Source organism: Lissotriton helveticus, chromosome 2_1 (assembly GCF_964261635.1).
Source record: "Lissotriton helveticus chromosome 2_1, aLisHel1.1, whole genome shotgun sequence".
NCBI lineage: Eukaryota > Metazoa > Chordata > Amphibia > Caudata > Salamandridae > Lissotriton > Lissotriton helveticus.
Window position 1 is genome coordinate 1,415,412,424 of NC_136059.1, and position 1,037,947 is coordinate 1,416,450,370.

The 1,037,947-nt window shown below is 44.6% G+C and overlaps 1 protein-coding gene across 2 annotated transcripts; it reads left to right on the forward strand.

The window, feature by feature from the left end:
• The first annotated feature begins 12,899 nt into the window (after nucleotides 1-12,899).
• LOC144818693 (coiled-coil domain-containing protein 17-like) lies at nucleotides 12,900-887,863 on the forward strand. 2 transcript variants are annotated; one of them, XM_078676346.1, is made up of 13 exons: nucleotides 12,900-13,286; nucleotides 120,612-120,767; nucleotides 356,398-356,527; nucleotides 442,032-442,185; nucleotides 471,400-471,531; nucleotides 520,802-520,938; nucleotides 546,093-546,233; nucleotides 693,757-693,944; nucleotides 839,978-840,063; nucleotides 840,658-840,870; nucleotides 842,566-842,788; nucleotides 855,296-855,406; nucleotides 887,234-887,863. In XM_078676346.1, exons 1-13 carry the CDS (start codon nucleotides 13,155-13,157, stop codon nucleotides 887,381-887,383), a joined length of 1,953 nt encoding a protein of 650 aa, XP_078532472.1. In that variant the 5' UTR covers nucleotides 12,900-13,154; the 3' UTR covers nucleotides 887,384-887,863. The 2 variants fall into 2 exon arrangements, with proteins under 2 accessions (XP_078532472.1, XP_078532473.1); XM_078676347.1 differs by lacking the exons at nucleotides 12,900-13,286; nucleotides 120,612-120,767; nucleotides 356,398-356,527 and adding an exon at nucleotides 402,865-403,651.
• Nucleotides 887,864-1,037,947: the final 150,084 nt, after the last annotated feature.

Here is a 1,037,947-nt window from a genome sequence, read left to right on the forward strand (position 1 = left end):
AGATGTATGCATATTTTCCCCTATAGATTGGTCATAATTCAGTCAATCATTGTAATCCAGCCCAGACAATGGACTGAATCTATTATGTATGGGAATACTATAAGAAATACCTGAAGCCGCGGCGACTTGGCGCCATTGGACATCTCTGTGCTCATAGTGAGGCGTTGTGGACAGGTAGGGGTGAGTTATCAGGTGCGGATGGATCTGTCCGTGATGCGGATGGATCTGTCCTTGATGCCACTGAGCAGGACCGTTCAAAAAAGTAAATTGTTGATTCTGGTGAAGAAAAGGCGAGTTTTTTTTTCATTGACAGGTTTTGGTCATGGGAGGAAGTGAATGGGTTACTTGCCATGGTGGGATCTGTACTGATCAAGTGTCTGTAAAAGTAACCTAGAGGGAGAAGGGTGGTATTAAATTCCCAAGTAGAGGGGGGGTGCCCTGGCCAGAGTTTTTTCAGCCCATTGGGAATTTTTAAAGTTAACAGTTATACAATCCCCCTCAAATGTTTTCTTCAGAGGGCCTATCCATCCTACTCTCTCGGTGTGAATAATCTCACCGGAGCTTTCCATTGGAAAATTGCAGTTAGCTGAATGAATACTCATTGCATATGCTAGTTGTGGACTTTCTGCAGTAGAGACAAGATACGCCCAAATTGAGAGGGAGGCCCTCGCCATCAGTCAGGCCTGCAGCATTTTCACATTTACATGTGTGGCCAAAAGTTTCAAGTCATCACCGACCACCAGTCTCTAGTTCCACTGTTCAGAGGAACGGTGCAAAATGGATCACCTCAAATAGAGAGATGGGTGGTGCAGATACAACAGTGCAACTTTGAGGTGGCATACCGTCATGGGATTAATAATCCTGTGAATTATCTGTTGCGCCACCCACTGGCACCTATTCCAAGAAGGCAGAGAGAGACTGAAAATTTTGCTGAGGGTTTTGTAAGACTGTTCACTAAACTGGTGTGTCCCCAGGCACTATCTCCAGAGAAGGTTGTGGAAGCCACCAAGGAAGATAGCTGCATCAGAAAAGTGAGAGAGGTGCTGAAAGAGCATCAGTGGAAGGATGTTCTGGCTGGTATTGGTAGTCTTACTGATGAGGAGCGAGAAGCTAGGCGTGCACGTGGTGAAGTGATGATGAACTAAGTGAAAGTACTGAAGGGCTCTTACTGAGAAGCCAGCAAATTGTAATACCTCAGAGTCTCTGAAGGCATGCCGTTGAGCTAGCTCATCAAGGGCACCAAGGGCTGGTGAAGACGAAGGCACTTCTGAAGACTAAGGTGGGGTTTCCCGGAATGTGTGGGCTGGTGGAAGAGGTCAATGCGTGGCTGCCACTCATGTCTGATTACTGGTTGTGAACCCTCAACAACGCTGGTAATCACTGAACGTCCCTGTACCAAAATATGATCATCAGTGAGCTTGGATTTCAGGAGCTTCCCGGACAGTCGCATCACTCTGGTGGTAGTAGACAGCAACACCAAGTTTCCGGCCATGGAGCTTGTCCGTTCCAGTGCGCTTGAGTGCATCAAACCGCTCTGGAAAAGATCTTCACAATGATGGGACTACCTGATGAAATTAAGGTGGACAACGGTCCTCCTTTTCAAGGCCAGGAGTTCAGAGACTACCTCCACCACCTTAACATTAAACACCAGAGGATAGCTCCCCAATGGCCTCAGGCCTACAGGGAGGTAGAAACATCATGAGGAAACACAAAAAGGCACTCTGGATAGGAGTAGACCAAGGAGTAGAACTGGAAGGATGTTTACATCAATATCTGAGAGCATACCGACAAACGCCTCATAGCACTACTGGGTGTGCACCAAGTGAGCTCATCATTAAAAGGCCGGTAAGGGACCTGGTTTCGGCGAGTTACAAGTAGGAACCAAGAATGTTGGAGGTGGCCACTGCCCCAGCCAAGAGGCGGGTGAACAATGACATGGCCAGTCGAAAGAGGAAAGCATGAGAGTTGGTGATCAGACAAGGAGTGGACACCAAGTTGTAATCAAAGACTGACACCCGTAGTGGAAATTTCGTATTCCATTTGAAAAGGAAGATTGGGAGGTTGTAAAAGTGTGAGAAGCAATGGTCACCGCAAAGAGAAGAGACATGGTCGTCTCAAGAAATATCTCATGGTTCAAGAAAGCGGTGGGAGACCGAAGTCAAGATGATGGGGAGGGAAATGGGTGTCCCTAACAGATCCGAGTGCCATGGCAGGGGAACCATTGAGGTCTAGTATGGGAATGCACAGTGAGGACAGATGTCCCCAAAGTGTGTATGAAGAGATGACACTAACTCCTCCAGCCAGCATGCAGGCAAGAGGTGATGTACCCGTAACACAATGAGGGCATCCTTATCAGCTGAGAGCAAATGCAAGATCGACATAGCCAAAGACTGAGTGACTTTGCTTGTTGAAAGTCTGACAATGTGGAATCTGTATTCCCTGAGCGTGGCGTACTGTGGCAGCTGCGCACGTATTTCAATGTGCGCAGTGTTTGTGCTACAACACTGCCACGCTTCTGAATCACCCAAGAGTAAACGAATGCCACGGGTGGCAGGATAATCGCAAATGGCGAGAAGGAGCTGCGTGCATAGCCACCAGGTCCACATGGTCGTGCCTCCATGTGTGGCAGAGCGGTGCAGTGCGGCGCGCAATGTACTCGCCCTGCAAAGGGTGACATCATCCACGGAGCGCACTCAACCGTAAGTGGCACAAGCCTATGACATCCATGGCAAGACAATCTTTCAAGTAGCTAGTTCCACACGCCTGTACCATTACTACACCGCTTCATTACCTACTCCAGGGTTAGGATGAAGGCGGTGTTGGCACACATACCATGGCACACATTCCAGGGATAGAGCCATTCATCGTGGATGGGGCCTCGTCCGCTCAAGCCCAGAGGTGGAAAGTGTGGGTAGAGCGAGTGCTCCTCTTCTTTGAGGCCACAAAGGTGGACAATGAGCAAAAGCGTACAATGATACTGCATATAGGAGGGATAGACGTCTCCAAGATAGCCAAGACGGTGATGGACGGAGCACCAAAATCTCACCTCACACTCATTGCGGCTCTAAACCCTCACTTCGAGACTATGGCAAATCAAGATTATGAACGGTTTTGGTTCAGGTAAGAGAGACAGCATCCTGAAGAGTCCCCCAATGTGTTCCATGCACGCATGAAAGAGTTAGCAGGCCCCTGTGGTTTCCAAGATGAGACGAGGAGATCAAGGGCCAGATTATCCGAGGATGTGCCTCAGCAAAGGTAAGAGAGCGGATTCTAGAGGAGTCGGGGAAGTCATTGGCAGATATACTTACCCTGGGGAAGACAAAATAACTCTCAAAAGCAAGAGCGGCACATATGGAGGCCGCTCTTCAGAACCCCATCAAGACCGAGCCTGCAGATTAGGGCACCATCAAGTCGAGCCAGAGGCCCAAGGACACGTACGTATGGCTACTGTGAGGGACCCTCCCTTAGACCATCGGAGTACCCAGCAAGGGGGAAAAATGTACTGCAATGCGGAAAAATGAACCACTCCATGAAAGTGTGCAGATCCAGCAGAGGACGGACCATGAGGTCCAATGTCAATGTGATCCCAGAGGCTCAAGAACGAGGTAGCGATATGGATGATGACGACCGGGAAGAATACACCGTCCACTCAGTGTTCCCAATAGGGTCCGTGTCCCAAATGCAGAGTCGACTACCACAGTGTCAAGTGGTAGTGGGAGGACACTCCTTAACGGCAATAATAGACACAGGAGCATTCATAAACATCATGTCCCACAACACCTACCAGAAAATGACATCTCCTCCGCCACTGGTCCCAGCAAAGATAAAGGTTTTTGCATATGGTCAGGCCAAGCCACTTGCCATCCGAGGCAAGTTCAAGACCACCATTGTTTATGACCAGCAGAAGGTGGAAGCCATGGTGTATGTGATGGAGGAAGGACATGGGATGTTGCTTGGGTGTAAGTCAGCAGAAGCCCTGGGCATAGTTACCTTCGCTTTTGGGATTCATTGAGAAGATAATAAGCCGAATACTGGAGGAGTTCCTGAAGGTGTTCAGTGGCATTGGATGCCTGCGAGAGAACCGAATTCACCTACATATAGAGCCCTCTATACAGCCAGTTGCTCTTTGACACAGGCGAGTCCCCTTTCATCTCAGGCCACTAGTTGAAAAAGAACTGAACAAGTTAGAAGAGGCCGGAATCATCGAGAAAGTGAAAAGTCCGACCCCGTGGGTATCACCCATAGTAGTTGCGAGAAAGCCTAAGCAGCCGGGGTAAGTATGAATTTGTGGATATGCGGATCCCCACTGCAGCGATAAAAAGGTAATGACATTTGACTCTGACCATTGATGACCTAATAGGGGTGTTAAGGGGAGCCAGCTGGTTCTCAAAACATGACCTTCGGGCTGGATACCATCAGCTAGTCCTAGACGAACAGTCAAGATGCATCACAACATTTTCTACCCATGTCATACTAAGACAATATCGGAGGCTGAGTTGTGAAATATCCAGCACAGCCGAGGTGTTCCAGAACATCATCAAGGAACTTTTCACTGACCTCCCTGGTGTAATGAATGTAAGTGACGACATTCCAGTCCACGCGAAGTCGATACCAGAGCACAATACACGGCTAAGACAAGTCCTCCACAGGATACAAGACTCTGGGCTCATGTTACATAGAGACAAATGTGAATTTCTGCAGCAGAAATTAGAGGTTCTTTGGGTGTATCTTTTTGTCGAATGGAGTAGCTCCGGACCCTGAAAAAGTGAGAGACATTAAAGAAGCCCAGGCTCCCACCAATGTGACAGAAATGCGCAGTTTCTTGGGGATGGTAAACTACTGCGGCAGATTTATCAAAGACCTCTCCTCACTTACAGCACCTTTAAGAGAACTTACCAAAGCTGCAAATCCCTGGTCATGGGGCCCGGAACAGGACACGGCGTTCCACGATACTAAGGACGCACTCTAGAGCTCCATCATGCTGTGATATTTTGGTCCGCAACAACAGACCCAAGTTACTGTGGATCCTGGTCCAAAGGGACTAGGAGCCGTTCTGCTACAAAGACCCTGCGACGGGGACGAGTGGGCTCCGGTGGCATTCGCAAGTAGATTTCTGACTGCCACTGAACAAAGGCATTCCCAAATAGAAAAATAAGCAATTGCAGTGCACTGGAGGTGCCGCCACTTCCATTTGTATGTCTACGGGAAACCCTTCCTTGTTACCATGGACTACAAGCCACTAATTCCTCTGTTTACTGTAACGGCCTCTAAGCCTCCGGCTCGCATCAAAAAATGGATGCTTCAGTTGCAGGAGTACAACTGCAGAATTGAGTACCACCCAGGAACAAGTAATCCGGCAGACTATCTCTCCCATCATTCCCGAGCTGTGACCTTCACTGAAATGGAGGAGGCGTACGAGATGGAGGAATATGCCAGGTACGTGGTGAACAGATGTCGCCCGCTACGCATATTTCTGGGAGAATTGTGTCAACCAACCAGCCAAGATGGATGCTTACAGAAAATACTTGAGGCAGTCAAGACTAAACAGTGGCACCTCCTCAAAAGTCAAGGGGCAATTCTCACTCCTGAAGCCAGGCGGGCGATGGAGAGCTTATACCAAGTGAGACAAGAAATGAGTGCTGGCCCAAATGGATGCCTACTCAGAGGTCATCGTTTAGTCATTCCGACGTCGTTTGTGGACCGAGCGGTCAGGTTGGCCCATGCCGGGCATCAAGGAATGGAAAAAACCAAGAGTCATCTTAGAACCAAAGTCTGGTTTCTCCTCATGGACGAGAAGGTAGAGGAACCAGTAAGATCATGTCCATGATGTCTAGCAACAGGGGAACCAAATCATCCTGCACCGATTTTGACAGAAAAACAGCCTGAAGGTCCATGGATAAGTTCCAGTGTGGATTTTGAGAGTCTCTCGGATGGGAGACACTCTTTGGTGGTAATAGATGACTATTCCAAATACCCGGAGGTAGAAGTGCTGTCTTCCTTAAGTGCTGGGGATGTAATACTAAAACTGGAAAAAGTGATGGCTACCCATAGACTCATCAAGGAGCTAAGAACGGATAATGGCCCTCCCTTCCAGGGGCAAGAGTTTGCATCCTATCTAGGGTCCCTAGGAATTGTTCACAAAAAGATTACGCCAAAATGGCCACAAGCGAATGGAGAAGCTGAACGCTTTGTGCGAATCCTCAACAAAGTCCTAAGAATAGCTATAGCAAATGGTGACTCTCTGGAACGGGCCATCTACTCTTTCAGGACTTCAGACAAGCTCCTCATGCCACCACTAGCTGTGCCCCTGGACATCTGACCATGGGAAGAGTAGTAAGAGATTCCATTGCACATCACCCACAATGGGCCCCTGAGCATGCCAACGAACAGGCTGTGTGTGGACAGCAGGAGGAAGCGATCAAATGATCAAGCCAGTCAGCGGCGTTGAGCGTTTAGTGTCCTGCGAGACACGTTCTAGTGTCTCGACAGGCATTGGTCTAGTAGCCACTCCCCCTATGGGAGTGGACACACTGCACCCCACACCCATCCACCACCGGCGTCACGAGTGACGTGAGCAGGCTAATAAAGAGGCCCGGGTGCACGTGCTCGAGGCCAGTTACTACCATGCCTCTCTTAGTGGTTGTGTCAATCATTCGCGTGATGTGGGCCTGAGGCCAACACGACATTGGCGACGCGCCGGAGCCGGTGCCCATGCGTGCACCAGCCTGATCGTTTTGGGGGGAAAAGGAGGAGAGAGTGCTGCCCGTGTCATGAGCACCCCCCTGCCCCTGCTGCAAGCAACGGTAAGCGTAGGCCTGCGGGGCGTATGCTAAGACCCTGGCCGATAAGACAAAAAAGGAGGTGACCGGGAGCCTACCCCGCACCTCCGTGCCCAGCGTGAGCCCCCTGCGTGGGGTGAAGAGAGAGCCATGTGGAACCCACCCGCACTGACCGAGAAAATGGCGAGATAACGCCCGCAGCAGCAAGGAAAGAATACGCGGGGCCGGACTGCAGATCTGCCGGCCAGGCCACGGTCTGCAGAGTAGTGGCATGACGGTGTGACACAGCGGAGCCCATCCGCGACAGCCACGACGCCAGCCTGACCTGAGGTGAGTCGAGGCGAGAGCAGCGGCCCCAAGTGATCAGGCCAGCAGGAGTCCACCCCGCTTATATGGCCGACACTCAACACTGCCCGGACAAAAGACAGTAAAGCGGAGCCCACCCGCAGCAACACAAGCCCGCCACACAGCCCCAAAAGCGCGAAAAGGACTGCTGCCAAGGAGCGCTGAAGTGTGAGTGCCCCGGCGGTAGCTTCGCCCCACCGCACAGCCTGTGGGCGGGGAGGCCGTCGCAAGCGGTGGAACACGAAGTAGATGCACGAGGGGTAATAGAGCTTGCCCCGAGGCCCCAGCAGCAGCGCCGACCCTCCCCCGCCCCGCGCAGCGTGTGAGTCTGAAAGGCCGCTGCGGGCGGGGAGAGCAACAAGAGGCAGGAGTGAGCAAGGGGCAGTGAGGCCTGCAGCAGTGAAGAGGAGTGCGGGGGCGCGAGAGGTGAAGAGCGGACTCAGGTGTCTGTGCACCCCCGCAGGAAGCAAGCGCGAGCAGTCTGCCGGGAAAACACGAAGCCTGCAGCATGAAGGAAGCTACCGGGTTCTTCACGTGTGACTGTGTCCAAATACGGTACAAAAGGGGGTGGTGATGGACGGAGCATCTGCACCAATCAAACACTCACACCCAGTCAAAAGATCTGGGTTTGATCCATCACCGTTCTTTAGCCCACTCTGCCACCCCAGTTCAGACATGGCTATATGCAAATCAGTCTGACCCTGTGCCTCATGGGAACAGTCCAGCCCGAACAGCCAAGCCATGCCTTCCCTGGACCGGAAACAAGCTTCCGAGGACCGGTTTCTGGCATTCCAGCCGTCTTCAGCCCGGCTTGCTTGAATCCAGTGGCAAAGTGAGCAAGGGACTCACGTCTGAGCATACCCTGCCACACTTATGGCGGCCAAAGCGGTACAAAAGGGGGTGGTGATGGACCGAACATCTGAACCAATCAAACACTCACACCCAGTCAACATATCTGATTTGCATATGGCCATGTCTGAGCTGGGGTGGCAGAGTGGGCTAAAGAACGGTGATGGATTAAACCCAGATCTTTTGACTGGGTGTGAGTGTTTGATTGATTCAGATGCTCCGTCCATCACCACCCCCTTTTGCACCCCCTTTTGTACCGCTTGTGTCCAAATACGGCAGGCAGCGCAGTGAACTACACTGTGAAGCCCCCCCCCCAACCACACTTATTGTGGTATCACTGTGACTGTGTGACCCCCAGAAATTAAAAGGCACCGAGAAAACTTACCGGAGCATTCAGAGTAGGCAGGGAGCACCGAGGACAGCCAATACACAGAACCGAGTCAGGTTCAGGCAAGAAGGTTTCCTAGTTTGCCCTGCTCGGCACTGCCATCTAGTGGCCACTCAGCAGCACTGCGCCATCACAGGAAAAGTGATAGGGGAAAGGTGCATTTCCACATGTTTGAACACCCCTCAGCCAGAAGACAGTAGGACTGTAAAAGCGACTTCAAGCAGTGATATAAGAGACTGCGAGACAGGCAGACAGAGCTGGCACAGAGTGTACCACACGCTCCAAGTGACTGGAGGCCAATGCGGTAGACCAGAAGGAGGTTAGCAGGAGCACCAGAGGTGGTATCAGGCCATCCCTGAATGACTAAAAGGGAATGGGGAGAAACTGCTGAAAAGGCGCCAAGTAATCCTGTGAAGCACTAGCCCTGAGATACCCACAGACCGCCCAGATAACGTGGTGCGCACCCATGCGCAAGGCCAGCACAAAGGGTCAACAATCAACACAGTCAAGATCGACAGTGATCCCTGGTAGAGAGAAGAAGAGGCCTAGAGCCATGAAACCATGAGAGAGCGTACTACAAGATGTATTTCGCCCACACGCGCCCACCTGACGTAAAATTGTAGCAACTACGGCTGGCAAAGAGCACGGACTGCGATACCCAGTGGCCTGTGCAAACACATTCACCAAGGAATAGCATGCAGTGCCATCTACAAGCCACGGAGAGCAGTGTACCAGCTAATGGGGGCAATCAGCAGTCAAAAAAAAGCGCCAGCAAGACAGAGACTCATGCCAGGCAAGGCATGCCATGGCCTATGAAACCGCGAGCTGCCGACCCTGCAGGACACCCAGAGTCCAGCTGCACCTAAGGTAGTAGAATCACAAGCCGGCAAACTTCCCAAAAGCATACAAAGTGTCAGTGAGCGGTATCAGCCGACCAAGGGCTCACCCACACCCGAAAAAGCAGCAGAGGGATTGCAGGAACGTCCCCATAGCTTGAAGCGATATCTGCCAAGACATTGCAAAGAAAAGACTGTGATACATCAGCAGTGGCTCCCAGGCAGCCCAAAGCCTCGTCAGCCCAGGCCTGCGCTGACCAAATTTAAACAATAGCCACACAGACGCTGAGTCAACCCCACTAGCAAGAGTGGACGACCAGTCGCCCAGCAATGGTTTGAGGGAACCATCCCCACTGACAGCGCACAGAAAGACTGGAACAGAGAGCGCACCTCTAGTGGCTGCCCCATGCCACAGCATTCAGGAGAAGTATGCCACATGCACCAAGAAGCGTGCCAGCACAGGAGCATGCCCAGGAGGAACAGAAATCTCTCCAGAAGGAAGAATCACTGCTAGAATCAGCAGGGAGATATCATACATCTCCACAGCAGCAACAGAGCCCGGAAGGAGCACAACGCAGCACAGTGTCCTCCCTCCCACCGCCTCACGCAGAAGTCGTCCGTGATCTAAGGCTGACAAGAGGAGAGTTGTACACCACAAGTGGCCATCCGCCACCACAGCTCACCACTGCCCATGGGAGCTACTCCCTGAAGAAGGAGCACCCTAGACGAGTGGCTGCCTGCCATGCAGCCGCGAAGAGCGACTGTAGGTTCGCCTGAATGGTCTCGAGACCACTGAAGTTAATAGGCCTGTTGGCCTTGTTGGAACATGTGGCATGTCACTGCCCCAGAAGAAGAAGAAAAGCGGAAATGGTGTTACCCAGAACAGCTGAACACCCACAGGTGCATCAAAGACAACTAGAGGAATAGCCCAAGGACTCGTAGCAACACAACCCAAGAACACCTCCAAACACACCAGACAGACACCAAGGTGGACCGACAGCCCTGGCGACAGCACTAAGGATAACCACACGAAAGCGGCAGCAAGTGAGAACCGAGTCTCATCCCACCACTTCCCCAGGTGAGCGTCAATCGGCGTCCCTGGACACAGGCTCAAGGGAGAACTAAGAGTAAGCCGCAGCAAGCGCAAACTGAATCTCATCCCAATGCGTCTCCAGGTGAGCGTCAATCGGCGTCCCCGGATACAGCCTCAAGGGAGAACCAAGAGTAAGCCGCAGCGAGCGCAGACCGAGTATCATCCCAAAGTTCCCCCAGGTGAGCATCAACCGGCGTCCCTGCATACAGCCTCACGGGAGAGCCGAACACAAGCCTCAGCAAACACAAACCGTGTATCATCCCAACGCGTCCCCAGACGATCGTCCACCCCAGAGTGTCAGCAGTCGAAGTCAAACGGCATCCCTGCTCCTGACTGCAAATGCCATGGGTGAAGATCGGTATCAAGTGTCTTTCCTCACACTGCCTCAAGACGGAGTTGGCAAGAGCCCCAAGCCAGGCAAGAGAGGATCCACACACTACGTGTCACGCCGGCACTGAAACTCAACCTCAGCAAGACGGAGGCACAGGGCTACCAAGTCCCTCCTGACATCCAGCTCTCCCAGCACGTCACCACCACCTGTCATCCTGAATCACCACATGGCTGGCAACCGCCATCATGCCATCCATTACCACATGGGTCAAACACCACTCCCAGAGTATCGAGTGACCGGAGTCACACGCTGCTGCCACACCAGACGAGAGCAGAGACCAGAGGCTACTTGTGAACCTGGCACACCCCTGAACCACGGTAGTGAGAGCAAGCATCGGCCAAGACACCTCCACCCTAGAGGGTTATGCGTGCGACCAAGTAACGGCTCCTAGGTGGTCCTGCAGCCGCCCCCAGTTGGCACACAAGTGACCCCAGCGTAGCCTTCATGCAGTCCCGCAGCAACCCCGGCAATGGGCCTCTCCATTCGGGAGAGTGAAAAGAGACTTTGCCCCACCGACGGCTCAGTGGTTACAGCCAAAAGAGTCCACAGAGTCACGTGATCAGGCAACACCTCAACGAACCGTCACCATGAACTCCTTCCATGCTCATGACGCATCCCATTGAAAGAAGTGTTTGAATTCACCAAGACCATCACCGACGTCAACAAAAGGGAAGTTATGCAAGACATGCCATCCCAAGTGAACTGTCACCATGCAGTGGACGCCTCCTAACCAGCGGTCGTGTCCTGAACTGTTCAGGTTAAACTACGAGTGCCAACCGGGAAGGTCCTGCTGCAGGTAGGGTCATCAGCCCACGTCTGGCGTCTTCCTGCCACCTGTCTCAGAAGACTGATGGACTCTGTGGTGTTTTAGTTAATTGTTTGGTCCCCACAGGGTGGACCAACATTTTGTTTGTTCTTTAATAAAGTTGGAAAGGAATGTAGTGTCCTGCGAGACACGTTCTAGTGTCTCGACAGGCATTGGTCTAGTAGCCACTCCCCCTATGGGAGTGGACACACTGCACCCCACACCCATCCACCACCGGCGTCACGAGTGACGTGAGCCGGCTAATAAAGAGGCCCGGGTGCACATGCTCGAGGCCGGTTACTACCATGCCTCTCTTAGTGGTTGTGTCAATCATTTGCGTGATGTGGGCCTGAGGCCCAACACGACAGAGCGCAATGGTCATTTCTCAAAGTAGGAGTTCTGGTTTTAATCCAAGACAGACATCCAGGCAGTAAATTCAGATTGCCTTTTGAAAAGGAGAGCTGGTGCATCACCGACATTCGAGGCACCCAAGTGACTGCACGAAAAGGCCTAGAACTTGTCACGAGGAATGTGTCAGCCTTCAAAAAATTCCATCTCGGTCCTTGCTCCACCCTGACCAGCCCCGACGGAGGCAGCCCTGGGCGTGATCGGGAGGAAGGGTCGGAAGGAGAATTTGAAGCAGAGGGAGTTGAACAAGTGGACATCTCTCTACAAAACCAGGTGTTGAACTAACGCCGGGAGCGAGTATAGACTGAGAAGAAATCCGGAGTCGTCCTGCCGACTGCCAGATTTTACCGTTGCGCCCACATGGGCGCATTGTTCTGTAATTGTTGGGGGTGTGCATTAGGCTCACCCCGGTGGCGTAGCGAGTTAATGTTTTAGCCTACGCGTTGTGGGCGGAGCCGAATACTTGGCCTTACCCGAAGTGTGCGTATTTATTCACAGCAGCGGCCTCGGGGCCTCATAATTAAGTATGCGCCTTGACCCAGAAATGAGCTAAACAGCCGGGACAAGCAGATTGACAAGTCCCGACACAACAGTACCAAGCAAACTACATAACACATGCCTTACACACTAAAGCTATGGTATACCTCAAAATGTAAAGACTGTGAAGAGGAGGTAATGATGAGGATTTGAAGTCTTGCCTTTCGTGTCTATAATATGGGTCAGAGTTGGACTACTTGTGTTATAATGGAAAATACGAAAGTAATTTCGCTTTCCACAAACGGCAGTTTACAAAAATTACACTAGAGGGCACCAATACAACGTGACTTGCTAAATACTTTTACAGATAGCTGTTTCTCCAACAAGTTGCACCGTCCGCACTTGTCAGTTAATTAAAGCGCCGCAGGCCTGCTCGGACGGGCCTCACTTGCCTGTGAGCTATTTGCAAACAAACACTGGTTGCCACAGCTAAGGCTACCGACTACCGAGACAAGCGCCGAGGTAGCGAATGGGCCTGTAGAACATGGATCCCGACTTCATGCTTGATTAAATCCGTCCCTATTCTTTTGTTTGCGTACCTGCTTCTTTTATTTTCTTCTCTTCTCGGACACTTGGTGGGCCTCACTTCTGGAAGCCACACTGCCTTATCATCAGCAACATAAAAGGAAGGCAGATGGCACGCCAAAGCCCTTTGCTGTGACATCCACTTGCGGTGAGGACTTGTGCTTTATGTAAGCTGTTTGGTGCAAGCCCCGAAAAAAGATGGATCTACTGAGCTGCCCGAGCTGCAACATGACTTTTAAATCGTCGCTACTTCTCGAAAAACACCAGGCGAGATTCTGCATCGGAGGTGACATCGGGCGAGTGAGAGAGACGCGCACCCCGCACGAAATGGTAAATGTTCTCTCTCTGACGCTGCTCCCCTAGGGTCTATGCTGTTGCGTGTTTGACTGTACATTGCTCACGTCTCAAAATACTTAGGTCTAGGTTCTGAAAGCTGGCAGGCAACGCATGCTGAGTACTGGTCGAAGTGGGCGGGATCGGTAGGGCACGGCGTGCCCCTACTTCGTTAATTTCATGCAACTTTTCTGTTTTTAGTAATGCGTCCCAGGACGGCAGAAATAGCGAAAGCCTTTAGATGAGGTTCGGAGTGTGGCAGAGAAGGAAAAGGGCTCTGTCTCTTCCTTCTAGTCCAGGAAAGACAAGGACCATATCCGCTTCCGCTCTGCCGAGAAGAAATACTGACATAGCATGCCACAATGTATTTTTCTGACATTCGTAAGGTGAGAGGAGGCGCTCCTCTCGTAGATCGGGGAGGGCTGCTTCCATGTTCCATGAGGATACACATTTTGATCGTTGGTGAGCTAGTTTAGTTCCACATACTGTCCGAGCTGCATCATCCTCCTCCTTTCCAGGACCTTAGTGAGAAAAAGAAGCTTGAACCTGTACCTGTAATTTCAAAGGTCCCTTTTCTGTAGAAGAGGGGTATGATAGCATGCTTTGGAAGGAGGGGGCACAGCTGATGTGTTGAATAAAGCATTTGAAATGTTTGTTGTATCAAAGTAAATGAAAGGGAGGAGGCGCTCGGTTGACCATAGCTCCATAGGTAAATTAGATGCTTTTATTTTGACAGACAGGCTTAGCATCTCATAGGTCTCTGGTGGTTCAAAGGGGGTGGATGTGAATAGTAGTAGGCACGGTTTGTAGTTTCTGGTGGGCCGGATAGCATGTATTGATCTTATTTTGAAAATGGATTGCCACGCCCAGGAGTTCCTACAGGAATTTGGGATTGTGGCTGTGTGAGGTAGACCACTGAGACCATGGGAGACAACATGGGGTTGATGAAGACACAAAATGCTATGTATTCAAACAGCGAATAGGGTGTTTCGGCAATGATAGTGCAGTTCAGGTTAGCGGCATTGGTTAGGGCAATCTTTCTTCTTCTCTTACCCTATCAGATCTATTAAATGGCTTTGTAGTCTGGGAAGAGGAGATCATCAAGGTAAGTAGAGAAGCTGTCACTAAAAGATGTCTCTGTGAGTCAAACGTGAGGCAGTAGGAAGAACATATGATGTCTTCATCAAGGGAGTGGGAGTGTTAATGAGGTGCATTTTTAGAAAAGGGCTGGGATCATCAGTTGCATTATGGTCAGCTGCACTGCTAGGAGGTGGCAGGCTTTTTTCCTGAGTTTAGGTGGTATGGGGGCTAGTGGATTGATGGGAAGCAATAGTACAGGGTGGGCGTCACCTGGGAGTGGCAGCTGTATATGGGCTGAGGGAATTTTCACTGTGGTTAGTATTCACTTTTTAAGGTTCTGAAAAATGTCATTGAAGGCCAGCAGAAAGATAGTGATTATTTCCCTGAATCATCATGATTGTGGAAGTAGATAGAAACATTTCTGAGTTTAATGACGAGATCGAGTCTGCAGCCCCCTTGGATATTTAAAGTCTATCTCATGGTGAGATCTAATTGAAATGCATTATTCCTTGCCTAAAGGTTATCTTTGACGATTTCATTCTTTCATGTTCAGGCTTGTAAAGAAGGACTTTATCAGCATTCCAGGGTTTCCTTGCAAGAGGACATATTTAGTGTTCTAGTGCTTTTAGAAACAGAAGTTGATGGGTATTTAATAGCCGTCTGGACTATTGCATATATGCTATGGTTGACACCTTTCGTGTTGGTGTATGGGACTATCATGATTGCTGGGTGGATTTGAGCCAGATGTGAGTGTCTGCACTAACCTGGGCTAATAATGTAGAGCTTTTGAACAAAGTTAGGGGCATATTACCAAGCAATAGCGATAATTATCGCTATTGCTTGGTTAGCAGGAAAAAAATATCGCCGAGCACCGAGGATTTTTACTGCTGAGATACCTTGATATTATCAAGGTTTATCTCAAAAGCGGTAAAAATCCTGCGAAATGCATGAATGTCGCTGAAAAATCAGCGATATTCATGCATTATCGTGACAATGCTCTTAGCCATGTTATCCACCTTCCATTGGATAACATGGCTAAGAACTGCTCAGGGCAGGTGTTAGCTTTTGGAGATATTCGCGCTTAGCGCGAATATTTCCAAAAGTTGTTAATAGGAGTTAGAGATGTTAGCGACTGTTTTCAGTCGCTAACATCTTGGCACGCCCACTTTGCATGTCATTAGCGATAATTATCGCTGACATGCAAAGTGGGCCCCTAAATGCCCGCTATCGCCTACAAGCTGTCGCTAACTGGTGTTGGCGACAGCTTGGTAATAGGGCGATAAAATTATCGCTGCATTAGCGGGAAAAAGTCCCGCTAATGCGGCGATAATGCCCTTGGTAATATGCCCCTTAGTTTGCTTGTGCACTAGTGTTTCTTTATGGGGTAGTCATGGTGGCCTGGATGACTTGCACTGTTGTGTGTCACAAGCGAGAGTTGGCACTAATCTTCTTTAATAGTGCAATGTTTCTTAGCAGAGTTGGTCTTTTTGTGCATGTTGGAAGAGATTTTGTAATCTTTGTTTTGATTTTTCACCTCTATGGCACCATAGGGCATCAAATATTTAGGAAAGAATCAAGAATTTCTCCTCGTTGCGCCCTGTTAAGACCACATTGTTCCTGCTTACATTTCACATGCATTACTTAATCTTGCATTACCAATGAGTAATTGCTTTTTCCAAGACGTTAGTACTTTTTTCCAGGCAGCATATTACTCATCTAGTGCATCAATTAATCAATCAATCAATCAGGGGTTTGTAGAGCACTCTACTCATCTTTGAGGGTCTCAAGGCACTGGGGGGGGGGGGTTTGGGGGAGCGGCTCCGATCAGTCGAAGAGCCCGGTCTGTAGGTCCTTCATGAACGTGTGCAGGTTTGGGGAATGTCTGATGTTCACAGGGAGCTCATTCCAGATCTTGGCTGCGATATGGGAGAAGGCTCTCCCGCCTGCTCTGTTTCTGCCGATGCGGGGGACTTCTGCCAGGGCGAGGTCGGCGGAGTGGAGGTTTCTCTTGGGTACGTGGAAGGATAATCTATTGTTGAGGTATTTGGGTCCAATATTGTTAAGGGATTTGTAGGCGTGGGTGAGGAGTTTGAAGGTGATCCTCTTCTCGACGGGGAGCCAGTGGAGGTCTCGTAGGTGTTGGAGGAGATGGCTTGGTGCGCAGCGAACTCGGCGATGGTAGTTGTGGACTGGGTGCGAGGACCCGGTGGTCTGTAGATTAGGTTGCCATGTAGCATGGTCCTGGGGCTGGTCTGGATCTGAAAGTGGAGGTGTTCTGTTTTGGACTTGGGGTCACTCGTGCTGGAGGTGGAAAGTCAGAGTAAGGTCCTGTGTGCAATGGCGAGTCCTCCTCCTGGGCGGTCCTTCCTCTGAATCTTGTAGCCATCAGGGATGACGATGATGATGTCGGGGCCGAGGTGGCATTGGTCCAGGTTTCCGTGAAGAAGGTGACATCAGGCGAGAGGGTGTCGATCAGGTCCCAGATCTCTACGGCGTGTCAGTGCATAATTTGAATTGAGCCGCAACCAGGTGTTGATAGTGCAGCACAATTGGGTTATAGTTTAAGGCAGTGTGATTTTCTGTCAGTGGGGTGGCCTGGTGTTTAGTGGGGGAGAGGATGTGGCACTATGGTTAGAGCAGCAGAATTTGCAACTGGGGAACCAAGTTCAGCCTTCATGACCACTCCATCAAACCACTCTCCTGAGGGAGCACATTCCCTTGCTTGACCTTAGAAGGCCCAGCTAGACTGTAGGAGCCATGGTGTCCTAGCACCAGCAGGTGTACCCTACTAGTGGCAAGTGTGGGTTAACCTTGAAAGCGTGACCATCACAATTTATGCTTAAAATCACCCCAAGTCTTGCAGGCAGGCTTACGAAGCAACACACCCCAGAGTGACAGTGACTCTTTCACTGAGGTCACAGGACCCTTGAGGCCAATCCGCCCCCCATTGATATTTCAATTGGCCTTATTTCAGCAGTACTAGTGCAACTCACCATGGATTGGCAATGCAGGATTTGAACGCACACTAAACTAAGTTCGCAAACTTCACAGCCTCTCTGCTCCATGCACAAGCACTTTTAACATGTGCTGCCTGCTCTGGTGCCAGTAGTAACATGCAGCAAGAGATAACAAAATTATGCCTACAGTGTTGACTAAATTATGCAGCACACCAAAAGGTTGCAGCGTAATGCGGTATATTTTCTGATACTTTATTATTTTGACATTTTTATACATACTGACAGTCTCTGCAAATATTTTGCCTCATTAGTACCAGTGTAACAGTCAAATGCAGCAATGAGAAAAGTTACCAGTCCACCTTCACAAAGGGCCCTCCACTTCGTTACACCAGTCACATTTTTAGTATCTTTTGATCCATATGCGCTACTAACAATCAATTAGTTAAAATCATCAGATTATGCATTAGATGATGTATTATGTGGCAAATATGGCAGAGCCATAATTAGGTGGAAAACATTTGCAAACTGGGATATTTTGTCATTCATGTTTGAACTGCTCATGTGGAAAAAGGGAGGAGAAGTGCTGAAGACAGAAACTGCATGGCTCGGAGACAAATGGCTTGTACTTCCACTTTTAATTGTATTTTGGACATTCTGTGATTGGAAACGTATCCCACTTTGTGAATACATTTTAATGTGAATAACTCATATTCATCCTTTAACCCCTCCCACGCTTGTGACGGAACCGTTCCGTCACGCCCCTCGGGTGGGCTGTGCTGGTGACAGAACGGTTCCGTCACGGCCCGCTCCCGCGCCTGCGCGGCGCGAATTCCGCTCCTGCGCTGAGCATTCTATTGAGCAGGCGGGGCCGTGACGGAACCGTTCCATCACAAGCACAGCTCACCCAAGGGCCGCAACGGAGCGGTTCCGTCACAAGCGCGGGAGCGCCGCGCGGCCCCCCCGCCCCTTAGAATTGCGGCGGAATAGCCGCCGCAGTGAAAGGGTTAATAAACATGTATATCCATTGGTTGAATTAAATAATGTAATACGTTGTAACTGGTCAGTGAAATACCAAGCAAATACTTAAAAACTGGGATGTTTTTCTTTCTCTCGCCACACCTCTGACTCCGCCCACTGACCCAGTCCACGGGTTATTTCCGCCCTCTGATTCTCCAACCACAGTTCCCCTACTTTTTTTCCCCACTTCGACCACTGATGCTGAGCAGCATTGTGTGACCGGGAGAGAGCAGGAAAGGGCCACATTCACATAGAAATGGCTCTCTTCTTCCCTCTCCCCTAGCGCTGGAGCTGATTTCAGCTGCCGAGCGCCACACACACACCTTAGCGCCATATTGTTATGGTGAGTGAGTGAGTCTAGCATAGGTAGGTTTTGTACAGGAAGGTATCCTTCCCTTCCAGTACAAAATACTATGCTTAGACACAAGACCGTTCCTAGAACTTCTGGGGCCCCGGGCTAAAGGGAAAATGTGAGGCCCCTCTAATTTTCATGTTACATCCAGTCGCGGCCGCCATGACTCGTGGGTGGGGGGGTCTCGCGGGGTTCTTGCAGGAGGGCACGTGGGGGGTTATTATAAAACTAAACTTCCCTTCCCGGGTCTGGCGTCGTCTCTGCGCCTGATCTGCTCTCCTGCAGCCTCCCTCCCCTTCCCTAAGCCAATCACAAAGCTGAAAAGACAGCGTTGTGATTGGTCGGGACGGTGACCAGCCAGACGAGAAAGTCGAGAGTGCGCATGACTGGTTTGGTCGGCCACAGAGGGCCGACCAAACAGTCAGAGCTCTTAGCAGTGTGCAAGCCACTCCTCCCTTGCCCTAGAGCAGAAACCCCCCCCACCAAACACTTCTGCTTTCTCGTAGTGCGAGATGCAGAAACATTCAATTTGATTTACAGCACCACTGACATCAGTGTAGGGTGTCAGAGAACTTTATATCACACACATTACACAGAGACAATCAATCATACATGTGTAAATCAAAAAAGTTAATGTTACATAAGACAAAGGACTACAAGGTGTAGGAGTCGCATGACAATCCTACTAGTAGGCAGTATAGTTTAATAGTGATTTATCTGGAGAAACACAAACTCTGAATTTAGAACGTAATACCATGGTTGAGGTATCTCTTTAATAACCAGAATTGATTTCTGTCCAAATTAACCCTTTTTGCATCATTAGGATAATCGAAGACTTTGGAAAAAACATAACGCTCTAATTTATACCTTGCGTGTTTGCATGCAGCTCTTAGATGACAGTTAATAGCTCATTGTTCTGTGTTAGGATTTTTACTTATTAACTGCAAGTAACAAAAGGATCTCTGACAAAAGCAGTAATCCACTGGCCTATTTAAATCATGTTGATTTAGTGATCTGCATGGTACATGTTCTTTGCAGCAGGCACATTAACCCTCTGCTCTACCGTTTCACAAGTCAAAACTTCCACCTGACGAAACTCTATCTCTCTCTAGGAAGAAGCATTCATCACCGGAGATATCATGACATTTTTATTGTTTTCAAAAATTGCTGGAGGCAAGGAAGGAGGCAGCAAGTGCTTTTAAAAACAAAATATACTCAAAAACATGACGTCCCCACCCGCAGTCAGCTCTCAGTGCAATCTCACCAGTTTCATTGCCCTAGAGCCTCCCTTCTCAAGGGTCCTGTGACCTCAGTAACAGAGTCACTGTTGCTCTAGGGTGTGCTGCTTTGTAGGCCTGCCCGCAAGACTGGAGATGAGCTTCAATAGGGGTTGTAGTGGACAGGCCTTCAAGGTTAACCCACACTTGCCACCGCTATGGTCCAACTGCTGGTGCTCAGACACCATTCTTCTAAGTTCTTTCGGGGCCTTCAAAGGTCAATCATGGAAATGTGCTCTCTCAGGAGAGTGGTCTGGTGAACTGGTCATGAAGGCTGAACCTGGTTCCAAAGTTCCAAATTTGGCAGCTCTGACCATAGTGCCACATCCTCTACCCGACTGACCACCATACTGCCCCACTGAGAGAAACTCGCACTGCCTTCACGTACAACCCAATTGCGCCCGCTATAAACACCTCGATGCGACACAATTCAAACTACGCACTAGACAAGAGCAATATGCTGCCTAAAAAAAAAGTAACATACTGGAAAAAGCAAACACACATAGGGAATGCAAGATTAAGTAAAGCATGTGAAATGTAAGCATGAACAACATGCTAACCTCAATGCTTTTACACTCACTGTTCAGAATCAGTGAGTGCTCATGCAGGAAGGATGGCGACACTTCCGAAGAAGGCCCTAAGGAGACTCTACCCACTAGCACTGGTGTAACTAAAGGCATAATCTCTAGCGACCTCCTAGCTAGTTTGCTCGAGCCTGCTCCCGCCCTACACACTTCCTCCGGGGGATCTGACCACGAGCATGATCAGACTGGTGAGAACCCCGGTAATTTTGCCCCACTAGACACTTCATCGCTAGCTCTGTCCGCCACTCGAGGACAGCTGGAGCCAAACAAGGGAGCAAGCAATGATGGTGTTGGCACAACCCTTGCTATCACTGATGCAGGAGCACACTCAGCGGGGACCGAACTCGTTATTTAAAGCCTGGAGGTTCCTCTCGGAACGCAGAACCCCTGGACCCCAGAAGCTGGCCCTGAGGACTTTTACTCGGTCTCAGATAGTACCAGCTCCTCTGGTGGAGGGGGGACCGAGAATGATGATGACGATGTTGCTAGTGAAGGCGATAGCGAAGTCTCACGTGACAATATTGATACAGTTGTGCGCCCCAAAAATCCAAGAAGTAAGAGCAAGCAGCGTAGCCAACTCAAGTGGGACTACTCCGATTCTCATATGTCCTACCCTTTGGAGGAAGACGGCTCGAGCCAACCGCAGTGGCATAGCCTGAGAAGCCTACAAACTGAAACGTCCGTGACAGCGAAGCCCTCACTTGCAGCTATACTAGCCTCGATCAAGGAATTCCAGGAGGAGGTGAGGGCTGACAATCGGACAGCTAAGAATGCCGCTAAAAAGACGCAGGGGGTCTGAGAAGACTGAATAAGACCTGCACGGATATCATCGACGGGGTGGGCATGGTGGAAGCCAGAACAGAGCATCTAGAAACCGAAGCAGGGGCCTCTAAACAACTGATTGAGTCCAATACCGCATGCCTTACAGACCTGATGGTTAAGATGGAAGAACAAGAAAATCGCCAACGCAGGAATAACCTCCGCCTGCTTGGTATTCAGGAGGGGAAGGAGGGGAAAGATCCTAGACGATTTATTGTCAAGCTGTTACAAGATTCCTTTCTGGAACATCCAGGCTGGGACTGGGACCGAGAGGTACAGCGAGCACACCGCTTCCCATTCTTCCTGAAACATCAGTATAACAGCAGCAACTCAACTGGAAGCCAGCCTAGGGTGTTTCTTGTGTACTTTGGTAATTTCCCCCTAAGACAAATGGTATACGACCAGGCCCGTCCCAACTCCAAGAAAGGGGCCAACGGGATTACATTTTTCGCCATGCCAGACTTTTACCATCAGGCCGTGGAACGAAGATGGCATTTAAGGCAATGGATCTCTCCCTTCCAGCAACAAGGGGCAGAGGTATGCCTTATGAACCCGGCCAGGTTGAAGGTCATCCTCAATGGCACTACAAAGGTCTTCTTGTCTGAAATTAAAGCCAGAGAGTACCTGGAGGAAGTCAAAAACCAAGAAGGGCAATAAATGACCAAGCTATCTTACCCTTCTTTTCTGCTAAAGGTCTGCACACACACTGGCTGGGCCACCTGAAATAGACATCATAAACTCACCAAAAAAAGAAAAACCAACAACAAAAAAAATACTTTTTCCTATACAGCAAAAATGTATCTTAATTAAGGGGACGCTGTTTTCTGTTTTCTTTTGCTTTCTCTATTCTATGTTGACAATCTTGATCCTTAACTCTCTTTTTTTCTCTTGGGGAAAAAAAAAACATCTTAGCACTTATTCCACGCAGCGTCTTCTGTGGTAGGGCCAATGGCCGATGCCAGATTTATTTGTTTTTCTTTCTAACTGGCGTGATCAGCAGCCGAGGCTCATGACTGACCACCATCATTCAGGCTTTTCCTGATTTCTCATGTAAGGGGTGGGTGGGGAGGGTGGGGGGGCTGGGGGGGAGGGGACACAGAAAAAATAACGCAAAACCTATCCACAACACCTACACACACACATAATTACACTTTTAAGCACGCTTATAAACTTCAAATAGCTCAAAGAAACAGCAAAAAAGATGCACCGCTGTAGGAGAGTAGGGTCTGCTATCCTATGGTCACCCCAATTTTTGCTTTTTGCTTCACTGGTTTTCGACTTAATGTGGCTGTGGGCCTGCTAATCAGACCCACAGCCTGCTGTTCTCTCTCTAAATTCACAGACATGTACTATAGGTACATAACCACATTGGTACTGGACACCTTGTCAGCCCCTATACAGTGCACTATAGGTGCCAAGGGCATAGGTGCATCCAAGGCCTACCAGGGGCTGCAGCATATCTTTTGCCACCCCTGGCTGGTACTTAAATCGACACAACTGGCTGTTCACACAGCTGGGGCAAGGTGGTGTAATCTCCCCTTGCTTAGATATAGTATACCTATGTCTAAACCTATATCTGGACACATATATACCTATCAGCCACTCCTATAGCAGGCCTTAACAATCCTGTAGGCAGAGTGCTTGGTTTTATGTGAGATAGTGCTCTGGCATGGGCTGAGCCTGTCTGCAGCTTGCGGGACCATTTCCCTATAGCTGTTCCAGTGATACTTCCATACCATATACTCTTAAGTGCATTATAATCCTTACGGTTATTGCAACTCCGGTTTGGCTTTATCAAAACATGTCGTGTTTGGTGTCATACAACGTGGAATGCTACCCCCTCGACGATTCTGATGATAGGGGCAGCGTCCCACCCCTCCAGGAGGGGAAGACATGTTACTTACTGCAAACGCGGTTAATCCTAACCAGAGCCCCAGCATCACAAAATGGATGCTGCTGCCACAGACTCTAGTCTGGCCTCCTGCTGCTGACCGATACTCGACAGAGGAGGCTGTCGAGGATCTCCTGTCACAGGGAGGTGTCACACGACCCCAGACAGGAGATAGTGGATTGTAGCAGGGAGGGTTGAAAGAAACTAGACACTGCCTGGGGCACACCAGGTGTCACTGGGCAGATTCCAGTCAAACCGGTTCTGGGGCACTCCAGCCCCAGTCTTGGCGGCAAACTGGACAAAGGAAAGGGGTGTAACCGCCCCCTTCCTGGGTCCCACCCATAGGAGGGACCTAGCAGGTAATCCAGCCCCCAGATTTGGAATATAGGTGGGAGCAGTGCCAATGCACATCAGATTATCCTGACTGAAACTTATGAAACGAAACTCTGGACCCTTCGACATCCTACTCGACGTAGAAGACTGAAGAATCTCCCTTGTGGTCAAGGAGTGACCACCCTGTGCAAACAGGCACCATCCAGCACCTCAACGTTTGCTTTGTTGCAGTTCCCGCCGGAACTCGAGCGACAGAGATCAACAAGACCCAGCGAGCCTGCCTTCTAACAGCCCGATCCACAGTCCCTGCAAAGCTGAGACCCGTGGAGGCGACCGGAAGCGTGGGAGCGGCCATATTGGAGGAACAACAAAGTGCTGACCGTGCAGCACCCGAGGCTCCCTCGAAGCTGTGCATTGGAGTTTGAGAAGCTCCAGCCCCGAGCAGCTCGTGCACCGAAGCTCACCCCTCCACACTCGACGAGTGCTGCGTGGGGCCCTTTTGCCTCTTTCTGCTCGACGCGTTGGTCCGGTCACTTGCCCGTTGGCTTGTGGCCTCAGAACCGATGAACCTAAGAATTTACACCGCTGGTCTGGGAGGGGAGGAAACATGGCGGCCGTAGGCTAACGCGGCTTGCACGTCGGAAGGCAGTCTCCTGAGACCTTCATCGTTACCCTGGCGGACGGCTGTAACTGAGCGTGGTTTTCTTTTTTCTTTACTGGCTGTCGCTTGGATGTCGCTTTCTCCGCGGTAATTTACCGAGAAACGCTGAAGAACGGTGTACTCTCCGTTAATGTGCCCGCCATACACGCTATCGCTCTCCGCCTCTCTCCCACCTTGGGGGCGGGCAGCCGTGGAGATCAGGCGCGGCCGAGCGGCCGCTGCCCGGAACATGCATACAGCAGCAGCAGTACTTGTTGGGTGGAAAGGAGAAGAATCTTCGATAGCAGTGCCATTGACCAGCATCATCATCGAGGAAAAGAGTGATACAACAATAGCTGCAACAGAGAGAGGGAGTGACGAGCTGAGTGAACAGAACTTGGTATCTCATGATTCAAGTAAGGTCTTTAACTATTCTAAGGGAGTAGAGGCAGAGGTGGACAATGAGTTGTGTAAAACCCCACCATACCCACAAACAAGAGTAACCAGCAGTAAAACTAAAAACAAGGGGAAAGTGTTAGGCTTGGAGGGGGATAAACTACCGATCCCAGAAGGCACTTGGGGAGAGTTCCAAAAGAAGGCACGGGCAAAAAAGAAACTAGATATAACAAAAGAAAAATACACCACCCAAAAGCAACCCCAAAGTAAAAATAAGAATAAAAAAGTAAAGGCCCCTGGGGATATAACTCCGTCCTTGCAAACATATTTTAACCACTTGGATGCTAAGGCCCTGGAAAGATTTATTAACAATTTCCATTGAAATCAATGGAAACTCCATGACGAGCTGAGCTCGTCATGAGCGTCGAAGGGGTTAAGGCTTTACCACAAGTATTACGGATTACTCAGGATATGGCTGCTGCTCTAGAAAACACAAAATCAATGCAGAGCGAGCATGAACAGTCGGAAAACCAACCAGCTGTATTGGTCCCAGGCTCAAGCTCACCTTTAGTTACCTCATTAGAAGAGGCGGCACTGGAAGTGGCAGAAACATCTACTATGCCCGACTTGCCTCTAATAGGAATACACACAGCGAGTCCTAGCAATAATCCTGTCCCTGTTCAACTAAAGGAAACCTCAGAAAATGAGGTTTTGAGAGCTGAAGCGGGGAAGGAGAAAATAGTAATTGCTCAAAACTCAGACTTGGCTTTTGGCAACGCACTTGAGGCAATAGTATCCTCTATTGCAGCAATGAGGGAAGAGATAAGGCAAGATTTTGTGGTCTCCAAAACTAATCAAGCTGAGATAAGGGTAACCTGTGAGGAGTTGAGTCAAAAAGTTGATAGCCTTGGTGGAAGAACGGAAATACTGGAAAGCTCGGTAAGCGTCTTGACCGCAAACCTGGAGTCAGTAAGCTCTAAAGTACGCACTCTCCAAGGTGAGGGTGAAAAAATGAGAGAAAGGATTGAAGTCTTGGAAAATTATTCTAGACGAAACAACATCCGACTCCTAAAAATTCCAAAGGGGAAAGATGGAAGTGACCTCAAATGTTTTATAGTACAATTACTGAAAAGTTCTCTTACATTGGAAGAATCTGCTGAAGAGCTTGATAGAGATATCCAGCGAATTCACAGAGATCCGTTCCGTCTGAACCCAGCAAGGACCAAACCAAGGAAAGTCTTAGTTAATTTTTTGACCTACACTCTCAAAGAAAATTTTTTAAACCTTGCTTTGAAAGCAGGCACAATGAAGAGTCCTGATTTCTCTTTTGAAATACGATGCGATTTATCAAAAAACACGCTGGATAGGCAGTGGGAGCTTGGGAGGCGCATGGACTCTTTTAGATCATTCGGAGCAACAGTACAGATGAGATTCCCTGCGTTTCTCAGAGTCATGTATAATAATAAGATGCACAATGTTAGGTCTATACATGACGCTGATGATCTATTAAGCTCCATTAAAGATCACGCTCAAGCTCAGGCTCAGGCTGAGGCTCATAAATAAATAAGCTAATACAGCCAATCTCAGAACGAATAGACATTATTAAAACAGGGAAGGAGGAAAAGGAAGGCTAAAAAAAAAAAAAAAGATAAAGAAAGCTAAGAATTTTTTTTTTTTTTTAAAAGAACTCAAGTAAAATAAACCAAAACAAACAAATCACTAAATAAACCCAAAAAATGGATGTACTTCATCCAATTGCACAACAGGGGTATTAAAGGGGTATTAAAGGGTGAAATGCAAAGAAAAAAATATATATATATATATAATCTTTTTTTAGAAGGTAATATTGAAGTAACTTACAGACCAAATTTTGGTCCAAACCTTACCTTACCTTATCTTTACTGCTAGAATTACAGCCTTTCATCTTTCTCATCTCTTCTGTTTACTTAAGGGAAGGTAGCGTTGGAGGGTTAAAGGAGGCTGCGGAGCGGCGTACATCTGGCTTAACACCAAGCCAGAATAAATAAGGGAGGGTTTCCAAGGGGGTGGGTGGGGGGGTCGGGCGGTAAAAAAATGAAAAATCCTCATTTGAAAATTCACTTTGGTGTTCCAACCTTCATTTATACTCACAATCAAATATTTGATAGGTTAAAAACAAAAAATAATAAAAACAATAAAGTTAAAGAAATTAACGGAAGAATGATGTCACAAGGGAACAAAATAAAACATGACAACAGTTAATTATATGTCCTGGAATGTAAATGGCCTGCGCGTGAGAGGGAGAAGAGAGCGTATTTTACAATATCTGAGAGACTCACAGGCGCAGATCATTGCATTGCAGGAAACACACCTTCCTAAATCAGAGGCGGTCAATATATTGAAAAAACAAAGGTGGATAGACAAATTCTGTTCCACAGACCACAATGCAAATATAAGAGGGGTAATATTTATATTTAAAAAATCAGCAAAAGCGCAAATACAGGAATATAAAGAAGACAACACAGGGAGGTGGTTAATAGTTAGAGTCTCTCTTGATGGTCAAATGAGGACACTGATAGGATACTATGGCCCTAACTCAGATGATCCATCACACCTGGACGCTGTAAGAGATCAACTAATATCAGTCCAGGAACCAATAATTTGGATGGGAGATTTCAATATTGTTTTGGATCCTAAATTAGACAAATCAACCAAATCTAGAATTTGCAGTTCTGTCAAATCCAGAGATACCCTCAAAAACATCATGACACATTTGGGCCTGGCAGACTTATGGAGAGAACGAGTCGGCAATAAACCAGGCGTTTCTTTGAGGAACAGTCGATTCAAACATAAATCTAGAATTGACTATGTCTTCTTTAGTTATTGTCTAAAAGACGCACTGGAGTCGATCGATTATATACCATCACATCTCTCAGATCACTCTGCAATAAAATTCACTTTAAAACTCAATAATTTGGTTAACCACCCGTCCTGGTCTTTTGACCGGACATTGCTGCTTGAGGAGGAAGAGGTCAATTTTTTGTCAACTGAATCTCTAGCCTTCTTAGACATAAATAGAGCCTCCGCAGGTCTAACAGCCGTCTGGGAAGCCTTTAAAGCCTTTCTAAGGGGGCAGATTACTAGTAGAGCCTCTTATAGGTGGAAACTATATACTCAAAAAATAAAAAACCTAGAACAAGAAATGAAACTTTTGGAATCTAAGATCGATCCGTCTTTAGTTACATCTAGCGATCATGAGAAACTGGCTGAATTAAAATCCCAATTGGAAAACACCTTACAGGAGAGAATAAACAAAAGATGGGAAGTGAGTAAATCCTACCAATTTGAATTTGGAGAAGCTGCAGGGAAGGTACTTGCGTGGAAAATAAGAGCAGAAAAAACCCTCAACTATATCAGAGAAATCAAGATATCAGGAGAGTTAGAAACAAGATCCACTAACTCAGAGATAGGGAGAGCTTTCTTTGATTTCTTTGAGGAGATTTATAAAGAGAACCTCCCCAACAATGAGCAAGCAAGGGACAGTTGGCTAGAGGCCATAACCCTCCCAACTTTATCAACAAGTCAGAGCAATCTCTTGGAGGCCGAGATCACTGAAGATGAGGTCAAGAAAGCAATCCGCCACTCCAAAAAAGAAAAGGCGGCTGGTCCGGACGGTTTGCCTGGAGAAATCTATAGATCTCTTGAGGATATTGTTGCCCCCGTGCTTACGATACTCTTTAACGGCATTCTAATACACGGGAACCAGCCCCCAAAAACTTGGGGAGAAGCTACAATCGCGCCTATCCCGAAACCGGAGAAATCACCATTGGACTGTGGGTCATACAGACCAATATCACTACTCAACAATGACTATAAACTTTTTACAACAATTATCTCTAAAAGACTGGCTAGTGTCATTGGAAAAATCGTTCACCCCGACCAAAAAGGTTTCATCAAGGGCAGACAACTAGCGGAGGTAACATATGAAGCTGTGGGGGCTATAGACATCGCCACGGCCTTTTCTCTACCTCTGGCCACATTGACTCTGGACGCAACTAAAGCGTTTGACAGAGTCAATTGGTTATACCTTAACGATGTTCTGAAAAAATTCAACTGTGGGGAGAACTTCTGTAGGATCATCAAACAGCCATACAGTGCCCCTTCTGCCAGGTTATTGGTTAATGGATCTCTAACCAAAGCGTTTAATATAACTAGAGGCACAAGACAGGGCTGCCCGCTTTCCCCTCTCCTATTTAATCTATACATCGAACCGTTCGCTCAGCTTTTAAAGGACTAGGCGAATATTCCATCTTTTAGCTTTGGAGAGTGGGAAAGGCGGGTAGCAATGTATGCAGATGACATTCTGATTTTCACATCTGACCCAGTAAGAGCATACCCAGTAATCATCCAACGGGCGGAGGAATTTGGCCGTATATCGGGGTATGACATTAACTCCAGTAAAAGTGAGATAAGTGGATTGGAATTTACCTAACATTCAGCTGGGGGTAAAAATATCCTCATCGATGCGCTACTTAGGAATTAGAATAACCCAAGAAGTGGCCAGCATTGGGCAAACTAATTTGGAAAGGGTACACACTGAGAGTAAAAAGCTTTTAAAATCTTGGTCACATCTACCACTTTCAACTATAGGTAGGGTGAATTTAGTTAAAATGTGTATCCTTCCAAAATTCACCTTTGTTTTCAATACTATTCCTATTGCCTTTGATCCAAAAATGATCGAAAAATCTCAAAGAGAAATCAACTCTTTCATATGGACCTACAAAACCACAAGAATTGCGTGGAAAAAGTTAAGAAGAAGAAGAGAGAAAGTTGGCCTTGCACGGCCAGATCTATTGTATTACTCATGGGCCTTCCAGTTGTCACATTCAATAATGCTTCTTAAGATGCCATCTAATCTTGCAACTGACTCTATGTATAAGGCTATGTTAATGGGGGCTAATCTAACATCGAATAGCTTTATGTTTAAATTTGGATGTCAGAAATTCTTTAAAAACATTAAACTAAAAATCGCACAATCATGGGCTAAAAACTGGTATAACATCAGAAAGAAACTGGGTCTGTCATACTATTCTAACTACTCTCCAATCTGGGATTCACCAGGGCTACCACTATGTCTGCGGGACAGTCTTTCCACTATAATAGAACAAGCGGGCATTATAAGATGGGGTCAACTACCTAAAGATGGTAACCTTATAGCATGGGATGAGTTACAGGAATTGGTTGGCGCAGGGCTGTCAAGATTTAAATATATTCAACTAAACAGCTGGGTGAGATCTCAGATTCGTACTGACGTCAACTTAGGGAAAATAAGCATAATAGAACAAAAATTGGTGGAAAGAGCTATGGGGGAAAGAAGGCAACTACCTGGTATTGGCAGCTCTTGGAGGAAATTGATGGGGAATTCCAACTCCCAGATGAATTATGGGGAACGGCAATTGGCACCTCATGTGAGGAGATATGGCAAAACTCTTTCAATCTATTATACAAAACCGTAAAGCCTTCATGGCTAAGACGAAACCACCTATTCTCCGCACATCGTGCATACATAACCCCGTTGAAATTATCTAAATTTCTACCAAATAAAAAATGCAATAAATGTAATTTGGCAGGTGCCTGTGACATACATATGTTTTTTGAATCTCCTGACATCCAAAAATTCTGGATAGATGTGAAGGAAACGTTAAACTCTATCCTAAACACATCTCTAGAAATAACCCTTTCTCTTGTCATCTTTGGGTTGGAAGATAACATCAAAGGCAAGGCGAAATCCCTTCTCTTCTACGCAATTTTACTGGCGAGAAGACAAATTTGCATAAATTGGGTAGAGAAAACACCCCCATTACACTCTCGGTGGCTCTCCTCATTATATGAAATATCTAAAATGGACCTTAAAAGAACAGCTAGTAAGAGGAACTTGGCTTTTTGGGACCTCCTAATTAACTGGAGATGAACCCGGGTTTTTTTTTTTTGTTTTTGTTTTTTTTTCCCTGGGTCCAATGATTATGCCTTATTTACTCCTGGACCAGGGTTAGTCAAGCTTCGATAAAGGTCCTACAGGTTGAAATATACCTTGATGGAGCAAAAAGCAACTGTATTTCTTCTTATGGGACATCTCTACTACCAATATATCAAATCACGTTTAAAAGTCGTGCCAGGTGGTTGGTATGGTCCTTATTGAAGAAAAGGCAAATGAGGACAAAAAAAGAAAAAAAGAAGGGAAAAAAAAAAAAAGAATTTACACCGCTGGTCTGGTTGCTCCAGACTGGCCCTCGCTCCCCTGAAAAGGAGCACCCGCTCTGACCTTGCTTGTCCTGAGTGCAACGCCTTCTTTGAATCCTGCGTGGGTTGCCCTTGCCAAGGCTTGTTGACTCCGATCCGGAAGCCGACACCGCCGACAGCGAGAGCCTTCGAGGGAAAGCTCGTGATCCACTCCAGGACATCCTCGGTGCCCCAGAGTCCACGTGGCAGCGGAGACAAGGCACCCGTCATCAACCTGATTGCGCCCGACATCGCCTGGTTCCTTCCTGGTTCCTTCCTGGTCACTGGCTAGTGACCCAGACTCTGTCCCCTCTGTTTTCAGGTACCCTTCAACTACGATCCACCCTTGGATCGCACCGGACACTTCTCTTCTGGACGCCTGCAGCATCTTCATCCTCAGGCACCATCGAACTGCGTGATGAAACCCGACACAGATTGGCACCTGTGCACCCGCTTCCTGTGGGTGAGGTAACTTACTAGCGCCAGTGTTCCCACACTGGTACACACCTCTAGTGCCTAAGTCTAAAGTTTGGTAGTCCTAGTCCAGTCGGAAGACTCCTTTTGCAATAACATTGTAACTTTTACGCACCATTGACTTTACATTGGTGCAAGCCGTGCTTCCCGCACTGCACCCGAATCCCGCGGGCTACTCCCGTCCTAACTGCTGTTAGTCCAGTGTAGTCCCAGCGATTCACAAGGCCCTAGGCCTTATCTCCGATCGATTAGTGATTGTTATACCACTTTATTGATATATGGTTTGAGTGACCACCGGCCTCATCCAAAACGTGCAACTTGTCTATGTTATACTGTGCTTTTATTTAAACGCTTGTGCTTCATTGCTCATAAAGAGTAGTGGGGATTATTCTGAGAATAAATACATATATTTTTAATAATATATAACTTGTGTGGTGTCCTTTCATTTGGTATTACAGGATTGCATATGGTAAAACAGCTGGCTTCACATGTCCTCTTGAGTTTAGCCTTTAAGGCTGCTTAGTCCATGCTACCCCTAGGATAGCTTGTCTATAAGGTTGACTTACAACCACCACCATAAGGGATTGTTTGGACTGATACAGGGTGCCCACAGAAATGTGGACATCATACATCAGGCCAACTTCTCACATTGGTGAGCAGCGGTACGAATTTGAGCTTGCTGTTGTTTTACCTTTGCAATCTTTTTTATCAAATTGAAAGATCACATTAAGTACCATAGGTACATATAAATAAAAGCTTAGCATATTTTAGTTCTACTGAACTTAGTGGTTGTAGGTAGAAGGGCTTAGCACACCCTGACTACAACTCACTAGTAAGGGACAGTAGGAAAACACTTAGTGTAGGTAGGTGCATCACTTACACCACACTAGAGTCATGTCTGGCACTGGTGAACCTACAGGGTCTCTACCTGTGAGGGTTGACCCTCCACAGGCAACCTCCAGCTATGACAAATTCCGCTACAAAGACTTGAGTGCCTTGTGCACTGCAAGGAAGCTGAGAAAGGGTCACAACCCTACCATTCCTATCATGATAGCCATCCTAGAAAAGGATGACATTGAGAAAGCTATAGTTGCTCCCTCAGGATCAGGAACAGGAGTGAATCCCCCAGACACTGAGAACACCACCCCGGAAGAGGAGGAGGAGGACCCAGAGTCGAATGATGAGGCAGACAATCATCAAGGGGATAACCAGGTCCCAGTGGCAAGTGGATCTACATGGAAATGGAGAGGGCCAGCACCCCCCAGAGTACATAACAGGATTCTCCCAGGCAATCGGAGAGAGAGAAGCCCTTCCAGGGATTCTCACATTTCTAGTGCCTCAAGAGAAACACAGAGAGGAATGACTTCCCCTCAAAGAAAAGAGCATAGGGCCAGGATGAGAGCAGTTAATCTCCAAATAGAGAGAGAGGAATTGGCCCTGGCCAAAGCTAGACTAGCTCTTGCAAGAGAGCAAAAGTTAAGTGGGGAGACTCCCACTGGTGGCAGCATTATCCCAAGAGATAAGGACAGGGCCTATGACAATAGAAACCTGAGTAAGATTGTGCCCCCCTACAAAGATGGGGATGATATCCACAAATAGATAACTGCTCTTGAGAGAGCCTGCATGGTACAGCAGGTCCCTGAGGATCAGTGGGCAGCAATCTTGTGGCTCTCCTTTTCTGAGAAAGGGAGAGATAAGCTCCTCACAGTTAGACCTGAGGATGCTAAAAACTACTCTGTCTTGAAGAGTGCTCTTATTGATGGGTTTGGCCTAACCACTGAGCAATACAGGTTGTTGTTCAGAGACACCCAAAAAGCACAGACTCAAGACTGGACTGATTTTGTTGATTGTGCCACTAAGGCTCTGGAGGGTTGGTTGCAGGGAAGTACATTCTCAGACTATACAGGATTGTACAATCTTATAATGAGAGAGCAGATCCTTAATAACTGTCAAAACCAGCTATTGCATCAACCCCTTGTAGACTCTGACCTGACCTCTCCCCAAGAATTGGGAAAGAAGGCAGACAAATGGGTCAGAACAAGGGTTAAGTAGAAACCCCAGAACCAAGGAGGTGATCAGAAGAAAGCAGATCAAAAGGGTGGTAATCAGAAAGATAAAGACCAGAAGTCTTCTACAGGCCCCCAAACTAATAGTAAGGAGGGTGGTTCCCAAAATGGAAACAAGAAAAAGAAGAATGATGGCCCAAAGAAACCTTGGTGCAACTTTTGCAAGTCCACTTTTCATTGGGGAAGTGAATGCACTAAGAGAAATCCAGTTGCTACTACTGCAGTCCCTAAGACACCTGCACCCCCTAGTACAGTTAGCAGTGGTAGTACACAACCCAAGGGGATAGTAGGGTTAACCCTGGGATCTGAGGGGGAGACTGGCTTAGTCAGGATCCCTACTCAGGCAGTTCTGATCTATGAGGGGGACATAGCTATGTCCTCTACTGTGAGTCCTAGTAACCTGGGCAAGTACAGGCAGACGCCTTTAATCAATGACAAAATGGCTCAGGCCTACAGGGACACTTGTGCCAGTGTCACTATGGTGACACCTAACTTTGTGGACCCTGAACAGATGATACTAGGTGAGAATTACCTAGTGACCAATGCTAGCAACACCACTACTGCACACAGTGTGGCTGTTGTTAATTTCTCCTGGGGAGGGGTAACTGGCCTCAAAAGGGTTGTTGTTAGTGCAGACCTCCTAGTTGACTGTTTGTTGGGCAATGATCTGGAGGAATCATTATGGTCAGAAGTGGAGTACAGGACTCATGCAGAAATGCTAGGGATTTCAGCACATGTGCTGGCTGTAACCAGGTCCCAGGCCAAGAAGTGCCTACCTGAACCTGTGGTGGATCTTGAAACTATAGACCAACCACAACCCAAGAGAAGGAGCAAGAGGGTCAAGGCAGAGCCTTCCCACTTGCCCCAGGTTGAGGATCAGACCTCACAGGAGGGTGATTCTGTGATCCAAGAGGAGACTGTCTCTGAAGAGCTTGAACCTGATCAGGTTGAGTTTCTGGGGACAGGGGGACCCTCAAGGGCAGACCTGGGGCAGGCTTAATTGACTTGCCCTTCACTTGAACCCCTCAGACAGCAAGCTGCTGCTGAGGCTGCAGGGAATGCTCAAGGTACCCATTCAGTGTATTGGGATGATGGGCTCCTTTATTCAGAGGCTAGAGACCCCAAGCCTGGTGCAACCAGGAGGTTGGTCATACCTTTGCAATTTAGGGGCTTCCTTCTAACCTTGGCCCATGATATTCCCCTTGCAGGACACTTAGGCCAGAACAAGACTTGGGACAGGCTTGTCCCTCACTTTCACTGGCCTCATATGTCAGAGGATACCAAGGAATTTTGTCGCTCCTGTGTCACCTGCCAAGCCAGTGGCAAATCAGGTGGCACCACAAAGGCCCCCCTTATACCACTACCTGTGGTAGGGGTGCCCTTTGAGAGAGTAGGGATTGACATTGTTGGACCAATGGATCCCCAAACAGCATCTGGGCACAGATTTATCCTGGTAGTAGTGGATCATGCCACCAGGTACCCAGAGGCAATTCCCCTGAGGACCACAACAGTTCCTGTTGTGGCAAGGGCCCTACTTGGAGTTTTCTCCAGAGTGGGCTTTCCAAAGGAGGTACTTTCAGACAGAGGTACTAACTTCATGTCTGGATACTTAAAGGCAATGTGGAAGGAGTGTGGAGTGAACTACAAGTTCACCATACCCTATCACTCACAGTGCAATGGGCTTGTTGAGAGATTCAACAAGACCCTAAAGGGAATGATAAAAGGATTACCTGAAAAGCTCAGGCGTAGATGGGATATCCTTTTACCCTGCTTACTATTTGCTTACAGAGAGGTCCCACAGAAGGGGGTTGGCTACAGCCCTTTTGAACTTTTGTTTGGCCACCCTGTGAGGGGTCCATTGTGTCTTGTGAGGGAAGGATTGGAGTTACCTCTCAAAAAGTCCAAACTTGATATTGTGGACTATGTACTTGGTCTCCGCTCCAGGATGGCTGAATACATGGAGAAAGCATTCAAAAACCTGGAGGCCAGCCAAGAATTACAGAAAGCTTGGCATGATCAAAAGGCTGTTCTGAGTGAGTACCAGCCAGGACAGAAGGTGTGGGTGTTGGAGCCAGTGGCCCCAGCAGCACTCCAAGACAAATGGTCTGGACCCTACACCATAATGGAAAAGAAGGGGGAAGTCACCTACATGGTGGACTTTGAAACCCCTAGGAACCCCCACAGGGTGATCCACGTGAACAGACTGAAAGCATTTGTTGACAGGGAAAGCATGGGCTTGCTCATGGCTACAGATGGGGATCAGGAGGAAGAGAGTGACCCTCTCCCAGACCTGCTTTCCCAAAACCCTGACGATGGCTCAAATGATGGAGTAGCCTTGGCAGGCAGCCTCACTGACCAGCAACAGATGGACTGCAGACAAGTTTTGCAAGCCCATAGACACATGTTTTTGACTCACACCCAGTCAGACTACCTGGTGCACCCATGTGGTGGACACTGGTGATAGTCTACCTGTGAAGAATTACATTTACAGGCAACCTGACCATGTCAGAGATTGTATCAAGGCTGAGGTGCAGAAAATGTTAGAACTTGGAATGATTGAGCCATCATAGAGCCCCTGTGCCAGCCCAGTAGTCCTTGTGCCAAAACCTCATACCCAAGATGGAAAGAGAGAAATGAGATTTTGTGTGGACTATAGAGGTCTCAATGCTGTCACTAGGACAGATGCTCATCCCATTCCAAGGGCAGATGAGTTCATTGACAAATTGGCTTCTGCCAAGTTTCTGAGCACATTTGATCTGGCAGCTGGCTATTGGCAAATCAGGTTAGCTGAGGAGTCAAAGGCCAAGACAGCATTCTCTACCCCCAATGGGCATTATCAGTTTGTGGTGATGCCCTTTGGTTTGAAGAATGCACCTGCCACCTTCCAAAGGTTGGTGAATCAAGTCCTTTCTGGGTTGGATGACTTTTGTGCAGCATATCTAGACGATATTGCTGTCTTTAGCTCTACCTGGGAGGATCACCTGATCCACCTGAAGAAGGTTCTGGAGGCCCTGCAAAAGGCAGGCCTGACTATCAAGGCTACTAAGTGCCAGATAGGGCAGAGCAAGGTTGTGTACTTGGGCCACCTAGTAGGTGGGGGTCAAGTTCAACCATTGGAGAGCAAGATCCAGGCCATACAGGACTGGGCTCCTCCAACTACCCAGACACAAGTCAGAGCCTTCTTGGGCCAGACTGGGTATTACAGAAAATGTGTAAAGAATTATGGGTCCATTGTGACACCATTAAATGACTTGACATCCAAGAAGATGCCCAAAAAGGTTCAGTGGACAGTTAGCTGTCAAAGGGCATTTGATGACCTGAAGAAGGCCATGTGCTCTGCACCAATCCTTAAGAGTCCTGACTACTCCAAACAGTTCATTGTTCAAACAGATGCTTCTGAGTTGGGGGTGGGAGCTGTGCTTTCACAACTCAATGTAGATGGTCAAGACCAGCCCATTGCTTTCATTAGCAGAAGGCTGACCCCCAGAGAGAAACGTTGGTCAGCCATTGAGAGGGAGGCCTTTGCTGTGGTTTGGGCCCTGAAGAAGCTGAGGCCATACTTGTTTGGTACTCACTTCCTAATTCAGACAGACCATAAGCCCCTCTTGTGGCTTAATCAGATGAAGGGTGAAAACCCCAAACTACTCAGGTGGTCCATTTCCCTACAGGGGATGGACTTTACAGTGGAGCACCGCCCAGGGACTGACCATGGTAATGCAGATGGTCTCTCCGGGTACTTCCACTTAGAACATGAAGACTTATCTGGTCAAGGTTAAGTTTAATGTCCCTGCGTTTGGGGGAGGGTTGTGTAGGAGAGTCGAGTCTGCTATCCTATGGTCACCCCAATTTTTGCTTTTTGCTTCACTGGTTTTCGACTTAATGTGGCTGTGGGCCTGCTAATCAGACCCACAGCCTGCTGTTCTCTCTCTAAATTCACAGACATGTACTATAGGTACATAACCACATTGGTACTGGACACCTTGTCAGCCCCTATACAATGCACTATAGGTGCCAAGGGCATAGGTGCATCCAAGGCCTACCAGGGGCTGCAGCATATCTTTTGCCACCCCTGGCTGGTACTTAAATTGACACAACTGGCTGTTCACACAGCTTGGGCAAGGTGGTGTAATCACCCCTTGCTTAGATATAGTATACCTATGTCTAAACCTATATCTGGACACATATATACCTATCAGCCACTCCTATAGCAGGCCTTAACAATCCTGGAGGCAGAGTGCTTGGTTTTATGTGAGATAGTGCTCTGGCATGAGCTGAGCCTGTCTGCAGCTTGCGGGACCATTTCCCTATAGCTGTTCCAGTGATACTGCCATACCATATACTCTTAAGTGCATTATAATCCTTACGGTTATTGCAACTCCGGTTTGGCTTTATCAAAACATGTCGTGTTTGGTGTCATACAACGTGGAATGCTACCCCCTCGACGATTCTGATGATGGGGGCAGCGTCTCACCCCTCCAGGAGGGGAAGACATGTTACTTACTGCAAATGCGGTTAATCCTAACCAGAGCCCCAGCATCCCAAAATGGATGCTGCTGCCACAGACACTAGTCTGGCCTCCTGCTGCTGACCGATACTCGACAGAGGAGGCTTGATCAAAGGATCTCCTGTCACAGGGAGGAGTCACACCACCCCAGACAGGAGATAGTGGATTATAGCAGGGAGGGTTGAATGAAACTAGACACTGCCTGGGGCACACCAGGTGTCACTGGGCAGAATCCAGTCAAATCGGTTCTGGGGCACTCCAGCCCCAGTCTTGGCGGCAAACTGGACAAAGGAAAGGGGTGTAACTGCCCCCTTCCTGGGTCCCACCCATAGGAGGGACCTAGCAGGTAATCCAGCCCCCAGATTTGGAATATAGGTGGGAGCAGTGCCAATGCACATCAGATTATCCTGACTGAAACTTATGAAAAGAACCTCTAGACCCTTCGACATCCTACTCAACATAGAAGACTGAAGAATCTCCCTTGTGGTCAAGGAGTGACCACCCTGTGCAAACAGGCACCATCCAGCACCTCGACCTTTGCTTTGTTGCAGTTCCCGCCAGAACTCAAGCAACAGAGATCAACAAGACCCAGCGAGCCTGCCTTCTAACAGCCCGATCCACAGTCCCTGCAAAGCTGAGACCTGTGGAGGCGACTGGAAGCGTGAGAGCGGCCATCTTGGAGGAACAACAAAGCGCTGACCGTGCAGCACCCGAGGCTTCCTCAAAGCTGTGCATTGGAGTTTGAGAAGCTCCAGCCCCGAGCAGCTCGTGCACTGAAGCTCACCCCTCCACACTCGACGAGTGCTGTGTGGGGCCCTTTTGCATCTTTCTGCTCGAGGCGTTGGTCTGTTCACTTGCCCGTTGGCTTGTGGCCTCAGAACCGACGAACCTAAGAATTTACACTGCTTGTCTAGTTGCTCCAGACTGGCCCTCGCTCCCCTGAAAAGGAGCACCCGCTCTGACCTTGCTGGTCCGAGTGCAACGCCTTCTTCGAATCCTGCGTGGGTTGCCCTTGCCAAGGCTTGTTGACTCCGATCCGGAAGCCGACACCGCCGACAGCGAGAACCTTCGTGGGACAGCTTGTGATCCACTCCAGAACATCCTCGGTGCCCCAGAGTCCACGTGGCAGCGGAGACAAGGCACCCGTCATCAACCCGATTGCGCCCAACATCGCCTGGTTCCTTCCTGGTTCCTTCCTGGTCACTGTCTAGTGACCCAGACTCTGTCCCCTCTGCTTTCAGGTACCTTTCAACTTCGATCCACCCTTGGATCGCACCGGACACTTCTCTTCTGGACGCCTACAGCATCTTCATCCTCAGGCAACATCGAACTGCGTGACGAAACCCGACACAGATTGGCACCTGTGCACCCGCTTCCTGTGGGTGAGGTAACTTACTAGCGCCGGTGTTCCCACACTGGTACACACCTCTAGTGCCTAAGTCTAAAGTTTGGTAGTCCTAGTCCAGTCGGAAGACTCCTTTTGCAATAACATTGTAACTTTTACGCACCATTGACTTTACATTGGTGCAAGCCGTGCTTCCCGCACTGCACCCGAATCCCGCGGGCTACTCCCGTCCTAACTGCTGTTAGTCCAGTGTAGTCCCAGCGATTTACAAGGCCCTAGGCCTTATCCCCGATCGATTAGTGATTGTTATACCACTTTATTGATATATGGTTTGAGTGGCCACCGGCCTCATGCAAAACGTGCAACTTGTCTATGTTATACTGTGCTTTTATTTAAACGCTTGTGCTTCATTGCTCATAAAGAGTAGTGGGGATTATTCTGAGAATAAATACATATATTTTTAATAATATATAACTTGTGTGGTGTCCTTTCATTTGGTATTACAGGATTGCATATGGTAAAACAGCTGGCTTCACATGTCCTCTTGAGTTAAGCCTTTAAGGCTGCTTAGTCCATGCTACCCCTAGGATAGCTTGTCTATAAGGTTGACTTACAACCACCACCATAAGGGATTGTTTGGACTGATACAGGGTGCCCACAGAACTTTGGACATCATACATCAGGCCAACTTCTCACAATCGCTTTTTACAATTGCCACATATATCCTCAGATGGCTAGTGTAGACTCACTACGTATTGTCTCAATCAACATCTCTGGACTGAACGACTCTTCTAAAAGACAGAAGGTGGCTCAAGGATTGCGGTCCCTTGGGGGGAACATCGGATGCTTGCAAGAAACTCACGTAGAAAACTCACAAAAACACCTATTAGACACCCTAGGGTTCAAGGTAGTGGGTGCCACGACACAGGGGGCCAAAACAAAGGGAGTTTGAATGATGGCAGAAAGAAGACTTTCTACTAGCAACCCCGGAACCAAAGCTGATCCATTAGGGAGATGGGTTATCACTGAGTTTCTACTCCCCAACAACTCATCTGTTACCCTCTATTTACGGGAGCAATGCCGATGACCCCGGTGCTCTCAACCAGGTTTCTGGGGAATTAGCACACTGGCCTACTCCCATTGTACTATGCGGTGACCTTAATAAACACCTACCCTGTAATTGGGAGACTGATAAAAAATGGAAATACAAAGGTAGGAAACCCCTAGTCTTCGAAGCCCTAGTCAATCTCGCGCAGGCCCACGGCTTAATAGATGGTTGGGCTAGCAAAAACCCCACACAATCCGGATATACCTTTTTTCTGCCCCACACCAACTACTAGTCAGATTAGATTACTTTTTTATTTCAGCTTCACTTGCCAATAGCTATACTATTGATATCGCACCCTGTTTTTTATCTGACCACAACCCTCTCATTATCAACATTAAGGGGCTTGGGCAACTGAAGGAGACTACTAAATGGAGTTTCGAGAAAGCGCTACTAAACGATACCAGATATCTAGCTCACATGCAGGGATGGATCCAGGAGTTCCTGGAAATAAACACTGGCTCTGCCTCCCACATGATTGTGTGGGACACTTTAAAGGCAGGGATCAGAGGTGAGACCTTAAGGTTCTCAATTCAGAAAAACAAAAAAGAAAAAACTCTAATTAGCGACTTACAAGATAAATTAAGAAGAGTTGAAACTAAACTAACTCAAATGATTCACGCAGGACAAGACAGCCATGCTGTTCAAAAAGAGGTACTCCTGGCCAAAGCCGAGATAGGAGCTGTCTTTATGGAAAAAATCACAACAAAGTGGGCAGCCACAAGGGAAAAAAACTACGAATGTAGCGACAGTATTGGGCACCACCTTGCCATCAGGACTAGACAACAGGTAACTAGCAGTGAAATACATGCAATCAGACTCCCTTCCGGCACAGAGACCACAGACCCCAGTTTCATACGGAGGGGATTCCAGGACTATTATGCCAAGCTGTACACTAAGGAAAACTGCCCTGTTGGTGACATTTTGGAAAGTGAGATCTCTAACTACCTCAGTGAGATCGAATTAAAGCAGCTTAGCCCAGAGGACATTGAGCTATTAGATATTACCCCAACCTGGGAGGAAATTCTGGAAGCCCTCACTAGTCTCCCGGATGGGAAAGCCTCTGGCCTTGACGTATCCCCGTAGAATTCTATAAAATGTTTGCCCCACAAATTAAAGTCATCTTCACTGAGGTAGTTACATCCATCTTTGGCGGGGCTTCCCCCCGGTGTCTTGGGCAAGCGCCAGAATTTCTATCTTCACAAAAAAAGACAAATCCCCTCTGGACATGAGCCCCTACAGGCCCATCACCCTCATCAACTGTGACTCCAAAATCTTTTCCAAAGTACTTGCCTCTAGAATCTCTCTAGAGAGTTGAGTCTCTTGTCTCAGAGTGGCAACATGGCTTCATTCCCAAGAAAGGGACTACTGAACACATCAGGAGGGTGATCACCCTGTTTGACGCTGCACAGGCTGCAGGAGACCCGATGTCACTTACTTTACTCGACGCCGAAAAGGCCTTTGACCGAGTCTCCTGGCGATTCCTGTGGAGTGTTATGAGCAGGATGGGATTCAGTGGTAAGCTTCTCCAGACAGTGCAGGCACTTTATTCTAAACCAACGGCTTCTGTTACTATAAACGGACACGTGACCAACCCCTTTAACATCTCTCGGGGCACCAGGCTGGGCTGCCCCTGCTCGCCTTTGCTGTTCGCTCTTTATCTGGATCCATTCATCAAACAGATAGAGAAAAATGACAACATGTCCCCAGCCAGCTACCAGCATAATAACTGTAAAATTCTGGCTTATGCTAACGATCTCGCCATCACTTCCCCTGATCCTGCTGACACCATACTAGCACTAGAATGGGAGGCCCAGAAATTCGGGAGACTATCCGGATACGCCCTGAATAAAAATAAAACACAAATCTTAATAAATTGCAAAATTACTTGGACTGACGACAGGGTGGTGCCCAAAGCTAAATACTTGGGGGTGCTTGTCTCACCCAAGCTAGAAGAAATAGTAACAGACAACCTGGTACTTCTTGCTGCCCAGACTAAGAAGGCGCTAAAACAGTTAGACAACTTGCATCTAACGCTAGTCGGCAGATGCAATGTTATAAAAATGACGTACTTCCCGAAATTGCTCTATTTTGTCCGTAGTATACCCCTGGAATTTAGCTAAGCCAACCTTCTTAAATTCCAGCAAATCTTCACCCAGTTTATCTGGGCTTACTCCCAACCCAGGCGAGCCTTAAAACAACTATCACTCCCAAAAGAAAGAGGAGGCTGGTCCTTTCCCAACATTGTTTTATACTACTGGGCCTCAGTGCTACAGTATAGTTCAGAATTAATAAGAGAACCTATTATCTCCACAACACCTGGGATACCTTCACCCTTTCAACTTTTGCTGGGTGAACAACATTGGGGATATCTGCTCCGTGAAACATCATATGGATACTACAAGCGCTTAAGGTTCAAGACTCTAATGAATTCTTATAGTTTTTCGCAACATTCGGAGAATTTTTGGACTTGGCAGATTTAATTATTACTCTCCCACTTTTAACAACAATAATTTACCAGCTATCTTTGTAACTTCCTACTTCTCCGACTGGCATAGGGCTGGAGTAGTGAAACTCGGGGACTTGATTACCAGTGAGGGAATCAAATCTTTTGCAAGTTAACAGTCCAAATTTAACTTGAAAAATCAAGATACTTTTAAATATCTATCCATTCATGACTATCTTTCTAGGAAGATTGGGGGCACTGCTGGGTTTTCAGAGGTTGAACTTATACACACATTGCGCAACACCACAACCCCTCGTATTGGAAGCATATACAATATGCTTTACAGGCAAACCCCAGATGACCTAGAATCCATTTCTAATAAATGACATACCAAACTTAACTCCTCCCAAAGTATCTTCTATAATTCCTTAGCCTTATCACAACACATTTCAATTTCCGCTAAACTACAAGCACAACATTTTAAAACTATTTTTTTCTGTGTGTGACACCTAGCAAAATCATCAAATGGGGAGTGGGTAAAGGGACGCTATGTCCACGATGCTCTGAAGTGGGGGCTGATTCAATACACATTTTTGCAACTTGCCCAAAACGTGCCCCTATATTACCCAGAGTACAGGATTTTCTTAGCGAAATTGTTAACCAACCAATCTCTTTAAACCCTACAACCATTCTTTTGGGGACCCAATCCGACTCACATAGGATCAAACAAGAAGGACTGGTTTTTATTGCAATGGCTGTATGGAGGATTTGTGTTTCATCTTGTTGGCTAGATACTGATCCCCCCTCTTTCTCTCACTTGCTGGCTAGCCTAGCAGCCACCTTCCACTTAGAAAAAGCGGTGTATGCTAAAAAAGGGCGTAGAAGTCGGAAGAAAGGATTGGAGGTCTGGGAAAAATTCTCTTTTTGGATTGAACAACATGGGCAACCTGGTTAGAAATGCGCCATAAGGGACCCTCTGCTGCATGTTGGACCTCTCACTGAGCCATGCTTTCTCTTCTTCTCCTTACTGTTTGTCCGTGCTGTTGCCGAATGTGATAATTCTTCAGCGTGTTTTTGTCTTCCTCTCTCTTTTTCAAACTTTTGCGTCTGTTCCGTCAAAAAAAAAAAGGAAACTCCCAGCAAAGGGCTCTATTAGCTCTGCAGAATGGCTACTAGATTACAATGCTTGGTTTTTCCATTTCCTATAACAAAAGAACGTGCCTGAACTGATATCCTAGTTTAGAAAACAATTGATTTAACAAAGAAGAAAATTCATTTCAACTTATACTGTTGCCAATTAATAGCAATTTTATTTATTCAATTTAACATTTTTATTTTTGAAAGATATTTTCACATTTTTTATACAAATACTACACCAAATAACCTATGTAACAAAGATCATTCAGACTCATCAATCATTTCACAGTCATTCAACAGCAAACATCCATATATACACAACTCTGGCAAATTAAGCTTTTGTGAAAATACCAGAACGAAGGGTGAAAGTGAAGGAAAAAAAATTAAAAGAGAATTAAAGAAGAATAAAGAAGGAGACAAAGGTTGCTCGAAAAAATCAATACGTGAGGTACAATGTATTATACATATATACACGTGGAGATAATCACAATCAACTTAATCGGTAAAGCATAATATGTATAAATCAATTAGAACACGAATTTTCTCGATTTTTGGGTTTAGTGGGAGCAACACACTGTCTAAGGGCCAACGCGTTTCGAGTCCCAATCAGAAATTGGAAGGGGGACTCTCATCAGGACCAATAAAGTATCCTACTGGTCTACAAGGCCACTTGAAGGGTGTAGAGTTGTATACAATCTATAACAACGTTGCGGCGGGAGGCGATTTATAATGGAAGAGGTATCTTTCTGGTGGTGGAGACACTAGCTTGCTGGATCAAATTGGGCCGCGCTGCGGAGACGCCGAGACGGGTGACCGGAGAATTAAGCAACACCAGGAGCATTCCAATGGATGAAGCGCCCCCTACTAAGTACACGAGCTGCCACAGCAGGCGACAAGCCGTGCCACACTAGTCCAGCCACCAGTGGGCCGCTTAGAATATTGACCTGCACTCGGTCATCGACCAAGCACATGCGCTGAGTTTGCAGGTGGATACCCTACAATATTTTGGCAAACTAAAAAGTTATTCACCAACCACCAGTGGGCCCAATTTGATCCAGCAAGCTAGTGTCTCCACCACCAGAAAGATACCTCTTCCATTATAAATCGCCTCCCGCCGCAGCGTTGTTATAGATTGTATACAACTCTACACCCTTCAAGTGGCCTTGTAGACCAGTAGGATACTTTATTGGTCCTGATGAGAGTCCCCCTTCCAATTTCTGATTGGGACTCGAAACGCGTTGGCCCTTAGACAGTGTGTTGCTCCCACTAAACCCAAAAATCGAGAAAATTCGTGTTCTAATTGATTTATACATATTATGCTTTACCGATTAAGTTGATTGTGATTATCTCCACGTGTATATATGTATAATACATTGTACCTCACGTATTGATTTTTTCGAGCAACCTTTGTCTCCTTCTTTATTCTTCTTTAATTCTCTTTTAATTTTTTTCCCTTCACTTTCACCCTTCGTTCTGGTATTTTCACAAAAGCTTAATTTGCCAGAGTTGTGTATATATGGATGTTTGCTGTTGAATGACTGTGAAATGATTGATGAGTCTGAATGATCTTTGTTACATAGGTTATTTGGTGTTGTATTTGTATAAAAAATGTGAAAATATCTTTCAAAAATAAAAATGTTAAATTGAATAAATAAAATTGCTATTAATTGGCAACAGTATAAGTTGAAATGAATTTTCTTCTTTGTTAAATCAATTGTTTTCTAAACTAGGATATCAGTTCAGGCACGTTCTTTTGTTATAGGTTATAGGTGCTCAGCCTAACTGATTAGAGCCGACTCTTTATTGTTTACATACATGGTTTTTCCATTTCAGCAAGGTTTGTGTAGATGGTTACTGTGTTGATATGTTAAGTAAAACACACAGAGGCTGTAGGTCTAAGCATGATCCTTTTAGCTACAAGGACATCCAGTAGCAACTTACTGGTCATATAGGATTATAAGGGGGGCAGTTCCTTTTCCAAACAGGATCCTATGCTACATCTTTTACTTGAAACTGGTTTTTGAATTCAGTGTCTGACTCATCTGTCTGATTCATAATGCAAAAGCATGAACATTGAACAGTTTTCCTTCTTCGAATGCTGTTTAAGTTAATACTTCTGATGGAAGCCTGCATCAAAGTCCACAATATTTTGCACCAGATACCATCTACCTAGCAAGAATCAGCTTTTGAAACAGCCTTTGGAACTCATAGCAGATGCTCCAGTCCAAATTCTAATAACGTTTTCCTGGAAGACTTCAGCCAACACTAAGGTGGCTCCATGGACACAGCTGTATTGTAGTTGACCCTTTTATTATTTGATAATGGTCTCACCCATTTCTGAGGTACATCCTCATATGAGAGAGCTCTGTCCTTGACTGTCTAATTGTCAAAAAAGGCCTCATCCAAGGCCGATCCCCTGCATCGGTGGATTTGTCTGACCACTTTGTTGTATTTTTTTCACTGTTGTGCAGGAAAAACATTCACCTGGGAGCAAAGAAAAAAATGTAGATTTGGGTCAGGAATTTCAAAAGCATTAACCATTTTCTTTTAGGAACCAAGATAACCTAAAAACTAATAAACTTCCCAGGTGAATCTGAAACAAACTTGAAAGTGTAAAAAACACAAGTCATGACTGATTATGCAAATTACCTTGCCCTGTTAAAGCTAAAAATGCATAACAACAATAAATCCTCACAATGGTCTTCAAAACAGTTTGGCTTTTTTTTTTTGTCCTTATTTCACATTGAATAAACAAGCGACCTCCTAATCTTGCTTGCCACTCATGCTTTTTTCAGGGTCTCTTTTCAGTCAATATCTGCTCCTAGGTACCGCCCGACACAACACCAAAAGCTGACCAAGAGGTATAACAATCGAATATCATGGTCTTCTGTCAGATTAAAAAATGACCCACACTCTACCTTCCTCTTATTCCAATTAATCTTATTCTCCAGTTCCTTGATATATCTCACGGAGTTCCACCACTCCATCCAAGTAGGGGATAGTAGTTGGCACCACACTTTACATATCCCCCTCCAAACCAAGAGAATCAAATAAAAAATCTGCTTACTGAAGCTTTGAAAGGCCCCCAAATCCAAATCCTTGCTGTACCGTACCAAACATTGTTAAAGTGAGTCTTACCTCCACTTCCAATCCCAGGGTGTCAGAGATTAGCTTACCCACATTCCTCAAGAAGCTATCCGGGGAAGGACAGCTGACAAACATTAATATCGTCTGCCTCTCGAGTTCCACACCGCTTATATTTGGAATCGCCATCTCTTATCTTAGCCAGCTTTGCCTGGGGTCCAATAAACTCTGTGTAAAATGAAGACGTTGTTTCTCCTAATGCAGCAGATTTAATTACAGTGCAAAGCATGCTTATAGATACATGCTATGACTCTTCCAACTGCGCACTTGACAAGCCTCCTTCCCAGACCAGATGAGGGGGTCTCATGCTTTCTCCTGCGGCTGCCACCAGATATCCATACCAGCATGATATCACCTTCTTTCTTTGCTTCGGATCCGGAAGATCCTTCTCAATAGAATTTAACCCAGCATCCAACAATCCCTGATTTCTGAGCCAAGCAGATAACTGATAGAATTTATACCTGAAGAGCGTTCCATCTGTCAATTCCCTTCGAGTATCCCAAGAGAGGCCCTTACCCTCTTCCACCTTCTGCTACCAGTACATTATTCCAGAGTCTCTCATGGGTTTTGCCAAGCTGCCCAGTAAGCATTCCGGTGTTCCAGGTGAATCCCACACTGGTGACAAATTACTATAATACGATATCACCAAAAAGGACCAGCCTCCATATCACAATTTTGTTGCGCCTTTCAAACACTTCAACTACTTTCTTGAAAGATTTGGGCACCCCAAACCTATACATAATGCCACACTCTGAAAAATGATTCAGTATAGCATGATACAAAAGACCCACCAATGAACTATCAGAGCTGAACATAATCATTCTACTATTCTTCAGATGATATGCCCAACAATGCATTTGAAAATCCAGGGGCCCCAGCCCTCGACTCCCTATCCTCCTTCTCAGCTTCTTCCAAGAGAGTCATACCCCCTTATTGATCCAAATATGAAAACTTTGGGAGAATGGACATCTTTACCAGATTTACTCAGCCATACAAAGTGAGGGGAAGATTCTGCAATTTCTTGACAATCATATCTAACTCTTTAGAAACCGCTCCAAATTCACAGTGGAGACCTTTTCTAGATCCTGTAGTAGTACTATCCCCGAATACCTCAGTTCTTTTGATATCCTACTATCCTAATGGTCCTAATTCCATTCCATTATCTCGGTTTTACCATAATTTATTTCATAGCCAGACAGCTTCTCAAAAGATTTCACCTCTGCTATCAGACGTGGTATAGCATGATCTATGTTTGAAGTATGCAACATTGGATCATAAACATATAAGGCTATCTTTTAAGGCTATCTTTCTAGAAAATGTTCCCACAATGAATGGCATTATTTAGCTGTTCCACCTTAGACTTTGTGCCAGGGGTTCGATATATAAATCAAAGAGGATAGGGGAACAACCCGGTCTTGTCCCCCTACCTATCTTCACTGAGGAGGTAAGACTACCATTAACAAATACCTGGGCACATGGCACCCTATAAATCTTGTTCAACAAATGTCGAAACTCATGCCTGATTCCAAACCCCTTTATTGTGCCTGACCGATATTTCCAGTTAACACGATCAAAGACTTTGGCCTAATCAAGAGTTACAATTGTCAGGGGAACTCCCTGGGTTAAAGCAAGAGCTATTGAATTTGTTAAAGTGTATGTAAGGTCTCCCATCTGCCTCCCTGGTAGGAGGCCTGCTGGTCTTCATTATTTATACTCCCTACTACCTTGCACAAACGGGATGCCTGAATGCTATTGAAGATTTTGTAATCACAATTTAGCAGTGATATTGGCCGATATGACTGACACTGCAGGGGATTCTTGCCTGGTTTTAAAATAAGTGTGATGACTGCCTCATTCCAAGATTATGATACAGGGGAACCCCTAAATAGCACAGCATTAAATAAATCAAGCAGATCGGGATCACTACCTCTGGCAACAGAATGTATAATTAGTTTGGAATCCCATCCGGGTCCTCCACCACCCTATCCTCCTCTTTATCCTTAACCCTTTGGCTGCGGCGGTAAATCCTCCGCAGCGCTAGGGGGGCCCGCCGGGCGCCGCCTTGCTCATGACGGAACCACTCCATCACAAGCCTCGGGCGCGCTGTGCTTGTGACGGAGTGGTTCCGTCACGGCCCCGCCCGCTCAATAGAACGCACCGCGCAGGCGCGAAATCAGCGCCGCGCAGGTGCGGCAGCTGGGCCGTGACGGAACCACTCCGTCACCAGCACACCGCGTCCGTGGCTGGTGACGGAGTGGTTCCGTCACCAGCATCGATGAGGTTAATTTTCCTTGTATGGTTGTGTGTTCTATCCATCCTACCCTTCCATGCCAGCAACTTGCCACATCTCTCTCCCTGCTTATATTCCCTCAGGCTACTCACCTACCACTGGTGTTGTAATTCTTCCCCCCAATTTCAACTTAAACTTTAGTTACATATCCTCTACCTTTTCTTCAAGGCTCTTTCTAAACTCCCCAGGACATGATATGACTTCAGTTCAGTTTCTACTGTAGCTATCTCTTCTTCCATTAACGATACCTGCATCCTTTCCTCCCTAATCCAGGCCACTGAGGAGCTCCTAAGGGCCCCCCTTAACCGGACCTTAAACACATCGCACACCATGTGGATGGGATGGAAGCAATATTCCAGCTGAAGAAATCTCTGAAGCCTTCCCCTATCCTTTGCATACTTCCTGGCTGTAGGAATAATCTTCGACTTATTGTCCATCTTCTAAACATTGGTCTTACTGACAATCTTAGCCTTAATAATAAAGCCACATGGTCAGATATATGAATAGAGAGATACTCCATGTCCATGTCCATGACTCTTTCTAACTCCCCTGCATCTAAGAAGAAATAATACATTCTTGAGTTATGGCCATTCTTCTTGCTATAGAAGGAGTAATTCTTACATTTCCCCATTACTCTACCCCACACGTCACAAAGGTTTATATTTTCTTACATCAGTAAAAGATAAGCCCTCATTCTAGGCGAGCTGATTTACGTGTGAGCCAGGGACCTATTTAGGTTGTTATCCAGTAAATTATTAAAATCCCCTCCTAGAATAACAGGGGCTTCAAATTCTAACAAAATGTAAAAAAGAGTTGTTATTGATGAAACATCATTTACATATGGACTGTAATAGCTAACTAGGGTATACGAAATTTGCTGAACTTCAATCTCTGCAACTATCCATCTCCCCCTCCTCATTGGCCTTATATCCTACCACTTTCAACCTAGAGTTTACCTAACTAAAATATCTCTCCCCTTCGTGTAAAGCTGCTGATCTGTAGCTACTAAGTTTTCTACCCATCTTTGCTTTGTGAACAGAATCATGCTCTCCGACTATAATAGATGAGTCTCCTGTAACAAGATAACTTGAGATAAACGATCAGATATTGGAGAACCAAACTGTGCCTTCTTCTAATCCACAACCCATTCACATTCCAACTCAAAATAGAAAGTGGTTCTCCCTCAGGCAAGTTATCTCTTCCCCCCATGACCCTTTACCAAGTTCACACTGATGCGTGTGATCCTATCTAATGTATATGGGACCTTTTTTTTAATGTGCTTTCTATGCTCCCCACATTGTGTGCACTCCCCCCCACCCCTTCCCAGGAACTCTCCCTCTCCTACCTCTTGGCACAATATGTCAATTCGAGCTTACACCCATAGGAACTAATTTGAAAGTTCCCTGTTTCTCCCCAAGATAGCACTGATATATATATACCTCACTTATTTGTCCCCTGTTGTGTTCTGGGTAATTAAGTTTTCCACTTCTTCCGGGACCAGAAAACTGTGCATTTTATTAGCCCACATAACTTTTAAGATAGCTGGGAACCTTAGCGGCACCCCCTCACGATTTTGCTAAGGACCTCCATACGCCTACACAGCTCCCCCAACCTATCTTCAGTGTTGCGAGAAATTTCAGAACTGATTCTTAACATCATCAATGCTACAGGGATTAATCCTCCATGCTGATGATCGATGTATCCCATTGTTCATGACGAGCTCAGCTCGTCATGAGCACACAAGCAGTGTACTGCATGGAAGGGGTTAATATGAGATCTTGAACCTGAAGGGACGTTTCCTTCAAGGCTGCACCCAGGATTTTCTCTTTAGCTACGTATGACTACAAATGAATTAGAATCTTCCTATGCCCTGGATCAAACTTAAAAGGGTCACAATGTGCTCTTTGAATTTCTGCTTCTAGGTATACAGCGGAGGTAACCTGAGGAAAGGCCTTATTCAAAAGATCCACCATAAATGACTTAACCCCAGCTCCCACCACTTCTTCCTTAACATCTAGAATTCTTTTTTTTGTTTATTCTTTTTATTGAAATCAGACTTATTACAACAACAAAAAAACATCATCAGCCATAACAGAGAAATAAAGATAAACACAAATATTCAAAGAATACGGAAGCAAAAAATAAAAGGCATATCCCACCTATGGTGCATTTTTTAATTGCTCACATAGGTAGTATTAAATCTACAATTGGATTATCTTTCCCTTTCTTTCTTTTTTTCCCCCCTTTTCCTTCCCTTCCCCGCTTCTTCTTCTTGTTCTCTTCCTCTTCTCCCTCTTTTTTTTTCATTTTTTTTACAGGACTCTCATCAAGTTTCCACAGTTTATTTCATTGTCATTAATCAGATGCACCTCATCAGCTCTTCCCTTTACCCGACACCTTGCCTATTCTGTTCCTCCATCCAAACAGTAAGCGGTTTCCACACCTTGATACCCTTTTTCATGGTTTTTAACCCTTTACACTTATATAGGGTAATTTCTTGCCACCCTATGAATATAAGTCTATGCAACCATTGATGATATGTAGCGGTTCCTTATCCTTCCACACTGTGGAAATCAAAAGCTGCGCTATTGATATCATTAATAACACAAAATCATTCTGTTTCCCATCAAGCCGGAGCCTAGCATCATAGCCCAGCAGCATCAATGTGGAGGAGTTCTTAATAGTTTGCCCCAATGTCTTTTGCTAAAGGATTCAATCCCTTCTTTTAAACTATCTAGCTTTACACATGAATAAAACATATGTGTCATATCCGCTGGTCCTGTTTTACATCTAGGGCAATCATCGGTTTCCCTTTTCCCCCATTTAAACAATTTCGATGGTGTATAGTAAAGGCTGTACATTGTTTTATATTGTTGTGCTTTTAGATTTGCTGACATAAAAACATTTTTTCCCACCTCCAGCACTTTATCTATATCAACCTCCCCATCACTTAATTTACTCGCCCAGTTTAGTTCTACCTTTTCAACATCATCGGGTATGGATTTTGATAGCTCTTGATAGAAATCTTTAATCCTATTCCTCGGATTGCCCATAAACTGCAAGACTAATATTGGGCCCGTATTCATACTTTCTTTAGAGATTCCTTTTATACAGTTACGAATTTGAAGATATTTAAAACACGAGTCCTGCTGTAGGCCGAATTTTTGTGCTAATTCAATAAATCACACTAGTTCCTGATTCAGGTAGACATCTGCCAGAGTAGTAATCCCCATTTATTCCCATTTTCTAGCCATGTCTTCATACATAATTAGGAGAAGAAGACCGGAGTGCCAAAGTGACGAGTGTTTGGTAAACCTGTTTATTTTACAAATGTTCTCTATCCTTTTCTAAATTTTCATAGCACATTCTAGACATTTGTAGCCTTCCCTTTGGTACCTTTTCAGATAATTTTGTCGCTGAAATATTCCTCCTGCGGCTTCCCCTATTGCCAAATGATAAATACTTGGTATTTTGAGCATATCGTTTTGCATTTCCTCATAGTAATTAAGAGTACCTAGTTGTTGCAGGGCCGTAGCCCAGTAATACCGCTGAATACTAGGAGCATTCCAGCCACCCCAATTGACTGGGATGGTCAAATACTTATAGGCACGGCAAATTTTATGGTAGCTCCAAATAAAGTTATAAAACATCCCCTCCATTTTCCAAATTTTATTTGCCGCTATCTCTAATGGGATGGCCCGGATTAAATATAGGATCTTAGCAAAAATGTTCATTTTGATTACATTAATTCTTCCAATTATTGTAAGATGTAAGTGATCTAACCGCTTCAACTCCCTATTAATTGAACCCATCACTGGGTCTATGTTTCCTGCCCATAAATTGGCTATTTTAGCTGTTAAAATGACCCCTAAATATGTAGCTGACTCCATCACTCGAAAATCTTGTAATTGAAAATGTGAAGAGCAGATAATTTGTGTCTTTGATCTGTTTAAAAGATATCCCGACCTTCTCCCAAACTTCTCTGCCAATTTTTCTACTTCCGCAATTGCCTCTTGCGGAGCTGGTATTAGTAAGGCAATGTCATCAGCATACGCCAACATTTTCGTCTCATATCCATGAGAAATTAGCGGTTTAATTGAGGAATTATTTAAAATTAGGGATATGAATGGGTCTAAATAAAATGCAGTAAGAAGAAGAGAGTCCCTGTTAGGGTGTGGCAGACAAGGATTGCTGGAGAAAAGACTGAGGGGGGGTTTAAAGAGTGTAATTTCTGTAAGCTATATCACAAAAAACCCATATCTGGCTCTATCAGGTATGCAGTACACTACGACTCAAACAATAACTAACAATGATACAAGGAATTTATAAAAATACGAAAGTTTTAATATAGGCCTCCCAATTGGGTTACATTCTAAAACATAATTCAGACATTTATTAAAAATAATATTCAGGATAGCAGCAAATGTAAAAAATATACAGTCAAAAAACTTTAAAAAGGTCGACGCGGCGTTTCGGTGACACTTTATCTTGGCACCTTCATCAGGACATTAAGTCATTTGACTTTGTATCTGTATTTTGGGTTAAGGAAGCTTTTCAATTGCTATCCACTTTGCATCGAGATTAATCAAGGATTGTGCCCGGTTCTTTATTGGTCCGGTTTTCTGATACGCACAAATCAACTCTTAGTGACGGAGTTTGTTTTTTGTAAATATGCACGGAGAAACCACCGTTGGGGATCGATGTAGATTATTCAAAGGCTGTAGTAATCAGCTCACTTATGAATCTCCTTTCTATATTTATTATTAAGTGCAGATAGGACAGAATTCTCCTGTTGGTCAGGATTGGGATCAACCGTTAATTAGTTGATGGCTTAGCCCATCTGGTCGGCCTCCCTGTTTCTCCGTGCTTCCTCCTTCATTTCATTTCGAAGTCTTTTCTCCAGCAATCCTTGTCTGCCACACCCTAACAGGGACTCTCTTCTTCTTACTGAATTTCCCCCTCCCTGTAATATATTTCTAGGGGAACCTCCATTTACTTTGATGGTCTAAATAAAATGCAAACAGGATTGGGGAACACGGGCAGCTTTGACAGGTACCTCTTTCTATCTTCAGCCTCCTAGATGTATGCCCCATTATTTGAATCTTTGCGTGGAGTTTATAATACATAGCTTGTATCGCCCAAATAAATCCTAGGCCGAATCCTCTCTCAGTCAATTTATCCCACAAAAAGCCCCAGGCCATCCGATCAAAGGCTTTCTCTGCATCCAGGAGGACCACAGCCACCGCTCTGTTCTCTACCTTTGCAATGTCCAATATTGATATTACTCGTCGAGTGTGGTCTGTGCAACTAAGTTCTTTTATAGTCGGGTGGCCATGATTTTAGAGTATATTTTTGCGTCCGAGTTCATCAGAGAAATCCGACGATATGACGAAGGAGATTCTGGTGGTTTACCTTTTTTCAGGAAGACTATAACATCTGTAGCCTGCCATGACTGGGGGTATTCCCCGGTATTGAATGTCCAAGAATAAGTCTCGTATAAGGGGTACTATTTGTGCTGCAAGCATTTTATACACCTCAATGAGGATTTTTTCTGGCCCGGCCGCCTTGCCTGGTGAGAGAGACGCCAGTGCAGCCTGTACCTCTTCTATCGTGATTTCCTACCCTAATTCTTGAGAGGCTTCATCGTTTATCCTAGGAAGTGGTATAATGCTGTTCTCAAAGTCTGCTGGATCGGCTGGATCCTCTTGATCCCCAGTCCAGATATCTGCCTGATATAGTGTATTAAAGTAATCCTCAAAGATTCCAATAATCTTATTTGGATCTGATACCAATGTACCATTATCATCTTGCATTTTTTATATATTATTTATAAACATTTTCTGCCTAATTCTTAGAGCCAGTAACCTCCCAGTTGTCTCTCCATATTCATACAGTTCTTTACGATATGTTTGAAATTGCTGGGCCACCTTCTCTTGAAAGTGCTGATTGATTTCTGCTTTGGCCAGTGCTATTTTACATATGTGTTGTGCCAGTACATCTTCCCCAGCTCCATTATTGATTATTTGTACCTGTTCTGTTTCCAGTTGACCAAGTTTATTAATCAATTGGTCCATCTGTATTTTACATTTCTTCCGTTTATAATTTGTGAACCCCATCACTTCCGCTCTCAGGGCTGCTTTATATGTATCCCACACCATTGCTCGGGATGCGCTATATCTATTGCAATCAAAAAAAATTTGTGTCCAGCATTTGATATGGGTACAAAACTCTTAGTCAATTTACAATTTTGTATCGAAGGTCCAAGTAGTGTGTCTATTTAGGCCCTGACCCTCCTTAATTTCTAAGATTAACAGATTGTGATCCGAATATAGTTGTGGGAGCTTTATTATACCCAAATTATCCAACTGCTGCTCAGAAGCCAAAAAGTAGTCTTGGCGAACAAATTTTTTATGAGGATGGAAGTAATATGTGAAACCGGGTTCATTTTGTTGTTTCGCTAACCAGACGTCAACTAGCCCATGACTATTTTTAAGTGAAGAGAGTGCTTTAAATACTTTAGGTTTCCTCCCAGCATAAAAACTAATAACTCTATCTCCATCCAAGTGTAGATTAAAATCGCCACAAATAATCAGGGGGCATGACCAGTCTGCTAATTCAACCTCTAGTTCTTCCCAAATATATGGATCGTCCACATTTAAACCATATATATTTGCCACAGTAAAACCCAGAGATAACTCCATTATGGCCCACCGGCCCCATCTATCTGCTTTTGTTCGTAGGGCCTTACCCTTATGATGCTTGACATATATAGCCACGCCCCTCGTATTTGTTGTTTGGGAGGAAAACACAGCTAGATTATACCCTCTGATCTCAAGAAGCGATTTATTCCCCCAGGCAATGTGTGTCTCCTGTAGACATAGGACATCCGGATTCAGTACAGCAATTATCTCAAACACCTTGACACATTTTATCTTATCATTCAGGCCTCCAACATTTGATGAACAGATTATATATTTACCCATATTCTCCTAGTAGAAATACATTAGATAGCCATTGCCCATACCCTTGAGGTCTCTTCATAGTACAATATACTCCGGTGCGGATCCCACCGCATGTGTCTGATTTCTGTTTTTTGTTATTTGTTTTTGCTGCCCACCCTCCCCATACCCCCTACTCCGGACCCTACCCCAATACCCCCTATTACCCTATTTCTCTCCCTCACTTCCCACCTCTCCACGACCCCACCTCTTTCCACCCCCTCCACCTCCTGTGACTTCCCCTCCCTACTCCCACCCCCCTCCAACCCACATCTAAGGAAAAAGGGCTTATGGCCCTAGCTATGGGGAGAGACTTCACTCCCGTCTCCACTCTGCAGGCTCATCAACCTTTAAGTCTTTATCTGCCGCTACTAATTAGCGCCTATTTAAAGTTCTAACATCTGCATATTTCATATAGCCAGCCCAACCCTGCTTTGCTTTAAACTCTTATTTTCAACATTATCCCAACCTTGCCATTTACTTAAATTCGATTTCAAGGTTTTAAAGAGTTTCCGTAATGTTCTCCAGCATTTTCAAAGAGTATTTAAGTACTCCTCTCTACTGTGTGGTGGCAATAGTCTGGTCTTACAAAAAATTGAAATCCTTTGCTCTGCCGTTTCCTATCCGATCTTGCCGGATTGTATAGCGCCTCCCAGGCCAAAAAGTTGTTCATATGAATCAAAATCGCTCTAGGCCGATCTGCTGGTTGCCCCTTTTTCCCCTCGGGCAGCTTAAATTGAAATCTATGGGCTCTTTGTATCTCGTTAGTCAAGTCAAGTCAAGTCAAAACCACTTTATTCGATTTTGTTAAAAATCATAAAAGCATACTACAGACAGTTAAAAACCATTCCAAAATTCATATAAAAATATTCATACAATACATTTTCAGTAAAAAATTATTAAAAATTACAAGATTAAAAATCATCATGTACAAATAGGTAAGGCAAAACAACAATCATCACAAACCCCAATATTACACTTGTAAATTCCTCTTCCTAATTCTAACAGCAGCGACAAGATAATTTGCTACGCTGAACATCACCAAGGGGGATTCAAGCATTTGTAAATACAGGAGTGCTGGTTTTGCCTGTAAAAAAGCTTTCTCTTTCAGTAAGGGTACCAAATACTTCTGTCTTGGAACATTATAAAAAGGACAGAATCCTGTATCTCGTTAGCCCAATTCCACATTGTTAACTCAGGAAAAGCTTTGAGGAAGAGCTCCTGTACAAACTGACGAACATCCGCCCCTTCCACTCCCTCTGGTATTCCTAATATCCTTAGATTGTTTAGCCGTAGCCGATTTTCTAAGTCAACTATCTTTAGTTGCATATCCTCCCGATGGGATGTGATCATATCCATATCGGCTCCTTGCGTCACCATTTCGTTACTATGGCCGATATCCTCCCTTCCGCTGCATTTAATCTTTCGGAGAATTCACTGCATGTTTTTGCTATTCTCCTAACTGAATTTTGGAGTTTCCGTCAGGCAGCATGTGTTTTCTGACTTTCAGAGCGCGTTTCCGCTCTGTGCTCCACCATTAGCTGATATATTGTGGTCAATGATATCCCATCCATATTATCGGGTGCTGCAGTTGCTCCTGCAGTTACTCCTACTGTTGCTGTTGCTCCCGTAGGAAGCTCCTCATCAGTCTTTTCTCCAGGTGAAGGTTACGGGGAAAGAGAAATTTCCCACATTAAGTTCTTGCCTGTCACAGTTTGTGGTATATCCATCATTTGACCCCTTTGAGCCGTAGATTTATTGAAAACCATAGTAGCATTGGGAGTTCTCTCCTCTGATGTGGAGTCCATTATTTAATTATTATGTTCACTTCCCAGGCTAGTTATAGATCCATCTAAGGACTCCTCATTTAACGCTTCATCCTGCTCCTCTTCCGATACGTCCGATGGATCCGAAAGCGAAAAAAAGGGTTCACTTATATCTCTCTCTCACCACTAGGTGTTGTCCCCTTTGCTAAATCCAGTTTTGGGCCCTGTAATCTCGTTATTCCGGGGATCCAAGATTTGAGCTTCATTATTTTTTTATTGTTGCCTGACCCCCAGTTTCTTCTTGGTTTTCATATTGACTCCTCTCCCTCGAGCCTGATGCGCTGATTTGGTTTACTAGTTCCAGCGTAGGTTTTTGCTGACTCTCCATATTTTGTGCCGCTTTCGTTTTATCTTGGGTAAAAAAGATGGTGTCCGTGATGGACATATGAGAGGTTATCTCTGTGGTGACTCCGCACTGCTCGTAAAGAAAATCCAAATTCAACGAATGGAGAAACAATCGTAGAAAGGAAGGTGAATTCTTACCTCTTTCTTGAACACTGTGACGGCAGCTGAAAAACGCCAGAGTGCAGGCTGACGAGGGCGGGCTGACGGGGCAGACGGAGTACTGCTGTAGGTCCTATCTGATGCATTGTGGTCCCGGAGCGTATCAGGTTTGCTTGCGTGGTACCTGGCAAGGAACTGTCGGAACAACGGAGTTCGCTGTTGCTCTGATTTCTCCCTCTTCACAGTCCGGCAAGGTATTATATCGGGAACCGGGTTAAGCTGCATTATGAAATTAGGCGAAACTGGCAGAGACTGATGGAGGATGTAGTGAGATACAGCAGGCGATGTGAGGTACGGGAGGTGCAAGCGCGACGTGCTGGGTAACCGGGTATCCTTGTCTCCTTGTCTCCTTCACCTTTACTTCATGTTACATTGACACATCGCTGACGCCAAGATACATAAGAGGGGCATGCCGGGACTGAGCAGGGTATCTCCGCGGCATCTGAAGCCGAATTGGTGTCTGTGGTTCCCTCACTGCTGGGGGCTGAAAGTGTAGGAAGAAAGTGCGGAAGGACAAACTCTGAGGCTGGAGGCTGTAGGCAATACATTTTAGTGGATCTTAAGGGATTCTTGTGGATTGAGATCGACAAACAGAACGTAAAATCAGATGCTGTGGTCCCCACTCTGAACTGGTTTGCACTATTAAGACTCTGGCCTAAAAAAAATAATTTTAAAAAACATAATAAAAACTGCGCTGCTGCCTTTTTCTGTTTTTTTTTTTTTGCAAAATGCCTCCAAAACAGCCCGAGGGGGGGGATTAAAAGTAGAGGAATGTCTGATACACCGCTGGGGGGTCGACTTCATGACGCCCAGATTGGAGGCAGTTTAAAAAAAAAAGCTTTGGAAGGAGCATTTGAAGAGATGAACTGCCTAAACAGCAAAAATGATGTGAATGAATGAAGAAGTAAGAAAGTCCCACAAATGTTTTCATCCAAAAAACATCTAGAATTCTAATATTGTTCCTCCTAGAATTATTCTCCATTCTGTCCATGTGCCTTCACAAAGCAACCTCTCGGATGTTCTCACTCACAGTTAGACTTAACTCCTGAACCCTATTCTCTAGTGCGTCTGTACGCTTGGCCAGACCCAACATTTTCTCCTCCAAACTCAGGCATGTAGCCTGTATCTCTTTTTGATTCACTTTGGAGTTTGAGAAGCGTTCCTTGATCTCTAGTGACAGCTGCCTGAACATCTCCTATACTGCTCCCCAGCCTTCCTGATCCAAAGGAGAAGTCTGGGGTAATTCTCTAGCCTTTTCCCCCTTCCTGCTGCTCTTCCACTTCCATCCTCATTACTACATAGTAAGCTTGTTCTCTCCAGTGGTGTAAATCTATTTGCAGTGGGCAGATCTGAGTGTATTGTGGGGTAACCTACATCCACTTCATCTTTATCTTTATCCTCATCCTTATTTACCAATTTCCCACAACCGAAGTTAAGTCAAGTCAAGTCATAAATTTGTATAGCGCGCTATTCACCCGGAGGGTCTCAAGGCGCTTAAGGGAAGAGGGGTTCGCTACTGATCGAACAGCCAGGTCTTGAGTTGTTTTCTGAAGGAGAGGTGGTTCTGTGTAAGACGTAGGTGGGTGGGGAGGGAGTTCCAGGTTTGGCCGCCAAGTAGGAGAAGGATCTTCCTCCCATGGTGGCTCTTTGGATGCGTGGAATCGTGGCGAGGGCTTGGTTGGACGATCGTAGTTGGTGGGTGGGGGTGTAAAAGGTCAGGCGAGTGTTGAGGTATCTGGGTCCTAGGTCGTGAAGGGCCTTGTGTGCGTGGGTGAGGAGTCGGAATGTGATTCTCTTGTTGACGGGGAGCCAGTGCAGGTCTCTCAGGTGACCAGATATGTGGTTGTGGCGAGGTATGTCTAGGAGGAGTCTGGCGGAAGCATTCTGAATGCGTTGAAGTCTATTCTGTAATTTGGCTGTGGTTCCGGCGTAGAGGGTGTTTCCGTAGTCCAGACGGCTTGTGACAAGTGCTTGGGTGACCGTCTTCCTTGTTTCGGTGGGGATCCAGCGGAAGATCTTTCGGAGCATGCGTAGGATGTTGAAACATGATGATGAGACGGCGTTGACTTGTCTGGTCATCGAGAGGGAGGAGTCTAGGATGAATCCCAAGTTGCGAGCATGGTCCGTTGGTTTGGGTGCGCTGCCTAGGGCCGAGGGCCATCAAGAGTCGTCCCAGGCAGAGGGGGATGATCCTAGGATAAGCACTTCCGTCTTGTCTGAGTTCAGTTTTAGGCGGCTGTTCTTCATCCACTTGGCTACGTCTTTCATCCCTTCGTGTAGGTTGGTTTTGGCGGTGGTTGGGTCGTTGGTGAGGGAGAGGATCAGCTGAGTGTCGTCTGCATAGGAGATGATGTTGAGATTGTGTTGGCGTGCGATGGATGCGAGGGGACTCATGTAGACGTTGAAGAGGGTGGGGCTGAGTGAAGATCTTTGTGGTACACCGCATATGACTTCGGTGGCGTCGGATCTGAAAGGGGGGAGGCGGACTCTCTGGGTTCTTCCGGCTAGGAATGAGATGATCCAGTCCAAGGCCTTATCTTGTATTCCGACGTTCCTGAGGCGTTGTACAAGGGTGCGGTGGCAGACTGTGTAGAACACTGCGGAGAGGTTCAGGAGGATGAGGGCCACTGTTTCCCCGTTGTCGAGCAGTGTCCGAATGTCATCTGTGGCTGCAATGAGAGCGGTCTCGGTACTGTGGTTGGCTCGGAAACCGGATTGTGAGGGGTCTAGGGCATTGTTAGATTCAAGGAAGGCGGCGAGCTGACTGTTGACGGTCTTCTCTATGACTTTGGGGGGGAATGGGAGGAGCGAGATGGAACGTAGTTCTTAAGCTCGGTGGGGTCCGCTGTAGGTTTCTTCAGGAGGGCACTAAGTTCGGCATGTTTCCAGCTTTCCGGGAAGGTGGCGGTGTTGAAGGAGCAGTTGATGATGTCCCGGAGTTGGGGGGCGATGATGGAGTCGGCCTTGTTGAAGATGTGATGGGGGCATGGGTCGGTTGGCTATCCGGAGTGGATGGAGTTCATCATGCGGATGCTGTCTTCGGTGCTGATCGTGGTCCAGGCGCGGAGGGTTGTGGTGGGGGGCTTCTGTTCTGTGGTTGGGGGAGTGGTCAGGTCGCCGAAGCTGTTATGTATGTCAGCGATCTTGCTGTGGAAGAATGAGGCAAGAGAATCACAGAGGTCTTGAGAGGGAGTGATGTCGTTGTTGCCGGCGTTGGGGTTGATGAGCTCTTTGACAATGCTGAAGAGTTCTTTGCTGTTGTGGGCGTTGTTGTCTAGTCGCACCTTGAATGCTGATTTTTTGGTGGTGCGGATCAGCTGGTGGTGTTTGCGGATGGCGTTCTTGAGGGCGGTCATGTTGTTTGTGGTTGGGTTTCTTCGCCATGCTTTCTTGAGGGTGCGGCAGTTCTTTTTGGAGTTCTTGAGGTCGTCATTGAACCAAGGGGCTTTTTTACTTCCTGGCTTGTTGGGAGGGTTTTTCAAGGGTGCTAGTTCGTCAGCGCAGTGGGTGATCCATTGTGTGAGATTGATGGCTGCTTGGTTTGGGTCTGTTGATTTGGCGGGAGGGTTTTGGTATAGAGATGTGGTGAGCTGGTCGGTGGTAATTTTGTTCCAGTATCTTCGGGGAACTTGTTGCGGGTGGTGGTGGGTCGTGGTCTTTCTGAAGCTGAAGTGGACGCAGCTGTGGTCAGTGCAGTGGAGTCCCGTGGCGTGATTGAAGGAGATGTGCTTGCTGGAGGTGAAGATTGGGTCGAGTGTGTGTCCGGCGTAGTGGGTCGGTGTGTTCACCAATTGTTTGAGTCCGAGATTGGTGAGGTTGTCCAGCAGGGTGGTGGTGTTGCTGTCGTTGTTATTCTCCAGATGGAAGTTGAGGTCTCCTAGGAGAATATAGTCCTCGGAGGGGAGGGTAAGCGGGCTGACGAAGTCAGCGATGTCTTTGCTGAATTGTGTGCGGGGTCCTGGGGGTCTGTAGATGAGGGTGCCTCTGAGTGTGGTCTTGGGGTTGGTTTGTATTTGGAAGGGGAGGTGTTCAGTGGCTAAGAAGGTGTCGTCAGTGCTGGTCGTGATGCGGATGGTGTTTTTGTGAACGATGGCGATACCTCCTCCAGTTTTGTTGATGCGGTCTTTTCAGATGATCTTGTATCCGTCCGGGATGGCTATGGCGATGTCGGGCGCTGATGAGGCGTTCATCCATGTTTCCGTGAGAAAGGCGACGTCCGGAGTTGTGGTATCGAGTAGGTTCCATAGTCCAATGGTGTGTCTGTGGACCGAGCGGGTGTTGAGCAGGATGCACTTCAGGTGGTTGTTGTTGGAGCTCTGCTTGGCGTTTGTGGATGCAGTGTGGGTACTGAAGCAGCAGAACTTGCAGGTTAGGCAGGTGAAGGCTCCGTGGGTGCGTCCTGGGGCGCTTGGTGGCAGTCGGGGAGTCGGCCGGTGTTGAGTGCAGTGAGGGATGCGGCGTCGTACGTAAGGGGGGTGGAGTGGTTTTTGCGGGGGCCAGGGGGTATGACTCTGGGTGCGGTCCAGGCGTCTACGGGCGTAGACGGGCTTACCTGGGGCTCGTCCGCTGCGCGGAAGTGCAGCTGTCATAAGTGGTGAGTGGAGGGGGCGGAGCGAGGGAGGAGCAGCTGGGAGGCGGGAGCGGGGTGGCGATGTCCAGGGAAGCTCGAGGGAACGGGGGTGGGGCGCGGGGGAGCAGCGGCAGGGAGCTAGGACCAAATGGTACAGTACAAAATGCAGTGGGGGGGATCGGGGGCACAACCAGGCGCAAGCAAGGCACAACAGTTGAAAAGCAACAATAATACGATACCAGATACAGCAATACGATTACAGGCGAGATCGGGGGCACAATCAGAGATCAAGCAGCAGAGCTGAGGGCAATATCAGTCTCCAGATGATACCAGGCGAGATCGGAGGCACAATCAGGCGCAAGTAGGTCCAGGGAGCGAGTGGAGCGACCGTAGCTGACTGGGTCAGGGCGGTCACAGCGCTTCCGCTCACGGGACTACCTATTTGTTTGCTAGTGGGAGGGAGGAGCAGCTGGGAGGCGGGAGCGGGGTGGCGATGTCCAGGGAAGCTCGAGGGAACGGGGGTGGGGCCGCGGGGGAGCAGCGGCAGGGAGCTAGGACCAAATGGTACAGTACAAAATGCAGTGGGGGGGATCGGGGGCACAACCAGGCGCAAGCTAGGCACAACAGTTGAAAAGCAACAATAATACGATACCAGATACAGCAATACGATCACAGGCGAGATCGGGGGCACAATCAGAGATCAAGCAGCAGAGCTGAGGGCAATATCAGTCTCCAGATGATACCAGGCGAGATCGGGGGCACAATCAGGTGCAAGTAGGTCCAGGGAGCGAGTGGAGCGACCGTAGCTGACTGGGTCAGGACGGTCACCGTTCATACACTGCTCATAACATTTACTTTGAAGAATGTCCTCAGTGAGGATGGGGCATCTAGCAGCAATATCACTACTTCTGTCCTTTGACACAAGGCCCCTTTTTAATGGTGCTTTATTGGAGGACTTCTTAGCACATCATGGGCTGAACCCTGCTGGCTGTTTGACCTCAGAACCACTCTTCCCTCTGCTGGTCCCAATTCGGGAGCCAGATTTGCTATGCAGTAATGTCTTCCACCATAGTTTATATCTTTTGCGAACGATTCCTTCCCTAGAGCCTTCTTAACAGTATCCAGGTCTTTATATTCGCCTGGTGCAACCCCTGGACCCCCAAATGTAGCATTAACCTCAACCCGCTGTCTTCCAGTTTCCATAGGCTTCTGCCTGCTAAACTGTTTCCTTCCCACTGCCGCCTGTTCACCAAAGCTTGTGCTAACTCTCCAGGTGCTGCTCATGCCGAAATTGCGTCAGCGTCTAGGAATGAAATGCTGAACTGCTCTGATACTGGCGAGCGCACTCACTGCCACGAACCACTGAAGCCTTAATTGTCAGCACATTGGCGCCACAAAGGGCCGAGCAGACACTGCTTCGACCCCCGACCAGCATACACTTAAGGGGCCCCTTGTTCAACGAAAAGAAAACAGGTAACCACACATTTCTGCAGCTCTCTCAGATTCCCGTGGGTGGAGCTCCTGAACCACATTGCTCGCTCGCCGCCATGTTCCTGCCTTCAAAACAGTTTGTGAAATAATGGAAAACCTTCAGAGTAATGTATTTTTGAGTTTTACATGTCCTGGTAGTGAAAAACAGTTACATTCATTTTTGACTACTACAAGGCCTATCTCTCCCACACATTAACATTGGGATTGCCTTAAAATATCTTTTAAGTGTAATTTCCAAATGGGAAAAGATCGAGATTTGAAGTTTGGTGTCTCTGGGCTCACAATTTAAAATCACAACTTATGGTGAATTCAGATTTCAAATTTTATAAAGTTGACATTTTCTGACTTTAGCCATTCTGTGCCTCTGTCTGTCTCTGAATACATGTCTTGGTTGGGCTTTGTGCAGTCCCTCTAGACAGTCGCACATAAAAGGAGCTGGGGTGTGACATTTGCATCCTGATGGCTCATCACCAGGCTTATGGGCCATCCTGATGTAGATTGGACGGTAGAACCTGACACTTTCACCTGAATAGGGCTGTGCCTGTCCCGACACAAAGAGCTGCTTACCCCTCTGTAGTAAGTCTGGAGCCAGGGCAGGAAAGGCAGGGACCTTGTGAACTTAAAAGGCCTCTTTGAAGTCTCCCCCACTTCAAAGGCACAACTGGGTATAAGTACTAGACCCCTGACACCACCAAATCAGAACTTTGCTGGAGCCAACAACATTCTGTCAGGAAGAGCTGCTGTGGGCCTGCCACTCTACTAACTGCTTGCTCTGTTGACATGCTGCCTGCTTGTGGCTGTGCTGTAGGAGGGACTGCCACTTTTCTACTTGCTTTGTTGTGCTGTCCTGCTGCCTCTTGCCTAAGATTGAGTAGGACTGAACCCACTCTACATCCTTGAACCCAAGTTTCTCCAAGGGCTTCCTGGCGTGCCCCTGTTCTTGAAGTCTCAGGGCCATCAAAGACTTCCTTCAACTCTGAATCAGCTGCTGGGCTCTGCCAACTGTGAGTCCTACCCTGCCAAGAAGTGCCAATCTAGTCCTGGGCCTTAAAAGCGGGTTCTGCAGCTGTTTTCCTGCATAAAATGACTCAGGGATGACTTTGCGCTGATCAGAACCGACGCAGCACCCTCTGACACTGTTGCGGTGCCAATCCGAGGACATTCCTGTGAGGTTTGACGCTGATGCAGCATCGATCTGAAGACATCCCTGCAAGGCTCAACAACGAAGCAGACCTGCATCTTAAGGGGTTAGATGACAATGCAATACCTAACTTGTGGCCCATTGATGACTACTGAGACACCTATTGTGTCTTAGGATTTCCTCACGACCACTATAATTGGAATTGTGAGATCATTCATCCACTAGACAAAACGAGGGAGTTTTATTGCAGTACGTCATATGCTTTATCTAGCACTGCAGTGAAACTAGATTCCTTCATACGAAATGCAGTAGCAAATAGTTGTCAGAGCTCGAAGGAGGGAGGAAGCAGCGCAAATGGCATGATGCGGGTTATCATGCCATTTGCGCTGCTTCCTGTGAGATCATTCATCCACTAGACAAAACGAGGGAGTTTTACTGCAGTGCTAGATAAAGCATATGACGAATGAAAGTGCTTTTGAGAAAGTTTACTGTACATACCAATCCTTGAGGTCTAATAATTGCCATTTGTGGTTGGACACTTGCTATATAGGAGCCCTGACGAAGTTCCCACTGGCAAAGTTTCAGGAACGAAACGCGTTGGCTGTGTGCCAGTTTTAAGAAAATTACTGAATAAAAGGACTAAATTATGGAATATTTCTTTACACTGCTTCATTAACTCCAAGAAAGAGTGCACCTTCCAATTTCTAATTCTAAGATATGTCATATCTTCTAAATGACTCACAAATTAAGTCCATCAGAAGCCACAAGGGTTCCGTCATTACAAACTCACACAACACTACATTTCCCCATTTAAATTTTAAAAATGAGTTACTTACAGATATATACAATTAGAGATCCTCAATAAGTCGTTGTGGTGCCTGGATCAACTGTGTCTTTGGAAACTGGGGACAGGCAGTAGAAATGTCCATGACTGGTGTTGGTGATGGAGAAACAGTAGCAGTCAGGCGTTCTTTACTTGTCCTTTGAGAACCAGTCTCAACAAAGACATCAGTGCCTGTAGAGCAATGAGCCACATGTCGGAAATGCGAAGAGTCGTTCGTAATGGACTTCCCAGGATGTTGGGCAGTCACCATGTGTCCTTTGCTGGTCACAACATGGAATGATTCAGCATTCGAAGGAGCATTACACTTTCATTTTCTATGTTGACGAACAAGCACTCGATCTCCTATAGTGAATGTGATATCATTTGCATATCAACGCTTGTCTGCATAGGCCTTCATTTTCCTTTTACAATCCAAATCTTTCATGCTAATTTTTTCCTCGGTATCTGCTCCTCTGTTGTTTCATTTAGGTAATCTGGTCCTCATGGCTGTCCCAAACATCAAGGTAACTCTTTTACCTGTGGTCGAGTGAGGGGTCGAGCAGGAAGCTCGAAGAGTGGAATTTTAGACAGCTGTAAGCCATGTCTTCCCTGGACCGGAAACAAGCTTCCGAGGACGGGTTTCTGGCATTCCAGCCTTCTTCAGCCCGGCTTGCTTGAATCCAGTGGCAAAGAGAGCAAGGGACTCACGTCTGAGAATACCCTGCCACACTTATGGCGGCCAAAAGCGGTACAAAAGGGGGTGGTGATGGACGGAGCATCTGAATCAATCAAACACTCACACCCAGTCAAAAGATCTGGGTTGAATCCATCACCGTTCTTTAGCCCACTCAGCCACCCCAGTTCCGACATGGCTATATGCAAATCAGTCTGACCCTGTGCCTCATGGGAACAGTCCAGCCCGAACTGCCAAGCCATGTCTTCCCTGGACCGGAAACAAGCTTCCGAGGACCGGTTTCTGGCATTCCAGCCGTCTTCAGCCCGGCTTGCTTGAATCCAGTGGCAAAGTGAGCAAGGGACTCACGTCTGAGCATACCCTGCCACACTTATGGCGGCCAAAAGCGGTACAAAAGGGGGTGGTGATGGACGGACATCTGAATCAATCAAACACTCACACCCAGTCAAAAGATCTGGGTTGAATCCATCACCGTTCTTTAGCCCACTCTGCCACCCCAGTTCAGACATGGCTATATGCAAATCAGTCTGACCCTGTGCCTCATGGGAACAGTCCAGCCTGAACTGCCAAGCCATGTCTTCCTGTAGTGTAGTTCCTATCTTCCCAATAGGCTCTGCGCATTGGAATAATACCTACAGCAGTAAAGGCCTAGGCCAGACGTTAACTAGGTCTACTACTGTCGATACTAGACTTAAGTTTTGGGTTTGCCAGCGTAGCTCAGAGTTCGCTAGAAACTTTCTCGAATGTTCAGGAAAGAATTAACTCCCCTGATTAGACAAGAAGGGATTTAGTTTCTGACAACCATAGAACATGACAACTTTGCTCTCCCCTAATCAAGAGTGTATCTCCAGAGTCGTGTGAGCACAAGGCAATTATTTTACTCAGTCAGTACGTGCATTCTTAGTCTCATCAGATTGTAGAGAAAAGGAAGAGACGGGCGTGTTCAATAAAAAGGTGTTATTTATTGATCAGTCTCTTTTCTCATACAAGAGAAATGGATCGATATTATTGCAATACTTATAGTTAAGTAAAGTGCATACATTAAAAGCAATAGTATAAAATAATACTGTAAAAACATTGATATGGTTTCTGAGCCATATGATGTTTAAAATGATTAAAATATATTTACATACACATATACATTTGACTAAACGTACTCAACTGGTGTTTCTAAATACGCCTACCCCGTGTACCTGACCTAAGTCTAATGCGTGGGCGGGAATAGAAAGTTACAGTTTAAGTTAAGTTTGTTTTTGCCAAGTGAATAACTAAAGAATTCTCTGTGAGGGGTTATTCAGTCCTGTACCTGGAAGTTAGGATGAATGAGGAATGGTATCTCTTTCTCTGGTCTCGATATTCCAGGCTGCCTGCGAGGGCTGCCCGAAAGCGCCGGTGCTGGGTCTCTCGGTAGGAGATAGCAGCGCGTCTCTCAGCGCGTCAGGAAGGCGGGGCTGCTGCCAGCGGGGTCTGCTCTGCTTCTGGGCTTCGGCAAGTATGGCTGCTCCGTCTTGTCACCACGCGTGTGTTTGCATAGGGCAAGATCGGCAATATTTATACCTTAAAGGTGCCGAGATTGACGTAAGGATGGACTTAGATACGTCAATAAAGATGTCATACGACTTGCTCGTTAGCACATTCTTTTACTGAAGTTCTCTGTGAAATCAAAACAATGGCCGCTCGGATTTTCCAGGTTGTCATAAGTTTGATTTGTTATGAGAACGTCGTATGCCTTATCAGGGGCTGGAGGAATGTCGCTTGTCTAATTAGATCTCAAGCGTTATGACCTAATCAGATAACACGTTCCTGTGCCGTAGTGTGACTGCGTCAGATAACGGTATCTGCATCATGGGGGCTTTTCTTGCCTCATGGGCTGACTGTTAGTTAACTTGATAGTTAGTTTAACCAGAATAGGGTCAGGAATAGGGGGATTGATTCAGAACCTATAGGAATACATGACACCCACTCCACGCTAACTATGGTCATATTTACTAATCTATGCATAGTATAACATAGTACAACATACTATAGAGTATAGTGTATACCTCACCACCCCAAAATACATAAATGCATTTTGAAATTTTCAAATATACTGAAAAATTGCAGTCATATATATTGTATGCACTTAAGCTATGAATTAAACGCTAAAGTAAACACGCATTTGTAGACATTATTGCTTATTTGGTATATGAGAAATACACATGAAATGGCTCTTAATATGGCTATACAGAAAGAAAGCTCGAGACCATTTCATCACATAATAAAATATTTGTGAACATACCAGCGGGCAACTAAAGTTTATAAAGTATCTAAAAATAGAAATCTTAGTTCTCTAGGAATAGTTTCTTACTTTAAGCAGAAGATAAGTGTCCCGAAAATTTTGTAAAAAATAAATTGGGGCTGCTAAATAATTGCTGTCCGTGAACTGGTGGGAAAAATTGTTCATGTGACTTTATTTTTAAAGTTGAAGGCCGAATTCAGGGAACGCCGTGTGTGATCTTGCTCAAAAGTCTCTATTTCTGTTCCGGAGAGAACATCATATCATTAAGGCTTTCGAAAAAACTGTCAACAGCTTCATGGGAAAGTTCCACTAAGTCGGAAATAGGTGTAACCATGCATTCGTGCGCATGATTGTCTCCATTGACATTCTGATTCGCATTGCTGACAGAAGGTCGTACCTGATTAATGCTGCTTTCATCATGAACTTCACTACTCTTCAATCGTAGTGGTGAAGACTCCATGAATGCCGTCATCAGGATTGGCAGCCTTTGAGGGCAGCACAAAGCGTGAACCTTGGTAGGAACCAACAATGTATCTGCATCCACTGGCGCATCCGATTGTAGCGTCAGACAGGTGTCTAACACGCATTCTTCTCCGCATAGCAGACATCTCAATACAGGTAAAACACATCTTTGCCACATTGGTCGAAATGATAGAAACCAAGTCATGTTCAGGTCTCTAAGCCGGGAGAGTCCCAGGATTTTTGATATCCGGTTCCGGTATCCAATGGCTAGGATTGTATCTTCCATTGTCGCGAGAGTTTGATCTGTGACATGGGTTGCCATAACGAAAAATAAGGACTAAGAATAGGATTCCTGCAATTAGTCCCAGGATCAGGGGAAGTCCGCCAAAAATCGAATGGACGAAATCTGGAAAAATACCCAGTATGGCTTTGAATGGTGTTAATGCCATCGAAAATACTGTCTTAAATACCTTTGAGACCCCAGTGGTATCAGAAATATTTAAGATTTCGCTCAGGATTTCCGCGAAATGTACGGGGGAATTAGTCGATAATAATGTATGTATCTCTGCAGTCGTCCTTGCGACTTGTAGATCATACGTTTCTTTTGATGACGTGAGCCTTGTAGGCGTCTGAAGAAGCACTGTTTTCATTCTGCTTAAAGTATCTATTCGAATAGAAGTAATTTTCAAACTGGGCCATGCCCTTGCCTCCCTGTCTGGAAAGGAGCTGGGGAACAAAGAACGTCCACAGCACTTGACCTTCGCAGTCGTAGTGACTAGATAAGGAGTCCCGGGCATAAGACTACAACATTTGCGGTCTACAATAAGAATGTAACTCCCATTATAGAGTCTTTGAAAGAATGGTTCTATTTCAGTTGCAGGTGCGCCTTGCTGGTGACATGAAAGGTTGTATGAATTCCCTTCACAGGCTCCATGCAAACTAATTCCGTTACACAGAAGCGTGCCGCTTAGTGACATAGCACAATTGTTGCCACTAAGAAACACTTTCTGTCCTTTATTACTGACACATGCATGTGAATAGGGCAGGTTCCAAGTTGTTTTAAGGTACCCCTTCCCCAATTTCTCGTACATGCCAGCCTGTATATATTTTTGGCAGTATTGAAACCTGAAGGTTGAGATTGGAATATTTATGATTCCGTGGATTATCCATTCACTGACAGGTCGTTCTGACATTGTCATTGGTAATCTTTCTAGTTTTTCAATGCTCAAGATTGTATAATCAGCACCCTTTTGCACCATACCGATTTGTCTATCAGTAAGGTTAAAGATTTGGAATAGTGACGTTGTGTTGATTAAACGCCAAGGCACATAGCCTGAACGCAGATTTTGTAACGTCCAGCCAAGCTGTACAATAGAACGCAATTGTGACTGACCATGTTGTAATAACAGTAAGTCTTGCGATAATATATCGATTGCTGAAGACACAATGCTGTCCAATGAAAAAATTCTGGAGGACAGAGTCATTAACCCATTGTCTACTACAGAAAGTGATTTTTCCAAATTAATACGGTCAATTTCCCGTATTCTCTCTGCTGTTTCAATTTGATTAACCTTCCAGGCCTCATTGTATGCTGCATATACAGAGGCTGCTATGAAACGCTTTTGACGCTGTTTGCGTGGTCCCATTATGAAATCACGCAAGTCAGCACCATCAGTAAGTAAAGTTAGGTGTTGCTTAATTTCAGGCAGTGTGGAAGTTTGTAGCCATTGAAGGCATAATTTGCCCACAGGTTGTAGGTTGTTATTATCCCTGGGTGATGTCTTTGGGGATATCTAGGGTCTGGCCTGGTCATTTTGAACCCCTGTGTTTTATTCAGGAATCTGTCTTGACAGTTATTTGTATCTGTGGGCCAGATCAACCATTGTTTCCAATCAGGATGTGTTCTGTTTTGGTTTAATATATGGTTTACGTCTATCTCTTCATCCGTATCAGAGCTATTGCTAAACATTGTTGGCTTTGGAATAGACGGTTTATTTAAATCTTTGATTTTGGCTAGGCCAAGACAGGTGGTTTGTTGAACAGTGTCATTTAAAAATATCATTTGTTCTGGGATCATGCAAGCTCTAAACAAAGCTTCTAAACCCTGTACTTGCCATTCTTTTGTACCCCAAACACTTTTCAAATCAACATTTTTGTCCCAATAATTAAATCCTAAAGTATTCATTTCTTCGAAGAATGAATCTGAATATATCAACTTTGTGTTGGTTATCATGGTTTTCATCCCTGTCTTGTTTGACAATTTATAATAAAATGTTTCAGCATTACTTGTGTTAAAACCTGAAAAATATGAATATTTGTCGTAAACGGTTCTTGAGCTCCCTTTTGGAGGTGTTGCACAATGTTCCCATTGATTATAATTTAAAACATTTCTAGGTTGTGCAGATTTATGTAAAAAATGGTTACCATAGTGGTTATAGCAATACATACTATCATAATTTGTAGAACCTTGCAAATAATCATGTTTTGTAAATTTAGCAGACATTACTAAATCAGACATCATGTTATTAATGCTTTCGAAGTCCCAATCATCAGCAAATGAGTTTGGTTTTGCAAAGTCACTCAAGGAGATCTTGATTTGGTGTGGGTATTTCAGGATCTCGACCGGACCATAAATTTCATAGTCAGTGTTGTCCCAGGCTACCCCACCAGGTATAGGATTGGCTGTGAAGTTGGCTGAAGAAAGTTCTCTTTTCTCGACGTGTGAAGATGTGTGTGGTTTGAGGACCAAGTTGATGTTCTGACTTGCTGTGTCCATTTTAGCATTTTTCCCTCAATGAAGCGTCCCAAAGTTAATACCATGATGAGCCAAAGTATGAGGATAAATGCACCAAAACCCACCCAAAATTCAATCCATGGAGAAATCAGATATGTTTCTTTCAGTTTGTTCAAAAGTTCCTTAGCTTTGTCTTTAAAGGATTTTGATGATGGCTGTGTCTTTGATTCATTGAGGCTTTCAGAGGAATCATCGAAGTTGATGAAGTAGCCGGATGCAGTTCTGTCAATTGTTCCAATTGCTTCAGGATTTTTTTTTCTTGCATTTTCACTTGGTACTTCATTATAGATTGGTGTGTCCCTGCTAAATGTTTTTATTTGGGTTTTCAGAGGTCTGAGTTCTATTGCATCGTTGCATAGTCCTTGTTGTTCTTCTGTAGGCGTTTCGAATGTGATGAGCCTCTTCGTTAGGACCTCTGTACTGGTAGCAAACCTTGGTGTTCTGGGGGGCGCTAGAGGGCGCACTGCGGGATGGCTGGCTGAAGTGTCGGCTCCGCCGGACAGACGCGATCGCGGGCCTCCTTTCGCCTCTCAAACCCGCTGCTGCGGTGAACAAAAGACAGTTTAAGTCGTCGGAACATGAGGCCGACGCACCTGTGGCTTTGATGTAGATAACAGCGGGTCGGTCATCAAGAAAACAGCGAACAACCGGGAAGCTGCCGGTGCAGCACAAAATGGCCGCTCACTGCACTGACTGACGTCGGCGCTTCATGAAGCCTAGCGACTGCTGTGAGTGTCCTGTTATCGGTAAATGTGCAGATTGAGGGTGCCTGGCGGAATGTGAGGCAGCGACTTCAAGGTGATCGACCTAACTGGCAGATAACGGTAACCTCCGATGTGCGTTCCAGAGGGGACAAGATGGCGGAGGCGCTGGAACGCAAATGACCAGCAGCGTCGGCCGCCCACGGAGCAAGCAGTACGGTGTCTCTGATCACAACAGGCTACACTGGCGGTAAGCGTGTGATGAATGAGCCTTCCTGAATGCACCACAGAAGCGGCTGCTGTCCCGCTGGTCCACGCATTGTGAAACTGACGCTTTGAATGCCTGGGGAGGGTGGAGGTTGGAGCCCAGGACGCGGAAGCACACAGTATCTATAGAAGCGCTGCAGGATTCAGAAGTGCAGTCCGGTGCAGACTCACGCTACATGTCATTGCCCAGTGAAGCCGGGCGCTGAGGACGCACTTTGCCACTGATACCGCACATGTATGGATCCTGGTAACCGACGGCGACGTATATACCTGCACCATTGACGACGCTCCTTGCGGCCACTGGGGCAAATGAATAGACGCACCCCGAGGTGGGGCATCAAGAAGCCGACACTCCACGACACCCCTACATCTAACAGAGAACTGACAGGCAGCCCGAAGGCGACCACGTCTACCACGCCTCCATCGCAGTGGAACATGGGGAAGCCAGAGAAACAACAAACCAAGCTCCCATTTGAAACAAAAAAGCAGCAGAAAACTACGGGGTCCCCCCCGGACCTGGAGGGCGAGGTAACAATGGCAGAGGGGTCAGGCATGGAGACGGTGCTGCGAGCGATCCAGCTGAGCCTACAGGAGATGAATGGCAAACTGGACAGCGTGGTGCAAAGAGTTGACAACATGGCAGCCAAAATAGAGAAGCACGACGAGCGGATTGTTGAAGCGGAGCAGAGGATTTCCAGAGTGGAAGACGAGCACAACAACACCTCGAAGATCTGCGGGGGCTTGGAGAAGACGGTGGAGACCCTGCGCGCTAAGGTGGAGGACCAGGAAGCCAGGTCCAGGCGGAACAACCTCCGCATATCAGGCCTACCGGAATCCACCAACACGGGGAGAATGGAGACCTATATCGAACGGCTCCTGACAGACATATTCGGCGCCGACAAACTCTCCCCGATGTTTCTGATCGAACGCGCTCACCGCTCACTGGCACCTGTACCAAAGTCAGGGGCTGCACCACGAATGATAATTGCCAGAGTGCTCAATTACAGAGACAGAGACATTGTGCTGAGGCTCGCCAGAGACATGGGTAAAGTCACACATCAGGGGAATACTCTGGAATTTTATCCTGATCACACCATGGCGGTACAACTGTCGCGAAGAGAATTTGCTCCAGTGAAGAAAAAATTAAGGGATCTGGGTCTTGAGTACGCAATGCTATACCCCGCGAAACTCAAAATCACGAACGTGGGTAAGCCTATCATTCTGCAGACGGTGCAGGCTGCGCATGATTTCATCAAGCAACATGTGAAACGTCGAAAAGCACAGGAAAGAGCGGAACCGACGAGTGATGTGGACTGACGAGCTGTACCGCGATATCTGCGAGCTGTCCCTGAAAAGACTACGTGGCCGAGAAGATCATTCACCTATGGCGACGTGAGGGGCGGCTGTGCCAGGTTAATCTAAGTAGGCACCAGACTCACTTTAGACAATGTAGGTGCCTGAAGCAACAAGCCAATCGAACTGTTGATTACAGCGACTAATCCTGAGATGAACAACCGCGCAGTGAGTACTCAGAGGACCGGAAGTGTCCGGTGGGTGCATGGCAAGCCACTGGGATCGGAGGTACGAAATGCACCGCTAACTGATGCACAGGTTTCAGGAAGACATGAAGTGGCAGGTCCTCGGGTAGATCCCCCTAGTGAGCGCAGACTTGGACTGCTGCCGCACTGCGGGCCTGGGTATGATAGAGTTTGCTGCTCTGATATCGACTTTACACTATTAATGTTCATAGATGGCGGGAGGAGAGGGAGAGGAGAATTGCAATGCGAATTAAGTTAAAGACGTCATAAGCGTCTGTCCACGTCCACCTTGTGGATGGAGTTGTGTGACCCTGGTGACACCCCCAGGCGGGTGCGCCCCAAACTGAGTTCTCGACTGATGTTACTGTTTATTAGGGGATGGCTTTGGCAAAGTTTGGGTGCTAAAGTGGGTGGAGGGAGGGGGGGGGAGTTAGAATCTACCGAGCTACAGAATCTGTATCTGAGAAGCATGGCGATCTCCTTGACCATACATAGCCACGCAGGTTTTAGATACCGTCGCTCTGCACTGTTATTGACTTGGCATAGTACACTTACTTGCACAGTGGCTGTGATGATCGTGGTAATGTTACTCATCCTCTTGCATAAACTGTTTCTGAAAGCCAGTTTCAATATCGTGAGTGATGGCGCAACTTAGTACGCTGAAATTCCTCACTTGGAATGTGCGAGGTCTGGGCAACCCAAAAAAGATTAGGAGATTGTTTGCATATTTTGATCGGTTGAATGTTAACATTGTTTTCTTACAGGAAACACACTTGGCCCGTGATGGCACCTCCACATTGGGCACTAAATGGGCAGAATCCATCACAAATTCGAGCTACTCGTCTTACTCTAGGGGGGTGAGCATATTAATAAAGAAAGGGACAAATTTTGAGATCACTGACATACACAGGGACACTGATGGGAGAAGCGTTGTTGTGGCGGGCACGATTAGACGGCAGAAGATGCTCTTAGCCAATATATATGGACCTAATGTAGACGACCCGGGATTCTTCAGTAATGTATGGCACACCATAGCTGACTTCCAGGTGGCTCACATGATATGGGGGGGTGATTTCAATGTCACGCTTCAGGACACAATAGACAGGGCAGCACATACAGTGGAACAACATGGGAGGGCCAGGATGATGCTATTGGACGTCATGGAAGACCTTCATATGATGGATATGTGGAGGGTACGTAACCAAGGGGTGACAATGGCGACACACGTTAACGCGGCGAAAAACAGCTGGTCCAGGCTGGACTACTGGCTAGGCACAAGTGAAGTATTTTCGTGGGTTACAGATATCAAACATTTACCACGCACGCTGTCCGACCACAACCCTGTAATGCTAGAGGTAGCCATCCCGCATTATGACCCACCACCCTTTACATGGCGCTTCAATGCCACTGCGCTGCGAGATCCGATATATAGTGACACCATACACAAGGCGATAGTGGAATACTTTGACATAAATGGCCCATCGACTGAGGACCCGGGTTTACTATGGGAGGCCTTTAAGGCTACGATAAGGGGAGTCTGTATTAGTACGTCCTCAGGTATCCTCAAAGATATACGACAACAATTGCGCACACGAGAACGTACCATTCAAGACCTGGAACAAGCATACACCCAGACAGGTGACACGAAGGTGCTGGGGGACATTCAAGCACTGCTAACAGAACATAACAAATACGCAACGGACGAGCTTCAATATGTGTCTAAACGGGCGACTGCTAGAAGATATGGTGAGGGGGGCAGGCCGGGCAGGGAACTGGCTGCTAAAATATGCTCAGGTAAACCTCAACAAAATATTAAGTCCATCTGTACTGACTCGGGGGAGGTGATCACTGATGTTAAGGGGATACTGACAGAGTTCATGCACACATACGGCACCCTATATGAAGCGCGCCCGTCACCCTCTCAGGCTGAATTACTAGCATACATGGAAGATATTGAACTGGCATGGCTAGCAGATGGGCATAGGCAATACTTAGAGCGCCCAATAACGGTAGAGGACGTCACAGACACCATCCAGCGCTTACCGAATAACAAGGCGCCCGGGCCAGATGGCTTCGTAACGGAATTCTATAAAAAGTATGCTGACTTACTTGCCCCGCACTTAGTGCGTCTATACGGGGCAGCACATGAAGCCCAGACGCTGCCAGCGTCATTGAGGGAAGCCTTGCTCGTCACGCTGCTGAAACCGGGCAAAGACGAAGACAAATGTGACTCATACCGCCCTCTTTCGTTGTTAAACGTAGACACGAAAATAATAGCTAGTCTGCTGGCTGATAGGTTAAAACCTCTTATGCCCCTGTTAATAAGGCCTGACCAGTCCGGATTCATCCCAGATAGAGCCACCACACATAACACACGCACATTGTTTGCACTGGCACACTATCTGGCTCCTGAAACGAAGGCTGTGGCAGTCTTGCTTGACGCCGCAAAGGCATTTGACACTATCGGCTGGCCCTTTATTCAGGCAGTGCTGGTGCGTATGGGATTCCCGATGATTTTTCTGGGATGGATATCAATGTTATACACTGATTTGACTGCACGCATTAGAGTGAACAAGTACATTTCGGACCCGATCCCCATAGGCCGAGGCACTCGGCAAGGTTGCCCACTCTCACCAATGTTATTCGCATTAATTTTAGAACCGCTAGCTTGTAAAATCCGACAACATCATCACTACTCTGCACTTCAAATGCCCTCCCGTCCCATACACATCTCGCTTTATGCGGACGACATGGTGTTATATGTAAAAAACCCCGAACAGCATTTAAATCCGCTTTTACGGGAATACATAAAATTTGGTCAAAAGTCCGGACTGCAGATAAATTGGGATAAATCCCTTATCTTATCACTGACGGACAGCACACGCCCAACACAATTAGACTACCCACTGGAATGGCAGGAGGAACCGACGAAATATTTGGGTGTGTGGTTCCACAGAGACCCGGAATTGGTCATACGGACGAATTACGGGCGTACCATAGCGACCCTTGAAGACAAAATTAAAAGGTGGAATAGACTTCCCTTGTCCTTGGCAGATAGAGCCGCGATCGTAAAAATGGTACTTCTGCCAAAGTTCCTGTACTTATTCAATAATATTCCAATCAAACCTCCAGCAGCAGTATTCCGTAGCATCAATACGTTGGTACTTAACTTGCTTTGGGCAGGCAAACAGGCGAGGATGGAGCTGCGCACCATGACACTGCCATATGCTAGGGGGGGATTTAAGGTCCCAGACTTCTACCTGTACTACTTATGCGCTCAAGCGCAATTCGCGCATTTCTGGTATCACAGTATACCCTTTTTGACACATGTGGCTGTGGAAGCGGGAGATGCAGATCCGATTCCTCTATCTAACATACTGACACATAAACGCCCTAGGCTACATGATCACGATATCAATCCGGTTAATACGACCACGGAGGCATGGAGATTGATGGGAAAGGCAGCGCACAGCTTACCACTATATGCACCAGGGCTTCCACTAGCGCACCACCCGGCCCTTTCGGTCACACAGGAACAGATTGGTATGGATCTGCTTAAGCGGGCTGGCTTAGACACGCTGGGGGATCTGTATATGAATGGTGCATTCCAGACCCTGGACAAAATGCAATACATCTGCAACCCATCCCTGCTCTTCAGCTTTAATTACTATCGGCTACAGAGAGCACTTCGGGAACACTACCCCACGCATCCAGAAGAACCAAAGACACTGGAACCCCTGCAACTGCTCCTCACCACTCCCACAGCGTCACACCTAGTATCTAAGCTATACACGAGCATACAGGGAGCTGTAGGGGGGAACACAGACAAAGCTAAGGACAAATGGAACTCTGGGCTGGGGGAACCTCTGGCGGATAATGAATGGGAAGCCGCATGTATGCTTACTGGCATGTTGACATCAAATGGTAACCTGAAAATCATTCATTACAAATATCTGCATCAAGTGTATCATACGCCTCAACGACTATATAAATATGGTTTGAGAGACGACTCGAAATGCTGCAGATGTAACCAAGATGATGCAGACTTCATGCATCTAGCTTGGCACTGTCGCAAGGTAGCCGGATACTGGGAGCAGGTCATGCAGGTTTTGGGTGAAATGCTCGGAGTGTCTGTGCTGTGTGACGTTAAAATCTGTCTGTTGGGTATTGTTCCACAGCTTAGAGCTTTGAAACGCAAATTCTGTGTAGTTGCACTACTGTTAGCTAAAAGAAGAGTGTCCCTCCATTGGAACAGCAGGAGAGTCCCGGAGGTAAAACACTGGATTGAAGATATGGTGTATTGTCGTGACACACTCAATACATACGAAGAGGAGTTGCCGATCGGATCTAGACCTAGAGACTATTGGGGATTCCTACGCACATATTTATTAACGCATGGCGCGTCGGACTCGGACGCGGACACTGAGTGACATATTCATCTGAAGGTGCGAATAGAGCGTATTAATGTATAGTATTGGCACTGAGGAGGACGGATGCTGTGGTGCAGATTATTAGTAGCGAGAAGGGGATCACTTGTTGGGTAATATGTTGTTACTTTAAGTTCTGTTAAGTTAAATGAAAAAAAAAAAGGGTAAAAAATGTAAGAATACTAACGAACACATAGGCGAGTATGGCACTGTGACCAGCGTCTGGATTGTATGATACTACGCCGCCGGTCCATTGGATGTCGGCTGATGGGCTGTGTTCAACTAACACCAGCTGTATCTGCTGTGAGAACTTGTAGCCGGCCCGTTGGGGTTGTAGGCGATTCCTATGTATTTCTTTATATGCGATGAACAGTGCAATCAACTTTCTTGCATCAATAGAAAAAAATAAAAAAAAATAAACCTTGGTGTTCTGCTACTAATTGGGAGTCCACTTGGCCTACTGTTTGTTATCGGCCACATGTTGTGGTTTTACCAGGTCGATGGATACAACTCGGTTCTCCTTTTTACCAGCAAGTGGCGGTAGTACAACTGATCTTGTCCCGTTGACAGACAAGACAGGAACTGCTTTTCTGTAAGAAGGCCCAAATTCCTTCTTTACCGCGATCTTCTCCCTGACTAGATCCCCGACTTTTGGAATCCAGACAGGTCTTGCTGGGACAGGTGGTGATTCTTCAGTGGTTGTTGGCTGTTGTTTCAACTGTATGTTGCTCAGGTCTTTTCTTGTTTTGTTTAAGTCCTGCAAAATAGCCAAACGGTCTTTGACATCAAAGCTTTTTTCTTTAACCACTGAAGTCTGACTGTCGAGGTCAGAGATAATCATTCTAGTTCCAAATAATAATTCGTACGGACTGAATCCCTTCAGAGAATTTCTTGGCAAGTTATTTAGACTACGTTGGACACTTATTAGATGTTTGACCCACCCAGCTCCCGAACCTAATATCCTTTCCATTATAGATTGCTTTCTGCCTTGGTTTTTTCTTTACACCATCCCGTACCCTCAGGAAGGAAGTGAGAAGATTCCCGCTGGGCTGTGCTCATTTGGCCATGTTTCCCCCCCGGCCGGAGGGCTAGAGTGAAGACAATGGTCAAACGTAACATGCTCTTAGCGTATATGCCATTTAGACTCGCAAATCTTTGTATAACAGTCCGGACGTCAGCCGAGTGCTGGTGATCTACATTATAAGTGGAAACTAGCCTGTATATGTTAATCGCAAGCCCTGCTTTTTATTGGTCATATTATCTGCCTTGATACGACGAGGTATTAAACTGTTTCTCTCCCCACTGCGATCTCTGTTGCAGTTTGGGCAGTTTTTTACAAACATGGTGTGATGCAGGCTCATGCCTGGCCACCAGTACCGTGATTGTAATTCTTCCAGAGAATCTTTCAGTTTGAGGTGTCTGAGACCCTCGCCCATGTGTGCGTCTGCGATTAACAAGTTTCTCCTGTCCATGTTTGGAATCACTCTATCCCCCACTCCAGGGATTCGAGCAAAAGGGACGGAGTTTGCATCGATTATGTATGTATAATTGAGTGGATAGTTGATCGGTAACTCTGAGCAGTCGCCTTTTGATGACGTTTTCACCGGCAGCATTGTTTCATCGTCAATGTATTTTAATGTACGCTTTTTTCGATCTACGGGAGCCGGTTTAGTGGCTGCCGCTGCGGCTGTTTCAGCCAATGAATTCCCTACAACGTGAACGCCATCACGCTGATGACTCAGTGAGTGTGTCACGTGAGTCTTTGGTAGTTCTTTTTGTAAAAGAGCTATTTGTTCCCAGAGCAATTTCTGCTTTATTGGTGCATCTGTGTCATCTTTGTAACCGTTCTGAATCCATGTCTGCAAATCCTTGTTATATGCTTTGACGCAGTAATATGAATCTGACACTATAAGTGTCGGGAATTCGCGATCCGCATTATCTAGCGCCATTTTCAATGCTATTATTTCAGTTTGTAGTTCTGAATTAGTTTCAACTGAGTGTGTTTTTGTTAATAGAGGTTTTAATTTTCCTCCGCGCCACACTTCTTTTGTAATCTCACATGTGGGGTTGTATGCTTGTTCTCCCCAAACGGAGGGTTGAGCATGTCCGTCTGTATAGATTACACAGGCGTAATGTCGTAGAGGCAGAATGTCGATTGGCAGAGGATACGTCTTTTCATATTTTAGATTTTTTAATTCTTCTAGTTCTGGATCAAAGTAGTAGTATACTTTGTCCGTTGTGATTGAATTCACCCATTGTATCCATTCCGGATTCAATGTTGTTGTTGGTAAATTACACGGTGTTGTTAGTGCCTCAAAGACTGATTCTGCTGTTCTGACTGTGATATGTCTACCGTCAGCTATGTCTTTTTCTCTAGCTATTGCGGTTTGAACTGCACGAATTATTTTTTCTGTATTACTGAATTTCTGTTCAGCTTCAGTATACAAGTGTGATTTGAATGCCATTGGTACCTTTTCTCCCTCATTAGAGGTCAGGTATGTGAATCCGCATCTCCCTGGGATGACTCGAATCACAAGATTGCGTGTGTTATCACGTGTTTCTAATTTTGTTTTAATTAGCATGTCTGTTTGTAAGGATCTCAAAATTTCTGTGTGTGTTTGAGTCCAATTGGATCTTTTAAAGTCTGGTTTAATTAGATCATAAAGGGGTTTGACCCTTTCTGCGTAAATTGCAATGTATGTTCTTCCGAAATTTAGGAAGCCTAGAATTGACTGTAGGTTTTTTAGTGTTTTAGGAGCTTGGATTACGGCACATTTCTCTATGAAATTGTCTGCCAGGCTTTTACCTTCACTTGATAACTCATATCCTAAGAACAGGACTGTCAGATGGGCAATTCTGGACTTTTTAAAGTTGAATTTGTAACCCTCTGCTGCGAACCCAAGTATTATGGTGTTCACTCTTTTCAAGTGAGTATCCAAGTCATCATCTGTTAAGTAAATGTCATCGACATAAGATAATGCTTCATTATCATATAGTTGTAGTAATTCTGTTACTCTCGCTGAGAATACCCCCGGGCTGTTCTTGTACCCCTGGGCTAACCGACAGAATTGTTTTTGAGTGCCATTCACTGAGAATGCAGTTAAATATCTGCTCTCTAGTGCTATGTTTTGACAAAAGAATCCATTGGAGATGTCCAAGGTTGTTTTGTATTTTTTGCGCACTATGTTATTCATTAGTGCAGCACTGTGTGAGTTTTGCACTGCAAAGGTTTTGCAACATGTGTTAAGGTGTCGGTAATCAAAAACTAGACGATATGAATTGTCTGGTTTGGAGACCAGAAACAAAGGATTGTTCATTTGTGAGGTGCAAGTTTCAATCACCCCCTGGTATTCTAGCTGATCTAGTATTTCATTTACCTGTTTTTTAGCTTCTTGCTTAATTGGGTACTGCCTTTGTGCAGTAGGTTGTGATTTTAACTGGATTTTGTGAGGAGGAGAGTCCTCATCCCATCCTACATGATTTTTATATAAAGCAGGTGCTAAGGCCACTGCCCACTTTCTAGCAAGTGTGTATTTTTTATGAATCGGGATTTGATTCGAGAAGGCAGGCATAATTACTTCTTCGCCATGAGGGCACTCCCTGACAAACTCTGGTGGCCAGTCTTTTTCAGCTAGAAGGATGTCATAGCCCTTGGAGAGGTTATCCCAAAATAGTCCCCTTATTTTCCTAGTCTTATCTCCCTCTATACGTAATGTTATCTCGTATATCTTGTGGGGTTTGCTAACTCTGGTGTCTGCAGTTTCCACTTGAAGATATTCATTCGTGTCCACTGTCTCCAGATGATTCATAAGGACTTTGCGAGCTATGCTCACTTCTGCTGCGCTGTCTAGCATTGTCTGAGCCCACTCTCCGTTTTTCAGTTGTGTCCTCGGGATTCTCGGCATTGTTAACTACCTTGATACTGGCTACCTTCTTTTTTGGAAATTGTAATTTCTTTTTTTGTTGAGCAGGTTCCTTGTCTTTGGACTTGGCGTGCTCTTCTCTTTGTTCTGATCGTCCTCTTCTTTCCGATTTCTGCGAGGAAGTCTGAAAAGATTGAGAGGGACGTGTATCAATGTCTTGATATCTATCAGGTTTTTTAATATTATCCCTATTTCTAAGGTTATATCTTTTCCCAGAGGGGTCACTCTGGGGTGACCTGTGTCTCTGGTTCGGAGATTTCTCCCTTCGCCTAGGAGACCTTCCTCGGGACTGGAATTTCTTTTCTTTTGGATTGGATTGTTTGTTTCCATCCCAGTTCTTTTTTGGTGAATTATTATTAAAAAATGTTTTTTCTGGACTTTCAGTCAGTTGCGGTTTTACTGGTATTCCACCTAAACTATCTCTACCTAGTTCTTCATAAGATTTTTCTATGATTCTGGCAATTTCAGCTGGTTGGTCTGCTATATCTGTCTCTTTTAACCTCTGGCGGATCGCCACGTTTGCTGCTTCACCTTTTATGTTGGCTAATAATATAGCCGAGACCTGCTTGAAGTCTTTCAGTAATTTCATACCAAGAGTTAAAGCTGGTTCTGGACCGTATTCATCTTGAATTTGTTTTAGCACATCTGGTATTACCGAAATGGATGGAACACCGTGCGTTTTTGTGTAGATTGAAGCAAAGACTGTACCCCAAGTGTCACAGCCCTCTATGTGTGGTGCGATTCCCATTGGGAGACATATAGTCAGAATCCTGTGTTTTTCTAGCGGGGTGGTGTCAGGAAACACCGCCTCTATTTGGGTGATTTTCTGTGCCAACCAGAATGGTATCTGTTCCCGTTTAGCCGGAACTTTACCTAGGCAGGATTGGATGTTCTGTGGTGTAATTTTATTTGTGTTCCCCTGGTGAGGGGTCAGCTGTGGAAGTTTAATCGCTGGCTGAATTGTTGAAGTCCGCATTACATACTGAACTAATTGTCTGTGAATTTTTAGTAATTGTTTTAGCTGTATTAACAGCTCTCCTGTAGACATCCCTTCGATGTCTGGGTGTGGTGTGTATCCGGCTAAGACCGGCCACGTTGCTCCTGGTCTACCTAAAGGACCGAGCCTGGTGATGTGATTATTATGTATTAGGGCGCCATCAAATAAGAGCAAATGCTCTTGGAATTTGAGTGGTACTTCCACCTCCTCGAAAGGAGTGTAAATGTCAGGTGGAACCTCTATTTTGTAATAGTGGAAGTACTTTGTTACAGCATTTGCTGCTGGAAAATGTATCCATGTATAGTATACCTCTGTCTGCCGATATTCGTGTGCCTCAATTACGAATATGACTGTGCCACCTCTAGGTGTCAGTCCATTTTCTATAAGTTTTAAGGTTATAGATTTCCTTTTGGCGACCGGGATGAGTATTATATCCCCGTCCGCATCTAGTGCTGCAGTATCAGCTGCTACTATTTCAGCTGCTAATCTAACTGCCTCTCTTTCTTCATCACTGTCTCCCATTTTACCGACAGGATGGTATTATGATTGTTTGCAGATCAGGTTTCTTAATGGAACAAAGATTAGATGCACAATATTTTGGAACAGTGTATCCTTCAACGTTGATTATACCAAGAACCTTACATAGGAGTTCCCTCCTGCGAGGTTTTGGAGGATATTACCTTTCACCCACTCCAGACGTCTTTGGAGTATTTGGGAAAAAGGGTCTGAGTGAGAAAGCACGACTGAGTTACTCTAAATGTCTTACGTTAGTTTTATCGCCCTTTCCAAACGCGTTGGGCACCATGTAGTGTAGTTCCTATCTTCCCAATAGGCTCTGCGCATTGGAATAATACCTACAGCAGAAAAAGGCCTAGGCCAGACGTTAACTAGGTCTACTACTGTCGATACTAGACTTAAGTTTTGGGTTTGCCAGCGTAGCTCAGAGTTCGCTAGAAACTTTCTCGAATGTTCAGGAAAGAATTAACTCCCCTGATTAGACAAGAAGGGATTTAGTTTCTGACAACCATAGAACATGACAACTTTGCTCTCCCCTAATCAAGAGTGTATCTCCAGAGTCGTGTGAGCACAAGGCAATTATTTTACTCAGTCAGTACGTGCATTCTTAGTCTCATCAGATTGTAGAGAAAAGGAAGAGACGGGCGTGTTCAATAAAAAGGTGTTATTTATTGATCAGTCTCTTTTCTCATACAAGAGAAATGGATCGATATTATTGCAATATTTATAGTTAAGTAAAGTGCATACATTAAAAGCAATAGTATAAAATAATACTGTAAAAACATTGATATGGTTTCTGAGCCATATGATGTTTAAAATGATTAAAATATATTTACATACACATATACATTTGACTAAACGTACTCAACTGGTGTTTCTAAATACGCCTACCCCGTGTACCTGACCTAAGTCTAATGCGTGGGCGGGAATAGAAAGTTACAGTTTAAGTTAAGTTTGTTTTTGCCAAGTGAATAACTAAAGAATTCTCTGTGAGGGGTTATTCAGTCCTGTACCTGGAAGTTAGGATGAATGAGGAATGGTATCTCTTTCTCTGGTCTCGATATTCCAGGCTGCCTGCGAGGGCTGCCCGAAAGCGCCGGTGCTGGGTCTCTCGGTAGGAGATAGCAGCGCGTCTCTCAGCACGTCAGGAAGGCGGGGCTGCTGCCAGCGGGGTCTGCTCTGCTTCTGGGCTTCGGCAAGTATGGCTGCTCCGTCTTGTCACCACGCGTGTGTTTGCATAGGGCAAGATCGGCAATATTTATACCTTAAAGGTGCCGAGATTGACGTAAGGATGGACATAGATACGTCAATAAAGATGTCATACGACTTGCTCGTTAGCACATTCTTTTACTGAAGTTCTCTGTGAAATCAAAACAATGGCCGCACGGATTTTCCAGGTTGTCATAAGTTTGATTTGTTATGAGAACGTCGTATGCCTTATCAGGGGCTGGAGGAATGTTGCTTGTCTAATTAGATCTCAAGCGTTATGACCTAATCAGATAACACGTTCCTGTGCCGTAGTGTGACTGCGTCAGATAACGGTATCTGCATCATGGGGGCTTTTCTTGCCTCATGGGCTAACTGTTAGTTAACTTGATAGTTAGTTTAACCAGAATAGGGTCAGGAATAGGGGGATTGATTCAGAACCTATAGGAATACATGACATTCCCTGGACCGGAAACAAGCTTCCGAGAACCGGTTTCTGGCATTCCAGCCGTCTTCAGCCCGGCTTGCTTGAATCCAGTGGCAAAGTGAGCAAGGGACTCGCGTCTGAGCATACCCTGCCACACTTATGACGGCCAAAAGCGGTACAAAAGGGGGTGGTGATGGACAGAGCATCTGAATCAATCAAACACTCACACCCAGTCAAAAGATCTGGGTTGAATCCATCACCGTTCTTTAGCCCACTCTGCCACCCCAGTTCAGACATGGCTATATGCAAATCAGTCTGACCCTGTGCCTCATGGGAACAGTCCAGCCCGAACTGCCAAGCCATGTCTTCCCTGGACTGGAAACAAGCTTCCGAGGACCGGTTTCTGGCATTCCAGCCGTCTTCAGCCCGGCTTGCTTGAATCCAGTGGCAAAGTGAGCAAGGGACTCACGTCTGAGCATACCCTGCGACACTTATGGCGGCCAAAAGCGGTACACAAGGGGGTGGTGATGGACGGACATCTGAATCAATCAAACACTCACACCCAGTCAAAAGATCTGGGTTGAATCCATCACCGTTCTTTAGCCCACTCTGCCACCCCAGTTCAGACATGGCTATATGCAAATCAGTCTGACCCTGTGCCTCATGGGAACAGTCCAGCCCGAACTGCCAAGCCATGTCTTCCCTGGACCGGAAACAAGCTTCCGAGGACCGGTTTCTGGCATTCCAGCCGTCTTCAGCCCGGCTTGCTTGAATCCAGTGGCAAAGTGAGCAAGGGACTCGCGTCTGAGCATACCCTGCCACACTTATGACGGCCAAAAGCGGTACAAAAGGGGGTGGTGATGGACGGAGCATCTGAATCAATCAAACACTCACACCCAGTCAAAAGATCTGGGTTGAATCCATCACCGTTCTTTAGCCCACTCTGCCACCCCAGTTCAGACATGGCTATATGCAAATCAGTCTGACCCTGTGCTTCATGGGAACAGTCCAGCCCGAACTGCCAAGCCATGTCTTCCCTGGACTGGAAACAAGCTTCCGAGGACCGGTTTCTGGCATTCCAGCCGTCTTCAGCCTGGCTTGCTTGAATCCAGTGGCAACCGGTCCTCGGAAGCTTGTTTCCAGTCCAGGAAAGACATGGCTTGGCAGTTCGGGCTGGACTGTTCCCATGAGGCACAGGGTCAGACTGATTTGCATATAGCCATGTCTGAACTGGGGTGGCAGAGTGGGCTAAAGAACGGTGATGGATTCAACCCAGATCTTTTGACTGGGTGTGAGTGTTTGATTGATTCAGATGCTCCGTCCATCACCACCCCCTTTTGTACCACTTTTGGCCGCCATAAGTGTGGCAGGGTATGCTCAGACGTGAGTCCCTTGCTCACTTTGCCACTGGATTCAAGCAAGCCGGGCTGAAGACGGCTGGAATGCCAGAAACCGGTCCTCGGAAGCTTGTTTCCGTTCCAGGGAAGACATGGCTTGGCAGTTCGGGCTGGACTATTCCCATGAGGCACAGGGTCAGACTGATTTGCATATAGCCATGTCTGAACTGGGGTGGTAGAGTGGGCTAAAGAACGGTGATGGATTCAACCCAGATCTTTTGACTGGGTATGAGTGTTTGATTGATTCAGATGCTCCGTCCATCACCACCCCCTTTTGTACCATTATAATTAAACAGCACACAACTCTTGTATAGGTAATAAACGAGCACGGAGTTAATGTATGTGTGCTACCCATGGCTGATGCTCTATCAATGGTCTCTATCAATGGTTCCCAAACTGTGGCCAGGGACCTCTGGGGTGACTACTTAGAACATTAAACAATATTAACAAATTAATAAAGTGTGTATAAATATAGAAGCTAAATATACATTTGAAAATTTAAAAAAGTTATGTAAATCTTAAGGAATTTGAAACTGGAAGCTAAAAAATAAAGAAGTATCCTCAGATTGATTTGTGGGAGCAGTGCAGGCGCATCAAACAGAATATAGTATGAACGATGAGTTGCTTCAGTTGAATTTACAAAAGCTCCAACCCTTCTATTAAAATTGCATTTAGATTTTTGTATTAATGTGTGTGTGAATCAAATAAAATGTGTCATCATTTGTGTATTAGTTTAATGACAACTTTTTTCTGTATTTTTTGTGAATTGTTTTGCTGTTCAAATCATCAACAATGCTCATGCCAGGAGCCCCAGCTTCCGGTAATGACTTGGGGGTTTCCACATTCCAATTATGATTCCGTGGGGGGTCCCGGGTTCCATTAATGATTCAGTGAGGGCCACCAGAAGTCAAAACCACTGCTCAAGATTATATGTTACAGCTAGATCTGCTACTCCTATACTTGATGACATAATGGAGAAATCGCAAAAGTGAACATGTGTAATCTATTCCATTTCAGGTAATTTGCTTTTTCTTTAGCGATTTTATTAAAATAAAGTAATATTTTACATAATGTGTTTTGTAGATATTGTCAAGGCGAATAAGCAAAATAATTCAGGCAATATAGATAGTTGAATTGAACAACATCTGAACTACAGCAGGCAAAAGCATACAGATTGTATAATTTTAACATTTCATTACATGCATTGATGTGAGCGAATTAAGGAAGATAGAAGTATTTGGTATTTTAGTATTTTCCTTACTCAGTTTGCCCTCTGGGTTTCATTAATCAAAAGTAATTATTTCAACTTTAGCAAGACAGACAAATATGCCACAGAACACCTTCTTAAGGTTTTGGCTAGAGAGACATTTAGCTGTTTGTCGGCTGATCTATTGTTTCAAAAAAATATCATATAGTTAAAGTGGGTTGTAGGTTAGTCCTTTGCTTATGATTAGATGGTGTTGTTGTCTAGCTCAAGTGTCTACTCTCTCAATCAACTACTTTCTTACCTTTTCTTGTCTGGTGCCCCACCCAGGATCATTCCGCTCTAAAGCTTTCTGTCTGGATGAGTTGCATCTTTCTTGTTGATTTCAGGGGACTGCTTTCAGGTCTCACCTAGAGACAGCCCTAGCTGTCTCACCAGCCGTGTATTTTTATTTTTAAAATATAACAATAAAAATGCATACATATATACATACATACAGTGGCTATCAGCCTGAACTTTTTATCCACTGGTCTGTTCACCGTCTCATTCACATTTTGCTTCCATCCACTACTGCATACAACATGAGACAATGGGTCAGCCCACTACATCCATTGGCTGTCTTTCACTGTGGGTAGTTTGCCTCATCATATGTGCATAGCCACCTGAAAAGGAGTTGCTATTACTTATTTTCTAAAAAACATATGGCTGCTGCAACATATTTACTTTCAAACATTTACTTTCTATTGCATACGCTATCAAGTAACTACATATATAACTGAATAAAAAGCATAGTAGGGTTCCTGAAGCTAGAGCTGTTGGTTTTGCCTAAGGTTCTTTATTCAGCTACATTAGAATGCATGTTTCTCCTTGCTATGTTCTTCGCTAATTACTTTACTTAATTCTGTGTGCTTTCTTTTCACTCTCCTTCTCCACTCCCAGTCCAGTTCCTCATGCCTTTTTCTGCTCCATTTCCCATTTTTTTTTTAAAACAATCTTTATTGGCATTTTAGATATTGCTCCTCGTAATATTCACACAGTACATGTATTGATAATCGCATTCCATTCTATTTTTTATCCAGTTCACATTTTGGCACATTTATAATATCTGTTATGCCTCCTCAAGTTAAATACAACTTAATTCCCCCCCCCCCAACCTGTGATTTCCGGAGTCTATTTTTGTCCTTCTTCCGAGGTTGACGCTCTTGGCGGAATACACTACTTTGTTAATAATTTCTGCAAATTTGTCAGATAAGTTACAGGTTTGCATCAAGTCTACCGAGGCCGAGTATACAACCTGTAACCAGTAAGCTTCAATCTCGGCTGCAACCGTACACACAACATAAGCAGCTTTTAGATTTCACTCTGCATCTTGCAATAAGGTCCGCCCACAGACAACACATGTTCAGATTTAGGCAATGGGGTATTTAAAATATCCGGCCTTGGCTTGGTACACAATTCAGTTACATCCAAGCAATCATGATCTGCTTCATCAACCATAATCCCATTTCTAGGCAAGGGCATCAAAGTTGCAGGATTCAAGTGTGTACATATCACTAGAGGTACATTTCCCATTCCAAAAATATCCAGCTCATATTTTGTGAGACGGCTGCTAGTGCGATGTTGCATTCGAGTACGTACGAGTAAGCAATATCTCAACGGAATGTGGTACATGCACTCCCAATTGATGTTCCTTCACAATGCTCTCACTCTGTTCCAAGCTCACACATGTTGCAGAAACAGCTTTAAGGCATCTAGGCAAGGCAGTAGCTATAAGATCAAGATTAGCCAAAAAATATGCCACAGGTCTAAGCACAGTACCATGCATTATAGCTAGCACTGACAATGTGCAACCTTCATGCTCACTGCAAAACAGAGTAAAACTTGTGTTGTAGTCAGGCATTCCCAAAGTAGGAGCTTGACAAAGACCCTCTAGCAGTTCAGTAAAAGAGCACATGCATTTATCATCCCAAGGCACTGGGCCAGACACATGTGAGTAAGCCTTTGTAGAAGCATCGCTGTCAAAGAGAAATTGGGAATCCATTGCCGACAATAACCAACCAGTCCCAAAAACATGCAGACTTCCTTTTGTGTACTAGGCAGTTCATCTTTAGAATTGCAGTATATCTGTCTTGTGACACCTTTCTGCCTCCTTTCTCAATATGATGTCCTAGATATAGATCATCTCTATTGCAGACCTGCAAATTGTATGGTGACACTTTATGTCCATTCTCTGCCAAATGATTCAACAATGTGATGGTGTCGCATATGCAAGCCTCCTGAGTACTTGACGCTACCAGCAGGTTGTCAATATACTGGACAAGAACAGAGTGATTTGGTATCACTAATGATTCCAGATTCTTGGTCAAGATCTGGTGAAAAATTGAGGGGTTTTCTGTGTACCCCTGAGGGACTCAGCACCATACCAAGACACAATTTCTTACCCGGAAAGTAAATAAAAATTGACTGTCCTCATGCAATGGAATAGAAAAGAAGGCTTGACACAAATCATTGACAGAAAACCATTCATCTTCACAATGAATTTGAAAAAGGATCACAGCTGGATTTGGCACAACAGGGCAGCATGGAGCCACAATCTGGTTGACTCACCTCAAGTCCTGTACTATCCGATACTTCCCATTGGGCTTCTTCAAACCCATAATAGGAGACTTACATGGACTTCCCATGATTTCCTTTAGGATTCCCAGCTCGATCATTGATTCAATCAATGGAGTGATTCCTGCAATTGTTTCTGGACTCAAACTGTGCTGAGGAATCCACGGAAATTCAGCATTGGGCTTCACAGTAATTTGTACTGGAGCCACACCTCTGATTAGACCACAATGTCTTTTACTGAAAAATCCCAAACTTCAGGAGACACAGTATCGCTCGATTCTAAGGGTAAATCATCACTAGTCTGCATGGGAAATAATGCTTCAACTTCAGAAATTTGTTCAGCCAATTTAAAAACAGTGTCTTCATCATTAGTATGGATTTTGATTCCTTTTGATGTACAGTAAATGGAACAGTTGAGCTTGCCAGCAAGTCCTGTCCTAACAAATTTACCGGGCTTAAATAACACACCAAAAATGTATGTAAGTCCTCAAAGGACCTAATTTGAACTGGTATAGGTTCTGTTACTGGATTGGACATTAATCGATTCGAAACTCCCACAACTTGGATTCTTTCTTCCGAGAGGCGTAGGTTTGGAACTTCCGCGGTTGTTACAGTGGAACAGGTAACACCTGTGTCAACAAGGAATGAGATAGGAGCCCCATTAACCTTGCTATCCACATGGGGACCACTCTGATCTACCTCTAAGGATGCCCCAGCACGCATTTCTCCTACCTCCTCAGGCACCAACATTGGGACATGTGTGAGTCTGTGTCATCATTCTGATTTAAATATTGTTGGGCTACATTCTGATTTAAATCAGCTTGGGCATTTGTGTGAAATCCTTTGCTTGAATTCTATTTCTGAACCTGACCATTCACTGAGGCATCAGGGCTTGGGACATATTTTGATGTTGCTGCCTATGAGTTTCCTGACTCAGTACCTTGTTACCTCTTTGTGACTGTGCATTCCCAACCTGTTGAACCTGCCAATTTAACTTAATTAAGACGATTAAATCGACTCTCGTGTTTCCAATGCCCAAATTTGCCACAAATATGACACAGATTAGTCATTTTCATTAGCTCGATTGAAACACCTCTACCTCTATCTTGTGATGGCATACCCTGTTATTACCCTCCACCTCCACCTCGCACCCCAGAATATGATTGAAAATCTCCCTGTTATATTTCCTATATTTGTGAAATCACCACCAGCACCACAGTAACCTTTCTTAGCAGCTTTCATTTGAGCTATAATCAGCTTCTCCTTCAGCTTCTTATGCTTGGTCTCAAGTTTGTCTCCACAGTTTTTAGCATATCGGATAATTTCGTCTATGGGCTTGCTTTGCACAAATCAAATGCTGCTGGATCATGCTGTTGATTCCTTCAAGACTAAGCCGGAAGGCTGCTATTCACAGCTACCACTTAGGCTATCTTTGACCTCTTAAATCACCATAAGCATTGTTTGGACTGGTGCAAGGTGCCCACTTTAATTAGTGGACAGCATATACCAAGCCGACTTCTCACACTTGTTAATGGAATATAATACCTTGTCAATTAGTAAATCACAGTCTATATTATCTAAATGAAACATTTCACCTAGACTACATCTTTTTCTTCAGGCTTTTATGATGCAGTAACTAAAATTCTCTGGTCTTGTTTACTTGAACGTGTTGTTGGTACATGTTTATTATTTTTCTCTCAGAAATGTCGTAATTCTGTTTCTTTTGTCGTTAAAAGTTTAAATGTGATTCTCTCTCCAATAACACACATGCACGTATGTGTGATGGCGCACACATGCATTGCAACATTTAAATGCACTTTCATTGTGATGCACAAGCATGCATACATCGTGACAAATGTGTATGCATCAGTGGCCATCTCGGAATAGCTTTCCTTTCATAGAAAATCCATTCCAACATGGCTGACCATGCACCTGCATGTGTTTGCATGTCATGTGAAGCACTGGCGACCATTTAGGCATGTCAGTGCCACTAAAACAAGAGTTTCTCGATCTCTTAAACCTCTTAGAGTTGGGACCCTTGACTATGCTAATACTTGTTAAAACAGTCACCTCAAAACGAGGCAAGTAAATAAAAAAATATCAGGGACGAGACTCATATATATATATGTCCCCAAAATACACAAAATTCCTCTGGGAAGACCCATCATTGCAGCCATAGTGGGACTCTTTGAGAATACGTCTAGATTCATAGACTATTTTTTACAACCGGCTGTATGTGAACTACCTGCATACATAAGAGACAATGGGGATTTTTTTAACTAAGATCTATTGATGTAGCTTGGAAAACTAACTATATACTGATGACACTGGATGCTAACAAGCTATACACCAGTATAAGACACAGAGACAGACTCAATGCCCTTGGCTATTACCTTGGCAAGAGACCTATTAATTTGCATCAACACACTATGATGCTATTACAAATGGCAGAAATGTGTTTGGACAATAATATTTTAATCTTTGACAAACTCTCATACAAACAGCTACAGGGCACAGCCATGTGTACTTGCTTCGCCCCCAGCCATGCTAATTTGCATATGGGCTGGTGGGAGAATCAAGTACTTATGAAAACACAGGAAGAAAAAATGGCTGAGAATGTCATCCTATATGTGAGATATATAGACGACATATTCATCCTGTGGCTAGGGACTTTAAAAAGTGCCAATACCTTCTCAGAAGGAATAAACAACAATTCCCTTAAGCTCAACTTTCCGTGCAGAACTAGTACGGAGTGCATACAATTCTTAGACCTAGAAATATTTGTGGAGAATAAAAAATTACAGTCCAGACTTACAGAAAACCCACCGCAGGTAATGCTGTACTCCATGCAAAGAGCTTCCACCCCACCTCTCTGAAAGAGAGTATACCCTTTGCAGAATGTATGCACATTAAACGGAACTGTAGTACAAGAGAGGGATTTAAACAGTCTACTAACGATCTGTGCAATAGGTTAGAACTAGCCAAAGCTAAAAGAAAAAGTACAATCATAACGAGGGAAGATCTGCTCTTCAAAAGGGAAGAGAAGACAGAGGCTAAGCTAAACCCCAACAAAATAGACACCGCTAGACTAATCACAGGGTTCAATGCCTACCTTGCGAATGTCCGCAGAATACTACATGGACATTGGAACACAGTGCAAAATGATCCAGTCATAGGCCGTGTTTGCACTAGAACGCCACGGATTACAGAGAGCCAAATCCATGCGCCAGGAGCTAGTCAGCAACACCCCTACTATAACAAAAGGTTGTACGTGGTTAAAAGCTCAAAGAGGCTTTCATAAATGCACGAAGTGTAAGGCGTGCAAACAGGGGGTCAATACAAAAATGGTTCAATCAGTCAACACATTTGTAAAGTGCGCTACTTACTCGTGAGGGTCTCAAGGCGCTCGGGGGGAATGCTGCTACTGCTTGAATAGCCAGGACTTGAGGAGTCTTTTGAAGGTCAGGAGGTCCTGGGTTTAGCGTGGGGGAAAGGGAGGGTGTTCCAGGTTTTGGCAGCAAGGTGGGAAAATGACCTGCCGCCGTAGGTCGCTCTTTGTATGCGGGGGACTACGGTGAGTGCGAGGTCGGCGGAACGGAGCTGGCGGTTAGGGGTGTAGAAACTGAGTCGTCTGTTGAGGTACGCTGGTCCGGTGTTGTGGAGTGCCTTTTGTGCGTGGGTGAGGAGCTTAAATGTGATCCTTTTGTTGATGGGGAGCCAGTGCAGGTCTCTTAGGTGGGGTGTGGTGTGGCTGCAGCGAGGGATGGCGAGGATCAGTCGTGTAGTGGCATTCTGTATGCGTTGAAGTCGTTTCAGGAGTTTGGCCGAAGCTCCGGCGTAGAGGGCGGTTCCGTAGTCCAGCCTGCTGCTGACGAGGGCCTGGGTGACCGTTCTTCTGGTTTCGGTGGTCATCCACCTGTAGATCTTGCGGAGTATGCGGAGGGTGTTGAAGCAGGAGGATGAGACGGCGTTGACCTGCTTAGTCATGGAGAGGGTGGAGTGGAGGATGAACCCTAGGTTGTGCGCGTGGTCAGTGGGTGTTGGAGCTGTGCCCAGTGCAGTTTGCCACCAGGAGTTGTCCCAGGTAGAGGAGGTGGATCCGAGGATGAGGACTTCCGTCTTGTCCGAGTTTAGCTTCAGTTGGCAGTTCTTCATCCTCTCGGTGACGGCTTTCATTCCTTCGTGGAGGTTGGTTTTGGCGATGTGGAGGTCCTTGGTGAGGGAGAGAATCAGCTGTGTGTCGTCGTCGTAGGAGATGATACTGAGGTCATGCAGTCGGGCGACGTGGGCGAGCGGTTCCATGTAGATGTTGAACAGTGCCTTTCAGACAGTCACCCTATGAAATCAGAGGCAGCTTTACCTGCAAATCAGATTTCGCAGTCTACGTCCTGTATTGCACATGCGGCAAAAAATACGTGGGTAGTACCATCCACCCCATACATGTCTGCATATTGCAACACCTCAGGGCCAATTCTAATAATGACCGAAACCCAACCTGTTGCCAGACACATAAATGCATAAATGCATCACACGGAGGCAAGGCCCAAGATCTTTTCTTCTATGTGATCAACACAGTTCCCAAAAACCCTAGAGGAGGGAACAGACAGTTGACCCTTGGAAGATTAGAATCAAGATACATCATCCTCCTCAATTCAAAAATCCCCAACCGGATGAATGCGGAAGAGGCACGTAATGTGCATCTGTTACTGTCTTAGCCGTTTGTCCCGCCCCTGCCCAGTCTCTGTAACGTTAGGTCACATTCACATTCACTTTCATTTTATTTTGCTTTAATTAACCGGTTTTCACTCACGATAGGGCTTTCCACACTGCTCATGTTTTTACATAGAGATAGCCTGCGGCGCTTAATTTAGCTTATGGTATAGTGACTTTGCATTCGAGTCCGGAATACTCTCCCCACCGGGGCTTGACCCTTGTTGTTTCTAGGCTTCTCACCCCAACGAGTCCTACATACACAATATTATGCGAACGTCAGAATAGATGACTTTTGACTGACATGCGATTTTTGCCAGAGGACTTCCCTTAGTTCATACATACATGCGCTGCGCCACAGAACCGTGTGACTCCAACACCCAGCCTAGGAGTACAGACTCTAACAAGAGAGTTAAGAGACACATATTAACCGGATCGTGCATTTGGACTTTAATTCGCTCAAATCTCACAACACTATTTCTTCCATGTCTATGGGCCCGATGTAGGTAAATCTTTTTTACCACTTCTTAAATACCGATTCATACCGAATCGGTATTTAAGAAGTGGTAAAAAAGAGGAGGGCAGATGTAGGTAATTAATTACCGAATCGGAAGGAATCGGTAGTTACCGATTTGGAAAATACCGAATCGGTAATGCCCATTGATTCCTATGGTTCAGAAAAGGGGGTGGTGATGAACAGAGTGTCTGAATTAAGCAGACCACTCTTACCCAGTCCAAAGATCAGGGCTTGATCCATCACCGTTATTTAGCTCACTGCCCCATCCCAGCTCAGAACCTGGCTATATGCAAATTAGTCTGTCCCTGGCCCAGTGCATCATGGGAACAGGGCAGACCAAACTACCAAGCCAATTCTTCACCAGAAAGGAGACAAGCTACCGGGGACCGGTTTCTGGCATTTCAGCCTCGTCGGCCTGGCTTGCTTGAATCCTGATGGAGCAGTGAGCAAGGGACTCATGTCTGAGTATACCCTGCCACACCTATAGTGGCCAAAAACGATTCAGAAAAGGGGGTGGTGATGAACAGAGTGTCTGAATTAAGCAGACCACTCTTACCCAGTCCAAAGATCAGGGCTTGATCCATCACCGTTATTTAGCTCACTGCCCCATCCCAGCTCAGAACCTGGCTATATGCAAATTAGTCTGTCCCTGGCCCAGTGCATCATGGGAACAGGGCAGACCAAACTACCAAGCCAATTCTTCACCAGAAAGGAGACAAGCTACCGGGGACCGGTTTCTGGCATTTCAGCCTCGTCGGCCCGGCTTGCTTGAATCCTGATGGAGCAGTGAGCAAGGGACTCATGTCTGAGTATACCCTGCCACACCTATAGTGGCCAAAAACGATTCAGAAAAGGGGGTGGTGATGAACAGAGTGTCTGAATTAAGCAGACCACTCTTACCCAGTCCAAAGATCAGGGCTTGATCCATCACCGTTATTTAGCTCACTGCCCCATCCCTGCTCAGAACCTGGCTATATGCAAATTAGTCTGTCCCTGGCCCAGTGCATCATGGGAACAGGGCAGACCAAACTACCAAGGCAATTCTTCACCAGAAAGGAGACAAGCTACCGGGGACCGGTTTCTGGCATTTCAGCCTCGTCGGCCCGGCTTGCTTGAATCCTGATGGAGCAGTGAGCAAGGGACTCATGTCTGAGTATACCCTGCCACACCTATGGTGGCCAAAAACGATTCAGAAAAGGGGGTGGTGATGAACAGAGTGTCTGAATTAAGCAGACCACTCTTACCCAGTCCAAAGATCAGGGCTTGATCCATCACCGTTATTTAGCTCACTGCCCCATCCCAGCTCAGAACCTGGCTATATGCAAATTAGTCTGTCCCTGGCCCAGTGCATCATGGGAACAGGGCAGACCAAACTACCAAGCCAATTCTTCACCAGAAAGGAGACAAGCTACCGGGGACCGGTTTCTGGCATTTCAGCCTCGTCGCCCCGGCTTGCTTGAATCCTGATGGAGCAGTGAGCAAGGGACTCATGTCTGAGTATACCCTGCCACACCTATAGTGGCCAAAAACGATTCAGAAAAGGGGGTGGTGATGAACAGAGTGTCTGAATTAAGCAGACCACTCTTACCCAGTCCAAAGATCAGGGCTTGATCCATCACCGTTATTTAGCTCACTGCCCCATCCCAGCTCAGAACCTGGCTATATGCAAATTAGTCTGTCCCTGGCCCAGTGCATCATGGGAACAGGGCAGACCAAACTACCAAGCCAATTCTTCACCAGAAAGGAGACAAGCTACCGGGGACCGGTTTCTGGCATTTCAGCCTCGTCGGCCCGGCTTGCTTGAATCCTGATGGAGCAGTGAGCAAGGGACTCATGTCTGAGTATACCCTGCCACACCTATAGTGGCCAAAAACGATTCAGAAAAGGGGGTGGTGATGAACAGAGTGTCTGAATTAAGCAGACCACTCTTACCCAGTCCAAAGATCAGGGCTTGATCCATCACCGTTATTTAGCTCACTGCCCCATCCCTGCTCAGAACCTGGCTATATGCAAATTAGTCTGTCCCTGGCCCAGTGCATCATGGGAACAGGGCACACCAAACTACCAAGGCAATTCTTCACCAGAAAGGAGACAAGCTACCGGGGACCGGTTTCTGGCATTTCAGCCTCGTCGGCCCGGCTTGCTTGAATCCTGATGGAGCAGTGAGCAAGGGACTCATGTCTGAGTATACCCTGCCACACCTATGGTGGCCAAAAACGATTCAGAAAAGGGGGTGGTGATGAACAGAGTGTCTGAATTAAGCAGACCACTCTTACCAAGTCCAAAGATCAGGGCTTGATCCATCACCGTTATTTAGCTCACTGCCCCATCCCAGCTCAGAACCTGGCTATATGCAAATTAGTCTGTCCCTGGCCCAGTGCATCATGGGAACAGGGCAGACCAAACTACCAAGCCAATTCTTCACCAGAAAGGAGACAAGCTACCGGGGACCGGTTTCTGGCATTTCAGCCTCGTCGCCCCGGCTTGCTTGAATCCTGATGGAGCAGTGAGCAAGGGACTCATGTCTGAGTATACCCTGCCACACCTATAGTGGCCAAAAACGATTCAGAAAAGGGGGTGGTGATGAACAGAGTGTCTGAATTAAGCAGACCACTCTTACCCAGTCCAAAGATCAGGGCTTGATCCATCACCGTTATTTAGCTCACTGCCCCATCCCAGCTCAGAACCTGGCTATATGCAAATTAGTCTGTCCCTGGCCCAGTGCATCATGGGAACAGGGCAGACCAAACTACCAAGCCAATTCTTCACCAGAAAGGAGACAAGCTACCGGGGACCGGTTTCTGGCATTTCAGCCTCGTCGGCCCGGCTTGCTTGAATCCTGATGGAGCAGTGAGCAAGGGACTCATGTCTGAGTATACCCTGCCACACCTATAGTGGCCAAAAACGATTCAGAAAAGGGGGTGGTGATGAACAGAGTGTCTGAATTAAGCAGACCACTCTTACCCAGTCCAAAGATCAGGGCTTGATCCATCACCGTTATTTAGGTCCCCGGAAGCTTGTTTCCTTCCTGTTGGATCTAGCCCTGATCTCTTGACTGGGTGAGAGTACTCTGCTTAATTCAGAGACTCTGTCCATCACCACCCCTTGTTGTAAATAATTTTGTCCACCCTAAGCGTGGAAGGGTATACTCAGATGTGAGTCCCTTGCTCATTGCACCATCAGGATTCAAGCAAGCCGGGCCGAAGACGGCTGAAATGCCAGAAACCGGTCCCCGGAAGCTTGTTTCCTTCCCAGTGTAAGAATTGGCTTTTGTAGTCTGGTCTGCCCTGTTCCCATGATGCACTGGGCCAGGGACAGACTAATTTGCATACAGCCAGGTTCTGAAACTGGGATGGTGCAATGAGCTAAAAAACGGTGTTGGATCTAGCCCTGATCTCTTGATTGGGTGAGAGTACTCTGCTTAATTCAGAGACTCTGTCCATCACCACCCCTTGTTGTAAATAATTTTGTCCACCCTAAGCGTGGAAGGGTATACTCAGATGTGAGTCCCTTGCTCATTGCACCATCAGGATTCAAGCAAGCCGGGCCGAAGACGGCTGAAATGCCAGAAACCGGTGCCCGGAAGCTTGTTTCCTTCCCAGTGTAAGAATTGGCTTTTGTAGTCTGGTCTGCCCTGTTCCCATGATGCACTGGGCCAGGGACAGACTAATTTGCATACAGCCAGGTTCTGAAACTGGGATGGTGCAATGAGCTAAAAAACGGTGTTGGATCTAGCACTGATATCTTGACTGGGTGAGAGTACTCTGCTTAATTCAGAGACTCTGTCCATCACCACCCCTTGTTGTAAATAATTTTGTCCACCCTAAGCGTGGAAGGGTATACTCAGATGTGAGTCCCTTGCTCATTGCACCATCAGGATTCAAGCAAGCCGGGCCGAAGACGGCTGAAATGCCAGAAACCGGTCCCCGGAAGCTTGTTTCCTTCCCAGTGTAAGAATTGGCTTTTGTAGTCTGGTCTGCCCTGTTCCCATGATGCACTGGGCCAGGGACAGACTAATTTGCATACAGCCAGGTTCTGAAACTGGGATGGTGCAATGAGCTAAAAAACGGTGTTGGATCTAGCCCTGATCCCTTGACTGGGTGAGAGTACTCTGCTTAATTCAGAGACTCTGTCCATCACCACCCCTTGTTGTAAATAATTTTGTCCACCCTAAGCGTGGAAGGGTATACTCAGATGTGAGTCCCTTGCTCATTGCACCATCAGGATTCAAGCAAGCCGGGCCGAAGACGGCTGAAATGCCAGAAACCGGTCCCCGGAAGCTTGTTTCCTTCCCAGTGTAAGAATTGGCTTTTGTAGTCTGGTCTGCCCTGTTCCCATGATGCACTGGGCCAGGGACAGACTAATTTGCATACAGCCAGGTTCTGAAACTGGGATGGTGCAATGAGCTAAAAAACGGTGTTGGATCTAGCCCTGATCTCTTGATTGGGTGAGAGTACTCTGCTTAATTCAGAGACTCTGTCCATCACCACCCCTTGTTGTAAATAATTTTGTCCACCCTAAGCGTGGAAGGGTATACTCAGATGTGAGTCCCTTGCTCATTGCACCATCAGGATTCAAGCAAGCCGGGCCGAAGACGGCTGAAATGCCAGAAACCGGTCCCCGGAAGCTTGTTTCCTTCCCAGTGTAAGAATTGGCTTTTGTAGTCTGGTCTGCCCTGTTCCCATGATGCACTGGGCCAGGGACAGACTAATTTGCATACAGCCAGGTTCTGAAACTGGGATGGTGCAATGAGCTAAAAAACGGTGTTGGATCTAGCCCTGATCTCTTGACTGGGTGAGAGTACTCTGCTTAATTCAGAGACTCTGTCCATCACCACCCCTTGTTGTAAATAATTTTGTCCACCCTAAGCGTGGAAGGGTATACTCAGATGTGAGTCCCTTGCTCATTGCACCATCAGGATTCAAGCAAGCCGGGCCGAAGACGGCTGAAATGCCAGAAACCGGTCCCCGGAAGCTTGTTTCCTTCCCAGTGTAAGAATTGGCTTTTGTAGTCTGGTCTGCCCTGTTCCCATGATGCACTGGGCCAGGGACAGACTAATTTGCATACAGCCAGGTTCTGAAACTGGGATGGTGCAATGAGCTAAAAAACGGTGTTGGATCTAGCCCTGATCTCTTGACTGGGTGAGAGTACTCTGCTTATTTCAGAGACTCTGTCCATCACCACCCCTTGTTGTAAATAATTTTGTCCACCCTAAGCGTGGAAGGGTATACTCAGATGTGAGTCCCTTGCTCATTGCACCATCAGGATTCAAGCAAGCCGGGCCGAAGACGGCTGAAATGCCAGAAACCGGTCCCCGGAAGCTTGTTTCCTTCCCAGTGTAAGAATTGGCTTTTGTAGTCTGGTCTGCCCTGTTCCCATGATGCACTGGGCCAGGGACAGACTAATTTGCATACAGCCAGGTTCTGAAACTGGGATGGTGCAATGAGCTAAAAAACGGTGTTGGATCTAGCCCTGATCTCTTGACTGGGTGAGAGTACTCTGCTTAATTCAGAGACTCTGTCCATCACCACCCCTTGTTGTAAATAACATTGATTCCTATGGGCATTGAAGCCCATAGGAATCAATGGGCATTACCGATTCGGTATTTACCGCATCGGTAAATACCGAATTTTGCAAGGGTGCAGGGGGTGTCACTTTGACACCCTCTGGCACCCCAATTACAGGCATGTGTGCCATGTGGCACACATACATGCCCTAAGTAAGCATGGGCGTAAAATCCGCTCCGCTCGCGGATTTTTCGGATTTTCGGCAAATCCGCAATCCGCGAACGCTCGCGAATTTGTCGAAAATCCGTGAATCCGCTCGCGGCGGATTTTTTGCTTGGTTGCGGCGCGCGGCGTGGTGCACGGCGTTCACTTTCCGTCATTTTAGCGTTTGCCGAGTTGTTTTTCTTTGCGAGTGACGCGCCATTTTAGATCTTGCTGCGTGTTCCCGCGGGAGTTTGTCGCCCGCGAATACGTACTCGCGGCTTGCCACCTTGCACAGCACACCTCGCGAGAGTTCGCAATTGCGAACATGTAGTTGCGGCGGAAAGGAACAATCTCGCACTTGCGAAATAGAGATTTTGCAATTTCGCACAAGAAAATCACCAGCAAACAGGATAAACCTTCAGAAAATTATGATTTTTATCAGAATCACTCCTCAGGTTGACATTTGCATGGCCTTTTTTTTTGCAAGGAGTCCATTTTGGGGGGGGGGGGAGGAAGGAAGTGCCCCACAGTCTCCAACTTCCTGTTCCTGTCCAGCAGGCTCCTCCCAGTGCTTTGTCCATCTCCTGGTCACTTTCATTTGGATCTGGAGCTGGAAGGATTACTTTTTGTGGGTGCTGCTGGATATTTGGATTTGAGGCCTTTTTGACTGTCTTTGGATCACTTTTGGATTAGAAATCAACTTTCACAAGTAAGTTTGTTTGGGGCATTACAGTTGCTGCAAGTACAATTTTGGAACTTTTTCAGAAAATTAAATAAATTATATTGTGGGTAGCCACAGTATCCAGTAGGACCAGGGTTGGTTATGGGTGCATGATACAACTGTTTTGTTGAATTTAAACACCATTGAGGCCATGGATGGGCTGGGATTGTGCAGATTTTATTGTTTTTTGTCGTTTTTTTGGGCCTGCTGGTGTGGCCCTTTGCCCAGGGGTGGTGAGTGTTGCATGGGCCTAGTCTTTCTGTGGGGTGTCTTCTTGAATTTAAACATAATTGAGGCCATGGATGGGCTGGGATTGTGCTTATTTTATTGTTTTTTGTCGTTTTTGGGGGGCTGCTGGTGTGGCCTTTTGCTTGCCCAGGGGTGGTGGTGGTGCATGGACTGAGTGTGCCTGTGGTGTTGTCTCACTCTCTTTGATGTAAACATCATGGATGGCATTGGATTGTGGTGATTTCTGGCTGTTTTTCTGTTTTTTGGGGGTGTACTGTTGATGTGGTCTGGCCATGTGGGTGGTGGTGGTGGCCATCTTGAGTGCTGGCTGGTACAGGCAACATGTGCTTGGGGTGTAAGGGGGCCATTTTGAGGAGAGACAGTGTCTGAGGCCTGCACTTATTTTGCCTACTTTTCATCCCTTATGCCCAGGGGTAGTGAGTGTTGCATGGGCCTAGTGTTTCTGAGGGGTGTCTTCTTGAATTTAAACACCATTGAGGCCATGGATGGGCTGGGATTGTGCAGATTTTATTGTTTTTTGTCGTTTTTTTGGGCCTGCTGGTGTGGCCCTTTGCCCAGGGGTGGTGAGTGTTGCATGGGCCTAGTCTTTCTGTGGGGTGTCTTCTTGAATTTAAACACCATTGAGGCCATGGATGGGCTGGGATTGTGCAGATTTTATTGTTTTTTGTCGTTTTTTTGGGCCTGCTGGTGTGGCCCTTTGCCCAGGGGTGGTGAGTGTTGCATGGGCCTAGTCTTTCTGTGGGGTGTCTTCTTGAATTTAAACATAATTGAGGCCATGGATGGGCTGGGATTGTGCTTATTTTATTGTTTTTTGTCGTTTTTGGGGGGCTGCTGGTGTGGCCTTTTGCTTGCCCAGGGGTGGTGGTGGTGCATGGACTGAGTGTGCCTGTGGTGTTGTCTCACTCTCTTTGATGTAAACATCATGGATGGCATTGGATTGTGGTGATTTCTGGCTGTTTTTCTGTTTTTTGGGGGTGTACTGTTGATGTGGACTGGCCATGTGGGTGGTGGTGGTGGCCATCTTGAGTGCTGGCTGGTACAGGCAACATGTGCTTGGGGTGTAAGGGGGCCATTTTGAGGAGAGGCAGTGTCTGAGGCCTGCACTTATTTTGCCTACTTTTCATCCCTTATGCCCAGGGGTAGTGAGTGTTGCATACTTGCATGTCCCTAGTCTTTCTGTGGGGTGTCTTCAATGTAAACATCATGGATGGCATGGGATTGTGCTCATTTTTCTGTGTTTTGTCGATTTTTTGGGGTGTATAACTGAACTGATGTTCCTCTGTCTTCCATTGCTTTTAGGTGCACAAGAAGACTCAATAGAACCACCAGTGCCAGGAAGAAGTCCTGCAGCGGTGTGTGCAGCATAACGTCACGCGACGTCACGTCTGGACACAGAACCCTCTGCAACTCGTGCAACTGCTGCCTGCTGACCTGCTCTGAAGAAGATGGCCCCCAAAAAAGTAACCCGTAGCTCCTCTAGCAAGAAAGGTGCCAGTAAGGAGCAGAAGAAGCAAGTTACCAAGGACACTGGTGTGCCGCCCGCCCCTTTTTTTGTGAGTAAAAAAAAAAGTATGCCTGCAGCAGCTGCAGCGGGATCTGCTGGGGACCAAGCTGGCAGCAGCACCCCCGCTCCATTGGGCTCAGTGCCACCACCACCACCACGCCAACTTAAGTCCAAGCCCTTGAGTGCTGCAGAGGCAGCCAGTATACTTCTTCAATCACCATCGACCAGTGATGTTGGCTCATCGCAAGAAAGCAGCAGCAATGTCCCTCAATCAACACAGGTTGTTGTAGCTCATCTGACGAGTGTTGAACAACCACAGCGGCAACAACAATCACATGTGCAAGTACAAGCCCAAGTACATGTGGAAGGAGAGGCAGCGCAAGGAGATGCGCATGCAGAGGTGCATGGAGGGTCACAACAAGTGCCCACAATAGTTGTTCCTCCCGAAGTAGGGGCACATCAGGAAATCGACAATCAAGGCGAGGTATCATTTGAGGAAGCCACTCCTCCTGATGATCCTTCATTGTCTTCCACAACCCTAGCAAGGAAGAGATCAAGGGTGGTGTCTACATCCTCTTCAAGCACACCTCCTTCTGATGATACGGATCAAACTTGGGAACCAGCACCACAGCCGTCTGAGAGTGAGGCACACCATGATCCAACAAAGGTACTTAAGCGTAAAAGGAAGCTCGTCCAAAGTCTCAGACTTATGGAGTGTGATGAGGCTCAACAAGAAGTGGCGGATACTGCTGCTGATGAAGACTCTGCCAACGACGACCCAGTCATCATAAAGGTCACTGCAGCCCCAGCGGGCATGCAGCAAACAGACATTTTGACCCTAGCCCGAAGAGCTGCTGCGCGTGATGATGATGATGATGATGTTGTCGATGAGGAGGCAGTGGAAACACCACAATCATTGGAGTTAAGTAGTACACCAACTCGTCCCGCTTCCATATTTCTTTCTGGCAAGAAGAGACCTGCGTCAACCTCGACCTTAATTAGTGGCGGTGAAAGTGGAAAACGTACAAAAGTTGGCCAATCCAGATCCTCCACTTCATCTGGCATTAGCTTCATGACCACCACCACCACCAGTATCGCCGCCTCCTCCAGGTCCCACAGACACTTCAAGTCCCCAGTTTGGGACTTCTTTACTGTTTGTCCCAAAAATCCAAGGTTTGCCATTTGTACCCTTTGTAAGCTTGCAGTTAGTCGTGGTAAGCCAGGTAGCAACTATGGTACCGGCGGCCAGAGTGGTCATCTTGACAGAAAGCACGGTGTCCAATGGTTTGCGCACCTAGCTGCGATCAAGAAAGGCCAAAATCAAGGAAACGTTGATGTTTCATCTGATGTTGACGAGCAGGAAGAAGACGTGTCAAACACTTCCCTTACACCCAGTACCCCTCTCAGCAGCACACCCAATGTGAGGCACACTAAGAGTGTTGGAGCGAGTGAGACACCAACGCACAAAAGTTCACCAGCGAGCAAAATTGGGTCAACGAAGTCATTATCAGCCCGTAAATGCTTGGTCCAGGCCAACATTAGAACAATGCTTACTTCAGACGTGCCATATGAACGCAACCACCCACTGACGCGTCTGTATAACACTAAGCTGGCTAAAATGCTAGCTGTGGACCTTCTACCTTTTTCTTTTGTAGAAGCGGTAGGTTTTCTTGAATTAGTTGCAACGCTCTGCCCTAAATGGAAGGTTCCGAGCCGGTTCTATTTTGCCAGAGTTGCGGTTCCAGCACTACATGAAGATGTGCTGCAGGCGATTGGGGCAGCTTTGCAGAAGAGTGCTGTTCACACAATACATCTGACAACAGACATGTGGACCAGTGGCCCAGGCGATGATTACATGTGCATCACTGCACACTGGGTCTCTTTTTCAGGTGTTATAGCAAAGCTAAACGCAGGTGTTGACCCGGACCAAGTTTTCAAAGCTGCTCGGAAACATGCAACACTAGCCATGTTTGCCTTGGAGAAAAGTCACACAGCAGAAAACCTTTTGGAAGAGTTTGACAAAAAGGTGTTGTCAATGCTATCCCCCCTAAAACGCAAGATTGGTTATGTTTCCACGGATAATGGCGCCAATGTAGTTAAGGCCATGTCACAGGGTCACCATGTTAGAGTGCCGTGTTTGGCGCACTGTATCAACCTGGTAGTTCAATAATTCTTGAGTGATAAAGAGAGTCCAGCGTTCGAGGTAATGGCCACCTGCCGCAAAATGTGCAACCATTTCAGCCATTCTTTTAAGGCCCGGAAGCATCTGCGGAGACTGCTACTTCAACGTGGAATGCCAGTGAAAGCACTCATCCAGGAGGTGGCAACACGTTGGAACTCAACCTTCTACATGCTTGAGCGTCTGCATGAGCAGTATACGGTACTCGATCACTATTTCTTGACAGAGGCTACATCTCAGAAGGAGGACCTGCGGATGAGTAAGGCGCAATGGGCCATAGTTAAAAGCCTGACAGACATGCTTCGTCCTTTTGAGTTCTTCACGCGTGCAGTCAGCCAGGAGGACTGTAATTTGGGAAAAGCTATCCCATTGTTGTGCATACTGGAGCACCAACTGATGGCGGTTTCTTCTGAGTTTGAAAAAGATGAAAAAAAAAAAAACCATTTCATTTTGTCTGAGAAATTATTACATCGCCTACGTGGTGATGAACGTCTTAAAAACATCAACTCAGATCAGCATTACATTTGTGCTACTATTCTGGATCCACGCTACAAAAAGGCGCTGGCAGACAACGCATTCTTTCCTTTCGCTGATGCAGATGTTCAAAAGTACAAACATTGGTTAGCCTGGTCAGCCAAGAGGTTTGAAAAAGAACGGCAGGTTATTGAAGGAGAAGCCAGTACATCAGCATCAGCATCAGCAGGCCATCCGCAGTCACAAGAATCCACTTCTGCACCTGTGGCTGGGGCACAAGTGACCTCTCAGCCGTTAAAGACACCGGCAACTGGATCATCTGCACCACACACAATGACAACACTAACAGTGGCTGGGGAGGAGGATTGGCTAAGTTTGATGGGGTATGGTTCTCTAAAAAATGTCACAGGCACAGCAAAAAGTAAGCAAAGTGGAGGAACAGTTGATGACCTTGAGTCGATGGTGCAGGACTATCTGAATGACTCAACAGTGGTCTTTCTTAATGAGGAGCCATTGCAGTATTGGCATGGCAAAAAACAATTGTGGCCACAGCTCTACAACCTGGCTATAAACTATTTGTCTTGCCCACTCGCAAGTGTGTCTTCTGAACGTGTTTTCAGTGCTGCTGGTGGCATTGTAACTGCCAAACGGAGCCGCCTATCGCCCAAAAATGTGGAGCGGCTGACAATGATCAAGATGAATCAGCACCTCATACCACCAGATTACAAAGTGCGAGAAAGCACGCCACATGAAGACGATGAGGACAGCAACGTAGATGAGGGGATTTTTTCTCTGTTCGGTGCCACTGACCTCATCCAGCCTGAATTCGCAGAGTATGATGACGAAATCTTGTTCTTATTCCCTGACACCGAGCCCTGAAAATGAGACAATCAATCAAGAACTTTCTTTTTCGTCCTTATTCACTTTTATTCCTGTGTGCTTTGTGTCTCTCTTTCTTTGTTTTGCACAGTTAATTTAATTCAAACTTTAATCACCTAATCCCAAAAACAAGACCATCATCAGAACTGTCTTCACTTGTTTGCTTATTGATTTGAAGGTGCCGCAGTCTACATTCCTCAGGTTCACAAGTTCTGAAGAACATGCTCCTCTATCCTCCTCCTCCAGACTGCGATTTCCCTCCAAGCAGAGTGCTGGATTACGCACAATGAAGAAAGACTCAGCACTTGTGGGGGTGTTGTACTTCTTTGCGGGTGAGTTGACGGTTTTGGGCCCATTGCTGTGAAGCTCTAATAATGGACAAAAGTGTTTTGGACCAAATATGAGGTGGAAATTTCTTGCCGTTTTTGCTGACTTGCTTGCCTTTGAGGTGCTCTTTGGCGGGGTTCCGGGGGTTTGTGTGTAATTTTTGGTGTCTGTCGAAGCACTGCTGCGACAGTCTAATCTTGATTGCATTTGCTTTTCAGGAAATCCGTGGTGGAAAACAGGAGTTATGATGATTGATGATGACCTAGCTGCACAGCGCGTTACTTTGGACCGAAGGCCGAGAGATATTGTAAGTATGAGATTTAGCTTTTTCGCTGTTTGGGGGTGTTGTCGGGTGTTTTTTTGCGGGTGGGTTGGCGCCGGCGGGTCTTGCCTGGGGCATTCCTGGGAAGGTCTAATACCGGATACAAGTGTTTTGGACAAAATCCATAAGGAACAGCCTTTTTTTTGCCATTTCTTCAGACATCTTGCTCAATGTAGCCTTTTGGGGGGCTTCCTGCTGTTCGTGGGTGGGTTGCGGCCGGGGTCTCTGTCGAAGCACTGCTGCGACAGTCTAATCTTGATTGCATTTGCTTTTCAGGAAATCCGTGGTGGAAAACAGGAGTTATGATGATTGATGATGATGACGACCTAGCTGCACAGCGCCGCGTTTGGACCGAAGGCCGAGAGACATTGTAAGTATGAGATTTAGCTTTTTCGCTGTTTGGTGGTGTTGTGTCGCGTGTTTTTTTGCGGGTGGGTTGGCGCCGGCGGGTCTTGCCTGGGGCATTCCTGGGAAGGTCTAATACCGGATACAAGTGTTTTGGACAAAATCCATAAGGAACAGCCTTTTTTTTGCCATTTCTTCAGACATCTTGCTCAATGTAGCGTTTTGGGGGGCTTCCTGCTGTTCGTGGGTGGGTTGCGGCCGGGGTCTCTGTCGAAGCACTGCTGCGACAGTCTAATCTTGATTGCATTTGCTTTTCAGGAAATCCGTGGTGGAAAACAGGAGTTATGATGATTGATGATGATGATGACGACCTAGCTGCACAGCGCCGCGTTTGGACCGAAGGCCGAGAGACATTGTAAGTATGAGATTTAGCTTTTTCGCTGTTTGGTGGTGTTGTGTCGGGTGTTTTTTTGCGGGTGGGTTGGCGGGTCTTGCCTGGGGCATTCCTGGGAAGGTCTAATACCGGCTAGAAGTTAGTTGGACAAAATCCATAAGGAAACACCAGTTTTGGCACTTTGTAAGTTAGGGTTCGTTAGGGTTAGCCCTAGCAGCAGGATTGCATGTGTTTAGGGGGGTTCTATTGCAACGCGGTTCTGTTGTTGTAGAGCACTGTTGGAGCGATGCTGGCTATGGATACTTTTGCTTGCAGGCAAGTGGTTTGAATACAATCCACGGTCTGTATTTGGGTCTACTGTTACTTTCAAAGTACGTTTTGTAACCATTTTTCTGCTAGGCATCATCAAAGTGTGACTTTTTGAACCACACAGCGTACATACCTTTTATTTATTTATCAGTGGTATTGTAATAGCACTTCCTGTTTTCCGTTCAATAATTACAGGCCGGGTTTCAGTCAACATCCGCCAGGCAGGCAGTGGACAGGGTGTCTCTTCTGTCAGTGGTCACCACCACATTGATGGACGAAGCGTCAGCTGGAATGGAGGAGTGCCGCCAATAAGAGGAATTGTTTGCTGCATGCAACTTACTTACCAATTTCAACAGGACAACTCCAACAACATACGCAATACAGATACAGTATCCATTGTTGTCTTTTATTCTATGAGTGGGACTGCATGTGCTTACCTTTACTTTGTAACCAAAGATTGTCTGTAAACTCTGTATCTTCAATTATTGTTTGTCCATGCTCTGCTTTTTTTTTTCTTCTCTCAACAAAACCTACCCAAAAAGAAACCCCCATTCCCATCCATTTTACAAACCCTAACCCTCTTCCCCCGGGCTGTGTTGTTTTGCTTGATGTCTGACTAAAATGACATCAATAATTCCACACACTTGCTGGGGAGGATAAGGTGATAGCAGCAACAGGCTGGTGAAGGAATACGAGGATATCTTCTAGACTTACTCAGCTTCAGTACTATATCTTCTAGTAGTAGTAGCCAATGTCAAATAAATTCAACGCAAGTACTAGTTATACTTGCAATACTTTACCATTTGTTAGGCTACATTATGGCACTGTTCTAGTGTACTGTCACCTGCTATTTTCTCGATCGTACCGTAACCGTTGTAATGCTACAGTAAGGAGTACAAACAAGGTTTCGTTTTCTTTTTTTCCATAGGCATGCAACTGCCACTGTGTCACACCACTAGTAACACCGCAATGAGGAAATGTCACCCGCCCAGGAATGACAACGTTAATCCCCATTTCACCTGGAGCCAGCCCTGGGCCTAGCCCTAATTTCTAACACAAATTACAGGTAAGATAAGCGTTTGGTGGGAGGTAGTATAATGGAGTATTATTTCGGAGTAGACAAGAGTTTGACGGTTGTACTACTAAAGTCCTACGACTGTTCAGGAAAACAAAGTTACTGTTACACCCCCGCCCCCCACCCACCAGACTGAAAAGCAGTAAAAAACAGGTATGGTCAGATAAAGTAGTTGAAAAATATATTTATTTATCCCTAACAAAATAATCTCCCTCACCCACCCTAACCCCAACGATTGTCTCTGAAACGTCCCAAAACGATCCCAACTCCCAAATCCCACCCCCCAAAAGTCTATAAAAAAAGGGCAAGGGACACTCCACTACTGGAGGGTGCTGGTGCTTGTGCATGATGCGGCATGGGCATCATACTCCTTGCGGAGGGTGGCAAGCTCGGAGCGGAGGCCCTTAACCAAGGTCTTATACCTCAGGACCTCCTGCTCCAGGTTGGACATGCGGACTCGTAGGCGGTGTTGGCGTTCCTTGCAGCTCCTGTGGGGGGCAGCTGGTGTTTCGGGTGCTTGGCGGTGGCGGTCGGCTTTCTTAGCCCGGCTCGGTCCCGCTGGTTTAGTCACGGAGGAGGATGCAGTCGAAGATGTTGCCCCGCTCGACTGCGTGTCCTCCTCCTCCTCCAGGGCCACCAGCCGCCGATACTCGGCGACTGTGGCCTCCAGCCTCCGTTGCCGGGCCAATCTAGCCTGCTCCCTCCTTGTTGTTGATTTGGAAGAAGGAGCAACTATATGAAGAAAGAAAGACATAGTCTGTAACCAATGCTCCTTATTAATAACACAAAGTGATTGAGCCGAAAGTTGGGTCACAGAGTACAAGTAGCAAATTGAAAGCACAGTACATAACTATTGAGGACAGTATCTATGTAACCCTCCCACTTCTGCATCCTTGCTCTAACAGTAGTGGTAGTTTAATGAACTAATTCTACGACCACTATGGACTTCCATTACAGTCGACTATGACAGTACACCAGTCTTATTCTTCTTCTTCTCTCTTGTTTAGGGAAATGGGTACGTTATCTTATGCAAGCCGGCAGAATGACATGGACACAGCACAGTGAAGTTGCACCCGAGAAAAAAAGTTGCACACCATGATGATGGAGACAGACTTGCGTTACTGTACCGGTCCAGTACATGCAGGTGGTGAAGCTATTACTTTTCTATTACGGGTGGCACTGAGAATACTCTGTTACAAGGGCTACTGCTTAATTAATTTACCTTTCACCCTACAGTGCAAATGAGTACTAGAAAAGGAAACTGAAGAAGCTAACTAATTTGATTATCTATCACTTCACATGGGACGTATTTAATGACAGATGAGATGACTTTAGGTGCTTTGCTTAATATTGAGTGAACACAGTGATACACCCACACATGAATGACGTACTACAAGTAAACTAAAGTTATTAAGAGAGGTACGGAGTGTCCACCGTAATAACCAGATATATGCTGTGAATGCAAACGCAATACAAAGTACTGCTACTATTCATGGTAGTATTGGACACATTTACAATTTCTTTTCCTTGCCTTCCCTGCACTGGGAAGGACGTGCGGGTGCGGTGGTACATGCTCTTCAAGGTAACACTTACTTCACCTGGCGACCATCTACTCTCTCTAGATACACATTTGCTATGTAAGAGTCAGAGAATACCATGCTCCAGGCATCCATTCATTCAAAGTATACGCACACATACAGTTTCTGTTTCACCCACCCAGGCTGCTGTCCTTCCACCCATCCTTGCTTCATCATTGACCCAGCCATGCACCATACCATATTCTTTCCTTCCCAGCCACCTCTGGGTCCAAGCAAACACATATCGTTCTTCTTTGCCAGCCATCATACAAGTTCGCGTCCCACTTACTTACACCCTTCTTTCGCTTTTCGTTCATCCCATCCATCACGTTCGTCTAAGAACTTATTGGGATTCTTCTCACCAAAAACTTCACAGCTAAGTCGAAGTACATTTCGAGGAGGCTACTACCTGGTTGATTTGTAATTGTAATACACCCGTGCAGAAAGCACACTATGCAGTCTTCAATCTCAATAAGTAAGGAATATATAGCTTACCTGTTTCCGCCACCACCGTTTGATCCCCCACAGGAACGGCCACCAGCTCTTCTACCGCCGCATCCTCCCCAGAGGCCTCCGAGTCCAAGTCCAACACATCAGCCACCTCCGCGCTGGCCCCGTCACCAGATGTTACACCTACAAAGTACATTTAAGAAAGTTAGAATACACCACTCACTACTATATAATATTTGGTCTAGGAGAAATGTTAAAAAAACAGAATACAATGTAATAATTTGTGACTGTCTACTCCATAGTAAAAATGTCCCATTTTCCAGGGAAGGCTGTTGTCTTGCTGCACTTTTATGCACAACTGATGAATGCTTGCTTTTGATTTTTAACACGCACCACTTTTTCTCCTAACAGACAGAAGCTTGACTCCTGAGTCCTAAGAACACGACCAGGATCAAGTTCAAAGTAGGTGAGAGTTCGGCTCGACCACAAGAAATGTGTCCAATTAATCGTCAGCACTAACCACTTTTCCGTTTACAGTTAAATAGTTTTATGACAAAGTAGATTTCAATAAATGTGTTTACTTTTAATAAAGCTTTTACACTTAAATAGACTCTGTGGTTTTTGTTCCTCTAGACTAGAGTGGATGAGCTAAAGGTTTTGGAATTTTTGCAAGCATGAGTGCCTCTGACACTTCTTGACTGTGCTGTGACTCCGTACTACTCTCTTGTCCTGCGTACGATAATCTAGAGATCATTGGGGATCTATAATCGGTGACTTCGGGAGCTGAATGACTCTGCCACACTATCTAGTCAGTAAGGAGACAGTGCATAGAGGTATTGCTGAATATAATGGGAGTCCAATGGAATTGCCAAATGTCCAATCTTAGTTAGCTACACAGACAGACTAATAAGAATAGTCTAGTAATACCACAGGGAGTCATCATATTCGAGGCAGGATAAGAATTTATATCCAGTCTACAAGAAGATCAAAGACGATTTAGAAAAAATCGAATGAGGAACGCTAGGAAAAAATAGGTACTGTTTAGTAAAATGTAAACTTACTGGGGCCAGCAAAGGAGCCCTCGCCTGCCCGATCCTGGCCTGCATCCTCAGCACCCTCCTCCTGTGTCCTCTTGCCCTTGGGGGGAGCTGATGTACAACATGAAAGAAAGAAAAACCATAAAACATGGATGAGATTTTTCAACCAAATCAAACATTTCAAAAGAACAATAACAACATATTTTGGAAAAATAGCAAATAGATAGACAACTATTCCACGGGATCTATCTCATGTGGTATACTACGTTATTCGTATTGCCTGATTTGCGGAACGTTGACTTAGAAAGTTCCTATGTAACTCAATAAACAGACTACTAAAGAGGTTTGCCTAGGCCTGGCACTGCAGGCAGTAGTGCACAACACGTGACAGACAAAGTCCATCCTGCTTGCAGATCAGTGAATACTCAAACTATCAATCCACCCGCCACCACCGCCACTATTTCTTCTGATAGCCATGTGACTGTCTAAAGGAAGGACACTGGACTTCAGTCTGTTGGGGCTGATTTATAAGTCCCTTGCGGAAGTTGCGGCTGATTTTCCTCCATTGTTGCGTGCCTTTTCTGACGCAGCGGCAGAACAAAAGACTCGCCATGGTGTTGGTGCGGCGTATATATTAAAAAAAAAAACACATATGGGCATATGGGCGATGCATCACGTTGTAAAGCCCTGCGCCATCAGGGGGCGTTCCGGCGCAAGGGAGGGCGTACCTGCGCAGGAACGAATCCTAAAAGTGGCTGAGGGAAATCTACAAGATGTCAATCAGTCATTTTTATGACAATGATGCATGACTCAAACCCTGCGCGCTTGAAGCCGACGTACGGCTTGATGCAGCATTGGGGAGATAGGGTACCCCAGAGCATTGCTGGAGCTGCGCCATCGTTGGCACGCAACTCCAGCAATGCGCTGCCTTTACGGCACAGATGCGTAAGGCTTCTGTGACGTTTTGGGCCAATGGGTGGTGGTGGCATGGCACACAATTACTGCCGCATCCCTGCTACTTTGCAGGGATGCGCCGGTAATTGAAAATATGACCCTTACTGTCTAGCATTACGCATTTCTTTTCTTTACAGTACACTGATACATAATTTCTCAGGCCAATGAAATGCTTCTGAACACAACATACAAAACAAAGAAGCATAGTAGCAAGCAAGGCTACTGAGAAGGAGAGCAGTGCACCTGAAAATGAAATGCATAGAAGATTTTGAAATATAATTTACCTCAATGTAATCGGCAGCATTATTGCTCTTGGTAAAGAACAAAGATTTGCAAATAACAGAGCAGGATAAAACAGAGTAGTAAATGTACTACTACTACTACTCACCAAGCCCGGGGACCTCTACGCCGAGCGCGTCCAGCAAGTCCCGCTCCCGGTCCATGACATCGGTCCAGCGGTGGGTGGCCTGGTTATATGTGCGCCGGACCCCAGAGATCTTGTACATGGCCCGGCACACCTTCTCCCACCGCTGGCGGCGCTCCCGGATGCCATAGCCGGTCGCGATCTTGCCGCCTCCCAGGATCGTCTTGGGGAGGCGGCGCTGGACATGGAAGATCAGTGCCGCCACTTCCTCCGCGCTAAAGATCTCCCTCGGGACCACTTGCTCCCCCCTTAAACGCCCGCACGGGAGCCGGGCACGGGGTGCGGGACCCTTCCCCTTCTCAGGGTGCTTCCCGGCTCCCTTTACCATGGTCTGGGCAGAAATAAACTTAAATGATAAAGAAGAAATAGAATAGTGAAGAAGAAAATAAAAGAGTTTAAAAAAGTAGTTTAAAAGTAACTAAAAGCTGCAGAAAACACAAAAATATAGAGCTAGAAAAATAGAGGGTTAGATAATAAGTAAAATTAGATCAAAAAAACTTCAAACAAGCAAAGGATGGCAGAGATTGAGAGAGGATAGAGAAAGCATGCCCAGAACCATAGCAATGAATGAGAAACAAGATGGCCGCGCCCGTTCACGACCGCGTGGGTAAGTTCGCGCGAGATTTTCCTTGCGAGTACGCGCGAACTTGTACTCGCGAGCAGCACACTTTGCGAGATTACACATAGCGGGCGGAAACGGAATTACGTCACGCCAACAAGATGGCCGCGCCCGTGTACGACCGATAGGGTAACTTGGCAAACGAATAGCTAGAAGCGCCTCGCGAACACGCGCAAGATCACGCGAACATACACGTCGCAACAAAAACAATTTTGTATTCGCACGTATTCGCGGCTTCCGAAATCGATCTCGCACGGATTCGCGCCCCAAATAACGCGCGAAATTGCAAAAAAAACGATTTTAGCTAAAATGAAAGCAATGAGCAGGTGCAAAAGTTCAAACTTAACATTAGTAACATTCAAGGTAGTGCTTCCTGATGGGCCCCTCCAGAGTTTGCAACAATTCTATGACCCTGCTATGACCCAAACAGCAGGCTCATAGAATAGCACCATAAAGGTCCTGTAAAAAAAAAATTTCACTGCAACAAAAAGCAAATTACAGATAAGGAAGGAAGCAGGTGCCAGCCAGACTGGAACTTTCAAAATTACTGACACATTAATGAAACACAAATTAATTGATGGCAGTTGAAGAAGGGCAGGTGTGCTAGCTTTTTTCAACCACCATAATCTACAGTAATAAATAAACCTAATAGGTGCCTGTGAGGATGTACTAGAGGGTGGCATGGGTGTCCCAGAGGGTGGCAGTGGTGAAACAGAGGGTGCTGTGAACCTGTGATGATAAACCAGACGTAGAAACAACATAGTCGCGGCCGTTGCAAGCCGAAAAGTAAGTTCGCAATTGCGAACTTGTCCCAAAATCGGCGCGAACACGCGCCAACACAAAAAACGGAAAAATCCGCAAGTCCGCTAGAGTTCGCGGATCTTCGCGGATTGCGAATCCGTAAATACGCAAGTTCGCGGATTGTCAATCCGCAAAATCCGCCCATGCTTAGCCCTAAGGGCATGTCTGTGTGTCACATGGCACAGGTGTGCATGCACAGATGAGCATGCACACCTGGATTCGGTATCTCACCACCCAATTGGATTGGGTGGTAAAATACCGACTCCTAAAGGCCTGTGGCACTGTTTGCAGTGCCACCTACATGTGAGATTTACCGAATCTGTAAAATTACCGATTCGGTATTTTACAGAATCGGTAAATTTACCGATTCTGTAAATTTACCGATTTTGTAACAAAGGTCACCTACATCTCAATGACCCATTTACCAGTCGGTAACGGCCGAATTCGGCCGTTACCGACCAGTAATGGCCACCTACATTGGGCCCTATACGTGTTACAGGAACAATTTTCACATTTTTTTTCACGATGTGCTTTTTGCCATTTATATTGTTTGACGTATTGTTGTGCAATTGTAGAAATGATCTATGAACAATGATATGGTGTTTTCCTTTCATTATCCATTTTTGCTAAGAATGTGATTTAAATTGCACTGTCATGCAAGTACAGATATTAGAGACTTCTATGTCTATTGCCCAGCCATAGGTTACTGTGAAAACCAACAGTGAGTGGTTAGCATAAATACAGAATATACAAATGTACGTGATGTAGTGATCAAGGCGGTTCACCATTGAAACACGTCTAGGTCATTGATGGATTTAACTTTTCTTTGTCATCCTCTCATGGAGTCGGTGCCTGTCTTTTGCCGTTGCCAGGATTGGTTAAAAAAAAAAAATATATATATATATCAGCAATCATGTTTCAGCAATAACACAAGACGGTCAGGGCTCAATTGAATATTTTAATTCAAGGCAACACCAAGAAAATGTCCCAACGCGTTTCGAAGCAAAGGCTTCTTGCTCATGGGTCAGTTTATGTCTACCATTACAAAACATAAATACATGTGATCAACCATCACCATAGAGGTAGGACTTCACCGGGCATTCTGTAAGTTTACTTTGGTGGCCATCAAGGGAAGATTGCTTACATTTACCCATTTCTATTATAACACTGGTATTAAACCAATAAACAATCATATACATTGTGATGGGGTTATAATGTATTTTTGCGACATTTGCATTTCCACCCCTGTGGGTACTCTACAGACTAGCCCGTCTTGTTCTGGTATCCAAAATTATACAAACAGAAATAATTTTCTTCACTAGGAAAAACCAACAATTCTTCCCAAGTGGGCAAATATAAATTCTCATAAGTGTCCAAATGTGCCCTAGTGGGCTACACAACAGTACTGACAGTGTGCCGAACCATCACCTTCTTAAAGTGGGCATTACACAGCTCAGCTGTTGGGCAGCTTCCCCAAGATATAAACTCTTTTACATTCTTCATGCCCTGTATAACCTACATAATCATAAAAACAATATTAGATCAGCTAGCATATTTATCTTCAAAAACCTGTAAACTTATTTTCAATAATACTCATGTCGAAATTCTTATCCAATTTCTGAGATCAAACACAATCCTAAAACAGTGGTTTAACCCAAATGTACAGATAATTCTTCATCTGTATTAAGACCATTTGGATAAGTAGTTTCATATTTGATGATTATCTTAGACTCTAGTCTACGCAGCATTTGAACCCTGTTGCCCCCTCTCTCAAGTACTGGGATTCTATCCAGTACGCAAAAATTGAACAAACTTGTGTCTTTGTTGTGTCTCTCTTTGAAATGTCTTGCCACTGGATATTGTTTATCCTCATTGGTAATAGCCCGTAAATGCTTGAGAATTCTTTATTTGGGTTTATGGGTAGTACTGCCAATATAGTGCAATGAGCATGGGCATTCTAAACAATATACACAATAATCAGAACTTCATGATAGATGCTTCCTAATCATGTATGCTGGTCTTCTCTGGGAAAGTTTTACCTCCTTTCGGTTGGTGCTATTCCTACAGGCTTTACACACACTGCAAGTAAAGAACCCCTTTATGTTACTTTTGTTGTGATATATATTACCTACTGACGGTCGCCAGTAGGTAGTTATAGTTAGGACCTGGTTTCCATAGGAAAAGCATTTTTTGATTTTCCAATATCTTTGGCGCTGTTTGACAGAAGGTGAAAAACACATAAAGGGGACAGGGTAGAAACACACTGACCCCCTAGGCCTGCTCAGGGGGTCCTACAAGGCCAAACAAAAGCATTTTGTTTTAAAATGGCCGATGTCGCGCTGGGTGGCAAATCCCAACCGCGCTTAGTTTTCTATAAGCCCCTGGTGGACCAGGTCCCGGGGACAATCTCAAAAATTAAACAGCGAGGGGCCCCCTCAGCCCCAGGGATCGCCACCTCCCCAGGGCTTGATTGATGACTTGGGGGGGCATGTCATCAGTGATGTCATTTGAGATGTCATCAGTGATGTCACTGACCATGTCATGAATTATGTAATATGTGACGTCATCAGCAGTGTATTGCGGGCGCTCGAGTTATAGGTAGTCAACTAACTATAACGGTCTAATTTCTCTGGTTTTGTACAAGTGAAATGTCCAACTAACTATAACGTCTCTGAAATATATATATATATATATATATATATATATATATATATATATATATATATATATATGAAAATCCAATTAATATTAGCAAAGATATTATGTTGTCAGCTTCTGTGTGCCCTACACTGTTTTATTCACTGTTCTTTGTCTTATTTTCTTATTTTTTAGATTGAGAAGCTTAGGGATTACAAACATAAAAGAAAAGAGGAGAAGAAGCGCGCTGGCCAAGAACGTAAGCTTCTGGAAGAAAAGGATAAGAAGGAAAGGGATGCTCTCACTCCTGCAGAAGATTCAAGTCAGGAACAGCATGTGCAGATTAGAAAGGTGAGCGAAGCAGCACCTGATTGTAGATAGATATGTGTTTTATTGCCTCTTGAAAATAAAGATTCAAAGAAGAACTCCAACATCTCTGAGGAATATCTCCTTATTTTGCTTAAACATCGTTTGCACTTACTGTTTTATGTTTTGTGGTGCACCTTTGCTGCTGTTTGTTCTGAATCAAAATTCCCTAGGGAATAGGCACGGTGATGATGGGTGCCATTCAGTGTGCCCACAACCCCCTTGATTAAACTTAAGGGTTAAGATACCTCACGGGGGAAAGTTAGTCAGGTGCTTACTCTAGGCAGGGTCCATCATTTATTCAGTTTTGTCCTGTAGATAGATACATACTTTACAATTTAGTGATGTGTCAATATAGTGGATGCAAAATGTTTGGCTTATGAAATATCACATACATGAATCCCTACCACCCAACATCAGATTAGACTCAGTGATGAGCGAGTTACCTTGATTTAACATAACGCATGTTGATCATTCATTTGTTCCCCTTGCACATGACTTAAAAATCACAGACTGATCCTTTAATGACTTACACCACAGCTGGTATATTTTTTTAATGCAAAATATATTTATTGCCGAGCACAGAAATCAGATTTCAGTTTGTGGTTATTGGATTACATATATAGGTGATGTATCGAAAGCTGAGACATGGAGAGCTATTGCAACTGAGCCGGATAGTTTTCATTTGTTTTTTTACTCGAGAAGACATATGTATCCCTGAACGTGGGCAACATTTGTACTCAACATTTGGTAAAGAGTTTTCTTGTGGAGCTAAAATTGGATACTTACTTTCTGCAGGTCTGGTCACATCAAAGCATTTGGAATGATTAAACTGAAAAGCATGATGGCCTTACTAAAGTTGGGTTATACAAGTACAATTTAAAACTAGTTTGGGTGCTATCTTCCTTCAAATGTACTTGTTGAACCTGGCTATATCTGCAAGGTCAACCCCGAACCATTTGCCATTTACCTTTCACCCTTTTGCAGAATTCATTTTTGTTGGCATTAGGACTCTGAGCACTTTACTACTGCTAACCAGTAATAAACTGCTTGTGCTTTCTCCCCTAAATATGGGTAAATTGGCTTATACCCAATTGGCATATTAAATTAACTTTTAAGTTCCTTGTAGAATGGTATACCATATACCCAGGGACTGTAAATTAAATGCTACCAGTGGGCCTGCAAAAAACACAGTTGATGGACAGAATGTAGAACAATGTCATACATTCACCCCAGTACAATGATCTGGGCCTAAATCCATCGTTTTTTTGCACTCCACACCACCCTGGGTTAGACACTGGCTATATGCAAATCAGCTCTGACCCTGTGCCTCATGGGAACAGTCCAGTCCGAACTACCAAGCCATGTCTTTCCCAGACCGGAATCAAGCATCCAAGGACCGGTTTCTGGCTATCAGCCTTCATCAGCCTGGATAGCTTGACTCCAGTGGTTTGGAGAGCCTGGGACTCACGTCTGAGCATACCCAGCCCACTCGGTGTGAAAATTGCAAAAAACACAGTTGATGGACAGAATGTAGAACAATGTCATACATTCACCCCAGTACAATGATCTGGGCCTAAATCCATCGTTTTTTGCACTCCACACCACCCTGGGTTAGACACTGGCTATATGCAAATCAGCTCTGACCCTGTGCCTCATGGGAACAGTCCAGTCCGAACTACCAAGCCATGTCTTTCCCAGACCGGAATCAAGCATCCAAGGACCGGTTTCTGGCTATCAGCCTTCATCAGCCTGGATAGCTTGACTCCAGTGGTGTGGAGAGCCTGGGACTCACGTCTGAGCATACCCAGCCCACTCGGGGTGAAAATTGCAAAAAACACAGTTGATGGACAGAATGTAGAACAATGTCATACATTCACCCCAGTACAATGATCTGGGCCTAAATCCATCGTTTTTTTGCACTCCACACCACCCTGGGTTAGACACTGGCTATATGCAAATCAGCTCTGACCCTCTGTCTCATGGGAACAGTCCAGTCCGAACTACCAAGCCATGTCTTTCCCAGACCGGAATCAAGCATCCAAGGACCGGTTTCTGGCTATCAGCCTTCATCAGCCTGGATAGCTTGACTCCAGTGGTGTGGAGAGCCTGGGACTCACGTCTGAGCATACCCAGCCCACTCGGGGTGAAGATTGCAAAAAACACAGTTGATGGACAGAATGTAGAACAATGTCATACATTCACCCCAGTACAATGATCTGGGCCTAAATCCATCGTTTTTTTGCACTCCACACCACCCTGGGTTAGACACTGGCTATATGCAAATCAGCTCTGACCCTGTGCCTCATGGGAACAGTCCAGTCCGAACTACCAAGCCATGTCTTTCCCAGACCGGAATCAAGCATCCAAGGACCGGTTTCTGGCTATCAGCCTTCATCAGCCTGGATAGCTTGACTCCAGTGGTGTGGATAGCCTGGGACTCACGTCTGAGCATACCCAGCCCACTCGGGGTGAAAATTGCAAAAAACACAGTTGATGGACAGAATGTAGAACAATGTCATACATTCACCCCAGTACAATGATCTGGGCCTAAATCCATCGTTTTTTTGCACTCCACACCACCCTGGGTTAGACACTGGCTATATGCAAATCAGCTCTGACCCTGTGCCTCATGGGAACAGTCCAGTCCGAACTACCAAGCCATGTCTTTCCCAGACCGGAATCAAGCATCCAAGGACCGGTTTCTGGCTATCAGCCTTCATCAGCCTGGATAGCTTGACTCCAGTGGTGTGGAGAGCCTGGGACTCACGTCTGAGCATACCCAGCCCACTCGGGGTGAAAATTGCAAAAAACACAGTTGATGGACAGAATGTAGAACAATGTCATACATTCACCCCAGTACAATGATCTGGGCCTAAATCCATCGTTTTTTTGCACTCCACACCACCCTGGGTTAGACACTGGCTATATGCAAATCAGCTCTGACCCTGTGCCTCATGGGAACAGTCCAGTCCGAACTACCAAGCCATGTCTTTCCCAGACCGGAATCAAGCATCCAAGGACCGGTTTCTGGCTATCAGCCTTCATCAGCCTGGATAGCTTGACTCCAGTGGTGTGGAGAGCCTGGGACTCACGTCTGAGCATACCCAGCCCACTCGGGGTGAAAATTGCAAACAACACAGTTGATGGACAGAATGTAGAACATTGTGCCAACCACTTAAGTATCACTTTAAAACAAGTCCCAGGCCTGCCATTGCAGCCTGAATGCAGTTTTAAACTGCCAGGTCGATTTGGCATTAGAACTCCCTTGCCAAGCCTTAAACTTGCCTTTTATTACATATTAGTCTCTCCTAAGGTAGGCCCTGGGTAGCCCATAGGGCAGACTGATGTGTAATTAAAAGGTTGGACTTGTACATTTAAGTACTTTTTTCGTGTCCTGGTAGAGAAGACCCCCTAAATTTGTTTTTCACTACTGTGAGGCCTACTCCTCCAATAGGATAGCATTTGGATTTTCCTATTACATTTATTATACTTTAATTCCTAATTGGGAGCAGGTAGATATATTTGGTTGGTGGCTTTTAATGTTTTTAAATAATTAATACTTAAATAAAAGTTGTAGTAATTTATAATGGCAATAGCTTAAACTTTTGTAAATAACTTTTGTGAAGATTATGTTCAGTGTATTTTATTGTGACGAAAATCCAAGAACAGAAGTGAAATATTAACATCTTTTAGTGACATTTGTAATAAAGTTTGAAACATTGTGAGAATATGTTTTAACCAGTAGTTGTTGAATTGTTGCACAGAGTGATGCTGTGGCGTTCAGTGGTGCTGAGTGATGCTATGGTGTTCAGTGGTGCTGAGTGATGCTGTGGCGTTCAGTGGTGCTGAGTGATGCTGTGGTGTCCAGTGGTGCTGAGTGATGCTGTGGCGTTCAGTGGTGCTGTGGCATTCAGTGGTGCTGAGTGATGCTGTGTCGTTGAGTGATGCTGTGTCGTTGAGTGATGCTGTGGCGTTCAGTGGTGCTGTGGCATTCAGTGGTGCTGTTGTGTTCAGTGGTACTGTGGCATTCAGTGGTGCTGTGTAATGCTGTGGCGTTGAGTGATGCTGTTGCGTTGAGTGATGCTGAGTGATGCTGTGGCGTTCAGTGGTGCTGTGGCGTTCAGTGGTGCTGAGTGGTGCTGTGGCGTTCAGTGGTGCTGAGTGATGCTGTGGCGTTGAGTGATGCTGTGGCGTTGAGTGATGCTGAGTGATGCTGTGGCGTTGAGTGATGCTGAGTGATGCTGTGGCATTGAGTGATGCTGTGGCGTTGAGTGATGCTGAGTGATGCTGTGGCATTCAGTGGTGCTGAGTGGTGCTGTGGCACTCAGTGGTGCTGTGTAATACTGTGGCGTTGAGTGATGCTGTGATGTTGAGTGAGGTTGAGTGATGCTGTGGCGTTCAGTGATGCTGTGGCATTGAGTGATGCTGTGGCATTGAGTGATGCTGAGTGATGCTGTGGCGTTCAGTGGTGCTGAGGTGCTCAGTGGTGCTGTGGCGTTCAGTGGTGCTGTGTAATGCTGTGGCGTTGAGTGATGCTGTGGCGTTGAGTGATGCTGAGTGATGCTGTGGCGTTGAGTAATGCTGAGTGATGCTGTGGCATTGAGTGATGCTGTGGTGTTGAGTGATGCTGAGTGATGCTGTGGTGTTCAGTGGTGCCGTGGCATTCAGTGGTGCTGAGTGGTGCTGTGGCATTCAGTGGTGCTGAGTGATGCTATGGTGTTCAGTGGTGCTGTGGTGTTGAGTGGTGCTGAGTGATGCTGTGGCGTTGAGTGGTGCTGTGGCGTTGAGTGGTGCTGAGTGGTGCTGTGGCATTGAGTGGTGCTGTGGCATTGAGTGGTGCTGTGGTGTTGAGTGGTGCTGAGTGATGCTGTGGCGTTCAGTGGTGCTGAGGTGTTCAGTGGTGCTGTGGCGTTCAGTGGTGCTGTGTAATGCTGTGGCGTTGAGTGATGCTGTGGCGTTGAGTGATGCTGAGTGATGCTGTGGCGTTGAGTAATGCTGAGCGATGCTGTGGCATTGAGTGATGCTGTGGCGTTGAGTGATGCTGAGTGATGCTGTGGTGTTCAGTGGTGCTGAGTGGTGCTGTGGCATTCAGTGGTGCTGAGTGATGCTATGGTGTTCAGTGGTGTTGTGGCGTTGAGTGGTGCTGAGTGATGCTGTGGCATTGAGTGGTGCTGTGGCGTTGAGTGGTGCTGAGTGGTGCTGTGGCGTTGAGTGGTGCGGTGGCTTTGAGTGGTGCTGTGGTGTTGAGTGGTGCTGAGTGATGCTGTGGTGTTCAGTGGTGCTCTGGCGTTCAGTGGTTCTGAGTGATGCTGTGGCGTTCAGTGGTGCTGTGACATTCAGTGGTGCTGAGTGATGCTGTTGCGTTCAGTGGTGCTGTGGCATTCAGTGGTGCTGAGTGATGCTGTGGCGTTCAGTGGTGCTGTGGTGTTCAGTGGTGGTTTGGCGTTCAGTGGTGCTGTGGTGTTCAGTGGTGCTGTGGCATTCAGTGGTGCTGAGCGATGCTGTTGCGTTGAGTGATGCTGTGGCGTTGAGTGATGCTGTGACTTTCAGTGGTGCTGAGTGATGCTGTGGTGCTGAGTGATGCTGTGGCACTGTGTGATGCTGTTGCGTTCAGTGGTGCTGAATGATGCTGTGGTGTTGAGTGATGCTGTGGTGTTGAGTGATGCTGTGGCATTCAGTGGTGCTGAGTGATGCTGTGGCATTGAGTGATGCTGTGGCATTCAGTGGTGCTGAGTGATGCTGTGGCGTTGAATGATGCTGTGGTGTTGAGTGGTGCTGTGGCATGGAGTGGTGCTGAGTGGTGCTGTGGCCTTGAGCGATGCTGGCTTCTGACAGTGCAGGGCGTTTTTATGAGATCGCTTTAAACGTGCTTTGAGATGACGTGCCTTAAGTAGTAATCTGTGCCTGTCCCCTTCGTTGTATAGCCCAAAATTGTTTGGGGGGAGTCTGTAAGGTGTGCACGAAATGTGGTTGACAAGAGAAAGAAGTACCCGCTATTAATGCCCCCGCACCGTGTTTATTAGCTAGAGAACCATGTGCTAAATCTGATTATAAACAATATCACCTGTGCCTAGTAGAAATTCAAATAAACTTTTATGAATATTTGGACAGAAGGAATTGCTGTATACGTGTTTTCTCCGCAGGATAATTGACTTGATAATGCTAGAAAATAAGCACCAGATGCACATCCTGTTTGATTAAGTTCCAGATGTGCCAGAAATGTATTTTAAATACTTACCTGCTGGTGACACCATCGGTGACCCGGAAACTCTTATGTCATGCCGGTAAGTAGTTTATTTAGCTGAACTGAACTGAAATGAATTGAATCGCAATTGCACAAAAAAACCACCTCTACAGACCTTTTGATCGGAGAAACAGTACATTAGCGAAGTAGGAGGAGATGGTACAATCCGTTGTAAATCTGCCACACAGTAAAGATCTTTGTTGAAAGAAGCATCTGTGTTTTGTATGGCACCCGGGGCATATGTTAGTAAAGGTTCCCATTAGAAAGTGCTCGCATACGGGTGGGGTAGGAGGCGTGGGGGTTGGAGGTTAGAGAAGGGCTATTTAACCATGTTCAGGGACTGCAAATTGACTCTCGTAGCATTTTTTGTTTGTAAAAAATTAAGGTGTAAGCAAGGTAGAAGGTCCTTTAGTGCTTTTGCTTAAAAGCGTTTGATTACCAAATTAACTTTGCAACGAAACTTAGGAAAATTTGGTTGCAAAGATAGTAAATTAGCAAAACAAAAAGGTAGGAGCAGCGGGAAACGGTAGAATGCTTTGTAGATGTGCGAAGCTATAAAGACTGCTATCGTCCTACTAAGAAGCAAGTCTGTGTTTCGTGGAACCGAAAACAGTTGTCTCTGAAAGGAATCAACAGGAAAACACATGATAGGGGCGGAGGGCAGGAGGAAACGCAGGGGATTGAAGTTAGGGGACTTTCTGTATTAACTATGTTGGGGTAATTGAGCACGGTGGGCTGAATACGGTGCGTGCACTGCATTTTTTTAGGGGGATTTAAAACTTGCTGGTAGGCGTTGTGCCAACTAGGCTAAGTTGCTTGCAAATGAGTCTTTTTTTGGATGGGGAATAAGGAATCGCTAAGTGTGCATATGTACCTACTGGTAAACGTTGTAAATAATATTAAACATATTGGCCCTAGATCCCCAAGTATTTTTTGCAGGTTCGTTCACAGATACACGCAGGTAACGTAACATGGTTGAGGCCCAGAGTGCACCAAACGCTACATGTCTTTCACAAACTGTGCTGTAGGACCAATGTGTTTAACATTACTTGCAACAGTAGCCAGTAGGTAAATATATAAACTTACAAATATCTCCCAAACTAAAAAAGTGTGGAAATTACTTTTTGCCAAAATATAGCTAAAGTATGTCCCTATTTTACATAACACAAAGCAACGGTCCGTTTTCAGCAAAACAACAGAATGGATTCCAGAAAAACACAGCCAAGCACTTTCAACGGGAGAGCTGCGTAAAAAGTACACCGTTTTTTACTGCCAACTTCTCTATTTCAATCTGTTTAAGACTTTAAAAGAATTGTCTACAATGAAACACAAAATAAAAGCAGTTTTAGCCAAGAAACGGAAAACAATTCGAAAAACACAGCACAATTCCTTCTCGAGAGAAAAACGCGGTCCGTACCAAGCAGGAAAACAAAAGCCCTTCCATCAGGAATAAAAGCAATTTAATCCACAGAACACAAAACAAATTGTAAAATAAAGCAAAATCCTTAAGAAGAAAAAAACACGGTCCGTTCCAAACAGGGAAAAAAGCCCTTCCATCAAAATTAAAAGCAGATTTCGCCAGGGAACAGAAAACAATAAAATAAAGCACAATTCCTTCACCACAGAAAAATATGGTCCATTCCTAACAGTGAAAAAGCAACCGCTAATGAAGCACAAATCAGCCTTCTATTGAAGATTGTTGTATTTAAATTTACAGCATCGGTGAAATACACATTACCTAAATTAAGAGAAGCAGCAAAATGTTAAAGTTAAAGAAAAAAATGCAAATCTGTGCTAAAGCCCTTAGCAAGCTGCATGCACTTTTAAATTAAGCAATCCAAAACCTCTAAATAAACACGTTCCTTACAACAAATAAATAGTGTGAACGCCTCGTGGCCGTGAAAGTGAAAGCACGGCCGTGAATATTGTGAACGCCTCGCGGCTGTGAAAGTGAAAGCACGGCCGTGAGACGCGATCTGTAGAGGGGGAGGGGCAGGGGTAGATGGTGTTGAGGCAGATGGTGTTTAATGTGCACGGCGTCTCGCACGACTAGCATTACTTTGAAGGCTGATGATGGGGGGCGGAGGAGCAGCTTGGGAGGCATTCCATTGAAGTGTGGTGCGAGGCTGTGCACGCGCATCACATGAACTGCATATAATCCGCGTTTGGTCAAGAGTTTGTTTCGCCTCCTATACACTCGCCTATTAATCCCTTCGGGATATAATAGTCGAAACCTAAAAACTGTGTTGATACTCCTTGCAAGCTGATTGTTTAATTCATCTATCTGCTGGGACGAGGACCACTTGCAGTTGAAGGTTACCCCCAGATAGTTAAAGTTAGTAACCTGTTTAACAAGGATTGCCTGAAGTTTGGGAACGGACCTCGGGACCGACCTAGAACCGCAGGACATTACAACATATTTGGCAGTTTAAATCTTTGTCTCTAGCCCTTTCATAAAGGAGTTAAAAGCATTCAGAAGATGCTGCAGAGCTACCAGTGTATGGCCCAGGATAACAGCACCGCCTGCATACAATAGGGTTGGTATTGAGCGGTTTTCAATCTGGGATACCTTAGAACTAAAACCCTCTCTAGCTGGTTTATATAGTGGAAGAATAAAAACGATTCAAGGACACATCCTTGTCTAACGCCTCTGTGCACCCTATTTAATTTGGTGCACTCCCCACCCAGCCCAAACATAACAACTGCGCTGGAGGCACAATACATTTTCGTAATGGTGTTAATGACAGCTCTGTCTATGCCTAGCCCTTCCATAATACCACACAGTTTCAAGTGGGCTACTCGATCAGCGATGCTGAAACTGTGTCTAGGTTGTTGAGCAAGGCATTCCAGAGGTTGGTGCAGGGATTATTCTGGTATGTACCGTCATTCTGCCTGCATGTTGATTTGTGCTGTAAACTACAATCTTCCCAAAGCGACAGCACGTCAGACTGACCCGGTGAAGCAGAGTCATGAGATGCAAGCTCCTTTTATTTAAAGGTGTAGCTAGGTCCCCCCATGATTGAGCTGGAGGGTGAGCCTTGAAGAGTAGCGAATGCAACTTAATAGGACTCAGTTTAATGGGACTAGTGAGATGGCAGGAATCATATAGCACGCAAAATTACTAGTTGTATTGTTCCTGTCGGTTAGTTGGGCGCATGGGCTGAGTAATACTAGACTGGCCATCTGGCATGCCATGCTGGTCACATCAGCCAGGCTATTTATCTTATTAACCTCTCCACTATTTGAGTTATTGGGAATGTTAGTTTCTGGTCAGGAAGAAATGGAGTGATAAGCTGTCCTTCGGCAGTTCTGAAGTGTGGACTTGGGCTGAAGTAATCAGTGTTGTGCAACACATGTCCAGGGGGCTATGGCTGCTGTGGAAACTTCTTAGTGTTGCACTGGGGGGCACCTGGAGTCACCTACTAAGAGGCAGACGGGGTGTGGAATTCCTATAGCCCAATGCCCAGAACATATTGTTTGGGGTCAAGGGCAACACGTTGTCAAGTGCATTTTGCCCCTGGAGCAAGTAGGCCCAATCCCGTAGAGCACAAACCCTTTGGCTGCCAGTTTACAGTACCACAGTATGGATCCGGGAAAGGCATTGTCTACAGTGAAGGTAATATTTTTGTCCATGTGTTAATGCTGTTCAAACTTGAATTTATGGTTCATGAATGCAAAGCCTTTAATATTTAGGTGAGGACTCAAAATTCATGTAAGCTCGCCCTGCACTACTGACAACGGTTCCAGTATACAAATGTGCACACACGTTTTTAAAGTTTAGCTACATGAGGCTATGTATAATGCTCACAGAATGCTCTCTGATCAGATGCAAATATTTGCAGAAGCTTGAAAGCAAGAGTGATGATTCTTTGCTTTCAAAATAAAATGTTCACAAAAAAAATGCAAGTAGGAAAAAAACATTTTGCCAAACTACTGTAAACCTTTAGGTACCATATCTTTGCAGCTTCATTTAGTTACATGTTGATGGATGCTAGTATTTCCCAAAAATACTCATAATGGAAAAATCAGTGTAACCATTTTAAATACGATTATGGTAAACAAAAATAAACAAGCTTTGGAAGAGCCAGTAGGTCTGAAATTGGTAGTCACGCTTTTGGTTTTGTCAATGCGTGACTAGTTTAGGCATGGTTATTGTAAAACCTTATTGGCATGGGAGCTGTTGGGCCTTCAACTGTCTAAAAAACATTGGTGAAAGCAAAAATTGGTTATGGTCTTAAAAAGCACATATTGCCACAGTAGTTCCTGGCACTGAACAAAACTACTTTGTGTGCCAATATGCTCCTTGTGAAAGAGCAGAATACTGTTACTCACGGTGAAGCCAGCTGATAGACAGAGAGAGAGAGAGAGAGAGAGAGAACGAGAGAGAGAGAGAGAGAGAGAGAGAGAGAGAGAGAGAGAGAGAGAGAGAATTGTAAGGAACACAAAAGGTCATGGTTAACGCCAGGTCTAATTGGAGGCCCAATTATTAAAGCAAGTCTCAAAAGTGCACCCATGGTATATATCCTTGCATTAAGTGCAGATATACGTTTTCTGTGAACTCACAAGAATTTACAGAAAGAGGCCAAGAAATAGTACTCCTAGAAAGCATTTGTGAACTTCCTTTTACCAAGAGCACATATGGCTGTGTAGATTTGCTCATGTGAAAATCTGAGTGTTTCCAAGTTCAGTTTTCCTTCAACCACTTTTTTCCCAACCCTGGAAGAAGTTTTACGTCTGCCATTGCCAGGAGTAAATTTCCAACCTTTCTCAGTATAGGAAAATATTAGAGAAGAGCTGGTGAAAACCCTTAAAACATGCAAGTTAGTAGGTTTGCACAGACTCAAAATGGGATTTCAACCCTGTGACTATTGCTTACCACTACCTTCAGCCCCAGTATGTAGATCTGCAGGAACGTGGCAACATAAGGGAATTGCTAGCATTCAAACTCTACTACGGTACGAGTCCTAGCATAATCAGAGAGGCTGTATCAGAATTCCTATATAATGAGATGGCTGCCGTAATTTGTTGCCCCATTACATGGCACAAAAGGGGAAATTGGATTTTGTTACAGGACAAGTAGATTTATGACGCAACCTGCCCCATGGTCAAGTAGATATTTTATTAAATTTCACAGCCCCGGGCAGGGTACAGAGTTCTCCAATGTCCAGGCCCTACTAACAGAGAAGGAGTTATTGGAAATTAAGTATTAGTCTGTGATCCTAGGGCACTTAGGCATTGGTGAGTTTGCCAGTGATATTGAGGTGTGCGTGTAATATGGTGGGGATGACGTTTGCAAAATCATGATTTCAACACCCTCAGCCTCAGTGATGGTAGACACATCTCTCCTGGCGGGCTGCTTGGAGGCATTATTCGCACCCCCCTTCTTGTTGATTGTCTGCTGGCCTTCCCCCATGTTCTCCTTGAACACATGATGATATGGGCTGATGTAGACTGATTGGAATATGTCAGTGCCAGAGACAGGATTGAGGGCAGGATTGAGGAATTAATTACAGTATGTAATGAAAATTCAGTGTATCATCAGAGGCCAGAACCCTGGGTCTTGCTATAGTGCTGCCTCACCTACCGTGGTAAGGGGCACTGTTATGAGCCCCGATGTACCCCAATATAAGCTTAGGTAGCTACATGACCTTTTACCTATATTTTTTCTACCTTGCTCTACATAACGGTTCTGGCACTGACCTTTTACCTAGTTATGTGCTGAATAAATGGTAATCCAAAACTGTGCTCATTTATTATGCATGAGGATTCCTAGTATCATATCTTAATCCCCGCCCAGGATGTACACAGCAGGATTACCATCTTCTGTATAATAACTCTGTTCAAAAGTCACCGCTATCGTCATCCTTGGACAACAGGTCCACCATACAAAATGGCAAACCATTACATATCTAGGTAGAATCCCTGAGGATACATTTGGGTATAAAAGAACCACATTTTCACTGGGCAACCAGAGAAGAAGCTTCCACGCTGACACTAGATGCTGAGGGCAGGCCAGCAGAAAGCTACAACACGCAGTGGTCTGACATCCCTAGAGGGGTGTCCAACTCAAACCAAGAAGGGGTCCTTCATTCTCTCCTGTCAGGTAATGGGGTTAGCTCTTTCCTAGGAGATTCTTGGCTTTACACCCACATACATGCTATGTGTACCTAGGTACACTTAGATAGGGGTTGCATCATAGGAGTACCCTCGATTACTGCCATGTATTGATATGCCTGCATATAGTTACTATTTTAGCACCATGGTAGAATTCTACCTTTTATTCACTCTGTTGGTGCTTGTAATTTTTTTTATCTGTTTCTGTCTAATGATTGTCGCAGAAAACATGTTTTATACTAGAATGACGCTGGTTCAATAAATGCTTATTGAAAACGTCTCCATTGTTTATTCCTTGTCTCTCTCTCTGAGATCAAGTGAGCACGAGTGACTGAGCGAAACGTAGTGCTGTTCCATGATCACTGAAGGATCAAGGGTTGGTTGTTTGATAGTTGCCAGAAACTATTTGCGCCTTGGTAAGGTTAGGGGGCTTATGATGGCACTGTGAGCTAGTTGGTTGAAAGGCTAACATATCTTTTGGAGGGTGTCTGGACACCAATCCCTTAGTTTATGTTTTCTAAAAGTGCACATCCTATGCATTATTAGGAAAAACACTACAGCACATAATAAATAATAGGGGGGCATGAGCACGATACACAAAGGTTCCTTGGGTGGGTTATGAAATAATTCAACAGTTCCTAGACCCCTATTCCTTGCAGTGAGTAAACACTCCTTCTGAGGTACTCTTTCCAAGGCGTGCTGAATCCCAGTAAGCAGCGCCGGGCAAAAGCCTTGTCCAAGATTGTCCTCCTGTCTGCGGGGTGAGCCAGGGGATAGATGGACCGCACACTGTGTTTATTTGAAATTAGGACTGAAGTTAAAGCAGGATTATGATGGATACAGTGGGTAGAGAGGTGGGAGGTCACACACAGAGCGACAGACCGCATCAGGACCTAGTACGACTGTCTTAGTCCCATACTGGCTCTACCCTCAGGCCACAATGATAACCCTGCTGTTACACTTCACCTTGCTGTTCTCTCTGCAGGTGTGTCGGCTGCCAGTTCCCAAGACTGCTACTAACAGTAACTGATACTAGCCCTATCCCCCACTGCCAGCCCAAGGTTTTTTTGGCTGGTTGTGGGGGCTAGCAGTTGGCTTTAAAGGTTTGAAGAATATCCAGGGCAGGAGTAGGCAGCAGCAGCAGTAGGGTAAAAAATAGATTCTGGTATGGAATAGGGAGATGTAGAAGAAAGCGTAGAAGAGCAGCAGGTTTATGAGCGGCCTTAAAGATTGGCCGGCTAGTGACTAGTCCTGCCCTGAAGATGCAGTAGTTCCACTATGATGCCTCAAGACATGTCTCCAGAGCCCCTGGGCCATGTCTCCAACACCACATTCCATCTTGGTCCTTGATCTTGGCTCTGCACACGCCTGTTCCCTGCAAGGCATGGGAGCATGTAAGTTAGCATGACTCCCATACAACTCTTGCAGCTAGCTGAGGAAGAAAGTCCTGTAAAACCCCTGAAACTGCAGGGGACACTAGAGAGAGGGGAAGGAGCAGTAACCACCCTCCAGGGTGGTATAGGTGGGCTGGGCCAGGGCGAGCGATGGGATGGCCCATAATAGGGTGACCAGTAGTAGCGGTGTCGGTGGCACAGGCATGGGCCAGAGACACCAAAACGGCGAGACGCTGCGTGCAACTCACTGACCTGGAAAGCTCCTCCTGCTTCTCCATACAGGTGTGCGGGTGTGTATGCAACAAAAACAAGTTAATGCCAAAACCAAATTTTTCCCGGCAATTTTAAAAATGCCACTTTTGGAAAGTTGGCATTTTTCTGCTCTTATCTCTTTTGTTCCTGTAACCTGACCTGGGTCAATGACTGGGTGTAACTGACAGTTAGACTATGAATTTCTCCCAGACAGTTACAAAATGGAGATATTAGGTTTGCTTGAAGGGGCCATTTATTGGCAGGATGAGGGGCGGAGTTGAGCACAGCCCCACTTACAACTGACTAGCCTGTGCTCTGCCTTCATACAAAGGACCTAACGCCCCTACATTGTCACTTCATCCAACTTGGAGCCATGCAGGGTAGTCAGGAAATTCCATGCACTACAAAGCTGCTATCTTGAAGATTTTTCCACCTTCCAGAACCAAAGCACCAGAGTATTAACCCTTTCCATGCGTCAGATGACCCCCGGCCGTCCGAGGTCACGGTGGGCGTGTGCGTTGGACGGCCGGGGGCCGTCCCAATCGCGCACGTGTGGAATTCGCCCGCACTGCGGGGGAAATCCACGCGCGTCCCATGGGGTTAAAGAAGGACCTCAGAAGGACTGCCAATCTGATAGACTGCCTCTCTACAAGACTGCTGACCAGCCTGGATTGCTGCCCTACTTGTCCTGCTGCTCTGCTGCCTTCTGCCTGGGGACAAGGACTAGATCTTCAACTGTCCCAGGCCCTCCAGAATGAGGTACAGTGGCTTGTTTTCTGGCCTCCTGTTCAGAGCCCCAGGGACACAAAAGGCTTCCCTCATCTTGAGCCTGCATCTGGACCCAGTCTGAGTGAGTCCTGTCTCTCCAAGTGGTGCCCCCCCCCAGTCCTGGTCACTTGGAATTGATGCTAAAAGTGCCCAGATAGGCAATACCCAAAAATGGGGACTTAAATCATTTTTGGCTTAAAACTGCTCTGAGATCCAGGAGGAGGCAGGGACCAACGTGCTCGCCTATCCACCCAAGGTGCCTCCCCAGTTGGATTGACTTTGCAGCTTTTCCTGCTACTTTCTTCTCCGTAGCAGTAAATCTATTTCAGTGGTTCTTCGCCAAAGAGGTATCTGACATCATGGAACTGTTTTTGACTACAGCCCTCTACCTCATCCTTCTGGAGATTTTCAATTTCCATTTCAGAGACTCCGTCACAATGGTGCTTCCTCATTGGACAACTCCTGCAGCCTTGCCCCACTGAACTTTTCCTTCTCAGAACATTTTTCTCAATACATTTTCTAAATCTGAAAGGCAAACCCTGACCTGGTCTAACTCGTCTTATTTTTCGATTTTGACTCAGCCTCATGTGATTAAGTGCCCATGGTTAACTCTTTGATCTTTTAGGCGCTAGTTTTCACTAAAAAATGTAAAAGTTTATAACTCTGGCTCTACTAATTGCATTTTTGTTGTTTTCGTGTCAAATAATTCAAATTGACTCTATTTTTCTAGATTGGTTTGAGATTTTTCTTGTGTTGTGTTTTCACAGTTTTATTGTTTGTTTGCTGCATAGATACTTTACACATTGCCTCTAAGTTAAGGCTTTTTGTGCCAAGCTACCCAGGGTTAAGCACAGGTTAATTTAGTGACTTTTTGTGGTTCACCCTGCAAGAGATTGTGGCTGTTACTTGACCAGGGCACACACCCCACTCACAAACAACCCAATTTCTAACACTACCTGTTTGACACTTTATCATATAGCTAAAGTAAGGAGTGTTTGGAGAGTGTTTGTCTTTCTGTTAGATGCGGGATAGCATGGTGCGGAGTGGGTAGGCCAAACTCGGAGGCATTGTGTAAAGCATCTGCGCAGCACATTCACCGACAACACACTGGGCACACTACAAAAAGAGTTCACACAAGGTTAGGTGAAAAAACAGCATATGTATTATGCAGAACACGTCACAAGGCAATCACAGTTGTAACACTGTGCCAACTGGCACCGGGTAGCCGTATACAGGGGGACTACATACACGGCAGGGCCAATCGGGCCGCTGCCAGAACCATCACGAGTGCAAAGAAAGAATAAATGTACCCATCAGTCATGACTGTAGAGCAGCCAGTACCTCCCGGCAAGATAATGAGCTTAGCATCATGGCAATAATCATTAGGCATAAACATAAAGCGTCACATGAGGCATAATCTTGAGCATACATGCATGATACATGAATCCTAGGCCCAGTATGCATAAAAACCAGCAGTTATGTTATGTTATGTTACTTTATTTCTTTTATAGCGCACGGCAACTCCAGAGGAGCATCCCGGCGCTTTGGCAAAGAAAGGAACAGCATAGAAAGCAACCACACAACAGAAAAAAGAAGTAAAAGACTATTTCCTAAAGAGCCATGTCTTCAAGTCCTTTCTAAAGGCAAGAAGACAGGGGGCCGATCTCAAGGACATTGGTAGTTCGTTCCATGCCTTAGATGTCAAATAGCGGAAAGATCGACCTCCCAAACGTGCACGACGAATTGCAGGGACGGTCAGCAAAGACAGACCCGATGATCTAAGAGTCCTGCTTGGCACATACCGGGAAAATCGTTTCCCAAGATATTTGGGGCCAATACCATGTAGGGCCTTAAAGGCCACAGTCAGGCATTTAAAAAGGACTCGCTTGGAGATGGGTAGCCAATGAAGGGTGTTCAATAAGGCAGTGGCGCCAGCTCTCCTCGGGAGTCCAAAGATGGCACGGGCTGCCGAATTTTGGACCACTTGCAAACGGGTCATGAGATATTTCGGTAGACCCAAAAAAAGAGCGTTTGCGTAGTCCAGTCGTGACCCGATTAGTGCCTGAACAACTGTCTTCCTGTGGTTGAGTGATAGTAGAGGAAGAAATTTCCTCAGCATCCGTAAGATGCCGAAACATTTCCCAACAATGGACGAGATGTGAGGTCCAAAGGATAAGTCACAATCTACTATCACTCCCAAATTCTTGGCCTTGACAGCAACCTTATCAGGAGGAAACATATCCTGTGGCCACCAGGATTTCCAGTCTTGTTCCGGTGCGCAACCAAAAAAAAGCAACTCTGACTTATCAGAGTTGCATTTTAAGCCATGATCTCTAAACCACCCAAACACCGCACCTAGGCAATCCCTGATCTTTGTGCCATCAAACGACCCACCCCTGTCACATGTGAACAGGAGTTGGGTGTCATCGGCATAAGACACGATCTGGGCGCCAAAGGATTCCGCAACTTCCGCCAGAGGGGCCATAAAGATGTTAAATAGCATAGGGCTAAGAATGGAGCCCTGCGGGACTCCCACCTCTAGCGGAGCCATATCAGCGGAAAAAGGAGGCGCCCAGATCGTTTGTCGGCGGTCGGCCAGAAATGATTTTAGCCATTTCCACACCGTTCCACGAAGGCCACACTCCCAGAGTCTTACAAGGAGGGCATCATGAGGAACGGTGTCGAAAGCCGCCGACAGGTCAAGCATGACTAACACGGCCTTTCCCCCCAGATCGAGTACTTCCCTGATGGCGTCAGTAACCTCTAACAGAGCCGACTCCGTGCTAAAATTAGCACGGAAGCCGGACTGCGAAGTGTGCAACAGGTCGTTTCCTTCGATGAAACAGGAAATTATCCTGTGCACATAACGCTCGGCCACTTTAGCCAGAGCAGGGAGAAGGGAGATTGGCCTGTAGTTAGCATGTATCAGGGGGTCCAAGGTGGGTTTTTTGAGCAGCGGTAGAATCATGGCCCGCTTCCAGGCCTGAGGTACCTCCCCTGTCGACAAGGATGTATTCAGCAGGGGGTTCACCAAGATGTTAATGGCGGAAGCCACTTTCCCCAAGCATTTAGCCGGGCATGGATCTAATGGAGAGCCAGATTTCAGGCTGGACAAGAGCTCCAGAGATGAACTAAGATCCATAGAAGGGAATACAGTGAGGAAAGGGCCATGATCTTCCACAGAACATGGTAGCGTTAGCTGACTCAGATCAGATCGCGCACTAGAGAGAGAGGCCTGGATGGCTGTAATCTTACTGACAAAAAAGGTGGCAAGTTGTTGTATCCACGCGTCAGTATGAGTGTGTTTGGGGGTACAGACCGCAGGAGAAATAAAATCCTGGACCACTTTGAAAATTTCTTTGCAGACATTGTCAGCCTCATCAATACGATGTTCAAAATAGGCCTTTTTTTCGTCCCAGATAGAATGATGATAGGCTTTAATGGCTGCCCGAAATTTCAGTTTCTCAATTGGGTCATAAGCCCGTCTCCAAGCCCTCTCAGCCCTTTTACACTCCTGACGTTGTATCCTCAACCGAGGGGAGAACCAAGGAGCAGACGCCCAACGCTCTCCCGATTTAGCTCTTTTCTTGGGGTGCAGTGCAGTGCAGTGCAGGCCTTCAGGGAAGAAAAGCATTAACAGCATAGCCATAACACCTGTGGAATTTCAATAAGTACATGGGGATGAAGTGTAAGAAATAAATGTAAAGTCCATCAGCATTAGATGAGTAACAGCCAGTAGCTTCTGTAAAGTCCATGCACGTAGTTTAAACACATTAACATAAAAGCACTAGGCATAACATGTGAGTATAAACATGAAACCTCATAACATGGCATGAAAGCATTAAACATGCACAGTAGTTATCCTTGTGAGCATAAACATTAGGCAGAACACCAACAGCATTGGGCATACACATGAAGCCTAGAATGAGAACATCCGGTCAGGCATATAAACACACTACGCGCGAAACCCTATTAAAGTGGGGCCTCTCAATAGCAAGAACACCTAGACAGGAAAACACCATGGCCTGACATTTGTATTAATAATTGTTCCAAACAATAGTTCAGGAGAAAGAATACATAATTCAACACATTTACAGAAAGAACTCAATTCCGACCGAAATTGTGTTGTTTTTAAAAACAGAAGATAAAAAGAAAGGGAAAGAAAAAAAGAGTAAAAAAAGGGATAAAAGAACAAGGGACTAAATAATATTTTTTTTAAAATAGCACAACAGGAAAAAATCAACAGGTAATTTAGAAAGATATCAAAAAACTTTTTTATTATTTGGTATTAATCAGAATAATACGCTCATGAGTGAATTGTTGGTTGCTAAAAATACAGTACATCAATAAAAACCAAACAAGTGGCGAACACAACTTCTGTTCAAAATAGAAGGGTTTCAATATACACATCAAATTATGAGCCCTCTATAATTTTGGTGCCACCAATATGTCGACGGCGTTTCAACCGCAGTGAAAACTTGCGGTCATCATCAGGACAAGAAGAACGTAGGAGCGTGAGTAGTTCTGTAAGCATAAATACATAGTGTTACTTATTTTGGACATTTGTATTAGGCATAGAAACCTGTGGGCATAATCTCATCTGCATAAATCAGAATGGATCAGACATAGGCCTAGATCACCATAGCCTGATATCGGCATGCACATTAACATTGGGCATGATCACATGACATTAGGCAGGCTTTCATGAAGACACGTTATGCAGAACAGAAATACTATGAGCGTTAGGAGAAACATTTGGCACCAACCTGAGTATAAGTGCCTCCTACATAAAACATAGGCCACCATGCATGAAAATATTAGCACCTTAGGGGAGGTAACACCACCTCAGGCCCCACATTAGGGCGTAAATAACACATCCTACATTAGGCAACCTCAGTGGGGGAGCTGCATTAGGCATAGACATAGAGCATCCCCATGGGCATAACAGCAGTAGTTGTGGCCCAACCTAGCATTAGAAAATAACCCTGGCCAACGTCGCCGGTAAGCTTTTGGTGCTACTGCGCCGGTGGAGCCCCTCTTCCGTAGGACATCAAGTTAACAATGCCCAACGTTGCAGCTGCCCGCTTCCGCAGTGCAGCTGTGAGGACGGGGCCACCAAGTCACTGTTCACATAGGCGTCCCTCCCGGATTCCACAGCCAAGGCGGCCGCCCATTGGAGCTGCCCGCTGTCAAGTGGGGCAGCTGAGGAACAACATGAGCCTCAATACCGGGGCAGGCACTGGCAATGTGCCCCGACACCCCCCCCCAACCACGGGATGACTGAGCCCCACTCACCGTTCTCCTCTTGGGGAATCAGCACTTTTGGTGACCTCCGCACCGGTCCCAGGCAGCAACGCCACTCTTCACCCGGGTCCCTCGCCGGGGGCCAGGGACTTTGTTATGGAGCCGGCGGGCTCCGGACTCTTCTCTGCACCACTGCGGGGCTCTGACTGCACTTGGGGCTCTCCTCAGTTCACGAAGAGCCCCCCTTTATGGATTTAAGTATCTGTTGATGTGGGGACATTGGCCAGCGCGGGGTAGGCTCCCGCCTGGCTCCTCAGCAGATATGGGGCTCCCTTGTTACTCCGGGAGCCCCCTCCTCCTCACTTCTGGCCCCTCCGGCGAGGTCCCGTCCCCTTCCGGGTCGCCGCAGGCAGCGCTGCGGTCCTCTTCTCCTGCGCAACCCTGGTTGCGGCGGTGATTTGCGCCAAGATTAAAGTGTGGGGTGGGCTCCTGCTGATGTGGCAATAAACCCGCAGGGTGGGCCCCCTCTTGGTTTTTAAATATACAGCATGCGGAGTGGGCACCCGCTGTTGGTTCAAGTGTAGATGCGGGGCCGGCACCTGCGAACAGTAGCAAACAATGGGGTGGGCTCCCGCTCATCTCAAAGGAACATCAAGGCGGCAATAACGTGGGCTGGGCACCCGCGAGGGAGGCAAAATGCAGGGTAGGCTCTCGCTGTGCTTTTAACACCACCAGCTCTCCTTGGCAGCACGCGCTGCAGGACCCACACACCTTCTTCTCCTGGGCAGGTGCTGGGGGCAGCGCTCTCGAGGCGCTAGGTCAGGAGGGCAGGCCGGCAACGCTTGGTCAGATCAGCAGACAATGGGCACTCATTAATACAGGACAGCAGTTCCTAGGAATGGTCATCTCCCATAAAGTGGCACTCCTCCTGGCATAGCATTCTATACTCCAGCGAAGGGCTCTCACTGGCCCTGTGAACACGGAGGGGAACAGATGGGCCCAGGGGCCGGCACACAGGCCCTTGCAGTGGTACCTGCTGGCAGAGTGCCCCCTCTCAAGAAAAGTCTGCGCACCGTCTACCACATGGAGGCACAGCCCCCCCTATACATACCTCCCTCACCCAACCTCCAGAAAGGGCTAGAACGTTCTAGAAGGCTCCTGGCAGTTCCAGTCCCAACTGTCACTGTGGGGGAGGTGTAGAGGACCCTGCCTGCCAGACTTCCCGCCAAGGGCTGGGGGCTGGGCGACAGACAGCTAGACTGGCATCCCATCTCAGGCAGTCGGCACAACCTACGGAGCTCCTGCCCGGACAACAGGTTAATCGAGGGCCCAGCAACATCGCGCAAGTGCACATGGTCCTGGCCCCCGGCTGAGCTCCATAATTAGTTGTTTGCTATAATTTGGCGTACAATCTGAGAGGAAACACCTCTTACATATATAAGCACCTTAGCGTGTGCTTCACACACAGGGTACTGACAAACGGTAACCACTGTAACACCCCACACGTAAAAGGTCCTGAAGAAAGCTAGTAGAAGAAAAGGCCTGGATGAAACTAGTCGACCGCACAGGACGTCGGTGGCCATAAGCCTACCGTGCACGTCCGAAAGCCTTCGTTTTTATTAAACTGCCTGGAGCCCACCTATTAAAAAACCTTTGGGACCCCAAAGACAGTGTTTTAAACCTCACTCAGAGCACAGCCACAGCACACTCATGTACCAAAAATCCTGCTCCGCAGTAATCTGGCGTTGAAGCACACCTGAGGTACACTCGGTACCTTGGGTGGGGCCCGATGATGAAGCATGCCACCAACCAGGTTGGTGGGTGAGGGCCTTCCTAAAAAACCTAAAGGGTTTCTTTCCACACGCCCACAGACATACAAACACTTCAGAGCTAGTTCTCATTGATAGATAACAGGCGGCACAACCACACAGTAATGGCGTACATTTTAGAAGTGCAGTTTCTGCAATGGTGAAAATAAAGGTGCATACACCACTGCACCGCATTTATTATTTTCCTCTCACACCACACATGGCATATACATTTCCTACCATGGGGCAGATGTCCCTTAAAGGGGGGGTTCCTAATATAAGCCTGTGTAAGGCAGACATCACACACACTTGGCACTGCTAACCAGCGCTATAGTGTCCAACGTCCTACAACCACTCATTCCACAACAGCAAAAAGGCTAGGGGGAAGGTGAAAAAGTTTGGGATGACCCTGCAGGCAGGGCCAAGTCCAACACTTTCTAATTCTTGCTGATTCCTGCTGAAATTGTGGAGCAAGCTCGATTAAAGCCACTGTTGGACTCTGCCCTTTCTGCAGGACTATCCCCATACATTTTGCTTTCTCTCCTCCTGTTTTGCTGAATTTGTTTTTGTTGGCCTTAAGACTGCACACTTTACCACTGCTAACCAGGGCTCTCTCCCCTAAACACAGTAACATTGATTTACACCCAATTGGCACATTTAGCTCACTTGGAAATCCCTTGTAAATTGGTATTACGTGTACCCAGGGTTTGTAAATTAAATACTACTAGTGGGCCTGCAGCACTTATAGTGCCACCCATTTAAAAGTAGCCTGGCCAAACATGTTTCAGGCTTCTCATTGCAGCCTCTGTGTGCAGTTAGTTTAAACTTTGCATTTCAACCTGACAAAATAAACCAGGCCTAAACCTTCCCTTTTCATGCATATAAGTCAACCCTAGGGTAGGCCCTAAACAGTTCACAGGGAAAGGTGCAGTGTGTTAAAAAAATTAGACATGTACTTTTAACTTTTTCTTGTCCTGGTAGTGAAAAACTCTAAAATAACTATTGTAAGGACTGCCTCTCCTATAGGATAATATTGGGTTACCTTATTATATTTATATATTTAAAAAGTGATATAGTTCAATGAAAGCAGGTTGGACTGTCAAGTGTGTACTTTGAAATATAATTTAAAACCCTCTTTAATGGTAAAGTTGGATTTTAAGTCACAATTCAGAAAATGTCACTTTTTAAAAAGTGGCGTTTTCTTGTCACAACCGTTTGGTGCTTGCAGCCTGCATCCTGGGTCACATGACTAGGAATAACTGGCAGCTGGTCTTTGTGTATTGCTCCCAGACAGTGAGACAAACAGGGAACAGGTGTTGGCCATCCACAAATTGATTAGGGAGCGGAGCTGTCACCTACAGTACTTGCACATCATAAATACACTGTCTCAGCACACTCACAGAGAGTTTCTCCCTAGTCTTTTGTGCCCCCATACTAGCTGGGGTGAGGGCAGGGAGGCCTCGCAATTCCAGACACCCGTGTGAGGGACAGACTATAGAAGCTTCTCACACTTCAGAGTGGGCCCCAGGTATAAGTAGTGGACCCTCAGATCCAACTCTTCAGATTCTGGACCTGTGGACTTTGGCAGAAAGAAAGACTGCCCAGCTGTGAAGTCTGCCCTCTGACCTGATTGCTGACCAAGAAATACTTTGCTGCTTAAGGCCTGTTGTTGCGGCACCAAGACTCTTCTGCGGCTGTGAGATGCCCTGCTGAATCCAGCCTGCCTGTATGGCCCAGAACTCCAGGAACTTGCCAAGGGGCAGCTGGCTGGCCTCCTGTTCAAGCCACAGGAACATAGCAGGCTTCTTCTATGTTGATGCATCTCCACGCAACACACTGCAGCCCTCCTGTGGCATCCTGTTAATGCAGCTTGTTGCCAGGTTGTCACATGCATTGGAATGCTCTGTACAGGTTCTGACATTGTTTAGTTTAGAGTATGTAGGCAGTTAAGCCTGGACCTTTCTACTGATGACAGCTATCCTGTGGATGGGATCCTATTCTACAATAAATACTTATTTTACCTTCAACTTACTATTGAACTTCTTTACATTGGCGACAGGACGGGATTTATGAAGAAAAGAAGAAAGGATCTCAACAAGGATATCTTTTACCTTATTTTGAAAATTCACAAAAGGTACTGTCAATTCCTTTTTTTTAGTTTTCTTCAAACTTTTAAACTAATATCTTCAAGCTCTTGAATCAGCCTTTCCTGAATTAAGGAACTACTTTCATGACAGCTCCTATTTTTTTTTTACTTATATCCTTTAAACCACTTTTTATTGAGCGAGTTTAATGCTCTTTGTGGTATGCTGGGATATTGTGTCTGACTTCTGATGACAGCGCTGATTTCAAGCACAGGCATTTTTGAGCGTGTTGTTACTCTGTGAAGCTCAAAACGCTGTATTTTGCTATTTCGTGACAATTTGTTTTGGCTCACTTGCAGAGACTAGCAGTCTCTGTACGTAGCACTCACTTGCCCATATTTGTGGTTTTGAGCACTTTTGAACTGGCAGTGCATAGCGGGAGGTAAACATCACAGCCTTGGTATCGGCATTTTTTGAAACCTCGCCGTCTCTTTCGCTCGAGCCATACAACGTTCTTCTTCACAGGAGCGTCACAACGTTCTTCCTCACGGACGGAGAAACTCCAGCGCAGCGCCACAGCGTTTTTCATCACAGACGGTGAATGACCAGCCTGCGAGTGGATTCTAGGTAATTGTCATCACGCAGGAGCGTCATGACATATTCACGATGACGTGGCAGCCATTTTGTTTTCACAGGAGCACATTCGTAACAATTTTCATCTTCGTTTTGCCAGATTCTTTTTTTTTTAAAGTTCAACAGAAGACTTTATTTTCATACACATGTGAAACAGTAACACAGCCGGTTGCCTACAACCCTGGGGCCAGCAGCAGTCGTCAAGTTCTTACGTGGTAATTTAACACAGCCGTAATGCCGGTAACCCGGGGGTCCGGCGGCGTTTTGTAGCATTAAACGTGATTTTGTATTACCATTTTCCATCTCATTTTCACATGTAGTTATAGAGAACTGTAGTTTTCATATTTTAATTAGAACAGTAAGAACAGTTTAAAACTAAACTGAAACCTAGGACCGCCAGGACAATTCTGCATTCCGTCACCACAAATGCGCCTCGTGAGGGCCATGCGTTTAGAGCAGGGTTGTTGTACCACGTGTAACTAGTTTTGTACTTGCTTTGCAGGGTCACCTGTGGTTATATTAGACAGTAACTAACACTCAGTGTACTTCATCTTCTTCTATGCTCTGTAAGTATACAGTCAAATAGCACCAGTAGTCCTTCGGGCGTGACCTGTTTGGCAGTTCCTCTTCATAAGTGATCAGCTTATCCCTCAATATGCCATATCCTTCAGCCATGCTTTGGTGGTGGGCACCAGTTTGCCCTCCCAGCATTTAGATATTTGCCTCTTAGCGCTTAGTAGGGCCACCGCACAAAACTTCTTTTTACCTGCCTTTACATTCGATACAAGCCCCAGTAGACATACTTTCATTGAGCAATCTATTTCAACACCTACCATCTTACCCAGCAAAGTGGTTATTTCCACCCAGTAGTCATGTATCTTGGAACAGTGCCAGGCCAAGTGGGCAAAATCCGCCTCCTGGTACCCGCATCTTTTACAACTAGCTTCCTCTCGCAGTCCATACTTATGTAGCCTTTGCGGTGTATAATATGTGTGGTGTAAGTATTTGAGATGCGTGATTCGTAAATTTCCATTCGGAGTGAGCAGTTTAATAAGTGAGCAAGTAGCTGACCACTCTTTTTCTGTGAGTGCCTCTGGCAATGCTTCGTTCCACCGTTGTAGTGCCTTGTCTGAACTATATGGGAGTTCACTCTGAGCCACAGTGTAGAGTCTGGACACTAGATGGGAAGTGTTTGGAAGATGTGATAATTAGTTGTAGCGTTTGTAGACTTGTTGGCTCTGTCGGGTAATCCGGATACAGCTCACGTATTGCCCTCTGTAGTCTATAATAAGTGAAACGAAAGAGCAATGTGGGGTTGCTAATATAAGATAGGTCTTCCGCCTTACGAAAGGACCCTTCATGGTATAGGTCGCCAAATGTACTTTTTCCTACGCTCTTTAGAAGGTCCATTCCGACTTGTTCGGCCATCACCGATATGTCAGGGTGGTAGTGCAGTGGGAGCGCTGGCGCGTATAATGGCAGTTTGTGGGTCAGTCGCCCTAGTGTTCGCCAAGCACGCGCCGTGGTGTCGACAGTGTTTATATCCGCTGCATGCAGAGGAGGTCGTTTGTGCATGACTATCACTGTTAAGGGTACCGGTAGTGCATCTCCCTCTTCTACTGCAGTGTGTGTCAGGTACAGTGAGGGGTGATACCAATATGCAGCATATTGGGCTTGTGCGCACAGGTAGTATAGAAAAAAATCAGGGACACAAAACCCTCCTTTCTCGTATGGTAATATCAAAGTGTGAGTAACTCCATGCGCGCCTGCTTGCCCGCCCAAATAAGCTTCAGCACAAGGGATGTTATGTTTCGGAATACCGCCTTAGGTGGCGTGATTGGGATGTTATTGAATAAATACAGGAATTTGGGCAGGACGTTCATCTTGACTATCGCAATTCGGTCCGCCAATGACAATGGTAATTGAATCCATCTGGCCACCCTCCCCTCCAGATCAGAGACCACCCTACCATAGTTAGTCCGTAACACCTCTTCAGGGTCTCTGCTGAACCATATTCCCAGATATTTAGTTGGGCCAGTTTGCCAATCCAGTGGAAAATCTGGTACATGCGATGTGGTGGAGTCAGTTAGCGGGATAATTAATGATTTGTCCCAGTTGATTTGTAGGCCAGAATGTCGGCCAAACCGTACATATTCCCTCAGTAGTGGGCTTAGGTTCTGCTCCGGATCTCGGCACATATAGAAGCATATAGTCAACATATAACGATATATGTAAAGGCCTCCCAGGGAGGTGCAGCGCCGAGTGGTTATGTTTCTGTCTAATAATACACGCCAATGGTTCCAGTGCAAGTGCAAATATCAAAGGCGATAGTGGGCACCCTTGTCTGGTGCCCCTCGCTATGGGGAAGGGTTCCGAGATATACCCATTTACTCTAACCCTCGCTGTCGGATTAGTGTACAGCAGTGTCACCCAGGCAATGAACCTCACCGGAAACCCCATGCGCTGCAGTATCGTACGTATGTAAGACCATTCGATGGAGTCGAATGCTTTAGCAGCGTCAAGCATCACTGCCGCTGCTTTAGTCTGTGGGTTTAAATAGTGAGATAGTGCAAAAAGAGTTCTGGTGTTGTGGGATGTGGCCCTTGTGGGTATAAACCCAGCCTGATCTGGTAAAATCAGGTTTGTCAGTAGGGGCTGCAGTCGAACCGCCAATAGCTTTGCTAGTATTTTAGAATCTACATTTAGTAGGGATAGTGGCCGGTACGATTCGCATAGTTCTGGATCTTTACCCGGTTTCAGGAGGGTGATTATCACTGCTTCCCGCAGTGACGGAGGTAGAGTCGCTTGATCGAATGCAGCGCCATACATTTCCACTAATTGCGGGGCCAGCAGATCCACAAATTTTTTATAGAATTCACCAGTGTAGCCGTCGTGGCCCGGCGCTTTCCCGTTTGGCAGTGCCTGAATTATCTCAGTGACCTCTTCTACTGTAATGGGTTGCGCTAAATATTCCCGCTGGTGATCTGATAGCCAAGCTATGGCTACGTCATGTAGGTATGTGACAGTGTCTTGTGGTGGAGCCGGTTGCTGAGATGTGTACAGCGCTGTATAATTGTGGACAAAACTGTTTAGTATATCTTCAGGTTGTGAGTGTAGGATACTGTCTTTGTCCCGTACTTGTGTGAGTATCTAAGAGAACCGTCCCTCACATATTTTCCTCGCCAGCACTCTACCAGGTCTCCCCCCTTCTCCGAACCGTCTTGCTAGTGGTCTCTTGGTGACGTATTTTAGCTCCTCCTCAGCATATGTCTGATGTTCCGTCAGTATCTGCCTTATCTCACCCAACAATTCAACGTTACATGTATTCTCATATTCCAGTCTAGTGCCGTCATACGTTGTTCAAGCCTTCTGAGCTGTGCCCTAATATCCCTCAGAATCCCTATCGAAGTACTGATGCACACCCCTCTTAGTGTCACCTTAAACGCCTCCCACAGTGTGCAGGGATCTTCCACAGTGCCAGTGTTAATCCGAAAGTATTCTTTGATGGCCTTGGTTATGTTGTCAACATATAGGGGATCTAACAGTGCTTGTGCGTTAAACCTCCAGCTAAAGGGAGGGGGTGTGTAGTGCGGTACTTGCAGTGTCAATAATACTGGATTGTGGTCGGATAGGGTTCTCGGGAGCGTTTTCAGCGTTGTAGCCCATAGAACTGCGTTATCTGGTCCCAGCCAATAATCTATCCTTGACCAGCTTCCATGTGCCATGTTGACGTGTGTTGCACCAGGTGTTGAAGGATATTTCGCCCTCCAGATGTCCCTAAGGGACAGTTCTTCCATAATGTCCCTCAGCTTTGCCCTAGCCTGTCTGTGAGGTTCTGTGGATGCTGGGGAACGATCTAGGGTGTTGCTTAGTGCGACATTAAAATCCCCCCCCCATATTATAGTCGTGTCTGTGAATTCCAGTAGGTGATTCCATAGTTCCTGAAAAAATTCCGGGGAGTCAATATTTGGCCCATAAGTATTCACTAGCGTTAAACCCTGCCCTCTAAGTACTCCTGAGCTATCAACATACCTACCATTTTTGTCAGTAATCGTGCGTGTAATTCTGTAGTTAGTCCCTTTTTTAACCAGTATTAGAACTCCTCTAGAGTAGGAGGAGTAGACAGCAGAGTAACTAGATTCTGCCCATCTCGCCCCAATACTCCTGCGTGTCGTGGGATCCAGATGAGTTTCCTGCAATAACGCTATATCAATATTGTTCCTGTCTAGGCAAGCAAATATCTGTCTAATTTTCTTGGGGTTGGTGAATCCCCGCACATTCCACGTTAATAAATTCAAACTATCTCTGCGCGCAGTACCTGATTCCTGTCTCTATATACCATGTGGTACTTTGCATCTTAGCTATCTTTATCACATTACAATACAACATTTTGACATTTGTCACTTCCCATTGATTGTCCCGCACAATATGGAGACTAGCAATGCATCTCGATCGCTCCGCAGGTCCCAAAATAACAAACCCTAACTAGCCCTCTTCCCACCCACTCCAGCATCTCAATTCTGCCGAAGCCATTTTACCCTTACATCAACATTAACCATCATAACTGGTCGGGGAACACCCTTGTGGAGGTTCGCCGAGGACACACTACACCATCCTGCTGAGAGGATGGGGGCGGATCTGCAATTTATGTACAGATCACTATAGGGAACCGCGAGGTGTTGTTAGAAGATATAGCTTCCACACCATCCATTACACACAACAATTATGGGAAACTGCTCCTGAAACACGGTGCTCTCCCCGCCCACAGCAATAATCATTATTGTAAGTCATGCATGGTGTCATTACAGTTATTCTCTTTTCCACCCTCCGTTAAACGTGACCCTCCGGCCTAGTAACAGAGCGTAGACAATATCCCATGGCTCTAGTTCATTTGTCCAGCCGTGTCCTAAATCTTGCACTTCCTAAGCTCATATGTCGAGTTCCAGGTTGGACGTGCCAGGTCTAGCGCCCCAAATTAGGCTGTCCATGCCATTGTCTTTCCAGGGTAGAGTGTGCGATCTAGTTCAGTGCATAAATTGCCATAATGTCTTACCTTTAGTCAGAGTCTAGCTGCCTGTCTCTTCGGTTTGATCTCTTACCCTTGGTCACCGTCTTCTTGATAAACTCCATCGCCGCCTTGGGCGTTGTCAGAAACACCGGCTTGTCCTCCCACGTGATTTTCAGTCGAGCAGGGTACAACATGGCGTATGGTATCTGTAGGTCTCGAAGTTTGGCTTTGACGTCATTAAACTCCTTGCGCGCCTGCTGCACCGCAACCGTGAAGTCTGGGTAGAAATCCAATTTGTTACCCTGATGAAGGATCTCTCCCTTGTCACGTGCCAGTCTCAGAACCGTGTCTCTGTCCCGGTAGTTGAGGACTCGGGCCACTATCGGTCGGGGCGGAGCTCCCGGTTTCGGTCGGGGTGCCAGTGATCGATGCGCCCTTTCAATAATGAAGATGGGGGACATATTGTCAGCACCGAAGATATCTTTGCATAGTTGCTCCACATAAGGCTCCATGCGGCCCGTGTTGGTGGATTCCGGCAGTCCCGCTATTCGTATGTTGTTGCGTCTCGATCTTGCTTCCAATTCCTCCGACTTGGCTTTGATAAATTCTAGCACCTTCTCCATACTCGAACATTTGGCCGTTGTGGAACGCGATTCATCTTCAGCAGTGGAGATCCTGTTTTCTGCCGTGTCTAGCCTCTCGCCTTGCTTGTCAAATTTGGCCGCCATGCTGTCTACTCGCCCAGTCGGGTGGTCCAACTTGCCATTAATGTCCTGTAGATTTGTATGTATGGCCTTGAGGATAGTCTCTATCGCGCCACCCTCCGGGGTTTCTGATGCTAGTTCCTCCTCCGTTTGATCCGTTTGACCTTTAGGTGTTTTCCGCAGCTCAAAAGTTACTTTTGATTGTTGCTTATCTGGCTTCCCCATGGTATTTGGTGAAGAGTTTTGGGAGCGTTCTCAGGTGGCTTTAGCGGCACAGGGGCGATCCTCCCACAGATCCTCACTGTGTGATCCCAAGAGTAGATTGCAGCGGGACCACCACCTCAGGCAGATACAGTCTATTTGTCAGCGATACTCAGTAGCATAGGACGTACTCACAGGATCAGTGCCCGGCGATCAGTGGCGGCAATGCTATCTCGTGCCAGCAGTAGTTGTAGTTGTAGGTCTAGCGTGTGGCCGTTGTGAGAGATCACGTTATGTCTGGAGGCGACGGTAGACAGAAGGTGGAGTGCCTGGTGGGGTCCCATCTTCTTACCCTGCGCTATATTGTTGCTAATGCGCCAGGGTGGATCGCAAGTGGAGTTTCCCCCAGCCGTTGGGTAGCCCTGCAGGTCCGCATACGATCCGGTGGCCCGACCTGAAAGCACGGGTTCCAGCTTTGTAAGTTGAGGCAGCGGTGTTGGCATTTGCCCGATTCCTCCACCGCCTTCCTGGTAGTCAGACACCCCGCATCGAAATGTCCACATTGTGTGCCACTGCGGATATATGCCGTCTCTCCACAATGCAGCTTAGCCCCCCCGCCTCTAGTGAGGGCCGTAGGGCACCGCCTCTATGTCCGGCTCCTGAACTCGGTCCACGCTGCTGCCGTTGTTAATCACCGTTAGAGAGAGCCATGGGGCCCCGATAAACGGCTCTTAGTATACGTCTCTCTGCCGACACTATGCGGGATGCCAGGCTTGCAGTTTTACGCGCTGCTCTCGCCCCCGGCCATGGGCGCCGCCATTTTGTCCCCCTCGCCTTAGTATGGGCTGTGACACAATCTAAATTACTACAGGGGAACGTTTAGAGTCCAGGTCGCTGATATCCTCTGCGTTCCCCTGTGCTTGCTGTGGCGGATCGGAACTCTGGCCATTGGTGCTTGCAAACGCGGCTATGCCCCGGTGAGTGTGAAGGCAGTTAGCTATTCCCCTACCTCAAACGCTGCCATTTTGCCCACAGAGGTCAGCGATATTCCCGCCTGTAAAATTGCTCCGCTGCCGGGCTTGCCCCTGTGAATGCCGGCTTTTCCACCACTGTTCCTCCATGTCTCGCTGGACATACCGCGGGTGTAGCTCTCCATCTCCGTAGTCAGCGCCGACACTACTCTTCACCTCCAGCTTATACAGAGCGTGCGCCGGCTACCACGTTGGGCCGCCCGGTCAAGATAATTCTGCGGGCCGTTTGAGGGATACGGGTGATCGCTGCCTCCGTGTTCTTCTCTCATTACATGCCGGACTCTTTCCCATCCATGGAGATGTGATCATCACCCCGCTGCGATCTGTTTTTACGCATGTTTTAGGCTATATTTTGATCCGCCCGGTGGAGCTGCACGTCTATGCAACCATTCCGCTGTGCGCCCCCTAGCGCCTCCCCCGTTTTGCCAGATTCTTTTTATTTCTTCTTTCTTGTTGTCAATTTCACTCTGGAGTAGTTCTCTATTTCTGCAAAATATCGGCTGGATGAACTGAGTGTGGCAGAGCAACAGGTATCAAACTGTGTAATTTATTTTGAGTTTTAAAAAAAAAGGAAAAGACACTGAGACTATTCTTCTTTTGATTGAAAGATTATTACTTTGTGTGACATAACTTTTCCTTACATTTTTTTTTACTGCATTTATTGTCATTGATACATTTTATGTGAAGTTGATATAGTTTATATAATGCAGAACATAACAGCGCCTCCCTTCTTCTTACAATCTCCTGGGGACCCTCCCATTAGATGGAAAAAATGACGTACGGTCTTTGAAAGGTATGCAAACGTTTGTGGAGCCAACTTAAGTGCAGAAAGGAAAACAGCTTTGTTGCTGCACTGTTTGGGATCAGAGGGTCAGGAGGTGTTTGATCACCTTCCTGAGCAACAGGATCGGAATTTAAATGAGTATGAAATTTGCATAGCTATGCTTGATAAGCATTACCTCCCAAAGGTATCTACTATTTTAGAGAGACATCATTTTGGTCGCAGAGTACAACTTGAAGAGGAAAGTATAGAGAACTATATAACTGCGCTGAGAAAGTTGGCATCATCTTGCAAATTTGCAGCCTCTATTGACGAAAGAATAAGGGACCAGTTCATGCTGGGATGCAGCATTGAACGTGTTAGGGAAGAGTTATGGCAGAAGGATGAGCCTGACTTAGATGATGTAATTACCATAGCACAGAGGATTGCGCATTCTATTAAGTGTGTGGAGGTTATAAAAAAGAATGGTGAGAGCAAAGACAAGAGTACTGTTAATCTTGTTAAAACTTCGAATGTAGTAAAAGAGAATACGAGCCAGAGAAGTGGTATGAGAAATGTAACCAGTAACAAACTTCTCAATGATAAACCTGATAAAAAATTTGATTTTGCACAAGTGAAATGCTTTAGATGTGGCAAAATGAGACATTTTGCGAACGACAGGCAATGTCCTGGGTGGAAAGCCACTTGTAGCAAGTGCAAGAGGAAGGGACATTTCTCTGTCTCTTGCAAGGGGAGGGAGTACAAAGGCAAGGTTAGTGAAATTTATTATGATTTTGATGAGACAGGTGAATGTGATGAGAAATTTTGATTGTGGTCGAATTTTAGTTCAAGTGATTTTTGGTCCTCAAACAAAGAACTGTCCTACTGATGAAATTTTGGTTAATGGTCATTCCATTAGGGTATTATTTGATTCAGGTGCCAAAATCACCATTGTGGCGAACAAATTTTATCTCAAGAATCTACGAGGAAAAATTAAAATGTTTCATCCTGATATAAGACCATTTGCATACGGCAGGAAACCGATAGAGCTTTTAGGGTACTTTCTAGGAAACACTGATTACAAGGGAAGACTTACCAGCTCGAAAGTCTATATTTCACAGAAAGGAGATAACATTTTGAGTTGGTTTGATCAAAAAGCTTTGGAGGTAATGCTAGATCCCAATTCCTCTCCTCCCATCATTTTGAAGGATCTTCCCATTGTTGATGCCAATGCCGTCAATGTAAATCAAAACTGTGATGAGTCTTTTTCTGATAAATTGAAAAAGGATTTTCCTGATGTTTTTAATGAACTGTTGGGTTGTTTAAAGAACTATAATCACCACATTAAGTTGAAGGAGAATGCCGTACCTATTTGTTGTAAGGTACATAGAGTTCCCATTGCTGTTAGAGATCAAGTTAAAGCAGAGTTAGAAAAATTGGTCAAGGAGGGCATTATAGAGGAGGTTGAAGCAACTCAATGGGTTGCTCCGATTGTAGCCACCAAGAAATCGGACGGCTGTCTTCGTTTGTGCATAGACCTTAGGGAGTTGAATAAGAGCGTGGTGGTAGATCACTACCCATTACCTAAAATTGCGGACATGTTAATGTTATTAAAAGGGGCAAAGGTCTTTAGCACGGTGGATTTGAGATCCGCTTATCACCAGATAAGACTTGATGAGGACTCTAAGGATCTAACCGCGTTTGTAACGCCATTTGGTACGTTTCGCTTTGTGAGACTTCCGTTTGGGCTGGTGTCAGCTGCTTCAGTTTTTCAAAGAGCTCTGGAAGGTGTCTTAAAAGGTTTAAAAGGTGTGAGGGTATATCAGGGTGATATTCTTATTTTTGGAAGTTGTGATGAGGAACATGATCATAGACTTACTGATGTTTTGAAACGTTTGAGTGTATCTGGTCTGACAGTAAAGATGGAAAAATTTAAGTTTAAAAAGAACTCTATAGATTACCTTGGTCATACGATCTCGAAAGGTGGTATTTCACCGAAGGCTAGTTTAATCAGTACCATGATGAAGATGTCTTCTCCAAAGAACAAGGAAGAATTGGTTAGCTTTCTAGGTATGGCGGAGTACTATAGTAAGTTTATAAATGGTTTTGCTTCTTGGTGCGTTAAAATGAGATCATTGTTGAAGAAAGGATGTGAGTTTGTGTGGAGTAATGAGTGTGAAAAGGAGTTAATCTTTCTAAAAGAAAAATTGAACAATGCCCCTAAATTGAACAGTTTTGATCCTGAGAGAAGATCTATTTTGATAACAGATGCAAGCTTAAAAGGTTTAGGGGCAGTTTTAACACAGGTAATTGAAGGACAGGAGGTGGTCATCTTATTTTTATCAAGAAGTTTAAGGGGACCAGAGTTGAGGTATTCCGTAGTGGAACGTGAAGCGTTAGCAGTGTACTGGGCCGTAAGGAAATTAAAAAACCTCCTATGGGGAAGTACTTTTGAAGTGAGAACTGATCCCAAACCGTTATGTGAGATTTTGAAAACCAAAGGGATTGATGCTGTATCTAGTAGAATCACAAGATGGGTTGTAGGACTACAAGATTATAATTTTGAGGTCAAGTACCTACCAGGTGTTGAGAATAAAGTAGCAGATGCTTTATCTCGCCTTGTTTCTGAAGAAGTGTTAGATCTGGAGGATGATTGGGAAGGTGAAGATGAGATGGTATGTGCAGTAGGTGAGTGTGTCATTGATAAGTGTAAGTGGTTAGAAGCTTTACAGGAAGATTTGAGTCTTATGGAAATTTTGAGGTATGATCAAGGTTGGCTGGAAGGTCAAGCCGAAAAATGATGACATGTTAGAGAAGTTTTGGCATGTTAAAGACCAACTGTCTGAACATGAGGGCTTACTTGTCAGAGGTACTAGGTTAGTTCCTCCAATGTCTATTAGGAATGAGCTTATTTTACTGGCTCATAGTGGACATATGGGCATTTCAAAGACAAAGGAGAATTTGAGGATGTCGTACTGGTGGCCTAGCATGGATTTGGAGGTGGAGAGGAAAATTAGAGATTGCATGGAGTGTGCGTTGAGTGAGAAGGTAGCGAACGCCAAAATCCAGCCCATGGTTATCAGAACACTTCCAGACAAACCATAGGAAGCGGTTGGCTTGGACATTCTAGGGCCTATATACTCAGCAGGGTCCGAATTGTATGTTCTAGTTTTAATAGATTTCTTTTCTAGATGGCCAGAGATTACCATCACTCGTGGAATAGAGTCTAAGCATGTGATAGTTTTTTTAGACAAACTTTTTGCTAGGGAGGGTATTCCTAACATCATTTTAATGGACAATGGGAGCTAACTTGTCTCTAGGGAGATGGAGTTATTTTTGTCTAAGCATGGTATAAAGCATAAAAAATCTTCTTTGTACCACCCAGAGACGAATGGCACTGTGGAGAGGTTTAACCGTGTGCTCAAAGAGACAATTAGATTGTCTAAATCTGCAGGTTCAGATTGGAGATCTGATGTTTTTAAAAAGGTTAAGCTTTACAGGTTATCACCACATGCCACAACAGGTAAAACACTGTTTGAGCTCTTCAGATGTAGGCGTGCCAACACTATGGTTACTCCGCCTTGGGTAAATGATTTACATCTGAAAGAATTGACTGGAGATGATGAGTGGAAGGTAGGTCAGGAAAGAAAACTTCAAGCTAGGAAGAGAATTCATGATTTGAGAAATTCTGTTAAAAAAACGGTGGTGCATGTCGGTGATTGGGTTCTCATAAAAAATCCTTGTAAGAAGAACAAGATGGTATCTGCTTCATTCTTGAAACCTATACAAGTTATCAAAGTTTTAGGTAATGCGATTAAAACAGCTGATCATCGCATTTGGAACTTGAACAGGGTTGTGGTGATCAAAAAGGACTTTGTTGACAACTCTAAGTCTTCTGTGTCAAGTTCTTCATCTGCAGGTACTTCGTCACATCGGGCCGTGATTGGTCCTACCATCGCGAGGAGATCTTCAAGGATTACACATGTACCTACTCATTTAAATGATTTTGTAAAATAATGTTTTTCTGTATATTGCTATTTGTTCTGTATTATTGTATATGTAGGCAGTTAAGCCTGGGCCTTTCTACTGATGACAGCTATCCTGTGGATGGGATCCTATTCTACAATAAATACTTATTTTGCCTTCAACTTACTATTGAACTTCTTTATACCTCCATCAACTCAAGCCAGCCTGATGCAGCTTGTCCTCAGTGCCAATGCATCTCAGCACATGTCTGGGCTTCTTCAATGGTGCGCAGCCCAACGCTGAGGCCAACCCAGTCTGACACAATCTAGTCCCCTGGGCCAACACATCGCAGCGCAAGTGTTCGCTACCCCACCAGTATCCTCGATGAATACGCAGGTCCCTGCATCGCAGCTCTTCATCAATGATCCTCAACACCTCCATTGCGTGACGCATCTCGAACCTGGACCTCGCATCTCAGCTCTTCGTCGACGGCTCCTTTATGCAGGCCCATGCATCTTGACACAAAGAATACGCATCTCAACAACCAGACCACAAGGTAGTTTTGTAAGTGGACTGAAGTCAGTCTTGTTTACAGTCCGCCCTCCATCGCGGTCGGCCTGGACCTATGTCTTGGGCTGCGTCTACCGTGACCAGATATCTGTGGTTTGCGCCTTTTGCTTCTTAGCACTTGATTTCCCTCAAACCTTGAAACCTTGCATATCTCCGGCTCTTTTAATTGGATTTTTGTTGTTTTGTTATCAAATAACTTTTTATGTTACTCTAAGTTTCTAAATTGTTGTGGAGTTTTTCTTGTGTTGTGTTTTCATTTTCTTGCTGTTTGAAGTGCTGCATAAATACTTTACACACTGCCTCTAAGTTGCGCTTGACTGTTTTTGTTCCAAGCTACCAGATTGTTGAGCACAGGTTAATTTGGGGTTTGTTTGTGTTCCCACTGAGAAGAATTGTGGTTGCTGCTTGAGTTGTATTTCACCCCCCTCAACCAGTAACTTAATTTCCTACAATTACCCTGAGAGCAAAGGGTTTGTAGGATCTGCATCTCTAATTTACTCCTGTGCTAAGATTATAATTTAAAGACACGTTTCACCCCATCTCTGTGGTTAGAGAATAATCTTGTAACTTATTGCGGCTGTTCGACCCGGCATGCTTGGCTTGATTTTCCCTTAACTTTTTGCCTTCAGACCTCCTGTTTTCTGACTTGGTTTTTGCTGGCTTTAAAATTCTGCACACTTTACTACTGCTAACCAGTGATGAAGTGCTTGTGCTCTCTGCTTAAAACATGTACGATTGGCTCACACTCATTGGTACATTTACATTACCTGTAAGTCCCTCTTAAAGTGGCACTACCTGTGCCTAGGGCATGTTAATTTAAGACTAGTAGTGGGCTTGCAGCACTGATTGTGCCACCCACTAAAGTAGTACTTTAAACATGTCTCAGGCCATTCATCGCAGCCTGCATGCGCAGTTTTAAACTGCAATATTGACATGGCAAAATTTTTCTAGTCCCAAACTTTCCTTTTTAATACATATACCCCTCAGTTAGGACATGGATAGCCCTGAGGGCATGTTGCAGTGTATTTAAGAAGTTTGTCATGTACTTTTAAGTTGTATGTGTCCTAGTAGTGAAATACTCCTGCTGTCATTTTTTACTACTGCAAGATCTACCTTTTCCATAGGATAACATTGCAGTTACCTGATTCAATTGTATAAGGGTAATTTCCAAATGGGAACAGATGAGCAGTTCATGTTTGGTGTCTTTGGAACTGTAATGAAAAACCCTAACTTTTTAAAATTTCACTTTTAGAAAGTTGGCATTTTCCTGCCTTAGTCATTTGGTGCCTGCAGTCTGTCTCCGGGTCACATGACTGGGTATGGGCTGTGTGTATTCCTCCTAGACAGCCACATGCAATGGTGAGGTCAGGTGTGCCTGGATGTGCCATCACTGGCAGGATGGGAGGGAGGAGCTGGACCCAGCCCTATTATACATGAATATAGTATTCTTAATATATTGTAAATATATATTTGGAGCCCATCTGTGCACTTCAAAGTCCTGCATCTAGAAGCTTCTCACCACTCCAAAGGCACAACTTGGTATATATAATGGATCTCAATCCAATCCAATTCGATTTGTATAGCATGCTAATCACCCGTGAGGGTATCCAGGTGCAGAGATTGTTGCAGCTGAGGCCATTTGAATAACCAGGTATTGAGTCCTTTTCTAAATTCCAGCAGGGAAGATTAGGTACATAGGTGATGTGGGGGGGAGAATGATGTGTGGGTGGGGAAAGGAAGAGAGAGGTGGAGCGCAGATGTCTGGATGGGAGGTGGAAATTCCGTCAATGGTTGATGTACGCTGGTCCTAGTTTGTGGAGGGCTTTGAAGTGGTGGATCTCATTTTGAACTGGCATCTCTTCTGGATCGGAAGCCAGTGGAACTTCTTGAGGTGCTGGGTAAGGTGGGTCTGCTTGGGGGGGGGGGGCAATGATGAGTCTGGCTGCTGAGTTTTGTATCATATGCAGTCTCTTGTGGAGTTGCATGGCGATTCCTGCATAGAGTGCACTGCTGTAGTCCTGTCGGCTGGTGACCAAGGCTTGGGTGACTGTGCTTCTAGTGTCGATGGGGAGCCACTTGAAAATCTTGTGGAGCATGAGGAGGGTGAGGAAGCAGGTGGATGAGACTGCATTGGACTGTTTTTTCATAATCAGCTTACTGTCCAGGAAAATGCCGAGGTTACAGGCATGGCTGGTCAGAGTAGGTGAGGGTCCTAGTTTCGCGTGCCACCATGTGACGTTCCATGCGAGGATTTTCCAAAGATCAGCACTTCTGTCTTGTCTGTGTTGGGTTGTAGACAGTTGGTTCTCATCCAGTCGGCGATGTTCTTCATGCACTTGTGGTAGTTTGTCAGTGTGATGGTGGGGTCTTCTGATAGTGAGATGATGAGCTGGGTATCATCGGCGTAGGATATTATGTTTAGTCCATGTGATCTTACAACGTTGACCTAAAGAGTCATGTAGCTGTTGAATGGGGTGCAGCTGAGGGACAAACCTTGAGGGACGCCGCAGATGTTTTTCTTGGGTTCTGATGTGAAGGGCGGGAGGCAGATTTTCTGGGTTCTATCTGTGAGGAAGGAGGAAATCCATGTGAGGGCATTTCCCCTGATTCGAAAGTTATGCAGCCTTTTGATCATAGTGTGGTGTGATACTGTGTCGAATTCTGCTGAGAGGTCAAGGAGGATCGGGCAGCTGTTTTTTCTTGGACGAGGAGGGATCTGATGTTGTTCGTGGCTGCCAACAAGGCGGTTTCAGTGCTATGATTGGTGTGTAATCTAGATTGGGAAGTGTCTAGAAGATCATGGCTCTCCAGGTGTTCCATGAGTTGGCAGTTGATGGCCTTTTGGTGGGGAAGGGGAGCAGAGAGATGGTGTGGTAGTTCTTAAGTTTAGTGGGATCGGCAAATGGTTTCTTGAGTAGGGGCTTGACTTCTGCATGCTTCCATTCTTTGGTGGATGTGACCGTGGTATTCAATGCATTGAGGATGGCGGTAAGCTTGCTTCTGATTGTCTTTGTCCCAAGGTTAAAGATGTGATGAGGGCATGGGTATGTGGGTGCCCCTGAGTGGACAGAGGTCATGATGGCAGTGATGTCTTGCATGGCGAGCTGGTCCCAGGTAGTGAGGAGGTAGTTGTGTTCTGTATTCGTTGGGCCAAGATGGCTGGGGAAGTCGATGGGTTGGGGTTCGAAGTTTCTGCAGATGGTGGAGATCTTGTTGTGGAAAAAGTCTGCCAGAGAGTTGCAGAGTTCTTGTGAAGGGGTGATGACATTTTCGGTGGCTTAGGGGTAGGACAACTCTCTGACAATGTTGAAGATTACCTTGCTGTGACTGGAGCTTGGTTCGATGCAGTCGGCCAGAGCGCTTCTTTTTGTCTTTTTCAGGATTCGGTCAGACTGGTTGAGGGCGATTTTGAAGGAGTGGCGGTCTGCGGGCTCCATGCTGATGCGCCATTTATTTTTGAGTTATTTACAGGTACACTTTGGGGTTATTCAATTTGTGGTGTACCAGATGGCTTGCTTGGAGTATCTTTTGGACTTAGTGGGTTTGTAGAGGGCAACTATGTTGGCACAGTCTGTGATCAAGGCGAAGAAGTTCTTGACTGCCTGATTAGGGTTGGCTGTGGTGTGAGGGTGGTAGGTGTTGGGGGCGTCAGTCCATTGGCTCTCTGAGATTTGGTTTCAGCTGCAGTGTGACGTCCTGCGTGGTTTGGGGGCAGTGCCAGGGAATCCCGAGATGATGAAGTGGACAATGGCGTTATCCATCCAGGTGAGATTGTGATGTGGCTGGATTTGAATCTGATGTTTGCCCTGAGATCGGGTCAAGTGGGTATCCTGCGATGTGGGTGGGTTGGTGAGCAGTTGGGTGAGGTAGATGTTTCTCATGCTTTCAAGGAGGCTTAGCTGTGTTGGGATTGTTGGGATTGTCAAGGTGAAAGTTGAGATCGCCATGGAAAATGTAGTTTTCGGACTCTAAGCCGAGCGAAGCGATGAAGTTGGCGACAGTGTTGCACACACTGAGGCAAGCTCCTGGTGTCCTGTAGGGGAGGGTGCTTTTGAAGTGGTTTGGTTGTTGGTTCTGAGTTGGAAGTTGAGGTGTTCCATGATCAGCGTGACGTCATCTGCAGTGGTGGTGCAGTGGATATTCTTCTTGTGACTTATGGCGATTCCACCTCGGTGTTTGTTGATGCGGTCTCGGTGAGTGATCTTGTAGCCATCCGGCATGGCTGAGGCTAAGTCGTGTGCGGATGCGGGTTGAGCCAGGTCTCGGTGAGGAAAATGATATCAGGGATGAGGGAGGTGATGGTATCCCAAAATTCGGTGGCTTGCTTGCAGAGAGATCGCAAGTTGGGCAGAAGCAGTGGAGATGGTCTGGGGTGGTTGAGGTTGTGTTGGTGGTGGTCTCCTGCGTGTTGAAGCTTTGGTGCTGCAGGAGCAGAAGCAGTGCCGGCAGGTGAAAGATCCAGCTGTGGAGCAGGAGGAGGTGCAGCAGTTGTTGTTGTAGAGTAATCGTGGGTAGAGGGCTTTGAGCTCGGTGGCAGTGTATAGTCCGGTGGTGGTTGAGCCAGAGGTCCAGGCGCAGGACGCAGTTCTGGCACAGATGGGTGCAGGCTTCCTTGCTTTTGGCACGCCTGTGTTATGCAGGCAGCGCCTCTGTGCTGCTACCTCCATAAGTAGTCCTGAGAGGGGCTAGCAGTACGCAAAGGGCAGGAATGAAAACATCGGGAGCGTGAAAACAGCAAAAGCAGTGAACAGAGGGCAAACAGAACTGAAAAAAAAAATTCATGCAAAGAAAACCCACACTCAATAACAGCAGAACAGTGCAGCTGAGGTGGTTATAAGGCACTAGAGGATATACAGTCCAAGTGTAAACAGAGAGCGAATGGCGGCAGTGGGGAGCGGCGCATTGACCAGAGGTCGAGGGCTGCTCCCATCTCAGACCCCAGTACTTCAGTACACTTTGGGACCTGTAGATACTCTGCCAGGAAGAAGTACTACTGTGCTGCTAAAAGGATTGCCAATCTGATTCACTTCTGATCTGAAGGACTGCTGCCTTGCATCATGATCTGCTGCCCTTTCCCCTGGGGTTAAGGCCTGGACCTGCATCTCTTGAACACAGAACCCTGACTCCAAGGCTTAGTAGGCTATCCTCTTGATCTGAAGCATCAGGGGCAAAACAGGCTTCCAACTACTGGCACCTGGAGTCTGCCATCTGTGAGTCTAACCTGCCAGTGGTGCCACCACAGTCTTGGACACTTGGAAGGGGTTCTTCCAGCCTATGTGGTTCCAGCGGAACCAACGCATCTAATCTGCTGCACAGCGCAAACCAAACCAAAACCCATGCATTGTCACTGATGCTTAAAAGAACCAGCTGCAAAGATTCAAATCGCCACCGCAGCCCTATCTGAATTGCCACTGTGCAACTCATCCTTGGCACAGGCCCTGGCACCCCTCGCTGATGGCAGCCTCTACAACATAACTGCTCTCTTTGTCTCACCCTTGCAGCTCTTCGGAATGGACAGATCACCCCGACTTCATGACGCATCCTCGACATCACACTGTGCATCAAATGCCCGTCGTTAGGATCCTCAAATACAATGCAGGCCCTTGCATCACAGCATCACCGCATCCCGGAAGTGATGCATCTCTTCAACTGTGCAAAGCATCTCCACAACATAATGCATTCCAAGATTTCAAGTACTCTGTTCAGTGGGCCTAACTTTGTCTCTGTAGGCAGCCTGCGCTCCGCCGCAGTCGGTTTAAACTTGTGACTTAGTCCCAGTCCGGTGCAACCAGATACCTACAATTGGCGCTGTGTGTTTTTCGGCACTATTTTCACTAAAATCTTTTAAATTGCATACTTCCGGTTCTACTAATTGAATGTTTGTCGTTTTGGTCTTGTTTTATTTATTTTTAGAAAGTTCTACTTTTCTAACTTGGTGTGGTATCCTTTATAGGTCGAGCGTGAGCCTGTACGTGGTAGTTCAGCACGGAGAGAAGCTCCCCCCACTCACCCGCCCTTATTTCTCATTGGCTTGTGTGTTTGTCCTTGGTAAATGCGGTCTGCTGATTCATTGGATACCCGTGCTCGACCAGGCCGCCGGCCAACTGAATGCGTTGCTCTTTGTTCCCTCTGGGCTCTGTTCCTGGACCGGTCTCTGGGTGACTCATTTAGTGAGAACCCTGACCTTCTGCACTTCAAGGCTCTGGGTGCAGGGCTGGGCATGTGGCTCCTGATGCAGCCTACTGCTCCCAATCCTCCTCTGGAGCCCTCGGACTGATGACTCCCACTCACCAAAGCTAGCTCTCATGGGCAGCCGTGGGTGCCTCGAGGCTTGTGGCATGCACAGTAAGCCCTAGTGCCATGTGTGTCAGTCTCGAGGCAGGATGGCCCTGTGTCGTACCAGTCCTGCCCCTCTGAAGTAAATTTGTTCCTTAACATGCACAGAGGGGTTGTCGCCTGTTATCACGTCGAATACTCAAAGTGTTTGTAGAGTTTACTGGGTGACTGAAAATAACTGTTCGAGGCATATGAGCTGCAGATTGCACACTGTGCATAGATCGCCACCTAGTGTTGGGCCCGGATGTTTGCAATTTGTTGTTGTCCTGAAAAGTTCTTTGGAAGTCACGAGATAGGTGACTCCTCCTTAGGACCACATTGCGCATGGGCATCTGCTCCATCTCCAGATTGTTTTTTTCCGCCATTGGGCTCGGATGTGTTTCCTGCGCTCCAGTTTGGAACCGATTTTCCTTCAGCGCACAATCCTCACCCAGTTCGACGGTATTGTTTCGATCGCGCTACATCAAGGTGATTTTCTACCACTTCGAAGTCTTTGATTCTGGTCATCGACGAAGGCCTGCGGGCGTACCTAGGCCTTGCTTTCTGGCTCATGGAAAGAACGCCATTCAAGAAGTGTCCTCAATGTGGGTCGAAGTTTTCCCACAACGACCTACATGAGGTGTGCAACCTTTGCCTCTCACCGGAGCACGAGGCCAAAGACTGTTCGGCGTGTGCCTCAGTCCGCTCCAAGAAAACTATTCGGGACCGACGAGCTCGGAGAACTATGGCTCACTCGTCAGCTTCGATCCCCGGCGACATCTTCAAAGAGGGCGTTGGCGTGCCAGAACACCAGCACGCCGAAGAGAGTATCGGATCCTCAGATGCCGAAGACTCCGACGTCGAGGACATCACTCCAGCTCAACGGGTCGTAAGTAATACCGTCGACACACTCAAAAAAGGCTTCGGTCACACCCTCACCTTCGGGCCCGGGTGCACACTGAGGCACTGCTTCCCACGCCCCGCCTTCGGGCCCAGCAAAGAAGCCCACTAAGGCTTCAGGCGGCTCAGGCTCGAGCAAGCCTATTCCCGGTGCCAATCCTATACCGACACCGAAAAAGAAGCCATCTTCCTCTACTACGCCGACTGTTGCTCCGACACCTAAGCACACTGCGCCGAAGACTGGCAGCGGCTCATCGATGCCGAAACCACACTCGGAGCCGAGTAAAAAACCACCCAAAGCGCCAGATTCACACACGTCGGAGCCGAAAAAACACCCGGGACCGAAAAAACAGGTTCTGGTAAAAGACATTGCAAAAGGGCACACTCCTAAGCCAAAAGACTCGACACCAGCTACCAACTCAATGCCGAAAAAACCTACGGAGCCGAAAACCTCGACGGCAAAGGATTTGCCGCACTCAGAAGAACTTTTTACACCGGATCCCAATCAGAAAACTCTTGTAAAGGTTCCTAAAACCGGACAATTGACTCTCAGCTCCAAGAAGAGACCACTTGAGGCGCCAGCACCTCCTCCCCCTCCAAAGAAGGACATTGCAACCTCTCCATTAAGAGTCCCTTCTCCACCACCTCCCCATATTGTTCCTCCTCCTCCACCTCCTCCACCACATCATTCACCTACACCATCTACTAATCCAGATAATGATGCAGACACAGATTCTGACGATATAGGTGGGGGGTGCACACTACCCAGCAGGCACCAATAGTCCCCTCAGTCACCTAATCCATGGGATGATTACAACACCCCTGATGTGCCTTACGCCCCACAAGATGATGTATACCCTTCCAGACCTTCCCCACCCGAGGACACTATAGGGTTTAACCTACTAGTCCAAAGACCTGCACAATATCATGGGGTGGACTTACACACCGATGCAGTGGAGGAAGATTTCCTATTAGACACTTTTGATAACACACAAAGGTCTACTGCCATTTTACCAATGCTTAAGGGTGTCATCAAGCACTCAGCAGAGGTTTTTAAGGATCCTGTCAGGGCTAGGGTCCTCAATCTTCGCATTGAGAAAAAATATAAAGCTGCCCCTACAGATCCAGTTTATATTAAATGTCCATCACAATTAGATTCTCTAGTAGTGTCTAATGCACGTAAACGTGCTAATTCCCAGACATCAGGTGATGCCTCACCACCAGACAAAGAATCTAAGCTATTTGACGCCTCCGGCAAGCAAACAGCGGCACAAGCAGCTAACATCTGGCACATTGGCACACCCAAGCGTTGCTGGCAAGATACGACAAGGCACATTACGACGAACTAGAGTCCATAATGCAGCACCTACCAGACAAATACAAAAACAGGCCTAATGAACGTATACAGGAAGGTAAAAATATCACTAATACTTCCATCCGTTGTGCCCTAGACGCTGCAGATACCGCCTCAAGGGCAATCAATACCAGCACCCTACTACGTAGACATGCCTGGCTACGTATTTCAGGTTTTACACCTTAGTTACAAAACTACATCCTTAATCAGCCATTTGATGAGACACATTTATTTGACCCAAATGTTGACGTGTCTTTAGAGAAAATGAAAAATTACACCGATACAGCAAAATCTATGGGAGCCTTGCAGCAGCAAGCTCCCAGACGTTCCTTTCGTCGCTCATCATACAGAGGCAACACAAGAGGCTACTCCTCAGAAAGTCCCTCCACTTCCTACAAAGCCCCTGGTCAATCCACATTCACTAAGGGCTACCAGAGAGGGGGTTACAGGAGTAACAACAACAAAGGCAGAGGCAAAAACAACAACTCACGCTCTGCCTCTACCCCTCCCCTTCCCCCCAACATTCCACTCCTGTGGGGGGAAGACTTCAACAATTCCTGCCTGCCTGGATCAACATTACATCAGACAGGTGGGTGCGACAAATTATTCAGTCAGGTTACTGTCTAGAACTAACATCTACCCCCCAAACATACCACCCAATGTCACAAGAACATCTATCACTGTTAAAGCAAGAAGTAGTATCACTGCTAGAAAAAAGTGCAATAGAACCAGTTCCTCTGCACTAACAAAACAAGAGGGTTTACTCTCTATATTTTCTGATTCCAAAAAAGGACGGCTCTCTAAGGCCTATTTTAGACCTCAGACCGCTAAACATATACATACGGATGTATGACGGTACAACGCGTACCGTTACAACGCGTCCCTTTACGACGCAGTTTTAACAACGCAAGTCGTTACAACGACTTGCGTTGGGGGGCGCTGATAGTGAATATTTTAATTTCCTATTCCAACACCAGTCCCCGTGGATAGTAGGGAAGTTGTTGGATAGTAAATTAAACTATCCCCTATCCTAGAGCGCCCTCCAGCGAAAGTCGTTGTAACGACTTTCGTTGTTAAAGCTGCGTCGTAACGGTACCGCGTTGTACCAGTTACGTTGTAAAGGATGTTTCCCATACATACAGTCAGACCATTTTCAAATGGTCACACTCCAACAAGTCCTTCCGCTCCTGCTGCAAAACGACTTCCTGGCTACTTTAGATCTCAAGGATGCATACTTCCACATTCCCATTCACAAGGCTCACAGGAAGTATCTCAGATTTGTAATAGACGGGCAGCACTATCAATTCAAAGTACTCCCATTCGGAGTTACAACAGCACCAAGAGTATTCACCAAGGGCTTAGCAGTAGTGGCAGCGCATTCTACGAAGACAACACATTCATGTCTTCCCGTACCTCGATGACTGGCTCATAAAAGCCAGCTCATACAATCAATGCGTGGAACACACTCAAACCACCATCCAACTGCTCCACAACTTGGGGTTCACAATAAACCACACCAAGTCTCATCTACAGCCATCCAAAGTACAACAGTACCTCAGTGCCACAACAAACACCTCAACAGCGCTAGCTTATCCCACTCCAGCAAGGATAGCCAGCATGCAAACTATTCTAACAAAGTTTCAGCTACAACACTCCCTCCCAGCACGAGGGTTCATGCAACTCATAGGGATGATGGCCTCTTGCATCATCATAGTACCCCATGCAAGTCTTCAGATGCGTCCTCTCCAAGAGTGCTTATCACGTCAATGGAACCAGGCTCAAGGTCACTTAACAGACCTAGTGTTGGTAGACGGTCTGACTCATCGCTATCTTCAATGGTGGAACACCAAAAACCTTTCCAAGGGACGACTGTTCCTAGAGCCAGTTCCTCAGATAATCTTGACTGCGGACGCATCGCTCTACGGCTGACGAGCCCACCTACTGCAACACACCATGCAAGGCAGGTGGACACCACAACAAAAATGTCTCCACATCAATTATCTTGAGTTACTAGCAATATTCCTAGCACTAAAACCTTTCCAGAAGCAAGTAGCAAACAAAGCTGTGTTAGTCTGCACAGACAACATGACAGCAATGTACTACATACAGAAGCAGGGAGGCACACACTCCCTGCAACTCTCTCAACTAGCACAGGACATATGGAGGTGGGCTATACCTCAAAACATATTCCTCCTAGCCCAGCATGTTCCGGGAGTACAAAATACTATAGCGAATCTGTTAAGTCGTCAAACGCAACAGACCCACGAGTGGGAACTTCATATGCAAGTTCTTAAACCATTCTTTCAGATGTGGGGACAACCTCAAATAGACTTATTTGCCACCCACGAAAACGCAAAATGCCCAAGCTTCGCCGCCAGATATCCACGCCCACTGTCAAAAGGCAATGCGGTATGGATGAATTGGTCAAACAGATTTGCGTACGCTTTTCCACCTCTACCACTCATGCCACTAGTAGTACACAAACTACAGCAGCATTCTCTGACTCTCCAAAGATGTAACTTAGCCTATATGTCTATTAGACTACATCTTGCTGCAATAGCAGCATATCTGCAAAACAGACATCTATCTCTTTTCAGAGTGCCTGCCATTAAAGCTTTTATGGAAGGCCTTAAAAGAATAATCCCTCCCAGAGTACCACCTTCGCCTGTGTGGAACTTAAACGTTGCTCTCATACGGTTAATGGGACCTCCCTTTGAACCTTTACACAGATGTGAATTGCAATTTTTAACATGGAAAGTTGCTTTCCTAGTAGCTATTACTTCTCTGCGGAGAGTTAGTGAACTACAAGCACTAACCATCCAAGAACCCTTCTTGCAAATGCATCAAAATAAGGTAGTTCTACGTACTAATCCAAAATTCCTGCCCAAAGTAATTTCTCCATTCCATCTCAATCAATCTGTGGAACTGCCCGTTTTCTTCTCGCAACCACAGTCAGTAGCAGAAAGAGCTCTTCACACATTAGATGTCAAAAGAGCATTGCTATACTACATAGAAAGAACTCAACCTTTTCGTAAGACAAAACAACTTTTTGTGTCTTTCTCATCACCACACAAAGGTAATCCCATTTCAAAATCTGGGATAGCTAGATGGATTGTCAAATGCATACAGATTTGTTACCACAAAGCTAAACGTATGTTATCTGTTCCTCCTATAGCCCACCCTACAATAAAAATAGGGGCTTCAATGACTTTTTTAGGAAACCTTCCCCTAGATGACATCTGCAGAGCAGCTACATGGGCTACACCGCACACATTCACAAAACACTATTGTGTAGATGTGCAAACAAAACAACAAGCTAATGTGGACAAGGCTGTTCTCAAAACATTATTCCAAACTACTGCAACAGATAGGGGTTGGTCGCCGCTAAGAGTGGGTACTGCTATACAATCTATGGACAGTGTGCAATCTGCAGCTCATATGCCTCGAACGGAAAATGCTACTTACCAGTATGCATCTGTTCTTGGCATTTAGAGCTGCAGAGTTGCACACGCCCACCCGCCTCCCCGGCTACCCTTGTCTGTTCCAGTATTATCTTAATTAGATACAAATTACATGGGCATCCTTCCTTTTCTTGCAAAGCTCCATCATTTCCCTAATGGCAAAAAACAATCTGGGGATGGAGCCGATGCCCATGCGCAATGTGGTCCTAAGGAGGAGTCAACTATCTTGTGAATTCCAAAGAACTTTTCAGGACAACAAAAAACTGCAAACATCCGGGCCCAACACTAGATGGCGATCTATGCACAGTGTGCAACTCTGCAGCTCTACATGCCAAGAACAGATGCATACTGGTAAGTAGCATTTTCCTTACAAGGCGGCACTAGGCCTGGTGCGGCCCCACAAGATAGCTCAGAGGACTAATGTCCTCACTGCAGAAAAGTATCCGTTCAATCTTGTAGCCTCCCAAGAACGATAAAGGAGCGATGTTGGATTGTTACTGCACCTTGAGCCTTCGCTAATAACCGCACACTGTTGCGATTCCAAAGAGACATCACAGCGACCTATGATGATGAACACGTCTCCTATCTATCTAACCCCTCAGTCGTGTTCTTGGCTCCTCGCAAGGCTGTCTCGTGCCCTTTAGCCTTCTAAGGTTGTTCAAATAAACATGCAAAATTCTGATACCACGCAACACTGAACATTATTATTATTTTTATTGTAAGCTAGAAATGTTATACAGACTCTTAGAGAACCCCTTTACCAATGGAGGGGGGAAGTCCAGGACTGATGCATTCACCATCATAGTAACATATGCAAGTGTGTATCACCCTTTACGACTTCCTGCAGGCTAAACTGCAACCCACACCTTTGTAGCTATACAAGCATTCCCTTGGTTTTACAACCACAAGCTCCAAAAAGGGCGGGAGTAACTGATGTAAATTAGAGCGCTTCGTGTCTCCTAAGGCGATATGAAGCACTGTGTAAATTGCTCAGCAGAAAACCTGTTTGGCTAATTCAAGAGTTAATAACAGGTGCTTGGTTCTTCGAAGTTCTAAAGAATGAAAGAGGGGTTTCTCTGCATGTTTTGGGAATGGGGAAGAACCTGAGGACCTGTGCTTTGTAGGGTGGGTTGAGTGCCACGTGCGCCTGAGGTCTCACGACAGACAATCTAATGTAGGAGGCGGGTCTAATGGGCGTGTGGCTGACTTTACAATTAGACGCGTAATCAAGATTATGTGGTCTGGGTTATTCACTGAGTATTACTTCCTGAATCTTAAAATCGGGAGTGCCTCAAAGCAAGCAGGCTCCTGCAAGTGAGTCAGCAGAGAGGCTGAGTGATAAGGATAATTAAAACTCCTTATCTTATTACTGTTCTTTGCCATCTGACAGGCCCTGTTTTTAGGTCGAGTGTAAGCCAGCATGCAAGCATTGCTCTGCAAAGATCTGTGGTAGTTCAGTACGGAGAGAAGCTTTGCCTACCCCCGCCCCTATTTGTCATTGGATTATATGTTTGTCCTTTATACATGCTGTCTTCTGATTCATTATGAGGTTTATTAGTCACTCATTAGTAGTGCCATTTCGTCATTTGTATCCTCCCATGGCTACTATCCCGTTTACTTGGATGTTACACGTTTCGTGTACTTTTTGTCTATTGAGCCGGTACAATGGTGTAGGTCTCGCAGAGTGAGGTATTCCGACTCTGCGCTCTCTTTCTCGCCTGTGACACCAACCGTTGGACGCCCGTGCTCAACCAGGCCGCGGGCCAACCGAATGCGTCGCTCCTTATTTTCTCTAGCTTAATCCTAAACTGCATGCAGGATATAACAAACATTTGTAATGCACTAGGTTTCGCATTACTGAAAATTTGAGCTATTGGCGCTGCAAATAATAATGAAACAACAATAGGTCAAACCTTCAGTAATGCGAGACCTATTGCATTGCCAATGCTTGTTTTGTGGTTTTTTCACTTTATTTCTTGTTTGAAGTGTTGCACAAATACTTTACACATTGCCTCTAAGTTAAGCCTGACTACTCTGTGCCAAGCTACCAGAGGATTGAGCACAGGTTAATTTGGGGCCAGCTTGTCCCTTACCCGTACAAGGATTGTGGTTTCTGCTTGACCAGGGCTCACATTCCACTCACCTAGCAACCTAATTTCTTACAGGGGCCATGAATTGAATATTTCTGAAGACCACTTACCGCAGTATTGTTCATCGTTACAAGACAGTGCAACCTATGGTTTTTACTGAAAGAAACCTACCACAAAGTCCAATCTGCCAGTGGCAGCTGATGCTTGCTAGTCAAGGGCATTGTTTCACAAATTGTCCTGTTGGGTGGACTGTGCATATCAGCAACAGTTACAAACAGAAATTTTTATGGAAGATTCTAGAAAATCTGAAGGTGCCAATATGTTCTGGACATGAATCCCTATCAGGGCAAACATTTTTGGAGGTGTAGATTTCAGAAGAAACCAGTACCGATATGACAGTCCCCTGAAGGCCAGTCTGCAAATGCCTGCAATTCAGGCTTAATGCAAAAGCCACATAATAGAGATCTCCCCTGCACAAGGTAAGATGCAGAGCTCTCTGACCCTTTTTTCCACAGCCCAGTCCCTACAGGTTGAAACAGATCGATGTCTAAGCTGAAGGTCGTCACAAGTTGGTACCTCTGAGTTTAATGCGGGTCAATGATTCTACTGCACACGTCTCTGTATATTTTACAGATGAGAAATGCTCAGAGGCTTAATCCCAGTATGTCACGTTAGTTTCTCATTTTCCTGTGATGATGGTTTCTCTCTCCTTTGAAGCCTGCGGATGCACACCTCCCTTTGCTTCTAATCCTGCATCTTTTGCTACTCTACCAAGCCTGCAAAGTTGACTTTTGTTGGTGCCCAGTCGGTAGTTACTGCCTTCCCTTTGTCAACAGCCAAATGTAAATTGTGTGTTACCTACTCTGCACTACCAACAACTCTATTTGCTGGCACAAATCAATTTTGGGAGCGTTGTATATGAGCATCTTCTAGGACAAAGGACATTTTGTTTAATTGATGTGAAAGGTACTTTGATTGTCCTGGAACTTCACAAACATTGTTTGCCTCCTCCTAAGTTATTTTATGATCCCAGCCACCAACCCGCCCTTAGGAGATCTGCAACACACACTAACGTAGGTCCCCGATGCTTTTTGTATTTTGATCAGTTGCAAAAAATGTGCAGCAAAAGTCACCCATTTACTCTTTAATCAGAGTTCCAGATTCTATCGGTGCTCAATACAAAATGTAATTGAGGACGAAGAGTGCCACACAGAACATCTTCAGTGACCTGACCACTCTGATTCTACCAAAGCTCACCTGTAAGATGTCACCCTAGCTAAAATAATTGACTCGAGTGTTTATCAGACAATGAACTGTACAAACGTAAGTAACAGATCTGAAATGGGCAAGGAGGGGGCACAAAGGTCAGCACAAGATGAGGGAGGATAGAGAAGTGAAATCACAAATTATGTAAGCATGGCTGCAGAGACGGACAGTGACCTGAAGCGGGTTTCTCCTTCAGGTTGGCTCCTCAGGCTAGTCAGATATGCTTACCTACCACTCTGTGTTTTGATTCTGCAGCAGGATACGAACTCCAGCCCTTTGTTTGTCTCATTCCCTTTCCCTGTTTCCCCCCAAATTTCTGTACTCTGCAGCAAGTCTACATTTGCCTGCTGGTGTGTTTGTTTGGGGATGGTAATTTCTATCAGAAAGTCTGCAACTTCAAAACCTGACAGTGTTGAGTAAAGGAGGCTGAACACAAATAGGACAAGCATTTGCAACGCAATAGGTCTCACGTTTTTTTTAGTTAGAGCTATTGGCGATGTAAATGTTTGTTAGTTATAAAGATTGTTTTTAACACGCTTCAAGTAATGTCTCACAGCTGTATTTATTTTCTAGGGTGTTTGCATCATTTAATATGCAGTAACCTGGAGTTGAAAAAGCAACTAATTAATTGCAGCCCCCCCCATCAACCTCTCGCAATAGGGATCAGTTCACACACTGGCTTCATTTACTCCATCTTCTAGAAAACAAATTGTGCTAAATGTACTTTTCAGTGTCACTCACTAGGTTCAAAACCCATTAACACATGCAACCTGTTTTGAATCCAAATATAGCAATAAGCAACAGAAATGTGGTACGTCAAGCTTTGCAAAGGGCCTTCCAGTGCACTGCAACACTTTTTTGTGCTTTTAGTATCTTTTGATCTGTATAAGCTAGAAACAAACGTTTTTGCTGTAAAATCTACAGAGTATGCAGTGTATAATGGATTATGTGACAAATGCAAAAAATCTATAACAATTCAAAAATCGTTGTGGCCGCACCATCACATAATTCTAGTGGCCTTGATATTATCCTACCACTGGAATTATGCAGAACAAATTAATGAAAATAAGTCTTGTAAAGCGCAAACTATGCCCGGAGGCGTCAGGGCGCTACAGATAGGTCCAGGGTGTAGAGTAGGAATATCGACGGAGAAATATCGTCTGACATAAATATCTCCGCAGAAATATCGAGTGGAAGAAATATCGACAACAAAAATATAGTTTGAGCAGAATATCGACTGATAGGTAAGTAATATCGATAGCAATAATATAGTTGTAATAAATATCGTTTACAAAAATATAGTTTAAGAAAATATCGATTTATTAATAATGTTATGTATTTTAGTGTTTTTGAAGAGAATTGTTTGTCATTTTATTATATGTTTTGGAATTGTATTAGTTATTAATGTATTTTATGTTGAATTTTGTGTTATTAGTTCCGTAGCGGGTTGTGGGTTTATAGGGGAATAGGGTGGGAAGTAATTTAATTATATAAGATTAATTGATTAATTAATGTGTTAATTTATTAATAATTGTTTCATAATTAGTTGTTAATTAATTTCAATTAGTCAATTAATAATTAATTATGTTAATTGTTTAATTAATTTTAGGTGTGTGTTGTGGAGTTTATATATATATATATTTTTTTTTTTTAAATCTTTATTCGATTGTAGATTTTACAATCATAAAAGTACAATTTATAAACACACAATAAAAATAACATTAAAAACAATTCACTTCAAATGGCAAATAAAGACACAGTATACAGTACAATATTTTAGGCAGTACGAGCATGGGCAACATGTGATTAAAAATATAAATAACTATAATATTAAAATCACCTAAAAAGAAATTGCAGTGTAATTAGCCATTCATGCTTTTCCTAAAGCTGATGGCTTTTTTAAGAAAATTACATACAAATAAAGTGCAATCGCTATTCAGTAGTTGTAAATAATAAAGTGCAGGTTTAATTTGTGAAAAACTCAGCTTTTTGAGGCACGGTTTGAGGTATAATTTCCGTGGGATCGAGTAATAGGGGCAAATGAAAAGGAAGTGTGCCAGGTCTTGTGGAGACTTTCCGTCGCAGCCACAAGCTGGCAACACTTCTCCCCGTTGAACCCCACTGGGGACTGCCAGTAAAAGATGGAAGAGGTCAAAGCGGAACCTTGTTAACAAAAATCTTTCATAACTAGACATAGGCCATGTTAGGTAAGGTTCCATTTGCAAGCAGGTTTTTAATAGAAAATGTTTCCTAACACTGGCCTTCTGCATCTCAACCTCTTCTCTGTCGATACCTCTTAACAGTAGTATAGCATTCTTAACCAAGCTAACATCTGATTTTGTAATTAAATTTGGGGCATAAAACAGATCCTGTCGGTCAATTGCCGTTAGGCTGTCCTTTATGTACTTCACCCACGGTATTTTAAACCTCCCATCTAGCTGTAAGGCTTCTTTCATTATAGCATGTGTTAATGGGATGTCATTGTTCAGCCAGCAATTCAGCCAGCATATAACAGGGCTTACTGCTATTCTATCACCTAAGTAGGGGATCCCCAGCTCCTCGTGAACCGAGTAGTTCCCAGTACCCCTGGGGAGTCTCAGAATCTTTTTTAGAAAGTTATTTTCTGTGACCTCTAGGTCTTTACTCTTACGATAACCCCAGAGCTCACTCCCATAGCAGGCACCAGCCACGCTTTTTGCTTGGTACAGTTTGAGCAATGCGGCCATCGGGCAGTTGCCGATTTTTTTTGCAAAGCCAAGGATGGCCGCATTGGCCCTTACTGTTGCTCCCTTCTTATTGGAGACTGCAGGGCCCCAGGACAATTTATTGTCAAGCAGAACCCCGAGATAAGAGAAGGAATTGGTTGATGGTATTTTCTCGCCATTTATACTAAAATGGTCGATTTTCAAACCACCCTTGCCTACTTTCATGACAAAGGACTTGGCATTATTTATGCTTAGACCACGTGACTCCATGAATTTGTGGAAGGAGTTTAAAAGTTTCTGGAGACCGATTGCTGTTCTTGAAATAAGAACAGCATCGTCTGCGTAGAGTAGTACAGGTACCCCTCTACGTTCAACTAAGGGATAATCTGCTTCTACGTTAAGGAGATAATCCTCCAATTCGTTAATGTACAGGTTAAATAAAAATGGGGCCAAGATGCAGTCCTGTCGGACACCTCGATTTATTTTAAATTCGTCCGTTACATTAAGGTCTTGGGAGTAACGGACGTTCGCTCTAGTATCTGTATGCAGATCAGCGAGGAAGTAGACAAGGTTACTCTCTACGCCCATTCTCAGCAGAGCAGCCCAGAGTAGGCTTCTGTCTACACAGTCAAATGCGGACGACAAGTCCATAAATGCCATGTAGACAGTGCCTTGTCTCGCCAGTGTATACTTGCTAAGAATAAGATATAGGTTCAGGCACTGCGTAATGGTCGAATGACCTGATCTGAACCCATATTGTATGGGTGAAAGGATGTTATTATCTTTAGCCCAAGTGGATAACCTGTTGAGAATTACGCCCCCCACCACTTTAACTACTGAATTTAATAAAGAAATAGGCCTGTAACATAACGGGCTACTGCGATCGCCCTTCTTAAAAATGGGGACTATAGTAGAAAGACCCCAGGTTCTAGGGCACCCAGTTGTCGCCGCTGCATTGATTACTGCGGTAAGAACCGGAGCCCAGAAAGGGGTACTGGACTTAAACAGATCCGGTGGCAATCCATCCGGACCTGGGGCCTTGTTGGTGGTTAGACCCTGTATTCCCCTAACAGTCTCTTGTACTGTGAAGCACAATGGAGTCACAGTTGAAGATAAAACATCAAAGTCTACCCGGTGCTCGTTACTCTTAAAAATTGCACTGAAGTGGGACACCCACTCCCCCTCTGAGATGTTTGTTCCAAGGGCTGTGTCATTTGGGTTGTCAAACAAGGGTTTGTTAATTATTTGCCAGAACTTGCTGCTGTTCCCCAACACTGAGGGGTCTAAAAGGGATTCAATAACATTGGCCTTGATTTCCTTTTTTCTGGTAGCTGTGGCTTTCCTATAGGCCATGCGGAGATTTCTTATCAGATCACAGTCTCTGGGTTTGGATTTTAATGCCTGTTTCAGATCCCTACTTGCCTTTGAGCAGTTATGATCGAACCATTTGGAATTATTCTCACTATCTCCCTTGGTAGGCACTGTGAGCATGGAGCCAATTTTAGTGACCAGCCCCTCGAACCTGGACAGAATGTTCACAGGGCTTGATTCAGGCAATAAACAAACAGATAGCTCCTCTTCACATGCACTGGTTATTTTCGTGTACAGGGTATCTTGGTTGATCATTGACCATCTGATGCGACGTCTACCATTTACACACCTTAGCGTGCCATGGTCAGTGCGTGACTGTCGTTTTACTAAAAGTGGTCCACCCAACTTTAAGAGAAGGGGGTTATGATCACTGTAAACACTAGTGAGAATAGTGAAATGCGAGACCCAGTGAACAACGTCCGAAGACATTAGTATATGGTCAATAAAGGTTCCCTGCCCATGTCCTTTAAAGGTTGGAGTCTCGAAATTTTTTATATCGGGGACCAACGACATGGCTGCAGTCAGATTGTATTCGTTCACCAAGTCGTTTAAGTTCTTACCGCCCCTACTATGGGAAAAGTGAAAGCCATCCTCGATATTACACCCTAAAGACCCCATTGGCGTCTTCGCTGGGTTTCCACATGGTTGGACGTTAAAATCACCTGCTAACAACAGATATCGTGATACAGTATAGACATTTTTGCTCAATATATCAAGTAGGGAGGCAATGTTACAAGCTTCGTTACTGCTAATTGCATTATAAAAGTTGACCAATGTAAGCACATTCTTACCATTTTTTATATCAATCATCTGTGTATTCAAGTTAACATTGTGACAGTTGCTTATATTGCAGCACAGACCTAGGTTAATAAAAATGGCCAAGCCGCCCTTAGCTCTGCCCCTGGTCGAAGCAACCGCTGGGTTAATAAAACTTAGAAAACCCTCAATGTGGACATTTTTGTTCTCCATCCAAGTTTCTTGAAGACACACAATGCTAAATTTGCTAATGAATGTAAGCCATACTGGGTCTCGTAGCTTGTTTGCCAAACCTGCGATATTCCATGAAATTAGATTGACACATTCCTCAGATGCAGGGCAAATAACCGGCTCTCTAGTAAGTGGAGTAGATATTAAGGTAGGCAACACTTCGCCAGTTACCGCCAGATCCATAATACTCGTTGCAGTTATTTCCCTATGCTCAAGTATAGGGACAAATGCCCCATACTGGGTGTGAGGGTTCACGGTTTTAAATGAAGGATCCGTTGTTAACAATGGTGTATTGGGATGGTTTTCATGGTTACCTACTGAGCATTCTGTCTTATTTGTGCCACATTCAGAGACACCATTTACTGTCCTTACATCATCCACAGATATTAAAGGCACCTCAATCTCCCCAGAGAACACTAAAGGGGACACTTTAGGCGAACTACTAATTATGTCACCGATTATAGGAGCAAAATACATGTCTTTTCCGCTGCAACAACGCCCCAGCTTCACAAATGACCTTATGGGACTTAAAGCTCTATACCCACCCCCCGTGACTTCAGTACTCCTTAAGCATCAGTCGCAATCTTCCAGGCCACTAAACGCCTCGAACCTGTTAAAGAGCTCCAGGGGCGTAAATGGTAACAAACTTGACATATTCCCAAATGAGCCTGTTTTGTGGTGAAAAGGTATAGTATTCCACCCATGTGTAACTGGAAAAGAGGCCGGTTGATACATGTATGCGGGATTTAAAGCAGACTCAACATTATGGAATTGGGAAGAGGTGAAAGGGTTGTTATTGAGATGCTGATGAGGGAGGACCGTAGATCTGGGGTAGAAGTACGTCAGGGGGCGTGGTACTACACAGTTCTTTTCATTACCATATGGCCAGTTCAAGATGTGATGTACAGCTTTTCTGTCTCTAAAATTTATAACTACGACATCACCGCCAATGTCCTTCGCTCTACCCCCCAACCAAGGCAGGCGCCGGACATGGACTATCTCTCCATTTATTGCAGTGGGTTTAGGTCTATAGAGGGAGAGCCAATGCGTTATTTTGTTTTTTAATTGTGAATAACCCTCTCGTTTGCCATTAGGCAATTCCGGAACCCCAGTAAGTATAACCACATACGGTAATGCTTCTGGGGGGAGTTCTGTAGGAGGTATTCTAGAGTGGCCCCCACTGCCCTGATTATTCTCCTTCCCTTCAGGTCTGTAGAGTCCGTCCGGGAAAGTACTAGATTCCCTAGATGGAATGATGATTGTGTTGCTAGGTGGTATTAAAGTAGTAAGTCTACCCTGGCCAATAGAAGGGGCTGTTGGTAAAGGTTTATTGCTGGTATTGCCAGCATGAACTTTCGGGGCCACATTTGGGGGGTTAGGGGCAGCTGGGGTTACAACAGCTGCCTGGCTGTTGCTTGTACTAGGTTTCGATAATATAAGACCCACAGTATTTTTTAGGAGGGGTTGGGTAGTTGTATTGACTTGTTGGTGTTGTGCTTTAGGTTGACCCTGTAAACGTACAAAATTCCCTAGCGCAATCAAATCCCCCTCAATTTTACCTAGTCTTAGCTCCATCCCCTTAAATCTTTCTGCCAATGCAAGCATATAGCTGCGTATAATCAGTTCAATATTGTCCAGAAGTGACTTAGGAGTGGTGGATTGCGAGTCCACCTCCGTCTGGATATGGGAAATGTCTGAATCTAGGATTACTTGAACTGGAGATGTCAGAGGAATAGAACTAGCAGTTATAGCTTGATTGGTGTCTAAGGCTCCCGTTGAAGTTGTAGTAACAGTGTTCGTCTTTTTACCAAACTCGGAGTGACTTATCTTGGGCTTATTCACAGTTGTTGTTTTCCTTCTTCTTTTAGGTGGAGGGGGCCCAAGCGTTTTTTGTGTCACTAACGTCGAGTTTTTGCTTCTTACAACTTTACCCGGCCTTATAGTAGGAGATATCAGGGACTTTGGAGTGTTGTTGGCAACAATAGTCACTAGTGAGGTGGCTAATTGGGTTTGGGAGGGTGACACTGCCGGGGCTAGACATTCTTGAAGAAGCAAAGGTACACTGGGGGTCGGTGAGGTATTGACTACTGAAGGACTGATCACATCGTCGATCAAAGAAACCGTCATTATAGGTTCAGAGAGGGTTCTGTTTTTTATACGTTCAATGGACCGGCGGTGATCGGCCCTCCTCTCAGCTAATGTGAGCTCCTTATTGCCTTCTATGGCTGGTTTAAAGAAATAGTCATCCAGTGTTCGGTTAGTAATGCTTTTGTCCAGCCCCGCTGGAGCAGGGCTTATAGCTGCAGTAGCCATACAGCAAAGGGAAGTGGCAGGGTAAATACAAAACAAAACAGGGACTTACGATGACCTTGTGCCAGGACCTCTGGCCCAGCCCAGCCTCTTCCGGCCGATGAGGGCCGTAGAGGGCCCGCCCTTTGCCCGGGCTTCGTCCGGGCGTCCCGCTCGCGTCCCGCGTTGCGGGCGAGCCCCTCCTTTGTAGCGCCTCCAGGCGCTAGATTGTGACGCCTTCCTGGTGCGCCAGTGCAGAGGCCCTTGGGAATGCGAGTTTCTCCCCGCAGCGCCCGCAGATGGTGTCAGTGCGGCGGCGGGAGAACTCGTCAGGCCGGAAAATGGCAAACAGCTGGTCTCCTTTACAAACGGTAATTCCCTCTCCCAACGTGCAGTCTCTCTGAATGCCCCTCGGTCAGGTTGTAGCAGAGTTTATATGTGTAAATGGTGTGAAGGGTGGTAATTAATTTTTTATTGATTAATTATTAAATACTTTTTAAATTAATTACCATTAATTAATTAGTAATAATTAATTGTAAATGTGTAATTAATTATAGGTTTGTGTTGTGGTGTTTATAAGTGTATATGGTGATTAATTAATTAATTAATTAATTAATTAATTAATTAATTAATAAAAAAATTAAAAAATCCTTAATTAATTAGTAAATATTAAATGTAATTGTGTAATTAATTTTAGGTGAGTGTGGTGGATATTATAGTGTTAAATATTGTGTAATTTATTATTTTTTATTATCTTTGTTAATAATAATATAATTAAATGTATAGATTAATTATGTTTCTATTAGAAATTAAATGTGATAAAAATTTTGATAGTTTTTTTTATTGTTTTGGGTTCCAGCGCTTTCCCTACTATTGCACTCAGTGGAGTGGGAATAGTAATTTTTACCCCTACGCTATCCAGCGCTTTCCCTACTGTAGCACCCTCTGGAGTGGGAATAGTAATTTGTACCCCTATGCTATCCAGCACTGTCCCTACTGTTGCACTCACTGGAGTGGGAATAGTAATTTTTACCCCTACGCTATCCAACGATTTCCCTACTGTTGCACCCTCTGGAGTGGGAATAGTAATTTTTACCCCTTCGCTATCAAATGTTTTAACTACTAATGTTTTTATTTTGTTATTAAATGTATTTATTATTATTTTTTAATACTTTAATGTGTTAATTAAATATAGAATATTTTATTTTATTCAAAATGTTTCATATATGTGTTTATTTTATTTTTATATAATTATTAAAGTTTATATATTAAATAAAGATAATAATAAAATGTATTTAAGAAAATATATGTATATGTACACATTTATTGTGTTTATATTAATTAAATTAAGTTTATGTATTCTAAATAGTTGAAATATAAATGTAATTTAATTTATTTGGTTAATAATATTAATATTATTTAATTATTTAATTTAAGTTATATTATTTTTTTAAGTAGATATATTTTACATCTATATTTTTTACATCTATATTTTTGAGTGGATATTATTGTACTTACCTGTTTAAGTATAGGGAGTCGATATTTTTGTAATCTATATTTTTACATCTATATTTTTGTAAACTATATTTTTGTTGTCGATATTTAAACATGGGACCAGGTCCAGAGGTGAAAGGAGCGCGAGGGAGGCCCAGTAATTAGAGGGTGAAAAGCCATGTTTTTAATGCCTTGCAAAAGAGAAGGTAATAGTCTTGCATGGTGATCGATAACGGGAGGGAGTTCCAGAGCTTAGACGAAGCAACAGAAAAGGCTCTCCCCTTCCCCCCTCCCCATCTAGCTCCCCTGAACCTGGTAACTACCAGCCAGTTTTGGCTGGCTGACCGCAGATGTTTAGTAGGTACATATTGTAGGAAGAGCCGCTTAATGCCTCAGGGCCCAAGTTGTGAAGAGTCTTATGAACAAAGCAGAGGGCCTTAAACAGAATTCTCTTTCCCAAAGGGAGCCAGTGCAGCTTACAAATGAATGCCGCAGCATACTGGAACTTGGGAAGGCCCAATACAAGTCTGGCCGCAGCATTATGTACCAGCTGCAGCTTGTGGATGGGACCCTTGTTGATGTCCAGATAAAGCGCATTACAATAGTCCATTCTGGACAGGACCAAGGCCACCGCTGCCTGCTTCCTGTAAGAAAGAGAAAGACAAGGAAAAATCTTCCTGAGAATCCTGATGATGCAAAAGCAAGTGGAGACCGTTCTGTTCATCTGGGGATCAAAAGAAAGAGAGCTGTCAACTGTGACGCCAAGCTTCTTTGCTGTTGAGGCTGGGCTAGGACAGGAGCCAAGAATTTCAGGCCCCCAGGAGTGGGACCAGATGGAATGTTGGCCACCAAATATCAAGACTTCTGTCTTGTCCCCATTGAGTCGCAGATAGTTGTCTACCATCCCGGAGGCCACGACCTGCATGCAGCTCTTGAAGTTTGCAGCAGATGACTCGATGTTAATGGTGATTGACGCAATAATCTGTTTGTCATCTGCATAGGACAGTGCTCTAGCCCAAAGGTTCTAATAACCTTGGCCAACGGAGCAACATATATGTTAAATAGGGTTGGACTCAGTGCTGAGCCCTGTGGGACTCCGCAAAAGGAATGAGTGGCAGGAGAAAAACAAATGATATGACTGGTTTGACTAAATCTTGCAGAAAGAAAAGGAAAATTATGCGGCACACTTAGGGGGTCATTAGGATGGCGGATTTCCCGCATCCTCTGGGCCGGCGGAAGCCACCGCTGGCCCGGAGGATGAGGAAAAACTGCAGCGGATGCTGGCAAGACCCACCGCCAAATTAGGATGGCTGGTGGGTCTTTGAATCTGTCTGCCGCTTTTCCGACGCGGTCGCCTTCCGACCGCGGCGGAAAAGCATTAACATGGCTGGCGGTGTCTATCAGACACCGCCAGCCATATTAGGATGGCGGAATTCATATGCTTTTCCACGGCGGCTTTTCCGCCGTGGAAAAGCATACGGACATTGACTTTGGGGGCCCGTTGCGGGCCCCCTTGGTGAAGGGGGGGGTGGGGGGTGCACATGGGGGGTACCTATGGTACCCCCCTGCATTTGCGTGGACAAAGCTGCAGGCACCGCGCGGTGCCTGCTGCTTTGTGCACGCAAATGCCGTGCCTGCATTTTTAACATTGCGGCAGGTGCAGCTTGAAGCTGCACCCGCCGCAATGTTAAAGATTGAGGATGTGACCGCCACCCTGGCGGTCACATCCTAATCTGCACGGAGGGACCGCCGCAGCCCCTGCGGACGGTCCCTCCTACTCTATGGTGGCGGACGGACTCAGGTCCGTCCGCCATCATAATCGGCCCCTTAGTGTTGGTATTACCTCACTATTTTGGCATTTTTACACATAATACTTTGTGAGCAAAGCTTTTGTCTCAATAGTACCAATTAGACATCCAATTATAGAAATACGCAACAGAAACGTGACCATTCAACCTATGCAAAGGACCTTCCACTACCCTGGAGCATGTGCTGCAACGTTTCATTTGTAACTTTTGATTTACAAACAAATTTTTTATGAAATCTGCAGATTAGGTAGCAGATGATTGATTATGTAGTAAGTACGGCAAATCCATATTATGCGTAAACTGCCACAGCCGTAAAATCGCGTAATTCCAGTTGTCTTGAGCATAGATGGAACACGGTGATGGATTATTAATGCTTAGACAGGCATTAAACGCACATGTTCAAATAAAGTGAAAGCACGCCTTCTTTCCATCTGAACAATCCATCTGTATTATCAGTGCTAAGTTATGTTGTCCTTTACAGGGAGTGAGGTTTATTCTCAGATGGTCCTCAGAACGTGTACTAAGCGCATGAACGTCTGTGCTGAAGACGGACGCTGCTGTGGACATGATAATGTTTTCAAGTATATATTTGTTTCAAAAAGCTTGCGCTGATGTATATTTATTTACAAGTCGTTTTAGTGTTTTTATGAAGAAATTGCTGAAGCGAAAATGAGCAAGTTCACGTAGACATTGCAAAGAGTGATGGAAAATATCAAATGGACTTATTAAATAATGGGCAACAGCCTCTAGCAAAGGAATTATGGTAGAAATTTGCTCTGTACATTGAAAATAGTCGGGTCCGGGATTCTCCACCCTCTTACCGATTATTTGGTCTGACCCGGCTGTAGACTGTAAATGCTTGAGAGGGCAGAGTGGGTGTGGGAGGGGAGGGCTCAGGTTGCCACATATATGCAGGAACAAGGGAGGAATCTAGCATTTACTAGTGCAAAAAAAATGAGTCTGTCAATTGCTCGTCTTCACAGCCAAAACGAGAAAACCTAATGCGTGGGACCAGCGGGCAATTACTGGGCCCTTTTTCACAGCTCCAAGGGTGTGGCCTGTGAATCGAGGCACTTAAAACTGCCGTAGTCTTCCTCTTCCAGGCACTTACCACAGCCAGGCTCACGTCCCAACCTTCCTTATATCTGCCGGAAACGTCACTCAGAACAACAGCCCTCCCCAGCAACGGGTTACGAACGATGAGTACGGTATATAGCTGCCAACTCGCTCCAAATCACAAGACTGACATTCAGCCATTGGCGGGCTTTCACCTGTTAGCTCGGAGCACACTGGGACTTGTAGTATTTTCACTTGCACCATGTAATTTGTGGACCTACACATTTCAGAACACTTAGAGCTGCTGAGCGCGCCTCTGAAAGCAAAAAATATAATGAGAAAAAACTGGATGACACCCCCAACGTGCTTAGCGCTAGTGGCTGAAAAACAGGACTTGCTGACAGACTCCCTCATGTTTATGTAACCCAGGTTACAAACTAAAGAGTCGGAGGAGCTTGGATAATATGTTCTTTTTTTTAGTTCAATAAGTTTATTAAAGTTTTAAAAGGGTAAAAATAATTAAAATACAATACATAATAATACATTTGATGGAGGGAAAGAAAAGAAATACAGAAGTTCATTATAGCAATCGCTCAAATAATAAATAGAACATCTCAATTAATATTCAGATCAAATACGGAAGAAAAATAACAGAGTCACAGTAATGAACCGTACAGACCTTCAAAAGTATCATTATCATAAAGGCAAGAAATATAGAGAGCAGAGAATGAAACAAGAACTAGAAAGAAAGAGAAAGAGATGAACAAGAAGAAGAAGAAAGAGAGGAAAGGAAAGGATCTATTGTGGCGGTACATGTACACAACAAGGACAAACAACAATCAGGTAGACAACATAAAGGGATACTGGTCAACCAAACCCTTTGAGGCCAAATCCATATAGATGTCTAAAGCTCTCCATACATTACTAGAAATAGCGGGGGAGAGATGAGCCACATCAACAGAAGTGTGTGCACTTCCTAAGAAAGAGACCCATGCCCACCATGTATGATATGATACCGAAGAGAAAGACTTCCACTCCATAAGAATCACCTTAACAGCAACCATCAACAACAGATCCAATAACTGCATATCTACAGCATCCAACGGTAAAGGATCACGGGAAGCCAATGGCCCCAACAAAATCATGGGCAAGGAAAGCTGGAAATTGATTTGAAAGATTAACATAAGGTGTTTATGTATAAGATCCCAAAAGAGTTGCAAAAGCGAGCAGTGGAAAAACATATGCGGAAAATCCCCAGCAGCCAAGCCACAACTCAAACAAAGATCATCATCTTTTAAGTGTAGAATATGCATACGCACAGGAGTCCAATGAAGAAGATTAACAGAAAAGAATTTAGATTGAAACAAAGAAGGAGCAATTTTATCACGAAGAGAGAGCTTACCAATCAACTGCCATATTTCCGGCGAGATATGATCAATAATTTCCTTATCAAAGTGATGTATCCACTTCTGCTGTGCAACAGTACCTGAGCTAGAGGAAGTTGATAGCAAAAATTTATACATTCATGAAGCAGTATGACCAGCCTTGAGCCACAAAGAAAATAATGCAATAGTGGGAGAGGTGGGCACCAAATGAACCTTGGCGAGAGCTATTTTAATTTTTAGGAAGGTGTAAAAATCTAAGTTTGAGAGCGAGAACTGGTGAGCTAAGGAGGAGAAGGGTAGCGGATCATTATTGACGTTGTATAAATGACGAACCAATGTAACCCCCTTGGAAGCCCAGTATTGTATTAGCGGAGGATCAATAATAAACTTTATTCTAGGGTTATGCCACAAGGAAGACCATCTTGATTTGTGAATTGGGGTAACCACTTTCTTGTCAACAGCTCTGACAGCAGCAATAGTATCTAATATGATAGTACGAGAAACGGAATAGCTAGTGTAGACGTGGTTAAAAAGGAAGAGACTGGTAGAGGAAAAGAAAGATGTTGTTCAATGAACATCCAAGAAGGAGTGTGACCAGGGAGTGAAGAAAACCACAGTGCTCCCTGAGAGGCTAAAAAAGCCACTTGGTATTTCTCCCAGACTGGGAAATTATATCCACCCATATCGTAAGGCTTCTGCAAAGACTTATATGCGATTCTGGCCCTTTTATCACTCCAGAGAAATTTAGGAGTAATAGAATCAATCTCCCGAAAAAAGGAGGAAGACAACTTCACCGGGAGCATTGAAGAAACAAAGTTGATGACAGGGGTGATCATCATTTTTAAAGTTTGTATCTGACCCCACAAAGAAATATGTTTAGGGGACCAAGTATCTAAAATACGTCGTACTTTAATTAGAGTCTGAGCCTCATTATAAGCCTCCGTATCATAAAGAGTACCGCAAAACCAGGCCCCCAAATATTTGAGGTGTTTTGATTGCCATTTAAAACCCGCTGCTCCCATATGTGATGGGAAGCAATGCGCGTTGAGAGGAAACATCTCTGTCTTATCTCTGTTAAGAGTATACCCAGAGACCTTAGAAAAAAGAGCAATAGTATCCGTAATCGCTGGGATAGCCGAAACAATATCATCAGAAAAAATAAGGACATCATCCGCATATGCCGCTGTTTCAGGCAATGCGAACCAAAAGTAAAACCTTTAATGGCCGGGTGGAGATCAATTAATCTTAGGAGCGGATCAATAGCTAATAGAAACAAGAGCGGGGATAGCGGACACCCCTGACGAGTACCCTGACGAAGACTAAAAAAGTCCGAAGTATCACCATTAGCTCTAATATTCGCCCTAGGGTGGGCATAAAGGGACATAACCATGTTAACAAAAGAATCCCCAAGATTATGTGCACGAAGAACAGCATGAAGAAAAGGCCAAGAGACCTTATCAAAAGCCTTTTCGGCGTCTAAGGCTAAGGCTGCAGCCGGAAGTGTGGAACGTTTGGCGGTACCTAAAATATGGGAAAAGGTATGGATATTATCTCTAGCAAGCCGACCCTTGACAAAACCTGTCTGAGATGGATGAACCAGCAAGGGAATATAAGATTCCAACCTTTTAGCAAGAATCTTAGTAAAGATTTTAGCTTCCATATTGAGGAGGGATATAGGACAAAAAAATTTAGGATCAGAAGGATCCTTCCCGTCCTGTGGGATTACTACAATAGTGGCGTCCGCCACCGTTCCCAAGACCGCACTCTGTTGAATAAATGAATCAAAAACATCCTTAAGGCGAGGAACCATAGAAAGGAGAAAAGTTTTATAGAACAAAATGGGAAAACCATCCGGACCAGGGGCCTTGCCAGATCGAGTGGATTTAATAGCCTGGATAATCTCATCATGTGTAATCGGGGTACCCAATTTCTCCCCATCTTCCATTGATACAGATTTAAGAGGAATAGATTTTAAGAACTCCTGAAAATCTTCAAAAGACGACTGATTAGTGGGGTTATATAAGGTATTATAAAAATCATGAAAGACCTCAAGAATCTCTTTAGATTTAAATGTCTTACTACCAGAACCATCAGTGATATAAGAAATTTGAAAAGACCTAGAACTAGGCTCTTGAAACTTTAATTTGGTCGCTAGAATCCTACCAGCCCGATTTTTCAAAAGAAGCCGTTTCGATTTCTGGGCCTGAACTCCAATATGTGCCCTCTTAGTAACTATAGAATTATATGAATATTTCAAATTTTTAATGGCTTGCAACAGTTGTTTATCTCTAGATCGTCTAAAAAGAAGTTCATGTTGTCTAATACTATCTGATAAAACAGCAAGTTCCTTTTTAATATCAGAATTTCTCTTCACCATAATTTTAATGATTTGGCCCCGAAGTGTACATTTAAATGGATCCCATAAGACCACTGGGGAGCTAATGGAGCCTTCATTCTCTGAAAAGAAATGCTCAATTTCAGATTGTATGACCAGAACTTGAGAAGCATCATGCAAAATTTCCGTATTCAATTTCCAAGAAGAATGCTTTTTCTTAGGAGCAAAACTTGACTAAGAAAAAGAAACCGCCGCATGATCCGAGACAAGAATAGGATGAATGTACGGTGAAGACGAGGATTGCACTAAAGACGAATGCACTAAGAGATAATCAATACGAGAAAAGCTAGAATGAGGAGAGGAGAAGAAGGAAAATTCACTACCCGTAGGATTATGAAGACGCCAAATATATTTTGAAGATTAGCAGAAGAGCACATATTCAACAATTGCTTATGGGATCTAGAGGGACGGAAGGTAAAAGCCGAGTTTCTATCTAAGAGAGGGTCGAAAGGCAAATTAAAATCACCACCAACTATTAGATTGCCATTATGTTGTGTGTGGGCAAGTACTTTAATAATCTTTTGCCAAAAAACAGGGTCATCAATGTTTGGCGCATAAATATTCATAACATAAAGATCCGAAACACCATCAGATAACTTAAATAGAAGCCAACGGCCCTCAGAATCCTGTTCAGTAGAAAGAATCGATAACCCGGAATTCCTAGATATAAGTGTTATCACGTCATTCTTTTTGCCAAGGGCATCCGAACAAGCCACACCCATAACCCAGTCCTTCTTCAACCACAGAGCCTCCGTACAGGAGATTTTCGTCTCTTGCAACAGAACCAAGTCCGCAGATAAAGATTTACAATAATCTAGAATTTTAGCCCTCTTGACCGGATTATTCAATCCCTTAACATTAAGGGATACCACATTCAAACCAGGCATCGTTCAACCACAAAAGTAATTAAAATGAAACAATCACAATGGCAACTAAAAGAATACATCAACGACCAATAACAAAACAGTAGATCCAAGAGGCACACAATAGCAAGAGAAAAGAAAAGAAACGGGAAGAAAAAGAAAGAGAAAAAGAAGAAAAAGGAGAAAAAAGAGAAAGAGAGTAAGATCCACAAGGGGAGGTCTAGAAAGGACCACTATTATGCTAGGGGGGAAATGGAGGAGGCAAACAGTGGGGCTGCCTGGGAACTAACAATGGTAAGAGTAAAACCACCCAACCCATAATAGCCAGGGGAACATACAAAAAGGTACAGAAGCAGGGACAATATGCACAATGATATCAAATACCTCGTAAAATGGAGGACAAAAGCTAACGTGACATCACTAGGTTAGGTAAACAAAGGCATAAAAGGAACATTACATAATGAGATAAAAAAACCAAAAAAAAATATTATGAAGAAATGCGAGCAAGGAATATTAAGAAGTGAAGAACTATCTACTGAGAAAAATAGACAACTATTTGTGACAAGCATAGACATATCGTATAAATTTAATATGCATAATGAGTTTGGCAAAATAGAGTTATGGTAAATACTGTAATAAGAACATCATAAATACCTATGAAGTAAGAATAGCAATGAATAGATAAAGGCATAAGAAGCACATTACATAATGAAATAAAAAACATTATGAAGAAATGCGAGCAAGGAATATTAAGGAATTAAGAACTATCTACTGAGAAAAACAGTCTACTATTTGTGAAAAGCATAGACATATCGTATACACTAAATATTCATAATGAATAAGGCAAAATAGAGTCATGCTAAATACTGTAATAAGAACATCATAAATAACTATGAAGTAAAGAAAGCAATGAATAAAACATTATCCAAACAGAAAAAAGGTATATAACTATTCGTATAAGAAAAAAAAGAATACTCATTAACACTCCCACTTAATAAGTAAGGAAGCAAAACACACTATACAATAGAGCTTATATAGAAAGAAAAACTATAAGTAAATACAAGAAATAAATAACAAAAAAGAGACTCCCAACAGCGGAGAACAAAACATACAATTAGGCGTAGAGACCATACTCGAAATCTACATGAAAGTCACATAAAAGAGGAGACAAAGCTAAATATACAACCAGGAAAAATATAATCAACAAGAAACATAATATCCATGGTCTAAAAAAAGACGGAAGAAACAACAAGCACCTAAAATATTCCAAAGAGAGAAAACATCAAGTCAACAACAACAACAACAACAACATTAAACTAGCAAAAATGCATGAAGGAATATAAACAATATAATAGATGAGAGAAAAAGAACTGACCAGACAAAAGCCAAGCCACGTATTTACCAATAAAAGAGTAGATATACGCAACAAACAATGAAAGAAGAAGGAGCACAAAGAAGAATCACCTGCACAAACGGATCACTGAAAAATGGAAATATATAGAGCACGGAAGAACACAAAATGAGACAAACCAACAAACAGCAAGTAGCATATGTCCAGAAAAACTGGAAACAACGCCATATAAGAATTAAGAGTAACAAAACAATCCAGAAGCATTAGAATCAAGTGCCTGAGGAACCAGGAGAAGAAGAGGAATTCATCTGAGTTTCAGACTGATTGTCTAGAAAGGTAGAGAGCTCAGTAGGTTCATCAAAAATTCTTGACCGATCCTTGAAGGTAATACGAAACCTGGAGGGACCAGCAAATGAAAACAGGATATTCATTTCTGACAGGCGCTTCCGCAAATTGAGAAAACCTTTTCGACGAATCACTGTACTCTAGCAATATCCCTCCCAAGACACCATCTTAATCTTCCTCATGTGTGCCAGAATTTGTTCCGAGTGTTGGTGACGCAACGGCTTAAAAATTACCGCCCTCGGCTGCATGGAAGACGTGGGCCTAAACGTTGGCACTCATGGGCCCGTTCAATTTCAAAGTCTCTCTGAAAGGAAATTTGTAGCGTAGAAGGAAGCCACTGGTGTAAAAAGTCAACCATTGAAGGAGCCGACTTCTCCGCCTCCTGAGGCAGACCAAAGATACGCAGGTTACTTCTACGGTTGCGATATTCCTGCTCCGTGAGATCTCTTCTCAACGCCACCATTGAGCGTTCCATTTGCTGAAAATGTTTGGAATGCTGTCGTGCAGAATGCTCTACATCACTATTCCGTGTCTCTGCAGTCGAAACACGCACAGACAGTGCCTTAAAATCATTCCTAATAGCCGCTACCTCCACCTGCAGCAAGTCAGTGTTAGTTTTAGTGGATTGCGCAATATCATGGACAGCATTAAAACGTGACAAAATGGTGTCTAAAGTAGTGCTCAGCTCCTTCTGAGAAGACTCTGGGGTAGGAGAAGTTTGCTTCAACCTCTTAAGTGCACCTTTAGAGTCCTTATTAGTAGAGGGGGGACCCATGATATCAGCCATAAGAGATACCCGCCACCGCAATAAGCTAGCAGAGAAAAAACAAAAGAGAATGGGTATCCCAATATCAAAAGAGCACCAAATCACAGTAAGGACTTCAAAAAAATAAGAAAAAACACAGCCAATATAGTAGGCGCAGAACACAAGTGGAAAGAAAAATAATTATTGAGGGAAGTAGCACTGAGGCAGTTGAGATACGCAGGTCAAAAGCGTAACTTAAAAAAAAACCAATGAGGAGCAGCTTATAATCCCAGAGACGTCAAAAACATTCAAGAGCACTCTGCAGTGATTATACCGCAAACTGAAGTGGTTTGGGTCAGAGGCAGCGATAAATATCTTTGAAAAGTCACCTTAATCCACTCGTGCCTGTGTAGATAAAGAGTCGTCACTGACCCATGAGGGAAAGAAATCAAGCTTCATCACATCACAAAGTGGCGGCCGCTCCCAGCCTCCGAGACTCAGAACTCCTCACGAAGCCAAAAACAGCTCTCCTAACGCACCGTATGTCTGACTGCGGCGTATTTCATTCCCGGCAGTTTCCGACCTCCGAAAATCCACTTTTGAATGGGTAGGCAGCACTGGAAGGGGATCTAAATCATCCCGACAGCCACCGAAGCCCCGGAGCTAATCACGGACCGCCATCGCGTAGCGGCATGCAAGCCACGCCCCCTTGGATAATATGTTCTATTATCATCAACTCAATGTCCTTCGTTTTACCGACATTGGAAAGATGAAACGGTGGGCCAGCCCCATTCTGATGCAAAGTTGTCGCCTAATGCAGACGCTTAGCCCATTGAGGTGGGAATCAGGCACGTGCAAGTGCAGCAACTGCTAGATAGATGGAAAGACAGCATGGTGAGCTTACTGCACCTGATATAATGGTATGAGGGTACCAGCTGCAGAAGCACATTTCCCAACACACCTTTCCTTATTCCATGTTCATCCTTCCCAGGTTGACAACATGAGCATCACTAAAATTGGTTAAAATGATGCGACTGCGTTCCTAGGCGCGGTTTAAGCGCTACAAATATCACGCGCTATTATCTTTATGAAAGGAAATGATGCAGCTCAAGTCAGTATTTTAGGAAACAGACGGAACTCCAAGGAGGCAAGGAGAGAGACGGGTAGGGTGACCAACTGGCATGGGTGCAACTTCAGGACAGTGAGTCTAAAAATTCAGGATAAAGGGTCAACCTTCAGGACAAAAATTCAGGACAGAAGGTCAGAATTCAGGACAAAAAATTGGGACAAAAGGTACATTTTACAGACACATCAGAGGATGTTGCGCAATATTACATTAGTAAACAGACAACCAACACAAGTGCAAGTCAAAATAAGTTTATATTGGGTTGAGAGAACATTGCACTGCATCTGTTGTGTGCTGGAGTGAAACTTAAATACCTGCGTTTGCATATTGGATGCACCTGGGTAACATTAGCCAAAATGAAACCTTCACCCCCAGAGCTTGGCCCCTGGTGAGGTGACAGGAGCCCATAAACCAAAACAGTTTGTCATGCCCTGGGCTCTGCAAGAGCAGTTGCCACTGGTTACATTTGAAAGTGGTGGGCGTAAAAGTTTGTGATGAGTGCCCAGTGGCAAGCCCATTAGGAGAGGTGGTGGGGGGGAGGGGGTTGTGGAGGGGAGGAGTTCTTCCCTGAGAAAAATTTGAAAAAGAATGGGAAAATGGTGCCTTTCCAAGAATATTTGAGAAAGCAATAAGGTTAATAAAGCAATTGTGAAGGTGTAGGTATTAGATCAATAAGGAGATCTGACGTAGGAAACTGCTTAGTCAGTATAACCACATAGATGTTAGTTTGTCTGACATGGTAGCCAATCTCTCTCTGCCCTGGCACCTCTTGAGCCCCAGCCCTACTGTTTTTGTGCTCTCCCTTATCTCCACCTAGTTCCTAGACAGTCAACCCCTTGTGCTGCCTGTGTTCCCTCGGTTCCAGCACATTGCTTGTGTGCTAGAAGTCTCCTGTGCTATCGTTTGAACACCTATACATTGCTCATATGCTCCCTTTCCTCCTGATGCTCTTTCTGGGCCATCAGCCTCCTGTGATTTCCTTTGACTCCAGTGCTTTAGTCCGGTAATTCTTCCTCCCTGTGCTCTCTCCTTCAATGCACCCCCAGCCTCCTGCAGTCTCAAATCACAGATCCACAACATTACGGTAAGTGAATTCGCCAGATCATTCTAAGATACTCTGTTCACAACAAACGCACACTAAATGTTGTACATGCAAAGAACTATCCAGAGAAATGTCAATCCAACAAACCTACAGAACCATTCATACAGTGACATAATTGATCCACATTATCCTTAAAATTCTCTGTTCACAACTCTCCTACTCTGCTCTAGCGCTTCTGGCCCCTTGCCCCGCTGTTCCACCCCGCTTCCTGCCGCTGCTCCCCCGCGGCCCGCCCCCTCTCCTTCTGTTTCCCTCTACCCTCTCCCATTCGCCACCCCGCTCCCACCTCCCAGCTGCTCCTCCCTCCCACTGGACACTTAAGGCAGGGGCCGTGCGACGGGGAGCTGTGACCTAGCCTGACCTCGTCAGTGCCGGTCACTCAAACCCGCCACGTGGCTCCTCCTGAAAGTCACCCGGTCCCCCTGCTGCCGCCGCCTGCTCGCATTTGCCGCCTTTTCCCGCTGTGTGGTTTGTACTGCTGCCCTGATTGTGTCTTCTGTTTAGCCCCCTGACTATTTGTCTATTTGACTATTTGTTTTTGTAGTTTCATAGATGCCTTTTTCCCCGCTGTGTTTTGCCCTGTTACTGTGCCCCTGATTGTGATCTTCGTATTTTTGCTCTGCCCCTGATTCTGTCCTCTGCTCTAGCGCTTCTGGCCCCTTGCCCCGCTGTTCCACCCCGCTCCCTGCCGCTGCTCCCCCGCGGCCCGCCCCCTCTCCTTCTGTTTCCCTCTACCCTCTCCCATTCGCCACCCCGCTCCCACCTCCCAGCTGCTCCTCCCTTCTCCCGCCCCCCACTCTCCATTTATGGCAGAGTCCGCGCTTACGCGCAGCGTTCACGCGCAGCGTTCACGTGCAGCGTTCACGTGCAGCGGGCGCGCCGATTGTGCGCCGAAGGCCCGCCAAAGGCAAGCCCGTCTGCGCCCGTCCGCGCCTGGACCACGCCCAGCGCCAGAACCCCTGGTCCTCGTCGATACCAGAACACCCGACGAACGTACGATGCCGCAACCCTCCATGCACTCAATTCCGGCCAGAACCCCGCCTGCTGCCGCGCCACCCCGAAACGCACCCATGGACCCTTCACCTGCCAAGCCTGCAAATTCACCTGCCGCTGGACCTTCACCGCACCCGCCAAGCCGAGCACCAGCAGCAACCACCTCAAGTGCATCCTGCTCAACATCCGCTCCGTCCACATCCACGCCGTCGAACTCTGGAACCTGCTCGACACAACATCACCAGACGTCGCCTTCCTCACGGAAACCTGGATGAACGCCGCCTCAGCACCCGACATCGCCATCGTCATCCCGGACGGATACAATATCACCAGAAGGGACCGAGTCAACCAGACGGGAGGAGGCATCGCCATCGTACACAAGAAGACCCTCCGCATCACGACCAGCTCCGACGACACCTTCACCACCGCCAAACACCTCCACTTTCAGATACACACCGACCCCAAGACCACCCTCAGAGGCACCCTCATCTACAGACCCCCGAGACCACGCACACAATTCAGCGATGCCATTGTAGACTTCGTCAGCACGCACGCCCTCCCCTCCGCTGACTACATCCTCCTAGGGGACCTCAACTTTCCATCTGGAGAACAACAAGGACAACAACACCACCACCCTGCTGGACAACCTCGCCAATCTCGGACTCAAGCAACTGGTGAACACCCCCACCCACTACGCCGGCCACACGCTCGACCCAGTCTTCTCCTCCAGTAAGTACATCTCCTTCAGCCATTCCACCGGACTTCATTGGACTGACCACAGCTGCGTCCACTTCAGCGTCAGAAGAACCACGACCCACCACCACCCGCAACAGGTTCCTCACAGGAACTGGAACAAGATCACCGCCGATCAGCTCACCACCTCCCTCAGCCAGAACCCTCCAGCCAGCACAACGGACCCCAACGTAGCAGCCAACAACCTCACACAGTGGATCACCAACTGCGCAGACGACCTCGCACCACTGAAGACCCCTCCCAACGGACACGGCAGCAAGAAAGCCCCTTGGTTCACCGACGAACTTAAGAACTCCAAGAATAACTGCCGCACCCTCAAGAAAGCCTGGCGCAACGAACAGACCACAGACAACATGACTGCCCTGAAGCACGCCACCCGCAAACACCACCAGCTGATCCACACCACCAAGAAGACAGCATTCAAAGAACGACTGGACAACAACTCCCACAACAGCATGAAACTCTTCAGCATCGTCAAAGAGCTCTCCAACCCCAGTGCCGGAAAAAACGACATCACTCCCTCGCAAGACCTCTGCGACTCACTCGCCTCGTTCTTCCTCCGCAAGATCGCCGAAATACACAACAGCTTCGGCGCAACAACCATGCACCCAACCACCGAACCAACGCCCCCCACCACCACCCTCTGCGCCTGGACCCCGGTCAGCACCGAAGACACCACCCGCACGATGAACACCATCCACTCCGGATCCCATACCGATCCCTGCCCCCACCACTTCTTCAACAAGGCCAACTCCATCATCGCACCCCATCTCCGGGACATCATCAACGCCTCCTTCAACACCGCCACCTACCCAGAAAGCTGGAAGCACGCCGAACTCAGCGCTCTCCTGAAGAAACCAACGGCGGACCCCACCGACCTCAAGAACTTCCGCCCCATCTCGCTCCTCCCTTTTCCTGCCAAAGTCATCGAGAAGACCGTCAACAGACAGCTTGCCGCCTTCCTCGAGACAAACAGATCCCTCGACCACTCGCAGTCCGGCTTCCGAGCCAACCACAGCACCGAGACCGCCCTCATCGCAGCCACCGACGACATCAGATCCCTGCTCGACAACGGGGAAACAGCGGCCCTCATCCTCCTGGACCTCTCCGCAGCGTTCGATACTGTCTGCCACCGCACCCTAGTGCAGCGCCTCAGCAAAATCGGAATCCAAGAGAAGGCACTGGAGTGGATCATCTCGTTCCTCGCCGGAAGAACCCAGAGAGTCCGCCTCCCCCCCGTTCAGATCCGAGGCCACAGAAGTCATCTGCGGCGCACCACACGGATCATCACTCAGCCCCACCCTATTCAACGTCTACATGAGCCCCCTTGCAGCCATTGCACGCCAACACAACTTCAACATCATCTCCTACGCTGACGACACCCAGCTGATCCTCTCCCTCACCAACGAACTAGCCTACATGAAGGGATGAAAGAGGTCGCCAAGTGGATGAAGAACAGCCGCCTGAAACTGAACTCAGACAAGACGGAAGTCCTCATCCTGGGGTCATCACCCTCCGCCTGGGACGACTGTTGGTGGCCCCCTGCTCTGGGCACCACTCCCAAGCCAATGGACCACGCACACAACCTGGGCTTCATCCTGGACTCCCCCTCTCGATGACCAGACAAGTCAACGCCGTCTCATCATCGTGCTTCAACACCCTGCGCATGCTCCGAAAGATCTTCCGATGGATCCCCACCGAAACCAGGAAGACGGTCACCCAGGCACTCGTCACCAGCCGACTGGACTACGGAAACACCCTCTATGCCGAAACCACAGCCAAACTTCAGAAAAGACTCCAACGCATCCAGAACGCCTCCGCACGACTCATCCTGGACAATCCCCGTCACAGCCACATCTCCAGCCACCTGAGAGACCTGCACTGGCTCCCCGTCAGCAAGAGGATCACGTTCAGACTCCTCACCCATGCACACAAGGCTCTCCACGACCAAGGCCCCAAGTACCTCAACAACCGCCTGACCTTCTACACGCCCACCCACCAGCTACGGTCGAACAGCCTCGCCCTCGCCGCCGTTCCACGCATCCGCAGAGCCACCGCCGGAGGAAGACCCTTCTCACACCTGGCAGCCAAGACATGGAACTCCCTCTCCATCCACCTTCGGCGAACCCAGGACCACCTAACCTTCAGGAAGCTACTCAAGACCTGGCTTTTCGAGCAGTAGCGGACCCCTCTCCCCCAGCGCCTTGAGACCCTTCCGGGTGAGTAGCGCGCTATACAAATGGCATGATTGATTGACTCCACACACGCATTCAATGCTGTGATTCGCAGGGTTTGCAATCGCAAAAATGCCTCGTACGTGAGGCCTTTTCACACCTTTTGCTAGTGGGATACGCTAGATGCACTGTGGGATAGACAACCTTAAATGATTCCTTATGTTATTCTGTCTTCTTTATGTTGCCACACAAAGGAAGGCAACAGAATGGGAGGCAACAACATCGAAATATAAAGAAGAGTAAAATAAGTAAATGCAGCATAACTAAGGAAACAAGACAGTGAGTACACTAGCTTCCCATTACGCATGCCAGATGACATATTAACCCGCTCTGCTACTTTGATTCAAATCTGGGACTTCACAAAAAGATTTCTCTCCAACAAATGCGTTCACCTCCAGAGTTCTCTTACTGTTCCCTGAGATTTACTGGGCACCTTTACAGCAGATGCCTTAATCCATAAAATATTTCAAAATACAGACTTTGCAACCAATTAAGCAGAACAGATCTACTGTCATGCTTGTCCTTGTTGCCAATTTATTTGAGATAGTGTTTAAAATAATAAATATATTAGTTAAGGCCCAGATTTTCCATTGGGTTGCGCCACTTTTTTGGCACAACCCAACACCAAATCTCATTTGTTAAATCTCATAATGTGCTAAAATGTACTCGTTATATACCTGATAAACATATATGAGGTCTTCTTGGTTTTCAGCACGAGCTTTAAAGATTATTACCCGAGCCAGGAATATTTTTTTAAAACTTTTTTAGAGTTTCTTTTTTCTTTTTCGCAATTAAGCATGTCCGTCCACTCTTAATAGGCAGCAGGAGGGCGTCCATTCCAGGCCACAGAGAATGAAAGTGTCCGTCCACTCTTAATTAGTTTCGAATCTGTGCAAAAGTCAATTGTGTGGCCTCAGGAGAAAACAAAAAAACTCCTTCTCCTGAGTTTGGCAACGGATTTGTAATGCTAAATTCCCATAAGGGGCGTTTACACAAGTGGGAGGGACTCAATCTTTGCGTGGGTTACCAAATTTACACCTTTGTATGTGTCAGATCAATAGTAACATGAAAATATTGCAAACACAAAATTAAAAGTTTTGTTCATTTATTTTAAGATGATTTAAAAACAACAACACATTACTTCATCAAAACAATGTTATGCACATTCGTATTGGCTGTTGACCAGCTATATTTAAAAACTACAATTTCTAAAATATGCTATTAAGCATAGTTACACAACATATTTATTAGACATAAAGAACAAACTGTCGACGCGGTGTTTCGGTGCCTCAAACAATCGTGCACCTTCTTCAGGACTTGTTCATTAAAATGATATCCAGGTTTGTATTTCCTTCCTGGCACTCCCTTAACGGTCTTTGGAGCAGGTTGTCTTCAGCTCTTATGATATCATAGGGAAATTTTGTTTGTTTTCCTCTTGTTTATTCTTAGATGTTAGTTTTGCTGGATGTTCCTTCAGATAGATTAAAAAATGGACCAACTTCAATCCGGTCCTTTTTTCTCGGTATCTTAAAGGGTTAGAAGGACGCCTCTGGGAGCTACCCGTCGCTGTTCTTCTCACCACTTTGTCTTTGATTAGTGAAAAGACCTGCTTTTAACTTGATTTCCTCCTTCTATTTTCTTTCGTGTGAAATCAAGGGCCCCTCTGTTGGAATTTTATAAATTAGCTGCCAATTGTTTAGGGTAGCTGAGCTGCACGGCGTCCTCCTTCTTCCCGTGATGTATGGTAATGAGTCCTGTTTCTGCGGCCCAAAGCTGTTCCCTAAGCAGTAGTGCCCAACAACACAGCGGATATGGACGCAGGACGTTTAATAACAAACAGGAAAGCCCTGCATCAGCCTGAAAGAGTATATGTGCGCTTTTGTGGCAAAATCCATGGCAACACTTTCAGTTTTGATTCACACCTTACCTCTGCTATGCTGGTTGTACACTGAGTAGTAGTTCCACTACACCCTAACAATACCGGGCGAGTAGGAGCCACAGCATAAACACGAGTATGTAAAGCTTCACTGGCCCCTGATTAACTGAAGCCATTAATGGAACCCCTTCACCTTAAAGATGAAAGTGGTATCACAGTGGCAGCTGGTAACACTCACTGAGCAATACTGCTGCACACACAATCGAACCGTGAGAAGAGCAGTGAGTGCAAGAGGAGGCCCAGCAAAGGCTGTCACCGGCCCATTAGCATTCTGCATGTGATAATTAGGCCGACATACTGAATAATAATGGGCCTGATAGCAATCTGTGCCAGGTCGGGGAGGGGCTGCTGCAGGCAACATATCACAGCAGGAGACTTACAGGACTCTCAGACTGCTTGCAGGGGTCAGCTGAAATTACGGACAAAAGGCGTTCATGAAAGAATCCTTAACGGACAAGGGGCCCAAATTACGGGCAGTCCATGAAATTTATGGACGGTTGGTCACCCTAGAGACAGGGGAAGTCAGCTGTGGCCCTGGGAAGGAAGGGAGAGGGGAACGAGAGAGGAGAGAGGCAATACACAGAGGAGGCAGAGCTGCGAGGGCTTATGATTTCTTCTAGAACGCAGAGGGTTGCTCCACCATCCCAAAGACGACCTCACCATCTAGGATCAATTAGCATCAATTGATGACTTCATTTAATTGTCGCAGAAGATGAATTTATCTTTTTTAGTCCTAAAGTAATGGGAGATCTTCAGCTTTTCTTTGGCACCCGTGGCATTTTACTAGGAGGTCGAAGAGGGGAAAGAAAGGACTGGTGGCAGTGAAGAGCTTTCCTGCAGTGGGAGGGGGTTTCTGCCAGGAAAGTGGAGTGCGCGTGGTCGATACCAGAGGAGTGAGGGAAGCAGGATTACGTAGCATTGGGGTGGGTGGGGGGATTGAAATAATGCTGGGCGCCCACGTGAAAGTGAAAGCAGACACCTGTGTTCTTATAGAAAGCGGATGCCCATGTGCTGCCTGCAGTAAGAACAAGCATTTACAATGCTATAGGTGTCGCAATTGTGAGTTTTTAACCTCTGGCATTGTAAACAAGCATTGGCATAGCCAATATGACTCGCCTTTGGGACCAAGAAACAAAGAGACCTGCTCCTAAAAGGGTAAAAGTGCTCTTTCAGCAACACTTACATACCCGAGGGAAGCCAAGCCATATCAGACCGACTTTTATTATAAATATGTTCTTATTGACACCATCGGGTGCCAGGGGATGCGTTTCTGCTCTCCCAACCAGCATAGCTACCACATAGGTAGGGAGGTGTTCTCCGAGCCCAGAAGGGAGAATAGTAATGCCTATGCTGGTGGAAGTCAACTTCAGAATTCCCTGCCTTGCATCTGCAGGACAGGTAACAAAACAGGAAGTGCTGAGGGAATGGTACTTTAATGTAGTCCCTGGCTCCTGGGACTGAATAGCCACCTCATAGGTCAAGGGGTGGGTTGAGGACAAGGGACCTAGAGGTAATGGGGGACCTAGAGGTAATGGGGGAGCCAGCCATAACAGCCTTGATTCCTAGCATCAAATGTTTTAAAAGCTAGCCTCCTGCCATCTACCTCCACCGCCTTCTGTGCGTCTCCTCGCCCTCATGAACCTCTGCTCTCAATCGGAACAGAGATCCAGCACTGCACTGACAGGCTAGTGTAGAGCGCTGATAGAGAAGCCTGGAACGCCTCCCCCTGTTCCTACATTACAGTAGTGAATAACCAGATTTAGACTCTGCTGCTCATGAAGGAGGCTGCCAATGGCAGTCATAGTAACAAAAAGGCTCTACGCCAGGTCAGTGCACTCCGCCAACTCTAAGGACAGTAGTAGGATGTTAGAGGAGTTTACCATATTCATGTTACAAACAACATGTTTACAAAGTATAAAAGAGTGTGCAGTGTAGGTGCAACGGTGCTCAAGGCACAAGCTCTGGGGGTAATTGGGTTAAAAAAGCAGAATCAGTGAATTGTAAGAGGAGTGAGTGCGAAATCTGTTAAAGAATACACCATTTAGGTAAGGATGTGTGTGTTGGGAACACTGGTGTGGACAGTGGAATAACGAAGAGGAGTAGAGGTAAGGGTGTGTGTAGAGCTTCAGGAATAGGAATATATAGAATATGAGCGTTTAAGGGGGAGGTAACCTCACCTGAAGTGACAAAGGAATGGGGGGTTAACTCTACCTGAAGTGACACTGGGGGAGGGGAGGGGGATTTAACTCAACCTGTACTGAGACTGGGGAGGGGGGGTTAACCCTACCTGAAGTGACATTGGAGAGGGGCGATTAACCCTACCTGAAGTGACACTGGAGGGGGCGGGTTAACCAAACCGAAAAGTGACACTGGAGGGGGTGGGTGAACCTACCTGTGGTGATACTGAAGGGGGGTTAACCCTACCTGACGTGACATGGGTGGGGAGATTAACCCGACCTGAAGTGATACAGGGGGTTTAACCCTACCTGAAGTGACACTGAAGGAGGGGTTAACCCTACCTGAAGCGATACTGGAGGGAGGGGGGAATTAACCTTGCATTGACACTAGAAGGTGGGTTAACCCTACCATGAGTATAACATGGAGGAATGAGTTAAACCTACCATAAGTGGCACTGGGGGTGTTAACCCTACATAAAGTGACACTGCGGGGAAGGTTACCCTACATGAAAAAGGGTGGGGGGTGTAACCCTACTTGAAGTAACATCACTGCGGAGGGTTAACCCAACCGGAAGTGACACTGGGGCGACGGGCACAGACAGTGATGAGACCTCAGTAACGACAAATCTTTAGGGCCACCGCACACCGCCCTTTTAACTCCCTATCACAAGTCGATCTCACCTCCATGGGACCTCGGGGCGACTCTTCTATGGGATTTTGCTATTACCAGCTGGAAAAGGCGGGTAGGTGATTAGAGAGAGGAGCCTGGAAGTGCATGAAACCCTCTCCTTGCTGAGCACAGTGGTATCTACTACTACTACTACTACTTCCCGAGAGCTACTTTCTGCGCATGTCCGGGAGAAAAGTGTCATGTATCACTGCGCATGCTCGCAAGAGCTGTGTCTTACTAATGGAAGATCCATAGACCAAGTAGTTTATGACACTAGGCATGCCGAGACAAGAAGTGACATGTTTTACTGCGCATGCCCGGGATATGTCGCGTCTTACTGCGCATGCTCGGAGAGTAAGGTCACTATTTTGGGAAATAGATAAAGTGGCAGAATTGCCTGGGCTGAGAGATGCAAAACGGATTCAGCCATGAGATTTCCCTTTATGCTGAGTGATTACTATGTCACGTGTTTAGCGCCTAGTATCCAGTGTGGTATTAAAACGCCTCCGAAACGAGCCACAGTCCTGCAACAGGTATTTACAGTGCTGCCGCGGGAAGCTCAACAAGCATTGGCCGCGGAGACACAGGTCCCGAGACAAGCTAAAACAAGCGAGGCCCGGCAAGTTAAAGAGACGCGCGCACTAAAGTTAAAGAGATGCATGCACAAAAGTTAAAGAGGCGCGTGCATGTATGGCGTTTACCTTACGGGAGCGAGCATCTGCTCGCTCCCGCAAGGCAAATGCCGCACATGCAAGAGGGCCCATTGGAAACCGTGCAGAACATGAATGAGTTTCCACAAAAGCCCGGAGCGATTGCAAGAGGTCATCTCCTAAAGCAGCGCATGCGCGCTGCATAGGCGAGACCTAAAAAGAAAGAGTGTAGTGTCCCTGAAGCGGGCGCCGCACTCCAAATTTAAGTAAAAATAAATAAATAAATAAACAGAGACCCGTGTCCCTAAAGCAGGAGCGGCGCTCCAAATTAAAGCAAAAATAAATAAATAAACAGAGAGCGGTGTCCCTGAAGCAGATGCAGCGCTCAGCATGAACATACAACTAAAAACAAAAGCAGCCGCCATTGTCAATAAACTAAATAGTGCTCACCCACTAGATAAAGCTAGTTAGGAGCGAAGTAAAAGGGCCAGACCTTATGGGCGGCAACAAATGGAGACAGGGTGGTACCAAGGTGGGACTTAGAATCCTCATAATGGCTCGGAAGCCAGCGTTTACCAAGGACAATGACACCAGCCAATTAAAATATGGGAGGTGTGTAAGCAAGGCTTCCACAAGCATACTCGACTACAGCATGCCTCGCAGAACGGGAAGCGCATGCGCAGCGCCGCTAGGCTCGCCCAAAAAAACTGTGACTTACACAATCAGGACCACTGCATGTATCAGGAAAACAGACTTGGAAAGCACAGACAGTGACCGACTGAAATCAGGAAGATGGTGTTTCAAATGTGCTTCATCTGATCAACATATAGTAGAAGCATGGAGAGACCTGGTTGAGATCCTTCATTTGGGAAGCTGAGCGCCTGTAAATCCTTCAGTGCTTCCCACACCTAGTGGGTGGATTGATCGTGCCCTGAAGAAACATTGCAAGAACTACAGCAAAATGAAAGGACATCACAATGTAGTATATTTGACTGACAGATGCAGCAAGTTAAGAGAAGTGGACGCACATATTAACAGAGAGAGGGTCAGGTTGGAAGTTATAAGGCCACATACTGAAGAAGGAATAGCATAGAGACAAGGAAATAAGCTGAAAATAAGACTGGCTCAGCCTGGAGAAGGACAGAAACAGAGACCATGAACAGTAAAATTGAATGTGCCGTGCCATGTTTCTAAAAGTACAATGTGGTTGTTCCATTATCTGCTTTGAAGGCAAAGGGCAATATATTTTAATGTCTGTGGTTGATATAAGCTGTAGCATGTGGAGGATTATGGGCCATAGCCACCAACACTCACCATGAGTAAGACGGCAAGAAGGACACATACCATGGAGGGAAGTCATATAGACAGGTAAAGAGATCATAATGCTGGTGACATTTGAGGGGTGTTTATGGCAACTGGTAGATACATAAAATTGTGAATTCAGGATTTCTAATAGTGTTGTGGAAAAGTGAAAGTAAAGCTCAAGTTGTCCTTGACACCCAGATACCAAAGCTGAAAAGCACGTTTTTCGCACATTAACCTTGCGGTTCCCTGTCCCTTTGCAGTAAACTTACAATATGCAAACCTGCCAAGAACACATATCATCTATCCCATATACAGGGTTACCGGGATGCATATCTAAGTCAGGTACCTCAGTCCAAGAAAGATACCTCCAATATGTACCTGTTAGACCTGGCATCTTTGGCGTGGTTTCCCCTATCTTTTTGCCTCTACCTCCTGTATGTTTTGATGCTGTGCTGGATTTCGTTTTTGCTGGTTTAGATGCTTTGGGCACTTTGCCACTGCTGTTCAGTGTCAAAGTGCAAGTGCTCCCTGTGTAGATTGATATTGTGATTGGTTATCCATGATTTGCATATTTGTATCACCAAGAAGTCCCTAGTAAAGTGCACTGAGTGTGCCAGGACTGGTGATACAAATGCTACTAGTGGGCCTGCATCACTGATTGTGCCACCCACACGAGTAGCCCTAAAATGGTGTCTCAGGCCTGCCACCGCAGTGCCTGCGTGCAGTCTGTGAACTGCCATGTCAATCTGGCAAGTGTCTCCACTGACCAGGCCTAACCCTTCCCGTTCTGTACACATTGGACCCCCCTATGGAAGGCCCAAGGTACCCCCCTGGGCAGGGTGCAGTGTATGTGAAAGGTAGAGCATGTACCAGTGCAGGTGAAATGCTCTGGTAGTGAATTACAGCCATTTTCGTTTTTCACTATTGTAAGGCTATCTTGCCCATAGGCTATCATGGGAAATGCTGTGTACAAGTGGTTACCTGCATATCTTCCCATAGGGGCAAGATAGGACATAAAAGTCTGGTATCCCTGCACTCAGAATTTAATAACACATCTTTTAAGAAAGGTGGTTTTTAAATCTTGTGTTTGAAAGTGGCACTTTTAGAAAGTGGCTGCTTTCTTGTCTTACCTTTCTGTGTGCCTTTGGCCATTTGTGAATTGACTGTCTGGTTTGTGAATGACAGGGCTGGGGGATATCAGGAGACAGAATGAGCCCGCCCAGTGGTGAATAGAGAGATCTGCATTCAGATGGGAGGGAGGAGTTACACCTGGGACCTGAATAGAACTGTGCCTGCCCCCCACAGTGCTGGCTCCACCCCCTGTGGCACATCTGATGTCTCTGCCCTGCACTGTGAAAGGAGAGAAGGAATCATGTCACCAAAGTGCTCCAGGGCTGTGCTTTCCCTCCACAATGCTGGCTCCACCTCCTGCTGGGCGGCTGACGACCCTGCCCCTCTCCCTGAAAGGAAAGGAGAGGCCAGGAAAACAAAGTGCTCAAGGAACACCCAGAACTGGTTCAGACCGGGCTCAGAGCCCTCCTGCACAAAGGGATCAAAGACTTTTAGGGGTATAAGTACAGGACCCCTGACTACAGAAAATTAGATCATCCTGCAAACACGAAGGAACCTCTACCAAGGAGAAAGCTGGAAGACTGAAGAAGCAGGACTGCCCTGCTGTGTGATGCTGGACTGACCTGCAGTTGCTTTGCTGCCTAGGAGAGGGGAAGGACTTTGTTGTTGCTTTGTCCCCTTACTTGAAGGAATCTCCAAGGGCCTGTTGTGAGCTGGCTCCCTGTTTTGAAGTCCCAAGAACAAAAGGGCTTTACCCCCAGCTTCCCTGAGCTCTGCTGAGAGAGCTCTGTCCTTCCTAGAGTGCATGGGCCAGTTGTGGTGCCTCTGGAAGTTGTACCTGTGCTGGGAAGCTGGAAACCAAGATTTGAGAGACTTTGCTACAGAAAAGTTATCGCATCGCTCGCTTGCGGAGAGCATCCCTGACAGCGCGAGGAAACTCCCGCCGCTACGAAGGCCGAGATCGTCGCAGCGCCTGTTGCCGCTGCCGGAGATGCCACATCCTTTGTTTGTGGGAAGATCACCATCGTCGCAGAGCCTGTCATCGCTGGGTGAGATCGCCGCACTGCCTGCTTGCGGACCACATCACGTCGCTGCGAACATCGTCGCAGAGCCATCGCATCGAGGAGCTGCGAGAGGAAGATCGCCATTGGATCACGCATCGTCGCCCAGGAGATCGTCGCAGCCCCTACAGATCATCACATCGTGCCTTTTCGAGACAAAAACTTCCTACGGAACTTACGCACTGGAATCCATACAAGTCATCGCCTTCCTCCCCATAAAGACCGGATTGATCGCAACACGCCCGCTGCTGCAGCAGGACTGTCGCCAACGCCTCCCCATGGTCTCAGGAGCAATGCATCTCTTGTTTTCCACCGCACCAGCTTCTGCTATAGAACTTTGTCGCACTTAAAGGTACTGTTGGCTAAACGAGACGCAACTGTGAACTTTTCAAGCAACTGTGGATTATTTTGATCGCAACTTTAAGAACTCTTTCGCAACCATATTCTTGAACTGTGTATGTTGGATTTTTGTCGTTTTGGTCTTGTGTAGTTTAGATTAAATACCTTTATTTTTCTAAACTGTTGTGGAGTCAGTTTGTGGTGTTTTCACTGTGTTACTGTGAGTGTTGGTACAAATACTTTACACATTGCCTTTGATAAGCCTGACTGCTTGTGCCAAGCTACCAAGGGGGTGAGCAGAGGTTATCTAAAGAGTGTTTCCTCCTTACCCTGACTAGAAGCAAGGGTCCCTATTTGGACAGTGGTACCTACCTCTGCCAACTAGAGACCCCCAGTTGTACCAGTACCGTCTGGCTTTAATGGAGCTAAGAAGTTGTGTTGCTCTTCTGTTACTGTTCACAACGCAGGGCTGGAAAATGGCAGCAAATGTAATAGAAGAAGTAAAATTGAGTAAAACCTTCAAAATGATTGTGAGAAATAACGGTTACTGATAATGAAGTCTGGAACTTTTGTTATTAAACTGGCAAAACTGTACAAAGTCGGAGTTTAACTGTCAACATTATTTGTATGACAGGGGCACACAAATATGGCAGAACATTAAAAATGCTTTGTTCACAGAGTCCTGGACGGGAGATTCCTCAACTCCGGGTTGAAGAAAACGCATGGGTCACATACTCTCACGGTCACCATTAATGTGCTGACTGCTGGAGCGTCTGGCCTGGGCAATTTTTTTTTACCAGGAGTTAAAGAATGGATGACAAGTCGTATTGTGATCATGCAGAGATCACCGACTCTCTAAACATGAGGTGTTCCTTCTTTTGAAAGCTATAGAAGAATAGCAGTCTCAACATACCTAAAGGACTGCCTAGTGCTGCATCCTGGACCTATTTTTTCCCTTCTCCTAGGATGGTATCGACATTTCTTCAACTTATATAGTTTGGCTAAAATCGTCTGTTCTGCATCCCCATCCTGGCGGGTCTTGGGTAATGCATTGGGGTCTTGATGATGTGGCATTCCTGAAGAAGGTGTTTCACGCCGAAACGCGTGTTGGAGATATCCAGTATAAGCCACATTAGTTTGATAAATTGTACTTCAGTCTGCATAAGTTTGATAAGTTTCGAAAGGAAAATAGATATTATTACAATATTACTAAAGATTGTTTGAATATGAAAAGAAATTATGGAAATATTGATTGATAATTTTTTTTAACTATGTGTACAAATGGGTGTAAGGGTTTGAATGTATGAGGTATGAATTGTTAGAGATGAGAATGGTGTTTTAGATTGAACATGTCATTTTTCTTGGAATACCTGCTTTGTAAATATTCAGAACAGAATGCCTGACTACTTGAAATCGATGTTATTGTTCAGAAAAGTAATTGATTAAATAAGTGTTTCATGCATTTATAATAAAATGATAAATATGAGAAAATTCTAACTCTCTGAGTCGTCCATTGCTGTATATATAGTAGATTTAGGTATTCAAGAACCTACGTGGAAAAAGGTTGCCAGGGGATTTTGTCTCTATCTAGTGAATTTTAGCCAGTCCAGCATGGGGTATTTTTGCTGTAAACCTTGACACCAGCATTGAAAAGCTCTCCCAATGCATCTCTCGGGCTAAGTGCCCAAGAGTCAAGGGTAGACTGTTGATAAGTGGCCAATTCAATTGCATTAGAGGAATTACCTTTATTATTCATGATGCTTTGTTGTTACCAAATGCTGAGTTTCTGTGAGCTGCTTGCAATTTCGAGTGAATTGTTCAGTGCGGTTTTCAGGTCAGTGCCCACATTATTGTCTGTGCTCTGGCTCCACTGCTTCGGATTTAAAAGCTACTCTTGAGGATTGTGACACGGGAGCGGCCATTCAGCAGCAAAACAGGCAGATACAAGTCTGAGCTGTCTGCTCACCTCCGCATCACTCCTTAGCACACAGGGCATGTATTATCCTTCCTGCAATCACCAGCCAGCGAGTTGCAAAATTCATGGGAAATTTGTTGGAATTCTCTATAACACTGTTGGAAATATCCACCTACACTAGTGTAGGTTCTTAGGCATCTAACATACTTTCACTTGCAGGCAAGGCAACCCCAATGTACATCCCATCTTCCTACTAAACCATATGCCAAACAACCTTCTGTAAGCTTTCTGTAGCCCTTAAGCACCTATGTGATTGACCTAACCAGGAACCCTGCTTAGTTCCCCTGTGTCTCCTACCCTTTATGATGATGTCAATCCAAGGTGCCTTCCTTCTGTCTAGGCCAACCTTCCTCTAATGGCCAATGTTTGTTAGAGATTTGTTGCAGAAAAATCCATCTGCCAAGTGTCATTCTTTATACATCTTGATTTGTGCCTGCTGAAGACTAAAGCCTGCTAAACAGGCCTAGCAACATGTGCTCTACTAAATGGGTATATGCCTTTGCTGTCTCAGGGTAGCACCTGGTAAAGTAGGACTGGCCTGACTTGCCTGTCAATGCATTAATCTGACACTGCGGTAGGATGCATTTTAACTACCAGTCCAGTGTATGGCAAAAACTAACTACAGGACATTCAGACGATTTTATCTAGGCTTTAAAATATCTTTGTTGAACTTTGATTAAAGGAAATAACAGTCATAACATTATGTGTTATGTGGCAATGTGGTATAATTCCCATTTATACTAACTCCCTGTTTGTTGGGCTCAATAGCTATAGGCAATTCAAAAGTAATGAATAATTAAAACAATGTTTACAATGTTGGGTAAGTCGGCCCTTACTTCACCCCAGCCCTCTCAACAGTGTCCTAATATTTACACAAGAAAGACATGAGTGAGTTGCACCATTGTTAGGAGCACTATAGAGTTTGTATTATGGACCCACCAGTATTACAAGTAGATGGGCATGTTGAATCCATGCGTCACTCCTAACTTTAACATTTTATGGGAGGTCAATTCTATGTTTATCAAGTAATGCTACTTATTACAGTGTCATAAATGCTAAGACAGGTAGGTTTGCAGGCTTCAGTCCAGTCCTCAGTGGATGATTTTCCATGCCAATAAAGATGGAAGTCTCTACTAGTACTACGAAGGGGTTCCACACTTTCCATTTCTGCTGTTGTCGACTTTGATAAGTCAGATTTACAGATAGACCTCACTGAATACCAATACATCACAATTAGTCTTTTAGCTAGCAGCTGGGGCAGGTCTGTAAGCCTACATATTGGCTTATCAGACTTGAGTCACTTCATTATGGTCTGCAAACACATTTCCAGAGTTTGGCAGCCACACATGCCCTTCTGGGAGGTGAGTCTACCAGATATCTCTATCCATAATGAGTAAAGGGTACGAAAGTCCTACCCCTTATGGAAGAATCCTCGCATCTGCACTCAGAACAAGAATATGAAATACCCAGGTACATCTTGAGAAGACATTGAAATCTGTCGAACACACAGTTATAGGTGTAATATTTTCAACCTTGCATGCTAGAGGTTTTGGTTGTGTATTCCAAAGCGTCTTTCCATTCTCTGTCTGATAGTTCCTTACCAATGTTTGCATCTCATTTAGTTTTCAGTCCCCTCAGAGAAGCTAGGATCTTGCACTTTTCTTTTTGTAAAGCAGAGCTGCTAACTTTGTAGAGCCTCGCAACACCAGTAATGCTTGAAGAACCCGATGGATGGGTGTTTCAGCTGTTTCGCAGCCCCAAGTTAACTGTACTGCATTCTATAATGAAGCTTGAGTTAAGATTTACCTATTGATCCACCACGCTATTTCCTAAGTTCCTTACACTGAAGCAAGCAGTTATTCGCATACTGATCACCCATTCTAGACACACGCATCACCATCCATATTTTTATATTATCTTCTCTGATTCCTTCCTCAACAAAGAGGGGAATACACTTCAATGGTAATTGACATGCATATGGCTCATTTGTATTTGTGCTACTGAGACATCTATTCCAGGAGTATTTAGCTAATCATGACCTCCTATTAAGGCCTTGTGAGTAGATACCAAGCCTTGTGACCCATTTATATGTGTTTAACCTCTACTGACCCTCCCTCCTAGAATCATCCAGTTGCCCACAGTAGTTGAACTGCCAAATTATAAGGACCTAGAGCAAGTATCCCAAGCCTCCTATATGTAGCCCGAAGTTGCAACTTGCTGACGGCGACTGAGCGTCGTCTGTCATTCCAAAACAAATCAACTAGCATTGAATTTAGACCCTGAAAGATAAACGAGGAATAGCGTATGGTGTATTAACAATAAGGTATAACACACTAGGAGGTATTATCTCTGGCAATGGCAGTCACTTTCAAAATGAAATGGAGTCATATATCTCATTGAAAGGTCCGTAGACATTGTCCTAAGTTTCTGTCTCAGAGTGATAAATCCAAAGACTTGGGTATCCGAAAGCACACGCCTCCCATTACAAGGTCAGGCTTTCCTCCTGCACTGGATTTGCAGATGACTTTATGTGCAGAGAGAAAGCACTTCATTTATTCCTGTTGGCCTTTAACCCAGAGGCAAAGAGGTCTAACCTGGACATCATTGGGGTCAATCAAGTTTTGACATTACGCAAGCATAACAATATGTATATACCTAGATAATGTGAATCTCTCCACCAAGTTGTATCCCATATTCTCTGCCTTCACTTGTTCATAGCCCACCAATTTCTTTTTTTATTTTTTTTAATATTTTCATTGCCTCAGATTGGTCACAAGTAACAAAATACATTCTTCACATACAGCAGTTCATTTCAATACATTAAAGAAGAGGAAAAAAAAGCTCAGAAATTATCCCTCTATATGTTCTTTAAGTGCCCCCCATGTCAAAAGGCCAATCTTTTTTTTCTTTACCCCTTTTAACGCATATAAATTCCATTCTATTTCATATATATTAAATAATTTTCTTCTCCAAAACTCAAATGTAGGTGCTTCCGGTTGTAGCCATTCAGTAGCAATACAAAGCCGAGTGATAATCATTAATACAAACAAGAGATTCTTAAATTCACACAAATCCACATTGTCATTAATAGATTGGCTCACGCCAGTTAACATGAGGGCTGGCGAAATTTTTATAGGATGATGAATAACTTCAGTAATAAATCTTTCTATACTAGAAATGAATGCCCGCAATTTAGGACAATTATAGAAAATATGCATAATATCTGCCTCTTCCTCTTTACAGCGAAAGCACTTCCCATCATATTGTGGGCCCCATGTGGCCATTCGTTTGGGGGTATAATATAATCTGAACAGGGTTTTGTATACCTGGGCCTTCATATTAGCTGATAGACATAGCTCTTTGGCCTTCAAAATAGTATCCAAGATGTTCCAACCATTTTCTTCTAACTGAGCCTGCCAAAAGGTGTTCTATTTATCCAAATCATCAGGTTTGTATTCGACTAATAGCCGATATATTAGACCAATCTTTTTCTTCGATTTAATTGCCTCTATTAAGCTAATAGGGGCCGGTTTATTTATTTTCTTGGACCAAAAGTCTCTAAGTTGAAGATATTTAAAGAAGCTGACATGAGGTATCTGATATTTACTATTCAAGTCAGAAAAAGCTCTGAACGTACCATCTATCTCTAGCAGATCTCCAATTCGAACCACTCCTTTCCTGTTCCATTCTTTGGCCACATGATCCCAGAATATAGAGGGAAGTATCCTCTTTGCTGAGAACGGAGTATAATAAGTAATTTTTTCTGTTTTTATTAAGGACCTAATTTTTCTCCAAACTTTATATACTGATTCTATCACCTTGAATCTAGTGTGCTTGTAGTAATTACCTTCCAACTCTTTCAATAAACAGCCCTTTGACTGTTTGCCTTGGAACCTTTGACCGCTTTACATATTGATGCCGGCCGATTTGGTTGTAGGCCTAGAATTGTATATCCTTTTGATGCTAATAAAGGTTTAAAAAAAAAAAAATAAAAAAATAAAAAATAAACAGCCCTTTGAATGTTCTCCCAGTAGTAAGTAAAAGATTGAGGGGGACTCTGCTGGGTCTTCTATTTGTTCTCCAGTCAAGAGAATTCGCATTCTTTGTAAGAAGCACACGTAGTAATAAAATAGAAAATCAGGTATCCCCCGCCCTCCTCTCTCTATCGGGAGTGTAAGCCATTTCATCGCCCGCCTTACTTTCCCGGGTGCCCATAAAAATTTTGTGCATGAGGATTGAAGTTTAGATATATGACTAGTAGGAATTTCTAGGGGAATACTACGAAATACATAGAGTATTTTGGGTAATACATTCATCTTAATGATGTTCCCTCTGCCAATTATGGAAAATTGAAGTCGCCTCCATCTATCTAATGATTGCTGAATTTGATGTGATATATTAGCCCAGTTGGATTCCACAATCTCTTTTGTGTGTGTTTTTAGAGTAATACCTAAAATAAGTCACCTCAGATGTTACCCTGTTGTAATTGAATTGAATGCTGTCTGAGCAGAGTATCTGCGTTTTCGACGCATTCAGTTTATAGCCGGAGCTATTTCCGAACTCAATAGCCAACCGTTCTATCTCTATAATTGCCAAATGGGGATCAGTAGTGACTATAGCTATGTCGTCCGCGTAGGCAAAGATAGAGTGGGGTGTATTGGCAGCGATAAATGGTTTAATAAGTGGTGATTCTAGTAGTTTGTTTAAGAAAGGATTAATAAATAACGCAAAGAGAAGTGGAGAGCAGGGGCACCCCTGTCGGGTACCTCTTGTAATGGTTATTCTTTCTGACTTTTGGCCCATAACAGTAACTCTAGCATTAGGTAAACAATATAGAACCTTAATAGCTCTTGTGAAATTTGTGCCGAATCCCATTCTCTCCATGACTTGCCACATATAGGCCCAATCTACACGATCGAACGCTTTCTCAGCGTCAAGTAATATCAAAGCAAGGTTTCTTTTCTCAGTTTCTGCTATGTCTATTAGAGTAATCACCTTATTAATATGTGCTGTTGTTCCTCTATTAGGAATAAATCCATGTTGGGTGAGTGAAACTAGGGTGAGTGAAACTAGCGGTGTAATTATCCTAGACAAACGATTTGCTAACATCTTTGAGTATATCTTGCTATCGCAGTTCAATAGGGATATAGGTCGATATGATGCCGGTAACTCCGGGGGTTTCCCTTTTTTTGAAAAAAACGCGATTAGGGCATCATCCCATGATTGTGGAGCTTTCCCCAGTTGTGCCCTTCTAAGGGTCTCCAACATAAATATTTTTAAGGGTTCAAAAAAACATTTGTAAACTTCTGCTGGAATAAAGTCAGGGCCAGCTGCCTTACCATTAGAGATACTTTTGACTGCCTTCTCCAGTTCTTCCATTGTGAAGGGTTGCTCTAGATCCATCTTTTCCCCATCCGTTAACTTTCTAAAGGTACCGCCATGCAAAAAAGTGTCAGATACTAGGTTGGGTTGCTTAGTGTACAGATCAGAATAGAATTGATAGAATATTTCTAGTATTTTCTGTGGGTCTTCATATGTTATCCCATTTTCATCTTGTAATCTAACAAGTTTACCATTAGATTCCTTCATTTTTAGTTTTAAAGCTAGAGCCCTACCTACAGCTTCTCCATATTCGTATATGTATCTCCTGTATGTTAAATATTTCCGCGCTATCTCCTCAGACCAAATTCCTGTAATGTGCGCCCGGCATTTAGCAACTAGGCCCTCATGCTCATGAATTTTAGTTAAATTATAGTCCCCCTTCTTAATCTCTAATATTAAATTTTCTTCAGCCTTAGAAAGATGATCGTATAGATCCCACATTTTTCTTCGCTGTAGATTCTGATAGTAGAACCCATAGCTCTTTGTTTCACCTCTAAAACACGCTTTCCATGTATCCCAGATTATTTCAATATTAGCAGAACCTAAATTAATCTGTATAAATTCACTAATCCATTTATTTATGACCTCTCTATATTCTCCATTCAAACATAATTTTCTATCAAATGAGAAATTCTGTTTCTGTTTTGGTTCTCCTATATAAGGTATCTCTATTAGCAGTGGAGAATGGTCCGATGTCACCCTGGGATATAGCTGAATTTTTATTTTAGAATGAATTGCAGTAGAGGTAAAAAAAGTAATCCAAGCGAACGAATTTCTTATAAGGCGAAGAGTAATAGGTGTAACCTGGCAATATGGGGTGGTTTTTAGCCCATATATCAACCAATGCATAGTCCTTCACTAGATCATGTAGAGCTCTAAATACACGAGGTTTTCTACCGTTATAATTCTCTATTCCATTCTCAAGCTCATCTCCCATCAAGTTGATATTTAAATCCCCACATAAAACTAAGGGGGATCCCCAATTAGCAAGTTCCATATTTAAGTATTCGAATATTTCCCCTTCGTCCAGGTTAGATCCATAAATGGAGCAGATCGTAATGAATATACCCCCTATGTTTAATGTGGCAATCACCCACCTGCCCCATTTGTCCGATAAACTTTTTACAAGAATACCTAACCGTGGTTTAATCATAATCATTACCCCTCTGATCATACTTGTTTGTCGAGATGTTGCCAACAATAAATACCCTAATTCAGATGCTAAAGCTCTCTTCTCCCAGGGAAGATGAGTTTCCTGTAGACATAAAATATCCGGGTTCATAAATCGAATTTCAGCTGCGATCCTCTTTCTTTTATTTATGTTATTGAGGCCCGACACATTGAAAGAGCATATTTTAAGATTCTTGGCCATTACAGTAATAAGAGTAACAACAGATCTCCATTAAGTTACCACATTTCATCTTCCTCCTTACAGACCCTTGAATAATGAATCTACTCCTTATTATTCTTGCTGTATGATCATTTGGCCCCCCTGAGGCATTTTCCCCTTTTACCCACCGTGCCACCCTCCACCTACACCCCCCTACCCCACCTGACCCCACCCTGCCCCCCCCCACCTTTACCGAGGCTTTCGGACTCCTGGTCCTGATGATGGTTCTGACCTACATCTCTCCCCTGTTGAACCTCACAGGTCGTCATTTTCGAGATATATAAGTGTACTGTGCAGCCCCAAAAAAAAATTTTCCCCCCTTTTTTCCTTCCCAACTCTCACTAGACAGAGCTCCCCAAGTAATACATAAAGAGATCTTAAAAAAAAAAAAAAATTCAACGTTCAGAGTTTAAGACCCTTTTTGCATCAAACAAGTATGCCTTATCAGCTATCAGCCATATTATTAAACTTATACAGTTGAGACTTATGAAGCTGATAGAGCTGTTAAATCATATTTTACCTTACTTGATAATTATACTGCACAGTTAGAAAAAGAAACGAAAGAAGAACTGCAATCATTCCTATTCTAAACATCTTTTAAATCATACAGATATCCTTTGGCGGCTGCAACATTACTAAAGAAACGAGTACTCTCTTTATAGATAACTTTCAATTTAGCCGGGTTCATGACATATGCTTGTGCACCCTTCCTCTGAAATTGATTCACTAATTGTCTTAGTTGCCAACGCGTATCCATAGTGTATTTACAATAATCCGATGTCGCGAAAAATGTAAATCCTACTCCCATGCCTTTACTGTTCGGTCGTGTATTCAAATAGATGTCCTCTCTAGCACGGAAGCTGTTGAAGGCCACCAGTATTGGTCTAGGTTTATTGGCATTTTCCCCCTGCCTAGATTGAATATTAAATGGGAATCTGTGGGCACGTTCGATCTCTCGCTCCCAGTCCCATCTCTTCATCTCCGGGAATGCCCTTTGAAATAGTTCAATGACAAACTTGCGAGGGTCTTGGCCTTCTTTGCCCTCGGGAATTTGCATTAATCTGAGGTTGTTACGCCGAGAGCGATTTTCAAAGTCGGCCATCTTCCAAAGTATATCCTCTTTGTTAGCACTAAGATTTTCGGTAGCAGCCTTTTGTTTTACCACTTCATCCTCAATATTAGAGACTCTGGTCTCAACTTCATTAAATCTCTCTCCAAAGTCAGACTGAGATTTTGCGAGCCTCCGGATAGAACTTTGCAATTTGCGGCAGGAATTTTGGATTTTTTGACTATCGCGCTCTGTCTTTTCCATATGACTCAGGACAGTCTGGTAAATTGTCGCTAATGTAATGGTTTCATTTAAGTCTGCTTGAGAACCGCCTATAGCCCCCTCGGTTAAAGAAACATCACCCTCACCCCTAACTGTAATAGGACTATCTTCAATATCTTCCTCAGCCTCAGCTTCGTTATCGTCATCTAGCTCACTCTCGCCTTCCTCCAAATGCATTTTTTTAGAATATTGCGCTGCCAGATCTTCACATGAGGAGGCTGAGTTTTCCGAGACTGAGAAAAAGTCCAGTGATTCTGCCTCATTAATAGCGTTTAAACCAAGGCTGTGTTCAGATAGGTTAGGCATTTCCAAAGCTGCCATAGCGTCAATCCCCTGTGTTCCAGAGTTAGAGTCAATTCCTATAGGAATAGGAACAGAGATGGGGGTGAGGGCTAAGTTGCCATTTGGTAATGAGGCGGCTGCAGACAGAGTAACTATTTGAGGTATCAAGTCTAATTCCCCTTGGGGGTTTGATGTTATCATATTCAATACATTAGACTCTCCATTAAGCTCTCCTGAGTTTTCTTGCATACTTTGTGGGCCAGTCTGTGGATTGTATACCAGTTCTTGTCGTTTTTTTGCCTCTACTGCCTTAAAAAGCGTGGAAATGGTCTGCTTATTTGAAGTGGCAGCGGGTGTATTAGGGCTATCACTATTTTCCGCCAAAGTCACTCCCCCCGCTTTTTTTAATGCAGTCCCAGACCCAGTGCCACCTTTCTCGGTGTGCGTACTCACTGTTGAAGCCTCCAAGTCCCGTTTCTTGCGAGTCCCCTTGGGTGCCATATCACTCTGCTTTCGTTGCTTCGCAAAAGTAAACACAGCAGCCTCACAACACTCGCCAGGTATGCTCGGCGGCCAACGCTGCTACAAAGCTCCGAAGCTTTTACGATATTTTTTAGCGTTCAGCTTTTCCAGAGTTTTTCATGTGTTTTCTCCGGGGCATTCACCGTTCACCGAGCATTCACCGAGCTCGGCGTCCTCAGCTGCAACCACTTTCGGCTCAGGCGCTCGGTGCTCAGCACTCAGAGTTCTAAGTTCAGCGTTCAGCAGTCAGATTACCGAAAGGTCAGATTGCCAATTCTCCTTCCATCACATGGGCACTCCGTATTCCTTGAGCCGATTCAGGATATCTGTGCGCATCAGCCTTCTCTCGCAGCGGTCAACAACCTGCGGGTCAGAGGAGAGAGCAGCTCACACGTCCGACGCGTCTCGGCGTTCGGGCGCCATCTTGCCTCGTCACAATCCAGCAAGTCAGAATCAGCCCACCAATTTCTCAATAGCCAGGGCAGACAGTATTGGGGACACTGTCGTACACCACACCTGATGGTCCAAGAATCAGATATGACACCTCTGGTTTTATTGTTGAAGAGGATCATTATACAACAGTTCGATCCAAAGAAATATTTCCTTACCAAATCTCATGCACTTTTGCTATTGAAACAGGTATTTCGATCCCGATGTATCAATGGACCTGTCAATATCAATCAAAACCACAGCAGTGCGTATTACATCTGAGGGAGTTATGAAATTATACATCGAGATATTTATTCCAGTAATTCAAAATAAATACCATGTAGCTTAAAAGTGGCACTACCCTGTTATCATGAAGTGGGGCATATCGCTCACGTGTAAATACAAATAATTCTTTATTTGCATTCCTGCACAGGTGGCTGCCATCATTAATCTCAAACTCGAGTCATGGTTGTAATTTAGCCTGAAAGGGTTAAATCTGCGACCAAACCTGCATTGCCCATTTTGACTTTGTGCTGTTGATACATTGAATATTTTATCTGTGATTCAACCTACGTGGCTTATTTTGATTAACCCTTACAAATGGGAGTCTTCACACATTTTCTTTTTTTTTTTTTTAAAGTCTTTTTTATTGCAGGAAAAAGAAAACAACATCACATTGCATACAAATTTCAGAGGCAGAAAATATCCAGACATAGAATTTAACCGTTAAATAAATTGTTGAATAAATACAGAGGATGACAGTGTACATTCCCAGAAAATAAATCATTTTAGTTGCTGCCGGTGCATATAAATCAAATGAAAGTATCCCAAATTTTTTGCCTCGCTTTCAAATGCCTTAGTACCCCTTAATTTGGCCAACGAAAATTCCATCGGGTGTATTTCATTGATAAGATTCCACCACTCCATAATATTGGGTGGTTCCTTAGAGATCGAAGTCCGTGCAATAACCAACCTAGCACAAGCAATAGCAATAGTAATCAAGTCTTTATGTTTGTGATTAGTATCTTGTATATCTAGCAATACTAAATGTGCCGAAAGTGTTGGAAATACAATTTGTCTACTGTTTAGAGCCGCAGTTAATTCTTTCCAAAATGCTGTAAGTTCCGGGCATTGATAAAGCATGTGTTCTATACCAGCGGCTTCTAGGTTGCATTTGGGACATTTAGTTCGCTCGCTAAAGACCATTTCACGAGGTCCAACTAGCAATTCTTTGTGGTGTATAGTATATTTGAGTCACCGTTCTATATAATTGAAGCTTTAAGCTTGAGGATTGGACCACTAGGTTTATTTGTCTAAGCGAGCCTGCAATCTGGCTAGGGTTGATGTTCACACCTAGTCGGTTAGTCCATTTTTCGGCCAGGTTTTCACAGTCTCCTTGCTTGTGGCTACCTAAGAAGGCATAGCTCTTACTAATAAGTGATTTGGTATGTTTCGAGTAAAGATATTTTAAGGTATCTGAGTTTTCTATTTTCTCAATTTTCATTGTATTAACCAAAAAATCTTTCATCTGAATGTATTTAAAATACATAGTATCTCTAATTTAGTAAATTAATTTTAGTGCATTAAAACTCAAAAAACCATCCGCGCCAAATAAGTCACCTAAAGTACTTATACCATGCTCCAGCCACAAGGTTGCCGCGCCATCGGAAAAGAGACCGGGTAGCCCTGGATTCCCCCAAATCTGCAACTCATTAAAGAAGGGTATCTTGCCAAAAATCGTTATTTGGTCCCAGATTCTTTTGATATGTCTCGCGGTCTTAAACTTGACTCTCTTAAAATAGTTGGGGTCATGCACACGGCACAAAAAACTGATTACTATCTTGTCCCAACATAAATTGATGGAAAAATAAGGGAGCATCATTGGTTATTAAGCTGCGTATGCGTTGGAAAAAAGTTGCAAAAAAATATATTTTAAAATCGGGAAGTTTAAACCCCCTTTTTCAATTGGGAGTTTCAAACAAGCCATTGATCTACGAGCTTTTTTATAACTCCAGATATAACTGATACATATACTCTCTATTTTTTTAATATATATGTTATTGAGTTGTAAAGGGATAGATCTAAATAAGTACAGCAATTTTGGTACAATTTTCATCTTTATTAAATGTATTCGTCCTACCAGGCTCAAAGGTATCTTGTGCCAGTTTTTTAAAGATGTAGTTATTTGCTTAAGTAAGGGGTCATAGTTCAAAGCTACAATTTTTTCTGTTTCTGCTGCAAGCTTAACTCCCAAATAGGTAGCATTAGTACAAAGTCCCGATATCGGTTGAACAGGTTTGTAGTTGGCAATTACTTGGGTTTTATTAACATTGAGTATATACCCTGATATCTCTCCAAATTTACTAGCTTCTTTGATTATCTTAGGGAGTGCCAAAACTAAATCTGTAGTGAATATAGCTATATCATCAGCAAAAGCGGTTATTTTCAAACTCTTGCCCCCATGATGTATTGGTATTATATTATCTTGGACAGACAATGCATTTAAAAATGGCTCCAGTGCTAGAGCGAAAAGTAGGGGTGATAGAGGACACCCTTGCCTTGTCCCCCTTTTGACTGCAAAGTTAGCTGAATTGGCTCCAGCATAACTGACTATTGCCATTGGTAGTTCATACAAAGATCGAACCCATCTGAGATATTGTCCCTGTATGCCGAATGCTCTCAACGCCGCCCATAAATACTCCCACCCCACTCGGTCGAACGCTTTCTCCGCGTCCAGCATGACCATTCCGAGTGGGGTGAGAGTAGTCGAGGCTACATCAAATGCAGTCACAGCAGTATTAATGTGAGTAGTGGTGTCTCTCCCCACCACAAACCCATGCTGTTGGCAATTCACTAAATCGGGCATAATAGGGGCAAGGCGATTAGCTAGAATTGTGGCAAAGACCTTGGCATCGGTATTTATTAATGAGATGGGCCTATATGACCCTCGATCCTCTGGTGGTTTGCCTTTTTTCAGAAATAATATTATTTTTGCAGTTCTCCAAGATATAGGAGCACTTCCTGTTTGACCTACAGAGTCTATCACCAAATGAAAAAGCGGTATAAGTTATTTCTCGCAAATTTTATATAGTTCTATAGGCAAACAGTCTTCTCCCGCGGCCTTGCCTGAAGGTAATGCTTGGATGGCTGTCTCTATTTCAGTTATGGTAATCTTGGCACCAAGTTGCTTAATTGCTTCAGTAGCTAATCGGCTGGGCAAATATTTATCTAAATAGTTAGTAATTTCTTCCTGAGAGGGTGGATTATCTGGGGTATATAAATGGCAATAATATTTAGCAAATTGTTCTAAAATTTGCTCAGATTTTTTATATTCGATTGAGTCTGACCCTTTTATTAATTTTATAGTAGATTTAGCTTTTTTATCAGCTACCTTATAGGCCAAGATCTTGCCGATTCTATCGCCCCCTTCATATTGGGCTAGTTTGTATTTATGTATTTTGGAACTAAATTTCTCTCTGAGAGTCTTTTTTAATGCCGACCTCAATGACACCAATCCTAGTCTCAGTTCTTCAATATTTGTCCTCCCCTGTGTTACAGCATCTATCAATTGTTGTTCGACTAGTAGAATACTAGATAGAGTTGACTTATCTGCCCTCCGTCTTTCAGTATTTTTCCTTAAGATGTATTGTTGCGCATAGCCTCTAATGCTGCATTTACACGCATCCCACACAAAATTAACCGTGGTTGAGTTGATATTAAATGTTATAAATTCATTTATATGCGCTTTGATGCCCAAGACAAATTCAGCATCTGTACATAGATACCTAGGAAATGTAAACTGTCTGGGGGATTGCTCTTTGTTGAGGGTTTTCGAACAATATAGGGTTGTGGTCGGATGTTACTCTCGGGCAGAGTTCTATATTGCAGTTATCCAAAATTCTATCTGTTGCCCATACCATATCAATTCTAGAGCAGACTCTATGGGGGGCCGAATACTATGTATATCCAGCTATAGTAGGGTGCTTAGTACGCCAGAAATCTTTCAAATTGTGAAGCCTACCCAATTCCACTATAGCTGCTCTAACTCTACGCATCCTGATTGTATTGATTTTACTTGTGGAATCCTTCTTATAATTCATAACGCAGTTAAGATCTCCCATTATTAATAACTCACCCTCCCAATCGAGTAATTCGATGTTTAATTGCTCATAAAGTTTGGGTACGTCAGCATTGGGACCATAGACCAAGCAGAATACGTAATATTTTTCAGAAAATTGCACCTGAGCAATTGCCCACCTTCCCTTATCATCAGCTGCAGTTTTAATGATAGCCATTCTACTGTGTTTCTGTTTCAAAATAGCTACCCCCCAGATAGAAGCCCCTAATGTTGAGCAAACAACAAGGTCGTAGCCCATTTGAGATAGAAGTTTACGATCTTGAAACCCAATATGGGTTTCAGAAATAAGTGCTATGTAAGTGACTAGCCTGCACACCTATTTAAAGTTTAGCCTTTCTTATTCAAAATATAAACGAGAGTTCAGTGAGTATGGGAGCATCCCAGTTGCGAATTGTGCCCACAATAACGAGTATAACAGCACTGTAAGGACCTGGTCCAACCCAGGTCGGACTGGGAGCTCAACCTAAGTCCTGTAAGGTTTCACAATAGTGATGCTGGTTTTATCATAACTTGTCCCAATTTAAACACTACATTAACAATGATTCATTTCTGATTGGTAATACTTGTTTTTTACTAATGCAATCAGCAAGATTAATGGATCTTAGACAATTCAAAATTGTACATATGAAATCAAAAGTTTACTCAATACATTGTTATCTTTCACATGTATCAGTAATTACGCTTTACACAAAAATCTCATGTAAAAATTATACATATCAAAACATATCCCAATGCATTTCGGGTCCCTTGTGGACCCTTCTTCAGGGGATGGTAATTTTCATTCAATACTGGTCCTTGACATTCAATAATTGTTCAGTTTCTAAGCACTTCAATCTTGTTTTCAGGCACTGTAAAAACGATAACCATAACGGGGGTATGAGTGTCAACATAAACGATGTGTATGAAAACCAATGTTTAAGTTATTTCCCATCATTAATCCACACTATATTCCATGGTGATATGAAAAGCCTACTGCCACGCGTGAATTCTCTCAACCACGTGAAATTAAACGAGCCTTCACCAGACATTAAGCGATTGCAGTCTCCTTCTAGTAGGTGAATGCCAGTCTCCTAAACAAGTGTAAACCACAAACGCTACCTTTAAACCGAGTGAAACACATGCACAGCTGTGTAAAGAAATTGGGCTTACCCAACGTGCATACACTGCAGTTGGTTATCTCAAGGACTCATTGGAATCATCCGGTTCTAGAAAAATATGCGATAATTATTCGTCAGCAATCGCTATGAGAAACTAAACACTGCTCGTGCGCAGTAAGTATGCAAAAATCTCCTCGCTTACCAAAGACGCGTGTTTCCAAGACTGGTCGTTTCTTCCTACTTGCGACGGTTTTTCAAAGCTTAAACAGCCAATGTCACTGGGAAGTTAAGGTAATGAATATATCAGTAACGAACCCTTGCTTTACCCGTTTCCTAGTTGCTCCGGTAGAACGGAAAACGCTTAACAGACGCCTACCTCAATTGTGGTGGCGTGCTCTGACCCTTGATCTCCAACTTCTTCCGGCATCAACATCCGGTCCGTCCTCTACTCAATTATATAGTCTTACGCGGTAAGCCATGTTGCGTCACACTCCCTGGCATCTCAGTGCTTCTCTCAATTGGGTAGTCCCCACTCCATAAATAAATACCGTGATCCCTAAAGTGCACGTCAAGGCTCGGGCCGTGTGAACTCAATACGGAGATATATGACATATGTCACATGTGTCGGGCAATGCGTCTAATAGTGCAACACTTTTGTACAACGTGTTTTCGTGGTGTGCTATAAAGGAGGCTTTCCTATGGATGTTACATAGTGTGCATGCAAAATAAGTCAGATGATGGATTAAATAATATGAATAAAAGATTCAATAAAATAAACATAATAAGTGAAAAGTAAAAACATACGCAATCCTACAGACGATATTCAGGCAACAGGCATGAGGTCATATCATCTACTATTTGCTGTGAATTCCTACATATACACTTCAGCCTAAGTAGTTTCGAGGTTGACAGGACAATAAAGGACATATTTACAATATAAACGATGCGACAATAGAGGACATATTTACAATGTAACAATGCATACAACATCAAGTCATATTCTTCTGTTCATGGTGATACATTGCATTTATGTTAATACTGGATATATATACATATTGATTCATCAGATCATAAAAAGCATAACATTTCGTATTGGTCATTGAGCCCCCCCGGTGTGAGGGTGCCTAATTTTTTTATCCAAAAGGTTTCTCTGCGGGAAAGTGCCACGTTATGATCTGTGCCTGAGTGTTTTTCTACCACTTCTAATACTGTATATCTCAGTTGTGGTATGGTGTGGGATGTATTGATCCAGTGTGTCGCTAAACTAGAGGTGGTGGATTTGTTGCGAATTGTACTTTTGTGCTCAATAATCCGAGTCTTGATTTTTCTGGATGTGCGCCCCACATATGTGAGTCCACATGGACACTGTATGGCATAAATAACTCCTGTAGTGTTACAGTCAGCATTGAATTTCAGAATGATGTCCTTGCCAGTTTGTGGATGTGAGAAGGTCTTGCTCACTATTGTATTATTGCATTGGCCGCAATTGTAACACTTTCTCATCCCTTTGAAAATGGTCTCGAGATTTCTACGAGGTTTTTTGAGTATCTCCCTTATGTTTTTAGCACGAGTATGTGCTATAATAGGAAAATTTTTGAATACATGGACAAAGTCTGGTTCATTCGCAATCATTTCCCACCGCTTTTTAAGGATTTGTTTGATCCTATGAGATTGAGTGGAATGTTTCATAACAAAGACTATGCGTTCATTAGGTGACTTCTCCGTTTTCTTTAACAGATTCTCACGATCTATTTGTCGTACTCGTTGTTCCGCATCTTCTAGCACCTTTTTGGGGTAGCCTCTTTCAGTATACCTCTCCAATTGCTTTTTGATTGAGGTTTCACATTCCACTGCATCCGATGATATTCTCTTAATGCGCATGAGTTGTGATGTAGGCAAATGATTCTTCAGGTTTCTCGGGTGTGCACTTGTATAGTGCAACGCATTGTTAACATCCGTAGGTTTACGGTAGACAGTAGTTGAAATTCCTTGAGACGTTTTTTGTATTTCTATATCCAAGAAATGTATCTTTTGGTCTTGAATGTCATGAGTGAATTTGATTCTTGGGTTATATTCATTCAGTTCTTGAATTCTTTCAACTAATTCTTGTTTAGTACCGCGCCAGATAACCAAAATGTCGTCGATGTACCTTAGAAATAGTACCAGGTTGTCTGTCCATCTGGTGTTTGTGAGGATATGTTGTTGTTCAAAAAATGCCATAAATGTGTTAGCATAGGCTGGGGCTCCTGAAAAGCCCATTGATGTCCCGGTTTTCTGCAAAAAAAATTGGGATTGCCAGCTGAAATAACTATGGAATAGTGAAAAATGTAACAATTCCAGTAAAAGAACACTCAGTTGTTGGTCTAAATTAGATTGTAGCAATCTCCATTCAATGGCTTCTAGGCCTTCCATATGGGCAATCGACGTGTAAAGTGCCACCACGTCTATGGTGCACAGTATTGTCTTATCGTCAATAAGATCGTTGACTTCTGCTAATTTTATCAAGCAGTCCGTGGTATCTTTCAAATATGTTCCCCACGATTGTACCAGTGGCTGCAAATAATGATCAACAAAACGTCCAACTGGTTCATGTATAGATCCACATCCAGCCACAATGGGTCGGAACGGTGGGTCTGCCAAACTCTTGTGTATTTTTGGCAACATATATATATGTGGCACTTGAGGTGTGGTAGTTTTCAAAAATCTGGCAGTGTTGGTATTGATGGTTCCAGCTTTCTCTGCTTTGTCTATGATTTCATCAAGAAATGCACTGAATTCCTGGGTAGGGTCCTGTTCAAGTTGAATGTATGTGGCTGCATCATGTACATGCTCCTCCACCTTGTGGTCATAAAAGGTAGTGTCCATAATGACGAGTGCTCCTCCCTTATCCGCTGGTTGAAAGGTAATGGACGTATCCTGTCTTAAATTGTTCAAGATGCGATTTTCACGTTTGGAAAGGTTGGAGTTCTTGGGTGTTTCATACTTAATGGATTCTAAGTCCTTTTTCACTAGAATCTCAAAATTATCCAGTATTTTATGCGAAATGGGGGACATAAACTTACTTACACTATGTAACATCCATAGGAAAGCCTCCTTTATAGCACACCACGAAAACACGTTGTACAAAAGTGTTGCACTATTAGACGCATTGCCCGACACATGTGACATATGTCATATATCTCCGTATTGAGTTCACACGGCCCCGAGCCTTGACGTGCACTTTAGGGATCACGGTATTTATTTATGGAGTGGGGACTACCCAATTGAGAGAAGCACTGAGATGCCAGGGAGTGTGACGCAACATGGCTTACCGCGTAAGACTATATAATTGAGTAGAGGACGGACCGGATGTTGATGCCGGAAGAAGTTGGAGATCAAGGGTCAGAGCACGCCACCACAATTGAGGTAGGCGTCTGTTAAGCGTTCTCCGTTCTACCGGAGCAACTAGGAAACGGGTAAAGCAAGGGTTCGTTACTGATATATTCATTACCTTAACTTCCCAGTGACATTGGCTGTTTAAGCTTTGAAAAACCGTCGCAAGTAGGAAGAAACGACTAGTCTTGGAAACACGCGTCTTTGGTAAGCGAGGAGATTTTTGCATACTTACTGCGCACGAGCAGTGTTTAGTTTCTCATAGCGATTGCTGACGAATAATTATCGCATATTTTTCTAGAACCGGATGATTCCAATGAGTCCTTGAGATAACCAACTGCAGTGTATGCACGTTGGGTAAGCCCAATTTCTTTACACAGCTGTGCATGTGTTTCACTCGGTTTAAAGGTAGCGTTTGTGGTTTACACTTGTTTAGGAGACTGGCATTCACCTACTAGAAGGAGACTGCAATCGCTTAATGTCTGGTGAAGGCTCGTTTAATTTCACGTGGTTGAGAGAATTCACGCGTGGCAGTAGGCTTTTCATATCACCATGGAATATAGTGTGGATTAGTGATGGGAAATAACTTAAACATTGGTTTTCATACACATCGTTTATGTTGACACTCATACCCCGTTATGGTTATCGTTTTTACAGTGCCTGAAAACAAGATTGAAGTGCTTAGAAACTGAACAATTATTGAATGTCAAGGACCAGTATTGAATGAAAATTACCATCCCCTGAAGAAGGGTCCACAAGGGACCCGAAATGCATTGGGATATGTTTTGATATGTATAATTTTTACATGAGATTTTTGTGTAAAGCGTAATTACTGATACATGTGAAAGATAACAATGTATTGAGTAAACGTTTGATTTCATATGTACAATTTTGAATTGTCTAAGATCCATTAACCTTGCTGATTGCATTAGTAAAAAACAAGTATTACCAATCAGAAATGAATCATTGTTAATGTAGTGTTTAAATTGGGACAAGTTATGATAAAACCAGCATCACTATTGTGAAACCTTACAGGACTTAGGTTGAGCTCCCAGTCCGACCTGGGTTGGACCAGGTCCTTACAGTGCTTTCAGAAATAAGTGCCATATGGGGTCTGTACATATTCATTTCTTCTTGCACCAATCTCCTTTTGTCCTTACTATTGAGACCAGCAACATTCCACACCAAACAGCTAAAAAAAGACATTATTTGAAACTAAGTTTTTCATGTTCCTCTGTATTATATATCGTTTAATATGTAAAAACACAAAAGCTTTGTCTCTATGACTATCCATCTTTTTTTCCTGCAATACAGTTTTTCCCCTTTTAAGCCCACCCCAGACAGAACCACAGACCCGTCCCACACAACCCACCCCAAAAATCCCCCTCACTGCTCGCCAACCCATAACCCCTCCCCCCAGTATCTACCCAGAGGCCTACCTCTATCTTCTACTGCCGCTCAAGGGGTAGTCTATCAGAGAGGTCTCCCCAGAATCCCCCACACTCCGTATTATTGTCATACGAAAAAATTTCAAAATATATGTCCAAGTGCCCCATTAAGTTACTCTAGGCAGATATGGTTAAGCGTTAATCTTAGTTTCTAGCTCTCTTAACCCCCCCCTCACCCCCCTCTCTCTTTCTTAGTTTTTTTTACTAAGTATTTGAGGTCATTTTTGCAAGGAGTTGCTCAGCCTCCTTTACTTCAGTGAAAAAATAGGTATGGCCAGCTTTCATAACCTTAAGGCGGGCTGGTTCTTGAAGATAAACTATTGCCCCCAGGGACTTGAAAGGATCAATCAATTTGCGTAGTACCCATCTTTTATCCATAGTGGATTTGCTAAGGTCAGATTTAACAAAGAAAGTTATATTGTCAAATGTCACTGGGGTATTCGGTCTAGCTTTGATTGAGACCGCTTGTCTTAGCAAGTAGTTGCCGAAGTAGACCATAATAGGTCGTGGATATTTGCTCTCTTTGTTCTTTAAAGTTATAGGCAGTCTATGTACCCGTTGTAGTTGGGAGTCCCAATCCCAGTCGGAAAGGTCTGGGAATGCTCTTTGGAAAAGATTAACCAAGTAAGCCCTGGCATCCGAGCCCTCTGCCCCTTCGGGTATTCCAAAAAGCCTCAGGTTTTGTCGACGCTGTCTATTTTACAATTCTTCGATTTTACTATGTAGTGACCCTATATCCTCTTTATGTTGCCTAGTTTGAGTTGAAGTGGTAGCCAGCGTCTCCTCAACTTCGACAACCCTTTGTTGTAACCCTTTGATGTCTTTGGTGACCCGATTCAATTTATTAGTTACTTCCTGAAGACAATTATGTACCTTGATATTATCTTCCCTTAGTTGAAGGAAGTTCTGTTGTGTTTCTTGGCGGTGTATCATCAAAGTTTTTAAAATAAGGTCCAAGGAGGAAGCTTCAGAGGGCGTCTTGGATGAATTAGGGGTAAGTGGGAGTGGTATAGCTTGTGATACAGGTAGGGTCTCACTACCTAGACTAATACCAGCGTGGAATGTATCTTTACTTTTACCGTTAGAATTCAATTGTGTTAATCCTATAGGTAGTATATTAGGTGGTACAGTATCAGCAGAGTCAGCAAAAGATGTCCCCAGCAACCCTAAGTCTGCATCTTGGTCTAACAAATCCACATTAACAGTGGAGTGTTGCAAATTTTTAGAGGCATTGAGTTCTGCAAAAGTGGCTGCTGGGCCACACAAAGACATATTCTTAAACCGCCCTACTGGTTGCATCCATTTAAGCAGAGGGGTTTGGTCTCTTGTCAATTTCGCTCCAGCGATTTCTGAAGCTAAAGTGGTAGTTAATACAGCAGGTTTCAATTTTTTCCCACCTTTCTTTGCTTTGACTCTTAACTTTCCCCATTTCTTGAGGCTCGAGGAATTATTAGCTTCTGTTTGTGATTTAGAGTAGTCTTTCTTTTCAAACACTCCCCCTTCCTCAAAAAACTCCTCATATTCATCATTTGAGTCATATTCTTGATTTTGTAAATCCTCTGACAGCTCCGCACCATCACTGTTGATTCTCTGTTCTCCCAGAGTTGAGTCTGGTGCTTGTATTTTTGCTGCAGTTGGTACTTTCGTTGGTATTGGAGAAGTTGATGTTAGGGGAATAGATGTTATTGTAACTCCATTTGTATCCTCTGTATCTGTATCTTTTATTGTATCTTCCATAACTCTATCCGTTGCCACCATGGTTGTTCCTCTAGTAGGACCAGTAAGACCAGTAGTCAAAGTAGTAATATTGCCAGTAGTCTTCACACATGTTCACACCTACTCACGATACTGTATAAGCCATCTGCTACCCCAGCCACAAAGAGGTACCCACAAGATACAGAACAAACATGTAAAGAATTTGATCTGAAGGGGTATCATGAACATTTGGCAATCAAAAACCTTACAATCACCTCATTTCTTTCAGGAGAAGGACCTGGTCTCAGACTCAGCTCTGCAGAACATCCTAGTTAATCACTAAGGGTTGTTCTGTCTAATGAAACAAGTTGCATATAAGTGCAGGTCTGTCCAAATCTGTGTGAGTAGAAGAATTTAACTCTAAAATAGGAATACCTTCAGGGTGTATCTGAATGTATCCGAATTGGATTCCTGCTCTAAAAGAAACTGCAAGAGAATTCCAGAGAATGCATCCAAGAGTAAGGCATCTGCCATTCAAGGTGGATGGTTTAAAGCCTAAGTAGAAAATGTTTCTGTTGAGATAGAGGGAGAGGACACTGAAATTACTTTGATGTAGACTGACGAGATATGATAAGTGGGGAGTAAATTTGGTGTCACATGGGAATCCACTACTCTCACAGCTATCCTCAGCCACATTGGATTTCCCTTTTCAAAGTGTTTCAATAGCCCTTCGGTGCCACTAGACAGACACAGAGAACTGGAATTATATTACTGTTTTATTAAAACAAGGAATGGGGGCTGTGTGAACATTTTTAGGGATTGGATTGGGTCACCAAGCAATGGTATATTAGCTTCCACTTTAGGAAGTATACCCTTAGCCCACTGGACTTCGGAACCTACCTAAGATTAAGCAAAAGCATCAAGACACCGCCACTCCTTTTTTTTGGTAAACAGATTTTATTCATTTACACCAAGTACATTAGGATCAATGCTCAGAGGACACAGTACATATAATATCAAAGTCTTTAACATCTAGTGCAGGTATAATGACACAGTCGGGAAAATTGCTTCCTTGCTGTTGTCCTCGCCAGCTTGTCAAATCCTTACGTCTCCAGGCTGGATCGTAGTCTGATCTATCCCAACAGGCAATGGGTGAACAAGGTAACAAATCCCCCCTACCCTCCTTCCCTCACAAACCCTATCCACCCCCCCCCCCTCCCCGTCAGACATGTCGCTCTACCCCGTATCTCTCTGTGTCGCGCAGCTCTCACTCTTACAGGACATTCAGGACCACCATACCAGGAAGCAGGCATTCACTAAAGGGGAAGCTCTCATACCGTTCTCACTACTCGACATCCAAGCCGCCTGCTCAAGGAAGGCAACGTTCCAGTTCACAAGCACAGGTCTCCCCCCCAGAAGGTCAGTCAGTGTCATCTGTCGGGCCCTCGAGCAAGTCCACCATCGCCACCCATGCCCTAGCCGTGTCCAACAATTTGTCGTTATTGGTTCTCTGGGCCATTTGTAGTCTAAAAATCCCCATGCAGTCAGCCCACTTTATAAATTCTTGCAGCCATCATGAAGCATTATGTGCAGTGACAGCCTTCTAATGGCTGGCAATCTCTCTTTTAGCTAGGACTAACCCTAAATCTATACATTTACTGGTAACTTTATTACGGGCAGTGTGGGGGAACCAGTGTATCAGACAAAATCCTGGGGTCCGCTGAATATCTCTATCTGTTATCTCACTTATTTTGTCTGTGACTTCCCCCCAAAACTCATGTAGTAGTGGGCATTCACAGAAAATGTGTACAAAAGTAGCATTTTCTAGTTTGCCATGTGGGCAGACTGTGTGGGATCCGAAAAATTAGTAAATTTTGTGAGGGGTGAGATACGCTCTATGGAACACATAAAAATGTATTAGTTGGAATCTCACGTTTCTATAACATTTCCACGCCAGTTCCATCAGCGCCTTCCATGGCTTTTCCCTTATAGGGGTCCCCAGGTCCGCTTCCAAAGGAGTTCTGAGCTCCTGCGTAATTCGCCTATACAAACAGGTAACCGCTTTGATCGTCCCCGTTAAGGAGACCACATATTGGCAAGGAAGAGAGGTCGGCGGTTCCGCCATCCCTTTCTTCCAATGCTTACGAATGGCTGCCGTCAATGCCGCATGTAAGAGAAAGTCATGCCTGGGTAGTTCATATCTTTCCAGAAGGTCTTGGAAGGGTATAAGGGTACCATCTTCATAGAGGTCCCCAATAGTGGAGATCCCCATATCTCCCCAGTCCTGTAATCTCTGCCAATCTCCTCCATGCGGCAACGCCTCATAGAGCCGCAATGGGATCTCGGGGGCATAGGGGGGCCCACCTTGGCTCTACTATTGGCACGATTCCAGCATTGTCGCACCACCCACAAATCCCTCGGCACCTCTCTTTCGCGTAAAGGGAGCCAGAGAAGAGTCTGAGAAAGCTGGTGGAGGCCCGGATCCACGCCCCTTTGGTCCTCATCTACACGCAGTCTCCCTGCCATCCACTTAGTGAACCATTGAAATTGGGCTGCTTGGTAATATGCCTCGAAATCAGGGGCTGCCAACCCCCCTCTTGCCTAGGCTGCATCATGGTGGTGAGCGCCACTCTGCGCCTGGCCCATCCCATCCAGCCCCCTGTAATATCGCCCCGATCTTGCAGGAACAGCCAGTGGTTCTATTGCCAGAGCGAACAGGAGGGGAGACAGTGGGCATCCCTGTCTCGTCCCCCTGCCCATGCTGCAGGCTTCTGAAATCACTCCCCCCGTACAAACCCTGGCAGTCGAGAAGTTGTACAGAATTCTCGTCCCAGCCATAAATCCCTCGTCCAGTCCAAATGCCCACAAGACCCTAAACAGATATGGCCACTCAAGACTATCGAACGCCTTTTCAATATCAATCGATAAGATGTACCCCTCCCCCACTGAACCATGCACCAGTTGACACAATCTGCGTATATTCATAGCCGTATTCCGGGACAGGATAAACCCGGCCAGGTGCATATGCACAAGTGTAGTCATATGAGTCATCAAACGGTTGGCTAAAATGCTACTCAATATCTTATAATCTAGGTTAAGCATAGCGAGGGGACGATAGGCGGTGCAATATCACGCCGGCTTATCTCGCTTGAGGAGTGGTATGATTATCGCTTCTCTAGTGGAGCAAGGTAGGCAGCGATCCTGTTTTGATCTGTTGAAAAGGGCTAAGAGGTGGGGAGCCAACAGGTCCACATATGCGGCATAAAACACTATCGTTAGCCCATCTGTGCCAGGGGTTTTGTTCCTGGCCATACATTTTATGGCTCCTCTGATCTCTCCTAGCTCCACTTCCCAGCCTAAGACCTCTGCATCCTCCGCCTCAACCTGCGGGAGTTCTATATCCATTAATCCCTCCTCCTCCAGTACTCTGGGATCTAAACGACTTTGATACAGAGTAGTATAGTATTCCAGAAACTGTGTGTTGATAGCCTGCTGCCCATAGTACGTTGTTCTATCACTGCCCGCAGCTCTAAAATCGGTGTCCCTCTGCGCGCCAGGGTGGGCCTGCAAGCCGACAGTGCCCCAGATTTGTCCCTCTCAACCTGTGCCCGCGCCGTATACGCCCTATAATCGAAACACCTTAATCGCTCCACTTGGGCCGCCAATTCTTCCTTGGCCACCATAAGATCCTCCTGTCTATCCTCCCGTTCGGGCCTATCTCTTTCTACATCCCAGAGCTGTTGTTCTGCCTTCTGTACGTCATTCAGTAAGGTTCTACGAACTCCCATGCTTCCCAAATGCAGCGACCTCTTACCACCAAATAAATGCATCCCACTCATTATGTAAGAAGTGGTCGTGTTAGTGTTGTTCTAAAAGTACTTCTCTATAACAGTACCTATGGTGGTTCGAAAAACCCGGTCTTCCAATGTCTCCGGACGAAGACGCCATCTGGGGATAGTGGACCTAATTCGAACCCAATTCATGGACACCAAGAATTGATTGTGTTCAGATATGGTCCTGAATAAGTACTCACTCAGTGTGACCTCCACATGCACATCTGGGGAACAAAGGATAGAGTCCAGCCGTACATGCAGCTCATGTAGAGCCGAGAAATAAGAGTAGTCCCCTTCCCGCGGGTGATGGGCCTGCCAAGTGTCTGTCAGTCCCCAGTGCCGTTGCCAGTCTCGTCGGACTTCTGCAATTCTATGCTTGGGAGCGTCAGGGAGTGGTGGATGAGAGCAGTCTAGGGCCACCTCAGTAATGAAATTAAAATCTCCCCCAGAAGCACAGGTCCCGTCAGTACCGGTGCCAATTTCTGCGATAACTGTGCAAAGAAAGCAGGTTGGTCGATATTAGGAGCATATATACTTCCTATTGTAACATACCTGGCCATCAAGATGCCCCACCACCACTGTGAATCGGCCCTCGGTATCTATAATCTGCCAGACACATTGAAATGGCACCCCCACTCGTACCCACACTAAGGTCCAAATTGCAAAGGCCGAATATGTAGTATGAAACACCTTCTCCCTCCAACGGCGTTGTAGTGCCGCCCCTTCTGCCTTCCTGTGAGAAGTTGGCCTGGTATATGATGTTCATTATTCTAGTGAGCACCTTGCACCAGTCCAAACACCCCTTTTGGTGATGGTTGTAAAGTCAACCTTATAGACCAGCTATCCTAGTGGTAGCATGGACAAAAGCAGTCTTAGGCTAAACTCAAGAGGGCACATGAAGCCAGCTGTTTTACCATATGCAATCCTGGAATATCAAATGAAAGGACACCACACAGGTTATATATTCAAAATATATATGTATTTATTTCTAAATAAATCCCCTTAACTCTTTATGAGCACAGGAGCACAAGTGTATAACAAATTACTTAATATAACATACAAAAGTTGCACAAATATGGATAGGCCCTGGTGGCCCGTAAAACCATATACTAAAATAGTGGTATAAGAACCACGTCACGAACAATGGTAAGGCCTAGGGCCTTGGAAATCGCTGGGGCTACACTGCACTAACAGCAGTTAGTACGTAGGAGGCCCACAGGATGCGGAGCAGTGTCTAAATGCACACGCGTGCACCAATAGAAGTCAATGGGTGCGTAAAAGTTAGAAAGTTCAAGATTTGAAAGTCTTCCGACTGGACTAGAACTTAACCACTTAAAACTGGGACACTAGGGATGTAAATCTCTACAGGAGCACTGCAGTACTCGCGTTACCTCACCCACAGGAAGCGGGTGCATAGGTGTCAAAGTGTGTCGGGTTTCGTCATGGAGTTCTATGGAGCCTTGGAGAAAAGATGCTGCAGGCGACCAGGAGAGAAGAGTCCGGTTGGATCCAAGGGTGGATCGAAGATGTAGAGTACCTGAAAGCAGAGGGAAGAGTCTGGGTCACTAGCCAGTGACCAGGAAGGAACCAAGAAGGAACCAGGCGATGTCGGGCGCAATCAGGTGGTTGTTGCGAAGCTTGTCTCCGCTGCCACGTGGACCAGGAGGTATCAACGATGACCAGGAGCTTGATACGGGCTGTCCCACAAAGGCTCTCGCTGTGGGCAGTGTTGGTTCTTGAATCGAAGTCAACAGGCCTTGGCAAATGCAACCCACGCAGGAATCAAAGATGGCTTCTTACTCAGACCAGCAAGGTCTGAGGGGCCGCTGCTTTTCAGGGGAGCGAGGGCCAGTCGGAAGCAACCAGAACAGCAGTGTATTTCAAAGGTTTTGTCATCACAGAGGCCACAAGCCAACGGGAAAGTGACTGGACAGACGCGTCGAGCATAAAATGCAAAAGGGCCCCACGCAGCACTCGGTGAGTGTGGAGAGGTGATCTTCAGTGTAAAGGATGCTCGGGGCTTCTCCATCCCTAATGCACAGCTTCGAGGGTGCCTTGGGAGCCACACAGAAAGCACTTCCCTGGCTTTCCAAGATGGCCGATCCCACATCTCACGTCGCCTCCACGGGTCTCAGCTTTGCTATAGCTGTGGATCTGGCTGTTGGATGTCTGGAAATCCGGTTCTTGTCAGGCTCTGTTGTTGGAGCTCCGGCAGGAGCGACAACAAAGCAAACCATTGAGCGCTTGATGGTGCCTGTTTGCACAGGGTGGTCACTCCTTGACCACAAGGGAGATTCTTCAGTCTTCTACGTTGAGTAGGATGTCGAAGGGTCCAGAGTTTCATTTCAAAGTTTCAGTCAGGATGATCTAAAGTCTAAGGGCACAGCTCCTACCTTTATTCCAAATCAAGGGGCTGGATCACCTGCTAGGTCCCTCCTCTGGGTGGGACCAGAGAAGGGGGTAGTTATACCCCTTTCCCTTTGTCCAGTTTCACGCCAGAGCTGGGGCTGGAGTGCCCCAGCACCGGTTTTAACTGGGCTATGCATGGGACACCTTGTGTGCCCCAGGCAGTGTCTAGTTTCATTCAGCCCTCCCTGCCCCAATCCACTATCTCCTTTCTGGGGTGGTGCTAGCACCTCCCTGTGATAGGAAACCTATTGTCCAGGCTTCCCCTGCTGGAGTTTTGTCCACCAGCAGGAGGCCAGACTTGTGTCTGTGGCAGCAGCATCCATTTTGTGATGCTAAGGCGCTGGTTAACTTTAACCGGGATTAAGGACAGTAACATGTCTTCTCCCTCTAGAAGGGTGGAATACTACCCCCGTCGCCAGGACTGGCCAGGGGGTAGTATTCCAAAGCATATGACACCTTGCACGACATGTTTTGATAAAGCCAAACCAGAGATAGCATTTAACCGCGAGGTTCATAACGCACTTAAGAGTATATGGTATGGCAATATCCCAGAACAGCTATAAGGACATGGTTCCAAAAGCTGCAGGTAGGCTTAGCTCATGCTAGAGCACCATCTCACATAAAACCAAGCACTCTGCCTTCAGGATTGTTAAGGCCTGCCTTAGGAGTGACTTATAGGTGCATATGTGTCCAGATTATAAAGTTAGACATAGGTATACTATATCTAAGCAAGGGGTGATTACACGACCTTGCCCCAGCTGAGTGTTCAGCCAGTTGTGTCAGTTTGGATGGCCAGAGAGGGGTGGCAAAAGATATGCTGCAGCCCCTGGTAGGCCTTAGGTGCACCTATGCCCTGGGTACCTATAGTACACTTTACAGGGGCTCATAAGGTGACTCAATATCCAATTAGTTATGTACCTAGGGTACATGGAGTCCATTTTACAGAGAGAGCAGATAGCCTGGGGCCCTGATTGGCAGGATCCCAGCCCAACTAAGTCGAAAACCAGCTAAACACAAGGCAAACAATCTGGGGTAACCATAGTCAGATATCCATCCTCCTACACTTCCTCAAGTGGGTTTCTTGTAGCAATGCAATTTGCACTCCTCTTCTTACTAGGTAGGCATGTATTTTGTGCCGTCGGATCATAGTGTGCATCCCCCTAACATTCCAGGTCATAATTTTGATTCCTATGGAGGTACCCATGATTCCAATTCTAGGCTCTGACCCCAGAGAACCCCGCAGCAACATGTCTGACCCCCACCCACTTGCCCCAAACTATAAACTTTACTCAACTCAGGCACACAAAAACAGGCCCCCATCCAAACGAAGTCAGTCATCCATAGAACCATAAAAAGAAGGTGGTGCGTGGCTCGCATCTGTTGGCCTCAGACCCCCCCCCCCGGCCCTCCCCCCGTTGTAGCTAATTCTCCCATTGGGACCCCAAGACCCATATAAGTTCCCCCGCAGTGTATCAGTTGGGCCTCTAGGCCCAGGAGTAACAGCGGGCATCCTACCATTTTTTCAGCATACCCTCTGCAGTCTGATTATCCAAATATCCCATCCGCTGTCTGCAGAGTAACGTCCGAAAGTTCAGTATCTGAGAGCCCCTGAGCACTGCTTGATCTCGAGCTCTCTGCTCCGGCTCTCTCGTTGTCCGTGTCATTGCTAGTCGGACTGACTTCGCTACGGCTAATGGCCGCCACTGCTAGGACTGCTCTGTCTTGTTCCTGGCGACGATCAGCAGGAGAGATGGGCCTCTGTATCGGCGATGTGGTGGACAGCCGACCTCGGGGAAAGTTCGATTGTGGCGAGCGTTTACCAATGCTGCATCGGGTTTCCAATCAGTCCCAAGCAGCCTGCAGGGTGAGAAAGCAGTGTGTTTCCGTCTTTACAGTTATCCTAAGGCGGGCTGGGAACAACATGGCATAGGGGAGATGGAGAAGGAGGTTCTCTGCTGTTGTACTTCCCGAGTATAGTCTGGGAATATCATCACCTTGCTGTTCCCGATCTGTAGATTCTGTTGTTCCCGGGCTCTCTGCAGTATGAAGTCGCGATCCCAATAATGCAGCAGTCTCACCACCATTGGGCGGGGCGGAGCCCCAGGTTTAGGTGGGCGAGCCGGACCCCTGTGTGCACATTCCAGTGCATAGAAGGGGGATAGACCCTCCGGTGCCACCTCCGTTTTCAGCTTGTGTAGGAGAGTAGGGTCTGCTTCCTATGGTCACCCCCACTTTTTGCTGCGATATTCTCATTTTCCGACTTTAGTGTCGCTGTGGGCCTGCTAATCAGACCCACAGCCCAGCTGTTCTCTCTCTAAATTGATACCATGTACCTTAGGTACATACCTAATTGGGTATTGGGTCACCTCTGTGAGCCCCTGTATAGTGTACTATGGGTACCCAGGGTATAGGTGCATCCAAGGCCTACCAGAGGCTGCAGCATGTATTATGCAACCCCTGGCTGGCCATCCAAACTGACACCACAGGCCGATCACTCAGCTTGGGTAAGGTAGTGTAATCACCACTTACTTAGATATAGTATATCTATATCTACCTTATATATGGGAAACAACCTTTACAACACACCTTTTACAACGAACTACCATTACAATTAAACTTTTACAACGCAACATCCATTACATCGCATGCCATTACAACGCAACCATTACAACGCATGACACTACAACGCATACCACTACAACGCATGTCATTACAACGCAGTCATTACAACGCATACCATTGCAACGCATAACATTACCATCCAACACTTACCCTACTGTTGCACCCCCTGGAGTTAAAATAGTAATTTTTACCCCTACACTATCCAACACTTACCCTACTGTTGCACCCCCTGGAGTTAGAATAGTAATTTTTACCCCTACACTATCCAACACTTACCCTACTGTTGCACCCCCTGGAGTTAGAATAGTAATTTTTACCCCTACACTATCCAATACTTACTATACATGCAATGTAATGTTATGCGTTGTAATGGTACGCGTTGTAAAGGTAGTATGCGTTGTAAGGGAAAGCGTTGTAAAGGTAGTTTTTAAAAATTTGTTGTAATGGCATGCGTTGTAATGGAATGAGTTGTAATGGATGTTGCATTGTAAAAATGCGTTGTAAAGGTATGAGTTGTAAAAGTATGCGTTGTAACGTCATACATCCTTATATATAGACACATAGTAACCTATAAGTCACTCCTATGGCAGGCCTTAACAATCCTGGAGGCAGAGTGCTTGGTTTTATGTGAGAGGGTGCCCTAGCATGAGGTGAGCCCCTCTGCAGCTTTCAGAACCATCTCCTTATAGCTGTTCTATTATATAGCCATACCATATACTCTTAAGTGCATTATAATACTCGCGGTTAATGCTAACTTTGGTTTGGCTTTATGAAAACATGTCATGTAAGGTGTCAAACGCTTTGGAATACTACCCCCTCCGCCAGTTCTGGTGGCGGGGGTAGGATTCCACCCTTCTAGAGGGAAAAGACATGTATGTTCCTCCTTTACCCGGGTAAAGTTAAACAGAGCCTCAGCATCACAAAATGGATGCTGCTGCCACAGAAACGAGTCTGACCTCCTGCTTCTGGACGAAACTCCAGCAAGGGAGGCCTGGACAATAGGTTTCCTGTCGAGGGAGGTGCTAGCACCTCCCCAGACAGCCTGTAGTGTATTGGGGCAGGGTGGGTTGAATGGAAAGATGCTTTTCCAGACACTGCCTGGGGCACACAAGGTGCTCCATGCATAGCCTGGTTCAAACCAGTTGCTGGGGCACACCATCCCGCTCTGGCGCGAAACTGGACAAAGGGAAAGGGGTGTAACCACCCCTTCCCAGGCCCACCCATAGGAGGGTCCTAGTAGGTAAACCAGCCCATTTTCTTAGTATAAAGATAGGTGCTGTGTCCCCAGGACTTTAGATTATCCTGGAACGAAACTCTGATATGAAACTCTTGCACCTTCGACGTTCTATGTCGACTAGAAGACTGAAGACATCTCCCTTGTGGTCAAGGAGTGACCACCCTGTGCAAAAAGGCACCACCAGTAACTTGCCAGTTTGCTTTGTTAATGCTCCTGCTGGAACCCGAAGACTCAGTGACACAGGAACTGGACTTCCAGACTTCTCTGACTCCAATCTACATCCACAGCAAAGCTGAGACACATGGCCTACACGAGAGACATGGGACCGGACACCCTGGACTTCCTGCATTTTGCTAACTGTATCGACTCCTGAAGTAACTCTCAGTTGTGCATTGGGGTACAAGAAGCCCCACACCCAAGCGCCATTTGCACCCAAGCTCAGCCCTCCACACTCCACGAGTGCTACGTGGGGCCTGCTCCTGCATTTCAGCTTGATGCGTCTTCCCGGTTGCTAGCCTGCTGGCTAGTTAGCCCTCATGAAGATTTCCTTTTTTGAATTTACACCACTGGCCTGGTCTCTCCAGGCTTGCTCCAGCTTTCCTGCAACGGAGAAGCTCCCCAGACCTTGCTGGTCTGACTCGAAGCCAATCTTCACTTCCTGGGTGGTTTGCGGTTGCCAAGGCTTGTTGGGTCCAATCCAGATACCGATGCCGCAGTCAACTAGATTCTTTGTGGGACAGCTCGAATACAGCTCCTGGTTGTCGTCAACGCCTCCTAGTCCTTGTGGCTGCAGAGACAAGCTTCACCTCTTCACCTGAAATCCTCTTGACATCGCCTGGTTCCTTCCTGGTTCCTTCCTGGTCACTAGCTAGTGACCCAGACTCTGTCCCCTCTGCTTTCAGGTTCTTCACTTCTTCGATCCACCCTTGGATCTACCCGGACACTTTTCATCTGGCCACCTGCAGCACTTCTTTGCAGAACTCCATGGAAACGATCGACGAAACCCGACATCAAAAGGCACCTATGCACCCGGCTTCCCTGGGTGAGGTAACACGAGTACTACGGTGCACTCGTGGGTCTTGACTCTCGAAGTGTCCTATTCTAAAGTGGTTTTGTTGTAGTCCATCCGGAAGTGCCTGAAATATTTAACTTTGTAACTTTTACGTTCCCATTAGAAGTCAACGGCAACTCCCGACTGTGTTTAGACTCTGCACGCGTCTCCCGTGGGTCTCCTACTTCCTAACCTTTGGTCGTCTAGTGTAGCCCCAGCGATTCTCTAGGCCCATGGCCTACTCACTGTTTCAGAAGTGGTCCTTATATCACTTACTTAGTATATAGTTTGTGAGGCCCCTAGGGCATAACTGTATTTGTGCAACTTATAGTATGCTAATTGAGTAACTTGTGCTGTACTTCGATCTCTGACCTCATAAAGAGTGCAGAGGGGTTATGTTAGAAATAAATGCATATATATTTGATATATACCTTGTGTGGTGTCCTTTCATTTGGTATTCAAGGGATTATAATTGGTAAAACAAACAGCTTCATATGCTCTCTGGGGTTTAGCCTAAGACTGCTGGTCCATGCTACCACTAGGATAGCTTGTCTATAAGGTTGACTTTACAACCACCATCAATAAGGGTCGTTTAGACTGGTGCAAGGTGCCCACTAGAATAGTGGGCATCATATGCCAGGATAACTTCTCACAGCCAGGTTTCTAGGTACTGGACCGCATCAGCTCCCTCCTCTCGCTCTGGAACGCCTAAGATGCGGAGGTTATTTTGCCTTGAGCGCCCTTCGCTGACCTCAGCCCTCATCTCCAGCACCTTAACCCTATTCACCACTTCTTTCAGGGAGTCTCGTAGAGTGGCGACCTTGTCCGGTGTGTCTTTCATGTGAGTTTCATTGGTCGCTACTCTCTCCTTGAGTTTTTGGTGGTCATCTTTCAAGAGGGTGAGATCCGATCCACTGGCGTCCATCCTCGCCTCAAGCGCCTCCCGCAAAGCTATAATGGCTTGCATGATGTCCCCCAAAGAGGGGTCCCCGGGTTGTCCAGGTCCTCGCCCCCCAGGGGTGGTGTCGTCGTCATCAGTGTGGTGTTCCGACTCGTCCATCCGCAAGACCTCAAATCCCTTTTTCCTGGACACTCTTCCCATCTTGCGATCCATTGGCAGTAGCAGTAAGTTGTGTAAAGGAGTTCTGTGAGCCCCACTCTCACCGGTGAAATGGTGTTGCAGCCGCACTCCCGCAGATGCAGTCTCTCCAAATCAATGTCAACAGTCTGCTGGTCAGATGGTCCCAACTCGTAGGTTCCCCAGGGAATTGCCCCATATGCCTCTGGTATACAGGAGGTGGACCAACCAGGAGCAAAGGTCCCCGTCCCTGTGGAGGATCAATAATCAGGTAGGTCTGCTGCGTTCTCCCTGAGGTTCTCTCCTTCAGCCAGTTCAGTAGTCAGTACTCCTTGCCTGCTGCGGTGTTGTGAGCCATGCCCAGCTCCAGCATTAGGGTGTGTATGTGCTTCTAGGGGGGTTGCAGCTCATGTCCCCCTCAGCAGATAATCCCAGCCCTCAATACTCCGAGTGCAGGGCCTCAGTGCTGGCAGCAGCGCTGTCCTCCAAGCGGGTCTCCACAACCAAACACCGCTCCACTCCCTCTCCTATCCCTGTATCTGGGTGCGGGCAATAAAGACCTGCTCAGCGCTGACAAGCACCGACCTGGTGGTGTTCCACACAACACTCAGTGGGCATTTCTGGCCATATGGTGCTCCCGCCTCTGCCTGCCTGATCCTTCACCTGATAGCGCCACACTATCCAGGATCGTCCCGCTGGTCTCCAGTCTTTTCACGCACTTTGCGCTTCTACCACGCCACAGCACCCTCATGTACTCGGCCTTCCACAGTGCTGCCTACTGGGGCCTAACTCCGCACCTCGGTGCCAAAGCAGCAGGGTGCTGTCCGCCTATTACTCTAGCCCAGTCAGCACTCCGATCCACTAGTGGATGTGTTCTGTGGTGAAGGTACGGTCCAAAGCTGAGCGGCCTCACCGCGGTGCAGGCAGAGTCCTGCGCTCCGCCATTTTAGGGTCAGGCAGCTTCAGTTGAATAGCCATGAACACTTGACCGCTCCCGGCGCCTCTTGGTTTCACCGCTCAACGGGTCCTCAGGCAAGTCACGGCCGTCTCCCAATCAGCAATATTTCCACCCGGAGGTGCTCCCGGGACACCCACAGTCCTCATCGGCAGTCATGCCCTTGCGGATATGGATACATAGGTGAGACAATGAGAGAAATACGTGTCCGTCTAAATGAACATAGATCTGCCATTCGCACCAACAAGGGCAATGCCCCCCTTACGGAACATTGGTTGCAACAAAAACATACACTGGAAGACTTACGGTGGTATGTTCTTGAAAAAACTTTAATGTCCAGGAGTGGAGGTAATATTGAACAAAAAAAGAAGACACATGAACAATTCTTCATGTATAAATTCAAAACCCATACGAATGGTTTGAACAACCGTGAGGAATGGGAGAGATTGTACAGATGAAACTCATGAAACTACGCTGATACACTGAATATATAGCGATAGTGATACAATACCAATCCAATCCAATCCAAAAGTTCTTTATTTCAGCCGTCAAGGCCATAAAAGATACAGTGGAAAACATTAAAATCATCCAGACATAAAAATTCAAATTAACAATAAAAACATCTAATCATTACAATGTTGCAAGGAAAACTCATGAAAACAATTAGTTGCATTATATGAATGAGGTAAAATATAGTCGATATACTATGCACTAAGAATTCATCTTTCAGTTAAATATTAACTTTGCAGTAATTTTTTCCTTGTAATCCACATGGGTAGTAGTTACTTGGAAAGTGCAAATACGATGCAGTTTAAAGTGCTCGGTTTTAGGATTCTAAACGAATGTAAACAGTTTCTAAAACCTAGATTCCTACATAGTGGTACCAGCCAGTACTTCCTTGGTCTGCTATAAGCGGGGCAAAAGAAGAGCACGTGAATTTCATCCTCCGCGCTAGCGCTGCATCCTGGGCAAGATTTATCGTCCGTAGCAGACCATTTGCTTGTGAAGACTTTAAGAGGCAAGGTGCCATACCTCCATTGAATAAAAAGTTTCCTTGCAGTAATGGGAAAAACAATATCCATAAATTCTTCGAACTTAAAAGAACTTTTGGAGACCAGGAATTGATCAGTTAGGGTGCCAATTTTTGGGGCACACACATGCGTGCTTAGACTTTTGTCTTTAAAAATCGTGGTCAGGGATTTGCGGGAGACCTCGGAACAACCCCGTTCAGGGTCCTCCCACAAGAGATCCAGACCCAGTCGTGAGAATTCTCGTTTGACGAAGGCCAGCCAAGGTATTCTATCAGAACAGCTAAAGCTCAGAACGTGCTTCAGCTCTTGCCTATAGTGTGAACGTTCTGTGGTAGACCATAACCTATGCCAAAACCTCAAAGGTTTTAGTGCACGCTCATCTCCTATAGAGGGGAGTCCCAGATCTAATCTTAAGGGTAAGAGTGGAGTGCCTTGTGGTAACGACAACAACCGTCTGAGGAAATTTGTCCCTACCTTGGTGAGTTCTATGCTACCGTTGTACCCCCATAATTCTCCGCCATAAAGTGCAGCTGCTCTGGCTTGGGTTTTGTACATCTCCAGTGCTGGGCTTACTGGCTTCAAGGTTGAAAAATTTGAGACCTTCAAAATGCCCCCCCCCCCCAGTAATTGCGATAGCTTTAAACGGGATCTTACTATCTGTGGTCCCCAAGATAAGTTTTCATGCAAAGTTACCCCCAGGTATTGGAACGTCGTGACCCTTTCCAGCCTGTCCTACCCTAGAGTCGGAATAGGTCTGGTGGTTGCTGAGGGATTAAATACCATAAACTTAGTTTTGTCTGCATTTATCTCAAGGCCATGAACTCTACAAAAGTCCCCAAACCCGTCCAATATCCGTTGGATCCCAATTGGGGATCTGGAAAGCAGGAGAGTATCATCGGCAAACATGATTGCCGGGACCCTCCTCCCTGCCAGCCTTGGGGCGTCGTTATTAGGGACCTTGTCAAGGTATGATATTACACCGTTGACGTAGAGTCAAAACAGGGTCAGTGCTAAGACACAACCCTGTCTCACCCCCCTGCCAACTGGAAACCTAGGTGACAATGCCCCATCCCTTCCACATCTGACCTGGGCGAAGTTCCCTTCATGGAGCCTAATCAATACATGCAAGAGCTGGGGTGGGACGCCCAGTTCCCCGAGTACCGCCCATAATTTCTCTCACGGCACCAAGTCAAATGCGGACCTGAGGTGCACAAACACCATGTACAGGCTGCCTCCCTCTATCTTTTCCGTTTTCCAGAAAAGGAGAACAAGGCGAAAGATCTGGTCCATGGTGGATGTGTTCCTCCTGAATCCTGCCTGGAGGGATCTAAGAATCGCGTTGTCCTCCATCCAATCCAAGAGCTGATCCAACAGAAGACGGGCAAAAAGTTTTTGGGGGACATCTATAAGGCTGATCGGCCTGTAGTTGGCTGGGAGCAGAGGAGAGCCCTTTTTAAAAATCGGAACTATCTCTGCACCCAGCCAAGTACAGGGGATCTCCATTCCCCCCAAGATTGAATTAAAAATAGTATGCAAGTAGGGACCCCAAATCTCTGGTTGGTGCCTGAATAAATCTCCAGGAAGTTTATCAAGAACTGGAGCCTTCCCCCTTGCGAGTCTCCCTATTTCATTAAGCACTTCCCCCAGTGTGAACTCCAATGGCTCACACTGTGCGGATGGAGTTAGAGAGGCTGCCTCTTTGGCCACAGTAGGTCCATCAGAATAAAGTGCACTAAAATGGGATTCCCATACTGAGGCAGCAATATTTGGCTCTACAGCCGCTCTCAGTTCCCCTGAACCTGTGTTTACTAACAACCAGAATTTTCGTGAATCCCTAGATTCTAGGGCCATTGTTAGATTATGCCATCTGTCCTAGTCCCATTCACTCTTAGCATGGGCAATGACCTCTTTGTACTGCCGTCTGAGCTCATGCATTTTATGTTTATTAGTGCCAGACTTAACCGCTAGGATCAGCTCAGCGTTGGCTTTTTTGCATGTAGAGTTATACCAGGCTGAGGTTGGTATCCTCTTCTTCCTTCGATTGGACACAGGATAAAAAACTTCTCCCAACCCATCAACTAATTCTGTATGAATATGCCCCAGTTTCTCGTTAAAATCTGCCGTTGTGGGTTGATTGATCAAATTGTCCAACTCGATAAATCGAGAAAGGGCCAGATCATAGATTTTCGCTATATTCTCTGCGGAGTCCACTAGTTTTCCCCATTTAACCCTTCGCCTATTGTTAGATAGTAATAATGCCCCTGTGTCCCGGTCATTTGTTTTAGAGATAGGGCTTTCATTGGGCCCTGGAAAGACCTTTTTTTTTTTTTTCTCTATTTTTTTTTTTTTTTTTTTAATTTTCGCGCCCGTGCAATTGGCCTCAGAAATCAGCCCAGGTCAGCAGGTGAGAGTGATCCAAAGAAAGTCCCATGATAAAGGTAAAATCGTAGATGTCTGCTCCCACAAGAATCACCGGTTTGCGAGTGGCACCCCAATACTGTTACTGGTAATAGGGGGAGCACAATCCAATTAAAACTTATAAATCATTATTGCTACCTAATGCAGAGAATAGTGAAAAAATCTTGCATGACATCATATTACTCTACATGTCTTGTGTGGTAAACATTAAAAAGTTGCGAAACATAGTTCTTGTAATGGCGTGTGTACAATAATGAAACAAAGGAGCTTACACGCTGATGTGGCCACTCTTAGAACATATGGCATAACATTAAAACCCTGCAGGATTGTTTCAACATATATAAAAAAGAGGCAGGAGGAATGACGCGATGTAGCTGACGGAACGAAACCGCACGATAAAATAATAAAAACAAGGTGACGCACACTGCGATGTCGCGAATTATAATCAAAAAAATAAAAAATTAAATAATAAATGGTGAATTACAACAACCGTGTAGGATTGATTATTCTTAGATAACAATGAGTGAGGAGAATGGGCCCCCAGGGGCACTTGGCAAAGCCAATGTCCCCCTGGGGTATTTCGCGCGAGGGACGACCTCATGCGATCTGATTGGGTGGTGGGAGGGACTAGGTCCAAAGGAAGGGAGGGAAGGGAGGGCTGACGTCACTCTGAGCGAGTGTGAGGAACGGTGGTGTCGCTGTTGACCCACCCACCCACCCTGGTTGAAAAATCGAAGGTGAGGTGTTGTTTGTCGATTGTCATGTCGTTATGTTGTCAAAAAAAAAAGACTATGCAAGCATGTATACCTCTTGATACATGTTGAAATGTCAGGATGTCACCTCAGGACTACTCAGGCAGACTTTTTTGTTGTCTTTGTTGGCGTGTGTGATGGGGATTGGATAATCTAGAGCGGATTCATCCTTTCTCTAAGGGGGAGGGCTTGGGAGGGTAGGTGGGGAAGAGATGGAAAGAAGAAGGAAAACACAAGGATGGTATTAAAACAAGTTATGGTTATTGGAAAAAGAAAGAATTGGAAAACGTTATGGTTTATATGAAAAAAGGTTTGGAAAAGAAATAAAGATAAAGTTTGGTTGGAAAAGTTATGTTGCGGGTCTGTCTCTGGCTGTCCTGTAATAAAGGTGACCTTTTATACTATATTCAGAGTTGTGTGAGAGTCCTTATTTGCGCGAATATTGTAATGCAAAAGGCGGAATGACACCATTTAAAGATGGCGCCTATGTGAGACCTAATGAATAAAGTTCCGAGATAAAAGAAAAAACTCGACAGGCTCCTAATTAGGTCACATGACCCGCTGGAAACAGTTTAAAAACATCGTATTTAAACCGGCTCACTCACACAGGATACGAGAGGAAAGACACACGGGTGCGGCGCAACAAGAAAGTACTCGAGGTGAGCAACGGAGGAGAGAGGGTATTAGGAAAGGCCAATGTTTAAGTGTAGCTTTGTTTTTAGTTGATGACTGTGCACTAAATACAACTGTTTGTCAAAATAATTTAAGTTATATAAGCACGGGTGCGCTCTAAGAAGCGAAATAAAGGTACCATGATACTCGACAAGATAGAGCAGATCTATTTAGCTATTTAAGCTCCACGGGCTTTAAGTAGACGGAAAGGGAAAAGAAAATAATGCATTTCCATTTACATGTAAGCGAGACAAGGGAATAGGATATGGAGGATGTTTAATGGCTTATGTAATGATCATATGCGGACTGTTATTACTGTTAATACAAAATAGACCAATATGGTGGTGAGGTGTTTAGATGTTGAGCCGCAAATACTTAGAAAGGAAAACTAACTCCCGAAGCTCTATCCAGTTTGTCCAAATAAGTATGCCGACTTGATAACTATTGTCGTTGGGTAGTTAAAAATATGAAGACTAGTTGTAAACACCTTAAGGGATTGCTAATATGTACATCTCGACTAAATAAATGTATCGAGTCCTCAACGAGGTATGGCCAACTCGGTTTAATTAAAGATAGGGTAATGTATCTAAGTAAGGAACACTTGAACAAAATATTAGTTGTAGAATTATAGAAGAATGTGTGTGCAAACAAGCAAATGTACGGAAAAAAAATTACGCGCACATATATATTGTTTCAGGCCTACTCCAACGATATGAATAATTGATCAAGTCCAATGAGATAAGAAGGAGCACTTAGGAGACGTGACTCTAACTGTATTCCTAAATAGATAAGGTGAGCTAACCCAGCAGGGATAAGATTGCCACGGTGCATAGAAATGATCAAATAAATAACAGCATCATTTTTCTTAAACTGTGATTGATGTAGAAGAAAACGAGTCAGTCTGCACACGATTTAGAACAATACCACATCTAAGAAGGAGGTGCAAGAAAGTGAAGAGGGTGAGTCACATTTCAGAGAGGTAACTTTTAGGTAAATAATTTACATAAACGAGATAGAGGAATAAGAGTTATTTATATTCCCCTACAGCTGCTGATCTTTTAAATGAAAAAACGACCCACAGGAACCGCTCCAATCGCATCATACCGAAAAGTACTCCCATAAAGAATGATAAAGGTGCGAGATGTGGTGTATCTTTATTGAAGTTAAATTTAAACACTATATAAATAGTCGATGTTAGAATGATTCTTGTTATTTACAGACTGGGATTGATCCAAACCAGCCTTGAAAATTACAAAACAGATGTACCTGAATTAACAAAAGGACACTGAATAAACTGTAGAAAGGTATGCAGCTTTCACAAATATAGTGATATAAGGGTCTATGGAATGAATGAGTGGGAGTGCATGTGAACCTTTTTAAGGAACAGGTATGAGAGCAGTATGGGTACAAGAAAACGAGGGGAAACCATGAGTCAATGAGGACATGTGCTTAATAAAAAGAGGGCACAGAAGTGATAGGAGCAAATACTAAGCATCGGTATAGTAGGACCACAAATAGCAAGTGTACAGAGGATAAAAGATGCAAAAAAACAAAAAAAAAGATCACATGTATATGAAAATTGCACTCTTGGATGTATTTTTACTTTGTTTTTTTATGTCCACAGATTATTGTGTTGTATTAATTGTCCTGAAGAAGGTGGGGCTTACCAGCCGAGTCCACCGAAACGCGTCAACAACTTTTTGGGAATAAATATACTTTTTTAAAATAATTGTTTTTAATATAAATGTGTGTATATTGTGATACATTTTTTGTGATATACTGTTGATGAGCATTAGGCATTGTATTAAGAAAAATTCACTTATGCTAATGAATTTAATGTGTTTTTAACTAAAAATGTTCCTTAAAATTTTAATAAATACTGTGGATAATTATTCCTTAACTCAATATTACCTTTGTGGTTCTACTAACGAGGATAAGGGCAGGTACAGGGGTAATAAGACTGATTGTGATATAGACAATAACCTGACTGGAATGATGTGATTGTTTGGTAGAAGTTCGACCTGAATAGACACAACCCAGGGAACATTATCTTTTTTGACTGTATTTCACCCAGTTCCTTTGGGTCCAAAGGGTACTCTCTTTCTTTTTAAAGCTCATCGGCAGTCATCCACTCCTTCGTACGTGGCTGCCATTTTACCTCTTGTTCGGCGGGCTGCAGCGGGAAAGGAAAGCGCGATTTTCTTCGCGTTCTTCCACTCTGAAGCCCTGATATTTCTTCTAAAAAGGCACCGGCTATTCCGCAACAGACTGCGGTGTCAGATCCCCTTACGATGCAGCAGGATCACTTAGAACGAAGGGCGGCCGCGGAGGAGCTCCGAGGTCCCTTCTGATTACATCAGCGCCCAAGCCACGCTCCCCAAGACACAGCCTCTTATTCTACACTCCCACCAGACATCTCTGTTCCTCCCAACTGGCCCTGGCCACCATCCCACGAATCTGCAAGACCACAGCTGGAGGACGATCCTTCTCCAACTTGCTGCAAAGACCAGGAACTCCCTGCCTCTGCACCTCAGGCAATCACCATCGCTGCTGCAATTCAGGAAGGACCTCAAGATGTGGCTCTTTGCCTGAACTGCAGATCCCCCACTCATCGCCTTGAGACCCTCACGGGTGAGTTGTTGTGCTTTCTAAGAAACCTGATTGATTACTTGTAGTATTCCCTACTTTCTTTGCTAAGAAGCATTATTAGTTGCCTGCTAGAGGAATTGAGAGGAGCTGTCCAAACCTCTGCATCATCTCTGCTTTTTAAGGTATGATCCCAAGAACTGAAAGTGAGTTGCGGACATAAGCCACATTGTTTCTTAGACCAACTTTGCAGGAGGCTGCTTCCTACCTACGAGGTGAGTATGCCTCTAAGAGGGCCTAACATTCAGAAGGATGAGGATGATTCTGGATTAGAAGAGGCTGCTGACCACTTCATAGAATCCCAGTTAACTGTGTGCTGCTTAAGAGACTGCGTAAGGTTTTGACCTTTGTGAGGGAGGAGGTTCCTACATCTGATGTCAAGAGGACTGAGTGCATAAGGCCAGTCCAGAAAAGCCAGCTCATAATATCTTCAAGCATTTAATTTTGCTTACTGACATTGTGTATTGTAGGAAATATGCTTGATTTGTGAAACAAAAGCTTGGTATTTGCAGTTTTCAGAACACTGTTATAAAAGAGAAGCTGGAGGCATAATCTCTTTGGATAGCTACACAATGTCATCCTGCATGGATAATTTCTATTCTTTCAAAAGCTGTTTGCCAAGATCACTCAGCAGGCTAAACTAACCATGCGGAGCACTGGTCAGACCCAGCAGTCAAGTTTGTCCTGCTTGAACTCCTTAAGTTTTAAAAAAGTAACTAAGTTTGGAGCAGGAAAACTTACATGGTACCAGACATTACACCAGATGTAAATGTGTGTGCTTGCCTGTTTGCCTTTCCTGCTCCCTTTGCCTTATGTGGATCCTTTTTCATTGACCCACCAGGCTTCAATGGATCCCAAAAGTGTCTGACCTACAGGGAGCCCTTTTCAGATATTGCCACTATGGTACCTCACTGTATTTGTCTTGCACCAGATATTTTGTATTGTGGTGAGGTGGAGGTGCTAGTGTTGATGGTGATTCCCTGCTAAGTGTGTGGTCTGTGACTAATAGCTTTCTGGTAACTTTAGCGAGACTAAGAAAAAGGATGGGATGAGCAAGGAAGACCTATTTTACCTTTACATGATGTTCATCTGAAAATTGTTAAGATGTAACCTATAAACAAAGAAAAGCACATTTTCAAAACATAGTTTTACACTTATGCATTTTATCAGACATCTGTTTCATTTTGCTTATATTCACCCCTGCACCAGTGTAGGAAGGTGGATACCTGACTATGGTTACCCCAGATGTTTTGCCTAGTGTTTAGCTGGTTTTTGACTTAGTTGGCCTGGGATCCTGCTAATCAGGGCCCCAGGCTATCTGCTCTCTCTTAAAATGGACTCCATGCACCCTAGGTGCATAACTAAATTGGTACTGGGCACCTTGTCAGCCCCTGTACAGTGCACTATAGGTGCCCAGGGCATAGGTGCATCCAAGGCCTACCAGGGGCTGCAGCATATTTTTTGCCACCCCTGGCTGGTACTTAAATTGACACAACTGGCTGATCACTCAGCTGGGGCAAGGTGGTGTAATCACCCCTTGCTTAGATATAGTATACCTATATCTAAACCTATATCTGGACACATATATACCTATAAGTCACTCCTGTGGCAGGCCTTAACAATCCTGGAGGCAGAGTTCTTGGTTTTATGTGAGATGGTGCTCTAGCATGAGCTGAGCCTGTCTGCAGCTTTCGGAAACATTTCCTTATAGCTGTTCTAGTGATACTGCCATACCATATACTCTTAAGTGCATTATAATCCTCACGGTTATTGCTAACTTTGGTTTGGCTTTATCAAAACATGTCGTGATTGGTGTCAGACACTTTGGAATACTACCCCCTCAGCAGTTCTGGCGACGGGGGTAGCAGTCCACCCTTCTAGAGGGAGAAGACATGTTACTTTACTGAAAACGCTGTTAATCCTAACCAGAGCCCCAGCATCACAAAATGGACGCTGCTGCCACAGACACATGTCTGGCCTCCTGCTGCTGATCGAAACTTGGCAGGGGAGGCCTGGACAAAGGGTTTCCTGTCACAGGGAGGTGTCACACCACCCCAGACAGGAGATAGTGGATTGTAGCAGGGAGGGTTGAAAGAAACTAGACACTGCCTGGGGCACACAAGGTGTCCCCGGGCAAAATCCAGTCAAACCGGTTCTGGGGCACTCCAGCCCCAGTCCTGGCGCGAAACTGGGCAAAGGGAAAGGGGTGTAACCACCCCCTTCCTGGGTCCCACCCATAGGAGGGACCTAGCAGGTAATCCAGCCCCTTGATTTGGAATAAAGGTAGGAGCTGTGCAAATGCACATCAGATTATCCTGACTGAAACTTATGAAACAAAACTCTGGACCCTTTGACATCCCACTCGACGTGGAAGACTGAAGAATCTCCCTTGTGGTCAAGGAGTGACCACCCTGTGCAAACAGGCACCATCCAGCCCCTCGACGTTTGCTTTGTTGCAGTTCCCGCCGGAACTCGAGCGACAGAGATCAACAAGAGCCAGCGTTCCTGTCTTCCAACAGCCCGATCCACAGTCTATGCAGAGCTGAGACCCGTGGAGGCGACCTGAAGTGTGGGGCCGGCCATCTTGGAAAAACTACGAAGCGCTAACCGTGCAGCATCCGAGGCTCCCTCGAAGCTGTGCATTGGAGTTTGAGAAGCTCCGGCCCAGAGCAGCTTTTGCACTGAAGCTCAGCCCTCAACACTCCTTGAGTGCTACGTGGGGCCCTTTTGCATTTTCCTGCTTGACGCATTGGTCCGGTCGCTTGCCCATTGGCTAGCGGCCCCAGTACCGATGAACCTTTGAATTTGCTCTGCTAGTCTGGTTGCACCAGACTGGCCCTCACTTCCCTGAAAAGGAGCAACCGATTTGACCTTCCTGGTCCGGTCAAGAAGCGATCTTCGAATCCTGCGTGGGTTGCCTTTGCCAAGGCTTGTTGACTCCGATCCGGGACTCGACACCGCCGACAGCAAGAACCTTTGTGGGACAGCTCGTGATCCACTCCTGGACATCCTCGGTGCCCCAGAGTCCACATGGCAGCAGAGACAAGCTTCACGACAACTACCTGATTGTGCCCGACATTGCCTGGTTCCTTCCTGGTTCCATCCTGGTCACTGGCTAGTGACCCAGACTCTGTCCCCTCTGCTTTCAGGTACTCTACAACTTCGATCCACCCTTGGATCGCACCGGACACTTTTCTTCTGGACGCCTGCAGCATCTTCATCTCCAGGCACCATAGAACTGCGTGATGAAACCCGACACATCTTTGCACCTGTGCACCCGCTTCCTTTGGGTGAGGTAACTCTTGAACGCCGGTGCTCCTGTAGTGGTTTACACCTCTAGTGTCTAAGTCTAAAGTTTTGTCCTTCTAGTCCAGTCGGAAGACTCTTAAAACTGTAACTCGATAACTTTTACGCACCTTTGACTTTGCATTGGTGCATGCTTGTGCTTTAGGCACTGCACCCGAATCCCGCGGGCTACTCCCGTCCTAACTATTGTTAGACCCTCGTAGTCCAAGCGATTCCCAAGACCCTAGGCCTTACCACTGATCGAATAGTGATTGTTATACCACTTTTTTGATATATGGTTTGAGTGGCCACCGGCCTCATCCATAATTGTGCAACTTTCATATGTTATATTGTGCTTTTGTTTAAACGCTTGTGCTTCATTGCTCATAAAGAGTAGTGGGGATTATTCTAAAAATAAATACATATATTGTTATAATATATAACTTGTGTGGTGTCCTTTCATTTGATATTACAGGATTGCATTTGGTAAAACCGCTGGCTTCACATGCCCTCTTGAGTTAAGCCTTTAAGGCTGCTTAGTCCATGCTACCCCTAGGATAGCTTGTCTATAAGGTTGACTTACAACCATCACCATAAGGGATTGTTTGGACTGATACAAGGTGCCCACAGAACTGTGGACATCATATACCAGGCCAACTTCTCACAACCAGGACCTCTTTATTATGCTTTTTCTGCTTTCTCCTGGTTGTCCCAAAAAGAGTCGGGATTATGACCGAAGAACTGGGTTGAATAATGGACTATAGGGCATATTTACAAGGGTGTCGCGCCGCCGCAGCATCTTTATGTTTTTTTTTTTAAACAGCTTTGGCGCAGTCAGTGCTCCAAACTGCTCCATATTTACGCATTGGGACCAATGCGTCAGTTTGCAGAGGCCTGCGTCACATTATATCTGCGTCAGGTATAACGTATGCAGGGTAGGCATTCCAACATTGAAAGCCACGTAGAACTGACCCGGTGAAATTCGCAACTTTTCACTGCGTTACTCTGTGACTTGACTGCATCAAAATCCGTACTTCTTCTCAAACCTGGCGTAAGAATTGACTTAGGGCTTTTAACATGAGAATGTTGTCTGTGTTCTGATGCATTGCAGGTGTTGCATTAGTCTTACAACCAACTGCAGCAAAGCTTCACTTTAGCGCTAAAAGATGACAGATCAGTCATGGGGCGTGGCTTGGATGGCAAGGAGGCAGGAGACCTAAGTCCGGAGCTCCCGACCCCCAAGTTGAACGAGCGGCGCGCATCCAAGTCTAACGCGAGAGAAACGGAGCCAAAAGTAACAAGGGTGTGCAGGAACCGAACCGGCACCCCATGAGAAGCTCAACGGCTCAAAAGGGCAAAGAACAAAGTGACGGCGGGGGAGAAGGTGATCGAGCCAGGGGGAGAGAGGAGCGACCCCAAGATGGCGGCGTGACTAAAGAAGAACCCGGGAGGACAGCACGGCCGTGCAAGCGACAGGCAGAGCCAGATCAACCGCAGCATCCGAGCGCCCCGGCCCCCCGTACCAACTGTCTCAGGAAGGAGGAGAGAGAGGCAGTCACCACGAGCGACCGGAGTAATCAGCATAACCGCTGGGAGGCAGCAACCAAGTAAGCGAGCCCCGGCGATAGACAGCTTACCGAACAGCGCAAGCAGAAGCCAGGTCAGCGCGCAGCAAACGAGCTGGCCGTAATTACAAATCGCCATTTCGGTGAAGGCTGAGAACTAAGGGGCAGCCATCGCGGCACAGCACAGGCAGCTGCAGCAAAGAAGCCAGCCAACAACGCAGCAGCCATCTTTGTAGAGGGGGAAGAAGCACGGGGCGGCCATCTTGCTGAAGCACCTCGCCGCTGCGGCAGCGGAACGGCGAAGACACCAGCTTAAGCAATGCAGACGGAGGCGGCAATAAGGAGCAGAGCACAAGCTTTCAAGGCGGCATAGACAAGCCGTGAGCTCAGACAACAACGTCGTGGAGCAGCTGATAATAAGGCGGCCATCCTTGTAAAGAGGTGAGAAGTACGGGGGCCAACAACGCAGCGGCCATCTTTGTAAAGGGGTAAGAAGCACGGGGAGGCCATCTTGCTGCAGCATCTTGTCGCAGCAGTAAGCGGAAGGCGAAGAACCAGCTCAGGCGATAAAGACGAGAGTGGGGAGTCACCTAGATGCTGCAATAAGGCGTGGAGCACGAACCTGGAAGGCGGCATACACAAGCTGTGGGCTCGGTCAACAATGCCGAGGAACAGACGATAATACGGCGGCCATCTTAGGACAGAAGAGAAGCACTAGGCGGCCATCTTGATGATACAGCGAACGGCGAAGTGAGAAACAAACAAGCACACAAGCGACACGCACAAGCGGGGGAGCTCAGGCAGACAACGTCGTGTGGCGGAACGGAAACACATAAAAAAGAGACGCCAGAGACTAGAACGGAACGGAAACAGCAAAGGACGCGAAAGGCCAAGCACAACAAACATCCGACTAAGGAAATAAGAGGCGCAAGTAGCCACCTCGAGGCAGACAGGGCAGCAAGCACACACGAGCGCAAGGGGTGGAAGGGGAAGCCCAGAGAACCGTGGGAGCTGTAAGCCATAGCCAGGCCCTACACCCCCCCCCCAGCGAAACGCGCAACAAACAAAGCGGCAGAAGGGGCAAAGCCACCAGAACAAGGGCAAAAAGACGAGAGATAACACCGCAAGAGGCTGGCGGAGTATAGAACAAAAACCAGAGTGGTCAAGTGGCCACCCAGGTTCAGAGACAACCCCCTAACGGCGATAAACACCCTGAGGAACAAGGAAGGGAAGGGGGAAAACAAAGCCGCAAAAAGACAGCCGTCAACAGAAGGGAAACCCAAGACCAACCAGGGAAAGGGGGAACCGAAGCCATGGCAGGCAGGGACGGGAAACAAGGCACAAACGACTTGAAAAAAAGCAAGAATGAGACTCCACCCTCTCCGAGCAAGGAGCGCAACAGCCATGGGGACGGCACGATCACGCTAGACACGCTCCTGAAGAAAATAACAGAAGGGAACGAGCTGGCAAAAGCCACGAAAAAGACAGTAGACAGCATTCAGATGGAGCTAATAGCAATCAGAGCCGAGCAAAGCAGAGCCAATGGCAGAATAGACGAGGTAGAGAAAAGGATAGGCATGCTGGAAGACAACGCCAACATAACACATAAGGACCTGGGGCTTGTGATAAAGAGAACAACGGCACTACAAAAGGCCATGGCGGAGCAAGAGGACAGGAGCCGCAAGGGGAACATAAGACTCCTGGGAGTTCCAGAAGAGGAAGAAGATACACCGGGGGCATGCGCCCTGATGCTGGAGTCTTTAATACCCAAAATCACCGGACTCAGCTTCGACAAACCGCTTGAAATCACGAAAGCGTATCGCATACCGGCCAGGAAGCAAGTGAACAGCAACGCCCCCAGACCCATAATATGCAAACCTCTAAGAGAAAATCAAACAGATGCGATCTTTGCGGTAGCCAGGAAGGGCCGTCCGATGCTGATAAACGGAAGCAAAGTAACCATCACCCAAGACTTCTCCAAACTAACAGTCGAGGCGAGGAAAGGCTTCCTAGCCCAAAGGGAACATCTGCGGAAAAAGAACATTGCTTTCACATTTGCAGGCCCGTCGAAGTTGAAAGTGACAGATAGACACGGAAGCAGAATCTTCGATGACCCCAACGACCTACACCGATACCTACAAGGCCCAGAACCAGAAGAGATGGAGCTACCAAGCCCGGGGGCAAAGCGAAGGGCATCCTCTGACGAAACACACGAAGGAGGCGAATAAGAAGGAATGCTTGGTGTAACACGCATGCGCAACCAGGCACCGAGACTCTGATCTTAACAACAACAACCTACCTCAGACAACCACACAACAAGAGCAACAGCAGCTACCGAGACTCTGATCACAACGAACAATATACCTCAGACAATCGCACAACAAGAACAACCGTAGCTACCTCAGCAGAGCCACCGCAGCCACGGGAAGAAGGGGCAAGACACCGACTGCCATATCCTTTTTAAGCAACCGCAAGGGCGGGGGGACGGCTAACACCAGAGACTTAGGAAGAACTTGGGGGGGGAGGGAGTGTGAGGACCCTTGCTGTCGCACACCCGGTTTACTACTGACGGGGGGGGAGGGGGGAGGGGGGAAGGTGGTCGGGCGAAGGGGGGGAGTGAAGCTGGCGGATAAGACAGTACATGGTAGAGCCACCATTTGTGTTATGAACAAAAAACCTCGACCCTTTCCTTTCTCCACAGGCACCCTATACTTTTTCTTTCTCTCTATTCCCATCCAACACCCCGGGGGGGGCTGCAGAACGCGAGGCACCAGCGACGCCAACAGACCACCATGATAGACCCAACAAGAGCTGGCCTGTCCACTGACCTGAAGATAGTGTCCATGAACGTTAAAGGACTTAACCACCCGGTCAAACGAAGGAAAATCCTGGAACACCTGGCCAAACTAAAAGGAGATGTATACATGCTCCAAGAGACCAAGCTCTCAAAAGAAGAAGCGAAACAACTCAAAGCTAGATGGATAGGGGAAGTACTCTGCTCGCCGGCAAAAGGGAAGAAAAGAGGAGTTATAACGATCCTGAGCAAGAAGGCCAACCTAACAACACAAGCAGCGGACGCAGACGAAGACGGCCGCATGCTCATAACAAGCGTCCAGAGAGGAAGCGATAGAATCCACATGGTCAATATTTACGGTCCCAACTCGGAAGACAAACAATTCTGGCAGGGAGTGGACAGCAAACTATCCGCCCTCCCCCAAGAGGACCTCCTGATCACAGCTGGGGACATGAACAAGACAATGGACCAGGCAACAGACAGGCACCCAAACAGACCAAGCCACAACTCCAATAACAACAACAACACCCTGAAAGACCTATGCGTTAAACAGCATCTGGCAGACCCATGGAGGCTCCAACACCCGACAGCGCGCGAGTACACATTCTACTCACACCCACACAACTCCTACAGCAGGATTGACTACATACTGATGTCAAACACACACACGCACCTCATAGAAGAAACGGACATAGCTCCAATCACTGTCTCGGACCACGCTCACATAACACTCACTCTAAGTGGGAAGCACAACGAAAACCCAACGAGGAGATGGAGGCTTAACGATGACATCCTCCAGAAAAGAGAGAACGTTAAAGAAATTGAAGCCACAATCAAAGAATACCTCGAACACAACGACAATGGCGAAGTAGGGAAAGACATCGTATGGGACGCCCTCAAAGCGACACTAAGGGGGAAACTGATAAACATCAAAGCCAGGATGAACAGAAGCAGAAACAAGAAAATCCTTGAGCTCGAGGAGGAAATAACAGCACTGGAGAGAGGTCACTGCGCAAACATAACGGACAAGAACACGCTCACCCTGCTCACAAAAAAGAAATACGAACTGAACAAGATCTTAAGCGAGAGGGCGGGATCCTGGCTGACGAAGTTCAAGTCAGTCAACCTATGCGCAGCAAACAAAGCAGGGAAACAGCTGGCGTCCTACTTAAAGGCGAAACAGAGGCAGCACACGATAGCAGCAATAACAGATCGAGCGAACAAATCCCAAACAACTAACAAAGGAATACTAGAGGTCTTCAGACAATTCTACCAAGAGCTATACACTGAGGATGAAACCCTGAGCAAGGATGCAGGACTAGATCTGCTCAGTAACACTAACCTGCCGAAACTCAAGGAGGCGGCGAGGGAGTCGCTCGAAGCCGACATATCGGAAGAAGAGATTGGAACAGCCATATGCCAACTGAAACAGAACAAAGCGCCAGGACCGGACGGCTACTCCGCAGCATTCTACAAAACTTTCAGCGAACACATTAAAACGCTAATGGCACAAACGTACTCCACATGCATCCAGAACGGGAAGATGACGGAGTCCATGTGCGAGGCCAACATCATCATAATTCCCAAGGAGGGGAAAGACCCACAATATCCCCAGAACTACAGACCAATATCGCTAATAAATGTCGACTGCAAAATCTACGCGAAGGTCTTAGCCAATAGATTAAACAGGATTCTGCCAGACATCATCCATACCTCACAAGTGGGATACATTAAAAACAGACTATCGCAGGACAACACAAGGCTACTGTGCCATCTAATCAACCACACAGCAAGTAGCAACGAACAGGCGGTCATGATAGCGCTGGATGCGGAGAAAGCCTTCAACAGAGTTTCGTGGCCCTTCTTGAGGAACTGCATGGGAGCTTTTGGCCTGGGGGGGAAGTACACGGCAATGGTCATGGCCCTCTACAACAAACCGAAAGCAAAAATAGTGGTAAACGGGAGTGCATCCGAAACGCTCACGCTGGGAAGAGGCACCAGACAAGGATGCCCCCTTTCCCCCGGACTCTTCCTGCTCGCTCTAGAACCCCTGCTAGCCAGGATCAGGGACAACACAGATATAACAGGCGTCAAGCTCAAGAAGAAGACCGTCAAACTAGCGGCGTACGCAGACGACATCCTAATCACAACAGCAGACCCCTCCACGTCAATAAAAGCGCTGATGGCCACAATAGGAGAATACGCAGAAGCCTCAGGCTACAAACTCAACAAGGAGAAATCGGAGTGCAAGCCAATGAACGTCCACACCACAAGAGATGTCCTAGGCGAATCCGGCCTGGCATGGCAGACGAAACCACTAAAATATCTAGGTCTCCACTTTGGGAGAGACCTTACATCAACGTTACAACACAACGAAGACCTCACGCTGAAAAAGATAAAAGAGAGGCTGGAGCTATGGTCACCAAAGTACATAAGCTGGTGGGGGCGAATTGAAACCATCAAAATGATGATAACCCCAGCGATAAACTACACGCTAACAATGCTACCACTCCCACTGACAGAGACATTCCACAAGAAACTAGACCAACTCATAAACATCTTTCTATGGAAAAACAAAAAACCAAGGATAAGCCTACAAAAACTAAGATTGTCAAGGGACCTCGGAGGCCTTAACCTGGCGAACTTCAAGACATACCAAACGGCATGTCTGGCGAGACAGGGTATCGCCTGGATAGATGCCACACAAACGTACAAACCAGTATGGCTAGAGGTCGAACAAGACATCCTAGGAGGGCTCAAGCCAATAGCAATCCTAACAGCGAACCGGCACCCACTAAAAGCCAACGCCATACTAAAACACACGAGGGAGGCACTGCTGAAAGTGGACAGGCGCATGGCGCAGAAGCTGAAAAACACAGCATGGGAATCCATCTGGTTCAACACAAAAGTGACCTACCAGGGAGCGACACTGCATAATGACACATGGATCGAAAAAGGCATCAGCATCCCCAGCCAAACAGAAACCAAGCAAGGACCGCTGACGTTTCAGAACCTACAGCAGCTACATGACCTCCCAAACAAAGAGCTCTATAACTTCCTAAAGATCAAGACAGCAATAACAAAAGCCAACTTACGCAGAGGAGAGCCAGGCATCATCAAATACCTGCAGCTCCTCAACTCAGCAGGTCACCAAACTGCAAAGATCTATAAGCTCCTGAGCCCATCCAACCTGGCGCAGAACAAGAAAGCCACTAATACATGGGAGACGCTCCTGGGCAGGCAACTGAATGAAATAGAACGAGCAAAAATGTGGAGCTCAGCGACAACAAACAAAGTCACCCCACAGCTAGCGCAAACAAAATATTGGCTACTCCACAAGGCCTACTGGACGCCATCCAAACTCCACAAGGTCGGCATCGCAGAATCAGACAAATGCTGGAACTGCCAGAAAGAAGAAGGCACCCTCGAACACCTCATCTTCACCTGCGTGAAAGTCAAGAGGTTCTGGACACAAATCAACACCTTCTTGAACGATATGCTCAAAACCGACCTGACAATCAGCTTCGTAAGCCTGGCTACAGAACACCTAACAGCGAACCTAAAAAGTCGAGAAGAGAGAGAACTCCTAGACCTACTCCTCACAGCAGCCCTTAAAATAATCCTAACGAACTGGAAGAACACAGCCAAAGCAAACTTTAAAACATGGATTAATTGGGTCACCTTCCTGAGAGGAGCAGACAACATCACAGGCAACTTCTCGAAAGAACATAAAGCCAAGCTACACATGTGGCGCCCACTCGATGACCACCTGAGGAAACCCCAATAACCCCCCCCCCCCCACCTCTCTCCCCCTCTCTCTCCTTTTTTTTTTCTCGTCCTCTTCCTCCCTTTCTTGTTTTTGAGGGAGAACAAACGGAAAGCGCGCGCATCCACAAATGGACTGTTATAGAAAGGACCGCTATTGTACGCCCACCTGTATATATATATTTTTGTATGGTCTTCTTTTGTACGCCAATAAAGTTTTTAAATAATAAAGATGACAGATCAGTGAATCCTTGCGCCATGGAGCGCTGTACTGTAAATACATTGCATCCATGGCGTCATTAGGGCATTTGCGGCAGGAGCAAGAAAACGGACATATCGATGCCGATGCATCAGTTCTTGTAAATATGCCCCAATCGATGGAAGCCTTCAGCAAATTCAGATTTGCATTTTGCAGACTAGATAAACTTGACTTGAGCTGACAAAGTGGTTCTGTAATCTTCCAGATCCGTTGCTGCATTTCGGGTTTACTGTTTATGTGATGGTATTTTGTTTTTCTGCAGGGTCCTCATTGAAGGTTTGCTAAAAGCTGACAATTAGTTCTTTTGTTGGTGTCTTGGTAACATGTAGTTCTCTCAGGTGTGTTTTGACCTCCCAGGTATCAATGTCAGCTCTCTGAGCTGTGTCGCTTGCAGTTTGTCTGGGATGCATTTGGTATGTTTTAAACTACAAAGAACCTGGAATTTATGTTTGCCTTTATATCAGGCAGTGTGTTGTAAAGTTACTGTACCTTACAAGCAACCATAGTTTACATGTCTACCTTAAATGCAGGAAGTTGATGATCTAGAATATATATTATACCAAAATCCTCCCCTTCTTTCTCTCCCCCCCACCCGCCTCCCCCCCCCCACAACCACGCCCGCCAATCAGGAATGCTTGTACTTATCCAACTTACATTCTACTGAGTGGAGTGTGGGGCAGTGGTAATTATCATCATATTGCGCCTGTGATTTAACTTCCTTGACAATTGTGGATTCTTAGTCTTATGCCTATGCATTGTGGATGCATAAACCTAAGCTTATGCAGTGTTGATTTGTGCAATACTTGTATTTCATTTCTTTCTTTACAAAGAATTCATTATTCTATATGAAAAAAAATCCCTTGCTCTGCATCACCTAAAATGTCATTACTATATCCAGCAGTGCTTAGTGCTGAAAAACCTTTTTTCAGGGTTAAATTAAACTTCTAATGCTGACACTTTATTTTTTCCTCAGGAATCTGAATGTTTTAAGTGGAGTCCAGGTTTTGTCTATCGCTTGTGTCCCCATGTTGTTTATATGTTCTTGGTGTGTGAGATCTGGCCCTTCATTCACACACACAACATCCTCTCTTTGTGCCTGCGGGTTGTCAGTGCCCAACCCCCTGCTTCTGTGTGCAGCCATGGGAGGCAGAAGGGATTGAATAATATTTTCTGATAAGTGAAAAGAAATTGTTGACATTGATTAAGCATCATGGCAACTATTGTGGGTGCTGGAGGCCCTTCCATGAAAGCCGTTGTTTGAAGGACTGAGTCTTGCCTTTAATGAACACGTGTCATACCTGTCTTTTTGTACGTAGGTTTTCCTCTAAGAATATTTTAATCCAACGTTTTTACGAACTCCTATCAGTGTGTAGATGTAACATGCTTTAAAGGTTACCAGATTTTAACCGGTAACATCAATATATTGCACTAAGAAAGCTACAGAACCAAAGCTTGCTGGGTGCGAGACACGGTTTTCTGTGCAGAGAAGTTCCTTTCTGTGTTCACTCCAAGCGATAGTACGGTATGATGGCTGCAGCAGGGGAAGCTGTAACTATGGTTACCATAAGCTTTTGTCTCAGGCTGGATACAGACCGAGGCGGGACGCATTAACCTTTTGATGGGGAAACTCATTTGCGCGCTCTGTAAATATACACCTAGTTGGCTGGCCAACCTTTTGTTTTCTTCAGACGCACGTGTCATCCTTACTGGGTGACACTGTAAACTTTACTAATCACCTCCACAAAACACGAAGTTCTGTTGTTGCCACTTCCCCGGAGACGATACAAACTGCCATTTGTCTCTTCCCGGTTCTGCTTTAGGGTGGCGTGCGCCTAGCATCGCCCTGTGCTTTGCAAGTGTGCTTTTGTGTTCCCAGCTTCATTATTGGGTAGTGGTATTGAATTAAAAAAAAAATTGAATTTAACATTTTTGAAAGTACTTAATAACTTGGATTAATCGCCTCGTATACTACAAATCCTCACTGCTTGCTAGTTAGTAATTAAACAAGCAAAGACAAAAACCGCGGCAGTAATGTTAATACAACTGCGCTGCTGGCAGACTCTGGGAGGCTTGCCTGCCAGCGTACTGCCATTGGAAAAGCTTTCCGTCATTGTGGAGCGTGGGGGTGTGCGGGCCGGAATAACAGGCGTGGAGGCCGGATGTATTGTGCTATGGTTAGCACGAGTTTTATTGTATATAACAAAGGCAAGGTCTTGGGCACGGTGTTTAGGTACAGTCCTTGTGGGTCGGGATGGTTCCTAGTGAGGAGGGTCCGCAGGTGAGTACACAGGCAGGATGTCCACAGCAGGGCTGGTGTGCTTCTTCCGGGTTGCGGGCCTTGGGGCGTCCCTCGGAGATAATGGAAAGAGACACAGGGCAGTTAGTTCCAATAGACACGGAACTCGGTCGACTGACACCGGCACCGGGAGTGTGAGGGCGGAAATAGACCGTGAGGGAGGACGGTAGGGTAGGGGAAGAAGGGAAAGATAAGACAGGATGTAGGGACAGGGTGAAAAAGGGGGTTGTTGGGTGGACGATAATGTACAGTGGAGGGTGTTTATAATATACAGTGGTGTGCGCGTGACTTCTGTGCATGCGGTAAAGATTTACACTATTTACACTATCTACACGGGGAGGGGGAAACACGGAGAATGGTAACAGTTTACTCACGTGCCCCGCCGTAACTCTCATCCGAGTTACGGCCGCTTTCCAGCCACCTCCTGAGGATGCCACCAGTCCTCGCACCAAATGTCTTCCTCTTCCTCCTTCGCTCGCCTCGTCCTCTCTCCTACAGACTCCGCTGTCGGTCCTCCGCGTCTCGCCAACTCCTGCCACGAGTCCACCGCTGGGAACCCTGTCTCCTCGGCGTCGCTGGCTTTTCTATCATCTGACCGGGTTCCTGGGAAACAGCTTCCGGGGTCAGGCGGGGTCACTTCCGGTCCGTCGGTAGCCGGCGCACTTCCGGGGTCAATCCAGGTCGCTTCCGGTCCGCTGTGTTCCGGTGATGCTGTCGGCGCCTGCAGGGAGACAGAGAGAGGTGTAGCCGGTTTTGGCTGCGGGTTAGTGATGCCGCCCGTATGGGCGTTCCTACAGTCGCGCTGAGCCCGGGAGGGAAGGGGCATCCCTTTACATCCCCTTTCCCTGGGATTGTTTCTTGTAGGGGTTGGGGAAGGGGGATACCGGGAGTGTTGAAAGTTGGACTGAGACCGTCAACATTATCGGCACCCTCTTGCTCTCCTTAACCTTTTTGTGCGCGTAAAACAGCCGTCATTTTGAACACCATGGTTTCCCTGCTCTCGCCGAGAGCCAGCGCGCCTCTCTCCCCCTCCTAGCTTCGCCGGCATCCCCCGCATACTGACAACCCCCCTGCCTGCACCTGCCGCGAATCATAAAACCCCTCTTCAGCGCTGCTCTGCCCCGGGCCCTCGTCCTGTTCTCAGCGCTACACCTCCCCTCTTCCCATTTATGATCCCCGGCCCTTTGATGCAAACCCCCTTTTTCCCGTGTGCCCGTTCGTCCTCCTCGTTCCCAGGCCGACACCCAGCTCTGCCGATACTGTCCCTTGCCCCTCCCCGTACAATAGAAAGCTTCCCCCACCAAAGGATCCCCGGGTTGATCAAAGCCCCCACTCCATGAGATCCGATCAAACCCCCCACATTCCGTGAATCGGCGGAATATCCAGCTGCGCGATACTCATCACCTGTTGTGACTAGGGTGGGGACTTCAACTGTAAATGTGTGTGGGAACGGACCCAAAGGGGAGTTCCGGGAATGTCTTTTCCATACATCAAAGCTTTAACATGAATATGTAATCTGCAATAAAGTCATAAAACAGTGTATAAGAGGCCAGGCCTCAGAAATGTAGCTAGAGCACCTCAGAACGATACCTTCTGTCCGTTTCGTTGTGTTCTCCTCCGGAGAGAATAAAAATCTTGTTTCCTGCCTTCCAGTCTCCAGCGCCTGCCTCTTCAATAGTTTAACTTCTTTATGGGTTCAAGAGGCGACACCGCCGGGCAATACTTAAGGATCGTATATTCTGGTTGGTAGTGCCACCCTTTTTTCAACAATTGGCGTCCCAAGCGTGGGGCCCATCAGCGACCCATGGATCCAGTGGGAGAGGTCCTGACGACAAAGTGAACGACTGCAACGATCGGGAACGCGTCTGTCCGATAGACCCTCGTCTGACAGCCGATCATCCGAACTTCACTGGTTCCGAACAGACCTCTCTCGAGTGATCTACGGTCCTGACTGGGAACCATAAGGAGTGCCGCGAGGATAACGGAGAAGAGAGGACGATCGGGCGCTGGATTCGGAAGACAAGAAACTGTCCATGCGGTCCGGGTAAGGTCGTGTAATCACGACAAGTTGCGAAATGATTGCTTGATTGCTTGATTGTTTAAAAATACTAGTATTGCTCCTTTTTATTTATTTGGAGATTCACTGACTGCAAACGGAGAAACAACGGGCTCTCTCTTTGCAAGCAGTGGAGGATAGGTAGGGCAGCAGCCGTGCTTATTTTTTTCTCCCCCACTCAATAATTACTTGAAACTGAACTGTTGTTCGCAAAACTATTGTTTCCTGGAGATTCCCTGTCTGCAAACAGGGAAGAGACCACCCTTTTTGCAGACAGTGAAAAGGGTAGGTAACGCAGATCTTTGCGGACCTACTCATTCTCCCCATTGTTATTTATTGGTCTTTTGTTATTTTGATCCATGAGGTATTCACTGCCTGCAAACAACGTAGAATAGAAATATTCTGTCCAGTCTTTGCACCTAGTGATAAGATAGGCAGTGCTGACTTTTTAGTCCCTCATTACGAGCCGTCATGTCTGTCTTCTCCCCACTGATTAGTAGCCTGTTTAGCCCGGACCGCTTATTAGAGATGGACCATCCAGCCCCACTGGAAGGCACCCCTAATAAGGACATGTTCATGAAGCATGGATTGACCGCTATAGCCTATAGTAAACTATGGCATAAATATACGAAAAAGGGTCAAGAAAGTCAGTGGCCCCTGATAGGATCCTTCGATGATGATAAAATAAAAACGCTAGAAACTGCCCTGGGTAAAAACAAGACAACACCCACTATGCTTGACAGTTTCGGCATGTGGCGAAAAGAAACTGAACAACGTAAAAAGAAAACTGAGAGTAGGCTGGAAAAAGAGCTGCGAAAAGCAGCCCACCTAGCTGCCCAGAACTTAGAAAAAGAGATAAAGGAAAGAGAGAAAGCTAAACAGAAACTAGAAATGGAAACGCCAAGCCAGTGTCCGGTTAGAACTCCCTCCATGCTCTACCCTGATTTACCCTCGAAACAACGAGCCAATGAGGACCTGCTGTTAGGTCCTCTTATCATCTACATGCCCCCTCCATATGCCCCTTCTCAACCCCCAGGTACAAACGAAGGTACCGCCACAGCGTCGGCCCCAATGGCCTCTGTGCCAGCCGAACCCCTTGTATTAAAACCCGCATCAACAACAACGTTAGACGACCATGAGACTCGAGGGGCTGGCCCTGCAAGAACAAACAGACTAGACAAAGATGAGCGAGCGGGGATCGACAAAATAGCAAGGACACTGGTAGAAAGGAAGGATGATGAAGAGTACATCACAGATATGTTCAGCTCGTATACAGGGAGTCACAGACGACATTTTACCGTACGACTGTGTTATCATGTCTTGAATGCATACGAGGACCGATATCGAGACAAAGGTCCCGAGAGCCTAAGGACTCTGTACCGGAAGGTCGATATCGGGGATGAGGGCGAGTGTGATGTGTCGGACCTCCTTACGCGTACGCTTGAGGTTTTCCGCCACCTCACTGAACGAAAGCCGGGAGCTAAATCCGCAACCTCCGTAGTGACCGAACCACCAACCGAGCAATCTAACACCATGATGCCGATACGAGAGGCTGCCCCTTACTGGGTTCCTCCTCGGGGTACAGGGACTCACGATGATGCAAACAACCAAGATGCGAAGGGAAGGGTAGTGTACAACTGGGTCTACCAGCCATGGGACCGGCAAGAGATACTGACATTCCGGAAATCTCTACCCGACCTACGTAAAAACCCCACTGCCTTCTATACTGAATTGGGTACAGCCCTGGGCTCAACGATTATGACCCTGGCTGACATCGACTTGTTCTTCGGGTTATGTCTACCAGCTGATGTGTGGAAGCAAATCCGGAAAGTCGACCACCTTGAGCTGTTTGGACATACCTGGTCACAACTCAATGACCTGGATAAACAACGGGGACCAGGACAAAAGCCTTTGAAATCCATTCTAGACCTCCCAGATAAAATCGTAGAGAAATTAAAAACCCTAATCCCAGAAAAGAAAGTGGACTGGTCGATAGTAACAGCCTGTCGCCAAAAACCCCAGGAGGATGTATCGGAATACTTCTCCCGGTTTGAAACGGTGTTCTCCGATTACAGCGGCCAGGACATGACCACTGCAACCGGACACCATCTGTTTGTCCAGAATTATGTTAAGGGCCTATCATCGGAAATCTCCCAGAAACTACAGGCCAGCGAGAGTAGTTGGGCAGCCTCCAAACCTACAGCGATTCTCCAAATGGCCCAATATTATGAGCATCAGAAAAATGAAAACGATAGGGCGACAGAGAAAAAGAAGAAGGACTTAAAAGAGAGGGTGATGATTGCCAAACTGCAAGGGGTGACTATAGGACGAGACCAATACCGGGGAAACTACCAGACAAACGTCCCTAAGACTACATTTCCCCAGGACCGCACTCTGACTTCCTACAGTGGACGCACAGACCTTAGAGAAAACCAGTGCGCTTTCTGCAAAGGGACTGGCCATTGGAAATCCCAGTGCCCAGTTCTTCTGGAAATGATCAGAAACAAAGACCCCAGGGATGTAGCAAACGGACCGAGACCTAAGGGACAACAACGAGGGCCCCCAAATGACGCGACTAACGACAGATCAAGCAGACCAAATACGTTCGATCGACCCAGGCAGAACCAATATCAACAATCTGACTATGACGACACTCACACCTTCGCATAGGACAGCCAAGGGCGAGGGAGGGATCCAGTCGAGCTCTATGTTGACCAGCAGGGCCCTTATGTCACTGCTAAGGTCCTGGGTACCAAGTCTCCATTTCTGGTAGACACTGGCGCAACACGTAGTGCGTTATCTAAACGACTGATTCCAAGGGCACCCTTGTCTGGCTCACTCATAACATCGACAGGTTTCGATGGAACGCCCTCCACCAACCCTTTGTCTGCCCCGATTCTCTTTGACGTAGAAAACTACACCACCGACACCACGTTCTTGCTTTCCTCCAATAGCCCTGACGCCATTATGGGACTTGACTTACTGAAACACTTCCGAGCGACAATCAGGTGTTCTCAAGATGGAGTTCGAGTGTTTCTTTACGACAACCCCGTTCTGCTTAGACATTGCTCTCCCCGACACATGTCTTCCATCACCGACGTTGACGCGTCCCTGCTTGACACTCTACCTCCGTATCTGTGGGCCAAAGCGGATTCGGACGTAGGGCGTATGTTAATTGACCCAGTGCACATTACTGTCCGACCAGACGCAACACTCCCAAAACTCCCACAATATCGGATATCGCCAGAGGGCGAGAAGGCATTGGTAATGATTATCCAGTCACTGATAGACGCAGGAGTGGTAGAGGAAGTAGTTAGCAACGTTTGCAACAGCCCTATCTTGCCCATTATCAAGAAGCAGGGAGAGGGAGATGAGAAAGCATACCGTTTTATCATCGACCTCCGAGAGATCAACAAAGTGGTGGTACCCCAGTACCCTGTGGTCTCAGACATCACCACCATCCTGACTTTGATTCCATCCACTGCCACCACCTTTTCCGTCATCGACCTCAAGAACGCATTCTTCTCCATCCCCATCCACCCAGACAGCCGATATCTCTTCGGCTTTACCCTAAAAGCCCGCTCATATAGGTTTTGCCGAGCGCCTCAAGGCTACACGGAAAGCCCTAGCATTTACAGCCAGGCCCTCAAAAGACAACTAGACCAAGTCCAGTTACCCGACGGAGTGGTGTTGGTACAATATGTCGATGACATCCTTTTGGCAGCCGACACCACCCCTCTAGCGGTTACCGCCACCATTCAACTCTTGCACTTCCTTGCGGAAAATGGCCACAAGGTCTCCAAGAAGAAGTTGCAATTCTGCCTACCCCAGGTCACTTACCTAGGCCACCTTTTGTCCAAAGATGGAAGAAAACTCACCCCTGATCGAATCCAAACCATTCTAGATACCCCTGTCCCTAAGACCCAGAAGCAGGTTCGCTCCCTATTAGGCCTCACCTCCTTCTGCCGACAATGGTTACCAAACTTCAGCCTCGTTGTAAAACCACTGCTTTCTCTGCTAAACAAAGACGTCCCTTTCCCACTCCCTTGGACCCCTGAGTGTCAAACTTCCTTCACAGAACTGCGAGATGCCCTTTGCTCAGCCCCTGTCCTAGGTACCCCTGATTACAAAAAGCCCTTCTCCCTTTACACTCACGAAAGGGAGGGGTGCGCTTTATCTGTCCTGACCCAGGCCATCGGCCCTAAGCAACGACCGTGCGCTTACTTCTCTGCCACTCTTGACCCTGTCGCCAGAGCCTTGCCTGCCTGCCTTCGAGCTGTAGCTGCTGCTGCAATCTCTATCCGACAGAGTGAGGGGATTGTACTCTCGAATTCCCTCACGGTACTGGTACCCCATGCAGTCGACACCCTCCTGAACCAAACCAAGACGCAACATCTGACGAGTGCACGACTGACTGGATACGAACTGACCTTGCTTGCCCCCCATATCACCCTGAAAAGATGCACCACACTGAACCCAGCAACTCTGTTACCCTTGCCAGAGAACGATCCCAATGTGCACCCCGTACATGACTGCGTGACTCTTACGGACGAACAGACCAGGAGTAGGGTCGATCTCAGAGACACGGCTTTCCCTAACCCCGACGGGGAGCTGTGGGTGGACGGTTCTTGCATCAAACTCTCCGATGGTACCACTTCCGCTGCCTATGCAGTCACCACGGCTCGAACTGTAGTAGAAACAGCCCGCATCACCCAGCGATCTGCCCAGGCAGCGGAACTGATTGCTTTGACGCGAGCCTGCATCCTGGCAACAGGAACCACAGCGAACATTTACACCGACAGCCAGTATGCCTTCGGGGTGGTTCACCATTTTGGGCTCCTCTGGAGGGAGAGAGGATTCTTGACCTCACACGGCACACCCATTTTGCACGGGGATTTAGTCTCCGCCTTAATCGAAGCTGTCCTCCTCCCCAACAAACTTGCCGTTATCAAATGCCAGGCACACAAGAAAGTGACAGACATAATTGGACAGGGAAATGCACTAGCCGACATCACCGCCCGAACGACAGCTGAAAATAGAACGACAACACGTATGTACGTGACCAGGTCACAAGCAGAAAACTGGACTGACGCCAAGGACACAATTAGAGACATACAAACGGCTAGCACACAACACGAATTGACTGAATGGACACGGGTGGGATTGAAAGACGATGAAGGCTGCTGGCGGACAAAAGACACAAACAGATGGTTGCTACCTGATTCATACTTGATTCCCATATTAACCATGGCACACTCCCCTGCCCACATAGGATCAGCCCCCATGATCAAACTTGTCTCCAGGGTTTGGCACAATGACAAGATCCCAGATTCCGCCAAACGCCTGGTCCAACAATGCTTAATATGCCTGCAACACAACCCCGGGAGAGGAACTGTAGTACCCCGGGGGGGATTTGGGGTCCCAAACCACCCATTTGAAGTCCTGCAGATGGACTACATCCAGCTAGACAGATGCCAAGGCTTGAAATATGTGCTCGTCGTGGTGTGCGCATTTAGCAAGTGGGTGGAAGCATATCCAACCCGTGACAACACCGCTATGGCTACTGCAAAGGTTCTGTTAAAGGAGTTTTTCCCCCGTTATGGCCTCTGTCGTGTTTTATGGAGTGATAATGGCCCCCACTTCGTAGCCAAAGTTATCCAGCTCATCCTAAATGGGCTGGGTATTAAACAGAAATTCCACGCAGTCTTCCACCCTCAATCTGCTGGGCTTGTCGAACGACACAATGCCACACTAAAGCTTAAACTGGCCAAAATAGTGGCTACCACGGGCCTGAAATGGCCAGACGCCCTCCCATTGGCATTGCTATCGATGCGCTCTACCCCCACCCGACATCACTTAACCCCTTATGAAGTTGTCTTCGGTCGACCCATGAGCGTCTGGTCTGCCCCGAAACCAACTTCCATTCATGACGTTCCGGACGTCCTAATGTCTGATTATCTGTACAAATTGACTGAAACTTTGTCTGTCCTTCATCAGCAGGTGCAGCAGGCCATCCCCGATGCTTCCAGGGGTCCGGGTCACGCCATCCAGCCGGGGGACTTTGTGCTGATCCGAAATTTTCAGCGATCAAAGAGTTTGGAACCCCGGTGGACGGGCCCCTGGCAAGTGCTGATCACCACTCGGACCGCACTTCGAGTGGAGGGGAAGAAACACTGGCTGCACGCTCATCACTGCAAAAAGGTCTCTCCAGCCCTGGCCACGACAGACACCGTCAACACCCAAGAAGAGCTCCTGAACCAGGACCGACCATCGTTGAACTGCTATCCTGATACTGAGACACTTGAACTTTCAAAACATCCTGACCCCACTGTGCCATCTCGAGAAGGGTATTTCCTGCGTCGAAAGGAGGGAGCTTCGGCTAAGTAGGCCACGGACTAGGTTAAAGGATCTCAGAACGGTGACCCAAACTACCAAGGGTTACCTGGAGAGAAGCTAAAACTAAGTCTGTGGTCCTGCCCACTACCGAGCACCTTGAAAATGAAGATGATGGAAGCGCCAGATAAGAAGATGATGGAAGCGCCAAACAAGAAGCCGACGGGGACAGCAGGAAATACCCACTACAGAAATCCGAGAACAGACAGACTCCATAGCTCAAAGACAATTGCACTCTTCATCACAATCCTCTTCTGTTTTCTCCTCATGACCACGCTCTGGATTTTGGAAGAACATGCACCTGCTCACGAAACATTCCTAACCACTGCTCAGCCTACCACCATGAAGGACCATTATCTAATTTCGCTCTCTCCTCAACTAAGAGAGAGGCGAAAGGAGTTTTGGAACAACTCTTTCGTGCAGCTACTTCACCAGCACAATCTTGCCACCAATACCACCAACTGCTGGATCTGTGGGTTGCTACCCCATGCCACTGGACATTCAATACCATTCATCCCTTCACCCTTCTCTGTCCATGGCTCCTGCCTTGCTTGGCTGATCCTCCTGCAAGAAAGCTATACGGGCAATGCCACCTCCAGCAGAACTGCAGCACATTCTTCTCACGGGGCCGGGCGAAACAAGACAAAGACACACTTCTGCCCGCTGACCCCCAGCGACTCGACCCAAATGGACATCCCGGCTAAAGAACGAATCGAAATGCAGGTGTTCAACAATCCAACCAGACCCACCTTCTCCTATCTGCGGAAACGAACGGCTGCCACTCTGACTGTGGCCCTGTCGGTCATCAACGTCACAGGCCACATGTGTGTAGAAGGACTTGGGACACAGCTGGTGGGTCGCAGCGCTTGCCGCTTTACCAGAACTTTGGATTCCACGGATCCACCTTCCTTTGTGTCATCCCCAAACATGTATTTCATCTGCGGCACGAAGGCCTACACCTGGCTCCCCAAAGGCTGGGGGGGCACTTGCTACATCTCCTTCGTCCTTCCTCCGACTTATGTAGCCCCAGCGAATCACCACAGGCAAAAACGAGCCAAAGACATTGAACAAGCCGACTCAACAGGGGCGCAGTTCCTCGATGCTATGAAAGGACTCGTCCCCCTCTGGGGCCCGATGGCAAACAGCCGTGCCATCCGACATTTGACTCAGGCAGTCGAGACGACCATGAACATCACAGCGGGCATCTTTGCCAACAACACTGCCGAGCTCCAAGCGGTCCGTTTGGTGGCTCTTCAGAACCGCCTCGTTCTAGATGTGGTTCTGGCGGACCGTGGAGGAGCATGCCGCATTATTGGGTCCAGCTGTTGCACATACATACCGGACAACTCACCCTCAGTGTACAAAGCCATCGAACATCTTCACAGACTCTCTTCGGAAGTTCACCAAGAGCAAGAAGAATGGTCGCTTGGTGGTTGGTTCTGGGACACCGTCAAAAGCTGGGGCTGGAGACTGCTCACCATTATCATGATTCCCGTAGTTGTAATATGTGGCCTGTGCTTGGGAATGCAATGTCTGCCACCTATGTGTTCTTTATGTGCGAGTTGTATTTTTCCCAAAACTGTGGACTTTGGAAGCGAACACATGAGAGCATTGTATGATACCGAAGTTAGGAATTTGATGAAAATTGACATTGAGTAAAGCAAGTTGGCTAGATATGTTGAAAAGGGGGGACTGTTGAAAGTTGGACTGAGACCGTCAACATTATCGGCGCCCTCTTGCTCTCCTTAACCTTTTTGTGCGCGTAAAACAGCCGTCATTTTGAACACCATGGTTTCCCTGCTCTCGCCGAGAGCCAGCGCGCCTCTCTCCCCCTCCTAGCTTCGCCGGCATCCCCCGCATACTGACAACCCCCCTGCCTGCACCTGCCGCGAATCATAAAACCCCTCTTCAGCGCTGCTCTGCCCCGGGCCCTCGTCCTGTTCTCAGCGCTACACCTCCCCTCTTCCCATTTATGATCCCCGGCCCTTTGATGCAAACCCCCTTTTTCCCGTGTGCCCGTTCGTCCTCCTCGTTCCCAGGCCGACACCCAGCTCTGCCGATACTGTCCCTTGCCCCTCCCCGTACAATAGAAAGCTTCCCCCACCAAAGGATCCCCGGGTTGATCAAAGCCCCCACTCCATGAGATCCGATCAAACCCCCCACATTCCGTGAATCGGCGGAATATCCAGCTGCGCCATACTCATCACCTGTTGTGACTAGGGTGGGGACTTCAACTGTAAATGTGTGTGGGAACGGACCCAAAGGGGAGTTCCGGGAATGTCTTTTCCATACATCAAAGCTTTAACATGAATATGTAATCTGCAATAAAGTCATAAAACAGTGTATAAGAGGCCAGGCCTCAGAAATGTAGCTAGAGCACCTCAGAACGATACCTTCTGTCCGTTTCGTTGTGTTCTCCTCCGGAGAGAATAAAAATCTTGTTTCCTGCCTTCCAGTCTCCAGCGCCTGCCTCTTCAATAGTTTAACTTCTTTATGGGTTCAAGAGGCGACACCGCCGGGCAATACTTAAGGATCGTATATTCTGGTTGGTAGTGCCACCCTTTTTTCAACAGGAGAGGTAGTCTGCATTGCCCTGCTCTCGCCCTTTTCGGTGCAGTGTTTGAAAGCGATAGGGTTGGAGAGAGAGAAACCACCTGAGTACCCGATCATTATTACCCCGGTTCCGTGCCATCCATTCCAGAGGGGCGTGATCTGTGTACAGTATGAATTCCCGCCCCTCCAGGTAATATCGGAGGCTTTCTACCGCCCATTTAATGGCGAGTGCCTCCTTTTCAATCACTGAATAGTTGATCTCTCGGGGAAACAGTTTCCTACTGAGGTATAGGATGGGCTTTTCAGCACCCTCTGCGTCTTTTTGGGACAGCACCGCCCCCAAACCCTGGTCAGACGCATCGGTTTGCAGTATGAAGGGTTGTGTGTAGTCTGGACTCATCAGTACTGGCTCGGTTATTAGGGAACGTTTGAGGAGGTGAAAGGCATGCAACAACATGGGGGTTGGGTGTTTGAGGATTTCTTCCGTTTTCGTTGTTTTCTTCAGGAGATCCGTCAGGGGGGCTGCTGTATGGGAGAAGTTGGGAATAAACCTCCTGTAGTAACCCAACATCCCCAGGAAGGCACGGAGATCTCTACGGGTTTGGGGAAAAGGTATGGCTTGGATAACCTTGATCTTACTGTCCTGTGGACGGATGTGCCCCTCACCCAGCAGGTACCCTAGATACTTCACACTCTGGGCCGCCAATGTGGTCTTGGCGGGGTTGATGGTGAAGCCGGCGGCCCCTAGGGAGGTGACAATCGACCGCACATGGGACAGGTGTTGTTCCCAGGTATCGCTATAGATGACTATGTCGTCTAGGTAAGCGCCTGAGTAGCGGGAGTGGGGTTGTAGGACCTGATTCATGGCCCTTTGAAATGTCGCTGGGGCACCGTGAAGGCCGAAGGGCATAACTTTAAACTGGAACAAGCCCTCGGGGGTGGAAAAGGCGGTCTTGTGCTTGTCTTCTGCTCTCAAGGGGATCTGCCAGTATCCCTTGCAGAGATCAAGGGTACTTATATATTTGGCCCTGCCGATGCGTTCGACCATCTCGTCGACACGTGGAAGGGGGTATGAGTCGAAGGCTGAGATCTTGTTCACCTCCCTGAAGTCAATACAAAATCTGGTGGAGCCATCGGGTTTTGGGACCAAGACGATGGGCGAGTTCCAGCTGCTGCAGGAGGGCTCTATGATGCCCATTCTCAGCATCTGATTGGTTTCCTCTTTTATGATTGCCCTTCGGGCTTCCGGGACACGGTATGGTCGTTGTCTGACCACTCTCCCGGGTTCCGTATGGATGGCATGCTCCACTACCGTGGTGTGTCCTGGTAAGGTTGAAAGCACTGCTCGTACTGGCGACAAGGACTGGCACAGGTCCTGTTTCATGCACTCCGATAACCCTACGTCAAAGCAGCACTCGAACGGAAGGGGGCTAACACCAGACATAACGGGACGGGGCCCCTCCCATTTCTTTAGGAGGTTGATGTGGTATATTTGGGCGGACCCCCGGTTGACATCTGTTTGGACTTCGTACGTGACCGGAGTCACTTGTCTTGTGACCGTGAACGGACCCTGCCATTTCCCCAGTAACTTATGGTCCGAGGAAGGAAGGAGCAAAAGTACTAGATCCCCGGGAACGAAGGACCGGGGTTTGGTTCCCTTGTCGTATTGTTGTTTTTGTGAAGTCTGGGCGGCCAGCAGGTTCTGTCTTACAATCTCTCTGATTTCACCTAAATGCGTTTTCAGGTTGTTGACATATTCGGGGAGAGGACGGGTCCGGTCTGGCTCGGCTTCCCAGGCCGCACGAGCCATGTCCAAAAGAGTCCGGGGGGCCCGACCATACAGCAGTTCGTAGGGCGGATAACCCGTGCTGCTTTGTGCTTTGCACCGAATGGCAAAGAGGGCCAATGGAAGCATCTCCTCCCACCTTCTGCTTTCGAGGCCCAAAAGTTTTTTCAAGGTGGTCTTTAGCGTGGCGTTATAGCGTTCCACCAAGCCGTCTGTCTGGGGGTGGTAGGCGGAAGTCCTTATTTGTTTAATCCCCAGAGTAGAACAGACTTGGCGCATAAGAGAGGAGACAAAGGGCGTGCCTTGATCGGTCAAGATCTCCCGCGGAAAGCCCACCCTAGAAAAAATGGAAAGGAGAGCCTTAGCAATGTTCTGGGTGGTTGGTTGACGGAGAGGCACCGCTTCCGGGAATCGCGTGGCGTAATCCACTAACACTAAGGCATACCTACAGCCGCTTTTGGAGGGTAACAGGGGGCCTATAATGTCCATACCGACCCTGGTGAAGGGGACATCAATCAGAGGGAGGGGTTGGAGGGGTGCTCGCGGTGGCCGGTACCGGCTGGTCTTTTGGCACACCGGGCATTCCCGACAGTAACGTTTGATCTGGGCATACACGCCTGGCCAGTAAAACTTCTCCAAAATCGCCTCTCCCGTCTTTACGTCACTGAAATGTCCTCCCAGCAGATGGCTGTGTGCCAAAAACAGCACCTTCTCTTGAAACAGCCCCGGGATAACCAATTGAGAGGGAGCCTGGGTTCCCCCCTTCCGATACAAAAGTCCATTCCTTATGAAGAAGTGAGGACCTACTTGTAAGGGATCTTCGTTGGGTAGCGCACGACCCCAGGCATCCTGCAGTACGGGATCCTCTTGCTGTGTTGCACGGAATTCTCGGTCAGTTTCCCACGGATGAGGGTCTACCTGTGTGGGGCAAGCCAGGGCGAATCCCCTCTTCTCTTTTTTCCTTTGGGCTTTGGTCTTTAAGGGTTTGAGGGTCTCCCTTGAAGCAGGGGTGTCATGGGAGAATGGGGCCTCAGCCCACCATTTCTTCAGGGACTCTGTGGTGTCCTGTAGGAGATGGGGTAGACCGCTGTAGTCGCTCCCCAGAATTGATTGTTCGGGTAAGTTGGGTACCAACCCGACTGTCAGCAGGGTTCCTGTGTCGGTTGGATGTTGCACCCGTACTTGTGCCGTTGGATAGCTTTTCGTGTCTCCGTGGACGCACTTGATGGCCACCGATCCTGTCACGGGTCCCACTGCATGAGGTAGTTCTTGTGGACGCAGAACACTATGGCGACACCCTGTGTCTGCGAGCGCCATCATTCTGTGACCTTCGATTTGTACTGGACATCGGAAGGGTGGAGGGGTTGTTTCTGTGGTGAGACACACATAATTCCTGGTCAGTCCTATCTCCATGGGTTCCTCCTTCTGGGGGCATATGCGGGCTATGTGTCCGTATCCACCACAGTGATAACATTGTGGACCCGGATGTGGTGGTCTCGGTACGACAGGGTAGGGCATCAAAGGGGCTGGCTCTGGTTTCCGGACCACCGGAGGGGGTCTTGTTGGTCGGAGATGGTTGCCACGGGGTAGGTGGGTGGGGTGTTCTTCCTTCGCCCGCTGGGATTCCTGGGCTCGATTGTAGGCACTGGCTATTTCGACAGCGCTGTCGAGAGTCAACCGGGCGTGTTGGCGGACCCACTTCTGCGTGGTGGGATGCAGGGAGGCTAGGTATTGTTCGAGGTATATCTTGGTCATTATTTCTGCCTTGCTGGAAGACTCCGGCTTTAGCCATCGGTCGGCCAAGTCTTGTATACGGTATGACAACGCCCTGGGATTTTCTTGCGGTCCCTCCTTGGCCTGACGGAGTCGCACCCGGTATGTTTCATCATCGATCCCCAGACGTTCCAATATGCACTTCTTGATGTCAGCATAAGGGGTTTGTCCCTGTATGTTTGCTTGCTGATATGCTGCTTGCAATTCACCTGTCAGCAGGGGCCCGAGATAATGACCCCAACGATCTGCGGGCCAGGCAGCGGCCTGTGCGAGGCGTTCAAAATTGGTGAAGAAAAAGTCGGGATCCTCGCCAGCCACATATTTTTGTAGGACTACAGAGGGAAGAGAGGCCATGGGTCTTTGCTGTCCCATGACGGTCGTTAGCTTCTCTAGCGCTTGGTCCTGGGCCGTGCCCTGCCCCTTCAGGACGTCGTGCAACTGTCCCCGGTCATCTTCGGCGGTTTTGAGGAACCGCTCCATCAGCTTGCCGAGCAGTTCCTGGCCTTCTGCCAGCTGTTTGACGGCGGCCTCCATACTTCCTGGCGATCCCACTTCTGACACCACTTGTGGAGCGTGGGGGTGTGCGGGCCGGAATAACAGGCGTGGAGGCCGGATGTATTGTGCTATGGTTAGCACGAGTTTTATTGTATATAACAAAGGCAAGGTCTTGGGCACGGTGTTTAGGTACAGTCCTTGTGGGTCGGGATGGTTCCTAGTGAGGAGGGTCCGCAGGTGAGTACACAGGCAGGATGTCCACAGCAGGGCTGGTGTGCTTCTTCCGGGTTGCGGGCCTTGGGGCGTCCCTCGGAGATAATGGAAAGAGACACAGGGCAGTTAGTTCCAATAGACACGGAACTCGGTCGACTGACACCGGCACCGGGAGTGTGAGGGCGGAAATAGACCGTGAGGGAGGACGGTAGGGTAGGGGAAGAAGGGAAAGATAAGACAGGATGTAGGGACAGGGTGAAAAAGGGGGGTGTTGGGTGGACGATAATGTACAGTGGAGGGTGTTTATAATATACAGTGGTGTGCGCGTGACTTCTGTGCATGCGGTAAAGATTTACACTATTTACACTATCTACACGGGGAGGGGGAAACACGGAGAATGGTAACAGTTTACTCACGTGCCCCGCCGTAACTCTCATCCGAGTTACGGCCGCTTTCCAGCCACCTCCTGAGGATGCCACCAGTCCTCGCACCAAATGTCTTCCTCTTCCTCCTTCGCTCGCCTCGTCCTCTCTCCTACAGACTCCGCTGTCGGTCCTCCGCGTCTCGCCAACTCCTGCCACGAGTCCACCGCTGGGAACCCTGTCTCCTCGGCGTCGCTGGCTTTTCTATCATCTGACCGGGTTCCTGGGAAACAGCTTCCGGGGTCAGGCGGGGTCACTTCCGGTCCGTCGGTAGCCGGCGCACTTCCGGGGTCAATCCAGGTCGCTTCCGGTCCGCTGTGTTCCGGTGATGCTGTCGGCGCCTGCAGGGAGACAGAGAGAGGTGTAGCCGGTTTTGGCTGCGGGTTAGTGATGCCGCCCGTATGGGCGTTCCTACAGTCGCGCTGAGCCCGGGAGGGAAGGGGCATCCCTTTACAGTCATATGTTCCTGAATTAAATGAATTTGATCACAGAAGTCCGCTCGAATTTTTAGGTTTCGCCTGCACAGCGTTTGAGCTCTGCTTGAGAAATCTATTTTTGATATGAACTTAAAAGGCGCTTACATCCTGCCTCCTCCTTTCCTGGCTTCTCATTTGTTCCTGTGCGTGCCACTTACCTTTCCTCAATTTCTGTTGGCTGTAGCATATTTTCCTGTATTTACCACTGCTTGTTCCTCGTCTGCTTCTCTTATCAGTTTCCCCCTGCGAAATAACATTTGCTTTGGTGGAACTGTGGACCAGATGTACGACCATTGGCATTAGCGACTCGAAAATTGCGAAAATTTGCGAGTCGCAATTTGCAAATCACTAATGCCAATGTACAACAGTGTCAGAGACACTGTTTGCGATTCCCAATGATGTCGCAAATTGCATGCCTCATCAATATTCATGAGGCACTCGAAATTTGCGACCCCATTGGGGACACACCGATGGTGTAACCAGGCGCTCTACAAATGAATTAAATTAAAATTAAATTGGGAATGGCTGGCCCTCCCAGTTATGGTGGTCTGCTGGGCTCATAATACTTCCATGTCTGGGACTGCTTTTAAATAAAGTAGCTTAGTTTTTTTTAAATGCAGCCCATTTTCCTTAAAGGAAAATGGGATGTATTTTAAAAAAAGAAAAAGAAACGTTTTCGTTTCATTTTTTAAGGGCAGGTAGTGGTCCCTGGGACCACTGCCTGCCCCTAAAAAATATTTTCCCCTGCATTCACAAAGGGGAAGAGGTCCCCTGGGGACCCCTTCCCTTTTGCGAGTGCTTTACACCCCTTCCCTTTTGCGAGTGCTTTACCACCCTCTTGAAGAGGGCGGTAAATTGTGAGTGTTTTGCGACTGCAATAGCGGCTGCAAAACATTCTTACATGGGGTAGCGAGTCGCTATTAGGAAGGTACGCCCTTAGGACGCCCCTTCCTTATAGCGAGTTGCAAATCCTATATAGCGAGTCGCAAATAAATTGCAATTCGCAAAATAGGGTTTGTACATGGCCCATTGGTGTTTTTGTATGCACAAACGGGTCGCAAACCTGTTTGCGCATGCAAAAATTGGTCGTACGTCTGACCCCAAATTTTTATAATGTTTTGCCTTTTAACCTTGCAGCATATTTATATAACAATATATCACCCAGAGAGATTAGGTGCTTTCCATAGAATCACAGAATGCTGCAGGGCGCCCCCCAAGACTCAAACCATGATTTCCAGTTCTTGAGTCATACTGCTGCATCACATCCTCTCCACTCCTGTGTTATTTGTCAGGGAGCTTCTTCCTTCTCCCAGGCGATAATTGATGTAAATAGCTCTTTATTCATTACATAGGCGAATGAGCATTACCAATGCTTGTTTGTTCAGTTTGTGCAGCAGCCCCTCCCTAGCGGCAGTTCTACTACTTACCCATACCAGCGCAGTTTTGGTGTTGGGGCTCTGATGGGCGTGGAGCTTAAATTTGATAGACATGCTGGTGGGTGGCAACAAATGCACGGCATCTAGGCCACAAAGAGCGCATGTCTGGTTGGATGGTTGCCGTTCTCTGGCCAGCTCGACATACACCCAGAGGCTTCTCTCTACTGCACATTAACCTGACCCTGCTTGCAGGCCAGGTCGCCCTCCCCTACTGCCGAGCAGCACCACCTGGGTGTGTTCACTCGCTGCCGACGCCTGCTGCGTGGGTTCGAAGTCCGCTGTTGGACCAGGAAGATTCTGCTGCTCCTGGTTGAGTTTCTGGTCTGTTTTCCATTGTGTATTTACCATTTCTGTCCCCTTAGCTGTTTTTTTCATCCCGCTGTAGCCAGTTGTCCCCCGCCTCCCCACTTTGTTCTGTCCCGCTCTCCCGCCGCAGAAACCGTGGACATGCACCCTCGCCACCCTTACCCCGCCTCCCAGTTGCTCCTCCCTCCCTCCCTGCCTTAAATGGCAGTCGTTGCCAGGACGCGTAGCGGACGCGCGCAGCGGGCGCGCCAAAGGCAAGCCCGTCGGCGCCAGTCCACGCCCGGACCGTGCCCAGCGCAGAACCCTTGGACCCCGCTTACGCCACAACGCCAGAATCCGATACGGCGCCAACACTCTCCACGCTCTCAACACCGACCGAGACCACTGCTGCTTCCAGGCCACCCCGAAACGCACCCACGGACCCTTCTCCTGCCACACCTGCAACTTCACATTCAACAGAACCACCAAAACCCCAAGGAATGGACCCAACCACCTCCGCTGCATACTCCTCAACACCCGCTCTGCATGCAAACACGCCGTCGAGCTCTGGGACCTGCTTGACACCACCTCCCCAAACGTTGGCTTCCTGACCGAGACCTGGTGGAACGACTGCTCGGCACCTGACATCGCCATAGCCATCCTGAACGGTTACAAGATCTCCCGCAGAGACCGCACCAACGGGATGGGAGGAGGAATAGCTATCATTCACAAGTCCACCCTCCAGGTCCACACCCTCGCAGATGGCTCCCTCAACTCCGCCGAACACCTTCACTTCCGGATCCACACCGACCCCAACACCACCCTCAGAGGACCACTCATCTATAGACCTCCTGGACCCCGGTCCCTCTTCAGCGACTCCGTCGCCGACCTCACCAGCACTCACGAACTCGCCTCCACAGACTACATCCTCCTCGGTGACCTGAACTTCCACCTCGAGAACAATGGCGCCGCCAACTCCGCCGCCCTGATCGCCAACCTCGGCCTCCGACAACTCGTCACCAAACCCACCCACGCCGCCGGCCATACGCTCGACCCCGTCTTCTCCACAAGCACCCACATTGCCTTCAACCACACCACCGAACTCCACTGGACTGACCACCGATACATCCACTTCACCTTCAAGAAACCCACCACGCACCACCGCACACAACAACTTCCTCGCCGCTGCTGGAGCAAAGTCACCAAGGACCAACTGACCTCCACCCTTGCCCAGAACCCACCCACCGAAACCACGACACAGACGCCACCACCCGAAATTTCAGACAGTGGATCGACAACTGCGCCAACACCCTCACCCCGATCAAGAAACCCTCCATCAACCACCCCAGCAAGAAAGCCAGTTTGTTTCACCGAAGAACTCCAGTTCTCCAAACGAACATGCCGGAAGCTGGAGAAGAAATGGCTCCACGACCGCATACCAGACAACCACGCAGCACACAAGGACGCCATCCGCCGACATCACCACCTCATCAGAACAGCCAAGAGATCGTCCTTCAAAGCCTGACTGGACAACAATGCACACAACAGCAGAGAACTTTTCAACATAGTAAAGGAACTCTCCAACCCCAGCGCCAACACCAACGGCATCCTGCCCTCGCAAGATCTGTGCGACTCACTGGCCACCTTCTTCCATCGCAAGATCGCCGACATCCACAACAGCTTCGACTCCTCATTGCCCCGACGGCACTAGACCACATCCCGAACACCACCTGCACCAACCACCTGACCTCCTGGTCCCAAGTCAACGATGAAGAGACACGGAAGGTCATGAACTCCATCCACTCAGGTTCTCCGTCAGACCCCTGCCCACACCATGTGTTCAACAAAGCTGACGCTACCATCGCACCCCAACTACGGAAGATTATCAACATCTCCTTCGACACAGCGACATTACCGGAAAACTGGAAGCACGCCGAAATCAACGCCCTCCTTAAGAAGCCCAAGGCGGACCCCAAAGATCTCAAGAACTTCCGGCCCATCTCCCTGCTCCCCTTTCCGGCGAAGGTCATCAAGAAAATCGCCAACATGCAGCTGACCCGCCACCTCGAGGACAACCACATCCTAGACCCATCCCAGTCCGGATACAGACGCAACCACAGAACCGAGACTGCCCTTATCGCCGCCATAGACGACATCAGGCGCCATCTCGACAACGGCGAAACTTCAGCCCTCATCCTCCTGGACCCGTCAGCTGCCTTCGACACGGTCTGCCACCGCACACTAAGTACATGCCTCCAAGAAGCCGGAATCCAGATAAGGCCCTGAACTGGACCACGTCCTTCCTCTCCGGCAGAACCCAGAGAGTCCGCCTCCCACCCTTCCGATCCCAAGTAACCGACATCATCTGCGGCGTACCCCAGGGCTCATCCCTCAGCCTGACCCTGTTCAACATCTACATGGCCCCCATCGCACAATCGGCCCGCCAGCACGACCTGAACATCATCTCCTACGCCGACGACACCCAGCTCATCCTCTCCTTCACCAAGGACCCACACACCGCCAAACCAACCTCCACGAGGGAATGAAGGCCGTCGCCGAGTGGATGAGGAGCAGCCGCCTGAAACTGAACTCGGACAAGACGGAGGTCCTCATCCTAGGCCCCACCCCCTCTGCATGGGATGACTCCTGGTGGCCAACCACACTGGGAGCAGCTCCAACCCCCACGGACCACGCATGCAACCTATGATTCATCCTCGACTCCTCCCTCTCCATGTCGGAGCAGGTCAGCAACATCTCCTCCTCCTGCTACAACACCCTCCGCATGCTTCGCAGGATCTACAAGTGGATCCCAACCAAAACAAGAAGAACAGTTACCCAACCCCTCATCAGCAACAGGCTGGACTACGGCAACACTCTCTACGCAGGAATCCCAGCCAAACACCTGAGACGACTACAACGCATCCAAAACGCCTCAGCCTGACTGATCCTCAACATCCCCCGCCGCAGCCACATCACCCCTCTCCTAAGAGACCTACACTGGCTCCCCGTCAACAAGAGGATCACCTTCAAACTCCTCACCCATGCACACAAATCACTCCACAACACCAGACCAGCCTACTTTAACGACAGACTCAAATTTTACACCCCTGCCCGCCAGCTCCGCTCCGCCAGCCTTGCCCTTGCCGCCGTCCTGCGCATCCAACGAACGACCTCAGGTGGCAGATCCTTCTCCTTCCTCGCCTGCCAAAACCTGGAACACCCTCCCCACCCAGGTACAGCAGACCCAAGACCTGCTCACCTTCAGAAGGCTCCTCAAGACCTGGCTCTTCGAGCAGTAGCAGCACTCCCCCCCGCCTCCTTCCAGCGCCTTGAGACCCTCACGGGTAAGTAGCGCGCTTTACAAGTTCATTGATTGATTGATTGATTAATGAGTGGGGATTGCTCAAAACCGCATACCTCCAGTCACCTAATGAGCGCTGAGATGGCCTGCTCATGCCCCTCCTGGCGCTGCTCTCATACTGTGTAAAAGCAAGAGAGAGGCACCAGGATTGGATGAGGGTTGCAGTTTTTAGGCCTAGTGTAGGCCTCTGGTGCAGAGTTTGTGCACATGGGATGGTAGGAGTGGGAGACTGTGCCCACAGAGCATCACCTATCACTGCATTGACTTATTGTGAAGCCATGCAGCGATTAGCCATTTCTGCCGTTGCTGGGCTGCTCTGATTAGCCTGCCTGTCTGGCTCTCCTCCCTCTTGGTGAGTGAGACAGATTCAGATCACATCTGATCTCACCTCATGCTTCTTTGGCCAGGCCGACTCGAGTCACATAGATCAGAAGTTGACATTGCTTTGGTCATGACTAACAGCCAGCCACTTCTGAGTTATGTTATGTTAAAAGTAGGTGGCAAAATAATGTGTACAGTGAAACTGGATAAAAAAGGGGCAGTTAAAGTGTATTTGGGAGGGAAGAAGCGGGATTCGGCCAGATGAGTAATGACTGAGAAGTTCGGTAAGATTCGATCACACTGATTTCCATTGTTCATTGTTGTTAATATAATGTTGGTTCAATGAGCAAGAAAAAATGGCGGAATCACTGTTAGGCAGGCATGTTTACAACCCTCCCAGCTGTGTGTCTACCGTCATTAAGGTGACCAGCAGCTTGTTGAAAGACAGAGCCATAGGATACTCGAATATTTAGATTATCAAGAGAGACCAATGTGGAACAAAAGGAAATGTTCTGATTTAAGTATACACTTATTGTCATTTATCAATCTATTAAGCAAGAGGTTGTGGCCTAAAGGTTAGGGAGGTCGAGCTCAAATCATGGAAACCGGGTTCGAGTCTCGGCAATAACGCTCAACATCCTGTGATTCTGGGAAAATCACAAAATCTCCTGGTGTCTGATGCAGCAGTAATTTCACGGTAATTTCTCAATGCAAAACCTCATTTACCTCTATCTTACCGCTGAAAAGATGTTGGACCCATGACACTGTGTCAGGAGACCATGTCAGGAGACTTTACATAAACATGAAAATCAAAATACAAATAATATTTAAGCCAATAAAGAAAGTTGGTGAGTATTTTAAGGAGTTTTATTTTCTAGTCAAAAGTTAAGTTTCTCTGACCCTTTATTTATTAGTCAAATATCAATCAGGTTACAGAATTTGGAAAACAGGAAAAATAGAATTAATACAGAACATATTATTGGTTGCATACAAAGCATTCCATAAAGGAAGGGAATGAGGCAGTCAAATGTCAATCAGAATTCTTTCAAAAAAGTTCAGGAAAATATGTTTCAAGAATGAATTTTGCAAGGCTAATCAATAATTAATAATTGGTAAAAATCTCCCATGAAGAGAAATAAATGCATAAAACAAATAAAACGTTTGAAAACTAGTCAATTATTCAAAGCATAAACTTAAAGTTTTAGCATCTAAATCTAAACCTTCTGCCCTGGGCTGTTCCATCTGCCTCTTTAAGCTTCACAAGGAGCGAGACAGCCCGCCCTTCACAAGACCACATAGAATGTGATCCGCCTTGCCAAAAATATGATGTGCAAGGCTAGCCTATGCCCCCCCACCTCTCACTATCTCTCCTCGGATGCAATCTCCTCCCAGACTGCACCCACAACGTTCACATACCTAACCCATATGATGTCTGATCTCATCTGCTTCTTCTCCTCTCCTCCCTCTCAGACAGAGGCCCCCTGAGGCTCAAGACTTAAAAAGCGAGCAAACACACCCCCTATGAGGTCATTATTTATACTCTAATTCTTGGTTGACTATACTAATAATGTTGCAGTTTTCAGTAAAGCTTGCACCGTGATTGGTTAGCATAGATGACATGAGGATCTCCCCATCCTGTTCTCATTGGCAAATCCAACCCATACCAGTTTTAACAAAGGAAGCTTTAATGCTTAATACAGTCTTATTGTTTCACCATCAACAATTATACAAATATGCAACATTAAGGCAGAAAGATGTATCAGTCCATTTCTTCCTTCCTTTCACATCGCACGCAGGAAGGATATTTTCTATAAACTCTGGTACATTGGCACGATAACAAGAATTTACAGTTCACTGTGGCCTTGACCCACTGTGTCTTCACTTGAGGCACTTGGCAGTTCTGTGCATGCGTTTCTCATTTCAGCACAATTCTCAGCCATGCTGGATTAGGCAGCCATTTAATGATGGGCTCATAAACAAAAAAAACACAAAGAGTATACATTTATGAAATTTAACTCATTATGTTTTACCTTCCCCATACTAGTACCCTGTATTAGTTATTACCTAGCCAAAGCTATTAGTTTAAAGCAGCTTTTCTATTATTTGTGCACAACATGCAAAAATGTGCAATGTACAACATAGCATTAAACTTGCACAAGTGCAAAGTTTCAAAGAGCACACAGTTAATACATACTCATAGCAACATGCGCTAATATTTTAGATAGCTTTTCATGCAAAATGCGTTTGCCCCCGTGTAGTGTTGGTGCATGGTTAATTAATACACATTATAAGAAGTCTTATGAACTGAATATGCATTGTCTTAATATGCAACAAAGCCAAAGTCTCTGAACAGGGAGTGTAGATTACAAGGAAAATGAGCTGGGAAGAGAGAAAACATTCCATGATTATCTTCAAAGCTAAAAGGCCACTGTAATCACAAGTTTTCTCTACACTGCAAAAACGCATGTTAATTCAGCACAAGCATTTCAGACTGACTAGGCCTCGTTTCATGTTTCATGTGCCATGTGTTTTTCACTTGCACGAAATCAGCGTCATTTGAAATGCAGTCTGTCTGAAGCACAAACATAAAGCAATGCCTGACTCCAGATGAAATGTGACCTACATCAATTCTCCCTTTTGATGATATCAAATAATGATACTGCAAATGATTTGTGTAAACCATCACACTAATTTCACAGGTGACATTTTTATTGCAAAAGCTGAGCATATAACAATTTTACTTCTATTTCTAATGCAAACACAAGTCTTGTCTGTAATCATATCATATTAGCCAAGCTCAAATAATTAGTGCAGAGTTCTGTAAGTATCTTCTTGGAACTGTTAGTCTTCTCTAAAATAAGTAACTAAAATAATAAATGGAGAATTCAACAAGACACTTTCAGCATTTCTTTGCTCTTTCTCATCAGCTTGCCATCAGTATGGCTCATACAGTGTGGCATTCTGTACTTTTTCTAATCCATACTTTTCATTTTGTTTCTGTGAACCTGTGATCAGAAAGTTACATAAACTTCCAATCAATTCCATCAAAAAATCCTTTTATTGGTAACATTTCTGCAACTGATGGTGCTCTTGAATACATGTCATCTGGTTCTAATTTTAATATGACATGTTCTGCACATGTTATTAATCTGGCATCCTTCTCTGTGAACTCTCTTATTTATGTGTGTATTATTTCTTTCAAATCAGAAGGTAATTCTTCAACTGTCTTTTCTGAAAAGAATGCTACAGCTGTCTCTTGTTGGGCCATTTTGAAATGTACATCCTCATCAGGATTCTGAAAATTAACATTATCTGGTGTACAGTAATTTGTGCTGTTTAATTTGCAAAACAATTGTTTTCCTGCTAGGCCTGTGTCACAAACAACAACTTGGTAATTTCCCTCAATTGGGCCTTTTTTTGTTGCAGATTCTTCTAAAACGAGGGGCATATTATCAAGAAACAGCGTTAACATTATCGCCTCTTTAGTGGCAGAAAAGTGCCGCTAAAGCGGCGATAATGGGCTTGATAATATGCCCTTGTGAATTCCCAGAGAAGCCCATGTTCTGGTGTGTGTGAACATGGGCTTCTATGGGAATTCTCTGCGGCGTATTATCAAGCCCATTATCGCCACTTTAGCTGCAGTTTTCTGCTGCTAAAGCGGTGATAATGTTAATGCTGTGCTTGATAATATGCCCCTGGGTTTGAAATTTCTTTGTTTAAAACTCCTACAACTAAGTCTGGGCCTTCCACTGCTTTCACAATGGACTTGGTACATTCAGAATTGTGAGGGTTAAAACTCTAATTTTCAAACAGAGCATCCTGTTGAACTGGGTTCTGATTTTGTCTCTGGAAATAATTCCCATTTGCTCTGGACAACTTATTTAAATTATTTTTAGCATTTTCCATATTTTGTGGGACCATCTGTGCTTGAAACATTCCTGCCATTGGTACCTGTTTCTGAACTGATATTTGCATTTGCTTAACTGGCATAATTTGCACCTGCATTTCTCTCTGTGTTTGTGCCTCATGTTTAAATTTATATTTCTTCTTCCAATGCTCAAATCTGTTATAAAGATGGCAAAAGAATACTTTTTCCAGCAGTGCAACATCCTTACCTGAATTTTCCCAAACCAAAACACCTTTACTTCTATCCTCTGTTCTTTTAATCTGTACCCAATCAACATCCTTTGCTGGCACTCTGCCCTTCAGGAAATTAATCACTGCTATGTTGTTCTCCATAACAACAGAAAATGATGATGCATTCATGCAAACCCTTTTCATTGTCTCTTCACCTGTTCTTTGCACAACAACTTTAGATTCAAACCACAATTCAGTTTTGCATGGCAATGTAAAAGAACATTCCCAAATTAATGCACAACTCTTGTAAAATGTCAACAAATCCATCAACTTGTGGGTACCACAGCATAAATGTGTTTCTCAATGGTGGGAATGTGTTAAAAAGGCTGCAAGTTCACTTTTATTCCGTGGCATATGAACACTCCCACCTTTTCTCTCAATGAGTAATCTATAGCTTCTCCCTCATCCTGTTTATTATTTTCCCTAACACGGTCTGGTGGTTTCTTTTTCTTCTCATGTTTTCTTGTCCATTTGTCTCCTAATTTCCCGAACCCATTGCATTTGAAAATATATTTTATTATTTCTGCAATGTGCAATTGCATTCCTGAAGAACACATTTTCTCATTTGCTTCATCATCCATATGTTGGTTGGTTGATAGCTTTATTTCGATATGCATATATCATAAAAGCATTATACAAAAATATATAAAAACAGCACATCAGAAAATCGTAGACTGTACATGATAACATCAAATAGTAAAAACAGAATGAATAAGTTATTTATAAAAAGAGCATTAAATCGAAAAAGACAGTCTTTTAAGACGAATCAACCAGGCCCATTTTAAAAATTTGGAAACAGCACAAACAATAGGGGGGGCAGTATTAGTCAGTAAAATACGTAGAGCCGCCGAATGCTGGCGGATACCCATCTCTTTACAAAGCGGTTTAAGCCAAAAAGATCTTGGGCGCGCATAGTCTGGACAGTCGAGGAGAAAATGCGCCACTGTTTCGCAACAGTTAGAACAGAGGGCACAGAAGCATGATACCTGCTTATTCGAATTCCATCTTGAAAGGAGGTCGGCTAGGGGTAAAGTTCCTAGTCTGAACTTGATGTACAAGGCCCGATCCATTGGAATGGTGATAATGTCCAAAAAGGGTTCAAAGGCAGTAACATCCTTAATCCTCAAATATGCTGCGGTGTAATTGCAGTGGTGTTGATTACTCATAAGTTTTGAGGACACCCAGTCCCAGTATATTTTTTTCAGGGCCTCCTTTGGGGGAGCTGAATGAGTGAACCAACAGGAACCCAAACCGAGTTCCCCGAGCAGGTGTTTGATGTCCCTGAGCCACTTAATCTTTTGCCAACCGACCGAATGCATTACCTCTACCAGCCCGTCTGCATAAGATTTTAGTTCCGGGACCCTCCACAGTCGGGCCCACAATAGGAGAGGGCGGAGGCGGGCCAGGTCCTTAATTGGTTTGCAGCCCGCATTCATGAGCATCGGGACAGTCGGGGTGCTCATCGGGACTGCCATTAGATCTTTGACGAATTTGTTCTCCGCTCTAGACAGAGACTCCATGCTGCCCAGACCCCATAACTCTGCTCCGTAGAGCGAAGCCGGTACCGCTCTAGCCTTGTATATATCAATAATTGGTGATACACAATGTTTCGATGATGTGTTGTACTCCTTTAGCAAGGCTCCCCCCACCCTTTTGTGGACCAGTGTCATTTTAGTGGTATGGGGTACCCAGCTCATACTGTCGCTCAGCCGAATTCCCAAATAGTCGAATTCTGCAACTTTTTCAAGGGGGATAGAATTCAGAATGGGAGGACGACCCAGTTTTCTAGGGGGGTGCATGACTAAATATTTGGTTTTTTGTACATTTATAACGAGACCTCTCAATACACAAAAATCCTGAAATCGGTTCAGGAGCATTTGAAGGCCCTGGGGAGTTTTCGAAATGAGAAGGGTGTCGTCAGCAAACAACAAAGTTGGAATCTTGACGTTACAGAGTGTGGGGGCGTCTGCTGGTTCTTCAAGCAAATAGTCTACCACCCCATTCACATATAGCGAGAAGACGGTGGGTGCTAAGACGCAGCCCTGCCGTACACCCCTCTCTACCTGGATCTTGTCAGTCTTCTCCCCATTCAAACCCCATCTGACCTGGGCATAATTAGCTTTGTGCACTTTCACTAGGAGGTCCACAATGTATGGGGGCATCCCAAGGCCGTACAGCACCCTCCAAAGTTCCTCCCTGGGAACAAGGTCAAAGGCAGTCTTCAGGTCTATAAAGGCCAAATAAAGACTGCCCTTGCCCAGTACCACCACCTTCCAGTACAGTAACAGGAGTCTAAAAACTTGTTTGACTGTTCCTGTGCCTGTGTGGAACCCGGCCTGCATCTCGGATAATATATAGTTTTCATCTACCCAAGAAAGGATCCTACCCAAAATTGCTTTTCCCGCCACCTTCTGGGTCGAGTCTATCAGGCTTATAGGCCTATAATTTCCCGGTAGATCACGATTTCCCTTTTTGAATATTGGGACTACCTCGGCCCCTTTCCAGGATTCTGGGACAGACCCTCCCTCCATGATGGCATTTAGGAGAGCAGAGATCAACACCCCCCAGTCACCTGGATATGCACGGAGAAGATCCCCGGGTAACCCATCCGGGCCTGCTGCTTTTAGTGGGGTAAGGGTTTTAATTAAGTTCGTAACTTCTTGAGCGGAGAAAAGAACCATATCTCTGTCCAAAGAATAGGAAGGAAGGATAAATTGGTCGTTAAGTGGGCCTTCAATAGCACAGTAGAGACCCAAAAAGTGATCAAACCATGCCTTGGCAGTGATGGAACAGGTCCTCAAGGTGACATCAGGACGGTTCCTACTGCCCACCAAGTCCCAAAACCTTCTGGCATCTCTCCCTCGACTGGCCCTCAGGAGTTCCTGCCAGAAGTTGTCTTCCCATTCCTCCTTGGCGACTCTTTGGCAGAATGAGTATGACCTTCTGGCCTCCCTAATCCTTATTTGGGATTTAGATTTAACTGCGTCAACTAGCAGAGTCTTCGCCTCTCTGCACGTACGGTTACACCAGCCTTGTCTAGCCCAAGAACCTGGTCTCTCTCCGTTAGTACTACCTGGGACAATAAAAAGGTCACTAAGAGCCAGGGTTAAGTTACAAAATCTTACAGGTACATCCCCCACCTCACCCCCCAAAGGGTCAAGGTTACCTACAGCTACCGCTAGGATCTGCGATATGGAAAATAGTTTCTCTGTTGAGAGCGACAGCTTGGCCCATTTTAGCCGTCGACCGCAATTCGAAACTACTGACATATCCGGGACTGAGGAACACAGATCTCTGGTGCCTGAATCATCTAAACACCCATTGGACATGGTGAGTGAAAGGAGATTGTGGTCACTTTCTACAGTAGGTATAATGACCATATCCTTGACGATACTCCATAAATGGATATCAAGAAGAAGGTAATCTATTCTAGAGGAATGCGCGGGCCTATTGTAGGTATGGGCTCCCTTTTTATCAGAATTAGTCCTGCCATTGAGTGCCCTCAGGTCAAACTGAGATGTTATAGAGTTGACCTGGAGCACCACTTCCGACCATTTCTTGATTGGACTAAGCTCTAGGGCCGGTATATCCCACCTATTGTCAACAACCTCTTGGTCCTCTGAAACTTCTAGTCCAAGGGGCTCAAAAGTGCAATTAAGGTCACCTCCAACCAAGGTGCAGTGCTTATGTGGCGAGGATCGAAGCAAAGCTTCCAAACGTGCTATAACGGGGGATTCTCTGCCTCCCTTTACACCTCGGGCATAAATGTTAAAAATATTTAAGATAACCTGGCCCTTTGAGTTTTTCAGTGTGATGTTAAGAAGGTCAGGACATTGGGTATCATGCTCGTCCACCCTGCAATTGAGTGCGGTAGCTACCCATACAAGGAGACCTCCCGAAGGACGGCCTCGGCCACACTCAATTGGTACTGCTGGTATATGGTGAGACGAATATCCCGCCTTATGAGAAGGCTCCCTGCACCAGGTTTCCTGGAACAGACAAATGGAGTATTCCTCCACCAGGGCGTTCCAATCAGGCAGGGACAATTTCCTATGCAGGCCGGCCACATTCCAATTGAGAACCCTGAAAAGTGGGTCCGTCACAGTCGGGATGCTACCGGCCTCGATGGTATTCACCAGATCTATAACTCCCACCGAGGGACAGGCGTTCGAAGGCTCAGTTGGAATCGGCATTACCCCTGGTTCCCTTGTGCCACCTAAGACCATATGCTCCCTTAAGGCGAGCAGTGGGTTAGGTTCTACAGAAAAATTTAAATTTCCGCAGTTAGGGATACCAGCCACTCTGTTATCAATTGGGCTCCTGTTATTTTCCTGGCAATCAAGGGATTGTCACCATCCCCTCCCTAAATCATTCCACCCGCCCAAAACAGAAGTTAACGGGGTGGTAATATGGGTAAGGTTCTGTGAGGATGGGGCTACTGTCCCTGGCCACGGACAATTTCCGGGGCCGTTGACCTCATTGGTCAAGGAGGTTACAATACTAGAGGGGCGTGGGTAGAAAAATGTAAGGTCGACAGTGCCTATACCTCCCTTGCCCGTGCACCAACCCTGTCTCGTTAGCCATCCCACCACCCTTGGATCTTGAAAATTGACCACAATACAGTCCCCCCCCAGGTTTTTAGTGGTGGAACCTATCCAATCTATTCGCCTCACTCCCAGTATGAGTCCATCAACTTCCCCGGGTAGAGGCCGATTAACCCTTAACCAGTGCATAGATTTGTTTTTAAGCATCTGGAAGGTTTCTCTCTGTCCAGGTGGAAGTGGTGGGACATTAATCAGGACCGCTACATAGGGGAAGGAATCTGGGGTGAGGTTCATGGGGGGTTTCTTGTGGGGTGGCTTTTTCATGGGTGGTAAGGATGGTCTGGGAACAGAAGGGGCAGGGCGGGGTATTAATTTGTTCGTTGATGGCTGATTTCCGATAAGAGGGGCAGATGATATAGCAGTACCCTTTTTGGTGCCCTCCACTCCTCCTCCCACTGCAATAACCGGAGGATTTGTGCTAGGCATCGGCTGTTGCACGACAAACTGGGCAGGTACTACAGTAGTGGGAGCATTTGGAACAATCCCCAGTGGAGCCGAGTTAAGCGACTTCGGAGGTCTCTTTACCACCCCACTGTTGGTTTTTACAGACCGAGGAGAGTTGGGATGTTCCCTTTGTCCCTTAACATGTGATGGAACTTGAGCAGTAATCTGGCAATTGCTGTTGCCATCCTACCTTGACTGAGTTTTTATTAGTGCCTTGGTCGAAAAGAAATTGTCTAGTGTAGCCTGCTCGAAGTGGTCTAGGCGGTCAGTAAGCTTGGTAATGCGTTCCTCTAGTGGAAGCAATAAGGACCGTAACATCCGTTCCACTTCAGGGAGCAGGCTAGTCAGCCATGGCTGTGTGTCTACCGTTACCGTCCCTGTATCTATAGAAGTGGGAAAACTAGGATCTGTACTACCGGAAGGTGTAGTTGCCCCCTCTTGCATAGATTCACCCCCTCGGCTCACTACAGTGGCTGCCTTGCTAGGATACAAGCTTTTATTAACTTTCCTGAGTTTATAAGGTGGTTTAGGTGGAAAGCTTTTCCTATATGTACCGTTGCTTTTCCTTTTAAGACCTGGTTTGGAATTAGTCAGTGGAGCACACACCTTAGTTATGGAGGTTGAAGTTTCTATGGGACTTGCACGGGGAGGGATCAATTCACCCACAGTACCCTGAATGGACCCATTCATAGTTGCATCATGAACCAAATTAGAAAAGTCAGGTAAATGAAGTGAGGACAGTGGTGTTACTATAGCAGGATACATTTGGCCAGAGCGCTTGTCCCCAGAGTTTTTTAAGAGTTCAATTGATAGTCTGCGCTCTGCGCGCCTCTCAGCAAGCGATAGTTCTTTGTCGATTGACTGGACAGGGCGATTGAAGAACTTATCCAAAGGACCTATAACTAATTGGCCGGCATCGGCCGTTGGGGACCTCAGGACAGTATTAGTAGGGTGGTCCGGCATTCTAGGAGATTGGGAACCCACTTAACTGCTAACTGGTAGGTGTATACAAACGTCAGCGGAATGGCCCAGCCCGGCCTCGGACGGCCACAGACGGTCCCGCCCTTGTCTCGGGCTTCTCCCGGCGCGCTCCCGCTCGCTCCCGCTTAGCGGGGATTGTAATCAATTATATACTTGGTGCTCCTAGGCAATTGTTGGGAGGACAGGGGGGCGTGTCCAGCGGGGAGAGCAGCCCAGGTGTGTTCAATGGGCGCGCAGGGGCTCCTGGACACTGGAGTCCCTGCCTGCTCGCAGCCCCGCCGACACTCTGCCCTGCCTGCTCCTCCTCACAGCAACAGCAGACCCACGCTGACAGGCGCCTCCAAGCAAACGGCGCTGCGGGACCCGCGAAGCGGGTCCGGCGAGGTTCAAGACGCTAGCAGCGCTAGCAGCACTTGGAAACAAGGAATCCTCTGGGTTAAAGTCCAAAATCCAATGGGGGTTCGAAATGCGGCAACCAGGGTAAGGAATCCAAAGGTTAAATGAAGTGCCGGCTTTTTCAACAATCAGGCGGGGGCGTGTCCAGCGGGGAGAGCAGCCCAGGTGTGTTCAATGGGCGCGCAGGGGCTCCTGGACACTGGAGTCCCTGCCTGCTCGCAGCCCCGCCGACACTCTGCCCTGCCTGCTCCTCCTCACAGCAACAGCAGACCCACGCTGACAGGCGCCTCCAAGCAAACGGCGCTGCGGGACCCGCGAAGCGGGTCCGGCGAGGTTCAAGATGCTAGCAGCGCTAGCAGCACTTGGAAACAAGGAATCCTCTGGGTTAAAGTCCAAAATCCAATGGGGGTTCGAAATGCGGCAACCAGGGTAAGGAATCCCTATGTACCCTGAAACTTTTCTGCACTGGAAAACTTCCTGAAACACCAATTTCATAATTTTGAGCCAAATCAGTCAGTCCATCATGTGTTTTTAGTGCACATGCAGCTTTTTCCTTACTCAGGGAAATTAATTATTTTTCCTGACACTGGTTCACATTTCATGATTTAAACAGCAGGGACTGTTAATTTCTTCATGTTCAAATGTTGAATTAAAAACACTAAGCTTTCTTTCTTTTTTAGGGTCTGGGTTGATTTGTTCCCCCATGCCCTCAATCTTTTTAATCACTGCTGCTTCCTCAAAGCAGGTTTAATAAATCCCATTTTCAAATATATCCATTTTATACTGGGCTACAGATGTTGTAAAGACCACCCCCACCCATCTTTCAGTGATTGGATTGTCTGGGGTAATTTTTGTTCAATAATCTGTGAATTATGAGTTTCTGAAATAAATCCTGACAAAATCACTCCTTCTGCAGCTCTTTGAACCTTTTGAGTAGGGACGATATTAATTGGGATAGCCACAATTTTTCTAGGCATTGCCTGTGCATCTGCAGGTTGTAATATTTGGACTGAATCTGTCACATTTGAAGCAGTAACACCTGGAGATATCACATTCAGTGCTGAATCAACAAGTAGTGGGTCAATCTAAAATGCCTGCACAGTTCTCTCAATCTGTGTTTCTCTCTGTTCAACAGAAGCATTAGCCACTGTAGTACTTACTGGTACACTATTTTCAGTATTTTTAATGGGAGCCACATAAAGTGGTGGACACTCAGTTAACAATGCATCCATTATTTCGTCCCCTAAATCATTATTTATTTGAAGCTTTTTGTCATCATTAATTCCCTTCTCCTGCATCTGGTGCTTTACCTTTTTATCCTCACTTGCTTTGTCTCTTGCTGTGTTTTCCCACATGCTTAGAGCCTTAAATTGTGCAGCTCTAGATGGTGTCTTTATTTCACATAACACTTCCCTTAATTTGTCAATGATTTGCAATTCAAAAGTACCATATTTTGGAAACCTCAAAGGACCCTCTTTCTCAGTAATCTTGCACCATTGGTGAAACCACATACATGCATTTTTTCCCCAAATTGATAGACATAAAATGCACAGGTGTTCCTACAGGAGCATCATCAATTAAAAACACTTTCCCACTTTACCTCCCAACAGTTTCTTTAAACCTTCAAACATTTTCATTTCTGTATTGGTTCAATGTAATTTCTTTTCTCCAATGCTGTCAGTCTTAATTTCAGTCAGTTTTACTCCTACTACTCACCCTCTCAAATGTAATATTTTCTTAATCAAAATTCTGTTAGTAACTACTCTGTCTGTTCCACTAAACAAAGGATAGCTTTCTTTTCACTGTGAGTAACTCATTCAGCTTACTATTCACAAAGTAAGAACTACTGTTTACTCTTCAAACACTGCAAGTAAATCCCTCTGCTTACCCTTCACTCAAGCTCAGAAGAACCTGCTACTCCTTCAGTGTTACCCTTTCTAGGTGATATAACACCAAAGTTTCACCAGCGAACTCTTTGCTATCAATCACTCTCACTTTTACACGGAACATAGTCCCTAATTTAACACTGCTAACCCTACTTAGCTTCTCAGTGTTATTCCAATAGACGAGTAACCTCACTGCAGTGTGGCTTCCATTTACCACACGCTATTCCTTTCCTGGGATCTCCAGACAACATAAAACAAGACACTAACTTTTCATGTGAAGAACATATAATCAATAATCAAAAATTCAGTCCTATGAAATTACCAAAATAATCAATAACACCATCAATTCGAATGAGCAAAATTTCACCAACAGTCAAAATCCTTCCTAATTTCAACACTTCAAAAATACATCCTAGCACATTACCAACATTTCACAACCCTATTGATATTCACACCACTCCAGCAATCGCTTTCTTGCATCACCTTCCAGTACTGCTTTGCCAGTCTTCAACTTCTGAGCATTTGGAGTCAGGAATCAGGACTTTCTTTTGAGAATCTGGACATGTATCTAATGTGGGCAATTATTTTTCTAGCGCTATTTAGGCTTTTAAACTAAATTATGCTTCTTTTGGTGATGGTGTTAACCTTACATCTGATCCAGTGGGTTGGGGGTTTTCTTAACTTTGATCTGTAATAGTCAATATCTAAACTAATTTTCACAGATCAACTTTCCTCCAAATGTCAATGGACTATTAGTCAAATAGTTGATGGTGATATTATTAATCCCTAATCACCAAACTAATTGGTAATAACCATCATCTTGCTACCAGAAACTGATCCAGCTGTAATTTCACGGTAATTTCTCAATGCAAAACCTAATTTAGCGCTATCTTACCGCTGAAAAGGTGTTGGACCCTTGACGCCGCCTATTACCTTCAGGGGACTTTACATAAACATGAAAAATCAAAATACAAATAATATTTAAGCCAATAAAGAGAGTTGGTGAGTATTTTAAAGGGTTTTATTTTCTAGTCAAAAATTAAGTTTCTCTGACCCTTTATTCGTTAGTCAAATATCAATCAGGTTACAGAATTTGGAAAACAGGAAACATAGAATTAATACAGAACATATTATAGGTTGCATACAAAGTATTCCACGAAGGAAAGGAACGAGGCAGTCAAATGTCAATCAGAATTCTTTCAAAAAAGTTGAGGAAAATATGATTCAAGAGTGAATTACACAAGGCTAATCAATAATTAATATTTGGCAAAAATCTCCCATGAAGAGAAATAAATGCATAAAACAAATAAATCTTTTGAAAACCAATTAATTAGTCAAATCATACATTTAAAATGTTAGCATCTAAATCTAAACCTTCTGCCCTCGTCTGTTCCATCTGCCTCTCTATGCTTCACAAAGAGCGAGACAGCCCGCCCTTCACAAGACCATAGAGGAATGTGATCTGCCTTGCCAAAAATATGACGTGCAAGGCTAGCCTATGCCCCCACCTGCCTATATCTCTCCTCAGACGCAATCTCCTCCCAGACTGCACCCGAGACGTTAGCAGACCTAACCCATATGGTGTCTGATCTCATCTGCTTCTTCTCCTCTCCTCCCTCTCAGACAGAGGCCCCCTGAGGCTCAAGGCTTAAAAAGCGAGCAAACACACCCCCTAAGAGGTCATTATTTATACTACAATTCTTGGCTGACTATACTAATAATGTTTCAGTTTTCAGTAAAGCTTGCAACGTGATTGGTTAGCATAGATGACATGAGGGTCTCACCATCCTGTTCTGATTGGCAAATCCAACCCCTACCAGTTTTTACAAAGGAAGTGTTAATGCTTAATACAGTCTTATTGTTTCACCATCAATATTTATACAAATATGCAACATTAAGGCAGAAAAATGTATCAGTCCATTTCTTCCTTCCTTTTACATCGCACGCAGGAAGGATACTTTCTAACAAACTCTGGTACATTTGCACAATAACAAGAATTTACAGTTCACTGTGTCCTTGACCCACTGTGTCTTAACTTGAGGCACTTGGCAGTTCCGCGTATGCGTCTTTCATTTCAGCACAAATCTCAGTCATGCTGGATTGTTAGGCAGCCATTTAATGGTGGGCACGTAAACAAAAACAAACACAAAGAGTATTCATTTATTAAATTGAACCCATTATGTTTTCCCTCCCCCATACTAGTACCCTGTATTAGTTATTACCTAGCAAAAGCTATTAATTTATAGCAGCTTTTCTATTATTTGTGCACAACATGCAAACAATTGCAATGTGCAACATAGCATTAAACATGCACCAGTGTAAATTTTCAGAGCGCACACAGTTAATACATACTCATAGCAACATGCTCTAATGTTTTAGATACCCGTGTAGTGTTGGTGCATGGTTAATTAATACACATTATAAGAAGATGTGTTATGAACTGAATATGCATTGTCTATATTTGCAACAAAGCCAAAGTCTCTTAAAACAGGAACAGGGAGTGTGGATTACAAGGAAAATTAGCTGGGAAGAGAGAACACATTCCATGATTATCTTCAAAGCTAAAAAGGCCACTGAAATCACAAGTTTTCTCTACAATGCAAAAACACATGTTAATTCAGCACAAGCATTTCAGACTGACTAGCCTCATTTCATGTTTCATGTACCATGTGTATTTCACTTGCACCAAATCTGCATCATTTTAAATGCAGTCTGTCTGAAGCACAAAAATAAAGCAATGCCTGACTCCAGATGAAATCTGAGCTACCTCATGCCTTAACAAAAATTGTAAAAAAAAGAATGCGTCCCTGTGTAACGCTGCTGGTGCTCATGTAAAGCACTCTGATACATGAGACATTTGGCTCAAGTTCGTGCTATCTAAAACTCAGAGAAAAAAAAAGATACATGGTTCTGGCATAGGAGGGTTCCACCTCATCCAAAAATGGTTCAAAGCAGTAGTCAAGTATGAACTCCAAGAAAGAGACAGTGAGGGAGTCCACCCTAGAACAACTCGCAGTGTTTTGGTCCACATATTGCTAATGTGGTTTTTTTAATACCTGTTTGGAGACCATTGCAACATCAGTTAATGTTGCACAGAATTAACCAAAGCCATTCTGCCTCAACCAATCATTGCCCACCTAAGCCAGGAAATCCTACTGGACCCCAACTGCCTCGTTACTCCTTCTAAGGCTCCTCTGAGAAGTATAAGATAATGGGCTGACCAAAGTCTCATCAATACATTAGAGGTTTCTGCCCCACACATCATTAACTCTCTTTAGTCCATAATTTAGTCATAGATGGTGTAGAGGGGTCCATGCTTGAAGTTTGTTCAAGACCCTCAAAAACAATTTTCCGCTATTTCAAGGGGCCTAGTGTCACAAGCACACCATAATTCAGCGCATTACAGTGCAGACCCCAGGGATTGATATCTATCTATCCGTAAGGATTGGGTAATTGGTCAGTATGGGGATATGCACTGGTCCCTCAAAAACCCCCACAGTACTGATCAAGCTTAATTTTGTGCTTCTGAATGTGGAAAGATCAGTCACAGTGATACGATAAGGTCATCCCCAAATAGTAAAACACTTAAAGACGCTCCAAACTTTCTCCGTTGAGAGTGGGATTTAAGCAGGTTGTGGGGCAGTGATAAAAGACCATGTATTTAGTCTTGCTAAGGTTGATCTCCAGGTCTGTAGTTGGCAGAACACCCTGAAGCAATCAAAAAGCTTTTGAATGCCCATAGGAGATTTGGATAGCAAAAGGGTTTCATCAGTAAACAGCAGGGCTGGGACCTTCACTCCGGCAAGAGATTTACCATCACCCACACTTCTCCAGATTTGAGACTAAGCTATTAATGTATAGGAGGAAGAGGGTTGGGGCCAGGATGCAACCCTGCATCAACCCCGATCTACAGGTATAGGATCAGTCAACACACCCTTGGGTCCACATCTGACCTGTGCAAAACTTTTGGTTTGTAGCTTGATGATTACTTTTGAAAGTATCTCCATCATAGCTCTCCATAGTGACTCTCTTGGGACTAGATCAAAGGCAGATCGGAGATCTAAAAAAATGATATACAGTCGACCTCCCCTCAAAGATACGTAATTCCAATTCAATAGCTGTAGTCGACCTGGTCTATAGTACTAATACCTTTTTTGAATCCAGCCTGCAGTGGAGTCAAGACTTGTGTGTCCACCATCCACTAAGTCTATTCAGGATGATACGACAACACAATTTATGGGCACTATCGATAAGGCTTATAGGTCAGTATTTGACAGGGAATTATCTGCAGCCTTTTGTAAAAGTTGGGATAATCTCTGCCCCAGCTCAGCATTAAAAAAAAGAGGACAAAATATGGACACCCCATATCTTTAAACATCTTAAATAGGTCACTATGCACTTTGTCCAAGCCTGGCGCCGTGTTGGGTGCAATCAGGTCCAGGGCATTGGAAACCTCTACCTCTTTAATGTGGAGATATCTAAGTGTGGTTGAACAATAACTAGGTCAGTGGCAACAACACCAACAAGGTTACCAATGTTCCCCTTAACCTTCAGAATGTTAGCTGCAGCCTGAGATTCTACTACTCCTGCAGTCTGGTTCGGGAGGCAACCTGATAAATTCTGAGTGGAGGGTCCCTGAATTTCTACTCAAGCATACAATTGGAAAAATACTCGACACAAGCGCTCGCCACAATATTGTTGTCAAATGGGGCCTGTATGCCTGGGTCAACCACTGCAAGTAAACGCTAAAAGGTACAGAGATCTTTTTTTAATGGAATCTAACATCATAGACCATTTGTCACACTCCCACTCTCCTTTAGATTTTAGTATGGTGGCTCTATAATGTATACTGGCTGCCTGTATGGCATCTCTATACCCTGCTTTTATGGCCCCTGGCAAGGTACACCTGGCTTCCCAGCAAGGTTTATTATATCATGAGGCCTCCTTTGTCCTTTGTAAGTAGTGCCCTGACAGAGGCAAACATAGAATTATTCATTGCATGTTAAATTCTGCAAAGGATCTAGGTTTTTACTGGCTGCAATCATACCTTCTACTGACTCGGATGTATGACGTTACAACGCACACGTTTACAACACATACCTTTACAACACATTTTTTACACCGCAACATCCATTACAACGCACACCATTACAACGCATACCATTACAACGAATTCTTAAAAAATACCTTTACAACGCATTCCACTACAACGCATACTACATTTACAACGCATACCATTACAACGCATTACTTTACATTGCATATAAGGTAAGTGTTGGATAGTGTAGGGGTTAAAATTACTATTCTAACTCCAGGGGGTGCAACAGTAGGGAAAGTTTTGGATAGTGTAGGGGTTAAAATTACTAGTCTAACTCCAGGGGGTGCAACAGTAGGGTAAGTGTTGGATGGTAAGTTTTGCATTGTAATGGTATGCGTTGTAATGACTGCGTTGTAATGGTATGCGTTGTAGTGGTGTGCGTTGTAGTGTCATGCGTTGTAATGACTGCGTTGTAAATGTATGCGTTGTAATGGATGTTGCGTTGTAAAAGTTTTGTTGTAATGGTAGTGCGTTGTAAAAGTTGCATTGTAAACGTTGTATACCACTGACTCCAGTCCTATGGTTACAACCTCTATTACCTTCTTGAGAGTTTCTTCTGACTCAGCCACCACACTCCACTTGAGCTTCCTCTGGTTATTGGTGGGCACTAATCTTCTATCTAGAGCCTTGTTTGGTGCTAAAGGGAAAGAGTCACCCAGGGGGACCAGTGATAGGTTCAGAGCATTATGATCGCTAACCTGCCTTTCAATGACCGCCATATCTGCCAAGGTTAGCCACAGTCTTATATCCAACAGAAGACGATTACACCTAACTCTTCCAACCCTGTCTGATTCGGATCTTCCTTTGCATGCCCGACGGCCGTTTCTGAGGTTAAATGCAGTTAATTGCAATATTACAGGAGACCGCCACTTTACGGGAGGGAGTGTAATTTCGGAAATACCCCAAACTTGGCCTTCTTCGTTACAAATGTCTTTTTGCGAGACTGCCAAAGGTTCATATCTACAATTAAGGTCCCCCACAACTATTTTAATACAATGTGTCTGCAGGTCAGTCATATGGCAAACCAGCCGATCCATTATCTAGGACTCAGCTCCACTACTGCTGGTCCTAAAATACACATTATATAAATAGTACACACCACAGGAGGGGAACGATAAAACAATAAATTCGCCATCAACACTGTTCAAAGGGCCAATTTTAGACTTACAACATAGCGAAGCCCTGACCCATACTGAGAGCCCCCCGATGGGCTAACCTTCCCTGAGGCGCTAGCGGGTACAAAAAATTCACATGCCCTGCACGGTATTTCGCAGCCAGTGGCCATGTTATTTGAAAAGCATAAATATCAAATGTGTCTATAGAAGCACCCCATATCGCACAAGAGAGCTTTGAGAGTAAGCCAGTAACATTCCAGGAGACTAATAGAGTAGTGCTGCAATTTGGGAGAGAAGAAACACGTGGTTCAACATGGTCCAATGCATTAAACTAAGTTATTGGTAAGACCTCATGCCTAGATTTCAATGAACACAAATCAGAATGCGCATGCACAGAGCCGGGAGGAGTTGTCAGTAAAGAATTAACACCTACTGATGGCTAGCAACAATCAACCTCAACCTCCATCTCCCTCTCCATTCTGTCGGGCTCAGTGACTAAAAGAGTGCTGTCACTATTGACTGGGCCTAAGAGTCAATCTTGTCAATCCAAATTGTTGGAAGTAGGGACCATGAGTGTTTTCCCACTGTTGACCCTTAGAGATGGGGCACCTGAATTTCGCCACTGCTCCAACTGGAGAGGCCGCTTAAAAAAACCAAGTTAGACCAATTTAATACAATCTTTCTTCAAGTGGGTCTCCCTTGCACAGGTAATCAGCTGTTGTACCAAACCATGGCTCCCACAGTTAACAATGACACAGTCTCAAAGAATAGTCTTAGCCCTCGGGCTGATCCAACCCACCTTCCTGACTAGCAGCATGTCATAATATCCCAATAGACTAAAGTTAGTGTTACGATTCAGCCAATGACAGATTTTATTTTTAAGGTCTACATACAGTTCTCTGCTAGAGTCCAGGGGCGGGGGGTCTCCAGTAGGGATGGCTATGTATGGACAACATTCAGGGGGAAGGTCTAGCCAGGTTTGGGCCTGTTGGGTGACATTTTTAGGTAAGGAAGTGGCTCCTTATTGAAGATCGCTAGCAGCTCTGATCATAGAACTATTTTTGGAACTAATACTCATAGCCTGTCTCCCTTGCCCACCTACGCCTGCCACATCCATCCGAGGATGAGGAGTGCCATCCAACACATGGAGGGAGCTGCCTAATCCTTCTCCACCAAGGTTGGACAGTGGCTTCTCACAGTTAGAACCAGCATCTAACTCAGGTGGTTGAGCTTGCACAGGCATCTGGTGAACTATGGCATTGCTTTCTCCCAAAGCCCCCTGCCTTTCAGTAAGCACCAGTGCATCTAGCTTTTCTATCAGAGGAGAAACACTTTTTTGAACCAATAGCTTGAATCAAGTTAAAATGACATCCCTCTTTATAAAATGTGAATCATTCGTACCGCCTTGTTTATTCCTAACACGCGAAGGTGCACTACTCCCTTGCTTCATTTCCCACTTACTCTTGGTTCGAGGGCCATTGGCATTATACGTCATGTCATCACAGAGTCCACAAGAAGCTGCTAGTTTGACTAACGCCAAACTGGGCCACTGGTACATCACAGGGTACATCACAAGGTGGTTCACGGAGACTTGTAGGAGGTGCACTATATACATTGGGGAGTGCTCAGGAGTTTAATGGGGAGGAACTAAAGAACTACCTGCGCCAATACCAAAGTTCTGCGATAATCACCTCTCAGGCAGCTCGATCTCCTTTGGGACAACAATTACTGCTTCTGACCAAAAACAAGTCCAAAGTTGTTGATCCTTTGGCATGTGAGGTGGGTGCAGTACCGCTCTCTCCTGCGACTTTCCTTTTACCCATATCTTACCAAAGTCCAGGGGGTAATCTAGAAGACAAAGGCAATGGGAAAACCCAACACAACCTAGATTCAACCTCACTGCCCCTCTGTGCCGTAAAGCCAGTAGTCAATAGTCATTGTCTGAGAGAAAACACCAGCCTTCAGCTTGCTCCTCCCGGGCTCCCTCCTGGCCAGCACTTCCAATCACAGAACAGTACAGGTACAGGAATAAGAAGGAACATTGCTAGAGTTATCCAACACTGTCTGACTCTCAAGTTCAGAATAAAAAAGGACAAGTCCTTTAAGCCCGCAAGCTTTGCAACAAGTCACAACATGCAGCACACAGTATCCAGAAGGAGCGTCCACTTACCTCTCCCTGGTCTTGCAGCCACTGCCTCCACCACACACATCTGGACCTCACTCAAGTTGCAGTAATCAGCCTCTAGTTCCTGGACATCACATAACAGACTGCAGAGAATGGTAAAGGCTGAGGCCAGAAAGAGCTAAGTGCTAAGTGCTAGATGTGGCTGGGAGGGGGTCTCAAACAAGCGTACAAGGGTGGGGGTAGTGGGGGGGTAATGTTCATTCAAACTTGACGCATTGCCCTCAAAACTTAAGGTAGCCCAGGGTATAACCGGGACCAATATCATAGACCGAAGCTAGGAGCCAGAAGAGGGATAAAAGAGGAGGGAGCCCCAAAACCATAGACTGCAATCACTGTTTTCCCAACATTTATTCCAAAGAACAGAATATAAGAACCAGCAAAACAGTAGTCAAAACACTCCGCCCTATCACCCACTCTGCCACACACCAAGACCTCTCACCTCACAAGAGGACCGAGCGCAGTGACGGGGGTGGCAGTAGTGGCAGGTGTAACTAGAGTACTGGCAGTGGCAGGGACGATGGCAGTATCGATGGCAATGTAATATGCAACATGCATTGCCCATAGGGTGACGTACTGGCATGGGTGCAAATTCAGGATGGTAAGTGTAAAAATTCAGGACAAAGGGTCAAAATTCAGGACAAAAATTCAGGACAGGGGAGGAGCCAGGATGGCGACTGGGATGGCAGCGTAGGCCCCCGGCTCCGTGAACCTCCACATCCCGCACGGATATCCTGCATGAGATCCTGAGCCTGCGCTACATGCCCGTGATGGTGGTTGAGAGCGGCACCCGATCGTGTGCTCCTGAAGTTTCTGACGGCTGTACCGCCGGAGAAATGTTCATTTGAAGTTGGCGGCCTGTACAACCCTTACACCGGGACCTCGAGTGGACAACATGGCCGGGTACTAGTTCGATAACAACGGCTATTGATGACTGGGCGGAGTCGGACTACCGGAGTGGCGCGAACATTGGCCTGAATTTCACCGTGGTCACTCCTACCACTGAGCGGAGCGGATCGAGAGCATACCCGAGGTGGCAATTCCAAGATGCTTCTGTAATTGCCTGAGCCCTTGCCGGTGAGCTGCTCGGACGCTGCTCGTAATTCGTCCCGATTTTCGCGGGCCGCTCCCGAATCTTTTCTCGCTAGTATTGCTCCAGGGTGCGGATGGTTTTTACTTGTGGCCACACACTGGGCACATATTTTGCCCACCCTCTGGTATCCTGTTTGCAGTAACATGGCCCTTGATGCGCTTGTGCCTGTGTCCCGGTCACAATCTAAGGGGGGACTGCCCTTCGGCCATCTTGATAGGGTGGAGTCTATCACCCTATATGCTGGGTCCCAGCAAGGTTGGGAGTGCGTGGCTGAGAGGAGCGTAATGGAGCGGGCGCAAGGAGCTATGCTGACGTATGCTGATCTTCTCTCAGCCCTCGGTGCCCTTCATTCCACCCTGGCTCACGACGCCCGAGTGTTGGGGAGGAAGCTGGATGATATTGTGTCAACGTCGGACCAGTGGAGATTGGCCTGTCCCCAGGTACACAGGGATTTGTGTCACTTCCAACAGGTGGAGAGTGTTGTGGCCCCCCCTGTGAATAGGGGAAAGCTGGACATTTTGGACTATGTGGCGACGTGTGGTCAGCTGGCTGTAGGTTTGGACTGCACCGGATGTTTTGGATTTGAGCAGAAGATGGTGACTTTGTCCCACGCACAGCCTCCGGTGACCCGGGCAATCTTCCAGCAACGGTCGGCTGCGCTGGCTGTTTCCTTCTTCTTAGACCCTTAGTGGAGAAGTGTGGCTCACTGTTTAGAGGAGGCAGACCCGGACGCTGAGATCAGACCCGGGACCAGGGTTCAATTCCCGACGAGGCAGGGTCTTGAGCCAAAAATGACCACGGACTTGGTAATTCTCGCTTCAGGGCCTACTCAAATCACAGGTTCACACTCTGCAACTCTGGGCAATAGCTTGCTTAATCTCCACTACGGCCCCCCGCGGCGGGATGCCTGGCTTTCACCTTGGGGATACCCAGTAGGGGCTATCTCACAGGGAAAAACCAGGACGGGTTCCCAATGCAAAGCGCTTTGAGATCTGGCGGTGATATTGCGCTATATAAAAACCTATCCATCCATCCACCCTGTTCGCTTGGTGTGGAACACATGTCCTGGGGCAGTACCGGGAAAGATGATTCTCCATGATGATGACTGTGTTGGTATCCAGCGACGTCCAACTTGCATGTGTGTGTCACTTTTTGGTCTCTTTTGGACGCTCCCCTTCCTCGTAATATCAGACATGGCAATGGGTCGACGGGTATGCATTGGTGGATTCGTAAAGAGAGGCCAAGGATAAGGTTGATCCTTCAGAGGTTGTACTTTAATAGGCGGGCAGACATGGGGGATATGTGCTCTCACGACATAACTGATAGGGTAGTAGGTGAATAATGCTCCCCATTTCTCTCTGACATGCTCGATTTTTGGTTGTCTACTGTTTGCTTTGGGGAGGAATATATTGTGCGGGAGGGAGCAGCCGTGGGCATGTTTGAAGGCCCTCCTCCAGTTTATTAATATTCTTATTCTTTAGTGAATTCTGTGTTTTTCTTTTTCCCTCTCCTTTGGGGCAGTTCCTGGGCGACAGGCACGCTGTTAGTGGGGTAGGCCGTAGCCATTACAGTGGTGTGGGGTGGCGGGTGTGGGGGGGTTTGTTATTTTAGTTTATTATGTTCTATGGTCCCTTTCTTCCTTTTCCGTCTGTCTTTGGGAGGGTTCTTTACCTCTTTAGTAGGGTTGGCTGTCTTTCTTTCCCTTTTTCCTTTTCTTATAAGGCTTCCACACTCGATTATGCCTTTAGGCTCATGGAGGGCGGGTTTTCAGAATGGTGCTCTGCTATATTGCTTGCTGTCGTATTGTTTTTGCTTTAGGTCCGCCTCGGCGACTGTATTGTTTTGACAACTGTATGGTTCATCACCTGATTCTGTTTGCTCTGCGGGATACGTCCCCCCCCTCACCTCTTCTTATTTCTGTGGTGTGACGCCACTGCTCCTGCAGCCGTTCCTACTCTACATAACTTAAAAAAACGAAAACCTCATATATCCTTATGCTTTGCAGTGCGCATTCATAACTGACGTATCTATGATATTGTTTTTTCGGTCATGTTCTTGTTTTTATATCCTGATTCATTTGCTACACTTGCGGCCGGCCCCTGTGGTTGTGGGCCTGCTTATGTAATACTTTGCAAATTTAAATAAAGGTTTTAAAAAAAATAATAATAATAATAATAATTCAGGACAGAAGGTCAAAAATCAGGACAAAACTTCGGGACAAAAGGTCCGTTTTACAGACAAATCAGAGGAAGTTGCACAATAGTATAAAAGTAAGCAAATAGACAACCACTTAAGTACAAGTCAAAATAAGTTTATATTAGGTTGAGACCATCAGGCACTTCATGTTTTTTCAGTATGCGCACAGCTTTGAGCAAGCAGTGCAGGTCTTTTTGAGGCATTTCATATGATAATAATCTATTCATATGGTTACTGCACTGGGTTGTCCAGTCTGATATTTTGTTTGCAACTCATGGTCCTGAGCAGGCAAGTTTGGTGAGAAAAGTGGTCAGGAAGATCTGCTTGGATAGACTTTGTTACTAGCATCTCATATCTGAGTGCCATTGTGAGATGTAAAGCGGCACGCATAGGTGAACTAAAGGGAAGATTGCTGTGATGAAGCCACTATAGGGAACACATTATGGGTGTTTCAGCAAGTGGAACTTAAAATATGGAATCTGACTTTGCTTATGGGGGATTCACAGAGATTTGCACTAGCTGACGGAAGTCACAAAGGTGCTTTTCCCTGCAGCATTATTAAAGAAGGCACTGTCGATACACTATTACATAGTTTATTTTTGATGCCCTGCCTATCGCTACAAACACAATATACATCTCCAGCACAGCTCATGACACTATGAGGCTCTCCCTAAAACCTTACGCCACTAAGAGAATTAAGAATGTGTGCATGTCTTCAGTAAGCTCAGTTTTTAAGTGCCCCATTGAATGATGGTAATTAACATTTTCAGAACTTCCAATGGGCATTGTGGCTACAGCTTAAATACAATTTTTGTAATTACTTAAAAGCTCCGAGGGTTAGTGAAGTTGATACTACCTATTTAAACAAAAATAAGTAAATATATTTCCTGCCCCACGGATTTAGAATACTATCTCTTTGTTAGAATTCAGTATTACTGTAACACGAGCTTAGAGGAGTGACAGTGGAGAAAAGCACAGTCGTAGAACATGTTCTGTGTTCATTCATGGCAGTCTATTAAATCATTGATCATAAAGTCGGATTTGTCAGTGTTCTATTTCTCTGGGCTGTTAACAGATATATCAGTTTTATCCTTGTATTGTATGCAAAGGGAATAATACCATTCTACCCGGATGTGGCTTTATAGACACCCAAATCCTACTAAACTTTATTGATTGTCCAGAGTCTGATTGAAGTATTTCTCTATATCTCTTGTGATGCTCTGGGGAACCAACTGAAAGGAGATGTGCTTAATAGAGGTTCAAGGTGGGAAGTATGTTTTAACAGCCCAAACTGTCCCATTGTCATTCTATATGTGGCAATCAGCCTGCATACAGAATGACAATGGGCAGGTGGAGCTGCTCTTGTGCTCCGAGGATGAGTCTGAGGCAGCCCCATCAGGGAGCAGAGGCCTCTCGCAGGGAACAGCTCCGTTCCCTGCAAGGCACAAATTTACGGACAAAAGGCGTCCATAAAAGGGATCCTCACAGACAACGGATGTGAGGTCCAAATTATTGACGGTCCTTGAAATTTACAGACGGTTGGTCACCCTAATTGCCCAACATGCATTGCACCCCTCCCTTAGACATGAACAGACATGAACAGGAGAGTTTGGTAGCTTAGCTTAGTAGGCAGCCTTGGCGATGAGGTTAGAAAAGTGATGAGGAGCTGAAAAATATGACAAGGAGTGGAAAAAAGTCATGCCTCATCAGCTGTTGGCTGCCCTACCTCCTAGCTTCCAGCTTCCTTGCTATTCCGGCGTATCCTGGCGTATGACGGGCAACGTGTGTGGGCGGGCATGAGCACAGCATCAGGGAGAGGACCTGCTTGCATTAATCAACCATTTATTTAATCTTATTTTGTTAGGAAAGACCCTGGTGCAAATAAATGGCCCTTAAATCATTCTCAATGACGCATGCCCATGATATGTTGAACTTTGTTACAGCCGGGCATGCTCCCCTTGGAATGATGGGATATTCACATGACTGAGCTGGGCCCAAAACGGTATATCTGGTTTATCACATTAGAAGTGCTGCTGCATACAGGGGTGGTGTCTCAGTGCTGTGGGAGATTTGAAAGTGTGTTACTGCACATCACAAGGAAACCCACAAACCATGACATAAGGGAGTGGGGATGACTGTAGTGTTGTGTGACCTGGGCCCACATGCTACCAATAATGGATATGAACACAGTGTGGTAGGATACTGGAACTTGCCATGAGCATGTGTACTTGGGCACTTTTATTAGCAGGGTCACGTCACTCGTGACGCCTGTGATGAATGGGTGTACGGTGCATGTGTGTGCACTCCCACAAGGGAGTGGCTGACCAACTCAGTGTCTGCTGAGACACTAGAACTTCATCAGTATGACACTACATTTCTCCAAAACTTTAATCAAAATAAAACAAAGTCCAACCTCTAGAACCACACTATTAACATAGGACACCACACAGTCTCTTGGTCCAGAGAGGCATTCAGTGGGACAATAGTTGACATGTGCACCTAGAAGGACCCAAGCATCTCTACACACTTCTATAATGTAACCAGAGTCTACTGGGCACAAACAATGCATTGATGGAGGCCGGATTCCTTGGCAGCCTGTCCGTCAGATCAATATCCTCCGAAGGATGGATGCGGAGTTCCACGCCGCATAGTCACAGTTGATTTGAGCCCTGCCCCGCCCCCAGCAATGGCAAAATGTGCCTGGCGTGTGAGAGAGAGGCTGGCGTTCTCGCTCCTCTGACCTCGGACCCTGCTGGAGGTTTTCGCTGCCGAGCCCGGACCGAGCAGCAAGCATAGCAGAGTAAAACGGAGCATTCTTCCATCATCCAGCGGTATTTTGTTTCCCGTCTGAGACCTGCTTGCAACTCAGAGACGTTGGTTAACAGAGTCACGCTTTCTCCGTTTTCCCAGCTCTCCCTGCCAGGTGTGGACGGCGCCTGCTGGAGTTAAGGAGAGGGAGGCAAGAGAGACCATAGCTGCGCTTTGATGTTTTGAGTGCGGCTTTCCTCACAATTGCAGCCGTATTAAGCCGGGGGTCTGGGCACAGGCGGTGAACTGATTTTTATGTCATGTTTGCCCTGCATGCCTTGCCATAAACTGCCATAACTGGGCACAGGACTTTGGATAAACTCTGACCCTTGTCCCTCTGCCTCGTAGGAGCCTCTCCCACCGCATTTTCCCAATCGGCAACACGCTGGCTTCACGTTGTCTGCGGGGGGAAAAAAAAAAGAAAGAAAATGAACCTCTGCTGACTGTTTACAGTAGTAAACACCTCTGTATTTTTCGTATCCTGCAGCCAGTTATAACCTGCAATAGGATCTTCACAGTCTGTTACAGGCTGGATCCATGCTGGATTCAACACCACGCAGTACTCGGGGAGAAGCTGTGGATGGTAGCTGGTTTTCTTAGCTTTATGCCTCATTAGAAAAAACTGTTTAAATAAAAGAGGCGCAGTTATAAGCACTTTTTACTCTATCTCGAGGGGTTGTAAAGGAGCGGCAAGGAGTGGGCAGGAGGCACTCCGGCGGAACTGTGGTCAGAATGGGGAAACTGCTCAACGTCCGCCTCAAGGTTAAAACTCGCCGATCTCAGGCTAAGGAGATGAAAGAGGCAGCTCGGCTAGCCTGTAAAGAAAATTCTCCGAATCTGCTTGACCTTGATTCAACTTTTGAGAGCACAGACCAAGAGGGACCATCCTCGGTTGCATCTTCTGTTCAGGCAGGCTCTGTGAATGTGGTTGATAAGAACATACCTACAGTCATGCCTGGATCACCTGGAATAACTCCACTGGAGGTCTGAGGGTCCGAAGGTCTCAAAAAGGCGAAAGTGACAAAAGAGGCAAAATAATTTGCACTATTCTTGAAAAAAGCAACATTGCATCCCCCCTCTCCTGGTCCTGGCTCTACCCTCAAGCCTTCTAAGGAATCCTCTGGTGTTATATCTCCATCAGCTTTAATTCCATCAGTTTTAATACCGGCAGTAGTTGACTCAACCCCCTCAAGTCTGGTAATCCAGTAAGCAATTCTGAAGTCTGATCTTATTGCGATCACGGGCCAAAAATCCAATCAGGACGTGACAACATCTCTAACATTGCTAACCACTCAGAAAGAGAGACAAGGGGGACATTCAGGAACCTCTGAATCCTCGGAAATTCCGGAGGTTTTGGGACAGGCCGTTATCACCTCCGGTGCCCCCAGCACAACTTCAGTTCCTCAAGATAGGCTAACAACATAGCCTCAGCCTCAAGCTCAGTCTCAGGTCCAGGTGTAAGCCCCCTTACATGTGCTTACTTCTTTAACTGGCTTGATGTCTTCTACGGGGATCTTGGAAGAGAGCTCTACTTCAGCAGTGGACCCTCCCCATGTAATCGCTAGCCCCAATATGGAACTAGCGGGCGAATTTCAGATGAGCGTCAAAGACATGCTAAATTCAATTTTGGACGAAGTCAGTGAGCTGAAAAGAATGCAGAAAGCTGAACTTGCCTCTCTTCACCAATGTTTAGAGAAAATCGAAGGTGCAATGTCAACCCTTCCAGTTAAACTGCAGGAGGCAGAAGCCAGGATCTCAGCTTTAGAGGATCAGATGACCATCGCAATGGGTGAGGTTAAAGCAGCAGTTAAAATCAAGCATGCCCTGGAGAGCAAACTGGAGGAGTTGGAAAATCATTCCCGGAGGGCTAACCTCCGGATAGTGGGAGTTCCGGAAGGAATTGAGGGCTCCCAAACCCTGCAGTGGGTCAACTCATTTATCAAACAAAAGGTCATTCCAGAGTTTGAAGGCGATCTGACCATCACTGGGGCTCATCGTGTTCCTGCCTGCCCATTTCAGAATTCCACCATGCCACGTACAATACTGTTAAACTTTGCCGACTATCGCATAAAAGAGAGGATATTGTCTAAGGCCATCCAGCAGAGACAATTTGCAGTGAATGAGACTGTTAAATGTCGCATTTTTTCCGACATGACAGCCGTGGCGGTGCGCAGGAGGAAAGAATTTGTGAAGATCCTCCATTTATTCAAAGCTAATGTGGCACAAGCTTCTATTGCCCAGCAGTCTAAACTGAGGGTCTTGGTTAAGGGCACATTTTTATGTTTTATGATCTGGATGAAGCCCAGGATTTATTAAAAGAGATCTCGCAGGGGTCTGGGTCTTAGAGGGAGGTGCTGTTTTCTGTTATAACCTCACTGACAGGGAAATTGGGTGGTTAGGTGGAATAAGCCATTCTTACCATTTGCTACTTTCATTGGAAGGCCCAGTTAAGGTCAGGTTGTGTGTTTAGTTGTTTAGCTGCGAATTGATTATAGCAGGGGATGTTTCCTTATTGCGTATGCTCTCTCGCCTTTTGTATTTTTGATAGTAATGTTAGTTTAGCTGGGGGAGGCAGGGGTGAGATCACTCAGGTGTAATTACATGACACCCAGCTTAAAGGGTGGGTGAAATGTGGTTGGCGTCGTTGGGGGGGTTCCACATTTCAGGGGGAGGGGTCACAAGGGGTGGGTTGGGAGCATGAGGGGGAAAAACAAAGTCCGTTTTTTTTCTTTTGAATCCATTCAGGTCTTACACGTCCGTTTACTAGCTTGACTCTGGATAAGACGCTTAAGGGGCCTAGGCCTTGGTTGGGCTTTAACTATGGCTAGTAAAGAACTGCTGAAAGTGGTTTCTTTTAATGTTAACAGTCTCAACAATAAAAAAAAAATGCGGGCAATCGAATCATGGATCAAAACAGAAAACCCGGCAGTGATTTTGCTACAAGAGACCCATCTACCAACTGCAAAGCTGCCCGACTTTTCAATGTTCAGGTCTTGAGCAGCTTATAGGGGATTTTCATCATCTTCCGCTGCCCATAGAGGGACAGCAATATTTGTAAGTAAAAAACTTCAGGTGGAGGTTGAAAATTTTGATAAAGATCTGCATGGTCGTTGGTGTTGGGTTACCTGCTCTCTTAGACAAAGACAGAGACCGATAACCTTTGTAAGTATATATGCCCCGGTTGAGGACAACTTTAAGGTTTATGAGGATCTGTTTCAGTCCCTAATTCAGGTACCTGGGGAGCTGATTTTGGGGGGGGGAGATTTTAATGTCCTAATGAATCCTAAATTAGATTCGTCAGTTCAGGATAAAAAGCTGTTGAAACCTAAATCCTTAAGAACCTTGCTACACTATGGAGTAACGTTGGATCTTCAGGATTTATGGCGTGCTGCCTTCCCAAACAAAATAGCGTATACTTGTTGGTCAGGTAGATTTCGTTCTTCATCACAAATTGATTTCTTTTTGGTTTCACTGAAGTTGAGTTTTAACCAGCAAAGATTTCTATATAACAGATTCTCCGATCATGCCTTGTTGGTGCTTGAGTTACTCTTAGGAAACTATGCTAGGTCCCCTAAACGGTGGTCTTTGAACAGACAATATTTTAATGAAGAGGACTGGGTGGGCTTTATTGGGATAGAGATTAAGGAGTTTTTAGCACTAAATATTGAGTCTGCACCTCTGAGTGTGGTCTGGGACACACTTAAGGCCTTCGTCCGGAGGTTAATTATTGGAAAAGACGCTGAAATTGCTAAAAAAGTGAGGGAAGATAAGAGAATTTCGGAGCAGAAGATCCAAGCGTCTTACTTGGTTTATCTTAGTAACCCCTCGGTGTTTAATCAACGTCAATTGGGGAAGGCTAAGCGTGCACTCAGTTCCAATTATTACACTCAGAGTGAAGCATTCTACCAACAATATCGTAAGAAAAGATGAGGAAAGCAATTTTACGGGCAGGTTTTTAGCTTGGCAAGCCAGGGAGCAATCAGCAGCAAATCAGATGAATGCGAAACATATGAGGAAAGCAATTTTACGGGCAGGTTTTTAGCTTGGCAAGCCAGGGAGCAATCAGCTGCAAATCAGAATAATGAGTTGAAATGTCCTTCAACCACCTCACGTATAGAGGACCCAGTTAAAATTGGGGATATAATGCTACAGCATTATGATTCCATCTATGGCCAACATCAGACTGTGGATATGACTTTGTTAGAAGGATTTGTGCAGAATAATAGCCTGCCGATACTCTCGGATGTAGAGAAACTCTCTATGGCAAGACCCTTCACTATGGAAGAGCTGGAGGGGGTCATAAAGAATCTGCCAAACGGCAAGGCCTGCGGCTCAGATGGGTTTCCCCCTGAATTTTTAAACCTTTTTTTCAGTTCAGTGGCGGACTTTCTCCTTCGTTTGGTACATTCTATGCTCGAGGGCGGGGAAATACCAGAGTCCTTCAGACAAGGTAACATAGTCAGCTTTCTGAAAAAAGGCAAGAACAGCGAGGATCCGAACTCTTATCACCCGATAACGTTGTTAAACTCTGACTATAAAATCGTCACTAAGTTGCTGTCATTTCGGTTTAGCTATCATACTGCGCATTTGATACATTCGGACCAGAATGGTTTTATTGCTGGTATGCAGCTAGCCTCCAACACTCATTATCTATCTGAGGCGCTGGATTATTTCGACACCCAGAGGATACCTGCGTTAGTCCTTTCACTAGACGCCGAGAAGGCTTTTGACCTTGTAGTGTGGGAAACATTGTTTATAATTTTAGATCACTTTGGCATTTCCCCCTACATCACAACCCTCATCATTAATCCTGAGATAGAGGTTCAGGCTAAGGTCTTCCAGGTCTTTGACAACTTTGAGGCCCTAGGTGGGTATCGCATTAATAAAAGGAAAACTGAAATTTTACATTGCGGTGGGACAATCCGGGATCTGCACCCCGATATCCTTGCTTGCGTTAACACCAAACCTAAAAGATATCTTGGGGTATATTTCTCTGAAAAAGTGTTGGATTTATATCATCTGAATTTTGTACCACTCCTTTGAAAAATTCAGGCCTTGTTCTCACGCTGGAACACCCTTCCGTTATCCATTTTGGGCCGGGTTGCACTGATTAAAATGTCTGTTCCTCCTCTGTTTAATTTTTTGTTTTCTACTATCACTTGTATTTTATCAGGTTCCCTTTTCACTCAAGTAGAGTCGATGTTTACAGCTTTTCTTTGGGGAAAAAATCATCACATATTGCACTTAGCAGTTTATATGAAGAACGGGATCAAGGAGGTCTCGTCCTTCCGAACCTCAGGGGTTATTACTATGCCTATATGGCACAGTTTTTGTCTAGATTTAAATCTCAACCTCAGTCAAATTTCTTTATTAATAGTTTCATGGATTTAATGTGTAAGGAAAGTCAAATCCATTCTCCAGTGTCAATTTTCTGATCCCAGGTTCATTATAAGTGTCTTCACTGGTTTTTTAAAAAATGACAGGCGCTTTATAAAAGATACTCCATTCCAGTAATCAATTCAACCACTCCACTAGCTGACATTTTATCACTAGCAGGGATTACACAATCCTCAGAACTCACCTTAAAGTGGGATGCGGTAGGATTTCGTAAGGTCTCAGATTTTCTGAGGAATGGAAGATGGTTGACTGTGACCGTAATGTCGTATTTGATAATGATTTTATTCTTCTGGGGTCATATAACATCTTCCATAAATTCCTGGCTGAGCTAGGTGTTTCTCAAATTAGCGAACAACATCAGCTAGCTAATGACATTTTAGAAGATGCATCTGGCAGGAAACTGGGGGCTTGGAAAAAGCGCTTAGCCTCAGTTAGGGCCCTAGATCTTAGGCAGAAGGCCATCAAAACATGGATGGATTGTGAAGACCTTGAAATTTCTGCCAACTTGTGGTCAACTATTAATAATCTTAATTTTAGCACCCTGAGAAGCGCAAATTGGCGTAGGATGCTTTTTTTAGTAAATGGCAACTTTATTGAACCCCACTCTCTCTTTCAAAAATGTTTGCCAATCACTCACCACAATGATTTTGCTGTATTAATCATCCTACAGCCAACTGGTCGCATATTATGTTGCAATGCCCTATGATTCAGAAGTTTTGGAAGGACATATTTTGCTATTTGTAAATCGAATGTGGTATTCAATTAGTAGTGAGCGATTTGTTAATTGTTATTGGTTTTGATTTTGATCCATATCTTTCCTTTCCTGACTATCTGGTTACATTTGTGTACATTGCCATGGCAGTAGCTAGATCACTTTTATTGCAAAGGTGGCGTACCGATTTGATTCCTTCTGGTATGGACTGGGTCCATAAAATGAAAGCAGTTAGAAGAAGTGAACGCACTTATGCATTACGTGTGGGGGGGTCTTAGGTCTGAGATTATGAGGTGTCATTACCTTATGTTTTTGGTTAAAAATCTACTGTTTGTATGTTTTTTGTGTATTTGTCCCTGAATTCTCAGTGTTTAGTGTAATATATATATATATATATATATATATATATATATATATATTACCTACTGGCGGTCGACAGTAGGTAGTTATAGTTAAAACCTAGTTTCCATAGGAAATACGCAACATTGTATTTGCAATAACTTTGGCGCCTGTCGGTGAATCTTCGGAAAATTCTCCAAGAAGATGGCCCACTCCGCTCCGCTCCTTCCCTGAAAGTTTCGGGGTGCTCGTGAAGCGGGGGCCACGAAAAAAGGGGGGTCCCAAAACGTGTTTTCCCCATGCAATTTTCCATAGGGACCGTTAGACACGTCTATAGCCCGAACTGCTAAACGGAATTACACCAAATTAGGCAAAATGTAGAGTTTGGTCCGTAGATTGTGCTTTTTGTTAAATAGTGTAAATCCATTCAGTAGTTCCTGAGAAAATCAAAAGTAAAATCATAGATATATATGCGAAGTTGTACCGTACGCGTGCTGTCCGAGGCCTTTTCACGTACTATTACGAGCACGAGCTGCATGCTAATTGGTTGTAAACTGTCTGTCAACACTCCAAACCAGGAAGTGTTGGCAGCCATCTTGTGCCTCAGTAGAACCGAGGCACAAGAAAACAGAAAAAGAAACGTGAAAAACACGAAAAGGGGGCTGGGTAGAAACACACTGAACTGGCCTAGGGGGTCCCACAAGGACCCCCAAGGCCAAAATTTCTTTTTTTGTTGTTGAAGAAATCACGGGATACGCTAAGGGTATGCGTACCCCGCCATTAAAAAAATGATGGATCGCACGTTTGCAGAGGAGGAACTAATTCCCCTTGAATACTGGGGGGCCCACCAGGAACCTCCAGTATGTGCCAGGGGGCTGCGTTGCAGAGAGGGGTAATGAGACCACGTCCCTTTTTACACCTCTCTGCAACGCAGCCCCCTGGCGCATACTGGAGGTTCCTGGTGGGCTAGTTGGCCCCCAGGTACCCCCAGTATGCAAGGGGAATTAGTTCCCCCTCTGCAAACGTACCAGGGGGCTGCGTTGCAGAGATGATGTCCCATATTACATTACTCATGACATGGTCCGTAACATCACTCATGACATCACTGATGACATCTCAAAGAACATCACTGATGACATCATCCTTGTGAAAGAGTGGCAGACCTTCTCTCAGCGTAATATAACCTTTGATACACACATTCTTAAAAATAGAAACTAAAATTTTCAAAAAAATGGAGATACCAATACCAGTTACAACAACCTATTCAGTTATTCCACCATCTACATACACATCCACTCATTCACCAACACTTCTATATAGTCACTCATTCATGTACACACTCATCATATCTACTCATACATCCTGTTACACACCGACACTCATCCATAGAGTTACTCACACACATACTCACACATGCAAATAAACTATCAAACATTCATTTATTTGCATATACAGCTATGCACACACCACTGCACTTACTTTTACAGAAACATACACATACTTACTCTCTTAAACAATCACTTATAGAAACACATACTTATTTAAACAGGAACTCTTCCAGTCTCTCACTCTCACATACAATCACTTATATACATCAATACTCACATTTTCTAGATTAAAACATATGTAGTTACTCATAAAGATACTATTGCGATAGTCATTCACTCACTAGCTCACCCTTACACACACTCATCCACTCATGCAGTCCTGCACACATGCTGTCTTCAAAACACATACAAACAGTGAGTCACTCATTCATGCATCTATGCGCTAAGTAATACCCCCACCAAACCATACAGACACTCATATTGATACTCAAAAAACCAATTAATAACCCATATACACACTCATGTAGCTACTCACCAACCCATGCAGCCACTTATACGCAAAGGGAGACACTGATACAGATATTTATATATTTCAGAGAGGTGTTTAGAGTGCTGAAATACGATACTTCTGCTCTCACTGTGTTTGCGACCTCCAGATATTTGTTCTCGATGTGGTGTATTAGAGGAGCTAAAATTAATACTCAGCTCGCCTTAATTGATTTTACTCCTCCATGAATTTATTTGGGAACTGTAACTCAATCCTCATTGGCCTGTTTTATATCCACCCACCAGTTTTGAACCTTTTAATGTTTTTTAAATATTGTTGAGCTATTCTGTTTAATCATGCACCTTTGTATGTAGCCTACTGTTGGTCAAATTGTAATCTGTTTTTTTATGTATTCCCTGCTTTTATGGTTTTTAACCGATAATACAGCCTTTTGACTGATATTTAAACATTACTCACTAATACATGTATTCACTAAGATACACTTAATAAGTCAGTTATACAATCCATTTTACAAAAAAAACCATCCATTTAGACAGTTATTTACCCATTTATTCTTCCATCGACCTTTAGATATACATATAAAAAAAAATTCAGAAAGACACACATTCATTGGATGATGTCATCAGTGATGTCATCAGTGATGTCATATGAGATGTCATCAGTGATGTCATGAGTGATGTCACTGACCATGTCATGAGTAATGTAATATGTGACGTCATCAGCAGTGCATTGCGGGCGCGCGAGTTATAGTTAGCTGAACTAACTATAACGGGGGAATTTCAATGGTTTTGTATGAGTGAAATGTCCAGCTAACTATAACATGTGTAAAACCTATGGTTTTTTAAGTGAAAATATATTCCACCTTCTACTCGCTGCCTGCTTGTCTCCTGAGAGTGCGTTTATTTGCTTGGACTGCTTTTTGGAATTTTGCCGGTGATCTCCGCTGGTGTTCGCGCCACTCTTCATGGGTCCCATGAGGTCCGGAAGGAGCTTTGACAAATTGGGACATATATATATATATATATATATATATATATATATATATATATATATATATATATATATATTTATTTTTTTGTTATTTTTTTTCTCCAAACAACCTGGAATCACGAAGTCCGTGGCCCATTGACAGATGGCGAGTAAGCGCCGGGCAGGTCTCCCGGCAAATTATAATCCCACAGCAACTTTCTTCAATGAAGTACTCGCACTCGGAATATGCCAAACGTTTATTTTACAAAGCCTTTGTAAAATAAACGTTTTGCATATTCCAAGTGCGAGTACTTCTTTGAAGAAAGTTGCTGTGGGATTATATACATATCTATATATATATAAACACGGAACTCAGCTGATCCCAAGCCTCGATGTCGGCGGGCTCACGGCAGGGATAGCCAACCCCTTAACATTAACACGCTGAACCGGCGTATTCTCCCCTTCGTTCTGGTAAAGAATTACAATGGAGCCGTGGCCACTATTCTTAACTGCAGATTTATTGCTGACACAACGTCCTACGCGTTTCGGAGTGATTCTACTCCTTCATCACGGGCAAGGTTTGTGCGTTTCAATGTGAATAATAAAGTGAATACTATGTCACGTGATAAACAACATAACCAAAATACTTCCCCTTTAAACATTTTACAGTTTTAGGTATTTTTAGCATGTATACATATCATATTGTGACTATTTACATCGTGCTTTTCAAGGCTGTGAATTAAATTCATTTGTAAAGACTGCATTGCAAAATCATGGATAATGGCTCAAAATAAACTCGTGCTTACACTCAAAATTATTAGTCAACATTATAGTCATAAACTGTATCACGCCACTCAATTCTAATGAATTCAAAATTATTGCCACAATTTAGTAGGTGTGGGATTCGAACCTCCAGTCTCAAAAGACAAAGTGTCACCAAGAATCATTAATCATGTGAGCTGTGCACGTTAGGCATATTCAGTGCATGAAAGGAAGATCGTAATCCTAGCGCCTGAGTATCGCATAGTATGACGTACTGCCCCAGTGGGCCATGGTAAACTGCAGAAATAGGCCGTGATCACACACAGTTTGTTTTTTCTTCAAAGTATTGCCCAAGTGGGCTTTTACCGTTGCTGGATATTGAATATTGTCCCGATAAGACTGGATTTCATCCCAAACAAAATTTAAATGTCAAATGAGTCAACCAGAATTATGCCCCAGTGGTCTACAGCAGTCTCGGATATCAGCCTTGGTCCATCACCAATTAATTCTTAAGTATACATCTGAAACACCTAGGATGATAACAAAGGTAAAGTCCTATTAAAATCTTCATAACCAAAAAAGCGTATTATGAAGAAAACACACAAAATCTTAAAAACATCAATCAGAAGGTTACTAGCAGCCAAATTATTGCAACAGCTTAATTAGACAATTAATATAAATGCACTGACATCTCCTCGTCCATATTCAACCCAAGGGGCACCATGGTGTTGAACCTGATAATAAATTTGGACTCCAGTTTTCTGAGTTCAAGTAATCTATTACCACCTCTTATATTGGGGGGGGACATAATCTATGACAGCAAACTTGACCAGATTGGCATTGCTTTTGTGGTGCTCATGAAAGTGGCGAGCCACCGGATAGGTCTTATCATTTTTGCCAATTGCTCTCAGGTGTTCTAGCACCCGTTTTTTACCTTTGTGAATGGTGCTCCCAATGTAGTATTTTGAACAAGGGCACTTTAAGGTATAGATGGCATACTCTGTATTACAGTTTAAATGTTTATTTATGACCCATGGAGCTTCAGTGCTGTTGAATTTTTGTGATTTGATGCTGCTGCTAAATTTGCAAGCTTTGCAGTGGTTACATGTAAAGAAGCCTTTAACAGCATTAGCCTTTTCGGGATTAGGGATCATATTACTGCACAATTGGTCCCGTAAGGACCTAGGTTTCCGGAAAGTAAGGGATGGGTGGTCTCCTATACAATCTCTTAAGTCATTATCAGTTTTAAGAACCCCCCAAAATTTGTTCAGACATTTTTTCACTTCCCATGCATGTGTATTGTAGGTAGTGATAAATCTTACTACTTCTTTGGGTTTGGTTTGAGAATCTTCAGTCTTAGGGAATAGAAGGTCTTGACGGTTTAGAGCCTCGACTCTAGTGATGGCCTCATTAACACTCTTAGGGCTATAGCCACGTGTCAGAAATCTATCCCTCATGATTGTTTTCTCCTTTTCAAATGTATCCTCTGTACTACAATTTCTACGTGCTCGTAGTAGTTCCCCAAAAGGTATGCTGTATATTAGATTGCGTGGATGGCAGCTACTTGCATGTAGCAGGCTGTTGCCAGCCGTGGCTTTTCTGAACAACGAACTCACAATACTGTTGTTTTCTGCCTGTAATTTGAGGTCTAGAAACTCTATGGTGTCTCTACTGATCTGGTGTGTGAATTGGAGATTCATTTAATTGTTGTTGAGTTGCTCCACAAATTCGATTGCTTGTGTTTCAGTACCATTCCACACACAGAAGATGTCATCTATATAACGTAACCAGAGGACGGCGTGGTCTTTGAATAGTCCGATCTTATGGACTACCTGCTCCTCCCACCAGCTGAGGTAAATACCTGCGAAGCTGGGGGCGAAGCAGGTCCCCATCGCCGTCCCCTGTATTTGTCTGTAAATGTTATTGTCGAAGAGGAAATATTGTTGCTCAAGCATAGTTCGATCATCTTGAGTAACATCTCTGTGTGTTTGAAAAAACCCAACGGTCTATCTTTGAAAAATTGTTTACACGCTTCCAAACCTAAGTTTTGTGGAATACTAGTGTAAAGACTACACACATCAAGTCCTAGCATGAGATAATCAGAGGACCACTCTACGCCACTGATCTGTCGTAAAAAATCTCTAGTATCTAAGACAAATGATGGGAGAGATTGTACCAATGGCTGCAGGAAAAAAATCTACATACTTAGAAGTGTTTTCTAGAGCACTCCCACAGGAGGAAACGATGGGCCTCCCTGGTGGTCTTTGGGCATTTTTGTGCAACTTGGGAAGCAAATATAAAACAGGCAATTTAGGATACTTGCAAGCCAAATAGGAAAATTCATCATTAGTTAATATGCCATCATCTTTCCATTCAGTAATTTGATTAGCTACTGACAACATTGCTAGATCATACAGTTTTCTCGTAGTTTGGCAGTATCTATTAGTATCTGATAACTGTGATAGCCCTTCTTGTTTGTACATATCCAGTGGCCAGATGACAATATTACCTCCTTTGTCACTCTGTTTTATAACAAATTCACGATTAGTTTCCAAAACATTCAAAGCTTTACGTTGGCTTTTATTCAGATTACTTCTAGTAAACATTTTATGTGATTTAAGTCTTTTTAGTTCATTAATCACCCCCTTCTCAAAACAATTAATCGCTTCACAATTGATTTGGGGGAGGAACACTGATTTAGGTTTGAATGGAGTTTTAGCCATCAAGTCTAGTGTCAAATTACTAATAACTGCATTTAGGATGGGATCTTCCACTGTCCCTTCAACTCCTGCCAATTCGTGTACAACCTGTAAAATCTCAATGTCACCTAATTGTAAATTTACAACATCACTAGCACGTTCACCAGTTTGTTTGCTGGGTTTATTTGTAAACCACTTTCTCAGTTTTAGTTTCCGTATGTAGTGAAACAGGTCAACTCTTGTCTCTGTATAATTAAAATTTAAAGTGGGGCAGAAAGATAAACCTAACATTAAAACCTCCAATTCATCCTTACTTAATTTGTAATTAGAAAGATTTACCACAGTCTTGATCTTCATGTTTTCTTCGCGAATTTGCCCCTCGTTCTTGTTCCCACTGGGCTGTCTGTTGGCATTGAGTAATTTGGCTTTCTGCCTCCTCTTCCTCCTCTTCCACGCCCTCTTGCCGGGCTGTCGTTGCTTGCCATAGTGTTTGATCTCTCTTTTGCCAGCAGCTCGTACTCCCTTAAAAACCGTACTTTAATGCTTCTGCATCATTTCCTTGTGGCTCGCGTAATTCCTCCGAATCACACTGTAGAATTTGTTCAGTCAGTTGGGATACTTTGCTGGTTGAAGCTGCCGGCTCACTTCCATCCTGGACCCCTTGTGTTAATCCCTCATTGGACTTCAATTGAGTAGTCTGTTCCTTTCTCAGTTTATCAAACTTTTTTCCAAAAGTGAGAATTTGGCCATTTTTTAATCGATTTCGTCTCTTTCAAATTTAGACAATTTTTTCATTTTGATTTCCTCTTCTAGTTTTTCTAGCCGCTTATTCGTTTTATCCATTTCGTTATTGAATTCATCATCACCAAGTAATTCTTTTAATTTGACTATTAACTCTTCACTTTCTTGCGTGAGTTTTATGCTTTCTTTTTCAGCAGCCTTGATTAATAGTTTCAGCATGTTTAATGAACAAATATGGTTATTTTCCATCCAGTCTGATATTAATTCTGGATCTGGTTGTTGAAAGGTAGGGGTTATAAAAATACGTAAACCCCGCGGTATTCTGTTGCACTCTACATAATGCTGGAGTGCTGTGGCTTCCCACCACTTAGACTGTTCTTTTTTGAGCACTCTCCATAGGGTGTCCCATAATTTTCTCTTATCTGTTACCTTCTCAGTCGCGGTTGTGATTCTGTCGCCGCCATTGTCAATGCGGGCAGTTTTGTCAAATAGCTTCGTTGCTGCCGCCTTCCGCTTGTTGTTTCTTGTGTCAGTCATATTAGTTTACGATTTAGTCCAAACTCGTAAACCCCGCTGTTATTCGGGCTGCATATGAACTTGGCGTGGTTAGTAGTTGTTCACTACCACGCTAATACGATATCGCTTACCACTTGAAATCAGTTCCCGTAGCCCTTTCAGACGGTTCACCGGCAAGGTCCGAGTTAGGCGAATGCAGCTCCCTGCTTCTCCTGCTCTTAGCTCAACCTGTGTTCCGAATGTGGGCTCATGCAGCTGCTTCAATTCAAGTGGCGTCTTCGTGTGGGCAAGGGTTTTTGAAACACATAAACACGGAACTCAGCTGATCCCAAGCCTCGATGTCGGCGGGCTCACGGCAGGGGTAGCCACCCCCTTAACATTAACACGCTGAACCGGCGTATTCTCCCCTTCGTTCTGGTAAAGAATTACAACGGAGCCGTGGCCACTATTCTTAAGTGCAGATTTATTGCTGACACAACGTCCTACGCGTTTCGGAGTGATTCTACTCCTTCATCACGGGCAAGGTTTGTGCGTTTCAATGTGAATAATAAAGTGAATACTATGTCACGTGATAAACAACATAACCAAAATACTTCACCTCTAAACATTTTACAGTTTTAGGTATTTTTAGCACGATGTAAATAGTCACAATATGATATGTATACATGCTAAAAATACCTAAAACTGTCAAATGTTTAGAGGTGAAGTATTTTGGTTATGTTGTTTATCACGTGACATAGTATTCACTTTATTATTCACATTGAAACGCACAAACCTTGCCCGTGATGAAGGAGTAGAATCACTCCGAAACGCGTAGGATGTTGTGTCAGCAATAAATCTGCACTTAAGAATAGTGGCCACGGCTCCGTTGTAATTCTTTACCAGAACGAAGGGGAGAATATGCCGGTTCAGCGTGTTAATCTATATATATATATATGAATTTTTGATAATTTTTTGTACGCCTAAAGGTAATTCTTTTTATGGATGTATTGATTTTAAAGGATTTAATGTATTGCAATTTTTTGACTTCAATAAAAAAAAAAGATCAATGTCCTCCTACACACTGCTGGATGAACTTGTGTGCTCTAACAGGCATGCTGTTGGTGCCTGTCAACTGAACTATAGTGCATCGGAAGTGGCTGTTGAGTCTTTCAGCAGAGTCTTTGCTTGAATGGCGTCAATGATGTTCAGGACATTATCTTCTGAAGCCACGGTGCCTCCTAGTACCATGTCGGTGGAGCCGCTTCTTGAACATCTCTCATGCGAGGATCCCTGGGTGCATGAATGTCCTTGAGGCTCTTGTGCGGGGCTGCCACAACACTCTGTGGACCAGCCGCGGTCTGTGCCAGTAACAGCAGTGGGGCCGTGTAAGGGGGAATTTCCAGGGATGATGCTGAGAGAAAAATATTTATTTAATTTTCCCTCGGCATCGTCCCTTGAAATCCCCATTACCTGGCCCCACTGCCCCACCGCTGTTACCTGCACGGACCGGTGCCGGTGTGGACTATGCAGGGCTGTTTGTGGGTCGCCTGGGGGCCGCTGCAGGAGCACTGACTGGATCTGACAACATTGTTCAGGCAACTGCCCGGGTGTGTAACTTAATGGTTGGTGGGCTTGCCAACAGGACACTGGGGCACATGGACTATCGGATAGCCCCTGCACACTAGGTCTCTCATTTCGAAGGGGGTGCCTTGGTCTCTTGATTCTTCTGCAGGTGCAAGTCTCCACCCTGGTGAGAATGTCACTCCTTGGTTGGATGGGGGTGATGCACATGGCAGTGATGTTGTGGTTGCCATTGAATATGAATCAAAAAGAGAGGGACTGGGGCTTGATAGGTCCAGCATGCATGCGCCCCTCTTTACGAGTAGCCAAAACAAGGTATGCTGTACCTGGGGAAGATTTTGACTGAGGGAGAGAATGGAGTGGTCTCCCAGTTGCTAAGAGATTGAGATGAAAACAGGGGGGATTGCTCCTCTAAGTAGCAAGGGCCCTCACACACCCCGTAAGGGGTCATGCTTCATCATCGGGCAGCTCCTTGTTGGGCCGGCGCTACAATGCTCAATGGACCCTGCGAGTGGGCTCTTTGCCCGAGGTCTTCTCTTCTTGCAGATGTCTAGTTGGAAGGGTGAGGGGGCAAAATGATAATATGATTAGAGATGGGAAGGTGCAAGTGTGAGCTACAAATGGCTACAAGGAACCCACAAGATATGCTTTATTGACTGGGTTCTTATACTATGATAAAAACAATGACTATGAAGTCAAAGCTGTAGAGTGGGAATTACAACCTCTCAAAGTCAAAAGAGTGTCGACAGGTGGGGATGACTTGCTGGGAGAGAGGATGTCTGGAGGGACTTCTCAGTCACTTATCTTTGTCTTGCTGAGGCTGTTCTTTACCCAGGGCATCTGTGGTCAGGAGCAGGGATGCCGTCAGACTTAGACTGCCAATGCTCGGGAATGGACGGTACACTGGGAAGCGTTGGATAGAGATGCAGCTTACATTTGGTTCTCCCATTGAGCTGCCTCCAGAGATGTCGGTCCGCCTTGGTGGTTGTGTGGTATCTCCGGGTGCACTCTTGTCTTGTGGGGATGCGAGTTCTCATTTTTCTCTCCTCGGTCCCTCCAGCGCACTTGTCGTCATCCGGTTATTCATGGTGATGGGATTGTCACTCTTCTTTGCCCTGACCTCTTGCGGGTCCGATCCCCTCCTGAAGGGTCTTCGCGGTGCTCTTCTATCGGGATGGCGGGCTACCTTCTTCACTTGAGGGTGTCGCTCTTGCGCCTCCAGCCTGCGCCATTGTGGCGCCTGCTCCTGCCTCCGTTCAGGCATTCTTGGCGGAGTCTGTCACTTTGTGTGTGACGTGCTCCTTGCTTGCAGTGCGATGTGGTGTCCAGCCGCGTGCCGCATGTCTTTGAAGCATATGTTGCAGTGGCAGCTTGGCATGTGGAGTGTGCAACTCTCCTCGGTAAACATCCTTTACGACGCAACTTTTACCACGCAGTGCCTTTACAACGCAGGTTTTTCAACGCAAGTCATTACAACGAATTGCGCTGGGGGGCGCTCTAGGATAGGTAATAGTTTAATTTACTATCCAACACCTTCCCTACTATCCACGGGGACTGGAGTTGGAATATTAAATTAAACTATTCACTATCCAGCACCCCCCAACGCAAGTCGTTGTAACGACTTGCGTTGTAAATCCTGCGCTGTAAAGGCATGCGTAGTAGAAGCATGCGTTGTAACAACGTACATCCCTCTCCTCTTGCCTGTCTTAATCCACTGGCAACTCTGTCTTGAGTTTGTGTAAGGGAGGATACTCTGTGCTGTTTTTGACCCACTGTGGGGCTTTGCTGGTGCAGTGGAGATGTAGAGGCTCTCCCTGCTGCCTTCAGCATCGCTTCTTTTCTGTGGAGAGGTCTGTCTCTCCTGGGCACCTGCCTGTGCTCTCACGTTTGCTGGTGCAGCCTTCTGCGCACCTCTACCTTGTGGGCTCCATCCTCTTTGTGGGTGTCATCATCTGATATTTTGCGTGTATGTCTTCTAACTCACGTGGTGTCTATTCACCACGGGGAACATAAAGTGTACTATTCTAGCTTGCCGTGCCATTAGACAGCCAGAGGGGGGTTGCACGCTCTGTGCACGTTCTTCACGTACTTCATGTGGGGCTTCCTGTCTTCCTGGGCATTGCTGCTCTTGTCTATTTGACGTTATTCTGGGCTGGTGTAGCTTTGTTAATCTTGGGGCTCTTGGTGGGGTGTGACACTCTTTCTCCTTTTGAAGGAGTGGCAGCCCATTGGGGGCATGTGGTGCACTCAGCAGAACTGCTGGAGTGATTGTTTAAAATTCTAGGTTGCAGTCTAGCTGGGCTGTGCCTGTCTAGAAGTTCCTGCTTCGAAGTGACTTTCGGCCAGAGTAGATGCCTATTCTGCTGGGCGTGGATGACTCTCAGCATTCCTCACTACAGGCCATGGGCAGGATGAGGGTACATACAGGTGCCTTGCCGTGAACACTGTGCAGCTCAGCAGAAGTCCGGTTGCACCAACTCCTCGTGGTGGCAGCACTGTCAGTGTGACGTCTTCTTCTGGCATGATGATTGGCAAGGGGCCTTCATGTCCCTTCGCTGTGGCACTGACAACTTTCTCACTGTCCCTCATGCCATGCGACTCAGAGGGCATGTGTCTGTGGAATGAGTGATCCCCGCTGGCTGGCACCTTGCAGTGCAGGATGCAGCAGCGTTGCTGAAGCTGGGAGCCACACTGAGGTGGAGATGCAGCTGTGAGGCCGTTTGTGGTGCAAGCACAGCCCTGGTCTTCGCGCGCTGCTATTTTGGGTCATGTTTGCCTCCCATGAGTTTCTCCCGTAAGTGGCACTGTCACAGTAAGTTTAAAAATCGCAGCACTCTGTCTCTAACTGCGGCCCATTCTATGTAGTGTCCTTATTTGGTTTGGGTGCAGTACCACCAGTGGCCACTAGATCACAGTGCATAATTTCTGTGTACAGGCCCCGGCAGTCTTTCCTGGAACTGTGGGCCTCTACTGTCACAGAGATGCAAGTGCTGGGCTGTGTTTTGCTTTGGTGCGGTGCTTGCAATCGGTGCTGGTGCCCGGTTTGGCCATATGCAGGAGCGGCTTTTATTTTTATTTATTTATTTATTTATTTGTGCGATTTTATATAGCGCGAACTTTACCCGAAGGTGTCAGAGCGCTTTACATAGGACCCAGTTTCAACCATAAGAACTGATAGTTACATTCAGAAGAACAGATTTGCATATTTTTGAATTACATAAGAACCAGTTGAAAACATACGGACTTATGATTACATGCGTACACAAGGAAGATACACAAATGGATATATTCTAGGCCTATACTAGTAATATCTCTATCAACATAGGGAGGGGATACACATGGATATACTCTAACAGTCATATAGGGGACTAGTCGTTAGAGTTATCTCTATATACATAGGGAAGGGATATGACTGGATAAACTCTAAGAGTCACATAGGAATGGTGGAGAGCACAACGGTCTACAGCATATACTAGTGATTAGAGCTATCTCTATATACATAGGGAAAGGACTGGAAATACTCTAAGAGAGGGCAGGCACGTGAGATAACAAACTTTACCCGAAGGTGTCAGAGCGCTTTACATAGGATCCAGTGGACAACATAAGGACTGAAGGTTACATGCGTAAAATGATTGCAAAAATTTTGCATTACAAAAGAATCAGTTAAAAGCATACGGACTTAGGATTACAAGCGTTACAAACAGGTATACAAATGGATATACTCTAGGCCTAAACTAGTAATATCTCTATCAACAAAGGGAGGGGATAGACATGGATATACTCTAAACAATCAAATGGGAGACTAGTCGCTAGAGTTATCTCTATATACATAGGGAAGGGATATAACTGGATATACTCTAAGAGTCACATAGGAATGGTGGAGAGCACAACGTTCTACAGCATATACTAGTGATTAGAGCTATCTCTATATACATAGGGAAGGGAAAGGACTGGATATACTCTAAGAGTCACAGAGAAGGCAGGCACGTGAGATAAACGAGAGAGGGAAGCAGAGAGTGATGAAAAAGACAGTGAGGAGTGTGTCAGAGGCAACAGGAGAGACAATAGGAAAGTCAAAAGGTTAGTGGGCGATCACTAAAAAGGCGGAAGAGAAAGTTAGAAGAAGAGGCAAGTCATACAGAGAAAATGGCGGGGAGCATGGAGGTCAATGTCCGAAAGTTCAGGAAGAGGGCTGGCACAGCCAGCAGGTCCAGGGGGAGAAAGGCAGTCCGTAGCAAAGTCGCAGCCTCATTGTTAAAGAGGAGCTGGGGCAGAGGAGATCAATCCGGAGACCAGAGGAGGGTCAGGGGAGAGAGACCACAGGCGCCCAGGCAGAGATGGAGGGCAGCAAAGTTTGAAGCAAAGGGAAGGAGGGGCCTCTCACCAGAGCCCAGTTAAGCACAATGTGGGTGGTGGCGTTGAGCGTGTGGGGGGGGGAGACCGTGTTGGCGCTATGGATGCGGTCGCGCTGGCTCCCGGCGAGTTGCATGTGAGTTCATCCGCCCTGGCATGTGTTCATGTCCCTGGAGCCTGTGTCCGCCGGTCGTAGGAAGTGTGACCCCAAGGGCGCCATCTTGGAGTCAGGCACCGTTGGCGCGAAACAGCGTGGTCAGCAAGGGGGGGGCACATCACTGCCCTCGGGCCCAGGCCCGTCTGTGGCGGAGAAAGGATGTATGGCCCCCGGAGCAGGTAAGTGGGGATGGTCATGAGGCGGCGCCGTCATCAGCAGAGGGCGCCACCGTCAATCACCTGCCCTTTTCTGGAGTGCCCCTGGAATGACCGCAAAGTCTCGGCGGGTGGCGGCGGGTGACAGCGGGGGACGCGGTAGGAGCCCTACATACCGCTCGGGTGATCAGCGCCTGTCAGACTCGCCCCCGGCAGGACGCCACAGGCTCCGCTCCTCGTCCTTGTTGTTTAGCCCGGGCTGGTATCGGGCGGCCGCCATGTTGGGTCCCAGGCAGGGATAGAGAGGAATCAACCAGCGCCGCTCCACAGGCACCAGCAGCGATCGGGGGCAGCCCTGCAGGTGCCCCACACCTTCCGCTTCAGTTAGGAAGCGTGTGCATCGCGGAGGGCTACCTAAGGACGCTGGGCTTCAGGCCGGAGCAACGCGCGGACCGGGAGCCGAGACGGTCCACGTCCGTCCGTCTCGGCTCCTCCTCCTCCTCTTTGCACTGTCTCGGTTGTAGTCTGTGTTTCTTCTTCTTTTTTTTTGTACCCTGTGTTGATGCAGTTGGCTGGTGCGATGCGGCAAATCACCAGCTAGTTGGCGCTGCCGTGGAATTAGGAGGCTGCTGCCGCTTTGCTGATTCTGCAGGCCTCATTTGTGTTCAACATATGCAGGTGCAGGGTTTCTCTTAGTGAAGCAGCAGCCACTCCTGTTTCTGCAGGTGGTTCACTGTGGAAGATCTGCACTTACTGGCTGCAGCCAGGAGGTGGCTGTCCGGGGCGCGTAGTGATCTCAGTGCCCGTCTCTACTTTTGTACCGTCTTTGAGCCTGAGGGAGGCCTGCGGGAGCATTGCTCTCTCTTCTGGTTATAGCTTATCGTGCGCTCTATGGCCCCAGGAAGGAGGCTGCTCTTACTTCTGCAGTCTGCGAGGACACAAATGTAGTGTTCCATACGTCTGGTACATCCAATTACCACCCCTCCTCCAGGTGCCAACGAGACAGCAGGCAGCAACAGACCACCACTCGCACTTCAGCCTGCCCAGTTGCTGAAGCACTGGATGCAGTCCTTCTTGTAGTGACGGAGCCACCCAGCCCGCACTAAACATTGTAACTAAATGCATGCTCCCCGGAGGGCATGCTTAGCCGAAGGGTTAAATAAACAGGTGAATGACCGCTCGTGGTCTTCACCCCCACTGCAACACTGTGTGTGTGTAGTGTGTTATCTCTGCTGCAGCATACAGTTAATATGCAGAGTGCAGAGTGTCCTGGCCCGAACGGACAGATCATACATTGGCGACGAGGCCGGCCCCACCCATACCTCTGACGCACCAGAGGAGCCCTCTTCTCGACTGCACCGTTGAGCCCAGGCCGGATCGCGGCGAAGCACTGTGTGCATCCCCAGCTGCTGTGCAGATCCTGAGTGATGCCCCAGAACAGGCAGATTCTCAGCAACCCCCCCTCCCCCTGTGCGGCCGTGAAGGCAAGCTGTGCAGGGGAAGGCTGGTTGACAAACACCACTGAGCACGATCGCCACGTGGTGCAGGAGTGTCAATAACCCTGAGGTCAGTGAAGCCCTGCGAGCGCAAAAGGCATGAGTCACTGCCGCGTGACTCATCAGCAATTGGCCCTCTCCAACGCGCCTCCGCTCCCTGCTCTGGCCGACACATGCGCAGGGTGAGAGGAAAAAAGAAAGGGCAGTCAGGTAACCTGCCAACGAGGGACAAGTGAAAAAAAAAACGGAATAAAGCATTGGCTAAACCAAATCTGCAGAGCAACTGACATAAAAACAGATAGAAAGAGAGGACGTCGCCATCAAGTGGGCATGTCACCACTTCCATCTATACCTCTTTGGGCATTGATTCCAGGTGGTGACGGACCACAAGCCACTGACCCCTCTTTGCAGGCACAACCCGGCTGGCCCCTTCCAGGATCAAGAGTTGGGCAGTACAACTGCAAGCATATCGCTTCGAAGTAGTGTTTCGCCCAGGAATCCACAAACTTGCTGATTTTCTGTCACGGCATCCAGTCACGACAGAGCGACAGGGCCGTCCATTGAGGAAGAGAACACTGAAGAATTTGTGCGGATGATATCGCAAGAAGCATGCCCCAATGCACTAACACTGGAAGAGGTGCGAGTCGCCACCACCAAAACTGACAAAAGCCTCAGGAAGGTAAAAGAAACACTGGCAGACCGGAGATAGCACAGCTTCTTAGACGTTGCCCGTACGCTGACTGAGGAAGAGCGAATGTCATGCCAACATCTATGGAGGGCTCGCAGCTTGCTGAGTGAAGGACTGCATGGAATAGTGCTACGAGGCACCACCATAGTGATCCCGCAGAGCCTGCAGCAGAGAGTGGTCGACCTGGCACACGTGGGTAACCAAGGGATAGCCAAGACAAAGGCCCACCTCCTGCAACAAAGTATGGTTCCCCGGGATGGACGCCATGGCTAACGACACCATGGCCAACGACGCCATGTCACTCATGTAACATCACCGACAGTGACCCCAGCGCTTCATCCGGTCATCACAGAAGAACCATGCCTCACCCCGTAGTTGCAGGTCAGCATTGACTTTGGATCATTTCCTGATGGCCGTAGTACCCTCATCCTCATAGACTCTCACTAAAAATTTCCCATTGTAGGGATTGTGTTGTCCACCACATTCCCGCAGGTCAAAGCCACCCTGGACAGAGTCTTTGTGATGATGGGACTCCCAGAAGATCGGACAATGGACAACCATTCCAAGGAAGGGATTTTCAAGAGTATCTGACGGCCCACGTCATGTGGCATCGCAAGATCATGCAACAGTGGCCACAAGCCAATGGGGAGGTGGAACGCTTCATGCGGACCCTAAACAGGGTGCTGAGGATCGATGTAGAGATAGGTTAAGAAGCAGAAGAGTGTCTACTGCGGTTCCTAAATGCGTATTGGCAGACACCACACTGTACGAGGCGGTGTGCCCCCTCGCATCTACTGTTCCGATGAGCCCCTTGAGACAGCATACCTGCCGATCCCTTGTGGCATCCAAGAGAGCTGGATCAGGAGGCCACCCAAGCCAGAAGAGCAGCCACAAACTTGAAAGCCAGCTAAGTGTGGAAAGCACAGGTGACCAATATTAGTGTGGGAGATTGCGTGATTGTGAATGATCGACATCCCGGCTGGAAATACCGCACACCTTATGAACCGGATGTGTGGGAAGTCACTGATGTCCAAGGGACTATGGTGTCTGCTCAACAAGGCTACCGCATGATCGCAAGGAAAATCTCGTGGTTCAAGAGGGTCAATGGACCCCTGCAAATGGAAAATGATGGCTACAGCTGAGACATGCTAGATGAAGAAGTCATGTCACTAGCAAATACCCTGAGTGGGAACAATAACCCCCACCAGGCAGAATGGAGCATGAGGCCAGCTGTGCCCGAAGAGCAAGGGGGAATGACCCAGAGACATTTGCCCTCTCTAGATGGCACTGCCGGGGCTGGGACCAATTCCAACTCCTGTAGCCAGAAGTAGGGTCTCCGGCCAAATTCTGCCCCCCGCCAAAGACTCCAAGATTTTGTTTGCTACAGGATGTGAGCTTAATTCCCGAGCACTCCTGATGTTTGTATCTAAAGAAAAGGAGGGATGTAGTGATGGAGCCACCCGGCCCGCACTAAACATTGTAACTAAATGCATGCACCCCGGAGGGTAGGCTCGCCCGGAGTGTTAAATAAATGGGCACATGACCGCTCGTGGTCTTTGCCCACACTGCGACACTGTGTGCTTTTGTAGTGCATTATCACTGCTGCGGCATACCGTTAATCTGCAGAGTGCGGAGTGTCCAGGCCGCACGGCCAGATTCTACACTTCTCATCCGGGGGCGCACTTTGAGCTGGCCTCTTACCGGTGCCTAAGCAGGTGGGTGAAAGCAGAGATGTTGGCATGACAGGGCTTTGTGTTTGCTGGATAGCAGAGCCTTTGTCTCGTTCTCGACGCAGTGTGACAGTTGCAGGGTCCTCAACAAAGGGGGAGCTGTGCCGCTGGCTTATGGGTGCTTTGTTGTTAGGGCTGCAGTACTCTGCTGGTGACCCACTTGCACCGCTGGCTAGGTCTTTCTAAATGGTGGTGAGAGCATGCACTGCAAACGCGGACTGTGCTTTCTTGCCCTGGACTATGAGCTTCATGCAGGGCACTTGCCTGTCCACGGGAGGCTTCAGTCCTGCACCTTGTTGTCGGGGCGATGCTGACAGCACGAGGCATGCAATGCAGGCAGAGTGCAGCCTCAGACCTTGAGCCTCTCACCTGCAGGCAGATACTGTCCAGCCAACCGTGCACAAGCCAGAGCGCTTCTCCTCCAGGTACAGTGGGCGCTGTAGAAACAGCATTTGAGGCTGGTCAGTGTGTGACTTTCCTCCTCATGTGGGCTGACGTATTTCCCTCTACAGCAGTCTGTGTACTAGTGCCTAGTCGGCCACTGCGCTTTGTCTATGCTGCCATTGGTCACCTTCACAGTGCCTCACTTTGGTCAGCACGGCAGGTGGGGTCAAATCGACTCATCGCCATTGTAGTGTTGTGTGCCCACGGACACAGTGGTGTTGTAGGGTACTGGAACTGGCCATGAGCACGTGCACCTGGGCTTTTTTATTAGCAGGGTCACGTTACTCGGGACGCCTGTGATGGATGGGTGTGGGGTGCCTGTGTGTCCACTCCCACAAGTGAGTGTCTGACCAACTCAGTGTCTGTTGAGACACTAGAACTTGTCCAGCACGACACTACAGTGACGTCAGCTGGATTTGGAGTTTGATGTTTCTGGTATTGTTGTATACCTTGTAAAAGTGTGTGGCTTGTGTGCGTGTGCATGCATGTCGGAGTGTGCACATATATGTGCAGCTGTGTGAAGCTCGTGTTGCCTGTAGTTCCCCTTTGCTGTTTGTGGGTCTAGCAGGGAGGATGTCTGGGTGAAATAAAGTTTCTATCTTCACTGAGGGGAAATTAATTGCAGAGGAACAAGTTGCCTTCACTTGATTTTAATGGAGACCTGACTCACTGCCTGTCTAGCAAAGAGCACCTCTCCAGGTACCAGAGGCTCAATAGAAACCCACTGCAGCTAAACATTCAGATTTACATCAAACCCAGACACTTCCCTATGAGCAGCAACTACGAGAAACATAATGAGCGAATTGTCTGTGGTGTGACTAAGAGTCACGGAACTAGTTTTTACGCAGTCTGCTTTAACCCGTCCGGGTCCCCATTTGGACCATCTGGAATGGATGGATCTGATGGCAACAAAAGAAGACTATCCTGTAAGCACTTATGCATTTCTTCCAAATAGTTCAAAATAATTACACAGAGTCTTTGGCTCTAAAGAGATATAAATAAGAAGGGTTGTTGATTTCCTAATCTTTACCAAAAATATCACGTTGACTTGAGCCCATTAATTGGTGGCACGGTTTTCGTACACTTCCTTATGGATCGAGTTCTTCCAACTGCATAGTGTGTTTGTGCAAACTCATTACAATTTTAATTTCATGAAGGCCACCATGATAATAAGAGAAGTCAAAAGGACTTATGTGGCTTTTGCATTCCTAAATGACACAGGCCCATCAGACCATGTCGGACTGATCAACTCCCTTTCTCATTAGCATTACAGTCAGAATTCCCTCATTATATATTGCTGCCACTTTAATTGCAAAATCGCTATATTCCCACGAGGCAGCAGGGTGGACTCGGCGTGTATGTTGTAGCTTTTGTTGCATAGGATTTTTCATACTGCAATACAATAACATATTAATTAGCAGTAGAGCACAGATATATTTCACCCGTTTGTGCCCAAGCGGGATCTCTTTTAACTACAAATTGTATTTATTACATGGCTCATGCATCAAGAAAAATACCGGTCGCAAATGCGTGATTCTCAGACTCGACCCCTTTGCGACTGGTATTTTGTCATTTGGGATGCATCTAGCCCAAATCGAATTGCAAAATAGGTAATCGCAAAATTTGTGATGACCTATTTTGCAAATGCATTTAGGGAATCGCAATTTGCGATTCCTTAAATGCAATGCAGGAAGCTTGGAAAAATTGAGACCCTGCTTTAAGGAATCGAAAATTACCACCAACTTCAAGTTGGTGGTAATGTGCAAATCCTTAGAAAAATGCACTGTTTTGCATTTTTAAAAGTGCCATGTGGTGCACACACATGACCTTAGGGCATGTATGTGCGCCACATGTGAACACTTACCTGTTTTGGGGGTGCATCAGGTAAGGCCTTTTGGCCCCCTATCACCCTTGAAATTGCATTCACAATTTCTGAGTACCTATTTGGTACTTGCAAATTGCTAATGCCTTCCCATTAATTTCTATGGCCCTCTAGGCCCATAGTAATGAATGGGAAGACATTCCTTAATAGCAAATCACAATTTGCAATTCGCTATTAAGAAATATGTAGGAATCAAAAAAAAAAATTGCGAAACCTACATGCATAGGTAATTGCGACTCCTTAATAGCCATTCCTTAATAATCGCTATTAAGGAATCGCAATTCCTACCTTTGGTGCATGTGCCCCTACATCTGTTCCTAAAAAGAGACAATGTATGCACTGTTAATTCCATATTTAATTAGAGCTTTATCAGAAAATCCCGTCTTGACTACGTTCCATGTAGTTGGTGCAAGGGAGAGTGACAAGCAATGTGAGTTTGACAGGAACACCAGTGATGGCTCAGTGGGTTATTGTGCCTGCTGAAGCAATTTGTGTGGAGTAGCCTCAGGTTATCATATGGCAGGAAACTCCTTCCCATTATGCTTTGGACAACTTGGTGTATGACCAAGTCTCATCGTCCCATTTTATTTGCAAATGTTTTATTCGTTTTGCAGTTTATGGTGATAATATTGTATATTTTGACTTAATACCCACCGGAGATAGTCTATAAATCTTAGCTCATTGTCTGTTATGACGTTTTGTGTAATTATACTGAATAAGCACATACCTATGTCATTATCATATGAAATCTCTTTATTGATGTCATAACTACACTTTCATAATTGCTTTATTAACATTCTTGCTTTCTCAAATATGCATGAAAATGCACCATTTGCTCACTCTTTTTCCAAAATGTTGACAGTCGGGCTCGCTCGCTGCACTCGCTCACCATCGGGCTTTCTACCCGAACTTTATGTCTCACCACTTTCAAATGTCACCAGCTGCTACTGCCCCACACCCCACCAACACAGGTGTCACCGGACTGGATACCCTGTTAATAAAAGGGCCAGTTATACCTGCATCCTCTATATATCTGTGTCTGTCATCTCTTTACTATGTGTGTCAAGGACTCATGACCTTACATTGGCAGCGAGGGAGTCTGACCATATCTACTGTGCTGCCCAGGAGATAAGCGCCATTAGTGAAGAGTATGGCAGGTCAGCTCTGCGGCCATAACTCAACCAAGCATTAATCTACATCATGGGAGGAAACAGAAACAGGTGCCATCGGGCCGCACAGCAAGCCCCACACGGCCACCACCACACGAGGAGGAGAGGAGACTGATCTGCCTCCTGCGGCAACCCCTCAGCACTATCTGTGTGCCTTGCCCCAACAATAGACCAGAAGGGAAGTGCCTAGGGCAGTGTAGGGAATAGAAAGACTGCCAGCACAGGTTGGCCTCCTGCACATTGAGGAATGACTCGGGGTCAACCGCACTGTTAAGGAAAGTGATGCGTAGGTGCAGATGCTGCCCGAGGGGGGCGCACATGCCCTAAAAGGAAGTAAAACAAAAGTGAAGGGCCCAAGTAGCACACACTTAGTCTGGCAAGAGGTGAGCCCCACGTGAGGACCACAGGACAGCTGAGACAGGCACGGAGAGTGCTGGGTGCCCCCTGGTGCCTGTCTGCCACCACCGTTGTTGAAAAGAGAGCACTCACCTCCCACAGCAGCCCAGTATGCACCTGCGATCTTATGCCTGCAGAAAAGGGAGACAAAGCCCCTGCAGCCTAGGAGTTCTCAAGGGTGTTCTCCTCCCTAGTTAAGACTGCCTGCCTGAGCAGATACAGTTGACAGACAAAGAAGCCCACCTGTGACATAGGAACCTCACAAGAGAAAGGTGCTCTGTTTTGCCGTGAGACAAAGGGCTCCCAAGCCTACCTTTCTCTTTTTAGGTCTCGCCTAGGCAGCGCTTGCGCTGTCTCTTCGAGACATGCTGTATTCAGGTATGCACTTGAAGCTCCACCCATCTTTTTGATTGGCTACTGTTCCTGTCCATTCTAAATGATTCCTTTTAATTCATGAATAGGCTTAGTAGCCCCTCCCTGGTAGCGTCTTTTCTACTTTTGTAACCTTCCATGAGGAATGGCCCTTTTACTTGTGTTGTTACCCACTATGATTCATTTACAGTCTGTGAGCACTGTTTTCTGAAATCACCGTCCTCCCTCCGGGCGCTATGCTGTAAGTTTCAGCAGTTTATAAAAAATAAATAACCTTGCCACCAATTTCAGAGGTGGCTATTTATTTCAGCAGACTGAGGAGCAGTACATACAGTCACTGCACCCTACTACATTACTTTGTGTTATTCAAAACATTCAAAGCAATCATTTCATTATTCATCTTGGCATTCGGAAAATACAATCTTCATTTGTCTGACAAAATAGAACACATACAAGTGAACAATGATGCGAAAAGTAAACAAAATTGTGAAACATACATTCAAAAATCTTGTGAGAAATTATACTAGTCTATATTGGTTAAACACAAGCTATCTCAAAGGGCTGTGTGCTTGGCTTCTATTGAGAGACAAGCTACCTATGGGAATGCAAGGAACTTAGTGACTCTGGGGGGTATTTTATGGTGCCAACCCTCTCCAGAGTGTTTTTGAATAACTGTCCCTCATAGGAAAAGAAAGGAAGGTGCTGACGCGTTTCCAATCCCAACGTAACTTTAGGGATTTTCGTCAGGGCTTGAACCACGATGTAATCTGTGAAAGTTAAAAAAACAGGAGCAATGTCTTTAGCACTAATTTAGAAATTCTCTTCTCAATATTTTAGGCATCACGAGGGGGTTAATGAATACCTTTTCTTACAGATGAGTGCGAAATATCCGGTTGCAGCAGGGTGCCCACTTTTATATATTTTTATTATTGGTAATGGTGACCGCGTGTGATTGCGACTCATCCAACTTTCACCTTGGCAGTGCAGCACAAGCGGCGCTGCTTCCAAAAGCCTACAATATTGAAAAAATAGACTTTGGCGAGCTGCACCTTGCTTTTCTTCCGCACGGCTCACCAAAGTCTATTTTTTCAATATTGTAAGCTTTTAGTAAGCAGTGCTACACATGGGGTGTGTTAAGCTGCACTGCTCACCAAGAGCTTACAATATTGAAAAACTAGACTTTAGCGAGCTGCGCCTTTGTTTTCTTTGGCGCGGCTCACCAAAGTCTATTTTTTCAAAATGATTTGCTTTTAATAACCAGTCCAAACAAGCAGCGTGCTGCACTGATCACCAAAAGCTTACAATTTATAAAAAATTGACTTTGGCAAGCTGTGCCTTTCTTTTCATTGCGCTGTTTACCAAAGTCTATACAATAGGTCTCACATTTGTTAGAGTTGGAGTGATTGGCACAGGGTCAAGACTGATTTACATATGACTGAGTTCAAACTGGAAAGGCATGGTGAGCAAATAAATGATGGATTTGGGCCCAGATCTATGTACTGAGGTGAATGTATGACATTGTTCTGCATTCTGTCCATCAATTGTTCTTTTTGTATGTTTTTTTTCCGAGCCATGTTGTAGTACCATATGTGGCCAAAAGGGGTCCCATGGGACATCTTTTGGCCACATATGGTACTTCACCCTGCTGCATGGATCAGTAAATAAAATTGGCATTTATAATGCCAATAACTCCAACTCTAACAAATGCGAGCCCCATTGCTTTTCACTGCTTGTTCTTCCCTGCTGCTAGTCCTTTTGTGCCAATCCGCACAGTTGCTCTGGGTCCGGACATTGACACTGTCTCTCCTGGTGAGCAACAGTACTGCATCAGCTGAATACCAGCAGCTGTAGCAAGGACAGCAGGGGTACTGGCAGTACACAAGACTGGTTCCGGCAGTTCCAGCTACATCCCCGGCAATACTGAATGGAACAGCCCACATTGATTATCAAGCTCCACTATGCACAGGCTACTCAAAGATTCATTGCAGTTCCGGGTGCAGAGAGATTTGTTACTGCTGTTAAGGCCCCATCTCCCCGCAGCAAGAAATCAGGCCACCAGGACAGTTGACAGGCACTGTGTTGCAGTCAGGCGGCCCAAAGAGATGCACTAAAAAGATGAAGATGCCAACTGGTGGTCAGCGGAGACCCATAGAGGTACAACCGATGATCTTAAAACAAAGACTCAGGGCCTCTGCACCACTTTTGGTGCAAGAGGGATACTCTTCCCAGCTACACCAAACTACTTTCCCAGCATGCACAGGGGTGGTTCTGCACTGACACAGAAGGGACCCACTCACCACAAGGTTCTCTAGGGTCCACAAACAGGCTGCATTACCCAACAAGTCATGGTCAACAGCTGCAATGTCAAATTCTACCCCTTCTACTGAGCAATTGTACTGCACTAATTCATAACCTGCCCAAAAGTAATAATAAAAGTATGGACACTGCCTAAGAGAGACACTACAAGCAAGTCAGAGAGGCAAAGTCTGAAACACCACCCAGTCAAGACCAGACCACCACCCGGCCACAAAAGCAGCCAGAACCCGGCACACTGTTGAAATCAGAAGAGGACAACAGGCAGCCATGGCCACTGCAGGTAAGAGTGGTAGGGCCGGCTGGGGGGGGGCAGGGGGGGGGGGGGAGTTTCAAGAGACAACCACAAGGGAAAATTAAATAAAGAATTAATTTTCCCTTTTGGTCGTCTCTTGAAATCCCCCCAGCCGGTCCCACTACCCCACCACTCTTACCTGCTGTGGCTGATTACAGTAGCCGAGTGGCAGATGGAAGAAAAGTGCTCAGACTCTACTCCCACAAGACAGAGAAGTGGAAGCATCCTAGGTAAGCATCAGGATCTCAAGGTGCAACCCACCTAATGCCACCCACTAAAGAGTCTGAGAATCCCAGAGACATCATATTGTCTGTCTCAGACTGCCAGAAGGACACAGTCCCAAACAGAAGAAAAGTTCCAAAGAAAGAAAGGCCGGACAAGAAGGTGGACAGAAGCACACAATGCCACAATTGCATATGGTTGGGTCCAAACTGGAATGGCATGGTGAGCAAAAGAACAATGGATTTAGGCCCAGATCTCTGTACTGGGGTGAATGTATGACACTGTTCTCCATACTGTCCATCAATTGTTCTTTTTGCATTTGTCACCCAGACACTAGGGCCACATCATCCCGTACCTTCAAGGCATACCGTGCTATACCCTACTAACCCTGACTGATGGCAGTGAGGCCTCAAGGCACAAGTCCTGCACCACCCAAACTGGGGAAACAGAATCAGAACTCCCTATTACCAAAGGAAGAGGGTCCCAGTAGAGGGAATACCCTTGAGTAGGAGCTCTAAGAAGGTTCCTGAAGAGGGAACACAAGATAAGTGGCCGGACGTCGCACTGCCCTCAAGAAGAAGAGGAGTACCAGATTAGCAACTGACTTGATCATCACCAAGCCAAAGCCCAACATCCGAGGCCCATGGTCGGACTACTGAGACAGTTGACCATTGAGAAGCCCTGTTGGCTGACCCTGAAGAAGGTGCATGTCACTGCACCTAAAAGTAGAAAAAACTCAAGCTATTAGAAGTCTCACCTGCATAGTACTGAAGATGGTGCATGCCACTGCACCCAGATGAAGAGACTTGAGCAATAAGAAATCTCAACAGCATCACTGGAAGGAGGGTGCAGGCTGAAGTACAAAGGAAGTGTGATCAGCCTGTTCACACTGGGAAACCTGATGACCTACCAAGTCCAGGAGGGGAGATCAAGAGAAGCCAGGCCTGAAAGGCATGCTCAAGAAGACTTGAGCGCATCCAGACAGATAAGCAAGCCACAAAGGTGAAATGAGGATAGCCTGGTGACAGCACAGCGGTAGAACCGTGAGTAAGCCACAAGGATGTGCAAACCCAGTCTCTGCCCCATGCTTCACAGTGTAATTGTTCAGACACAGTAACCCGCAGATCTGCTACTCATAGCATCCCGACTGAAGAATGCAGTTGCCTCCACAAAGAAAGAATATAAGCGCCTGGCAACCATCACTCCACGTTGTCAATGACCCAAGAAAGAGCACACTTAGCCATGAAGGTAAGTCATCGTCACCTATCGTACAGGTTCACCACATGACTGACAACACCATCATTCTGGCCCCTGTCTAGTGCATCACCACTACCACCCATGGAGCATCGAACAATCAGAGTGGAGTCTGGCACAGGTGCTATGACAAAAGACAAGAAGCACTGGTTACACTCTGAAGAATCAATCAACTCTGTAGAATCAGTCAATGACTACCTGCTCACCCTACCCACGTCCTGATCCTGGTGGTGAGAGCAAGTCTTAACCAGGTCCATCTACCCCTGTGGTTGCATGAGTGACTAGGCAGGGTCTCCTCGGTGGTCTTGCAGCTGCTCAGATGTGGCACATATGCTGCCCCAGCGCAGCCCACTAGCAGTTCCTTGGCAACCCAACGATGGGACCTCCACAAGCATGAGAGTTAAGCTTGACATTGCCCCACTAGTACTTCTACATTAGGAATAGGCGTTTGATTACTTTATCTCAAGTTCAAATTCTGAAGGGCCCCTTCAGTCATTCATCCTTCTTAGGTAAATGAAATGAATACCATTGAGTAACAAGATACATCTTTTATCCTTAATCACAAATACATGTTGTCTTATTTATCTTTTTCTAATTAAGAGCATTGTATTTTTGATACATCGAAACTCAGGCAGGAGACTCACGTGCTTGCCAAATATATTCATCTGGCTGGTTTTCTCATTGGATTTTGAAAATGTCTTCTGTCGACAAACTTCAAAATGCACCCCGCAGAATGGCATTGGACCTATATTTAATTATGGTTGATTTATGGAAAGACTGGCAGCGGCATGGTCACTGGTGGTCCTCAATTGTCTTGGAACCAACAGCGTGCTTCAAAGATCATCAATTCTAAGCTGAGGTTTAACCAAATGGTTTTGATGCTTCTGCGATGACTTGATTAACTGGGTCTTAATGTGCTATTGCGCCATTATGACTATATCACACCTTCTCTATAACCTGCGGTACAAATAAACCCATCCATGAAGAATCATTTCACAATTATATTTCTCAGAAGCACAAAACACGAGGATTTTCTTCCTAAGAAAGTATTTTTCTGCACCATATGTCTTATGTTCCACAGAATGAACATCTATTTATTTCATATTATTATTCAAAGGAGAGCATTTTTGTAGAAGTATTGCTTCTATGAGTACTTTCATTTAGGCTGGGCATTATTCAAATTATGGTTTCTTTACCCGGCTTACATGGGTAGTACAAAATGTGGCAATGTCTGCGATGATGTTTTGAGCTTATAATAAAAAAACTTCATTTTGTACATGTGACTCAGTGTTCAGATTTCCAAACTGCCTTGCAAGACCGAATGAGGGCTCACTCGAAGCATGAATACTATTCAGGGCTCTAGGAAGCCAGATACATTCTCTCAAATGGTCCCCTCTGTCACCCACTGTGCATGGATTACAAGAATGGGTAGTGCTCAGGCAGGCCCAGGGTGAGGATCACAGGGACCTGGTTTCTATGTGCTGAGTCGCAAAGTGCCTTGCATGAGGACTTGCAGGTCTGAATACACCTCCCCTGCTTGCCAGTGATAGGAAGCTATGACCAACCATTTACCCCCGCCACATTAGGAAAGACCGTCTGCTGCTTTTCGTCACGATTGCCTGCCGAGGAGAAAAGGCCCACAATATGGTGGCGGTGCTTTGCAAGCACCGCCATCCATATTAGGATGGGTGCGTGGGGCATGCCTTTCCATTGCGGGCCCCCGGGAGGGTGGGGGGGTGGATGCCTGCACTTGGGGGTACCCACCTTCATTGACATGCACAGGGTGGCAGGCACAGCACGGTGCCTGTCTCATTGTGCATGCCAATGCACAACATGCATTTTTTGCATTGCGGCCGGTGTTGCTGACAGCGAGGGACTTGGAGACGGTAGATAAAACATTTCTTAGACGTCTCCTCTCTGTCCCACAATCTACTGCATCATTTATTTTTATTTATTTATTTTTTAATTTTTTTTGTCCTCATTAGCCACATATTCGTTCGAAGGGCGCTCCAGCCACGAGACCCAATCTCCTCTGTAACACCGGGGGACCAGTGAATGGTCACCTTGTAAACAAGAGGACAGACAATGTATCTCAGGGAAAAAAGAGCCCTGCACGAGTACTCTCCATTCGAGCCATTTGTAGGCGGATAGTCCGACAACAGTGCGGCATGGGGTGCCTCCCATTGGACAAGGAGATTTTGGCCTAATCATTAGACCCGGGGGAAAAAAAAAACAACCCCGGATTGGCTAACTAGTCCGTCTCCACTCAATCAAGAAGTCCCAGAATCTCACAGAACGGGGGCTGCATAATCTGGCTAGATCTACCTTCGATGTTGCGTACATTGAAAACAGCCATTCTGCATGTTTCGGGGAATTCATACTGACCCAGTTCTTACAAATTTTTCTTCTGGCTAGTAAAATGGCCAAGAATAGAAATTCTCGTTCTAATCCCTTGATGTTCTGGTCTAGGCCAAAGATGATTAAAGACCATGACAGGGGGATAGGAATTTTGAGAATTGATTCGAGTGATGTTTTGATTTCTTGCCAATAGGTAGCAATAATCAGGCACTCCCAAAACATATGTAGGTCTGAGGCTGCTGGAAAAGAGCATTTGCTGCAACATTTCCCGGGTTGGAATTTTGAGAGTTTCTTGGGGGAGTAGTACGCCCGGTGTAGTGTAAAGAATTGGTTTCTCCTCAGCCATGCTGGCTTTATGATTTTGTACAGGAGGGTGAAAGAATCCACCCATGTGTCCTCTACCTGGAGATCTCCCTCACCTCCCCACAGTTTTACCGGAAGGTTGAGCTCGCCCTCTCCATCCTCAATGATGTTCCAATAGTAAAGTGCGACTTCCTTCCTTCCTGCGGGTTTCTCCACTAGGTTATTTTCTAGGGAACTGTGTTGCCCCAGTATCGTTTTTTTTTGTTAGAGATCGGAGCCAGCTGGCCAGTTGTGTGTATACTATCCAGGAAAATGGTGTTGTTACTCTGGCTTTAAGTAATTCCCAATCTATAAGGGCTCTTTCTACCACTAGCTCCCCCCATCGTGTTAGACCAGTATCCAAAAGGACCGTTTTTAGCGTTTTAGAATGTTCTGGTGGGAGCCCGGGTAATTCCCAAATCGGTGCATGGTTGGAGAGATACCCTATCCCAGCTTTAGACATAATTTGAGTCCATTCTTTGGTGGGGCCCAGTAGTGACTTTAGCCTGACTTTTTTAAAGAATTTCTGGTGGCCGAACTTGAATAAGAAGCCATTCAATGGAAGGTCAGAGCCCGATAACATTGCCTTAAACATATTGCCGTTTGCATTGTCCAGAGGGATCTTAAGTATCATCCTGGAGTGAGTCAGATGGAACGCCCAGGCGTAGCATTCCAGATCTGGCAAGGCTAGCCCCCCCTTTTCTCTTCTTCTTCTCAATTTCTTCCACGCCAGTCTGCTTGACTTGTAGCCCCAGATAAATGAATTGATGTTTTGTTGGCATTTTGCAAGTTGTTTAGTTTCGAAAGTTAGTGGGATGGTATTCAGATAAAAGTATACTTTGGGAGAATGCTCATTTTAACCAGACTGGTTCTCCCAAAAATGGTGAGCGGGAGAAAGGACCAGGATTTCATCAAGGTTTTAGCCTCACGGGAAATCCGGTCTAGGTTGTTTTGGGCCAGAAGATTCAAGTCTTTAGTGATTGTTATTCCTAAGTATCTAATTGAGGATTTTACCTGGAGTTGGAGATTTGTGATATTCCAGGACATTATTTCGGTCTTCCCGGCGGTTATTTCATATCCGGAGAATTTCCCAAATTCCTCCGCCTTCTTTATAATCGTTGGAAATGCCAGGGCCGGGTCCGTTGTGTAGATGAGAATGTCATCGGCATATAGCCCGACTTTCTTCTCCCACCCAGAAAAAGAGAAGTGTGGGATGTTAATGTCCTCTCTTACAGATTGAGCAAATGGCTCTACGTATAAATTAAAGAGGAGGGGGGAGAGGGGACACCCCTGCCTTGTCCCTCTACTAATTTTAAAAGTGTTTGTTCGTGAACCATTGACTAACAGACAAGCGCTGGGGTTGTTGTATAGTAGGCCTATCACTCTACAAAATTTAGGACCAAGTTGAAATTTCTCCATTGGTATATTAAGGTATGTCCAGTTGACCCTATCAAAGGCTTTTGTGGCGTCGAGTGTCATGGTTGCAAGGGGCAAAGAGAAAGTTGAGGCGATGTCAGCGGCTCCCACTAAGTCGTATGTTAAATCAGCCAGTTGTCGGCCTCTAATAAACCCCTTTTGATCCTCGTGGATAATTGATCCAATCTCGCTACCCAATTGTGCAGCCAAAACTGACGCAAAGATCTTATAGTCGTTGTTGAGTAGCGAGATTGGACGATACGATCCACACTCGGCTGGATCATTGCCTGCTTTTGGTATTAAAGCTATATTTGCTTCCCCCCAAGAGCTAGGTGGTGTCTCGCCTCTAATTAGTATGTTATTAAATAGGGACGTTAAGACTGGGGTGAGAGTAGAGTTAAGTGCCCGGTATAATTTCCCTGGGAGACCGTCTGGCCCTGCGGCCTTTCCCTGTTTTAGTTGTTTAATGACATTTTCAACTTCTGTTTCTGTTATTTCCGTGTCGAGGTTTTCCCTTTGGGACCTATTTAGCTTTGGAAGTGTTACTTTGTCCAGCCATTCGGAGCTTTCCTCAGAGTTAGCATCAATCACTTCAGTGTAGATGTTTTGAAAAAAATCACTGAAGGCTTCCCCAATGTCGAGGTCAGTTGTCCTATTGGTCGTTTCCCCAGTCACTCTCACTTCTTTAATGTAATTTCTAGTCTGGTCCGTTTTTATTTTCCAGGCTAGGAGTTTCCCAGCAGATTGCCATATTCAAAGTGCGAAAGCTTACTGGCCTGCCATTGTTTATTCAGTCTCTCTTGAAGTAGCTTGTCTAATTTATCTTTTAATTCTTTTTTCTCCTCTTGGTTAGCTAAGGGGGCTTGGTCTGCCGACTCCAATTGAGTCAGTTCTTGCTCTATTTTTAGGATCGCGTTTCTATATTTCTTTTTCCTATAAGAAGCCCTGTTAGTAATGCAGCCCCTTATATAGGCTTTCCAGGCCTCCCATACATTTACCAGAGAGGCAGAGCCAATATTCCACTCCAAGAAAGAGGCAGTTTCCATATGAGATGCTCTCTTTCCTCTTCCTCTAATAGTATAGTTCGATCAAAGGACCATGATGCATGGACAGGTCCCTGCTCTAATTTTAATGTGAAGAGGATGGCTGAGTGATCTGACAGGTGCAGAGGTAAGTATGTCAAGTTTTTAATCTGATCTTTAAGAGAGAGGCTAAACAGGGCATAATCGATTCGCGATTTGTGCTTGTACTTATAATTATGGAAGGAAACTCCCATGGTTTTCCCAGCTCTTTGTCTCCAGAGGTCGTTTAGCCCCAGGTTTGACATGCAGCTCCAGAGCGTATCCCTCATGTTGCTTTGCACTACGGCCCTAGAGCTGGGAGATTTATCCAACTTTGGGTCTAGCACTAGATTGAAATCTCCCATCCATATTATAGGATCTGAACAAGTAATCAGATGGTTCTGTATTGTATTTAAATATGAAGGATCATCCTGATTAGGGCTGTAGTAATTAACAATAGTGAGAGGCCTTGAGTGCAGTTGGACATTGACTATCAGCCATCTGCCACTCGTGTCTGTTTTCCAGTTCGTGATGTGAGCCCTTGCTCCTTTCTTGAAAATGATGGCAGTCCCTCGAATGCTGGCGTTGTGGTCAGTGCTTACGAATTTATCTACCCATTTCAGTTTTTTGAAAATGTCCGTGATCTCATGTTTATTTAGGTGTGTCTCCTGGATCGCCATGATCTGCGCGGGTGAGTCTATAAGGTACTGAAGGATTTTGTGTCTTCTGGCCCTTACTCGCAGACCGTTGACGTTCCAGGATAAAATTCCTATATCCATCATCTAAGTGTATCCCCCCACTGTCCTACTACTTTTTTGCTTGTTTTCCTGCCCACCATTTCCTGTTTTCAGCGAACATTTATTATTTTGCGCCTTCAAGTCCATGTTTTTTAAGATTTTAGCATTTGGCATATGAGAACATTTTGCTTTTTGTGCTTTCCCCCCCCTCCCACCCCTGGAAAACCCCCCCCCCACTTACTCTGACTGGGTGTCTTGCCAGATTGTCGTCCTCCGACGTGCTCCTGTCCGTTGCCCTTTTGTCGCAATTATCGGTCGATAAACTTAATGCTTTATGAGTAGTAAGGCTTTGCTTGCTTTGTATTTGCTATATTGAGTATATTATTTCTATTAGTCTCCATTAGGTTACTAAAGAAGAGTTGATCTTGCATAGGTTTTCTTATCCAAGTTAACTTAACGGAAGAATGGAAGAGGGTAATCCAATTATAAGATTGTCTTTTTTTTTCCTTTCCTCTCCCACCCCACCCCTGTTTCCCCCCCTTTTTTTGGGGCTTCTCTCTCGTTAACAATTCGCTTTCTAAATTCTTTTTTTTTTTTTTTGTAACTACCTTTTTTTTTTTTATATATATATATATCTGTTATTGATTTATTTATTTATTTATTTTCCCCCCCTCTTTTTTTGACTTATTTATTTTATTATATTTTATTTTTCCAGATACTCATTGCTCCCCCTTTTTTTTTTTCCACGGTTCCTGAATACTTTGTCTCCTTGTCTCCTTGACTCTTTAGCTCCTCCGCTAACCCTTCATTATTTAATAGCTGCTGATGGATGTACTGGGGTCTTTGCGGATTGACTAATAGAGGCTATTAGCTCGTCAGCCTCGAAAGGTGTCTTGATATTTTACATCTTATTATTGTACATTATCTTTAAGAAAGCGGGGAAACGCATCTGCGCGGTAGCTCCCAGTTCTCTAAACTTCTCCATTCTCTGACCTAGTTCCCATTGCCTATCCAATGTGGTCTTGGATAGGTCTGATCTAACTTCGAAAGGGAAGTCTGCAGTTCTCAGGGTCTTGTTTTTAAGTGCTATGTTCAAAATCTTTTCTTTCAATGTATACGTTAAGAAGTTTACCAGGATCTTTCTCGGTTTAGTTCTGTTAGGGTTGAGGCGGAAGGGGTCACGGTGTACCCTCTGTATGTCTGATGCCAACTCTAACACAGATTCTTCCAGGTTGAGGGAGTCCTTAAGTATGGTTGCCACAAAGTTCTTAATCTCCCCTCCCTCTTTCCCCTCTGGAATTTTTAGCAGCCTCAGATTGTTCCTTCTTGAGAAATCTTCAAGGGACTCTACCCTCTCTTTAACTGCATCACCCTCTCTTCGTAGAGTCTGGATCTTTGTTTCTGCATGGTCCAGCTTAGCTTCGAGTTCACCAACGGTGTCTTCTAGGCTCCCTGTTCTCAGAAAAAGCCCGTCTACTTTGGTCTCCAGATTCTCACACATCGTGCGGATCTCTGATTGATTTATCCTCGACTCTTCAAAGCATTTTTTCGACTCCTCAAACCCATTTCTGATCTCCTTTCTCATGCTAAGAAGTATGTGTTGGAGGGTGTCACCACCGTCCTTTTCTTCTACACCTCCTGCACATATATCAGGGTCTTCCGCTGTTTTTTCTATCTCGACTGGGATGGCTACTTGGTGGTTGCCAGGAGGCGTCATATTTGTCATATTTGTAACCTGCTTTGCTGTATCACCCATCTTTAAGTTGCCTGCCGGCTCTCCCGTGCTCGTTACCTCGGCTATCACCCCAAGTTTGCTCAATGTAGGTGCAGGTGTCGAGCAGAAAGCGTCAATTGGGGTGAGTGCGTTTTGCGTTTTATTCAGCTCTAGAGGTTCTTGAGATATATTAAGGACCTGAGGCAAGACCTTGAAATAAGACTTAAGTGAGGGTGTAATCCGGGGGGCCTTGATATTTTTGGAGCTACCCTTATTCTGGCTCTCCTTGTGAGGTAGTTCCTTGGGGCTGGTGTACAGCAGCTGGTGTCGCTTGCTCCTTCCTGGTGCTTTTTGGGTCTGGGGTTGTGTTGTTTCTAGCACGACTTTTGTCTCTGACCCTATGGCAGTTTGTTCTTCTGGGCTTCTGGCGGGTGCTAGCAGCTGTTCAACGTCCCTGAGTTCCGTAGGGGCTCCTAAGTCTTTGTTTTTATTACTCCCTTTCCCTTTCCCCTTTGCCTTTCGTTTCCCCAGGGTTCCAGCGGTGACTACCTTCTTCTCTCCCAGGATCTCTTCCTGTGGTAATACCGTACTGTTAATCTGAGCAGGGGTTATGTGGGGGGAAGCTTGCAAGTTGTCTTTAAAGCAAAACAAATTTGGTGAAAGAACTGGATGAAACCCTTTCTCAGATTTAGAGTCCTGATAAACTGGAAGGCAGGTTTTTAAAGTATGTTTTTTTCTCCCCTCGACAAACATCCTCCCTGTTGATCTCCCTTACCGCCCCGTGTTGTCACAGCTGGCGAGGTTGCTCTCCTCGAAAGAACGCTCCGGCTTCTTCGCAGCTCCACGGCTGCGTCTTTCCAGTGGTAGGGCGCAGGGACAAAGTCCCGCCCCAAACACATCGGCTGCCTCGGCTGCGACCGCTCTGACGCTCCGGTGTGTATCTGCGTCGTGCAGCCGCTCACCCCCCGATCCGCTTGCCGCACAGGACCGCTGCTGACACACACAAGCTGCCGGTATCCCCTGAAGGCAAGTACCCTCGACCGATACACTTAGCTAATCATTGAGGCCATCTCGGCTGGAGACTCCGTCTGGGACGAGCGCGCCGCGTTAGCTAGCGGCCGCCATGTTTTCCAGCACAAGACAATCTCATCAGCCTGCCCTACTGCATCATTTATAATCCATGAAGAGCTGGGTGTGGAGTATATCTCGGACCTCTTAGCTCTATGCCCCCAGTTGAGGTGGATAAGAATTTGGAGAAACCCTGAATTAGAAATAATTTGGATAATCTTTAGGGACTGCCTTCCCCGGAAAAGGCTAACTCTATCCTGTGGCGAAATTATATGAAATCCATAGTGGATACGTTGGGAAAGTCAGAGCTATTTGATCACCAAAAGGGATTAGAAAGGAGGATTTTGGTTGGGTCAAAAACACTTCCTCTCTTTGATTAAAGCCGGGAGAGAATTGTGTGAGTTAGCAAACCTTCAGTATCCTGCCATATGTAAGTAAAGACATGCTCCTCAACAGAGCCTTATAGCCCTGGAGCCCTATCATCCCTTTCTTCTAATGAGATTTAGGCTAAACATAGTGCACTGGTAACTGTCAGATACCAAGGGGTGGAATAAAGTTAGTGATATGGGTCCTTGCAGTTGTGACTGCTTTTCAGAGCAAGATACTATGCACTTTATCATATTTTATGACCGCTATAGCGAGTTAAGACAACAATGCATTATACCCTTGCTAACAGGGAAACAATTTGCACAAGTAACACCGGCTTTCTATATATTTGTAGATGTTGCCTTTTATATAGGTTTGTTTTAATGTAGATAGCTTTTTAACGCAAATAGTAAGAAGCAGAAAGAGACAACTTGAATTGTCCTGGGGTTTGGATGGACATTAATACTGATTGTTGTGATTCTAACACATTTTAAAGAGATGATCAGCTTTTATTGTTGTTATGTCTTATTTCTTATGAAACCATGCTTTTTAATGAATGTGTCTGTAACTTTTATGTTTTAAATAACCGAATAAAGTATATTTGACTGACTGACTGAGTAGTCTAAATATTCTAATCCAACATTAGAAAGGTTGTCTTTCTTTATATGCCTGTTAATTTTGGAAAAATTCCACCCTCATAAAAATGCCTCCAAATTGTTAAAAGCCATTTCTTGTGTTCTGGGCCTATAACTCGATAGACGAGGTATAATGACCGTTATACACTTTGAACTCTTTTGTTTTTTTTATCAGAACAGTTTCTCTTTTAAGTAAATGCTGATAGACTGCTTATGAAAACCTTCTCAAAATGCTCCATCTTTATGATGGTTCAATCTCATATTTCATTTCGTAGAGGACTTCAGAGAAATATTGTTAGGGATTCAGGTTTAAAAATACCCCTCGTGCTGCACATTGTTTTCATTGCATTCCTTATAATTTTCATGTATTATTTTGGTTCAACGATCACATTGTTTATAAATATTGACAGTATTTTGTCAGTCATGATTAAATAATTACTGATTTGGTTCATGTGTTTTCTTCCCTTCCTCTCCTACTTGCCCCTTTCTCTTCCCCTCTTTCTCTCCATTTCCTCCCTCTTTCTTTCTTTCTTTCTTTCTTTCTTTCTTTCTTTCTTTCCTTCTTTCTTTCTTCTCCTTTCCCCCCTTACCCTCCTCTACGTATCTTTTGCTAAATCAACTCTTTCCATCACACTCTTATGTATATTTTCTTCTACACATCTCCATTGGTGCATCCTTTTCATAATCATTCCCTGCATCATCCTTTAATTCCTATTTCATGTTTGTTCGTTTGGCGGCCCTCTACTTATCCTTCCGTCTATCTCTTTCCATCAATCTTCATGGCCCTCTGATTCTACTGTCTCGCTGTCTGTGTCCATGTTGCCTTCTTCCTTGATTAGACTAGTAGGAGTGCCAAGGCAGAGTGGGCGCGAGACCACGAAGCACAGCTCCGTTATCTGGCTGAGGCTCACCGGAAGCAGGTCAATGACATTCTAGCTCAGAATAAGCATCTGGAGAAGCAGAGAGATGGTATGGGCTTTTGTTTTGTGTGAATTCATTTGTGATGCAGTGTATTAGTGATTTCGCAACGAGCACGGGCATTACTCGCTGGCTCTTTGGAAACATTCTCATCTGTCTTTGAAAATGTGTGTTCTCTTTTCAGTGAGACAGAGGACTTCATTATATGCTATCTGAGAAGGAGTTGGTGGAGAATTCTTGAAGTGCACTTTGGTACTGTGAGCCTGTAAGGAACTGTCCCGTTGCTTATCCAAATAGGAGCTTCACGCTCCATATATTTATGAATATTGTTGTTGTTATTGGTTGTGTTTTTGTTATTAACATTACTATTATGCACCTTGTTAGAATGATGATATAAGTACTGGTCACCACAAATGACTGCTGGTGGGCCCCACCTGCAAACACTGGCTCAAACTAAGCACTGGAAGGGAGTCAGCCAATGGCCTGGAATTGAGGTGGACCTGCCCTTGCAGCCCAAGTATAAATTGGTTTAACCGGGCAGGGTTCAAGTGAGCAAGAGCGGGTCCATTGTTCCCACACCAACAAAATCCAGGTTTGGGAACACTGGGCCTTTTGTGATCCAGCATGGTGGTATCCCACCCGGAGATACCGCTCATCCTAACTCATAACTGGGGCCTAAGTGCCTCCTTGTGCATAGCCGTTGTTTTCAGACCTTAAGCAGCCTAAATCCAGGCTTATAGCCAGAATTACTGTTGTTTTTGGAGGCTTTTATGAAAGATTTTCAACACATAACCTTCAATGCATCTCCGAAAAGTGACCTGTCTAAATAGTACGCTGAACCTTCATAGAAAGCAGCTGAAATAATTTTACTTTCACGTGCTTTCCTCAGGTAAGCAGCAGATTGACCTGCTGGGTTTCAGCAAACCTTCTCAGTTTATGTTTCTTGTTGACCTATGCATCTTCCAATCCAGCAGGAACGTGAACACAGCTGAGATGTTTATCCTAAGTAGAATACAAACAGTGGTACTCAAATCCTAAATAGTATACTTATCCACCCTAACTTGGGAGTTTATAAACAGCCCTAGAGCCTATCTCACAAATACGGACAACATCCACAAAAAAATTAAGATGAGTCAACTTATGACCCCCTATGAGTATTTATAGATCTAAAAATTCTAGACATTCCCCGCTGTTTATCACATCATGGTCACCAGATCTTAATCGGACCCATCAAATACATCAACAGGCATTAAGCAGCACATATTAACTGCATATTTGGAATTTCTGCATCCACAACCCTTGAAGAGGATGTGGCTCAACGGCCAGAGTGGACAACTTTGAAGCTGGGGAACCAGGTTTGAGTCTGGTGGGAGGCTCAAACATGCTGTGATTCTGGGCAAATGGGCAAATCACTTATTCTCTCTGTGCCTAAAAATTAAATTAATGTGTCTGTCTGTAATGCAACTGGTGGGGATGAAAAGCGCTCGGATACTTTTAGGCCGAGTTCCCGCTATATAAAAGGGGGGGAAAAAAACGTATCCAGGAAAACAATGCTGGCCAATTTTTCGGTGTGTTGCCCAATGCATTTCGGATCGAACGGGCCCTTCTTAGGGGGGCTTGCATATAGGAAATAGTATTCCTTAACTCTGCTTGACTCTTCCCAAAGCTTCTGTTACATATAAAACACTGTGACGAACTCTCAACTTTTGCTAAGATTCTTTCTTTAACGCACTTATACCCGGTCCTCCAAAAATCTTTGCGAACACTACCAAGAGCTTGAAGATCGATGCCACTGCCTATATGTTATCCAAGATGAGGGTGAACCCACTCCCTGCTTAAGAGAGAGAGAAAATGGTGGCCCCAGCACCTCACTGCTCCTGCCACCATTCTCCTGCGGAGAGACTACAAAACGAGGAGCGCAGGGAAGCAGAAATCAGTGCCTCAGTCAAGATACTGATGAAGGTCGTGCACAGCAAGGTATGGAAGGGTCCACGACATTGTTACGCTCCCCACCGTGTGAAGCTCCTACAGCTGCCATAGCTGTACACCGTCCAGCCCGTCACGATGGAGGTGCAGCGCAAGCAAAATTAATGCAAAGTGGGTGAACCCCAGCAAGGCCCATAAATAGGCCTATCACAGAGGGACTATGACGCCAACAGCAAGGGAGATGAGCGCCACCCAACGTGGCGCCAACCCGGAGTAACCTCCCGCAACGATTTCCCCACCACCGCTGTAAAGCCACTCCTTGGTTAGGCTGGAGGTGAGTGATGAAACCGGGAAAGAGCTGTGCACCCTCTTGCCACTCACCTGCCTGCCACCATTGACGGAGAAAAGAGACGGTCTCCCTCAGAATGCCTGTGTCAATCCAGAAGTATGAGCCAGCAAAACGTGGTGCCCCTCCACCCATCTGTAGTGTTTGGGGGGGTAGCGTTCCAGTCTACCCGCAGCCGGAACCTATGCACTGGTGTTGGCGCAATGACGCCAGGCACATAGATAAAATAAAGAGGCGTGGCACCCGAGAGTTAGTCGGGACTGCGCCGTAGAAACGAATACACGTGTGGTGTATTTATTTAGCGGCCGCAGAGCGCCTCGCATATCGTGCGCAGCGACATATTTCACACTGGCGAAGAGGAAGTTACCTGAACTCATGCCAGGGGACTGCTCTGCTCAGCTCCACAGTGCCCTGCACCGAAGTCATGCTTGCTGCCACCAGAGGGAGCCCGGAGTCCCTGGTAAGAGCCTGCCTGCTGCCACATGAGAGGGCCTTGTAGCCCCAGCCAGAACCAGAGCTCACAAGACCAACTAACCCTTGAAACCCTGATCTGGGGACACCTCACAAAGCAGAATTTACAGCGCTCCCTGGAGGGCATTGATAATTTGAGACAGCATGGCACACCACGGTACACAGGACCCGAGCGTTACCTCGGCTAGGTGGCTGCCCTCAGGCCTGTAAAATAAGCAGTGCACGTGCCACGAGGTACGCCCACGACCGCGCCCTAATGGCGGCAATTCCTGCTATTGAGCCATTCATTGTGGACGGCGCCCCCTCCTCCCTCACCCCGAAATGGAGGAACTGGACAGAACGTCTCCAATTCTACTACGAAGGGGCAGGAATATCCAGTGAAAGGTGTAGAGCACTATTCCTCCACCTAGGGAGCAAGGACATACACCGCATTTACAAAACGCTGGTAGAGGCTACCCGCAAAACATATGTGATACTGCTCAACGATCTCAATGCTTACTTTGAGCCGATGGCGAACAGAGACTACAAGAGGTCCATGTTTCGCTAGGCCAAACAGGAAAGAGAATATCCTTTAGACACTTTTCATGGGCTCTTGAAGTACTCGCCAATACGTGTTGCTTCCAGGATGAACAAGAGGAGATCAGGGCCCAGATAATACAGTGCTGCTACTCGTCAAAGCTCAGAGAAAATATTCTTCAGGAATCTGGCAAATTCCTAGTTGATATTCTCAGTTTGGGATGGTCCAAAGAATAATCAAAGGCAAGAGCGTCCCACATGGAGGCTGCCCTCCATCGCCCCATCAAGACGGAGCAGGCAAATGTGGCGGAGCAGGTGAACGTGGTGAGAGCCAAGTCACGCCAAAGCCTGGGAAAGCGTCCACAAGACAGAAAGAAAGAATGTGGCTACTGTCGAGGCACGCCCCACTGCATGCAAGACTGCCCGGCGAAAGGGAAGAGGTGCACAGCCTGCGGGTTTATGAACCACTTTGCGGCGGTATGCAGGTCGTAGAAGCCCCGGAAAGAAACAGCGCGGACAGTAGCTGAAACGCAAGACAGTGACGATATGGACGACGACACAGAAGAGTACCCTGTCCATTATGTATTTGCAGTGGATCAACCACCACAGAAAAGACGGCAGCTTCCAAAGTGCAGACTCAAGATTCACCACCAAGACGTACGGGCCACCATAGACACAGGGACTTCAATTGAACTGATGGCTGCTAACGTCTACAACCAATTGAGTCCACGACCACCCTTGCTCGAAGCAAAGATTTGAATATTTGCCTACAGACAGAAGACACCCATCCCACTTCTCGGATGTTTTAAAACGGACCTTAGACACCAGGACCTCAAGATCCCCACCACAGTATACGTGACCAAAGAAGGAAGCAGAATGCTGGTAAGCGGCCAGACAGCAGAAGAGCTGAAGCTGATCTCGTTTGCCCTCGTGGTCCAAGCAGAGGAACTAGCGACCATCATGGAGGAATTCGATGACATCTTCAAGTAATAGGATGCCCAAAAGGGAAAGAGGTCTCCCTCCACATTGACCCGTCAGTCCATTCGGTAGCGCTGAGACATAGGCGCATTGCATTCCATCTACAAAAAAGGTCGAAGACGACCTGGAAGCACTGGAGAAACAAGGGATAATAGAGAAGGTCAGCGGGCCTTCTCCGTGGGTGTCCCCGATCGTAGTGGCGAGAAAACCAAAACAGCCAGGGCAGGTCCGCATCTGCATTGGCATGCGCCTCCCAAATGTAGCCGTAAAAAGGGAACGCCACTTAACCCCCACCATCGATGATATTCTGGGGGAACTGAACGGTGCAGTGTGGTTCTCGAAGATGGACCTAAGTTCAGGATATCACCAATTGCCCTTAAATCCGGACACTCGATACATCACCACATTCTCTATCCTCGTCGTCCTCAGGCGATACAAGCGTCTCAACTTTGGGATCTCGAGGGCCTCTGAGGTATTTTTAGAACACCATCAGAGAAGTCCTCAGCAGACTCCCAGGATTTTTGAATGTGAGTGACGACCTATTGGTATATGCTTCGTCAGTGGAAGAACACCATAGAAGACTCAAGTGCGGAAAACAATTCCTAGGCAACTCAAACAATTAATCATACAATGATATACGGAGAATGTTGCAGAAATAATGAACTAGATGTTTAAAGAGAAATGGTTACATTTATTGAATACATGTCATATTTTCTATTAAAAAGCTATTGCTCCAACACATTATTTGAATTCATAAAATAGGCAAAACATATAAATCAAACAAAATTATAACTTTATACAGAAATAAAAAAGCGTTACACAGTATTAAAAAATTCCTTTTTGTAGTAATTATTTTGATAATTACTACAAAAAGGATTTTTTTTCCCAGATTGACACTACAAGGGTCCTAGTCAAAAGGACCAGTACCAACGACCAAGCCAGTGTCACCCGAAGAGCGAAGGCGTCGACTATCAGAGAAGGAGACCTGGTCTATGTCAAAGACAGGCACCCAGGGAGCAAGTTCCGTCTCCCGTTCAAACAGTGCCCATGGACAGTGATTCGCCGGACAGGCACAATGATTACAGCTCGGAGGAGAACAGAAGAACTCACATGGAATGTATCCTTCTTCAAAAAAGTAAATGTAGGGACTCCCAACATTCCATCACAGGGTAGTATGGAGGCGGGCCCAAGTCAGCAGACAGCGGATGAGAAAGTAGAAGAGGGCCAAGGATCCATTCCTATAAGTGATCCGGACAGATCTCACCAAGCTGCACCATCACCTCTCAGAAGTCCGGACAGACGATAATCCAGTGCCACAGTGAGAGCTCCGGAGGGCAGTCTCGCAGGAAGTGACTCCATCCCTATCGTCATCACGGGGAGATCATTCCAAATGTATTTTTTATTTTATTTAGGAAGTTTTCTATAGCGCTGTCAAGACCCGGAGGTAGCAGAGCGCTTTACAGTAATAGAATGACAAAAATCTGTATAAACATATATATAACATAAACATGAACATGAACATAACATATGTAAGGTATAGGCATTCAATGAGTGACATTGTAAGCGGAACATGGGTGAGTTGCCTAGCTTCAGAACAATTTGGCTCCCTTCTCCCATCTAGCGGGATTCATGGTGTGACTAACCAAAGACTCACAGCAGGATATGACCTGTGGCTGAGTAGGAGCTGAGAGCAGCCAGCCCAACCGGAACTAGTAACAGATCAACATGTTGATGTTTTGTTCATGCTTTATAAAGGTTGGAAGGAATGTAGTGTTCCGCAGGGTAGCATTCCAGTCTACCCGCAGCCGGAACCTGCTCACTGGTGCTGGCGCATGATGCCAGGCACATAGATAAATGAAAGAAGCGCAGCCCCTGAGAGGTTTTTTGGGGGGGAATTTTAAAGAAGAGCAATACACATAGCATCAGATAAATCTCTTCAAAGGATAATGCAATATCCACATGTCATGGTGCCATGCTACAGATAATACATAAAATAAATCACTGAAATATAACAGAAAAAAATTAAACATGAACTTTAACAAAACAATAAAAGAATATACAGGCAAACAGTTATTGGTCTACTCATTATACCATTGTACAGAACGGAAAAAAGTGAGTCGTTCCCATTCTAGTGTGTCCAAACAGTGGAGGGATCATGGCAAGTGAATCATACGGGTGACATCATGTAGATTGTGATATATATACAGGATTAAGTCATGTGAGGTAGATGGCATGGCGGGGCATTTCGAATAGTCGGTCAACTCGCATTCGTGGGTGATGCATAATATATAACTAAACACAGAACATACATCCCAGATGAATTATGTATACATTCCGGTCTATTGGAATTAATTAGGTGGGTTCCCTTGACCATCAGATTGAGCGTGTGTAGATGTAGGAGAACCCGCTCTTGCCTGCGTCCATTGCATAAATGGTTCCCAAATATCTCGGGGTCTAGATGCAGAGGGCATCAGGTCCCAGTATATGCCGAGTTGTGTGTGGCCATAGGTGACATCAGACAGCCAAGCCGCAAATGCAGGCAATTTTTTCCGACCCCATCTGACTGCAATTTGCCGCCTAGCATATAACAGTAAAAGGGCATGGAGTTTACGCCTTTGAGGCACAGTGTCTTTTACCAGTCCCAAGAGGGCTAAGTGTGGGGACGGGACATCTGATCGCCCAACAATTTGATTAACAGCAGTAAATATTTCTTGCCAGTAATCCGCAAGCTGAGGACAGCCCCAGGCCATATGTAAAAAGGTAGCATTGTCAAAACCACATCTCCAGCATCTAGCATCGTCCCGTAGGTGCATGCGATGAAGGCTAATAGGCGTGCGATAATATCGAAGCAAAAGTTTAAAGTGAATAAGGCGCAATTTATAGTTGGGGGAAAGCTCCAATAGTTGTTTACATCAAAAAGACCATTGCTCCTCGGTCAGTGGCGTATATAATTCTGAGTTCCAAATTTGCATGGAGAGTGGCACTATAATCGGGGCTTGGTCTTGCATAGAAGTATAAAGTCGAGTCACCAATTTCCTTGGGGAGGCTTGTGCTAATATGTTCTGGAGGGCGTGCAGTGTTGGGGGCTCGTCTGGAAAACCCTCCCAAAAAGATCGGTTCGTCGCCTTCAACTTATGATATGCAAACATCTCTTGAAATGGGACCTCCAACTCCTCCATCCCCGCGGGTTGGTCTCTGAACGTCCCTTCAGGATATATATCAGCGAAGGTACGTAAGCGAGTGCCACCCAATGATATTTCACCTCGACTCTCCTCAAGGCAGGGCAGAATCGGGTTGTGTTTTAAAGGAATTACAGGTGCATAGAGTATCGGGAGGTGAGCCCGTCTCTGTAATTCTCGCCACGCCCAGCGCAGGGTGTTAACAGTATCAATATCACCTGAGGGCCGAGGGGCTCTGTGATATAGGGCCACCGCCAAAGGTAGTGGCGCTACCGAATCTAGCTCCACCGCCACAAGTGGCTGGTACGGCGTGGGGTAGGCCCAGAAATGCAAGAACTGGGCCTGTGCACCTAGTGCATATAGGTGCATATCCGGAGCACCCAGACCCCCTGCCTCAATGGTAAAGTCATCAAAGCCCAGGAAATCCTGACTTGACCTCCCGCCCACACCAGGGATAGCAAGTGAGAGCGAAGGCAACTGAAAAAATGTTTCGTGAGCGGGATTGGAATATTGGCAAATAAATAAAGGAATTTAGGCAAGACCACCATTTTGGACAGAGCTACCCTCCCCGCAATCGAAAGGGGCAGTTTCGACCAGATTGCCACTTTACTCTCGAGCCAATTAACGGCTCGCCCAAAATTCAAAGACCAGATATCTTGAAGGTTGCGGCTAAGCCAGATACCTAGATACTTGACTTCGTCTGCTTCCCAGCAAAGTGGGAACTCCGACCGCACCTCGGGTGTGTTGTCTGTTAATGGGAAGACCACCGATTTGGCCCAGGTGATTGACACACCAGACAGTCTGCCAAACCTTACGAACTCTCGCAGCAAAGGGTCCAGATTGTTGGATGGGTCCCGGACATATAGGGTTACGTCATCGGCATAGAGGGAAATTAATAAACTACGTGTGCTGAAACCAATTCCCCGAGCAGTATGATGTTGTCTAATTCTAGCTGCAAGAGGTTCCATAGCAATGGCAAAGAGTAGTGGAGACAGTGGGCAGCCCTGCCTCGTACCTCGGGAGATTTCGAATGGGTCTGAGATCATTCCATTTACTCTAACTCGTGCAGTCGGCTTAGTATACAGCAGAAGTATTTGGTCAATTAACAGCGGGCTGAATCCCATACGCTCCAATATACGGAATAAGTAAGGCCATTCTAGGGACTCAAACGCCTTCGTGGCATCAAGGAAAACGGCCGCAGCGTGCGCTGTAGGGTGGAGATAGTGTAGCACCGAGAAAATGGTTCTGAGATTGTGGGAGGTGGAGCGGCCAGGTATGAACCCAGATTGGTCCTGGAGGGCCATCAACAGAAGAAGTGGTTGGAGGCGGTCTGCTATAAGTTTAGCAAATATTTTTACATCCACATTTATTAAGGAAAGAGGTCTATAGGAGTCCAATGATAGTTCGTCCTTGTCATGATCACCAATGATAGTTTGTCCTTGTCATGATCAACGCCTCCCTCATGGAGGCCGGGAGAATTCCCGATTCCAGCGATTCCGCATATACAGCATGTAATCGTGGTGCCAGTTCTTCCGAATACGCTTTATAAAATGCGGTTGTAAGACCATCTGGGCCAGGCGCCTTGTTCAATGGTAAACCCATGATCACTTACGCAATGTCAGCTATCGTTACTGGGTGATCCATATATTTGCGATGTGTGTCATTAAACCAGACCAACGCAATGGAGTCTATAAAGTCTTGTAAGTGCTCCGTTACAGTGGAGTGTGTGGTAGTATATAAGTTAGAATAGAAGTCATGCAATTCACGCAAAATCTCGGATTGCCCTACGATGGCCTGGCCGTTCAGACCATTTATTGTGTGTATAAATGCATTGCTTTTGGTATTTCTAATTAGATTTGCCAGGGTGCGACCCGGCCTGTCTCCCTCTCCATATCTTCTGGCCTCGGCATGTTTGCCTAGGTATTTAAGTTTATGTTGAGCCTCTTCTGCAAATTCCAGCAATTTCCCTTTCAATTCTGCCGCTGTCTCAGGGTTCGGGTCCACACAAAACATGTTTTCTAGCTCTTTTATCTTCTCTTCTATAGTGTTTATGGTGCCTCTGATGGCCTTCAGGACCCCTGCTTGTCTCGCTTTACACTGTCCTCTAATAACTACTTTGAATGCATCCCATAGTATTGATTTAGTGGACACCGACCCTGAGTTTATAGAGAAATAATCTATGATATCCTTTCTGATTTCCTCCTTGAAAGCCTCGTCTAACAAGGCATGCGGGGGGAGCCGCCAGCTAAAAGCACGTTTGCATGTATCTGGGAGTACCAACTCTAGGAGGCATGGTGCGTGATCAGATAATGAACGAGCTAGGCCACAAACCTCCGTTGTCCAGCTAGCTACGTCGGGGGATACCAGCCAAAAGTCCAACCTGGACCAAGCAGCATGTTGACTGGAAATACATGTCCCCTCGCGAGCATCCGGGTGACGTACCCTCCAAATGTCAAGTAGATTACCCTCAGCCATAATATCATGAAGGGCCTGACACGCATGGGGGTGCAACGGCCTAGATGCACCCCTGCGATCTAGGGTGTCATTCAAAACTACATTAAAATTACCTCCCCAAATGATGGTAGTGCAATCCATCGCAATAATTCTGGCCCAAACCTCCCTGAAAAATTCTGGCGTGTCCGTATTTGGACCATATACTGCTGTCATTACTACTGGCCTACCACACAATATACCATACAGTACAATGAATCTCCCCTATGGGTCAATATATGCTCTGCTCTCCCTCCAGTCCAACCCACGCCGCACAAATAGAGCCACTCCACGGGCATAGTTTGAGTAAATAGCAGAATAGGTATCTCCCCATCTACTATGTCGTAATTTCGCTGAAAGTTGCATGTTGAGATGCGTTTCCTGTAAAAAACGAATGTCTTTTGCATGTCTCTGTATATACGCATGCATAAGCCTTGCTTTTCTGCCATCGTCTAGTCCTCGGATATTCCAAGTTAGCATTTTAAGCGTAATGTTAGTCACTCCCACGGATATCCTGCGACCATCATGTGTCTACCCCCACGGTTACATCCATCAACCACACACTTCAAATCATGAGGGAACTTTTCTGTTAATGACCGATATTCTACCAAACATTCAACTCCCCTCCACCACCCCCCACCCACTCCAACCCCCAATCAGGTTGTGTCAAATCCCCCCCATAATCACGCAAAGCGTGGAAACAAATGGAAGAACAAAACACTGAGAATCACCCCTCGGAGGCGTGGTAGCGCAAGCATACACCCTTGTTCGCACAGGGTGACTGAGGAATTAAGAGAGCGCATCCATAGGGCTACAACCTTTTAAGGTTAACATCAGACCAATGTATATACTAGGAATAGCAAAAAGGAGAACATGTTAATCTAGAAACATAACAAGGAAGCTCCCCTGAGGCATTTCAATGGTGACAGTTAGACATGAAACAATGTCCACCTAAAGAGAGTGCACTGCGACCTGTTAGACAATCTAGGCGACTGCAATGACTATGTGTCAATCATTATCACTCAAGTGTCCCTCGTTGCCGCCTCTTCCACCGCACGCTGCCTTTGCCTTAGGGCCGCAGATGTGTTTGGCAAATGTAAGTGCAGATTTAGCGTCAGTAAAAAATTGGGCAGTCCCATCGTGGGTGACCTTAAGTTTCGCAGGATATAACAGCGAGTATGGAATCTCTGCATGAAGCAATAGGCGCTTTGCTGGGAGGAACTCCCGGCGGGCATCTTGCACCGTCGGGGTAAAGTCAGGGTAAAAGGAGATGGTGTTACCTTTGTGCGTAATTCGCCCTTTCTCTCTCGCCAGCCTCAGTACCAAATCTCTGTCCTGGTAGTTTAGGAGTTTGGCCAATATAGTTCTGGGTGTGCTCCCGACCGGTGGTTTCCGGCCAAGTGCTCTGTGAGCTCGTTCCACCGCAAACACAGGGGAAAGGTGGGGGTTGAAGAGTTCATGTTGAAGGTCCAAAAAATATACCTCCATCTTCGTTATGGCTGTCGTCTCCGGAATCTCTGTAATTCGGACGTTGCTCCTCCTGGAGCATGCCTCCAAATCCTCCGTCTTTGCCCGCAGGGCTGCCAGAAGCTTGTCCATGTGCGAGATTTGCTCCTGTGTTTCCTGTTGGAACTCTCGATCTTCAGTGTGGCGATTTTCTAAGCAGTCCAAACGTGCTTCATGGGTTGAGACCTTGGATTTTACAGATTCAATTTGAGATGTCAGAGCGTCCAATTTGGCGTCAATGTTTCTCAGACTGATACGCACATCCAGCATCAGCGATCTAATGTCCTCCTCTTGTCCAGCACCAAGATTCTTGCCACCTGCAGCCCCTAATGCATCCTGATCTGGGATAACTTGCTTTGTAGGCGTTTTATTGTCAAAGGTTATTTTAGGTTGGCGATTGTCGTTTTTGCCCATATTGACTCCGAGTCAGGCGTTTGCATGCGTGTCACCAGAGAGCGCGCAGGGTCGTCACCGATAACCGGGGCAGGTAGTCACGAGGGAACAGCTATATCGGGCAGCACAGACAGGGCCTCCTATTAAGTCTAGCGAGTTGAGGTGTACTTGTAGGATATATGCCCTCTAGGTCTTCGCCTGCATCCCCAAGTAGGGGCACGTACAGCAAGGGGTCACTCCTTCCGCGGCAATACCTCCATCACTGCTGTTCCCGCATCAACCTCCACAACTCTGGTGCTTAGGGCTTAAATGCTCGGGACATCCAGGTGCAGTTCCCAGTGTAAGCCCCCACTGGCGTGCCGAGGATCTCAGGGTAGCTATGTTCCGTTTGTAGCGACGCACCCACAGGCAGGTATCGGCAGTCGTGGTGGGGTTAGTCTCGGGCGTCTGCCATTATGGACGACTGCATTTCGGCAGTGTAAATGGGGCCCCTCGGCATACCACCTCCTCACCTGATATGGCAGCGTTGTAGTGTGGCTTCGTCTTCGTGGTGTGAGCTAGCCCCCGCCGCAGCAGCAATACCAGCCGGTACTCCGTGCAGGACCAGCTCAGCACCGACACCCATGGCAGGCGTAGACCGGGGGGGGGGCAGGTTTTACGCTCTGAGCGAGGTCGGTGTCTCTCACACTCTGGGGGCTAAGGCAGATAAGGTGGCACCTCAGGCAAGGGTTCCCTAAATAGGGGAACAGAGTTCAGTAGGCTCAGGGTGGGTGTGTGGTGCCCGTCAGTATCAGGAAGGTGAGCCGTGGCAGTATCTCAATCGCGGTCCTGCAGGCATCAAAATGGCGCTGCTCTGAACTTTTGTTGGTGCGCGATATGCCAGATTTAAGGTCACCTCGTTTGCTCAGCTGTAGGTGCTGCGTTGGCATGGGACGGGAGGCAGGATCGCAGTATTAGGCATCCGCCATGCAGCTCATTCCGCACATTCCGCAGGTGTTCTGATCTGGTCCCGTAGGGCCCACACAACACCTGGCTCAGTTGGTAAAAGCATCCGGGGATGTCCGCTCATGGCCTCCGCAGTTGTTTCCCTCGGTTCGCACTGCAGTCGGCCAGAGCTCGCCACTGGCCGCAGTTCAGGCTCCGAATTTCGAGCACCCGGTACCTCAGGGGTTCCTCTTCCCGATGGCTGAGAGTTGAGCCCTCGTATTCTCTCTAAGTACAGGATTATTAAAGGATGATTGCCTCAGTCGGCGGAGCTCGCTCAAGAGGCGGCCATTTCGCTGCTTGGCCAGCCACACCCCTCCAGCCCCTGAGAGTTAGTCAGGACCGTGCCGTAGAAACGATTACACATGTGGTGTATTTATTTAGCACTGCAGCGCGCCTCGCATATCGCATATTGCTTGCAGCTGCATATTTCACACCATCTAGCCTTCCTGCAACTGCCCCACAAGCTGCAAGGGCAGTTGGCATGTAAGAGCCACCCCCCCACCCAAAAAGTGACAGTGCAAGCACACGTTGCCCATCATATGGCATGTTGAAGAAGACGGCAGTGCGAGCCCCTACCTGCTGGTGTGTGAACTTTCTCCCTCTCATGATGCCGGGCTCGCGACCACCAACCCTATTGACAAGGCTGTGTGCCTCCAGGTTGCATCTTACGTTTTGAGTTTGTGTTGCTGAGATTGTTGTTGACCGGGTGTTGTGTGCACCTGTAGTGCCTCCCAGTTGCAGCTGGACACCACTTAGTGAAGGAGAAGAGCGTGGCAGGATGCCACTCCACCAAGGAGGAAAGGAGTGTGGCATAACGCCACAGGGTAAATAACCACGACAGGCACGCAAGATTGAAAAGGAGAAGAGCGACAGGACAGAGGACTCATGCCAGCACTGGAGAAGGTGTTCATCAGCACAATCCAGCCACAGGGGCGCAGAGTCATCACTGGAGACAGCTTTGCATGAGGACCACCCATAAGCCACTAGCAAGCGCAATCTGCGTCCAAGTGCCACAGGCTGCTTTACATCAATGGCATCACGTCTGATAAGTGCACCTGCCAGAAGATAACCGAAAGTGGCCACAAAGTCCCTCCAGTCCACCTCACTCCACAAAGTCACCTACACCACCTGTTTGCCCAAGCGTAGAATAAACAAATATCATCATATTCATCATTCAGGTGCTTCATCACCAAGAACATCAAAGGAGCATCACATCACCAAAGTTGATCCAAACACTCAAGACATCCAGAGGTCAATGAGACACTCCTGGCGCCGTGGGAGGCTAGCCACCAGGAATCTTATGTGTGTCCTCTTCAACCTGCCGAAGATGAGCATACCCGACCATTGGAATATTCACCCTTGGGGTTACACAAGGCTTAGCCATGGCCCTGTTGGGAGTTCTGAAGCGACCCCTCAGTGCAGCCTACGAAAGGCCCGTGCAGCCCACATGGTCACATGGCAAACCAGGGGCAAAGGCCTCAACAGACTTCCTGTGAGAGGGGAATCCATATATGAGAGATGCATCGGCAGCAGCTCCATGACAGGCACCGGGAAGCATGTAGGTCGTAGATGGAGACTGGTCACCCAAAGACCATCAGAGGAAGGCAGAGTACTGGAGTCCTGATGGCGAGAGCACCCAGACTCTGAGACACCACCCTTTGCGGGTGCATGAGCGGCTTGGCTGTGGTCCTGTTGGCAGTTCCTCATCGATGCCTTTGCGCGGCCCACGAGAGGCCCGCACAGTCCACACGGTCCAATGGCAGCCCGGCAGGAAGGCCTCCTGGAGACTCCTGTGAGAGGGGAATCCAGGCTGCAGAGGCAAGTCTGAAGGTGCTCGGCTATCGGGAACTGAAAAGCATCATCGCCTCCAAGGAAAGCTCTCATCCACCATGGTCGTCCTCTGTATTTGCAGGTTGGCTGTCCACCGGAGCTTGAGCGCCTGCAAGATCGCCAGAGTAGACTCCACGCCCGCTCCAGCTGCACCGTCATTGGAACTGTGTAAATAGACTTCAACACCGTGAGATCAGGCTGGTCTGAACTACATTGCAGAGGTGGACTAAAGCATCCTGACCATGAAGGCCAGAGCTCCAGCACTGTCCGGCAGATGGCCTGAAGGGACTCATTGGCGCTGTGTATTGTTATTTGTTTCCCTCATAGGTCGGACTTTTGTTTGTTTCTTTTCATTAAAGTTTGTGAGGGGCGCGTGGCCAAGAGCATCGAGATGGCGGTTGCACTTTAGAAGTGCTCCGGATCGCTCCATCATCCGCTCTGCATCCGCCAGCCATTGAGACCCCAGTGACCGCACGATTTGGTCCAGCTTAACTGGGGGTCTGAAGGTCCCTGCTGTCGTGCTCCCTAGTGATCTGTGGGGTGGCGGGCGCCTCCTGCTTCCTGGACCTCCCTGCGGCCTTCCCAAAATGGCAGCTGCCACCGCGACCATCGGCTCCCGGCCCCGGCTTGTGCTCCTGAAGGTGCTGTGGCAGAGCGCCTGGGCCCCGGTCTCCTGCTACTGCCTGTGGGGTCTGCGGCCTTGGTGGGGGCATCGATGTTGGAGACGGCTCGCTCCCACAAACAAGCTCTCCCCCCTTGTCTCCGGGGAGCCGAGGTCTGCCTTGATCCACCACGGGCGCCGTCTGCCTGGACGGGGCAGAGCTCCGCTGTTCCCGCTGCTCCCGACCACCCTGTGGCTGCTTCCCCGCTGGAGGAGTGAGGTGCGGGGCGCATCGGGGAGCCGCCGCTTTGTCTCTGCAGCTCCTGCAGGCTGCAGGGGATTACTTCAGTGCATCCTTGTGACTGTGGACCAGCCAGGGTGCAGCTGGTGCTGCGGAGGCCTGAATGATGCCTACCTGCTTCCCCGGGCTCCCCCTGCCTTCAGGAGCCCGGGTCTGATTGGAGCCACCTCGGGTGCTGCTGAGGGGCTGCATTGTCCTCGCCCCCCTCACCCCCCCACGAACCGGCAGTCTAGCCTTCCTGCTGTGGGGCCCATCGCCTTGTTTCTGTGGGCTGCACGAGTTTGGGGCAGATCTGGCTGTTGACGGAGGCCTTGCGTGGGAGGCTGCTGATGGCGATCCTGCTGGCAATCTGTGAAGCTGCACTGTGGAGGTAGTGGGGGTGCTGCCTGGAGCTCCTGGAGGACTGTACTGTGCTGGACTGTGCTGCATTTGCGTCTGAGAGGTGAGGAGGTGTGCAGGTGGCCGTGGGGGTGCGGGCCTCTGGGGGAGGTCGTCAATCGGGCTGCAGGAGGGACCGGTGCGTAGAGCCTCTGGCTTGTCCTGGGCCTCTTCCCCTCCCCCTCCTCCCTCCACCCTTGGAGCCTCGGAGGGTTGGTGGTTCCTCGACTGCCTCCTCGGGCAGTGGTTCTTGGGCTACCCAGCGGGGGCTCTGCTCTCTCCTACACTGGGAGAGGGCCAGCGCTTGCCGGGCCTACTCTCCTGGTCCGCTACTCCCGCTCTGGATCGGCCGCACGGCTCGGGCGGTGGGGGAGGTCCTGGTCGTGGGTCCCACCACTGGATCCTGTCGTCTGGAGCCGTGACGCCCTGCTTCTGCCCTTGGGTTTGGCCTTCGCCTCCCGCGCAGCGGGGCCCTGGCCAGTGTGCCCTCCCCCCTAGCCTCCATCCTTGGTGCTCTGACGACCCAGGAGCTGTTCTGAGGCCCGCTGAGGCCCCGCAGAGTGTGTCTGGAATGGTGTGGGTTGGCGCGAGCCGATTGTGCCCCGGGCCCTCCTCTTCCATCCCCTTTCTTTGCCCCTGGCCGGCCAGACTGCTCCCGGGGAACCGTTGCCCCCTTCCCAGACTGCCTAGAAGTCATCATGGTCCGAGACAAAATACCCAAGACCCCGGCTACTCAAACCAGAATGGACCGGTTCACCACCACTGATCCTGGGGCAACCGGTGGTCCTGCTGGCGTGGGTGCCCCTGCTGCGCCTGACCTCTGTAATTCTCCAGGCGATCCAGACGTCGCAGTCCTCGGTCGAGGGCAAGATTGCAGAGGTCCATGTCGACATCACACTGATCAGGCAAGACCTTCGGAACACCAATGCTCGGATTAGGGAGGCGGAGTCCCGAGTATCGGCTATGGAGGATGACGTTCAACAACTCAAGGCCCAGGTGAATCGGCTCCAGTTCTACACGCAGGAACTTCACCGACGAGGTGAGGATGCAGAAAACCGTGCCAACAGCAACAACCTTCGCCTGGTTGGATTTTCGGAGGGAGTGGTACACGGTCGGCAGCGGACTTTGTGGAATGCTGGATACGCTCCTGGATGCCCGAGGGAGCGCTCTCCCCCTGGTTCCCAATCCAGAGGGCGCACAGATCACTTGCCCCCCAGCCGCAGCCGGGTGCCCCGCCGCGATCAATTATCCTGCAGATACTCAACTACCGGGACAGGGATGCTATCCTGGCCGAATCCCGGAAGAAGCAGCTGCTCAGACACTAGAACCTGATGATCATGGTCTTCCCTGATTACATCCGGGAGGTCCAATCTCAGCGTCGCTCCTTTGGGGAGGTCAAGCAGAAGCTGCTCTCGCTTAACATTCAATATAGGTTCCTCTTCCCTGCGTGGCTGCGAGTGCTCTTTCATGACAAATCCATCTTCTTTGAGACTCCAGAGGAGGCATGGGCATGGGCAACAGAGGAGCGCCCGCTACGGATGCCTGCTCAGGATCAAGCTCTGCCCGCTGCCACCGGTGGCGCTCGGCCGGACGCTCTGACTCCTCGCCCGCGCCGCATGCGCTCTGGGAGGCACAGGGGCCAGCGATGTGCGCACTCTGCTTCTCCGATGGTCCCCTCGCAGGGACGCGTGCCTGGGCCCTCCAGGGAGGCCTCTCCGGCCAGGCCGCGCTCTGGCTCTCTGGGCCGCACCGACCTCAGTTTGGCTTCGCCTCGGCCGTCCTTGTTAGATATTCCGGACACTGACCTTTCCCGCAGCCCGACGCTGCTCACCGGGCCGGCCTGATCACAACACAGAGATGTTAGCCTTTCGCATGATGTCTGGGACTCCCAGTGGGGTTGGTTGAGACTAGCGACTGAGACTGAGACCAGTATTCCAATGGGTCACTAACTGTTCACCAATGGTATAAGACATGGACATCCTACTGTGAGAAGGAGTCCTCCACGACTTTCCCAGTATCCAAGCGTTTTTAGCTTGGTGTTTCAGTTCTCTGTTACTGTTTGGCCCACAGATTCTTCCGTTCCTGAAGTGTGGGGTGGGGGGATGGGAGGGGCTGGAGCTCCTGCTCCGGTTTGTTTTGTTTTTTAGAGTTAATGTTGTTCTGCACCACTTTTGCTCCGCTACATTTGGGTGAACACTCTCTGCACACTGCTACACTTCCCTATCCACGGGCCCTGGGCATTATCACACCTCCACTACCCCAGCTGAGCCGCCCTGAGGCTCGACCTCCCCCATGGCCTCCTCCTCCCCGATGACTCTAACGCGCTCTCATCACTTCACTTAATGTCCTGGAATGTTAACGGCCTCCTGGATAAGATCAAGCGTGCAACCGTCCTGAAATACGCCCAGCGTCGGGCGGTGGACATCCTCATGCTTCAGGAAACTCATTTGCTAGGCCAACACTGCCCCTTCCTCACCCGCTATGGTTACGGCGCTGTCTGGCATTCTGGGTTCTGTAGGGTGTCCAGAGAGGTGGCCATTGTGGTGCGTCGTGCTCTTCCCCTAGTGGTGAGTAGGGTGACACACAACACTCAGCGCTGCTTCATTCTTTTGGAGGGAACCCATGGGGATCGCCAACTTAACCTTCTGTCTGTCTACTCCCCTCCTGCTCCGCTGGCTCCGACACTCCGTGGACTTACACCGCTGATCGCTGCTTTACCCCTAGGACTGGCTGTGGTGGGGGGCGACTTTAATGCCATTATCGAACCAGGACTTGACATTGAGTCCTCTCCGTCTACTTCCAAGACTGCTCAATCCAATCTCCTCTCCTCGTGGGCAGCCTGTTTGGGTCTCGGGGACGCCTGGAGATTGTGGCACCCGACTGCTAGGCACTACACCCACACTTCTGCCCCTCAATACACCCATGAACGCCTAGACTATGCTTTTCTGCCGGTTCAGGACTGCCGAGCGCTCCAGGCGATCTCTATCCTCCCGAGGGGCCTGTCAGACCATTCCCCAATGCTACTTCATGTGGGGGCCCTTCCCCCATCCTCCCGGCCGCTCTGGCGACTCAATGCTTGGTTCCTCCAAGACGAGGAGTTCAAGGACAACATTGGAGCTGAACTCGGTGCCTACTTTGCCACTAACCAGGGCTCTGTGTCCTCCTCTCGCACCCTTTGGGAGGCCGGTAAGCCCACTATTAGGGGGTTCGCCAAAGGCCAGCTGAAACTCACCCACGAGGCACGTGACTCCCAGCTAACGCAACTGGAAGCACAAGTCACCCTCATTGAGGCGCTGGACCCCGGGGATAGATCTAAAGTCCAGGAGCGGAGACTGGCGTTTCTGTGAGACGAGATTCGACAGACCTCCCTGGAAGCTGCAAAGCTTCTTTGGCGTTCGTCTGTGGCTTGAGTGAATGGCTGGGGGGTCAAAAATGGGAAGCTGTATCATACCTGAAATGGCGGACATAGACGGAATACTCCATCGTGCGCCGGTGGTAGTGGCCCAATGCTTTGCCTCTTACTACGCTACTCTATACTCCACCGCCACCTGGCCTTTCGCTCTCTGACCTCCTCCAACGGGTGGAGCTCCCTCTTCCGCGCCTTAGCGAATCTGACGCGGCTGAGTTGGATCTCCCGTTCACCCCTGAGGAGGTGTCTGACGCTATGTCGCGCTTGGTGGCGAGTAAGACTCCTGGGCCGGACGGACTCCCGCTGGAATTTTATTCGTCCTATCGCAACACCCTGCTTTCACCTCTAGTAGCCATGAACAAGGGGGCGGCAGAGTGCGGCTCATTTCGTCCGGAGATGGACCTCGTTACCATCATAGTGATCCCCAAGTCCCAGCCCCCCTCGCAGCGCTTCTAGGACTACTGTCCCATTTCACAGATCAATACGGAGCTCAAGATTTTTGCTTCCGTACTGGCCAACCGCATTCGCCCACATTTAGCTCAATTTGTCCACCATGACCAATTCGGCTTTATGCCTCTCCGGGGGACTAAACACTATATCTGACGCCTTCACCTTGCCCTTGCGAATCAACACCTGCTGAACCCCTACTTGTCCCTTCTCCTTATTGACTTTGAGAAGGCTTTCGACTCTGTCGACTGGAGGTACTTAGACGCGGTGTTGGACCAGATGGGCGTTGGCACTCCTTTTTGCAATCTGGTGCAGTTACTATATCTCTGTCCCCGGGCGCAGGTCCTCGTTAATGGCATGCTGTCCCACCCCTTCCCCATTGGTTGGGGTACGCGGCAGGGCTGCTCTCTTTCCCTGATCCTTTTTGCTCTAGTTATGGAGCCGTTCACTTGCCTTGTCCGCAGCAACCACTCCCTGACTGGCTGGAGATGGCCCGGCCTAGCGAAAGAGGATAAGATTGTTTTATACGCGGGCGACATGCTGCTGTTTTTGGCTGACCCTGCTCGATCGGGACCTCGCTGCCTTCGGGCCCTGGCTATTTTTGAACAAGCATCCGGCCTGCGGCTTAACCGGTCCAAGTCGGTCCTTGTCCCTTTACATCTCTCACGTCAGAGCTTTGATTGTCAGTCGTCGATTCCGCTTCGGCGGCTGTCTTTCAAGTACTTGGGGATTTGGATTTCCCTTCTCCCTGTCCTCGCATGGGAGCTCAATGTCACCCCGCTGGTTAAGCTGATCCGCGCCGACCTCCTTAAGTTGCGCACGCTGCCACTGAACCCCTTGGGCAGGATCCCCCTATACAAAATGATGATCCTCCCCCTTTTTTGTATATGCTCCAGAACACACACCTCTCCTTTGCTAGATCTTGGTTCCGGGAGATGGATGGCATGGCCACGAAATTCCTTTAGGGGGGTCAGAGGTCCAGACTGTCTCTGGCCAAATGCCGAATCCCACCTTTTGATGGAGGTCTCAGAACGATGAACCTCTACCTCTACTATTTAGCGACTCGTCTACTCACCATCCACGATTGGTTTAATGGCGTCTGGTCCGACCCGGCGTATTGCTTGGAACTACACATCCTGGGCTTCTCCTCTATCCAGGGGATGCTTTATGGGGCTACGGTTCCTCGTGCTCTTCCTGAGGTCACACGCGGAGCATTCTTGGCTTTACATGCTTCATTACAACATACTCAATGGGTGGGCAGGCTGATTCGCTACACTACCTTGAGGTGTGGCACCAGGCTTTGCGAAGTTGCCTCCCTGTCAGGGTTTCGACAATGGGACCTCATCGGGATATCCTTCTTGGGTGACTTCTGGAGCGGTACCATATCCGATCCTTCCTAGATTTACAGGCTAGGCATTCCCTCCATCCCTCTCAATTCTTTCGCTACTTACAGCTGCGCCACGCCCTCCACTCCCACATTCCAGATTGCACGTCTCTGCCCGAATATAGCCCGCCTGATGCGCAAGTCCTGACCGGGCATCTGGGGAAGGGTGGAGTCTCTCGGATCTACCGCTCACTCGTCAACAATACCCCCAATTCCCTTTCCCTGCTCTGAGAGAAGTGGGAGGGCTGGCTTGGGGTTCTAGAGGATGAGGATTGGAGAGACGCCCTGATGGCCCCTAGGACGATTGTGGTATCAGCAAGACTGCGCCTGGTCCAAGTCTATTTTTTGCACGCCGCCTATCTTACACCCCTGTGTCTCCACCGCGCTGAGCTTCAGCCCGATGCTAACTGCCCCCGCTACTCCCCCCCCGCGCTGACTTTTATCACATGGTGTGGCTCTGCAATGCGATTCAGGGCTATTGGGAACTGTTAACACAAGACCTGACAGGGGTCCTGGGCTGAGAGGTGCCCCTTGATCCCATGCGTGTCCTGCTAGGTGTCACAGTTCCAGGGCTTAGAAGCTCTTCCTCAACACTGCGTTGGTGGTTGCCAAGAGGGACATCGCTGCTCACTGGCTGGACACCGCCCCTCCCACTCTAAGGCGCTGGCGCCGGGGGTGGACTGGTGTGCTGCGCAGGAGCGGCCTCTATATGTAGCCAGGAGGTGCCCCGAGAAATTTCATCGCATGTGGGGTAAATGGATTGGGGTACTCGACAAATGAGAGGATGATGTGGTCCACTCTCCAGGTGCTCATGGTTATGCTATTCTGGATTTCTTTCTGTGATCTTGATGTCATTGTGATGTGTTTTTCCCCTATCCTGCTAATGTACTACGTAGCTCTGAATGGTGCTGTTTGTTGTCAAAGTCAAAACTCAATAAAATTGATTGTCAAAAAAAAAAGTTTGTGAGGGATGTGTTGTCCTGCTGGAAACGTTCTAGTGTTCCACCAACACTGTACACACACCCATCACAGGGGTCACCGGTCAGGTGACCCTGCTAATAAAAGGGGCCAGGCACAGGTGCCCTGGGCCAGTTCTGAGTACTGGACCAAGTGTCCGTGTCATAGTTATTTGCTAAGTATGTGGGCCTAGAGCCCAGGACTTTACAATGAGCTCAATGGCCCCATGGAACATAGGCATGTAATTAGTTCATGTGGAATATGCGTTTCGAGGTTCTCATGAGCAGTGATAACAGTTACGTGGCCACACTAAAACCTGCACTAAAACCTAGATATCTCAAAGGGGTGTTTGTTGGTTGAGCACATTGGTTCCTCCTGATATAGTTGTGAAATAAAGTTTTAATGTTACATTGAGAAGTTCTTTGAGTGGCTTTTTGCAATATAGTCATCTTTTTTAACTAAATCCTTATGACTGCCTGGGTAGTTGGTGACGACATTGGTGAAGAGTCCCCGGTGGTCCACTATTGCCTGCACATTGAAGGAATGCGTGTGGTTTCTGTTGCGGTAGAGGTGGCGGTATCCGCAGGGGGCACAAGTGGGACATGTGTGCAGTCTATTGCCCCCAACACAGCCGGGAATCCGGCTGTGGTGTAGAAGCCTTTCTTTGTCTCCAGCTGTTCATGCTCAGTGTTGGGGAAGTGAAGGTACTGGGGTATGAAGCTGAGGATGGCATCCAGGACAGATGTGATGAACTTTCATAGGGCTGGCTGTGAGAATCCTCCGACTCTTGCAGTTGTTGGTTGGAAAATACCAGGCCAACAGGTGCAGCACAGCCAGTTGCTTTGTCTGTGGAGGAATGTTGGTTCTCCGCTGTGTTGGGACAGTCAGCCTGTGGCCAATGTGGGTCAGGATACGGTGAATGGTTGTCCTTTTGAGCCTGTAGTGGGCAATGACTTCCTCTGGCGTTAGGTCTGTGAGAGTGGTGCGTTTTCAGTATGTCCGCTGTTGTACTCTGCGCTGCCTCTGTGTTGGTCTGGGGGGGGGGGGCGGGTCCGGGTCCAGGGGGTGGTGGCAGTGGGTCTTGTGGCCCTGTTGGGGCTCCAAGCTGCATGATGAGTAGCTCCATGGCGTTGTTCGTTCTTTGGATGTGGCTGTGTTCGGGGCTCCTTTGCCAATGGCAGCTAGTGGTCCATCTTTATACCTGCTTGCGGCAGGTGTTAAATATCTGCGGTTAAAGTGACTTATCACTTGTTTCGCGGCTCTGTCAGTTCGTTGTGAAAGTGGTGTTGCTGTTTTTTCATGTGTTTCTGCATGGAAACGCCTACTCTGCATCTCATTAGCGATAGTTGCGGGGGTCCTCTGTGGTGATGTGTTATGCGGCTGCTATCGCGGGAAAAGTGGGGCTGTGGGCTTTCTAGCACCTGCTTGTGAATGGTAGGGTACATTTATCACAACTTTGGCTGCGATAAAGTGCAGTTAATTCGGTGACAGCTCCTTGTGAATATGCAGCTTTGAATACGTCTTAAGATCTTTACAGTTGCAGAACGGGAAGCCGTTTAAACTATTTACTTTCTGGAATGTCCAGAAGTATGGTGTTATGAGTGTTTTTTTATTTATCTGATTTTTAGTTTGAGTTTTCCCATTATTGATTAATGCTATTGTAGCCAGATGCAGAAAGTTAGATATTGCAAATGGTTTCTGAAACAAAATATATCTGGCACCTCAGGGAGACACTTAAGAAAATAGCCCAATCTCAGCAGTTTTTCATCTGATGAGATGGGGATTGTCACTACAACCATAACTGTGATGAATAGTCTGGACTTGTTACAGTGATGGTTACACAAGCCGTGACAGATTTCTAAATTCGGGCTGAGGTTTACATCCAGAACGTCTTAATATTGGTTAGAAACAGGCGTAGTTCACTTATTTCTGTGATCTGGTTACTGATTCTGTTGCTAAGAAAAAAATTAAAGCCTCGTTTTTGATAAAGAACAAGTGGCCACTGTTTTTGCATCATGTGCAATGTGCAATTACATTTTCTATGTTTCGGAATGTGATAAAATCACTTAATATATCAAATTAAAAAAATATATTTATTCAGATATAAATATTTGCATAACAGCACAAGTCGCATAATAACTGAGGGGAGTACACAAGTTCATTAGTTGTAAAAACAATAAGATAAAATCGTACATAACAAAACATGTTAAGACAAGTAAAAATAGTTAACAATAAAAAACCCTATAAATCATTTGAGGTATTGTGAGCTAATTAAAAACTAATCCAAGACAATATCCATTAAATTCATATGAAACATGAGAACAATATATCAAATTAGTTCAATAAAATGAGCTTCTTAAAGTGCACATTGTGTTTCAGGCGCGTACTGCTATTTTGAGAAAAGTGCCTACACGAACAGTTAATTCATCATCTTACAACTTACGAATTTTCATGTAGGCTGCATCTAAATGAATAGGCTAGATGTTTTTAAAAAATGGGATCAGGAACTTTTTTGTACATTCTTTGTAGAACGTACAAAAAAATAGGAAGTGGGTGTTGTTTGCCCACTCCTATAATCAAATGGGCTTGGTAATTGATCTAAATTAGCAGTGTACCCCAAAGGGAACCACAATAAAAATGTAACTGTGCCAGCCCTTAAACGGAAGAGGAGTCCTCTCTCCCAACGACCTATTAATTTTAAAAAGATAACTAGATGGTATATTTGATACATCCACAATGGACATATACATTGCTACAGACGTTTTCTGGGCCTCCCTTTCGTGTCTTATAGTTCTGTAATGATGATAAAGATCCCCCAGAGGACTTTTTTATTTGTACCATCAACTTTGGTGGGATTTGTATAAACCAATGCATGGTTGATACTACTCAAGCTCTCCCTCACTGCGGCAAGCCATGGTATTTCTTTTCCCTTATCACACTTGAGACAGTCTCTTATTATCTCTCTAGTGAGGGACGCTGCAGGGTTTTTTCCAGATAGCGAGCCAAAAAAGGGCAGGGCGAGCCTTGTGATCTTCAACATAGTGCAGTTTTAATTTGGCATGGCAAATATATTGTGAGGTGGAGATCGGTGCTCCCAAGATTTTATGGCAGAATCTATTTTCTGGGAGCTGGATACTGTTACTCTTTGTGTAGCCCCATACCTCTGCGTCATATGTCGCTGTTGGAATGTACTGTGTTTTATACATTTTCAAGACCGCTTACATTATCCCTGTCCTTTTTGGGTGTGGTAAACCAAGAAATGAACTAATAACTTTGGTAAATTTATTCCTGCTATATGCCACATGTCAACCCAAGAACTGGTGGCAGAAAAAAACTAGCCCCAAGTAGGGAAAAATGCTGGTGCATTGTCATTTTTGATTGTCTACAGCAATAGTGTTTAAAAGATACTTTTTTGGCCCACAAGACATCAAAAAGAATTTTTCAAATTAGAACACAAATCTAAACTATATTTAAGGCATTAGGTGTTCGGCCCATTAGGACCGCATTGTCAGCATACAGTAACATAAAGGAGACCGGTTAAGAAAATCAAAGGCCGAGGTGAGATCCATAAAAGCCAAATATACAGGGGATTGCCGGGCCACAGTACTCTTCACAATAATTAAATTGAGATTCAGGCACTGTTCAGTAGTACCTACTTTACTTCTAAATCCCAATTGGCATGGTTGTAAAATGCAATCCTCCTTGGCCCATGTCTTTATCTTGTTATACAAAATCCTCCCTAAGATTTTCATAGTATTGTCTATCAGGGAGATTGGCCTAAAAGAGTTAGGCTTGGAATGGTCGCCCTTTTTGAACATTGGTACAATAGTACTTGTTGACCAAGTATTTGGAAGTGGAGCATTAGTTAAATTATTAAAAACGTTTAATAAAAGCTGCACCCAGAACTCAGGTTTAAACTTAATCAGATCAATGGGCAACCCATCTAGTCCTGGGGCATTATTTACCATACTTGATTAATAGCATCTTCAACTTCCTGTAAAGATATTGAAATCCCCAAGGAGGCCTGATACTCTATAGACGCCTCATTCTGTGTTGGTACTGAGTAGATCATAGAAGGATGGGCTACCCATTCCTAACTAGTTATGTTGCAGCTTATCGAAGACAATGGTTGGCCAAGGGATCTCATGTCTTTAACTGCAGCCCAGAAAGCATTTCCATTATTTAGTATGGCGGCCTGTGCTAGTGTGTCCAAGCGCTCATTCACAAGTTCTTCTTTCCTTTGTGAAGCGGCTATTTTATATTTTTTCCTTAATGATTAAACAAGGGAGGGATTTCTGGGGATTGTTGAGAGTGCCCTACGAAGCTGTCTATTAATTAGTGAACATTCGCCATTAAACCATCTTCGCCCCTGTGGACTCTCGGGATTGGTTTAGATAGTATAGATTTAATTACCTCGCATAGTTTTGAGAAGGCACCAATTACCTCTGGGTAAAAATCATGTAATGACAAACATGAATCAATAAAACTCTGGTAGTCCCTGACCTTCTTAGAAAAGAGATCTGTGTAGTTGACTCTACGCCAAACCAATCTTAAATTATCTGTAGAGGGTGTCAAGTTCCTGGCACCACACTCATTAGGGTATATCGGCTTTGAAGCAATACTCAGTTCTATTATAATAGGATTGTGGTTGCCATGAGTAGTCGGGACACCCTTGGCTTTCATTAATCAATCGTCATGGATAGGGGAACAATAAACGTAATCTATAGTAACTGCGCTATCCCTTCCTCTAAATGTCGGTTCAGGAAGGTCATTGTTGTTAGTTACCGCAGCAATTTCCATCACATTGATCAGATTATGATTAAACAAATGATCACTTAATTCAATACCCCTATTACATTGATGTATCTTAGTATTAGACCCTTTTAATTGAGGTGATATCCCTAGGAATGTTGCTGTTAAACTCACCCCCCAAACATATACCAACAGTATTACCAAATCTGTTATGGAATTGTAGGGATGAAATAAAGTTGAACAAATTAACAACATTTATGTTAGGTGGAGGATAAAAATCAATATTGTAGAAATGAACTAAACATATATATACAGCCCTTCTATATATTAACGCTTGAAATCATCTTTTTCGTTTTAAACCTTTACACTACCTCCAGCAGCAATATTGACCCAAATTCGAAAGGCCACCACATGGACGACCAAGCTTAGGAATGGGGGCAAGAGTGTTAAAACATTCAACCCCTTCAATATATAAATGTAGCGTAGCCAAGGTCTCCTGAAACATAAGAATGTCCTGCTCTTGTACTATATCTAGCCAATCTGGAAAATATATTTTTGACTCTAAACCAGCGACATTCCAACTTAGTACTTTTAAATTGCAATCATTAGTTACTTTATTTAACATAACATATTCAATTGGCTCTAGGGGATGCACGTCTGTATTAGGTGTGAGAGTGGATTCATTGGTTACCAAAGGTGGCGTTAAGCCATCCTGGTTATCCAGATCAGACCATGGTAGGAACCTGTTGTGCGTTAATGGGTATGGGGCATTGTTTATCAAGGGCTCAGGGACCAGCTTATAAAAATAGCCCAACGGTAATGGGTAGATATGTGTGGAATTGGTAGTAAAGTCTTCCTGTGCCCTCAATAATGATCTAACCATGGACGACATGCGAAAGTTAATCACAATGCAGTCCCCCTCGATGTTCTTCGGTGACACCCCCACCCAACCTACTCTTCTTACCATGATGATGTTATTCATATCTGACACCTTAACCTCCTGTGTTTGGATAGCCAGTCCACACATTTGTTACATAATTGAAGCCAGGTCTCCCCCTGTTCTTTCTTGAGGGTTGGCACCCCTGTCAGCACTAAAACATAGGGGCATGCTTCTGGCAGCAGTTCTAGGACCTCCATATTAGACTCATAGTGTCCCTTTCTCTTGGGGTTAGGTAAGCTACTGCCTGACTTTGAGTTCTCCCTGAATAGACTAATCACTGGATCAGACTGGCTTGTGGAGGGCAGGTTTTGAGCAGTCCTAGATCCTAGTTTTGTGCATTTTTAAAAGAGGTTCGATTTTCCTGCTCATCATTAAGCTTGGGTATAAAGAATTCCTTTACTTTGCTACATTTTACACATGGGATTCCAGGCGAAAGGCATTTGAGAAGCAGTGGGATTGGGATCAATGGATCAGGTCTCGACCCAGCATCAAATAATAAGGGCATATCCTCCCCTGCGGTAGCAACAGTCTGAGTAGACTCTTGTTGTCCACTCATTTTGTTCAGTATGGTATCCAAATGGTCTAAGCGTTCCCAAAGCGAGTTGAAGTTCTTGTCTATCAACTCTTTAATTCGAACAAAAACAGTATCAACAACGGTATCAAAAAGTGCATTCCTGAAGACACTGTGTTGATGTAGAAGATGCAACATCAGTCTGTGTACTAATAAAAGTACTTTGTACCATCTCGAGATTATAGGCAATTGATGGAGGCTGTATACCATAACTTGTGGATTTGTAAAGCGCATGTTCACCCAAGCAACGGGGCATCTTGGTGCTAAAATAACAGATGTATATTGTTACCCAACTCAATGGTACTCATTTTATCGACCTCAAAGTCTAGGGATACAAATTGAAACTAATAATACAGCACTGGCTATGAACACTTTGAATTGAATTGAGCGAGAAATAATGAACTACATGAACCATCATGCAAGAGGTAATTACGTTGGGGCGTGTCTGGTGCGCTCCCACCCCCCTAAAAGTATCAAATTCTTGTGAGCTGACGAGCTCGGGAGCCTGCGCCTTCATGCTGTGAGTGGAACTGGTCCTGAGATATGAGGCAGCATGCCCTGCAACCTATGAACTTTGCTTTTTTTCCCTACTGAAGATTGAGGAATCATGAAACACGTGTCTAGGGATACGAATTGAAACTAATAATACAGCACTGGCTATGAACACTTTGAATTGAATTGAGCGAGAAATAATGAACTACATGAACCATCATGCAAGAGGTAATTACGTTGGGGCGTGTCTGGTGCGCTCCCACCCCCCTAAAAGTATCAAATTCTTGTGAGCTGACGAGCTCGGGAGCCTGTGCCTTCATGCTGTGAGTGGAACTGGTCCTGAGAGATGAGGCAGCATGCCCTGCAACCTATGAACTTTGCTTTTTTTTTCCTACTGACGATTGAGGAATCATGAAACACGTGTCTAGTAATACGAATTAAAACTAATAATACAGCACTGGCTATGAACACTTTGAATTGAATTGAGCGAGAAATAATGAACTACATGAAACATCATACAAGAGGTAATTACGTTGGGGCGTGTCTGGTGCGCTCCCACCCCCCTAAAAGTATCAAATTCTTGTGAGCTGACGAGCTCGGGAGCCTGCGCCTTCATGCTGTGAGTGGAACTGGTCCTGAGAGATGAGGCAGCATGCCCTGCAACCTATGAACTTTGCTTTTTTTCCCTACTGACGATTGAGGAATCATGAAACACGTGTCTAGAGATACGAATTGAAACTAATAATACAGCACTGGCTATGACCACTTTGAATTGAATTGAGCGAGAAATAATGAACTACATGAACCATCATGCAAGAGGTAATTACGTTGGGGCGTGTCTGGTGCGCTCCCACCCCCCTAAAAGTATCAAATTCTTATGAGCTGACGAGCTCAGGAGCCTGCGCCTTCATGCTGTGAGTGGAACTGGTCCTGAGAGATGAAGCAGCATGCCCTGCAACCTATGAACTTTGCTTTTTTTCCCTACTGACGATTGAGGAATCATGAAACACGTGTCTAGGGATACGAATTGAAACTAATAATACAGCACTGGCTATGAACACTTTGAATTGAATTGAGCGAGAAATAATGAACTACATGAACCATCATGCAAGAGGTAATTACGTTGGGGCGTGTCTGGTGCGCTCCCACCCCCCTAAAAGTATCAAATTCTTGTGAGCTGACGAGCTCGGGAGCCTGCGCCTTCATGCTGTGAGTGGAACTGGTCCTGAGAGATGAGGCAGCATGCCCTGCAACCTATGAACTTTGCTTTTTTTCCCTACTGACGATTGAGGAGTCATGAAACACGTGTCTAGGGATACGAATTGAAACTAATAATACAGCACTGGCTATGAACACTTTGAATTGAATTGAGCGAGAAATAATGAACTACATGAACCATCATGCAAGAGGTAATTACGTTGGGGCGCGTCTGGTGTGCTCCCACCCCCCTAAAAGTATCAAATTCTTGTGAGCTGATGAGCTCGGGAGCCTGCGCCTTCATGCTGTGAGTGGAACTGGTCCCGAGAGATGAGGCAGCATGCCCTGCAACCTATGAACTTTGCTTTTTTTTTTTTCTACTGACGATTGAGGAATCATGAAACACGTGTCTAGGGATACGAATTGAAACTAATATTACAGCACTGGCTATGAACACTTTGAATTGAATTGAGCGAGAAATAATTAACTACATGAACCATCATGCAAGAGGTAATTACGTTGGGACGTGTCTGGTGCGCTCCCACCCCCCTAAAAGTATCAAATTCTAGTGAGCTGACGAGCTCGGGAGCCTGCACCTTCATGCTGTGAGTGGAACTGGTCCTGAGAGATGAGGCAGCATGCCCTGCAACCTATGAACTTTGCTTTTTTCCCCTACTGACGATTGAGGAATCATGAAACACGCGTCTAGGGAAACGAATTGAAACTAATAATACAGCACTGGCTATGACCACTTTGAATTGAATTGAGCGAGAAATAATGAACTACATGAACCATCATGCAAGAGGTAATTACGTTGGGGCGTGTCTGGTGCGCTCCCACCCCCCTAAAAGTATCAATTCTTGTGAGCTGACGAGCTCGGGAGCCTGCGCCTTCATGCTGTGAGTGGAACTGGTCCTGAGAGATGAGGCAGCATGCCCTGCATCCTATGAACTTTGCAAGTTTTCAAGTTCATAAGTCTTTATTTCGAATAAAATTCATAAAAGACCACAGAATAAAAACATTTACAAAATATCGACATTTTTACATATTTCAAGGAACCCCAACTATAAAAAGAGAAAATGCCCAAGAGCAGCATACAAAATTTAGAAACAGATTAAAAAACGAGTTAATACAGGATTACACGTTCTTTACACGTATCAGCCACATCCACCCCAGAAATTTAGCAACACAAATCACAGATTTTTCATTGCGCATGTCGCGTAATTTCAACAGGGCAGTGCGATTCTCCACACAATTTAAAGTTTTACAAATTGGTTGCAGCCATTTTAGTCGAGGCAAGCGATATGCTGGGCAAGCAAAAAATATGTGGCCAATACTCTCAACCTGATCAGGGCAAAAGGGACACTTGGAAGTAGAAGACTTTGTCCATTTTGCAGTAAAGGAGTTGATCGGCAACGTTCCCACCCGAAACTGGAAATACAGCTTGCGGTCAAGGGCTTTGCATATCAAATCCCAAAAAGGCTCAAGGGATGGTATAATCTTATGTGTTAAAAACAATCCCGTTAGGCTATTCTCTGATGAGAGCAAAACCAATGCAGATTTCTTTGTAGCCCAAAACAGCTCTTTAAATTCTACTTTGGAGGGGAACCTAGCACATTCAGGATGTAACCATAATTCAGGAAGGCCCATGGAGTACAGAATCTGTTTGACCTCCCGCAACCAAGGGATTTTACTGGCTCCCCACAATGATCTAATTTCGCACAGTTCATGGGCAAAGAGACTAAGCTCTTGAGTCGTCCAGAGTCGTCGCCAAAAAGCGACAAGCCGGTACTGTGCCATCTCATCCAGGGGTCTACAGCCTAAATCCATGAGCAGTGGTTTTATAGGTGTCGATTGCGGAAGCCCAACAAGACTCCGAAGGAACTTATTCTGTGCTATGGTCAATGCTGTCAAGCTTTTGTAGCCCCAAATGTCTGCACCATACAAAGTGGCTGCGTTGACCTTGGCCTCATAGATTTTTAACGCCGGTGTAATGCGTTTTGTCAAGGTTTTTTTTTTTTCCTTTAACAAGCAGCCAGTAAGGCGGACAAATTTTAAAATTAAAACCTCCAGCTGAGGATTCCAATTTAATTGATGGTCAAGAGTCACGCCTAAATAGGACATGACTTTGACCTGTTCAATAGGGACACCTCCTAATAAAAATGAACTTGTGATTTGTTTGTTTTTATTAAAAACCATAAATTTGGTTTTATCAGCGTTAATCTGAAGGTCATTTTCTGTACAAAATTCTGAGAATCTATTTAAGGCTGCCTGGAGGCCACTCCGAGTCCTCGAAAGGAGCAAGGTATCATCGGCAAATATTAACATGGGGTACTTGGCCCCCCCCAGGGTGGGTGCATCAGTTTGTGTTTCATTAAAGAAAGCAACCACCCGATTAATGAACAGGAGGAATAGCGTGGGTGCCAAAACACAACCCTGCCGAACCCCACGTTCGACAGGGAAGTTAGCAGTTACCTGACCCTGTTTCCCCCATCTTACACGGGCAAAATTATCCTCGTGTAGACGCCTAACCAGCTCTAGAAGTTCCAGTGGAAGGCCCATAACTCTAAGGGCATCCCATAGCTTGGCCCTTGGAACCAGGTCGAAAGCCGACCTGAGATCTACAAAGGCAGCGTACATGACACCTCCACCCAGAAGGACCACCTTCCAATATAACATGGTAAGGCGGAACACCTGATCTAGGGTGCTAGTACCTGATCTGAATCCTGCTTGCATGGGGGAGAGTACATTGTTCAGCTCAATCCACCCCTGAATTCTAACTAGGGCCATTCTTGATACCACTTTCTGAATAGTATCAATCAAACTGATGGGGCGATAGTTTTTCGGAGAAGATCGGTCCCCTTTCTTGTGTACCGGAAGTATTTCGGCCCCTTTCCAAGATTGTGGCACCCTTGCTCCCGCTGCAATAGAATTTGCTAAAGCTGTTATATATGGGACCCATAATTCTAGATTTAATTTAAAAAGATCCGCAGGAACAGCATCTATGCCTGGGGCTTTCCCGGACTGGACTGAGCGTAAAGCATGTTCAGTATCAGAGGTACAGAAGTTAAGGATATCCCCATAAACTACTGATGAGATCCCTACTCCAGGCTCAACAACTGAGTGAACAATGTTTGGGTCTTTAAATTGAGAGGAAAAAAATTCCACCCAATCAGCAGAAGAAACATAATTTTCCGGAGTAAGTGAGTCAGATCCCCGACCCCACCTCACCAACTCCTAAAACTTAATCTGGTTAGACGATTCACAGGCTTTGAGGAGTTCCAGCCAATATGAATCGTCCCATTCCCTTTTTGCTTCCCAAATAATATGCTTATAAGCCTGTCGCGCTGTCCTAATTTCTAGGGTGTTTCTTGATTTGACAGCGGCAATTAGGGTGCTGTGGGCCTCTCTACAATTTTTGTTATACCAACCTTTGGGTTGCTTCACTTTCTGTTTTCTATAAGGCCTAGTGAGCAATTCTTTAATGGCCAGAAAACATGCCTCGTGGAGATCAACAATAGTGGGTTTTGCCCTGTCATCAGGTGAAGATGCACACATCTTGTCTCTGGTTTCGAGGACAAGTTTTTCTATTTGACTGATGAGCTCCTGATCGGCTATGACCCTAGGCCATTGAACCCGTCTTCTATTGTCACTCAAAACAAGGTCTGATGTAATGCAAGCTGTTTCTACCTGGAGGGGCCCTAGACCCGGGACCTTAAATACAAGTAAGAGCGGATCATGATCACTCTCTGGCCTTGTTCCGATTGACATGTCCACTACTGTGTCCCAGGAATCAATATTGACCAAAATATAGTCAATACGACTCACACCAATCCCATTATTAAAGGTTGGTTTGCCCGTCTTATCAGATGGGCAACGCCCATTCACCGCCCGGAACCCCCATTCCAGACATAGTCCAAGCCAGTGAAAGGCAGCCTCCGTACTCCTAACACCCTTAGATATAGCCAGTGGGGGAATGTTCCAGACAATATCATCCTCCAGCCCTATATCCTCCACAAGATTCATAATGGGTTCAAATGAGCAGTTCAAGTCGCCAGCCACTAAAACGAGTTGGTCACTTTTCTGCTCATTTAGGAGGGCATCCAGGTCATTAAGGATGGGTTGTTTTTTTCCACCCTGACAGCCCCGGGCATAGATATTAATTAAGAGAATATCCTTGCAATTCTCCTTACTTAATAATAGACAAAGGAGATCGGGGTTCTTCACCTGGATTTCCCTCACACTAAAGCCGAGTGAGCTTTTTATCCATATGGTTAACCCACCTGATGGCCTGCCCCTAAGACCCTGCAAAGCAGGTGTATAAAAGTTTAGAAAGCCCACTCTGAACAGGGGATCAACTGACCAGGTTTCCTGGAAAACGATGATATCTTGAGTAGTGATGAAATCAACCCAATCGTCGTTGTCCAGGCGACCCCTTAAGCCTGCTATGTTCCAGGAGGCCAAGTTAATTACATTAGGTGGATCACTAGAATTAAAGATATCAATATTCCCCGGAACTCCAGACTCAATCAAAATTCCATCACCAGCAGAATCCACTAAAGGTAATATGCCATATGGCAACATGGAACAACCTATTCTAAGTGGTACCCGGGAGGGCGAGGTGAGATCGACTAGATGTTTCAAAGCAACCCTCCCCCCAAGTCAGTCGACCTCATCCAAACAGCCAAACATGTTGAAAGTAGGCACACCTTGCCACCCAGTGCTCTGTGTGGGCCCACCATGTCCAAAACCTTTGTACCTGGGCCTTTGGATTGTCGTCCAAGACCCTCCCATGTCAAATTGCCGTTGTGGGGGATAAAAAAAGGTGAGGGGTCTAGCAATGATTGACTGATCACCTTCACAAGAGGCCCATGAACAAAGGTGCTGTGCTGTGTTGGGATCAGCAAATGACACCACTATACAATCACCGGAAATGTTTTTATTAGTGCGTCCAACCCATGGTACTCTTCGCACCATTAAGACCTGGCTTCTTAGGTGACTAGGTAGCTGTCTATTCTTGTTAAGCCAGTGAATGACCTTATTTTTAAGAGACCAAGGGTCCTCTTTTGTTTGATGGTCAAGAGTGGGTACACCGGTAAGTATGATGACATATGAACTGGCCTCAGGAGGTAGATCAATGTAGCCACCACGAAAATTTGAACGACTGGATTCTAAGGGTGGCCGATACTTGTTAATCAAATGATTAGAACGTTGTACGACAGGTTGAAGCCTGGGTTTAAGACCTGTTGTGTTCTGTTGTGAGCTAATATGAGCCCTCGCCTTTAATGGATTTGTAGGTTTGGCAGGGCAAGCTTGTTGTGTGGGTTTGGGTTGTATTGGGTCCTGGGGCAGGGAGCAGAGGCTAAGATTAGAAGAATTAATGGCACTATCTCCAACTATTGTACGAGGTTTTGGTACAGGTTTGGAGTTTATGATAGGGGGGGCCGGGTGGTCTACCACTAGTGGCTGTAATGTTGAGCACTCATCCTGCGTGACCCTCGCTTCCATTTGCTTGAGACTAAGGCTAGCCAATGTAACTATAGTTTTGTCCATTTCTAACAAATGGTTTTCCATACGGGAAAGTCTCAGTTCAAGGGGATTAAGTAACTTTTTGAGTGTGTCCCATACAATTTTTAAAAATTCCTCGTCACTCCTTCTATCCCCCTCAGCCTCGCTCAATCTACACGTATTTTGTACTGTTTTATGGTTGTCCTGGGAGTTTACCACTAGGGATTTAAACTCAACATCACTTAGGGCAAGACTAATGTCACTACTCGGTGGTGCTGAGTCAACTTTATCTTTAACATTCCCGGTCCCTGGTATACCCAATGGTCGTCGATTATTAAAAAACTGGGAACGGGCAATCCTTGCCTTTTTACGAGCAAAGACAGACCTAGCCAGAATTTTTTTCCGCTGAAGGGCTGCCTTTCTAGAGATAGCAGCGGACTTGGGCATAACAATTGTTCTTGGTGATCTTTTGCCCGCCACAAAGATAGATGGTACAGGCACCTCTATAGCAGTTGGAAAAGAATCCTTAACTTGTTTAAGAGGAGATGTAGGTGGCGGGTGATGCATATCAGCCTTTATAATCAAGGGGCGGGGACCAGATGAGCGCTCAGGAGTTAAGGCTAAAGCCAGCTTTCCTATAGACGATTTTTTAGAGGAAGCAATGTCCATAGAGAGTTTACGCGCAGCGTCTAATTCAAGGGAAACCCTGTGCTGCATTTTATTTATTTCGGCATCAATAGCCAAGTTAGTCTTTGTGAGAAAATCATCCAAAGTCCCACTAGGTTTTTTTAGACCCATGGCAGTTTTGCTCCGACTTCCCCGTGAACACATCGTTGACACAACAGGAAACAGGAGTACGTAATGGGATTAACACAGGTAACAATACAAATGATGAATAAAACCCAAGGGGGGTGGCCCTGCCCTGACCTCCAAGACCTCGAACGGCCTCAAACGGCCCGGTCTTAGCCCGGTCTTCGCCCCGGCGCTGCGTCCCGCGCTGCGGGAGTTTAGTAATGTTATATGGGCGTTGCAAAAGACGGGGGGCGGGCCGGCAGGGAGAGCGGACCGGATGCTCTTCCCCGGTCTCGCAGGGACTCCTGGTAATCCGAGTCCCCGCACGCTCGCAGCCCCGCCGAGCCTCTCACCCTAAGCCGCCTTGAAGCCCTCAGTCAGCAGCTGGCGCTTGGAACAGCGCGATGCGGCACCCGCGGAGCGGGTGAGGCGAGAGGTGGGTGTGAGGGCTGCTGGGTCCGCTGTCCTGACGCCACAGGATGTCAAAGTGCCTTTGTGCCTTGCTTTCAAAAAGGATAGGTGTCCCGATGGAGAAGGGAAAAAGGAGCCTTAAATAGCTGCAAAAGGCGGGGGGCGGGCCGGCAGGGAGAGCGGACCGGATGCTCTTCCCCGGTCTCGCAGGGACTCCTGGTAATCCGAGTCCCCGCACGCTCGCAGCCCCGCCGAGCCTCTCACCCTAAGCCGCCTTGAAGCCCTCAGTCAGCAGCTGGCGCTTGGAACAGCGCGACGCGGCACCCGCGGAGCGGGTGCGGCGAGAGGTGGGTGTGAGGGCTGCTGGGTCCGCTGTCCTGACGCCACAGGATGTCAAAGTGCCTTTGTGCCTTGCTTTCAAAAAGGATAGGTGTCCCGATGGAGAAGGGAAAAAGGAGCCTTAAATAGCTGCAAAAGGCGGGGGGCGGGCCGGCAGGGAGAGCGGACCGGATGCTCTTCCCCGGTCTCGCAGGGACTCCTGGTAATCCGAGTCCCCGCACGCTCGCAGCCCCGCCGAGCCTCTCACACTAAGCCGCCTTGAAGCCCTCAGTCAGCAGCTGGCGCTTGGAACAGCGCGACGCGGCACCCGCGGAGCGGGTGCGGCGAGAGGTGGGTGTGAGGGCTGCTGGGTCCGCTGTCCTGACGCCACAGGATGTCAAAGTGCCTTTGTGCCTTGCTTTCAAAAAGGATAGGTGTCCCGATGGAGAAGGGAAAAAGGAGCCTTAAATAGCTGCAAAAGGCGGGGGGCGGGCCGGCAGGGAGAGCGGACCGGATGCTCTTCCCCGGTCTCGCAGGGACTCCTGGTAATCCGAGTCCCCGCACGCTCGCAGCCCCGCCGAGCCTCTCACCCTAAGCCGCCTTGAAGCCCTCAGTCAGCAGCTGGCGCTTGGAACAGCGCGACGCGGCACCCGCGGAGCGGGTGCGGCGAGAGGTGAGTGTGAGGGCTGCTGGGTCCGCTGTCCTGACGCCACAGGATGTCAAAGTGCCTTTGTGCCTTGCTTGCTTTTTTTCCCTACTGACGATTGAGGAATCATGAAACACGTGTCTAGGGATACGAATTGAAACTAATAATACAGCACTGGCTATGAACACTTTGAATTGAATTCAGCGAGAAATAATGAACTACATGAACCATCATGCAAGAGGTAATTACGTTGGGGCGTGTCTGGTGCGCTCCCACCCCCCTAAAAGTGGCAAGGTGCAGATTGCTAGTTCCCCGGTAAAACAGGCTCCCGCGCCATGGGACCCAGAAACTGCTTTATGTGCCTCCAGCGCAAACAAGGACGCATTGGCGCCACCAGGCGCGATGCAGGGTGGGGGATGTGATGGAGCAAGGTTTCTGCCACAAGATGTGGTCCCCTGAGGCAAGGTGCAGAGTGCTGGTTCCCGGGTAAAATGGACTCCCTGATGGTATACATCCTTAACAACGCACCTTTTACCGCACAGTGCCTTTACGACGCAACTTTTACAACGCAAACCATTACAACGCATTGTGCTGGGGGGCGCTCTAGGATAGGGAATAGGTTTAATGTACTATCCAACACCTTCCCTACTATCCACGGGGACTGGAGTTGGAATAGTAAATTAAACTATTCACTACCCAGCGCCCAAATAGCACTCTGCGTTGTAATGGTATGCGTTGTAAAACTTTCGATGTAAAGGTAGACGTTGTAAAAGTTTGCGTTGTAACGTCATACATCCCTCCCTGATATATATCGCGCCATAACCCGATCAAGTGGTAATGTGCATGCCATGAGCATGCAGTCTTATCCCATAGCCACTTGATTAATTAGTGCATGCTGTTATTACGCGAGAAGAATGCAAAAAGATGCAAACAGAAACGCGAAAGAACAATTGATGGACATTACACAAGAGGCAATAGCACATGCAGCAAATATTGCAACTGCATTCACTGAAAGTGGAAAAGACTGTAAAAACAGCAGATAAACGAAAAATGTGAAATGCCACACCACACACCTTGGTTTAAACCATCAATGTATCAAGTTGTCACAGACTTCACATAATTAACACTACTGGTAGGGTTCTGCAGATGCTGGCTGGCGAGGCTTTAAAACAGAAGGAATACCAGCTTGTTTGACGAGTGTGTGTTTACAGACGTTTTATTAGTGTGGAAAGAACGTACGCAGGAGCACCCCTGATTGCAGAAACTCGACCCTAATTATTAAAGGGACGGTCGGTGAGCAAGACTTCTGCTCTAATAAATAAGCAACTGAAGTGGATTTGTAATCAGAGGGATAACCAGTTTCTCTATTACTATCGTCCTCTGCCAAAGGGGTGATTATATGAAAGATTCTCCGCAATACAAACAACATCGTTTTGAAACCTTGCGTTCATTGTCCTAACCAGGACCCCGGATATATACAGCTCTAAGTTACAATACAGGGATATTCCAATCAATCCTGGGTTATGATCTACATCCCTAATGTACAGATGATTAAGAATACGATAAAGGGAGTGTACCGTATTGAAGCAGGTGACCTCACTAATTTATCTAACAAGCACAGAGAGTCTATATACTGGTCTTGAGAAAGATGGATTTATAAATTGACCCATCGCACACGTCAACACCAAATTCTAGTATACAATCCGCCTATCTGGGATTGGTTAAACAAAGCTAATTATAAATTGTATATTTCCATGCTATTGATATTGTTACATGAAGGATGTGTAAACTGCTAAGACATATTGTATCTGTCTGGCCTTTTTTTACTCTTTACATGTTTTTATGTTATAGTTGATTAATTTTTAATGTGTTGTGTTTCATTAATTTTGAGATATCGAGCATATTGATTGTTGGGTCACTTTTTTAATGAGAATTTTGTTATGTAAACAATAAATGTATGTGAAATTTTAATCTTTGCAGTGGTTTCCCCTGTTATATATGGTCCAATCTTCAGGTGTGGCATAAGAGCAAGTTGAAAGAGTGCAATTTCTGAGTGTGTGACAGTTGACAAGAATGAATAGTCTGTAATGAAATCTACCCAAAGGGATTTTTTCCTTTTCACTGTTTACAGCCAGACCGGGGAAATCCATCACTACTGAGACCACTGCATCTCCATTTACCCACTCAGTTTTAAGATATTCAGAAAATGTGGATGACTTGAGATGCAAGATGGCAGTGCCAAATAACATGTTTACACACTCATCTGAGACTCTGGCCAGAGTAGTTAGTTTACAAACATGACTTACCCTCAGGCCATAGGAGGTGTGTTTAACAATCCTGGAAATAAAGTACGTACCTGACAGGTGGGAGGCTGGTAGGACATTCGAGTAGGTATAGTAGTACATAATACAAACTGTGGATGGCGCAGGTTTGAATTGATGTCCAAATGCACACAACACATACTCATATTATCATTATCAAATATTCTTTATTCGGTTACTTAAAACCATAAAAGATACAAACAATCCAGATTCAAGTCAATAATTCATATAAAATCACACGAATATCAAATCTTGAATAAGAACTATCTCTTAAGCGTGCACATAAAAGGGAAAGTTACGAAAACCCAATTAAAATTGTTTCATTAAATTAATTATAAAAAAAAAACATATGACATAATATCAGTGAGCTTCAGCTTCGGAAGCCTGTAAGTGTTGTCTTTGTCTACATCTCCACTGCCCCTGTTTTAAAACTGGCCACAATAAAACATATACATTTATCATCATCATATCAATCTTTATTTGATCAATCTGGACCATAAAATCACAATAAAAACATGTACAGAGATTTCACACTTCAATAAAATCCTAATAAAAATCACATTTAAACTAAAATATTTTCACTCCTTAAAATGCTAAATAAAATTAATACAAATTGCACTACGGAGTTGATTGTACCCTCATTTCACTTTGCCTATAGGAATACCTTGACGCCAACCAAAACTGTCCTAAGCAATCAAGCGGAACCTGCATCAAAGTCAAAAACAAGGATCACAATGCACATTTCTTCCTTAATCTCAGTGCTTGAGTGGTAAAATTCAGAACTGCAAAACATATCAAAGGAGACTCAAGACACTGTAAATAGTACAAACCCTCACAGTGAGCATTAAAAGATCCTCTGCTGAGTATGGGGCGAAATAACTGTTTTCTGAAAGAGCTATTTTTAATTTATTTTATTTTATTTATTATGATTTGGAACTCCGAAGAGTTCCACATAAAAGAAAAAGATACATCTAAAAATCAACATTACACTCTATAAAGAGAGACAGTGAAGTTATGTATTAGCTTTATTCGATATAAAATATCATGAAAGCATTTACAGGATAAAAACCATACCGATGATAGAAAAGACATACAACATGAATTTACGCACATGTTATAAATAAACGTGTATTAATCATTAAATATACATCAAATCGGATAACTCCATTAAAAACAATGATATAAAAAGGGATAGTTCCCAAACGTCCAAAGCATAAAACATTTCATTCTGGGGGATACTACAAAAAGGATCATAGAAGAGCCAGGCAGGAATGGGACAGTATTTCATGCTGGCAATTCCGCTTCAGAACCAAGAGGCTGGTGCACTTTGAAAATTTACATGGAGGGCCATATGTTTTGATGGGGTCCCAATCAGAAGCCTCTGGGTTGCTTGGACTATCACTTCTTTTCTTCAATCTTTCTCCGTGTTAGCCAGGCTATACCCAGAAACTTGGCCACTCCGCAAATCATTATTGTTGATAAAGTATCAGTTCTTAGAATGCGAAGAGCTGCACAATGATTCATTGGGCCCAACATTATGCACACTGGTTTGAGCCATTTAGCTCTGGCCTTTCTATAGGCCAGACAGGCAAAGATGAGATGAGCAATGGACTCATTGTGATAGCGATTTGGCCCCTTCCAGAGCGCTGTCACACTATTAACGGGGAGAGTCCAGAGTCTCAACTTGATGTACAGAGACCTATCCCTCGGGACCTGGATGAAATCAAGATATGGTTCCAAGACACAAGTCATTTTATGGTCAAAGAACCCCTCAGTCAGTTTTCCCAGCTTGGGGTTCGAGAGCTCTTGTGTCTGCACCCAGTCCCAATAAGCTCTCTTCAGATCTTGCTTTGTGGGTGGGACCTGAGTGGCCCATGCCTCCTTGAACCCCAAAGCAGATAAAAGCTGACAAAGGTCAACTAGCCATTTGATTCGGCTCCCAGAATTGGCAAGTATTAATTGATCAAGGGCGGCCGCATAATTGGAAAGCTCGGGAGTCCTTCTTAGGCGCGCCCAAAATAATAGGGGATGCAAATGGGCGATGTCCTGTATGGAACATTTTCCCAGGTCATAAAATAAGGGTTTCAGCGGGGTGGATGGAGGGAGGGAAATGAGGTCTCTAAGAAACTTGTTTTCGGATTTGGCGAGATCACTCGCCTTCTCAAAGCCCCAAAGTTCGGCCCCATACAGGGCTGAAGGGAGTGCCTTCCCATCGTAGACCACTAGGGCCGGGGCTACTATCCTACTCACAGATTTGCGCTGTTCCCTAGCGGTTGCCCCGGAAACCCGCTTGTGGTTCAGGAGCATTTTGGCTAAATGGGGACCCCACCTCATGTTCTTGGAGACGTGGATTCCCAAGTAGTCAAAAGAGTCAACGCAGTCCAGAGGGGAGTCGTTCAGAGTGATACCATTTCTGAAGCGTTTGGAAGGATTCATTGACATCAATTTAGTTTTATCAGTGTTGATTGTCAACCCACGGGCTTTACAGAAAAGGTCAAACCTGTTCAGAAGCCTCTGGAGGCCACCTAGTGTTTAAGATAACAGAAGAGTGTCGTCGGCGAACAGGAGGGTTGATGTTTTCCCACCCGCCAGGTTTGGGGCATCTGCCAACTCCTGCCCAAAATAATCCACCACCCCGTTGATGAATAACGAGAACAGGGTGGGGGCCAGGACATAACCCTGGTGGACCCCCCTGTCCACCGCGATCCTGTCTGTCATTTGCCCCTATGATCCCCATTTAATTTTAGCATAGTTTCCGTCGTGAAGACGTTTAACCATGTCGAGGATCAGTGGGCAAATGCCCTGATGCTGGAGGGTCTGCCACAATTTTTCCCGGGGTACCAGGTTGAACGCGGTCTTTAAATCTATAATGGCCAGGTACAGACTACCCGTACCTAGAACCACTACTTTCCAGTAAATCATAAAAAATCTGAATACTTGCTCCATAATTCCCACCTTCTGCCTGAACCCCGCTTGATAATGGGACAAGGCATTATCATCCTCCATCCATGCTCCGATTCTGGTGAGAAGGACCCTGCCAACCACCTTCTGGATGACATCGATCAGACTGATCGGTCGGTAGTTGGCAGGGTCCTCTCTATCCCCTTTCTTGAAGATTGGAAAGACCTCGGCTCCTTTCCAGGAGTCTGGGACTGATAATCCGTCTGCTATAAGGTTGATTACCATCAAAATAATGTGAGCCCATGGCTTGGGGTCATGCAACAACAGATCCCCAGGGAGGCCATCAGGCTGAGCAGCCTTCACAGGGGCGATACTATGTATCGCTTCCTCCACCTCATAAAGTTCGAAGGAGCTCGGAGTTAAGAGGTCTCTTGATACATTTAAAGGGGACACATGGGCTAAAGTCATTGGACGTTCATCTCTCGAGTAGAGGGTGGAAAAATGTTTATACCATTGATTGTCTGTTATATTGTTGGGAATTGAAGCTGCCCCTTTCCTACATTCTTTGTTAATTAGGTCCCAGAATAATTTTGGGTCCCTTCGTTTGGAGGCAAGATTGAGTTCTTGCCAGTGTGCCTCATCCCAATTTCGCCTGGCTTCTACCTGTGCCCTGGAGTACTCTTTCCTTGCAGCCCTGACTGATGGGAGGTCTGTTTTCCTCACCGCCAGGGCTAGTGTCGCCCTCTTTTCTTTACAGTCTGCAGAGTACCAAGGGTTGCTAGGCCTTGCTTGGGCATGCCTTGGGCCCACTTCCCTGTAGTGATGAAAAAAGAGCTCAGCTGGTCAATCGAGTCCTGATAGAATCGATGGAAGTCAAATCGGTTCCCTTCACTGGAAAGCCCCATAAGTTCTACGCTCTTCTACTCCAACACATGCTTAGTATGCTGCAGTTTGTCGGCCTGTTGGGAGATTTTCAGCCATTTAAGGCGCCTATTACAATTGGAGGGGCTTACCTCTCTAGTTTTTAATGCGGGAGGGGTATATTCCAGTCTAGCGGCCGTTGACCAAAGATTATTAATAGCTAGGCTGAGGGGGTTATGATCACTATCTATAGAGGGTTTAACCTCCATATCCTGTAGATCTCCCCATAGACTAAGATCAAGAAGGATATAATCTATTATAGATGGTGAGCTAATCCTGTTAAAGGTGTTCGCGCCATTTGGGTCTGATCTTGTCCTCCCATTAGACGCCCTCAAATTAAATTCCAAGGTGAGGGCATTAATTTGGCCCTCCTCTGTGACCACTTTTTAATGGGAGGGAGACTAAGTGACGGAACGGCCCATTAAGCATCTTCTTCAGTGACACTCAACAGATCTTCTGTACTCAGCGGTTCGTACGTACAGTTGAGGTCCCCCGCTACTATAATATTAGAGTGTGGTGAAATGCCGGAAAGTAGAGATTCCAAAGCTACTATGGTCGGGGATATCTGGGCATTTGAAGAGCCTCTAGCATAGACATTAAATATTTCCAGTGCCGCACTATTAGGTGAACCTTTAATTGACAGATGTAAAATGTCATGTGATGAGCTCTCGTGAACTGTGATTACCCAGTCCAGGGAGATACTAACCCAGATCACTAGCCCCCCCAGAGGGGCGTCCCTTGCCTGAGCTAGTTGCCGGGATAGAGTAGGAAGGGAAACCAGATTTGTGGAGAGATGTTAACTCCAAGTCTCTTGAAAGATAGAAATCTCGAATTTCTCCACAAAGTTGTTCTATTCTGGGAGCAAAAGCTTCTTCTCCAGGCCTGCCACATTCCAGGAGAGAAGATTGATAGTTTTTAGGTTAGACCTAGCCTCCCTAGATGGAATGTCCCCAATACTGTGTGGTGGCAGTACTTCTCCGGCCTCGCCACCCTCACCCTGACAAATCCCATTGTGGCTAGGTGTTGTGGCGATGGCAATCTCTGGGTAACTAGCTTCTAGGTTATCTAGGCTCGAATATTCATTTGACCTTGCATCTAGTCAATCCACATTGCTCAAACCCGATCCTCCCCCAGTTCTCCCTGGTGTCTCTAGGGCCTCCTCTCCCATTGAGGCCCATATAGGGAAACGTCTAATTGGAATAGAGGAGTACTCTGGAGAGGACGTGTGAAATTCCAGGGCTAGCAGGTTCTCAGCAAGAACTGCATCGGTTAGCAGTAGCTCGATGCAGTCTAGCTTCGAATTACGTGATGTGACCCTTCTTGCTCTTAGAATGTCCTCGCGGATTATGGATCTACATCCCCTCACATGCCGTAACCAATGGGTGGCCTTATTGCGGAGGGATTCGCCACTTTCGTATTCTTGGTTAACATAAGGTTTGAGGACTTTAGTCATAAAGACTGTAGCCTGGGTGTTTATGATCGAGTTTGTGGCTCCGTACCCCTGTCCCTGGGGGCCCCCGGTTTTGGCAAAGGTGCTTCGGGCCTGAGATGTTTTTACTAACTCGGCATAAGATTTGCTGGGACCAGGGGCTAAGGCCATCAGGGTTGATGGCGTTCCCTGGCCTCGCCCCCCAGGACAAACTCTGCCACTCCCCACAGTGTAGGCGCCGGGTGTTGGCTTGCATGCTTTGAGCGAGGCCCGCGACAGAGAAGGTCGTAGGATCGGCGGAGCACAGGATGGAACAGGGATGTTCTCCCTAAGATGTAACACATCAATCGCTTGCCTTAGGGACACTACTTCTTTTTGCAGAGATTCAACTTTCTCCAGAGATGGGGTTGGTAGGTTGTGCAGACTTTTTTTTAAACATTGAGGGAATTGATCTGTATGAATCACTAGCTGGAGCCTCCTCCTGGCAGTCTAGGCCAATACCAGGTACAGGGTTATTATCTCCCAGAATTGCCTCACATTCGTTGACTATAGTCTCAATTCTATCTAGAACGCAGTTGCTTGCTGCATGGGTTACCTTTTTTACCTTTTTGCCTTTCTTATTCGCAGTCCCCCCCCTCCATTGCCTTCCTTTTACCCATTAGTGATCAGACAGTTGGTAATACTTGTGACGAGGAGCAATGCTAACAATCAGAGACAGTTAACCCCTAATCAATTACATGTATTCTGTAGGGGAGCAGAGAATATCCACTTACACCAGATCCCGGGTGCAAGCCTAGATGAGTCACAGGGCATGGGCAAGGGTCAGCAAAAACAGTACCTTAAGTCCAAGGTCCAGAATAAAAGAGGGGGGCCCGCCCCGCCTCTTCCTGTCGAGGACGGGCCCGCCCTTCGCCCGGGCTTCGCCCGCGCGCGTCCCGCGCTGTGGGAGCCCTGCGGGGGTTTAATAGCGCCTCCTGGCGCAAAGGGATGATGTCATCAGCGTGCGCCCCTGGGGACTCTGGGTGATGTAGTCCCGGTTAGCCCCTTGCGGCGGATTATGGCGGCAGGCAGCAAAGCAGTTCCCGGATGACTGAGGGGAAGAGTAGCAGGCGCTGAAGCAGCTCCTTGTGAGCTGCGAGGGCAAATACTGGCAGCAACGTTGGTAGGGTCTTTTAATGCACTGTAACTGTAACTCCTGTCACCATGGAGACAATTGAGGGCCCTGGGCGCAAAAGGGGGGGGGCCCTCACCTCCTGCTGTTGATGCTATGGGGCAGCCCTCTCTTAACTCCAGCAATCGGAGCGATGCGCCACCCTCCAGCCACATGTGATGCCTAAGTACCGTTTGTTTCGTGGACCCTGACGCTGTATTCCCTCCGAGTGTCTTGAAGGCCTCAGAGCCGGGGCCTCGCCTCGCCCAGCCCCGAAGCGCCGAGTCCTGCAAACCCAGGGCTGACACGCCCCCTCCTCTGTGCAAGCCTGCAGTCCCAGTCAGGGCGTCGCTGTACCGAGCAGCCCAGGCGGCCGGCACTTGCTTTGCCTCAGCTTCACTCCTTCAATCCGCCGAGGCCCCCTGCGCTGCAATCTGCGTTTCCCAGCTAGTATGTGGGAAGGCCGTCAAGCTGGGGACTCAGGCAGACGGCTTACTCTCTGTGTTTTCTCTCCCTGGATCGCGGGGCTTGAACGCCGCCATTCGCATTAGGCACAATACCGGCCCGGGGCACCTCTGGAATCCTCCTCCACAATCCTGCGACCCGGTGTCGCAGCCTCTCCTGGCCGCTGCTACGATGCCGCTCAGCAGGAGTACGCCATCAACACCATTACTACCCCGGCAGGAATTCAAATGGGAAACTACCGGCACTTCTCATAAGGAAACAGGTGGGATAATGTGTGTCAATCTGGACCATAAAATCACAATAAAAACATATACAGAGATTTCACACTTCAATAAAATCCTAATAAAAATCACATTTAAGCTAAAATATTTTCACTCCTTAAAATGCTAAATAAAATTAATACAAATTGCCCTACGGAGTTGATTGTACCCTTATTTCACATTGCCTATAGGAATACCTTGACACCAACCAAAACTGTCCTAAGCAATCAAGCGGAACCTGCATCAAAGTCCAAAACAAGGATCACAATGCACATTTCTTCCTTAATCGCAGTGCTTGAGTGGTAAAATTCAGAACTGCAAAGAATATCAGAGGAGACTCAAGACACTGTAAATAGTACAAACCCTCACAGTGAGCATTAAAAGATCCTCTGCTGAGTATGGGGCGAAATAACTGTTTTCTGAAAGAGGTATTTTTTATTTATTTTATTTTATTTATTATGATTTGGAACTCTGAAGAGTTCCACATAAAAGAAAAAGATACATTTAAAAATCAACATTACACTCTATAAAGAGAGACAGTGAAGTACTAAATTCATCATAGCATTTCATATAAAAACAAAGAAAAGCATATAAATGGGAAACATTCAATAGACTTTCAAGTGCCAAGAGGATTGATCCATAATAAATCCAATTACAATTAATGGGTTCTTAGGGGACTTTTACAAATATTATAATCTAATGCTATCATAAAAAACTTTCAAAATTAAAACCATATAATAAAATACGGGGATTTGTCAATTTGCAATACAGTACTAGATAACCAGCAGGAAAACCATGTAGTGAAAAGCGGGAATTTGTCAATTCACTATACAGTACAAGATAACCGGCAGCGTAATACCAGTGCAAGAATATTTAAAACTTCACAGAACAATTTGCAGCATACAGTACTCGATAGTTAGCAGCAAGGTGTTGGAGAAGTGCAAGAGCACAGATACATACATAGTAAATCAGCATACAGTACTTGTTAGTTAGCAGCAAAAAAAAGTTAGAAAAGTGCAAGTGCTCAGAAACATACATAATAAATCAATAGATACTATTCTAATATATATATAAAAATTGTTTATAAAAGCTAAACATTTTGAAGCAAACAAGTTCAGATGGAGGTGCCAACAGACAGTTGCGGACCTCTTCTGCTGTGGTGATATTGTACTTTAAAGAACATTTCCTTAGGTATTTGTGACGTACTGGTTGTAATCTGGGGCAAACAAATAGGACATGATTTAAGTCTTGTATACAGGAATTACATAGGTGGCAAAATCTTTCCTGTCTAGCAATGCCCTCACAAGCTCCTGTTACGATTCTTAGAGGGAGTAAATTCAGTCTAAGCAACAGAATAACTCTACGTACTTCATGTTTAAGATTCCATAAAACATATGGTGGATGTTTTTTGTAAATACTACTTCTCACAATACAATCATTATTACTATTCTCTGCGCACATTTTATTGTCTCTTTCACAAGAAACCCAATAGATTGTTTTTTTAATTCTAATTTTCAAAGCACGTTTACAGACATCCGCCGCACTATCCATATCTTAGCCGAACATTGTTATGGCTTTTAAATGATTCCTAAAAAGAGAACTCCTTTCTTTCATGCTGACAAAGATTTCCTCACATAGTGCTACCCGTAACAAGTTCTCTGAGCTTTTTATTATTGCATTGCTCCATCTTAGAAAAGGGGGTGGTGATGGACAGAGCATCTGAGTTAAACAGAACACTCATACCCAGTCAAAAGATCAGGGCTTGATCCATCACCGTTTTTTAGCTCACTGCACCATCCCAGTTCAGAACCTGGCTACATGCAAATTAGTCTGTCCCTGGCCCAGTGCATCATGGGAACAGGGCAGACCAAACTACCAAGCCAATTCTTTACTGGAAAGGAAACAAGCTTCCGGGGACCGGTTTCTGGCATTGCAGCCGTCTTCGGCCACCCCCTTTCTGAATCGAGCTAAAAAACGGTGATGGATCAAGCCCTGATCTTTTGACTGGGTATGAGTGTTCTGTTTAACTCAGATGCTCTGTCCATCACCACCCCCTTTCTGAATTGCTCCATCTTAAGCATGCAGCCATAGATAACACATAAGTGGAGAGTAAACCGAATTTAAGCCTAATCGCTGCAATAGGAGCAGTGCGATTCAAATTACATATTTAGCGCCAGATCCGTCCCGCCACTTTCTCAAATGTACCCCACTCTTGTGCATCTATTGTTTCACAAGCATAGCTCAATGCTGGTGGTATCTTTATTTTATAGACTGATAAAATGTGTGTGAAGTGTCTTTTCCCGCAGAGGGTTTACAAACGATTGATTGCAAAGGCCTGTGAAATTGCCTTGCCTTTACAATGATCCATATGATTGCTACCAGAACACCTGTTTGTAAAGATTTGTCCTAAATATGGATAAAATTTGACAACTTCCAGTTTCTCATTTCCCAAGAACCAATCCAAGTTTTTTCTGACTTTACATCCCTGATAACTAAAAATCATAGATTTACACTTTAAAATATTTATTTTTAAATAGTATTCTTCAGTGTACCTAATCAACTCAGCAACGCGTCTTTGAAGTCCAAATCCATTATTATGGCATCAGGGCGTCTGACCTCGAATCTGGGGAACTGGGTTTCAGTCTTGGCAATGACGCTGAACATCCTGTGATTCTGGGCAAATCACTTAATCTCCCCATGCCTAACAAAAATGTATGTATCCTCATGTAATGCAACTGGTGCTAAGTAAAGCCCTCTGATACCCGATTCAGGTCATGTTTGCGCTATATAAAACTCTGAAATAATAATCTGCATATAGCAGACAGCTCAACTTTAAAGTTTCTAATTTAGGGGAATCCCCTTTGCTGAGCCCCACTCTTCTTGGCAAATCATTAATGTAAATGTAAATAGAAAAAAGAGAGGAGCCAAAAGACACCCTTGCTCAACCCAATATTACTTTCTATTTTTTTCGAAAGACACTGTGTCTCCCCCAATAAAACCTGCGTCCAAGTAGAAGAGTGAAGTGCAATAACCAATCGTAATAAATTCCCTGGTATCCCCATGGTGACCAAGTTTTCTCCACAACGTCCCCCGATCTATCGAATGCCGTAGAGAAATCTATAACAGCCGCATATAACGGCATTCCCCGGCTCACTGGATACTTTTCGGGTAAAGTTTGCAAGGCTGTGATATTATCCATGGTCCCACTGTTTTTGTGAAATCCTGTTTGTTCTAAGGGAATGAGATCATTTCCAAATGCCCAATCTTGCAGATGGGGAAGGAGGCTCTTTGCAAATAATTTGCCAGTCGCATCCAGGCGAGAGACCTGGTAGGGGAATTTTTTGGACCCTTTTTATATAGTGGAACTATTATACTTCCCTTCCAGGATTGTGGGATGTCTCTATGGGTATAACAATGGACAAACAGTGGGTGTAAAAATGTCGCCATCCTGTTTTATTCATCTGAGCCCATCGCACTAGAGTATCTTGCCCCTTTAATATAATCTTCTATTTCAAAGCATGTTTGTGCTCCATATTTGCTCCCCATGGACTGGGCAGAACCAACTGCGGAATTTAAAGTATACAGCTGGGAAATATATGTAGACCATTCTACATCTGGAATCAAAATGGGCTTTGACTTCTCTCTCCCATCACAAAATGTTGCTTTCAGCACCCAATATTTCCTAGTATCAACGGATTGAGCAACCTCGTGAAGTTTAACCCAATTTGAATCTTCGACCCTTCTACGTTCCGACACCATTTTCCTTTTCCATACCTGTTTCAGTCGGTTAATTTCCCTTTGCCTTGGTATTGTAGACAGCCTAAATTGTTCTCTAATTAAAGCATTAATATCCCGATTCGATTTTTTAATTTCCCATGATATAATCACTGATGGAGAAGAACTATGAACTTGCTTTTTTCTTCCAAAAGTTCTAATTGCAGCCAAGATTCTCTCAAACCTGTCAATAGGGGTTTCTTGAGTACAAATAAGAGCAATATTTTCAAAGACTCTCTTAAAACTTGGGAGCAAATTATTTGACCAACAAGTGTGCCCATTACTGCAATTATATAAAGCCTTTTCGTCCCTGTGATTCCAGAGTTCAGGCTTCTCGATTTCTATATCAACATTGACAGCCAAAATTCTATGATCACTCATACTTGTTTTAAATACATTACATTGTGTACATACACTAAGAAGTTTGTAAGATACCATCATGTAATCAATTAATGAGTGACCATGTGGGCCCGATAATTATAAGAGGCTGGGGTATGCTCTGGAAATCTGCCATTTAACATTACTAGGTCAAACGTTCTCAAACTGTGCAGGAGTAACAGGCCTCGTTTATCTGATCTTAAATGATCTGGCAGTACAGAATCTGGAATGGACCATACTTCCGCCAATTCAAGGTTTGGAAAAGACATGACTGCATCGTTGGATAGTTTGGCATTAAAATCACCCACCATCTCAATCCGCGAGCATTCCTCAGTGACACTCATACTTTGCACACAAGTACAGATTGAATCAACCAGTGAGCTGGATGTTCTCCCTGGGGAATATACACGTTTACCAGTGAAAGAAAAACAGCTTGCCCTGATTTATCTTCGCCAATCCTCAACTTCACTCCCAGACAACACTTTGAGGGATACAAGGTGCAAAATAGCAGAAAGTGCTTGGTGGCCTGAAGTGACCTCCCATTGCATATAAATTCATTCCACAACATCTGCTAAAAGGTTAAGGCAGGTCTAACTTACATAAATTGTTTCCCTCTAAGCAGATATAAAGTTAACTTTTGTCTTAAGGAATTAGAATGTTCACAAAACATAGCAAAGTGCATAATGTTTAATGATGACAAGGACCCAAATCTGTGACGTTGTTGCATCTCATCGGTTCTGGCAGGAGTTAATGCGATGAATTTAGCCCTATAGAATCATATCAGAAGCCCCATCACTGAAACACAGATGGGGGAGATCCTTTTTTTTTTTTAAATATATTTATTGATTTTCTCACATACACCAAAAACAAACACCCCACCCCCCCACAGCCCGCCCTCCAGGTCAAACACTTTAACAAATGAAAAAAAATGAAAACATTCTGTACATGATCCACAAAACCCAATTTTGACAGTTTATCAAAAACATTTTCCTTGGTGTTTAAGGCATTCTTTATACAATTTGGTCAAAAGAGTGTAAGCCAAGCAAAGAAAAAAGAAAAGAAGAGAAAAGGAAAGGAAAAGCAAAAAGATGTGCATCATAAAATATAAAGTAAATTATCCTTTTAGGCAAGGCATAAACAAGTTCTTAGAGCCGGTTTGAACTTTTACTAAGCAAATTATTCAGATCCAAGCATAAGTATCACACCGGCGGATTCACCCAGGATCAACCATACTCGATTGGGCTTGACACCAGTCAGTTAGAGGGGCCCAGATTCTCAACCCCTGTTTACGTCTCTTCTTACCCTTTCTTTTATAAATGGCCACTTCTAGATTACATACAGCTAATATCCTTGCAAGCCACTGTTGGAACGAGGGCGCAATTGGATCCAGCCATGCAGAAGCAATGCAAATCCTTAACACAGCCATGGCAATAAAAATGAATTTGCCCCCAATTCCGGAGAGGTCAGAGTCAACCGCCCCTAACAAGATTGTTTCATCAGAAAGCCTCACTGTTCTTTTTAATACGATTGATAAGAATTTCTCAATCTCATGTTTAAGCAGAGTTAGTCCATCACATGTGGAGAAGATATGCACACAATCAGCTTCGAATAGGTGGCATCTAGGACAGCATGTCCCTTTACCTGTCCCCCATTTGGCAATTTTATCCGGAGTGTAATATAAGAAGAAGCAGGTCTTATAAAATTGCGCCTGTAATTTAGTGGACATGAGACATGTTTGTGATTTTGCATAGGTTATGTAAAATTCCTCTGGGGTTATGCCAATTTTCCCCTGCCACTTTTGTGCCGTTCGTTCCATGTCATCTGGAAACAGCATATTAACTGTTGAGTATATCCCCCCAATGGTGTTTCTATTACTATTAATTAGAGTTTCTACCACCTTTATTTTCACAGGGATACCCCCTCACGTTGCTCTACGTGTAACGAAATCTCGAATTTGGAGATATTTAAAGAAATCCCTCCTATCCAGCTGGAAATTTTCTCATAATTCCTCAAAGGATAACAACCCTACACTTGAGAACAGGCAACCCATATGTGTAATTTCAGCCGTGACCCATTTCTTGATACAATTATCTCTGAAGATTTCTGGTAGGCCAGGGTTGCCCCATAAAGGAGTATAATAAGAAACTCGCCCAATGACCAGAATTTTCCTCACCGCTTTCCAAGTTTTAAAACGGCTAATAAGAGTCTTAAATTTGACCTTCTTATGGTAACTATCATGAAGATGCTGCCATAGATAGCCGCTGCTTTTATTTCCTAAGATTATTTGAAATATAGAAGGCTGACATCCCCCGATTACCTTATCCAGCCTTATATTTTGCAACAATTCCTGGCTATAGAGCAGGACGGATGCCCAATAATATCCTTTAAGATTTGGCAGGTCGAGCCCCCCTCTGTCTCTAGGAAGGGTCAAAAATTTATAGGCACGGGGGTGTGGCTAGCAGCCGATCATGGCGGCAGCATAGATGGGAAGCTCCGAGTGTAAGGCGGCCTCCTCCATAAATCCGCACCATTATCCGATACTTAGAAGCCTCTGAAGGAAGGACCCGAGGCCCGGGACCGGGCGGCGCCGACTGCTACTACTCCAGTGCACAACCGAGACCGGGAAGCAGCTGGGCCGAGTGACATCCGGCTGCGGCCTCAGTGACAACTGGAAACACCGATCTGTAGTGTTTCCTGCAGGCCTGGCGGACGTGGAGGCGGCCCGGGAGGGAGGCACCGGAAGTCTGCCCTGCAGCAAAAAACAGCATCTGCGGCAGCAGTAACGGTGAGACATCTGGGACACCACAAACTCAGATGACATAGTCGGAACCCCTATCACCGCAGGAGACACCAGCGGGAGCGGAGGGAGTGGCGCGACTCGCAAGCCATCACTGGACTGAGGTTATAGATCACGCTACGTAGCGCACCCGAGCAGCCGCAGCTCCCGTCCGTCGAAAGGCACCCGTCCAAGGGGGGAGACATAACCGCACCCGTTGGCGCTAATTTATTTATTTATTATTTATTTATTATTATTTAAAAATGTTATATAGCGCGCAGTTACCCTCGGGCATCCCAGCGCTTATCCAGACACCATCAGATAGAAAAGACGGCGAGGTAAATGCACTCAAGCAGGGAACAGATAGGTCTTGAGACACTTGCGGAACCGCAGAGTACAAGTTTCGGAGCGTAAATTAGAAGGGAGCGAGTTCCACAGCTTCGCCGTGTTAACTGGGAATCTTCTCCCGCCAGTACGAGACCTTTTGACTCTAGGGACTAAAAGAAGGTGTTTTTGGTCAGAGCGCAGTGATCTACCCGCTTTATATGGGACCGCTAAATTCTTTAGTATAGGGGGGCCTTTCCCCAGAAGGATTTTGTGGGCTGTACAAAGTGCCTTAAATATAACTCTCTCCCGCACTGGGAGCCAGTGCAGCGCCTTAAGAGCAGGTCTTGCTGATTGCGTCCTAGGAACGTCCATGAGCAATCTTGCCGCTGCATTTTGGACCTGCTGGAGTTTCTTAAAAGTGGAATCAGGGGCGCCCAGAAAGATGGCATTGCTATAGTCCAATCTAGATGTTATAAGGCCCTGAATCAGCAGCTTCCTAGATGTTACAGGTAGAAGCGGAAAGATTTTGCGGGCAGACCGTAGCAACGCAAAGCACACTCCAGCAGTTTTCTTAGCTTGGGTCCGGAGTGACAAGTCTTGCTCAAGCCAGACTCCCAGGCTCTTGATCACCTCTTTGGGGTCCGGAAGGTCTCCCATACAGCTCGGCCAGCTGGTCAAAGGGAGAAAAGGGGTTTTACTCCCTAACAGCATTATTTCCGTCTTCGACCCGTTCAATTTAAGGGCTGATTCTTCCATCCAGGAGTGAACGTCCGACAGGCAGGAGTGCAGTATATCCGGATTCACCGCCAGTTGGGAGAGAGAGACCACCAACTGCGTGTCATCCGCATAACTGACGATCTTGATGTCATACGGTGCCACTATATCCTCCAAGGGGGCCATATATACATTAAACAATGTCGGGCTGAGAGAAGAGCCCTGTGGCACTCCGCATTGGAGGGGGATCGATTTTGATCGCTCACTGCCTTCCCAGACCTGGTATGTTCGTCCGGTGAGAAATGATCTCACCCACTGCAGAGCAACCCCGCTCACCCCTACCTCAGCCAGCCGCTGGATCAACACCTGATGGTTCACGGTGTCAAACGCCGCACTGAGGTCCAGGAGGATCACTGCCACTGACCCTCCTGAGTCCAGAATGCGCCTAGATTCATCAACGACCGCCAAGAGGGCAGTGTCGGTGCTCTGACCTGGACGAAAACCGGTTTGCGAAACTCGGAGCAAACCGTTGGACTCCAAGAAGCCTGACAGTTGTTGGTTAACCAGCCTTTCAGCAATTTTGCTTATACCCGGCAGCAGGGAAATGGGCCTGAAATTCGACAGGTCCGAAGGATCCAGGTTGGGCTTTTTTAAAAGTGCCTTAACAACAGCTGTTTTCCAAGTCGGTGGTACCAAGCCCTGGGCAAAGGAGGCGTTCAGTAGGTCTGTCACAGGAGCGACAATGGAAGCAGCTGCTAGTTTAAGGAACTTCATGTGAACCGAGTCCATAGGGGAACCACTTTTCAGGGATGCTAAGGCTTTGGAGACTTCGGTCACTGATACTGGGCCGAAAGATTCAAGGTGGGGGGCTATCTCACTAGCCTGTGTTCCTCTGTCCTGATTCCCCTTATCCTGGGTCGGCATAGGCTGGGGTAAGGTATTCAAAATCCTCACGATTTTTGTGTGGAAGAACTCTGCTAGCTCCGTACATTTCTGTTTGTCATAAATGACTACAGGCACAGGAACTTTGAGAAGTTCTTTAACCACTTTGAAGCTCTCTCTCGAGGAGCTAGAGGCAGATTTTATACGCTCTTCAAAAAATTGAGCTTTTGCCTGTCGAAGAGAGGACTTATAGCCCCTCATGGTGGCCCGATATTCATCTCTCCTGGATGTCTCCCATTTCTTCCTCCACAACCTCTCCAGCTTTTTACATCCCTTCCTGAGGGCACGAAGCTCGCCAGAGAACCACGGAGCCGATCCTACTCTTTTCTCCCTCTTTTGTACTCTCTTTTTCGGTATGAGGGCATCTAAAGAGGCGGACAGCCAGTGGTTGATATTGGCATCGCTCTTAATTGGATCCGACTCACAGGGAAGAGGCATTTCTTTCAGCTTGGCGGACCAATCATTAATCGATAGTCTGGACCAGGGTCTGTGCACCAGGAAGGCCTGCTTAACACCTGTGGGCCGTGAATCAACTTGCCAGAGTGCCAATACCAGGAAGTGGTCAGACCACGGGAGGGGAAGAGCAGGCCTAGCCATAAGAAGAGGAATGTTAGAGAACATTGGGTCCAGTAGGTGACCCTTTTCGTGCGTGGCCCCAGAATTAATTAAGACCAACTCGCAGGCTTTCAAGTCGCCCTGAAGATCTTGGGCTACTAGATCAGTGGGATCGTCGAAGTGAAGGTTGAGATCTCCCAACACCATGAAATTGGCCGTAGATGAGGCCAAGATCGTCACTGATTCCATGAGGGAGCTCACGAAGTTACCCAGACCGCCCGGGGGCCGGTAAATCAGTATACCTGATATCGAGGCTGTGGGGGATAATCGCAAAGCAAAATGGCAACTTTCACAGTCCAAAATAGCTCCATTCTGAGCCCTACATCCAAAAGAGTCCCTATATAAAATAGCGAGGCCACCCCCTCGCCCCTCGGGTCTATCCAGATGATAGACAAGGTAACCCGGCGGAAGGGCTTGCACAATGTCGACGTCGGAACTGGGGCTTAACCACGTTTCCGTCAGAAACAAGATATCTAAATCTGAATCTTATAACAGAAGGTTAACCTCTGCTGAGTGCCGTGGGAGAGATCTACAGTTCAATAAACCTACCGCCAGGGAATTCTTACCTTTGTCAGAGAGTGAGGTCGCACTTAACTTAGTGACTGATGGAGTGGAGCTAAAACACGTCATAGCAGCGGCCTGCGACACAGAAGTGGGGGGTTGTGATTGGACAGAAGTGCCACATGGATTGGAACCGTCCGCTGCGGCCGGGGCGGAAGGGTGGCAGGAGTCCCTTGCACATCGCCTGGACTCGCGGCCTGAACTGCATGTGAGGTGGCCTGAAGGCTCCCTGGGAGGAGAAGGCTACGGTGGGAGGCACGTGCCTGGCCCGAAGGGAGCAGTTGGAGCAGTTCCCCATAGCGTTGCACCTGATCTCTCTGCAGCCGGGGCTGGCCAGCCCAGGGAGAGGAGTATGTGTGAGTCTTGAAACGCGCAACCTGAGGCTGCCTGGAGCTGTGGGCACAGCGGATATACAAGCTGAGGAGAAACTGACTGAAAGCGCACTGCGGCTTCCAGGGGACACTCTACCTCCCCAAATACCTCTCAGCATCGAGAGACAGTGTAGCAGTCCAGCTGCGGTGGGGCCTTGACGGTAGGAACCATGGCGGGCAAAGGCATAAGGAGCACTTTGACGCAGGCAAGACTGGATAAGTTCGCCTATGATAAACACAACCCTCCCCACGCAGAGCCACGAACATCCACGGGGAAAACGCCGGATTGTGAAGGGTCCAAAAAAGTAACGCTAGAAGATGTAATGAAGGCATTAACACAGGTACAAGCTACAGTGGGGTCGATCTCCACAGATGTCACCCTCTTGCGCGCAGACTTCCACAAAATGACCGAACGTGTGAAGGAGATCGAGGTGGTCACAAAATCCTTGGTGGAGGACGTCTCGGAACTGCAAATAGCGGTGGAGCGCATGGAGGTCGAAAACAAATCACTCAAGGAGAAGCTGGATGATCAGGAGGGACGCTCGAGAAGGAATAACGTCAGAATTCTTGGGGTTCCGGAATCTGAAGGTACCCGAGCGACAGACCTCTATGTGGAAGAGCTGATCAAGACGAGACTCCAACCCAAGGGGCTTTCGCACTTCTTCTCAGTGGAAAGGGCACATAGAGTCCCCGGTGAAAGACCAAAACCGGGTGCACCTCCGAGACCAATATTAGCAAGGCTCTTCAACTTCCGCGACCGGGATGCAATCTTGCAGGCGGCGAGGGTGTCATCAGCAATCCGGATTCAGAACTCCAAGGTCGCCTTCTTTCCGGATTATACAGCCAAAGACTCCCGTCGAAGAAGAACTTTTCTGGACGTAAAAAAGGCACTAAGAGCGAAGGAACTACCTTATTCAATGCTGTTTCCGGCCAGGCTGAGAGTAGTTGCAGACAACAAAACATGGTTCTTTGACTCGCCGGAGGCGGCCGAAGACTGTCTGGAGGGATGGAGACAGGTTGGACTGCCTCGCCGCACAAACAGGAACAACCGGGGCCAGCGAGAAGACAACCACGCGGACCCGCAGGCATCAGGACGAGATAATACAGACCGGTCACCAGCACAGGAGGAATTAGGGGCTCACCTCGGAGCGGAATCATGAACGCCTGGTGTTCACAGGAGTCTTAGTTACTAAGGACACTGAAGGTCGGGCCGCACTTGGACACTGGACTAAGGGACTCCAAAGAAGGCAAGAGGGGCCGCCTACTCTGGGGGGCCTTTCACCCCAGCAAGCAAGTACACTGGTTTGGGGATGGGTAAAGCACTCTGCTAAGTTGGGGGGGCGGGCGGTTCAATGTCCGTTCAGCAGGGAGGCAGGGAGGGGGGAAGCGAAGGGGGGGGGTAGTTCTTGTTTTTCAGGTTATACACGTAGCAGCAAGACATAAGACCGGGTGCACACGCTATTTAGGCTTTTGGAGCGCACAGAATGCACTGGTGGGGGGTGGGAAATCCTGGCACAGATGTGGACACAAATACAGTGATATACGACTCCCAAACTGCTGCGCCTGATGGTGGGACACTGAGGGCGCCGGTAACACCTCTCAGAATGATGACCTGGATTGTGAAAGGGTTAGGGGACAAAATCAATAGGGGATTGGTATTACAGGCGGTGAAAAGACAGGGGCCTGCATTGGTCCTCTTGCAGGAAACGCACCTCACAGGTGGGGCATCCTGGGCGATGGACAGGAGAGGTTATAAAATGGCGGTGCACTCTGAATTCACATCGGGCTCAAGGGGGACGGGTATCCTCGTTAAAAAATCCTCCCCGTTCATCATTCTGCACACTAAAGTCGATGAGCAGGGTTGTTTCGCAGCGATTATGGGGCAATGGGAGGAGAGGCTCCTGAACGTTGTGTCCGTCTATATTCCTCAGGCACTCCACTCAGTCATGTTGCCAGCGTTGGGTGACTTTCTTCTGACTCTGCCTGCGGGGGATATAGTTATCGGGGGTGACTTCAACGCAACAGTAGATGCTCTAGCGGACAGATTCCCGGCTCGGACCAGAGGGCCGGGACCATCCCGCTTCCAGAGCTTCATGGAGGCTTTGGGCCTAATAGATATCTGGAGACACACACACCCCACCGCAAAACAGTACACTTACCATTCCACGGTACATAACAGTCTGTCGTGGATTGACTACTTGATGGCGTTAGGGAACGGCTTACAGCAGGTTGACAAGGTAGAAATCCAACCCAGGGGGATATCTGATCACTCCCCATTAACATTAACTCTTTCCACCCAAGAGAAATCACGTAGAAGGATATATCCCATCTACACAACGTATCTCAACGTCCCTAAAATTAAAAAGGAACTCTAAAAAATGACTAAACACTACTTCGATGAAAACACGGCATCGGTAGCTTCTCCCGCTATTCTCTGGGAGGCGTACAAGACGGTACTTCGGGGACAGGCTATAACGTCCATTACGGGATATAGGCGCGAGCAACAACGGGAGTTGTCCGAGTTAGAACTAGCATTACACGCAGCAAACGAGGCCCATATGGCGGACCCTACACCAGACACGTCCCACACCCTACATACACGTCAGCAGCAGTACAGGGAGCATCTACAACACCGGACGGTTGAACATATTGCAGCAACCACACATAGGGTATACGATGTAGGGGACAAGGCGGGGAAAATGTTGGCCTGGTTGGACAGGAGAGGGGGTAGCACTAAGTAAATACAACAATTGTACACCAAGGATGGGATAGCCCAAACACGCCCGGAAGAAATAGTGCTGGCCCTTGCAGAGCACTTTGAGGCTGTCTACACCCCAGATAAAGAAGTGACGGCGGAAGCAGCTCGAGCTTCACTTAGCCACATTGTGACGTGAACGCTGACACCAGAAGCTGCCACAGAGCTAGAAGCAGATATCACTGCTGAGGAGGTACAATGAGCCATACATGCCGTGCAGTCAGGGAAAGCACTGGAACCCAACGGCATCCCAATAGAATGGTATAAAACCATGTCCGAAAAGCTCAGTGGGCCCCTATTGGCAATGTACACTGACTGTCTGACGAAGGCCGAACTCCCGTTAGACCAACGAACCGCGACAATTGTGGCGATCCCAAAACCCGGGAAACCACTGGCGGACTGTACGTCATATCGCCCAATCTCCCATCTCAATGCGGAAGCAAACATTTTGGCAAAACTCTTAGCTAATAGGCTGATCTCCCACCTCCCGCAGTTGATTCATCCAGACCAATCGGGCTTTATGCCTCATAGAAACACGGCCCTCAACCTAAGGCGAGTACATGGTGTGTTGGCCAGAGCGCCGTCACAATCGGCTCCAGCGGTCATATTGGCACTCGATGCGAAAATGGCCTTCGATATGGTGGAATGGCAATATCTTTTTGAGGTCCTGTCCCACGTGGGGTTTGGTCCTAACTTTATAGCATGGGTTTGTTTGCTGTACACTAACCCAATTGCTCAGGTCACGGCGAACGGCCATATTTCCCATACGATTCCGTTGGCGAGGGGAACACGTCAGGGTTGTTCCTTATCGCCACTACTCTTTGCGATAGTGCTTGAACCCCTGGCAACATTGATACGTGCAACCCCCCTGTTGAAAGGGATCACCTGGGCAGAGGGGTGGGAGGATCGTCTCTCACTCTACGCAGACGATATGCTGGTGTACCTGGTGGATCCGGAACATGGCATACCGGAACTCCTGGCACTTTGTGATACGCAGGGGAAGACCTCAGGTTATCCCATAAACTGGGCAAAATCAGAGCTGTATGTGCTACGGGGACCGGCTCCCGTTCTTGGTACTGACTGCCCTCTACGACTAGCTGGGACTTCTTTTAAGTACTTTGGTATACATGTCACAGTGGACCGGATGGACTTCTTTGAAAAAAAAATTGAAACCACCGCTAGAACGTTTGAGACATGATGTAAAACACTGGGCGACATTGCCTTTGACACTGCTGGGCAGAGTGGCACTTTGCCATTTGATGGCGCTGCCGAGATTTCTCTATGCTCTCGACAATGCACCCTACCCGGTACCACCGTGGTATTTCAGGGAGGTGTCTGCTCTGGTGTCCAACTTGCTATGGAGCAATCGCCCAGCACGCATAGCGCTCGCTAAAATGAACAGGAGTTGGTATGAGGGGGGATTTCACTGCCAAACCTACAATTGTATTACTGGGCGGCGCAGCTAAGGACCATCCATCAATGGCTACATGCCCCCCAGGATGACCCAGCATATAGGGCCGATAGGGCGCAGATGGGTACCAACAGTATGCTCGCAGCCCTATACGACAAAAGACTGGCAACGAAGATGGTGGGTCCCACAAAACTCACGACCACACTGTGGCATACAGCACAGGCTAAACTAGGGTGGAAAGGTAAAATCACTAAACTTACCCCACTATGGGACACCAAAACCTTGGGGCGACTAAGACACAGTAAGGGCTTCACGCAGTGGGACAACATTGGTATATCAATGGTAGGAGACCTATGGGACAAGGGAAAGGTGGTTCCCTTTACCCAGCTACAACAACAATATGACTTAGGAGCGACTGAATCGTATAGATATGTGCAAATCAGGCATGCTTTGCTTACGGTCATACCAGCAGACACAGTGGTCCCGGAGGCATCCCCTCTTGAAGACCGCCTTCTCACGGACCACATGCAACAACGCGCCACATCCCTGACCTATCGTAAATTGATTAACAATCTACCAGACCCTACATCAAAATTGAGAGAGAAATGAGTAGTTGAATTAGGAGACATGGATGATTCGGAATGGAACGAGGCTCTGGCATCTCCAAAGAAGGTGGGCATCTCGGCTAAGTTCCGTCTAGTACAGCTCAAAATCCTACACCGAGGGTATTACACAAGAACTACTCTACACAAAATACAACGGGCCCAACACCCCTATTGTCTTCGCGGGTGTGGGGAGGAGGGAACATTTATACATACCATGTGGGAATGTCCCCGTATAGCCGAGTATTGGAGACAAGTAATACGTACCATCTCCCAGACGCTGGAGGTGTCCCTTGCTGCGCCACGCAAATGCCTGCTAAACGTATGGGAGCCGAATGACCTCACTAGATACGGTCAAACCTGGTCTACAGTAGGCATGCTAGTAGCGAAGAGAGACGTAGCCCAGAAATGGGGCGCAGCAGAACTTCCCACGTTAGCACAGTGGTGCACGAACATGGATATGGTGATGATTACAGAAAGGGCGGTCTATACAGCAAGGGCATGTCCACGTAAATGGAACAAGATTTGGACCCAGTGGAACATGTTCAGGGGGGAGATTTGTGAACCACTGCAAGAAGACGATCAAACAGATTCGGATGAGGATATTGCCGAGGAGTGAGTCAGGAAGAGATAGGGAAGATAGGTTTAGAGTTTCGAACCAAAACTAGAGGTATTTGATCAATTACGTTTGGAATGAGAGGCCGGATTGCTTAGACCAGTGGTGTACTCTAATTGTCATGATTGCTTAACTGTATGTTTTGGGCCAAATCTGATGGTACTTGATACTCTGCTCCGCTACATGTGACATACGAGGCCTGATTGGCCAGATCAGTGTTGTACCCTAATTGTCATGCTTGCTACAATGTATTTTTCATACTTACTGTTCTTATTCAATAAAATGTTATAAAAAAAAAATTATAGGCATGCCGGGGTTGAGCATAGGCCCAGATAAAGCTAGAAAAGGTACGTTCCATTGATTTCAGGCATTGATCAGAGAATTCTAAGCAGATAGTTCTGAAAAGATAAAGAATTTTAGGGAAAAAACCCATTTTCAAGGCATTGGCCCTACCTATAAGCGAGAGATGTAGATTATCTAACCGCCGCAGATCTTTTTGCATGCCACTCATCATAGGTTTCACATTTCGGTCCACTAAACACTCAAGCTTGGATGTAATGGAGATACCCAAGTACGTCGCCTCGCTAACCACTAAAGGGTCATTCATCTCTACCTCCTTATTTATAACAATCTGAGTCTTCCCCTGATTGAGTGCATATCCTGAAATCACCCCAAACCTTGTTGCCTTACTGGAGATGGTGGGCATTGCAGTTTTTGGGTTTGTGGTCACGATGGCTATGTCGTCGGCATAGGCCAAGGTTTTGGTGACATAGCCCTGTGATATAATTGGTTCTATCTCACTATTTTCTTCCAGTCTTTGAATGTAAGGGTCAAGATACAATGCAAAGAGTAGGGGGGAGCATGGGCACCCCTGCCGAGTTCCTCTGGTTATGATCAGCTCCTTTGTGAGACTACCATTCACCATTACCATAGCCCTGGGGTCGACGTATAGTTGTTGCACGGCCTGAATAAACCCCGGAGGAATACCAACCCTGGCCATGGCACACCACAGAAACCGCCAAGGGACCCTATCGAAGACCTTCTCGGCGTCGAGAAGGACCAATGCCATAGGGTCTCCCGTGATTTCCGAATGGTCAAATAGGGTAATCACTCTTTGAATGTGATTAGCCGTAGATCTTCCAGGCACAAAACCATGCTGATAATTGGCTATGACTTTACGGATGATGGGGGATATTCGATTTGCAAGAAGCTTTTTTCTTCCAAAAGTTCTAATAGCAGCAAAGATTCTCTCAAACCTGTCAATAGGGGTTTCTTTAGTACAAATAAGAGCAATATTTTCAAAGACTCTCTTAAAACTTGGGAGCAAATTATTTGACCAACAAGTGCGCCCATTACTGCAATTATATAAAGCCTTTTCGTCCCTGTGATTCCAGAGTTCAGGCTTCTCGATTTCTATATCAACATTGACAGCCAAAATTCTATGATCACTCATGCTTGTTTTAAATACCTTACATTGTGTACATACACTAAGAAGTTTGTAAGATACCATCATGTAATCAATTAATGAGTGACCATGTGGGCCCGATAAGTATAAGAGGCTGGGGAATCCTCTGGAAATCTGCCATTTAACATTACTAGGTCAAAATTTCTCAAACTGTGCAGGAGTTTACAGGCCTCGTTTATCTGGTCTTAAATGATCTGGTAGTACAGAATCAGGAATGGACCATACTTCCGCCAATGCAAGGTTTGAAAAAGATATGACTGCATCGTTGGATAGTTTGGCATTTAAATCACCCACCATCTCAATCCGCGAGCATTCTTCAGTGACACTCATCCTTTGCACATAAGTACAGATTGAATCAACCAGTGAGTTGGATGCTCTCCCTGGGGGAATATACACGTTTACCAGTAAAAGAAAAACAGCTTGCCCTGTTTTATCTTCGCCAATCCTCAACTTCACTCCCATACAACACTTTGAGGGATACAAGGTGCAAAATAGCAGAAAGTGCTTGGTGGCCTGAAGTGACCTCCCATTGCATATACATTCATTCCACAACATCTGCTAAAAGGTTAAGGCAGGTCTAACTTACATAAATTGTTTCCCTCTAAGCAGATATAAAGTTAACTTTTGTCTTAAGGAATTATAATGTTCACAAAACATAGCAAAGTGCTATGTTTTATGATGACAAGGACCCAAATCTGTGACGTTGTTGCACCTCATCGGTTCTGGTAGGAGTTAATGCGATGAATTTAGCCTTATAGAATCATATCAGAAGCCCCAACACTGAAACACAGATGGGGGAGTTCCTGAAGAGTTCCGGCATCAGCGTTATGTCAATCACCTGCTCATGACACAGATAACAGGCAAACTTTTGTACCCTTTGTACCACTCCAACACAGGGCCAAGTACACATGGGCATATTTTGTTGTTATATCCTATTTTAAGGTCTGGCGTTCGGCTAAATCTTTTGATTTCACAAAAATTATATATGGAATAGTCTTAGTTGTAGTGACTTTCAACCAGCCCTCTTTATCCATCAGTTTCTGGTTGTGTAAATTTTATTTTCCTTCTGACCTGTACACTATACAGCATCGGGCATCCTACTTCAGCCATTGGCTAACTTTACTGTAAGTGACAGCATTCTGCTCTTTCAGAAAGAACATGTCTGCCCCCAAGTAGTTTCCTTCAGTGCCCTGGTCTGCTGTGGAAATGTGTGGGATTTGGGACCCAAACCTTTCCTTGGGTTGTGACATTTAAAAAAAAATATGGGCAATGATGTGCACCCTTACTATCAGCATAGTGATATATATATTCAAGGTATGTAGATGTGGAGTTAAGAATAGAACATCTATACTTCGTTTATATGCACTTACATTCAATATTTTGTCCCATGATATTCAGTCCTCAATATTCTTGTACCACAACATTCAAGGGGTCAGTGCTTGGAAGACCCACCTACCATAAAGTTTTACAAAAACCATGACAAAAGAAGCATTGATGAAACTGAAAGGCTGGACTTACATCAGACCCATTAGCTTGGCAAATGCTTCTTTTAATTATGTAAAGGTGTTTTAGAAAGCACCTGCTACTTGCCTTACAGCCACTTTACAGGGCAGTGTTTATCTCAGGGGACGGTTACAACACTACCCACCCACATACAGTCTGCTGATCATGGAATAGTAAGATACCGGTGACACTGAGGATGAAAGAAGACAGACATTGCCTTTGCTCACAGAGTAAGCCAACAAAACAAATGTCCGTATTTGAAAGGATGGAGGCAAAATCTGTAAAACATCCCCCATTACCCCAACCCAACAAGGGCAATGAAAATGGCCTCCTTAACCCCTTAGAGGCATGGCCAAAGAGCACACTTGACAATGGTCGGCAAAATATGCAGCAACACAACTGGTGGCCTAATGCTTTAAACAGATCAATGTCCCAATCAAGGATGATACCAGATTATTTGGCCAGACCAAGCAGAAGATGGTGGCCTCCTGCCAGCCAGTCAATGGGCTGACATCCTCAAATGTATCCTATTCTACCAGACAGATTGCTTTTACTTCTACTTCAGAAACCAACAGGAAGACCTTTGACAAACTGCGAAAACTATCTCAGCACCATCATTTGTGATACCAAGAAGTTTTAGTCAGCTCAGTGGGGAGGTGAGCAAATATAGATATGTCCCTCCATTGTATAGGAGTGGGTGGCATACACTTTTTTAACTGTGATTTACCTTTTCACCTGGTTCAACTACTCCACTGAGTGAACTATTCTCTGCTTCATCACAAAATAAACTGTGCCCCGCAATCCCGACTTGGCGATTAAACCCAGAGCTCCTAGAAGATCAGGTCTTTCGGGAGGTAGTGGGGGCAGGTATTACCCAATATTTCCTCGAGAACACGGGCATGGCGTCCTCATCTGCTGTGGAGTGGGATGCCTTTAAGGTTGTGTTAAGGGGTCACTGTATTGCCAACATGGTTGGAGTGCGTAAGACGCTACTGCAAGATATAAAGACTACGGATCAGCGCTTGCGGGCAGTGGAACAAGTCACGCCTGAGCAACACAGTAGGCAGCAGGTCTTGTTGGAGGCGAGGGAGGCAGTGGCCGTGCAGATTGAGAGGCTGCACCGTTTTGATTATAAAAAAATATATAGCATAGAAAAGAATAGAATCATCTATTGTACAGTTAATTAAAACTCAAAATGTTAGGAACTTCCATTATTAAAAAACATTTAAGCTTTGTTTTACATTTATGGTGTAAGAATAAGGAAAAAAGGTGTTTTACACTCTATAAATTCATAAAAGTCTCAATTGCATTTTGGTATAGTCCATTTCTAAGTTTGTAATGTCAATGTGCCTCAATATGCCAGGGGTGGTTGTGACTTGGCAAGTGCTTAGCGGACTGTCCTTTGTTGGATGGAAGTGCTGTTGCTTACTGTACTTTGGATGAACCATATGGCTAACTCATGAGTCTTCTGGCCACTATATCAAAATACTTTGTTAGTCTGCAATTTAACTGAATCTCTTCAGGATTAAAGCACAGCATCACAGTCTGCCTGCAACTTGGTATGCCCTTTTGGTTCCATAAAACTCGAAGTAGGGAGCACCTTATGTCCATCAGGTTTGGGCATATGCAGATTATATGTATTAGGTCCTCTTTCCCTGTTCTCCAAAGACGGCAAAGGTGTTCTTCTGCTCCCCTTTTCCAAGGTGCCAGATGGGGTAGTATTGGTAGGATGCCGAGGCGCAAATTTAAAAATTTGTTTTTTGTCATCGGCGTGAGGCCCATTTTCAGGTATTCCTGTGGCTTAAGAGCTTTATAATCTTTCAGCACTGTCCATCCATGAGCCCTCTTGGCCAAAATGTCTTTGTCATCTATGGATGATATCATTTTGGTTACTTTGTTACCACGTTTTTTGAAACTTTTTATGTCTGTGGATGACTCCCAGAGATTTGTTAATTCCAGGTTCTCCAGTGATTCTTTTAGATAATTCCTGGCGGGTGAGTTCTCTCGAGTAGACAGTTTGGTCCAGAGGTGGGCGTTTAAGGATCCTTGCTTGGCACCTCTGAATTTGCACCAGCTTTTTATATAGGTGCCTCTTCTCTCCACCGTTTGTCTCTGGAGACCAAATCCGAGGCGGATTTGGGCAGGGGAGACCTAATTCGGTAGATGGAAGATTGCCCTGTAAACCCGACTGAAAGTTTTATAATATATAGCCTGAGCTCATGCAGAGCGTGATAAATCAGATGCGTTGTTTTTGTTTGGTCAGCCAACACCTCTCGATGGGAATCGGTCGTTTTGGAATTGTGTAGCCCAACGGGGAACTTTGTTATAACCAGCAGGGGATTAATAATCAATTTCTTGCCTATTATACGGATCTCTATCAGAGTGAGGTGACGCTGAATGATGACGTTCTTGGGGAGTTTCTAGCTACAGTTGACCTTTCACAACTTGATAGGATGCAGGCCAGCATATAACAATAGGAGAAGTTAGGGGAGCGATAAAGAATATGGTGCGGAAAAACACCCCCGGGTCCGATAGACAGTTTCCCACTCAAGTTTTATCTGACCTATATTGATCTCTTAGCTCCTAAGCTAGTGACACTTTATAATGAGGCAAAGTGCGCGGGTCAACTGCCTGTCACTACTTGTGAAGCCAATATTATTCCACTGCGGAAGCCAGTGAAATCGCCTTCTGAAAGGACCGCTTACCGCCCTCTGTCCATGCTTACTACTGATTATAAGATTCTAAGTCGCATCCTAGCGACCGACTTCTCCCACACATGGTTCACATAGTGCTCAGGGATCAGGCGGGCTGTATCCCGACACCGAACACCGCCATCAATGTGAGGCGCCTGCTTCACATATTGGAAGACGATTCCTATCTGAAGGCATCCGCTGCCACTTTATTGGTCGATTCAAAAGTCTAGAATGGCCCTATTTATTTCAGGTCATGCGCAGTTTTGGCTTGGGTGATACTTTTGTAGCTTGGACAGCATTGGTATACAAATATTACACTGCTCGGGTAAAAATGGGCGGACTGATTTCAGATGCTTGTGCTGTGAGCAGCGGGACGCGGCAGGGATGTCTGCTGTCCCCTTTTTTGTTTGCCCTGGCCATGGAGCCCCTAGCTGCCCAGGTCCGGATGGAGCAGCGCTATCCAGGGCTCTGTGTCCATGGCCACATTCATTACATCGCACTCTATGCCGATGACCTACTCATGTTTCTAGCAAACACGGCCAATGCCCTCTTCGGAGCGAAGCGTTTACTCTCCTAGATCTTGAGGTTGTTGCGGGACTCAAGGTGAATTGGGTGAAGTCTTGCCTGTTCCCGCTGCCCCATCAGATGGGGGTCCTTTAATTGTTGATGGTGTGCAGTGGGAATATCGTTGCTTGGCTTGCCTTGGGACCCGTATTTATTATACGCAGGCTGACCTACTGGGGGGTAATGTAGATAAAGTGATCTGAAGTCTTAAAAGCAACCTGGAATTTTGGGGGACCTTACCTCTCTTGGTAGCAGGCCGAGAGGCCCTTCTTAAAATGGTGTCTCTCCCTAGGCTACTGTGTTATTTTCTAACTCTGCCAGTCTGGATACCTGCGTCGATTTTCAAACAGCTTCAATCAATGATCACGGGTTTTTTCTGGGCTTCTAGCAGATGACAGGTGGTGCTGAAAACCTTAATGAGGCCGAGGGCTGATGGTGGACTGGCGGTGCCTGACTTTGAGACATACTATTTGGCAGCCCAATTACAGTGGCTTACCCAAGCAGTAGCGCTGGAATTTAGGGGACCGGACGAGCAGGATGATGGGCAGGTCCCAGGGCAGGTGCTGTCTTGTATTATTTTACAGCTGCCATTGTGGCTCAAAGCACTCACTAACAAGTTTTGGCTTTGTTGGAACAGGAGTCAGCAGAGGGCGCAGATTGCACGTCCCTATGCCCCGGAGATCCCTTTAGCCATGTGTACTGCTCTCCCACATGGGGGCAACTGGGCTGCACTGACTGACTGGGGGGAGAAGGTTCTGTATACATTAGGGGACTTATGTGAGGATAGTACCCTGCTTCCCTTCGATGCATTGTAGGACAGGTATGATCTGCCACATAGGGACTTTATGCTCCATTCGGCTCTGGTCTCGGCCATCCAAAAGCACTGGAGAGAAGGGTTGTCTTAGCCGCAGACCTCCATGGCTTGTCAGTACGTAGTAAAGGCGGCAGGGACCTTTAAAGCTATTACTTGCCTATAAAGGCGTATGACGCGCAAGGCGCTGACTCAGTTGCGGGCACTATATCAGAAATGGAAAGAGGACTTAGGCAAAGAGATCCCTGAGAAGGTGTGGGCCGAGCTGGTTGAGCGAGCATGGTAAGGCACTATAAATCCCGTTTCCAGCTGGTACATTGTTTTATACTGCATAGGGCGTACCTCGCTCCGGCAAAAATTAACACCTACTTGGACACGGACACAGCGCTGTGCCCACAATGCAACATGGAGGGTGCAGAATTCCGCCACATGATGTGGGACTGCCCCCAGCTGGGAAAGTATTGGGAGGAGGTGGTTTCGCCATTGTGCAATATTACTGAGAGAGAGATTGAACCCTCTATAGGCCCTTGCTTGCTGAACTGGTTTTCCCACACATCCCAGAACAAGATCACTAACAAATTTTTGGATTTGGGCCTTCTTCTGGCCAAACGAGACATTACAGCTCATTGGAAATCTGGGCGGGCCCCACCGTACAGAGGTGGAAAGCTGACCTCCTTAAATGGGAGGAATGCAAGGGCACTGCTAGATTACAGCTTGCTAGCCAAACAAAAAGCGAAAAAGCTTTAGAGGCTCCGAGGGCCTGGGAAGCGATGGTGATCTTACAGAAAGCCCCGGACGCTGATCTAGATGTGGACTCCACGGCTGGTGACCCATCTGTTTTGCCCTGACTATTGTATATTCCATACCTGGATGTCTGTACCTATTATATCCCTGACAATAACTACCCTGTTGTTGCTGTACTCCTTGGTATACACTGCATGTTATCTGTATTATGATCTTTTTTTCTACACTCTGATGTTCTCATAACTTTACTCTATGTGACGCGCAGGGGAGGGGGAGGGGGAGGGATAAGAGGGGGGATTGTTTTGTATTCTTGTGGTATGCAGCTAAGGCACTGCTCTTATATCTCTCATTGTTCACTGGTTGTTACTGTGATGTTTACTCCTCAACCATCTGGTTGTTACTTGGTGCTATTATCTTGAGGAACGGCACATAAATCTGTTGGCTACGAATTTGTAACTTGTACTTGGGTGCGATCAGGGACCGTTATTGACTAATGAGCACCTATTAGCCTTTGTATCCTGATTGCGGTTGTTTGGAATTAATAAAAATATATTTTTTTTAAAAATCACGAAATGAACTGTGCAGGCCACCTCTCAATCCCATCTTCAAGGGAGTCACTTGCTGCAACAAGAAGATACTTGGCCACAATAACTTACCTTGCTACTCTGCCTTGACAATATGTGTGAACTGCACAAAAAGTCTAATTCCAAAGAGGTGTATTTGGAATCATCACTATCAAATACGTTTATTTTGATTAGGTTCATTCAGCATAAATACAGCAATAAATAAATAGATGCACACTTTTAAAATACAAAAAAAAAACAGACCTAAGGCTGACTGATTTCATTATCGTGGATCACCAGTCAATTTATTATTTAGCCTCTTCCTTCAATACAAATTCAACTAATGAGTCACAGTATTCCTTAACTTTGGAGAAATCATAAACGGCCCCACTGTGTAACAGACTGAAGTAGATGATAAAAGGGGAAAGCACGAAGGTACAAAGAAGACGGACAACAGCCACTTAAAATTCATGCTCTTTTAACAAGGAAAAAGGATATTTCTTTCTAATTGATGTAGAAATGTAACTTAAAAAACACATACTACTCAGTTCAAAATAACTTTATTCGATTTCAAAAACCATAAATGTTAGACAAACATACATTTCACTTTAAAATGTTCAAAACAGATTTGTGCAACAGCTTAAATAAAATCAATATAAACTAATGTTTCAAAGCATTCAAACAACTAAATGAAGGAAATAAATCTTAGCGTCAAATACTCAGTGCGACAGTCTATGCTGCCAATCCTAAAATCTCATTACTATATGAAAATTGTTATTTAAGCAAAATAAAAGTTGCAACATTCATGATCTTCTATTGTGACTCGTAACATGTTCTAATGCCCATTGCAACTTTAATAAAATTATTCACAGTAGTGCAAATATCAAGGGTGCCAAAGAGTGCAAGAGATTAACACCCACATGCATCATTCTTAGTTTTTGCGATTCTTATTTTGCGAAAATTACGGAATCGCAAATAAAGAATCGCAAAATGCTATGCATCATTTTTTTCGCTATTTTTTTGCGATTCGGTAAAAATCGCAATTTTTACCGAATCGCAAGAAAAATTCGATTTATGAATTGCGAATTCGCAATTTGCGATTTCGCAAATTGCGATTTCGCAATTTTGATGCATATGAATGAGGACACACCCAGGAAGCCAGTACACTGATTACACACACCTGAAGCCTAGTTCAAACTGCAGGAGTGGCTTTTGGCAGTTGGAGCTCTGCTTGCAGCAAGAGGAGGAGTGTTTTTGGTGTGCTCTGGAAGGAGTAATGGCTACTGATCAGCTTTTTGGCAAAGATTCCCTTAAGGTCCCTGAAGGAGTGAAGAGATGAAGGAAAAGAGTGCAGCAACTGCAAGACTCAGACACTGATGAAGAGCCCAATCACATGCACATACGCAGCAAGCAGTTCAAATGAATGCAATTCAAAAGACAAAGATAAGTCGACGTAGTAGACTGCAACAATTTTACAGAAGAAGGGCACGTCCAGCAAACCAGAGGTCATCCTCACAAGATGAGTGCCAGGCCAGTGTAGTTGAAAAAAAACTCCTGAAAGTCCGAAGGCTGCAAGGAAAAGATATAAGGCAAATGAAGGGCAAACTCAATCATATTAGCGAAGACATCAATACCATGAGAAACAGTCTTTTAAAGTTGACAAATGTGATTGAAAGTGCACATATGGCATCAAGTAATAAACTGGACCGCATGGCAACAGCCATGGAAACCATGTGTGAAGCAATACAAGCACAGAACATTGCCAATTGCAATAGGCACTTGAGATTAATGTCTAGCATGCACACTTATACTAGAGCAATATATCGCTTGTGCAATAGCAATGCTAAAATGATAACAAATACACTGTGCATGCAAAAGGAATTATTTAAATGTTGTAATAAGCTTTCAGAAGGAATGATGTCCAAAAAAACTAACAAGGATGTCATGCAGGAAGACATGAGTGTGCTTTCAACAGTACATGGTGGCAATAATGATGAGAGTGCTAAACCCAGTTGTGAATCAAAATCAGATACAGTTGTTGGACGACGCAGCTCAAGACATGTTGAACAAAAAATTCACACATCTTCATCTCAGAAAAATGCAAAAAGTAAAGCTTTAGGAGTGAGGGGGAGAAAATAAAGTCATGAATGGACTGCCTTCTAAATGACTGACATCATGAAAATACTGGCCAGAGACGGCTGAAAGTCAAAAGCTACATATTGATATCATTTACACTTTTCATGCAGTAATGTGACCTTTGTTAATTATTACTTCCTTTATGATTTAAAATAAATTTCACTCAGATTTACTGAATATTAACAGGCTTCTTACCTCTTTTAAAAATAATGCTCTGTGATTTCTGCTCTCCTTCGCCTTCCTTCTGCTGCATCTGCTCCATGAAGTCTTGCATGTGGTTGATGTGGCTGGTTGTCATTGTTTGGTAGCATGTCATCTAAATTCAGTTCCAAGCCTCTCCTTGTGGCAATGTTGTGCAGCGTGGCACATGCTGCAACTATTTTGCAACACACCTCAGGACGATATTGCAGTGCTCCACCAGTTTTGTGCAGTATCTGAAACCTAGACTTCATGACCCCAAAGGTCCTCTCTACAACATTTCGGGTGGATATATGGGCATGGTTGTACTGCTGTTCTTTACGGGTTGCTGGATTAAGGTATGGTGTAAGTATATATGATCTCACAGCATATACACTGTCACCTATGGGGTTGTAAAATGGTACAATTGCAGTTAACATATGATGCAACTGAATGTGAGAAAAATGATGTTTAGCAAAGAGAACAGTATTTACCAAGCAAATATCCATCTCCAAATTCACCTGACAACAGTCGCCCATGGATGGCACTATGTTTGAAAATGTAGGAGTCATGGGCACTCCCAGGGTACCTTGATACTAAGTCTGTGATGATTGATTTGGAATTACAAATAACTTGGATGTTTAAAGAGTGATAATTCTTTCTGTTGCGAAAAATATACTCATTCACAGATGGGGGACAAATGGGAACATGTGTTCCATCTATGCAGCCTATGACATGAGGAAAATTACCCATGTTATAGAAGTCCAACTTTGTTTCCATCAACTCTTGCAGAGTTTTAGGAAAATAAATGTGATAACGTATCCTTTGTAGCATTGCATTTAGGAAATCATTAAAAAATCTAGAAAGTGCACTCTGTGAAACACCCCCAGCAACAGCTATGACTCCCTGGAAGGACCCTGAGGCTAGAAGGTGTAGAGAACAAAACACCTGCACATGGGTGGGTATGGCTAGGGTCCTACGAGTTTCTCTTCGCAAAATAGGGTCTAATTCAGCAATGAGATTCATTATGGAGTCAGCATTAAGCCTATACTTGTCATATATTTCAGCCTGTGTCTGGCCAAACAAAGTGATGCGCAATCTAAATATCCTTTCACTGATCATCCTCCTTCTCCTTCCTGCTGCTCTCAACCTCCAGCGACGTGCCAGGACAATGACTGCTGCCATCCTCAAAGAGGTCTGGCTCAACTGTGGAACCCCTTAAGTACCCTACAAATTGGTTTCACATGTTTTCCCAGAAAAAAAAAATACCACCTGCTCTCAGTACTTCTAAAATTAGGAATTCTTAAATGCGATTCCTTAGGAAATCGCTATTTGCGAATTTTGATGCATACACTTTTTTCATATTATTTTGCGATTCCTTGATTTAGCGATTTCTTAAAGAATCGCAATTCCAATTGCGATTTCTAAAATTGTGAAAAATACATGTTATCATGATGCATCTCAAAAACAGAAATTGCATTCGCAAACGGCCGATTTTTGCGATTCGCACCGTTTGCGAATGCAATTCTGCTTGATGCATGTGCCTGAAAAAACCTTCAATATAAGTACGAGGCCGGGTTTCCCTCGAAAGTGGGGCTAGGAATTTTCCCCTCAGCTTTTTGTAAAGGGGGCAGAACAACATAAAGTGCAGGGTTCATTGAGCTGCCAAATTGTCACACGGGCAGGGTGTGAATTTACAACCCAACCTGATTGTTTTCGGAATGCCGCTTTAAAGTGCAAAGTGTGTAAATGAAATCTGGTTAAAAGAAATCGGGCCTGGGCATTGGTGATAAAAGTTAGACAAAATTGCTGTGGTGCAGGGAACAGACATAAAGGACTTGGCACCTCACCTTGCGAGTGGTGCTCGGTTACCCTAGAATAGCGCACCTCTTGTATAATGACTTTCGCATTTGTGTGAATACTAGCAGGGTTATCATAGTAATGCCCCAGACCTATCTCAGGGAGTTTAGCTCTCACAAATCGGAGTAAAGGGGTCGTCAAGGCACTATCAAGGTTAATGCAGTCCTTAACAATGTCCCTTGTGAACATTAATTCCTCAGACAGCCAAATGTTTGCCCATAAAAACAGAGGGGCAATATCTGTTCGACCCTCTAAAAATTAAAGCCCCAACTCAAGATGGCAGAAGAATGAAGACTGTTTAGAGTCCTCAATAACCTTTTAATTCATTTGCTTTCCACAGCCTGTACATGGCAGCTGTTGTGGTAACCCCATACTCCTGCCCCATAGGATGCAACAGATAGGCATTTGGCTTTGTAAGGGGTAACAAGCTCTGTCACCGGCTCGTGATCTAGCTTACAGGCGAAGCGGAATGACCCCTCCACAGCCCAGCTAGTATGTTGCACCCTAGCATTGACAAGAGGGCCCCAAGTCATAGCGTTATTAAAAATGTTCCCCAAGTATGTAAAATTGGTCAGCTTGTCAATAGTCTTGCCCCTTACAGCAAACTTTCTGTCTTTAGTCGATTTTGGATCCCACACTATAATATATGATTTGATAAAATAGACTTTTAAATCAGGGTCCGACATAAAATCTGTAAAATCGTTGAGTGACTTTTGCAGGCTGTTTGCTGTCAGAGGCATTAGCACAGTGTCATCCGTGTATGATTGTAACGGGACCAAATTGTCACCAATTTGAGGGAAATTTATTTCTATTAAAAATGCCTCTAGGCCAATAGTGACAATTAAAAAAAGGAAAGGAGCTAAAATAAACCCCTGGCAACGGTGGTAGAGGCATGAAGCCAACGCAAAAGGGAATTCAGAGCTTCCTCAACACCTATTGTCCCCATTAGTGCCCACAACTTCTCCTGATTAACGGTATCAAAAGCACTGGACAAGTCCATGAAGGTCAGGTGGATAGAACCCCCTTGCTGCCATAATCAGGGACGAGCACTGTGGTGCCCAAACCCCTCCTGACCCTCCCCAAAACCTTAGTTGTGGCGTCAATAGGGAGATTGGCCTCTAACATGCAGGATTACTCCTATTGTCCTTTTTAAACAAAGGAACCACAATGTCCTCCTTCCATGATGCTGGGATGGGGCCAGAAACCACTGCTTTAATCAAATTGGTCAGCAGGAGTGCCCAAAGATTGGGGTTACTTTTTAAACAGATCTAATGGGACCCCATTGGGACCTGGGGCTTTCACACAGAATCCCTTTGCTAAAGCCTCCTCAACCTAGGCTATGAAGAGGGATGCTCTTAATTGGGAGGCCATGGGTTAGGTCTGAGGGTGGGTCCTCACATTTCTCCTCAATCTGAACATGGTCTGGGTTAAATATGGTCGAGAAATGGGATTCCCAAGCATCCCCTATTATCAGAGAGTCCATATGCCCAACCTTGTCCATAAAAAAGGGGCCATTCGTGATGCTCCAAAATTTTAGAGTCATTGAGGGCACTGACTCTCTCCAAATCTTCCCAAGCTAATCGCCTCAGTTCTGCCTTCCTTTGATTAATAACACTTTTATCTACCTGTCTTTCGCTTTTAATTATTTGAGTTCTATCACGGGGATTGGCATGAAGGGCCATTTTAAGATTCTTTTGAGCTCTGGAGCACTAGGTGTTAAACCACAGCGTCTCTCGGGGTTCCCTTCTCTGCACAGGTCTAGTAAGTCTTTTTCCTACATCTGCACAAACCAGTTCAAAATAGTCCTCATCTGGGGGAGCATCGTGTTGAAGGCATCTCATAAAAGAGCCCACATTTGCAGCAACAATCTTCCCTCAAATTCAGTGGGGTTTATTTTGCCCCAAATACTAGTCCGTTAGTTGTGAGCATTGCATGCATGAAGAGCATTGCATGTGTGTGAATGGTAACACTTAGGTAAAGAAAGCATATATTGGGGGGCGTGGCTTGCGCGCCGCGTTGATATGGCGGTCTGCGCTTGAGCTCCGTGACGATCAGTGGCCGTCGGAGCTTTTTCAGCTGATTCCAGGAGCCCCATCTCTCGGGAGAGACGTCTTTGCCTGCATGAACACGCTGGGTGGATTTTACGATCTTTCTCCGTTTGTGACAGCTGGTGAAAGGATGTTTTTTTCCGGCTGGGTGCAATGCTCTGTATTTCCTGAGAGTGGCAGCCATCTTGCATTCCTGTGACGGAGATTGGAATTTCTCCTCAGCTGACAGCGCGCGTGTCATACACTTGACAGGAATACGTCGGAACAGACTCTTGTTGGGTATTTATGACTCTTTTCGTGCTTTTTACGATGATTTTTCATCTGGTTCATGACTTTTTACCTTTTCAATATTAAAGTGTGACAGCGCTTTATTTCACTGCGCAGTGGCTTATTTTGGAGGAGTTCTGCTATATTTTATTTTTTCCTCACATATGTTTGGCAATATTTTTTGCTTGGCCCTTTTGGTTGTGAAGGCGTTTTATTATTGTTTTTGACTGTCAATTTACTAGCGTGTTGTGGGCTTCCTCCCATTCTCCTCATTCTCTGCTGTTCTTGAACACCTGCAGTGTGTGTGGCTTTGTCGCTTTTTGGGACGTTACCTTTATGGCTGAGAGTATGGGTTTGCCCTCAAATGCCAAGGATACTAAAGCCTCCTTGAAGAGATTGAAACAACCGTCTCCCACGCCTGAGTCTTCTCAGAAGGACACTGCGTCCACGCTAGAGACTATTCTGACGCGCTTGAATGATGTCCATGACATTGCTCAGTCAACCAAAACAAACACGGATATGCTGCAAGTTGAGGTGTCTGCCATAAGGAATGAATTTAAGGCTCTTTCCCTGCGTGTCTCCGCCACAGAGACACGTATTAGCGGTGCTGAAGATGTTGTGCAGAAACAATCTAGATCTATGGGCCAACTAGAACGTTCCATGGCGGCATTGAGGAGAGACCTCACTGAGCAAGAGGATCGCAATCGTAGATCCAACCTACGCATTTTTGGCCTTCCTGAGGAAGTTGAGAAAGAGGCTCTCTCTATGATTGATTTTATATCCAATTGGCTTCCTGCTACGTTGCAAATTTCTTTCCAAAGAGACTTTGAGATAGAGCGGGCACATCGTGTCCCCACCTTCCGCTCCAAATCGGCCTCACAACCAAGGGCTATAATTTTTAAGCCACTGCGTCATCAGCATACGGAGCAAATTTTGGCGCACATGAGGAAGGTTAAGAATGTTTCCTGGAATGGCAATCGTATTTCCATTTCTCAAGACTTTGCCAGAGATACCGTGATAAGAAGGAAGGGCTTTCTAAACCTACGGAAGCGTCTATCTGAGATGAATATCCCTTTTTCCTTCTCTGGTCCCTCGAAGTTTCGAATTACCTTCAAAGGCCGTTCTAGAGTTTTCGATGAGCCTGCGGACCTGGCATCCTTTTTGGATAATCAGATGGAGCTTCAGATGGAGCTTCAAATGGACGCTTCGCGTACTTCTAGTACTTCCGGCACTTGAGATGGATGTCCAGGCCTGTCATGTGTTTGTTCTTCCTCAGATCTCTTAAGTGTGTCTTTTTAGATCTGGGTGGTGGCATGATGGTCCACCGTTATTACTGCCTCTCTGTGTTCTGATGTTTTCTGTTTGATGTTGCCAATTATATGTGTGAGATGTTCTCTTTCTTCATTCTCACTACTCTTACTCCCTTTCTGCGGTTTCATTCGATACCACGTTTGAGCTATTCTCTCATTATTCTCTCTACTCTTCTGTGGGTTGCTTGTTTTCTATAGTGACTCTATTGTGTTGGTTAGTCCCGTACCTCTTTTTTCTCTTGTTGCAGACGATTCTGTAATTAGAGGTGTCGTTTACATCTGTTGCCTCTGTGCCTGCGATAATATATGTCCGAGTAATGTGTTTGGCCTTTCTATGAGCTGTTAGGTTTGTCTCTTTCATTGGTGTAATGGTGTCTGTGTACACGAATATTGCTCTTTTTTTCGTCACTTAGCTTATATGCGATGTTTTAATTTACTACGATGATGTGGTTCTTCTTCTTTTTCTTCGTTCTTTTCTTTTTTGTTACCAGTGTTTTCTTTCAGTTTTCTTTTTCTTTCTTATCTTCATTCATGTTTCGGTTCTTTCCTTATCTACAGTTTCCGTCATATTTCTTTGTCTTCCTGTTTATAATTGGCCTTTCTTTCTCTTGGTTCCATCCAATGTGAGTTTGATTGATATATTTTTGTGTGCCTTTTGCTGTTATGTATTTTGACTCTTCCATCACTTATTTCTTTCCGGTACTGTCTTATGGATTGTTACAGGTATTGCTACAATGCTCCCTATTCTTTCCAGTTATGTATCTAGTGCTTTGCTTCCTATACCTGTCTAATTCGCTTATTTATTTTCTGTTTGTTCATTTACTAAATGCTTATTTCTTTCCTTAATGTATAATTTTACTAGATTTACGGTTTCTATCACTAGTGCAGTTTACAGTTCTCTAGTATTTTAATGACTCTTCAGTTACATTTGCCATATTCTCACATGAATTCCTACATCACTCATAACTGCTCTACGAATTTTACGTCCATTGATTGATTTATTGTTTTTTACCGCTTTTTGCATAGTGCATATATGATTTAACTCCTTTTATGTATTGTTCCCCGATAGATATATTGCTTCTTCTAGATGTACTTTATTTACTCTTCACATGTCTATATACCTATCCATTATATTGTTACATGCATATTATACACAGGTTGTTCTCATGGAATTTCATATTGATATAGCTTATAATCCTCTACTTTATCGTTATTCCATAGTCATGTTTTCTCTCTTCCCTATTAAGTATACTTCGTCCTGCTATACAGTGGGCTGTAGATTGCTGATTTCTATTATATTTGCTCCTTATGACGGCTCCCCTGGTTGTCGGTCCACGTTTCCCCCTAGTATGACTTTGGTCTTTTTCAGACCCTCTCTGCTGGCTCTTCTCTTTCTTCTTTCTTCTTCTTCCTTTTCTCTTTTCTCTTTTCGGATTTCCCCAATGGTTTCTCCTTTTTGCACATTGTTGTTGAATGCTTGGATGTTTGTCTTCATATGGGTTGCTTTCTATCTATTATTTTTAACCTATGTTATTGTTTTCTATACTAGTCGATGCCTGGCTTGAATGTGTTATCCCTTAATGTTAAGGGCTTAAATCACCCTGTGAAACGATCCAAGATCTTGGATTATTGCAAATCTCTCTCTTCAGATTTAGTCCTATTTCAAGAAACAAAAATATCTGCCAAAGAAGCATTATTCTTGAAGAAGGATTGGGTTTCAGATGTTGTTTGTTCTGATGCGTGTGGCAAAAGAAATGGGGTTGTCACTTTGGTTTCCAGGAACTCAGGATTGTCCATTGTTTCTTCTGACCATGATTCTGAAGGTCGTTGGTTATTAACTAGATTGTCTGATGGTTCTTCTGATCTTTATGTTATGAACATCTACGCCCCTAATAAGGATGATCCGGCCTTTTGGAAATCAGTTGCCAAAAAATTGAATGATACGCCTCACTCTGGTAACCTTGTTGTTGGGGGAGATTTTAATTTGGTAATGGATCCTATTCTTGATAGGAATTCAGCTTTTCAATTTCGTCCTCCAAAATCCCATAAGCAAATGCTTAATATGTGCTCCCTTTCTCATCTGCAAGACATATGGCGCCTCCATAATCCTACGGGTAGCAATTTCTCTTTCTTTTCTTCGCCTCATTCTACCTTTTCTCGTATTGATTACTTATTAGTTCATTCTTCTCTTGTTCCTGCTTCCTCCTCTCCGATTATTCATCCTATTTTGATTTCTGATCATGCCGCGGTTACTTTTAATCTCTTGTCCTTTGCTCCCAAATCGAAAGCTAGGTCTTGGAGGTTAAACACAGAACTTTTATATGACACTACCCAGGTTGCTGAATTTTCTAGCGCGATTGACACTTTTTTTCTGGAAAATGAAGGTTCAGTTTCCTCCCCGATTGTTCTCTGGGACTCGTTCAAATGCACTTTCCGAGGCCAGGCTATTAAGTGTATGTCTAAAAGGAATGCTGATATTAAAAAAGAACTTGCAGATCTCGCTACCGGCATTAAAACTCTGGAATCTTCCTTTCGTCACTCTAAAGATACATCTTGCCTGCAGTCAATTAAGCTCCTAAAATACAAATACAACACCATAGTTACCAAGAGAGCCTACATTGGGGTTCAAGCTCAGAAATCCAAGAGATTATTGTTAAAAAATAGAGCTGGAAATATGCTCGCAGCTACGTTAAAATTCCAAGATTCTTCCTTTAAGTCTTCCCAAATCTCTTCTATTACTGATCATCTAGGTGCTAAAAAATTTCAGACCGGGGAAATTCTTGAGGTTTTTCGTGATTTTTACAATAACCTGTACTCACCTTCTGATCAGGCCTCATTTGAACAATGTCAAGAATTTTTAAAATCTGTTCCTATGAAATCGGTTTCTCTGGAAGATACTACTCTTTTGGGTGGCCCTATTACTACTGATGAAATTACCTCCGCAATTAAGGCTACTCGTTCGGGAAAAGCTCCAGGGCCTGATGGTTACCCTATTCTTTTTTATAAAACCTTTCTTCCTGTGATTGTTCCCAAGCTTCAGTCTGTGTTTGATGCTTTTATTCAGAATGGATCTGTCTCTGGTACTGCGGCGGATGCTACGATCGTGGTCATCCCTAAAGAGGGAAAAGACCATTCAGATCCCAAAAATGTTCGCCCCATTTCCCTTTTGAATATGGAAGCTAAGATCTTTGCTAAGATTTTGGCCAAGAGATTAGAATCCCTCATTCCTACATTGGTACATTCCTCTCAAACTGGTTTTGTGAAAGGCCGTCTTGCACGTGACAATATTCGCACATTCTGTCACATTCTTGGAGCTGCCAAACGTTCTACTCTCCCAGCTGCGGCCTTGGCGCTTGATGCTGAAAAGGCCTTTGATAAGGTTTCCTAGCCATTTCTGCGGGCTGTCTTATATGCACATAATCTTGGTGACTCCTTTATTAACATGGTCATGTCCTTATACGCCCAGCCTAGAGCTAATATACGAGTTAATGGTGCTACGTCTTCTTTTTTTCATCTTCGCCAGGGTACCAGACAGGGATGTCCCTTATCCCCTCTTTTATTTTTGTTATCCATTGACCCTCTCCTTAAATTGATTGAGCTGAATCCGGATATTAAAGGTTTTTCGTTTGGTCCTCACTGCATTAAAACTGCTGCATATGCAGATGACGTCCTTATTTTTTCAGACGATATTGCCGTGGCTATACCTGCTATCTCAGATACGATTGCACTTTTCTCAAAGGTTTCTGGCTACACCTTAAATAAAGAGAAAACAGAGTTGTTTCCCTTGAATGCCTATTGCTTCCCCACACATATGGGTTCTGCTGGCTTCAAATGGCAGTCTAAACACTTAAAATATTTGGGTATTTATTTCTGTTCTACTTTATATGACACAATTGCCTATAATGAAAACCAGACTATTCTTAAAGTTCGCCGTCTTTTAGATACCTGGTCACCGAAACACATTTCTTGGTGGGGTCGTCTTCAGACTCTTAAAATGATGATTACACCCATTGTTAACTTTGTATCCTCCATGCTTCCGGTGAAACTTTCAGATTCCTTTTTTCATGAAGTTGACGTTTTGACGTCAAAATTTTTATGGAATGATAAACGAGCGAGAATGGCTTATAAATTCTTACGGAAGCCCTATGATATGGGAGGGGTTAATCTGCCTGACTGGGATAAATACCAAACTGCCTTTTTGGCTTCCCAAGGTGCTCTTTGGTTTTCTTGTCCCTTTAATCATGTGCCTTCCTGGCTGTTCATAGAGCAGGAATTGGCTTCTCCATTACCGACTGCATCTTTTGGCACTGCGTCTACCTTATCTATCCCTTTTTCCCGCTCTATCATTTTAGACACTCTGTCTGCGGTTCGAAAGGTGGACAAGCTGGTAGCGTTTCCACTTCATAAATCTAGATGGTCGTCTATCTGGCGGAATTCTAAAATTAAAATTAATATTGATCCTTCCTTGATTTCCTACTGGGCGACTAAAGGGATATCGTTGGTTAAACATCTTTATGGTCCTAACGATGAGCCTCTACCCTTTTCCTCTTTAGCTCAACAATTCTCCTTAACTAATTTAGATTTTTATACTTTTCTTAAAATAAAGGTGGCACTTGCTAAAGTACGTCTTCATCCCACTTCTTCTACGGTTACTCTTTTTCATATCTGGTTAAAATCTGGTCATGTAGCCTCAAAGATTTATAAATTTTTATCTACGTCTTCTTCTTCCTCTCATACGGTTGCTCAACATAAATGGTTACATCATTTTGACCATAGTGTCATTGAACATATTTCTTCGGATACATGGCAGATGATTGGTAAACTTTCTCTTCGCAACAAAATCGCCCCATCGTTAATGCAATCTAAATTTTTCTCTATTAATCTTCTTCACTGGACACCTGTGCGCCTACATTCGCTCAATCTCAAAGATGATAATCTATGCTGGAGTTGTGGCTTATCGCCAGGAGATTTTTCACATATGTTTTTTAACTGCTCTTTACTCCAACCCTTTTGGGACCTCATTCATAAGCATATTATGCTCATCTTTGATATTAAATTTCAACTTTCTCTCCCATTAATTTTATTGGGCCCTCTTGCGGCTTCATCTCCTCTCCCCTTGGAGCACATGGAGCTACAATTATTGGATCTTCTATTGTCCGTTGCTGTGAAAGTAATTCTTATGGACTGGAAATCCTTCTCCTCTGTTTCGTATCATACTTGGTGGGCTTGGGTTTCCTTCCTACGCAGTGCTCATACTTCGGTTGACCAAGCTCATCTCTCCCCGTCGATTGCTAGTGGGGTTTGGACTGCTCTAGACAATTACATGGATTTGTCATCACAAGGGTTGGTTGACCAATATCCCTTTCGTATGTCTGGTTGACTGGCGTCTTGGTTGTTCAGATTTACTTCCTATTTTTAAGGGTTATTCATTGGGAAATCCTTCTTTCCTTTTTTCCCCTCTTTCTTCTCTGTCTCCTCTTTTTTCCATCTGCTCCCTCTTAATCTCGCTTTTCTTCCTTCTTTTTCTGCTTTCTTCTTCTTCTGATTCGATCAACTGATAGTGATACATTTGTGAATGGTTTCCATATATGCTAAACTGCTTGGTCTTCATGAATGGCTATTTTTATTTCTGGCAGATTACTTTTATTTACTATATATGGATGCATTTCATATGTTTTATTATTGGATTTCATCTTCTGATGGTCTGTTTTATTGCTCTCAAATGTATCACTTTTTTTATATTCTGTATCTTCATTTGTTTATTTATAACAATAAAAGCGTTTGAAATCAGAAAGAAAGCATATATTGAATTAGCCTAAATCTAAACTTGTGTAATAAAACCTTTGTGCTGATTTGTGACCCACAACAGAGTTCCACACTTAGAACAGTTGTATTACTCAAACTCTCTCAACTCGAATCATTTAGCATGACTTAGTAAAACTGTGTAGGTGAGATTCTGAAATTGGAGATGTTTTGATGACGACGGTGCTAGGATGAGCTGGAAATGTTCTGACCATGGGTGTGTTGGGGTTAGGGTGGCATTAGGCGTTTGTGTGAAATGTTGCCATTGTTAGTATGTTCAGTTTAGTTAGTTAGGATTATGCTGCTGAATAAATTACCTACCTGATGACTGACCCATTGGTATGCAGTGCAGCATGTCTCACTGCAGACCAATGGGAATGTTACATTGTACTCATCACTAGGTGAGTTAATGTCCTCATTATCTGGGATAGGTACTTGTCACCTTATTGCAATATCACACACAAAGCTGGACAACAATATGATATCAATTGTTAAATAAGTTCCCGGTCAGGTGATTTCAGAGACAAATATAACAAAACAATGAAAATTGAATGCAATATTGGGGTACATTTTAAACAAAACAATTTTCTATTTCAGACATTGTTGAGCGGCTGCATGAACTGGCTGCCCAGAATAAAAACTCTGCGCAGCTTGAGAAATTATTACATCACCTCACTGCCCAGGAACAAAGAAACGAGCAACTGCTGGAGTCCATGAGGCAACAGATTGAGGTGCTGCAATTGGAAGCTATGTAAGGGAAGTCATGTTGGTGAATGTCTTTAATTGAAACCAATTTAAATATCTGGATTAGGACAGCTGTGCAAGATCGCAGCCCCATAGACCTGTGATAATGTTATTCATTCATTCAGACCCCTTAGCATTCCATCACAATTAGAGTCACTTTTATTCACAGTTATAACTGGACGTGAATATTGTTTTCTCTTATTTGCATAGTGCTTATGATACCTCAAATTCTTATGAGAATACTGTGTTAGTTGCATGGTGTCAATGTTAAAATGTGTGGTACGACTCAGAATGATGTTGAGGTATTATTTACATTGCTTAAATTATTCACAAACATTTTTAAATTAGGAATTTATAAGGTAGATCATAACATGTCAAGTATGCAATTAGTTCAGACTACCACTTTGTCACTCTTCATTGTCACAGTTTTTTCAAGAATGTGAATGACTCATACCCAGGAAATTCGCAAGCACAATAACCTTCGAATTTATTAATATTTTCTAGCACCCCCTCCTTCAGTGGTGAACACGAACACCTGCCATTTCACTCGGATATCCAATGTGTCTGCCTGATACAGACTTTGCTCTCATTGCTAGATGTGTCTCTGTTTGTAAGGTCCTGATGTAGCATTTGACTGATGAGATACTCTGTCCCAAACATGAAGCATATCCTGCCCTCATATCACAAGTGCCATAGGATGTAATGCACCTGATTATGGCGACGGGATAGCCATCACTTTTATGCCAAACTCTAAATCAGTGCCCTTGCCCTAGAGTCAGAGGGTATTGAGCCATTGAGGTGTAGCCCCGACCCACTCTAATGTATCGAAGGCCGAGGTCTGGTGATTCGAGTTCTTTTAGAGAAAATATCACCGAGGACAGCCCTGTCTGTCCACGTCCAGCCCAGCTCCTCTCTTACCCTCTTGCGACTCCCACATTGTTAGTGCTTGTGTGCGCTACGTTTGTTTTGTGTGTTGAGAGAAGAGACCTTGCTGTGTGTTCCCTTCATCCGATTCCTTCGAGTTAGAACAGTTTACAGTTGCTTATTATATCATTATTTTAGCTGTTGACTGTTATTAGAGGGATTCCTTTATATGGAAGCCAGATTTTGTTCTAGTTTCCTGCTCAGTTTTCAGTTCTCGTTAAAGTGGGTAGCAGCCCTTACTTCCATGACCTGTCTCGGAGTTGTTTCAAGCCTTCGAATACCATAGAGAAGCAGTGGGCTAGATGGCGGAGATCAGAATACAGGTGTCAGCTGGTTTGTGCTCCCCTGGTAACGGATTTTCCCCACGACAGTCGTCCTCAGATTAGATTTTCTCCTATTTACATCATTAAAGAAGCCCACCTGTTGTTCTTAAGATTAAAGTTCATTGGCCTTCCACAGTTATATTAGCATATTTTACCTACGCTGACAGTGATATCTAAATCTACTTTTGTGTGCATGGATTGCACCGCCCATCTTTGCTGGTGAAGTATCAATCAATCAGCCGATTCTGCAGTTACATAAACCAAAAGACAAAACAAATCAGACATTCAGTAAGTTCACATACACAAAAAAAATGACAACAAGTTGCCAAGTCTTAGATAACAACCACATGTCTGCCTAGATAGATTATAACTATATAGTATCTGATGCATCAAACCGGTGTAAGTTCTATCCAGTCCAGTACTAGAAGGAAAATATGTGAAAACTGCAGACAAATACACGATCGAAAAATGATAAAATGTAGTTTTACGCAAAATAGCTCAAACATGTTGATACAATTGTAAAGACTACAATGTTCCTTTAGAGTAATTATTTACGTTCTTAATTCTTAAACAGTGTATGTGAATATTTGTATTAAAAAAGTCTTAATTCGCTGCCTGATGGAACAACATATTCATGGGAAGTTCGACAGCATTCGTAGGATATCAACACCAAGGCAAAGTGCAATAAGAATAAAAGGTCTGTTTGCCTCGTTCCACTATGTAGGGTGAATGCAGTGGACATCTTCCCATTGCCTGAGATCTTAGCTACCATGTAACGTTTTTACTAACAAAAGGTGTGCAGGTCCCTTGCACATCTTTGCTGGTAATTCCAACAAAAAGGGTCCGTCCAGATTCGGAATGCTTTCTCTGCAACAAGAGATAATAGTACTAACGGTTCTGCGACTGCGTTGGAGTATTCCATATCGTTGGGAAGCCTTACGAACTTATGCCTAGTTGATCAGTTCGTGTAAATCTTGACTGATCTGTGTGTGTCAACTTATCTACAGACATATATAGGTGATTAGCCAGAATCTTTAGTTCTTTAATGAGTAAAAAGACAGGCCTAGAAGAGACACAATCATCAATTGGCTTGTGTATGAGTGCTACCATTGCAGTGCACAGGTCCTATGGAAGAGAGCCTTTCCTCATATAATCTTTGGAGATGGGCAGGCAGTGCATAAGAAAGCTTCTTCAATAATTCCACTAGTGGGTAGTTGTTCCCAGGGGCCTTCCTGGTTTGCGACGAGAAGACCACATTTGTCACCTCATCCTGTGACCTGTGTGAGCCCAGTTCAAGTGAATCACCAAAATCAAGGAGAGGCAAAGACAATTCTTTAACAAAGTCAACAAGCCCTGCCCACTCATCTAGTCGTGATCTAATGAAGGAACTACTGTCCTGTAGCATCTGCATTTGTTAACTGTATGACCTGTTATGGTGAGCTAACATGTCATGACTGAAATGCTTTTAAGACAAAATGAGATGGACCCCTTAAACAACCAAAGGACTAGGGTTCAACAGAAAAGCACAAAAGGTGTCCTTTGGTAAAACTTAATAAAGACCTATTGGTCAACACATCACCACTCACCCAACTGTATCTCATTCACCAAACAATCAACCATAGGGGTTACTGTTCAGACCAACTATCACGATGCGTTAGCACAAAAATCTAAAAGGCTGTACTTTTAAAAACACAATTCATTAAAATATTTCACAAAGTTAAAAAGTACTTTCATAACAAGCAATACAAAAAAAGTTTTCACATGGCTTGCAAGAATTAGATACACAATAATAGAATAGAAACAATAAAAACACAAGGCGAAAGTTAGGGTAGACATTAATCTTTATCACGGAAGACCATATCCGTCTGTACAAGTTGTTGAGATGAACCCTGATGCTTTGCAAACCATCAACATCTAAGGAAACATCCATTTGACAGATTAATGGAGAACAGGCGTCGACACATTTAGATGGTTATGCTGGTTGGACCATCTTTATCAAGACTACAGATTGATAAAGTCTTGTTGGAAAAACACATCTACAATATAAATATATACATTAAACAAATTAAATATTGCAAACAAATCGTACATACCACTTGTAATGTACTAATAAGCCACAGTCTTATTTTATTTTATTTTTTTAAAGAGAATTTTTTTTGTGAAACCATCACAACAATCGGCTGGATCCCAACAGTACCACACATACTGTATAGCATAACATTCGACAGTATTATCCAATCACAATCACATAACTCCATTCACCCACCAGAACACCAGCATACCTTAGTACAACTAAAATTAATAAAAGCTTACTTACTAAAGCCGCTTCCAATGGTAGAAAATCTACTGGAGATTGTTGCAATATTCCAATCCCCAATCAATAAGTACCAGACCTATAAGGCACCTAATAGAAACCACATATACAACTGAGTCAGTGGTCCCAGAATTCAAGGATACACCCACATTTACCCCTTGTCATATCGGGTCTGAACAACTTTCAGACCAATTCCGTGTTAGTCTAGCTCACCTTTTGTCAACAAGTATTTTAGTTTAGTTTATGGCAGGTTTCTCCTCATCCTTGGGAGTGACCCAAGTATATGTAAAATTCTAAATGAATTAAAAAGAGAAAAGTAGAGACATAAACAAATCTATTAGAAATCAGGCCTATCATTACATATAGGATTAATGACTGAATAAATTCGAAAACCTTCCTCTTGACCTTGTATTCAATGGCACTATAAACTCATTCATTGGCTCCAATGTAAAAACATTTTTTGGGGTATATAAAGGACCAACCTTCTGGTACCCACAATTCATGCGGGTTACGTGCCTCGCAGTCGCTGAAAAAACAGAGAAGCCGCATATCAGTGTGTAATCCTACTTAGCTGGGGACAGACTAGAAACACAATGCACCAATGTCACAGCTGATGACATATGGAATGCTTAGTAAGAACAGGTGGCCTTTGTACTGAGCTGCCAGGTCATCTCTTCTGCGACTCTAGTACTCTCAATAAAGGCCTTTACTATTTATTACCTTAAGTGAGTTACTTCAGTTTTTGGTGAGATTTGCTGAGAGCACAACTTCATTTACAAGAACCATGTGACATGAACAAGATCTGCCCATCTCTGTTGAGATCAAATGGTCTGATTAACTAGAAGAGCCACGTTGGGCTCACAACGGAGAGTGATTCTCATTCATTGCCCACAGAACTGTAAGCATTAAGACGGTTTACTATCCAGAAACCAAAAATAGCGTGTGTGACAATTCTATGCATCAGCAGTTTCCTCATCCAGCGTGTAATGATAATTTTACTCTGAGGTACTTTGCGTTCTGTCAGTTAAGCACCAAGACATTCAGCGGTTCCTGATGTTATAAGCTTAACATGCTTCATTGTTATGCAATTGTATTCATAAGGAAAACATGTCACTTTACCTCCTCGACTCACTTCTCCGACAGTTACTTCTGATCTCAGCACTCAATGCTATCTATGTTCAGTGGTGGCTCCATTGCTAAGGCGGAGGAGTGTCACCCCACTGCTCTCGGAGCAGTGTAAAAGCAAAAATGAAATGATAATCACAGCAGTTATTTCTGTCATTATCATTTTATTTTTAGTACCAACCAGGTTGGCCTGGGTTGAGCCCCTGTGACGTCCGGGAGGAGGAGTGGTTGCTGTATTCCAAAGTGGGCATACCTGCTTGGCCGGCCCTCCAGTCATGGGCACTTTGCATGTTCTCCAACTGGCTGCATTACACGGCCTGGTGTGGAACATGTCCAACCCCCCATTCCCGCTCTGAGCCACAACGCTAATACCAATCACAACGCTGCATTGCAGCATTGTGGTTGGCTTAGGGGAGGGAGCCTGGGTGCTTCCTAATTCCGGCCACAGAGAGATGATGAGATATGGCGCCAGCGGCGAGAAGGTAAGTGAGTCTTTTTTTTTTACCCCCCAATCTCCCCCCCTGGCCCTCCATTCTAGTTCCCTACTGTCTATGTTAATTGCTGTAAAGTTAACAAGACAGCAAATTTCATATCCTATGATTTGCCAAACAACTACAGTATTTCCCAAAAAAAGTATTTATGTTTCAGCCCTGACGAAGTTCCACCTAGGAACGAAACGCGTTGGCTGTGCAACTTGTTTGGCATAGTTGCCACAATAAAGAACTTAACATTTTGGACTAAAGAAGATCTCTTGCTTATATTTGAATGAGTGCGCCTTCCATCATCTGAAGAAATTTGTTGACCTTTTTTGTGCCTTGTGGCGACGGGCACGGGAAGTGTGCTGCACCGGATTTACACTTATTATACTTATGTTATGGTTGTACTGAACCTTGGTCGGGTCGTCTGTTCCGTAATTTCTGAAACAACTACCGTATGTTCTTTCTCCTGTACTGTCATCTAATGTTTTAAAAGAAAAAAAGTAACTCAGGGTAACTAGTCTGTATTTGCATATTAAGCTTATTTTACGAAGTGATATTTGATCAATACTGTGTGATGAAACGGGTGACTCACAAGTTTTTACATGGTATAATATACAGTTCGGCCTTTCACTAGCGTTCTTTCACATTTTTGCTGGAGGAGGATTTCAACTTTGTCAGTGTGCTGTTCAGTGTGAATAGAACTTCTCTCATGGTTGCTTCACATAGAGCTATACCACCATCTTTTCTCTTACAGGAACCTGGTGATTCACCAATAAAATGGAACACATAGATTTGAACATTTAAAAGAACTTACTCTACTACTATCTAGGCAATGCAGGGCAGAACATTTTTGACAATTTACCACCCTATGTTCCTAAAGAAGGAGAAGACATTGATGAATTATAAGTTGCTATCCAGCAACAAAGAAATTAAGGAAAAAAAAACTTGGTGGTGATCAGGCACAAGTTTTTCACACGAACTGAAGGCCAATATGAGCCTGTTGACTGTTGTTAAGTCACTTAAAGTACTAGCAAAGGACTATGCACTTGAGGGTTTTGCTTCTCAATTGATTTGTGATCAACTAATTTCCAGTTGATCCAAGAGTGCTTGTTAACATACAATAACCCATCTTTAGACAGAGCACTGGACGTTGCATGAAGTATTCAAAAGTATGAACTTGAATGAAAACAATTGCAGTCTTCTCAAACAACTGTGGGTTGTTCTTTTAGGTCCAAACAGTGGTAGAACAAGTGCAGTGCATGCGTTCTTATTGTTTTATTTTTCCAATATGCATAATTCAGGACGGTTCCATTGCAACAAAATATAAATTGCAGAGTAAAGGTAAAGTTGCAACAAAAAGCACTACAAAACAAAATATATGTTTCAAAAGTGGGTCGTATACACATTTGGCCAATTCCCGTAATTATCCTGCTGCTAACCAAGTTTGCAGCAACTATGATCAACTTGACCCTTTTAGCAAAGCATGTAGGAGTGTGAAGAGAATAAAGGTGATGAGTATTACTGATAAAACTTACCATGCGGACAACACTGATTTACTTCAACATAGGCTGGATGAGTTGGTACTGATGGTAGATTTGATAGGTAACTGTTCTACAGAAACTGACAAGTCGTGTAGAGACGCTCTAGTTGATTTATATAAAATTCTTAGTAAACTCAACCAAAAACTACAAACTATATTGGAGACATAACGGTAGGGAGACAAAATATCACATTTAAAATATCGATATACAATAATATCTATGTTTTAATTTCGATGGTATAGAATATCGATGTGCAACAATATCAATGGACAGAATATCGATTTTAAGGTATGTATGTTACTAATATCTAAATTTTGTTTAGTGTTATGTATTTTATTATGTATTTTATGTTTGTTAAACATGTTTTTAATGTATGTTTAGAAATTAGTAATTTTGTTTGCATTTTGCGTTTTAGTGTCAGAGCGGGTTGTGGGTTTATAGAGGAATAGGGTGGGAAGTAATTTAATTATAATTCATTAATTATTTTTAAAAATTATTTTTGATTAATAATTAATTGTTAATTAATAATTAGTTGGTAATTAAATATTATTAATTAGTTAATTAAAATAATTAGAGTTAATGTAGTAATTTATTTTATTTTTTGTTTTGTTAATTAATAATTAATTGGTAATTAATTATTAAGTGATTAAATAATAATTACATTTTTATGTGATTTATTTATGTGTAGTGGGTTGTGTGTTTATAGGGGAATAGGGTGTGAAATAATTAAATTAAATTAATTAAAGAGATTGTATTTATTTATTGGTATTTATTATTAATTAATTGTTCATTAATTAATTGGTGATTCGTTTTTTAAAATTATTTTATAATATTAATTATGAATAATGCATTAATAAATGTTGTTTATTTTTGTACATATCTTGTTAATGAATTATTATTTGGTAATTAATTATTAATTGGTAATTACTGTTTGTCAATTAGTTAATTTATAATTACAACGATTTAATAATATTAATTGTTATTAATTGATTAATTGATATTTATATTAATTGTGTTTTTTTGTATGTGTAGTGAGTTGTGTGTTAAAGGGGGAGTAGCGTGGGAAGTAATTTTTTGTTATTTAAGTAAATATTAATTATGAATATTTGGTATTTAGTAATATATTTTTGTAAATAAAATATTATATCTTTTTTTGTTAAAAAAAAATCTATTTGATAAGTATGTTAATATAACGTCTACGCTATTCTGCGCTTTTGCTACTATTGCTCCCTCTGAAGTGGGAATAGTCATTTGTACCCCTACGCTATGCAACGCTTTCCCTACAGTTGCACCCTTTGGAGTGGGAATAGTAATTTTTACCCCTACGCTATCCAACGCTTTCCCTACTGTTGCACCCTCTGGAGTGGGAATAGTAATTCTTACCCTTACGCTATTCAACGTTTTCCCTACTGTTGCACCCTTTGGAGTGGGAATAGTAATTTTTACCCCTACGCTATCCAACGCTTTGCCCAGTGTTGCACCCTCTGGAGTGAGAATAGCAATTTTTACCCCTACGCTATCCAACGCTTTCCCTACGGTTGCACCCTTTGGAGTGGGAATAGTCATTTTTACCCCTACGCTATCCAACGCTTTCACTACTGATGCAATATGTAGAGTAAGTATATATATATTAATTTATATGTAGAGTTTTTAATTTATTTTAAATGTACATGTATTAGTTATTATTTTTTAAATGTTTTAATGTTTATATCTATAATGTGTTAACCCCTTGACCGCGGTGAAAATTCCGCCGCGGTGCGGGTGATTTATGGCGTGGGCGTGGTTCGGACAGCCCCCGGCCGTCCTCCGCACACGCCCACCATGATGTCGGACGGCTGCCGGCCATCCGACGCATGGAAGGGGTTAAATTATATGTATTTTTAAATTATTTTTACATTATTATTAATACATTTAAAAAAACTATTCTTTTTACTTCTATATTTTTGTACTATGATATTTTTTTCGATATTTTTGTACTTACCTTTATGTAGATAGAACTTCGATATTTTTAATGTCGATATTTTTGCTTCGATATTTTTGTATGTCTATATTCTGTCTGTCGATATTATGTCATAGATTCGACATAACATCTTGTTGCCTCCAGACGTCACTAATGTGGCATTTGAAGGCAGTAGGATACATCTGGCAGGATTTGTTATGGCAGAAATTGATTTTAAAAATAGATCTATCTATGGTTGGCACAATTCTCAATTTGAACATGTTATCAAGATTAAAGAGCAACACCCACCTGTGAAGCACACGCATCACATTGTCCTTTTTAGTGTGATATTTAATTTACTGCATCAAGGTATCATTGAGCTTGCGGACGCAAGTCTCTGGTTGTTGCCATTGGTATTAGAGCAATAGTTGTCTGGTGAGTTACATGTGTGTTGATCTGAGAAGTTTGAATTATTCAATTTGGGTAGAAAATCTTTTGTACAATTAGAAAATCCTTCTTGGGTATGTGTGAATTTTACTCAACATTCATAAAATGAGTTTGCAGATCTCACTGAAAGTTTTCACATTTACTTAAAAACAAGTCAGTGTATGAATGTAGTAAAAAATACAAAAGCTAGTTTGAAAGAATGAAAGCTGTCATTTCATAGGCCCCTGCTGCTCGACCTTTTGTTGAAGGACACAATACTTTCATCGCAGTTGCTGCAAGTGCACATGGATTGGGAACAGTATTATGTCAGTTTGAAAGATCAGTTGAACACATTGGTTTCGCATCATGCGCTTTCAATGACATCATTGCTGGGCTGTACATGATATGTGGTTTAAGGCTTACTTGTGGGGCATGCAGCTCATCATCAGAACCGACCATCGACCTTTACTACATATTCTTTTGGGAGTTCAAGTAAAACAAGCTACAACTAGGTTGTCTAGATTGACCCCTAAATTGTTAGAATACAATTTGAAGATAGGGTGTATTCCTGGTGGGAAGAATGTCTTGGCAGATTGCCTAACCAGATTGCCCATTGTTGAAGATTGTAATGAGGAAAATTAGGGTTTCGAGGAATGTGGAGAAATTAGTAAATTAGGTGCTTCAGGACAATTCAGTGCAAGAAGTACTCAGGTTATCTATCAGTGGATGGCCAAGTGAAAATTCTTTGTAACCAGAAATACAACAGTCTAGAAAATAGCTCAAGAGCTGTCTGAGGCTGAAGGTTTGTGACAAGTTAATCCCTCCACATGGCCTTTGGGACAAAGTAATTGAATCTACCCAAGGTGGGCATCTGGGTCTAACCCTCGAAAAAAAAAAGTTAGGTAGGAGGATTGGTGTCAGCGAATGGACAGCAAGATGTAGATATTCGTCAATGAATGTACCCAATACTTTCTTTCTGAAAAATGGTTGGTGACAAGCTCACCTATCGAAGCACTTGCCATGCCATCCCAAATATATGTTTGGTGTGATTTGTCTAGTGAAACTGAAGAAACCTTAAATGGGCAATAAGTCTTTTAGATAAAATTTGTAGACTGCACCATAACATTGGTATTGTTCTACAATTGCGGCCATAAAGTTGTAGGGCTTAGGGATGGTTTATGGTCAATGTATTTAATCTTTTTTCCAGACTCACTGGGTTCATGTTAGAGCAACGAGGAATGTCTACGTCATATGGGTATATTCTGTTATAAAGGTGACTAAGAGCCTTAATATATATTTTTTATAATTCTTTTTATTGATGACATCTTAAATACATTACGAATACAATTCCAAACAATACTTATGACCATGTGGTTACATTGAGTCATGCATTACAGCTTTATCTTGGCATTGACTCTACTCTAATTACATTTTCCCCAAAACTGTTATCAGCCTGTGTCCTATTCAGGATGTCTTGCTGCCTGCGGGTGCTCACAAATATTCCCTCTATATCTGTTCCATTTACCCAAGATATGTGACCATTTCTTGGTGCAGCCCCGCGATACTTACACCATCTTTTCAAATACCATGCACCAATCCATGTCTTTTTTCCATGTACCCAGTGTAGGTATTTCAAGTTCCTTCCACAGTTTAGCCGTATTTCACCTGGCCACCATCATCCTCAGAGCCAGATCACTGACAAAATATAGAATGCAAAAATTTCGACCTACCAAAATATAGTGGACAAAATATAGAATGCAAAAATAAAAGTAATAAATAATTATTGTAAGTTAAAAAAATAAGCATACCATTTTATTTTTTAATACATATATATATATATATATATATATATATGTAAATTAATAAAAAATATACAATATTTTTACCGTAGGATAGCGGGAGGGTAAAATTCACTATTACCACTCCAGTGAGTGCAACAGTAGGGAAAACGTTGGATAGCTTAGGGGTAAAAATTACTATTCCCACTCCAGGGAGTGCAACGGTAGGGAAAGCGTTGGATAGCGGGAGGGTAAAAATTACTATTCCCACTCCAGAGAGTGCAACAGTAGGGAAAGCATTGGATAGCGTAGGGGTAAAAAATACTATTCCCACTCCAGAGAGTGCAACAGTAGGGAAAGCGTTGAATAGCATAGGGGTAAAAATTACTATTCCCACTCCAGTGAGTGCAACAGTAGGGAAAGCGTTGGATAGCGGGAGGGTAAAAATTACTACACCCACTCCAGAGAGTGCAACAGTAGGGAAAGCGTTGGATAGTGTAGGGGTAAAAATTACTATTCCCACTCCAGTGAGTGCAACAGTAGGGAAAGCTTTGGATAGCGTAGGGGTAAAAATGACTATTCCCACTCCAGTGAGTGCAACAGCAGCGAAAGTAATAATTTAATATATTAATAAAAATAAATTAAATATCAATACTAATAAAAAGAATATTAAAATTAATTACCAATGTAATATTATGGAATAATTAATCTATTAGAAATGCAAATAAATATTAGTGATTAAAATGTAATTACCTATTCATAATTAATTAACAAATATTTAATTCTCAATAACAAAAACTAATTAATAATAACAATTAATACCAATTAATAATTATTAATAGTTAATTATTTATCAATAACCAAAAAGTATTTTTAATATGTAATTAATTACAATTAATTTACTTCCCACCCTATTCCCCTATAAACCCACAATCCGCTACGGAAAATAAATTAATACAATTATCATAATTATCAATTAATCAAATAATACAAATGAAGTACCAATTAATAAAAATGAATTATTAATTAAAAATTAATTACCAATAAATTAAAAATCAATACCGATAAACTAAAAAATAATATTTACTTTATGACAATTAAATTACTTCCCACCCTATTCCCCTATAAACCCACGACCCGCTACGGAAAATAAATTAATACAATTAACATAATTATCAATTAATCAATTAATAAAAATGAAGTACCAATTAAAAATTAATTAACAATAAATTCAAAATGAATACCAATAAATAAATAAAAATATTTAATGAATTACAATCAAATTACTTCCCACCCTATTTCCCTATAAACCCACTACCCGCTACAGAACTAAAAAGCAAAATTAAATTAAAAATAATCAATAATTTCAAAAAATGTATATTTATTTTAATATAATTAAATTACTTTCCACCCTATTCCCCTATAAACCCACAACCCGCTACAGAATTAAATTACGCAAAAATTAAATAACATAAAATTCATTACTTAAAATAAATTAAACATACATTACAAAAAAATTATACACTTTTCACACATATACTAACATACAAAACACTTTAAAATATTTGATATTATTAAAAATGCGATATATTTTAATGCCTATATTATATACTTCGATATTTTGACTTCTATATTTTGACAATCAATATTACTTACCTTCAATTCGATATTTTTAACTACTATATTGTGTCCATTCGATATTTTGTCCATTCTATATTTTTACTTCGATATTATGTCCATTCTATATATTTTTTTCGATATTATGGCTAGTTACCCCCAGGGCCACCCAGGTTTTCTCCTGGAAGTCAGTGGGAGCCCCGGCCGATCTGATCAGTTCGCTGTGCCATGTGTGTAATGTCGGAGATTTGGCTGACTTCCAACGCATTGTAATAGATCTTTTAGCTACCAACAATGCCGGATCCAATAAGTACAGTTGTACTTTGAGTGTTTTCCTGCAATTGTGGAGGCCCAACAAGCACTTCAGCGCTGTGACCCCTTTGGAGAGGTGTGTAGCTTCCTCAACTATTCATTTGTTCCCGCCCCAAAAATCCCCAAGTCGCGGGCACGCCATAGCATATGAAGCAGGTCAGCCTCTGGCAATTTGTATCTGGGCCATTGGTGGGCAGTGGCTTGGTACACCATTTGTAATCTACGTGGGGTCAGATAAGCTCTGTGTATAATCATGTATTATATAAACTTGAATTTTACATTTTGGCGTATCCTCCTGGGGTGCTCCAAGATATCCGCCCATTCCTTGTCTGTGAGATCCCGTCCCTCGTCCGCCACCCATTGCGTCCGGAGAGTGTCGAGGGGGAGCTTCACATATACCCAGATGCTTAAATATAACCACTTAATGAGGTGGCCCCCCTGTCCCATATAATATAGGGACTTACCCAGTTCATGTATCTGTGGCTCCTCCCAGTTGGGGGACTATTGCTTTTTAACATATTGTATTAGCGCTGCATGTGTCATTTATAGCGTGTTGGGCGCCCCAGTTGTCTGTAAAAAGTTATCGTGGTCCATGAGCGTCTCCCCATCAAAGAGTGCCCTAATCGTGTCCACCCCGGCATCTAGCCACGGTCCAAGTGCTTGTTTTGTCAGCCTACCACCCACCAATGGTATCCCCACTAGTGGAAGTTTACCTGCATAAGTACAACAGCTGGATGTATATTTTAAAGCTTTCTTCCAGCACTCTAGTGCGGTGTACAACAATGGTGGTATTGTCGGTGGAAGTTTACTATGGGGCAACAGTAGAGTATCCAGCAGCCCCTGCTCAATGTGGCGCATAGTGTAGCCAATCTCCTGTAAGTTATGTCCCGCCATCCAGTAGGACAGCCACTGTAATTGACACGAGTAGTAATAAGCTCTAAAATCCAGTGCTCCCAGTCGCCCCCTCTGGTGCCTATCTGCAGTTTCTTAAGGCTTATTCTGCGGTGTCCTGATCCCCAGATAAGCTCCAGTAGGATAGTATCCAGTGTACTAAAAATAGTCGGAGGTACCGTCATTGGTAGATTAGTCAAATAATATAAAATACGTGGGAGTACTACCATCTTAGATATTGCTACTTGGCCCATGGCGGAGAAAGGCAGTGTGGTCCAGAAGGCCACCTGAGATCGTATACCCCTGATAGCCTTGTTTAGGTTACCTTCCAGTATGTCCGCTTGTGAGCGATATATGTTGATGCCCAGGTATTTGAAGGTGTGTGGGGCTGATAATAGTATTAGACTCCCAAAGGTAACATTACCAGGGTGTGGGTGTTCATGGAAGAAAAAGGCATTTGATTTAGATTCATTGATTGCTAAGCCAGAGATTCCTTTGAAATCTGCAAAAATTCTCGGCATTGGGTCCAGGCCCCCCAGGAGATCTCTTGCATAAATAACTAAATCATCCGCATATGCCGATATCAAATGAACGAAGGCGCCTATGGGTATACCACACTGGGAGGCCTCCAGCCATAGCCAGAGTGCTAGTGGTTCCAGTGTCAGGACGTACAGTATTGGGGACAGGGGGCACCGCTGGCGCGAGCCTCTGTGGACCTGATATTCCTGTGAGATATGCTTACCAGATCTGACCCTTGCTGTTGGGGCTTCGTACAATAAACACACCCATTTTAGATATTCAGGGGGAAGGCCAAAGCGTGCTATGGCTGTGTACATATAATCCCACAATAGCATATCGAACGCTTGTTTCATGTCTAGTGCGACGCAGCCTGCTCACTGGTGGCGAGTCAGGTCCGTTGCCATTATATGGTGTAACCTATGTATGTTTAGTGACGTGTTCCGTGCCGGTATAAATCCACATTGATCAGCATGAAATAACCGAGTTTAACTGTGGCTGTATTTAATTTGCAAGGATTTTTCTTATGATTTTGTATTCTGTGGGTAATAGTGACAGGGGCGGATAGCCCGACATGTCAGCCGGTTTTGGCAACGATATCACCAGTGCTTGAACAGTGGTGTGAGGGAGGTGTCCCAACTCCAGTGACGTGTTATATACTTCCTCTAATTGGGGTACTAGTATCTCGGAAGAAGCCTCATAAAACTCCACCGGGAGGTCATACCTTTATTGCGTGCAAGCCCGCGTATGGCTGCCTTAATTTCTATTCTTGTGATGGGTCCTGCCAGTGTGTCCTGCATACCCTCTGGTACCTGCTGATATGGTAAATCCATATGACATATAAACAAAGGGAATCCTACTGGGGGTGTCAGAGAAGTGTTCACCACAGTGGTATGGGAGCACTTAGGGGTCGATTCCGATTTGGGAAAAACCGCTCCGAATAGCCGTTCGGAGTGTTTTTCCCATACAAATCGTACCCTGCAACGTCCCCCGTACGTACGACGAAGTACGATTCGTACCAGGAGCCGTACTCCGTACAAGTCGTACAAGACACCGTACGACTCTAATCTCCGTACGATTCTCCCTCAGAACCCGCTGTACGCGACATCTGTACGGTTCGCGGCTGGTTTTTACGACCCAGCAAGTACGATACGTGTCGGGTATGCACCGTACGACCCTTTTTCTATGGGAGCTGAAAACAGCCGTAAAAGCAGAGTTCGCGCTGAAACAGGTACGGAACGGCCCCCCGGGTACGGTGCGTACCCCCCATGATCGCAGGGGTACGCACCGTACCACTGCGATCATGGGGTGTACGAGCCGTACCCCCATTGTACGATCGGTGTACGAGCCGTACCCCCATTGTACGATCGGTGTACGAGCAGTACCCCATGTATGATGGAGGTACGGCTCGTACACCGATCGTACAATGGGTGTACGGCTCTACACCGATCGTACAATGGGGGTACGGCTCGTACACTGATCGTACATGGGGTACGGCTCATACACCGATCGTACATGGGGTACGGCTCGTACACCAATCGAGTATATGCCCATAAAAGGGGATTCCGCCTATAAATGGGTGTTTCTAGTTGAAATTAATTAATTGTAAGTCCTTATTTGGCAGATCCAGCACAACTCGGCAAATTGTCAACCGCGTGGTTCCGTGTACGAGGTGTGCGTATGCGCCTGGTGCAACCGCTATCCCGCGCATGCTCAGAACAGAGCCACGGTATTGCGCATGTGCGGGGGAGGATATAATCTCCCCGCGCATGCGTGTTGTGTGGCCAGCACTCTTAAATGCTTAACCAAACGGAAACAGGGCCGAATTAACTTGAATAACATCCGATGCTAGGAAAAGAACTTTTGTAATTATACAGTCACTGTTTAATAAGCTCGAGAATTAATCCATCATCACTTAAAATATCAAAATGCAGTGATAAGCACAATCATGATGGATGCAGAAAGTATATTATAATGCATGTGCACATATTGTCATCCTAACCACGTCAGTACGTTCTTTAATCTTGAGGAGGGTAGCGAGGTTGGTTAATTGGATAGCTGTCCCCAAGGGACCTCATCATTAAGTCCCATAATGTGGGTGCCCAGACGGAACACCCATCTTTGTTCCTTCTGCAAAAGACCCACCTCTGATGGCAGTTGTTCGATAATTGTCCACCTTAAGTCATTGACACAGTGTTGAGCATTGAGGTAGTGTGTTGCCATCTTCGTTGTGCTCTTTTTGCAACGCACATTGCTTTTGTGCTCGTTCATGCGTATCTTTACAGCCCTCGTGGTCATCCCCACGTATTCTAGACCGCATGGACACCTGATCAGATAGGCCACGTTTTTGGTGTTGCAATTCGTCATTTTGCATTGCTCCCATGTGGTGCCGTTCCTGAATGTTAATGTAGTGCTTTTTTGTGTCAAATGGCAACTGCTGCAATTTCCACATGGGAAATGACCTTGTATTCCTAGGGCCAATTGTCTTGTTTCCAGGGTAGGTTTTGGTCGTGTGTGTACTAATATGTCCTTTAGATTCCTACCTCTACGGTGTGCAAACATCGGTTTTTCCAGATTTAGGGTGCCAAATGTGAGTATGCCCCAATGTTTGTTTATGATCTTGGAAACTTCATTGGACATGGTGTTGTAGGTGGTGACACATATTGGTCGTCTGACTCCTGGTGTCGCTTGTGGTTTATCCTCCAGTAGGGTTTCTCTGTGGTTGTTTTTCGCTCGCTTCGGAGCTTTATTAATGATTTTCTCAGGGTAATGTCTTTGTTTTAATTTCTCTTTCAGGTCACAGGCCTGTGATCTGAATTCTGATACCTCTGTGCAGTTGCGCCTGAGGCGTAAAAACTGGCCGTACGGTAAGTTCTCTCTCAGGTGTCTCAGGTGGAAGCTGTCATACCTTAACAGACAGTTCCTCGCTGTTGGTTTGAAGTGGGACGTCGTTTTTAGCCTACCACCTTCTGCATAAATGTTAAGGTCCAAGAATACCAGGGATTTGTTGGAGACTGTGCTCTTGAACTTTAGAAATGTGTTTTGGTTGCTTAACCAGGTAAGGAAGTCGTCTGAGGACTGGCGGTCACCATCCCAGGTGACCAGGACATCGTCAATATACCACATATAACCCCGCCAGGCTTGGAGCGAAGGTACTACCCATGCTGCATTTCATTGGCACTACAGAAGAACTTCTTCCAATATAAATCAACCATCTACCTACAAAGCCATGGTACCAGCATGGGTAGTACCTTCGCTCCAAGCCTGGCGGGGTTATATGTGCACCACTTAGAATCAACCAGAATTCTCCATACACAGAACCCGCACAGGCAGAACATCAATACCTGGAAAAAGTATATTGACAACATCCTGGTCATCTGGGATGGTGACCAGCAGTCCGCAGACGACTTTCTTACCTGGTTAAACAACCAAAACACATTTCTAAAGTTCACGAGCTCAGTCTCCAACAAATCCCTGGTATTCTTGGACCTTAACATTTATGCAGAAGGTGGTATCCTAAAAACGACGACCCACTTCAAACCAACAGCGAGGAACTGTCTGTTAAGGTATGACAGCTTCCACCCGAGACACCTGAGAGAGACCTTACCGTATGGCCAGTTTTAACGCCTCAGGCGCAACTGCACAGAGGTATCAGAATTCAGATCACAGGCCTGTGACCTGAAAGAGAAATTAAAACAAAGACATTACCCTGAGAAAATCATTAATAAAGCTATGAAGCGAGCGAAAAACAACCACCGAGAAGCCCTACTGGAGGATAAACCACAAGCAACACCAAGAGTCAGACGACCAATATGTGTCACCACCTACAACACCATGTCCAATGAAGTCTCCAAGATCATAAACAAACATTGGGGCATACTCACATGTGGCACCCTAAATCTGGAAAAAACTATGTTTGCACACCGTAGAGGTAGGAATCTAAAGGACATATTAGTACACACACGACCAAAACCTACCCTGGAAACAAGACAATTGGCCCTAGGAATACAAGGTCATTTCCCATGTGGAAACTGCAGCAGTTGCCATTTGACACAAAAAAGCACTACATTAACATTCAGGAACGGCACCACATGGGAGCAACGCAAAATGACGAACTGCAACACCAAAAACGTGGTCTATCTAAGCACGTGTCCATGCGGTCTAGAATACGTGGGGATGACCACGAGGGCTAAAAAGATACGCATGAATGAGCACAAAAGCAATGTGCGTTGCAAAAAGAGCACAACAAAGATGGCAACACACTACCTCAATGCTCAACACTGTGTCAATGACTTAAGGTGGACAATTATCGAACAACTGCCATCAGAGGTGGGTCTTTTGCAGAAGGAACAAAGATGGGTGTTCCGTCTGGGCACCCACATTATGGGACCTAATGATGAGGTCCCTTGGGGACAGCTATCCAATTAACCAACCTCGCTACCCTCCTCAAGATTAAAGAACGTACTGACGTGGTTAGGATGACAATATGTGCACATGCATTATAATATACTTTCTGCATCCATCATGATTGTGCTTATCACTGCATTTTGATATTTTAAGTGATGATGGATTAATTCTCGAGCTTATTAAACAGTGACTGAATAATTACAAAAGTTCTTTTCCTAGCATCGGATGTTATTCAAGTTAATTCGGCCCTGTTTCCATTTTGTTAAGCATTTAAGAGCGCAGGCCACGCAACACGCATGCGCGGGGAGATTCTATCCTCCCCCGCACATGCGCAATACCTAGGCTATGTTCTGAGCACGCGCGGGATAGCGGTTGCACCAGGCGCATGCGCACACCTCGTACACGGAACCACACGGTTGACAATTTGCCGAGTCGTGCTGGATCTGCCAAATAAGGACTTACAATTAATTAATTTCAGCTAGAAACACCCATTTAAAGGCGGATTCCCCTTTTATGGGCATATACTCATATCCGGTTTTTACACCAATGAGACTAAGCCACTAACACAGAACCGGGTATAAAAGCCACACACCCCGAGCTTTCCGATTCAGTTCAGCGGAGCAGCGTGTGGGGTAAGACGGAGGACAACTCATCCCGAGTTCGTGAGTATAGAGTGTGCAATTCAAGCATTCCTAAACAAACTAAGTAAGTAAGGCACCATACTAAAACCTACATTGTTTCTTACTTAGATTGCACAATAGCAATCACCCCCCAGACGTTTCTGAATGCTCATGAAGCAAGCAAGCAATACTTGACAAGTATGACCACAGCTTCTTTTGTAATTTTGGAGTGTTTATGTGTCTGTGTTGTATGTCTTGTTAGTTTTCTTTTACAGGGCCAATTGAGCGCATGGTTTGTTCCAGGTGATTGCACCTGTCTGAGCTAACCGATACCAGGGTGACCATTAATTTTTCTTTTTCTTTTCTCAGGTCATGCAATTTGCATTGAACTTGAGCCATACCGCTGTAGGCACATTGTTGTCGATATCACTTTTTTAACATAAAACACAATTTTGTGACAAAACTAGTGAAACGTGAGTAAGGTGGGGAAGTTGTGCCCCCGTCCTGAAGAAGGAGCTTTGACTCCGAAACATGTCGATGCACACAAGGGGTACTGTCCATTAACACGACAGGTCTAACCTCGCACTTCACTACTTTTAATAGTACCAGCCGGTGGTTACGAATACATTTTTTTTCTAATTTACCCACGAGCCAGGTATTTTTTAATCCTTCACTAAAATCCCACCACTCACATAAAATATCCCTAATCACATGCATCACATGCACCACACATAGTCATTACTATAAGTGCTCCCGCGTAGTCGTAGGTCGTAGCACGCCGCATCCCGTTAGAGGGGTGCGAAGACCCCGATGATGAAGCATGACACCAAGGGGCCTTTTGGTGTGTGAGGGGTATTTTATAAAACACTTAGTGCTCCCATACCACTGTGGTGAACACTTCTCTGATACCCCCAGTAGGATTCCCTTTGTTTATATAACTAAGTTTGTGGAGTAAGAATCCCAATCTATAACACTACCTCCCTTCTCCTGTTTATTTGTATAAATCCATAAGACAATCATCAAAATAAGAGTCATCTGGTTGCGGTGGTCTACTGTATAATGTCTCATAATATGTGCTAAAGGCCTCGTTAATGTCATACTGCATAGATGCTGCACCTGCACCAGGTAAATTAATGTGGCTAATGATAGTAGTGGGTGGGTCTTAATAATTTTGCTGATTAACTGCCCGATTTATCCGCGTCTGAGTGTTTGATTTGAGTGTAGGAGCTGTAGTGGATCAGCCTGAGTGTTTCTAACAGTAATGCGTGTTGAATACGTGCCCCCTGTAAGAGAGGCTGTTTGTTGGTGTCATGTAGCACCTCTCGCACAAGTACTGTCATTTTGACCTCTACTGCTTTTAGGTTTCTATGCACCTCCTGCCTCGCACCCACCATGAATTGGGGGAGATCCCCCACCCTGCAAACTCTGTTAAGAATTTAGGAATATGGCTGGATGCGGAACTTTCCTTTAAGCAACAGATTAGCAAAATCACAGGTAAATGTTTCGGAATATTAAAAACTCTTCGTAAAGTCCTAGATCTACTCCCTATCAGTGCCAGGAAGTCACTTATTCATGTCTTAGTTACTCCACACCTGGACTATGGCAATGTTCTCCTTCTAGGACTAAGCAGAAAAGGCCTACATCAATTGCAATGTGTTCAAAATGCCGCGGCCCGCCTGGTACTGAATCTCCCACGTAGAGCTTCTGGTAAAACAGCACTACGTAAACTCCACTGGCTCCCTATGGAGGAGCGCATTAAGTTCAAGGCTCTTTGCTTTGCTCATCGCATTGCCCAGGGAAAGGGGCCAAGGTACCTCCATAACCTTTTGACCATTCATCGCCCCACCCGGAACCTCAGATCTGCTGGAGCGATGTTATTTCAGCTCCCTCGCGTACGCAGGACCAGGATGGGAGGTAGCTCTTTTCGCTACCTTGCGAGCAAGCACTGGAACAATCTCCCGCTTGACCTGCATATGAAACCCTCAGAAACAAGATTTAAATTTAAACTAAAAACCCACCTGTTTCCAAAGCATTAACTTTTTCCTGCTGCCTAGGACGCAGACTGGCCCGGACCTTTGCCTCCTCTGGGTACTGTAGCATTTCTTAGCGCGGGGACACACTGTTATAGTGTAACCAGGCGCTCTACAAGTGGTTTTATTATTATCAATATTTTTCATGGCGCCAATTGCCGTCCCTCTGATAACCGCCTTTAACACATCCCTTTCGACTAATATTGTGGCGCAGCATTTTTATTTTCGGAGAAATAATTCCCAAGTTTGTATAGAGGGTTTTATTAAACACTTTGGGCCCGATTCTGATGTGGGTTGGAAAGCTTCCCGACCGGATCGGTTTGGAAATGGTTTCCAACCCACTCGGATCGGGAGAGTCCGACCGAGTACGATGCATCCGGATGCTTCCAGATACGATTTGGTTGAACTCCCATTGACTTCAATGGGAGCATATGTTCCTAACCGCATCATAATTTGCCCTGGGTCAGGAAGACACGTTCCTGATCCGATTTGGAAGTAGAAAATGCCATTAGGAGGCCTTCCTAACCGCATCAGAATCAGGCCCTTTGTGTTCCAGCAATTGGGGCCAGAGTTTCCATGTAGGGACTGCAGTCTGTATTCTACCACCGGTAAATGTGACCTCCAGTGGGTTGTGGTCAGAGAATGCCTTTGCTAGGTAGGTGGTGTGTGTTATCTGGTCTGCCATGGAGCGGGAGCACAGAAATCTATCTATTCGAGTATGCAATTGGTGCACCGGGGAGTAAAAGGAGTATTCTTTATGCAGCGGGTTCCTTTGCCTCCACACATCGCATAGGGACCAGCCATCTACCCAGGTGCACAGCGCTTCTGCTTGTTTGCTAGCTACCGTGCCTCCCAGGGGAGGCTGTGATCGATCAAGGCCGATGTCCATAGCAGCATTACAGTCTCCCCCTATTATCCATGGGTATGCCTCCCATCCAGCTAGTATTGAATTCAGACCCATGAAGTATTTGCTTTGATCAAAGTTTGGGGCATACACGTTTCCCAGGATTACAGACTCTCCATCTAATGTGCCACGCAAAAAAATAATCTGCCCTGCGTGTCCACCCTTTTGCCCAGTATAACAAATAGAACACCCCCTCTTATCCAAATTGCCACCCCCCCTGGCAAAGGCTGAATAATTAGTAGAGATTAACTGACCTCTCCATTTCTTCTGCATCTTCGAGGTTTCTGCGTCCGTCAGATGAGACTCTTGGAGGAAGACTACATACGCCTTACGGTGTAGCAAGTGTGCATGCACCCTATGTCGCTTGTACACTGATCCTAAGCCACGGACGTTCCATGTAATGAAATTATATGTGTCCCGGTTGTGCATTATTCCTTGCCTGCGCCTGATGTTTCCTGAAAGAGGGACCACTGTCTCTGACAGGAGCTAGTAGTTGCATTGTACCAAAGCCTCTGAACCCCTGTGTCAACCTAAATACCAGGCCTTGCCTGTAAACTAAACAAGGCCAAACCAAACATAACACACATTTAACAGTTACTTTGTAAACATTAGCATTTGCAAAGTGGGGGCCGGTAGCCATAACCGACATGTGATAAATCACACATTCAAGAGCTGCTCCGAGCAGGAAATGAACAATTATAAGAAGCCATGAAATCACACAATCCGAGCAAAGGATATAATTGTCTTAAAGTCTTCGTGCCATCACCGCACCGAACCATGGCATTAGCTGGTTTTGGGGAGAATATAAAGCACCTACAGACCCAGCAGGTCATCAGCCGTTTGGGGCGTCACAGTGGGAAATAGTGTCCGGCTGCCCTCTGAGCCAGAGCTCAGAGTGCTAGTCTCAGATGATTCCGAATCTCGTCGGGAAGCCTTGTCTCTAAAAGTGGTCGCAGCCACCAAAGCCAATTCCCTGCTTCTCTGTGCCTGCTCCTGGGTGGGACCCGCAGACGCTGAAGCACCAGTGGTCTCAGCAGTCCGTTGCAATCGTCAGCCCGAGAGGCCCCAGGACTATGCTGCGGTCTCAGGAGAGTCTGATCAGATACTTGTGTGGGGTCCATGACTTCAATCCACTCCTCTACATCCTCCAGGCTATCGAAGAAGTATGTTTTTTGGTCGTAGATTATCTTTAGGCGTTCAGGAAACAACAGTGCGTAGTTAAGGTTCATAGTGCGCAACTTTTTCTTTACCGCCTGGTAGGAGGATTGTCAATGTTGGACCATTAGCGTATAGTTGGGGTATAGTGATACGTTGCAGTTCTCAAATTAACTCTGCGGTTTCTCACGTGCCTTTTCAAGAAGAGTATCATGCTCCCTTGTAGTTGAGGATTTTCACTATCAGTGGTCTCGGCGGTGCCCCCACCCTCGGCTGTCCTGTGGGGAGCCGGTGCGCCCCTCAATGCAAAAGAAGACCGAAGGGCCCTCGGGGGCCACATATGTGTGTAAGCAATGCTCCATGAAGGTGGTTGTGGCTGACCCCTCAGGGTATAATGATACGTTACATTTCTCAAATTGAATCTGCAGTTCCTCACGTGCCTTTTGGAAAAGAGTATCATGGTCTCTGTAGTTGAGGATTTTCACTATCAGTGGTCTTGGCGGTACCCCCACCCTCGGCTGTCCTGTGGGGATCTGGTGCACCCCCTCAACGCAAAAGAAGTCCAAAAGGCCCTCGGGCCACATGTGTGCGGAAGCAATGCTCCATGAAGGTGGTTGCGACTGATCCCTCGCTGCACTCCGGCGATCCAATTGTGCATATATTGTTGCGTCTTGACTGCCCTCTGCATCCTCCACCCTGTCCCAGAGACCAGTAACTTGCTCCTGGAGAGATTGGAGTTGTTTTGCATGGTCTTTATGCTGAGGCAATATCTCTCCCAGGGTTGAGCTGTGGTCTTTAACCCTGGTAGCTAACTTGTCATGGTCCGCCTTGAATAGTGTGGGGCCAGTGGTGAGGGTGCCTATTTGCTGCTCTATTGCTTTTCTGGACTCCCTGACCTCGCAGAGTATCAGGTCCAGTTTGTCCTGTGCACCAGTTTCATTCGTGGATGGGACATAGTTAAGTGATTGCATGGTTGTATCGGGGTCCCGTACATCTGTGTCATTTGAGGTATGAGCGGTTGTTTCCTGCGGCTTTCCTTTCGGGCGGCCCATGGCCTTTGATGTATATTCTCCGCCGCTCACCACCCTCTCATCACGCAGAAGTCCTGAGCCGTACAGGAGGCCACTGGCCCTAATCAGGTCTCCTCTGTGCTTGCAGCGTCTGGTATGAGCGACTCTAGCTGCACAATAGAATTAGGGTGGCCTGAGCGGAAGGGGTGGGCAGCACGATTTGTGGTGCCCAGGCTCAGGTCGTTCAGTGTCGCACACTCAGCCAGGTAAAATGATTCCGGCACAAAGATGCCTATCCAAGCAACCCCCAGCAACATCGGGATGATGGGTGGGTCCCCACCAATCCACAGGAGGAAGGGGAAGGTTTCTGGGGGAGGATTTCAGTTTATTTTGCACAGTGGTGGATTTGTGTCTTTGTTCAGAACCCTCGCGCAAAATCAGAGTCAGCGGCTGGGTCGGTCTCGCAGCCAGCGTCTGCCTACCAAGTTACCTTGCCACCATCCAGGGCGAATACGCACAGGGGGGTACACTAACCGTACTCCGTGGTGCAGGCAGAGTCCCGATGCGAGGTACGCCCCAGTCAGCACTCCCTTTATAGGGATGCGCCCTTTTCAGTACAGCCTGGGGGGGTTCGCTCTAGTGTCGCAGTCTACTTCCACCGCCCAGGCCGTGGATGAGAAGGCCATCAGAGAAGGGTGAATATTTCGCAGTCCATCCGTATTCAGGGCATATGGCAACATCCTCTCAGAGAGGCCCGCAGCTCGATGTGGGGTCCAGTCCCGGCCCACCTCCGACTACCTCCACTCACCAGCTGCGCAGTTCCGGCTGGTCCTGGGTGCCGCCGAAGGCTGCACTTCACAGGGTCTAGGTCGGGCCTCGGAGTATTGCCACAGCTCCTCCCTTCTCTCATCCTCTATCATCTGACCCCCAGCGTACTCAGTCCAGGTGATCTCCATCCATCAGGCATCGGTGCAGAACACCGCTCAGGTCCCGCAGTCTTCCACCGTCGTCACACGGCCACTCCCTAGTGAACCGCCACCGTAGAGGCCGTGGCTCTGATTTCGCTTTTGTGTCGGAAATCAGTGCGTCTTTGGCACCAGGATGTTTGCTGCTCAGTGTTCTCGGCTCCCTGAACTCTTGGCACGGATCACTAGGGCCCAGATTCTGCAATGGCACAGGAGAACTGTGCTCGGGCTCTGGAGCTCGCTCAGTTCACGTCCGCCATGATCGGTGGCTAGTCAAGCCCCCCCCCAGTAAATATATATATTATATGTTTAATTTATTTTCACATTATATGTAGTAGTTATAATTTTAAACACTTTAAAATAATTTTGAGTATGTTTCTTTTAATTATATGCATTGTTTACTACATGTTACATAATTTTTTATACATTAAAAAACGATTTTTTTAATAACGATATTTTTGACAATGATATATTTTTTTCTATATTTTTGTACTTACCATTATGTAGATAGGACTTTGATATTCTGGGCATTGATATTTTTGGGTCGATATTTTTGGACCTCGATATTCTGTCGATATTCTGTCAGTGATCCCTGACACTAATCATTGCATGTTAAAATGGAATTGTAGACTTTGTTAGCATTACATTTAGTACATCATCTTTTATTGGGCCAATAGGACAAGTTGTGTCAATTTACCCTACAAATGGCTTTTTCTAAGCCTGTGTTACTTTACCTTTTGCAACAAATAGGTTATGTTTGTCGTGGCATTTGCAATCTTGAAGCAGCTTAATAGGAGGCTTTGTGTCTAACGAAACATATGTATTTCTAAGGCACATGTTTACCCAGGTCTTGGGTCTCTAGGCACTGAAATAGCTGATGTTTATTGTTACAACTTCAGTCTTACCCATTTTATAGTCCTGAATAGGATGAACGGCTGAGTTCACCAACAGTTTTCAAATCTATGATCATGAGGGCAAACACTGATCTTTGGAATGGATGCATTAGTCCACTGAGCCACCGAATTGTCTGACAAAAGAATGATGATTTTCTAGACAACAATAAGAACATCTAGCTTCTGTTAAAGACATACAGGCCTCTATTATTCTCCCCTGTGGAAGAAATCGAGAGGAATAGAGAGTGAACCATCGTTTATGACAATGTTGTTTTGAGGTAGCATGCATATCACAATGAAATGTTCACACTATCATGTAGTGTTATGTACTTTATAAAAAGGAGCCTTTTCTGTTTCCATTCCCAGTTATTTGACACTCAGAAGACAGACGTTTATGTCAAGATCCGTGTCCCATGCACCTGAGTGTGCTGGGCAGGCGTGGAGATATCTCCTCCAAATGTCATGGGTAATCAAGTCTTCCACTGCAGAGGAGGTCATATGTACACAAGAGTGTAGGTGCAGCTAGGTGTGAGACTTACGACGCAAAGCCTTCACGACTCAAAATAAGCAAGTGGATTCAAGACAAACTACATTTCTCAGAGTGCCACAGAACTCTCTTGAGATGTTCAAAGATGGCAGCATCTTAGAGCCATTGGGTATAAGTTTCTCGTGGTTCAGAGAGTTCCTTGAGCGGCAATTGTGATACTTATTAGCTTTAGCCTGACCTAATCATGCCATGCAATTGGATTTAATTGCACTTTCATTAGGATTTGTCTATGACCTTGTTCTCGGAGAAGTGTTTTGGATAAAGATTAGAGATGTAAACTTTGATTTGCAGTTTAGTATTCGAGTCATCATTTCAAGGATTTCCAGCTTTATACACCAAAGTCACCCTTTCTTGGATTACAGATTTTACTGTGTCAATTCATTGGAGGAGCAAGTGAACCCTCTATATTGCACAGAATTTCTTTAGATTATTTGAATCACATAGGGTAATAAGGTAATGCTGCTGTGGGAAGTGAATGTATATTGCCACGAGTAAAAAGTACAAATATAATGAATAGTCTTTATCTTATAGCTGAGGAACTTTGTGTATGGAGAATCATTGAAATAACAGGCTTGATTTCTAACTCTATAAAGGTAGTTAGAGATTTAAAGGGTGTATTACAGTTTACATTATTCCACACATGTTTAATCAGTTTACTTATTTCTTTCGGCTGTGGGATTTCATAGAGTCATCAGCACCCAGACAGTGAGTTTTACAGAGTTTCCATAAGGAGGATGGCATAGATGTGAGAGTAGAAATAGTGAACTTTACTGTCATTGAGGAAAATGTAAAATAATGATTTCTTGTTGTAGATATCAACACCTCTGTAGTGCATGGTGAGTCAGTCAGTAAGAACAGGTGAGGTGAATATATCCTGTGTGCCTGTTTCTTTTTCTCTTGTTGCACTTCCCTTTTCCCAGTTCTACTGCTGAAGGGCATAGGTATTCAGTGCATGGTCGACAGTGGCTTCAGGGAAGTGTAGATACTAGCTCCTGCTGGATCTTGATTCCTGGGTTAGTACAACGCGACAGTTTAGCGCCAGGTGATTTGGTTATTTGACCTTGAAGTTAAGGATTGTAGCATGAGACCTCATGTTCATATGCGAGAAAAGAGTAAGAGGTGGTCTTTAGAGAGAAGTGTGCTGCTTGTGTTGCAATTCTCATGGGAGTTGTAGGTATTTTAAAGAAATGTTACAGTTATTATTTCTTTGCTGCTCATGAATTGTAAAGGTGGGAGACAGCATAATAGGTGCCTCCATGTTTTTAATTGAATCTAAACTTAACATTGTCCAGAAAATGATAATTTTCAAAATGTCATAATGGAATGCAACAATGTAACTCTACTACAATACATTACAACAGTAGCCAGTAGTTTGCTAATGTGGGAATTCTAGATTTCCACATATATAATTGTAATTGGTTTTTATCTGTGTGAAGTAGAAGACAGACTAAAGCGATGAACCCTGTACACAGTCTGGTCCTATTTTTTTAAATTGTATATATAGGAGGAGTGTGTACACTGAAATATTGTCTCAACACACACAACACATGCATTTTGCCTTATAGTCTTAATTCTCTCTTAATTGAAAGGGTAAACATTTCAATCATGAACTCCATAAATTATTCCCCAAAACAATGCATATTGGCACTCAGAAAGCTACTACGAGATTTCAGGGCTCACTAACAGACTCATTACAAGTACCCTAGTAACTCCATTGGGAAATACCAGGAACACAATTGATGCGTGTGTACGGTATCTCACATGTGTTAACGGGGATTATAAGCTAAACTCCCCAGAATAGGGAATAACTTGCTCGACCTGAAATTATTGGGTCCTATTGCACAAGTTTTGCCCGACTCTGGAACATTTCAAATTCCCATTTGAGCAGGTGATAAATGGGAGTGCTGTGTGGGGGCAGTGGTTTGTGGGATGATAATGGGGAACGCTAGGCTCTTGAGTTGCTGGGGAAAGCATTGCATAATCCTCCTTCTGCCAGGGTTTGGTGGGGACTGGCCTGAGCCTCTGCTCCCTACGTGCTCAGAAAACCTGGTGCTTCTACTTGGCTTGTAAAGCAGGATGTGGGATCATAAGGACATTCAGAATTTTCCTCTGGTAATAACATTCAAGCCACTCATAATGAATGTATATGTTCGTGCCATTCTGCAAACCAGGTTGAAATATAATTTTCAGAGGCACTGAAAAATGGTGGGTGCAAATTATTATTAGTTTCCTAGCCACCGGGAATTATTTTTGATTGCCCTCCATTCTTTGTTTTTCAGCTTAATTGTGTCTTGAAGAAGGGAGCAGCAGTAGAGATATCAGTCTTGCTGATGTCTAATTAAGCTGTTAGACTGAATTGGTAGGCTACTTCCCATATTCATAAAAGCACTAGCAATGCAAGATGTATTTTGTTCGTCTCATTGAAGCACAATTTTTTCAGTAGAATGAAAACATAATCTGTACTTAACAGAAATAATCAACAAATATTGTGTATCTTTCTTTCAGGAGAAACAGAAATCCCAGCAGGTACAGTGAGTCACGTGCATATGTTGATAAGAAAAAGGATAAGATTCAGCCGCTCCTTCAACAAGCCTACATTCCATTTTACAGCAGTGGGACCCTGGTGTCAGAAATAAGGTACGTGTGCCCTATATGTGTACCTGTAGTTGTTGTTCAATTGCAATTTTTAAACACATACGTCTGCTATCGACATCTAGCCGGAGATTCCTCACCTGTGAATTTCCCAGCCTTCAGAATGGATCTGGAAGATTTTTCTTCACGCAATACCCTTGTGCGCCGATAGGTGGCGACGGTCATTTTCACGTGACATGTTGTCACCTCCTCTCCACTGTTGTGACTTCCACGTCACCTATTTAGGTGCCACCTCGGCACTCAGACATTAGTTCTTTTCTTTCCGCACGTGTTAGAGCAGGTCCATGAACAGAGCTTCCGCTCTGTCACTTTTTGACAGGCTTTTTTTGACATTTTGTCAACCTTTTAGGTGTTCAAGAAAAAGAGGAGCTTTAGAGGGAAAAGCCAGTCAATAGGTCGCCCTCCACTCAGTATGCAGCAAAAACACAATGACCTAGACTGTAGAAGCACATATGAAAATGAACCCTTCTTTTTGAAATATTTTGTTCGTTGCTATTCTTTAGCAAACATAACTCCCCTTGTTACATCATTAATTGGGGTAGCCAAAATATCTTGGGTTGGTGCTTAATTCAAAAAATTGCCTGATTCTCATACAACAATAAAATACAGTTGCGAGACCAATCATACCACACTTAATCTCGTGACAAAAACTAATATAGTGATAAACCGAAAAAAGTGGGTGAAAGCGAGATGGCACCTCACGGGCGCACCACCAAGCGGGGACCTGACTGGTACTCGTCAGGACTGCCCTGTTGTCATCATCGGTACCATCAAGCTTGGAGCAGAAAATAGTGTCCAAATGCACAAAAGAATTGTGCAGGAAAAAGTGCAGTGAACAGAAAACAAAAGGACCAAAATAGTGTCAATCAACACCTTAAAACACTCATAACACAACACAGACACACTACTTTTATTCAATTTCTTGTGTTGTGTATGGAAAAAATAAAAGAAAACAAGTAGAGATGGTTATCACCTATTCAACCATTCATACTTGTACTTGCCGACATGTTTCATTGCCTAGTGAACTTGTAGGCAATTTCATCAGGGCGTCAAATATATTAAAGCCACTGCAGGTGGACCCACATGTCTTCGCAACCTCAACAGGCCATAGGTGCTCCTACCAGCCAGACGGGACGAGGTTGTATTTTTAAAAAAATTGATAAAACAAATCGCAACAAGTCGATTGTTCACTTCTCCCTTTGCGAGTGCGAGCAGTGAAGAAGCGGCTGCTGTATCTCAGCCGTGCCGGCACGGGCTGAGATACAGCAGCCGCTTCTTCACTGCTCGCACTCGCAAAGGGAGAAGTGAACAATCGACTTGTTGCGATTTGTTTTATCAATTTTTTTAAAAATACAACCTCGTCCCGTCTGGCTGGTAGGAGCACCTATGGCCTGTTGAGGTTGCGAAGACATGTGGGTCCACCTGCAGTGGCTTTAATATATTTGACGCCCTGATGAAATTGCCTACAAGTTCACTAGGCAATGAAACATGTCGGCAAGTACAAGTATGAATGGTTGAATAGGTGATAACCATCTCTACTTGTTTTCTTTTATTTTTTCCATACACAACACAAGAAATTGAATAAAAGTAGTGGGTCTGTGTTGTGTTATGAGTGTTTTAAGGTGTTGATTGACACTATTTTGGTCCTTTTGTTTTCTGTTCACTGCACTTTTTCCTGCACAATTCTTTTGTGCATTTGGACACTATTTTCTGCTCCAAGCTTGATGGTACCGATGATGACAACAGGGCAATCCTGACGAGTACCAGTCAGGTCCCCGCTTGGTGGTGCGCCCGTGAGGTGCCATCTCGCTTTCACCCACTTTTTTCGGTTTATCACTATATTAGTTTTTGTCACGAGATTAAGTGTGGTATGATTGGTCTCGCAACTGTATTTTATTGTTGTATGAGAATCAGGCAATTTTTTGAATTAAGCACCAACCCAAGATATTTTGGCTACCCCAATTAATGATGTAACAAGGGGAGTTATGTTTGCTAAAGAATAGCAACGAACAAAATATTTCAAAAAGAAGGGTTCATTTTCATATGTGCTTCTACAGTCTAGGTCATTGTGTTTTTGCTGCAACCTTTTAGGTGTGTAGGATGTCCAAAAAACACTTCTTGAGGGTGGTTGCCCAATGCTGTCAGACATTTTCGTTTGTGGGGAACTGCACTCTTTTGCAAACTGTGTCTCTGCAATTAGCTTTCCTCCCACAGAGGAATTTCATTACTTCCTGTTGAAACACTGAGTTCAACAGCCTAGGATGCGAATGGGAGTGACCAGGGACCTGCTTCCTATAGAGAGATTTCTGCAGGCCGGTGGCACGGCTAAAGGATGCATCTCAGTTCTCTATTCTCTCCTCCTGTCAGCGTGTCCCTGTAAACCCCAACGTCATATAGCTTTTTGGGAGAACACCCAACAGACCCCTATAACGGAAAAACAATGGTGTTCCCTATATAAAGGCATCGCTAAATATAATCGCTCTATGTTTCTAGGGGAATCCCACTACAAGATCATGTATGATTGGTATCTCTACCCCCAAAAACAACATACCCTTTTCCCGAACACGTCGGACCGATGTTGTCGGGGTTGTGGGTTGCTGGGGGATTTCCATCACATCTGGTGGGACTGTCAGGTGGGACTGCCCTGCCATCCAGCCCTTCTGCAAGGAGATCTTCTCCCAAATCAGACAGATTTTGGGCTACCCAATCACTGACTCTCTAGAGTACATCCTACTTGGGCGACAGGACCCAAAGTTGAACCACCAAACTGTGGGGTATCGTTCTATTATGTGGCTGTGTTTGGGGACATCCAAAATGGCAGTGGCAGCGGCTTCAAAGAAACCGGAGGCCACCTCCCTGAATCAAAGGCATGCATGGCATTCTCTGGCCCTAGAGCGTATGTCTGAGATTATGAGGAACTCCCGTAAAGGGTTTGACTATATTTGGAGTCCGTTGGTGGGATAGCTCTTGGAGGGCTTGCCCCTATGTGCCAGTGGTCCTAGACTGCAGGCCCTGCATCTCTTTCAAACTTAGCGCAATCAACTCCAGTTGTAACTCCCCCCGTGGATGCTGGTCTTGGGGCGCTGGCAACTCCACGCTTGTGTGGATCTCCCTGCTCCCCCCCTTGTCGGGGTGGGAGTTCTCCTGGCCTTCTCCTTGGTTGGGCTTTGCCCGCTTCATGCTCCCCCAAGATCACTGTGGCTAATAAGTAACACAGAAATGTTTGTGTTCTTTATTTTGGTTGATTCTGTTGGCTCTCATTAATATTTGCAAAGGTGCCTTGTGAGAAATGGGGTTGATATTCGACGTATGTAAGCTATTAATGGGGTGAAGTTGCACCTGATTCTAGTAAAGATATCGCTGAGAAGTTGGGGGGAAGATGTGTTATATCTTTTGCTATCTAATGATCTTGGCTTGTGGCAAGACTATGTTGAGCCTCACAAGTTGTATAATTGTATGTTCTGTGCTTTTTGGGGAAAATTCAATAAAAATAATTTGACACAAAAATGACTTCTTGATTTAACTTGTGCTGCTCCAGTCACCGCCCCATGTCGGTAACAAATCCACACCTGGTTTGTCTTTCATGCCTGGGGCACGACCACAAATTGAAGTTGTGCTCTGAATGCAAGGCCATGGCTCCAAAAGCTCTGAGGGAGCGCTCCCTAATGCTACTTGTGGGCCGGTGCTCAGCACAGCTGTTTACTCTCCAGAGGTCACGTTCCCTGTCCCGGATGAGAGGAAGGTCCGTGCACCGCTCCGGGAGCCCTACGTTTTCATCCTCCCACTCGAAGTCTTCGAGTCGGTCAGGTAAGAAGCATAAAAAACACAAGAAGTCAAAGCGGGCTTCGACTTCCCCCATTGGTCGGCTGTTGTGATGGAGGAGCCTCTGCGTTCCAGGCCTCATTCGGCTAACCTGTGCCAGGGTCAGCTCCGCACTTCCCTGCCTTCCCAGGAGCCAGAGCGTCCCCCCACCCAGCTCAAAGAATTTTATGACACCATGTTCCTCATATTTGGGCAGCGTGACCCTCCCGGTGCACCTTCACGCCCCGGAGGCTTAGAAGGGGCTCCAGCAGGTTCTGCACTGGTGGCTCCAGCGCCGATGACCCCCCATGGATCCTGTATTGGATTCGGACCAAAGCCAGTCGTGCCTTGCTATCTTCCCCAGTGCCGGGCCCCACACCGAGACTTCAGATGCCAGCGGCGCCAGCCCCATTCTCATCACCAACGTCCCAGAGCCCGATCAGTGCCTACAGACACCACTTCCACCGTTGACAGAACCCTTTGGTCCTAAATTGGGTCCTCACTCTTATTCTGAAGGGCTAGGAATAGAAGAAGATTAAGAGAGGCCACTTGATCCTTTACAAGTCAGCCAGAGCACAAAATGGACTTGCACAAGGAATTGGATGGGGAAAGTGGTCTGGACACCTCTCCAGATTCTGGTCTGTTTTCTCCCCTTACCATGGCTACGGAGGAGGGAGCTTCATGCAATATTATGGTGCAAAGGTGAGCTGGGGTCTTGGACATTCAACTGCCTTCTGTGGCAGTCAAGACAAACATCTTGACGGACGTCCTGCCGCCGGTGTCTCCTCCTCTAAACCCTTCCTGCCTTCCAATGACGTCTTGACTGATGTCCTACTGGGAACCTGGTCCAAGCCCAGTACAGGAGCTCCTGAGAAAAGGAAAATTGCCCGCTGTCATCTCTTTGCACCAGGTGACCCAAAGTTCCTCACCGACCACTCTACTTCTGAATGCTTGGTGGTCCGCACACCTGGACAAGGAATCCAAGAGGCTGGATAGTTGGGGCAAGAAAATATTTTCCTCTGCCAGCCTTGCATTGTGGTCAGTGAATATTGCTTGCCTATTGAGCCATTACTCTCACTCCTTGCGGGTAACAGTTCCGCAAGTGCTGCCACAGGTCCTAGAGGAGGCCCGTGCCATCCTCTTCCAAGTAGTATCAGACAGGAGAGATGCAGCAAAGTTTGGCTTTTGTTGTGGGCATGACGCGACCGACTCTCTGGCCAGAGAAATGTCATCGATGGTGGCTGTTTGAGGCCGCGCCTGGCTGAGAACTTGTGGCTTATCTAGGGATGTTCAGGCTTCACTTATGGACATGCCCTTTGATGGCACTCATCTCTTCGGAGACAAAGCAGACATAGCCATAGAGTGCTTTAAAGACTCACAGGCTACGGCCAAGTCCTTGGGCCTCTCAATAAGCCTGTCTGCTTTTCACCACTTTTGTGGCTACGGAAGGGGCTTCCAGCTGCTCCAGCCATGTTCCAGCCATACTCCAACCACAAGGCAGCGCAAGTTCAGCAACGTCCGTGTGGCTGAGGGTGCTGCTCCTTCTGACCTGGGGTCGGGTCAGTTCACCACCCCTGCCCCCTCAGCCCCCAAACCCTCCTAATCTGGCTCTTCAAGATCGTGAGCGGCCAGTTGGTGGCAGAATCAGCCATCACCTCCACCACTTGCAAAACATCATGTTGGACAGGAGGGTTCTTCAGATAGTTTGAAGTGGCTACGCCCTCCTCTTTGAGACTACCCCTCCCTTCATGCCTCCAGCTTATGACCAACTGACGGAGGATCACCTGGCTATGCTTCAGGAGGAAGTCATGACTCTCTTGGTCAAGGGAGTCTTAGAGAGGTTTCTGGTGCCACAAGTCGACTGTGCTTGCTATTCCGGCTACTTTCTCGTCCAGAAGAAGGAAAAAGTCCTGCACCCTATCCTAGATCTGCAAGCCTTCAAGTATTTCCTCTAAAAAGAAAAGTTCAAGATGTTCATTCTAGCTCTGGTCTTGTCTGCCCTGGATGCAGGAGACTGGATGGTAGCATTGGACTTGCAGGATGCCTATTTTCACATGCCCATCTCGCCTGCCCAATGGCGTTACTCTCGGTAGACCATGAGCACTTTCAGTTCACAGTGCTCCCCTTTGGGTGTTCACCAAGGTTATGGTGGTGGTCGCAGCTCATTGGCGCAGATCAGGGGTACCAGTCTTTCCCTAGCTCAATGACTGGCTGTTGCAAGCGAGTATGCTCCAGGCTCTCGTCGACCACCTCCAGGCTACAGTGAACCTTCTGCACTCAATGGGGTTCTCTATCAACATGCCAAAGTCACACCTGACTCCCTCTCATATGCTTCTTTTCATCTGAGCTCTTACGAATATGGTGCAGTTTTGAACCTGTCCTCCCTGAACGGCGAGTCCAGGATATTCAGGCTATGATACTGATGTTTCCACATCTATCCTGGATTTTGGTGAGAATGGCTCTGAGACTGCAGGGCCTCATGGCCTCCTGCATCCTGCCAGTGACATATGCCAAATTTGCATATGCAGGTTCTGAAGTGGGTATATGGGGAATGTCTCCAACATTGGCCAGATGTCAGAGAGAACTGCACAGGACCTGCAGTGGTGGCTAACAGACCGCAATTAGGTCAGAGGCAGGCCCCTCTTCCTTCCCAAACCAGACTACACAGTAGTGACAGGTGCATCACTCCTGCAATGGGGAAGCCATCTGGGAGAGCTGGAGATCAGAGGACTCTGGTCTCCGGCAGAATTGGGACCCCAGATCAACTTGCTGGAGCTCTGAGCGATTAGCTTGGCATTGAAAGCCTTTCTTACTCCAATCAAGGGGAAGCTGGTTCAAGTGTTCAAGGACAACATCTCTACCATGTGGTACTGCAAAAACAGGGGGTAGTGGGGTCCTGGGCCCTTTGTCTAGAGGCCCTGCATCTCTGGACATGGCTGGAACAGCAGTGCATTTCCTTGGTGGTTCAACAACTGGCAGATTTTCTGAATGCCGGAGTGGAGAAACTCAGCCATCGATGCCTATCGGATCATGAAGGGCGTCTCCATCCGGAGGTGGCACAAGGTCTCTTTCAGCAGTGGTGAGAGCCTTGGTTAGAGCTGTGTAAGATCTGTTCACCTCCACCGAGAACACACAATGTTAGCAGATTTGCACGCTGGAGTTTCTAAGTCAGAACTCACTCTGCTACGCTTTTCGTCTTGAGTGGGGCTTAGGCCTCCTGTAACCCTTTCTGCCAATACCACTCCTGTCCAGAGTGTTCAAGAAGATCCTGAGCAACAGGGCTGAAGTCATTCTGTGGCTCCGAACTGGGCAAGGAGAGTCTAGTATCCCAAACTTCTCCAACTGAGTATCGATCCTCTGATCAGGTTGCCCCTTCGGGAGGATCTTCTGTCGCAGCAGCAGGGGAAGGTCATCCACCCGAACTAGTCAACTCCACGCTTTCTTGCGGCACCAGTTGATACCATTCTACCTTCCTCCTGAAGTCTGTAATGTTATTTTGTCAGCCAAGTGTCCCTCTACCAAAACCGTGTACACCTGCCAGTGGCACACATTTGTAAACTATTGTACAGAAAGATCTATTGATCCTCTTTCCGCTTCCCTCTCCCAAGTCCTTCTCTTTATTTTGACACTTGTCCAGCAGGGCTCTGCTCTGGGAACTCTCAAAGGGTGCCTTTCAGCCCTGTCTGCCTTCTTGAGGCTGCCAGACCAAACCTCTTTATTTAAGTCTCCTATTGTAAATTAATTTCTTAAGGGGCTTGTACATATGTTTCCACCTCACCTTTCATCATGCCTCAGTGGGACCTTAATTTGGTTAGAACCTTCTTGATGTGTGTTCAGTTCGAACCTCTGCACCACTGCCGCCCCTGGCTGCTTACCATCATAACAGCCTTTCGACAGGCAATAACTTCTGCCAGGAGGGTGAGCAAATTGGAGGCTCTGTCCTCTAAGACATCTTAACTTACCATTGTCCCTTATAAGTTGGTACTTTGCACTAGGGCCTCATTCTTACCGAAAGGGGTAACACCATTCCACATAGGGCAATCAGACACCTTGCCCACTTTCTATGCTTCTCTGCACCCTTCTAAAGAAGAGGAGCTACTCTACCCTCTGGCCACAAAAAGAGAATTGTCATTCTACCTTATCTACACTAAAGAGTTCCGGTTGAACAAACAACTCTTTGTGGGGTACGTTGGACCAAAGAAAGGTCATGTAGTGCAGAAGAGGACTATCTCACGATGGGCCATCTTCTGCTTCAAAATTTGCTATGCTCTGGCCAAGAAGCAACCTCCTGGAGGTGTAAGAGCTCAATCCACCAGAGCTACGGCTGCTACCTTGGCATTGCAACGTGGTATTCTAGTCCTTGTCATTTGGCAGGTAGCAATGTGGGCATCCCTGCACACGTTTACCAAACACTACTGCTTGGACAGTCAAGTTGACAGGGACGGCCTTTTTGGCTACACTGTCCTGCTGGACTTCCTGGTCTAAATTTGTGTGCAGTCCCTCAAATGGACAAGTTACTTACCCTCTACAGTAGCTGTTAATATAAGCAATGCGTCACGAGAAGGCGACACATTATCTCAATTACTTTTTCTTGGTCACGGACTCCCATTCCGCGGACTGCCAGCAGCTGCTGGTAAGTTTCCTGGAACTCATAGAGGACATGGGGGTTCCTTTGGCCCCCCAAAAAACGGTGGGTTCAGTGACCACCAGATCCTTTCTAGGACTGAGTTGGATTTTCTGACCATGATAGCATGCCTTCCATTGGACAAAAAAATTGAAGATTCAGGTATTTTAAGACATGTTACTAGCAAAACATAAGGTCACAGTCTGAGAAGTACAGTTGCTTTTAGGTCACCTCAATTTTGCCTGTAAGATTGTATGGGCAGGCAGGACATTCTGCAGGAGGCTGGGCTTGGTGCTATCAGGGCTTTGTCTCCCAAACCATCATGTGAGATTATCTGCAGGGGTGAAAGCAGGTCTGCAGTTGAGCAAAGTTTTTTGGATTCCTTTCATGGCATCCAATCACAGCAACACAAGCTTTTGATTTAGATGTTCAGATGTATTCCTATGGCTCAGGCAGCATAGGTATTTGATTGTATTGGCAGGGTTGCTGGTGTGCAGAGGAATTGCCTGATTGTTGGAAACGAGGGGAAAAGAGTATAGCATTTCTGAAGTTTTTCTACTAGGCGTAGCTGTCACACTGTGGGAACATTTGCTGCAACATATGAAAGTACTCTTTCAGATAGATAACATGGCAGTGGTTCAGGTAGTAAACAGGGAGTCAGCAAAAGGCACGCAGGTCCTCAAGTTGTTGAGAAAAGAAGAGGAGGTTTGCCATCTGTGGCATGGGGCTAGAAGCTCATGGCACGAGGGGGAACATTGGAAGGGGCTGTGTTCGAACACCACTAAGGGGATTGAGTCACTTTTTTTCAATTGTTAGCAGTCTTGAAAAAGACAGTAACAAAGCTGGGGCTGGTGGCTACGGAATTTGCCAGTTATTCTTTCAGTATTGGCGCAGCAACGGAGGCAAGTAAGAGGAAGAAGGTCTAGGGAGCAGATAATGGGGTTGGGTAGCTGGTCATCAGACTTTTTCTACAGGTACATCAGGACTAGTGAGGGGGTAGAAGGTGAGTACTATCTGGATGATGGGTTCACACTTTGTTCTTTTTCAGGTTCGGTTCTAGGCTCGTTGGCTGATGGTTTGTCGGTGTGAATTATTGGACATTCCTTCATAAAGTGGGGACCAGGGCAGCAGGGAGGAGTGCTTGGGGTAGGAATTTGGGGATTCAACACAGCTCTTTGACAATTGGCTGGTTTGGTAAGGGTGGCATGAGATGAAAGGAGTTGTTACCCAAATTTAATATGATTATGCTGAGTAAGACTTGCCCGGACATTCTAATGATTCTTTTAGGATAGAACCACATGGTGGTGGAGAAGGGATTAGCACTCTTTTAGCCAATGAAACAGGATTTGAGGGTGATACTATTGCAATAGTCAGTCTGTTGTATGGCATGGACAGAGTTTATACCTAGGAGATGTAGAAGAGATGAGTCATTTTTGTAGGGATGAGGGCCAAGGCAGGATTCAGCACATTAACGTGCGCTACAAGGAAGTAGAGTTTTTCAGGGACAATGGTGTACATCTGTCAGAAAGCTGGATAAGATTATATTGGTTGGAGCTGAGAGAGTTTTTTGTTAGGATCTTGAAGATAGAGGAGTGAGTATTTCTTGTTGGGGGAGTGTCAGAAAAAGTCAGGCGGGTGCCTTTTTTCTGGTGGCTGTTGGCCCACGAGTTTGCAGGCCTTCACGTAAGGTTATTTTGATTTATATAAGCTAAGCGGGCACAAAAGGAGGTTCTCAGACGCCCTGGAGTTAAAATGTTACGTCATAGGGATAACAAGCTGAGCACAGGTAAGTTAGGTCACTGCTAAGCTGAAGGGGAAGTTTAAAGTAAGACAATCGAAGAATGTACAGTAGGTTATCATGTTCAAGTTTGAAGGGTATGTATACGGGGTAGGATTAGGGGAGGGGGAGGAGGAATGTAGGTGTTTTAATATATTGTGAGGCTTTATATGAAATGCATCTGTTTCAATAAGGCGGCCTTTTCCACACATGCAAGGAGTCAGTAATCTGTAATGTGCCCCATTTTACCCAATAAGGAACTGTAACAAATACATTTTAAATTGACTCAGTGGCAGTACTAAGAATCGACTTCCTTACTTAACCTCTAATAGTGTGTAAAGGTTTATGTGTATGCAATCTGAAATATATAGCAAGAACTCCGAAATGGAAATAGTAGTTCAAGGTGACTTTAAAGTATAATGTCAGTAAATATTAAGATTTGGTGCACTTCCTTCTCCCTAGCAGCCATTGAGATGTGACCAGGAATAGGTTTAAAAAAGCATTCTATTGAAATACTAGGTCAACACAGAAGCAGGGCTTTCTCTTTAGTTTTATGGCGGAACCGTTGCAAACTTTTTATGCAGTAAGTTATTGTGCAAAGAAGACCTAAAACAGAAAAAAATACCGGGTGACTTTAATTAATTCCAAATTAAATGTTGCATTTATTTGCACAACGTATAAATTAAACCATTTTTCCATAAAAGGATCCTTTAAAAAATAGGTACTGCCTTAAAGAATTTAGTATGAAATATCTACCTCTTTATGTTGAGAGAGCCACTGAGGATCTTGCAAAACATTTTTAACATAGTCTGATGCTGAGGGCTATACTGGTTGTTAAAGGCACTGAACCCATGTTATAGGCCTGAGCCACAGGCAAGAACCCATAATGCGGTAGAGGGCCTTTAACAACCAGGGTAGCCCAAGGTAGAAAGGATATAATGCCATGGAGGGTAGACTGTTCTAAATTAAAAATGGAGAAACAGAAAGACAAATATTGGAATGATGAAGCAGAAGGATTATACCAGATATTATTAGCCCTGAGCCACTTCATTGTCTTCAGTGGAGCTCCCAACATTCCAGTGTTAGACAAATAGTGTTTTAGTGTTGCTATTAAACTGTTATTCCTCTTTTCGTGGTGGAGGAATGTAATGACTAACCTACTAATTACTAACTTATTCCGCCTTAATCGAGAACCACCAGATTCACAATTGTCATTGTGCAAGACAACACCTGTGCAAAAATAATGCAGCATAGCAAACCTGAAACTGCTAATTTGCTGGGTAGTGTATAAATATTATATGTGCCAAATTGTTAATCTCTAACATTTACTTTTTACCAAATTTGCTAAATAATGAATGTTAAGTATTCACAATTAGTAACTGACTAATGATTGTTGTGGTAAATACTGATGAAGCAAGAGTAGATTGCATGTACAATGATAGTAAAATATCTGCATTGGGTACACGTATGTTTTGACAATGAATGAAACACTTTTGAGGCTATGTAAAGTGAAGCTTAATAACCGTGATGTCAGTTATAACTGGAGAACAAGTTGATTCTGGACAGTTATATTTATTTGACGATCAATTCTTTGAACACAGATTGCTCTGGGATATTACCCTCATATCTCATGGTAAATGTCCAGTTTGCTGCTCCAGGACTTTAGGCATTCTCAAATACCTTCTTGGTTTTCAAGTCCCCTCCAGAAGTTCACTGTATCTATTGTCTTTATTACTCCTCCTTATATGTGCGTATAACCCCACTAGTCTGTACAACAGAAAGCAAGAGTGAGGTGCAGAGAAAGAGGGAGTCCTTCTGGGCAGTTCCTTCTTCTCCTGGGACTCTATTCCTACTGCCATCTCACTCTGCTCTTCATAACAGAATGTCAAGACTGGTTCCTCCTTGAGTCTTGTGACTCATTTGTTAATTAGTGGTTTTGTATGTGAGGGTCAGATGACCACATACAAATTCTAGTATACCTGGTCGCAAAAAGAGGGAAGGGGTGGGTTCGTTCAACATGACAGTTAGACTACTACAGTCATAAACCAAGAGAGACCTCACGTGTATATCATTAACTTAAGTATTTATACAGAAACTACCAACAAAGCACGTCATCACAGGAAGAGATCTCTCTGCCATCTCATTTCTGATGCCTGAACTGCTTTCACTCTTAAAATATTTCTGAATCTGTGAGATTATTAGAGTCCACTGTCCTTACTACATACCAAAACCTTTCAGGTTTTAGATGCCTGTATGAGCTAATATGCTGTAATCACCAAGAGTCAAAATGCTTCGTAAATCTATGCCTTGGGCGGCAACCCTTTCCCAGGAAACAACATAAACAGAAAACAAGCATTTGTAATGTAATAGGTCTCGCATTTGCAAGAGTTTGAGCTATTGGCATAAATGATATTGTTTTTAGGTCTCGCCTAGGCAGCATATGCGCTATCTCTCCCAGACATCAAGTAATCTGTATGTTTGTGAAACTCTGCCCATTGCCGCAAAAATTGTCCTGCCGCTTGCCATTAGTTCAACTGTGGCATTGCTCTTCTTAGCTGCTTTTTTATTGGCTGTTGATTTGATACGTACTTCCGTTTATTCCAGAAGAAGCACCACCTAACTACAGTTAAGTTCCGCTGCAGGGCTGATTCGTTTAATGTATGGACTACTTTGTAGTTGTTTTATTGCTATAGTGGCAGGCGCGTGACAAGTGGATGCGTGTGTGTGTGTGTGCATGTTCGCCGGTATATTACTGAACCTGCAGGAATGAATGAATGGAGGATTTCACGCTCGCCACCAGCAGCCCATCAAGCATCCTAGGACCGGTTTTGGGCTTTCAGCCCTCATCAGTCAGGATAGCTTGACTCCAGTGGCCGGTGCAGGGTCAATACTGATTTGCATATGGCTGGGTCCAAACTGGAATGGCACAGTGAGCAAAAAAACAATGGATTTGGGCCCAGATCTCTGCACTGGTGTGAATGTATGACATTGTTCTGCATTCTGTCCATCAATTGTTCTTTTTGCATTGGTCACCCCGAGTGGGACGGGTATGCCCAGATGTGGGTCCCGTGCTCTCCATGCCACTGGAGTCAAGCTATCCTGGCTGATGAGGATTGAAAGTCGAAAACCGGTCCTAGGATGCTTGTTTCCCATCCAGGGAGGACCTGGCCTGGCAGTTGGGCTGGACTGTTCCCATTGGGCGCTGGGTCAAGACTGATTTACATATGGCTGGGTCCAAACTGGAATGACACTGTGAGCAAAAAAACAATGGATTTAGGCCCAGATCTCTGTACCGGTCTGAATGTATGACATTGTTCTGCATTTTGTCCATCAATTGTTCTTTTTGCATTTGTCACCCCGAGTGGGACGGGTATGCCCAAACGCGAGTCCCGTGCTCTCCATGCCACTGGAGTCAAGCTATCCTGGCGGATGAGGGCTGAAAGCCCGAAACCGGTCCTAGGATTCGTGTTTCCCATCCAGGGAGGACTTGGCCTGGCAGTTCAGGCTAGACTGTTCCCATTGGGCGCTGGGTCAAGACTGATTTGCATATGGCTGGGTCCGAACTGTAATGGCATGGTGAGCAAAAAAACTATGGATTTAGGCCCAGATCTCCATACAGGTGTGAATGTATGACATTGTTCTGCATTCTGTTCATCAATTGTTCTTTTTGCAAGCCCACTAGTAGCATTTGATTTACCAGCCCTGGTGCTCTCAGTGCACTTTACTGGGGCCTCACCAGTAGATCAAATATGCCAATCATGGAAACACCAATCAATAACATAATTTACAACAGGAGCACTTGCACTTATACTGAACAGCAGTGAGAAAGTGTGGAGAGACACTAAACCAGCAAAAACAGAGTCAAAACCGGGAGCTCAAAAAGCAAAAAGACAGGGGAAACACGCAATAAATCCCAAGTCTAACAGGAACAGAGAAAACGGTCTAGTCAGACATACAAGTCAGGATTGTGGGATCTACAAGCATCTAGGAGCGACCATTGTTGAGTCCACTGGGCGAACTGTCACTAGTTCTGATGGGCTAGTGCACTACGGAGTGGAGGATAGAAGCGATCCAGGGAGAGATCCAGAACATTATTATAGCCCCCCTCAATATCCACAGGATGGCCAACCATTGTGCAAGAACTCCAGATAGGCAGTCCAAAGGGCTCCTTGCTCTGTATTTGGCACGTATTTACATCCCAAAAGGTCTGGGTTACCAACTAGCCAGCTTTCAATCAACACATATCTACCTTTCCTATCACTGGACATTGGGTTTGGAAGGGTGTCCCTGGTCAAATCCATAATAAGGCTCCTCGTACATAGGAGGAATGTGTTGTACCACAGATCTGACCCCTCCAGGGCGTACTAAACCATTGGAGTTCACTATCAATAAGATGAGTCTCTCGTAGAAAACAAATATGTGCCTGCTGTCGTCTGATGTATGTATATATAAAGTACTGTCAATGCGCTGAGTGTAGTCTCCGCACATTTAAAGTCAGAAATCTAGTATTATGCTTCGGTCCATATGGTTCCACTGTAACGGATCATATTGACATGTGTATTGTATGTAGGGTAAACTGCCCCCTGCCACGCTCCCTGCCCCATCCACCCTTTTGTCCTTGTTCATGAGTGTAAATCTGCCTTGCCCGTGCTTTATGAGAGTTAACAGTGGGATATAACAAGTAACGCTCAAACAGAAACCAAAGCCTGCCGTCTAAGGCTGCACACCCAAACATATGCACTAAAAGCTAGTTCTTGAAATTAGAGAAGTGACAATTCACTGTGCAGTGACGAAAGGCGAAGTAGGGGTAATAGCCAGTAGATCCACCAACTATATCATGTTACACGTGAATGAAGTGGTACAGTATAATACTCAACAGGATATTTTTGAAAGGTTGGGGAATACCATAGTAAAGCAAGTCCTCTGCTGTTTGTGGTGTGACAGTTGGGCCAATCAAAAGCCCTCTGTGCCCATACTCCATTGAAGTTTTTTCATCATCATTTGCTGCCAAACTCGAGACTGTGCGATGTGAGAGCGTGGGCTTCCACAAGGCATGGGCAGCCTCCATGGCTATTTTTGACTCTGCGCAGTTCATTTCCAGAGGATAGTCTGGGGGCATCCCTTGGCTGTTTACGCCCCATTGCACTGGCCCCTTTGCTGTCTAGGTTGTGATGCTTGATTACTGTTGGGGGGGGGGGGCGATGGCTTCCCTCGAAGTGAGTTTCAACCCAGACCCAACCTTAATATGGATCCATGAAGAAATGTATTCGCTGTTCATGTATAATTCATAACTTTGCAGGAAACATCAAGAAATATTGGACACTCAGGTCTTGAAGGCAATGTTTCACTGGGAGGAAAGCGTTACGCTTTTACTGGGTTAGCAGAGTATAATCAGGGAAGATGGGAATTCGACTCTTCTCGTATTTGAGGGGTGAGGGCCTGTCTCTCTGCCTGCAGTATGGCATCCATGTCTTTATAGTGAAGTAGTTTCGCAATTATTGGACGTGGAGATGCTCCTGGCCGTGGCCTGCGTGCTAGTACTCCGTGGGCCCATTCCATGGAAAAGTGAGGTGAGAGCCCCTAGTGTTGGTGTAAATGACTTCACCCATTCTTCCAGAAAATCAATTATGGTTTGTGATCCCTCCAAACCCTCCAGCATACCCTCTACATGGATTTTATTTTGCCCGCTCTTACAGCACAATCTTGCTTTGTTTGAGTTTGCGGGGACCCCTGGTCTTGACAATCTGTTAAGAGGGACTTACCTCTGTTCTCTTTAATTCTACCCATGGTGCCAAATAATATTCACAGTTTCTATTGTGCATTTATATATTTTGCTGACTCTGCACAACTTTCCCAAATCATACCAGCTGCGCTTTTTTAAAACTTGTTTCAAATAGTGCACTCAGCCCTCTGCTGTGCCAGCACTAATCTTATTGACATCAGCTTTTTCTTACTAAACAGTTACTCTGGCTGCACGCTCTGTCTGCTTCAACGCCGGCCTTAACATGACTTATAACTGTTGTTGTATTCTTAGACGGCTGCGTTCTGTCTGCTGTAGCACCACTGTGCTTCACACTCCTGAGATGTTTCAGTGCTAGTATTAAGTCTGTTTTAATATCATTTCAATGCGCACTCTTCTCTTGCTATGCACACTTCTTAATCGTGCTCTGCCCACTGCAGGCCCAACTTTACATAATCTGCACTTTATTTCAATGCCAGCCACCAGCACGCAGAGTTTATTTATTTAATTGCGCTGTAGAGATAGGCATGGAAAGATCTGTAACTTGCAATGGGGCACGGCGCTTGTTTAACACCCCGCATTGTGTAGAAAGTGCAGCGATGTGCTTAATTGAATGCTTATAGTTTGTAGTTGCTTTACTGCACTCCCAGCTTTACTGCATTGGCAATTTTCTCGAGCTTCAGCGCCTACAATAATCTTACCAGAAGGAAGCGCCTTGTCAGGGTCAACGGGGATCCTCAATGCTTCGGGCAGCATTAAGCAGACAAATTGCCTCAGGTAGCATTAACAAGACAAATTTATTAGAGGTGCAGCCAAATATATTTGAGGTTTCACTGTACTACCAACTCAGTTTTCTTCTTACAGTCACTTACAGATGAAGTTACTGTTAAGCCGGCCTCCCGCTCTTCCCAGACGAATCAACTATAGTACAGCATCACTTAGAGAGCATAGCAATGTTATTTCATTGCGCCTACAATTCTTCTTTTGGGCCCGCCTTTTGGCCTTCCCAGCTCCTAGTGGGATGGTTACAGATGGACCTGCCGTTAGGTCTGTCTCCCGCTCCTCCCTCAAAATAGGAGCCGGCACTGTGAGCGAGCTTCTCTGATGACAACGAAACTGCCGCATCAGCACTCCAGGCCGTGGTCTCACCACAAACTGAAAATCTGTTCTGCATATATATGGTGACGCCCAAATCACTTTGCAATGCCCGACGGGCTCCCGTAAACTGGGTTCTTTGGCGGAGATCTTTTAAAGAAGCCGTAGAGTGCGTGTGGGTGTGAGGGCAGGGTAGTGCACAGGTGGGTAGGTTTAAAATAAGTCTGGAGCAGGTGGGTAGGTTTAAAATAAGTCTGGAGCAGTCCTCTTCAGATTTGATTTATTTGCTAAGGTAGTTCCAGCTTAGTTAAAATGTGTTAGAGCCCTACGTGGATGCAATGTTCCTAAAGGGCTATTGCAGTGTAGTGGGTTGACATGTTTCGTGCCTGTACTGCCCCTCGCGGGTCATGTGGCACTTCATCAGGACCTAAAAAAGTGAATGGTCCACTACCATAGGTCTGGTTCCCTAGATATGCTATGATATCAGGTGCGGTAGAGTGAGACCCTAGTAGATTAATACTTGGTTAATGTAGACCTATTGAAAAGGGGAGAAGAAGGGGGGAAAAAAAGAAACAAGAACAATGGAAGGTTTAAAAAGGACAAACGGCGTGGTGCTCCTAGGGACAATAAACATTAAAATGGTGTATGGTGTAGCAAACATGTGCCATGCAAATGTGGTGCTCTAATCTTGGTTAGCTCAGTTTTCTGTTCATGGCGTCAAGGTGATATAATATCGGTGTCCTGGTGCTACTAAGTGTGACAGGTGACAGGATTTGACAGATGTCCATTCATGCGGCATATGATACTACACACCTTTTTATTAGAAGTGCATATAAGGTTCCTCATGAGCACGAGGAGGTACCCTTGCTCTATTAGCCGTTGTCTAAGCAGGCTGTGAGATGTACATACGTGCTCACGAAAGGTGCACTGGCTCATACTAAGTGGGTGGTCCCTGTACAATGCCAGCATGAGTTATGGTGCTTTTATCATGGTAACTAGCTCCAAACGTAGCGCTATGCTTTTTTTTAAAAAAGAGTATCCGGTAAAAATGCATGGCGGAACTATTAAACATGTATCACGAAACACTGAGTACGAGTTTCCTCATGAGTACATGCAGGTGGTGTGCCTGGAGGCAGAAGGTACAGGCGGGGTTATATAACTGATATTGCAAGCATACACACATTACAAGCATACAGAGGGCTAAGCTAATACTCCTTAAAGCTTACCTCGGTAACCAACCTGAATCGACACCAGAAGACACTGGCTTACACAAACCCTCTACTTTTACCTCTAAATCCAGCACGGTCCCTCCCCCAAAGACCCTAACGTTTGAGAGAGCTGTTCTGAAAGAAATAGTGGGAAAGTGCACCACCACTTGCTTCTCAAATACATCGAAAGCAGAATCTGGGGCAATCAAATTACTTACAAACGACCCCACATTCAGCATCAAGGAGGCTGATAAGGGCAAAGCAATTGTGATCATGGCCACAACAGATTACAGACATGAATGCCTGCGCCAACTCCAGAACGACCGCTACTACACCCCCCTCACCGAAGACCCTACACCACTCCTCATCACCCGTATTAACTCATTGGTCTCTGCAGCCCTCAACCAGGGATGGATCACTGAAAACAAGGCTACTTCTTGACCAACAACAATCCAAGACTGCCCAATATTTATACTCTGCCCAAAATCCACAAAGGGATAACACCCCCTCCTGGAAGACCCATCGTCTCTGGCATAGGGTCAGTCTTGGAACCCCTTTCTAAATTTTGCAACCACTTCTTCCAACCTTTGGTCCATACCACGTCCACTTTCCTCCAGGACACCAGAAATGCCCTAAAGCTAATAGAAACAACCAACCAAGAGGCTCCTCTACTAGATGTCCTCTTAACCTTATACGTAGAGGCCCTCTACAATAACATCCCCTAACAGATCACACTTTAGGTAGTGGAGGAAATCCTACGCAACAAACCATGGACCTCACCCACCCCCATCAGTTTCATCATGGAATGTGCACAAATTGCACTAACCGAAAACTTCTATCAATTTGAGGATTGTCTCTTCCACTAGACCCCGGGAACATCTATGAGCAGTTAATGTTAATGTTAATGTTAATATGAATTTATTAAGCGCTCGTTCGCCCGGGGGCTTCATGGCGCTATAGAAAGGAACACAACACGCCAATTAAAAGTAGAGATGAAGCGGCTCAGCAGTACGCCTGGGAGAAAAGCCAGGTTTTAAGGGAGTGTCTGAAACTGAGGATATTATCGCTCAGTTTTAATTGAGGGGGAGAGAGTTCCAGAAGGTAGCTGCAAGATGGTCAAAGCAGCAACCTCCGAGACGCTTCCTCTTGTAAGATGGGACGATCAGAAGGGATTTGTGAATGGACCGGAGATTACGGGAAGGATTGTACCTGATGAATAGATCTCTAATAAATAGAGGGCCAGAGCCATGTAAAGACTTAAATAGAATACAACCGGTTTTAAAAGCTACTCGCTGCTCAACAGGTAACCAGTGTAGCTGTTTTAAACCTGATCTGACAGACTGCCTTTTTGATAAGTTTAGAATAAGTCTGGCTGCCTGGTTCTGAACCAGCTGGAGGCGCTTTAACTCTCCAGCCTGGAGGCCAAGATAGAGGCTGTTGGAGAAGTCTAATCTAGACAGAACCAGAGAGATGACGATCTGTGTGAGGGCCGCCAGAGAGAAAAAACAGGCAATTTTCTTGATTTTCTTCAGTTGGAAAAAGCTAGAAGACACAACTGCCCCTACCTGTCTTTTCAGGGAGAGATCTTCGCTGATAAAGATTCCTAAGCTCTTAACTGAAGATGACTTAGACGGAGGGGCTCCCATGCTGGATGGCCTGAAGCTAGGATTCCAACTAAGTGCACTCTGCCCAGGCAAGACCAATTCAGTCTTGCCTGGGTTGAGTTTCAAATGACTGCAGCTCATCCAACTCAGGATGTGAGACATGGTATTTTGGAACTCTTCCACTGAGTCCTTGGTGTTTAAAGGGAAGATGAGCTGCAAGTCATCTGCATAGTTGAAGATGGTAACTTTCGCTTTCCTAAGAGAATACAGAAGGGGGCGTAGGTATAAGTTAAAGAGCAAAGGTGACAAAGATGAGCCCTGAGGTACTCCACAGATGGTAGGTATAGTGGGAGCTGTGAAGGAACCCAGTCTAACAGATTGAGTGCGGCCAGTAATGAATGAGCGAATCCAGCTCAGCGCAGGGCCCCTGAGACCTGCCTGCTCGACACGGTTGACCAAGATGGTATAGTCAACCGTGTCGAACGCAGCCGAGAGGTCCAGTAGCACCAGAGCCTGGTGGATCCCCTCATCAGCATTCCGCCTCAAAGTATTCTGCACCGAAAGGATAACTGCTTCTGTTGAGTGACAAGGGCGAAAACCCGCCTGGTTGGGTGCAAGATACTCTGATTCTTCCATAAATTTGGAAATACTGTCACAAACATGAGCCTCCAGTAATTTGGCACAGTAAGGCAGCAATGATATGGGCCTATAGTTAAGCGGGTCCAGCGGATTAGCTCCGACTTTTTTTTTTCAGGGGAATGAGGAGGGCTTTTTTAAAGTTGTCAGGGACTTTACCCTGTGAGAGAGATCCATTCAGCATGGAAAGCATGCCCTCAGGAATAGTAGTTCCCACTTCTCTCAAAATATGTGGGGGGCAAATATCATCAGGGGAGCCTGATTTGACCTTGGCAAGAAGCTTAGATAAACTAGCGTCGTCAATGGGGGGAAAAGATTCCAAAGTTAAAGGGTTGTAATAGGTGTCAGCCAGAGGGGAGGGAGACAGAGTGGTGAGGATACTTTGTTTTATGGTGCAAATTTTATTAAAGAAAAAGGAGTTCAATGAGTTGCAGAGGTCCTGGGTGGGGGCCACAGGTAGAGAAGTTCTGTCACTGCCACTAAGACTTTCCACGATGTTAAACAGTTCTCTTGATTTATTGTTTGAATTAAGGATTTTTTCCGAAAAATAATCGGTTTTGTGTTTCTGGATAAGTTTCTGATAGTCCTTTCGGGCCCTACAATAATTGGCTTTATCTAGTTCTAAGTACGCTGTTCGCCACTTCCGCTCCTTTTGACGAACTTCAAGTTTTAAAGCTTTCAGATGAGGTGTAAACCACCTGTGAGCGTCATTGGGGCGGGAGCGGAGAAAATTGGAACAAGGGACATGTGCATCAGCTGCCTGAAGTAGCCAGCTGGAGAAGGCTTCTTCAGTCCCTTCAATATCCTGATCTAATGGGGGAAGGGATGAAGTTAAGGTGTCAAGAAAGGCAGAGATGTCAACGTTCTTCCATATTCTGACTTTCCCTCCTTTCTGAAGAGGCTGCTTTCTACTTTTTGCAGTGGTAATAGATAAATGAATCAGAAAGTGATCCGACCAGATGCAGGGAGTAATGGAATTGATAGCCAAGGGAATGTTCTGTGACCAAATTTGATCAAGGCTATGCCCTTTTTCGTGGGTGGGGAGATGTATCTGTTGGGTAAGATTCATATCTAGAAGAGTCTCCTTCAGCGCAGCTGCCTGAGTATCCAACTCAGTAGAGTTCAACCAAAGATTAAAATCGCCCAGCAACACGATTTTCTTGTGATTAATTATTAAAGGGGCAAGATGTTCTGCTAAAGATGCCGCGAATGTGGGCATACTTTGAGGGGGGCGGTAGATGAGGATCATAAGTAGTGATCCACTATTAGTGTCCATTTTGAAAGTCATGTTATCAGATCCTATGAGATCAAGAGACGGTAGAAGAGAAAATTTATGGGCATTGTGAATGATCGCTGCAACTCCCCCACCCCTTTTGTCAGCAGGTCTATTAACGTGCAGGATGTAGTAGTTAGAAGGAACTGCTGCTAAGATGTCGGGCAAGGAGTCTGCATTGAGCCATGTCTCTGTGAGGAGTAAAAGATCAGGTTGCTCAGACTGAAGCAAGAAAAATATGTCCATATGGTGTTTGACCATGGACCTGGTATTTAAATAATAACATTTGAGAGTAGTCTCAGAGTCAAGCGAGGATAGAGATAAAGAAAAGGGGTTGGGGCGCGTGGGTTTATCAGCCATAAACTCGGGGTTCAGAATGCCATTGGTGACGGCACGCTTTAGGACATACGCGGGTAGGGCGGGTCCCGCATTGTCTGAAGGTCTCAGTTGTAGCAAGTCTAGGGAGGAGTATGTGTAAATTTGACCAGGGATTCTGGCCCCAGGCCCCGGTCTGCCGCGGACGGGCGCAGACGGGCTTAACTTATGCGCGACTTCGGCGCGCATTCGTCGCGCCCGCTGCGCTCCTGTATACACATTGGTTTTATAGCCTGCCTCCCGGGAGAACTAGACCGCTAGATCCTGTCCAGCCCCACCCAAGATGGCGGCTCGCCTCACCCTCCACACAAACGGCACCGGCCGCGATGGAACAGGGCGGGATACAGAGGATAAATCAACACAGTAGGTAGGTGAAATTTAAGCAATGATTTTCACTTTTAAAATAAGCATAAAATATTTCTGAAGCGCTGGCGCCTTAATCGCGCCAGATCAGCGACAATTTCTACCATTAACTGCGTGTTTAGCAGAAAATAATTCACAGGGTTCCAAGAGAGCCAGGTAGCTGCCACCAACCTAGCGTTCTCGACAAGCTCTGTGCCTGGAAATGTTTTGTAGCCTGCCTCCCGGGAGAACTAGACCGCTAGATCCGGTCCAGCCCCACCCAAGATGGCGGCTCGCCTCACCCTCCACACAAACGGCACCGGCCGCGATGGAACAGGGCGGGATACAGAGGATAAATCAACACAGTAGGTAGGTGAAATTTAAGCAATGATTTTCACTTTTAAAATAAGCATAAAATATTTCTGAAGCGCTCGCGCCTTAATCGCGCCAGAGCAGCGACAATTTCTACCATTAACTGCGCGTTTAGCAGAAAATAATTCACAGGGTTCCAAGAGAGCCAGGTAGCTGCCACCAACCTAGCGTTCTCCTTTGCCCCAAGTCTGGTGTGTCTTTACATGTCAGACTTTGAGGGCGAGCAAGTGCTCATTGACTCTAACCCCATCTTGGACAACGTCCAATTGTGGTGACGCTATATAGACGATATCCTGGTGTTTTGAAAAGGCAATAGTGATACCATTGTACAGGGACCATGTACAGGGACCACCCACTTAGTATCAGCCAGTGCACCTTTTGTGAGCACGTATGTACATCTCACTGCCTGCTTAGTCAACGGCTAATAGAGCAAGGGTATCTCCTCGTGCTCATGAGGCCCCTTATATGCACTTCTGATAAAAAGGTGTGTAGTATCACATACCACATTAATGGACATCCATCAAATCCTGTCACCTGTCACATTTAGTAGCACCAGGACACCGATATTATATCACCTTGACGCCATGAACAGAAAACTGAGCTAACAAAGATTAAAGCATCACATATGCATGGCACATGTTAGCTACACCTTAGCCGGTTTTAATGTTTATTGTCCCTAAGTGCACCACGACGTTTGTCATTTTTAAACCTTCCATTGTTGTTGTTTCCTTCCCCCCTTCTTCTCCCCCTTTCAATAGGTCTACACTACCCCAGTATTAGTCTACTAGGGTATCACTCTACCGTGTCTGGCTATAATACCATATCTAGGGAACCAGACCTATGGTAGTGCACCATTCACTTTTTTAGGTCCGAATGAAGTGCCACATGACCCGCTAGGGGCAGTACAGGCACAAAACATGTCGACCCGCTACACTGCTATAGCCCTTTAGGAACATTGCATCCACGTAGGGCTCTAACACATTTTATCTAAGCTGGAACTACCTTAGCAATTAAATCATATCTGAAGAGGACTGCTCCAGACTTATTTTAAACCTACCCACCTGTGCAATACCGTGCCCTCACACCTGCGCCCACCCTACGGCTTCTTCAAAAGATCTTTGCCAAAGAGCCCCGTTTACGAGAGCCCGTCGGGCATTGAAGAGCCGGCCCAATGAGGAGCATGACCCAATGATGAAGCATGACATCCCTCGGGTGTGTGAGGGCATCATGAAGAAAGACATCCCCTTCCCCTGCACTCCCTGTTAGGAACTGCACACCCTTTGATACACAGTGCTGAATTTTCTACTAGTCATTTTTAACCTATGAACCAAAATGTGAGTGTAAATGTGCCAATATTTAATATGATCCAGTTTGAGGTGGTAGGACCAGAACATTTTCGCCAATTTTCGATTTATAGTCACTTCACAAAAATTATTCAGATTAATCTGCAAATGTTATCTAACTAAATACAGACAAGCGCTCATATTTACACATTGCAAACCTTGTGCCAGAACTATGAGCTCTGCCTTAAAAAACACTGTTTTTAGTGTGAGGGTGGTGGGAATATTGGGTGTCTTCTGCTGTGTGAGAAATCAAAGTTTCCCAAAAGATCTGACTAATCAGCCCATGGATTGGGAGGGGAAAGGGATCAAACAAGCGTCAAAGTTATTTCGGGATGATGACTTTAAACTTTTCACTAGTAATGAGACTGAATTTGGCTTGAGTTTTAAAGTAAATTTCTACAAGCATCTTCAATGTTGGGATTTGCTCGCCAAAATGGGCAGGAGACACCTTTCCAGATGACATTACAACGCATGCTTTTACATCGCATGCTTTTACAACGCATACCATTACAACGCATAGTGCTTTTAGGCACTGGATAGTGAATTGTTTAATTTACTATTCCAACTCCAGTCCCCGTGGATAGTAGGGAAGGTGTTGGATAGTACATTAAACCTATTCCCTATCCTAGAGCGCCCCCCAGTGCAATGCGTTGTAATGGTTTGCGTTGTAAAAGTTGCGTTGTAAAGGCACTGCGTGGTAAAAGTTGCGTTGTAAAGGTTGTTTACCCACCTTTCCACAACTCACAACACTGTTTCTTACATCCCTATGTAAAGGATAACATGCCAGTGTATACAAACTGCTGAATGAGCGTATCAAAAAGATCATCCTAAGATTTGAACTAAATGAACGGAGCTCTTCAATAAAGAGATTTTACAGTAGTGAATAGGAACATATAAACCGGTCTACTTATGCACTTCCAGTGAGCTTCAATCCACAAAGGATCCAACACTTCTCAGTGTGCCAGTTATACACTTGCCCAACTGCATACATTTTCATGCTAATATTCTAATAAATGATATGGATGTAATGGGAATTCGAAAACTATTGAGATATATCTTGCAAAAACTCACAGAAATGAGTAACATTTGTGGTAGGGAACTCCCCTCCGAAACCGAACACAGCTTTGTTATACCACTCTCTGAGTCAACCCATTGCATACCAGAAATGTATTTTATTTACCATTCTTAGTGCAGAAAAGACAGGCCAAAGAAGCCCATGTCCCTGATAGCCAAATTAAAATCCATATGGATGAGAGAATAGATTTCTTGTAAGTGAAGAGGTCATACTAAAAGATATATTTTAGAATACAGGGTGTACTGGAGCATAACATCTTAGATTAAGGAAGGCTTGGTAAAAACTACCACATAAATAAGTGTACTAATATATTATTATGAGAGGGCTATGGGATACCAACACATTTAAAACCAAGGGGTATTATTATCATAATTGTCATTGTAACTGTGTCTGCTTTTAATGTCTCAATAAAAAGAAAAAAGTATATTTATGAACAATGGGAGAATTTTTTTGTCAGAATATACAACAGTACAGTGAAGTGGGAAACTGGAGACGATTTACAGTTCCAGGGCTGATGTGATGCCTGCATGGCCAAACCTAAATCAATACTAATATGAATAACAGGGTCTACATTACAAAACATAGGTTTGCAGAGGCAGCCATTGTGAAACTTAACTAGGATTAATGTTCTCCTCTTTGCTGGTGGTGTAGTGTCTTTATGCCAACCTAGGCTTGGACATAGTCTCATTTTGCCGTGGTGTGCACCATTCAGGGGTTCTCTCCCGTATGTCACTATAACAAGCAAGGATGAGTCGCACTCCTAGCAGTTCAAGACATAATGTCCCTGGTTCTCAACTGGTCCCACCATCCTGAACAGCCCTGAGTACTCCATATCTGGTCGGTCCATCTGGCCCCGATCACCTCCACTAATCGCATTATGCTTCACCTATTGTTCGAACAAGGGAAATCAGACGTCAAACAAAACAAATCAAAGAGCATATTTGAACCCAGCAGCAGCTCAGCATGGTCAGTTACAGATATATGGTCCCAGATCTTACACCGTGGTCCATTTGGGTGAGTGGGAGCGTCACCAGGGCAGGAGTGAGACAGCCAAGCCCCCATTACTCAGGCACACTGCGGGCTCGCAACATTCATTCTGCATTCTGCCCATGGTTTGGGTGGACAAGCAACCACTCTCAGGGAGTCCGTGCCCCACTGTCCCCTTATCTGCAGGTACCACCCCTAATCCCCTGTCTGTGTCACGTCCCCCTGGGTTACCTCGGGGGTAGCATCCTAGGAGTCATATGGTGTTCCCACCCCCAGAAGTGCGACATCCCCATAGTGATCCACCATTTCTCCCCAAATATCTAAGTCTCTCTCCCATGCCCATCTGTACGCATCAATGGCAGTCTTCATTCCTCATGGCTGTCCGGAGGCCTAGGCTGCGCCCAGTGAATAGCCAGACATCTCTATGCCAGGATCAACATCAAAAGGGCAAATCTAGTACCCATCTTTTGTTCTCTCTCGGGGCATAGGAGGATTCACAATCTGCAGTGCTTAACTTGAGGTGTCCATGTGGACGTGTGTAGCATCCCTGAGTATTCACACCACTAGCTCCCAGTCCTCAGTAAAGTATGACAATCCCACACCATCTGTAGGAAAGCTGCCAGGCTTGTACTGCATCTAGCGCATGCCTCTGACCGAGATGTATAAATTCTATGGAGTCGCCGTGGTGTAAGATAGGTATGATGTAAATAATACAATTGTGTGATCTTAAAGCAGGCATTGCTGGCAACACTCCAGACCAGGGCGCAAGGCACCCTCCACTCACAATCCATGAGCAGCTTGGGCACGCCACAGTTCACCTGCTGCTCACCACTGTCAGGGCCATATGCCGGTCAGCTCTTAGCGCTTTATAAATGCAGGATATCATACCCCTATTGGACCCCGAGTCTTGCAATACCGTCAACGTTTGTGACTTCACAGGTTCAACTGGGAAATGCTCATTTGTCTCTGCACTACCATCTCAGCTGGGCACTTTAATAAAAGAATTGTCGGAGGCATTCGCTCCCTCTAAAGTAACCATGCAAGCAACCAATCCGATTTGTCCCCTCTCCATGTAGATGCTGCCAAGATTTGCGTTGGATGATGCAGTCTAAGCTAACTTACAGCTCCCCCACCTTTTTATGGACTGCCATCAGCCCTGCGTTTTCCACTCCCACTGCATGTGCTGTTGGCTGCAAAGCAACCAGTGTCCATTCCTGATCATTCAGAGATGCCTCAAGTTGGCGTCTGCTGCAGCCCAACCCTGGAAATGCATTCACCTCTCAACACAACTTTTAAGTCTTTCCATTCCGACCACCTACGCGACATTGAACTCCAGTAAGTATCAAAATACCCTGTCAACACTGCTCGAAGTTCTCCCCAATAAGAGGCATCAGTCAGTTCCTCAGACTGGAGGCACCACAGGGGGACCCAGGCCTCTCCCAGTTTGTGCCATACTCCCGCTTCAGTGGAACATGATCCGAGAGGAATCTTCCCAGAAAGCATGAATGTATCTAGCAATTTGGTAACTACCTGCTGTAGGTGTTGTGCTGGTGTATAGCAGGAAAAATCACTAGCAAGTGCTCAGTCATATTTATTCTTTTCCCCCACCGTCCCCCACCTCCTCCAGCCCCCCCTCCTCGCTCCCCATCACGACCCCCTCTGACCATGCATATTGTAATGCACCCCACATGTGATGCCTACTGCTCTGCTGCTTTGAACTGTAACATGATAGCAAAACCCTCCCCACCCACTGGGTAAAAATGTACATGAACAGATCATGCCTCCCCAGTCATTGACCCAAGCAAATCCCCCCTCCTTTTTACTTAGCACCACCCCTGTATGCACAAGTGCAGAGCGAAGTAGGTGCCCTGAGCTATCACTTGGTCCCTACAGCTGTAGTTTTTTATGGGGGCAGCTTGACGCAGTACCGAGCACAGACGTGGCTGTCTCCGGAGTCCGCTCACTGTTAAGCTATGCCAACCTGCTCTCTGTACACACAACCTGAAAAATTAAGTTACCTACACAACTCCACCCATACTCACAACCCCAACTCTGACTAATGTAGCAAAACTAAACAAATCAAAATCAAATCCAAATTTGAATTCAAATGTTAGTTCAGGGTGTGTTGAGGCCTGTCCATTCAGTGGGGTATGTAGTCGGGGAAGATAGGGATTCTCAAACTGGTAATCACCCATTTGTCTGACCGCCTGCAGGATTATGTCTCTAACTCTGTAGTTGAGAATTTTTGCGATCATCCTTCTAGGTGGAGTTACTGGTAGTGGCTCCAGTGCTCAATGGGCTCTCTCAACTACAAAGAACTGCGATAGCTTTGTGGTAGGCGGCATTGACTTAACCCACCTCTCCAACACTAAGGGGCAGATTTACAAGCCCCTTGCGCCTCTTTTAAGCCACCATTGCGTCACTTTTGTGATGCAGCGGCGGCGCAAAAGACGCGCCATGGTGCGGGGTATTTACAACGTGACGCATCTGGAATATGTGTCACGTTGTAAAGCCCTGCGCCATAAGGAGGCGTTCCGGCGCATGGGGGGGGCATTCCTGCGCAGGAACGCCTCCTAAAAGTGGCCAAGTGAAATCTACAAGATTCCACTCAGTCACTTTTAGTCCAATGCTGCGTCAAAACCCTGCGACTGCTTGAAGCAGGCATAAGGCTTGTCGCAGCATTGGACAGATAGGGCCCCCTAGAGCATTGCTGGAGCTGCGTCGCGCTTGCGACGCAACTCCAGCAAAGCGCCGCTTTTACAGCACAGATGCGTGACGCATCTGTGCCGGTTTGCCCCATGGTGCGCCGCATTTACAATGCGGCGCATCCAGGATGGCGGAGCTGCGGCGCACAATTACTGACGCATCCCTGCTGATATGCAGGGATGCGCCAGTAATTGTAAATCTGCCCCTAACTGCGGTGCTTGGCCCCCTTTTACCCCAGGAAGTCCACAAGCGTAGATAACAGCGCCGTGAGCACCCTTTAGAATCCTCCACCCGGTACTCCAGATCATTCCTCAGTTTCCAAAGATCGTCAACTGTTTCTTAAGGACAGCCACTTAATTCTGCAGTTTGGCAACAGTCTGCTTAGTGAGCAAGCACCTCTCTGCTACGTTCCGTAGACCTACCTACAGCAGTCCGCAGGAGACTGCCTCAATTTTGGCCTGCACAATTGCACTCGACTGTTCAATAGCAACAAGTATTAGTACATCAGTGGGGCCCTTGGGCTCCTCAGGCCCCCCATCCACAACTTGTGACAATCCCTCCGTTTCTCCTGGGCTGTAAACTGAACAATCTTGGTCTGCTGAATGCCCGTACTGGTCTGTCTCTCCGTTGTGTGCCCTGGTCAGAGAGGGATGCAGTCCTGCTCCAAGGCAAGGAGGGGCCTCAGCACTGAAGCGCACCTGATTCTGGGATCCCAGGAGTACCACACCCGATCACTCCTGTAGGCTTGGTGGGAGGTCTGTGGTGTGTCATCATGCAGTGATGCTGGGGTCCTGCAGGTTATCGCCACAACAGTAACCTGGGGAAAACCTCTCCAGTTCTCACTGCCCTCCCTGTACTGCCAGAGGGTGTCTTCAGAGATCCCCCAAGCGCACAAACGAAAAAAGGGGGGTGCAGGAATCCAGCAGGGCCCCACACACACTCCTCACCAGTGGGGCTATTTTCCAGCATGCAGTGCCCTTTACAACGCAGGGCCCCTTAACTCCGGGGTGGGGGTGTTCCTGCTGCAGCCAAGCCACTGGGAAGGATCAATCCGGGCAGCATACAGCTCCAGGGGCTGTCCCATGAGGGCTGGGTCCACCCCGCAGCATTCGCACTCCGTTGGTCCCGCACTAGACTTTCTCCTGCTCCTTCAGCATCTCCCAGTTCATTTGACACCACCTGGAGCTAATCACAATCTCCTTCCCCCATTTTCGGCTCTGTAGCGCCCCCACACACCACCTCCTCCCGCTAGGTACAGCAGTGGACCCCGGCACTCCTTCGATGCAAGAGAGTGGACTCAACTTCTCTGGGCCCCACATCCTCAAGTCAGCAGTGGACCCTGGCACTCCTTCGGTGGAAGAGAGTGGACTCAACTTCTCTGGGCCCCACATCCTCAAGTCAGCAGTGGACCCCGGCACTCCTTCGGTGGAAGAGAGTGGACTCCACTTCTCTGGGCCCCACATCCCCAAGTCAGCAGTGGACCCCGGCACTCCTTCGGTGGAAGAGAGTGGACTCCACTTCTCTGGGCCCCACATCCTCAAGTCAGCAGTGGACCCCGGCACTCCTTTGGTGGAAGAGAGTGTACTGAACTTCTCTGGGCCCCACATCCTCAAGTCAGCAGTGGACCCCGGCACTCCTTTGATGCAAGAGAGTGGACTCAACTTCTCTGGGTCCCACATCCTCAAGTCGTCAAGGCAGCTTCTTTCTTGGTTCTTCCACCTGCAGATTCCGACCTCAGTGCCTCAGTCGAACCGTGCACATCTGAGGAGTTGGGAGGGGGTCTCCGCAACCACCCCTGCACCACCGCCACCCCCAATACGGTATCCAGCAAGTGTATATGCCTCACTCTCCTCTAGTCCACGTTATGGAGCAACGAGGCATGCTACAGACAGCCGTCCTGTTAACTAATTTTAACGACTCTACCGTCGCCAACACTGGGCAAGGCTCCGCCAGCAGAGACATCATCCTCGGGCCAGGCAGGGACGGCTCCTCCGCTAAGGTGGAGGAACTTCTCCCCACTGCTCCTTGAGCAGGAAAAATAAAATGATAATAACTATGTTATTACCATTTTATTTCTCGCAGGTTTGGGGATGGGTTCGGGCGGGGCTAGGCTGGCGGCAGAGGGGAAGGACTGGTTGGCACACTCCAAGTGCGCATGACTGCTTGGGCAGTCACCTTAGCCCGGCCAAACAGTCATGCACACTTTGCATGTTCCCCACCAGACTGCATTACACAGCCTGGTGGAGAGCATGCCCAGGTCCCATCTGTGTGCCGGTCCACGGCGCTCAGACCAATGACATTGCTGCATAGTAGCATTGTGATTGGCTATGGGGAGCAAATGACAATGCTACATTGCAGCGTTGTGATTGGCTTTCGAGAGCCTGGGTGCTCCCTAGTTCTGGGACTCACCAAAGAAGCGGAGAGAGGAGGCCTGCAGAAGAAGTAAGTGATATTTTTTTTATTTTTTCCCCGCCAACCCTCATCTCCCGTCGCTCCACCTTCATTCCCTGCCAGCCACTACTGGGGTCGAGGCAACTGCTGGCACGATTTTCAAGTATAAAGATGGGCCCAGACGGGAGCTGCCAAATCTTTGTCCTGGCCGCCATCTTATCAGGCCTGCCTCTCATGCATATGTGGGCAAGGAAGAGATCATCAAAAATAGATCTTCACTCTTAAACCGACTAGCCTGGCACGTTCCTGAGGGATAACAAATAAGACCCTGCCATGGCAGTATGTGATGTACATATTATCAACTTTTTGGCGAGCAAATGCATAAAAGAAAAAAAACTTGCCATGCCCTAGTACAGGTGTTTTACTTTCTACATCTCTCCAACACTGCCTGAGGACTGGTAGCTTAATCATGTCCCACCACCTTGCCCAAGAGCAGAGAGGTTCAACTTTAGCAGGGTGGAAGCTAACATGTGTTCTGTTGACATAACACCCTTTTGTGTTGGGGGTTATTTTCTTATCCCCCCACCTTGCCCAGGGTGGTCTTATTGTTATCATACATTTACGAGGAAAGCACCAGAGCAGGTGGTTACCTGGCCAAGATTCTGTGGACTCCTACATTTTGATGGTGCTGGAGGACTGACGCAGCTGTCAGCTGCATTGTGTTTTTTGGTCTCGCACCTGGCGACGCAGCGCGAAGCGCTGTCGCCAGCAAGACTTATTGTCAGCGACTTGCCTCTCAAGTGGTACAGACAAGGGCATGCGCAGGCGATTGGGGTCTGTGGACGCTCACGTACAGGCCCGCGCACATCTCCTGTTCCGCTTCCCAGGCAAACCAGCATGTAGTTTCACTTTTGACCCTCACTTTCACACCATCGTTAGAGCGGCCCGCAATGGCGGGTCCGCTCAGGACATAAAAGCAGCGTCACCGGCAGGACCCGGCCCACTTATAAGGGGTTCCATATTCTAGTTGTGCTACCAGATAATTCAGACATTCCTTTAAAGGTCGGAGGTTCAAACACTGGGATACAGGACTACAGGGGCTTAGCTGAAAAGCCCCACCCCAACGGGGGTATAAATCGCGTTGAAGTCTGGAACCTTTTGTTGAAATTCGGACCCTGGTTCGCTGTGCCCGGGCCACCGGCTGTATGCATTCTTACCAATTCTTGGGCAATGCTGAACGGGGGTGGGAACGGGCGTGTAAGCATTACATTAGTAAACATTGCACTTACAGCAGGCTTTTAGTGCACATGTAAACAACACAGCATTCAACAAGTAAGTCTTGTAACCTGTGCAAAACAGTAAGAGCCAGAGTGTGTTTGAAAAAGTTTCACATTATATTTTCTAGGGGTGACCATCAGATAATTCGTAGCACAAGCTGCCACCCTCAGGCATAGAAGGTAACAAAGCCCCCCACCCCGAACCCCCCTCGACATGGGTGACAATGTTACTGTTTACCTGCTGGGATTTCTGAACCCATACACGTCAAAAGCAAAGATACTTAACGCAGAAGGCATCGGGCTGTTCATAAGGCGCATGGCTGCGGTGTTGCACCTAAACTGGGGTCCCTTGTCAGCCCCTGGCCCTCCTGGTCCGGAACAATTCGAGTTCGTGTAGATCGTTGTCAGAACCGAGACAACGTGGGGAGTGCCTTGTTTACACGATACGCCGCCGTAACTTACCTCTCGTGCTGGCTCTAATAGGTGCGTGCGTGCGTGTCGTCAGGTGCCCGCGCCCCTTTGTTTATCCTCCGCCTCAACAGAGCAGTGCTTCCGAGGTCTGATCGTGGGGAGCCAACGGAGGCGGAGCCAGGGCTGCTTTCTGCCTGCCTCGAGTTCAGTCACTGTCAAGCACCCTGCCTCCGTCCGACCCCTCTTTGTTCCCACCCGACCCCTCTGCTGCAGCTCCGCGGTCGGCCCTCGCTCCCACACAGCTCACGAGCGGTCCATGGAGGACCCAGGAGTGTAGCGGTCCCTTCTGTGTGTGTCCAGTGGTGCACATTTCCTAGCGGTTTGGATGAAAGTGTGGCAGTGACAGAATTGCCATTTTAAATTAGTTTTTCAGAACAACACTCTTGCTTTCAATTACATGAATGCTTTCTCCGGATTAAGATGTCCACCACATTAATACACGTTTATTGAGAATTTACATTTTTCCCCTAAATCTCCCTCTTATTTGTTTCAAAATGATGGCATTTGAGCAATGACACTCACTCTCAACCTCCCTGGATGCACCCACATCCCCCCCACCTCAGAAATATCCACTGGCTCTCCCCACACAAACGTGCTCAGTTCACAATACTCACCCACACAGAGGGTTGCCACCTTTCCAAGAGAAAATTACCAGCCCTATGTTGATATTGTCAATATATCAATACATCTTTCGTTGTATGATTAATAACAAGCATTTACAATGCAATAGGTCTCGCATTATTAAAGTTTGCATCGGTGCGTAAACAAGCACTTTGTACTTATAGTCCATGCTTATGAGAAGCAAGGCTAGCAGTCTATTTTACTGCCAGCCTTGTTTTAAATCTCCTTCACCCCTCCCCTGATCAGGTTTGCTTGCATCCTCCGCTCCCCTGCGTTATCCTCCCGAGGGGGATGCGCTCCGACCTCTCCCCTGGGCAGGGCGACAATCGCTGTCACTCCCCCCCCCCTGGCTCATCCGCCTCCTGTCACTACGAGCCTTTACTCACTCGGAGGGAGGCGTGGGCTTCACAATGGCGCTTCCCTGGCACCACTGGTGGCAGCGGAGGGAGGGCACTGCACTTCCTGCCGTAGATCGCGATGACCCCTCACCTGCCCGGTACAGCCACTTTACTAAACAGACCACTATGCCCCGAATCCAGAAGAAGACATCAGAAACTCCCCGGGTGACCCCCAAAACAGCAGGAAAAAAGATCAACCACATGTACCCATAGCGGCAGGGGGCACTGAACTGTCAGGAACGTAATAAACAACAGAAATAAGAAAGACCCCTCCATGCTTTGATAACCAGCTAAATGTCACCCTCGCCTACCCCACTAGCAATCGAGTGGGGGTGCGGGCTATAGCCTCCTTAATAGCACAATTTGGGGTCCTAGAAGGAAACCGCATGCATCCCTTAAGCACAAGGTCAAATCAGAAAGCTTATCTTGAGGTCAGGTCCGCTCTGCCTCCCAGAGGGGGCTCCAGCTGATATCAGTGCCCCCCTTCACTTTAGCACCCCCCTTCCCCCCGGACCCTGGGTCAGGTCATCACACCCTCTGAGGTCACAGAGCAGGAATGATGCCTCCAATCTCAGTAAACAAAGAGCCCCTGCGGCGCTGCACGCATTGGCTGCTCATGCCCAGCGCTGCCCATCACCAGCACCGAACCGGCCAAAACAGGCAGCGTCCAGAGATGGCACTCTGGTGCCAAGATTTGACCTTAACCCATCACCGCATAAAGCACACTCAAAAACTCAACACACAAACTCTGAAGTTCTGCCAGCACAACAGCATTTCACACAAAATGCGAATTTTTCAAAGATACAGTTGAATGGGTTAATAAGGAAATAACCATTAATCATGGTTAAGGCTTTATGAAAGAGACGGGCAGGAGCTGAGATGCGACGCAGGTGCTTTAACAAAGCAACCAAAAATATGACATAGAATGGAGCTGTCATTTTCTCCCAAAGTGCCCAACAAGCGCGACTCTTACCTTGGTGGTCTTCTCCATGCTGGCATCCAGTGCTGCTTCGGACATGTTGGACGGGAAGCTGCAACAATAAAATATAGACAAATATGTGTTTCTAAATGTTGACATGTACCGTCGCCCCAGCGCTGCGAATGCTAGTGCCTTGAATAATTATAGATCAGCCAACAGTCGGTACTGAGGTACCTAGGTCATAGTGGACTAGGTCTGGGATGTTGTCGGTGCTAATGCTCCGTGTACGGATGAGATTATTATAGAGGGAAACGTTTTCTTGGTCTTTGTGAATATTAATGATGGGTATACATTTGGTTGCAGTTAAATATAGCGAGAATCTGGTCCAGTGCATTTTACAAGAGCATCGGATTGTATTACACGATTATTTGTTTGATGCACTGGGAGATTAGACTCTAAGCGCACGATGAGCCAGTGACTTGACTCTCACCTGGTTCCCCAGTTCCAAAGTCAGCAGCTCTGACCTTTAGACCACATAACGAGTCCCAGTTGTCACGGAGTGTGAAATACTAAACGAATACTGGAAATGATGTCTGTGCGTAATGCGATTACTACTGGTACTGATGCCTTTGATACCATCAGGGCTGGGTTCTCGACAGGGTCGTATTGGGATCACAATTTGGCCCGGGCACTGACGAAAAAGGTGGCCCACATTCAAGGGGCGTGGCCCACTTTAAGGGGTGTGCCCCACATTCAAGGGGCGTGCCTTTTCATGAAACACCATTTGCTCAGACAAAGAATAAAAGTGGGAGGATACTGTCCTTGAGCAGGGCACACGCCCAAGGGGACAATGGCCTACATGCTGAGCAACTAAAAAAACAGCAAGGCCCCTTTCTGTCACAAAATTATTCGAGCCCTCCAGTGCAGGAGCACCTGAAAAGCAGCGAAGCCCCTATTATTACTAACCTACTCAGCCCTCCCAGACCTTCAGCTCAGGAGCACATGAACAGCAGTAAGGCCCCTGCAATTAGTAAATTAATCAGCCCTCCCCAGCCCTCCAGAACTCAGGGCAATGTCCTGGCAGGGGAGCACAAAACACAGCTGCTGAGTCTTCCATGGTAGCCAGGGGGAGGCTGAGGTGAAGATGGAGGGAGTTCCAAACATCACCTGGCCCCACAGCGAGACCCATTCTTCCTCGCCCACTATGCCCTGAATGTGAAGGGCTGTGGGCGAGGTGTTAAGATTAACACTGTTTCTGGGCTGCGTAGGCCCCAGGGGGGCCGAGGTGAACATGGCTCAAAGGCCTGAGCAACACCTGGCCCCCAGGGAGGCCTATTCTTGCAAACAATCACCCCTCCCCAGCCCACCCTCCGCGTGATTGCTTTACAGGGCAGGGGGTGAAGGAGAGGCCACAGCTGATAATCGCTGTACGGCCGCACAGTTAAACTGCTTTCATTTCTCTGTCTCCGTGCCCTCTGTAGGTCGTTTTTTTCTCCCCTTGCCTAGAAAACAAGCATTTACAATGCAATGGTTTCGCCTTTGGAAAAGTTAGAGCTATTGGCATTGTAAATGACAAATTTTGTATTTATGTGTTGGTTTTGAAAACAGTTAACTAAATGGCATTGTCATTTACAATGCCATTAGCTTAATCTCTCGCAAATGTGGGACCTATTGTACCCTACGGACGAGCTCAGCAGACAGCAATTACTACCACACACACACCCAGAGCCACACACACACACACCCAGAGCCACACACACACACACCCAGAGCCACACACACCCAGAGCCACACACACACACACCCAGAGCCACACACACACACACACCCAGAGCCACACACACACACACACACACACACACACCCAGAGCCACACACACACACACTTACACACCCAGAGCCACACACACACACACACCCAGAGCCACACACACACACACCTGGAGCCACACACACACACACCCAGAGCCACACACACACACCCAGAGCCACACACACACCCAGAGCCACAAACACACCCAGAGCCACACACTCACCCAGAGCCACACACACACACCCAAAGCCACACACACACAAACACCCAGAGCCACACACACCCACCCAGAGCCGCACACACCCACTCAGAGCCACACACACCCACCCAGAGTCACACACACCAACTTTGCTCTTCTGAAATGTTGGCATGTATGGTAGTGAGCTGTGTGTGGTGAGCTGTGTGTTGGGTGGTGTGTGTGGCGAGCGCCAGGTGAAACCTAAAAACCGCAATCCTTCAGTGCAGGAAGTGATGACAGTGAAGGCCCAGCCAATGGAAGCTCTGAGAAAGAATTCAAACTGGCCGCCTTTTCCAAACTCACCTGGCATTAATTATGCAAATGAGGCAGGTACATGTGGCAGCTCGGCGGCGCTCGGGTTTGATCCCTCAGTAACAGAGCGCCCAGAAGCCCTGCACGGAGCCTCAGCGCCCAGAAGTCCTGCTCGGAATTCTTTCCTTCGTAAGTAGCACCTCTGAGGGGGTCATCGGCCGTCTACCCGCAAGGCCCCCCGACTCCTGCCCCGTCTCGGCATATGTTGACCACTGCACGTGTCAGCAGCCAGCGTTGAACCCGTGAGTCGGCCTGTGCGAGGAACTGTGCTCCGAGCGGCTTTACAAAATACTTTATTTGAGATAGCCTAGGGTGTTGAGGGGCCGGCTGCGGCGTCTGTAGATGTTGGAGGTAACCGCTCCGGGGGGGGGGGGTTGCTGGCGGAATGATGCTGTGCATTTGTAGAGCGTTTTTTTGTGGTTTCATACGTCTTTATTTCGGTAAAATTCACCATAAAAGACATCACAAAAAATACAATTAAAACATTAAAAAAACAACATAATACATAATTTGCATAATACAAAGTCACATCTTAAAAGCTCTAATTAAATTTTGTCAAAAAAGACGTACATATGACCTCACTCATAAATTATTCAAGAGTAAACTAGCGCTGTGGATATCTAGCTCTAATGATCCAGGACCAGCCTAAAAATGTAGCTACTGCTATGGCCACTGGGGGTGATGTTACCGTCCCTAGCAACCATAAGGCCTCATTGCCCCCTCTAGTGTTAAGGTTTCTACAGATTAGTTTCAGCCATTTTTTCCGTGGGATAACATATGCAGGACAAACAAAAAAGAAGTGACCCACAGTTTCCTCCTGTTCTTTGCACCATTTATTTATTTATTTATTTATTTTTTGCATTTGTAATGCGCACAGATACCCACAAAGGGTTTCCCGGCGCCATGGCTAAGAGAACAAGACACAGAAAGCAACTGCTGGCAACACAATGATGATCGCTATTTATTTAAACAGTTATTTATTAAACAGCCAGGTTTTAACTTGTTTCTTAAAACTGGCGAAGTTCTCCTCTTTGCGCAGAGCTAAAGGAAGGGAGTTCCAAAGAACTGGTCCCAGGTGGGAAAAGGATTTACCTCCCATTCGGGCCAGTTTGAATCTGGGTACCGTGAAAATTGCTCCATTTAAAGAGCGAAGATTCCGTACAGGTACATGGGGCCTAACCAGTTTCTGCAGATACCGTGGTGCAGTTCCCGCTCTGATCTTAAACATGTAGGTCAAGGCCTTAAACCGGACCCGGTTCTCAACTTTCAACCAGTGTAGGTCTTTAAGGTGGCTCGAGATCCTTGCTGTCCTAGGAATCTTACACAACAGCCTGGCTGCGGAGTTCTGGACCAGCTGTAACCGCCTGGTTACAGCTAGGTTGGAGCCCAGGTATAGAATGTTACCGTAGTCAAGCCTAGATGTTATTAGCGCATTGACTACGGTCTTCTGGGTATCCACAGGCAGCATCCAGATAATCTTCCGCAGCCATTTAATAATCGTGAAACAAATGCCAGCCACTTTATTAGCTTGTTGTTTCATCGATAAAGAATCATCGATGCACACCCCTAAGTTTCTAACCTGGGTAGCTGGACTGGGGAAAGCACCCAGAGATGGCGGCCAGTGCCTCTCCTGCCACAGAACACGATTTTTTCCCAGGAGAAGAATCTCCGTCTTCTCCCCGTTGAGCTTCAGCTGGTTTGTTGACATCCAGCTGAAGACCTCCTGAAGACCAAGTTTCAGGGCTGAAGGGGATGAAGACTCTGAGTTGGAGAGGGAAAAAATAATCTGTGAGTCATCCGCATAGGTCATAAGTTCAAGACCTACCCGCTCTGCTAAATCAGCGAGGGGGCGGAGATAAAGATTGAAAAATAATGGGCTTAAAATTGAGCCCTGGGGCACGCCATGGGATGATGGAAAAATATCCGACTGGGCATGTGAGGACGAGATCTGAAACGTCCGGTTGCTCAGATAAGATCTAATCCAGTCCAATGCGGTCCCTCCGACACCATCCCCACTCAGCCTGGCAAGCAGTCTGTTGTGCGAGATGGTGTCGAAGGCCGCCATGGACACGAATTCCCAGACCCACCCTTCCATTTGTAGGTGAACGATCTCAAAGGTAGCGTTCCTTTTCTAAATTGGAAAAAAAGTTTTCTATCAATACTCATTGTTATGGCGTCCCAGTAACTTTCCAGAACTGGGTCCTCCTTGTGACTCAGAAACCTGCCAGAAAGAGTTAACGAACTATGTTCCACAATCAACTTATTTCTGTATACAGCCCAAAAGTGCTCCTTGAGATCCTTTTTTGATGGGAACACATTGCTCCCGGGGTCAATCCACAGCTGGATGAGGCCCATATCTAACAAGATAGATTTTACTGCTTTAAACCAAGGGAGATTGCCACAGCCCACTATATGTCTAAGATCTTCTATTCCCGCAGCAAATGTAGCCAATTCAGGGGTTACCCAAATTCTCCTTTAGAGTAAGATGATTCTCAGTTTTGCCAATTCTTCTATTGGGTTGCAGCCCAGGTCCAACATTAATGGAAGCATAGGGGTCGATTGTAGAAGACCCACCAAGTTTCGTAGAAACTTATTTTGAATTTTCTCAAGTTGGGACAAATCAACATAGCCCCAGAGATCTGCTCCGTATACGATGGCCGATCTAATCTTGATGTTATATATTTTGAGTGCTGGGCTTATTCTCTTGGTTAAGGAGGATCTCTGCTCCTTAACAAGTGTCCCACTCAACTGAGAGAATTTTAATGACAATACATCTAGCTGGGCTGACCATCTTAATCTATAATCTAGTACCACCCCCAGGTAAGTCATCTCATTTTCCTGCTCCAAATTTATGTCATTAAGACTTACTTGGCCTAATCTTGGTCTACTTTTAGTGAAAACCATAAACTTGGTTTTACTTGTGTTGGCCTGCAGGTCATTAGCATCACAGAATTCTACAAATTTGCTGAGTGCCAGTTGTAGCCATTTTGTGTTTGAGCGTATCATCCGCAAAGATGAGGAGGGGAAACTTCATACCGACCAAGCTAGGGGCATCAGTGGGAGTGTCCAAAAAATATGCAACAACTCTATTAATAAATAAGAGGAAAAGGTTTGGAGTAAGGACACATCCTTGACGGACTCCTCGTGTCACCGGAAACTTTTGGGTGACTTGGCCCTGCATACCCCATCGAACCTGGGCATAATTTTTCTCATGAAATCTTATAATTATGTCCAACAGGTCCTTCGGCAGTCCCATTTGTGTCAGAGCTTCCCACAATTTGACTCTTGGAACCAAATCAAAAGCAGACTTTAAGTCCACGAAGGCCGCATAGATCACACCTCCACTTAAGATCACCACCTTCCAATATATAAGAATAAATCTTAAAATCTGATCTATTGTGCTGACGCAGGGCCTGAAGCCAGCCTGCATGGGTGACAGTATTGATATTTCGTCCATCCATGCTGAGATCTTAAACAGCACTATCCGTGAGAGGATCTTTTGGATGGCGCCAATAAGGCTAATCGGATGATAGTTTGCTGGTAGGGAGCCCCCTTTTTAAAGATTGGAAGGATTTCCGCCCCCTGCCATGAGTCGGGTATCGGGGCTCCATCTGCCACAGCATTAGCAACTTTCAGTATGTAGGGAACCCAAGCCGCTTGATCAAATTTGAAAAGATCTGAGGGAATGCAATCTATGCCGGGGGCTTTCCCCCCTTTGGTCAGGCTTAAGGCCAGCTCTACATCTATACGATCAAAGAGGGGGACTAAGCCGGGAGTTCTTAGCGGGACCACACGCACACTTGCTCCAGAGGCTACTAGGGGACCAAAGTTGCTAAACTGTGCCCCAAAAGTGTGCTACCCATCCTTCTTCCGCTACATAGTTGGAAAGGAGTTGAAACTCAGAGTAATTCCCCCACTTAAGAACATGCCAGAACCTCGATTGGTTGGAGGATAAACTGGCCTCATAAAGATCCTGCCAGTGTTTGTCACCCCAAGCTAATTTAGCCTCCTTCTGGCACTTTTTGTATTCCAGCCTACCCTTCCGTATTGCTGCACTAAGTGCTGCTAATAGGTCAAAATGGGCTTGACGACACAATCGATTATACCACTTACCCCCACCCAGTGGTGTTTTTGGTTTTTTTCTGTTTTTTTTTAAGTAAAAAAAGGGATTTCAAAGAGTTAAAGAGATTATCATGTAACCCACAAATATCAACAGGGTCAGTCGTATTCTCCATAGCAAGCGTTGCCTCCAAGACTTTCCCTGAAATTATTTTTAGGATGGCGGGCTCCTCCACAACCCTACACCACTGCACCCTTCTCCTATCATTCTCCAAGAACACATCTGCCGTGGCACAATTTTGCGAGGCTCCCGTCCGGTGATTACTATCAAGAGCTAGGCTGAGTGCCAGTGGATTATGATCACTCTCAGGGTGAATCACCACAATCATATCAACCAGAGAGGACCAGCACTCAGCCCTTATAAGGATAAAATCAATCCTACTCGTTCTATGGCCATTGTCAAATGTATGCTTCCCATGTTTGTCTGAGGGGGTACGCCCGTTCACGGCTCTCAGACCCCATTCTAGGCAGAACCCCATCCAGTGGAAAGCTGCTTCTGGGGATGGAATCTTCCAAAGTTTATCCTCGTCTGCCATGAAGTCCATCTCACTTCCAAAGTAAGGCTCAAAGGTGCAATTTAAATCGCCTGCCAGAATAATGAAGGCTTCCCTTCCAACTTGGTTAAAGATAAGCTCTAGATCATTAAACATACCAGTTGGACTACGTCCACCCGGAATTCCCCGTACATAAACATTTATAATAAATAGCGCCTGGGAGCCAGGTCTTGAAAGCTTGATCACAAGGATATCAAGATTTGTGGTGGGCACCTCTGTAATATGATAATCCAGTGACTGTCTTAACCAGACCCATAAACCCCCTGACGGTCTGCCCACTCCTGTCCTGCAAGCTGGTTTGTGAAAATTTAGATACTCATGGTGGTAAATAGGGTCAGTCGCCCAGGTCTCTTGAAAAATTAAAATATCCTGATTATTCACCAGCTCCACCCACTCCTCAATTTGAACCTTACTGCGTAGACCAGCTAGATTCCACGAAATAAGTTTCCATGGTGCCGGATAATTTACCAAATCCACACGTGCAGATACATTTACGCAAGATGGTAAAGGTTCACCCTCCCTCTGGCCTAAAATAACCTCTACTGGTGCATCTTCCCTCCTAGGGTGGGGGCAGGTGTTATTGGTTTCACCATCTCCAAAAGCAGCCTTTTCAAATTCCAGGCTTCTGCCTTGATTCCCTCTATATATGCCAATCTCCTCTTTTCCAACCTGAGATACCGTTACATCCTGTACCTCAGTCTTATCTCTTTCCAAGCTTGCGCCTTGATTCCCTCTATATAAATCAGACTTCACATTCCCAACCTGACATGCCATTACTTTCTGTACCTCATCATTAGTTGGTACTTTATCTAATGTAGCAAAGACACCCAAACAATCTTGGGTGACCTCCGTGACAGAAAGTGGCAGGTCGAGTCATTCGTTTAAATCAAGCCCCGAGAGAGGTTCATATAAATTGTACAGCGGAATGTTCCAATACTCGTTAGGATTAGTAGAATTGGAAAAGTTATTAGATGGAGGGAAATATCTAGGGGGGAGTTGACGTGAGGGAAAAGGGAAAAAATTATTTAAGTTATTGGCGGAACAAGAAAAATGTGGTGCACGGTAGGCTAAATTTAAGGGATTAAGATTTCGACAAGTTGGGGGGTGGTTAGGAGGTTTGAACAGAGCCTCGGGGTAAAAATAACTCAAATTACGGGTTGAAACACCCCCCTCACTTCTTCCTGGAAACCAGTCGCTAATGTGTGTTACCACTCTATGGTCCTTAAAGTTTACGATCACAACATCCCCCTCGATATCTTTGGGTCTAAAACCCACCCAGTTGCAGCGTCTGACGGAGATTATATCTCCGTTTAGATGAGGAGGGAGGGGTCTGTTGTTTCGCAACCAAAAGATAACCTTATTTTTAAGGTTATCATTATGTTCAGTATTCCCATTAGAAATAATTGGGACACCGGTTAGAATGATCACATAATTAGCTGACTCTGGGGGTAATTCCACTATATTCCTACGATTTGAATTTACTCTTTGGGTTTTGACTATCCCCGGGATCATAGTTGGAATATTAGTGGATGCAGGCGGTTTTTTAAAGGCTGGTATATGCTTCTTTTTATGTATGTCATGTACAACCGTCGGCTTGGTAGTGTTTGGGGGAGCAGTTTTACTATTGGATATTGGATTTTCTTTCTCTTTCTGCGATCTACTTATATTCGGTATTTTAGAGCTTGGCTGGCATTTTATCTGGGACGGAACCTTGGGTTTCACGAGGTCGGAATTTACACTAGGGCAGAAAGCTGCCAGAATACAATCCAATTTTTCCCCTAAACTTCTGACTCTCTCTATAAGTGGGAGCATATAAGATTTTAGGAGCCGCTCAAGTTTGTTCACCTGGAATAGTTGGTAATTGGGTACCTGTTAAGGCATCCCTCTCTGGATAGCCAGATGGTTTATCCTTGGGGACTACCAGAGAAGGGAATACACTCGAAGAATTTTCCCCTTTTTTTTCCCCGCCTTTTCTACTTCTTTTCTTAGGTGGAGAGTGGTATGCCCTCGAGGGTATCTTGGAGTTGTCTTTAGTCGCACTAACAGTAGCTGGTGGAAGTGTCTCTGTGGGTGCGTCAATGTCGTTTGGTTGATTGGATAAGGTTGACTGGAACTGGGAGACAAGATCAAAGACAACGGGAGAGTTTAAATCTATAAGACAGTTGGAATTAATAGGAGGGCAATTTAGGGTACCATCATTACTGATGTCAATTTGAGCTGGAGTTAAGCTTTGATCTTGAAAAATAAGTGGAATATGGTCGGTGCTAAATAACTCAGCATCTGTTTCCACGCTACATGTGTTACCAGATTCTAAGGTTATGGGTGCCTTTTGGGGAGAAATCAATGTATTTTTTTTAAGTAGATCTATGGAGAGACGGCGCTCCGCACGTTTCTCCGCTAACAAAAGTTCTTTATCTATTTCTTTAGTTGCCCTTGCAAAATATTTGTCTAAGGGACCAAGTATAGAGACCCCAACAGTAGAAGGTAAAGAGTTAGACATGTCTGTAGGCATCCTAGGCACTCGGGGCACCCCGAAAAACAGCAATCATTAATCAACAGTAAGAAAATAGCACCAAAGAATAAAAGTTATGGAGTGGGCCCAGCCCAGCCTCCTGCAGCCCCTGACGGCCACAGACGGCCCCGCCCTTGTCCCGGGTTTCTCCCGGGACGCTCCCGCGCAGTGGTAGAGAGACTTGATCTTATTGTGTATGGACCACTCAGGAGGCGGGGCTAGCAGGGAGAGCGGACCAGGTGTTTCAAATTGGCCAAGCAGGGACTCCTGGGAAATGGAGTCCCCGCGCTGTTGCTCGCAGCCCTGCACTGCCCCTTGACACCCTGGTAAAGTCCACAAGTTTCACCAGAACCACCTCCGCGATGCAGGACCCGCGAAGCTGGTACCGCGAGTTGTAGGTCCAAAAATACACAGAGCAGCCCAACAGGAAGGTCCACAGCACGGCGCAAAACAAAGATTCAAAGCGGTTTTCACTGTAAACATGTTTTTAGATGCATTAAATGCAATGTCCGCTTTTGGGGAATGATGGGTTATTGTTTAAATGCTCGCCCCAGATTCTTTTTCGGTTACCTGCCAATTCCTGAATTCTTGGGTTTCGCTCCCTCCCCTCCGCCCGCAGAGGCAGGGAGGGGCAGGGGTTAAGTGGGATGAAAAAAATGGGGGTCTCTCAGAGGGGTGCATTCGATGGCATTAACTCCTATGACACAACTCTGCCATGGTATGATACGCCAGTTTCATCCCGAGGTCCCATTAACGTTGGGCAGGCAGCCCTGCCAATAAGTGCCATCACACTGCCAAAGAGACTCACCCAGTAACAGTCGCAGAAGCCTCCCTCCCTCCCTCCCGAGCCCCTCATCCCCTCCTCGACTCCAGCTCGGAACAGCTCTCTCAAATGTTGATACAGCAAGTGGAGTACTAGTTGCGCTTCCAGAAATACAGTGAACGAGCTGCAGAGCGTTTATTACAGTTCCAGCAAAGCTCCAGAAACAATCCCTTTCACCGTCACTGGTGCCGAGACACGGACAGCGGGAGGGGGGCGGGGGCGGGAACGGGCACACGGACAGCGGGGGGGGCGGGAACGGGATAAAAAAAAGTAGTAAAAAATGCCGCTTACCTGCAAATCAAGGAAAGTGAAATCGCGCAGCCCACCCCTGCAAAGCACACGTTGGAAATGAAACAAACATGCCGAGACAAAAAAAAAAACAACCGCCCACCGCCGCATGACGTACTTTAGAAATTTCCTGCACTTTGGATAAACTGGGACTGTAAGATAAGTATCCTGAAGATCTAGATGGACCATCCAGTCTCCTTGTAACAGGGAACACTTTAGAAGAATGATAGTCTCCATTTTGCAATGATGGTAATTCACAAAGTGGTTGAAATGTCTGAGGTTTATCACTGAAAATCGTTTTATGTCCTTCTTCTAATCAAGAAATATGGAGCTTAGAAAACCTAAAGGGTGTAGCAAAGTTGTTTGAATTGCCCCTTTCTGCTGGAGAGACTGTAGATCTTGACACACTAGATCCACTAGATGTTGAGAAAAAACTAAAGGTTGAGTGGGAGACTCTTGAAAAGGTGTTGCATTAAACTCTATGGGGTTACATTTTAGCTTTAACAACCTTATAGCATGTCCATATTGTTTTCTTCCAAAACCTACAATTTGCTGGCTGACAACTTACCAACTTTAAAACCTTGTAAATGAAAAAGTTTGATATTATGTCACTCCAATTTTTGGTATATTGTTGTAATCACGAATATGAATATGATCAATGCAGTTAAGAGTCATCACTAACAGTATTCCTGTCTATATGTTTATTAATCATCTGTACCTACAATGCTGTGCATGGATCTCTGTGCATGACAAGCAGAAGACTAATCAATGAGAACAAAGTGCTGGGTGCTTACAGAAAGCATCTTGGCGGAGTTGATGGATAGTGTTTGGGAGGCACATGGTGAAGAAAACCTGACACTTAAGTTTATATGGCACTCCTGATGCAGCAATACTTTACATGAAAATTCCGAAAGCATAGAGTGTTATAAGTCCCGGGTATGCTGTTGCCCTTCCATTCGGAAACTGCCCCTGAGGAATGTGAAGCTACTGCTGAAATTGTCGTTCTCACATTTCTGCATTTAATTTCGACACTCTGGGCTATATACATGGACATTTATTTGCCAGATTTTACCTGGTGAAATGTGTCCTTGAGTATCTTGGGGGTCTGGTGCTACGGAGCTCATTAGAATCAAGATTCAGGTAGACACTGCAATTTCTATCCAAATTTAATTATACAGGAGGCTGACTTTTCATTAATTGCCCTGGCAGCACGTATGATGCCACATAACCTGACACAGAATACAGTAGAGAGGCATTAGGTCAGTGATCCTAATACAGTCGATTTGTTTATAGACATTGTCACAGTTGTCCACACAAGTCAAACCTTGTTTTGCCTGTTTTAAAAAGAGGTTAATAGAGGTCATAGGACGTTCTGAGAATGTGAGGTTTGCTGAAACCGAGGAATGAGCTTCTTGCGTCTGTTCCAGGTTCTCAACCTTATCTGGTTCGGCCGCCTCTGGCGCTTTGTGGTCACGCAGAATGCCAACAAACAAAGGCCTCTTACAGTGGCTGCTGAGTGGCGAGTATAGGGTGTCGGCGCAGCGAGGGCACAGGACACAGGCTGTTGAAGTAAAAGTGCGTGGCGGGGACGCTGGAGCGCAGGGGGGCATGAACGACTGGGACCCGGGTCAGCAGCGTGTTATTGCTGCAGACAGTCTCCGCATCCTGGCCGGTTGACATTGTAAACCTAGACACAAGGGTTGTTTGAGGGGAGCCTGCCAGATTGACAATGTAAATGTGTAACACGCACACAGCCCGAGAGAGCGGGCGGTCGGCGGGTGGGAGAGCGCTGGCTCGGGGTCGGTCGCACGGAGATTGAGTTTCGTCTGAATTAGATCAGAGCTGTGGGAAACGGCACCTCCCAAACACACACTCGCGAACACACACACACGCGCAGGGGGGGGGGACGCAGGCGGGCAGCTGTGCTCCACTATTAAGGGCATCTCGCAGGAGCTAACCTCAAACTTAATTACTGTCTAACTCACCACAAGATGCGTGCCAGCATCTACCGTCTGCAGCGCCTGCGATTAAAAGGCTCCACCGGCCATAAACTATTTTAGGAGCGGGAGTTAGAGCCCAAGGATGTCAGCAAGTTCCTATTCCTTTTCGTTTAAAGTGAGCCAAAGACTTTGAAGAGGTACAGAAAAGGGAGTTTGGTTTTTCGGAAGCACTTAAAGTGGCACTGGGGGGCTTGGTGGCGCTATGTAAACTAGCTAATGAAACCTTGCGTTTGACTCTACGCTGCTATCAGCAAAAACCAAGATTGCGGTACAGTTAGAGCATATAAATACATATAATGGATTATACAGCTGAGTGCAGTAGATTTGCTTTTCAGCTTCGACCACTTCCATGGAGATCGACCCGCCCGCCCCAGCTCCACGAAAAAATGGCGGCCGCATTGCCAAGAAAAAAAAAACAAAACAACCGCCCACCGCCGCAATGACGTTCGCAAAGGGGCGGAGAGGGAAAAAATCGCCGGAACGCCCACGAATTGCCTCGGACAATGACTGACGCCTCTCTCTTCCAATGGCTAGCCTCCATTTATGGAGCTAGCCAATGGAAAAGAGAGGCGGGACAAAGGCACATACTGTTCTCAAAAGATTTCGCCTGCGCGAACACTGCTGCGCAGCGGATAGCCAGGCGAAACCTAAAAAACGGCCCACAGAGGGCACTGAGACACCGGCCCTTCGGCCGATGCCCTCTCTCTTTTGTAACATAATGGGAGCTGGGGCAGCTAGCCATTGAACCTTGTTTGTGACAGCTAACAGTTTCTCCAGCCTCCTTCATCCTGAAAGAAATGAAGGATGTACAAGAGATCTGACAGCTGGCCCTCCGCCATCCTCTGCTCCACCATTAAAAGAGGCATATGTTAACAAACAATCACATTACCTGAAAAATAAAGTACTTGGAGGTGTACTTAATGGGGTGTCATAGTTGCTGCACCACAATAGCTGAAAAGACATAACTTTCACAAATTATGGAGATACCTTAACCTTAGCTCCTTACCCCTTTGGACTCACTGAACTTTAACTCTCCCCGCTGCTTTACAGTTCCCTTTGTCAAACATATTTTTACTTGTACAATGCTATATTTCATAATAGGTATCATGAATAATATCTATAATGTAAAATGCCCTCATCCACCTCCTCGGTTATTCTTTGACTCACATACTATTTCTGCCTTCCTCAAATGAAGGCTGCATGAGAGTAAAATTAATACCTTGGCGTTAGTTCTCACCTCCACTGTTTTACGAGCCTTAACTACCAGCCCTTCCAAACAATGCTTCCAGCGCCATGGTGTTCCGCATATTGAACGTCGCATTACATTACGTTCAGTACAGAGGACTTGTATTTACACACATTACGTACAAGTGACAGATGGGTGATATAGACAGACTTCAGCAGTAGGTCAAAATGAGAACGCAGGCCGTGTGACAAAGGGGAAGGTGAGGGGAAGTGAACTTGAATGGAAAATAGTTGAAGTTGAGAAGAAATGGTGAACAATGGTGCAGGTTCGGGGTTTCTTCTAGTTTATACTTACCTCATGCCTTTATCTTCACAGTGCTCTGCGTGTAACCTACCTCCAAAACGGTGGGAGCGATCAGGTCATCCTGGCTCACCTCCAAGACCTCCTGAACGAGGCCCAGCAAATGGAACAACGCGAGAGACGCACAAAGTATTTGCAAAAAAGAAACAAAAGTAAGTGGCACGGAGGATTCATACTTCCATCAGCACTTCAGAGCCCTGTGTTAACTCTGTATCTTCAATGTTCACAGCCATTGTGCGCCTTCCGCCTGGACATTTCTCCAGTCCATATATTCTTTTGCATGTCTATATTGATTTGATGGTTAGTTTTAGAAATATGTAGAGTTTTAGGACAATGCATGCTAAAATATGATTGTGAATATTGTATTTTATTTTGCAGAAAAAACAATAGCATGATATAACCCAGCGACGCAGGGTCAAATGCCTTCACGGCATTTCGGGTCATCCCCACACACTCACCCACAACATTCACTCTCCTATAGAAGTCTTTGACTGTTGTAGCCTGTCGCCTATACAGAACAGCAAGCCCGGCCAGCATGAATAAGCCTATCCTGGAGGTTACAACTGCCTCAAGTTTCTTGGACTCCTTTTTAATTAGCGCGTTGGGTGATAAGAGCTGTATACCCGAGTTCTGATTGGGCTTACAGAGGAACACAATTTGGGATTCCCTTGTACTTCTTGCATGTACAGCAGTTTGGGGCCGAAGTGCAAGAAACATTTTGCAGATTGCTGCTCCCAATCCATCAGTATGCTTGGCTCGCCCAGAATTTGCAGCAATTTTAGATTGAAATATATATATTTTTTTCAATGTAAAGGTCTTAAAGGTTTAGAATATTTCTGTCCGAAGACTGCCAATCAGCGAGAAATGTACATTTTCATTATTAATTTTAAATTTCAGTATTGATGCAACAGTATTGAGACAGCAAAAATGATTAATTAGAAAGTGAAGTACAATGACTGTGCAGCACGAGGTCCGTCCAGTTCCTTGAGCAGTAGTCACTTGAGATTAATGGGACCACATGTACCTTAATGTACAGGGATGCTTGCAACTGTTGCTAACCAAGGGCCGTTTTGGGATGTTGAAGGATTGTGCTGCTCAAAACGTGAAGAAACAATGCAATATTCAGCAAATATTAATATAGCTTCTTCCCAATCATCTAAAGATGGTAGGTATGGTAAGCATAGGCAAACACCTATATGCTCTTCCTTTCACATCTGTGCTTCATTTCACAATGAAATGTAGCCACGATGTTGTTGCAGCACCATGGGAACATGCCCTTTAATGCCACTCAGGGCATCAACATACTTTCCACGTAGGCCACACTCTAAACCCACACTCCCCCAACCGTACACAACGCACTTTGACTTTTGATTACAAGTCGGCCAGCTAGGCGTGAGCTATTTTCCCTACCCCTTAAATACCTGCTCCTGAAAGGAGGGGCCTAACCCGAACATGCAGGTGGGCGCCATATAAGCCGTGTCACTTCCCCAGGGCGTGGGATGTATTTCGGAGCCCAGCGGGGCTGAATTCGAAGGCCCATAGCACCCAGCTCCAAAAAAAGGCAGGGCCTGACCTGAACTTGCCGGTGGGCGCTACATAAGCCGCATCACTTCCCAATGGCAAGGGATGCATTTTGGAGACCAGCGGGAGGACTCAAAGCCCCAGAGCACCCCTACTACTGCATGGCAGGGCCTATCCTGAGTGGGATGTATGACGTTACAACGCATACTTTTACATCGCATGCCTTTACAACGCGGTTTTTACATCGCATACCATTACAACGCATAATGCTTTTAGGCGCTGGATAGTGATTTATTTAATTTACTATTCCAACTCCAGTCCCCGTGGATAGTAGGGAAGGTGTTGGATAGTATATTAAATACATTCCCTATCCTAGAGCGCCCCCCAGCGCTATGCGTTGTAATGGTTTGCGTTGTAAAAGTTGCGTCGTAATGGTAGTGCGTTGTAAAAGTTTCGTTGTAATGGATGTTTCCCTCCTGAGTGCGCTGGTGGGCGCTACATAAGCCTCGCTTCCCCGCTGCATAGGACATTCCCGGGTATAGCCCGGGCGCAAACGGGCCAAGAGCTGGGCCGGGCTTCCTCTCTTAGCCATTCACCTTGCAACTGCCCATCTCACTGTGAAGGATAGTATTGCATGCATCACCGACGACCGTGGGTAAGAGCAAATCTACTGCCTTAACTGTGTCATGTACTTCATTAGCTTCCTGTCCTCTGTAATGGGTACAATGCTTTCTGAAATATTAAGTGTGAAGGAGAAACTGGGAGCCACCAAGAAAGCCCTGTTGATGGCCTTAGTTGAGACCTTCCTCCTGAGACATTTCCAGCACGCTCAGTGTCAGAACATTCACAAGGGGTGCAAAAGTGGGTGACAGTCTGGCATCTAGTAATAACTGTGTGTTCTTGGGGAATCTGGAAGTCATGCCCGAAAACATATCAAATGCCCTAAAGACCCGTGGTAAGGACTCTGTGGGTTCTCCGCCGATGAAAAGAAACAATCGGTCTCGCCTTTAGGACCTTATAAGTATTTGGTGATGCAGCACATTATCGCACATTACAGCACCGTACCTTAGTCAAATGTACTTTTAGCACAATGACATTCCTAGACGACAGTAATCACCACACCATTAAATCCTTTTGAACTTGTCAGTGACTCCAGTGAATACTGTGATAGAGCGCGCAGGTCACCCGTCTAAAATTTTACCAAAAATACTCACCTAGGCCCATATACAAATTAAATCACAATTTCTTAGATCAGGTAACCTGGGAACTGACTATCAGATATTTGTACTTCCTAGGTCCTATACCTTTGACTTACACTCCTAGTCACCAGTATCTGTGGACCTATGGAATCAGGGAGTCTAGCATAATGGGTATGGTAGCAATACGACAATATGCACTCATATAATAAAAACAGACTCGAGAAGTTTTGAAAACCTTTATCTAATCTTCATCAAAAGTCATAAGCCAAAGGTTAACAGCAAGCAAACTATCAATAATCAAAATAACAAACAGCGTATAACTATGCAAAAGATGTATTATGCCAACCATTTAGAATTCTAAAGGAAGGTAAGAACAAGGAACATACTGAAAATGAACCTATAGAAATCAGACTTGAAATGGTATTTTCTAAAGGACAGGAAAAATAAGGGACATGCTAGAATGTCACATTGTAGTGTAGTTTCTATATTCCCAATAGGCTCTGCGCATTGGAATAATATAAACAGCAGTGTAGACGTAGGACTGAGGTCGACTAGGTCTCTACTGACTATATTAGACTTAATTAGTTTTGCCAGCTAGCTCAGAGGTCACTAGAAACTTTCTCGAGTAAACAAGGAGGAGTTTAACTTCCCTGGATAGACAAGAAGGGATTATCTTCTGACAAGCATATAACATGACAACTTTGCTCCCTCAGAATAAAGAGTGTATCTCTAGAGTCGTGTGAAAACAATAGACAACTATTTCACTCAGTCAATCGTGCATACTTAGTTTCACCAGTGTGCAGAGAAATAGAGAGACGGCGTTTTCAATAAATTGTGTTATTTATTGAGCAGTCTTCTTTCTCATGCAAGAGAAATGAATTGCCACAATTGCAATACTTATCATAAAGTAAAGTGCGTACAGTAAAAGGAGTATTATGAAATAATACTGTAAAAGCATTGATATGGTTTCTTAGCCATATGATACTTTAAAATGGATAAAATATATACATGCATAAAAACATTGACTAACGTACTCAACTGGTGCTTCTAATCTACGCCTACCCCAGTGTACCTGACCTAAGCCTAATACGTGGGAAGGAGTAAGTAAGTTGCAGTTTAAGTTAAGTTGGGTTTTTGCCAAGGAATCTGAATCAAGAATTCTCTTAAGGGTTTAGTCAGCTCCGTACCTTGGTTCTTAGAATGAAGGAGGTCTTGTATCTCTTTCTCTCAGGACTCGATATCCCAGCAACCCGCAAGGGTGACTGGAAACACCGGAGCTGGATTTTCTCGGCTGGAGAAAAAGACAGCGTCTCTCTCAGTGCGTCAAAAGGGAGGGGCGGCTTCCTTCGGCTCTCGCATCAGCTGGGCTTCCGGGCAAGTAGATAGCCGCTCTGCTCCAAACCACCGTGTGTTTGCTTAAGGCAACGTTGGTATATTTATACCTGAAAGGTGCAGGGTTTGACGTAAGGTTGGACATAAGACGTCACCAAGAACTAACAGTTCTTTCTGACTCTAGGAGTTCTTGTGCAAATCAAAACAAGAGCAGGGGGATTTCCCAGGCTGCTGGAGGCTTGGTTTGTTTAAAGAACGCGTTGTACTTTCTAGGATATATTCTGTATACTCCTTCGGGAGTTTATTCAAGCGCGTTATAAACCCGCAAATAAATACATTATAAACCCACAAATAGGAGTCTAGGGGAGAAGCCTTGCCGTATTTGGACTGCATGGGCTATTACTAAATATGGATATGATTCTTATGCCTTTATAAGGATATTATTTATTATAACCACATAAGGGCATAAATCGGGAATATCGAATTAGGGTCCTAGATAGAAACACAACAACTTTTGTCTGGTATGTAAGTGCAACAATGTTGCGCTTTCAACATTCTGCAGACTGCGCCCTCTTTTGCCAATAACGTGTCAAGAGCAAGTCGATTTTGTAAAACCATTGATCTGATCGCAACCAATTCGGTATTGACCATCAGGAAACCTCCAGCAGTGTCAGTTGACAACCGATCCACTACTGTTGACAATTTGCAGATTCTGTGTGTATTCAGAGCCACTCCCACTGTAGGTATCAATGCACAAAAAATATCACCTACTATTTCACCAACACTTTCTCTTTTACTATCTACTAATTCATTAGTTCTTTCATTGCTTCCAGTGATTTTTCCCACATGGTATATCTTTGGGAAGACAATACCAAAGTAACAGCTCCCATACCAATGGTCGGGCAGTTTGAAATAAGCCTTGTTCCCACATATATAATAGATTCTAGGAAACACAGGCTCTGACCCATCTTTAAAACCCCAACCCCCAATTACCTTGTAATTGTGTTCGCATTCACTGGAACCAATGAATATATCATTATAATAACTGGTTCTTTCTCTGTGAAGACAAAGTTTCCCCTTTTTTTCGAAATCCAGCAACATAGCAGCATTAGCCCCACCATTTGAGGTGCTCCCTATGCTTTCAGCCCATTTAGGAGTTTTCTGATTCTTGTCATTCGCTTTCCTTTGGAAACTCTCTCTTCTTTTCTCTACCTACCATGTTCAGAAACATTTTCTCTTTTTCTTGTAATAAACATGTCAAGTTTTTTTGTGTGCGTCATCTATATTTATTTTACCTACAGTTAGAAAATATTCACTCATGTATCGTGCTACATCTCTAGTTGTATGTACAGGGTTTAGGTTTCTTCGTACAGGAAGTTCAGAAAATATCACATCTAGATTAGAATAGTAATACTGTAATGGTCCTCTTTTGTAAATAAGCTGGTTAAAACACTACAGGAAATTCCATAGGTTAGGGGCAAATGGTGGTACGTCACATCCTCAGCTACCGAGGTAGGCAGCTTGATACAGACATAGCAGTCTTTTATTTCCATTGCTTCTACATAATGTACTAACAGGTTTGCAAATACATTTAAATAAGTTCTGTTTTTGATTTTATTATAATGTAGTCCTTCCTCATCTGGTGCTTCTAAGTCTACTTTTGTTTGTCTAAGGCTAAGTGCTCTCTCTGGTGTATCTGCTCTTGGTGGCGTGTCTCTCGTTTGTAGCTCCTCAGTGTCTTTTGGCAATTGGCTAGTAGGGTACAGGTTTGTGTCTTTACTCATCATGTAAGGAATAGCTATTGTTAGTCCTATCCAAAGTATAAGTACTATTGCTATACTACATAAACATACTTTACAGCATGTTTTTAAACAACCTGTATATACTCCCCTTCGTACTCTCTGATCTGCCGGTCAATCTTTATTGACCATTCCTAGATTCAGGCGTATTAAACATGGGGGCCTCCGGTTCTCGACACTTCCCCCCAACTCTAAAACTCTATTCCCTTTTCAATACGCACTACCAGCTCCTTTCCTCAGTTTAGAAAGCAACTAAAAACTTGGCTTTTCCAACAAGCCGATCTCAACTGAGCCCCCGATCCACTAGGAGCTCGTCCCCCCCAGCGCCAAGAAACCTACCCGGTGAACGTTGCGCTCTATAAATATTTTTAACAATAACCTCGTTTCGGTCTTCCATTAACAGAAGGATTAGCCATTTTTGATTCAAAGGATATCTAACCCCTCTTTGTAACTTTACACAGCCTCTTTACCCTGTGTGGATTTTAGGTCGGTCTCACTTCTTCGTCACTCTGGTCAGTAATCATTTCTTCATCACTTTCGTCACTTATTTCCAGGTTTTCAAAGTCTTCCAATGCAAGATAAGTCCATTCAGGGCTTTGATATTTATTATTCAGTCTTTTTATTCGGGAACTCCTTCTCCTGGTTTGTATCACAGGTGGGTCAGCTTGGCTTGAGACTTCATTCACCTGCTCAGGTTCTTCGTTGATTGTTTTTAATCGCAGTTTCAGCCTTTTAACAAATCTAGGCAACTTGCCCCTTTTTCTTAGTCTTTTAACTGGCACTGTGTCTTGGCCCTCTTCGAATGCTCTTTTATTTTCATTCAGTTGTGGCACATTTGTTTCAGGATCGTCTTCTGTTTTCCTTCCTAACTGACTAGGTCCAGGTCTTATTTCGGTTTCTTCTGCCTGGTCACTAAACTGGCCTTGTTCAGGTATATGCTGGATTTGGCTTTGTTTTGTTTCGTCTTCTTCTACCTGAACACAATTGCCTATTCCTATCTGGTCCTGTTCAAGCTCTTCGAACTTTTGATTTTCTTCCGCTTGAACCTCTGCCCTAATTTCTATCTGTCCCTCTTCTGGCTCAGGAGTTCTCGGAGGAGTGTCGATTGCCTGCTCTTTCCCTATCTGGTCCTCCTCAGTATCAGTTTTGATTTGGATTTCGATGATCTGAGTATCTCCCTCTACACCTGTCTCGTCCTCACTTTCCCACTGTCTATCTAAAGAGGTATGTCTTCTTGTTCTCACAGGGTCTACAGTCAGGTCGATTACTGGGACCCAATCATCTTGACTGGAGCTCGGTTGTTCCTCTTCAGCTACTTCTGGATCAAGTTCTCGAGACCCTTCAGCTGCACAACCTTCAGCCTCAGTTTCCTCAGGTTCAGTCACTTTCTTCGTGTGACTGCCATGGATCCGATGTGGTACTCCTGCACATTTCACAGCTGTGGTGGTAACCAGGATTACTTGTCGTGGTTTTCCCCACCTTGGTACAAGGCAAGTTTTCCGAGTATGTTTCTTTATCACTGCCCAATCACCTGGGTTCAGTTCATGTGCTGGAGTTGCTGGTCTGGCGACAGCGTCTTCCCCAACCTGGTGAGAGATAGAATGCACTTGGTCAGCCAGTTCTTTACAGTATTCTAGTACCAAATCATCAGAAATGCTTATCAGTTTGTATCCTGGCACCCATGCTTGCCGCATTGCTCTTCCCATCAGTATCTCATGGGGACTCAAGCCTGAGTTCCGGTCTGGAATACTTCTAAGTCCCTTCAAAACAAGGGGCAACGCATCTGGCCATTCCATTTGAGTTGATTCACACATTTTTCCCAATCTTAATTTGATAGTGCCATTCAATTGTTCCACCACTCCAGAAGCCTCTGGGCGATATGCACAGTACAGCTTTTGCGTAAATTTGAATGCTTCACAAATTTGATTTATTATTTCACTATGGAAATGTTTTCCTCTGTCGGATTCAATTGTAACTGGAAAACCGTACCGAGGTATAAGTTCCCTAAGTAACAATTTAGCTACAGTGATGCTATCATTCCTGCTTGTGGGGTAGGCTTCCACCCATTTTGAAAACAGGCAGACAATGACAAGTATGTACTTCATTCCTCGACAAGGGGGTAACTGAATGAAATCAAGTTGTAGTCGTATGAAAAGGCCCTCTACCTTTCCAATTGTTCCTGGCAACACTACCGTTTCCTTTCCTGGGTTAAAGTGTTGACAAACCAGACACATCTGGCAGAGTGCCTCTGCTATGTTTCTGAATTTCGAGTTGAACCATGCCTGTCTAAATATGCGTATCATAGTATCTCTTCCCAAATGCGGGTCTCCATGTATCAACCTAGCCATAGGAGCAAGCAGACAGTCTGGTAACACAGGCATACCATCAAGGTAAACAATGACACCATCTTCAACCCTTCTCTGGCAACCAACTTTCTTCCAATTTTATTTTCCTTCTCTTTTTGCTCTGCTGTGTCCTGTAAGTATCTCACCTCTTCCCATGTGTTTATTCCTTCTAGCATCATAAGTTGGCAGCTGTTTCCGTTCACCCAACCTTTTTATTAACAGCCACTTTGTATCTTGCACAATGTTGGGCTAACTGGTCAGCATATCGATTACCTCCTGCCACTTTGTCATTGCCAGATTTGTGAGCAGCACACTTGACTACAGCCAATTCTTTTAGTAACTGGATGGCTTCCAGTAAATCTTGTACATAATTTCCATTTCTGATAGGAGTACCCGAAGAAGTCAGAAACTCCCTTTGCATCCACAACTGGCCAAAGTCATGCACAACTCCGTAACCATACTGGCTGTCAGTATATATGGTTAATTTCCAGTTCTTTCCAAATTTACAGGCTCTTGCCAATGCAACCAATTCAGCTACTTGTGCAGACTTGACTCCAGGTAAATAGGATGCTTCAACTGGGCCTCCCAATGTACACACCGAGTAAGCAGCGCTTAAGCCTCCTTCCTCATATCTCATCCAGGAGCCATCTACAAACAGCTCATATTCTGCATTAGTTAAGGGCTCTTCTTTTATGTCTGGGCGTGGTTTTGTACTATACTCAGTCAGAACAATGCAGTCATGTCCAACTTCTCCCTTTACTTCTGCTGAGAGTGAATTTGGTAGTAGGGTAGCTGGATTCAAGATATTACATCTTGCAATGGTTACGTTTCCTGCACCTACAAGAATTCTCTCATACTTAGTCAGCCGACTAGGTGTGAGATACTGGGTTTTCCTTCTTGTCAGCAAAATTACAACTACATGTGGAACATACACAGTTACAGGATGTCCCATAATGATGGATTCACTCTGTTCAAGACTCATGCATGTTGCTGCTACTGCTTTCAGGCATCCAGGTAATGTGGCTGCCACTGGGTCCAATGTGGAAGAAAAATATGCGACTGGATGTCTCGTTAAGCCATGAATTTGGGTTAGGACTGAAAGTGCACAATTGTCTCGTGTGTCACAAAACAGTGCAAATTCTTTTGAATAGTCAGTTATTCCTAGTGCAGGAGCTGTACACAGACACTCTCGTAATTTTACAAAAGCAGTCATGCTTTTGTCATCACACTCCACTGGGTCCTTAGCTCCTTTTTTTGTCATTTTTATCAATGGTCTTGCTAAGACTGCAAATACCACAATCCACTGCCTGCAGTATCCTACAACTCCAAGAAACATTATGATTTCTTTCTGGGTGTTGGGCAGCTCCATGTTTCAAATTATTCTAATTCTCTCTGTAGTAACTTTTCTGACACCCCTTTCTATCTGGTGCCCCAGAAATTTTACTGATGAAGTACAGAACTGTAATTTATCTGGTGACACTTTATGTCCTCCTTCACCTAAATGGTTCAGTTCAGTAATGCAATGGTGTCAACCACACAGGCTTTCCGACTTTTAGACGCCACCAAGAGGTCGTCTATGTATTGCACCAGGACTGACTTTCCGGGCAATATCAATGATTCAAGGCATTTTTTCAGTATTTGATTAAAAATCGAGGGGCTCTCTGTGTACCCTTGAGGGGCACGATTCCAGACGTAGACATGACTGTCGAATTCAAATGAGAAAATAAATTTGCTGTCTGGATGTAATGGAATCGAGAAAAATGCATGACACAGATCAATGACAGTAAACCATCCAGCATTCCACGGTATTTGGTATAAAATCACTGCCGGATTTGGCACAACTGGGCAGCAAGGCCCAACAATTTTATTAACCTTGCGCAGGTCTTGTACGACCCTGTACTTACCACTCGGTTTCTTTATGCCAAATATGGGAGAATTACAAGGACTGCTCAACACTTCCTGCAAAATGCCTGCTTCCAGCAAACATTTTATTTCGACAGCAACCCCTACTTTTACTTCTGCACTCATTTTGTACTGTCAGGTATTTGGGTAGATTGCATCTTCTCTTATTTCTATTTTAAATGGGTCAACATTTGCCATTAATCCTACGTCTTTTCCAGTAAAATCCCATACCTCCAGTTTTACTGTCTGTTGCAGTTCTTCTGGTAAGTCTTGTATTGTCAGCTTTTTAATTTCTGTCTCTGGGCTTGCTAACATAAAATTGTAAATTCCGTCTTCATCTGGGGTTTGAATTTCAACACCATTTGGAGTGCAAAAGATGGTACAATTCATTTTGCACAACAAATCTCATCCTAACAAGTTCACAGGACTTGAATCACAGATCTATGCATTTCTTTAAAATTACCTATTCTGACTTCCATGGGCTCTGTAACTGGGGTACTAATCTGTTTATTAGAAACACCCACTACTTGGATTGCTTCTCCCGAGAGGGGTAGGTTTGGAACGTCCACTGTTCTCACAGTAGAACGGGTAGCACCAGTGTCCAACAGAAAGGTTACATAATTTCCTTCAACCTTTCCTTCAATGTATGGCCCTGACTGGTCCACCGGCAAGGAGGCATCAAGCACGCACTCCTCGTCCTCCCCCCTCAGGCACCGTCAGTAAGGTTTGTCACAGAGGAATGTGTCGTTTAACAGAAATTGTGAAGTTGCTGTATCTCTTCTCTCTTCCTTCCCAATTTGTGGTATCTACACCCTGTTGTGCTTTGCTCATATAATTTGGCATAGGTGCATGAGGCAACTGATTTTGCTTTACCTGCTGCTGGGACTTCCGTGGCACCTCATTCTGCGTCTGTGGATTTAAATCATTAATTTGCACATTACCACTCTGCACATCCTTACACTCGTCCTTCCAGTGTCCTAACCTTCGGCACCCGTGGCAGGGGAACTTTTTATTTGCCTCCTCTCTACTCATTTTTCCCCTCGGCTTTCCCCCATTTCCAGTCCCTGATTCTGGTTACTAATCATTTTGTTTAACTGCTGTTCTTGGTGCTCTGCTAATTTTACCTGTGCCCACATTACCTTTTCTTTCAACTCTTTTCGTTTATTTTCTAGCTCATCTTCACAGTACTTAGCATATTTAAGGACCTCGTCTATAGGCTTAGCCTGCCAACAGATTTTATTGTCTTTGATCCACTGTGAGATCTCAGGCCTTAACCCTAACCGAATCGATAAATGAAATGGGTCATGTCTTTCATTTCGATATTGTCCAGTCCACTGTACGTCTTGAACACCTGTAACAGACGTTCGTAGTATGAATGTACAGTTTCGTCTCGGTTCTGAGTGGTTCTATCTATCCTAGTCCTGTCAGTCTCCTTTGCAGACATCTTTCCTTTCAGGTACAGCATCACCTGATTATATTTTTTCATTACATCCTCGAAAGGTGCCCCTGTCTTTGGGTCTCTGGGGTAATCCTCAGTAGGCCAATCAACAACAATTTTACATTCTGTCCACAGATCTACGGGAACCACAATGTCAAAAAATCCATCCAGATCTTTCAGAAGGCATTTGGAAACTTTCACAAATCTTTTGACCTGCCTGTACCAGTCTACAGGTTTTTCTCGCAGTTTTGGGAAAGCATTTGTAAGGGATACAATATCCTGTCGGGACCATGGCACATGCACATAACCTCCACCTGGTACTTCTCGCATGGGATATAATTTTTCTACCTTTTCTGCTTCTTTTAGAACATATTCTGAAGTCATTAGTCTTGACCGAACCTCTTCTTTTTTCTTTGCCCACCTTGCTTTCCACTTTTCTAAGTCTCCCCATTTTTGTAACAGGTTTAGTAATTCTCTTATCTGTACTTTTCTTCCTGTCACGTTTATGTTTTCTAAATCTTTGTCAGAGAATTCTGCTGGGTAGGGCTTTTGAGACACTTTAGATTTACCAATGTCTATTCCCATGCTAGCTGCTGTGTCCATTCATTTTTCATGGTACACCCTTGTATTCCGGGTAATACTTTTGCAAATGAATAATAATTCATCTTCACTAAGAGTGTTCAGTCTGTCCAATCCCACATTCCCAGCCATCAATTCCTCCAATTCAATTCTTAGCTCATATATATCTAATGGCTTTGGCTGGGTTTTTGGTCTCTCTATTTCTCGGGTCCATCTGTCTATTTCTTCAGGGGTCACTACCGTGGCACTTCTCGTACCAGAAGATGTCTCTATCTGGACTTCTCTTGAATTTATAGGAGTGTTCTTTCTCATTGAACTGCCTTCTGGTTCGCTTATTGGTAAGTCCATTAAGGATATTACAGACTCACATTCGCTTGCCTGATCGTCTATTACCAAGGGCTCTTTTCTTGGCTGCACTACTGATGTAGTTATAACTGGAGCTTTTGGACTAGCTTGCTTATCCCTGTACAAAGGAACAACTGGGCCAATAGTTACTGGGATTGTCAAAGCTTCAGGACTTGTGTTTAATTGGGAAATTTTCTGAATCAGCTCACTTCTTTGTTTGATTAAAGCCTCTCATTCTCTGTCCTGTAGTACCTTTTCAATGGACGTTTCGTGTATTATTTGCGGAGTCAAGGGTGGGTTTAAACCCGGGGCACTTAGATTTACCATACTTGGTCCTTCAGTATAAGTAGGTTTTAAAAAAATGGGTTTCTTGGATTTACTGTTCTGGGTTTCTCATTATAAGGTGGTGGATTCTTCATTAATAAATCCTCCAAATATTCATCGTCCGAATCACCACTGGTCATTAAGGCCTAGATGTAGGTAATTTTATTTTACCACTTCTTAAATACCGAATTTTACCGATTCGGTATTTAAGAAGTGGTAAAATAGAGGGGGGGGGATGTAGGTATTACAGATTCGGTAATGCCCATTGATTCCTATGGGCATTGAAGCCCATAGGAATCAATGGCCATTACCGAATCGGTATTTACAGAATCGGTAAATACCGATTCCAGCAAGGGTGCAGGGGGTGTCACTTTGACACCCTCTAGCACCCCAAATACAGGCATGTGTGCCATGTGGCACACAGACATGCCCTAAGGGCATGTCTGTCTGTCACATGGCATAGGTGTGCATGCACACATGTGCAAGCACACCAGGATTCGGTATTTTACCACCCAATTGGATTGGGTGGTAAAATACCGAATCTGAAAGGCCTTTGGGACTCAGAAGAGTCCCACCTACATCTAGAAGTTACCGAATCTGTAAAAATACCGATTCGGTATTTTACCAATTCGGTAAATTTACCGATTCGGTAAATTTACCGAATCGGTAAATTTGGCCCCCTACATCCCAAAAACCCATTTACCGGTCGGTAACGGCCGAAATCGGCCGTTGCCGGCCGGTAAATGGCCACCTACATCTGGCCCTAAATGTTTTGTTTTCTCAGTCCTCTTACCTCCCGTGGGCTCTCCTAATGTTAGTACAGGATATAACCCTTCCACTAACATGTTCTGTCTCCACTGTTTCATTTTTTTATCTCTGGATTCTTTTTGTACCTTTGGATAAAATTTACTTAACCCTTTGTCAATTCTGGGCCTGTCTCTCTCAAAAGCCTCTATTTCCCATTCCTCCAGGGCCTCATATTGCGTTAATCTAGGTCTGGGATGTAAATCATTCATTCTGGTCCTTAGGTTGAACAAAATTCTTCCATTAAATGTGCCTTCTAAGGGAAATGCTAAAATTCCATCATCTTTAGTATATTCCACCCAATTCTCCAACCACACACAAGAGTGGTAACCTCTATCAAACATCATGAATGATGCGGGAGTGTTAGGTGGTTGATTGATGACTCCTTCTCTAGTTTTAATGGGCTTGTCTTTTTTTAAATAATTCTTTACTCTGTCTACATCTACATTTTTCTCTTACTTCCTTACATAATGCGATGTCTGACTCTTTTCGCCTGATATCTAGCAAACCCTTGGTATCTTGGATCAGGTCAAATCTCTAGATGGCTTGGCTACCACATATATTTTACAAAATGTAAAGTGTGCGAAAATATTTTTTTCTGTTTACTAAATACTTCCAATAGTAGCGCTTCTTTTATTTTCCTGCAACCAACCAACGCTACGATTTAAAATAACTGCAACCAATGAGTGCGCGGCTTTTCTCGTGAGACGAGTTCCCACGCTCCTGCGCTCACACCTCCTTTACAATGCTCCCTCCACTACACGCCCGCTGTCTCGGCCAATACCAGCACGGCACTGAGTGACGTCAGCGCAGCTCCACAACTGACTCCCTCCTTCACAAGGTAATGGAAAACTCAATTCCTAGCTTTTTAAAGTGCAAGTGCTTTGTTTTAATTTACAATGCGAAACATTCACCACTGTACTCGAGTGTCTAGAAAGGAAATATTTGTTTCACTGCAAGTAAATCCCTTCCGTTTACTTTTCAAATACTGCGGATAGATCTCTTCTGCCTACCCTTCACACAAGCATTAGAGAACCTGCTACTCCTTTGGACTCTTCCACTCGGGGATATATACTAAGTCCAAAGATTCACCAGCGACCCCTTTGCTACCAATTAAGCTCAGATGAACCTGCTACTCCTTCCGTGTGACCCTTTCTAGGTGATATCACAATAGAAGTTTTGCCAGCGAACTCTTTGCTATCATGCATTCATACAGAAAAACCCTAATTAGTGCTTCCGGTTCTGCCTAACCATGCACTAACTTCCTCGAACCACTGAACTCACTGCGATATGGCTTCCCTTTACCACCCGCTATTCTGCCCCCGGGGATTCCAGACAAACATATAACAGTCAAGAATGGGTTTGGTTAATACATACATCAACACAACATAAAATCAGTAACATTTTCAGAACATTTTCATTTTTGAATAAACATTTTACATTTGATCGATCAATACTTTTATTTAGCAGCAATTTAATTTTCCTTTTTAGCAGCAAATTACCCACCTACCTATCTTAACTAATCCCTAACCATGCCTCTGCTACCAGTAAAATATACTGATAGAGCGCGCAGGTCACCCGTCTAAAATTTTACCAAAAATACTCACCTGGGCCCATATACAAATTAAATCACAATTTCTTAGATCAGGTAACCTGGGCACTGACTATCAGATATTTGTACTTCCTAGGTCCTATACCTTTGATTTACACTCCTAGTCACCAGTATCTGTGGACCTGTGGGATCAAGGAGTATAGCATAATGGGTATGGTAGCAATACGACAATATGCACTCATATAATAAAAACCGATTCGAGAAGTTTTGAAAACCTTTATCTAATCTTCATCAAAAGTCATAACCCAAAGGTTAACAGCAAGCAAACTATCAATAATCAAAATCACAAACAGCGTATAACTATGCAAAAGATATATTATGCCAACCATTTAGAATTCTAAAGGAAGGTAAGAACAAGGAACATACTGAAAATGAACCTATAGAAATCAGACTTGAAATGGTATTTTCTAAAGGACGGGAAAAATAAGGGACATGCTAGAATATCACAGTTTAATCGTTTTCAAGAGGGTGGGTAAAAGAGGGAACACAAAATATAATGACGAACCTGATTTTTTTTTTTTTGTGATATAATTTTTTATTAGTATTTCATGTCCAAAAACAATGCATATAAAATATTTAACAGTATTAGTCCATATGTGAAATAAATAATAAATTACATTAACTCATTTCAATATACTATGGAAAGGAAAATGTGTAGCATGTTAATTACACTGTCTAATTATATAAACATTGCATTAAATAAAAGACACTATCTGTAGGTCAACACATTAGAAAGTAAAAAGATAAATCATGACAAATATAGTAAAATCTAAATTATACAATAGAAAATTTAAATAAGATAAGAGAGCAATATGTATATATTACAAGAGATGCTAATATCATCAATCTAAGCAGAAAACACTAAAACAGTTATAATCTGAATATCATATTAATAATGTGATAGAAGAGGAAAACTGTAAACATAGCCAATAAAATAATTTCCTTGCAAGATAGAAAAGATTCCATAAAAAATAGGAAAGATCTTTCAAATTGATAATAGATTAAGATGTATAGGTATGTGACATAGAAGTAGAAGAAGCACTATCTCACACTGAAGTATCATCTAGTGTGAAGAAGGGGGCGCAAATTCGATTAAACAGATCTAATTGATTATTTACATTATATATAACTCTTTCATGGGAAGCAGTTTGTATTATTTTAACTAAGGGGAAGTTAAGAAAATGGAACACGCTAATAATTCAGAGTAACCATTTCAGCTTTCCTAAAAGGGAGGGTAGAGAAAAGGATCATCTATTTATTCATGAACAGCAGTGAACATCCAACTATAAGGTAGGGGGAAAATGGAACATGCTAATAACTGCAAGATTTACGATTTACTAATTTGTCACAAAGGAAAGGTAAGAGAAAGGAAAATATGCAATTAAGACTTTGGCAGACTTCAGGGAAGGTGAGAAAAGGACGTAATTGATACTATTTGTTACCCTTACAGTTTTATATTTACCTAGAACGGAGTGAAGACCAACCCGGGCCACGGGTCAGTTAAGAACAGAAACCCTGAAAGTTGCAAACGCCAGTAGGCCAGCAAGTGCAGGTCAGAATCAGGACTGGAAAGTCAGATTTGGATCAGAACCGGACCACCAAAAGTTGAGACCAGCACCCGCAGTTCAGTTGCAACGCCTGCGCTACTCTCTGCAGCTATCAGTCAAAATCCCGATTGGGTTATCGAATTCCCCAGCAAAGTGCTTCGCCAGCACTTCAGGTTCCAGAACCCCGATTGGGTCAGCGAGTCTTCTGACAGAGTGCTCTGCAGCACCTCTGTTCTTGATCAGCTATTGAGTGCATTGGGTCAGTGACAGGTCAGCTATTCGGACAAGTCGGACAATTTCTCTAGCTAAACCTAGGCTAGTTATACTATTTTCCTGGTCAGTGTACCACCCCCAAATGTTGCAAGTGTAAGAATTCCCAATTTCGATTGGACAAAGGAAGAGGACAGGTCATCATCCCATCTTAACATTTCGAATTTTCCCGTCTCATATTCAAATTTGCGTTCCCGCCCATCAAATTCAGGTTCACATAACGTCTTTATTTCAAATAACAATGGATGTTCTATTGACAAATACAATGTAATTTTCCAGAGTTCACTAGGTGAGGTTCCCAGGAGTATCTTCCCAGTCAGTCAGCTCCTTGGCTGGATTTCAAAGGTCACTGCTCTGGAGACTCGCGGATCTCGCGCAGACGCAGTTTCAAGCAAGATGGAGTGCAGCATAGGACAACAGGCCATGTTTCGAAGTGCAACATAAAAATGGAAAAGAAACAGTTTTAGAACACAGAATAAATGAATACACTGTATACCATGAATCTCTACACTATACCCATTACTTTATAATAAACTATAGCATTAAGATTAAGCAGAACGAACAGCTTAGCAAAAGCAGCAGTGCAAGCTTCTCGCATGTGAGAACACAAAGCAGCCATCTTAGCTCTAGTGCGCAGATGCGAACAGTTTCCCACCAAGACAACGAATACCTCACGTCACATGGGTATGACCAACGCATGCGCAGTCCAAATTCCCGCGTAGCAGCGGCTATTTCAGATGCAAGCATATTAGTATTAGTAAACACATAAGCAAGCTTCTCTCGGACACCCGGTATGTACGGGAAAATGTAAGCTTAGTAGGACAAACATGTTGGTCACTTAATAATACTGTTATTTGAGGTTCTTGAATACAAGCAAGTCACTTTACGTGCGAATCCTTGCTCCATCAACTGTTTCTGATGAACAAAAAGCCCTGCATTATTACCGCCAGTGAAGGAAGACATGCAAGCAAGTTTGGTTACAGTTACACTGTGAGATTTGAGTGTGAAAGACAATATTTTATGTAGAGAGAAAAACAACATGGCTTCATTTTATGACAAAGCATAACCACTGCATCGTATTTCTGGCCCGTTTGCTACGTTAACATTGGAACTACAGATTGCAACCTGAATTAGGCAGGAAAAAACTGTGCTGGCTGATAGTGCCGTCACACATGCAATACAACAACTGCTATAGCGCATTAACACCTGAGTCCTTCCCAACACACACCAACAGTGCAAAAAAATGTGCTCGGGAGGTCTTCCGGCCCAGTGCAACATTGTGAAGCCCCGAGGGTGGTGCTTACTGCTCACGCTCCCTCTCACCTTGAACGGAAAATAAAAGCCACCTAGAAATGCACTCACGTATGGTATTATGACTGCATACCTAAAACGAGTGAAAGAAAGAAAAGCGTGTCCTTGCGCAGTGACATGTTAAGTAGTGAACTCGAGATCCGATGTGTACAAATACTCTCCTGTGGAAAATTATTCATGGCTGGACTCATACCGATACTTGTCAATATACGCCGACCGCGTTAAAGTTGAAAGCGCGTTAAGTTCAAAGCGTGTTAAAGCACTATGTCGTGTGAGTTCAAGTAGGCGCACTAAAAAGTAATGACAATAAAAAGTGAAGACATTTCCAGAATAAAATTAAACTTTGTGCAACATCAAAAGAATCCCTGATTACCTTGAAGTAAGAAAAGCAGACTCCTGCAATATTGTCACTGCCTATGTGTGCGTGTACTCAATGTTTAAAAAGTACTGCATGGCGAAAGCACACTAATAGCCAGATGCATCAACCTAAAAACCGGTCGCAAACGGGCAGATTCTCAGAATGGTATTTTTGCATTTGGGATGCATCATCCCAAATGCAAAAATCGCAATTTAAGGAATCTCTAAACTGAGATGCCTTAAATTGCGATGGCATTTAAGGAATCCCAAATTGAGATTCCTTAAATGCAATGCATCAAAGTAAAAAAATTAGCGATTTCGTTATTAGGAGTAGCAAATTACCATGAAGTTCAACTTCATGGTAATTTGCAAAAACCTTGAAAAATGCACTTTTGTGCATTTTTCAGTTGCATGTTGCGCACACACATGCCCTCAGGGCATGTGTGTGCGCAACATATGTGCACAGATCAATTTCAGGGGTGCAACAGGGTCATTTTGACACCCTTGCACCCTTGAAATTGCATGAGCAATTTGCGAGTACCTACTGGTACTCGCACATTGCTCATGCAATCTCCAATACATGTGTGCACAGATCAATTTCAGGGGTGCAACAGGGTCATTTTGACACCCTTGCACCCTTGAAATTGCATGAGCAATTTGCGAGTACCTACTGGTACTCGCACATTGCTCATGCAATCTCCAATTCATTCCTATGGGCCTGGAGGCCCATAGGAATGAATGGTACAGCATTCCTTAATTGCGACTCGCAATTTGCGAGTCGCAATTAAGGAAAGTGTAGGAATCACTATTTTTATAGCGATTCCTACATGCATGGGCTTTTGGCATTCCTAAATAGCGATTCCTTAATAATCGCTATTTAGGAATCGCAATTCCATCTGTTGATGCATCTGGCTGTAAATCACTAGAAATGAAATAGTGAGAGATCAAAAAATATTGAAATACTCCGATTGTCAATCAAAAATATGCAAAGCTACAGCAATAGTGATTATTGGGAGCTTGTCCATTACACAACAAATTAGTGCACATTATTGACTGCGATCGTTGTATACAATAAATAAACTATGGGATGATGCACATTAAAAATGATGATCATGACATGAATAACAGATAAATGAACTGGGAAATATTGATGGCTTTTATATATTGCCTTCAATAGAAAAACAGGTGGGCGCTATCGTTCCCTCGAGGTGCCAGGTACCGTCGGCGGGGAACTAGAAAAGCTAACTGCTGCCGGACGTACAGGCATGAGGGGAAGGCATCAACATCAGCAGCATGTAGTGAGGGAAACTTCGCACAGTAAAGTGATCGGCATGGAGAACCAGGGGGCGGGGTTGGTTTTGAAGTTGCTTTGAGTTGGGAGCAAACAAGTGGCCGCCATTGTCCCAGCTACTTGGAAAGTGACAGCGCAACATACGCAAAGCACCTCATCTTACCTGAAGTAGGGGAAACTCAATAAAGAAAATAGTGCTTACAAGACTAACAACCGAAGTAAAGGGGCCAGTAGCCATGGGAGGTTACAAATGAAGACAAGGCGGTACTAAGGAGGGACTAACAAGCCTATTAAGGAATCAGAAAGCCAGCATTTGAAGGGGCACATGCATTAAGCTTTTTACCGGTCGTAACCAGTAAAAAGACATTTTCGATGCATTATACTAATATGCATTCGCAAAATAGGTAATCGCGATTTTTGAGATGACCTTTTTGCAAATGCATTTAGGGAATTGCCATTTGTGGCATGAAGCCTTTTAAAAATGTGACTCCACATTAAGGATTCAAAAATTGCGAATGCTTTCCCATTCATTCCTATGGGCCTCTAGGCCCATAAGGAATGAATTAGAATGCATTCCCTAATTGCGAATCGCAATTTGCGATTCGCATTAGGGAATGTGTTGGAATCGCTATTTGTTTTGCGATTCCTACATGCATTAGGAATTGCAACTCCTAAATAGCGATTCCTTAAAAATTGCTATTTAGGAATCACAATTCCTTATCTTGCCCCTAAGACAAAAGCCAATGAAAAATATGGGCAGAGAGTGGGCGAGGCTTCTCCTCCCTACTCCACTACAGCAGTCTCGCAGAGCAACGCATGCGCTGACTTAGGCTCGACCTAAAATGCCAATGTGCTCACAGCTAATAGGGGCTCAAAAAGCATCTGCAATGACTAATTTGCTAAAAGAAATCAGTGGCCAGCACTCCGGTTAACAGTAGTCGTATAAGTTCGGAACCCAGTGCAGGTTTACTCATGCAACAAGCCCCAAACTTGGATAATGGTAAAAGCAATTCCTCCAATATCACTATGAGTCATTTGGAGGACATTCTTATGACTCTGCTTAATCCTATAATTGCTACTCTGAAGGGTATAGATTCAGCACTGAAAGAGCTATCAACACCAATTTCCACCAAAGTTCTGGAACGTGTTGGTTCTGTGAGCCCAGGTCCACCGTAAGGTGCCTCCAAGTGTAAGTGCAAGAGAAGCACTAAAACCAGGAGGGGTCAGAGAGGAGATTCAAGCATTATATCTATGCCACAGATATAATTCGGCTCATACACACAAGCATTACAGGACACAATGGGTCCTAGCGAAAAGAGGCAGTTCTACTCCCATCTGCTGACTAAGGCCTCAACTTAAACAAAGATGCCAAACCAGTCCAAGCAGCCCTGAGCCCTATAATTTTTCAGCTACCTCCAGCAGGTACCACCTTGGTGTTCGTGTTAAAAAAAATTCCACCTCTAGGACCAAGCCAAATTGAAGCTGAACTGCAATTGAAGAACGAAGTCGCACATTGACTGAGTGCCTCATTTACTATTTGTAGATCCAATGTGCTCTATAGAGACATAATTACTGTACTCCAGGTGTCTTGGATAGGCAACAGCCCTAAAAGAGAGGAATGAGAAATGCAATCTTCTTATACTTGATAAGCCAAATGTGCCATTTTAATTGTTTATTACAATAAACAATTAAACGGCACACTTAACCATCATTTGTTGTCCTAAATGGGAAGAAAATGCCCAGACATGGGGCCCATACTCACCGTGCCACTGGATTCAAGCTAACCTGGCTGATATGGGGTGATACCCAGAAACTGGACCCAATCTTGTTTCTGGTCCGGGGGTAACTGGCTTGGCAGTTCCCATGGGAAGAAGGATCAAGACAGATTTGCTAATGGCCGTGTCCAAACTAGGGTGGCGTGGTGAGCAAACAAATGAAGGATTAAACCAAGATCTGTGACTCGGGGGGGGTGAATATTGGATTTGTTCAGCATTCTGTCCATCTTTGTTCTTTTTGCTTTTGTCGCCCTAAGTGGTAAGGGTATGCCGATACATGGGTCCATGCTCGCTGTGCCACTGGACTCAATATAGCCTTGCTGATGAGGGGTGATACCCTGAAACAGGTCCCCGGATGCTTGTTTCTGGTCCAGGGATGACCTGGCTTGGCAGTTCGGGTTGGACTGTTCCCATGGGGAGCAAGGGCAAGACTGATTTGCATATGGCTAGGTCCAAACTGGGGTAGCCTGGTGAGAAACAAAACGATGGATTAGACCCAGATCTGTGACTGGGGGTGAATATTTGATTTGTTCACAATTCCATCCATCATTTGTTCTATTTGCGTTTGTCGACCATGATGTTATGGCATGAACGTTTTATCTGACAGAGACTCTATATAGTGTTTGTCAATGAACTTGTTTATAATGAATTGTGTATATCTTTCTTCATTGTTTTAATATTTAGAATCGATTCCCATATCATTATGGCATGGAGATATTATGACAGGGACATTCTTTTACAGCTTTTGTCAACAGGTTTATAACGAACTGCGTGCGCTGTTTTGAGGTTTTTGCTTTTAACTGAATTAAGATTTTATCGACTTGACTTGACATGCTACAAACATCCAGAGAACAGTGAGCAGTGTAGTGCCAAATTTCTAGGCAGATGAAGGGAGTGATGTGCTCAGTAGCAAGACTTGCCTTCAATCTTTTGGACACTGTCTCAACCAATCAGCGCAAACCCATCACCACCCCTCCCACAATTACCAGGGTCCTGGCTTTTTCAGATGGAAGTGGAGCTCGCAAAGGCCAGTGAACCCACCCTATCCCAATACCTAGTCTTGTTGTGACAAACTGTGAAGAGGAAGCAACAGCGCTAACAGTTCCCCGTGTAAATATTATTGTCTCGTGGAAGACAATTTCTATGGATTGGAATCTAGAGAATGCTAAATTGATTCTGGTATTTTACTGACCTCTGCTGGTTGTTTTCTATCAAGAAAGTTAAATAGAGGCAGTTGCCAAAAAAATCAAAAACAGAAAGTCCCTCAGCAGAAAGCAATTCTGGTATTTTACTGACCTCTGCCTGTCGTTTTCTATCTAGACAGTTAAATAGAGGCAGTTGAACAGAAAATAAAGTCCCTAAGCGGAAGCAGACAAGTCCTAGGGCTGATCTCCAGAGCCCACAAAGTACATACACATATAAGTATATATTAAGTATATACTAAAGTATACACGAGAGGTCTTGAATGCTCGACCTAAAAACCCTTCAGCCTAATGTGGCTACCTTATTTGTGAACATCAAGGCCCAGTGTTAGGATTGTGTCAGCATTGTGTCAGCATTAGAGTACTGCATGTCATTATAGTTTTTCACTAACGTCTTACTGGGACCAGGCTAGCATGACAAATCTCTTAATAGTACTGCCAAGAGGCAAATTACTCACTTTGTTGGAATGTTTTAAAGAAACCAGAATATCCAAACTACCCCTAGCCCCCTCCCCCTGTTGGAGGCAGTTGCCGGGCCTTTGTATGCAATACCATCTATAAACAAAGCGGTTGGTAGCCCATATTTCCTGTCAACATATACAATCAAATTGATAAAACTGACCCACTCCGAGTTTCCAGGCTGAGTTTTAATTCTCACCACATTCCACAAGACACACTTGCAAACTTCAGAGTTTCTAGAGAGGACATATTCTGTAGGTGTACATGGAGAAGAACTGCTCTGCCTAGTAAGTGGCTGATGTAAACCCTTAATGCTTTAATTGTTTTACTTTCATTTACTTAAAATTGTTTTGGATTGGCAAATTTAGTTATACTAATTTAATGGACTATATTTGGTTCCCCCTATTTCAGCTACATTTCTAAGAATGTCTTCTCCTTATCAAGGAATTCTACCTAAATTCACTCATGAGTAATATGCATTGGAACATCAAACAGCAGATTTACTTTTTCTCTTTCGCATAGCAAGTCTCTTCCAAGAGATCATAGGGTTTTTCTTACCTTGCCCAGAAAAATATATTTACTTGCCTTTGTAATTAATTCCCGATGTAAAGACTCATTGATGCTCTAGGGCTTTTTAAGTATGGCACAAACACCCAGGCTAAATTAACAAATGTTCCCAAATCTTTCCACCCAAATAATGCTATTGACATAACGTCCATTCATGCCTTCGTTTTCTGGCCTAAATTTGGAATGCATTTTACATTAAGCAAACCGTGAAACGTAACAAAATATTGACGTCACCAAGTCAAATTCTGAGTCAGGAATCTAATTACCATTGGCTTTATATAAAGTACAAACAAAGATTGAGGAATAGGTCGGCCATGTTTGGTTCCTCCATTAATATCAAAATATCTGCCACATTTAGCAAAGAGTATTTTCTTAAAATTGAGTCCAAGCAACGGAATATTGCAAGGACTATAAGTGTACTGAAAGTGAGGCCTATAGCACCTTGCCTATGTGCTAGGCGGAGCCCGTTAGTGCTTTAGGAAATGGAGGAAGGCGTCTCTTGAAAGGTCGTGTGTCCCTGTGACAGTAAAGAACCTACAGTGAAACCCAGGAATTTTTATTTGGAGCAAGTGTCCAATCAAAGGCGTGGTACTTTGCTTCCCATACCTAACATGTTAATAGTTTGGACAAGCATGGCACCCAGGAAGCCTAGCAAAGCATTGCAAGGTGTCATCACTGCTAACTCACAGCAAAACACACGTATTGTGAATGGAATGGACGAATATGTGTACGGATATGTTCAAGTCACTTTCCAAAAATACGATGTGCATGCATGGCTAATTGATGGAATGTATAAAGAGTAGAGAATGGGAAGTTTGCGAGGTGTTTGGATCGCTCAATTTGCAGTAATTGTATCCATGCAAAGCTTTTGGTTGGTGCCATTTACTGTACAAAAACACAGTCATTCCCCACAATTTTTTTTAATGAAAAACCAATGCATGTTTATCATTATTATTTCAGTCTTTAAAGTGGAAACCGGCTTAATATAATAACACAGGCACAGAGTGGTGCTAACCTCACCGTCTTGTTTGTTTCGGCAGAAACTCGGCACACATTTGGCCGGTCATGGTACCTTTTATTAAATAAATATATGGCTTTCTAAATCTCAGTGCAGAAAGCATTTTAAAAACAGCTTTTCAATTAGTATGATAACTATGATAGTTAATTTAAACTTCCCTTGAAATCAGAAAAGTTTTACTATTCGAAATGTTTCTTGATAAGCTTTTAAAATGTTGTGTTATAAAGGTACGGTCAAATGAATGTCTGTCGAGATATGTTTTTCTTTTTGAAATATGTCTTAAGGATTTTTGCTTTCTTTTTCTCTTAGAAATGCACGTCCCAGCAAAGCGTGAAATGAATATGGAGCTCCTAACCCTTGAGATCGAAAACCAGCATTTGGAGAGTGAAATCAGGCGGCTCCAATTCAAAAGGCAGAAAAGTGTTCGAGTGTCAAAAACATCACTTGCTGGTAAGCAGTTTAAAACTGCTCTCATGGCGCGCTCACGATATTCTGTGAGAAACAAATACACACTGGAGAAACACAACATTTAAAATTAAATTGAGCAAAAAACGAAATGTGTTAGATCGGGTAATCAACATTGAAATTTAAAGTTAATTGAGTATTGCTAAAGACAACCGTCTTGTAAGGACCATATGTAACCAGCAGCAGCTCTTTTTCCTTTGCAGGTCTATATTTTACTTATCAGTAAGTTAACATTATTTGTTAAGCTCCCCTGGTTAATTCAATACTTAAGAATACAAATACACGGCCTACAGTCTTAATAAAATAACATTGAAACCGAGTTAAATAATGCAACAGTAAAATGGTAAAAACACAAAAGTTTCATAGTACATCCCAAACATTTCTATCTTTTTAAAATCTAATATTTACATAAATGTGATTATACCTAACCAGGCTACCCAAAGGGTACACCATTTGTAGAATGAGATCATAAACTCTTAGATCTGTATCCCCATGCATTCCACAAATGTGTTGCAGCTGAGAGGACTGCATCATCTCTTTCGATAAAGCTACTTTCACTCTCCTAACAGGATATTTTTGAACAAAAGGTCTTAGCCACTTCCAACTCTCAACTTTGCATAACCTGAAATACTGAAAAAAATAGGTCTCATGAGATGCCCCATCACATTTTCAAGCAGGATCAAAGTAACATTAACCAATGTTAAGAAACACGTAGTCAGCAGTGCAAAAGGGTAGAACCCCAGCCTGAGCATCAAGAACAATCTCTTCAACAGGGAAAGGGACATTCCCTTTAAACAAGGTCCTCAGCCACAGCAATACTTTGTATCTAGCAAGGTCATCAAAAGTCCTCCACTGAGAAATGAGTCTTTCGCTCCCCCCAGTAAACTTAGAATTTTACAGTATCCACCAAGTACACACTCTGTTGAGACTCCACTGTAAATATGCTGGAATTCAAATTACCGAAACGAGCCAAGTTCTGATGGTCCTACTAGGGAAAGATTCTCATACATATGTTGTTTGTGTACTGCAGTCGGAGGATTAGAGCTCAGCTTAATCCAGAAAAGAAGTGATTTAAGACCCCGTAGTGACCCAAAATCTTTCAGGTCAATTTTTCTTTTTAATGGGACAGTCATATAGCCCTGCCCAAGGTGCAGAAGGCCTTCAGATACCTGTTTCTGGGGTTGTTTTGGAGTCCCTCTTAGCATGGTCACACAGCTTTGCTCCATGGGAGGCAGCAGTACAAGGTTTGTCGTGGTAGACTGAGGACAGACTTGATAGACAATGGACAACAAACCTATAATCGAATTTCAGCTTGTATTCCTCCCTTCCTGACAAACACAGTCACTGTTTTCAGCCTGGCGATACAAAGAAAATGAACCCAAAAACCTGGCCCTAAATCATCAAATGAGGTGAATAACTCTAGGATTTTGCTTTCCAATAGGAAGGCCAGCCTGGGGGTGTATTTTGCCTCCATGACCATCACTTTTTTCATTAAGAAATTGATGACGAGAACATTAGGAAGCCTCCTCAGAAAAGCATGTGGAAAATTTTCAAACACTGTTACTGTTTTACACATCTTCAGTATCCCCCCACTTTAACCAAAGATCGATCAGTGTCTTCTCTTACCATAGACTGTGTGGAGTACTCAACGTGCCATCATTCACCCATCCCTCAACTGTATGAAATAGAGCTTGAGTGGGGCAATGACAGAGGTTAGAGGTTGTCACATGTAAATTAGAAGGCTCCACTTCAGCTAATTCTCATTTAATTTGTGTTGTAATTGAGCCTGGTCAGATGATTATTAATGTCCTTAACGCATTTAACAAGACCAGGGAAAGAAACTGAGATTCACTTGAGCAAAGTGGAGGCTGGTGACATTTGAAAGTGGTGAGGCGTAAAGGTTTGGTATGACTTTTAGGTAGTGAGCGATGGGGCAAGCTTAACCGCATCGGTGTGGCGCATTTTCCCGCTGTGCGCTGATGTTTTAAAAAACCCGCGGTTCATGACGAGCTCAGCTCGTCATGAGCGTACGAGAGGTGTACCTCATGACGAGCTGAGCTCGTCATCAGCGTCGATGGGGTTAATGGACAAATGTCATGTCTAGGCTGGATTTTCCTCCAGAGAAAAAAAACTGCAAAAAAGATTGGCAAATGGTGCATTTTACAGCAAATTCATTTGGTGATAAAGCAAGGCTTATAAAGCAGTGGAAACGTATATGTTTGAAATATTAAACACATAAAAAACTGCCCTAAATTCAACTGCATTAAAATGTTCCACAGTTACTGTGATGTGCAAATTGTAGAACATGACAACTTCAGCCTTTTAAAGTGTGTGCTCGCCCAGTGCGGCATCAACTTTGGATCACCGCACTGGCACAAATTTCCTACCACCCAGCATTCCCCTTGGTCTCCCAGTAAAAATGATTCGCTACTTTTGGGTGTTTCGTTTTCAGAACTGTCTGGGTTTACTAGATTTCTCTAGATGGCCCCCAGCCAGGGACCAAAAAAGCAGGAGCCCCCCTTGCAAAACCAGGTCATTTTGTTATAGATTATTTTGATGTCTCCACAATACATTTTGGGCCCTCCTTGTCATGGGCACTTGGCCCACCCACAGAAGTGAGGTAGCATTTTTATTGGGAGTCCTGGGGGAATGATGTGTTGTAGGAAATTTTGTGCAGGTGTGTTAATCCCACAACTTTCCCACACAGAAATGTGAGGAAACTGTCATTTGTTTCAGCTAAATTTGAGGTTTGCAGGGAATTCTGGGTAAGAGAATGTTGGGGGATCCATGCAAGCGACACCTCCAGCCAAGCAACAGTCCACGCATACTGCCACCCAAGCAACAGTCCACACACACTGCCAACCAAGCTCCAGTCCATGCACATCGGCAGTCAAGCGCCATCCACACACTGATGGCCAAGTGCCTTACACTCACACTGCCAGCCAAGCGCCAGTCTACGGTCACCGCAAGCCAAGCACCGGTCCACCCTGACCGCTAGCCAAGTGCTACTCTACACATACCAACAGCCAAGCACAAGTCCACACACACTGCTAGCGAAGTGTAAGTCCACACACACTGCCAGCAAAATGCTAGTACACACACAGCCAGCCAAACGTCAGTACATGCAGACCGTCAGCCAAACTACCAGTTCACACACACCCAGAATCTTTCCCTGGTACCTTATGGTTTTTTGCCCCCCTTGGGTGCAGATGAGCCTAAAAATATTGCTGATCTGTGTGTGCTCCCAAAAAAGGGGAGCAACCCTTGCCGGTGGTGATGCTCCCTGACATGGCCATAAACATATCCAGTGTACCTAGTTAACTTTAGGTCAGGTGCAGTAACCACCTTCTGCCCACCGGGGGGGCAGAAAGACTGTGCCCATATTTTTTGGGGATGGGGCATCAGCATGCCCATTCTGGGCAGCCCCCACCCTTACAGAAATAAAAAAATAGTCCCTGGTGCCTAGTGGGCTGGGCTATTTCTCCCAGCTCCTCCCCAGGGGGGGGGGGGGGGGGGAGGGCAAACATACTGTGCTTGTTTTGGGGGGGATGGGGCATTGGCACGCCATTTTAGGCAGCCCTCACCTGTACACTGAGACAATAATTGTCCCGAGTGCCTTTTCGATTTTCTGACCCACCGAGGGTGCAGAAAGACTATGCCTATTTATTTTGGAGGGTGGGGGCATCAGCATGTCCATTCTGGGCAGCCTCTACTCTAAAAAACAAATTGTCCCTGGAGCCCAGTAGGCTTTCTGCCCCCACGGTGGGGGCAAATTGGAGGCTTTTGCCCTCATCTGCCCCCCCAGGGGCTACAGAAAGACTATCATGTATAAAATTGTTCCTGGGGAAGCACAAGCCTGTGCCCAAGGGGCCGCTCCCCATTCCCTGGTTGATTCCTGCTTGGGGATCCACTAGGGAAAGGTTCAATTAGAAAGGGGAGATTTTTCCCTTTCCAATGATACCTCTTCCGTGTGCTTAGGTGCTTGGGGGGCTGGGAAAGCCCCACGAGCACTGAAGCAGTGAAAGTGAAATAAGTCAATTGACTAATTTCACTTTCAGTGTAATGACGTCAACATGCCATGCGCGCCAGTCATTGCACTGAAAAAAAAAATGGCTCGGATGACAGGGAAAGTTCTTCCCCTGCTCCAGAGGCTACAAAATAAATAAAGAAAGAAATCCCTGGTTGAGTGCAGAGGACTGAACGTTCTGTCAGCAGCAAATGCCCACTGTGGCTGAGGACGGAACAGTAAAGAGAAAACCTACTGCATAACCAGTTTCTGAGAATAAGACGCAATTGTAGCAAAATCCAGGCCTATAAGAAACAAGCAAGAGACCTGATTAATAAACTTAAAGTGCTAGACTATCCAGAGAGAGTAATCAAAGTCAAAGTCAAAGTCAAAAAGCTTTATTTCGATAAAAATTCGTTATCATAAAAGCGAGACAATAATAATAATTTTTACAATTTGCATTATTACATTTTCTTAAAAGAAGAAGAATTCTATATTCCTGGCCCGATTGAGAGAAAAGGGTTTGCTCAGTAACACATAGCCAGTTAATAACAAGAATTTAAGACATTAGTAGAATAAATATTCTTTAAAAAGAATTAAACAGAGTGTTTTAGCTTTCTGGCTCGAATAGCCCAAGCCCAGAATAAAAATTTGGCTAGGGCACACACATAGGGTACATAGCTATCCGAAACAAGTATCCTAATTGCCACAACATGACTCCTGGTTCCCAGCTGACGGCATAGGTTCTTCAACCACACCCTTCTTGGATTAGCGTATTCCTTACAGACAAATAAGAAATGGGCTAATGTCTCTGGATGAGCTAGGCATGATGGACATAAATCAGTTTTGCCTATACAAGATTTCCATGTTTTGGTAAAGGTATTCAGTGGCAAAGTACCCGTTCTAAATCTAAAATACAGAGACCGGGCAAAAGGTTTCCCGATTATGTCCAAGTAGGGTTCTCGCCTAGGACAATCTTTAAACATCAAAAAATCCTCTGTAAGCCTACCAAGGGACGTGCTGGAGTGTCTTTGGGAGCAAATCCAATCCCAATAGAGCTTTTTGAGTGTTTGTTTTGGGGGTGAGCTTCTGCTTAGCCAAGAATCAAGTAGGCCCAAGTTGGACAATAGAATTTTCATATCTTTTAACCATTTGATTCTGGCCCAGTTTGGTGATGCCATTATTTCTTCAAGACCTCTGGCGTAGCCACTAAGTTCTTCTACCCGCCAAATACGGGCCCACAACAGAAGAGGGCGGAATTTCGCAATTTCGCCGATCTGGGTGCAGCCAAGGTGCATAAATAAAGGTAAAAGTGGGGTACTTTGGGGGAGGGACATTATTTGTCTACAGAAATTATTCTCAGATCTTTGCAGAGCTTCAGTAGATGCAGAGCCCCAGAGTTCAGCTCCATAAAGGGCAGAGCTGACACCTTTGGCAGCGTAGATCTCGAGGACTGTTCCTATTGGTTTGAATGAACTGGAACGTTGCTCCCTCAAGAGGGCACCTGTGATACTTTTATGGCTCAGCAACATCTTATCTAGATGGGGCGTCCAATCCATTTTGTCTGAAAGGCGTATCCCTAGGTAATCAAATACCTTTACCCTTTCCAAGGGCTCAGTATTTAGGATAGGGGGACGCACCTGTTTAGGGGGATTGAGGACCAGGTACTTTGTTTTATTGGTATTAATTACCAGGCCCCGATCAGTACAAAAGGATTGGAAATTGTCCAGGAGTTTCTGTAGTCCCATAGGAGTTTTGGAGATTAAGAGCGTATCATCCGCGAAGAGGAGGGTCGGTATGCGTTCACCAGCCAGGGAGTAATCAAGAAATGCCAAAAGAGAGCAAGATACCAAAACAGAGATAAACTCCTAGAAACTACAACAAAAAGCCAAAATGAAAATATACTTACCTGCGTCACAATGTACAACACGGAATCCAACACAGTAAAAAAAATTGTGAATAAGAACTGGTGAATCCTCACATCAGGGTCCCTAAAATGGCCAAAACCAAGATTCGCAAACAGATAAACGAAAAATCTCCATATACTATTGGTTCACACAAGACCTCAGACCAATACCGTGAGAACAGAAACACTACTAGACACGTGAAACCTAGCACCCATCACGGGCCACTACCCCTGTGGATCTTGTTCCGGCTGTAAATTGACCAAAATAACCAAAGCACTACAACTAAAACCAGATCTGAAATGGACACTAAGAAACCACACAAACTGTAACATGACCCATTTGATCTATATGATCACATGTCCCTGTGGCCTGAAATACATAGGCATGACTTGTCATAAGATTAAGCAGAGAATTGTAGAACACAGGAGCAACATTAAATGTAAAAAACTACAACAAAAATGAGCACCGATTTAATAAACCAAAAGCACACAACTGAAGAAATAAACTGGGTGGTATTAGAAACCCTAACAACAAGAAATGAAAACACGGAACGGATCCTATTCGAAAAAGAGCACAGATGGGTTTACCATCTGAAAACCTATGACATGGGGCTCATTGACAATATACCTTGACACGCAATTGCACACTATCTCATTTAGACATCAGGACCTGAATAACGCCCCACCCCACATAAAAACAACATGTCTGACATTATTCGCCATTTGATTGTACACATGATCGCCCCACTCTTGGACATAATGTAAATACTTTCGACCTAAAAAACGTCACCATCCTGTCCAATCCTATTGAGAAAACATCCCAGGATTACTATAACGATGGTCACAAAATAATAGCACATAAGACCGGCAAGATCTTTACTCATATTAAACTTACCACAATAAGAACTGAAATAGGCACTCGGCCTTGACATGAGTGGTTGCTTTAACAATAATGCAGAGATGTCACTCATCGAACACCACTATATCACTAACAGACTCTTATCCATGATTGATATTTGAGACAACAGACACAGAAGTCTTTCCACCATTCCAACTTTGTGCTGAATACTATAAAAAGACTCATCTACTGGCCTGTGTCACTTGGGCACAGCAGTTGTAGTCAGCACAAGTTGCATGCAGGACGTCTCGAGGTAGGCCCTCGAACAAACACTGAGAACACACAAGGCGCAGCGCGCTCAATTATCAGAAATGCCATTTCTCTGACAATATATTTTGACTTTCCTAGTAGAGGCAGTCTTATTCCACCCGTCCCCGATGGAGCTTCTTGCCACAAAAGATAAGGTAACCCTTAATGAAGTAACAAGCAACTGAATATATGAGACTAACTACAGCAGGCACGCGTACCCACACGACCTTAACATTACGCTTATGCTGCGCCGTACACAATGAACTACACCATGTAGCAAGTAACAAGCCAGGTAACCGACTGAAGCCAAACAAGTAAAGCTTGTAAAATACCGCATGGCTTAACCATCAAATAGCCACCATTGTGGTCACCTCCATTTGTCATTAGGAATTAACACGAGCGTGAGCGCGCACGAGCATGAGATAGTATTCACTCCTATTTCCCTTTAGAATCTATATGTGTATTCTCACCATCTCTGTATTTCCACACGGAGCACTACAACCACATAATACTGCAATCTATAAATTGTATGAGCATCAAATAATGCAGGGATAAGATTGATGCTTGCATTTTGTTTGTTTTTGGTCTTTTTCTTCAGTTACAGGTACAAATCACCTTTAACTGTGCTAATCAGCATATGCAAGAAGAAGGGTAAGCGAATCACTTACTTATGCACACTACAACTTAGTATGCTATCACATGGTCCTGAAGAAAGCCCAACGACCCGACAGGGCACGAGAGGGCTGAAACATGTCGACCGATCACACTTTTTTATAGGTACAATAGAACAGTGACTCTTCTATTCTCGTACTGCCCCATCTTTTTAACCATACCCCATCATCAACATAATAAAAGTAATTTTGTGGTAATGATGGAGGTGTTTTTAAACGCACTTCACTCTCACTATCACAATTACTGATCACTACTGCGAATACCAGATGGTCTTCCTCCAGGTGGAGGAAAGCATAAGAAAAAAGACCCGATGATAATGCTTTTCACCTTATAACGTCTGTGGACAATCAAGATATACCGCACCATTGACTTCAACCTAAATGAGGGCTTTTAAAAACGGATAGACCCCTATGACCCTGGTTAATAACAGGACAAGTGACTCATTCTCCCTTGATTATCTACTTATAGGGATGGAAGCCGCATGAGCCTCAGCTTCTCTCTCTCCCCTTTTTGATTATAAGAAGACAGAACAGTTTCCTCAGCACCAAAGGGGTTAAGGAATTCCCAATGCTAGCCTATGAGAGGAGTGGGCGTCACACTAGTTTGAAATGAATTTAGCTGTTTGTCAATAGCAGGACATGTAAAACTTAAAACTACATGTCCTACCATTTAGTTACACAGCACCCTGCCCATAGGGCTCCATTGGGCCTACCTTAGAGTTGGCCTAGGTGTAATAAAAGGGGATGATTAAGGCTTAGCAAGTGGTTTTAAATGCCAAGTCAAAGTGACAGTAAACTGCACACACAGACCCTGCAACAGCAGGCCTGAGAGAGGTTTCTGCAGGCTCACTAGTAGCATTTAGACCACACGCCCTGGCTGTATGGCATATCACTTTACAGGGACTTACAGGTAAACCAAATATGCCAATCAGATAAACACCAATGTCACCATGTTTAGGCAAGAAGCACATGCACTTTAGCACTGGTTAGCGGTGGTAAAGTGGTCAGAGACATAAAAAGATGCAGCGAAAAGTGGAAGTAAGTAGGCAAAAAGTTGGGGGAAGAACACCTTAAGGATGACAGGTCTAATGGAGAATTCAACCAGTCCTTCTCCAAAATTAAAGCCTTCATTCAGAAGTCATCAAGAGAGTGCTCTCCTTAGGGCCACCCTGGTGCCTGCAGAACCCTGGTTAGGTACCAACCAAAGGCCTTCTGTTCGGCTTCACCAGAGTGCAAAGAGGTGGGGCCCAGGCATCTCTTTCCTTCTTTGTAGGACAGTCTTCTTGCACTGCCCCCAAAAGGGGGAATGGGTTCTTCTTATGAGGGCCCTAGGCCATAATGTGAGGCCACCAGGCAATATAGTTCATGCCGTGGCCTATCTTCATCACACCTGCTTGGTATGTGGTGACATGCTTACGGTTTGCATGCATGGCTCAGGCCTAAACATCCATACATGTGCCACACCTGCCTGATCTACGCCTTCTGACGTTACTGCTCTGCCCAGTTTTCATCACTGGACCATGAGTGCTAATCTCCCATCCCCACTACCAGCAACAGGAGCAGATCACTTCTCATTGTGTGCATGGGATCTACCCTCTGCGTGTATGTACAGAGTATAAGGAACGCATTACCTTTACACAGGGGCAGGACTGGTTTGATTTGAAAGCCTTCTACAACCTTGTTCACCTTGTGATCTGTCTGAACGCATTTACAGCTAAAGTTGGGCTCCTCTGTAGTTGTACAAATGTACATATTATATCAAGACCTCAGAGGGTCTGACAGCAGCATTCTCCCACTCAGAGCGGGATATTACTCATTCACTTTTTCTTTCCTTATCTTCACAGTCTTAGCAAATCAGCCCACACACATTGCATTGCCCATCTAGGCACTTAATTTATTGGCTTAATTAATATTTAATGCTCGTAATAATTTCAGGGAAATAAACTGTTTTCAGACACACACTTCATTATAGGCCACTTAGAACCTAATCAGAAGCAGAAAATGTTGTTGCCATTGACAGTGTTGATGATGGTGATGTACATTTATATGCTTTGGGTGTTTTTGATCAAAAGGAAAATTACACTTCTCCCCAATCTTTACTTTCTTTTACTATTTATTTCACTTAAAAATAGATGGCCGATTCAACCACAAATTTGGAAATCCAAGGGCCACATTGACCGAAAATGCATAGGTTTATACAATGTCTTAAATTCATAGAAATCGCATGGTAAGTGTTTTATATATATATATTTTCCGAAGAGTTGGTCGCCAGTAGGTAGTTATAGTTAGGCTCTAGTTACCATAGGAAAATCGTAACATTCTATTCCCAATAACTTTGGCGCCGATCAATGAATCTTCGTGAAATTTTCAAAACTTATGGCCCACTTTGGTCCTCTCCTATCCTGAAAGTTTCGGGGTGATTCGCCAAGCGGGGGACGAGAGAGAAAAAGGGGGGTCCCAAAACGTGGTTTCTCCTTGCAATTTTCCATAGGAAACTTTAGACACGCCTACAGCCCGAACTGCTGAACAGAATTACACCAAATTTGGCAAAAAGGTAGCCCTTGGTTTAGAAAGATCCCTTTTTGTTAAATAGTGTAAATCCGTTCAGTAGTTTTTTTAAATATGAATGGAAAAAGAAATATATATATATATATATATGGGCGGAGCCTAACCACACATCTCATCGTGAGATCTGATTGGCTGTCAGCACTTCATCCACGATGTGTTGGCAGCCATCTTGGGACCAATATACATGATAGCAGCTCATTAAAAAGCATTGCAGTTAATAGAAGGTTTTAAGACTTTAGTTACATTATAAATCATTTGTTGATGGTACCATACTCATTTTAGGAATTGTGGTGTATTGTAAGGTGATTTTACCATGTGAAAAAGCCTTCTGTTGGGATATCATGAATTATGTATGAGAGAAAACTATTTTCTCATGCTTTTCCCACAGAGGTTTGGAAGGTGATCTATAAGCTTAACTGAGAGCATATTTTCTGTAAATTCACATTATCTTTCTCAGTCATGTGAGAATAAAGTCTGACATTCTCAGTAGAAACATGTACATCCAACAAGGGAATACACTGTCAGTTGATTCCTTTGTGTTCTACTGCAGTTTCCCAGAGTGTTCTAAAGAACAACTAGAGCACTAATAGTCCTACTTATGACACGTATTACACACCTGAAGCCATCTTGATTGGAATAAAGTGGTAACTCTTAAAACATTAATTTAATTTAAAAAAGAACAAAATGAGGGGGTTAATTTTGCCATAGAAAGCATGATTAGTGCTGCAGAAAGAAAAATGAAGGCACATTACGAGTGACTTCTCAAATCTTTTCTATTTCATTAAAAAATTCTGACATGCAGACTGAAACATGCACTTTCAATACCAGCAGCAGACTTCCCTGGTGAGCAGTAGCTTTACTACAGTAATGTAATAAGCAACTAGAGTGCTAACATTCTGAATATGTGGCAAATGTGTGACACATCTGAATGCCTTCGTGATGGAATCAAAGTAAAAAACTGAAAGTATTTCCTACTGAGGAGACTGTAGTAAATGAGGAAATTAGGAAGCTTCATAACAAATAAGTCAGCCAAGATGGCCACCAGAGACAAAAGAGCCCAAATGTAGCACAAATATCACCCAGATGTAGCCCAAGTATATCCCAATGACAGAATGTCCCAGAGTGTTCTAAAGAACAACTAGAGCGCTAACAGTCGTACTTATGACAAAAGTATGGCACACCTGAAGCCATCTTGATTGGAATAAAGTGGTAACACTTAAAACATTTCATTTGCAAAGGAGCAAAATGAGGGGGTTCATTTTGCCATAGAAATTATGCTAAGTGCTGCAGGAAGAATAATTAGGGCACATTTTGACTTCTCAAATCCTCTTTTATTTCATTAAAAAATTCTGACATGCAGACTAAAACATGCACTTTGAATACCAGCAGCAGACTTCCCTGGTGAGCAGTAGCTTTATTGCAGTGATCTAATGAGCAACTAGAGTGCTAACATTCAGAATTTATGGCAAATGTGTGACACATCTGAATGCGTTCTTGATGGAACCAAAGTAAAAAACTGAAAGTATTTCCTACTGAGAAGACTGCAGTAAATGAGGAAATTAGGAAACTTCATAACAAATAAATCTCCCAAGATGGCCACCAGAGACAAAAGAGCCCAAATGTAACACAAATATCATCCAGATGTAGCCCACGTATAGCTCAATGCCAGAATGTCCCAGAGTGTTCTTAAGAACAACTAGAGCGCTTACCGTCTTACTTTTGACAAAAGTATGGCACACCTGAACCATCTTGATTGAAATAAACTGGTAACACTTAAAACATTTAATTTAAAAAGGAACTCAATGAGGGGGTTCGTTTTGCCATAGAAATTATGATCAGTGCTAAAGAAAGAAAAATGAGAGCACATTTTGAGTGACTTCTCAAATCTTCTTCTATTTCATAAAAGAATTGTGACATGCAGACTGAAACAAATACTTTTAATACCAGCAGCTGGCTTCCGTGGTGAGCCGTAGCTTTACTACAGTGATCTAATGAGCAACTAGAGTGCTAACATTCAGAATTTATGGCAAATGTGTGACATATCTGAATACCTTCTTGATGGAATCAAGGTAAAAAACTGAAAGCATTTCCTACTGAGGAGACTGTAGTAAATGAGGAAACTAGGAAACGTAATAACAAATAAATCTCCCAAAATGGCCTCCAGAGACAAAAGAGCCCAAATGTAGCACAACTATCACCCAGATGTAGCCCACATGTAGCCCAATGACAGAAGTATGCAAAACACTTTTTATTTTTTGTGTTTTTACAGTTTTATATAGTGCAGACTTGTCAGATATTGGAGTGCTTTACATGAGCATTGGTTACATCACACAGGAACAAATTCATTTTGGTTATAGACATGGGGAGATTAAGTGATTTGACCAGAATCAAAAAATGTCGAGCTGAAGCAGAAACTCCATAAACTCATAAAATATGTCCTTATTATAGTTTTTTAGAGCACTTACCATAATTTTGATGCAAATAAGACCCTCTCACATATGTAATTTCTAAAGGAAATGCTCTAGGTATTACAGTTTTGATGACATCAAGATGACGTCAGCACTGTTCCCAATAAGCCGCGCGCCAGGGTGCGCGCTCACGGAAGCCAAACCAAGCGCACAGTATGCCATATTTAGCGCGCACCCAACATCTGATCCTGCGAGACCTTATTCATGTTAATTGCAGCGCACAAATGCGCTGCATTTAACATGAATACTAATTCATAGGCCTACAATCAGCACCGCAGGCGTTGAAGCGACAGACAATAGACCGGAGTGGAGCAGTCCTGTGGGAGCCCAGATCACTGGCAGCAGAGACCGGACAGCACTTAATTGAAGGTAATGGCACTCAGGCGCCAGCTCGGCCCCCACACTGCATCATTTAAGTTAGAGAGAAGGAAGAAGGATGCCGAAATATCCGACCTGCCCTGCCTTCTCAGCTTGCCTTTATGGTCTGGCAGATCATCTGCAGTAGAGTGGCACATGTTTAAAAAAGGTTTGAACGGTGAGGAACGCCCCATGGCCGAGGCAGAGGATTTTTAATTGTGAATTCTCATTCATTCATAGCCAAGTGTACATTCCATTTTATATTAGTTTCTCTTTAAAATTATAAAAACATTACCCATGTCATGCTGCTTACGGTACATTCGGTTTATAAATATCAAGCAGCAACAATATATTCAGGTGCGTGGCCACTGTGCAGCAGGTGCAGTGACACAGAGGGGACCCAAGAGTGCGAGCAGCCCACTTTCCGGAGATTGCGACTGCCTTATACTTTTAACAAGGGGGCATTTTCCAAGCTTGCATTATGGTAAGTGACACCCTTGATATGTTTAAATTGTAACAAACTTTTCCCTTTTCAGGTGAACAAAAACACCTTCATCTTTTTCACAGCATCTTACATTTCACACTGTCAAACGTCACAAACATAAAATGATCTTGTCTCTGGTGTGGTAATTGAGACTTCCTCAACTGCGGGACTTGCTCACATCCACACCCTCCCTCACCCGGCCTTCTCTGCAGACTAACACTTAAAGCTGTGTCCCGTGAGCACAGGCTCACACCGTGAGGCATTTAAAGAGGCACTAAGGCCAAAAAAACTCTACCCCATCTCTTCGCCATAAAAGTGACATTTGTATACCGTTCTTGGTACTTAAATGGTTAAGTAACAGCAATGATTAAACTTAGACTAAAAGAGATAAACTTAATATTTACGGGGACACTTCAAAACAAATTAATGTAAGAATTGGCGTTTTTTGCACAGTCAGGGACATCTTAAGGATTTTGGGAGGGGGGAGGGTGCGGAGGCTGGTCTAAGCAAATTATCTGGGCCCCTGTTCAGAATAGCTTTGAATTTCTGATCCAATTTCAGCTCTTATATTTCCTCTTTGGCCTGGTCACTGATAGTGCACAGGCACACTAGTCCAAATTCTAAATGTGTTCCATCTAGTATTCAGGGATAGTAGTGTGCATTTTTAATATTATAAAACAGTAGCAGCTAACTAATATTAATTGCAAATAACATTTGTGACCTCTCCCATTTCTCATATGTGAGGTCCTGTTTTAATCAAAAGTATTTTTTAATGAATGTTGCATGGTGCTAAAAAACAGAAGCATTACTCTGCAAAATGCCTGTAATAGACTACACCACCCACACTAAAGTAAATTAAAGGGGAAATATATTTAAAACAATCTGTTTAAGAGTTATTTAAGGTCATTAAGGCAAGAATCTTTACTTAACAGAGCAGGCTCAATCTGGGGGACCCCTGAAAGCCTGGGACCCTGGCCCACTTTGCCCATGCCTTAAAATGTCTCTGCTCAGTTTAGTCAAGAGCAAATAGCACAAGCATTGGCATAGCCAATAGGTCTGTCTCACCTTTGGGGCCTTATAAGTGTTTAGCCATGCAACAGTTGATGTTGTTGCGCCAAGGATATTGTGCTGGATACCGAAACACTTATAAGGCCCCAAATGCGAGACCTATTGACTAGGCCAATTCTTGTTTTCTTTTCTTGGCCGTGCACAGCTGCGAGGCACTGAGATTTCGAATGGGCAGACTGCAAGTGGGTCAACTCGAAACACTCAAAATACGCCTGTGTGGAATATTATTAGAAATACTCTTTCACTTAATATGATGTGCCCCTTTTGGAATTAAGTCTTAAGCAGTTTTGCAAAAGAGGGCTAGTTTAAAATCAATGGACTCAAAAGGCACTCTGGTTAATTTGCATAGCAATTTAGGGATTAATGGCCACACACAGAGTTTAAAATTCATTAGGCCACTTTTGGCAGCACAAATTGGTGGTGCTGTAAGCACATTGTAAGGGAGAACACCATCCCCTCCTCAGTATTGGCGCCTCATAACGCAAGTGTCACTGGGGCCCAGAGGCCCCCTCAAATGATAGAAATGGTACAACTGGCCTGTGCCACATGTTGACCACTGTGCTGTGGGCATGATGTTACGGATAACTTCAATCCCATCCTCAGCGTTGGCACCTCCTGGCACAATTGTTACTGTACCCCCTCAAGTGATGCAAGTGGAAAAATCCACAGCCATACAGCAACACCCTGGTTCATTTCACTTCAATTAAATAGGGGACCAAGTGCAAAGGTCCAAGTGTCTGGAGTACACCTTACAATTGCTCTTGTCCAAACCAACAGGCTGAAGAACAAGGATTAGTCTGATAAAAGGCCATGAGGAAAAGGGTCTGGGTCGAGGGTTACCGCACAGCAACAGATCATTGGCCCACGCACACCCAGAAGCACCCAGCAGTCTCTCCTCTTGATTCAGAGGATGTATGAACCTCTTGTCAGACGGGCATCAGACATATGCTATCATAGAACTAAACCCAAAGGATACTAAACACTCTTACCAAGAACAACAGTAGATGTCTGATGATAGAGCCAAGTGGGGTGGTCTTGCCCTGGCTCTTTCTGGTGCTGACGGGTGCAGGGCAGGCCAGCCCTTTGCACTAGTGTGGCCCGTGCATGTCCCATGCTGCAGGAGGAGGAAAGCGTGCAGCATGGGGGAATCAGATGTGGCCCCATCTCCTTTCATTTGTGCAGCAAGGCAATATGGGACACTGAGTGCCTGGGTACAGCAGCAGGCTCCCTCATCATCCCAGTTGATGAAATATTTTTCAATGAAAATGTTGTTACAAAACATCAAATATAGATTTCATAAAACTTGATATTAACAGGGTTGATCATTACTATTGTCAATGGAAAAATTTATACAATTCTACAACCTGGGGGATTTTGCCAAGGTTTTGTGAATTACTGCATTTTACACCTGCCCACCTTAGGTTGGTCTTCCTCACAATGTTTTGCCTACTTACCCTCAATTTGTACTGGATTTTTGCTTTTGTTGGCCTTAGGACTCTGCAGTGTGCCACTGCTAACCAGTGCTAAAGTGCTTGTGCTCACTCAGCTAAACATGGTTTAATAGGCATGCAGTTAATTGGGAATATTTAGTTTACTTATAGCCAATAGCTATTCCCCAAGCCAGACTAATAATAGTTGCATTTAGTCAAATGTTTTTGGTCAACCTAGGATCCCTGGATCCAGCCCTCTGCAGATAAACTGGCAAGGAGAGGGTAAAAGGACAAACACACTGCCTTCTACGAGAGAATATCAGGCAGTCCGTGTTGGTTCAAAGAGAGAGAGCGAGAGGAAAGATGTCAATCGCAATGCTTAAGTAACCAAACACTAACTTTTGAGCGTGGGTTAGAAGAACGTTCTATGATACCAGCCCCAGTTCCCCATCAGAGATGTTTTCACTTACTAACAAGCACGCAGCAGGTTGTTTCTTTATAAAACGCACCTTTCTATAGGTTTTTTCCAAGAAGGGGGTGCATTGCATTGTTTAGACCAGCTGCCATATCACAAAAAGGATGTAAATTGTACCAAAGGCAATCTCTGAGCCTGTGAATTTATTAGCTCTTTGACACTGTAGGCGGAGGATTTCTGGACTAGGGATTCTGGGAACTGTGGTCCATAGGGCACTAGAAGCTAAATGTTCACATTCTGGACATTCTGTCAACAGTAGTTCACTGAGATCTGCTACTAAAAGTATATAGATAGATTGCTGTTCAAAGAAAATGTAGGCAAATATGGTCCAATTTTAAAATTTCATACTTTAAATGTAAGGAAAGTGCAAATGTGTAACCAATTCATGTTATGGCATATGTATCTAATTTGAAAACCTGCTTTAAGAGGCCAGGGGCACGGACTCTGAAAATTGAAGGCAGGTAGGAGGGTGCAGAGGCAACAATTTGACCACACTGGGCAGGCAGGAAGGGCAGTGGCAGCACAACAGACTATGGAGGGCAGTGGCAAGGGGGGCAGGGGCAACAAACCAACAATACAGGAAAGGCAAGAGAGGCTGTGGCAATGTAATAGACCATTGTGGGCAGAAGGAAGAGGCAGTGGAAGTACAACTATACATGCCAACTGACATGATTCAGCCAGGAAACGTCCAATGTTTTTAAGCCCAAAACGGGCTTTAATTGATCTGTATCCTGTCTAAAATCTCCTCTTTTTCAATGTAAGTCAAAGGGGAAAATCAATACCCCAGTTTTGTTTCAAAATCTCCCTCTTAAAAAAGTTTAAAATGTTAGCAAGTATGGTACATTGGATCATGGAAGGCAGGAGGAATTTGGGTAGGGACATGGACTCGAATAACAGAGGATAGGAGGGACATGGAGAGGTGCACCAAACTGACCCTACAGGGCAGGCATCAGGGTTTGCAGCAGCACAATATACCACACAGGGCATGCAAGATGGGAGTGCAGCACAACAATCCATAGAAAGCAATAGGGAGGGGACAGGACCATGCACATGGACAACAGAGAAGTATCCTACATCTACTTAATAGCTCCCTCAGCAGCGGCATCTGCCCCACTTCCTTTAAGGAAGCTATTCTGGTACCCTTACTAAAAAAAACTGGCGCCGATATGACGGAGCCATCGAACTACCGCCCCATTTCCCTTCTCCCTTATTTTTCCAAACTTATTGAGGCTCACGTCACTCGCTGCCTGTCCAGGTTTATAGAATCCTCCGGCTACCTTGTACCAACCCAGGCCGGCTTCCATTCCACAGAAGCCGTTATCCTGGCAGTCCTTGACACACTCAGAGGCAACGCGGATGCGGGAAACCCCCAAGCCCTCGTCTTACTGGATCTGTCGGCCGCGTTCGACACGGTGGATCATGACATCCTTCTCCACCGCGTCGGGCAGGCGGGCATCCAGGGCGTTGCTTTTGAGTGGGTCAGGTCCTTCCTTACGGGGAGAACACAGGCGGTTCGCCTTGGCCCCTACACTGCTAAAAAAACTCTCACATCCTGTGGTGTTCCCCAAGGCTCTTCCCTCTCCCCGCTCCTCTTTAATCTTTACCTCCGGCCACTCATTCAATCACTCCTGAAATGGGACATCGTCATTTATAACTACGCTGATGATCTCCAGATCATCTTTCCCCTCAAGTCACCAAACACCATCAAAACTTTTCAAGGAGCCATGACTCATATCCAACTCTGGATGAACCAGAACCAATTGAAGTTGAACCCCGGTAAAACTGAGCTCCTACTTCCTGGACTCAGCTCCACCTACTGGGGTCCACAGTTCTGGCCTCCAGAATTTGGCTCCCCCTCTGTCCCAGCAAAAACAGTAAAAAGTCTAGGTGTCATTATTGACACCGAGCTTTCTCTCAGGGCTCAGGTGGGAGCGGTGGTTTCCTCCTGTATGTTTCAACTTCGGAGGATCCGGAAAATCCGCCATTTTCTTCCCCCGGCAGCACTCACTCAAACTGTTATTTCGCTGGTACTGACCCGTCTGGACTTTTCCAACGCCATCTATCACGGTCTACCACAATACCTGACTCAACGCCTTCAAATCGTCCAGAATCAGGCTGCCCGCCTGATCCATGGAACACCTAGATGGCAATCAGCTAAACCTTTGCTTATGAATTTGCATTGGCTCCCGGTTGAGCGAAGGGCTGCCTTCAAGGTAGCTTGTCTTACCTTCAAGGCACTTCATTGCCCTTCCCCTGCTTTTCTGAAATCTACCATCCACCCTTACTATCCTACACGTAATCTTCGATCCGCCCACCTTGACTTGCTGATCACCCCCAGGAGCAAAACTAAGAGATTCGGCGGACGCCGGTTCTCCCAGCTGGCCCCTGGGCTCTGGAACCTCCTCCCTCTCTCTATCAAATCTTGCTCCTCTTTTCTCAATTTCAGGAAAATGCTAAAAACTTACCTCTTCCCTACCCCCACGTAGACTCTGTTACCTTTACCTTCCCCTCACTCTGTTCTGTTTATCAGCGCCAGGAAGCTCCGGTGTCAGTGCGCTTTATAAGCAACACTTAACATAACATAACATAACATAACAGAGAATAGAGGGGAAAGAGGCAACGGTAACTAGCTGACCATAATAGACAGACAGGAGAGAAAGTTGAAGCATAACGGACCATAAAGGGCAGGAGGGACAGATCAGGGGCATTACAATGGAACAGACAAGCCAGGAGGGAGGGAATAGGGGTCTGCACATGGAAACAGAGGGCTGGGGGCAAGGGGGCAGGGCAGGAGCAGCAAGATGACCATGGAGGTCAGGCAGGATGGGCACTAGAAGCAAGACACACAATGGAGAGCAACAGTGGGACTATATTGGCATACACAGAGACCATGGAGGGAAGATGGGAGGGGGTCAGGGGCAGCTAGCTGACCACACAAGGAAGGTGGGAGGGGCCATGGCAGCACAGAAGACCATGCATGGCAAGCGGGAGGGTTAGTGGCAGCACAATGGCTATAATGTACAAGAAGGAGGATACAGGGGCATGCACAAAGGACCATTGAGGATAGAAGGGAGGGTCAGGACCTTGGCACAGATGAGAGAGTTCAGGGGAAGGGGCCTCACAACAGACAACGCGGGGCAGGCAGGAGGAGCAGTTGCAGAACAACAGACCAGGGAGGGCAGAAGGGTGTGGCAGTAAAATGGACCATGGCGGACAGTGGAAAGGGGATAGGGGCATGGAATGTGGACAGGCAGGGTGGAGGTGGCAGGGACAGGTTATAGTCATCTGACAATGCTAGGCAGGTGGGATGGGAGTGGCAGCTCAACAGAACACTCAGAGTAGATAGTAGTGGCAGGTCCATAGAACATGGTGGGCAAAAAGGATGGAGCAAGAGAATGCACACATACATCGGAGGGCAGGGGGAATCAGAATAGGGGCAGCAAGCTAAGCACAGAGGCTAAGCATGAGGTCAATGATGGGACATAGAATGGCCAATGGAGGGCAGGAGGAATGGAACATCATGCTAAATGGAGGGCAGTGGCTGCACATACATCAGACCATGCATGGCAGGAGGGAGGAGGCTAGTCCATGGATTCAGACAACAGAGGATAGGGAGGAGGTGGATGGGGCAGCAAGCTAACTGTTCAGAGAAGGCGGGAAGGCCAATGGCAGAACAACAGCTACACAGGGCTGTAATAAGGGAGCAGGGCCCTGGACTTGGACAATGGTTGGTCAGGAGGAGGGAAGGCAGGAGCAGCAACCTTGGGTGGGGGTAGCACAATGCCAGGCCCTGCTTCCAACCCCCCACCATCCATTGTGATATGCATCTTACTTAACGTTAAAAAAACCTAGTAATTTGCTGAAAAAAACAAAGATTACAGGGATGGTATAGTTAGACTCAGATGTCACTCATACACAACCAGTAACATTCAGCAGTTATAGTTACCTGAGCTAACTTTAACTTACGCCCCTGCAATGTACTGCTAATGACCTCAGACATTAAATCATTCATGACATGGTCCGTTACATCACTCATGACATCACTCATGATGTCTCAAATGAGCTGTGAATGGAATTAAACTATAATCGCTAGAACTTTATTTTAGGGATAGTGTGTGTATATTAACAACCCTTTTTTTCGTTTCTTTCGTGTAAAACCATTATAATACGCAGCATGCCCAGATTAATATGGCCGATAGCCTTTCACTTTAAAGTAATGTGTAGTCCATTGTTTATGTTGATGTTTGCAATCCTAAGTATGTTTATTATGAATAAGTCACGTTGACGAACATACAGGTATGGCGGCCAGGTCACGGGTCAAGGTATGCTGAAATGACAATGTGTGCATATTAACACTTGTTTTCGTTTCTTTATCGTATCAATTCCTGAATTTTCACATCGTGACCGGGCCAATATGGCTGCCAGCTTTTTGGATTAAAGTAATATGTAGTCCTTTGTTAATGTTGGCAACTTTAGGCGTTTGTACATTTAAATAAGGATGCCTCAATGACGTCTTGTATCGTTATCAAGGTTCGGACAAGCCGAAACGTGTGGATCACGTCCTTTGACGATTAAATACTTCTAAACTACAACCAGAGTGCTGATCCTTCCTTGTAAGAGTGAGAGGAGATTAAATACATATATATAAAATTCACTGAAAAAACCACAAGTTTCAGGGACATTATAATTAGAAATTAGCATTTAAAAAAACCTCAGAAATTCACTGAAAAAAACACAGGTTTCATGGATGTCATATTTAGTTGGACATTTCACTCGTACAAAATAAGAGAAATTCGGCCGTTATAGTTAGTTGTGCTAACTATAACTCGCGCCCCGCAATGCACTGCTGATGACGTCACATATTACATCACTCATGACATGGTCAGTGACATCACTGATGACATCTCAAATTACATCACTGATGACATCATCCACGTGATCATCTGATGCACCTCCTGACACCCTAAAATACAGACTACCATTCTCAAAACCATAGACACACCAATACTAGTACATCTACACTATTCTGTGCACTATGCATGCAGACCTCTAACCAGCTACATAATATTGATATGCTCTTCTAAATACCCAGTTAGTACCTATGCAGTCTAGGAATCCTTCTATCTGTCCCATGCATTTCTCCAATCACCCATCCAGCACTATCTTCTTATCCTATTACTCCACCAATACCTAAGCACGTATAAATTCACTATACACTCTGTTTGTAATACTGTAAATATTCTAGTTACTAGTCATGAACTTATGGAATGGCCTAGCTACTAACACAAGTACAGCTATAATATTTTGTGCACTATCCAAGCAGACCTCTAACTAGCTACATTCTATTGATACACTCTTCTAAATACCCAGTTAGTACTCATGCAGTGTAGGAATCGTCCAGTCTGTTCCATGTACTTCTTTAATCACTTATCTACCACTATCTACTTGTCCTATCACTCCACCAATACGTAAGCACTTATAAATTAAGTGTTCACTCTGTTTGCAGCACTGTCATCATTCCAGTGACTAGTGGTATTCTTATAAAATGACCTAGGCACCAACACAAGTACAAATAAAATATTCTGTGCATAATCCCTACAAATCTCTAAGCCGATACATACTATTGGTCCACTCCATTAAATACTGAAGTAGTACTCATGCAGCGTAGGATACCTCCTATCAGTCTCATGCAATTCTTCAACCACCCATCCAGCACTATGTTCTTATTGTATCAGTCTGCCAATACCTAAGCACTTATGGGGCAGATTTACAAGCACCATGCGCCACCAGTATGTCACTTTTTGTAACGTAGTGATGGTGCCAGGCACTCCTTCATATTTACAAGGAGAGGAAAAGCCACCCTGCATGGTTTTTCCTCTCCTTGTAAATACGACCCCTTCATACACAGAACTTTGCGTTGAAAGGGGCGTTCCATAGGTGTTGCTGTGGGTGTTTGCACGCAACACCCATAGAGCAAAACACATCTCCAGATTTATGAGAAATCGTAAATCTGGAGATGTGTGTTAATGCTGTGCCATCCTAGAGTTGGTGTAGCAAGGCGCAAAGAGGAGAATTGTTTTTATTTCTCTTAATTATTTGCTCTTTCAATGCATGCTGCATTCCACAGCATGCATTGAAAGAGGAAACTGCCTTTACTGATTGTTTTTGTGCAGGAAGGTGTACCTTCCTGCACAAAAACAATCTCTGTACGACACAGACATCCTTGCACCATGGTGCAAGGGTTCCTGTGTGACCGCATGGCTGCAGTTTGTGCAGCAGTGCAGAAGGAAGCACAGAGTTGCAACATATATATGTACATAGGTCACATCCCTGTGCTTCGGAAGTGCCACAGTGCAGTGCAGCTAAAGAGCTTGCAGTGTCACGCTGCAGTACTTCCTCATAAATCTTCACCTATAAATTCACCATACACTACTAATGCATTGTTTCAGTCAATCATGCTGTATACATATATTCAACCAAACTTTCACACATTACCTTGCAATTATAGTTCTTTCTTTAACCAGATAAGGTAGTTCTGATAAGAACTTTTTTTTCTTCTTTTTTCTTTTGCATTTGTTTTATATTTTTTCAAACAATTTTGTATTTTTTTTGGTGTTTTTTCAAAAAATGAACAAAAAAAAGAACGAATAAAACAGGAAACTTTTGGAATTACTTATCATTCTAAAAGCAGCAAAAAAAAAATTAACAACGATGGTTGCGTTGCGCAGCACAAACTGCATCCACCGACTGCTCATCAAAGCATATAAGTTTCTTACACTTCACGCAGTGTTGCTCGAGAAAGGTGAATTCTGGCCTAATGTCCATTGCAGGTGTTCCTGAGAACGCTCCAGACGTACTTGCCTCAGCATGTGAGGGGTTCAAAGCAGCACGCCTCATTTCTTTCCGAGCAAGATTGAGAGGACATGTGTTCCGGAGATGCTTGTACATAGAAGCAGTGCCACAGAGTATTTGTTTTCACTGCCTCTTGACAGGACTTGGTCACAAATTTTGCACGTCACCTTTCTCGCATTTACTTTCTTCTCTCCAGGTGGAAAAGTGAAGAATTTCCACACAACAGTTTCCGGCCTTTGTGGACGTGGTGCCTCCTGCAAGAAGTCTTCTTCAGAAGATACTTCCTCTTGCTGCTGCTGCTATCTAAATGCCATTTTGTTTGATATTTTTTGAAAAACACCAAAAAAACAAGCAAAAAGGGTTCTTGTAGGAAAAGAGATGTCTCTCTAAAGATGCTCCAACAAGAATGATTAAAATGGGTGGGGTCCTTCAATAGTTACAGTGGGAAATGTTATGAAGCAATGAAATATTTTTTCGAGGTCACATGGAAGCCGCGCACTCTGCGCTCACGAAGCACTCACCGACGCAACTTGGCAAAAATATATTTTAAAATAATATACTTTTATTATAAGTACAAATATATTATTTTAATGACTATCTTAGATAATCTCTTACCCTAATATGTATATTAAAGACACATACTTATCATTTTAGAACATAACATTTTTTTGCTGGAGTCAGGCACCCAGCGCGTATATGACATCAGGCGGGACCCACCACCGTGCAAGTGTCGCGTACCGTAATGCGCATGTGTCACGAATGCGCTGGAGTAGGAGTCACGAACTGGTCACATACCAGTCGCACACATCACATAATATTAAATGTATATGATGTAACTGAAAAACACGCAGCCGCTGCACACCGTACACGGTTCCTTGATGACTTTTCTAAAATGGCAGCTAGAATCTGCGCACCCACCGTGATGTGTACGCTTTGGTTGCGCGACTCCAAAACATTTTTGGAAAAAAAAGAAAATAATATAAATATATTAAAATAAAAACATAAAACAAAAAAATAAACTATTTCAGTTTGAATTTAAAAAAAATGTTTTTGCAATGTTCAGGGAAATATATAATGTTATTTAATGAATAACATATTTATAAATAAACAGTTAAACTGTAGAAAATCAGTAAAAAAAACTACTATTACACTTAAAAATTAGCATTTAAAAAACCTTTGAAATGCACTGAAAAAAACATAGATTTCAGAGACGTTATAGTTAGAAATTAGCATTTAAAAAAGCTTTGAAATTCACTGAAAAAACCATAGGTTTCAGAGACGTTTTAGTCAGAAATTAGCATTTAAAAAACCTTAGACATTCACAGAAAAAAACATAGGTTTCAGGGGTGTTATAGTTAGCTGGACATTTCACTCATACAAAACCATAGAAATTCCAACGTTATAGTTAGTTCTGCTAATTATAACTTGCACACCCGCAATGCACTGCTGATGATGTCACATATTACATCATTCATGACATGGTCAGTGACATCACTGATGACATCACTGATAAGATCTCAAATGACATCACTGATGGCATCACTGATGACATCATCCACGTAACAATCTGATACACCTCATCATACACTAGTATAACCTTTCATCACTCACTGTAAAATACAGAGTACCATATTTAAAACCATTGACACACTAATACCAGTTACTATATACCCACTCATTGATTCCTAAGTCTACACACAAAACTACCCATTCAACAACAGAATCACTTACACATGCAGTCACTAATTAATAGAACCCTATCAAATGCACTTATACACATATATAGACATTGACACATCAGCAGTCAGCTTAGTCGGTAATGCAGTCATCCTACGAACTCATGAAAAAAATGAATCACACTTACATTTACTCACTTACACAATTATACACAAAAACCTCATTTATTCAAACACATAGTAACTCATAGTTAATATGTTAAAAAATCACCATTACAATTATACACTCATATAGTTACTCTCACAATCAGTGACTCTTACGTATACTTATTTATATACACCAACTCTCACATACAATGCCTTTTATTTTTTTACTTTGTTGAAGATTTACAACGAAAAAATATTCACTCACAAAGACACAAATAAATACACTCAGTCACCTAAACAACTGTTTCCACATGAACTCTTAAACCCGTACACCTAGTCAATCCACAATTCACACATCTATGCATAGTTACACACACCCCATCCAACCACACACAACCTCAGTGTCCCATACTTATACTCACCTAACTAATCAATAACTAATATACACACTCATGTAGTTATTGACCAACTGATGCAGCATGTTATACTGCAACAGAGACAGTGATTCACACATTCACATAGTTTAGTTACTAATCCATGTATTAAGTGAGACACTTTTAATTACTCACTTAAACAGACAGTCAGACAGCTACTAAATCCTCCATCCAGACAGTTATATATCCACTCAATCTTCAATACAGATTGGTTTATATATAATACATATTTAGATTTCAAACTAAGCCACATACACTGGATGATGTCATCAGTGATGTCATTAGTGATGTCATTTGAGATGTCATCAGTGATGTCATCAGTGATGTCACTGACTATGTCATGAATGATGTAATATGTGACATTATTAGCATTGCATTGCAGGTGCGCGAGTTATAGTTAGCAGAACTAACTATAACGGAGGAATTTCTACAGTTTTGTACGAGGAAATGTCCAGCTAACTATAACACCCCTAAAACCTATGTTTTTTTCTGTGAATTTCTAAGGTTTTTTAAATGCTAATTTCTATCTATAAGGTCTCTGAAACCTATGTTTGTTTCAGTGAATTTCAACGTTTTTTTAAATGCTAATTTCTAACTATAACTAGTGTGTGTATACGCAGAACGCAGTGGTGGACAACAGGTGTCGGAAACATAGCTGTTGGCTCCCAGAGATGAGAGGGAGATAAACAACAGAGGAGTTACGTAGGGGAGTATTGGCACAAATATAAAGATGAGCAAAGATGGAGGTGCAGTACGAGAACAAGAGGCACTAAAATTATTCACAGACTCAGTTTCTTTAAGAACAACAAATGATGGAGGGAGCACCTCCACACAGGCAACGAACAATGATGTTGGTGAGGTGAGGGATACCGAAGAAACAGTTGGAGACAAACCAGGGAGATCAATGCAATCCAACACAAAGAAATAGAACAAAGGGAGAAAACGAACAATACCTTAATTAACCTGAGTTCTATGAAACTAACAAATGAAGATAAAGAGTCAATGGAACTTGTTTATTGTACTGCCACCAATTGGATAAAAATTATGCTAACAGTGGGATGGACTTATATCGATTTGTGAGGACACTTAAACTTACCACAATACACAAATTGAGATCTACAAATAGTAATCAAAGCATAGAAACGAATATTCAACTGCCTCAAGCTCCAATAAACTTAGCGTTATCTGGCTTACCGTTTTGGAAGACATGTGGGCACTGCAAAATGAGGAGGAGAATGGTACCTTGATATTCACTGTTCACGCTCCAGAACTTTCAAACCTTACACTACAAAAAGGAGATTATATCCCCTTCCGTGCTCGCACCAGGTTTGTCCCGCAATTGACGAGAGACAATTTGGATATTTTTTCAGATAATGTCACGAAAGATCTAAGACAACTATATCTGGAAGGAGAGAAACAAAAGTACCAAAGAAATGCACACGAGTACAAAATATTTCGTATGATAAACAAAATCAAGAAGGACAATCATAAAACCCTCCAACAGGGGAGGAAATGTAGTTCTGTGGGGAAAGGAATTATATGAAAATGAAGCCTTGCTCCAATTAAACAACACAGAATGCTACAAGCATATAACAATGATGGAGCATGAGGGAGTGAAAGAAATATATATAAATATATGCACTGAAAAAAATAAAGGTTACAGGGATGTTATAGTTAGGCTCAGATTTTACTCTTACAAAACCATAGAAATTCAGCAGTTATAGTTACCTAAGTTAACTACGCCCCACCAATGCACTGCTTATGACCTCACACATTGCATCACTCATGTCATGGTCAGTGACATCACCGATGACATCATTGGACCTCACTGATGACCTCTCAGATTACATCACTGATGACATCCTCAAGTGAGTGTAAGTGTTTTTAAGAGTTTTTGGGTGTGAAACATAAATACTGACATACTACAAAAGTTACATTGGTATACTAGGTGCACTACTACTGAGTGATATTACTTCTAACATATATTTTGTGAGTGGTTGTCCGAATGTATGTATCCTTGTGTGTATGTGTGTATTGGTGTATAAGTGGGTGCGTGAGTAGCTGTACAGGTGAATTACTGGTTGTATGAGTGGCAGTATGGGTGAGTGACTGGTTGCATGAGTGGCAGTATGGGTGAGTGAATGGTTGTGAGAGTGGCTGTATGAGTGAGTAGGTGTGTGAGTGGCTCTATTGAGAATTGTGACGGCTTGTTAGTGCTGGAATAGGTCTATAAATGGGTATGTGAGTGATTGTGTGGCTGTGTGAGTGGAATTACGAGAGGTTGTATGGTTTGTGAGAGGGTGTGTGAGTAGTTCCGTGGGTGAGGTCATCAATGATGTCAGTTGAGATGCCACTGGTGATGTCATCAGTGATGTCACTGACCATGTTATGAGTGATGTAATATGTGAGGGCATAAGCAGTGCATTGCGGAGGCGTAAGTTATTGTTATCTCAGGTAACTATAACTGCTGAATTTCTATTGTTTTGTACGAGTGAAATCTGAGCCTAACTAAAACGTCCCTGTAACCTTTGTTTTTTCAGTGAATTTCTAAGATTTTTCAAATTATATTTCCTAACTTTAAAGTCCCTGTAGCCTTTGATTTTTTAAGTGAATTTCTATGGTTTTCCAAGTAGTAGTTATGCTTGAAGAGTGGTGGGAAAAGAGGGCGGGCCTCCGACTAGCTCACAGGAATCCCGCTGCATCGCCCATGGCCCCCAAGAACCCTCAGCATCCAAAAAGACTTCATCCCCAACCTGTAGTCCGCTAGGAGGTGCATTTGCAGAGTGGTGAAGAATGGGGGTCTTTGACCAGCTCTCAGTAATCCCACTGTGTGGGACTTACTGGAGGTAATAGAAGGGCATGTTGGCCACCAAGGAACCTCAACATCCAAGGGGACTTTATCCCCCAACTAACAGTGCACCAAGAGGCCCATTTGTCAGGTGGTGGAGAAAGGTGAAGTGGCCCCCAAAGACCTCTCAGCAATCCCACTGAGTGGGACTTTCTGGAGGAATGGGGTCCCAGGGCCTCTTACGGTTCGAGGAAGGGGGCCACACACCCACTTCGCTATAATCAGTGTATGACCCTGGAGTATGGGATCCCTGGGGCTCATTTGGACTCGGGCGGGAGGGCAGTGCACCCCCCTAATATAAACGTTTAGGCCCCCGGGGAACGGGTCTCGGGACTAATAGAGGCATTGGAACTTGGCAATGTGTAATCCCATTGCCCGGCAGGGAACAGGTTGCCTGCAGGGGTTGGCCGCAGGGCCTGCTGCAGGCAGAGGGTCATTTGGAGGACCTGGCTGTGTGCCAGGCCTTGCAGCCAATTCCACGCAGCACCCACCCAAAGGCTGTGCAAGGTGTGTTCTTGCTTTCCTGCCCAATAGCCGAAGGCGGTGCTTGGCTGGGGTTGGCTACCTGAGAAGGGTCATTTGCAGGGCCTGACCATGGACCAAGCCCTGCAGCCAATTGCATGCAACACACACTCAAAGTCTGTACACGATGTGGGCTTGATTTCCTGGCCAGGCCCTGTGGCACACACAGACAAAGGCCGTGTGCAGCAGGGGGCTTTGCATATGGTAATCTGATATTACTTTAAGTAAAACAAAATGCTAGAAATTCACAGAAAAAAAACAATTGTTGAAGTGACGTTATAGTTAGGAATTGTGATTCTATCAAAAACACCTTAATAATTCTCTGAAAAAAACAAATGTTAAAGTGACGTTATAGTTAGGTGTGATAATAAGATTTTATATTTTATTTGTTAAAAAAACATAGAAATGTTGCCAACGTAATGTTTTGTACTGTAAGAAATCACATAAATTCACCAGTTTTAGTTAGCTGTCCCCCATACACAGTGTTCTGAAAACATGATGTAATTTCAGATGTCATATGTCTTCTTACGTACTAAAAGTTATATAATATGACATACTAAAAGTTATATAATATGAAAGGGTATAACAGGTGCATGGAAAAACGGTGAGTTATTTATTTATTTTATTTATTTAGTTTCTTATATAGCGCAGGAATTCGACCCCCGAAGGGGTATCTCTGCGCTTACGTTCTTACCATAAGCTGAACTAAACAAGGATACACAGGCAGAAATACTGGAAAGACTACCAGGTCAGAAAAAAATGAGTCTTTAGGCATTTCCTAAACGCAGTCAAACTGGAATTTAGCCTAAGGGTGAGGGGCAGGGAGTTCCAAAGAATAGGGCCTTTATAAGATAGAGCTCGGCCTCCCTGTCTTGGAGCGCAAAGAGCGACCTGGCTCATAGAGTCTGAATATTTTGGATAGGTATCTGGGGCCAACTCCAAACAGGCATTTATGAATAATGCAACAAATCTTAAATTTCACCCTCTGGCGAATGGGTAGCCAGTGTAACTTGTTTAACAAAGGGCGAGATGAAGATCTGGCTGGGACATTTAGAATCAGCCTGGCAGCTGTGTTCTGAGCTACTTGTAGCCTGCCCAACTGTTCTTCATTGGCGGAAATGAGCAGCCCATTGCAGTAATCAAGCCTGCTAATTACCAATGTCTGTACTAAAGTTCTTCTGTGGCTATCTGCTAAGTAGGGAAATATCCTCCTCAATAGTCCAATGACCCTCAGACAAGATCCTGTTACCTGGGTAGCATGATCTTTAAGTATCAAAGATCGATCCAGCTTGACCCCAAGATTTTGCCTGTCTCCTTTGGACAAGGGGCAGGGCCTAAGTCAGGAGGCCACCACTCAGGTGACCAGAGGAGCGGGGCATCTCCGAAGAGCATGACCTCCGTGTTGCTCACATTGCACTGCAGGCAATTGGAGGTCATCCAGCTGGATATGGCTCTCATTCCTGCAGCAAAGGAGCTTTTAACTACTGGTGTCATGGTCTGGAAAGGGAACAAAAGCTGGGTGTCGTCAGCGTAGGATATTGGTGTGAACCCGTACTCTCTCACAGTTTCCGCCAAGGGGGCCACATACACATTAAACAATGTGGGGCTTAAGCATGAGCCCTGTGGAACCCCCTTGGTGCGCTCCCTAGAGATGGAAAAGTGGGAGCCTAATCGAACACTTTGTGAGCGGCCAGTGATGAAACTCTCTAGCCATGATAAGGCCACTCCGTCGATCCCTACCCTCTTCAGACGACTGATAAGGATGTCATGTGACACCGTGTCGAAGGCAGCGGACAAATCTAACAGCACCAGAATCATGGAGCCTCCTCTATCCTGTGCCATCCGGATGGTATCGGTCACGGAGAGGAGAGCTGACTCTGTGCTGTGATTTGGTCTGAACCCAGATTGAGAAGGGTCCAGATCGTCCGCTGCCTCGATGAATTTAGACATGTGTGTATTGACATGCCTCTCCGTCATCTTACTCAGATGGGGCAGGAGGTAAATCGGACGGAGGTTGTTAAGGTCTGACCATGGTAGCGCCGTGTTTTTACGAATAGGGTTCAAAACTGCCCTTTTCCAGACACTGGGAACCTGCCCTTCCTTGAGGGAAAGGTTGATCAGGGTTTGAAAGCTCTGGGCTAGTAAGCTACCCAGAGAGGCTATCATCTTTGCAGGCAGGAAGTCTGTGGGTGATCCTGATTTAATTTGGCTATATAGGGCAATGACTTCGGACAGGCTAACCTCTGGAATCGAGGTAAACCGGAAGCTTTCATTCGTTGGTAGTCGAGGACAGGAAGAATTAACATTGTTCTTAATATTTGATGCCTTGGTGATATGAGTTCAATCTTGTTCTCAAAGAATGCGGAAATATCATCGCATAAAGTTTGAGAAAAATCATCAGGGCTTTCACACGCTGTGGGCTTAACGAATGATTGGAGAATTTTATAAAGTTGTCTTGCTGAGTTCCCTGCTTCTGTTATTTGTAACGCAAGACTATTTTTCCTAGCTTATTTTATATATTTGTGATAATTTGATTGGGCCTCCAGATATAGCTTTTTACTGGCAGGTGTATGTGTTTTTCTCCATGTCTTCTCCAGTCTTCTACATTGCTGCTTCTCTACCTTCAGATCCTCAGTATACCAGGCTTCCTGCTTTGAATTGGGATACTGTTTATGCAGTTTCAGCGGTGCAAGTAGGTCCACTGCCTCTAGAAGTGCTTTGTTAAACTTGATCAGACCTAATTCGATATCATCGTCTTCAGAGAGGGAAGGTTCATTCCAGACTTTCTGAAGTTCTTCTACAGTAATTTTGTGCCATTGTCTTCTCCATACTGCAGGAAATGGCTTTTGATGTGGTGGATGAGAGCCTAGTAAGGTAAATCCTATCACATAATGATCCGACCAACTAACAGGAATTGGGGGACAACATATTATTTTAGGACAATTAGTTAAAATTAGGTCAAGTGTATGTCCACCCGAGTGCGTTGGACCCTTGTTCTGGAATATAAGTCCTAAACTTGAGAGGTCAGCGACCAGGGTCATAGGGGCATATTACCAAGCAATAGCGATAATTATCGCTATTGCTTGGTTAGAGACAATATTTCACCGCTGAGCTGCGGCGATTTTTACCGCAGATAAACCTTGGTATTAGCAAGGTTTATCGCAAATGCGATAAAAAACGGCCGCAATGCATGAATATCGCTGAAAAGTCAGTGATATTCATGCATTACCGAGCTAATGCTCTTAGCCATGTTATATTATCACCTCCCAACGATAATCATTACATTACAAAATCCCCTTACCATTACCAATAAGCAGTCGGTCAGCAGTGTAGAAGGTTCAAGCGTTTATTACACAAACACAAACTCTGCCAGAGGAGCTCCTTGCGACCTGACCCACGAGGTCCACCAAGAAGACTGCTGGCACATTGTCAGCACATCACATATATACAGTTGCGTTGGCATCATCATTGCCTAACATGGAAAAATACAAATTGGTACAGGCTGGTACAGTAATAGGAAAACCCATATAAGGCACACAAAGGGCTCCTGGTTTCGCTCAGGCAGGATTCAGCAAGGTCAGACGGGTGACTCCCTTCTGTCTTCCCAGAGACGGTCCACCCTGCACCCCTCCCGGAATGTGCTTATCGGCCCTTCTTCAGCTAACTACGACCTTGTCGATTCTAACGAGCTGAAACAGCAGTTTCTGCAACAGTTGGTTTCTTTCCCAGGAGCAAGGCTTTAGAGCTAAAAGAGAATAGGGCCTGTGCATGCACGACATTAAAGAAGGCCATAATATGGTATTCATATAGCGTAACGTGGTGTGAAGCTAAGTTAAAGTAAATACCGCAATACTACTTTATGCGTGTCTAAAGTGTGGGGTTTAGGGACACCATGCTAATCCTAACATATCGATTATCAATACTACGTGATCAGGAATCGATTCTGGTACCTCAAACCCTCCTTTTAGCGTGGTGGAGCTAAACAAAACGACAAACAGCTAATCCTCGAATATTTCTTCATCAATGGCCATCATGTCATGCACCTCCTTCTAAAGCATTTGAGCTTTAATAGAGACAGGGGTTGGAACGCACAGCGTGGTGATACGGGAAGCACAGTAAGAACAGCAGGCTGGACCACACTGCATCAAGACACAGCACGTAAAGATGATGCCAGCCGCACCTCCTAAGATCAACATCAGCTTCCATCCCCACGTGGACAAGAGTCCCCAAAACCAACCTGACAATGACCAGGACCCATTTTCAGTATGCATTTCAGAGGCAATGCGGTGCAGCTTTTGGATGGCTAGATGGACCGAGGGGGCGGAGTCAGGAATATAAACGCAGCAAGAACTGCCGATGACACGGCATGCCCCACCCCGATCATCTAAGATAACATCTAAAACCATACGATTTTGAAGCGCTACAAGTCTAGTAGCCTGAAGTTCCACGGTGAGGTTTGTTAAAATATCAGTGGTGATATTAATAACATTTTCCACTATTCTAGACAATCTCCTAATTTCCCTACTATTGAAGATAGGCCCCCAGAAGGGTACTAAACCCTTACTAAAATCCGTAAACTGCTGCAAGGAGGTATCTGTTTGATCGACTTCCGTCATATCAAGCTGTCTACGTGATCTGCGTAAGAACGCAATATTGGAATGGCTAGAGATCACAGCGGCAGAGCTTGCTACTGCTGTACTTGTTACAGGGGCGGCCGTATTCTCAGGATGGGATCGCATTGGGTACAACTGATGCGTTTTGTGATAATTGGAGGGGGCCACATAAACAGGAGGAAACAGAAAGGATAGATAGCAACGTCCCGCCCAATTCCGTGGTAACCAAGTGTATGCGTGCTCCCCACAGACGAAATACACATTGTGTGGAGTAATCAAAGGGGGACTAATACGTTTCTGCAGTCGATAGGTATAATTGCAAATGCTATTCCCCATTTGTATCCTACCCATCCCTTGCACACAAAATCCTGCAGAAACATTCAAAATCGGGATAGGTACAGTACGATCTTTGGTAACATTTCGTTCAATGAAAAGCTGAAAGTATTGTGTGGCATTAAAATCCTTAAAGTCATACAATTCATCTTGCAACCAAGTTTTGTCCATTACTGCTAAATACAGCTGTATGCAGCCCTGTGGGTCAATTTTCACCTGATCCCCATTACCCGTTCGATTGTAAGCATAGTGTGCTCGAACATAGTCAATAATGATATTATGTTCATTGACATCGAAGTCCCTGCGATGCTCACCCCAGTGCCGGTATATTGCCAGAAACAGTTTGTACCAAGCTTCACAACTACCTAAATAAGACAGAGGGCGGGAGAGAAACAGATCATGATTGTGCACTACAGATGGCAGGAGCCCACAAACCCAACAATCCGTAGTGTTAGTAACATTGTGTGTCTGGTGCAGCATTTCTATGAATACATTTTTAGCATATTTCTGGCGATGTCTTTCTTTGTGTGGTGCTAGGGTGAACAGGAAATGTTCGGGGGGTGCAACAGTGGTTGGCAAAAACTTCTGTAACGGGTATTTATGTTCTAAATATACGAACAGACTCATGAACACAGCTACTATAACAGTTATAGTCACAACAAATGCTATTTTGACCTTCGTGGTCCATGCGGAAAACATAGGTTCATAAAAAGGTACGTGTCGAGGTGCAATAGGAAACTCTTCTTCTACGATAACGCAACCAAAAGGGTACATTGCTAGCTAAAAGTCCAACAGTAGGCCTAGCAGTCCGACCTGCCAGAGGGTTCTTCTTTCCTGCGTCCGTCAGAGTCTCACAGGCAGACTCGTATCCCTATCCCAAAGTAAAAGCCGTCTTGCTGAACAGAATCTTCTTTCTGAACAGAGCACAATGATCAAAGTTCCAGCTCTCAGCGGGTTCAGTCCAGTGTCTTGCTCAGCACCCCAGACCTGTAGTCTAGCAAACCCTGTCTATGCAATCAAGTCTTTCCTTATCTCCGGAAATTGTATCGCTCACGACCCGGCACTTCAGGGTCAGAAAAGAGCACACCCGGGGCTTTCCGTACTTGTGAGGTTTCGTCTTCTGGGGTACTTGAAACAGAATTCAAAGCTATTGCACTTTCACTTGCAACTTCAGTGGAGACCAAGTCATCTGATCTCACCGATCCCTCCTCTAGCCTTTGCTCAATCTCACAGGCGTCAGAAAAGGGCACAAATGCATCAGCTCTTTCAGTTTCCTGTGTCAGATTCCCCCTGGACGTGGCCGCTCACCAGGAAGTGGAAGTGGTAGTCGTTTGAGATGCGAAACATGTATCCAATGCTTGCGTCCATCCACTTTAACCGCCGTCCGGGTGGCCAACAAAATCTGCCATGGCTCAGACCATCTAGGAGCCAAGCTGGTGTCCTGCTCGAACTTTTTGACCAGGACCCACTGGCCGGGCTGTAAACGATGACCGGGGCCCTCTGGCAGCGGCTGCAGTACAGAAGCTACCTGCTGATGAACAGAACGAAGGTCTTTAGTCAAAGCATAAAGATAATCAATCAACATAGGATATTCAATATCTGCAAAAGAACGAGGTCTAGGTACCCCCCACATGTTAGCAGGCCTCCCAAACAGTATCTCATAGGGAGAAAGGCCAGATCGGGAGTGCGGGGTGACACGTAAAGACATAAGGGCTAAGGGTAAAGTGTCAGGCCAACTCAACCCCGTGCTCGCCTGTATTTTTGCCATTTTCAATTTTAAAATGCCATTGTACTTCTCCACGAGCCCTGCTGATTGGGGGTGCCGGGCAGCGTGGAACTTCTGTTTAATGTGTAGACCCTCACAGATATGCTGAACAAGGGCCCCATGGAAATGTTCCCCGTTGTCCGACCAGATCAAGCGAGGCAATCCAAAGCGAGGCACAAACTCCTTCAAGAGAGCCCTTGCAGTTGCCAGAGCTGTATTTTCCTTGGTAGGGTATGCCTCAACCCATTTGCTAAATGCACAGACCACGACCAGTACGTACTTCAAATTGTTGACGCGTTCCATATGAATATAATCCATCTGGAGCACTTCAAAGGGCAATGTAGGTGGTGCAAAATTCCCGCTCAAGACATTCTCTCCCTTTCCTGGATTATGCTGCAAGCAAACCATGCAATATTGGACCAAGCGGACAGCCGTCCGTTGAATATTTGGGTTATTCCAAACTGGGTCCAAAAGCCCACAAATACCTTTTGCTCCTATGTGTGCGGGTCTGTGTGCCATGGTTACCACGGCCTGTACCAGTGCATTAGGCAGTAGCCACCTTTGTTTGTCGGTCAAATAAATCCAACAATCATTTTCATCCAATCTCCCTACCTCGTTTTCCCATCTCTCTAATTCTGCGGAGGTGGCTTCCTTCTGCAGTATTCTCACACTTTCCATAGTATTATCAAATAGGTCAGAGTCCCCCCCCACCCATCTGGCAGAGGAGTTGACATACATGGGGGACATCAGGGACTGTGCTGTCTGCTTGGCCACCTGATCTGCAAAAGCATTGCCTTCCCCCACCTCATCCACAATTGCTTTGTGAGCACTACATTTAATGATAGCTACTTTCTTGGGTAGGGTGAGAGCATCTAACAACCGCAAAACTAGCTGTCCGTTCTGTATCTTCTGACCATGTGAAGTAAGGAAGCCCCTCTCCCTCCACAGCCGCCCAAAACTATGGGCTACACCAAAGGCGTATTGGCTGTCTGTGTAGATATTGACCTCGAGTCCCTCACTCAGCTCACAGGCTCGCAACAAGGCCATAAGTTCAGCAGCTTGAGCTGACCGGTGGGGTACTCGGAGTGTTTCAACAACCGTTTTTAGGGTCGTGATCGCATATGCAGCTGTCGTTGTGCCATCTGTTAGTTTGAAACAAGAACCATCCACATATAGCTCTCCCTGGGGGTGATCTAAGGGTGTGTCCGTGAGGTCAATCCTACCCTTGGTCTCTTCTTCTGTGCGATATATGCAATCATGCAAATCAGTGTCCTGTCCACTCGTAGGGAGTGGTAATAATGTGGCTGGGTTCAGGGTTGCGCATCGAGTAATCGTAATATGTGGTGCAAATAAGGTCAGCTCATACCCAGTAAGACGTGCACTCGTAAGATGCTGCGTTTTTGTTTTATTTAGTAAGGTGTCCACTGCATGCGGCACCATTACAGTCAAATTGGAATTTAAAACGAGTCCTTCTGACTGCCGGATTGCCACTGCCACTGCAGCCTTAGCCCTCAGACAGCTAGGAAGTGCTCTTGCAACATTATCCAATGTCGCTGACAAATAGGCGCACGGTCTTTGCTTACCTCCAAAGGCCTGCGTTAAAACAGGCAATGAACAACCGTCGACCTCGTGTACATATAGTACAAAAGGTTTACGATAGTCTGGAGTACCCAAAACAGGAGCGGAGCATAAAGCAGTTTTTAAAGAGTCAAAAGAGAGCTGACATTCATCTGTCCAGGGTAGGGGTTCATGCACATCTTTAGTAGTCAAATGCAACAAGGGTTTAGCCAGAAGTGAAAAATTAGGTATCCATTGGCGACAGTAAGATGTGATGCCAAGAAAAGCGCGGACTTCACGTTGCGTGCAAGGTACAGACATGCTAGAAATGGTGGTAATTCGTTCAGGTGTTAGTCGTCTACCCTCCTTCGATAAGAGATGACCTAAGTAGGTCACCTCCTGTCGACAGTATTGAAATTTGGATAATGATACCTTGTTCCCCTTATCAGCCAAATGGTGCAACAACTTAATCATAGCTTCTTTACATCCTTCTTCCGTATCAGACGCAACGAGTAAGTCATCCACATATTGCAAGAGGACGTTGCCTTCCGGCAAGTCCAGGTCATCCAACAGAGCCTTGAGGGCCTGGCTATATATGCTCGGACTTTCAGTATAGCCTTGAGGAGCGCGACAGAAGCGGAAGCTTCGGCCAGATATTGAAAATCCAAAGATCTGCCTACTATCAGGATGGATAGGAATGCTAAAGAAAGCATTCTTCAGGTCGATGACCGAAAAATACTTTGCAGTCGGAGGGATCATGGTGAGAATTGTAGTGATATCTGTTACCACAGGGTACTGTGGCACCACTATCTTGTTAACAGCTCGTAAATCAATGACAAAACGATAGGCAGCACCTCTCTCCCCACCATCATGGATCCTCTTCAAAATCGGGAGAATCGGGCTATTGCAAACATTGGCGTTCGTTTCCTCCACTACCCCTTTGTCAATCAGGTCCTGAATAATGTGCAATAAAGCCTGTTCTCCCGCCGGCGCTATTTTGTACTGCGGGATGCGTGGTAATTTCGCACCTTGTTTCAATGTGATGTGAACTGGGGGGATGTCCAGCTTACCCACATCTGCATCTCCTATAGCCCAAAGGGAAATCGGAATGTCATCGAACTCCGGTGGGAGTCGTTCATTTTTCGTGAAACATTGTTTAACGGGGGCCACAGAGGGACGTATAGTTAAATAGACCCCATCCGCAGAACAATGTATAGTTGCATTCAATCTCTTCAGCATATCCAATCCTAACAAATTTTCCCCACAATTCGAAGTCAATAATAGAGGAGTGTCAATGGTGGCTGGACCGATCGTGAAAGGGAGAGGTTTGGAGATGGGGCTTACGACTGGGACTCCGGAGAAACCCACCGAAACATTATTTTGCCCGGACAGAGCCGCCCCTGGAACCAATGATCGAGCAACGGAACTGTTCATTGCTCCTGTGTCAATTAGAAAATCCTCAGAGGTCCCCAATACTTCCCCTTTCACATAAGGTCCCCTTTGATTGACCGGAATTGACACTTGGCCCCCGCTCTGTCCCTGGCTGTCCTATGCTGGGGCGTATGCATCGTTATTCCCCTCTGCATAGTCGCCATGGTAGTACTGCCTATGCTGGGGATCATCGAAATGATTTTTTTCCAACTTACCTGTCCGGTCGTCTCTGTGCAAATCACCTCGGTCGGGGCCCCCTCGTCCTCTACCTCGTCCCCGAATTGTTCCGTTCTGGGCGGCCAAGTACGGACACTGTGCTTTCCAGTGTCCCTCCTCTCTACAATAGGAACACTGGTTGATGCCTATTGACGGGGCTCCTCCTGAACCCCTTCCTGTCCCCGCCCCTCTCGTCATTGGGCCCCGACTACCTCTACCTCCTCCTTGCCCTCGAACCACTTACTGTAACAGTACGCGAGTCTTCAGATCCTTAGCTTTCTTATCCACTTTATCTTTATTTTCGTTCTCTCTATGTTCATAGTACTGGGCCATGCTTAGGATTACAGACGGGGAAGAGGTAGTCCAGGTACTCTCTGCCGCCTCCAATCGTGCTGAAATTTCCGGGGCCAGGTTCGTAACGAACCTGTTAACGAACAACCTCGTGCCCCCTTCTGTTGCCAAATCTTGCCCGCTAAAATCAATGAAAACTTCTTCGAACCTGGTAAAGAAGTCGGACACACTTTCGTCCTTCTTCTGCCTACAGGCGGACAGTTTGTCCCAGTCAACTTTCCGGGGTGGGATTAAAGTATGCATAAAAGTTATTATTTTTGCTGGAAGTGAAGTTATTTCCGCTCTTGGTTTGTCCCCTGGTTTGCGATCTTGGTCCCAGCCCCATAGCTCCTCCCATGTGCCACCTAGCTCAACATGATTAGAATCGTGCACCTGTCGCCATATATCCACCGGTACTAGTAGTCCAAAGAACAATTCAACATCGGCTAAAGTCATTACAGCGGAGGCGGCTGCCTCAGTCAGTTCTTTGTAATATGCAGTAGGATTCTTTCGGGGATCTGGCAGTTGGGATTTCAGCGCTAATACCTCACTTCTCTTCCATGGAGTATAAACCCACTGTTCCTGGAACCTAGCCGCTACCCCTTGCCGTATGACTGCCTGATTATCGTCTCGTTGCTCGGGGATCTCGGGATGATAGATGGGATGCACCTCTCGCATAGGGTGCTGCGTAGTCCACTGCGGACTCTTCAAGAATAATCGTCTTCGATATTGAACCAAAGTGTCTACATTCTTAAATACTTCCTCCGGTGTTAGACTAAATTTATGAGCCCAATCCCGGATATTATACAGGATCTGAGGGGCCGTCCCGTCCCTGAAGCTTATTTCCCAAGACCAAATAAGTGAATTAGACATCTGGTATAGCACATGTTGTTGCATGACCGGTTCTAAATCCTTCACCGTACTCCATATGTCAGCCGTAGTGTACACGTCATTCCGTATCCACTTAACTGCCTGATCTTCTAATGCTTCCTTTTTGCCATATCCCACAGATGATCTAGTGAACAACCGCTTGCTGTCTAGTCCCCCAACAGCCCCCCTCGGGGTCTGTTCAGACCCGTCAGGTGCGATGCAAACCGGGGGGGGAAGTCTCTCCGGCGTTGGAAAACTCAATTGCAACTGAGGGGATGTGAGTGTTGGTGCAGAATCGGGGATAAGCGTAACCAAAGCCCCTCCATGAGGAGAGGGAACACCGTTATTCCGCCCTAGAGTGACGGAGCCCTGTTCCTCTGGTGCAGATGCCCGTGACCTAGCTTTGGGCTGGACAGGTATTGCGGGGTATACACGCTCCGGGGCATATGGCGGGGGAGGCCTCGCGTCTAACAATTCCTCTATCTCATCCTCCGTTCCCCCTCTAGCTACATAACATTGGTCTACTAGAAGCCTAAATTGTCTGTCTGCAATTTCGATATTTCGTTCTGTCTTGTTTTTGTCATACGCGATGGCCTTCTGAGTGATAGTCTGTCCCTGCTCTATCTTCATTAATTTTCCAGATCGAATGCGTCTTCTTTTTGCTTCTTTCTGCCATTTGTTAAGGGTGTCGAACATCGATTGTCGACTACGCTTAACAAAAAGGCGTTCTTGTAAATACTGAATCTTCTTTTCGTCGAAAGACCCAGTTTTCGGCCATTGTAATTCTACATTGTCCTTAGTGTATTTGTTCCACAAGGAGTTAAAAATAAGGGGGCCAATACCATGTTTACAATACATATCGTGACTAGGCGTCCCCTCCGGGGGGGTCGGCTGACTCTCGTCTAACCTCCCTTCGTCACTACGAACACAACCAAAACACAACTTGCTAAGGCACGGCATATTGGATTATCTCGTTTTTGTCTGAAAAGGAATTTTTCCGTTAGTACAAATTCAACAAAATTAAATATCACGTCATCATTGTGCTTTCATTCTCATGGCCATGTCATCATTCATTCTCCCATCCGTCTTTCATTGGAAATCTGACAAAAAAATATGAACGTAAAACGTAACACATAAATCTCAACAAAAAGTGGAGCCCGTCGGCTCCCACTTGTGGAGAACTCTTCTGCTACTATTCAAAAGGCTGCAAAGAACACTTCCAACAACAGTCTCATCCTCAGACTGCCTAAAGATAGTCACACAGGTTTTAAACCACAGACCGGTCTACAGGCCATCCGACAGCATTCATGGTTCACCTCCCGAACTATTCTGGCTGAGCCCGCATTTAAGAGCCGCTCCAGATTTGTCCGGGTGTTACCCAATCTCAACCATCGGCTTTCCCGAGAACAGTCCGGCCGAGCAAGAACCGCAGTTCCCCTAGGCGTGCAATCCTTATCTTTAGTATACCCAGAGCGTCCGCACGTGCAGTTCCACACTGCCCCCGTCGGACCCCTGCCCAAATTCTCTCTGTGACAACTAATCACTCAAATGCAAATTCAGAGTTCCTCCGTGACCATAGGCCACCAAATGCTTAAATTCCGCTATCCAGATCTGTATATGCAATTCAACATACAACAAGACACAACACTCACCTGGTGCACGCAGGTCTGCGAGAACGTTCTCCACTGCCGACGTTTGTTAGTACCAACGCTGCAGGTTCTCAGGTCACACCCGAAGGACTCCGGCGCGGGGCTACTAGCAGCTGAGGCCCTCCGGACCGGGAGGGCAGAGCAAAACCCCGAATTCTTATGTATCAGGTCTGCAACCCTCCCAATCGAGAGCACCCCTTTCAACGTCACCTGTGATTACACAGGGACGACCCCAACGCGGAGTCCCGGCGGAGTCGCCAACTGAAGTACCGAAAATTATATTATCACCTCCCAACGATAATCATTACATTACAAAATCCCCTTACCATTACCAATAAGCAGTCGGTCGGCAGTGTAGAAGGTTCAAGCGTTTATTACACAAACACAAACTCTGCCAGAGGAGCTCCTTGCGACCTGACCCACGAGGTCCGCCAAGAAGACTGCTGGCACATTGTCAGCACATCACATATATACAGTTGCGTTGGCATCATCATTGCCTAACATGGAAAAATACAAATTGGTACAGGCTGGTACAGTAATAGGAAAACCCATATAAGGCACACAAAGGGCTCCTGGTTTCGCTCAGGCAGGATTCAGCAAGGTCAGACGGGTGACTCCCTTCTGTCTTCCCAGAGACGGTCCACCCTGCACCCCTCCCGGAATGTGCTTATCGGCCCTTCTTCAGCTAACTACGACCTTGTCGATTCTAACGAGCTGAAACAGCAGTTTCTGCAACAGTTGGGTTCTTTCCCAGGAGCAAGGCTTTAGAGCTAAAAGAGAATAGGGCCTGTGCATGCACGACATTAAAGAAGGCCATAATATGGTATTCATATAGCGTAACGTGGTGTGAAGCTAAGTTAAAGTAAATACCGCAATACTACTTTATGCGTGTCTAAAGTGTGGGGTTTAGGGACACCATGCTAATCCTAACATATCGATTATCAATACTACGTGATCAGGAATCGATTCTGGTATCTCAACCTCCCATTGGATAACATGGCTATGAACTGCTCAGGGCAGGTGTTAGCTTTTGGAGATATTCACGCTTAGCGCGAATATCTCCAAAAGTTGTTAATAGGAGATAGCGATGTTAGCGACTGTTTCCAGTCGCTAACATCTTGGCACGCCCACTTTGCATGTCATTAGTGATAAATATCACTGACATGCAAAGTGGGGCCCAAGATGGTCGCTATCTCCTACTACAGAGGTCTTCAAACTTTTTTGCTCCGAGCCCCCCTAAAACAATTTTTTTAAAGTCAGGCCCCCCCTTCAAAACTTTAGCAATGATTGGGTGAGCGGGAGGGAAAAGGCTGAGTGCAGGGTGCATGGCTTATGAGATCATCTCAGAAGTACTTTGACTATTGCTCATGAACCACACTAAGAGCCTGATTGTGACTTTTGGCGTTGCGGCACCGGTCCGTCCCAACAAAGCCGTGGTCAGGCCGCCCGGCAGATCACAAGTGTAACTCATACCTGGTGAGCTTTTATTTTGATGTTCCAACGGGGTGCCCTGAGAATGGGCACCGCAATAGGAACGCCAAAAACAGTTCCTGCACGGTATGGAATGAAAAGTTCATGCTGTGCAGGTGTAGTGTAGTTCCTATCATCCCAATAGGCTCTGCGCATTGGAATAATATCTTCAATAGTATAGACGTAGGACAGAGGTTAACTAGGTCTTCTACTGTCGATATTAGACTTAAAGTTTAGTGTTTGCCAGCTAGCTCAGAGTTCACTAGAAACTTTCTCGAATAGACAAGGAGGAGTTTAACTTCCCTGGATAGACAAGAAGGGATTTAGTTTCTGACAACCATAGAACATGACAACTTTGCTCTCCCCTAATCAAGAGTGTATCTCTAGAGTCGTGTGAAAACAAAAGACAACTTATTTTACTCAGTCAGTTCAGTGCATTCTTAGTTTCACCAGATTGTAGAGAAAAGGAAGAGACGGGCGTGTTCAATAAAAAGATGTTATTTATTGATCAGTCTCTTTTCTCATACAAGAGAAATGAATCGCTATTATTGCAATACTTAGAGTTAAGTAAAGTGGATACAGTAATAACAGAATTATAAAATAATACTGTAAAAGCATTGATATGGTTTCTTAGCCATATGATACTTAAAATGGATAAAATAGATACATACATATATACATTGACTAATCGTACTCAACTGGTGCTTCTAACTACGCCTACCCCAATGTACCTGACCTAAGCCTAATACGTGGCGGGAGTAGCTAAGTAGCAGTTTAAGTTAAGTTTGTTTTGCCAAGGGTCTGCTTCAATAATTCTCTACAAAGGATGATTCAGTTCAGTACCTGGGATTTAGAAGGCTGGAGGGCTGGTATCTCTATCTCAGGTCTTGATATTCCAGCTGCCTGCGAGGGCTGCTTGGAAGCGCCGGAGCTGGATTTCTCGGCAGGAGAAAAGGCAGCGTCTCTCTCTCAGCACGTCAGAAAGGAGGGGCAGCGTCTGTGGGCTTCGCTGTCAGCTGGGCTCCTCGGCAAGTCTCGCTGCTCCAATCTTGTCACCACCTCGTGTGTTTGCTTAAGGCTATGTCGGTATTATTTATACCTGAAAGGTGCCGGGATTGACGTAAGGATGGACATAAATACGTCAATAAGGATGTCATACGAACTTGATCGTTCGCACATTCTTTACTGAAGTTCTCGGCTAAATCAAAACAATGGCTGTGGGGATTTCCCAGAACGTGGTAGGTTTGATTTGTTTTGAGAACACCGTATGCCTATTAGGGGGCTGGAGGAATAGTGCTTGCCTAATGATGGCATGCGCTATGACCTAATCAGATAACGGGCTTCTGTGCCGTTGTGTGGCTAATCAGATAACGGATTTCTGTGCAGTTGAATGGCTGCTAGTTAATTATTAACCAGACAAGGGTCAGAAACAGGGGGATCAATACAGTACCCATAATAAATACATCACACCCACTCCACGTAATCTATGTCCATATTTACAAGTCTAGGCATAGTAAACATACTAGTAGTGCATGTGTATACCGAACCACCCCAAAATACAATCATTTGCATAATGAAATTTGGAAATGCGAAATACACGAAAAGATGAGTATAATTACTATATGCACATCAAGCAGTATAATAAATGCTAAATCTAAACGCATATTTTGAAATAAGCATGAATAAAATGCGGAAATTTCACATGAAATGGCTCTTAATACAGAAGAAAAAGTCGAGACCATCTCATCACAAATTCATAATACTCGTGAATATGCAAGAGGGTAGCTAAACTGTCTTGAGTAGCTAAATATAGAAATTTTGTTCTCTAAGAATAGTCTTACTTTAAGCAGAAGATAAGTGTCCCAAAAAATCGTAAATATTTTGGAATGGAAGGGGAAAAATGTCTCGCTCTCTGTAAAAACTGGTGAGAAAACTTCTTATTGCTTAATTTTCAAAATTGAAGGCCAAATTCAGGGTGTAGGGAACGCCGTGTGCTAGTTTGTTCAAAGTCATTCTTTCTGCTCTGGTGAAAACATCATATTGTTGAGACTTTCGAAACAACTGTCAACTGCTTCTTGTGAAAGTTCCACTAACTCGGGAAAATCTTGTAACATGCATTCATGAGCATGATCGCCTTCATTGATGTTTCGATCAGCATAGCTGACAGAAGGTTGTACCTGATCGATGCTGCTTTCATCTTGTACTTCACAACTCTTCAATCGTAGTGGTGAAGTCTCCACGAATGCCGTCATCAGGATTGGTAGCCGCTGGGGACAGCACAATGCATGAGCCGTTACCGGACCCAACAAAGTCTCTGCGTCCATTGGCACATCCGATTGTAGTGTCAGACAGGTGTCCAACACGCATTCTTCGCCGCATAGCAAGCACCTTAATACAGGCATAACACAACTTTGCCACATCGGTCTGAATGAAAGAAACCAAGTCATGTTCAAATCTCGTAGCCGTGCTAATCCAAGGACTTTAGTTATGCGGTCCCGGTAGCCAATAGCTCGGATTGTTTCTTCCATTATCGTTGGTGTCTTGTCTGTGGCGCGGTTTGCCATAGCGAAGTAACAGGATCAAAAATAGGATGCCTGCCACTAGTCCCAAAAGGAGAGGAAGTCCGCCAAAGATGGAATGGACAAAATCAGGAAAAATACCCAGGATGGCTTTGAATGGGGTTAAAGCTCCTGAAAACACTGTCTTAAATACACTCGCGATTCCGCTTGTATCAGAAATGTTTAAGATTTCGCTCAGTATTTCTGCAAAATGTATGGGGGAATTGGTTGATAACAGTGAATGAATCTCATCAGTTGTCCTTGCAACTTGGAGATCATACGTTTCTTTTGATGACGTTAATATGGTTGGTGTCTGTAGGAGCACTGTCTTCATTCTGCTTAAAGTATCAATTCGAATAGAAGAAATTTTCAAACTGGGCCACAACCTTGCCTCCCTGTCTCGGGCATCGTTCGGCAACAATACTCGTTCACAGCACATGACCTTCCTAGTCACGGTTATGAGATAAGGTTTTCCGGGCAGCAGACTGCAACATCTGCGGTCTACAATTAGAATGTAACTCCCATTTGAGAGTCTCTTAAAGAATGGTTCTATTTGTGTTGCAGGTGTGCCTAGCTGGTGACATGAAAGGTTATTTGAGTTCCCTTTACATGCTCCATGTAAACTAATACCCTGACACAAAAGTGTACCGCTTAGTGGCCTTTCACAATTATTGCCACTAAGGAACACACTTTGTCCTTTATTACTAACACATGCGTGTGTATAGGGCAAGTTCCATGTTGACTTAATGTATCCTTTACCCAACCTTTCATACTGGCCTGCCTGTATATATTTTTGGCAGTATTGAAACTGGAAAGTTGTTATCGGAATATTTATTATCCCATGTATTATCCATTCAATGACAGGTCGTTCTGACATTGTCAATGGTAATCTCTCAAGTTTTTCAATGCTCAGAATTGTATAGTCAGCACCCTTCTGTGCCAAACTGATTTGTTTATCAGTAAGGTTAAAGATATTAAATAGTGACGTTGTGTTGATTAAACGCCAAGGCACATAGCCTGAACGTAGATTTTGTAACGTCCAGCCAAGCTGTACAATAGAACGCAATTGGGACTGACCGTGTTGTAACATCAGTAAGTCTTGCGATATTATATCGATTGCTGAAGACACAATACTGTCCAGTGAATATATTCTGGAGGACAGAGTCATTAACCCATTATCCACAACAGAAAGTGATTTTTCCAAATTAATACGGTCAATTTCCCGTATTTTTCTGCTGTCTCAATTTGAGTTACTTTCCAAACTTCATTGTAAGCTGCATATATAGAGGCCGCTATGAAACGTTTTTGACGCTGTTTGCGTGGTCCCATAATGAAATCACGCAAGTCAGCACCTTCTTGAAGTAAAGTTAGGTGTTGCTTAATTTCTGCCAGTGTGGATGTTTGTAGCCATTGAAGGCAGAGCTTGCCCACACTGTAAGTAGTTATTATCCCTGGATGTTGTCTTTGGGAATATCTAGGGTCTGGCCTTGTAGTGTAGCTCCTATTTTCCCAATAGGCTCTGCGCATTGGAATAGTACCTACAGCAGTAAAGGCCTAGACCAGACGTTAACTAGGTCTACTACTGTCGATACTAGACTTAATTTTTGGGTTTGCCAGCTAAGCTCAGAGTTCGCTAGAAACTTTCTCGAATGTTCAAGAGAGAATTACCTCCCCTGATTAGACAAGAAGGGATTTAGTTTCTGACAACCATAGAACATGACAACTTTGCTCTCCCCTAATCAAGAGTCAATCTCATGAGTCGTGTGAGCACAAGGCAATTATTTTACTCAGTCAGTACGTGCATTCTTAGTCTCATCAGAATGTAGAGAAAAGGAAGAGACGGGCGTGTTCAATAAAAAGGTGTTATTTATTGATTAGTCTCTTTTCTCGTACAAGAGAAATGGATCGATATTATTGCAATACTTATAGTTAAGTAAAGTGCATACATTAAAAGCAATAGTATAAAATAATACTGTAAAAACATTGATATGGTTTCTGAGCCATATGATGTTTTAAAATGATTAAAATATATTTACATACACATATACATTTGACTAAACGTACTCAACTGGTGTTTCTAAATACGCCTACCCCGTGTACCTGACCTAAGTCTAATGCGTGGGCGGGAATAGAAAGTTACAGTTTAAGTTAAGTTTGTTTTTGCCAAGTGAATAACTAAAGAATTCTCTAGGAGGGGTTATTCAGTTCTGTACCTGGAATTTAGGATGGATGAGGAATGGTATCTCTTTCTCTGCTCTCGATATTCCAGGCTGCCTGCGAGGGCTACCCGGAAGCGCCGGTGCTGGGTCTCTCGGCTTGAGATAGCAGCGCGTCTCTCAGCGCGTCAGGAAGGCGGGGCTGTTGCCTGCGGGGTCTGCTTCTGCTCTCGGCTTCGGCAAGTATGGCTGCTCCGTCTTGTCACCACGCGTGTGTTTGCATAGGGCAAGGTCGGCAATATTTATACCTTAAAGGTGCCGGGATTGACGTAAGGATGGACATAGGTACGTCAATAAAGATGTCATACGACTTGCTCGTTAGCACATTCTTTTGCAAAAGTTCTCTGTGAAATCAAAACAATGGCCGCACGGATTGTCCAGGTTGTCATAGGTTTGATTTGTTATGAGAACGTCGTATGCCTTATCAGGGGCTGGAGGAATGTCGCTTGTCTAATTAGATCTCAAGCGTTATGACCTAATCAGATAACACGTTCCTGTGCCGTAGTGTGACTGCGTCAGATAACGGTATCTGCATCATGGGGGATTTCTTGCCTCATGGGCTGACTGTTAGTTAACTAGCTAGTTAGTTTAACCAGAATAGGGTCAGGAATAGGGGGATCGATTCAGAACCTATAGAAATACACGACACCCACTCCACGCTAACTATGGTCATATCTACTAATCTATGCATAGTATAACATAGTACAACATACTATAGAGTATAGTGTATACCTTACCACCCCAAAATACATAAATGCATTTCGAAATTTTCAAATATACTGAAAAATTGCAGTCATATATATTGTATGCACTTAAGCTATGAATTAAATGCAAAAGTAAGCACGCATTTTATGCATTATTGCTTGTTGGTATATGAGAAATACACATGAAATGGCTCTTAATATGGCTATACAGAAAGAAAAGTCGAAACCATTTCATCACATAACATATTTTGTGAACATACCAGCGGGCAGCTAAAGTCTATAAAGTATCTAAAAATAGAAATCTTAGTTCTCTAGGAATAGTTTCTCTCAGAAGATCAGTGTCCCGGGGAAAAAATATATAGAAAAATATTTTAAGGGCTTGCTGAAAAAAGTTGCTGTCCGTGAACTGGATTGTAATTGTTCATGTGACTTTATTTTTAAAGTTGAAGGCCGCATTTTACTCAAAAGTCTCTATTTCTGTTCTGGAGAGAACATCATATCATTCAGGCTTTCGAAAAAACTGTCAACAGCTTCATGGAAAAGTTCCTCTAAGTCGGAAATAGGGGTAACCATGCATTCGTGCGCATGATTGTCTCCATTGACATTCTGATTTGCATTGCTGACAGAAGGTCGTACCTGTTCGATGCTGCTTTCATCTTGAACTTCACTACTCTTCAATCGTAATGGTGAAGATTCCAGGAATGCCGTCATCAGAATTGGCAGCCTTTGAGGGCAGCACAGTGCGTGAACCTTGGTAGGAACCAACAGTGTATCTGCATCCACTGGCGCATCCGATTGTAGCGTCAGACAGGTGTCTAACACGCATTCTTCTCCGCATAGCAGACACCTTAGTACAGGTAAAACACACCTTTGCCACATTGGTCGAAATGATAGAAACCAAGTCATATTCAGGTCTCTAAGCCGGGAGAGTCCCAGGATTTTTGATATCCGGTCCCGGTATCCAATGGCTAGGATCGTATCTTCCATTGTCGCGAGAGTTTGATCTGTGACATGGGTTGCCATAACGAAAAATAAGGACTAGGAATAGGATTCCTGCAATTAGTCCCAGGATCAGGAGAAGTCCGCCAAAAATCGAATGGACGAAATCTGGAAAAATACCCAGTATGGCTTTGAATGGTGTTAATGCCATAGAAAATACTGTCTTAAATACCTTTGAGACCCCAGTGGTATCAGAAATATTTAAGATTTCGCTCAGGATTTCAGCGAAATGTACGGGGGAATTAGTTGATAATAATGTATGTATCTCTGCAGTCGTCCTTGCGACTTGTAGATCATACGTTTCTTTTGATGACGTGAGCCTTGTAGGCGTCTGAAGAAGCACTGTTTTCATTCTGCTTAAAGTATCTATTCGAATAGAAGTTATTTTCAAACTGGGCCATGCCCTCGCCTCCCTGTCTGGAAAGGAGCTGGGGAACAAAGAACGTCCACAGCACTTGACCTTTGCCGTCGTAGTGACGAGATAAGGAGTCCCGGGCATAAGACTACAACATCGGCGGTCTACAATAAGAATGTAACTCCCATTATAGAGTCTTTGAAAGAATGGTTCTATTTCAGTTGCAGGTGCGCCTTGCTGGTGACATGAAAGGTTGTATGAATTCCCTTCACAGGCTCCGTGCAAACTAATACCGTTACACAGAAGCGTGCCGCTTAGTGACATCGCACAATTGTTGCCACTAAGAAACACTTTCTGTCCTTTTTTACTGACACATGCATGTGAATAGGGCAGGTTCCAAGTTGTTTTAAGGTACCCTTTTCCCAATTTCTCGTACATGCCAGCCTGTATATATTTTTGGCAGTATTGAAACCTGAAGGTTGAGATTGGAATATTTATGATTCCGTGGATTATCCATTCACTGACAGGTCGTTCTGACATTGTCATTGGTAATCTTTCAAGTTTTTCAATGCTCAAGATTGTATAATCAGCACCCTTCTGCGCCATACCGATTTGTCTATCAGTAAGGTTAAAGATTTGGAATAGTGACGTTGTGTTGATTAAACGCCAAGGCACATAGCCTGAACGCAGATTTTGTAACGTCCAGCCAAGCTGTACAATGGAACGCAATTGTGACTGACCATGTTGTAATAACAGTAAGTCTTGCGATAATATATCGATTGCTGAAGACACAATGCTGTCCAATGAAAAAATTCTGGAGGACAGAGTCATTAACCCATTGTCCACTACAGAAAGTGATTTTTCCAAATTAATACGATCAATTTCACGTATTCTCTCTGCTGTTTCAATTTGAGTAACCTTCCAGGCCTCATTGTATGCTGCATATACAGAGGCTGCTATGAAACGCTTTTGACGCTGTTTGCGTGGTCCCAGTATGAAATCACGCAAGTCAGCACCATCAGTAAGTAAAGTTAGGTGTTGCTTAATTTCAGGCAGTGTGGAAGTCTGTAGCCATTGAAGGCATAATTTGCCCACACTGTAGGTTGTTATTATCCCTGGGTGATGTCTTTGAGGATATCTAGGGTCTGGCCTGGTCATTTTGAAACCCTGTGTTTTATTCAGGAATCTATCTTGACAGTGATTTGTATCTGTGGGCCAGATTAACCATTGTTTCCAATCAGGATGTGTTCTGTTTTGGTTAAGTATATGGTTTATGTCTATTTCTTCATCTGTATCAGAGTTATTGCTAAACATTGTTGGCTTTGGAATAGACGGGTTATTTAAATCTTTGATTTTGGCTAAGCCAAGACAGGTGGTTTGTTGAACAGTGTCATTTAAAAATATCATTTGTTCTGGGATCATGCAGGCTCTAAACAAAGCTTCTAAACCCTGTACTTGCCATTCTTTTGTACCCCAAACACTTTTCAAATCAACATTTTTGTCCCAATAATCAAATCCAAAAGTATTCATTTTTTCAAAGAATGAATCTGAATATATCAATTTTGTGTTGGTTATCATGGTTTTCATCCCTGTCTTGTTTGACAATTTGTAATAAAATGTTTCAGCATTAGTTATGTTAAAACCTGAAAAATATGAATATTTGTCATAAACGGTTCTAGAGCTCCCTTTTGGAGGTGTAGCACAATGTTCCCATTGATTATAATTTAAAACATTTCTAGGTTGTGCAGATTTATGCAAGAAATGGTTACCATAATGGTTATAGCAATACATACTATCATAATTTGTAGAACCTTGCAAATAATCATGTTTTGTAAATTTAGCAGACATTACTAAGTCAGACATCATATTGTTTATACTTTCAAAGTCCCAATCATCAGCAAATGAGTTTGGTTTTGCAAAGTCACTCAAGGAGATCTTGATTTGGTGTGGATATTTCAGGATCTCGACCGGACCATAAATTTCATAGTCAGTGTTGTCCCAGGCTACCCCACCAGGTATCGGAATTGCTGTGAAGTTGGCTGAAGAAAGTTCTGAAGAAAGTTCTCTTTTCTCGATGTGTGAAGATGTCTGTGGTTTGAGGACCAAGTTGATGTTCTGACTTGCTGTGTCCATTTTAGCATATTTTCCCTCAATGAAGCGTCCCAAAGTAAATACCATGATGAGCCAAAGTATGAGGATAAATGCACCAAAACCCACCCAAAATTCAATCCATGGAGAAACCAGATATGTTTCTTTCAGTTCTTTTAAAAGTTCCTTCGCTTTGTCTTTAAAGGATTTTGATGATGGCTGTGTCTTTGATTCACTGAAGCCGTCAGAGGAATCATCGAAGTTGATGAAGTAACCGGATGCAGTTCTGTCAATTGTTCCAATTGGTTCAGGATTTTTGTTTTTTGCATTTTCACTTGGTACTTCAGTATAGATTGGTGTGTCTCTGCTAAATGTTTTTATTTGGGTTTTCAGAGGTCTTAGTTCTATTGCATTGTTGCATAGTCCTTGTTGTTCTTCTGTAGGCGTTTCGAATGTGATGAGCCTCTTTGATAGGACCTCTGTACTGGTAGCAAACCTTGGTGTTCTGCTACTTATTGGGAGTCCACTTGGCCTACTGTTTGTTATCGGCCACATGTTGTGGTTTTACCAGGTCGATGGATACAACTCGGTTCTCCTTTTTTCCAGCAAGTGGCGGTAGTACAACTGATCTTGTTCCGTTGACAGACAAGACAGGAACTGCTTTTCTGTAAGAAGGCCCAAATTCCTTCTTTACCGCGATCTTTTCCCTGACTAGATCCCCGACTTTTGGAATCCAGACAGGTCTTGCTGGGACAGGTGGTGATTCTTCAGTGGTTGTTGGCTGTTGTTTCAACTGTATGTTGCTCAGGTCTTTTCTTGTTTTGTTTAAGTCCTGCAAAATAGCCAAACGGTCTTTGACATCAAAGGTTTTTTCTATTACCACTGAAGTCTGACTATCAAGGTCAGAGATCAACATCCTAGTTCCGAATAATAATTCGTACGGACTGAATCCCTTCAGAGAATTTCTTGGCAAATTATTTAGACTACGTTGGACACTTATTAGATGTTTGACCCACCCAGCTCCCGAACCTAATACCTTTGCCGTTATAGATTGCTTTATGTCACGGTTTTTTCTTTCAACAATTCCGTTCCCCTCAGGGTGAAATGGACAAGAGTACCGCAATTGCACGCCCATGCTGACCATGGCCTCCTTATAAGCCCGAGAGCTAAAAGCAGGACCATTGTCCGAATGCAGAATGCCAATTGCGTATGTGCCGATAAAGACTCGCAAATCTTTTATAACAGTTCTGGCGTCAGCCGTTCGCTGGGGCCACATCCATATGAATCTCGTGCATGAGTCCACTGCGACCAAGATATACTTATAGTTACCATCCCTTTGTAAGGGACCGCAGTGGTCTAGATAAACACAGGCTAATGGTTTATCCGAGATTAGAAGGGGCGTCTGTGCTGGACGTCTCACAGTTGATACTTTCATTTTTTGACATATTTCACATGCTAGAACATAGTTCCTTGTTTGTCTTCTCATTTGTGGCCACCAGTATCTCTGTTTTAATAATGATACAGTGGCTGAGACGCCAGCATGGGTAGAAGCAAGCCCTTCGTGTGCCGCTATTATCAGTCCTAACCTATGTTCCATGTTTGGAATTGCCCTATCCCCCACTCCAGGGATTCGAGCAAAAGGAACATTGTTTGTATCAGTTATGTATGAGTATTTTACTGGAAAGCCTTTAGGGAGTGGTTCTATCGAATCCTTTTCTGAAGCGCTGACAGCTTGTAATATTTCGCTGTCTATTTTTGTTTTTGACCGGGTGACGGCAGCTACGGAAGCCGTTTGCACAGCTGCCTTTGCGGCCTCATCAGCCAATGAATTCCCTGCAACGTGAACGCCATCACGTTGATGACTCAGTGTATGTATCACGTGAGTCTTTGGTAGTTCTTTTTGTAAAAGAGCTACTTGTTCCCAGAGCATTTTATGCTTGATTGTGCCACCTTTCGCATCCTTGAAACCATTCTGAAGCCAGATCTGCAAGTATTCATTATAAGATTGAACGCAATAATACGAATCGCACACTATGAGCGTGGGGAATTCTCGATCGGTATTTTCAAGCGCCATCTTGAATGCTAGTAATTCAGCTCGCTGAGCTGTACAATCTCCTAGGGATTGTGTTTTAGTGAGGGTTGGTTTAAATTTCCCTTCGTGCCAATGACCTTTAACAATCGCGCACGCAGCACTGTAAGCTTGTTTACCCCCTACTGCGGGTTGTGCTGATCCGTCTGTATATATTATACAGCCGTAGTCATCTAGAGGCAGAATTTCGGTTGGCGGAGGACATTCAAATTCATATTGGAGAAATTCTTGTGTTTTTAAATAAGGATCAAATTCGTACATCACGTCTGTTGCAGCAAGAGAGTTAGCCCATTGTATCCATCTTGGATGGAGTGCTTTAGCATTTGGAATGCTTGCCTTTGTTACCGCCTCTAAGGCTGGTATTGGTGTCACGATTATTATTCGTTTACCTTGTGCCAGGGCTCGTTCTTTTGCTATAGCTGTCTGTGTTGCTGTAAGAATTTTTCCGTTGGGCTAAATTTCATTTCAGCCTTAGTGTACAAGTGTGATTTGAATGCAATTGGTACCTTTTCTCCTTCATTAGAGGTCAGGTATGTGAATCCGCATCTCCCTGGGATGACTCAGATCACAAGATTGCGTGTGTTATCACGTGTTTCTAATTTTGTTTTAATTAGCATGTCTGTTTGTAAGGATCTCAAAATTTCTGTGTGTGTTTGAGTCCAACTGGATCTTTTAAAGTCTGGTTTAATTAGATCGTAAAGGGGTTTCACCCTCTCTGCGTAATTTGCAATGTATGTTCTTCCGAAATTTAGGAAGCCTAAAATTGATTGTAGGTTTTTTAGTGTTTTAGGAGCTTGGATAACGGCACATTTCTCTAGGAAATTGTCTGCCAGGCTTTTACCTTCACTTGATAGCTCATATCCTAAGAATAGGACTGTCAGATGGGCAATTCTGGATTTTTTGAAGTTGAATTTGTAACCCTCTGCAGCGAACCCAAGTATTATGGTGTTCACCCTTTTCAAGTGAGTCTCCAAGTCATCATCTGTTAAGTAAATGTCATCGACATAAGATAATGCTTCATCATCATATAGTTGTAGTAATTCGGTTACTCTCGCTGAGAATACCCCCGGGCTGTTCTTGTACCCCTGGGCTAACCGACAGAATTGTTTTTGAGTGCCATTTACTGAGAATGCAGTTAAATATCTGCTCTCTGGTGCTATGTTTTGACAAAAGAATCCATTGGAGATGTCCAAGGTTGTTTTGTATTTTTTGCGCACTATGTTATTCATTAGTGCAGCACTGTGTGAGTTTTGCACTGAAAAAGTTTTGCAACATGTGTTAAGGTGTCGGTAATCCAAAACTAGACGATATGAATTGTCTGGTTTGGAGACCGGAAACAAAGGATTGTTCATTTGTGAGGTGCAAGTTTCAATCACCCCCTGGTATTCTAGCTGGTCTAGTATTTCATTTACTTGTTTTTTAGCTTCTTGCTTAATTGGGTACTGCCTTTGTGCAGTAGGTTGCGATTTTAACTGGATTTTGTGAGGAGGAGAATCCTCATCCCATCCTACATGATTTTTATATAAAGCAGGTGCTAAGGCCACTGCCCACTTTCTAGCAAGTGTGTATTTTTTATGAATCGGTATTTGATTCGAGAAGGCAGGCATAATTACTTCTTCGCCATGAGGGCACTCCCTGACAAACTCTGGTGGCCAGTCTTTTTCAGCTAGAAGGATGTCATAGCCTTTGGATAGGTTATCCCAAAATAGTCCCCTTATTTTCCTAGTCTTATCTCCCTCTATACGTAATGTTATCTCGTATATCTTGTGGGGCTTGCTAACTCTGGTATCTGCAGTTTCCACTTGAAGATATTCATTCGTGTCCACTGTCTCCAGATGATTCATAAGGACTTTGCGAGCTATGCTCACCTCTGCTGCGCTGTCTAGCATTGTCTGAGCCCACTCTCCGTTTTTCAGTTGTGTCCTCAGTATTCTCGGCATTTTTAACTACCTTGATACTGGCTACCTTCTTTTTTGGAAATTGTGATTTCTTTTTAAGTTGAGCAGGTTCCTTGTCTTTGGACTTGGCGTGCTCTTCTGATCGTCCTCTTCTTTCCGATTTCTGCGAGGAATTCTGAAAAGATTGAGAGGGACGTGTATCAATGTCTTGATATCTATCAGGTTTTTTAATATTATCCCTATTTCTAAGGTTATATCTATTCCCAGAGGGTTCACTCTGGGGTGATCTCTGTCTCGGGTTTGGAGATTTCTCTCTTCGCCTAGGAGACCTTCCTCTGGACTGGAATTTCTTTTCTTTAGGATTGGATTGTTTGTTTCCATCCCAGTTCTTTTTTGGTGAATTATTATTATTAAAAAATATTTTTTCTGGACTTGTAGTCAGTTGCGGTTTTACTGGTATTCCACCTAGACTATCTCTGCCTAGTTCTTCATAGGATTTTTCTATGATTCTGGCAATTTCAGCTGGTTGGTCTGCTATATCTGTCTCTTTTAACCTCTGGCGGATCGCCACGTTTGCTGCTTCACCTTTTATGTTGGCTAGTAATATAGCCGAAACCTGTTTGAAGTCTTTTAGTAATTTCATACCAAGAGTTAAAGCAGGTTCTGGACCGTATTCATCTTGAATTTGTTTTAGCACATCTGGTATTACCGAAATGGATGGAACACCGTGCGTTTTTGTGTAGATGGAAGCAAAGACTGTACCCCAAGTGTCACAGTCCTCAATGTGTGGTGCGATTCCCATTAGGAGACATATAGTCAGAATCCTGTGTTTTTCTAATGGGGTGGTGTCAGGAAACACCGCCTCTATTTGGGTGATTTTCTGTGCCAACCAGAATGGTATTTGTTCCCGTTTAGCTGGAACTTTACCTAGGCAGGATTGGATGTTCTGTGGTGTGATTTTGTTTGTGTTCCCCTGGTGAGGGGTCAGCTGTGGAAGTTTAATCGCTGGCTGAATTGTTGAAGTCCGCATTACATACTGAACTAATTGTCTATGAATTTTTAGTAGTTGTTTTAGCTGTATTAACAGCTCTGCTGCAGGCATTCTTTCGATGTCTGGATGTGGTGTGTATCCGGCTAGGACCGGCCACGTTGCTCCTGGTCTTCCTAAAGGACCGAGCCTTGTAATGTGATTGTTATGTTTTAGGGCGCCATCAAATAAGAGCAAATGCTCTTGGAATTTGAGTGGTACTTCCACCTCCTCAAAAGGAGTGTACTCATTAGGAGGTTCCTCTACTTTGTAATAGTGGAAGTACTTTGTTACAGCATTTGCTGCTGGAAAATGTATCCATGTATAGTATACCTCTGTCTGCCGATATTCGTGTGCCTCAATTACGAATATGACTGTGCCACCTCTAGGTGTCAGTCCGTTTTCTATAAGTTTTAAGGTTATAGATCTCCTTTTGGCGACCTGGATGAGTATTATATCCGGGTCTGCTGTTTGCATGGTAGCATCAGCATCTGCTATTTCAGTGGCTAATCTAATTGCCTCTCTTTCATCATCACTCTCTGCCATTTTACAGACAGGATGGTATTATGTTTGTTTGCAGATCAGGTTTCTTTATGGAAACAGAGATTAGATGCACAATATTCTGGAACTGTTTTATCCTTCAACGTTGACTAGACCAAGAACCATACATAGGAGTTCCCTCCTGCGAGGTTTTGGAGGATATAATAACCTTTCACCCACTCCAGACGTCTTTGGAGTATTTGGGAAAAGGGGTCTGAGTGAGAAAGCACGACTGAGTTACTCTAAATGTCTTACGTTAGTTTTATCGCCCTTTCCAAACGCGTTGGGCGCCATGTAGTGTAGCTCCTATTTTCCCAATAGGCTCTGCGCATTGGAATAGTACCTACAGCAGTAAAGGCCTAGACCAGACGTTAACTAGGTCTACTACTGTCGATACTAGACTTAATTTTTGGGTTTGCCAGCTAAGCTCAGAGTTCGCTAGAAACTTTCTCGAATGTTCAAGAGAGAATTACCTCCCCTGATTAGACAAGAAGGGATTTAGTTTCTGACAACCATAGAACATGACAACTTTGCTCTCCCCTAATCAAGAGTCAATCTCATGAGTCGTGTGAGCACAAGGCAATTATTTTACTCAGTCAGTACGTGCATTCTTAGTCTCATCAGAATGTAGAGAAAAGGAAGAGACGGGCGTGTTCAATAAAAAGGTGTTATTTATTGATCAGTCTCTTTTCTCGTACAAGAGAAATAGATCGATATTATTGCAATACTTATAGTTAAGTAAAGTGCATACATTAAAAGCAATAGTATAAAATAATACTGTAAAAACATTGATATGGTTTCTGAGCCATATGATGTTTTAAAATGATTAAAATATATTTACATACACATATACATTTGACTAAACGTACTCAACTGGTGTTTCTAAATACGCCTACCCCGTGTACCTGACCTAAGTCTAATGCGTGGGCGGGAATAGAAAGTTACAGTTTAAGTTAAGTTTGTTTTTGCCAAGTGAATAACTAAAGAATTCTCTAGGAGGGGTTATTCAGTTCTGTACCTGGAATTTAGGATGGATGAGGAATGGTATCTCTTTCTCTGCTCTCGATATTCCAGGCTGCCTGCGAGGGCTACCCGGAAGCGCCGGTGCTGGGTCTCTCGGCTTGAGATAGCAGCGCGTCTCTCAGCGCGTCAGGAAGGCGGGGCTGTTGGCTGCGGGGTCTGCTTCTGCTCTCGGCTTCGGCAAGTATGGCTGCTCCGTCTTGTCACCACGCGTGTGTTTGCATAGGGCAAGGTCGGCAATATTTATACCTTAAAGGTGCCGGGATTGACGTAAGGATGGACATAGGTACGTCAATAAAGATGTCATACGACTTGCTCGTTAGCACATTCTTTTGCAAAAGTTCTCTGTGAAATCAAAACAATGGCCGCACGGATTGTCCAGGTTGTCATAGGTTTGATTTGTTATGAGAACGTCGTATGCCTTATCAGGGGCTGGAGGAATGTCGCTTGTCTAATTAGATCTCAAGCGTTATGACCTAATCAGATAACACGTTCCTGTGCCGTAGTGTGACTGCGTCAGATAACGGTATCTGCATCATGGGGGATTTCTTGCCTCATGGGCTGACTGTTAGTTAACTAGCTAGTTAGTTTAACCAGAATAGGGTCAGGAATAGGGGGATCGATTCAGAACCTATAGAAATACACGACAGCCTGGTCAATTTGAACCCCTGTATTTTGTTCAGGAATCTGTCTTGACAGTTATTTGTATCAGTGGGCCAGATCAACCATTGTTTCCAATCAGGATGTGTTCTGTTTTGGTTTAAAATATGGTTTACGTCTATCTCAGCATCTATAGTGCTATTACTGTGCGTTGTTGGCTTTGGAATAGACGGTTTGTTTAAGTCTTTGATTTTGGCTAAGCCAAGACAGGTAGTTTGTTGAATAGTGTCATTCAAAAATATAATTTGTTCTGGGATCATGCAGGCTCTGAACAATGATTCTATACCTTGTACTTGCCAATCTTTTGTACCCCAAACAGTTTTTGTTTCAATGTTACTGTTCCAGAAATCAAAACCAAATGTATTCATTTGCTCAAAAAATGAATCTGAATATATCAATTTTGTGTTGGTAAGCATGGTCTTCATACCTGTCTTATTTGACAATTTGAAATAAAATGTTTCTGCATTACTTGTGTTAAACCCTGAAAAGTATGGATTTTTATCATAAAATGTTTTGGAACTACCCTTTGGTGGAGTAGCACAATGTTCCCATTGGTTATAATTTAAAACATTTCTAGGTTGTGCAGATTTATGGAGATAATGGTTACCATAGTGGTTATAGCAGAACATTTGATCATAATTAGATGAACCCTGCAAATAATCATGTTCTGTAAATTTAGCAGACATTACTAGGTCAGACATCATATCATTAATACTTTCAAAGTCCCAATCATCAGCAAATGTGCTAGGTTTTACAAATTACTTAACGAGATCTTAAATTGGTGTGGATACTTCAGGATTTCAACCGGGCCATAGATTTCATAATCAGTATTGTCCCATGCTACACCGCCTGGTATAGGGTTGGCTGTGAAGTTCACTGAAGAAAGTTCTCTTTTCTTGACGTGTGAAGTTGTGTGTGGTTTAAGGACCAAGTTGATTTTCTGGCTTGCTGTGTCCATTTTAGCATATTTTCCCTCAATGAAATGTCCCAAGCATAGTACCATGATGAGCCAAAGTATGAGGATAAATGCACCTAATGTCACCCAAATTTCAATCCATGGAGAAGTCAGATAGGTTCCCTTTAGTTGTTGAAAAAGTTCCTTTGCTTTATCTTTAAAAGTTTTTGTTGATGGCTGTACTTCTGGTTCGCTTTGTTCTTCTGAAGAATCATCGAAATTGATGAAGTAGCCGGATGCCGTTCTGTCAATTGTTCCAATTGTTTCTGGATTTCTTTTTGCTTTTGGCTTTTGCTTTGTTTCATTAGAAAATTCGTCGTTACATCATCGTAGGTTGTTGTTTCATGATGAAAAGCTTTGATTTGGGTTTTAAGAGGTTCAAGTTCCATTGCTTTGTTGCATAGTCCTTGTTGTTTCACTGTAGATTTTCCAAATGTGATCAATCTTTCAGTTTGAACCTCTGTGGATGTAGCAAACTTTGGTGTTCTGCTACTTCTTGGGAGTCCACTTGGCCTACTATTTGTTATCGGCCACATGATTGTGGTTTAACCAGGTCGATGGATATGACTCGGTTCTCCTTTTTACCAGCAAGGGGCGGTAGTACTACTGATCTTGTCCCGTTGATAGACAAGACAGGAACTGCTTTTCTGTAAGAAGGCCCAAATTCCTTCTTTACCGCGATCTTTTCTCTGACCAGATCCCCGACTTTTGGAATCCAGACAGGCCTTGCTGGGGCAGGTGGTTTTTCTTCAGTGGTTGCTGGCTGCTGTTTCAACTTTATGTTGCTCAGGTCTTTTCTTGTTTCATTTAAGTCCTGTAAAATAGCCAAGCGATCTTTGATATCAAAGCATTTTTCTTTAACCACTGAAGTCTGACTATCTAAGTCCTGGATTAACATTCTAGTCCCAAACAATAGTTCGTACGGACTGAATCCTTTCAGAGAATTTCTTGGCAGGTTATTTAGACTACGTTGGACACTTATTAAATGTTTGACCCACCCAGCTCCCGAACCTAATACCTTTGCTGTTATAGATTGCTTTATGCCTTGGTTTTTTCTTTACACCATCCCGTTTCCCTCAGGAAGGAAGTGAGAAGAGTCCCGCAATGCAATGTTCATTCTGGCCAGGCACCCCCCATAAGCTGTTTTAGAGCTAGAGTGAAGATTCTGGTCAGAACGTAACATGCTTCTTGCGTATATGCCATTATAGACTCGCAAATCTTTTATAACAGTTCTGGCGTCAGCCGAAAGTTGGGGTCTACATTATAAGTAAAAATAGTCTCTTCATGTTAATACGACGCATTTTCATACTGGGTTCTGTTTTTTTGTTGATTTGATACCTTCTGGAGTGAAACGCCATGATAATAAACCGTTTCTCTCGCCACTGCGATCCCTGTTGCAGTCTGGGCAGTTTTTTACAAAAATGTGATGATGCAGGCTCATGCCTGGCCACCAGTACACTGATTGTAATTCTTCCAGAGAATCTTTTAGCTTAAGGTGTCTGAGACCCTCACCCATATGTGCGTCTGCTATTAACAAGCCTCTCCTGTCCATGTTTGGAATTACTCTATCCCCTACTCCAGGGATTCGAGCAAAAGGAACGGAGTTTACATCGATTATGTATGTATAATTGAGTGGATAATTGATCGGTAGTGCAGAGCAGTCGCCTTTTGATGACGTTTTTACTGCCAGCACAGTTTCACCGTCAATGTATTTTACTGCACGCTTTTTTGTAGCTACGGAAGCCGATTTAGTTGCTACCGCTGTGGCTATCTCAGCCAATGAATTCCCTGCAACGTGAACGCCATCACGCTGATGACTCAGTGAGTGTATCACGTGAGTTTTTGGTAGTTCTTTCTGTAAAAGAACTACTTGTTCCCAAAGCACTTTTTGCTTTATTGTTGCACCTGTGTCATCTTTGTAACCGTTTTGAATCCATTTCTGTAAATCATTATTGTATGATTTGACGCAGTAATACGAATCGCACACTATAAGTGTGGGGAATTCGCGATCGGCATTATCTAGCGCCATTTTTAACGCTATTAGTTCAGTTTGTTGTTCTGAATTATTTTCCACTGAGTGTGTTTTTGTAAGTAGAGGTCTTAATTTACCTCCACGCCACACTTCTTTTCCAATTTCGCATGTGGCGTTGTAAGCCAGCTCTCCCCAAACTGAGGGTTGAGCATGTCCGTCTGTATATATTACACAGGCGTACTGTCGTAAAGGCAGAATATCGATCGGCCGAGGGTGTTCTCTCTCATATTCTAGATATTTTAATTCTTTCATTTCCGGGTCAAAATAGTATTTTACTTTGTCTGTAGCAACAGAATTTACCCATTGTATCCATTCTGGATTCAGTGCCGTTGTAGGTAAATTACATGGTGTTGTTAAGGCTTCAAAAGCTGATTCTGCTGTTCTGACTGTAACCTGTCTACCGTCGGCTTGGTATTTCTCTTCTGCTACAGCTGTTTGAACCGCATGAACAATGTTTTCCTTAATGCTGAACCTTTTTTCAGCTTCTGTGTACAAATGTGATTTGTATGCTATTGGTACCTTCTCTCCCTAATTAGACGTTAGGTATGTGAATCCGCATCTTCCTGGGATGACTCGAATCACAAGGTTGCGTGTGTTGTCACGTGTTTGTAATTTTGTTTTAACTAACATATCTGTTTGTAAAGATCTCAAAATTTCTGTGTGTTTTTGAGTCCAATTGATTCTTTTAAAATCTGGTTTTATAAGGTCATAGAGAGGTTTAACTCTCTCTGCATAATTTATAATGTAAGTTCTTCCGAAATTTAGGAAACCTAGAATTGATTGTAAGTTTTTTATTGTTCTAGGTGCTTGGATTACAGCACATTTCTCTAGGAAATTGTCAGCCAGGCTTTTGCCTTCACTTGATAGTTCATATCCTAAAAACAGGACAGTTAGATGGGCAATTCTTGACTTTTTAAAGTTGAATTTGTAACCCTCTGCTGCGAACCCAAGTATTATGGTGTTCACTCTCTTCAAGTGAGTATCCAAGTCATCATCTGTTAGATAGATGTCATCGACATAAGATAATGCCTCATCATCATATATCTGTAGTAACTCTGTTACTCTTGCTGAGAATAATCCTGGGCTATTCTTAAACCCCTGGGGCAAACGACAGAATTTTTTTTGCGCGCCATTTATTGAGAACGCGGTCAAATATCTGCTCTCTGGTGCTATATTTTGACAGAAGAATCCATTAGAGATGTCTAATGTTGTTTTGTATTTTTTGCGCACTATGTTATTCATTAGTGCAGCACTATGCGAGTTTTGTACTGCAAAGGTTTTGCAACATGAGTTAAGGTGTCTGTAGTCCAAAACAAGACGATATGAATTGTCTGGTTTGGATACAGGAAACAAAGGATTATTCATTTGTGAGGTGCAAGTTTCAATCACCCCCTGGTATTCAAGTTGATCTAGGATCTCTTTTACCCGTTTTCTAGCTTCTTGCTTAATTGGGTACTGCCTCTGAGCAGTAGGTTGTGATTTTAACTGGATTTTGTGAGGAGGAGAGTCCTCATCCCATCCCACATGGTTTTTATATAATGCAGGAGCTTGGGCTACTGCCCACTTTCTTGCAAGTGTATATTTTTTATGAATTGGAATATGATTTGAGAAGGCAGGCATAATTATTTCTTCGCCATGAGGGCACTCCCTGACAAACTCTGGTGGCCAGTCTCTTTCAGCTAGAAGGATATCATAGCCCTTGGAGAGATTATCCCAAAAGAGACCCCTTATTTTCCTAGTCTTATCCCCCTCTATACGCAATGTTATTTCATATATTTTATGAAGTTTGCTAACTCTGGTATCTGCAGTTTCCACCTGAATGTATTCATTCGTGTCCACTGTCTCCAGATGATTCATAAGGATCTTGCGAGCTATGCTCACTTCTGCTGCGCTGTCTAGCATTGTCTGAGCCCATTCTCCGTTTTTCAGCTGTGTCCTCAGTATTCTCGGCATGGTTGATTACTTTAATACTGGCTACCTTCTTTTTTGGAAACTGTAATTTTTTATTTTGATGAGCAGGTTCCTTGTCTTTGGACTTGACGTGCTCTTCTCTGTGTTCTGACCGTCCTCTTCTTTCCGATTTCTGCGAGGAAGTCTGAAAAGATCGAGAGGGACGTGTATCAATATCTTGATATCTATCAGGTCTTTTTATATTATCCCTATTTCTAAGGTTGTATTTTTTCTCAGAGGGCTCCCTTTGGGGAGACTTGTGTCCTTGGTCCGGAGATCTTTCTCTCCGCCGAGGAGACCTTCCTCTGGACTGGAATCTTTTTTCTTTAGGAGTGGATTGTTTATTTCCATCCCAGCTCTTTTTTTGAGTGTTTAGATTATTTTTAATAAATATTTTTTCAGGTTTTTCAATAAGTTGGGGTTTTACAGGTATTCCACCCAAACTATCTCTTCCTAGTTCTTCATAGGATTTTTCTATGATTCTGGCAATTTCAAATGGTTGGTCTGCTATATCTGTCTCTTTCAACCTCTGGCGGATCGCCACATTTGCTGCTTCTCCCTTTATATTGGCTAGTAATATTGCCGAGACCTGCTTGAAGTCTTTTAGTAATTTCATACCAAGAGTTAAAGCAGGTTCTGGACCGTATTCATCTTGAATTTGTTTTAGCACATCTGGTATTACTGACATGGATGGAACACCATGTGTTTTTGTGTAAATGGAAGCAAAGACTGAACCCCAAGTGTCACAGTCCTCCACATGTGGTGCGATTCCCATTGGAAGACAGATAGTCAGAATCCTGTGTTTCTCAACCGGGGTGGTATCTGGAAATACCGCCTCTATTTGAGTGATTTTTTGTGCTAACCAGAATGGAATTTGTTCCCGTTTTGCGGGTACTTTACCTAGACATGACTGTATGTTCTGTGGTGTAATTTTATTTGTGTTCCCCTGGTGAGGGATCAGCTGTGGAATTTTAATAGCTGGTAGGACTGTTGAAGTCCGCATTACATATTGGACTAATTGTCTGTGTATTTTAATTAGTTGTTTTAGCTGTGCTAAAAGATCGGGTGCAGACATTTCTTCAATGTCTGGATGTGGTGTGTATCCGGATAGGACCGGCCACGTTGCTCCTGGTCTACCTAGTGGACCGAGCCTGGTGATGTGATTATTATGTTTTAGGGCGCCATTAAACCAGAGCAGGTGCTCTTGGTATTTGAGTGGTATTTCCACCTCCTCGAAAGGAGTGTACTCATTAGGAGGTTCCTCTATTTTGTAATAGTGGAAGTCCTTTGTTACAGCGTTTGCTGCTGGAAAGTTTATCCATGAATAGAATACCTCTGTCTGCCGATATTCGTGTGCCTCGATTACGAATATGACTGTACCACCTCTCGGTGTCAGCCCATTTTCTATAAGTTTTAAAGTTATAGATTTCCTTATATTGACCTGGATGAGTATTGCCTCCGGGTCTTGCTGTAGGAGACTATTGTCAGCTGCTATGAGTTCAGCTGCTATTCTAGCTGTCTCCCTTTCTTCTTCAGTTTCTGACATTCTAATGTCAAGAAAATTATTTTATTTATTTGCAGATCAGGTTTCTAAGGAAACAAAGATTAGATGCACAATATTTTGGAACAGTATATCCTTCAACGTTGAATAAACCAAGAACCATACATAGGAGTCTCCTCCTACTAAGTTTGGCGGATTTAACCTTTCACCTACTCCAGACGTCTTTGGCGTATTATGAGGAAAAGGGGTCTGTGTGAAAAAGCACGACTGAGTTACTCTAATGTCTTACGTTAGATTTATCGCCTATCCAAACCGTTGGGCGCCATGTAGTGTAGTTCCTATCATCCCAATAGGCTCTGCGCATTGGAATAATATCTTCAATAGTATAGACGTAGGACAGAGGTTAACTAGGTCTTCTACTGTCGATATTAGACTTAAAGTTTAGTGTTTGCCAGCTAGCTCAGAGTTCACTAGAAACTTTCTCGAATAGACAAGGAGGAGTTTAACTTCCCTGGATAGACAAGAAGGGATTTAGTTTCTGACAACCATAGAACATGACAACTTTACTCTCCCCTAATCAAGAGTGTATCTCTAGAGTCGTGTGAAAACAAAAGACAACTTATTTTACTCAGTCAGTTCAGTGCATTCTTAGTTTCACCAGATTGTAGAGAAAAGGAAGAGACGGGCGTGTTCAATAAAAAGATGTTATTTATTGATCAGTCTCTTTTCTCATACAAGAGAAATGAATCGCTATTATTGCAAGACTTAGAGTTAAGTAAAGTGCATACAGTTTTAACAGAATTATAAAATAATACTGTAAAAGCATTGATATGGTTTCTTAGCCATATGATACTTAAAATGGATAAAATAGATACATACATATATATATTGACTAATCGTACTCAGCTGGTGCTTCTAACTACGCCTACCCCAATGTACCTGACCTAAGCCTAATACGTGGCGGGAGTAGCTAAGTAGCAGTTTAAGTTAAGTTTGTTTTGCCAAGGGTCTGCTTCAATAATTCTCTACAAAGGATGATTCAGTTCAGTACCTGGGATTTAGAAGGCTGGAGGGCTGGTATCTCTATCTCAGGTCTTGATATTCCAGCTGCCTGCGAGGGCTGCTTGGAAGCGCCGGAGCTGGATTTCTCGGCAGGAGAAAAGGCAGCGTCTTTCTCTCAGCGCGTCAGAAAGGAGGGGCAGCGTCTGTGGGCTTCGCTGTCAGCTGGGCTCCTCGGCAAGTCTCGATGCTCCAATCTTGTCACCACCTCGTGTGTTTGCTTAAGGCAATGTCGGTATTATTTATACCTGAAAGGTGCCGGGATTGACGTAAGGATGGACATAAATACGTCAATAAGGATGTCATACGAACTTGATCGTTCGCACATTCTTTACTGAAGTTCTCGGCTAAATCAAAACAATGGCTGTGGGGATTTCCCAGAACGTGGTAGGTTTGATTTGTTTTGAGAACACCGTATGCCTATTAGGGGGCTGGAGGAATAGTGCTTGCCTAATGATGGCATGCGCTATGACCTAATCAGATAACGGGCTTCTGTGCCGTTGTGTGGCTAATCAGATAACGGATTTCTGTGCAGTTGAATGGCTGCTAGTTAATTATTAACCAGACAAGGGTCAGAAACAGGGGGATCGATACAGTACCCATAATAAATGCATCACACAGGAACCAGGTTGCATGCATACAGGGGGCACATGTGACCCCCTGCATACACCCCAGGTTGCGGAGGCACAAGGGGGCCCTGTAGAGCCCTCTTTGTTACCTCTCCACCAGGGTTTTCATGGAGAAGAAACCGCCATTAAAACCATGGCAAAGTGGAAACTCTTGATATGTTCGGCGGGACTGCGGCGGTCCCGCCAAGTATATCGATGCCTCCTAACTGCTGCACCACTGCCAGGGAATGGCAGTTCCCTGGCGGCTGTCACGGGGCAATGGCAGACTGACTGCTCTAACCGTAATAGGGCAGTCGGGAGACCACTGCCGCAGTGCCACCAAGAGTCCCGCCAGATCCTTAATTCGCCCCTAAATTGCTTATTTTGGGTGCTAAACTGGTACTAATGCAGTATAATACTTCCCCTGACAGTGTTACCATGAGAAAAAATTACAAAAAAATGTAGTTTAGCTAACGACAAAATGTGCTGGAATACGCTGCATAATTTACCTTTTCTTGCATAATTAAGTTAACAGAGCTGCATAATTTGGTCCTCTCTTGCCAAATAATTCAGTGGCCCTGCTTAATGCTTCATTGTGGCAAATATATATTTTTTTTAGAGTGAATATCGGGGTGTTGTCAGCTGAGTTCTGGACTAATGAAGATACTTATAAAAAAAATTGCACTAGGTGCAGTGTGATTACATTAGTAAAAACTATATTTTGTAGGAAGGTGTTTTTATATCGAACACTGCATCATTTTGTACAAAAGACACTGTTCCTTAAAGTGCCAGCTAGGGTTCAATAATGTGTTGCTCAGGTTTCAGACTCACAGTCGTCTGCAGTGACGGTATTTGCTAACTACAAAATACTTAGACTATTTTCTTATTAGCCAACTTCTTGACAATTGGTGACCTCTCTTCAGGGCACTCCGAATCTTTTTATGGTCCCAGTTTAAAGGGCTGCGTGTAAATAAAGACAGCCTGGAAATGCGGCAAATGAACAAGGCCGCAGTTCCAGGCCATCTTCATTTGCATGTAATTGCAGAGGCATTCGCGCCCCCCTTGGAAACCATTCACGGACCCCCAGGGGGGCGCGCCCCACAGTTTGAAGACCTCTGTCCTACTAGCTGTCGCTAACTGGTGTTAGCGACAGCTAGGTAATAGGGAGATAATTTTATCTCCCCTTTCTTGGCTTTTAAAGCCAAAAAAGCGGAGATAAACCCCCTTGATAGTGTCTAAATGATTGGGTAAATCAATATGAATGTTAAAATCTCCAAGTAGAATAAAATCTTCCTTGGCTTTAAAATAAGGTGCTAAAAGCTCCATAAGAGTAAGTGAGAAATCTGAGCATGGGCCAGGGGGGCGATATACTAATGCTCCCTTCCAGTGAGTTTTGGAAGAAAAAGAGATTCTAAAAATCATTATTTCCATATGAGCATTGCATCTTTGATCAAGTATAGAGACTTTCAAACTCTCTTCATATACCACAGCTACACCCCCGCCTACCTTAGTAGGACGATCTAAATTGAGAATCTTATATCCGGCAGGGATTCCTAGCATAATGGCGGGGACTGTATGAGGCTTTAGCCAGGTCTCCGTGAGGAAACAAATATCTGGCATATCTGTATTAATAAGGTCCCATAACTCCTGGAAATGTTTGAGCAGGGAGCGAATGTTCAACATAAAGCTTTTTAGCCCTAAAGACCCCTTTTCAACAGAGTAGCTACCACGGTGTATACAGGTTGTTCGAGACAAGGGGGGTATCTGAGGGTGCTGCCCTACCGAGGCTGTAGTAAAAGTGGTTATATGGTTACCACTATCTGAATATAAAAGAGATGCCTGGAAGCGGCAATTTATACATGAAAAAGGACCCTCAAGGCTCGGCCAAGTCTCACGAGTACAAGCTACAGGAAAGACTGGTTCTAGACTACGTAGTAACTGACTCGAATAAGAGATTATAGTTCATGTAGTGTGGCAATTGATGCAATAAGAATGTGTACAGAGCTGCACACATACAGTAAATTGAAGGTGGTGCGTAAATTATAAATGCAAGTTATATCTAGTGGTTTGTAAATTAGAAATTCATGTTACAATTTTATAATTGTTCTAGTTTGTAAAGTTTAAGTTGGGCTTGTATACACAGAATAAATACAGTTTTCCTAACTATACCTTAGCTTTTGACTGTTGTTCTTTTATAGAAAATATAAACAATATACAAAGTTTTCCAACTATAACTTAGCTTTCACCTTTGTTTTTTCATTAAATTTAAATAGTTTAATTTTTTTAATAAAAATGTGTTTCGAATTATAATGCAGTGTCATTTAATTGAGTGCTGTTAGGTGTAGTGTCATAGAGTTTTTTAAAGGACAGTGTCGTACAGTGTAATGCCATAGAGTCTACTGTGGAGCAGAGTGGTGCAGCATTGTATATAGTGGAGAAAAGTGATATGTAGTGGAGCGGAGTGGTGTGTCGCGTAGAGGAATGGAGTATTGTAGAGTGCAGTGGTGTGTTGTAATCAATCAATCAATCAAAGACATTTATAGAGCGCACTACTTACCCGTAGGGTCTCAAGGCGCTAGGGGGGGGGGGGGTGCCGTTACTGCTCGAACAGCCAGGTTTTGAGCTTCTTCCTGAAGGAGAGGTGGTCTTGGGTCAGGCGCAGGTCGGGAGGGAGGGAGTTCCAGGTCTTGGCGGCCAGGTAGGAGAAGGTCCTTCCTCCTGTTGTCGCTCTTCTGATGCGGGGGACGGCGGCGAGGGCGTGGCTGGCTGATCGGAGGTGGCGTTTGGGAGCGTAGAAGTTGATCCGGTTGTTGAGGTAGCTCGGGCCTTGTTCGTGTAGGGCTTTGTGTGCGTGGGTGAGGAGGCGGAAGGTGATTCTTTTGTTGACGGGGAGCCAATGCAGGTCTCTCAGATGTCCGGAGATGTGGCTGTTTCGTGGGATGTCGAGGATGAGTCTGGATGAGGCGTTCTGGATCCGCTGGAGTCTCTTCTGGAGCTTGGCGGTGGTTCCGACGTAGAGGGCGTTGCCGTAGTCCAGTCGGCTGGTGACGAGGGCCTGGGTGACAGTCTTCCTGGTCTCGGTGGGGATCCACCAGAAGATCTTCCGTAGCATGTGCAGGATGTTGAAGCATGACGAGGAGACGGCGTTGACTTGTCTGGTCATGGAGAGGGAGGAGTCCAGGATGAAGCCCAGGTTGCGTGCGTGGTCCGTCGGTTTGGGTGCGGTGCCCAGGGCGGGGGGCCACCAGGAGTCGTCCCAGGCGGAGGGCGAGGAGCCCAGGATGAGGACCTCCGTCTTGTCTAAGTTCAGTTTCAGGCGGCTGGTCGTCATCCACTCGGCTACATCTTTCATCCCTTCGTGTAGGTTGGCTCTGGCGGTGGCGGGGTCGTTGGTCAGGGAGAGGATCAGCTGGGTGTCGTCGGCGTAGGAGATGATGTTGAGGCTGTGTTGGCGTGCGATGGCCGCGAGGGGGCTCATGTAGATGTTGAAGAGGGTGGGACTCAGCGAGGATCCTTGAGGGACGCCGCAGATGACTTCGGTGGCCTCTGACTTGTACGGTGGTAGGCGGACTCTCTGTGTTCTTCCGTCGAGGAAGGAGATGATCCATTCTAGTGCCTTCTCCTGGATTCCGACGTTGCTGAGGCGCTGCACTAGGGTGCGGTGACAGACAGTGTCGAATGCCGCGGAGAGGTCTAGGAGGATGAGGGCCGCTGTTTCTCCGTTGTCCATCAGGGCTCGGATGTCGTCGGTGGCAGCGATGAGGGCGGTCTCGGTGCTGTGGTTGGCTCGGAAGCCAGACTGTGAAGGGTCGAGGGATCCATTCGTCTCGAGGAAGGCGGCCAGCTGTTTGTTGACGGTCTTCTCGATGACTTTGGCTGGAAACGGGAGGAGCGAGATGGGGTGGTAATTCTTGAGTTCGGTGGGGTCCGCTGTAGGTTTCTTGAGTAGAGCGCTGAGTTCGGCGTGTTTCCAGCTCTCCGGGAAGGTGGCGGTGTCGAAGGAGGTGTTGATGATGTCCCGCAAGTGGGGTGCGATGACAGCGTCGGCCTTGTTGAATACGTGGTGAGGGCAGGGGTTGGTCGGAGATCCGGAGTGGATGGAGTTCATCATGCGGACGGTGTCTTCGGTGCTGATCGGAGTCCAGGCGCGGAGGGTGGTGGTGGGCGGTGTTGCTGCGGTCGTGGCGTGCGTCGGTTGAGTGCTGAAGCTGTTGTGTATGTCCGCGATTTTGTTGTGGAAGTAGGAGGCGAGGGAGTTGCAGAGGTCTTGCGATGGGGTGATGTCGTTGTTTCCGGCGTTGGGGTTGGAGAGCTCTTTCACGATGTTGAAGAGTTCCTTGCAGTTGTGTGCGTTGTTGTCCAGCCGGTCCCTGAATGCAGTTTTCTTGGTGGCGCGGATCAGTTGGTGATGCTTCCGGGTGGCGAGCTTGAGGGTGGTCATGTTGTCCGGTGTTGGTTCCCTTCTCCAGGCTTTCTCGAGGGCTCGGCAGTTCTTCTTGGAGCTCTTGAGTTCGTCGGTGAACCATGGGGCTTTCTTGCTGCCGGGTCTGCTGGGCGGGGTTCTCAGGGGGGCGAGTTCGTCCGCGCAGTTGCTGATCCACTCCGTGAGGTTGTCGGCGGCCTGGCTGGGGTTCGCTGAGCTGGCAGGAGGGTGCTGGCTCAGGGTAGCGGCGAGCTGGTCGGCTGTGATCTTGTTCCAGCTTCTTCGGGCAACCTGTTGCTGGTGGTGGTGGATCGTCGCTCTTCTCAAGGTGAAGTGGACGCAGCTGTGGTCCGTCCAGTGGAGTCCTGTGGCGTGGCTGAAGGCGATGTCTTTGCTGGATGAGAAGACGGCGTCGAGTGTGTGTCCGGCGAGGTGGGTGGGGGTGGACACCAGCTGCTTGAGTCCGAGGTTGTCGAGGTTGTCGAGCAGGGTGATGGTGTTGCGGTCGCTGTTGTTCTCCAGGTGGAAGTTGAGGTCCCCCAGGAGGATGTAGTCAGCGGAGCGGAGAGCGTGTGGGCTGACGAAGTCGGCGATGTCCTCGCTGAATTGTGTGCGTGGTCCCGGGGGTCGGTAGATCAGGGTGCCTCTGAGGGTGGTCTTTGGGTCGGTGTGGATCTGGAAGTGCAGGTGTTCGGCGGTGGTCAGGGTGTCGTCGGTGTTGGCCGTGATGCGGATGGTGTCCCTGTGGATGATGGCGATGCCTCCTCCTGTGTTGTTGATGCGGTCCCTTCGGATGATCTTGTAGCCCTCTGGGATGGCGATGGCGATGTTGGGCGCTGAAGAGTCGTTCATCCAGGTTTCCGTGAGGAAGGCGACGTCTGGGGCTGAGGTGTCAAGCAGGTTCCAGAGTTCGATGGCGTGCCTGTGTACGGAGCGGGTGTTGATCAGGATGCACTTGAGATGGTTGTTGCTGGTGATCGGCTTGGAGGGTGCTGGTGTGGGGCAGGTCCGGATGCATGAGAACTTGCAGGCGTTACAGCTGAAGGGTCCGTGGGTGTGCTTCGGGGTGGCTTGGTAGCATCCGGTGATTCCGTCGGTGTTGAGTGCGATGAGTTCGGTGGCGCTGTAGGACAGTCGGGTCGTCTTCCGTCGGTGGGGGCCAGGGGTCCTGGCACTGGGCGCGGTCCAGGCGCGGACGGGCGCCGACGGGCTTACCTTTGGCACGCCTTCGGCGCACAATCGGCGCGTCCGCTGCGCGTGACCGCTGCACGTTCGCACGGTCGCCATATATGGCGAAGTGCGAGGGGGGGCGGAGCAGCTGGGAGGCGGGAGCGGGGAGGGTACAGAATGAAAAAAGTGCGGGGTTAGCGGCGGTGGCGGGAAGCGGGGAGCGGGGAGGGAAGAGACGAAGGGCAACAGTAACACAGGCAAACAGGAACTACAGAAATGTAAAACACTGGAAAATACCACAATACAGTAAAAGAAACAGGGGCACAGGGCAAGAAGCGGCGCCCAGGAGCCTGCAGGTCAGGCGAGCACGGACCACGCCGCTCGGAGGCAGGGGGCGTGGTCACGCGGCAGCAGCCAGGGCAGCGAGGCAGTCAGGCGGGGAGGCACACGCGGCAGCTGGTGGCCGTGCGGCGCGGGGGTGTCCTAAACTAGGTCACACTCACCTGCGTCGCACGGTCGCCATATATGGCCAAGTGCGAGGGGGGGCGGAGCAGCTGGGAGGCGGGAGCGGGGAGGGTACAGAATGAAAAAAGGGGCGGGGTTAGCGGCGGTGGCGGGAAGCGGGGAGCGGGGAGGGAAGAGACGAAGGGCAACAGTAACACAGGCAAACAGGCACTACAGAAATGTAAAACACTGGAAAATACCACAATACAGTAAAAGAAACAGGGGCACAGGGCAAGAAGCGGCGCCCAGGAGCCTGCAGGTCAGGCGAGCACGGACCACGCCGCTCGGAGGCAGGGGGCGTGGTCACGCGGCAGCAGCCGGGTCAGCGAGGCAGTCAGGCGGGGAGGCAGACGCGGCAGCTGGTGGCCGTGCGGCGCGGGGGTGTCCTAAACTAGGTCACACTCACCTGCGTCGCACGGTCGCCATATATGGCCAAGTGCGAGGGGGGGCGGAGCAGCTGGGAGGCGGGAGCGGGGAGGGTACAGAATGAAAAAAGGGGCGGGGTTAGCGGCGGTGGCGGGAAGCGGGGAGCGGGGAGGGAAGACACGAAGGGCAACAGTAACACAGGCAAACAGGCACTACAGAAATGTAAAACACTGGAAAATACCACAATACAGTAAAAGAAACAGGGGCACAGGGCAAGAAGCGGCGCCCAGGAGCCTGCAGGTCAGGCGAGCACGGACCACGCCGCTCGGAGGCAGGGGGCGTGGTCACGCGGCAGCAGCCGGGGCAGCGAGGCAGTCAGGCGGGGAGGCACACGCGGCAGCTGGTGGCCGTGCGGCGCGGGGGTGTCCTAAACTAGGTCACACTCACCTGCGTCGCACGGTCGCCATATATGGCCAAGTGCGAGGGGGGGCGGAGCAGCTGGGAGGCGGGAGCGGGGAGGGTACAGAATGAAAAAAGGGGCGGGGTTAGCGGCGGTGGCGGGAAGCGGGGAGGGAAGAGACGAAGGGCAACAGTAACACAGGCAAACAGGCACTACAGAAATGTAAAACACTGGAAAATACCACAATACAGTAAAAGAAACAGGGGCACAGGGCAAGAAGCGGCGCCCAGGAGCCTGCAGGTCAGGCGAGCACGGACCACGCCGCTCGGAGGCAGGGGGCGTGGTCACGCGGCAGCAGCCGGGGCAGCGAGGCAGTCAGGCGGGGAGGCACACGCGGCAGCTGGTGGCCGTGCGGCGCGGGGGTGTCCTAAACTAGGTCACCCCCTAGTACAGTGGAGTTGCATAGAGGTGAATAGAGTGTTGTAGAATGGCATAGAGTTGAGTACAGTGTGGTACAGTGTAGGGTAGGGGCATACAGTGTAGTACTGTGTTGTACAGATGCATAGAGTGCAGTAGAGTGTAATTCAGTTTTATAGAGCACAATAGATTGTTTTAGAATGGTGCGGCATACATTGGAGTGTTGTACAGAGACCTAAACTTTATACAGTGTACGCGAGTGGAGTGGCATAGCATAGAGTGGACTAAAGTGTCATAAATTGGAGTGGTGTCTCGTTTAGTACAGTGCCATTAAGTGTAGTACTCTGTAATTGTGTAACATACAGTGGTGCAAAGTGTTATAGAGTGGAGTGACATGTCGTACAGTAGAGTGGTATGCCATATTTTAGAGTGAGACTGTCATAGAATTGGGTACTGTGTAGTGGCATAGAGTTAAGTACAGTACATTGAGGTATAGTAGACTAGAATGTTGTAAAATGTGCTACAGTGGAGTGACATATTGTGTTATAGAGTATAGTGGCACAGAGTGCCATTGAGTGGAGTGGCGTACACTGGAGTGGCGTAGAGTAGAATAGCATACAGTGAAGTTGCGTTTAGTGGAGTGTGATTGACTGGATTCGCATACAGGGAAGTTGGGTAGAGTGGAATAGTATACAGTGGAGTCGGATACAGTAGACTAGAATACAGTGGCATGCCATAAAGTGTAAAAGCGTAAAGTGTAGAGTGAAGTGGCATACAATGGAATAGCATCTATTGGAGTGGTGTACAGTGCACTGCTGTAGAGTGGAGTAGCATACAGTTAAATGACGTACACTGGAGTGGCATACAGTAGAGTAGAGTTGAGTTAAATAGCTTTGAGCGGAGTGGCTTAAAGTGGATTTGCATATGGTGGAATAATGTGGAGTACAGTAGTGTAGAGTGGATTAGTGTACAGTGGAGTGGTGTACAGTGGAATAGCATAAAGTAGATTGGCATACAGGGAATGGTGTAGGGTGTAGTGGCATAGAGTGGCGTGGGGTAGAGTGGAGTGGCATCCAGTGGAGTAGCATGGCGTAGAGTGAAGTGAGGTCGATGCGAGTGACGTACAGTGGAATTTCATGCAGTGAAGTGGCATAAAGGGAATTGTCGTAGAGTGGGGAGGCATACAATGGAATAGCATACAGTAGAGTACCACACACTGAAATAGCGTACAGTGGAGTACCACACAGTATCGTGGCATAAAGTGGAGTGGTGTACACTAGAATGCCATAGATTGGAATAGCATATACCGGGGTGGTATAGAGTGCAGTGGCATACAGTGGAGTGGGGGTACCGTGAAGTAGGGTACAGTGGAGTGCAGTAGAGTGAAGTGGCAAAGACTTGAATAGAGTAGAGTTTAATGACGTAGATTGTAGTTGCGCACAGTGTAATACTGAATAGTGGAGTGGAATGGCTTAGAGTGGATGGGCATACAGTTTAATGGTGTAGGTTGGCATGGCGGATAGTGGAGTGTTGTACAGTGTAATGGCACACAGTAAAATAGTACACAGTAGAGTAGCATACACTGAAACAGTGTACAGTGGAGTGGAGTGACATTCAGTGCAGTGGCATACATGGCAGTGGTGTACACTGGCGTGGCATAGATTAAAATAGCATACAGTGAATTGATGTTGAGTGAAGTGACGTACAGTGAAGTAAGGTACAGTGCAGTACCGTACAGCGGATTACGGTACATTGGAGTGGCATAAAATGTAGTGGGGTAGGGTGGAGTGGCATATAGTCAAATAGCATAGAGTTGAGTGGTGTAGAATGTAGTTGTGCACAGTGTAATAATGTACCCTGGATTGGTAGAGAGGAGTGGCATAGAGTGGAGTGACATTGTGGAGTGGTGTTGAGTGAAATAGCATTTAGTGGAGTTTTGTAGAGTGTAGTGGCATAGAGGGGTTTGGTGTACAATAGAAAACCGTACAGAGAAGTGATAAAGAGTGGATTGGCGTAGAATGGGGTGTGGTAGAGTGTATTAGCGTACAGTGAAGTAGAGTGAAACCATACAGTGGAGAGAGGTACATTATAGTGGCATACAATAGAATTGCAAAGAGTGGAGCATCAATGCATATAGTAGAGTGGCAAAGAGTGGAGTAGCGACAGTGGAGTTGTGTACAGTGGAATAGCATAGAGTAGAATAGCATACAGTGGAGTGGCATGGAGTGGAGTGGGGTTGAGTAGAGTGGTGTCTCCTACAAAGGAATAGCATATAGTAGAGTGGTGTACAGTGGAGTGGCATAGAATGGGATAGCGTAGAGTGGATTGTTGTAGAGTGGAGTTGCATACTGTGGAATAGTAAGGAGTAGGTTGGTGTACAGTCTACTGGCATAGACTGAAGTCTTGCACAGTGGAGCTGCATATAGTGGAATAGGAGTCGTGTACAATGCAGTGGGGTAGAGTGGAGTGTGATAGAATAAACTAACATACAGTGGAATAGAGTGGAGTGGCGTACAGTGTAGTGGTGTAGAGTGGACTGGGCTTGAGGGGAGTGAGGTGTAGTGTAGTGGCATACAGTGGAATAGCGTAGACTGCAGTTGCAGAGTTCAGTAGCCTACAGTGGAGTGGCATACAACAGAATAGTATACACTGGAGTGAAGGAGTGGTGTGGAGTGAAGTGGCATACACTGGAGTAGCGTAGAGTGCAGAGGCATAGATTGGAGTGAGATACAGTGTAGTGGTGTACAGTGGTATAGTGTAGACCAAAGTGGTGCGAAGTGGAGTGGCGAACAGTGAAGTGGAATAGGGTGGAGTGTTGCAAATGGTTGTATGATGGAACAACGCATGCGATTACTTTGCATGCCTTTACAACGAGGCCTCAACCAAGACCGTGTCTTTGCCACTCATACCTTTAAAATGAATTTTCATTGTAAAGGTATGAATGGTAAAGGCATATGCATTGTAAAGAGCTCATCCCAGCACCCCGGAGCCCTAAAACCCAGCCCTGCAAACCACCCTGCCCCTAGCCCTAAAAACGACATGATCCCCCCATCCTGAGTCTAAAAACCCCGCCCCCAGCCCTAATACCTACCCTGACTCCAGTCTCCCGCCCTGAGCCCCCACCCTAGACACTGCCCCTTCCATCCTGCCTTGAGCCCTAAAACCTGGCCCCCAGCCCTAAAACCTCCCTGACCCCCCACCCTGAGTCCTGAAACTCAACCCCCAGCCCTTACAAATACCCGCCCCGCCCTAAAACCTAAATCTGAAAATGAAAACTACTCACCAAGCCGCTGTTACATCCATTGTCATCTGCAGGAAGTCTCCAACACCTCCCAACCCCAAGCCACTCGCTCCAATGCAAGACCACTGACTCCTTTAACACACATATGCCTTTACCACCTTTACAAAAGAAATTGTGGTTAAGGCATATGCATGGTAAAGGCATATGCATGGTTAAGACAAGCGCTGTTCGCTTGTGTTGTAAGGGCACGCATGGTTTAGCCCACGTTGTTAATGTAATTTCCCGTTGTATAGTGTAGCTGGGTAGCGGGGTAGAGCGTATGGGGTACACTGTAGTGGAGTACAGCATAATAGCCTATGGTGGAGTAGCATAGAGTGAAGTGTTGTTGAGTGGAGGGGCGCACGGAGCAATAGCATAGAGTGTAGTGGCATAGAGTTAAGTGCATACAGTGGAGTGGTGCAGAGTAGAATAATGTTGAGTTTACTCATGTACAGTACGTAGACAGACGTAGAGTGGGGAAGCATTTCGTTGAGCTGAGTGGCTAGAGTGAAGTTAAAATACCTTATAACGTAAAAAATACTTATTTGTAATATCTAGTATCATCTACACACCATATTGTGTAATTCTGCCAAATTTCATGGGAATCCGTTCAGCTGTTTTCACGCTACATCTGTCTAAAAAGTCTGAAAAGTCCAGTGGCCATGCATTGGGGAAGAATGCATTTTGGGTCCCTCCTTTTTTCTTTGTCCCCCCCCCCGATGAATCACTGCAAAGCTTTGCCTTGTTCATCATTGTAGACAAAGCAATAGGTCTGCAAAGTTTCATGGTAATTCTTTAAATAGGGGCAAAGTTATTAGCAAGTAAAAATTTGAGGAATTCCATGCCTGGCTACCCTAACTAAAACTACTGAGTGGCTACTGCCACACTGTAACATGTTACTTGCTGGCGATTGCCAGTAGGTAGTTATAGCTAGGGCCATGTTTCTATAGAAAAAACAGTTTTTGACTTGCCTATGTCTTTGGTGCCGTTTGACGAATCTTCAGAAAAGTTTCCAGAAAAAGTGTGCCGGTGATTCTTGCTGTTTATGTTATGTCAACAAAACAAGGGAACCCAGGGCGCAATATGCTAAGGACCTTGGGTAGATACTTATTTTAAAAGAACAATGGTCCTTAGGCAGAAGGGAGAATATTTACAAGAATAAACATAGACTAGATAGAACTATATTATTTGGAAACGTGTCCAGCCGGACAGTTTTAATATCTTGATAAAAAATATTCACAAAGAAATTTACACAGGGTGTGATGGAAGTGGGACACCAGCCGATGTCCGACTAACCCACTAGACAAACCTACACAACATACACAAATGATAGGCAAAGGAAGGTCATCTGAATATCATAAATTATAAACAGATGATCCACAATATACACATATGCATGAGCAATTATTGTCAACTATGCAATTAGTGCATTTCTGGTCGACGACGTTTCGAACCTTACAACATTTTGGTTCATCCTCAGGACAGACAATGATTGCCTAAAGAAGTGACAATTCCAATTTTGTCCCACAATGGGGTGAAGCTAATAACGTATTTAGCTCGAAGTGTATACATGCGGGTGCAGTCCGCGGGTAGTACAGAATTGATCAGCTGGGTCTGGTCCCTAGTCGAATAATCAGTGGATAAAAAATGCAGGTCCACAATGGGGGTCCTAACATGGAGAGAAAGATTCTTCACCCGTGATTCTTGCTGTGCATGGAAAGCTTTGGGGCGATCCACCTAGCAGGGACTGAGAAAAAGGGGAGGGTCAAGAAAAGTATGTTTCCCATGTTAATTCCCATAGGAACTTTAGACACAACTGCAGCCTGAACCGCTGGACGGAATTGCACCAAATTCGGCAGAAAGCTAGCTTCTGGTACTCCAATTGTGCGTTTTGTTATTTGGTGTAAATCCTTTCAGTAGTTGTTAAGAAATGTAAGGAAACCCAAATTTGTTTATTTGTGCTTCCGGCTAATTCACAAATCATAATGAGCTCATACAGGGAAATGCAGAGCTCTGATTGGCTGCCAACAAATCAACCAGAAAGTGTTGGCAGCCATCTTAGGACTCTGCTTTCCACAAAAAAAGTGAAAAATAGGAAACAGGGCAGGGTAGGAATGCCCTGACCCCCAAGCCCTGCTCGTGTGGTCCCAGGGGGTCCGCAGCAGGGCAAATAAGCAAAAAAAGAAAATGGCCCCTGTGCGGGCCAGGCCCTGGGGGCATTGTTTAAAGAAGAATGTGGGTGCAAAGACCCCTACCTGAGGCTCATGAAGCCCCAGGCGCCATTACCCAATGGGCATTATTTATTTTTAAAAAGGAGGGGGTCGCACGGGGCCTCCTCTATGGGTTCTATAAGCCCCAGGGACTACACCTCTCAGGGGCTTTTGAAACATTGATGGGGGGCTGCAGAGACACCCCTGAGTTCCGGGGACCACCAACTCCCAGGGTCTAAAAATATCTAGTGGGGGCCCGAGGACCCTGGGACCAGCACTGCCCCAGGACCAAATTCTTTAAAAACAATGGCTATGGCAACCACCATTTCCTTGGGCCAGGCCCTTGAAAATCAAAGGATGGGCCATGCATTCTCCCTCCTAGTTCCAATAATGGCCCTAGGGGCCTCCAACCCTCAGGGCCGGATCCTGCTATGTCCTGTGGCACCCACCCTGGGCATAGGTGTTTGCTTTATGTTTATAAATCAATGTGGAAAGGATCACTGGTCCTGCATAACCAAGGTCTGCAGGTGGATCGGTAGGTGTCTCCCAAATAAGCGCACTAATCTTGTGAGGTTAAAAGTGGTCGACATGTTTCAGCCTTATCTGCCTGTTGGTCAGTCGGCTTTCCTCAGGACCATAAAGTGATTAAGTGAAAAAAAGGAAAAGGTAAATTTGTAACCTGATTCGTTTTGTGGTAGTAGGTCACCAAGGGCAGAGACAGCACAAGCTGCTAGACGGGTGTTTGAAGGCTAGAGTGAAGCCTCCCCCTAACTGCCATGGTTCCCGAGGAGACAAGTCTTACATAATGTAGAGGTACAATGTGACCTACAAGATTAGTGCGCTAGAATTCCTAAATAATTCCATAGCGACACGCCTTAACCTTCTACCCGAATCCAGAAATATTAAAGTTGAACCTCTAGCTGTCCGGGTATTTTAGAACACCTTTATAGCACTATTTCACTTATTCACCATCACTACTGTTTTAACCAATGGTACAATCTCCTGGCGGAGGGTGCAAACAAAAACTGACCCAAGGATTACGCACGGACACGTGTTACAAGAAGCGGGGACACATCATATACCGCTACACGACTCTGAAAAAACACGTGTATGAGGGTCTTTTATTTGGGAGACACCTACCGATCCACCTGCAGACCTTGGTTATGCAGGACCAGTGATCCTTTCCACATTGATTTATAATTATTGAAAGGAGATTGAAAGGATCTCTACTCTCTCTCCCTCCACCAATTGATGATAGATGATACGTTTGCTTTATGTTGGCAGGAGCTCACAGCTCCTATCAAGTTAAAGCAAACAGTCCACTTCCAGCGTGCGGGAGCTGTCAAAGTGCTCCGCCCTCCGGAAGTGGAGGTTTCTTCTCTTTCCCTGCCCGCATGTCTGCAGGCAGGGAAAGAGTTGAAATAATTGCTCCTGCACAAAGCGAGCTTCCTTTCCAGCAGCTCCCTCCATGCAGCAGCAATGCTGGCTCCTGCAAGAGATGGGGAGCTGTCTGTGACCACACAGGGCCTTTAGGCTCCCCCCACAGTCCCAAGGAGAAAGAGCAGAAGGAGGCGAAATAAAGGATAGAAACGAGCAGAGAGAGGAAAAATATAGGTCAGCAACTAGCATAAAGAAGCAAAATAAGGTAAGAAATTAGCAGAAAGCGGCAAAATAAAGACATGAAACATGCAGAAAGAGGCAGAATAAAGGTTCAAAACAATTAGAAAGGGGCAAAATAGAGGTCAGAAATGAGAAGAAAGAGAAAGAATGATGGTCAGCAATGAGCAGAAGGAGGCAAAATAAAGATGACAAACAAGTAGAAAGGGGCAAAATACAGCTCAGAAACAAGCAGAAAGAGGCAGAATAAAGGTCAGCAAAAACGGAAAGAGGCAGAATAAAGGTGAGCAACGAGCAAAAAGAGGCAAGATAAAGGTGAACAACGAGCAGAAAGAGGCAGAATAATGGGTTGAAACTAGCAGAAAGGGGCAGAATAAGGTCAGAAACAAGGAGAAAGAGACAAAATAAGGTCAAAAACGAGCAGAAAGAGTAGAAAAAAAGATCAGCACCGAGCTGCAAAAGGCAAAATAAAGTTCAGAAACAGGCAAGATAAGGGTGAGAAACAAGCAGAAAGAAGCAAAACAAAGGTCAGAAACTAGCAGAAAGAGGCAGAATAAAGGTCAGACGGGAGCAGAAAGAGGCAAAATGGAAGTCAGAAACCAGCAGCCAGAGGCAAAATGAAGATGAGAAACAAGGAGAAGGAGGCAAAATAAAAGTCACTCACAAGTAGAAAGAGTCAAAATAAAGGTAAGAAACAGGCAGAGTGCGTCAAAATAAAGGCCAGCAACAAGCAGAAAGAGACAAAATAAAGGTGAGAAACAAGCAAAATAAAGAGCAGCAAAGAGCAGAAAGAGGCTAAATAAAGGCCAGCACCGAGCAGAAGGAGGCAAAATAAAGGTCAGCATCGAGCACGAAGAAACAAAATAAAGGTGAGAAACTAGCAGAAAGAAGCAGTATAAAAGTCAGAAGGGAGCAGAAAGAGGCTGAATAAAGGTCATAAACGAGGAGAAAGAGGCAAAATAAAGGTCAGGAGCGATCGGAAAGAGGCAAAATAACAGGCAGAATGAGCAGAAAAGGGCAAAATAGAGGGAAGAAATGAGCAACAAGAGGCAAATAGAGGTCAGAAACAAGCAGCAAAAGGCAGAATAAAGGTCAGGGGTGAGAAGAAAGAGGCAAAATAATGCGCAGACCGAGCGGAAAAGGCAACATAGAGGGCAGGAGCAAGCAGAGAAGAAACAGAAAATCGAGGCGAAAATGCGCAGAGGAGGCACAAAACCAAAGGCAGCAGAGAGTAGTGGACTTCAAGCAAGCTGGTCAGAAGAATCATCACAGGGGGAGCTGGCACAAGGAAATGCTCCTGTGCGCCCCACTAACAGACCTACTCATACTCTCACGTACCAATGCACAGACCAAGTCACATGCACACGCACAAACTCACAGACCCCCTCAGAGAAGCATGCACCCACTGCCAGACAGACATATCCAGACAGTCATGCACCGACTCACAGACCCATCCAAAGACTCACCCCTTCACAGACCCACTGAGAGACTCACACACACTTACAGACCCATTCATAGACACACACACACTCACATACTCATGCACCCACTCACAGATCCACTCGGAGGCTTGCACACCCACTAACAGATCCACTCACCCACATACCCACTCACAGACCCACTCAAGACTCTTGCACGCTCTCACAGACCTACTCAGGCCTTTACTCACCCACTCACAGACCCACTCAGACAATCATGTTCCTATTCACAGACCAACTCAGATACTCATGCACTCACTCACAGATCCACATGGAGATTCACACACCCACTCCCAGGCCCACTCAGACACTTATAGATCACTCACAGACCCCCTCTTATACTCACACAATCACTCACAGACCCAGTCATACACCCTCTACTCACCCATTCAGAGATATACACAACCACTCACCTACTTATACAAGCACTCACACACTTTTTTACTTTCAAAATTTACAGGTTACAGTTAGGAAATAAAATGTTTTAAAAAAATTGGAAATTGACTTAAAAAAACAAAGGTCACAAGGACGTTATATTTAGGAAATAGAATTTGTTTTAAAACTTAGAAATTCATTGAAAAAAACAAAGTTTACGGGGACGTTATCGTTAGGCTCAGATTTCACTCGTACAAAACCATAGAAATTCAGCAGTTATAGTAACCTGAGCTAACTAAAACTTCTGCACCCGCAATGCACTGCTTATAACTTCACACATTACATCACTCATGACATGGTCAGTGACATCACTGATGGCATGTAAAATAACATCATTAATGATATCACTGATTACTCACATCCCCATACAACTTCTCATACACCCACTCACAATCCCACTCACACTCCCATTTACAGACCCATACAACTACTGACACAGACTTTCTCTCACCCATACAGCCACTCACAGGCCCATACAGCTACTCACACACCCACAGATCCACTCCGCTCACAGACCTATATGCCACTCAAACACTCACTCACACACCCATACAACCACTCACATACCCATTTACACACACACTCAGCTACTCACACATGCATTCACTCATCCACAATTCCACTTATATGCCCATTCACACATCAATACAATGACTTACACACCCACTCACTCATCTATACAACCACTCATACAAATACTGTGCAAAACAGTCACTCACACACCCACTCACTTACCCATACACCCAGTCAAACAGCCACTCATTTACCTGTACATCCACTTACACACCCAGTCACTCACCCATAGACCCATTCACAGAGCACACAGTCACCATACAGCCACTCATATACACACCCATCCACCCATAGAGCCACCACAGTCACTGATGCAGCCATTCACCCACCCATATAGCCACTCACACAGTCCCTCGCTCATCCAAACAGCTAGTCAACACTCACTTATTCACCCATTCTGCCACTCAGACACCCACTCCTACACTGATATAGACAGTCACAGTGCCACTCAAAATACATATATTAGAAACATTATCACTCATTAGTAGTACAAAAAGAATAGTAATTTAACTTATGCATAGGCTTAGTATATATCTTTAACTGTCAGAAACATTTAGCACACACACTCACTGGATTATGTCATCAGTGATATGAGTGATGTCTTCAATGATGTCATCAATGATGTCACTGGCCATGTCATGAGTGATGTAATATGTGAGATCACAATCAGTGCATTGCGGGGACGTAAGTTATAGTTAGCTCAGGTAACTATGGCGGCTGAATTTCAATGTATTTGTTCGAGTGAAATCTAAACCTAACTATAACGTCCCTGTAACCTTTGTTATTTTCACTGAACATATATAATATATATATGTATAAATATATGTATGTATAAATATATATATGTGTTTATGTATATATATATATATATATATATATATATATATATATATATATTCACTGAAAAAACCATAGGTTATAGACCATATATAGTTAGGAATTAGCATTTAAAAAACCTTATTTTACTCACACAAAACCATTGAAATTCCATATATAGTTAGTTGCACTAACTATATATCGCGCACCTGCAATCCACTGCTGATCATGTCACATATTACATCATTCATGACATGGTCAGTGACATCACTGATGACATCACTGATGACATCTCAAATGACATCACTGATGACATCTCAAATGACATCACTGATGAGATCACTGATGACATCATCCAGTGACTGTGTGTTTCTGTAAAGTTTAAATATGTTTTACATATTGAAGAATGAGTAGATGTATAAGTGTCTGGACGAAGGATTTAGTAGGTGCATGACTGAATGTATGAGTGAGTGATTAAATGTGTCTCACTGAGTGCATGGGTTAGTGACTAAACTGTCTTAATTTGTGCATCATTATGTCTGTTGTTCTGTAAACTGCTGCATGTGTTGATCAGTAGCTATATGATTAACTATATGGGTTATTGATTGATTGTCTAAGTATTTGTATGGGAGACTGAGTGTGTGTGTGGCTGGCTGGGAGGTGTGTGACTCTGTGCAGATCAATGTGTACTTGTATCAATGATTGTATAAGAAAGTAAGTATGTGTTAGTATATGTTTGAAAATGTAAGGTGCTCTATGTTTAACTGTATAGACAAAAAAAATGGAAGTGTGATTGATTCTTTACAGGACTGACTAGGTGTGTGAGTAACTCCATGGATGAGTGGCAGAGTGTGAGTGTCTGTATAGGTGTATGAGTGCATATGATAGTGTTGTAAAGATGAGTGATTGTATGTATGAATGATTGTATGGGTGAATGAGTGAATGTGTGTGTAGACGTAGGAATCAGTGAGTACGTATGTAGTAACTAGTATTGGTGTGTCAATGGTTTCAAAAATTATACTCTGTATTTAACACTGGGTGAAACAGAGGTTATATTAAAATGTGAGGAGATGCATTGTATTGTCACATGAATGATATCATCAGTGATGTGGTCATTGATGTCAAATGAGATGTCATCAGTGATCTCATCAGTGATGTCATTTGAGATGTCATCAGTGATGTCATCAGTGATGTCATTTGAGATGTCATCAGTGATGTCATCAGTGATGTCACTGACCATGTCATGAATGATGTAATAAGTGACATGATCAGCAGTGGATTGCAGGTGCGCGATATATAGTTAGTGCAACTAACTATATATGGAATTTCAATGGTTTTGTGTGAGTAAAATAAGGTTTTTTAAATGCTAATTCCTAACTATATATGGTCTATAACCTATGGTTTTTTCAGTGAATTTTCAAGGTTTTGTAAATGCTAATTCCTAACTATATATGGTCTATAACCTATGGTTTTTTCAGTGAATTTCAATGGTTTTTTAATAGCAAATATCATAAGCTGTCGAATGTCAAGTACGTGGTAAGTGAAAACATTTTCGTGTTTATGCACACTGATCTGCTTTGAATGGTGCCCTCCCCCCCCCCCCTCATTTCTATTAGGAATTCTCTCTCTTTGCAGATAGTGAAAGGTAGTTAACGCAGGTCTTTGCCCCCATTGTAATCCGTCGTGCCTGCTTCTCTCTCCATTTGATTGATTGTTATCCAAGTATTTACTGTTTTAGAATTAGTTCTCTTTGGTTCATTCTCTATTTACAAACAAACACAGAGTCGCAATACTCTGTTTAGTCTTTGCAGATAACGAAAAATCGTGTAAAAAAAAAAGAAAAGGAATCGAGCAAAATCAGTAGGCCACTAATGGGATCTCTTTTTGACCTCGCTAAAATAGAAACATTAGGAACAACCCCTCATGACAAATACAAAACTAGTGAGATGAACTGAACTCCACACAATGATGGCTGCAAAACAGCTCGGCTCCGCCACCCACCCCGCCCAAAATAACGATAAAGAACGGCTGCCATGATTGGTTGCGGAATGACCACGACGGAGCTACGAAATGGTGCTGCTCTCATGCTAACCCCAGCTTCAGTCTGAAACATCCAGAAACACTGTAGACTACCAATTCGATCAGTTCCGGTAGCGCCCCAATGTAACCCGGTAGAGAAGAACTAGCTCTCCCCTCTTTGACTGATGGTTCTTGTTGCCTGTCCCTTCTGTTGTCATTTAACAGAACTATTTAGCCTGCTGAAAGGGGTTGTGTTCCGACCGCTGGTTGGTGGAGACATTTTGACTATATTCTGTACCTGCGTTGTCGCGTAATGCGTCATATGACGCGCCGCGTTAGCGCATCCGGAAGTCATCCGGGGCGCGCAGCGCGTAACGTAAGCATAACAAGTCATGTGACTTGTTAATAAAACTTTTCATTGGTTCATTTTACTTTTCTTATTGTAATGATGAAAGGCTTGGTCATATGACCTAAAAATTACGCTTTTCATTACTTCCGAACATTATTTTTTCTTAAATATATGTTATAATGTTCCAGGCTAATGTACTTTCCCGGAAATTTTACAACTGTCCTGCAAGTAAAATATATTCTTTTTTCGAGAAAAAGAGCGTTTCTTCGTCCCATGACGGAGCCGTTGAGCAAAAGAGGGTCGACCTGCTGTCTTAGTCGCCGATACGCCTGAATATGAGATTCTTATCGATCACTTTATGTTGCAGGAATAGAAAACACAACAGCCCTTGACCATTTATCTTTACTGCGTTCCTTCGTATTATACCTTTTACCCTTCATGTAATTGGTCTGCTTTATTTCACTTGCCTTTTAATGATTCTAAAACAGTCACTATTATTAAAAACTTTACCAATGTATATACTACTACCATGTTTTCTTTTAAAAACCTTTATTGTGAAAATTTCATTATACAAATACGAGCCTATAACCACGTGGGCCTGCCACAGAGCAAACTGTAATCGTATATGATGAATAGACATTTACACTGTAGAGGAACGTAACGGGCGGGCCATTAGGTTGCAAGAACTAAGGTGTCTAACAGTTACGGAATCGGTGGACGTACATTTTATAATTAAAATACGACAGGGCCAGTTACAATAAAATTATCTAGATATACATTTGCGGGCAAGTACCATGGGTGACGTTAATTCGAACTTTCAACAGTACAGTAATCAATAACGCATCAGAACTTAATATCAATAGGGATGTCGAAATATTCAATCAATTCTCGTCCCCGCCCGCCATGTGCTTCAAAACTGCATACGTATCTCGTGATTTCAAGGTTCTGCAACCAGTACACAACAAGGAGTTACGAGTCCCATTTATTCCGGCGCCATTTTGGGCGAGGACGGGCAGGTCCAGGATATAGTCAAAATGTCTCTACCAACCATCGACTATGATGATGTTCATATGCTGTATTTATTAGAGTAACACTCATCTGTCCACATGAAATTAATTTGCCACAATCTAAACATGTCATTTTAATCTTTCCAAAGTTCTTCTAAATATTTGGGACCGTTTCCCTTGCCTCTGAAGCTCTCAGTGCCACTTCTTTGATGAATGTACTAGCAGGTCAGGGGTTCTCCTCCAAATCTCTCTTTTATGCAGCACTATAATTAATTGGTGCCACCTCTCCATATGACGATGCATGGTATAGTTACCACAACTATATTTTTTTTCGGTTCCTCTGGAGAGTTCATCGTGGCAGATGAAGCGTGTAACGTACCGGGCATTTACCTTTTTTTGCATGTACAGGAAAGGAAAAAAAAATCGAGCGTCCGAGTTCTAAGGTGTCCCAGGGCCATTTTGGTGGACCAGGCCCAAATCCAAAGAACAGCCATCTCACAGGCTAATGGGGCGACCCACGCCGAGTTTCAGCATTGTAGGATGACCACACAAGTACAGCAACTTGCTAGACATCACCTCGGTGCCATCCGGATCTCGGCGCCCCACTGCAGATGAAGTGCCTCTCAACTATGAAACCACCACGGTGACATCCGGATCTTGGCGCGTTGTGCTGCCTTCGGCCTATTCGCACATCGGTCCGCTACTGACGCCATCTCACAGGCTAATGGGGCGACCCACGCCGAGTTTCAGCATTGTAGGATGACCACACCAGTACAGCAACTTGCTAGACATCACCTCGGTGCCATCCGGATCTCGGCGCCCCACTGCAGATGAAGTGCCTCTCAACTATGAAACCACCACGGTGACATCCGGATCTTGGCGCGTTGTGCTGCCTTCGGCCTATTCGCACATCGGTCCGCTACTGACGCCATCTCACAGGCTAATGGGGCGACCCACGCCGAGTTTCAGCATTGTAGGATGACCACACCAGTACAGCAACTTGCTAGACATCACCTCGGTGCCATCCGGATCTCGGCGCCCCACTGCAGATGAAGTGCCTCTCAACTATGAAACCACCACGGTGACATCCGGATCTTGGCGCGTTGTGCTGCCTTCGGCCTATTCGCACATCGGTCCGCTACTGACGCCATCTCACAGGCTAATGGGGCGACCCACGCCGAGTTTCAGCATTGTAGGATGACCACACCAACTTGCTAGACATCACCTCAGTGCCATCCGAATCTTGGCATCTCAACGCCTAGTGGTATCTTCCATACAAAAAATATTGTTACGCTGCCTTTGGCCCCATTCGCACATCAGTCCGCAACTTAGACATCACCTCGGTGCCATCCGGATCTTGGCATCTCAGCGCCTTGTGGTGTCAGTCAGAAAATATTGTTGTGCTGCCTTCGGCCTATTCGCACATCGGTCCGCTACTGACGCCATCTCACAGGCCAACGGGGCGCCCCACGCCGACTTTCAACATTGTAGGATGGCCACAGAAGTGCGACAACTTACTAGACACCACCTCGGTGCCATACGGATCTTGGCGCGTTGTGCTGCCTTCGGCCTATTCGCACATCGGTCCGCTACTGACGCAAACTCACAGGCCAACGGGGCGCCCCACGCCGACTTTCAGCATTGTAGGATGGCCACACCAGTGCGGCAACTTGCTACACACCACCTCGGTGCCATCCGGATCTTGGCGCGTAGTGAAGCTGCAGCAGCTGCAAATAAGCTTCAGACAGTGTTACAACCTCTGCTCAGAACTCTCAACTATGACACCACCTCGGTGCCATCCGGATCTTGGCGCGTTGTATTGCCTTCGGCCTATTCGCACATCGGTCCGCTACTGACGCCGCCTCACGTGCCAACGTATTTTCTCCGCATTTTATACCCTATGCCGCATAACAGGTCATGTGACTTGTTTATAAAACTTTTCATTGGTTCATTTTACTTTTGGTTTCCGAATGATGGAAGGCTTGATCATATGACCTAAAAACAACACTTTTCATTGGATGAAAACTTTTTTTTTCCCCCAAACGATGAAAGCCCCACCTTGTTTCTGGATGTTTCAGACTAAACTGGCGTCAGCATGAGAGCACCACCATCTCGTAGCTCCGTCGTGGTCATTCCGCGAGCAATCATGGCAGCCGCTCCCCACCAGAAGCCTGCAGGAGTCGGGGCCCCCAAAACTTTTGATGAATTCTCAAGGCGGAGGGGACGCTTTCGAGAATGGGGTCCAAGACCTAGCAGACAAGCGTCCGATTTCCAAGGTGTCCCAGGGCCATTTCAGTGGACCACGCCCAAAAAGGAAAGAGCCTGCCGCCATTTTGAGAGTCCTGTGGCAGCCGCCTATCGCTGCACCGCAAGAGTGGGTGCAACTCAGCTGAATGGCGGATTTTGACACAGTGGACCAAAAGCGGACGGAATGGCAACTGAAACGGTAAAGGGGCGCCCCACTAAAACAGATGAGACTCCACCTGGAGAGGCCCGTTCACGCCGCCTCCCCCGGGGCGCTCCACGCCGTTATTCGGAGCAGCATTGTAGGATACCAAAACCAGTGCGGCAACTTACTGGACATCACCTTGGTGCCATCGTTCTGCTGCCTTGGAACTATTCGCACAACAGTTTGCTACTGATGACCCACCCCCCGCGACGCCCCACGCCGTTATTTGCTGGGTGGCAACTTACTAGACATCACTTTTGTGTCATCTAGATTTCGGCGCGTTCTGCTGCCTTGGAACTATTCGCACAACAGTTTGCTACTGATGACCCACCCCCCGCGACGCCCCACGCCGGAAATCTGGACGTTGTGCTGCGTTGGGACTATTCGCACAGCCGACCGCTACTTCGTTGTTTTTCTCTAAAAATGTTTATATGTTATTACTATTTTTGTTTTCTTGTATATATTTATAAATTATTAAAGTTTTATAATCTTACTACTTTGTCGGAGTGCTATATATTTTTAATGTGACACATAATTGTAAAAACTTTGATGTACAAAGAGTCCTCCCTGGAATCTTCCGCTTCACGCTCGGTCCCCTCCCCAATCACAATACAGGATGGTTTTCAGATAATAGCAACGCTTCTGCTGTGACGGATCTCATCGAGTGTGGGCCTTGATCTACTATAACTCCTTTGAAGAGGGGTGATTCTTTACAGCTGTGGCCATAAACTACATCTGCAGGGCTAGCTGATAGCCTAGGACCGGCCTGGACAATCGGACACAGAGGAAAAGGAGTGTCAGAGGGTGCGGTAGTGAATAGGGCGAAAGGGAGGTGTCGGGCGGGCACAGGGTGTGATTCTCAGGGAAGAGCAGCGCAGATGGGGGGAGGTTTATTACCCATGCATAAGACAGAGAGCGGGGGTGACCACTGCCTGGGTGAGATGCTTGCGAGGGTGGGGAGCCATGCTAAGGATCGACAGCGTGCACAGAGTGGGTCTGGTCAAGGCATCTAAAATGGCTGCCGTGCACGACAAAAGTGTGGCATTTGAAAAAAGACAAGATGGCGCACACAATGTTTTTCAACAATTCCTGATTTCCTTCGAATCGAACGTTAACAGACGTTGGGGCATATTACCAAAGTTAAGCAATATTTATCCCTAACGATGCATTGCAAAGATTTTTTTACCGTCAGAAATTATCGCAGATAAACCTTGCTATTATCAAGGTTTATCGCAAATACGATAAAAAACGAGCGCAATGCATTAATATCGCTGAAAACTCCGCGATATTCATGCATTACCGAGCTAATGCTCTTAGCCATGTTATCCACCTCCCATTGGATAACATGGCTAAGAACTGCTCAGGGCAGCTGTTACTTTTTGGAGATATTCGCGCTTATCTCGAATATTTCCAAAAGTTGATAATAGGAGATAGCGATGTTAGCGACTGTTTCCAGTCGCTAACATCTTGGCATGCCCACTTTGCATGTCATTAGTGATAAATATCACTCACATGCAAAGTGGGACCCAAGATGGTCGCTATCTCCTACTAGCCGTCGCTAACTGGTGTTAGCAACAGCTAGGTAATACAGATATAATTTTATCTCCGCGAAGCGGAGCGCTGTTACAGATATATATCTTGTTTTTGAACGTTAATTTCTCAAAATGCACTGAAGCACATATATTGAGACATAGCAAAGGCACATCGGGCTACCAGTCCCTAATATTTTACCAAGTTTCGTGCAAATCCATTCAGCCGTTCGATTATTATTATTATTTTTTTTTTTTGCCCCGCGGGGCCCTTTTAAAACCTCCACATCAAACCTAGGGGGTCAGCGAGGATCTACTATGCCCCCTTATGGTCATTTGCCCCTTCGCTTTGGCCTCCTCTTGTCTCTCGATCCTACCGAGAGACAAGATGGCGGCCGCTACGTACTGTTTGGAATGTTTACAGACACCGGAGAGCCAATCAGCTTCGCTTCGCAAAGCTCCGTAACGCGAAAAGTACGCGAAGCGGTGCGCTGTTACAGATATATATCTTTTTTTGAACGTTAATTTCTCAAAATCCACTGAAGCACATATATTGAGACCTAGCAAAGGCACATCGGGCTACCAGTCCCTACAATTTTGCCAAGTTTCGTGCAAATCCATTCAGCCGTTCGATTATTATTATTATTATTTTTTTTTGCCCCGCGGGGCCCTTTTAAAACCTCCACATCAAACCTAGGGGGTCAGCGAGGATCTACTATGCCCCCTTATAGTTATTTCCCCCTTTGTTTTGACCTCCTCTTGTCTCTCGATCCTACCGAGAGACAAGATGGCGGCCGCTACGGACTGTTTGGAATGTTGACAGACGCCGGAGAACCAATCAGCTTCGCTTCACAAAGCTCCGTTGCGCAACAAGTACGCGTCCTGGGCCGCTGCCCGGTCCGCTGTTACAGATATATATCTTTTTTTAAACGTTAATTTCTCAAAATCCACTGGAGCACATATATTGAGACCTACAAAAGGCACATCGGGCTACCAGTCCCTACAATTTTGCCAAGTTTCGTGCAAATCCATTCAGCCGTTCGGGCTAAAAGTGAGGCCAACCGCCCTATGGAAATTAACATGGGAAAAACGCGTTTTGGGACCCCCCTTTTTTCTCGGCCCCCCCTTGACGAACCCCCCCAAAATTTTCAGGGGCTGCTCAGAAACAAAATGTGCCATTTTCCTGAAAATTTCAGCCAATTCCGTCCACAAACGCCAAAGTTATTAGACATAGAATTTTCAAAAAACCCATAGAGAAAAAATCCTAACTATATATACCTACTGGCGACCGCCAGTAGGTAATATTGCCTACTGACATTCGCAAGTGTTCGTTATAGTTAGGACCTAGTTTCCATAGTGAAAGCTTTTTTGTTGTGCTACTAATTTTGGCGCTGTTTGATGAATCTTCACAACATTTTCAAAACTGTTTTGTCACTTACTTCAGTTGCTGTCTGACAAGTGTTGGAGTGATTCGTCAAGCAGGGCTGAGAAAAAAGGGGGTAAAATGCATTTTCCCCATGTAATTTCCCATAGGGATTTTAGACATGACTACTGCCGAGAGCGCTGAACAGAATTACACCAAATGTGGCAGAAAGCTAGATCCTGGTCCAGAAAGAGTGCTATTTGTAATTTGGTGTTAATCTATTCAGTAGTTTTTGAGTTATTAAAGAAAAAAGATTTATGAATATCTAGAGGCGCTGATCCACCATGGATCCATGTTCCAACAGCAATGCCGTGATTGTCTGGCAGTGTACTGACATAGAGTGGATTAGCGTAGAGTTGCGTGGCGTAGAGTGAGGTTAAAATGCCTTATAACTTACAAAAATACTTACCTGTATTACCCAAAAGAATCATCTACAAACCATAATATATAATCCTGCCAAATTCCATTGTTCAGTTCTCTTCGTGCTACGTCTGTCTAAAAAGTCCATTGACCGTGCATTGGGAAAAATTGCATTCTGGGAACCCCTTTTTTTCTTTGCTCCATTTTGATGAATCACTGCAAAACGTTGCCTTATCTGTCATTGTAGAAAAAGCAATAGGTCTGCAAAGTTTCATGGTGATTCATCAAATGGGCAAAGTTATTAGCTAGCAAAGCTTCAAGGAATTCTTAATCCGTTTCCTGGGAACCCTAATTATAACTACAGAGGGGCTACTGCTGCCCTGTAATATATATATATATATATATATATATATATATATATATATATTACCTACTGGCGGTCGCCAGTAGGTATATATAGTTAGGATTTTTTCTCTATGGGATTTTTGAAAATTCTATGTCTAATAACTTTGGCGTTTGTGGACGGAATTGGCTGAAATGTTCAGGAAAATGGCACATTTTGTTTCTGAGCAGCCCCTGAAAATTTTGGGGGGGTTCGTCAAGGGGGGGCCGAGAAAAAAGGGGGGTCCCAAAACGCGTTTTTCCCATGTTAATTTCCATAGGGCGGTTGGCCTCACTTTTAGCCCGAACGGCTGAATGGATTTGCACGAAACTTGGCAAAATTGTAGGGACTGGTAGCCCGATGTGCCTTTTGTAGGTCTCAATATATGTGCTCCAGTGGATTTTGAGAAATTAACGTTTAAAAAAAGATATATATCTGTAACAGCGGACTGGGCAGCGGCCCAGGACGCGTACTTTTCGCGCAACGGAGCTTTGTGAAGCGAAGCTGATTGGTTCTCCGGCGTCTGTCAACATTCCAAACAGTCCGTAGCGGCCGCCATCTTGTCTCTCGGTAGGATCGAGAGACAAGAGGAGGTCAAAACAAAGGGGGAAATAACTATAAGGGGGCATAGTAGATCCTCGCTGACCCCCTAGGTTTGATGTGGAGGTTTTAAAAGGGCCCCGCGGGGCAAAAAAAAATAATAATAATAATAATCGAACGGCTGAATGGATTTGCACGAAACTTGGCAAAATATTAGGGACTGGTAGCCCGATGTGCCTTTGCTAGGTCTCAATATATGTGCTCCAGTGGATTTTGAGAAATTAACGTTCAAAAAAAGATATATATCTGTAACAGCGCTCCGCTTCGCGTAACGGAGGTTTGCGAAGCTGATTGGTCATTCTGTCACTGGGCTATAGTTGGGCTACATCTGGCTGATATTTGGGCTACATTTGTTTTTTTGTGTGTCTGGCGGCCATCTTTGGGCTACATTGGGCTACATTGGGCTTCATTGGGCTACATTCGGCTAATTAGCAAATAGCTCATCGCAAACTAGGAATGGTAAAGAATCGCTATTTATTCCTTAAAGTTCGCTATTTAGGAAATGCAAAAAACTTTGATGATACATATGGCGGTTCATCTCTAACAAGATAAGAAGCATAGGGATACATTTATGATGACTGGCGCATCACCAGGGATGTGTTAGTCATTCTGTGCCGCTGTTCCGTCACCTATGGTGTGCTGCATTTACAATGCGGCGCATCATGGGGCAAAAACAGCACAGATGCGTGATGTATCTGTGCCGTAAAGGTGGCGCATTGCTGGAGTTGTATCGCAAGTGTGATGAAGCTCCAGCAAGGGTCGGGGGTGCCCCTGTCGCAGGGTTTCTGTTCTCACACAGAACTGTGGACAGAGGATTGGAACCTCGGCGAATGCATTGCTGGAGTTGTATCGCAAGTGTGATGAAGCTCCAGCAAGGGTCGGGGGTGCCCCTGTCGCAGGGTTTCTGTTCTCACACAGAACTGTGGACAGAGGATTGGAACCTCGGCGAATTAGGGTGTCCCAAAACTCACGTTAGTAATCAAAAACTCCTTAGCAAGCTAGGTACAGTGTCACATTGGATATAACAAACTCTCAATGTTTAGACAATCCAGAATATGAACTTATAGTACCTCAGGATACGTGGAACTCATGAACAGTCGGTCGTTATAGATTTCTTAGAAACCAGAACATGGAGTTAAGAAGAACAGATGTGTATTTGAAATGTTTATTTACTAATGCCGTCTTCTCAGGCGTAGTACCTTAGATAATAAAAGTACACATATTATCAGTAGCAAAATTACCAGCATAGTTACTAGTACATAAAAAGTGAATGGTGATAGTATGTTAACATGCTGTAAATGAATAAGAGTTAGCAACACTTATAAGCAGCCGCGGGCCGTGGAGGGAGTTATGGTGAGGCAGGGAGGCGGGGAGGGGGAGAAGCAGGGTGGAGAATACAAGTACACATATTATCAGTAGCAAAATTACCAGCATAGTTACTAGTACATAAAAAGCGAATGGTGACAGTATGTTAACATGCTGTAAATGAATAAGAGTTAGCAACACTTATAAGCAGCCGCGGGCCGTGGAGGGAGTTACGGTGGGGCAGGGAGGCGGGGAGGGGGAGGGGCAAGGTAGAGAGGGCTCCACCCTGCTTCTCCCCCTCCCCGCCTCCCTGCCCCATCGTAACTCCCTCCACGGCCCGCGGCTGCTTATATCTCACCCTCCCTAATACACATATTATATTATTTGCTAAGAAGGTCTCTTTGTGTTGGTTTAGGGCGTGCCCATACTTTAGTGTCTTAGATTTGAAGGAATCACATCAGCATACACCAGCTCTCTCTTCATGTGAACCGCATCAACTGTTGTGTATGTGTGTTCGGCAAAGCAATATAAAACCCGCCTCATGCCCAGAATTGGCAGAAGTTGCACTTATGTTATGAGTATGAAGTCGTGGAGATCAGACCTCATAACAATTCTGTATCGTGTTGTTCTTGAAACTTTAGCACTCGCTGTACAGATATAGTTTAACAAGTAAAGCAGATAGTAGACCAATAACATATTATTCTCATGTAAACCACGATGAACTACTAGGTGGAAAGCTAAAGCAACAACTAAGTGTCGTGTGCAGAAGTTGCAAAAAAGGAAAAATGGCGTTTAAACCGGTAATGAGCCCATGCTAACTTAACACGGTGTAAAGATATCCAGGACCTAGATGACACCTCCCCATGATCCGGAAACGAACTGAATAAGATAATAGAAGTGCCATCTCATGAGAGCAGATTGCAAGTTTATATGTGGACGGTCCGCAAGGTAAAGCATTAAAAACTAGGAAAATTTAATGCTAAAGAAAAATAAAACAGCCAAGTACTTTATCGAGTCTTAAGCCAATAGGCAAGGTAAATAATAAAAACTTGACAAATAAGTCAATGAATTGTCAATGAAATGCTAGTACTCAGCATATCAAACATGAAAAAGGTCTATGACATAACTGTGTATGCAAAATAAGCTGCAACAGCCTCCAATAGGAAGTCACCGTCTTCATCCGAAAACAGTTCAGCCATCCAATTTAAAAGCGGAAAAGAACATACGTGCTCTCCCAGCACCGGATCCTCTATCACCATCAGAGGACAGCTCGGTGGGTTTTCAAGAAAGCTCTGTTCCAAGAAAGACTGTGCTGCCGCCAGTAAATTCCAGGGACCAAGTAGTCCATGCATCAATGCCACAGCCATAATCCTTTCGCCAGGACAAACCAACTCGTGAGTAATGATAGGAGTCATCAGCTGATTAAAGTCGACGTCAGGAGAAACCGGTCCGCAGAGACACAAATCAATGGCCCAATCGAAATCACAGGTCAGGCAGTGAAATACAGGCTGGACACAGGTGAAGTAGGAGAATCGAAAAGATAATCCATATGCCGTGCTTAATATCGCCAACGGCATTGTGCCATAATATTCTAGCATGCGATTGCGGAACAGTGTCAGCAGCTGCAGGGTGGGAGGTTGCATAGGAGGGACATCCATATTTAAAAATGTAAAAAAGCACAAGAGCGTCCGCTGGTAATGCAAGTAAAAATGCCAATCCACGAACCAGAGTCGAGAAAATAGAATGAAAGGAAGCAGGGATGACTCCAAAGATTTTCTCAAATGAAGTCACGAGACCACTGGTAACAACTTTAAAAAAGTGCGCCAGGGACTTTGTGGAGGATGCGTTAAAGATAGTCGGAAACATGTTGCTGAAATTGAAAGGCAAATCTTAATTGAAAAGGGTGTGCACCTCTGTACGGGTGTTCGCTATGTGAAGTACGAAAGTTTCACGGGCCGAACTCAAGGCCACCTCTCTCTGAGACAAAAGAGCTCTTATTCTTGCCATGCCGTTGAAACGTGTCCCAAGGTTGGTATTTGTGGCCAGATTGAAAACTCCCTATGTTCATGTGTGGGAGGAAATAGAACATTTCTGCAGCAAATAACCCGTTCACTTACTGTTACGATAAAAGGAATACTTTTAATTAACTCAGAACAATCTTCATTATTGAGCATCAAATAACTACCATTTTCCAACAACTTGAACGTGGGGATGATAGCAGGAACTGGCGTGCCTTGCAACACGCAAGCCATATTTGGTCGGTGTTTGTTGCATGAACCGTGTAACTGTATGTGCCTACACATTAGTGAATGATCTGGCGTCTCAGTGCATTCCTCTCCATTCAGATAAACTTCTTGATCATCTTTGAAACATCTGTATGTGTATGGAAGCGACCAGACCTCATGAAGAAAAGCACTACCTAAAGGTTCATAACGACCTATTGGTATATATTTCATACAATTTGAAAACTTATATAAAGCAAAAGGCAGCGTTATTAAACCGTGGATAAGGCATGTTGCCAAAAAACCCGCAATCCTCTGCTGATGATGTCACTGAGCATGTCATGAATGATGTAATATGTGACATCATCAGCAGTGGATTACGGGTAATAGTATCTCTAGTTTACTCCCCTATAGCTGTCTTTCTTTTAACATAAGTGTCTGTTTCCTTCCCTTATACTTACTGTTTTTGGTTCGCTTCCGGTTCGCGTACCGACGAGCGAACTGGGAAGCGAACTAAGAGAAATAGAGGTTGGCACAGTTCCAAATATTGTACCAATTTTTTAATAACGGGGAGGTAGTTCTGAAAAGAACTTTTTATTTTATTTTTCTGAACATTTTTTTACTGTTTTTGAATTTTTCGGAACAGTTTTATATTTTTTTGGGTTTTTCTTGGAGGGGGCAATGAAAACGATTCATTGTAAAGGGCTCAACAGGAGCAACAAAACAAAAAAAAGGAAGTATTTATTATTTTGGGCGTTTCGTACAAACTTGCATATGATAGTCAATAGCTCTGTTGATCAGAGTGATGCTTTTTTCTCCGTAGGAAATGAATCCATCGCAAAATACGCAGATGTGTTTTACATCACCAAATCTCATTTGTATATTTGGCACCATCTCCCTGCCCTCTGGTCCCGTTACTTCCGGTACAACAGATCTTCTGGCCATAATAGGGAGATTATCTAGGTCGTTCCGAAACTGTGCAGCACTGTAGTTGTTAGGATGCCACCTAGTCATATGGCGATGCATTGTGTAGTTTCCGAAACTGTATTTTTTGTCGGTCCCTCTGGACAGTCTATCTTGACATATAAGGCAAGTTACGTATCTTGCATTTACTTTTTTCTGACCTTTGGGAATTTTAAAAAATAGCCAAATGAAGTTTTCTTTCCGGTGAGACGTCCTGGGCTGCTCAGGCAAAAACTGCCTCTCTTCGTGCTCGTCCTCCTGTTCCTCTTCTTCTTCTTCTTGTTGAATTATAACTTGAGCAGGTGGTCCACTCTTCCTTGGATGTGGTGGAGGTGGTGGGGAAGCACCAGCTGAAGCTACTAAAGAAGCCATTGCTCAGTGATCACAAAGGGTCTTTCTCTCACAATGATGAAAGTCAGAGTGAGGAAAGAAGGAGGGATTTTCATCATTTGGGAAAAACAAGAGTTCTCAACCAATCAAAAGTGTTCATTTTAGATTATATGACCTAGTCTTACATCATTAGGAAACCAAAAGTGAAATGAACCAATGAAAAGTGTTATTACCAAGTCACATGACTTGCTGTGTTTACGTTAAGCGCTTTGCAGGGCCTCCCGGTTTGCTTCCAGAAACCTGCGCTTTGCGACTCGCTTCGCGTACCAGTTCGCTAACGTAGTACGTCATATGACGTATCACGCGACAACGTGAAACGTCATGCGGACGGGAGGCGTCACGATGTTGTTTTGTAACGCGGCACTTGCGGTAAAGAAACGTTTACCGGCTCGCGGTCTATTTCGCGGCATCAAGGTCAGCTAACGGGAAGCTTCCCGATTTGCGAAGCGGGAACGAAGAAAAAAAAATATTTAAAAAAAAAATTATTCATAAACATATAAAATATATTTTTGGATTTAAAGAAGAATACATTTTACAGCTACAGATATTAGCTGTTAAAAAACCAATGAAATTCACAGAAAAAACCATAGGTTATAGACCATATATAGTTAGGAATTAGCATTTACAAAACCTTGAAAATTCACTGAAAAAACCATAGGTTATAGACCATATATAGTTAGGAATTAGCATTTACAAAACCTTGAAAATTCACTGAAAAAACCATAGGTTATAGACCATATATAGTTAGGAATTAGCATTTAAAAAACCTTATTTTACTCACACAAAACCATTGAAATTCCATATATAGTTAGTTACACTAACTATATATCGCGCACCCGCAATCCACTGCTGATCATGTCACATATTACATCATTCATGACATGGTCAGTGACATCACTGATGACATCTCAAATGACATCACTGATGACATCTCAAATGACATCACTGATGACATCACTGATGACATCTCAAATGACATCACTGATGACATCACTGATGACATCTCATTTGACATTACTGATCACATCACTGATGACATCATTCATGTGATAATACGATAAACCTCTTCAGACTCTAATATAACCTTAGATACACTCAGTGTAAACAGACACTCATAGACTGTCACTCATCCATGGAGTTACTCAGACACTTAGTCAGTCATGCAAAGAATCAATCACACCTCCATTTCCTCAACTATACAGTTATACACACCTTACTTATTCAAACATATACTGAAACATATTTACTCACTTATACAATCCTGGATACAAGTTCACAATGATCCATACAGCCACTCACACATTCACTGGCTCTTATGCACAGTTATTTATATATGGTAACTCTCACATGTACTGTGTTTTACATATGTACTTACTTTGACATGTAGCACTGAGATATCCATTCACTCACCAATACACTCATGCACACAGTCAACCGCCCATACAGCTGTTTCCACATGCACTTTTGAACCCATACATCCAGTCAATCAACTGCTCACACATCTATGCAGAGAGTCATACACCTCCCAGCCACCCACACACACACTCAGTCTCCCATACAAATGCTTGGGCAACCAATCAATAACCCATACAGTTAATCATATAGCTAATGATCAACACATGCAGCAGTTTACAGAACAACAGACATAATGATGCACAAATTAAGACAGTTTAGTCACTAACCCATGCACTCAGTGAGACACATTTAATCAGTCACTCATACAGTCAGCCATGCCCCTACTAAATCCTTCATCAAGACACTTATACATCCATTCATTCTTCAATATGTAAGACATATTTTAACTTTACAGAATTATACAGTCACTGGATGACGTCATCAGTGATGTCATCAGTGATGTCATTTGAGATGTCATCAGTGATGTCATCAGTGATGTCACTGACCATGTCATGAATGATGTAATATGTGACATGATCAGCAGTGGATTGCGGGTGCGCGATATATAGTTAGTGCAACTAACTATATATGGAATTTCAATGGTTTTGTGTGAGTAAAATAAGGTTTTTTAAATGCTAATTCCTAACTATATATGGTCTATAACCTATGGTTTTTTCAGTGAATTTTCAAGGTTTTGTAAATGCTAATTCCTAACTATATATGGTCTATAACCTATGGTTTTTTCAGTGAATATATATATATATATATATATATATATATATATATATATATATATATATATATATATATATATATATATATGAATCAGAGATGTCATCAAGTATGTCATATGAGATGTCATCAGTTATGTCAGAATGATGTCATAGAACATGTCATAAGTGGTGTAATATGTGAGGTCATAAGCGGTGCATGGCAGTGGTTCAAGTTTGCGCTGCTAACTGTAACTGGTGAATTTCTGGGTTTTTTTTGTTCAAAACTTTAATGTTGTCACTGAAAAATTCACCAAACCACAATGTTTCTTTTAATGTGGATTTTTTTCATTGAATTACTAAGGTTTTTTTTTTATTTCTACAAAAACAGAACTTTTTATCACACCCTACTAATATTCCTACCATGCATGATAAAGGCACCTGGTAAAGCCATGCATAGTAAAGGCTGCATGGTAAAGGTATTGCATTGCTAAGACTTTGTTGTAAAGGCTGTTTCCTATACACAGCGATACAGGTACTATGGCATAGGTAGCTGAAGAGATACAGAGTATAAATAAGGATGGAGGTCTGATGGGAGCAGTAAAAGGGCATAGCAAGAGTTAAGGGTTTTTGAGCATAGGGAGTGGTTGAATTACTATGGTATAGTTAGGGATACATGCACTAGTGTACATGCAGAGTATAGATAGTATGGTATAGGTATAACTGCTAAGATGTTGAATAGGGGAGTGGTAAAATGGTGTAATTGGTGGTAGGTATAATAAGTTACAGGAGTGGGTTTGGATACAAGTAGAAGTACTAAGGTTTATGTAGCATTAAAGGCACCAGGTTAAAAGGAGATAGTGGTTCTAGGATATGGATAGCTTCACAAGGCAACTGTATTGGGTATAGCAGTTGTTGAGGTACAAGTGTATAGATGTGGTCGATGCAGTAGGGTATAAGTGGGGTAAAGATAAAATGGTCTAGTCAGGGTATAGTTAGGTAGAGAGGTACTGGGATAGAGGTACTAGAGTGCAGCCCGGGGTAAAGGTGCTAGGGTCTAGATTTGTGTAATAGTAAATGGGTGAAGCATAATAGGGTATAAAGAGAGGTTGTGATACTATGGTATGGATTTAGAGAATTTACTAGTGAGGTACAAGGATGTAGGCATAGATAAACTATTGAATAGCTAGTGTAGAGTCATTAAGTTGTAGAAAGGGCTTAAGCAGTAGGATGTAAACTATTGAGTTACAGGGATGCCTATAGGGAGGGGTAGGGGCAGTAGAACATAAGTAGTTTTAGAAGTACATTCGTACAGGTGGTGTAGAGGAACAAGGGCATAGGTAGTGGTAGACGTTTTGGGGTATTGGTAGATATCAAGGTATTTGGAAAAAAGCAAGGGAAACGGTAGATGTATACAGGTGTAAGCAGGGGCAGTCACACTAGGGTATAGGTATGGTGGAAGTAGAGAAAGGGAGAAAAAAAGAAAATTAGTTGGAGGCAGGGAACAGAAGAATGGTAGACACAGACTTAAAAGAGTATCATGAAGTGACCCAGAAACCAAACTCACTTCAGGAAATTCGATACATGGGGCATGACATGCATTTGAAAAAAGAATCAAGGAAATGGGTTCATGTGGAACAGATTTCTTTAAGTATATTTTTCTCCAAAACCAGATACAATCCATATAGAGTATGGGCACTTATTTTGATCATAACCTGGTTTATTGGCAGTGCTCTAAATATAAGCACATGAATTAATAATTGAAGCAATAGGTTTAAACATCCCCTCTTTGTAGTCCAGCTTCTTCGTTAAAGGAGGGGTGCACAGAAATGTATATACATTGGGAATTTAATTTTTTATTTGAGGGACGTTTGATTTGTCTCAGATGTTTACCGGGAGCGCAAAGTGGGACTGCTGTTGTAGCACTAATAGTGACTCCCTCCTTTTAAGCATCATTATATTCTGGAGATGCGGTGAAGGATGTAGTTTGATAAGCGCAGAAAGCATACTGGGACATCAGAGCTCATTCAGTGATCGGTGAGCCGGCAAAAAAGCTGCTGGAGCAGTGGTGGGAGAGGAGCTGGCCTAACGGCTAGGGCGCTCGACCTCGGACCTGGGGATCTGGGTTCGAGTCTCGGTAACGACGCCAAAATCCTCCTGTGATTCTGGGCAAATCACTTAATCTCCCCGTGCCTAAAATGAATGTGTGTCCGTCCTCATGTAACGTAACTGGTGCTATGTAAAGCGCTCTGATACCTGATTTGGTTCGGGTCTAGTTCGCGCTATATAAAACTCTGCAAAAACAAAAGTGGTTGCCCCACTCCTGTGGTACAGTGGAGTTTCCTGCCATATCATCGGAAATTTTAACCAAAAGCTGACACGACCATAGCGCTTTCAGTTAAAATGTATATGCAGCCTGACGCCCATGTCATAGCGCCTCTAACAGCATTTTTCTGTTCTTCATAAACAAAATCCCAATGAGAAGATTTTTTTTCCTGAAATAAGATTTGTTTTCTCAAAAACAGAATAAATGTCCAACTCACATACCTGCTCGGCCTCAAGACATAGCCAGTAATTTCTTTTTTACTCCCTAAGACCACCTTTCTATTAATTTTAGGCTTTGCCATCAGACCCAATCTTTTCCACTGAATCTGAAGTGCAACATGCGCAGCTGCAGTGAAATCTCCCCCCAATGCTAACACAAAATACAGGGCAGCAGACAGCAGTCAATGCTTCCTCAGATATTCCGTACCGAAACAACATTTGTAACACACTGCAAACTGTCCTGTGTGTGAGAAAGAAGCATTTGTAATGGCTGCCAATCAATTAGGGCTTTGTAAAGCACGACTACTCACCCATGAGGGTCTCAAGGCACTGGGGGAGCTGCTGATCTGTTGTGTGTGGAGGTTCAGTCGAAGAGCCAGGTCTTGAGGTCCTTCCTGATTTGGGTCAACAATGCGGATTGCCTGAGGTGGAGGGGCAGGGTGTTCCACGTCTTGGCAGCAAAGTAGGAGGACAATCTTCCTCCGGTTCTGGTCATGTGGATCTCTAGGACAAAGGACAGGGTGAGTTGGGCGGAGCGTAGTTGTCTGGCTGGTGTGTGGAAGGAGAGGCGCTGGCTCAGATATTCTGGTCCTACGTCATGGAGAGCCTTGCATGCGTGTGTGAGGAGCTTGAAGGTGACACTCTTGTTGATTGGAAGCCAGTGGAGTTGTCTTGGGTGTTGACATGTGGCTGCGGCGGGGGATGTCGAGGACCAGTCTGGCTGCGGCGTTTTGGACATTCTGTAGTTTCCTGAGCTGTTTCTGAGTGACGCCGGCTTAGAGTGCGTTGTCGTAGTCGAGTCTGCTGGTGATGAGTGTGTGGGTGACGGTCTTTCTGGATTCTGTGGGGAGCCATCTGAAAGTCTTTCGATGCAGGCGGTGCGTATGGAAACAGGATGAGGATACTGGATTGATTTGGTGGTTCATTGAGAGCGAGAAGTCCAGTTTGATGCAGAGGTTATGTGCGCTTTCAATAGGGGCGGAAGGGGTTTCTAGTGCGGTGGGCCACCAGGAGTCATCCCAGGCTGAGGGGCTGGGACACAGGATGAGTACTTCGGTCTTGTCCGAGATGAGCTTGAGACTGCTGTCTTTCATCCAGTTAGCAACGGCCTTCATTCTGTTGTGAAAGTTGATTCTGGCAGCTGTGGGTTCATTGGTGAGGAAGAAAATCAGCTGGGTGTCGTTGGGGTAGAAGATGATGTTGAGTCTGTGGCTTCTGACGATAGCTGCGAGGAGGGCCATGTAGACGTTGAAGAGGTTGGGGCTCAGAGAGGAGCACCAGGGTACTCCACAGCTGATCTCTGAAGGCTGAAAGGCTGAATGAGGAACGGGGGTAGTCTGACTCGCTGGATTCCGCCGGTCAGGCAGGGGCGTATCCAGTCCAAAGCCTTGTCGCGAATGCCAGCTTTGTGAAGTCTTGTGATTATGGTGCGGTGAGAGACGGTGCCCAAAGGTGGCAGAGAGGTCCAGTAGGATGAGGGCTGTGGTATCGCCCTCGTCAGGGAGTCTTCTGATTATTACTGAAGCTCATGACAATCTTTGTTATATAAAACCCAAATCGGCAATCATTGACAATGCTTGTTTACATTTCTGTAAAGCAGCTCATAGCTGTGCATAGTGAAATGCTGCATGTCTTGGAAGTCAAAATATTATTTTTTGAATCACTTTCTTTCCAGGATACTATGCCATTTGTTTCAAATACCTTATTAAACAACATATTTAATCACTACAGGAGTTAACCAGTGTAGCTAGTAAATCACGTATCATTGCCTTGAGCATCACCATTTAAGCACTTTTGATAGTCTTGTTTGGACAGTTGTGTTCATTCCCTTTACTTCACAGCATCAGAAGATTTCGGTGAAGCTGGCCTTCTACAAAAACTGGAAGACCATTTTCCGCAGGTTATGCATGCTTTGAAAGGACCACAACCCACTCACACTTTGCAGCCCTACATCACAGAGCATTAGTTACAGTATGGCATAATGCGGGCCTGAACAAGGCTGACTTTATCAAGCACATACAATAATCAATTGGGAAAGGATCACTTGTCCTGCACAACCTTAGGTATCTTGCAGGAGCGGGGGTGTGTCCCAAATTAAAAGACCCTCATGCACGTGATGGGTATGTTGGCGTTGTAGCGGTGTATCTTGATTCTCCGCTTTTCAGTCACGTGTGTGCATAATCATCAGGTCGATCAGGTTATGCAACCTCCACCAGGAGGTATTGACCCAAGGTTGAAACAGTAGTGAGCCAGTGATAAGGAATCGTTAAAAAGGCCTGAAATCCCAGAATATGAATTTTAATGAGTCTGGGTTCGGGTCTAGTAAACTCCGGTATTGTGCATCTTGAGATACTTATTATGAGCAGTTGATACACTCAGAGTATAGATAAAAGGGATATTGTGAATGGGAAGGAAATTAAAAATTGGTTGACATGTTTCTGCCTCTTACGCCTTAATAGGACTTATAGGCTTTCATCAGGACCGTTATGTGAATAACGTGGGGGTTAATGGGGTATGGTCAAGGTGCTCTAAAAAAAGGTGATAAGAAAAAGGTATATTAACCTGTCTCTTGTTTCGAATGAGGTCACAATGTGCCTGTAAAGAGAAAAGTAAACATATTCGTCTTTCAACACACAGGGGAAAGGGTACAGGGGGAAACACACCAAGCAGAAATCTGCTTATCAAATCCATCGGTTGATAGACTTTTGCAACAACTAAAAAAAGGCAATACTTCATTGTCGGCTGCTATCAATGGCAATGCCAACTCTCTCTTGATTCTCTCCATACTCTGACAGAGGGTAATAGCATGCTCAGAGGTAGAGGTTACATGCAAGCGGTCTCAGCGTTTAAACACCTGTAAAGTATATTGTGAAATCTATTGTGGGTTTCAACACCATGTGTTGCTAGAATAATATACTTCTTTCTATGTCATGGTGAGACATTCCACACATATAGCTCCAATTTTTCCCATCACACAAAGAACCATGCGTATTACCGTGCCTATACACACGTGTACTTTTCTGAGCGTTCCCTTAATAGACAACATGCTTATTTCGGCGTAATTATATATTACCTCGCGCATATATATGACGCGCTCCAATCGGGTAGGAAGGCTTACAGGGGGACTAAACAATGGGGAAAAGTATTGGAAAAGTATTGTTAAAAGGCGGTTCGATGCAATACTTGCGGTTGTTGGACTGTTTGTTCTACAGTCGTGCTACCTGTTGCGTCCTATCCTGGCGTCCTCTGCGAGCGCGGGCCTTCTTAGACCCGGAAACAGAATCTTCTGCTTCCGGGTTCAGTAAAACCAGCAGCAATGAATCTGATTGGTTATGCTGCTGATCGCCATGGAAACCTTTGATGACGCTCACGCTATTCTCGGCACAATTTATGTTAGAGATATGCTCGAGAGCGGTAAGGAATTACCGCGTAAGCCTGATTTTGGCATGATCAATAAAAATGAAAAATGGAAAATACAGGGTATGATGGCTAAGGGAATGCCGTTATTTTTAGTGAAAATACAGGTGTTAACTGCATTTTTCGGCAATTGTCAGTCTTCATGTGTTTCACGCTATTCTCGGCACAGTATTTTAGTGATATGCTCGAGAGCGGTAAGGAATTATCGCGTAAGCCTAATTTTGGAATGACCAATAAAAATAAAAAATAGAAAATACAGGGTATGGTGGCTAGGGGAATGCCGTTGTTATTAGTGAAAATACAGGTATTAACTGCATTTTACGGTAATTATCAGTCTTCATGTATGTTTTGTGAAGTCTTCATGTGTGTTTTCAAAAAAGTCTTCATGTGCGTTATGAAAAAGGGGGGGGGGGACCGGACTCAATTAAGATAATGTTCTTAATTGAGTCCGGTCCCCCCCCCCCTTTTTCATAACGCACATTAAGACTTCAAAAAATGCTTTCAATTTTAGTTTACGGAAAAAGCCTGCAAGTTCACAATGTAACTTGAATTTATCAGGTCTTGCTTTAGGGACGAATCCTAAGCCTTTCTCAAGTACCTGAATTTCAGTGGGTGTTAGTTCTTTTGCAGATAGGTTGGTCACTAGACTCACATCCCGCTCGTTCCTGGTTGTTGGTTGCTGCGAGTGTGATTCGCTACAGGATCTTCCTCTTCCCAGGATACTCGGTTGTTGCCTCTCCTTCCTCTGCCCCTCCTGCCGTTCTCTAAAAAAGGCTGTCTATATTGGTTTTGGAAATTGGCTGGAGGCATGAAACCTGGGTTCCAGCCCAAAAAAGGAAATTGTGGCTGTTGGAAGGCATAGGGGTGATGACCCATCATCATTTGTGGTGGTTGCCATTGTTGGTGTTGGCCCTGGTTCCCTTGCCTGCCCCTGTTGTTCCTATTCCCACGGTTGCCTCTTCCCTTTGTTTGCTTAAATGAGTTATTGCTTGATCCACTGCTGTTGGACGAATCATCGTCAGAGTGATCAGATTTATTTGTATTCCGAGTAGGTGGGGTGAAAGTAGGAGCAGAATAAGGATAGACTTTTTCGAAATCAAATTTCTTTTGGTCTTTTTGCAGTTTAGTTGCTTTTGACTGCATCAAGTTGTCTTTATACTCATTGAGTTCTTTGTTGAGTTCATCTAACCGTTTTTTGAAACCGGTAATTGTAGCCTTAAAGTTGGATTCAGTTTCCCTTATTTCCACCATCAGAGCCTCGGAAAGTCTGAGAGCTGTTTTTATTATTAGGACTAACCAGTCACGTGTGCAGTGCCACGCGATCATGGCCCAGTCTTTTCTGAAGGTCGCATCGTTGAGGAAGATCCGAGGGGCATTTGTGACCAACAACCCTTTAGGTGCTAAGTTGGACACGAGGTATTGTTTCAGGATAGTACCGTGGAGTATGGTACGAATGTGCTCTCTTTTTTTCTCTGTAAGATTTTCCCATTCAGTGGTGTTGGCTATTGCTTGTGAGATTTGCGGATCTGCAAAAATTGCAGGATCCGACATCAATTCCTCAATTTCTGAATCGGAATATGTCAGGCCCATGTTCGCCATGGTGAAGTAATTAAAGTGAGAAAAAGGAGTATGAGTAAAAAGGCAAAATGGACAATATCTTGCCTATTGTAAAACAAGGCTCTCACAGCTATGCGCTGCTATGATACTCGACAACAATGGGAGAGGTAGGGAAGGTCAGAGACACTCTCTCAATCCCCAGTTCAATACACATAAACAAGAAAAGAGAGGTCAGAACAATCTCTCAAAACCACAAGAGATGGAGTCACTTCAAGGTTCACACACCCACTTTGGGTGGTAAAGAAAGCCCTCACACACCGACCTAGTCAGTGTCATGCTTCATCATCGGGCCCCACCAAAAAGGCCTAGTGCCTCTTTGGTGTGCTGCGACGCCAGAAAGACTGCGGAGCTGGTTTGTGTGAGGAGGGCGTGTTATCCGATAAGGTGAAAATTTAATAGTGCCTAGAAAGGGTATCAAAAATAAATTTTAATAAGTGATCCCTAAGGCACAGAACAAAAAGTATTTATGTGTCTGAATTTAGCTGCCAAGGTATAAGGATTGGTTAAATTCAGAAAATACTAATATTAATCTCAGTCAACATGTTTCTGCCATATGGGTGGTTTTATTTACCAAGGCATTCGTCAGGACTAAACCCCGGCGGTATGGGCTCTCTAATCACCCACCCTAACCTGGGGGCGTGAAAGTGAAAATTAAAAAAGGTGAAAAAGTGCTTAAAAAGGGAAGAGCGTGATGCTCATTCCAAAAAATACTCAAAAATTTTAGGAGTGTTACAGCACCTGTAATGTGAAAAACATAGACAAACAGAAGACAAACATACATATTATTAATATAAGCCTTACTGTATCATCATAGTGCTCCATAATATGTGGCATATATTGTGTTCCCAAAGTAACACTGATTTTAAACACCATCCGAATAGCCCCTAGAGCAGGGGTACTCATAGTACGGCCCGCGGGCCGCTGGCAGCCCGGCAAGCCTTCCCTGGCGGCCCGCGGACCTTGCAGACATCATACCAGAGTTTCAACAACACAAAAAAAAAAAAAAAATTATTTTTTTTTAAGAGTGTCTGCAGCAGCGCGAGAGACTCTGCTGCTCTGTGGGGGCCGGGCGTTTCGCGCCATAGTCAGTGGGGGTGCAGGGGCGCTGAGAGGTGAACCATTTCCCCAATGAAGATATCTCACGAGGGTGCGACATCTCGCTCTTTCCTCCCCCTCCCGCTCTTTCCTCCCCCTCCCGCCTCCGAAAATAAGCTTGTACCAAGGGTATGCTTGCAGGAATCTTTTGTCATGGATCTCTGATGCAACTGCTGAGGGCTCGTGCAAAACAGAATAGCCTTAAAAAGTGTTCTAAAAATGCGTGGACGGGATCAGGGTTATCAGCAGAGCTGCATCTTCACAGTTCGAGTAAAGCTAACTACACTGAGACATTGACATGCCACGGGTGAAAATGCACACTGATCGCCTTTCCTAAACTACCTCCTAGAACACAGCGGGTTTGGGCTCATCCACAAGACCCGAGCGCTGGCAGAACACTGGTGGAAAACAACAACCAACTGCTCGGAAATAGGCACCTGTGACTACAGAGCCTGCTGAACCACAGATCATAACACGTTCAGAGATACGATAAATGGCAGGAGTTTGAAATGCAGCTTTCATCGCTGTGTAAGCGAGTGTCCATTCAAAGGTACCATTTTTCATTCAAATGCTTTTTTTAAAAAAAACGGGCACTCATGTAGAGCTATATTCTTCTTTAATGGGCTCAGTCGATCAGCAATATATTAATTTCCACAAAAAGGGGAAGCTGTAAAACCATTGACCTAGCAAATGCACTATAGGCCCTAATACAAGCAAGAAACTCCTACCACACACACCCATTCCTAGTTTGACATTAAAAAACATACACTAATTGAGACTAAATGGGTCCCCACACCTATGGATCACGGCACTACTGTTAGATTGGCCCCAGAAGAAAGCATGTGGGCCTTAGCACCTCAAAACAGAGCTTCTACCAGCGAGGTTTGAAAGCATAGCTAACAGCTATCAACTATGCCACCACAAATCCAGAGATAACAGGAGCAAAGAGAATACGAACTAGGAAAACATCGGAGCAGCACCCTATCAACTCCAAGGGGGTTTAGGGGGAGTGAGTGATTTTGAGCCCTACCACCCAGGGCTTTTCTAGCGGGTTATGTCCAGTGACCACAGGATATGCCATTGGTGGGTAGGTTAGACAGCTGGTGCCAGGCTCTTCAGAAGACCAGATAGAAAGAGGTGGGGATGAACAAGCACTGAGATTGGCAGAAACAGGCAAAGTATAATGTCTATACTTTGACAAGCATTCTATACAGTTTCTCTGATCTCTAGGCGTTGAAAACAGTTGTTAATCGTCTGTTCCGGAGTGGGACACAAAACAAAAATGCTTCATGATGTGCTGTATTGTTGACACAGCCTCCCCCTCCCCTGCTGCACCTCCCGTTGTACAGGTGCTTCTTGTGTATTGTTCTCATTAACATGCCAATGGTCTTTTAAAGACCTGTGAAGTGCTCGGGTGCGGCTGTGTGTGTGCGCCTGGAAGCTGTCACAGCCCGGGCGCACATAGGCAGGGTGAGGTGACAGAGGGAGGGAGACAGAGGGAGGGAGACAGAGGGAGACCTCAGAGCGAGGGAGAGGGAAGGAGAGAGAGGGAGACAGAGGAAGAGAGGGAGTGAGACAGTCGGAGTGAGTGAGACAGAGGGAGACAGAGACAGAGAGACAGCGGGAGAGAGGGAGAGAAAGGGAGGGAGAGAAAGGGAGGGAGAGAGAGGGAGAAAGAGAGGGAGGGGAAACAGAGAGAGAGAAAGAGATGTGTGTATGCCGGGTCTGGTGGCTCAGTGGACGAAGGTGTCCGCTGCAGGGACCTGTGATTAACCTCATGGTCACTGTTTTTTTTTTGCTCTAGCCCCGCCCCCTTCACCACTGACCCCGCCCCCACCGGTGCGGCCCTCGGACACAAACCACACTGTAAATTTGGCCCCCGAGAGAAAGTTTGTGAGTACCCATGCCCTAGAGGATAGTAGCGGATAACTCTGGGAAGTGAAGTGCTAGAGGTGTCTATTTACAAGGAATATTAAAAGGGGGTTAAAAACACAATATGTGTACTCCTTATGAAGGGATCAATGGACCTAAAAGGTCAGTGCCCCTCAAGATAGGTATCTCATGTTGATATCTCACTTTAAAATAGGGCGCTACTCGCACCATGGGTCTCGGGAGGGGGGGGTGGAGCGACCTGGCACATCCTAGAAGGAAGAAGAGGTAATGTTGAAAAAGATGCACGATTGAACACTTAGCTTATTAGGCGGAATTTCGGCGATCTCGCAGGAGTCTCAACTCACGCCCTCAGCGCTCACAACCCGCCGTCAACCTAGCTGTGGCCTCAATACCGGACCCCGAAGATGGTGAGACGGGGCCGGTAGCGCTGTGTTTAAAGGTTTCGCATGCCGTGTGAACCGCTCTTCCGGGTGGGCGTGTCCCGCCACATCGAGGCTTGGAACACACCCGCCTACCCCGGGAGGCGTGGTCGAGAATCAAAGAGAGGCTTGGCTGCTGTCTCCCCGTCTAGGCAAAACGAGCGAAGTTATCATAAGTGTGCCACTCGTAATATAAGTTAAAAATGTACAATGAGAGTGCCTAGATCCACTGGAGGTATTAAGTGTAAAAATACATATTATGTATATGTCAGATTGTGCATTGGGAAAAAAAACGTGTATAAATTAAACTCGGCTAGTGCAAACATATTATTAGGGATATTTGCAATATTAGCGGACATTGTAGTTACAAAGCGAACAGAGATCAGAGAAAGCAATATTTCTGTAGAGTTTGCCACTGTTGGGAATATGTAGAGTCATATTGAGTAATGGGCTAATCACAGGGTAAATGCCGATAGAATCATTAGAGAGTTTCTTGGATGGTTGTAATAACCGTATGAGCCACAAGGGATTGGTCTGCATTTTCGGTAAAGTGTAAAAATAAGGTATAACACTGTTAGTGTTCTTCAAAAATGCTGCTTCGTTTTTGGACAGGTGTCCTTGTTCCTCAGCCTGTTGGACAAGGGTCGCGATTTTACTGGTGAGAACTGCAGTAGGGTCTGTTGTCAGTGGAGTGTAATTATGGGTATCCCCAAGTAGTTGATTACAGGTTCTTTCATATTCGACAGTGTCCTGGATGACTATGCCTCCGCCTTTGTCGGCCGGCTTTATGGTTATCGTACTGTCGTTCTGAAGTTGTTGTAATGCTAGATATTCAGCAGTGCTGAAATTACCAAATACTGTGGGGTTTTGGCAGGACTCCAGATCTTTGACTACAGCCTGTTCAAAGGCTACAATAGCCGCAGGTATAGTATGTGGGGGAGGGGTGAAAGTTGAACTTGGTCTTAGTCCTGTGTCACCATTCCTCATTGCCTCATTTGGGTCGTTCTTCCCTTCAGAAAATGCTTTCAATTTTAGTTTACGGAAAAAGCCTGCAAGTTCACAATGTAACTTGAATTTATCAGGTCTTGCTTTAGGGACGAATCCTAAGCCTTTCTCAAGTACCTGACCACACGCAAGGTCAAACAACGTATTTGCGAGCATCGGAGTAACGTCAGATGCAAAAAAGTGACTACCAAACTGAGCCGTCATTTTTTGGACAATAATCACACTCCAAATGACATGAGGTGGACAGTAATTGAAGTTGTGAGTGGCACAACTAACGTAACCAGGAGACTCTTTGAAAAGGAACAACGCTGGGTGTATCGCTTGGGCACAAATGTAAATGGGCTGAACGATGACATCCCATGGAATACAGTACTACCTTGAGACCAATCCCTTGTGGCTCATACGGTTATTACAACCATCCAAGAAACTCTCTAATGATTCTATCGGCATTTACCCTGTGATTAGCCCATTACTCAATATGACTCTACATATTCCCAACAGTGGCAAACTCTACAGAAATATTGCTTTCTCTGATCTCTGTTCGCTTTGTAACTACAATGTCCGCTAATATTGCAAATATCCCTAATAATATGTTTGCACTAGCCATTGAGTTTAATTTATACACGTTTTTTTTCCCAATGCACAATCTGACATATACATAATATGTATTTTTACACTTAATACCTCCAGTGGATCTAGGCACTCTCATTGTACATTTTTAACTTATATTACGAGTGGCACACTTATGATAACTTCGCTCGTTTTGCCTAGACGGGGAGACAGCAGCCAAGCCTCTCTTTGATTCTCGACCACGCCTCCCGGGGTAGGCGGGCGTGTTCCAAGCCTCGATGTGGCGGGACACGCCCACCCGGAAGAGCGGTTCACACGGCATGCGAAACCTTTAAACACAGCGCTACCGGCCCCGTCTCACCATCTTCGGGGTCCGGTATTGAGGCCACAGCTAGGTTGACGGCGGGTTGTGAGCGCTGAGGGCGTGAGTTGAGACTCCTGCGAGATCGCCGAAATTCCGCCTAATAAGCTAAGTGTTCAATCGTGCATCTTTTTCAACATTACCTCTTCTTCCTTCTAGGATGTGCCAGGTCGCTCCACCCCCCCCTCCCGAGACCCATGGTGCGAGTAGCGCCCTATTTTAATGTGAGATATCAACATGAGATACCTATCTTGAGGGGCACTGACCTTTTAGGTCCATTGATCCCTTCATAAGGAGTACACATATTGTGTTTTTAACCCCCTTTTAATATTCCTTGTAAATAGACACCTCTAGCACTTCACTTCCCAGAGTTATCCGCTACTATCCTCTAGGGGCTATTCGGATGGTGTTTAAAATCAGTGTTACTTTGGGAACACCATATATGCCACATATTATGGAGCACTATGATGCTACAGTAAGGCTTATATTAATAATATGTATGTTTGTCTTCTGTTTGTCTATGTTTTTCACATTACAGGTGCTGTAACACTCCTAAAATTTTTGAGTATTTTTTGGAATGAGCATCACGCTCTTCCCTTTTTAAGCACTTTTTCACCTTTTTTAATTTTCACTTTCACGCCCCCAGGTTAGGGTGGGTGATTAGAGAGCCCATACCGCCGGGGTTTAGTCCTGACGAATGCCTTGGTAAATAAAACCACCCATATGGCAGAAACATGTTGACTGAGATTAATATTAGTATTTTCTGAATTTAACCAATCCTTATACCTTGGCAGCTAAATTCAGACACATAAATACTTTTTGTTCTGTGCCTTAGGGATCACTTATTAAAATTTATTTTTGATACCCTTTCTAGGCACTATTAAATTTTCACCTTATCGGATAACACGCCCTCCTCACACAAACCAGCTCCGCAGTCTTTCTGGCGTCGCAGCACACCAAAGAGGCACTCGGCCTTTTTGGTGGGGCCCGATGATGAAGCATGACACTGACTAGGTCGGTGTGTGAGGGCTTTCTTTACCACCCAAAGTGGGTGTGTGAACCTTGAAGTGACTCCATCTCTTGTGGTTTTGAGAGATTGTTCTGACCTCTCTTTTCTTGTTTATGTGTATTGAACTGGGGATTGAGAGAGTGTCTCTGACCTTCCCTACCTCTCCCATTGTTGTCGAATATCTCACCATGACATAGAAAGAAGTATATTATTCTAGCAACACATGGTGTTGAAACCCACAATAGATTTCACAATATACTTTACAGGTGTTTAAACGCTGAGACGGCTTGCATGTAACCTCTACCTCTGAGCATGCTATTACCCTCTGTCAGAGTATGGAGAGAATCAAGAGAGAGTTGACATTGCCATTGATAGCAGCCGACAATGAAGTATTGCCATTTTTTAGTTGTTGCAAAAGTCTATCAACCGATGGATTTGATAAGCAGATTTCTGCTTGGTGTGTTTCCCCGTGTACCCTTTCCCCTGTGTGTTGAAAGACGAATATGTTTACTTTTCTCTTTACAGGCACATTGTGACCTCATTCGAAACAAGAGACAGGTTAATATACCTTTTTCTTATCACCTTTTTTTAGAGCACCTTGACCATACCCCATTACCCCCACGTTATTCACATAACGGTCCTGATGAAAGCCTGTAAGTCCTATTAAGGCGTAAGAGGCAGAAACATGTCGAACAATTTTTAATTTCCTTCCCATTCACAATATCCCTTTTATCTATACTCTGAGTGCATCAACTGCTCATAATAAGTATCTCAAGATGCACAATACCGGAGTTTACTAGACCCGAACCCAGACTCATTAAAATTCATATTCTGGGATTTCAGGCCTTTTTAACGATTCCTTATCACTGGCTCACTACTGTTTCAACCTTGGGTCAATACCTCCTGGTGGAGGTTGCATAACCTGATCGACCTGATGATTATGCACACACGTGACTGAAAAGCGGAGAATCAAGATACACCGCTACAACGCCAACATACCCATCACGTGCATGAGGGTCTTTTAATTTGGGACACACCCCCGCTCCTGCAAGATACCTAAGGTTGTGCAGGACAAGTGATCCTTTACCAATTGATTATTGTATGCACTTTGGAAACTGATGGGATCGGCTTTCCACCTCCCTCATTTTGATTAAAAGTTTATCAAGCACATGCAATATTTGTTTGATAGTCATCACTTACCTACATGAAAAATACTACTACTATCTGTAGGAATTTCTGTGTGACCTTTGTTTAAACTTGTGCAACGGTTCTTACAGAAATCTCTCAGAAACCCTTTTGTGTGAGAAGTTGGCCTGATGTATGATGTTCACTATTCTAGTGAGCACCTTGTATCAGTCCAAACAACCCTTATGGTGGTGGTTGTAAAGTCAACCTTATAGGCAAGCTATCATAGGGGTAGCATGGACATAAGCAGTCTTAGGCTTAACTCAAGAGGGCATGTGAAGCCAGCTGTTTTACCATATGCAATCCTGTAATATCAAATGAAAGGACACCACACAAGTTATATATTATAAAAATATATGTATTTATTACTTGAATAATCCTCTGTACTCTTTAGAGGGCAGAGGCACAAGCGTTTAAACAAAAGCACAGTTAAACATACAAAAGTTGCACAATTATGGATAGGGCTGGTGGCCACTCAAACCATATACTAAAATAGTGGTATAAGTACCACCTCTCGAACAATGGTAAGGCCTAGGACCTTAGGAATCGCTGGGGCTACACTGGTCTAACAGTAGTTAGGACGGGAGAGGCCCGCGGGATTCGGGTGCAGCGCTAAAAGCACACGCATGCACCAATGCAAAGTCAATGGTGCGTAAAAGTTACAAAGTTACTGTTTTGGAAGTCTTCCGACTGGACTAGAACTTAGCCACTTAAAACTAGGACACTAGAGGTGTAAACCACTATAGGAGCATCGGTGTTTGATCGTTACCTCACCCACAGGAAGCGGGTGCATAGGTGCCAAAGTGTGTCGGGTTTAGTCATGGAGTTCTATGGAACCTGGAGATGAAGATGCTGCAGGCGGCCAGGAGAGAAGAGTCCAGTTGGATCCAAGGGTGGATCGAAGATGTAGAGTACCTGAAAGCAGAGGGGACAGGGTCTAGGTCACTAGCCAGTGACCAGGATGGAACCAGGAAGGAACCAGGCGATGTCGGGCGCAATCAGGTGGTTGTTGAGAAGCTTGTCTCCACTGCCACGTGGACTCGGGGGCATCGACGATGACCAGGAGTGGATCACGGACTGTCCCACAAAGGCTCTCACTGTCGGCGGTGTCGGCTTCTGGATCGGAGTCAACAGGCCTTATTTATTTATTTATTTATTTAAACGTATAAGGCGCACAGCTACCCGCAGTGGGTTTCCCGGCGCCAAGGGATAGATTGAAGAAGAAAGAACTACAAAACATCAATAAGCGAAGCTGCCAAAAAACTGTTCGAAAAATTATTGCTGGAAAAGCCAGGTTTTCAAACCCTTGCGAAACTGAAGAAGATCCGTTTCCAACTTCAGCCTCACAGGCAAAGCATTCCAAGATTTAGTGCCCAAATGGGAAAAAGAGCGGCCGCCCATCTTCACCAGCCTAAATCTTGGAACAACAAAATCTCCTTTTCCTGCAGATCTCAGGCTGCGACTTGGTATGTAAGCATGAATGAGATTGTGAAGATACCTAGGGGCAGAGCCCTGTTTTATCTTAAAGATGTAACATAAGGCCTTAAATTTAATTCTGTTCCTAATTGTTAGCCAATGCAAATCGCGGAGTGCTATGGAGGCAGATGTTCTCCGAGGAACATTACGTAGCAGCCGTGCGGCCGCATTTTGAACAACCTGGAGTTTTTTCAAAGTTGTCAAATCGGCACCAAGATATAGGACGTTTCCGTAGTCCAGGCGTGATGTAATCAGGGCCTGGACCACCATCCTTTGTGTGGAAACAGGAGGCATCCACAAACATTTTTGGAGCCATTTTAATGTGGCAAAGCAAATGGTAGCCACCTTAACAGCCTGGTGTCGCATTGTGAGCTTTTCCTCAATTAAGAATCCGAGATTGCGAACCTGGGTCAGGGCTTCGGGATGAAACCCATGCTCTCGGGCCAATGTTGGGGGCCCCAGAGATCTTTGTCTTTGCCCAGGATCACAATCTCGGTCTTATCACCATTTAACTTTAGGAAATTTTCCTGCATCCATTTTGCCACTTGAGACAGACCCTGTTTAAGAGCCGAAGTATTATTGCCTTCCCTGTTAGACAGGGAGAAAATAATTTGTGTATCATCGGCGTACGAAAACAAGGTTAAGCCAGCTTCCTCCACAATAGTGGCCAGGGGTCTAAGGTAGATGTTAAAAAGTAATGGGCTGAGAATAGACCCCTGAGGAACGCCGATGCACAAATTTTGGAGGATGCTTTGGTCGAGAAGACCTGGAAAGTACGCTCACCAAGTCAGGGCTGAACCCCCAACTCCCAAAGATTGGAGGGATGTGAGAAGAATGGAATGAGACACGGTATCGAACGCTGCGCTTAAATCCAACAGGATAAGCGCCGATGTCTCCCCGCCATCGATACGGTGCCGTAAATTCTCAATGACCCCCAAAAGAGTGGTTTCAGTGGAGTGGTGGGCTCTGAATCCAGATTGTGATGGATGCAGAAAGCCCAAACTCTCTACCAGATGGGATAGTTAAGAGTTTATATGCCTTTCCAAGATTTTCGAAAAGATAGGCAACAACGAGATGGGCCTATAATTAGATAAATTTGAAAGGGAACCACCATCGCGTGCTTCCACTTCTGAGGAACACATGATTCCATCAGTGAGGCATTAAGAAGTTTCATCACTACGCGACGGGAGTTTAAATCAAGCTGTTTTAGAATTTTTGCCGGAAGAGGATCACAGGGAGAGCCAGATTTGATGCTTTTAAGACAGCTAGCAAAGGAGACATCATCGAAGAGCAACCACTCAGAAAGTTTAATTTCGTGGGAAGTTGGCAGTCATAAGCTGGCACAAGAGTAGAGGACAGATCTGTGCTCAAAGGTCGAAGACCTAATGAGTCATAGATCAGTTCTACCTTTGTGATGAAAAACTCAGCGATTGAGTTGTACTGTACCTCATTCAAAACTGAGGGGGCAGGGATGGAATCTGCTCCTGTTAGTTTTCTCACCACAGAAAATAATGTGCGCGGACAGTTTTGGGCGTGTGTGATGGTATTAGCGATGTGAGTGGCTCTTGCGGTCTTATATTGTTTGTGATAATCTCTAAGAGCTATCTTATAGGCCATCTTACAGGAGGGAGAATGAGAACGTCTCCATTGTCTCTCAAGTACCTTGCATTTGGATTTCGTAGTTTTTAAATTCTCCGAAAACCATACTGCAGGGTGACGATGAGGTAGGACGTATAGGGGTGCTAGAGGAACAAGTTTATTCACAGCATTAGTCAGCCAATCAGAGACTGCTGCTTCCGATACCAAGAAAGGCAAATTGGCATTAGGTGACATGTTAATTAGGTATCGGTTGAATTCAGTGATATTAAGTTTACCCCAGCAGCGTAGTTTTTTACCCGACTCAGTGGCATCAACTGCCATGTTCGTAGTGCACAGGAGAGAAAATTTAACTGCCATATGATCCGACCATTCCAAGGAGCGGGCGGCCGGTTCACAGTCATATGCAAGATTCGACAAAACAGGGTCCAACAAGTGTCCCGCCGAGTGTGTAGTCCCCGAATTACAAAGTAAGATATTAAGTACTTCTAAGTCCGCTAAAAAAGTTTTGCTAATTGAGCATAGGGGATCTTCCAGATGTAAATTCAGGTCCCTCAAAATAGTAAAGTTAGCGGCTTTTAGGATCAGTGGGGCAAATGCAACCCACGCAGGATTTGAAGATTGCTTCTTACTCGGACCAGCAAGGTCAGAGGGACTGCTCCTTTTCAGGAGACTGAGGGCCAGTCTGAAGCAACCAGACAAGCCGAGTAGTTTTAAAGATTCGTCTTCGTAGTGACCACTAGCCAATGGGCAAGTGACCGGACAGACGCGTCGAGCAGGAAAATGCAAAAGGGCCCCATGCAGCACTCGGTAAGTGTGGAGGGGTGATCTTCGGTGCACGAGCTGCTCGGGGCTGGCGCTTCTCAAACCCCAATGCACAGCTTCGAGAGTGCCTCGGGAGCTGCACTGTCAGCACTTTGCAGTCTTTTCAAGATGGCCGGTCCCACGTCTCACATCACCTCCACGGGTCTCAGCTTTGCTGTGGCTGTGGATCGGGCTGTTGGATGTCTGGGAATCTGGTTCTTGTCGATCTCTGTCGCTCGAGCTCCGGCGGGAGCTGCAACAAAGCAAACCGTTGGGCGCTGGATGGTGCCTGTTTGCACAGGGTGGTCACTCCTTGACCACAAGGGAAATTCTTCAGTCTTCCACGTCGAGTGGGATGTTGAAGGGTCCAGAGTTTCATTTCAAGGTTTCAGTCAGGATTATCTAAAGTCTATGGGCACAGCTCCTACCTTTATTCCAAATCAAGGGGCTGGATAACCTGCTAGGTCCCTCCAATGGGTGGGATCCAGGAAGGGGGTGGTTACACCCCTTTCCCTTTGTCCAGTTGTGCGCCAGAGCTGGGGCTGGAGTGCCCCAGCACCGGTTTGAACTGGGCTATGCATGGGGAGCCTTGTGCACAGCAGGCAGTGTCTAGTTTAACTTGCCCTGCCTGCCTCAATCCACTAACTCCTGTCTGGGGTGGTGTAACACCTCCCTGTGACAGGATACCATTTGTCCAGGCCTCCCCTGCCGGAGTTTCGGTCAGCAGCAGGAGGCCAGACTCGTGTCTGTGGCAGCAGCATCCATTTTGTGATGCTGGGGCTCTGGTTAGATTTAACCGCGTTTAAGTAAAGTAACATGTCTCCTCCCTCTAGAAGGGTGGAATGCTACACCCGTCATCAGAACTGGTGAGGGGGTAGTATTTCAAAGTGTATGACACCTTACACGACATGTTTTGGTAAAGCCAAACCAAAGTTAGCAATAACCGCGAGGATTATAATGCACTTAAGAGTATATGGTATGGCAATACCCTGGAACAGCTATAAGGAAATGGTTCCGAAAGCTGCAGACAGGCTCAGCTCATGCTAGAGCACCATCTCACATAAAACCAAGCACTCTGCCTCCAGGATTGTTAAGGCCTGCCATAGGAGTGACTTATAGGTGTATATGTGTCCAGATATAGGTTTAGACATAGGTATACTATATCTAAGCAAGGGGTGATTACACGACCTTGCCCCAGCTGAGTGATCAGCCAGTTGTGTCAGTTTGGATGGCCAGCCAGGGGTGGCAAAAGATATGCTGCAGCCCCTGGTAGGCCTTGGGTGCACCTATGCCCTGGGTACCTATAGTACACTATACAGGGGCTGATAAGGTGACCCAATTTCCAATTAGTTATGCATCTAGGGTACCTGGAGTCCATTTTAGAGAGAGAGCAGATAGCCTTGGACCCTGATTAGCAGGATCCCAGGCCAACTAAGTTGAAAACCAGCTAAACACAAGGCAAAACATTTGGGGTAACCATAGTCAGGTATCCACCCTCCTACATTTTGTGTCTCGTTTGCATTATATAAAATTGTCAATGTTAGAACTGGGATTTCTGGTTGGCTAAGGCTTGCGCCAAAGCCAGGCAGAAACCACCACTCCAGTCAGGGCAAGGGAGTTACACTCCAAAACCCCTGCTTCACCCCCTTGGTAGCTTGGCACGAGCAGTCAGGCTTATCCCGGAGGCAATGTGTAAAGCATTTGCGCACACACCCACCAGCAATAACATCCCAGGCCCCCCACAAAAGGAACTCCACACACAGTTATATCAAAAATAGCCTTTGTATTATCAAAACACATCAGAATAATAATCACAGGATGTACATTGTGCCAACTGGCACGGGCAATATTTACAAGGGATTATGTACGCCTGACAGGGCCACATGGACCACTGTCAGGATCATCACAAAGTGAACTTGGTAAAGGTGAACTAAAGCATACAAGTAAAAATAGGTCATAGAACGCACAGTCAGTAAACACTGATAATCACTGCACTTGCAACAGTCTGTGCCATGAAATCCATCATACACAGTATCCCATCAGTCTAACTACATTAGACCCTCACCACCTAAGTAAAACCTTACACTAGGGGCGTAAATCACACAGGGAAGTACAATCTCCCTAACATCAACCTAAACCTCCTATGCATACATCATATCTAGAGGTATCAAGACACAGGGTGCGCAAAACATACTACACACAGTACATTTCCTAACACCCAAAGCATAAGCACATAATTCACATTAAGGTCCAGGTCGCGCCACTGCGCCAAAACCTAAACGTTGCAGCTGCCCACTACTTGCTGGGCAGCTGAGAACAATGAACAGGGCCTAAACGCTGAAGCTGGCACTAAGTGCTGCGCAGCTGTGGAAGGCCAAAGTAGGGGCGAAGGAGTGCGACTCACTCCTGAGTCCAAAGACATGTCTCTAGAAAGAAAACCTAAACGGTGCAGCTTCCCACTACTTGCTGGGCAGCTATGAAGCAAACTGCGACATGGGCCCTCACTGGCCCTCTGAACAAAGACTGCGCAAAAGGTGGGAGCCCTCTAGGCTCTAGAACACTACTGCCCATTTTGGTGCCCTCTTGGCTCTGAATCAACTCGTGCCTATTGTTGGAGTCCGCAGGCTCAGGAAATAATCATGACCCCTGTTGGAGCGGCCCGCTGTCATCGGGTCCGCTCTGAAAAATGGCACAGTACTGTTAGGGGCACCAGGGGGGGGCGGGCACCGACAATGTGCCCGGACACCACCCCCCCTTAAACAATGCAGCATGGGCCCCTCTGGCCCCAAGTAAACAATGGGTAAGGCATCGGAGCAGCCCTCTGCAACTCGGGGCTGCTCTGACTAAAGGCACCATCAGGGTGCCTCAGCTTCACTACACCCGGCCGGCTTTACTCACCGGCTCTCCCAGACACAGAGTAGACTCCTGGTTCTCCGCGATGGTGTGGCGGCCCGCGGGGCTTTCCCTGGCATGGGAGCCCCGCCTTACCAGCTGCCCTGCTTCACCCGGCCCCATATCTTGGGGCTGGGACTTAGGAATGGAGCCTCCGGGGCAGCTTCCCCCAATCAGAGCGTGGCGGCGGGCGGGACTTCCCTTCCAAACCAGAAGTCCCGCCCACCGTCAGGTACTACGGTGCCTGACTTCCTTTTTTTTCGGCACGAGGGCCACGGCGGTGATTCCTCATCGGAAAATGAGGAGTGGGCACCCTCGGTGGGCAAATAAAATGTAGAAGCGGGGTGGGCACCCGGTAAGGCACAAAAATAAGCGGGGTGGGCACCCGCTCTAGGATTAATTAAATAAGCGGGCATAATGCAGGATGGACACCTGCGAGGAGCACAAGACAGGGGGAATCCCCAGCACACGATGCAGCCCAGCGCTGCAGGGTGGAAATAAAGTGCTCCCTTAGGGAAAATAAAGCGCTCACTAGGTTCTGGGGTACAGCAACCATCAAGCCCCCAAGGAAGGACTCCCAGAGCAAAGGGGTGCCAGCAACAAGCAGGGAAACCCAGGAAAAGGTCTCCAGGGCAAGGAGAAAGACTTTGAACACAACAGGGATGAGAGGGTCCAAGAGAATTTTTACCGACCACACACAGCTATAGCCCCTAATAATACAGTTTCTAACTACAAAAAATAGCGGTGGGTCACAAAAAACAGACTAACTAAGCAACTGACAACATGTACTCCTCGGCAGTATTCAGTGACATGACTCCAGTAAAATCAACAGGGTACTTCATTCGTGTGAGAAGAAAAATACCCATCAGTAGTCGACCTGTACCACCCTTTTCATCATATGGGTTCCTTCATGTCACGAAGGTAAGATGTTTTCACCAAAACTTAAAGTGTTAGGCTAGAAAGGAGTCCAGTGACATATACAGAATTTGTGTAGGCGGTAGGAGACAACTGTTAAGCAGTGCAAAAATAATGAGTGAAAAGGTGAAAGAGTGCTATTTAAGACTAAAATTAGATAGACAGGAGGCGAAAATTTTAATCAAGACCTCTCTGCTTCTAAATCAATAAAAAAGTAGTGTGATTCTAGTAGTTTTAATTAATAGCTACTATTGAATTCTAGACTGGTCAACATGTCTCTGCAGATTTTCAAGGATCCCAGTGGTATCCACTGCTTTCTTCAGGACCGGTAACGCTACTGCTTAAAAAGAGTGAGAATGTGTAAAACTTATAATGAAAATTTATCACCTGGGTATTGTGAATAAAACGTCATTCTCCCAGCTGGTTGTTCCACATTCCAGACGAACAGGACACACATAAACAGTTGCAAAGAAAGACAAACATACAGTTAGCACACACTTGATGTTCAATACATCACATTATTTGATACATCAAATGTATATCAGGTAAAAATAGTCCATTAGTTTCACCTATATTCTGTCAATAGCAATTTAACAGAAATACCTTGTTATGGTATATAAACTCTCACTTACCAATTTTAGCGGGAGAGCAAAGCCCCACCTCACCTGGCTACGCCGCAGGTAGTTGAAGCACTGCTCTAGTGGGGAAAATGTAGGAAAGATTCACAAAAACATGTCAGACAAACCTGACTTCACGACAAACATTCTCGCCAGCTGAGTGTGCACTAAGGTTGACATATTAAGGCCGTTTTAAGAGGTCTCTTCGGTAACAGCATTGTATCATATATTGGAATCCAACAGACCCTTCATTTTCAAGTCAAGTCAAGTCAAGTCAAAGGAGCTTTATTTCGATATAGTTATATCTTTAAAAGCAGACAGAGTAAGAAACAATGACATTTATCTAAAACAGCCCGCAGTTTAAAATGTTAAAAAGCTAAAAAGTTAAGAAGTTAAGAAACCCCCCCCCGTGAGCATGTTTATCTATAGAGACGCTACATAACGGTTGGGTGATAAGTTGACTAAAACAGTCTCTGAACGAGACCTAATTAAACAATTTGCTTAAGCCACTTTGACCTTATGCGCCAAGTCCACCCTAGGAACTTGGCTACAGCACTAACATTTAAAATACAGGTATCAGTCTGAAGAATCCTCAGTGCGTCAGCACACCGCCTAGCTGAGGAAAATGAAATTTTGCCTGACCAAGATGTCCCCTACGTATACCCTATGTTACATGCGTATGTGCATGTCACCCATGCATATTTCCTTGTAGTGGCCTGAATCACTAGGCCTCTGCATTCATGTCCTGCATTATAATGCCAGTCATCAAGTTTCCCAAAAGTTAAGCTAACATGAAGGCCCATGTATTTGCATTGCATTGTGCACTTTTAAATAAATATCGTAATGAACCCATTTTGTGGTTCAGCTGAGCCACATTCTGAAATAAGGGTTTTTTCATGACTCCTGACACACTGAAGCTGCAGTTACGTCCCTCTGACCTCGCATACTTCTAGCTCAGCCGAGAGAAGCCCAGCAAGAGGGTTGCCAAGACAGTATTATGAATAACAGTTATCTGCATGCCCGGTTAACAAGAATAAACAGAACCCGTCAGCGAAGATAGGGCCTAGCCCCTCTGTCTCCATCGAAGTAAATCACAGTGCTAGCTCACAGCCCCGTGTAATGAACAAAGAAATATATGCCCTTTATGATTCTTAGTGATGCATTACCTTTTGCTTCAGATAATACATCCCGGACTCAAGATATCAGATAGTACCAGATGTGCTGGTCGCCTTGACACTAAAGATCTCTCTACTAGACTGAAAGTCAGCTCTCCTCCCAGTTGCACGTCAATTGCACGTCATGACAAGTTGCACACAAGTAGGGCAAAGTTCCAGCTGGTCATGCAAACTCCTCCTCCAAGTACCCACCCACTTATGACACCTACCTATCACCTTCCTATGACTCATCAAAGTACACACCCTCATGCACGCCCACATGCTCTTATCTCATTTTCCGTCTTGCTCTGCCTCGAGCGTTCCTTCTTACGTCCTATGTACAAGACTAAATGTATAAATATCATGTTCAGTAAATAAATGTTAGAAGACCCTTCCTGAACCTCAGTGGTGATGGAACAGATTCTCCCTAACTCGAGTTATTGGAATAAAGCCCTTTTAACTTGGACACCACGGACTCTCTGCCTCTCATTTGATACATGCTAATTGTTAATGCCTAGAAATTATGCCAGGGTAATTATTTTATTTACCACATTAATTTGGCGCCCGAACAGGTACTATCCCTTTCCCCACACGCCGGCGACGTAGGTCCAGTTTTTGCCCCCTTCTACAGCCGTGACGGACTCCGAAGTGCACGCAGCGGGATTTCCTGCTTACTCCCTCAGGCCCACGGAGGAGACGGACTGCGACCAGGCGTCCACACGAGGCGGTGAGGATCGCGGATCATCCCAACCAGAGCCCAACCCGTGAGAGAGCAAGGTCCGAGGTCTCCAGAGGTCCACCTGTTCCAAGGCGCATGCGTAGAAGTTCGAGGCTTTCAAGTTTCAAGTCCTGCTTCCCGGTGAGTACCACTATGGGGAATGCATCAAGTTTCAAGACGGGTCCACTGTAAAAGGTGGAAACGGTCAAGACGTGTCCACTGTAAAAACGTGGGCACGGTCAAGACGTGTCTCATTTTTGAGACCGGTATGGTTGTACTGTATTCCAGTGCATATAGTTTTTCAAGTACATGTTTAGTTCTCTGTATTAGTTTAGATCATGTTTGTTTTAATGTTATGATGTTTTAGTGTGAATGATTGTTGATTGTTTCAGTCTATTCTTGTGTATTGTGTTTCCATTGTGTTAGTTTCAACATGCCACTGTTTTTGAAATTATGTCAGCTAGGGACCAGAAAAGGTATACTAGAAGAGTCAGTTAACATCCCGCCTAGAGACACACCTGGTCATTATATGTATAATAAGCATGGATTAGACGCTGTCTTGTTTTTAGATTTATGGGTAAACTGCACGAAGGATCTAGAGGAGAAATATAGATGGCCTGTCTCAGGGAACATGGGATTCTGAATGCATTATGAGAGTAGAGGAAGCGCTACGGAAAGAGAAGTCGAGACCCTCTCAGAAAGATGCCATTGAGTTATGGCGCAAAGAGTCACATAGGAGAACAGAGAAAGAATTCAACAAAGTAGAGAGAAATAAACAAGCAGAGGAAAAAGCCAAAGAAAAAGAATCACGTCCTCTCAGAAGAACTAGCTAGAGTTAGAGTTAGAGCTATAAGTTTACTGTGGAGTTCCTTGTAAATAGCACCTTGTAAATATGCCTTGTGAATAGCGTGTCATTTTTGTGACATGTTGAGTTTCTTGTAAATATGGCTTGTGAATAGCGCCATGTAGTTATGGCTTGTGCAGAGCATGTTATCATTACGTTAGGCAGGAGAGAGCTGGATCTCTTTCAAGTGCTTGGAGAAAACGTTTTCGAAGATGTGCGTACGTGTTATGTGATAACGTGGAGAAATGAGTTCATGACTTTCCCATGTACTACAGACATTGGGGTAAAATTGTGCTTCAGCTGCCAAAGAGTTAATATCTTGTATTAAGAAGGCAGTATTTGTTTTAACATGCTGTTTAACAAGGTGTTGAGGGATTTTGGCGTTTTTTGGTGTTTGCGGGGGGCGTGTTTTTGAGCGGAAATTCGTACCCGTTCCAGTGGAGGGATTTGGTTGCGTTTTTGTGAGGATTTAGGGAATCGCTTGGACTACTGTGATGCCAAATTTGAAAGGGATCTGAGCTGTGGAAGTGGTGGAAAAAGCATGTTTTGTGCGGAGGTGCGATTTGCCATGTTATCCAATGGGCGTATTTCTGAAAATTGAGAAATTATTTTGGGGGTGTTCCAGGTGCGCTAGAGGCCCGGCGGTTGGATCAGCGGTATAGGAGGTGGATGGCCAGATGTGCTGAAGTTTGGGGATTTTTGGCTTGGGCGGAAGGGTGTGTTTGGCTAATGTGTATTTTTGGAAAATGGAGCTGTTTTGATTTGTGCGTGCTTTTAGGCCGAGATTTCGTGGTGTGCTAAATAGTTCTTAACTGAGTCTGCGGGATCGGCTGAAACTTGGGAGTGTCTAGTTTTGCTGCAAAGTAGTTTGAAGGAAATTGGTGGAGGGGAAGGTGTCTTTTTGGTGTAGTTTGGAAGTGCGTTTTGGCACGATTCCATGGCTGTTTAACATGCATGGTTATGTGAGCTGACCTATGTCAGTAAGTGTTTTAGTTGATTGATGGTTTGATTTAACTTTTTCATTGGTTGCTATGTGCTTTGTCAGTTTTGTCAGTTTGCTGACTGAATGGTAACATTTTGCATAGAGAGTAAAGAAGAGTTCATTCTTGGAACACTTGATTTAATGTGTTTGACTCAAAGGTCGGTAAGTTGTAAATAAAGCAGTCAGATTGAGATAAGGGTTTGCACAGAGGGTGCTTTAAAGTTTTCACGGTTGAGAAGAAAATGTAAATCAGACCCTTCATAGAATGCGTTTTTAATTAGTGTAATAAAACCGTGTGTTTTTTAAATAGGAATGTTTTTACAAAATATAAATTATTATTTTTCCCAATGCAAGCTGCCCTTTAGAATAGCGTGTGACAGTTATCCCACTCACTTAGGAAAGTGGCTATTTGTAAATTAATGAACGTGGCCCTTTTTGATAGCTATAATACACTACCATCTTAATGCATTGCTAAGTGTCCCCTACATTAGTTTAATTTGCATTCATTTAGTTTCAAGGCTCACCTATGTACTTTGACAGGCTGCTGATAGAAAGGTATAATCTTGCACGGTAAAAGCAGTGTTCATTAAACATGCTGCCTGATATATGTCCACCAGCCTTTGAAAATAGGATTTATTATGTCTGATTCAGAGGTCAGTTAGGCTGCAATGCTTACACAGCTGGTTTCAGATAAACATTTAGTGGAGAAGCTTCAATTGATGTATGCAGAGAACAGTCCCAACCCAACAGTCCATGATAATTCGTTTTTTTCTCTCAACTGCCAAATGCATAGCCTTGTGTGCAGAAGCAAATTGTCCCTTTTTTGTGTGTTAATTTGCATGCTAAACAAATGCCCATGTTTCAAATGTCTTGCCTTCTAGCTGAATTAGATAGACAAAAGTGTTTTTTAGAAAGTGGAGTAGCAGTACAGAATTATTTTATAATGCTAGCATGTCACTTAGTTACAAAAAAATATGTCCTTATTAATTACTGATTTTAGAATGCTTTTTTTATCACGTTTTAAATTTGCTTCAGTTAAGTTAGAGAATGTTGGTTAGCTCTCTGTCCTGGGAACAGATATGTTTTGAATTACTCTGAAATGTGTTTTTCGACCTTGAGACAGTCCGTCCGAGGTCCTGGCTCCCAGTAAATGTTTATGTAAGGGGAGGGCTTTTTCCCTCTTGCCGTGCCTGTCTTGTTGTTATTGGCCATACTCCAATTCTTTTCCGCGGACATTTATTGGCTGTTCTCCAGCTAAGTCAGGCTTCCTTCGCAAGCAGAAAAAAAAAAACTTGATGAGCCACGGAGAAAATGTTTATGTAACTGACTGACACTAGCTTCCTTGGCAGACGCTTGACTCTTTCAATGAGCTCAGCGTTGGCAGCGACCCAATTTTAGAGAAGCAGGGACGAGTGAGAGGCTTGTCTCCTATTTGTTATGTTTGACACTGAGCCAGCTCCTGGCTCTGAGGGGTGGGGTAGGTGAGCAAGGAGTGAGTTCGTAGCGAAGTTACCTCCCCAGCCCCTCTGACTTGTGTACAATAAGTTGCTCTTCCTTACAGCCAGCACTGAAAGCTTCATTGACTTCAGATATAGTCACGCTTGCAAATGAATAGTTTTTTCCTCAGTAGTGTAAACAGATTAATTGGCAGGAGTTTTGTTCCTGCAATGAGATCAGCATCTGGCAGTCATTCAATTTTAGATCACAATGAGGCCCGGCTTGGAGTTGATTCAAAACTACGAGCGCGAACATCTTTCTAGAGGGGGGGGCTGCTTCTCAAAGGAGTGAGGAGTAGCGAGGCTCTAGCCCATCTGTCTATGCTAGAATAATTCGGATTTTATTCAAATACATTTAGAGAACATATTGTAGGTAGTATGGTCATACTATACCCAAGATTTAGAGTAGGATTTTAGCATAAACTGCAGAGCTTTTGGTAAGAGGTTTCCCCAAAAATAAAAATTGTGCTTTTGAATTGAAAATTCATTTTTATTTATTTATTTATTTTTATATAATTTATTTTTGCTGGATTGATGACAGAAAGTCCTAGCATTTACAGTCAAGCATTAAAAAGAGTCCTGGACAGTATTCACATGCCTACCAACGCAGCACTGATACAGTGCGTAGACGACATTCTATTTAAGCAAGATTAGAACCAGACTGCAAATATGGATCACTGACAGTTTTACTCTTTCTGGCAGAAAAGGGGCACAAGGTGTCCCTTCTAAGTTACAGTTCTGTGAAAAGCAAGTGGTGTTCCTTGAACACTTGCTTTCCAAGGGGGGTATACAGCTAACACAAGAACACACCTTAGCATTTGAGGAATTAAAAAGAGCTTTATGTCAAGCGCCAGTTTCAGCGACTCCTAGTTACAGAAAACCTTTTATGCTTTTTCCTAGTACATTAGACCCAGTGGCCCAGGCTCTGCCTGCGTGCCTGAAGTCAGTTGCAGCAACAGCCCTAGCCGTAAGACAAAGTGACTCAATAGTGTTGGGTTACCCCCTGACAGTACAGGTTCCACATGCAGTGGAGGTTCTCTTGAACTAGACACAAACACAACATTTGACTGTAGCAAGACTGACAGGATATGAACTGACATTATTTCAGCCACACATAGAGATCAGACGTTGTAATATTCTGAATCCTGCAACACTTTTGCCCTCAAGTACAGTAAATGCACCACCACATGACTGTGTGGTAGTTATGAATATAGTGACGAAACCAAGACAAGACCTGACAGATATTGCACTACCTGACCCTGACCTGACACTCTATGTAGATGGGTCATGCTTGAGAACGAGTGCAGGAGAGTTAGTAGCAGCGTATGCCGTGACCACAGCCATTGAGGTCATAGAGACACAGAAAATAGACACACTATCAGCACAAGCAGCAGAGCTCATCGCTCTGACACAAGCCTGCATAAGAGCTAAGCACTTGAGAGTAAACATTTATACAGACTCACAATATGCCTTTGGCGTAGTCTTGACCTCCCATGGGACCAAGATCCAGCACGGCTAGCTCATTCAAGCCCTGTTGGAAGCAATACATTTACCTACAGCCATTTCGATCCTGAAGTGCAAAGCTCACACCAAAGTTACAGACACCATTTCCCAGGGTAATGACCTGGCAGACCGAACAGCTAAACTTACAGCCCAGACACCAACAGACACGACAAGGACAGAGGTACCATTACTGACAACATGTATGACAGTCAGGGATCCCGCTCAAGATGTACTCGACATACAGACACATGCCACTACAGATGAGATAAATAAATGGACAGATGTAGAGGTTACAAGTATGTCTTGGTAGTTGTGTGTGAACTATCTAGATGGACAGAAGCATATCCAGTTCCAGATTACACTGCTGTGACAACAGCCAGGCAATTGGTGCGCGAGTTCTTCCCCAGATATTGCCCCGTGTCATCTATTCAGATAACGGTCAGCCATTCTCCTCTGAATTAATGAAACAAGTGTCTCTTCTGTTACGATATACTTGGAAGTTCCATTGTGTAAGACACCCCGAAGCAGCAGGCCTTGTAGAAAGACTTAATCAGACAATCAAAACAAAAACTTGCTAAAAGAAAATAACTGATGTTGACAGTAACATGCTGACAGATTACCTGGCTTCCTTGATGTCTGCACTACTTTCTTGTTGTTCACAGGTTGTTGCCGCCTTCCCTGACAACACCCAGGTCAAGGAACACGCCATAGTGTCCGGAACTTTGATCGATCAAGCCCCCTTGAGCCACGTTGGAAGACACCGAAGTTGGCGTTACTAACCACGAGGACCGGAGTGAAAGTGGAAGGACGCAAGGGGACGCGCAGCATTGAGAAAAATATCTTGGAATATCTGGAACATTAAAAATTAAGGACAATACAGACTTTGCGCCGTTTGCGCCGCCTTTGCTAGAAAAGACTCCACAGCAGGAGTATAAATCTAAGTTAAGATCTAGTAAGTCAGACGTAGTTTAATTGTCTAAGTCCACTCGGTGGTGAATCGGTTAGACTAGATTTCTGACATGTATAAGATCACAAACATGAATAGTAAAAACGAGAATAGTAAGAGGAATTAAATGAGGAGGCTCATGAGATTTCTGAAGAAGTTGTTTTCCGACAGGGTGAGCTGACTCATATTCAATGCTCCCCAGAGCTCAGCACCATAAAGCGCCGAGCAAACTCCTCTTGCTGCATAAATCTCAAGAACCGTACCTATTGGCTTCATTGAAGATGCCCTCTGCTCTTTCAGCAATGTTCCAGCGATTCTCTTATGGTTAAGGAGCATTTTGTTTAAATGGCTATCCCACTTCATGGAGTCAACCAGACGAATCCCCAAATAGTCGAACTCCCTAGTACGTTCCAGAGGGACGTTATCCAGCAATGGTGGGGCACCCAGTTTTTTGGGGGGATTTAAGATGAGATATTTGGTCTTATCAGTGTTTATTTTGAGCCCCCTCGAGTTACAGAAAAGCTCAAAGCTGGACAACAAGCACTGAAGACCAACGGGTGACTTTGAGATCAGCAGAGTGTCGTCCGCGAATAAAAGAGTGGGTACAAGCTGCCCAGCTAAACGGGGAGCGTCAGCAGGAGCTGACAGCAGATGGTCAACTACCCCGTTTACGTAAAGGGAGAAAAGAGTGGGAGCAAGTACGCAACCCTGGCGGACTCCTCTGCCGACCTCAATACGCCCAGTCTTCTGGCCCTGTGTCCCCCAACGCACCTGGGCAAAATTGGACGTATGGAGCCTGACTGTAAGGGACAGAAGGTAGTGAGGCATACCCAACTCTTGTAATACCCTCCAGAGTTGTTGGCGTGGAACGAAATCGAACGCAGTGCGCAGATCAATGAAGGCTAGGTACAAGCTTCCCTTCCCTAGCACTACCACCTTCCAATACAACATCAATAGGCGCAGTGACTGTTCGATTGTTCCTGTACCTGCCCTAAACCCGGCTTGGAGGACAGACAAAATATTATTGTCGTCAATCCAGTCCAGGAGACGGCCCAATACGGCTTTTCCAGCCACTTTTTGAGAGCAATCGATAAGACTAATAGGCCGGTAGTTCGCAGGGTCTTCTCGACTGCCTTTTTTATAAATCGGGACAACCTCGGCGCCCATCCAGGAATCAGGTAGGGGGGCACCTTCAGCAGAAGCATTAAGCAGGGATGCGATTAGGATTCCCCATTCAACAGGATTCTTCCGGAGTAAATCCCTCGGTATGCCATCAGGACCTGCAGCTTTGAGAGGGACTAAACTGGTCACAGCCCTTTCTACTTCCTTAGGTGTGAAAGCGGTCTCGCCACATGGGGTTGTATCAGGGTAGGAGCCATTACCTGCAGAGTCTGGTTCAAACCCTTCCCCGACATTATAGAACTTGGAGAAGTGGCTAAACCAGGCTTCTTCAGAAATGTTACAGGTAATAAGGGAATCAGTGGGTCTCGATTTCTCCCTTATGAGGGTCCCAAAGCCTCTGGCATTCTTTTCCCCACTAGCTATTTTTAACTTGGCCCAGAAAGCATCCTCTCAATCCCTGCGCGCCTTAATTAACGCTGCTTTATACAGTTTCCGCTTCGAGGTTATGGTGGCCCCTTCCCCCAGTTTAACCGCAGTAATGACAGCTTTTTTGGCCGCCCGACAGGCCGGTGTATACCAGCCCTCTTTGTTTGCTGCACGGGATTGCCCATTCGCCTGTCTCGCTTTCCTTGTCACAATAAACAAATCCCCTATTAAACTAGTGGTTTTGCAGAATAGGGTTGAAATATCCCCTGGGTTTAGTGTGCCTTGTCCAAGCTCTGACATGGCATTCGACATAATCTCCCCAATGTTAATAATCTTAAGGGGATCAAGGGCTACCCTATCCCACTTCAGGCGCCTCAGGCAGTTAGCAGGGATTACCTCATTGGTTTCCCTCACAGCTGATTGAGTGGACACTCTCGCAGGGCATCCCCTAGGTTTCCATACGGGGGTAAGGGACAGGCACAGGGGATTATGGTCGCTGTCAGTTGTTGCAGCAACCTTCATGTCAACAAGATGGGCCCATAAGTTTAGGCTAAGAAGTATATAGTCAATTCTTGAGGTGGATCCCACCCTGTTGAAAGTATCTGGGATCTGAGGTTGTTCTCCCGTTGCTGGCTCCCAGCCCAAATTCAAGTGTCAGGGCGTTTAGTTGTACAACTCTTGGTGTCCACCTTTTTACGGGGGGTAGATTGAGGGAGGGAATACCTTTCCTAGAGTCTTCCTCACGGAGGTCTAAAATATCCTCATGTGACAAAGGCTCATAAGTGCAGTTAAAGTCCCCCATTAAAAGAATGAGAGAGTTGGCAGGGCAGTCCCTTAGCTCTGACTCTAGGACAAGCAGTGTGGGGGATATGGCACTACCTGAGTCCCCTCTGGTATAGATATTGAAGAGTTCTAGGCTAATGCCACTCCCTGGACTCTTAAGCGAAAGCCTCTGTAGATCGGGGGATTTCGGACAATGCACCTTAATTTGGAGACCCAACGCAATATCTACCCAGATCAGTAGCCCACCCGATGGCCGGCCTCTACCTGATTCAGAGATAGTTGCAGGTACAAAGTAAGAAGTAGAACCTACTCTATGCTGCGGGGTTAGTGACCACGTTTCTTGGAATGCACAGATTGAAAAGGCTTCCATGAAAGAGTTCCAGTCGGGGAGATCAAGGTTGCGGCTCAATCCCGCAATATTCCAGCTTACTATTTTCAAAACAGGGGTTAGTGGATCGTGGATACCTGTGCCTCTGATCAGAGATACTTCATTACTTTATTCATCCAAACCAGAACTAAAGGGGCTCCCACATTAGCCCCTGCTGCAGTGCTTAGTCCCACTGGATCGCAACAATTAGATGCTAGAACAGGAAAATGGGAGAAAGAATCTGAAGAGGCTGGATTGGTAAGTCAATATCCCAACCCATATGGACTAAAGGTTTGACGGTGGTTCCCAACCATTCTGTCAGTGCCCAGAATTGCATTCTTCATTTTATGAACCAGATGGATTAATGGAGTCCCATGTATTCCGACTCGCATTTTAGCGGTCAATTTCAAAGCTGCCGATTTTCATAGGGCGAGTCCTTGTTTGTTTAATAAGGACGGCATGTTTTTAATGTTATTAAGGCACTCTGTTTGTTGTTCACATCAAACTATTGACAGCGGGTCAAAGCGTGTTTGCGCCCCCGCGCTAGGTCAAGATTTAAAAGCACAGAGTCAAAGTAACCAAAAGAATAAGCATACAAGCGGATAGTTAAACAAACGGTGGCCTCTCCTACCTCACCGTCAGTACTCCGGGCGTCCCTCTGGGCCGTTGGGGAGGTACTGAGGCGATGAAAGTCTGCTGTATTTACTTCCCGACTCAGCCAGGCGTCGTGACGTCAGGCGCACCCTTCCGTGTCACGTGCACCTAGGCTTCATGGGAAATGTAGTTGGAAATATGATTCTGATCGCTACACTGCGATGTTGTACCCCAGAAATGATGGTGAACGCGATATAACAAGATAACGCATTTCGTAGCTAAATTATCGTGTTTATAAATGTTGACATAAAGTGTAGTTGAGGAAAAATTGTGAGTTCTGATGTTACACATTGACAGAAAAGCAGCTAGGTATGTTAAGTGTCATGATTGGTCCTTGGTGAGTATGCCAAGTTTGTGCATAAAGCCATGAGATATTACTGTAATATAGAACCACATTCAATATCTAGTCCTCCCTATGCTTCCTTGACTATACGATAGATTTTTTAGATAGCCCTTGAGTGTTTGAGCCTAGTGTTGACATTCCAAACATAATCATGGCCACGAACCTTGGTTTGGTTTTGATGAAGCCGAAATTCAATCCATTCTAGAAGAGAACCCAAGTATTCTTGATAGTATACCGACTCCTGAGGTTAATAGTGATGAGGGTTGGGCTAAAATCCTGAATTTGAAAAAAAGCCAGTCACGTATCTGTGTCCACGGTATGGCGATGGCGGAATACCTACGTGGCAACTGTGCTCCAAGTGGGTTGATTGTGACCAATGTACCAAGACTTTTTCTTGATGATAAAGATTTTTTGAAACACTGGTCTCTGATCGGGTGGAAATGCACCCGCGATTGGCTCGTGTTAATAATAAAAATAGCAAAGAAAGCGGCCGATAAGATCATGGTCGGGATTCAGATCCTTGAGGGACAGATTAGAACCACGCTCTCAGGTAAAGCTTTCACTAAGAGCCAAGATGAGAACAATAAAACTAATAAAGAATTTAAGGATTCGATTTTGTTCAATAAACTTGAGAAATTCAAGAAAGATTTAGCTAAGTTTGAAACAGAACGAGTTTATCCATATACCAGTGACTCAATCAATCAATCAATAATAGCATTTGTATAGCGCGCTACTCACCCGGAAGGGTCTCAAGGCGCTGGGGGGCGGGGGGGGGGTCTGCTACTGTTCGAAGAGCCAGGTCTTGAGTTGCTTCCTGAAGGAGAGGTGGTCCTGGGTCAGCCAGAGGTGGATGGGGAGGGAGTTCCATGTCTTGGCCGCCAGGTAGGAGAAGGATCTTCCTCCGGTGGTGGCTCTGCGGATGCGTGGAACTGCGGCGAGGGCGTGGCTGGCGGAGAGTAGCTGGCGGGTGGGAGTGTAGAAGGTCAGGCGGTTGTTGAGGTACCTGGGTCCCAGGTCGTGGAGGGCCTTGTGTGCGTGTCCCTGTTGCTTATAATACGAAAGGACGAAAGGGAGGATCTACCTACGGGACCTCCAGTTCAGGAGATGGGTCAAGTGATTCAGATTCATCAAACTCGGGGAGTAGTACCAACAAAAACCATGGTAGAGGGAACCGTAGGACCTGGAGAGGATCTAATCAGAATTACAACCAACCACAGTTTCCTTCGTAGTGGCAACCTAATCCGTGGCCACAAGGAGTGCCTTTTCCCCAACCGATGGTTCCATTTGGTCCTCAACAGTTCTACCCTGACTTCAATTCACAGCCTTTTTTAGGGTATGGCAGAGGGAGACAGAGAGGGAGGAGGCAGACACAACAACAAGGTCAGGTACAATGGCACCTCCCCCCACAAACCATGGACTTGAGGAACGGGAAGAAAATTCCCCAGGAACAAGCGAGGGCGACAACATCAGGGACAGCCTCGTGATTAATTTAAGTTCACGCACACTTTTGGATATTGAAATGAAAGTGTTGAATAGAGGGTTAGGGTTTGTGACCACAAATACCAGTGACCCCTTACTCACTCATATTGAGATGAGCAAGTTCTTTAGGAAGATCCGCCTACATTTTCTCTTTGCAAAAAAGAATGAAGAAACAGCGGATTTAACCATTGAGGATAAAAATACAGGTTTGAAGAGACCATCTACTTATATCCACCAACGACAGGTCTTCCAGCAAAGGTCTTAGCCTTTGAAGAAGCAGTGGATAGTGATATAAAAGGTTTGTTTCAACAGAAGCACAAACCCTTTATCAATTTTCCAAAGAAGGAACAAGATGCCTTAAGAAATCTAACCAAGGATGACTCGGTGGTGATCAAACCTGCCGACAAAGGTGGAGCAATAGTATTACTTGACACCTCCACATACCGCGAAGAATGCCTCCGGCAACTCAACGATGTCAAGTCCTATCGGAAATTAACTGTAGATCCAACAGAGAGACTATCGGTTACCATCGCCCATATTGTAGAAGAAGCATTATCAGAGGGATGGGTGACAGCTAAAGAAGCACTCTATTTACGAACCACACATCCTGTGATGCTGTACTTTTATGTACTCCCCAAAATACACAAAGCACAGAAACCACCTCCAGGCCGCCCCACAATATCAGGCATAGAGTCATTGCTGGAGCCTCTATCCACCTTTGTTGACCATTCTTTAAGACCCTTGGTCCGGGAAATGCCAACGTTCCTACAGGACACCAAGGACGTTTTGAGAATTTTACCAGATTTAGAGTTCGATATGGATCTTGACCTACTAGTATCCTTCGATGTGGAGTCTCTCTATACGTCCATCCCTCAGATAGAGACTCTCGAAGTGATAGAGACCTTACTACTGGCACCTGATCTAGATTCCATCACGCCGGTCTCTCTCATCATGACCTTGGCCAACCTGGCGATGACAGAAAACTACTTTCAGTTCGAGGACTCAATTTTTTTACAGGTCTCAGGGACCAGTATGGGCAGTGTTTTTGCCCCGAGCCTCGTGAATTTGTATGTTCACAAATTCGAACAAGATTTTATTCTCACCCATACCAATCCTTTCTTCAACTCTTTACGTCTATGGAAACGTTACATTGACGACGTTCTAGTCATATGGCGAGGGTCAATTGATGAACTATTTACCTTTCACTCCTGGTTGAATAGTAGAAATAACTTTCTACGTTTTACTGTAGAATACAGCAAACACCATCTTGCTTTCTTGGATCTCAAAATAATAGCCACCGCTACTGGCTTGCAATCAGAACTTTATCGCAAACCAATGGCAAAAAAAATTCTGTTGAGCTATGAAAGCTGTCATCCAAAAGCTCTACGAGATAATTTGCCTTATGGGCAGTTTCTAAGAATACAGAGGAACTGCTCTACCAAAGAGAGTTTCCATGAACACTCCAAAATCCTTGAGACAAACCTAATGGAAAAGAAATATCAAAAACATCTAATACGAAGGTCCAAGAAAAGAGCTTTTAATAACAACCGAGAAAGCCTGTTGGAACCCTCAATGCCAAAAACTAAACAATAGCGTATTACATGTGTGAACACTTTTGGCACTCAATCGAATAATATCCAAAAGATTATCAGAAAATATTGGGGTATGTTAAATACGGGCACAGACATCTTGCCACCTCCACTCTTTGCATTTAAAAGAGGTCAAAATCTAAAAGATCAATTGGTTCACACAAGACCAAAGTCAGACATTCCCAGGGCAGTGGGCACACTCCGGGACATGCCAGCCGTCACGGGCCACCATCCCTGTGGCAATTGTGTGGCTTGTCCTCAAACCACTAAGACTACGACTATCGACATAGGCAGTAACCGTCCCTGGGAGCAGAGGCGGTTCACGAATTGTAACAGCCAGAATGTTATTTATTTAATAACCTGGCCTTGCGATCTAAGAGATGTGGGCATGACCACGAGAAAAGTAAAAACACACATCCCAGAACATAAGAGCACTATCAGATGTCGTAAATAATCAACCAAATTGACTAATCATTTTCTCGAGGTAGGACATGTTCCGAGTGGTTTCAAATGGACCATCATAGAACAACCCTTGATCCCTAGCCAAGTGACATATGTAAATAAGTTTTTGTTTAAGAAGGAGCAGAAGTGGGTGTATAAACTCAATTCCGATAAGGAAGGTTTAAAAGATGATATTCCGTGGATGTCTCTTGGAACACCCACTTCCCAATTCTCAGAATGTGGAAGTCTTGTACATCTAGAGTTGAGTTCTAATTAGATCATGACATGGTCCACCCGTAGGCATAATAATAATACTGTATGCCACGAGGTTGATCATGACATGACCAAGAACATAACATCCAATATGTAAGGATATATTCCATACTATTTCAGCATAGGGAGGACTAGATATTGAATGTGGTTCTATATTACAGTAATATCTCATGGCTTTATGCACAAACTTGGCATACTCACCAAGGACCAATCATGACACTTAACATATCTAGCTGCTTTCCTGTCAATGTGTAACATCAGAACCCACAATTTTTCCTCAACTACACTTTATTTCAAAATTTATAAACACGATAATTTAGCTACGAAATGCGTTATATTGTTATAGCGCGTTCACCATCATTTCTGGGGTACAACATCGCAGTGTAGTGATCAGAATCATATTTCCAACTACATTTCCCATGAAGCCTAGATGCACATGACACGGTAGGGTGCACCTGACGTCACGACGCCTGGCAGAGTCGGGAAGTAAATACAGCAGACTTTCATCGCCTCGGTACCTCCCCAACGGCCCAGAGGGACGCCCGGAGTACCAACGGTGAGGTAGGAGAGGCCACCGTTTGTTTAACTATCCGCTTGTATGCTTATTCTTTTGGCTACTTTGACTCTGTGCATTTAAATCTTGACCTAGCGCGGGGTCGCAAACACGCTTTGACCCGCTGTCAATAGTTTGATGTGCACAACAAACAGAGTGCCTTAATAACATTAAAAACATGCCGTCCTTATTAAACAAACAAGGACTCGCCCTATGAAAATTGGCAGCTTTGAAATTGACCGCTAAAATGCGAGTCGGAATACATGGGACTCCATTAATCCATCTGGTTCATAAAATGAAGGGTCTGTTGGATTCCAATATACGATACAATGCTGTTACCTGAACAGACCTCTTAAAAACGGCCTTAATATGTCAACCTTAGTGCACACTCAGCTGGCGAGAATGTTTGTCGTGAAGTCAGGTTTGTCCGACATATTTTTGTGAATCTTTCCTACATTTTCCCCACTAGAGCGGTGCTTCAACTACCTGCGCCGTAGCCAGGTGAGGTGGGGCTTTGCTCTCCCGCTAAAATTGGTAAGTGAGAGTTTATATACCATAACAAGGTATTTCTGTTAAATTGCTATTGACAGAATACAGGTGAAACTAATGGACTATTTTTACCTGATATACACTTGATGTATCAAATAATGTGATGTATTGAACATCAAGTGTGTGCTAACTGTATGTTTGTCTTTCTTTGCAACTGTTTATGTGTGTCCTGTTCATCTGGAATGTGGAACAACCAGCTGGGAGAATGGCGTTTTATTCACAATACCCAGGTGATACATTTTCATTATAAGTTTTACACATTCTCACTCTTTTTAAGCAGTAGCGTTACCGGTCCTGAAGAAAGCAGTGGATACCACTGGGATTCTTGAAAATCTGCAGAAACATGTTGACCAGTCTAGAATTCAATAGTAGCTATTAATTAAAACTACTAGAATCGCACTACTTTTTTATTGATTTAGAAGCAGAGAGGTCTTGATTAAAATTTTCGCCTCCTGTCTATCTAATTTTAGTCTTAAATAGCACTCTTTCACCTTTTCACTCATTATTTTTGCACTGCTTAACAGTTGTCTCCTACCGCCTACAGAAATTCTGTATATGTCACTGGACTCCTTTCTAGCCTAACAGTTTAAGTTTTGGTGAAAACATCTTACCTTCGTGGCATGAAGGAACCCATATAATGAAAAGGGCGGTACAGGTCGACTACTGATGGGTATTTTTCTTCTCACACGAATGAAGTACCCTGTTGATTTTAGTAGAGTCATGTCAATGAATACTGTCGAGGAGTACATGTTGTCAGTTGCTTAGTTAGTCTGTTTTTTGTGACCCACCGCTATTTTTTGTTGTTAGAAACAAGGAGAAAGACTCCCAGCCATACTCAGGCCAGGCAGAAGGGGCGCCAGAAAGAAGTCCTCCAGCAATCCAGGGGCTGGGCAGGGCCCAGGGAGGCAAGCCTTCCCCTGGGCCCCAGCAGCACGCCCCTGGTAGTTTCAAGTCCGCAAACAAGAACATTTTACATGACGTCACAGCCTTTTTTTATACACACATTTCCTTTGTTTCCAAAGGTGCAGGCAAATGGCGAACCAGATGCAACTGGTTCCTGAGCACTTTATTTTGCTCAGCCCCTCTACCTATTCACAGGACAGGCCAGGGACATCAGACACACCACAGGGGGTGGAGCCAGCATTGTGGAGGGAAGGGCCAACCCTATTCAGGTTCTAGTTGCACTCCTCCCTCCCATCAACATGCAGATCTCTCCATTAACCTCCGGGGCAGACCCAATCCTGACTCCTGGAGCCAGGCACACCAGCCAGCTCCAGCCAATCATAAGCCAGACAGTCAATTCACATTTACTGCACAGACATGTCAACTTCTAGAAGTGGCACTTCCACACTAGACACAATAAATCCACGCACATCATCGCACAGCATTTAATCACACAAGTCCGCACATACCAAAAACTCGACCCTGCACTCACCACATATCAGGAACTACCATGGACACACATATCCCCCATGCATTCCTATGGGAGGGCAGGCCTATCTCACACACGCCCTCAGAGAGCGCACGCACTTTACACTGGGACACAGTGTCAAAGTGCGACAAGACCAGAAATCACTATAATTATGTAACATTAAAAGGCAAAAAGTTCAGCGGTGAACCTGCCAGAAGGGCCAAGTCCAACAGTCAAAAATAAAAAAATTAATTGTGCTCCAAGGGCCAGATCCCAAATTATTTTCTGGCAAGTGGGTTTAGTTGTTTTGGGCTGAAAAGAGCGTATTATGATGTCCAAACACAGTACATTGATGTATCATGGAAAGTAAGTTTCAGAGATTTTAGAAAGTAAGTTTATTGAGATTTTGTCTATAACAAATACATAAATACATTATGATTAAACGAATATGAAACATCTACATATAATTAAAAAAGATTACAAATTCCAATCAAAGTTTGATAAGAATTAAAAATCGTGTGATTCCTAACGCAACATCGAAAAAGTGCATGTAATCCAGAAGTGTGATTGCCTCATATCTTGACTGAATCTGATACTATACAAAAAATGGTTTAAAAATCTTTGTACAGGCGAGTATAAAAAGAGGAGAATAAAAAAAATTATTTGCACACACCATTGTTGTCACGAATGGTTTTATACCGTTCAGGTCTTGAGAAGATCAGATTACAACAAAGCCACATTTGGAGTAATTGTATACAGTTTGGGATTTGGATCTCTTACATTAGGCATTTAATAAAAAATATAATTGTCCCCTAAAGTAATAATTGTAAATATAACAGGGGGATTCTTGAGTAGCTATTCACAGAGTCCTACACATAAACACCCAGCCCTGAGGAAAACCTTCTGAAAATGCTCTCAGTCCCCCACACGAAGGTCAAAACGCGTTGGCACCCCCCACACAGAGGCCAAGGGATCCCCCACGTTGAAGAGCTGAAAACGCCAGAATGACTGGCATATAGGCTGTATTTAGACAGCTTGTACATTTTAGATTTTTCTTCACAGGCCTTTCCTGACCGCTTCACTAATGACCTTTAAATCGGTTTGTATAGAGGACTTAGCATTCCTAGAGGCCCCATACCACACGATCGCAGTAGGACTGCACAATTGATTATGAATAAGATAATAGAAGTTAATGTTTTATATGCTTTGCTTTCGTAATACTGTATACAGATTTATTTTGTACGTTGTTTTGTATTTTGTGTAAAGAAAACCTATCACTAAGATTGTATAACTTTGTCACCTCTGACAAAATAAAAACAAGAGTGAAAGACAAGTAAAATAATGACACTGTCAAATGCACACGGTGAGTTTTGGTGTTTATAAAGAGATGGGCTCTAAAATGTGGTACTGTCAATTCAAATGTTGTAAATGAAATAAGTGAAGAAATCTCTCGTGCAGATAAAGAAAATATTCAGTAGCTGTAAATAGTTGGTAGAATCTATGGTACAACAGGCATCTGTTCCTTGTTAAGTATTACTGATTCCAGCCTCTTGTTCCCTTACTGGATCAATCCCCGTCACTTGACTACCCATACTGGGCTAACGGCAGGATTTTATATTTATAAACTTTTATGAGGGGAGCAAGTGAGAACCTCGCTGCCATAAATATGAGTGAATTTTAACAAGGATCCATGAGTCTTGCGTTCACTGTCTTCATATGGTGAGCTCATATCGAGTTTTTATAAAACATAGGGGCATATTACCAAGAAGTGCGTTAGTAAACGCACATCCCCATATCGCCGGCTATCGCCGGATTTCATCGCCGTTTTAGCGCGCAATTATCAATGCGCATCAAATAGGCGCTTTGAAATCCGGCGATAGTCGGCGATATGGCACTTTAGCGCATGAAAACAAACGTTGTTTTCATGCGCTAATGTGTGCCTTGATAATATGGGGGGTGGATTCAGCGTTATGATCCACTCCCCCATGTTATCAATGCCCTAACACCTGGTCAGAGCAGGCGTTGGGAGACCTGCGATAAACGAGTTTATCGCAGTTCTCCCTCTCCCAACGCCTGCCTAGGTAATAGGGTGTTCCCACCTCCAACCACATTTTACATGTGGTTGGACTTGGGAACGCCCACTTTGCATGTCATTAGCGATGTTAATCGCCGACATGCAAAGTGGGCTTGCGCCAGGCTTTAAAATGCCCTTGTTAATAAGGCTCTAGCAGTATCGCTGCTTTCTCGGCACAATTCGCCGAAAAAGCAGCGATACTTGCCCTTGGTAATATGCCCCATTATGCTTAAGTATACAAACTTACCACCTCAGTTTACTTTACATTGCTTGCCCATTTAAAGTCTGTTATTTTTTCCAAAACTCATAATTCTTGCTCTATCTAAATCTATTTTCACAACGTTTTTTTTTTTGCAAGGTATTAATAATGCATATAGTTTCCTTGGAAGGCCAATAGCCATATATTCAAGAAGAGTCAGATCGTCCACATAAATGATGCATAGAATATGTTTGAATATAAAAAAGGCACCCCCTCATGTAAAATAGGTCTGGGAGCAAGGGGAAAACAAAACTGAATATAGTCACACAGGACAAACTCCCACCCGACTTTTATTACTTTACTAATAAACTCTCACTAAGACTGGAAGAGTTTAGGGCAGCAATCAAAAATTCTCTCAACACAATGATTTCTTTAAATATTTTTTCCTTTTTTTACTTTATTTGTATATATTTGTTGCAGAAATATATTTATCTTTCTCAACATTACATTGTTTATATAAATATTTTCAAATACGTTTTTTCATAATTGTACAGTTCTCAATTGGTGTAATCAGAAACATTACATCTTATCATCTCATCCTATTGTGAATTATTATTTACATCTGTTTGTTAATGCTTACAATGAGTGAGTCACATGCAACAAATACGATCCCCTTCAAACATAGCCCATTCAAAAATATTCTACAGTCATACCACACACTCTCATCATCAATCAGACAAACACCCAGAACCACACTCCATGCACAGATGAACAGATCAAGAGGTGGTGGTTTCCTCCCTCTTGTGTTGTGCTGAAGTCTGGGGTTTCAAACACTCTTGGCCGACGTATGTTTCAATGGATCTAATAATTAATATCCATCGTCTTCAGAGCCTGTACTACGGATAATTATTTGACAAATAAAAGCTGTCAAATAATTATCTGTAGTACAGGCTCTAGTCTAGTCTAGCTGCTAGTTATCACTTATATACATGGAAAATACTATTCACCACGAAATTACGTGATAAAGGCATGCGTGGTAAAGAAATGTGTGGTTAAGACATTCGCTGTTTAGGCTACATGGTAGAGGCATGGGTGGTTTATCCAGTCGTGTCTCTATCATACGCACCACTGGGTCTCCAGGCCTTGTTGCTGCCTGTAGGTTAGGTATCACCAGATGGGTGATATTATTTTTAAAACCGGAGGTGAAAGATTTTAGGCACAAGTCGATAGAATTGTATTTGCTGAATGAATATTCTGCATTGGAGTGTGGAATATGTTAGCAGGGAACACAGTAACACAAAATAGACCAAAGAGCAACATTTTAAACTAAACAAAATATGATCCTGCACCCTAAATAGTGAGAAGTTGCATGCGGTTCCTCTTACCGAAGCAAACCATGTTAACAGTGGTTCCATTCTTGAGGTGTGTATACTATGGTTCATGTGGATCCATGGTCCCTATGGGCCTCTTTGGTATATCCCAGATGCTCAAGGAACCAATGTGCTTTTGTATCAACCTGGAGATGTTAAGGGGGGTCGGTCTGATGGGAATCTAGAGGTTACAGGTTTCTGGTGGTATTGTGAAGTGCAGGGACTTGAACGATATTTCTAATCTACAATGATTCAAAGACACCCCCACCGACAGCTGTTCACACCTTGGGTTCTGAATTCCTCTTTAGGGACAATATAACTGGATTATATTAGTCTTTTTGTGTCACAATATCGTCTCTCTACAGTGAAAGCCAACAAATTAACATATGCCTGTAATGTATTGAGAGTGGCTGCTTCTGATTTCACTTTTTTTAATTCCTTCTTGACACTAGTGAGTTTCCTTCTTCCTGCAGAAAAAGAGAGGTCTGCTGATATGCCAACTTTTCTTAGATCCAACACAAGACAGAAAATGAAGACCCTGAACAATGAAATCGAAATTCTGAAGCAAGAGTTGGAGATTAAGCAGCTGAGACGTCATATGAAAGCATCTGGAGCACGTGAGGTACACCAACAGATCTCATATTCTACACTCCCTCCTGTGGTAAGCTTCTGGTTTTATGGGCCCTTTGAAGAGCTATGGTGGTTGATTATCTTATCATACCTCATGTGATACAGGCTTACGTACGTCTTATATTCCATTGTTAAAAGTGACATATTGCCCTCTTCAGAAAGAAATAATGGGGTAGAATAAATGTGAAATTCCATGTTTAATTAACAGCACTCCCACAATTTGTGTTTGAGGCTGAAACTATCTAATGGGGCTTTTGGGTGGCTCTTCATCTTGTGCAAGTTCACTGGCAAAAAGGTTGATTTCTGGCAGGAATAACAGGCCTCTATTTCAGAGCACTCACTGCTGAGATATGTGTGTGATCTGCGGGTTGCAACTCTGAGTCCTAACAGAAATGATACCTCTGTTTATCCTTCCGAGATTGAGAAAATGAGAATATTTTTCATTATATGATTGATAAAAACCTCACATTACAGAGAGTATTAATTTCAGAAATAAAAAAACAAAATAGATTGTAAAAAATGTAGTAGCATATTCCAGCATCTTTTTACATATGACGTCAAATATTAAAAACAATCATAATATTTTCTAGAGCACTGAGGATTCAGCAAAATGTGCACATGCAGCTTACAGAAAATTGGCAAATAGACTAAGAGATTGCAAAGAACAGATGTTAAAACAAAAGGCCACTCCTTCTCTGTAGGCTCTAATAACTTAAGAAATATTTGTCACAACCTTTTTAGGGTAGATTATGAGAAGTCGTGTCTCTTGCATCCACAGCTCTTTTCCAGTGCCTTTGAAAGCCATCCTTTATTCTGCGACCAGTATGATATCCGGACCCAGAACAAATAATCATATTATCTGTGTCTCGAAGAACTTCCTTTGGCTAACTCTCAGGGACAGTTTTTTAACTTTATTCGGTTAAGATTATTAACCATAAAAGCATACAAAATACAAAATTCATTTACATTAGAATAACAATAACATTTAAAAGAAAAGTACATCAGTTTTCCTTACAATCAGACAGTACAGAGTTGGTAGGAGCGATACCTTTTTTCCTATCAGAGTAGCATATCTGGGCCAGGGGGTAGGTTCTGGTAATTATAGGTGGGTTACTGCTGGTGACTAATTGGTAGAGGACCCCTCCTGCCCCCCCGGTGGTATCCCTCTACGCTCCACCTTGTGATTGGCGAATATGCAATACTTGGGTAAAAATCGCACAGTTCAAGTGTTGTTATGGGCCCGTCTCCTCTTTGTGGCTCCCAGCTTCGCAGGTAAGGGACGACCAGGTTATCCTGAAAATTAACAATGACCAGGTCTCCCGCTGTGTTCTTGGGACGGGAGCCTATCCACCCCACCCTTCTGACATTTAGGATTGTCCCGTTAATGTTGGATGGAAGCGGTCTATTCTTTGTCAGCCAAAACTGAACTTTATTTTTGAGGTCCTGGTGACCTTCAATTTTTCCGGTAGTGAGCTCAGGCACTCCCGAGAGAACACACACGTAGGGTGCTGCCTCTGGTGGTAAATATATGCATTTATTGCTCACAGCTAGCCCCTCAGAATATTTGCCTACTTTCGACCACCCAGCTCTGGGACAGAGCTAAGAGCCATTGTCAGTTCATTGGCTACCTCCTTGTTTTTAATAACTGATAATACGGGATCTAGTGGCTTATTCTGGGCAATTTTGCTGTGTACAATGGTGTCAGACGTTTTTGGGACAACTATTCTCCGAAATTGGTTGTTTGACTTGGTTGGCTTGGTATTTGCGTCTATTGTTGAGAGTTTTTCCCCAATTCTCTCTATCCTTTCAATAAGCGGGGATAATGGGGTTTTTACCAGTTCTTCGAAGTGGGCCAACAGAATAGATGGTAAAAGGGATATAGGGGTGTCCTATATTTGACATGCTTTGGGTGTCTCGGGGGTGGTGGTGGCAGTAACCAAAGAGGGGCTTAAGTTTATTTTTCGGTATTTCGCTGGTTTCCCCTTGTGTTTTATACCTTTACGTTTTGTGCTCTGGGTAGGGACCTGGGGATGTGCTATCCCCTGAGTGGTCTGAGGGCTTCCAATACCCATAGGGCATGTTGTGGAACCGATTAGTTCAATTCCCTGTTCAATGGGAATATACCTGGTGTTGCAAATAGCATTGAATTCCCTCTGTAATAAAGAATTTGGCGAGTCGGTTGAGATCGGAGGGGATCGTTCGCAACATATGGTGTCTTTAGGAAGGCTATGTTCTATTGACTCAAAAGCCGATGTTACCCTAGTTCTGTATAAGTCCAGTGTCCCCTTAAGTGACCCTCCTTGAGAGGCGGATTGTTTGGCTGACCCTTTAGAGGTCATGGTGCAACAAGCAAATGACCCAACTACACACACCTAGTAAAGGGCCAATGGATATCCAGGTAGACTAAGAGGCTACTGGGAAAAAAGAAAATAAAAATAAAAATAAACAAGGACATTCGTTGTTAGACTCTAGGTGTTTGGTCTCTGATTGAGCATACCTTAGTTCATGTCAATAGTCCCTAGAGACCAACCAAGAAGGGTGTCCCGACCCGACCTCCTCTGGCCTCTGATGGCCGCAGATGGTCTTCCCTCTGCCCGGGCTCAGCCCGGCGTCGCCCTCGCGAGTCCCGCGGGACGGGAGGCGTTCCGCTCTTTGTTTGCGCCTCCGGGTGCTGCCTATGACGTCCCAGGTGCGCCTCTGCCACTGGGGCACCTGGGAAATGAAGTTTCCGCTGGCCGTTCCCCTCACGGTGCTCGGCGGACTGGTGCAGGAGTGGTGGGCAGGTACGGGGCTATGCCGTTGTCGTCACAGCGCTGTCTCTGCCTGCTGCTCGTATCCCAACAAACGCCCCCACAGAGCGCTCGGCGCTCCGCTCTTTGTTTGCGCCTCCGGGTGCTGCCTATGACGTCCCAGGTGCGCCTCTGCCACTGGGGCACCTGGGAAATGAAGTTTCCGCTGGCCGTTCCCCTCACGGAGCTCGGCGTACTGGTGGGCAGGTATGGGGCTATGCCGTTGCCGTCACGGCGCTGTCTCTGCCGCTGCTCGTATCCCAACAAACGCCTCAGGGACAGAATAAAACTCAAGGTTTTTTTGCATTACTTTTAAAAATCATACAAAACTAAAACTCAGAATACCTCTCAGCGTCTCTCAAGATCTGTGATGACGCAAAAGAATCTTAGAAGCAGGAAGAAGCGTAGGCTGGAAATCAAGAACTTCAGATCCTTCAAAGCCTCTACATCATCTTTCTCTGGCGCAGCCTCATCCATATGGAACACTCTACTGCATCTTGGATGCCCAATAGTTATCCTCTAGTTCCGACAAACTAAATATTCACCTCTTTGAAAGTTACCGGACTAGTAAACATAATAGTCCAACTTCCTTTTTCTGTCCTACCACCTCTGCCTTTCCCCATACTTCCACAAGACTCCGCATCTACTTCAACATATATAACTTTGCCCATTGCCCTCGATATAGTTTCCTCTGCTCTCTTAATTTCTCATCCAACTACCTCATCCCGTCTCCAGATTTCGCCCTCATTACTGAGGCCCCACCTCGTTGCTCCCCTTCTTTTGTTCTCTGTCTTAACCTCCTCACTCTTCCCTGCTCTTTCCCTACTTCTCTCTCTCAAGGAGCCTCTAATGTGTTCTAACCTCATGCCTCGCTCCCTCAGTTTTTCTCTTAACCAGTCACCATTGTCTGTCACAGCCATCATCTAACACATTTCATCCTCTGATGTCTATTCCTTCGTTCTGTCTGCAGAATCTACTGTTCAATTTCTTATTCATTACTACACAGCCCTTTACATCTACTCTGTGTACGTGACAGTTCTTGTAAGATGTTGCTAATGTTGCCAATCACCCCCATGTTGTTCTGATATACAGAGCCAACAAACTCCCAGTTGAGTTGCATTTTATAAAAAGGTACAATAAATACATGGATATGCTATCTTTCCCTAAATACTGTGTGATACTCATATACAATATGCAACATACTCTCACATACAGCGTAGCATAGTATACTAGTATCTCACAGGGAGTCATTGATTTCCACGTATCATTCTGTGACCTTATTGTCAAAGTATAAATCTTAACTTAATGATACTGTCCATAGTCACCCAGGATATAGTATTAGTACTGTGGTGAGCATGACTGGCAATACAATAACTTACTGTTTCTTCATTGATCACCCTGTATAGTCTTACTCAAGTGATATAACCTTCATTTGTGTTGCTTCTAATGCATCACATGCAGTGTAAGACATTCCATTTTCCTGAGCTCTCTGTAGATCAAGAGCCTTATGCCACTGATGAAAATTCTGCTTAGAGATTAGGTGCTGCCCAGCCTGTTGCATAAGGATGTTCTTAAACAAGGCTTTTAAAGTTCCTGCATTAGCCGCTCATATCCTGCAATTGGCCATTGCACAATAGGATTTAACAAAAAAAAGCTTATTCCCTTCTCTCACTGGTTAGAACTTTCAAATTAATATTTGTTAATATTTGTTCAAGTGTATATTTGATCACCCACTCAGAGAAATAACACCCATTACTAAAGAAATAGTGTTATGAACTTGTTAAATTGGATTCATTGGCAGTTCCACCTCTTCTAACAATTTGTTGCTAGTTATTTAGTCTGAATGCACTTTCAAAGTTTTCTCATATACTAATAGACTCTTAAAATCATGTTATAATTTACTTCTACTTATGATACACCTTTTTCACCAGAGTATGGACAGAACTGAACACCCTAGTTATCATTCTATAATAATCTATTTTTAAATACCTATAACTTTGAAACTGTCCCAAACATGGACAAAACACATGTTGGCTGTTCAGATGTAACTATAAGAATGCATCAACAGCTATTTTTAATGTTACAATATTCTGTTTGTTGGCTGCTGGAAAAAGAATAAAATGACTTTGCCATGAACATCATTTACAAAGAAAGTGACATGCTTCCATTAATTAAGATTGATGGTTGATTTGTCAGCCGTCTTAGCTGACACCACAGGGAGCGAAGTGTGATATCATGAATAAGCAGTGATATTACATTAATACTTACTCTATATTACTTGTTGTGGATGTGAGACAACAATTGTACCCCCGCTACCCTTATAATAGTTTACTCCCTATTTTTACCCTGAACCAAGTTCCTTGATACACCAACTGAATTGCTAACAATAGTCATGCTGGGATATCCCCAGGGCTTTACGTGGAATGAAAAAACTGGGGGGGTCTCTCAAAGGGGCATGGTCAATGTAATTAAGGCTCTGGCATAAAAACACATAAGCTAAAAATCTGTGCTTAGCATAGTGTGCCGCCCGACTAGTATTTTGCTGTTTCTGTCATTGCAACCAGATATATGATACAACAAGTAACATCATACCTACAAGGCAGGACTATTGGCTTTGTCAATGGTTGTCAGTTGCATAAGACAAATAAGCAGCAACTATGGCTTGTTGTATATAATATTGAAAAAGCTTCCACTTAAAGCCCTGGTGACACCAAGACAATGTTGCTGCTCCTGAGTTTCAAAAACAGAAGGGAAATCCAGAGAGAAAATCACTCTTTTTAAAGGATTTCCCTTCTCCTACAATGCACACCTGGCATGACGTCTCCACTAGTGAGAAGTGAGCAGTGTGAGCAGAGCACATTGATGTGCCTGCTGTCACTGCAGTCCAGAAAAAATGGACCGCCTGTGCCAGTCACCAAACAGAGCTCGATAGGGACCCGTTTCGAGGCCCCCTAAAAAAACTGCTGATGCTCAGATCCGGTGAGACCCGGCCCACTTAAAGACCTGGATATCCCATGATATAAGCTTCTGCCATGGGCTTGACCAAGCCATCATTGTTGCCATTTAAAAACAAAAGCAGGCAAACGTTTTCCTTTAATGGTGAAGATAGCGCTGGAGATCACGACTGATAAGGTAATAAGGATGTCGGCTATGGTACAGAATGACCAAAAACTAATTGATAAAATGGTAACGGTACTTCAATTTGTCATATGATTGCAATACTATTGTTGCGGCTGGTTTTGGACGGAAGTTGCAAAATTAATGGATTTTGACCCGAGATTACTCTGGAATGTAACTCGCAAATAGCCCCTTCGGGTATCGAGTCTGAAACAAAAAAATAATCTAGACGTACAAATTTTCTATGGGGAGCCGAGAAGAAAGTGTAATCAGGCTCAGACGGACACGAACTCTGCCAGACATCAACGAAGGCGTGCTCCTGGCTGAGCCCGCAGATAGCTTTAAATGTCTTGCCCTTCGTCCCTAAGTATGGGGAATTACTATATAAGTCAAATTTAAATTCAGTTGAATATTTAAATCCCCGCACAACACTTTGGGAGAGAGCCACAAAGCAAGTTCGATGCTCAAGAAATTTAGAATAGAGGGGTCGTCAAGATTGGAACTGTACAGAGTACAGACAGTATAAGGTAACCCCCTGATCAATATGTCAGTAATAGCCCACCAACTAAAATTATCCACCTTCACCTGCTTAGTGATATAAATACCTTGCCTAGCCATAATAGCTACACCCCTAGTAGTTGTTGTTTGCCCTGAACAAGCAATCAAATCAAGACCGACTTCCTACAACCAGGCGCGGTTGTTCCACAATACGTGAGTCTCCTGCAGGCATGGTAGGTCTATATCCAGGTGCCTAATAAGTTTAGCTAAAATGCACCTCTTTCTTCTATCATTTAATCCACAACAGTTTAGCGAACAGATTCGAATAAAGTTATGCCTACATATCATCTTTCAAAGCAGCCCGAACAGCCCAATAAAGCCTAACCCCTTCAGTCCTGTGTCTCTAATCAAAGTACCACATAGAGCCAAATAGTACTTTGAAAAAGTTTTATATTGTTTGCCATAACTATTCTGTGAAAAAGCTGTATGTGCCCCCCACCACCAAACACCCCTTAACCCAAGCCCCCTACCCCTCCCCCTGCCCTTGACCCCTTCACACCCTGAATCCCCCTGGCCACCATCAACGGAGGCATGGGGAACGTCGGTCCCTGGTGATGCTGAGCTGGAAGCCCCACTCTTTCCCCACTGAAAACTGGGTATGCTCAAACATATCTAACAGGGGCAATGAAGAGCAACTATAAAAAGAGAGACAATGAAAGAAAAATATATTAGACCTTGAGAGGACGGGAGAGCCCAGGTCTGAGAAAAAAAGAAAAAAGAGAGCAGGGAATCCACTATCTTAAACATTAATTACACAATTAATTAGAGCAAAAAGTAAAAAGCCAATCAGATCTCAAGAATATAGATGCACTGCAGTCCATTAGTAGTCCTGTGGGCTGAATCAGGGATTTTGTCAAGGATTTTTTCCCGTCTTCATAGACAGTAGGTACTCTTTAGCCTGAATCTCTGATTGAAAAAAGTGAGTTTGCCCTATATAGATCACCTTTAATTTGGACGGGTTCAAGAGAAAAATCTGAGCACCCTTCGCCTGAAATTCTGGGGTCAATTGCCTAAGGTGCCATCGCAATCCAACTGTCTTCTGACAGAAATCAGGACGCACGAAAATATTGCAGCCTTTCCCGAGTCTTTTACGGTCGGGCCTGGCCAAATCATACAGGGATTCCCAGGCCAAAAAAGTTATTCAGGGAGATAAAGATGGCCCGAGGGCAACTGTCAAACTGACCTCCTGAGTTGCGTTGGTTAAATGGAAAGCGATGTGCCCTTTGAATTTGACTCTTCCAATCCCATTGAGGGAGATCCGGGAAGGCTTCCTCAGAGATTTCAATCACAAATTGGCGGATGTTAGAGCCTTCTTGGCCCTCAGGGATTCCCAAAATTCTTAGGTTATTGCGCCTGGCCCGGTTTTCCAGATTAGTCAGTTTGAACAGGGTATCATCTCTGATCGATTGTATAGTTTCCACCTTAGATTTCTGCGAGGCCAGATCATCTCCAAGTTGTGAGATCATGGTTTCAGCTGCAGTTATTCTTGAGGAAAAATCTGAACATGTCTTGGCAATCCTACGGATGGAGTTTTATAGTTTCCTACAGGCCCCTTGTGTACGGGAGCTTTCAGCCCTTGACTCCTCCCTATGTGCCATCATCACCTGGTAAATAGTAGCTAACGTGATTTCTTCAGGGCAAGTGATGGCTGTGACAGTGCTGACAGGCACTGCTCCATCCATTGTGTTGATTTTATATCCTAAGCCTGGTGAGAAAGAATAATCCCAAGACATAGCTCCTGTGGTGCCTTCAGTCAAAGTTGGACATACATAACTTGCTCTTAGTTTTTTAACAGTCTCTGAACTCAACTGAGAGTGATCCACATCGCCTTCCCAGTGAAAGCTACTAGTGTCGCTGCCATCTCCAGCTCAGACCTTATCCTGAATATCCTCGTCTGTGGAATTAGAAACATCAGATAGAGAAATTTTTTTATCTGCTGGGTTATCCTCCCTGTTAGAGTCTAAGTCTTCCTTTTGACTGCTCAGAGCTCCTGTTCTACCTGCACCATCGCTCTCTAGCTCCTGTATTCCTGCTGAAGGGACTACATTAACCAGAATGCATCCCTTTTGCTGGATGATAGTTGGATCAGTCTCTGGACTTTCTGGGGAAGCAATCACTGTGCAGCCAGAGTCTTGAGCTGGTCTTTCACTAGCAGAAACTGAAGATTCAGCGTCCTGGAATGTCAATTCACTCACCGGCAGAAGCGTAGGTGCAGGAGGAGACTCCCTGCTGACAAAGGCAGCCGGCGCCTCTGCACAGATACCTGCGGCGTGAGCAGGAGATTTTGATGTCCTGGAGCCTCTGACACCGATGGGAGCATCGGGTGATGGCTTGGCTTTCAGTGTCTGCGCTTTGAAAAGTGCAGATACTGTCTGTTTCCCCCGGCTGGCAGTATGGTTTTTGCCGGTCTCCGCCTCGGCAGATGCTGTTTGAGGGATAACAGCCTCCCGGCCCTCAGCGCTGGAATCGGCTACAGAAATCTTCGTCAGAGTTCCTGAGGCAGATGATGAACCACGACCCCTGATGGTTTTGCTGGAGGTCTTTGGCAGCATAGTAAAGAGCGGAGGCGTCCGTACCGCAACTTGAGCAGCTGACACGGTGAATGCAGAACTGACCCGGCACCGGGACGCCAGATACCAGGGGAGCGGAGTGCTCCACAGCCAGGGTTGGCAATGCCAAATCATCCAGGAAAGTCAACCAAGGAAGCGTTAGTGATTACCCGGCTTTTTTCCCGTTTAGGTAACGGTACTTCATCAGTGTCTCAGATCTCTAGTTCACTCACCAGGATTTTGGTGTAAACCTTAGCATCCATCTCCAAACTGGCACTCAGTCTATAGTTACCTAGGTTTGCTGGACCATCCTTTTTGAACAGAGGAGGTAAAATAGAGCTAGTTCACAATATTTAGTTTCACAGTTGGCACAGAACAGTGGAGACAGCCGCCAGGCCAAAATTGCATGTCAATCCAGGGCTCCGCAATGGTGGAGGAGTGTTGCCCCACTGGCAGAGCAAGCAGCTAAAAAATAAAACAATATTTGAATATTGTTTTATTTTTACGGATCTGGCTCAGGGTACAGTGAGGGGTGGGGCAGGGCAGGGGCATGGGAGGGTGTAGTAGGAGGAGTGCTATGTGCAGTCTCTAAGTGCTCTTGTGTGTTTGGCCCCCTTCTCAGGCCGACCAAAACACACATGCGCATTTAGGTTTGTCCAGCCCGTCTGCATTGAGAAACCAGGCTGGAGAGACCCCACAGACACCCTGGTCTTAGCAGGGTGTCATTCTAGCCTGCTCAGACCAATCCTAGCACTGCTCTGTAGTGCAGGGATTGGCCAGGGAGTCTGATGTAGCCCCAGTGCTTGCTGGGACCCGAAGCAGAAGCACCCAGTGCAATGCGGGACGCAGATGTCAACTTAAGGTAAGTTTTATAAATGTTTTTAATTCCCCCTCTTATGCTCTTGCTCTCCCGCCCTATTACCTTTTATATGTGGTGGCCCCCACTGTGTCAGTCTCACATAAAAGTTATGAGAAATCATGTGAACCTGGTACACATAAGTTCTACACATATTAAGGATTGTACTAACATCATACCAACACTCTCAGTAATTAATTAAATTTCCCTTTACACATCATTTGAATCAAATGACAAAAGGTCCATCCAGACAGAAACAATCTTTGGAAATAAGGGGCTGCATGTATCAAGCATTTTTGCATTCGCAAATGGGAAACTTCTCAGAATAGGCCCGTTTGGGAACGCAAAAAATGCTTTTCACATGTACCAAACCTTATTTTGTGATTTGGTAACATGTTGCCAAATCACAAAATGGGTTTGCACTGTGGTATGTGGAAGGGGCATGTTTAGGGCAAGCCTTCCAAATACCAAATCGCTGCGGTATAAATGAATGTTTTGTGACCTTGAACGCGTTCGCAAAACATTTGCATTTACCTCTAACTTCAAGTTGGTGGTAACCCAACGGCAATTGACCCCTTCCCCTTTGTGAATGTATATAAAAACTGGATCACTGCCTGCTCTTAAAAAATTAAAAGTGAACTATTCTTTTTTTTAAAACGCAACCTGTTTTTCTTTAAGTAAAACGGGTTGCTTTACAAAAACAAATTGCTTTATTTCAAAGCAATCACAGACATGGTGGTCTGCTGACCTCAGCAGGCCGCTATCCCAGTGATTTTGCGATTCCTAATGAGTTGTAAATTGCGACTTACCTCATTAATATTCATGAGGTTGGTCATTTGTGACCCACTGGGAATCGCAGAAAGTGTTCAACACTCTTTCATACATGCCGTTTTACGATTTCCTAATTGCGAATCCCAAGGATTCGCAATTACGGAGTCACAAAATGGTTTCTTCATACATCTGGCCCAAAGTGCTTTAATGGCTCTCGATCCACACACTTCGGAGAACACAATCGCCAATATTCATTGGGTTCACATTTTCTAAAGCGTCAGTAATGGACAAGAAGCACATTTGGTTTTGTTATATTATTATCTATTGGATTTGCATACATTTACTATTTAACAGACTGAGGGCCTTATTAAGAGTTTGGCGGATGGCATACTCAGTCACTAACATGGCTGTTGTCTAGTCTGCCTTACCACAAGTTCATTATAGGACATGGACGGCAGACAGGATATCCATTACGTTTTGATTAATCACTCAGTTTGCCAAACTCCAAATTAGGCCCTAAGACTTATGCAAATTCCTTAAAAGTTCCTTAAAACTGTCACTAGTTCACCTAGCCTTTGATCATGTGGGGTTACTGCCAGCCTCCTCAGTTGTTGGCACTGAGATCTATTTTACGTGAATAAGTCAAAATTAAACCATGTTTACGTCAAATATTTTCATTGTGATAGTGGTTTTAGTACCTTCTGAAAGGCTTGAGCACCATAATATCATGGAAGAATTTAGGGAATAAAATAATATTGTATGAACAATAATGACTTCAAAATAAGTAAAAATTTGCTTTATTAGCGTCACTAATAGGCACCTTAATAACATATATATCTTCAATGTACATACATGGGGAATTAACCCCTTCCGTACTCCCGTTGGCCGTTGGCCATCGTGAGCACTACCTCCCTGGTGCTGCCAACGGCTGACGCAGCCCCGCCCACTCCATGGAACGCCTGCACTGCGGCAAAATATTTGCCGCGGTAAACGGGTTAAGAATAATTAATCAGTACTTGTGTTTACTTAACCAGGCGATATTTTGATAGTGAGTATTTTGGGTACGATATTTTTTGTTGCATGATAGTTACATCCATGATATTCTAACATAAACCCAGTGCGGTTTATAAAGCGCGCACTACTCACCTGTGAGGGTCTCAAGACGCGGGGTGTGCAGCTCCGGATCAGTCAAAGAGCCAGGTCTTGAGGCTCTTCCTGAAGGTGCGCAGAGTGGGGGAGCATCTGATGTTGACTGGGAGCATGTTCCAGGTCTTTGCTGCGACATAGGAGAAGTCTCTTCCTCCTGCTGCAGTTCTGCGGAAGCTTTGGGTCTCTGCCAGGGCGAGGTCGGCAGAGCGTAGGCCCCTTTTGGGTATGTGGAATGAGACTTTTTCGTTGATGTATTTGGGTCCGATGTTGTGGAGGGGTTTGTAGGCGTGGGTGAGTAGCTTGAAGGGTACTCTATTCTTGATGGGGAGCCAGTGGAGGTCTCATAGGTGTTGGGTCATGTGCTCGTGGGGTTCCAAGGAGGAGCCTGGCTTCGGTGTTATGGATGGTTTGGAGCTTGTGTAGCAGGGTTTTGTTGATTCTGACATAGAGAGTGTTAGTCCAGTCTGCTGGTTATGAGTGCGTGGGTGATGGTCTTTCTGCATGCGGGGGGAACCACTTGAATGTCTTGCGGAGGTAGTTGAAGCAGGTGGAGGCGACCGCGTTGATCTGGCGGGTCAAGGTGAGGGAGGAGTCTAGAATGACGCTGAGGTTCCGGACATGGTCTGTCGGGGTGGGTGGGTTTCCGAGGGGAGGGGGCCACCAGGAGCTGTCCCATGCGGTAAGGGAGGGTTCGAGGACCTCTGCCTTCTCTGAGTGCAGTTTTAGGCAGTTGTCGCTCAACCAGGCTGTGATGTCTTTAATTCCTTCTTGGAAGCTGAGTCTGGTGTCTTCAGGGTTCCTCGTGAGAGAGAGGATGAGCTGGGTGTTGTTGCCGTGAGATACTATGCTGAGTCCACGCTGTCTGACGATGGTGGTGAGAGGGGCCATGTAGATGTTGACTCATCACGTGGGGCTGAGCGAGGGTCCTTGGGGAACTCCACAGTTGATCTCTGTAGGTTCGGAGAGGAAGGTAGGGAGTCTGGTCCTTTGGGTCCTGCCAGAGAGAAAGGAGCGGATCCAGTCGAGGGCGGTTCCTCGTATAACGATGTTGTGGAGTCTGGCTGCAAGAGTGCGGTGTGAGACTGTGTGAGACGGTGTTGTAGGCTGTGGAGAGGTCAAGTAGGATGAGGGCCACAGTGTGGCCCTGGTCGAGTAGCATGCGGATGTCATCTGTGGTGGCGACTTGATGATTACTGGATTGGGCTTGGGTTGTGAAAATAATTGACTGGGCTGATGAACACGTCCAAGAGCAATCTGAAATAGGTCAAGGGACTGTGTGAACCCCCTGTGCTTCGCAGAACTGGGCTGGTGCCAGAAGGCCAATTGTGGAACCCTTTGATTGAACGACTATAGCCCTCAGCCTGCTTCTACTCTACATACTGTGGGGAACTTCCCGAGTGGTGGCCAAACCCCCCCATTTGTCGACTGTCGCTTAATTAGTCCTGCTACCTACCCACACCCACGTCCTTTTCCCTGGGAAGCTGACTAAGTCTGACTCTGGCCGCAATTTGCCTAATATCAGGGGGAGTGTTGTTTATCTCCAACCCATTGAGCCACTGGGTCCGCATGTGTATTATCAACTGACCTGCTTGATAACAGTTGCATCGCATCATGGTGCTGTGTGCGTGTGTGTGCAAGTGTGCTCCATGCAGACCTGCCTGATATTTGTGGCACCACGTATCGTTGCTGAGGGAGTGTGTGGGACTTCATGAGGACCGCCTGTTTTTAATTGCACTGCCCACTGGTGTTACTTTACAGGTTGATTCCTTGGCAAAAAAATACTATATTTGACATTGTTTTTTACCCATGCTGCCTTGGCCCACTGTGCTGTTTAAAAGTGTTGTATTTATCTGTGTATACACATTTTGATATTGTTGTGATCTGAGGTGCACCCACCTTTGTGGTATTGAATTGTAATAATTGCCAGGGTGGGCCTAGGTCTGACAACGTTTTGCATCACTTAAGGGTGCTGGGGTGTGCATGCTACTGATGTCATTTTAACATAGTTGGGTGTAGTAAACTATTGATATTTCCAAATGTGATTTATTCCCAGAAATACCATAATTCCATGTTGTGTTAATATGTGTGTTGATTACAAACTGTATTTAGGTACGCCACGTGTAAAGTCTCTTTTGTAATGTTCGATGTTTTTATTGTGCAAGACTGCTGTTCCAATACTTTACACATTCCCTCTATGTTTAACCTGACTGCTCAGTACCAAGCAACCCAAGGGTGAGCGCAGGTTATACAGTGAGGGTAATCACCTGCCCCTGATAGAAGAGGTAGGTTCAGCCTGGCTAGGGAAATGCCTCACCAATCAGAAAGTGCCAGTTCCAACAGCAGAGTTCAACAGATCACCAAGTAGTATTGTTCCGTGGTGAGGACCTCTTTCTTTTCTATGTTGAGCTTGAGACAGTTGTACTGCATTCAGTGAGCGACGTTCATCATCCATCTGTGGAAGCAGGCCCTGGTGATGGATGGATCTTCTGACAGCTAGAGGATGAGCTGGATGTCATCGACATAGGAGATTATGTTGAGTCTCTGCAGTCTGACGGTGTTAGCCAGGGGAGTCATAGACATGTTGGAGAGGGTGGGGCTGAGGGACAATCCTTGTGGGAAACCGCAGATGATCTTCTTGAAATCCGAGGTGAATGGTGAAAGGCAGATTTTCTGGTTTCTTCCGGTGAGGTATGATAGGATCTATTTAAAGGTGTCTCCCTGGATCCAATTTTCTGTAGTCTAATGATCAAAAAGTAGTGGGAGACGGTCTCAAAGTCAGCTGTCAGGTCCAGGAGGATGAGGGCTGCAGTTTTGCTACAGTCCAGGAGAACCATGATGTTGTCGGTGGCTGTGATTAGGGCCGTGTCGGTGCTGTGGTTGGCTCAGGATCCAGATTACAAGTGGTCCAGGAGGTTGTAGTTCCCAGGTATTCTGTGAGTTGCTGGTTGATTGCCTTTTCAAGAACCTTTGTCGGAAAGGGGAGCAGGGAGATGGCCCAGTAGTTTCCCGGTTCTGCAGGGTCAGTGGATTGCATCTTCAGGAGGGGCCTCACTTCAGTGCATTTCCAGTCCTCGGGTAAGGAGGCCATGGTGAGGGGGGCGTTCAGGATTTTCTTGAGCTGTTCACTAATCGTCTTGCTCCCAAGGTTGAAGTTGTGGTGGGGACATGGGTCCGTGGGTGCTCCTGAGTGCACGGACTTCATTGTGAAGATTGTGGCTTGAGTTATGAGAGGGCCCCAATGGGTAAGCAGGTGTTCGAGGTTTGTGTTTGTGGGTGTGAGTGGGCTGATGCTGTCGGCAGAGGGGATTAGGGTTTAAAGTTCTCAGAGATGGCTGAAATCTTGTTGTGGAAGAAGTCCACCAGGGTGTCGCACAGCTCTTGGCGGAGGGTGAGATGTTGTTTCCAGTGGCTGTGGGGTAGGAGAACCCCGTCACTATGGCAAAGAGCACCTTGCTGTGGTTTGTTCTGGCTTCTATGCAGTCTGCTAGAGTGTTCTTTGTTTCTCTCAGGAAGCTATGGTACTGGTTGAGTGTTGTTTTGAAGGTGGTATGGTCTTCTGTCTTTTTGATAATGCCAATAGTAGACTGTCCTCCTAATTACTGTGAGAAAAACCTGATACTCATTATGGCTAGTTAATTTGCCCCACTGATTGTGAAGAACAGTAAGGTCCTTATTTTTGACTGCACAATCACTGTTCGGAATAAGCAGAACCCATTTCTGGAAGTAAAAAGAAGATACTAGACCTAAACCTTAAGCGAATGTGGCAGTTTCCAACCAAATGGAAAGTAATATACCGTCAGTGCTCTAACTTTCCTACTGAAGCTGAGGCAGCCTGGAAATGGGCAAAGAAATGGACTGACCCCAACAGCATCATTGGTAAATAAGAGTTTTTACAGCAAGGGCTTAGTTGATGGAGTAGACACAAAAGATTGGGTGATCAATCAGGAGCCAGGTCAGTGAAGGCAAGATAGCATCGATAGCAGCAGTCTGTGTCCAAGGTATGGATGGTGGTTAAGGAGCTCATTTAATCTTAATATGAGTACCTTGGATTTCTGAGAAAGAGACCATATAATGAAATGTAGATAATCAGCCACTCCTGTGTGTCACCCACATGAAAGCGGACAAATTGGCTGAAATGACGATTGAAAACCATTGAAGGGTCCTCTTGATATCCTGTTTAATTTTTGAATATATATATAAATACATATCCAACCATATGGCTCCCTTTTCTCTCCCGGTAGGCGCTGCAAACGTGGCCGCGTTACTCCTGCAGTTGAGCCCAACCGCTACACCTCACAACAACGATTCCTCAAGATAGAAGAAACTTGGAGTCACAGTTAATTAGTCGCAATCCACACAAAACGGTATTCTATTAATTTATTCTTCAATCCATTGGGGTATAGAAAAAAAAACAAAAAACAACGCGTTTCGACAGCCTCCGCTGTCTTGTTCACGGTCAATTTGTAAAGTGCATTTTCACAACTTATACAGGAAACAATAAAGTTGCGTACAAAGTCACTCCCTCAAAAGGGGCGCTACCAACACCTCAACTTTTTTTATATATATTTATATATACCACGCCCCCGATGTTGCAGGAATTGTGGCCATTGTAGTCACTCCATAGTTTTGCAGAGTGCTCCATTTTACAAAGAATCACAAAGTGACATATTGTTAATTCACACAGAATTTTTTTACGAACATGTTAGTCCTGCATTTCGAAAGACTAAGTGAGGGATGTGATTAATGTCTTTTATTCATCCCGTGTTTGGCTGCATGATGTGTTCGTGATTGCGTGATGTGATGACATGTGCGTTTACCACCCTCTAGTGGGCAGGGTTGTATTGTACAATCAATAAATAACAAGGTTTTCTCCCCTCTAATGGGCCTGGGTGAATTATGATTGTATATATACATGTCAATGGTTCACAATGTTAGTGGGGGATTGGTGGGTGTTGGAATTGGTCCCCGGGATATGGGTGATTGGCTGTAGCAATGTGAAGGGATGGTGGGTAGCGAAGGGTTGTTAACAAAAAGTTGTGTTTGTAAACGGGATTGCATATAGGAAATCACATGTCATCACATCACGCAATTACGAACACATCATGCAGCCAAACACGGGATGAATAAAAGACATCAATCACATCCCTCGCATAGTCTTTCGAAATGCAGGACTAACATGTTCGTAAAAAAAATTCTGTGTGAATTAACAATATGTCACTTTGTGGTTCTTTGTAAAATGGAGCACTCTGCAAAACTATGGAGTGACTACAATGCCCACAATTCCTGCAACATCGGGGGCGTGGTATATATAAATATATATAAAACAATGTTGTGGTGTTGGTAGCGCCCCTTTTGGGGGAGTGACTTTGTATGCAACTTTATTGTTTCCTTTATAAGTTGTGAAAATGCACTTTACAAATTGACCGTGAACAAGACAGCAGAGGCTGTCGAAACGCGTTGGTTTTTGCTTTGTTTGCTATACCCCAATGGATTGAAAAATAAATTAATAGAATACCTTTTTGTGTGGATTGCGACGAATTAACTGCGACTCCAAGTTTCTTCTATCTTGAGGAATCGTTGTTGTGAGGTGTAGCGGTTGGGCTCAACCGCAGGAGTAACGCGGCCACGTTTGCAGCGCCTACCAGGAGAGAAAAGGGAGCCATATGGTTGGATTTATTGACTTCCCGAGGTGCTCACCAGTGAATTTCTTGTGCTAAACATGAACGGACTCGTGTGATAATAGCGGACGGAAGGGAGCGGACCCACACCTACCGCGGAAGTCTTATACCGAGGTAAGAGTGTGTGGCCGCCGAGTACGTCGGCTTTGTCAATTCGTTCTAAGACTGTTGATTTAAAAACGTCTATACTGCATAAGAGCGAGAACCCGGTTAATGTGGCAGATTTGTTTTCAGGGGAATACAGCGGCACAGCGTTCAATCCTAAAAAACTTGCAATATGGAATATCCCAACGTGGATACAGCAAGCTAAAGAAAAATGCACTATAGGCTGCCTTCTCCACAGAAAACGTCAAAAATTAATCGCTTCAAACCACACACAAAAAATCAAACAAGGATAATCTAATCCAAATACAACATCCAAAGAGGGGGTACACCCAAAACACAGCACAAGATGGACAAACAGGATGCCAAAAGGAAAGAACAACTAAATACAATGTTTGAAAGAGGAAATATGGAAAAAACTGCGGAAAGAACTGCAGAACAAGGGAAAAACTACATAAAGGACAAACTCTGATCATGGGAGAAACTTAACAAAAAAGAAATAAATAAGTCATGGGAATTGATTACTCTTCAGAAATATCTTGAAGTGGAAAGAGTCCCCAGGGAACTACGAATACTATTAATGCCTAGCCAACAGGACGCCACAAATGACCTATTACAAGAATGGGGGGAACATACTTTAAACTCCTCATTGGGGTTAATCAAAATATTGGTTAAACATATAGAAATTGCTCTGGACAAAATAAAAGATCAGCTAAGAACATTAGAAAAAGAAATCGAAACTTTAAAACTCAATCCATGGAGGAGCCTAGCTCGCGACCGCGATGGCCGCGCTTTAGCTCGGCTCCGTTCGCCCGCCTGTGTTTTTCACATTTATCCTGCATTTATCCTGCCCCGGGAAGCCCTCCTTGCTGTGTGGTACTACTACGACGCACTGCAGGCACTTACCACTTGTTCCGGTTGTCCTGGCTGCTGTGGGTCCGGTGCAGTGCCCCCGACCATTCCCGGGACTCGAGAGCGGACTGGCCTGGTTCTTCGTCCCGGCTCCTGGGCCGGATGCAGCCTGCGGGCTTGCCCTTCGGGGCGCGCTGGAGGTGATTGGAGGGCCGCTGTTCGTGTGAACCGGAGGTTCCTGGCTGAGAGACTCCTGTGTGGCGGCAGCCTTGGATGGTGACGCTGCCCTTCATTATTGGGGTTCCTCGTGTGTTCAGCTTCCTCCCCCTTTGTTCTCCGGTCCGGCCATTTTGTTCTTTGCCGCCCGGACTCGGAGAACGGGACTGGCGACATTGGGGGGCCGGCGAATCCCCTTCTTCTGGTGGCCCCCCTTCCTGTCCGGGGTGTTCCTCTGCCTGTCGGCGGGACTTCATCTGCTTGATTGCCGCCCCGGCGGAGGTTGTTGGCCGCGCGGCCTGTTCGGGCTCTCAAGATGGCGACCAGCCCCGTTTGTTTGGGCCGGGCCCGGACGAGCACTGGGGGCCCGCCGCAAGGCCCGGGTGTCGGATACTGTGAAGGTTTTCCTGCACTTAAGGGGATCTTAAACCTCCTGCTATCCTGGCGGCTCTCGGTGGCCGCGCCACTCCTGGCTCTGGAGACGGTTCCTCACTGCGGGCCTCCCGGGCCCCCACGACCGGATGAGGCATTGATATCGCGGGGTGTGGCTGGTACTCTCCTGGCGGACTCGGCCCCGGCTGCCGCCCCGGAGGTGCGCAACCTGATGGCGCCCTCTCCTCCTGTGCTGCCTCCTCTGCCCTTGGCCCGGGAGCTGGATTTTGTTTTGCCGGACTTTCATGATTCTCCTGGTCCCTCTCAATCACCACTGCCCGATGACGCCTCCTGTGCCGGCCCGGATGGGTCGGTTTTTATGGATATATCCTTGGAACTGTGCCTGCATCGTTTGCTACATTCTGTGCTTTTCCTGGATCTTCCGTGCTTTTCTTCCTGTGACTTTTTTGGACTCCCGTTGGACTCTCCTGCTGCCTGCCTTCTGTTCTTTCTGGCAGGGTCCTCGTTGGATCGGACCCTTACTGCTTTGGATAAAAAGGGTCAGGGCTGATGAAAACTGACTCTTATATGCGGTAGCTCATGAACGGTTTGGAAGATCTCTGTGTCCTGATATGGTTCTGTGTAATTGGTTAGTGCTCCTGGACTTTGGCCTGATACTCTTTGGCTTCCCGAGGACTTGGACCTTTGACCCGGGCGGGTGGATGGGTGCGTTTACTCCTGTCTTTGGCCCTCCCCCGTGTGTATGTTTGTATGTCTTTACTCCCTTCTTTCCTTCCCTTCCTTCCCCCCCCCCTTTTTTTGTCTTTTAATTCCAACTTTTCTTGCTCCACTATATTTCGGGTTCTATTTAGGGCGACAGGCACGCTGCGGGGGGGGTAGGCCGTAGCCTTCTGCAGGGGTGCAGGGTGGGCTTAGGGGTGGGTGGGGGGGGTCTGTTTGTGTCGGGGGGTCTTTTTCCCCCCTTATTTTCCCTTTTTTGTTCTATGGCTCTTGTGTATTCACTTTTTCGGGACTCTGTCACCTCGTATCTCCCCCGGGGGTTTTCTGTCCTTCTTCCGGTGTGTGGCTGATTGTGGTCCGCTGCCTATTCTGGTATCGTGTTTCTGTTACATCGCATGCCGGTTTTATTGTCCTGTTTTTCCCCCTGGGGGTGCATGGTCTGGCGGGTGTTCCTTTTGTTGTCTTTTTCTCCCTCTTTCCCTTCCTCCTTTATGGAGGTCCCCCTTTTCCGTTGGGGTGCGTATTGCATAGTCTTTGTGATGGGGCTTTTTGATCACGTCTTCTTTGTTCGGGTAGGGGCGGAGGTGAGTGAGCGCGATTGACTGTTGCCACTGTTGCTATTTGATGGTCTGATTCTGTTTCTGTCCTTTGCTAGATTTGATTATATGGCTTCATTTTCTTACGTTGTGTTTATAAAATGGCGGCTTGCAGCGGTCCCTCCCTTGTATTCTCATAGACGGCCCGTTATTCCTTTGGTCCCCTCCCCGTGCTAGAAAATTAACCTTTATTATCCTGCTCTTGCTGAACGCTCGATGGTTTTTATTGCTTCACCAGTGCTCCTGATGTTATATCCTGTGCATATCTTCTTTTTGTACGCTGGTTATTCGACCATTCTGTTCTGGCCAGCCCGTGGGGTTGTAGGCCAGTATTTGTGAGCTTTCATTGTTCAATAAAGGTTTAAAAAAAAAAAAAAAAAAAAAAACTCAATCCAGAAATGACCAAATTTAAGGAAGATCTAAACAAACAAATAGAAAAACATGAGGAAGTGGTGAGATTAAGGAAACATACCAAATTTGTGAGAGATGCAAATGATTATACACAAGGGCGAATTTTTACATTTGCCCGCAAGTATGACCCTTACAAACAACAAACTGGAAGGGCAACTATATCATCCTCCAGCCTGTCCTCCCTCACATCAATGGAACAAAGCGATGATGACTCTACTTTAGACATGGCCCAAAGGGCTTTTTTAGGGGACATGCGCCTCGTTCTCAAACAACGCCAATGGGAACAAAATCAGGGGGCGCAGAGATACACACGAGGCAGAGGAAGAGGAAGGGGGAGATCATGGCAACCCAGATCCTCAAAACCCCAACAAGGAGAAGCCGGAGGAGAAACCAGTACAAACGAAAAATTAAGCACGAAGACCCGGGGAATGAAACAGAAGAAGGGCAAATAAACGAGGAATTACAAATAATAAACCTCTCAAAAAGGGAAATCACACAATTAGAAACCTCCCTTCTGAAAAGAGGAATCAATTACTGTCCAACTCAACGAATGGATATGGCTCAAACCAGGATCGATATGTATCTATATATCAGAAAAATAAAATTAGCCAACTTCTTTATGGAAAGAGAAAACAAACCCAAAATCATGAAATCTCGTCCAGAGTTAACATCTACACTATCGGCCAAGGAGGCGGATACATACCTGGCTCTAATCAATATAAATGCGGAAGAGGGAAAAGAAATCCATTTAAATACAGTAATACCCCAATTGGGAGCAGGAACTAGCAACCTGAAAGCCAAATCAAGATTCTTTCCACAACTGACACCAGGGAACAAGATAGATATGTTCCAGGAAGCAGTCACCCATGACTTATATAAAATTCCAAAAATGAAATGTAGGGACAACTTATCCCCAAAAGAAAGAGAAGCACTAACATCCTTAAGCAATGATCAGAGTTTTGAGATAAAAATGTCTGATAAAGGGGGGAACGTGGTGTTGTGGGACAGGGACCTATACACCACGGAGGCCATGGAACAACTGAATAACTCCCAGTACTATGAAAAATTGAAAACAAACCCGCTAGACAAAATCAAAAGAGAATTAGATCAAAAATGTAGTCTATGGGAAGCAAAAGGCCTAATGGACTTTGACGAAAAGAAATATCTGACAGTCGATTTCCCCAGAACGGCAACATTATATTTCTTGCCGAAAATACACAAAGATCCCACTAAACCACCAGGGAGACCTATCGTGTCAGCAAAGGGCTCATTGTTTGAACCACTAGCCAACTTCATCGACTATTACTTAAACCCCTATGTAAAACAACTGAAATCTTATATAAAAGATACTACGGACTTCTTATGTGTCCTAAATGAACTGACCTGGCAACCAAACTTTCTAATGATCACTATGGATGTGACGGAATGATCACTATGGATGTGACGACGCTATATACCAACATTGATAACGAACTGGGCCTAAATGCATGCAGATACTATTTAAGGGAATGCAACATTCATTACAAAGATCACAATGACATGCTGATGGAAATGATCTGCAATGTACTTACCAACAACATATTTATGTTTGGAGAATTGATGTACCGACAGAAGAATGGAGCCGCAATGGGCTTTTCTTTCAGCCCAAGCTATGCTTGCATAGCTATGGGCTGGTGGGAAGAGACAATAGCATGGAACCAAAAACACCAAGAATATACCCAACACATTGTAACATGGAAAAGGTTCATAGATGACCTTTTTATAGTGTGGAATGGGAGTGAAGCAAAGTTCCAGGAATATTTTGTAATATTGAACACCAGCACCCCGTGTCTAAAATTTACATACACAATGAGCAGAACAAAGGCAATCTTCCTGGACACGGAAGTGTATATAAGCAATAATCATATGGAAACAACACTTCACTGAAAAAGCACAGCTACTAATGCGACCCTTGAAGCCACAAGCTTCCACCAACAATCACTAATATCCAGCATACCGTATGGAGAATTCCTCCGCCTCAGGAGAATCTGTAGCGAGGGGAAGGAGTGGAATAAGCAGAGTACAAATACCATCATACGTTTCCAAAAAAGAAAATACAATAAGAAAGTGGTTAAAAAATGCTGGGAAAGAGCAAACCAAAAATTAAGATTGGATTGCATGAAAAAGAAGACAGATCAGGCCACAACAGAGGAAGAACCAATCAGATTGATTCTGAGTTACAACCAGGATCCTAGCAGGATAAACCAAATCCTAAAAAATAACTGGAAAATTCTGCAATTAGACCCAGTAATTGGCAAAAAAATGGGCAACCATCCAGCCATCACTTATAGAAGGGCTAAGAACCTACAAGACCAACTGATCCATAGTCACTTCAAAAAAAGAAAAAAGAAAAAACTGTGGCTGAAAACCAAGGGCTTTGTTAAATGTTATAACTGTAAAGCGTGTGAAATCGCCAAGCCAACGACGGAAATAGCAATGAACAGCAAGAAAATGTGGCAAATCAGGGAATGCATAACATGTAACAGCCAATACACAGTTTATATGATCGAGTGCCCCTGCAAACTAAGATACATCGGGAGCACCATCTGCGAACTTAAAAAACGTATCTTAGAACACATTCGAGCGACAGTACATAAGGACAGGAGCAACGCAGTTGCTAAACATATGGAGGCCCACCATAACAGAGACTGGAAAATGCTGCGATTTTGGGGCATAGCAACAATGTCTTTGTCTGACAGGGGAGGTCATAAGGAAAAACTTTTGCGGCAAAAAGAATCCAGACACATCCTCAACTTCAGGACGATGACCCCTTTTGGTCTCAACCAATCTGAATAACTGTACATACATCTGTAATTTTATGAGGACACAATAACTCCCAGAAATTTCCTATATGCAATCCCGTTTACAAACACAACTTTTTGTTAACAACCCTTCACTACCCACCATCCCTTCACATTGCTACAGCAAATCACCCATATCCCGGGGACCAATTCCAACACCCACCAATCCCCCACTAACATTGTGAACCATTGACATGTATATATACAATCATAATTCACCCAGGCCTATTAGAGGGGAGAAAACCTTGTTATTTATTGATTGTACAATACAACCCTGCCCACTAGAGGGCGGTAAACGCACATGTCATCACATCACGCAATCACGAACACATCATGCAGCCAAACACGGGATGAATAAAAGACATCAATCACATCCCTCACATAGTCTTTCGAAATGCAGGACTAACATGTTCGTAAAAAAAAATCTGCGTGAATTAACAATATGTCACTTTGTGGTTCTTTGTAAAATGGAGCACTCTGCAAAACTATGGAGTGACTACAATGCCCACAATTCCTGCAACATCGGGGGCGTGGTATATATAAATATATATAAAACAATGTTGTGGTGTTGGTAGCGCCCCTTTTGAGGGAGTGACTTTGTATGCAACGTTATTGTTTCCTTTATAAGTTGTGAAAATGCACTTTACAAATTGACCGTGAACAAGACAGCAGAGGCTGTCGAAACGCGTTGGTTTTTGCTTTGTTTTCTATACCCCAATGGATTGAAGAATAAATTAATAGAATACCGTTTTGTGTGGATTGCGACTAATTAACTGCAACTCCAAGTTTCTTCTATCTTGAGGAATCGTTGTTGTGATATATATATATATATATATATATATATATATATATATATATATATATATATATATATATATATGTATATATATATATATATATATATATATAGCCAGTAGGTATATATAGTTAGGACCTAGCTACCATAGGAAATCCGCAACATTCTATTGGGAATACCTTTGGCGCCGGTTGAGGAATTTGCGTGTAATTTTCAAAAATTTTGGACAGCTCTGCTGCGCTCCTTCCCTGAAAGTTTCGGGGGGATTCGTGAAGTGGGGGCTGAGAAAAAAGGGGAGTCCCAAAACGTGTTTTCCCCATATTAATTTCCATAGGACGTTCTGACAAGGCTACAGCCCGAACCGCTGAACGGAATTACACCACACTTGGCAAAATTGTAGGGACTGGTACGCAGAAGTGCCTTTGCTATATTTGGTGAAAATTGCTCCAGTGGTTTTTATGAAAATTAACTTCAAAAACACATATATATTTGGGCGGAGCCTAACCACGCATCTCATCGTGAGATCTGATTGGCTGTCAGCACTTCATCCTAGAAGTGTTGGCAGCCATCTTGGGACCAATATACATGATAGCACCTCATTAAAAAGCATTGTAGTTAATAGAGGGTTTTAGGACTTTAGTACATTATAAATCATTTGTTGATGGTACCATACTCATTTTAGGAATTGTGGAGTGTTCTAAGGTGATTTTACCATGTGAAAAAGCCTTCTGCTAGGATATCATGAATCATGTTTGAAAGAAAACTATTATCTCATGCTTTTCCCACAGTGGTTTGGAAGGGGATCTATAAGCTAAACTGAAAGCATATTTTCTGTAAATTCACATTATCTTTCTCAGTCATGTGAGCATGAAGTCTGACATTCTCAGTAAAACATGTACATCCAACAAGGACAGAGACTGTCAGTTGATTCCTTTGTGTTCTACTGCAGCCTCCTAGAGTGTTCTAAAGAACAACTAGAGCGCTAACAGTCCTACTTATTACAAAGGTATACTGAAACAATAACAGGGGTTATGCCCACATTACCCTCCCATACCTGGACAAGGAGCATCAAAGGATGAAAAAGTAGAACAAACTAGTATAGAGGGATAAATTCAATTTATAATTTTAGAACATGAAAAGATTAATTATCCTGTTCTATATAACTAAATATATAACAAATCCCTTACAAAATTATGAGGACGTATAAACATGTACAAAAAGGAGATGGCGCAAAACAACTATATATAAAGAAAACAAATTCACTATATACACACAATACAATGCATTATATACAAATCACAAATACAATCTATACATTACATATATATACAAAAGGTGTACCCATAGACAGATCTCAATGGATGACCTATCACACAATATATACATTCCTAACTTCGAGTGATATAACTCTATAATGGAGATCCCCAATACGCCTGAGATGTAACTTCTCTCAAAGTTCTCTTTTGCATAAGGCGCCTGAATATACAAACAAAGATAAACTAAGCAGGGACTCCTAATCACAAGGGTGTCGACGCTGTCGCGGTCGCGTTTCAGCCACTGGAATCTTTATGGCTTCATCAGGACAAGGGTACTGAAGACAAAAACTCGCGCTCATCCAAGTGGTGGTCACCCAGGGAGATGAGGATGATATAGATCCACTGGGCACCAGCGCCCATAGAGCACTTAACGGGACAAGTCGATGTCCCACAAGCAGTTATCCAGCTTCAGTAAAGTTAATTGACAGATCCGAAACCAGGGTCGAGGCTACTACACTCGTTCAAAAAACAGGCGGCCAACGTTAGTCAATGGTCCATCCACGTGAGTAAACCGGAGAAACACTTCCGCGTCCAAAGGTATGGCACACCTGAAGCCATCTTGATTGGAATAAAGTGGTAACTCTTAAAACATTTAGTTTAAAAAGGAACAAAATGAGGGGGTATATTTTGCCATAGAAAGTATGATTAGTGCTGCAGAAAGAAAAATTAGGGCACATTTTGAGTGACTTCCCAAATCCTCTTCTATTTCATTAAAAAATTCTGACATGCAGTCTCCCAAGATGGCCACCAGAGACAAAAGAGCCCAAATGTAGTCCAAATATCACCCAGATGTAGCCCAAGTATAGCCCAATGACAGAATTTCCCAGAGTGTTCTAAAGAACAACTAGAGCGCTCACAGTCTTACTTATGACAAAAGTATGGCACACCAGAAGCCATCTTGATTGGAATGAAGTGGTAAGTCTCAAAACATTCAATTTAAAAAGGAACAAAATGAGGGGGTTCATTTTGCCATAGAAAGTATGATTAGCGGCAGACTTCCCTGGTGAGCAGTAGCTTTACTACAGTGATCTAATGAGCAACTAGAGTGCTAACATTCAGAATTTATGGCAAATGTGTGACACATCTGAATGCCTTCTTGATGGAACCAAAGTAAACAAGCATTGAAAATGCAATAGATCTCGCCCTCGTTTAAGTTAAAGCCATTCTGTTTGTAATGAGGTGGCTTTTTAGCTTTGATTTTATTAGTGTTTTTAAAACTTTCATGTAAATAACATGCATATGTATGCATATATGTATATGTATGCATGCATTTATATTTGTATTTATATAGATATGCAGATTATATATGTTTATATATGTATGTATATATATTACCTACTGGCGGTCGCCAGTAGGTATATATAGTTAGGATTTTTTCCCTATGGGATTTTTGAAAATTCTATGTCTAATAACTTTGGCGTTTGTGGACGGAATTGGCTGAAATTGTCTGGAAAATGGAACATTTTGTTTCTGAGCAGCCCCTGGAAATTTGGGGGGGGTTCGTCAAGGGGGGGGCCGAGAAAAAAGGGGGGTCCCAAAACGTGTTTTTAACATTGAGTTTTCCATAGGGCGGTTGGCCTCACTTTTAGCCCGAACGGCTGAATGGATTTCCACAAAACTTGGCAAAATTGTAGGGACTGGTAGCCCGATGTGCCTTTTCTAGGTCTCAATATATGTGCTTCAGTGGATTTTGAGAAATTAACGTTCAAAAAAAGATATATATCTGTAACAGCGGACCGGGCAGCGCTCCGGTTCGCGGACTTTACGCGTAACGGAACTTCGCGTAGCGAAGCTGATTGGCTCTCCGGTGTCTGTCAACATTCTAAACAGTCCGGAGCGGCCGCCATCTTGTCTCTTGGTAGGATTGAGAGACAAGAGGAGGCCAAAACAAAGGGGGAAATGACCATAAGGGGGCATAGTAGATCCTCCCTGACCCCCTAGGTTTAATGTGGAGGCTTTAAAAGGGCCCCGCGGGGCAAAAAAAAAAATGTTTTTGTATTTTTTGCGTGGGTAGCGCCCGGTTCGCGAACCGGGAAGCGTTCTGGGCAGCGTACTATAAGGAAAAAAGAATGATAGACTTTTCAAATACTGTATGTTAATTGATTGTTGGTTTTGTTGATTATTTTTTATTTTTTTTTATTTTTTAAGCAATTATTTATTATTGTGATTGTGTTTGAAAATGTAATAACATTTCTAACATTTAACTAGTTTATGAATTACATATAAAAATGATTAAAGACTCAAACAATTTTTTAATATTACATACAATTTTATTTTTCGGATTGTTTTTCAAAATTTAATAGAACGTCTAGCATTTGACTGTCCGATATGTCCTCTTGTTGAGTGAACATAAGTTCCCACATTTGACCGTCTTCATAATGAAGTAAATGATCCACAGATTCTACACATTGAACTAATTCATGGTCCCGTGATTCATCCATGAAATCTGAGTCATCATTGTCCTCAATATCTTTTTCTGTGTTGTTCTCCAGAACAATTTCGAAGGAAACATTCTGCTCACCTTCCATTTTATTGCTGTAATTTGCATAAAAAATAAATATATCAGTAGAGATAGGGCACTGTTGGGTTTAAGTTCAGACAGGTACTTGTGAGTTTATAACAGAGAAGTAATCTATGGGCACTGTATGGTTTCAGGCGTGAAGTAGTACTATTAAAAAGTGCCTGTGAAGAAGCCTAAGTAAATCATAATTATACCACAGAAACCTAAATCAATCCATAATTATAATAAAGAAGCCTTTCTCAATGTCTAACTCTTACAGAGGGATAGTATATAACTATCTGAAAATGTTTTCAAATTTATAAAATAATATCTCACCTTCTAAAAAGAAGTTTAAGTTGTGAGTGAAAATGATCTTGCAATGTAGTTCAGGAAGTAGTAGTCAAAATGGCTGTGTTTCTCTCTCTTCCTTTATATATATTCAGGTACATAGCCAATCAAATGTCAGGTAAAAAAAAGTAGAAAATGAAAGTAACATTTTAATTGGTTGTCAATTCCAACACTTCAGATGTGTTTTGTGAAGTAATTTACCTCAGGGTATTTAGAGAGGTCTACAGGCTAAATGGTTAAATGGAATTTCAATCAAATTTGTGAAAATGGTAGGCATTGGTATGTAGTATGAGGTAATCTATATTTGGTGAAATTGTCTCCAGTCGCTTTTCTGTAAACTACTTTCCCACCTTTTTTGATGGTGCGCTTCCCAGGGAGCGACCCGGTACGCGAACTGGCGAGCGCCCCGGTTCGCGAACCTTAAGCGTTACGGGAGTCCACCATTTTGTGTTTCGGTCGAATTAAGATACAAGATGGAGGGCAAATAATGTTCAGAATGGGTAGAAGGGGGCACGGTAGACTTATCTTGACCCCCTAGGTTTTCTGAGGGTGGCTGAGGAGGCCCATATGTGAGAAAAAAAAAAAAATAATTAAAATTTTGCGAGGTTAGCTCCCGGTTCGCGTACCGGGTAGCGCCCCAGGGAGCGTACTTTGTTGAAAATTAGTGAAAAATGTTAGAGTAAAATAATAATTGTGAGTGATCAGATGTAGGGTAGCTCTGAGAAGAGCTTTTGGGTTTATGGTACATTTAGGTACTTATAAGTAGGTACCAATGCACAGTCTTAAATTCAGAATGAAAATTCTGTTGCCCTCATCTGAGAAGTGAACTCCATCTCCTCTGTAGATATCTTGCATGTAGTAACGCAAGTTATTGTTGTACAGGGAGCCCATTCCATGGTCTCTCATGTAAGCTGAAACAGATTTGTTTACATGCTTCCTCGACTTCTCAATTTGTGGACAAAATTGGTTTGACCACCTCCATTTCTGTCTTTGGCATATATTTGAATATACCAAGGCAGTCTGAGGAAAAAGTGCCATCAATTGCTCAAAGGTGTCCTTTAAAAGCATTTCCAGACCTACCCCAGTCAAAGTGCCCAAATCATTACCTCCACAGTGCACAATTAACAGGTCAGGTTTTGGCAAATGCATAAAGGTTTTCACCAATGGTATCAATTGGTGACATTTTAATCCTCTGTGGCCAAACCACTTAATTTCCACATCTTGTAAATTGAGGTTAGGTAAATTCCTGTTCTCAGCATACCTCTGAGCCCAATAGATGTAACTATGTCCAACAATCCAGACAGAAAACATGGTGAGAGAAGGTTCTCCTGCAGTCAGATGAAGTGTGGCAATGAAATGGCAGTTGAAAAAATAAGAGTTTAAAATGAAAAAAACTGTGGAGTTTCTGTGTTAATGAAGCAGTAACAGTGATTGGTGGATTTTGATTGCTGAAAACAGAAAGTTAGGGTGCATGGATGAGTTGTTTGAAAGATGTATTTTGAGTGGTCAAGAAAAAATCATTAAATGAAAGAATGCACTGGATATGAGGTGCACTGAGAGTTCAGAGTTCAATTGCAACATTGTTGTGTGAACTTGCAAACACCAGAGGTCTTCCAAGACGTGGTTGCCATGCAGAAAAGGCATGAAATGGCAGAGGGGGGAAGGATTTTCATTTGAAAAAAAGTGAGGGAAGAGTTTTGATTGGGTGACATGAGAGATATGTGTGAAGAATTACAGCATTTCTGTGCTTTTGATAGCTGCAGACTCTGGAGTGCATACCTTTTGCTCTGCTGAAGACAAATTGGTGTGTTTCTGAGACTGTTTTGAAACTCAAAGTATTTGCTAAGGTGAGAAAAGATTTCTTTAATTTAGATAGAGAATAGTGTGCTTTAAGGAGAAAATTATGAAGAAAGTTGTGTTCTTCAAATGTTGCTTTGTCTCAAGTGTTTTACAAATAGATTTTGTTTCTTTGAGAAAATGTAATTGGAGAAAATGTGAAGTATTAGTACTGAGAGGGTGTTATTGTGCATAGGAGCTGTGGAGTCTTTTCAAATTATGACTTGAAAATCGTTTTTGAGGAAAATGAATGGTTATAATATTTATGACAAGGACATAATGGTGTATGCTTCATTATAAGGCAATTGAGTGTCTCTGATGTTATTTTTCCCATTTTAATGTAAGACCTTTCTCTGTGGAGCAAATTGCTTGTAAATATGCTCCCATCTGTGCATGGCAAATTTAGATTTTGAATGTTTGCGTTACATAGCCATGTTAAAAGTGACACAAACATGCTGCAAAGGCAATCAAAAAACACTTTTATGTGTCTTAAGGACATTTTAAGTAATTTCTCCATGTGCAGTGTTTTGAAATTATGATTTGAAAATCGTTTTTGGGGAAAAGGAATGGTTTTTACATTTATGACAAGGACATAATGGTGTATGCTTCTTTATAAAGCATTTCAGTGTCTCTGATGTCATTTTTCCCATATTACATTAAAAGACCTTTCTCCGTGGGGCACATTCCTTGTAAATATGCTCCCACCTGTGCATGGCAAATTTAGATTTTGAATGTTTGTGTTACATAGCCATGTTAAAAGTGACCCAACCATGCTGGAAAGGCAATCAAAAAACGCTTTCATGTGTCTTAAGGACATTTTAAGTCATTTCCCCATGTGCAGTGTTTTCAAATTATGATTTGAAAATCGTTTTTGGGGAAAAGGAATGGTTTGTAAATTTATGACAAGGATATAATGGTGTATGCTTCTTTATAAGGCATTTCAGTGTCTCTGATGTCATTTTTCCCATATTACATTAAAAGACCTTTCCCCGTGGGGCACATTCCTTGTAAATATGGTCCCACCTGTGCAAGGTAAATTTAGATTTTGACTGTTTGAGTTACATAGCCATGTTAAAAGTGACCCAAAAACTTGCAAAGGCTTCAAAAAAACACTTTCATGTGTCTTAAGGACATTTTAAGTCATTTCCCCGTGGGCAGTGTTTTCAAATTATGACTTGAAAATCGTTTTTGAGGTAAAGGAATGTTGTTAAAAATTATGTGCGCCATATGCCCCCAAATTTCTTTTTCAGGGGTGCAGCAGGGTGTTCTTGAGACACCCCTGCACCTTTGGAAAAATTCCTAATTTGCGATGAGCTAATTGCTAATCGCAAATTGCACCTTCATTCCTATGGGCCTCCTGGCCCATGGAAATGAATGGGTAATTTGCAATTAGCAATTTGCTCATCGCAAATTAGGAATGGTAAAGAATCGCTATTTATTCCTTAAAATTCGCTATTTAGGAAATGCAAAATAGTTTGATGATACATATGGCGGTTCATCTGTAACAAGATAAGAAGCTTAGGGATACATTTATGATGACTGGCGCAATGAAGTGGACATCACTTACTTCATTGGTAGAGCTTTACATGTATTATCTCCTCTGTATTCTTCATCAAGCGTAACTTTCATCTGCAATCCTGAGTAGGCCTCACCTTAAACAAACCTCTGGATAGGGCACACCTTATCGTCATCCTGAATTAATCATTTAAAATGCTAGGGACAGATTTATGATAGGTGTATGCCTCTTTTGCGCCACTGTGCGTCACTTTTGTGATGCAGCGGCGGTGCAAAAGATTTGCTATGAGGCGACAAAATTACAAATTGATGCATTTAGGCAGATGTGTCATGGTGTAAAAAACACCGTGCCACATGAAACTGATGCAGCAGTGATGCAAAAGATGCACCATGTTGCAAGACAGGCCTCACTTGGGGCCATATGTATGAAGCTAATTAGCATTTGCAAAGGCCGAAGTTCTGTGAATTTCGGCCTTTGCGAATGCTAATTAGACAAATGGTATGTATCAAACAAGTTTGATGCAAAATAAGGAATAGCAAAATTTGCTATTCTTTATTTTGCGATTGCACTGAAGGATTTGCAAATTTTGTGATTTCTTAAATGCAATGTATCAAACAAAAAATATGCAAAAAATGCCATTAAGGATTTGCAAATTACCACCAACTTCTAGTTGGTGGTAATTTGTGAATTCTTTTCAAAAAGCTTTTTTTCCAAAAAACAAAAGGTGCCATATGACGCCCATACATGCCCTTAGGGCATGTATGTGCACCATATGCCCCCAAATTTCTTTTTCAGGGGCTGCAGCAGGGTGTTCTTGAGACACCCCTGCACCCTTGGAAAAATTCCTAATTTGCGATGAGCTAATTGCTAATCGCAAATTGCACCTTCATTCCTATGGGCCTCCTGGCCCATGGAAATGAATGGGTAATTTGCAATTAGCAATTTGCTCATTGCAAATTAGGAATGGTAAAGAATCGCTATTTATTCCTTAAAATTCGCTATTTAGGAAATGCAAAATAGTTTGATGATACATATGGCGGTTCATCTGTAACAAGATAAGAAGCTTAGGGATACATTTATGATGACTGGCGCAATAAAGTGGACATTACTTACTTCATTGGTAGGCCTTTACATGTATTATCTCCTCTGTATTCTTCATCAAGCGTAACTTTAATCTGCAATCCTGAGTAGGCCTCACCTTAAACAAACCTCTGGATAGGCCACACCTTATCGTCATCCTGAATTAATCATTTAAAATGCTAGAGACAGATTTATGATAGGTGTATGCCTCTTTTGCGCCACTGTGCGTCACTTTTCTGATGCAGCGGCGGTGCAAAAGATTTGCTATGAGGCGACAAAATTACAAATTGATGCATTTAGGCAGATGTGTCATGGTGTAAAAAAAAGTGCCACATGAAACCGATGCAGCAGTGATGCAAAAGATGCACCATGTTGCAAGACAGGCCTCACTTGGGGCCATATGTATCAAGCTAATTAGCATTCGCAAAGGTCAAAATTCTGCGAATTTCGGCCTTTGCGAATGCTAATTAGACAAATGGTATGTATCAAACAAGTTTGATGCAAAATAAGGAATAGCAAAAATTGCTATTCCTTATTTTGCGATTGTACTGAAGGATTTGCAAATTTTGCGATTCCTTAAATGCAATGTATCAAACAAAAAATATGCAAAAAATGCCATTAAGGATTTGCAAATTACCACCAACTTCTAGTTGGTGGTAATTTGCGAATTCTTTTCAAAAAGCTTTTTTTCCAAAAAACAAAAGGTGCCATATGACGCCCATACATGCCCTTAGGGAATGTATGTGCGCCATATGCCCCCAAATTTCTTTTTCAGGGGTGCAGCAGGGTGTTCTTGAGACATCCCTGCACCTTTGGAAAAATTCCTAATTTGCGATGAGCTAATTGCTAATCGCAAATTGCACCTTCATTCCTATGGGCCTCCTGGCCCATGGAAATGAATGGGTAATTTGCAATTAGCAATTTGCTCATCGCAAATTAGGAATGGTAAAGAATTGCTATTTATCCCTTAAAATTCGCTATTTAGGAAATGCAAAATAGTTTGATGATACATATGGCGGTTCATCTCTAACAAGATAAGAAGCTTAGGGATAGATTTATGATGACTGGCGCATCACCAGGGATGTGCCAGTCATCCTGTGCTGCTGTTCCGCCACCCATGGTGTGCTGCATTTACAATGCGGCGCAGCATGGGGCAAAAATGGCACAGATGCGTGACGCATCTGTGCCGTAAAGGTGGCGCATTGCTGGAGTTGTATCGCAAGTGTGATTCAGCTCCAGCAAGGCTCAGGGGTGCCCCATCTCCACAATGTTGCGTCAAGACCTATGCCTGCTTCAAGCAGGCGCAGGGTTTTGACGTAACTTTCTCCTATCTGATTGTAAATGCGGCACACCATGAGTGGCAGAGCAGCGGTGCACGTTAACTGGTGCATGCCTGGGGATGTGCCATTTAACATAAATCTGCCCCTTTACATTTAAGTATGTGCAGGGGACACAGAGTCGGTGAGGCTTATCCAAGGTTAAGAAGAGATGAGTCCTGTTCACTGAAAAATTAGACATAGGCTTCACCTGCTCAGCATCGTTGGACATGGCTATATAATAGCTGCAAAATGTTACTCTTGTTAAACAATTTTACTATTATAATCTCTGAGATTTGTCTCTTACTCTGCAACATCTCATTGTTGTTATCTTTCTTTAAAGATAAAGACAACATCAACATGAGCGACAATCAGCAATCAGTTGATTTTGACCTCATCATTGAACTCGTAATTGAAACATCAGTGGATGTTGATCCCTTGGATGATTTAAATCCTGAGGATGAAGAAGAACGTGATGAGGATGCAGATTTGTCCGAATTATATGACATAGGATGGGAAGCTGACGTGCTTGAGCCTATGGAACTATAAACATTTATTTTAAAAATTTATAATAAATAAAAAGTAAAAATGTAAACCGTTTAATTTAAAAATAAAGACACCTTCAAAAACAGGTTATGTGTAGTGTCTTCAATAAAATATTAAAATATGCTCATAAAATTAGATCAGATTCACATATAAAATAGCACAGGTAACATGAATATAAATTCCATTTCTTTTCTGCTATTTCTGTATTCTAAATTTGCCAAGCACTAAAAAATCTTCTATGTAAAAATGTCAAGTAGTGTTTTAAGTTTTTGATTACTGTTATTGATTTACTGTTGGGTAATAGTGGTTAATAACATTTTTTATTATATTTTACCACAGATTCAACTGCAGATCATTTCAAGATTTCAGCATGCCAACCAAAGAAAGAGTGAGAAAGGCTGCAAAACGTCAAAGACAGCAGGTTAATGAAAAAAAGCAGCAGTCATCTAACAAAAAGATTTGTCAAGTCACCAAGAAAGCACCGGGTAAGAGTACAAAAACATTCATAAGAAATATTTGTAGTAAAAAAAATATTACTACAGAAAATGTTTCAGTCCAGAAAAAGAGAAGCAATTCAAACGGAAAGGAAAGGCCAATGAAAAATGTTACTGCTAGAGCAAGAGATAACTCTGTGCATGATAGTAGAAGGAAACAACAGTTTAGGGACATTCGTAAACGAATGTTCCGCAACAGGATAATTGGCAATTTGTTAAAACATATTAAGAAAGGTCAACAGAAAGTGGTTTTTTATAAGAGAAAAAAAAAGTTGAGAAAGTTATTGATCAGGCATTTGAAATTAAACGTAAGTTATTTATTTTGATAATCAATAGAATTAGGAAGCTAAACAAGGCAATTTATGATTTCAAAAGAAATAGTAGATGGAAGAGAATAGTTAATCGTAGTAATTTTTGTGAAGTTTTTTCTGGCGAATGGATGCATAGTTCAAGCTGTGAGGCATTTTTTAATGAGGAGAGTTATATTCAGGATAATGATTTGGTGCATGCAGTTGACACCAGTGGTCGAGCTTATGAAGTGAAAGATGGTTGTCCAGTTGAAAAAGAAAAACTTGTGACAACAGAGGCAGAAGAGGTGTTAGGTAATGAGGTTTTAGGAAGACGTGCTAAGGGTCCTGTGTACACCTGGAAGTGTAGTAGTATTTGCAGTGTGCGACAGGATTCCATCAATTTGCTTTGTGATTTTGTACGGTCATTTAATAAGAAAAGTTTGAAGCAGAAAATGAGGTTGTTGCAAGAATTAGATCCTTGCAGAGTGAGAGAAGTGACAGGTTTGCATGGTCATTCACTGGCTTGTCTTTCCAGGAGAGTATGCCAGAGTGTTTTTTCATCATTTCAGGATGCTAGCAGTGCATCATAATAAAGTGAGGAAATTAGTTAGAATGTTGTATTATGCTAAGAGTCCAGCAATTATGCTTAAACAATTATGCGCTGCTCTTTTGCATGGTTCTGAAATAGATGTGAAGAATATATGTGAAGAAATTGAGTTTTGTTACTTTGGAAGTAAAGAGGAGAATGTTGAAATTGACCAAGAAGAAGCGGGTAATGTGGAAGATAGTGTACAGGTTTCCAGTACAGATAATTTCCAGAGGGAAATTGCGACGTTTCAGGTCAAATCTAGTGAGAGGCCAAATTTCACTTGTGTGTGTTGTCGACGCACTTATTATAAGAATCAGACTAAGTTAGTGGATTTATATGCAAAAAGTGAAAGGGAAAATAATAGTGAATGGAAGGATTTCGCAACATACTTGATGGCAGAAAATTGTTTTGATTTGGGATTGGATCAACGTGTGTGTACTTATTGTTGTTGCAAATTAAATCAAAACCAGATGCCTGCTAGAGCAGTTCATAATAATCTGGAATTGGTTGAGATTCCTTCTGAATTGAAGGATTTAAATACTTATGAATCTATTTTGATTCAAAGTATCCATCCCTTTCAGGCTATTGTAAGAATGGAGCCAAAGACAGGGAAATTGCCTCCATCAGATTTACAGAGAGGATTAAAGGGAAGAGTTGTTTATTTGCCTCTAGATTTGAAGAAAAACATTAACACAATTGGAGTAGAAAAAGTGGAAGAGGAACCTCTGGTTATCTTAGTTAATGGGGTTCCGACAAAGAATAAGAAAATATGGCAAGATTTAGTGGATGTTAGGAAAGTTAAAAAGGCAACATTGTATTTGAAAAAAAATAATAAATACTATAAGAATGTATATGTTGCAGAAGAGGAAGTAAGTGAGGAAGAGGATAGCGATTTGTGTGCTGGTCAAATTGAGAAAGTAGAACCCTCTACTAGTGAAGAAATATATGAACATTATAGTGTTCATCCTTTGCATTCCAAGGAAGTCATGGGGAATGCTATTGAGTTGTTTCAAATGAAACAAGCCAAAGGGAGTCCCATTAGTGTTTGGGAGGAAAGTTTGGAAGCTCGGTGTTTCCCACAGCTTTTTCCAACAGGTCAGGGAGGAAGATATGATGAGCGACCTCATCAAATTCCTGCTTCTGAATACCGGACTTTGCGATTGTATGCAGGAGATGCTAGGTTTCGACAATGCATTCCTTATTTGTTTCATCTCCTGTTTGAAAGCGATCTGTCTGGACTGTCATATGCAGTGAACCACATCTTGAAAAGTGGTATACACATGCAAAACATCTCGGCAAGTGACTTTATGGATAAAGTCAATGTCCAAGACAGTATTTTGGATTCTCACCTGATTAATCTCATGGCGTGTCAGCGTGGTACTAATGAGTACTGGTACCGTCGTCATGGTGATTTAAAATGTATGCTGAGGAACTTAGGAACTCCCACATGGTTCCTCACTCTGAGCTGTGCCGAATATGGCTGGGAAGACTTACTTGAATTTCTACGAGAGGCAAATGCTAACGTAGAAAACATCGAATTCAAGACACCCGGAGAACTGTGCTCTTTGGATCCAGTCAATGTATGTAGGTACTTCAATCATAGATTTGAAGCTATGATGTCTTTCATCATGAATAAGAAGAATCCACCTCTTGGAGAGGTGTTGGATTTCTTCTGGAGAAAGGAGTACCAAGCAAGAGGTGCTCCTCATATACATATGTTGCTGTGGATCAAGGATGCACCTAAATTTGGAACGGATCCAGAAGACTCAGTGATGAGTTTTATACAACAGTATTCTACGTGTGCTGTTCCAAACGCAAAGGAGAAGAAAAGCCTAAGAGAAAAAGTTCTGCGTTTCCAAAGCCATCGATGTGGAAAGTACTGTCGTCGTAAATTCCGAAACAAGGACAAGTTCTACACCAAATGTCGTTTCGGCTTTCCACGACCGGTGATTTCTAAAGGAAGAGTAAACAGTTTGATGTCTTCGCTGCGACATATTGTGATGAAGAAATCACCTAAAAACACATACAATTTGAAGAGGAACGAAGAGTCCAAGTACATCAACGACTACAACCCTGTGATTTTGTCCATGTGGAATGCTAACATGGATATACAGTTTGTGGCTGATAACTGTATGGCTGTGGCTCGGTATGTGACGTCTTACATCACCAAAAAAGAGAAGACAGAATTGAAGGATATGTGGGAGGACATTTCCCATGAAAAGAGCCTCAGCAAGAAGTTGTACAGTTTCAGTCTGAAGATGTTGTCGCATCGAGAAATTGGAGCGTACGAATGTTCTGACCGGTTGTCTTCAGCAAGTCTCTATGCCAAGTCCAGGAGTATCGTTTGGGCGAGTCTTGGTCTTGCTGCAACGCGTAATCGAGTTCTCAAACCTGTGCGGGAAATTGAGTATTTGGCGGAAAAGGAGCCAAACAGTACCGACATTTTGAAGACCAACATGTTGGATACATATTATCCAAATCGAAGCATTCACCTCGAGAATGTTTGTCTGTATGAGGTTCTTCAACATTACATATTCAAGAGGAACATCAAAGAAGATACTGAGAAAGGAGTGTATGCTGTAATAGGAAGTGAGGGATGTCTGGTCAAGCAAAGAAAATGCCACTTGGTAAACCATCGAAAAATGAGTGGCGAATCTCCTGAAAAAAAGGAGTTTTTCTATTTAGCACTTTTGCAACTTTTCAAGCCTTGGCGTGCAGAAGAGGAACTGCTTGGAGATTTTCTCTGTTACGAAGACTCTTTCAATGCCGCCAAGGAGACCATAGAATGTCCTGCTTTTCCCAAATATGTAGAAATGTTGAATGCGGAAATTGAGCAGGAAGCAATGATTGCAGCCGAGATTGCCAGAGACAGTTCTCAGGACAGTCAGAGTTCTGCTTCATTGAGTCAGGATCCACTAGGAGGACCTGTTATCGAAAATGAAGCTGCCACTGCTATGAATGAAGTGGAAAGAGCCATGGCACATGCTCAGGAGGATGCGGTTAACTTAGAAGAGTTGGAAAGACAACTCAAAGTTGAGCAGAGGAAAATATATGACGAAGTTACCATGCAAATTGATCATGGATTAAGTCATGACAAGAAAGAGTGCTCATGTACGTCGTTGAAGCCTGTCCGACTGTACGTGAGTGGAGAAGCGGGAACTGGAAAAAGTTTCCTTATTAAAGCAATTTCATGTTATTTGCAGGAAAGGACAGAGTCATCGCTGTCTTGTGTTGTCACCGCTCCAACTGGACTGGCAGCACATAACATTAAAGGGATTACTTTACATCGTTTACTGATGCTGCCAGTGGAGCATGACAACAAATTACAATATCACAAGCTATCTGGAGATGCTTGTTTTGAAGTTTCAAGAATCTTGAGGAAAATGAAACTTCTTATCATTGACGAAGTAAGCATGGTTTCCAATGTCATGCTTGCCTTTGTGCATTTGAGAATGCAAGAAGTTCTCAAAACAGAGTATGATGTGTTATTTGGTGGCAAACACATCATTGTTTTCGGAGATCTTCTGCAGCTGACACCAGTGAAAGGGCAACCTGTGTTCAAAATGCTCACGCATGAAGATACCAGGAAGTGCCTAGGCAGCATTGGCAACGTCAATATATGGTTAAACTTCAATTATGCTGAACTGCATGAAAATATGCGTCAGGCGAAGGATGAAGTTTACAAGACTATTCTACAAGATGTTAGAATTGGAAAAGTGACCGAGCATGGTAAAGAAGCTTTACATGCACGATTACTGTCAAATTTATATCCAGAACAAGATGTTGTGCCTGAGAATATTTTTCAGAAAATTACTGAGAAGAAATCTGGAATATGTTTGATGCCAACTCTTGCAGAATGTGCCAAATTCAACAACAAAATGTTGCATTTAGAAAAGCAAGAGATTGTGAAACTGGAAGCTATTGACAGAGTAGAGCATATGGGATCAACAATTATTTTGTCTGAGAATCTGAAAACAAAATTGGATTCATTAGAGAAGAGTATATCTAAAACTGCAGGTTTTGAAAAGACTCTGAATGTGTGCTTGAACTGCCGTATAATTTTAAGAAGGAATTTAAATGTTGAAAGAGGTCTGGTAAATGGATCAATGGGTAATGTTGTTGATTTTGTAAAATACAGAAATAGAGATGGAATTGAATTTAAAAAAATTAAATTTGATGGCATTGAGGAAGTACAGCTAATTGGTCGTTGTTCTGCTAGATTTTTGCTTGTAAAAGACTTATATGTTCGCCGTAAGCAGTTTCCTGTTTGCTTGGCATATGCGGTGACAATCCATAAATCGCAAGGTTTAAGTGTAGATAGTGCATTGGTGAATATTGGCAGTTCTGTGTTCAAGGAGGGTATGGCATATGTGGCATTGTCACGAGTTAGAACTTTATCGGGATTGTACTTGATTGAGTGTGATATCACAAGCATTTGTGCGGATCTAGATTGTGTTAAGGAATACAATAGGTTAAGAAGAGAGTATGCGCCACATTTGCCTCAATATCCTTTGTTTGAGAAACGTGTGGTAGGCCGGAAACGAAGAAATGTGACCAATACTGGTGAGGTTGTAGCAAAAAGACGAAAAGTCGATGAACCTGAAATTATAAGCAGAAACAAAAAGGATTCTGTTGAAGATGTTGTTGGTTTTCAATTTGAAAACAGTTCTGGTGTCAACTGCTATGCTAATGTAGTGGTTAATGTTTTGTTTTCTCGAGAAAATGTAAAAGAAGAGATTGTGGTCAATTCTGATCAAAGATTTTGCAGTTTGTTAAATTCTGTCTTAGAAAAATGTAGCACTGATAGAACAAACATAGAAAGTGTGTCTGAAATTCGAAATCTGTTAGACAGATGTTCAGGCCAAACACAATTCTCTCAAAATATTCAGCAAGATTGTCAGGAGTTTTTAATGTATATGCTTGATGTATTGCATGCTGAAGGTGTAGATGTAGATCAGCTGTTTGGGCTTTCTTATCAATGGCAGCATGACTGCGAGAACTGTGGGGTATCAAGTACTACTAGTGTAGACTCAGAAAGATTTATATATTTAACTTTGCCAGACAGTAAATCAGTCTCCTTTAATAAGCTAGTAAAAGCAGCTGATCACAACATGGAGTGTAGCCAATGTAAATCTGAAATGATGTCCACATTATTTATACAAACATATGGCCAGTATGTCATTTTAATGTTCCAACGATGTAGGCCTGATGGAACAAAATTGACAACTTTAATTAAAAATTTTGTGGCTTCGCAGTTGTCAATATTAGGAAGGACTTTTGTAACTGCAGCAATTATATATCATGACGGTCCTTCAACAACATCAGGACATTACACAGCTTATTTAAAGTCTAGAAATGGCTGGTCATTCTGCAATGATTCTGTTTTAATTTTCAAAAAAAAATTGCCGTATGACCTTAAAAACTCTTACTTGGTGTTTTTAAAACCAAAATTTTAGGGAAAGAATCTCGGGATGTGCTCTGAGGAATTTCAAGAAGTTCTAATGGCTCGTACACGATTTGGCCTTGAGGATAAGTGTAGTTCAGAGACATAACTTCTAACGATAAGACTGGACGTCATGGAGAAATAAGTGCACTTTGAATGAGTTCAGAAAAACTATTTCTTTTTATAAGCTAATTGAAGCAGCCAATCAAAACATAGAGTAGAGGGAATGTAAGTCTGCAATGCTGTCTACTGTTTTACATTGCTTTGTGATTAAAAGTGATGTAGAGAATTAAATAATTGTAGTAGTCATAGAGGTAGTGTAAGTCTGCTTCATAGTAAGCAGTATCAGTGTCATAGGAAATGTAGAACATGACTGAGGAAGAAGGGGAAGATATTACTAGTCCAGGATTGTGAAAATGATCTTCAACATTTTAATTCTGAAAGTTGCGGAAATGCCAAATGACGGGATTGGCTTACAAGAAATCCAAGAGTTATAAATGGCTCTGACAAGATTTGGCCTTGTGGAAACTTGTGGTAGAGAGCAAGAAGTCATTTATTGTATGTAACATGTTTTTCAAAACGATGGAGGTTTTCTTTCAGAAAGTGGCGGGCTGAAAGTAATAACAGCACAACAGAGTGTAAGCTGTTCATAGGACATCTTTTGACGTCATGGAAAGTAAGTTAACTTTAAGGAGTTCTGAATTCTGATTTGTTATGTTGTATGGGTTTTTTAAACACAATCATTTTGATTGTGTTTTTTTTTCCCCGCTGTTATATGATGAATACCTTCAAGTCACTGTTTTTAGTGAAATTTGATACATTCTGAGAACAGCAAAAATAAACCATTTAACATGTATAATTAATTCTGTACTGTTTCCATTTATGATGTACATTTAGAACTGTGTAGGAGGCATGGAGAAGGAGAGGCTTATGTAAGTGTCAAAGTTCTTGCATACAGTGCTCATATTCTACGTAGTCTTTCATATGATAGACTACATTTCCACAATGAGATACCTAAGCAAAGGAAACACAGGTCATATGATTGTGGAATGAGCAAAAAAATTTGCATGTTTTTCAATTATATTACCTGTGTTTCCTAACATTACACACCACATTGTGTAGATGAGGTTTAGGCCTGTTCCTGGAGACAGAGGAGGTCTGACATTTGTTCAAGAGTGCAGTGGACATTACTCACTTCGTTGGTAGGCCTCCACATGTATTATCTTCTCTGTATTCTTCAACAAACCTAAATTCCATCTGCAACCCTGAGTAGGACTTACCTGAAACAAATCTGTGGATAGGTTACACCTTATTGGCATCTTGAAACAATCATTTAAAATGTTAGGGTCAGATTTATGGTGGCCGTGCGCCTCTTTTGCTCCATTGTGGGTCACTTTTGTGTAAAAGATGCACCATGTTGCAAGATAGGTTTCAGTTCATCTCCAGCAAGATACCATCAGTTTAAAATGTATATAATTAGCATTGTGTAGGGAGCATGCAGAAGCAAAAGCTTTTATAAGTGTCAAAGTTGTTGCATGCAGTGCTGCACTTCTAGGTACTGTTTAATATGCTGGACTACATCTGCACTATGAGATACCTAAGCAAAGGCAACACAGGTGATGTGATTGTGAAATGAGGAAAAGAAACTCCACATTTTTCAATTACATCACTTGTGTTTCCTAAGTTTATGAATGACATTGTGCAGATGAAGTTTAGGTCTGTCCACGGACACAGAAGAGGTCTGGCCTTTGTTCAAGAGTGAAGTGGACATGACTTACTTCATTGGTAGGCCTTCACATGTATTATGTCCTCTGTTCTCTTCAAACAACTCGAAATTTCATTTGGAACCCTGAGTAGGTCTCACCTCAAACAAACCTCTGGATAGGACACATCTTATTGGCATCCTAAAGCAATCATTTAAAATAATAGTGTCTTGCGACACTTTTCTGAGACAACAGCAGTGCAAAAGATGCACCATGTTTTAAGATAGGCCTCACTTCATCTGCATCAAGATACTGTTAGTTTAAAATGTATATCTTTAGGACTGTGTAGGGGGCCTGGAGAAGCAGAAGCTCTTGTCAGTGTCAAAGTTGTTGAAAAACTGTTTGTCCTTCAATCTTTTCCCTTGTCTTTTGTAATTTTTAAATACATGTTTTAATATTTTTCAAATGTTTGTTCTCTCTTTCACAGATTGAAAGTATAAAAACAAAAAGTGAGTAATTTAACGACAATTATAAGGTAAATGTTTTGTATTCTTTTCGTTACATTTCTATCACATTCACCTACTATTAGTTCCACAGCTTCATTTCTTTAACCCTCAGTTTCCTGCCTTTGCTACTTTCCTCATTCCTTTCTCTATTACCTACTTACTCAACTCCTTCCATTCTTTTTCTCAGTCCCTCTCTTCTCATAGTTCCTCACTCTTGTTCACTCACTCCGTCTCTATTACTCTTAGTGTCTTTGACTGATCACTTTTTCACTACTTGTTCATAATGCTTTCTCTGTGTAGTTGAAGCACACTAAGGGGCATATTATGAACACAGCCAATAAAATTATTGCTGTTTTTATTGGCAGAAAACTGGTGCAAAAGTGGTTTTAGCTGCAGTTTTCTGCCGCAAAAGCGGCTTTGGTGACATATTTCTGCCGATAAAAGCTGCAAAACTTTTATTGCCTATGTTGATGATATGGCTCTATGTTATTTACATTTCTTTGCTGTTTCAATTAATCTTTTTCTGTTATTTTTTGTTTTCTGTTTTCTAATTTTTCTCTCTGTTATTCCCCATGTTTTAATCTTATTTTGAACATTCACTCACATTCTCCAAGAAACTCTTCTTTGTTATTGTTCTACTCTCTTTTTTTTCTTTCACTTCCTTATCTATTTTGTTTTCCACAATTATACCCTCTTCCGTCTTTTCTTCGGTAAATAGATCTGTTAAACAGTATCTCTGGTTTACTCCCTATAGCTGTCTTTCTTTTAACATCACTCTCTGTTTACTTTCCTTATACTTACTCTTCTTTTTTTTTTTTTTTTTTTTTTTTGGTTCGCTCCCGGTTCGCAAACCGGGAAGCGAACTGGGAAGCGAACTAAAAGAAATAGAGCTTGCCAGAGTGCTAAACATTCTAGCAATTTTTTTTTAAAGGGGAGGTAGTTCTGAAAAGAACTTTTTTTTAAATGTTTTTGTTGTTTTATATATTTTTTTTTTTTTTGAACATTTTTTGTTTTTTTTGTATTTTTTGAACAATTTTATATATTTTTGGGTTTTTTGGGGGGGAAACAACAAAAAACAGGCATTGAAAAGGGCTCAACAGGAGCAAAAAAAAAATTACTGTCTGGGGCGGTTAGGGCAATTATGATTGTTATAAGCCAGGTTGATGGAATTAATACTCATGTTACCACATGATATCAATGCACCACAGTGCAGACAAGTAAATTTCATATGCCCAAAATTATCCTGGATGTTTGGCACGGTTTCCCGTGCCTCTGCTGCTGTCAATGATATTAACGATGTTGACCTGGCCACAGGAGTTGCTGTTGGGTTTTGTTCCATGTCACGAATTTCCGCCCGGCTGTAATTGAGTGGATGCCACCTGTTCATGTGCCTATGTATGGTATAGTTCCCATAGCTATACTTTTTATCAGTCCCTCTTGATAATTTCTCTTTGCAAATGAGGCAGGTGACATACCTCGCATTCACTTTCTTCTGCCCTGGAGGGATTGAAAAAAACTGACAAATGAAACTGGCTTTCCTATGGGAAACCCGGGGCACCTCTTCCAAAAACTGTGGTCCTTCTCTCTCCTCTTCCTCTATTTCTTCCTCTTCCTCCTCTGTGTTGGTGATGACCTGGGGAGGTGGTCCTCTCTTCCCATGAGGAGGTGGAGGTGGTGGTGGGGGTGCACCAGCTGAAGCAAGTACTGAAGCCATTGCTCTACTATGAATAAAGGTCTTCCTCTCACAATGATGAAAGTCAGAGTGAGGAAAGAAGGAGGGGTTTTCATCATTTGGGAAAAACAATAGTTCTAAACCAATGAAAAGTGTTATTTTTAGGTCACCTGACCTAGCCTTACATGATTATGAAACCAAAAGTTAAATGAACCAATGAAAAGTTTTATTAACAAGTCACATGACCTCTCACGCTTATGTTACGCGCTGCGGAACGCGCCCCGGATCGCTTCCGGGTCGCTGCGCTTCGCGCCTCGGTTCGCGTACCGGAGCACTTCCGGGTGCGCTAACGCAGCGCGTCATAAGACGCATTACGCGACAACGTGATACGTCGCGCTTCCGTGACGCGTCACGATGTTGATTTCTAATGCGGCAGTTGCGCTAACGGAACGTTTACCGGTTCGCGGACCGGGTCGCGGCATCAAATTGAGCTAACGGAAAGCTTCCCGGTTCGCGAACCGGGAGCGAAACAAAAAAAATATTAAAAATGTTTTTTATTAATAAACATATAAAATATATTTTTGGATTTAAAGAAGAATACATTTTACAGCTTTAGATATTAGCTTTTAAAAAACCAATGAAATTCACTGAAAAAACCATAGGTTATAGACCATATATAGTTAGGAATTAGCATTTACAAAACCTTGAAAATTCACTGAAAAAACCATAGGTTATAGACCATATATAGTTAGGAATTAGCATTTAAAAAACCTTATTTTACTCACACAAAACCATTGAAATTCCATATATAGTTAGTTGCACTAACTATATATCGCGCACCCGCAATCCACTGCTGATGATGTCACATATTACATCATTCATGACATGGTCAGTGACATCACTGATGACATCACTGATGACATCTCAAATGACATCACGGATGACATCACTGATGACAACATCCAGTGACTGTGTGTTTCTGTAAAGTTAAAATATGTCTTACATATTGAAGAATGAGTGGAAGTATAAGTGTCTGGACGAAGGATTTAGTAGGTGCATGACTGAATGTATGAGTGAGTGATTAAATGTGTCTCACTGAGTGCATGGGTTAGTGACTAAACTGTCTTAATTTGTGCATCATTATGTCTGTTGTTCTGTAAACTGCAGCATGTGTTGATCAGTAGCTATATGAGTAACTATATGGGTTATTGATTGATTGCCCAAGTATTTGCATGGGAGACTGAGTGTGTGTGTGGCTGGCTGGGAGGTGTGTGACTCTGTGCAGATCAATGTGTACTTGTATCAATGATTGTATAAGAGACTAAGTATGTGTTAGTATATGGTTGAAAACGTAAGGTGCTCTATGTTTAACTGTATAGATTAGAAAATGGAAGTGTGATTGATTCTTTACAGGACTGACTAGGTGTGTGAGTAACTCCATGGATGAGTGGCAGAGTGTGAGTGTCTGTATAGGTGTATGAGTGCATATGATAGTGTTGTAAAGATGATTGATTGTATGTATGAATGATTGTATGGGTGAATGAGTGAATGTGTGTGTAGACGTAGGAATCAGTGAGTGCGTATGTAGTAACTAGTATTGGTGTGTCAATGGTTTCAAAAATTATACTCTGTATTTAACACTGAGTGTAACAGAGGTTATATTAAAATGTGAGGAGATGCATTGTATTGTCACATGAATGATATCATCAGTGATGTGGTCATTGATGTCAAATGAGATGTCATCAGTGATGTCATCCGTGATGTCATTTGAGATGTCATCAGTGATGTCATCAGTGATGTCACTGACCATGTCATGAATGATGTAATATGTGACATCATCAGCAGTGGATTGCGGGTGCGCGATATATAGTTAGTGCAACTAACTATATATGGAATTTCAATGGTTTTGTGTGAGTAAAATAAGGTTTTTTAAATGCTAATTCCTAACTATATATGGTCTATAACCTATGGTTTTTTCAGTGAATATATATATACACATACATAAATACATATGCATATATATGCATATATATATGTGTATATGTGTGCGTGTAGAGAGAGGTAGAGAGGTAGAGGTGTAGAGGTAGAGAGGTAGAGGTAGAGAGGTAGAGGTAGAGAGGTAGAGACTAGTAGAGAGAGAAGTAGAGAGAGGTAGAGAGAAGAGTGTGAGTAATAGAGTAGAGAGTGAGTAGTAGAAAGTAGTAGAGAGCAGTAGAGAGAGTAGCAGAGAGTGAGTAGTAGAGAGTAGTAGAGTGAATAGTAGAGTGAGTAGTAGAGAGTAGTAGAGAGTGAGTAGTAGAGAGTAGTAAAGAGTGAGTAGTAGAGAGTAGTAGAGAGTGAGTAGCAGAGAGAGAGAATAGTAGAGAGTAGTGGAGAGTGAGTAGTAGAGTGAGTAGTAGAGAGTAGTAGAGAGAGAGTAGTAGAGAGTGAATAGTAGAGAGTGAGTAGTAGAGAGTAGTAGAGAGTGAGTAGTAGAGAGTAGCTGAGAGTGAGACGTAGAGAGTGAGTAGTAGAGAGTAGTAGATAGTGAGTAGTAAAGATTGAGTAGTAGAGAGAGAGTAGTAGAGAGTGAGTAGTAGAGAGTAGAGAGTAGTAGAGAGTGAGTAGTAGAGAGTAGTAGATAGTGAGTAGTAGGGAGTGAGTAGTAGAGAGAGAGTAGTAGAGAGTAGTAGAGTAGTAGAGAATGAGTAGTAGAGAGTGAGTATTAGAGAGTAGTGGAGTAGTAGAGAGTAAGTAGTAGAGAGTAGTGGAGAATATTCCAAAGTTTGACACATCACCACTTGCACAATAAGTCCAATCAAATCATATCACTTAGAGTCCTTATTGAAGCGCTGAATCGTGGTGTATATTCAAATGCTTTTATTTTCCTTAAGTTTATGTACCACAGCCAACTGACGCGTTTCGTTCTGTACAACAGAACATCTTCAAGGCGTTCTTATTTCCTTCAAGTTATGTTGGTATCCTGTTGTCATATAACTAGATATTTTTTCCAAATGTTAGACGAGACGTAAGTACATTCTTATTCAAAGTGACTAGGTATCAATTTTACCCACACAATTTGGGCAGGCTTGAGTAATTTATAGCATCCTCAAAGTCAGTCTTTCAAAAATTCCAAAGTATAGGACATGATAATCCAAATCCAAATGTTTCTCAAGAAAAGTCATTTTCAATCGTTCAGAATTTCGGCGTTTGGGCAGCTATGACACAGGGACCCCCAGTATGCAAGGGGAATTAGTCCCCCCTCTGCAAACGCGCCAGTGGCCTGCGTTGCAAAGAGGTGTAAAAAGAGGCATAGCCTCATTACACCTCTGTGCAATGCAGCCCCCTGGCGCATACTGGAGGTTCCAGGTGGGATAGTTGGCCCCCAGGGACCCCCAGTATGCAAGGGGAATTAGTTCCCCCTCTTCAAACATGCACGGGGGCTGCGTTGCAGAGAGGTGTAAAAAAGGGTGTGGCCTCATTACACCTCTCTGCAATGCAGCCCCCTGGCGCATACTGGAGGCTCCTGGTGGGCTAGTTGGCCCCCAGGGACCCCCAGTATGAAAGGGGAATTAGTTCCCCCCTGCAAACGCACCAGGGGGCTGCGTTGCAGAGAGGTGTAACAAGGGGCATAGCCTCATTACACCTCTGCAATGCAGCCCCCTGGCGCATACTGGAGGTTCAAGGTGGGATAGGTGGCCCCCAGGGGCCCCCAGTATGCAAGGGGAATTAGTTCCCCCTCTTCAAACATGCATGGAGGCTGCGTTGCAGAGAGGTGTAAAAAGGGGTGTGGCTTCATTACACCCCTCTGTAATGCAGTCCCCTGGCGCATACTGGAGATTCCTGGTGGGCTTTCAGGTCATATATAGTTAGGAATTCGCATTAAAAAAAACTTTGAATTTCACTGAAAAAAACATAGTTTTCAGGCCTTATATAGTTAGGAATTAGCATTTTTTTAAAAACCTTGCAAATTCACTGAAAAAAACCATAGGTTTCAGGCCTTATATAGTTAGGAATTAGCATTTAAAAAACCTTTGAAATTCACTGAAAAAACCATAGGTTTCAGGCCTTATATAGTTAGGAATTAGCATTTAAAAAAACCTTTAAAATTCACTCAAAAAACTATAAGTTTTAGGAGTGTTATAGTTTGCTGGACATTTCACTCATACAAAACCATTGAAATTGCTCCTATATAGTTAGTTGTACTAACTATATTTCGCGTCGCGCACCCGCAATCCACTGCTGATGATGTCACATATTACATCATTCATGACATGGTCAGTGACATCACTGATGACATCTCAAATGACATCACTGATGACATCATCCACGTGACAATCACATACACCTTTTCATACACTAGTAAAATCTTTCATCACTCTTTGTAAAATAAAGAGTATCATATTTGAATCCATTGGTACAGCAATACAAGTATCTAAAAACCCACTCAGTGATTTTAGATGTATACACACATCTAATCACTTACCTGTAGATTCACTCATACATGCTGTCAATGAACAATAGAACACTATCAAAAATACTTATACACCTAAATCGACATTACACACCAGCACACATCCTATTCACATATGAAGTCATCCTACTCACTTATGCAAACAATGGATCATACTTACATATTTACTTAGCTACACACTTATACAAACACACCTTCATCTATTCATTTAGATAGTAAGTCATACTTAGTGAATTATAAAATCATTATTACAAGTATAAAGTTATCCATACAGTCACTCACACAATCATTGAGTCTTATGTATACTTATTAATATACAACAACTGACACATACACTGCCTTTTATTTTTCTAGTTTGTTGGACATGTACCATTGAGAAATATATTTGCTCATCACCACACCCATAAAGATATTCACTCACCCAAACAACTGTTAGAACATGTAGTTTTAACTTCATATATCTAGTGAATCAAGTATTCACACATCTTTGGGCAGTCACACACCCCCTACTGAACCACACACACATTCACTCTCCCATACAAATACTCAGTTAACTAATCAATAACTTACACAGACTTTCACATAGCTAGTAACCAACTGGAGAACCAGTTTACACAACAACTGACAAAGTGATACAGATATTCAAACAGTTTAGTCACTATCCACTATATTTAGTGAGACACTATAAATTGGTCAAGTAAACAGTCAATTACACTGCTACTAAATCCTCCATCCAAATATTTATTTTTACATATCCACTCATTCTTCAATGCAAATTACTATATATATAATGCATATTTAAATAACGAAGCAAACCACATTCACTGGATGATGTCATCAGTGATGTCATCAGTGATGTCATTTGAGATGTCATAAGGGATGTTACTGACCATGTCATGAATGATGTAATATGTGACATCATCAGCAGTGGATTGCGGGTGCGCGAAATATAGTTAGTACAACTAACTATATAGGAGCAATTTCAATGGTTTTGTATGAGTGAAATGTCCAGCTAACTATAACACCCCTAAAACTTATAGTTTTTTGAGTGAATTTTAAAGGTTTTTTAAATGCTAATTCCTAACTATATAAGGCCTGAAACCTATGGTTTTTTCAGTGAATATATATATGCATCGGGATACAAACGCCTTAGCTGCAACAGAATAATAAATGTTTTTAATTTACTGGATTGAGTGCGGCTCACCTTTTTCTCCGTGTGGGATAACATGTGGAATATATTGAGGCTTGGTCCTGCCTCGAGCCTGCACCGCCTGAAAACGAACGCCGTAAACTGCCTGAAATTTGACCCCCCCAGAGCACAGCGAAAGCATACAGGGCGGTTGGCTGTCACCAGGACTGGACTTGGTCAAGGTCCCCAGCTGCCTCAAATGGTAAGCGAGGGGTATTCCGGACAATTAAAGAGCAGCAGCAAAAACAAACACATACCATAGACCAACACTGCACTACGATAACCAGCATGCATAAGAGCAAGAACCAGCCCGCTGAGGTGACCACTAGGGGGCAATTAGCTTTAAGTAGCAACAATGGCGAGTGCACTGTTTGGCCGGATGGATGCTGTGGCTACTTCCCCCGAAGAAGGTCAGGGATTGACCAAAATGCATCGGGATACAAACGCCTTAGCTGCAACAGAATAATAAATGTTTTTAATTTACCGGATTGAGTGCGGCTCACCTTTGTCTCCGTGTGGTATAACCTGTGGAATATATATTCGGTTCTGAATGGCAGCGGCGTGAACACTTTGATAAAGCTCACGAAGAACGAGCGAAACATGTTAGTATGACGGGGCTGCCCTTGGAATAAAATTGATGCAGGCTCCATCACGGTGTGCGGCTACTTACTTTCCTGTCCTGGGAAGGTGTTGGGGTGAATATATATATATATATATATATATATATATACATATATATATATATTTTCACTGAAAAAAAACATAGGTTTCAGCCACGTTATAGTTAGGAATTAGCATTTAAAAAACCTTAGAAATTCACTGAATGAGGTCACATATTACATCACTCATGACATGGTCAATGACATCACTGATGACATCTCAAATGACATCACTGATGACATCAGCCCGTGAATGTGTGTCTTTCTGAAAAATACATATTTTGTATATATGTATATCTAAAGGTCGATGGAAGAATAAATGGGTAAATAAGTGTCTAAATGGATGTTTTTTTTTGTAAAATTGATTGTATAACTGACTTATTTATTAAGTGTATCTTAGTGAATACATGTATTAACGAGTAATGTTTAAATATTTAAATATCTGTATCAGTGTCTCACTTTGTGTATAAGTGGCTGCAGGTGTTGGTGAGTAGCTACATGAATGGGTTTATGGGTTATTAGTTTGTTTTTGGAGTATCAGTATGAGTGCCTGTATGGTTCGGTGGGGGATATTTCTTAGCGTATAGATGCATGAATGAGTGACTCACTGTTTGTATGTGTTTTGAAGACAGCATGTGCGCAGGACTGTATGGGTGGATGGGTGTGTGTATGGGTGTGTTAGTGAGTGAATGACTGTCTCAATAGTGTCTTTATGAGTAAGTACATATGTTTTAAACTAGTATATGTGAGTATTGATGTATATAAGTGAGTATATGTGAGAGTGAGAGATTGGAAGAGTTCCTGTATAAATAAGTATGTGTTTCTATAAGTGATTGTTTAAGAGAGTAAGTATGTGTAAGTTTCTGTAGAAGTAAGTGTAGTGGTGTGTGTATAGCTGTATATGCAAGTAAATGGATGTTTCTTTGCACGTGTGAGTATGTGTGTGAGTAACTCCATGGATGAGTATTGGTGTGTAACAGGATGTATAGGTTTATGAGTGCATATGATGAGTGAGTACATGTATGAGTGACTATATAGAACTGTTGGTGAATGAGTGGTTGTGTATGTAGATTTTGGAATTACTAAATAGGTTGTTGTAACTGGTATTGGTATCTCCATTGTTTTGAAAATTTTAGTTTCTATTTTTGAATGTGTGTATCAAAGGTTATATTACGCTGAGAGGAGGTCTGCCACTGTTTCACAAGGATGATGTCATGAGTGATGTCATGAGTAATGCCATTTGAGATGTCCTGAGTGATGTCATCAGTGATGTCATGAGTGATGTCACTGACCATGTCATGAGTGATGTAATACGTGACCTCATCAGCAGTGCATTGCGGCCCCGCAAGTAATAGTTAGCTGAACTAACTATAACGGGAGAATTTCAATGGTTTTGTATGAGTGAAATGTCCAGCTAACTATAACATGTGTGAAACCTATGGTTTTTTCAGTGAATTTCTAAGGTTTTTTAAATGCTAATTCCTAACTATAACGTGGCTGAAACCTATGGTTTTTTCGGTGAATTTATAAGGTTTTTTAAATGCTAATTCCTAACTATAACGTGCCTGAACACCTATGGTTTTTCAGTGAATTTCAAAGGTTTTGTAAATGATAATTTTTAAATGTATTAATTGTTATATTTTTTTATACTGATTTACTACATTGTTTTAAAGTATTTATTTTTAGATATTTTATTTTTTAAATTACATTACATAGTTTTAATGTAAATTAAAAAAATGTTTTTTAAAATATTGAAATTGTAATATTTTTATTTTATTTTATATTTTTTTAATTTATATATATTTTATATAGCAGGCAATGATATCCTATGGAAGGAAATTCAAGTTACTGGTAAGTACGGTTAAAATTACTTTTCAGGAACAGTAGTGAGCTGAAAGATGCAGCACTGAGGTCTCTCTGGAAATTCCGGAGCATGAGCGGCTTCGTGAAACTCTGTCACAAACTTCGATCTGCAGACCCAGACACAATGGACTGGCTGAGCTAGGAAGAAATAAAAAAAAGGTGGACTTCGAAATCCCGAACACCTGGGGAAAGCATTTGAGAACCTGTCTGAAAGAGTTGGAGCTGGAATCTGCATGGAAATCTGGATTGGACAAAGCATGCCTAAGCAGATCAGCCAACGTGGCAGCAAAAAGGAAATCCTTTCTGGAGGATAAATACACACTTGCAAAACGTCGGCATGGTTGGACCATCATTAACTCCTTTACAGCATTAAAACCTCATGCATACCTCTCAGCCCACTTTAGCGGTTATCTAAAAAGAGCATTTACAGATTACCGGATGGGTCTGCACGTCTCGAAGGACTTATTACCGTCCTGGAAATGCTCCCATCAGACGGAGCAATGTCGTCTCTGCGGTTACAAAACCAAAACCCTAGCCCATCTTCTCTGTGTATGTCCGGCACTCACGACTCAGAGGCGACGATATTTGAAATCTATTTTTAATGAGCTAAACATCCGTTCCTGCAGACACGCAGTAACAAGTTGGCTGGGAGGCTCCTCCATAATTCTGGCATGCCGGGGAGTCAAATTCCTGGCAGAGGCGAGAAAATGCTTAGGTCAATTCGAGCAGGGGGAATACCAAGGAGGTGGGCCACTAGGGCCACCCTAATTCCAGGGACTCTCACGAAAATTATAAACAGTAAAAACTGACAGAGACCCTGAGACTTCCGGAGCTGCACCTGACAAAAGTTTTTATAAATTGTACTTTATACCATTTCTTAGACGCTGAGTAGCAACAAGTCCAGAAAAATGTATTAATTTTTGTACTGTTATTTTGTCACGTGAAATTTGTAATCATTTTAATTAATTATGCAATAAACCTTTTAGACTTTGACTTTGACACTGAGGTTTCTCCTGATAACAGGTGAGTAAATCGGAATTCGTAGTTCAACTGATTTTAGAAGAATTTTTTAAAGTACCAATACTCCACACTTAGAAGAATTTCCAAGTGAAACCAGTCAATGTTCGCCTATGAAAGGAAATTCAAGTTACTGTAAGTATGGTTAGAATTACATTTGAGGATCAGTAGTGGGCTGAAAGATGCAGCACTGAGGTCTCTCCTGATAACAGGTGAGTAAATCGGAATTCGTAGTTCGGCTGATTCTAGAGGAATTTTTTTAAGTTCCAAAACTCCATACATAGAGAGAATTTCCAAGTGAAACCAGTCTATGTTAGCCTATGGAAGGAAATTCAAGTTACTGTAAGTGTGGTTAGAATTACTTTTCAGGATCAGTAGTGAGCTGAAAGATGCATCACTGAGGCGTCTCCTGATAACCAGTGAGTAAATCGGAATTCGTAGTTCGACTGATTTTAGAGAAATGTTTTAAAGTTCCAAAATTCCACACTTAGAAGAATTTCCAAGTGAAATCAGTCAAGGTTAGCCTATGGAAGGAAATTCAAGTTACTGTAAGTGTGGTTAGAATTACTTTTCAGGATCAGTAGTGGGCTGAAAGATGCAGCACTGAGGTCTCTCCTGATAACAGGTGAGTAAATTGGAATTCGTAGTTCGGCTGATTTTAGAGGAATATTTGTACGTTTCAAAAATAGACAGAAACTTTCCTGGTGAAAACCACACAATAGATTCCTATGGGAGGAAATACAAGTTACTGGTAAGTACGCTTTGATTTACTTTTCAGGGTCCGTACTGGGCTCAAAGATGCAGCACTGGCGCCTCTCGTGATAACAGGTGAGTAAATTGGAATTCGTAGTTCGATTGATTTTAGAGGAATTTTTTTAAGTTCCAAAACTCCATACTTAAAAGAATTCCCAAGTGAAACCAGTCAATGTTAGCCTATGGAAGGAAATTCAAGTTACTGTAAGTGTGGTTAGAATTACTTTTCAGGATCAGTAGTGAGCTGAAAGATGCATCACTGAGGCGTCTCCTGATAACCAGTGAGTAAATCGGAATTCGTAGTTCGACTGATTTTAGAGAAATGTTTTAAAGTTCCAAAATTCCACACTTAGAAGAATTTCCAAGTGAAATCAGTCAAGGTTAGCCTATGGAAGGAAATTCAAGTTACTGTAAGTGTGGTTAGAATTACTTTTCAGGATCAGTAGTGGGCTGAAAGATGCAGCACTGAGGTCTCTCCTGATAACAGGTGAGTAAATTGGAATTCGTAGTTCGGCTGATTTTAGAGGAATATTTGTACGTTTCAAAAATAGACAGAAACTTTCCTGGTGAAAACCACACAATAGATTCCTATGGGAGGAAATACAAGTTACTGGTAAGTACGCTTTGATTTACTTTTCAGGGTCCGTACTGGGCTCAAAGATGCAGCACTGGCGCCTCTCGTGATAACAGGTGAGTAAATTGGAATTCGTAGTTCGACTGATTTTAGAGGAATTTTTTTAAGTTCCAAAACTCCATACTTAGAAGAATTTCCAAGTGAAACCAGTCAATGTTAGCCTATGGAAGGAAATTCAAGTTACTGTTAGTATGGTTAGAATTACTTTTCAGGATCAGTAGCGGGCTGGAAGATGCAGCACTGAGGTCTCTCCTGATAACAGGTGAGTAAATCGGAATTCGTAGTTCCGCTGATTTTAGAGGAATATTTGTACGTTTCAAAAATAGACACAAACTTTTCTGGTGAAAATCACCCAATAGATTCCTATGGAAGGAAATACAAGTTACTGGTAAGTATGCTTTGATTTACTTTTCAGGGTCCGTATTGGGCTCAAAGATGCAGCACTGACGTCTCTCGTGATAACAGGTGAGTAAATTCGAATTCGAAGTTCGGCTGATTTTAGAGGAATATTTTGCTCAATAGTGAAGGAAGGGGGTGGGGCCTGAGTTGACATGTGTGCAAACACGCCCTGTGGCGCGTTTTAGGTTGGGGAATTAATTCCTCTTCAATCCTGAGGTCCCCTGTGAACCAACTAGCCCACCAGGTACCTCCAGTATGCGCCAGGGAGCTGCGTTGCAGAGAGGTGTTCAGAGGGCACGCCCCCTTTTTACAACACTCTGCAACGCAGCTCAGTGGCGCTTACTGGAGGTACCTGTTGGACTAGTTGGCCCCTAGGGGACCTCTGGATTGAAGAGGAATTAATTCCCCAACTTAAAACGCGCCACAGGGCATGTTTGCACACATATCACCTCAAGCCCCGCCCCCTACCTTCACCACTGTGCAAACGCGCCCCGTAGCGCGTTCTAAGTTGGGGGATTAAGTCCCCTTGCATACTGGGGGTCCCTGGGGGCCAACTAGCCCACAAGGAACATCCAGTATGCGCCAGGGGGCTGCGTTGCAGAGAGGTGTAAAAAAGGGCATGGCCTCCTTACACCTCTCTGCAACGCAGGCCCCTGGCACGTTTGCAGAGGGGGGAACTAATTCCCCTTGCATACTGGGGGTCCCTGGGGGCCAACTAGCCCACCAGGAACCTTCAGTATGCGCCAGGGGGCTGCGTTGCAGAGAGGTGTAATGAGCCCACGCCCCTTTTTACGCCTCTCTGCAACGCAGCCCCCTGGCGCGTTTGCAGAGGGGGAACTAATTCCCCTTGCATACTGGGGCCCCCTGGGGGCCAACTAGCCCACCTTGAACCTCCAGTATGCGACAGGGGGCTGCATTGCAGAGGTGTAATGAGGCTATGCCCCTTGTTACACCTCTCTGCAACGCAGCCCCCTGGTGCGTTTGCAGAGGGGGAACTAATTCCCCTTGCATACTGGGGGTCCCTGGGGGCCAACTAGCCCACCAGGAACCTCCAGTATGCGCCAGGGGGCTGCGTTCCAGAGAGGTGTAATGAGGCCATGCCCCTTTTTACACCTTGTGGGACCCCCTAAGCTGGCCTAGGGGGTCAGGGCCTTTCTACTCTGCCACCTTTTTGCATTTTTCACGTTTCTTTTTCTGTATTCTTGTGCCTTGGTTCTACCGAGGCACACGATGGCTGCCAACACTTCCTAGTTTGGAGTGTTGACAGACAGTTTACAGCCAATTAGCATGCAGCTCGTGCTCGTAATGGTACGCATATAATCCTCGGACGGTACGCGTACGGGACAACTTCGCAAATATATCTATGATTTTACTTTTGATTTTCTAAGGAACTACTGAACGATTTACACCATTTAACAAAAAACACAATCTACAAACCAAACTCTACCTTTTTGCCAAATTTGGTGTAATTCCGTTCAGCAGTTCGCGCTGCAGCAGTGTCTAACGGTCCCTATGGAAAATTGCGTGGGGAAAACACGTTTTGGGACCCCATTTTTTCTCGTCCCCCACTTGACAAATCACCCCGAAACTTTCAGGGAAGGAGCGGAGCGGAGCAGGCCATCTTCTTTGGAATTTCACGAAGATTTGTCGATCCGGCGCCAAAGTTATTCCAAATAGAATGTTGCAGATTTCCTATGGAAACTAGGTCCTAACTATAACTACCTACTGGCGACCGCCAGTAGGTAATATGTATATATATATATATATATATATTCTCACATGCCATACTTCGTGATTAAAGAAGGCGCTGACTCCGTGAATCTGAATCCAAACTTTTATTCTTTAGATCAGTTGCTGCTTAGACGCGTTTCGGCGTTACCGCCTTGTTCACTACATATATATATATACAGTCCGTGTAATCACACGGAGAAACTGAGGGTAACGGTATCCGAAGTTGCCGGACTGCCTCAGTGTGGATACTTGTGGTTATGGCGTCTTGGGGACCCAGCTGGTGATTTTTATCTACAAGCCGAGTGTGCCACTGACTCAGTGCCGTGTTCATAATGATGTCCAGGACCCAACATTTGGAAACAAGGGAACGAGAACAGAACTCCACCCGGCAAGCTGTGAGAGGGGCATGCTGGGATTTGTAGTTTGCCGACACTACTGCATTTCCTTAGTGACTCTGTTCTGCCCTACCTAGGACAACCACCAATGGTAGAACATATGGTATTATTTACTGACCAGTGGCAGCGAACTTTGTTTCCTAGCAGGCATCTGAGGAAGTCATTGAAGACGAAACGCGTCATGCCTAAAGCTCTTTGATAATAAATCACCTACCTGGATCCCCGCTGTGTCCCTCCGATTCTTTCCTTGGTTTGAATCTTTGTTTGCATATATATATATATATATATATATATACATATATATATATATATATATTACCTACTGGCGGTCGCCAGTAGGTAGTTATAGTTAGGACCTAGTGTACATTGGAAAAGCGCTTTTTCTTTTCCCAATAACTTCCGCGCCGGTTGACGAATCTTCGCAAAATTTTCAAAACTAGTGATCAGCTCCGGTCAGCTCCTGTCTTGCAAGTTTCGGGGTGATTGGTCAAGCAGGGTCTGAGACAAAAGGGGGTCCCAAAAAGCATTTTCCCCATGTTAATTTCCTTAGGAAACTTTAGACAAAGCTTCAGCACGAAGTGCTGAACAGAATTACACCAAATTTGGCAAAAGGTAGCCCTTGGTTCAGAAAGAGCCCTATTTGTTAAATGGGGTAAATCCGTTCAGTAGTTGCTGAGAAATGAAAGAAAAGAACTTTCGATATCTGGGCTTCGCCTAACCACACAAGCACGAGCTTGCCTCTGATTTGCTGCCAACACTTTAAACCAGGAAGTGTTGGCAGCCGTGTGCCTTCAACGGAGGGAGTAATGAAAAGGTAAGAGAAAAAAAATATATATATATATACACACTTGTGTACGTAAAATGGGAAAAATACGTAGTCGCATCCTAACAGCTGACTGTGTGTCTACCTCTGTCATGTGTTACATGGTTACTGGTAACTGTGCGTGCGTGTAATATGGGAGACCGGCATTTCCGCTGAACCCGTTTTCAAGCACAGAGTCCTACTTGCTTTGGAATGAGTTATCTATAGAGGACTGACATCAGGACACTACTTAAAATTTTTGCAACCTTCATTTTCAGGGAGTTTGGACAAGCGCGAGAGCTCATAAAACGCGCCCAGTGTAATCTAGGCATTCGGCAAGGCTGTTTGTCGATGCACCCGTCACTCAGAGGACATAAATCTGATTTAAACTCTGTTTTATTGGACCCCTGTGTGATGTGCGGAGGCCTGGAGCCCGTAGCTCCATTATATTTTAGGGCGGCGATGACACAGCTTTTGTCGGGAAGCCAAGGCTCTCTGGCAGCCACTGAAAGATATAACGAGGAACATTAATAAAAAATGAGCACAGGGCACTGGCCAGGGCCAGAAATAATCCCAAATATGTTCATAAACAGGTGGGAGTTGGGGCAAGATGCACTTATACTAGGGATGTGCATTTGTAAAAGTGCAACCTGTGATGCGGATACTGAAAAACCTCAGCAACTTTTATCAGGGAGAATCACAAATATAGACCGGGGAGACCCCATCCTATGTGTGACCCTAAACAAGAGGCTCAACGCAGCTGACGACAGATTTTTGAATAAATGACGAGGATGTTCATGGTTTGTGTCCCAGTGTTCTGGATACCCTTCCTTCATTGATACCTCACTCCAAGCATCAGAGTTTAAAGTGCCTGTCCCAATGGTCTATGCATCATTCCTGTATCAATAACTTACTTCAAACATCGGAGTTCATAGTGCGTGACAGTGTCCCACTGGTCTCAGCGACATTCCTTAATCGATAACGTATGTCTAGAGAAAGAGACATGTATGTTTAGAGAAAGAGACAAACAAGAGCACGAAAGAGAGGGATCACAAGACAGAGTAAAATCTAAGAGTGAAATCCAAGAGACAGACATGTATGCCTACAGAAAGAGAGAAGTGAGAGTGAAAAGAGAAATAACAGCGCGGAAGAGAGGGTTCAAAAAACAGTGAAATCTAAGAGAGAAATCAGAGACATCTATCCCTAGAGTAGTGCTTCACTAACCTTTTAGAACTAAGGGAAAATGTTGCAGTTTATTTACAGGTATTTAATTTACACTGTGTTGTGAGTTACAAAAAAGGACATTCTGGCCTTTCCTTCCACAGTCTCTGCACCACAGCAAGCCCGTTACGATTCACTTCTCTTTCTCTGACTGCAAAGCGAGACAAGTTTGTAAACACCAATCCCCATGTTAGAATTTATTTATTTATTTTAGGCATTTGTAAAGCGCAGCTGTCACCATTGCAGGCATCCTGGCGCTGATAAGATCACAGGAAACGGAAGTGATCACAGGGAGTGTGAGCTTTCAGGCGGTAACCACGGGGAATAACCAGGTTTTAATCCTTCTTCTGAATAGGAGGAGTTCAGTGATGTGCCTAATCTCAACAGGGAGAGTGTTCCAGAGTTTGGCAGCTGCCACCTCAAAGGATCTGCCTCCGGATCTAACTTTCCTAAATCTGGGTACAACTACCAGCTTGGCCTCAGAGGATCGAAGCTGTCTGGTTGGAATATACCAGGCAAATTTTGATTGTAAAGGGGCAGGGCCAGATCCATGGAGAGCCCTAAAGACTATGCAAAGGCCTTAAATTGTATCCTCTGTCTCACCGGCAGCCAGTGCAGTTTGCCCAAAGCGGACGGCCCATGAGATCTTCTCGGAAGCCCCAAGGCCAGCTTAGCAGCTGATGATTGAACCCTTTGGAGCCTATCCAATAAGAACCCAGGGGATCCTAGCAGGAGGGTGTTGCAATAGTCCAGCCTGCTAAGGATGGTACATCTTACCACTTGGGTATGAGCATGGGATGGTAGGAGAGGCAGGACTTTTCTTAGTGAGCGAAGGATGGCAAAACAGCAGGCAGCCGTATTTTGAACATGCGTCACCATACTGAGCCTTTGATCCAGCATGACCCCTAGATTGCGGACTGATTCCACCGGCCGAACTTTGGTCCCTGTTTCCGGGGGCCAAAAGTTATTAGGAAACAGTCGGGAAATCTTAGTTCCGGCACTAAAGAGCACCTCCGTCTTCCCTGCGTTGAACTGAAGGGAGTTGTCCTTTAACCATCGAGACGTGGCATGTAGGCAGTCATGGAGGACCTCCACAGATGTTGAGTGCTCACCTTCCAAGGAGAGGATCATCTGCGTGTCGTCAGCATAGTTGACAATCCTGATGTTAAAGCTTTTAATGAGTGAAATCAGAGGTCTGAGATAAAGATTGAAAAGGATTGGGCTGATTGCGGAGCCCTGAGGCACCCCATGTGATATCAAGGAGAAACCTGACTGAAAAGGTGGTATGGACACTGCCTGCTGCCTATCCTACAGGAATGATTGGAACCACTGCAACGCTGTACCTCTTACTCCCGCCTCAAACAGCCGCCTCAACAGAATCTTATGGTTCACCGTATCAAAGGCGGCGGACATATCAAGCAGGATCAGGAACGCTGCCTGCCTTCTGTCTGCGCGCCTTTGAAGCTCGTCCATAGCAGTGATTAAAGCTGCTTCGGTTCCATGGGCAGGCCGGAAGCCAAATTGAGCCCCATCTAGTAATTGATGACATTCCAGATGGTTGGAGAGAGTGTTACTAACTAAACGCTCCACAATCTTGGCCGGGAAAGGTAGCAGGGAGATGGGCCTATAGTTTTTTGAGCAGTCCGGGTCTAGGGAAGGCTTTTTTAGCAGAGGCGATACTAACGCCCGCTTCCATTGAGCTGGAACGGTGCCAGTCGCTAGTGATTGGTTACAAATTAGGTGGAGTGGGGGAAATAATTCCTCCTCAAATTCCTTCCAGATTTTTGGGGGCACAGGATCCAGAGGGGACCCAGAGGAAATCCCTCTGGCTAGCTTAGTGAAGGCCTCGTACGTAAGTGGTGGGAACTCAAGTAGCATTTCTTTCTTAGCCAAGGCTGGGCCAGCCAACTGGTCCACAGGAGACCCAAGTCTCAAATCAGAAGGAGCGACGAAATCCAGGGGAATTTCCAAGTCCCTAAGGATGAGTTCAATTTTTTCCTTGAAAAAAGCAGCAGGGTTATCGCACAAGTCTTGGGACGGGACGATAGCGTTCCTGGAACACTAAGGGTTAGTGACACTGTTTAGGATGTTAAAAATACTCCTGGAATTGTTGGTGGAGTTACAAATCAAGGAGGAATAGTATTCTGCCTTAGATTTTTTAATCAGGTTCTTATATACATGGACCTTATTTTTCCACTCCTCTTTAAAGGAGTCCGTATAGTCACGTCTCCACCTTCTCTCGGCTTGTTTGCATCCCTGTTTAAGGTTTTTTAGATTGTCATCAAACCATGGGACAGAGTCCTTACCCTTACAACTACGTGTTTTTAGGGGGGCATGAGCCTCAAGGACCTCTGTGATCCCAGTGCAAAGAGAGGTGTAGTTTTCCTCTATATTCTGATCCCCATTAAAGAGCAGCTCCCTATGGAACACCTCCCCGAGGGAGTGCAAGCGTGTAAGAGCCCTCCAGTCTCTGCACTTAAATTCCCTATTCGTCACAGGAGCCTTGTGCAGACCACCGTTCATATGAATAAAAAATGTAACGAGTGAGTGGTCTGTCCACTCCATAGGTAAGGTTTCCCCCATCGCCACCAAGTTAGGGGTCGCGAAAACCAAATCTAGAAGGTGGCCCGCTTTGTGGGTAGCCCCAGTAACCAGCTGAGAAAGGCCAAAGCTTTCCCAGGCTTGAAGTAAGTTGCCAAGATCCGAGTCCAGGGCGCCATTGCGCCAGAGATTAAAATCACCAAGGATAAGCAGCTTGTGATGAGAAAAGGCCATATTAGTCAGGGTGGCCAGTAACTCTTGTTGCTGCTGAAGGCTGAAGGCCCCTGGCGGGCGATAGCATACGATCACAGTAACAGTAGTTCCGGAGTAGGCCTGAATTGACAAACCTAGTAGCTCAGTGCCCACAGTAGGGTCTAAAGCAACGACCTTAATGCTGCAAGACACTCTAAAAATAACTCCTACCCCCCACCTCTCCCACTAGGCCTAGGAGTATGGAGAAATTTAAACCCAGGAGGACACGCAAATCCGGGGTCGACCAAACAATCCGGACGAGTCCAAGTTTCGGTCATGAAAAGAATGTCTAGTTCATGAGTATCGATCAAGAGCTGGATCTCAGTACTATGTTTAGGCAGGGACCTAACATTCAGAAGGCCACAGTTTAGAAGATTGTCGCTCAGAAAGTCGGCTCGTGGGAGTGCCGTATGTAACAGAGTAAATGTTCCTTTATCCGCATGTTGCTTACCGATTTGTATGAGCGTCGCTCTAGAGTAGGGGGGCCCAGAAGGCAGCTGACCAGGGTCAGTTGAGCCAAAATAGGCAGCATAGCTGGCACAAGGCGCTACCTTGGCGCGGACGGGCGCAGACGGGCTTGCCTTGGGCGCGCCCGCTGCGCCAGTCCGCTGCGCGTCCGGAAAGTGCACATGATTTATAGGGGGGAAAGACGGCAGTAGGGGGGGCGTGGCCTCAGAAAAAGGGCGTGGAAATGGCGGCAAGAGTTGTTGTGATTCTTCCGCGGCAGCGCTGAAATCGGCTGCGCGGCCTGGACAGGAGCAAGCTAGTGCCCTGATATGGTGCCAGGAGGGGAAGAGGGGTAAGTGATAAAAACACAAAACACAGAAAAGTGACTCTCAAAAATTTTAAAAGTTAATCAGGTCGCGCTCCCAGCTTCCACCTCAGGAGATCTATAGCATGGTCTGAAGGCGCTTGTAATCAGCGTCTTTTGTGTGTGCTCGGCGGTCGACGTGGCCTCAGAGAAGGTGCGTGGCCTTAGCGAGCGCCGGGGAATGCGGCAGGAGTTGTTGTGGTTCTTCCGCAGCAGCGCTGAAATCGGCTGCGCGGCCTGGACAGGAGCAGCTGGTGCCCTGATAAGGTGCCAAGAGGAGGAAAGGGAAAGTGATAAAAACGCAAAAAAGTGACTCTCAAATATTTTAAAAGTTAATCAGGTCGCGCTCCCGGCTTCCGCCTCAGGAGATCTATAGCAGCAATTTGTCAGAACCCAAAGCCTGACACTTGACCTCTGCCTTTGAAGCCAGCAAGTGGGACAAGATAAAAACCAACCTGAAAAGCATCTATATTTGTTAGAAATACCTTTGAGCTACTGGTAGGTAAGCCAAATTGTGCCTCCCACACTGCTCCCTAGTAGTAAATCTTTATTGTTTCAGTGCCAGCTGCATACTGTCTTTTACATTTACCACAACTCAGGTTAGGCCCTAATTATATCACAAAAAGATGCACAATTTTGAATTGTGATATGAGTGATTTTCTCATCTTCAGGTTGCATCGAGAGCCCAACGCAGGACATATTTCAAGCTCCACAACATGCAATAGTGTGCTGGAGCTGTCCTATTGCAGCGTAAAGGCGCCATGTAACACAAGGCAAAGTAAACCAAAAAAGAGCACTCGCTATATATTTAATAACCACATTATTTTCGTACATGCCCAATAATAAGGTAAAATATGTGCACAATGGGCTACTTGCACAATGACTGCTTAGCACGCCTCCCTCTCTCTCTCAGTCGGACCACAGATAGAAAACCTTGGCTGCGAGCCTCGCCCAGTGCCACGTTATGCATTTTCAGCTCTTTGAATATGTGCTTCTTTTCTGGTACTGCAGTGAATCCTGTGCCCACATTTCTAAACTTAACCAATGCCATTCTCTTTTTTCACCTGCTTGGCCTGGATTGCCATGAGCCAGGTGAGTCAGCTCTGCACCGTGGAGCTGTCATATGGGGACATGTGGCGGCAAACAAGTGAACAAAAATAGATAAATAAAGTAAATGAACTGCCCCCCTCCCCAGCTTCTTTGTTGTTTCAGTGGCCTGCATGGTTTGAAGGCTTTTACAGGAGAGCCTGATGAAGAAGGGCAGACTTTACGATTGCCCCAATAAGCTGCTTGGGGGTTTCTCACAGGGTGACCCGTGTGACTGCGTGCATTTTCATGGCACCTTATAGGAGCAAGGGTAGCTCGGAGGTTGACCCACGCTGCCAGCACACCTAAAGGTACTGCCCAAAATTATGACATCAAAGAAATATTTGAAAGTTACCTATTCATATTTGCTGCGCCATTTTATAAGCTTTGCTAAGTTTTATTTCCTCTTCTCCCAACCTTTTCCCGCCACTCCACCCTTATTCTCCCTCTTACAGTTTTTGGCTTCTCACTGGCATATTCCACGTGGTGTCACTATCCTAAGCTCCTCTCCTGTGGTTTTTCTTATTTCAGCTATCTGACTGATATCTGTTATCTTTTACCCTAGTGCCTTAAAGCTGCATCCATGGCACACAGCACTATAAGAGTAATAAAAACCTATCACTTCTCAAATGCCGTCTACAAACGTAAAAGTTAGTTGCAATGAGCGTGTGTGACTTCAAATACTCCCCAATGTGGCCAGGGCCAGCACTGAGTATGAAATACAACTTTTGCATATGATGGCATATGCCAAAGAAAGTATACCCATTACCCTTCAACAGAGAAAGCACCTCTCCCTTGCCCCTCACTGACATGACAGCCTCAGACTAAGAACACATTGCCAGTCAGTGAGATCAAAGCCTTGGACCAGAAAAGTATTGCCAGTCAGTGAGATGACAGCTTTGCACCAAGAAAGCATGGGCTAGTCAGTGAGATGACAGCTTTGGACCAAGAAAGCACTGCCAGTCAATGGGATGACAGCCTTGGACCAAGAAAGCACAGCCTGTCAATGAGATGACAGCCTTGCACCGAGAAAGCACTGACAGTCAGTGAGATCACAGCCTTGGACCAAGAAAGCACTGCCAGTCAATGAGAAGACAGCTTTGGACCTGGAAAGTACTGCCAGTCAGTGAGATGAAAGCTTTGGACTGAGAAAGCACAGCCTGTAAATGAAATGACAGCCTTGGACCGAGAAAGCACTGCCAGTGAGTGAGATGACAGCCTTGGACTGAGAAAGCACTGCCAGTCAGTGAGATGAGAGCCTTGGACCGAGAAAGCACTGCCAGTCAATCAGATGACAGCCTTGTACCAAGAAAGCACTGGCAGTTAATGAGATGACAGCCTTCAACCAAGAAAGCACTGCCAGTCAATGTCATGACAGCCGTAGACCGAGAAAGCACTGGCAGTCAATGAGATGACAGCCTTGGACAGAGAAAGCTCTGCTAGTCAATGAGATAACAGCCTTGGAACGAGAAACCACTGACAGTCAATGAGATGACAGCCCTGAACCGAGAAAGCACTGCCAGTGAACGAGATGATAGCCTTGGACTGAGAAGAACTGCCAGGCACTGAGATGACAACCTTTGGACAGAGAAAGTACTGCCAGTCAATGGGATGACAGCCTTGGACTGAGATAACCACCCGGAATGAGGAAGGAATGCCAGTTAAAGAGATAACAGCCTTGGACCAAGAAAACACAGCCAGTCAATCAGATGTCAGCTTTGGACTGAGAAAGCACAGCCAGTCAATGAGATGACTGCCATGGCCTGAAAAAGCACTGCCTGTGAATGGGACAACAGCTTTGGACCAAAAAAACAATGACAATGGATGAGATGATAGTCAGATAGAGAAAGCACTGGCAGTCAATGAGATGGCAGATCTGCACTGAGAAAGATCTGCCTGTCGATGGGATGACAGCCTTGGACCGGGAAAGCGCTGCCAGTCAATAAGATGACAGCCTTGGACTGAGAAGTACTGCCAGTCAATGAGATGACAGCCTCGGAATGTGGACGGGCTGCCAGTTAATGAGATCACAGACTTAGACCAAGAAAGCACTGACAGTCAATGGGATGAATGCCATGAACTGGGAAAATATTGCCAGTAAATGAGATGACAGCCTTGGATCGAGGAAGCACTGCATACCAATGAGATGAGAGCCTTGGACCAAAAAAGCACTGCCAATCAGTGAGATGACATTCTTAGACTGACAAAGCACCAGCCGACATTGAGATGACAGCCTCAGACTGAAAAAGTGTTGCCAGTGAATGAGATGACATCTTTCAACTGAGAAAACATTGCTAGTCAATCAGATGGCAACTCTGAATTGAGAAAGCACTGCCTGCCGGTCAATGGGATTCCAGCCTTAGACTGACAAAGCACAGACAGGCAATGAGCATTACAAACAATACATAACACCAGCCAAAGGCCATGCGTGGCGTGGGATTGGCTAGACCCTGCATCCAGCCCTCCGCGGGCAGCCAACTCCTGGCTGCGCATGGGCCTGGGTCATGCACCATGTGGGATTGGCTGCAGGTCCTAATCTGTGGCCAGGCCCTGCACCCACATCCAGTCAACCTCTGCCATACACAGCCATCGACCATGCCTGCAGCCTGGCCCTTCACCAACCCCCGCAGCTAGTGAGCCCCCACCGCGCACTGCCTTTAGCTGTTCTGGGTGTTGGGTAGCTGCACAGCCTGGTACCCCTAAAAGACCAACTTACCACAGCCACTCTTGCTTTCCTCTGCACCTTGTCTCATTCTGCATTTCTGTTGCTTCTGTTGCTTCTTTCTGCATGTTTCTTTCTTTTTCTCTACTACTCTTGACCTCTTTCTGCAAATCTCTTGTACTTTCCGCACCTCTCTTCCCTCTTTATGCACGTCTGTTGCCTCTTCCTGCACCTCATTTGCTTCTTTCTGCACCCTGTTGTCTTTTTCTACACTCGTCTCCCCTCTTTCTGTACCTTTCATGTCTATTTTTGCATCTCACTTGCCTCTTTCTGTACTTTTCTTGCTTCTTTCTACACCTCTCTTGCTTTTTTCAGCAATTCTCTTGCCTCTTTGTGCACTTCTCTTGCCTGTTTCTACACTTCTCTTGCCTCTTTCTGCATCCCTGTTGCTACATTCTGCACTTTCCATGCTTCTCTCTGCACCTATCTTGCTTCTTTGTGCACCCCTGTTGTCTCTTAATGCACCTCTTTTGCCCCTGTCAGCACTTTTCTTGCCTTATTCTGCAAATTTCTTGTACTTTCTGCATATCTCCTACCTCTTTCTGCACGTCTGTTGCCTCTTTCTGCACCTCATGTGCTTCTTTATGCACCCCTGTTGTCTCTTTCTACACTTGTCTTTCCTCTTCCTGTACCTTTCCTGCCTGTGTTGCATCTCACTTGCCTCTTTCTGTACTTTTCTTGCCTCTATGTGCACCCCTGTTGCTTCATTCTGCACTTACCATTCTTCTTCCTGCACCTGTTGTGCTTCTTTCTGCACCCCCGTTGTCTCTTTATGTACCTCTTTTGCCTCTTTGGCTTTAGGCCTGGTTAGTCAGTCAGTTACCACCAGTACCCGTCAGCAAAAAGTTGGGGGCACAGAATGACTTTGCAACAAGGCCTCTTTCTACACCCCTGTTGCCTCTTTGTGCACTTCTCCTACGTGTTTCTGTTCTTCTCTTGCCTCTTTTTGCACCTCTGGTGGCTTTTTCTGCACCTCACTTGCCCCTTTCTACACTTTTCTTGCCTCCTTCTCCACCCCTGTAGCTTCATTCAATTCAAAATATTCAATTCAATTCAAAATAAGCTTTATTCGATAGCAAGTAACATAAAAGCATTGCAAATTCATAAAAGCAATATAAAAGATTGACAGTGCATAGAAGTATTAAAAAATTTAAAACAGAGATTTAAAACATTAGACTTCGTAGCCATCCTAGGGGGAAACATACTTTTCCAGAATAATAAATTGCCATTACCAGGTAAAATAAACAGTTTCTATTTCAGATATCTCATTCGTGTCGCTAAGCATCAAGGTTAAGAAGGAGAAAAGGACATGTGGCTCAATCCTCTTCAACAGTAGTTGATAGGCTACATCTTCCGACCTACTACCTTATTATTTGTTTTTGAGCGGATAATCCATGCACAGCCCAAAAACTTGGCAACTCCACAGACAAACAGAGGCCTTGAGGCATCAGTTCGCAGAATACGAAGTGGCACTAAATGTTTTTTTGTTCCCAGTTGGATACAAATTGGCTTCAGTCATTTTGACCTTGCCTGTTTGTAAGCAGGGCATGCAAATAATAGGTGGGCTACCGATTCTTGCTGGGCTTGGCAGCACGGACAATGGGCTGAGGTGTATTTATTTGGCTCCCATTGTGCAAGCGTGAAATTTAGATTTAGGGACCCAAATCGGAACTGCATGTAAAGTGTCCTATCTCTAGGGATTCTAATAAGATCTAGGTATGGCTCCTGAAAACCTACTTGTTTGTGGAGGAGAAATTCATCAGTTAATCTCCCTAGCCTAGGGTGTTGCAGAAGCTGGTGGTTAACCCAGTTCCAGTAGGTCTTTTTTAGCTCTGCCTTAGACAAAGGGGCCCGATTCTCCCAGGATTCGGCTAGGCTCAATTTAAACATAAGGTCCTTCAAATCCCTTAGCCATTTTACCCTTTTGTTAGAGTCCAGGGTGATCAGCTCAGAAAGGCCAGCCGCATAGGGTGTCAATTCAGGGGTGCGTCTTAGTCTAGCCCAGTACAAAAGGGGACTGAGTCTGGTCACCTCACTGATCGGGCGTCTGCCTATGTCAAGGAACAAGGGTTTTAATGGAGTATAAATAGGAGCAGAGACCAAGTCTCTGATAAATTTATTCTCAGATCTTTGAATCTCTACTATTTTTTCAAAACCCCAGAGTTCGGCACCGTAGGTTGCCAAACTCACCGCTTTACCTTCATATACGACCAAAGCCGGGGCAATTAATCTACATGAGAAGGAACGTTGCTCTCTTGAGATAGCTCCCGCAACCCGCTTATGGTTTAAAAGCATCTTACTCAGATGGGGCCCCCATAGCATTTTGTCTGAGAGCCTAATCCCCAGATAGTCAAAAGAGTGAACTCGCTCTAAAGTCGTGAACTTAGTCTTGGAAATATTTATAGAAAGACCCCTTGCTGAACAAAATGATTGAAAACGGATAAGGAGTTTTTGGAGACCCATCGGGGTTTTTGAGATTAAAAGGGTATCGTCCGCAAAAAGAAGGGTGGCAATTTTTTCCCCCGCCAGGGTTGGAGCGTCGGCTGGAACTTGGCTCAAAATATCGACCACACCATTCACATAAAGTGAAAAAAGTGTGGGAACCAATACGCAACCCTGTCGGACACCCTTGTTTACTGGTATCCTCTCCATCGTTTGCCCTTGTTCCCCCATCTAACTCGTGCGTAAGTATCCTCATGGAGGTGAATTAAAAGTGATAGAATGTAGGGGGGAATGCCCATATCCTGTAGCACCGACCATAGCTTTGCGCGTGGGACTAAGTCGAAAGCCATCTTGAGATCGATGAACGCAAGATATAGGCTTCCCTTACCAATGACTACCACTTTCCAATAAAGAAGAAGTAGTCTAAAGACTTGATCAACTGTGCTAGTTGCTTTCCTAAAGCCTGCTTGGCAATTGGAAAGGATTCCCTCCTCCTCCATCCAAAGCTGAATCCTATTTAGGAGGGATCTGCCTACCACTTTTTGCATACAATCTAATAAACTAATAGGCCTGTAATTGGCGGGGTCCTGACGATCGCCTTTTTTGTAGATAGGTATTACCTCTGCTTCTTTCCACGAATTCGGGACTTCCGCTCCTTCCGTTATACTATTGATCATGAGTAGGCTTTCCTGTTTTCAGTTTCTATTTTTGGTAAATTCTGGTGGTGTTTTTTCAGTGTTTTCCAGTGATTTCAAAACTTCAAAAAAGCAGTGCTTTTCAGTGGTTACTTATTTTCGCGCCATTAAAAACAACTGAAACAGTGTTTTACCGGTGTTTATGGAAAGCTTGGCTTTTATTATTGCTTGCTTTCTTCATCAGACCCCAGCCATGGTAAGGACCACACTGTATGACATTTAAAGTGGATAAAAGGGCGATCATGATGTGTGCTGAAGAGATGAATGCCAGAATGTCACAATCTGACCAGACCAAGCAGTGTATATAGGTACAAATTACAGAGAATCGTTTGTGGCAGCCAGCAACTTCTCACAGTTCGGATAATTTTTCCTAATTTACCCGACAATATCACTGGGAGCTTCGGCCGACGTGATTTACAAGTGTTCATATGTGTCACCAGAATGACACTCTACAAGCATAATACAAAGTTACAATTTGTATGAGCCAAACAGAACGTGTATTTAGAAAGTGTATTTTCGCCCCGAAGAGCAAGAGCACCACAGTGCTAAATAACTGATATTTATTGTTTCCCGACTCTATGGCACTAATCTTTTCAACCTCAGAAGATGAAAGGCTGAGTGGATGGATGTGTCAGGATTTGAACTAGGTTCCATGAAGTCAAACACGGGTCCCTACAATGGGTGTATTAATCCACGGAGCAACCAGCCCTGGATAATTTTTATTTTATGGTTTTTTTCTACATTTTTATATTTTGCTAAACATTAATGATATGCATATATACCTGTAGGGCCTTTACCTTAAAATCTTTTTTAGTTTTTCTTCAGAAATTGTATATTGCTCTACATTTCAGAATATTAATACAGTCATGATATACTTTCCATTGTCCTTTGATTCTGCAGCTCAGATTTAACAAGCATTTGCAATGCAATAAGTCTCGCATTTATGCAAGTGTAAGCTATTGGCACTATTTAAAAACAAAAACAAAAATAAAGGGCATTGTTATTTGCAATGTCAATAGCTCAAACTTGCGTAAATGCGAGACCTATTGCATTGCAAATACTTGTTTTAAACGAAAGCGTGAATTGGTCACTCAGCAAGTTGAAAGTTACAGTCTGTGTTCCAGAGTCGCCACCCCTCTCCTGCTCAGAGAGTGTCGCATTGCATTGTATCATCAATATAGCGCCCTCTCACGACTTGTGTGCGCGAAGTACTGTTTGGTACTTCATTTGGGGCCATATGTATCAAGCAAATTTGCATTTCCAAAGGCAGAAATTCACAGAATTTCGGCCTTTGAGAATGCGAATTTGCTAAATGGTATGTAGAAAGCAAAATCTGGTGCAAAACAAGGAATCGCAAAAATTGCGATTCCTTATTTTGCAATTGCATTTAAGGAATCGCAAATTTTGCGTTTCCTTAAATGCAATGTATGAAGCAAATACATTTTGCAAAATGTCCTTAAGGAATCTCAAATTACCACCAACTTCTAGTTGGTGGTAAGTTGCGAATTCCTTAAAATGCAAATTTTAGCATTTTTCAAAGTGCCATGTGACGCACATACATGTCCTTAGGGCATGTATGTGCGCCACATGTGCACCCATGCATATTTCAGGGATGCAACAGGGTGTGCACCCTTGAAATTATTCTCAATTTGCGATTAGCAAATTGCGAATCGCAAATTGAGAATAACTTCCCATTCATTCCTATGGGCCTCCTGGCCCATCGAAATGAATGGGAAAGTATTCCTTAATTGCGATTCGCAATTTGCGATTCGCAATTAAGGAATTTTAAGAAATCGCAAAAAAAGCGATTATGTACATACATACCTATTTGCGATTCTCGAATTGAGATTTCTTAAAAATCGCTATTTGAGAATCGCAAATCAGGTTGGTGTCTTTCAAACTAATGGCTCACAGCGCATATATTGCATTTTCTGCGTTGTTTACGCATGGGTACCATTGGCCAGCTGTGCCATAGGATCCAATATTCAAATATGGTGCCCCAGCTCATATACAGCCACAATACCTTCGGGTTGAGTTTCTGCTATATCATACTGCCGTGGCTGCTGAAGTTAATGGAGCGTGGAGGAGGTCTATTGCAACTGTGAGGTGTACATGTTCCGTGAATGTGCATACGGCTTGCACTGCTGTACTTGAGCTGTGCCTCTTTTGTGCGTGCAACGGAAGGTGCATGGCTATGCTGTTCCTATTGTGTGCTTGATAGACTCTTGCACTGCTGCTGTCTGTTATTTACCGACCCTAGGTGGCGGAAGCTTGCTCACCTAATGAGTGAACTGTTTCAGTTCTAGCGCCTGTTATGTAGCTGTTCTGTGTGCTCAACTCGAGTGACTTTCTGGTGTCTCTCCGCTGTACTCTCTGCTTGTGAAAAGAAAGTGTGCTTTGCCTGTTTTATCTGTGTGAGGGACGCTTGTTCAGTGGCTGCCTGTGCTTAATCTGAGCCAGTGGCTTTCGGCGCTCGGCCGAATTGTCAACATCGACTCTTAAGACAGTCTGCCACGCTGTTAGTCTAATTTAGAAATTAATACAAAAGTGTATTATTAAATGAGATACATTAGAAACGACTAATACCTCTGCTCAAGTCATTCTAACAGCTTTGGATATCTGGAATGGCCTGACTAGTCGCAATTGTAGCAGTGTGATGTTAATAGTTCTGCTGGTACAGTCATTGGCTGGACTCGCAGGGGCAATAAGGTAGCTCAAGCTACAGTGGCCTCCTGACAAAGCCCTGGCACTTTTTTTTTTTTTACAAACTAAGCACTTCTGCCTGCGCTATATCTATTTACAGCAGGATAGGGAGGTTACACCACTCCTGCCTGTGCAGTACCTGTTCTCAGTACCCCCGTGTGTAGTAGGGCAGTCTGCTCCGAAGGTTCCAGTTCATCTTATAAACACAAGATTTTTTTGAGATGCCTTTGGTTCTTCACAAAAGCTCTACCCAAACAAATTTGATGATGAAAAAGCATGAATGTGGCATTTTTTTGTGAACAAGGTCTGCATGAACAGTTCATTGTGCTCATTCGGCGCTTTGAAGCAGCAGGAAGGAAGCATGAGGCACTTTAACTGCAGTAAATAAATGCATGCAATACTGCACACTGCTTCCGCCGCCCCTTCTCACACGGGGCTAACATTAAGAAATGCTACTATGAAGAGGTTTACTTTCTGATTGTTTCAAAGCTCTGTCATTTATAAAAGCGCAAGCAATAATAAAGATTTGACTAAGACCAAAGATAGCAATTATCAATGCTAACTCTGGTGACTCACCTCTTGCACGTTTACAGCAGGCGCTGCCTGTGGTGTGACCCCCTCCCCCCACCCAATAAAATCGTACAAGGTGTTAATTTTTGAATCTCCTTTGAATCTCGGGTGAAAGAACAACAAAGCCTTGTGAAGTGTTTCAACAGGGGGTGTAAAGCACACCTCGGCACCTCCTGTGGTGTATGGAGCCAGTTCCTCCTCAGGCAAAGACACTGGCGGCGAGTCACAGTCCCACAGTTAATACTAAAGGCAGACCCCGTGGAACTGGAAGGAGTGGACACCCTAGGCCGGCTTGAAACTCTGGGCTTTGGAGGAAGTTGCACATTTATGGAGAAGACCCGCCTTCTTAAATAATTGAGTTGCAGAGCAGTCCCAAATATTTAGCACGAAGGGGATGATAACTTTTAAAAATAAGGCTCACAGCTTTGTTACTTCAATTTAAAACCAGGGCACTGCGCTGAGATTAAAGGACACTGGCGCTCGGGGTTTAACTTAAGCCCCGGTGGAGACATTCACTACAGCGGGGAGGGGCACAGAACCATCGCAGAGTGCAAAGCGTAGCGCCCATTTCAAGAGCACCGCGCTAAAAGTAAGTGTGCTTAAAGGCCATGAACAGCGGCAGGAGGCTGAAATGTTTCATGAAATTACCGATGCCTAGCTCGGATGCTGGGTTTGTACTGCTTTGGCTCCCTCAAGTGGTGAAAAGGTGCAAATGGCAAAGTGGTCAAATACATTTTAAAAATTCAGCGATACTCGGTTTAAACCGGGTCAGCTGATTTGCAGTCGGTATGGTTATATCGGGCAGACTCGGTTTTAACCGAATTCCGGACAGCCTAATCATGAGTAAAATATATTGGGCCCACTTTTGTGGTTCCAATAAAAACAGATCGCCCGGGATACCATCTGGGCCTGTCGCTTTTGCAGGTATGATACTGTTGATGGCACTCACGACCTCAGTCAGACTAAATGAATTCACGGTTTCGAAGAGAGTTGTGGTCTGATTACAGGGCGGATATTCTGGTCCCCTGTAGGAGAGTAGGGTCTGCTTTCCTATGGTCACCCCAATTTTTGCTTTTTGCTTCACTGGTTTTCGACTTAATGTGGCTGTGGGCCTGCTAATCAGACCCACAGCCTGCTGTTCTCTCTCTAAATTCACATACATGTACTTTAGGTACATCACCCATTGGGTATTGGGTCACCTTATCAGCCCCTGTACAGTGTACTATAGGTACCCAGGGCATAGGTGCATCCAAGGCCTACCAGGGGCTGCAGCATATCTTTTGCCACCCCTGGCTGGCCATCCAAACTGACACAACTGGCTGATTACTCAGCTGGGGCAAGGTTGTGTAATCACCCCTTGCTTAGATATAGTATACCTGTGTCTAAACCTATATCTGGACACATATACACCTATAAGTCACTCCTATGGCAGGCCTTAACAATCCTGGAGGCAGAGTGCTTGGTTTTATGTGAGATGGTGCTCTAGCATGAGCTGAGCCTGTCTGCAGCTTTCGGAACCATGTCCTTATAGCTGTTCCAGGGTATTGCCATACCATATACTCTTAAGTGCATTATAATCCTCGCGGTTAGATGCTATGTTTGGTTTGGCTTTATCAACACATGTCGTGTAAGGTGTCATACGGTTTGGAATACTACCCCCTCGCCAGTTCTGGCGACGGGGGTAGCATTCCACCCTTCTAGAGGGATAAGACATGTTAGTAACAGTAAACGCGGTTAAAACTAACCAGAGCCTCAGCATCACAAAATAGATGCTGCTGCCACAGTCACGAGTCTGGCCTCCTGCTGCTGACCGAAACTCTGGCAGGTGAGGCCTGGACAAATGGTATCCTGTCACAAGGAGGTGTTACACCACCCCAGACAGGAGATAGTGGATTGAGGCAGGCAGGCGAGTGAAACTAGACACTGCCTGGGGCGCACAAGGCTCCCCATGCATAGCCCAGTTCAAACCGGTGCTGGGGCACTCCAGCCCCAGCTCTGGCGCGAAACTGGACAAAGGGAAAGGGGTGTAACCACCCTCTTCCTGGGTCCCACCCATAGGAGGGACCTAGCAAGTTATCCAGCCCTTGATTTGGAATAAAGGTAGGAACTGTGCCCATAGACTTTAGATAATCCTGACTGAAACTTTGAAATGAAACTCTGGACCCTTCGAGATCCCACTCGACGTGGAAGACTGAAGAATCTCCCTTGTGGTCAAGGAGTGACCACCCTGTGCAAGCAGGCCCCATCAAGCGCCCAATGGTTTGCTTTGTGCAGCTCCTGCCGGAGCTCGAGCGACAGAGATTGACAAGAACTAGATTCCCATAGATCCAACAACCCGATCCACAGCCACAGCAAAGCTGAGACCCGTGGAGGTGACGTGAGACGTGGGACCGGCCATCTTGGAAAGACTGCAAAGTGCTTCCCGTGCAGCTCCCGAGGCACCCTCGAAGCTGTGCATTGGGGATTGAGAAGCCCCAGCCCCGAGCAGCTTTTGCACTGAAGATCACCCCTCTACACTCACCGAGTGCTGCGTGGGGCCCTTTTGCATTTTCCTGCTCGACGCGTCCGTCCGGTCACTTGCCCGTTGACTAGTGGCCACTACGACGATGAACCTTCGAATTTACTCTGCTGGTCTGGTTGCTCCAGACTGGCCCTCACTCCCCTGAAAAGGAGCAGCCTCTCAGACCTTGCTGGTCCGAGAGAGAAGCAATCTTCAAATCCTGTGTGGGTTGCATTTGCCAAGGCCTGTTGACTCCTATCCGGAAGCCGACACCGCCGACAGCGAGAGCCTTTGTGGGACAGTCCGTATTCCACTCCTGGTCATCGTCGATGCCCCCAAGTCCACGTGGCCGCGGAGACAAGCTTCACAAAAACTACCTGATTGCGCCCAACATCGCCTGGTTCCTTCCTGGCTCCATCCTGGTCACTGGCTAGTGACCCAGACTCTGTCCCCTCTGCTTTCAGGTACTCTACATCTTCGATCCACCCTTGGATCCAACCGGACTCTTCTCTCCTGGCCGCCTGCAGCATCTTCATCTCCAGGCTCCATAGAACTCCACGACGAAAGCCGCGCACATGCATATAATTAATGCATTACGGTACGATGTTCAGTCTGAATTGCGCCTCTTCGAAATCACTTCCGACCCGAACTTAATTCACGTTCGTTTGGGCATCAAGACATTGGCGGATTTTAAGCAGCAACTTCATTTTCAAAGATTGTTGCCGATTTCAGGCACCAGTTACGGCAGAGCCTTATTGAAGTCAGTGGAACTCTAAAACTGGCTCCTTAGCAGTTGGCTATTTTAATTCTATTGATACAAGCATACCTCCGGTCTTGCTTGTTTTGCGATTTTACAGTGTGAAAATTGGTTGGTGATAAGCTCAGTTAACTTATTTGTCCTGAGGATGACCATGTACTAATGACAACGGGCGAAACGCCGTCGACGCTATTGTGGCCACAAATTAAGGAGGACACATTGTTTTGTGTATAGGAGTTCTTGTATGGTTTTAGAACTCTTATGTCCATGTAACCTCTATGTGTTTGCCACTTGTCTGGTTTCTTGTATATGTATTGTAATTGTCTTGTTAAACCGACAAAAAATCTGAGTCTTATGTAACCTTTTTAAATTTAAATACATTTTGTATTTTTCTATAATTACACACATATTTCTTTTAGAATTATTCTTCAGATGGGCCAAAAACTCTTTTTTCATTATTCTTTTGTTTCTTAATTTTTTCTTTATAACTTTATTGTTCTTATGGTATGTTAATGATTGTTGCACATTCTGAACCTCTGTTAGGAAAAAGCATAAGTTCTAGTCCAGTCGGAAGACTTCCGAAACAGTAACTTTGTAACTTTTACGCACCATTGACTTTGCATTGGTGCATGCGTGTGCTTTTAGCCCTGCACCCGTATCCTGCGGGCCTCTCCCGTCCTAACTGCTGTTAGTCCAGAGAAGCCCCAGCGATTCACAAGGCCCTAGGCCTTACCATTGTTCGAGACGTGGTACTTATACCACTATTTTAGTATATGGTTTTAGGGGCCACCGGGCCTATACATAATTGTGAAACTTTTGTATGTTTAACTGTGCTTTTGTTTAAACGCTTGTGCCTCTGGTCTCATAAAGAGTACAGAGGATTATTCTAGTAATAAATACATATATTCTTATAATATATAACTTGTGTGGTGTCCTTTCATTTGATATTACAGGATTGCATATGGTAAAACAGCTGGCTTCACATGCCCTCTTGAGTTAAGCCTAAGACTGCTTATGTCCATGCTACCCCTAGGATAGCTTGTCTATAAGGTTGACTTTAAACCACCACCATAAGGGTTGTTTGGACTGATACAAGGTGCTCACTAGAATAGTGAACATCATACATCAGGCCAACTTCTCACATTCCCCCTCAACTTTCTCCGCATACAGGTGAGCAAAGTGATCCCACCAAACCTGACTCCAGATATGATTAGGAATGGGAGGATTATCACTCCTTTCTCTCTTCTTAATTAGTGCCCAAAAGGAGGCAGAATTTCTCTTACTCGATGCCTCTTTTAAGTCCTCCCAATGGGCCAATCACGCATAGCTAATTTCAAGGATAGTTTGTAATTCTTTCTCGCTATTTTGACCATGGGACATTTTTTCTCCTTTACAGCTACTATTAAAGCATGCCTTTTCTCTTTACAGGTCTCTGTGAACCATAAATTAGGGTTTCTTAGTAGCCTCTTCCCAGGACCTGTACGGCAACCTCCTACGAAGTGTGCACCAATCGAACGAATGGTTTCTCGGTGGATTTGGGGAATCTTCTTCCTCCCTTGCACTGATACCATGGCTTCCTCCAAATCACTTATCTTTGCAGCTAAAATTGTGGAGATATGCGCAATCTTTAGATCCTCCCCCGCCACCTTGGGCCACCTTAGTCGCCTGCCACAATTTGACACTATTAACTCCTTGGTAGGAAGTTGAGCCTTCATACTAGAGGTTAGATTTATAGACTGTGGAGCCCATCTGTTTTTCATTTCTAGAGTTAATGGGTTGTGGTCACTGTCAACGGTATGGCTCACCTCCATATTGATGACATCTGCCCATGAACGCAAGTCCACCAGAATATAATCAATTCGGGATGGGCATGCTAATTTGTTGAAAGTATTTTCCCCCGTGTGTCAGAAGGGGTTCTGCCATTGGCAGCTCTAAGCCCAAATTCCAAAGTTGTGGCGTTTACTTGGGTAATAATCTCAGACCATCTTTTAGCCGGCATCAAAGCTAAGGGGGGCACACCCCATTTACTGTCCTCATCCATAGTATCAAAGAGGTCTTCATTGCTCAAAGGCTCAAATGTACAATTAAAATCGCCAGCTACAATGATTTTAGCAGTAGGGTGGCATTTGGATAAAAGATCTTCCAGCTTGTTCAAAATTACCGAGGGCTTGCCACTCATGGTCCCCCTTATATAAACATTGAAAAGTTCCAGGGGCTCGCCACCCTTAGGGCCCTTTAGAGTTAACCACATGATATCATGAATCATGACTATCACTGTCATGTATAGATGCAGACCACCCCAAATCTGTTTTAATCCATGCTGTTAAGCCTCCACACGGTCTGCCTTTTCCGCAAGAGAGGGCAGGGGTATGGAATGTGGTATAGCCTGGGTTATATAGCGCCCCCACACTCCAAGTCTCCTGGAATAGGCATACATCATGGGTTCCCACAAACCCATTCCACAATGGTACAGACATATTTTTCTTTAAACCGGCTATATTCCATGAAAGGATTTTCAGGTGTTTCTGTGCTTGTGCGTTTGGGTGGGGAACATCATTATTATTAACAGTGTTTTGGGATATGGGCAAAGAGGATGCCAGGGGCAGACTATAGTGGTGCGAAGCTGAGGATTCATAACATATGGGACGGTACCTGCTTACAGTTGCCTCAGGAGAATTGCAATAGAGTCAATCATTTGCGTCCAACGCAGACGAAACCCCTCCACTGCCTGGGGCGAACTCCTTCGCCTCACTACGAACAGGTATAATTGGGTAGCGTCTGAGCTGAATATGCGAGGAATCTGGGGATGACGTTCTAAACTCTAGTGCAACCAGATTATCAACCAGAGTAGCATCCACTAAGGTTAGCTCGATATTATACAATAGAGCGTTGCGAGAGGTACATCTCTTGGCATTAGTAATGTCTTCCCTGATAATAGAGCGGCACCCTCGCACATGTCTGATCCAATGAATCGATTTGTAAATTAAAGAATCGCTAGTTTTGTATCTACTAGGGTCGCTAAGTTTGGGAACGTTGGCCATAAAAACTACATTTAAAGGTGTGCTCACAACCCTGGATTGCTTTGGGCCTAGGGAGGATGTTAAGGTCCGAGGGGCGCCAGTATTCCTTGCTTTTTGCAATACGCTTTGGGGGGTAACAGGGGGGATGATCTATCTTCCCTCTCGGGGCCATTGGATGTGTTGATTCGTGCGCCTCCTACCACCACTAGGTGGTTGTAGTATGACCCCCAATGTACCCAAATAATTTGTTTTTTGGCCCCCCTGTAAGTATGAGGAAGCTCGGACAGAGTGTAGGTTTTGACTACCTTGACTAAAATTGGTTTTTTGAATGTGTGAGCAGGAGACAGGAGCAAGGAGTTCCATCAGCATACTTTGCATCCTCACAATCTCCCCTCTGAGTTCCCCAATAACCGCTACTAAATCCTCAGACGAGTGACTACAAGAACAACAATGTGTCATCCTCGAACTAACCGAGTACGAGGGTATTGGTATGGGGGACGGGTAAGTCACTGGGCGTCAACCTTTAATACGGCACTATCATATGAACTCACATATCTATACAGACACTCACACACCGCCACGCATCCATAGAGTTACTCACACACCTAGTCAGTCAAGCAAAGAATCGATCACAATCCCATTTACTCACCTATACAGTTATACACACTCCACCCCATTCAAACATATACTAACACATTCTTACACTCTTATGCAATAACTAATACAAGCACACACTCATCCATACAACCACCCTCACAATCATTCACTTTTAAACATAGTCATTTATATACTCCAACACTCACATATACTGCCTTTCACATATGCAGTTACTCACACATGTACCACTGAGGCATTCATTCACTTACCAACACAACTCACCCACCGATACAGCCCTTCACAGATGCACTCTTGAACACATGCACCCAGTGAATCACCCACTCACACATCTATGCACAGAGTCACACACCCCCACCCACCCACACAGACACTCAGGCTCCCATACAGATACTCAGACAACCAATCAATAACACATATAGACCCTCATTTAGCTACTCACCAACCCATGCAACCGCTTATAAAACTGACAAACTAAACTGCGTGAATGTCTGCATCAGGCACTAACCCATGCATTCAGCAAGACACATTTAATCACTCACTTATAGTCAGTCACGCACCGACTAAATCATCCATTCAGATGCTTATACACCCACTCATTCTTCAATACACCTTGGCCTATATATATATATATATATATATATTCACTGAAAAAACCATAGGTTATAGACCATATATAGTTAGGAATTAGCATTTAAAAAACCTTATTTTACTCACACAAAACCATTGAAATTCCATATATAGTTAGTTGTACTAACTATATATCGCGCACCCGCAATCCACTGCTGATCATGTCACATATTACATCATTCATGACATGGTCAGTGACATCACTGATGACATCACTGATGACATCTCAAATGACATCACTGATGACATCTCAAATTACATCACTGATGACATCACTGATGACATCTCAAATGACATCACTGATGACATCACTGATGACATCTCAAATGACATCACTGATGACATCTCAAATGACATCACTGATGACATCACTGATGACATCTCATTTGACATTACTGATCACATCACTGATGACATCATTCATGTGATAATACGATGAACCTCTTCAGACTCTAATATAACCTTAGATACACTCAGTGAAAACAGACACTCACAGACTGTCACTCATCCATGGAGTTACTCACACACCTAGTCAGTCATGCAAAGAATCAATCACACCTCCATTTCCTCAACTATACAGTTATACACACCTTACTTATTCAAACATATACTAACACAGTAGAGAGAAAGAAAGATAAGGAAAGAAAAGAGAAAAAGAGAAAGAGAGAGAAAAGGAGGGAAAGGTTAGGGAGGGGGATAAGAGGATAAGAAGGTAGAGAAAGGAAGCCAGGTAAGATCAGACTTAATTTTTAAGGCGACAGAAGAAGAAGAAGCAATTGCAATTCTGTGCTCATCACATATAAAGTTCCACCATGTATGCACAGACAATTTAGAGTTATCCTTCCAGCAAGACAAAATTACTTTGAAAGCAGTTGCAAGGAGAAGATCAAACAATTTAGCGTTATACGAATGTAAGTCCAAAGCATCTGATAAGGAACCTAAAAAAATATGCAACGATGAAAATGGTTCAGAGAAATGAAAAATACGCATGCAATACGTCCAAACTGCGTTCCAAAAAGTAAGGACTGATGGGCAATCAAATAAGAGATGTTTGAGAGTGCCTGGGTGAGAGGAACAGGACCAACAAAGGGGTGAGGAGGAAGGGGAGAATTTTGTTATGCTTACGGGAGTAATAAGAGCTCTATGGTAAAGAAAAAAAAGTGACTGAGTAATACGAGCTGAAATCGAAGTCTTAAACAGTTTAGACCATAAGCGATCCCAAACATCAACAAGTAACGAGAAAGATAATTCTTTCTCTCTACTTTTTTTTTTTTTTCATCTCCACTTCTCTTTCATGATTATCTCATATTGGTTTTGTTCTATGAAATGCTGTTATATTTTGCTGTACTATTTGTTTTTAAACAAAATAAAAACCTTATTAAACTGAAAAAAAAAAAACATATACTAACACATATTTACTCACTTATACAATCCTGGATACAAATTCACAATGATTCATACAGCCACTCACACATTCACTGGCTCTTATGCACAGTTATTTATATATGTCAACTCTCACATGTACTGTGTTTTACATATGTACTTACTTTGACATGTAGCACTGAGATATCCATTCACTCACCAATGCACTCATGCACACAGTCAACCGCCCATACAGATGTTTCCACATGCACTTTTGAACCCATACACCTAGTGAATCAACTGCTCACACATCTATGCAGAGAGTCATACACATCCCAGCCACCCATACACACTCTCAGTCTCCCATACAAATACTTGGGCAACCAATCAATAACCCATATAGTTAATCATATAGCTACTGATCAACACATGCAGCAGTTTACAGAACAACAGACATAATGATGCACAAATTAAGACAGTTTAGTCACTAACCCATGCACTCAGTGAGACACATTTAATCACTCACTCATACAGTCAGTCATGTACCTACTAAATCCTTTGTTCAGACACTTATACATCCACTCATTCTTCAATATGTAAGACATATTTTAACTTTACAGAAACATACAGTCACTGGATGTTGTCATCAGTGATGTCATCAGTGATGTCATTTGAGATGTCATCAGTGATGTCATCAGTGATGTCATTTGAGATGTCATCAGTGATGTCATCAGTGATGTCACTGACCATGTCATGAATGATGTAATATGTGACATGATCAGCAGTGGATTGCGGGTGCGCGATATATAGTTAGTACAACTAACTATATATGGAATTTCAATGGTTTTGTGTGAGTAAAATAAGGTTTTTTAAATGCTAATTCCTAACTATATATGGTCTATAACCTATGGTTTTTTCAGTGAATTTTCAAGGTTTTGTAAATGCTAATTCCTAACTATATATGGTCTATAACCTATGGTTTTTTCAGTGAATTTCATTGGTTTTTTAAAAGCTAATATCTGTAGCTGTAAAATGTATTCTTCTTTAAATCCAAAAATATATTTTATATGTTTATTAATAAATTTTTTTTTAATATTTTTTTTTCTTCGCTCCCGGTTCGCGAACCGGGAAGCTTCCCGTTAGCTCATCTTGATGCCGCGACCCAGTCCGCGAACCGGTAAACGTTCCGTTTGCGCAACTGCCGCGTTAGAAATCAACATCGTGACGCGTCGCGGAAGCGCGAGGTATCACGTTGTCGCGTAATGCGTCTTATGACGCGCCGCGTTAGCGCACCCGGAAGTGCTCCGGTACGCGAACTGAGACGCGAAGCGCAGCTCCCCGGAAGCGATCCGGGGCGCATCGCGAAAGCGCGACGTATCGCGTTGCCGCGTAATGCGTCTTATGACGCGCCGCGTTAGCGCACCCGGAAGTGCTCCGGAGCGCGAACCAAGGCGCGAAGCGCAGCGACCCGGAAGCGATCCGGGGCGCGTTCGGCAGCGCGTAACATAAGCGTAAGAGGTCATGTGACTTGTTAATAAAACTTTTCATTGGTTCATTTCACTTTTGGTTTCATAATGATGTAAGGCTAGGTCAGGTGACCTAAAAATAACACTTTTCATTGGTTTAGAACTATTGTTTTTCCCAAATGATGAAAACCCCTCCTTCTTTCCTCACTCTGACTTTCATCTTTGTGAGAGGAAGACCTTTGTTGATAGTTGAGCAATGGCTTCATTAGTTGCTTCAGCTGGTGCACCCCCACCACCACCTCCACCTCCTCATGGGAAGAGAGGACCACCTCCCCAGTTCATCAGCAACACAGAGGAGGAAGAGGATGAACTAGAGGAAGAGGAGACAGAGGACCACAGTTCTTACAAGAGGTGCCCCGGGTTTCCCATCGGAAAGCCAGTTTTATTTGGCAGTTTTTTTCACTCCCTCGAGGGCAGAAGAAAGTAAATGCTAGGTATGTCACCTGCCGCATATGTAAAGACCAGTTATCTAGAGGCACTGATAAAAAGTATAGCTTCGGTAACTATACCATGCATCGTCACATGAGCAGGTGGCATCCATTGAACTACAGCCAGGCAGAGATGCGTGACCTGCAGGATAACCCAACAACAACTCCTGTGGCCAGGTCAACATCACAGATATCTTTGACAGGAGCAGAGGCACGGGAAACCGTGCCAAACATTCAGAAGAACTTTGTTCATATCAAATTTACCTGTATGTATTGCGGTGCATTGCTGTCATGTGGTAACATGAGCATTACCTTAATCAACCTAGCTTATGAAAATCACAATTGCCCTAACCGCCCCAGACAGTAATTTTTTTTTCTGCTCCTGTTGAGCCCTTTCCAATGCCTGTTTTTTGTTGTTTCCCCCCAAAAAAAACCAAAAAAAACAAAAAATTGTTCAAAAAATACAAAAAAAACAAAAAATGTTCAGAAAAATAAAAAAATATAAAACAACAAAAACATTTAAAAAAAAGTTATTTTCAGAACTACCTCCCCTTTCAAAAAAAATTGCTAGAATGTTTAGCACTCTGGCAAGCTCTATTTCTTTTGGTTCGCTTCCCCGTTCGCTTCCCGGTTCGCGAACCGGGAGCGAACCAAAAACTTTTTTTTTTTTTAAAAAGAAGAGTAAGTATAAGGGAAGTAAACAGAGAGTAATGTTAAAAGAAAGACAGCTATAGGGAGTAAACCAGACATACTGTTTAATAGATCTATTTACCGAAGAAAAGATGGAAGAGGGTATAATTGTGAAAAACAAAATAGATAAGGAAGTGAAAGAAAAAAAGAGAGTAGAACAATAACAAAGAAGAGTTTCTTGGAGAATGTGAGTGAATGTTCAAAATAAGATTAAAACATGTGGAATAACAGAGAGAAAAAACAGAAAACAGAAAAGAAAAAATAACAGAAAAAGATTAATTGAAACAGCAAAGAAATATAAATAACATAGAGCCATATCATTAACATAGGCAATAAAAGTTTTGCAGCTTTTATCGGCAGAAATGTGTCGCTAAAGCCGCTTTTACGGCGGAAAACTGCCGCTAAAACCACTTTTGCAGCAGTTTTCTGCCAATAAAAACAGCAATAATTTTATTGGCTGTGTTCATAATATGCCCCTTAGTGTGCTTCAACTACACAGAAAAAGCATAATGAACAAGTAGTGAAAGAGTGATCAGTCAAAGACACTAAGAGTAATAGAGACGGAGTGAGTGAACAAGAGTGAGGAACTATGAGAAGAGAGGGACTGAGAAAAGGAGTGGAAGGAGTAGAGTAAGTAGGTAATAGAGAAAGGAATGAGGGAAGTAGCAAAGGCAGGAAACTGAGGGTTAAAGAAATGAAGCTGTCGAACTACTAGTAGGTGAATGTGATAGAAATGTAACGAAAAGAGTACAAAACATTTACCTTATAATTGTCGTTAACTTACTCACTTTTTGTTTTTATACTTTCAATCTGTGAAAGAGAGAACAAACATTTGAAAAATATTAAAACATGTATTTAAAAATGAGAAAAGACAAGGGAAAAGATTGAAGGACAAACAGTTTTTCAACAACTTTGACACTTACAGAAGCTTCTGCTTCTCCAGGCCCCCTACACAGTCCTAAAGATATACATTTTAAACTAACAGTATCTTGATGCAGATGAAGTGAGGCCTATCTTAAAACATGGTGCATCTTTTGCACTGCTGTTGTCTCACAAAAGTGTCGCAAGACACTAACATTTTAAATGATTGCTTCAGGATGCCAATAAGATGTGTCCTATCCAGAGGTTTGTTTGAGGTGAAGCCTACTCAGGGTTCCAAATGAAATTTCGAGTTGTTGAAGAGAACAGAGGACATAATACATGTGAAGGCCTACCAATGAAGTAAGTCATGTCCACTTCACTCTTGAACAAAGGCCAGACCTCTTCTGTGTCCGTGGACAGACCTAAACTTCATCTGCACAATGTCATTCGTAAACTTAGGAAACACAGGTGATGTAATTGAAAAATGTGGAGTTTCTTTTCCTCATTTCACAATCACATCACCTGTGTTGCCTTTGGTTAGGTATCTCATAGTGCAGATGGAGTCTAGCATATCAAAGAGTACATAGAAGTTGAGCAGTATATACAACAATTTTGACATTTACAGAAGACTTAGCTTCTTATCTTGTTGGAGATGAAGTCAGGCCTGTCTTGCAACATGGTGCATCTTTTGCATCACTGCTGCATCGGTTTCATGTGGCACGGGTTTTTTACAGCATGACACATCTGCCTAGATGCATCAATTTGTAATTTTGTCGCCTCATAGCAAATCTTTTGCACCGCCGCTGCATCACAAAAGTGACGCACAGTGGCGCAAAAGAGGCATACACCTATCATAAATCTGTCCCTAACATTTGAAATGATTGATTCAGGATGACGATAAGGTGTGGCCTCTCCAGAGGTTTGTTTAAGGTGAGGCCTACTCAGGATTGCATATCAAATTTATGCTTGTTGAAGAATACAGAGGAGATAATACATGTGAAGGCCTACCAATGAAGTAAGTCATGTCCACTTCACTCTTGAACAAAGGCCAGACCTCTTCTGTGTCCGTGGACAGACCTAAACTTCATCTGCACAATGTCATTCGTAAACTTAGGAAACACAGGTGATGTAATTGAAAAATGTGGAGTTTCTTTTCCTCATTTCACAATCACATCACCTGTGTTGCCTTTGCTTAGGTATCTCATAGTGCAGATGTAGTGCAGCATATTAAACAGTACCCAGAAGTGCAGCACTGCATGCAACAACTTTGACACTTACAAAAGCTTCAGCTTCTGCATGTCCCCTACACAGTGCTAATTATATACATTTTAAACTGATGGTATCTTGCTGGAGATGAACTGAAACCTATCTTGCAACATGGTGCATTTTTTACACAAAAGTGACCCACAATGGAGCAAAAGAGGCGCACGGCCACCATAAATCTGACCCTAACATTTTAAATGATTGTTTCAAGATGCCAATAAGGTGTAACCTATCCTCAGATTTGTTTCAGGTAAGTCCTACTCAGGGTTACAGATGGAATTTAGGTTTGTTGAAGAATACAGAGGAGATAATACATGTGGAGGCCTACCAACGAAGTGAGTCATGTCCACTGCACTCTTGAACAAATGTCAGACCTCCTCTGTCTCCAGGAACAGGCCTAAACCTCATCTACACAATGTGATGTGTAATGTTAGGAAACACAGGTAATATAATTGAAAAACGTGCAATTTTTTTTGCTCATTCCACAATCATATCACCTGTGTTTCCTTTGCTTAGGTATCTCATTGTGGAAATGTAGTCTATCATATGAAAGACTACGTAGAATATGAGCACTGTATGCAACAACTTTGACACTTACAGAAGCCTCTCCTTCTCCATGCCTCCTACACAGTTCTAAATGTACATCATAAATGCAAACAGTACAGAATTAATTATACATGTTAAATGGTTTATTTTTGCTGTTGTCAGAATGTATCAAATTTCACTAAAAACAGTGACTTGAAGGTATTCATCATATAACAGCGGGGAAAAAAACCACAATCAAAATGATTGTGTTTAAAAAACCCATACAACATAACAAATCAGAATTCAGAACTCCTTAAAGTTAACTTACTTTCCGTGACGTCGAAGGATGTCCTATGAACAGCTTACACTCTGTTGTGCTGTTATTACTTTCAGCCCGCCACTTTCTGAAAGAAAACCTCCATCGTTTTGAAAAACATGTTACATACAATAAATGACTTCTTGCTCTCTACCACACGTTTCCACAAGGCCAAATCATGTCAGAGCCATTTATAACTCTTAGAATTCTTGTAAGCCAATCCCATCATGTTGTATTTCCGCAACTTTAACAATTAAAATGTTGAACATCATTTTCACAATCCTGGACTAGTAATATCTTCCCCTTCTTGCTCAGTCATGTTCTACATTTCCTATGACACTGATACTGCTTACTATGAAGCAGACTTACACTATCTCTATGACTACTACAATTATTTAATTCTCTACATCACTTTTAATCACAAAGCAATATAAAACAGTAGACAGCATTGCAGACTTACATTCCCTCTACTCCATGTTTTGATTGGCTGCTTCAATTTGCTTATAAAAAGAAACAGTTTTTCTGAATTCATTCAAAGTGCAGTTATTTCTCCATGACGTCCAGTGTTATGGTAAGAAGTTATGTCCCTGTACTACACTTATCCTCATGGCCAAATCATGTAGGAGCCATTAGAACTTCTTGAAATTCCTCAGAGCACATCCCGAGATTCTTTCCCTAAAATTTTGGTTTTAAAAACACCAGGTAAGAGTTTTTAAGGTCATACGGCAATTTTTTTTTGAAAATTAAAACAGAATCATTGCAGAATGACCAGCCATTTCTAGATTTTAAATAAGCTGTGTAATGTCCTGATGTTATTGAAGGACCGTCATGATATATAATTGCTGCAGTTACAAAAGTCCTTCCTGATATTGACAACTGTGAAGCCACAACATTTTTAATTAAAGTTGTCAATTTTGTTCCATCAGGCCTACATCGTTGGAACATTAAAATGACATACTGGCCATATGTTCGTATAAATAATGTGGACATCATTTCAGATTTACATTGGCTACACTCCATGTTGTGATCAGCTGCTTTTACTAGCTTATTAAAAGAGACTGATTTACTGTCTGGCAAAGTTAAATATATAAATCTTTCTGAGTCTACACTAGTAGTACTTGATACCCTACAGTTCTCGCAGTCATGCTGCCATTGATAAGAAAGCCCAAACAGCTGATCTACATCTACACCTTCAGCATGCAATACATCAAGCATATACATTAAAAACTCCTGACAATCTTGCTGAATATTTTGAGAGAATTGTGTTTGGCCTGAACATCTTTCTAACAGATTTCGAATTTCAGACACACTTTCTATTTTTGTTCTATCAGTGCTACATTTCTCTAACACAGAATTTAACAAACTGCAAAATCTTTGATCAGAATTGACCACAATCTCTTCTTTTACATTTTCTAGAGAAAACAAAACATTAACCACTACATTAGCATAGCAGTTGACACCAGAACTGTTTTCAAATTGAAAACCAACAACATCTTCAACAGAATCCTTTTTGTTTCTGCTTATAATTTCAGGTTCATCGACTTTTCGTCTTTTTGCTACAACCTCCCCAGTATTGGTCACATTTCTTCGTTTCCGGCCTACCACACGTTTCTCAAACAAAGGATATTGAGGCAAATGTGGCGCATACTCTCTTCTTAACCTATTGTATTCCTTAACACAATCTAGATCCGCACAAATGTTTGTGACATCACACTCAATCAAGTACAATCCCGATAAAGTTCTAACTCGTGACAATGCCACATATGCCATACCCTCCTTGAACACAGAACTGCCAATATTCACCAATGCACTGTCTACACTTAAACCTTGCGATTTATGGATTGTCACCGCATATGCCAAGCAAACAGGAAACTGCTTACGGCGAACATATAAGTCTTTTACAAGCAAAAATCTAGCAGAACAACGACCAATTAGCTGTACTTCCTCAATGCCATCAAATTTAATTTTTAAAAATTCAATTCCATCTCTATTTCTGTATTTTACAAAATCAACAACATTACCCATTGATCCATTTACCAGACCTCTTTCAACATGTAAATTCCTTCTTAAAATTATACGGCAGTTCAAGCACACATTCAGAGTCTTTTCAAAACCTGCAGTTTTAGATATAGTCTTCTCTAATGAATCCAATTTTGTTTTCAAATTCTCAGACAAAATAATTGTTGATCCCATATGCTCTACTCTGTCAATAGCTTCCAGTTTCACAATCTCTTGCTTTTCTAAATGCAACATTTTGTTGTTGAATTTGGCACATTCTGCAAGAGTTGGCATCAAACATATTCCAGATTCCTTCTCAGTAATTTTCTGAAAAATATTCTCAGGCACAACATCTTGTTCTGGATATAAATTTGACAGTAATCGTGCATGTAAAGCTTCTTTGCCATGCTCGGTCACTTTTCCAATTCTAACATCTTGTAGAATAGTCTTGTAAACTTCATCCTTCGCCTGACGCATATTTTCATGCTGTTCAGCATAATTGAAGTTTAACCATATATTGGCGTTGCCAATGCTCCCTAGGCACTTCCTGGTATCTTCATGCGTGAGCATTTTGAACACAGGTTGCCCTTTCACTGGTGTCAGCTGCAGAAGATCTCCAAAAACAATGATGTGTTTGCCACCAAATAACACATCATACTCTGTTTTGAGAACTTCTTGCATTCTCAAATGCACAAAGGCAAGCATGACATTGGAAACCATGCTTACTTCGTCAATGATAAGAAGTTTCATTTTCCTCAAGATTCTTGAAACTTCACAACAAGCATCTCCAGATAGCTTGTGATATTGTAATTTGTTGTCATGCTCCACTGGCAGCATCAGTAAACGATGTAAAGTAATCCCTTTAATGTTATGTGCTGTCAGTCCAGTTGGAGCGGTGACAACACAAGACAGCGATGACTCAGTCCTTTCCTGCAAATAACATGAAATTGCTTTAATAAGGAAACTTTTTCCAGTTCCCGCTTCTCCACTCACGTACAGTCGGACAGGCTTCAACGACGTACATGAGCACTCTTTCTTCTCATGACTTAATCCATGATCAATTTGCATGGTAACTTCATCATATATTTTCCTCTGCTCAACGTTGAGTTGTCTTTCCAACTCTTCTAAGTTAACCGCATCCTCCTGAGCATGTGCCATGGCTCTTTCCACTTCATTCATAGCAGTGGCAGCTTCATTTTCGATAACAGGTCCTCCTAGTGGATCCTGACTCAATGAAGCAGAACTCTGACTGTCCTGAGAACTGTCTCTGGCAATCTCGGCTGCAATCGTTGCTTCCTGCTCAATTTCCGCATTCAACATTTCTACATATTTGGGAAAAGCAGGACATTCTATGGTCTCCTTGGCAGCATTGAAAGAGTCTTCGTAACAGAGGAAATCTCCAAGCAGTTCCTCTTCTGCACGCCAAGGCTTGAAAAGTTGCAAAAGTGCTAAATAGAAAAACTCCTTTTTTTCAGGAGATTCGCCACACAATTTTCGATGGTTTACCAAGTGGCATTTTCTTTGCTTGACCAGACATCCCTCACTTCCAATTACAGCATACACTCCTTTCTCAGTATCTTCTTTGATGTTCCTCTTGAATATGTAATTTTGAAGAACCTCATACAGACAAACATTCTCGAGGTGACTGCTTCGATTTGGATAATATGTATCCAACATGTTGGTCTTCAAAATGTCGGTACTGTTTGGCTCCTTTTCCGCCAAATGCTCAATTTCCCGCACAGGTTTCAGAACTCGATTACGCGTTGCAGCAAGACCAAGACTCGCCCAAACCATACTCCTGGATTTGGCATAGAGACTTGCTGAAGACAACCGGTCAGAACATTCGTAAGCTCCGATTTCTCGATGCGACAACATCTTCAGACTGAAACTGTACAACTTCTTACTGAGACTCTTTTCATGGGAAATGTCCTCCCACATATCCTTCAATTCTGTCTTCTCTTTTTTGGTGATGTAAGATGTCACATACCGAGCCACAGCCATACAGTTATCAGCCACAAACTGTATATCCATGTTAGCATTCCACATGGACAAAATCACCGGGTTGTAGTCGTTGATGTACTTGGACTCTTCATTCCTCTTCAAATTGTATGTGTTTTTAGGTGATTTCTTCATCACATTATGTCGCAGCGAAGACATCAAACTGTTTACTCTTCCTTCAGAAATCACCGGTCGTGGAAAGCCGAAACGACATTTGGTGTAGAACTTGTCCTTGTTTCGGAATTTACGACGACAGTACTTTCCACATCGATGGCTTTGGAAACGTAGAACTTTTTCTCTTAGGCTTTTCTTCTCCTTTGCGTTTGGAACAGCACACGTAGAATACTGTTGTATGAAACTCATCACTGAGTCTTCTGGATCCGTTCCAAATTTAGGTGCATCCTTGATCCACAGCAGCATATGTATATGAGGAGCACCTCTTGCTTGGTACTCCTTTCTCCAGAAGAAATCCAACACCTCTCCAAGAGGTGGATTCTTCTTATTCATGATGAAAGACATCATAGCTTCAAATCTATGATTGAAGTACCTGCATACATTGACTGGATCCAAAGAGCACAGTTCTCCGGGTGTCTTGAATTCGATGTTTTCGATGTTTCCATTTGCCTCTCGTAGAAATTCAAGTAAGTCTTCCCAGCCATACTCGGCACAGCTCAGAGTGAGGAACCATGTGGGAGTTCCTAAGTTCCTCAGCATACATTTTAAATCACCATGACGACGGTACCAGTACTCATTAGTACCACGCTGACACGCCATGAGATTAATCAGATGACAATCTAAAATACTGTCTTGGACATTGACTTTATCCATAAAGTCACTTGCTGAGATGTTTTGCATGTGTATACCACTTTTCAAGATGTGGTTCACTGCATATGACAGTCCAGACAGATCGCTTTCAAACAGGAGATGAAACAAATAGGGAATACATTGTCAAAACCTAGCATCTCCTGCATACAATCGCAAAGTCCGGTATTCAGAAGCAGGAATTTGATGAGGTCGCTCATCATATCTTCCTCCCTGACCTGTTGGAAAAAGCTGTGGGAAACACCGAGCTTCCAAACTTTCCTCCCAAACACTAATGGGACTCCCTTTGGCTTGTTTCATTTGAAACAACTCAATAGCATTCCCCATGACTTCCTTGGAATGCAAAGGATGAACACTATAATGTTCATATATTTCTTCACTAGTACAGGGTTCTACTTTCTCAATTTGACCAGCACACAAATCGCTATCCTCTTCCTCACTTACTTCCTCTTCTGCAACATATACATTCTTTTAGTATTTTTTTTTTTTTCAAATACAATGTTGCCTTTTTAACTTTCCTAACATCCACTAAATCTTGCCATATTTTCTTATTCTTTGTCGGAACCCCATTAACTAAGATAACCAGAGGTTCCTCTTCCACTTTTTCTACTCCAATTGTGTTAATGTTTTTCTTCAAATCTAGAGGCAAATAAACAACTCTTCCCTTTAATCCTCTCTGTAAATCTGATGGAGGCAATTTCCCTGTCTTTGGCTCCATTCTTACAATAGCCTGAAAGGGATGGATACTGTGAATCAAAATAGATTCATAACTATTTAAATCCTTCAATTCAGAAGGAATCTCAACCAATTCCAGAATATTATGAACTGCTCTAGCAGGCATCTGGTTTTGATTTAATTTGTTACAACAATAAGTACACACACGTTGATCCAATCCCAAATCAAAACAATTTCTACCATCAAGTATGTTGTGAAATCCTACCATTCACTATTATTTTCCCTTTCACTTTTTGCATATAAATCCACTAACTTAGTCTAATTCTCATAATAAGTGCGTCGACAACACACACAAGTGAAATTTGGCCTCTCACTTGATTTCACCTGAAACGTCGCAATTTCCCTCTGGAAATTATCTGTACTGGAAACCTGTACACTATCTTCCACATTACCCTCTTCTTCTTGGTCAATTTCAACATTCTCCTCTTTACTTCCAAAGTAACACAACTCAATTTCTTCACATATATTCTTCACATCTATTTCAGAACCATGCAAAAGAGCAGCGCATAATTGTTTAAGCATAATTGCTGGACTCTTAGCATAATACAACATTCTAACTAATTTCCTCACTTTATTATGATGCACTGCTAGCATCCTGAAATGATGAAAAACACTCTGGCATACTCTCCTGGAAAGACAAGCCAGTGAATGACCATGCAAACCTGTCACTTCTCTCACTCTGCAAGGATCTAATTCTTGCAACAACTTCATTTTCTGCTTCAAACTTTTCTTATTAAATGACCGTACAAAATCACAAAGCAAATTGATGGAATCCTGTCGCACACTGCAAATACTACTACACTTCCAGGTGTACACAGGACCCTTAGGACGTCTTCCTAAAACCTCATTACCTAACACCTCTTCTGTCTCTGTTGTCACAAGTTTTTCTTTTTCAACTGGACAACCATCTTTCACTTCATAAGCTCGACCACTGGTGTCAACTGCATGCACCAAATCATTATCCTGGAAATAACTCTCCTCACTAAAAAATGCCTCACAGCTTGAACTATGCATCCATTCTCCAGAAAAAACTTCACAAAAATTACTACGATTAACTATTCTCTTCCATCTACTATTTCTTTTGAAATCATAAATTGCCTTGTTTAGTTCCTAATTCTATTGATTATCAAAATAAATAACTTACGTTTAATTTCAAATGCCTGATCAATAACTTTCTCAACTGTTTTTTTTCTCTTATAAAAAAACACTTTCTGTTGACCTTTCTTAATATTTTTTAACAAATTGCCAATTATCCTGTTGCGGAACATTCGTTTACGAATGTCCCTAAACTGTTGTTTCCTTCTACTATCATGCACAGAGTTATCTCTTGCTCTAGCAGTAACATTTTTCATTGGCCTTTCCTTTCCGTTTAAATTGCTTCTCTTTTTCTGGACTGAAACATTTTCTGTAGTAATATTTTTTTTACTACAGATATTTCTTATGAATGTTTTTGTACTCTTACCCGGTGCTTTCTTGGTGACTTGACAAATCTTTTTGTTAGAGGACTGCTGCTTTTTTTCATTGACCTGCTGTCTTTGACGTTTTGCAGCCTTTCTCAGTCTTTCTTTGGTTGGCATGCTGAAATCTTGAAATGATCTGCAGTTGAATCTGTGGTAAAATATAATAAAAAATGTTATTAACCACTATTACCAAACAGTAAATCAATAACAGTCATCAAAAACTTAACACACTACTTGACATTTTTACATAGAAGATTTTTTAGTGCTTGGCAAATTTAGAATACAGAAATTGCAGAAAAGAAATGGAATTTATATTCATTTTACCTGTGCTGTTTTATATGTGAATCTGATCTAATTTTATGAGCATATTTTAATATTTTATTGAAGACACTACACATAACCTGTTTTTGAAGGTGTCTTTATTTTTAAATGAAACGGTTTACATTTTTACTTTTCATTTATTATAAATTTTTAAAATAAATGTTTATAGTTCCATAGGCTCAAGCACGTCAGCTTCCCATCCTATGTCATACAATTCTGACAAATCTGCATCCTCATCACGTTCTTCTTCATCCTCAGGATTTAAATCATCCAAGGGATCAAAATCCACTGATGTTTCAATTACGAGTTCAATGATGAGGTCGAAATCAACTGATTGCTGATTGTCGCTCATGTTGATGTTGTCTTTATCTTTAAAGAAAGATAACAACAATGAGATGTTGCAGAGTAAGAGACAAATCTCAGAGATTATAATAGTAAAATTGTTTAACAAGAGTAACATTTTGCAGCTATTATTTAGCCATGTCCAGCGATGCTGAGGAGGTGAAGCCTATGTCCAATTTTTCAGTGAACAGGACTCATCTCTTCTTAACCTTGGATAAGCCTCACCGACTCTGTGTCCCCTGCACATACTTAAATGTAAAGGGGCAGATTTATATTAACTGGCACATCCCCAGGGATGCACCAGTTAACGTGCACCGCTGCTCTGCCACCCATGGTGTGCCGCATTTACAATCAGATAGGACAAAGCTGCGTCAAAACCCTGCGCCTGCTTGAAGCAGGCATAGGTCTTGACGCAGCATTGTGGAGATGGGGCACCCCTGAGCCTTGCTGGAGCTGCATCGCACTTGCGATACAACTCCAGCAATGCGCCACCTTTACGGCACAGATGCGTCACGCATCTGTGCCGTTTTTGCCCCATGGTGCGCCGCATTGTAAATGCAGCACACCATGGGTGGTGGAACAGCGGCGCAGGATGACTGGCACATCCCTGGTGATGCGCCAGTCATCATAAATCTATCCCTAAGCTTCTTATCTTGTTGGAGATGAACCGCCATATGTATCATCAAACTATTTTGCATTTCCTAAATAGCGAATTTTAAGGAATCGCTATTTAGGAAATGCAAAACGGTATGTATGTACAAAATCGGTATTAAATAGCGATTTGACGCAGCATTGTGGAGATGGGGCACCCCTGAGCCTTGCTGGAGCTGCATCGCACTTGCGATACAACTCCAGCAATGCGCCACCTTTACGGCACAGATGCGTCACGCATCTGTGCCGTTTTTGCCCCATGGTGCGCCGCATTGTAAATGCAGCACACCATGGGTGGTGGAACAGCGGCGCAGGATGACTGGCACATCCCTGGTGATGCGCCAGTCATCATAAATCTATCCCTAAGCTTCTTATCTTGTTGGAGATGAACCGCCATATGTATCATCAAACTATTTTGCATTTCCTAAATAGCGAATTTTAAGGAATCGCTATTTAGGAAATGCAAAACGGTATGTATGTACAAAATCGGTATTAAATAGCGATTCTTTACCATTCCTAATTTGCGATGAGCAAATTGCTAATTGCAAATTACCCATTCATTTCCATGGGCCAGGAGGCCCATAGGAATGAAGGTGCAATTTGCGATTAGCAATTAGCTAATCGCAAATTAGGAATTTTTCTAAGGGTGCAGGGGTGTCTCAAGAACACCCTGCTGCACCCCTGAAAAAAAACATTGGGGGCATATGGCGCACATACATGCCCTAAGGGCATGTATGGGCGTCATATGGCACCTTTGGTTTTTTGGAAAAAAAGCTTTTTGAAAAGAATTCGCAAATTACCACCAACTAGAAGTTGGTGGTAATTTGCAAATCCTTAATGGCATTTTTTGCATATTTTTTGTTTGATACATTGCATTTAAGGAATCGCAAAATTTGCAAATCCTTAAGTGCAATCGCAAAATAAGGAATAGCAAATTTTGCTATTCCTTATTTTGCATCAAACTTGTTTGATACATACCATTTGTCTAATTAGCATTCGCAAAGGCCGAAATTCGCAGAATTTCGGCCTTTGCGAATGCTAATTAGCTTGATACATATGGCCCCAAGTGAGGCCTGTCTTGCAACATGGTGCATCTTTTGCATCACTGCTGCATCGGTTTCATGTGGCACTTTTTTTTTACAGCATGACACATCTGCCTAAATGCATCAATTTGTAATTTTGTCGCCTCATAGCAAATCTTTTGCACCGCCGCTGCGTCACAAAAGTGACGCACAGTGGCGCAAAAGAGGGATACACCTATCATAAATCTGTCCCTAGCATTTTAAATGATTAATTCAGGATGACGATAAGGTGTGGCCTATCCAGAGGTTTGTTTAAGGTGAGGCCTACTCAGGGTTGCAGATCAAAGTTACGCTTGTTGAAGAATACAGAAGAGATAATACATGTAAAGGCCTACCAATGAAGTAAGTGATGTCCACTTCATTGCGCCAGTCATCATAAATCTATCCCTAAGCTTTTTATCTTATTGGAGATGAACCGCCATATGTATCATCAAACTATTTTGCATTTCCTAAATAGCGAATTTTAAGGAATAAATAGCGATTCTTTACCATTCCTAATTTGCGATGAGCAAATTGCTAATTGCAAATTACCCATTCATTTCCATGGGCCAGGAGGCCCATAGGAATGAAGGTGCAATTTGCGATTAGCAATTAGCTAATCACAAATTAGGAATTTTTCCAAGGGTGCAGGGGTGTCTCAAGAACACCCTGCTGCACCCCTGAAAAAGAAATTTGGGGGCATATGGCGCACATAAATTTAAAAAACATCCCTTTACCTCAAAAACGATTTTCAAGTCATAATTTGAAAACACTGCACATGAGGAAATGACTTAAAATGTCCTTAAGACACATGAAAGTGTTTTTTTTTTTTTTTTTTGAAAACCTTTATTGACATCAAAAGGAAAGACAAGTCGAGGCCTACAACCAAGCCGGCCGGCCGCAATGTGCAAGATAATCAGGAGTCACCAGGCAAATATTACATAATCAATCAATACAAAGCAGAGGCCGTACAATCGCAGAAGGGGAAAAAAAATACAGAAACCAAAGGGCTAAAACACAGGAGTAAATAAGGCTTAATTTTATAATATGGGGAGAAGACATATGACAGGCTCACTTTCAATACGGAGGCATCCGATATCCCAAACCAACCACAACATTAATAAGGGGGCATGGGGGCAAAATATCGGGGGGACAATACAATGCATTCAAGAAAATCAGGATACGTGAGACACAATCAGCCCCTGAGCATTATCCTCGTAACATGCCCGCCACCCAAGACACTACCAAGCCAGAACAGCGGGATCGGAAAAACAATGCATCAAAACCAGCCCGTCATAATAACCTCTGGGACACAGGAAGGAAAAAAAGGGGGGGGACGAAGTGGGGAAGGGGAAGAGTAAGGGAAAGGAAAATGGAGGGAAGACAAAATAAAACAATAAACAAAAAATAAGAAAATACGAAAAACGAAAGGAAGAAGACACGCCGACACAGGCCCCCCGTGGCGGGAAGACAGGAGACAAAAGGAGTAGCGGCCCAAGTAGGGGTATGGCGATCGGGGAGAGAGACAGCCGAAACACAGCAGGAGGATTAACGATGCCACACCCCCCACCCGAAACACACCATAGGAGGTCGGGACAGACGCGGCCTCACGAAAAAGAGATACAAAAGGGCCATAGAACCAGAAGACAAACAAAAAATAGAGCCCAACCCACCCGTCCCACCCTGCACCCCTGTAGAAGGCTATGGCCCACCCTTCAAACAGCGTGCCTGTCGCCCTAAACCAGAACCCGAAATATAGCGAGAAGTAAGAAAGAAAAAAGAGACAAAAAAGGCGACAAAAGCGAAAGAAAGAAGACAGGAGGGAGGAGCAGAATAACCATAATCCGAACGGGCGGCCGCAGCCCTCCGCCCAACCAGACAAGCACAGTCAAAAACAGACCAGGACGACACCCCATCACACGCCACAAAACATTAGGAGAAGGGGACCTCCCACCTTTCTACGATTAAAAACAATTATGCTTCTAAATCGTATACCGGGAATCAAACGGAAGTCGTACATTTCACCCCCAACCCTTTCGAGCGACAAACCCCACCCACCACATGGCAACGTAAAACCACATACTAAATACTAAATCAGCATATAATCGAGTGGAATGGTGACTAGCATAGTTACGTGGGGGGTAGATAGATCCACAAGGGAGCAATAGTCCAAACAGAAAGTATCGATGCATCAAATATCGCAGCACGAGCAATGAAAAACAGGAGTTCAGTTGCGCCACTGGAGCGGGCGAGGTGGCCCCAATTATAGACACAGGCAAAGTCATCGAAGCAGGCACAGGAGGCAGTCCACCAATAGTTTCAGGCAACAATGTCGAACAGGGTCGCAGTACAGCATCCAAGTCCCCGGGGTCTGAACCTTGAAAAGCAGGGCGCCCCAAAGTCACCGACACACTACACGATCTTCGATCAGTGGCGGAGACACTCAAGTCAATCGAGGGGGGCGAGGCAATGAAGTCTTCGAAACAAGAGGGCGACAAGAAGAAATGGCCGCCCAAAATGGCGGCAGATCGCGGCGTACCCACCGAGACGCCCAGGGCCAGGGAAGCGTGTAGGGATCTCAGGGCTTCCAGGATATCTCTGACCGTCGGCTCACGTCCACCAGATCCGCTCCCCACACCAATAGGCAACACGGGCCCGCCGCCACAGGGTGATTCTCGTTTCAGAGGGTCAGCCGCCATTTCGTGAATCAGCCCAATCGCCGCTCACCAAGACCCCCGGAAAGAACAGTTCTCAAATGTAGGACTTTACAAGCTCCGGGGGTCCCAGCAAGGGCGGCCTCACTGCCAAAAGGATGTCCGCCCAAGACGGGTCTCCGCCAGCACCAGCACCGGTGCCCCAATCAAGCGGAGTCCGGGCCCCGAGGACCAGGGCCGCCGGACAAAGCAGCGGCGGGGAGAGACCCCTTCACAGACTCAGGTCCCCGGGCCTCTCACCCACTTCGGCCGCGCGGCCACCAGGGCAGGCCCGGGTCAGGATCGCCGGGATCTTCGCACATCGGCTCCCAACACTGGTTCTCGCTCTCGGCCGGGGCCGATAGCCGTCGGATCCCACTGGCCAGGTCCCGGTCCAAGTCTCGCAGAGGCCCCGATCTCTCAGAGGCCACAACTCCGGAGCCACTGCACACCGAGACCCCGGGGTCGGATGGTAAGTACAAACAAGCCGTTATGTTTCCAATGCCCCAAAAATGTGTCGTCCCCGGACAGGATAGAAGACAGGGTAGGCAATCAGGACGGAGGGCTGCGGGAGCCGAGCTAAAGGGCGACCATTACGGCCGCGAGCTAGGCTCCTCCCCTGAAAGTGTTTTTTTAAAGCCTTTGCAACTTTTTTGGGTCACTTTTAACATGGCTATGTAACTCAACCAATCAAAATCTAAATTTGCCAAGCACAGGTGGGAGCATATTTACAAGGAATTTGCACCACAGGGAAAGGTCTTTTAATTTAATATGGGAAAAATAACATCAGAGACACTAAAATGCCTTATAAAGAAGCATACACCATTATGTCCTTGTCATACATTTTAAAAGCATTCCTTTACCTCAAAAACGATTTTCAAGTCATAATTTCAAAACACTGCACATGGGGAAATGACTTAAAATGTCCTTAAGACACATGAAAGCGTTTTTTTAAAGCCTTTGCAGGAGCATATTTACAAAGAATTTGCTCCACGGGGAAAGGTCTTTTAATTTAATATGGGAAAAATAACATCAGAGACACTGAAATGCCTTATAAAGAAGCATACACCATTATGTCCTTGTCATAAATTTTAAAACCATTCCTTTTCCTCAAAAACGATTTTCAAGTCATAATTTGAAAACACTCCACATGGGGAAATGACGTAAAATGTCCTTAAGACACATGAAAGCGTTTTTTGATTGCCTTTGCAGCATGTTTGGGTCACTTTTAACATGGCTATGTAACGCAAACAATCAAAATCTAAATTTGCCATGCACAGGTGGGAGCATATTTATAAGAAATTTGCTCCACAGGGAAAGGTCTTACATTAAAATGGGAAAAATAACATCAGAGACACTCAAATGCCTTATAAAGAAGCATACACCATTATGTCCTTGTCATAAATTTTAAAACCATTCCTTTTCCTCAAAAACGATTTTCAAGTCATAATTTGAAAACACTCCACAGCTCCTATGCACAAAAACACCCTGTCAGTACTAATACTTCACATTTTCTCCAATTACAATTTCTCAAAGAAACAAAATCTATTTGTAAAACACTTGAGACAAAGCAACATTTTAAAAACACAACTTTCTTCATAATTTTCTCCTTAAAGCACACTATTCTCTATCTAAATTAAAGAAATCTTTTCTCACCTTAGCAAATACTTTATGAGTTTCAAAACAGTCTCAGAAACACACCAATTTGTCTTCAGCAGAGCAAAAGGTATGCACTCCAGAGTCTGCAGCTATCAAAAGCACAGAAATGCTGTAATTCTTCACACATATCTCTCATGTCACCCAATCAAAAATCTTCCCTCACTTTTTTCAAATCAAAACCCTTCCCCCCTCTGCCCTCTCTGCCTTTTTTGCATAGCAACCACCTCTTGGAAGACCTCTGGTGTTTGCAAGTTCACACAACAATGTTTCAATTGAACTCTGAACTCTCAGTGCACCTGCATATCCAGTGCAATCTTTCATTTAATGATTTTTATTGACCATTCAAAATACATCTTTCAAAGAACTCATCCATGCACCCTAACTTTCTGTTTTCAGCAATCAAAATCCACCAATCACTGCTACTGCTTCATTAACACAGAAACTCCACAATTTTTTTCATTTTAAACTCTTATTTTTTCAACTGCCATTTCACTGCCACACTTCATCTGACTGCAGCAGAACCTTCTCTCACCATGTTTTCTGTCTGGATTGTTGGACATAGTTACATCTATTGGGCTCAGAGGTATGCTGAGAACAGAAATTTACCTAACCTCAATTTACAAGATGTGGAAATTAAGTGGTTTGGCCACAGAGGATTAAAATGTCACCAATTGATACCATTGGTGAAAACCTTTATGCATTTGCCAAAACCTGACCTGTTAATTGTGCACTGTGGAGGTAATGATTTGGGCACTTTGACTGGGGTAGGTCTGGAAATGCTTTTAAAGGACACCTTTGAGCAATTGATGGCACTTTTTCCTCAAACTGCCTTGGTATATTCAAATATATGCCAAAGACAGAAATGGAGGTGGTCAAACCAATTTTGTCCACAAATTGAGAAGTCGAGGAAGCATGTAAACAAATCTTTTTCAGCTTACATGAGAGACCATGGAATGGGCTCCATGTACAACAATAACTTGCGTTACTACATGCAAGATATCTACAGAGGAGATGGAGTTCACTTCTCAGATGAGGGCAACAGAATTTTCATTCTGAATTTAAGACTGTGCATTGGTACCTACTTATAAGTACCTAAATGTACCATAAACCCAAAAGCTCTTCTCAGAGCTACCCTACATCTGATCACTCACAATTATTATTTTTCTCTAACTTTTTTCACTAATTTTCAACAAAGTACGCTCCCCGGGGCGCTACCCGGTACGCGAACCGGAAGCTAACCTCGCGGAATTTTTAAAAAAAATGTTTTTTTTCGCACATATAAACCTCCTCAGCCACCCTCAGAAAACCTAGGGGGTCAAGATAAGTCTACCGTACCCCCTTCTACCCATTCTGAACATTATTTGCCCTCCATCTTGTATCTTAATTCGACCGAAACACAAAATGGTGGACTCCCGTAACGCTTCAGGTTCGCGTACCGGGGCGCTCGCCAGTTCGCGTACCGGGTCGCTCCCTGGGAAGCGCACCATCAAACAAAGGTGGGAAAATAATTTACAGAAAAACGACTGGAGACACTCTCACCAAATATAGATTAGCTCATACTACATACCAATCCCTATCATTTTCACAAATTTGATTGAAATTCCATTTAGCCATTTAGCCTGTAGACCTCTCTAAATACCGTGAGGTAAATTACTTCACAAAACACATCTGAAGTGTTGGAATTGACAACCAATGAAAATGTTACTTTCATTTTCTACTTTTATTACCTGACATTTGATTGGTTATATACCTGAATATATATAAAGGAAGAGAAGGAAACACAGCCATTTTGACTACTACTTCTTGTTGTACATTTCAATTGGATTTTCACTAATCACTTCAACTTCTTTGTAAAGGTAAGTTGTTATTTTTAAAACTGAAGTATATTGTGCACTATAAGTTAATATGGTAAGCTTTTTCTGATAGTTATATACTATCCCTCTGTAGTAGTTATAGATTTAGATAGACTTCTCTGTTATAGTTATGGATGGAGTTAGGCTTCTCTTGTATAATTATGAATTTACTTACGTTAAATCACATACACTTTTTTATATTCCTACTTCCACTCTGATACTATACACTGCCCAAAGATAAATTCACTGATAAAAACTGCCTATCTAAAATTAATCCCAACAGTGCCCTATCTCTACTAATATATATTTTTTTAATCCAAATTTCAGGCAAAATGGAAGGCGAACACAAAGTTTCATTTCAAATTGTCCTGCAAGAGAGCAGCCAAGAAATAATTGATCCAAATTATATAGAATTTATGTATGAAACTTGGGACCAAGAACTACTGCAATGTGTGCAAGCAGTAGATGACCTCCTTCAAAATGAGGACATTTTACACCCTCAGAGATTACAAACTATGTTCAATGAAAATAATGACATTTCAGACAGTGAAATGTTAGAAAGTTTATTAAATTTTGAAACACAATCACAATAATAAATAATTGCTTAAAAAATAAAGAAATTAAAAAATAATCAACAAAACCAACAATCAATTAACATACAGTATTTGAAAAGTCTATCATTCTTTTTTCCTTATAGTACGCTCCCCAGAACGCTTCCCGGTTCGCGAACCGGGCGCTCCCCACGCAAATTTATTTTTTTTTTTTTATTTTTTTTGCCCTGCGGGGCCCTTTTAAAGCCTCCACATCAAACCTAGGGGGTCAGGGAGGATCTACTATGCCCCCTTATGGTCATTTCCCCCTTTGTTTTGGCCTCCTCTTGTCTCTCGATCCTACCGAGAGACAAGATGGCGGCCGCTCCGGATTGTTTAGAATGTTGACAGACACCGGAGAGCCAATCAGCTTCGCTTCGCGAAGTTCCGTTACGCGTCAAGTACGCGAACCGGAGCGCTGCCCAGAGCGCGCTTACAGATATATATCTTTTTTTGAACGTTAATTTCTCAAAATCCACTGGAGCACATATATTGAGACCTAGCAAAGGCACATCGGGCTAACAGTCCCTACAATTTTGCCAAGTTTCGTGCAAATCCATTCAGCCGTTCGGGCTAAAAGTGAGGCCAACCGCCCTATGGAAATTAACATGGGAAAAACGCGTTTTGGGACCCCCCTTTTTTCTCGGCCCCCCCTTGACGAACCCCCCCCAAATTTTCAGGGGCTGCTCAGAAACAAAATGTTCGATTTTCCTGAAAATTTCAGCCAATTCCGTCCACAAACGCCAAAGTTATTAGACATAGAATTTTCAAAAATCCCATAGGGAAAAAATCCTAACTATATATACCTACTGGCGACCGCCAGTAGGTAATATATATATATATATATATTTAAAACATATTTAAACTTTACAGAAACACACAGTCACTGGATGATGTCATCAGTGATGTCATTTGAGATATCATCAGTGATGTCATCAGTGGTGTCACTGACCATGTCATGAGTGATGTAATATGTGACATCATCATCAGTGTATTGCGGGGGCGCGAGTTATAGTTAGCTGAACTAACTATAACAGACAAATTTCTCTTGTTTTGCACGTGTGAAATGTCCAACTAACTATAACGTCCCTGAAACCTGTGTTTTTTTCCTTTTAATTAGGAATTAGCATTTAAAAAACCTTTAACACCATCAATGCTACAGCAATTCCCCCTCAGCGCTGGTACTCATTTATTCCCATTGTTCATGACGAGCTCAGCTCGTCATGAGCACACGAGCAGTGTACTGCATGACGAGCTGAGCTCGTCATGAACATGGAAGGGGTTAAAATTCACTGAAAAAAACCATAGGTTTCAGACATGTTATAGTTAGGAATTAACATTTAAAAAACCTTAGAAATTCACTGAAAAAAACATAGGTTTTGGGGGTGTTATAGTTAGCTGGACATTTCACTCGTACAAAACCATTGAAATTCCTCCATTATAGTTAGTTGTACTAACTATAACTCACGCGCCCGCAATCCACTGCTGATGATGTCACATATTACATCATTCATGACATGGTCAGTGACATCACTGATGACATCTCAAATGACATCACTGATGACATCATCCATTTGACAATCTGTTACACCTCATCATACACTAGTATAACCTTTCATCACTATAAAATATAAAGCACCATCTTTAAAAAGAATGACACACCAAAACAACTTCCTAAAAACTCGCTCAATGATTTGTAGATCTACACACACATCTAAACACAGTCACCTATAGATTCACTCATACATGTTGACAAACATCAATAGAACACTATTAAATACATGTATACACCTATATTGATATTACACAGCTGCACACATCCTATTCAGTTATGTAGTCATCCTCACTTATGCAAACAATTGATCATACTTACATTTACTCACCTACACACTTATACAACACTACTTTATTTATTCATATACATACAAAGTCATACTTAGTGTGTTATAAAATCACTATTACAAGTATACAGTTTTCCATACAGTCACTTACACAATCACTGAGTCTTATATATACTTATTTAAATACAAGAACTCTAACATACACTGCCTTTTATATTTCTATTTTGTTGGACATGTATCATTGAGAAATATATTTACTCATTATCTCACCCATAAAGATATTCACTCACTCAAACAACTATTTCCACATGCAGTCATAACCTCATATACCTACTAAATCAACTATTTACAAATCTTCGGACAATCACACACCTTCCACCCAACCACACATTCACTCTCCCATACAAATAGTCACTTAACTAATTAAAAACTAATATAGAGTTTCACATAGGTAGTAACCAACTTATGCAGTAGTTTACACAACAAAACACAGATTGATACAGATATTCACACACTTTAATCACTATCCCATATATTTAGTGAGACACTTTAAATTAGTAATTTAGACAGTCAATCAGACTACTAGTAAATTCTTCATACAGACACTAATACTTCCACTCATTCTTTAATGCAGATTCCTATATCAATAATACATATTTAAATATCGAACCAAACCACATTCACTGGATGATGTCATCAGTGATGTCATTTGAGATGTCATCAGTGATGTCATTTGAGATGTCATCAGTGATGTCATGAATGATGTAATATGTGACATCATCAGCAGTGGATTGCGGGCGAGCGAGTTCTGTGGAATTTCAATGGTTTTGTACGAGTGAAATGTCCAGCTAACTATAACACCCCTAAAACCTATTGTTTTTTAAACTTGAATATATACATATATATATATATATATATATATATATATATATATATATATATATATATATATATATATATATATATATATATATATATAAAGCTCCAAACACCAGCTAGCTGCACACGTGAGCGGGTGCACGCCAAACGGGGGTGTACCCGTTATATTAATCGCAGCTCCAAACATCCACAAACAATCTGTTTGTAAGGAAAGCAGCACACGCAGGGGGTAGTTCCACATAGAATTTATTGGGGAACCTCACAGCATACGACGCGTTTCGCCAGAGGGCTTCGTCAGGATATGCAAAGAGCCGAGGCGCTCAACTCATTTAAATTAACAATCTTACATCCGCTGTAATGATGGAAAGCAAAAAGGGACTATGTCCATGGTCACAAATGGATCGGCCATCTTAGGACGGTATAATAAGACATTGTGAAATCACATTCTTAAAGTAAATTAAACGTGTGTAAAATATATATACACATGAAAACTATTAACATGAGTCCCACCATAAATATACTGGGAATTACATGAGTTATCAAGCCCTTGATGGGCACAAATGGTCCAGTAGTCCTTATATGCACATAAACGCCCTGTATGGGCATACCAACAAACAGGTAAGCAGTACTGAAAATTGAGGTGAAAATAAAATAAATCAAAACACTAAGCAATACGGAAAGCCATGCGAGCACATCTGTGTACATGATTGTAATATATAACCAGAATAAAAGTGCTCTAAATACAACGGTTTCCAAAGACAGACATTCCTGTGATTATATATAGATGCACCTCTACTAAAATTTGCAAAATAGCAATTATGAATGATGCCCAGGATGGGCATATAAAATACTGCTCCTGTACGAAGGAAATCAAAATGACATGGGATGCAAGCACAAATAATAAACAAAATTTTACGATTCAGATATCTAAAAACCAGAAGTATTAAGTATATGTATTGACATGAAAGGGACCTATCAAGAATGAAGTGCTTATGCCAGCGCTTGGTGTCGGAAGGCGCGGACTATTCAAGCCTGGGGTGCTCCGGTCATAGGAGGGTCACCCACAAGCGTCTGTGTTTGGTGTCATCAGCGGGAAGCGAGGGGAACCTGCTCAAACCCGACAAGAAAGCAAAGGACTTCATATCGAGCAAAGCGACAGGAATGTGTTCAAATTATAAATAACAAGAACGAAAAACATTAATTGGTGCATCACGGAACATTGAGTTCACACCGCCTCCGTTCTTGTTTCCCATAGGAGGAACTGCCGCTTTGAACTGATTGGAGCCCCGCCAATGAGGTGACTAGAAGTATGTTAAATTTGGGGGCTGAGCAGAGGACTAACTAGAGGCTTGGCACTGAAGAAGGTACAATTAACCGAAATGCATCTGCCGAAATAAAGCCATCATGTTGATTTATCCCGTAGTGCTCCGTGTGTTTACTGTGCTAGCGAGGCAAGAAGGTTTCACCCACCTGACGGAGGCACCCGCTGCTGTGTTCGAACGACCAGGTGAATGGAGTTGTGGATATGAATTGGGATGTTTGAACCCCCGCTGAACCAGCGCTTGGTGTCGGAAGGCGCGGACTATTCAAGCCTGGGGTGCTCCGGTCATAGGAGGGTCACCCACAAGCGTCTGTGTTTGGTGTCATCAGCGGGAAGCGAGGGGAACCTGCTCAAACCCGACAAGAAAGCAAAGGACTTCATATCGAGCAAAGCGACAGGAATGTGTTCAAATTATAAATAACAAGAACGAAAAACATTAATTGGTGCATCACGGAACATTGAGTTCACACCGCCTCCGTTCTTGTTTCCCATAGGAGGAACTGCCGCTTTGAACTGATTGGAGCCCCGCCAATGAGGTGACTAGAAGTATGTTAAATTTGGGGGCTGAGCAGAGGACTAACTAGAGGCTTGGCACTGAAGAAGGTACAATTAACCGAAATGCATCTGCCGAAATAAAGCCATCATGTTGATTTATCCCGTAGTGCTCCGTGTGTTTACTGTGCTAGCGAGGCAAGAAGGTTTCACCCACCTGACGGAGGCACCCGCTGCTGTGTTCGAACGACCAGGTGAATGGAGTTGTGGATATGAATTGGGATGTTTGAACCCCCGCTGAACCAGCGCTTGGTGTCGGAAGGCGCGGACTATTCAAGCCTGGGGTGCTCCGGTCATAGGAGGGTCACCCACAAGCGTCTGTGTTTGGTGTCATCAGCGGGAAGCGAGGGGAACCTGCTCAAACCCGACAAGAAAGCAAAGGACTTCATATCGAGCAAAGCGACAGGAATGTGTTCAAATTATAAATAACAAGAACGAAAAACATTAATTGGTGCATCACGGAACATTGAGTTCACACCGCCTCCGTTCTTGTTTCCCATAGGAGGAACTGCCGCTTTGAACTGATTGGAGCCCCGCCAATGAGGTGACTAGAAGTATGTTAAATTTGGGGGCTGAGCAGAGGACTAACTAGAGGCTTGGCACTGAAGAAGGTACAATTAACCGAAATGCATCTGCCGAAATAAAGCCATCATGTTGATTTATCCTGTAGTGCTCCGTGTGTTTACTGTGCTAGCGAGGCAAGAAGGTTTCACCCACCTGACGGAGGCACCCGCTGCTGTGTTCGAACGACCAGGTGAATGGAGTTGTGGATATGAATTGGGATGTTTGAACCCCCGCTGAACCAGCGCTTGGTGTCGGAAGGCGCGGACTATTCAAGCCTGGGGTGCTCCGGTCATAGGAGGGTCACCCACAAGCGTCTGTGTTTGGTGTCATCAGCGGGAAGCGAGGGGAACCTGCTCAAACCCGACAAGAAAGCAAAGGACTTCATATCGAGCAAAGCGACAGGAATGTGTTCAAATTATAAATAACAAGAACGAAAAACATTAATTGGTGCATCACGGAACATTGAGTTCACACCGCCTCCGTTCTTGTTTCCCATAGGAGGAACTGCCGCTTTGAACTGATTGGAGCCCCGCCAATGAGGTGACTAGAAGTATGTTAAATTTGGGGGCTGAGCAGAGGACTAACTAGAGGCTTGGCACTGAAGAAGGTGCAATTAACCGAAATGCATCTGCCGAAATAAAGCCATCATGTTGATTTATCCCGTAGTGCTCCGTGTGTTTACTGTGCTAGCGAGGCAAGAAGGTTTCACCCACCTGACGGAGGCACCCGCTGCTGTGTTCGAACGACCAGGTGAATGGAGTTGTGGATATATATATATATATATATATATATATGACGAGAAACCCTTTTCCCCGAAAAGAAGAGAGCAGAGGCCACGTTAGGGGAAATAGCAAAGAGGCAGTTTTAATGACCTTCCATTGGCGTATGCATTTCGGCTTGTAGTGCCTTCATCAGCGCCCAAAGGTAATCACATCACCTCACAAGTTCGCACCATGTTGCATCCTGCCGCCCTCTTATTGTTCAAAAAGGGTTGGCTCCGCCCCCTATGTAGCTGTTGCATCACCCGATTGCAGTTCCTTGTGTTGCTTGAAACTACAATGCGCAGAATGCTGTGTTCTAATTCCAGGCAGGTGGTGATAGGATTTCAAACCCTCTGGGGTGGGCAGAAAAAGGGATTTGCGTTTTTGTGGGACCATGTGTAAGTCCTTGAAGTGTCCGCAAAAGATTCTCCCTCGAGTCCCCTGACCGCTTCCGCCGTCGTGCTGCTGTCCAAATGTCCGCGGGGGTCGGTGTGGCCATGCACATCACCCAAAGCCAGGTGGGTTACCTAGCAGCCGCCTTTTTAGGTCTCGCCTGTCGATGCGCATGCGCATCGAGCTTGCGAGACTATGGGGGCTTAAACAGGCTTTAACCAACTTGCAAGGAATCGTGGCGATTCCTTGCAGTGCCCGTGAAATTCAAGCTCAATGCGCATGCGCATTGAGCTTAAAAGCGCGTGCACATGCCCCCAGCCGCCTGCCTTGCATGTATTTTCCCTCAGGCGCACTCCTCCCACACCCCCGCTCCGCCCCCTCCCCTGCCCGCCGTGTCGCATTTCTCCTCCCCCCTCCCCTTCTCTGCCTTCCCTCCGTCTTGTCTCTTTTGGTCTTATTCTTGTTTTAACTTTTTTTTCATCTTGGTTTGCCTTTCTTCACTTTCTACTGCAGTAACACACTCAGTTTGTCCCTTCAAGCGACAGCATCTCTCAAATTGCAGTAAGTCTACAGCGGGTTCTTTTTGATGCTCTACTTCGTTGCAGTTTGTATTTTAAATTTGCACACTTTTGATGCGGCCGCTGCTTTCACTTTCGCGTGCACAGGGACGAGTCCTCTTCACATCCACCCCCTACAAGTGGTGCCTCCCGCTCACGTGCTGCTGGGTGGCTCTTATTTACCCCACACTACCCAACCCCCCATCTTCGGGCCACTGCACTGTCTCGCCCGCCAGATTTGCATTTTGCCTAGCACCCTCGCCTTCAGTTCTCGTTGACAGTAAATAATAAAGCGTTTCCGCTATGCCGGCTCTGCAGTGCAGGGCCATGAACCATGTATGATAACATCACCCAAAGTTGCCATTCACATACCGTCTATACTACCGACTTTCAAAGGCCCTCATGCTTGTCTGGCTCCTCCCTAAGTAAAGCAATCCAGAAGTACAACTCTGAATCAAAGACTCTCTGCCTCATCACCATTTGCCAGCATGCGGAGACTTCAAAGACTTCAAGCTGTGGCCATAATCAGGCCCCCTGCTTGCCATAACCCCTCCCTTTTCCCCCTCCCTCCTGGACAGCCTCGCTCTCCCAAGCACCTCGCTTAGGCACATACATACACCACTCACGTGCTCCCCACCCCCCTCCTCCCCCGATCACTTTCACGTCCGTCCGTCTCCCTAGATATAACACAATTACACGCAAAACTGAAAATGTACAGCTCAGCTGTTGATCTCCCAACTCAATGCCGTATGTGCGACATCAAAGAGTTTAAATACCTATATTCCAAGTGCTACTGTTAATGCAGGTTAAGTGAAACTACTAGTTGTTTTGAAACTGGCATAATAAACTCATGTTTTAAAAATATTATTTTAATCTGTGCCAATTGATTGTAGTTTGCACTCGCCACAGGCAGCACAGTCACACACCCAATGCCACTCACACACGCAACGCCACTCACACACGCAACGCCACTCACACACGCAACTCATCCACGCAACCCCACTCACACACGCAACGCCACTCACACACGCAACGCCACTCACACACGCAACGCCACTCACACAGGCAATGCCACTCACACACGCAACGCCACTCACACACGCAACGCCACTCACACACGCAATGCCACTCATCGATGCAACGCCACTCACACACGCAACACCACTCACACACGCAACGCCACTCACACACGCAACGCCACTCACACACGCAACGCCACTCACACACGCAACGCCACTCACACACGCCACTCATCCACGCAACGCCACTCATCCACGCAACGCCACTCATCCATGCAACGCCACTCATCGACGCAACGCCACTCACACACGCAACGCCACTCACACACGCAATGCCACTCACACACGCAACACCACTCACACACGCAACGGCACTCACACACGCAACGCCACTCACACACGCAACGCCACTCACACATGCCACTCATCCACGCAACGCCACTCATCCACGCAACGCCACTCATCCACGCAACGCCACTCATCCACGCAACGCCACTCATCCATGCAACGCCACTCATCCATTTGCAAAACGAAAAAGGTCAAACTCTTCTATTGCGAGACCTATTGCATTTTCAATGCTTGTTTCTTTCTGCAGCAACTTGGCGGGTACCGGAGCTCTACCAATCCCTTGGTGCACACAGAATCTGCCACAGCAGTACCAGAGTGCTCCGGACCCTTTGAGAAGCGGGGACCTCCAAACTGCGTCTCTGGAAGCACGCAGATATATGACAGGAAACCCTTTTCCCCGAAAAGAAGAGAGCAGAGGCCACGTTAGGGGAAACAGCAAGGAGGCAGCTTTAATGACCTTCCATTGGCGTATGCATTTCGGCTTGTAGTGCCTTCGTCAGCGCCCAAAGGTAATCACATCACCTCACAAGTTCGCACCATGTTGCATCCTGCCGCCCTCTTAATGTTCAAAAAGGGTTGGCTCCGCCCCCTATGTAGCTGTTGCATCACCCGATTGCAGTTCCTTGTGTTGCTTGAAACTACAATGCCCAGAATGCTGTGTTCTAATTCCAGGCGGGTGGTGATAGGATTTCAAACCCTCTGGGGTGGGCGGAAAAGGGATTCGTGTTTTTGTGGGCCCATGTGTAAGTCCTTGAAGTGTCCGCAAAAGATGCTCCCTCGAGTCCCCTGACCGCTTCCGCCGTCGTGCTGCTGTCCAAATGTATATATATTCCCTGAAAAAACCATAGGTTTCAGGCCTGATATAGTTAGGAATTAGCATTTAAAAAACCTTTGAAAGTCACTGAAAAAACCATAGGTTTCAGACCTGATATAGTTAGGAATTAACATTTAAAAAACCTTAGAAATTCACTGAAAAAACGTAGGTTGTAGGGGTGTTATAGTTAGCTGGACATTTCACTCGTACAAAACCATTGAAATTCCTACGATATAGTTAGTTGTACTAACTATCTAAATTTTTTAGGGCCTTGGGGGTCCTTCTGGGACCCCTGAGTAGGCCTAGGGGGTCAGGGTCTTTCTACCCTGCCCCCTTTGTGTCTTTTGCACACTTGTTTATCACTTTACTTGTGCCTCGGTTCTACCGAGACACAAGATGGCTGCTAACACTTCCAGGTTTGGAGTGTTGACAGACAGTTTTCAGCCAATTAGCATGCAGCTCGTGCTCGTAATGGTACCCGTACTGTCCTCGGACGGTACCCGAACGGTACTTCGTCTATAGATATATCTATGATTTTACTTTTGATTTTCTAAGGAACTACTGAACGGATTTACACCATTTAACAAAAAACGTAATCTGCGAACCGAACTCTACCTTTTTGTCAAATTTGGTGTAATTCCGTTCAGCAGTTCGGGCTGTAGCCTCACTTAAAGGACCCTATGGAAAATTGCATGGGGAAAACACGTTTTGGGACCCCCCTTTTTTCCCAGCCCCCACTTGACGAATCACCCCCAAACTTTGAGGGAAGGAGCGGAGGGGAGCAGGCCATTTTCTTGGAGAATTTCGCGTGTTGACCAGCGCCAAAGTTATTCCAAATAGAATGTTGCGTATTTCCTATGGAGACTAGGTCCTAACTATATCTACCTACTGGCTACCGCTATATATATATATAATTGTGTGGCATTTTAATAATGTGTCCACGGAGGAGGAGCCTATCCTGCAACCATGATGGCCGCTTAAACCCTCGGCTCCGCCGACCCTCTCGTGTTCCCCCCGTATTGCCACTTATGCTGCAAGCTATCCTGTTTCTTCGCCGGGGGATCGGATCCGGGAGGAGATTCTGATTCTAACGCTGTGTTCCTTGGTGCGCTCCCGGCTGTGGATGCGAAGCGACGCCCTTGCTTCCTCCTTTGTGCTCAATGGCGGTGACCGGGTCTTTCTTCACTGGGGACTGCCGGCCCTGATTGCGACTCCAGCGGCCATTGCAACTGGGTCGGAGCCGGCCGACGGGGAGCGACTGCTGCACTGTGCTTCCCGCTACAGCGATTCCATCTGCCTTGCAAATCTCCGTGCTTGGAGGACGACGCGGCTGTGAGCGACACATTGTACCCTCTCCCCAGCTCGTGGATGGCTTTACCAGCTTGCTCGTCTCCCAGTGCTGCGGTGGGTGCCATTTTGTATCGGAGACTCGGCACTCGAAACTGACGCCCCGGGCTGCTATTGAGGTACGGGCGATCACCGACAATATACTGTAATCGTGTGGGGTGTCGGAATGGAGTGTGCTGCCCCTGTGCCCCCAGCCCGGCTGTACTATGCGGAGCGGCGACGAGATGGCCGGTCGTTCACATGGGATGTCGGCGGCCGATCACGAGACCTGCGCCATGTCTGTGTGCCCGATGTGACGGGAGCTGCTACACCCCTATTTCCTGAGGCATCATTGCGGATTGGCGATGTTTTGGGCGCTCTGGGTGTGTTACGAACTGCCCTACATGATAATGCACGAGATCTGGGGAGTCGACTGGAAGCCATTTCATCTGCTGTGCACTCGGCTGGCCGGGTCTGCTTTCGAGTGCGGGGCACTGCGCCACACCCTGTAGCCTACTGCTGTGGATTGTCTACCCAGATGTATACGAAGGCATTGAAGGTACAGGATCCTGATCCCGCCACGGTGCTGATTGTCTCGGCTGTGCAGAGATCTGGTGTTCGCGGACTTCCGCGGTGGCAGGGGAATCCTCTCCGGATGCCATGTCCGGCAGCTCATATGCGGTCCACTGGCGGGACTTACTACCATATCCTGGTACTGATGTTACTGCTTTGGTCGGCCGCTCTTCGAGGATTATTGCTATGCTCTGTTTCTTTTTGTACTGTCGAGGCACGCATGGCTTTGTGTTGGACGATCTGTGGGGGTCAGCGCCTTCTTCTGTTCTGGGCATCCCGTCTGCATACCCCATCCATGCTGGTTACTGTACATCTGGACCTTGTTGGCATACCAGACCGCAAGGGGCAAGGCTGAAGACGTTTCCTCTGTTTGGATTCCGAAGCTCGCGCTGCTGGGACTATGATGGACGGACGGGGGAGTTGAACGTTAGTTCTGTGTAGATTTGGGGGTCCGTGATGGGCGGCCATGTTTGCACATGTTGATTGCTCCGAGTATGTACGTATGGCCCTCCTCCGGTTTTGTCCTTTGTGCTTCGGTGGCGTGACTTTCCATCCCTTCCTGGAGCTGTTGTTCTTGTTCTGGCCTGTTACTTCCGGTGGATTGTTGCATTGTCTTGATCCTTTTGTATCTTTCGCGGACCCGCAGCAGTGGTTTTCGTAGTCTTTTCTGGACGACCCCCCATCCTGTGTTGGCCATCCCGGGTGCCTCCATCATCCACGGCGCCGGCCGGACTGTTGGACTCCATCGACCACCTTGCTCGCTGGGGTCAAGGTTAGGGCCGTTTCTTGGATTGCTATTGCTCATACTGCTGGGACTATGTGGGATAAGCGGGACATTGACTGTATCGATCGTTGTAATCATATTGGTGGCGGGGTCCGGGGGTGGGCGGACGGAATCATACCTGTTGATGATCCTCCTCCTCCACTGTTCTTTCTTATCTTCAAATCCTGTTTTTCTCCTCCTCTATTTCTTTTATTTTTCCTTCCTGTGGGGCAGTTCCGGGGCGACAGGCACGCTGTTAGTGGGTTAGGCCGTGGCCATTACAGGGGTGCAGGGTGGCGGGTGTGGGGGGGGTTTGTTATTTTAGTTTGTTTTATTCTATGGTCTCTATCGCTCTTTTCCGGCTTTGGGAGGGCTCTTTCCTCTTTAGTAGGGTTGGCTGTTTCTTGTTCTTGCACCTTATTCTTTTTTGGGCATCTCCACGTGCCCCTGTCTCTCACTCCTCGAGGGTGGGCTCTCTGGGAGGATATTTAGGATTGATGTCTACTGTAACGTGGCCTATCGTTTGGTATTATTATTGCGGATGCCTTGATTATATCGCTGCTATAATTATAGCCTACTAGCTTGCGACTGGGGTATGTCCCCCTTGTCTCTTATGTATCTCTCTTATGTAAGGTGTTATGTCCTTGTTGTTGCAGCCCCTACACTTCTTAAAAATTTAAAAGTGAAACCCTCATATCCTGTGTCGCAGGCCCAGAAAAGTTGCGTTTGATGTATCTTAACATATCCTGTCTCCTGATTGGCCTGAGTTTCTCCTGTTTTTATTGATTGTCTTTGCGGCCGGCCATGATGGTTGTGGGCCTGCGCATGTATCTCCTTGCTTTTTTGAATAAAGGTTTAAAAAAATAAATAAATAATAATGTGACCACATTAATCGGGTTAGCTGGTGATGAGGCTCATACTCCGTGTCACTCTCTCTTTTTCAGCTTCATACCCACAAGTTGAGCCAACGAGAGTTCAGTTTTTGAGCAAGCAGGATTCTGTTTTTCCTGGCCCTTGGGGGATTTCTATTAAGGTTTGGTAAAGGGTAACACTGCATTTCATAGTTTCACTTGAAAAAAAGGACTTTATATAATGGTGGAAGGCCAACTGGCTGGAGAACCTCTGATGTCGATCAGTTCATATACCTCAAACACATCAAAGGCAAACCTTCTTGTCTAGTCAGTCTATCAACTCAAATCACCAACTTGGTGAACACAACATTTATATGTGGAGGTGATTGCATTGCTGATAGAGCTCAGCCCCGCCCGTCTAGAAAACCATGTATTAAGATAATACAGAAGTTAAGACCTTAGTGCATCTTTGATCACTATTTGATGTCTATAGTAAGGCACACCTTTGAAACAGATTGTTCATTGTACTCCCCCTCCATAACTGACCATAATGAGCACACCAAACTGGACTTATTTTTAGCACAAGGCAGATAGATGAGAAGATGCACATAGTAGGATACTTGTGAAGAACAGTCTCTGGTCATAACCCATTGTGGTCCACTGTGGAACAGGCCAAAGCACTGGTATGCACACCACTTGATGCCTCCCATAACAGCTTTGCAAAATGATGCATACAAATACACAATAGTGGACTATTTTAATAGTGTATTATTTGTTTTAGAAACAATGTTGGTTTAATTGGTGATACTTGTACAGAATTGGAGGTGTTAACTGTAGCAATTTGGGGTATGTGCATCCAGACCTCAAGCAGAGCAAATGTGATGCCCCATAAGGAGGCAAGAAAGTTAGAAGACAGAATCAGGGTAACAAAAAACTAGATAACAGAGTCTGCCACTGTTGAAAATATTGAAAATTCACTTAATGCAAATAGTACTTGTCAACTGTTCAGATGTTACACGGATCACACTTGAGAGAATAGGCAACCTATATAGTGACACAAAGTAGGGAGACTGTTGGCACTGCTAATGAGGGCAGATACTCAGGGGCAACCTATGATGTCTTAGAATGGTGGGGATCACTCACCAAACGACTTCCATATAGAAATCCACTCTATTTTTACTACATAGATCATGGACTGTACATGGCACTGCAGTAATCAGACACAGCCCAAGTACCTTACTATGGACACAGAGGCAAGCATGTTTTCAGACAGAATAAAGCAATGTGTTGAACACTCCTTTCACCTTGGTGGAGTTTCAGAGAGCAAAAAGAACCTGGCAACAGGCAAAACACATGGCTCCGATGGCCTACCCACTGAATTTTATAAAAAAGGTGACAAGGACTTTGCCTTTCGTTTATTGGAAATTTGTCAAACCATCAGGGCTGTCTACCTCTAGTGGCAACGGTGGCAGTGACTGTGATGCTGTCAAAACCATAAATTGCATGAATTCAGAATCTTGTTGTCAGAATATTGTGTAACACAAATATTGGTTCTTAAATTTTGTCTACCAAAATATCGCCCCATTGGTGTTAATAATAGAAAATCCACTCACAATGGGACAATATTTAAGCAAACAACATTTAGTACACAGTATTCATGCCATATTATATTTCTGACAATGATAAGAAGAAGCAGGTGACATTGAAAAGCTCCACTTAGCGATAAAGCAAGATGCCCTGGTGGTCCCAAATTGATGATCTGTATTATTTAGTACAGATTTCCTTTTGCCTTATTTAGAGTGCAATTAACATCAATGTACTCTTAACTCAGTGGTTGGCCATTCACCACATTTTGGTGGATGGTCTGTATTCAGCAAACTATAAATAAAGTCTTTTGTGAACTCCATTACAGGCAAATTGGATCTCAGTAGACAAAAGTTGTGTTTAATGGGGACACTGCCCAGGTCCACGAAGAAATGATTGAATGATAGATTTGCCTCCCTCACCTTGTTGTTGGCAAAAGGGTTATTAACAATGAGGTGGATTTCTAGGATATCACCACTTATGATGACTTGGTTAATAAAGAAGAGGAAATGGTCCAAGGCAGCAGTATTGTAAACCCAAAGGCGAAGTCTAGGAAAACAGCCATCGATCACAGATTGGGACGCCATACTTTTGAAATTAGCAGAAAAATTAGATGAACAACTTTCTTGATATAGAAAAGCATTTAGGTCCATTGGCCTCAAAATAAGATAGTTAATTGTAGACGCTAGCTTTCTAAGGGATACGCTTTTGACAAATGGTATTGTGGATGATAGATTTGGCAATTGCTGTAGTTGTTGGGAATCCACAGTCTGCTCTAGAACCTGCATTCAGTATTCTCTGATTGGAATTCAAGTTGTTTGTTGACACACAGCGGGCTCTCACCTGCAGCAGGGACAGGACAAGTGCGACATTGTCTGGCTGGTCTCACATAAATAGCGGTGTTGGACTGACAATTACACGTTCCCTTGTATGTAAAGTAAAATGGAAGGCAAAAGGGGAAAAACTAGAAGGGAGCCTTATTGAGGCTTGTGGCACAAGTTGGGAGAACATTCTGGTGTTTAATAGGCACCTTCTGGAGAATAGATTTTACTCTTTGGCCCAATCCAAAATGTCATCTTTTCCATTCTTTCAGTGGCACGTAGCCAGATCCAACATGCAGGCAAATACTTCCTACTTACAATGTTCTACATTAAGTTTATATGTGTGCATAAAATGGATACGCTTGGAGAGACAGTTTGCATTTGAATGCTTCTGGTAGCTTTCTGCCATCAGATTTCTTCCTGTGAATATTTTTCCTACTCATTATTTGCATTTGTTAGTCTTTGATAATCCTTTCTTCAGTATTACTCCTGTCGGGCGCACTTGTTCTCATGGGTTATTGGTTATTCCTATCCAGTCAGCTTTTGCAGATTATTTTTATATCTGCAGCTTATTCCTCCAGTTCATATGATTTGTTTTTGGGGACACTTATTAATAGATGTAAGTTCTAGCATAAGCTCTATCTTCAACTGGTACAGTGACTACTGCAAGGATCGTCCTTAACAGGGTCAAGACCTCTTGGACAAAACGTTTTACTGTAGTGGAAGATAATAAAGATGATCGAAGAATACCTCAACTGTAAGCATGTTGTTTATATGCATCTCAACATATTAAGCCCATGCATGTGGAAAACCTTACTCTGACAAAGAGAACCAGTAGAATTGTGTACAGCAAGTGTTATTCTACAGCTTTTCTGAGAACAATTCAGTACCCGACTAGATGGATTTGGTTTAGTCTTAGTCTTGGTCCTGGAAACAACTCCAGCACAGTCCCAAGCACAGAGCACCTTGGTGCTTAGGCATCCAGGGGCCGTATCACAGATACAGTACATTTTTCTTGTTTGCGTCAGGTGCACCTTTTAAAATGTGTGCCAGGTGTGGCGCTGCCTCTGCCTCTTTCTTACACACGGCGTGGAGTTGTCCACAGGTTGCGGCATATTGGGTTGGTATATTCTTAACAAATTCACGAGATTATAGGCACACCAGATGTCCCAGATCCCATTCAGGGAATACTTGGTTACGTAAAAGATACACCGGTCGGGAAGAGTAAGCTACATGCGATGCTGCTTCTATTCGCTAAAAGATGTGTAGCAATACATTGGGGGAGGAGAGGTACTCCCAGCATTAAAGAATGGCTAAGTGACGTTACATTCAGGCATACACAACTAACCATGTTTTGGGAATTGATGCCATCAGCGTCAAGACCTAAAGATACATGGGAACCATTTGTGTCATGGCCTCGAGAGCAACAAGGGGAGAGGGAGGTGGAACAGGAGACAGCAGTGACTACTCAGACAGACATTATAGAGTCCGAAGAACACAGTAGTCATGGTGATGAGGATTAGTACATGAGGGTAAGTTGGACAAAAGCAGCGTACGTGTTGGCGGGGGTAGGGTGAGACAGGTGGGGTGTGGTTGACCTCAAGCTGTGGTAGTTTAGGTATATTGTGGGACCACATTGTTTCAATCCCTCAGGCCTTATTCTGTATTGACGACATGTCATCTATTTACAGTATATGGGGACAAGGGCATGTACATATATATTATCAACTGTTATGATGGACATATTTGGATGTACAACAACAGAAGTATTGATTAGCAACTGGCATACTGTTTGTATCGCTATGTTTGAAAACTTCAATAAATAAAAGATTTTTTTATTTAAATGTGCGCCAGGTGCAAACAAGGAAAATGCACTATATTAGAATAAATGTGCTTCCCCCAGGGCAGGCGCAAGCTTGCACTGCCTTGAGGACAGAGCACTCATGTAAAAAAAAGGGCAGCTGCTGTGAAGCCGCTCTGTGTTTCCCAGTGCAGGTGGGAAACCGTCTGCACTTTGAAAGGGGATGGATTAGAGAGCCCCTTTCAGGATGGCCTGCAAGAGCTTTCGGGGGGGGGGGGGGGGGGTGAGGTCCATGGGGTCCACTTTTTAGGTGGCCCCCTGTCAGTGCAACTCATGACAACTTCTTTGCCTCTCCACTTTTCAGACACCCACCCCCAGTCAGAGATCTGGGTGGAATCCATCATTATTCTTTAGCTCACTTCACCACCCCAGCTCAGAGACAGCTATGTGCTAATCAGTCTTGACCCTGTACCTCATGGGAACAGTTCAGCCCGAACTGCCAAGCCATGTCTTTCTGGACCGGAAACAAGCATCCTGGGACCACTTTCCGGCTAACAGGACTCATCAGCTAGGCTAGCTTGAATCCAGTGGCAAAGTGAGCAAGGGACCTACGTCTGGGCATACCCTGCCAACTTAGGGTGAACAAAGCAAACACAAGGAGATGATGGACGGAGCGCTGAAACTTTTCAGACACTCATCCCCAGTCACGGATCTGGGTTGAAACCATCATCGTTCTTTAGCTCATTTTGCCACATCAGTTCAGACACAGCTATATGCAAATCAGTCTTCACCCTGTGCCTCATGGGAACAGCCCAGCTCGAACTGCCAAGCCATGTCTTCCTTGGACCGGAAACAAGCATCCTGGAACTGGCTTTGAGCAAATCAGCCCTCATCAGCCAGGCTAGCTTGAATGAATCCAGTGGCAAAGTGAGCAAGAAACCCATGTCTGGGCATACCCTGCAAAATTTGGCAAACAAAGCGAATACAAGGAGATGATGGACGGAGCGCTGAAACTTTTCCTGACACTCACCACCAGTCACAGATCTGGGAGAATCTATCATCCTGTGTCTCATGGGAACAGTCCAGCCCGAACTGGCAATCCATGTCTTCCCTGGACCGGAAACAAGCATCCCGGGACCGGTTTCGGGCTAAGAGCCCTCATCAGCCAAGCTGCACCCGTGCATCTATAATACGGCACATTGCTGAAGTAAAAGGATTCCCTCATTTGCATTGAGCCACACCCTCATGCAAATGACAGAACACCCTCCGAAGATAGCACTGCCGATTTATGTGTGCCAGCGCTATCAGTATTACAGAAGGGGATGCACCTTTTGTAATATCAAAGTGCGTCAAGGGTGCGCAAAGCAGGTGAAAATGCCTGTTGCACACTTGGGGCACTTACATAATATAGACCTTGGTGTCCCAGAATTTAGCATCCCTGGGCTGAACTCTGAGTTGTAGAGTCTGACGTGGATGTGACGGCCTAACGGATAGAGTTGCCCAGTCACAGGCTCTTGCTAGTACAGGGCCAATGAAAGGTGCATATGGGTCTGCTCAAGCGTAGTTTACTACCAGCTGGGGATTCTTTGGATTGCAACTAACTGCATGCTGCTGGGTGTTTCACATCAGGTGTAGTGTGCTAGGTGCTTGGGAGCATGGCTGTTTCATGGATGTTAGCTTTATTTGATTATCCCCATTGAAATATTAAATCACTAATTCTGCAATTTGTTTCTGCTGTGTCCATGTCTCCACAATGCTTGCTGATTCTTGACTTTACTTAATTTTTTTAGGCAACTGGTCGGCCTGTTCATTAACGTCATTATTAGTGGGTCCTTCAATAATCAAATTCTTCACTTCTATTGACCAGCAATTGGCAACATGAGAACAAGATCCCACAACTCTTTAAATATACCAAAGTTTACAAAATGCATGGAAAGTATGAATATGGTGCCTGGCCAGAAGCCCTCAAAGCTTCTCGCGTGTAAGTCCCACCCAAATACATGTGTTTCTAGTGAGGGCCCTGATAATTCAATTACTCTTTGCTCTAAATCTACAAAGTGAAACTCAGCGACAACCAAGTCACCATGGCCTTCACCATCGATCAGTCAAGATTAACTTTAGGATCAAATACAGCCTTGGAAGCCCATACCTCATAATTAACAAGCTTTACCCAGCAAACTATAACAGAATGTTTTAAACACTATTTCTCAAATGTGGAAGTCGCCACTTCAACTGTTTTAGCAGCTAAAACAATCATGGATCATCCTGATTTTATTCAATCTTCAACTACCAATGTATTAAATATGGGATTAACTAATTTAAGTCCCATTTTGGCAAATGCCCATTATGGAACTACAGTAGCTGAAATTAACTCAACATTACAAGTCACCAGTAACCGGGGCAATACTTCAGCTGATCACCGTAGATCAGATTCCATATGCAGAATAGATGAGAATATGAAATCCAATGATCCAAAGGAGACTTCGCAAGAATTGTCCAGCTCTCTGGATAATTTATCATTGCTGTTGGAACTGTTGGATTGACAGCCTTACCCCAAATGTGGCCAGTTGCTGTTCTGTAGCTAGAGTCCCCGGACAGCTCCAGCACAAATCATAATTTAATTCAGTCTTAGAACTTACTTGCCCCACCTACCCAGTGCCCGTTGCAACGGCGCTATTTGTTCCCCGATATCTCAAACGTCTGATGTTCTTTTCCCCAATCCCAACTTATTGTAGTGCAAGAATCCATTTGAAAAAATATTAATCAGGATGTTCAGTTCTTGTGCAATGAATCTAAATGCTGATTCAAAGTCGAGGAAGAATATTCTAAACGGGAATCAAAACTTTCTTCTGTACTCTGTTTCAATTATATTATCGATTCTTTCCAACTGCTACTGTTAAAAATTAAAAATCACAGAACAACTTTACATGATTCTATAATGAAAAATACTACACAAACCATGAGATTTTAGCTGTTATTATTTTTGCTGTATAAATATCTGATCTTCCACGGTATTCAGTGAGCATCAGACGCTGGCTGAGTTCCTACATTCGCTGTTCCCAATTAATTGATCACCTTGGTGGCCCCCTTTTAATAATTCCACCGGCTGGTGAAGAAGAAAACTTTGATCAACACAGACCACTATCCCCGGAATTAAAGCGAGGTGTCAGCTGACACCTCCCTGAACATTGATGCAAGTCAATCGTACATACAAAAGGACCCACAGTTATTGGCTGTCTCTGTCCCTCCTGTCCTGATGAAGACCCGCCTCTGATGCATAATCTTTTGCACTTCTGTCAAGGGTCGAAACGTCGACATTGTTATCTCAAAGTAGTCCACACAATTTCCCAGGCTTGAACAACAGAATCATATACCCCTGCTGGGTTTTATGCTACTCAGTTTGGACTTGCTAAACTACAATAATTGTCTATTCACATCATCCTATGTCACCTACGTACAGCACCTTGTCACTTATTACCACAAGTCACTAAATGTACACTATTGTCAGTCTGCACCGCATGTGTTCTTTGTCAGACAGCCATTCTATTGAGCTCGCATTTATACTAATACTCAGTAAAAATATTTGTTGAGCACAAAGTTGTTTTTCTCGTGTGTTGCGTGGACATTTAAAAGTGATTTTTCTTTAAGGTATAGTATACCTAAGTACAAATTATTGTTTCTAGCCAACAGAACCACTGCTCTCTTTAGCGCAATCACCCAGGTTCTGAGGGTTACTGGGTTACCCCATTATCTCTAATGGTTAAACTCTAAAAGCGGCAAGAGAAATATGGCAGGCTGATCCCTCAACGAGAGACTAGCTCTTCCTACTTGTCTTCATGAGCTGATCACAGGGTGAGAAGCTGCCCAGCTGTAAAACAGTCGCCTAGCATCAACGTTCAGAGATTACTGATAGGTGACTCACTTATGTGGCAGCTTTGTTTTTTGTGGAACCTCTGTTATTATGCAGCACTTACCCACTGGCTTTCACAAATTGTAAGCAGAGACTCCCGGCACTGGCTCTGGTTTCCTGCAAGAGCATAGCGCTGCTGCAATCCAGTGTGCTCCATGGGGGGCGTGGAGCTCAGGGATCGTCTTGGACACGTTCAGAAATGAGCCAGCTAGAGACTGACGGTAGTGCACTTCATTGCCCGATAGTATGGAATGCAGGGCCGCTCAAGTTGGACGGCCAATTCTGAAGCTATAGGGGGAGGCACAGCAACCAGCCTGCTGCAAGCATGTACTAGGGAGTCCCTGGCAGCTGAGGAAGAAACTTCACTGGTGGATGTTCGAATGACAGTGGTGCCTGCTGCAAAGATTGCTTCACCTACAATATCTGCTTCAGCACAGTACATTGAAAGCAACATTGTAACAGGAGCGGGCACCTCAGTAGCTTCTATGATGCAACATTGTGGCAGGGTTTTATAGCTCACTTCCTACAAGTGTTAGGAGGCTGGAGTAGTCAACTCCTTCAAAGTCTCGGGGAACTGCAGAGGCTTTAGCTCCAGTGGATGCGATATACAAGACTGTGAGTACCCCCGGTTTACATGCTGCACTGCAGGGAGGAGACCCTCAAGTAGTAGAGATAGAAACTGTTGGCTTTACCATGATACCACACATACTTATTAACAATATAATAAGTAACGCTTCTTCATTGCCGGCGTAGTATTATCAGTAACAGCTAACCCTTACTGCTTTCTGGGGGAGGAGGTAGCTCTGATGGCAGACACAAGTCTGGGAGTAATCTGGGAGGCAGATAATGCACTGTCAACCAGGCGACAGCCTTCAACCAGCCGGGGCAATCCAAAAAAGCAGTATGGAGAATTGAAGGGTTCGCAATTTGGCAAAAACAAGGCAGTTCAGGTTAAGAATGGCAATGTCAGTGGTACCTTTAAGGGTCACAATAGTACCTCTATTGTCTACCACCAGCATAGAGTCTCAGCTACCAGCCAAGGAGGGAAGACCGCAAGATGTGAAGTTGATATGTCTGGTTCAGATGCTGGCCCTTCCCAGGATAAACGCCTCAGCTGTGTCAATAGTCATTCCTCCCGTTTCTCCATCTCTGGGGCACTATAAGACTCTCCAGCTGGTAATAAAGCTATGGAACCATCTCTTCTGCCAATCCTGCAGCTTTTGCAGGCCCAGTGGGCAGAGGCGCATCAGCTCTCCGCACAACTTAGAGCTGACAATGTGGTAATTCAGTAGTCATAGGCAGAGGTCACTAGCAAAGTAACTGGTCTGTTCACATAAATGATATTACTACAGCAACGGTTTGCGAATGCAGAGGAAGTTGAATCAGCCACTGCTATATCCATTGAATATCATAATCACTGGCTGACTTTGCTGCAGTCTAAAGTTGAAGATCTTGAAAATTATCAGAGAAGGAACAGTCTGCACTCATTTGGCATTCCGGAAGGGAAAGAGGGGGATGACACTTGACAGTATATAGTACAGCTGTTCGGGAAAGTCTTTCCTGACCGCATGGACGGGGACATGGACTCACAGATTTAACGGGCACATCGGCTACCCATACATTGGGATAGCAATAAGTCGCTTTCTAGTCTTAGGTTTAGTTCATTGTTGATTAATTTTAATCTTACAATATTAGGAAAAATAAAAATATAATGAAAATGATAAATGTTACCATTATTGTTAAAATCACTAGTATTGTTAAAATAGATTTTACATCAGCAAGGAACTATTTCCTCAAATAATAGATAAAAAAAGATTTTGTTACATTAAGCTTAAAAGTATGGTCACATAATTTATGCCATTATTGTTTCCACTGCTCTCATAAAATTTACATTTAAACAATTCAATTCCATATCAGATGGTTTAAGACATGCTATTACCACTTGTCTGCATGAGCGAATGTCCTGTTGGTTGAATGGTATCCTTAACAGTCTGCGTCTTAGGTCTAATAGAGCTAGGCATATACAAATTAAATGGGTGATGTTCTGTTCACCATATTTGCACATTCTACAGGTAGTTGATGTTGTTGGTTTAAACCACAGCATTGCATGTTTGATGCCTGGGAGAATCGCAAATCATGCTCTTATGAACCTTCTTTTTTGTTGCGGGGACCAACCAGACTCTAAATAAGACAGTGGTTTAAGGCATTTATATTCATTTATCGTCATCCAGGCATGTGACCTAGATACAAATAATTCTCTGGCCATTAGCATTGATGTTTTTTTCATTAAGTCATTGACAGATTTTCTTTAAATTGCTGGAGTTAAAGAATTGTCCCATAATGAGCCAATGGACAAATCTTCTATTGCCTCAGTAAAGAACTTCCATTTGGTAAATTAGGATTCATTTGAACTTCCTGCAAAAGTGCTTGATCTAACTGGTTTGATATATTTGCTGTTATTCTTTTCCAGGTTTTAACATACGATCCTTTTTATGCAATGATTTGGTTTAACAGACCGAATTCTACTCGTATCTGTGCTTATGTTGCGTTGCATGGTAGATTGCACAGAGATCTGAATATTCTGGCAACAATTTTATTTAGTAGTATTGCAACTTTACTCCACATTGCCTCGCTCTCATACGAGATAGTTGGTAAAAGTTTTGCTGATATTATCTTCAGTAGTGGTTGGTGGCTGAAACCTCATAATGATCTCTGTAGGGAACGAAAGGCAGAGGTAAGGAATTTCATTTTTAACTCCATTTTATGTTGCTTGAAAGAGCCTTTTTCATCAAATATTACACCAAGATACTTATATGTTTTAACTTGTTCTAGTTGCAGAGTTTGTAAAAGCCAACTTACTTCCATCACTTTCTTTTTTTTTCATTTTTTACCATTTCATTAACTAACGAGTAATTTGATATTTTATTTCTCAGTCTCTGCAGTCTAACTTTTGTTTGGCTCGCCAAAATCACATCATCAGCATATAAGAGATTTGATATATATTTTTCTGCTAACCTTGGGGGATGTGCATTAACTTCATCTAGATCTTGGATTAAGTCAGCCAAAAGCAACTTAAATAAGTATGGTGCAAGTATGCAGCCTTGTTTCAAACCTTGAAAAGTTCTAATTTTTCTAGACAAAATAGAACCATCACACATTTTCCCTCTTATCCATGTATCTGAATATAATATTTGGATCGCTTTCAATAGGTAAGTTGGTATATGCAGTTTAACCAGCTTTCGCCACAAAAGGCCACATTGAACATTATCAAATGCAGATTTGTAATCCACAAAGCAGAAGTAGATTGGCTGATTCCTTGCTTTCTACGTATCTATCATTATTGAGAGCGGCGAATATTAGATGATGTGCCTAGACCTTGGACAGACCCAGGTTCATACGGGGGATACGTTTCTTTTCTTCTGACCAATGTAAATGTTCTTTCAAAATTATCCCAGCGTAGAGATTAGCCTCAGTATCCTGGAGCCATAGTAAGGCGGTAGTTTTCTGGTTTTGACCACTCCCCTCCATTATGTATCGGTACTATTAATGAACCTTTCCAAGGATCCAGAATTATTTTTGATTGCAGAGCATTATTAAACACATTTAATAGGTACCCTACCCAGAAAGGTATATCGGTTTTATACAAAACTTGTGGGATTCCGTTCAGGCCCGGTGCCCCATCTTGCCTGCTACTTTTAAATAAATTACAAACTTGCACTTCTGAGATATCAATTACATATTCCTCTGGAACTCTTTGTGCCAATACAATGTTCCTATTTTCTTCACAGATAGAGTATATTTTTGTTTTACTAGAATAGTTTAAATGCTTTGTTAGAAACTCTACCCATGCCGATTCTGTTAGTGTTGAAGTCGTGATGTTCACTGGTTCCCGATTAAAATTATTGACCGTTCCCCAGAATGCCCATGAGTTTTTTTCTTTGCTCAGAAATAGAGCCTTAGCCGAAAGTGTTTGAATTATTTTTAACTTCTCTTCCCAAATTTTCCTCCGATAATCTTTATTCATTTTCTTTGCTTTAATCTGAAGTTCCCGATTCCAGGGATGCCCTCTTCGTGGAGGCATAATTCTGTTGCGATTTTTCTTCAAGATGCGACAATTTTCCGATGCTTTTACTTTGTTTACATCATCTGTCTTAACATTACATTGGTGACTATTCATGTTTGCCTCCAAAAAAGGAACATTTAATCATTTTTCTGTAAATTCCGACCATTGGTCCACCTCAGATCCTGCCTTGACAATAAAGCAGTTTTTGACCAAAAGTGAGGCCTTCTGACTTACCGCCTCTAGTGATACTTCCAACCGTTACAATCTTCTGTAGTTGGTTGTTTCTTCCTTGCCTGGGAGGGATCCCACTTTTTCATGATACTTTGGTTGGACTTCTATCTCAATTATTTGCTGGCTATGGTCGCTTTCTTCGGTCATACGGATATGAAATGAAGATTTTAATTGTAGTAAGGGTAGAGTTACTAATGTAAAATCTATTCTTGATTGCAAGCCTGCTGCCTGATATGTCGCTTTAAGTGGTATGTCATTAGAAAATCACCCGTTCAGCACCCTTAAGCCCAAGGATTCAAGATCCTTTACTACTTCTAAACCTCTTACTCCATTTCCATCCAGGGTGTAATATTGATTCGGAACAGACCATCTATACTCCTGTTGTAGTATGTCTTCTTCTCAGACAAAAGAGCACAAAAAGTGCATATTAAAATCCCCTGATATCATGATATCCCATACCAATTTTATTGTGTATTAGTTCTGACAGTTTATATATTAATTCATGGGACATCGCTATCCGTGACTTTGTATCTGGGAGTATATAGATATTAATCACCGCAAGTATGCTCTTGCTATCTTTATTCCAATCCCTTAATTTTACTATTTGGATATTGTTATCATCTAGTACCACCTGCTCACTTTCAATCTTTAAGCCAATAGATAGAAATATCGCCAAGCCCCCCATTGGTCTACCGTATCTTCTTACTCTGGTGGCTGGGTTAAAATAGCTAGAAAAGCCTTCTATTACAAAAGGCTAATTTTCCCATGTTTCTTGTAGCAATATGATATGAAAAGTTCTGAATAATATATTCATTTTTGTATCATATTTCTTATTTTTCATCCCGTTGATGTTCCATGAGCATACTTTATGGTTTTCTTTAGATGATTTAATTCTTTTTCCTGTTTATCCTGTACTTTTGCTTGTCACTGAGAGAAACTGCCATGCATGGCTGTTGTTAACCAGCCTAGATTAAGTGGAGTTGTACACTTGGTTCCTTCCTGTAAATTTACAACTGAGTTTGTTGTTTTTCCAATTGAATTTTCAGCACTGAGTGTACTTGCGTATTACCAATATCGATTTGATGCTCTTTCAGAGTCACAAAAGGATTTGGGTAAAAAATAGGTGGTGGCTTGCTAATTTTTATACCCCACTTCAGAAAGGAATCCTTATCTTGTAGAACTTTTGCCTTTAGCTTATTCGAGAGCCAAATCACCAGGATAGGTTCTTTACCGTCAGATTGGGATAAAAACGTAATTGATTCTATTCCGTTTGTTGAAACTTTTTCAAGAGATAGAATCGCCCTAAGAAGTCTTATGATATTTCCACAATTGAGGATATCATGATTCCCTCTGGATTGATATTCAGGAAGAAAATGTTTGGGTTGTTTTCATCCACTGGTACTCAGGCAATAGCAGCAGTACCAGATTGATTCATTATTCTTAGCCTTTTACAATCTGCAACCAAATTATCATTTGTCATAGCTCTTACCTCCCTTTTTTATGGTGCATACTCGGTGGACGTATTCACAGATTGATTTATGAAACTTAGCCTTTTACAGTCCACAACCAGATTATGGTTTTCTTTCACGATAGCCCTTTCTTCCCTTTTTTTCTGGTTTATCTGATTGCAATGTTGGCATAGTTCTGGGAGTAGACTGTGCTAATACACAGTCTGGTGATGGGCTATTTGCTTTGTTCTCCCCCGTTTTTTCAGTAACCCACCTACTTCCCATTTGTACAGCATTTTGCTTTTGTAAATGACAAATCCCCACTGGCCCCTTGGTCTTTGGCGGGTTTATCTCATCAGAATAGACCATTTTTGTACATTCTTCCATTGTTTTTTTTATCAGATATATGATAGGATACTTTCTTTTACGATTTATCTTTATATGTTTTAGTTTAAGCACTCTCAATCTCGCTGGTTCCTTTATTCGTTTCCTCCCTCGATGTCCAAATTGGCATCATATTTTGCTCATTTACCACACTAAGTTTAATTTTATTTCTAGTACTACGTTGTTTTTTCTTCAGCTTCTGTTTTTGTCAAAATGTGCATGGTAGAGGGTGACTAAAGATTGACCTGCATATTTTGGGTTAAGTCTTCACGCTTACCCTCCTTGTCAGGCTTTTCACTATTGACTATCGGTTGACTATTAGTTACTAAATCTGTGTTTTTATTTGTACTGCCCTCTCTAAGATCCGTTTTCATAATAATTTACTGGGACTTAGTAGGTTTTTTATCACAACCAACATTAGTTACTTTTATTTTTAGATCCTCAATTAAGGTGGTCAGGACTTCCGGGATTGTCGCTAATTTGTCAATTGTTCGACAGCAAGCACACTCTGTGTTTATTGTAGCTGCGTAAGACTGTGCCCGCATTATTAAAGTATTTAAATTGGCCAATTTCTGATCAATACCTGATATTGCTTTTGCCATAATTTTAAGCAGGTCTAGTTGGACATCCATCTTATTTGATTGATAATTCAGTGCCTCTAATGTAAGTTGCGATGTTTTAAAGATGATATCCCATATAGTACCTGGGTCGGTTGCTGACACTGAGTCATTGGGTTTGGGGTTTTGACAAAAAGTACCCTTCCCCGGGCTGTTATAGAATTTGTTTCACTCGCTACTATTGGGCACATTTTTATATTCTCATTAATATTGTACGTCCAGTGATCCAAGCTCTCTTCCACCGTATTCTGGCGTATCGTGCCTTGAGGGCTTGAGTTATCTCCTTCTAATGGTTCCTTTGTTTATATTGTTTTGTATTTTAGGTGACCGCGTTGGTGATGTCAAAATGTGTATAGTTTTTACTGGAACATGATTTTTTGATTTATTTCCACATGGTGATTTACTTTATTGATTGATTATTGATTTTTACATGTACCTCAATTGGTTGATGAGCCCCAGTTCTTGGGAATTGTTCTTGAGTTTTTTGCAGAGATTTTTTAGAGAATACTTCAGATGAGTATTTAGTCAGTTGTGGGGAGTGGTCTCCTGTTGTAAGAAGTTCCAAGTCCTTTATAGATCCCCATTAATGATCTTTATTTTCCAATAATTCCTGTTCTAACTGAATCCCAGTTGGGTCTATAGTCCCTTAGTATCATTAATATGGTTGTTCATTGTTTTTTTTCATTATTGGTGTCATCGGTAAGGGTAAACAGTCTATTTCCTCTCGATTAGATAGCATTGCTCCTACTGGATCTTTAAAAAAAAATCTTGGTATGTTAATTGATTTTGCAAACATTCGAAACACTGGTGAGATTAACTGTTGGGCCTCCCCATCAATTTTTGCTTTATTATTATTTGCCGTCAAGCCTTGGGGTTTTTCTTCCTTTTTATAGGAGGCAAGAATGCTCTCTCTCGTCCTGACCTTATGATTTGCTTTTCTAATTGTGTTTTTCCTTTGTTTTCCTTTTTTTATTTATTAATTTGTCCACTACTATTTCCTAAATTTACTTCTATTGGTTGATATCTATGGAAATACAAAAGTCACCAAACAAAGAATATGACCACTGTTACCCCAGTAGTGGCCTCAGACCCCTAAAACAATAGCATTAGCAGTAACAGCCTACTCCTTGGGGTAAATAGCAGGATAGCTGATTCTGCTATGTACAAGTCCGAAAGGCCCCCACAAAGATCAGTGACACTGGTCCCCCAAACTGCCCCCAGCAATCCCCTCTTTGGTCCCTTATCTCCTCACCTCTCCAGGCACCCCGCTGCCTATGCTGCCAGGGAAGGTGAAATTGTGTCCTCAATTCTCCAGATCCAGCAAACACAGCAGCAAAGAGTGGAGAAAAGGGAGTCAGGGCGAATATTTGCTTGTTTTCAATGATTCTGCGTCCTTCCTTCCCTCCTCAGGCGCCCACATCCCAGGATGGTCGGCGAAACTAGGGAAGTAACAGAATGCTTGACTTCAATGCTGCCACAAAGAAGGTGTGGACGGAGTACCCAGGACCAGACACGGACTTGCGGCTCCTTTCACTTACGGTGGCTCCTACTGCCGCTGCTGATAGCCCCTGGGACCTGGACCACTTCACCGTAACTGCCACAGCTGACAGCCCCTGGGACGGGAATTACTTCACAGCAGTCAACAAAACCAGGACCAAGCTCCGGCTCCGACCCAGCTCAGGTCGCTGCTCGTGCTCTCAGCTGAACGGGCTCGCTCACTTGCTCCTGCCTGACCATTCTTTCTGTGCATCCTTGCCCAATCCTAGCCTACATAGGCAATCTGGATGAAAGCCCGTCCTCATCTGCGGTGGCAGTGGATGCAATGTCAATCTTTGCCTGTTCAGATCTCAGTAAATCCACAATGGACAAGCAATAGTATCTATGCAAATTGATTGATCCTCCGAAGGGAGTTGGGGCACAAGTCTTTCTCCAGGATAAGACAAGGTTCAAAATAATTAATAATGGACGATTCAGATGTGTTTCATGCAACAGTATGCTACGACAGCCCTTAGCAAGATCAAAGGGATAATCAAGTGATTGAGACCTAGATAGCTGAAGTGTTAATAATGGTTTCTGTTTATTTGTAATAATGTTTTCTTTATTAAGGGACTGGCTTACTGTGTTGCTTAATCTCTGAATTCCTTTTTCTTATCTATGTTTCACACAGTAAACTAGGTGGTCAGCGGGTGCTCAGGGGATCTCTTGGGGTGGGTTCAAACAATGAATGGTTCTGGATTGGAGTCGTGTTTATTGCCAAGATATATGGATACAAGTTCTGGCACTTGGCAGCTGGGGAGGTTCAAGGAGTAGAACTCAGTTAGATTAATCAGAAGATATATCACAAAGTGATGGAGGTGTACAAGGGCACTGTTTCACAGGCCAGGGTAGGATAGTTTAGGATAGAGCCAATACTATGACGATTAGACTAAAGTGCATGTGTTGGAAAGTATGTGGCCTGAATTCCTCCAATAAATAAGAATTGGTACGGGAGGAGTTTAAAATATATAAGCCACATATTATTGCGCCACTTAGACACATTTGGCTTATAAAGATAGACATCTTTTTAAAAAGCTTGGCTATAATCTGGTGATGCATACATCACAGACTTCTTCTATTCAAGGGGTTGTTATATTGGTAGTGAAGAGCTTGAAGTGTAAGAATCTCAGAGCTGCATCTGATGTAATGGGAGGACAGGTGATTCAACATATGGTTTATGGCCAGAATTTTTTTATTTGGGCAACTTATTTATTGGGCACTTTATTTGTGCAATTTATGGGGCAAACGTTGACGATCCTGACATGTTGAATGTGCTATGTTTGGAATTATTGGATTGGCCTGGTGAAATTTTTATAATGGAAGACTTTAACTGTGTGATTGATTATACTATAGGCCCAGCCAATTATCTTCGAGTGGTTAAGACAAGGGCTTCTATTCTCTCACCCGGTTACACAGGCTTTAGGATGCCTTGAGGGCACTGTATCTAACTCTACCAGGGTACACACATTATTAATCTCCACACAAGCACTATACTTGGATTGATATGATATTTATTACATAGGATATTCTTCGGGAAGTCCAGATGGAAGTACATCCTAAGGTTTTATCGGATCATAACCCTAATATATTATGTATAAAGTTGTCAGGGATTGGGGGCCGACGGCATCAGCTATAGTTTCCTAGACGTTTTCTCTCATATTTAGAATACTGTAAGGTTATGGCAAATTATCTTATAGGATTTCTGGAGGATAACCTGTGGACAGCGTCACCTTTGGTGGTGTGGGATGCGTTGAAAGCCTACATAAGGGGTATTACTGCACACTTTATTTATACACAAAATAGGTATATACAAAATAGTGCTAATCAGCCAGCCCAGGCAATTTTACAACTGGAAGTATCCCATGCAGCAGCTATTAGGCCCGGACATCCTGATGAGCAAGCTCTACAAATCCAGCTTATTAATAGGCGATCTCAATTAATTCAAAATGTTAGGGAGAAAATTGTGACTACTTACACTAAAAATAAAGCTCTTCAGTATTATGAATGTGGGGATCAGGTCAGTCGGGTACTGGCTCATCAGATCTCGGATAGAGTGGCCAGGTGCCTGAGGTGCATCAAAGGCAGTGATGGATGTACCCCCCTAAAACCATTGCTGAACAGTTCTCTCTATTTTTATCAAGAACTATATAGACAACCTCACATTTTCTGTATGTTGGAAGTAACTTCTTAAATCGAAGGTAGCAGGTTGCCAAAGAGGAATTGCAGGAAGCATTGCTACAGATGGATATTATTGCTGCCATTACAGCTCTGCCCTTGAGCAAAGCGGCAGGCCATGACTCAGTCCCCTTGGAATTGTATAAAACATTTAAGGATATCGTATTTCCACCACTTCTAAGGGTAATGCAGTACATCGATGAGGTTGGCAAAGTTTCGGACACCTGGATATGACCAATATAACAATATTTGTTGAGAAGGGCAAACCATCAGAGGAGATGGATTTATATAGACACATCTTTCTTAACAATACTGGTGCTAAGATCTTTGCCAAAGTTTTAGCTATGCAGCTTGCCCCTCTTTAACCAGATTTAGTATCCAAAGCAGGATGGCTTTATTCCAGGCTGGGATACTGCAAATCATATTAACACTGCATTCGCTGCTTTCGATGTAGTGGAGAGAGCGTGTGCAAAACTTGCTATGATTTTAGTAGATGCTGAGGAGGCTTATGATCGAGTATTTTGGGAATGTCTATGGAATATAATGGGGCTTTTGGGTTTGGCAAACGATTTTGCAAATGGGTGCAGGCCTTGTACAAGTCCCCCTCTGCTAAGCTGGTATATGGGGCACATCTTCACCGCCTTTTAAAGATTCAGCGAGAGACTCAGCAGGGGTGCCCGCTCAACCCTCTGTTATTTGCACTGTATTTCGAGCCTTTCCTGCAATCACTGCAGAAGAATGCTGGGATTAGGCCTATGGTCTTCAATGAATGCAAATTGAACGTCAGTGCATATGCCGAAGATGTGGCAATATTTTCTGATGAATCCCGGACTGCTATGAACTATATAATAGAGGAGGCTGAGAAATTTGGGTCTGTCTCTGGTTATAAACTATACATAGCTAAAACTCAGCTGTTGGTGGACCATGAGCCAGTCACACCAATAGTGAGAGTAGTAACTACAGCTACTTATCTGGGAGTAAAATTGAGTGCTAAGATCTATCAAAAAAACTAAGAGCCCCTGCTTTAGTCTGTTATTTCAAAATAGCAGTTCTAGATGAGCAATATAGGTTGCTGCTATGTTATAAAAATGAATATTCTTCCAAGATTTTTGTATTTTTTCGGGTTTAAGGGTTCTAAATGTGTTTTTTAAGAAGGTAAAAGGGGCTTTGAGTAGTTTTATTTGGGGGTATGGGTGGGCAACGCGTTTTGTATGTTTATTCAAATTACCGTATCGGCAAAGAAGGCTGCAATTTCCAGTTTTTAAGTTATATTTTTGAGCAGCTTTTCCTGGCTGTCTGCCCATTTTGCTTGCTCCTGTAGAACCAGACTCAGCTGCATTTTCCTACTATTTGGCATTAGGGTCCGAGAGCAGGCTCTTTTTCTACAGAATAACTGACCTCAATTATTACTGTAGGGTAAGGTTTAAGTTTGTTAGGGACACCGCAACTATTTGGCAAGACATTTGTGCCAAATACAGTATAAGGTTCATTCTGCTCTTGGACGACCCAGCGTTTCTTGGGGTGTTTCATGATTCTGCGTGTAAAGTATGGCAGAGATCTGGTCTACTGACAGAAGGGCAGCTATTTTGATGTGAATGGTTCTTGCACTTTTCTGAGTTGCAAACTGAGTTTTACCTCACACACTATCACTTTTTTAAATATTTTCAGCTGAGGAACTACTGTTACACTGAAGGTAAGGTGATAATTGATTTGAAAGCCCCAGTTATTTTATCGAACATCTTTAAAGCTAGTTGAAAATCATTGATTATTATTACCTACCAAGGGTTTTGTGATCATAGGAGTGATGGCAGCCTTCGCCTAGCAGCTAAATTGAGCAAAGTGCTCGCTCAGGAGGTGTTACCATCGGAAACATATCGGGCTTTAGAGACAGTTGAAGGCGCTGTGCATTCTGTTAAGCTAAAATTACAGCAATTTAGGAATGCTTGCATGGTATGCTACACACCAGAAAAACTCATGATATGGAGTGAAAACATTTACACTGACAAAACTAACTGTCCCAAGTCTAGATGTCAAAGAGCAGACATTCTTCGTTATATTCATGCCCCACCCTTAAGGTATTCTGGGAAGAAGTGTTTCAATTAGCTACTTCAAGTTTAGGATATGAACTCCATTTAACTCCTACGGAAATAATGTTGGGGAACAGAATTGAGTTTCACATCGGGCTAAGAAAGTTGCTGGCTATACTTATGGTTTCTGAAAGACTATGTACTGCGAGATTTGGGTCTTAGTTGTCCCCTCGCGAGCTGCAGAGTGATGGGTAACCATCCGGCAAATACATGATTCAGAACAGGCTTTGGCCAGAGTAAGGAGTGCTCGGTCCTTTAGGAGGTTTGACAGAATAGGTTTTGCAGTTTTATTGGTATCTGTGGACTGATGTTTATCCATGCTTGTGATTTTGCATGGATGGATTGTACTCGTCTTTTCTTTGGATGCTGTATTCCTTTTTGTCCCTTGTGTATTGTTATTATGAGTCTGTCATTGATTGATTTTCTGGACTTTTTTTTCTTTTCTACCTGCTCATCTATTACACTAGCTTTGTTGGATGATAATAATGATTGTTTAAAATTATATGTGCCAATTGGATAGCCAATGGGGTATGTGATCTGAATAGTTTTAACTTAATAAAAAAATTTTTTTTAAAGAAACTCTAAAAACTTTGAGAAGATTCTCAATGCTCTACGGAGGAAGAGCAATGTATCAATTCTTGGTAGCTGTGACAGCAAAATTCACTCGCCTCCTACTATATGCATTCAACGTATTAAATCAGACAATATTAATGCAACTGGAACGAATCTCATGCAAAATATCCGACAGTTCCTTAACATGAGAAGTCCATTGCAAAATAACGCTAGGGCTAAATATAAAACCCTTTCTCAGCCTTCATAGCGCCTCAATAGTGAATCACATTTGATTGTGCTAATGTTAACTGATTCACGTTAAAATAATTGATCTTGAGGGACTTGAAACAAAATAAGTATAAAAATGTTCCATTCAATCTGGAGGATATTAATAAAGTAATTAAACACCATATTTTTTTAGACTTTGAAATGCTGACATCCACGTCTTCAAAAGAACAGAAGAATCTGGTTAAAAAAGACAATGAAACTCAATTATCATACCGAAGGCCTGAAGTCCTTACTGTATCACAAGCACAGTGAATTACTTTAAAACTCATATCTGAATGTCGAGCAACAGTATCTGAATTCCATCCTAGAAGCTGTAACTAAATGGGAATTTCTGAGATTCAGACTCCTTTATATTCCTTTGGCTCAATTTGAGAAATCGTCGAATTCAACCGAACAGCTCCTGTTGTTTGAGCGGTCACAAACTAGAAACATTAGATCACCTCTTATGTATCTGCCCAATCTGTTAAAGCTGCGTACGTTCTATCTAAGGAAACATTTAGTTGAGGCACATGTCAGGATTTTCAAAGATGCAGTCGAGCTCTGGTTTATTAATCAAGTTCCTTCATTTATAAATGCATAAATTAGATTTTCAGATTTGACTTATGGTCTTTTAATATCCAATAGTTAATTGTTAATTTAGAAACGAATCTCTTTTGATGGGTTTTCTGTTTTTAACCATGCTCAAATGTATATCTTACGCATATTTTTTGTAGTCATTTTTGATTATTGAAAAAAATTGTGCTTACTTACTTAATGATTCACTGAGTGCACCCAGAGCCGGAGGCCCAAACCATTGGACATGCCACGCTGGCCATTTCAGAAAGTGATTGTGGAAAAGACAGGTTGTGCCAAATATGATTAAATCCTTGGAATAAATGTCTCAATATCCAAAGGTCATATGTATTGTTCTTTCTTCATTTCAAGCCAAGTGACAAAAGCAAAGCCGTGCCTAAAAAAAAATTAATGTATCCTCATGTAAAGCAACTGGTGCTATGTAAAGTGCTCTGATACCCGATACTTCGGGTCAAGTTTGCGCTATATAAAACTCTGTAAAATAAAAATAAATAAATAAAGGAGCTGCCGACATGTTTCGCCCCTATGCTTTTTTAAGGCATATATTATGATAATGGTTCCTATTGTGGTCTTTTAAACTTTCTCAAAAGCACAGAAAAAGTTTCTGAGGTCACCTACAGAAAGTTGTCAGGCTTGGCACTAATTTTCAAAGGCAATCAACTAAAAATAATGACAGAGAGGCCATGATGTAGCCCAGCACCGTCATCATATTAAAAGACACATGGATGTTACTACATGGCAAGCCCGAAATAAAGTGACAGTGCAGTGAAATAATCAGCTATGAAACCAGCTTTTGTGGAAGATGTATGCAGCTGATATTGCCCTCATTGCTTCAAGCAGCCACTGTATCAAGATCCATGGCAGCAGTAATTAAATTGTGTCAAAATCATCTGTCACTAGAACATCGGCATCGCGATCATTAGCAAGCACATTTTTATTAGAAAAGAAAAGCTCTACCTGTATCTTTCTGACTTGATGATGAAGAAATACATAAAGATTAGCGAAGAGTTAAATGATCATGGCAGTTGCACAAGTAAACCCCTCTATTATAAGTGCATTAGGCAGTGTCAGTGATTGAGAAAGAATAGTGATCTTAAACTTAAGTTTGACTGATACTTAAATTGAGTGATCACCAGAGGGGTAGCCATAGCTGTGCAGTAATATTGCTGGGACAGAATATTTTATAAAGCTGGACTGAGTAAGTTTGTCAAAGGCACAAGTTTCCTGCAAACATAGTTTTACACAGGGATTAAAAAATTGACAACATCATCAATTAGTTGTTCTGCCCCTGAATGTTTCCAGGAAATTGGGTCCATATGTCACACTAACAAAATTCAGAGATGTGAATTCCCGATTATCGTTGGGTACAAAATGATTTCCCAGCGGCAAGAGTAGATGAGAACAATTTCCTGTTACCTACTTTCAATCACCTGGTATTATGGTGAGAACACAATATGTGCCATCATTAATATCACAGCAAACACGTAAATATTATGGTACAGGTAGGACATATCATCAGCCCCATGTGCTATGTTTGAATGGAGATTTCTGTCTTGCCAAGTGGCCCTGAAGAGACCCTTCAACCAAAACATCCTGCATTAGAATTCCACCCTAATATCACATTCGGCAAATAGCTGCTTTTTCCACGCACAACATTAGATGCCTCCTAGTTTGTTCTCTTGCCTCTGCAGCAACATCTGAAACAAATCCTACAGAGGCTAAGCAAGGGCCTTATTTGGAGTTTTGTGGAAGGCTACTGCGTCAAAATGTGGCGGATATCCATCCATTCGCCATATTACAGGTGCCATAGGCTATAATGAACTTCAATAAGGCGGAAGGGACATCTGCCATGTTTGTGATGAAGTTTCCTGTCTTCAATTTTTTTGTACTCTAAAGATTTAAACCTGTATGATCCCATTTAAGACATAATTTGGTACCTTGATTTAAAATACCCTGTCATGGAATTATTTTGAAAATAAGAAAGTTGGAAGTTTGAAAGGCATTTAATCAGTTTGAAAAGATTGCAGATTCCATAAACATGGTCCTGCCAAGAATTACACATAAAATATTAGAGTAAAATATTTTTTTTAATTCCACTCTTCACGCCAAGGTCCAAGGTCCAGCTGAGCTCAGCGGTTATGTTCTAAATGAAACACTATGTGCAGTTTAGCGCCCCATCCCCTAGCTTCACAAAGTCTCCAATAGCAGGAGAGTTTATGGTTTATAGCAGCCAGGCCTCCTAGGCTGCCCTTGCGAGTCCATGAAGTTCATTGGAAAAATTAAAGAGCTTAGCTAATCAGGCATACATCACACTTGTACAGATCATGTTTAAGCACTGGCCACCATATGCAGATGAGACACGTATGCGCCGTTGCCTTTCCACATTGTTCTTCCTGCTCATGGCCTGGTTATATCAGGCCCCAGTGCTGTTAGATTGAGTGGGCCTGGTTGAAGGCATGTTTGCTGCTAGAAGAGAGAACTAATCCCCTTCCAGCAATCAATCAAATGCCAAGGGACATGGGCCAACACCTTTTTTGTTTTTACCATGGTTTACCATGGTCTGCTGGCAGACTTTCCTTCTGAAGAAACACCTGTGGTAAGCTACTGGTGGTATACCACCCACACTGGATCAGTTCAGTACTGACAACAGGGCTTCACAAAGTATGCTATTCATTGAAAGCAGTGGTTGGTTACTTTTAGACAGCACCATGAGACAACTCCCCTAGGTCTGCCCTTGGCCAATGTTAACTACTGCTTTTTGTGTATGTCTGGAAGCACCAAGCCTCACACGCTGATATGAGGGGGGTGGACAGGGGAGAATGAGTGAGGCCATGGCAAGGCCTCGTTTCACTGAGCCATTAACGTGTTACTGGATGGGTCCACTGGTACAATTAACGCTCAACACAACTTAGAGCTGGTGATACATATATCTCTCGGGGCATTAGCAATTATATCCTGGAGTCATTAAAGCCCAACCAACAAATAATCCTATAATAATCAAATGATATCCATCAATACAGGTGTCTAGATGGTCAGGCCTTTAGCTCCCACGGAAGCAACAAAATAGAAAAGAATTGCACATGCCCGCGGCCACATTTTGGAGTCTACAATGTGTCTCACCTTTATAATAATACAATATTAGGTGAACACTGCATATTTGGTTAGAGAGATAATTATTGTTGTTATCCTGAAGAAGGTGTTTCTGCACTGCTTTTCCACCCAAACGTGTCAACGCCCCCGTTTTTATTACATTTGAGGAACAATGAACCATTAGTTAAATAGTATTTAGATGTTCTAACTTGCTTGATTTTTTCAAGTTTCTAAATGACAAATATGTATGTCTTGATTGTTGTGTCTCTCTTGATGTATTATTTTAATAACGTAATTGCAATATATTTCCCATTAAATAGCTTAGATTGTATTTCACTATATAAATTTTATGTAATTGTACAATTGCTTTTTTATCATGTGTTTATTTAAATAAATAGATTTGATATAATTGCCTTTTGGGTCCCTTTAAGACTGGAAGTGAGTAGTCTATGATTGCGTTGATAATGGTATGTGACTTGTCTGATTGTTGATTCCTCCAAGAGATCCCCTCTGTTGATACATTGTGTGTTTACGGAACCCTGTTCTTGGAGTAGTGGGGCCGCTCTCCTCTTTCTGAGGTAATCCTCATAGGGCCATCTTTGGTAATGTGTGTAGTTTAGTGAGTTAATAGTGTTATTTTTAAACAATTACAGCTTTCTCCGATGTTATTTTCTGCAGTATAATTGAAGTAGAAAGGTTGTGTGATGTATATCCCTCTGATGCCATGGTCTTTACAAATTATTACTCATGCCTAGAAAATTTGAAGTTTGAGTACCCTGACCTAAGCCATACAAATGTAGACTGGTACCTTACAGAAGGCATTTCAAGCTAACCCATGTCAGGAATACTTAGTTAATCCAATCCCGTTATTCCCAGTATTTCTGCATTGCATGAACTTTCATTTGAAACTGTTTGCGATAAGGTGGCACTCAAAGTGTTACACTTGAAGCAAATGGACATCACGGCTCCCTGTAAACATAAAAATGTCACATTTATGCGTACTGAAAAATTGGCAGCTTTTTATGTTTTTCCTGCTATGGGAGGGTAGCGGAGGGACTCCTCCTTAACGGTGAAGAGAATTTCTGGGACATGTCTCTAACGTGGCAGCTGAGCATAGTAGTGCACATTAGTCACATTCAGAGTTGTGGAAATGGAGATTGGCGCATTGGACTACCATTTTCAAAATTAGACGTATACATTTTTCCTTCATTTCTGTCACTGATGGCCTTTCCTTTTCCCACACTGCCCCTTCGAAGTAGGTTTGCAGTTATTTATTACCACTGATAATGTACTTGCATGTTGAAGGGTGGCAAAATTAATATATATGCTGGATCAGTAGAAAGCTTTGCTGTCCCTCAGGCTAGAAAGATAAGCTATCAACAGGAGCTACTAGTAAGATTCCTGAGACTTTACAGATTCAGAGCGCAGCCATATCCTTAAGGTGACATTGATCATGAGGGCTCTGACTTCACACAAAATTACTGAAGCTAATGCCATAGAAGAGTTTATCAATATAGAAGATGAAGAGCTTCCACGTGAATCATTGAAAGAGACAATCATAGTAGTTAGTTCCTTCTGGCACGAATTTTTATCCAAATATCAATTATAAATACATAGTGGAAATGTAATGATTTTGTACATAAACATTAGCTTGTGTTTAAAAGAACCTACTATTTCTTCCCATGTGAAAGCTTTACATTTTAGCTAAACCTATTCAGATCTCCGAAAGAAAAGTTTTTAAAAACAATACCCCCCCCCCGCACCCCCGCAAACTCTAGATTTTCTTTTTCAGTAAATTGTGTTTGATCTGAAAATATTGGTTTGTCATTTACAGTAAATATTACTGTGCCCTCGAAGATTCACATGCCCACGTGCCTCTACAACACATCAGGGATTTCCATTACATGTTATTGGTGGCAACTAAATGTCATAGATGCCTACTTTATGACAGGATGACCTGCAGAAATCATAGGTTGTTATGTTTGCCAAAGGTGTGCAAGATTATGCCTCAAATGTTCATAATAATGCCAAGGATGCTGACAATATGCTAAGGATGGGCACCTCTTGCCAAGACCAACATTGTACTAAATATGGCCTCCATGATGTATAGGATGCTCACATTAGGTCTAAAAGGGACATCATAATGACCATGTTCCCTTAATACCAACAATATGACAAGAAGGGTTACTTTGTCCCGTGGCCCCCATAGGAGCTAGTGTCATGGAGAGCTAATTTATGCCAGGGCCACTATAACGTCTAGAATGTCCACAGAATTCCAAAGAGGACCAGCATAATTCCTGGAATCCACCTCTGCTCTATGAGTGACTACTCTATCTTAATCACCAACTCTTTGTATTTTGAACACCTCCATTTCTCAGTTTCACCCTCCACCATTTTCCACATTTGACTCCCTCATTTGACTCTCACCTGAATCACTATTTCTCTCTGTCTTACTCTTATCCTTCTTATCCCTCCAAAATACTGCCATTGTTCTTTGTTTCTAATTGCACTCCTTTTCCATTTCTCTTTTCATCCTATTTTTATTTACAGTGGTCTCCTTCTCACCTGTTTCTTCCTTCTCAAGCTCCACTCCAATTTCATGTCTCAAACTACTCTTCTCAACCCTCTGTCAGCATGTATGTCTACATTGATATCATTTCCAGTCTTGCCTACTTTTTCATCACTTGCCCACTTTTTTTATCACTTCTTTCTTGCTCTCTTTCCTGCAGCTGCTTTTTTCTTCTTCTTCCTAATCTTTCCTTCATTCTTTTCTTCACTTCCCCTTTTGTTCATTCTTTTTTCTATTATATTTCATTTATCCAACTCCATGGCCCATTCTCCTAGTCCTTCATTAGTTCAATCAATCTGCATCTTTTATACCAGATCCATTGGCTTTTACTTTTCTTTATTCCTCCTCTTAAATCCTCTCTTATTTTGCTGTTTCTTTCTTTCTTTACCTATGGATTTTGGTATCAAGTTCCTGAAGTTATGTCACTTTAAACACTAATACCTCAGAAAGTTTCAAAAGATGGCCTCCAAATATGTATGTGCTTACGTTCTCAAAAATCCGTACGATTGTTATGCCTAGAGAAATGTACCTAACTTGCTGTTGTTCAACGACAAATGGCCCTGTTGGTTGTATAAACTTTGCCATAACTGTGATATGCTCCCTTTCCTTAGGAAGAAATCAGGTCTTTGACTCCAACACATGGCAAACATTTCTTAGATGTCAGTGAAGGGCTGGGACCAGCGCCGTATGACCCAATGTAAGCAAAGTAGTATTTTCATTAACATAGAAAAATGTTGTATTGATGAACACAGGAAATTAATAAGAAATGTAGCCAGTGTGAGAGTTAGTTTCCAAAATGGGATTAATAGGCCCACCGTGATAGGAGCAAATTAGTGATAATCACAATGGCAAACTCACACATGGCCTAGCAGAAATAAACTGCAGAGGTGTAATACATCACCCTGTGTGTAAATGTTAATAATTACCGCTGTTTCCAGAGATTTGGCATTGTGGAAGGAGAGATACCAAGATAGTAAGTCCACCAAATTGGTGTTGATAAGGTGATTCAATCTTCAGAAGGTAACTACATAACAGTCTATACACGAAAAGATCCTTGTAAGAAGAAAAGTTGTGAACCCATATTGCTAAATGAATATAATAAAATAAATGCTGTGAAGTGTGAGGTTGACTGATGTAAGTCTACGGTCACCTTCTGGCTACATATTTGGCATAGTGAACCATTGTTACGCATGAAGCATTCCAATGTTGATCTAATGGCTGAGCTTTTTTTCAGAAAAAGACACAGAGCATTATGTGTTCCTTAATAATGTGACTTGTATCTCTATTTCAGTGCTGGTTTTGTGGTGTTCTATGACTTCCTTCTGGGCCTTGACCCCTCCTACAGGGTGTGCCGTCTAGTGGTGGGGCTGTACAGTGGAGGACTGGAGATTGGAAATCCCTCATCTCTTCCCCCTGCTTACTGCGAGTTAGGCAATATGTCCACTTTCCCTGAGAACAAGCGACGAAACATAGCCATCCTTGCTACCAAGCAGGCTGTTCCCAGGTATCTCTTTCAAACTGTATAACAAACATGTTAAAAATAATATGCATATTCTAGCCCGAAAGAATTAATGTATAAAATATACAGCAATTGCAATATGCTTGTAATGTAACTACACGTATTTTTCACACAAATATCTCAATAAAGAGCACCCTCCCCTGAACCAGCATTGTGTTTACACACTTTATCAAATGTTTTTAGTATCTGTAAAATGTTCTGTTTCTGTAAATGTTGTAATAGAGCAACCTCTTTAACTGCAGAGGTATCCTGAAATTACACCTATGTCAATTTAGCTATATTTAATATCTTCGAATTCCTAATGTAAATCATTTCTTCATTTGTCATTATCATTTCACGAAGAATTAAAACTCCACTGGTGTACAATGCACTCACAGACGTAATTAAAAATAGCGATAGCAATCGTACCATTGTCTCCCATTCTTCCAGCCATTTATCACGTAATAAGAAATCATGAAACTTAGTTAATCTACAACAGTGCATCAAATTCCAGAGACTACCCAGATTTATTAAATGTACTTTTAATGTTTTGATGCACAAATTACATGTTTCTGTTTGAATGAAACTTAATAGATAGTATCTCATTGAAATCAAAATACACAGAGGTGATTTTATGATCTCTCTATCTTATGGATAGTCTAGATATAAATAATGTATCCGTGTGCTATGGGATAAAGGTGCTTAAGGCATGCTGGGTGTATTAAAGCAAAGAGGAAGCAATAATACGCAGATTGTCAAGGATGCTAATTCTGACAACTAGAGAAGGAAAGGACTGTGGTAGGCCAGACTGCAACAAAACTATTGAAAACTTCAAAGTATGCATGAGTGAAACTCTGAACACTGCTATTAAAAATGCACAGTCCCCTACGAATCAAAACAATGGGACAGGAGTAAGAGCAAAGCAGTCTTTAGTGGGTGCAGCAATCATAACCCCATATCTCAGCAGGGAGTGAACCTTATTGGAAATGTAAGCGGGAGATATGACGTCTTCCACTGCAGTTGGTAGGGTGATTTGCTACATGCCATTTCTAGTGCAAACTCAGGTTCAGGAAGTGCCGTCTGATTAATCTTTACTTCCAACTGAGGCTGACATCAAAATTCAATACATTTCAATACCTTGAAGCACATTTGGCTTCACAATGGCAGAGAGTGCTTACGTTTCAAACCATATAGTTTTATTAAAGGATTCGCAAAATTGCAAATTCAAACATCAGATTAGTTCTAAACCAATAATCAGTACATGAATGTATTAGTCGATATTAAAAAATCAAAGATCATGAACAAAGACAAACTATTATATAACTGTCTCAAAAAGAAAAGTAAGCAAGTCAAGTTTTGACATGACAAGAGCACTCTACTCTGCTAATTCAGGGAAAAGTTCTCCTGAGAAGTCAGGAAAAAACCTTTTATAGTGCACATTCGTGTGATCCCATGTTTAAGTGAAAAGATAAAATGTAAACGTTTTTAAAGATCATAATCCGAATATATATTTTTGCTTGCTTGTGTACATGTATGGCGATGCTTTGAAAATCGTGCATTAGCATGTTTCGTGATGAATAGGGCTTTTTTCAATTGTCATCGAGTTGCATGTGTTACCAGGGTCTGAAGGGCACTGCATGTTTCAAATAAGGTCTGAATCACCCTGTTATGCACGACTAACTGTGAACTGATCTCTTACAGAGTGCGCCCATCTCCAACAATAGCTCTGGTCATTGAGCTGCAAGCTTCCGGAGGATATGACCCGTATGGACAGGAAGTCAACCGCCTTGTAGCAAGGGGATGGGTAAAAATTGATATTTTTGACTACCAGAATCGCGTCATCAGTGGACAGTGGAGAGTTCCAGTTCGTACCCTTCCCTTAAAGCCGTCATTGACAACAGGAGAAATTAATGGGGTGCCTCAGGTAAATCATTCAATGTGTCAGTCCCACAAACCAAGCCACTCTTTATATTTTGGTTTCAGGAAGTTGCTTCACTATGTTGAGTGAAACGTAGAGAGGAATGAAAAAAGCAATGTCTGAATGTGACTTCTCTGTGCGTGGCTGTGACGCAAGGTGCCCCACCAGCCTGTCAAATGAAATACGCCCTCACCCTGTGAAATGCATATTACTACAGAGGATCTCTGCCCACACAAAGCTTTATACTCGAGTACTCCCTGGAAATAATTCACTGCAATGAATGATAGGATATTTTATTTTGCATGATTAATTAAAATCGTTGCAAATACATAGCAAGAATTATTCCCAATATACACAATTAAATACAATTAAAACAGTTAAAAGATGCGTAATCTAAAAGTCATCAATTGCATGTTCTATATTTATACATTATTCACATAGGCTTTTGCATCTCATGTAGTGCTATCTGCCAATAACTACAACAACTTCCCAGATCGAGTGGCACAGCTTGATCAAGGCCACTGTCCAGATTAAAGATCTGATGATTAAAATACTGATGCAGCTAAAACCAAGTATTGAGTTAATAGTATACTTTCAAAGTTTATCCCCATGGATCGGAAAGCGGCAGGGTTTTAAGTCTCTTTGTTACAGTCGCAAAAAATTTTGTTAGCCGACAGTTGAGCTGAACATCAGTGGGTTTGAAGCATAGCTTCACTGCCTGCCTACAGGACCGGATGCCGTAAAGCCTGAAAAAAGGGCGCAACAAGGTGCATCTTATATCCTTTAAGTTGGGGCAGTTGCAGATAACGTGGATGATGTCTTCCTTCCCACTTCCACAAAGGCGACAAGTCGGAGAGCCACCTTTCCTCTCCCATGGTGGTAGATGGGGCTTAATCGCAATTACCCCCAGCCGCAACCTCAAAAAGTTTTCCTTCTTACTTATCTTGATTCTGGTACTCAAATAGGCTGGGGGTTTCAGCCTTACATAATCGCTGAGCACTATCCAGCCGTGTGCCTTATTAGTGAGAATTGCTTTGTCTTCTAAGACAGATAGCATTGATGATGTTTTTCGTGCTGCTTTTTTGAAAGAAAGAGGAATGGACCAGAGATCTGACAGGCCCAGTAACTCAATTGAATCGAGCAAGTAATCCCTGGCTGGGCATTTTTCTTGGCTGACCAGGGCTTTCCAAAGATGGAAGTTTAAGGTTCCTGCCTCAGCGCTTCGGATTTTGTGCCAACTTTTAACATAGGCGCTCCTTCTTTCCACAGTTTGTCTTTGAATTCCAAATTCTAACCGGATTTGAGCCGGGGAGACATATTTTGGGAGGTGGAAAATTGCTCTGTAGGCGTTAGCTATTACGACATCTAAAACTGCTGCATCTTTCCCTTTTAGAGCCTCGCTTCCATATGACAGTGACGGCAGCAGTTTGGCCCTCAAGACCTGTGAGAAGGGTTCAAGCGTGAGGTCGGGGAGATGTCTCTTCAATGATTTCAGGGCTAGATACGTGGTGGTCCCCTTTCTTCGGATGGACTCTTGCTGGGGTTTAAATGTGTTTTTATGATCCATTAGGATGCCCAAGTATTTATAGCTTTGTACTTGGTCCAAGCATTGGGCGTCGAGGAACCAACTATGGGTCTTCTTTTTATGATAGTTGACTGCCATAATTTTCGTCTTCTTGAGGTTTATTTTTAGGGAGTTCCGATAAGAAAAAACTGCTTGTCGTATTTATCAAATGCTGAAGGCCAATTGGTGTCCTACTAATTAAAACCAGGTCGTCCGCATATAGCAAGTTTGACATTAGCTTGTTCCCCAAGTTGGGAGCATGGGACACACAACTGACCAACTCCCCTGGCAGGTCGGCCAAAAAAAGATTAAAGAGGGTCGGGGCCAGGACGCACCCCTGCTTGAGGCCCTTAGAGGTCTTGATGCGTTTTGAGATGTAAGCCCCTTCACCTAATTTAACCCTGATCCATGTGTCTGTGTGCAGCTGTTTTAGTCGTTCCAAAAGAGTAGTTGGAATACCCCAATTGTCCAGTTTTACCCAAAGTTTGGAATGGTCGACATGGTCGAAAGCGGCTGTATAGTCAATAAAACAAAGGAAGAGAGGCACCTTTGAAGTTTTGGCTGCATCCATTAGTAGTGTGAGAGCCAGTATGTTTGTTGTAGTTCCTTGGCCAGTACGGAACCCGGTTTGATTGATAGGGATGATGGAATGATCTGAAGCCCAAGATGTTAGCTCGTCTAAGATTGTTCCAGCATAGTATTTGGCATCTACGTCGAGGAGGGCGATCAATTGGTAATTATTTGGATCATTTCTTTTGCCTTGCTTGAATATTGGGCTAATAATAGATCCTTTCCAAGATTCCGGAATGGTAGCCGTGTTTTTTAAGCTCTTGAAAACTCGTAATAGAGCTTTGCTCCAAAAGTTGGCATCATATTTATACAATTTCGGCGGTATCCCGTTAGGGCCGGGCACTCCCATGTCTCTGCCCTTGGTTATTAGGCCTTTTATCTGTTTTTCTGTGGGGGCGTACCCTTCCTCTGCTATAGGGTCTGTGGGGTCTGCATCCCCAGCCATCGGGGTCCCCTGTTGCTTGTGGAAGTTGGTGCTGCTGACCAAGTGTGTCACTTTTCTCTTGTTGGGGGATTCGATGACAGGTGTCACGGTATCTGCTCCCTTGTCGGGGAATTCGATGACAGGTGTCACGGTATCTGCTCCCTCGTTATTTAAATGAGCGGAAAGGTAATCAACCCAGGTGTTCTCTGCTATATTGGAGCAGATTCCAGGGTGGTTCGGACGATCTATCTTATGAATTGTTTGCCAGAACTTGGCACTATTGTGTTGCTTGGCATCGTGCAATAATTTAGCCCATGTTTCGTCGTTCTTTTGCCTTGTTTTTCTCCACTTCCTCCGTCTAAGTAGTGTCTTCGTTTGTCTAAGGGATGACTGCATCTCCAAATTCCCCGGTGTTTTTCGCAATTGACGAAGGGTTCGGTTTATGGTGCGTTTGAGGCTCTTAGTTTCTGGACTGGAATTTACTTTTTTTAATCCGTCTTCTAGTTGTCTTGAGTTGACCCCTGTCCTAGTTGCAAAATTACAACTGAAGGTCTTGATAAAGTTTTCCCATGCTGTTGCAATTGGGATACGATTTTCTTTTTCCCTCTCAAACAAGGTTTTTGCAGAGGCTGAAAGGGCTTTAATATTGTTGACATTACACCTTAAACGCATTAAATTAGAGACTTCTTCGATAGCAATTGGTTTCCAGATGTCTAGTGTAGTGGCAGATGTCGCTTTCAATGTTGTTTCCTGTGGGAGTTGATCACTCTGGGCCATGTCACCTATTTTGAAGGTTGATATTTTATCAAACATGGCTAATGTGTTTGACGAGTGAAAAGTAGCAACTGGTGGAGTATCTTCAGGAAAGCGCCAATTCAGTGCTCTTAAATTTAGATGTTCTAGTTCTTGTAACAGCTGTCTAGCCAATCTTGAGGGTTTGCTATTGTTTACTTTACCCTGAGTCGGTATTCCCCAACGTGAAGTGAGTTTGTGCACAGGGCCGTCATCTTGGCTTGACCCAAGGAGGTGTAGGTTGAAATCGTCAGAAACGATAATATGGTCAGTTTCCTGCTCATCCATAATCCGTTTTATTTCGTTTGACAGCTCCTTTACAGCCAGTTCTTTATGTTTTGAATGTACGTAGGTGTTAATTATTATTACTTCATGAATCACGTTGTTAATTTTGAGCCTTATCAGTATTGCATGAGCAGCATTGGGTGATGTAATTTTTACCTCAATGGGCTTTGTTGAGCCCACTGTATTAATTGAAGTCAACATCATTAGTCTCCCAGAACAGCGACCAAAGTTTGACCCCTTTGTTGCCGGGACAAAGTCTGAGCAGTAACCTTGGAGATCCTTGGCATTCTCTTCCCAGGTTTCCTGGAGAAGTATTAAGTCAAATGTTTTCAAATAGTTGGCTACTTCCTGGTCGTCTAGTTTGGCCCCCAGGCCGTTAATGTTCCAAATGCAAAGTTTAGTTTGTTCTTGAACAAGAGGGGCGATCCGTGGGGTTTCACTCACTTGTCACTTTGGACAATTTGTTGAAAGTGTGCGTGTAATTTGCTGCCGAACTTCTGGACCCGGCAACCCAAATGGAATTAGTTGTCTTGAGTTACTGCTTAGCTTAACTCCTCCTGTTCGGGCCGTGAGCATACCGGGGGTTCTACTTCTTGCCCCTCTTAATACTGAGGTGGTATTTTGGTCTCGGGCGGGGGTTGGATCTCTTAAGAACGGAGTTGGATAAGAAGATTTCAATTCGAATAACATTACTATACCCCAGTGCTTGAACATACTTTCCTCTTCCTTGATTTTATTTGCGATTTCACTTGAGCTCCATCTTGTCCTCGTCACCTCCTGGCCCAGGGGGTTATTATTTGGAAGGAATTCTATGGAAAGTAAATCCTTTGAGTTTATATTTCCAAGTCTCGGGATAGAATTTAAGAGTCGTAATACATTCTCCCTATTTAATATGTCGTCTCTTCCCCGTGATATGTATTCCGGAATGAAAGTGATGCTGACCACTTCATCGGTTATCCTTTCCTTAATTTTACTAGTAGGGATTACGACCTGTGAAATAGGGCATAATTGCAGAGAATTGTTATTTTCTACTCCTTGGATAACAGATTTGGGGGAAGGTGGTAAAGGGTCAGATCGAGACTTGGTTTTGCAGGATGAGAAGCAGTCCTTTGCCGGGCCCGCTGGCGGCAGTTTTTGTTGGTCCTCATTTTCTGACGAAAGGACTTCGGTGGATAATCCCCCCTGGGGTTGGTTTTCATTGGTGTTTTTTGAGGTTGCCGAGTTTTTGAGATTTTGTTCTAATAATGTTGCCTCCTGCCTTTTATGTAAGTTAACATGCCCAGGCAAAACTAGAGAATGGCAATGTGTGCAGATAAAACAATCTGGGCACTAGAAAATTATAAAGATATCAAATTTAATATATTGATAAAAAATTGGTAAAGTGCAGATTGAGTACATATTCATAAAATATACTTAAAATTAAAACATTTTTCAAACATTCATAACATATGAAATAAAAATAAAAATAAAACAGCAGTTTGGTTGGTGACCCAATGAATGTGGGAAAACCAGACGATTTCTTCTCTACGCGTTTCGACACAAGCGTGTCTTCATCAGGACAAGAATCATCTCTAGTTAATTATCTGCTAGGACTGGATAGTTTTAGTTGATTAAGGCTGCCGGTCTGCAGGGTACAGTCAATCCAAATGAATAGAAGGCTGGGGTAACTTAATAGTTCTTAATCGACAGCCAAGATGGCAAGGTAGCTGTAAATAGCTGCGAGGAAGTAAGTTTGTATCGTTCCAGTAGGACACTCTCTTTCCATAAATGATACTTAGAGGTAGTGGTAACTGGCTTGTGGTGTTTATTCCATCAAGTTGCTCATTTTCGGTAAATATATAAAATCTGCATTAACAATTGTGCGTGATGGGCTAGCCGAAATGCTTGGAATTGCAGGTTTCGACAGGAACCACGTGGGTCGGGTTGCCGAGTAGTATGTGTTAAACCTTAAAATACTGGAACCAGGTTCTTCTGTCTGCTTCCTTCTTCCTTCGCTGCCGGTTTGTAGGAGGAGTCGGCCAGATCTCATGACTGGATCCACAAACGGCAGACCAAGCGGGAGAAACTCAGCTTACCCCTGCCTCAGATCTGTGCAGCCCAATGTCAAACAGTCAGCATACAGCACCGCTCCAGCTTGCAAAGCTAATGGAGCCCAAGGGGACCCAAGGAGTCCGGGGAGGCGCAGCTGATGCCGGTGGCGGGGAACGAGGGCGACGGCGAGGCGTGGGCAATTAACAATTTTAGTTAATTTTTTTTTTCTTTTAACAGATCACTGCTCCTCTCTGCCAGAAATGGTGGGGCGCGGGCACAGACTGTCCTTGCCCATCAGCCACCCCTCGGCACTGCAAATCCCGCAGCAGACCCACGAACCCGCGTTACCTTAGGTCACGTTAGGTCAGCCTCCACTGTGCCCCCCCCTGCCGCGCTGCCCCCTCACCGTAAATGTTGACTTTGGAGGGTGATTGGAAAACCGGAGGTTTTTTCCACTGTGGCAGTGTTGGGGCCCCAACTGGAGGCGGTGGTAACAGCAGCGGAGCCTGGGAGACCCAGGAGAAGCCAGGAGAGCCGGGGAGAACCGGCGGCAGTACAGCCCCACAGCAGTACAGTAGGTCCGGTTTGGCTGGTTTGGCTGGTTGCGGCGGTGGCAGTGATGAAAGGAGCAGTCCCGCTTGCACCGCTATGCCCCGCAAGCTCTCACCTCTCCGCACCCAGTGGACCAAAGCTCAGAGGACGCCAGGAGGCGATGTCTGCCGGTAGATGCTGGCCAGCCGCGGTAGCAAGGCGGCGGACGGCTCCCGCAAGGAGAAGAGCGTAGGGGGAGACTCAGCGAGCCAAACGCGTTTACTCCTCACAGCTGTGGACTCCGAGCGTCGGGGGCGCGAAGTCCGATAGATGCTGGCTGGTTGGCCGCGGTAGCAATGAAATAATTCGAATACGTTGCCTATCATAAGTCAGCAGTCCTCATATGACACCTTTGATGATAGTGTTTGCAGATGAAATTGTGATGTTTGTGGCTGCACAAAGCAACCATTTGCAGCTCTTGACCAGGTTGTTTATTAGTTTAGGGCAATGTCATGGTTTATTCCTAAAATAAACTCATCTTTAAAGGTAAACCAGCCCTATTGTTAGGCACCATATGCATGATAGTATGTGACATGCTTTAGGGTAAATCCAGTGCTTAATCTGCAAATGTAGAAAAAGTGCAGAAATGCAAAGTGTTTCATAGGAATCTGGGCTGCTGAAGACTAAGCCTTTGTAGTTTTGATTCCAGCGCCTTGAGACCCTCATGGGTGAGTAGCTGTGCTTTACAGACCCTGATTGATTAATTGATTCCACCGCCTGCCTTTTTTCATCACCAATGCATGAATGTAATCAAAACAAATCTTCTACCATCTTCACTGCATGTGATTTGTGAAATAACATTCTGTTTTCCTAATATGCTGCTTTGCAATTTAAATCAATTAATTTGAAAGAAGGCGCATAGACAAGATATAGTAGTGCTACATCCGGTACATAATGGAGCACTCTGTCTGACCTTTGTTTTTAGGTATTGAAGGAACCGGGTTCTGTGTTCTAGATCTGCTCTGGAATCCCAGGTCGATGGCTCTTTTTATCAGCATCAGCATGCAAGCGTGGAGGGGAAATCAATTGTTAGCCAATCAATCAATGTAGTTCCAATGCACTACGACTCTGAATAATCACAAATTCTCAATTTAGTTTAGTTAGTTTGTTGCAAAGCCAAGAACAGTTAGACAAACAGACACCTCAAGATGAGGGTATAGATATACATCAGAACTAATACATAGCCAAACCTACGGCTGAAGTTCAGACGGTGCAAAATGCACAGAATAATCAGTTTGAGTACTAGAATACCGAAGATGACAGTGCAGACATCGAGATTCCCCTTCCTTGGAAGGTTATGGGTATAAAGCATTAGTGTGTCTCTAGGCTACAACTAGAGTGCCATCCCTACCTAGCATTTCCCGTGACAATATCCATTAAAGTGTCAGCTTGGGAAGTCTTCCTAAGAAGTCTCTTCACATTGATGGGTCAAGTAGCATAAAGCTACATAGTTGGTTGGAGAAGCGTGGCTCAGTGGTTAGAGGCGGCAGACCTGGAAGCTGAGATCGACCGTGGACCAGGGTTCGATTCCCTGCCTCGGCGGGTCTCGGGCTCAAAAAATTCCACGGACTCGACAATTCTCGCTCTGGTGCCTACTCAACCCACGGGGTCACACTCTGCGACTCTGGGCAATAGCTTGCTTAATCTCCACTACGGCCCCTCGCGGCGGGATGCCTGGCTTTCACCTTGTGGACACCCTGCCGGGGTTTCTCACAGGGGAATACCAGGACGGGTTCCCTAAGCAAGCGCCGGGATGCTCACGGGCAGCCGTGCGCTTTACAAATCCAGCACATTTACATTTACATTTACATTTGTTCTAAGATGCTCTGCAAGGTAAGGCAGAAGTTCCAGGACTGTTCCCTAACCTCGATACATCAATATTACAGGTAGTATCCCTGCATTGCAGCTTCACACCATCCAGTCAAGCCACCTCCTCGTAGGTGGTTTTCCATTTCGCAGTGATGATCCCAGGTCTTAGCGAGATGACCTTGTTTCCCAGGCTTACTCCAATGAAAAAGTACAACCGTTCTACATTATCAGTATCAACGTTCAATGTATCCTCCTGCCTGCAGCCTAACTCCTAAAATAAAGACGTTATTCTAGCTATCAAGGATGATTTCCCAACCTGCAATAGAAACATAAGTAACAAACATTTCCAACATTCCCATACATTCACTAATAAATCCAATAAAAGAGCTTCCAGGGGAAAAATACAATTCAGGCCTACAGAATTCGGCCAACATAAGAAATGGCATAAGAAATGGCACAAGGCCTTATGAAATTACACATATAAAATTAACATTATTTACTGAGCATATCTAAATTAACACATTACATAAGCACATCAAAAACGTGAATAATTTTCAGAGGCAGGTAGGAATTCTACACTTTAATGTTTTCGACTAAGCACACGTAGTTACAATGTTAATTTTTTCATGTTCACATTGATAATATTCCTAATACATCACCCTTCATGTTATTACAGGTCACATTCTAATGTCTTAAGTCCATACAACAAATAATTTTGTGTAGGTGCGGCCTACCCATGATTATAATGCATGCATACAAATGAAAGAGCAAATTTTGCGCTACAACAGTATCACTATAGACAGCTTTGTCTGAGAGATGTCATGTTAATACGGTTTTAAACAGTATATATGTATGTGTATATGTATATAGTATGTAGGAAATAGTAAAGAGAGTGGGGTGTGGTCAGGTTTCTTCATCCATTTGCTTTCAAGGGTTTTTCATGGTTTCATAGCATTTACTGGTTCGCCCCATTGTCCCATTACTGTTCCCTTTAGGTTTGGGTGATACTGTCCTTCAAGTAGTTCTCACTCCCTATATCTTCCATGCTGCTGACTTTTTTTCAGTTCATTCCCATGCCACATACTCACTCACTCTTACTCCATGCAATTGCACTTGCTATTTTCAGTTTCATGTTCTTACCCACTTCCTCCGTTAACAGGTGTTGTCATCAAAATCCTCTTCCCATCTCCATGTTGCTGCCCCCTCACTCATCCCCATCATCTTTTCCCTAGTACAGCCATCTTCCTCCAACTTCTCTCTACCCCTTGCCTTATACCCTCCTTGCTTTATGCAATAGTTACTACAGTATTACATATAGTAAGCACTGGCCTTTAAGGGAGTGTATAGGTTGTTTGTAAATACAAGTGACTGGTATTACCGATGAATATTAGGGTAAATTCTTAAAATCACATACTGAAGATACACTCAGAATTTCCTCATGACTATCACCATCAAAAGCATTGGGAAATTTCTTTAGGTAATAGAAATCAAACAAAAATCTTTAGATGTGTGAAAGTGAAAATTCAGATTTGTAATGAGTTTTACAAAGTATATTCAGGTACATGCAGTGACGTATTTGGAATCACCAAGCATTCCAAGAAAGGTATACAACGTGTATTCCACTCCCAAAGTTTGCCCCGTATTACTGTGGTTTGTAGAATTTTCGGGTATAAACACCCGTACATTATAGTGGCCAAGGCATGTGTGTTCTGCAGGCAGGTCGATTGAGGGTACTCACGTGTCCTGTGCATAAAGTCTACTACAGCTTTTCATAACAGGCGAGAAAATAGAACTGGTAAACATTGCCTGGGTTTGGCATAACCATTAACATCTGTCATGCTGTACTAATCTGTGCGAGCTCTCAATGGGAGAGCCGTCTCCTTATTGATCTCTGTGTCTATTCAAGGGGTGTCTGAGTTGGGCCCATAGCACATTTAGAAGGATGGATAATCTTGGGTAGTCTGTGTGGTGCCGGAGAGGCATGGTCTGCAGGGTACGTACAGCCCCGGTGCTCCCCAGGTGTGTGGCCTGCCATATAAAAGAATCCTCCATGCACCCCTACAAAATTCCCCAGGCTGTATCAGTCTGGGTATAGCGGGGCTCGGGGCGGTTGTAAATCTGTAAAACAGAAATGGAATGGTGCACTGCAGAGAAAAAACTCAACACATTTTCAAGTTCTTTGTTAGAAAACGTCTTCCTTTATTGAATTCAAATTTTAAAATGTAAGTTCCAAAAACTAACACATCCAGCCAACAATTTTCATTCAAAATCAATTGAACTTCACCAGGGCTTTGAAAAAAATATAGAAAACTTGTTCCTCATCAGGAACCTACAAGATTGGATGTAGACTGGATGCTTGGTTTTTAGATCTTGCATTCTAAAATTAGAATTAAATAAAAGAAGCCGTTTTCTAAAAAATGAACTTGAAAATGTGTTGATTTTTTTTCTCTATGGGTGCACCATTCCATTTTTGTTTTAAGTATTGCCCTCATCTGCATCTGATCACATAACGGCTGATATTGGAATTGAAGTGCACCAAATTATACCAATAGGAATGGTGAGTTAGGTGCGGTTAAAAGGTCCGCCGTTGGTGTATATACCCTATTTCTGGTTGTAAATCTGTCCTCGCAATGAGGTTATCTATGTATGTGTCCAATGCATCCCACTGCAGTGTTTCCCCTCGATGTGCTTGGAGTGAGAACCAGGTGGTCATCTCAGCGGTTACCCATTTAAGTAGGTCTCTAAGCCAAAGAGAGGGGACGTAGCTGACTTCCACGTCATTGCTATGTGACATTTTATTAGGAGAAACACCAGCTCTACAAATTTTGTGGCATATTTTTGTGTGTGCGTGTGCAGGAGGTCAGTCCCAGTAGGCAGGCTAATGGATCTACCTGCAGAGGTTGTCCCATAATGTTAATTAGTGTTTTCAATGCTCCTTCCCAGTAGCGCCCGATCTCCGGACAGGACCACACCATGTGATAAAAGTCTGCCTTTGGGCATGTGCACCAATGGCAATTTGGTGTTGTTCCTGGAAAGATATGGTGCAGTTGCGCAAGGATGAGGTATGTCTGCTGCAGATAGTTAAACTATGTATATTTCAGTTGTGGGTTTCAAGAGTGCAAGCGACCATTGTCTATTTGTAAAACCCTATCCGGTTGAGAGGGTCCATTTATCTCTTAAAGCCAGTAACTGCAGGAGTCCAAAGACCCCATATAGAGTAGTGTAACCATGTGTCTGGCCTACCATGTTCCAGTAGTAATTGCAACATGGGGGGTATAGTGGTTTCAGTATAATCTGGACCCCAAGTGCCCCTATTGCAGCAGTCAGGAGGGATTTGAAACCCATGTTAAGTGGTCAGGAATTACAACCTAATTGAAATGTTAAGATTGTGGTGAATTGTGGGGTGTTGTGTAATTCTCTTTATTCTGTGCTGACTCCTTAAAATGAGGTGTGTCTTGTTAGCTCTCCGCAGGGCGTTCCTATTTGTAATGATGTGTAAATCTAAAGGAAAACCCATTCATAATTAAGATACAAATGATAATGTTAGGTTCTTCGGTGAAACACAATCCAGATAGATACAGAGAACAAAATAGATAGATACAGAGAACAAAAAGCCGCCATGTGTCCCACCCATTTATGCCAGTCTTCCCTGGGTCTATTTCAAGGCTCAAGGACAAAGGAAATACTTCGATTTTAGACTGCCTAAATATTCACAATCATGCTCCAAATGTAGCGCAGCTGCTACTAGCCTAGATCATTTCCCAGTTTCATCTCCTCTAATGATGAACAATCAGGAGGATGCTTTTCAGAGAACTCGCATATTTATTTTGCAAAGCCATTCGGTATTGACTACCTAAAAATGGTAGCTCAATGAGGATCAAATCAGCTAGATTTCAGGAATTGTGTTCAGGTTTTGGAACTATCTTCAAAAATCGAATCATTGAGGTGTTTTTCTTGATTTGTCGATCTATTGATTCTTCATAGTACCTAGTTGTTTTGCTTCTGATAATGGTTAAATAATTTTGATCTTCCTCAGAGCATGTAGTACACTTTATTGGTAATGGATTATGCAAAAATCAATTGTCAAATTGATTTTGTTATTCTCTTCATTCCTACAAAATGGATCCTGTTTTATGTTGTAAGGTCAAGGGCTGGAATTCCACAGGTTCAGTTAAACCTGTGATCTGTAACTACTGCCATGACAAATGGTCAATGTCGTCTGTGTTTATGCTCCTTTTCAAGGTTTGCCAACATTTCATGCCAACAAGGCATTTTATGAACATCATCAAATAATATTCAGACAATTATGTGCATGTAGTTAAAGGAGTTCCATATTTCACCCGTTGCCTTTATTTTTGTGCGTAGATTTTGCACAATTTGCACTTTTTTCTCGTGATTGTGTTGGGTCAATTTGTAGCTGTTCATTTTGCCTGATTTCACTCTGCAGCTGGATAATACAGAGCTGTACATTCGCATTGTTAATGCAAGAGATGCAGAAGTTCAGAGCATTAACTCCATCGAGCCCAACAATGCTGTGTTCTACAAATATCCACCCCTGGTATGTATGATTTTCTCTTTTTTACAACCTAGTAAATGGCTGAATGGGAGGATGGTTTTTCAGGAATATCTCAGATATCTGCATTTTCAGATACAAGTTAAAACTTTAATTTAATTTAATTTAATTTAATTTAATAGCGATTTCTAAAGCGCCTGGTGACCCTAGGGTATCCCCGCGCTGTGAGTTTACAATCCTGTTGAGGGGAAGGGGGGGGGAAAGGTACTCATATGGGGACACTATTTAGGGAAGAGGTGTGTTTTAAGTTTCTTGCGGAAGGCCAGGTAGTTAGGTTCGAGTCTGAGGGTCCGTGGAAGGTTATTTGGTCAGTAACATTTTCAGGTACGATCAAGTTGGAGTGGTGTGGCTCACTGGTTAGAGGCGGCCGACCCGAGAGCAGAGAACGGGCTGGGACCAGGGTTTGATTCCCGACGTGGCAGGGTCTTGGACCAGGATCAGCGGACTTGATAATTCTCGCCTCGGTGCCTACTCTATCCGGGGACCACACTCGGTAACTCTGGGCATTAAGCTTGCCTCATCTCCACAACGGCCCCCCACAAACGCCAGGGATGCCTGGTTTCACCTTGGAGACCCCCAGGGGGGACTATCTCACAGGGAAAGCCAGGACGGGTTCCCCAGCGGTCTATAACGCTACGAGGCCTGCGGTGCGGGTAGCAGTGCGCTTTACAAGACACACTTTACCTTTACCTTATGAGTCCAAGTTCACGTATTCGGTCAGTGCCAAATCAGTTTTTGCATGTCGCTCAAGGCATCGAAAAGTGTGCGCCTTTGCCTCCCCTACACAGTCCTAGGATCTAAGGCCCAGGCTTACAATTCTTTGGCGTAAGACAGGGTTGCACCAAAGATGTTGTCCTGAATTGCATCAAAAGGCAAGAGAAAAAGTGTGCCATATCTACTAAGATATGGTTCTTTTTTTCTCTCCTTCACCACTGGTGTATTTTTGGATGCCAAGTGCCAAAACACCTACCTTTGCAATAAAGTGCAAGGCTGTGTGCCTTTTCTGAAGTGTATATTTGTACTGGAAGGGGTTCCATCCACTACAGAAACTAGGTATGCTTTAAGGTTTTTACCACTTAGTTTCTGCACTGTACAAGGCAGCAAATGCAAGTTGAAAAAAAAGTATTTTGGTGTAAATACCTGACTACCAATGTTTGTACATGCGAATTGCATCAAAACTCATGGGTGGTTGCATGAGAACGCAGGCACATGCACCACCCTTTCACCACTTGACACAAATTAACCAAAAGCAGTGAATAGTGTAGCTTTGCGTTATTTTGGCATACTATGTAAAGCAAATCCTAATTTTTGTTGCATAGCGAATCCCAAACTAGCACTTCACACCAGGTTTGTATCAAAAAAGTGACTCAAATACATCACAAAGCATTAATACAGCTGGAGCCTAGCACGACAAGCAGAAAAAAACTACATCTTTATGGACCAGTGCTCTCCGCTCAGCCCATCCGACATGCTCAATCTGTATTATTTAGAACACTGATACACAATGCTCCATTGGGGAGCTTGGGACCAAAATCCCAGCCCACAGATCCAGCAGAACACTGTACATCAGTACTCCAAACCCAGTGGTAGACCTTGCAACACATTGAAAGCGTAATTGACAGTAATGGACCTGTAATACTGTAATCATCATAAGCCTTTCCTTGATTGACAGCTACCAGCATCAGAAAGATCAGACTGAACTGATACAATGTCTACACAATGTCCCCTTAATAACATGCAATGTTTTAGGAGTGCAAAAGAGAAGGCAGGGATGGCTCCCTGTTCTCCTTTGAAATCCTCCATATTGTTGCACTGTGCCGGATCTGTAAATCTAATGTGGGCGCGGGGACCCGACAAATTTGACCCCCAAAATTTACCTCAACTGAATGCCCACAATTTAGATAAATGGGAGACAGTGGTAATTGTCTGTTTCATGAGGCAATGTTTCCTCGAGGTAAGGCACCTCCCAGCACATCAGAAGTATCAGAAATGCAAATGATAAAATGAAAGGGTCGACTCAAAGGGGCGACTCCTCCACTATGGCAGAGGAGCCTCCCCCCACTGCTGCTACCCAGAAGAGGCAACAGTGAAAAAGAAAATGATAATAAAATAATTCCATTATCATTTTCTTTTACACTGTTACACCTGCTGGATAGCAGATGTGTGTGGTGAGGCCGGGCCATCCTCCTGAGCTTCAGGAGAAGGAGTTGTGAGCACTACTACGTAGGCATGATGGTTTGGCTGGCCGTCTTAGGCTGGCCAAACCGTCATGCACAGTTTGTATTTCTTCACCCAGCTTTACAACACAGCCTGGTGGAGAAGAGCCATAGGCTTCCAGACACTGTTTAAATGGCAAAGCAGGCCGCTTAGACCAATCCTAGCACTGCTCTCATGCGCAGCGCTGGGATTGGCATCTGGACATCTACGTAGTGGGCGGAAGAGGAGGAAGACGGAGTGGAAACAGCATCAGGTAACTCATATATACCTCTGCCGCCCTACCTGGTCGAATCAGGAGCAGCAGCCTAACTGAGTTCTAGATTAACGGCGTGGTTGAAGAGTTTTATCACAAAATTGTAAAGTTGGCGATACATGCCATGAAGGTTCCCAGTAAATAGGGCAATTCAGAGGAACGCAAAATCTAAATTTAGTCAACAGCATCCCTAGTAGAAGTGAAAAGTCTGTGGCTCATCACCAAAGTTTGGGGTTTTCACTCTTTATTCCTGCATATGAAATTGCGATTCTCCTATTAACATGACCAGAGAATCTGGATTTCATTAAAGACACGGAGGCTAACATTATGCATTAATCTTTTAATGCCACTCACAACAGCCGCTTACATCACAAAGGAATAATAAGAACAAGATGACATCATGACAATAATATAAGCCGTGTCCTGTAGTAGAGCTGCCTCTTTTAAATGCAGATGAACGAAGATAAGACCAGACAGGCCGTAACTTGGAAAGGAGATGAAGAATGGCTTGAAATCCTTCGTAGAGGGAGAAGGAAGCTTAGGAAGTCGTTAATTTGAATTATCTGCAAACAAAAGGAAGAACATCAAAAAAACTGAACTGTAGTGGAACAGAGATAATCATAAACTTAGCAATTACATTTGAAGTAGAAAATTCGATTTCGTAGTAGAATACACATTAAAAACTCAAGAGTTAATATTTAAAATTGACCAGAATATCCTCCATCTAAGGGAGGGAAGGGGGGGATAATGTGAGCCTCTGTGTCTTTAATGAAATTCAGATTCTCTGGTCATGTTAATAGGAGAATCGCAATTTCATTACAAGACAGGAGGCTACATTATGCATGTTGGTAGCCCTGAAGAACAGCATCTGAGACATGTTCTATGGGTTTGCAGTAATGATGTGCAAAGGTAGAAGCATTAGACCAGTCTGCACAGTTTAGAATTACATTCAACTTACCACCGGACCAAAAGGATTTGCTGGACATAGCACTCCTTAGAGAGTGAGCTTGGAATTTAGAAAGATCAATACCAGCAAGGCTCATGGCCAACTTGACCCATCTAGCAATAGAGCAGGATGAGATGGGTTTAAATGGTTTGACATAGGAGATAAGAAGTTGATTAGTATCAGATGGCGAAGGTCTTTCATTCTAGAGTCATATTCTTTCATGCAATTTACTACACAAAGTTTTTTGCAAAAATCAAAACGAGGATAGAAAATAAAATCAGACATAGTCTTAGTTCTTCTGTGTATTTCAAACTTAACTCCAAACATATCATAACATCTGTGAGATATATCTAGAACTTTGACGTCAGAGACCCTGCGACAAGAAATGAGACATAAGAGAGAGGCAAGTTTAATAGAAAGACATTTTCTGTTAAGAAGAGAGTTATCAGGCCAGGAACAAAACAGGTCATGCAACAGTTTTACGTCCCACACAGATTGATATTTAGGTCTTGGGGGGCCTTTTAAGTCTGATACTTTTAAGGACTCTACAAATAATAACATTCTTACCTACCGTCTTACCGTTGACAATAGAGTGTCCTGCGGAAATTGCAGATCTATAGCAGTTAATAGATCTATAGGAGAGGCCACTGTCGAAAAGTTCCACTAGGAAATTGACTATATTAACGATAGGAGCTTCCACGGGATCCAAGTCCCTCTCCAAGCACCAACTAGACCATTTTTTCCAGATGGTATTATATCTGTAGTGTGTACCTGGAGCCCAAGATTCACTGAGGAGTGTGAGAGCAGATGTCGAAAGTCCAGACAATTGGTTAGATTGCCTGACACTTTCCAGGCAAGAAGGTTCAGGTTCCCTGAAAGAACCAGGTGGTGATCTTCTCTGTTGGCGTTTAGGAGGAGTCCTTGAGAGGCCGGAATCAAGAGGGGAACGTCGCAAGAAAGTTCCAGAGCTGTGGGGAACCAAGCTTGAGACGGCCAGAAGGGGGTTATCAGGGCGAGAGAGCACTGTTCCTGTCTCACTTTCTGCAGAACCCTCTGGATCATAGCAAAGGGGGGAAAGGCGTAGGGGTGGAGAGGAGCCCATGTTTGTAGGAAGGCGTTGACTGCGAGAGCACCCGGGTCTGGCATCCAACTGAAATATTGTGGAAGTTGGGAGGACAAACGGCTTGAAAAAAGGTCCACATCGAAAGGACCCCAAAGGTGAGCTAGAGAATTGAAGATGGTCGTATTGAGTTTCCAATCGCTGAAATCTACTAGAAATCTCGAGTTCCAATCCACTGAGAGATTGGATTTCCCGGGGAGGTATTCCGCCCTCAGGGAGATCTTGTGTTCTAGACAGAACATCCAGAGTTTCTTGGCCAGATCTGATAGGTCGGTAGATTTCGTACCGCCGAGGCGGTTGATATATGAGACTGTGGAGACGTTGTCCATTTTCAGGAGAACGGATCTGCCCTGAAGAGAATGTCTGAAGCTCATCAAGGCATAGAGCCCGGCCGTCATTTCTAGGAAATTTATATGGTGGGAAGCCTCCGAAGGGGTCCAAACGCCACCAGTGTCCTGATCGAGGAGACGAGCACCCCAGCCATGAAGGCTGGCGTCTGATTCTAGAACGAAGTCTGGAGTTGAACCAAAGATAGCCCTTCCGTTCCAGGCGTCCAAATTCTCCAGCCACCAAGAAAGTTCCAATCTGGCTTGTACGTCCAGAGAAACTTGGTCTCCGTACCAAAGTCCGGATCTGAGAGCTTTGGCTTTCACTCTTTGAAGAGCACGGTAGTTCAGAGGACCAGGGAAGATAGCTTGGATCGAGGAAGAAAGAAGACCAAGGAGCCTGGCTAACTCTCTGAGGGAGAGAGACTGGTGTTTGAGAACAAATCTGATCTCTTTCCGAATTTTGGCAATCTTCTTTTTGTGGAGTAGGAGGAGGCACCTGGATGTGTCCACGGTGAAGCCCAGGAACTCCAGAGATTTGGAGGGTAAGAGGATGGATTTTTCCCTGTTTATAATGAAGCCAAGGCTTTCTATGAGGTTCATGGAGGCTTCTAGGATCTGTGAGTGAGATTGGGACATTATCAGAATATCGTTTAAATAGATGATGAGGCGAATGCCCCTGGCTCTCAGAATAGAGACTATCGTTCTCATCATTTTGGTGAAGCACCAGGGGGCGGATGATAGACCGAAGGGGAGGGCCTGAAATTGAAAAAGGCGATTGTCCCAGACGAATTGGAGGAAGGGCTGATGTTTCTTTGCCATTGGTATGGTAAAATAGGCATCTTTTAAGTCTAATTTGACTAGCCAATTTCCTTCGAGAAGAAGATCCCTGAGCAGATGGATGCCTTCCATCTTGAAATGACGGTATACTAGATACTTGTTTACTTCCCGAAGGTTTATTACTGGGCGCCAACCTTTGTCCTTCTTTTCGACTAGAAAAAGGGTGCTCACAAAGGTCTTCTGAGACCAAGGAACTTCTATTATCGCGCCCTTCTTTAGCATGGACGAAACTTCTTCTTTGACGATGTTTTGATGATCTGCTGAAAGGATTAGGGGTTTTGGAGTGGTAGTTTGGAAAGGAATCTCTGTGAAATCTATCTTGAAACCCCAAACAGTTTCTAGAACCCAAGGGTCTTGAGTCAAGGATTCCCAGGTGTGAATGAAGTGTCAGAGTCTGCCGCCGACCATTGGGGGGAAGGAAGGAAAGGCACTTACTTGAGGAGGTGTTGTTGGAGGCACCGCGAGTGGGGAAGCCTCTTCCGCGTGAGCCTCTGCCTCTCTGTGGGAAGTACTGTCTGGTGTTGGAGGGATAGAAACCTCTACCCTTTCCCGATGAACCTCTTCCTCTTCCATAAGTGAAGGGCCGGAAGTTACCTCGGCCGGAAGAACGGCCTCTTCCACCGGCCTGACCAAAAACACGCTTCATGTTGTTTTGGGCTCTATCCAGAGCTGTAAATGTTGCCACATATTTCCCTACAGTTTTAATCATGTCCTCCCCGAAGAGGAGACCATTAGGTTTAGAGGATGGCTCCTTTTCAGCCAGATCCCCGAGTTTCGGGTTGATCCTGATGAGTACAGATTTCCTACATAACATACATAACTACAGAATTATTGTGGTATGAACAAATGTATCCTTTCATTAGTAAACAGAGCAGAGGCTCATATATTGTCATATTCCCTTAGTACCTAAGCACTATCCCACTACATGAATGATTATTCTGTCCCCTCTTTGTTAATGTCATCCGGAGATGCTATAAAGAACTTAGGGCCCGATGTAGGTCGCCAATTACCGCTCGGTAACGGCCGATTTTGGCCGTTACCGACCGGTATTTGGGAATTGACATGTAGGTGGAATTTAATTGACAGAATCGGTATATTTACCGATTCGGTCAATTTACTGATTCTGTAAAATACCGAATCGGTAAATTTACTGAATCGGTAAATACAGATGTAGGTGGCACTGAAAACAGTGCCACAGGCCATTACCGATTCGTTATTTACCATGTAATACTATTACATGGTAAATAACGAATTCCAGTGTACATGCACATCTGTGCATGTACACCTGTGCCATGTGGCACACAGACATGCCCTAAGGGCATGTATGTGTGTCACATGGCACACAAGCCAGACACAGGGGTGCAACAGGGTCTCAAAGTGACACCCTGTTCCCCTTGCAAATTCGGTATTTTTACCGATTCAGTAAGTACCGATTCGGTATTTGCCATTGATTCCTATGGGCTTCAAGGCCCATAGGAATCAATGGCAAATATTGATTCTGTAATTACAGAATCGGTAAATACCGAATCATACCGATCCAGTATTTTTTACCGAATTTCTACCTACATTTGATTTACCGATTCATGAATACAGAATCGGTAAAATTCGGTATTTATGAATCGGTAAATCACATTTACCTACATCTAGGCCTAAATACATTAACAGCATGTTATATGAATGGATAAGGCACAGTGATCTTGAAGAAATAGATGCAGTTTTCTGACTAAGCCGGGAAAGTTAACTGAAAACAGCATGAACAATGACAATGGAAATAAACAAATAATATTTTACTTGTTCTGTAAAAATAATAGGAAGTGAGATGTGCAAGGGGAAGACAAGGGTGACACCCATTTTGAAAATCATGGCAGCTAGTCCCAAATTGAGGCCTAATTAGCAAGGGTCAGAAAAACACACTTCTACACAAAGTGAGAAAATCATTCCAGAAATATTGGTTCTATATCAGTGCGAACATGTGTAATCGAGTGTAAAAATGCATCCTGCAATTAAATATACAAAAATCTTTAACAAAACTATTGTGCAAATACCTGCTTGGATCACAGTGTGGGTGATGTGCAAAACATAGCACTGTGCTCTGACTTGGGGAGATGGTATATCTGTTTCACTGTTTCCAAATACCAGTTAGAAATCCAGCTGTTTGTAATTGTTAGTTATTGCTTTTATAGGCATAAAGCTCTAAAATGAGTTGTGCATAATCTTTCTCTTTTTTTTTTAAATATATCTTTATTCACAGTTTTTCCATTACACACATACCTCCCCCTCCCATGAGACCAAAGTCAAAGCCCTAGAAAAAGAAAAAACAACTTATTACATCCATAAGTTCGGGATAGCAATCCATTATATACAGATGGATGTAAAAAAAAAAAAGGTCACATGTACATTGTGACATCGTGATTATATATACAGATATCTATATGAAACAAGCACCAAACTTAAGCGTGGCTATGAATCCACTGGAGCAGTGGCTCCCAAATCATCATACCTCTTTTTCTTTTGTTATGCCCTTTATTCTTATAAATGGCCATCTCGAGGCTACATGTCACGAGCAATCTAGCCCTCCATTGTGAGAACCCGGGTGGGTTCGAGTCAAGCTATGATGAAGCTACACATAGCCGCAAAACTGCCATAGCCACAGAGATCAGTTTGCTACCCCCAACATGATCTCTATTGTTGAAATACTCCTTCTTGTTTGGAACACCTCTGATAAAAAAAACAGATATGTCTTTTATCAAACTAGAAAAAGTATTGCATGTGGCGAACATATGGACAATGTCAGCCTCAAACAATGTGCAGCGCGGGCAGGTGGTTCCCTTTCCAGTCCCCCATTTTGCTATTTTATGAGGGGTGTAGTATAAGGAGAAGAATGTTTTGTAATATTGGGCTTGCAGTTTGATAGACATCAGGCATGTTCGGGATAATTCATAGGCGAGAGGGGGAATTGCTGATCGTACTCCTAGTTTAGCCTGCCAAACAGCTGATTGTTTATCAATGTCATCGGGAAATACCGAGCTCATAGCATTGTATATTTCCCCAGTCTTAGGCGTGGGTTTTTTACAGAAATTCTCTATGAATTGGCTAGTTTGGAATTTGAATCGACCACCCCTTTCTTTGATTAAAAATCTCTGATCTGTAGAAACTTAAAAAAGTCCCTATGGCTGATATCGTATTCGGTATGTAGCTCCTCAAAACTCTTGAGTCCATTCGGCGTATAAAAGCAACCTAGTTGCCGCAGCCCGGCCTCCACCCATCTATCCATTCAGCTATCCTGAAAGATCTCTGGCAGGTCATTATTATGGCTCACGGGGGTATAATACGAGTATCGCCCCAACCCCAGTAGTTTCCGTACATTACTCCACACTTTGTATACACTAGATATTGTCTTGAATTTGACTTTCTTAAAATAACTATCATTGGCATGTTGCCAAAAGCATCCTTCACAGCCCTCCTCCGGGATGATTTCTTGTGGGGTCGGGATAGTATGGTTATTGGGTTCTTTAGAGATAAGTATTGCGCAATACCTTAACACAGTAGCCCAATAGTATAATTTAAAGTTGGGCATTGCTAATCTCCCTCTTTCCTTTGGTAGAGTAATCCATCTTAGGGCCCGACAGGGTTTCCTAAATCCCCAAATAAACCTTGAAATCATTGAATCTATAGTTTTGAAAAATTGGGGAGAGAACTCCAGACATATCGCCTGAAAAAAATATAAGAATCTGGGCAGAAAAAGCATTTTAACTATATTACACCTGCCACCAATAGTCAAATGCAAATTATTCAATCGTACCAACTCTTTTTTTGTACGAGTTATCAATGGATCCATATTGATACTAACAATATTTTCTATTTTTGCACTTATGTTAACACCCAGGTAAACTGCTTTTTCTGTGACTCTTGCGTCCCTCATCCTGATTTTGTCATTGAGGATGATCTGGGTTTTGCCTGAATTTAATTTGTACCCAGAGACGAGTCGGGACCGTGGAGCCTCATCTTCTATCACATTTATAGCTCGATTGGGATCGCTGGTGACAAGTGCAATGTCGTCGGCATATGCAAAATGTTGGAGTTATGATTACGTATTTGGACAGGTGGTATTAACGCATGATTTTCTAGCCGACGACAAATGAATTATTATAAATTGCGAATAGAAGAGGGGAGCAAGGGCACCCCTGTCTAGTCCCCCTAGTGATAGTAAAACTCTCCGATAGAAGCCCATTGATCAGAACACTGGGGACTGGATTAATATATAACCTTTGCGTGGCCTTTATGAAACTCTCAGTAATTCCACAGTGAGACATGGCTGCCCACAGAAATTTCCAGGAGACCCTATCGAACGCCTTTTCTGCATCAAGCAAAATTAGCGCCATAGGGTCTCCTGTCATCTCTGTATAATCAAATAGGGAGATTACTCTTTGGACATGATCTACTGTTGATCTTCCAGGGATGAACCCAAACAGGCGATTTGACACTATCTTATTTATAATAGGTGCCAGTCGAGCTGCCAAGAGTTTAGAACAGATTTTGGAATCCCCATTTATCAATATTATAGGGCGGTATGATCCCATTTCCAGGGGATCTTTATTTTTTTCAGAAAGACCACAATCTTAGCAGCTGACCATGAGGCAGGTGGATCCCCCCCTGAAATATAAAAACAAATAGTTTTAACATAATTATTCTGAGTTGAACTGCAAATTTAACGTAGAACTCTATTGGGATCCCATCTATACCAGCTGCTTTCCCGCTGGCCAGCGTGTTCATGGAGAGGAGAATTTCATCCCAATAGAGAGGATTATCCAGCTTATCTTGATCCTCCTTCTCAAATCTGCTACCTATAATTAGATCTAGATATAGTTCAGGATCCTCCTGTCCCATTTCTGGCTCTGTATATAGCTCCTGATAGAATCTCTGAAATGACGCTCTTATTTCTGATGGTTCTGATCTTAAACTTAGTTCCGGATCCTGAATTACGTTCACTATATTAGCTGAGCTCTCCTCTCGGATACGAACCGGTAACTGATGACCAACTTGCTCGCTTAGCTTGTATACTTTCTCTCTATAGATTGCTGCTTTAGCTATGGTCTTTTCCGTTAATATCTCAGAAATAAGATTTCTAGCAATAGCTACCCGAGCTAATTCGTTATCCATCATCCCTCCCTCTTGAGCAACTTTGATCAGATCTTCCTCTGCTTTGCCCAGATTCTGCTGTAGTGTTGCTAAATGCTGTTTCCCCTCCTTATTAAACCTAAGTGAGAATTGCAGCGTTTCTCCTCTAATGCCAGGCTTCAGGGTATCCCAAACCACATCGATAGGTGCACTGCCCAGGTTATCTGTTAAAAATGTCGGGATCAATTCTCTCATGTGTTGGCAATATTTCTCGTTCCTCAATAATGCCTTTTCAAAAGTCCATATCTTTATTATGTGACTATTTTGACTACTAGCGAGGCTTAGTGCTAATGGGTTATGATCCGATAACGCCCTTGGGAGTTTTTCTATTGTGCTAGTGGGTTTCAAGGAGATAGAAATTAACATATAATCTAAGCATGCATGACGGGAATGTGGATAAGAATAGTATGTGAATCCGGGATCCCCAGAGTGCTTGAGTTGCCAACTGTCGATCAGCCCATGTGATACACAAAAATATTTTAGTGCCCGAAAACCTTTGGTTCCCTGCCGTGATATTTAAACTCGGGACCCATCGACCAATCTCCTGGCAGGTGTAAGTTAAGGTCCCCACACACAATCAGGGGTAGGGGCCAGTGTACTAGTTCACTGGAAACACCAACCAACACATCCGGGTCATCACTGACGCTGCCATAGATAGTACAGATTGTCATCTTATTTAACCCACTATTATAATGACATTCGGTGATGGCCCAACACCCAAATTTATCGGATAATGATCTTAAGAATTGAAGCCCCTCCCTTTAGCTAAAATAGCCACCCCCCTGGTTCGAGCACCGTGAGTTGAGGCAGTGATGAGTTTATACCCTAGTGTTTTAAGCAGGTATTTTTGCGACCCTTCGATGTGTGTATTCTGCATGCATACAATGTTAGCCTCCATTAGTTGTAGCCCCATAGCGACCTTCTGTCTCTTCTTTATGTCGTTAAGGCCACAAATGTTAATCAAGATGGTTTTTAACTTTGCCATACTAGTGTTTGAGCTGCCATCGGTTGCTTACTATAGTGGCATACTTGTTTCATGGATACGTTCCCTGCCATTTTCTTAATGCATTGACCCCTCCACCCTACACCTTTACCACCCATCTTGTATTTGATATCCATTGGTCTTACCCACCCTTGATCCCCCCCACCCCCCTCAAATATTTAAGCCGCCAGGCTCAATCCTGAGCCTGTGTGATAGATTCTAACCAACCTCACCCACACTCCCCACCCGTCCTTCCCTCTTATCCATACTAATAAACAATGCCCTGGCACCTCAGCCAATCTCTCAGCCCACCGGGCATATATAACAAAAAACTTTTAGAAAAGAAAAATAAAAAAAGATGTGAGACAGCCCAAACAGGGAGAAAAGAACGAGTAAAAGTAAGAAAAATAGGGAGCCGATATTAAGATGGTGGGGATATCAGAGAAAAAACAACAACAATAGTCCAATTAATGTTGAGAAATCAACGATTGTTCCCTGCACCCCCAGTTTGCCCAGCAATGATGTCTTTCAGGGTTTCAAGTCAAGTCAAGTCAAGCCAAGTCAAGTCAATAGCACTTTATTTCGATTAATAAAAATCATAAAAGCAGTCACAAAAATACATTATACAGAAATATTAAAAACGTTAAAATATTTCCAAGATTAATACACAGTATTATACATAAAACGTATATAAATATACAAGCGCAAATGTTGTTAATGGGCATATCACAAAGTAAAAAACGTCAAAATTCATTGGCAGAGGGATATAATAAATTCTCCAAGGCTCTAAAAGCCACTCTCTTATTCTTATTGCGTACAGCAGCCACCAGGAAGCTTGCAACCCCAAACATCACTTTCGGAGTGCTTAGCAATTGTAAAAACATCAGTGCTGGTTTAGCTTGAGTGAATCCTGCTTCTCTTAATAGAGGAACTAAATGTTGCTTCCTAATATCAGAAAAGTGCTGACAAAACAAAATAAAATGCAAAAGGGTTTGGGGCGAGGCATTATCACAGCTACAAGGAGGTGTAAGGTCTGGTTTCCCCCACACACATGAAATGCCCAAAGTATACTGAACAATGTTTAATCTAAATCTAATTAAGAGATGTCGATGATATGGTATTGATACCATTCTGAGGTATGGTTCGAAATGTGGAGTAGTCTTTAAAACATAATTAGATCTAACGAGAGGTTTATTCATTTCCACATATTCCCGCTCTTGCTCAACCATCCTCATAAAATTCATCTTTGTCCAGTTCAAATCACTTTTTTGTAACAGATGCGGGGAATGATAAAGCTCTGGACGCCCCAATTTAACAAAGACATCTCTAATATAAGATAGCCAGGGTATTTTGTGTGCTTTTTCGAGTGCCATTACATCTTTTAAAATAGCATGGTTCAATGAAATCTCCTTATTAATCCAGGTTTTAACCCAACACGTTATTGGGGCTAAGCGTATAAGATCGGAAATATAGCTCAGTCCCAACTCAGTATGTATTGTAAACACAGGCGTGGATTGAGGAACAGCTAACAGGATCCTTAAAAATTTGTTCTCAATTTTTTGTAATTTATCCTGTTGCAAATAGACCCATAGTGAGGCCCCATACAACGCTATAGATAGGCATTTAGATTTATAAATAGATAAAAGTGCCTCCATAGGCCTGGATCCCAACCGCCTTGCAAAGTCCATTAGAGCAGAGGATGATCTAGCGACCGCTGAGCATTTCGCATTAATTTGAGGGGCCCAGCTTCCCTTTAGATCAAAAATGACACCAAGATACGTAAATACTGGGACGATGGATAGAACTACACCATTGCAAGAGAAGGGCAGTGTTTTATATGATTTTGGGCGTTTTCCAACCACCATAACATGAGATTTCTTACTATTCACCCTCAGATCTAAAGATTCCATAAAGCCACCAAAGGAATCTAAAAGTCTCTGCAGCCCCAGTCCTGTGCGGGCCAACAGTACCGCATCGTCAGCATAAAGAAGGACCTGAACTGCAGAGTTACCCACATGGGGGGTGTCCGGGGTGGCCATTTCCAGATGTTTATCTAGGGAATTTATATATCAGGGTTTGTTCTGCCTGTATCTCCGAGGGAAAAAACAAAGTTTGACCCTGTGAAACTACTTTCAGTTTGGCAGGGTTCTGGAGTAAAGCGAGAGCCCCAGCTTTCTGGAAGGGTGTAATCAGCTGTCGTAGCCGCCATCACCTCTCCACCGTGGCATGTGCGAAATCCGGTTTTGCAAAAAATGAGAATTTCTCCCAGCACCTTTTTTTGTTTGGATGGGCAAGATCATATATAGAAAATTGCCCAAAGTATGACTCTGGGGAAAGTTTGATCTGTACGTGGACGTCTAGGTAGTGAAAGCGGGAATCGGTGTACATGCTGGATTTCTTTGTCCCAATCCCACTGCACCAGCTCAGGGAACGCATTCTTCAAAAGATTAATGATCAATGCACGTATGTCGCTTCCTTCGCTGTTTTCAGGAATCCCAAGAATTCAAACATTATTTCGGCGTTGGCGGTTTTCTGCTTCCACATGATGTCAGTCACCGCGTTCCCATGAGATGTCACCTGTGTTTTCGAGATATCCACTGTATTTTCCAGTATCTCTGTTTGATTCTCCTCCATACTCATTCTCTCAGCAATTTCAGTGCAGGTGTTACTAATTTTTCATACAGAGCCTGTAGTTTTTTCGCAGCCATGCGGGCAAGTCTGTTTTCCGATTCTACCTCACTCTGGAATGCACTTAGTGACTGTGTAGGTTCGGGTGTTTGTGCTGATTCCTTCAGTGTGTCCACACATTCTTGGAATCTCTTATCTGTGCTTGTCGAGACATGACCCCCCAGTAGGGAGAGCGGTTGGGTATCAGAATAGTCCCATCGGAGGTCGGGTTCTTCCTCCATGTCCACCTTCTGATTAAATTTCCTCCCTTCAGAGGCCCTTTTAGATTTCCTCTGAATTTTTTTACCCTCATATTGGCTACCATTACTAGTGGAGGTATCAGCACACCCGTCCCCACTGCTATCACTGTGAGAGTCCGAGATTTCAGAGCCATCGGATTCCTCATTCAATGAATAAAAGTTCTTGGTGGGATCCGGAGACATGTACCCCTGCTCAGTGTTATCAAGGGGGGCTACTAGCGTGCCCTTTGATTGTTCATCTGGAGATGGACCCCCTTTCCCGGGCACACAAGTGACAGTTTCTTCCCTCTCAAGTTCTATATTAGTGGTAGTTTGCAGCCCGCTTTTTAAAAAAAACCTGCTCCGCTTGTAGTGGATAACCTGTAGTGTCATTTGAGAGTAGTACTGTAATCTCGCTGCTAGAACCCCATTATAATCATGTTTCAATGGTTTCTGGCAGGTTCACAAGGGGCAGTTGTTGTTTCTTTTCTCCTACCCCCGGATTCCTTTTGTCACCAGTCACAAGATCTACGTCTGCATTTGAGTCGACATTGCATTTCTTATGGAACAGATTAGTGAGGACAGTTTGTTTTTTCTCCCCAACGGCAGGATGATCACTAATAGCGGGGGATTCAGTGTTTTTGCTGCCGAGGTTTTGCTGCTCTTACTGGAATTCACGCCGGGTTTGGCTTTCCCCACCTCCGTTTTGGCGTTAGCCTTTATCTCGGACCGCGAAATCGCTGCAGGAATAGGCACTGTGGAGCGGGCTTTGCTCCGTCTCTGTCTGCTGCCATTGCCGGTCTTGTGCACGCTCCGTTCTCCCTGGCGTCCTGGTTGCTATGCAACCTGTATCTGCTCACGTCGATTTCGCTCCATCCGGCGAATACAGTAGGGAGCAGCCGAGCCAGCGCTTCCCAGCACGGGCTGTGTGACTGGTTGCTTCGGCGATCGGCCAAGGGGCTACCTCGTTCCACGCTCGCTCCCCGATCAATTGTATGCCAATGATGTCCTTGGTGCTAGCGAAGCCAGCATCGATCGCCTGGGCGCATCTCTCAGATGAAAGACTCCTTTAGAGGGCCGGAGTGGTGCAGAGGTGAGTACTGAGGTCTCACTCAGCCACCATCTTAGCTTTGTGCATAATCTTTCTATTTGACATCAGGGTACTGTTTCTGATCAAGACATTGTTCCAAAATGACTTGACTCACGGAAGTACCATTGCCCTTATTCTTCAGAACTCCAATGCCCTCCTTCAGCAAGTGCATAATGCTGCAAGGATGCAAATAAAACTCAACCAATTCGCTCTTATCTCACCTTCCCTGACTACCAGGCTCTAACTTCCTGTGACAAGATAAAAAGGTTCAAAATCCTATTCATGATTCCCTATTTCTAGCTTGCTATTGTTCAATTGTATACAAGTCACATAGCCACTAATAGGGAAACAACAGAGTATATGGGAAGAGACAGCTATCAGTGTACAAGAGATGAATGAGGGTGGGTGGCATTGAGGGTATTTAATGGAGAAGAGAACAAAAGATAGAGCCGAAGGCGAGATAGTACTTGAAATACGGAGAAAGGTGCATTAGGAGGGTGCATACATAGTAACACTTGTAAAGCTAGTTGTGAGAATCCCAATTTTTAAACAAAAAAGCTGCTTCGGTTTACCTTTATCCCACTTAAAACTCCCTTCACTTTTATATTTGTTAATGGGAATTTAAAATCCACCAATTTTTTCGAAACCTACTAACTGTTCACAAATGCTGTCATATAGGAAGGTGAAAAAGTGAAGTGGGTAAAGTGCGCGAGAGGATGGGATGGATTCTTGAAGAAAATCTGAGATACATAAAAGACTGGGTTACTGGTGTGATGAAGAGATAGTGGCTGACACAGATAGAGAAGAGAGTTAATAAGAGGTATGATGGCAATAGAGTGTCGGAAGAGATGACAAACCAACAGGGCCGGACTGGCCGTAGTGGGCACCGGGCAATCCCCCGGTGCGCCGAACGGGTGTGGGGCCGGTTTGGGGCCCTTGGGGGCCTTTTTTGTGACAGGGCCGTTTTTGCAGCTTATCTGCAAAATAGGCCCTGTAACAAAATTGGCCGAAAACCAGCCCTGGCAAAGAGCTCGGCGGCACCCACAACCCCCCCGCGGGAGAGGGGGCCGCCCAAGCACCTTGCCAGGGCCGGTTTTGGTTACCAGTCCGGCCCAGCAAACCAAGCATAGTTTCCGAGAGATGACGAGAGACATGGAGTCCTGTTTGATGAAGAGGCACAAACATTGTGAAAGGCTTTGACTGACCTATGTTAACAACACACATATGGCTTGAATGCTGTTGCCTGAAGGGTTGACACCTCTGTAATCTGACAAAAAAGTATTAAGCAAACATCAGTAAAAAGAGCCAAAATAGGTAGCTGCAGAGCTTCGAATTCGTGCCAAAGAGTGCAGAGAAGCATAGCTGCCAAGGTTTCAGATTGCTATGTGTGACATTGTCATAAATACAGTGTAATTATGAGTGACATTTCAGCAACTAAGAGTGACACTTGCTCACAAACAAAATAGAGCAATGAAGAGAAGGGAAACATATAAACATCAGAAATGACACCAATTTGAGCAACAAGAAAGGCTAAGTTAACTGATTCAAAGCATAAAAAATAATTGTTAAACAACTCATTTATCAGACTGTAGCCAAAATTGCGGAAAATAGATCAAGCAGTCTGGAAGTTGTTCATAATTTATTATAATCAGATGAGTAACCTGCCGACTCACTCGATTGGTGCTGACCACATGAGCTGTAAGCAGGGCTGCATTAGAAAGCGGAGCGTGGGAGGCACTCATTAGGTCACAGCTAGGCTGATAACATAGTCTCACTGACCTGACTTTCAGAACACTTTATTTTGAGGAAGGTGACGAGCCAGCTCTGCGGTAAAGATTAAGCTCAGTCCTGATGGCACACACGCTGTGATGCATTTTTGGATTAGGATTTGCACAGTTACTATTATTCCCAAAAAAGGTACTGGCACAGGCCTTTATTTTTACCCACCTCTGCAGTTTAGACCACAGTGCTTACCAAGTTTTTTCTGTCATGTTTTGCTTTTCCAGCCAGAATAGCGTTTTAACCAAATGCATGTTACATTTTCGTGCCAGTCATTTCACTTGTAGCACTGAAACACAATGATTGGCTCAAAACTATCTGGGAACAATAAACTGCTGTTTTTTATGGGTTACTTGATATCCGTTTGTGAGTTGACAATCACACTCACCACAATCTCAGCAGGGTGCTAGAAAAACAACCCAAGAAAGGATCCGTGCCCAACAGGAACTACTTGTGATAGAAACACAGCGAGAGGGCATGAACCGGACATGAGGTTTCATGACCAATATATAGAACATTCTCAGAACCCTTCAGGTGTCCCCCAAAGACACTTACATGCTCAAAACCCGCCAATCATTGGAAAAACCCATTCAAATAAAAATGCAGACTCATGGCATGCTAATGTTTGCATCAAGGTTCTTATTATTTTGTAAATCACCATTATCAATTATTTTGGCTTGCTTGTGGTTTAGTCAAATATTCAGGAATTGTTTTCGCTGGGTCAATTAAGCATACACGCTCGCGGGACTGGTACTTATTTTGACTCTTTTGCAGGCAGCGACTGCAAGGCAAGCAGACTGCAAGTCACTGTGGCAGTTCAGGTTTCCCGCCCGCCTCCTTAGTCCAGGGGCCTGCTGTCCTGAAGTCTGCTGTCTTCCAGTCAGGCTGTCTTGGGCGGCCGCTGCAACAGCCGGTCACTGACTAAATGACGTGAGGCAGAGTTCCGGTGATGAAAAATGTAATTCACCAAGGTACAAAACACAATGGCGGCCTGGGCAGGTGCAAGCAGCAGGCAGTGCTGCTAGCGCCAAGATTGCGGTGGCGTCTGCACACTTTTAGCCACACAAAACCATTTCCTCCCATAACAATCTCCCCGCCTCGCAAGCAGGACTTGACATCCCCCAACCCCCGCGGCGCCAGACTAATACTGGACACTACCATGACGTCAGGTTGCGTGAAAGCCACACAGCGGAAATCACCATGAAACATTGTTGCATTGTGCAGTGAGCCTTACTGCAGCCTCAACACTGCTGCAAGACCCAAGCCTGCAGTGGGAACAGCACACAGCTGCCACACTTTCACCGACTCCATGATATTTAGGCAGTGCCAGGGATGCTGAGATACCATGCAAATGCGTGACAATGCATTTCAGTGCTGTGATGCGGATCACCACACTGAAATGCGTTAGTCTAACACCTGATGCGTGATACTAGGCAGGACTGGAGAAAGAGAAACTAATGTCAGCACGCATGCACAGCACCTATATGGAACTCTGTGTTGTCATGTACAGAGACTGGTCGAAGTCACTATGAAGGCTGATGGCGCCACCTGTTAGGGAGAAGCAGATGTTGCAAGAGTTTCTGAATAAAGTCTGGCGCCTGGGTTTAGGAAGAATTATCTGCTGTTATCATTATCTGTCAGAAACTTTAAGTACGTTCAACGCCTTGTAAGTTCGGCTGTCCCTCTCCCCACAAATACGGAAATGCAACAAGGTAAGGTTAATTAGGCTGCAGCCAATAGTTCTTTAGTCCTACCTTCAAATTAATGAAATAATCTAATTTAACAATACTGAAGTATTGCTATTGAACAAGGTTATTCCTAAAATCAATTGAGAAGAGACTGACCATGCAGTAGCTAATACACCCCAAAGACATCTACAGACAACCCATATTGGACAGGTGGCTAAAGTGTAGGATGTTGATTCCCTATTCTATGATTATAATCCCACCTCATTTGTCTTTTATTTATTCATTTAACCTGAGAGAATACAGATGGATTCAAAACCTACTTTTGCCTGCGTAATCGCTATTTTAGTCCAACATTATGGAAACATAATGCAAAAAAGCTCTTTTCCTGCTTGGCCTCTGTGGTATTTCCATGTAGGTGCCCCAATTGCATTTGTGAATTTAAATATCTTCATGTTTCACTCAGAAGCAGTGTACCTCATGAACAGTAATCAGTAACAGAATTAATTATCTTGATACGGCCCAGAGAACCAAAACAATGGCAGTGCACTCTAGACTCTAGTGACTGGGAACTCCAGCGTCAAATCTCATACTAAACAGTAGTTGGGTCATGCCGCACTGCAGCTGTATTATGGTTGCATGTTTATTTCCTACAGCAGTGGTGACGCTGGACGCCTGAGGCGCCAATTGCTCTACACCAAAACAAGTGATACACGATCCCAATTCTGCCAGAGGTGAGCGGATGGAAACGGATGTCTGATTCACAAATTTTTAATTTATAAAAGTCAAACATTAAATCCAATGCTGTCAATCTCAGACAGTCGTTATTCGATCTACATTGGTCTCAAAGGAGCATTTTCATTAACTGCAGAGCATGTGAAACCAAGTGGTTAGAATCTGTCTATATATAAGGAAGTCAGACCATAATTAGCCAGCTGTAAAAACTTCCATAGGTTCCCATTGGAAGTAAGGATTGCATTTACAGTGCTCTGCAGTGAGTATAAACCCATTAGTGCAAAAATGCTAGCATTCCTCTAAAAAGATTCCTTACCATTCTTCTTCCAGTCAGTACCTCACGTCTAACAAAACAGACAGAAGAAACAGAGGCTAATTCGAATTGTTTGAACCCCACCGAAGGGCACTCCCCAGCTAAACACTATAACTATAAAAAAGCGATGAAAATCCGCTTATTCACAGAGTCCTCTAGTTCAGTCAGGTTATCTTGAGACGCACTGCCGCCACTTCCCAAGGAATCCCAAGGAAGTAAAGAACCTGCAACTCTATCTCAGATCACAGCATTGGCCTCAATAAATGGCGAGTGACCAAGGGAGTGTGTATGGATCAAACATACTTGGACACCTGTCCTTTGGGATCATTTATCAGTCACCTAGCATCACTCAGCACTGCAAAGTTGCTTATTGGCCACATGATGCCTATGGTACTAATAAATACTTATGCATAAATATATAAATATCATGCTGGGAGCGCTAGTGAGCCTGAAGCAAGATGGCCGCACATTAGTGCAGCTCTGCTGGTCGGGGCCACAAACTGTCCACTATCCTTTATTTCCTCCAGTCATCTGAGGTGGAGAGATAGCGTGTTGGATTGCACATTGTTTGCTGCATCGGATGCGGTAATTTATGTGGCTGCTGCCTCTGCGGGAAAGCTGATATGCAGCCTCTGGTGGTCGTGCATAAAATGGCGGCAGCTGGGAACTGAGGCAGGTGCCAAAAAGACCTGGCTGTGTTGGAGGCGCTACTGCTCGAGGAGTGAAGCCTGCAGTGTGGTGTTTGAAGGAGACACCGTTGGGACGAGCGACATTGTGGCGGTGCTCCATGGAACTGCTGTGTGTCAAGAGCACGTCAGAGAATTTTGGGGCCTGGCTATGGACTGGGGCTTGCCGGCGGGTAGGCGCGCAGAGGCCGGGTGGCCCGTTGCGGCGCGGCCTTGCCCCAGATGTGATACGCCCCAGTGCTGGAATGCGGCTGGAAGTCGGAGGCAGTGCTCTGTGGGGTGAGCAGCTGCGGAGGATCGAGGGTGTCCAGTGCGCTGTGCGGGGCCTGCAAGACTGTTGTGGTGTGGCCTTACCAAGGCTGTGGTGGGCCTCGCGACCGAAGAGAGGTTTGGTGTCCTGTGATTGTTGCGGGCTTCGGGAGTGGCGCTGTCTGGAGCCGCTGCTTGGATCCGTGGCTCTGGCTGGAGTCGGGAGCGGTATGGTGGTGTAGTGAACGTTTCTGCAGGCGGAGAGCTTGAGGCGGGAGCAGAGACTGTTCGGTGGACCTGATGTGAACCGGAGGCCCTCTTGGGATAATTGGACTGTGGACTGTGTTAGTTAAGGCGGCGGGGGATGTGTTCAGGAGCTATTGTGCACCCTCGCAACTTGAGAAACTGGCACTCCTCCTTTCTTGCTGGTGTGCATGGTGGAGCCTACTGAATCGATATAGCACCTTCAGCTACACATTTGGCCAACGCTGTGGAGGTTGTTGAGGCCTGCGAATGCTGTGGTTGGTCTGTTTGGGGTACACCTTTGCTGCTGGTGGGACCAGCTGGAGTGGTGCCTACTTCTGCGCAAGCTTGAGACTAATTACTTGGCGTGACATCTGCTGGAGGATTCCTCTGTGTTGCTGTTGTGGCGATGCATGGTGGACTGCTGATTCTGCTTCTGCGTCCGGGCCTTCTTGGAGTTACACATACCTCAGGAGAGGTTTTGGGGAGTGCTGCTGCACCGGTATTGAATAGGAGCTGTGGCAGGACTATTTTTGGATTGTTGCCCGCGGATTGTTTGGGGGCAGCTTTCTAGAGTGTGTCTGCTTGCTCTGATTGCGACCAGCACCGTGTGCGTGCGGCCCTGACGGATTGTGGAGGCCTTGAGTAACCTTGTAGTTTGATTAGTGTAGTGCGCAGTCTACAGTTTGTTTGTTCCGGTGGCAGGATGGGTAAGCCAGACAAGCACCTGCAATCTACGCTCTCCTTCAAATCTAAGCTCCTGAAGAAAACGCAAAAACAGGCAGCATCCGACACAGAAACAGATATGCAATCTGGTAGCTGCTCCAAGCTGGAAACATTTTTGCTGGCAATGCAGCAGAGTCTTCAAACTATAGATGGAAAGATAGAAACCTAAACTTGCGTATGGACACCATGTCAGCAAAGTTAGGCTAACATGGTGTGCGTCTGACGGAGGTGGAACAAGGTATCTCCACGGTTGAGGACAAAGTGGAACGTATTACGAAGTCTTGCTCTGAAGTGGATAAGATATTGGAGGTCATAAGGGCCAAGAATGAGGACTTGGAGGTGAGATTGCGCCGGAAAAACGTGCGCATCACTGGAGTGCCTGAGTCCACCAATACGGGCAAGTTGGAGCTTACTTTACTTTGCGTAATGTCCGCATCTCTCTGGCTACTAGTATACAGGGGTGAGACTGCTAAGCGATATGTTCTGCTGATTATCTGTGGAGCAAGGTTTCTATGCATTTGATTGCGCATTAGATTCTGTCCATGTATTGTTTATTTTTGTTTCTTTGATGACTGTGGGGTGTGCTGGGAAGGGACTGTAGACTTGCCCTGACCCCCCCCTAGGTACCACCATGGGGTCGGTGGGCGGCGGGTGTCCCCGAGGAGGGAATAACCCACGCAATTCTTTTTCGATATGGGTGTAGACTGTGGGAGGACTAGCTTCTCACAATGGGTGGGGTGGGGGGTTTGGGTTCTGTTTTTCCTGGTATTGGGGAGACTTAACATGTTTGGGATGCTTAAGTGGGTGGGGGGGTATGTTGGGGATTCAATACATGGTTGCTTTTTGCGGAGTGGTGTGCAGAGGTGAGTTAGTTGTCTTGTATGTGATGCAGGTGCAAGGGGTGCAGCTCTTGTTATAATTCTGAACATTATTGCTACTGTTGGCGGGTGGCAAGGTGACATGCATAACATGGAATGTCAGGGGATTGAATAATCCAAAGAAAACCAGGCAGGTTCTTGCTTTTTTGGTTCCGCACAATGTGCAAGTCGCTTTATTGCAGGTAACTCATTTAAGCAACCAAGTAGCAAGTAATGTGGCCACTAGATGGGCAGGCGTCAAGTTTGTGTCGTCCTACATCTCATATGCGAGAGGAGTTATGATATTGATCAAGAAAAATTTGGTCTTTGAACCATCTCACGTGGAGGATGACACGGACAGTCGGTACATATTGGTGCAGGGGAAATTGTGTGGAATGATGCTCACCATTATTAATGTGTATGGGCCTAATGTGGATAATCCTGTCTTTTATGATGTCTTGTGGAATAAGGTCTATAGGCTCCAGCCGACCGATATTATCTGTGGTGGCGATTTTAATGTGATCTTGACTTCAGATCTGGATAGGCACACCAACTCTGACCCAACTGTTAAAAATGCCGCACAGGCGGTTCAGACTGGGATACACAACTTGTCCCTTATAGATATTTGGAGGTTGCGACACCCTGGGACACGGGAGGGTACCTGCCACTCTTATGCACATCAGTCTTGCTCCCGCCTGACCTATTGGCTGACCACTGGTGACATAAACTCGCGGGTTACGCACGTCACCCACTTACCTAGCACACTTTCTGATCATTCCCCTTCACTGTTCACTATGCTTATCCCTAGGTATACCCCACTGCTGTTTCAGTGGTGATTGCAATCCTCAGCTCTGCAAGAGCAAGTGTTTTTTGAGGGAGTCAGGGAAGCTATCGTTCAATACTTTGAACACAATTCAGGCACGGTGGAAGGTTTAGACACTTTGTGGGAGGCATTCAAAGTGATGATCCGTGGAGCGTGTATCGGTCTCCAGGCTGGGGTTCTTAAGTCACTTCGTGGTTCCATAAAGGCACTTGAATCGGAGATCCTTGAACTTGAGAGACAGTATGCCAGAGAGTCAGATGTCGCTACACTAGCGACCATTAAATCAAAGATCACTGAGTATAACGAGTTCGCGTACATGGAAGTGAAACATATGACAAGACGATGGACGGCAAGATATTATTATGGAGGGAGGGCGGCCGGGTAGAGCGCTGGCAGCAAAAATTTAACTGAACGCTGGGCCAAAAACAACACAGTCAATTCTATTTGTGTGAATGGGATCAGGCATTGTGACAGTGAGGGCATACTGGCCTCCTTTGTTGAGCACTATGAGGGTATGTACAGATGCAGGCGAACTGCTGAGGAGTCTGAGATAGCGGAATATTTAGCTGATGTAGCCCTGGTGTGGTTATCAAAGGGGCAGTGTACGCCAATGATATGGTCCTATATGTCCGTGAGCCTGAGGTACACCTCGAGAAACTGATACGGAAATACATTAGATTTGAATGGTACTCTGGGTTGGGAATAAATTGGGACGAATCTGTGTTGTTTGCGTTAACAGACTGTACAAAAAGGGTGCAATTAGAATACAGCAAAACACACAAGATGATGGACGGAATGTTGCACAATGGCAAAACATTCACCCCCAGTCACAGATCTGGGTTTAATCCATCGTTATTTTGCTCACCAAGCCACCCCAGTTCAGACATGGCCATATGCAAATCAGCCTTGACCCTGTGTCTCATGGGAACAGTCCAGCCTGAACTGCCAAGCCATGTCTTCCCTGGACTGGAATCAAGCATCCTAGGACCGATTTCTGGCTATCAGCCGTCTTGAGCCAGGATAGCTTGACTCCAGTGGCGTAGTGAGCACGGGACCCACGTCTGGGCATACCCTTTCCACATAGGGTGAACAGCAAAACACACAAGATGATGGACGGAATGTTGCACAATGGCAAAACATTCACCCCAGTCACAGATCTGGGTTTAATCCATCGGTATTTTGCTCTCCAAGCCACCCCAGTTCAGACATGGCCATATGCAAATCAGCCTTGACCCAGTGCCTCATGGGAACAGTCCAGCCTGAACTGCCAAGCCATGTCTTCCCTGGACCGGAATCAAGCATCCTAGGACCAGTTTCTGGCTATTAGCCCTCTTCAGCCAGGATAGCTTGACTCCAGTGGCATAGTGAGCACAAGACCCACGTCTGGGCATACCCTTCCCACATAGGGTGAACAGCAAAACACACAAGATGATGGACGGAATGATGCACAATGGCAAAACATTCACCCCCAGTCACAGATCTGGGTTTAATCCATCGTTTTTTGCTCACCAAGCCACCCCAGTTCAGACATGGCCATATGTAAATCAGCCTTGACCCTGTGCCTCATGGGAACAGTCCAGCCCGAACTGCCAAGCTAAGTCTTCCCTGGACCGGAATCAAGCATTCTAGGACAGGTTTCTGGCTATCAGCCGTCTTCAGCCAGGATAGCTTGACTGCAGTGGCGTTGGGAGCACGGGGCCCACGTCTGGGCATACCCTTCCCACATAGGGTGAACAGCAAAACACACAAGATGATGGACGGAATGTTGCACAATGGCAAAACATTCACCCCTAGTCACAAATCTGGGTTTAATCCATCGTTATTTTGCTCACCAAGCCACCCCAGTTCAGACATGGCCATATGCCAATCAGCCTTGACCCTGTGCCTCATGGGAACAGTCCAGCCCGAACTGCCAAGCCATGTCATCCCTGGACCGGAATCAAGCATCCTAGGACCGGTTTCTGGCTATCAGCCGTCTTCAGCCAGGTTAGCTTGACTCCAGTGACGTAGTGAGTACGGGACCCACGTCTGGGCATATCCTTCCCACATAGGGTGAACAGCAAAACACACAAGATGATGGACGGAATGTTGCACAATGGCAAAACATTCACCCCCAGTCACAGATATGAGTTTAATCCATTGTTATCTTGCTCACCAAGCCACCCCAGTTCAGACATGGCCATATGCAAATTAGCCTTGACCCTGTGCATCATGGGAACAGTCCAGCCCGAACTGCCAAGCCATGTCTTCCCTGGACCGGAAGACAAAGTTGCTTGATGGATACAGCTCCCATTAACATTTGCAGACAGAGTGGCGCTGATAAAAATGGTGGTCCTCCCGAAATTTCTGTATTTATTTGTCAACATTCCCGTTATTTTAAGTCAGCATTTTTTTTACGTATTGCACGGTATATTGATCACTCTGGTCTGTTGAGGGAAAAAGCCGCGTATAAAGTGGGAAGTTCTGACGCTACCGTACGAAAAGGATGGGTTCCGTGTGCCAGACATGAAACTGTATTATTTGTGTGCGCAAGCGCAATATGCGTCATATTGGCAGATCGCGCCGCCCTTCACGCCACATGTGATACAGTTGAAAGCAATGGTAGTTAATGACACCACAGTCTTCGAGAAAGATGAGAACGACACAGTACACTGCACGAGACATGCGTGGAGGGAACTTGGAAGACGGGCTGGGAAATTGCCCTTGTAGGCGCCGACTATGCTGCTGCTCCATCATCCAAATTTCTGTGACGTGTGAAATGGGGGCTGTGAAAATTTTGCAGTCTATGGATAAGTGTACTATGGGGGATATGTATTCAGGTGGGGAGTTTCTTGGATTGCAGGCCTTTTTGGGAGATGGGGGTGGCTCGGTTATGGCTACCTTTATATATAGTAGGCTGAGATCTGCGATTAAAGCCTTGTATCCTGGCTATCCGGCTGAGCCCCCCATTCTTAGGGCGCTACAACATATTTACGTTGCACAAACTAGGGCGAAAATGATTACTCGTTTATATAATGCTCCGCAAGCTGATGAAGTGTATGTGAGTGTGGGTCCGATGGATAAATGGAATGCTATTTTGCCGCAGGCTCTGACAGAAGACGAATGGGGCACCTGTTGTTAACTGACAGGTCAATTCGCTGCTAATGGAAATTTGCGTTTAATTAATTATAAATACATTCATCAAATATATTATATGCCCGTGCAACTTTTTAAATATGGGTTAAGGGATTCTGATAACTGTAGACGCTGCGGGGCTGAGGCAGCTGATTTTCAGCATTTGGCATGGAGTTGTTGCGGGGTAGCAGAGTTCTAGGGGAAAGTAACCGAAGCATTAACAACAATGGTGGGAGAGCCTGTGCTTTGCACCAAGCCTATCTGTCTTTTAGGCAATGTACTGTATCTTAAATCATGTAATCGCAGGCTGATGGCATTGGCGCGGTTGTTGGCCAAACGCAGGGTATCGTTGCATTGGGATGGGAAGCCTGCGCCTAGGGTTCATCAATGGCTAAAGGATATAGCTTTCTGTCGTAATCAACTTCTGTGCTATTGGGAGGAACTGCCCAGAGCTTCTACATCTAAATACATCTGGGGTCCCTTTACTAAATATATATTATAGCTCAATCACCTGACTGATGGAATCCTGTATGGTTACGTGATGGTTAATGCTGTAGCCATAAAATATCTGTTAAACTGTGCCAAAATGTATATGTGGGAAGACTGCACCCTACTTTGGATGGACTGTTGCGTACCTCTGTACACTGTAGTCTGCGATGTAATCTTGCTATATATGTCGCTTGATTTTGTTTTTGTTTTATGAAAACTTCAATAAAACATTAAATTAAATTTAAAAAAAAATTATATATATATATATATATATATATATATATATATATATATATATATATATATATATATATATATATATATAAATATCATGCCAAAACAATTAAGAACAAGGCCCAATAAATCTGAAAAGTCAGCTCATTGTACAGGTTATTGCATGCTTTTCGCAGACCCATAACCTTTCCATAAAACATGCAAACATGTTTATTAACAGTTAATTGTAAAGTTAATTGTAAAAAAAAGGCACAACCGAAGTCAGCATAATCTAACCAATATAAGAGTAAGGTTATAGATAAAAATATCAAGCTACTGAATAAACGCATACAGCCTGCACTCTTTTGTCATGATTTTGACTACATGCTAACCTTGCATTGTTACCTTCCAGCTCACCCTGTATGTGCCATAGTCTGTGTTCCTAACAATGAAGCACTTACTTGTAGATATGCTCTTCAGCACTCTGCAACACTCTTAGTAGCATGAATTCCTTTCCTTTATATTACACCACAAAATAATATTGCACGTATTTCCCTTGAAATCGTGTAGTTGTCAAATCAGAATGTAGCATCCCATTATTTTTCAAGGTTACAGAATTATTATCAACTATGTTCTTCGAACATCTGAATGCCTTGACTAGCTATAAAAATGCCCACAATTGACTGAAATTACTATGTACCAATCTTTAATAAAAACACAATTTTTAATCCCTGAGGGTTAGCTCTGATTTGACAAACGGGTAACTGAGTTACACTTTACAGATTTAAAAGCCGAAACCCACCTACCCCCCGTTTTTAATCATGAATAATTCAAACCCGGGAAAAGGACAGCAGCATAGTTCAGTTTAAGTACAGAACTGAAAAGCACGCAGAGCCCACATTTGTGTCAAAAATATCAGGAAGGATGTGGTATGTAAGTTCTGCACTTTTACGGGACCAAAACTGTGCCAGCCAAAATAATTTATCAACGTTGGCACAGTTCAGCCCTCTTTTAATATGTGCTTGAAATGCTGTGCGTACATCATGCTTCCTTTACATGATACATTATATGAGGCCCGCAACGCCCATAGGGCTAAAAGGGCTCCCCCCCTTCTGTGTCTCAGCCCGGGCTGCTGCAGCTCGAGCTGCTGTGGGGCTCGGCTGGGCAGTGTCTGGATTCTTATCTCCTGCACACCCGAGTTTTTCACAGGTCTTTAAAGACCATTTACATACCTTTGTAAACTGGTTACCGAGGCTTAGTTCTTTTTTCTGGTTCCAGTACCCCCCTGGGACCCCACTCAGCCTATTTCTTACATTTGCATTTTACATTTACTGCCATAGTGTGAGAATGCATTTCATGGAAAGAAATGCAAAGTAGGGTTGCCAAAGGAAAAATGCCAGCCATGTGTTGTTTAAAGAGCTTGCAAAGACCTTGTCTTGACACTAAATAGGGTTATAAAAAAAAAGTATGCATTCATTTGTAATGTGACTTCTCTGTCTTTGTTCCCTTTAATTATTTATTTCCTCCACACTCGATCCCTGATTAATGCCATAATAGCAATAGTTTAACATATCTGAAACCCTACCCCGCCGTCAGTAGTATGCTGAGTTACTTTAAGTGTCTGGGATTGCACCTTGCATTCAGACATCTCACTCCTCATTCTCGCCCTTCTCTTTCACGCTCACCATGCACTCACAGCAATCACAGAGCACTCACACTGATCACCATTCACTCACACAATTCACCCACTCAACCTGCACTCACAGTGATCACTCTGCACTCACAATGCACTTGTGCTGTTTACACTGTATTTCACCTTGCAGTCACACGAGCACACTACTCACCCTGCACTCATGTGACTCTTCACTCACCTGTCCCCTTCACTGCTCATTCTGCAATCTCACTCAAATAAGCCAATCACTAACAATGCATTAATTCATCCCACTCCGCACTTGCATCCGCACCCAAATTCATATGGTCACGTCACTCAGCCTGCAGGCACTCCTCTTACCCTACTCTCACACCGCTGCATCCCTCACCGTGCACTCACATGGGTACTCCTGCGACCCACACAGCGCCGAGGGTTAATGTGCCTGCTACAAAGAATGATGTTGATCACAGAACTGAGTGTGAGTAAACTATGAGTAGCACTATAAAAAAATGAAATTTTTGTCAGAAAGGTGCTATAGAGATATGAGGTGCATTGTTGGTGAGTGGTAGTGAGGAAAATCATGGACAAGGAGGAAATGTGGGAGGGGGAGTCAAAAAAGATTGTTGCACCATGTGCGACCAGTGCTAGGACCAGCTGAGGTTAGAGTGTTAGTCCCACCCGAAGTTCTGGATTAGTTGTGCCCATGTATTACATTGTGTTTCACCATTTGTTCATGATGATGATTATTAATTAATGTTGTCAGTGCTGCATTGGAGTGGTCGCTGCTATTACTTTTGAATTCTTATGAAGCTGGTCTGAATTAGAAAGTCGTGCCAGCTGTGGCTAAATTAACTCATGTCGGGTGTGGTGTCCAAGTGACCTCACTCACCCTGTCAGAGGCTACACCCAAAAATGGCGTCACAGCACTGGAGCCCACCAGCCACAGCTGGATCCTAGCACTTCTCGATCTTAAGGAGAAATGAGGAGGGAAATTAAGAGGTCTCACTTGAGTTATATCCGGACATTAAGGTGTGCTTGCCACACAAATTGATTAATTGACATGTCATCCCGGAACTGGAACAAAGAACTAAGGGGCAGATTTCCAAGCCCCTTGTGCTGCTGGTGCATCACGTTGCGTGATGCACTGGCAGCTCAACCTGCTGCCTGATATTTACAAGCACACTTAAAGCCACCTAGCGTGGCTTTACCTGTGCTTGTAAATATCGCCCCTTTTCACGCATCACTTTGCATGTTAGGGGCGTGACATGGGTGTTGCTGTGTGTGTTTCCACGCAACACCCATGTACACAATGTATTTCCAGATTTATGAGCAATTGTAAATCAGGAAATGTGTCAGAATTCTACACCCTATGGGTGGCGTAACGAGGTGCAACAAAGGGACAACGAGGGGAAATGTTTTTATTTCTCCATTTTGTTTCCTCTTTCAATGCATGCTGCATTCTACAGCATGCATTGGAAGAGGAAATTACCTCAATCGATTGCTTTTGTGGTGGAAGGTGCTCCTTCCTGCTCAAAGCAATCTCCCCACGATGCAGGCATCCTTGCATCATGGTGCAAGGGTGCCGGCGCATGGCAGCAGTGTTCCAAGAAACGGGTGCGGCCATGTCGGCCGTTGGACGTGCGCAGCACCAGGGAGGTAGCTCGCGTGACGTCCAACGGCCGGCGGCAGCAGCGAAGGGGTTAAAGATAAACAATGATACTGCAGCGGTTATTGTGATTATGAAAAATTTCAGAAAATTTTAAGCTTCTGAACTATGTTTTCTCCAATTGATAAGTAAAGTTGGGTTATTAAAATCCAAAGCCTGAATGTTGAGCAAGTATGGACTGACCCAAAGCGCTAGACAGTCCTGGTTCCAGGTCATCATGGCCTAATGCAAGAACCGTGCCTCTGCCTCTCAGAGACAACATCCCACCCACTAATCCCTCCACCAGTAAGGGTAAATAGTAAGGTGGTTTTAAGGACGCTGGAAACTCTCTATCAACTAGCAGTACATCAGACCTCATCCAGCAGATGTGTTAACTGTTCATTATTAGCAAAGAAAATAATTTTAACGGTTTATACAGAAGTTAGAAGACTCTCTATAGGGTTGCCCAGCTTTTAAGCCACCATGCATCTTCACTGCAAAGTAAGGGTCAGTGAACCATCTCAGTTGTACGTTTCTAACTTTTCTTTAAAAGATAACTGTTTTCATTTTGCCATATCCTTCCTTCCTTGCGCACTCGTAGACCGTGCCTATTACTTCTTCTGTAGTGTGATGTTTTGTTTCTTTAAGTTTTCTTTGCACTATTGAGCAATTAGGAGCTCTGACAGATTTTTTATCAACTTTGTTCATTCAATGCTTTCACATATAATTGTTTTTTTCTCTTGTAGACTGCAGTGCGCACTCTCTTCCCATTGGATTCACTTCACCCATCATCTTACAATACCCGTTACCGTTATGGAACACCACAGCTGATACAGCCAACCTTTGTAGAAAATGTAGATCCACCTCCTCCTGCAGAAATGATGATCTCTCATTGAAAGGGGCATCAGCGCGCACAAGAATCTGCTCAAAGTTTTCATCCTTTCGGGATGAAAAATGCAAGGATGAATGTAAAATGAAACTAACTCCTCTACAAAAGCAGAACTTGTTTGTTAAACTACTTTTGAAGTAAATTCCACCTTTCCGTAGACTTTCTGGAAACTTTATTTGTTTCTCCCTTTACTCCAGCAAATCTTTTTTTCAAATCCCAGAGCAATCTTGGATTTGTGCCAATGAATAGACTCTTAAGTGGCAACGTATGGGCATTTTTGAGACTGGACGATAAAGAGATCTATTTTAGCTGACTGTTGATGAACTAATTTTTATGCCTTAGAGAAACACCTGAAGGATCCTTGCACTGAGTGAAGTAGATGCTTACAAGAAAAAGATCGACGGATGGCACAACATGCCTATTTGTTTCATTTTCATATGAGTAGCATAATCACATTAATGAATATTTCCAAGCCATTGTGGTTAAACCTGTGTTTGTACTTTTGTTTGTAGTGGTGTTTCATTTATAGTGTTTATGTAGTTATGGCATAATAGGACATTTCTTTAGTCTGCAAATGCTGCAAATGCTGCCATAAAGGTTTATGTAAATACAATTGACATATAAACTTTAAAGCAGTAATACCAATAAAATAAAACAAGCTGTCATAAGGCCATTTATGGACAGTATTTAATGACTAAACATTGCTAGTTTTAGGATTTCATAAAACAGGCTACAGCCATATGACTACTACTTCTGAATTCTAATGGAGAATTAACACCCCGTTAAGGAAGCCATTGAATTAGAAGGTATAACTAAAGTATTTGTCTGGGTCACATTGCCAACAGCAACGGGCAGTGTAATACAGTATTCAGGGCCCTACACTGCCCTATCTGATTCTCCATACTCCCACTAAGAAGCGGTACAGAGCAAACACAATCAAGAGTGATGTATTGGATCTGAGGATTCTGGAGTCCACCCCAAAATCACCAATCCACGTACTCCAACATAGTGGTAGTATCCATTTCTTCCGGTGATTATGGTAGCGCTAGCAGAAAAACAATATACGATTGATGCATTCCTTGATTTGGGGACAGAAAGGGCTGGGTTAGTATCCTGTTATCTCCATTTAGCAGTGAAGGGGCGCAACAGTAGGGTTCCAAATCAAAATGTAATGTGCAGGGTTTTTGCCAAAGGGGTTTTAATGGAATCCATATATTCTTCCATAAGGAAAGAATCTTTGAATTCCGAGAAGGCTAGTATCAGGGTACCCAAACTCCTGTACCTGCTCAATTCTCCATCTATATAACTCCAGTAAATCCCCTTAAATGCTGCCTTAGACACACCGCAAATGGCCCCCACGTTAATGTTCACATTCCATCTTTGCCGAGTAAGTATTGATGTGCTTAAACAAGGGAATCCTAGAAACTCCAGGCTGCCTGAGTAGCCCCTCCAATCATGCCCAATACGGGAATAGGTTCACCGAGTCCCATAGCCGCCTCCATTACAGCAAAGGTCTAAGGGCAGCTTTATGAGCAATGAACCTGTGGCCCAGATCCAACTGTAATGGCAGGAGTGGGGTACTGATTGGGAGAGTCACCAAAGATCATATAAATTGGTTCTCACCTACCTTCAGTGTGGTAGCCCACTCCTGCCCCATTCTTCTCCCCATACAAGGCCCGTCTAATGCTTTTATATTAAAGATTTGGATGCCCGAAAATGCGGGTCCAAAACGGAAACCCTTAAAACCCCTCAGGATGCCCCCTTCATAATGTTCAAGAATCAATTTGCTCTTATAGATCTGTGCAGACCAGCTAAAGTTCTAGATCAAGGTAAGGCCCAAATACTCAGCGGTGTGGACACTTTCAGGGGGTACAGTGGGAGCTTGCAGAGGGAGTGCTGCGGGCGGTGGGGCAGGGTGGGGGAGGGGCGGGGTGGGTGGGATTGTCGACTTGGACATACGATGGGCAGGAGTAAAGTAAGTTAATAAATAAATAAAACTATTTACCTTGCACTCGCTGCATCTACGAATTGGCGATGCAGTGAGCGCAAGGTAAATAGTTTTATTTATTTATTTACTTACTTTACTCTTGCCACTGTATGTCCGAATCCACTCCCCCCACACCCTGCCCCACCTCCCCGCAGCCCTCCCTCTGCACAGCGATAGCGGTGTTTACAGCAAAGTTCAATGGAAAACAGCGATAACATTGCTGATACAACACTGTGGTCGTATTGATGGAGCAAGGATTCGCACGTAAAGCGACTTGCTTGTATTCAAGAACCTCGAATAACCTTAATGAACTAAATCAATCTGTTTGTTTGACTAATTTCCCTTTATTCTGACATTTGGGGTGTCCCAGTAATGCTTGCCTATGTGTTTACTAATCTTAATACGCTTGCAACCTAAAATGGCTGCTGCTACGCGGGAATTTCTTCTGCGCATGCGTCGGTCATACCCATGTGATGTGACGTACTCGCAGTTCTGGTGGGAATCTTTTGCAATTGCGCACAAGAGTTAATATGGCTGCTTTGTGTTTTCACATGCCCGAAGCTTGCACCGCAGCTTTTGCTATACTGTTTGTTTCGCATTAATCCTAATGCTATAGTTATTATAAAATAATGGGAGTAGTATAAGGATTCATGGTATACAGTGCATTAATTTTTTCTGTGTTCTAAAGCTGTTCTTTCTATTTCATGATACATTACGAAAAGCTGGCCTGCTTCCCTTTGCCGCTCTCCATCTTGCTCGAAACTGAGTCTGCGCGAGATTTGCAAGTCTCCAGAGCAGATGACCTTCGAATACTGCCAAGGAGCTGACTGACTGAGAAGATGCTCATGGGAACTTCACCCTTCGAACCCTAGTCGAATACAGTGTATTTGTAAATAGAACATGTATTGTTGGGCATCATGAGAACCTGAAGTTCGATGGGCGGTCTTGAGAAATGCAAATATTGAGCTTGAGAAAGTCAAATCCTAGGTGGTGTGATGACCTGTCCTTTCTTTTGACCAATCGAAATTGGGGATTCTTACACTTGCAACATTTGGGGGGGTGGTACACTGACCCAAAAACAGTATAACTAGCCTAAGTTTAGCTAGAGAAATTGTCCGACTTGTCTGAACAGCTGACCTGTCGCGGACCCAACACACTCCATAGCTGATCAAGAAACAGAGGTGCTGCGGAGCACTCTGTCCGACAGACTCAGAGACCCATTCAGGGTTTTTTGAGAACCTTAAGTGCTGGCGGAGCACTTTGCTGGGGAATTCGATAACCCAATCGGGGTTCTGACTGATAGCTGCAGAGAGGGTTTAGCGCAGATGTTGCAACTGAACTGCGGGTGCTGGTCTTGCCTTGGTGGTCCTGTCCTGATCCTAATCTGGTTTTCCTGTCCTGGGTTTCTATTCTGCACCTGCTGGCCTACTGGTGACTGCATTCTTTGGGGTTTCACCTGTCCTTACTGACCCGTGGCCAGGGTTGGTCTACACACCGTTCTAGGTAAATATACATCTGTGAGGGAAACACACTTACGTCCTTTCTTTGCTTCCTGAAAACTGCTAAAAGTCTTAAACTTTGCGCATTGTTCCTTTTCTTACCCTCCCTGTGCTGACCGATAATAAAGTTTTACACTTTTCTTGCTGTTTTATTAGCATGTTCCATTTTTTCCCATCCTTTAAGAAAAGCCTGAAATACAGTTCATCAAATATAGATGTCCCTTTTCCTTTACCCGTCCTTTAGTTGAATTAAAGTTGTTGCTCTGAATTATTAGCTTGTTCCATTTTTCCCCTTCCCTATAGCCACATGGTTATTCAAAACTCCTTTAGTCTTCGGAAAAAAACTCAACTGGGATACTTAGCATGTTCCTTATTTCCCGTCCTTTAGTCACTCTATATTAAGTCTAAAACTCTGAAGTTTCTTATTAGCATGTTCCCTGTTCTTACCTTCCCTTTAGGCTTCTAAATGGTGGGCCTTATCTTATTCTTACACGGATATACACTTTTTACGATCTTGGTTATTGATAGTTTAATCATGCTTTCTGAATCTGATGAGAACTAGATAAAGGTTTTCAAAACTTCACGTGGCTCTGCTTATTATATGAGTGCAAATGAAATAAATGGTATTGTATTTTGGTGACTGCTTATCTTTTGCAGCTAGCTCCCTGATTCATTGTGATCATAGGTACCCGTAACGTGGATTGGTAAGTCGGGTACATTGGAAATAAATAGGAATGAACTGTGTTATTGTAGTAGAGTGTAGGTTACCCGATTTTATTTAGTATGATGTAGTGAAATTTATGGGACCAATTGTGCATATGGTAAAATTATTAGTCGGGTGACCTGCGCACTCTATCAGTAATTTTCTGGTAGCAGAGCTATGGTTAGGGACTAGTTAAAGTTAGGTAGGACTAGTTAAGATAGGTAGATAGGTAAACTGCTGCTAACTGCGAAAAAAATGTTTGGCTGCTATAGGTATTGATCGATCAAATGAAAATTGTGTTGAAATGTTATAAAATGTTTAAAATTGTTTTTGAAATGCTGTTATATTGATTTAAATGTTCTAACAAAACTCGTTAGTGATTGTTATATGTTTGTCTGGAATCCCAGGGGGCAGAATAGCGGGTGGTGAGGAGAATCCACCTCGCAGTGAGGTCAGTTGCTCGAGGAAAATTGGTGCAGGTTGGGTAGAACTGGAAGCACTAATTAGGGTTTCCTGTATAAATGTATGAATAAATGATAGCAAAGAGTTCGCTGGCAAAACTTCTATTGTGATATCACCTAGTAAGGGTCACACGGAAGGAGTAGCAGGTTCGTCTAAGCTTGACTGATAGCAAAGGGGTTCACTGGTGAAACTTTTGGCTTAGTATATATCCCAAAGTGGATGAGTCAAAGGAGTAGCAGGTTCTCTAATGCTTGTGTGAAGAGTAGGCAGAAGGGATCTACTCGCAGTATATGAAAAGTAAATGGAAGAGATTTACTTGTAGTGAAACAAATCTTTTCTTTCTAGACACTCGAGTACAGTGGCGAATGTGTTTGCGTTGTGAATTAAACAGAGCATTTGCACTTTAAAAAAGGTAGAAATCGAAGTTTTTTCCTTACCTTGGGAAGGAGGGAGTCAGTTGCGGAGCTGCGCTGACGTCACTCAGTGCCGCGCTGGTATTGGTCAAGACAGCGGGCGTGTAGCTGAGACAGCATTGTAATGGAGGGGTGAGCACAGGAGCGTGAGAACTCGTTTACGAGAAACGCCCCGCACCCATTGGTTGAGATTGTTTGAAATCGCACATTTGATTGGTGGCAGAAAAATAAAAGACGCATTTGTATTGGAAGTGATTTTGTAAACAAAAGTAATTTGCGAAAAAGTATATGTGGTATTCGAATCATCCCGAGTCCCGACCGGATCCCAGATATCAAGGGTTTGTGAGAGATCAGTGGAGAACAGCTAGATATAACATTATGTATGGGAGCAAGAGAAAGATGACTCTTGTAGACAAAGTAAAGAATTATTTCAAGAAAGACAAGCCTATCAAAACTAGAGAAGGAGTTATCATTCCACCACCAAATACTCCCGCGTCATTTATGATGTTTGACAGAGGCTACCATGCTTGCGTGTGGTTGGAATATTGGGTGGAATATACTAAAGATGACGGAATTGTGGCATTTCCGTTAGAAGGTACATTTAATGGCAGGATTCTGTTCAATTTGAGAACCCGAATGAATGATTTGCATCCTAGACCTAGATTGACACAATGTGAGGCACTAGAAGAATGGGAAATAGAGGCTTTTGAGCGAGACAGCCCTAGAAATGACAAAGGATTAACAAAATTTTACCCGAAGGTAAATAGAGAGTCCCGAGAAAAAAGAATGAAAGAATGGAGACAGAATATGATGGTAGAAGGACTGTACCCTGTAATAACTGTAGAAGAACCCATGGGTGGGAAAAGGACAGAGAAGACAAAGCATTTAATGACCAGTGGTGATTCAGACGATGATTATCTGGAGGATTTGTTAATGAAGAATCCACCACCTTATAATGAAGGACCAAGATCCTTGAGTGGGAGAGATACCTGTCTAAGACCTCCTTATCAGGAGGAATCCAGACCCTTAAGTACGGGAAATCCATTCCTGAAACCTAATTATGGTGAAGGACCGAGTATGACACACCCGACTGCCCCAAGTTTTAGTCCTCCATTAGTTCCGCAAATAGTACATGAAACCACCATTGAAAAAGTACTGCAGGATAGAGAATGAGAAGCTTTAGTTAAACAAAGAACAGAATTAATTCAGAATATCTCCCAACTGAATACCAGTCCTGAAGCGCTGACAATTCCAGTAACTATTGGTCCAGTTGTTCCTCTATACGGGGATAAGCAAGGTAGTCCAAAGACTCCAATTATAACCCCATCTGTAGTACAGCCAAGAAAAGAGCCCTTGATAATAGATGATCAGGCAAGTGAATGTGAATCTGTGATTTCCTTGATGGATTTGCCAATAAGGGAGTCAGAAGGGAGTTCACAGAGAAAGAACACTCCTTTGACTTCGAGAAAAGTGCAGATTGAGTCATCTTCGGGTACTAGAAGTGCCACGGTAGTGACTCCTGAAGAAATTGAAAGATGGACCGAGAGTTAGAAAAACAAAATCCTCAGCCAAAACCATTAGATATTTACAAGTTAAGAATAGAATTGGAGGAACTGATATCTGGGAATGTGGGATTGGACAGACTGAACACCCTTAGTGAAGAGGAGTTGTTATTCATTTGTAAAAGCCTTACCAGAAATACCAGAGTGTACCATGAGAAATTAATGGACACCACAGCTAGTATGGGAATAGACATTAGCAGATCTAAAGTGTTGCAAAAACCCTACAGAGCAGAATTCTCAGACAAAGATTTAGAAAACATGAATGTGTCAGGAAAAAAGGTGCAGATCAGAGAATTGTTAAACCTATTACAAAAATGGGAAGATTTAGAAAAATGGAAAGCCAGGTGGGCCAAGAGAAAGGAAGACAGTAGATCTAAACAAATGGCTTCTGAGTATGTCTTAAAAGAAGCAGACAAGGCAGAAAAATTATATCCTATGCGAGAAGTGCCAGGTGGAGGATATGTACATGTTCCATGGTCCCGACAAGATATTGTGTCCTTTACAAATGACTTCCCAAAATTACGAGAAAAACCTGTAGATTGGTACAGACAGGTCGAGAGATTTGTGAAAGTTCAGAAGTGTCTCCTGAAAGATCTAGATGGTTTCTTTGACATTGTAGTTCCTGTAGATTTGTGGACAGAATGTAAAATTGCTGTTGATTGGCCTAGTGAAGAATTCCCTAGAGACCCAAAGACAGGGGCTCCTTCAGGGGATGTCATGAAGAAGTACAACCAGGTGATGTTGTATCTGAAAGAAAAGGTGCCTGCAAAAGAAACTGATTGGACCCGGATAGATAGAACTACCCAGAATCGAGATGAAACTGTGCATTCATACTATGAACGACTGTTACAGGTGTTCAAGACATACAGTGGTCTGGACAACATTGAGATGAAAGACATGACCCACTTCATTTATCGATTTGTGCTAGGGTTAAGGCCTGAGATTTCACAGTGGATCAAAGATAATAAAATTTGCTGGCAGTCTAAACCAATTGATGAAGTTCTGAAATATGCAAAATATTGCGAAGATGAGCTGGCAGATAAACGAAAAGAGTTATAGGAAAAAGTCATGTGGGCACTGGTAAAATTAGCAGAACACCAGGAACAGCAGTTAAGTAAGATGACTGATAATCAGAGTCAAGGCCCCGGGGGTGGGGGAAAGCCCAGAGTAAAAATGAGCCGAGAGGAGGCACGAAAGAAATTCCCCTGTCACGGGTGCGGAAAGATAGGTCACTGGAGAGACGAGTGTAAGGCTGTGCAGAATGGTAATGTGCAAATTAATGATTTAAATCCACAGACGCAGAATGAAACTCCACGGAAGACCCAGCAGCAGGTAAAACAGAATCAGTTGCCTCGTGCACCTAGGCCAAATTACAGGAGCAAAGCACAACAGAGTGAAGACACTGATGGTTGGGAAGGAAGGGAGGATAGAAATGCAGCAGCTTCACAATTTCTGTTAAATGATACATTTCTCTGTGATGACACCTACTGACGGTGCCTGAGGGGGGAGGATGAGGAGTGCGTGCTTGGCGCCTCCTTGCCGGTGGACCAGTCAGGGCCATACATTGAAGGAAAGGTTAAAGGAAATTATGTCACCTTTCTGTTGGACACTGGTGCTACCCGTTCTACTGTAAGAACAGCAGACATTCCAAACCTACCCCTCTCAGGAGAAGCCATCCAAGTAGGGGGCGTTTCTAATCAGCTAATTAGTACCCCAGTTACTGAACCTATGGAAATTACAATTGGGAATTTTAAAGAAATGCATAGATTCGTTGTTTGTGATTCCAGTCCTGTAAACCTGCTAGGACGAGATTTGTTGTGCAAAATGAATTGTACTATCTTTTGCACTCCAAATGGCGTTGAAATTCAGACCCCAAACGAAGATGGGATTTACAAATTAATGTTAGCAAGACCTGACTCAGAAATTAAAAGACTGACAATAAAAGACTTACCTGAAGAGCTCCAAGAGACAGTGAAACCAGAAGTATGGGATTTTACCGGAAAAGATGTGGGATTAATGGCAAATGTTGACCCGAGAAGAATAGCCATAAAAGAAGATGCAGTCTACCCAAATACTAAACAGTATAAAATGAGTGCAGAAGTGAAAGCAGGAGTTGCCATTGAAATAAAAAGATTACTAGAAGCAGGAATTTTGCAAGAAGTATTGAGCAGTCCTTGTAACTCACTGATAATTGGTATAAAGAAACCTAGTGGTAAGTACAGGGTAGTACAGGACCTGCGCAAGGTTAACAAAATTGTAGTTCCTTGCTGTCCTGTTGTGCCAAACCATGCAGTGATCCTATACCAAATACCATGGAATGCTGGATGGTTTACCGTCATTGCATCCAGACAGCAAATTTCTTTTCTCATTTGAGTTCGACAGCCATGTCTACGTCTGGAATCGTGTTCCTCAAGGGTACACGGAAAGTCCTTCGATTTTTAATCAATTCCTGAAAAAATGCCTTGAAACTCTGGTATTGCCGGGAAAATCAGTCCTGGTGCAATACATAGACGACCTCTTGGTGGCGTCTAAGAGCAGGAGAGACTGTGTTACTCACACCATTGCCTTGCTGAACCATTTAGGTGAAGGTGGACATAAAGTGTCACCAGAAAAAACTTCAATTCTGTACCACATCAGTAAAATATCTGGGGCACCAGATAGAGAGGGGTATCAGGAAAGTTACCACAGAAAGAATTAGGATAATTCAAAACATGGAATTGCCAAATACCCAGAAAGAAATCAGAATGTTTCTAGGAGTTGTAGGATACTGTAGGCACTGGATTGTAGGATTTGCAGTCCTAGCAAGACCATTGATAAAAATGACCAAGAAAGGAGCAAAGGATCCTGTAGAGTGGGATGACGAAAGCATGACTACTTTCATGAAATTGAGAGAATGTCTGTGTACAGCTCCTGCATTAGGAATGCCTGACTATTCAAAAGACTTTGCACTGTTCTGTGACACACGAGACAATTGTGCACTTTCAGTTCTGACTCAAATTCATGATTTGACTCGACATCCAGTGCCATACTTTTCTTCCACATTGGACCCAGTAGCAGCTGGATTACCTGGATGTTTGAAAGCTGTAGCTGCAACATGCATGAGTCTTGAACAGAGTGAGTCCATTGTGATGAGACATCCAGTAACTGTGTATGTTCCACATTCTGTTGTAATTTTGCTGACGAGGACAAAGACTCAGTATCTCACACCTAGTCGGCTGACTAAGTATGAGAGAATCCTTGTAGGTGCAAGAAACGTGACAATTGCTAGATGTAATATTCTGAATCCAGCTACCTTACTGCCAAGTTCATTCGCAGCAGAAGTGAGGGAGGAAACTGAACATGATTGCATTGATTTAACTGAGTTCAGTACAAAACCACGCCCAGACATAAAAGAAAACCCTTTAATTGACGATGATTATGAGCTGTTTGTAGACGGCTCATGCATGAGACATGAGGAAGGTGGCCCAACATTGTGCAAAATACCGAATAGCAATCAATGTAAAGGTTGGGTGAAACGGAAACAGCTGCCAACTTTTGATGTTAGAGGGAGTGAATACATGGGAGGAAGTGAGACACTTACAGGAAGCAGCAGAGCCACAGGAGAAACAAAGGTGGAAAAACTTTGGTTGCCAGAGGAGGGTGGAAGACGGTGTCATTGTTTACTTGGATGGTATGCCTGTGTTGCCAGACTGTCTGCTTGCTCCTATGGCTAGGTTAATACATGGAGATACACATTTGGGCAGAGATGCGATGATACGCATGTTCCGCCAGACATGGTTCAATTCGAAATTCAGAAACGTAGCAGAGGCACTCTGCCAGAGGTGTTTGATCTGTCAACAATTTAACCCTGGAAAGAAAACTGTGGTGTTACCAGGAAAGATTGGAAAGGCAGAAGGCCCATTTATTAGACTACAACTTGACTTCATTCAGTTGCCCCCTTGTCGAGGAATGAAGTACCTACTTGTCATTGTCTGCCTGTTTTCAAAATGGATGGAAGCTTACCCTGCCCGTAGAAATGACAGCATCACGGTAGCCAAATTATTACTTAGGGAACTAATACCTAGGTACGGATTCCCAGTCACGATTGAATCAGACAGAGGAGGGAATTTCCAGAATGAAATAATTAAGCAAATCTGCGAAGCATTCAAAATTACGCAAAAACTACACTGTGCATATCACCCAGAGGCTTCTGGAGTGGTAGAACAACTGAATGGCACAATTAAAGCAAGATTGGGAAAGATGTGTGAATACACTCAAATGGAATGGCCAGATGCTCTGCCTCTTGTGTGATGGGACTCAGAAGTATTCCAGACCGGAACATAGGCTTGAGTCCCCATGAAATCCTAATGGGAAGAGCAATGCGGCAAGCATGGGTGCAAGGATACAAACTTATAAGCATATCTGATGATTTGGTGCTAGAATACTGTAAAGAGCTGGCTGACCAAGTGCGTTCTATCTCTCACCAGGTTGGGGGAGACGCCGTCGCCAGGCCAACGACTCCAGCACATGACCTGAATCCAGGTGACTGGGTCGTAATAAAGAAACATACTCGGAAAAGTTGCCTTGCACCAAGGTGGGGAAAGCCACGACAAGTGATCCTTGTAACCACCACAGCTGTGAAGTGTGCAGGAGTACCTCGCTGGATACATGCCAGCCGCACAAAGAAAGTGACTGAACCTGACGAAACTGAGGCTGAAGGTTGTGCAGCTAAGGGGGTCCCAAGATATCGGTCCTGAAGAAGCTGAAGAAGAACAACCGAGCTCCAGTCAAGATGATTGGGTCCCAATAATCGACCTGACTATCGACCCTTTACAAACCAGAAGACAAATCTTTTTAGATAGACAGTGGGATAGTGTCACGAAGGCCAGGAGCCACAGGAGTCGACGTAGGTCCCAACGCCCCTCCGCCCCAAGGGCCACCCGAAGATATCTCAAGGTAACCCCTGAAGCAGGGGGGAAAGGGGAAGTGGATAAAGAGAGAGAGAGCCCGCACTTGACAGCGGGTGACAACCTTCTGTGGACTGTCGTCGTCGTCACCTTGGGTTCTTGCTGGGGTAATAGTTAACACCTGTAGGCAAACAGAACATGTAACCACAATTCTACTAAATTCTATTACACTGTTTTAAATCAAGAACTCTTACCCTAAGAACCGGGGCTAAAGCTTCTCCCTCGTAGTAGTTGCTTGTTTAGTTAATTCGTCTGTACCTGCGCAACACAATATTATTAAGACACTATCCAACAGTTTTTAATGAACTCTAATAAACACTATGTATCTCTTGTTACCTTTTGATTGGCAGACGATAGCTGGAATATTTTTCAACTGTTTTAGTAACTAAAATCTCTGAAACTCCAGGACTCTGTACACCTAACTATGAGTAAACTAAGGAGGCTTGAATGAACTAGATAGTTCGAGCACTATCGAGTTCCAAAGGGAACAATAATTTTCCTCTGAACATGAAGTGCGAATTTCACCATAAAGTCAAACAAATTGTTCACAACCGGTGTGTCTAGCAGACGCTAAACAGGAGCACCGGAATACCTCGCCGCTTGTCCCACGTAGCGCATGCGATATTTCTTCACCGGCAAGATTTTGAACAGGAATTTTCTGCAAAACTGGAGTCGTGAGGAAAAACGTGGCGAACGCTGGAACTTGACAGTTGAAGTGCGCAGTTCGTTAGTTGAACGTGCGCCTTGTTACGGCCACTGTGCGCGCGGCCAAAAAGACTAGACCGGCTTTTCGGTTTTAACCGCGTCCATCTTTGACGGCCATTGTTCAATGTCAGACCACTCATTTCGGTTAAACATCGTTTGGCAAATAACGAAGTAACTCGATGAGTTCTCCGCCACTGTGGATATTTGGACTTGATTTTTAATTGTCGATTCTTCTTGCTTCGCTTTCGGAATGAGCTTACAATGGGGACGGAGGTCTTGACAGTATCTCCCTCCAAAAGGGGTTCTCCCAACTTGGGCTTCTTAGGATGTGCCTTATGGAAATTCTGAACCAATCTTGGGGCATGAATATGAGTGGAAGGTTCCCAAGATCTTTCCTCTGGACCAAACCCCTTCCATTCAACCAAATAGAACAGTTTGTTTTTTGTCACTCTAGAATCTAAGATTCTGCTAACCTCAAATTCCTCTCCTGACTCTACCATTACTGATTGAGGGGTTGGCTTGAATCTAACATTCTCTGGATTCTTTTTTAGTAAGGATACATGAAATGTGGGATGGATTTTTAATGATTTGGGCAATTGGATTTTAACTATCACTGGGTTTATAATCTTCAAGATTTTAAACGGGTCAATGAATCTAGGTTGGAATTTCCTATTCCCTTTCAACCGTAAATGTTTTGTGGACAACCACACCTGCGCTCCTACTTTATACTCCATCCTTCTTCTTCTTTTCTTGTCTGCCTGTACCGTGTATGATGCCTTAGCTTTACTTAGATTTTCTAAAGCCTTCTCATAGGACCTTTTCAATTCTTTTAACTCACTAGTAACAGCAGGTACATCTTTATTCTGGTTACCCATAATCATGTTTGGATGACGACCTGAATTCAGATAAAAGGGGGTGTAACCAGTGGAATTGTGCACCGCATTGTTATAGGCAAATTCCGCGGTCCACAATAAGTCAGACCAGTTCCCATCCTGCTCTAACAAGTAGAGACACAAGTATTGCTCTAATTCTTGGTTCAGCCTCTCTGTCTGACCATCAGTTTCAGGATGATAACTGGTTGAATATCGTGAATCGACACCTAAATTGTGCATGAATGTTTTCCAAAACATTGACATAAATTAGGTGCCTCGATCAGATATGATTACCTGAGGGATCCCATGAATCCAAATGATGTGTTGGTTGAATGCTTGTACTAACTGCATGGCTGTGGGTACTGATTTAAAAGGGATAAAATGGCCCATTTTTGTGAATGAATCCACCAGCACCAAAATCACTGTGTTACCCTGACTAGATGGCAAGTCGACAATTACATCTAAGGATACTGTGTGCCAGGGATAAGGAGCGTTTGGCAAGGGTTGTAGCAAACCTTGAGGAGCTTGACGACTAGGTTTTCCCTTAATGCATAATTCGCACGTCGATACATACTGCCCTATGTGAGCCCCCATGCCAGGCCACCAAAAATGTCGCTTGATCAAATCTGTAGTTTTCTTCACTCCCTTATGACCTGCCAAACGGTCGTCATGACAACCTCTCATTGCCTTCTCTTGCATTGCTTTAGTTGGCAGGTACAGCTTCCCTTCGTAGTAAGGTAAGCCATTAACAAGAGTCTTTTCATTCCCTGAGTCTGTCCACGCTTTTAACTCATCTGAAGAACAAGTATCTTGTATTTCTTTTACAAATTCTTTCAAATGGATGGTTCCTATAATTTTATCCAATGGCACGATTGGCTCAGGGGCTGGAACACGAACTTCATCAAAAGAATTTATTCGCGACAGAGCATCAGCCTTGCCATTTTTTGCGCCAGGTTTGTAGGTTATCACAAAATCAAACTCTGAAAAGTACAGTGACCATCTCAATTGTCGTGGGGTAAGTGTTTTTGCAGATTTCAAAAATTGCAAATTGCGATGATCCGTGAACACGGTCACTGTATGTTTCGCCCCAAGGAGATAATTTCACCAGTCTTGAAATGCTTCCTAGACCGCTAACAGTTCTTTGTCTGCAATGGAATAGTTGTATTCAGGGTCCGACAGTTTCCTGGACCGGTAAGCGACTGGGTGGATTTGGCCAGTTTGTTTGTCTCACACTCCACCAGTTGCAAAATCCAACGCATCAGTTTCCACAAAGAAAGGTTGATCTGGATCTGGGTGCATTAGAATTGGTGCGGTGACGAAGGCCTTGTTCAAGGTTCGAAAGGACAACTCCGCTTCCGGGGACCAATCAAACTTTTTCCCTTTCTTTAACAACTGAGTGATGGGCGCAACCTTGGTGGAAAAATTAGGAATGAATCTCCGATAAAAATTGGCAAAGCCAATAAAGCTCTGTATTTCTTTCACGCTTTTTGGGGACGACCAATCCTGTATAGCTTGAACCTTTGAATTATCCATCGATACTCCATCAGCAGACAGAATGAACCCCAGAAACTCCACCTTCTCCACGTGAAAAGAACACTTCTCTAGCTTAACAAAAAGGTGGTTTTCCAACAATCTCTGCAGAATGGCCCTCACATGCTTGACATGATATTCCAGACAATCTGAATATATCAAAATGTCATCGATATACACCACGGCGATGCGGACCAGAAAATCCCGAAGGACATCATTGACAAAATTCTGGAACGCTGCTGGAGCGTTGCTCAACCCATAAGGCATGACCTGATATTCAAATAATCCGTACTTCGTCCGGAAGGCTGTTTTCCACTCGTCACCCTCTGCGACTCTTACCAAGTGGTAGGCCCCTCGTAAGTCTAGCTTCGTATAGATTTTGGCCCCTTTTATCTGATCCAACAATTGCGAGATAAGTGGCAATGGGTAGCGGTTCTTGACAGTAACCTGGTTTAATGCTCTGTATTCAATGCATGTGTGCAAGGTTCCATCTTTTTTGGGTCGGAAAAATAGAGGCGACGACACTGGTGACTGAGACGGACGTATAAATCCTATCTTGGTATACTCATCCAAATATTTCTTTAAGTACGTGTTCTCGGCTTCTGTTAGCGCATATATGCGGCTACAAGGTAAGACCGCCCCAGCCTCCAAATCAATCTTGCAGTCGTACTCTCTATGAGGCGGAAGCTTTTCCGCATTCTTCTTGTCAAACACACTTGAGAGGTCTTGATACTCCTCCGGAATTTCATGCGAGTCGACAATGCAAATGTTCACTGGAAACTGAGCCAATTCAGTAGCTGGAGATCCTTCGGATTTTGGTTTTAACTTGGAATAACAATTTTTTCGACAGTATTCTGAGGTCATTTTTACTGTCCTTCTCTCCCAGTCAATGACAGGATTGTGTTCCGTCAACCACGGCAATCCCAAAATCAATTGGAATTGTGGTGCATCGATCAAATTAAATCTAATATATTCTCGATGTCCCTGTAATCCTTCCAGTTCCAAGGTTTCAGTCTCCTCGACTATTGGACCGGAAGTCAAATTGGTGCCATCTACGGCCTTCACCACCTCTATGTGCTTCTTCCGAATGGCCTTGACCCCAATCTCTTGAGCGTACTTCATGTCGCAAAAATTGCCCGTAGCACCAGAATCAATCATGACGGAGACTTCCTTAATTTCTTGCATTCCGAACTTTACAGAGAAGGAAACAGTTAAATGAGGCGCTGCCGACTGTAGCGTGTTGACCAACTGTTGTGGTCCCTGAGTTGACTCTTCTGAACATCCCATCAGAGCAACTCCATTTACTGATGGCATCTGTCTTTTAACCCTTGATTCATTTTCGGCTTTTTTGGACATTCCCTTACAAAGTGTCCAGAACCACCACAGTACAAACACAAATTGTTGGTTCTCCGCTTCTCTTTCTCTTCTTTAGAAAGTGGGCCTCTAATTGAGCCAATTTGCATGGGTTCGTCCCCGGAGCTGACTTCCGGCTTACTTCCTTCGGGCTTGATTCGATCAAGACGGGGTACAATTGGTCTGTATTCCTTTTTCTTCTCTGACCGTCCCTCGAACTGCCGATGTTCGATTTGCAGAACCAAATCTATCAGCTCTGAAATATCCTGCGGACGCTTTGGAATCTGCGCTAGTGCATCCTTTAATTCATCCTTAAGGCCCCGATAGAATATTGCCGAGCGTTTACTATCGGGCCAATCAGTCTCTACAATTAACTTGTTGAATTGAGCAATGTAGGATACTAACTCACGGTTCCCTTGTTTGAGGTCCAATAATTCGTTATCGGTTGCTTGATTGGCGGTTGTTCGGTCAAATGTCCTTAAGAACTCTTTTTTGAAAAGTTCAAAATCGTATAATGCAGCATCATTACGGGAGACTAATGGCATGGACCAGGCGGCAGCATCACCACTCAAATAGGACAGCATGAAGGCGACTTTGGCTTGGTCCTCCTTAAAGACCACTGACCTGCACAGAAAATGTAAAGCGCACTGGGTGATAAATATCTGGGCCTTGTGAGGATCCCCGTTGAATCTTTCTGGGTTAGCTAAGGGAATGATGGGAGCTACCGAATGCACTACCTGAGTTGCTACCTCTGATGCTGAACTATGTGTTAGATCCTGAGTTGGCAAAGGAGTTGTCCCTGCGAGAATTTGTTCCATTTTTTGCTGCAAATGATGCGTTTTTTGCTGGGATTTTTTTACCTGTTCTCTAAGGACTCTATTTTCCTCTGCTGTTTGCGTAAGTTGATTCTGTAACCCATCTAAGATTCCCGCTAAGGATTTGAGGTCTATACTCTCAGCCATGTCGACTCAGGTGGTTAAGGGCACTTCAATCTGTCATGAAGGCCAGGAACCACAGGAGTCGACGTAGGTCCCAACGCCCCTCCGCCCCAAGAGCCACCCGAAGATATCTCAAGGTAACCCCTGAAGCAGGGGAGAAAGGGGAAGTGGATAAAGAGAGAGAGAGCCCGCACTTGACAGCGGGTGACAACCTTCTGTGGACTGTCGTCGTCACCTTGGGTTCTTGCTGGGGTAATAGTTAACACCTGTAGGCAAAGAGAACATGTAACCACAATTCTACTAAATTCTCTATTACACTGTTTTAAATCAAGAACTCTTACCCTAAGAACCGGGGCTAAAGCTTCTCCCTCGTAGTAGTTGCTTGTTTAGTTAATTCGTCTGTACCTGCGCAACACAGTATCATTAAGACACTATCCAACAGTTTTTAATGAACTCTAATGAACACTATGCATCTCTTGTTACCTTTTGATTGGCAGACGATAGCTGGAATATTTTTCAACTGTTTTAGTAACTAAAATCTCTTAAACTCCAGGACTCTGTACACCTAACTATGAGTAAACTTAGGAGGCTTGAATGAACTTAGATAGTTCGAGCACTATCGAGTTCCCAAGGGAACAATAATTTTCCTCTGAACATGAAGTGCGAATTTCACCATAAAGTCAAACAAATTGTTCACAACCGGTGTGTCTAGCAGACGCTAAACAGGAGCACCGCAATACCTCGCCGTTTGTCCCACGTAGCGCATGCGATATTTCTTCACTGGCAAGATTTTGAACAGGAATTTTCTGCAAAACTGGAGTCGTGAGGAAAAACGTGGCGAACGCTGGAACTTGACAGTTGAAGTGCACAGTTCGTTAGTTGAACGTGCGCCTTGTTACGGCCACTGTGCACGCGGCCAAAAAGACTAGACCGGCTTTTCATTTTTAACCGCGTCCATATTTGACGGCCATTGTTCAATGTCAGACCACTCATTTCGGTTAAACATCGTTTGGCAAATAACGAAGTAACTAGATGAGTTCTCCGCCACTGTGGATATTTGGACTTGATTTTTAATTGTCGATTCTTCTTGCTTCGCTTTCGGAATGAGCTTACAATGGTGACGGAGGTCTTGACAGATAGTGAGGACGAGACAGGTATAGAAGAAGGTACTCAGATCATCGAAATCCAAGTCAAATCTGATTCTGAGGAGGACCAGATAGGGAGAGAACAGGTAATCGACACTCCGCCAAGAACACCTGCACCAGAAGAGGGACAGATAGAAACTAGGGCGGAAGTTCAAGCAGAAGAAAATCAAGAGTTCGAAGAGCTTGAACAGGAAGAGATAGGAGTAGACAATTGTGTTCAGGAAGAAGTCGAAACAGATCAAAGGCAAACTCAGCATATACCTGAACAAGGACCAGGCAGAAGAAACTGATGAAAGACCTGGACCTAGTCAGTTAGGGAGCAATACTGAAGACGAATTTGATTCCAATGTGCCACAACTGAACGAAAACAAAAGAGTGTTTGAAGAAGGCCAAGACCCAGTGCCAGTTAAAAGACTCAGAAAAGGTGACTCAGTACCTAGATTTGTGAAAAGACTGAGATTGCGTCTAAAGACTATAAACGAAGAGCCTGAACAGATAAATGAGGTCTCGAGTCAAACTGACCCAGCAGTAGCGAAACCTAAGAGAAGAAGTGCTGGTATAAAGAAACTGAATAACAAATACCCAAGTCCTGAGTGGACTTACTTTGTATTGGAAGAATTTGAGAATCTGGAAATAAGTGACGAAAGTAATGAAGAATTGATTACTGACCAGGCCGCAGAAGAAGCGGAACCAACCTGAAAAGTTGCTCGAGTAAGCAAGCTGTGCAGAGTTACAAAGAGGGGTGAAGCTTCTTTTGAGCCAAAATGTCTGATTCTTCTGTGAATGGGAGACCGAGACGAAGTTGTTTAAAAACATGCTGCCAAGTATGTTTATGTAGTGTAGCAATAGTACTGATACTTTGGATAGGACTAACAATAACTATCCCTTCTATGATGAGTAAAAACCCAGGTCTGTACCCAAATAATAATCTACCTGATGATACTATAGAATCACACACTAGAAGTACACCACAAAGAGCAGATGCACTAGACAAGCCACTTAGCCTTAAGCAAACAAAATTAGATTCAGAAGCACCAGATGAGGAAGGATTACACTTTAACAAAATCAAGAACAAAACTCATGTAAATGTTTTCGCAAACCTGTTAGTACAGTATGTAGAAGCTATGGAAATAGATGACTGTTATGTCTGCATGAAGCTACCTACTTCAGTAGCTGAAGGTGTGACATACCACCACTTGCCCTTAACCTATGGAATTTCCTGTAGTATACTAACTAGTTTATTTTATAGAAGAGGACCTTTACAGTATTATTACTCAAATCTTGATGTGACCTTTTCTGAACTTCCTGTCCGAAGAAACCTGAACCCTGTACATACAACTAGAGATGTAGCAAAATACATGAGTGATTATTTTCTAACTGTAGGTAAAATAAATATAGATGACGCACACAAAAATAACTTGACCTGTTCATTACACGAAAAGGAGAAAGAGTTTTTGAGTATGGTAGAGAATAGAAGAGAAAGTTTCCAAAAGAAATCCAAAGACAAAAATCAGAAAGTTCCTAAATGGGCAGAGAGTATAGGGAGCACCTCTAATGGTGGAGGTAACGCTGCCATGTTGCTGGATTTCGAAAAGAAAGGCAAACTTTGTCTTTATAGAGAAATGACTAGTTATTATAATAACATATTCATTGGTTCCAGTGACTGTGAACACAATTACAAGGTAATTGGGGGTTGGGGTTTCAAGGATGGGTCAGAGCCTGTGTTTTCTGGAATTTATTTTATATGTGGAAATAAGGCTTATTTCAAATTGCCCCACCATTGGTACGGAAGCTGTTACTTTGGTATCGTCTTTCCAAAGATATACCATGTGGGGAAAATCACTGGAAGCACTCAAAAGACTAATGAATTAGTACGTACTAAATGGGGAAGTGTGGGTGAAATAGTAGGAGATATTTTTAGTGCAATGATACCTACAGTGGGAGTGGCTCTGAACACACACAGAATTTGCAAATTGTCAACAGTAGTGGACGGGTTATCTACTGACACTGCTGGAGGTTTCCTGATGGTCAATACCGAATTGGTTGCGGTGGATCAATGGTTTTACAGAATCGACTTGCTCTTGACACCCTATTGGCAAAAGAGGGCGGAGTCTGCGGAATGTTGAAAGCGCAACATTGTTGCACTTACATACCTGACAAAAGTGTGGAAATCAAAAGGTATGTGAGGAACATTACAAATTTGGAAAAAGTGCTCAAACCACCTGAGGTTGACAGTGCCTGGAAGAGACTTACTGATGGTCTCTCTGCTGTAGGTCATTGGTTTTCTAACCTAAGTAAAAGTATTTTGAGTAAAATACTGATGCCAACTGCGGGAATAGGTCTAGCAGTATTCATCATAATAGTCTGCTGCAAATGTCGAAAACACCAAAAGAAATACACTGTGAACAAGAGAGGAGTGAAACGAAAGGTGGATGAACTTGAATTAGAAGAACTAAATAATCAGATTTATAAACGGGTGAAAAACTCTCACCCTAACAAAGAGACTGAGAAAAAGCTTAATAGAATGTTTGAAGAGATTGAACTGGGGAAAATGTGAAAAGTTGGCATCTGGTTCCATTAAGTTGTGATGATATAAAATATCATCAAAGAGGGGATTGATGGAGCAAGGATTCGGACGTAAAGCCTCTTGCTTGTATTCAAGAACCTCGAATAACCTTAATGAACTAAATCAATCTGTTTGTTTTACTAATTTCCCTTTATTCTGACATTTGTGGTGTTCCAGTAATGCTTGCCTATGTGTTTACTAATCTTAATACGCTTGCAACCTAAAATGGCTGCTGCTACGCGGGAATTTCTTCTGCGCATGCGTCGGTCATACCCATGTGATGTGACGTACTCGCAGTTCTGGTGGGAATCTTTTGCAATTGCGCACAAGAGTTAATATGGCTGCTTTGTGTTTTCACATGCGCGAAGCTTGCACCGCAGCTTTTGCTATAATGTTTGTTTCGCATTAATCCTAATGCTATAGTTATTATAAAATATTGGGAGTAGTATAAGGATTCATGGTATACAGTGCATTCATTTTTTCTGTGTTCTAAAGCTGTTCTTTCTATTTCATGATACATTACGAAAAGCTGGCCTGCTTCCCTTTGCCGCTCTCCATCTTGCTCGAAACTGAGTCTGCGCGAGATTTGCAAGTCTCCAGAGCAGATGACCTTCGAATACTGCCAAGGAGCTGACTGACTGAGAAGATGCTCATGGGAACTTCACCCTTCGAACCCTAGTCGAATACATTGTATTTGTAAATAGAACATGTATTGTTGTGCATCATGAGAACCTGAAGTTCGATGGCCGGTCTTGAGAAATGCAAATATTGAGCTTGAGAAAGTCAAATCCTAGGTGGTGTGATGACCTGTCCTTTCTTTTGACCAATCGAAATTGGGGATTCTTACACTTGCAACATTTGGGGGGGTGGTACACTGACCCAAAAACAGTATAACTAGCCTACGTTTAGCTAGAGAAATTGTCCGACTTGTCCGAATAGCTGACCTGTCACTGACCCAACGGACTCAATAGCTGATCAAGAAACAGAGGTGCTGCGGAGCACTCTGTCCGACAGACTAAGAGACCCATTCAGGGTTTTTTGAGAACCTTAAGTGCTGGCGGTGCACTTTGCTCGAGAATTTGATAACCCAATTGGGGTTCTGACTGATAGCTGCAGAGAGGGTGTAGCGCAGGCGTTGCAATTGAACTGCGGGTGCTGGTCTTGCCTTTGTGGTCCTGTCCTGATCCTAATCTGGTTTTCCTGTCCTGGGTTTCCATTCTGCACCTGCTGGCCTACTGGCTACTGCATTCTTTGGGGTTTCACCTGTCCTTACTGACCCGTGGCCAGGGTTGGTCTACACACCATTCTAGGTAAATATACATCTGTGAGGGAAACACACTTACGTCCTTTCTTTGCTTCCTGAAAACTGCTAAAAGTCTTAACTTTGCGCATTGTTGATTTTCTTACCCTTCCTGTGCTGACCGATAATAAAGTTTTACACTTTTCTTGCTGTTTTATTAGCATGTTCCATTTTTTCCCATCCTTTAAGAAAAGCCTGAAATACAGGTCATGAAATATAGATGTCCCTTTTCCTTTACCTGTCCTTTAGTTGAATTAAAGTTGTTGCTCTGAATTATTAGCGCGTTCCATTTTTTCCCCTTCCCTATAGCCACATGGTTATTCAAAACTCCTTTAGTCTTCGAAGAAATACTCAACTGGGATACTTAGCATGTTCCTTATTTCCCGTCCTTTAGTCACTCTATATTAACTCTAAAACTCTAAAGTTTCTTATTAGCATGTTCCCTGTTCTTACCTTCCCTTTAGGCTTCTAAATGGTGGGCATTATCTTATTCTTACACGGATATACACTTTTTACGATCTTGGTTATTGATAGTTTAATCACTGTGAATTTAATGCTTTCTGCATCTGATGACAACTAGATAAAGGTTTTCAAAACTTCACGTGTCTCTGGTTATTTTATGAGTGCAAATGAAATAAATGGTATTGTATTTTGGTGACTGCTTATCTTTTGCAGCTAGCTCCCTGATCCATTGTGATCATAGGTACCCGTAACGTGGATTGGTAAGTCGGTTACATTGGAAATAAATAGGAATGAACTGGGTTACTGGTAGTAGAGTGTAGGTTACCCGATTTTATTTAGTATGGTGTAGTGAAATTTATGGGCCCAAGTGTGCATATGGTAAAATTATTATTCGGGTGACCTGCGCGCTCTATCAGTATCAGCATTATCCACCTACCAATATTAGTATGCCTTAGTCTGACGTTAAATTCCAGCGTAAGGCCGAGGTAGCGCAAGTTTTTTTTATCGCTGCACCTCCTTGTCAATATCGCGAAGCTGCCTTCGCGATATTTTCATGTGTTGTTTTCACCGCCACGCCTTCTTTGCATCTCATTAGCGATGCAAGGCGAGGCTGTGAAAAAACGGGCTTTACATCAAGGAAACACGCGCTAGCGTGTCCTTGATGATATTGCGATATAATTATCGCCGCTTATCGCCTGAAAACGGACGCTAAAGCGGTGATAATTATTTTGCCAGCCCTTGCTAATATGCCCCACAGGGTTTTTCTAATTACAAATTACAAAGATGAAGCCTAGGGAGCCCGCACCACTGCTAGCTCTATCACCTGCGCCCACCTCATTTGTTTCTACCCATACAGATTCAGACCAGAAACCCACTGACAAACATCCAAAGCCACATGACAACCCCCATGCCTACTGCCCCATGCTTATAATGGAACCCATCAAATGACCCATCTTTGGAGTAATATCTTGCCTAACCCTCCCGGTTGGTGGCAGACCATTAAAAAAGTTAAGCTCTATGTGGATGAAGAGGGTTTCCTTATTAGGATCCTCTCAGAGAAAGAAGTGTTCTCTTAAATAGCTGCCTATGCTTAATACTTGTTGAAGTGTGTGTCTGAAACCTTTAAATACCTTGTGAAAACAAGTCAAGTATTGTCAGGCTGCAGATGGAGAAAAATAGATGGCAGCCTCACAAGAGCCTACCGACATCCATGGACATATGTCACCTGCTCCCTTGTCATACACAAAGTACGTAGGACGGGATTGCCTAAGGACATAGGTCATAAACGTTCACTCGATAAGGAGATTAAGTAAATTAATACCATGGGTAGCAGTGGGAGTTTCTACACAATGGCACATTGAAACTCTGTTGAGATATAAAAGACACCTAAGCAAGGAAATTGAGGACTTCATCAAGCACCTACAAGAGACTATAGAAAGACACAGAAAATATTCCGAAAGGAATGAGAATTTGAAACAACATCGGGTGGACCCTAAACCTCAAGTGAGACAAACACAAGTGTTGTTTATGGCACCATCCTTGGCTAAGAGTTTCTAGCTTCCGCCTGGTAATCCTGGATCCCATCTACAACCTGCCATTTGATGGAAAACATATCTTCGACCAACTGCTGGATTACATGCTGGTAAACAATGAAAAGTACAGAGCAATGGTGAAGACCATGGGCGCACTATGAAACCATGCTCAGACGTAGGGATTTCTCCACCAGCAAACACATGCAGCAGAACCAGCCATCAGGGTAGTAATCCTTTCTGGAAACACAGACTACTAAAACATACTCCAGAGGTGGAGTCAATGAAAATAACCAGAGAAGGGCTTCTGGTGCCCAGAATAAGAGTTCCATGACCTCAAACCAATTACTTTTCACACCTTCCCCCAGTCACTCTACATCAGTCAGGTTATTCCTTCCCCAATAAGTGGATATGACCGCCGACCAGTAGGTGCTTTTCATCCCTACCCCAGAGTACTTCCTGGGATTCCACAATACATCACCAAATATTCCACTATGCTAGCACAGCATCAGTTAAGACCACCAATGGCCCTAGGAAACAGAATCTGTACTTCCTAAGCCCTAAGAAAGATGGGACTTTGCAGCTGATACTCCACATTATACTGGAAAATCGATATATCACATCAGAGCACTTCAACATAACTTCAGAATGATTACACTTCAATACTTAATTTGACTGTTCTGCATGGAGGAGTTTATGTTGATCCTCAATCTCAAGGATGCCTATTTTCACATTCAACGAGGAGTTCATTATCAGCTCAAATTCTACCATTTGTGGTTACAACTCCCCTCACAAATATTTACCAAATGCCCCGCAGTGGTGGCAGATAATCTTCGCCGAACTGGCATGCATGTGTTCTTATATTTGGATGACTGGCTGGTAATGAGCAGCTGCCAAGAGCAATGTCTTACTCACATTCAAAAAGCAATTTTACTCCTCCACACATTGGGGTTCATCGTCACACAATCCAACCTGTGCACCAACAGACACAGCTGTTTTTGGAAACTATACAAAGTGCAATGATAAGTAAACCCCAACCCTCTCAAAGTTGGCATTAGAAAAATTGCTCCTCCTTTATCAGACATCGCATTACCAGTGAGAAGGATAAGGAAACTGTTGAAAATTATGGTGTAATGCATTTCTATAGTCCAAAATACCCAATTGTGACATATGTCCTGTGCAAGACTGTCTGTTGAAACAATGGTCAGAAGGAACTAGGGAGAGGAAAGATCTAGTGTTGATGGAGTCCAGTGTTCAGAATAGATTGCAATGATGGAACAACAATAACAATAATAACTTGCTACAGTGTAGGTTGCTCCTCCACCCCCAGCCCGAATGGCCAAGCCATGCCTTCCTGGACCGGAAACAAGCTTCCGAGGACCGGTTTCTGGCATTACAGCCGTCTTCAGCCCGGCTTGCTTGAATCCAGTGGCAAAGTGAGCAAGGGACTCACGTCTGAGCATACCCTGCCACACTTATGGCGGCCATGTCAGAACTGGGGTGGCAGAGTGGGCTAAAGAACGGTGATGGATTAAACCCAGATCTTTTGACTGGGTGTGAGTGTTTGATTGGTTCAGATGCTCCGTCCATTACCACCCCCTTTTGTATCCCTCATGCAGTGGGGCACACACATGTCCCAGCTCAGGTACAGCAACTGTATAATAATAGACTGGAAATGATGGCAGTTCGCCTAGTACTGATGGCAGTTCGCCTAGTGCTGAGAGCATTTTTTAAACTCATTTTCAACAGGAGAATGCTCATTTGTACATACAATATCACAACCATGTATTACCTGCAAAAGCAAGGGGGTACGCAGTCAACACATCTGTCCAAGCTAACACAATTTGGCTCTGGGCATTTCATCACTAGAGCCTCCTCCTGGCAGAACACTTCTCAGGAATAAATAACAACTTTGTGGATCTGTTCAGCAAAATACACAAACACAAGAATTGAATATTAATGCCCCAGTACTCCCACAATTACTTCACCGTTGAGGGAACCTACTGCAGACAAAAATTTAAAATGAGGAAACTTCCCCTCCAGGTACCAAAGCCCACAATCTATGGGCAATGAACAATGGATCATTTGCTTAAGGATATTTGCTTCGGCGTGTCCCTCTTACCATTCAAGTTCATAGGTAGTGAGAAAGGCGAGGCAAACACCGATGAGATTAATCCTCATGGGTCCCACCTGAGCAAAGCAACCACAGTACTTGCTACTACTAGAAATGACAATACACTCAGTCTACTGTTGTGCCCAAACCTTCACAAGCAAAATTAGGGCCAGTTGTTCAACACAAACCTCTTGCAAAAGACATGCTAGCTTACTCTTTCATAAGAATACACCTAGTCATGTTAGCTGCTCACTTTCAGCAAAGGGAACAAACCTCAGTCCATCTTCAAAATTCTCGTTGTTTAAATTTTTATGAAAGGCCTATAAAAGGGTAATTATACCAGGAAATCATCAGCCTCGTCATTAAACGTAAACATTGTAATTATTGTGCTGTGCTTTCTGTCTGTATCAGAATGAGTATTACACATGCTAGATGTTAAAAGAATTTGTATGTGGTGCATTTATCGTTTGAAATCTGTCCGGAAAACCAAGTAGCTCTATTTAGTAATTCATTAGCCTCACCTAGTTAAAAACCAATTTCCAATGCATGCCTTGCCATTTAGATTGTCAATGTATTTAGCTTTGTTTTGCCAAAGGCAAGCACACACTATGCTCCATGCCTAAAACATAATTAATCACTATAAGGGAGCCACTGCAGCTTTCCTAGGCAATATCCTGCGTGCAGTCATTTGTAAAGCTGGTACATGGTCTTCTGTCTACACATTTATTAAGCACACATGTGTGGACATCCATGCACTACTAGAGACATAAGTCGGTCAAACTATGCTTAAACTTGTATTCCAAACATCTTTTCACTCAGTATGTGATCTACAGCAAATAAAAAACATTACGTGAAAAAAATCAGTTTGCAGCACATTGTGCTGTAGATTCACATGTACCTCCCCAAATGCAATCTCAAGGGATCATGTTTGACAATCACTATCTTCCTAAATGCATGCTCATCTACCAGTACACATAGTGCCTCATTTACAAACTTTTGATGCAGAGCAGCGCTTTAGGCTTTCCTGCTGCACTGTGGTGCGTCAACAGAAAAGGGCAGGAATGCACCGTATCTACAAGATATGGCACATTCCTGTCCTTAGCCCCAGCACCGGTGCACAAACAGCAGCCATGTGCCAACGCAGACACCCTTGCGTTATGTGGCAAAGGTACCTAAAATTGCATGGATTATTATTTTTGTTCAGGAAGGGGAACCTTCCTGCACAAACACAATTATTGATGGAATTTTCCTCTTTCTATGCGTGCTGCAGAATGCAGCACGCATAGAAAGAGGAAAAAACAAGGGGAAATAAAAGTATTATTGGGGGTGTAGGTATCTGACGCATTCCCAGGGTAATGATTCCTTGTAACTTTAGGAATGCTTCAGATTCCATGGGTGTTGAGTGGTACCACCCACAGCAACACCCATGGAACGCCCCAATCAAACAGTGTTCTGCGTGAAAGAAGCACATATTTACAAGGCCATGAAAACGTGGCTTTGCATGGCCTTGTAAATATGCTGCAGCACATTGCACCACCGGAGCATTAAAAAAGTGACACTCAGACGGCGCAAAAGTGCTGCTAGGGCCTCGTAAATGAGGCCCTTAGACTTTACAGATTTACATCTCTACACCTGCTCACACTGTTACTTAAGGGAAAAAACAGTTGAAGGTGGATTCCATGTCCTTGTGCATTGTGAGTTTTAGTGGAGGTTTCACAAGTCATGTTGAAACCTCTTCTTTGAAAAGAAACAACTTCCAACGTCCATGCCCAACACTAGATGGCAGAAATGTGCACAGCATGTGAATCTACACCATTACAACCAGCAAACTGATTTTTATAGGTAAGTACCATTTTCCATATCCCTGTCTGTTTCCAATGCAGAGCTTCCATCAACTACATTGGCATATTCAGCTCATGTACATTGATCTAACAATGCTATTCCATATAGATAAATATGATGAGTGTGATGAAAGGCAATTGAAGTTGTTACTGAAGTCACAGTTTCAGTAATAGTTTGGCCCCAGTCTCTTCCTAAAGCCACAAAGTTACTGATCCCCACTGGAACCAAAGGCTACAAAATTGATAGTGCTCACTTCTTGCAGGTCCTCTAGAGCCGCAGGATACCCTAAAATGAATCCACAGGATTACATTTCCTGCTGTGTACCACGTGCTGCTGTGAATGTGCTTCTTACCAATGAGCAGTACCTGAAATCATCAAGAGTACACATGATTTGTATGTAGTGGCATAAATACAAGTTGTATGTTTACAAGACCCATCTAAACTGCAAAATAAAGCAAAACGGAATGAGGGCATTTGGAAGATGCTCACTTTGTATCCAAGTTGGTGGTGTTGGTAAGTCCTCCAAACACCCTTGAGATCCCTGCCAGAGGTAATGTGAGCAGAAATAACATCTTAAATATGTTGTCTTTCTGTCATACCTGTAATCCTCTCTCTCCTCACTACTACTTGTCACCCCCACTTTCCTGCCTCCTCTCCTTACTGCATCTGTAGTTCTGAAAATTCTGGACTCGTGAATAAAATTTCATCACTGCATGACGATTTTTATATCATAATACTGAGAATGGCTAGTACACTATGTACAAGCATTTTCGTCATATTCCAGTAACAATTTCACCTCGAAATCGTAATTTTCGTCTTGAACCCTTGGCTTCCATTTTTTGTACGGCAGCCATTTTTTGGGTTGCCCTCACATAGGCTTATAATACAGCTAAATTCGATTCCAAAGGACACGTACACCTTAATTGACTTTTCTCTGACCTGAGCAAGCTGAAACCATTGCCCCAGGCCTAACCTGTTTGGTCAGTTCCTCTCCCAGTGGCCGAATGAGATAGCATCAAGGCACAACATGCCATAAACCCTTTTCATCGCACACACACCCTGCCTAATCTTGCTCACACCTGTCCCTGCTCTTTTCTCTCACTTGCTTTATGATGAGGAGGTGCCCGTTTTTATTGGGGGTACACCGATATCTGATGAAAATGTTGGGCCTTGCCGGGTAATTTATTGTGGGCTGAACAAATTGGAATGTGGGCTTGTCATCATGACTCTGCTTTTTCTTTGTAGTAAAAATATGTGAATAGTCTACTGTAAATGTAAGAATGTTTGCCTGGAGCTGAATATTTTGTATAAAAAGAGAAGCCTGGCTTTGTAAGATTGAGCAGTCTCCTGAGAATATATATCCCGTGTTGTTGTACTTCTAGGACCTGTTACTTGGTTGCAGCCAATAAAATCGATCCTTGACTTCACCTAGAAGTCTCTGAGTTTCTGTGGTCTAAATCAGGAAAGTACTCGAGGTCTTTGGGTGTGTACCCTGACACCACTGGGTTACCGGAGCGGTACTGGTTCTGAAAAACCCAGTACCTCAGTTGGCGCCCAACGCGGGGCGATACCAGCGGTACCGGTCCAAGCCTGAGGTTCGTGAGGAGCTTTGTGTGAAAATTCTGGAGGAAGGCCGCCACTTCATCGACCCCTGCATGTCGACATGGTCCGAAAGTCTTTGCTGCGAGGTTCCCCGCTTCCCGACGGCTACAAAGGACTGCTGTCCTGGCTATCGCCCTGATTTGGACCCTTGAAGTTTGGTAGAGCGAAACGATAGACGAGTCTTCTGGTGACGTCATTGATATCTCAGTTAAGTATAAGTGGAGCGTCTCCCAGTCCTTAGTTGGTCTTAGTTTCGGTATCCCCTTGGGATCACTTTGTTTGGAACTTGCAAGAGCCAAAGCCGAAGGACTCGTGTATTCACGAGAAATATCGTAATCGATAATCCTTTGAAGTTTGAAGCTAGACTAGAGAGCGAAGATGCCTGGTCTTAGCAAACTTGGACATTTGTTTTGTCTTGGTTGTGTCCGGTTCCTCCGATTGGAACTCCAACTTATGAATTGTATGTGAAACATGGAGTAGGCCCCATCACATATAATGAAGTGTGGATCAAATACACCAGAAAAGATGGTGTTTTAAAATGGCCCCAATATGGTAGCTTTATGATAGATAGATAGATAGATAGATAGATAGATAGATAGATAGATAGATAGATAGATAGATAGATAGATAGATAGATAGATAGATAGATAGATAGATAGACGGACAGGTATTTAGATAGATAGATAGATAGATAGATAGATAGATAGATAGATAGATAGATAGATAGATAGATAGATAGATAGATAGATAGATAGATAGATAGATAGATAGATAGATAGATAGATAGATAGATAGATAGATAGATAGATAGATAGATAGATAGATAGATAGATAGATAGATAGATAGATAGATAGATAGATAGATAGATAGATAGATAGATAGATACATCTTCCAAGGTGTAGCTAGCTTCTGTAGTTGCTCGATAGCTCAGGCCTCTTTTGCCAATCAGTTTTATTGTTTCTACTACTCTTTCCAAAATGGCACGTTTTCGCTTCACTTCCTCTTGTTTTGCAGTTGTGTGTTTTTTAAAAAGATGACTACATATATCTATGTTTTTGGTTCGCATCATGAAGGATTCCGAAGTACTGTGATGAAGGATGCTGTCTTCGTGCTCATCGATTCTTTGATACATATGCCTTTCATCAGAACAGCCATCATTGAAAGCACTTCTATCTGTCTTTTTGCTAAAAGCTAGACATACCACACAGAAAAAGGTTTTGGCTTTGCGTGAATAAGTCAACCACTGCCTTGGTTTCCCATTTTTTTGCTGATATAATCTTTTAGCATTCCAACATAGACCATCAGGTTGACAGGGATGAAACTTAAAAAACGCATTCAAATTTTCAGATGTTGGTCTCAAAAACCATTGGTCCTCCTCCGCTGGATCAATCAAAGTCACATCAGCATATGCTGATTTCTCAACGATGGGGTCTTCTTGACACTTTTCTTTGGAATCTTCCCCACTTTCTATTTCAATGTCACCTTCTAAACACTTGGGAGCTGCCTCCTTTACTGTGGAATCACTACTCATTTCAGTCCTTTGGCCTTCAGCAGTTTGTTCAACAGCTTCACTTCTGAAGCTGGTAGACGTGCTGTCACCTTCTAAAGAAATCAAATCTTTTTTGGTAGTAAAAATATCAGTCATTTTTTTGTAGCGGCTTGCTTCTTCCTCTTGCATTTTTTTCTTCTTCTCACGTTCTTTCTCAGCTCCTCCTTTCTGGTGCACTTTCCTCTTTCCAAGAGCTGCATGAGTTAAAGTCACATCAGCACATGCTGATTTCTCAACTACAGGGTCCTCTTCATACTTGTCTTTGGAATCTACATCAATTTCTAAGTCAATGTAATCTTCTATATGCTTAGAAGCGGCCTGTGTTACAGTGCCTTCACTGCTTATTTCAATTCTTTGGCCTTCAGCAGTTTGTTCAGCACCTTCAGTACTGAGGCTGGTAGACGTGCTGCCGCCTTCGAAAGAAATGAAATCTTGTTTGGGAGTAAACATATCAGTCACTTTTTTGTAGTGGCTTGCTTCTTTCTCTTGCATTTTTTTCTTCTTTTCACGTTCTTTCTCAGCTCCTCCTTTCTGGTGCACTTTCCTCTTTCCAAGAGCTGCATGAGTTAAAGTCACATCAGCACATGCCAATTTCTCAACTACAGGGTCCTCTTCACACTTCTCTTCGGAATCTACATCACTTTCTACTTCAATGTAACCTTCTATATGCGTGGAAGTGGCCTGAGTTACAGTGCCTTCACTGCTTATTTCAATTCTTTGGTCTTCAGCAGTTTGTTCAGTACCTTCAATCCTGCGGCTGGTAGACGTGCTGCCGCCTTCGAAAGAAATTAAATCTTTTTTGGGAGTAAACATATCAGTCATTTTTTGGTATTGGCTTGCTTCTTTCTCTTGCATTCTTTTCTTCTTTTCACGTTCTTTCTCAGCTCCTCCTTTCTTGTGTGATTTTCTCTTCCCAGCACCTTTCATATCCATGTTGAAAATCTAAAAATGATAGAAATAGGGGTTTCAAGAGGGGTTTCAAGGTGGATGCAAACTGATAAATTTGAAACAACACATCCCACACCTAATGCATGGGGCTTGGTTATATGTACACAGAAAGTATTGTGTCACGTCGTGTGCGTAGAGCTTGCTTTGCACAATTTCATTTCCTAACAAGGAATCCTATAGATTCAGGCAGCTATAATGTGGTAAAGGATGGGAGTGGTGGTGTCCAAGACCGAGTAAGAGGCTTCTCTCCAGTGCACTTTAAAAGATAGCATACTATAGTGCGGGAACATGTTTCAAGAGTAGACTGCACAATGTTGAGTGAACATATCTCTTGAAGAGAGTGTTTCCCAGGACATACTCCGAGAAACTCCATAGAAGCTAAAATCGCAACAGAAGGAGAAACTGCGTCATTGAACAGAGTCAGACTGAGGCATGGTGTGAAACCAACAGACTCCCTGGGTAGGTGTAAAAGAGAGTGACATTGCATACAATGCTACCCAGGACTCTTTAAGGGGCACTACAGTGATGATTCATCACTGTAGTGCCCTTGATGATCACAACACCCTTCGGGCGAATCGGGCCACTCTTGTCTTTTCAACAAAGTGCTATGCGTTTTAGGCATTTTTTTAACACTGTTTCAACGTCATAACTTTACAGCATAAAAACTACAGTCTGATAATCTTTATTGTACTTTCAATTAATTGCCACTCACGTTGTCACACATTAAGCACTGAGATGTCATGTCACACAGGCCACCGAGGTCAGAAACTGGGGAAATGTCACTCATAAACACCTAGGCACTGAGGGTAGAGACTCTGGAAATGTCACACATAAGCATCTGATAACTAGCAGTAGCACCTAGGGCACAGAGGCCAGAAACTATTGAAACATCACACCCATGCAGTGTAACTCTTAATAATGATTACAATCATTCCAGGCTCCAGCAGCAGCTCAGCGCCTCTTTAGGGTGAGTAGTTAGCGCTTCACCAATACTGGATTTAGGAGTGTGTACACTCCACAACCACGCTGCGGCCGGCACAATATTTCTATCTGGGCATCGAGCAATCTTTTAATTACAAGTAATTTGTCTGAGCATTTCTTATGGAGGCAAGCAGCAAAAGGGAATACATAATTAGCCTGTTTACTGCGTCTTCATTGAAGTCACCGTTCAGATATGCTATCAGAAGGGCTGTGCAGTTCATAAAGTGCACGCTCTCATGCCAGGCACATTACACAGTCTGCTACGAGCCAGAAGACGCTATTAGTTTCACATCATAAAGTGCCATTTAACGAATTTGTCTACTGAAGAAAACCTCTTAAGAGCCACTGCTAACCGAGCTTGCTAGCATTTTATTAACTTTTAAACCTTTGTAATTCATCAAATGGCTTTTAAGAGCCTTATTTTACCTTGGGCAAGAGAGCAGACTCTGAACACAGCATAAAAGAACAAAGCAAAAACTTGCATTCCGAACACAAAATTATGGGACTAATCAGATAACACTGTGGAAGAATGAACAATGAGAAAATAGAGTTTTGAAGGAAAATAAATCTATAAGAGCTGCTTCCTGCATGACGAAGAGGGCAATAATTCATTCACTCCAACCACCACAGTCCTACTAGGCCCCAGGCATGCCTGCCTGCAAAGGAGGACTAACGTGGATAACACAGGGATGACCATTTAGGCCTTCAGGGTGCGCCATTAAGCATGAACTCAAGAGTATTGGAATTGGATTTAAATAGCACTTCTTACCCCTACAAGGTGTTGAGAGGTTTTACAGAAAAGAGTACGCCCGTCTGGAAAGCAGGGTTAGTGGTTAATGCAGTAGTTATTGAATAAGGTTCATTCTTAGGGAGCAACCAGGGACGTCAGACTTTCTCACAGCATAAGCAAAGTTAAGAACAAAGGAACATTCACTTTTTTTTTTTTTAATAGGGTGCATAAGGAGAGCAAAACACTTTTCGAACACGGAGTATACATTTCAAGCAGGCAGTAGCAATTGAGGGTACTCACACATTCCCTGGAACCCTTGCTGCCCATCACAGCCCTGGCAACATTCTTGCAAGCATTCCTCACACTGAACAGGTATAACATGAGCAGCAGCAGAAGGTACACACACACACACATCTACTTACCATGACGATGTGCATACCATCAAGACACATATATGTTGAATTGAGAATAATCCTGCAACGCTCGATAGAACTAGCAACAGCATAGGATACCTGCTCTCTGCATTACAACTAGTACCAGCATCAAATACTCTGCAATGTGCTTTAGAGCTGGTACCAGAAAGAGATACTCACTATGTATCAGATTATTTCAGGATCAAATGCCCGAAAATTGTGCATTAGAAGTAGAACCAACTAGCAAGCATCAGTAATACCCAAGGAGCGGTGCTGGTTGTAGGGGTGGAAAGGCTCCCCGTGGAGGGACTATGTACCTGATAAGTTATAACCTCAGTCTCGGGCCGAGCTGAGTCGAGAGTTTATAACTTAATCAGGTAGTGTTACAAGTCAGTCACGGGATTTGAGCTTGGGAAACAGGGTTGTTTGTGAGCACTAACATTTCAAAGTTTGCCAGTCAGTGTTTTTGCAGCTTTCACCCCTGTTGGCTTTTCACATCAACAACTGCATACTTAATTCAGTGTAAATGGTTCCTGGACACGCACAATTCAAAGGAAGGTGACAAGAAGGAAAGCATGTCATTCAAGGTGGGCTTGTGGACAGCGCTGGCGGTGTGATGCCAGAGTGTTGTAAGAGCCATTGCCAAAGGTTTAACAACCCCAAGGGGGCCTATCATAAAAGAATCACCTGTTTCTAGGTAAAAAAAAGAACAGCGTGGAAATAGTTGGCACACAAATACAGTATTTGTCCTCATCTAGTAGTCTAGCAGTGGCCCCCAAAACTCATAATTTCTGTTTTTCGATCTAACCGGTTTAGTTGGCATTTTATTTAAACTGTACAATTGCTTTGTTTTTGCAGCTGCATATTTTATAGAGTGCTGCGCGTCTCGTTTCAGTTACTTCAGAGGACTAGTTGGACGCACCATGCAACAAGTCCACCGTCGTCCACTGCCACCAGGGCCTGGTCACGTGACGTAGCGCTGGAGAAGCAAGCTGCTTGCTTCTTTACTTTCTCGGGGGGCTGGGCTGGGCAGAAATTAAAACTGACTGAATCGTCATCGTCACTCACCTCACTCAGGCGGCGGCCTGCTAACCAGTGTCTGCTGACTGGGGTCCGACGGTCAGTGTCGGTCACGGTCGGACGGTGGGCGGCACAGGCACTGTGGCAGACACAGGGGGGTCGGGCTAGGCCTAGGCGGCGCCGGCCTGGCTAGTAGCCAGTCCACTAGAATAAAATTAATTTATGGGCCTGGCGGGACGTGCGCATCGACTGGCTGCAGGCTGCTCGCTCCTCTCGTCAGTCACGCGCAGTAAATTGCCAATGCGCATGCGGGAAGGAGGAGAATGACACCAGCCACAGTGACGCACCCTAGTGAGGCGCGCCGCGCGCAGACGCGGCAGAGGAGGGGGCAGGCATAATTCTGCGCGCTGCGCACAGGCACCTCCCCCCTCCTCCTCCATTTGTTTATGTTACCAAAGGCTAACAGTAAAACGGTTACGGACGGACCCGACTTGCAAATTGCACCCTGCTGTGCACATACACAATCAGGCTTGCAGCGCTTGCTGGGGGGGGGGGTCCGTGTCCGTTCGTGCAGGCCAGCTGCCTGCATGCAAATTATGTGCGACTGCGAGTGCGTGCCGGTGCCCCTGCCCTGAACAAAGCCTGTGAGTGACCGCACGCTGCCGGGGGCAAAATCGGCCCCCAGACACAAAACCGGCCCCCTTTTCGGAAAAACCGGCCCCCAAAACCATCCAGCCGACCGGGGGATTGCCCGGTGCCCGGACTCACCAGTCCGGGCCTGCGTGGATGCATTGCCTCCTGCTCCCCTACAGCACCCACCAGCTGTTCTTCAGCTGGCTCCTGCTCCTCCGGTGCACCCTCCTCAAGGGCCACCGACTTTTACATCTGCTCCTCCTATACTTCCTACAACTTTGACTACTATATCGACTACCACTCCTGGTACTTCTCCTGACACTGCCTCTGCATCTGCCTTGTCTCACCCTGCTTTCCCTCTTGTCTTTTCATCGACTTCTCCTTCTGTTCGTCAGAGAGTGGCTAGTACTGTCGCTAGTTTTTTTGCATCCTCTCTTTGGTGCAACGAGTGTAACTCCGGACACAGAGTGCAAGCAATTGCGTAGTCAACTGCCTGATTCTAGGGAGAAGGAAACGTTGAATTGTTTGGCACATAAATGGGTTGCTGACCCGGAAAAATATGATTTAGAATGTGTTATGGATGTCTTCACCCAGTGGGAAACATCGAAGCAGAGATACGTTTTTGAGAAAATGTGTGATTTCCTGTGTGAAGATTTAGAGGACAATGATTTGGACTCTAACCCGCCCGAGTTGAGCCATGTACGGTTTGAGTTTTCAAAAGGCGCAATTGTGGGTTCAGATGTTAAGAAAGCAGTTGCGACGTTGTTATCGCTTAGGACTGAAGGTGTTTCTAGGTCGTTGTTTGAGTCTGATTCCTCTGTTAAGAAGAAGGGAAGACAATATCCCATGAGAGAAGTTCCTCCAGTATGGAAGGCAGCAGTAGCAGCTGGTCCTGGTAATGTTCCACCTCCTGTACCAGCACATTTTCAGCGTGTGTGGGTACATGTTCCTTGGAAGCGAGCTGAAGTTTTGGCTCTTAAACAGACATTGCCTGATCCCCGTAAAAATCCTGCAGGGTATTACAAGGAGTTGTCACAGACTGCTGGGTCATGTATCATGAATTTAGCGGATATAGACATGTTGTTTGGGAACGTTGTTCCACAGCCTTTATGGGGAAAGATTCGTCATGCAGATCATGATCAGAAGTTAGGTGACTCATGGGCTAATATTGCTGCTGCAGATGACCGACAAGTTGGTGGTGCTAAACCTGAGCCTTTAGTAGCAGAACTGCCTGGTAAGATCATTGATTATATGAAAACGATAATGCCTGCGATGCGTGTAAATTGGGATAAGTTGTCTGCATGTAAGCAGAAGAAAGATGAAACGGTCTCAGATTTCTTCACCAGGTTTGAAGAAACTTTTGTGGACCACAGTGGTCAAGATATGAGTACAGAAGGTGGTCAGCGACTGTTCGTCGATAAATTTGTGCACAATCTGCTTCCCGAGTTGTGTAAAAAGTTAAAAGATTCAGAGAGTTCTTGGGCAGTTTCCTCTTCAGCACAGATATTGGCTACTGCACAGTACTACGAAAATCGAGATAAAGATGAGAAAGATAGAGCAGAAAAGAAAACTAAAGAGTTGAAAATGAAGGTTTTGTCACAGCAAGCATATCCGCCACGTGGTGGTCAAAATAGTGGTGCTCAGAGTAACTATCAGAATAACTATCAGCAACCTCAACAGTTTCAGAGGAACTCGCAAAGAGTCGAGTATACTCAACCACGTGTCCCTGTAGGCCCCAATCAGTGTTCATATTGTAAGGAAGAGGGTCATTTCAAGTAAAGTTGTCCTATTTTATTACAGCGTGCAAATGGTGCTTCTGGTGTAAGAGGTCGAGGTGTTCAACAAGTGTCTGGAGGTAGAGGACGTGGAAATTTCCCCCAGAACACACAGTCTCTTCCACCTCAAAATTCGATGAATAGGTTCGATCAGCAGAATAACGCATCTGGTAGGACGGCTCAGTACTATGCTGATGATTACTATGCAGAAGATGAGCATATGGAAGGTAATGATTGCTAGGACAGCCATAGGCAAAGAGAGGGAGTTGTTTCAGTTCCAGTAGATCAGAGTGGACCATACGTTGAGGTGATTACATCAGGTGTGTCAGAGCCTTTTCTGTTGGATACTGGTGCTACAAAGAGTTCTATTATGCACTCAAAACTCCCTGGCGCAACTTTGTCTGGCGAAACGAATGTATCAGTAGGTTTTTCTGGCGCCCCAGTTAGAAATCCGATTTCTGACCCTTTGTCCCTTTCTGTTGGACCTTGTGAATTCGAAGCACCCCTTATTCTGACAACAGGTTGTGGTGAAAACTTTCTAGGATTAGATTTGCTGAAAAGATTGTATGTAACTTTGTACTGTTCTCCTTCTGGAGTACAATTTACATTGGGTAAGAAAGTGGTTTCTCCAATGTATTTGTCAAGGGATAAACTTCCGACAGAATTGTCATTTCTCCCTAATATTCTTTGGGCTACTGGTCCTAATGATGTGGGTCTTTTGGAAATACCACCATATGTTGTAACATTGAAAGCCAATGTTAAAATGCCATGAATTCCCCAATACAAAATCTCTAGTGAAGGTGAAAAAGCGTTGTTAGCGATCATTTATGATCTGATTGAAAAAGATGTAATTGAAGAGACAAGAGGCAACGTTTGCAATAGTCCTGTTCTGCCTGTTTTGAAACGAACTGACCCTTCCCAGCCACCTGTTTACAGATTTGTGATTGATCTTAGAGAGGTGAATAAAATAGTTGTGCCACAATTTCCAGTTGTTCCTGACATTACTGCCCTATTGACTATGATTTCAGCTTCTGCCACCTGGTTTTCGGTGATTGACTTGAAGAATGCTTTCTTCAGCATCCCGATTGCTGAGGAGAGTAGGGATATTTTTGGCTTCAGTTTAGGAGGACGAAGCTTCCGCTTTAAACGCGCTCCACAGGGCTACTGTGAAAGTCCATCAATATATAGTCAAGCTCTAAAGACACAGCTTGATAGAATTGTTTTACCTGACGGCGCTACTCTCATTCAGTATGTTGATGATTTGCTTGTTGCTGCAGACACTGAGGAAATCTGTAAAAAAAACACGTTGTCATTGTTGCGTCATCTGTGTGATTGGCATCACAAGGTGTCACTTTCCAAATTGCAATATTGTCGACAAGAAGTGACCTACTTAGGTCATCTCTTATCGAAGGAGGGAAGGAAACTGACCCCAGAAAGAATTCAGGCAATTGCGAAATTGAGTGTGCCAAGAACACAGAGAGAAGTGCGTGCTTTCTTGGGCATTACATCATATTGCAGGCAATGGATACCAAATTTTTCGTTATTAGCCAAACCTTTGGTGGCATTAACGTGTAAAGATACACCCAATCCCGTCCCTTGGTCTGAAGAGTGTCAGAAAAGTTTTTCTGAATTGCGCACAGAATTATGTTCGGCTCCTGTGTTGGGTACCCCTGACTACAGTAAGCCCTTTACATTGTATGTCCATGAGAAACAAGGTTGTGCATTGTCAGTGTTGACACAGTTGTTTGGAGACAAGCAGCGTCCATGTGCATATTTTTCGTTGACTTTGGATCCGGTAGCTAAAGCATTGCCAAGTTGTTTAAGAGCAACAGCGGCAGCAGCTGTTTCTATTCGACAGTCTGCTAGTTTAGTAATGAATAACATGTTAGTTGTGATGGTTCCACATGCAGTGGACACGTTGTTAAACAGAACCAAGACACAGCACTTAACTAGTGCTCGATTGTCAGGTTACGAATTAACCTTGTTAGCGAGTCATGTGCACATAAAAAGATGCAACACTCTCAACCCAGCTACGTTGTTGCCAATTGTAGAGGAACTAGATGCTTCTGAACAGCATGATTGTTTTCTTAGAACAGAAGAAGAAACGAAAGGGAGAGTAGATCTCCAAGATACTCCTCTTGCAAAGTGTGATGGTACATTATGGGTGGATGGTTCATGCTTCAAGCTCCCGAATGGGGATACGACTGCAGCATATGCTCATATGCTATCACGACTTTGCATACAATTGTTGAAGCTGCACGTATCCCTCATAATTCAGCTCAAGCAGCAGAATTGATTGCACTTACGATAGCATGTGTGTTGTCAAAAGGAATGAAAGTGACCATCTACACCGATAGTCAGTATGCGTTTGGTGTGGAAAGAACGTGGGTTCCTGACTTCGCATGGAGCTAAGATTCAGCATGGTCAGTTGGTGAATGAGCTTCTTGAATCACTGACCTTGCCTCTGCAAGTGGCGATTGTGAAATGTAGTGCTCTCAAGAAAGTGACTGATGATGTTGGTCGTGGAAATGCATTTGCTGACGAAATCGCGAAAGAAACTGCAAGGAATGTGATGAGCCGAATGTATGTTGCAGGCCCTGCAAGATGGGTTGGTGATGTTGGAATGTGTGAAGACACGATAGAGAGTGTGAAGTCTATTCAAGCTGAGGCTACAGAGAAAGAGTTGAACATGTGGAGAGAAAGTACGGGTAGAATGGATGCAAATGGTTGTTGGGTTGAATTGTCAGAGCATCAGAGGTGGTTGTTACCCGATGCATATGTGCTTGCAGTGGTTACAATGGCTCACGGAATGGCTCACATCAGTGTGAAAGGGATTTGCAAGTTGTTGGCTCCAGTATGGCAAAATTCAGGAATTCCTAAGTGTGCAGAGAATGTGGTCAAGAATTGCATGGTGTGTCTGAAACATAATCCTGGTAGGGGAACCCCAACTCCAGCTGGTCATTTTGCACCTCCTACGTATCCGTTCGAGGTTTTACAGCTAGATTTCATCCACATGGAGAGGTGCAACAATTTAAAATACGTACTCGTTGTTGTTTGTGCCTTCTCAAGATGGGTAGAAGCATATCCCCTAAAAGACAACACTGCCTTATCCACAGCTAAAGCCCTTGTGAAAGAGTTCTTCCCCAGGTTCGGAATGCATAGAATGGTCTGGAGTGACAATGGGAGTGAATTTGTGGGTCGAGTGATGAAGAAAGTATGTGAAGGGCTAGGCATTCAGCAAAAGTTCCACGCTGCAAATCACCCCCAATCAGCTGGACTAGTAGAATGTTATAATGGCACGCTTAAGTTAAAACTAGCCAAAATTCAAGCGAGCACTGGTCTTAAATGGTCTGATGCTCTACCCTTAGCACTCCTATCAACCAGAATGACTGTGCATTCGCGAGTGAAACTTAGTCCCTATGAAATTGTCTTTGGCCGCCCGGCCAACATATGGGGAGTGCCGAGGCCCACAAAGTTCAGTGAAATAGAACACCCTGTTTTGCTTGACTATTTGTACGAATTGACGGCTAAATTGCGTGTTTTGCATCAACAGGTCCATGACACCCTGCCTCCGGTCTCTGAAACTCCAGGTCACCCCATCGACCCTGGATCCTGGGTTCTCGTGAAGAATTTCCAGCGAACCAAGAACGACCAGCCCAGGTGGACCGGACCGCACCTCGTCCTTCTTTCCACGAGATCAGCTGTTCGAGTGGAAGGGAAGAAGCACTGGATCCACGGAGTCCACTGCAAGAGGGTACCTTTACCTCTGCCGTACGACCAGTGGGTCCAGAAGGGTGTCGCCGACTCAGAGACTGAAACTGTGCCACGTTTTCTGCCTTTCAGTGATGCACGTATAAAAGGAACACTTACTGAAAAAGAGAGCGACAACATTTTGCAACCAGCTGTATCACCGTCAGTTCCATTGAACACTACAGAGCCTGAACTCCTTTTCCGAGATCATAGCATACATGGAAAGCAAAGATACAATTTGAGGCCGAGACCTATGGACAAATAAACAAAATTTTCCTTTTTTTTACTATTTTTGAAAGCGCAGCTCTCCCATCTGAGAAACTTGCTTATTTTTGATTTTCGAACCGCCATCCGGGTTCCGCTGCTAGGGCCGCGATTCCCCAAAGTCTTTGGGGTGCTGCTGACGACGTTAGGTCGACAGTTCTGGTTGGTCCAAGGGAGTTGCCCTAGACTGACAGAAGCATTCCTTAGCAGAAACAACCTCCCATCGCGGGCAGCACTTTAGAGAGGATGGAGTTTTTCGAGATGGAGAGACCTGCCAAAACAATGAACTTTAAAGCCAGGATACGTAAAATAATGACAAAGAAAAGCTTTTTGATATTGTGCATTTTCATGTTATTCAGTGTGATGATATTTTTAATAAGTTATGTTTTATTCTCTTTTCGAGTAACATTTGCACCCACTACATCGCCTATACCTCCTCCTTCCACTGTTTCCTCACATTCTTTTCAATCCCTTCCTGAACACGAATCAGCTAGGAGATTAGAGTTTATTAATAACTCCTTTGTTCAGCTTTTGCACCAACACCAACTAGTAATGAACACGACTAACTGTTGGGTGTGTGGTCTTATGCCTCACACAACGGATAAAGGTATCCCTTATCTGGTCCTGCCTTTCAGCCACAATGGTTCTGTGTGGGCATACAGAACAATGTTCATATATGCACATGAAATCTACCCCCTACGTTCTGTAACAGACAATCCTAAAAATAGTGCTCTAGTTAAGGGTATAGTAGATATGATAAAGGAAGACATTTCCTATGAGACTATGCCGAGAGATGAGACACTAGTATACATAGGATGGAACGTAACCGGATATGGAGCTACTCTGAGTGAGAAACAGCAAGCTAAGAGATCTTCCCAGATTTGGATTGTACCCCATCAGGGTCACCTGTGTCTGCAAGGTACTGGCAAGAATCCCAGAGCTCAGCTAGGGAAAAGCATCTGCACTGAAACATATGTTTTTGCATCTCAGACTTCCCCTCCGTTCTTAGCAGCTAAGAGTACCTATTTCATCTGCCATGATTGAGCCTATATATGGTCGCCCCCTGACTTTTCAGGCACATGTTTTGTTTCGTTCCTGCTGCCTCCCACCTACACAGCGGCGGCAGATTACCACAAGACAAGGATAGTTAGAGGTGTCTTCAGCGAAGAAGACACTGCAGGACAAGAATTTGGGGACTTCGTAAAGGGTTTTCTGCCGTTCTGGGGACCCATGGTTAACAGCAATTGACAAGGGTGGTTGAGTCCACCGTAATTGAAACTGCTGGTGCCCTTAGTAACTTGACTGCTGAGCTCCAGTCGGATCGTCTTATGACCCTTCAGAACAGGGTCGCATTAGATGTCATACTTGCAGACCGAGGTGGGGTATGTAGATTGATCCAATCGAGTTGCTGTGTTTTCATTCCAGATGACGCTCCAACTGTGTACCAGGCCATCTCTAAACTGCATAAGATTTCCGAATCTATTCATGTGGATAAAGGAGATTGGTCTTTGATGGGATGGTTCTGGGAACTGATATCCGGCTGGGGATGGAAAATTCTGATGGTCATTGGGATGGTCTTAGCCATTCTTTTCCTGTTCTGTCTGTGCGTGCAGTGTGCTCCTGCAATATGTGGCCTCTGTGCTACATCATGTGTAAGGAAACCTGTATCAAGAGACGAGCTAAGTACTAGAATGATGTTACAGCAACATCTCAATGACTTTAGGAATATAGACCTGGACTCAGATTAGCATGAGATTAGGTTAAATTGCCTATGTAAGGGCGAAAGGAGGGTTTGTAGTTCTAAAAATTCTGGACTCGTGAATAAAACTTCATCACTGCATGACGATTTTTATATCAAAATACCGAGAATGGCTAGTACACTATGTACAAGCATTTTCGTCATATTCCAGTAACGATTTCACCTCGAAATCGTCATTTTCGTCTTGAACCCTTGGCTTCCATTTTGTGTACGGCAGCCATTTTTTGGGTTGCCCTCACATAGGCTTATAATACAGCTACATTTGATTCCAAAGGACACGTACACCTTAATTGACTTTTCTCTGACCTGAGCAAGCTGAAACCATTGCCCCAGGCCGTACCTGTTTGGTCAGTTCCTCTCCCAGTGGCCGAATGAGATAGCATCAAGGCACAACATGCCATAAACCCTTTTCATCGCACACACACCCTGCCTAATCTTGCTCACACCTGTTCCTGCTCTTTTCTCTCACTTGCTTTATGATGAGGAGGTGCCCGTTTTTATTGGGGGTACACCGATATCTGATGAAAATGTTGGGCCTTGCCGGGTAATTTATTGTGGGCTGAACAAATTGGAATGTGGGCTTGTCATCATGACTCTGCTTTTTCTTTGTAGTAAAAATATGTGAATAGTCTACTGTAAATGTAAGAATGTTTGCCTGGAGCTGAATATTTTGTATAAAAAGAGAAGCCTGGCTTTGTAAGATTGAGCAGTCTCCTGAGAATATACATCCCGTGTTGTTGTACTTCTAGGAACTGTTACTTGGTTGCAGCCAATAAAATCGATCCTTGACTTCACCTAGAAGACTCTGAGTTTCTGTGGTCTAAATCAGGAAAGTACTCGAGGTCTTTGGGTGTGTACCCTGACACCACTGGGTTACCGGTTCGGTACCGGTTCTGAAAAACCCAGTACCTCACATCCCATTACACATGGGATGGCAGCTTCAACGACAACGCAGGTTCTCGCATTGCAGCCTTGCAGCTCCTTGGAACTGATACATCACCTTGACTACACAACACATCCTTGGTGCCAGACATCACATTGCAAGCCCTCATCGGCGGGATCCTCGGCAATGACGCAGGATTTCACATCGCAACTTCATAGCTCATCAGAACCGACGCATCAGCACGACTGTGCAATGCATCCTCAATGCAGGGCCTCGGACCTCTCTGCAACCAGGATTTAGGGTACTCATGTCCATTGGACCTAACTGGGTCCCTGTAGCCAAGCAACGCTCCGTTGCAATCGGCTGAAGCTTGTGACCTTGTTCCTGTCTACCGCATCTTTATATCCACAGTTACCCCTTTGTGCTTTTTGGTGCTATTTTCACCAAAATCTTTAAAATTTCATACCTCGGGTTAAACTGATCAAATGTTTGCCATTTTGGTCTTGTTTCATTTATTAAACGTAATGCTATTTTTTTTAATTGGTGTTGTGTTTTTCTTGTGTTGTGTTGTCACTTTATTAGCGTTTGAAGCACTGCATAAACACTTTACACATTGCCTCTAAATTAATCCTGACTGCTCCATGTCAAACTACCAGACGGGTGAACACAGGAGAATTTGGTGTTTGCTTGTCACTTTACCCTGGCTTCTGCTTGAGAAGGGTTTCACCAACCCCCTAAACCAGCAAACCCGTTTCTTACATGGCTGTTCTGCTCATTTCTTCCTCGCTTGCCTTCCTCTCCCTGTCTCTGTACTGCGTGCAATCCCAACTTATTTTCTGACTTCTAATATATTGATGAAGCAAGGGTACAATGGTTTTATATTGGGTATGACCTCACACACACACATGCACACACAAACTCTCTCTCTTGCCTTCTTTCTCTCTTTCTTACTCATGTACACTTGCTATTTCACCAAATTGAGCACCTCCTCTGGAGACTCTTTCAGCAGAGAGATACCAAGATTTAATTACTTAACTCTTACTGACATAACGTGGTGAAGTAGATGGATTCAGTAACAGTTCATAGCCATGCAATTCATTGAAGGACAATCTATCTCATTCAGAGTTTCAGAACTACAGCAAGAGTAAGAAATTGAATTATTATTTGTGGTGGGTGACTGCCCACTCAAGGAATTATCACAACCTTTGTTAGGATGAGGCTTTCAAGTCACTAAATTAATCTGGGCTCAGCTCCCTGGTAGCTATAGCACCGGGCAGAAAGGTTTAACTTAGGGCAACGTGTAAAGTATTTAGGCTGTACCAAAACAGTAATACCGTAAAAATGGAAATCAATCCAAATCGCAAACTGAATTAGGATAACATTTAATTTAATGAAAAAAATTACAGCAAACTGACAAAAATCCAATAAGGGGAACCATAAATTTGAAATTTAAAGGTATAAGTAGAAAAAGCGCCAAAAGGCACAAAAAAACAATCATAGTCATTAGCTGCAGTATACCTGTTCCTAGGTGAAATTTGAGGCTCACCACAATAGAGAGTGGGCTGGATTCACCAACAAGGTTCATGCTAGTATTGCTAGATTTTACCTTTTGGCTTAGTCTTTTAAGGCTCAATCCACCAGATGAGTACACTTCTAAAGTCTCACAAGACATCAGACGAGGTACATAGAGACTCACAAAGCCAACAGCAGACTCCAGACCAGGCCCAGTTACCACTGGTCAGCTGAATACATCCAGGAAAAGGCCTTTGGAGCTTTTTCTCTCAGTGTAGCTACATAGGAAGTCAGCAAACTTACCCTTGGAGTTCACTTCTTTGTCCTACAAGAGGGGCACAAGAGGGACCAGGTCCATTCCTTCAGGACTCCTCTCAGGTCACAGACTGTAGATCCATGCCTCTTCAGTTCAAAAAATGCTCTGCAGTGGGTGACTAGAAGTGCCACATATATGCCTGGCACTGACTCGTGGGTGGGAGTGAGACCTGTGCATGCCCTAAACAACAGGGTAAAAGTCCCAAGGGCCAACCCTTCCCACTTTGGGCATTTTCAAAATGGTAAAAATTCTCTGGCCACACTAAACTTGGGCTCTGTGAGCTGGGGTATATGTCAGGAGTGTACTTCGGTAATCCCTGTGTCCTTCTACATCTAACACTAAAACCTAGTTTAAGGCAGCCACTGTGCCCACACCAAGCCCAAAAACATAAGTCTAGTAGGAAACAACATAGTCTTTCAGCAACCAGGCAGTGGATCCACAAGAATTGTCTGGGCATCCTGTTCTCTCCCCTTTCAAGCGTATAACACATGGTGTATTTGAACTCAGTAAACCACTCAAGCAGGATTTGATACTCAAAGCAGCTTGTGTCAAAGAGAATGCCCACGGCTCCCACCCTACCTCTTCTAAGTTCAGAGGAGTCATCCCTGCCCATTTAGGCCAGCCTATTGTTTGCTCATAGAGGCATTTCACACCTATTCATTACTAATTACTAAAAGGGATAAGCTGAAGACCCATTATCAATTGGCCGCCAGGAACTTCAGCCAGGGAAAAGGTATCTTTCTAAAGTTCAATTTTCCTTAATATTTATGAAAAACCCAACTTCACAATTGGAATTTTAATAACTATTCAAAATAGTTGCTTTTCTAGCTGGTCCCATTCGAGAGATATATTAATAGTATTTTAATATGCACTCTTGTTTTCCACATAGGACAGCCAAAGCTGCCACAGTGAAAATAGATTTTGGGTGCTAAAATTTCAACATATCCTACTTTTAAATACCACGCATTCTGCTTGTGGACTACAAGCCCTACCTAGTGTTGACTCAGTAATAATTAAAAAGGAGGTTTTACCCTTTCAAAGGGCTTTAATTTGACAAGTAAAATTGTGTTTTTTCTACTGCTACATTCAGGCTGTAATGGTAGGCCCAAAACCATGCTGGCAATGCTACTCTAGTGGATGGCACAATAGGTGCTGCAGTCCACTCATGCCATTTAACTTCCAGGTCCTGATCACACTTGGTACCATATCCTACAGACTTATGGGCAAGTTAAATATGCTACTTAAGACTATGCCAATTCAACCATGTTTAAGCTGGGAGCACAGGCACTTTACTACTGGTTAGCAGCTATAAAGCACAGAGAGGGGCACATTACGATGGCGGACGGACTTGAGTTTGTCCACCATCGTTACAGGAATTTGGACCATCTGCCTATATGGCGGCGGTCCTGCCCATGGACCCACAATACGACTGCCACGGTGGCAGTCGCATTGAGCATTTTTACCAGGCTGCAGCACCCGCCACAATGGTAAAAATGCAGGGTTTGCATTTCCCAGCACTACGTGGCAGGCACCATGCGGTGCCTGCCACATAGTGCAGGGAAATAGGTGCCCCCCAAGTGCAGTAGGGAAGTGCCCCTGCTGAAGGGGGCCCGCATTGGGCCCCCAAAGTCAATCTTGGCCAGCCTTTGAATGGCGGGTGAACCGCCATTCTAGGATTGCGAAGATGAGGCATCCTAATATGGGGGACGGTGCCTGTTAGGCACCGCCACCATTCTAGGTATCTGACAGGCAATCTGAATGATTGCCTGTGGCGGACCCGTGGCGGACAGAATTCCCGTCCGCCAGAAAACCTCCTGCCATAATAATTTGGCAGGCGGAGAACGGCCGCAATTTGGTAGTGAATCCGCCACCAGCAGGCTGCCCGTGGCGGATTCACCCCAATCGTAATGAACCCCAGAGTTCTTAAGCTAGCAAAAATATAGGGTTCATAAAAGGAAAAACATCTTGTGTGACAACGCAGAAAAGGCAGATTTCCTACAGTATCTATTAACAGCAATCAAAGAGGAGATGTATATAGAGAAGCAAAGGGTTTTTACTGTTGAGCACATTCTAGTCTGCTTTTTCTATTCCACCTTCTCCCTCCCTGTGCTCCCACTTTCTCCAGACTCACTCTTTGAAAGAAATAAAATTGGATAGCCATACCGACACACTGTTTTTCCCTTTTAAAAACCCCATCTCACCGTAACTCCATCATTCCTTAGAGTATCTGCCTGGCATGTCAGTGGCCATAACTAACACTGAGACTGAGCTCAGGTAAGATATGGAAGAGTGACATGACTTGAGCTCCTGTAAGTTGACATGTTTGCAGGATCTACATTTTGCCCCTCAATGTCTTGTACAGGTCCTCTCGGCTTAACCTTCACCACCTGCATGGCTGGTCTATAAACACATATCCAGGAGGAGGAAGATAGATGCAATAGGCCATGTGCAACATCTAATTGTTTACATCCTCACCAGCCATTACTTGATTTCCAACAGTGTCTGTTTTTCAAAGACAATTCAAGTTGTATCCCAGATGGGGTAAGCCCAAGCAAATAATTTCCCATGTAACATTGTTATCTAAACATGTAGGGAACATGGAGAAGGAGGAAGGGTCCTTGCATGGGAGGGGGGGCAATTAAAGACTCACTTGATACACAAGGTATCTCCAAAATGACTAGAAGGTAATAAGGAGATTGATATACCATGATAATCTTTAAAAAGAGTAGTGGAGAAGGAAGCTGAAACTACAGGCCTTGAGGCAAGAGTTGAGGCAAGAGTTGATATAGTTGATTAAAAGCTTAGATAAAAAGGAGCACGCCATAACAGCAAAATTATTAGAAACAGAACAGGACAGATAGAGTATTCAAGAAACTAACACAAACTGTTACAGCAAAGTCAGTAACAAAGACCATATCAGGAACTGAAGGCCTTACCCAAGGGAAACGTCACAACCTACACAACAAAGAGAATTTTACCAAGTCCAGCCAGTTCCAACATCCCCACCTGTAAAGCAACCATGCAGATAGCAATAGCAGACAAACTATTTCACTTTGGAGAAGAAATTCAGTGCTCAACTATAAGGAACTTTCCCACAATATTAGTAATTTCTTGAATTTACATCCAGATTTAGTATTACTCCTCCAAAGTGAGCAATAGTAGGGAAAGTGATGTACTTTGGAGGGGTCAGGTTCTCAATTTCCACTCCAACTTGACATAGAGTATAGAAAATGCTGGACTTTGGATGGGTCAGATTTACTTTTCTAGTTAAAAAATGTGCAAGAGTAGGAAACATGATGGACTTTGAAGGGGTAGAATTACTATTTCCACTCCAAACTGCACAACAGTAAGGAAAATGTTGGACTTTGAAGGGTAAAATTTACTTCCCCCCCCACAACAGCTGAGCAACAGTAACAAAAGTATTGGACTTGGTGGGTCAGATGTACTGCACCCACTCCAAACAGAGCAATAGTAAGGAATGTGTTGGACTTTAGAGGGGGTCGGATTTACTATTACCACTCCAGCATAAGCAACAGCAGGGAAAGTGTTGGATTGTGGAGTGGTCACATGGCAAAGTGGGTTCCAGTAATTTAATCTGCCTGGATTTTTTACTTTTTGACTACCTGGTTTTGGACTTTTACTGTGAGCAAGTCTCAGTAACTGAGTCTCACTCATGGTAAATTCACTGGAAATGAACTAAAAGTTATGTGACTGCCTTTTAAGATAATGCTGCTGCTGCTAGGCAGCTATTCTATGAGCCTCTGGGCTGTTTACATGGAAACACATTGGCTAAGAATGTGAGGTTACTGTCAAGCTCAGCCCGGTATGTGTGAGCAGGTGACATGTCACAGAAGAGACCCTTCAGGAATTTGGTGCCAACCTGTTTTATGCCTTGTAATGTGAGTGGGCAGTCATAGTGCAGGTCTGTAGTGCCACAAAGTTTAAGTCTGTAGTGCCACTACAGTTTTGCCACACTTGGGCCTAGAGATACTGGTCAGGTATCCATTTTAGGATAAATATATACGAAGTGCAGATCCACTGTCATGTTTGTAATAACTACTCCTTACAACACTTTAAGAATTGTCATATTGTAGTGTAGTTCCTATATTCCAATAGGCTCTGCGCATTGGAATAACATATCCTATAGATTTGACGTAGGACTGAGGTCTACTAGGTCTCTATCAAATATATTAAACTTAATTGTGAGTGCCAGCTAGCTCAGAGGTCACTAGAAACTTTCTCGAATAAACAAGAAGGGATTAGTTTCTGATGGGAGAGTTAGACAGATGTCCAACACGCATTCTTCTCCACATAGCAGGCATCGTAGAACAGGTAAGATAAAATCTTGCCAGATTGGTCGGAATAATAGAAACCACGTGGTATTCAGATCTCTTAAACGAGCAAAGGACAGAATCTGTATCATGCCCTCGTGACACTTCATTGCCAGGAAAGATTTCTCTATGGTAATCTGGGTGTCCCTGGTGACGGGACTTGCCATATCCGAGCAGAAGGAACAAGAATAGTATTCTTGCTACGAGTCCCAAAATGAGAGGCAGGCTGCCGAACACAGAGTGCACAAAGTTTGGAAATATGCCGAGGACTGCTTCAAAAGGTGCTAGCAGTCCCGAAAAATCTGTCTTAAATACATGTACAACACCACTGGTATCAGACATGTTTAAGATACGACCTAACATTTCTATAAAATGTACAGGGCAGCTTGTTGATAATAGGGCATGTATCTCTGCAGAGGACCTTGCAACTTGTAGTTCATACGTCTCTTTGGACAAGGTCAGTGGCACAGTTTTTTGTAAAAGAGTGGCTTTCATTCTGCTTAAAGTATCAATTCGAATGGAAGAGATGTTCAGTGAAGGCCATAACGGCGACTCCCCGTCTGTCTTAGTTTCAGGAAACAATACTTGCATACAAAAAGTGACCCTGGCTGACACAGTTACGAAATAGGCTATTCCTGGCATAACGGCGACTCCCCGTCTGTCTTAGTTTCAGGAAACAATACTTGCATACAACAAGTGACCCTGGCTGACACAGTTACGAGATAGGCTATTCCTGGCAACATGCCACAGCAGCTGTGATCATTCACCATAATATAGCTTCCGTTAGAAAGCTGCCTAAAAATTTGATCTATCACTGCAGCTGGAGAACCTTGCAGGTGGCAGGATAAGTTGGTCGAAGAACCATCGCAGGCTCCATGTAAATTAATACCCTGGCATAAAAGTGTACCGCTTAGTGCGCTTTTGCAATTTCTACCACTAAGAAATACTTCTTTTACCCCACTCCAACATCTGTGTGTATATGGTAATTCCCAGGTTGACTTAATGTATTATTTACCCAACCTTTCATATACGCCTGCTGGTATATGTTTCAAACAATACTGAAAGTGGAAAATTGTGACAGGCAGAGTGATTGTTCTGTGTATTAGCCATCTGTCACAGGTTTTTCAAAAACAGTTAATGGTAATCTTTCCAGCTTTTCAATGCTCAGCACTGTGTAGTCTGCTCCTCTTTGTGCTAAAGTGATTTGTTTATCTGTAAGGTTAAATACAGAAAACAATGACGTGGTGTTGATTAGACCCCATGGCACATATTCAGAACGAAGATTTTGCAACGTCCAGCCTAAAAGCATTATAGAAAACAATTGTGACTGTAAATGCTGTAGCATGAGCAAGTCTTGTTCCATTATGTCTATGGCAGGGGATACTATGCTGTCCAAAGAATAAATTCTGGATGACAGAGTCGTTAACCCATTGTCAACTACAGAGAGAGCTTTCTCTAAATTAATACGATCAATTTCTCGTATTAGTTCTGCAGTCTCTGCTTGTGTCGCTTTCCAAGCTTCATTAAAAATGGCGTACATAAAACGTTCATGACGTCCTTTCGCAGGTCCTTGTAAGAAGTCCCTTAAATCAACGCCAACTTTAAGTAAAGATAAGTGTTGTGTACCTCTGTAGGGGGGTCATTAGGATGATGGGCGGACTTTGTCCACCCGCCATCTTGCCGGTAGGGCGGGGGTCCCGGGGGTGGTATTAGGATGAGCCCGCCACAGTGGCGGGCACATCCTGCATGTTAAGCATTGTGGCGGGCGGTGCTCTCAGCACCGCCCGCCACAATGCTTAAAAAGCACTTTTACATTTGCATAATCAAAGCGGCAGGCACCCCCCGTCAGCAACCCCTACTCTCCTTCATTCTGAAGTCCGCTTGCCTTGCCACGGAAAGGCATTGAAAAATGCCCATGATAATATGACTGGCGGTGTCTGATAGACACCGCCACCATATTATTCCTTTTCCGTCCCGGCCGTAAGGCGACCGGGGCGGAAAAGCGGCGGACGGTCTTTCCGTTCGCCGAGATCCCCCCCGCCATACTAATATGGCGGGGGGAAACGTGAGTGGATGGCGGGCGGCCCGCCATCATAATGGGCCCCTATGTGTGGATTTTTGTAGCCAGTCAAGGCACAGTTTCCCTACACTGTATGTTGTTACTATCCCTGGATGTTGTCTCTGGACATATCTTGGATCTGGCCTAGTGAATGTGAACCCTTGTGTCTTATTCAGGAATCTATCTTGACAGTTTTTTGTGTCTTTGGGCCAGATTAACCATTTTTTTCCAAACAGGATCAGTTCCGTTTTTAAGTAAAATAGTTTTTACGTCGACCCCTCCTTCCGTAGTGTTTTTAATATCAGGTGTAGGTGTAGCAATGGACAGTTTGTTCAAATCTCTTATCATAGCTAGGCCAAGAGAGGATGTCTGTAGGATAGTGTCATTCAAAAACATTATTTGCTCAAGGATAATGCAGGCTCGAAATAAAGCTTCTATTCCCTGCACCTGCCAGTCTTTTGTGCCCCAGACAGTTTTTGTTTCAATGTTGTCTCTCCAAAAGTCAAAACCTAACGAGGACAGCTGGGCATAAAAGGCTGCAGAATAAATTTGCTTAGTATTAGTCAACATACCTTTCATTCCTGTCTTAAAGTAAAATGCTTCTGGATTTGTGACATTATAACCAGAAAAGTATGGAAATATTTCATAGAATGTTTTTGAGCTAACCTTTGGTGATGTCGGACAATGTTCCCATTGATTGAAAGTATAAAAATTTCTAGGGTTTGCAGATTTGGGCAAATAACGATGACCATACTGATTATAACAGTACATTTGTTCATAATCTGATGAACCTTCTAAGTATTCATGTTTTGTAAATTTTGTAGACATCTCTAAGTCTGACATCATATTATTAACAGTCTCAAAGTGCCAATCATGATAAAATGTGCTGGGTGAAACAAAGTCACTCAAGGAAACCATGAATTGATGTGGAATCTTCAACAGCTCTGCAGGACCAAAGATGTCATAATCAGTTCTGTCCCAAGCTATACCACCAAGTATAGGATTGGCTGTGATGTTCATTGATGTTAAGTCTCTTTGTTCACGATGAGATGATTTGTGTGGCTTGAGGAGTAAGTTGATGTTCCTACTTGCTGTGTCCATTTTACTATATCTTCCATTTATCAGCATTCCCAAACTTAATACAAGAATTAGCCAAAGTAGGAGGAAAAGGACGCCTAGCACAATCCAAAGTTCAACCCATGGTGAAACCAGATAAGTATTTCCAAGTTGATGAAAAAGTTCTGTTACTTGTTCTTTAAATGTTTTTTTGCTGGCGTCGTTTCAGGCTCACTCGGATCCTCGGAAAACGTATCAAAGTTAATGAAATAGCCAGATGCAGTTCTTTCAATGGTAGGTATTGCATCAGTATTACTTGAGATCACTGGACTTACTGGATCCTATGTCATATTTGTATAGTCAGATGCTACCTCATTGTAGACAGGAGTGTCTTGACGAACTGGTATTTGGGTCTCAAGAGGTACAAGTTCCATGGCTTTATTGCTTAGTCCTTCTTTTCGCACTGCAGATTCTTCTAAGGTGATGAGTCTCTCAGTTTGAAACTCTTGGATAGTAGCCAGATTTGGTTGTCTGCTACATCTTTGGAGTCCATTGGCCTACTACTTATGATTGGCCACATGATGTGGTTTTACCAGGTCGATGGATAAAAACCTGTTCTCCTTTCTTCCAGCATGGGGCGGCAGTAACACTGTTCTTGATCCGTGGATTGCTAGTACAAGTACTGGTTGTCTGTAAGAAGGCCCAAATTCCTTCTTATTCATCATCTTTTTTCTGACTAGATCCCCAATCTTTGGAATCCAGGCAGGCCTTGCGGGGACGGGTGGTTCCCCTTCAGTGGTCGTTGGCTTCTGCAATGTGTTGCTTTGACTTCTCCTTGTTTCATTTAAGTCCTGCAAAATGGTCTTTGATATCAAAAGTTTATTGTTCTACCACTGAAGTGTGAAATCAAGGTCCTGGACAAGCATTCTAGTACCAAAACGGATTTCATATAGAGTGATTCCACCCAGAGAATTTCCTGGCAGATTATTTAGACTGCGTTGGACACTTATTAGATGTTTGACCTACCCGTCACTCGAGCCTAATACCCTAGCTGTTATAGATTGCTTTTTGTCCCATATTTTTCTCTCCACTACAGAATTTCCCTCAGAATGGAATGGGCTAGAATACCACAATGCAACGCCCAGATTGGCCATGGCCTCCTTGTAAGCCTTTGAGCTAAACGCAGGACCCTGGTCAGAATGTAGCGTGCCGACTGCGTATGTGCCGATAAAGACTCGCAAATATTTTTTAACAGTTCGGGCGTCAGCCGAGCGCTGAGGCCACATCCAAATGAATCTGTCCTAATAGTTGTGGGACCGCATTTGTCCATAGGGACGTCTGCGTGCAGATAATCTAATGCTGTCTAACAATGCTGTCTGTACTGGGCTGGCTACACTGCAGCCAGGTATCTGGTGGCGTTCTTTGCTACGATCTCTGTTACAGTCATGGCAATTAATTGCAAATTCATAAATGTGGGCATTCATCCTTGGCCACCAGTATGTCTCCTTTAATTTGAGTATAGATTTAGAGATCCCTTGATGTATCAGACCCTCTCCCAAATGTGCTTTGTGTATCAAAGCTACTCTACGTCTCCTGTTTGGAATTACTCTATCCACCACTGCAGGGAATCCAGCAAAAGGAACGGAGTTGGCTTCAATTATGTATGAATATTCGAGTGGATATTTTTGAGGTAACGCTGCACCGCTGCCTTTGCTTGTGGCATTGACAGCTAGCATTATTTCACCGTCTATTTTTGTTTTAGAACGAGTGATTGCAGCTAAGGAAGCCGCTTGCACAGCTGCCTTCGCGGCTTCATCAGCCAATGGATTCCCTGCAACGTGAACGCCATCACGCTGATGACTCAGTGTATGCATCACATGAGTCTTTTGTAGTTCTTTCTGTAACTGAACTACTTGTTCCCAAAGCAACTTATGCTTGATTGTGCCACCTTTTGCGTCTTTGAAACCGTTTTGAATCCAATTCTGCAAGTATTCATTGTAAGATTGAACGCAGTAATACGAATCGCACACTATGAGTGTGGGGAATTTGCGATCAGTATTTTCAAGTGCCATCTTGAATGCATGTAGTTCAGCTCGCTGAGCTGTACAATCTCCGAGAGATTGCGTTTTTGTGACCGTAGGTCGGAATTTACCATCGCGCCAGCGACCTTTAACGATCGCGCATGTAGCACTATAAGCTTGTTTATCCCCAATTGCGGGTTGTGCTGATCCGTCTATATAAATTATATACAGTGGGCAGAGGACATTCTTGTTCGTATTGTAGGAATTCTTGTGTTTTCAAATAAGGGTAAAAAATGTATTCAACGTCTGTTGCAGCAAGAGAATGAACCCATCGTATCCATCTAGGATGTAAAGCCTTTGCATTCAGAATGCTTGCTTTTGTCACTGCCTCTAAGGCAGGTACAGGAGTAACGACCATAATGCGTTTTCCCTGTGTGAGTGCTCTCTCTTTTGGTACTGCAGTTTGAACCGCTGTCAGAATTTTTTCTGTAGAAGTGAATTTTATTTCAGCTTGTGTGTACAAGTGTGATTTATAAGCAATTGGTCCTTTTTCCCCTTCATTGAAGGTTAAGTACGTGAATCCGCATTTTCCTGGGATTATTCTTAATACAAGGTTGCGTACGTTTACGCGTGTCTGTAAATGTTTTGTTGCTAACATTTCTGTTTGCACTGAGCGCAAAATTTCTGTGTGTTTTTTAATCCAATTAGTAGTTTTGAAATTAGGTTACGTAGAGAGGTTTAACCCTTTCTGCGTAGTTTAGAATGTATGTTCTTGCGAAATTTAGGAAACCTAGAATTGACTGTAACTTTTTCAGTGTTTTCGGAGGTTGGAGCAGCGCACGTCCTCATCCCATCCTACATGATTGGATGAGGTTACATGGGCTGGAGCCTGGGCTACAGCCCATTTTCTGGCATAGGTGTATTTTAAGTGAATTGGAATATTATTCGAGAAGGCTGACATAATGATGTCTTCGCCATGTGGGCACTCCCTGACGAATTTTGGTGGTCAGTCTTTTTCAGCTAGAAGAATGTCATAACCCTTAGAGAGCTTTTCCCAAAAGAGTGCTCTTATTTTCCTAGTTATGTCCCACTCCATCCAGAGCGTTACTTCATATAACTTATGGGGTACACTAACCCTGGTATTGACAGCTTCAACTTGGATGTACTCATTCGAGTCCACTGTCTCCAGATGATTCTTCAAGATCTTTTTCAGTGTTTTCGGAGGTTGGAGCAGCGCACACTTTTCTGAAAAGATGGCTGCCAGGCTTTTGCCTTCACTTAATAACTCGTATCCTAGAAATAGGATGTTGAGGTGGGCAATTCTTGATTTCTTAATGTTGAATTTATACCCTTCAGAGGCGAATCCAAGTATAATGATATTCACTCTGTTCAAGTACCTGTCCAAGTCATCGCCTGTTAGATAGATGTCATCGACATAAGACAATGCCTCATCATCATACGTTTGTAGTAACTCTGTTGCTCTAGCTGAAAATAACCCCGGACTGTTCTTGAATCCCAGAAGTGACATTGTGTCCCCATAATTGAGAAAGCGGTCAAGTACCAGCTTTCAGGTGCAATGTTTTAACAGAAGAAACCGTCAGAAATATCTAATGTGGTTTTATATTTATTACGCACAATGTTATTCATTAGTGCTGCACTATGTGCATTTTGTACTGCAAAGGTTTTGCAACAAGAGTTTAAATGTCTGTAATCCAAAACTAGACGATATGTATTGTCTGGTTTGGAGACAGGAAACAAAGTATTGTTCATTGACTAGATGCATGTTTCAATCACCCCTTGGTATTCAAGTTGATCTTATATCTCCCTGGCCTGTTTTTTAGCTTCTTGCTTAACTGGATACTGTCTTTGTGCAGTTGGTTGAGTTTTTAACTGGATTTTATGGTAAGGAGAATCCTCATCCCATCCTACATGATTGGATGAGGTTACATGGGCTGGAGCCTGGGCTACAGCCCATTTTCTGGCATAGGTGTATTTTAGGTGAATTGGAATATTATTCGAGAAGGCTGGCATAATGATGTCTTCGCCATGTGGGCACTCCCTGACGAATTTTGGTGGCCACTCTTTTTCAGCTAGAAGAATGTCATAACCCTTAGAGAGCTTTTCCCAAAAGAGTGCTCTTATTTTCCTAGTTATGTCCCACTCCATCCGGAGCGTTACTTCATATAACTTATGGGGAACACTAACCCTGGTATTGACAGCTTCAACTTGGATGTACTGATTCAAGTCCACTGTCACCAGATGATCCTTCAAGATCTTGCCAGCTATGTTGACTTCTGCTGCACTGTCCAGCATTGTCTGGGCCCACTCCCCGTTCTTGAGTTGTGTCCTCAAGATCCTCGGCATGTCTGGTTTTTAGACCTGCTACCTTCTTTTTGGTGAATTGTGTTTTCTTATTTTTTGGAACCTGTTGATCGTCTTTGGACTTCACGCGTTCTTCTTTGTGTTCTGACCATCCTCTTCTTTCCAATTTCTGTGACGAAGTCTGAAAGGTACGAGAAGAACGTGTATCAGTATCTTGATATCTATAAGGTTTTTTCAAATTCTTCCTGTTCCTGAGGTTATACCTCTTTTCAGAGGGCTCCTTTTGAGGAGACCTTCCTCTGGACTGAGAACGCTTCTCTTTAGAAGTTTGTTTAGTATTCTCCCACTTCTTTTTAGGAGTAGTGAGAGTGTTTTTAATAAAGACCTTTTCAGGACTTTCTGTTTGTTGGGGCGTGACTGGTTTCCCACCCAAACTATCTCTACCTAGTTCTTCATAGGATTTTTCAGGTATTCTGGCCAGTTCATATGGTTGCTCAGTTTCATCAAATTCTCTTAATTTTGGGCGGATCGTCACGGATGCTGCCTCACCTTTAATATTAGCTAATATTATAGCTGAGACCTGTTTGAAATCTCTCAGTAGTTTCATACCTAGATTCAAAGCAGGCTCTGCCCCGTATTCATTTTGAATTTGTTTCAGGACATCTGGTATAACCGCCATAGACGGAACACCGTGTGTTTTTGTGTAGATTGCAGCAAAGACTGTACCCCAAGTGTCGCAGTTCTCCAGGTGTGGTGCGATTCCCATTGGTAAACAGATTGTTAGAATCCTGTGTTTCTCATGAGGGGTAGTATCAGGAAATACTGCCTCGATTTGAGTAATTGTTTGAGCTATCCAGAATGGAATTTGTTCCCTTTTTTAGGGCAATTTACCAATGACTGATTGTATAGTCTGTGGTGTTATTTTATTTGTGCTCCCCTGGTGAGGGGTTTGTTGTGGAATCCTTATAGGAGGTTGGACTGTTAGAGTCCGCATGACATATTGAACCAATTGTCTATATATTTTAATTAGTTGTTTTAGTTGAACTAATAGTTCCGCGTCTGACATTTCTTCAATGTCAGGGTGTGGTGTATAGCTGGCTAGTACCGGCCATGTTGCTCCTGGTCTACCTAGTGGACCGAGCTTGGTAATGTGATTTTGAGGTTGTAGGGCACCTTTAAACAAGAGCGCATGCTCTTGGTATGTTAGTGGAATTTCAACATCCTTGAAAGGAGTGTATTCCGTTGGATGTTCCTCTACTTTGTAGCAGTGAAACACATGTGTTACTGAATTTGCTTCAGGGAAGAAAATCCACGAATAGATTACCTCTGTCTGCCGATATTCATGTGCCTCTATGACAAAAATTACCCTAACACCTCTTGGTGATAGGCCATTTGTTATAAGCTTTATAGTGATGGTTTTCCTAAAGTTTTCCGGGATGATTATAGCATCCGGGTCGTCTTGTTGGAAACCTGTAATGTCTAAGCCTGGTTGTGCTGTAGCCCCACCATTCTTAATTTCAGTCATTATCACTTTCAGTTCAGACTTTCAGGCTGAAAGGCTGCAGAGCAAGTTTCAAGGAAACAAAGATAAGGTGCACAATATTTTGGAACACTATATCCTTCAACGTTGAACAAACCAAAAACTAACACATAGGATTTTTGTCCTACTCAGTTATGGCGGATATTTTATCCGTTTACCCACTCCAGACATCTACTGGAGTATTTATGGGAAAAAGGGGTCTCTTTGAAAAGCACGACTGAGTTACTCTAGTATCTAGCGTTAAATTAGTGCCTTACCAAACATTGGGCGCCATGTAGTGTAGTTCCTATATTCCCAATAGGCGCTGGGCATTGGAATAACATATCCTATAGATTTGACGTAGGACTGAGGTCTACTAGGTCTCTATCGAATATATTAAACTTAATTGTGAGTGCCAGCTAGCTCAGAGGTCACTAGAAACTTTCTTGAATAAACAAGAAATAATTAGTATCTGACAACCGCATAACATGACAACTTTGTTTCTCCAAGAATAAATGTATCTTCAGAGTCGTGGAAACAATAGATAGATATTTTACTCAGTCAATCGTGCATGCTTCGTTTCATCAGAGGTGCAGAGAAATCGAGAGATGGGAGTTTTCAATAAAAGGATTTATTGAACAGTCTTCTTTCTCATGCAAGTAAAGTGAACTGCTACAATCGTAATACAGGTTGCAAAGTATAATGCGTACAGCGAGAAGAGTATTATAAAATAGTACTGTAAAAGCATTGTATGATTTCTAAGCCATATAAAAATAGATACATAAATAACGAAGGCTAAAAGTACTCAACTGGTGCTTATAAAATAAGCCTACCCCAATGTACCTGACCTAAGTCTTGTACGAGGGAATAAGTAAGTGTGGTGTAGCATAGGTTTAGTTTCTTTGCCAAGAATCTATCCAAGATTTCTCTTTAGGGTCTAATCAGCTCCATACCTTAGTTTTAGAACGAAAGAGGTCTGGTATCTCTGTCTCGGGACTCGATTTCCCAACACTCCGATAGGGGAGCTTGGAAACACTGAAGCTGGATTCTCAGCGAGAAAAAGGACAGCTTCTCGATCAGTGTGTCAGCTGGAGGGTCGGCTTCCTTTGGCACTTGATGTAGCGAGCTGTCAAGCTGCTCCGAACCACTGTGTCCTTGCTTGAGCAAGTGAAGGCATATTTATACCTTGAAGGTGCCTAGTTTGACGTAAAGTCAGGCATAATAACGTCAGTAAAGAACCCCAAGGGAATGGTAGTTCTTTGAAAACTCCATGAGTTCTTGGACAAATCAATATTCAAGCAAGGGGAGGTCCCTGACTGCTTAAGCCGATTTTCCAATCAATCATTGTGGCTTTCTGGTACGGGTGGAAATAGCCATGCCTGTATTTGGACTGCATGGGCTATGTCTAAATATGGGTATGATTTCTATGCCTATATTAGGGCAATGCGAATTGAACCTATATAAGGGCATGAATCTGGAAATTTCACTTGGATCCTAAAACGCCATACAACAATATTTCCCTGACTCAGCCACAATAGATTATGCCGTTGTTTCCACCACTGAGTCAAGCTAATTACTTTACTGATGAGAAGGAAGATCAAAGGCCTCCTCACACATACAGCACTTTATCAGTTCTTTGACTAGTACCTGGGAAAGAAAGGGTTGTAGAGGAAATCTGCAGCTGCTCAATAACTGATCACACAGAAGCTGATCTAGGCAAGCCCAATCCCAAAGAAAGGAGGAAGGTCAGACCTCGGGAGCCAAACCCAGGAGGGACATAAAAAAGAAAAAACACGGGGTGGGTCTCCTTCACAGGAATCGTCCCAAAAATGATACAATTTACTAAACCGTGATAATGTCTAACTGCCTGATAGGTATCAGGATACTGATGCACGTCCTTCTCATTCCTTTCAGGAATAATTCAATAAACAGTCGTAGAAAAGACAATGATCAGAGCGCAGATCAGAAGAGCATGTGAAACCAAGGTAGGATTTGCAACTTTCATCTGATTACATATTTATACACGATGACAAGCCTAAAACATCAAAACCTCAATTTCAAAAGAAGAAGCTAGCCAGACTAAAGGCCAGGCATGCCACAGAGTTTGAGGACTCTGCTTCTGAACGGGGAATGGGCATTGACAATGCTGGACAGCAAGGCAGAAGTTACAATAGTTCGCTAGAACCTGATGGAGTATATCATGGAGGAAACACTGGATACCAGGGTAAGCGTTCCACATCGTTTATAAGTAGTCCAGCTAAGGTTGGAAGGGGCGTACCTGGATTTATAAATGTCCTCCTTTGGTAGGAACTCATTCAAGTTTATGACATTTTACTAGCCAAAAATTATTGCCCACCTGACTTCGTAATGGATTGCCCAAATGTAGAAATAGAGATCAATTAAACACGCATACAACAGTGAGTGGGCTTTATCCTTACCTCCTGCGTTATACTGCAACCATGTGGGGTGGGATGATGGCTCACCTTATCATGATATGCCATTGAGGACAACCCCCCAACCTCAAAGACAATACCCCAAAAAATGAAGCAAAATAACAAGTTAGAGAAATCTTAAAACAGCTTGAATATCAAGGTGTCATTGAAAGTTTCACCTCTTCAATAAATAATCCAATAATTCCAGTAATTAAACCAGATCAATCATATCTTCTAGTATTAGATTACAGACAGTTAAACACAGCTCCTCATACATCTGTAGTACAAATTGCACACCGTGCCAAACTAATGAATAACATTGTAGTGTAGTTCCTATATTCCCAATAGGCTCTGCGCATTGGAAAAACATAAACGATAGTTTAGACGTAGGACCGAGGTCGACTAGGTCTCTATTGAATATGTTACACTTAATTATGAATGCCAGCTAGCTCAGAGGTCACTAGAAACTTTCTCGAGTAAACAGGAAGGTGTTAACCTTCCTGAATAGACAAGAAGGGATTAGTTTCTGACAACCGCATAAACATGACAACTTTGCTCCCTCCAGAATAAGGAGTATATCTCCAGAGTCGCGGAAACAATAGACAGCTATTTCACTCAGTCAATCGTGCATGCTTAGTTTCACCAGGAGTGCAGAGAAACAGAGAGACTGGCGTTTTCAATAAAAGTGGTTATTTATTGAGCAGTGCTTGTTCTCATGCAAGAGAAGTGAATTGCCACAATTGCAATACTTGTCATAAAGTAAAGTGCATACAGTAAAAGGAGTATTATGAAATAATACTGTAAAAGCATTTATATGGTTTCTAAGCCATAAGATACTTAAAACGGATAAAATACATACAATGATAAAAGTTAACTGAACGTGCTCAACTGGTGTTTCTAAAATACGCCTACCCCGGTGTACCTAACCTAAGCCTAGTACGTGGGAAGGAGTAAGTGAGATATAGTTTTAGTTAAGATAGTTTTACCAAGAATCTGAATCAAGAATTCTCTAAGGGTCTAATCAGCTCCGTACCTTGGTTATAGAATGAAGGAGGTCTTGTATCTCTTTCTCAGGACTCGATCTCCCAGCAACCCGCAAGGGTGACTGGAAACACTGGAGCTGGATTTCTCGGCAGGAGAAAAGACAGCGTCTCTCTCAGTGCGTCAATTCGAGGGTCGGCTTCCTTCGGCGCTCGCTACAGCATGGCGTCGGGCAAGTAGATAGTCAATCGGCTCCAAACCACTGTGTGTTTGCTAAGGCAGATGCTGGTATATTTATACCTGGAAGGTGCCGAGTTTGACGTAAGGTTGCACATAAGACGTCACTAAGAACTCGCAGTTCTTTTAGGACTCCAGGAGTTCTTGGACAAATCAAAACAGAAGCAGGGGGAATTCCCGGGCTGCTGGAGGATTGGTTTGTTTAAAGAACGCGTTGTACTTTCTAGGAGTCTTTGGGAGTAGCCTTGTCGTATTTGGACTGCATTGGCTATGACTAAATATGGATATGATTATTATGCCTTTATAAGGATATGATTTGTTATAACCACATAAGGGCATGAATCGGGAACATTTATATAGGGTCCTAGATACGTTCACAACACCCACTCCACGTATAATGTCCATCATTACTAAATACTAAGCAATACTAAACATATAACAATGTGTTTTCCAACCCACCCCAAAATACAAAAAATGCATTTGAAATGGTATATGGTATATACACGAAAGATGAGTATCATACTGTACATTTTCAAGCAGAGGTAACATTCAGATAATGCATATATGGTACGTTGGCTGAATGATTTGTGAAAATTACATTTATGAAATGGCTCTTAATACAGAAGAGAAGGTCGAGACCATTTCATCACATATTTATACAAGACTGCACATGTGCTAGAGGCTAAGTCAAAATATTGTCTCTAGAGTTTCTTAGAAATTCTGTTCTCTAAGAATAGTTCTACTTCAAGCAGAGTATCATGTGCCAAAAAAAAAAGTAAATATTTTGGAACGGAAAAAATAGTTTCGCTTTCAGGCGAAGAGAGGAAAAATAATAGTTCCAATGTTTTCAGAGCAGTTGTTTATCAAAATTGAAGGCCGAATTCAGAATTCAGGGAACGCTGTGTGCTCATGCTTTGTTTTAAAAGTTATTTTTGTTGTTAGGGGAGAACATAAGTTCAGATAGTCTGGCAAAGAATTTGTCTACAACAGTAGGTGAAAGTTGGACCAAATCCGAAAAAGTAGAAATAGTGCAAATGTGAGAATCATTGCCATCATCGATGTCTGGATCAGCAATGCTCACAGAAGGTTGTACCTGTGTGCCGCTTTTATCTCGTACCTCACCGCCACATAATCGTAATGGTGAGGTCTCAACAAATGCCGTCATCAGAATAGGTAACCGCTGGGGACAACACGTTGCATGAGTCGTTACTGAACCAAGCAAAGTATCGATATCCATAGGTACTGCTGATGGTAGTGTAAGACAGACGTCCAACACGCATTCTTCTCCGCATAGCAGGCATCGTAGAACAGGTAAGATGCAATCTTGCCAGATTGGTCTGAATGAAAGAAACCAGGTAGTATTCAGATCTCTTAGCTTCGCCAAGCCGAGGACCTTAGTAATCCTTTCTCGGTATCCCATCGCTAGGATCGTTTCTTCCATTGTTGCCTGGGTTTTGTCTGTGACTTGACTTGCCATATCGGAGCAGACGGGACAAAAATAAAATTCCTGCTACGAGTCCCAAGAGAAGAGGCAGGCCACCGAACACAGAGTGCACGAAATTCGGGAAGATGTTTAGGACTGCTTCAAAAGGTGCTAATAGTCCCGAAAAAATTGTCTTAAATACATGTGCGATGCCATTGGTATCTGACATGTTTAAGATTTGACCTAACATTTCTACGAAATGCACGGGGCAATTTGTCTATAATAGTGTATGTATCTCTGCCGCTGTCCTTGCAACTTGCACATCATACGTCTCTTTGGACGAGGTTAAAGGCACAGTTATCTGTAAAAGAATAGACTTCATTCTGCTTAAAGTATCAATTCGAATAGAAGAGATATTCAGAGATGGCCATATTGCTGCCTCCTTGTCTGGTTTAATGTTTGGATACAATACTTGCATACAGCAAATGACCCTGGAAGTAACGCTCACAAGATAGGTTATTCCTGGCACCATGCCACAACAGCTGTGGTCACTTATTATAACGTAGCTGCCGTTGGAAAGCTGTCTGAAAAAAGGCTCTATCTGCGTTGCAGGGGTGCCGTGCAGGTGGCATGAAAGGGTATTTGATGAACCTTCGCAGGCTCCATGCAAGTTAATACCTTGACACAGAAGTTTACCGCTTAGTGATATTTTACAGTTGTTACCACTAAGAAATACCTCTTTTTTCCCTTCACTATAACATCTATGTGTATAAGGTAAATTCCAGGTTGACTTGATGTATCCTTTACCCAACCTTTCATACAGGCCTGCTGGTATATACTTTTGGCAATATTGAAACTGAAAAGTCGTTATCGGAATTGTAATTGTACCATGTATTATCCATTCAATGACAGGTCGTTCGGACATTGTTAATGGTAATTTTTCTAGTTTTTCAATGCTCAGCACCGTATAGTCTGCTCCTTTTTGTGCCAAAGAGATTTGTTTATCAGTAAGGTTAAAGATAGAAAATAATGACGTTGTGTTGATTAGACGCCATGGCACGTAGCCTGATCGGAGGTTTTGTAACGTCCAGCCTAACTGTACAATAGAACGTAATTGGGACTGGCCATGTTGTAACATTAGCAAGTCCTGCTCTATTATATCAATAGCAGATGATACAATGCTGTCCAGTGAATAAATTCTGGAGGACAGAGTCGTTAACTCATTGTCCACTACAGACAGTGATTTTTCCAAATTAATACGATCAATTTATCGTATTTTTTAAGCAGTTTCAATTTGCATTACTTTCCAAGCTTTGTTGTAAGCAGCGTATATACCGGCGTATATGAAACGTTTTTGACGCTGTTTGCGAGGTCCCATTATGAAATCTCGCAAGTCAGCACCTTCTTTAAGTAAAGTCAAGTGTTGCTTAATTTCAGGTAGTGTGGATTTCTGTAGCCACTCGAGGCATAGTTTTCCTACACTGTATGTTGTAATTATCCCTGGATGTTGTCTCTGGGAATATCTTGGGTCTGGCCTGGGCTGTTTGAACCCCTGTGTTTTGTTCAGGAATCTATCTTGACAGTTATTCGTGTCTGTGGACCAGATCAACCATTTTTTTCAATCAGAATTAGTTCTGTTTTGGTGTAAAATATGGGATACGTCTATATCCACATCTGTAGTGCTATTACTATCAAGTATGGGCTTTGGAATAGACGGTTTGTTTAAGTCTTTTATCTTGGCTAGGCCGAGACAGGTTGTTTGTTGAATTCAGGAATATTATCTGTTCTGGGATCATGCAGGCTCTGAATAAGGCTTCTGGACCTTGTACCTGCCAGTCTTTTGTACCCCAGATGGTTTTTGTCTCAATGTTGTTTTTCCAAAACCAAATGTAGACATTTTTTCATATTTTTTTTTAGAATAAATCAATTTAGTATTTGTCAACATGTTTTTCATTCCTGTCTTATTTAACATTCTAAAACAAAACTTTTCTGGATCTGTGATGTTAAACCCTGAGAAGTATGGGAATTTCTCATAAAATGTTTTCGAACTGCCCTTTGGTGGTGTTGGACAATGTTCCCATTGGTTATAAGTAAAAACATTTCTAGGATTAGCAGATTTATGCAAATAGTGATGCCCATAATGATTAAAGCAGTACATTTCTTCATAGTTCGACGAACCCTGTAAATAATCATGTTCTGTAAATTTTGCTGACATTTCTAAATCTGACATCACATTATTAATATTTTCTAAGTCCCAATCATCAGAGAAAGTACTTGGTGTCACAAAGTCACTTAATGAAACCTTGAACTGATGTGGATATTTCAAGACCTCAATCGGGCTATAGATTTTGTAATCCGTTGTGTCCCATGCTACACCACCGGGTATAGGATTGGCTGTGATGTTCACTGATGACAGTTCTCTTTTTTCGATGTGAGAAGATCTGTGTGGTTTTAGGACCAAGTTGAAGTTCTGACTTGCTGTGTCCATTGTACTATATTTTCCATCAATGAATTTACCCAAACTTAAAACCAAGATGAGCCGAAGTAGGAGGAAAAGTACACCTAACATAATCCATAATTCAATCCATGATGAAATCAGATATGTTTCTTTCAGTTGATGAAAGAGTTCAGTCATTTTTTCTTTGAAAGTTTTAGTTGCTGGCGTTTCTTCATGTTCACTTGCATCATCAGAAAAGTAATCGAAATTGATGAAGTAGCCAGATGCAGTTCTGTCAATTGTTGGAATTGCTTCCGAATTGTTATTAATCTTTGGTTCTGTATGTTCATAGGCTACATCATTGTAGATTGGTGTTTCTTGACAAACTGTTGCAATTTGGGTTTCAAGAGGCACAAGTTCCATGGCTTTGTTGCATAGTCCTTTTTTTATTCACTGCAGGTTTATCAAAAGTGATTAGTCTTTCAGTTTGAACCTCTTGGATTGTAGCAAGGTTTGGACTTCTGCTACTTCTCGGGAGTCCACTGGGCCTACTACTTATTATTGGCCACATGATTGTGGTTTTACCAGGTCGAATTGATACAACTCTGTTCTCCTTTTTACCAGCAAGGGGCGGTAGTACTACTGATCTTGTTCCGCTGACAGCTAAGACAGGTACTGCTTTTCTGTAAGAAGGCCCAAATTCCTTCTTCACCGCGTTATTTTCTCTGACCAGATCCCCAATCTTTGGAATCCAGACAGGTCTTGCTGGGACAGGTGGTTTTTCTTCAGTGGCCGTTGGCTTTAGCTTTGTGTTACTTAGACTTCTTCTTGTTTCATTTAAGTCCTGTAAAACAGCCAAACGATCTTTGATATCAAAGGTTTTCTGTTTCACCACTGAAGTCTGACAATCGAGATCATGAATGATCATTCTAGTACCAAACAATATTTCGTACGGAGTGACACCTCCTAGAGAATTTCTTGGCAGATTATTAAGACTACGTTGGACACTTATTAGATGTTTGACCCACCCGTCACCCGAACCTAATACCCTTGCTGTTATAAATTGCTTTTATGTCATGGTTTTTTCTCTCCACTACCGCATTTCCCTTGGGATGGAATGGACTAGAGTACCGCAATGCAATGCCCATGCTGGTCATGGCCTCCTTGTAAGCTCGAGAGTTAAACGCAGGACCCTGGTCAGAATGTAGCATGCCAATTGCGTATGTGCCGATAAAAACTAGCAAATCTTTTATAACAGTTTTGGTGTCAGCCGAGCGCTGGGGCCACAGCCAAATGAATCTCGTCTTAATAATTATGGGATCGCATTTTTCTGTCTGGATGTCTGCGTATAGATAGGCTAATACTGTCTAATAGAGGTGTCCGGGCAGGTATCTGGTCCGGTTCACAACTGCGATCTCTATTGCAGTTTTGACAATCCATTGCAAAATTATAAATTTGCACGCTCATCCCCGGCCACCAGTATTGTGATTGCAATTCTATTAGAGATTTCAAGATCTCTTGGTGCCTCAGACCCATTCACATGTGTGCTTCTTGAATCAAGTAAGCTCTCCGGTTCGTGTTTGGAATTACTCTATCCCCCACTCCAGGGATTTGAGCAAAAGGAACGGAGTTTGCATCAATTATGTATGTATTTCTGAGTGGATAATTTAGAGGTAACGCCGCATAGTTGCCTTCCATTGAGGCTTTTACTGCTAGTAGCGTTTCACCATCTATTTGTTTTTTAGAATGCTTTTTTGTAGCTACGGAAGCCGATTGAACAGCTGCCGCTGTGGCTCTGTTAGCCAATGAATTCCCTGCAACGTGAACGCCATCACGTTGATGACTCAGTGTATGTATCACGTGAGTCTTTGTAGTTCTTTTTGTAAAAGAACTACTTGTTCCCAAAGCATTTTATGCTTGATTGTGCCACCTTTTGCATCTTTGAAACCATTTTGAACCCAGTTCTGCAAGTATTCATTGTAAGACTGGAGGCAATAATATGAATCGCACACTATTAGTGTGGGGAATTCGCGATCGGTATTTTCAAGCGCCATCTTAAAAGCCTGTAGTTCAGCTCGCTGAGCTGTACAGTCTGCGCGTGATTGAGTTTTAGTGACCAGTGGTCTGAATTTTCCTAAGCGCCTGCGACCTTTAACTATCGCGCATGCTGCATTGTAAACTTGTTTTTTCACAACGTAGTGTTGTGCAAATCTGTCCGTGTAGATTACACAGGTGTATTGTTCGAGAGGCAGAATTTCAATTAACAGAGGATATTCATGTTCGTATTCTAGATCTTCTAGCTTTTTCATTTTGGGATCAAATGCGTGTTTCAAGTCTGTTGCAGCAAGAGAATTTTCCCATTGTATCCATTTAGGAAATAAAGCTTTAGCATTCTGAATGCTTGGTCTTGTTACTGCCTCAATGGCTGATACTGCTGTTAGGACAGATATGCTTCTCCCTTGGGCTAGGGCTCTTTCTTTTGCTACAGCAGTTTGAACCGCAGTTAGAATTTTTTCAGTAGAACTGAATTTTATTTAAGCTTGTGTGTACAAGTGTGATTTATAAGCTATTGGTACCGTTTCTCCCTCATTAGAGGTCAGGTATGTGAATCCGCATCTTCCTGGGATGACTCGGATTACAAGGTTGCGTTCGTTTGCGCGTGTTTGCAGTTTTGTTTTAGTTAACATGTCTGTTTGTAATGATCGTAACATTTCTGTGTGTTTCTGAGTCCAATTAATTGGTCTGAAATCAGGTTTTATTAATTCGTAGAGAGGTTTAACCCTCTCTGCATAATTTAGAATGTATGTTCTTCCAAAATTCAGGAAACCTAGAATTGAATGTAAGTTTTTCAGCGTTTTTGGAGCTTGGAGTACTGCACACTTCTCTAAGAAGTTGTCTGCTAGGCTTTTGCCTTCACTTGATAACTCATATCCTAAAAACAGGACAGTTAGGTGGGCAATTCATGACTTTTTAAAGTTGAATCTATACCCTTCAGCTGCGAACCCAAGTATTATGGTGTTCACTCTTTTCAAGTGTGTCTCCAGGTCGTCGTCTGTAAGATAGATGTCATCGACATAAGATAATGCCTCATCATCATACATTTGTAGTAACTCTGTTACCCTTGCTGAGAATAATCCTGGGCTATTCTTGAATCCCTGTGGGAGACGACAAAAATTGCTTTTGTGCCCCCATACTGGAGAAAGCGGTCAAATACCTGCTTTCCGGTGCTATGTTTTGACAGAAGAAACCCTTTGAAATATCTAATGTCGTTTTATATTATTTGCGCGCGATGTTATTCATTAGTGCTGCACTGTGTGAGTTTTGTACTGCAAATGTTTTGCAACAAGAGTTTAGGTGTCTGTAGTCCAAAACTAGACGATATGAATCATCTGGCTTGGAGACAGGAAACAAAGGATTGTTCATCTGTGAGGTGCATGTTTCAATCACCCCCTGATATTCAAGTTGATCTAGGATCTCCCTGACTTGTTTTTTAGCTTCTTGCTTAACAGGATACTGCCTCTGTGCAGTAGGTTGATTTTTTAACTGAATTTTGTGGTGAGGAGAATCCTCATCCCATCCTACATGATTTTTATATAATGCAGGGGCTTGGGCTACTGCCCATTTTCTAGCAAATGTGTATTTTTTATGAATTGGAATGTGATTTGAGAAGGCAGGCATAATCCTTTCTTCGCCATGTGGGCACTCCCTGACAAACTCTGGTGGCCAGTCTTTTTCTGCTAGAAGGATATCATAGCCTTTCGATAGGTTATCCCAAAAGAGACCCCTTATTTTCCTAGTCTTGTCCCCCTCTATACGCAATGTTATCTCGTATATTTTATGGGGCACGCTAACTCTGGTGTCTGCAGTTTCCACCTGAATGTATTCATTCGTGTCCATTGTCTCCAGAAGATTCATCAGGATCTTGCGAGCTATGGTCACTTCTGCTGCGCTGTCTAGCATTGTCTGGGCCCATTCTCCGTTTTTCAGTTGTGTCCTCAGAATCCTTGGCATGTATTTTTTTTGTTTTTTTTTAGTCCTCATTTGTGCAATATTGTTAGTAAGGAGTTGTCGGGGCCCCATTCTCTCTTTTTTTCTTTGCCTTCACTGCCATGAAGCGGGGTTTGTGGGTCTGGACCGTACCCCTGTGGAGCTTTGAAGAAAGGAGAGTCCCCTTATTTCCATTACTCTGTCGAAGGATTTACCGAGTAGGGGGGAGCAAGCCATTCTGGCTACTCATGCAGGCCTTCTCCTGGCTTATCATTGCTCACACATAATCATTGGACTGCGGTAAGACAGTTCTATACCGGCCCATCAATTAAAACATTACCCGTAGGATTATCTCTAAGACTGTCTAGTTTAATCCTAGCTGATAGTTTTCCCTCTTGGCCTCTACTGCTGTGGTCTTGGAGACTTGCAGACTGAGTAATCGAGCGCAGAGAGCAGAGTGCTGAGGGTGCCGAGCCATACCGCGAGGCGAGGTGTGTGGAGCTGCGGAGAGCCACGGCATTCCTGCCTCTTATCTCCCGCTCCCTCGCTTCCTCCTCGCTCCTCCGCACCACCACCCCGCCCTCGGTGGTGTCAACAACGGTAGTGAGGAGCCGCGAACTTCCGCGAATTACCGAAGTCGCAGGAGTAAGCAGGCAAGTAAGGGGCTGTGAGCCCGGAGCCAGCGGCAGTGCGGTGTGGTGCAGTGGCCACGGCAGGGAGGAGCCACAAGCCAGGGGACTATTGGGCTCTGTGCCTAGAGCCTGTGCCTAGAGCCTGTGGCAGTGAACAGCGAGCCAGCAAGCCACGACTGTCACCAGCCAGGAGCCGTGAGCTTTGAGGTCGCAGGACCCCAGGACCCCAGGACCCCAGGACCACACCTTGCTGGATCCTACCTTTGCCAGGAGAGGAGGACCGTGGGACACACAAGCGGGGGACACTAGCCAATTGCGTGCAGAGTTTCGGGTGGTGACCGTGTCCCCGCAGCCACTCAGCAGCTCAAGGACGAGGGAGCCAAAGGAATCAAAGGAGCTCCGGCCCCCTGCTTCTGCTTTTGCAACCAACGCGCAAACAGCATTCCCGGAGGACCGGCGCTCAAGAGGAGGTAGGCCATAGCTGGCAGGCTGTGGGGGGGCTGAGTGACTATTGCGGGTTGCACACAGCGGATCCACTCACCGCGCCTCAGCGATCATGGGGAAGGGCCGTGCCACGCCGTGTTGGGTTGTGCGGGGGTTATAGCTAGAGACTCCGCCAGCGAGGCACTGTCAAAAGCCTACACCCAGAGCGGGGGTGTGATCCGTGTGACTTGTGTGACTTGCTGATTGGCTGACCTGCTTGCAAGCAGGCAGGCTAGTAAGCCAGTTATCAACCAAACTCCCAGCAACCCCGGGGAAAAAAGGGATAAAAAGAATAAAGTTCCGAAATGAGGTCTGGGAAGCCAAGGGACTATACGACGCCCGCGAACCCCCCCAAAAGAGCAAGGAAAGCAAAGAAAAGCCTCAGAAAAGACCTAATGGACATCAGTGACGAAGGCAATGGGATGGACGAGGGAAGGAACGGAGAGGAAAATGGAAAGGGAAGAACTCCCCCTGATCTCCCCCCTATTTATAAGCCATAAAACTCTACCAGACATCAAGGTGGGGGAGCGCGCAAATGGCCTCCCAGGGAGCAAATCTGGCTCTCAACCAAAAATGTATACAAAATTTTCATTCATCAAAGACGCCAACACGGCCCTCTATTTAAACAGCCGCAATACAAATGATCTACCAACCCCGCTTCAGCCAACTAAAGCAAGTATGGTAACCCCCCTGACACAAGATTCAGAGGGGAAGGATAAAAAGGACCCAGCTGACCTCAGAAAAGGGGAGATCAGTGCAGAGGTGGCTGCACCAGCAAACAAAAAAGAACCGAGCAAGGGGTCACCAAGTAATCAATCTGCGCAGGATCAGGGACAAAATCAGGAGTTGGCAGACTCTAGCACAAGTACAAAAACAAACTCAACAAACTCAAACGGCTGGGACCACAAAGGCATAAAGGAGTACAAAATAGAGGGCCAAAATCCGACCCCAAACCCTAACCTCGCACCTATAGCAAATAGGGAGAGGAGCCCTATAACTCCCACAAGTTCAATAGGACACAATATTCACCATAATCATACAGACGAAGATGAACACTTTGAATCCTCAGCATCCAAGAAAGAGAGGCAAAGAAACTCTGAGAGACAAGACGGACCGGAAGGAGCAGCAAACTGGCGGCCTCAGAATTTTACCCTGCAGCACAAGGGCGACGCGCAGAACAGCGAACTCACGCAGTACGGCGACTCAATAATACAAACAGTAACAACACCCTATAAACACGCAGTGACAACGCCAGAGGACATGCAGGTAAGGCAGGCAAGGCAGGAATCGGGAACACAAAAGAACTTAAAACAAGGACAGACATAGATGTAGTTGGGCAATTAAATACTACAACCACACAGAAAGCTAGAGCCCAGGGAAAGCGTACATCCCTAACGAATGACCTACAATGCAAGAACCCTGAGAAACAACAGGATCACGCCAAGCAAGGAGGTGCCCCAAGACCAACTAAAATAAATCCCCTAAGTCTACCTACCTCAATTAACACACGACTTACATCGCCTCGGACAAACGACCTTGAAACCTCGTATCTCACCCCAGAAGAGTGGGAAGAACTGGTAGCATCCTACCCGACGGCTTCGTAGGGGGAATTGTCAGGAGGGACCATCAACTCAAATCTGGGGAAGGAAATACCAAATGCAAAAGAAGACATCTGGTCAACTCTTCTGCACACAATGCAACTATCGGTAAACGCCATTCAATACCTGTCTGATAAGATGGATCTGCAACTCTCTGTCAATATTCGTCGCTAACATTGACGGCAAGCTAGCAGAGCTGAACAGCTTGGTCAAAAGGGTGCAAGCCGAGACCCAACTAATACAATCTAACTGCTCCTGCATAACAATTGTGGACAAATTGGAAACACTCCCAAGGGCAATGGACAACCTCCTTTCGGATATTAGGGAGGCTGTAAAAAACAACGGTTTGACCAACTCCGTCAATAAGAGTCACGAAACGGCATCGCCAACGCAAGCTGGATTACAGCCACCAATTCAGAAGAACTCAAAGATGAGCCTAGATCCACACCCAATCAGGGAAACCGTAGTTGCAAAAAATACAACGGTCAGCAACAGACAACAACACGAAGGAACCCAAATGTCACCAACTGAGAACATAGTGCCACTGGCAAAACGTCTCAAAAAGACTCAGCTTTGGAACACCTCCAACAAGGAAAAAAGGGTAGAAAACAGAAAAGGAAGGGAAGAAACCAAAAAATAACAACAGTGGTAATAGCCTGGGGCAAAGGCGCCACCAGTGTGAAAGCGACATCCAACCCATCGCAAGACGGGCTGATTGAGACGAGAGACGCTGCAGACACGGAATATAACACTCCAGAAACCATAAATCGGGAAGGGGGAAAAACCTGAAAGAAAACCGTCATTAGAAAGAAGGGCTACCACTAGCCCCTCCCATAAAAGCGAGAAAACAACATCGGACCAACCACAAGAAAGGCCGAACTCGATGAGAAATGATACAGAAAGGGCGTACAACCAACAAGAAACTGGAAACCTGGAAGACAGGATAATCCCTGAAAGGAACCCATCTCAAGACCAAAGCCCTATCTTTAGCCCTACCCAGACAAAGGAAGAAAGACAACCCAGAGGAAGCCCTCATCGGGCGGCAACTATGGCAAGCCCTCCCATACTAAAACCAACGAAGAGTAGTGAAACGAGTAAAAAAAGATATGCAGTGGGAATCAAGGAACGCCACGGCCCAGGGGAGGACTCGACTAATGCTGACAACTGCCGGACACAAGATGGGGGGCAAACTGGCACAACCTCAATAGTCTTCCACCCGGAGTACAAATCGAGGGGCACAATAGACACCCTAAATAGGGGTAGTATTTTACGCCTACTGAAAACTATCGATAGCCTCAAAAACATATCGACCAGCGATTTGGAATCGGTAGAATTTATAGAACTCTTGGGATACTCAGGGGTAGAAGCAACAAAAACAGTATGGGCTACAGAAAAATTCCCAGAGAGACTTCTAAAAGAACAAGCAAAGTTCGACTCTTGGGGAATAAAACTCCAGCCATTTCTTAAACCAAGACACCCAGATCCTTTGACACTTGATAACCAGCAAAGAAAAAAAGCAAATGGGCAGTCAAACCTGAATACAGTTCTAAGAGGGGCTCAGAGTAAAACCCCGGATAACTTAGCCCATCGAGAACAGTCAAATAAGAGACTATCTGACAACTGTAGTCCGACCTCGCAAAAGTGGAGCGGGCTATCGAGAACTCTAAATGTCAAAGCCACAAACCAATGACATAGTAACGCAAAAGCAAATAACACACCCAACACCCTTAGCCTGTGCTCCTGGAACATCAATGGCCTAGGGGACAAATTCTCGGACGCAGAACTAAACATCTACCTGCAAAGATTTGTCATCATTACACTGCAAGAAACCTGGTCGGATTCTCCACCAGCACTGTCGGGATACAATTGAAACTTTCTGCCACCCACACAGAGCTCATTGTTTGGCCATAAGAAAGGAGGTCTTGGCACTTACTGCGCGCTACAATCTATTGTCGAAGTAGTACCCTTGGCTTACAAGCTAGCCCCCCCAAATGCAATGCAAGCACTGCGACTGACATTTCGCGAACAGAACAAAAAAGAGGATATAACCCTAATAAACCTCTACTTACATCCCAAGGAAAAAACCAAGGGAGCAAAACAGCTGAAGGAAGAACTCGCAAAATTAATAAAAACTGAGAAAATGAACAGTTTGATCATCACAGGGGACTTCAACTTAAACATGCTCAGCAACCCAGCCTCCGAAATTAACGACGACGAGGACCCCTTTGCCTGGGAGCAAAGCCATCAAGACCGCATCTCGGGAGGCAGAAGCTCAAAAACAGCTAGGAGCCTATTTGCGAAACTAGAAGAGCTGGGCTTCCGAGCACTCAAAGGCAGATTTCCAGGTGACCGACCCCAATCCGCGACATTTCACAGTACCTTGGCCAGCTCTACAATTGATTTTACATTCTTCTCTCGCAGCATGTATCAAAGGGTAAAAGATTTCCATATCAGCGCGATGGACTACAGTGATCACCTCCCTCTGGAAATCAATATCGAGGCACCAACAACACTAAGCCCTCCTGGTGCCAATAGATTAGGCTTAGATTTCTCAACAAATGAAAGACGGATAAAGTGTAAAACTAAAAATCCACAAAGCCTCTTACTGCAAGCAAAACAAGCTTTAGGAGAGGCACAATCCGCATCCTCAAATTTAATTATATGCTGGGAGGCGTTCACAAAAAACTTGAGAGACAAAGCAGAAATAAACAAAAGCACCAGGACGGATGGAAAGGTCAACTCCGCGAAAAACAAGAACCATCACAACTTCAGAAACGATATTCAGCTAAAAAGGTTAAAGACCCAGATTAACAACACTCTTCGGAGAGCTAGGACAGACCCCACTACCTGCCAAGCGCTGAGACAGCTAAAAGATAGGCGCAGGAAACTAATATGGCAACTCAAAAAAGATGCTGACGAGGTTTTTGGGGGAAAACTCCTACACGACGCCAAAACAAACAACAGCGTGCAGTTTTGGCAAAAGATCAATAGTTTGATCAGTGATCGAAGCCATGGATTGAATTCCATGCGATGGAAGAGGCCTGTATAACTTTCCTTGGCACACACTTTAATGACGGCCAAGAATTGTGGAATTAACCATTTAATCCTAGAACCGGCTTTGAAGTACAGAAGTCTCCATACAAAGAAATTCCTGCATGTGACGAGGAATTCTCAATCACGAACTTACAAATTTGCAATAGAATCTCGAAAGGAAGACGAGAGGGAGCACCAGGCCCAAACGGCATACCCCCAGTGGTATTCAAACACCAGTCAGAATACTGGGCCGGTGTTTTCAAACCAATGTTTGAAAAAATCTGGCAGACTTCCACAATTCCACGATCCTGGAGGGGAGCAATTATCTCCCTAATCTTTAAAAAAGGAGATAGGAATGATCCAAGAAACTATCGCCTTACAGCCCTACTTGACAATGAGGCAAAATACTACGCTGGCCTCCTACTCCATGAGTTAACACCTTGGGTGGAAGAAACAACAGCAATCCCATATACCCAAACCGGCTTTAGGAAAAATATGGGGACGACAACAAACATACTAGCCTTATCGCTTTTGATTGACTCGGCTGTAGCGGTAAAACAACCTCTATACCTGTGCTATATTGATTATAGCTCCGCCTTCGACCATGTAAACAGAAACATGTTGTGACAAAAATTAAAGAGAATGAAAATTCCACCATTGTTGCTGAACCAACTAATTCTCTTGCACAGCAATACCTGGGTCCAGGTTAAATTAGGAGCAGGAGACTTCTTATCTAAGAAGATCCCCACAAGCACAGGAGTAAAGCAAGAATGCGTGCTTGCGCCAACTTTATTTAATCTTTTTATGGCTAAACTATCAATCTTGCTGAATGAAAACAAGTCCCACGCACCAAAGCTAGGGGGCATCCAGCTGTCCAATTTATTCTACTCGGATGACTTGGTGTTGATCAGCCGGACTCCGAAAGGCTTACAGCAGCTATTAGATATTACCTCCCAATACTCTAAAACAAACAAACTCAGCATTAATCATGAAAAAACAAAAGTTATGTGCATTATCCATAGTAAAAAGAAATCAGCACCCAGCTGGTTCCTGGATACAAGGAAACTGGATGTAACAAGTAAATACAGATATCTGGGGGTCATTGTAGACCACAGGGGCAGCTTCAACCCACAACGCGATGAAATAAAAAAGAGAGGACTAATGACAGCTGTATCTCTAAGAAACTTAAAAAATAAGATCGCTGGACCAAATCTCGCTCCTCTAATAAAGCTGATTCAAGCAAAACTGATTCCATCTATAACCTACGGAAGCGAAGCGATGAGAGGAAGGGATGCCGAAACAGTAGATGGAACAGTAACAAAATCGATGCGCATGATTTTTGGCCTGCCGAGGTACACCTCACCGGCACAAATTAGACTCGAATTTGGGTTGGCAAAGGAAGAGCTGGCACGCAAAGGAGTATACCTAAAAAGCTGGTATAAAATAAACAGGGGAGAAGCAAACACGCTCAACGCTCTCCTTTGGAAAGAACTGCAAATTAAAGAAAATTGCCCGGCCAGTCTTTTTCTAGAGGACGCAATAAAACAACTGGGGGTGCGACAATTGTGGGATCTACAAGGACCTCTGGCAGGCTTCAAAAAGGCAGTAAACAACATTGTCAGAAAAGAATCTCTCTTGCAGGACAAAGCTTCATTGTCGGAACGAGCACACGGCTGGCTAACTATACAATCTTATACCAAACCCAGCCCACAAACATATCTTCAGACAAGCTTCACCAAAAAAATAAAAGAGATATTTTTGAAATACCGGTTAGGATTATTGCCCTCGGCAGACCACATGGCCCCCTGGCTGCGTCCCCCAAAGCCAGCAAAGTGCCGCCTGTGTGGGAATGACGAGGAAAACATGTTACACCTCATTACCACCTGCAAGGAGCTGCAGCAAGATCGCCGGAACCTTTTGAGACCATTATTTAACAAAAAAGGGATCAGGTCCTGCAGGCAAGCGGTCCTTGCATGTCTCTCGGGTGATGAAGCTCAAATGACTTGCAGACTGGTAAAATACATTGAAGTTGCAGAAGCCCGACTTAACAAAAAGCCAAGTTGATGGAACCCAGTGTACCATCTGTATCCACAGAGTTAAAATAATCGGATCACACAGAGGCACAGCAGTATCGCAGGAGCACACGAGGACAGATCTCCATGAAGCATAAGCACATGGGGAAGAGAATGTCTTGCCTCTCACTCGGACTCCGGACTGCAATAATTAAACGCACTCCAAAGGGGAAAGTAGGTCAGCCAAACTATACAAAAACCCCCAAGAGGAAAATAGAAGTGTCTCAGTGGTGGGCCAACTTTCCCTCCTACCTGCTTCCTCTCTTTTAATAGTTTTTAATCTTAGTACTTTTTTATAGCTTTTTTACAATCTATCAGAGTATTTCTAAAAACTTTCCATGCTGCTACAGACATTCGAAATTGTTTTTATTTATGTTGGTTTGTAATGGTTTTTATTAACTGTACAATAAAGTATGATGATGATGATAGTTTTCCCAAATCTCCCAAAATTTGAACTTTTTACTAGGTGTTTTCCTTTTGTCCAGTTTGTATGTTCTTAATATTGAAGTCAACCAATCTCTGTGTAGCGGGGGGACTGGGCTGACCCATTTAACACAGATCTCTCTCCTAGCCAGTAATATCAGTAAGAACAGTAGATTTTTCTGTGCTTTAGATAATTTTTCTAAGACATTTGAGCTCATTACCCCAAAAATAACTAGATCCATGCTTACATTTAGATGTCTTCCTAGTACCTCATCTAGTGTCTTACCCACTTCATTCCAGAAACCATAGAGAAGGGGGCACTGCCGAAACATGTGGAGGTCGTCGGCCTTTTCCAGTCCGCATTTCGGGCAAACCTTCACTGACGCCCCGGTGAATTTGGCCATTTTTTCGGGGTCCAGTATGCTCTGTGAGACGTAAATAAATGATTCCTCTTTAGGGCAGCCGATGTTACAATTGTCCAGCATTTGCTCATAGATACTTGCCATTGATTATTTAACTCCAGCGTCGGCAGATCTTTCCCCCATATTCTCTCTGGCATCAGGAATTCTTCCTCCCCTGCTAAGATCAAGGCCCAGTACCAATGCGAGATTTCTTTGTGGATAGCATCCTTTTTCAGCATTTCTTTTTCCAAAGTTATGTTTCCTGCTCTAACTTCTTTTAGAGATTTCGCCCAACTTGAAAGCTGGTAGTATTTGAATTTTGCTAGGGAAGCATTTGTTGTTGAAGATAGTGTCTCCCAATCCATTATGTTGTTCTGAGACAGGAGTTGTCCCCACTCTGTTATTCCTGCTGTTTTTATCGGGAGTGCTAGCTTATCTTTAAGACACTCGGGAGTGCCTGGAGATTCCCATATTGGGGCCAAATCGCTGTAATAGGGGATATTTAGAGTACATCTTATGCAGTACCATAATTTAGCAGCTGACTTCAACATCTTGAGTTTGATTTTTTTGAAGAATTTTGGATGCCCGAATTTATAGAGGAAGTGGCTAGTTTTATTGGTCATTGTTTGGAGATATGAAGGGTAGCTTTCAAATGTGCTTAGCATCTTCCTGCTTGATTTAAATTGGAAGGCTCTACAGTACTCCAGAAGGTCGGGACTGGCAATTCCCCCTTGTTCTTTTTTCCTTCTTAGCTTGCTCCAGGCAATTCTAGGGTTTTTTGAGGACCAGATAAAACTTGTGATTTCTCCCTGGATTTTCTTTATTGTTTCTCTGTTGAACTCCAATGGAATAGCACCGAAAGCAAAGGTGAATTTCGACAAAATTGTCATTTTTATTAGGTTGGACTTGCCCAGTAATGTCAAGGGCAATCCTCCCCACACTTTCAATGGTTTTTTAGCTTCCCTTTTGATTCTTAGGATATTGAATTGAGTTACTTTGTCTAAGTCTTTGACCAGGTCTATACCTAGGTATCTGATGTTATCCTTATTGTAAGGGCTGGTTGGGTGAGCATTCCACCTCATGGATTCCGTCTTGGCTTGATTAATTTGGTAGCCAGAGATTTTTTCAAAGCTGGTCAGAGTCTCTTCTATTGTGGTTAGAGACCTGCTTAAGTTATCTGTGAAGATCATCAAATCGTCTGCATATAGGGCTACCTTCTGGTCCAGTTTTGGAATCAAAAGGGGGATATTGATGGTTCATTTCTGAGACACTCTGCCATTGGTTCAATATAAAAATTGAAAAGCAAGGGGGAGAGAAGGCGCCCCTGTCTTGTTCCTCTCTTCATCTGGATGTTCGCTGTGAGGTTACCATTAATTAGAATTTGTGCTCTAGGAGAGCTGTAGATTTTTTCCACCATATTCTGGATATTTGTCCCCAGATTTAAGTTTTTTAGTACTTCGTTCAGATATAACCAGTTAACTCTATCGAACGCTTTGGATGCGTTGATGGTAATTATTGATAGAGGGAGTTTCTCATTGATAGCTATGTCTATGGCGCCTATCAGTTCTTGTGTTAAATCTTGTATGTGTCTTCCAGGTATAAATACCTTTTGATTGCTATTTATTAGAGGCCCTGCTATTTTCCCCAATCTCTTAGCCATAATTTGCGTAATGATCTTATAATCGCAGTTCAAGATGGAGATTGGGCGGTATGATTCGCATTTTTTTGGGCTTTTGTCTGGCTTTAGGAGAATGGAGATTGTGGCGTCATTCCAAAACTCTGGGAGGTCGCCTTTTTCCAGGAAAATTTTATTCATCAGAGTTGTTAAAGGGAGAACCAGTGTCTCTCTTAATTTTGTGTAGAATTCGTTCGGCAAAGCGTCCGGGCCAGCTGCTTTGCCTCTCTTGAGGTTTTTTTAAACTTCTTCTACTTCTTGGATTGTAATTTCTTGGTTTAATTCTTCTCTCAACTCTGGTGCTAAAGATGGAAGGTTCAGGGCCCCTAGAAAATGCTTTATTTCTTCAATTTCTGGTTTGCAATCTTCTTTGTAGAGATCTGAGAAGAATGCAAAAAATTCTTGTTTTATTATAGCTTCCTCTGAGCCGTTTTGAGCGGGGTTTCGAGGGTCAATGCAAGCGATTTTATTCCTAGATTGATCTGTCTTGATTTTACATGCAAGTATCTTGCCACAGCCTTCCCCATACTCGTAGTGGGCGAGTTTGCTTGCTTCCCATTTTTCTCTAACTTTATTTTCCAAAATTTCTGTTATATTTTCTTTTTGATTCGATCTATCCGCCTCCAGTCGTTCTTTGCAGGAAGGGGATGTTGCAGCAGCTATTTGTAGATCGAGATTTTTGATGTTATCTTCTAATTTATAGATCTTTTGTTTAATTCCCTTTGATTTATGTGCTGCCAGGCTAAGGATGTTCCCCCTAACCACTGCTTTATATGCATCCCAGGTAGTCTGTACTGAGGTGCCATCCTTATTGTCCTCAAAGAAAAACTCTGTCTGTGTTTTAAGCTGCTCAACAATCTGGGAATCTAGGAGAATTGTGCGATCCATAGTCCATCTTGTACCTTCCGGACTAACCTTCAGTTGTATGGTAATCAGGACCGCCGAGTGATCTGGGAGATGAGCAAGGAATATGCTCTACCTTTAAAGTTTTTTCGCCTAGCCCTTTGTCTATGAGAAAGTAATCTATTCTAGATTGTATTCCAAGTTTTTTATTTTTGAATGTGAAATAGTTTTATTTATCCCCTTTTTCTTTCCAAATGTCTACTAAACTCAGATCCCTTTTACACACCCCTAATCAGTCTCTCATTTTTGGCAGACTTGTTTGTCTTCCACTGGGGAGGCGATCTATTTTCGGGTCCAGTATAATATTAAAATCGCCACCTAGGATAATAGGAGATGACGCCGTGAGTAATTGTGAATATAGAGTTTGTAGGGGGACTGGGTCATCCGTGTTTGGACCATAATAGCCTGCCACTGTTAAGACATTGTTACATATCCTCACTTTAGCCAGAGCCCACCTCCCCTTTGGGTCTGTTTCTATTGATTCCACTTTCGCTTTTAAAGACTTTTTAAAGAGGATGGCAACCCCCTTGACAACACAATCTTGGTTCGTGCAAATGTACGAATCAAACCAGTGTAATTTTTTCATAATTTCTTCCCACTCTTTTTTTAACAAATGTGTTTCCTGAAGGATTATAACTTCACTATCTATTGTTTTTAAATACTCTAATATTCTCCTTCGCCTACTCTTGGTTCGTAACCCGTTAACATTCCAGCAAGTTATTTTCACATATTTTATATCTTTTTTCATTTATTCTAAATTTTTTCCTTTTACCGGCCTCCGATTTCCCCCTCTTTCTTATATTTTGTGTGATGCTGAGGACATATTTTTGCTTTTTTTCCCTAACTTGCTCCCATCTCCCGTGCATGATTTATTTCTGTCTTTTTTTTTTGTAGTGTGCAAGTTAAAAGTTAAGAGTCCCCCCTCCCTGGAGAAACCTCCCTTTTTCTTCTCTGGGCTTTGTTGATAGCCCTCTTTGAGCTCTGTGTTTTGTTTATTTTAAGCTAAGAATACTCTGGTATGATTTTCCAGTGATATTTATTTCTGCGTCTGATCACGCGTCTGGTCGCGCAACTGTTCCAGGATTATTCGACTTCTTTAGGGTCCCTAATGTTATGCATTATGTTCCTCCACATGATCCGGAGGGAGGCCGGGAATTTCATCTGGACTGTAGCGCCAAGGGATTTCAACTCTGGCATCATCTGCCCCAACTCCCACTGCCTATCTTGTGTTGCTTTTGCTATATCAGAACGTATCCTGAAGGACCAGTCGTCTTTATTGTATGATCCAGTTTTTAAAGCTTCACTTAAATTTCTTTCTTTGAGAGAGTATGTTCAGAAATTAACCAATATTTTCCTCGGATTTTTTCTTTCCTTGCCTTTTCCAAATGGGTCCCTGTGCACCCGCTGGATGTCGTCTTCTAAGCCAAGGACTTTACCCCATGGAAAAAATTCCTCCAGAAGTGTGACGATGAATTTCTTAATATCTGTACCTTCTCTGCCTTCCGGTACATTTAAAACTCTAAGGTTACTTCTTCTGGATTGGTTTTCCAATGCTTCGAGCTTGTCGGTGATGGTTTTGTTCATGTGCTGCTCAGTGGAGTCCCCGGAGTTCTTCCTCTCTATCTCCGCTGTCCGTTCGACTGCGGCGGGTTCCTCCGCTGCTCCAAAAACTTTGACCCAGCTCTTTGAGGCTGTTGTACGTCCTTTTGCCCCCACCTGGAGCACCGACTTAGTTGTGCTCCCTCCGCTTCCGCTATTGTGAGTTCTGACGCCTCCTCCTCTCCCCCGGAAGAAGACGGCTATTCTACCCGCCGCCCTCCGGCAGTTCCTGTGTGCCTCAGTCGCTGCCTCCCACCAGCCGGTGTGTATCCGGGGAGCACTGGGCTTTTCAGGCGAGACACCACAGGTAAACTCACATTTTCAGAATCCGACGTTGTTTTTGGCATCCCCCTTGTATGTCCGATCCTCTGTAACAGGGTGATGAGGGGAGTATCGATTGGTGACAAGGGCTCCGATATCCGTTCAGGAAAGCTTGAAAGGTTGAAAGGGTTGAAAGGGTCGAAGTCAGGGTGATTATTTCGCCGTGCCCGCCGCTCAGTACAATCAGTCAGGTACGGAGTGAAAAAGCGAGGAAATTTAGTAAGGTGGATAAGCGACCCTCATCAAGGCGTGCTGTCACGCGCGCTGTCACTGGGATGTATCTATATGCCTATTTCCCGATGTCTTGCCGAGTATTAGGTCATTTCATCGTGGAGCAACACGGAGCTCCCGACCGAACTCACTTACCAGCCACCATCTTTTCACCATTCTTTGGCATGTTTTATTTTAATACTAGCTACCTTCTTTTTTGGAAATTGTAATTTTACTTTGATGAGCAGGTTCCTTGTCTTTGGACTTGACGCGCTCTTCTTTATGTTCTGACCGCCCTCTTCTTTCTGATTTCTTTGAGGAAGTCTGAAAAGATCGAGTGGGACGTGTATCAATATCTTGATATCTGTCAGGTTTTCTCAAATTGTCCCTATTTCTAAGGTTATATCTTTTTTTAGAGGGCTCCCTTTGTGGAGACTTGCCCCCTCGTTCTGGAGATCTATCTCTCCGTTGAGGAGACCTTCTTCTGGACTGAAACTGTTTTTCTCTGGGAGTGGTTTGTTTATTACCCTCCCACCTCTTTTTTGGAGTATTGAGATTATTCTTGATAAAGGTTTTTTCAGGATTTTCAGTTAGTTGTGGTTTTAGTGGTTTCCCACCCAAAGTATCTCTACCTAATTCTTCATGAGATTTTTCAATTATTCTAGCAAGTTCAAAAGGTTGTTCTGCTATATCTGTTTCTTTCAATTTTTGGCGGATTGCCACAGAAGCTGCTTCTCCTTTTATGTTGGCTAGTAGTATAGCCGGGACTTGCTTAAAGTCTTTCAGTAATTTCATACCTAGAGTTAAAGCAGGTTCTGGACCGTATTCATTTTGAATTTGTCTTAGTACGTCTGGTATCGCCATAGACGGAACAGCATGTGTTTTTGTGTATATTGAAGCAAAGACTGTGCCCCAAGTGTCACAGTCCTCCACATGTGGTGCGATCCCCATTGGAAGACAGATAGTCAGAATTCTGTGTTTCTCATTAGGTGTAGTATCAGGAAATACTGCCTCTATTTGAGTGATTTTTTGAGCTAACCAGAACGGTATTTGTTCCCGTTTTGTGGGTAATTTGCCAATGACTGATTGTATAGTCTGTGGTGTAATTTTATTTGTGTTCCCCTGGTGAGGGGTGTGCTGTGGAATTTTTATTGCTGGTTGGACTGTTAATGTCCGCATGACATATTGGACCAATTGTCTATATATTTTAATTAATTGCTTTAGCTGAACTAAAAGTTCTCCGCTTGACATTTTTTCAATGTCAGGATGTGTATATTGAAGCAAAGACTGTGCCGCAAGTGTCACAGTCCTCCACATGTGGTGCGATCCCCATTGGAAGACAGATAGTCAGAATTCTGTGTTTCTCATTAGGTGAGGTATCAGGAAATACTGCCTCTATTTGAGTTATTTTTTGAGCTAACCAGAACGGTATTTGTTCCCGTTTTGTGGGTAATTTGCCAATGACTGATTGTATAGTCTGTGGTGTAATTTTATTTGTGTTCCCCTGGTGAGGGGTGTGCTGTGGAATTTGTATTGCTGGTTGGACTGTTAATGTCCGCATGACATATTGGACCAATTGTCTATATATTTTAATTAATTGTTTTAGCTGAACTAAAAGTTCTCCGCTTGACATTTTTTCAATGTCAGGATGTGTATATTGAAGCAAAGACTGTGCCCGAAGTGTCACAGTCCTCCACATGTGGTGCGATCCCCATTGGAAGACAGATAGTCAGAATTCTGTGTTTCTCATTAGGTGAGGTATCAGGAAATACTGCCTCTATTTGAGTTATTTTTTGAGCTAACCAGAACGGTATTTGTTCCCATTTTGTGGGTAATTTGCCAATGACTGATTGTATAGTCTGTGGTGTAATTTTATTTGTGTTCCCCTGGTGAGGGGTGTGCTGTGGAATTTTTATTGCTAGTTGGACTGTTAAAGTCCGCATGACATATTGGACCAATTGTCTATATATTTTAATTAATTGTTTTAGCTGAATTAAATGTTCTCCGCTTGACATTTTTTCAATGTCAGGATGTGGTGTGTAGCCGGCTAGAACTGGCCATGTGGCTCCTGGTCTACCTAGTGGACCGAGCCTGGTGAAGTGATTTTGATGTTTTAGGGCGCCATTAAACCAGAGCTGGTGCTCTTGGTATGTTATCGGAATTTCAACGTCCTCGAAGGGAGCGTATTCCGTTGGAGATTCCCCTACTTTGTAGTAGTGAAACTCGCGTGTCACTGCATGTGCTGCTGGAAAATGTATCCAGGAATAGAATACCTCTGTCTGCCGATATTCATGTGCTTCTACCACAAATATGACTGTACCACCTCTTGATGATACTCCATTTTTTATACGTTTCATAGTTATAGTTTTTCTTATATTTACCGGGATGAGTATTGCATCCTGGTCTTCATTTTGGAGAGTTGTGTCTTCTAACAACAGTTGAGCTGCCAATTTAGCTCTCTCCCTTTCGTCTTCACTATCCGACATTTTTCTGACAGAAAGTTTTTTGTTGTAGAGCAAGTTTCAAGGGAAACAAAGATTAGGTGCACAATATTTTGGAACACTGTATCCTTCAACATTGACTAAACCAAAAACTAATACATAGGATTCTCATCCTACTACGTTCTGGCGGATATTAACCTTTTACCCACTCCAGGCGTCTATTGGAGTTTTTACGGAAAAAGGGGTCTGTGTGAAAAGCACGACTGGGTTACTCTAGTATCTAGCGTTAGATTATCGCCTTACCAAACGTTGGGCGCCATGTAGTGTAGTTACTATATTCCCAATAGGCTCTGCGCATTGGAATAACATAAACGATAGTTTAGACGTAGGACTGAGGTTGACTAGTTCTCTCTTGAATATGTTAGACTTAATTATGAATGCCAGCTAGCTCAGAGGTCACTAGAAACGTTCTCGAGTAAACAGGAAGGTGTTAACTTTCCTGAATAGACAAGAAGGGATTCGTTTCTGACAACCGCATAGACATGACAACTTTGCTCCCTCCAGAATAAGGAGTATATCTCCAGATTCGCGGAAACAATAGACAGCTATTTCACTCAGTCAATCGTGCATGCTTAGTTTCACCAGGAGTGCAGAGAAACAGAGAGACGGGCGTTTTCAATAAAAGTGGTTATTTGGGGAAACATCCTTTACAACGCAACTTTTACCACGTAGTGCCTTTACGACGCAACTATTACAACACATGTCATTACAACGCATTGCGCTGGGGGGCGCTCTAGGATAGAGAATGGATTTAATTTACTATCCAACACCTTCCCTACTATCCACGGGGACTGGAGTTGGAATAGTAAATTAAACTATTCACTATCCAGCATCCCTTAACGCTATGCGTTGCAACAGCATGCGTTGTAAAAACAGCGATGTTAAGGCATGCGTGGTAAAAGCATGCATTGTAATGTCATACATCCGGTTATTTATTGAGCAGTCCTCTTTCTCATGCAAGAGAAGTGAATTGCCACAATTGCAATACTTGTCATAAAGTAAAGTGCGTACAGTAAAAGGAGAATTATGAAATAATACTGTAAAAGCATTTATATGGTTTCTAAGCCATAAGATACTTAAAACGGATAAAATACATACAATGATAAAAGTTGACTAAACGTGCTCAACTGGTGTTTCTAAAATACGCCTACCCCGGTGTACTTAACCTAAGCCTAGTACGTGGGAAGGAGTAAGTGAGATATAGTTTTAGTTAAGATAGTTTTGCCAAGAATCTGAATCAAGAATTCTCTAAGGGTCTAATCAGCTCCGTACCTTGGTTATAGAATGAAGGAGGTCTTGTATCTCTTTCTCAGGACTCGATCTCCCAGCAACCCGCAAGGGTGACTGGAAACACTGGAGCTGGATTTCTCGGCAGGAGAAAAGACAGCGTCTCTCTCAGTGCGTCAATGGGAGGGTCGGCTTCCTTCAGCACTCGCTACAGCATGGCGTCGGGCAAGTAGATAGTCGATCTGCTCCAAACCACCGTGTGTTTGCTAAGGCAGATGCTGGTATATTTATACCTGCAAGGTGCCAGTTCTTTTAGGACTCCAGGAGTTCTTGGACAAATCAAAACAGAAGCAGGGGGAATTCCCGGGCTGCTGGAGGCTTGGTTTGTTTAAAGAACGCGTTGTACTTTCTAGGAGTCTATGGGAGTAGCCTTGTCGTATTTAGACTGCATTGGCTATGACTAAATATAGATATGATTCTTATGCCTTTATAAGGATATGATTTGTTATAACCACATAAGGGCATGAATCGGGAATATTTATATAGGGTCCTAGATACGTTCACAACAACATAGTGCAAAAAAATGCAAAACCACACCAGACATCTCAAATGGATTTTTCTGCCAAAATATAGCACCTTTGAGCTGATATTTGACAGCCTTCATGGTGCTAGGTTCTCAAAAACGGTTGTGTCATTTACCACAGAGGTATAAGAATAGCCCCAGGATGTTTTCAGCCAGAGGAGAAGAATTGCTTAAAATTTGATGACCAGACAGTGTTATATGTCGATGACATATACTTAATGGTTGATGACCTGATGTAACACTTTACCAGAGTGGACTGCATAATCTTGGGGTATGCTCATATGGACAATAGATTCAATTTAAAAATTCAAAAATTGCCTATCTCAGTGTCCTGTTTCTGGTATACAAGCTGTCAAGTGAGGCAAGAGACTGGTAATGCATTTTTTAGAAAAATGTGCATTGCTCTAACCTCTGATGACTAGATTACAATCCATATGAGGATTTCTAAATTTTGGCAGAACATACAATACAAATTATGCAGAACAGGTAATACCATTCTACAACCCTATTCGTCCACAGATTTCAAGCACACATTGGACACAAGAACACACAGAAATTTTACATTCCATCCAAGCTGTCATGATATCTTACAAATACCTACAAACACATGTAAATGCTACAAATCTGACGATCCATATAATTGAGGGTACATCAGGGTACACATGTGCCATCTTCAATGTAGGTGAAGCAGTACCTATTGCATAAAAATGACATCTCTATATCCAATGCAGAAATATGTTTTACACCTACTGTAAAAATACTGACAGCAGTACAGACTGCTTAAGTGAGAGAATGTGCCCTGGCTCAGGGGAAATACATCATTGTACAGAATTAAAGATTGTGTTGGCTCGCCTGGGTGTAGGGAGGATAAAGTGGTTATCTTTTATAAGGGGGCAGGCGTCTAAGATTGGCATGGAGAATCTCTGGTCCAACCCGGAGGACACATGCAAATCCATCTCAAAGAGAACCCTGGCTGAATCTATAAAATATTATAACTTAGAAGAGGTTCTTCGATCAACCAGGCCCTCAAGTCTCACTGACAGTTTTTTGGATTTCAAGAATCTCTATAGTTTTGAGAAAGAACTAGATGCTATAGAACCTGTCTTAGCAAAAAAATTGTTCTTACAGTTCAGATATGGTACATTACCTCTTCATTCCTATTCTGACAAATGGAAATTGGGTTTAGCTCGTCCTTGCCCAGGTTGCAATGATCCAAATGAATCTTTAATCCATGTGATCTTGTTTTGTCCTGCCTATTCTGCTAGCAGGAAAAAATGGATCATACAGCTATGTGTGAATCTAGGAGTTAGGAACTACATAGATTATCTTAGAATTTTAAAAACTGATACCAATGCATTGATAGTTACTGCTATTGCTAAATTTTTGTTTTCGATGTGGTTAACTAGACGAAGACTGATTCGTTGTAGTAACCCACTCATTGTGGGTAGAATGCTCTGTCTCAGTAACTAGTTTTTATTGTGTTCTAAAAAATTTTTAGCTCCTGTATTGTATTTTATTGTTTTAGTGCTTTTATTGTTACATTATAAAACCGCACGCTAACTGATTTTTTGCAAATATTTAAAATGAGATGTAACTATGTATTGGTTGAGTTGTAAATGTATTTTTTCAAATTTCGATGTACTTTTATGGTTCATTAACAAACCGAAATAAAGTTAAAATGATGATGATGATGAATACCATTCTACAACCTTATTCGTCCACAGATTTCAAGCACACATTGGACACAAGAACACACAGAAATTTTACATTCCATCCAAGCTGTCATGATATCTTACAAATACCTACAAACACATGTAAATGCTACAAATCTGATGATCCATATAATTGAGGGTACATCAGGGTACACATGTGCCATCTTCAATGTAGGTGAAGCAGTACCTATTGCATAAAAATGACATCTCTATATCCAATGCAGAAATATGTTTTACACCTACTGTAAAAATACTGACAGCAGTACAGACTGCTTAAGTGAGAGAATGTGCCCTGGCTCAGGGGAAATACATCATTGTTGTGATACCGGTACCAACCTTAGAGGTGGCTACCAGAGCAAGTGTTCTGAACGCTAAAGCTCTACATCCAAGATGGATCAAATGGGCAAACTCCCTCTCTACAACAGATGTAGACTACAGATTTGGTGCTACATTACAAACAGAAACATTTCTCCAGTAGAGCAACAACATCCTCTGCTTAATGAAATAATGCCTCTAGAACGCTATAACTATATCATTTTCACAGATGGTTCTGCTCAGTCTTCTGTAGGGACCAAACCCCAATATGCAGCTGCATGCGCAGTCATAAAAGGCTGTATGCACGATGGAAACTTCCATCCTGGAAAAACCTACAAGCAGTTCAGTCTCTAGTACTGGCCCTACAGAATATGGATGCTGGATTCCCCACACTTATAGTGTCTGATTTGTATTGTTATGTGGAGTCATAAAATGTGTATCTTCATTATTGGAGCCAGAATGTATTCGGGGACTCTAAAGGCTGCACAGTGAAGCACAAGTTGCTTTCAGAACAGGTGGCGAAGCTGGGAGAATACTTGCCATGGGCTCATGTCAATCATTCATTGAGTCATCAATGTGTTGGCATTCGCTTTACAGGGAATTCACTGGTGGTTGCTCAATCACTCGTTCAAGTATGAGAATGGACAGAGACATCACGGTGGCCATCAATGCTGCGAACAACAACACACACCTGCCAAAGGGCTTCCCACTCAAGTACTCCTACAAGCTAGATGCACAAAACACACCGTATGGTCAGATTCCAGGAGTAGGGGACAGAGTAATACAAAACAGTGATTGCAGACTGGGATTAATTCTGGCTGCATATGAGGGTCTGACTTCTGCACATGCAGGGGTGGCTACTACAATTTCACTATTGCCGCAACGCTATTGGTGGCCAGGTCTTTACAAACAGACTAAGGACTTTGTCCTGAGATGTGACGTGTCAGCAGATGAAGGGTTCCACCATGGTGCGTCCACCTCAGACACCTCCATTGATTTCAAACAAGCCTCTAGCATGTGTGCATTTGGACCACTGCAGCCCCTATCATCTGACGAGGCTTGCAAGCACATCCTAGTAGGCAGTGGATTCCTGAAGGTATAGCCACAGTGATCGGCTGCCGGCTGAACTATTATATACAGGATCTCTGAATCTTTATTGGGACATACGCAGTTGGCATACTACATTCTGATCAGGGTCTGGCTATTAGCTCTCAGGCTTACAAAGAGGCCATAGGCAGTTCGGATTGATTTTCTCGTCTCCATACCATACCAAGGGAAACGTGGTTGTGGAGAGGAAAAAGCAGGATTTAAAGCAGTCTATAAAAGTAAGGGTATTAGGTTCTGGTCGCAGTTGGGTCAATCATCTATATGAGGTACAGAGGGCTTTGGACAATGTGCCAAGAAAGTCCCTGGGTGGTCGAACCCCTTATGAGATTCTGTTTGGGGTTAAGATGTGGGTTCCAGACCTCGATAATGCCAGCACAGTGGTGACAGAAACAATTTCAGGGACGAACAAAGCAACATCCAAATAAAACCCACTGCCACTGGAGAAATTGAGGTTGTTCTGGTAAGAACATGCTGGATCCCAAAGATCAAGGATCTGGTCTGAGAATAGATATTGGACAAGAAAGAGTTTGGGCCATCTGACTGCCTGTCCTGGCTGTTGAAAGTACACAAACTGTTGCAAAATGTAGGGGCCCCCTGATACTGATGAGATGTATACCTAGACAGGGAAAATACAATCATGTCAATACTCTAGAGCTACTTCAAATCTTTAAATGCCTTAAACCATAATAAGGGAAAGAACAATAGTGACACTACAGAATTAGAAAGATACAAAAGATGTATTTATTAATTATTTTTGTCTAATTTTTGAATCATAATAAAAACGTATATTAGAAATAGAAAAAAATCCTGCAGAGAGTAGCACATATACACAACATTCTTACCACATTCACTCAAAAACACACACATTCTACATACACCTAATCATATTGATATATATGATCTTTTCATGAAACATGATAAAATTGATATGGGATGTTGTGACCAAACAATAACAATTATTTGATGAGTGATTTGGTCTTTTTTTGATGGGTGCAAAGCTTGTTTTTGAATGAATGTGGTAAGAAAGTTGTGTATATGTGCTAGTCTCTGCAGGAATTGTTTCTATTTCTAATATACGTTTTTATTATGATTAAAAAATAAGAGCAAAATAATTAATAAATAAATCTTTTGTATTTTTCTAATTCTGTAGTGTCACTATTGTTCTTTCCCTTATTTTGGTTGAAGGGATTTAAAGATTTGAAGTAGCCCTAGAGAATTTACATGAAAGTACACAAACTGTACATCTCCTGCCCCTTGCCAGATGCTTAGACAAAAGAGTTGCCTCTATTGATCTGATCAGACCACATTATTTGGCCGATTTTCAACTGTAAGCGGAATGGACTCAGGGGTAGCTACCAATCTCCTCTCATGGCCATAGAGGAGATTCTGATGGAAGCTTCAATTACAAATGAAGCCTTCTCTCTACAATGATGAACAACAAGGACGTGTACCTTCTATCTGTTTTGAAAACAATAACAACTGTTCAGTCTACAATTACAGTATCACAGATTTCAATTCAGAATCCTGAGAAGAACAAGGTCTACGTCAATGTGCCACAGATTAAGACTTCATCTAATTCGAACCAGCCAGCTGAGCTGCCTACATGGGCCGTACAGCTACTGGATACTTCATCGACTTTGATGCCTTCTCCTCTAATGCATCAGAGCTTCCACCACCCTCATCACCCCTGCCTTTTGAACTAAAGGCGTGTGTCTTCTATTAGTTGACTGAAAAGAACGTACTTTGTTTCTCCATGGTTACACCTTTGGATTAAAATTGCATTACTTTTTCTAGTACTCTGGATTGGTTTTGTGACAGTGTTCTTCCTTCTCCTGAATGAACATTTTGTCCCAGAATGTTCTGCTGTCCACACTGTCAATGTGGTTTTGAAACCACATGCATCATCACACTATGAGCAAATAGACTAGTTCCTGGTGAACATTTAAGCTGCTCCTTTTCCAGATGGGATTGTATGGGACAGGGTATCGTTGGATGTTTATGGTCCCACTGAACTCAATTCCAAATTTGTTTAAAATTTCTTTGAATAATATGATCACCCCAGTACTATTTCTGATGAGTGGGACATTGATACGGTATATGAAATGTTAGAAGATCTAGAACATGCACATGTATTTTCTTCTGATGAGTTTTATGATGGTGCAGCTAATTTTGATGAGATGTTCTGTTTCCAACATTACGGTCATCATTTCCTACACATGGCTAGCACACCTCGTAAAGTGGTTAACTTTACACAATGGAAAAATTGCCAAACACCACCAAGGGGTAGTTAAAAAGTATTTGACTAGTGTTCTTGTTATGACATATCTGACCCTGTCTCATTTTGTTATAGACTTGCACTGTCACCTACAAAGAAAAATATGTTAACTGATACTAAGCTGATATAATCTGCTTCTTTTCTTTCCCAACTCTCTGTACAAGGTTTCGACCTTTGGAGTGATACAGTAGATGTAAAATCCAACTGGGAGACAGGATTGGCAGGTTCAGGGAACGGAGGCTTTATTCAGAGCGTGTTTAATACCGCAGCAGATGATTTTCCTGAACAAAACCATGCAACAGACAATGTTTCTTGGCTTAGCCAATATAAAAGATATGAATACACTGAGGGTTTCCACTTTTAGATGATTTGACAGCTGACAGTGGTTAACACCATATGATGAAACACTATTTACTATACTGCGTAAGAGTAGAAATACACATAAGATTCCAATGGTTAGTGTGGCCACTGGACACTAACAAATGTCAAGGAATTTGCAGCCAACAGGCCTGACAGGCAATATGTGCAAAGTGAACATTTGGGAGTGTTAACAAATTACAGTGTTCCGAAGTTGTGCCTTGATTGGCTAAAAACCTCAACACTGTCTCAGGTAAAACAGCACTTGTCCCTTTTATTGGATGAGTTGGAATTATGTGACTCCTTGTTAGGTCCTCGGAAACCACGTCAAAAGTACTTCCTTTATGCTGTCTATAACGAGATATGTAAAATATCTAAACATGAAGCTGATGAAAGGCTGCGTGAAATTAACAGGGCCAACTTAGAACAGGCTTTTACAGTAGTGGACAATGGTATGACTACTTGATCATCTAGAATTTATTCTTTGGGTAACATAGTCGCACCTACAATAGATGTACTTCAGCAAGACTTGTCTGCATTACAACATGGGTAGTCCCAACTTAGGTCAATTCTATTGTTAAGCTGGGCACTACAGACATTATGTTCAGGCCATGTGCCGGGACAACACACTAACATCACTAATCTTTTTTTCACCATTCCACCTATTGGGAAAGCAGATAGCTAAGGCACAGAAAGATGCAAAATATGTATGTATAAACCATTTTATAACGCGCTCTGTTACTTGGGAGTGTCCTGGCGCGATGGGGAAAAGCAGAAGAAGACAGGGCAGAAACCAGCTTAAGTCAGACTAGTGAATAAATGAGTTTTTAGATTTTTCTTAAACTGGGCTACACACTGAATGGAGCGCAGATGGAGGGGAAGGGCATTCCAAGCCCGGGCAGCAACCACGGATATGGACTGACCCCCTAGTCTAGATCGCCTAAAGCGAGGGAGAGTCATCTTGAACAGGGAGGACGATCTAAGAGCTCGTGTGGGGGCATAGAGGGTGAACCGTTTCTTCAGATAGGCAGGCCCTTGGTCATGAGTTGCTCTAAACAAGAGCACAAGGGATTTGAACAGGATGCGTAGTGACACTGGCAGCCAATGAAGGCAGCACATGTGAGAGCGAACGCTCTTCCATCTCAGAACGTTAAACAGGAGGCGGACAGCGGCGTTCTGGATAACCTGCAGGCGTTTAACCAAATAAGCAGGGATACCGCTAAACAGAGCGTTCGCATAGTCCAGCCTTGCTAGGATGAGAGCTCGGGCAACAGTCTCTTTTGCTTCTCTGGGAAGCAACGGAAAAAATCTTCGTAGCATTCTCAGGGTAGCAAAACATGTCCCAGATAGTTTCTTTATATGGTCCTCGAATCTTAAGTCCTCCCCAAACCATATGCCGAGATTTTTTGCGGGACCTCCCATCACCTTGGGACTGGGAGTGTTAGGTGGCCACAGCGAGTTTTTAAAGCTGGAAGGGAAAGAACCATAGAAGAGGACCTCAGACTTGTCCTCATTGCATTTCAGCTGAGCCATAGTCAGCCAGCGAAAGACTGAGGACAGACAGAGCTGGACTGTTGTTGTATCCAGATGGTCATCTGGCCAGGTGAACAACAGCTGTGTGTCGTCAGCATATCCGATAATCTTAGCCCCGTACTGTTCCGCCAGATATACCAGGGGAGTGATGTAAATATTGAACAGTAGGGGACTAAGAGTGGATCCCTGAGGGACCTCGGTGAGGAGTGGTTTGGGCTCTGAGGCATAAGGCGGCATCCAGACCTGTTGTGACCTGTTGTGACCTGTCCGATAGGAATGACACAATGTTACACATTGAAAAGCTTGAAAAATGACCTTTTAACGTTTCTGAGATAGTGTCCTCAGATTGGATAATCCATGAGTACATTATGCTGTCAATCTCGACTTTCCACTTTCAGTACTGTCTACGTCACCATCAAGTGGGCGAATATGAAGCGCTAGGTGAAGGTTTCATACATGAACAATGGGAGCTTCCTTTCACATTCCGGTGTCGGAAATAAGGATACTGAAGTCTTTCTCAGCAGCTCAGTCTGTGAGAATACTTTGAGTGGGTCCCTTGTATGCCAGAACATTTCGTTGCATGGGGCATGTAATGCATCCGTGGGAGAATCCGCAAGGGGTTTAATAAACAAGGAAAAAAGGAGAGGGAACAACGGGCAACCCTGCCTTGTACCTTGTCGGCTCCGTTTCCCCCACCTGTGGTAAATAAATAAATAATACCCTATTTTTGAATGCATAAATGAATAACAGATAGCTCAATAAATAAGAGTCAAAATTCGAGGTAGTAGGAGTTTTCCAGGTTTATTACAGCATAAAGGACAGGAACAGGACAACCTGCATAGGAATAGGATGGCAGGGCCCAGCAGCGCTGCTGGTGTCAGGATCGGGACAAGGGAAAGGATGACTTTTTTAATAACAGTGCATGAGCATATATACATAACGCAAACACATATCATTACATTGCAATAGGCGTAGCAGTGGGTGGAGCAGAAGGTGTGACGCGTAGCAGTCGCGAAAGATAAGGGTGAAAAGAGGTGTAACAGGGCGTATACATAGACATGTGATGCAAACGTAACAGAATATGTCATGAATGGGGCGGAAACCATGGAGGGGGCTACCTAAGGAGCCGGGACCTCTAACCTGATGGTGCGCGCAAACTAGCAATGACGTATCACTAGGAGAAACTGGGGGCTATGAACTCTGTGCTAGGAGCAGAGACTGAAGTCTGGAGAGTCAGGGCGACATGTACCTAAGCAGTATCTAGTATCTGATGTTTAGAGAACATGTTGATATAAACTAGAAGTTAGGAGGGGAAAGGCTAACTTGATTCTAAGACTGGACCATGCATTATTCTACATGTAGTGCGTGATGAAGAATATTAAATGACCATTAAATGCAGTATTTCTCTAACGTGGAGACGTGAAGGCTAGACAATGACGGAAACTATCGATGCGATTCAGTAGCTTTAGGAATGCAGAGAAGGAGGACTGAACTGATAACTGGAATCATAACATATTCTTGGCAGACTCAGAGGCTGAGCCAGGGTGAGCCGGGCACTGCGAGGCAGGAAGTAAGTGAAGGGTCGAGGATACAGGTGGGGGCTGTATCGCTCCTCAGCGAAGTTTCAGGAGACAGGAGCTGAATCTGATGTCCGGGCCCTTTTGAGGCCTAGAAACGGGGACTTTACAATGGAATAACGTGCACACTGAGAAACGTGGCAACGTAGCTTTACATAGACCTGATATACGTAGTATTCACGAGAACTGGAAACTGACATACTAGAGGTGGACACAACTATAATTGCGTCTTGAATCGAACATGGGGAATGCATATGCATATTTAATCATGCACACATAACATATGATGGATGACACGTAGGGACACAGAACATGGCAAAATTTACTTTTCCACATTCCCTCCTTGTCACTACGTTTCCATCAGGAAACATCAATATTCATGATACCATCTATCATTTCATACAGTATCATTTGCTCGTCTCGAATTATCCTGGAACGGGATTTAGAACGGGGCTTGGGACTAGGAATACAAGAGGTAGCACAGATGCCGCAAATCGCAGGGCCACATTGTATACAGAGGCAGCAGCTGAATATGATCGCTACTGTAATACCTAGAAAGGACAAGGCTTTCCATCCCCAGGCGGAAATTATATTCCAGAACCAACCGGACCATGTCCAGGTGCCTGGATCTTGGTGTATCAGATGGGCAATTTTATGGAGTCTGGTTATAGCTGAATAAACAGACGGCGCGTTATTTGGAATGAAAATGCAGCAACTAGATCCGATGACTCTACAGGCCCCGCCCCTATCGGCCAGTATGACGTCAAGGACGAGACGATTCTGTAAAACGACAAATCTCATAGCAGATTGCTCTTCAGTTAAATTACCTAGAGCAGAGGCAGTCATATTTACTACAGCTTCAAGGGTTCTGGTTAACCTACGGATTAGCTTACTATTCTGGATAGGTCCTATAAAGAAGAAGAAACCTCTGTTGAAATCTGTATACTGTTCTAGAGCAGTTTCAGTATAATCGACAATTGGGGACTCCCTTCTATGTCTAACGTGTACTAGATGTGTGTTTCTATGATAATCAGGTGGGGCTAGGAAAACTGGTGGCAGTAGGAAGGCAATGTAACAGGTTCCCTCCCAATCGAGGGGCAGACGAACATATGCAGTTTGACCACAAATAAAATAAGAATGACGTGAAGCTTTGAAAATAGATTTCCCACTGTCACTATACTTGACAATAGTAGTACAATCACTATGTCCTACATGTACGGAACCATTATTTCGGACACATAATTCACCTTTGACTGGCAGTACTGAAATAGCAGGTAAGTCTGGAGTAGTATCAGACTGAACATTCAGGACCATGAAATTCGAAGAATAGTTACCTAAATTATACACTTCATTTTCTAGATCTAAACCTGTTCTGTGGGGGAGACCTTGCTTGTCTGGGAAACATGTACTGTTAAGAAAAGACATATCTGTTGAGGATGACGTTAACGTGGACCATGCTCCACACGAACCATTATGTGAAAATGGATAAGGAAAAAGTGGCAGAACTCCCTTCGGTATCTGGAAAGGGGGGAGTCGACCACACACCCAACAATTAGTGGCATTGCTGGTCTGGTGTGAGTAATGTAACATGCGGATAAAGGAATTATTTCGCATAGCGAGGCGGTAAGAGAGTTCATGAGGAGGCAGATCACTAAACGTGTGCTCTACTGTAGCATTAGCAGACTTATTTACATGAAGAACTGGGAGATACAAGAAAAATGCATAACTGGTGCAGGAAATCATAATGCTGAGAAACAATATGAAACATAGAAAAACGATACATCGGATTGAGTTTTGACTAACTCTCTCACTATGGGGGTCTATTTTATACATGTCAGAAACAGTCTAACCGTTTCACCTAGGGGAGGACTTAGACAATCAAACTGACTGACTTATTTTACTAGACCTTAACTTGAGTTTATACTCCTGTTGCGGAGTTTTCTCTAACAGGGAAGGGTTTGTAGCAATGTCTTTTGCGGGACAGTCCTTGAGAACAATGCTTTGGCAATCCTTCAAATCCTGGGAAATGTTCTTTAAGACGGGTTTCAGTCCATTAAATTGTTTTACATGAGAAAGGTGCACCCAGCCTTTGCGACCTTCCAACTTCACGGCTGTACGGGTGGTGAGGAGGACCTGTCGGGGCTCTTTCCAGCGAGGCTCCAGCGGACTTGATCTGTCAAAATTCCTCACCAACACCATGGATCCTGGAACGATTTCATGCGGTGCCACCTCGGTATTATCTGGAAATGCGGCGGCAACCTGTGAACGACATGAGTTGAGGGCAGACATCAAGGAAGCTAGGTAATCTGTCAGCATATTACTTGAAACATCGGTAATACTTCGGGGTCTAGGAGTACCCCACATATTTGGGGGGCGGCCGAATACGACCTCATACGGGGACAGACCTGATCTGGAATGTGCGACCATGCGCATATAAAATAAAGCGACTGGCAGAGCTACTAGCCAGTCCACACCTTTCTCTTTACACACTTTGGCAATTCGGATTTTCAGGGTCTGGTTATGTCTCTCTACGAGACCGGCTGCTTCAGGATGGCGTACACAATGGAACTTCCACTGGTACCCCAACAAAAGGGAAACATGTTTCATCAACTCAGATGAGAATGGCTGGCCGTTGTCAGAATATACGACTCTAGGGAGTCCATAACGAGGGAAAAACTCACGAACCAACTGCTTGGCAGTGGTCGCGGCTGTGTAATCTGGGACTGGATATGCTTCTGTCCACCTGGACAAAGCGCATACAACTACAAGAACATACTTGAAACCTCGACATCGCTCCATCTGAATATAATCCATCTGGAGGACTTCAAAAGGGTGGTCAGGGGGCTGGAATCCACCTTGTTCCACCGGGACACTTTTACCTGGATTAAACTGACAACATATCATACAGGTACGGACTTTCTGCTTGGCTGCAGCTCGTAAATGCTTGTTGAACCAAATGTTCTGGATACTGTCTAACATAGCTTTTTCTCCTAAATGTGCTGGACTATGTGCGGTATTAATAATGACTTGAACCATAGAGTCGGGGAGAAACCATGTGGCTCTACCCTTTGTTAACCATCCTTGATCTGTCTGGACCCCTCCTTGTTCGGACCATTTCTTGATTTCTTCAGGAGTAGCATGTAACTGGATATCTATGACATCTTGTGTAGGGTCCTTAACTGTCATACATGTAGTCGGATCTGGAGTATGTGTCTGATTAACTGGAATGTCTGGAGTCTGTGCTGTAAACTTGGCTGTGCGATCTGCTAGATCATTACCTTGGGAAATAATGTCAGTAACTTTCGTATGTGCTTTGCATTTCATGATAGCAATGGATGTCGGTAAATGTATTGCGTCTAACAGAGCTTGAATAAGGAGACCATGCTGAATCTTGGTTCCATGAGAAGTCATGAAACCTCTCTCCTGCCAGAGCACTCCGAAGTCGTGTACAACTCCAAATGCGTAACGTGAATCTGTGTAAACATTAACTTTCAAGTTCTTGGCGTGTATGCAGGCTTGTGTCAGAGCAACTAGCTCTGCTGCTTGAGCGGACAGGGTGTCAATACGGTGTGTCTCAATAACTTCGGTGTCAGTAGTCACTGCATACGCGGCGACTAGTTCTCCTGTACTAGTTCTCATACATGAACCATCCACATAAAGTGTCAGGTCGGGGTCTGGTAACGGAGTATCTGTCAGATCTTGTCTTGGCTTTGTCGTAATGTTAACTACTTCCACACAGTCATGTGGGTCAGGATTCGAAGTAACTGATGGTAACAGTGTAGCAGGATTAAGGATGTTGCAGCGTCTGATTTCTATGTGTGGCTGGAACAGTGTCAATTCATAACCTGTTAAACGTGCAATTGTCAAGTGCTGAGTTTGTGTTCGGTTTAAAAGAACTTCCACAGAGTGTGGAACTTGTACTGTCAAGGTATGTCCTAAGACTATGGAATCACTTTGTCTGATAGCTAGTGCTGTGGCTGCAACTGACTTGAGGCACGCAGGCAGAGCCTGGGCTACAGGATCTAATGTGCTCGAAAAATAAGCACAGGGCTTGTATTGTCCTGCTTGATCTTGTGTGAGAACAGATAATGCTGTACCTTCACGTTCAGTGACGAAAAGTGTAAAAGGCTTACTGTAGTTCGGTGTCGCTAGAACTGGAGCTTGGCATAGGGCTTTCTTTAACTCATTGAAACTAAGTGTATGTTCAGATGTCCAAGGGAGGACAGTCGGTACGGCTGCCTCCTGTGTCGTTAACTGTATCAGTGGCTTGGCTAGAAATGCATACTGAGGAATCCATTGTCTGCAGTAAGAAGTGAGGCCGATAAAAGCACGTACCTCCTTCTGGGTCTTGGGCTGAGGAAGACTCGCTATTAACTGGATACGGTCAGGTGTCAACTGCCTACCCCACTTGGACAGCAAGTGTCCTAAGTAGACCACTTGCTGGACACAGAATTGAAGCTTAGAAGGGGACACCTTGTGCCCCATCTCGGCTAGGAAATACAAGACTGTAAGGGATGCTTGCTCGCAAGCACGTTCAGAACGGGCTGTGATCAGTAGATCATCGACATACTGGAGCAGGGCAGTGTCAGTTGGCATGTGAATGTTGTCTAGTTGTCTCTTGAGTGCTTGACTGTAAATACTAGGACTTTCTGTGAAACCTTGAGGAGCGCGTGTGAACATATAGCTCCTTCCATTTAAACAAAATCCGAAAAGGAACTGGCTGTCTGGATGAATAGGAACACTGAAAAATGCGTTCTTGAGGTCTATGACAGTGAAGAACGTGGCTTCGGAATCAATGGCCGTTAATAGGGAAGAGATGTCTGGGACAACTGGGTACTGCGGAATAATACATTTATTAAGCTCTCGTAGGTCAATCACTAATCGATATACTGGGGGTGCATTTGGATCAGTACGTTTCATGACTGGAATGATCGGAGAATTACATACATTGGAGTCAGTTTCTGCAACCACTCCTTGAGCCATGAGCTCGTCAATAATTTTGGATAAGGCTGCTACAGCCTCAGGTGGCAATCTGTACTGTCTGATTCGTGGTAACACTACACCTGGCTTGAGAGTCACACGATAGGGTGTGATTTGCATGTAACCTACATCAGTTGGACCTTGCGCCCATAGATGCTGTGGAACATTAGACAGTCTTGAATCAAAATCTCGTAATACATAGTGACCCTTAAAGTCACGTAGGAACAATCGTATTCCCTCTGGGGAACAGCATATAACTGCACCTAACTCTTTCAGTGTTTTAATGCCTAATAGATTTTATGGACATGACTTAGTAAGTAACAGATCAGTAGTGCGGGACAATGGACCTACGTCTAGAGTAACTGGCTTTGATATTTCATTTACAATGGGTTTTCCTGAAAATCCAAGGGAAACATTTCTTGAGCCTGAGAGCGGAGCCCCTGGAACTTCGGCGTGACTAATTGTGGTCCTACTTGCCCCTGTATCAATCAAAAACTTTCTGTCTTTCCCTAATACTTGACTGTGAACATAGGGACCTTCTTGATCTACAGGTATCTCGATGAGAGGCAAGCCTACCTCCCTCTCTAGGCTGTTTCATGAATACTGCTGGTACTCTGGATACTCAGACTGTGCATACTGGTACATCTGCTGTGTAACGTGCTGTGTTGCAGCAATAGGCTGCGGTGTTGTAACTGTCTGTGGTGCATTCTGTGGCTGAGGAATCTGTGAAACTTGTTCTTGTCTAGGCGGACGTGGTCTTTCTTTAGTCTTACCAGTAGCTATGTTGTGTTTCAGAACTGCACACTCATTTATAAAATGACCTGGCTGTTTACAATAATTGCAATTCCCTTTAACGGGAGCTGCAGGATGACTGGCTTGATTCGGACCCCTCTTCTGACTGTCTTGAGGAACAGATTGTGCAACTAGTACTTTCATTTTCGTGTCTTTCATACGTTTTCTCTCGTGTTCTTGTTCTTCCCTGATTCTATTCTGGTGGTATTGAAGCATCTGCAACATCTGGGACGGGGTATTAGCTTGCCAGGTACTTTCGACTTTCAAAACTCGATTTTTAATTTGTGGACTTGAATTCTCGACTAATTTAGTAACAAAAAGGTGAGGGTATGACTCACTACTTGTCTTGAGGCCACTGTTGATGCTAAAACATTTTTCAAATCTAGAATAAAAATCACTAATATCTTCGTCTTGTTTCTGTTTACAGGCTGAGATTGCATCCCAGTCTTCTTTTCTAGTTGTCAATAATCTGGGTAAAACTTGTATTAATAATTCCGGTAATTCTTTACATTTATCTCCAAGACCGGTACCTGGTACTCGTGCCTTATCTTCAGCTTCTAGAACTGCCCAATCGATCTTTTTCTCCCCCACCTCCCATTCTTTTTCCTTGAGCTTTTCATACACCCCTGCGGGCAGCAGAACCTTTAACATTTTAATTATATCTGGATACGTGTATTCTCCCATACGGAGCATGTCTTTTAATTCTCTATGGAACCCTGCTGGATCTTTGTCATGACAGGGAATTAATTTCTTCATCTCGAGGAGTTCCATCTTTGTAATCGGAGTGTAAACAAACACTCGTTCTAGTTCGCCACCCGTTCCTCTGACTGGGTGGACTTCTCGTAACGGATTCTGTCTCTCCATGTAAAATGGTTTACCTTCTGGGGGTGAGGCAGGAACAAAATGCGGATTCAAAAACGTTCTATATTTGTGACGCTGTTCTAGAATGACACTAATTAAATCGGTACCTAGACCTTTCCATCTATACTGGAGTAACTCGTTCAGGACATCATGTAACGGGCCTGGATCAGAGTGCTGACCCTCATACAATGTAATGAGGTGCTGAATCATATACATACCCGCCAGTCGTTGTTCGGCTGGGGGCATTTTCAGAAACATCTGTGCCACTATTTCGTCTGGAAAAGTGGTAGAATCAGTAATCCATCGGACTGCTGATCGGGCTAGTTCTTGTTCATGCATGGTACTTAACTCACTGTAACCGATTCGTGATTTCAGAATGTGATCGGTAGCTTGGAATACTTGTTCTAGAGAACCTTGTTCTGGTGCTGGAGAATGAAAAATAGGCTTGTGTTCTAGGCGTAAATGGCGATCTGGAAATCTAGATTTTCCTACATACGCTATTCTGGCGGGATTCTCGTCCTCTACCTCTTCAGTATCAGAGTTACTTTCTTTCTCGCTTACTTGTGCTGCTTTACGCTGTTCGTGTAATTTTATTATTTCTTTACGGATTTTCTTGTACATACTCTCCATAGCACCGACGGTCTTGTGCTTACCCTCGGCTATATTATCACTCCACCTTGTCAGGGTTCTCATTTCAGCCGGATCTTTAGACGGGTAATCTTGTTCTCTTATTAGACAATTGATCAGAAACTTTAATATCATGAGCTGGATCTCGGCTTTCCTTTGAGACATGGCCTCGCTAATACTTTCTGGATCATCCCCTGTACGGATGAAACGATATATTCTGTCTAGATCTTCTTTCATATTCGGTAAGGTGACTAGATACTCGGCCACCTTTCTTACGCGGAATGAATATAAAACCATATTATCCTCGCCTGGGACTGGATCATAGCCGCATTCGGCAAGGGATTTTCTTATTTCTGCTACAGTCTGATGTCTGGGCGTACGCTGGGACGCTTGTGCATGTAATTCGGCTGTCGTTAAACGCTTGTGTGGCGGCGGGGTTTGAGGAGTACCTCCCCCTGCGGCCCCTAAACTAGAGTCGTCTACTGAGGCTCTTCGTCCTGGCAGAGTGGGAAATGGAAATGTAGGCTGGACTTGTATGGCGGGCTGGACCGGGGGTACCGTAACAGGTACTCCGGTGTCTGGAGGAGCGGGAAGTGCCTGATTTACAGGGACTGGCGGAGCGCGAACAGGATTTGCATATTCTGGGACTGTGTCGTCCAAATAGGACGAAATAAAAATATCAGCTGCGGTCTGTTTGTGACGTAGCTTGGTCGGAACTAATGGTGGCGGGAAATTTCTGGATGCCTCTGGGGTCGCTTTTGGCAAGCCCTCGGCAAGGAGAGGATACATACCCCTAATAAGGGCATGCCTCTGTCTGTCTGACTGTTCGGCTTTGACTTGTTCACCTATCTCGATTAGTTCTTTTTCTTGTGCTCGTTCTAAGGATTCTCTACTTAATTCTGACTTTCTGATTTCCTTTTCAGTTCTTTTATGAGCTTCTTTGCGCCATAACTCGATGGCATCTTTCTGTGACTGTCTGGCTTTCTTTTTCCATAATGCTTCTTCTACTCGCATGATGCATTCGGCATCCCATGTACCCGATACGGGCCATCTATACTTTTCCTCTAACTGTTTGGTATACTCTACCCATAAATCTAGATACAATATGGCGCTTATGCCATGCTTCTGATACATAAAATGACCTGGACTGTCCCTAGGCGGAACTGGAACTGCTGCTTCCAGCAGACCCTTTCTGGTTTTTAACTGACGTAATTTCGAAAAGAGCGGCATGACTGAACTATAATCTAGACACAATACAATACACAATAAACACGATACTTATTCCCCATTCATACCACGACATTAAAATACATGAAGAACATTTAAAAATAACAGTTCGAACAGAATACTACCTGGAATACGGAACACAGAATACATGAATTTTCTCGAGAACAGAACTGACTAGAACAGGAACTAGATGCACTGCTGAAACGAAACTTACCGGTCTCATAAAGAGACACGTCAGGACCCGCATCCACCGAAGTGGACACTTCGTTTGTGGGTCTGTGTACCACCAACCCACGGACCAGAGTCAATTAGATTGACCCTGTCTAGATACCACCCCAGTAACGGTACTCACCGGGCAGCAAGAACGGAAGGCCTCGGACTGGACTGGACTGCTACGACGACGGACGACGAACTTCGGACTTCAGTTACGGGTGGGCCTCCGGATACCTCGGACCTTGGACTCTTGGCTTGGGCTCTGGTCGGGACTCGCGCGTTCCTCCACCGTCTCGTTTGGATGCTGGACCGCCTCCTCCGTGGGCCTGAGGGATACTTGAAGCAGAAATATCTGCCGGTGCGCAGAAGAGTTCCGTCACGACTGCAGAGGGTCAGGGGGTCGGCGTGGCTTCACCGACGCGTGGGGAAAGGGCAAGTCCCTATTCGGGCGCCATTATGTGGTAAATAAATAAATAATACCCTATTTTTGAATGCATAAATGAATAACAGATAGCTCAATAAATAAGAGTCAAAATTCGAGGTAGTAGGAGTTTTGCAGGTTTATTACAGCATAAAGGACAGGAACAGGACAACCTGCATAGGAATAGGATGGCAGGGCCCAGCAGCGCTGCTGGTGTCAGGATCGGGACAAGGGAAAGGATGACTTTTTTAATAACAGTGCATGAGCATATATACATAACGCAAACACATATCATTACATTGCAATAGGCGTAGCAGTGGGTGGAGCAGAAGGTGTGACGCGTAGCAGTCGCGAAAGATAAGGGTGAAAAGAGGTGTAACAGGGCGTATACATAGACATGTGATGCAAACGTAACAGAATATGTCATGAATGGGGCGGAAACCATGGAGGGGGCTACCTAAGGAGCCGGGACCTCTAACCTGATGGTGCGCGCAAACTAGCAATGACGTATCACTAGGAGAAACTGGGGGCTATGAACTCTGTGCTAGGAGCAGAGACTGAAGTCTGGAGAGTCAGGGCGACATGTACCTAAGCAGTATCTAGTATCTGATGTTTAGAGAACATGTTGATATAAACTAGAAGTTAGGAGGGGAAAGGCTAACTTGATTCTAAGACTGGACCATGCATTATTCTACATGTAGTGCGTGATGAAGAATATTAAATGACCATTAAATGCAGTATTTCTCTAACGTGGAGACGTGAAGGCTAGACAATGACGGAAACTATCGATGCGATTCAGTAGCTTTAGGAATGCAGAGAAGGAGGACTGAACTGATAACTGGAATCATAACATATTCTTGGCAGACTCAGAGGCTGAGCCAGGGTGAGCCGGGCACTGCGAGGCAGGAAGTAAGTGAAGGGTCGAGGATACAGGTGGGGGCTGTATCGCTCCTCAGCGAAGTTTCAGGAGACAGGAGCTGAATCTGATGTCCGGGCCCTTTTGAGGCCTAGAAACGGGGACTTTACAATGGAATAACGTGCACACTGAGAAACGTGGCAACGTAGCTTTACATAGACCTGATATACGTAGTATTCACGAGAACTGGAAACTGACATACTAGAGGTGGACACAACTATAATTGCGTCTTGAATCGAACATGGGGAATGCATATGCATATTTAATCATGCACACATAACATATGATGGATGACACGTAGGGACACAGAACATGGCAAAATTTACTTTTCCACACACCTCTTCTCTATTTAGAATTACTTTAGCCTATGATCCTATATAAAGCTCCTGTAGCATTGTGACAAATTAGGAGGGAAACCTACATTTCTGCAATATAAAGAACAGAGCCTGCCAGTCTACAAGGTCAAAGCCTTTTTTAGCATCTAATATCAATATAGCTGCATTGACCTTGCTGAATTACTGGTAATCAATGGCCTGTGTTAAAAAGTATGTATTAGCGGCCATTAATCTCTGTGGTAAAAAACCTGTTTGATCTCTATAGACCACCCGTTGAGCACACAGGGCCAACCTTGATGCCCAAATTTTCATGAATAATTTATAATCTATGTTTAATAGACTGATTCCTTGGATCCTTCTCTTTCTTTACAAAACTTACTGCTACTGCTTCTTTAAAAAATTTAGATATAGCAGTCCTCCTTTTATCTGATTAAAAAGCTGTATTAAAAACGGTTGGAGCACAGTTTGGAAGGTCTTATAGACTTCTGTGGAGATACCATCATTACCTGCCACCTCTGTATTGGCAATGTTTTTGAGGGCATTTGTGACGTTTCCTGATCAATTTGTCTAGTAAGAGAATCACTATAATCATTCGAAATATGTGGTAAGTGAAGGGGCCCAAAATATTGCGGCAACAATTCAGGATCAATATCCTGTACTAGATATTTTTTAAATGATTAAGAAATACCTAGTGATCTTCTCCTTATTATCCTCTACATTTCCTGTATTTGGGTCCCTCACCTGGACAATTGCATGTCAACTGTTTTGAAACTTAGTAGCACAAGACTAAGATCTGCCTATATACTGGCTTTCCTCATATAGCTTTTGTTTATGAGCCTTATTCCCTATAATTCCTTCAAAATAAAAAAGGCCTTTAATTGCACTTTTGCTCTGCGCAGCTCCTGATACAAAAAGGTTATCTGAGACCCTATTACGCCTAAATTTAATATGCACCTAAACCGTTCTATATCTTCCTGCAGGACTTCTATTTTCTGTAACTGCTACTTATTTATTTACTTATTTATTATTGACTTATAAGAAATAACCTGGCCTCTGAAAGAAGCTTTGAAAGCTTCCCAGACCGAAAATGTTGAGGCGGAGTTCTCCTTAACTGCACAGAACTTCTAAATAAAAACTTCACCCCGCGCCGCACGGCCACCAGCTGCTGCGTGTGCCCCATTGCCTTGCCCTCTGCCTCGCTGCCTGACTCGCTGCCGGCTGCCGGCTGACTCTGCTGCTGTTTGTTTTTGTTTTGTTTTGACCTCCATTTGTGCCTGTTTATTCTTACTTTTGTGCCCGTGTTAGCGTTCTGACCTTCATTTGTGCCTTGTATTGTTATTGGTATTTGTTGCCCGTGTTAGCGTTTCCTTCCTGTTTGACCCGCCTATCTCGCCGCCCTCCGTCTTCCCTCCCCGCTCCCCGCTTCCCGCCACCACCGCTGACCCCGCCCCTTTTTTCCTTCTGTTCCCTCCCCGCTCCCGCCTCCCAGCTGCTCCGCCCACCCGCGCACTTCGCCTTATATGGCGACCGTGCGAACGTGCAGCGTTCACGCGCAGCGGGCGCGCCGATTGTGCGCCGAAGGCGCGCCAAAGGTAAGCCCGTCTGCGCCCGTCCGCGACCGGACCGCGCCCAGCGCCAGGACCCCTGGCCCACGAAGACCCCGACCGACCCGCCTGATGTACTCCGCCGCCACCCTCATCGCACTCAACACCGGCCGACGCCCAGAATGCCACCAAGCCACCCCACGACGCACCCACGGACCGTTCAGCTGCCACGCCTGCAAGTTCACCTGCATCCGGACCTGCCTCGCACCAGCACCCGCCAAGTCGAACACCAGCAGCACCCACCTCAAGTGCATCCTGCTCAACACCCGCTCCGTCCACAGACACGCCATCGAACTCTGGAACCTCCTAGACGCCACAGCCCCTGACGTTGCCTTCCTCACGGAGACCTGGATGAACGCCTCTTCAGCCCCCGACATCGCCATCGCCATCCCAGAGGGCTACAAGATCGTCCGGAGGGACCGCAACACCAACCAGATGGGAGGAGGCATCGCCATCATCCACAGGAACACCATCCGTCTCACGACCAGCACCGACAACACCCTGACCAACGCCGAACACCTGCATTTCCAGATCCACACCAACCCGACCACCACCCTTAGAGGCACCCTGATCTACCGACCTCCGGGACCACGCACACAATTCAGCGAGGACATCGCCGACTTCGTCAGCCCGCATGCCCTCCCCTCCGCTGACTACATCCTCCTGGGGGACCTCAACTTCCATCTGGAGAACAACAACGACCGCAACACCAGCACCCTGCTCGACAACCTCGCCAATCTTGGACTCAAGCAGCTGGTGTCCACCCCCACCCACCTCGCCGGACACACACTCGACGCCGTCTTCTCATCCAGCAAAGACGTCGCCTTCAGCCACGCCACAGAACTCCACTGGACGGACCACAGCTGCGTCCACTTCACCTTCAAGAGAACGACGACCCACCACCACCAGCAACAGGCCGCCCGCAGAAGCTGGAACAAGATCACAGCAGACCAGCTCGCCACCTCCCTGAGCCAGCACCCTACTGCCAGCTCAGCGAACCCCAGCCAGGCCGCCGACAACCTCACGAAGTGGATCAGCATCTGCGCGGACGAGCTCGCCCCGCTGAGGACCCCGCCCAGCAGACCCAGCAGCAAGAAAGCCCCGTGGTTCTCCGACGAACTCAAGAGCTCCAAGAAGAACTGCCGAGCCCTCGAGAAAGTCTGGAGAAGGGAACCTACACCGGACAACAGGACCACCCTCAAACTGGCCACTCGGAAGCACCACCAGCTGATCTGCGCCGCCAAGAAAACTGCATTCAAGGACCGGCTGGACAACAACGCACACAACAGCAAGGAACTCTTCAACATCGTGAAAGAGCTATCCAACCCCAGCGCAGGAAACAACGACATCACCCCATCGCAAGACCTCTGCGACTCCCTCGCTTCTTACTTCCACAACAAGATCGCGGACATACACAACAGCTTCAACAAACAACCAACGCTCACCATGACCGAACAACCACCCTCCACCACCACCCTCCACGCCTGGACCCCGATCAGCACCGAAGACACCATCCGCACGATGAAGTCCATCCACTCCGGATCACCGACCGACCCCTGCCCTCACCACGTCTTCAACAAGGCCGACGCTGTCATCGCACCCCACCTGCGAGACATCATCAACACATCCTTCGACACCGCCACCTTCCCTGAGAGCTGGAAGCACGCCGAACTCAGCGCTCTACTCAAGAAACCAACAGCGGACCCCACCGAACTCAAGAACTACCGCCCCATCTCGCTCCTCCCGTTTCCAGCCAAAGTCATCGAGAAGACCGTCAACAAGCAGATGGCCGCCTTCCTCGAGACGAATGGATCCCTCGACCCCTCACAGTCCGGCTTCCGAGCCAATCACAGCACCGAGACCGCCCTCATCGCCGCCACCGATGACATCCGAGCCCTGATGGACAACGGAGAAACAGCGGCCCTCATCCTCCTAGACCTCTCCGCGGTATTCGACACTGTCTGCCACCGCACCCTAGTACAGCGCCTCAGCAACGTCGGAATCCAGGACAAGGCGCTGGAATGGATCATCTCCTTCCTCGACGGAAGAACACAGAGAGTCCGCCTACCACCGTACAAGTCAGAGGCCTCCGAAGTCATCTGCGGTGTCCCTCAAGGATCCTCTCTGAGCCCCACCCTCTTCAACGTCTACATGAGCCCCCTCGCGGCCATCGCACGCCAACACAACCTCAGCATAATCTCCTACGCTGACGACACCCAGCTGATCCTCTCCCTGACCAACGACCCCGCCACCGCCAGAGCCAACCTACACGAAGGGATGAAAGAGGTAGCCGAGTGGATGACGACCAGCCGCCTGAAACTGAACTCGGACAAGACGGAGGTCCTCATCCTGGGCTCTTCACCCTCCGCCTGGGACGACTCCTGGTGGCCTCCCGCCCTGGGCACCGCACCCAAACCGACAGACCATGCACGCAACCTGGGCTTCATCCTGGACTCCTCCCTCTCCATGACCAGGCAAGTCAACAACGTCTCCTCGGCGTGCTTCAACATCCTACGCATGCTACGGAAGATCTTCTGGTGGATCCCCACCGAGACCAGGAAGACCGTCACCCAGGCCCTCGTCACTAGCCGACTGGACTACGGCAATGCCCTCTACGCCGGTACCACCGCCAAGCTCCAGAAGAGACTCCAGCGGATCCAGAACGCCTCAGCCAGACTCATCCTCGACATCCCACGACACAGCCACATCTCCGGACATCTGAGAGACCTTCACTGGCTCCCCGTCAACAAAAGAATCACCTTCCGCCTCCTCACCCACGCACACAAAGCCCTACACGACCAAGGCCCGAGCTACCTCAACAGCCGGATCAACTTCTACGCTCCCAAACGCCACCTCCGTTCAGCCAACCACGCCCTCGCCGCCGTCCCCCGCATCCGAAGAGCAACTACAGGAGGAAGGTCCTTCTCCTACCTGGCCGCCAAGACCTGGAACTCCCTCCCGACCGACCTGCGCCTGACCCAAGACCACCTCTCCTTCAGGAAGAAGCTGAAGACCTGGCTGTTCGAGCAGTAGCGGCACCCCCCCCCTCCCCTAAGCGCCTTGAGACCCTACGGGTATGTAGCGCGCTCTATAAGTGTCATTGATTGATTGATTGATTGATTCAATCCATTCTAGGTCTTAGAGTAAAAATGTATCAAACCTTCAACGCAACCTAGTTTTCGTATCCACTCCATCTATTTTAACTATGACAGAGATTGTGGAGTGATCAGAAAAAAAGTACGTGATTATCGCTGACTTCCCTTTTTCTATATACTTATCAACCAGGAAGAAATCTATTCATGAGGCAGGCTTGTACCTGGAGGATTAGCAGGTGAATTGAGAACAGCTTGGGTGGTCTAAATGCTGTGGATCTATTAGGGACAAATCACGTTCCAGACTATTTAACAGTTTCATCATTTTGGACTTCAGCTGTTTCTTGAATTGATTTGATGTAACCATCCTAATACCTTGACTATAATTAAAATCCCCTCCAAGAAATAGGGCCCCTTACGATGAAATCAATAAATCATTAATTCGTTGCAGTGCCTCAACATCATCAAATATTGGACCATAGTAATTCAACAGATTCAAAACTTTCTCTGTAACCTTGATCTTGAGCCAAACCCATCTGCTTAGACAATCCTGAATAACTTGTTCCACTACCCAAGCCTGCATACTTGAAAATAATATCCCCACTCTATGAACAGCTGAATTTGCATATGCGAAGTAAGCTTGAGTATTTTTCTTAGGAAAGGAAAATTTAGGAGAATTCAACCTAAAATAGGCCTCCTGAATGAATATTATCTCAGGGGAAAAAGACCACAACTAATTTAATAGAGGACGCTATTTTCGATTATCCAGCAATCCATTCACATTTCACGTGATTATCCAAATGTTCTACATCATTGCCTATCTTTCACAAAAAAACTCTCATTATAATATTTGTATTCCTCATTTTGTTCTTGCTTTGAATATTAAGAATTAAAAAGAAAGTATTTGGCTCTTCGCCTACTCCTTTTTCCCTGCAACCCAATTCCCTCTCCTTCCCCCCCTCCTCCTCTATCCATGATGCAGGGAACCCCCTGTCTTCCCGTTTCACACCAACCCCCCTTAAAGGAGTGTCATGGAATCACACCTAGTGCTCACACAGCCATAACTAACCCCTCCCCCAAAACATACTTGTCATATCCTACTTATCAGTCACACCTTAAACTTTTGATTAATTTTAAGAAGGCTTGTGCTTCTTCCAGAGACACAAATAACTTAAATTGACCTCTCCATAAAACTTTTAGTTTAGCAGATTGAACCGCAGAAGCCTGGACTCTTAGTAGACTAAACTCATGCACCAACCCTTGACAGGCCTTACAGCGTCATGCCGAGGCCACTGACAAATCAGAAAAGACCTTAACATTTGCATTGTCAAAGACAGTAAATGATCTTGCTGTATAGCTCTATCCAATATTTGCTCTTTGATCCGAAAGACAGAAAAATTTACTAAAATAGTGCGTGGTTATTTAGCATCTGCAGCTGGCTGAGGAGGCACTCTGTATTCTCGCATAATCGTTGGATCAGAATGTACCTTTTAATCAAATAATTAATTAGTTGTGGAACAGTCTGGACTTCTCCCTGAGTCTCATTTCCTTCCGGAATTCCAGTACACCTAAGTTTGAGCGCCTTGAGAGATTTTCCATAGACTCCAGCTTCATTTCCAGCTCATGAACCTTACTTAGCTCGGGGAAACATCATTCTGAAATTGTACTGGCTTAGCTTCTATGTCCAATAATCTTTGTTCAGCTTCTTGTATGCACTTAGGTAATAGCATGAGATGTTCTCCTATCTTACTCAGCCTTTGATTCATCATTGCAGTATCTCAGTTAACATTGTTTATAATACTGTCTTTAAAGGCTCAGGCAGGAACTCCGGACTACCATTGCTAGTGGTCAAAGAGGACAAATGATCCTAGACCTCCATCTCAGTTCCCTCAATTTGCTGTGTCCCCCAAGGTATAATATTTGTAAGTGCAGTCCTGTTTCAAAGGTATGTGATACTATCAGTGGCATAGACCTTTTGCTCCCTGACTCACTTATGAGCCCCCACATTGCTGCAGCCATCGGAGATACAGAGTCCCCAGGCATCGTAGACAATTAAGTTGAATCTCCATTTGCAGCATTCCCTACCCTATGCTTTGTGGTGTCGTCAGCCAGGATAATTTTAGAGGGGATTTTTGGGAGTAACAGGAAGGTTTTGAATTTTACTGCAGGCTCTGACTCCAATTCTTTATCCGTTTCTTCTTCCCCAATTGGAGATATTAGCCCTAGCTGAAGTGGTGAGTCCGCTGACCGCTCTGAATCACTAGATGTTGCTGACGATATTAGGTCTTCTGTTGACTATTCCTCCCTCCTTGATGTCTGAGGTGAAATCAGCCCAACTACAACAGCTGCCTCAGCTACCAGCTCTGTGATGACAATACTGCAGAACTTGAGGCACTTTCCATCTGTTTATTGCGCTACCTGACTTTGTGAGGTCTTTTTATGCTGCTTCACGGGTACTGGTGTAGTGGTTGTGGGCGCTGCTGATGTATGGCTTAGGTGGCATGGACCAGGCTTATAGGCGGCAAGCCGTCCCCACTACTCCTTGTGGAAAGCCCCACCTACCTCAAAGCCTCGGCCAGCCACACTCACTCACGCCAGTCCTTTCTGCGCCTGATGATAATGAACCATCTAGTTTTCTTCTAAATCCACAGGTCAATGTATTAACCCCTCCCATGCTCATGACGAGCTCAGTTCGTCATGAGCCACGGTGGCCCTGTGCTCATGACGAGCTGAGCTCGTCATAAAGGTCATAACGCTCGCACGCGGGGCTAATTCCCCTGTTGTGCTGAACTATCTGAAGAAACGGGTGTGGCCGTGACGAGCTCAGCTCGTCATGAGCACACGGCCACTGTGGCTTATGACGAGCTGAGCTCGTCATGAGCACCGGGGCTCTGTGCGCGCCCCCCGCCCCCCAGCACAGAGGGGGAATTAGCCTTACAGGCAAGGGGTTAAGGCAGAAGAATCCCTATTTACTGTGAGCATGACCATGTATCAAAGCCGCTCTCCGTGTTGAGAGCTCACTGCCCTCACTAGCCTCACATCGTAGCATGTGACGTCAGACAGCTAAGGTAGGGGGAGCTCCCACAGTGAGCATCAGCAGCAGGTCATGGGGGCTGCTGCAAACCCTACATCTGTGGCGAACCTGTCATGCTACTTGAAAGGGTCTCCAGTGACCTTGATACGTCCAACTTTTAGATTACTCTCAAATGGGAGTTACCTGATGTTAAACAGTCAATGTTGTTGTGAGATGAAGCCACACAAGTCCTGTTTGCACCTGCCCGTGTAGTTAGGAAGGATACGCTGTGGCCTTCAAGAAATCTTACTAGTGCTTTGAGACCCTGAGTAAACTGAAAGACTTGTGTGGAGAAGTGTGGCTCAATGGTTAGAGCAGGCAGACCTTGATGCAGAGCTCTGGCCAGGGACCAGGGTTCGATTCCCGCCTCGGTGGGTCTCCGGCTCATTACTTCCCCAGACTGGATATTCTCACCTCAGTGCCTGTTCTGATCATGGGTCCCATGCTGCAACTCTGGGCAATAGCTTGCTTAGTCTCCACAACGGCCCCAAAAGCGCTGGGATGCCTGGCTGCACCTGGGGGGTGCCCAGGAGTGGACATTTCCCAGGAAAGCCAGGAAGGGTTCCTAAGCGGTATAAGGACAGCGCCGGGACACCTCCGGTGGAGGTAGCTGTGCGCTTTACAAATTCCGACATTTACATTTACATTTACTTAGTATTTCAAAAAGATGTGGCCTTAACCTCGGCCAAGAAGTCCTTTGATCTTTAAGTGGTGCGTTCCTCTTCGGAGATACAGGCGCTTCTCCATACCAATTTCCCACAACATTTTGAGGAGTTGGTCCATCGTATTTTTAACATGTCTAGAACAACTGGAATTGCAAGGTGTTTCAGGAGCATTAGCTTAGGGTTGGTCAGCACCTTCCAGACAGTGTTTATAGTTATTCCATCATTCATCCACTCCATCCTCAGAAGCATCTTTGGAAATCTACCGCTGGTCCTGATCCTAGTTGCAGGGATTTTCCTTTTACTATTTTTGCACCACAATGGATGTCCCAGTCCGAGATCAAATGGAGCTAACAATCCTGTTGTGTCATGAACGCATGGTGAATTTCTTTGGCGCACCATTGCTTCGAGAACTGTCTGAGCATTGGTTCCTGTCTTTCCAGACTGTATGGCTTCATTGAGTTCAGCCTGTGTTCTGCTGTCTCTTGTGCACTTACAAGTGTGCCCTGGACTTGTTCTTGGGGTTGCAATTGATTGACTCTACCGATATACACATACTGGTGGACCAGCTGAAGACCCATCTGTGCAGCTGTGCTCTGCGGATACCTTTGCTCCTGGCCGAGTTCTAAGAGCTTCCCTGGGTTACCTCACACCTAGTGGTTTGGATCTAGGCTCTGTTTCACTGGAACATCGATTGGTTGTATTTGCTCTCCCAGAGGATGCTGTGGGGGTGGATGGGAACATATTTGCTCTTTCAATTTGCACCAAGGTGTGCCTCAATGAACATCATCTGTGGACGCTTGAAATAGCAATGTTTCATAAATATTTGTCTCTCCATTAGGTGGAAACTTTGAATTCACCCTGTTATTGAATGGCAAATTTTGTTTAAATGGACTCACGTTTTATTTCTTTTATATTTTTAACAGCTATTGGCCTTCTTTATGCTTTTGGCATCCAAATAGCATAACTAACCTGGTTTTTAAGGTGATTTTTCATATTTTATCATATAAACTTGTACATGCTGATGTATTTTAGAGGTGGAATTTGTGTCTTTAGATAGCTTTTTAACTGACCTATGTACGAGGAGTGGTGGTCATGTACCTGAGTAAGGTCTAGTAGGAAATTGTGCCAATTTACATGTACACTGTTCTTTCCTAAAGTTGCCTTCCCTTTGTCTCATCGACTTTTGACACAAATTTGCATTTGTAACACTTGGATTAATTTTTGAGAAATCCAACCTTGCTGACACAAAAGAATTTTGGGAGAACACTATCACACTGCCTTGGCATTATGTGCAAGGTCTTCATGTGCAGTGGAGAAGTGTGGCTCAGGGGTTAGAGGCAGCAGACCCGGAAGCTGAGATCAGTCCTGGACCAGGGTTCAATTCCCCGCCTCGGCGGGGTCTTGGGCTAAAAAAAATTCCATGGACTCGATAATTCTCGCCCCGGTGCCTCCTCGACTCACGGGTTCACACTCTGCGACTCTGGGCAATAGCTTGCCTAATCTCCACAACGGCCCCTCGTGGTGGGATGCCTGACTTTCACCTTGTGGATACCCTGCTATCTCACAGGGGAATACCAGGAAGGGTTCCCTAAGCAAGCGCCGGGAAACCCACTGCGGGTAGCTGTGCGCTATATAAGCTCAACTACATTTACATTTACACATTTACATGATACAAATGTGTTTGTGATTACGTTCATATGGTGACGCAGCCATCTGTGGAATACAAACAATAGGCAGCCTTATGACAATCGCTGCTGAGGCAAGGATGCCTCTTTCTATATATATATCCTTTTGTTTAGAAAATACAATCAGAGGAGATACTTCTGCTGACTTCGAGGGGTCACTATGTGCTGAGACGTTTGCCTAGCAGCAAATTGACAGCTCCATGAAGGGTGTCCAGTTCTTGACCAAGATGGGGTCTTACACTCTTAACCACGAGGTAAAGGGGTTAGTTCCTCCAGAAGACAGTTTCTTGGCAGACCATACATTCACACCCTAGACATGTAGGTCAGGGTTTGCATCGTAGAAGTACACTAGATTGTTACAATACTGTATAGGAATGCAGTTGTAAGCTGACTCAACAAAACGGTGGAATTCTTCATTTATTCACTGTTTTGACACTTATTGTAACTTTTGTCTGTTCTGTCTATTAATCATTGCTGCACATATTTTTTATACAAGAATCACTATGGTTCAGTAAATATTGAAATTGCTGACTCAGCAAAAAGTTCTAGATCTCTCACCACAGTTCCTGTGAGAGCAGAGTTGTCATGTTCAGGAGTTGCCAGACCTGTTCGCTTCCTGTCTAGGTATAGTGGGGCTAATAGTGGCACTGGGATCTAGCTGGTCCAAGGGACAGAGTATCCTGCGGGGTGCATGGAATCAGTCTGGCACTATCCTAAGTTTATGTCGTCCCCAAACGCGCAGTTCCTACTGATTTGTGAAAACTACACAACAATTTTACATATTTTTAATTTAAATGCATAGTATCTATAAGTGTGTGTAATAAAGTACTTTTTGTTTAATAGGAACAAACACTGACTGGACAAAATGTATTGAGTGTTGTTGTAGCATAATCATGCTCTGAGATTACTAGCTGACAGCACCTCCCCTGAGTAAGCCTTACCCTGCTTTGTTTCGCTACCCAGAGAGAGTCAAGTGTTAGAATGGAGCACTTGGTTCCCAGTAAAGGGAAGGTTGCTGACATATTACGTACGCGGGACCCGCAACCTTTATAACTAACTTACAAGTCAAATTTACTGTTCCCACTACACCGTAAGCAAAGTAGGGACATTTTTTAAATGTTTTAGTGGTTAGATTTACTATTCCCTCTCCAAACTGAGCAACAGTATGGAAAATGTTAAAAGCTGGAGAACTCCGATTTTCTGTTCCCACTTCAAACAGATCAACATTACTGAAAGTGTTGACTTTGCAGGGCTTCTAATTATTATTCCTGCTCCAAGCAAAACAACTCTATTGAGAGTGTTGGACTTTGAAAGGCAAATGTAGTATTACCAATCCAACCTGATCTACAATAGAAAAGTTTATGTATTTATAATTCTATTTAGACAATTAAATGTCATAATCCTAGATGTATTCAATTATGTATTCATTCATTCGCTTTTTTACATAGCACAAGCAAGTCACAGTTGGTAACGGAGTACTTTATTTAAGAACAGTTTCATCCTGCCAAAAACAATTTGCCTGAGAACAGTTTAACACGAATTTTCACAAAAGAGTAGTTTCATAACTGCCTTAGATTCCATTATGTTTTCAGCTCCATGGAAAAGTTCAGTCTTACTCCCAATTTTTAAAAATGGGGACCTTAAGGTTCTGTCAAAATATAGGTTCATTGCTATGATCAAGACTGACACACACTGCAGGTTTGTTAGGTGAACTCGAGACATGGGCAACAGGGAAGAGATTGAAGAAATTTACCCCACAATATCAAACAGGATGTAGGGCCCAAGATATCCCCCCTGATAACATCTTGTTTTTATTATTCTTGCAATTTATCAGAAGAATATGAAGATCTTCAACGGTTTCATAGATTACCATATGGTTTTTGACGGAGTAGACAGAAGTATCTAAATAACTAAAATGGGGAACCACCACAATAGTCTTGAAAGCTGTCCAGCTGTTTAACTAGGATAACCGAGTGAGGATTACAGTGGGACAAAATTCCCACCTTTCGGAAATAAATATAAATAACGACCTTAATCAGGCAAGGTGCATAGCATCCGTTTTTTTTAATCTTTTCTCCACTGATTTGGGAAAACATATTGCAGAAGCACATCAATTTCCCCCAAATTAGGCTCTGTTCGACTACCAGTATCCAGTATGCTGATGATACTGTCCTTTGGACTTATAAGGGCTCACAGCACACCCTCTCTGCATCGCCTAAATATAGCATAAATAATAATCTGGTAATGAACTCTAAAAAATCAGCTGTAGTTGTATTTTGTTTATGGCAAATACAAAATATTTATGGGGAGAACTGGGGTTCTCATTTTACATAGAGCTGTGAAGTATAATTACTTAGGTGTGTGGTTTGTTGAATGATGCAACTGTAGATTATGGGCCAGATTTGTCATGGGTTTACATCGCCCTTGAGACACGCAAGGGTGATGCAGAGTCTAAGTAAGATTAATCAAGCCATGCAAGGCCATCATGCATGGCCCTGCTTGACTTGATAAATCTAGAGTAAAGCAAGAAAGACAGCACAAATCGCTACCTTGCGTTACTCTGCCTCAGAGAGGTGTTCCCACACATCCACTAATGACTTGTGGTGCATTCTCAGATTTAGCATTAGTGGTAGACCTGGGAATGCATCAAAAAGCTACACCTCCCCAGGTGAGGTGTAACAATGAGAAGTATCTTTATTTCTCCTCGCAATTTCCTCTTTCTACGTGTGCTGCATTCTGCAGCACACATAGAAAGTGGAAAATGCCTCTCAGGATTGCTTTTGTGGAGGAAGGTGTCCCTTCTTGCACAAAAACAATCCTGTCTACAATGCAGGCACCTTTGCATTATTATGCAAGGGTGCAGACATTGGATCTAGGCAGTCAAAAGTGTGCCAGCGCTAGGAAAGAACAGGAATGTGTTGTATAATCTTAAATACAGCACATTCCTGCCCTTTTACTCAGCCCAACACACCAAGATGGCTTGCACTGCATGAACAAATGATAAATATGGGCCTATATTCTTAAACTAAAACTGAACTCCATTTGGGGAATGATGTGGCCATAGACTATATTCTTTTTTTGAGTTCAAAATAAGTTTATTAAAAGTAATACAAGGTAATAATACAAAATACAGGCGAAACATTGTGAGGGAAAATAATAAAGGGATGGGAAGGGAAGGGGAATCGGAAAAATGGTAATGAAGAAACAATGCAAGGTGAAATTGGCAATTCGAAACGCATTAAACTAATCATGGGTATCAGGAAGTAAAAAAGAAGAAAGGGTATAGTAAATGTACAGTGAAAACAAATGCAAATATAACTATGCAGTTAAACAATTTGACAGAACGTAAGGAATGAGAAAGGGTATCAAGGGGGTTTAGGAACCTCCTGCTGAGCAGGTCTTGGACGAAAGGAGCGAGTTGTACAATTATCTAAATATAACTAAATAGGAAGCCATAACTCAGCACATTTAGCTGCCATCTGGGCAGGAAAGACAAAAGCAGTATCAAGTCTATGATTGTGACAAACATTATACCACCATGCTTTGAAAGTAATAGTAGATGTAGACTTCCAATTAACAGTAATTTGTTGAAATGCAACAGCTAATAATAAGTCAACAATACGAACATTGAGATCAGTTTTGTCCCAACAAGGAGACAAACTACCTTAAAAGATCTGGGTAGGAGAAAATGGGATACTAGTAGAAAAAATAACATTAATTTGAGCCCAAACTTGTAACCAGAAGGTACGTACCTCCTTGCAAATGAACAACATGTGAAACAAAGTAGCATTAGTTGAAGTGCAAGACCAACATGTATCTGATGTGGTAGGGAAGCGTTTGTGAAGGGTGGAAGGGGTGTGTAATAAACGGTTGTAAATAAAAAATATAGATTGTGTTAGAGATGCAGCCCTAGAAGTTTTGCGAATCTTTGTCCAAATCTTGTCCCAAAGGGAAATTGGCCATGATGTGGAAAAATCATTCTCCCAAAGCTCTTCCACCTTGGATTTGGGTCTAGGACGTGTGTGAGCATGAAGGTGTTTATAGATGACAGAGGCTTTGGGAAGAGTGTGTAAAGTAGAATGAAGTTGAGTAGCAGGCTCAGGTAAAATGAGAGAGGGGATAGATTTAGAAAGTTTGTTATAAACATCCATGACTGACGCTTTAAGGAGGAGGTATTTGGGAGCAAAAGAGAGGGGTAAGTCAAAAGTGGAGCAAAGGGTGTGGAAGGGCAAAAAAGTGGATTGTGAGAATAATTGTGAAATCCAAAGCAGACCCTTGGTTCTCCAAGATTTCCAGAAAATAGGCTTACCCCAGAGTAAAAGGTATTTGTTGTGCCAAATAGTGGAAGAAAGAAAGTCAGCTATACATACAGGAGGAGAAGGATTAGAGGATAAAAGGAGTTTGAGAGTGAATTTATGAATGGGAGTAAGGATTGAAGAGGGCTTGCGTGAAAAGGAAATACATTCGGCAAAGGAAAAAGGTGAAAGGAAAAGGCGCTCAACCTTAGTCCACAAAGGGCAAGGAGAATCAGGATCTTGCAGCCAAAGGGAGGATTGACGCAACAAAAAAGCCTTATGATAAGCCAGGAAATCAGGATAATTGACACCTCCCTCAGATGTAGGACGGGTGAGCTTGGCAAGAGACATTCTAGGTTTATTATTATGCCATAAAAAGGAGGATAAAACTGAATTGATTTTTAAAAAAAAACTTAGCTGGAATAGAAATAGGAATATTGGAAAGGGTATAAAGAACAATAGGGGAAAGCATCATTTTGATAGTATCCAAGCGACCCCACCAAGACAAGTAAAGAGGGTGCCACTTAGCCGTAAGGTCAGATAATTTCTGGATACATTTAGTAAGGCAAAGGGAAATGGTATCAGGGATTGAAGGGGTAATATGCAATCCTAAATATTTAATATGGGAAGAGCTCCAGGTGAAGTTGGAGGCGCTAAAGTCAGGCTTAAAGGTGAACTTCGTCAAGGGCAGGATTTCGCATTTGTCGTGATTAAGTTTATAACCAGAAATAGAGGAATAGTTTTGAACTTCCTCCAAAAAAGCGGGGACGGAAACAGCGGGATTCGAGATGAAAAGTAAAATATCATCTGCATATGCAGCAAGTTTTATGGAGAGATCTTTAGTTTGAAAACCGTGAATGTTGGGATTTTGGCGTAGTCTGGACAGAAAGGGTTCTAGAGCCAGATTAAAAAGAAAAGGTGAAAGAGGACAGCCTTGGCGAACACCCCTACCAAGGTCAAAATAAGGAGAAAGTTGGCCATTAGCATAAACCGCAGCTCGAGGGCGAGAATATAGTAATGAGATTAAGGAAATAAATTTAGGGCCAAACCAACTAAGGGTATGAAAAAGGTAAGGCCATTCAACCCTATCAAACGCCTTTTCAGCGTCTAGGGCTATCGCCGCGAGAGAGTGTTGGAGATGGGAGGATTTTGTCAAAATGTTAAATAGAAGTCTGGTATTGTCAGTAATGTAACGACCTTTAACAAAACCTGATTGTTCATCACCTAAAAGGTCAGGGAGTAAATGATCAAGTCGGATCGCTAATAATTTGGCAAAAATTTTATAGTCAATATTGACTAGGGAAATGGGTCTGTAGTTTTTGCAATGCTGGACATCTTTCCCGGGTTTAGGTATTAGACAAATGTGTGCGTCTGAGAAAGTACCAGAAGAAGAGCCAAATTCAGCAAAAGAGTGGAGAAGTGAGTGAAGTTTTGGAATCAATAATTTGGAAAAGTGAAGGTAGAACTCAACAGTAAAACCATCTGGGCCAGGAGCCTTGTTGAATTTAAGGCGGTGGAGGGTGGTAAGGAGTTCTGCTTGTGAGATATCAGATTCTAAGGAGGAGAGGTCGAGAGGAAATGATGCAGGAGTTTGAATGGTGGAAAAAAAATGAGCAAGAGAGTGGGGAGAGGAATGGGTGTCAGAAGCGTATAAGGTCTCATAAAAATGGGAAAAAGTAGCAAGAATATCAGCATCCTTATGTTGTAAGCGTGCATTTATGTCGTAGACTGATGCAATGTTCACTTTATTGTGTTTGACCTTTAAATAATTGGCAAGAGTCTTCCCAGCTTTATTCCTACCACCATAAAATTTGGCACTTGACTTAAGTAGATATAGAGAGGCATCTTCAGTAGATTTTTCATTAAATTTGATCTTAGCAGCAACCAGAGATGTCAGACTATCTGAGGAATGTGAAGTGAAATAGGCGTGTTCCAATCTCTTGATATCATGAAGGAGGGTTTTAGTAAATTGGCGAGCAGTTTTACGCTTCTTAGCGACAAAATTAATAATAAAGTCGCGTGCAGATGCTTTAAAAGCATCCCAGAGAGTGTGTTTTGAAACTGGAGGAACATCATTAAAAAGAAAAAAATCATCAAAAAAGGTAGAGAAGGAAGTGGAAAATTTGGGGTCAAGAAGAAGGGCATTATTAAAACGCCATCTTTTAGGGCCATTAATTTTGGGGATAACCTCAAGACTAACTACTACAGGAGCATGATCCGAGAGTAAAATCGGACCGATTTCCGCAGCAAGAAGTGTTTGGGCAAGTGCGTAGGAAACAAAAATATAATCAAGTCGTGATTGGGAACGGTGATGGGGCGAATAAAAAGTAAACTCTTGTAAAGTCGGATTACATAAACGCCAAGAATCAACAAGCTTATGTTGTGAAATAGCTTGAGTAAACAGTTTATGTGGTTTTGTGGGGATGTAAGTGGCATCAGACTTCCTGTCTAAGAAGGGATCGAGAGGATGATTACAGTCCCCTGCAAGGATGAAATTATCATCCATGAATCGGGTTATGTGGGGAGAAAACTCAGCCCAAAAAAGGGGTTCACCGTTTGTGGGACCATAAATATTAAGAAGAGAGATTGGAACACCTCTAATCGATAGTCTGACATGAGTCCATCTACCATTACTATCTGAATCCTGGGAAATAACTGTGAAAGGAAGCGACCTGCGACATAAAATAGTAACACCATTTCGTTTACCATCACCTTGCGAGTAGAAGACTTCTCCCACCCAGCCCCTCTTAAGCTTTTCAGATTCAATATCAGAGAGGTGAGTTTCTTGAAGAAAAGCAATATCAATATTTAATTTAGCTAGGTGGGATAAAATACGCTGAGGTTTAATTGGAGAGTTAATACCCTTAACATTCCAGGATATTAAATTTAAAGACATATGTTATACAATAAGGCAACAAATTGGTGAAATAAAAAATCAGAAATGCAATCAATAAGATTAAGTAAATCAAGAAAGAAAAAGGAAATGGCCAGAGATATCAGAAGAAAGAAAAGAGAGAGTTGAATAAGAAAAGGGCAAAACGCAAAGAAGATATATAAACAAGTGAGAAAAAGACCCAAGATTAAAAAGCAAGAAGTGGAAGGAAGAAAAGGACCAAATGAGAGTAGATAAGAAAGTAAAGAAAAGAAATGATGAAGAAGGAGAGAGGAGAAAAGATAACCTGAGAAAATAAGATCATCATCATTACGTAAATAAGGTAATCGATTCATGAGGGAAGGGGAAGAGGAGAGGAACAAAAAACAAAGAAGATACAGAAAACATGAAGGGAACATACCTACAAAAAGGTAAGACGAGAAGAAGTCGAGGGGGGAAGGGGCCAAATAGGTAAGGCAACACAACTGAGGTCGGCCGGGCAGGGAACCAGGAAGACTTCATCAGACAAGAAAGGGTTCCTGTGGAGATAAAGATGGGGAAAAACAAAAGTGTGTTACAAAACAACAAACTAGAAAGAGATCATGAGACAAACATTCAGCAACAATTCAATATGAGGAAAAAAAAAAAAAAAGTCAAATAGGCGAAAGGACATCCAAAGGGAGTAACCATGACGGCAGAGCGTAAGAAAAGGACATAGGCAGGCAAATCACGAGTCAGTCAGAAACGTGAGATGAACAATACAGAGACAGGCAAACTACAAATCAGCCGGGGGAAGAAGAAGAAGGACCAGAGGCATCCATGGCAGAGGTCTTGTGTGCATTAATGAAGCTTTGCAATCTCATTGGGTCCTCGTAGGCAGTTGTTTTGTTGTTATAGGTGACTTTAAACAAACAAGGATGATACAAGCCGTAACGAGCACCCATAGAGCGAAGGACCTCTCTCATGCCTAGGAAAGCTTTTCTACGATTTGCAGTTGCTTTGGCATAGTCCTGGGCAAAAAACAACGGAGAGTCAGACCATGACAGTTTAGGAAGAGCTTTGGCAGCTGCTAGAACTTTCAAGAGATCGGTGTACTCCAAGAAGTAGAGAATGACGCCTCTTGGACGTTGTGACATGGAGGGAGACGAGGGTAATCGGCCAAGACGGTGAGCACGCTGGATGTTGAGCGATGTACTATCTGGCAGGTGGAGCAACTTGGGAAGGAAAGATTTGAAGAAAGCACGCGGGTCTGAGCCCTCAAGACCCTCCACCAGGCTGTAAATGCGGAGATTATTACGCCTTCCTCTATTTTCTAACTCCTCCGCTTGCTTCTGAAGAGCGCCCACCTGCGAAGACAGATGTGAAACTGTGGCACGAGATTCTTGAAAAGATGCAACAGATTGCTCAACCGAAGAAACCCTTGACTCAATTTGTGACCAATTGTCTGTTAGAACCTGAAGCTTGCTGCGTAATCAAGAGAGAGAGGTAGGACCAGAAAGCTAGTCCATGTCCCCGGTTAATATATGATTAAATCAAAAAGAGACTAGCTCAAGTTACTTTTAGGGGAGGGGGAAGACTCTGATATGTTTTGTCATGGAGTGTGAACACCCAGCAGGTGTGTTCAAAAAGCCCTCACCCACCAACCTGGTTGGTGGCATGCTTCATCATCGGGCCCACCTAGTGGCACCTAGCGTGCCCCGGGTGTGCTTCAACGCCTGACTACAGCGGAGCTGGTATTTTACTGAGTGTGCGGTGAAGATAGTTAAGGAAGTGATGTTAAAACGGCTGAACTGTGGTCCCAGTACCCGAAGGTAAAATTAGACTTTAATACCTGGGCCTCCGTCAGCGGTTAAAAATAAGGCAAGGGGATGTAAGAGGCGAGTTACGACCTCTCACATCCAATGGGTCAACATGTTTCAGCCAGTGCCTTATGACTAGACTGGCTTTCTTCAGGACCTAAAATAAGTGAGTGCAAATTACCTAGTGGGGGTGTAGGGGAGACTATGTGTCTACACGCCCTAAAGTGTATCTACGTGTGAGAGGGGGATTCCCTTCTCAAGACCACCTGTACACATAACATGGAAGGACAAAACAAAACATACAGGGAGAAGGTAGAGTCATTAGGATGTACAGTTTTACGCACATCTGATGCCGTCACTATAGCGAGTGATGGTGGGCTATAGGCGGCTATGGTGTGATGGTATTGGTGGTACCATCACAGTGGGAATCGCACTGATAACTCGAAAGTGAGGTGTTTTAAGAGACGGAGTAAAACAGGGTGCATTAGTGAAAATGCGGCGCAAGGAGGGATTCTTACGCAAGTTATTTGCTCAGTCTGACCTCAAGGTTGGGAGGTGGCAAAAGGCTTGACCCTGGGGGGACAAACATTTACCATACTGATTAGGGAGACCTGTTAGGAAAGAAAATAGCGCTTACCAGGAGTCGTGATGGTGGTTTCTCATACTCACAGTACTTCTGGGTTGAGCCTGCTCTGGACCTGTAGTGCCTCCTTCGCATACCGGTGGGGAATGAGTGTTTTCCCAGGTCTTAAGTACTCTTGTTAATTGGTCTAATTAAGTGCACCTGTGATGGAGGGCAATGGTGAAAAGACTCACAGGCCTGAGTCATGCTGCCTGGAGTAAGTATGGGCGCCTTAGGTGCGCGCGCGCTGTGACGCCCTGTCGCGCTGGGAGGCATCGTTATGGGCCACTCGGGAACCACCCAGGCGCTCGCGTCTATAGTTAGCGCATGCGCGATAGGACCAAGTGCAAGCTCCCCAGGGGAACGCCCTGGAGGGTAGTGTTACTTGTACGCGCATGCGCATTATGACCGGGCTGGTCTGCGCATGTGCGGCGTATGCCGGGTGATCGCCCGCGCATGCGCGATGTATTGTTCACCGGGCTCATTTTATTTCGTCCATTGGGTGGACCTGGGGCTTATAAATGATTTCGTTTCGTCCATTTCATGGATGTTGGGCATATAAAAACATGTCAACAAGTGTATTATGAGTTAATGGGGGACAATCTTTAGCAATTTTCAGGAGAAAGACTGCATAGAGGACGTAGTCGTTTCAGTGATGCTGTGCCCAAACATATGATGATGGGGGATCACTGGCGGGTCAAGGAATTCCACGGGATAGCGTCATTCAATCCCTGGGTGGATGTGGAAAGGCGGTAGATCCACCGTTGTTCAGCCTGCAGTAGTTTCTGGTCATTGTCCATAGCGCCAGAGGTGATCTGCTCTATCACCGTCCATGATAGGTCATTTGGTGTGTGACCTTCGGTGATGAAATGGTTGGTCATCTTGCTTATGTTCTTTTTGCATCTGATGGTACTTCGGTGTTCAGTTATGCGGGTTTTTATTTTCCGTGTGGTCATCCCAATGTATCGGAGTCCACATCTACATGTAATTAAGTAGATGACATTGCGGGAGTTGCAGTTAGTGTGGCAACGTTGGGTCCACATCTTGTTAGGTTCCAGATCCAAGGTTTTGGTGTGGGAGGTAAGGTGGCACACGCTGCAGTCATTGCACGGATAGTGCCCGCTGACATTGGGGAGGCCCCATATGTTGCGGAGGGTGTTGGTGGCAGATGGCGGTGGTGGTCTGGGACGGGTATTGACAAGGCGGTCTTTTAGATTGGAGTTTCGCTTGTATGCGAATCTTGGGAGGTCCCATTTCCTCTGTCCTGAAGTGATTATTTTCCAATGTCTTTTTATAATTTTCGACACCTCATTCGATGCTGTGTTATAGGTCGTAACACAGGTGATGGGTGGGTTATCTTGGACTCTGGTGACAGTCTCGAGGAGGGCCTCCCGATTTTGGTTTCTTGCTCTTTTTTGTGTTTTATTGATGATTGGTCTTGGATAGCCCCGTTGTGACAGCTTGTCGGTCAAGTCCTTGGCCTGTTTTTTGTAGTCAGAGATGTTCGTGCAGTTCCTGCGTATACGCAAGAACTGTCCATAGGGCAGGTTCTCTCTGAGGGGGCGTGGGTGGAAACTGGTAAAGTCAAGTAATGAGTTCCTTGCTGTCGGTTTGTAGTACGTGGTAGTGGTCAGAGTGCCATCTTTGGCTCTGATATCCAGATCTAGGAAGGGGAGATGGCTGTTGCTGGCCGTGCTGGTGAACTTGAGGTAGGGGTCCCTGTTGTTAAGCCACGTCATGAATTCGTCCAGGTCGGAGTGGGAACCTTGCCAGACCATCAGAATATCATCTATATACCTGCGCCAACTTAGGATGTGGTTAATGTAGGGGTTGGTGTCTGTAGTTATATGGCACTCTTCAAAGTGGTGGACGTATAGTCCCGCCACGCTTGGAGCGAAGACACTGCCCATCGATGTCCCGTTGGTCTGTAAGTAGAGAGTGCCGTCGTACTCAAAGAAGTTTTCTTTGAGTGCCAAGGTTGCGCATGACAGTATAAAGGCTCTTGGCGTGTGGTATTCCCAGTTAGTAGCCATAAGGATGTCATGGAGTACTTGGAGAGTGGCATCTTGTGGGAGGCTGGTGTAGAGGCTCTCCACGTCTAGACCCACCAGCAGTTGTGTGGTGGGGTTGAATTCCTTGTTGTTGAGGACTTGTAAGAGATGCTTAGTGTCCTTGATGTATGTCGGGGTCGACTGTACCAGGGGGTTTAGGAAAAAGTCGCAGTAGCGTGACAGTGGTTCCAATAGGGAGTTGATCCCTGATACTATGGGTCTTCCAGGGGGGGGAGTGACCCCCTTGTGAACTTTGGGCACAGTATAGAAATATGGGGTTCTGGTGTTCTGTGGGCATAGGTAATCTGCTTCCTGTTTGGATATGTGCTCAGCGTCCGCCGCCCTTTTGACCAGTGCGTGGATCGTGGTCCTCAGTTCGTCGGTGGGGTCTTGTGCCAGCCGGCGATAGTTCCTGTTGTCGCTTAGTAATCTGCGGCACTCAGTGTCATAGTCCTGCTTGTTTTGGAGGACAATGCCTCCTCCTTTGTCCGCCGGTTTGATAACGATCAGGGGGTTGTCTTGCAACCGTTGTAGAGTCCTCCTATCCTCCCAAGATAGGTTGTTGAAATGGTTGGTAGGTTTTAATCTCTCAATATCGTTGTACACGGCCTGTTCAAACGTCACGATTTCGGGGGGAATGGCAGAGGGAGGTGGTACAAACGTGGATTTTGGTCGCAGACCAGTGATATTGGGATTGTCGTGGACTGGTTCTATTTCTGGGATTGGTTTCTCGAAAAACGACTTTAGTTTCAGTTTCCGGAAGAATTGCGCCAGTTCCACATGTAATTTGAACTTGTCGAGTCTTGTTGTCGGAACAAATGATAAGCCCTTCTCAAGTACCGACTGTTCTTTGGGGGTCAGGGGTGTACTAGACAAGTTGAAGACCAATGAGTCTTGTTGTTTGTGAGGAATCATTGTTTGCTGGTTCCCGCTGTGCCCTCTTTCGCCTTCTGGCGTGTGTTCGCGCTGACTGGGTTCTCCTCCCCGCCCCAGTGTACTTGTGGTTGTTGTGGGTTTTCTCTTCCTAGATGACGTTACCTTTAGGAAGGACTGGGCCCAGATCGCCTGGCACTGCACCAGGGACTGGATGATCCTTATCATCAAGACTGCAAAACGCCTTTCAGAAGCCTTTCTGATAGAAATCCAAGCAACAGAAAGTCACTTTAAAGCCACAATAACCGCCTACAAAAAGAAATTGGAGGACCAGAATAAAGACATAAACGAATATAAAGAATATAAAGAATACTTGACCCAGGCAAAAATAAAGAAATTCGACAAGGATTTGAAGAAATTCAATTACGCCAAAGTCTACCCATACTCAGAGGATGACTACACCCCTCAGAACAAAAACACCAGTATGTCCAACACCTCCGGAGATGACAGCTCCGTGTCCAGCGATTCCAGCACTGGCTCGGCGAGACGTGGAGGACGCGGCAGACGTGGACAGCGTTGGCAGAACAACTGGCAAGGAGGTCAACCTGGACAATTCCACGGTTTCCCACCTAATTACGGCCCGATGCAAAACCCCTACTTTGGATTCCCGCCCATGTACCCTCCTGGACCAATGCCCTTATTTACAGGCCACCAGGGACAACACATTCCTTTTTTAGGACAGGGCAGAAGAACACGGGGCAGAAGAAGAACAAACCCACAACAACCACAAGTACACTGGGGCGGGGAGGAGAACCCAGTCAGCGCGAACACACGCCAGAAGGCGAAAGAGGGCACAGCGGGAACCAGCAAACAATGATTCCTCACAAACAACAAGACTCATTGGTCTTCAACTTGTCTAGTACACCCCTGACCCCCAAAGAACAGTCGGTACTTGAGAAGGGCTTATCATTTGTTCCGACAACAAGACTCGACAAGTTCAAATTACATGTGGAACTGGCGCAATTCTTCCGGAAACTGAAACTAAAGTCGTTTTTCGAGAAACCAATCCCAGAAATAGAACCAGTCCACGACAATCCCAATATCACTGGTCTGCGACCAAAATCCACGTTTGTACCACCTCCCTCTGCCATTCCCCCCGAAATCGTGACGTTTGAACAGGCCGTGTACAACGATATTGAGAGATTAAAACCTACCAACCATTTCAACAACCTATCTTGGGAGGATAGGAGGACTCTACAACGGTTGCAAGACAACCCCCTGATCGTTATCAAACCGGCGGACAAAGGAGGAGGCATTGTCCTCCAAAACAAGCAGGACTATGACACTGAGTGCCGCAGATTACTAAGCGACAACAGGAACTATCGCCGGCTGGCACAAGACCCCACCGACGAACTGAGGACCACGATCCACGCACTGGTCAAAAGGGCGGCGGACGCTGAGCACATATCCAAACAGGAAGCAGATTACCTATGCCCACAGAACACCAGAACCCCATATTTCTATACTGTGCCCAAAGTTCACAAGGGGGTCACTCCCCCCCCTGGAAGACCCATAGTATCAGGGATCAACTCCCTATTGGAACCACTGTCACGCTACTGCGACTTTTTCCTAAACCCCCTGGTACAGTCGACCCCGACATACATCAAGGACACTAAGCATCTCTTACAAGTCCTCAACAACAAGGAATTCAACCCCACCACACAACTGCTGGTGGGTCTAGACGTGGAGAGCCTCTACACCAGCCTCCCACAAGATGCCACTCTCCAAGTACTCCATGACATCCTTATGGCTACTAACTGGGAATACCACACGCCAAGAGCCTTTATACTGTCATGCGCAACCTTGGCACTCAAAGAAAACTTCTTTGAGTACGACGGCACTCTCTACTTACAGACCAACGGGACATCGATGGGCAGTGTCTTCGCTCCAAGCGTGGCGGGACTATACGTCCACCACTTTGAAGAGTGCCATATAACTACAGACACCAACCCCTACATTAACCACATCCTAAGTTGGCGCAGGTATATAGATGATATTCTGATGGTCTGGCAAGGTTCCCACTCCGACCTGGACGAATTCATGACGTGGCTTAACAACAGGGACCCCTACCTCAAGTTCACCAGCACGGCCAGCAACAGCCATCTCCCCTTCCTAGATCTGGATATCAGAGCCAAAGATGGCACTCTGACCACTACCACGTACTACAAACCGACAGCAAGGAACTCATTACTTGACTTTACCAGTTTCCACCCACGCCCCCTCAGAGAGAACCTGCCCTATGGACAGTTCTTGCGTATACGCAGGAACTGCACGAACATCTCTGACTACAAAAAACAGGCCAAGGACTTGACCGACAAGCTGTCACAACGGGGCTATCCAAGACCAATCATCAATAAAACACAAAAAAGAGCAAGAAACCAAAATCGGGAGGCCCTCCTCGAGACTGTCACCAGAGTCCAAGATAACCCACCCATCACCTGTGTTACGACCTATAACACAGCATCGAATGAGGTGTCGAAAATTATAAAAAGACATTGGAAAATCATCACTTCAGGACAGAGGAAATGGGACCTCCCAAGATTCGCATACAAGCGAAACTCCAATCTAAAAGACCGCCTTGTCAATACCCGTCCCAGACCACCACCGCCATCTGCCACCAACACCCTCCGCAACATATGGGGCCTCCCCAATGTCAGCGGGCACTATCCGTGCAATGACTGCAGCGTGTGCCACCTTACCTCCCACACCAAAACCTTGGATCTGGAACCTAACAAGATGTGGACCCAACGTTGCCACACTAACTGCAACTCCCGCAATGTCATCTACTTAATTACATGTAGATGTGGACTCCGATACATTGGGATGACCACACGGAAAATAAAAACCCGCATAACTGAACACCGAAGTACCATCAGATGCAAAAAGAACATAAGCAAGATGACCAACCATTTCATCACCGAAGGTCACACACCAAATGACCTATCATGGACGGTGATAGAGCAGATCACCTCTGGCGCTATGGACAATGACCAGAAACTACTGCAGGCTGAACAACGGTGGATCTACCGCCTTTCCACATCCACCCAGGGATTGAATGACGCTATCCCGTGGAATTCCTTGACCCGCCAGTGATCCCCCATCATCATATGTTTGGGCACAGCATCACTGAAACGACTACGTCCTCTATGCAGTCTTTCTCCTGAAAATTGCTAAAGATTGTCCCCCATTAACTCATAATACACTTGTTGACATGTTTTTATATGCCCAACATCCATGAAATGGACGAAACGAAATCATTTATAAGCCCCAGGTCCACCCAATGGACGAAATAAAATGAGCCCGGTGAACAATACATCGCGCATGCGCGGGCGATCACCCGGCATACGCCGCACATGCGCAGACCAGCCCGGTCATAATGCGCATGCGCGTACAAGTAACACTACCCTCCAGGGCGTTCCCCTGGGGAGCTTGCACTTGGTCCTATCGCGCATGCGCTAACTATAGACGCGAGCGCCTGGGTGGTTCCCGAGTGGCCCATAACGATGCCTCCCAGCGCGACAGGGCGTCACAGCGCGCGCGCACCTAAGGCGCCCATACTTACTCCAGGCAGCATGACTCAGGCCTGTGAGTCTTTTCACCATTGCCCTCCATCACAGGTGCACTTAATTAGACCAATTAACAAGAGTACTTAAGACCTGGGAAAACACTCATTCCCCACCGGTATGCGAAGGAGGCACTACAGGTCCAGAGCAGGCTCAACCCAGAAGTACTGTGAGTATGAGAAACCACCATCACGACTCCTGGTAAGCGCTATTTTCTTTCCTAACAGGTCTCCCTAATCAGTATGGTAAATGTTTGTCCCCCCAGGGTCAAGCCTTTTGCCACCTCCCAACCTTGAGGTCAGACTGAGCAAATAACTTGCGTAAGAATCCCTCCTTGCGCCGCATTTTCACTAATGCACCCTGTTTTACTCCGTCTCTTAAAACACCTCACTTTCGAGTTATCAGTGCGATTCCCACTGTGATGGTACCACCAATACCATCACACCATAGCCGCCTATAGCCCACCATCACTCGCTATAGTGACGGCATCAGATGTGCGTAAAACTGTACATCCTAATGACTCTACCTTCTCCCTGTATGTTTTGTTTTGTCCTTCCATGTTATGTGTACAGGTGGTCTTGAGAAGGGAATCCCCCTCTCACACGTAGATACACTTTAGGGCGTGTAGACACATAGTCTCCCCTACACCCCCACTAGGTAATTTGCACTCACTTATTTTAGGTCCTGAAGAAAGCCAGTCTAGTCATAAGGCACTGGCTGAAACATGTTGACCCATTGGATGTGAGAGGTCGTAACTCGCCTCTTACATCCCCTTGCCTTATTTTTAACCGCTGACGGAGGCCCAGGTATTAAAGTCTAATTTTACCTTCGGGTACTGGGACCACCGTTCAGCCGTTTTAACATCACTTCCTTAACTATCTTCACCGCACACTCAGTAAAATACCAGCTCCGCTGTAGTCAGGCGTTGAAGCACACCCGGGGCACGCTAGGTGCCACTAGGTGGGCCCGATGATGAAGCATGCCACCAACCAGGTTGGTGGGTGAGGGCTTTTTGAACACACCTGCTGGGTGTTCACACTCCATGACAAAACATATCAGAGTCTTCCCCCTCCCCTAAAAGTAACTTGAGCTAGTCTCTTTTTGATTTAATCAGAACCTGAAGCTTGGCATTGGTTTCCTCCATAAAGGGGCGCAGTGATCCAATTTCCTCGAGAAAAGGGCGAAATGAACGGATCTCTTCCAACAAAAGTTCCATAGAGACAGGCGTCGAAGACTTAGGAGGCGAAGGAGGGTGTGTTTTCAGTCTTTTAACGGTGGTTTTCCCTGACATTGACTGAGAAGATGAATCCATGGTTGCCTCCGATCCAGATGAAGCGAGGGAATCCTCCAATTGAGAAAGAGCAGAAAAAACTTTAGAGTTCTTCACAAAAGCCACCTTTGTAGTCGATTTGGATGGTATGCGAGACATATGTTTTAATCGCCCCATAAAAGAGGCTGTAGAAACCAAGGGAAAATGTACAGGAATCGTGTCGTAACAGCACGTGGCAGCAGAAGAAGGAGACACTGGATGTAAAGGAAGAAAAAAGTCACTAAAAAGCAGGTCCAGTTACGAGGTGTCAATCATGAGTAGTATGAGGAAGTGGATTGAGTATGGAGGGCAGCAGGTACAAGTGACAAAATGAGAAAGCATTCAAGTTGAAGATGCATTCAGGGAGAGTTCGTGGACTGAAGATAGGCCATGAAGGCAAGAGTACCGAGCCATTTAGAGCAAAAACATATCGGGAAAGCTGGTAAAATAAGCGCATTACTTAGCTGAAATAAAGGTATGTAAAAAGCCAGCAGAGTCAGAAAGGGTATCCAAAAAAAGCAAAGTCTGCATTGAAGAGGGAAATATTTGAAGAAAAACTGGCATCCAGTCGAGGTACAATCAATAAGAAAGCCTCTATGACGTTGAGGTAAGTTATCAGGAAAATGCACATGCAAAGAGAGAAGGCAAGTAATCTACCATCTCTATAGTGCATTAAAACGCTGACTCAAGTTAATGCAGACCTTCATGAGGAATTAAACATTGAGGCATCAGAAGAATCCAGGCGGAGCCATTAGGTGTGGAGAATGTGAAATAAGCATGCCAGCTTATTTATAATTGTACATCGAAGTAGACAAAATGGCGGCCGCGCTAAATAAATAAATATATTCACTCACTTGTAGAACCTTCGTGATAAATTTAACAACAGTCTTAGATTTCGTGAGGGCTACGAGGGTTTCCCAAGGGTCTGTCGTCCGTTAAGGATGCAAGGAGAGCAAGACGCGGTTGTCAGCAGGATAGCGGCGCTCCGCCTCGGGACCCGCGAAATGGCGGCTGCGAGCAGCAGAGCGCCCTCAGGAGCAACGTAGTCGATATCGTCCTCTCCCGCAAGAATTAGAATGCCACAAAGGTGTCAGGGCATTACGGAGGTATTCCGACAGCAGGACAAGGCTTCACAGACAGGAACCGGAGAATTTAACAGGCGCGTCTCCCGGTGCCGCGGCAGAGCCTCACTCAGGCGCTGCCATCACCTACGGGCGCCAAGCCACGCCCCCCATAGACTATATTCTTAAACTAAAACTGAGCTCCTTTACATAGATTCTATAAAAACTTGAAAGCAGCAAAACATAGTCAGTTAATTGAGTACTATGAAGCTAATGCAGTCATATGGTCACCATGCTTTCCTTGATACATTTTGTGTGAGGGTAGGTAGGGCCCAGTATAGTACATACAACACAATATTATCAGTTCAGACTGCTGCCCCGGAGTTCTACAGTTGGGATACAATAAATTACCTATTTTTGTGGTTCAAACCTCTGCTGCCTATGCCGAGAGTAGCTATATGGATTGTTCTAGAAATCTACCACTGTGCATGACCGTCTTTGTTTTGTGTGGTGTTTTGTTGAAAAAAATGCCAATAAAATAAGCATTTGCAATGCAATGGGTCTCGCATTCAACGTAGTTTGAGCTATTGGCATTGTAAATGACAATGCCTTCTATTTATGTTTTGGGTTTGAAAACATAAATAAAACGCATTATCATTTACAATACTAGTAGCTTAAACTCTCGCAAATGCAATACCTACTGCATTGCATTAAAGGGCCTTTTCGACTGATTGGTAGATTGTAAATATCAGAGGAAGAGACCGGCCTGTGATGTCTTCAAAGTAGTGATAAATAGTGCAGTGAAGAAGATGTGTAAGTGTTGTAAATGACACAGACACAAAGTGGGAAGTAAGAGTTACATATGATCTGAGCTATAAACCATAACAAAGCGCTCCAACACCTTTCGCTCAGTAATTACAATGTCATGGCTCAGGAGGAATAGCGGGAGGAAGGGGCTATTTCCTTCCCTCTCCGTGATTTGAGTGTGCAGTGTGGCATTGAGTAATGTCATTCCTATCTTTGGCCTAATACAAAACACTCCAGATGAAGTAGGGCCCTGGCTTCACCTCCTGGTGCTGGGCGGCAGTGCTTTATGGCAGGCATGGAGGGAAGGAGGGATGGTCTCGGCTGCAGCTCTGGCCTCGCACAGTGCCCCTGCGCTGAGGTGGTGGTAGTGGTATTGGTGGTGGTGGTATTGGTGGTGGTTATGGTGGCATTGGTTGTGGTGGTATTGGTGGTATTGGATTGTTGGTGGTGGTATTGGTGGTGGTTGTGGTATTGGTGGTGGTGGTATGGGTGGAGGTATCAGTGGTGCTATTGGTGTTGGTATTGGTGGTTATGGTATTGGTGATGGTGGTGTTGGTATTGGTGGTGGTGGTGGTATTGATGGTGGTGGTATTGGTGGCGATGGTATTGGTGGCATTGTTGGTGGTGGCATTGATGCTGGTGGTATTGGTGCTGGTGGTATTTGTGGTATTGGTGGGGGTGGTATTGATGCTGGTGTTATTGGTGCTGGGTATATCGGTGGTGGTATTGGCGGTGGGGGTATTGGTATTGGAGGTGGTATTGGTGGTGGTGGTGGGATTGGATTGGTTGTGGTGATATCGGTGGTGGTGTTATTAGTGCTGTGGCATTGGTGGTAGTGGTGGTGGTGGAATTGGTAGTGGGGGTGATGATATTGGTGGTGGTGGTAGTGGTGGTGGGGGTATTGGTGGTATTGGTTGTATTGGTGGTGGTGGTATTGATAGTTGAGGTATTGGTATTGGTGGTGGTTTGTGGTGGTGGGATTGGATTGGTGGTGGTGTTGATGGTGGTAGTATTAGTGCTGGTGTTGGTGGTGTTGCTATTGCTGGTAGTGGTATTGGTGGTGGTGGTATTGGTGGTGATGGTATTAGTGGCGGTATTGGTGGAGGTGGTGGTGGTATTGGTATTGGTGGTGTAATTGGTAGTGGGGGTGGTATTGGTGGTGATATTCAGGGTGGTGGTATTGGTTGTGGTGGTATTGGTATTGGTGGTGGTCCTATTGGTGGGTGTATTAGTAGAGGGATTGGTGGTATTGGTGGTGGTGGTATTGTTGGTGGTGGTATTGGTTGTTGTGGTATTGGTGGTATTAGTGGTGGTGGTACTGGTGATGGTGGTATTGGTGGTGGTGGTATTGGTGGTGGTGGTACTGTTGGTGGTGGCATTGGTGGTGGTGGTATTGGTGCTGGTGGTATTGGTGTTGGGGATATTGGTGGATATTGTGGTAGTATTGGTGGTGGAGGTATTAGTATTGGAGGTGGTATTGGTGGTGATGGTGGGATTCGATTGGTGGTAGTGGTATTGGTTGTGTTGCTATTCGTGGTGGTGATATTGGTGGTGGTGAAATTGGTGGTAGTGGGGGTATTGGTGGTGATGTATTGGCGATGGTATTGGTGATAGTGGTGGTGGTTTTGCTGGTATTGGTGGTGGTGGTATTGGCAGTGATGGTATTAGTGGTGGTATTGGTGGTGGTGCTATTGGTGGATGTTGTATTGGTGGTGGTGGGATTGGTGGTGGTGTGATTGGTAGTGGTGGTATTGGTGGTGATATTGGTATTGGTGGTATTGGTTGTGGTGGTATTGTTGATGGTGGTATTGGTGGGGGTATTGGTGGAGGTATTGGTGGTATTGGTGGTGGTGGTGGTATTGTTAGTGGTGGTATTGGTTGTTGTGGTATTGGTGGTATTAGTGGTGGTGGTATTGGTATTGGTGGTGGTATTGGTGGTGGTGGTATTGGTGGTGATGGTATCGATGGTGTTGGTGCTGGTGGTATTGGTGGTATTGGTGGTATTGGTGGTGGTCGTGGTATTGGTGGTGGTATTGGTGATGGTGGTGGTGGTATTGTGATGATATTGGCGGTGGTGGTATTGGTGGTATTGGATTGGTGTTGGTGGTATGGGTGGTGGTATCGGTGATGCTATTGGTGGTGGTATTGGTGGTTATGGTATTGGTGATGGAGGTATTAGTGGTGGTGGTAATGGTGGAGGTGGTGGTGGTATTGGTGATGGTGGTATTGGTGGTTATGTTGGTGGTGTGAAGTATTGGATGTGTGCCCGCGTTGTGAACTGTAGGCAGCAGATCTGGCACCCATGCTGTGGAAATGTCCATGACTACGACATTACTGGGCGGCAGTCTGTGGGATCCTAACAAATATAGCTCCGGTGATGAGTAATGACAGTCTGGAATATTGTTTGCTGGGGATGGGTCCTAAAGGGAAGAAAGGTAGTCCGGTCACTAAATGTAATAACTTGGCGCTCATTCTGGCCAAATGTAATATCACAATGAAATGTAAAGCTGCTAGACCACCAGCGTTGAAAGATTGGTATGACGAGCTGATGGGGTTGGGCAGGGCTGAAGGTGCGGAATTGAAGAAAGAGGAGCAACGTGGACTGCGTAAGACGCCTATATCTATGGAATGGAATTTGTTGTTGGAGGAGCTTGGCGCTGTAGACATACTAGAGTATTGTCCCTAGAGTGTGATCTGCTGAAGCTTGGGAAGGACGGAAACTAGGGGGATCCGAGGCTCTGTGGAATAAACAAAATAAAAAGAAAGAGGGGTGGTTGCTGGAAGCCATCATACTAATGTCTGTATATAGCAAAGAGACAATATGCTGAACTGGACTATGTATAAGATTGTACAATTTCTTCTTCGCTGAGCCTATGGGGGGAGGGAACGGGCGGGGAAGTTGATAGGATTTGTTTTTTTCTAAAAATCGAATGCAAGGTTACATGTTGATGCAGTACTCTCTGGGAAGAGTCCCATATCCCAGGATTTATCCTGTCAGAGTTGTATGAAAATTAGATACAGCCAATGTGGGATGCTTTTCCTTTTTTTTTTCATTTTCTTTCCTTAAAAACAAAATGACAGTAGGAATGACACTGGGTATGTTTGAAAGGTACACAAATGCTACACTGTGGTAAATGCTGTAAACAATGGCTTAACATATGGTCTGTAATGTTCTGAGGAATATGATCCACACGATCTGACAAAACTGTGTGAGGTGCTACACCCAGTGATGTACTGTAATGCAACTTTCTAATAAAAAAATATGTTTACAAAAAATGTTGGTGGTGTGATTGGTAGTGGTGGTATTGGTGGTGGTATTGGTGGGGATATTGGTAGTGGGGGTATTGGTGGTGGTATTGGTTGTGGTGGTGGTGGTGGTATTGGTATAGGTATTGGTGGTAGTGCTATTGGTGGAAGGATTGGTGGTATTGGTGGTGGTGGTATTCTTGGTGGTGGTATTGGTGGTATTAGTGGTGGTGGTATTGGTATTGGTGGTGGTATTGGTGGTATTGGTGGTGGTTGTGGTGTTGGTATTGGTGGTGGTGGTGATATTGGTGGTGGTGGTATTGGCGGTGGTATTGGTGGTGGTTGTATTGGTGGTATTGTTGGTGGTGGCATTGGTGGTGGAGGTATTGGTGGTGGTGGTATTGGTGCTGGCGGTATTGGTGGTGGTGGTATTGGTGGTGGTGTTATTGGTGCTGGGGATATTGGTGGTGGTGGTGGTGGTATTGGTGGTGGTGGTGTTGGGGGTGGAGGTATTGGTATTGGAGGTGGTATTGGTGGTGGTGGTGCGATTGGATTGGTGGTGGTTTCAGTGCTGGTGGTAGTGGTGGTGGTATTGGTGCTGGTGGTATTGGTGCTAGTGGTATTGGTGGTGGTGGAATTGGCAGTGGTGGTGGTGTCAGTGGTAATGTATTGGTGGTGGTATTGGTGGTGGTGGTCTCGGTGGTGGTGGTGGTGGTGGGATTGGTGTTGGAGGTATTGGTGGTGGGATTGGTGCTGGTGGTATTGGTGGTACTGGCAGTGGTGGTGTTGGTGCTGATGTTATTCGTGCTGGGGATATTGGAGGTGGTGGTGGTTTTGGTGGTGGTGGTATTGGGGTGGATGTATTGGTATTGGAGGTGGTATAGGTGGTGGTGGTGGGATTGGATTGGTGGTGGTATTAGTGCTGGTGGTATTGGTGGTAGTGGTATTGGTGGTGATGGTGGTGGAATTGGTGGTGCTGGTACTATCAGTGGTGATGTATTGATGGCGATATTGGTGGTGGTGGTATTGGTGGTGGTGGTATCGTGGTGGTGGTGGTAGTGGTGGTGATGGTGGTATTGGTGGTGGAGGTATTGGTGGTGGTATTGGTGGTGGTGGTATTGGTGGTGGTATTGGTGGTATTGTTGGTGGTGGCATTGGTGGTGGAGGTATTGGTGGTGGTGGTATTGGTGCTGGTGGTGGTATTGGTGGTGGTGTTATTGGTGCTGGGGATATTGGTGGTGGTGGTGGTATTGGTGGTGGTGGTATTGGGGTGGAGGTATTGGTATTGGAGGTCGTATTGGTGGTGCGATTGAATTGGTAATGGTTTCAGTGCTGGTGCTAGTGGTAGTGGTATTGGTGCTAGTGGTATTGGTGGTGGTGGAATTGGCAGTGATGGTGGTATCAGTGGTGGTGTATTGGTGGTGGTATTGGTGGTGGTGGTCTCGGTGGTGGTGGTAGTGGTGGGATTGGTGTTGGAGATATTGGTGGTGGTATTGGTGCTGGTGGGATTGGTGCTGGTGGTATTGGTGGTATTGGTGGTGGTGGTATTGGTGCTGGTGTTATTGGTGCTGGGGATATTGGAGGTGGTGGTGGTGGTTTTGGTGGTGGTGGTATTGGGGTGGATGTATTGGTATTGGAGGTGGTATTGGTAGTAGTGGTGGGATTGGATTGGTGGTGGTATTAGTGCTGGTGGTATTGGTGGTAGTGATATTGGTGGTGATGGTGGTGGAATTGGTGATGCTGGTACTATCAGTGGTGATGTATTGATGGCAGTATTGGTGGTTGTGGTATTGGTGGTGGTGGTATCGGTGGTGGTGGTAGTGGTGGTGGTGGTAGTGGTGGTGATGGTGATATTGGTGGTGGAGGTATTGGTGGTGGTATTGGTGGTGGTGGGATTGGATTGGTGTTGGTAATGATGGTGGTGGTATTAGTGCTGGTGGTATTAGTGGTGGTGGGGTTGCTATTGGTGGTGGTGGAATTGGTGGTGGTGGAATTGGTGGTAGTATTGGTATTGACGGTGATGTATTGGTGGTGGTATTGGTGATGGTGGTGGTGGCAGTTTTGGTGGTGGTGGTATTGGTGGTGGTGGTATTGGTGGTGATGGTATTAGTTGTGGTACTGGTGGTGGTGGTATTGGTGGAGGTGGTGGTGGTATGGGTGGTGGTGTTGGTGGTGTGATTGGTAGTGGTGGTATTGGTGGTGATATGGGTGGTGATATTGGTAGTGGTGATATTGGTGGTGGTATTGGTTGTGGTGGTATTGGCATTGGTGGTGGTGGTATTGGTGGGGGTGGGGGTATTGGTGGAGGGATTTGTGGTATTGGTGGTGGTTGTATTGTTGGTGGTGGTATTGGTGAAGGAGGTATTGGTATTGGAGGTGGTATTGGTGGTGGTGGTGTGATTGGATTGGTGGTGGTTTCAGTGCTGGTGGTATCGATGGTAGTTGTGGTGGTATTGTTGGTGGTGGAATTGGTGGTGGTGGTGGTATCAGTGGTGATGTATTGGTTGTGGTATTGGTGGTGGTGGTATCGATGGTGGTGGTAGTGGTGGTGGTGGTGGTGGGATTGGTGATGGAGGTATTGGTGGTATTGGCAGTGGAGGTATTTGTGCTGGTGTTATTGGTGCTGGGGCTATTGGTGGTGGTTGTTTTGTTGCTGGTGGTATTGGGGGTGGATGTATTGGTATTGGAGGTGGTATTGGTGATGGTGGTGGTTTTGGATTGGTGGTGGTATTAGTGCTGGTTGTATTGGTGGTGGTATTGGTGGTAGTGGTATTGGTAGTGATGGAATTGGTGGTGGTGGTGCTATCAGTGGTGATGTATTGGTGGCGGTATTGGTGGTGGTGGTATCGGTGGTGGTGGAAGTGGTGGTGGTGGTAGTGGTGGTGGAGGGATTGGTGGTGGTGGGATTGGATTGGTCTTGGTAATGATGGTGGTGATATTAGTGCTGGTGGTATTGGTGGTGGTGGTGTTGCTATTGGTGGTGGTGGTGGAATTAATGGTAGTGGTGGTAATGATGGTGATGTATTGGTGGTGGTATTGGTGATTATGGCGGTGGTGGTATTGGTGGTGGTGGTATTGGTGGTGGTGCTATTAGTGGTGGTATTGGTGGTGGTGGTATTGGTGTTGGAGATATTGGTGGTGGGATTGGTGCTGGTGGTATTGGTGCTGGTGGTATTGGTGGTATTGGCGGTGGTGGTATTGGTGCTGGTGTTATTGGTGCTGGGGATATTGGAGGTGGTGGTGGTGGTTTTGGTGGTGGTGGTATTGGGGTGGATGTATTGGTATTGGTGGTGGTGGTGGGATTGGATTGGTGGTGGTATTAGTGCTGGTGGTATTGGTGGTAGTGGTATTGGTGGTTATGATGGTAGAATTGGTGGTGCTGGTACTATCAGTGGTGATGTATTGATGGCGGTATTGGTGGTGGTGGTATTGGTGGTGGTGGTGGTAGTGGTGGTGGTGGTAGTGGTGGTGATGGTGGTATTGGTGGTGGAGGTATTGGTGGTGGTATTGGTGGTGGTGGGATTGGATTGGTGTTGGTAATGATGGTGTGGTATTAGTGCTGGTGGTATTGGTGGTGGTGGGGTTGCTATTGGTGGTGGTGGTATTGGTGGTGGTGGAATTGGTGGTAGTGTTGTTGTTGAAGGTGATGTATTGGTGGTATTGGTGATGGTGGTGGTGGCTGTTTTGGTGGTGGTGGTGGTATTGGTGGTGGTGGTGGTATTGGTGGAGGTGGTGGTGGTGTGATTGGTAGTGGTGGTATTGGTGGTGATATGGGTGGTGATATTGGTAGTGGTGATATTGGTGGTGGTATTGGTTGTGGTGGTATTGGCATTGGTGGTGGTGGTATTGGTGGGGGTGGGGGTATTGGTGGAGGGATTTGTGGTATTGGTGGTATTGGTGGTGGTTGTATTGTTGGTGGTGGTATTGGTGAAGGAGGTATTGGTATTGGAGGTGGTATTGGTGGTGGTGTGATTGGATTGGTGGTGGTTTCAGTGCTGGTGGTATCGAAGGTAGTGGTGGTGGTATTGGTGGTGGTGGAATTGGTGGTGGTGATGGTATCAGTGGTGATGTATTGGTTGTGGTATTGGTGGTGGTGGTATCGATGGTGGTGGTAGTGGTGGTGGTGGTGGTGGGATTGGTGATGGAGGTATTGGTGGTGTTGGCAGTGGAGGTATTTGTGCTGGTGTTATTGGTGCTGGGGCTATTGGTGGTGGTTGTTTTTTTGGTGGTGGTATTGGGGGTGGATGTATTGGTATTGGAGGTGGTATTGGTGATGGTGGTGGTTTTGGATTGGTGGTGGTATTAGTGCTGGTTGTATTGGTGGTGGTATTGGTGGTAGTGGTATTGGTAGTGATGGAATTGGTGGTGGTGGTGCTATCAGTGGTGATGTATTGGTGGTGGTAGTGGTGGTGGAGGTATTGGTGGTGGTGGGATTGGATTGGTGTTGGTAATGATGGTGGTGATATTAGTGCTGGTGGTATTGGTGGTGGTGGTGTTGCTATTGGTGGTGGTGGTGGAATTAATGGTAGTGGTGGTAATGATGGTGATGTATTGGTGGTGGTATTGGTGATTATGGTGGTGGTGGTATTGGTGGTGGTGCTATTAGTGGTGGTATTGGTGGTGGTGGTATTGGTGTTGGAGATATTGGTGGTGGGATTGGTGCTGGTGGTATTGGTGCTGGTGGTATTGGTGGTATTGGCGGTGGTGGTATTGGTGCTGGTGTTATTGGTGCTGGGGATATTGGAGGTGGTGGTGGTGGTTTTGGTGGTGGTGGTATTGGGGTGGATGTATTGGTATTGGTGGTGGTGGTGGGATTGGATTGGTGGTGGTATTAGTGCTGGTGGTATTGGTGGTAGTGGTATTGGTGGTTATGATGGTAGAATTGGTGGTGCTGGTACTATCAGTGGTGATGTATTGATGGCGGTATTGGTGGTGGTGGTATTGGTGGTGGTGGTATCGGTGGTGGTGGTAGTGGTGGTGGTGGTAGTGGTGGTGATGGTGGTATTGGTGGTGGAGGTATTGGTGGTGGTATTGGTGGTGGTGGGATTGGATTGGTGTTGGTAATGATGGTGTGGTATTAGTGCTGGTGGTATTGGTGGTGGTGGGGTTGCTATTGGTGGTGGTGGTATTGGTGGTGGTGGAATTGGTGGTAGTGTTGTTGTTGAAGGTGATGTATTGGTGGTATTGGTGATGGTTGTGGTGGCAGTTTTGGTGGTGGTGGTATTGGTGGTGGTGGTATTGGTGGAGGTGGTGGTGGTATGGGTGGTGGTGTTGGTATTGTGATTGGTAGTGGTGGTATTGGTGGTGGTATGGGTGGTGATATTGGTAGAGGTGATATTGGTGGTATTGGTTGTGGTGGTATTGGCATTGGTGGTATTGGTGAAGGAGGTATTGGTATTGGAGGTGGTATTGGTGGTGGTGGTGTGATTGGATTGGTGGTTGTTTCAGTGCTGGTGGTATCGATGGTAGTGGTGGTGGTATTGTTGGTGGTGGAATTGGTGGTGGTGGTGGTATCAGTGGTGATGTATTGGTTGTGGTATTGGTGGTGGTGGTATCAATGGTGGTGGTAGTGGTGGTGGTGGTGGTGGTGGGATTGGTGATGGAGGTATTGGTGGTATTGGCAGTGGAGGTATTGGTGCTGGTGTTATTGGTGCTGGGGCTATTGGTGGTGGTTGTTTTGTTGGTGGTGGTATTGGGGGTGGATGTATTGGTATTGGAGGTGGTATTGGTGATGGTGGTGGTTTTGGATTGGTGGTGGTATTAGTGCTCGTTGTATTGGTGGTAGTGGTATTGGTAGTGATGGAATTGGTGGTGGTGGTGCTATCAGTGGTGATGTATTGGTGGCGGTGGCTCAGCTCACACCGCCACGAGGCTGACGCCGTGAGCGAAGGTGGATGCGTGAAGGATGCTTTCAGCGTGCTGGTATCTAGAACCGTCATGGCCGCTGCAACGCATATATGCCCCACAGTTCACCTTTCAACACCGCCGCATGTTAAAGAGGGCCCACCACGTGCAGGCAAAAGATCCTGGGCCGAGGTCTGCGAGCTAGGAAGGCGCCTGAGATTAACGCTGCGACACAGGCACACAGCGCCCAGCCTGAGGCCCAGCACCGTGGAGTGCTCTGAATACTACTAACACAGTAGTCCGACAGGTACCAACAGTGGAACGGTCTTTTGATACCATAGTGGGTGATGTTGGAATTGTATCTGAGAGTGGGGATAAAGGTACTCCCTTCGACCAGGTGCAACCAACTCTACGTCCCAACAGTGGAACGGTGTCTTGATCCCACAATGGACGATGTCCGATATTACCTCGTGCTTGCTTTTCACAGAGCTCCCTCCATTGAGGTGGATCAGACTCGGTGATTCCGTAGTTAACTGTTGCATATGATTATTGGGCTAGGGTGACTGCAGTCGCTGGACTACACTGCGGTAAAGCAGGTCAGAACGGTGAAACGGGGTCTGAATTATATGAACGAGGACGTCAGAAGTTAAAGTGTGAGATGATTTTTGTGTACCCCCTCTGATGAGGCGTGACCAACTGTAGGTACCAACAGTGGAACAGTGTCTTGATCCCTCAATGGACAATGTTAGAACTGGATCTGATAGTGGAGATGAAAGTACTCCCTTCGACTAGGTGCAAGAAATTCTAGGTCCCAACAGAGGAATGGTGTCTTGAGCCCACAATGGACGATGTCCGATATTACTTGTTGCTGTTTCTTCACAGAACGCCCTCTTACATCAGACTTTGTGCTTCCGTAGTTAACTGCTGCACATAATTATTGGGCCTAGTTGACGGCTATCGCTGGAATACACTGCGGTACAGCAGGTCCGAATAGTGAAACAGGGTCTTAATTCTATGATTGAGGATTTCAGAAGTTAAAGTTTGTGATGATTTCTGTGAACCCCCTCTGATGAGGTGCAAGCAACTCTAGGTCCCAACAGTGGAATGGTGCCTTGATCCCACAATGGATGATGTTAGAACTGTATCTGAGAGTGGAGATGGAGGTACTCCCTTCGACCAGGTGCAACCAACTCTAGGTCCCAACAGTGGAACGGTGTCTTGATCTCACAATGCATGATGTTAGAACTGCATCTGAGAGTGGAGATGAAGGTACTCCCTTCGACCAGGGGCAACCAACTCTAGGTCCCAACAGTGGAACGGTGTCTTGATCCCACAATGGACGATTTCTGATGTTACCTGCTGCTCGTTTTTTTCAGAACTTCATCTGTTGAGGTGCATCACACTCTGTGCTTCCTTAGCCAACTGCTGCACATGATTATTGGGTTTAGTTGACACTAGTCGGTGGAGTACATTGCGGTACAGCAGGTCCAAACAGTGAAACAGGGTCTTGATTCTAAGATTGAGGATGTCATAAGTTAAAGGCTGTGATGATTTCTGTGTACTCCCTCTGATCAGGTGCAACCAACTCTGTACTTTCGAATCCAATGGTACATGGCTGTGAGGTGTTAATGACCACTGCCTCTAGCCTACACTGCGGTTAGCAGGGTTCATAATTCAGATCGAGTGGTGATTGTTTAATTACAGAATCCAGTAGTCAAGTAACTACAGCGTCTATTGAAATATACACAATATTGTTTTATTAGAACATTGGAATGTTGGAAGGTCCATTGAAAACAATGGAGTAGCTCTGGGCTAATAATGGCTGGTATAAGCCTGAAGTTCCAACATTCTAATGTTTCTTTGTTCACTGCCCTGGCTGTGAACAAAGCGGTACAAAAGGGGGTGTGATGGACGTAGCATCTGAACCAATCAAACACTCACACCCAGTCAACAGATCTGGGTTTAATCCATCACCGTTCTTTAGCCCACTCTGCCACTCCAGTTCAGACATCGCCATATGCAAATCAGTCTGACCCTGTGCCTCATGGGAACAGTCCAGCCCGAACTGCCAAGCCATGCCTTCCCTGGACCGGATTCAAGCTTCCTAGGACCGGTTTCTGGCATTACAGCCGTCTTCAGCCAGGCTTGCTTGATTCCAGTGGCAAAGTGAGCAAGGGACTCACGTCTGAGCATACCCTGCCAACTTATGGCGAACAAAGCGGTACAAAAGGGGGAGGTGATGGATGTAGCATCTGAACCAATCAAACACTCACACCCAGTCAACAGATCTGGGTTTAATCCATCACCGTTCTTTAGCCCACTCTGCCACCCCAGGTCAGACATGGCCATATGCAAATCAGTCTGACCCTGAGCCTCATGGGAACAGTCCAGCCCGAACTGCCAAGCCATGCCTTCCCTGGACCGGATTCAAGCTTCCTAGGACCGGTTTCTGGCATTACAGCCGTCTTCAGCCAGGCTTGCTTGAATCCAGTGGCAAAGTGAGCAAGGGACTCACGTCTGAGCATACCCTGCTGGTAACATTTAATCAGTGTTCTCCGTGATGGCTGTTGTTCCCCTGAAGTATGCGTGTGAACAAGGGCAGCGGAATTGTCCGAAACGTGTCGGGCTATGATCCAGGGACTGAGTTTGGGAACCTGATGCTTTTTGCAGTCCACAATAAAAGAGGAATCAAGCTCCCTGCGTGTGGTGTCTTCAAGCAGGGGTACTGTTTTTGTTGGATATATGTATATATATATATATAATCGACACCTACGTAGCGCCAACCCGCCCTGTGCAGCATCGCCCAGATTTGACTTTCAATCACAGTGTATGCTGGGACTGGTAGTCACAGAACATGGAGTGACTGACCAGCGATGTATATGAGAGGCACGTATCATCTTGGGGGTGGAGCAACGCACGACCAACCAGAATAGGGCAAGATACTATATCTTTGAAACACGCCCCAAACCTGAAGCAACACACCACTGGCGCTGAAGAAGGCTAAAAGTCATGCCGAAATGCATTCGCCGAGAGTGGGAGGTGGTATCTGTTCCTCTTGCCTCTGTGAAGGATTAAAGGTGTTTCTACGTGTTCCCCTGCTGTGGCCTCGCACTTTGTCTTCGGAGGAGGTGGGAATTGGATATATATATATATATATATATATATATATATATATATATATATATATATATATTACCTACTGGCGGTCGCCAGTAGGTATATATAGTTAGGATTTTTTCTCTATGGGTTTTTTGAAAATTCTATGTCTAATAACTTTGGCGTTTGTGGACGGAATCGGCTGAAATTTTCAGGAAAATGGCACATTTTGTTTCTGAGCAGCCCTTGAAAATTTGGGGGGGGTTCGTCCAGTGGGGGCCGAGAAAAAAGGGGGGTCCCAAAACGTGTTTTTAACATTGAGTTTTCCATAGGGCGGTTGGCCTCACTTTTAGCCCGAACGGCTGAATGGATTTGCACGAAACTTGGCAAAATTGTAGGGACTGGTAGCCCGATGTGCCTTTTGTAGGTCTCAATATATGTGCTCCAGTGGATTTTGAGAAATTAACGTTTAAAAAAAGATATATATCTGTAACAGCGGACCGGTTAGCGCTCTGGTTCGCGGACTTTTCGCGCAACGGAGCTTTGTGAAGCGAAGCTGATTGGTTCTCCGGCGTCTGTCAACATTCCAAACAGTCCGTAGCGGCCGCCATCTTGTCTCTCGGTAGGATCGAGAGACAAGAGGAGGTCAAAACAAAGGGGGAAATAACTATAAGGGGGCATAGTAGATCCTCGCTGACCCCCTAGGTTTGATGTGGAGGTTTTAAAAGGGCCCCGCGGGGCAAAAAAAAATAATAATAATAATAATCGAACGGCTGAATGGATTTGCACGAAACTTGGCAAAATTGTAGGGACTGGTAGCCCGATGTGCCTTTGCTAGGTCTCAATATATGTGCTTCAGTGGATTTTGAGAAATTAACGTTCAAAAAAAGATATATATCTGTAACAGCGCACCGCTTCGCGTACTTTTCGCGTTACGGAGCTTTGCGAAGCGAAGCTGATTGGCTCTCCGGTGTCTGTAAACATTCCAAACAGTACGTAGCGGCCGCCATCTTGTCTCTCGGTAGGATCGAGAGACAAGAGGAGGCCAAAGCGAAGGGGCAAATGACCATAAGGGGGCATAGTAGATCCTCGCTGACCCCCTAGGTTTGATGTGGAGGTTTTAAAAGGGCCCCGCGGGGCAAAAAAAAAAATAATAATAATAATCGAACGGCTGATG

What these genes read in the sequence shown, in the direction of transcription:
- LOC144818693 (XM_078676346.1), top strand. Translation starts at nt 13,155, where the DNA reads ATGGATCTACTGAGCTGCCCGAGCTGCAACATGACTTTTAAATCGTCG. An exon ending in ACCCTGGTGTCAGAAATAAG is followed by an intron (nt 471,532 to 520,801) that starts GTACGTGTGCCC and finishes TTATCTTCACAG; the next exon opens with TGCTCTGCGTGTAACCTACC. An exon ending in CCAGCGCCGTATGACCCAAT is followed by an intron (nt 840,064 to 840,657) that starts GTAAGCAAAGTA and finishes TCTCTATTTCAG; the next exon opens with TGCTGGTTTTGTGGTGTTCT.